We start from the raw sequence: 970,118 nt of genomic DNA, 5'->3' as shown, positions 1-970,118 counted from the left end.
AGTGATGTTCATGTACCTTTTTCTCAGTCTCCTCTCCTGCCTCCATTAAGTCACAACAAAAACATCCCAGAGCCACTTGAGATCGTCCATGCAATGATGGACAGGCTTGGCTATAAAATTTGCGGGTCCCTGTGCAAAATGAAAATGTGGGTGCCTTGTTGAAAAAGCAGGAAAAAAAGAACCGTATGTTGATTTTGTCATGCCATGAGTAATGGGAGAGGTTTCGTCCTCCTGTTTTAGTTTGCTAGGGCTGCTATAACAAGATGCCACAGGCTGGGGCCATAAATATCAGAAATGTATTTTCTCACTGTTTTGGTGGCTGGAAGTCCAACATCAAGCTGCTGAAAGGTTTGGTTTGCCCTGAGGCCTCTCTGCTTAACCTAGAGATGGCCACCTTCTTTCTAATCCCTCGCATGGCTTCTTCTCTGAGTCCATGCCTCTTCTTATAAGAACATCACTCCTGTTGGATTAGGGCACCATCCTAGGACCTCACTTAACCTTAACTTCTTTAAGGGCTTCCTTGGTGGCTTATACAGTAAAGAATCGTCTGCAATGAGGGAAACACGGGTTTGATCCCTGGGTTGGGAAGATTCCCCTGGAGAAAGGAGTAGCAACACATTCTAGTATTCTTGACTGGAAAATCTCATGGACAGAGCCCATGGGGGTCGCAAAGAGCATGACTGAGCAACTAACACACATACACGCATGCACGCACACACACACCCACAAACACACACTTCTTTAAAGGCCCTGTTTCTAATTACAGTCAAATGCTGATACACTGGGGGACAGGGCTTTACCATATGAATTTTGGGAGGGCACTGTTTCATCCATAACACTCCCCAAAGTAAAATGTGATGTTGTCCTCAAAAGAAGGGGAAGAAGCTGTCAGGCAAACAAGAGCAACAGAGGGTTCACCCTTGCTCATCTGTACCCTTATGGTAGCACAAATTTTACCCAGCCCCAGCTTTCTTTTCATTCTGGTACAATTTTGTTTTTTAGTGGTATAAATGTATTAGGGTCAAGGGAGGAGACTTAAGAGCCTGAAGGAGTGATGGTTAATTCTCAGTTAATCTCAGTCCCATTAACCCCCTGCTGCTGCTGCTGCTAAATTGCTTCTGTCCTACTCTGTGCTACCCCATAGATGGCAGCCCACCAGGCTCCTCCATCCCTGGGATTCTCCAGGCAAGAACACTGGAGTGGGTTGCCATTGCCTTCTCCAATGCATGCATGCATGCTAAGTCACTTCAGTCGTTACCGACTGTGCGACCCCGTGGACAGCAGCCCACCAGGCCCCTCTGTCCACCGAATTCTCTAGGTAAGAATACTGGAGTGAGTTGCCATTTCCTTCTTCCATTCACCCCCATGTCTGCTGTAATAGTATAGGCTGAGAGAAGAGAAATAGATTCTGAGTAAAGTGGGGGAGACTCAGGTTTATTAACTGGCCCATGAGGGCCCATTTCAAGTGTTGGTCACTTTTCTTCCTTAATCCTTAAGGTAAACAATACATTGATACTTCTGTGAGATTTACTAGAACAACAATCAAACAAATTCTTCACTTTTCTTGAAATAAATTAAATCTTCCCTGGTGCCTCCCTGTTTTCTTTTCTCTTTCCATACCTCAGATTTTTCTCAAATCCTCTCTTTAAGATCTATTGAGGATTAGAGATTTATCACTAGTATATCAGCTCTTAGGTTTGCCTTCTTCTCTGCCTAGTGCTTTCTCATTATCCACAACTCATTATCACGTGTATTCAGCAACATATATTTACTGAACACCTACTTGATACCAGCAATTGTTCTGGGTAATTTGGAGGCATCAGGGAGCAAAACCAGATGAAGATGTCTATACTAGGAGAGCTTACGTTCTACTAGAGAAGTAGAGAATGCTCCATAAGTATAATAAATGGATAGATCACATATTGTAGGTGCTGACAATGCCATGGGAAGTGGAAAGATAGAGTAAGATAAGCACAGTGGGAAGTTCCAGGACTTGAGGACATATTGATATATTAGAGTACTCAGAGTGGGTCTTCTGCTGAAGACGATGTGCTAGATAGTCTTCATTAGACCTTCCAGATCTACTCATCAACTTTCACCCTGCTCTGTGCCCAGGGAGGATGATCTATGGGCTGTACCAATGGGCCTCTCTCTGTGTGACTTCTCATTGAGTTGGGCCAATGGATGACACTGGCAGGGCATTAGAGGGCAGGAGTGCATTGAAGTCAAGGTTTTTATTCCCCTGGCCACTGCATCTCTAGGTTACAGATTGGCAGAGGCTATAATCTGTATTGAAGTTTAAGCTCTTTCCACGTTCCCTCTCTTGAGTTCCAAGGGGTGCTCCCATTGTTGCCAACTCCATGGTGCCTCCTCTATTCCTTATTGGTTTCTATTAAATCTGTCCACATCTTTGTAAAATGTCCCTTTACTGCACTCTCCCATTACCCCCATTTGAAGGTACTACTTGTTTCCTGTCAGAATCTTGACTTATATAATAATTAGTAGTGAGAGAAGTGCCCCTGGGACACAGCCTCTTAAAATGAGATTTTGTGATTGAGTTGCCTATATTTGAGAAGTTATAGAGACAATCTCCGTGACGGGAAGAGAGGGAAAGGTATAAGACACTGATCATCCTTGGCATGCACAACTGTCTCCTCTTAACTGATTCTCATACTCTAGTTATTTTTCCATTCCTAAAAGTACAGTGAGAACTAATGTACTCAACTGGCAGAATACACACATTAGCTCCCTATGGTGTGGAATGAAGATTGCATTGACAGGAAGAGCCAAGTAGAAGCCCCCAAATAATCACCTTAATGCAATGTGGTATCCCTGGAGGAACTGCAGAGATTAATGCCATCATCAGAGACTTAGAAGGTGCAGGGGTGATTAATTCTACCATATTTCCATTTAACTAGTCTGTTTGGCAGGTGGACAAGCCAGATGGGTCTTAGAGAATAATTGTAGATTGTCCCAGACTAAATCAGGTGGTTATGGAAATCACAGTTGAGATTTTGGAAGTGGTATGATTACTGGAGCAAATTAATAATTACTCCTACCACCTGGTTTTTAGCTACCAACATGAAAATGCTCTTGATGGATAGTGGGAAAGGTAGCTGTCAGTCATTCTCCTTCCTCGGCTACATTAGTACTTCTTAGCCCATGTAGTACATTAGTACATTAGCCCATGTAGACCGTGGCGACAGAGACTAAGGTGGAGGTTTAACATGGACTTCTCATTCCCAAGGTTGACTTGCTGAGAGTTGGTACGGACTGTCCAACTTTTCAAGTGCAGAGGCACCTGAGTCCTAATAAGACACCATTCCCTGAAGTAAGCAATGATTTGTCCTTGCAGGAATAAATATATATCCCAAATACAAATTTGCCTTCCTTTCTCAGAACTCTTCTGCTGGCATTCCCACTCATGGGTCTACAAATGCCTTATCCATTGACATGGTTTCTCACAAAATGCTGTATCCATCTAACGCACTTATTTGGTGGTGAAGGAGTTGTGGCAAAGGGCTCTTACTCCTGTTACCCCAAAGCAGATGACTTGATAGATTTCTGGAATGGTCTGATGAAGATAGTTCCTTTCAAACAGGTACCATCTTCTTCAGTGTGCATGGACCTAAGAATCAAGAGAAATGAGAGTGGCAGGGATTGGGGGCGGGAGGAGACGGGGACGACAGAGGATGAGATGACTGGATGGCATCACCGACTTGATGGACATGAGCTTGAGTGAACTCCGGGAGTTGGTGATGGACAGGGAGGCCTGGCGTGCTGTGATTCATGGGGTCACAGACAGTCGGACACGACTGAGCGACTGAACTGAACTGAACTGAATAAAGTCTGATGTTATCACTGTCTTGATATCTGTAGTCTATGAAGGGATGTTCTGCCAGAAAAGAGAGCTGTAGTTCAATTAAATTAGGAGCTGAGCCTATTCCCCAGCCATTTTTAGGCTCCTCTTACCAGTGAACTAATAAACAAGGTGTGGAGTGCCCAGTACTGGCTGGGGGAATTGATACAGGGATCTTCTAAAACTAATTTCTAAAAAGACTAGAATAAATTCACAACCAACTGAAATAAATGTTTAAGCAGACTAAAGCCACAAAGTATCACAAAAGGAAATGGTTTATGTAAAATGTATTAACAAGGACTTCTTCTTTAGAGAAGCAGAAGGTATAGTCCCCAGAGTCAGTAGGTAATTACACTATTCTTTTTCTCCAAGAGAAGCATCTGCCAAGATTTTCTCCCATCCTGGCATATATTCCTTTGAAATATGCAAGGTTTCCACAGCCATCTTTGTAATTTGTTCTTCATATTCAACATAATCTTTATTCATAGCTACATCAGAGTTTGATGACTGGACCATAAAGTAAACCTCATGCCAGAAACATAAAGGCTTTAGCCAAGAGAAGAAATTGCCCAAAATTCTTGTTTGGGGAAGAAGGCAATTTTTTTTCTATCGGCATCAGTCTTCCGCTGCTTTTTGCTGCACAGAAGGCTTTAAGCACCACGATTCTGCAGAAAACACTGCACTGACTTGACATCAGCAGGAATAATCACAGAATCCCTTGGCCTGCTGGGTACTGGTCTGCCAGACATGGTGTGACTGAGACTCAGTGGTGTCAAGGTCATGGCTCAGGAGTGTTAAGGCAGTATCGGTGAGACAACAGTATTGTCTGGAGGCTGGGTTATTGTCCATCACTGGAGACAGACAGCTTGGCAAGATATTATTTGGCTGTTCTTTGGCTGAGTGTACACAATCTCATCCAGGGAATCTACAAAGCTGCAATAGGAACCAAGGGCAAAGGAAACCTGTGATTATAGCAGCTAGACTAGACCCAAGGCTATAATGGTTTCAGTAGTCGCCTAAGTGCTACTGCCAGCTTTTAAGATAGAGCTACCTGCCCAGCCCTGCCATGCTTGGCCAGATCCTACACATTTAAATGGTCTTTGATGACTATGCCCTTGCTGTTCATGTCTTCTCCAAAGGCACTATTGCCAATTAGCTGGGGCTTGAGTTAAGGGTAAAAATCCTAACTTTGACATCTACCAGCTGTTATCCCCAAGGCCAATTGCATGGAATTTCCAAAAATCTCAGATTCTCATAAGAAAAGTGGGAATCATAATATCTACTTCACAAGGATGTTGTAAGAATTAAATGAGATCATGTTTGTAAAGCACCTTCAAAAGCATCCATATTGAGGCTCAATAAACGATAGTGATGATAATCAGTATCACCATCATCTTGAAGATGGTTTCTCTGGAGTCCAGAAGAGCAGAAGATTCAAATGGGGATGGTCTCATTTCAATGAATCTTTCATGAATTAGGTTGGGCAAGAGTTACACTAATAGGACTCCAAGATGATGAAAATGAGAGATACATATTTGAGATACAGCATTGAATATAGTCAAGGCTTTGAGGACTGAAGACTGCCTGTATGAGAAAAAGAAGAGATACAATACATAGCATGAATTATCTTAGGAAAATGACCAAAGTTAAAAGAACCAGAGGAATCAGAAAAATAGGAAAAGAGAGAGAGAGAGACTGGGAAGAGAGCCTAAATGATATTTCCAAAGCCAAAGGAGAAGTGATGAGAAATCCTCATTAAAGGAGAAATCATCATTAAAGAGGTGATGACTAGTAGAGGGGTCACGCCAAATGAGGACTGAGAAAGTTGTTGAATTTGACAGGAAGGAGGTCTTTGTCTCAACAAATGAACAGTTTCCAGGAAGTGGCACATATATCAGTCAGCATTCAATAAGAGAGGCAAAACTGGCAGGACACATATGTTGTTTATAAATTATCTGTCAGTTATAGATGTTAATATGAATGTGTTATTTACTGATTATGTCAATGATCATTGAGAATAAATTTAATGTTTATGATTATATGATATTGTTATAATATTATGTTAATTCTCATTAATATATTTCAATATTTATTATATGGAATTGGATTATACAGCTGTGCTGATTGGCTCAGCCAACCCAAAGTCCATAGGGCAGGCAGTCCAGCAGAAAAGACCTCCAGCAGGCTGACACACTGTGGGGCCAAGCTGAAACCTGTTCACAGTTAGGGAGTTGGGAAAAAAGATCCAATGGGAAAAGAGAGCAATTGCAGGGCCAGCTGCTCTTTGCAACTCTAGCTCAGGAAAGGCCTAGGTCCTCTTTCAGAGGTCTTCCAACTGATTAACTCAGTCCAACCCATGATAATCTGCTTTTTGATGAACTTAAAGTCAATTGATGAGGTAGCTTACATCTGTAGAATACCTTCACCATAGCATCTAGATTCATGTTTGTTTGTTGAGGTAACTGGGACAACATGGGAAAACAGCTACTTCCTCTCTCAGTCCTCCAGTTTGCATGAAGCAGTGTCTTTTGCAGCCTGCACTGATGGGAAATACCAGAAGGAGACTTCTCTGGTGATTCAGCCTAGATTAGTTGACACACATCAGAAGGCATTGTGTGGTAGCTGAGTGGTGACAGTGCAAAGACAGTATTTCTAAGAACTTTGGGGAGAAAGTGGGAGATATTCACAACAAAAGAGAGAAAAGAGCCTGAAGAAATATGTGCAAGGGAAGATTTCAATGCAGAGCAAGGGAATGAAACTGTGGTTGGAAAGGATAAGTAGGAATAAGACTTCAGTATTGTCAAAGGAAGATCTCAGTGCTGGGGAGGGCAGTTCACCATGGACCATGGGCCTCCCTACACATTCCTGCTGGGTATGCCGAAAATGGAAGGCCCTGGCTGCTCTTTATCTAGGCTACTTCTGAGAGTAGTGTTTGCTGTAGGCAGTTTTGAGGGATGAGGTAACATCCCCTCCAGATGAAGAACAGGTTTGCTTCCACTTGTCCCTTTCCCATAATGCAATCCATGGCATGTGTGGGCACCCACCATGAACTTTCTTTGCCACCCTGTGGGACTTGGTGGGGAGACTATCAGCGTTGAGAACCAACCAACACAAACCAATGTAAACCTCTGGCTATTGCTTCCATCATGAGTAATAAAGTTCTTGGTCTCCAACTGGGAGTCTTGTATCCTTTGCCAGCATCCATAGAATTGTAGCCATCTAAATTATTTACTTGTAAGTAGGGTAAAATCCCAGACCCTTTACAATGCTTGACAAGCAGAGGAGGAGACAAATATTCCTATTTATGACTGAAAGCACTAATTAGTCTTTAAATCTGACAGAGAACCATTCACAATTGCCTTTTAAAATTTTAAATAAATAAATTCTTTGATTCTTTAAAATATTAATTGATTGGTTCTTCTAATCTGGAACGAAAACTATGCGTATCCTTATCTAAACCCCAAGTCTACCTTCAAATGTATTATCAATGTATAATCTTGTGATTAGGTTGTAGAATCAGAACACTTGGGCTTGAATGTAAGCTTTGAGCCTTATTTTCCTCAAATATGTAACTGGGACAATAATACCTGACTCTCGCAGTGTAGCTTCATGGGTCAAGTGAGGGCTTGTCAGTACGCAGGTGAGATATTGCGGGCAACTCACAATGGTTCTCTCTTCTCTCTTGCCACTCTTAACTTACACACAGCCTTAGAATTATTTTCAAGTTTTTGCGTAGAGTTTTCACATGTTTCTACTTAATCAGTGACATTCAGTATTGTCATTTCTTTTGATAGCTCATAGAAGAGCCAACCATTTACTGAGTTTCCTAGTCCTCTCTCAAGACTTCAGCTACTTTGGGCTTAACATTACCTTTCTAGTCTCAGTTTCAATCCATAGTCTTTTAAATGTGCTGCTTTCTGTGTAATAAATGCCATTTGCAAGCACTTAACATTTACAAAGAACACTCACATTTATCATCTCAGGTGAGCGTCCCTTAGTGCATCATGTTTTATATGACAGCGAGATCAGAGTTGTCCACTCTGCAGATTGTTAAATGGAAATGTTATGCTGTCACCCAAGATCACAGCTTACCAAGGTCATTGGTAAATGGCAGAGTTGGAACATAAACCCTGGTGCTCTGGTTCTCTTCTGGTTCTCTTCTCACTTTGTCTTGCTGTTTGTTGTATCCACTCTTTTCTCTTCTTTTTCCTGTTTTGCCTCCCTTTGGGCTGGATTTTCTGAGGTCTCTTTTTGACAACATTGCTTTGTCATGACTCTGTATTAGCCAGGGCTCCTTCCATTTCAAACCTACTCGAAAAAGATTTATTGATTCATGTACAGAGAAGAATGGGGAGTAAGTGGTGACAGGCAGTGCAGGGTCTGAGGGCTCACAAATATAATCATTAGAGTTTTTTCCTCCTTTCTGTTTCTCATCCTGCCTCTTTCTGGGCTTTGACCTCATCCACTTCCTGCAGATGTTTCCTTTTTGTGGTAGCAAGTATGGCAGGCACAGCATCTATGTGAGACAGCCACCCCTGGCTACTCAAGAGTAAAGAGAGAGTTGTGCTCTTCATCTGTCAGTATGAGATTAGCTCCATTAGGGTCATGTGCTTAATCATGGGGCCAATCACTGGCCAGGGAGTGGGGTATTGTGATTGGTCAGGTGAGTACCACGTGTCTATTCAACCAACCAGAAGCTGAGGTTTTGTGTCTGGCAGCTCATTGGAGTCAGTTGATTAGAACAGGAGAAGCAGGGCTCAGAGGGAAAACGTAGGGAAGGGGATGTTCAAGAGCAAAGCAAAACAAAAACAAAAAACCCACAGATGTCAAACAAACCTTGCATTCCAGATTGGCATAGATAATTCAAATGTCAAAATTATAAAAACTGATATATATTTTCTTTGAATTTTCACTTGAGGTTTTATTCTTTGCAACGAAGATTATCCACTAAACTTCATGTGATTTAATACCAGTGTAAGCCTTTCATAAAAATAAATTAAAACTCGGGAGAAGATGCATTTGTCAGACCACACATCCAGATTGGGAGCTCAGTACACGTGGTCTTGGTGAGTAAGGACAGTAGGGTCTACGACAGCATGTGTCTGTCATTCCCGCACCTGCCCACCTACAGGACTCCATTTCTTGGCAGGGAAGCCAGCGCGCTTGAGCACTCACTGAATATATATTTAATGGTGTGACATTTACACGATGCCAAGGGGACTTTGAAATGACTAAATTTAAAATAGATCTTAATACCTAAAGCAAGAGAGAGAAAGCAGAAGGAAACGAAGTACATTGTGAGTTTAAAAGACAGTTCACAACAGAGCTAAACCAAATATGCCTGAAGATTTCCGAGAGAGATGTTTATTGTTTTGTCTTTTTTGCCTCTGTCTCTTCCTTCCTCTCCAATCAGAAGTACTAGGCAAATCATGAACAATAATAACAATGAGAATATTATTAATAGTGATTACTACTGTTTACAGAGTGCTTACTATGTGCCAAGCACTCTGCCAACATCTTTTGATATAGTATATAATTCAGTCCTCAAAATCACAGAAAGAATGTTATCCCTACTTTACAAGAGGAGACCAAGGTTTAGGGAGATTAAATATTTTGTCCAAGTTCATTCAGCTGATAATACTACTTCTATTAGTTTCCAATTTCTTCTGCAACAGATTACCACAACTTTAGTGGCTTGAAACAACACTGCCCGAGGAGAAGGCATTTAGCTAGTTAGAGAAAGGCTAAGATAAAGCAGTAAAAGACCCCACAATTGTTGTTGTTTAGTCACTAAGTCATGTTCAACTCTTTGCAACCCCATGGAGTGTAGCCCGCCAGGCTCTTCTCTCCATGGGATTTCCCAGGTAAGAATTCTGGAGTGTGTTGCCATTTCCTTCTCCAGGGGATCTTCCTAACCCAGGGGGTCAAACCCCTATCTCTTGAATTGGCATGCACTGGCAGGTGGGTTCTTTATTGCTAAGCCACCAGGGCATCTCCCACAATACAACACCCCAAATAATATGGATTTTTATTTCCTTCTCACATGGCTATCTTGCTAGCCTAGGTTGATGGGTAGTTTTGCTATATGGGAACCATCTCATCATCCCTTTGCCTTTGCACAGTTGAAGATGGGTCACAGACATGTCTGGTTCTAGCTTAAGGAGACAGAATGCAAGGATGTCTGGGGCAAGCAATTTTCTTTTAAACAAGTAAGACACAAACTTCATTCCATGGCTATACCTATCCTCATTGGAAATATAGTTGTTAGCTGGAGAGTGCCAGGAATCAAGAGGAGATTGGTTATGGGAGACAACAAACCATCTGCTGCAGCATGAAAGGAAGACAGGGCTGGGCTAGGAGGACATTGATGGCCATGTGAAAGCATTTAAACTTTACCCCGAAACCAGTGGGGTATCATTAACAGCAGTCCCCAAACTTGTCAAATTTTTCCATGGAAATTGAGGAGGCTGGTTTTGGAATGATTCAAGTGTATTACATTTATTGTGCACTTTATTTCTATTATTATTACATCAGCTCCACCTCAGATCATCAGGCATTTGATTCTGGAGGTTGGGTACCCCTGCATTAATGAATGACAGATTTAATCTCAAAAATGCAAATTCCTGTATAAGCAAGGACAGTAAACTGGACAAAGACAAGAGAAAGATATAGGAATTCCATTTAGGATGTATTTAGTAGTTACCTAGGGCAGAAATGATAAGGAAAGAAAATAAGAGATGGAATTGAGAGCTATTTGGGGGAATCGACTAGGCTTGGTGATTGCCTTACTGTGAAAATTTGGTGAGAACAAGGAATTAAAGATAATTCTAAAATTTCTGTCTGAGTGAATGGAAGTGGCGTTCACCCAGATATATAACTAAATGGAGAAATAAATTTGGAAAGAAAAGAAATAAAATGAGGCAGTTAGATTTGTTTTTTGAAATTCAAGAGAATGATTTGCCCTGAAGATACTGATGTTACTGTGCCCAATGTATGAGTGGTCATCCAAATCGTGGGAATGAACAAGATTTCTCAAGGAGAAAGGATTAAGTGGGCAAAGACCCAGAGATAGAACTTTGCAGAACAGATACGTTTAAGGAGGCAACATGGAGAAAAAGCACTCTAGTAGGAAAACTGAGAAAGTTCTTCAAGTATAGCAGCAGGAAAACCTGGAGACGGCAGTTTGTGGAAGCAAATATAGGAGAGCTTAAAAACTGAAGATGTGCTAAATTGTTGAATTCTGCAAAGAAGTCATGGCCTTGGGAGGTCATTGATCAGTTTGGTGAGAAGGGTTTCAGTGGAATGTTGATACAGAAGAGGGTGGAGAATTGGGGATAAAAACAGACGATTCTCCAAGACATTTGGCTTTGAATGGATGAAGACATATAGGGTGGGAGCCTTTTTTTTTAATGTGGAAGATCCAGGAGAGGGAAAAATTGAAGATAAATATGACCAAAGAGTAATTAATGAATCAAAATGATTAGAAGGACAGAGAGAAAGCAAAACGGAAGAAATCAATTCAGCAAGAAAAGACAGACCCAGAGCAATAAACCAATCCATTTCCCCCTCATTTGAGACCCTTTAGAGAAAATGCTAGAGTGGAAATCAACTGTCAATATAAAGGTGGAAAATAGTAAACCAAGAATGGTGAGATCCCATCCAGGATCTAAGGATTTATTTCTGGTTTTGAAAGTTAGGACTAGTGGCAAGACATAAACCAAAATTTGTATAATTAGGGAGTCTTCATGGCCTAGTCAATTTAACCACAAGGCAAGGTTACAATATGAGTTGAGTCTAAGTATTACTCTGAAATGTAATTAATTCCCTGCAGGTACAACCAGAAGTATCTTAACAGCAAAGAGATGAATTGGAATGTCAGTTTGCTTTTTTCCATTCTTCTCCTCCCTGCATGTGTTTTCTCCCAAAGTGAATTCTGTACTAAATCATCTTAATGATGTGCCCTCTCTGACTTGGCTGTTTTTCTGCCAGTGGTATCCTTTTGTGCTTTCCTAACTCACCAAGTTTCACTTTGCTGTCTAAGCATTTCTCTGAGGAGCTTTTAGGTTTCTACACCCTAATTTCATTTTAGTATCTTCACTGTGTCTTTTGCATTATATCAATCATCTGTTACTTTTGGACTTTGCCTTATGGAACCAAGCTGATTAATATATGATTTTCAAAATACAAATATGCTTGCATGCAACAAAGTGCATCAGAGTCCAAAAAACAAAGAAGCAATTTGCGTTTGCCTACAGACTGCAAAACCATGCAGTACAGCGTTGTACTGAGTCTATAAAGCATTGAGTCTACAAAGATGAATTTGGACTTGGTTCCTGCCTACCCAAATGATGTTTGTTAATTTCCCACAACAGTGCTGAATTCATCACAGGTACATATTCAAATGCTGATTTTCTTTCTTCTTTCACTCCCTCACAGAGTTCACTATCAAATGGAGAAGACAAGCCTAAATAAATACTTATAAAAGCAGTGAAAGGGAACTTCAGAGAGATGGAGCTTCTTTTGAGAATGAACTGAGGTGAGTAAAAGCACTTTGCATGGAAAGAGGAGTGAGTAGAAACAAGTCCGCGCTGCAGTGTTTTCCAGAGCCTTGTTAACAAGCACACTTGGATTTGGGGAAATCACTTTTACTAACGTTTATTTTTTTGGGTGGGGTGGGGTGCCTGGATTAAATTTCTTTGTTTCATGAGATCACCAAACGAGGATCTAAGCTATTAAATTTTGTGGCAGAGGATTTTTTTTTTTTGACCAAATATAGTCTAGATTTCATTCCTCAATATTCTTTGGTGGCAAACTTGTCAGTGAAAAAGTGTTCGTTGGTCAATCCTGTCAGACTCTTTGCAACCCCTTGGACTGTAGCCTGCCAGGCTCCTCTGTCTATGGAATTCTGCTGGAAAAAATACTGGAGAGAGTAGCCGTTCCCTTTTCCAGGGTATCTTCCAGACCCAGGGATCAAACACAGTTCTGTGCATTGCAGGTGGATTCTTTAGTGTTTGAGCTACCAGGGAAGCCTCAAACTTGTTGGTAGCATTTGCTAAATATGCTCTGGTATATGACACCTATTACCTGCTAGTCTTGTGATCTTGGTCGTTACAAAATCTCCCTTGCTCAGTTTCCTCATTCCCACAAATTTGGAAGTGGGCTTCAGTTGTTTGGGTTTCTATATTTCTTGAATGATTCATATCAGACAATGTCAGCAGGATAAATGTCTGTAAATTTTTGTTTCATGTATTTTGAAGCTCTCTTATTAGACACAAACAATTATGATTGCTTTGTCTTCCTAATGAATTGCACTGTTATCATTTTGAAGTGCTTCTTTTTAGCACTTCCAGTAATCATTTCTGTTTTGCAATTTCTTTCCCCTGATATCAATATTGTTACTCTGGTTTTCTTATATATATTGCTTATTTTCTATCTTCATGGTTCAACTTCTGTCCCGTTTTCATTCTCTGTCTACATTTCTGCTGCTTCCATCTAACTTCTCTACAGATCTGTCTGCCTCAGTATCTTCAGCTTTGTAGTTTCTGTTCACTACCTGCTTCTCTGGGTTTCCTTTCTTCACCCATTTATTCCACAAATAATACTATTGCCATAGATGCTACTGCTACTACTTATCTAGCACTCTTAACACCACTTACACAGCACCTACTATGTGCCAAGCTCTGTCCTAAGTGCTTCAGTTCAGTTCAGTTCAGTTGCTCAGTCGTGTCTGACTCTCTGCGACCCCATGAATCACAGCACGCCAGACCTCCCTGTCCATCACCAACTCCCGGAGTTCACTCAAACTCATGTCCACAGAGTTGGTGATGCCATCCAGCCATTTCATTCTCTGTCCTCCTCTTCTCCTCCTGCCCCCAATCCCTCCCAGCATCAGAGTCTTTTCTAGTGAGTCAACTCTTTGCATGAGGTGGCCAAAGTATTGGAGTTTCAGCTTTAGCATCAGTCCTTCCAATGAAGGACTGATCTCCTTTAGAATGGACTGGTTGGATCTCCTTGCAGTCCAAGGGCTTGACATGTGTTAATTCATTTAATTTGTTGAGTACCTGCTACATCCCCGACAGTCTGCATTTGGGTAAGAGCCTGTGTGAAGCCTGGAGGAACCTTTCACTTTTGCTTACTACTTAAACCTGAGCACTTCCCCTGGCATTAGGTATACAAAGAGTGCTAAGAAGTTTTTTTTTTTTTTAATAGATGAGCCTCTAGTTATTTTGCATTGAAATCCACAGAACAAAAGTTTCAGCCAATCTGATAATCATTCTGTAAAAGGCAGGCTCCCCGCCAGCAGAAAAGTTAGTCAAGCTGCTCTTTGAGCCTTAGGCCAGCTTTAGATGGGGTCTTTGCACCATCTATAGTGAATCTATGACTTGCTAGGTTGTAATCAGCATAGTGGGGTAAGCAGTACAAAACACGTCGTGACCTATGAATTCTTTTGATGGAAACAGTAAAGACAGCATGAGCCACCCAATGGAGACATTCAGGTATATACATATGCATTCAAATGCCAATTTGTGAAGTGTCTTACACATAGTTCATAGATGTGGATGTGGGGAGAATTAGAAAAGAATGGAGACTGAACAACACGCTGCTGAATAATGAACAAATCATAGAAGAAATCAAAAGAGACATCAAAATATGCATAGAAATGAATGAAAATGAAAACACAACAACCCAAAACCTCTGGGACACTGTAAAAGCAGTGCTAAGGGGAAAGTTCATAACAATACAGGCACACCTCAAGAAACAAGAAAAAAGTCAACTAAATAACCTAACTCTACATCTAAAGCAACTAGAAAAGGAAGAAATGAAGAACCCCAGGGTCAGTAGAAGGAAAGAAATCATAAAAATTAGGGCAGAGATAAATGCAAAAGAAACAAAAGAGACCATAGCAAAAATCAACAAAGCCAAAAGCTGGTTCTTTGAGAAGGTGAATAAAATTGACAAACCACTAGCTAGACTCATCAAGAAACAAAGGGAGAAGAACCAAATCAATAAAATTAGAAATGAAAATGGAGAGATCACAACTGACAACACAGAAATACAAAGGATTATTAGAGAATACTATCAGCAATTATATGGCAATAAAATGAATAACCTGGAAGAAATGGACAAATTCCTAGAAAAGTACAACTTTCCAAAACTGAACCAGGAAGAAATAGAAAATCTGAACAAACCCATCAGAAGCACGGAAATTGAAACTGTAATCAAAAATCTCCCAGCAAACAAAAGCCCAGGTCCAGACGGCTTCACAGCTGAATTCTACCAAAAATTTAGAGAAGAGCTAACACCTATTCTACTCAAACTCTTCCAGAAAATTGCTGAGGAAGGGAAACTTCCAAACTCATTCTATGAGGCCACCATCACCCTAATCCCAAAACCTGGTAAAGACCCCACAAAAAAAGAAAACTATAGGCCAATATCACTGATGAACATAGATGCAAAAATCCTTAACAAAATTCTAGCAATCAGAATCCAACAACACATTAAGAAGATCATACATCATGACCAAGTGGGCTTTATCCCAGGAATGCAAGGATTCTTCAATATCCGCAAATCAATCAACGTAATACACCACATTAACAAACTGAAAAATAAAAATCATATGATTATCTCAATAGATGCAGAGAAAGCCTTCGACAAAATTCAACATCCATTTTTGATAAAAACCCTCCAGAAAGTGGGAATTGAAGGGACATACCTCAACATAATAAAAGCTATATATGACAAACCCACAGCAAACATTATCTGAAAACTGAAAGCATTTCCCCTAAAGTCAGGAACAAGACAAGGGTGCCCACTCTCACCACTACTATTCAACATAGTTCTGGAAGTTTTGGCCACAGCAATCAGAGCAGAAAAAGACATAAAAGGAATACAAATTGGAAAAGAAGAAGTAAAGCTTTCACTGTTCGCTGATGACATGATCCTCTACACAGAAAACCCTAAAGACTCTACCAGAAAACTACTAGAGCTAATCAATGATTACAGTAAAGTTGCAGGATATAAAATCAACACACAGAAATCCCTTGCATTCTTATACACTAATAATGAGAAAATAGAAAGAGAAATTAAGGAAACTATTCCATTCACTGTTGCAATGAAAACAATTAAATACTTAGGAATATATCTACCTAAGGAAACAAAAGACTTGTACATAGAAAACTATAAAACACTAGTGAAAGTAATCAAAGAGGACACGAATAGATGGAGAAATATACCGTGTTCGTGGATTGGAAGAATAAATATTGTAAAAATGAGTATACTACCCAAAGTAATTTATACATTCAATGCAATCCCTATCAAGCTACCAACAATATTTTTCACAGAACTAGAACAAATAATCTCACAATTTGTATGGAAATACAAAAAACCTCGAATAGCCAAAGCAATCTTGAGGAAGAAGAATGGAACTGGGGGAATTAACCTGCCGGACTTCAGGCTCTATTACAAAGCCACAGTCATCAAGACAGTATGGTACTGGCATAAAGACAGAAATATAGATCAATGGAACAAAATAGAAAGCCCAGAGATAAACCCACGCTCCTATGGACACCTTATCTTCGACAAAGGAGGCAAGAATATAAAATGGAGAAAAGACAGTCTCTTTAACAAGTGGTGCTGGGAAAACTGGTCAGCCACTTGTAAAAGAATGAAACTAGAACACTTCCTAACACCATACAAAAAATAAACTCAAAATGGATTAAAGATCTAAATGTAAGACCAGAAACTATAAAACTCCTAGAGGAGAACGTAGGCAAAACACTCTCCGACATAAATCACAGCAGGATCCTCCAAGACCCACCTCCCAGAATATTTGAAATAAAAGCAAAAATAAACAAATGGGACCTAATTAAAATCAAAAGCTTCTGCACAGCAAAGGAAACTCTAAGCAAGGTGAGAAGACAGCCTTCAGAATGGGAGAAAATAATAGCAAATGAAGCAACTGATAAAGGATTAATCTCCAAATTATACAAGCAGCTCCTGCAGCTTAATTCCAGAAAACTAAGTGACCCAATCAAAAAATGGGCCAAAGAACTAAACAGACATTTCTCCAAAGAAGACATAAAGATGGCTAATAAACACATGAAAAAATGCTCAACATCCCTCATCATCAGAGAAATGCAAATCAAAACCACAATGAGATACCATTTCACACCAGTCAGAATGGCTGCTATCCAAAAGTCTACATACAATAAGTGCTGGAGAGGGTGTGGAGAGAAGGGAACCCTCTTACACTGTTGGTGGGAATGCAAACTAGTACAGCCACTATGGAGAACAGTGTGGAGATTCCTCAGAAAACTGGAAATAGAACTGCCATATGATCCAGCGATCGCACTCCTGGGCATACATACCGAGGAAACCAGAATTGAAAGAGACACATGTACTCCAATGTTCATTGCAGCACTGTTTATAATAGCCAGGACATGGAAGCAACCTAGATGTCCATCTGCAGATGAATGGATAAGAAAGCTTTGGTACATATACACAATGGAGTATTTCTCAGCCATCAAAAAGAATGCATTTGAATCAGTTTTAATGAGGTGGATGAAATTGGAGCCAATTATACAGAGTGAAGTAAGCCAGAAAGAAGAACATCAATACTGTATATTAACGCATATATATGGAATTTAGAAAAATGGTAACCTGAACCCTGTATAAGAGACTGCAAAAGAGACATAGGCATTTAGAACAGTCTTTGGGACTCTGTGGGAGAGGGTGAAGGTGGAATGATTGGGGAGAATGGAATTGTAGCATGTATATTATCATAAGTGACCAGTCCAGGTTCGACGCATACATTTTCCTCTGTTCATTTCTTTGCATTTGTGCTTTTTTAATAAAATTCTTTTTTAGAAATAAAAAAAAAAAAGAAAAGAAAAGAATGCATGTCTCCTTTAATTTTATTGCTGTGTATTCATTAGAAAAAAGTAATGTTGAATAAAATATTAACTAGTGCCTCAAGATTACCCTGTCAATATTGCAATGTGTGGGGAAAAGGTTTTGGTAGCTGACCGGACCTAGGTTCCAGAAGTGACACTAGATTGAATATATAGATTCTATCCCTTCAAAACTGAGCTTAATCTTTGATTATTGCATCTTGCTGTAATCACTATCATACCTCAGAGGTAACAAGGTTAACCAATTGCCCTTACACTGGAAATTTCAGATAACAGTAGCAAGTAATTACAAGGATTATCTTTTACAGCATTGTTTAAAATGGGGGAGTATTGGAAAGAATCTAAATGTCCAACAATTGGGAACTGGGTAAGCCAACAATGGCAAATTCACACTACAGTATATTTTTCAGCTACAAAAACACTGCTGTGAAAGGATGGGCAATAAACTTGGAAAGATATTAAAACATATTATTAAGTGAAAACAGCAAGTTATAAGCCATCTACATTTGATTAGTTTTTGCTAGGAAATATCTACCTATTCACTTAGCTAGCCATCAATCAGCATCTACTGAAGGATTTAGTCTTTTAGTGTATAAACTGGTTATCTTAGGATGGAAATATTATGGGTCATTTTATGTTTTATTTTCCTTTTGCTTATCTTTATTTCTGTGGTATTGTTTCTTTACTGACTATTTATTACTTCTTAAAATAAGTAACATAATTAGAATGTATTATAATAAGAGAGAGTAACAGAGAAACAGAGCAAGTGCCACCTTGCTAGAGAGTGTGTATGGGAGAAAAGAAAGACTGCATTAATTCAGAGTTGGACTAGTGTCTCCAGGCTGCCACCTACCCACCCTAACTTTGCACATGACACTGGCTTTCAACCTGCCTCTTCCACTAAAGCAATTCAAGCCATGTTCCTGATGACTTAAGATGACTAGGCCTTTGTTTATGAGGTGCCTCCCAATTGCTCATACCTGTAACCTGAAATCAACTCATGCTTGTCTATGTTGAGCTCCACTTGGACTCTACCTCTCTCAGTCCATGTAGTGATAAGATTCCGTTCTATAATAAGTCAGAAATTGGACTGTCGATAATGGATCGGGCTGCATAAATTTTATGATTGGTTAGGACTGCTTATGGGCTTCTCTGGTGGCTCAGTGCTAAAGAATCCACCTGCCGATGCAGGAGACGTGGGTTTGATCCCTGAATGGGAAGTAGCCCCTGCACAAGGGAATGGCAGCTCACTCCAGTATTCTTGCCTGAGAAATCCCGTGGACAGAGGAGCCTGGTGGGCTACAGTCCATGGGGTCACGAAAGAGTCGAACATGACTTAGCAACTAAATAACAACAACAAGGACTGATTATAGTACAAATACATACACACATGTAGCACACTTCCTTTCTATAATGCCCATTATCATTTATTAATGCTGGTTTTTTTTGACACCTAGATCAATTTTCTCAGTTACTTTAACTGACCCTGATATACATTATATAAACATGAATGCAAATTTTTGTATATTGAAACATATTTAAGTCAGATCTCAATTGCTGAGATTTTCATATTTGGGGAAGTGATTTTTATATTTATAGATTTATTACTTAATGTTAAAAATTATACATTCAAAATTACTTTAAGTTGGTTTTCTAGTTCTTTTCATTTATCTAGCTGCTTCATTTGTCAAAATAATGAAAAACAAAATTTAACTTGCCTGGTTCTTTTTTTTTATATAAAATTTAATAAATGGTACAAAGCACAATGCCATAAATATTAACAGTTAAAATATCACCAAATGAAAAAAATACTATAGAATACACAGTTGCAAAAAGCTACATTAAGTTATTTTACAACTGCCTCAAGCTGCAAAAAGAAAAAAAACCCAATGCCTTACCTAAGTTATCCCTCTCTCAAAATAATGCCATTTATATTATAAACCACGAACTCCCAGATGGGAACTGCTTTTGTTAATTCATATATATATATATATATATGACTATCACTTTGCTATACACCTGAAACAAACACAAGACTATAAATAAAATATAGTACAATATAAAATAAAAATAAGTAACAGATCTTGGGGCTTTACACTGAGTTAGAGTTCCTATCAGAGGGATAACAGCACCACAGCCGCACTGGATCCTCATGAAGGAGGCACACGAATGACTGGGTTACAAGAGTTACAGGAATGAGAGCTGCTCATTTCCCAGAAACTACAGCTCACAGGAAACCAACAAAGGCACGAGATACAGACCATTCACTTATGAATGTGTAAAACTCAAGAAAGTCCGCATCACTCCTACAACATGTCGAAAATGCGTCAGAATTCACACAATACCAACTTTCTCAATACCAACATGTCGAAAATGCCTGGTTCAACTGAGCAGTTTAATGAAGAGATGGTGCTATGGGCTGAATGTTTGCATCACCCTAAACAGATGTTGAAATCCTAACCCTCAAGGTGGTGGCATTAGGAGCAGGAGGCCTTTGGAGGTAAGAAAATCATGAATGAGATTAGGGCTCTTATAACTAAGAGAGATTCCCTCATCCCTTCCACCATATAAAGTTATAACAAAACCAAAATGGCCATCTAGGAAGTGGGCTCTCACCACGGAATCTGCTGATGCTTTGATCTTAGACTTCCTAGCCTCCAGAAATCTAGTGAGAAAGAAATTTCTCCCTAAGCCACCCAGTTTACGATGTTTTGTTGTGTAGCAGCCCAAATTGATAAACACAAAATGGTTTGCTAAGATGTGGGCAGAGCTGAAGAAACCAAAATGGGTGTGGAGACAGGCCGGAAATAATAATGTCAGAAACTGTTATTGGCCTTAGACCTAAAGGGTCACAAGGAGGAAATAACGTTTCTGAAACCCAGTGAGAGCTAGTGCCGTGGAAGAAGAACCGCCTCGTGGGAGCTGTGGTTGTAGGGGGAGGAGAGCCACACCGGAAGCAAAGTGCAGAAGGAGAGGGGAGTGGGAAGAGGTTCTTAGTGTGTCTGTCTTTCCGTCTGCCAGTATTTTAGGCATGCAGCAAAAATGCCTGGATAACGCATTCCACGGGTGTCAGGACAGAGACAGGCAGGAGAGGATGGAGAGCAGAATGTGAATGCCAAGGGGGGAGATGGAAATAGTGTATTCACTCAACAAATTTTTTTTAACTCATTGTTATGGTCCAGACATTGGGCTAAGTGTACTTGACACATTAAGCTTTGTTTGGGATTTGTAAGTAGATCTATTGGGCATAGATCTAGAGGCAATTTCTTTTTGCTTGAATATTGTATCTATTTACAATATTTCAATAGGGACAGCTCTGTGTGGATTAGACTTCAATGAGGTTTGCTACCTTTTGCTTCTGTTTGCCATTCTACATAATAGCACGCTTTGAAAAGCTGTAAGTATGGAGCAGGCACAAGTTCTTATAATTAAGCCGAGAAACAAAATACACAATTGAATTTTGGAATTTTACATAAGGGAGTTTTCTAAGCTCTTTGTTGGCTTTAAAGAAAAAGCACAAATAAGGACGCAGAACACAGGAGACTGGAGGCAGGAACAAAAGCAAATAACTTAATGAGCTATTCAAAGGGGAATTCACAAACTCTGCTTCCTGAAGACTTGATGAGAAAGATGGAGGCATTTGGGTGGGAGTTCATATTACTACTGGGAATGTGTTGTGTGGAGAAAGGCAATGGATTCTCAAAGGAGAAGGCTGCTGATAAAATCCTACATCAGAAATTAAGGAATATGCTTCTTCATCCAGAGCTACACAATTCAGTACATGAAAGGGAAAGTCTCTTAGTCATGTCTGACTCTTTGTGACCCCATGGACTATACAGTCCATGGAATTCTCCATGCAGAATACTGGAGTGGGTAGCCTTTCCCTTCTCCAGGGGATCTTCCCAACCCAGGGATTGAATCCAGGTCTCCCTCATTGCAGGTGGATTCTTTACCAGCTGAGCCATTAGGGAAGCCCAAGAATACTGAAGTGGGTAGCCTATCCCTTCTCCAGCGGGTCTTCCCAATCCAGGAATCAAACTCGGGGTCTCCTGCATTGTAGGCGGATTCTTAACCAACTGAGCTATCAGGGGAGCCCACACAATCCAGTCTGTGGAATAGTAAACGGACTTGCATTTCTCTCTTCTACCCTCTGGCAGGAGGAGAATGGGACGACAAATGATGAGATGGTTGGATGGCATCACTGACTCAATGGACATGAGTTTGAGCAAGCTCCAGGTGTTGGTGATGGACAGGGAAGCCTGGTGTGCTCCAGTCTGTGGGGTCGCAAAGAGTCGGACATGACTGAGCTACTGAACTGAGCTGAACCCTCTGGTAGTTTTAGAGCCCATTCCTTTGTATTTTAAACACTGCCTTCCTCCCTTTCCTTCATAGAAGCCAAGCAAAAGAATTTAGATAGTACAAGCGTATCTTATATCACACAGTCGATTAATTACTTTGATACTGAATGTAAACTGGTCTTTCTTAATTAATGTGTGAAGCTTGAGAATTAGAATGTCCATCTTCTGATTCAGGAAATGTCCATCTTCTGCCACTGTGTAAACTTGGGCAAGTCACTTAATTTCTCAGAACCTCATTGTCCTCATCTGTGAAATAAGGGTGATGGGCGAGGATTAGCTGGGAAACAGAGGGTTTCCTTGGGCTTTGGGAAGTCACTGATTGCATGATTGTATAGGCAACTGTACCTGTAATATCTGTATCTGTGTATTCACGGACCCCCTTGGGAAGAGAGGATCAGTGTATTTCACTAGATTCTTTAAGAACTTTGTGGTCCCTAAAAACTATTATGTAATTCCAAACCAAAAAATTTTAAACTAAAAAAAAATTCTACAACTTCATAAACATCTTTGGTTTAGGTTGTAATTTCAGAGCTGCCTCAAGACCTTCCCTTGAGCTTCAGTTGGTAGTGGCATTGCTAATTCTAGGTTTAAGTTTCTACTTTCTTCCCTGTTTTAATGATCTTATAAAAATGTAAATCAGATTCTTAACAAGGACAAAAGCCATCAAGTATATTAGAAATATTCATATTTAAAAGAATAATTTTATGATGTGAATAAACATGTCCTGTTTTATCTGTTATTAAAATCACCATTTGAATGTTTTGTTTCTCATAACATGCAAGGAACTACAGCTTGAGATATTTAGTAGAATTTCAGAGTAAAAGAAGATCTTGCAGCAGCATTATTCAAAAGAACTTTCTGAGATGATGGAAATTTTCTATAAACTGATACTGTCTGGTATAGTGACCATCAGTCATAAATTTGAGCACTTGAAATGTGGCTAGTGCAACTGAGGAATCAAATTTTAATTTACTTTAATTTTTCTTTACTTTAGACACACACAGAAAGTGACCGCCTTATTAAACAACACAGTAGTAGAGAATGTCTCATTTAACCCATTTCAGGAGCTGAAAGTCTCATAACACCTCCTAAAGTGCTGGTTTTCAACGCTATTGAGCAAGGCCAGATAATTCTTTGTGGGGCATGGGGAGAAGGGCTGTCCTGTGAATTGTAAAGTGCTTATCATCATCCTGGTCTTTACCCTCTCAGTTCAGTTCAGTTCAGTCACTTATTTGTGTCCGACTCTTTGTGACCCCATGAACTGCAGCATGCCAGGCCTTCCTGTCCATCACCAACTCCCGGAGTCTACCTAAACCCATGTCCATTGAGTTGGTGATGCCATCCAACCGTCTCATCCTCTGTCGTCCCTTTCTCCTCCTGCCCTCAATCTTTCCCAGCATCAGGATCTTTTCAAATGAGTCAGCTCTTTGCATCAGGTGGCCAAGTATTGGAGTTTCAGCTTCAACATCAGTCCCACAAATGACCACCCAGGACTGATCTTTAGGATGGACTGGTTGGATCTCCTTGCAGTCCACGGGACTCTCAAGAGTCTTCTCCAACACCATAGTTCAAAAGCATCAATTCTTTTGATACTTTCTTTATAGTCCAACTCTCACATCCATACATGACCACTGGAAAAACCATAGCCTTGACTAGATGGACCTTTGTTTGCAAAGTAATGTCTCTGCTTTTTAATATGCTGTCTACGTTGGTCATAACTTTCCTTCCAAGGAGTAAATGTCTCTTAATTTCATGGCTGCAATCACTCTAGGTATCATTAGAACCCAATCCCCAGTTGTGACAATGATTTCAGATATTGACAAATGTTACCTGGAAGGTATAGTCACCCCAGGTTGAGAAATACTGCCTTTGAGTTAGATGTCTTTGAGAAATTTTTTTTTTAAATACCCAAGGACTCAGGCACCTCACCAGCTAGACAAATTTTGTCTTGAGTTCTTGAAATTATTAGGAGGTTAGACTTCCCTGGTGGCTCAGATGGTAAAGCCTCTGCCTACAATGTGGGAGAACTGGGTTCAATCCCTGGGTCGGGAAGATCCCCTGGAGAAGGAAATGGCAACCCACTCCAGTATTCTTGCCTAGAGAATCCCATGGATGGAGGAGCTTGGTAGGTTACAGTCCATGGGGTCGCAAAGAGTCGGACACGATGGAGCGACTTCACTTCACTTCCATACATACGGCTGCCTATAAGTTTTTCTCTCATCTTTGCACTTGTTGGCAACCCTGGTAAGCTGTTTGTTGAGGAGCAAAATGAACAAGCTAGTTGAAATGTGTATTAACAGGAACCACAATGCATAGTGTTAAGAGTGTGAGCCCTAGAACTAGAGAGGTTGGGTCCAATTCGTGCCTTATCAGGAACTTATCAGGAATTATCAGGGTGATTATTTCAAGTTAATTCAGTCCTCTATTTTTTAGTTTTCCCATCTGTAAAATAAGGATAATAATAGTAACAAGGGTAGTTTTGGATTAAATAAAATCATGTTTATAATATGTTTGGTTATTATTACTACCAGTAATAACAATGATACCATTTTGCTCTCATGTTGTGTTAATAGCTGTTTAATATTTCATCACATGTAATCCTTCCAGTGATTTTGTTATTCCCATTTGATAAATAAAAAATGTTGAGGCTCACATAGTTTAAGAGATGTGCCTAAGGGCATGCTTGGTAAGAAAGCTAGGATTTAAATCCAGTTCATCCACTCATATGTGGAATATAAAAAATGTTAAAAACAAACAAACAAAAAATAAAGTAAATGAGCAAACCAAACCAACACATAGATACATAGAACAGAGTAGTGCTTACCAAAGGGGAAGGGGTGGAGAGGGAGGTTGAAATGGGTAAATGGATCAACTGTATGGTGACAGATGGAAAATAAATTTTGGGTGGTGAGCAAATTATGGAATATATAGAATAGAAATAGAATGTTATACACGTGAAAATTATTAAAACATAGTAAGTCAATGTTACCTCAATAAAAATAAAAAATAAATCCAGTTCATTTGGTACCATTTTTACTGTTCTTTCTGCCATAAAGAAAGGACTCTGCCTGATCTCCTGATCTTACATTCTTTGCCCATGAGGGATCAGTCTGTGTGCTCTGGATATAAAAAGTTTTACATACTAATCAGGGATTTATGTAACCTTTGGAAGAGCCAGGGTGCAAAGGTCAGAGAAACCTCTAGCCAAAGATCTAAGCATGAAATACTGAAGCCGGAAATTCCTCATCTGCCCTGGTGTCTAGACACAACCACCACTGCAGGATAAACGTCTCTGCTTCTCCTCTTTCTTCCAAAGGTCTCTCACAGCTGCTCTAACCTGGATCTCGAAGGGAATGGCATTCTGGGAAATGTAGTTCTTGCTTGGCTTCTGCAGTGCAGAGCAGACCTAGATGGGGATGGCAACAATGCTGAGTTGACAATCAACAATCCAGCACACAGTCAAGGGATTCATTTAGTCACAGCAGGTTATAGAAGTCAGGATGACTGGTGGGAAAGTTCCTGAATCCAAATGCCCCCTTCAGCACCATAGTTATGAGTGGGCAAGCTGCTTCACCTCTCAGGCTCTTTGCCTATCAGGATTATGGAAAATAACATCAACTAAATGATTCTCACAGAGTCTGGAACACAGTGGATGCTCGGTATTGGTTCTTGGTCCTGCTGGCTATAAGCAGACTAGTGTCTTCTGTGAGCTCTTTGCCCTTAGTCCTCATAAATACTTCAAGGCAAATATTCTTTGGACAAAGAGGACTCCAATATCCACTCTTCTTTCCTCCATAATGATAGAGGCCCTGGGATATCTTCAGATGAAAATCACATTTCTGGACTCTTTTGAAGTCAAGTCTGGCCACAATTGGGCTTCCCTTGTGGCTCAGCTGGTGAAGAATCTGTCTGCAATGAGGGAGACCTGGGTTCGATCCCTGGGGAGGGTAGATCCCCTGGAGAAGGGAAAGGTTACCTACTCCAGTATTCTGGCCTGGAGAATTCCATGGACTGCATAGTCCATGGGGTCACAAAGAGTCAGACATGACTGAGCGACTTTCACTTCACTTCACTGGCCACAGTTCACCTGTGGATATAGGTGAGGAGTAATCCATGCAAATTCCAGGTATGGCCTTTGAAAGGAATTGGAACTGCACCCCACCTTCTCTCCCTTTTTCTGCCGCTTGGGATGCAGCCATGTTGATGAGAGCCAGACAGCAGTTTAGACTGTGTGTGGGCTTGTGGCCATGGATTGAAGGCAACAGAGCACCAAGAAGAAAGAACTAGGCTCCTCATACTTCTGGGACAGTAGGGTCCAACAAGACAGCTTGAGTTCAGACTACTAGATGAGTAAGAAATAAACTTCTGTCTAATTGCCACCACTGAGATTTCTTTGCTGTAGCCTGTCTTCTAACTATATATTGTTGGATTCAGACGCTCCTACATAATCCCTCAATTATGATATTAAGGCAGCTTTGTGTAGGGGTGTGAATGCTCACTTGAGACAGGTTTCGAGCCAGAATGGACAATGTCTCACTTAGCCAGCTAATTGCCTTTTGAAGACAGATCCTGAAAATGGTAGATGAACAAAAGATGGGGAGAGGTATGATCTCAGCCTGGATGCCCTGCAGGGGAAGCACTGGCCCTTTAAAACAGCAAGGTGTGCTGTCCAGGATGACAGGGTAAGGAATGTTTTAAATGCACGCGTCAGTGTTATTTTCCTGGCTTTCATGAATACTTACGGTGTTAAAAATAAACAAAAAACAAAAACAAACTTGCTGGATAGAACGATGCTTCCCTTGGCTGATGCCTGGGTGATCATCTGTGCTTAGTCAAGCAGCATGCATACTTTTACCAGTAATCATAATTTAAAGATTGCAAGTGATAAAAGCATCATGCTGAAATATCTGTTGTCATTACAGACATGAAGAACTAGAAGGTACAGCCACAGTCATTGGGATCTTGGCTGGCACGTTTATTGTGGCATTAACTACATCATAACCTCATCAGTTGTACAGATGTCCTTTCTCTAGAATGAGCCCTCTGTGAATTATTTGCCTTTGTACCCTCCGCTCCTAGGATGGCCGATAAATATTTCAATGGTTGAATCTGTTCAACCTTTTCACTTTGTAGTACCTTGTTCAGAGTCAAAATTAAAAATAGAGAAAAAAATCTGCTTGCTTATTTTTCTTCCAAATGGAGAGTTCTATTTCTATTTTCCCCATGGCCTGGATGGTTAAAACAAAATTCTTATTAGGTATGCTAGAACCCAGGTACACACATACACACAGATCACATATATACATATACACAAATACACAAACAACACCCAAATGGCTATAAACACAGAGCCCCACACATAACACACACAAACATGTGGGTTTCACACTTGAATTTCAAGTAAACAATGAGTTCTTATTTTAGTATAAATAACTCCAAATATTGCATACACGAATACATTTGGAGCATACTTATACTAAAAGAATTATTTGATGTTCAGCTGAAATTTAAATTTAGCTGTGGGACCTGTATTTTTTCTGCTAAATATAGCAACTCTAGTTGAGCTATTTCAAATCCTAAAAGATGATGCTCAAACTACCGCACAGTTGCACTCATCCCACACGCTAGTAAAGTCATGCTCAAAATTCTCCAAGCCAGGCTTCAGTAATACGTGAACCATGAACTTCCAGATGTTCAAGTTGGTTTTAGAAAAGGCAGAGGAACCAGAGATCAAATTGCCAACATCTACTGGATCATCAAAAAAGCAAGAGAGTTCCAGAAAAACATTTATTTCTGCTTTATTGACTATGCCAAAGCCTTCATTGTGTGGATCACAATAAGCTGTGGAAAATTCTGAAAGAGATGGGAATACCAGACCACCTGACCTGCCTCTTGAGAAACCTGTATGCAGGTCAGGAAGCAACAGTTAGAACTGGACATGGAAAAACGGACTGGTTCAAAATAGGAAAAGGAGTACGTCAAGGCTGGATATTGTCACCCTGCTTATTTAACTTATATGCAGAGTACATCATGAGAAACTCTGGGCTGGATGAAGCACAAGCTGGAATCAAGATTGCTGGGAGAAATATCAATAACCTCAGATATGCAGATGGCACCACCCTTATGGCAGAAAGTGAAGAAGAACTAAAAAGCCTCTTGAGGAAAGTGAAAGAGGAGGGTGAAAAAGTTGGCTTGAAGCTCAACATTCACAAAATGAAGATCATGGCATCTGGGCCCATCACTTCATGGGAAATAGATGGGAAAACAGTGGAAACAGTGTCAGACTTTATTGTTTTGGGCTCCAAAATCACTGCGGATGCTGACTGCAGCCATGAAATTAAAAGATGTTTACTCCTTGGAAGGAAAGTTATGACCAACCTAGATAGCATATTAAAAAGCAGAGACATTACTTTGCCAACCAAGGTCTGTCTAGTCAAGGCTATGGTTTTTCCAGTGGTCATGTATGTTTGTGAGAGTTGGACTGTGAAGAAAGCTGATCGCCGAAGAATTGATGCTTTTGAACTGTGGTGCTGGAGAAGACTCTTGAGTGTCCCTTCGACTGCAAGGAGATCCAACCAGGCCATTCTAAAGGAGATCAGTCCTGGGTGTTCATTGGAAGGACTGATACTAAAACTGAAGCTCCAGTACTTTGGCCACCTCATGAGAAGAGTTGACTCACTGGAAAAGACTCTGATGCTGGGAGGGATTGGGGGCAGGAGGAGAAGGGGATGACAGAGAATGAGATGGCTGGATGGCATCACCTACTCAATGGACGTGGGTTTGCGTGGGCTCTGGGAGTTGGTGTTGGACAGGGAGGCCTGGCGTGCTGCATTTCATGGGGTCTCAAAGAGTCAGACACGACTGAGGGACTGATCTGAATTGAACACAAACACACACATAGATACACTGTAGAAATACATACAGGTACACATAAGCAGTTGCAGACCCAAACATGTACATACCCAAGATTTAGTTGCTCCTAACAAAGTCTGCCACTACCAAACTGGTCATTAGAACACTAGTTCTAGCTTTCCCTCAGAGACCTGGTGAGATGTCAAGAAAGCTTGAGAAAAACGCAGAAGGCTGATCCTCTGCTCACAGTGATCTACGGGAGGAGGAAAAGGGAGTCCTATTCTTCAGTGTTAGGGGCAGCTGGTTTAGAAAGGGGATATCTTTCCCAAACACACACACACACACACACACACACATCTCAGCATCTGTGACAACCATTAACAATTCCTTCTACATAATTTTGTGAAGAAATTCAAACTCTGGAAAGGAGCTTTTCTTTCCCCTAGAAATCTGATGCTGAGTTTACAAATGTGGTCGGCAATGAATGGTAGGGTGGGTTTGTAAGAAATTCTACCCCTGTTTAGGGTGCTACCATGTGCCCCTTCCTTAGCCTGTGGGTAATTCCTGACTCTACTTCATTGCCTCCAAACCCATAACTCTTTTCTACCGCACTGCCACTAACACCTATTGAATTTTCTACAAGAATGTCTTGGGTAGGCTTCTTGGCCTGCCCCTCCCCTGGCCACTGGCCATCCTTAGCCTCTTGCCGCCTCTCATCTGAAGATGACCTCAACCCCTTCTACCTTACCCCCAGCCTACCAACTGGTTCACCATCTGAGAAATTACCTGAGTGAGGCTGCTGCTGCTAAGTTGCTTCAGTAGTGTCTGACTCTGTGAGACCCCATAGACAGCGGCCCACCAGGCTCTGCCATCCCTGGGATTCTCCAGGCAAGAACACTGGAGTGGGTTGCCATTTCCTTCTCCAATGCATGAAAGTGAAAAGTGAAAGTGAAGTCGCTCAGTCGTGTTCGACTCTTAGTGACCCCATGGACTGCAGCCCACCAGACTCCTCCATCCATGGGATTTTCCAGGCAAGAGTACTAGAGTGGGTTGCCATTGCCTTCTCCGCCTGAATGAGGTAACAATGTGCAAATCTGATCATGGTCCTCCCTTCCTTGAACTCCTTTGATGGATACTCCATTTTCTCTACCAGAACCCCAGATGCCTTATCATGATCTCCAAGGTCCTTCACTACCAGAAGCCATTCCAACCTCTGTTTCCTCCTCTTACCTCCAACATTCAGTCTGGCCCCACCAAAATGAATTATTTTCTCCACAAACTCTCAGCCACTTTCATTGCTCAGCCCTTTCCCCATTATTCTTTACTTCCTTTCCTCCCTAGTGAATTATCCTTCAGACCAGTTTATGTTTCCTTTCCAACCACATCCCATACCACCTCCCACATCTGTAGAGTCAACTGCTCCCTTTTCTGTGTACCCACATAATTTTGCATTTATGTACTTCTTTCTCACTCACAATAATAGTCATTAAGTAAGATTTATAGCCATTAAAAGATGTTTATTCCTTGGAAGGAAAGTTATGACCAACCTAGATATCATATTAAAAAGCAGAGACATTACTTTGCCAACAAAGATCCGTGTACTCAAGGCTATGGTTTTTCCAGCAGTCGTGTATGGATGTGAGAGTTGGACTATAATGAAAGCTGAGTGTCAAAGAATTGATGCTTTTGAACCATAGTGTTGGAGAAGGCTCTTGAGAGTCCCTTGGACTGCAAGGAAATCCAATCAGTCCGTCCTAAAGGAGATCAGTCCTGAGTGTTCATTGGAAGGACTGATGCTGAAGCTGAAACTCCAATACTTTGGTCACCTGATGCAAAGAACTGGTTCATTTGAAAAGACCCTGATGCTGGAAAAGACTGAGGGCAGGAAGAGAAGGGGACAACAGAGGATGAGATGGTTGGATGGCATCACCGACTCAATGGACATGAATTTGGGTAAACTTTAGGAGTTGGTGATGGACAGGGAGGACTGGCATGCTGCAGTCCATGGGGTCACAAACAGTCAGACACAACTGAGCGACTGCACTGAACTTCCTCTGTAAACTTATGAGCCCTTCTGGGGACAGAGGTTACCTCACCCCAGTTCCAGTATTTTGAAGAAAGGTCTGTGAATTCCTGATGCTGAGTTCTGACTGTGCTTTTTTCTTTTGATTCTGTGATTTATTCCAATAGAAAAATAGTTATCTCCCAATGGGCAGCTCCTGGAGAACTGGGAAATCCTTTGAATATTCAAGAATCAGCTTTTTAGCTTTTTGCAACTCTTAAGTTTCTTTAAACTTAACAGAAACACTTCACTTATTTATTTTGAATCTTTCTCCCTTAATAATATAAGCATAAACACTATGAGTTTCCCCTGCATATAGTTTTCACTAGAATGTAGTATAGTCATCATTAGTATTTCCTAAGTAGTTCATAACTGCACTTTCGATTTATTCTTCGATCCTAGAGCTATTTGGGAGAAATATGTTTTGAGTTCCCCAAGACTCAAAAGCTTGATGATTTTTTCTATTTTTTTTTTAAATTTCTAAATTTTCTGGCTTTCTCACCAACATCTCGCATATTGCTTATCATCATGGTAATGCCTGTTAAATAGTGGATGAGTGAACGAACAAATGCATAAATGAGAAAATGTAGCCTGTGGATTTCCCATTCTTGAATTTGTTGATGTATGTTAAAATTTTTCTAACGTATTTTTGGCTGTGCTGGGTCTTCGTTGTTTTGCATGGACTTTTTGTAGTTACGATGAATAGGAGCTACTCTTCATTGTGGTGCATGGGCTTCTTATTGTGGTGGCTTCTCTTGTTACAGAGCACAGACTCTAGGTGCCCGGGCTTCAGAAGTTGCAACCGCAGGTTCAGCAGTTATGGAGCAGAGGCTTTGTTGCTTGGATGCATGCTCAGTCTTCCTAGACCAGGAATCGAATGCCCATCCCCTGCACTGGCAGGCAGATTCTTACCCACTGAGCCACCAGGGAAGTCCTGTTGATGTATTTTAATCCAATTTTGTTGAACTTTTGTAAACACTTTAAGGATAATTCATTCTTTTGTTAGGATTAAAAAGTTCTTTATTTATTAAACAACTTCAGTGTATGTTTCAAAACTTCTAAATCCTATGTATCTTTGATTTCTCAGTTTAGGAGAAAAACGCTTCAAGCATTCCCATGTTTTAATGTGTCAAAACTAGTGATGCGTCTGTTTCTGGGCATGACTGACTGTGAGAATCTTTTAAAAACAATGGAATAGAGATGATGGCCTCAAAAATCAGAGTCCAAATAGAGCAAGCTGAGGTTCAGCAGAGAGTATGCAAAATGGCTTTAATTTTTCTGCTAAGAAGGAAAAAGAACTGTTTTTCCATACTTCTGTGCAGTTGCAAACTCCCATATTAGTCTAGTGTGAAAGTCGCTCAGTCGTGTCCGACTCTTTGCTACCCCATGGACTGGAGCCCACCAGATTCTCTGTCCTTAGGGATTCTCCAAGCAAGAATACTGGAGTGGGTTGCCATGCCTCCAGGGGATCTTCCCAACCCAGGGATTGAACCCAGGTCTCCTGCCTTGTAAGAAGACTCTTTTTTTTAAATTTTATTTATTTTCATTGGAGGCTAATTACTTTACAATATTGTATTGGTTTTGCCATACATTGACATGAATCCACCCCGGGTGTACACGTGTTCCCCATCTTGAATCGCCCTCCCTCCCCACCTCCCTCCCCATCCCATCCCTCTGGGTCATCCCAGTGCACCAGCCCCAAGCATCCTGTATCATGCATCGAACCTGGACTGGTGATTCGTTTCTCATATGATAATATACATGTTTCAATGCCATTCTCCCAAATCATCCCACCCTCACCCTCTCCCACAGAGTCCAAAAGACTGTTCTATACATCTGTGTCTCTTTTGCTGTCTCGAATACAGGGTTATCATTGCCATCTTTCTAAATTCCATATATATGTGTTAGTATACTGTATTGGTATTTTTCTTTCTGGCTTACTTCCCTCTGTATAATAGGCTCCAGTTTCATCCACCTCCTCAGAACTGATTCAAATGTATTCTTTTTAAATTGCTGAGTAATACTCCATTGTGTATATGTACCACAGCTTTCTTATCCATTCGTCTGCAGATGGACATCTACGTTGCTTCCATGTCCTGGCTATTATAAACAGTGCTGCAATGAACATTGGAGTACATGTGTCTCTTTCAATTCTGGTTTCCTCGGTGTGTATGCCCAGGAGTGCGATTGCTGGGTTGTATGGCAGTTCTATTTCCAGTTTTTTAAGGAATCTCCACACTGTTCTCCATAGTTGCTGTACTAGTTTGCATTCCCACCAACAGTGTAAGAGGGTTCCCTTTTCTCCACACCCTCTCCAGCATTTATTGCATGTAGACTTTTGGATAGCAGCCATTCTGACTGGCATGAAATGGTACCTCATTGTGATTTTGATTTGCATTTCTCTGATGATGAGGGATGTTGAGCATTTTTTCATGTGTTTGTTAGCCATCTCTATGTCTTCTTTGGAGAAATGTCTGTTTAATTCTTTGGCCCATTTTTTGATTGGGTCGTTTATTTTTCTGGGATTGAGCTGCAGGAGTTGCTTGTATATTTTTGAGATTAATTCTTTGTCGGTTGCTTCATTTGCTATTATTTTCTCCCATTCTGAAGGCGATCTTTTCATTTTGCTTATAGTTTCCTTTGCTGTGCAGAAGCTTTTAACTTTAATTAGGTCCCATTTGTTTATTTTTGCTTTTATTTCCAATATTCTGGGAGGTGGGTCATGGAGGATCCTGCTGTGATTTATATCAGAGAGTGTTTTGCCTATGTTCTCCTCTAGAAATTTTATAGTTTCTGGTCTTACATTTAGATCTTTAATCCATTTGAGTTTATTTTTTGTATGGTGTTAGGAAGTGTTCTAGTTTCATTCTTTAACAAGTGGTTGACCAGTTTTCCCAGCACCACTTGTTAAAGAGATTGTCTTTTCTCCATTGAATATTCTTGCCTCCTTTGTCAAAGATAAGGTGTCCATAGGTGTGTGGATTTATCTCTGGGATTTCTATTTTGTTCCATTGATCTATATGTCTGTCTTTATGCCAGTACCATACTGTCTTGATGACTGTGGCTTTGTAGTAGAGTCTGAAGTCCAGCAGGTTGGTTCCCCCAGTTCCATTCTCCTTTCTCAAGATTTGCAAGAGGATTCTTTACCATCTGAACCACCAGGGAAGCCCAAGAATACTGGAGTGGGTAGCCTATCCCTTCTCCAGTGGATCTTCCTGACCCAGAAATGAAACCAGGATCTCCTGAATTGCAGGCAGATTCTTTATCAGCTGAACTACCAGGGAAGTCTAGTTCCCTTAAATCAAAGAGGGGCACAAGGAGTTTTCCTTGACACAGGAGTCACCCTTGACAGGCTTTACTAGGTTGTTAGTTCAAAGAGGTTGGAATTCTATCCCCTTTCACTATTTCTCCTGGCATGAAATTAGAGGGCCTAAGAATGACAGAATCATAATGCTATCAGATTTGAAATGCTAAAGGACCATCTTTATTTATTTTTCTTTTTCTCTAATAGATACATTAAACAGGAAGCAAGCTTCAATTCCAGACAGAGGTAGAGTGCCCAAAGGAATTTTGTAAACTTTATACGGTCTCTCTGGAAAAGAATGGAGCTTCGAAAAACTGCCACAGTTTATTATTTCCATTTGTTTTCAAAGAGAAAAATAGTTTTTCACATGGAAATGCTGAAGAGCCCCAGGCCATAAAAAGAGATTTTTTTTTTTTTTCCAAAGAGTTTTCCAAAGCAGGTCTTAGTCATCATCTCCTGGTTTTCTTGTCTTTTTGTTTGTCTCTCTCTGGGCTATGTTATTCGACAGAGAAAGGTGCACACCTGCTGTATTTCCACTGTGACTTGTACTTTTATCTTTTAAAAATAGGTTTTTTGTTTTATTTAATCCTTTTGCCTTGGCTTCTACTATGTCAGATAATAGTATCACTCCTACCTTTTTAAGTGTTTGCATTCATTTGGTAGATCTCTACCTCCCTCTTTCTTTTGAAACATGCTGGTTATTTGCTATTAGATGCATCTCTTAAAAAATCTTGTAATAATGTGAGGACTATTGTCTTATAACAGGGAAAGTAATCCACATTCAGTGTTTGATCTTGCTTTTGTCATCTCTAAGAATTTAATTTTTCCTATTTCTTTTTTTTTTTATTTTTTTATTTCTAAAAAAGAATTTTATTAAAAAAGCACAAATACAAAGAAATGAACAGAGGAAAATTTATGCACCGAACCTGGACTGGTCACTTATGATAATATACATGCTACAATTCCATTCTCTCCAATCATTCCACCTTCACCCTCTCCCACAGAGTCCCAAAGACTGTTCTAAATGCCTATGTCTCTTTTGCAGTCTCTTATACAGGGTTCAGGTTACCATTTTTCTAAATTCCATATATATGCGTTAATATACGGTATTGATGTTCTTCTTTCTGGCTTACTTCACTCTGTATAATTGGCTCCAATTTCATCCACCTCATTAAAACTGATTCAAATGCATTCCTTTTGATGGCTGAGAAATACTCCATTGTGTATATGTACCAAAGCTTTCTTATCCATTCATCTGCAGATGGACATCCAGGTTGCCTCCATGTCCTGGCTATTATAAACAGTGCTGCAATGAACATTGGAGTACATGTGTCTCTTTCAATTCTGGTTTCCTCGGTGTGTATGCCCAGGAGTGCGATCGCTGGATCATATGGCAGTTCTATTTCCAGTTTTCTGAGGAATCTCCACACTGTTCTCCATAGTGGCTGTACTAGTTTGCATTCCCACCAACAGTGTAAGAGGGTTCCCTTCTCTCCACACCCTCTCCAGCACTTATTGCATGTAGACTTTTGGATAGCAGCCATTCTGACTGGTGTGAAATGGTATCTCATTGTGGTTTTGATTTGCATTTCTCTGATGATGAGGGATGTTGAGCATTTTTTCATGTGTTTATTAGCCATCTTTATGTCTTCTTTGGAGAAATGTCTGTTTAGTTCTTTGGCCCATTTTTTGATTGGGTCACTTAGTTTTCTGGAATTAAGCTGCAGGAGCTGCTTGTATAATTTGGAGATTAATCCTTTATCAGTTGCTTCATTTGCTATTATTGTCTCCCATTCTGAAGGCTGTCTTCTCACCTTGCTTAGAGTTTCCTTTGCTGTGCAGAAGCTTTTGATTTTAATTAGGTCCCATTTGTTTATTTTTGCTTTTATTTCCTATTTCTACAATAATATATACTTTTTCATTTCTAATGTATATTTCTGTTCTCTCTCCTTTATGTCCTTAGTCTCAGTTCAGTTCAGTTGCTCAGTCGTGTCCGACTCTTTGCGACCCCATGAATTTATGTCATTAGTCTACTCAGAATTAAATCTCCATCTTTTGCTTGTCAGTTGCTCTGTTTCACATTTATAAACTTCAATTTATATGTTTGTTATTCTTTTTCTTAGGTCAATACTGATAGAAGCATAGGTCATGTATTCTTATTCTTTTAAAAATGTATTTGATATAGCTTTGGCTATTGTTGTTGTTAAATCACTAAGACGTGCCCAACTCTGTTGCTGCCCCATGGACCATAGCCCGCCAGGCTCCTCTGTCCATGGGATTTCCCAGGCAAGAATACTGGAGTGGGTTGTTATTTCCTTCTCCAGGGAATCTTCCTAACCCAGGGGTCGGTCTAGTGTCTCCTGCATGGCAGGCAGATTATCACTGAACCACCTGGGAAGTTCCCAGCTTTGGCTATATTTATTAAAATTTGAGATTTATTATAGCTGCTATCATTTTCTAAATCATCCTTAATTTCACTTTTAATTTCTTCTTATTTGTTTATTTTTGGCTGACCTGGTTTTTGTTGCTGCGTTCTGTGGCCAGCGGGAGCTCCTCTCTAGTTACAGTGCTCAGGCTTCTCATTGCAGTGGCTTCTCTTGTTGCAGAGCATGGGCTCTGGGGTGAACAGGCTTCAGTAGTTGCAGCACATGGGTTCATTAGCTGTGGCTCCCAGGCTCTAGAGCACAGGCTCAGTAGTTGTGGCACATGGGCTTTGTTGCTCCAAGGCATGTGGGATCTTCCCACATCAGGAATCAAATCTGTTTCCTGCATTGGCAGGCAGATGCTTTACCACTGAACTATCAGGGAAGCCCTTAATTTCTTCTTTGACTTCAGTGTTACTGAGCTGTGGTTTTTCAGTTTCCAAGTAGAATTTTAGAAAGTTATTTGCTATTAATTTGCCTTTTTTTGCAGTCATGAAGAATTGACTAATATAATGTTTCTTTGGAACTACTGAGATTTGTACTGTGGCCCTAGATGCCAATTTTTATAAACAAACTATGAGTAGTAATAAGTGTTGTTCATGATAGAATGATAAATAGATAGATAGTAGAGGTCCAAGCATATAAATTATATTAATTTTTCATATCTTTAGTAATTATTCTCTATTACTCCAAATTTTAAGCCAGGCATACTAAAATTTCCTATTAAACACATTTTTGCCAATTTCTCCTCCTAATATAATTATGACGTTTTAATGCTAGTCATTCATTGAATAGATTCAATCATTATTCATGAGTATTTTATCTTTATTGGAAATGTTATTCAAAAATATGAAACAACCTCCTTTGTTTCTTTTAGCTATTGTTTCTCTTTATTTCAACTTTATTTGGTATTATTATTTCCATCTGTATATGCTTTTTTGGTCCAGTGTGTTTTTATCCAAGTCATTATTTTTAACCTTTCTTAATTAATTTTAGTTGAATCTCTGGAAAATCCCATATACTTCAATTTTTAAATTTAAATCTGATTTTTTTATTGTTTTTGAAACTTCTATTAAATATGCATTGGAAGGACTGTTGCGAACTCCAATACTTTGGCCATCTGATACAAAGAGCTGATTCATTGGAAAAGACCCTGATGCTGGGAAAGATTGAAGGCAAAAGAAGCGGGAAGCAGAGGATGAGATGGTTAGATAGCATCACTGATTCAACAGATATGAATTTGAGCAAACTCTGGGAAATAGTGGAGGACAAGGAGCCTGGCATGCTACAGTTCATGGGGTCACAGAGAGTCAGACATCACTTAGTGACTGAACAGCAACAATAGGTAATTTAATATATTCATGTTCATTTTAATAATTAATTTCTATCACCTTGACTTTGTCATCTTATATTGTACTTTAAAGCATTTTTCCTCATTTTCCACTCTTTTTCTACTTTTTCTTTTTTTTTCACATTGATCATACTTCCCTAATTTTTTTTCTTTAAAAACTGAAATTTGTAACTTCGGTCTACCAGTGACAGTCTTTAAACTGAAAAAAATATATTTCCCAATTAATATCAAGAATAAAACAATGTATCTTTTGGATACCTGTATAAGCTGTGGGAGATAAACACCCTCACACTTTATTTTTTCTTCCTCCCTTCTTGTCTAGCATCTGTCCTTAATTTTACCAAGAGACAGTGGAATTTCCATCCAGATTAATAATGACGATTTTTTAAATGTTATGAACATTAAATTTAAAGATCTATTCTTTTTTAAAATTGAAATGTAGTTGACTTACAATATTGTGTTAGTGTCAGGTGGATAGCAAAGTGATTCAGTTATATATATATATTTTTTTTTTCAGACTCTTTTCCATTATAGTTTATTACAAGATATTGAATATTGTTTCCTGTGTTATACACTAAATCCTTGTTTTTCTGTTGTATGTATAGTAATTTGTATTTGTTAATCCCAAACTTCTACTCTATCCCTTCCCCCTTTGGTAAGCATGTTTTTTTCCTATGCCTGTGTGTCTATTTCTGTTTTGTATATTGATTCATGTTTTGTATCAGATTCCATGTATAAGCGATATCATATATCTGTCTTTCTTTGACTTCCTTCATTAAGTATAATATTCTCTAGGTCCATTCATGCTTTAAATAATTATTCTTGAAGTTTGCATTAAGTTCCACTCCAAGCTAATATTAAATATTTAATTCAAAATTTTACTTCTTTTATTGCTCATCACCATTAATTTCTTATCCAACCTCCAGACTCAATTTCTTGGCTTGGAGTAATTTTTATTAAGGAAAATACATGGATTCTATGCTTCTTAGTTCTCACATGTATGAGACTCTTTTCTGATGTCCTTGTGCATGTTAAATATCACACTGGATGCAAAACCCGCAGGTCACAATATTTCCTTCTCAAATGCTCTGGTTATTCTCCTTTGACTTCTGCCATTTGAGATTTTTAAAGAATTCTGGCGCCAACTGAAACATTTTTTATTTGAACTACCACCTGTTCTCAAGGCCTGGGTGCCTGTAAGACTTCTTTTTTTTTTCCATTCAAGTTTAAAAATTCTACTATATAAACATGCATTTTTTTTGCCTGATATTAAAAACACTTTTTGTGCTGAATCTTGTCTTTATCTCATCTTCTTATAAATTCACCTGTCTATGGTATCCCATCTTCCCAGGGAAACTTTTATTGTATGTTTAAAAAGAACACACGATAGACTTACGTTTAATATTTAATAATGCAAATAGCAAACTAAATCATCTCATTGATAAAAGTTAAAGTGAGTTAAATAAAATGAAAACTGCTCTTAGCATTTCCCCAACTTACTTCCCTTCCCCAAATTAAAAAGACTACATATGTTTCCGTATCTTTTTCTGTGAATTTATCCTCATATCAGAATGTATGGCTTTCCCCACTATTATTTTCATGGAAAATTTCTGTGCATAGTGTTTTGCATTTTGCTCTTTTCAGTCAACAACAGGTAGTGGAGGTCTTTAAACACCAGCTTAGATCAGGTTTCCTGGGAAACAGAAGCTGAGAGGAAATCTGTGTGTAGGAGGCTGATAAGCTGCTGCTCTTAAGAATAACACCTGGGGGAGAGTAAAGGGAGCATGACTGACCAGAAAAAGGTCAACCGCAATGCAGCCACAGCAAAGCTCACAGCCATCTCGAGTGGGGCTATGGAGACCCACATGGACGGGAAATTGAACTGCTCCTGAAGGGGCCATGACCTGGTACAGGTGAGCTCCCCCTTGGCCAAGGACTACTCCTGGGGAAGGACTTGGCTTTGAGACATTAACGGGAAACCCTCTGGGCAGCTGAGGAAACAGACAAAGCATTACAGCACCCACCACACACACCAATACTTACAGATCTAATACCACTGAATTCGTGTGTGATAACTTTAGGAGTAAGTAGATCATCCGAGTGGCAACCCACTCCAGTACTCTTGCCTGGAAAATCCCATGGACGAAGGAGCCTGGTAGGCTGCAGTCCATGGGGTCGCGAAGAGTCGGACACGACTGAGCGACTTCACTTTCACTTTTCACTTTCATGCATTGGAGAAGGAAATGGCAACCCACTCCAGTGTTCTTGCCTGGAGAATCCCAGGGACGGGGGAGCCCAGTGGGCTGCTGTCTATGGGGTCGCACAGAGTCGGACACGACTGAAGTGACTTAGCAGCAGCAGCAGCAGCAGCAGCAGATCATCCGAAAAAGAATACTCTGTTTCGGTGGCTGGTCACTGTGACAGTAGATCAGATGGCAAACACTAAGATGTCACTGATACAAAAAAGTATTTAACATGGATATTTTCAGACACCAAAAAGTAGAGGGAAAAGAACAATAACCCTCATTAACCAGCACCTGGATTCAAAAATTATCAATATATTGCAGCATTTTCTTTCTTTATTTTTATTGTTATAAGATTTAAAATAGTCCCACCTAATATCCAGCATAGTGACTGTGATTAATAATACTATATTGTATATTTGAGAGTTGCTAAGAGAATAGATCTTAAAACCTATCACTCCCCCCAAAAATGGTAACTAGATATGAGAATAGAGATTTTAATTAACCTTATTGTGGTCATCATTTCATAATATCATTATATACACCTTAGACTTATGTATACTATATTCATAATATAAAATCTCAATAAAGTTGGAAAAAATTTTTTAAATAAAAACTATTCCAGTCATCATGTTGTTTTATCCCTAAATACCAATTCTAAAATAAGATTAACATTTCCTTAGATATAACCACAATGCCACAATTACATCTAATAAAATTTTTAAAAATTCCTTAGTATCATACAATATTCAATTTCCTAATCAAGATTCTCAGAATTTTTTAAAGTCCTTTTGCCATGGGTCTGTTTGAATAAGGATTCCAACAGAGTCTGTGCACACCATTTGTTTGTCTTTTCTCCTAAGTCTCTTCTAGTCTAAGCAGCCCTTTCTCTCCTGGCTTGTTTTATGCTGGGCAGTTGTCTTCTAAAATGTCCTGCAGCCTTGTGGTATCAACTGACTTGTCCTTTCTCTCTACACCTACATTTTCTACACATAGCTAGCCTTTAAAATATTCTATTAGATTCTGTTTCTCCTCTTTTTCGGCCAGAGTCCTTCAGAGGTGGTGTTGTGTGCTTCCCATGGCATCATATTTGGAGGCACAGATTGCCCACAAGAACAGCTTCAAGTGATGCTAAGGTGATTGACTGTGTGGATCACAGCAAACTGGAAAATTCTTAAAGAGACGGGAATACCAGACCACCTCACCTGCTTCTTAAGAAACCTGTGTGCAAATCAAGAAGCAACAGTTAGAACCGGACGTGGAATAATGGACTGGTTCCAAATTGGGAAAGGAGTACGTCAAGGCCATATATTGTCACCCAGCTTGCTTAACTTACATATAGAGTACATCATACAAAATATTGGGCTGGATGAAGCGCAAGCTGGAATCAAGATTGCCAAGAGAAATATCAATAACCTCAGATATGCAGATGACACCACCCTTAAGGCAGGAACCTTAAGGAACTAAAGAGCCTCCTGATGAAGGTGAAAGAGGAGAGTGAAAAGCCTGGCTTAAAACTCAACATTCAAAAAAGTAAGATCATGGCATCTGGTCCCATCACTTCATGGCAAACAGATGGGGAAACAGTGACAGACTTAATTTATTTGGGCTCCCAAATCACTGCGGATGGTGACTGCGACCTTGAAAATAAAAGACGCTTCCTCCTTGAAAGAAAAGTTATAACCAACTTAGACAACATATTAAAGAGCAGAGACATTACTTTGCTGACAAAGGTCCATATAGTCAAAGCTATGGTTTTTCCAATAGTCATGTATGGATGTGAGAGCTGGGCCATAAACAAGGCTGAGCGCCAAAGAATTGATGCTTCTGAACTGTGGTGTTGGAGAAGACTCCTGAGTGTCCCTTGGACAGCAAGGAGATCAAGCCAGTCAATCCAAAAGGAAATCAATCCTGAATATTCATTGGAAGGACTGATCCTGAAGCTCCAATATTTTGGCCACCTGTTGCGAAGAGCTGACTCATTAGAAAAGACCCTGATGCTGGGAAAGATTGAAGGCAGGAGGAGAAGGGGAGGACAAAGGATCAGATGTTTGGATGGCATCACCAACTCAATGGAGATGAGTTTGAGCAAGCTCCAGGAGATGGTGAAGGACAGGGAGGCCTGGTGTGCTACCATCCACAGAGTCACAAAGAGTTGGACACGACTGAGACAACAAATGTGATCACTGGCACTGCTAGTCGTCATTTCAGCCTGAGCAGTCCCTTTATAAAGTTCCAAGCAACCTTTGCTCTCGTGAAGCCATATTGTCTAAGTCAGTCCATGCATTTAAAATCCACTAACCAAGTTTCTTGTATCCAAGTAATATTTTCTCTCATCATCTTGATCCTCTTTCAATGGAACAACATTCTCTTGCATCTCGTCAAGATACTGAAAATACATCTTTCAAACATATATTTGTATGTGGCTGTTTTCAGTTTGTCATGTATTTTCCTTAATTTTTCATATAAAACCCCTCTTATTTGAACTGCTGAAACCTGTCAAATATCTGGCGATTTTTCTTTAGAGAGAGATGTCTCTCTTTCTGAAGTATGGATAATTGTTGTGATTTCAGTCCCTGCAAAAAGAGACAGGCATTTCAAAGGTGGTAGGAGGAAGGGCTATGGTCTGGAGGTGAATGAACCACACTGCTGGTGGTTCCACATGCTAGTGGGCTGTGGTCTGCCACTGCCCCTGAACCCCAGGGAGTTCCCTTGCATGGGGGGCTCTTCTCTGTTGAGATTGTGGGTACTAGGGGCTCTGAACTTGTCCTCTCCACCTTTTAGACTATTTCTTAGTTTTTTGATCTTTGTCATGGAAACTAGGGAGGAATGGGAGTTAAACATGGGGTCTCCCATAGACCACATCACATTTATCAGTTTAAACTAGGAACCATTATTGATCAATATTTACACAAAGACAAGTGGATCAGTGAGCCATAACTTTTGCTTAAAGGTTATGCAATGCTACAGTTAGAACATGTACCAGAAAAGTATAAATAACTCCTGTGTATTGTAGGCTCCATTGCTAACTTAGCTGTTGAAGATTTTCTGTTAATGTATTTGCTTCCTTATCTTTCTCCCATGTATGGGCTTCTCAGGGCTATTTCACAGTTCTTGGTCTTTTACAGCAAGATGAACTTTTACTGTGGAATAGAGATGTTCATTATTTCCCTTACCCATTTTAATTCCCCATTAAACTCCAAAGTCGTATAATGGTTTTTACTTTTTCTCTCTGTAGAGTGGAGCACTGCCTACAGCTTGTCTCTCTAGAGACGTTCCTGTTTTTTCCTCTGCTGTTTCTAATATCTATCTCCTACTGCTCCTAATTTGGGTTCTCATTTCATCTAAATAATTGATATAATCTGTCAATCAGAAAAGCCAGACCTATATATCTATCTAAGGTTCTGGCACTATCTATTATTTTGAAAATATTCATGAAAATAAAACATAGATGCCAGTAGTTAAATATCATCCATCCACTACTGTGCCATGGGCTGAGAAATTTTTTACACTGGGTCTTGCTTTCTAAGGGATTAACCCTAAACTATTCCATTTAATTTCAACCCAGCGATATCTTTAACTACTTTTTCAGGAAGTCCCACCATGATATTACTGCCTGATATAAATATGGTTGGTGGACTCACAAATCAGGGAATCATGGGAACTACTCACTCTGTTCCCATGCAAAGGTCAGGATTACAGAAACCTCCAAAAGGTAGACATCGCCAAGGGAAACTTAAAGAAAAATCATAGAAAGTGAGCTTGAGAAGTAGAAATAAATAGGAATTAGTGCAGTTTCTTCCTCAAAGTTCAGTCTTGCTGAGTCTCAGTTTTTTCATCTATGGGGTAGAGAAAACCATATCACCCAGCACAGGTCAGAGAAACGTGTATACCTGCTTGCTCAGTCATGTCTGACTCTTTGTGACCCCATGGACTATAACCTGCCAGGCTCCTCTGTCCATAGGATTCTCCAGGCAAGAATACTGGAGCGGGTAGCCATTTCCTTCTGGGCATCTTCACCACCTGGTATCGAAACTCTGTCTCCTGCATTGCCAGGCAGATGCTTCACCACTGAGCCATGTGGGAAGCATAGGCCAGAGGAGTCTCAGCTAAGTATCTGCCTAAATCCCCATCCTTCAGTAGTTCTGTTTTTTATCCTGTACAAATAATTTACTGGAATCTGCCATACTACTTTTCACTGTGAAATTAATTAAAAAAAAAACAACCACTGTCTTTATGAGCACTTTTAGTGTGTCTGGTTCTGCTCTAAGCACTATACCTGTGCTGCCTACATTTATCCTCCCCACGATCCTAAGAAATTGGGGTGCCATTATTACCCCTGTGGAAATAAATGAAGAGCAACCAAATGAAAACAAACATTCAGCGCTTGCTGTAGGAAGGGAGTTGGCCACCATCACTTGCATCTGGCAGAGACTCTGGGCAGTCAGGGGAGTAGGAAAGCTATAAAAAGGGGCAGACTTCACGTCTGCTCTGATTAGAGGCTGTTGGCATGGAGATGCAGGAGGTAGGCTAACTAGAAGTGGGGCATCTTGTGTGATTTGTTTGAGGAGTATATTCAGCTTTCTCAGGTTGGTTGTGAGTTGAAAGGAAGGACAAAAATCTAGGGAAGCTGGCAGTTTTGGCCACATCCTGACAGTTCTGAGCCAATTACTGTACAGGTGATGGTTGGGCTTCCTGGGCTGGTTGCTGTAGAGGTAACAGGCCAGAGTTCTACTGTCATACATAGTTTGACCATTGTTCATTTCCATATTGTCTCATTCCTACATTGCGGGTGAGGAAACCGAGGCACAGAGAACTTAAATGACTTGGCCAAGGTGTTGTAGCCAATAAAGGCAGATTTGGGATTTGGTGCAAAGCCAGGGCTCAGGTCACCAGCTTCTACCTCACCTCTGCCTGCCACCTATCACAGTCCCTCTCCTTGCCAGTGTGATCCAGAGCAATTTGCTTCATTCTCCTTGCCTCTTTCTTCGTTTAACTAAAAAACAAACAAAAAACAAGCCAGTTTCCTTACAGGATTTTGTGAGAATTCAAGGAGATAATAGCTGTAAAATACCTGGTGTATGACAGATACTGGGAATACGTGTCTTACTTCTGAGAAAACAAAAATGAACTTTGTAAAAATAGATTGGTTTGCAAATAAGATAGATCATTACTTACATTCCCCAATTTTTTGGTTTGTTTTTGACAAGGAGATTTGGAGAGTTTATTTGAAACATTTCAGGCTGCTTTGCTCTGAAAGGAGTAAGCTTTACGGCTCTACACCCCCACTACTAATTTAATAAATTGTCTAAAAATTTACCCATCATTTCTTCAAATCCTTTCCATTGAAATTGTCACAGTTTAAAGTCATTTATGCTATTTTCCTTATTCTGGCAGTCCCCACAGAAGCATCTGCTTTCTATTTACAGAGATATAACCGGAGACCATGAGCTGGTCTGATTAATTAGAAATTACCATAGTAGGATGCCTTCCCCAACACAACAGTGACTCTTCTTCATACTCTCAATAAATGGTTCATATCCCCCAAGCTTTCTTGGTGGTTCAGACGCTAAAGAAATCTGCCTGCAACATACTAGGTGCGGGTCTGATCCCTGGGTCAGGAAGATTCCCTGGAGAAGGGAATGGCTACCCACTCTAGTATTCTTGCCTGGAGAATCCCATGGACAGAGTAGCCTGACAGGCTACAGTCCATGGGGTGGCAAAGAATCAGACATGACTGAGTGGCTCATGCTTTCACTTTTCATACTCTAATTTAAAGCATTTGGTTTTCATAGTTGGTTTACTTCAGGTCCAGAGAGCAGTAATTTGCCCAGCCACATTGCTGATTACCCAAGGGTCTGCCTGAGCTTCTTTGGGGAATGAATAGTCCAAATCAAAGCCTCTGAGAACCTTGGAGAATCGAAATGCAGAAACCTTGATATTTGCAAATAGTACTGAGCTCACAGGGACAGAAAGCGCAGGGGAGCAAAGGCTGGATGAGACTTAATGAGTTATTTACAGCAGAAACCTACCTGTGGCTCTGCATACTCTCTGTGTAACCTGAGTGGATCATAATCTTCTTGAAAACAGCACTCCCCTCCCTGGGTTGCTATGATGTTTAAGTGGAATAATAGATTCAACAAGCCATAATAAACTCCACACATTCCCGGGGTGGCATGCTATTTTCCAACAGCTGTCTGACCAAATAGTACTGAGGTTCCACAGGGTGATTCACCAGCGTAATTCACAATCATAGGCATAGATTTGGCTAAAATTATTGTCAGAAGAGGGCTTCCCAGGTGGTGCTAGTGGTAAAGAACTGGCCTGCCAATGCAGGAGATATGGGTTTGATCTCTGGATCAAGAAGATCCCCTGGAGGAGGGCACAGTAACTCACTCCAGTATTCATGCCTGGAGAACCACTTGGACAGAGGAGCCTAGCAGGCTATAGTCCGTAGTGTCCCAAAGAGTCAGACATGACTAAAGTGACTTAGCACAGCACACATGTTGTCAGAAGACCCTTTGATTTTTCTGGAAAAGAAAGTTTCTTTAAACTAGGTCTTTCTTTAAGCTGGGTCCAGATGCCCACTGTGCATGTGGAATAGAAAGCAGCCAGGATGAGGGCTCTGAGAGAATATTTGGGAGGAGAGGAGACTGACGTTATTCCTGACGTGCTCTAACGCATTGGGAAGAGATTTAGAGAACTGACAGTCTGGGCAAACACAAAGAAAACTACATTTAAAAACAAGCCTGCTAGTCGTTTTATAGAAAACCAATAGTTGTGTATATTCCTATATGACTCATTTAGAATACTGTTTGTGTGATTATAATGCTAATATTAAATATTGAATTAATAAAACTTTTCATTCAAGTATAATTGGGATTTGAGGAGAAATGTGTGTGTGTATGAGAGAGAGACATACATACACACACAGGGAGAGAGATGGGAGGAAGTGTGAAAAAGAACTAAATCCTTATTTCCATAGTAAAAAGTCAATTTATGCTGTCTAGCACTGAAGGCAATGGCAAGCCACTCCAGTACTCTTGCCTGGAAAATCCCATGGACGGAGGATCTTGGTAGGCTGCAGTCCATGGGGTCGCTACGAGTCAGACATGACTGAGCGACTTCACTTTCACTTTTCACTTTCACACATTGGAGAAGGAAATGGCAACCCACTCCAGTGTTCTTGCCTGGAGAATCCCAGGGACTGGGGAGCCTGGCGGGCTGCTGTCTATGGGGTCACACAGAGTCGGACACGACTGAAGTGACTTAGCAGCAGCAGCAGCAGCACTGAAAAATCACAAGTAGCATTTAAAAAGTATGTAATTTATTAATGGTGGTAGTGGTGGTTAGTCACTAAGTCATGTCCAACTCCTGTGACTCCATGGACTATAGCCCACCAGGCTTCTCTGTCCATGGGATTTTTCCAGGCAAGAAAATTGGAGTGAGTTGCCAATTCCTTCTCCAAGGTATCTATCCAACCCAGAGAACAAACTCACATCTCCTGCATTGCAGGAAGATTATTTACTGCTGAGCCACAAGGGAAGTCCAATTTATTGATAAACGGGTGAAAAAAAGAGTAGGAGTTTAAGAAGTTGCAGAAGGTGATCTCCTAGAAATAAAAATTTGAGATTGTGGGCGATGACTATGGGATTATTTTGATTTGGTTTGATTTTGCACTATTTAACTCCATATGCTTCCCTGGTGGCTCAGAAGTTAAAGCATCTGCCTCCAATGCAGGAGACCTGGGTTCAATCCCTGGGTCGGGAAGATCCCCTGGAGAAGGAAATAGCAACCCACTCCAGTATTCTTGCCTGGAGAATCCCACGGACGGAGAAGCCTGGTAGGCTCCAGTCCACGGGGTCGCAAAGAGTCAGACACGACTGAGCGAAGGAACGGAATGGAACTCCATATGCATACATATTTTACCTTGATAAAAATAGAAACTAAGTTATAAGAATTATGGTATTTGATCTGGAGAAAATCAACGACAATACTCTTCTTTTCCTTGGTAATTTATTGTTCTGTATGGATTCCAAGACTTAGTAAGGGAGACAAATTTTTTCCTGCATGTGACCACACAAGTATATTGTGTGTGTTTGTGTGTGCATATGTGCTTGTGCACACATATGTGCATGTGTGTTCATGGGCATATTACGTGCTTGTTCACTTACATTTGCTGAAATGAAGGGAGATACATTCATACATATTAATGCAGACTGGCTTGTAAGAAGCAAGAGAGTAAACAATGCTATGCTTATTAAAAAAGATAAGAAGCAATCTAAAATAATGGAATTCATAAAAGGAGCCATAAGCAGAGATTAAATTTCAAAAATTCTAACTGAACAATTCTTTAGAATGTAACAGCATTGCTTAGATTAAATAATTGAGGTTATGGAAACAAATAATGGTTTACTTTGCATTTATTTTCTATAAATAGATCTAATGATTATCACTGTTAAAAAGATCTATTATTCATTATAAACAGAATTAACAAGTTCTTGTCAGTTTCTGGAACAAATCAAAGAAAGAAGCAGTGAAGGAAATAAATATTTAAATGCCATCTGATATTTTTAAAAAGAAAATTTGTATTCAAAATGTATAAATTTGGTTGATTAAAAATTAACAGGAGTCTTATAAAGACTTGTGCAGTAGTGTGATGTTGGAGACTGCTGAGCACTCCCAGAAAGAAATTACATTTGTCAGGACAGAATTCTGGAAGGGAAAGTGTGCACTTGATTTGAACCCTGGAATTCTAAGTCTCACTGTCTGCTAGGTACCACACAGCCCTAGAACTTTCCAGCTCAGATGGCATGGAGATGATCAAAGATGAACCCACCCCATTAACGAAAACCACATATAGTTGACATACATATACACATATTTAATGTATACATGTACACATAATGAATTATCCAAAAGTACACAAGGAACTCTGATGTTAATCCCTGGCTACTTTTCTCTCTGAGAAAGTAATACAGGCATCCTTGGCCAGTTCTTTTCCTGGGTGTTACACATCGTGCTTGACTCATAAAGGAGATGACCAATTGTTCTCCTTTGTTATAATACTTAGAGTCTTAGCATTTGACTGTGTTTCCTACAGATATTAATACCGTGTTTACATTCTGAATCTTCATCACTGATTTCTAGAATGGGGATTGCTTGCTTTAATTCACTTGGCTGATGCGGTGGGTGTAGATTCTGTGATTATCTGTTCTGGCTGTTACACCCCATGCTCTCAGTTCTGATGACCACGTGCTTGGCATACTGTAACAAAATGAAGGATGCTTTAAATTCCTTTAGGAGAGAAAAATCATTTCTGGCTTAGAGCTGGAGATGAAATCATTCCTTTTTGTAAAGAAACACAGGCACCGAGATATTTTCTATGCAGGACAATTACACCCTCCCAGGAGCAGAGATCCAATGTGACCCTGCTCAAACGTTCCAAACTCGGTATCATCCAACTTGCAGCAGAATATTTAACTTGTTCTCTTTTCCTCTTTCCAAGCTGGAGAGATGATTGTATAATGTCAGTGGTTGCCAGTTTCTCCAAGGTATGCATTCACATTGGTTTTTATTAATTCTTCTGTCCCCATATTCTGATAACAGCACTCCCTTTACAGCTGAGAACCCATTCCATGAGAGTTACGAAACTGATTTCTCTGTCTTACTGCCCCTACAGGGAAAGGAAAAAGATGTATATTAGGCATTTAGGGAGTAGAAAGAGAGGGAAAGCCAGTGTGGTAGGAAATTCCATCTTCAGGACTTCACCCAAGTAAGAAGTTACAGGGACAGGCAGCATCTCATTTGCTTCCATGACCTTGGTCTTGGCACACGCAAATTCTGATATGATTGTTTTAATGACTCTTTATTACTCTCTATTATTATTTTTGCCTTCCCTGTTTCCAAACTTGTTTGATTATCAGACTCATGTGAAGAACTTCCAAGTGAAGAAGATAAACAAAATGAATCCAAAATCTTCTGCAAAAAGATCTAGGTAATGAGTATTTTTCAGAAGCTGCCCAGGAGTTTCTTAGCAGGAGTCAACTTTGGAATTCACTGACCTGCATAAGAAGTGTCATCCATTAATTAAACCATGAATTAAATGACCAGATTTCTGATCGCTGCAGAAAGCTGACAGGATGAAGTGACATTTTACAGCATCCATGTGTGTGCCTGCCGCAGGGCCTGTCTTCAGCTCATATCAGGGACAGCAGAATAAATTCCACTTCCCACTTTATGAAGGAGGCTAAACCTAGGACAAACTGAGCAGAGAGGCTATATCTTCCAACAGAATGTAGTTTAGTATAAAAGTCATTTAATTAACGGATGACACTGCTTATGCAGGTCAATGAATTCCAACATTAGTGGTTAATGCTTTTCAGGCTGTATTGGAGAAAAGTAAAATCTCTATCATCGAAAGTGTGCATAATTAAGGTCAACAGTGAACTAGTTCATAAATTGAGGATGCAGGACTTTGCTTCAAAGCAGGCATCTGATCTCAAGGCAAATGATCCTGGAGTAAGAATAGAACAAACCCACCACAGATGGCCAGCAGATCTTAGACTATCCGTACAGAAGAGGTAGCCAGACCAGAATGGAGAAAACTCTTTGCCATATGGGTAGCCAGCTTCCAAGATGGTTTTCAATGACCCCTGTTTTCTGATCTTTATACCCTGGGGGAGTCCCTCTCACATTGTACAGGGTTTATTTTTTATGAGTCTAGGTTGTGAAAGGATGCAGCTTCTATCTTGGGCACTCTCTCCTCTGTCTATGCTCTTTCTCTCTCCTGGACTATGTGCTCCAGGGGTAGCCAGGTTGTGGGCAGTACTCTGGAGAGACCCTGATGGGGAAGAGCTGATACCTTCTGCTAAGAACTATGTGACTGGTCTTGGAAGTGGATCCTTAAACCTCAGTCAGTTCTTCAAAGACTGCAGCACTACATGACACCTGGGATGTAACGTAACCTCATGTGAGACCTTGAACAGGAACCACCTAGCTAAGCCACTCTTCAATTCCTGACCCTTAGAAACTGTAAGATATCGAAACTATTTGTTTCAAAGCAATAGATAACTGATAACCAAGTCAGCTCCACAATGAGAAGGGTCTTTAAACTTATTGTCAGGAAATACTCTCTATTTGTGAAACTTGTAACTTGTTGATTCTTTAGTCAATTTAAAGTACATAATTTATATTCTAGAATGTTGGCCAGTAATTCTTAACTAATCTTTTTGTCACTATGATTCACTTATTCGATAAACATTTAATCACCTACAATACCAAATCTTATTTTGGGCTCCATGAATAAAACATGAACAAGATTGACAAAGACCTTACCCTCACACAGTTTATTTTATGGATGACCATAAAAAGTAAACACATAACTTAAAAGGTATTTTCAGGTAGTGATGATTTTCATAAAGAAATAAACACATATACACACACACATGTGTAGATTCTTGGTGGCTCACACAGTAAAGAATCCATCTGCCAATGTAGAAGACATGGGTTCGATTCCTGAGTGGAGAAGATCCCCTAGAGAAGGAAATGGCAACCGCTGTTGCCTGGGAAATCCCATGGACAGAGGAGCCTGGTGGGCTACTGTTCATGGGGTCGCAAAGAGACACGACTTGAGTGACTACCACTTACTACATATATATACACACAAGTGAAAAAACTATATATGTGTATAGTTGTTGATGTTGTTTAATCACTGAATCATGTTTACCAGGCTGCTCTGTCTATGGAGTTCTCCAGTCAAGGATGCTGGAGTGGGTTGCCATTCCCTTCTCTAGGGGATCTTCCTGACCCAGGGATGAAACTCAGTTCTCCTGCACTGCAGGCAGATTCTTTACCGTTTGAGCCATCAGGAAAGCCCTGTATCTGTATGTGTATCTGTATCTATCTCTATCTATCTATCTATCTGTCCACTTTGCTGCACACTTGAAATTACAACACTGTAAATCAACTATGCTTCAATTAAAAAATAAATTAAAAATTTAAACAAAGAAATAGACATGTGAGCTGAATGAGAATAGATGCAGAGCTGTGGTGAGACAACATCTCTTGATCAGGTGGAAGGTCTCTCTAAGGAATGGAATTTGAGTGGAAATCAAAGGATGAAAAATAGTGAGTTAGGAAGGGCCTGAGAAGAGAAAACCAGGAGGAAAAGAGCAAGAGCAGGGCCCTACGGTGGCAAACAGGACTATAAAGGAACACCATCCTTACAGGGTCTTTCCTACCTGCTAAGGATTCCTAGATGTTGGTACCCAGGTGAGCAGATTTCCCTTCAGCAGGTTGCTCATTCACAGCATCCAGGTGCTTGCCTTGGCACATTGCTAATCACCATGTTTCTTCCTTCCAACATCCTTGGTGTCCTTTCTGAAGAGCAAGAAGAAATACTCTGGTAGATAGCTTTATTGGAATATTGTTTCACAGACCAGAAAAGAGAGGCTATTACCCACTTCACTAGACAGTGGAACTCCCTGCTCTTCACACATGGTAGTTTTTAATAAGCATTTTTTATACTTTTAGCTCATTATCTATCTGTGTCTCCCGACTCGGAAAGAATTGAGAATTTGGGAGACAAGAGCAAGCCATTCTCATACCCAGGTCTCTGGTGAAGCAATGTCATGACCCTCAGTCTTAGCACTCCACACCTGTCATGTGAATTAAGGCGTGCCACTGGGGCAGGCGCATGTCGCTCTGAGCCCTGCCTCTCATTCCCTTGCTGTTGCTAATCCTCCCCTCGGTCCCATTTTGTGAGTCTTTCCAAGCTTCTTAATGAAGCTTCCCATCTTTAGGAGACACAGCCACTGTGCTCTGGGAGGGTGTGAGACCCTCCGATATGCTGGCCAGCTATTCCGAGCACCCAGTGAATCATTACTTTTTCGACAATCTGGTGTGCAGCTCTGCCTGGTCATCTTATTTAGCAGCAGATAATTTGGAGGGAAGAGTGAGATTTGCATTTGCAGTGTACTGCATTTTCAGAATCAGTCATCGCTCTTGGCTTGATGCAAATACTGTGCATATCAGGGTGAGCCGTGAAGTCAACATGACCCTTGGAGAGGAACTAGCCTCTGTGCAGTCCTTCTGCTTCATGTGACAGTGCATTGCCATTGAAATTCTGGCTAATTTCTCTTTCTTGCCCCCTAAACTCCCTGTGACATAAATTACAGTGATGCTCCAAGTGTCACCAGATTGGTAATTGAAAGGACACTTGGCATGTTTGAGAAGGATTCAGATGGAGAAATAAATCTGTTGGAACATTGTTGAGCTGTTCTTCCCAGAAAATTTTTTATTCCTGCCCGGATGGTTACAAACTGACCAATAGAATCATGAAATAAGATTAATATGAAATATGGTTTATATGAATCATGAAATATGGTCTAATATGGTTTATATTTAGACAAAAATGTAGAGATAAATAAGTCAAAACAAATTGTTTCTACAAATAAGGACGATGGACAAGTTAGAAAGAAATTAGAAATACAATCACAAACACTAAGCAAAACTAACCAATATAATATTGTAAAATAAAAAAAACAAAAAACAAACACTAAGTTGATAGACAACCCTGGAACGGGGTTCGTTTAAAGGCTAACAGAAAGAAGTAGCTTGTTATTGACAAACTGTATGTTATGATTTGTTCCTTTTTCCATTCAGACATCTTTAAAACATTATATGCCTTTCCTGATGGGGCCATAACTGAGATGTATTCACCATTTAGTATGAAGTTGATAATTAGTAACTGTTCAATATCAAGTATATTAAAACACAATCTCATGACCTTAGTGTAGGAAAAACTTTCTTAAACATGATGCATATATAAATTACTAACCATAAAGGAAAACATTTGTAATCTAATCTTAAAATTAAACATTGAACAGACACTTCAAAAACAGAAGGTTTCTAATGGATAATAACCCTATGAAAGATGCTGAACTTCATTTGTCATTAGGGAAATAATTCAAAACCTCAATGTGATACAAGTATACCTCCACCAGAAAAAATGAAAAAGACTGATAATAGTCTCTGTTGGCAAGGATGCAAAGCCACTGTAACACCCATAAACTGAGGGTGAGATTGTAATTTGGTATAGTAATTTCAGAAAAGTATTCCATAGCATCTATTAAAGTCAACATATATACACCTTTGAGCCAGCAATTCCACTCCCAGACATGTAACCAACAGAAATATGCACATATGTTCACCAAGAGACAGTACGCACTGTGAGCAACACCAAAAATTGAAACCAAATACCCATCAACTGTAGTATCTGCACAATGGAAAACCATACAGTACTGAGAAATGATTGCCTATAATTATACGCCATGAATCTCACAAAAATAGAGTTGAGTGAAAGAAACCAGACACGAAAGACAAGGTAGTGTAGGGTTTCACTTGTATAAATTTCAAAACATGCAAAACTAATTTGCAGAGTTAGAAATCAAGATAATGGCTGTATTTGGAGGGTGACAAGGGACTGGAAAGGGGCTCGTGGGGCTTTTGGGGTTCTGGTAATATTCTGTTTCATGACCTGAGTGCTGGCTACTCACTTGATAAAAACTGATCGAAGTGTACAAGAAACATTAGTATAATCTTTCCCAGGTGTACTCCATAATAAATCAAAAGTTAACATTAAAAACCCTCCATAGATGAATGGATAACCAAAATGTGGTGGATTCATGCAATGGAATACTATTCAGTCATAAAAAGAAATGAAGGTCTGATACATGCTGCAACAGGGATGAACCTTGAAAGTATTCTGCTAAGTGAAAGAAGCCAGTCACAAAAGGCCACGTGCTGTATATTTCTATTCGTATCAAGCATCCAGAATGAGCAAATCCATACAGACTGGAAGCAGATTAGTGGTTGCTATGGGCTGGAGGCAGGACAAGTGGAGAGTGGCTGATGATGGGTATGAAATCTTTTTGTGGAGCACTGAAAATATTCTAGACTTAGATAATGGTATTGTACAACTTTGTGAATATACTAAAGTCACTGAAATATAACCTAAAAAAAAAAAAGAAGAAGAATCTTGGCTTTCCTGGTGGTCCACTGGCTGAGAATCCACCTTGTAATGGAGCGGACACCAGTTCAATCCCCGATCCGGGAAGATCCCACACGCTGCAGAGCAACTAAGTCCACGGTCCCTAACTACTGAGCCCACCTACTGCAACTACTGAAACCCCTGTTCCTAGAGCCTGTGCTCTGCAACAAGAGAAGCCACCATGATGAGAAGCCTGCATACTGCAACTAGAGAGTAGCCCCCACTGCTAGAGACAGCCCACTTGCAGCAATGAAGACCCAGGGCAGCCAAATATAAATAAAAAATTTTTTTAAAAAAAAAATCTTACCATGTGTGAAGTATATCTCAATTTTCATAAATCCTCTGGAGTATTGGCTTTTCTACAACCATCAAGACACATGGGTCCTTTAAGTTATTGATTATCTGACACAATCTGTCCGGCTCATTCAAACTATAGATTCACATTCGTTTGACTATCCTGGGTCAGGAGTCCTAAATTTTTATTTTACATGGAGTGTGGCGTTATCATTGAAAGCTTTGTGGGTCACCAAACTGTTTTAAATATTCAAAGCTGAACCAGTAGATTGAGGGGAGTCAAGTGTTATGCACAGTGACAAGCACTAAAGCTCTGCTCTGCTCTTTTTTTCTTGGTTGTGCTGGGTCTTCACTGTGGCTCACGGGCTCAGGAGTGTGTGGGCTCAGTATTTGAAGCACTTGGGCTTATTTCCTCCACGGAATGTGGGATCTCAGTTCCCCAATCAGGGAATGAACCCACATCCCCTGCATTGGAAGTCAGATTCTTAACCACTGGATTGTCAGGGAAGTCCTTGCTCTTTCCAATGATTTGTATTAATATGCCCATAAACATATGTGTTACAGAACGTGCGTGTGTGTGCTAAGTCGCTTCAGTCATGTCCGACTCTGTGACCCTATGGACTACAGCCCTCCAGACTCCTCTGTCCATGGGATTCTACAGGCAAGACTACTAGAATGGGTTGCCATTTCCTTCTTCAGGGGATCTTCCAGAGCCAGGGATCAAACCCTCATCTCCTGAGGCTCCTGCATTGGCAGGCAGGTTCTTTACCACTAAGCCATTGGGAAAGCCCGTGTTACAGAATGTTTTTCTATAATAGATTATCCAGTGGGAAAAAGCTAACACTTGTCTAATTGAATAGACATACATTAAGATTCTCAAATTTGTTCATACTCTTTGACCTAGTAATCCTACTTCTAGGAGTCTATCCTAAAGAGATAATTAGAGATGTTTATTCACATTAAATGCCCAAACAATAAGGAAAGAGCAAAGAGGGGTGGAGGCAGGGCCTTCCAACACCCAAGAACAATTCTGGGCACAGAGTCCGAGGGAGTCAACCTGCTCCCCACTTCCCCACCTCCCCCCCCCCACATGTTCCCTGGAGTTAGAGGAATGTTGATAATAGAATTTCACAGAAACTGAGGGAGGCATGTTGAAGTCACTAATCCAAGTAGTCCACCAGGCATGTGACAGCATTTCCTGTCTCTTCCCTTTTCTCTTGCCTCCTCAGGTTTCTAGCTATTCTTATCCCAGTTGCTCAGGGCCTGACCCTGTCTAACATCCCTAAAGACAACATTGACAAGTTTTGGCCTTGACCAATTAAAGTCAGCTGGCTAGCTCTGATCCGGAAATCCCTCTTGAAGTGTCATGGAGCTGTGTAAATAAATATCTGGAAATAGGACAATGAAAGTAGTTGGAGTGTTAAAACAAGGACATCTTCACTCATTCGCACCAATGAATTCTCTGCCAGATGTTTGATCTCCATGCTGTAGCCACGTAGAAGCTAAGTGAAAGGAGTGGAAGGAAAAGAAGCTAGCAACCTCACCCCTCCTTGTTTAGATTCCAGTTCTTTGAAGAGGAACATGGCAGGGCCAGAGCAGGTGAATTTCCTATAGCGGTGCTTCAGGGAATTCCAACATCTGTCTTAATGTAACAGGAGACAGTGTCAGTATTTTAGAGGCTATGTACTTGTAACTTGTTCTACTTTCTATCTTAAAGTCAAAAGAGATTCAGACAGCATAGGAAAACATCCAAAGGAGTGGGTAATAACTTTAAAAATTATTTAATTAAAACTATTGTTATAAATGTAGCAAATGTTTATTATTTAAAAAATTATATTTGCCCCACCATTCTGGCTCACTCCTCAGAAGTAACAATTATTCATAATAACTTCAGTGGCTTTGTATGTATCTATTATGCAGATACAGATGGATAAATTTTAGTACAATAAAGCAATTGTTCTCAAAATTTAATATAAGTGATCATCTGAGAAACTTGTTAAAAATGGAAATGGGGCCTAGGTTGTTTTACAAAAACCTCTAGGATATTGATGCAAGTGGTCTGCAGAGCAGACCATTGAAATCTCTCTACTCTATTATTCTTTGAATTCTTTGGAGTCAAAGATTATCAATCCCATGCCTTCTCGTAATATGAAGTGACATATCATTCCAACTCTTCAGGTGTGTATCTGCAGAAGCAGCTTTCTTGACTGGGAAGGGATTTCATTTTATAAGGTAAGAGGGTGTGTGTGTGTGTTTGTGTGTGTGCACCCATGGGTGCATTTGCACATCTAACTTACTTTAGAATTGTTTTAGAATTCACTTCGAAAAACCTATATGGCAAAATTTTGCGAGGGCAGACAGAAGGGAGGTAAGGTATATGGTCAGAAGGGAAAAGATGTCTAATCTCTGTTTTTCACAGGAAATAGGGGAATTTTTCCAGGACCTTAATGTAACAAAGAACAAAACAACAACAAAGAGCAGGAGCAATGACAATGTTAAGAATAAATGAAAAAGAAATTAAAAAGAGAAAGCCTAGTAAGAAAATGACTGTAAGAGATGGGCTAAAATTTTAAGGTAGAAAATTTGAAAATGAATAATGAATCAATAAAATGATTAAAGTAAAAATTCAAACATGCAAAGGGAAGGTTTGGAGATAAACATTTAAACAATTGAAAATAAAATCTGCTCAAAAGCTGAAATGAAAATCAAAACAAATCCAAGTTTATATAATGTAAGGTAGAATGTTAAAATTTAAAACAAGGAAAAATAATAAAAGGGGCACTCTGAGCTCAGAAGGTTAAATGTTGAATGGGAAAGCAATTAGGTAAGACTTGCTGTTGCTGTTTACTTGCTAAGTTGTGTCTGACTCTTTTGGGACCCTGTGGACTGACTGTAGCCTGCCAGGCTCCTCTGCTCATGGGATTTCCCAGGAAAGAATACTGGGTTGCCATTTGCTTCTCCAGGGGATCTTCCCTGGAGATGACATCCCCAAAATGACATAAGAAAAAGCCATTTTAAAGTTGAGATATTAAAAATAACAATAATAATATGAAAACTGAAAAGCATAAGCAAACAAGTAATTTGCTGCTAGGGCTGACTGTGGACTCTTCTGGGCCTCAAAGTGAAAGTGAAAGTCACTCAGCCGTGTACCACTCATTGAAACCCCATGGACTATACTGTCCAAGGAACTGTCCAGGCCAGAATATTGGAGTGGGTAGTCTTTCCCTTCTCCAGGGGATCTTCTCAACCCAGGGATCGAACTCAGGTCTCCCACATTGCAGATGGATTCTTTACCAACTGAGCTATGAAGGAAGCCAGGTAGGAGTCTTTCAGCAGTGAGAGTGAGGGTCTGCATCACCAAGCTTTGGAGACTGGACACTGTTTCAGACACTGTTTCAGAACTTGAAGACCAAGTTCCTTTTGTCAAGGTCAAGTTTTGATGGCTCTGCACCTTCAAGGAAGAAGGCAGTAGCCTCCTTCCTCTCCTATTTCCCCCACTGCTAAAAATCTTCCTTTAAGACCATGGCTTGTCATTTTCTTTCAGGTCACCTTCCCTGATTTGTGTAGACAAGGAGCAGGGGTCCAGCTTGTTCAAGCAATTGGGATTGTGGCAATCTTCTCTGCTGGCACATGTGCTGAGGTGGCCCTGAGTTTTCAAACCTCCAGGACCTAAATTGAGATTGAGTCACCCATCTTCCCCCAAATGTGTTCTTCCTAGTCCAAATTCACTCTGCTGTTTAAAGTGTAACCATTTCCCTAATCAATGAAGCAAGCCACTTCAATCACTCTAGACTGCTTCCTTGTGTTCACCCCTACAAACAATGGGTCACCGGGTGCTTACTCTTTTATCTCCCACATCTCTGTTCTATCTTCATCATGCCTGCACTTTACAAACCTTCATTGTAAGTGAAATGGGTGTGAAGAGATAAGCAAAGGTTTTGTGTTTTTGTTGTGTTTTTGAAGCTGGGAATTCATGAAAACAGTAGCTTGCAGAGATGTATACCGTCTCAAAGGCGAGGGTAAAGAGGAACTGGGAAAACAGCAACAGCGAAAAGATTGGTTAGCACTGGATCCAGGCAGATGTGCAGATGCCAGAATTAATTCCACAGCACTAGCTCTGCTCAGTGCCACCCTACTTGGCATGCTTTTCTGAATGTGGTATCATCTTAAGCAGCAGAGGTGGACCGTCAGTTTCTCTATTGATTGAATACAATCTAGAAAGATAGTCTTCAGAGTTCCTGTCTTGCTTAACATTTGTTTTATTCAAAGGAAGACAAAAAGCTCTGAGAGCCAACAGAACGTTTGGGGCCAAGAGGCTTCTTAGTAATCATTATCAATCCCTCTGGCTTTCCTGGTGTGGTGGCTCAGCAGTAAAGAATCCACCTGCCAGTGTAGGAGATGTGGGTTCGAGCTCTGGGTTGGGAATATCCCCTGGAGAAGGAAATGGCAACCCACTCCAGTATTCTTGCTTGGGTAATCCTATAGATAGAAGGAGCGTGGTGAACTACCATCCTTGGGGTCGCAAAGATTTGGACACAACTTAGCAACTAAACAAAAACAACAGTCAATCCCTCTTACCTTTATCCTCCCACAACAGAGTAGAGACAGCACAAATCACATATTACTGCTTTTAGTGCAAGAGGCTTCAAGTTAAGGGACTGCGGGACATGGCCCAGAGCCTTTTCTCTTACTAACCTGATTAGATACTCAATCTTCTGACGTTCTCTGAATCAGGCCAATGCTTATACACCTCTGCATTTCTGGGCTCCCAAGAGAAGCTCTGGACTTAGCTCACATCAAAGCACTTTGAGTTTAAGATGCTGTGAACTGATAGTATCTGGAGAGGGTTACAGGGGTGGGAGATGAATATGTGGCTGCAGAAACTTCTAGCAACAAATTCTGACACTGACATCTCTAGGAAAACACTGCCTCTTGTTTGAAAAGCAGCTCCAAGTGGATGTCATGCTGACAATAATCAGATTTAAAATTAGCCTTAACATGCCTTCATCAAGGAGGCTTAATTGCAGGGCCCAATCAGTAGACAAAGTAACTGCCATGGCAATTTTGCTGACAAAGTAATTCTAAACAAACCATTTCAGAATGAGTAAAATCTTCTCTTTGGAATCACTTAGTTTTTGAAGTCACTCAAGACGTCCTCCCTTCAGGCCCATCTCATGCTCTAGGTTTTTTTTCTATTTTAAATGTACAAATTCAGAATTTGCATGATTTCCTTTCTCCAGACTCTAGGAATTCTTATTTTTTTGGCTGGATACAGCATTGTGGTGTAGGGAGCACTTTGTTGACCTGCTCTGTGGTCCTGGGCAAGTTACTTATCCTCTCTGAGGCTCAGTTTTCTCACCTGTAAAGTGAGGGAACAATGCTCACCTGAAAGACTGTCGAGACGTTTAAAATAAATGAAGTGTGTGAATCCATTTTTATTTCCTTTCTCTTTCCCAAACCCAAATGGCTCTGGGTGTGCTCAGCCTAATGTCCCTAGGGACATTGCTGCTGAAATTTTTAAATCATTTGAAAGTAGAATTAGTTTGATGTCAGCAGCAGCAGAATATTCTCCTGTCCTCAACCCCTATATCTAGTTTAGTGATTCTCAACTGGGGAAAATCTCAATTTTTGGTTCACCCAAGGGACATTTGGCAATATCTGGAGACATTTTTGGTTGTTGCAACTTGGCAGGGGGACAGGTACTACTAGAATTTAATGAGTCCAGGGAAGCTGCTAAACATCCTACAAAGTATGGTGCAGCCCCACATAACAAAGGATTAAGTTCAGTTCAGTTCAGTAGCTCAGTCGTGTCTGACTCTTTGCGACCCCGTGAATCACAGCACAACCAGGCCTCCCTGTCCATCACCAACTCCCAGAGTTCACTCAAACTCATGTCTATCGAGTCTGTGATGCCATCCAGCCATCTCATTCTCTGTCGTCCCCTTCTCCTCCCACCCCCAATCCCTCCCAGCATCAGAGTCTTTTCCAGTGAGTCAACTCGTCGCATGAGGTGGCCAAAATATTGGAGTTTCAGCTTTAGCATCAGTCCTTCCAATGAACACCCAGGATCGATCTCCTTTAGAATGGACTGGTTGGATCTCCTTGCAGTACAAGGGACTCTCAAGAGTCTTCTCCAGCACCACAGTTCAAAAGCATCAATTCTTTGGCAATCCGCTTTCTTCACAGTCCAATTCTCACATCCATACATGACCACGGGAAAAACCATAGCGTTGACTAGACGAACTTTTGTCGGCAAAGTAATGTCTGTGCTTTTTAATATACTATCTAGGTAGGTCATAACTTTCCTTCCAAGGAGTAAGCGTCTTTTAATTTCATGGCTGCAGTCAGCATCCGCAGTGATTTTGGAGTCCAAAAAAATAAAGTCTGACACTGTTTCCACTGTTTCTCCATCTATTTCCCATGAAGTGATGGGACCAGATGCCATGATCTTTGTTTTCTGAATGTTGAGCTTCAAGCCAACCTTTTCACTCTCCTCTTTCACCCTCATCAAGAGGCTTTTGAGTTCCTCTTCACTTTCTGCCATAAGGGTAGTGTCATCTGCATATCTGAGATTATTGATATTTCTCCCGGCAATCTTGATTCCAGCTTGTGCTTCTTCCAGCCCAGCGTTCCTTGCCGGGAGCCAGCGAGGGAAATCCTACCCGTGGCAAAGGTCAACTGGGGAAGAGGCCTGACGGGCAAAGGCTAATCAGGACTCGAGGAGCCCCCTGGACTTACCTGAGCATCTACCCCAAAGAAAACCGGAATCTGACTGCTTTACTATCTTACACCTCTTACCAAGTCCTCTAATACTTACAGGGGCTTCCCCCCAACCACCTTTCACTGAAAACATTAATTCAGAGCTGTAGTTTAAAAGTTCTCCTCGGCTTAATAGGAGTGTTCCAATCCAAGCCCCTCTGATAGCTTTCTAACTTGCATGACAAGTTTGTCCGGGCTCTTACAACTATGAGTGTGACTGTTTATAGCCTCCCAGCCATGCAAGGACAGAAAGCCTAACATTCTAAAATACAGGAATCTGTTAAAGAAGTTAAAATCATTAGAATAGTACTAGAAAAGATTTCATTGTTGAATCAATGCTTGCTGCAGTTTCCTCTATCTATTGTATCCTTGGAAATATATTAATCCTTTGATTTAACCACATCAGATCTTAAGTTAATAAGTTCCTTTCTTGCAGCTCACTACACCGGTGCCTTATAGAAATGTAACTTTGTTATGTGTCTAGCACCTAACTTTAGGAAAGTCACCTTAAAAGAATATAAGCCTTTTACTTGCTAACTAACCTATTGTTAGGAGAGAGGGCCATAAACTGTTAGCAGGCCCCCTGGCCAGAAGAGGATGTAAACCACCTAAAACTTTTATCACAAGACACACAAAAATAAGCCCTGATCCTGATAAGGGTCAAGACTGCTGACCCCACGCGATTTTGGCGTGACTCTATACCTCCCTTTCTCTGTTTCTTATGCGCATAACTTAGGGTATAAAAGCAACACTGGAAAATAAAGTTTTGGGCCTTGCTCACTGAAGCTTGGTCTCCCCGTGTCGTTCTTTCTCTTTTTCCATCCTTTTCTCTATTCTCCTTTTTCTGGTTGAGATCCTTGGAGCGCTGGGCCCTCTGAGTTTACTTATCTGCCTGGGCTTCTAAGACTCACTCGAGGGGGTGCCCTGGTGGGGTGCCTCCAGTGATTCGAGAGGGCGCCTGCGGCCTACGTAAACAGAGCAAGCCCCGTGCTGGGGTTTTATTGGTTTCCAGCGTAAACCAAGGAATCATCAGCCCCTGTCTCTCTCTCTTTCTCTCTCTGACGCCGACGCCGTTCATCCCGAGGATACCCTGGGTCATATCGAGGCTGGTCCCCGATAGTTCCTCATGATGTGCTCTGCATATAAGTTAAATAAGCAGGGTGACAATATACAACCTTGACGTACACCTTTTCCTATTTGGAACCAGTCTATTGTTCCATGTACAGTTCTGACTGTTGCTTCCTGACCTGCATACAGGTTTCTCAAGAGGCAGGTCAGGTGGTCTGGTATTCCCATCTCTTTCAGAGTTTTCCACAGTTTATTGTGATCCACACAGTCAAAGGCTTTTTTAACCTGCCCTAAAAGTCAGTAGTGCCCAGGTTGAAAACTTGAACCTAGAGGATGGTGTATCCTTTTATTTGTGAGTTCCCTGAATGTAAGCCCAACTTCACCAAAGAGGAAAGAAATACAGGCAAAGTCATGATGAATTGAGATCTTCCCCTGACATGCAACAATAAGAGCAATCCCATTGGAGCATTTTTCCCAACTGTCTTTCAAACCTTCTCCATGAGAAAGTAAGATGTGTAAGGCACATGCCTTACATTCGTGCCACGACTGAGCGACTGAACTGAACTGAACTGAATGTAAGGCATGTGCCTTACACATCTTACTTTCTCATGGAGAAGGTTTGAAAGACAGTGGGAAAAATGCTCCAATGGGATTGCTCTTATTGTTGCATGTCAGGGGAAGATCTCAATTCATCATGACTTTGCCTGTATTTCTTTCCTCTTTGGTGAAGTTGGGCTCTGTTAGCATTTCTCTAACATCCTACATTGTCTCATTTCCTTTTGATTTGCAGTATCTCCTTCGACTTTGGCCCATTTGATATATAGGGTTTACTTGAATCCATTATCCTTCTCATCTGTTCATACTGGATGCTGAGAAGCGTAGAAGCATGTATATGGGAAACTTAAGAGACATATCCTGGTGTGTGAAGTTGAGGATGCCCAGACCGACTGGGAGAGTGACCATATGAAATGAGATGCCAAACATTAAAAGCAGCTAAGTAGAATCACTAGATGAGACCGCAAGGAAACCTGGCTACACTAAGGACATAATTGAATGGATAGACTTATTTTCCCTAGCTGACTCCATTCAGTTGACTATACAAACACTTATAGATGTGTAGAATTATATACAGTATCTGTTTATTTATCTATTAACTATCATTTATCTGTCTAATATATGGATAAATGCCTGGAAGGGGCATATATTAAAATATTAATGCTGGTTATTTTGATTAGAAGTCATTTTTCCCCTATATACGTGCTCCTGAATATTTCAGATTTTTATGAGTATTTTATAAATTGAAAAATAATAGACATAGTTTCAAAAGAATTTCAAGAGTTGTTTTCAACATGTCTGCCTGAACCTTGTATGCTGAGGATTTCTCCTCCTCTGTAAATCTCAAGTTAGATGTTGGCAAGCTGCTGCTAGGAGATAAATTGCTCTCCCACCACCCCAGCTGAGAGTCATGTCTGGGTAACAGCTGCTTTGATAATGACTTTATTTTGTGATGGATGAATTCTTGGTTGCTTTACAGATGTTGAAATGACTTGGACCAACGAAATTGCATGTATGCCTGTTCATTTCTCCTCAGTCCTCTCACAGTGGGTGTGGGAAACAGATAGCCCATTACAGGGCAGAAGGGATGGTGTGACCTGGCCTTCCTCTCCAGAGGCAGCGTCAGCCTTAGGTGCTTGCTCTTGGACAGCTGCATGAAGCTGGCAAAATTATGCACCAACGTACTGCCCCACAGCAGGCTCTGCTGGGGTACAAAGCGCCACTCCCATCCTGCTCTTATTCCCTCTTCCATTTTGCATTCTGCGGTGATAGAAGATTGCTTTTTTCCAAATGTAAACAGAAAAATGCAAAATCCAGTCTTGAGAAGGAATGGTCTCACTTCCGACCTTGCTCTCGTTGGTTCTGCCTGATCCTAAGTATGTTGACTTAGTTTCCATTTTTAGCTTTCTTTCTGCTGATCCTGGTTGCCCAGGTAACATCCAGGGTCTCATCCATTTGTTCAACATCCACCACTACCACACAGGAAAGTGGAGGTAAGATTTAAATGGTGGAAATAAGACAGTAGCGATTCACGAGGGAAAAGTGCGAATGATATAATAGAAAGATCCACATGGTCATCAGTTAGCCTAGAAAAAGGAGTGGAGTGTGGCTTAATTCAAACTCAAGCTAGAAAGGATTCAAATGGACATGTGTTTGATTTTTTTGGTATCAGAAAGGTCTAGTTATGAGTATTTAGTACTTACTATTTTTTGAGTATTTACTATACTGAAGATATTGTCCTGTGAAACTTATGAACATGATTTGAAATAATCCTTCAATAGTTGTTATAAAGGAATTGTATAGACAAAGTGTTACAAACCAGGAAATAACTAGGTTACACAGTTAGGAAGCTTTGGAACTGGAATTTGATGTAGGATTTCACAGCTTATATATTCTTTTTATTTATTCATTTATTGGAGGCTAATTACTTTACAATATTATATTGGTTTTGCCATATATTGACATGAATCTGCCCTGGGTTTACATGTGTTCCCCTTCTTGAACCCCCTTCCCACCTCCCTATATTCTTAACAACTGTGTAACCATGACATTGCTCCAAAGTTGGACTTTTCCTCAACACACATGTACATTCTTATTTCCTCTCTCTCATGTGTGTTTTTTCCTGGTATCATATTTTGTGCTTTTGTTTTTAAAGATTGTATTTAGTAGCATCAGACCTTGCTAAATCTCTTAGAATTTTTGGTCGATAGCATTACTTGGTTCCAAAAATGAAGCGAAATGAAGTAAAATGAAAATAAAATAAAAATTGATTATGTTCTTAAGATTTAATTCTGTAAGAATTCTCTGCAAGTTCAGTGAGGTCTTACTTGCTATACTGTCACAGTTTTAGAAAGCTGTGATTGGCTTCAAGTGACATTTTAAATGGAACACCATCAAACCAGAGTTTATTTATTGAAAGTGAGCTACAAACCATGTGTTTTAGTCTGTTCAGGTTGCTGTAACAAAATTCCACTGACTGGGTGGCTTATGAGAACTTTATTTCTCACAGTCTGGAGCCTGGAAGTCTAGGGACAGGGTGCCAGCTGGTCAGATTCCGGTGAAAAGTCAGCTATTCTCATCAGTCGTATCCAAATGGTCAATTGTATTAATGTTGAGGAGTATTACAAAAGCACTTTCTTTTCCCACAGTTTTGTCTTCAGTTTCACTTGCCTGATATTTGCCTGCTCATGTGTACCACAGTGACTTTGTATTTGCTGGTATTTGCCCGTCTCTATATTTTCAACTATTCCATGTCATTTTATTTTAGGCAGATATAACCAGTATTTGTCCAGATTTTGCTTCTCCAGCCAATCTGAGAAAGATTTGGTCTGGTTTCTAATTTTGTCTTTACATATTATCCTTCAAACATATATCATTTTCCTTTTTCTGTCCTTGAAATGACAATCAATTTCACCTCTATCACAGCACACACACATATTCTTTGCTGAACTCAGTTTGATCCTAGTAATTTGATTAATAAGCTAAGCCTTCTTAAAGTGAGGCACCCTTACTTCCAACTGTAAAATAAGTAATGGGATGTAATGTGCGACATAGGGAATAGAGTCAATGATATTGTAATAACTCTGTATGTGACAGATGGTAACTAGGTTCATCCTGGTGATTGCTCCTTAACGTAGAAGAGTATCAAATCACTACGTTACACACCTAAAATTAATATAATATTGCATGCCGATGACAATTCAATAGTAAATAACTATTTACTATTAACTAACTATTTAACTATTTACTTGGAAAAACAAAGAAGGAAAAGCTGGATCCAGAGAATCTGGATTCAAATCCTAGTTTTGTCTCTTACGTTTCTGCTAAGGGACTTCTTCCAGTAACGTGTTATTGCCGCATTACCAGAATATTGTAATAATATTGAACTTATATAAACAAAATTATAAAAAGTTTTAAAAAAAGAATGAGTCACCTTGGACACATGTTTAACCTGATCATGTGGCTTCTAGATCCACTCTTCCTCAACTTGTCTCCTGTGCTGTGGCCAGATCGAAAGTGGTGATCTTAAAATGTAAATCAGGTCGTGGCCATTTACCCAAGTATCTATGTCAGTGGCTTTGGCCACATAAAGAGTATAGTTCCAACTTCTGGGCCTGCCATTCAAGGTCCTTGCCCTCTTTTCCAAGCTCATCTCTTACTGTTCTCTCTCCCACACTCATGTCTGTCCAGTCATATCCATTCCCTCTTTCTAATGGCTCGTGCCCTTGATCGTTTCTCTTAGAAAGTGCTGGAGGAATGCAGTTAGGTGACCAGTGCTGGGTTCATGGTGGGGCATGAGAGTGGTGAGAACAAGTGGCCAGATGTCTTCTTTTATGGGGCTCCCAGCAAGCGAGGAAGACAGTAAAAACTCATCTGATCACCACAGGATAGGCAGAGGTGGTTGTGGAGCACAGAGCAGGAGCCCACAACCTTAACTTTGATGTCCAGGGAAAGTGACGACCAAACTGGAACCCAAAGGATGAGTAGGGAATGAGCCTGGCCTTCTTTCCCGTTACCTGGCGGCTTCCTGCTCATCCTTCCAAGCCTCTCTCAGGCCTCACTCCCTCTAAGTGGAAGCGGTTGCCTCCTGCTGTGTACTAGCTCAGTGTTCTCTTCATTATGGCCCTTACTTAGCAGCAGCAGCAACAGCAGCCATGGGTTGCACCTGTTTGTCTGTCCTTCCTGTTCTAGGCCATGAGCCTCTGGAAGGCAGAGTCATTTCTCATTTACTTTTGTGTCCCTGTACCCTGTGTATGGTGCACAGTGAGTGCTTGATGAAAGTGCATGAGATTTGGTTCCTGGATCCTGCTCTTCTCTGCCCAGCACATCTCCTAGTCCTGGTACATTCCTGAACCATGTTTTCTGGCCAGACTTTCCTTGGTTGCTCGGCTCCCAGAATCCTCTTCTGATTCCTCTGTTACTCTGTCCCTAAATTGACTCCAGCATTCAGAAGGCTCTTTCTCTTGTACCCCATTGCTTTCATCCTTCAAGGGGCTGCAAGGGTCACTTTCATTCCACAAAAAACAGAATGACAGACAAATAGCATCTACTGATTCATGGGGTTGCAAAGAGTCAGACACAACTGAGCGACTGAACTGAACTGAACTGAAAGAAGTATTTATCAATGGTGCTTAGTTGCTCAGTCATGTTCAATGCTTTGCGACCCCCATGGATGTAGCCGGCCAGGCTCCCCTGTCCATGGGATTCTCCAGGCAAGAATACTGGAGTGGTTTGCCATGCCCTCCTCCACGGGATCTTCCCAACTCAGGGATCAAACCTGGGTCTCCTGCATTGCAGGAAGATTCTTTACTTTTTCAGCCACCAGAGAAACCTTTTAATAGCATGTTGTCTCTAAAATTTGGTGCCTGGGAAAGGATATTTTATGAGGTGATAGAAATTTAAAAAATGAGAGCTATATATCCCAACTTGCTTCCTTGTTTACACTGACTTCCAGGAAGCCCAGATTTAGATTTAACATTCAAGTGTATCACCTCTATTCCCATCATGTTTCTGGTAAAATTATCTCCTTCCTTCATTTGGGTGTGTTTTGATTATTTTTCTGAATTAAAAGAAAAAAAACTCAAAATGTTCATTTTCTATTTTATGGTCAGAAAAAATTTAATTCCATTAAAATAAAAATATAGAGTATTACTACATTTTCATATAGAATTATACCATATTTGCTCCACCCACCTACACCCAAATTTATTTTAAATTGTTTTATTGCAAGTTACCTCAAATATTTAATTCAAGAGTAAGTTCAAATTAAAAATTTTCTTCTTTCCTCCTTTATTATTATCCTTTTTCATAAAACAGGCTGAATTGGTTGAAACATGCCATGTAGTTTAACTTTACTAGGGACCGTTCAACCACTGTGTATCAAAAGGGAAAGGAGAGGCAGTGAGAGGAGAGGGCATGGTTAGAGGACCAAAGGCATGGGAGGTGATTTATTTACTGAGTGATGACAATTTCCAGCCCCATCATCCACAGCCTTCTCAAGTCATGAAATTTCCGTTTTAGAATGAGGTAAACGGCTCTCATTTCTTTGATTGGAGAAGTTCAGCAAACTCACTGTCTCATGATTCCCCCTTGATATCATTTCCTACAATCTCCCATCCCGCCTTCCTTCAATTATTTGGCTTTTCAATTAAATTACTTGATTATAACTTTTCTGATTTTACAAATTTTATTCTTGTTGCATTCCTTGTGTCTAGCTCTAAACATTTTTTGATTATTGTAGGAACATTTATTTCCTTGAAGTTAAAGGTTTATGTTAATTCTCACCCAGGGATTGAACCCATTTCTTTCATGTCTCCTGAATTGCAGGTGAATTATCTACCCACCGAGCCATTGGGGAAGCCGAATATTTCATAACTATGACAAGATGGAACAAGGGTATATATGTCAACTACTCAGTTCATTATAGAACAGGCAGGTAGGAAGAAATTTGGCTGATAGTTAAAAAGTGGTTTAGAGGGGATTTGCAAAGAGTCTCCAGAAACATTCAGCCATGCACTTTTTCTTCTGCAGTAGTCATCAGATTTTCCTATCCTTAGTAGTCACTTTTCAGTTTGAGAATGCCAACTAATTACCCTTCCCCCTATAGCTTCTGAATAAGAGCAAGACAGGAACTAAAGTATCATTAAAATTCAATGATCAATTTTATTTCAGGTAAAGCTGAATTGGAGAATGTGGCTTAGCCATAATGACAAAACTGGGCTCTTCCTTCAGTGTTCCTTTGGCTTGGCTAATTTGTCCAGGCTTAGAATTCTGTGGTGATGGGGGCTGAGCTGGGGGTGGGAGGCTCACTGGCTGGGAAAGCCTTGGGCGGTGTAGGTTGAGAAGATGGGGTGGCCAAATGTGGACAGTAACCCAGCACCACGTTGCCACAAAATGAAGGAATGAGGTCACACTCTCAGGATCTCACTAGTCCTTGAGAGGAGGGTCTACAAGGTGGCAGAATACTCTTTTTAATAGCCATGAAAGCGTTCGGTTCAGTTCAGTCGCTCAGTCATGTCCGACTCTTTGCGACTCCATGAATCACAGCATGCCAGGCCTCCCTGTCCATCACCAACTCCTGGGGTTCACTCAGACTCATGTTAGCTTCTATTTAATGCACCAAAGCAAGAGCAACAGAAGAGAGAAGGGCTCGATCCTCCCAGCAAGAGTCCCTGGATCTCGGGTACTTGGTCCAAAAAATTCCCTTTTTCATAGATGAAGTCTGGTAACTCCTAAGTAGCAAATGGTCTGACTCTGTCTCCTTTCTTTTGCCTACCATTTATCATTTTATCAGGCTGATGGGTAAATCTATAAATGCTCCTGATGTGAAGGACATACGTGTTAATATCATCAAAACTTAATGTAAAGGAAGCTTCAACCTGACACTCAGGCGTGAGTGTATTGATGGGAAGCATAATTACTTGGGAATTACTATGGATCATAAAGGAAATTTTTTTTCCTGTAATTTATGGAGGGTTCATGTCATCTCAACCCAGGTTAGCCTGTAATTGCACATCTTGGTGACAACAAAGAGCAGTGACCTGAAGGCATCTAACACTTCTGCCGTGAGTCAAGAGTGGCTTGTGTTGTGAATTCCACATCATTTGGACCTTCCTGACATTTCTTCCAGCTGTTGGAGTTTATGATCCAGATATGCCTCCAACGGATATAACCTCAGAAAAATCCTTTGCTGGGCTCTGACCCATATTTCATTAATTCATGGTTAGATTTATCTAGTTCTGGCTTGATTTATTTCTGGTCTGTGGGTCTGCATTCTTTTCCATCGTTAAATTTGTGCCTTCAAAGTGTGGTGTGTTTCATTTGGTCAGTTTTATAAATTATGTAATGGTAAGGAAGAAAAAATAAAAAATAAAGTCACAGTCAGGAGGTAATAGTGTAAAATGAATAGATTATAAATATATATTTTTTATTTTTTTAAATATTTTTTTAAAGTAATTAATATGATCACTATACAGCATGTGAGCTTCCCTGGTGGCTTAGATAGTAAAGCATCTGCCTACAATGCAGGAGACCCGGGTTGGGAAGATCTCCTGGAGAAGGAAATGGCAACCCACTCCAGTACTCTTGCCTGGAGAATCCCACGGACGGAGGAGCCTGGTGGGCCACAGTCCATGGGGTCGCAGAGTCGGACACGACTGAGTGACTTCACTTTCACTTTCTATACAGCATGTGGGATCTTAGTTCCCTGACCAGGGATCAAACTCATGCCCCTGCAGTGGAAGCGCAGTCTTAACCACTAGACCACCAGGGAAGTCCCTACAGTATATTTCTATGAAGTGGGTCTGATTTTCTAGCTGACTTGAGGTGGTCTTCTTAGAAGGATAATTCTTTACTGATGCTCAGAGCCTGTGGTGATCCAGCAAAGGTCAAGAGTCCCCAAAGCTAGTGCTTCTCAAACTTTAATATGCATGAGCATCACCTGATTCTTCAAGGTTGGGGTGAGGTTTAGATTCTGCAGTTTCAACAAGCTCTCAGTGATGCTGATGACTGAGCAGCAAGAACCTAAATTACCAAATCAAAACACCAGCTCTCCAACTCATCACAATTAATTTTATTCCACAGCATGTTTAGGGGAATGTTATTCTCAGGAAGATGTTTAGGACTCAAATAATTAAACAAAAAAACCTGGAAAGTACACACATTTATGTATCTCTTCTTTTCATTAAATATATATCTGTTTGGCAAAAAATGTTAGACTCTTTTATACAAAAACAAAGCAAAAAAAACCAAAAACCAACCCCAAAACCAACAACCCAAACCCTTTGCAAATTGTCAATACCTGTAATAACTACAACGATGTAAACTTGGATGTCTGACAGCTTGACCATCTTGTGGAACCTGTGTTGCAGCAGAATCCCCCAGACTCTTAGATAGCAACTGCCTGTCATCGAGGCTTTTAGATTTAGTACATTAGAGATGAAGCAGGATGACTGATTTCAGCGTTGTGCTTTCAGCTAAGGGGCTGGAGGAGTGTGTGGCAATGAAGGCAGGTCAGGGCTGGGGCAGGGAGAAGAAACCCAAGACTAGCTGAGAGACAGGAAGGGTGGTCACAGCCACAGGGCAGACGTGATGTGGCCACGGGACCCTCAGATTGTGTCTGGTGACCCAACGCTTGCAAGAACTAGGATGAGGCAACCGCTGTTGCTCTTGGGACCAGAGAGGAACTGGGCAGGCAGAGGCCAGAATGGGGGAGGGAGGGCATTTAGAAGCAGATTTCAATTCACATGGAACTGGTGGTATGAGCCGATCCTAGAGAGAAGGGGAACGAAGAGTGCTGTTTGTCTTCTCAAGTAGCTAGGTCGTTTTCGGTTCTTCCAGACCCAGAGCTTGGGGCACAGCCCTGTGTCTGGCTGCAGACTGGGAGGAGGTCTGGGCTGCTGGCTTGGAGCCTCCAGGAGGGGAGGACTTGCCTGCTGGAATGAAGATGAAAGGGCCCTTTGGCTGTCTCATTGGCGGTGGATTTTGCTTTTCTCCCACCTTCTACTGCAGCAACAGCAGGTGACCTAAAGCAATAGAGTCTAGAAAGAGAATCAGGGTGGTGAGCAGGATGCCAGGGAGGGGCAGAAAAATGCCAGAGTTAGAGGAGGCGAGGCCAAAGGAAGTGTGGACCCACAGCGTCCCTTGACCACAGCGGATTCCACGGTGTGGGTGCCTTTTCATTCTTCTCTCCTATTAGCTAAATCTTCCAGTTTTGGAGGGGGTGCATCTGGGCCCAGCGTGCTTCAATTACAGTCATAGACGAAGTCATAGTTGCTGGGCTCCTTGGGGATGGGAGGAGGCGCGTCGGGGATCTGAATGTTTTCCAGGTCCAGGAGGCGGAGCTTGATTTCCATGCTGAGCAGCGTGTCCAAGTCATTCCGTGTCAGCTCACTCATCATGTCTTTCCCCAGCAGCGCATTCAGCCCATCTGTCCAGATACAGTACTGGGGAGAAAGAAGGTGATGATGAGAATGACTGATGACAATTACAAGCACAATAACAATAGCTAACACTGTCACTCAGTAAGGGCTGGGCTCTGTGCTCAGGGCTTTGCCTACATCATCATTTGATAGTCAGCACCTCTGTAAAGTTGACACTTCTGTTAGCATCTCTGTTTTACAGATGAGGGAACTGAGACAATGACAAATTAAGTCACTTGGCAGTATGTGGAGTAGGTGGGATTTGAACTTATGCAATCTGCCTCCATTGTCTGCACTCTTCTGTACAAATAATGCCTCCCTACAGAGCAGCAGAAGGATTTGAGTTTTTTCTGCCTGTGCAACAGAATATCTCTAACATCCCACCAGTGAACCAAAGAGTTAAAGGTATTGGTAGAATATATCCTAACACTCCTGGACTCAACATAAGATCAAACTTGCTACTCTCCTGACTCTGAGCAAAGTTCCTAATCTACAGCTAATATCTGACTATGCTGTTTGATTCCTGCACTCAAAATGACAGTCGAACCCCACCCCTGGGCTAATGGTGGTCCCACCTTTGTATTTCTTAGCAAAAGATTTAGGAATAGCTCAGTGCTGTCCAAGGTCTGGTGGACAAAAGGACTAAAATTATTGGGTGATCTTAATGGAAGGTGGCTTAGTTGCCAGTCTACAGACCTCTTCTGCCTGGGTTTCTGGTTTCTAAGGGTTTTCTCCTCCAGGTCTTTGGAGTCTGATCCCTGGGGACATCACCTGCTTTGGAAAGCACTCCATAGTACCCAACTAAGAATCTGGTTCTTCCCCTCTCATTAAAAATTAGTAATGCCCTTTGCTTCTCCAGTAGGCTATGAACTATGCTTCATTTTTCTGAGGACCTGCCTTGCTCTTGTCAGCTTCCCTCCAGAGGCTGAAATCCTGCCCTGCCCTGGTATTAAAGCCATAATACCTGGGGAAGAACTAGCCTCTGCTGCCAGCATCAGAAAACTGCCTGCATTCTGGATGCTGTGCTAAGTTCACCTTTTAGGATGTCCTGTGGACATGAGTTTGAGTGAACTCCGGGAGTTGGTGATGGACAGGGAGGCCTGGCGTGCTGTGATTCATGGGGTCGTGGAGAGTCGGACACGACTGAGTGACTGAACTGAACTGAACTGAACTGAGTCCTATACAGGACTTCTTTGATAGCAATTTCACTGCTCTTCCTGTGGGACTGGTCTTCCTTCTAAAATGTGTTCTAGATTCCCCCCTCTCTTGCCCTTACTGGGTCAAGTAGAAATTCCAGACCCTACTTAGCTTGTCCTTTGCACTGTGGTTACCTGGGCTATGTTCCAGAATATGACAGCAGATCTCAACATAAAAGCACCGCAAGATGGCAAGCACTATACAGATCTTAAGTCACAGTGATGGCTTAGAAATCTACCCTGATGCACACTGGTGGCGCCACTTGTTAAGCTGAGGAGTTGTACCATGGGTGTGTTATTAAGTCTGTCTGAGTAGGGCAGTCCTGAACTGTAGAGCTTCGGTTCGGCCTTGACTATGGGATCTCAGCCAGAGCACTTAGCCCATCTAAATATCAGCTAATGGCTAAGGTGTTTCTGGAAGTATTAGTGATCTTGTGAATGCCTTAGATAGATTCTAAACACATCTAAATGTTTGTTTCTTCATAAATAATCTTGATAAAAAATAGAACCCAGGCCCTACTCTGTAGATCTTGCTCTTACAAATCTTAGGTCAGGAAATTTTATTTAGAAAAGTTTCCAGCTAATTCTGATGTATCTCCATTTAGAAGCACCACTGAACCCCATGCTCTTTAAGGCCCCTTCCAGTTTAGACACTGTTTCACTGTAAATCCCTAAGTGCTAGGATTGCCACTCTTTGTACACAGACTTCCCAGTCCTGGCTAGCTTCCTAGTACAGATTAATTTTACCCACAGGAACACTTCTGTGGTGCTTTTCTTTTGAGAAGCAGCAAGAACAGAAAACTTTTTTAAAAGGCATCACAATCAATAAATAAAAACTGTAGTACTGAATCTGAGTTGGAAATATCAATATAAATGTATGATGTACTTTGTCTTTTAAAAACATAACTCCAAGCTCTGTGTACAAAAATGCCTAAAAATAATCACCAACCCAGTAGTAATAGGCACACTGAATGTCCAGATTCTGCTTGCTAAATACCAAAAGGAGTCAAAACTCCATAGAGAAAAGGCAGGAAATGCACAAGAAGAACCTGGAGTATCTTGTCATGCCAGAATGCCTGAAAGCTGCCAGAGTCATCTGTCAAAAGGACTCAGAAGCCAATCAGAAGGTATTTCTACTTTCTCTGTAGTTGTTCAGTAGCTCAGTCATGTCCGACTCTGTGCCACCCCATGGACCGCAGCATGCTAGGCTTCCATGTCCCTCATTGTCTCCTGGAGTTTGTGAAAACTCAGGTCCACTGGGTCAATGATGCCATCCAACCATCTCATCCTGTTGCCCCCTTGCTCCTCCTGCCCGCAATCTTTTCCAGTGAGTCAATTCTTCAAATCAGGTGACCAAAGCATTGAAGCTTCGGTGTCAGTCCTTCCAATGAATATTCAGGGATGATCTCCTTTAGGATGGACTGGTTTGATCTCCTTGAAGTCCAAGGGACTCTCAAGGGTCTTTTCCAACACCACAGTTCAAAAGCATCAATTCTTTGGCACTCAACCTTCTTTATGGTTCAACTCTCACATTCATACATGACTACTGGAAAAACCATAGCTTAGACTATACAGACCTTTGTTGGCAAAGTGATGTCTCTGCTTTTTAATACACTGTCTGGCTTTGTCACAGATTTTCTTCCAAGGAGCAAATGTCTTTTAATTTCATGGCTGCAGTCACCATCCACAGTGATTTTGGAGCCCAAAAAAATAAAGTCTGTCACTGTTTCCATTTTTCCCTCCTATCTATTTGCCATGAAGTGATGGGACCAAAAGGTCAGTCTTCATTCCAATCCCAAAGAAAGGCAATGACAAAGAATGCTCAAACTACTGCACAATTTCACTCATCTCACACGCTAGTAAAGTCATGCTCAAATTCTCCAAGTCAGGCTTCAGCAATATGTGAACCGTGAACTCCCAGATGTTCAAGCAGGTTTTAGAAAAGGCAGAGGCACCAGAGATCAAATTGCCAACATCCGCTGGATCATGGAGAAAGCAAGAGAGTTCCAGAAAAACATCTATTTCTGCTTCATTGACTATGCCAAAGCCTTTGACTGTGTGGATCACAATCAACTGTGGAACATTCTGAAAGAGATGGGAATCCCAGACCACCTGACCTGCCTCTTGAGAGGCCTGTATGCAGGTCAGGAAGCAACGGTCAGAACTGTACATGGAACAACAGACTGGTTCCAAATAGGAAAAGGAGTACGTCAAGGCTGTATATTGTCACCCTGCTTATTTAACTTCTATGCAGAGTACATCATGAGAAATGCTGAGCTGGAAGAAGCACAAGCTGGAATCAAGATTGCCGGGAGAAATATCAATAACCTCAGATATGCAGATGACACTACCCTTATGGCAGAAAGTGAAGAGGAACTCAAAAGCCTCTTGATGAAAGTGAAAGAGGAGAGTGGAAAGTTTGGCTTGAAGCTCAACATTCAGAAAACAAAGATCATGGCATCTGGTCCCATCACTTCATGGGAAATAGATGGAAAAACAGTGGAAACAGTGTCAGACTTTATTTTTTGGGGCTCCAAAATCACTGCAGATGCTGATTGCAGCCATGAAATTAAAAGACGCTTACTCCTTGGAAGGAAAGTTATGACCAACCTTGATAGCATATTAAAAAGCAGAGACATTACTTTGCCCACCAAGGTCCGTCTAGTCAAGGCTATGGTTTTTCCCATGGTCATGTATGGATGTGAGAGTTGGACTGTGAAGAAAGCTGATCGCCGAAGAATTGATGCTTTTGAACTGTGGTGTTGGAGAAGACTCTTGAGAGTTCTTTGGACTGCAAGGAGATCCAACCAGTCCCTTCTAAAGGAGATCAATCTTGGGTGTTCATTGGAAGGACTGATGCTAAAGCTGAAACTGCAATACTTTGGCCACCTCATGCGATGAGTTGACTCACTGGAAAAGACTCTGATGCTGGGAAAGGTTGGGGGCGGGAGGAGAAGGGGACGACCGAGAATGAGATGGCTGGATGGCATCACCGACTCTGTGGACATGAGTTTGAGTGAACTCCGGGAGCTGGTGATGGACAGGGAGGCCTGGAGTGCTGTGATTCATGGGGTCGTGGAGAGTCGGACACGACTGAGCGACTGAACTGAACTGAACTGAACTAATGGGACCAAATCTACTTTTTCTAGATAAGATAATTTGGACACTGATAATGACAAAAATGGCAACCTATTGAAATACAGGACTTCCCAGGTGGTGCTTGTGGTAAAGAACTTGTCTGCCAATGCAGGAGACATAAAAGACATGGGTTCAATCCCTGGAGAATACCATGGACAGAGAAGCCTGGCGAGTTACGGTCCATCGGGTCTTTAGAGATGCACAAGGGGAATACTTACAAATAAAATGATGACATCTGGATGAGTTTTTAAAATAATCTGGGGTATGGGAGCTGGGTGTGGGTTGGGGTACAGATGAAACCTCATTGGCTATGAGTTGATAATTGTTGAAGCTAGGGGATGGACACTGGCAAGAAGTCCTGAGTCCAGGTCCTGCTTTCTTCCTTCCAAACCACACAGTACAGGGCTCAGATAGAAGGTGTTTCTGGAACAAGACCCCCATTGTTTAAATCCAGGTTCTATCAGTTACTATTTGTTTGAACTGGGAAAAGTTTCTTAAGTTCTCTGTGGCTCATTACTTTTTTTTTTTTTATAAAATGGGAATAACATTAGCTTGTTTCTTTTACAGTTACAGAATGAAGATTGAGGGAGATGAGGCACACAAAACATTGAAGGGTGCCTGGTCTGGAGTATTCCACTTATAATTACTATTGTCTTTGCTATTGTTGAGGCAGTCAATTTTGGGAGGCTTCTCTCTCCCCCTTTGATCAATGAGGATATCTGTAATAGAACTTTCTGCTTTCTGGAGCAATTATGCAAATAAAATGAGGTAATAGATATGAAAGTGGTTTGAAGAAATTAAAAGTATTCACAAGTGCATGGCATTTTTCTCCTCAGTGCATCAATAAAAAGTGGCAGATATGAATAAAACTTTGGCAGTCTCAGAGCATTTATCCTTATCTGGAATTAACGTACACTGGGCAAAACAGCCTTGTATAGATTTAAATAGCATCCACAGTTCTACTATTTTAAGTGGTTTACTATATATCTGTGTATATCTTGAATATGGTGGTCTGCGTACAACCACAATTTTATTTTAAAAGAGCAATGGTAGTACACGGTATCTATTTTCAAGAAGATGAAGACAAAGTCATTCCCTTCCATGAACTAAATGTCAAGTAGCACAGAATTATATTTAAGCACCACTTTAAATGCAGGATTTGCATCTAATCTTTCTTCTCTTTTTGGGATGTACAATTTTATTCAAAAGCTTCAAGCCAGTAAAAAACAAAAACAAATACAGAATAACTTCTAAATGAGTTAAGTCTCCCAGGGAAAACGGGGAACAAAATTCAAGTTCTATTAAAATGTTCCTTCCTTTCTAAAAGCTTTTTATGTTACCACATGCACAACAAAAATTTGAATGGTATCATCTAAAAATAAGAGTTTCAAGCATGATGTTGGGTTCTAGCTTATAAGATAAAAAGTTAAATCAGCCATAGCTGCTACTTCATCTTACAAATGCATTTTCCTAGATTTATGCTAAATATTTTAAATATAGCTGACAGTGTGCTTCGAAAAGAGAAACAAATTATACATATAACAAGATGTCAAAAAGGAATAAAAGCATCTCAAAAATAAAATTCCAACAGCAAAGACAGTCCTAAACCTCTTAAAATAACTTAAACATGGTAAAAAATCTAGTTCTCAAATGTTTTAAAGAATTGAGACAAATTTATCATGGGAAAATTTTGACCAAAACCTAAATATTCAATAAAAACCAAGCAATAGTTAAGGATGATACTTTTTCTGTAACAGTTTTGTCCTTACTATGAAGCATTTTCTTCTTTGCCATAAGCTCTTGATTAAGCTAAGAAGAAGATGAATCTGTCTAATTTGCGTTTTTTGAGAGGTTTTCATTCTATTTAAGTCAACAATTGTGCCTTTGCTCATAGTTTTTCTCAGGTAGACTTAAAAAAAAAATCTTTCCAGTATTTTTTTATCTGCTGTTTTTCTCAAGAAAATATGACATTGTCTCATAAATTAACCCCTGAAGACCTTTACCTCATGCTTGTCAGGAGCTATGAAGTTCAGTTGGCAGTTTGAGTCATACAAGATTGAGAAAGCAAGTTCAAGCACCTCCTGCAAGAGATTAGAGAAAACACCACATTGAAGACAATTTGCACGTTTTGTTTTTCAGTTATAAATGGCTGCAGATTGAACACGGAATAGTGCCTGTAGTGGGTCCAGGCAAGCGGAGCAGTAGTGAGGCTGACAGGAGGAAGGACGGTATTTTCAAGATTCACAACACATTTCCTTCTCTCTGTTCATGGGCGGTCTGCATGAACCAATTCCTTTAATTCGCAAGACAGTGCATGGAGCTAGTGTTATCATTCCTCTTTTATGGGAAGGAGCTCAGAGAGGTTAAGTGAGTTGTTCAAAGCCACACAGCCCCAAAGCTATGCTACTTTCCTATCCTTAGCATCTGCCTCCCAGGGACACCATGGAAAGTAGTAAGCTCTTTCGCAATCAGCAACATCATGGACTGCTCTATCTTCTATCATTTCCAAAAAGACAGATGTTCATAGGGGGTATAAACTTCCTAAAACATGGAAGCTACATAGGAGGTAATGAGGCTTCTGGATGAATCCACTGTCTTTAGGTAGTATGTCTGCCCTTTGATCTCTGAACTACTGTAGGGCAAAGGGTATACAAAGCAAAGTTTTCTCCTATAGTGGCTGCAGGGTATAAAGGAGAGTATGGGCCCAAGTGGCAGAATAGCTGGATTCATTCATTGGTGAATGTCTCTTCATTCAGGTGCCTGGGTTCACTCATAGTACAGACTATGAGGCAGACCCAAAGGGCCAAGGACTAAGTGACGCTGTCATTCCATTGTAGCTGAATGACCTTGCTGAGACACTCAGTGTTGTACCTAACATGTACGTTAAAATATGCTTCTCAAATTGAACACACTATGCAATAATGGATATAACGATTATTCTACTGGTTGAGCAGTCAGCAGGTACAATCTTCGGAAGATGATAGTCACTGCACATCTCAGCACCCTGTATTGTATTTGAGTGCACGTGTGTTAGTTGCTCAGTCGTGTCCAACTCTTTGTGACCCCACTGACTGTAGCCCACTGGGTTCCTTTATCCATGGAATTCTCCTGGCAAGAATACTGGAGCGGGTAGCCATTTCCTTCTCCAGGGGATCATCCCGATCCAGGGATTGAACTTGCATCTCCTGTGTCTTCTCCATTGCAGGCAGATTCTTTACCATCTGAACCACCAGGGAAGCCCCTCTCAACACCCTGCTGCTGCTGCTAAGTCGCTTCGGTCGTGTCCGACTCTGTGCGACCCCATAGATGGCAGCCCATCAGGCTCCCCCGTCCCTGGGATTCTCCAGGTAAGAGTACTGGAGTGGGGTGCCATTGCCTTCTCCACTCAACACCCTAACAACTCCTAATTTGGAGGAAAGAGCCAAGTGAGTCCACACCGATGCTCTGCATCACTACAACACACGTGTGCTCGTCTACCTTCTGTCTCTGGGTCTATTAGGCACCACTGATGACTGCCTCTTTCCCTCATGGTATGATCTGGGAGCTGCATTCTCAGTAACCATCCACAGGCGTTCTTTCGTAGGGAGGTAAACCTCTCCACATCTTTCTCTACCTCAACATCTGTCAGAGGATTTGTCTTTGGCGAGTAACTCACAGCAAGAATGCCCCAGAAAGAAGATGGAAGGCAGAAAGATGAGGTCACTGCCTCTAGATTTCAGAATTCCAGATGAGAAAGAATTCTCCCAAGTGGACTCCAAAGGCTCAGCATTAGGTGGATGCCTCTCCTGACACAGTCAGCCATCAGGCTATTTGTGGCTCTCATGAATTCTGTGTTTGGCTCGCCTCTAGCTGTCCCCTCATTAAGGGAAAGCAGCTTTTGTTCTGAGCCCAGACCTACTAGCATCTCATCCTCGTAGGGTATCCTCATCCTACCAGAAATAGAAACAAGTGAAGGAAAAACTGCTGAGTCACAGACCAGGATCTCTTCTGCAAGACTACCCCCTGAATTTTTCATTCTTTTCTTCCTTAGGATTCTATTCAAGCCTTCCCAGTAAAGATCAATAAAATTGGAAAAGAGTTCACCAACAAACAAAAACAATTTCCCCATAAGTTTAGCATCTCTTTCAGGTCTTTTAGTACATAATGAAAATGGTCATGGGTCCTAACATTGGTACTGTAATTGGTGTCATCCTTTTAAAAAACCCTGTAAGGCAGTCCATATCAAGAACAACCATCCCACTTTTGGAGTTACTCCTAAAAAATTTCAAAAGGAAGCAAAACTGTATGTACTATTATCTGTAAGAACGTAATAGAACTTAAAGACAGAACATTGTGCTCAATCATGTCCAACTCTGAGACCCCATGCACTGTAGCCTGCTAAGCTCCTGACTCCATGGGATTTTTCAGGCAAGAATACTGGAGTGGGTTGCCACTGCCTTCTCCAGGGAATTGTTCCATCCCAGGGATTGAACCTGGGTCTCCTGGGTTGCAGGTGGTCTCCCGCATTGCAGGTGTATTCTTTACCAACTGAGCCACCAAGAAAGCCGTAAGAATGTAATATGAGGAACTAAATAAATGTCCTCCCTTCTTTGGGTAAAACATTAAATAAAGAAATCACAAATTAGCAACCCTGCAAAATATATGCTGCTAGGCATTAAGCATAATTACAAACATTTGATTTTAAGTGGAAAAACAAACAAGAGAAATGAACATTATTTACATACTGATCACAACTAGGAACAATGTCTATCTGGTTGGAGACTGGAACCAAATATGTGAAATGAAAATAATTATGTTAAGGTGCTGGGATCATAGGTGATTATTTTCTTTTAAAAAACTGAAAACGTTTTTCAACAAAATGTTAAGCTCTAATCTCATAACTTCATAAAAACTGTTCTTAGATGAGAAACATTGATATGGATGATGATTTCTTTACTAATCTTAGTGTCATCCCCTAGAAAAACTCTGACTCGTACTTAGGAGATTGGAAAGAAAGGAGAGGAGGGCCTTTGCTTCTGGACACCCAGTCAGTACATCGCAGCAGCACCAGGTGACCTTCAGACGTCAACAGGAAAAGGTGAAACTGACAACAGATTTCTGACTGATGCTAGACCACGCCTGCTGCTCTGCTTCGGGCAGGCACATAGCTAATCATCCCCTTGCTTACGACAGCAGGTGTGAGCATCACCAGAGCCCAGACGTGGCCTCTTGACTAGGTGCTGAAGTCACTGGAGACCAGAGTGTCGGTGTGGTTGTCCTTTGTGACACTTTCTCCTCCACAGGGCATGGAGCGGGAAGAAAAAGGAAGGGGGCTGCCAACTTTCGGTTTTGCCCTTCTAAGGCATTTACCAGCGAGGACGTGAATGAGAGGAACTGTCATGACCTAGATTTCCGATAAACACAGGCAGGAAATAGGAAATTCGTGAGAATGTCAATCCCCACTTTAATTTCACCAAAGCTGCCTGGGAGGGGTTGGAGGAATTACTTCTCGGAGTCGCACGCCTGCGTTAAAGGCTGCTATCACTTATAATGAGTTTTATTGACGTCCCCAGATGGCTGTCATTGAGGCTTTGGTGGAGGTCAGCTCTCCAGCACTTTGAGCAGGCAGGCTGCAGAGCTGGCAGCGACGGCCTCTCGGGCTAACACTCTAGAAGCGGCCACCTGTCCAGACTGTCTGTGAGGGAGAGAGGCGCCAGGAGGTGGTGGAGTAAGTGGTTGTGGATCTGGGGCAGCGTCCCCCTCAGGGGCTCCTTGTCACACACCACAACACTCTCTTAGATATCTGATGCTCTGCGGTTTTGCTACTCACTACCTAAGGTCTTTTATTCACTCTGGATCTAAGTCAGCGAAAAATCATGTCCAGGAGTAGCTTATTTCCGTCCTCTGTCTCACTAATCCGTATGTCCTCCCCTCACGTGTGTAGGAAGGCCTGGGACAAGCAAGTTTTGTGGTTAAAGGATACAGGAGGAATTCACCCCATGACCTCTGGTCCCACTCTCAACCTTCTGGCCCTGGGTCTAATGACAAGGTATACAGGGTCAGAGGATGCTCAGAGAAATTCTGGGCATGATGGTGTCTTGGTTTGGGGATTTCCACCTTCCAGGGTCACGTGATGGGCTGATGGAATATGAGAGTAGAGTTTTATACAACAAAATTTCACTGTAAAGTGTTGGCTGCCACTTCTTACATTGTTTTGGGGTGACTTGTCTCATTCGGCCATCTCACCTGGCATTCACTTTAATTATGTTGGTTCTCTAGCATCCATCCAGGTTATCTTGAGGGCAAAGCATTTTGATTACAGATGTGGATATAACTTGGCATGTGTGTGTGCTAAACATGGCCAGAGAAATAGTAGATTTCATAGCTATAAACACTGTGGCTTATCAATATACCTATGAGTTTGACTTTCTATTTTAGAAAGCAAAATCAGTCATTCATATATTATATAGTGAGAGGATCTTGCTTTCTGTAAAGTAGCTTTATGTCTGGGCCCCATCTATCTAAGCATTATTAGCCAATAGATCTTCAACCCATTTTCTCTCTGTCCCCACCAATCCTACACTGTGAATTCAATGTTTCTCAGTCAGAGGATGTTCATCAGATGTCAAAAGGCCCCATGTGCCTTTCATATATTGTTTCCTTCTCCTCGAAGGTCTTCCCCTCTCTTCTTTTCAAAACCCAGCTCAGACATCACTTCCTCCATGAGCCTTCTCAAAATCCCAGGCTCCCCTTGTTTTTAAATTTACTGGGGCATAGGCACCATTGGATTATAATAGCATGTGGATTGTTAAATCTTGTATCTGCACTAGACACAAAATATCAGGGGCCAGGTCATATTTATCTTTGGATTCCCAGCACCCAGCACAGGTCTGGTGTAAAGAAAATACTCAGTATAGTGTGAGTATGAATGAAGTAACTCTGAATAAAAGGCTTTTTGCTTAAGATCAGGATTTTCAAGTCAATACTAGAACATCATCTTCTAATATAATCTGCTTCTTATTTCAGGTACATGAATTATACTGGAAAAATAAATCTGGACTCTGGGCATGGTGAAATGGAAGCATCTCTCAGGTCAAACATATTCCCTTTCACTGATATCTGGTTAGATTTTCCCTCTGGTGATTGCATGCTAACTATTTAACTCCTAAAGCCCAAGGCAATGGGATAAGTACCAGGACTGCCCACTTTCAAAAATACAGTAACAAATCAACTTTATTTTATGAATCACAGAGCTTGAATTTAGAATCTTTAATCCTTAAAAGTCAAATTCTTCCAATTCAATTTCCATTCACCCATGAAAATCCTTAAGTATCAGGAATGTCCTACTCTCTCTGTGAAGAAGCCAATACTTTTTGTGTCCACAGAAATTTGTCTGTTGCACCAACTTCTTTTAAACAAGTTAGACTCAGCTCCAGGAGGACAGGGCCGTGTCTCCCTGTGCATCACTCTGAGCCTATGTTGCTGCTGCTAAGTCGCTTAAGTCATGTCCGACTCTGTGTGACCCCATAGAGGGCAGCCCACCAGGCTCCCCCATCCCTGGGATTCTCCAGGCAAGAACACTGGAGTGGGCTGCCATTTCCTTCTCCAATGCATGAAAGTGAAAAGTGAAAGTAAAGTCGCTCAGTCATGTCTGACTCTTAGCGACCCCATGGACTGCAGCCTACCAGGCTCCTCCGTCCATGGGATTTTCCAGGCAAGAGTACTGGAGTGGGGTGCCATTGCCTTAGGCCATCCTATTTCAAGTGCTCTAATGCTGACGGAGTGAAGGACTCTATGAAAAAAGACCTCTGCCTCAAGGGAAAGGATCAGTCCCTTTCCTTTATCTATTTCTAGGACCTTAGACTGTGCCTGGCATGTCAGCTGTTGAGTGAGCAGGAAGTACTACCAGTTACCAACAGATCTGAATGTCCAGTTTGCCCTGCTCATAATTAAGCTAATGAAGAGTCCTGGGGCATAAAATGTCAGAATCTACTGTCTAGCTGGAAAAGCTGGAGAGACAGCAGCAGGCCTTGGTTGCTGCCCACTGCCATGCACTGACAGACCTCCTGTGGACACACTTTGGCCAACCCTCCTTTTAAGCTGCAGGTCTCCTCTTTCCATCTCACCCCATCTCATCCTCCACTGCCCCCTTCTCCTTTTGCCTTCAGTCTTTCCCAGCATCAGAAGATACGGTTAGATAGCATCACTGACTCAATGGACAGGAATCTGAGCAAACCCTAAGAGGTAGTGGAGTACAGGACTTGGTGACTGAATGGCAACCACTCCCCTTTCCTATCCAGCAGTTCCAGAGGTAGGGAGGAGCGGGCCTCTGCATCACCGGGGAAGGGGTGTCAGTGGGTTGAGGAAATAAATTATCAGAATTTGGGGTTTCCTTGCTGCTTTCTGACATTTTTCCTGATGCATCAGATATATGAACACTGTTAATATTACAAGACAAATTATTTTCATATGTATACAAATGAAAGAGCCAGGCTAGCAGAACTACTACTACCTCTCTCAGCCCTCTAGGCTAGCAAGTCCCAGAAAGTAGGCTTCATTTGAAGTCACATCTATCTGTTTACAGCAGTGTGTCCCATTTATCAGTCCATTCTTCCATCATCCAACCACCTCTCCATCCATCCATTCATCTGTCAATCATTCATCTGCCACTTGCCCAGTTTTCTATAAGTGTCATCACAACTTCTAAAAATAAGGTTGGAAAAGTCATTCACTCAGTTTGTTTTGTTGGTCTCCTCTAAAGGTAGAGGAATCTGAAACAAGAAGGCCAAAATCAGCCACATACATCCTAGGCTCAAATGAGCTCATCTCCATGCCCATTTTGATATTGATAGCTTGTATCTTCTTTCACTTTCTTTTGGTTCAGTTCGGTTCAGTTCAGTCGCTCAGTTGTGTCCGACTCTTTGCGACCCCATGAATCACAGCACGCCAGGCCTCCCTGTCTATCACCAAAGTCAAGCTAGAAATTTCAATTCCATTTATATTTTCCAAGGATCAAGTTTTGCTTTTGTTGATTTTATCTATTTTCCTGTTTTCAGTTTCATTGATCTCTAATATTTATTATTTCTTTTCTTCTGTTTTCTTTAGGCCTAAATTGCTATTCTTTCTCTAGTTTCCTAAGGTGGAAACTTTACTGATTTTAGACCTTTCCTCTTTCTTAATATATGCATTTAATGCTATACATTTCCCTTTCATCAAAACCCACCCATTATAGTAAGTTATATTTTCATTCTACTTAATTTAAAACATTTTGTTATTTCTGTTTAGACTACCTCTTTGAACTATGGGTTATTTGGAAGTGTGTTCTGAAATTTCTGAACATTTGGGGGATTTTCCATCTATCTCTCTGTTATTGATTTCTAGTCTAATTCCATTGTGAATTAGAATATAGTTTGTATGACTGTTTTATTTTACACTTGTTAAGATGTATTTTATGACCCAGAATGTGGTCAATCTTGGTGAATGTTTCTTGTGAGCTTGAGAAAAATGTATATCCTGCTGTTGAGTAGATTTTCTATTAATGTTAATTGGATCAAGTTGATTGATGGTGCTGTTCAGGTCATCAATACCCTTATTGATTTTCTGCTCACTTGATCTATCAATTACTGACAGAGGGTTACTAAAGTCTTCAGGATAATAATGGATTTGTGAATTTTTTCTTTCAGTTCTCTCAGTTTACCTCATGTATGTTGATCTCTGTTCATCCCATTACTTTCACCTATCTTCCGTTCCGTTCCGTTCCGTCGCTCAGTCGTGTCCGACTCTTTGCGACCCCATGGACTGAGCCTACCAAGCTTCTCTGTCCATGGGATTCTCCAGGCAAGAATACTGGAGTGGGTTACCGTTTCCTTCTCCAGGGGATCTTCCCGACCCAGGGATCGAACCCGGGTCTCCCGCATTGGAGGCAGACGCTTTAACCTCTGAGCCACCAGGGAAGCCCTTCACCTATCTTAGCTTTTATATTTAAGTGGGTTTCTTGGAGGAAAACATATATTTAGTCTTGCTTCTTATCTACTCAAATAATCCCTGTCTTTTAATTGGTGTATTTAGACCATCAGCATTTAAAATGACTATTGACATAGATTATGTCTGCCAAGTTTAACTCTTTTCATTTGTTGAATTTGTTCTTTATTTTTTATTTTCTCCTTTTTTTTTAACCTTATCCTGTTTTGAGTCTCCTTACTTCTCCCTCCTGTACGTTTTGACTTTTCTGTCATTCATTTCACTTATCCATATGCTATAGATATAACACATCTTAAAATTACTATTTTAAGCAAAGAATTACCTTTTAGATTAATTAATAAGAAAAAATATATACTTTTCTTTTACCTTTGCATCACTGGAAAAGACTCTGATGCGGGGAAAGGTTGGGGGCGGGAGGAGAAGGGGACGACCGAGAATGAGATGGCTGGATGGCATCACCGACTCTGTGGACATGAGTTTGAGTGAACTCTGGGAGTTGGTGATGGACAGGGAGGCCTGGCGTGCTGTGATTCATGGGGTCGCGGAGAGTCGGACACGACTGAGTGACTGAACTGAACTGAATTCTTTCCCTAATACTCTTCCAATCTTTATGTAGATTCAAGTTCCTATCCTATAGAATTTCCCTTCTGGCTGAAGAATTTCTTGCAGAGTAGGTCTGCTGGTAATGAATTCTCTTGATTTTGTTTCTGAGAAGATCTGGTTGTGAATTCTGGATGTATGTGACTCGATGGATCCAGATTCCATGGTGGTGGTCTCCCCCTGCACCATCAATTCTCTTGGTAGTTCCAAGAAAATGGTTGATTTTTACTTTATGCTGTTTCTTCTTACTGTGGGATAGGAGTGACAACTCCTAGGCTCTTTACGTGTTTGAGTTGAATGAGAAGTTCCTTCACACCTGTTTTAAACAATTCTCTGTGCCTATTTAGAGCGCTTGAGTCCTAGCAAGTTATTTTGCTGCCAAATACACAACCCCTAGCCTTCTTTAAGTTACAGACTCTTATTGCTGCCAAGTTCCCCAAATTGTGTCCTGGTCAGTTTCAAGTGTTATATAACCACAGGGACCTCAGCTGGGGCTGAGCAGAGCTGGCACTTCTGAAGACTATACTCTGACATCAGGTGGTCTTGAAGGAAGGCAAATCATGAAGGCTGGGGACTTGCTGCTTTGGTTAAGGATGCTCTTCCAGAATCTGATGAGCTGTTGGATCCCTGTTTCCCCACATCATGGAGAAGAAATAAATGCTGTGTAACGAATAACCTCTAGACCCTAAGGTATGCCCTTATGTGGCCCAGTGCTTTATATGATAGTTCTGTGACAGGCTTGACACGGAAGGAATTCATATGGACTACAGGTGAATTATGCTTAATGTAACCTAAGAAACAAAACTCTTGTTATCAGTCTGTTTGGCTGTATCCGCTCCTTTATTTTCTTCCTAAATAGTACTTTTATAGTACTTTTGGTTTTCCTTAACCATGGATAGGGTCATCTTATGCAGATACAGATTCACCTTCATCTTACAATGATTGAAATTATAGGGCAGGCATTATTTATGTCAACCCTGATTGATAAATAGGATACGTATAACGTTTATACTCTTCTTAGACACTGGCACAGGACAATAAAGAAGTAGCCTACTGATCAATGTGATATTTTTGGTACCAAGGTGTCTGAAGCCTCCAGATCAATCTGATGAATCCTGTTCATATGTGGATACTACGGATCCCAAAATTCCAAAAGGTAACAAAAATTGCTCCCTGATGGCCCCTCCAAGGGCCAATGCCTCCAAATTGGGGGCAAAGGAAATTCCTCTACCTTTTCAGATAATGCTGCCCCTCATACCTTCTGTTATGGAATGTAGGCTGTCATGGTAAACAACATGGTGGGAAGGGTGAAAAATATTGTAATGTGAAGAGTATTCAAGCAATATACACCTTTGGGAAAATTTTCTCCCTTAAGCGGAATTTGAACTGTTTCACAATATTTCCCATGATGCTGAAGAATACTAGGCCTTGAAAATTTTTCCAAGATTTTTGAGAGTCATCTGGTCTCTCTTCCATTTCCCAGACTTCTCTGAGACCCCACAGGGGTAACTAAGAAGAAGAAAATGGAAGAGATTGGGGAGGAAATGCAGAAGGGAGAATACGAACATAAATAGGAGGATTGGAGGGGCCCAGAGGATGGAGATGAGTGGAAAGACTTGAGAGAAGACTGGTAACAACAGTGAGGGCAATTCCTAGGGCTGTACATGGATAGGAAGTGGGACGATACAAGACATGGTAGGAATTCAGCAAGCGATCAGTGAGAAAAAGAGTAAGACTGAGAGATGTAAAAGGAATCAGGGAAGGAAAAGGAACCGAGTTTAAGAGATGTGTAACTGTGTGACACATCTGCACACACACACACCCCAACCCAACCGCACAGGCATAGCTACCAAAGAAGGGCCCACTGAAGTCACTAACTGCATTGTGCAGACAGAACTACTGAGAATAATTTGGAAATCATACCTTATTTTGTTTAAGGGCACCTTTCTCTTTCATATGAGGGCAGTCCTTTCCCGTCACCACAGCTTTGATATCTGCCACCGGCACTGAAATTCATAAGAGAAAATGCAAGTAACTACATCATGCGACAGCAAGACTAAGCATCATCAAGTCTGTTGGTACAGCTGCCATTCCCAGGCACTCCAGCAGGAAGAGAAAAGAGATGAGAAGAGGGAGAAGTCAGGCAGGCTCCAGGACAAGGAACTAAAGCATACTGTTAATATTCTGGTAGAAAGCATTCCTGGGAGAAAAATCCATGTTCATAAGTAGAATTTATTTCAAGAAAAGAAATACCTAAAAAGAAAAGATTGCACACAATAAAAAACCCATCATAGTTGTGTTAAAAGTGATGGCATTGGAAGAAGCAATAATAATAATAATAAGTAATAGTGGTACTGATACTGATTTTATGGAAGACATCTCTGTGCCAGGAGCAAATGCCGAGTGCTTCCTATAGATTCCTATCCCTTACTATAGTAGTGACATCACTTTAGTTTCTGAGTTTTGGGTAATAAGGGGAAGTAACCCTATCACAAAAAAATCTATCTGAACATAAACCATTCTGAACTCTCCCTCTCCAAATTCTCCCTCTTGCCATCTCATTAATTCTCACAACCATTCTGTGAGGCAGGTTTTGTTATTCCTAGTTATTCCTAGTTTATGGACAACAAAACTAAACTCAATTAAATAATGGGAACATTCCTTGCTGTTAGGGAAGTGGTAGCTGGCACTTATCTTGGAAATCCTGAGAATAATGCAGTTAGATAAAATGATGTTATCTATCGTCTTATTCAGGACTTGGGGGAAGATAAAAGATACGGAAAGGTTTTTGCCCTTAATGCTTTTGTTAAGATCATCTGATGAAGAGAAGGCTGCAGGATGGTTTGGAAACTTAATTTTAAAAACTGCAGTTATCTGTCCTTTTCCAACTCCTAATCTTTCAGTCCCTCAAGGGACTCTAGGGGGTCAGTTAGGATGTGCAGAAGCTTTGACTCATCAATTCCTTGGACTCCTCCAATGATGAAGATAATGAGAGATTTCACAATTAAAGTTCACCTACTTTTATTGGGGCACTGGGTTCTGGGGGTGACATTTAGATGAAGATAAAATTATAAAATATGTAGAATATCAAAATGATATAACAGGAAGGCTCTTTAAAAGCTAACATATTCCTGGTACCCTAAAGTTGCTAAGAACTCTGTCCAAATCCATGATACCTCCAGAGCTCTCTCGAACCCTAGAGAAGAGTGGTGCTGTGATGAAATCTTCTAGGATTCTCTGATGGCACCCCCTGCTCTCTGTCCCACCACATCTGCTCCTCTAGCTTGGACTCCTGGTTCTAGATTTCTTGGTAGATAGGACTTGTTCTCACTAATAACAGTTGTGGACACATGGAAGACCATGCTTCTCAGCAACTTTTGCATTTAGGTGGGGCTGAATAATGATTAACTCTGGTATTGAAACATGAGAGGAGATGGCCTGGCTCTTTCCCTGGCTGAGGCAGTGAGAAGCCCACGTCCATCAGCCTCTCTTCCCCAGCCGCAGGGACTGATCAGGCCATGTGGTCCCTACAGATGGTGCAGCTCTGGGATGTCAGAGCAGCCATCAGCCTGTGTCTCTGTGATCATGCAGAGCAGTCCTTTGAAAGCACATGCCAGTTATATAATTGAGGAGCGAGAAATAAACTCCTGTTGTGAGCCAGTGAGGTTTGGGGGGTTATTTATTCCTGAAGCTTAATGTAGGAATGCAGCCTCTTCTGAACGGCCGGACCCTTAACCTTGGATCCCCTTCCTCCCCTACCTGGCTGCTCGGGATCGGCATCTTCTTATAGAGAGTCCCTGTGATTCCTAAACTTTCCTTTGATCACAGCCACTGACTTCAGCTCTTCTCAAATCCATTTGCATAACCAACAATCAACCTTGTTCTCAGTGGCCAACCTGGCTTCCTACTTGCTACTTCCTACTCTGGGAAGTTTGGTTTACTTAGTGTTTACTTTTCAGTGGAAGAGGTACCACTGAAGTGAATTTGTGATGTAATTAATGTACAAACTCCAAAACCTTCTCAAGCTTCAGATGGAGTTTGAGTAGCAAGCACCTCCTAGAAAGTCTTCTGCTGTTCAAATATGTAATGTGCTCAGTGAATGAGAGAGCGTGTCTATGATCGGTAAATAGTAAGTTTCCCCTTGGCTTTGAAAACCCATCATGTGGAACAGGACAAGGGTAACACTAAGGTCTATTGTGGGAGCAGTCTTCAGAATCTCTAATAAGAAGGCAGCAGGGGAGAAAAGGCATGCTTCCACCATGCTGGTGGCAGTACATATTTTATGTGTTTCATATGCATCGTCTCTGTCAAGGAGAAAAGCTGCTATATTTCTCACAGGATGGTGGCTAAAAGGAAAACACAAAATTCTAAAAATACAGCATGGCTTTTAAAGATTGTTCTTTGCATAGTTTGTTGTTGGATGTACTGGAAACTTAGGCATTGGAGGGGCTAAAATGTCATCTTCTGTAAACCCACCAGCAGAGTTAGACTCACACATTTGGAATCTATACTCTAAGGAGGTGACAGAGGGCTCTTGATTACTTCAAAATAGGGCTAGTGTTTTTATCAGGTCTTTTTTTTTTTAATGTGGGAGCAGCATAACAAAGGGGTTCAGAGATATGAGAACCAGAAAGGTCACCATTGGCTCCCTAGCCCCCACTCTAACTCCTTGGGGCCTGCCCTCATTTCTTTCAATGCTATTTTCAGTTTGAGTTGGATTGAGACAATCTAATCCAACATTTCCATTTTATAGATGGGAAGACTGAGGCCTAAAGAGAAGAAATATGTCACACAGCTAGTGAGGGGCAGAGCTAAGACAGCTGCTTTTTCTTCTATTCCATGGTCTCTTGCTAGGCCATGATTTTCTCCCATGTTTGGAAGGTGTCAGCTCCCCAGATCATGCTAAATACATGTCAGACACAGCCCTGGAAGTGGTTATCACTTCAGATATGTTCAGGAAGCTCTTTAATGGCTAATATCTGTGAGAGAAATTTTAATTGTGATTTAAAACAGAAATGCCACTGAAAAAGTAAATGTGGCCATCATGATAAAAATTGTTCTAGCCTTCACCCTTGGGAACCAGAAAGTTGAGGCAGAAATCACCCCAGGAAGTAGCCAGTAAGCCATGATCACTTGCTGTATACATAGCTCCGCTGTGGAAACTCCTTTGGGTAGAGATACAAAGGAGGGGTCAGGCTGATCCCAGGACAGCTCAGTAGGGGATCTGGCCTCTAACTGGGCAGTCTGGAGTGGCTGGAAGAATCACAGAGCCTGGATTTGAATTCTAGATGCACCTATTGGCTATACCACTTTGGGCTTAAGTTCTTGGAGCACAGGCTTCCTTGTGGGTAAAAGTCTGGACCGGGGGTTGGATAGCTGCATTCAGGTCTTTGCTCTGTTATTTACTAGACACGTTGCCTTCAACAGGTTACTTAATTTTTGTGTACCTCTGTTTCCTAATCTGTAAAAGAAGGGCAATGGTATCTACTGCTTCAAGTCATGGGGAGGATAATTTGTTACTATGTAGAGCTCTTAGCACAGTGCCTGGTATAGAGTAAGCACTCCAAATATATTATTTGCAATTATTCTTATTATCAATAATCAGAGTTAATTCTCTTTGTAGATTGAGGGACCTGAATTACTTAGCATGCTTCACTGACCCAAATTGCCCCACTCTGCTTTGCTCTGGCCGCCGCTCCTCTCCTCTGAGGTAAGAGGCTTAATGGTCTTGTGTGAGGGACTGAGCCCTCTCCTCCTGGGCCCTTTGATGCAGGAGTGAAGTGCGCTGACCTAGATTCTCTCAAAGGGCGGTTCTGAGAGGTGGGGGCGCTGCTGGATAGCAGTGGAGTCTGGTTTTAGTGGGGTGATGAGAGTCTGCATAGCTGGTGGGAGGAATGTGGGGCGAAGGGAGGTAAGGAGATGTGGACTTTTCAAGGGCCATGCCTCCTGCCAAATAAAGGAATACGAGAGAAGAGATCTCCTAAACTTTTAGGCACGAAGACAGCTGAGTAGCCCTCAATCTCCACTCGCACTCTCTGGATTAAGAGGGTTCAATTACACTATTTGACTCATCAATATCTCAATATTCAGCACTGGTTAACTTAAGGGGTGGAAGACAATTTTCCCGTTGGTCTCAAGAGAGGGCAATCGTACATGGCAAGAGCAATGGCACTTGAAATTAATTAAAGGAACAGCTCAATTTTCTAGTGGAATGAGGTTTTTGACTTTGAAGGGCTCCAAGAGGATGGATTATTTTGCTCCAGGCAGAATGCAGAATTGGAATTAAATGCAAATCAGGTGGCAGGCCTGAAGCAACAAACTTTGGTTTCCTGGGCTGGGGCCTTCTCATTTCCTGCACAAAACAGCTTCACCTGATTTCATTACATGAATATTCCTCCTCCCTGGCCCACCTGGCACACAGTTATAATCTTTAATACACACACACCTGCACAGGTATGCATTCTTGGTTTATCTTATAATGGGTAAACTGTTTACAGAGCACCTCTTCTGGAACTCTGAATTCCTAGATTTCTAAGGCCATAGAGGAAAGGGGCAGACGAGTTTCAGAGCCACAATCAGAAGGGATTGTTGCAATGCTTTCTCAGAACGAGCATCATGGCCATGACCAAAAGCTCTCCAGAGATTTGCAGCTCTGTCCTGGCTCTTCTGCAACCACCCTGGCAAGCTGGCTCTCCCTGGCATCAGCACTCCAGTTTCCAGTCCCTGGGGATGCAGGCCTTGGTAGAGCTTGGGGTCATCAGCTTGTGGACAAGTCTAGAGATGGCTCCTATACAAGGCTTAGGTGCTATCCATGCCCTGACCTTCTCTAGGAGGAGAGCTACTGACTTCCTAAGCAGCAAAGCCAGCTAGAATGAGAGTGCTCCATTTAAGCTGCAATCTATGCCAATCTATATGGATTAGATCCCTATAAATATGGGGATAAAGAATACATTCAGTGTGTGGGAGAGTCAACTCACTGGGCCATGTGGGTCAAGAATGAACCCAGATGTGTTTTTTTTTTTTTTTCCGGCCCAGACCACTTTCTCTATTTCCTGGCCAAGTTAAGAGAGAGGCAGTGGGAGAGTTTGTAGAGAGCTTCTGGTTGCTACAGCCAACAGTAACCTCAAACTCTTCATTTTACCACCTTAAAGCCCTGATTCCAAGTGGCTGGTCTTTGCACAGTTCTTTTGAGCTCATGAGAGAGGATTCTCAGTGAATTTTTCACCAGTTAATAGCAAAGACAGGAAAATGAAGACACTCATTTTTAGAGATGCCATGAGATTTTCAAACAGCTAATTTAGTGCAAGGGACTGTCCTTTATTCCAAGGTTAGGCCTTTCTGGCCTTTCTTTTTTTTGTAATCGAGTTCTTTTGAAAATGAAAGGAATGTGATATTAAATTTTAGTTAGATTTTCTTTTTTAATAGCTTTTCTTTTTTCCCCTGCCAAAACCTGAAGTTGGCAACCCACTATCCACTCAGTTTTTTATTCTTTTAAAATTTTTATGTATTGGTGAAAGCCAAATTTAGGGACTTCCCCACTGGGAAGCATATCAGACAATATCTAACCCTGCAGTTCTCACTTTAAATGTACATCAGAATCACCTGGAGGTTCCATGAACCCAGAGACTGCTGCTCCATTCCCAGAATTTCTGATTCATCAAGTCTGGGAGGAAGGATCTTGGAATCTGCATTTCTGTAAGTTCCCAGGTGATGCTGCTGCTGCGGATGGTCCAAGGACCACAGTCTGAGAACCACTGTTCTAGCTTGTCTGTGGTGGGATGGAGGTTTTCTGAGACTTAAAGGGAGGATCCTTATCACAAAAACAGAGGCCTGGAATGACCCCACAACAGGAATGTATGTATAGACACTGTCCCAGACTCTGCAGTACTGGGTTTCAGATTTCTTTCCTTTCCTATTAACAGTGCTAATAACAGGGACTGAGGAGGCAGTGCTCCCATGAAAGAAATAAGATTGCTTTCTGAACTAAATGACACTACAAAGACCAGACTGTCCCATTTTTAAGCTGGAGGAAGACAGAATGTTCCAGGTTGTCTGTCTGATATGTCAGCCTAGAGTCTGAGTGTGTCAGGAATTTGCCACTCGTGGTTTATTTTCCCCTGTGATGGCTAAGAGCTGCAAGGAAGACAGTACAGATTCAACTTCCATGGGCCCTAGGGTGATTTCGGGGAGGTGCCAGGATCTAGGGGTAAGGATTTTATCTGTGAATTATATGATTCATGGCAGGGTCAAGGTGACTTTTAAAAGTTATTTTAAAGTGTTTTTACTTTTTCCTCACTGTTTGATTTCTCTACCTGAGATATCCTCTGACGCTATGTCTAACTTTATCTCATTTCTCTTCCAAATTAATTCATTACCTTTGTGTATTAAAAAAAAATTTTTTTTTTTTGGCCATGCAGTACATAGGATCTTAGTTCCCCAGCCAGGGATCAAATATACACCCCCTGCATTGGACGCATGGAGTGTTAACCACTGGGCTGCCAGGGAAGTCCCTACCTTTGTGTATTTTAATGTTTCCATAATACTTTGTTTAATTTGTATACCTAGTTGTTGTTGTTTAGTTGTTAGGTCATGTCTGATTCTTTTGTGACCCCATGGACTGTAGCCCGCCAGGTTCCTCTGTCCATGGCATTTCCCAGGCAAGAATACTGGAGTGGGTAGCCATTCCCTTCTCCAGGGGATCTTCCTGGCCAAGGGATCGAACCCTTGTCTCCTGCATTGGCAGGCGAGTTCTTTACCACTGAGCTACCACACAGTCAACTATAATGAATAAAAGTGGTAGGGTATCAAACGCACAATTCAGGTGAGATTATTTTGGATCATCAGAGAAAGACAGCTGACAATCAGGTTTATGCTGGTTTTGCTTCTTAGAACAGCAGGTGGACAAGTAATCTAAAAGTGGATGTTGGAACTCTAGATTTGTATCTTTCAGGACAGATGGGTGAGTATTCCTTTCCCAAACCACAAATCCACCAAGGTCTTGTGCTTGATGAGATGGCTCAGGCCAGGACTCACAGCAAGGTGGGCCATGTCCAATGGGTTTACTTAGGCTAATAGTCTTTCTGCATGATATTCTGTGACCAGGAAACAAACAACCAACCAAAACTCAGGCCTCCTACACAGAAGAGACACTTACGTTTGTCCTGCAAGGAATCATGGGGCACTTCTCCCTGGGGACTTTCTTCCAGATCTCCATAATGCAGGACCTTGTGGTTTGGTGAAAGCCGACAATACCAAAACTTGTCTGAGGGAAGGAAAAGAAAAAACACGCAGATTTACCAGTAAGTGATTCTGACTTTCAAATAATATTGACATCCGTATTTCCTCAGAGCCTTTCCTGAGAGAATAGGCAGCTTCTTTGATTTTAAGTCTTCAGAGAGGAATGAATGAATTCTAAGAGCCCTGGCGGTCAGTCCCTTCTCAATTTTCATACGCAGTTAGCTCCTGTCCTTCCAGGTAGACATCTGGGGCCACTGGGAAAGTTACCAGATCCTTTGAGGACAACGGCAACAAGTCTGAGGTAGTGACTTCCAGAGGAGTATTTCATCAATATCTATAACGATGAGGGCATGATTAATTATTCAGTTGGGAGAAAAACTTTCAGTTGAAGAAAAAAGAGCTTTCTCAGAAATTTTCTGCTTCCACGTCCCTCTGTGAGATTCTAAGACTATTGAGATGTTTGTGCCATATCTCAGCTGGCATAGTAAAGCCTTCATCCCTAAGGCCTGTACACACAAACTAATCATGAATATATTATTAGGATGCTAGTAATCCATACGTCTAGAGAATCCCATGGACAGAGGAGCCTGGTGGGCTGCTGTCCATAGGACTGCACAGAGTTGGACACGACTGAAGCGACTTAGCATGCATGTAATCCAAACACAAGGGGTGGGATTCGTGAGGAACCACCCTAAGTCAGAAATGTATCCAAGAATGAGGATGTCACATTCATCTCCTCTCTAATTTGTAGAGTTTAGTTCCCTTGAATAGGCTTGACCAGTACCTTAGGATCATCCTTATAAATAACTCCCTCAGCTTAATTTCATCTGCTCCCCCAAAATGTAATAACAAGTTTTGAATGAGCTTGAGAGGTAGTGAGAAGGAGGTAAAGAGTGCTTTTTCTAGATAAGAAACTTAAAATTGTGATAGCGATCTTTGTGCAGCTCTCAGGGCTGGAGTAGATGCTGCTTTCTCCGGGAAGCCCTCTGTGATTACTGCAGCCAAGGGGACTCTCCCCACCCTCTTAGTTGTTTCAGCGTCTCCTTTGATGATTGATGACCTCATGTTAAATCCCTTAGTATTCCCCATTATCTGCCATAGAGCTTAGGCAAGCAACTTGCCTAGTGGGGACATGGTGAAAGCTATTAACTGAAGAAGACTCCAGGACACTTAATGGTCCCAACAGTGTCGAAAGCCAAGGCTCTCTGACGACAGCCATGGCCTTCATGATTGCACTGCTCAAATCCCTTGGCACAATGCCTGTCATGTAGAAGCTGCACAGTTGGTATTGGTTAAATTGGTAAATGAAGACCCAAGAAGACTCAGTCAAGATGTGTAAGTCACAAAACATCCATGACCTATAAACCCTTTGTGCAATTACGTAGTTGGCAAACATAGCGGCCTGGGTCAAAACACCCCATTACTGTGTCTACCAATACAAACTGTTCTGAAGCCAATCTGACCAGAAAGCTCTCTATAACATTTAACAAAAATGTTCTTTTATCTAAAATTGCTTTCACCAAAAAATTATGTCTTAACTACAATTCTTTTAGTAGAAAACCAAGTTTTAAAAATGGAGGCAAAAATCACACAGTGAACAAAGGAAACACCCAACTTGATCCGCAAAAGCAAAATATCTCTGTGATTCCTTTCTCAAGTCTAAATAGGGTTTGAGAATTCCTGAATGTAGTCTATATACAGCAATCCATATATTTTAAAAAACCTAAACTCCAGTGGAAAAATTTGAGAGGAAAGAAAAAGTTATTTGAAGGCTAGGAAAACATCTGGAATTGCTAAATTTTCAAAATTCTGTTATATATATATACACTCAACACAGGGAGGGCATTTCAAAGGGCGAAAATAAAATCATTCCCTGAATAATTTATAACCACTTCAATTAGGCAGCTTTCCATGAGGAGAACATATTTGAGAATTTGACTTGTAATTCACAATAGGAAAATTGCAATTTGATAGGGCAAGCTTCAGCCATGAGCACCAACAGTGCTCTTGGGGGCCTGGCATGATGTCCTATAGAGATCTCTTCAACCCAAAGGAACTTCCACCTTGTCTAAATAAACTATGATGACCACAGCTGGAAAAACCTACTGGAAAAACTTGCTATAGTGCTTTCCTTCCTCTGCTACCTCTGAAGTGGGACTTTGGCTAAGTGAGCAACTGTAATAGGGTAACAGAAAAATGGGAGGCAAGTTGGTGAGCAGCAGCACTTGGACATGCTGGTCTTATTTTGACTAAGGTCTTAGCCTGTTCTTTCTAGAAATCCCTCACTTCTCCAGCTGAGGTAAACTCAAGAGACTAGCAGTGCTAACATGAAGCCCAGGAGTCAATATGGCATAATCAAAGAAGATTGTCATCCTCAACAGATTTGGGGGAGCGTTAAGAAATTTAAAGTGGTACAAACATAAATTGTGGAGCTAAATGCACAATTTACATTTATTTGCAACACTTCAAAAATTTGCTGCATATACTTTCATAACTTGTCTATTTAATAGGGTAAGTCTGTTTCTCCAATGACTATTTGCAGAGTGCCTACAGTGCTCACAGGACTCTACTGGATATAGCAAAAGTCATCAGGATGAAAGGTAGACATGAGGGACAAAGCTAAAAGCTCAAGGAGAAGGAGCTCCCTCAGTTCTTAGTGGCAACTTAAAGAAAGATGGTGGAAACACTTGTGTCTCGGGTCTGGGAAATATGGACAGTGACTCAGCACCTCTGCCTGTACTACAGGGAAAAACAGGAAAGGGAAAGATCTCTTGTGCAACATATTTCTACATTCAGAGACTACTGAAATCAGTGGCTGCTTTTCATGATGATTGAAGACAACCATCTTCTTTGCAATGTTGTAGTCGCTGTTTGTTTAAAGAAACACAAAAGGCTACCTGGAATCTTGGAAATCTACCGTAACACTATAGTGTAGAGCTGACAGATTTTCCTCCTTCCAGAGGACTAAATTCTCTTGACTTCTTTTTTTTGTTGTTTCTTTTCAGATCTGAAGTCCCTGGGCGTCCTAGGTGGCTCAGTAGTAAAGAATCTGCCTGCCAACATAGGAGATGTGGGTTTGATCCCTGGGTTGGAGAAGAAAATGGCAACCCAGTCCAGTATTCTTGCCTGGAGAATTCCATGGACAGAGGAGCCTGGCAGGCTACAGTCCACGCAGTTGCAAAACAGTTGGACTTAACTGAGCATGCATGGGCACCTGAGTCCGTGGTGTGTATGTATTTTATTTATATATTTATTTATTATTATTGGAGTATAATTGTATATATTGGAGTATTAGTATTGGAGTATAAGCCTTTGCTGTACAATCAAGTGAATCAACTATATGTATATATATATTCCTTCCCTGTTGAATCTCCCTCCCACCCCCACACCTCCCTGCCGCCCCGCTCCATCCCACCCCTCTAGGTTATCAAGGAGTATTGAGCTGAGTTTCCTGTGTTATACAGCAGTTCCCTTTAGCTACCTGTATTACAGATGGTCGTGCATATATGTGAAAAAATTTTTCCATTTGTCCCACCCTCTTCTTCTGCCCTGGAATCTCTGGACTTTTAAGACACCACTGTCTTTTGGTTTTCCTTCTACCTCTGACTACCTCTTCTCTTATCCCACAGAAGTTCCTCTTTTTCTGTCTACCACTAAAATGGTAGAGAGCAAAAGATCTGGGCATCATCAATGTGAGTGATGTGCTCTGCTCCTCCCATCAAATAAGACGTCTTGGATGGATGACAGAATACTGGAAAAAGGGCTAAAGGGCTTGGGAAGGTTGTTTTGATTCATAGACAAATGGGTGGATACTGAGCCAGTCTCTCCCTCAGGATAAAGGCTGGAGTCATTAGCTCTGGGAAGGTTTAGAGGCATCATAACTTGTGTGTCTGTCTTGAAGGCAGAGAAGCTATAAAGGAAGCAGAGGACGGCTCCAGCCAGCACAGCACGCTGACTTGTTGGGTGAGACAGTTTCAGTGTTAGCCACTGGTGGCAGCTTGATTTGCAGTTTCTTTTATCGTAAGCAAAACATGTATTTTCTTTTCAAAACCCAGCATGATGTTACTAGTTCCCCAATCCCTTTGGGCAATGAATGAGTGGATTGTGTCAGTAAAAGCAATTAGCAAGAAGCAGTGAGAACATTAGCAAAGATTGTTTACTAGCCTTTAAAGAGAAAGCAGGAGTTAATATGGAGGTCTTTCAGTCAATTACAAACGTTACTACATTAATAGCCATTTTTAATTCCCCAAACTAAAAAACTGAAAATATGGAGATAATTCTGTGCTTCACTTTTTTCCCTGTGCGTATGTGTGGATGTGTGTGCATGTGTGTGTGTTTGAAGGATCAGAGAGAAAAGCTGGTTTCAAAGCTCACAGCCTGGTAAGAAGGTCTCCAGGGCTGATTAAAGTTATTCCCAATGTCACATAGATCATTATGGAGCTAATCACCCCTGACAACTGTAATTCTTGCAGTAATATTCGATAGAAGTTTCTGCACCACTGCAAATACTCTGTACCTGCTTTATTCAAAAGTAAGAAAGGAATTTTTGAATTTTCTTTAATTTTAATTAACTCAAACAGGCATAGGTAGCCATACGGAACAATACAGTTCACTGCCTGTCTTCGTATCCAAACTGCACACAAGTGTAGAGCTGGCCAGCAGGTCTTCAGGGTATATGGGCAAGCTGAATAATAGTTACCGTTATTGAGGAGGAAATGTGGTTTGTAAAGTGAGGCACAGGCCACAGCAAGAACTGAGTCCTGATCGACTCAATCATGGACTCAGGGACATCCTTGTATTGTGTGCAAAGCCTACAGCTGGCACTGGCTGCTGGCCCCGGGGGCCCTAAGAATCCTGTGTTTGGGAGACAAGTGACCTTTACTAAAGCGAATTCTTATGGCACTTCCACTAAGATTTTGACTCTTTCCTAGGTTAACCTAAAATGTGCAATGTCTTCAGTGTGCTCAGGGGAAGGTCTGCTTCAAACCTTCCCACATTACAAAACATAAGCAATCCTAGCGATGTTTTTAAAGGGAGATACTCTTGAGTTCAGTGAAGGAAGCCAACAACCACAGATACGGAATGAAGGTCACTCTGCCTTTCAAATCCTCCTCACTACACTGAACACTTTTCAGAATAGAGACTCCTGTTTTGATTCAGAATTCTGCCTCCCCGGAGACTCTTGTTTCACAGCAAAAGATAACTCCAGAGCCCTGAACACATTTTCAAGATGCTTTAGCTTAACTGATGCTTTGAAGTCCACAGACCTTAGTTACACACCTGACCTTGACACATCAGCTGTGCAGTCTTGGCCAAATTATAAAAATCCTTATGGACTCCTATAGTTCCTTTGATTAAATAACACTAAAAATTATATGAGTAAAACATATATAGAGTACCTGTCATTCATCTTTCACAGAGCCAGCTCTCAAATATCAGTACCTTGGTATCTTTCAGTTAACAGTAACCCCTCTCACCTACACTCCTGGATGATTATCTGTTATTCTGATCTATTGGAAAGTGCCTTTTTTCCTGAAAATAATCTGGCTTTTATTCTTCTGACAATGTACATTTTATATATATTTGCCTTTTTTGTAAAAATGAGTTATGATACGGTTTAATGAAATATTAAAAGAAAACTTAAGTCCAAGAGGAAGAAACAACCAGTGCCCCCAAATGGGCTGAATATACCACTTGACTGTAGGTCTTTGGAGTGAAAGGAAAGGGCAAGGCAGGTACACCAACTGTGTCTGAAGTGCAGGAGCATGCCAACTCCTCTGGGTGCACATTTTGTTCATCCCTGGGTTTCAAATTAGATTTGTCAAGTTAATGCTTAGAGAAGGGATGCTGGTCAACAAAATGGGCACTGTCTTCAAAGAGAAGTAGACATTTCATGCTATGATTTCTTGAAAATGACACTCCAATGTGTAGCCCTGGGCTCCAATCAAGACTATTCAATGCAAGTGGTTCTGAAAGACCCTAATCTCTGAAAAGGAAGGAAAATAGGAGGCAGTTCCCAGCCTGTAAATTCTCATGAAGCAAGTAATGGCTTGAATGTATACAGCTTCTGAGATTTCATCTTAACTCTCTTGAGAAGCCCAGGGAACACAGACGCAAGGCCAATTTATCATAAAGGACTGTGGACAAGAGCCTTTCACACTCCACAGTGAGTGCGGGACAGAGTGAAGCAGATATGTGACAGTCACAGCCACTCCACGGCCTGTGTTTAAAAACCTATATTCTAGGGAATTCCCTGGTGGTTAAGACTTTGCCTTCCATTGCAGGGGGTGCAGGTTCAATCCCTGGTCGAGGAGCTAAGATCCCACATGCCTTGTGGCCAAAAAACCAAAACATAAAATGGAAACAATATTGTAACCAATTCAATAAAGACTTTAAACATAGTCCACATCCAAAAAAATCTTTAAATATCAAAAAATAAGAATCTATATTCTGAGTAACTATAAATTAAAATACTAAATATCATTAATGAATGTTTGACAATGTGCTGAGCACTCGACTACGCGCTACGCACGCATGATTTGATTTAACTCTTGAAACAGTTTGATGTAGAAACTGATGTTGTCCTCACCTGACAGATGAGGAAAGAGAAGCACAGAGAGATTTATTAGGTTGCCCAAGGCTAACCAGCTCGCAGGCAGGGAGGCAGGACAGGAACGCAGCATGCTGCATCTCCCATGATTTACTGCCTCTCAGTTCTTCTGTGGTCAGAATTCCCAGAAATCCACATTTGTATATATCTCTATTGGACTAACCAAGCAGCAGAGTTGCAAATGAGGCAGACAGAATGATGGGCAAGGAGAAACTCAGGGACCTTCTAGCCAAACATGGCATGATAAAGGGCTCGACATCTGCTCCTCCCCTTTCCAGTTCTGTGGGACAGCAGGCTCTTTCCTACTTTCCCCTAGAAAGTTAACATGTAAATCCACTCATCTGTGTCTAACTCCCTGTCAGACAAGTTTAGAGGGAGTGTGGTCATGCACGGGCCCTCTGTACTTGCTCTTTAACCAGGGATATAGTTCATGGGTGTCCCCGTCTCATATCTTACCTTTCTCAAAGGGACTCAAATAATTTTACACCATGTCCTCATTAGTGTGGGTAAATCTGAATGGAATGTTTGGATGGGGTGATAGGAAACCAATTTCAGCACAGTCTGCTTTGAATTTCTATTTTTAAGCACACAAAGCTAGTCACCAGATTTTAAATCAATTTACCAAACCCCAAAAAGCCTTCCTTTCTGCACTTGGAAGGATGATTTTATACTAAACACAGATGGTCATGCTCCCTAGGGAGTTTAACTAATAAATTTATAGTCTAGATGCTAATCATTTTTTGTTCATTAGGTAATTCATTTTTAGAAAACTGAAAAAGTTGAACATTTGGAAATAATGCTTTTTTAGCCAAAAAAATTGTAATTATGACGTCTAGAAACAGAATTATTCTGATAGAATCTACTCATTTCAGCTTAGAAAAGGAAGTCTTGTAGTGGAGTAAACTGGAAGATTAAATTGGCTTCTTTGAATTATTATTATATTCAGAAGAACTGTATCAATATCAATGAATGATGGCCATGAATGGGGGCATTTGATGGCATGAGTCTATTTGGTACCTCTCCCCTCCCCCACTTCTGTGCTCTCTCCCCAATGTCAAGTAAATTAAAACTTCATAAATTACCTAATGTAGGCAATACACCCTGACTACTGATTGTGCCAAAGGCAACGAGGAGATCAGGGCATATAACGGACAATCCGGCTAACTGAAATAACAGATCATCTGATCTTGTACTCCCACTTAACGGATGAGAAATTGTGGGCCTGAGAGGTCATGCGTTCTGCCAAAAGACACTCAAGTGGTTCCTCACAGAGCCGAGAAGCCTAGAACCAAGCCTACTCACCCCAGCTCCTTGTTCTTTCCTATAGGGCCCTCCAGAATAAAAGAGTAGCTACCTTCTACCCCCACCCTGCCCCGCCCCCAACTTTTTTTTAGCTGCTTTCTAAGAGATGCATTCATGACCACTTTTCTTCCTCACAGTAAATTCAGGAGACAGGCAGTGTTATCCCCATTTCATGGGGGAACTGTCCAAAGTCATGGAGCTGGACAGAGGAAGAGGCCGGCTGGCACTCACTTCATCTGGCTCCAGGGCTCCTTCTCCTCACTGTACCACACTCTTCTCCTGGAGCAGCATCCACCCTGATGAAGGTGCCCAAATGCAGGGGATGCATCGAAGAAGGAGCAGTGAGCCAGTCCTTCCATGGCTGAATGGAAGAGGTAAGTGCCTTGCTCCTACTGTGAGCCTTTCTCAGTCCAGTGCAGCTCAGCTCTTTCTTATTGTGCCCATTGTCCTCTCCTGAGGCCCAGCCTGAAGCTCACTGTCATCAGTGAGGGTTTCTTCTCCCCTGGGAATGACCTGCATTTTCATTTGTCAAGGAAGTTCTGCCTTTGGACATTTCTTAATATGATTTTTAATGGTTGCATTTGAAATACTTGGAATTTACTCAATATTCAGCACAAAGCCATTAAAAGTAAATGGCCACAGGATGGGCTCAGTATAAACATGGAGTGGTGTATGTCATTAGTGGATGGGTGCTGTGTCTAAGCAGAGCATCCAACAGGTTTCAAAAACATCTGCCAGGGTTTCTCCAGGGCCATAACTGATGTTTGTTCTTGGTACAGTTGCTAATGCTTATTCTTTTTCCTGACTATTCCCCAATCTCTTCACCTCTCCCTGAATCTTATATTTCAATTTTATTTTCTATTTCTTTCTAGGACTATGATACGAATCGGAGAAGGCAATGGTTACCCACTCTAGTACTCTTGCCTGGAAAATCCCATGGACGGAGGAGCCTGGTAGGCTGCGGTCCATGCGATCGTGAAGAGTCAGACAGGACTGAGCAACTTCACTTTCACTTTTCACTTTCATGCACTGGAGAAGGAAATGGCAACCCACTCCAGTATTTTTGCCTGGAGAATCCCCGGGATGGGGTAGCCTGGTGGGCTGCCATCTATGGGATTGTACAGAGTAAGACACGACTGAAGCGACTTAGCAGCAGCAGCAGCATACGAATACCTTGACTTTGCAATCAAAGGAGTTTACCTTCCTGGCTAAGAAACAGCTGGACATGCTTCCCATCTACTGGAACTAGTTTAATGGCACCCATTTTGAGTCAATATTTTGGAATTAAAATTTATAGAGACAATTCAGAAATTTCTCTTGCAAGATTATGAAAACTGATTCTATCTCACCTTGGATAATTGTTACTTATACTATGAATGAAATATTCTGACCTGGAAGAGAATCAGTATGGGGATTTGAAAACAAGGGCCATCCATGCTGAAAATTCCAAGATCAAATCCAACAGTGGATGCTAGCACTCCTGACAGCATAGTGAATCATGAGAAATTAGGGCCATAGAGATGCTTGAGTTTCAATCCCTACTCTTCTGTGACTGGGCAAGTTACTTTGTACCCCACTGCTTTAGTTTCCCTCACTGTCTTAGTTTATCTATCTGTAAACTGGGTGTAATCACAGTAGCTACTCCATAAGGTTACCGGGAAGATGACATGCATTAACATAGGTCAGGTGAGAGCCTGGCACATGGGAAACACTCAGTAATGTTAGCTGTTGTGGGACCACTACCGGCAGACACGAGGCATGAAATGGTTCAGGTGACTCTTCAGTTCCACGGGTCTTCTGCTGAGTTTAGATTTTGATTCTTCCTGGGTCTACCTGGGAAATTCAAACTTACCTGGAATAAGTTGCAGCTCTTCTTATTCTGAGTACAATGCTGCTCAGCCGACCCTTAAACCAACACCCATACCCATGTGATTCTTTAGGGAGCAGGCCAAGTTCTTCCTTGCTAGGTCTGGAAACAATACCTTGCCTCCGCCGGCAGTTGAGTTTCCTAAAGCAGGTCCCTTCTACGAGGCGGTTCAGGCGTTGCTGTTTGATCAGCTCCAAGATTTCTGGCTGAATCTTCTCCTTTAGTTCCCTGTGAAAGGACAAACACAAATTCCACAATGCACCTTGAAAACAGCACTTGGCTGAAAGGGTAGAGAGGGCAGGGGTGTAAAAGCTCCATCTTTTCCTGGCCACCCCAGACCGCCTAGGTTGGTGCTTTAGAGAATCATTTATTAAGCATCAGTAAACAGGGTTATCTGTTGTAGTAACTGTATAGATCCTCTGACATTTACAGAATACCCACAAGAGCCCCAATCACTTCAGTGACGTTTTTCTAGACCAATGTCTCTTGTTTTATAAAGTCACAGATACAAATTTATGCAAAAATTCACTTAGTTCTTCTGAGACAATGAATCTCTGGTCGTATTCTACTCCTTACAGTAGACAGAGAAACTCCTAGACTACATTTGTGATCTGACCAAACAGGACTGTTGGACAACCATGCGGTGACTACTGTACAGCAAACACAGTGTTGGGTGAAGCAAAGGACCACTTACAAAGGGGAATAACATATCATCTGAGATTTTAGCCCATAGAGATTGGGATAATGAGGACATAAATTAAGGATTATTTGCATCTTGTCTCAGCTAATACAATGCAATTTAGGTTTAGATGTACTATGCTGTAAAGATATAATAATGGAGTACAGTGGGTTATAAACCCATTTTTTTTCCCAAAAGCAGAGATTTTTTTATCTTGTGAAATTTTAGGTAGCACCCTCATATTTGAATATATTAAAGCTAGAGTTTTTCCAGTTGAGGATGTATAGAGAGACCTGGAGTCTAGCCCTCAGAGCAGTGTTGAAAGCACTGACCCAAACTCACAAAATTAGGATTTCCATCAAGGCTCTGCTCATGATTGGCATTTCATGTAGCTCCTCTAAGTCTCTCCTCATCTGTAAAATGGGAACAAGAATGTTTCCTTCCAAAGGGGACAGTGTGAGTATAAGTGAGCTGTAAGCGCTGGGCAGGAATGCCAAGTGTTTCTGGCTTTGCTTAGATAATATTCTCATCTTTCCTCAGGACAAACATTAGTCAAGGCTCACATTTTTCATAAGCTTCAGCGTTGACTCTGGGCTCACTCTGGATCATAGGCGATCTATCTTCACCTGGTATTCTGTTCCCAGGTATGAAAGGCATTACACATTCAGTCAGTATGTGCTATGAGCCAGGTAGTGTACTAGGCAAATGTAGCTCATTTAACACCCTTCTCTCCTCCCCACCAAAGAACCCCCAACTTTTGAGAACAGGTATTAATATCATCAGTCCCATCTCACAGATGGAGAAATAGCTTATAGAAGTGAAGCCCTGAATAGGAGCACACAATCAAGTGTTTCTTGTGCAAACTGCTTCTATTCACTCTTGAGAAAAAAGAATAAAGAATAAAAAGTGATATGAAAGGATCTGGTCATCTAACCAGCTACGCTCGTAAGCTGTTGACACATATTTGGACTTAAATGGCCTCAAATACCAGGGTATTTGATACTGCTCCATCTGACCAGTTTTAAAGCTGAATGTGGATATTCACCCCAATGGTACAGCTTGGTGCATTCACTCTATGTGTATTTACATTTCTGGTGTGGGTCTCACAGGGTCTCATCTCAGGCATTCAGATCACTAACATTACCTATTATCAGCGTTCAGTTTTGTAGAATGGACTCAGAATTGCAGTTTTGATGAACCCTGCTCTGAATTGACAAGAAGGTGGGCGATAGCCAAGGTAGTCACTCATGACAATAAATCACTGCTCCTGGCTTCAAGCTGGGGTAATGAGGTGGAGAAATCATGGGAGAGAGAAACTGGGAATTTCATCAACTCTTAGGTTAGAGATGCATCTTTAAAGAATAGTTTTCCTAGGCTAGAGTTAACTATTAAAATGGAGATGAAGATGTAGCGATGAGGACCAAAAGGAGGATTAACTGAAAGAACTTGATGATCTATGATTTTTAGTGTAAGAGCCAGATGTCATCATAGCACCTTCCGTTATGAACTATCTCTGGGGATTGACTGTCAGAATAAGTGGATCTGCTGCTACAAAGGTTACCTTTTTTTTGTTATGAACCCCTAGGACCCCAAAACATGTTTAGGCAATGAGGGAAATGGAGTAGCTTTTTACTTTTTTGTGAGTGATGTCCTCTTCTTTCCCGCAAATGGGCTCAGTAGTTGCAGACTTCACTCATATTATGAAAACATATGTAATCCCTACATGGTGTTTCTGTGAATGAGATATGACCTCTGGGGGAATCCTGGTAATAACCATGGGCTGAAATTGGGCTTTGAAATTCTCAGCTTTTCAATGAGGTCAAGGTCATGGGTTCACTAGCTCTGCTTTGATAAATATTCCTCTATTTCTAGCTTTGTAAATAAATAAAAGGAGGAAGATTAAAAGAGGTAGAATAAATGAGCGTGTGAAGTCTAGCACTGTTTCCAGAAGAGAATTCCAAGTTTAAGCCCAATGAGGCCAGTGACACATGCAGAGGACAGAAAGTAGCACTAGACTGGTGAGCCTCCTTCCTGGACCCGGTGTTCATCTAGAACAGAGGTTGCATTGAACACTGGCATTGGCTATGAAAGCCATGAGCAAAGCCTGTGATCAGTCTCTAACAAGGATGTAGATTTACAGGACAGACAGTAGCCATATTTCTGGCTCTATCTGCTTTTCCTTTTTCTTCCTCACCTACTTTTACTGTACACTCCGAGATAAGATGAGGTATAAAGAATATATTCACAGTGTCTGTTTTATCATTTCTATATTGATAGTGTGACAACTTGTTGAATTCTGGTTATCGATTGACTAAGAGTGACTATTTCTCAGAGTGTTGGTTAAGTGCAGGGCATATACTAAGGGTTTTTCATGTATTACTTCACTGAGTCCTCTGAACAACTCAACAATGTAGACATTTTATCAACTTTATTTTTAGAAATGAGAAAAACAGGTTTAGATTGGGTGACAGAACTTGACTGAGGAGCCGCATTTGCAAGCAATGGCCTGGGAATCTGATCCCGGGTCTGTTAGCTCATGGGTCTGCGTTTTCCACATTTTGCTACTCTGCTTCCATGGTGTTTGTCCCTGCAGCTCCCCTCCCCACAACATCATGGCAAATGATCTATTTGGGGACTTTTTAAGCTTTTTATATCCATTAACTCAGATCAACTGTGTGGATGAACTTATCCTCCCTGTAAAGTCACACAAAGTAGAAAGTAACAAATACCTCCTTCTGAAATAATTAGTCAAGAGCTAAGAAAGAAAACAGAGCTTCTTCAACTCACTGAATACAGAGTCTTCCAAAATATTTGTTCACCCAGAGCTTGCATTTTTCTTCTCAGGAAATATAAATATTTTATAAAAATGAGATGCACGCCTCGAGGGATCTTCGTGGCTCTGAGATTTGCCTCCATGCTGTGTGCAGCAGCCAGGAGAGAGGGAGGGGATGGTCAGCAGTGTTCTGCACCACAGATCAACCATCCAGCCCAGCCACTGCCCAGTCTGCAAAATGAAAAGCTTGAACTGGATGACCTTAAAGTTGCTTTTCAGTTCTAAAATATGAATTCCTAAGCCCCAAGCTTGGGTTAGATGGGTCTCCTATGTGCTCTTGTGACAACCCACCCACCTGAGCTTCCTCTCACCTGGCACTAAGCACAGCCCCTGATAATCCCTGCTGATCTCAGCTTTAAAGCCTGGAGCAGGGACAGCCAAGTGTCTCTGGTTCTCTGCCTGGCCCAGCACCTCGGGACCTTGCAGGAAGGAGTTACTCAATACATATTTGTTAAGTGAATGAATGAATGAATACAATCATACATGGTTCTCTGCGTTTTCTTTGTTGTGGGTTTATCCCATGAGCCACTGCGGCAACATTTAGACTTCATCCAACTACAACAATGAGTTCCTGTCTAGCAGATCATTCTAACAGACTGAGCATCACTGGAGAAGCAGGTGGAGGCTGATAGGCTCCTGCCTACTTCAGGTTCCAGGATAGGGACCAGGCTGGTTCATGGCCTCCCCCATGAAATAGCTTTGACAAGTTTTTATGACTTTACCAGAGCTCTGGTGAACCATGGTGCTTTTTAGTCCCGTGCCCAAGTGATGATGCCAATGTATATACATACAAGAGATTTTATTTTCTCTTTTCATAGCTTCTCTCTATACAGTAAGCATAAAGGTATATAATAATAAATGTAAAGATAAGAGTTTCTTATAATAAAGGGAAAGAAAGGGAAATGAAACTTCAGAATGTCATAGCAGAGCCTCGAGAAGTAAAGATATGAAGTCAAAGCAGGAGTAAAATGTTTCTACTTGACAAGCACTTAACAGTCTTATTTGGAACAAAGTCATGGTCAAATATTAATTTAGAATCACTTGGCCTTTTGGACTTAACTGAAGTGGTCCCTTAAGACTCTCTTTAGGCTTTAAGAATTGTTGTCAAAAGCATAATAAAATCTTCTTGTGTTCACACTTCTGCTGAAACAAACATTATGAAATCTAACATTTCAGTACTGTAGGTCCCAGGATGGGGCAAAGGGCCTCTGTCCCTCCTTGCAAGAGAGAAACTGTATCAGGTATCACCTCACACCAATCAGAATGGCCATCAATGAAAATCTACAATCAGTGCTGGAGAGGGTATAGGGAAAAAGGAACGCTGTTGGTAGGACTGTAAATTGATACAGTCACTATGGAGAACAGTGTGGAGGTTCCGTAAAAACTAAAAATAGAACTACCATAGAATCCTGCAGCCCCACTCCTAAGTATATGTGTGGAGAAAACTATAATTCAAAAAAACATGCACCTCTATGTTCATAGCAGCACTATTTACAATAGCCAAGACATGGAAACAACGTAAATGTCCATTGACAGAGAAATGAATAAAGAAGTTGTGGTACATATATACAATGGAATACTACTAAGCCATAAAAAGAATAAAATAATGCCACTTGCAGCAACATGGATGGGCCTAGAGATTATCGTGCTAAGTGAAGTAAGTCAAACAAAGGAAGACAAATATCATATAATATCACTTATATGTGGAATCTAAAAAAAAATGAATGATATAAATGAACTTATACCCAAAACAGAAACAGACCCACAGACATATACATGGTCACTTGTGGTTACCAAAGCAGATGAAGGGGATAAATTAGTAGTTTGGGATTAACATATACACAGTGCTATGCAAAAAACAGATAACTGGCAAGGACCCACTGTATAGCATAGGGAAATATATTCAATATTTTGTAATAACCTATAAGGGAAAAGAATGTGAAAAAGTATCTATCCATCTATTACTTTGCTGTACACCTGAAACTAACATGACATTGCAAGTCAACTATGTTTCAATAACAAGCTCTTTTAATTAAAAAAAAGAAATAAACTGCATCTCTGAGGAGTCAGCTGTTTATTCAAAGCTCTTTCTACTTGGTATTCAGGGGCTGTTATCTTCTTCTATTAATAGCTGATGACCAAAGCAAAATTCCAGCTCTGCCTCTTATGAGTGCTGCCTGCTGCTTGATGTGGATATGGCTTAGGTTTTACATAGATGTGAGCTGCCAAAGGGGCTTCCCAGGTAGCTCAGTTTTAAAGAACCCGCCTGCCAATGCAGGTGATGTAGGAGGTGCGGGTTTAATCCCTGGGTCAGGAAGATCCCCTGGAGGAGGAAATGACAACCTACTGCAAATGACAACCTGCTCTAGTATTCTTGCTTGGGAAATTCCATGGACAGAGGAGCCTAGCAGTGTACAGTTCATGGGGTCCAAACTGTCCCATGCAACTGAGCAACTAAGCATGCATGAGCCACCAAAGGCCCTGAGGAAGCATTTCCCCTCCCCTGCTGCCTAACTAACCTCATCCCCACAAATGCCCACAGTTCTGCTCTGCAGCTTCTAATGATGCTTCTTAAGGCTTGAAAACAAACACAGAGTAGATGCTATAGCTTGGCTATGTTTTTTTCTGTGCACTTTTTAAAATTTCATCTTAGCCTTGCACTTGGCAAAGCGGCTCTGGAGGGGAAATGAAGAATTAGCTAAGGGAATTGTGGGCTGGAGTTCAAGTCCTGGATCCTACACTTGCCAACAAGGTCCCTTCCTCTCTATATTCTGGTCCTCAAGTAGAAATAAGACTTGCCTTCCCTCACACAGGTGTGAGGACATGATATAGCATAAGGAACATGAGGAGGTACTTTGCAAATCACCAAGCACTAAACATATCAGATATATTGAAGCAAGAAACAGAAAGCAGGGATAAAGAAAAGGAATCAGAGAGAGAGATGCTGAAGAGGTGCTTCATGACACCAATGATGTAAGATGGTTTCATAGGAAAGTTCAGAAGAAGCCACATCCAGCCTTTCGAGGGAAGAATGAGAGTAAACATTTACTCTTCTTCAAACATCTTCTTTACTTCCCATCCTGTTTCCTGTTTTCTTTCCTGTGAAGTATAAGGTAACAAAACTGACCTGGTTCTAAGAAAAGGACACAGGAAGATAAACAGGTCAATACTAAGAAAAGATAAAGGAAACAACAGTCTAAAACAGTGTTCATGTTCAAGGTTTAGAACATCACAAAGATGGAGATGAAATTATACAACCATTGCAAGTGCAACTGATGCAAAGTCCTATGAAAAGTAGTCCCCTGATTCTTCACTTCAGGCCTCTGGGTTGACAGCTACAAGAGATGTTTTGCTGATAGCCACATGAGATGTTCTGATGCGAAGCAGAGCCAATGGGGCAGGGAGACAGTGGGTCGCTCCCTTTCAAGCTCACGCTCCCTCCCACTCAGGACACTTCAATGTTCCTCTTGTTTTAATTATCGTTAAGTCTCATTCTGGCTGGAGCAGACCATCTTGCCACTCAAGAGTGCTTACATAGAATATAGCTTTATGGACAAAACAAAAAAGATTGTGCCAAGTATTAGAAAAGTTTCCAGTCTTTTCAGCTGCAAATCCTTAGAGGACTCATCAGTAACTGGGTCACTTCTTGGTTTAGATCCTCCTGCCAGCACCTCCTGCCTCCACCTCCCTGGAGCCCACCCCTGCCCAGCCTTTCTCAAGGAGTTGCTGAGACTTCAGGAACTGACTAGAGATCTTTCATTGGCTTTCCATGCAACACAGCCCAGCTGGGTGATAGGCTTCCACTCTAGAAACAGTGCGTCAGAGCTGTTGAGAAGGCAGGGGTCAGAGGTAACTTACAAAATCGGGCGAGACTGGAAATCTTCCTGGTTCATCCTCTCAGACTGGCGGATTTTCAGGATTTCTGTGTAGCTCAGGTTCTGCAGTTTGCTCTTGAACTGGTCCAGGGAGCTAGGCTTGGTTGTAAGAGCTCTCATAACCTGTTCCTTCACCACCTGCATTACCTGTGAGATTGAAGGAAGACCATAATTTTCCTGGGGATTGACCTTATCCATTCAGAAAAATCTTCCACAGATTATGGTTCCCTAGCCCCCAGTTCCCTTCGTTTGCACTTTTGGCCCTAACTTGGAGTGTGCTTTTCCAAAGAGTCAACTACTATGATATACAGCTTCCATTTCCTCCTATACTACTGGAATTGCAAGGAAAATGTGGATTGACTAACTTTGAATTGGGAAGGGAGAGGGAGATTTAGGGTGGGAGGATATATACCTATTCATTTGCTTGATATATTATATGACTATAGACAATGCAAACTCAAGAGAAAAAGGAGTCTAAGCAACAGCTAGAAGTCTGCATAATCATTATTTTTTTCCAGGAGAAACTCTCTGAGACACAATTATCTGTGGAAGTTTGGTTGGCACTGGTTCAAGTGAATGTGAAATAATACCTACACTCGTCCCTCCTGGATTGCTTTCACCATGTAGTTAAGGTCTGAGTGTTCATACAGATGATATATCCAGAAATGTGCATGTGATATTGCCTCTCTGAGCCAGGCACTAAAAAAAGAAGTCTATTGAATTAGAACTGACACATCCCATTGGAAGCCTCAAGAAAAAAGAAGAATATGGTAATTGGCTGCTTCGGGACAGGTCCAGATCACAAGGAGGCAATTAACCATTGCCTCTATTAATGTGGATTCATCTTCATCCAAATACCTAGAGCAAGAAAAGACCAGAAAACACACAGAGGCACCCAAGAGACTGTAACCTTGCTGCTTCTTTTTCTCAAATCCTCCATTACAGATGTTAACAACAATTGTTACCCTTGATAACATACCTACTATGAGCCAGATACTACGAAAGGTACTTCATATGTATTCTTTATTTTAATCTACTCAAATTCAGGACGTAGGTATCATCATTATTCCTATATGCAGAAACTGAAGCTTTGAAAACTTTAGTCCAAAATTCTATAGATGATGGGCAGGTGGTTGAGCTGAGATTTGATCTTAGAGCTGACTGTAAATGCTGTATTTTACTGCCTTCATACCAACATTCTGGGGTCATCTGCAACTTAAAAATAAGAGTAGATCACCAATGCACCTCAATTATGTGCTTGGTTCGGTGTCAGGCACTTTGCTATTCATCAACTCATTTAATCCTCTTTTCAATAGAGTATATGTTTTTACTACTACTTTAAAGATAAGAAAATGGACTCAATATTGGGAAAAGAATCTGAAAAAGAATAGATATATGAATATGTATAATTAATCACTTTAATCACTTTTCTGTACAGCTGAAACTAACACAATGCTGTAAATCAACTATAATATAAAGTACAACATTTAAAAAATATGTAAGAAAATGGTTACTGAGAAGGATTGAGAACTTCTCTAAGGTCACACATATCTAGTTGAAATTTAAGATACCTGTATGGTGAACAGAACATACACTGAGTGTTGAACAGCCCTGGGGTACCACCTATCCCGTCATTATGAATGTGATCTCAGTATGCTCCTATGGTTTCTAAAGTTATTCATTCAACAATTCAAGCACAGTAGATAGTAATTGCTCACTGATGGGGAAAAAAAAGTAATAGCTGCTCAGTCATGTCTGACTCTTTGCAACCCTATGGAATGTAGCCTGCCAGATTCCTCTATCTATGGGATTCTTCAGGCAAGAATGCTGGAGTGGGGTGCCATGCCCACCTCCAGGCCTTCTTCCTGACCCAGGGATCAAACCCAGGTCTCCTGTGCTGCAGGCAGAGTCTTTATCATCTGAGCCACCAGGGAATCCCACTCACTGACTAGTCCCACCAACATGTCAATATTTCATGAAATGTTATTGAACAGAAGTAACAGTTTTATAGGATGGAAAAGACTGTGGCCACCAGAACTTTCAAACCCAAGTGATGGCCAGGTGATGGGAAAAGATCTTGCCACCTCAAGTAATATTAGGCAGCTGAAATGTCCTCTACACACTGGATAGCCCATTCCACTGGCTGAGCTCTGCTTAATGGCATTGCCCCTCTATGATGGTACAGGGTGCTTTCTCCAAGTGGATGTCTCTCCCATAGCTGTCCTATTACAAATAAGGACCTGTTCAGTGATCTGCTGGGGTCCAGAGGCATTGAGAGGCAGAACAAGAAAATGAATCCTTGGTAGCAAAACCAAATGTGCCCTCAGAAAAACCAGAGCCTTGGGGGAACCCATAAGCCCATGAGTCCCCTCAGCTCAGGGATGTCTGATAGCTCACTCTTTAGTCATCTGCATGCACATTGCTTGCACTGCCCCCATGTAACCAGGAATCCCATATCAACCACATTTTCCTATAGTCAACTGAACATGGCTGAACCAAGGGTAAGATGAGTCATAGGTGGTCAGGAGACAAACAGGTCTGTCTATTGGCAAGTGCTATATCAACACTTAATTTTCCTTATATGTTTCTAACCTTTAAGAATCCATGCCCACAGTAACACTACCCACTACTACGTAATCTATTTGTGTTTTCATAGGGACTATCAGGCAAGAAGTATTTTATCACAAGAAATAAATCTAATTGCAGGAATCATAAGAAACTTCAGAAGAAAATGCGAAGGATGACAGATCTACATCATTCACTATGGATCTGCTTTATCCAGTAGGCAACACTGTTCTCAGAGGACATGCGTGCCATGCTTGCCCTGTAATGAAGAGGCTGCTGGTGATAACACTGATGTAAAGGCATGAAGGCAACTGTCTTCCAGGCCACTGACTCATGGGACTTTCTGGTGCCATGGCTGGATTGCTCTCTGCAGTGTAATTCCACTGGTTATTAGGGTTACCATAAGTCAGGCTATATTTAAAAACATATTTTAATTTATGTATTCGGCTGTGCTGGGTTTTAGTTGTGGCACACGGGATTTTTATCTGTGGCATGTGGAATCTAATTCTCTGACCAGGGATTAAGCCTAGCCCCCCGTGCATTAGGAGTGCAGTTTTAGCCAATGGACCACCAGGGATGTCCCAATCAGACTGTATTGATAGAAACTTTTAACAAAAATTTGCTCGAGAAGCATCATTTGTGAAGTCAACATAACAAACATTGCTGAGTGCTCATGGCAAATAGATGGAAACAGTGGCTGATTTTATTTTTGGGGGCTCCAAAATCACTGCAGATGGTGACTGCAGCCATGAAAATTAAAAGACGCATGCTTCTTGGAAGGAAAGTTATAACCAACCTAGACAGCATATTAAAAAGCAAAGACATTACTTTGCCAACAAAGGTCTGTCTTGTCAAGGCTATGGTTTTTCCAGTAGTCACGTATGGATGTGCGAGTTGGACTATAAAGAAAGCTGAGCACCGAAGAATTGATGCTTCTGAACTGTGGTGTTGGAGAAGACTCTTGAGATCCTTTGGACTGCAAGGAGATCCAACCACTCCATCCTAAAGGAGATCAGTCCTGGGTGTTCATTGGAAGGACTGACGTTGAAGCTGCAACTCCAATACTTTGGCCACCTGATGCAAAGAGCTGACTCATTTGAAAAGACCCTGATGCTGGGAAAGATTGAGGGCAGGCAGAGAAGGGGATGACAGAAGATGAGATGGTTGGATGGCATCACTGACTCAATGGGCATGAGTTTGAGTAAACTCCGGGAGTTGGTGATGGACAGGGAGCCCTGGTGTGCTGTAGTTCATGGGGTTGCAGAGTTGGACATGACTGAGCAACTGAACTGAACTGAAGGTATGGTCTTTGCCTTGTGTGAACTAAGGGTCTAATAAGAGAACCAGGATAGGCAAAGATTATGACAGCTGAAATGTGGATGTGACAGAGCAGACAGATGGATAAACATTGTTGGCAGATAGGAAGGTATTTCAAAGAAGAGGATGTCACATGAATTTAGAATGAAGTATGCATATTCAGTGATGTTGAAATAGGTAAATAATGTGGAAACTACCACATCTTAACTGCTTGAAACCTGGGCTGTGTCTGAATTGGAACCAGTTACATAAACATTGTTTCATGCCCCCAGTGTAACGGAAGAGAGGAAAATTTCCAGTTGACCTTCCACCTGATCTGCTTCTTTTTTAACTCAGGCAAAATGCTAAATTTGGGATGCTTCACAAATTTTGAAATTGTGACCATCTCATATCTTGCAGTATAAATGGTGGCTAAATATGGTCAAGGCTGAATTATAACACTTTGTAGTTTCATGTGAGGGGCACTGCAGGAGCTGCCCCTTTCCTCATTTAGAGAAACTCAGAGTTGAGCCAAGGTTGTAATTGTCATCTCCTAATGTTATCTGACCTTCTAGCAGGAGGTAGGACATATAAGAGAGACAAAGATATAGCAACTAGAACAGCAAAAATGAAGAGGTTTTAAAATAGAATTAGGTTAATGCTGGGGGGAGTCTTAACAGCTCTCTCCACTTTCCTCATTTTATAGATGAGAAAACACAGGCTCAGAGGGCCAGGTGATTCTCTTATTTCATGAGTTTCTTAAGGAGCTGTCAGAGATGACAGTCACTAGACTACATGTGACTAGACACAATGATAAAGCTAGCAAGAGGGCATGTGGCATGAACCGACCAATCAGCATCCTTTGCAGACTTTTCTGCCTCGACTTGAGGCAGAATTGAAGTGTGCTCTTTGAGAACCGTGAGAATGTTCCTTAACATATGGCAGACTGGAAGATAATGAGCCCGCTGCCAGGAGAATCAGACACAAGAAAGTTAGAAGCATGTGCACGTGTGTGTGCAGGGGTGGAGAGAGAGAGAGAAAGAGAGAGACAGAGAATGTGTTAATAATGGTGATGCCATGTACTAAGTCGCTTCAGTTGTGTCTGACCCTTTGTGACCCTTTGGACTGTAGCCCACCAGGCTCCTCTGTCCAAGGGATTCTCCAGGCAAGAACACTGGAGTGGGTTGCCATGTCCTCCTTCAGGGGATCCTCCTGACCCAGGGATTGAACCTGCATCTCCTGCATTGCGGGCAGATTCTTCACCACTGAGCCACTGGGGAAGCCCAATGATGAAGCCATAATCAACCACAAAGTCAGTTCAACCCTGATATTTGCTGGTTTGATTACATAAGACTTTTTTCTGGAAATGGTTGGAATGGGATTCTTGTCACTTTCAACCGAAGATCTCAATCAACATAAGCAATGAAGTACGCAGGAGTATCAATTTAAGAGGCCGACATTGCCCAGATTGGAGAAAAAATAGGAGAAAGGACACTGGGTAGGAGCAATAACGCTATTTTGAAAACAAATAAGTTAAAATCGTCTTCATTTATATGCTCATGGTTGTACCTTTGCATGGAGATGATGATAATCCCTTATGCAAGTATGGGAAACTCTTCAGCTTCTACTTATACTCTGCACTTAAAATCCACTGTTAGAATTCCATTTCCCCTGCTTAAGACTTTGATCCCTGCTAGATGTAAGCATCCATAAGTGGAACAATCCTTTAAATCCCCAACAATCATTTACACTTCAGTTTGAAGAAAATATAGCCCTTTTCCTAAGAGTAGGTTGATAAGGGTGAAGAGGTCTGGATGGCACTGGCCCCAGGAAAAGGGATGCAAGTGGTAGGTATACAGGATAAAACAGCAGCCAAATACTGGTTTTGCCTATCTCACAGTTTTGCTTGGCACTGGCCATTGTTCTACGGCCAAGAGCAATGACCTGAGCTATAGATGTCATTGTTTTATTAAGAAGGGTCAAAATTGCCAGAGGGATCAAATAGCCTTCTATTCCTTTGCAACATACCTTCCTCAAGAACTAGAATTAATGATGTGAAGTCTCTGTTAATGCTCTCTGTGTGCAATTTAAATTAGGATACTCACAACCACCATCTTTAACCCCATCCTCTTTGAAAAACCTTTAATCATTTTCTGAAAAACCCACAGATGGTGTTGCAGAGGCATGAGCAAATCAATGAACTTAAAACTTCTTAATTACAACATGTGCTTTGCCACAGACATCAAAGAAAACATACTCTTAGAATTTGCATTTGGTATTGACTGATTATTTAATCAAGGTCTGAACCGTGCCTGTGGTCTGAACCGTGTGTTTCTGGAGTTTTCCCAGCACACACTGACTGTAAAAACATCATATGTTATAAAAGAAGTGGGGGTCCCACAAGACACTTGTACTTTAAATGGAGAAAACCTTTTAGCTCCTTGGCAGAGTGGGTTAAAGGTGTAAGTGCTGGGGATCCCTGAACAGAATCAAGCACGCTGGCAGTCTAATGGTGCTCTGGTTTCATTGTTGTTAACTGCAATGAGCTTCTGATCCATGGGCCTCTGTGTGCTCCTGGTCTCATCAGCTCTCTGACCCTGACACATCAGTCACATCTTTATCCAGCATCATTCATCCATTCAGTCAACAACTGTTTCTGAGCATCTACAATGTAAAAGGCTCTAAGAGTGAATGTGCTTGTGCAAAATGAGCTCCTGGCCTGGGAAAGTGAAAGATTTGCAACTCCATCTGCATCCATCCCTCAAATACTTCCTGAGCCCCTCTCAAGTGCCAGAGGGTTGAGGGTGCAGCATGGGGGACTTTGGCTGGGCTTTAAGGAGAGGCCAGACATGGACACGAGGAGGAGCAGGGAAGGAGCCGGTCTCAGTGGAAGAAACGGCATGAGGCAAGCCCAGAGAGAGGAGAGAACAGTTCTGGGTGGAGAAGAGTGGCTGGTGGTTTCATTTAATTGGAGAAATGAGGTGGAGCTGAGAGGTAAGGCTGGGAAGATGGTAGGTGGATTTACTGACTAAGATGAAAAATGTGGATTCTTTTTTCTATTACTAATGATAAATCATCAGAGGACTTTGGATGGTGGGATGGAATTCAGTAATGTATATTGGGACACATACAAAGCTATCTTTCTTCCTGGGCCAGTTGGGGAAAGGAGGGATGTCAGCAAAGTCTACCCAGTTGAGACAAGACTATTGCTGGGACTTGAAGAATGAATGGGAGTTATGATGTAAAGGAAGAGGAAAATGTCCCTCCAGGCAGAGGGCCTGGCATGAGCAAAGGCAGGAGGTAGTGCATAACTCAGGTATTAGAGAAAATATGCTTTTGGTGTTCACGTTAGCAGTTTTCAGCCAATGGATGGGTACTGGTTGCAGGACAGCTACACAGCCTTTAGAGCCCAACACACACAATTTTGAAACCAGGCTGCCAACTTCCTCAAGACACTCAATCCCTCCCAGACTAATTTCCATCATCTGTAAACTGGGAGAATGAATCATTTGAGATTCATCAGACCGCTAGTGATAAAGAATCTGCCTGCCAATGTAGGAGATGCAAGAGAGGCGTGTTTGATCCCTGAGTTGGGAAGATCCCCTGGAGTAGGAAATGGCAACCCACTCCAGTATTCTTGCCTGGAGAATCCCATCATGGGTCTGCAAAGAGTCAGACACAACTCAGCAACTGAGCGTGCGTGCACGCACGCACACACACACACGCGCACACACTGTTTATTGTTAATGAGGTAAAGCCTAAAACTCTGCATGGTAGATTGTAGTTAGCAAACACTAGTTCCCCTTCTCAAGCCTTAGTTTGCTGTGAAGTGGAAATAACAGTACAGAGCCCACAGGGTTGTTATAAAATCTAAACAAGATATCATGTGCAAAGCATCTGACACAGTGAATGGAACATACTGGATTCGTGACAAATGTGAGTCCCCTTACCTTCTGAGAATGAAATTGTGTCAGAGGTTTCTCCTATAAAAATATTCCCAGACCACATCTGTGTTATCTGGCAACTTGCTAGAAATTCAGCTTCTTAGGCCCACCCCAGGCCCACGGAATCAGAAACTTTAGGGCCGGGCCCAGGAATCAGCGTTTTAGCAGCTGCTCTAGATGATTCTGATGCACCTTCAAGTGTGAGAACCTCTGATCTCAGCAGATGTCCAGCACCACTTCTGAGCCTTTAGTGTGGCCTCTGTAGAGATTCTTGTCATATGCCTATAAAGCAATGAAGTTAATGACTAGTGTACCTGTAACCCTGTCTAGACTGTAAATCCCTGGAAAGCAGGCACTGTTTCTTGTTTGTATTGTGGCCCATGGTACTTAACAAGTATCTTCCAGATTGCTATGATTGATAGGCTCAACACGGAATATTCTCTGGCTTCTACCGTTCATCTATATAGAATTAAACAAATGCAACCTTAACAGAACTCTAAGACTGCTAACACACCTCTCAGAAAGCACTTTTCCACAGCCTAAGGAATAATCTCTGGCTTTAAGATGGTGCCTTAGGGTTCCAGAGGTCGTTCTGGGCTTTCTTCCAGAGGTGAGCTGGAGGGGGCTGATCTGAAGTTGAGTGAATGGGTTTTGAAGAAGCCACAGCAGTATACCACTAAAGGGGATGCTTACAAACATACAATTACCCAACCAATGGTGCCCATTAAATGGATTTATCTCCATGATGAAGAGAAAAGGCTGTCTTAGAGAAGACAGATGCCAATGCAGTCCAGCTTTAAGATGACTCACGAGGGAGAGTTCTCATCGCTGGGTTTTAGGACTGGAACCATTTTTCTTCCCAGAAATGTTCTTAACATAAAACAACAGAAAGCTCAGAACACTGGAGGGATTCCACCCGGAGAGGAATCTGGGGGAAGGAAGACCCCAGGTACCCATGTATAAGCAGGACACTTTTCTGGAGACTGGGACTCACTCTAGGGGGCTACTCTCCAAGGTTAGAATGTGGGGAAAAGTGGCCTTTCCCAGAAAAAGTTCAAGAAGTTAGGGTGAAAACTGGTGACTTACCTGGCAGGGACAGTTACTGAACCACATGTAGGCTGTCAACTGACCTCCATCCTTTAGAGGTCTTTAAACTTAGGATAGCTTCTGGAAACTAGAGATGAATTTACTTTATAGTTCTGCCATAGGTAGGGAATGGACTGCCTGAGTCAGTTCAAGCAAACAAGAGTTTTTGCTGAGTACTATCAAGTGTATTGGCAGTCAATGGGGTCGCAAAGAGTCGGATACGACTTAGCGACTGAACAACAACAAATCAAGTATATTAAATGAAAGAAAGAAAAAATAAAAGTGATTTCTTAGCCCAAGGAGCAGGATTTAATTTTTCTGTATTTATAATTGGGGCAGTTTGATCTAGAGCAGAGGTGGGAAAACTTCTCTTAAGGGCCAGATAATAAATACTTTAAGCTTTCTGGACCATATAGTGTCTGTAGTAGCTACCCAGCTCTGCTGTGGTGCCATGAAAATGACCACAGATAATAAGAAATGATGAGCATGGCTGTGTTCCAATAAAACCTCATTTGACAAGCTAGCTGGTGGACTTGGTATACTGCCTGCAGGTGGGAGTTTGCTAACCCCTGGTATAGAAGAAAAATGCCTGGCTTTAGAATTAGGCAGTGCTCATTTCACAGTCTGCCTCCATCACTCACTTAACTGGGCAAATTGCTCTAGCTTCTTTGAATCTTGTTTCCTTGTCTATAAAGTGGAGGTGAATATCTCTAGTTAGAATTAGAAGATGCACAGTATTTACCCCATTACACTATACCCATCATTAGGAGGCTTCCTGTGAACCACCATTCTAATAACAGCTTATCAAAGGAAAAAAATCTTCCTTGCAGCATGCAAAAAACCTCATGACAACCTGGGGAGTTCATAACATGTGCAGGGCAATTCAAGATTATATTTAGGTTGCACTGAATAGAATTGATTCAGACAGATTAAAGAGTTGTTTCTTTAAACAGTGTTCTCGGCTCTCCCTCAGAATGGTTTCAGGGACTGGAAGACACTCTGGCCCACCCTTGCTTCCTTCTACCACACCTCCTACTGGGGTTGGACCAGTGCAGGCCCCTGCTGATGGGCCTGACTCTCTAGGGCCCCATGGGATCAGGCTTAATGTAAGTGAATAGAAACTGTTCTGAAATCACAAGTCAGCTCAGCTGGTGTGCAACCTCCAGCCCATCCTCGATTTCATCCTATGTCCTCAAATTATACCAGATGAATCTGAAATAGTCTGTTAATTAATAAATGCAATAAAGTGTCTCTGCACTTCACAGAGAACATGATCTAAGCCTGGCATGTGATAATCATAAGAACCAGCAAGCTGTTTAGCTTCTCCCCGCCTCTGATGCTCTAGTGGTTCTTATTAGCTCTCTGAGCTCCTATGAGCATCCCTCAGAGGGGGTGTCGATGACCTAATTCTGAGCCAAAGGCCAGTGCTGTGTGTAATGTGGGCTGTGAGGTCACCATGACCAGACCTCTCTAAGATGGCCTTTCCGAATCCAGCAAACACTAGGCTTACAATGCATCAAATCAAAAGCCAAGATATGAACCCAGAAGCTGAGAATAAGAAGAGTTCACTGAAGACTGGGATGTTCCATTGGTTTGACTCCTCCCAAATCAAAGTCTGGAAGGCAGTCTGCTGAGAGTCTTGTTCTTAGGGCCCCATGTATCTGTACTGTGCCAGTATGGCAACTCGGAGTTTCATTATGTCTTCGGTGAGTGATGAAAAACAAAGTAGCAATGATCCAAATGGTGGAACTCTCTGGGCTGGGGAACCTTAATGTTCATGAAAGTTGGGAATTTTGCTCGGATGATTATAGTTTTCAGAAGTATGAGATGCTCTTTTGCCTCTTAAATATCTATTCTTTTCTTCGACTTCACATTAATATCACTGACCCATCCCTGGAGCCCTGCCTCATCACCTGATGCAGCTTCCCAACAGCCTCTGGCTTTAACTCTGCCCCTTCCAGCCCCTCTACATCGAGGCCAGATTATTTCCAAAATGTAATCTCATCACTGCCTGTTGGTGAAGACTGGCTCCTTCAGTGTGACCACGTGGGCCCTCATGGTTGCCTTCCACTCCCCTCCAGCTGAGGCCTTCTATATTGCATCCCCCTTCAGATTCCATGATCCAGCCACACTGAGATCCTCCCAGTGCCTTGAACTTCATCCTGTGACTTCACTTGTGCTTACTTCCTCCCACCTGTGACTAATGACCTCCTTCCAATACCTGCTCATTTTTCAAATCTAGAAATCCTTCTCTGACCTGCTGCCCTCTTGCTAAAGGCAACGTTGGACCACCTATTCTCCCCTCATAGGACTGTATCATAATGTCATGGGCTGTGTCCTTCTTGGTGATGACTCTTGTATACTCACAGTCTACATGATCTGATCACATGCTGCTGCTGCTAAGTCACTTCAGTCATGTCCGACTCTGTGTGACCCCATAGATGGCAGCCCACCAGGCCCCCCCGTCCCTGGGATTCTCCAGGCAAGAACACTGGAGTGGGTTGGCATTTCCTTCTCCAATGTGTGAAAGTGAAAAGTGAAAGTGAAGTCGCTCAGTCATGTCCGACCCTTAGCGACCCCACAGACTGCAGCCAACCAGGCTCCTCCATCCATGGGATTTTTCTAGGCAAGCGTACTGGAGTGGCTTGCCATTGCCTTCTCTGATCCGATCACATAGTAATTGACAAAAGGTCTGTTTAATATATGACATATGGACTCATCAAATGATTAAAAGAAGAAATAGCCTCAAAATCAGTAATTCCCAACTCTCAGTCTACAACAAAATTTAAAATGTACCTTTGCCTGGACTCACCCCCATAGATTCTGATTCACCTAGCTGAGAATGGGTTTCAAACATTGAAAACCCACTGATCATGCTCGACAAAGCTCCCCAGGAGGCACTAATATTCAGCTGAGGTTGAGGGCTACTGGTCTTAAACGAGGAGGCATAAGAAGGTAGGAAGGAGCTATGATGATTGCCATTTCAGGAAAAAGAGAAAGGGACGTTCAACTTACAGATGAGGAACCCAGAACTTGGTTTGTTACAGCCCTCAAGGGCTGTAACAGTTCCCCCAAGGGCTGGCCTTCAGGCACTAGCTACAGTGTGGATAGGGTGAGTGCTCTTACCTGGGACAGTCAGAGAGACGGTCAGGAGACTGCATCTGCTCTGAGCAGGCTTGGACAGGGCTCTCTGATGCCACCCCGACTCGGGGCTGGGTAATTTTCCCTGGGCTGCTTCTCCCTGAGGCGCCCCTAGTCACCACGGTGCAAGCATCTGCTACCTGGCTCAGGTGCTGCTCAGGGACCCACCTTAGCAAGGGCAGCCACCGCCTTTCCGATAAGCCCACAGTCCCCTGGGCAGCAATCAGCATCAGCATTTCCAGATACATGGCAGATGCCTGAGTGCCAACACTGAGTGAGCAAGCCTGTGGTTGGCAGTGTCCAGACAGGCCTGGGGAACCTGATGGAGGGGTATTATTAGAGAGACTATGAAAAATAACTTTTTCAAACTCGCCCCGAGAGCAAAGCAGATGGCACCAGAGCTGTTAGAAATGGAGCTAGCTGCTTGGCACTGCCTTTTCCTTGCTCAGAACTTCCCCTGGTTTAACTACAAATAAAGTAGGAATCAGATGGCAGGGGGTAGTGATGCTCAGGCAGGTTCAATCATCCTGAGAATCTGATCATAATCCAAACTAAGAGCTCTGACGGCTTTGCCATCAGCCCCCAAATAACTTCTTATACGATGTCTGATGTGTGGTTCCACGCAGGTGCTAACTGGGTGATTTTACATCTGCAGATGAAGACACATCCCCTAACAGCCGCCCTGCTCTTCACAAGAAGGCATTCTAATTTAAGGTTTCAGGCACCTTTACAGCCAGGAAAAAAAACATTTTCCACTAGCAATTCATCTCAAAATCAATTAGTGCTGGCTTTGTGGAAGAACAATGGATGTGGAAGAAACATCCTTCTCAGTTTCTTCAGCATCCACAGGGAGCCAGTTCAAAAGAGGAGGCAGAAAAGGTGAGGGCTGGGATTAATGCCTTCTCTCTGCATCCTGCCCTCAGAGTTGGGGAGATCAAGAGGCAGACAGTCCTGTGACCAAGCTTCTTTTCCCCACTGAAACAGGGAGCCAGATTAATACAGCCATCAGGCTAGATTTGCTGGTTAGCTAATTGAAGGCTCTAGTGGACAGCAGGGAGCTATTTTCACCAGTGTCTGAGGATGCTTGCCTCAGGCAAGCAAAGTCCCTGCCAATCACATTAGTGGGTGGCATTTAATTCCATGGCTTTGAATAAACAACATGTCAAGTAAGTCAGTCAAAATGCATGACCGTGTGTGGTGAGAGAGGCAGAAAACAATGGGGCTGGTTTTCAGGCCATAAAGTACCATAGTATGGTACAACAGCCGACATTCAGGGGCTGGCATAGAGTGAGCAGGAAAGAAGAGCTAATGACTGGAGGAGGGAAAGGAGATGGGAGATGGTAGAGCTGAAGGATCATCAGTAAAAGAAGACGGAAGGCAAGATGCTGTTTCACTCATGCTACATATTCATGGCACACACATTCACATCTTTGAAGGTTCTTGTGGAGAAGACTTACTGTAAATGCACTGTGTGCTTACTGTAAATGAGGGTGAATCCTGAAGCCTCCCACATTTGGCTCTCCTGGCAGGTTTGCATAAACTATTAAATAGTGACAAATGAAAGAGGACAACCCACCCCACTGGAAGGGAGACTGAATAAACTTTTCACAAGCAGACTGCTCAGGCAAGAACACAGGGGAAACGGGGTAGAAAAGGCAAGGTCTGGCTTCTATAAACCAGCTCTGCCACCAGGCAAGGCTGCCGAACTCTGAAGACAGGGGATCACTGCTTTGACAAGTCACTCTGGAAGGGCAGTGTACCAAAGTGAAAGTGCTAGTGGATGCCCCTCAGCAGACAAACTGTGCAGAGGGATGGCCATGCAGCAGAGCCCACTGGTGTAAACTCTGACATTCAGGAGGGAATCTTCTTGCCATCCTTCTCCAAATACTTTTTCCTTTACAGTACTCATCAAATTAAGAGTGTGATTTTTTTTTCCCCTCTCAGTGGTCTTATTTCATTAAAAAAGTAATTTTAAATTTCAAAATTATGAAATATTTCAACAGAAAATAATACAGCAGATATTCATCATCCACCATATTAATTTTATTTGTGTCAACATTTTGCCATATTTGTTTTAGATGTCTTTTTTAAAGATATAAAATGCCATAGGTGTCATCCTTTCCTCATTCTACCCTTGCCAGAGATATATTCTTTCTGTAGATATTTTTATAATTCTACATATGCCTGTATCCATAAATAACATGTAATATTTTCTTGTGTTTTTACAGTTCTAAGCAAATGGTGTGTCAAATGTTTGTTTCTATAGTTTATGGTGTGATATTATAAGTGGACCATTCTTCATTGAGAAATTTGGAAATGCCTTTTACTTTCCAAACAGATTCAGCTGAATCATCAACAAAACACATGAAGAGTAAATATGTTTTTATTTTCTAAATTTTGTCTAATGATTTGTCAACTCTGGGTATGGCATTAGAAGCTTTAGAAGTACAGCTGACTGTTGAACAACACGGGTTTGAACTGTGCGGGTCCACTTATTTGTGGATTATTTTCAAAGGAAATACTACAGCTACACGATTCAGAGCTGGTCAAATCCTTAGATGTGGAGCCACACTTACAAAGGAAATGCTCAACTACATATCATATGTGGAATTTTGCCTGTGCAGAGGGTTGATGTCCTAACTGTCATGTAGTTCAAGAGTCAGCTGCATGTATTCAGTCCCGTAGTGCTGGAAACACGAAGAACTAGATCCAATGCTCACTCTTATAGAACTCAAAGGCAGTAGGAGGAATAAATAGGTGTGAACAAATAATAACAGTGGTCCTCAATAAGTGCTGTCATGGATGTGAGATACCAATATAATTTGAGGGCAAGGCAAGCAAAGAGATAATTTAGCATACCACTGTGTTTTGTGCATACAAATATATTGCTGCTCTTGTCTGATCACTTCAAGGACTTCACTTCCCAGAGTGTCCTGAAATTATGTATTCACTACTGGTTTCCCTTTGAAGGAAAAGACTATACCTCATTTTTCTTCTTATCACTAGTAGGTTTTAAAATTTCTTATACCTGGAAAATATCCCCTTCAGTGTAGTAAACCAAAGGTCAATTTGACTGTATTTCTGAATTACATGTTTTAAAACATGATTTCTGGCCCGTCCTGGTGAAGTCTGGGGTCAAATCTGTGTGATAGTTTTAAGCAGAGGGAAAGAGAGGGTTTTTTAACAGTAGCAATGATGGATTAACTCTGGTTAAAACACTGATGTACCAACGTCCTGCTGTATTTCTCCCAGATGGTTGTAAATTGGGACATCTCATAAATCCCCAGGCCTTTCCTTTTCCACGGCTGGTTATTACAGAGTCCCAGGGCAGAAGAGCACTTTCCAAAGTAAAGTAATTGTGAGCTATTTATTATCTTTAAAGGAGAGCCTGTCAACCACCATGGCCACAAAGCTCAGACAATTAAAACCACCCAAAGTGCCCTGATTCTGCAAAATCCTTTCAGTCATTTGGTGGTTTGGATCTAATGCATCCAAGAAGGCAGCTACTGTCACAGAAATCCACTGGGTCTGCCCTGTTTTCACCCGAACGTGACACCCCCTACCCCGCTTACTGATGGGTCCTTTGAAGGAAACAGCCTAGACAGCAATTATACAGCACATAGCTCAGCATTCTTCTCTCCCATGACAGTGGCAGACATGACTAATCCATCATGTCACTTTTTTTCCTGCTGAACCAGAACTCTGTCTGCAGGCAGTCACTACCAATCAATTGAATTTGGTATTCACAATAGCACTTATGTATTATCTCTGAAGGAAATGATGTTGGTCAGCAATAGTTAATTTTACCTAACACATTTGACTGTTCAATAACTTTGAATTAAATTTTCGTAAAAGCCCCAATGCCCCAAACCAAATTTCTTGAAAAATAGCTCAAGATCTTTCAGGGCCTGAACTTATGTTCAGTGGTATGTCCTTGTGAAAGTTGTTCAACCCAATAGCTAAACAGCATTTCTAAGTCACTTACTATCTTGGCAATTTGAAGTCAACAATAACACCTCTGGAAATGGTGTACTATCCAGGGAAAGAACTTAGTTATGGGTCTAAGAACAGTGCCAAACACTCAGGAGAGGCCAACACATTTTTGTTGAATGTATAAAATAGTGGGAAGACACAGGTCTCCTTGTTCAAACTGTAGACCTTCTGATGTTGAGCATGCTCACCTTTTCCTTTCTTTTCAAATTTCAGTTAGTATGAACATCTGATAGGTGAAGAAAGTGAAGTCTCTCAGTCATGTCTGACTCTGCGACCCCATGGATGTATCCTGCCAGGCTCCTCCATCCATGCGATTTTCCAGGCCAGAATACTGGAGTGGGTTGCCAATTCCTTCTCCAGAGGATCTTCCCAATCTAGGGATTGAACCCAGGCCTCCCGCATTGCAGGCAGACTCTTTATCATCTGAGCCACCAGGGAAGCCTGACAGGTGAAAACTGGGGTCCAAGAATTTTCTGGGGGATGTGAGGGGAAGACAATGATATCTATTTTTCCCGGTAGTGTCTGCTGATGGGATAAACAGAACCATTTTCTCCTAAAAGGACTGCTTGAGAACTTGCAGGAACCAAAGATTTTAGGAGTCAAAGGGGATAAGTGTCACTGAAGATGGCGCAGAAGACAGTTGTCCTTTGAAACCAAGCTTGAAACCTGGTGACTTCAGTTACTTGGGAGCCACCCATATTTCTACACAGGCTAGTGACTACAGGCTAGTACGCAAAGGTTCACAAGGACTGATGAAAGGCTGAATAAACCACGACACTGCAGATGTTGCAAACTGTTTATTGGTATCTGTTCAAACTTCTTTTTCTGAAATCTCATATTCTCAAAGTGACTTTTCCTTTTGGTTTCTTCTTTGAGTATAAAAAAATGAAAAGTTCTTGCCCTCAAGGCAATAATTATTGCCCAATAATTTTGCCCAAACCAATAACTATATTGCCTAAAAGTGGAGATGCGGCTTCTAGAAGATCTCAGGAAGGATCCTGGAAGTTACAGGGAACTTAAATGCTAGTAATAAATAAATAAATGGATGAGTAAGCGAATAAGAGAGACAAGCAAAGAAAGGGGAGTGTGACAGAGCTGAAGAGTAGACGTGGTTCTCCACAAAACCATCTGTGTGCCGCTCCTTCTGCATAAGGCACTGACTTGGCTCAGATGGTGAAGAATCTGCCTGCAATGCCAAGGACCCGGGTTTGATCCTTGGATTGGAAAGACCCCTTGGAGAAGGGAATGGCAACCCACTCCAGTATTCTTGCCTGGAGAATCTCAGGGACAGAGGAACCTGGCAGTCCATTGAGTCGCAAAGAGTCGGACACAACTGAGTGACTAACACACACATATAACCAGTGGGAAATGGGGGTGAGACAGGCACAGAGGGAAATGGGGGTGAGACAGGCACAGAGGGATAGGACTTAACGCATACAAGAAATTATATACATGATGTAACTTCAGAATCCTAATTTTTTACATATACTGGTTTATTAAAGATATAATAAAGGATATAGATGAAAAGCCAGATGAAGAGGAACATGGAGTGAGGTCTGGAAGGCGCCAAGTGCAGGAGCTTCTGTCCCCATTGAATTGGGGTATATCACCCTCCTGGTGTGGATGTATTCACCAACTCAGAAGCTCTCTGAACCCTGTGCTATTGGGATCTTATGGAGATTTCTTCATGTAAGCATGGCCAACTATTACTGCCATTTCCAGCCCTTGTCCCCTATCTGGAGGATGAGGCAAGGCTGAAACTGCCAAGCTTCTAATCATGGCCTGGTCTTTCTGGTGACAATTTCCATTTAGGAGTCCACCCAGAGTCAGCTCAGTAGAATAAAAAATTCTCTTAGAGCTCTTATCACTTAGGATTTCCAAATAATTTGGGAGCCCTGTGTTAAGGAAGGAGTCAAAGACAAATATTCAAACAAGAGATACATTAGTGTTCTTATCTCACAAGAAATTAAAAGGGTGTTCAGAATCCTAAAATTTTTAATTGAGTGTAACTCTAGAGGTCAGGTTGCAGCATGTGCCAAGCCAGAATTAAGTGATTTACTCAAAAATCACACACTGGACGGTGGCATAGAGGGATCTATGCCTCTTTCAGTCCAACTTTCAGCCCAAAGCTCCCGATTCCTACCTGGCAGGTGAGACCATTTCCATCTGGGGTGGTTAGGAAGCATCCTATGAACAAAGCAGGTTCTGGTGGGGTTCTTCAGGATGGGTTTGATTTAGATCTAAAAACAGAAATGAGGGGGATGGGCTTTCCAAGCCAATTGAAAAGCAGTTTCTTAAGATCACTTTGGCTTTAGTGAAAGGTCAAAGGAAAACAGCGACCCCTGGAGTCACACAGAGCCAGGTCTGATTCATGGTTCTCTTACTTTTGCCATCAGTGTCCGAGAGCAAATTTTTTAACTCTCCAAGTCTCAGATCCCCAGGAAACTGGAGATTACAATATAAACATTGCAGGGTGATGTAAGAATTAAAAGAGTATTTGTTGAGCAGCTTTTACAAGACCATTCATACATGATAGCTGTTGTTTATGCTTATTCACTTAGGGAGGTGGTGGTGGTGGTGATGGTGGTGGGGGTGGTTTAGTCGCTAAGTCGTAGCCAACTCTTGCGAACCCATGGACTGTAGCCTGCCAGGCTCCTCTGTCCATGGGATTCTCCAGGCAAGAATACTGGAGTGAGTTGCCATTTCCTTCTCCCTCACTTAGGGAGAGGGATAGGAAATAAGCTGTGGGAGACAGGACACGATCAAACTATGGATGCCTGTAGCTGCCAAGTAGACGAATCTGAGCTCTTTCTTGCAGGAAGTGATCAAAAATTAAAATTTTTGAGTAGAGGAAACAAAGTCATAAAACCAAACATTAATAACTAAGCCAGGACACCTGGTGAATCTTCTTATCTCATCTCCTGTGTAACCTTGGAGTCATCCCCTCATCTCTGGATTTTCTCCACCCAAATGGATTTGGGCATCCTTATAACTTTTGAATTAAGCATTTCAGATAGGTTAGTGAAAAAATGCCTTCTAAACAAGGGGATTATTTATCTCCAGGAAATACATATCCTTAAACTTTCTAGCCAGAAGTTGGCAATGCCACTTCAGAAATGTTTTCTGTCAGTTCTCTGTCAGTAATAGGGAGAAAAAGTCTGTTCGAGAAAGGACAAAATAAAGTACCATGCCCAATTTTGGCACGCCACTAAATGGATAAGACTCCAGTTAGCACCAAGATATTTTCTCTATAACTTCAAGATGAATGTCTTTCTTCCTCATTGTCTCACATAAAGGATAGAAAAAGGCAAAGAGGAGAAGTTTTGAGTAAAGAAATGGATGCTAAGCCAACATGAAACAACAGGTGAACGAAATGAGAAGGAAAAATAAGAGGTATACAAGGCAAGAAAAACACTATACAAAAAAACTTTTGTGTGCATGTAAAGTTCATTTGATAAAGAAAAAGTAAAGCTACAAATGCTTGCTCTTTGGCATAAGAGCTTCAAAAGGAACATCTCAAAATACTCGAGTGCCTTCTGTCTGAAGGTGTGGCTGAGAAGGCTCCATAAGCAAGTTTATAAATGGTAGATCCTACAGCATAGGGAAATGATGCAGTTATGCAAGTATATAAGTAACATGCCTTACACGGAATTTGGGGTATCTACCAAGAAACCACACCCTAAGGCATTTATTTTAACTGCAGAACCTGCCTCTTCCCTAGTTATGACAACCAAAAGTCATACCAGTGTTTCTAAATGACTCTCCTTTCTCAAGAGTCCACCTCCTGTGCTCCCATCAGCCCACTTTCAGCTATTTGTCTTTGGCTAACTGGGCTTCTAAGATGGGTCTACAAATGGCTTATTCCATACACATCAGTAATCAGTGCCAAGCTAAACAGGCTCCAGCCCCAGCTGAGAGTACAGTGTCTTGGCTCATCATCCCAACAACTAATGAACAAACATGAGTGACGACTACTGGGCAAACACCAGGCAAAGAATGCAAGGTGCCCAAGTGAGTCTTGCTTTAGATGTTATACCTAGGAAGGCTGTCTGACAAATACTGATAGCCAATGTAGAACAACAGGTGAATGAAACGGGAAGGAAAAGTAAGAGGTACACAAGGCAAGAAAAACACTATACATAAAACCCTTTTCGTGTGTAAAATTCATTTGATAAAGAAAAAAGTAAAGCTATAAATAAATGCTTGCTCTCTGGCCTAAGATCTTCAAAGGAACATCTCGATACTCATATGAGTGCCTTCTGTCTGAAGGTGTGGCTGAGAAGTGAGTTTGTTTCAGACATATAGTGTTAATGTACCATCAGGTGAAGCTTGCTGGCTTTCATTTGTCCAGTGGTTAAGAATCTACCTTTCAATGCAGGGGCCGTGGGTTAGATCCCTGGTTGGGGAACTAAGATCCCACATGTCCTGGAGTTGCTGAGCCTGTGTATCACAACCAGAGAGTCGGTGTGTTGCAACAAAAGATCCCACGTGTTGCACTTAAGATCTAATGCATATACACAATGGAGTATTATTCAGCCATTAAAAAGAATACATTTGAATCAGTTCTAATGAGGTGGATGAAACTGGAGCCTATTATACAGAGTGAAGTAAGCCAGAAAGAAAAACACCAATACAGTATACTAACACATATATATGGAATTTAGAAAGATGCAAATGATAACCCTGTATACGAGACAGCAAAAGAGACACAGATGTATAGAACAGTCTTTGGGACTCTATGGGAGAGGGTGAGGGTGGGATGATTTGGGAGAATGGCATTGAAACACGTATGTTGTCATATGTGAAACGAATCACTAGTTCAGGGTCAATGCATGTTATAGGATGCTCGGGGCTGGCATGCGGGGATGACCCAGAGGGAGGATAAAGGGAGGAGGGAGGTGGGAGGGGGGTTCAGGAGGGGAAACTTATGTAAACCCGGGGCGAATTCATATCAATGTATGGCAAAACCAACCAATATAATATTGTAAAATAATTTGCCTCCAATAAAAAATAAATTAATTACAAAAAAAAAAGAAAAAAAAGATCTAATGCAGCCAAATAAAGTGTTAAATTATAAAAAGGTTAAAATTGGGTCATCTATTGAGCATATCCAGTGACTTGTGTGACACTGGATAAATGGATCTAAGCTGCAATAACTGCCATGCAGTAAAGGAAACCTAAGAGTAGCTTTGTCAGCAGTCTTGTTAAAAAGGACATGAAAAGGCACTGAAACACAAGAAAAGGTGCCCGCCATGTCTATGCCTTATTAAGAAATGCTCATGCTTTAGGACAAAAGATGGCAAGCCCATTGAAAATCATCCTGTAAAGGCAGCATGTTTAATTATCTCTGATATTAATGCTAGCAAAGATGGGGTAAATCACAGGAGAAAGATAGGAGCCAGTTGCTAAGCCACATCCAAAGGGATTTATTTTTGAAATTATCATAATATTAATGATAGTTAAAGCTAGTAAGGTACAAACCCTAGGGATGTTCTGGGTATAAACTGACCCATAATGGGCAGGGCGAAGGAGATAAATGAAGTGGAGAGAAAACTGGAACACTGAGCAGTAACTAAATGGGTCATATTCTGTCTCACTTCATTATTTGGATGTATTTCCTGAGGTCCTTTGGCAATATAGATTGGAAATATCATGAGTTTCACAAACATGGAGCTCTTCAGTTAATTTGTCATCTCTGAGTCTTAATTTCGAAATTAAATTAGAAAAGGCTAATTAAGCCTAAATACAGGTAGGAACATTCAATTAGGAAGTATAAATGAAAGTATCTAAAATAATTCCTGACACATAATAGGTACTTAATAAGTACTAGTTTCCCCTCTGCTTTTCTTCACATGTGTGGCACGTATTACTTCTACCTCCCACTAAAGCTTATTTTGTACATCCTCGTTAAGCTGTCAAAGTTTCCGAAATTCAATATTTGTCCAACTATTTATCTCTACAGCACCATGAAGCCCACTCAGGAGGGGTGCAATAAATGCTCACAGAAAAATGACTGAAAGACTCAACCCACTAGGCAAGGGGCATCCCTGCATGCATGTTTTTATAATCTCCTGAGTTCAACACCTCTACTAACATAATGATCACACTGTGTGCAATTTATAAATCCACATTTGCCTCTTTCACTATACTGGAAACCCTCAAGGGAGACCTTATACCTAATATGCACTCAATAAACAATAGATGATGATATCTTTAATGCACCTTTGTATCTTCTGGGGGGACTCTGTTGATCTGAAGCACTACTCAGTGCATTAGAAGAGAGGAATGCCAACATTCCTCAGCAGAACAAAATGTGTGAAAAAGTTTATCTTGTGAGAACACATAGAGAGCTTGTAGAAAAAGAGTTAAAATACAGAGACAAAAGCTGTGGGATGTTTATATTTTCGTCTAAACAAAAGTGAGTTGACTTCTGGACATAGAATTTAACCAACTTGAGCAGAGAATGCAGCGAAAGATGACGTGAGGTTGTTCTCACATCAGCTTTCTCAGCTTATGAAATGAACCGGGACAAGAAAGACTACATTTGCATCAATAAGTAGTAACAGAGTTTGAACAACCTCACATTCTGTTAGCTCCATTTTGGGGGAAAGTCAGAGGTGGAGTTTATAACACAGGCAAAGAAAGGGGTCATAAAAAAGATATGCGTAGTGTACAGAAGAGTTAAAACGAACCTGTGTGCTTCAATTTTTAGGTATGCAACTGCTGGCCAATGTCCTATTGACTTGGGTCGGTAATAAACCATGTGGTTGCAATTGGACTCTGATCATATAGCAGTAGTAGACTATCCTTGACAGTTTCTTAATATGTAACTTGGCAGCTCAGAGATTTGCATGGAGTTTTAAAGTTTCATGTCGCATTTAAAGCAAGGAGTATTATCTTGGAGCTCTTCAAATTACCTGTAATTGTGTGTCACGTTTTATGAATGTGTACATGTGCTTTTCTACCCCCAGGGAATCCGTGGCTATCATCAGATCCTTAAAGTTGGTCATGATGAAGTCCCAAAGAACCACTGATTTAAACAGAGTAGCATGAGAAAAAAAAAAAAAAAAAAGAATACAAGCCAGAGCAGAAGCTGTATTTCTAGTTTTGAGATATAAACTGATTTCTTTGTCTAAAAGCATTGTCTTAGAACTGTCCCATAAACACTTCTCACACATTTCTAAAATTCAACTTACTATCTTCCTTTTAAAACTGCCCTGCCTACAGCATGTCTTATAAGGATTTATGGTGTCTTCCTTTGGACCAAAAATAATGATGCCATCTTGGACACCTTTCTAGTCCTTAACCTCTGTGTCCAGTTCTCAGGTTGTGACTCCAGCTTCTTCATGGTTCTCAACTCTGCCCTTTCCCTTCTATTCTCACTTTCTCTGTCTTTTGAGGCGTCACATTCCTCTTCTGGATGACTTCAGAAGCCTCCTAACTTAACTCCCTCTCTTCATGGTCAACTTCTCCCATCCCTTCTCCACGGTGTTATGAACTCAATACAAATCCAACTATTTGGATCCAGGTGCTCAGCAGCATAAAAGATAAACTTTTCCATGTCAGAAAAGATGTCCCCATCACAGGGCCTCTGCCTGTATCTTCTAGTCTCACTGATTGCCATTTCCCAGTTCAGATACTGCCTTCCAGAAACACTAAGTTACCGGTGATTTCCTTGTTCTTCCATGTTGATGTCTCTTTTTGAAATGTTCCCTCTTTAATGGGCTAACTACTCATCCATTACGCAAGCATGCCTGTCACCCATCACAGCCCTGATCTCGTTCTATTAAAAGGCTTAGTTTAAGTGAACACCCCTTCCACCTCCACCATATTGTCATATTCTTTGGGCAAGGAAGCTTTCTATTAACTGTGTTAGCCCCAATATCTAGAATATTGCCTAGCCAACTGAGAATCTGTGGCATACTCATTGTCTTCTGCTTGGGGTATCCTGAAGACATAATGGCTGCTCTGTAGGCTTGGCTAACAGAATCAGCTACAGGAAACCATTATGAAGGGAAACCAGGTCACAAAGGCTCCACTTTTGACATGGAGAATATAAAACCCTGCTTAATTCCAGGAGTTCTCCCCCTCTGATGCTGACCTGAGTGTCAGCCAGCTGAACGATAATTCGGTCTTACCTCAATTTTTTATATGCATCAGCTTCTCCCAGAGTATAATATTATTTCTTCATCAACAGCATTATTTGTGGTGAAAGAAGCCAATGACTTGCACAGCTAGCTCTATGTGACCCTGTCCAATCTCCTCCTGCATACAGTTGTTTTTTAAATCCCGTGTTCCTTTATGCAGCTTAAGGCATTTTGCATCTGAATTTACTTAGGTGAAACAGGGATGATAAAATCTACCCCAGAGTAATTAACATAAAAGGCATGATACATATGAAAGTACTTCATAAAGGGTAAGGTGTTATACAAACACCTTCTTGCTCTCCATTATTTTAGAATGATCATGAACATTTGAGTAAACGGCTTCTTGGTGTAAAATGCAAGATCCCAGAAGTTCAAGTTGTGAAAACCAACAGCTTTCCCTGAACAGAGCACAGTTTTATTTAAAGATCTGCTCTAGGAATAAAAGGCTCTAGGAATAAGATTAAGTATATCTAGTCCTGGTCATCTTGCTCAGGACACTAGTCATAATATATGCATATTTGAAATGAAACTACTCAACAATGTTATTCAACATATTTATTCTTTTATTTAAGCAATAGGCAAGAGAAAGAGCGATTGTGTACATGGAGGGATTCTGGCCAGAAGAGTGAAAACAAAGATAATCAATGCTGACACCACATCTGGCCCGTTTGTGTCTCAGATGCGCACCCTCTGAGAATAGAGCAGAAGCTTTCAATCATGTAAACCTCCTCAGCTTGCAGCCCAGAAAGAATTCATGAATGAAGACAGAAAGCCAAGTCGAATCAACAACTTTGGAGAACCAGAAGGCTGTACTGCTGTTTTCCAATCTTTCTATCTGAGGCAAAACCAAAAATAGCAGGGGCTTGCGTTGAAAACCTAGGAAATCAAAGCAGGAAAGATGCGGAGGGCTGAGTCATGGCAAGTGACCTCATCAACAAGGGGGCTGAATGCAGCTATAAACGACAGATGATGCGGCTCCCTCCGAAAGCGGAGGGAAGCATCAGGGAGATGGAGAGGATCAAGGCATTGATGTGATGCCCAGCGTGAGGTGGAACGACTTATGAAAAGTTTCCTTCCAAACAGAACTGCTTAAATGAAGTTCAAGGAGGCTAATCTTTAAAAGATGCAATGTTTATGTGGAGGCATCCTTAATGCAGTGGGAAGAGTCCTGGCTTTGGAGCTTTGCAAAGCTCTGGGCTTTGGAAAAAAAAACCTTTGGGCTTTTCCACTTAAGCTGACACGGTTCACTTTCATCACCTTTAAAATGATATAATAATACCTCCATCCCAGAGTGGCTATAAGGTAAAATGAAATGAGGCACCGAACACGGTGACTAGACCAGAGCAGGTGTTAATGTGTGGAGTCTCCTCCTCCCTTCCCCAGCAGACAAAAAGCCTAGTGTAGCCAATTCTTGTAATGTTACTTTCTTTAATCATTCCCAGTTATAACATCTTTGCCCAAACAGAGAGATTAGATATGGTCTAGTTCTGCCTTCAACCTAAGCTGGTGATAATCTCGATCATCTCCTGACATATGGCCCTTCAGCCAGCCTGCTAGAACAGGTGCTGCAAGATGGAACTTTAATTGTGAGAAAATTTTGCCGCAGCTGTTAAAATATGCCTACCTCACAAGAGTTTACAAATTCAAATAATGTCAGTGTTTTTCAAAATGTAAAGCACTATATAAATGTAACGTAAGCAAAGAGATGAAAATATATCAGTTTATATTACGTAGTCTTGTTCTCTATGGCAATGCTTCTCCCCCTCCTCCCCCTTTATCAGTAGAATCCCTTTTCAAATAGACCTTATGTATTACTTTACACCAGGGCTTCCCTGGTGGCTCAGATGGTAAAGAATCCTCCTGCAATGCATGAGACTGGTTTGATTCCTGTGTCGGGAAGATCTGCTGGAGAAGATCTACTGGAGTAGGCTACCCACTCCAGTATTCTTTCCTGGAGAATTACATGGACAGAGCCCCTGGTGGACTATAGTCCATGGGGTCACAAAGAGTCGGACATGACTGAGCGACTTTCACTTTCATTTTACACCAGCTTCCCTGGTGGCTCAGATGGTAAAGAATCCGCCTGCAATGTGGGAGACCTGGGTTCGATCCCTGGGTTGGGAAGATCCTCTGGAAGAGGGCATGGCAACCCACTCCAGTATTCTTGCCTGGAGAATCCCCATGGACAAAGGAACCTGGTGGGCTACAGTCCACGGGGTCTCAAAGAGTCAGACATGACTGAGCGACTAAGCACAGCACATTACTCAGTATACACAACAAATGAAGGCAAAGCTTGACTGCAAACTGGAGGAGAGACCTGTGCGCCCTTCCAGTCCCCAGCTCCTTCTTCCATTTCTCTTATACTATGAGACACTTGAACTGTACTGCAGGGCTCCTTAGAGAAAGGAAGCTTGAAACCCCCTGTTCTAGGGAGAAACAGAGCTCTGATATCAGCCTTGTACTTTCCTAGAAAAAGGCAGAGATGTCAGAGAAAGGACTGGTTTATAGTGTTATTTGAGCGAAATGGCTCAATTTGAGTCCAAGTAGTAATTAGCTTAATGAAGGCCAAAGCTGTAATTACGACCAGCCTGGTGGTAACGTAATTTGAGATACTTTGCAAGAATTTCAGGGCAGAAAGGAAAATTCAGTGAAATCTGAGGGACGCAAGCTGCAGACTGGAATTTTTGAGAGATCTCTGAGTGAAATTCACAGAATGTCTTTAGTGTAAATAATACTTACCAGTTTAAAAGTGTTGTGGACACCACAATTTCATTATTAACAGCTTATTATTAATAGTTTCAAATCCTGCTATTAACTGATAGTTATAAACACTGGAATTCCATTTCCTTACCTACAAAAATGGGAATCAAATCCTTATTCTGGGTGGGAAAGTACTTCATAAGATCCTAAAACCATTAACCTTAAGATGAAAAATTGTTGGATTTACTGACATTAAATAGTAAGGATATTTTAAAAGATACTGGTAAGTTATCAGGGACAAATAACAAAACTGGGAGTTAATTATTGCATCAGCCAGAGCTGACAAAGAATTAATGCCTAGAATTTAAAAAGAAAGAGAAAATTGGATGAAGGGCATAAAAATGCAATTCTTATAAGGTGAGGTAAATAGGTAAGAAGCACATGAACAGAAGCTCAAATTCACTAGTTTTTCAAGGTATGAAAATTAAAACAACAATGACACATGCTCTCAGCAATCAGAATGACCAAATGTTCACACCCAACGTTGGAGAGGGTATAGGGAGGTGAGACCACTGGTGCACTTTTTCCGTTTATTAATATAGGAACAATCTGAAGCTAATAATCATATTATATGACTCTGAATCCAACCAGTTCCTGGGTATGCATCCCCCAGATAATTCTTAACACGGGTCCCCAAGGGTTACAAATGAGGATGTTTGTTGCGGAATTTTTCATGACTAGTGGAGATCTGGAGGTGGGATAGGTGTATATCAACTGGAAGGATATAAATAACATGAAATGAAATACAGACAATGAAATATTATGAAAATGTTGGGAGTCTACATGATAATAGAGATCTACCTGAAAATATAATGTTCAGTAAAAACTAAGAAACATTCTTACTCTTTATAGTCTATTTGTATTATAGGTTTATCATTTACAAAAATGACAATATACACATACACCAATAATAGATACATTTTATAAAGATACATGCACATTTGAGTTCCAGAATATGTAGGTAGCTCTCTGTTGGGGGGGGAATGGGTTTGGGAGCCAGGGTGAAGTGGAAAACAGTAACAAAATAAAAGGTAAATCTTAGGAGTGCGATGGGGGGACAGAAGGGAGGCTCAAGAGGGAGGTGATATATTTATAATTATGGCTGATTTGCGTTGTATGGCAGAAGCCAACACAACATTGTAAAGCAATTTTCCTCCAATTAAAAAATAAATTAAAACAAAAAGGAAAGTTTTCTATGGACTTATGGTGATAATCTATAGACTGAGGAGTATGCACAACCCAAATCTGGATCTGAGGGCCAACTCTTAAAATGTTGGTAAGTTCTTGTGAAAATTAGGTGAAACCTATAAAACAAATTTCCTGGCATATTGGAAACACCTATTTGGTTCCCCTGTGACTCAGGAAATATGAAAGGAATGGGGTTTTCTTCCCTTAGTTTCTCTAATACTTTAATCTATGAAAATAAGTGAGTCTCAAGAAAGCGAGGAACTAAGAGATATGGGTATAGAAGATTGGTACCCAAATCAGGGTGCATATCAGAATCACCCAGAGGATTTCCAAAAAAACAGATAACCAGGCTCTACACCCACATCTCCCAGGATGGAGGGGATCTTTATCTCCCTTGGGGGAGGCGATGGGGACCAGAGCTGGGGTCTGAAGAGCAGCATTTGAAAAGCATTGCCATCATGCCTGTCTGTCCACTATATTTCAGCCATTTATGTTCTTGGATCATTGCTTTTAAAACCTTCAACAACTTTTGCTAAATAAAGCAGCACTGAATTGCTCAAAAAGAAATATATTTCAAAATATATGACTAGTGTGTACAGTATGGTACTCCATCTGCTCTTCCAAAATACTTGAGTTTTAGAAAATAATGTGTAGATAGGTCTATAAATTACTACCTCCCACAAAACAAAGTAGACTCACTTTAGCGGGTATGGGAAAATACATTTTTCTTTTGGTTTACCCATAGATAAAGATTTATCTGTAAGAGCAAGCAAACCTGGCTTTTTCCCTTCCTTCATCTATTTAGTCATTCAGTCAACACCTGAGAATGGTTCAACTAACTCAAAGTAATTCAACATCTGTAATAAAAATAACTTGCACAGATTCAGCAACTTTCCTTCTCCTAGCTCAATCCTCAAGCAAGTAAATGTGCATCTTGGGTTGGATGGTCCTAGAAGGCAGAGAATGCAACTCTCTCTGTTGGATGTCACTGTGTGCTCATGGACTCCAGCATTTGGTTAATAATGACTAGGGCAATCATTCTCTTCTAAGATTCTTTTCTTTCCCACAGTATTTAGTATCATGCAGTCTCTGCCTTTCCCAGTGCTGTTCAGATACTAGCTTTGAGCCTTGAGGCTCAAACATGAGGCTACCTACCCCTCATCTTTCCCGAACTAATCTTTGTCACCAGTGAATGAGGTTTTGACTGGCTCAAGAGAAGCAGCATTTAGTAAAAGAGGAAGAAAGTCTGAGTTTGAAACTCGGCTTTATCATCTACTGTCTGAGTCTCAGTTTCTTCATCAGTGAAATGGAATAATGACATCAACTTTGTTGGGTGGCTGTGAGCAACACATAGTGAATGTACAGTGCCTGGAACAGAGTAGACCTGGAAAATACGGAAGTGAGGCTGCTGCTGCTGCAAGTGTATTGCTACAAAACCAATATCTAGTCCTCTCATGTGAGCTCTGGCCCCCCAGTACTCACAAAGCTCCAATTCATAGTTCAATGCTTTGTGATTCATGCTGGGCTCCTGCAGAACAGTGTCTTCAATCCAAAGTTCTCAGGAAAACGGAGCCCACCCTGAACCACGATACGATCTTAGCTGCAACTGGAACAAACCATCTGGCCATTACCAATGTTCTTTCCTTAAGAAGCCTAGCCCCTGTCATCCAACCATCCAACCTGTCATCCCTAAATCTCTAGCCAATGTCTTAAATTGAGATCTTAGATTCTATGGACCTCTCAGAGCTATACTGTATCATACTGAAAACTCTCCACGGGGTGCCAAAAGCCCCCAACCCCTTTTAGACACCAGCAGTAATCTGATCAGGATGCTTGGTTCTTCCTTCTGGTCATTCTAGCCTGGACTAATAAATATCTAATAGCTTTCACCTCCAGGGGTCAGCTTTAGACTTCATCCTCTAATCCGGCCTCTAAGACCCAGATCTCACTCCTTCTACTGTATGTAATATGCCCATTGACTGAGCCATTCAAGAACCAACATATATGGTTCTGGACCTACACACAAAACAATTTGTTGAATACGAGTCAGTGAGCCCATGAAAATGAATGATGGAACAAACGAATGCATCACTCCTCATTTACAAATGAGATTTGGATTGACTGGGTAGCTGGACTGTTGCCCAGAGCAGGCAACTATCACCTGACACTGCCTCTGGAGAGAAACGCTGATGTCATGCACCTCTGAAAGGCTCATGTTTCCCATTGTGCTGATTTGTGGATATTTAAAACAACTGCGACAACATCCAAAACTAAAAACAATGTTCTTCAAAATTAAATCATAACACAGGGTTCAGTTTATACCCTAAAACATACTCTCTCACTCAATATATTAATTTTCATATCTGCATAATGAAATTCACATATATATATGTGCATATATTTTAATGAATATCAATAGATCATTATGGTTTTATGCAGGAAAGGTTTTTTTAAAAATCTGGCATAAAACATATACATATTAAATCGCTCTACAAAATGGTAATTTATGAACAGAATTTTCCATGTTGTTTTCTGCCATTTAACTTCTCTGTTGTTAGACTGATGATCTTGTCTCTCTTGAAATGTCATTTGTTTTGAGACATCCTTTCTGACTCCCCTATGAGTCACTCTATTCTCTGTTCACCCAAAGCTCTTTTTATAGGCCTCTATGAACATATTCACATGATCAATTTCCATGTCCGTGAGAAGCAGTGCTGCCTTGTAGTTAGGAGCTGGACCACAGGACCAGACCTACCTTTAGAACTTAGCTCTGCCACTTACTAGCTATGTGGTCTTGTCAAGCTACTTAACCTCTCTTGGCCTCAGTTACTTCAACTGTAAAGTGGGGATAATAACAGTTGTTCAGTTGCTAAGTCATGACCAATTCTTTGCTGTTACTACTATTATTATTACTACTACTCCCTTTCCACCTTGTCTATGACCTCCCTGACAGCTGATGAGGGTCTGTTTCTTGCACTTGGTTCAAGAGTCAAGTATAATCATTGGTATATTGTAGGTATTTAATAACTATCAAATGAACTCTCCCCAATCCCTTATTTTCAACACAGAAAAGTTCCTAAATGTTCTTCAATGGAGCAAGGATCCAGGTAAGATTGTGTTTTAGTCTGTTTGAACTGTTATAACAAAATACCACGAACTGGGTACCATATAGTCGACAATAGAAATTTATTTCTCACAATTCTGGAGGCTGGGAGTTTAAGATCAGGGTGTCAGTATGCTGGGTAGGGGCCCTTTTCCTGGTTCACGGCTGGCATCTTTTCATTGTATCCCCACGTGGTAGAAGAAGCTAGAGATCCCTGTGGGGCCCTCTTTTATAAGAACAGTAATGCCATTCATGAAAGCAGAGCCCTCATGACCTAAGCATCACCTTCCAAAGGCCCCTATCCTAATACCATCGTCTATGGGGTTTGGGTTTCAACATATTAATTTGGCGGAGATACAAACATTTGGACCATCACAGATTCACTGTAAAAATCGCCATATTTATGGTAGTCATTTATCTTTCAAAGTTGCATGTCTCTTGAAAAAGTCCTTGGAAGAAGAATCACGTTGACTCTAGAGCATTTGCTGGGCTTTAACTATGAGAAAGTGCCCAGGTGAGGTTGTTCCAGAGAGTGGTAAGACTTCTTTGCATGGTGGAGATCTCCTTCCCTTTCTTATGGCACTTATCTCACTCTCTATCAAACACTTGGAATTCTCTATACTTGCTCTTTGCTAGTATTTTTTGCCTGCTCCCTTATGAAAGTGAAAGTGTTAGTCGCTCATTCATGTCTGACTCTTGGCATCCCCATGGACTGTAGTCTGTCAAGCTCCTCTGTCCATGGAATTCTCCAGGCAAGAATGAGGCAAATTTCAGGGAAACAAAGTAAGGTATCTATTTACAGTAAAATGGTTGAAAGTTCCAATAATAATATGTGGGTGATCAAGTGTCCAATTGTTTAACTGAAGCACTTCAACGTAAGAGAGGAGGCTAAATTGAACAATCTATCCTTGAAAGAAAATCTACTGATTCATTAGTTAGTTCACTATGAATACATTTCCTCTCAACCTCCAACTACACAGAAGCTCATGAACTTCTATTTATTATTTTACTTCATATCCTTCATTTTTTTTTTTTTTTTTTTTACTGTTTTTCCCTTTTAAAGTCAGATATCACAGACTGAAGAAGAAACAACAGACAATTGAGTTTCTTTTATCAGCCTCCTCCACCAGGCACTTTAAGAGACATTTTATTTATTCCTGCTTTTGGGAAAATTTCAGCCTACGGATTATTTGTCATTTTTCTCATTTTGGTCAATTTGTCATTTTAATTAGTTTTATTCTTGGATTCTGGGATCCTTTCCTTCTGAAAATTAAGAAATCTTTCCAAACATGACTTGAAAGAGACGGAAAAGTAAAGGGAAACAAGAAAAACAAAGAAAAATATGAAAACTCCCATCTTATAATGCGTGCTTTGTGCTAAGTCACTTCAGTTGTGTCCAACTCTTTGCAGCCTTATAGTCTGTAACCCACCAGGCTCCTCTATCTATGGGATTCTCCAGGCAGACATTCTGCAGTGGGTTGCCAAGCCCTCATCCAGGGGATCTTCCCGACCCAGGGATCAAACTTGTGCCTCCTATGTCTCCTGCATTAGTAGGTGGGTTCTTTACCACTAGCACCACCTGGGAAGCGTGGTGGGACTGTACCTTTTTCTTTTCTACATCCCCTGCTGCTGCTGCTGCTAAGTCGCTTCAGTCGTGTCCGTTTCTGTGTGACCCTATAGACGGTAGCCCACCAGGCTCCCCCATCCCTGGGATTCTCCAGGCAAGAACACTGGAGTGGGTTGCCATTTCCTTCTCCAATGTGTGAAAGTGAAAAGTGAAAGTGAAGTCGCTCAGTCGTGTCTGACTCTTAGTGACCCCACGGACTGCAGCCCACCAGGCTCCTCCGTCCATGGGATTTTCCAGGCAAGAGTACTGGAGTGAGGTGCCATTGCCTTCTCCCTACATCCAAAATTAAGGGAGATTATTCAAACTCTGAGAATAGAATACAACTTCGAGAACTAATGGGTTCACTAACCTGAGTGAATTTTTTTCTGAACTTGGACTCACATCTTGCAGGATAACCTTCTATGTCAATATTACAGCCTCAGGAAGAAGAGTAAAAGTAAAGAGGAAACTTATTTTCAGTTTAGAGAAAACAGTTCCAAGAATGCCATGGCAACTGAAAATGACAGAAGACGGGAAACCATGACAAAAACCCTGTGTTGACTAAATTTGTAGCAGTGGAGGACCTGGTCTATGGGTTTAGAATTGGCAAAGCGTTCCAAAGAGCAAGAGGTTGGGTGGGGACCTTGGAATTTTCAAGGCACCTTCTGGAATTTAGAACGTCAGGGAATGAATTTTTTAAAAAAAGTTTTCTCAAGAACATCACATTCTAAATTACATCTTTGGGACTGGGATCATGCATTAACTCATTCAATTACATTCAGGGGCTGTCCACTTTGTTCTCAGTACTAGAAATTGAGAAAGAAATATAAATAATTATAATATGGCATGAGGAGAACCATAATAATACCATAGGTTATTAAGCAAGGAAGTAGCACCAAAGGTAAGATCTTTCAAGTTAGGTCAAGTAGGATGAGTAGGAATTTCCCAGGTAGAAGGGAAAAGAGGAGAGACATTTCTGGCAAAGTTGTGAAAAACCCTGGCATATTGGGAAAACTGAAAATAGTTCTGTATAGCTGGAACACAGACAGTGAGGAAGCTGGCCAGTGGAAAGACTGGCAATGAGGCTTCTGTGGGCAAATCACACAAGCCTTCTGTTCCAGGCCGAGAAAGCTGGATTCCCCCTGCAGGAACCACCAGAGCATCTAAACAAAGAGTGAGATGCCCTTCTGAGCTATGTTTTGGAATGATCCCTCATCTAAATTCTACCTATTCCAACTAGGTTTCACTTCCAGTTCTAAGTTTAGTCTTTATTAAACATTTACAATTTAGACTGTTACCCAACAGCCCTGGTCTTGCCTCCATGGTTTAGCTCATCTTTCCTAGGAGAAATGTCCTTTCTTCTTTGGACGTATGTTGGATCTGGAAGCAAGAAGCTTACAAGTCCATGGGCTGGAAGCCTGTGACCACTTAGTATGAATTTCCACCACCCTACAGGTAGAAACGAGGGTAAAAGAACCTAGGCAGTACAAAAACAAACAAAAACCTCTTCCAACACCAAAACAAAAAACAACCCCTCTTACACAAAAAAATCCCCCCCAAAAAACAGAACCACAGAGATCTTAGGACCAATGTGTCCTCTATGGACTGCCTTAAAACATAGACACACACACACACACACACACACACACACACACACACAGGTAAACAAAACCAAATGGAAACACTGAGTGGAAATGTGTTTTCTCCCACTAAAGCGACACATTTGGCAAACTTCTTTAAAGAACATATATTTGGTAAATACAATGCAAATATTTCATGACAAAAACAGTGTGCATTAAACTTACTGCATGCTGTGGGGGAAAAGAGGATGGTGGAGAGCATTTGTCTTGGAAAAACTTAGACAATGGAGGGGGAATGTTGCCCCCATGGGGTGAAGTGGATGCAAAGTGGGCCCCAGGGAGACCAGTGGTCTGGGGGACGGCTGATCATTGAAGAGAAACTGAAGGCAGAGGCCATGGGAACGGTTGTGTCTTCTGGGCAGGGGTCTCACCTTGGGATAGTTTTGCCCATCCCCCACCCCATGGACTGTTCGGTAATGTCAGGCCACTGCAGGTGGAGGTGAGGCGTGCTCCTGGCATCCAGTGGGCAGAGCCTGGGAGGCTGCAACACACCCACAGTGCAGAGGACAGCCCCTCGACAAAGGATTATCCCAAATGTCAACAGCACTGGGGCTGAGGAACCCTTGCACCCATTCTTGGCTTCGCTTCCCATGGCTGCGTCTGAAGACTACTGCCAGTAGATTTTTTTTTTTAAAAAAAACACTGTAATGTCTAAAAATAAAATCATTTTTATACTTCAAGGAACAAACAGAGGGATCTTTTTTTTTTCCCGTGACTCTGTCAGTGCTTGAACATTTCCAAAGGCTGGAAGAGCAACCCTGCTTTCTATACATAGCTCCCAGGCTCTTGGATCCTCTCTGAGCTGGGCCGCGCCAGCCCTCTCTGGGCTAAATGGTGCTGCTGCAAAAGATAAGACCTTAATTTATAAAAGGATGCTATTCCTGGCAGGTAATGGCCAGAAATTTCCAGGAAAATCATCCTTTCTTATGTTTAGCCTCCCTCCTGCTCCATCATGCAACCCCCTAGCATCTGATCCCCATTTTACCCCCTACTCATTTCAATTGTCCTGAACCCCAATTCTGGGCTCAAAAGCCCAGCAAACTTTTTCGCCTTTTCTTTCTCTTTGCCCTAACCTCTCTGACTCCAAATGCAAAGACAGGCTGGAAAATGAATTTTCTAACAAGCAATTTTTTAAAAGGCAAAAGTCCATGTGCCATTAAGAATCCAGAGTCTGGCCTGACTATTACCTCCGATAAATCACCTTCTCCTAATTTTCTTCCAACAAATGAGGGCTGTGAGGGCTGCCGGGCTGTAGCAGAAATTTGTTTAATGACAATCTCTGGAAAATTAGACACTGAGCAATGGTGAGGGAGGTCTTTTCCTTCTAGCCCCATCCCTGTGGCCTCTTTTCCATCCTAGACTCAACAGCCACATGGAAGACCAAATATGTGAAGGCTTAGGGCCGGAGGAATCAATCTGGATTTTCCATGTGTTCTGTTCCTTCCCGTATCCCTCTAAGTCCCCCTCATCTTCATTCCTCCATCCCCAGAACCCAGTGCAGTCCCGGCTCGGCTACACCTGCAGGGTAGTATTTTTACCTTCCTGCTCTCCTTTTCCTGACCCAGTTACATAAGGAATATCCCGGCTGTGCAAGGCAAGGAGGTGGAGGGAGGGAACTTGGATTTCGTGACCGACCAAGACTCCGTCCTCATCTCTGCTCTGCTGTGTAAGCCTTAGTACAGTTCCCTGTTGTCAGGACGATGGCAGACTGTCCCAAGGGAGGACAGGGCTAAGACTAAGGCCTGTCCCTTTGTTTTACAGAAGCACTAGGCTTGGGCCTGGAGTGACGGGCTCAAGATCTCTCATTTTTTTAGTGGCTAGATTAGGGCCCAAGTCTCACAGGACGCCTGTCACTGAAGAGCACAATGAGTAATTTTTCCTTTTGTCTCACGTGTGGCAGGGTTTGGGAAAGTCTTTGCCTGGGCCCCCAGAGTCCCATGGGGGAAAGGACCCACTCCGACTAGCAATAGAATTTCAGATCTTTGTCCTTTTAACTTAGGGCTTCACTGAGTTGTTGTCCAGTCGCTAAGTTGTGTCTGACTCTTTGCGACCCCATGGACTGCAGCACGCCAGGCTTTCCTGTCCTTCACCATCTCTCGGAGTTTGCTCAAACTTGTGTCCATTGATGGTGGTGCCATCCAACCATCTCATCCTCTGTCATTCCCTTCTCCTCATGGGCTTCATTCAGAACTGCATTTAAATCTCACATGATTAAACTTTCCCATCTCCTCCTTCTCTTCTTACTGTAAAGAAGGAGAGGATGGAGAGAAACCCACTACTTGGCACTTGGCACCTTGTTCTTACTCTGCAGAAGGTTGCATTCATGCACGCTTTCATTATGGAGGGGCAAGTAGGAAACATATGATCTGCCATTGGTAATTGGTACTATCATTTCACACAGTACTTTCCGAAGCCCAGAGGTTGTCCTTCAATGTTTCCAAACTATTATGTTCAAATTCCTATTTGACTCAAAATTTATAGCTTTCTATATAAGTAATCCCATGGAATCCCATAATTCATTGTGCTTTCTACCTTTTAAATTAACTTTGACCTAATTCCACACATACTGGGGAAGAAGAAACTGATTTTGAAGCAAACAGCAAACAATTATTCCTGAAGAGATCGGTCACTATGAAGTTTTCTGCTGCTGTCATTGTTTAGTCACTAAGTTGTATCCTATTCCTTTGTGACCCCATGGACTGCAGCCTGCCTGCCTCCTCTGTCCATGGGAGTTCCCAGGCAAGAATCCTGGAGTGAGTTGCCATTCCCTTCTTCAGGTAATCTTCCCGACCCAGGGATCACACTGGTGTCTCCTGCATTAGCAGGCAGATTCTTTACCACTGAGCCACCTAGGTGCTCAAATACCCAGTCTTTTAGTCTGAAAATTTATAACAACAGCAGTACTGCCCCTTAGAGAGCACTGACCACATACTAGGCACGGTTCTAAATGTTTTATATGGTTTAATTCATTTAATAGTTTTAACAATCCTAGGAGGTAGATACTATTATGATTCCTGTTTTAGAGATGAGGAAACTAAGCAACTTTCTTAGGACCACACAGATAATGAGTGGCAGGATAGGGATTTGAATCCAGACTATTTGGCTCCAGACTCCTTAACCACCAGCCTACCCTGCCTCAAGAAATGCTCTTTGGCAACAAGCTTAATGGCCATGCAAAAATACAAAGAATATATTACAAATTTGTAGACGACTGGCAAATTCAAGATTCTTTGCTTAACCTAGAGTTCCCTCAAACTTGTTGGACTATGAAAACGTCTTCCGTTTATACCTGCTTACAAAATCTCGAACACATATTTCATGGGATGTAATTTAGAATCTGCTGCTCAGCACAATCCCCCACACAGGAATCCTTGTTTAAATTAGTGCTAATACAGTTGCAGAGCCTTCCTAGGCTAATTCTCACACTAACAGCAAGCAGGGAGCTATAATAGCCTTCCCTTGAGAGAAGTCATTATTAACTGTCCACTGTATGGCTTTATCACGCCTCTTGCTGCTGAAGAGTCATGCAGATATCCTAATTAACTGACTGATTTCCCTGGATTCACTCCACCATTTTTGGCAGAGTATTTAAAAAAGGGTAAAAGGTTGCACTATTTTCTATCAAACCAAAAAATGAGGGGACCAGGACTTGGGAATGGACCAAGGAGTGACTGAGACATTTCATGTGTCTATTTTCCCCTTTTCTTTCTCAATTCCCCTTCCCAAAATGGAAATTGCTGCTCCCACTTTCCCTTTGAGTGGATTTTCATTTCCAATTTGAAGAATCTGAGTAACTCCTGCCAGATAAGACTGGTGAACAGCACATCAATGCCCTTTCCGCTTGTGGCAAACTAAACCCATGTCCCAGCCAATGGAAGAGAAGAAAGACTACAGGCCATTCCTTGGAATATGGCTCCACATCTCACATCCGGGGCAGCTGCTGCTGTTGTTTTTTTAAAAATCAATTTCCATGTTCACTTGTGAGAAGGACCCACAACTAGTAAGATTTACTCAGACATTTCAAATCACCAGCTGTTAACCCTAACAGACAACTGTAATCTGGGAGTTCCCAGGTGGTTTCTGAGCTCTAAGAAGGATGAACTCTGATCTATGGACACATGCATGGATATACGTCAGGCAGAGCATAGTCTGAATTCTAAATCCACCACCACTTTTTAGTTGCACAACTTTGGGTGAACTGGGTAAAACTTTCTCATACGTATGTTCAAAATACAATTTGCAAATTCCTTTTTGATGTGGTTTGAGTAAAGGCGGTGTTTGTGTGCTCAGTCACGTTCGATTCTTGACGACTGCATGGACTGTAGCCTAACAGGCTCCTCTGTCCATGGGATTCTCCAGGCAAGAATATTGGAGTGAGTTGCCATTCCCTCCTCCAGGAGATCCTCCCGACCCAGGGATCAAACCCGTGTGTCCTGCATCTCCTGCACTGGCAGGCCGATTCTTTACCACTGTGCCACCTGGGAAGCCCACAAGGTGGAGAGATCACAAGGCTATTACATAGGGCAGGACGGGGTTATGTGACCTATAGTAAACACTTAAGGAAATTCCTTTATAAATACTGGTCATTTTTATGGAAACATATTATCTAACTCTAAGATGTACATATTATATATTATTACATGTATTTTGAACAGTTCTTAATGAAGATCTAGTTAATGCATAAGTAACCAAAGAAGGCACAGATCAATGATAATTTTAGAAAATATCTTAATTGGGTTCTAACATTCTTTTCCATAGGAGAGTGCTTGCCCTCCCTTCCTCTTTTACAGACCAGTTTTACCTTAGTAAACTAGATTATGAGCAGCAAGGTGATAAAGTAAACTTATACCCTGATCATTTATAAATGTTGACACAATCCTTTTTTAAAGCTGCAGATAGTAGTACATAGATCAGATTTATTTCTGAAAAAACATAAGGACATTTATAAGAACAAGTCACATTTTAGGCTACAGCTGCCTTTTCTTGCTCCCAGGAGCAGAACACCCAAACACAATACTGGACACCAAGCAGTAAATGCATAGTGAATGGACAAAGCCTCTATTTATGAGCACCCTGTCATCCCCCCAGTGAAGCTGGGTGTACCGCTTCTCTCTTTTACCTGCAGTCTACTACATCTTATTGATGATGGGGATTACACAAAGCTCAAAGCTGGAATAGCAGATTTGGAAGCTTACAGTACACAGCTAGACAAAACTACCCATTGTAGTATAACATCCAGCTTTACTTTTGGGAGACAGTACCAAACCATTTTATTTATTTATTTTTTTTTGCAAAACACATGCCTCTTCTTTCCATCCAATGAGTACAACTCTAGAAATCAAACTTGAAGGAACTAGTTCATACTAGAGTATGAATGATTACTAGAGGCCCACAGGCTATTTAAAGGAATCGGTTACTTCTTAGGACTGTCATTTCAACTACGGCAATAGGCTCAAGGGGGAGAGATTTGGGGGTTCAAATTCAGAAAATAGGTGACTGGTCTCTCAACTATTCTGGGAAACCAGACTTAAATTCAACCGGAATAAATCATATCAACTTCTGATTATTCAGAAATCCAAACTTCATCTCTTCATGCTTTATCATTTTTTTTGGGTACTGGTAAGTCCCTGAAAATCTCAAAAGGCAAATGAGGGAAAAGAATATTCATAAGTTTAATTTTTTTGCCACTTGTTAACCAAGAAGATAAGCTCCTTGGTTCAAGTGAGGCTTCAAGATTAACTCTGGCATTCATAAATGTATCTTTCCTCTGCCCCAGAAAACAGAAAGCTGATTGTCTCTTGCCACCCGCACTTCTATTCAAGAATAGGATTATTTTAAGACATTCTGAATCTCCTCCTACCTTCTACCCTGCAGAGTCCAGGGCTTTAACAGTAACGCTTACCCTTCTCCATCCAATCAATAGAACTTAAGCAAATCATTCAGTATAACCAGTCAAAAGGAACGATCTGTATAAATCAGGTGCAAAAGACAAGTCCAACAGCATTAGTGACACATAAACAGCATTCTATATTTGAAAAGTTGAGTCTCTGATAAAAGCGGTGTGTTTTGCCATCTTTTTTTAAAACCCTGATCCAGGAAGCACTGACAAGAAAAGCAGCAGGGTAGCCACTCCAGTATTCTTGCCTAGAAAATTCCATGGACGGAGGAGCCTGGTAGGCTGCAGTCTGTGGGGTCGCTAAGGGTCGGACACGACTGAGTGACTTCACTTTCACTTTTCACTTTCACACATTGGAGAAGGAAATGGCAACCCACTCCAGTGTTCTTGCCTGGAGAATCCCAGGGACGGGGGAGCCTGGTGGGCTTCCGTCTATGGGGTCACACAGAGTTGGACATGACTGAAGTGACTTAGCAGCAGCAGCAGCAGTGACATCCTGCAACCAAAAGTAATGTCGACATCTATTTCAGGCCCTGCTTGGTTCCCACTGCCTAGTTAATAACACTTGCCTCCAGAGTCGGCCAACCATCCTCCATGCCTATTCCAAGTCCTGGCCATAAATACTAACTATGGTCTAAAAATGCAATAAATCATCCCACCCAGTGGGCCAACTGGAATCAGACCACCAGGGAATCAGATGACCCTTACTGAAGAGCTTTTTCCTACTAGACTGAATGTGAAAGAGAGCTTTTCTGAATGGCAAGAATGTACCAAAGTGTGCATTCTATACATCTGACACATACAGAGCTGCTCAGCATTTGTGTGAACTTGTGTGCCTGTACAAATGTGGACAAAGGACTAGAAACACAGGAGTGACAGGCAGCATAGCCATACCAGCCACTGAAAATCAGCACTCATGGGACGTCCTCTCTGGCTAGCTATTGAGTTAAGCGATGCACGTGCCCTAGTAATGATGTTCTCAACTTCACATTATCAAGAAAGGATAACTGAGAAAGGTTAAGGGCTTTACTCAAGGTCACATGGCTAGTAAGTAGCAAAATGAGAACCAAACAAAAGATGCATAGGACATCAAAGCCTGTGCACCCTACAGCTGCCTTCGAGGACTGACCTCAGTGTGGGCAGCTACAGACCGGGGTGTGGACTCACTTCCAATGTCCAAGGCCAGTCATATTGCTGGGCTTTGCCCTCCCCTGCAATATGGATGGGAGAGTAGGTAATGCCATCTCCTCTTAACTCCCTAGGATCACTTCTGGTGAACCTCCTGCCTCCCAAATCAGTTTTCTGAAAGAGGGGGAATACATTTCAAAGTGTTAGTTAGAAAATTCCTCACTCCAGGTTGGAATTAAAATTATCATGTAACTATTCCTTAATGGGCAAATATACCACAACCCTCAGCATCACATTTTAAACCTTTACTAAGGCGTGCTGTGATTCATGGGGTCGCGGAGAGTCGGACACGACTGAGCGACTGAACTGAACTGAACTGAAGCATCTTAAAGTCCTCCAGCTGCAGGCTCAGTGTGGTCCAGCTCTGAATGGGTTGGCACCCAGACAACATTCATTGAATGAATGAATAATGAGTGGTTCAACCAGCTGAGGATATGACTTAAAATCACTGTAGCAGAACAATATAAAAGTAGTTGACAAAGGTATATTGAAATGTTAAGTATTAAAATCTATGGTAGCCAAATCCATCTTACTGGTTTCCAAATGCACTTGAAACATATCACTGCTCCATGAGTTGCCTGGATATGGGCCAGTGCTTATCTGGTCAATGATCGACTCCCAAAGTGTAAGTAAGGAGGTTCATCAGCTTTGCACACCCCATTGGGAACAATTGAGAAAATGAATAGCCTGTTGCTCGATGAGATTCGAGTGGCCTAAAGAAATAATACACCTCCACAAGGGCCTAAATGATGTTTAGGGATTCTGTTGCTTATTAGGTAGCATCCTGCTGTGAAAAGAACTGGTCAACCCAAAGTGAAAAGTGGTGGGAAGCACATCTAGTCACTGAGCAGCCATGAGCTTGCTCCCTCTCCCTCTGTTTCTCTTGCAACTGAACTAAGTACCATGGTATGTGTGATTTCCCAGCCCACGGGCAAGCTGACATTGACCAGGGAGTAGTCATGGCCCCAGATGTGTCTAGAAATTTTAAGCGGGCTATTTGGGGCCCAAGGCAATTTCTTTAATAATATCAATAGCAGGTCAATGTTATGAAATTCAAAAGCTATATTTTGCTTCCAAATTTTTATTCCACATGCTTATACTTGGCATATTTTAGGATGTGCCTTTTTAAGATGAAAAGAGTTAAAAGCCTACCTCCCTGCAATTCCCTCAAGTTAAAGCTATTTTAAATTTCCTAACCTTTGAAGGTTCGTTTCTCTTATGCTGTCATTAAAATTACTTATGCTTTTAATTTGCTGAGTTGCATTTAGCAGGAAGCCTCCCAAGCCACATGCCGAGCTTCGTTACTCCCTCCTGTGTTCCACAGCACTGTTCCCCATAAGAGTAAGCCCTAATTGAAATGTCCACTAAAACAGGGTAAAATCATCTTCTACAGAATATGATCAAGTACATTACATTCTAATGCTGTGTTTTTAGACACATCTCACTGATTTTTAAAAATAAACTTAACTTGCTTTTCCCCTTTCACTGAGAAAAGTCCATCATCCCAATCACATCATGTTTGCCATTTCTGTTGTTTTCCAATCAGGCAAGTGAAAAAAAAATCAAGCCTCTTCTCCATGGTGGGAAGGGCATGCTTCCTTTCTTCTGCACAAGGAGGGCACGCAGACAAATTCAGTGGGAATTTCCAAACAGCCTCACCTGCTTGGAAACTGAAAGAAACTTTCAGTTTCTTTATGCCTGCTTCCTTCTCCATAATATTATTAGTCAGTGGAAAGGGTTAGAATGAAAATGAGTTTCTGGCTTTCCAAGAGCACTTGGTTCATTAACATCAATTTGATAGCTGATGCCTTTATTCTTAACGTTGAGTTTGAATAATGTGGAATCTCTGGCCACCATCACTCTAGTGAGAATCATTTTACAGTAGAAAGACAGATTTACACTTGGAAAGAAAAATGCTTTCTTTAGAATAGGTAAGGCAGCTTTGGGGGATTCATCCCAAAGAATCCATCTCCTAGGACCAATACTAGCTATGTGAGCTGTAAGAAGCACCATTAGAGATGGGCCTGTCAGTATGAACTCGTGACCTTAAATAAGACCTGTTTATCTTCCTAAGGCCCCAGTTAATCACAAGACTAATAAAGACTCTCTAGAGTTGTTGTAGGATTAAATTATAAACACATGGACAGCACCTAATGGCACATCCAGCAGATAGCATGTCCTCTGCATATGTAACCTGAACACAAATCCAAAATGTGAGCTGTGACCTTGGGCACACATACAATAACCTCCCTGAAAAAGGAGAATGGTATTACCTATTTTACAGAATTCATTTAATGACCATCTGTATGTATCAATTAGTAACTGATCTAATTTGACATGCTAGGGACTTTTGTGTGTTTGTGGCTGTCTTTAAGGATATGCATAAAAATCAGAAAGTTCTGTATGATATAAGGTATTATTTCAGGTAACCGGATACTAAACACAAAAAGCTGTATGGGCCCAGGTGGTAAACACATGCTGAGATGTAAAATGATCTGCTCTTTAGAGGGTAAACCTTATTCATTTATTCATAAAACATTTTTGTGGGTAAGTTAAGAGGCAGGCAAGGCATTATTTAGACCCAGTTTAAACAAACATGGCCCTGTCCACATACAAGAGAGGGCTCCCATACAGTTCTTGGCTCAGCATCCTTCATAGTCATTATTAGTTTCCTTCCTCAAGGAGATCTCTGATTAATTGGGAAACAAACGAACATCAGTTCAAGGATTGGGTAATAAGTGCTTAAAGACAGAAATGTGCCTAATACCCTTTTGTCATTTTCAGGTTCATGTATGGAAGGGGAAGGGCTTCCCTGGTGGCTTGATGGTAAAGAATCCCCCTGCAATGCAGGAGCCACAGGAGATGCAGGTTTGATCCCTGGGTCAGGAAGATCCCCCTGAGGAGGACATGTCAACTCACTCCAGTATACTTGCCTGGAGAATCCTATGGACAGAGGACCCTGGCGGGCTATAGTCCATGGAGTCGCAAAGAGTCAGACACGACTGAAGCAACAGAGCATGAAGCACAACCTTGGTCTCAAAGAGTGTGCGGGGCTGAAAAGGACCTTTTATGCCACTCACTCTGCTTGAAGAAGACTTTACAAATCCAGGTGGCAGGCTGGGAATGTCTGTACTCCAAGCTCGCTTAGATATAACTATTTACAATGTCACAGACTTTCCATAGCTAAAATTTTGTGGGAACAGAGTGAAACTATGATATTTGCAAGGACACTAATCCGCTTGGCTCAAGACACTCGAGATAGGAATGACTACTCACTTTCTTCCAGGAAGATCAGGTCACTTTCTCCTTTAAGAACAGGAAGGACTCTAAGTCTAAGCTTTTCTCTTGGAACTTGGATGTGACTGTAGCTCCCACCAATCCTCTAAGGTGAGAAGTTAGTTGAAATCACAATTGTATGAATAACAGTGACCCATGCCTGTCTATCCACACATACCTTGAAAGCTCCCTGGGAAATACTTCTGTGCTCCAGCGAGCTACAGTGAGAGGTGCATGACCAATACAAGCCCTTGGGAGGAGAAAGCTCCTGAATGAGGCAGTAGATGAGGGTAACACTCTCATGCACTCACGGGCTCCACCTCTGTGAGAATAAGGGCAATTCCACAGGAACCTTCCAGACACATGAACAACCTGGGGAGTTTGGAGTCTAACTACTAGGCAGGGAAGGCAGGGGCCGGAGAACAGAATGCAGGGAAGCAGGGGCAGGTGAGTCCCAGCCACACCAGAGGGCTCATGGTTTCAGGTCTGTGATTTTTACACTGTGTTCAAGAGAGGTGGCAGAGAAGGCAATGGAAAGCCACTCCAGTACTCTTGCCTAGAAAATCCCATGGATGGAGGAGTCTGGTAGGCTGCAGTCCATGGGATCGCTATGAGTCGGACATGACTGAGAGACTTCACTTTCACTTTTCACTTTCACACATTGGAGAAAGAAATGGCAACCCACTCCACTGTTCTTGCCTGGAGAATCCCAGGGATGGGGGAGCCTGGTGGGCTGCTGTCTATGGGGTTGCACAGAGTCGGACATGACTGAAGTGACTTAGCAGCAGCAGCAGCAGCAGCAAGAGAGGTGGAGGGATTCACCTCATAGAACCGGAGGTTAGGGCATCATTTAAGTGACAATAGCTCTGTTTTTAAAAGTTTTCCCTTAGACATCTACCTCCTCCCCTCCTTCTTTATTTCTCTCTCTCTCTTTATTAGAAAAGTTTTGACTGTGGAAATGTTTGAAATTTGCTAATTCAGCTTTCCTCGTACATTCGTTACTAGAGAGAGCCCCATGGGAGTGAAGCCAACCGTTGAGAACAGGTCTTACTCTTAGAGGATATTTGCAGCAATAGGAAGAGAAAGTAAGGTCTCATAGAGATTGGGACAATATGACAAGGAGCAAAGATGGAGAGAATTGGGGACAACTCAGGTGACAAGTCATATTCCTGGAATCCTGTAAACCAGGTTTATTATGTGCACATTTAAGTCAGCTCTTCATCACCAGGGACAGAGGGATCAAAGATGATGAAATACTTTCCCAATTGGCTCAGGAGCCAGAGAGGTCTGAGGAGTGGACAACATCTGCCCTTGCTTTAGAAACTCCGCAGGAAGGGAAGGGCACGAGGTTTACAACACTTGCACTATTTTCCACTCCCTGAACACACCTGTGAAGCCAAACCTGCTGGGAGTGCCTTCCAAGGGAAAAGAGAACCTTCAGACATGACTTGGTAAGGCTAAGAGTTGTTTACTTTGGGGCATTATAAACGTTAATAACATTTGGGATTATTTCTGCTTTGGATGCAAGTAATTGAAATGGAAATGAAAACATGTGCTTTTGATGATTAGGAGATGAAAAAAGAAACAATTAGCATGAAGGTTAATAATGGGCAAAACAATTTTTTTCCTTGACAATACAGATGCTCACAAGAGGAAATGTCCTTGAAAAACTTTTGGATTTTGTAATGCTCCACTGGTATCGCTAGAAAAAATACTTAAAATAGCCAAGAGCCAGAGAAATGCTAAAGGAAATTCACAGAAGTAGTTCAACTAAGGGTTAGAGACAAATACCCAGGGTGTCCCCAAGGTCTGAGCCTGAGGAAACTCACTCCTCATTTCCCATCACTTGAGTGAGATGCTGGGCATGCAGGAAAGTTTCAGTTCTTCCATCTTGGACAATAATTGTTTCTGCTCAACCATAATAGACACCATCACAGTCTCCCTCACTGCAAGCTGTCTCTTGAGAGGTTATAAAGGTATTACCTTGTCTTTCCCAAAAAAGAATCTGATACCTAACTGGTCTGACTGCAAAGTTGGAGGGTACAACTCCGCCGTCTCCATTCTTACTTGGGGAGTCAGCCTACCTGCTATCTTGCTCAGAGTGCATTAAAGCACAAAAAGGAAGCCAACAATCCAGTGGTTTTATTAAGGCTGTCTATTCAGGTTGGGGGGATTCCCTAATAGGTGAGCTGGTAAAGACTCCGCCTGCAATGCAGGAGACCCCTGTTCCATTCCTGGGTCGGGAAGATGTGCTGGAGAAGCGAGAGGCTACCAACTCCAGTATTCTTGGGCTTCCCTTGTGCCTCAGCTGGTAAAGAATCCACCTGCAATGCAGGAGACCTGGGTTCGATTCCTGGGTTGGGAAAATCCCCTGGAGAAGGGAAAGGCTACCCAGTATTTTGGCCTGGAGAATTCCATGGACTGTAAAGTCCATGGGATCACAAAGAGCTGGACACAAGTGAGTGACTTGCACTTTCACTTTTTCATTTGGGTGGGGAATCCATTCTCCTAGCACAAGCCCTCCTAGAATTTTCTCTAGACACTCAGCACCTCAACAGCCTTACTCATTCACAGAAGCACATCACGTGAGGCTCTTGGCACTCTTATAAGAAGATGCACAATCAAGGGTGTGGAGACCAGGTTTCTAAGAAGCTGAGACTACGTAACTAGTCCAAGAAGCACACAGAGCTCAGCCACTCCAGTAAGGGAGGTGGTACCTGCTACATGAGAAAGCCAGAGACATTTGGTGTTGAACGTTAGCCTAACACTCACAGGCTATGTCATTTTGGAAAGAAGTAATCAACCTCTCTAAATCTCTGTTATTTCATCTGTACACCTGTCTTGCTGAGGTGGATGTTACTGGTGACTTATATAGTCATTGCTTCCTTTTCCTTCCAAAGAGAAGCCTCATTTTATTCAGATATCCACCTATCCTCTGGGCAGTCCTTGAGCCTGAGTTAACGCTAATGCTAACCCAGTCACCCCGACTGCAGGTGCTGATCTGATTGGTCTGAGCTCCTCCCCACACTTTCTAACACTATTTGGTTCGGAACAGGGTATGTATTCAAATTCAAGCCAAGGAGACAAGCAGAGTTTTGGCTGGGTGCTTCCACAAATATTCTCACTCCTTCTGGGATCATATTGTAAAATGACCCCTCTTCTCATGGGATGTTGTGGTGTGCAATGTCCAGCACTAAAGCTGCCATACAGACAGGGGCAGGACCCAGGGAATCTTAAAACTGTGGAGTCCAGGGAATCCAGAGCTGCAGCCATCCTGGACTGAGTCAGCTCTGAATTCAGTCTATATTTCTAGCTTTCAATTATGTGAGTCAATACATTTTCTTCTTGTTAAAGATAATTAACAACTGCAAGTTTTCTGTTACTTGAAAATTAAAGTATGTAAAATAATAAACACCTATAAGAATTTGGCAGAAGATAAATAAAAAGGAGATGCCCTGTGCTTAGTGTAAGACTAAGTACAGGGTTTGCATTTAAAACATGCTAGTTCTTTTTGCTGTCATATCCTTCCTGGTTGCACACTGCTTTACCTAGATTAAAGGATTCTCCCAGAAGACTTATTTTGGTTTAATTCAAGCACAGGGACATCAGTGGCCTTGTAAATGTTGAAAGGCTTTGTTTTGTTCACTACTGGTGTCTAGGAATTGAGGGTGCTGAGGACAGGGAGAAAAATTACATCCAAAAAATTTGTTAGTGTCTCTTATGGATTGAATTCTGTTCCCCCCAAATATAGATCAAAATCCTGACGCCAGTACCTCAGAATGTGGCCCAATGTGGAAAGAGGGTCGTTACAGATGTAATTAGATAAGATGAGGTCACATAGAGTAGGGGGACCCCTAGTTCAGTATAATTGGTTTTCTTATGAGTAAGTAGCAATGTGAAGACGCAGACACACAGGGAAAATGTCATTCGATGACAAGGGCAGAGACAGGAATCATGTAGCTGCAAGCCAGGGAACTCCAAGGACCACCAGCAAACCACCAGAGGCTAGAAAGAGGAAAGGAAGGATTCCCTTACTGGTTCCAGGAGGAGCAGGGGCCTGCTGACACCTTGATTTTGGACTGCTAGGGTCCAGAACTGTGAAACAGTAAATTTCCACTCTTTTAAGCCACCTTGTTTGTTGTGCTTTCTTATGGCAGTTCTAGGAAATGAATATAGTGCCTAATCAGAAACATGTAATAGAAAGAAACCAGATGGAAAGCAAGCATTTAAAATCATCCCTTTTGTAAAAATACTTTAAAATGTTATTAGTCTGTCCTCTCTCTACAGCAGTTTATGCCAGGTTGCTAAAACTCTAAAATTTATCCCTAAAAGCATCCCAGTGGGCCTTATTTAAAAATACAATCATTCTCTAAGCCTTTTCTTTAAAAGTGGAATTAGATGCAGTAGTCAGATGTATAAAATAGATAAAAGTGCAGCTCCTACAGCTGAAGAAAGCTGGGGAGATTCAGACCTGCTGCCAACTCTTTATAATGACCCCTGAGTGCCCCCAATAAAATCACCTGGGTTCCATAGCACTTAGGCTGAGAAACACTGTTCTAGGACATGCAAATAATGGGTGCTTATGGCTATATTCAGAAGTACAATAGGAGTTCTTGTAAATGACTGCCATGTAACTGACTTGCCATATTAAGAAACATTCTCCATCCTTTCTGTTAATATACTGACTGATGCTCAAGCTGATGAAACAAAAGTGAAAGTGTTAGTCGCTCAGTCATGTCCGACTCTTTGCAACTCCATGGACTGTAGCCCACCTGGCTCCTCTGTCCATGGAATTCTCACCAGGCAAGAATATGGGAGTGGGTAGCCATTCCCCACTACAAGCTAATCGCCTAACTGCTGTTATGCCTCTGTGCTTTGGGCTTCCCCAGTAGCTCAATGGGTAAAGAATTCGCCTGCAATGCAGGAGACACAGGAGACATGGGTTCGATTTCTGGTCAGGAAGATTCCCTGGAGAAAGAAATGGCAACCCACTCCAGTATTTTTGCCTGGAAAATTCCATAGTCAGAGAAGTCTGGTGGGCTATAGTCCACGGGGTCACAATGAGTCAGACACGACAGCACACACATGGTGCAGCTCTGTGCTTCTGCCTCTACCAGTTGTGGAGCGAGATTTTAGGGTCTGCCAGTTATACTTGTTAGTGTTTCTGCCAGTTATACTTGTTAGTGTAAGTATGCAATTTGGTTGCACATTATATACACTGATGAAATGTGGTTGTGAAAAAGAAAATGCTCTCAGTTGCATGATTTAGAAGGCTAGGGGGAAAAGTGGCTAAAACAAAATCAAACCTGCTGTAGGGTTAGGTGTGGGTGGGTCAACACAAAAGACTGGAATCTTCTGTACTTGGATTGGTTCCTAAGTACCTTCAAGATCTCATTCTACTTTAAGAAAACTGAAACTGGAAATCGTGGATGATGTCTTTTCAGCCCGGTTTCTCAAAGACTGGTCATTAAAATCTCCAATCAGCAACTCTAAGAAATGCTTTGGTCTCACATTTTTAAAAAGTGAATTAACATGCATTTATATTTTTTAAATTAAAGTAAAATATTTAAGGCATATCTATATCATGTTCAGTTCAGTTCAGTTCAGTCCAGTCGCTCAGTTGTGTCCGACTTTTTGTGACCCCATGAATCGCAGCACACCAGGCCTCCCTGTCCATCACCAACTCCCGGAGTTCACCCAAACTCATGTCCATTGAGTCGGTGATGCCATCCAGCCATTTCATTCTCTGTCGTCCCCTTCTCCTCCCGCCCCCAATCCCTCCCAGCATCAGGGTCTTTTCCAATGAGTCAACTCTTTGCATGAGGTGGCCAAAGTATTGCAGTTTCAGCTTCAGCATCAGTCCTTCCAATGAATACCCAGGACTGATCTCCTTGAGGATGGACTGGTTGGATCTTCTTACAGTCCAAGGGACTCTCAAGAGTCTTCTCCAACACCACAGTTCAAAAGCATCAATTCTTCAGGAATCAGCTTTCTTCATAGTCCAACTCTCACACCCATACATGACCACCGGAAAAACCATCGCCTTGACTAGATGGACCTTTGTTGGCAAAGTAATGTCTCTGCTTTTTAATATGCTATCTAGGTTGGTCATAACTTTCCTTCCAAGGAGTAAGCATCTTTTAATTTCATGGCTGCAATTATCATCTGCAGTGATTTTGGATATATCATGTTACCATAACCATCTCCATGGTCTTTTTTTAAAATTAACTAATCAGCTGCCAATTCCAGCTGCATAGGGTAAGAGGGCCCTTAATGCAGTTGCTTCATTTTTCATGCTTTGTTCTTAGATGGGCAAATGCTGTTTTGTTTTCTTTCTTAACCTGGTTGTCATCAATGGTCACCTAGAATGTAAGTTCCATTAGGGAGGGAATGTTTGCTTTGTTCAATGAATTATGTTCTAGAATAAAAAAATTCTATTGATTTAAAACATCAAAGACATTGTTAATTTTTTTAAAAAGGAAAATGTGTTTACTTGCATAATTTTTAAAGCTATTAGAAAATGAAAATGACCCATAAATCACCTTCTTTGGAGATAATTATACCTTAGGAATGAGTCTCAGGGAAGACTGTTGATTTCCTGGTCATATCATATGTAGGTCAAAGACTTTGTCACTTATAAGAGACAGAAGCCTGAGACCTGCTCCCTACCCTAACCCAGTCAGGTGAGGGCCAGCACAGTTAGACCAGCTCTACATACAGATTCAGTATGCTTCACCTCCTACAAGTAGAAGTCTACAGAGTGTAAACCCCATTCCAACATGTATTTCTGTGTTTGTTGTATTCACTTACCCAGAACTGTGTTTTCTGAATTTCTCAGGGATGACACAGTAATAAAACATATCAGCAGTATTGTCGTGGTTCTGGACTATTCCACATGCATATAAGAGTCCTCATCCCCATTCAGATAGAAGATAAACTCTTCCCTTGGGGAGCTGCAGCCACTCTGAGAAAGTCAGGCCAAAAAGGAGAGAACAGGGAATGTCACGGTGCACTCTCCTGCTTTTAGCTGAGGAGACTGGGAGCCAGAGGGGCCAACTGGCTGGCCCACAGCACGCATGGAATGGTATCTGACCTAGAGTGAGAACTCAGATCTCCTGTTCTAATCTTTGCCACATTGTATGCCCCTGGAAAAAGGAAAATAGGAAGAGGAATCAAAAGAGTATGAATGAGTTCAAAGGGCTCCAGTCCTTACAGGCGGCATGTACACGATAAATACTGGCTGATTTGGCTGCCTGACTCCACAGGTGGCAAAGGCTGGATATCATGGGGTGTGAACAGCATCAAGACTTTGTAATGAGAAGAATCTGGAATGGCATATGTTGTTGCCATCCTCCTAACCCCATTAGCAGCTGGACAAGTGGAGATCAAAGAGACAACCTTTCCCAGTTCTGAGACTATAATCTCTGGAGGGACTTCTGAAAGGAGAACACAGCCTAGATTGGCAATTAACCCAAACTTCACAAGGGTTTACAGTCACGGCAGGGAAAATCTGGCAAAAGCAACAGCAGACAGAGCAGGCCAAGGAAAGCCATCCTCACTCCAAGTGTAGGAGGAAAGCCTGGTGGCTTACAAGTCTTTCATTTATGAGGGTGATTATCTCCATGGGCTTCCCTCATAGCTCAGTCGGTAAAGAATCTACCTGCAATGCAGGAGACCCAGGTTCGATTCCTGGGTCTTCTCCAGGAAGATCCCCTGGAGAAGGAAATGGCAATCCCCTCTAGTATGACTGCCTGGAAAACCCCATGGACAGAGAAGGCTGGTGGGTTATAGTCCATGGGGTCGCAAGAGTTGGACACAACTTAGCGACTAAACCACCTCTACCATCTCCACAGAGGGACTTACAGAGAACAGAGAAGCACAAAAGTACCACTGAGGCTGCTTTTCTGGATTGTGAGTGTTTGTCTATTCATCAGCCCCTGAGAGGATCATGCTTAGTGATCTGAAGCACAGACGTGGGCAAGAGACACCCATTGTTTCGAATACTGGTTCTGATGCTGGACAAGTTATTTAGCGTTTCTTAAAGCTTCAGTTCTTTTATTTGTAAACTGAGGGGAAAAGGCATCTACCTCAGAGTTTTGTTGTGAATATTAAAAGAAATAATCAATGCCAAGTGCTTAGCACATAGTAGATGTTTAACAAATATTGGCTAATGAATAATAAATAAGTAATGCATGTGTGCTAAGTCCTTTCAGTCGTACCTGACTCTTTGCGACCCTATGGACTGTAGGCCCATATTCTCCTCTGTCCATGGGATTCTCCAGGCAAGACTACTGGAGTGGGTTGCCATTCCTTCCTCCAGGGGATCTTCCCAACCCAGGGATCGAACTCGGGTCTCCTTTGTCTCCTGCATTGGCAGGCGGGTTCTTTACCACTAGTGTCACCTGTGAAGCCTAATAACTAAGTAATAATAAAAATAGGAAATTAATGGTCTTAAGGAAATATGAGAATCTTTCATCATCTGAGTCAGTCATCTGAGTGTCTAGCACAGGCACACTCTCTACTAGGCATTGTGGGGCTCTAGAAGCACTCCACAAAAGGAGTCTCTTCACCAGCAGGGGAGTTACACCATGTAGATAATTAGCTTTTAAGTGAGGTAGAAGATTATAAATGCATAAGAGAGGCACAGTTAAAGTGTGATTAGAGATTGGGAGAAGAAAAGACAATTTCTAGCTGGGGAATTCAGAGCAGTTTCATGAACAAGGTGGCACTGTCCCTCAGCTATGTGGTCATATAGTATTTTCTTAGAATAAATTCTACTACTCTTTGTCAAAATCAGTTTTAGAAAAAAAAAATGATTTCTCAAATACAGCTAAACAGAGACCATGTAGGAAACACACCTACTATTTCAATCACCTCCACTTACTACTTTATAGCTTATTCAGAAGTCATGTATTGGTACTTTATATAGTATTTGATATTTGGCATTTCCTATGACACCATGCCTTTCTATTAGCACAGGTGTAAAAAGCTAAGGGTAGTTCTTTAGGGGCTTCCCAGGTGGCTCAGTGGTAAAGAATCTGCCTGCCAATGCAGGAGACTGAGGTTTAATCTCTGGGTTGGGAATATCCCCTGGAGAAGGAAATGGCAATCCACTCCAGGATTCTCGCCTTGAAAATCCCATGGACAGAGGAGTATGGTGGCTTGAAATCCATGAAGTCACATAAGAGTCAAACTCAACTTAGTGACTAAACAACAAGTTTCTTCAGAATTCTCTGCATCAGCATTTTTCAGAACATGCTTTGGGTTACACTAGTTCCATGACATGCTCAGTGGGGGAGGGGGAAAGAAGTTGAATAAGAAGAAAAGAATTCTGTGATGTCCAGTTTTAAGATACTTCAGTTTTTATACCCTTCTCCTGGAGGCTCACTATGTGTATCAGGATATTCGAGTTAAATCTATTCAACTTACCAAACCTAGGATATCACAGATATATTCGGAGTTGGTGATGGACAGGGAGGCCTGGCGTGCTGTGATTCATGGGGTCGCGGAGAGTCGGACACGACTGAGCGACTGAACTGAACTGAACTGAACACCTTTTATCTCTTAGTATAAACCTACTGATTTTCTAGTTCACCTTGGAAATTGTTGCCTTGAATGAGTTGCATGCCATGATACGATGTCAAACCTAACCATATTCAGGCAATCTAGAAGGAAAGTCTGTGGCTTCTGGCTTTGTGCCTTGTGACCACGCTCAGGGAAGATGATCAAACACACACCTTCAAAGGATTTAACTCATCTTCTCCATCTTCTCTACAAAACACCCTTACATGGCTTGTCACAACACCTTGTGAGCTGAACTTTGTCTGTCTCTTTTCCATAGGTGAGCAAACTAAAGCTCAGAGAAGGTAAACCAGTGTGCCTAAGACTGCACAGCTGAGAAATGGTAGGACTTGGGATCTGTTTCCTAAGCCTTCCTGGTCATTCTACCCCAGCTGTCTTAGATGTACAATAGTGCTATAAAGCTAGGATCACCTTAGTTTAGTGCTGGGTGATTCTAGGGAATAAGGGTTTTAAGGACAGACATAAGTAGTAATCTATAATTTATACAAATCCAGTGGACTATTCAGTCATCATCTTAACAGATATTCAGAGATCCACTTTTTTAAGGTCCAACAGTCCCAAGCATTCTCCTGTTCAGCCAGATCTCCACAAACTGGTTCACCACCTGGTGGACACTGACCAAAGAATTGCAGGGTCACCGGGTCACATCCCACCCTAACTCACTAAATGGTCCCCTCCTCTGCCACATCTGGAAAATCTTTTCCTGTTCTACCAGGAAGCACTACTGCATGTTAGTTCTAAGACTTCGCAGCTATATATGGAAGAAACAGAGTGATTTTTACAAAACATCAGTCAACAGTCCTTGAAATAGAAACATGATGTAATTACAAGTGATAGTTCTCCAATTGTGCTAGGACTCAGAAGCGGTGCTTTCCCAGTCTCATGAGACCAACTGGTGCCACAACCATCTGAGAAAACCTACAACGTGGGATGAGAATTTCAGAAGAGTTATGGAGAAGATGTTTTCTTTGCTGTAGACAACGAATTATCTCAGTTGCACAAAATCCACAGATTTACACCATGAATGAGAAAATCTGGATAAATGGTGACTTACTCCCCTTAAAGGAAGTGCTTCCTTCAATGGTGGATTCACTATATTTTAGTTTGAGGGGGTCTTAACAGGAGATCATACATGGCCTTGCATGCTAATTAGGAGGTTTACTGCTCCAGCCAGGATGCTCAGACAGTAAACAATCTGCATACAATGGAGGAGACCTGGGTTTGATTCCTGGGTTGAGAAGATCCCCTGAAGAAGGGAATGGCAACCCACTCCAGTATTCTTGCCTGGAGAATCCCATGGACAGAGGAGCCTGGCAGACTATAGTCCATAGGGTCACAAACAGCTGGACACAACCAAGTGATTAACACAACACAGCATCAACTGCCCCAGCCAGGACATTTTTAGGCTCCGTGAAAAACCTGTACGTAGGATGAACACTTGCTGAGAAAAGAAACACAAAGTATAGGAAGCCTAAGAGTTGTTATACTATCTGGTAAGATGCTCCGAGAAGGAGGGAGAAAGGGTAGGAAGAAAAAGGGTGGCTGTTATAACATACAACGGAGAGTTTCCAGAGTGCGCTTGCAGGGATGAACTGCCACGACAAGCCACCTTCAGATCACAGCAGCAGCAGGCTGGCCGAGCAGGATGGTGCACGGTGACAGAGGCCTCAGCTACCGTGGAACCTGGATTTCCATCTCAGAGGTGCTCCCTATGAGTTGCTCCCCCCTTATTTTGAGCACCAGGTTCTTTATTTGCACACAAGGGAAAACCTTTACCACATGGTTAGAGGATGATGAACATGCAAAAGAGAATGAAACAAATTCACCAAAGTCTTTCCCATGTATGCGTTCATGGTCACTTACTTAGGTGGGTTATATAATTCTGGGATTGTCAATGATACTTTAAGTATTAAACAAACTGAAATTATCATTAGTGTTTGTGTAAATTCAACCTTATTTGCCCCACATCCGTTCTTAAGCTCTGCCTTAGCTTTGGTACTATACTAGTCCTAACGCAGAGTTACTCACTTTCCCCTTGCCTACGGTCCCTTCTGTGGTGTTCTGGATCATCACTCATGGACAGATCTTCATCCAATTGTTTGAGTCAGAAGGACAATGAAGGACAGACCGTCATTCAATTTCATTAATTGATATTACCAATTTGATTAGATTTTGAGATCAAAGATAGTCTTGCTCCTACTTCTATCCCCAGCACCTGGCACAGGACCCAGGGTCCACTCCGCTGCATAAGAGGGTTTGACTAAATGAATGATTGGAGTGTATATCTATATCTTGAATTATGGAACTGTACCATATGCCTCTAAATAATATACTCACCCCTTGCTAGGTAAACAAGTGTATTACTTTGGATTTTGGGGAATACCTGGCAATTTTTTTCAGTTAAAGAACAAATGTTCATAACAATAAAAAAGAAACAAGACCTTCACTCGGGCTCTACATAACAACACTCGCCCTCCCTCCTGGGGCCTCAAAGGCCCCCTTTCTGGCTTTGTGTGGAAACTGGCACAGGTGCCCTCTTGATGAGCCCATATGGACTAGACAATAGTTGTGCAATCCTTTATGAAGATGCCAGTAATGTGACTGGTTCCATCGTTAATAAAATGATCGGGAAATTGTTCAGAAAGGCAGGGGTGAGTGAGAGGGTAGGATGGAGGGAGCAAGTACCCCAGGTGGGCATCTTTTCTCAGTGCCATCTGATACTGTCATAAACACACACTGAACACTTACCTACCATGCCCTTTGAATCACTCTGTATATATGAATTACTTATTCACCACAGCAACACTCCCCATTTTAAACATAAAGAAATTTAGGCACAAAATGTTAAGGAATTTGCTACAGATCTCTCAGCAAGTAAATGGCAGAAAAAGGAGGTGAGCCTGGCCATGTGGTTTGAGTTCTTTCTTGCAATGGTGACATCATGCTTCTTAGATATCACAGTCCTGAGAATTTGATGATTATTCTCATCTGTAGCATAAAAATTGAGAAGCTGAGATTCAAAGAGACTCAAAATCTTTCCCAGAGTCCATCGATTCATATAAGGAGTGCACAATTCAAAATGAAGTCTGTCTGATTACAAAGCTCTTACACTTGGCAGTATCCTACTGGGGCTTCCTATATGATATGTTCTCTCCTTCTCACAGTTTTAGTGGAAGATGCCTCATTATTTCCTAGGCTGAGCACCTGGCTCAGCTATACTATTGAATATCGAGCTGTAATTTTACCAGGAAGAATTTTTCTGGTCTCTTCCCTAACATGGAAACGAGATTCCCTGATAATAAGCGCTCACAGAGTCAGCTCCACTCCCCAAACATTGGTCTGTTGCCTGCTGGCTGCTGGGTGCTGTACAGATTGCTCTGGAAGCAGAAGACCTGGACAAGCCTGGCCTGGGAGGCATTCAAATCCGTTACTGGAAACACAGGCCTTTATGCATGGAGACAAGACTTGGGAGGAAAAGCCCAAAGCCCTAACCCCTAATAAATTAGTAGTCCTTCTGAACATGAAAGTATAACTAGAAGGTAAGCAGACCAGAGAAGCCAAGGAGACTGTGCTGGTGGTGATCAGTTGCCCAGGAGAGGAATGAAAAGCCCTGAAATCACTGTTAACACAGAGCAAAGCAAATATACGTGCTATATTTTATGCTGACGGCTGACTCCTATCAGCTTTGCTCTCCTCTCTTGGGATAAGACTAAAGGGAAAAACCACAGACAACACTGCTGCTGCTGCTTCATTATTGCTTCATTATTCATGTGTTATTTCCTACTGCAATTCTCCACAATATCTTTCCTCCTAATTTCCTGTTTGGGGTTGTTCAGTCACATGTATCTATTAGGCTTCCTTGGTGGTTCAGAAGTAAAGAATCTGCCTGCAATGCAAGAGATGCAGATTTGATCCCTGTGACAGGAAGATCCCCTGGAGAAGGATATGGCGATCCACTCCAGTGTTCTTGCCTGGAAAATCCCATGGACAGAGGAGACTAGCAGGCTACAGTCTAAGGAATCACAGAAGAGTGGGACACTACTTAGTAACTAAACAACAACAGCATGGTGTCTATTACTATCATTTGCTTTCTTAATACGTTTTTTTTTTTTTCTGTTTTGTTGCACTGTGAGGCTTGTGGGATCTTAATTCCCTGACCAGAGATTGATCCCAAGCCCTTGGTCATGAAAGTGTGGAGTCCTAACCACTGAACTGCCAGGGAATTCCCATTAAATCTTTCGTGGAAGGGGAAAATAATAATTTTTGATTACTACTGCTATCTTAGGCACCTCCTAGAATCACTTGACTCACCTTATATGATTTATAACTTGTCTACATCCAGAAGGAATTGAAGAGGCTTACGACAACACAATGCACTAGATCAGTGAGCCCTCAGAAATAAGAAGCAGGAAATAAACATTAGAGAAGGAGGGAAGTAGAGCCCAGCCACAGTGACAGAGTGTTTAATTTAACACGAAGCTTTCTGGGCATCCTTAGAATGATCATCTAGAATGCCATCACTTTAATTTCCGTTATTCCAGCTATGGACACTTAGCTCAAAATTTAAGAATAAGAATGCCTCTATATTTTTCCAGGAGTGGCTTACTGCATTCTCGTTGGGGTGGATGCACTGAGATGACCACTGGGCCGATTTCTTCTGCAAGATGACTTGCTGATGTAAATGGTTCCTCACCCCACCTATTCTGTTTCAGGTCAGCAGCCATGGTGTGCCCACACACAACAGCCAACATCTGCCTTGAAAGCACTATTTTTAGCAATGCAGCCACACAACACACAATCCAGAGTGACTATATGTCTCACTTTCCCTGCTTTTCTTTCCAACAGGATGAACTTAAATTAGAAAGGGCCAACAAATCCCCATATCAGACAAATTTCCACTCTGACTGCCAAACCTGAAAAAGTGACATTTTAAAGAAACCCTTTTAGAATCCTGGAAGGAACGGCACTGGAGGCAGGTTATTGAAATGACTGATTCCCACCTGTCCCTGCCTCTGCCTGCCAAAGGAGGATGCGACAGGGACAGGCTGCAGGCACAGCAGAGGTGGCCCGAGCTCACAGCAAGAACAGCAAAGTTGACAGCTGTGCTTTTCTGCACCGAACACCCTGGGAAAACCAACGCTTGGGCAGCCCTGCTGCCATCTGTGGAGTTTCTACAGCAGACAGGTTATTTATAGAAACTTGTTTGTGCAAAGCCAATATTTACCTGTCTGGGCTGTCAAAATTTACAATTCATCTGTGCCATTAGCCTGCTGTTTTCCTGTCAATAATGGAAATTTCCATCACCAGGAAGAGAGGCTTGGGGTGGCTAGGAGGGCTACACTGTGTCCCAGTAGGTAGAGGGATGAGCAGTATTAATGGCTACAGGGAAAATGCATCTGCTGTCCAAGTGGCCACCGGACCCTCCTGCTTTGCTGTGAAGATAAAGGATTGTCAGGACAGAAAAGTGGAATTCTCCCAGTCACTTCATTACGGTTGAAGCCTTAAAGCTACCCCTGGCTAAAATCAAAATGGCATTTGCTGCAACAACCTTTACATGTGTGTGTGTGTTGTGGTGTGCATGTACGTGTGTGTGTGTGCATACCGGTGGGTGTGTGTTGCTCTGTAACTTCTGAAGGAAGATAGTGATCGTGAGGATAGGAGTGGGGTGGTTTTCCATAAAGACCTATCCTTCCTTTCTGAAACCATCAAGACTCTGTCTTTCCCTGAGAACAGCCTTCTCGTCCACCTCACTGATCACCCTCTTCAGTGTCTTTTGTGAGTTTGTGTTCATCTGCATGTCACTTGGATGCAGTTACAGGTGCAGAAAATGAACTGATGGTTCCCGGGGTGTAAAAGGCGGCAGGGACAAACTAGAAGATTGGGACTGACATTAAACACTGCTATATGTAAAATAGATAACTAATCAGGGTTTACTGTATAGCTCAGGGAACTCCACCCAATACTCTGTAACGATCTATATGGGAAAAGCAAGAGTGGATATATGTACATGGATAACTGATTCACTTTGCCGTACACTTGAAACTAACACAACACTGCAAATCAACTATACTCTAACAATAATTAAAATTAAAAAGTGAATGCAGGTGCACAGTCCTGGACCCTCTTTCTCTCCTCACTCTCCACCTTCTCCCTCAGTGGTCTCCTTTATTCAAATAATTTGCAGTTCTATCTCATGCTTATGAAACCAATTTTGTATCTCTAGCTAATCCCACTCACCTTTGCTCATCAGTCCCTCTAGCTCTGCAAAGGACATGACTTCCATTTGTATGCACACAGAGCCCTTCTCATCTAGATCAGAAACTGAACTCATCTCTCCCCCAAATCCTGGTTTGTTGTTATTCCCATAATTCTCTATCTTGGTCGGAGGTTCCAATATCCACCAGAAATCATGTTCAGTGTCTCACTTTCAAACTCACTCTCAATTACAATCAACAAATCACCCGTATCTGTTGATTTCACAGCCTAAACATTTATTGATTCCATTTCCATTTTGGCCTGTACCTTGATTCATTCGTGTATCATGCCTTTTTTGGATTAGCAACCACCTTCTAAACCTCCTAAACTGGTGTCTCCTCTGGTCATCTGGGCCTTTTCAGTGCAGAAAGTTTTCTTTCTAAAGCACAAAGACCACCATGTCTACTTGGCTTAGTATACGTCTGTAATCTTCCATAACCCTGGGACAAAGCCTGAATCCCACAGCAGGTTGGACAAGGCCCTTCACAAGCTGACCCAGCACACCCCTACAGCTGTATTTCTTGATGCTTTCCTGCTCACACACGGACCAGTGATCTGGAAGTATCCACAGAGGAGCAACCACATTCCTCTTCCTGGAATATCCCACAAGCACCTCTGCCCCGAGGATTCTCTCCTCGTTCAGGAGGTAGCCTGAGAATATCAACTAAATCAACTATCTTCATGATAAAATTCATGAGGGTAGGGCTCAGTTGACAGAAGATGAGTGAACACTTGTTTGTGACAAACAGCCAAGTGGAGGATCATGTGTTCTTTGTATTTAATTTCCCAGCTTCTGTGACAGTTCCTAGCATTCAGTAGATGTTCAAGAAATGCAGACTGAATAGAGAAGTAGTAACAAGCGGTGAATAACATAACTAGAATGAATATAATCTTGATTTTATATGGAATTTGTCTTACAGCAGCTTCTAAGCACTCTAAGGGATATTTTGCCTTTAAAATTGTCTGGTGAGATAAATGGAGGAGAGAGAGAGGGATGTTCTTCTGTGCACTGATGGGGAAGGTAAGGGAAACTAAGGCAACTTGTGGGATCCAAGTGCACATAACTTTGTGCAGAAGAAGCTGGACTCCTTCGGCTAAACTCTGGAGCAAGAAAACGATCTGTCATCTGGTTAGTAAGTCAGCCAGGTACAGGAACTCTGTATACATTATCATTTTATCCTTACAAAGGTTCTACAACATAGATGAGAAATACAGAATTTTCACTATGGCCAACTAGATGCTCTATAAATGGGGTGGGCTAACTCAACTGCTCACCTGGCTTTTTTGGTCAGAGTTCCCAAGATCTCTATTCCTTCAATGCTTCATTACATATCCTTTTCATCCCTCCTATCTATCTAACCACTTTTTTCAGAGTTTAATTTTAGAAGATGAAACCACTGGCATTTCCCAAATGAACACAGTTTGAGGAACAAAATACTATGCATGGTGTACAAACAATGAGGTACATGGCTGATGGGAAGTGATTGACTCCTGACTGGCTGGACTGGCTGACAGGCCCATTATTCACAGATGTGAGAGAGGAGGTGACATTTCCTTTAGCCTCATGAGTTAGACTCAGGAACTGAGCAGCCCACAAGCAGCTTTTTATGTAACCAGCCCACCATCTCTGCAGGAGACATGAGGAGTTAAAACATCTGTTTTGCTTCCTCTTCCCTCCTGCAGTTCACTTTTCACCGGTCAAAGAGTCACTCACCATGGAGCCCCAGGTTTCTCCAATTTCCTCCTTTGCCCCCAGCCACTCCTGTCTTCTGTCTTTTGGTTCAACCTCCCCTGGATTCCAGGGCTGGCTGTGCTTCCTGGCTCCAGGCAGTTTTCAACTCTTTGTCTCTGCTTCTTTGCTCGTTCCTAAGGTGAAGGTAATGGCAAGCCACTCCAGTACTCTTGCCTAGAAAATCCCATGGACAGAGGAGCCTGGTGGGCTACAGTCCGTGGGGTCGCTAAGGGTCAGACACGACTGAGCGACTTCACTTTCACTTTTCACTTTCACACATTGGAGAAGGAAATGGCAACCCACTCCAGTGTTCTTGCCTGGAGAATCCCAGGGATGGCGGAGCCTGGTAGGCTGCCGTCTATGGGGTCACACAGAGTCGGACACGACTGAAGTGACTTAGCAGCAGCAGCAAGGTGAAGGTAACAAGGGTGCATCTCTCAGCAGGGCAGGGGACGGCCTCAGGCCTTCTTCAGTAGCAACACTGATCTACACGGAGATACAGCCATTGAGGTATTCCTCAAACCTTTGTGCACACACACTCTGTGCCTTAGGGACAGAGTCCTTACAGGGATCAGCTCAGGGCGTCCTCTGTCAGGGCTCTGGGATAGACTGAAGATATAGCCTGAGAGTTAAGCTGAGGATAGGCTCCAGGAAGCTGTTACAGTGGGATGTGTGCCCAAACGGTTGGGGGCAGGGGTCTGAGATAAAGGCCAGGAGGGTATGCCTACCTATTGCCCCTGCAGAGCAGTAGATGATACCTCTATTCCCCTGTAACTCAAGGCAGAAATGGAAGAGGTAATTGTGACCCCTCCCACCTCTGTAACTTCTCTCTACTCACAGCGGGACCATCAGCTTCTCTCTAAAAGACATCTTGGCATCACTTTCTTACCTCTGTGTCCTATTGCCTTGGTCCAGGCCACCATCACCTACTGCTTGGACCAGTGCATCGGTCTTTTCACTAGTCTTCCTACTTCCACTCTTAAGCTAACCCCATCTATTCTGGGCTCAACAATAGGGATCATCTTAAAAGTAATTCAGATCTCATGTAAACATGTATCTCTGCTATATCTATAGCTGATTCACTTTGTTGTACAGCAGAAACTAACACAACACTGTAAAACAATTATACTCCAATAATAAAGTAAAAACAAATTATATTAAAAATGTGTAGGGGCAAACGTCAAATTAAAAAAAAAAATACTTCAGATGAGTGCATCATATTGCTTAACATGCCTCCATGGTCTCTGACATTGCCTAGACTGAAGTTCAACCCCCTCACCCTGGGTTCTACAAGAACCTGCATGATTTGATCCCTGCCCAAATCACCAACATCATCTTCTGTCACTTTTCCCCTCACTCTACTCTGGCCAAAGCAGTCTTGATATCATTTCCTTGAACAAACCAAGCTCTTTCCTGTCTTGGGTCTTCTGCACCCCTGGAATGTACTCTCCTCCACACACTCTCACATAACTGCCTTGGTAAACAGAGACTGCACCAGAGGTCAGGGATACAGTCGAAGGACTTGCCTTTGTAATGGGTTGTAGGTGAAACTGATGGTGCTGGTCCAGGGACCACAGCTCTCTCTGACCACACTGTTCAAAAGAAGCTTTCCCCTACTCCTGGTAGATTCGGTCTGTGCCCCTTTTTGGTTTACTTCATAGTACTTCTTACATTTGAGACCATTCTGCCTTCTTTACTCTTGTCTTGCCTTCGCTTGTCTCCCCTGCTAGACTGTAAGCTCCATGAAAGCAGAAGTATGTCTCTTTGGCTCAGCATTGTGTCCCCAGTGACTGGTGCAAGGCCTGGCAAATAGTAGGTGCTCAATAAATACTTGTTCAAGGAAAAACAACACAAAGGGGGATACAAAGGCCAGAGCAAGAGACTCTGAACTCAAAGACCTCTACATGAAATCAACAAGGAGATTGCAACAGGAGCTGGTTGGGAACCAGGGAGGAGGGTCTGGGCACCTGCAGGATGTCCCCAGGCAAGGGCCAGTGACTGCTGAGCAGGTGTGTCTCTCTGGCAAACCCACTGCACACAGATGCTCAGCATCAGATGGAGGCCCATCTCCACCCCTGGGGGCTGCCGGGCTCAACGTAAAACATGGATCTTGAGAAGAACCTCCCAGAGGATCCAGGTAGATTTTAAAGGAAATCAGTCAAAGAGGCCATCAGAGGCCCTTTAATTAAATGTTCTGCTTGGTAACCTCTTAGTGATTGCTCCCTGTCCCAGCGGGGTCAAACACAGCACCTGGCCATGGGAGGTGAGAGAGAGATGGAGTTGGCCACGGAAGCTTCGGTGGCATTTTAGTGAATGCTGCAGAGAATTAGAAGGGTAGGCAGACAAAAGCCGTGAAAGATGACACTAATGAGTCTTGTCCAGTTATGTGGATTTATGTGATGAATGCCCAGGACAGAGGAAACGTTTGATTAATAAGACAGCCTCTCTGTATCATCACTCTCACTTTAGAGTCTCCAGGTAAAGGGGTGGTGGTAAAGGGGCTGACTTGCTTTTAAGCAAATTTCAAAGAATAAACAATCACTCCAGACTCAGTTATGAAAATGAGTGGAGAGAAAGTGGGAATTGTAATGGTGCTTTTGGAAAATAAAAGGAAAAAAAAAAAGACTTAAAACGTTCTTTCCTATCACAGAGAGTCTCAAGAGAGGTCTACTTACATAAGAGAAGTTCTGCTGGCATGTGAATGGATGGGGAGGGAAAAGTACAGATATCACAGAAGACGGGGGTGCTTTCTGCCCTTGCAGAAGACAAATCTCTTAATTACCCCCAAAGCACTGATACAGGACCCACAGAAAGGTGACAGGACTCTCATGACATTTCAATACCAGGAGGTCAGGTGCCGAATGCTGGAAGATAGGTAATGCTCTCTTCATATAAACATGAACATCACGCACAAACCCCAAATTAGTTGTGCAAATATTTTTTAGGTCCTCAGTTAATGTCTGAAAACCCTAACTGTGACAATCTGTTAGATATACTTATGACACAAGTATGCTAAATTCAATGTAATTAAGTTAGTATAGATAGCAATACTTTAAAATGTGATCCTTAATGCAACCATCTACAAAAAAAAAACACTTAAAAATTTTAGTGCCCATCTTTCTAGAACTTTTTATAAGAATAGGTTTAGTATAATATTGTACATATTGTTTTTAGAACCTTTTTTATATAACAACACAAACATCTTTTTTATATAAAATCTATGCTAGTGCATTGACATCTTTAAGGAAAACAGTTTTCTATTTACTTTTTTCCTATTGCTGAACATGTAGGCGATATCCAATTTTAGCCTGTATTGAATGTACCCACAGAAGAGTTTGGCTTCTTATGGGCATGTGTGTTAACATGTTGCTGAATGAATGACTGGATTTCACCTTTCCTTGCTCCAGACCTGGAACAGTATAGTGTGTGTGTGTGTACGTGTGTGTTGGTCATCTCAAGGGTAATTTTGGAAAAAGGAGAAGTAAATGTTTCAATCCAAAGTTCCTATCTTTATTCAGAAGCTAATAGACCTGTACTGAAAATTTTAATGCTCTGGACTCGATGCCTAAAACTTGGATACTTGCTCTGAGTCTCAGGCAGGCTTTCCAAAGACACTTCTGTTACTCATAAGGGTGTAAACACACAACTTGCTGGAAGGCAGGAGAAGACCATGTGCAGCCTTACATACAGCATTAAGGCATCTCCTCTCATGTTCATAGCAGTGATACCAGCTAGGTGTGTCGACCTCATTTACGGCTGAGAAATGGAAACTAGGAAAGTAAAGGGATTGCTGGAGGTCACAGAGCCACCAAAGTACTAGGGTTAAGGTTCAGACTAAGTGCTCAGAGCACCTCCTACTGATGGCAGTGCCCCCAGGCAGGGCTGACGGAGAAGGAAGGGGAAGGACAGGCATCCCTGGAAGGCAGTCCAGGGATCATTAGAGTGCCAAATGAAGGATGAAAATGATGGGAAATGGCCAAGAGGGCCCAGGTGCAGGAGTCTGTGCTGCTCAGTAGCAGGTAGAGTTTTCGGTCCTCCACCCCAACCACCACCACAGAACTTCAAAAAAGTAGCACCAGCACGCATGCTCAGTCCCTTCAGTTGCGTCCGACTCTTTGCGACCCCACGGACTGTAGCCCTCCAGGCTCCTCTGTCCATGGGATTCTCCAGGCAAGAATACTGGGGTGGGTTGCCATGCCCTCTGGGGTGGGTTGCCATGCCCTCCTCCAGAGCATCTTCCCAACCCAGAGATCCAACCTATGTCTCCTGCATTGCAAGCAGATGCTTTACCTGTTGAGCCACCTGGGAATTGCCCGCCCCCCCCCCCCCCCAAAAAAAAAGTGGTACCTTCTTGTTTTGGCCTAAGGTAGTGAGGCAAACCGGAGAAGGCAATGGCAAGCCACTCCAGTACTCTTGCCTAGAAAATCCCATGGATGGAGGAGCCTGGTAGGCTGCAGTCCCTGGGGTCGCTAAGGGTCGGACACGACTGAGCGACTTCACTTTCACTTTTCCCTTTCACACATTGGAGAAGGAAATGGCAACCCACTCCAGTGTTCTTGCCTGGAGAATCCCAGGGACGGGGGAACCTGGTGGGCTTCCGTCATGGGGTCACACAGAGTCGGACACGACTGAAGTGACTTAGCAGCAGCAGCAGAAGCAGCAGTGAGGCAAACTTCAGCTCTGGCACCTGGTCCAAGTGAACCTTAGACCTCAACAAGGAGTATGTGCACTTTCTCTTAGAAGGTAAGAATCCAAGGTTCTGTGAACAGGCAGGGCACTTTCTGGCCTGATATTGCTAAGTGCATGTCTTTTTTCAAATCTTTTGGAAGTATTTTTCTAAAAATGGTTTCCTTGAACCACCTTCCTTGGAATCACATAGGGCATTTGTTTGTTTTTTAAAGTAGTTCCCTAAACTGTATCCCTATTAAATCCTACTGAATCAGAAATTTTGCAGGTGGTTTCCAAGATTTGGCATTTTTACAAGTATACCAGGTGAGAAATGTTTCTAGGTACTAAAATTTGAGAGTCATTCTCTAAATTCATTGTACAATTTCTGACTTTGGGGTCTTCACAAGACAAAGTTTATAACTGAAAGATTAGAGTCAGTATCAGCTGTCATGTCTATCAAGCTTTAAGGCATGAAAAGGCTTTCATGTTACCTCATATATGGTCTCTATGTAGTTCCCCTTACACAGAGGAAGAAACAATGCCAGGAGGTCATGTGACTTTTGGACTCAGGGATCCTAACTGCTCACAATAGGAAGTAAACCCTCTTCTTTAGGTGCAAATCCTCTGCTTTTCTATATCCTCTCATCTCTCTTAACTCTCACCAGTATACCTCTTGGTCTCATTCCTCAAAGATGAAGAATCCATTTTTAAGAGCAAATTCTCCAAGCAAAAGCACTTGGAAAAGCAACATGCTGAGCAGGTACCTTCTTTTATGTAAACACTTCGTGATGTCTTGGAAGCATGTATACATCTTTTTGTTCCCCTTAAGTTCGTCAAAGCTACCGTGCAAAGGATACCAATTAGAGCTGTGATATCCTTCTGCCCCTTGCTGCCTCCTCGCGGTCCTGAAGGCTACCCTATTCATGCTTCTAGTCCCCTACTCAGTTGTTGCTTCTTCTTTGAATTCTCTCTCACATGACCTCTATCCCACTCCTATGGATGTGGTAAATTCTCAATCATTTTCCAAAGTCCAATTCAAGTATCTGCTCTTTGTAGGTTCTCAGCTCCCCCTGCCCCATCCCTTACCCACTTTCTTTTTGCCTCCGAGACGATTAACTGTTTTCACATCCTCTACTTAAGTCTAATGGAATTCAACAGGACAGTTGGTTTATGTCTGTCTCCACTGCTAGACCACTTGAGACAAGATCCTTTTTTCATTTTTATGTCTCTCTCTCTCTTAGTCAGTACTTGATGCATAAATAGATGTCTGATTCAAATTTATCTCTCAATAGTTGTTCCCTTTTTCAAAACCTTCTTTTGTCTAGGATGTCCTTAAGGCTATAAACATTTTGATTCAGGAACACGTCAGAACAAAAATCAATAATTCTCTCCAAATTCTGCATTTGTTTTCTTCTCTTTTTTGAAAGAAAACAATTAAGTCAGAAATTTTCCAAACAAGGCCTTGGTCTCTTCTGTATCCAAGAAGTAATTTTAGACCCAAATGCCATCAGATCAATCCACGTAATAAATGCTCGTAAAGGACAATTCTGAAATTGGCTAGGTTGCCTATAACAAAAAAGGTCAGTTTATCCAAGAAGTTTTGTTTTACAGCTTGAAAATGCACTGAGGCATACAAGAAAATGAGTTTGACTTTGAGACTACCAAGTGAGACCATCTCGCGACAGCCTGTAGAGACAAGGCTTTTTAGCAGTGGTTGGAAAGACTATCATCAAAAATATGTTGTGCCTACATACAAATCATTAGCCTACATAAACACCATCAGTTGGGAAATTTTTCAATGACCACTTTGAAATGGGAAAAGTTAAACTTATAATAGGCAAATACTGGGTGGTCTATAAGTTTGATTATAGGGCAGGAGAAAAAAAAATAACAAGAAATGATTAACTGAAGTGAGTCTCCACTGTCCTTTCACATCAGCTACTTCTCTGGTAGTCTGAGTTTCTCAAGTCCAAAATGTCTAGTGGTGAGCAGAGGAAAATATAATTTCCAAGTCATGTTCCAAGTAATGTAGTCAATTTCCCACCAACTGTGATCGCCCCAAGAGATAGCCAAAGCTATTTAAATGCTATCAGCCTTGTTTCTGTGGAAAGGATGGCACCAACTCTTTTCCAATGTAAATTTGAAGTACACTCCATCAAAACAGTACTTGTTGAAGCATTCAACCAACCTAGTAATTCTGAAATACATTTGGGCAAAGACCCCAAATATCACTGGATGTTGATTTTCTAATCTAGAGAAGATAATGGACAACTGAAGGAATATGGTTTCTGGAAACCTTGAGGTTGCTCTTGACAGGTTGGAGGCAAAACCCCTAGAGCTCCCTAGCCCCTATCAGACCACGCTCCTTGGCATCCAAGGAGCCTTCCAAGTGCTCCCAGTTTCTGGTGCAATTTCTGCTCTTCCTCCTCCAACCGTTCCTACCTCCTCATGAGAACCACCAATGAGACCAGTCCCAATAACGAACTACTGTCAGTACTGAGTAGCCCACTCTCTCTGAGACTCCACCCGAATCGGACTGTCACACCTCTCATTCCTCTGTATCTCAGTCAAGACTTCATCACCCAGACTCTCACAGATCTGCATTCCCAAAGGTTCTTTGTATTCCCTACTTTGCCTAAGCTCTGGTCACCCCCTCCTATTAGCTTCAAACCTTTCCAGTGTGCCCTCTGAAACCCAAGGTCTGTCATCAGTAAATTCTCCTGTGTCTTCTGAAAGCATTTGCTTCTCTTTCTTGCCCTGATGGAAATCTGGATGACTTTCTAGGAGACTGTTTCTCTTCTGTAGGCTTCTCTAGTTCTTCCTTGTACCTCTTGGTACTACTGGTCTTGGAGATTGGATAAGTTGTCCTTCTTGCTCTTCCTGGCTGCATCCAGACCACTGTCCTTTCTACTCCTTAATCCTTGTCCAGTTCCTTTGAGATGCCCTCAGATTATACTACTCACTAGCCCTCCTTGTGTTATTTGCTCTCCTCCCTGCCATACCCACAATTTATTAAAGATTTTCTTACTGCTTCCCCATTGCCATCGTTCTGTTATTATTCTTAGTAATCCTGATATCCTCACAGAGGATCCATCCAACATCTAGCTGCTTAGTTCCATGGCCTCCTCAACCAATGATCTTGTCCATTATACACTCCAAAGCCACTCTTGGCTGTGATTGTATCCTAAACATTCGGAGAAGGCAATGGCACCCCACTCCAGTACTCTTGCCTGGAAAATCCCATGGGTGGAGGAGCCTGGTAGGCTGCAGTCCGTGGGATCACGAACAGCTGGACACAACTGAGCGACTTCACTTTCACTTTTCACTTTCAGGCATTGGAGAAGGAAATGGTAACCCACTCCACTGTTCTTGAGAATCCCAGGGACTGGGGAGCCTGGTGGGCTGCTGTCTATGGGGTCGCACAGAGTCGGACATGACTGAAGCGGCTTAGCAGCAGCAGCAGCATCCTAAACATTGTCATTGTGATACAGAACATTAGCCAAAGTCTCAAGTTGACAACTACTATCTCATCTTTACAACTCACTCTTGCTAATATGTCCATTCTGAACATTCTCTGAACTTACTGTGACTTCTGACATCATCATCATTTCCTTCCCCATTCATGTCTTCACTTTCTTATATCATTTATATTCCATTATAATTATAATCACTCCCTTACATTTGTTTCCAAATACCCAGCACCTCTCCCCTCCATCATACTTGCCCAGCAAATCACCGATCTTCCTTAAATCCTATTCTCTGCTCTGCCCTTCTGTGGAGTTGAGTGGCTGGAGGAAAGCATACAATGGCGCAGTCTGGTGTCATTTAAAATCTATGCCCATGGCTAACAAGTGAGTTCTTAGTTCTGTTGGCAGTCCTACTGTGCTTCCCCAGTTGACCCACTCTTCACAGCTTCATTCTACTTGCAAACCTCCAGGGCCCCACCTCTTCCTTCTTAATTTTCATCAGATAACTGATTCTCATTTCAATAAGAAAGTAAAACCAATCACAAGAAAACTTCTCAATTAGGCAGTGAATTAGAGCTGAAACTCCTTTAATCATGAGCACCAATGACCTCCATAAGGCCGTTTCTGATAGAAAATTTACAGTCTTCATTCCACAATAGCGTTTGAAACAGATGATTACTGCCTCTTCCTAAAAATGTCTTTCTTCTCCTGACACTCATAATACCACATTTTGTTGTTGTCTGTGTGCTTTCTAGTTTTTCTTAGTATCCGTTATTGAGTTTCTCTCTCTCTTTTTTTTTTCAGTATCAGATGGCATGTGGGCTCTTAGTTCTTCAACAAGGGATCAAACCTTTGCCCCTTGCAGTGGAAGCATGGAGTTTTAATCATTGGACCGCCAGGGAAGTCCATCATCCTTCTGATCTCTGATTGTTGGGAGTTCCCTGAGTTTGGTTCTTGAAGCTTGATTGTCACTCACTCCCTAGATGAGCTGCTGCTGCTGCTGCTAAGTCGCTTCAGTCATGTCCGACTCTGTGCGACCCCATAGACGGTAGCCACCAGGCTCCGCCATCCCTGGGATTCTCCAGGCAAGAACACTGGAGTGGGATGCCATTTCCTTCTCCAAGTGAAAAGTGAAAGTGAAGTCGCTCAGTTGTATCCGACTCTTAGCGACTGCAGCCCATCAGGCTCCTCCGTCCATGGGATTTTCCAGGCAAGAGTACTGTAGTGGGGTGCCACTGCCTTCTCCGCTAGATGAGCTCAGTTCAGTTCAGTTCAGTTCAGTTCAGTCGCTTAGTCATGTCCGACTCTTTGTGATCCCATGAACCACAGCACGCCAGGCCTCCCTGTCCATCACCAACTCCCGGAGTTCACTCAAACTCATGTCCATCGAGTCGGTGATGCCATCCAGCCATCTCATTCTCTGCCGACCCTGTCTCCTCCTACCCCCAATCCCTCCTAGCATCAGACTCTTTTCCATTGGGTCAACTCGTCGCATGAGGTGGCCAAAGTATTGGAGTTTCAGTTTTAGCATCAGTCCTTCCAATGAACACCCAGGACTGATCTCTTTTAGAATGGACTGGTTGGATTTCCTTGCAGTCCAAGGGACTCTCAAGAGTCTTCTCCAGCACCACAGTTCAAAAGCATCAATTCTTTGGCAATCAGCTTTCTTCACAGTCCAACTCTCACATCCATACATGACTACGGGAAAAACCATAGCCTTGACTAGACAGACCTTGGTTGGCAAAGTAATGTCCCTGCTTTTTAATATGCTATCTAGGCTGGTCATAACTTTCCTTCCAAGGAGCAAGCGTCTTTTAATTTCATGGCTGCAATCAGCATCTGCAGTGATTTTGGAGCCCAAAAAAATAAAGTCTGACACTGTTTCCACTATTTCCCCATCTATTTCCCATGAAGTGATGGGACCAGATGCCATGATCTTTGTTTTCTGAATGTTGAGCTTAATGCAACCTTTTCACTCTCCTCTTTCACTTTCATCAAAAGGCCTTTGAGTTCCTCTTCACTTTCTGCCATAAGGGTGGTGTCATCTGCATATCTGAGGTTATTGATCTTTCTCCCGGCAATCTTGATTCCAGCTTGTGCTTCTTCCAGCCCAGCGTTCCTCATGATGTACTCTGCATATACGTTAAATAAGCAGGGTGAGAATATACAACCTTGACGTACTCCTTTTCCTATTTGGAACCAGTCTGTTGTTCCATGTCCAGTTCTAACTGTTGCTTCCTGACCTGCATACAGGTTTCTCAAGAGGCAGGTCAGGTGGTCTGGGATTCCCATCTCTTTCAGAATGTTCCACAGTTGATTGTGATCCACACAGTCAAAGGCTTTGGCATAGTCAATGAAGCAGAAATAGATGTTTTTCTGAAACTCTCTTGCTTTCTCCATGATCCAGCGGATGTTGGCAATTTGATCTCTGGTGCCTCTGCCTTTTGCTAGCAACTCTCAAATTACCTTCTGGTCCCAACCTCTTTGTAGGAGTCAGATGCATCTATTGCAGTGCTCTCTCCACATCTGTACGTGGATGTTTGTCAGGTATCTCACACCCAACAGCTCCAAACTCAACTCTTTCTTCCTCTTCCCTCACCCCAGATCTGTTCTTTCCCAGTGTTCCTCAACTCCGTAAATGGTGCCATCAGACCTGAGAGTCACCCTTAATTTCATTCATTCTGTCCTACCCCGTACCCCATCTATCAGATCCAGTTAGCATATTCTATTGGCTGTGTCTGAAACACAAATTCAAATGTGACCGCTCTCTGTCATCTCCAACCCTTCCACCTTAGTCTAAGCCACATATCCTTTGCCTGCTGATCCCTGCAGCAACAGCATCCTCATCTCTCGCGTCACCTTTACTCCTCTGCAGTCACAGTGACCCTTTAAAACATATCAGATCCTGCCACGCATGTGCTCACCATCTCCAAGGGCTCTGTGTCTTACTGAAAACAAAAAACCAAGGTTCTCTCCATGGCCCTGTGAAGTCTGGACCCTGACTAGCTCTCTGACTCAGTCCCCAGCCACTCTCCTTGTTCACTACCCTCCAGGCACACTGACTGCCTCACTCTTTTTTAAACACCAAGCTTGCTCCTATTTCAAGCCCCTTGAGTCTGATCTTCTTTCTTCCCAGAATGCTGTTTCTCAGCAATAATTACATAGCTTTCTCTCCACAGCTCCAGTGTTACCTCCTCACAGAAACCACCCAAGGGAACTCCAACCAAAACAGCCCCAACCTTTCTCTAACCTTTCAGCCTTGAATAAATTTTTCTATGATGTTATTATTTGATATGGCATTATCTATCCATCTATACATAGATATAATTAATTACATTAATTATCACATAACTAATTATTGGAGAAATAACTGTATAATAAACTGAAAATGATACTTTTAAAAGGCATTTTGGGACTTCCCTGGTGACTCAGTGGCTAAGACTCTGTGTTCCCAATGCAGGGGGCCTGGGTTCAATTCTTGGTCAGGTAACTAGATTCCACATACCCCAGCTCAAACATCCCATATGCCACAATGAAAATTGAAGATCCTGCGTGCTGCACCTAAGACCTGGCACAGCCAAATAATTTTATAGAAGGCAGTTTGGAGATTCCTTGAAGTAGATAAGACTTTGATGAAGATCAGTGCCCTTCAAGATGTGGTTGTAGAGCAGTGTTTAGTCTATGAACTGCTTGGGATTCGACGACAAGATAAAGAGCTTGCGTGAGAAATCAAGTCAATGTGCCACTTCCTTCATTGAGAAAGTTTTACTAAGGCAAAGGTATAAACTGAACTAAACTGTGTGTTTAATGACATAGTTGATTTACATTTTGTTGCAAATCAGTTTCAAAGAGCTCACTCTGAGTAATGCTGATGGAGACCATCTAACCCAGTATCTCTTGCAACTTTTTCTTACCTCTGGTTTTGAAAAGTATAGTTTAATCTCTGAGCACACCTAGCCTAGAGGTAATTAAGAGTCCCTTCCACATACATATGAGGCATACATTAGTGACAATTTCAGAATATATGCATTGATGATGTATACAAAGAAAACAGAGGATAGATATGAAAGAAGACAAAATAGATTTTCTATTGAGAATCATATTGCAATGTATATAGCATGATCATAATTGGATAGATCCAGTGGGCTAGAAAAATAGGTAATGTCTGCTATTATAAGCTTCTTTCAGGTTGAGTATGAAATTTCTTTCTCCTTTTATATCTCCATAGAGGAGTATATTGCACAAAATCCTCACTCTTTGGCTTGCAAACACTAACTCAGCAGATATTTACTGGTGCCTAATGAACAAAGGAGTGGAGAAGGCAATGGCAAGCCACTCCAGTACTCTTGCCTAGAAAATCCCATGGACGGAGGAGCCTGGTAGGCTGCAGTCCATGGGGTCACTAAGAGTCAGGCACGACTGAGTGACTTCACTTTTCACTTTCACACATTGGAGAAGGAAATGGCAACCCACTCCAGTGTTCTTGCCTGGAGAATCCCAGGGATGGGTGAGCCTAGTGGGCTGCCATCTATGGGGTCGCACAGAGTCAGACATGACTGAAGCGACTTAGCAGCAGCAATGAACAAAGGAGAGTGAAAAGGTTGGCTTGAAGCTCAACATTCAGAAAACAAAGATCATGGCATCTGGTCCCATCACTTCATGGGAAATAGATGGGGAAACAGTGGAAACAGTGTCAGACTTTATTTTTTGGGGCTCCAAAATCACTGCAGATGCTGATTGCAGCCATGAAATTAAAAGACGCTTACTCCTTGGAAGGAAAGTTATGACCAACCTAGATAGCATATTAAAAAGCAGAGACATTACTTTGCCAACCAAGGTCTGTCTAGTCAAGGCTATGGTTTTTCCCGTGGTCATGTATGGATGTGAGAGTTGGACTGTGAAGAAAGCTGATTGCCAAAGAATTGATGCTTTTGAACTGTGGTGCTGGAGAAGACTCTTGAGAGCCCCTTGGACTGCAAGGAAATCCAACCAGTCCATTCTAGAGATCAATCCTGGGTGTTCACTGGAAGGACTGATGCTAAAACTGAAACTCCAATACTTTGGTCACCTCATGTGACGAGTTGACTCACTGGAAAAGACTCTGATGCTGGGAGGGATTGGGGGCGGGAGGAGAAGGGGACGACGGAGAATGAGATGGCTGGATGGCATCACCGACCCTGTGGACATGAGTTTGAGTGAACTCCGGGAGTTGGTGATGGACAGGGAGGCCTGGCGTGCTGTGATTCATGGGGTCGCGGAGAGTCGGACATGACTGAGTGACTGAACTGAACTGAATGAACAAAGGCCTGGGGATCCACAGCGAACAAGACAGAGACTCTGGTTTTGTGAAAATTGCATTTTAGTGGAGACAGAAAGAAAAGTAACCAAAATTGTTTTAAAATTCCAACTCTGTATCTTCTAGGAATAATGCTAATGATATTAATGACTATCTAGTGGAAGGAAAGTTATGACCAACCTAGATAACATATTAAAAAGCAGAGACGTTACTTTGCCAACAAAGGTCCGTCTAGTCAAGGCTATGGCCTTTCCCGTGGTCATGTATGGATGTAAGAGTTGGACTGTGAAGAAAGTTGATCACCGAAGAATTGATGCTTTTGAACTGTCGTGTTGGAGAAGACTCTTGAGAGTCCCTTGGACTGCAAGGAGATCCAACCAGTCCATTCTAAGGGAGATCGATCCTGGGTGTTCATTGGAAGGACTGATGCTAAAACTGAAACTCCAATACTTTGGCCACCTCATGCGACGAGTTGACTCACTGGAAAAGACTCTGATGCTGGGAAAGGTTGGGGGCGGGAGGAGAAGGGGACGACCGAGAATGAGATGGCTGGATGGCATCACCGACTCTGTGGACATGAGTTTGAGTGAACTCAGGGAGTTGGTGATGGATAGGGAGGCCTGGCGTGCTGTGATTCATGGGGTCGCGGAGAGTCGGACACGACTGAGCGACTGAACTGAACTGAGGGCGTTCACATTACCTTGCCTAAGAATTAGGGAATTTTAGTCCACCAAACTCCTTGAGGATTAGGAAGAGATGAGGTTAAATAAACCTCTATTATAGCAATGTCCTCTTCATTCTCACAAATATGTTTTTTCTTTAAAAACTCCACCATAAATCTCAAGAAAACATACAACTGTTCCAAATCTTTTTCTTTTCTTTTAAGTTTGATGATACTTATATCATTTTCTGTAAGAAATACAAAGGATTCAGTGATTTTTCATTTTTGCTCTAAGAAAGCTATATTTTAAATATCTTAATTGAAAAGAAAATGTTTCCCATGGTGCTTTAACAAGATTTAAATGAAATGACCTCTTGCCCTTCTACCCCACGAAACAATACTTTATACTTTTACACAGCTAAGCATGTCGTAGTCACTGGAGCCAGTCTCTAATTTCCACTACCTGTTTTGTACTAGCTGAGAAACAAAAAATCCTGACTCAGGAGGAAAAAGCCTTCATAGCTTAAAAATTGTGTCACTTAATTAAATTAGGCTTTCTAAAAGGAAATAATTTTCTAATCTATACTTGCAAACATGCTGCTCTTTGGTGGAATGCTTTAGAAATTTTTCCTAAAATAATCACATTGTGCTGGATAATTTTAAGCCATGGCTGAGGGAAGTTTCCAGCTGTCTCTAGCCTCCTGCTTTATAGTGGGTTCCAAATAGACCAGTGCTTCTTGTGTGCCCATCTTCCCAAGATGTGCCCATCTTGGGGTTCATGAAGGGTCAAGCTGCTCGCATGGAAATCACAGGGAAGTTATAAAACATACAGATTCTCAGGACTCAGCCAGGTGACTAGGCCCGGAAACAGACACCTGTAAGCCAAGCTGCAAGGTTGGAATTTTACCTAGAAAGCAATATGGCACCATCACAGATGTTGAGGTTGACCATGGCATCATCAGATTTACATTACAATGAAGTATGAAAGATGGATTAGAGGGTGAGCCAAACCTAAGAAGAGGAGAACATTTAAAAAATTCTATAGGGATTCAGTGGCAGATTTAATTTTCTTAGGTTCCAAAATCACTGTGGATGATGACTGCAGCCACAAAATTCAAAGACAATTGCTCCTTGGAAGAAAAGCTATGACAAATCTAGACAGTGTGTTAAAAAGCAGAGTCATCACTTTGCCAACAAAGGTCAGTATAGTCAAAGCTACGGTTTTTCCAATAGTTATGTACAGATGTGAGAGTTGGACCTTAAATTAGGCTGAATGCTGAAGAATTAATGCCTTCAAATTGTGGTGCTGGAGAAGACTCTTGAGAGTCCCTTGGGCAGCATGGAGATCAAACCAGTCAATCCTAAAGGAAATCAGTCCTGAATATTCATTGGAAGGACTGATGCTGAAGCTGAAGCTCCAGTCCTTTGGCCATCTGATGGGAAGAACTGACACCCTGGGAAAGACCCTAATGCTGGGAAAGATTAAGAGTGGAGAAGACGTGACAGGATGAGATGGTTGGATGGCATCACCGACTCAATGGACATGAGTTTGAGCAAACTGCATTAGATAATGAAGGACAGGGAAGCCTGGTGTGCTGTAATCTATGGGGTTGCAAAGAGACACAGTTTAGCAGCTGAACAACAAACAATAGGAATTCAGGGTCAGTCATCAGGGACCAATAAACTAAATGGAAGAAGTCAGTATACAGATTTAGGATATTGTCTAGGAGACAGAAAGTAAAGAACTTGGTAACTTATTGGATGTGGTAGTTGTTGAGAGATGATAGGAGCTGATAATGCCGTCCATGCTCTGGCCTGAGTGATTGATTTAAGGGACTTAATGACATTGGGGTGGGAAGAAAGGAAAAACAAATGATAATTTAAAATTCAGAGACTCATTTGGTGCTTTGAAGCTGCCTTCCCTCTGTATAAAGGATGGCTTCGCATCATCTGCAGTTAGAGTCAAATGCAAAGGTCTTAAGAAAAAGTTTTGGGTACATGTGTGCCTCAGTTAGAACTAGGATAGTTATCCCAAATCACTGTTCTCTCCAATTCTAGAGAATTATCACAGAAAAGTATGAAAAGACATAAAGATTGTTCATCCCAGCATTGATTCTAACATTGAAAAATCAATAACAACTCATGTGTCAACTCTAGAAGATTGGCTAAACAAATAATGATACACCTGTACACTAGAGTGCCACATAGCAATTACTAATGATATCACTGAACAGCATGTCTCTATGTTTAAAATGAAAAAAGGGGACCACATAACCAGAATAGATAGTGTGATATTCTCATGAACATACATAGAATAATGTCTGAGGGAACACAGATTAAAATCAACGGTGTTTTCATTTAGAAAGATGAATTATAAGTGTTTTTTCTTTAGAAATGCTTTCATTTTCTATCTTCAACTATAAACTTGAATTAGTTCTGAAAAAGTGACAGTGAAAGTATTAGTCGCTCAGTCATGTTTGACTCAGCGACCCCACAGACTGTAGCCTGCCAGGCTTTTCTGTCCATGGAATTGCCCAAGAAAGAACACTGGAGTGGGTTGCCGTTCCCTTCTCCAGGGCATCTTCCCCACCCAGGGATCAAACCCAGGTCTCCTGCATTGCAGACAGATTTTTTACTGTCTGAGTCACTTACCAATTAGTTCTACATGAATTAGTTCTGCATAAAACATACACTATTAAAATACATTCTTTTTCTTATTAAAGAAGAAAGCACTATTCAACTTTCGTAATGATGTCAGTTTTTCACCTACACATCTGATATCCAAAATACAAGTGTCTCTTCAGTTAGCAACACAGATGATGTGCAGCTGAGGCTCTGACAAAGAGTCACCTTTGAACTGAATGAGGACCAGCGCCTGTATGCGAGGTGCACTAGGGCAGAGAAAGCCAGCCCACAGAGCCTGCCCCAGGGTACTGTGTGTTACGTCCTTGGATTACAGGAAAGCTATAAACCTGGCTGGATACTTTAACTCTTACCTCTAACCATGAAATTCTTGTAGAATCATGCTTTAATGTCGTACCTGTGACTGACATAAAATTTCATGAAGACCCATTTCCAGAGACTCTGAAAACTAACTTATATTTGTTTTATATCTTACTTTGTAGTATAGTTATTGTGTAGGCTTATTTGCACCTTATTAAACTGCAAGCTCATGGAAGGCAGAATTTATGTTTGATTATGGTTTATATTCCCTAGAGTGTCAACAGTTTGCATACATTAGGTATTCAATATTCATAAAGAGAATTATTGATGTTTCTTGTATAAGACCCAATGGAATACATTACGTTCGAATTTATTTTAGAAGTTCCTTCCCTTAAGAACGTATAGCCTTCCCTTTTAACCAGCCAAAATTACATAAGGCATCATTTTCTTTCTTTTTTTTAACCCTGGCCCTGAGAAAACAAAGAACTACATTTAAAATTCTCAGTTTCACTATTACTTTATTCTCCCTGTGAATGGTCTTGAGCTTGAATGGACTGTGTTTAGGAATCATACATGTAAGTTACCTCAAAGCCATTTAGGAAGCTGATGGAATAAAAATATGAAGAGCTCAATCATAAGTGGTTTAATAATAATTAAACCAAAATGAAAAGTAAATTTAAAATAAAATGAGAAATATTCAACTTCCATCATGGTCCACCAGACACTCCATCAACTAGCTTCCTTTCCTTTGACCTCTCTACCTGCCACAACGCACACCCAGCTCCTCCACATCCTCACGGGGCTCCAGCTGCCTGGCTGTCAGACACATCGTGAATACCTTCACTTTAGGGCTTTCAGAAGCTTTCTTTGCTTGAAACACTGCCAAGCTCTGGATGGATGTGACCACACTTTCTCAGCATTCTTACCTGACTCTTCTTCCTGTGTTAGCCCCCTCTCTAGCGTTCATCTTTTCATCCATCACTCTTTCCTTTCATCATAGCACCAACTACCTCCCTGTTGCCTGGCTGTCTCTCTCACTGTCTCTCTGAGAGCAGACTCTTGGCCCTTTCTGTTCACTGTTGCATCCCCAATGCCTAGAGATGATGGCTTACAACAGGCACTGGAGAAAATATATCTCATCAAAGAATGAATAAATAATTAAAGGCATTTCCTCCCTAGGTTATAAAGAAGAAACCTTGTTCTTTCTCCCAGAAGACTATTTGCAAACTCAGCTACAGGGAGACGTGAGGAAAACACTGGAAAAAAGCTGGGGGGAGGGAAGGATCTCTGAGATGTTGTCCAACCTCGCTTACATCACCAAAGCGTACTTTCACCCTGCTTACAGTATGGGTTCTGTGGCTAAAATAAAACGTGAAAAACAATGATCAACATAAATGATAAGTCTGCAAAAGAATCCTGTCTCTAGTTAGTACTGAAAATTGGAATGGCATTGCTATAAAAACATAATCCTTAACACTATATGTTGCAGTGTGAAGATGGCAGTGGAAAGGTTCAGATGCTACTGCAACCCATTCAGAACATCATTTCCTCTGCATTACCTAGCAGATCATTAACATCTCTTTGAAACATCCCATTTGCCTATATGATATGACCTTAATTGGAATCAGGCATATCTCCCCACATGAGGAATGTTAGACTATTAAACATATACCACTGGATAGAATGCTTACATTTTCATGTCTTGTTCCCCCCCCATACTGCCTGTGTTAGTATTTCATTTTTTTTTTCCTTACAGAATGCCTTCAAAGAAAAGCTCTGAAGGAAAAAATGAATATAGTTCATTTATTTTTAAACTCTGCCAAATCATCTCAGTCAGGCAATAGAAAGGAAAAGCGGAAAGTGCTTGGTGTAATAGCGCCATATTTTTTTCTGCAGCTTTTCCATTAATTCTCAGGACCTCTGGCTGCCTTCCTTTCAGAATGCAACCTCATTTACATCTTACATTATCTTGCCTACTTTCAGCCGCTCATTATTGCAGAAGTCATGCTACAATGGCATTCTGCCAACATTAGTTTTAATGTCACTCTTATATGACTGAACTGTATACCTTGGAAGCCACCTCTGAGATAGGAATGAGACTTGAATCAATGCGTAAGCTCAAAGGTTATTTATATTTGAAATCCTTGTGTCATACTGAATATTAGGACCATAGGTTTTTCAGGTGAGACGTCTGAAAACCTGATCCACACATGCTACTCCTCAGATAATGCTGTTTCACATGATAAGGATCCTGCTTCCTGAAGCAGAGGCAGCGATGGACACCGCCTGTCTGTGATTCTTGAACAAGAAGGCTCTTTCCTCTCTTAATCAATAATGATGACAAATCTATTCTCTAAAACTTTACATGGAGATGATAAACGATTTGAGTACTGTGTTGATATTCATATGAACAGTCTCTTCTTCCCTGCAAGTACTATTAACACCAATGAATTGAATTAATGTGCCATTTGACAGTTTTGAACAAGGAAGTGGTGAAAAGGGATTACCAAAGACTACAAAGAAATAATGAAAAGAAACTTTGACCATGAAACAAATTATTCTACAAAAGGGGCCAGAATAGAAACACTGGTTAGAATTAGGGCCAGTGTTGAGACCCATTAACCATCTGGAAAATGTGATAGGCAGCATGTTGATGAAATCAGCTGGCTGTTCTGAATGGAATGGTAATCTAGAAAGTGGAAAGAGAAATCTAAGGTATGGAGGATGTTTAGAAATATGAATTGAGAATAATGAAGCAACAATTCCCAGGAACAATTGGCCTGTCTGTCATTTGTACTCTCATATACTGGCAGGTAGTATGAGGAAGAAAAGTAGCAGCAAGTGTTCTCACAACTGTTCAGTGTAGGAAATTAATACAAACACTTCTGGCTAGTATATAGGAATTTATTTCTTCTCACGTTGCCTTTCTTTTCTATACCACACAGGAATACATAACCTAGGTCAAAAGACCCAAACTTGAGTATTTTAATGATGCTTGTTAGACGAAGCATATATTTTAAGTTATACCCTTATGACATGGAGCCCAGCAATATGTTTCATTAACAAGTGCCTCCATTAACCCAGTCTGGCACCAGTTCTCAGCCCTGGCTCTTGGGTAAGTCATTTCAGGAGATTTGTTAAATTGCCACTAGGGGGAGTGTTTGCCAAATTTTGTGCTTCTGGTAAAGGGAGGGTGTCCATTGCTTCCAGAAGCTCAGACTAACAAAAAGAAAGGATAAAGGATCAAAAAAAGGAAAAGGAGTCAGTGTTCCTAGATGAGTAAGGGGCATTTTTAGTAGGAATTTAAATATCTGGCAAGATCAGCTGACTTCCTAGGGATTAATGATGGAAGCCCATGATGGAAGCACTGGGACACTATGACCTAGGGTTTTGGAACCTTCTAAGTTCCAAAGGTCTCTAGCTAGAACCTTCTCCTATTTTTTGTATGTTCTTGTGCACTAACTGAACTTTATCTAGGATAGTAGCATTTTGACACCCATAAAATTCATTAACACTGTTTTAGTCACCCCATGCCTGTTTTTGTCTCATTTTCAATGATGAGTTTTTAAATTCATGTTTCCCCTATACTTTCTTTGATAAAATTGTCAATGGTTATTATTTAATAGAAGTAGTTCTTGGATTCACTATTGTTTCTGTTTTCTAGTTTATTATTGTTTTTTTATCTTCTTGCACCTTCTTTGTTCCTTTGTTGTTGTTTTCTAACTTGTCCTTGATTTATTTATTTTCATTCTTTCTATGAAAATAATGATTTTCAGGGCTATAAATATATCACATGAAGACAGTTTTGGCTGTATCTTGTAACGTTTGTCATGTCATGTTCTCACTGTCACCACTTTCTAAATAGCCTCTAATTGTAGCTTTTATTTCTTCTTTAACTCAGTAGTTACTGAAAAGCCTGTTACTTTGAGAATTTATTAAGGATCTTTGGCCATGTGACACATTTTCTTTAAAAAGTTGCATAGATCCCTGAAAAGAAGGCACAATTCAGTGTAAGATAGGTGTCAATTCAATATGCACCTATTGGTTGATACCTATGTTTTAAAAATATTCTATATATTTAATTTGATAACATATTAATAATGCAGTAATGTTTTAGCACAACTATATTTTTGCCCACTCTTTTTTTCTTAACTTTTCCTTTTCCTTTAATAATATTGATATGTTGTGAATAAAGATTCATGACTATTTTTATTGTTTTAGTTTGAACATTTTATCTATGAAATGATTCTTTATCCAATTTGATGATTTTAGGATTAATTTCTTCTTTGATGTCCATATTGCTATTCCTATTTTCTTTCTTTCTGACTTGTGTGCTCTATTTTTCTTTCAAAATTTTTGTCTATCATTTATTTAGGTGGTTACCTTGTGACTAGAACATGATTATATATTGTTTTATAATGTAACTTAAGATTTTTATCTTTTCTTAGGAAGTTTAACTTGGTGTGTATATGGCCACAATAGGTGGCATTTTCCATCTTTCACTTCCTCTTTAGCTCTGTACTTTGAGTTGGTACACATCAGAATCACTTGAGTAAGTTGTTGGTGGTGAGGTGTTGTGTGTGTTGTTTTTAAACACAATTAAGCCTTACTTGCAATTCTGGTTTATAAAGTTAAGGTGATCCAATTGGGTCTCTCAATTTTAAACGAATCAATAGGTAATTATAATGTGCACCAAGGAATGAAATCACTGCTTTAAATATTTCCAAAACAAACTCTAAATTATGTCTCTTCCACAATCAAATTCAGAGTTAATATACTTTCCTATATTGATAATACTGTAAAAGGTTTTTATTTTTACTGTCAGTAAAGAATCCATTTGCAATGCAGGAGACCTGAGTTTGAGCCTTGGGCCAGGAAGATCCCTTGGAAAAGATAATAGCAACCCAATCTAGTATTCTTGCCTGGGAAATCCCATGGTCAGAGGAGCCTGGTGGGCTAGAGTCAATGTGGTTGACTCAGACACAGAGTCAGACACAACTTAGTGACTAAACCACCATGACCAATATTTTATTAAGATTTATATTAAAAAAAATTCACTTGATGATTAAATTAAAATAAATATAAAAGTCATTGCGTACTTACAGCAAAAATATGTCCAAGAGAACATCATATTAAAAATAAAAGTCTTCTTCTGGGTTCCTCCATCTCATTCTCTAGTTACTCATTCCTGACATTGTCTTATTCATTTTCCAGACTTTTTTTCATATATGGAAACAGACACAAATACATGTATACAACCAACACACACATACACACAAATACCAGGGGTAAGGTGCTGTGTATTATCCTCCTAACTTTTTTGTTCACTGAGAAATATTTCTTGGTCATTTTTCCATGTCAAATATAGTTCATTCTGTATAATAAACTCATATTATCACAGTTCATTTAGACACATGCCACTTGGGTATCAGACATGAGAGCATGGTTTGGGGAAGCCCATGCAAGCATAGAGTGCATTGCTCTTTGCCATGAGATATTTTTCCAAACATACAAATGACGGAATGGTGGCCTACGACTTCCTCTTTTTGAAGCTCTCAATTTTGCTATTAACTGGATAATACTGTTCAAGATGATTTACTATCTCGTAAATTTTTTCACTCTTTTCTAAGATCCTGAGAGCAAAACCTAGATTGTATTCTCTTTGGATTCTTCCCATTTACCAAACACAGTACTAGGCACTTAGTATTCACTTGATAAATGTTTTGTTGAATCAATGCATATTGATGACAATGCAAAATGACCACACTTCTACTACTCTTCTAAGACAAGAGCAAAACCATTTCTTATTTTCTGTTTCCTCAAATGCAAGAACAAAACCCCAAACCCAGTGACTTAGGTACGTGTTTGTTTAATGTCAGAGCTGGTCACTCAGTCTAGAATCTGTTCACCAGAACTCTGCCCTGTGGGATCAGGAAGAAGCAGGGGTCACTCAGAAGAACACAGATGCACAGTGCAGGCTGCCCGTGCGAGGAGACATTGTGGAAGAAGCCAACAGAACTGGATACCATGAGGGGCTTGCCATTCCAGCTGTCACTACCAACGGGATGGCGCCCCACCAAGAAGCTCCTTGCAACTGCTGAGGACTTGATAGTCAGGCTGTCTATGATTTTACAGTATGAGAATAATTTCAGCTGAAGGAGCTTGAGAAGAATTACCTGGAGAGGTCATCTTTAGCAAAGAATGAAAGGAATAAAAATTTTTAGTTTCACCAAACACAATCTAAAAGGATATGACAATTATCTACAAGCACTTAGCAGGCGTTAGCACCAAGGTGAGACATGAACTGTGTAAGGTGCTTTATAGAGGTATGAGAAAGTCTTGGCAGGTGGCAGTAATTAAATTTGTTGTTTTTCAGTTGCTCAGTTGTGTCTGACTCTTTATGACCCCTTGGACTGCAGCACACCAGGCTTCCCTGTCCTTCACTATCTCCTGGAGTCTGCTCAAACTCATGTCCATTGAGTCGGTGATGCCATCCAACCGTCTCATTCTCTGTCCTCCCCTTCTACTCCTGACTTCAATCTTTCCCAGCATCAGGGTCTTTTCTAATGAGTCAGCTCTTTATATCAGGTAGCCAAAGTATTGGTAATTAAATTACATTGAGAAAAATTGCATTTCAGCTGGGGATGTCGGAAAGTCTCCCTTATCTGTTACACAAGGGTCCCAAAGGATATGCTGAAATCATTTAAAGCCAAACTGGACCAGTTATTTTAGAACATAAGAGAAGAAATAGTTTTAAATGGGGGGTGGTGGTGGTAGGAAGGGAAAAGATAGATAGTTTAATTAGTCACATATATCCTATTGCTTTGAAGGGTTGTAAACACCTCACTTTCAACTCTAGCTGGGAAAGACAGACCATCAAGATTCTAGTGACTCAGAAAAGCAGTATCATCGAGAGATCTAAGTAAGCTTGGCATTATTTACCCACCAGATCTACTTTAAGATGTGTTTGGTCAGCTGTGCCTGGCTTCTGTGACTGGCTATATTTGTCCAAAGGCTAATTAGCTCGAAGGGTAGGAAGATCAGTGAGTTAATCCATAATCTCAAGTGACTGATGAAATCTAACTGCCAACTGGTACCAGAGCAGATACTTTTTCTTTAAAGGATTAATAAGGCATGCTGGCTATTCTCAAATATTAGCCTTTGCAAGAATAAGACAGGATAAAGCAAGAGAAAAGATGATTAGAGATTTTTTTTAAAAACCCACTTCAAACATGTATATGGTCATTTCACAAATAAAACTTCCAGAATTCCAGAGGAGCATGCAGGTAGTACTTGCTAGGTGATTCATGGGTCCGAGGTGGTTGTTCTTTTGATCTCCAATAATGAACACTTCATTGCTGAGCACTTGTTATGTACCAATCACTCTTTCACATGGCATTATCTCTGTTGGTTCTTACAATAACCTTATAAGGCAGGTACTGTTATTCTTCTGTGAGTTCTCATGGCTCAGAGGGTAAAGAATCCACCTGCAGTGCTGGAGATCCGGGTTAGATCCCTGAGTCAGGAAGATCCTCTGGAATGGCAACCCACTCCAGTATTCTTGCCTGGAGAATGCCATGGACAGAGGGGCCCGGTGGGCTACAGTCCATAGGGTCTCAAAGAGTTGGACATGACTGAGTGAGTCACACACACACACACTATTCTTCTATTTAACAAGTGAGGCTATTCTGTCCTGAGGTCACACAGCTGGTAGGTAGGATTTAAAACCCAAAAGCTCTGGCTCCAGAGTTTTTTATCTTAAATACTCTGCTGGACTTCTCTAAGGGTAGGAAGGAGACGAGGGGCCAGGACCAAAGCCTCCCTGGTCCCGTGCCTCCATCCTCAGAGGTACTCTGGTAGCAGCTTGTGCCTTCTCTCTGTGTCTTTTCACGTCATCTTCCCTCCATTCATGTCTTACCTCTGGATCCAAATTTCCCCTTTTTATCTGGATACCAGCCTTCTTGGCTTAGGGCCCATTCTAATAACCTCATTTTAACTTTTTTTTTTTAGATTCTGTGTTGTTTATTACTATCCAAATACATGAAGTTCTGATGAAATAAACTCATATGGTGCAGATAAAAACAGGCCATGAGGGCCCAGAGTTGTTTCAGGGCCAAATGGCAGACCACGCAACAGTTCACATTTTTCAAAAATTGATAAGGTGGTTTCTGAAAAAGAAAGAGAAAGAGAAGGAAAAAAAGACAAAAAGGAGGGAGGGAGGGAGGAAACAGAAACCATCGAGGAAATGTTAGCTCATGAGAAAGTCTGACTTAAAAAGTGACAGAAGCATAAAAAAAAAATGCATAACTTTGTGCAGATTAATGCAACAGTATTGGAAGGACTGATGCTAAAGCTGAAACTGCAATACTTTGGACACCTCATGCGACGAGTTGACTCACTGGAAAAGACTCTGATGCTGGGAAAGGTTGGGGGCGGGAGGAGAAGGGGACGACGGAGAATGAGATGGCTGGATGGCATCACCGACTCTGTGGACATGAGTTTGAGTGAACTCCGGGAGTTGGTGATGGACAGGGAGGCCTGGTGTGCTGTGATTCATGGGGTCGTGGAGAGTCGGACACGACTGAGCGACTGAACTGAACTGAACTGAAACAGCAGAATACATAGGCCTCATAATACTTCCGTAATGGTGTACATATAATGTCTCCAGCACTTCTGGAAAATATGCTGACGCTAATTAAAGATCATTCTAGATAAAAATACACATTTCTTTAAAGGGATGATGGGGGTGAGGGGAGGGGGGATTTGGTCTCAGGGCACATCCCTGCAGACGAACAAAGATGAACCTATGGGTTTTGTTTTGTTTTGTTTGATAATTCTAGTGAATATGGCAGCAAAAATTTGTTGTAAGGATGTTGGCTGGTTTTAAGAGGGTTATTTTCAAATATAACCTTATAGCTCCATTTGTAAAAGAAAAAAAAATCTTTGTGAAAAGTTAATTTTATTAACCCTGAAAAATGTCTCTACTGACATCTCTTTCTAAGATAAACTAAGAGTAGCAAGAGTTGTGAATGGGTGAGGGGTTTATGCTTTAAAGCAAATGCGAACCCTCTCTGGGTTTCTCTCACACAAAGGGATACAGACTCATAAATACAATAAACTTCCTTAAAAATCTGCCACCTAACTTGATTACCTCTGTAAAGACCCTACCTCTGTATAAGGTCACATTCTGAGGTGCTGATGGTTAAGACCATCATAGCTTTTTTGAAGGAGGACACAATTCAACTCCTAAAATACATCAAGGTTGCTAGACAGGTTTAAACATCCACTTGTCTAGTACAACCCACAGTCAGGGTAGCTAGAGCACAGCACAGACTCCCATCAAGTCTTCAGGTACATCATGAAAAGCCCAGCCTTCTACTTTCTTAAAGAGCACTGCTGGCTGACAGAAAGGCCAGTGCAGAGGCTCATGAAGGGTATTTCTGATCTGAAGGACTGACCCCAGATGTCTAAGAAATCACTCTTTAGCACTATTCTTTTAGAGTCCCACACTTCCATCAGCTAGCCCTCGAGGTTGCTGGAGAATAGCTTGATTGAGGGGTGACATGTACTCTTGGGGCTCAGTTTGCCCCATGAGAAGAAAACAAATTCCCTCCATCACTGGATGACCTTGAACTATGGAAAGCCCCATCCCTGATCCTGTCTTCTAGAGCACTGGTCTCCTAACTCTCTATTTTTAAAAAATCTACACACTCTTTAACACATTTTTATATTGACTTAGGAAAAATTTTTATTGAAGTTGAAATAGTTGCTAAGAATATAATTTTCAGTGTATCACAGTGTTGATATTTAAAAATAAAATGGCTGCATTGATTTTAAAGGTATATCATTGGATATGCATACAAGAGTGATTTGATACCCATACGTGAATAAGTTCTCCTTTAATAGCTGGAAATTTTACATCTTCATTTTTCTCATTTAATACAGGTCAGCAAACTTTTAATATAAAAGGTCAAATATAATTTTAAGCCTTCCGGGCAGTTTCTGTCATACCTAATCAACACTGCTATTGTGGCACAAGGGCAGTCACAGACAGCACACAGACAAATGGACATGGCTAGATTCCAATCAAATTTTATTTACAAGAATAGGCCATGGCTTGGATCTGGCCCATGAGTCACTTCTGTGAACTTCTGTCCTAGAACTCAAATTCTCATTCCTGCTTCCCATTTTTCCCATTCTATCTTGATTCTACTCATAAACTGTTTTTTCATAATAGAATTTTATGCTCAAATGTTAGCTGTTAATCATGCTATTGTATTTCTCTGAAACAGAATATATATATATGCATATGTGTGTGTGTGAAAGTTGCTCAGTTGTGTCCGACTCTTTGTGACCCCATGGACTGTAGCCTACCAGGCTCCTCCGTCTGTGGGATTCTCCAGGCAACAGTACTGGAGTGGGTTGCCATTTCCTTCTCCAGGGATCTTCCCAACCCAGGGATCAAACCCAGGTCTCCTGCATTGGAGGCAGATGCTTTAACCTCTGAGCCACCAGGGAAGTCATATATATAGATATATCTATATATATGTGTATATATGTGTCAACTTGGAAGTCATATGTATATATAGGTTTTACATATATATGAAAGCCTCATATATATATGTGACTTTCAAATTGACAAGTTGATATAGGAGGCTTGGGAGTCAGAGAGACCTGGATTTGAATTCCATTCTTCCACTTACTTCCCTGGGGGTTCAGATGGTAAAGAATCTGCCTGCAACGCAGGAGACACAGGTTGAATGCCTGGGTCAGGAAGATCCCCTGGAGAAGAAAATGGCAACCCACTCCAGTATGCGTGCCTGGAGAATTTCATGGACAGAGGAGCCTGGTGGGCTATAGTCCAGGGAATTGAAAAGAGTAGGACATGACTGAGGGCCTAACACTTCCATTTTCATTGCCACTTACTAGATGGATCATAAGCTAACTCTTCTACATCTCTGTCCCCCTACCGGTAAAAGAGGAATATAATGTCTTTTAACATTGCTGTTAGCACCATACTGAAACTATGTTAGGAAAAAGGATGGAGACTGAGAATCACACTAAAGCCTCCCTGATTCTCGACTTCCATCCATCCTTTGAGTATACAGGGATGCACTTTTTGGTAGAAACTTGTATCCTGATAGACCACGGCATGTGGTTATTTAAAAATAATAGTTACACTAAAAATATTTTTTTAAAGTTTTGTGAAATTCCATTAAAAGGACCTAAGCATATATAAAGTGCCTAGCACAGAGAAGGCACAATTCACATGCCCACCAAAACAAATGTTTCTAACGTTACTCTGGCCTTGAAGCAAGTGACTGGGAGTGAGTTTATGAAGGACATAAATTAAGCAGGGGTGGAAGAAAACGATAGCTCGCTATATACAGTTAGTGTGATTATTGTATAGTTTCCTATAGTGCTCAGATATCGAGCTAAAAGATTTTCCTATCCACTGCTACTTATACCTCTGCCCAGGAAACATGGAGTTGCCACAGTTCTCGATCACCATAGCTGCATTATTTCTTCTTTGACAATTCTAACAGTTCAGAAACCTCTGGTAATGTGAAAAAAATCTGGTTCATCCAAATTTCACCTTGTAAGTTGTTTTGAAAAACTAAAAGAGTGAACAGCTCTTGTGTTTGCTCTTACAATTCAGATCTTCTGTGTTCATTTCTAACTCTGTGCCAGCAAGGCCATAAACAGAGACCAGGAGAAAAGAAGGCAGAAGGTAAGGACAGTTATTGGCCAATTTGTTTTCACTGATTTCTTTCAAGTTGTTTTCAAACAACTTTTGAAAGTGCCCCAATTTTTGAAAGTAGATATTTATTTTTTATGCAAATGGGAATGGAAATAAATGCAAAAGTGAATGCATGAACAAATTAATGAATATATAAATAACTTGTCTGTCAGAAATTTGTCTTATCAGAGCCTCTGTATTTTAGACAACTCCAATTTTGACACTAATGATTGCATTAAAAATAAACCTCCATGCAGATTAATCCATAGATTGTCATAGATTATCTATGTTCACAGATAATACTAAGGCCTAGAACTCATACACAGTAGGCATTCAGCAAGTATTGACTGTTAAATAAATTGGGAGATCAAGGAAATGTGGCCACTGTCCTTTGTTAACAGAGACATATTAGCAAGTCAATCAATTTCTCTGAGCCTTACTTTTTCTACGTGTAATAAGGTAACTGCATGGTGCTGCTCTCCCCTTGCCATCCATGGGACCACTGAGTCCAGATGCAGAGCCCTGGTAACTACCCCCAGTACCCCCAGGCTGTCACCAGATGAAATTTATTTGACATCCTGGGACTCAGGTTTCCTCAAGATCTAAGATGTTACGGGAATACAATAAACAGATCACCAGATGTTACAAAGGAAGAAATCACACCTCCTCTCTTGACAGAATGTATAATTCAGGGGTATGAAGTCCATGGCTGGCGATGGTAGAGGGTGAGCAGGGGAGGGGAAGAAAGCTATCAAGAAGTGTCTGAGAATTTGCAGAGAGAAGAACTCAAAATATGCATGCTTTCAAAGCTTTTTATTATGTTTTCAAGAAGAAGGACAGAATTGGTGTTGTATGGCTAAGGCTTGGCTATCCAGAAAGATTTATGGGCCATCTGCAGAGACCCAAGAACATCTTGACTTACAAATGTAAACACCACCAATTATTTATGGCAGTTCACAGTATCCCTGAATGCCACAAGGCATCTGCCTAGAAGCACAATATTGTTTGATCTTGACTGGCTTCCAAAATCAGGAAAGTATACATCATCATCCTGGAGCTTCTGGTACTCTGTCTCCAGAATCATCTTCCCAATTATCCTTCCTCAGAAAAAAAAGGCTGAGTAGTTAGGAGGTATTAGATTTTAAATAATAATAGTAATACTTTATGTCATAATTCACAAAGCACATGGAACATGTAAATTCATTTGTTCTTTAGACATTTCTATATGTCAGATTAGTGGAAATAATATTTATATTTTATCTGTGAGGGAAAAAATACTAATAATTGGAGAGGTAACATGGCAAGACCTAAATCTTAGTAGTGGCTAAGCTGGGACTTTTATCTTGGGCTTTGGTTCTAAGTGCTTCTCTGTTGGCTCAATGTAAAGAATCTGCCTGCCAATGCAGGAGATGCCAGTTTGATCCCTGGGTCAGAAAGATCCATTGGAGAAGGAAGTGATAGCCCACTCCAGTCTTCTTGCATGAGAAATCCCAAGAATTACAGTGGGCTTGTGGGCTACAGTCCATGTGGTCACAAAAGAATTGGATACAACTTAGTGACTAAACAACAAACAATGGGGTTCTAAGGGCAGTGCTCTCTTCTGGGTGGCCTCCAGCACTAGCAGAGCTGGGATAGCCTCTGTGGTTTAAGGAGAATGACCTGAGAGCAGACAGCAAGCGCCCTGGTTGTCCAAGTAGAGAATCTTCCATAGCCAAAGAGTTTTGAGCTAGACATTCTATAAGATATGAAAAATAAATGGCTTCTACCCAAGGAGTATAATCATACTGTTTTCTCCTTATGAGGTCAGTCTTCATTCCAATCCCAAAGAAAGGGAATGCCAAAGAATGCTCAAACTACCGCACAATTGCACTCATCTCACACGCTAGTAAAGTCATGCTCAAAATTCTCCAAGCCAGGCTTCAGCAATATGTGAACCGTGAACTCCCAGATGTTCAAGCAGGTTTTAGAAAAGGCAGAGGCACCAGAGATCAAATTGCCAACATCCGCTGGATCATGGAGAAAGCAAGAGAGTTCCAGAAAAACATCTATTTCTGCTTCACTGACTATGCCAAAACCTTTCACTGTGTGGATCACAATAGACTGCGGAACATTCTGAAAGAGATGGGTATCCCAGACCACCTGACCTGCCTCTTGAGAAACCTGTATGCAGGTCAGGAAGCAACAGTTAGAACTGGACATGGAACAACAGACTGGTTCCAAATAGGAAAAGGTGTACGTCAAGGTTGTATATTGTCACCTTGCTTATTTAACTTGTATGCAGAGTACGTCATGAGGAACGCTGGGCTGGAAGAAGCACAAGCTGGAATCAAGATTGCCGGGAGAAATATCAATAACCTCAGATATGCAGATGACACCACCCTTATGGCAGAAAGTGAAGAGGAACTCAAAAGCCTCTTGATGAAAGTGAAAGAGGAGAGTGAAAAGGTTGGCTTGAAGCTCAACATTCAGAAAACAAAGATCATGGCATCTGGTCCCATCACTTCATGGCAAATAGATGGAAAAACAGTGGAAGCAGTGTCAGACTTTATTTTTTTGGGCTCCAAAATCACTGCAGATGCTGATTTCAGCCATGAAATTAAAAGACGCTTGCTCCTTGGAAGGAAAGTTATGACCAACCTTGATAGTATATTAAAAAGCAGAGACATTACTTTGCCAACCAAGGTCCGTCTAGTCAAGGCTATGGTTTTTCCCGTGGTCATGTATGGATGTGAGAGTTGGACTGCGAAGAAAGCTGATCGCCGAAGAATCGATGCTTTTGAACTGTGGTGTTGAAGACTCTTGAGAGTCCCTTATACTGCAAGGAGATCCAACCAGTCCATTCTAAAGGAGATCAGTCCTGGATGTTCATTGGAGGGACTGATGCTAAAGCTGAAACTGCGATACTTTGGCCACCTCATGCGACGAGTTGACTCACTGGAAAAGACTCTGATGCTGGGAAAGGTTGGGGGCGGGAGGAGAAGGGGACGACGGAGAATGAGATGGCTGGATGGCATCACCGACTCTGTGGACATGAGTTTGAGTGTACTCCGGGAGTTGGTGATGGACAGGGAGGCCTGGCGTGCTGTGATTCATGGGGTTGCGGAGAGTCGGACACGACTGAGCGACTGAACTGAACTGAACTGAACCACGCACACAGACATCACTCTAATTTTCATTCAACAGCCCTGTGAGTTATGCATTTTTACTTCTATTTTAACAGATAAGGAAAACTAGGATTCATAAAGGTTAAATGATCATCTGCACAGTGCTTGGGAAACTCAGAACGGACAGGGATGGTCCATAAGGTGGTCTTTGCAAAGCTTGTTGGGTCTAATTTGCAAAGGCATTTGAGCCTGGCTCATGGAGTCAATGAGGGCTTTTGCCCCTCAAACCCTACCACTCTCTATAGCTGGAGGGGTGTGGCCCTGCTCCCACTCTTTGGGGTACTAGAAAGAGTACCAATGGACAGCACCAGCATAATAACCCCCAAACCCGAGTCTCAAATTAAAGCCTTAATGTTGAGGAGTCTAGGGGGAGTACCAGTGTTGGTGACTTTCAGACACTTCCTGCTTTGAAATCAATTTTTGTAAACGGTAAAGCTTCTGAAATGCAGATTTCACTTTACTGGCCCGTTAGACATGTGCAGGCTCTGCATCACCTGCTGGGACCTCTGGACTGGGCAGGCTTTAGATAGAAATGATTTGTCCCAAGAGGCTCTGGCTGAATGAAAGCCAATAGCTGATGGGTGCTTCATTTCAACCAGGCAATTGGATGTTAGAATTGCCCCAGATGCTATCTCAAATGTTCATCTAGAAGAATTCCAACCAAGTCAGAATGAAATTTTATTTCATTATGCTTCCAGGTCTGGGAATGATGCCAGTGAACTGCTCTCCTTGACAGGTCCCTCATCACTTAGAGCTCAAAGGAAGAGAGAAGTGAGCTCCCAAAGTGCCAGGCTGCAGCCGTCCCTGTCAGATGGCAACACCTCCATGGAACAGCTGAGCAAGGGGCTGAGGCAAGAACTGTCATTCCCTTATAGCTGAAACCCTGCATACTGATGATAATTCCCTGTATGTTCCTTTCCAAAGTCTTACACAAGGCACCAAGCTGATGAAGCGACCTAGGAGAGGATGAAAAATCAGTTTCAGCTTTAAGCCAATTCTGATCCTTTGGCAATGGCTGACTTAGTGCTGTGTTAAGAAGGATTCTGAAGCTCTATCTGGGTACAGTGGGAAAGACTACTATAATCAATGGAGCATGGGCCCTGGAGGACTGAATGTTTCCAACTTGACACACATATGACCTGGGAAGTCACCAAATCTAAACTCCTCCTTACCCATGTGAAGATGTTGAGGAGCATAAGGGTTAAGTGACTTGTAAAATTTAATTCTTAAAGTTGAGATGACAATACGAGACTACTGCTCTGTCCTCTATATGATACTTTTCTAGTCCTGACTTTCTACACTAAATAAGCTAGTGAACTTCAAAATCCTGTGATAATGCGAAAGCAATTACTGTAATGATAATTTTACTTATGTAACATACAGCTAGTTCCCAGTGTCTCTGTAATTACTGAAATCCCACAGCACTTCTTTTCATTCATCATTGAGTGGATTAGCTCTTGGCTTGGCCAAATATCAGCAGATTCACATACCAAGTCATCTTGCCCTCAAGAATCAACACTGCCTATGGTTTAATCTACTTGGTTTGCCACTGTTGTCTCAGAACAAAAAGATTAAGTCATGTCATAGAAAGAAAGAAGCTGCAAAAGACCCACACAATTTCCCCCAACAAACATTTGTTGAGTGCTTAACTGCACAAGGCATTCTCCTTGACAGTTCTGTCCAACATGCTTTTCAACATTGTCAAGTTGAACCAGAAGGCATCCTCACTTCTAGGGATGGTATTTAACCGTATGGAATTATTTTTCCTTTCTCAATTTTTTCTATTATTTCTAAAAGAGCTCTTTATTAATGGAAGGTCTAAGAGCACCAAGCTTGGAGTGAGCTTTATCCTTCTACTGGCAGACTGGGATAAAATTGTCAATGTCAGAATATCTTTAGGAGGCTGGAACTGGATACTTGGTGATGGACAGGGAGGCCTGGCATGCTGTGATTCATGGGGTCGCAGAGAGTCGGACACGACTGAGCGACTGAACTGAACTGAACTGATGAAGACTTTGTAGCATCATTTTGATCCAGTTATTGAAGAGGTTGATTCTGTTTTCATGATTGCTTTTATATTTATAAAAAGAAAACTTTAGATAAGGATGCCATCTGATGTTGAAGGTAAAGATCGTAAGACCAAATTAACTGCAGGAACTATTCAGTCATTAATTTATGTGTTGTTGTTGCTCAGTCGCTAAGTCATGTCTGACTCTTTTGTAACCCCATGGACTGTAGCCCACCAGGCTCCTCTGTCCATGGGATTCTCCAGGCAAGAATACTGGAGTGGGTTGCCATTTCCTTCTCCAGGGGATCCTCCTGACCCAGGGATCAAATCCATGTCTCCTGCATTGGCAGGCAGGTTGTTTACCACTGAGCCACCAGGGGAAGCCCTCAATAATGTTTATAGGTAAATAAAATTTGCAGAATTGAATAAGATGACATCAGTTAAATCATCCCTTAGCCTCAATTATGCAAACAGATAATTCTGTTTGCAGCAAAGTTACCTTCTTATTCTGGTTTGCTTAGCTTATTATTAAAATGAAACTCATGTTCCCTGAGCATATTAAGTTGAATGAAGTAGTTCCAAAGTGCAGCGAGTGGCAAGGCCAAGATATCTGAGGACTGAAAAATGCCACGGATGGTATGGGACTTTCTGCAATGCAGAATAGCATACCTTTTAATTCCCCCATGCCAAACAGTGCAATGGAGCAACCAAGATTTAGCTATATGCTGGATTTGACACATACAATGGTTAAGGGCAAAAGGTAAACACATCTGTGAATACTAACATACGGTTTTTCTCTTTGTTAGCAGGGCAAGCCTGCAAGAGATCAAGGTGCCATGGCCTGATGAGTAAGTGAGGAATGTAACTGACCTAATTTATAAGGAGAATTCTCTGAGGGTTCAATACTACACTGTCCAGGGGAGCAGCCACGAACCACACATGGTCGTGGGAACCTTGAAACATGTGGTTCATGAGACTATGCAGTTCAGGTGTTTTGTTGTCTGTTTTGCATTTTTTTGTTTTTGAAATTTGAAATTTTATTTAATTTTAGCTAATTTAAATTTTAACATTGATACTTCAGTTATTGGAAAACTTCTAAGTGTGTTTAGAACAACTTCTGTTCCTGAATCTACTTTTGTAACTGTAAATTTTGTGAAATCTAAATACAGATTTCCCGTGAAAATTCAGTCTCCAAATTGTGTTGTGCTGTAAGTGTAAAATATATGTCAGACTTCAAAGACTTAGCATGAAAAACTTGAATATAAATATTTTGTTAATAATTTTGTAGTTTCCTATAGAAAGGATAATATTTTGGACATACTGGGTTAAATAATATAATTTATTAAAATGAACAGATTTGGAGTTTGGGTTTTTTTTCTTTTTACTTTTTTAATGTGACTACTAAAAAAATTAAAATGACATAAATTGCATTGTATTTCCACTAGACAGTGCTGCTCTAGAAAGAGATCTGCCATATTGTCTCTGGAGGACATTGTTTATTGAACGGTTATTATTATGTCTTCTACACATATGAATTGTTGCTGTTGTGTCCAACTCTTTTGTGACTGCGTGGACTGTAGCCCACTATGCTCCTATGTCCGTGCAATTCTCCAGGCAAGAATACTGGAGTGGGTTGCCATTTCCTTCTCTAGGGTATCTTCTCGATCTAGGGATCAAACCTGCATTTCCTGCATTGTAGGCAGATTCTTTACTGTCTGAGCCACCAGAGAAGCCCACACATATTAATACCTGGTGTAATACTAGAAACTGAATAATATTAGGCATGGATAACAAATAACCCATGTTTTTAAAAGCTGCTATTAAGACCCCTACAGATTCCTTTTCCATATAGCAATGTAAGCTTGCTTTTATGTTGCAGTTTTTCATTTCTTTATCTGCCAAACTGAAAATTTTGAGGTTAATAATTTTTTTTTCCTTCTAGGAACCCAACCTTTCCTTTCATTTTTCATTAGTAAGTCTTCAGTGAAGATTGCCAGTTTGCAAAACAGATAGAATGTAGATTCTCTGGTTAAAGTGGGAACTGAAGACTCACCCCTCTTTCACATTACCCCAGTCCTCTCAATGATGGCAACTCTGAGGTGCATATTTTGAAATCTATGTCATTTGATGATTTCCAGGCCTAATCTTGACCTTTCAGTTGCTTCGTGTTCGTATGTCCTCTGTCACTACCTGAAATCTTTCTGAGTGGGGGCCATCATTCCTGTTTGCCAAGTCTTCAGAAGGCATGGTAGCCCTGGTGGTTCCCATAGCCATTGTGGGTCATGCACACCCTGGCTGCTCTATTGTTCCTGGCCCTTAACGACCCTCACCATTGCTATGGCAACTGCAAATCATTCCTGGAAAATGCAAGCAAAGGGTAGCCATGGAAAGGGTGACCTCCCACCTCTCACATATGGCCCAGGAGGAGGTGGTCTCATATAGAAATTGACCCAGTTAATACCAGTCAAATAAATACTCTGCAGAATAAGGTGGCACATCACACAGGAACACAGTGTGGTGGTGGGGGTTTGAACAAATGCAGCATTTTGGTGACAGGTTTTTACTTAGTTCAATTTTTTTTTCTTTAAATTATATTATTAATAATTCAACTACGCCACAATGCCTTTCTAATTTGACTTTAATTATTGCAATGACTCTTTAATTCAACTCCCTGGGGTCTGACTCCACCAGTCAGACTAGATGACCTAGGAGACTGCCTTCCTCTACCCACTTGGGCTCCATCCACCCATACATTCAGCAATGAGGTAAATCAATGTGTGTGAAAACACCAAGCACTTGCCAGTTTCTAGCTGGATAAATGGAAACAAGTTCTTTACATTTTGGGTCACTCTATCTCCTCACTTAGGAAGTAAGGAATACAAGTAGTCCTGTTGGGCTGCTATAAAGATTCGATGAGCTATTACATCTACATAAAATATATTGAACAGTGCCTGGCACACACTTAATGCTCAAGGCAGGTTAACTACCTCTGTTGTAATTGATTTTGTTCAAACTGCTGGGAGAACTGAGGAATCTTACCATCCCAACTCAATGCTCAATTTCAGGCATCAGATTCAATGTATTTATATTCACTCTGACTTATATTGAGAAACTCTGACAGTCACTTAAAAATCTAAGGGAATTCACTTTTTGGTCTTTATATTTATCTTTATTTTAAAAAAATATTTATTTATGTATTTGGCTATCCTGGGTCTTAACTGCAGCATGCAAACTCTTATTTGCAACATGTGGGATCTAGTTCCCTGATCAGGGATCGAACCCAGGTCCCCTGCATTGGGAGCGTGGAGTCTCAGCCATTGGACCATCAAGGAAGTCTGTACATTTACCCTTCTAATATGTCCCACATCATACAAATTCCAAGAAGAGGTAGTGGGAAGAAGCCTTCTCTTCTGGGAGCAAAATAAACAGTTACAAACATGCAATTAATTCTGGTCCCTGAAAGAATATTTTCATTTCAAGTCCCATAATTCTAGCTTCACCAACCCTCTAAGCTCAGGAGTGAGAAAACCACCATGATCTATAATGATTTCCGAAACTTCTTAATTCAGATCTTAGGTGAGAACATCCAGGGCCTCATTCAGATACCGAAGTCATTGCTTGAGCCAGCAGTTGAGTGAGACAGGGCTGTAGCAGTACACAGTGGACCCATTTGCAAAAAGGACACAATGAACTTGAGCACATAATAAATTCTTGGCTCGTCACACAGGGCAGAGATCTTACTTGACCCTGAAATGGGCTGTCCCCACAATGTTATGTGATTTGGCATAAAGGTATTTTCTTAAGCCAGGGGAGAGTTTCATAGCTTTCAAATTCTTAGATTTCCATGATAAAAAATAGGCTAATAACTACTCTTCTTCTTTTTTTTTTTTGACATTTTGACTGCTTCCATAAAAGACATTTTTTCTCTCACTTGTGCCAACAGGTGCCAGCACTTCACTCATGTCAAATGACACTAGAGGGGGAGAGAGGAGATCAAAAGAGGATGGAGGGTCATTCTAATGAGGTGGCTGTCACTTAATGCAGAGCCACTGGAAACCAGACTTCCTCCAAACTGTGCCTATACTGAGGTGTATGGGGGAGTGAGACGCAGCAGAGAGATGCTCACACTCGCCTCCAATCAGGTGGCATTCTCAATCAGCACACCATCCTGAGCATCTGGGGATTACAGGACGGCCTACATTTCTAGAGGGGTTCAGCTAACAGACAGGAAGACAGTGACCTGACACAGCCAGGTCTCCCCTGTGTTGGATGCAGTCACGCGGAGTTGGGAAACGCTCCACGCTCTCCAGAGAGTCAACCCTATCTCTTTACCGGCCACAAAAGGCGAAGATCTTTCCTAAACACCCAATCACCCTCACTCTGTTTTCAAGTTTTCTACAGGCAGAACCTTCCTACTCTTTTGTTTCTTTGCCCGTTCATCACTGAATCCATGTAGGACACAGAAAATTCCCTTTAGAGCCATGTGAAGACCTACAACACTCTTCTGCCAATAGGACCTTGTTTTAAAGGACAAGCCAATGAGACTGCCCATATATGACTACTTTACATACATCTATTTATGAACCAGGTGATAATGCTTTTTTCTCTTTTTTCTCTCTCTGTTACTTGAACCCAAGTGGACTGTAAATAGAAGACATCAAGTGTGCTGTCAGTCTCCCTGGCATATAACGCGGGAAATCGTGTTAAAAAAAAAAAGTCACAGTAATGAAGCTTCAATATCCAAAGAGACACTAGGAAGAGGCTTTTAGGTAGAGCTGGAAGCCCCAAGTTCAGCCCCCACTCTCTGCACCCAAACCAAAGGCAATGCCACATTCGGAAGGACTATAGTTCCCCTGGACCCCTACATCCTACATCTGAGGATAGTACTTGAGTTCCATTTCACCACATATATATTTAAGTTTGCAGCTAGAAGGGTCCCTAAAGGCAAAGAGTTTCTCCTTTCAAATGCCACCCCTCCATTGCCTGTTTACAGCACTGCTTTCTTATTCCTCCTTCTTCTACTCAACAAAATTGAAAATTTCATCACCGGTGTCAGAAAATTAAACCCCAGGGAGCAGAGCACTAGCCCAGAGCATCGGTTCCCTGGCAAAGAGCCAATCCTTGAATTCAACTTTGCAAACCTTCTCTGGTTTCAAAGGATGCAAAACAGAGTCATTTAGAAGCATGCTTCTTGACAGCCGGAATCTCTCTGACTGCACTCTAACTCTTTCTGCAATTAATTTTTTAAAAAGAGAGAGAATATATTTCAATTTGGAGACTGATTTCATGAAAGAAGAAAGGACCCGACCTAGCTCAGTTGCATACTTCCCGAGCAAGAATGGCAGTGCACCCAGCAGAGATGCTTCTTTCTTTGGCTGAGGGTCTGAAGAAGTGTTTGACAGACCATTGTAATAACATCTCTCTTCACAATGCAAACACCGGCAAGACAATCAAGCAGCTGGCGGCTCAGCTCCGTGCCTGCACCCTTCTTTCTCTTCCCAGCCATGCACAGGATCGAGTCTCATAAATTTAGTTTTAAAAGCATCTCTTTTGAAATGGATCCGTGCCCAGGAAGATAAATCTAAACTCCACTCCTCACACTGATCCTAGCAAGACAAACCAACGTCCCAGTAAAACACACAGTCAACTACAAACCCAGTCATACCCATGCGATGCATGCAGTCTTTGGAATACAGAGGCTCACACATCATGGGAACCCTAGCCTAGAGTGCTTATTCTTCCATGTGCTTGTTCCAATTTACCGTTTTCTTGGCAGACAATAAGACAAAGCTACATTTTAGCTCAGGCTGCTAATACCAGCGTACAGATGCATAAGACTGTGGTTTACTCACCAAGCTCCCGTAAGTCCATCTTTCCCCAACTACAGATACTGCTTATAAGCTGCAGTTGCCACCAAATGACTTAAAGTCGACCTCCAGAAGAACAACGTGCTGGAATACTGGATGGTTCCTGAGTGAGCTTGTTCACCAAATAGATTTCCAGTTGAGCCATGTGAATGGAGACCCGCCGCACACCTTTGAATGGTATACACTTCAAGTCCAGAAAAATAAGCATGTAGCTTTGCTTATGTTTATGGAGCTGGAGCCCAGGGGTGCTCTGATTGGCAGAAGTCGCAGAAAGATCAGCCAATCAAAGGGAGCCTCCATTTCAGGGAAACTCCTGCTCATTTATTTAGCATCTTCAGAGATCATCGGCTTTTCGAGGAAGAGCTTTTCTCTTATAGCACCACAAGAGAAAACAATAACTTCACTTAGTTTTAGTGCCCTATGCTCTTCTAGCAATAAAGAGATAGCTCCTCTTCTTGGTACTTCTCAGCACTCCCCCTTTTCTTGTAAAGAAGTAAAAACAAAAGAAAAAGAGGAAGAAGAAAGAGCTAGTGGTGGGCTGGAGATAGTTCATATTCATCAGCCTCCACCTTGTTGGGAGAAAGGAGGGGGGAGCTCCCAGGCTCAATAATTACTGATTCTGTTGCCATGGAAACAGACTGGCTGCAGCAAGTTGGATTCGTGTAGAACATCTGCTGCCAGACCCACAATCTAACTGCAATCTCATCTCTCCCCCCTCCCTACTTTTATTTGATTGTGAGTTTGCTTTCTCCCTCCTTTTCTTCACATACAGTTTTTGTCCAGAAATGTCATGTAACAGCCTCACTCTGTACACACAGTACCAGCACGCCAGGGGTTCTCTCATACCCAGAAATGCGTTCATGCAAGAGTGCATCCCAGCAGGACTCCCCCGGGAGGATTCATCCTCTGATTTCTACTCAGAATGTAAACAAACACGCACAGCCCCTCCTGTGCCTCCACCTCTCATTAAAATTTACTGTAAGTCACCTATAGAATGAGTGGAGTATCTTTTAAAATATTTGTCATCTAATAGAGCTAAAAGCCCTCAAATAAAAGTTTTCAGTGGCATTTCTTGAGGGCACTGGGGTGGTTCCTAGCAAACCTTTAGAATGAAGAGACTAAATCCGGTGCTTGTGGAAAAAAGCTTGCACAAACCCTTAAGCTAAACTTCTTCTTTGCATTAGCACCTCACCAAGGTACCCTGAACGCTGGGGCTCCTCCTGGGGGTTTCCTCAGTCCCTTTACATCCCCTCTGCCTCCTCCCTTTGCATGCTCCAAATTCTGGTTGCATGACCAGTTAGTCACTTTAGATATGCTGTTATATTTCTCTATAACAGCAGGGGCCGCCACTGAGCAATGAATGGCTGCTTGGTCTGGTCAAACCCAGGTGATCTCACACCTGGGTCTGCGGGAAGCCCTTGACCTGATGGAATTCTACAAAAACTGATGGAAAATGGCAAGTATCAAAGAAGGTTATAATTCTGGCTTAAGTTAGAGAGAAAGAAATTATTTTCTGTCCCATCATCATGAATCTTAAGGAGAATCTTTTCTTTCCTAACCGTCTCTACAAGCCTGGTGCCCTCAAACCATTAATGACCCTGGCCAGGCTTCCTAGAGGGCTAAAGTCTCTTGCTCTTGGAGCCAAGGCGAATTATTCATTACCACACAGAGTGTCTAACAAATAACAGTAGTCCTGAACCTCCTTTATTCCTTAACTACCATTGGTCCAAACCATCTGTCTCCAAGCGCTCAGCTCTGGCCCAGTGGTCTTGATGTTATATTTGCTCTTTCAAGAATCTGAGTCCTGGCTTTCTATTTGGTTTCTTTGTGCCACTGTGAGCTTTGGAAGGAATTCTCACCCAGGTTCTGCCTCTCAGGCACCCAGGAGTCTTTCTCAGCTCTATCCAGACTACCTCAACACTCCGGGGTCATGCATATCTCAGATTTCCTCTACCACCTTTCTGGAACCTTTCTAACCTCCCCTGTCTACCTTCCTCTGCCATGGGGACACCTGCGCATTGCCCTCTCACCCTCCTGAGATTATCCAAATTGTTATTGTTTTTATGCAGAAACATGTCATTCCAACCAGGTCTTCTTCCTTGGTTGGAAATTTAATCAGAGTTGAATCATTTGTTTAACAAATATTTAGTGTGTGCTTATGTGCCAAAAATAATTGTGCTCATGACAAAACAAACTAGCATATGTTGTGCCGTACAGCACAATGACCCTCGCAGAGAACACAAAAAATATTAGAATGTAACTTTCACATGGAGAATGAGGAGAGCTGTGTGCTATGAGCACAAGTAATAAAAAGACTAAACGGAGTGAGGTAAGGCAGAATACTTCGGAGGAAGAGGTATCTGATCTAAGATCTAAAGGAAGAGTAGAAGGTAATGAGTTGAAAACAAGGGGAATGGTGTCTCAGACAGAAGGAATAATACATGCAAAGGGCCTTCCTAGACACACACTGCCTACGAGGGAGGGTGACAGCTCTGAAAACCTGAAACAAGCCAAATGCGACTGATCAGAGTGAAAATGATTAAAAGGATGGTGTGAGATGAACCCAGACAGCAAGCAGAGGCCAGATCTGCAGGGTCTCAGAGATCATGTCTAGGAGTTGGTGTTTATCCTATCACAATGACAAGCCACTGAAATACTTCACTCAATGACTCCCTGCCTCCATCCCCCAACACACCTATGTAACTCAATATATTCCCCAGTTAATCTCAACAAGTTAACAGTCTAATTGAAATAGCTGATTTCAAGGCATGCATAACATGTTGAACTGACCTAGCTAACATTTACGAGTTAATAGTCTGGGTAGCACTCCATCTGGATTAACCAATTCAAGTCTCACAACAACCCAGTAAAATATTATTATGGTCCCTATTATAACTGTGCGAGGAAGCGGAAGTTTAAGGAAGTTAAGTAACCTGACCAAGGTTACCAAGATAAGAAGCAGCAGAGCTGGGATGTGAACCCAAAGATTCCAGCTCCAGTTTCTTTAAAAGAGATCTCCAGGGACCACCTGGATAAGAATCACCTGGAGCTCTCGGCCAAATGCGGATTCCTAGGATCCCACCGTATCCCTCCTAACCTACAATCTTAGGAGTGGAATCTAGGAATTTTCCCAAGCTCTCCAGGGGATTCTTGTATACACGTCAGCTTGAGAATCACTGCAAGAGGGGTTAAAATAAGGAGAAAAAAGACTAATCCTAAATTAATCTTTAATGCATAAAATGGAGAATGGCATGTGTTGGGGGTGGGTCTCACTACTCCAAGCCAAGCCAAAGAACCCCTTTACATCAGAACAAAATCACATTCTTCTGACTATCAATTTTTGAGTTGAGAGTAGGTACCATACATAGCATAGTTTGGGGCTCAGTAGCTCTGCTGGTGTTGAAGGGGTTCATCTTTCAGTGTCATATCTTTTTGCCTTTTCATACTGTTCATGGAGTTCTCAAGGCAAGAATGCTGAAGTGGTTTGCCATTCTCTTCGAGTCTCTTGGACGGCGAAGAGTTCAAACCAGTTAATCCTAAAGGAATCAGTCCTGAATATTCATTGGAAAGACTGATGCTGAAGCTGAAGCTCCAATACTTTGGCCACCTGATGTGAAAAGCTGACTCATTGGAAAAGACCCTGATGCTGGGAAAGATTGAAGGCAGGAGGAGAAGAGGGTAACAGAGAATGAGATGGTTGGATGGCATCACTGACTCAATGGACATGAGTTTGAGCAAACTCTGGGAGACAGTGAAGGACAGGGGAGCCTGGTGTGCTGCAGTCCATGGGGTCGCAAAGACTCAAACACGACTGAGTGACTGAACAACGAATACAATACCTGCTGACGAGCAGGTATCTGAAGAAAGAGCATGCAAGCTCCCAAAGACCAGATTCATCAGGTAATTAGAGAGGCGATCAGACCTGCCAGCAAGAAGACAGGTAGAGCATACATCAACCGAACGCTATGAAAGTGTTTCAGCTGCGCAGTCATGTCTGACTCTTTGTGACCCATGGACTGTAGCCTGCCAGGCTCCTCTGTCCATGGGATTCTCAGGCAAGAGTACTGGAGTGGGTTGTCATTTCCTTCTCCAGAGGATCTTCCTGACCCAGGGATCAAACCCATGTCTCCTGCATTGCAAGCAGATTCTTTTACCACCTGAGCCACCTGGTGGCTCAGATGGTAAAATGCTAAGAACTGTTATAAATTTTCTTTGGGTAATTTTTTTCCGAGAAAATTCATTTTTAAGACAAAATTTGCAAAGACAATAGAGAACACTTTCTGGCCTTCAGTTTGATCTACCCCCTCCTCTATTTAAAAGCTAGCAAATAGGCACTTTGGTTCACCTAGCTACTTCTGAAAAATAAGCAGCTTCGTCTATATTTCCAGAGGGGTCACTTTGTACAGAGTAGCTACAGAATCTTCTGAACATCTTCCCAAGATTTTTCTCATGGAATGTTGTCTACTACTTTTGTTACCGAGATTCCAGATTGGGTTAGTCAACTTGGCCATTACTGGGTATTCTTCCCTTTCTATGCTTTGTAATGAAAAGAATATATACAAACTTAAAGAGCTACTGATGGATGTAAGCTATTATACAGAGACTGGATAAACAACAAGGTCCTGTATAGTACAAGGAACTATTTTCAATATCCTGTGATAAACCATAATTGAAAAGAATATGAAAAAGAATATGTATAACTGAATCATTTTGCAGCACAATAGAAATTAACACACACTGTAAATCAACTATACTTTAATTTAAAAAGAGACAGCTGCTAATGAACCTCAAAAAAAGGGAAACCTAGGTTTTACTGTCTTGATATTTGAACTTGTGCTTGTCAAGTCCCCAGGAACTGGTACGGAGCATACATTTAATGGACTTGTACTCTAGAGGCTCAAAATGTATTATTGATAGCATATCATCAGCTATGAAGACATTCATATTTATTATGTGTTGCCCACGGACAGGAGAAGGAAATCAAAGCATCAAATACCTGGAAAATTCTGGGAGAAATAATTCCACCTGGGCATCTGAATAAAATCAGAGAAAAACATCTTTCCATTTTACCGCCACATTACAGCCTGTACTCTGCTTCGTTTCAGGTAAGCACTGCTGGTGCCATTTATCCAGTGTTTTCTCGGGGAAGATTCAAGCTAATTAAATTCTATTCCTTTCCATAAACATGATTTATCAAATGTATTATTACCAGATTTGATGTAAGTCATATAACTTTGCAATACTTTAAAAATAAATACATAAATCAAAAAGGATTTTGTTAGGTGACAATATATTTTGGGATCATAAAATATAGAGATTACGGTGGAGTGATTTCTAAATTTGCAATCTACATTTTCCTCAGTCTACCTACTGGTTTTAGCTAAAATGAACACCGTTTATACTGGGCATTTAAAAGAGAGCTGAGGAAGATTCCATTTACTGAGTTATGAAGAAGTAGCACTAATAGCAAATCCTATTTGCCAACCCCTGGTCCTAAACAGATCACTTCCACAAGCCAGACATCAGTTTTGTTAGGATGTATGTTTCATGGCTGGCAATGAATATGATGGTAATGACAGCCTCAATTCATGATATGGTTACACTGAGATCAAGAAGATAGAATCCCATAAGCAAGGCGTCTAGAGCAGATTCAACTGCCCCACAAGCAACCTAAGACACGTAACTCACATTTCAGTTCAGTTCAGTCGCTCAGTCGTGTCCGACTCTCCGCGACCCCATGAATCACAGCACGCCAGGCCTCCCTGTCCATCACCAACTCACATTATGAAGCATTAATATGAAGTTTATGTCCCTGAACCTTGCTATTTTTGTGTTTCCCTTAGAAATGCTTAAAATATAAGCAAAATCTACAAACATGGAAATAAAAGTAGACCCACAAAATGCAAACCCATCCATAAACAGGTCTCTAATCCATGTACTTCTTCCCTCTTTCAGAGCAACTGACCTCTGACAGGTGGTGGCCATGATTTGCATCCATAAGGTTGGAGAGTCAAGGTCTAGAAATCCTTGAGTGTGAAGGACTTAACCAAATGAAATCATCTGACCTGAGAAGAACATGGGGAGCAGAAGGCTTTCTTTTTTTTTTTTAAAGTTTGAAAGTGGAAGTTGTTCAGTTGTGTCCAGCTCTTTGCGACCCCATGAACTATACAGTCCATGGCATTTGCCAGGCCAAAATACTGAAGTGGGTAGCCTTTCCAGCTGAGACACCAGGGAAACCTAAGAATACTGGAGTGGGTAGCCTATCCCTTCTCCAGTGTATCTTCTTGACCCAGGAACTGAACTGGGGTCTCCTGCACTGCAGGCAGATTCTTTACCAGCTGAGCCTGTAAAGGGGGCAGAAGAGCAAGGACTAACATCATGCAGCTCTTATAATTTTGTCTGTCTTTAAAGGAATAGTGGTGAATTCTTAAAGTGTATGGACTTGCCAGTTCAAATTTTTCAAATATACTATGGAAGTGCATTCCAGAATTGCAGGCTGATGAAAAATCATGCCAAAAGGGAAAATGAAAATGCCAAAATCCTCAGCTCAGCCTTGCCAAGCATGTCCACTGCCAATATGGTGGCAGAAAGCTGCTGGGCCAATGGTAGGATATGCTCTAGATGATACAAAATGGGAAACAGCTTCTTCACCATTTGGAAAAGGGATGCTTCTGGGCTGTCATCATATTCTTCTTGATTTTCAGATCTAATGCATAAGAAAACCTCTCCCAATTCTGAGAAAACAGAATTTCACAAGCAAATAATTCTATCTTTGAGAATAAAATTAGCTTCTGATATTCAGTAAAAGGACTAATTTCGTTTCAGCCAGCAGATATTAAATCTATTGTTTTGTCAAATGGTTAACATTGGATGCCCTCATTCTCTCTGCTCTTTCTGCTCACAGACTCACAGATAAACTATGCGTCCTGGTCTCTAGTTATAACAGGGATTACACTGCAACATAACATGGTAAACCAGGGATGAAGTGGAAGTAGGAGGGTTTGCTGAGCAAGAGAGAAACCAAGAAGATTAAGAAGCTAAGTAGATGTGGTTTATTTAGGCAAGGAGGGAGGAAGAGGAAGGCATACAGACTTATCAGTTTCTGGGACGTCAGGTTCTAAGATGTGGAAGGGGATGTTGCAAAGCAAAAGGAGTTTAAGGGCTTGAAATAAGGTCCAACAGGTCTTATAGAACCACAGAAGAAACCACAAGGGGAGGACACCCACAGAACCAAAGGGATTCAACATATGAAATTCTACTCTGAGCCTTATTTAAACTCAATTATTTTGCATTTGTCCCTTAATAAAGACTGTGTCAGAAGCCAGACACATTACAACCATGCACCCACCATTTCAATACCAAAACAACCCAGCAAGAGGAAAACCAACTCCGAGTTTTGTGACCACTCATGGCAAACTGGCATCACCACTATAGGTACAGACTCGTTCTGAAACTCAGCCCTTCAATATTATCAGCTTGTAAGAGCCAGATTGCTTGCAAACTGTTCTCTATTCTACTTCCAATTAAAGAAAGCTATGAAATGTGAACCATGACCCCTAGGCAAATGATATTAACAGGTTATTCCCAACTCTCAGGAAGAATGAGCTTTGCAACCTAATTTGTGCAGCAATTAAATTCAGTCCAAAGTATAATTTTGTTTTATTGCTCAGTACTTGCCTTCATTTTTTAAGTCAGTAATTGCAGGAAGGAGTTAATTTGATAATATAAATAAAAATTGGCCCCAAAGGGCAATAACCAATCCATTTAAATGCAAAAATGCTCTCCCTCCAAGTCATTCCACAGCAAATATGAAACATGATTTCCAAAATGCATTGCCTGTAATACTCTTAATGCAGTGACAAGCAAAAGAATTGTGAAGCAGATATTTCAAATAATGACATATGTTCAGCTATGAATAAGTGCTCTTGTTTACATTTTGGGGGAATCTATTGTGTGTCAGACATCTTAATTTTTCTGCTCACACACTGAAAAAAATATCTTTCACCAAAAAACTCCAGTTTGTAATTAAGGAATCGGGCCTCCATTCATTCAACTAATATTTAGGATGTACTTATAATGTGCTTTCACATGTTTCTTTAAGGCTTTTTTTTTTTTCAAGTCTTGGGTACTGAAGAATACAAAGAATACAACTTTAATATCTTAAAAACAACAGAGCTCTGTTCATTAAGTTTTCTCTTCATGTATTCATTCTATTTCATGTCTTTTCCCTGCCAATTCTGTTCTGCTTACCTGGTGTCTATTCATACATTAAAACCCTCCCAATAGAGTGCCTCTCCTAATTCCTCCTTTGAATTATTTCCATACAATGTATAAAGGTTTTTGCTATTGCATATGTCATGCTATTTTGTAATTATCTCTTTCCAGGGCTATGACCAATTCTGTGAACTCCTAGGGTCTGATTTATTCACACAACACTAGGAACACCGTCTACATGTCTCTGATACCTTAGCCAAAAATATAAAATCTTTTTGCAAACCTTTACACTTAGGGAAGTGATAAAATCCTTCTGAATACTTCTCTGTTATTCCACCCAACCTCAAGGATAAAGTTAAGAGATGAGGATATCTTTGCAAACATTTCAGTGCTCATCTCAGGTTTTCTCCCATTCCTTTCTCCTCCTACTTCTGCATCCCGAGGGGCTCAGTGAGATGGAAAAGAAGTTAGATGCCTCCCCTCCAGGAACCCATTTTACAAGCAGCCCAGGTGCTGGGACCCTCTCTCTGTGATCTCACTCACTTTTTCAAGGATGTCACATCGGCTTAGAACTGTTTTTGCAGTTAATGAGTCTTCCTCGAATGGAGCCTCAGAGGGATTTGATCTTAGTACCAATCAACTTCAGGCTGAAGATGCAGGGCACAGGCTCAGCTGGCACAGATGGCTCAAATCCATGCTTTATTTTAAGGGAGAATAAACAAACTTAGCCTGAATTGATAATGTGGGCTGTTGTGGTCAGAGAATTCCCCCTAGACCAGCACCACTTAGCAGATCACAACTGGAGCTTGATGACAGTTCTGTATTCTCATACTTTAAAGTTGTTTTTTAAAATATGACTGTAAGAACATTTATGCTCAGTAGAGAATATGCTTAATATTATAAACTTAGTAAAACAGAAAAAATTACTATTAATCACACCATGAAGAAGAAACCATTGTTAAAATCATTCAAATTTCATGTTGAAAACTTCCTAGTTTACGTTTTTACTTGGTTAAGATGTAGTGCTCCCCCACTACATTTAACATAATATTTTAAAATGTTTTCACAAATATCATTTTTAAATGACTAAAAAAATTTGACACATAAATACATGTGGCCATAAATTAATTTATCATGTTCTCATTGCTGAATTACTGAGTTAATTTCCATTTTCTTGCTGCTATAAATAACAGTGAAATGAACATCTATATGTTTGCATTTCTTTCCCTGGAATGTCCATGATTCTAAACACCTGTATTGTAGTGCAAGACTTTATAAATTAGTTTACCAATTATTGGTGGATTTCCCAATAGGAAATTTGTCCCAACTTGTTTCTTAAAATTCTGCTGAAATGTCAAGATTTATACCAGCAAAATGGTAGCAAGTAGCCCTCTGATGTCATTGTGGATGCCAATTCCTTCTTTCCTTTTTGCAGAGGGAGCTCCAGGTTTTCCAACTGATATAAACAGGGAGGAGAGGAAAGAAGATAATCAGCCTCACAAACAACTGGGGACTAGGTCTCCCAGGCTCTGCCACGGCCTGTGTTTGTAGCATCTCATGCCCTGGTCTCTGAACAGGAGCACACACCAGCACAAAACAATCAACTGGTTTTTGTCAAGCACTAAATGCCATCAAAACCAAATGCAAAGGTGTTTTTAAGGTGTACACACACAAAAACACATAATTTCTTTTCTTTCTCTCCTAGAAGTGCCTGAATTTTCTTCCTGGTCCAAAGAGAAATCATCACTCTGTAGTATCTTCCTTCTCCTGCTCATCTTAGCTACACAATAATACCCTTCACTTAAGATTGACTTTATTCCATAATTTGCCAAGTTTGTTCTAGTGTAAACTTTCTAGCTTATTGAATAAAAGAAACATTATCAGTTTCTTTTTTACCATTTGTGGATAAAAAACTCAATCCATTTAATTCCCTGGTGGCTCAGATGGTAAAGAATCTGCCTGCAATGTAGGAGACGCAGGTTTTATCTCTGGGTCAGGAAGATCCCCTGGAGAAGGGATAGGCTACCCACTCCAGCACTCCTGCCTGGAGAATCCCATGGATGGAGGAGCCTGGTAGGCTACAGTCCATGGGGTTGCAAAGAGTCAGACATGACTGAGTGACTAACAGTTTCAATTTCACTTCAATATTTGTTGAGTACCTGTATAATTTTTTGGTAGGCACCTTGGGATAGAAAGGCAATACAGAATTTTTCCTTATTCTCTGGAGTAGAGTCAAGAAGGAGAAAGTACATGTGACTAACTATAAACTAAGACCATGGTTTTCATGGGTCTTTTTAGAGTTCTACTGTATTGCCGTAGGCAGGCATGAGGTGGGACAAAAGGTGGCTAGGGACCTGCTTGAAGCAAGATAATTGGCTAAAAGAAGTTTTCAAACTCAAGGTATGGCCAAGCATGTGAAGTGCTACAAGAAAGGGAAAAAGAAAGTGCACCTGAAAGAAAAAAATTAATTCTACCTTCTTGGAAGGGCTCTGCAGAACTCTTGGGCTGAGTTTTGAAGGATGGGAAGACTTTCAATAGGAAGAGTGACAGGTCTTCCTTGTTGCGGGAACGTGGGTAGAGACCTGGACATTCAAGGCACACTGGAGGAGCCATCAACATGATGAGTTACAGGTTAGTAGGGGTGAGCTGCAGGGTGCAATAGACATTTCATTTGGAAAACTGGCTTTCAATAAAATATTTTGTCATCATGCTTCAAGAAGAGGAAACCAAACGTTTTTGAGTGCGACTGTGTTATTAGAAGAACTGTGTTCTAAAAAGGTATTTCTGACAGCTAGGGAAAGAGAACTTACAGGAAGGCCGAGTCCAGATTCAGGGAGAACGTCAAAAGACAAACGCAGGCTCCACAAGAGTGAATGGAGGCAGGAAGCTGGTTAGAAGTGGTAAAAGTCAGATGACCCTTGCTCATACACTCCTGGACACACAAGATCTGGGGACTGGGTAGGAGAAGATGTGAGGAAAGCCAGGGACCACTGTAAGGTTCCAAGACTAAGAGACAAGGGGCCACTTCTCGAGTTGATGGATGATTGAAGAAGAGAGGCTGTGGGACAAGAAAAAGGCCTAGGGGAATGCCTAACCTCAAGGGTTGAGCGGCAGTTGCAGTGCTTTGCAAGTCAAGGAACGGAGATGATCCCAGGAGGCACAGGTGGGGACACAAGCCAAAGCTCTAGGGTCATGGAACAGGATGAACATACGGAGCAGGCCGTCAGCCTTGACACTCAGGGGTGACTGCTGACCTAAATAAAGCAACTTCTGTAGGTGGACTTGGGTGAATGTCAAACCACAGCAAGTGGAGGAGGTGGGCAAGGAGATGGCGATCTCTCCTGGGAAATTTGGCAGAGAGGGGGAAGAAACAGCCTGTAAAGAACCTGGAAGGGGAATCTTGAAGGAAAGGAGAGACTTTTAGGTGAAGAGAAGAAACTGAAGAGGGAGGAGGAGAGAGAATGTCAATAAGTATAAAGGAGAAAGGAATAAAAGATTTATTTTTATACATTTTTGATGTCTTTTTTCATCAGAGCAGAGATTCTTAACAATGTGACTTCTTTCCAGTCTTAAATTAGAACTCAACAGTTCTTCTCAATCTCCATGTGCCTCTAAGAAATCCTATCTTTTATGGCTAAAGAGGTTTTCAAGTATTCAAAATGTATATTAGTGCATTTTAGAGAGTCATATTTCTCTTCTCAAGATGTTATATTTTTAGCTGCTTTAAAATTTTTTTTTGCCCAAAATATCACTTGTAACTGGAACAATGATAATTATTTTACTTCATTTAATATATATAGTGTATCATGTATATACCTTGTGCATGTGTTCATATCCAAAGCCACAGTAAGATAGTTTTTAAGAAGAGAGCGACTAACAGGGTCATGTGCTCCAAAGAAGGCAAATGGGAGAGAGATTTTAAAATGTCCATCAGAGGTAATTCTTGACTTTGTCAAAACTGGAGGCTTTTGTGGCTAAAGAGGTTTCAAGTATTGACAATATAATTTAGTGTATTTTAGAGTCCTACTTCTCTCCTTTGCCTGAATTATATTTTTAGTGAGGGCAGGAGATAAGTTGTGGTGGATTAATGAATTAATGGGAAGAAGAAAAAAGAAATGGTGCATCAGTTCAGTTCAGTTCAGTCGCTCAGTCGTGTCCAACTCTTTGCAACCCCATGAACCACAGCACGCCAGGCCTCCCTGTCCATCACCAACTCCCGGAGTTCACTCAAACTCATGTCCATCGAGTCGGCGATGCCATCCAGCCATCTCATTCTCTGTCGTCCCCGTCTCCTCCCATAGATGGAACTATATGAGGAAACCTGGCTTGAAGTGCATAGAGGATCAAGAAGGAGTTACTGGTTTTTGTAAAATGCAAGAGATATGAGTTCTTTTTTATCATGGTGAGAAGACAGCATGCAAGAGGATGATACTGATGATGTGAAGGTTAGAAGGGACACTGGTGCAGATGACAAGGGAGAGAATTCAAAGCCCAGAAGGAGGAAGCTGCCTCAGGGGCCACCTCTGTCTAGATAGGAGAGGGGTGGTAAGTGCAGGTGTAGGAGAACCATCCAGGATCAAGTACTAAAGGCAGAACTGGACTAGAATCCACGCCTCCCACACCTCATCTGGAGCACTGTGTAATCCTTATGGAAATGGCCCAAGTGCTTTATATATATTAGGATAAACCATAAAGAATGTTCAATTTTGTAATTCAGAAATGGTCAAATATCTGCCATTTCATATGATCAGGCTCATCTTGGCTCAGTTAACTCCCACAACAACTATATCAAGTTGTTAAGTAAAATATTTATATTATTTCACAGATAAGAGATTGAGAAACAAGGCAAGGTAATTAATTGATCCACCTAAGATCACCCAGCAAGGAAATAATGGCGCTAAGAGTTTGAATCCCACTCCTTAGGTTCGGGGTCAATGCTGCTCTTGACTTACTGAACTTACTGACTACATTTCTTCTTTCTTTGTGAATTTCCAAACCCTCCTCGTGGTTCCTCAGCAGTGGGAGGGGGTTGGGAATGGGAAGGTGAGTGCAGCAAGGGGAAGGGTGGGAAGTCAAGGTTGAGGCTGTGTCTGCAGCAGCTTCTAGGCTCTTTTATCAGCCAAGTCTGTCCGGAAGTGTTCTATAACATGGCAGTTTAATGAATACAAAATTTTAGTGAGCTGCGTCAAAAAACCATCAATATCTTTTATTCACAGTCTCATGATTTCTGGTACATGCACGAGTGAATTTTATCTGTCTGAAAAAAACAAATCAAAACCATCACTACTTTTCTAACTGATATCTGCTTAGTAGAGGCTTGGAAGAAATATCTAGAGTTGCCCAATGCCTGATAAAACAAGCCAGGCATCTTTTTCTAACACATTTGAGGGCAACGGCATCTCCATTATATATATATTTCTTATCACAATAGACACATTTTAATAAGCAGAGCATCTCTGAGACATGGTTCTTATCCTTTTCTGTTTCTGCTTCAAGAACACACAGTGGCCTTGGAGCTTTCGGACAGAATCCCATGCTCTGTGATTCAAAAAATGGAAATCTGGCATTATATGCCAATGACATTTACTTCTGTGGCAGCTCAAGCGGCAAAAAGCCATATGCCATACACCTCGATTCCAGCCAAGCCATGCAAATGGGTATGTGAAAGAGAAATAAGGAAATCAGGACCAGAAGAGTTCTAGGGACTTGACTGCACTTTAAACACACAATAACTGTGGCAAGAATCAAATCTTCCTACTCTTATGAAACTCTTAGGGAATGCAACTTTTTTCTAATTTAAGGGAAATTTGGGAGGCAAAGACAAAAGATAATTTTTATAAACTGCATGATGTCCTCACGTTTACTATTTGACATGCAAGACAGGTACAGGTTTCTTGGGAGTGCTTGGGCAGAGAGTAGTCATCTAAGTGGGATGAACTGCTGAAAGGCATGTCTGTCTTCCACACTGGAACGTCTCTTGGTGGCCATCTTGTGAAAGGATAAATGCCATTATTGGCATTATTTCCCCCCGTGGCCTGGAGAAGAAACAAGACTAGGGAGAAATAGAATACTCCTCAATGGCCAGGGCATGTGGGTTAAGCAAAGCCAATAGTGGATATAAGAAATGAGTTAAGGTAAAACAATAAAACTGAGGCTTTTGTTTTTGTTTTAAACCAGGGTGGGGGAGGGGGGGTTAAACAACTCTCCTTGGAAAAGAGAAATTTAGCTTATTTTGCAACTCTTCAATATTTTTGAAGCTTTCTATTCATCTCATTTAAAGTTACAGATATGGAAAAATAATTTTCATTTTTCTTAAAACATGAATGGCAAAATCAGTTGTAACTCCCTCAAAGTTCTCACATCTGAAGAGGAGATTCAGAAAGAAGGATCTAGAAGGGTTTTTCAAGATCTATGGGAATCTGGGACAGGAAAATTCCTTATTCTGTAGGACTGCAGAATTCTTAGTAACTATAGTCCCTAGTAATTGAACAACAGTGACCATCCCACAAAAATGGTATAAATTAATTCAGTTTATTGGTTGGGTAGGCCATTATAAATAATGAGCAAATTAAACATTTCTGGTTATTTATTCATTCAATCTTCAACTGTCCAAAAAATGAGCAGAGACTACTTTAAAAATAACAGGAAGATATTAAAACTATAGTTCTTGTTTCCAATGACATATTTAACTTAGAAAGGCAGATTTGTAAATACACTACTACTCTTAGCTCAAAGATATTTTCCAAAAGAAATTTGGAATTCCATGTTGTGGGGGTAGAGGTGCAGAATTTCAATCTGAATGAAGGGGAGACAGTAACCATCTTCCTGAGGTGGTGCTTGTGCAAAATCCTGAAGTAGAATTTTAACAGGCAGATGGAGGAAGGCATTTCTGGCAGAGGGAAGGACGATGAGCAAACACCTCGGCTAGGAAAGTATGATGGCACATGCAAGGAATGGTGGGCAGTTCAGAATAAGAAAAACTTGGGATAGGTACAGGTGAAGATATGGGGATGAAGCAGGGAAAGTATGTTAGGCTAATAAAAGAGAAATGTGAACATCTTGCTAAGGTTAGGAAGCTATATAAGTCAGGCAATGGAGAGCTATAGATGGATTACAATCAAGAATGACATGGTCAGATCTATGTTGGAGGACATTTGGAAAGTGGGAAGGTTTTAAAGCTAGGAGAAAAGTTACTGAAATAGTTTGTTTCTTAGTCAGCTGCTAAGAGTGCTGTGTAACAAATAATCCCAACAGCTAAGAAGTTCTTCTATCCACAGGTCTATAGGTCAGCTGAGGTGACAGTGTTAAGCAAGCTGTAATTTTGTGGGATAGGTAAGGAAACTGCAGTCTATATGCCTCATTTTGGGAACTGCAATGAAGGATTAGTGGCTGCCCAGGTTATAGACTTTATTTCATAATGAAGGTAGAGTGCAAGGGCCCAATCCAACCACAGAAGCCATAGTCAGGACTTTGCTCACTTCACATCCATGAACATTTCACTGGCCCAAGCAAATCACTTGTACCAGATTTGGAAAGAAGAGGAACATCAGAACCAAGGCAGAGGACCTAACAGCGGTTGTATTGACTTTGGTCACTGACTGGTGGTTTCAGAAAGAGGGACTGGTCCATAAACTTCCAAATAGAAATACATCAGACTGCCAGCTCCACGAGGGCAGGAACCATCAGTCTAGTCCATCTCTGTATTCTTAGTGCCTGGGACAGTGCTCACTGTGTTGTCAACACACAATAATATTTGTTGAAAGGATGGGCAGCATTTAAAGTATAGTTTGGATATTAACACTACTAACCAATAGCAGACCACTGATGTGGCCATGCTGTGTATGTGATGGTTGTGGGAGAGTAACATTGAATACCTTCTATATCCCAGATATTGAGTAGATACCAAGAATACAGAAAAAGCAAGGCTCTACTCACTAGAAACCTGACAGTTAGACCATTGCAGTTCCTTGTGGTAAGTTTTAGATATGGGTATTCACAAGGACAGAGCAAGGGGAGTACCTGAAGAGGATCTGAATGAGTTGTTGCCAAAAGGCACAGTGGCTTGAGAACTTCCCTTAGGGAGAGCATTGACTGGGTGTAGGAATGATATCCGAATTGACTACCTGCCTAAACAACTTCCTCCCATGCACTTCACTAAGCACTCACTATCCTTTTTAGTTTTATCAGAACTTCAAGGAAAATACATAGAAAAAGCAAAAGAAAGGGGAGAGGGAGGAGAGGAAAAGAAGAAACCAGCAGTTTGGAATTCTCATCTCTCATTAAAATTTCCACGATGCTTTTTCTCTCTATAACACATAGCTAGAGAGACTGCGATAAAACTGAGCCTTATTGGGTACCCTCTTCTTTGTCTCTCAATCTTGGCTTCTGTTTTTGACCTGTTAGACCCAGTAGCTTATGTCTATGCTTGAAGATGGAGTGCGCAGGCCAGACTCTGGTGTCATGCCATGCAGGTAACTGCTTTAGCTCCTATTTAGGAAAATGAAGGTGGAAAGTCTTGACTCATCATTCACGGCTGCTCAGATCATGACTTTGAAAAACCTACACAGGCATAGGAGTAGTGTAAATGAGCAGTTAAACTATGTACATTTAAATATAAATATATATATTTACTCCTAACCTCCAAGATCTAGTATTTTCACAGCGGGCACATGGAAATCTCACTTGGGATCTTCTAACTTCTCCTACCTCTTGTATTGGAGTCTTTGCAACTGGCTTCTGACACTTCTGTCTCATTCCGACTCCTAATCTCATTTTATCTCGGGCCCCTCTTTGCCCTCTATCCCCCATCACTACCCAACATCTAGTCCCCTCAGGTGGCAAGAAGTGCCTTATGTACTTCTGTTCCACCTTATGATACACAGGTCTCTGAGGAGTGTGTTCTCAACTCCCTTTTAACATAATTTACTTTGCAAATACAAGATAAATATTTTCTTTTAAATCACAAAGGACGTGGCATTTTTTGAGAGATTCCCATCAAATGGTACTCTTCTTAGCTATCTATCCCTGTTTCCTATCTGCCCTTTACTTTAGAATGCCTAAATCTCATTATGCCTAGCTCAAAACACAGGTAATTTCCTTTTAGTTGGATGTATACTAATAAAATGGTTTCTGTGCCATTATCAAATCCCTCACATGATCCACCATGGAATATGGAATTCAGGTCATAGGAACCAGTTAGCAACTCATACAGTGCCCCAAAGTATAGTTAATAAAAGGGGAAAGAAGCTTCCAAAGTCATTGAATAGAGTTATAGAGAACAGTTAACTTAAAGAGTTGTCATCATTTTCATGTTCAGGAAAGGTCTTCAGTTGAACCAAGAGATATATACATGGCGGTATAATGTATCACATAGAGAATATAGTCAATAATGTTGTTTTAATTCTGTATGGTGACATATGGTACTAGACTTGTTGTGGTCATTTCAGAACATATAGAAAATTGAACCACTATGTTGTATCCCTGAAACTAATCACTATGTTGTGATATTATATGCCAATTATAATTTAGTAAAATATATATATATATATATATTTAAAGGAACTGATATGTCTCACTACTGTCCAGTAGAAGAACCTATCAATTCTTTGCTTCTCATAACTGGCAGGTCTCAATTTAGCACACATACACCTGCCAGTGTAAGACACACAGGTTTGACCCTTGGGTCAGGAAGATCCCCTTGAGAAGGAAACAGCAACCCACGCCAATATTCTTGCCTGGGAAATCACATGGTCAGAGGAGCCTGGTGGGCTACAGAACATGGGGTTGCAAAAGAGCTGGACATAACTTAGTGACTAAGCAACAACAACACATTCAGAGAAAGATGCACTGAGTCTATGAAGACTTTGGAAATGAGAAAAGCCCTGAGCACATAAAGGAAACTTCAGGATGTATATTTACTATTGTCAAGCTTTTCCCCAAATTATTCATGAGACTCAATCACAGTTCAGTTCAGTTCAGTTCAGTCACTCAGTCGTGTCCGACTCTCTGCGACCCCATGAATCACAGCACGCCAGGAGTGCTCCCTGTCTATCACCAACTCCCGGAGTTCACTCAAACTCATGTCCATCGAGTCGGTGATGCCATCCAGCCATCTCATTCTCTGTTGTCCCCATCTCCTCCTACCACAGTAGGTATTATTTTTTAAATGTTCCAGTTTTAGAAAATGTCAAGAGAGCAAAACACGTTAGCTGTATTTTCAACCAACTAAACCTATCAGTCAGCTTTCAAACAAATTGTAAACAGTTTAATCATTTCTTGTGAAAATTACAAGAAATGAGTCAACAAAATCTAATTCTTTCTGGATGATTCAGGATCCTTGTATATAACCCCTTCAAAAGGACATACACTCAGGCTGTTAGTGACATAATCTCAGGATGGTCCCTGCAAGTGAACCACTTTACGGTCACCCCTGCTTGCTCATAAAAGTTGCATGGACCCTGTACAGCTGGGACAACCAAGATGGCATTCTGAGATGAACATTCTATTAAGCTAGTCACTTAATCAGAGGGAGAAGCCTGAAAACATTTCGTCATCAGCTTTGCCATGAGTCTTCCTTTTCTTTTTCAGAGAAATTTAGAATCCTGTGTCACCTGGTGCTTGCGCCAGGCCAGACTGAGCCAAGTAGTTTTGTGCCTGACAGGGTCCAGGGCTCAGAGCCCAGGCAGCCATGGTATTGCTCCTGCTGTTCCCCCATAGATGAGGAATCTGAAGCTGACAGGGCTGAAGCCCTTGCACAAGATTATCCAGCTGACAGTGGGGGGACCTGGGCTCTTGAATGACTGGTGTGTTCGTCTCTAAGATTCTGCTAAGTTCCTGCATCACCTGTGGTATATCTGTGGGCAGGCTGGGGAGAGAGTCCCTCATAACCACAAACTGCACAAGAGGACTTCCTCCTCACTAAGAAATATGCCCCACTGTGGTCAAAATCCCCCTTTGCGGCTAAACCGATAGTGAAGGAAATGGCAACCCACTCCAGCATTCTTGCCTGGGAAATCCCACAGACAGAGGAGACTGGTGGGCTACAGTCCACAGGGTTGCAAGAGTCAGACATGACTTGGTGACTAAACTACCACCACCACCACCCTGGGAAATCAAAACTGCTCAATTATACTGTGCAATAAAAATGCAAATTACTGTTTGTCCCTTGAGATCAGCACCTCCCATATATATGGGGCAATTTACAAAGCCCACCACTGAGGGTCTAATTCTGTGATTCAGGAAAATATCATTGCTATTATTATTATTACTGCTACTCAGCTTACAGATGAGAAGGGACTTGGTGGCTAAAGGACATGCTCAAGGTCACATTTCAGGTGAGAAGCCATGTTGGGACTGCCTGCAGGCTCTTCTGTTGCTCTCCCCCTGGGGAGGTGAAAATTAGTTCTTGGAGGAGCAAAAATTCTTAGTCTTTTAACATGGAAAGTATAGATATACATATATAAACAAATAACAATATAGCTGCATAATTGAAATTTCAGGAGGAGGGTGATTTGGTTTGAAAGATATGTTTGAAAGCTCCTTAATGGGGTTGTGATGCAAAAGAGTTGGAGAAATACTGTTTCACATTGCAGTAGTCTTCCCATCTTAGTCAGGATTATGTTACCTATAATTAATACATTTCTGCTTAGAAAGTGTACACGCTGAGATCTATTTAAGAAGATACCTCTTGAAAACAATAAATTAGTACAGCTGATCTTTCTTGGTCTTTTCACTGTCTCTCAACAGCATAATTGATATTGATGAGGACATGCCATGATTACTGTCCAACAGAAAGTGGCAAATTACATGAAAAAGAGTAATACCACCTTAAGTGGATATCTTAAACACACTGAAACACACACACATACACACACACATACACAAACCATTTGCTACCTATGCAAGGGGAAACATCAAAGGAAAAAATAAATCTATTCATATAATAAACTTGCTTCTAGAGGAGATTTGATTTCCTTCTTACCAAACCTAAAGACCTGTGTGAAACATGAGAAGCCTTTTGAATAAATACTTGTTAATGGCCTAGACAGCTAAAAAATGGATAATCCCATATGACACGAGGGCCTTTTAAAAGACTTCTCCTCTATTTAAAGATTCACGTTTCAATTAAAACATATACCTACTTTATTAACCACACCAGGCTTGGGTTCAGATCAATAACGGCAGCACTAGTTGGAATTCTAATGAAGATAAACAACGCTGAGTCCCCCCAGCTCCCCCTGGGCACAGAGGCACAAAGCCTCCTTTCACAACTTGCTCCAAGATATTTTACAGTCACCTGCCTCATGCAAATGAAGAGATTCATGTTTATTCATGGTGAGAGTTACAGACCACCTTTCATTCCCTAGGCCAGCTCAGCTAACCAACAGAGCGCTGTCTGCACCATGAAGAAGTTGAGCTGGCCTAGGAAGGGGACTTCTGAATAGCTAATTGCCCCCTGAAAAGCATGCATAGAAAGTCAGTAAGCTGGAAGCGGTGTGGGGAGAAAACATATTTCCCTTTTGCATTCATGCGGTCACTGCCTTTGAGCTTTCAAACAATCCCTTTTCTATACCACATCATAACCCATTAGATGTGACTATGGGACTAGATAGTGGTTATTTTCCAAGGATAACCTTCCAGGGGACTTCTCAGGATGTGTCTGCTGTCCTGTGTCTTGTTCTCCAATTCTTCCCACTGTATTTTCACCCACTGACTTGGAAGAAGCTGGTAGCTCAGCCAGAGGCAGCTGCAGCTTTGTGTGATGGGCCTGGGTTCTCCCCATGCACACCCTCTCCTCTTTAAAGGGGCGATTTCTCATCTGTGAGCCTGAGAGGATAAACTCTATCATGTGTGTTTTGCTTATTATGCTGTTGGGTAGCATTTTAAAATAGTGCTTTCACTCTAGAGTGACTGCATTTTTCAAATCATTAGTTTCTTCAGTTTTGGTAATTTGAACGCATGGCAAAGTCATTTGATCTTGGTTTTTAATGCCCATTTTGATAGCATCTGAAGTAACACTAATGCTATGAACAAATATTTTGATGGTATCGAGTAGGCTCAGCCACCCTGGGGAGAAGTCTGGGCAACAAGGTAATTGCTGGAGAGGCCTTAACTCTCACCAGCCATTAAGTACATGAAAACTGGGGACCTGTTGATTTTTAGGCTGCTACTCATGGCTTGTCACGGGGAAAACCAAGGTACCTAATAAAAATGTTTGGAGAAAAACACCGCCAAACTTTCAGCTTTAACCTTATTTCCACCAGAGTTAGATGAGTTGTTTAATTCAGTTCAGAAGTTAACTGGGGCTCCATAGACAGCTTCACTTTGCTTTCTTGCCTCTCCCCCCTCTTTTTTAAAACATAATGGCTAAAAAAGGTCTTCTTGTGAAAAAGCAATTTACTTGTATTTCATAGACAGGATTTATCTTATTACATACAAAAAGAACACTTTACAACTGCACATGATATTTTACTTCCTCAAAGTCTTTTTACATTTATGACTTCACCTTAAGATCACATCACCATAAGAGAAAGTGATGGAATTCTGGTATCCACTTTTTTTTTTTTTTTAATTTTCAGGCATAGAGCTCCTGAGTAACAGAGTCAGGATTAGAACCTGGGCCTTGTATAATGACAGACACACTACTTCATCAGCACCAGTCATGAGTTGGTGAATCGTGTTACATGTGACAACTGATGGTAACTCTATGGACATGATTCACCTTTAGTGATCAAATCTACCTTAATGAAAATCTTTAATAGTGTTGGCTCCACTCCCCAAAATTTAAATTGGCATGTGGTACAGCTGGACACCGGGATAACAGAGCTTTCAAAAGCCCCCTAGGTGATTCTAATGTACAGGAAGGCTGAGAAATGCTGTTATTCATAGATACTGAGTTTGATGTATATATATATATCCTTGTTCAAATTTTTCAAGTGGAGCGGTCCGACACAAAAGTTTGACATGAGATTCCCATACCTGAAATATCCAAGTCACTTGCATCCTCCTTCCTAACCCCCAACTCAAAAGTAAAAGCTTCAGTGACATGACTATGGGGCCACTTGCATTTTGGGGGATCCAGCTGTGCTTTAGCTCTTCTCTAATGCCCATGACAATGAATAATGCATGCTCTGAAATATTGGTAATAAAAAGCAAAAACATAGAATACAAACTCAATGGCCTGAATCAATGGATTACTCTGCAGAGACTGCTATATTGAGAAACTGAATGTACTTTTCAAAGAATAAACATTGTAATCACTCTCTAATTCTACTTCTCTTGAATAAATAAAAAAAAAAAAAAAGCATTGCATCTGCTGCTTCCCAGGTCTGGAGCAGCAGCGAGACAGCTGCTTTTCCAAACACTCACTTTCAGCAGCAGTGTTAACTTCGAAGCATTAGGTATCTACCAACGAGTGTCCTCAACAAAGTGGGTTGTAGAAGAGATTCCTGAGTCTGCCGGAATCTGGTATTGTTTGTTGGGAAGAAAAATCAAAATTTTAGATTGAGAAATACTGCTTCTCCACTAATAAGCCAAAGGAGGCAAACAGTTAAGCCTTTCTTAGAGAACCCTGTATCTCAGGTCAATGGTTAAATCCACCATCCATGTTTTCATTCAAACAGGCAAAAGCTTGAGAAGAAGTCCAAGAAAGTTCAAAGAAACTGTGTCTTCCGTTAGACTCTTAAAATACTTCTGAATTTCCATTTGTATAATCTTAGGAAACAAGAAAAACATTAAATCTACCAGTAACACTAAACCCACATTTGTTCCTAAACTCAGTCTCTTCTGCTACCAAGTTAATAACAAGAAGAAAAGTGAACTGATTACAATTTCAGCATTTCGCTTTTCCAATTTATTATCTGGTAAAGTGAACAGTGGCTGATAGACAGGCAGCAGGAAAAAAATCAGAGAAGATATTCTTCACATTTAAGTAGAGGCTCTCACTCAGGGTCCTTCCCCCCCATTCCCCCCCACCCCCAACCCACCCCCTGCCCTTTTTTTTGTTGTTAAAGCCAGCAACAAAAAAGAGAAATAAAAGAAAAAGGACATAATTATACCTGCATTTGAGCAACCACTAGCAGAACTCTGCAACTGGTATTATGCTAGTCTACCAGAAAAAAGAACACCAGAAAAGCTCATCTGTCCATGTTTCATTGATTTAAATTGATACTCACAGATACAAATCTACTATTCTTACAATTTAAGTACACATTATGGTCAGCAGAATAATGGCCCTGTGTTGATGTCCATAATCTAATCCCCATATTCTGTGAATGTGTTTTCTTTTATAGCACAAGGGAATTTAGATTGCAGATGAAATTGAGGTTGCTAGTCAGCTGGCCTTAAAATAGGAACGATTACTCTGGATTACCCAGGTGGTCCAGTGTAATCACAGGGGTTCTTACAAGTGAAAGACAGAAGCATAAGAGGGATCAGAGTGAAGAGAAATATGGTAGAAAGGACTGAACTTGCAATCGCTGGTTTCAAAGACAGACAAAGAGGGCCATGAGCCAAGGAATGCAGGTGGTTTTCATAGCCTGGAAAAGGCAAGGAAATGAATTCTCCCCAAGAACCTCTCAAAAGAAACATGGTTCTGCTGACATCTTATTTTAGCCCTGGGAGACCTGTTTTTGGCTTCTGAACTATGGAGCTGTAAGATAAAAGATTTGCATTGTTTATGCCACTACGATCGTGGCAATTGTAAGGTCGGACCTCAGTGGCCATTGCTGGACTTCTCCCCCTCTTCCCTTTCCCGCCGGCAGGAAAAAGTCCTGCCGGACTCTGACTATTGTGCTCTATTCTCTCATTCCCTCCCTCACTACTGGAGTGTCCTGGTAGAAATCAACCCTCTCCTAACCTCCCCCTCCTAACCTCCTGTGCAGAAACAGCATGAATTATTCCGCTGCGTCAGCACAACCTTGAGCAGACCGGGCAACCAACCCAGTCTTGCCCCCCACCCCGGCTAACTGACCTATGAGGGACCACCACTCCAAATCTTGCCTAAAGTTATATAAATTTCCTCTTGCCTTTGTTTGGAGCGGACTTCCCCGACCCTCGCTCTGTTAGGTCCCGGAATCCCGCCTGGGGGCGCCTAGCCATTAAAGCCTGTTACATTATCTATTTGGCGTCTGGGTTCTTTCATTTAACATCATTGGGCCATTTTGACCTTACAGCAATATGTTACAAAAGTATTAAAAAAACTATTATACATGTGATTAAAAGTATATAACTGATACACTTTTCTGGTTACAAAAGTAAGGCATGCACCTTATTTAAAAGAAAAAAGCAAACCCAGTAAATATTTGATGTAGAAAATTAAAATGCCTTGTCACACCCATTCCTGATCCTCCACTGATATCCATTTTTGACTAGTGGGCATGTGGAGTGGGACCCTCTGCCTCTCAGGCCTCCAGTTGCCTACCCACAACCATAAATAACCACCCCTACTTGGCAGCAGATGTGTAATGTCAGAATTAGTTTACGATTTGTTGCTTAGTCGCTCAGCCGTGTCTGACTCTTTTGCGACCCCATGGGCTGTAGCCTACCAGGCTCCTCTGTCCATGGGATTTCCCAGGCAAGAATACTGAAGTGGGTTGCCATTTTCTTCTCCATAGTTTATGATTGTCCAGTTTAAAAAAGGTGACACTAAGACTACAATAGAAAACTGTATTTGAACCCGGCTCTTAGATCTTGCTGAAGAATGTTTCTGCAACCATATCAGTTAATTAAACAGATTTTAACATGACCCTTTGGGGCCCTTACTGTCACCTACCAGGACCTCACCCTACGCAAGGAGAAAATCATCTTCACCCACCCAAGCACATAGCCGCGATGACCAAAATGGATCTGAGAGCCAGGCTCACTTCCTCCCTCCAGCCCTGCTCAGCAACTCCAGACTGAGGCCTCTGACTCCCTTTGTTACTGATGTATTCTTGACTTCATGTCCTAAACTTATAAGTTCTACAGAAATTAAGTACTTAAGTCTAAGTACTCATTCCCTTGAGCCATTCCTTTGCAGGAATTTGCTAATATTTTCTATACACCTCATCTGTGCATAGATCAACAGCAAAGATACTAAATTTTATCTTTTACAAAAATGCAGATATCTAAAATTCAGGGGAAGAAGGCTAGATGAACCCCCTCAGAAAGCAGATGGATACCTGATACCAGAACACATGGGAGCCAGTGACATCTTCTCCTGAGGAATAGGTGTCTCTAGAACACACAAGCTGAGGACTGAGTGACTTTCAGAAACAGTGCAGCACAGGAAGAGCTGAACTGACCCAGAGGCAAAGTGGCTACAGCACTCTAGAACTCTGAGACTACAGATTTAACTCTCTACTTGTTTTGGTTTGATTGAACGAAGGCCTCCATGCTCCTTCTTCCCTCTCTCCCAAGGATAATTTGCACCTGATTTGCAAAGTCCCTCATAATCAAGTAGATTACACTTAGGAGGCTGCAGTTATAGTCATAAGGGAATTATAGGCTTCTTCTTTTTCACTTCCCATCCCAAATCATGTCTGTCCTTGGGCACAGTTGCTCAGACACTTGCAGCTAGTACAGTCTATAGACTAGTGTTTTCCACAGAGGGGAGTCTCTGGGGCCAATTTCAAGGAGCTCAATAGATGGCCCAAGCGAATATACAAAAGGATTGAAGATAACTTAAACAAACCAGTACACAGATTAAAAAACAATCAAAACATTTCTTAGAAGTGGTTATAACTATAAAGAATAGCAATAGGATAAACATGAAGATGTAAAACAGGATATCAAAATCACAAAATGCGGGGGAGGGTAAAAAAGGTCCATCTTTTAGAATGCGTTTGAACTTACATGACTATCAGTCTGAAGTAAGCAGGTAGAGTTATGGGTAAACTTTCTTGAAAACCAGGGTAACCACAAATCATAAAAATACAACAGATTCACAAAAATCAAAAAGAAAGGACCTGAATCGGTGGCCCAGAATGACTGAGATGGAATGGTGCTCATTCTCTGTTACAAGTGCAGGTAAGATCATTATGCTGATAGAGACAGGTTCTAAACTTGGGGAAGGCTTGGGAAAAGTGTCTTTTCCCTGGTTTTCTTTCTTTTTAGCCAATATTGGTTCAAGATGCCATGAACCTGAAATATGGTGGAAAAGAAGGACCAGATAGACGTAAGTTCAGAGAAAAGGGGACTGGGAGGCAAAGACCATGAAGAATATCAAGTGACACCAGAATTTAGATATTATGTTATGCCCGAAGCATAAGTTTGAGAAGGCCTTGCAGGATGACTCTGAGACCAGACACTTAAGACTCAGAAACTGTTCTGTCCCCAGTACCAGGCCAGGGGCTAATCAAACCCAGAGCTATATATATTCCGATCAGTAGCTCAGTCGTGTCCGACTCTTTTGCGACCCCGTGGACTGTAGCCTACCAGGCTTCTCCGTCCATGGGATTCTCCAGGCAAGAATACTGGAGTGGGTTACCATTTCCTTCTCCAGGGGATCTTTATTAAAGTCCTACGCATACCTGCCCCAATTACCAGTTGTTAGTAGCCACGTCATGATTGCTAACAAGGCTTTTATCTAAGGATAAAGATTCTATTTATCTTGAAAAGTGCACAAGATGTATCCCCTTTCTTTAAGTTGATCAACACTCTACTCTCCACCCAACATTCACTCACAAATGGAAATGTGAGATTCACACTCTCCACAAAAACCAAATGCTTTCTGTAAACCAAGAAATGTTCCATTTAAACTTACTCAACTCCCTCAAAGAGGTCTTGCATTTTAATACAAACTCTTTGTGACAGAGAAAAGGGCAGTTATCTCCACCCATCCATAAGAGACACCAAGTGACCACAGCAGCCTTCCTCATATCATTCTCTCCCTAGCAGTCACCTGCACAGGTGAAAGGGAGGTGCTTTTCCCACTCGATCTGGTACTAGCAAGGCATCCCAGATCAATGCCATTAAAGGCAAAGTTCACCTTATCAATATTTCTCAAGAAAGTCTCTGCCCGTGGCTTCTGCTTAGTGAGCCAAAAGGAACAAACTGTTCCAAGCTTATCCCTAGAGAGATAAGAACACAGGTTCCTGTCTGTACAGGAATGCCTTTCTTCTTCCATCCTCAAAGCCACCTGAACTCATAGCCATCCTCAATCTCCTTTCACGCGCAGCGAAGACCATGCAAAGGGTGGGGAGGAGCCTCTTCCGGGACACAGGAAGCTGCTGCCTCTGCCTCAGATTCCTCTTACCTTGTTGAAGTCCTCAGAAGTCGCCCTCATTTCCTTCCATGTCTTGTTCAGGAGCTGGATACAGATGCAGAAAAACTCCTCAAAGGATCTGTCATGGGTGAAGAACATCGGGTGGAAATCGTTGCAGGTCTCACTAGCTGGAGGAAAGAGGAGGGAAAGAAGGGAGGAAGTTGAGAAGGGAAATGAAAAGACACGGCCACATCCCCCAAAGGGAGACAAGGGAAGGCATATTCGGCTCAAGCCACCGTGGAAAAAAGGCACTTAGAAAAGGCAACCAGAGGCTGCTGCTGCTAAGTCACTTCAGTCGTGTCCGACTCTGTGTGACCCCATAGACGGAAGCCCACCAGGCTCCCCCGTCCCTGGGATTCTCCAGGCAAGAACACTGGAGTGGGCTGCCATTTCCTTCTCCAATGCGTGAAAGTGAAAAGTGAAAGTGAAGTGGCTCAGCCGTGTCCGACCCTCAGCGACCCCACTGACTGCAGCTTACCAGGCTCCTCCATCCATGGGATTTTCTAGGCAAGAGTACTGGAGTGGCTTGCCATTGCCTTCTCTGCAACCAGAGGCTAGTCCCCAGGAAACCTCCAAGTTTAAGGTCAGATGGTTAGACCTACCCTCACGCACATATTTTGATTGAAGGAAGTTAGCTCATAACTCTTCCCATGTCATGATCATTATGGCTTTGGTCCAGGATGCCAAGTGTTGAATACGGGCTCTGCATCTGCCTTATTGACCTTATAAAGATCATTCAAACCGCCCTGTCAGTCACAGCTCCTCCATCACCCGTAATTTCCCATTTTTCAACTGAATAACTGGCAGAAGATGAGCTTTCCCGAATACACAATTAATTGCAATTTTGAAAATAGCATCCTTGAATTATTTCTCCAGGGGGTTGTTTTCCATCTTATGGCAGTAAGCAGGGGACATCTGAGGTCATTGAGCATCTGATCCCATTAACCATTTGTTTGACATTCCCATATACAGATGGCTGGAGGTCAAAGCAGCCCAAGTGTCTTTGAAGGTTCAGTCCTGGACCAAACCCTGAAGTCAGTCAGACCGCCTTCAAACCACCTCATTACAAAGTTTCCTTTCTCATGGTCAGAACCAGAGCTCTGAATTCTAGGTGTGGCCACCTGTCTCCTTTTCCCAGACCAGCACACCAGCCCCTCCCTTCTCCTCAGCTCTTTGTCAACCTTACATTTTTACAGTCCTTTTACATACATTCATTTGCTCTTTACAATAACTCTGACTGTTCATGTCATATGAATAAGGCAACTGGAGCCCAAGGAAGTAAGCTTTGTGACTCCCCTATCCCTGATTCTCCAGGGCCAAAACAGGATTCTACATTATTTTTCTTTTAATATAGGCTGTTCAGTTCAGTTCAGTTCAGTCGCTCAGTCGTGTCCGACTCTTTGCAACCCCATGAATCACAGCACGCCAGGCCTCCCTGTCCATCACCAACTCCCGGAGTTTACTCAAACTCATGTCCATCGAGTTGGTGACGCCATCCAGCCATCTCATTCTCTGTCATCCCCTTCTCCTCCCGCCCCCAATCCTTCCCAGCATCACAATAAACTGTGGAAAATTCTGAAAGAGATGGGAATACCAGACCACCTGACCTGCCTCTTGAGAAACGGGTATGCAGGTCAGGAGGCAACAGTTAGAACTGGACATGGAACAACAGACTGGTTCCAAAGAGGAAAAGGAGTACGTCAAGGTTGTATATTGTCACCCTGCTTATTTAACTTATATGCAGAGCACATCATGAGGAATGCTGGGCTGGAAGAAGCACAAGCTGGAATCAAGATTGCTGGGAGAAATATCAATAACCTCAGATATGCAGATGACACTACCCTTATGGCAGAAAGTGAAGAGGAACTCAAAAGCCTCTTGATGAAAGTGAAAGAGGAGAATGAAAAGGTTGGCTTGAAGCTCAACATTCAGAAAACGAAGATCATGGCATCTGGTCCCATCACTTCATGGGAAATAGATGGGGAAACAGTGGAAACAGTGTCAGACTTTTATTTTGGGGGGCTCCAAAATCACTGCGGATGCTGATTGCAGCCAGGAAATTAAAAGACGCTTACTCCTTGGAAGGAAAGTTACGACCAACCTAGATAGTCTATTAAAAAGCAGAGACATTACTTTGCCAACAAAGGTCCATCTAGTCAAGGCTATAGTTTTTCCAGTGGTCATGTATGGATGTGAGAGTTGGACTATGAATAAAGCTGACTGCCAAAGAATTGATGCTTTTAAGCTGTGGTGCTGGAGAAAACTCTTGAGTCCCTTGGACTGCAAGGAGATCCAACCAGTCCATTCTAAAGGAGATCGACCCTGGGTTTTCATTGGAAGGACTGATGCTAAAAATATAGGCTGTTACATACAGTGAAAGAATTTCTTTTAATTGAACTCTATTTAAAGGCCAATTAGTCCTCAAGGCCCCAAATGGTTAAATTTCAAGCCCTGGAAGCCCAGGAGGGCAGGAGGGGTGGGGCGGGAGTAAGGTTTACAGCACTTGGGGAAGGTCAGGGTGCCCTTCGTGTAGCTGAACACAGATATTATTTAGAGAGAATCCCCGGGGGAAAGCCCCTGGTGAGTGAGTCCTGATCAAACCCACGGGGACATGCTTTGCTCTGATAGGGGCACACCTATACACAAACCTCTTTTGTCTTCATCCTTTAGGATAGATAGTAAATGCTGTTTTCTTCCTGAGAAGGTACAGGCATAGGCTAGCAGCAGCCAGCAGTCACACTAAAAAAATTTGGGTCTGAGGGGAAAAGATTTGGGTTCAAGTCCATCCAGGACAATGAAGAGCTCATTTCACATTTATGACTCTTGATTTTTGAAACTAAAAAGTGGAAATGAAATCTCCACTGCCTTCCCCATTCATGGGAAAGTGCTTTAAAAGGATACAAATAGACATAAATATGGAACAAAGCGGTGGTGATGACAGTGAAGGTTGTATCAGCAGATCATTTCCAGAACATGGGCTGTTCTCTGATGGCCCTCAGTTCTTAGTCAAGCCTGTTATTACATCTCAGAAATTAGAGGGAAGAACATATAAGTGACCCCAACTCCAGTTCACATTAGTGGTGACTGGCCGACTGTTAGTCACAGTCGTGTCTGACTTTTTGTGACTCCATGGACTATAGCCCGCCAGACACCTCTGTCCATGGAATTCTTCAGACAAGAATATTGGAATAGGTAACCAACCCTTCTCCAGGAGATCTTCCCGACCCAGGGATCAAACCCAGGTCTCCTGACTTGCAGGCAGATTCTTCACCATCTGAGCCACCAGGGAAGCCCATGTTAGTGGTTCAGTTCAGTTCAGTTCAGTTGCTCAGTCGTGTCCGACTCTTTGCGGCCCCGTGTATCACAGCACGCCAGGCCTCCCTGTCCATCACCAACTCCCGGAGTTCACTCAAACTCATGTCCATCAAGTCGGTGATGCCATCCAGCCATCTCATTCCCTGTCGTCCCCTTCTCTTCCTGCCCCCAATCCTTCCCAGCATCAGACTCTTTTCCAGTGAGTCAGCTCGTCGCACGAGGTGGCCAAAGTATTGGAGTTTCAGTTTTAGCATCAGTCCTTCCAATGAACACCCAGAACTGATCTCCTTTAGAATGGACTGGTTGGATCTCCTTGCAGTCCAAGGGACTCGCAAGAGTCTTCTCCAGCACCACAGTTCAAAAGCATGAATTCTTCGGCGCCTAGCTTTCTTCACAGTCCAACTCTCACATCCATACATGACCACGGGAAAAACCATAGCCTTGACTAGACGGACCTTTGTTGGCAAAGTAATGTCTCTGCTTTTTAATAGACTATCTAGGTTGGTCATAACTAGAGATGGCGAAATTGAAGAAAGTGAAGTCCTGACCTGATATACAAAGCTATAATGGAACTTGAAAAGTAAATGCAGGAGGGTTGTGTGTTTGCTGCCCTGGACAATGAGCTGTCACTCTTCCTTTCATAAGCACTTAAGCCAGTAAAATTTACAGGTCTACAGCAGCACTTTAAAGCACTATCACCATACAAAAACTTATTAATCACATTATCACAGTATCTTTTTCAGGATTGGTGTGATTATATGTGTAGTTTATGCCCTAATTAAAGTTTTATGGGACTACTGGAGCTGTGCAAGCCAGACAAAACTGAGAACAATGAGCCCTGCTCTTGCTTGGGTGAAAAGGGATGAAAATGACATCCTTAATAATAGGGATCAGGTGGTAGAAGATGGTGTGTAACTCACAAGGGCTTTAGGGGTGCTATCTTCACAGCAACCCAGGAGATAGGCATGATGCTTATCCTCATTTTATATATGAGAAAGGTGAAACTTGCAGAAATTAAGCCTTCTATCATGTCAATTAAGGCAGGTGGCCCCAAACGAGCATTGGAAACCTACAGTTTTTGTTGATCCAGCAGCAGCTTCCTGCCTTAGTTGACACCAAGAGCACAGGGCATTTCCCTGTGATTGATGCTTTGAAAGTTAATTTCTCCACCTACTCTCCTAGATCTCCTTGGATTCTTCCTTCAACAGAAACCATGATTTTGATGCACAGCCCAGTGAGGCTCACAGCAAGTACACAGCCAGCACCTGTTGATGGATAATACCTGGCCATACCACTGTCATTAGCCACATTTCAGGCCATATTTTCCTCTAGGAAAATAACATCAATTTCTTTTTATTTAAATTAGAAACAGTGTTAGAAGGGTTATGAAAGTTGTCCAGCGTCACACAGCTTTCAAGTGGCAAACTCAAACTCAGCTGACTTGGCTCCAAAGTCCATCATCATCGCCCTTACATTGCTGCAGTGACAGCCCATCATTGTTGCACATCCAGCATTCTACCCCAGAGCCATTGTTTTCAACCTCAATAAGAGAACGGCTTTGCCATCATCCTAAGCTTCTTTGGGACTCATCCCTTGTGATGAGAAATGGGCACACAAGAAATCAAAAACAATTTGCTCCCTCACACGTTACTAAAGAAACAATGAGAAGCCTGATGTATTTTGGGATTTATGATTTAAAGGTGTTCCTATATTAGAGGCAAGGAAAAAGTAATATTTTTTTCCTCAAAAATATTCAAATTGCAGATATTCAGGATTGAGGATGATTGAGCAGGAAGGACTGGTCCAGATTATCTGGTCTATTTTCCTCTTTCATTTTTCAGGTAAGAGCAGTGAGAAAGGCAAAATGGCTTGTCCAAGAGTTCGTGACGGCAGAAAGTAGGCAAAGATGCTAGGAGTCAGGCTGCTGGGGTTCAGGTCCTGGTTCTATCACTTACTGCTGAGTCAGCTGGGCAACACATTTCATCTGTCATTGCCTGAGTGTTCTCATCTGTAAACTGGGGAAATAATAGAACAAACTTCATCAGGGGGCTATGGGGATCAAAAGGGAACACGACTAGAGGAAGGAAGCTCAGTGCAGCTATGGGCTAGCAAAATTACGCTGCTCTTCATCCCACAGCAAGTGGGCGTCAGCCCAGGCTGTCCCAGTGATAAACTAAACTGGCATCAGCTCACAGAGGTGGCCTGATTCTCATGAACAGGGTCCTTAATCTGGAGATTTAAACAAGCAAACAGATAAAAATAGGGAAGGGAAGGTTTATTACTGTTTTTTAAGGAAAACAGAAACACTTTTTGAAGAAAAAGAAGTGTTGAATTTGTAGGCAATGATTTTATAAATGGAATTAAAGAGAAATTTTCAATGAGACAAAAATAGACTTTTTAAAAAACCAAGTTGTTTTTAAGCACACTATTTTTAACACAGTGAGATTTAGAAAAAGGATCAACTTACTGTTCTTTTAAGTCTGGAATATTAAGGTATTTTCAGAGCTGGGAGTAAATGAGTTCTTACTAATTTGCTGATGTTTAATTCACTTTTAAATAGGAAGCTTTGAAAGCTTCTATAATCCACACACTTTTGTTTCTAAAATGAAAAATAAGAACGCTATACACTTATGTAGCATTTTTGCCTTTCAAAGTAGATCTGTTCCTATTTTCCATTGGATACTGTAAGGTGAGGCAGGTGTGGTCATTGGACGCTCAAAGAACAATGGCTTTTCTAGGGTAGCAAGTAAATAAAAAGTGAATACAAAGAAAAGGTTCTAGTGCTGCCCTGTGACCTTGAGAAGGTCATCTCAGCTCCAGGGCTCCAAGTTTCTTACCTGTAAATGAGACCACCTGGTAAGGTTCCTGCCAAATCTAAGATTATAAGACTACACACACGTACACACACAAACACTATATAATGTATTTTGAAGTCCCGACTGTCCATTAGTAATTATAGAACTTGGAGATTATACCTGCATTGAACTTTATGTCCTAAATTATTAAATTTCCTTGAATGACAGGATGGCTACACATTTCAGTTAGGGTATTAGGGCATCAGAGTGGCATTTGATAGGCTTAGAAATGTTTGATAAGCTAGTATTCAATCTTTCTTTTATAAGAAAAGTGTTAGTTGTTTTCAGCCCCTTTCAATCTATTAATATCACCGAATGCAGACCATTACATAAGAAAATTACACGACTAAAGATAGAATGACAAGATGACACAGGAAAATGCATGTAATTTCTGCTCTTTCATGGGAATTTTCTCAGACAAATGTAATGTTTGAGATGCTGAAAAGCTCTGTTCCATGTTTTCGATGACCCTTGTTATACTCAGACTGTGAACCCATTTGCAAGTGACTAAAGGGATATGTTTTGGTGGCACTAGGCAAATTCTGAGTATTTTTACCATGAAATAATGAGTCATTTCAACTAAACCAGTCTTTGGAAATGGCACACATTTGAAAGAGAGATAAGCACTGGACTAACACAAAGGGCATTTTGTTTTAAAATTCTGTGCTACAGGAAGAAGGGGATAAATCATAAACACGAGAATGCCGTGAAAACTGTCAGAATGGCTGCAAAATCTTACTAGGTAGCCACAGCATGGAAACTAGAACTATTTGTCTAGGGTCAGTCTGGAAAATATATTGATGAATTCACAGATGCAAATGTCTATTTATAACTCTGCACAAAATCTTACCCATGCGGCCTTTGAGTATTTTATATTTGGGTATTCCTTATGGCTTTGGAGTTTTGGTGCCATGTGGGAAGATGCTCAAAGTTCAAAACCTTTTGTAGGTGGGAGAGGTGAAAAGAGGCGAGGAGAGTGAGGGCAAGGAATGTGAAAAGTTCCCCACTGCTGAGCTCCACCAGTGCAGAAGCTTCTACCCCTGCTATTTCAGGACAGGGGATCCGATGCTTGAAAGCTGCTCAGCGCTTCCCAGCTCCTGAAATCTGGTTTAACAGAACTCTGGATATTCTTTTCTATCCTCTCTTATGCCTAAAAATAGTATGAAATTGACACTAAAAAGACATATCGTCTAATCCAGTGCTCCATTGTTCACTTGTAGGCTTTTTTTTTTTTTTTTTGAGGACATGGAGAGAGGGAAAAAAAAAATACCAACTAGTGTTAAGGCTAAAAATCAGACGCTAGCATCAAAAGATAAACAATTCGCCAAGAATGACCTGAGGCCATAGCTCAAGCTCACAGTTGTGTGTTAATAAAAGAGCAGAGATTCTAGAGTGAGGCTGATTTGGGGGCAAATCTTGGGGTCACTACTGAATAGCAATGTGACCTTTACTAACTTACTCTTCCTCCGGGGCTCAGTTTCTTCATTATAAAAAAGATAATGCATCTTACCTCATCAGATTGCTGCTAAGATTAAATCTAAAGTGATACATGATTCACATATTAACTGAGATAAAATAAGAATTAGTAAGTGCTAGTTGTAACCAGTTTTAATAGCAAAATAATTATTATTGTACTTAGCTAAAATGGCAAATTTAGAGGAATTATACTTGCAGATAGACATTATGAAACTATAATAATTAGAACAGCTTGATATTGGTCCATGAATGGAAACACAGAACAACAAAATAGGATAGGGAGTTCAGATATAGTCTTATATGTACAAGCGCTAGATTTATGAAAAAGGTGACACTATAGTGAAAAGAATTTTCAACAACTTGTGCTGAGCCAATTACATATGGATCTGAAAAATGAATTATAACTCCCTACCTCATACCATCTACAAAAATCAACTCGAAATAGATTATAGGTCTCAGTGTGAAAGGAAAAACAATGAGGCTCCTATATAATACAGAAGAATAATATTGATAACTTAGAAGTGAGCAAAGATTTCTTAAACAAGACCAAAAATATCATTAACCCTAAAGAAAAAGGTTTGATCTGCTTATATTAAAATCAAGAGCTGTTGTTTATCAAAGGGTACAAGAAGGATGGCAACTTCAGGGTAGGAGAAAAACTTGCAGCATTTTCTGGCAAAAAACTGATATCCATTGTATACAAATACCTCTAATAAATCAATATGGGAAAGAAAGACAACTCAACAGAAAAATAAGCAAAATGTAAGTAGATACTTCACAAGATATCTAAGTGTCCAATAAACACATGAAAAGATACTTGGCTTTTTTAATCACCAGAGAAATGCAAATTTAAACTACAATGAGATATTTTCAAATATCACCAGAATGGCTACAATGAAAAGATTAAAAAAAAAAAAAAAGTGTAGAAAAGAATGTAGAAAAAAATGGAATTCTCATAAACAGTTGTTAGGAGTGTGAATCAGCTCAACCACTTTGAAAAGCAGTTTAACAGTAGTCTACCTAAAATATTCATACTCAATGATACAGCAATTCTATCCAAAGATACAGATCCAAAAGAATGCATCAACTGGTGCTGTACAAGAAAGGTATCTGAATGTTCATAGTGGCTCTATTTGTTATAACCAAAATCTTGAAACAGTCAAACTGTCCACTCAATATATTAGATAAATTTTAGCTTATTCATATAGCAATATTTGTTGCTCAGTCACTCAGACATGTCCAACTCTCTGCGACCCCATGGACTGCAGCACTCCAGCCCTCCTTGTCCATCAGCCACTCCCGGAGTACACCCAAACTCATGTTCATTGAGTCGGTGATGCCATTCAACCATCTCATCCTCTGTGGTCCCCTTCTCCTCCTGCCTTCAATCTTTCCCAGCATCAGGATCTTTTCTAATGAGTCAGCTCTTTGAAACAGGTGGCCAAAGTATTGGAGCTTCAGCTTCAGCATCAGTCCTTCCAATGAATATTCAGGACTGATTTCCTTTAGGATTGACTGGTTTGATCTCTTTGCAGTCCAAAGGACTCTCAAGAGTCTTCTCCAATACCACTTTGTAGTAGACTTTGTAGTAAGTACATAGCAACACACTTAACTACAAAGAAATACTTTTTAAAAGCTATACTGCACACAACAGCATGAATGAATAGAAAACACAAACAGAATCCACTAAAAAAGACCACACACTATGTGATTCCATTTATGTAAAGCTCAAAATGGAAAATTTATCTATGGTGGGAGAAACAGGGTATTCTCCTATTCCCTTAGAGACAGGAAGAAATTGGGGGTAAGGCAGCCCCCAAGGGTCTGTATGCTTTGCTGATGCTTTGCTGTGCTTAGTCACTCAGTCATGTCCAACTCTTTGCGAGCCCACCAGGCTCCTCTGTCCATGGGGATTTTCCTGGCAAGAATACTGGAGTGGGTTGCCATGCCCTCCTCCAGGGGACCTTCCCAAACAAGGAATCGAACCCAGGTCTCCTGCATAGCAGGTGGATTCTTTATCATCTGAACCACCAGGCGAGCCCCCACGGGTCTCTGGTGGTTGCATAATACTCTGGGAACAGCGAAATGGATAGCTGGTTACTAAAAAATTTACTAAGGTGTGTTGTGCTTTCAGGATTTGAATACTTCTATTCATTTAAATTAGACTGATATATAAAGTTAAGTTAAAAGAGTAGAATATGAGCTTTCTAAGCAAATAAGAAGGAACAGCATTTCAGACAGTGTAAAAACTACTGCAGATGATTTCAATGGGCTTTCGGAAGTGGTGCTGTATTTGCCCTGCCCATCATCTCTGGAGCCAGGGATTGGCATTGCATGTAGTCAGGTTAACTGCTGGATAGAAAAGCATCATATAACCTGTCTATGCAGGCATCCTAGTGCAATCACTTAAGTGTAGTATTAGCCTCTAAAATTGTTCAGGGGCATGTCTCTATATCTGGACTTTAGTTCAATTTCATCTGTTAGGTGGATAAAAGGGTATATGTGTGCATTTTCTTTTGTGAAAGGGAATCCTGACCTCATTGAAGAGTATTGCAGATGCTGACGGAAAAGCTTTAATAGATTTGACTGGTTGTATACAAACTCTTAGAGTCACAAGTCTCTTAAATTAGTTTCCTCCCTCCATCTCTCTCTCAATTCCTTCATTCATCTACAGATCCTTCCTTCCTTCCTTCTTTCCTTCCTTTCACCCATGCATGTGCATGTCCATGTATCCATGCATGTGCATGTCCACCTATCTGTCCATCCATCAGTCCACTGACCATTGATTCGCTCATCCATCCATCCATTCATCCACTCATTCATCCATCCATACATCCAACCAGTAAGGTGGTTAAGAACATGGTCCTGGAGGCAGTCTGCCTGAGTTTGGACCCTGGCTCTGCCACTCATTATCTATGTGACCTTGAGCTCAAGAAAAAGCAGAAATGAGTAAAAGATGAAGCTGAAGAAACCAGCAGGCATCAGATCATCTAATTCTTTGTAGAACACATTAGGGAACATGGGCTTTATTCCACCTGCAATAAGAAGCCATTGCTAAGTCACTTCAGTCGTGTCCGACTCTGTGTGACCCCATAGATGGAAGCCTACCAGGCTCCCCCGTCCCTGGGATTCTCTAGGCAAGAACACTGGAGTGGGTTGCCATTTCCTTCTCCAATGTGTAAAAGTGAAAGTGAAGTCGCTCAGTCGTGTCCGACCCTTAGCGACCCCACGGACTGCAGCCTACCAGGCTCCTCCATCCATGGGATTTTCTAGGCAAGAGTACTGGAGTGGCTTGCCATTGCCTTCTCCGAAGAAGCCATTAGCAGGTTTTAAACAGGAGTGGAATAAGTAACAACTTCCTATCACCTTTCTTCCTCTACCTTTTATCTCTTTTAAATGGAATTAAAATTCAGGTAATTTGAGGATCCCTGTTATTCTGGACTCTACGTGATACTTCAGTGTATTAAGGGCGAGTGATGAACTACATAAAAACATTAGTGCTAAGTGGTTAGGAGTCACCAGAATTGAGGCTAGAATTCTTTCTCTATACTTTCTCAACTAAGTCCTTTATGTCATCAAGTCTCTGTTATTATGATGATAATAACAGTAATTTACATCTGTAGAACTGAGTAAAGATATAGTGAGAGGAGTCCCATAAAACTCTAGCATAGTTCTTGGCATATAATAAGCACTCAATAAATGGTAGCTATAAAATGCTGGGCAGAATACAAATATGATGTTGCAATTTTCCCCAAAATCTTAAATTTAGATTCACACAGATTTAGTCTGTGTGAAATCTTGTTCACTTGAACCTCCATTCATGAAAGTAACAGCTCCCCTGGAAAATTATAGAGCTGCATCTTATCATCATCTTATAAGATGTTCAACCAAATGACAAAACGTGCAGAATTTCCAGGAAATTATGATTTCTAATAAGAATGAGCTGACTCCTAGATGTTGGCTTATAATTGAAAAATGGGCCTTCTGACATGCTCTGTGTTTGTGCTTCTTTGTCCTCTGGCTGAAACAGCTAAGACCTGCAGGAAAACAGAATCTGGATCCTGACTCCTTCTCTCTTGGAAAAATAATTGCTTCTGGATTCACTGATAGGTCTCTGAACGGTCTAAAGAAAAGAACAGAATAGGAAAAACTTAATTCTTTGGGAAGAGTATCAAGTTTGTAGTATGCTTTAATAATACAAAACCAAAATGAAAAATCTAATTTGCCGACCTTCTGGGTGTGGTGTGGCTGCAGCATTGGTAGGCACAGTGAACGATTAGGAAAGAGGAAAGTTCTAGTTGGGTGGTAAATAGTCCAAGGCAGCGCAAAGGAGAGCACATCCAAGAAGTGATTTCTGCATGCCCTTATTGAAATTTCCTTTATAAGGAAAATTATTCTCAGAAGCGACATATTAAGAGACTGTCATATAGCAAATTTAGCATAGATGTAAATAATTGCCTGTTCAACCATGTGAGATGGGCACTTGAGGGTTATGTTGGGATAGAGGTTGATTAATGAACAGCTGGGATGTGCCTCACTGAAGCCCCAGCAAGAAAGAACTGTGTGCCATCACATGACCATGGATAACATCTTTACTTGAGGCTCAGAGCCTTAACCAGGGCTGGGGAGCTGGCAAAGAGTCTAAAAATAAGTAACCCTAAGTCCAATAAATAGCAAATAAAGGAAAAATGACATGTCCAGTCTTGCTCATCACATACATTCTTTGGTACTCAGTAATTGACTCCCCTTAAAAACTTAGTGATTACCTGTAGGTGTCAGGATAAAATGCAAATGATTAAGCAAAGCATTCAACACTTTCCAATCTGTCCCTATTCCCTTCTCCTAACTTTTCCCAACTGACCTAGGACTGAACATTAAATTTAACAATAAAGTCATCAAATAAACCTCTCCACTTATATCTGCAGGGCTAACCCATGGCTCATGGGTAAAGAATCTGACTGAAATGTAGGAAATGTGGGTTCAATCCCTGGGTAGGTAAGATCCCCTGGAGGAGGGCTGGGAACACCCACTCCGGTATTCTTGCCTGGAGAATCCCACGGACTGAGGAGCCTGGCGGGCTATAATTCATAGCATTGCAAAGAGTCAGACACGGCTGAGCAACTACAAAGGCACACACCCTTGTATCTGCACATGTTAAGCTCCTGGGTTTCCCTCTTCATGGAACCCAGTGAGTCAACCTTCAAAATTTGTCCATCCCTTTGCTAAAGTCATTTCCCTCCAGCCCTGCCCAACTTCTGTTTCCTTTGTGTTTCCAGATCTTTTATTTCTACGATATGTTTGGAATCCCCACACTTGATTATCAGCCTCCAAGACACAGGAATCCTGATTTAGTAATTTCTACATTCTTAACGGTGCTCACATGGCCAGCCTTTCACAAACACATGCTCACAATCCCTTCTTTGTTTTCCTCCTCCTTCTGCCTCCCTAGATACGCTTTTCTTCTATGTGGTTTCCATTACGCCCCACTTCGTGCCCTGTTAATAAAATGAGATGAGAGAAGTTCCCAACTTTTGCATAACACACATTTCAGCACTCTTGCTGTGATAGGGCCATTTTGGAAGGCCCCACATGCTTCACCCACTACTTTAAAAAAAATTGTCCAACCTACAAAATGACACAGTGGTCTGTATTCTCTCCGCCAATATCCTGAAATCCAAGTATAGGTGCTCTCTTAATAGAAAATGAGCTATGGAGACTGGAGTCAGCAGTACACACTGCTATATTTAAGCTGGAGAACCAACAAGGTCCTACTGCATAGCACAGGGGAACTCTACTCAGTTATGTGGCAGCCTGGATGGGAGAGGAGTTTGGGAGGGAATGGATACATACATATGTATGGCTGAGTCGCTTTGCTCTGCACCTGAAACTATCAAAACATTGTTAAAACGCTATATTCCAATAGAAAATTAAAAAGTCAAAAAAAAAAAAGAAAAATGAGGAATTTTATAAAGGAAGAAGATTAATCACATAAATGTAACAACAACAACACCAAAAACACCTCAAATCTGCTATGTACCCAAATTATGGTATATAACCCTCTTCTGTAGATCAACTGCCAGCAACTAGTCCTGCCCAGGGTAGGGGCCTCTTTCCCTCTCCCCGCCCACCTCATTCACATGTGGCTTTGAGCAGGAGCACTGGACTCAGTGTTGATCTCCGGCCCTTGTCAGACTTCGTTACAAGGACCATATGGCCTCAAGAATTGCAGGACAGTGTTAACAATGTGTCCCCCTGCCCATGGGGAATTAAAGGGAATATGGGGGATATGGACAGAATAATCCAGTGACAATCATGCTTTTGCCAATGTGGGCTTTGAGAGGATGAAGATTTCTATCAGTGATCAAAACAGACTTAAACCCCTAATGTTTTGCCTATATATAGTTACATCAATCCTCTTAAAGAAGAGTGCATATAAAGAGTATGGCTCTCTCCTACCCAGGGTCACGTGGGCTGGTTTGTGCAGAGGGGCCAAGCAGTGCACCCACAGAGCACCAGCCCAAGAAGTGTATCCTCAAGCATCGTGTTACTAATGTAGGAAAAAGTCAGGCTTCACACAGGCACTTGACTGAGATTTACCCAAAAAAAGAAGAAACGGAAGGATAAAGCATTACATATCAAACCAGGAACAGCTGGCTGGAAAACTTGAAAAGGATATAGTCTGAATTACCAGTCACTTGGGAAATCTGCCAGAGCAAGTTAGAAGGTGAGTAGCCTAGAAAGCTGTTATTTACTTGATAACATTGCAGTGACCATGCAGAAGAACTGTTCTAAGCTCCTTACAAGTATTTTCTCGTTTAGTCTTCATAACAATTGCATAAAGGAGGTGCAGCTATTATCACCCCAACTGTACAGATGAGAAAACGAGGCACAGAAGAGTGATATTGCTTGGTTCACAGAGCGAAGAAGAGGCAGAGCCAGGATGTAACAATAATTTGGGTCCAGAGTCCTTATCAAACTACTCAACACACATTAATTTCCCTCTATGGAAGATTTTTATAGCAGAAAGTTAATACTTTCTAGAACGCCTATTTACTGTGATATAAAAATAAATTTAATTCCATTTCTTTCTTCTCCAAGCCATTATTTTAATGAACACTTAATCTTGAAAACTAAGGTAATTTTTGGATATGCAATTCTTACAGTTGGTAAGAATGCTGCATTTTCCAATTTATCTATGGCAGACATGTATTCCCATGAAAATGTTACTGTTTTAAAGCCGGGGGGAAATTCAACAATTCATAGACTTTTAATTTCAGGTACCTTTTATTTGTTCATTGGTTTCTTAATAAAGAAGATAGAAAATTTGTCTCTTTTAATACAAGGAAGGGGCTTCCCTGGTGGCTCAGAGGTTAAAGCGTCTGCCTCCAAAGCGGGAGACCCGGGTTCGATCCCTGGGTCGGGAAGATCCCCTGGAGAAGGAAACGGTAACCCACTCCAGTATTCTTGCCTGGAGAATCCCATGGACGGAGAAGCCTGGTTACAGTCCACGGGGTCGCAAAGAGTTGGACACGACTGAGCGACGGAACGGAACCGGAACGGAATGCAAGGAAGATTAGGAAAATCAAGCTAATTAGACAAATTTTTTTTCTTTTATTTATTTATTTTATTTTTATTTTACATTATATTGGTTGGTTTTGCCATACATTGACATGAATCTGCCCGGGGTGTACATGAGTTCCCCTTCCTGTACCCCTATAGCACTTAATATATACCAGCCTCTGTTCTCTGTGCTTTACAACTATTAAATCATTTAATTCTCATTTGAGAATTTCCTATGAGACAAGTTTGATTCTCAACTCTATCTCACAAGTGAGGAAAATTTGGGCACAGAGAGGGTAAGTAACTTATTTGAGGTCACACAGCCAGAGAGAGGCAGGATAGAATATAAGTCTGGAAGTATTCAGCCTGCAGAGGCTGTTCTCTGAATATGTGTGTAGTCAGTGTACTTGGAGGTCTCCTTCCCCCAGTAGCTTTCTAGTTGCTGCTGCTGCTGTCCTAACCATTACGCAATGAGAGCTTCATCAGTATTCACATAATAAGGCCATTGAGCTCCTTTGACCCTGAGTGATCACACACATATCCATGACTACCCCCAGATGTCTCAGGTTTAGGGTAAGTAGCCAAATTATATTACTTCTATTCATTAAAAATAGCCCCATGCACTCTAATTTCTTTTAAAAAATTATATTAGAACTGGATTTCTATTTCACAAAAATAGCTTCAAACAAATAAACAAAAAACCAGGCATCAGTGTTTTGGTGGTATTTTGGGAAATAAATTTGAGTGAAAATGTGGCACATTCACTCTGGGTGTGCTCCCAGAGTACATCTCATTATCTTGAATACATGGACATCCAGGAAGTGAATACAGTTTTGCAGTTGATAAAATTATTTTCACTATTAAAGAACACTAATAAAATTAGTTTTAAGTTCTTGTGACTGCTTTAATGAGACTAGTTTTTCATCTTACAGACTGTGGGCTAATTAGTATTCCAAGGAATGAAACATTGGTTTCTTGTGGCTGGGCCTATGAGACAGGTTCACATATATAGCTTCTGCCTCAGGAATTTGTGTCTGTGGTCAGTCTTAAATTGATGGCAAAGATATATTTTAACGCTTTGTTATCCATGTTCTTTTTATATTGAATATCTGCAACTTTTTCCTCAATGGTCTTGCTGACATATAATAATAATTAACTTCTAAAGTTTCTCTTGAGCTGTGGTGTTGGAGAAGACTCTTGAGAGTCCCTTATACTGCAAGGAGATCCAACCAGTCCATTCTAAAGGAGATCAATCCTGGATGTTCATTGGAGGGACTGATGCTAAAGCTGAAACTGCAATACTTTGGCCACCTCATGCGACGAGTTGACTCACTGGAAAAGACTCTGATGCTGGGAAAGGTTGGGGGCGGGAGGAGAAGGGGACGACAGAGAATGAGATGGCTGGATGGCATCACCGACTCTGTGGACATGAGTTTGAGTGAACTCCGGGATTTGGTGATGGACAGGGAGGCCTGGCGTGCTGTGATTCATGGGGTCGCGGAGAGTTGGACACGACTGAGTGACTGAACTGAACTGAACTGAAAGTTTCTCTAATATCCTTATATATTCAGGTGGTTATTATCCAACGACAGACTGCCTGCCATTGAACTTGTTCTAAGCCAAATTTAACAAAGGTTATTTTGGCCTTCAGCTTCTTAGCCATCATCTTTCTCTTTCTTTTAAAACTCTCACCAAAAATACGTCGTTTTAGATAAGAACATATCTTAATGAAAAACCGAACTAAGGATGAGACTAAAATAAGATGCTTTTAACTTCAAGAGGATGATTTTCTGATGAAAATTTTCAGTCCTTCTTTCCATATGAAATAAAATTTAATGCTCTCAGACACTTTCATTTCCCTTCTTTGTAGACAGTTATTTTATTTTACTTTTTGGTCATACGATCTTATTCTTCATGTTTTGAAATAGTTTTCTCCCTTGCCTGGGACAAAAGCATTTGAGAACTTTGACTTTATAAAAATTCCCAATTCTCTAAAAACAGAGGGTGTTTTTGACATCACTACCATTCTCCTACACACATAAATGATCAGGACATCTCCTGTGGTCACTAGAATGTACACAGGATACCCAATATGGGTGCCCACGTTTCCTAGCAAGAAGGACATTATATCTAGTATGTGGAGTCCTTATAAATGGTTTTGAGGTTATTTGGCAGCTGTTAAGACTCGAGAGGGTAAAACATAATAACAGCCCACTAGCACTGGGTAATTGTTCTTCTTCCCAATCTCACTGTTCTTGTCTTCTTCATAGGCTTGTTTTTTGTTTGTTGTTTGGGATGGGGGTGGTGCTTTTCTCTGCCCAACGTTCTGTTCTCATCTTTCTTTTCTTCTTTCTCTTCACTCTTGCCCTAGGAGAACTGAACTAATCTCGCGGCTCCCATGGTCACTGTTGTCAAATCTCGTTTTTGAGCCCAGAACTTTCCCCTGAGCTTCAGACCACCAGTTGCTCACTGGACATGCCTGCTTGGATATCCCTTAGTCATCTCACACTCAAAATGACCCAAACTGAACTCATTCCTCTATCTAGGCTGGTTCCCCATTGCCGGAGTCTCCTATGCATAGTCATCCAGGGTCGACTGGACTCCTCTCTCAGTCACCTTAATAGTCTGAATATATTTGTTTCCTCCTTTCCCCTCCGGCTGCCACTGGGCTGGGTTCAAGTGTTCATTGTCTGCTGTGCCAGATGGCAACAAAAGACCTCAAAATGGCTTCCACCCTCAAGACAGATTCATGTTCCTCACTGCCCCACAGGAGGAGTTCATGAAAATATAACTATTGCCATGGCAAGACACAGATAGAGCAATAACAAGCATTTAAACCTATTATTATTAGTGCTTTATCATAGTGAAAATAATTAAGTCGCTCTGCTTACAATCCCTCAAATAAAATCCCAGCTCCTCTCAAAGTCTTTACTGTGTGTACCCTGCCTAGCCCTTAATAGGCCCATTGCACATTTTTTAAAATAAAACTTCCAGAATGTATTTATCGGGGAGAGGGAGAAAAGAATTTCAAATTTTGAGACGGAAATAGAATGACCAAGCTGTTTACAAGACTTCTAGACTTAAATATAAGTTTCTCCTCTGCCTGCAACACCCTGCCTCGTCTCATTCCTCATTGATTTGTTTAGTTGCTCAGTCACGTATGGCTCTTTTATAACCCCATGGACTGTAGTCCAGCAGGCTCCTCTGTCCACGGGATTTTCCAAGCAAGAACACTGGAATGGGTTGCCTTTTCTTCCTCCAGGGGATCTTCCTGACCCAGGGATCGAACCAGTGTCTCCTGTATTACCTGTGGATTCTTTACCACTGAGCCACCCACTCAGGGATAATTTCAAAGGTCTTCTAACATCCAGTGCCGTTACCACCTCTATGGGATGCCTTTATCTCATTACCTATAGTCTGATACCCCTAATTGTCTCCATCTCACCCTCCATCACCTGCACCACTCTCTATCTGTTTTTGTGTCCTTCCATAAAATTTCTAAGACTCTGGAGCTCCAGGACTATGCCTTTTCTGTCTTTATACTTAGAGTCTCCAAAAATGTTTATGGAATGCATGGTTAGATGTGAAACACTACTTGTCCCACAGGACAATGTTACTGAAGCTGCAACTTTCAAAAAGTCTCCATCTCCTTACTACACTGAAACATAGCACTGAAATCTTATATTCTTGCCAGCACTAGTTAATCATTAAACATTTCTCCCCACTGACAAAACAAAACATGACCACAGGAGAAGGCTCTGCAGAGACTGTGCCCACACATTTAATGCCTGGGCTAAAATAGCCATGTAAGTGTGTAGGACTCTTCATCATATCGTACCAGGAAACGTGCCCTCCCATATTTAAAAATACACTTGTTTGGCTTGATTCAGGCTGTTCTTCATTCCAGGCCTGCATGAGTCATTGGAGAAACATCCTATTAGAGGGCACCCCACAGATTGGCTTCCTTTGTATGTTTTCGATGAGTCAGGACGTATGAGTCACAGTTCACTCTTATGACAAAACGAACCTGTTCTCCCTTCCTTTTCATTACTAATATTTTGTGGGCTTCATTGGCACCTTTTAGAAACATCTAAGGGAGCCAGGGGCAGCTAGAGAATTGGCATTATTTATTTTTCACAAGCTACTCTACTTAAAGCACCTTTCACCAGAACAGCAGGATACAGTGGAGTTCTAGCACATCCAAAGCTCACGTGACCCCTGGGAGGCCTGCATTTGGCTCTTGCTGCTATGCCATGTCATCGATGGGAGCAGGAAGGCTCACAGGAGGTGAAGACACTGCATAAGGCCCCCTGCAGGACAGGTACCTAGAAACGGTCTCCCAGAGCTACTGTTGATAAAGGGCCAGTTGGCTTCTCTTTCTTGGCTACGATAGACAAATGCTTGGCTAAGGAGAGTGACATTTCTCAGCATAATCAATGGCCAACTAGAGAGCACAAAGCTGAGTGGAAAGACAGTCAAAGAATTGCAATCATCTAGATGTCATCCAGCACACTCAGAACCTGCCAATGGAAGAATTTTTAAGCTCCATGATAATTAGAAACAATAGAGGTTAATTCCTTTCATTCTGTTCCAGCAAACCTTTCAAGTGGCTAGCCACAGAGATAAATCGGGCATGGAATCAGTGGCAGAAGAAAGTACAGTGAGTTATATACCCCACAAAAGAAGAATATGCAAAGGCTCATGAGAGTCCTGGGGAAGGCTATGTTTATTTTCTTAGAGGAACTGGCATTTGAATTGGACCCAAGGATGAGGAGAGTCTAATTCATAGTTCTGAATGTGTTTTTCCTTCAGAACCATTTCCCAGTCAGGCTCATTTCAAATTCATTTACATTCAGACTCCAAATTCCATAATCAGCATCTCTGGGAAGCCATTTAAAAGCACACATAGAAGCCTGCTTGCAAGGGAGATGATTCTACCCAGTTCTATCAGGAATAGTTTTACAGTGGCCAATAAATGAAATAGAGAAGAGACTCACTAAGTCCACATCGTTCTGCTTTCCAGGGGATCCTAGTGCAGTGAATTCTGCTTCTGCTTTAATAGAAGGTGATAAAAATACTTGCCACCCACTTACCTCAGAGGAACACTGCCAGGATACATAATGCTCAAAGCACTTTGAATTTTGGGGGTGAAAAGTGCTTTTTGAAAACAAAGCTTTGTGATCATGAATGTTTGGTAAAAAGGAAGCAAAAACATTGTCTAGAGCATGTGTCTGTCGGGGTTTGGGGGAACCAGATACTAGATTATAATTTACAGGAAAGTCAGCATTCTACAGTCAAGGCCTGGAAGTCCTTTCCCAGGAGGTAAGACTGTAACGATTCAGGGTACATTTAATATATCAAGAAATGAGGCAAAATTGGTGTCTTTGATGATAGAGGTTTCTGATAAGAATAAAGAATAAGGAAAAGGGATTGCAATTTGTCCCATGATGAGGTAAGGGGGACATACATTTTGGAGGCTGAGATAATCAGAATTGATTCTTAAAAAGCCAAGAAAAGAACACACAGAGGACACTGGGAGAAAAAGCTTTGAATGCCAAGGACGAACGGGGTAGGTGATCCAAAATACTCAGGAGTGCAGAATAAAGACAACAGAAGACAAGGGAAAGCTGTAAACAGTGAGTAACTGAATCAGACGACAGAGCTGCGGAGAAGGAAGAAATTAGACCCTTAGAAGGCTAAAGTGATAGTCCACTCTCTGGTACCAAGCAGACACATTTTCTCTATGTGAATGACTTAAATTCTCAAAACTTCACACAGCTGAGAGAATCAAAGGAGAAAATGGTAAAAAGTATCATCAAAGATGTGCTGGTATCTACAAACGTCAGGGGTGGTGATAATGGAGCTGAATTGGTGGGAATGACAAAAAACCAGAAGAAAGTCCACAAAGGAGAGCCACACATTTTGGTGGTAGAATTTTTTCTTTTTTAAAAAATGCATGCAAAGTCTTGGTGTTGAAGGAAGACTTCTGGAAAGGATCTAGTAACTCAGAAGGGATATAACCAGGGTTTAGACTTCCATGACAGGGAAATATGCAAGACATATTTTCAACAAATTGAATGTGGACGAGAAGAGAAAAGAAACAAAAATCATGTCGAGAACCTGTGTCTGCAGAAATTGTAGAACAAAGTGGCCAATGTAAATGGGAAGCTGAGAAAAGAAGGTGGTAAAATGGTGGGGTTATTATAGAATAAAAGGTAAGTTTCTAATAAAATAGTAAAATGAGGGGTTAAAAATTTATGTATGGAATTTTCTGCATCTGCTAGTTAGTCTCACCGAAAATAAAATGGAAACTCTTCTATGTAAAAAGAGTAGAATATGCCCTTTAATGTTTCAACAAAAGCAAATCTGCAATGAAGAGGTGTCTCGTGGGATTAGGCTGACGTCAACAGTTCCTGTGCATCATGTTTTCTGTTATTTTCAATAACCTCAAAAGCTTTTTGGTTTTACTCCAGAGTACTATTTATGTTTGCATTTCCTTCCCCAATTCATCCAAAAACCTGATCAGCCGTTCTTTCACTGGGTTCTAGCCAGTTCTATCCAATCACGCCTATGACCTAGAAGCCTGGAGAATAATTGAGCTGTTATCAGGGGAAGACACAGACATCACCTCTGATAAGAACTCAGCAAGAGGGGCCAGGAATCAGGCCATCAGATGGTCTGAGCAGAGTGGACAGAGGCTTGCAGCCATTGGCAAAAAACCCTGTAAAACAGACTAGGGAGGCCAGTTTTGTTTTTGAGAAAATTCAGACATGAAGAAGAGGGATAGGGTAGTGAGAAATGAACTGAGGGAAATAACAGTCTGTGATCAAACGCATAGGAATTATGCATTAGCCTGACTCCAACATCACCCAAAACCCTAGTCAGAAGTCAAATTTGGTCTGTTTTCTAAGTACATGAAAATAGATGTATGACAATGGGTCAGTTGGAAAAATACATTAAATTTATATCTATAAATATTTCTCCCTCTTTCTCTCTTTCTATCCCTACTGAGTTCTGGACTTCTCTCTGAGTATTTTTCATGTATAATACAGAGATTCTTACTAACAAGATGGGTCATTTTCTAAAAGCTTTCTTGTTTTTGCTTTAAGACATTATCTCATTTTGACTGAATGAATGATATTGCAAAGTATACTAAGATACATTAATCTATAGCTTTAGGATATGGCTAATCTGGGCAACTGACACTTCCCAAATTGTTAGTATGGAATAAAGAAACTACAGAAAATTATGGAAAACACAACCTATATGAAACACACTGATTGGACACTGCAATCAAGAGGACAATAAACATTTCCAGATGACGGTCCTGATTTATCAGACACCATGTGACTCAATGGACATGAGTTTGAGTGAACTCCAGGAGTTGGTGATGGACAGGGAGGCCTGGCGTGCTGTGATTCATGGGGTCGCAAAGAGTAGGACACGACTGAGCGACTGAACTGAACTGAACTGATGCTTAAGTGGCAGAGAAGGCAATGGCACCCCACTCCAGTACTCTTGCCTGGAAAATCTCATGGATGGAGGAGCCTGGTGGGCTGCAGTCCATGGGGTCGCAAAGAGTTGGACACGACTGAGAGACTTCATTTTCACTTTTCACTTTCATGCATTGGAGAAGGAGATGGAAACCCACTGCAGTGTTCTTGCCTGGAGAATCCCAGGGACAGGGGAGCCTGGTGGGCTGCCGTCTATGGGGTAGCATAGAGTCGGACACAACTGAAGCGACTTAGCAGCAGCAGCAGCATGCTTAAGTGGACCGATCTGCTCTGCCCATCATCCCCCATATGTGAAAAATGTACATTCTTTAATTCACTTGTATGGCGTGTGCTTTTCAATCAGGGGACCACACAAAGACTACCTCAGTTCAGTTCAGTTCAGTCCCTCAGTCGTGTCCGACTCTTTGCGACCCCATGAATCACAGCATGCCAGGCCTCCCTGTCCATCACCAACTCCCGGAGTTCACTCAAACTCATGTCCATCGAGTCGGTGATGCCATCCAGCCATCTCATTCTCTGTCGTCCCCATCTCCTCCCACCCCCAATCCCTCCCAGCATCAGAGTCTTTTCCAGGGAGTCAACTCGTCGCATGAGGTGGCCAAAGTATTGCAGTTTCAGCTTTAGCATCAGTCCTTCCAATGAACACCCGGGACTGATCTCCTTTAGAATGGACTGGTTGGATCTCACTGCAGTCCAAGGGACTCTCAAGAGTCTTCTCCAACACCACAGTTCAAAAGCATCAATTCTTCGGTGATCAGCTTTCTTCATAGTCCAACTCTCACATCCATACATGACCACGGGAAAAACCATAGCCTTGACTAGACGGACCTTGGTTGGCAAAGTAATGTCTCTGCTTTTTAATATACTATCAAGGTTGGTCATAACTTTCCTTCCAAGGAGTAAGAGTCTTTTAATTTCATGGCTGCAATCAGCATCTGCAGTGATTTTGGAGCCCAAAAAAATAAAGTCTGACACTGTTTCCACTGTTCCCCCATCTATTTCCCATGAAGTGATGGGACCAGATGCCATGATCTTTGTTTTCTGAATGTTGAGCTTCAAGCCAACCTTTTCACTCTCCTCTTTCACTTTCATCAAGAGGCTTTTGAGTTTCTCTTCACTTTCTGCCATAAGGGTGGTGTCATCTGCATATCTGAGGTTATTGATATTTCTCCCAGCAATCTTGATTCCAGCTGGTGCTTCTTTTAGCCCAGCGTTCCTCATGATGTACTCTGCATATAAGTTAAATAAGCAGGGTGACAATATACAACCTTGACGTACCCCTTTTCCTCTTTGGAACCAGTCTGTTGTTCCATGTCCAGTTCTAACTGTTGCTTCCTGACCTGCATACAGGTTTCTCAAGAGGCAGGTCAGGTGGTCTGGTATTCCCATCTCCTGAAGAATGTTCCACAGTTTATTGTGATCCACACAGTCAAAGGCTTTGGCATAGTCAGTGAAGCAGAAATAGATGTTTTTCTGGAACTCTCTTGCTTTCTCCATGATGCAGCAGATGTTGGCAATTTGATCTCTGGCTCCTCTGTCTTTTCTAAAACCTGCTTGAACATCTGGAAGTTCACGGTTCACATATTGCTGAAGCCTGGCTTGGAGAATTTTGAGCAAGACTACCTCAGTGGAAGCCAAAGAAAAAATAAGCCTGAAGGAAGCCATGAGGCCCTTGGCAACAATTGCCTCAGCCGCTCCACTTCTATGTGTATCTGTCACCACCCCTTCTTTAAGGCATTTCATCTTTACTTCTTCCTACTTGTCTCAAATCCCATGTGCACTCAGCCCCAGACTTTTCCTGCCCCTTGGAGCTTCAGGTCACTGAGCTCTCTGTGCAGGTTCTTGTACCCTAGCACGCTATGCAGGTGGTGTGCTGGTTTCTCAGAACAGTTTCTCTTAATTTAATAGAAACTTAATGTTCAGATATTTTGCTGGTGACTCAAAAGATGCTCATATTTTGGAATGGCTTTTCTTGTCTCCCTTAATTCTTACCATTAAAATTGTAACATTTTCTGAATAATCTAAGCATCACCTACACCTTGGTAGCAACAGATATTGGTATGACAGGTTGCTTCCTTGCTTAGAGATTTTCCTTCTAAAATCACTTTTCTAAGCTCAGGAAACTTTGACATTCTTTTTTATTCTTCAAAGGATTAGAAAAAATTCTGGATGAGGTTTAGTGAAACAAATCATTGCTGCTTTACGTAAGTAACTACGATTTAGTTTGCAAGAACACTCACCTGGGCACACAGGATCACAAAATTGGGGGCACTTTACATCATATGTTTATCAAGGGGTGAGATGTACAGACTTATGATATGCCATGGTCTGAGGTAAGGTTAGTTTTGTTTCAAAATGTCAATGCTCTTTTGATGATAACAGCCATATTCTCTCCACACTTCCTGAAGCCTCCTTAGAACTCTGTCCATAGATCATGAAGAAGAAGAGAGACATGGATGGCGTCTACACCAGGGCATTTCCTGCACTGAATCTCCACTGTGGGTCCAGCTAATGTGGGTGGATAGGATGTTCAGCAAACTGTATCTTGGCCCCCTTCCCCCACAGAATTGAAAAAAAGCAACATCATCCTATTTTTACTTAATACTGACCAAGACATGAGTGGAAATTGAAATTCTGCAAAGGCAATTTTGACCTTTGAAGTTAAAGAATCACCATCAGGGCTTACAGCAGAAGATGGCGGAGGAATAGGATGGCGAGACCATTTTCTCCCCCACAAATTCATCAAAAGAACATTTGAAGGCTGAGTAAATTCCACAAAACAACTTCTGAATGCTGTCAAAGGACATCAGGCACCCAGTAAAGCAGCCCATTGTCTTCAAAAGGAGGTAGGAAAAAACATAAAAGATAAAAAGAGAGACAAAAGAGGTAGGGACGGAGCTCCGTCCCAGGAAGGGAGGCTTAAAAAAGAGAGAAGTTTCCAAACACCAGGAAACACTCTCACTGGCGAGTCTGTGGCAAGCCTTGGAACCTCAGAGGGCCACATAACCGGGAGGAAAAAGAAAGAAATAATTAAAACCCACATATTACCCGCCAAACGGTAATTCCCAGTGGAGAAGCAGCGCAGACACCCGCATCTGCCACTAGCAAGCAGGGGCTGGGCAGGGAGGAGCCGGCTAAACTGCTTAGAGAGAGGACCCGGCCTGAATGCCACGAGGGCAGTCTAGGAGAGCTGACTGGAGATAGCAGAGCAGACTGTGGGGTAGCTACCCCACGAAAAGGTGAAAAGCCCTAACCTAAGATTTCCCCAGTCCCGCTCACAGAACAAAGGACTGAGCAGAGCTAGCCGGCTGCAGTCAGCCCATCCCCCGCCGAGACAGGCAGGGGAGGGCAGCCAGAGGCGGAAGGGGGCAACCGCGGCCCCAGCTCATCTGATACCAAACAGCAGGCAGGCTTCATTGCTAACCAAGACTTCATGGGTTTCTGACCAGTCAACATCCGCCTGAGAAGGTGTGCCAGCTGTACACCCAGAAAACCGAGTGGGAGGGACTGGGGAGGTGATAAGCTGCAGCGACCGCGCTCACCAAACACCTGGTCACCTGAGCTGCTCGGACCAGGGAAGGCACAAAACGCAGGCCCAACCAAGTCTGTGCCTTTGTGGAGTACCCAAGTGCCTGAACCTGAGCCGCTCATACCTGGGAAGTGCATACAACCAGTGCCGGCCTCGGACAGTTCCCAGCAGAGCAACCTAGAGCCTGTGCAGTGTAGACTGGGACAGCACATGTGCCGTGAGTGGGGGCAAACCCAGTGTGGCCGAAACACTGTGAGCACTTCCCACAGATGTCAGAGATATTTGTCTGCAGTGTTCCTCCCTTCCCAGAACAGGACTTAACAACTGAGCCTTAAAAAGTGTCCACCACCGCCCCCTAGTGTCAGGGCGGAAATTAGACACTGAAGAGACCAGCAAACAGAAGCTAAAACAGAGGGAACAACCTTGGAAATGACAGAAAGAGAAGTCTAGAGGCTACGCCAAGAATAAGACCGAAAACCAGAGGCAAGAGGCTTAAGCCCAAATCCTGAGAACACCAGAGAACTGCTGACTCCAGGGAACATTAATTGATAGGAGCTCATCAAACGCCTCCATACCTACACTGAAACCAAGCACCACCCAAGGGTCAACAAGTTCCAGAACAAGACATACCACGCAAATTCTCCAGCAACACAGGAAAATAGCCCTGAGCTTCAATATACAGGCTACCCAAAGTCACTCCAAACCCACTGACATCTCATAGCTCATTACTGGACACTTCACTGTACTCGAGAGAGAATGAATCCAGCTCCACCCACCAGAACACCGACACAAGCTTCCCTAACCAGGGAACCTTGACAAGTCATCCGTCCAACCCCACACACAGCAAGGAAACTACATAATAAAGAGAACGCCACAAACTGCCAGAAGACGGAAAGGCCACCCCAAGCACAGCAATATAAGCAAGATGAAGAGGCAGAGAAATACTCAACAAGTAAAGGAATAGGATAAATGCCCACCAACCCAAACAAAAGAGGAAGATATAGGGAATCTACCTGATAAAGAATTTCGAATTTTGATGGTGAAAATGATTCAAAATCTTGAAAGCAAAATGGACTTACAGATAAATAACCTGGAGAAAAGGATTGAGAAGATGGAAGAAAGGTTTAATAAGGATTTAGAGGAAATAAAAAAGAGTCAATATACAATGAATTATGCAATAGATGAGATCAGAAACACTCTGGAGGGAACAAACAATAGAATAATGGAGGCAGAAGACAGGATAAGTGAGCTAGAAGATAGAATTGTAGAAATAAATGAAACAGAGAGGAAAAAAGAAAAATGAATTAAAAGAAATGAGGACAATATTAGAGACATCTAGGACAATGTTAAACGCCACAACATTAGAATCATAGGAATCCCAGAAGAAGAAGACAAAAAGAAAGACCATGAGAGAATACTTGAGGAGATAATAGCTGAAAACTTCCCTAAAATGGGGAAGGAAATAATCACCCAAGTCCAAGAAACCCAGAGAGTCCCCAACATGATAAACCCAAGGCGAAATACTCCAAGACACATATTAATCAAATTAACAAAGATCAAACACAAAGAACAAATATTAAAAGCAGCAAGGGAAAAGCAACAAATAACACACAAGGGGATTCCCATAAGGATAACAGCTGATCTTTCAACAGAAACTGTTCAGGCCAGGAGGGAATGGCAAGACATACTTAAAGTGATGAAAGAAAATAACCTACAGCCCAGATTATTGTACCCAGCAAGGATCTCATTCAAATATGAAGGAGAAATCAAAAGCTTTACAGACAAGCAAAAGCTGAGAGAATTCAGCATCACCAAACCAGCTCTCCAACAAATGCTAAAGGATCTTCTCTAGACAGGAAACACAGAAAGGGTGTATAAACTCGAACCCAAAGCAATAAAGAAAATGGCAATGGGATCATACTTATCAATAATTACCTTAAACGTAAATGGGTTGAATGCCCCAACCAAAAGACAAAGGCTGGCTGAATGGATACAAAAATAAGTCCCCCATATATGTTGTCTAAAAGAAACCCACCTCAAAACGAGGGACACATGCAGACTGAAAGTGAAGGGCTGGAAAAAGATATTCCATGCAAATAGAGACCAAAAGAAAGCAGGAGTAGCAATACTCATATCAGATAAAATAGACTTTAAAACAAAGGCTGTGAAAAGAGACAAAGAAAGAAACTACATAATGATCAAAGGATCAATCCAAGATGAAGATATAACAATTATAAATATTTATGCACCCAACATAGGAGCACTGCAATATGTAAGACAATTACTAACAAGTATGAAAGGGGAAATTAACAACAACGCAATAATAGTGGGAGACTTTAATACCCCACTCACACCTATGGATAGATCAACTAAACAGAAAATTAACAAGGAAACAAACTTTAAATGATACAATAGACCTAATAGATCTCTATAGGACATTTCACCCCAAAACAATGAATTTCACATTTTTCTCAAGTGCACACGGAACATTTTCCAGGATAGATCACATCCTGGGCCATAAATCTAGCCTTGGTAAATTCAAAAAAATTGAAATCATTCCAAGCATCTTTTCTGACCACAATGCAGTAAGATTAGATCTCAATTACGGGAGAAAAACTATTAAAAATACCAACATATGGAGGCTGAACAACACGCTGCTGTATAACGAACAAATCATAGAAGAAATCAAAAGAGATATCAAATATGCATAGAAATGAATGAAAATGAAAACATGACAACCCAAAACCTCTGGGACACGGTAAAAGCAGTGCTAAGGGGAAGGTTCATAGCAATACAGGCACACCTCAAGAAACAAGAAAAAAGTCAACTAGATAACCTAACTCTACACCTAAAGAAACTAGAAAAGGAATAAATGAAGAACCCCAGGGTTAGTAGAAGGAAAGAAATCGTAAAAATTAGGGCAGAGATAAATGCAAAAGAAACAAAAGAGACCATAGCAAAAATCAACACTAATAATGAGAAGATAGAAAGAGAAATTAAGGAAAATATTCCTTTCACTGTTGCAACGAAAAGAATAAAATACTTAGGAATATATCTACCTAAAGAAACAAAAGACCTGTACATAGAAAAGTATAAAACACTGGTGAAAGTAATCAATATTGTGAAAATGACTTTACTACCCAAAGTAATTTATACATTCAATGCAATCCCTATCAAGCTACCAATGATATTTTTCACAGAGCTAGAACAAATAATCTCATAATTTGTATGGAAATACAAAAAAACCTCGAATAGCCAAAGCAGTCTTGAGAAAGAAGAATGGAAATGGGGGAATCAACCTGCCAGACTTCAGGCTCTACTACAAAGCCACAGTCATCAAGACAGTATGGTACTGGCATAAAGACAGAAATATAGATCAATGGCACAAAATACAAAGCCCAGAGATAAATCCACACACTTATGGACACCTTATCTTTGACAAAGGAGGCAAGAATATAAAATGGAGAAAAGACAATCTCTTTAACAAGTGGTGCTGGGAAAACTGGACAGCCACTTGTAAAAGAATGAAACTAGAACACTTCCTAACACCATACACAAAAATAAACTCAAAATGGATTAAAGATCTAAATGTAAGACCAGAAACTATAAAACTCCTAGAGAAGAACATAGGCAAAACACTCTCTGATATAAATCACAGCAGGATCCTCCATGACCCACCTCCCAGAATATTGGTAATAAAAGCAAAAATAAACAAATGGGACCTAATTAAAATTAAAAGCTTCTGCACAGCAAAGGAAACTATATGCAAGGTGAAAAGACAGCCTTCAGAATGGGAGAAAATAATAGCAAATGAAACAACTGACAAAGAATTAATCTCCAAAATATACAAGCAGCTCCTGCAGCTCAATTCCAGAAAAATAAATAAACCAATCAAAAAATGGGCCAAAGAACTAAACAGACATTTCTCCAAAGAAGACATACAGATGGCTAACAAACAGATGAAAAAATGCTCAACATCCCTCACAATCAGAGAAATGCAAATCAAAACCACAATGAGATACCATTTCACACCAATCAGAATGGCTGCTATCCAAAAGTCTACATGCAATAAATGCTGGAGAGGGTGTGGAGAGAAGGGAACCCTCTTACACTGTTGGTCGGAATGCAAACTAGTACAGCCACTATGGAGAACAGTGTGGAGATTCCTTAAAAATCTGAAAATAGAACTACCATATGATCCGGCAATCGCACTTCTGGCAATACACACCGAGGAAACCAGAATTGAAAGAGACACATGTACTCCAATGTTCACTGCAGCACTGTTTATAATAGCCAGGATATGGAAGCAACCTAGATGTCCATCTGCAGATGAATGGATAAGAAAGCTTTGGTACATATACACAATGGAGTATTACTCAGCAATTAAAAAGAATGCATTTGAATCAGTTCTAATGAGGTGGATGAAACTGGAGCCTATTATACAGAGAGTGAAGTCAGCCAGAAAGAAAAACACCAATACAGTATACTAACGCATATATATGGAATTTGGAAAGATGGAAATGATAACCCTGTATCAGTTCAGTTCAGTTCAGTTCAGTCGCTCAGTCGTGTCCGACTCTCCGCGACCCCATGAACTACAGCACGCCAGGCTTCCCTGTCCATCACCAACTCCCGGAGTACACTCAAACTCATGTCCACAGAGTTGGTGATGCCATCCAGCCATCTCATTCTCCGTCGTCCCCTTCTCCTCCCGTCCCCAACCTTTCCCAGCATCAGAGTCTTTTCCAGTGAGTCAACTCGTCGCATGAGGTGGCCAAGTATTGCAGTTTCAGCTTTAGCATCAGTCCTTCCAATGAACATCCAGGATTGATCTCCTCTAGAATGGACTGGTTGGATCTCCTTGCAGTATAAGGGACTCTCAAGAGTCTTCTCCAACACCACAGTTCAAAAGCATCGATTCTTCGGCGATCAGCTTTCTTCACAGTCCAACTCTCACATCCATACATGACCAAGGGAAAAACCATAGCCTTGACTAGACGGACCTTTGTTGGCAAAGTAATGTCTCTGCTTTTTAATATACTATCAAGGTTGGTCATAACTTTCCTTCCAAGGAGCAAGCGTCTTTTAATTTCGTGGCTGCAATCAGCATCTGCAGTGATTTTGGAGCCCAAAAAAACAAAGTTTGACACTGTTTCCACTGTTTTTCCATCTATTTGCCATGAAGTGATGGGACCAGATGCCATGATCTTTGTTTTCTGAATGTTGAGCTTCAAGCCAACCTTTTCACTCTCCTCTTTCACTTTCATCAAGAGGCTTTTGAGTTCCTCTTCACTTTCTGTCATAAGGGTGGTGTCATCTGCATATCTGAGGTTATTGATATTTCTCCCAGCAATCTTGATTCCAGCTGGTGCTTCTTCCAGCCCAGCGTTCCTCATGATGTACTCTGCATATAAGTTAAATAAGCAAGGTGACAATATACAACCTTGACGTACACCTTTTCCTATTTGGAACCAGTCTGTTGTTCCATGTCCAGTTCTAACTGTTGCTTCCTGACCTGCATACAGGTTTCTCAAGAGGCAGGTCAGGTGGTCTGGGATTCCCATCTCTTTCAGAATGTTCCACAGTTTATTGTGATCCACACAGTCAAAGGCTTTGGCATAGTCAATGAAGCAGAAATAGATGTTTTTCTGAAACTCTCTTGCTTTCTCCATGATCCAGCGGATGTTGGCAATTTGATCTCTGGTGCCTCTGCCTTTTCTAAAACCTGCTTGAACATCTGGGAGTTCACGGTTTACATACTGCTGAAGCCTGGCTTGGAGAATTTTGAGCATGACTTTACTAGCGTGTGAGATGAGTGCAATTGTGCGGTAGTTTGAGCATTCTTTGGCATTGCCTTTCTTTGGGATTGGAATGAAGACTGACCTCTTCCAGTCCTGTGGCCAGCGCTGAGCTTTCCAAATCTGCTGGCATATTGAGTGCAGCACTTTCACAGCATCATCTTTCAAGACTTGAAATACGAGACAGCAAAAGAGACACAGGTGTATAGAACAGTCTTTGCGACTCTGTGGGAGAGGGTGAGGGTGGGATGATTTTGGAGAATGGCATTGAAATATGTATGTTGTCATATGTGAAACCAATCAGCAGTCCAGGTTCGACTTATGATACAGGATGCAAGGTGCTGGTGCACGGGGATGACCCGGAGGGAGGATAAGGGGCGGAGGGAGGTGGGAGGGGGGTTCAAGAATGGGAACACACGTACACCCGGGGTGGATTCATGTCAATGTATGGCAAAACCAACCAATATAATATTTTAAAAAAGAAAAAAAAGCACTGTAAAAAAACAAAGACAGAAGGGGAAAAAGGAAGACAAAGAAGCTGAAGATAGAGAAAAAGAAGAAAGAACAGTAACAGAGAAGGAGGGAGAGATAAAGAGGAAAATGAAAGGCCAGAAAAGAGAAAGTGGAAAAGACTGGTAGTTAAATACACTGAAGATTGGCATTGACCTCAGTATTTGGCCAAAATCTGCTACTTGGTTTCAGAAGCTGGATAATTCTAAATGGCTGAATTGCCAAAACCTCTTTAAAGGCCCGTCCTCCCATTATGGTAACTGGATGTGGCCAATAATCCCGTGATCCTGCAAGTCAGTTTCATACCTAATCAACATAGCTTTGTCAGCTGTACAAAAAGTTTTTGTTTATTTGCTTTTATTTTAAATATCTGACTATGTACTTTAAAGAACTGGTAAGAATTTCTAGATGAAACTGGGAGTGAAAATAAAAAAAAAAAATCACCATCAGAAGCAAGCAATACAGAACTAGAAAGGAAGGTATGTTTTGGTGGTCACTATACACTTTCCTGGGAGAAGGCAATGGCAACCCACTCCAGCACTCTTGCCTGCAAAATCCCATGGGTGGAGGAGCCTGGTAGGCTGCAGTCCATGGGGTCGTGAAGAGTCGGATACGACTGAGCGACTTCACTTTCACTTTTCACTTTCATGCATTGGAGAAGGAAATGGCAGCACACTCCAGTGTTCTTGCCTGGAGAATCCCAGAGACGGTGGAGCCTGGTGGGCTGCCGTCTATGGGGTTGCACAGAGTTGGACACGACTGAAGTGACGTAGCAGCAGCAGCAGCAGCATACACTTTCTTTATGGAAATCTTCCCATAGCCTGATTCCAGTTGATTCAATCTATGCCTAATTCCTCCTGACCACTTACAATCAACACTATGACCCACATGATTCACTTGGATAAATGAATTTTTTGGTTTTACATACCTTTGACTTGTATTTATCCCCTCTCTTTATAGGAGCAACATAATCTTGATTTAAGATAAAAATGTAGGCTCCAATACAAAATCAAGGGAAATGCAATGACTTAAAAAATCTCATTTTACTTGGGAAAGGTGTTGCATTATAGTGTTTTCCAGAAGAACTTCCGGTAATCTTGGAAGCATGTGTGTGTGTGTGTGTGTGCGCGCGTGTGCGTGTGTGTGTGTGTGTGTATCTAGTGAAGTGAAAATGTTAGTCACTCTGTCATGTTCGACTCTTAGTGACTGAATGGACTGTAGCCTACCAGGCTTCTTCATCCATGGGATTTCCCAGGTAAGAATACTGGAGTGAGTTGTCATTTCCTTTTCAGGGGATCGTCCCGACCCAGGAATCGAACCCAGTTTTCTTGCATTGCAGGCAGATTCTTTACTGTCTGAGCTACCAGGGAAGCACCTGGAATGTTGCAAGTATGACTGAGAAACTAAATTTAAAAATTTTATTTATTTCTACCTAACTCAAAAGCCTCTTGATGAAAGTGAAAGAGGAGAGTGAAAAGGTTGGCTTGAAGCTAAACATTCAGAAAACAAAGATCATGGCATCTGGTCCCATCACTTCATGGGAAATAGATGGAAAAACAGTGGGAACAGTGTAGACTTTATTTTTTGGGGCTCCAAAATCACTGCAGATGCTGATTGCAGCCATGAAATTAAAAGACGCTTGCTCCTTGGAAGGAAAGTTATGACCAATCTTGATAGTATATTAAAAAACAGAGACATTACTTTGCCAACCAAGGTCCGTCTAGTCAAGGCTATGGTTTTTCCCGTGGTCATGTATGGATGTGAGAGTTGGACTGTGAAGAAAGCTGATCGCCGAAGAATCGATGCTTTTGAACTGTGGTGTTGGAGAAGACTCTTGAGAGTCCCTTATACTGCAAGGAGATCCAACCAGTCCATTCTAAAGGAGATTAATCCTGGATGTTCATTGGAGGGACTGATGCTAAAGTGGAAACTGCAATACTTTGGCCACCTCATGCGACGGGTTGACTCACTGGAAAAGACTCTGATGCTGGGAAAGGTTGGGGGCGGGAGGAGATGGGGACGACCGAGAATGAGATGGCTGGATGGCATCACCGACTCTGTGGACATGGGTTTGAGTGTACTCCGGGAGTTGGTGATGGACAGGGAGGCCTGGCGTGCTGTGATTCATGGTGTCGCGGAGAGTCAGACACGACTGAGCGACTGAACTGAACTGAACTGAACTGAATTCAAATTTCAATAGTCAGATGTGTTGAGTGCTAACCTATTGGACAGTGCCGTTTTAGAAAGATGGATATTTGGCTTAGGCACCTCCTACTAGGCAAAGCCATCCTCAGAGCACAAAACTAAAACCAAGTAGAAATAAACTGAGATCATTTTTCTCATCAGTAGCCCATTTGCTACAGACTGAAGGGGTGATGTTGTTCAAAGCAGCTGTGATGCTGCAAAAAGAGTTCTTGCATAGATCTTCCAACCCACGACCAACAGAAAGGAGATCACACGGAAAGGAGTTAGTATCATTATGATAAAAACATGAACTGACAGAAACAGCAAAAATATGGACACTAGTGCACCTGACTGTGATCAGCGTGTGCCTGATATGATAGACAACACTGTAAGAGTGACACACCCCTCCTACTCCCCAAGATAGGATTTCATCGGCAATGTGCCCTGGTACAACAAAGCCAGTCCCACACTTGAAGGACTCAGGCTTCTCAAACTATCCTGTCACCACTTGGTGTATTTCTCTGCCAGTGAAGGAGAAATAGGACATTCTATTGCCCACCCCATCAGTCAAATATGGTGGCTATAAGAAATAAATGCTGAGTTTCTTTCTACTTGTATCATTACCGTTCAATATAAGTCTAAAAGCTATTTGCAAATAAGAAGTTGGAGAGATCAGGAAAGAGTGTAGCATATATAATAGGTAATGTCAATATCCTGTATAGGAGAGGGAATAAGGAGAAACAACACTCAGGTTACATGGCTGCACGACCTTGGCTGTCTCTATAATGTCCTTAGGGGAAGGGAACAATGCGAAGATTAATGTTGCCATTTGTCATTTTATAGCCATAAGCCTGAAGACATGAAGGCCTTATTCATCATGCACAGAGAGCAGGCCCCTGAAATATACAAGGTATATTTCAAACAGGAAGGTCTTTGCCTACATTGCTGAACTACTGTGGGCTGCTGAATTATCACCGAAATATTTGAGGTCTGTGTGTGGCAAAGGAAAACAGAGGTGGGGGGCGGGGGGGAGGTGGGGAGTTGGGGGACGGTATGTTGAACAACGACCATTGTGGTCATGATGTTAAGGACAGTGTGGACACCTAGAAAAGATGAGTATGTATTTGGTCACCTCATATTGCCCACCACCACGGCAGGTACAGGAAGTCTGCCCCACCTGATCAGTGCCTCAGAATCTCCATTCGCTTCTCTCTTCAAACCACTACTAAAACAGAGAAACAGCTGCAGAAAATTGTAAGCAATAGACAGGCCTTCTCTAAGCTAATAGAGCATAAGCATGAAATAAACTGATGGATTTCCTGAATGTATTAACAGAACACCTCATGTTTCCTCTCCTGTGTCCTTGAATTTTAACAAAGGCTAGAAGGCAGCTCTGCTGACCATGTTTCTGAATCCTGGATGCATGCTAGAATAGTCTACTTTAAAAAATACCAGTGCCACTGAAAACAGATGAGTGGTTTACAGGGCATGGGGGAAGAGGTTGACTGAAAGTGGCCCATCGATTTTTAGGGTGATGCAGATAATCAGTGTATTGACTGTGGCACTGGTTGCATGACTATATGTATGTCAAAACTCAAGGACCTGTACACAAAGAAAGAGGAACTTTACCCAATGTAAATTGTGTCTCCAAAAACTTACCTGCAAAAAACTACTGATGTTTGGGCCTAACCCAGATAAATGAAATCAAACCATCAAAGCATGAGTCAGGACATTGTTGAGAAGCTTCCTAGTGATTCTCACATGCAACCAGGACTGAGACCAATGCAAGTCTAGAATATGTAGCCATAGGAGAGTCACATGAAAAAAGGGCTGGGCCAAAGACCAGCGGTGTTGCTGGCTCTAGAGAAAGAATTCATGTTCTCAGTTTTGAAGTTTGTGAACTACATATTTCTGCCTCTTCATTATAGGAATGCTATCACCATTATCCAATGAGGGTCTGGGAACGGTCAATCTTTTGTATACACATCAGACAGACTCGAGGGAGGGTGGTGATGCATGGGATGTTTGTAAGGGAAAGTGCTACAATCCACTCATTTTTTTCCAAAAAAGACTTAAACATGTGGTTGTTTGTTTAGTTTTGATTTTTTCTTTTTTTTGGTGATACAGCAGATAGGCTCTTTTGGGGCAAATGTGAAAATCCTCTGTGAGGTGCGATTTGGGAAGAGCTCTGTCCCAGCAACCTTATTACTTCTCTCTAACCTCTCTGAAGATGAGTGTCCTTACTGTTAAACAAGGACAAAGATTGCAATGGCCACTGCTCTCTCTCAGATCACCTGGGACGCTCAGAACAGCCAACCTGCAAGAAAGTGATCTATCAACTGTATCCCATTAAAATAGCTAACGTGAATTGCACATTTACTGTGCTAAGCATTTTCACATCGTTATATATTCATCCTGAAGTATCATAGGTAAGACTATTACTGTCTTCAGTTAAGAATGAGGATGTTGGGACTTCCCTGGCGGTCCAGTGGTTAAGACTTTGCATTTCCAATGCAAGTGTCAAGGGTTCAGTCCCTGATTGGGGAACTAAGATCCCACGTGCTGCATGGCAGGGCCAAAGGGGAAAAAAATGAGAATGTTATGGCTTTGCCACAATCTCCCCCTTGCCAACAGTATATTCCACGTTACCTTTTTACTCCTTCTGAACATCCCTCCTGTTTGATGTGGTGATCACTTCTCCCCTTTCTCTTGGGTCTTTGGACAGCTGATTGCCTGCTTACTGGTTCCTCCTCCTGTTCTTAACCTCCAGGCCTAGTGCTCAGTCCTGCACATCTAGGCTTCTCTAGCTGTCCTGACTCCCTGGGCGATGCAGTCTCATCCAGTCTCTGGGTGCTGAGTCCTCTCCCTGCAGCCAGACGCGTATTTTCACTACATAGCTGTCAGCACCATTCAGATGTCTCACAGATAGCTCAGGAAGACAGCCAAGCCTGGGTTCTTGATTTCCATCCTCAAGCTCTGCCCTCCCCTAGTCTTCCCTTCTGTAGTAAATGACCAAAGACCTGGAGGCATCTTTGGCTCCTGTTCTGTCAAACCCACACCCAATACACAAGCAAATCCAGCTGGTTCTTTCTTGAAAATAAGTTCAGAACCTGATTACTGGTCACCATCTCCACCACTACCTGGTTTAGCCTCGTCACTAACTGCTTCATGTGGCCCCCTAACTAGATATCCTGTTCCACTCTTGCTCCAATATCTTTTCCACAAATAATCCAGAGGGATCCTTTTATAATGTAAAAAAAATTAGCAATACAGAAGAGAATAGAATGTAAACTCCACAAGACAGGCCTCTGACTCTTCTGTTCATTTTGTACCCCGAGTGTCAACACAGGCTGGCTGGCACTTTTGTGAATATTGGTTGAGAGGATGAATGAGTTTGCAATGGCCCCGTGTTCTGCACCCAGGCACAGTGCGGACCCAGGATCTGCCAGGCTCTGTGACTTTCTCCTGCAGGCTGTATGGTCTCTTGGGTGGAACAGTAAGTCACAACTATTGAGCTGCTTGATTACTTCTAGCTTTACTTCTACACACTACACAGAAAGGTTCTAGAAGAGCTACTGTGAGATCAGCAGAGCCTAGAGTTTGATGTTGAGTTTCACTACTATGTCCTTCAACACATGTACATTGTTGTTACCCTCTTCATAGATGTTTCTACTCTTATCATTGTGCTGAATTCAACAGCTACTAAAACAATTAAAAGAAGAATTCTTTTGTCCACACTATCTTCTGGGTCTTCAGTCTGAGATTACTCTAGAATTTCAAATAATCCTCAGCTATGTATAGGTTTAGATACATTCTGAGTCTGAGTTTGAAGCATTCAAAATAGTCTATGGTACCAAAATGGTTAGAAATGTGTGTAAAATCAAAATAAATAAGTATGAATTATGAAAGTTATACTAGAAGTGGTGTGGATGAATGTAGTTGGCACTCTGTTATTTACTACAACTGTTTCAGGCTATTTTTTAAATTCCCATGCTAGTTTCTGCCTGTGTTTTGCTCAAACAAAGTGGCTACACAGCTGGGCTCTAGGTGGAGGTAATCTAGAGCTAGAGTCTCACAGTATGAGGCTACGAATGCTTTACTAGAATGATCAATAGAGACCCTTAGAAAGAGTAACTAGTTTTAACACAGAGACACACTATAAGCTAGGACTGACTCTGAGCCACCTAGAGTATAAATCCATGACTAAATATAAAATGTGTTCTGGGTAGGCTTATTGGACAGAAAAGGAACATAAGTTAAAAACCAAGGAAATCTGAAAGTATGGACTTCAATTAATATTACTATTATTGATGGAAACAAATGTAACATTCCAGTGTAAGAGGCTAATAATGGCAAAAACTGGGTAGTGGGTATGTGTATAATTTTTATATTATATTTGCAATTTTCTGTAAATCTAAACTTTACTAAAAAATCAATTTCATTAAAAATATTTAGTGGCACAAGAAGGTAAGATTTTGCATTGTCTGCTTACTGCCCCCAAACTTAAAAATATCTTTATTTGGACCAGGCAGTACATATATTTTTTTCAAATGACAATAGCTCAAAAGCTTTTGTAAAAAGGCCCTCTTGCTGACTGCTTTGCTCTGCAGCAATTTGTCTACCCTTTATTCTCTATTAAATCTTAAAAATACCACTTATTTGCAAGGAGGAAGAATTATTTATATATTCATGCACCGCCTCATTCTACAAAGGAATCAAGAGAAAGGAAAGAAGAGTTAAATAAAGTCTTCCTTTTTCTAGAGTCCCTAAAATAGCCTACAGGATAGTCTATACTTCCATGATAAAAAGTATATTTTATGCAATAATTCAGAGTTAACAAAGTATTTCCCCACAGATTAGCAAACATTAGGTAACCACTGTGAGGTTTAGAATTATCTCTACTTTAGGGACAAGGATACTGAGGCTCTGAGAGGCAAAGTAAAACCTTCCAACCCATGCAGGGCTTTCTACTTCTTGCAGACTTCATGACCTCTCTTTCATTAATCCAATCTTGGAGCCACTGCCATCACACCAGATGCAGCCTTCAATGAATTAAGTCCACAGACACATCTTGCCAAATTCTAAATCAATCCTCACTATGTCCACCTTTGCATATACACCAGTCCCCTGCTTTCTGAATGTAAATAAGCCAAGAGCCTGCTGATCTTTCCTTGTCACCTAACACATATATTTTACCTGTCTCCTTTTAAAATTACACAATGTATATAACTGTCCAACAATTACACACAATTTCAACAGATTAACTCAAGGTCAGCCTTGGAAAGAGAAAATTGCTCTCTGTACATACATAGTCATGTTTGTTAGAAGTCAGAACCATCTCAGATGACTCTGCAAGAAACATCAAGTATTCTTTGTATTTTTAGCACAAGGAATCCCAAGACATTTAGCACTTACTAATTGAGAAGTAAAGGGGCCCAGGCCCTTGCCCAGCCACCTTCTTGTTGGAGAACACAGCGCTGTGTGCATCACACTTAGAGCTGCCCTCCGGGCTTCAGATCAGCTGAGAAAGAACCCTGGTGTGTCTGTTCTCATTAGAGCAGCAGTTTAGGTTTGATGTTTTTGACATGTCATAATCATTGAGGAATCAAATGGAGGAATGAGAATGATGAAAACAAGACAAAACAAAAAAATCAAAGCGTGAGACAAATCAAAGACTGAGGCAAATGTCTGCAGTTAACCCTAACACTCTGAAACTCATGGAGAGATCAAGGGGAAGGTGACAATATGTACGTTGCTTGAGATTCTGACACACTGGGAAGGGAGATCTTTGAGGGATCAAGGGAGTTTCGTGAGCCAAACAACAGCTAATGTAAATTCGCTTTCTGATTTTTTAAAGAGAACCTGGGAACTCTCTTTGTACAATTCCAGCACAAAGCACAGAGGGGTTTGCAGGATCCTTTCAGCTTGTGGAAGAGGCTGTGAAATGCTGGGAACAACTCACCTGGTGCCACTGATGAAACAAAGTCTCATTCTATGTTTACAACTCACAGATTGCCATATTAAAAAATTATGACTTAGGATCAATCAAATGTTACACTTTTAAAAAAAAGAATCTGCACAATTTGTCAATGGTAGTTGTTGATGCTGCTTCTTCAGCTTGAAAAGGAGAAAGACAAAGCACTGAGCCACAGAACTGAATGTCTAGAGGGGCAAGGCCAGGACTGGCTCACCTTTCTGTCCCCAGCCTCTAGCAAAACATGTTTGTTGAATACAAATGACCTGGCCTTCCACTTTAGAGGCCAATTGAACAAAATAGCTTGTTAAATACAGAAATGGCTCATTAATCAATGTACCTGCTGTCACAGAATTATTTATCTGATTTTTGCTATCTTGTGTAAGCTCTGAAACACACAACTGAGAGAGCTAGACTGACCATAAAAGAGGGTTCAGGTTCAATAATGGACAAGAATGCCAGCTTGGCCCCGGTTAACCTGGGTCCATTTTAGCTTCTGAGAACGTGAGGTACTTAAGGGGTTCCGAGGAGAACAAGTGCATAGCGAGTGGATGCAGCTACCCAGTGCCACTTGCTCCCCATGGGATTAATACATCACTCTTCAAGGATCTTTCCCAATAGAGAAACTCTGGCTGCACCACAGCTGCTAGCTCTTCCCGGCTGGGTCATGTGACCTACTCCAGTTAAGTATCTTAAGGATAACCATGCATGCCACCACAAACACATCTAAATTGTGCTTTAGTTCAGTTCGGTCGCTCAGTTGTGTCAGACTCTTTGCAACCCCATGGACTGAAGCATTCCAGGCTTCCCTGTCCATCATCAATTCTTGGAACTTGTTCAAACTCATGTCCAATGATTCGGTGATGCCATCCAGCCATTTCATCCTCTGCCGTCCCCTTTTCCTTTTGCCTTCAATCTTTCCCAGCATCAGGGTCTTTTCCAATGAGTCAGTTCTTCGCATCAGGTGGCCAAAGTACTGGAATTTCTGCTTCAGCATCAGTCTTTCCAATGAATATTCAGGACTGATTTCCTTTAGGATTGACTGGTTTGTTCTTTTTGCACTTCAAGGGACTCTCAAAAGTCTTCTCCAACACCACAGTTCAAAAGCATCAATTCTCCAGTGCTCAGCTTTCTTTATAGTCCAACTCTCACATCCATACATGACTACTGGAAAAACCATAGCTAAATTAAAAATAAACATACCCTGTGCATGAGTTTGACAGACTCCCCTAAATGAAGTATATGAACTTTAATGCTTATTTATTTATCACCAAGAGACCTTTCTGCATTCTCTTTCACAGATGTTAAGATGGGATGGAAAGGATTTTCCTCAGTGAGCCTAATGGATGCAATGTGGTCAGACAAGCCCACCAGGAAAGCAATCATTAGCTTGTTACTCTAACATTTTTGTCTTTTGATTTATTTACAACTGCTTTACTTATAACAATTTACAGTGATTTAATTTCCCTTTAAGTTGTTTTTTTTTCTGTCTTCTGATTGGAATGTCTACTTTTAAGATAGAGACCACCACACTTGTCTTGTTAATGGATAAATACAAAAGCACATACTGTGCCACCTTGGACACAGCTGGCACTTAATACATATTATTGAATGAACTTGATAAATAAATGTAGGATCTGAGTTGGGAAGAGGTGCTTCCTGAAGACTGACCACTGCCAGTGTTGCTCTGGGGTTCCCAGGATCCTTGCCCCAAAAGGGCCCTAGTTCAGCTTTCCCAAAAGGATTCTCTCTGACTGCATCTCTTCTCCCTGGAAAGACCATTCAGCTGAGGAAAGGATTCAGCTGGGTGGCCTTTTTATACTAATTAATATTTGGGGCATATTCAACACCCTTCGTCTTTGTGCAACCCAGCTTTCCTATTCTAAAGGAAACCAGGTGTTAGAGGCAGGGAGGAGGAGCTTAAAGGTGCAAAACTGTCCAGCTTTCCTTAAAGAACTTGCAAACTTTGATTTCTAACCACACACTTGCAAAAATGAATTAGCTAATTTTTGTCTCCAGCCCAGGGAAAGAGGCAGGCTTATTGAGAGAAAACAATGAAATCAATTTCCTTTAATATATTTTTGGGTGAAGAAATACATCCTGAAATGAAATGGTTTCTACAAGGGCTATTTCAGGCTTTGAACTTTCATACTGAAGACTTACTTCTACTAACATGGTCAGTACAATCATATCCTGCTATTCCCAAGGACTAGCCTTGCTGAGGGCTTTCTCTAAGTTAAGCATTCTGGTAGATATTTTACATACATTAGTCCAATCATCCTCATGAAACCAAAGGAGAAAATATTTTAATCTCCATTTTAGAGACAAGAAAACTGATATGTAGAGGTATTAGATAGTTTGACCAGGGTCAGCCAACTATTAATGGTAGAGTTATGGGGACGTGAACCCAAGACATTTTGTGCTGAACACCTGTTCTGTTGGAAAATAAACCTTTTCATCTGTTAAAAAATTAATACCTTTAATGAGATACAGTTTATGTACCATAAAATTCACCCACCTAATGGTGAAATTCAACATTTTTTACTGTACTTTGAGAGTTGTTTAACTATCATCATTATATAATGCTAGAAGATTTTCATCCCACAAAATGGAAGTTCAGACCCCTTAGCAGTCACTCTCCATCCTCCTTTGTTTTTAAATATTATTTTCCACTTTCAATCATTCTGGCCACTGAAAACAATTTTGTTTTCTTTAATAAATTTAAAATTTTGAATCATAGCAATTAGTTGACGCTTTTCTCTCCAAATGTGGCTTTCTTTGGAAATGTGTCTTATCATTTTCTTTAGAACAACTGGAGAAATCAAGAACTTAGGTCAGCAACCCTATTTGCCACATCCAATCATGGGATTCAAAGACAATTGCCCTCTGGTCCTCTTCTTGAGGAGATGGATCCATCACAGACTTTACTTAGTATGAAGAATGAGATGGCTGGATGGCATCACCGACTCGATGGACATGAGTCTGAGTGAACTCCGGGAGTTGGTGATGGACAGGGAGGCCTGGCGTGCTGTGATTCATGGGGTCGCGAAGAGTCGGACACGACTGAGCGACTGAACTGAACTGAACTGAACCATCCAGGGGGACACAATTTAACCACTGAAGATAGCACAAATGGAGGGCCTAGTTTACTCTAAGGGTTTGGGGCAAGATGCTCTGTCATCAATGTGGAATTTATCATGAGAATGCTTCCTTTGACATGTTCAGCTTCATTCCTCCTCTGGCTACTACACACTGCTTGATCAAATATTGTTTTCTTTCAGAGTGGATATATGTAACACCAAAATGTGTAAAAGAACTGCAGTGCTAAAAAGTGGGACGATGATGAGAAACAGGCCTTGTGTACTTGGCCTCTTAATCACATTGGGTAAGATATGATATAAAGAGCTTTTCAAATGGACTCCAGGACATCTTTACTCTGGAGATTATTCTCAGGGGGGAAAAAAACTTTCAAAGAGAATTATTCAATAAGTGGACCAACTCTTCAGTAATTTATATAATTTTTCTAAGCCTAATAAATTTGACCTTGAATTTGACCAGATGTTAAAAAAATGGCCTAAATTTTGAATGAGCATAATTTCTTTCACCTCAAAGTTCTTTATGTGAAATCTTATTTAATCACAAAACCTTACAGGATGAACCTTGAGGATTAACTATATCATTTGTTATAGTTCCTACAGTCAAGTTTCTATTTTTTCCCCCCTGATTTTAGGGAGATTTTTCTCTTTATATCCATCTCACATGTATCATAGAAAGCATTTACTTAGTGCATAATTGGGTATAGCAATGTTCTATAACTTAATAACTAGTGAAATCTGAATGAATCCTTTCCTCAAGGAATTTTACATTTAAATCCTAGCTATAAAATTTATGAATCTTAAATGGTTTGGCTTCCATGCAGGGCTTTATATTAGTCACCATTATATATCAGAGATTTTCCAACTTTTCTCTCCATTATGCTTTATGTTCCTTTTCTCCATTAGCAGTTCCTTTTCTTCTTTTTAATTTTAGGTTCACAGATTTTTCTCATTTGAGCTTAATCATAGATCTCTGGGTCCACAGAGAACAATGCTCATTTCAGACAATTTCTCTGTGTCTGGTGAAACCCCATAGGCGGATAGAAGTACCTTCCCCCTGTGTATCCAGCTGTGTCCCTGTCTTATCTGCAGAACATGACTGTCTACTCTGCACAGCATGAGTTTATCAGATTTCTGCTTCTGTGGTCAAGATGTTCTGTCAGTGAAGTTCCTCTAGTTGTCATGTGATGACCTTTACTCAAGTTTTTTCATTCTTGCAAAAACCATGGTAAAGAATTGATATCTCCAGCCACCAGAACAGGACTTCATATGTATAAAAGAAACAAAAGCTGAAGAAAAATTCTAGTTTTAATATCTAATTTATCAGTGATGTAATCAAACCCTTAACATGCTTTCTCAGCCAGATACCCATCTAATCCAATATTTGCCTCATGTCTAAGTCTACCAAGAATCAATGAATATATACCATGAGATGGTTTTGCATGTTATTAGAAATGTATAGATCAAGAAAGCTCTAAGAACATCATGTTTCATCTATGGCAGCTCTCTCAAAAGCTCAGATCTCTGCCATAACTTATCTATCTTGAGAAGTCAATGGACTGGGGTAAAGGCAGGCTGGGTGCCAGTCAGATTTAAGAAAGGCAGGCAAAATCATCAGAAAGCTTGATGTAAGGGCGTGATCTATATGGTATGGAGCCATAATACTGAGGGATGACAACAGGCAATAGATGCAACCTGAATTGTTGCAGGGCAGAGTTAAGTAAAGGGCTTCCCAGGTAGTGCAGTTGGTAAAGAATTTGCTTGCCAATGTAGAAGACACAAAAGATGCGGGCTTGACTCCTGGGTCAAGAAGATCCCCTCGAGGAGGGAATGTCAGTCTATTCCAGTATTCTTGCCTGGAGAATCCCATGGACAGAAGAACCTACAGCGCTATAGTTCATGGGGTTGCAGAGAGTCGGATATGACTGAGCGTCTGCAAACACACACACACACACACACACACACACACACACACATACACACAGAGAGAGAGAAGTAAAAAGCAAACCTTAGCCTGGGGGAATGCCTGAAAGGCCCTGCCTTGATTCAGCACCACAGACAGAGAGCACCAAACCACATGCCCTGCTTACAGAGGTTCTCTGTGTGTACCAGTTAGTTGCTCAGTTGTGTCTGACTCTTTGCAACCCCATGGACTGCAGCCCTTCAGGCTCCTCTGTCTATGGAATTTTCCAGACAAGAATACTGGAGTGGTTGCTATTTCCTTCTCCAGGGGATCTTCCCAACCCAGGGATTGAACCCAGGTCTCCTTTATTGCAGGAAGCTTCTTAACCATCTGAGCCACCAGGGAAGCCCTAGAGGTTCTCTAAGGATGACAAACTAGTCTCCTCCACAGAGAAAGCCTGGAGCCAGCATCTGTGGTTTACAGGATGTTCAGCAAGTGTCTTGGATGAGTGTCAGGTAGAAATAATCAAGTTCTCATTTTTTTCTGTCCTTGGAAGTAGGTTTGTTAGAATACTCCTATAAAAATCTGCATATCCAGACATGGGGGGGATTCATTTTTAAAAATTCCATAACTAACAACCACCACAAAAGACTGTCATGTAGTTTTGGTTCAAACATGATGAGCAATACCTCTCACAACTTTGCAGTACATATTCATTTGTTTTAACAAAATCAAACAATAGCCAAAATCTGTGGTTTAATTTCCTGAAACTCTCCACACATTGGTCCTGGTTTACCTCTGGAGTTACATGTGGTAAATCAGACACTTTTTCACTTGACAATCCTTGAAACAGTTGAAGAAAGTTCTTACTTCTTCTCTTAGCTTTTTCTACAAAAGGCTAATCATACCCCATTTCTTCAACTGTTACTTACAGACATCATTACTTTCTTCAATATATGCTTATTTGCCAAGGACAGTCTTAAAATAGGTGTCCCAGAATAATCCCTAGTATTGCAGGAATTGTCTGAGGCAAGTGTATGTATCATCAGACTATTAACGCTTCTTGGATTTGGAAACTATTTTGGTGAGTACAGCCTGAGACTGCACTCACTGATTTAATTTAACAGTCATTTACCAAGGGCTTAACGGACAATGTCATCAACCAAAATGCTCAGGTTCTTCACCCAGAATGATTGATCAAAGTCATTTCCCTGGTTGTAAAATTATGGAATTGATTTTTTTTAATTGAAATGCAGAATTTTGTCAAAGGTAATCTTGATATTTGTCCCACTGTTTCAGCCTAATAAGACATAGAAAAATCTTTAATTATGAAAAGCTCCTCTTGATTTGGGTATTCTGAAAAGTCTGATAAGTATAGTCTGCATGCCTTTATTTAGACTATGGATTCAATTTCTTAAAAAGATACAGCCAAAGACAGACCCATGTACCCTCCACGAAAATGATTCTAAGAAATTCTTAAAACATTCCCTCTCTTAGACACTAGATACACTATATTTAAAGGCTGCTGCTGCTGCTGCTAAGTCGCTTCAGTCGTGTCTGACTCTGTGCGACCCCACAGACGGAAGCCCACCAGGCTTCCCTGTCCCTGGGATTCTCCAGGCAAGAACGCTGGAGTGGGTTGCCATTTCCTTCTCCAATGCATGAAAGTGAAAAGTGAAAGTGAAGGCGCTCAGTCATGTCTGACTCGTAGCGACCCCATGGACTGCAGCCTACCAGGCTCCTCTGCCCATGGGATTTTTCCAGGCAAGAGTACTGGAGTGGGGTACCATATCATATTAATACTTAGGACAGAAAAGAAAGTGATTTTTGGTAAAACTGAATTAGGAAATCCAAGTGACTCCAAGTATTTGCTACTTCCTCTTATGAAAACCAAAACCTAAGCTTTTTCAATAATCCATTTAAAATTTTTGTCAGAGGTAATAGTTTCCAGAATCCACTTTTAAAGGTAATGAAAGTGATAACATTCACTCCCAGTCCCTTAGCATACACTGATTAACTGCCTACCACAAAGACATAAGAAATGGATTCTATTTTCAAAGATATGGGAAGAATGGGGAATAGGTTATGGGAACCATTACATTGGTGTTAGTAACAAAAGGCAAAATGTGTCAATATTTTATTAAATACTTTAAGAATTCATAAGAGAGTATGTGAAATAGAAAATTTTTAGTATTTTCAGTTCAGTTCAGTCACTCAGTCATGTCCGACTCTTTGCAACCCCATGAATCACAGCATGTCAGGCCTTCCTGTCCATCACCAACTCCTGGAGTTCACTCAAACTCATGTCCATAGAATCGGTGATGCCATCCAGCCATCTCATTCTCTGTCATCCCCTTCTCCTCCAGCCCCCAATCCCTCCCAGCATCAGAGTCTTTTCCAGTGAGTCAACTCTTAGCATGAGGTGGCCAAAGTATTGGAATTTCAGCTTTAGCATCAGTCCTTCCAATGAACAGCCAGGATTGATCTCCATTAGGATGGACTGGTTGGATCTCCTTGCAGTCCAAGGGACTCTCAAGAGTCTTCTCCAGCACCACAGTTCAAAAGCATCAATTCTTCAGTGATCAGCTTTCTTCACAGTCCAACTCTCACAACCATACATGACCACTGGAAAAACCATAGCCTTGACTAGACGGACCTTGGTTGGCAAAGTAATGTCTCTGCTTTTTAATATGCTATCTAGGTTGGTCATAACTTTCCTTCTAAGGAGTAAGTGTCTTTTAATTTCATGGCTGCAATCAGCATCCACAGTGATTTTGGAGTCCAGAAAAATAAAGTCTGGCACTGTTTCCACTGTTTCCCCATCTATTTCCCATGAAGTGATGGGACCAGATGCCATGATCTTTGTTTTCTGAATGTTGAGCTTCAAGCCAACCTTTTCACTCTCTTCTTTCAATTTCATCAAGAGGCTTTTGAGTTTCTCTTCACTTTCTGCCATAAAGGTGGTGTCATCTGCATATCTGAGGTTATTGATATTTCTGCCGGCAATCTTGATTCCAGCTTGTGCTTCTTCCAGCCCAGCGTTCCTCATGATGTACTCTGCATAGAAGTTAAATAAGCAGGGTGACAATATACAACCTTGACGTACTCCTTTTCCTATTTGGAACCAGTCTGTTGTTCCATGTCCAGTTCTAACTGTTGCTTCCTGACCTGCATATAGGTTTCTCAAGAGGCAGGTCAGGTGGTCTGGTATTCCCATCTCCTGAAGAATTTTCCACAGTTTATTGTGATCCACACAGTCAAAGGCTTTGGCATAGTCAATGAAGCAGAAATAGATGTTTTTCTGGAACTCTCTTGCTTTTTCCATGATCCAGCGGATGTTGGATTTAGTATTTTATATAATCTCAATTCAAGTTAAATTTAAGAATTTATATTTATTCAAATTATACTCAGCATACCTTGGAGATTTGTGTAAGATATATTATATACTTAATCCATATTATATATGGATCTTCCCTGTAGCTCAGATGGTAAAGAATCTGCCTGCAGTGATGGAGACCTGGGTACGATCCCTGGGTTGAGAAGATCCTCTAGAGAAGGGAATGGCAACCCACTCCAGTATTCTTGCCTGGAGAATCCCGTGGACAGAGGAGCCTGGCGGGCCACAATCCATGCGGTTGCAAAGAGTCAGACAGGAATGAGAGACTAACACTATACCACTATACTATATATTATGTAATATTTTACAGAATCATAGGATTTCAAAACTGGCAATAATGTTACCCTCCCCTTGCAAACAGCATGCATGCCTATAGTAATTTGGAGGAAGGCACCACTATGTAGCAATCTCCAATTTCTGGAACCTCTCCAATCTTCATTGAAAATCTGCTTTAAAAATTTCAATTTTCATTGCCTGTAAATGTGAAATAGACAAGCTTCTTTGATTCAAACATCTTTCTAACTGTTCATGCACATATTAGCGTATGTATTGCATTTCTTGTCCTAGCAATAATGCTACTGCTTATAAACAATGGAGTTAGGCATATTCCATTACCCAGGGAACAGATTTCTAAGAAGCTTATCATTTAGCTTCCCCAAGATATCCATGTCTCCCTGTCAGCCATGTCACAAGCAGTTGCGGCTCATCTTGAAATGTGAACACTGAACATTAAAATGAATACGAGAAAAATGGCTTCTGTGGCCAGTGAATAAACAGAGAAAATGATAAGAAGCAAAGAGCTGGAATGTCTATAAAATAAACTTGTCCAAACTAGAAGCAGGAAATTATACTGCATAAACACAAGTTTCAAAGATTTGGGTGAACTCCCTCTTGACCACTTACTAGGAATGGGAGTTTAGGCAATCTGAGTCCTTCTCTGAGCCTCATCTCCTTCGTCTTTTAACAACTGATGCTACAGCAGACGCCAAAGACCCATGAGTCCACATAGGTATGTGTGTCAGCCTAAAATCAAACTTTAGCACTCAAGATACCAACCCACCCCCTGCAGACTCACAGCCCAGCAATTCTTCCTAGAACTAACAAAGCACGGTCTCCACCATCCATTTGTAGGATCTGCTCCAAAGGGCCTGTGAGTCAGTGTTCAACACAGTATTAGCTCCAGTCCTCCTACAGGTGGACTGTCTTATTAGGTCTGTCTCCTGAGATTTTGAGGGTAAGAAATTGTTTGGGGAATGTACCTGCTCACCACATCTGTAATAAGTCCTATAGTCACAGGTCTTGCTGTGCCCACAGATGCATTACTGTGTACAATTAAGCTGAGCCCAAGTCTAAAGGGCACCAGAACCACCAGGGCCATGTGATTGGTGCCCCCTACAGCTGGGCAGTACCCAGCTATACACAGTGGGCTGCCACAGTCTTTCTAAGGCGGATGCCTGCTCATAGTCTGGGCTGAAAGAGCAACCTTAGATTTCCATATTTCATTCTGTACAATCTAGTAAGATTTAGCATTGATCTTAATAGTAATCAGCAACCAACCAATCACAAAATATGCAGTAACCATTAGTGCTTTGAGAGGAACAAAAGAAATGCAAAAGCACAATCCTACCTGGAAAAAATTTATAATACTCTTGTCTCTCTCAATAATAATTCAAGAAGAGTTTAGTTTGAGTAAAATTTGTGGAGTAGTTTTTATACTTTGGAGGAAAGGTGATTTATAAACACAAGCTATTTTTATTGACTATAGATCCCGAGCTAGTTCTTTTTATGAGGTCAGTGTACCCACGAGGAAAGAAATGCAGTGATTAAAAAGCAACAACAGTTGCAGTTTCTTCTAAGTGACTTTCTTGACAGGAGCACTAGGTAGGGCTTTTCACACATCAGTTCACAACAAGATAGCTAATTCTGGGAGCACCATCCTTCAGAATTCCAACTGCACACACTGTGATTAGACCAAGAACAGCTCCCATGGAAAAGCTGAAACTCAACTGTGATCCGTTAGATGGGGGTGTGATTGCATGTTAAAAAACAAAATAGGATATCCCTGCCACAAAATAGATCTATTTAATCAGTCAATTTTTAAATACAAAAGGTTCCTCCGTGTCCAAAGGGATCCCACCCTGGTGCCTTACAATCCAGGCTAAACCAGGTAGTCAAATACTAACTCAGAGGGAACCAGACAAGAATACTGGAATGGGTTGCTGTTTCCTCCTCCAGGAAATCAGCGAGAGCCAAGCACCATTTATTTACCAGAGCATGATGTCACCTCGTCTTCAGAGAATCTCAATATAGGAAACCCTGGGGTGGCTTGCCAGGCCAGGCCAGCCTCTGGATACAGAGTGTGGTATACAGATCCCCCTGGAAAACCAAAAGGCCCTGATTTCACAGGGGCAATATTCCTATCTGAGAATATTTGGTGGGAAAGTCCAGAGTTATGGTCTAATTTCATACATAGCCTAAAAGGATTTTTCAGAGATTTCTGAAACCCATGGTAATTTTCTTCCTTTCTACTACTCCCAATAACGGACACAGGGGAAGTGTGGGGAGAGGCCTGTGTCATCAGGCATTATGCTGCTATCCATGAGACATCTATCAGTTTGAGATGTCCTGTCCAGGCCACATGGGGCACCTGGGGTCTCCGTAGGTGAGAGTCTCCAATAAGAACTGGATGCTGGAATCTTTTCCAAAGCCCAGTAAGCCACCCTGAGACAAGTTCCCTTACCTTTGCTCTTCTGTGTTTTCTGTATTGATGAAGTCTATTAATGAACCCAAGTCTGGATTCTGATATGCTCAGGGAAACCATCACATCAGTTAGGGGCTTTTACAGGCAGATGTTCTATAAGACAGGGAGCCTGATGACCCACAGTCCTCTGCAGTGCTTGTTGTCACTAGTGCCTTAACATAATTTCAACAGGAATATGAACCAATGTATCAGCTTCTCGCATACAGGACATCATAAAAGTCAATGTATCGATAGTAACAGTAGTCGTAGCAGTAGCAGCAAATACTTTATGGCCGATTAATTAGCTGCTATATTTTCCTCTTTTGTTGTATGGCAGAAGCCATTTCTGTGTTTCATTGCTTTACAGCACTGCCATCCATAGTATCTCACAGAGCCAGAGAATGATTCAGTACTATGTTAGTCATTAAGAATTATTCTAACTGGCAAGGAGATTAAGATTTTAACTCCCACTTAAGGAAATGTGGCTTTGAAGTCATGTGAAGGAGGCCCTAGATAGGACAGCTTAATTCTAGGCAGGTTTCTTTATTCCTTTATTTTGCCTCCCTCAAATTTTCCTGCATGAGGCCTCATTCCACCAGAGCAATAATGAGAGTAATGCTTTCCATTTTCCTATTAGTTTCCAATGGCTCCAAATTACCAATCTGAGCTGGAAATGGAGAAAAGGCACATTAATGATGAATAAATGACTTACCTAAGGGAAGGCATGGACTGTACCTCGATTACCTGTTGGCATGTTAGTTTTGACAACAGTCACTTTTAGAAGTTTCTGTGTTATCACTGCAGGAAGAAGTTGGCAATGAGGAGAGCTACGTACAAGGAAAGACATGTATTGAGCACCTTCTATGAATCAGGCCCTTTGTTAAGGACTTTCATATCTGTGATCTCTTCTGATCTTCACAACACAACTATGAGATAAGAAACATCGCTGTTGTTCAGTTGCTAAGTCATGTCTGACTCTTTATGACCTCATGGACTGCTACATGCCAGTCTCTCTGTCCTCCACTATCTCCCAGAGTTTGATTAAATTCATGTCCATTGAGTCGGTGATGCTATCTAACTATCTCATCCTCTGCCACCCCCTTATCCAGGTCTTTAAAAGCTGGTGCAGAAGGGCTTATGAAAGTACTCATCTGAGGTCACAGAATCAGCAAGAAGCAAAGCAGGGATTTAATCATCTAACCAAACCCTGGTGCTGAGAAAGCAACAGGAATGTTTTTACTTGGGCATAGTCCCTTTCCCTTTGTCTGGTTAGAAATGGGCCCGTAAAATTCTACAACAATCAAAAAAAAAAAACATAAAAAACTTAGGTCAACAATTATTTTGTGCTTTAGAGCCAACATAATGTTAGACCATTATCTTTATTAAAGTATAACTAAACCAAGTAAATTAATTTGTCAAAAATGTGGGTTAATATCCCAAGTTCTAGCCCAACATGGTGATGGGCTAGGGACAGGGAGGAACAGAACAGGAGGAGCAGGGAACTCAGATACAGAAGGTTTCTGACCTCCAAAGCTACTCAGGCTAAGTCCCTTTTCCTAGAACACATCTGAATGACCATTTTGATCCATGACTGGTTCTGACCTCCAAAATTGGCTTATTGTTTTATATTTGCTATTGGGAAGTCGATACCTGGCATAATATCAGTTGTGTTTTAGGAAAAAAATGTTTCACCCCCAATTTTCATTGACTAACAGAAGAGAGAACCAAAAAACAGTTGGAATAATGGTGATAAGAGGATCATTTTGTATGGAAATCAAGTAAAATAAGGGTTTTAAGGAAGAAGGGATTAGAGGACTTCTCCGGTGGCCCAGTGGTAAAGAATCCACCTGCCAATACAGGAGACACAGATTTGATTCCTCATCAGGGAAGATCCCACATGCCATGGGGCAACTAAGCCTGTGGGGCAACTAAGCCCCTGTGCCACAACTGCTGAAGCCCATGCAACTAGAGAAGCCACTGTTATGAGAGGCCCGAGTACTGCAGCTAGAGAGTAGCTCCCATATTTGTAGCAACGAGAGAAAGCCCTTGCAGCAATGAAGACCAAGAGCAGCCAAAAATAAAGTAAAAAATAAATAAAATTTAAAAATAATTTTTAAAATGTCCATGCCTGGGCTCACACCCAGGGGCTCAAAAAAAAAAAAAAAAAAAACACAAAGAGAAGAGATTAGAAAAGAACAGATTTAAATGGTAATAAAGATCTTACTCTACCACTCACTATTGACTACCAAGAGAGATTTGCAGAGATGGCCTCCTTTCTAAGCACTAGATACAGTCAATATTCATAGATGGAAAAATATATGTTCTAAAGAGAAACCTTATTCCTTTCCTCATACAGTAAACCTAACAAACAGTCAAAGAAAGTGACTAGGGTTGCCCACAATTCACTCTTATGGTGGAAGTACTTACTGGCCCATCCCCTTCCTGCCTCCATCCTTCCTTCTCCCCTTTCCTCTCTGCTTCCCTCTCAGCCTCTTTCCTCCCTCCATATTTTCCATCCTTCTTTCCTTCCACAATGCCTTCTTGACACCATATATAGAACAGATATCAAGTTGGACTCGAGGAGAACAGAGTGATAAAGCAGACAGTAGTCTTCAAGAACTCGTGTCAATAAATGAAGTCATTTAGCAGTGGGGTGACTTAAATAGGCAGTATTGTCTGGTGCATTTTACTATGAGAATGGATTATGTTAAAATAAAAAAATAAAATAAAAAGAAAGTATGTTTGAATCAGTACAATAAAAGAAATATATACTCATGGGACTTTGTGACTCAAACATTTAATTGATTACCAACCTTAAGAGTTTCCATATTCTAATATTTTTCAATCAGGCTTTTATTCTTTTAATCCCTAATATTCTGCAACTAATATCATCCCAAGTATCAGTTTCATCATCTAAAAATTGAAAATCACACTGAAAGACAACTCGTGACTTTGGACAGAAATAAACCCTGGCCAGGTTATATTTTATTCTATGGAAAGTGTTCAGCATTCAGCTTGCAGCATCGTAGTTGACATAGCAGCATCCTGTAATTACCCCTAAAGGCCATTTGATTTGATAATATATTCACCACCATGTATAATTTACATAATGTTTTACAATTATCCATTAATATGCAAATGTTAGGCTAAAGATTATGTGGCCCAGAAATGCAATGCAAGTACTTCCCTGATAGTCACACTCTGTGTGCATATAGATATCTAACCCAAGAGGCCTTTCAGTTTTAGCAAAGAAATGATTCATGCTGGTGGAAACGAAAGGTGAATGAATAAAACTTATCACCATACACAAAGCCATGTGACATTCAATCAACAATTGTTCAGTTTGGGGCACAAGGTTGGGCAGCCAGAGTATGGGGATGAACAATATTTTTCTCTTTTTCAGCAAGGGCCTCCATGATGTTAGAAAGCCTTTAAAAGTAGCACCAACCAAAGACAGGAGGTAAAGGTTAGACACAGGCATCCTTGGACTTGTAATTACCATGAAAATAACTGGCCAGGTGAACATTGTGACACACTAACCAGATAAACTAGTCTGTGAAAAATCAATCCTCTTCTCCTTTGCCCGAGAGTAATCCATCTAAAAGGATAAGGAAATGAAAGTGGGAAAAGGAAGACATACATATATTACTATAGCGTCACTGTTGATGTGTTAAATGTGCTAACACCAGGAAATTTAGTTATGTTCCCATAGCAACTGCAGCTCGCCTCTTGGACCTGGTAAATTAAGTTATGGAAATTAATCCTATTTAGAGCACAAGGAAACACTGCCCCTAAGCAAGAGAAACCACAGTTAGGTTGATCTTCATATTAACCAAGTAGCCAACACTCCTCGAGAGGAAGACCGGGAGGAAAGACACTCACATTAGGAACTCATTATGGGCTGTTGCTCAGGGAAAACACTTGCGTTAGTAACTCATTAAAGGCTATTGTTCAAAGCTATGATTTTTCCAGTAGCCATGTACGGATGTGAGAGTTGGACTATAAAGAAGGCTGAGAGCTGAAGAATTAATGCTTTTGAATTGTGGTGCTGAGGAGGACTCTTGAGAGTTCCATGGACTGCAAGGATATCAAACCAGCTGATACTAAAGGAAATCAACCCTGAAAATTCATTGGAAGGACTGATGCTGAAGCTGAAGTTCCAATACTTTGGCCACCTGATGCAAACAGCCAACTCACTGGAAAAGACCCTGATCCTGGGAAAGATTGAGGGCAGGACGAGAAAGGGGTGACAGAGGATGAGATGGTTGGATGGCATTACCTACTCAATGGACATGAGTTTGAGCAGACTCTGGGGGATAATGAAGGAAAGGGAAGCCTGGCAAGCTGCAGTTCATGGAGTCACAAAGAGCTGGACGTGACTTAGCAACTGAACAACAGAGGGATAGAAATGTTTTCTTCCACCATTACTACTTGACTAGCTGGTGAAGGTACAGTGCATGTGGACCCAGAGACATCAAAGAGAATGAACAGACACCTTTGCCCTGAACACTAGGCAATTTTATGTCATCCACTCAGTAAGAGAAGGATCCCACAAAATGCACACTATAACATACTATTTATTTGTGAATGCCAATTCCCTTTAGGTTTGAATAGAGTCCAAGAGAGAAAAGAAGGTATGGATCTGAAACCTGTGTGAAGGGCAGAGTTTTAAATCTTATGTGATTGTCAACTCACATGATGTTCATCCCTGAACAAAGTCTGATTGCAATATCTGAGGGGAGCTGAATACTGCATTTTAAATCAATAAGTAGCTTTTAGGGAATAACTAAACCATGACTAATATTAATCCAATTAAGATTTCTTTATTATGCCAGTGCTCATTTTCAGGTTCAATAAGGAATCTAAATCCTTAGAAAAGTTGCTAATAAAAGATTTCAAACTTAGTACTGAACAATACTTTACCTCTCTGAAGAAGACAACAAACCTGCATGGTAAGTGAACTGCAAAACTGTCAGCCAATGCAAGCAATATCCAAAAGTTACACATGCAAAGATGTCAAATGACAAGTTATTTAATAATAAATATTCCAGAACCAAGATCATAAGATTATAAGTCCTTCTCTTCACCGGGACGTCTGCCTTCATACTGGACTCCTTTTAGGTCCACACATATGACCCTTGGCCTCTGTGCTTTCTGGTTCTGCCCCTCCTGCTCCTGCCTCTCCTTTGCATGGTCCTCCTCTTCCTTTGAAGTGAAGGACAAGTGTTAGTCACTCAGTTGTATCTGACTTTTCACGACCCCATGGACTACAGTCCATCAGGCTCCATGGGATTTTCCAAGATTCCCTTCTCCACAGGATTTTCCAGACCCAAGGATCGAACCTGGGTCTCCTGCATTGCAGGCAGATTCCTTACTGTCTGAGCCACCAGGGAAGCTCCCCTCTTCCTCTGTGTGGTCCCTAAAGGAAGGTTTCCTGCAGGTTTATCTCCTAGACCTACACTAGTCACTCTCCAAATTCCCTCGAGGCAATCTTCCCAATACCATGACTTTACCACCAGCGCACAGGGCGATCACTCCCAAGTTAGTATCTCAAGCACAGGCTTTCCTCCTGTGTTCTATGATCTGAATATGTATCTGTTTTGACAGTGAAAGCACTCCTAGAAGACTGGAGGAACAAACCAAGAACTGGAACACTGCCTACCTTGAACAGCAGTCAGGCCATCTGGGAAGAAGGGACAGTCACCCATGTAAGACACTGAGGGAAGGTCTGGAGACAGACTTCCAGGGCACTGGAGGTGCCTGAGTTTTGCAGTTACCATTGGTAGTGGCATGTCCATTAATGGAAACGTTTATGCACTTATGCTTGAGCTTTGGAATCTAGTATTTAGCAACTTGAGGACAATGGCAAGAATTAGGCAAAAGGGAATCTCCCTTGGCACAAGGTGACTCTGGGGTCATTCTCTGATAAGGTTGTGATTTCAGGTCAGTGGGTTTTAATGTCACATACTGACACTGAGAAGACTGGACTCAAGGGCTCATGCCAATTTTAGGGTAGAGCAAAATTAACAATAACAATAAAGGAACAGAAGAGCAATGTATTTATGATTTGTTTCCAATACTTGAAAATCCACTTGCATTACCCAGTTAGTAAAAACTAGGAGGGTACAATCACCTGCAGGAAGAATTATAACTAATTGGACAGAGATGCCAATAAAAAGGACTTGGGAATAAATTCTCTATCTGAGCGATATTCAGGACAGAAAAATTTTGCACAAGCTGTATTGATGAAGCAAACTTGATCAGAATTTAAAGAGGATTCCATAAAAAGGGGATCCATGTATTCTACAGAAACTCATCCATTTGTCTTTAGATAAAGCTGTTAAATCCACAGACGTCACTGGCTACTGGGGGGCAGGAGACAGCCCAAACATTCACCTGCAGATACAATGTTTCAGAAGTGAACATTTTAATCAAATGATGCAAAGGTGCCCTCTCAATTGAAAAGAATGAGAATAATTTACATGATAAAGATCACCCAGAGTACATGTATGTGCTGAGCAACTTACAACTTTCAGGAGGTCTCTAGGATGTGGGATTACAATGATGAGCAAGATTTCTAAACACATACGCACCAAAGATTGGCAGAAATGCAAAGAATATTAACAATGACTATTGGGATCTTTTATATTTTATTTTCTAACTTTAAATTTTTTAGTTTCCCTACTAAGTTTAGGAAACTGTTTCACCACCAGAAAAAGAGCAAAGGTTTAAGAAAAAATAAGAAGATAATTTCAGAAATGACTTTAGATTGTTGAAACATCTTTGTTTCGAAGTTATCTCTATTAACTTTAGAATCAGAAAATGAGCAAACCAAAAATAGAAACTGTTAGTCTAGAATATCTTGAAAACTCACATAAAATTCTTAAAGAGAGAATTTTTCTCTATTACTAACACTGTAAAGGTTTAAAAGTTTCCTAGAAATGAAGCTGATAAGTATGTTCTTATAGGCTCTCCCTGGACTAGATTAATTCACAAATCTCAAAAGAATGAGTTTGAAATGACTCTAAGCAGGTTATCCTCACCTAGAAATAAAACAGTTCACCCTCTACCTGAGGTTATTAGAATCCCAAATTCAATATGATGGACATAGCCACACCTTCTTCCATCACAGTTGACACTGTGAAGTTGCCCCCTTCACTAAGGCATGCAAATTTTAACATTTGTTTGAGTAAACATAAATAAGGAAATTAACCTTACAAAAGGACTTCCCTGGTGGCTCAGAGGTTAAAGCATCTGCCTCCAATGCGGGAGACCCAGGTTCGATCCCTGGGTCAGGAAGATCCCCTGGAGAAGGAAACGGTAACCCACTCCAGTATTCTTGCCTGGAGAATCCCATGGACGGAGAAGCCTGGTAGGCTACAGTCCACGGGGTCCCAAAGAGTTGGACATGACTGAGCAACGGAATGGAATGGAATGGAACCTTACAAAAGAACAAAACAGTGACAATTCAGCTAGCTCAGACATAAGCATGATACACAATATTTAAACTTACAGAACTGATAGGGTAGGGCACTAACAGTGAGACACAGGAATGTTCAGGCTGGGTTTCCAAAGGAGGAGATGGTGCTGCGGACAAAAAATGGGTATTCTGAGGGGTCCTAGAGAAATCCCCTTTAGAAGGTGTGGGCCCCTCAAGTAAATATTGCTCAGTAATGGTTCTGCCCCTGAGGTCATCAGATGGTTCCTCAAATTATTTGAAGACTGAAGATCCTAAATACAAAGGTGGCTGATAGAAATTAATTATAAAATACCAGTTTGAATTTAAGTAACAATTCTGCCTCTGAATATAAAAGTGTTGATGACTTCATTTTAAAATGATTGGTGGGTCTCTTGTCCTCAAATGCCTGGTTACTCCAGTTGAAAGTCAGAACCGTACCATGACAATCCGGCAATGGCCTCTCCCAGGACACACTACCGCTCCAACGTCTACTGTTGCAGCTGCTGCTGCTTGGGGAAGCTCCAAGTGTGGAAATGACTCCACTCCAGTTCTGTACTGCCTTGAGTGGTGAGAATTATTGCTTTTACTTTTTACTCCACCATCTGGACAGAGTCTCTGCCCTTCCTCCCCACTGGGTCTAACTAGAAAAAACAGGGATACATATGAAAGCTTGCTTTATCCATACCTTGCAATTCTGTTCCTAAGACGGATCTATTTAGAAGAAAAATTATCTCACAGCTCTGTGTGTCAGATAACTATCTGACTATCAGAAAAACTATCTCACTGTGCTATGTGATGATATAGGGGAGAGGTGGGAGGGAGGTTTAAAAGGGAGGGGATATATATGTACTGTTGTTTACTGTTTAGTCACTAAGTCATGTTTGACTCATTGGTGACCCCCATGGACTACAGCCTGCCAGACTCCTCTGTCCATGGGATTTTTCAGGCAAGAATGCTGGAGCGGGTTGGCGTTTCCCTCTTCAGGGCATCTTCCCCATCCAGGGACTGAACCTGCGTCTCCTGCATTGGTAGGCGGATTCTTTACCACTGAGCCACCAGGTATATATAGAGTTGATTCACTTCATTATACAGCAGACATTAACACAACATTGTATAGAAATTACACTACAACTTTTAAAAGAAGAAGTATCTGTTTCTAGATACAAACCACTTCGATCAGACTGACAAAGAAATAACAAATTCCACTCCATTACTTCCTAGCCCCTTCACCTATAATACTGGATAAAAATCCAGAACTAAAAGAATAAAAGTTGTGGGCTACAAGTATGAAATGAAGACATTCCAGTTCTCAACCTGTGCCTTAGTGAAGCAAAGAAATATGAACTACTAACAGGCACTGAAATTTCTAATGTCTCCTATCTCATAACATTTCCCAAATTTTTAATTTATTCCATAACAAGTATTTTTATGTCAATGTTTGGGAAAATTATTTCAAATGGAGCCTATCTCCAATTTTACACCAACAGTTAATGAGAAAATTGATCTCAGACTTAGTAATCAGCTTTGCTAGAATGCTCCTACTCATTCTGTTAAAAATTATGAATTGGAAGAATTTTGAAATCTGATTATGGGTTATATTATATTTTGCTCCATCTCACTAGCGTAAAGTAAAAAAAAAAAAATTTATGTGAAGTTAGTCTGATTTCACCCTTTTTAACTTCGAGAACATGAGTTAATTTGTGTGCTCACTCTGCATATTTATAACTAAATCCTAGATTTGCTTGGAAATGTGAATTTTATCAGTTGTCAGAGGCAACTCAACATGGGATGGTGAGATGGGGAAATAATCAAATTATATTCACATGAAACTTAAGCTGGCTCCCATCTGGCTAAACTTTAAGCTTAAAATAAATGCAATTTTCTCTTCTTCACCTCATCCGATTAGACATGGAAGACATTCCTTCGGGGGGTGAGAAGATAGTAATCAAGGGAGGTAAAAGAGAAAAAGCTGAAACTGCATCATTTTAAATCCTCATTACCCTACCTTCATAGCACTATTTGATGGCAGAAGAGGCTGTACTGCTTAACTCCCTTCACTCTGCAGTGATCCCAGAACCTTCCACATCTTGCGGAAGTGTGATAAACAGACTTAAAGAGGATACCGTAGGCTGAGAAAAACTCATATGAAGATGCAATCTTTCAGTCTTTATTTCTTTTTCATCAGTAGGAGAGGGCTTAGACCTAAAACAGGGGTTATTTATCAATTAAATAAATTCACTAAAAATCACACCCTCTCCTGACTCCCATGGACATCTGTGAAATTTGTGGGCCTGTGTGTGCTTGTGTGTATCATACAAATTTGGATAGCATCTATCAGGAATAATGATTAGCAAAAGGGACAGGTACATCCTCATGTGATCATCTATAGCCCCTTGTTTTCTTGAGCATGTGTTCTGGCCATTATTGACTTCGAGAAACAGATGGTGTGACGCATTTCAGACTGCAGGGCGTGAGTTTTGCTCTGTTGTCAGGGAAAGGTTCTGGTCTATCTCATAAAACTACCATCTAAGATTAAGCAAAGTGTGGTAAGCCAGTGGAGAGAAACTCACGCCATCTCTCGTCTCTACTGTGACATTCATTTCTATAGGCTTCACAAAGGGTGGGGGGACACTCTCATCAAGGAATAGTTGTGTGATTCTAAAAGTTGAATAGATAAGATTGCTGAAGATTATGGCAATCAAGTTAGATTTAAATTCACCAGCTCCCCCCACGCCCACCAATAACCCCCCACCAACTTCATATTGGCTAACGACTATTTATCAAAGGCAAAATCAACTGTCAAGAGAACATTCTGAGGGGAGATGGGAATAGTCTCTATTCTGATTGAATCAGTTCAGTTCAGTTGCTCAGTTGTGTCTGACTCTTTGTGACCCCATGAACCGCAGCACGCCAGGCCTCCCTGTCCATCACCAACTCCGAGTTTACTCAAACTCATGTCCATTGATTCGGTGATGCCATCCAACCATCTCATCCTCTGTTGTCCCCTTCTCTTCCTGCCTTCAATCTTTTCCAGCATCAGGGTCTTTTCAAATGAGTCAGCTCTTCGCATCAGGTGGCCAAAGTATTGGGGTTTCAGCTTCAACATCAGTCCTTCCAAAGAACACCCAGGACTGATCTCCTTTAGGATGGACTGGTTGGATCTCCTTGCAGTCCAAGGGACTCTCAAGAGTCTTCTCCAACACCACAGTTCAAAAGCATCAATTCTTCGGCGATCAGCTTTCTTTACAATCCAACTCTCACATCCATACATGACTATTGGAAAAACCATAGCCTTGACTAGACAGACCCTGGTTGGCAAAGTAATGTCTCTGCTTTTTAATATGCTATCTAGGTTGGTCATAACTTTCCTTCCAAGGAGTAAGCGTCTTTTAATTTCCTAGCTGCAATCAGCATCTGCAGTGACTTTGGAGCCCAAAAAAATAAAGTCTGACACTGTTTCCACTGTTTCCCCATCTATTTCCCATGAAGTGATGGGACCAGACGCCATGACCTTCGTTTTCTGAATGTTGAGCTTCAAGCCAACCTTTCCACTCTCCTCTTTCACTTTCATCAAGAGGCTTTTGAGTTCCTCTTCACTTTCTGCCATACGGGTGGTGTCATCTGCATATCTGAGGTTATTGATATTTCACCCGGCAATCTTGATTCCAGCTTGTGCTTCTTTCAGCCCAGCGTTCTTCATGATGTACTCTGTATATAAGTTAAATAAGCAGGGTGACAATATACAACCTTGACGTACTCCTTTTCCTCTTTGGAACCAGTCTGTTGTTCCATGTCCAGTTCTAACTGTTGCTTCCTGACCTGCATATAGGTTTCTCAAGAGGCAGGTCAGGTGGTCTGGTATTCCCATCTCCTGAAGAATTTTCCACAGTTTATTGTGATCCACACAGTCAAAGGCTTTGGCATAGTCAATGAAGCAGAAATAGATGTTTTTCTGGAACTCTCTTGCTTTTTGATGATCCATCCGATATTGGCAATTTGATCTCTGGTTCCTCTGTCTTTTCTAAAACCAGCTTGAACATCTGGAATTTCATGGCTCACGTATTGCTGAAGCCTGGCTTGGAGAATTTTGAGCATTACTTTACTAGTGTGTGAGATGACTGCAATTGTGCAGTAGTTTGAGCATATTTTGGCATTGCCTTTCTTTGGGATTGGAATGAAAACTGACCTTTTCCAGTCCTGTGGCCACTGCTGAGTTTTTAAAATTTGCTGACATGTTGAGTGCAGCACTTTCACAGCATCATCTTTTAGGCTTTGAAATAGCTCAACTGGAATTCCATACATGTATCAAAACTAAAGAACTGAGAGTAAAACAAATACCATATGTTAACACACATATGTAGAATCTGAAAAAATTGGTTATAGATGATCGTATTTACAAAGCAAAAATAGAGACACAGATGTAGAGAACAAACATATGGATAACAAGAGGGAAAGAGGGGGATGGGATGAACTGGGAGATTGCGATAGACATATATAGACTATTGATACTGTGTATAAAATAGATAATTAATGAGAACCTATTGTATAGCACAGGGAACTCTACTCAATGCTCTGTGGTGACCTAAATGGGAAATAAACACACACACACACAAAAAGAGGGGATATATATATATATGCACAGTTGACTCATTTTACTATACAGAAGAAACTAACACAACATTGTAAAGCAGCTTTAACAAAAAATTAAAACAACAACAACTGTACAACAGAATACCTAATATGGGTGAGCTTTACTGTGCTATATATACCTCAGTAAGCCTGACTTGGACTCCAAGGAGATCCAACCAAGTCTATTCTAAAGGAGATCAGTCCTGGGTGTTCGTTGGAAGGACTGATGCTAAAGCTGAAACTCCAATACTTTGGCCACCTCAAGCAAAGAGTTGACTCACTGGAAGACTCTGATGCTAGGAGCGATTGGGGACAGGAGGAGAAGGGGACGACAGAAGATGAGATGGCTGGAAGGCATCACCGACTCGATGGACATGAGTTTGAGTGAACTCCAGGAGCTGGTGATGGACAGGGAGGCCTGGCGTGCTGTGATTCACGGGGTTGCAAAGAGTCGGACACGACTGAGTGACTGAACTGAACTGAACTGAAGCCTGACTTAAAAGGGGAAGTGAAACAAAAGAAAACAAAGCTCACCTGTCATTAAAACAGTATGTGACAACCTAGATGACTCTAGAAAACATTATTGATTGAAAGAAGTGATATACACAAGGCTACATACTGCATGACTCCATTTATATGAATTGCAGGTAGAAGTGAATGAATCATTCATCTCTTCTAGCCACATATACAGCTCATACTCCTCACCACACTTGCAATTCTAGGACAAAAATCATATTTTCCCCAAAGTTGGCCTCATGGTTTCAGGAAGAAACTAGCAGGATTTCATGACTGTATTTTAGAGTCTTGAAATGATTGTCCAAAGATAAAATCAACTTTGTACATTGTGATTAACTCTCTAAGAGAATTCCAGAGAACGCTTCTTGAAGATGCAGTTTCCCTTATTTCTCTCCTCCCCAAATTTAATTCAGTCCCAAAATTTAAAATAAAGAGGACAATTTAAGTTTGATATCATCTTCCTCTATTTGACATAACTTTAAAAAATACTCATTCTACCATATCTTCTCTGCTAACATTAGTCAAAAAGGTCATCTCCTGGAACCCTCAATTTCTCCAAAATGATTAAAATAAATGCCCTGAGGTAAATCTCACATTGCTTGTGTTCACATTTCAAACATGATATTAGGTCAGACGTTACTCTAGAATATTGCCCAGCTATTAAAATTAATGAGTTCTATAATATCATACACACACACACACAATATATTAGTCTATGCAATCAGAGAGGACCAGACAAGTTCATCACACTAAGATTACTGCTGAGATGTGGGACTCAAGAAGAAGAAAACTGAGGACAGAGAGGGAAATTCATTTTCTTCATTTTAAATCTGTTATATAATTTAAAGCACTTTATAATATTATGTGCTACTCTTTTAATAAAAGCATTAAATAAAAAAGAATCTAAAACCTTAACAAATTAAATACTACCCTATATAGGCCTTTGGCAACTCAATAATGAGAAGAATGTCCCCCAAAGTGGCTGAAACCCCTACAAAGGGACTTTTTTTTAAAGATCCCTCTGACAATAGGGTTTGGATTGCCACAACTTAATTTCAGAATGCTAGTCAATACATACATGGAGAAGGAAATGGCAACCCACTCCAGTGTTCTTGCCTGGAGAATCCCAGGGACGGGGGAGCCTCGTGGGCTGCCGTCTATGGGGTCGCACAGTCGGACACAACTGAAGTGACTTAGCAGCAGTCAATACATAGCTCCTCTAAATATTTTTAAAGCAGTCTAAAATATATAAAGTAAAATGATCACCCTACATATGTTTTAAATTAGAACCACCAATTCTCCTTTATTTCAAAGACTCGATCTTCTTAGTCCTCACCTAAAAATCATGTGCCACCTGATAATGTCATTGGTTTCTCTTATTTATATAACAAAGAAAGAAATAAAGTGTAGTCTCTTAGTCTTGTCTGACTCTTTGTGATGCCATGGACTGTAGCATGCCAGGCTCCTCTGTCCATGGGATTGAATCCAGGTCTTCTGCATTGGAGGAAGATTGTTTACCATCTGAGTCACCAGGGGAGCCCTAACATATGTATTACACATATGCATGCATGCAAGCTAAGCCACTTTAGTTACGTCCAACTCTTTGCAACCCCATGGGCCATAGCCCACCAGGCTCCTAACATAAGGCAAGCACAATTCTCATGTAATTAGGATAAAAGTAATCATTTTGATACATAAAATAAAAATGGCCAATTCATGCATCAAAAAGTGTTTAACATTTCTCATAAAATAGCCAAAATTTAGAAGATATTTTGAACTCTCAAGTGAATGATGAGATTTCTTGGTTTTGTTCCCTTTACAGTAGTGTAGTGAGCAGACACTCTCTCACATTCTGTTGAGGAGGAGGCAAATATTGAGATAACCTTTTCAGAGGGTAGTCTGGCAACAAGTAATCAGAACTTAAGGCTGTACAAGACTAGCAATTTCACTTCTAGGAATTTATTCTAAGTAAAAGACTAAAGATGAATGTCAGATTTATTTACAAAGATGATGATCTTAGAGGTGTTTACGATAGTAAAAATTAGATAAAACCTCAACATATAAAGAAAGACATCTATTAAATAAATTATGATGTATCTACACAGTGGAATGGTATCCAGTCACTAAAGAATATATCCTTGAAGGATATTTCAAGAAAAAGAAAGATGTTATAGATACGATAATTCTGAGCACAGAGAAAAACAGGATTCTGAACTGCAGACGCAGAAAAACCTTACATTTTTAATATGTGCATATTTCTGCAAACATGTATATTTACAGATAATGTGAGGATATAAACATAGACACAGTAGAGGGTAGAAGGACACGTATCACTTTGCTTACAGTTATTATCATGGGGTGGCAGAATAGTGAGTAACTTTAATTCTCTTCTTTAAAAATCTTTCCCATTTTCTGGCCACACTATCCAAAGTAATCTACAGATTTAATGCAATCCCTATCAAATTACCCATGATATTTTTCACAGAATTAGAACAAATAATCCTAAAATTTATATGGAACCACAAAAGTCCCAAAACTGCTAGAGCAATATTGAGGGAAAAGAACAAAGCAGGAGGCATAATGTTTCCGGAGTTCAAACCACACTACAAAGCTACAGTAATCAAAAAGAGTGTTGTATTAGCACAAAAACAGACATATGGATCAATGGAACAGAATAAAGAGCCTAGAAATAAACCCACACACCTATGCTAAATTAAACCCTGACAAAGGAAGCAAGAATATACAATGGAGAAAAGGCAATGTCTTCAGAAAAGACATTAGGAAAGCTGGACAGCTGTATATAAATCAATGAAGTTAGAATACAACCTCACATCAAACAGAAAAATAAATTCAAATGGCCTTAAAGATTTAAATATAAGATAAGACACCATAAAACTCTTAGAAAAGAACATAGGCTAAACATTCTCTGACGTAAATCGTACCAAGGTTTTTTTAGGTCTTCTTGCCTCTCAAGGCAATAAAAATAAATGAAAAAATAGACAAATGGGACCTAATTGATCTATGTGTACTTGTACAGCAAAGGAAATAATAAACAAAATGAAAAGATAATCTATGGACCAAGAGAAAATATTTGCAAGTGATGCCACTGACAGGAGCTTAATTTCCAAAATATATAACAGCTGATACATCCCAATGATAGAAAAAAATAACCCAATCGAAAAATGGGCAGAAGACCTAAGCAGATGTTTCTCCAAAGAAGGCAGACAGATGGCCAACAGGCACATGAGAATATGCTCAACATTGCTAATTATTAGAGAAAGGCATAAAAAATCTCCAAGGAGGTACCACCTCACACTGGTCAGAATGGCCATCATTTAAAGGTCTACAAATAACAAATGCTGGAAGGGGTGGAGAAAAGGGAACTTTCCTACACTGTTGGTGGGAATGTAAATTGCTGCAGCCACTGTGGAAAACAGTATGGATGCTCCTCAAAAAACTAAAAATATAGAGTTGCCATATGATCCTGCAATCCCACTCCTGGGCATGTATCTGGACAAAACTATAATTTAAAAAAAAAGCATGCATCCTAATGTTCATTGCAGTACTATTTACCACAACCAGAAATGGAAACAACCTAAATGTCCATCAACAGATAAATGGATAAATATGTGTTATGTATACATAATGCAATATTACTCAGTCTTTGAAAAGAATGAAATAATGCTGCGTGAAGCAACATGGATGGACCTAGAAGTAAGCCAGAAAGAGAAAGACAAATACCATATGATGTCACTTATGTGTGGAATGTAAAATTTGACACAAATGAACTTATCTCTGAAACAGAAATAGATTCATAGGCACAAAGAACAGACTTATGGTTACAAGGGAGGTGGAGTGGGGGAAACGTGGATGAGAGTCTGGGAGAGGAAGATGCAAGTCATTATATAAAGAATGGATAAACAGTGGGTCCTCCTATATAGCACAGGATATATTCAATATCCTGTGATAAATCATAATGGAAAGAATATGAAAAAATACATAAATATATAAAACTGAATCACTTTGCTGTACAGTAGAAATTAATGCAACATTGTAAATCAAATATACTTCATTAAAATAAATTTTTAAAAAATCCCCATTTTCTAAAATTTCAATAATAGACATACTGTTTTTAAAATTTTATTTTTAATGTTTGATTTTATAATCTTTGTATATGTACATATATACGTGATATGATACTGGTTTTATGTAATTTTTGATAAAGAAATAGCAGAGAAAAATCAAGGGCAATTATTATATAATCATTTATTTAAAACATAAAAATCTGATCCTCTATAAAATGCACAGTATCATAAAGGAAATTTAGAAATAAAATATAAGCTACAAAATATCACTTGGCTAAACCAAAGATAGAAACCAAAGACTAGTGAAGTCTTTTGTTTCGATGGAACATTTCTTTTTTGAACAGTTTATTTTATTTTATTTTTTCATTTTATTTTTTTTTTCAAAATTTATTTATTTATTTTTTATAATTTTTTTTTCTTTACAGTTAAAAGTATTTTTATTAAAAAAGCACAAATGCAAAGAAATGAACAGAGGAAAATTTATGCGTCGAACCTGGACTGGTCACTTATGATAATATACATGCTACAATTCCATTCTCCCCAATCATTCCACCTTCACCCTCTCCCACAGAGTCCCAAAGACTGTTCTAAATGCCTATGTCTCTTTTGCAGTCTCTTATACAGGGTTTTTGAACAGTTTAAAATGGCGCATGGAGATTTTGTTGTATCTCTAATAGATGGCTTTATTCACATGGCTGAACTGATGTTAGAGTATAAGTTAATGAAAAGCACAAAGATAATTCCACGATTGACTTCTATTTTATCTTCAACAAATCAGCCAAGTTCCAGTACAAGATAAACATGTGCAACATTGCAGATACTCAGTAGATACTGTCTAATAATTCTGTGAGTGATCTCAGGATGGAGAGATGATGAAGAAACATGTATTTGTTTAGCACAGTTCTTGAACCACGGAAGTGCCCTGCAGAAACCCACTGAATTCAGATTAATCAGGAGGGTCCCCAAATGTTTTGTGCCAATAACCTGGACCATTTAGGCTGGGCTGAATTAGACCAAGTGCTAAAGGAGGAAAGTGCTAAAGAGCCCAGGAACAAAAGAGGCAGTTTGGTTTTTTAAGGTACTGCAAATGGCCTATATCTAAAGGAAATGCAAGCTGGTTGTGGCAGCTACTATAGGGTTTAGGTTTTTTTTTTCTTTTTCCCCAGTTGTATAGAGAATCAGGTTAGAAAAGCAGACAGAAGCCAGATTATGGAGGTTTTAAAGGTCCAAAGCAATAGGGGATTTTCCACAGTCCTAGGTTTGAGTGGGAGTGAATGACTATTCAATGATTTTCTTATTAGTCAGGATCTCAAAATTGCTTTCTCATGTCCCACTTATTCTTATTGACATTCCCTCGATTGCATGAAGGGAGCCCAGGAGGAAGGAAGGGCATTTATCGTTTAGCCAGACATTTCTGCTCGGGTTTTAGATATAGGCTTTTACATTCATGGTGGTTGAATGGTTTTCCATTTGGAGCTGTTTAACACAGAATATTGTCTTTCAGATACAACACGGGTAAAACACTGAAACAAATCAGAAACACAAAAGCTGTTTTAAGGCTCCAGTCATTTCTGGCACAAAAGACTGGACACTGACCTTTCATTTAAAGATATATCTTGTGGCTCCCTCTTATGTACATGTAAGAAATATCACACATAAAATCCTCATTTTCTAATCTGTAAAGAAGCCCTTCTAAAGAGCCTAGAAATTTGGGGCTATCACCAAGAGCTAGAAGTGGTACCAAGAGAAAAGATGGACGTGAGTGGTAAGCAGAAATCATGCAAGAGATGCTTATGGCCGATGATCAGCCTCACTCGTATCATTGTGAGGTAGGCAACTCATCCGTGAAGATAAACTCTGTTGGAATAACACATCTGAATAAAAAAATATGCAATGCATACATTAATATAAAAACAGACAATGCTCTATAGAGCAGGTAATTTCAAGGTGAATTGCCTTATGAAGGGGCAGGGGAGGAGGCTTTTAAACTTTTTCAACCATGACCGACAGCACAAAATGCATCTTGTATCACAGTATACATGCAGATGAAACTGATCTAATGAAACACTTGTCTCTGCTACTTGTGAAGCACTCCAAAAATTATTTTATTCCATTTTTTAAAACCTTATTCAAAATTCACTAAAGTGATTTCGTTACTCAAATGAGTCACCATTCGCAATTATTTCAAGAGAGTAATCCATTTGACTGCCTCCTTCCTGATATTTTATTCCTATTTCTTCAGATAAGATGTTTATAACCACATCTCATGAACTAATCAAAGTTAGAAATCAAATGACTCTAGGTTATGACCCAGAGGAATATTCAAAACAGTAGAAAGTATGCTATTATCTTCAGCATAAATGCGGGCAGCCACTCAGCATAGAGGTGGTTAAAAAAAAATGTCCACAGGTCCCCTCCTTACCATCTCATCAGCTACAATGACCAAAGTTATAAAAAAGAAGCAAAATGGGCCAAAATCTAGAGGGTTAAATATATTTTGGTTTCAATTTTCTTGTCTGTTTCCGCATCTTTTGAAAACTCAACCCTCTAGCCAGTCAAAATAGCTATAAATGTCACTGCCTATATTTCTGAATTTTTCTCGAGACTAAGAGCAGCAAAGAAACTTGGGCTCCACTCTTACATAAAGAGAACCATCATCTTGCTCCTATTGGTGATGATCTAAACATAGCAGGATTCACCTGCTGGTTTCTAACCTCCAGCTGACTGACAGTCATATCAATCTGGGCCTGCCCCACCATCCAGCAGGCAGCCCCCAGCAGAGCATAGGCCCAACCCAGGGGGACCAGATTCCCAATGCTTTCCTTCTCTAGGATGAAGGCAACAGGCAGCATCTGTTGAGTCCTTATGTCTGTCAGACACTATGGTTAAGACCCATCCCACTGTCTTCTTCATCCCATATGACATCGCTTGTCCCGATTGGGAGGTTTCACTGACTCCCATCTGTCCAAATCATAGTCCCAGAGTCAATGGATTCAACTTTAAAACAAAATTTGTCTTTTCTCCAGTTCCATATGGTACTCACTAGCTGTCCCCCAATGCAGCCTCTGTGTGCTTTTCATCTATGCTGGATTAATGGACAGCCTTACATAACAATCTGGATGGAACTGTACTATAAAGTAGATGAAGCTGAAGGGAGAAAATGTGCAAAGACAGACAAGGAAATGTCATTTCCATGTATGTAAATGTGCTTCAGTGGGGGAAGTCCAGGCCTCGAGTCCAGTCCTGTGCAATGTTGCTGTCAGGAAGTGGGGGTTGAAGAGTGAGTCTGAGGTAGGGATGCAAAGGAACAAAGGATGGATGCTCTGGAAGGAGCCTATTTATGTAAAGGTCCAGAGTGAAGAGGAAGAATGTCATGATGGGATTTCCGGAGGGCAAGGGTAGTAAGGCAGTGGTTGATTTTACGTATCTTCCTAGCTGTGGCTCAGTGTCCTACTCCTCTCCTTGGAAAGGACTTTTCAAGCTCCCTTGAGGTCATACTCTGGTTAGGAGGCCCTGAACAGCCCCTTATTTTAACCCTGTCTAAGACCAGCCAGACGAACAAGATTCTATTCCTGGCCATATTCTACAGGGAGAAGACCCTTTAGTACGGGACAAAGGAATCCCTGGAAGGGCTGTTAACACCCAACCTGTATGAATCAGCCTTAGACCAGAAACCACTTAACCTAACAAGAGAGAATATCCTATAAAGTTGGAAGAGAAGAAGGGTTTACAACCCCTCGTGGGAAAATTCCTAAGGCATGACCTTTTGGTGCTCTGTCAGTCTCTGTTGCAACACTCCTATTCTACCAGTTGTTAAGCCAAATGGGAAATATAGGATGGTACAAGACCTTACAGCTGTAAATGATACAGTGATCCCTATACATCTCCTCATGGCTATGCTAAAAAGTTTAGAGGACTTGATCTCAAGGATGCCTTCTTTTGTACTCTAGTTCATTCCTTGACACAATATCTGTTTGCCTTTGAGTGGACTAATCTTGACTCAGGCCAAATGCAGAAATATAACTAGTTGCCTCGGGGGTTTTGGGAGAGCCCACCTATTTGCCCAGGTCTGGGGAAGGAACTAGGGTTTCTAGGGTGGCTCAGTGGTAAAGAATTTGCCTGCCATGCAGGAGATGTGGGTTCAATCCCTGGGTCAGGAAGATCCCCTGGAGGAAGGCATGGCAACCCACTCCAGTAATCTTGCCTGGAGTATTCCATGGACAGAGGAGCCTGGCAGGCTATGGTACATGGAGTCACAAAGAGTCAGACATGACTGAAGCGATTGAGACGCAGGGTAGTAAACAGAAGTTTGGATTTTATTCTGAGAGAAAACAGAGGCAATGGGAGCCATCTTATTTTAATAAATCAGATTAAACAGATATGATTTATGCCCTAGATAAAGCCCAGATTGCAGGATGGAGTAGGGATGGATTAAAGCAAGCAAGTGTGGAGGCAGTACCATGGTGATGTAAATCAGGATGATGGCAGTGCAAACACAAGGGAATAAGGAAACAGAAGGAATCTTAAGTGGTCAAACGGTACAAACTTCCAGTTATAAGACAACTAAATAAGCAACAGTTAGAACTGGACATGGAACAACAGACTGGTTCCAAAGAGGAAAAGGAGTACGTCAAGGTTGTATATTGTCACCCTGCTTATTTAACTTCTATGCAGAGTACATCATGAGGAACGCTGGGCTGGAAGAAGCACAAGCTGGAATCAAGATTGCCGGCAGAAATATCAATAACCTCAGATATGCAGATGACACCACCCTTATGGCAGAAAGTGAAGAGGAACTCAAAAGCCTCTTGATAAAAGTGAAAGAGGAGAGTGAAAAGGTTGGCTTGAAGCTCAACATTCAGAAAACTAAGATCATGGCATCTGGTCCCATCACTTCATGGGAAATAGATGGAAAAACAGTGGAAACAGTGTCAGACTTTATTTTTTTGGGCTCCAAAATCACTGCAGATGCTGATTGCAGCCAGGAAATTAAAAGACACTTGCTCCTTGGAAGGAAAGTTATGACCAACCTAGACAGCATATTAAAAAGCAGAGACATTACTTTGCCAACCAAGGTCCGTCTAGTCAAGGCTATGGTTTTTCCCATGGTCATGTATGGATGTGAGAGTTGGACTGTGAAGAAAGCTGATCACCGAAGAATTGATGCTTTTGAACTGTGGTGCTGGAGAAGACTCTTGAGAGTCCCTTGGACTGCAAGGAGATCCAACCAGTCCATTCTAAAGGAGATCAGTCCTGGGTGTTCATTGGAAGGACTGATGCTAAAGCTGAAACTCCAATACTTTGGCCACCTCACGTGATGAGTTCACTCACTGGAAAAGACCCTGATGCTGGGAGGGATTGGGGGCAGGAGGAAACGGGGACGACAGAGAATGAGATGGCTGGATGGCATCACCAACTCGATGGACATGAGTTTGAGTGAACTCCAGGAGTTGGTGATGGACAGGGAGGCCTGGAGTGCTGTGATTCATGGGGTCGCAAAGAGGTGGAGACAACTGAGCGACTGAACTGAACTGAACTGAACTTAAATACAGCATGGTGACTACAATTAACAATACTGGAGTTAACAGCATTGCATATTTGAAGAAAGCTAGAAGAGATCTTAGAAGTTCTCATCACACACACAAATTTGTAATTACATGAGGTGCTGGATGTTAACTAAACTAACTCTGATCATCATTTTGCTATATATACATTTATCAGCTTCCCCTCCCAAATTATTACATCATAAGGGCTAACACTAATACAAACTTACATGTTGATTATATCTCAATTTTTAAAAAATTCTAGAAAGAAACCTTTAGACTCTGACTTGACAAGGCTTGGTCATTGACTGGCTGTGGACCTGAGGCTGTGACTAAGGATGACCTCAAGATTTGCAGTTTTGGGGGGACAACTGGGTAAACAGGGGCAGGGATCAGAAACAGCAGCAAGTTTGGGAGGGAATTTTGCCTTTATTTTTACCAAGTCTTCTGTTACAGTCCCTGGGGGGAAGGAAATGGGATGGAACATAGGGGAGAAGAATGTATATCCTCCCTTTGTGGCTAAAGTGAAGTGAAACTACTTAGGGACCATGAATATTTATAAATTTTGTCTGATATTTTTTCTCTTTTATTTCTTTCATAAGTCATATCAATTCATTATTAAAATTACAGAGAAGCATAATCAAGGCCAATCTATCCATGGTGCAGTTCTGAGGGCCTGTGGGTATAAATACTCTCCAACCCATGAAACTGTTTTCATCTGAATTGCTTTAAAAAGTTCACCTTCCATCCTAGGTGGTCACCATAAAACAGAAAAAAGTTAGAAGAAAAACATAAACAGGATAACAACTAACACAGAACAGTGAATTCAGCCTGGATTACAGTCATCTTTATGACAATGTAGTCATTTTTGCAGATTTTCACTAATCTTTTATTTTTTATTTTATTGGAGTGTAGTTGATTTACAATATTATGTTAGTTTCTACCTATACATATATCCACTCTTTTTTAGATTTTATTCCTATGTAAGTCATTATAGAATATTGAGTAGACTTCCCTTTGCAATACAGTAGGTCTTTAAAATTTTTCAACAATGGGCATATGTTCAGTTCAGTTCAGTTCAGTTCAGTCGCTCAGTCGTGTCCGACTCTCCGCGACCCCATGAATCACGGCACGCCAGGCCTCCCTGTCCATCACCAACTCCCGGAGTTCACTCAAACTCATGTCCACAGAGTCGGTGATGCCATCCAGCCATCTCATTCTCCGTCGTCCCCTTCTCCTCCCGCCCCCAACCCTTCCCAGCATCAGAGACTTTTCCAGTGAATCAACTCGTCGCATGAGGTGGCCAAAGTATTGGAGTTTCAGCTTCAGCATCAGTCCCTCCAATGAACATCCAGGATTGATCTCCTTTAGAATGGACTGGTTGGATTTACATTGGATTAAAAAATACTAAAAGTATGTACTTTTTGATTCAGGATCTGCTGGTAGATATTTAATCAGAAAATTATTACAGATGTGTGCACAGATTTAGCCACAAAGATACAGTCTCCATCATCATCAGTTTTTCCCTCTCTACTGAATTTTCCCGTGAGCATATACAAGTGCCATAATTTCTCCCATTGTTAAAAAAAGTTCCACTTTAATGTAAATTAGTGTAGCCACTACCAGAAGATAGTATGGAGGTTCCTTAAAAAACTAAAAATAGAGTTACCATATCATTCAGCAAACCCACTCCTGGGTATATATCCAGAAAAGATGAAAATTCTAATTTGAAAGACACATGAACCCCAATATTTACAGCAGCACTATTTACAACAGCCAAGATACAGAAGCAATCTAAATGACCATCAACAAATGAATGGACAAAGAAGATGTGGTATATATAAACACAGTGGAACATTACTCAGCTATGAAAAAGAATAAAATAATGCCATTTGCAGCAACATGGATATACTTAGAAATTATCATACTGAATGAAGTAAATGAGACAGAGAAAGACAAACAAGCATTTACAGTATAGCACAGGGGACTATATTCGATATCTTGGAATAATCTTTAGTAGAAAATAATCAGGAAAAAAATATATATGTGTGTATAACTGAATCACTTTGCTATACAACTGAATTAATGCATATAATGTAATGCATAATTAATCAACAATACTTCAATAAAAATTAATTTAAAAATAGGTGATGAGCCCATTACCAGTAGTTTGCTGACTCCTTTTCTAGAACATGTATTTAAAACAAAACAAAACAAAAAGACTAAAAAGAAGTTACACTTGACACTTGACTGTAACTTCCCCTCCAGCTTCCACTTTATTTTTCTGCTCTGCCATAAAGCAAATCATCTTTCAAAAGCCCACATCAACACCTATCAAACTCTGTGTAGTGAAGGACCGGTTTATTTTTCATTTCTAATCTGTGACTAGAAACAGATACTTGTGAAAAATGAAATAAAATTAATCAATAGGAAAATGATCCTGTGCCTGAATGTCATGACCATGTCAAACTGTTAGAAAAGTTTCTAAAAGCTGACTTTGTTCTATTAATACATCCCTGCTGCGATCCTCAGACACGATGAGCAGAACTCTTCTGTACTCGCTGTCCCAATCGTTCTGCCCTCTCTTGCTGTTAACCCATCCAGTCAGGCTCTCTTCCCATCCTTGCACTGAAACTACCATTGCTCAGATCACCTCGAGCTTCCACGTTGCTAAAATCAATGTTCAATCCTCTCTTAACTCCACAGTCTGCAGCATTTATACAAGCACTCTCTCCTTCACCTTTAATTGAACTTTCTCTTGATTATCTTCCTACATCCTTATGATTTTACTCAGAGTCATTCTTCTTCTCCCCAGCCTTCAACTTTGGGGTGCTCAGAGCTCAGTCCTGGAACCTCATCACTGTTCTCATCCAATCTCATCACTTTAAATAGGGTCTATATGCTGATGATGCCGAAAGTTAGATCTCCAGCTCAAAACCATCCCCTGAATTCTAGGCACACACACACATCCAACTGCAAAGTCAACAACCGGATGTCTAAAAAGCATCTCAACATTAACATGACCAAAACAGAACTGCTAATCTTCTATGTCCTTCATCATTCTCAATGACAATTTCTTGCTTCTAACTGCCCATCCTTGACTCCTCTTTTTATTTCCTGAAATTCAACTGCTTTTTAGCATCTCCACTGCTAACACTAGACACTATTATCTCTCAGCTTGGTCACTGCAGTGGAGTATATTAACTTGCCTTCCCCCATAGTCTAATCTCAATAGAAAAAACAAACCATTTTTTCAAATCATAATGCCACATGCACGCTCAATCCATCCTATGGCTTCATTTTTCACTCAGAGTAAAAGCTAAACTTGTTACAGTGGCCTATGAAGGGCCTGCAGATTCTCTCCTTCCTCCAACCCTCTTATCTCCTGCTACTATTCCCAGGTTCTCTCTGCTTCTGCCACACTGGGCTCCTTGCACTTTTTTTCTGCTGGATACATCTGCTTCAGGGCCTTTGCATTGTTGTTTGCTCTTTCAAGAAAGCTCTTGATTCGAAACTACCTTGGTCCCCTCCCTCATTTCCTTCATACTTTTGATCAATGTCATCATCTTAGTGAGGCAATGTCATGCATCTTCCCTTTTCTGTCTGATCTGCCTCTGTTGTGTTTTTTACCACATGACATACTTCTTCATTGGCTTATTTTCTGTTGGTCTCTAAGTAAAATATATGCTACTTAAGAGAAGGGATGGTGTTATGTTTAATTTTATTGTCACAGCCCCAGTACTAAGATGCAAACTGTATTTACTGAGCAAATGTTCATCCTGATGCCCTTCATAAAAAAAAAAAAAAAAATTGTAAGCAATTTAAGTATCTGTCAATAAGAGATTCACATTTTCAGAAAATGGGATACTATTTATATCTGTATTTACATGATGGCCATAGATATGAAATGGAATACCATTCAACTGTTCAAAGTTTGCATGAACTACAAATGACTACATTTACTAAGAGGAAAGAAGCCTGTAACATCTTAAAAAGAATCAGATTACCAAGTAATACACATGGCATTAGCTCATTTCTAAAAGGAAAAGTTTTTAAAGTATATGTGTCAATGTAAACTCCTAATCCAAAACAACATTTAAAAAAAAAATGATCAAAACAGTCAACTCCACAAGGTCTTAAATCCGAGGTTTCCTCTGACAACATTCATGACACAGAAGAGTAGGAGGATGAGTTCTGATCTGGCCATGCTGGAATGGTCTGTGCAATTTGGTAGGATTCTATGGGCTCCAGTGCAAAGGTGTTCCTTAAACCACTAAATAGCCAATAAAAGCCATAGAATCATCAGAGCCGTGCTTCTCCAAGTGGGGAGAGGAATGACTTGCAGAAATGTTAAGTAGCATTTGGATTTAGGCTTGTGTCTTCTTCCAAGTTTCGGGATTATTTAAACACTCCTGTTTCCAAGTAAAGATGGGTAAGGCAGCTGCTTCAGCCCCCGACAGCCCCACCGCATCATGGAGTGAGGCAAGAGCCACCAAAGCCAGCCGAGAGGATGACAAGGTGGGAAAAGACACGGTGAAATCATCTAGGCAGGGAAGACTGAAGTGAGAGGAAGGTTTTTTGTTTTTTTGCTATTTCCTTTATCTTTTCTGGCAAAATTAAGGTTTAATTCTTTGCTGGCAACAAAGTTGATTTTCCAAAGGAGGAAAACATTCACAGAGAGAAAGCACATTTAACTAAATTTTATGTTCAAAAGGTGAGTGCACTGATATTTGCAAGTCCTCTGGTCCATGCTGAGAGGTTGCCTTATCACTAGGAGTGTCTCCTCACAAGGTCTTTGTGGTTCTCTTTAGTTCTCTTACACAGAATCCACTAACCAATCTAGGTTGTGTACATGTAATTAGAGAGCTGATAATGGCCAAGTTCTAATTAACTAATGCAGTGGTTGGGGTCACCTTCTCGGGTTCATAAAAAGGATTCTGCTGAACACAGCAGTTTTGGACCTGGTGACCACTTGGGCAATCACAATGTTTTCACCAGAGGAAACTGAGGACCACATAGGAGACGATATTTATCTAGAGCTGGTCAGTAGTGGATCTATTAATAGAACTAGATTTCAGGTCTCCTAGGTGACTCAGACAGTGAAGAATCTGCCCACAATGTGGGAGACCTGGGTTTGATCCCTGGGTTGGGAAGATCCCCTGGAGGAGGGCATGGCAACCCACTCCAGTATTCTTCCTGGAGAATCCCCATGGACAGAGGTGCCTGGTGGGCTACAGTCCATGGGGTTACAAAGAGTCAGACAGGACTGAGCAACTAAGCAGCAGTACCCAGTATAGGGCTCTTAGCACTCCATAAAGACAACCATTTAACTGGGATCCAAACTACCACAGCGGGGAGAAAGGGGGTTAAAATAAGACTCCCAAACCTAGGAGAGGCCAGTCTCGCTGCCCAGAAATGAACTGGGGGGTTTATAAAATGTGCTGATTTCTGGATTCCATTGCAAGAATTTATACATCACAGAAGTTCCCCTCAAGTAAATCTGATGCACAACCAAGTTCAGGAATCAGTGGCCTGAGTTATACAAAATAGACGCGCATAGAACCCAGCTGATTTCTATTAAAAAAGAAAAAAAATGCAAGTCATTCTCCTTACTCACTCTATGAAAAAAACAACATGGAAATATGCAATTATAAAGCTCAAAATAGCTTCTTCAGGAGAAAAAAAAAATGATTCACACTTCTAAAGATGCTCAGGCCACAGCTGCAATCTGTTCTTACGGCCAAAACCCTTGGAAAGTCCAATTAAGGGAAGCCACGTTGGGCTTGGTTGCCAAGACCCACCCAAAGCTGTGTTGTTCTCTCTGGAGACATGGAACAATGACCACACCCCAGGGAGACAAGCAGGCAGCTGACACTGACCTTCAAGGAGCTGAAACCTTGGCTTCCTAACCTACAGCTGTCATCCCATGGGGCCAGGCTCCCTTCAGGTCCTAGAGGCTAATGCACCTGCTTGGGCAGGAGGCGTCTTGGGAGGAACAGTTTACTGGCCTTTCATTAGAGTCCAAGCTCTGGGCTGGTTCAAGTCCACCCCATTTCCCATAGCGAGGGGGTGGGTAGAGAAGAACAAGCAGGCTGAGAGCTGTCTGGAGGCAGACGGGGAATATAATAAATTAGGAAGTCACACAGCTGTGTGTTCTGAAACAAGATTGAAAATAGATCATGTTTTCCTCTTTGGGGAACATACTGTGGTGTTGATATTTTCTAATTCAAATTTGGACCCAGGAGGCCTCCTCACCAAATTACCCCGAGGCGGAGGAGGAGGGGGAGGGATGAAGAGGAGCCCTTTGGTATAATTCATTTTCACTTACTTTGGAAGAAAAAAGGATGCTGTTTAAGAGGTTTTGGCATAAAGCAGAGACATCATAAAAAATTTAGTGATATCTGAAGATTATTTTTGGAACTGATTCTGAAGCAAATGGAAAGTTACTCTATTTGTATGGTAAATATTTTTTTTTTTTTTTTTTTGGACCCTGCCACATGGCTAGTGAGATCTTAGTTTCGCAAGCAGGGATTGACACTCAGCAGTGAAAGCATGGAGTCCCTACCACTAGACCACCAGGAAATTCCCCTTAAATATTTATTAAATGCAGATTTATGTAAAGCACCAGACCAGAGGCTAAGCTAGAACATAAATTCACTTTGAGCCTCGTTCTTGGAAGCGCTTATCTGTAAGGAAGATAGGGCATTCTTTAAAAATTGAAAGCAGTATTGAGTTTTGCACAGTAATTAAAGTAAACAGCACAATAATATCTCATAATAATTAACTGTATCTGATGTCTTTATGACCTCAGCCTACTTAACCTCTCCCAGAGTCCCAAGTCCTTCCTTTGTAAATGGTGATGCTATAAGGGTTAACAGAGTACTGACCTCACGAAATTGCCTGCCAAATAGAAAGCATCTGAAAAATGGCAGTGGTCTTGTTTTGCTTTCTTTTTTTTTAATAGATTCTTTCTACTCATCTTTAAAGATCTACAAGTGGTTTTTGATAGAAGTTCAAGTGCCCAATTCTACTGGCATTCATCTCCTAATTTACTCCAGCAACCAGGAAAATCCATCCAAAGCCCTCAGAAGCTTTAAAAGGCATCCTAGAGCTTCTGTCCATTGCTGCTCTCTCAACCAATGGGGACTCCCTGGGGGTCAGTCCAACACTGTAGGAAATGAACTGAAGACTGAAGGTGTGGGTATCCTCCTGGATTTCTTGTGTGTTTGTTTTGTTTGGCACATACATAGTTTGGTTTTAAAACCTTATAACTTAGCATCTCATCACTATTTCAGTGCAGTCTAACATCTTGATTGTGTTGTTTTAATTCCTTTCTTTTTCTGATCTATTTTATACTGCTTTACAATCTAGTTGAAACTTACAGCATTCTACTTATACTTTTTCTCTAATTTCATCCCTCCCAAATTAATATTCTATTTTTACAACATCCTAGGGTCTTTTAGCTCATAACCTGGTGTGATACAATCCTACAATAAGTTCTGCAAAGTGTGATTAATGCTCTGGGGGAAAAAAACAAACAGCCTGTGAGTCTAACCCTGGGTTTTGGAAGAGACAGACATCTGCAGAACTAGAGGAAGATGGTTTTCATGTGTCACATTTTTGGAGTGAGACTAGTAACTTTAATACTAGATTGATTTTCCAGATGAGAACTGAAGGTACCATCCATTTAGATAGCCTGCTTCATCTACTGGGATTACTCTATTTCAACGTTTTTAAAAAATGATGTTTCTACTTATATAAGAAGCTGCATGTCCTGAAATCCATAGTTTTTCACGTATGTAACCACTGGATTTTGGGTAAGCCACATCCCCAGTACTGTTGAACAGAATGGAAGACAATGAAACTCATCATATATGCTGCTGACCTGCACTGAGAAGGCGGCAGGTAGCTCAGACTCCCGGTGGTGAGATGTTCTGAGCCCAGCTCCTGCCACTGCTCTCATCATGATGCCTCGTCCAGGGACACCCCAAACTTTCCTCCCCACCACCATCCAAGGAAGTCTCTTGCTGGGGAGGGCTCCGGGCACTTTTTGTTCTCTCTAAGAGACAACAGGCCAGAGCTGGATCCAATTTAAAATCATTTTTATTTATTTGAATTAAAAAATAAATACATTAAATTTTTTTCTGCAACAAGACACACTTTTTTCATATTTTTCACATACTCCTATTGTGAATATATGTACATATAGACGGAGAGAGAAAGAGAGAGAATGGTAAAGCAGATATGTTAAAATGTGAACATAACAGTAGGTGAACCAGGGTGACAGGTATATGTGAATTAATTCTTTGGACTCTCTTGCAAAAAAAAATGTTTTTTAAAAAAGAAATACTTTTACTTCCACTTGTTTATCGTTGCTCTTACTTATCAATTCTTCTTTACCAATTTTTACATTATTATTCTTCCAAATGAACTCTACCATCACTCTGTGACGTTCCCATCCCAGATCCCATTGGTATTTTGGAACAAGATATGAGCCTGTACATTGACTGGGGAGCTTAAATCTTGATCACAGTATGTATGTTTTCCTCCCAGGAATAAAACACTTATTTAGTTATTTAAAATTTGTGCTGCATATCTTAGTAAACTCTTACAGTCTTCTTCACATTAGTTCCAAGATGTTTTCTCTTAGGATTATTCCGAAGCAGTTTACATTTTTATTGCCACTGCTAGAAAAACCCTTTTTATCCATTTTATAATTAACTAATTATTGCTGACATATGGAAATGTTACAAAGTTTGGTTTATCCACTATGTAGCTACTCTTCTGAATTATATTAATCCTAACAGCTTTTCCATTGCTTCGTCAGGGTTTTCTAGATAGTTTTATTGTCTATAATTTAAAGTACTTTGCTTCTATCAATGTGTTGTACCTCTATTTGTGTCTATCAGCTTCCTCTGCATCCTACTCTAGTTCCAGATTTTAATGGCAAAGAAATTTTGTTATTACCATTTTAAATATCATGTTGGCTTGTTGCATTGTAGTAGTTTACAAAATGATGCTAAGAATGTATCCTATTCCGTCTTTAACAGATGACATTAATGCTATCAAATACCATTTTGGATTAATTGAAATTAGCATTTCAATTTTCATATAGAGTTTATTCAGATGTAATGGACACTGTTCTGTTTTCTGTTACTGAGCTGCTTTGGCTTCTCTGAGATAAATGGATCTTTGAGCCAAATTCAAGGTCCACTGCTAGTAACTATCAACACAAAAGTCTTTATAACATGTACTTTGAAAACACTCATAATCTATTTTTTTCAGTTTTATTTTTTAATTGCCTTTCTTTTCACCATTTAATTATTTTCAAGTTATCTTTACACTTTTCAGTAAACCACCTCAACCTGTAGGGGAAACAGGGCCACAAATAAGGTAAAAACTCTTAATGTAGTCGAAAGTACCATAGAAGAGACACAGATAAAGTGCTTTAGGAGTTTAGAGGAGGATGTGATATCCTGTTCCAGCTGGAGTTCAGGGAGGAATCAGAACAGTCACCCAAATGGGATGTGACCGATGAACCTGGACGGACAGTATTGCTACAAGGCAGAAGAAGATGACAACGGGCATCTGTGTTGTCAGTATGTCTGTCTCTCCTCATCATGAGGCAGGCAAATCTACCAGGCTTCCCTCGCAATCTATAACCTAATTTGATAGGAGGAATGGATACTGATTGTTTCCAGCGATGTATCTTCTCAAAAATAATGTAAAAAAAAAAAAAGCCTATGGTAACTATAAATTATTTTCATCCATTTATAATGGAAATGTGCTTGATATATTCTTTCAAACTGCCAAACTTAATTTTTCTCAGCAACCAAGTGACTAAGGAGACAAACATTACACTGTGATTCAGAAGGATATACAAGGACAGCCTTCTGACACACCAACAAAACACCCCAGAACTTCAGATTCGTATGACAGCCACTGGATGCACAGAAAGAGTTGGCTTTGCTATGGGATGAGATGCACTTCAGTGTCTCTGAATCTTTGCATATTCGAGTTACTTCCTTCAATAGGACAGCACTTTATAGCTAACAAAACGCTTTAACTGACATTCTTCCTCTGATTTTCAGAGGATGATGATTTTCCCGTGTTACAAATGGGAGACTAAGGAGCAATAAGTCTAGCCATCATGACAAAGGCAAAATCACTGATGTCTATCAACAAGGGCTTCTGATTCTGGATACAGGAATCAGGCCCTCTCATGGTACTACTATTATAAATCCTGATATCAATTGTTTAATTTTAGTTTTAGTGGCGTATAACTGCTTTAAAATGCTGTGTTAGTTTCTGCTGTACAATGAAGTGAATATGCACTGTATGTATGCATATGTCCTCTTCCTCTTGAGCCTCCTTCCCGCACCTCCCCTTCAATCCCGCCCCTCTAGATCATCACAGAGCACTGAGCTGGGCTCCCTGTGTTATACAGAAGCTTCCCACCAGTTACCTATTTTACACATGGTAGTATATATATGTCAGTCTTACTCTCCCAATTCGCCTCACCCTCTTCTTCCCATGCTGTATCACATGTCCATTCTTTATATCTGCATCTCTATTCCTGCCCTGCAAACAGGCTTGTCTGTACCATCTTTCTAGACTCTAGGTCCATTCACATCACAAATGACCTAATTTTGTTCCTTTTTTATGGCTGAGTAATATTACATTATATTTATATATATATAAAATATCAGTTTCTTAAGTATTTTAAACAACTACTTTGGAATGACTTTTATACTCTCTCCTATGACATTTTAAATTAGGGCAAAAGTGCATGAAACTCCCTAAATCCAGGCTCAGACCTTGAATAATTTTTGCTTATTTGCTTACATTAAACTTAAGGCTGAAATAGAGTATGAAAGTATAGAATATAAAGAAGTAGAATATAAACATTTAAGACAGAGAGGCTTCAACTTGCCATGGATCATGGGTACAAGCTAGTATTAGGGGGAAAAATGTCCTTAAGAGGCTTAATTGTTAAAAGCTAATTTCCTTGAGTTTTCTTTAGCCAGGATGTTCTAAGAATGAAAGTGATGGATGTATTTCTCCAAGTACGAAAACACCAATGTCCCAGAGTTAAGTGTCTATTCTAATTGCTGTGCACTCCAGAGTCCTTCAGATTGCTCACCTGTGTTATTTTTACTCGCTAAAGCAGAAGTGTCTGGGTGATGAATTATACAAGGTGCTTCACTCAGTACCACTGGTATGTGATAATAAATATTTCCACTGAAAGACAAGGTAAGAAAATGCTTAACATTTTCATAGTGTGTGATGCAGATTTTGTTCTTGTACCTTTTTTTTTTTTCAACAGAGAAGTAGCTATTAAATTTTAATCTAATTATGGTATAGTCAAACAGCTGAAGATGGCAAAGTTATTTCAGAGAAATATGAAGGCTTCAATCATAAATGTATGTCCATTCTGCCCTTCAGAACACACTGGAGAATAACACACACGAAAGCATAATTGAGGAAGTGGAATATCCATTTGCTAAAAAGAAAATAAGGTAGTGGAACTCTAGTAGCAAAGTGATGAAAAATGAAATACATTATAATCAAACTTCAATTTCTATTTTTCTGCAACCTTTGATATTGTGACCTAAAAAAATACAGTGCATTTCCTCAACTCTCAATAAAGGCAAAATGACAGAGGGCTATAATCTGAATCCAATTTGTTATAGTTTTTTGCAGCAGTAAAAAAAAAAATGCAGAAAATAGGTTTCAAAGTAAAGGGACAGAATTAAGGGTTTGAGTAGTTTCCCAATTTTCTTTAGCTACTCATCATCCTATGGCCACTCAGGGAAGACTAGTTTCAATTTTGGGAGAAGCTAATGATTGCTATGACCTTTAAATGTTCTAGTCCCCTCTCAGTGACTGAGTTAGACACAAGCACATGGTCAAAGTGCCAGCCAAAGATACGTGAGAAAAAGTTTGTTAAAGGCTTTTGGGTCTACAGTCACACAACCCTGAACACACCCTATCTTATCTGAAGGGCTTGTGAAAACATTTTTGTACACCTAAGAAACTAAGATCATGGCATCTGGTCCCATCACTTCATGGGAAATAGATGGGGAAACAGTGGAAACAGTGTCAGACTTTATTTTTGGGGGCTCCAAAATCATTGCGGATGCTGATTGCAGCCAGGAAATTAAAAGACACTTACTCCTTGGGAGGAAAGTTATGACCAACCTAGATAGCATATTAAAAAGCAGAGACATTACTTTGCCAACAAAGGTCCGTCTAGTCAAGGCTATGGTTTTTCCAGTGGTCATGTATGGATGTGAGAGTTGGACTGTGAAGAAAGCTGAACATCGAAGAATTGATGCTTTTGAACTGTGTGTTGGAGAAGACTCTTGAGAGTCCCTTGGACTGCAAGGAGATCCAACCAGTCCATCCTAAAGGAGATCAGCCCTGGGTGTTCATTGGAAGGACTGATGCTAAAGCTGAAACTGCAATACTTTGGCCACCTTATGCGAAGAGTTGACTCACTGGAAAAGACTCTGATGCTGGGAGGGATTGAGGACAGGAGGAGAAGGGGACGACAGAGAATGAGATGGCTGGATGGCATCACCGACTTGATGGACATGAATTTGAGTGAACTCTGGGATTTGGTGATGGAGGCCTGGTGTGCTGTGATTCATGGGGTCGCAAAGAGTCGGACACGACTGAGCGACTGAACTGAAATGAGCTGAAGAAAGATTCTCTGGAAGACACAGCCTCTTGATCCTCTGGACCATGTGATGGTAGCTGCCATTTTGCTATAAGCACGAGAACAAATTTGGTATGCCAAGAATGGCAGAACCAAAAGACGGAAAGAACTAGGGTCCTTGGTGACATCACTAAACAGATAACCACCCCCAGAACCTACTCAAGTCTGAACCTGTGACATTCAATAAATGTCCTTTTTATGTTGGCCATTCTGAGTTGGGATTTTGATTACTTGAAGCTGAAAACCGACTTGAAGCTAACCGACTCTCCATTCATCATCTGGGCTAGGCTAGAGTAAGATAAGTTTGTCTCTGGTCCTGGCACTGCATATTGTCAAGCTTGCAAGGTCTTGTCACACCCAGAAAACATAATCCAGTTCTAGAATTTTATGCCTAGGACTGCAACATTTCTTTTTATTGTTAAAGTTCTTCTAATGGTTCCCACTCCACTATCTGGTGAAATCCAGACACCTCCGTGCTGCAAATCCTTATACTTCGATCCTTGCCTCTCCTGTCAGAATCTCCTCCATTTGCCTGCTCCTTCCTGCTTTTGCCATACTGAAGTACAAGCCCTCCATATCTGCAAGGGACTGGTTCCAGGATTGGTTGGATCCAAGGATGCGGAACCAGCAGATAAGAGCAGACTGTAGAATTCTCCAAACCTCCTGGTCTTACCACCTACAATTCTCACCACCTGGAATTTTCAACAACTTCTTCCCACTGTGCCTGCCTGGTTATTCTTTTCTTTATCTTCATGATAACACACACTCAGATATCTCTTCTTGAACAAGATGGCAGAGGAGTAGGTGGACGTGGAGTACATCTCTCTCCACGGATACATCAGGAATACACCTTCAGACACAGAAGTGCATGCAGAACACCAGCTGAGAGCAGACAGGAGTACCTGACCAGCGGAAAACCATGTATAGAACCAGGCAAACTTGGTAGGATGAAGGAACTAAGGGGAAAAACAGGAGTGATAATAGGACTGGACCTGCCCTTGGAGGGTGGGGGAACTGAAGCAGGGGTCTGATACCCACATCAGGGCAACTGTCTGAGTCAGAGGAGAAACATTTAAGGCTGAAAGTGAAACAGCTGATCTGTGGCAGCCTAAATGGAATGAGAATCAGACAGTCCTTGCCACAGCCATACATATTCTGGACAGGGACGCAGGTCCACTGGAAGGTGAAGCAGCTGGGAGCTAGAGTTTAGAGATTCTGGAGCAATCCCAGGGTGAGGGCTGCTGTTGACTGTGGAGAGATGGATCGAGGGGATGAAAAGGAGGAGACTGTGGTGGGAAATACCTGTGGAGGAAAAAGGGCAGCCATGGAAGCAAGGCTATACTGCTGAGTTACGTATAGTGGGTGGAGACGTCACCATAGCCTCTCACACACCAGCATCAGCAGCTAAACAATAGAAAGACTAGCCCATCAAAACCCTGATGCCCTCAACTATACTATAGGATGCCACCCAGGGTGCCCCTTTAAGTGACTGATGCACCGATCTACTGTGTTGGACCTCAGCCAGAGGGGTCCCTCTATGTGCTTGATGCTCTGAACAACAGAGAAGGACCCCAGGAAAGGGAGCTCTCTAAGTGCCTGGATGGGTGGAGTTATGGAGAAAGACTCGCCAAACAGGCCTTCTGATTGGCAGCTACAAGAGGCTCAAATATAGACTCTGATAGGGCCATAACTCCTGCAGCGGAGGCAGTCCATGTCCCTACACACTTGGCACCGCCAGGATCCCTGTAAGCTAAGCAGCTGCCCCACCTTCATGTTCAACTCTCACCAGGGCAGAACTGCCACAGGCAAAAAAGGGTTGCATCTATGCACGCAGGGTCACGTTGGTAGTGTCCGACTCTTTGTGATCCTGTAGACTGTGGCCTGCCAGGCTTTTCTGTCAGGGAGGGGGGTTCTCCAGGCAAGAATACTGGAGCGTATTGGCCAATACTGGTTGCCATACCCTTCTAGAGCACTGTATTTCCTGCTGCCCAAGCCACCAACTCCCCTGAGTACGTGGTGCTGCCAGAACACCTGTGACCCAAGCAGCTGCACCACCTCCACACCTGGCCCTCACAGGGGCAAACCTAAGTCCTTCAGGGCAGCCTCAGGGGCAAACCCCAGTGGACAACCCCCATGAAGAGGTGGAAATAAAACCACAATTGAAACCCAGGGGCAGTGTGGCTAAGGAAGAAGACCCAAAACCTTCCCACCAGCTGTACAAGCTGCAGATTAAATTCACATGAACAACTAGGCAGACTCTGTATCTATGGAATATATAAAAGATCATTGAGAGCTCCCACAAAAGAAAATGCACTAGTTCTGATAGCTGTGGATACTGGAGGCAAGAAAACACAGGAGTAGGGCCAGATTAGAATCTGAGCTGCCCCTACAGCAGGTCCAGAGATCAGCACAGTGTTGGAGGGCATCCAAGGGAGGTCAGGTTGACTGTGACTTCCAGCGAGGGAAAGGACTCTGACAGCAGTGACTTGAGAAAAACATTTATTGTTCTGTTTTGATGTATTCTGTAGATTCTCGTGGAAATTTTTTTCCCCTTCTTTCCTCTTCTGTTGTAGTTATGGATTTTATTGGCACTATGAAATCTAATTAAGCTTTTGAGCTTTTTTTCCCTCAGTTAACTAATAATTAATTGTTATTAATTATTAGTTCATTGTTGTTAGAAACCTCTGCCTCTACACTGGGCTTTTGCAGTTCTGTGGAGTTTTCCTTTTTTTTTTCTTTTCTCTTTTTTTAATTTTAATTTTTAATTTTTTAAACATATTATTTTTTTCTACATTTATTCCTTTGTTTGTTTACTCCTACTGTTATTTTCCCCTTGCAGTTAATCTTTAATGTATATAAATCTTCTTTATCTACCTCTATTTAAGTTCACATTATCTATTCTTTCTTTTCTTTCTTTTCCTCTTAACATATTAATTTTATTTTCATTGCTTTATTCCCCAATTAGCACCTTACTTTGGTTTTATTTTCCAGTTTGTGCTTTTGTTAGTTTTGTTCTGGTAGATACAGTTTTTGGTTTCCTTTGTCCGCTGGGTCAATCTATTGTACTTTATTTTTGTTGGACAGTATTGATTTTGCTTATGGATGTATATGTATAAGTCTACATTCAGTCACACTTTTTATTGTTGTTATAAACCTCTGCCTCTACACTGGGCTTTTGCAGTTCTGTGAAGTTTTCCTTTTTTCCCCCTTTTTTCTTCCGTTGTTTTTTTTTTTTTTTTCTCTTTTTTATAATTTTAATTTCTAATTTTTAAAAATCTATTTTTCTACATTTATTCCTTTGTTTGCCTTTCTTATTGTTCTTTTCCCCTTGCAGTTAATATTTGATGTATATAAATCTTCTTCATCTACCTCTATTTAACTCTGCATATCTATTCTTTCTTTCCTTTCCTCTCAACATATTTGTTAGTTTTGTTTTCATTGCATTATTCCCCATTTGGCACCTTGTTTTAGTTTTGTTTTCTGGTTTCTGCTTTAGTTAGTTTTGCTCTTAACTGGTAAATATAATTTTTTATTTCCTTTGTTTGTCGGGTCAGTCTCCTGTATTTTATTTTTGTTGGACTGTTTTGACTTTGCTCATGGGTATAAATGTATATGTGTATACTCCTTTATTTTAATTATTATTTGCTTGATTTTGTAACTGCCGTTTGTCTGGGGTTCATCTTTGGTTTCTCATTTTTGGACATTTGTTTTAATTTCACTTAATGCCATAACAAACCACTTGTGGAATGTTCGTTCCTGACCGGAGATCAAGCCCTGAGCTTTGGAGTGGGAGCACTGACTCCAAGACCCTTGACTATCAGAGAACTAATCCTAGGGATTATCAAATAGTGAGAACTCACACAAAGAAAACCAGTTCTATACAAGACCCACCATCACTGAACCATCAGTAGCACCCTGTACAGGATGCCTCATCTAAACAACTAACAAAACAAAAGTACAAACACAATCATCAGCAGACAAGGTTACCACCTCACTCAGCCTTGCCCGTCAGAGGAAAAACAAACAAACAAAAATCCAGCACAAATCTCACCCTATATGAAGCTTACACAAACCACTGGACCAACCTTAGGAGGGCAGAGATGAAAAGGAAGAAAGAATTCAACCTTGAAGCCTGGGAAAAGGAGACCTCAAACACAACAGTTAAAAAAGAAAAAAAATAATGAAAAGGCAGAGAAACACTACACAAATCAAGGAACAAACTAGAAACACAGAGGTCCAAATAAAGAGGAAATAGACAAACTACCTGAAAAAGAATTCAGAATAATGATAGTAAAGATCATCAAAAACCTTGGAAACAAAATGGAGAAAATGCAAGAATCAATTAACAAAGAACTAGAAGAATTAAAGAATAAACATACAAACAACACAATTACTGAAACTAAAAATACTCTAAAAGGAGTCAATAGCAGAATATCTGAAGCAGAAGAATGAATCATTGAGCTGGAAAATAAAATGGTGGAAATAACTTCAGAAGAGAAGAATAAAGTAAAAAGAATGAAAAGAACTGAGATAGTCTCAGGGACTTCTGGGACAATATCAAACACACCAACATTCAAATTACAGACATCCCAGAAGAAGAAAAAAAGAAAGGGTATGAGAAAAATTTTGAAAAGATTATAGTTGAAAATTTCCCCAAAATGGAAAAGGAAATAGTCAGTCAAGTCCAAGAGGCACAAAGAGTCCCGTACAGGATAAACCCAGGGAGAAACATGCCAAGACACATACTAATCAAACTAACAAAGACTAAACACAAAGAAAGAATATTAAAAGCAGCAAGGGAGAAGCAACAAGTAACATAGAATGGAAACCCACTTGCTTAACAGCTGATCTTTCAGCAGAAACTCTGCAGGCAGAAGGGAATGGCAGGATATACTTAAAGTACTGAAAGCAAAAAATCTACAACCAAATCCTTGTACCCAGCAAGGATCTCATTCAAAATTGATGGAGAAATGAAATGTTTTTCAGACAGCAAAAGTTAAGAGAATTCAATACCACCAAGCCAGCTTTACAGCAAATGTTAAAGGGACTTATATAGTCAAGAAAGAGAGAGAGAAAAAAAAAAAATCTACAAAATCAACCCCAAACAACTAGGAAAATAGCAATTGGAACGTATGTGTGTGTGTGTGTGTGTGTGTGTTAGTTGCTTAGTCATATCCAACTCTTTGCAACCCCATAGACTGCAGCCACCAGGTTCCTCCTTCCATGGGATTCTCCAGGCAAGAACACTGGAGTGGGTTGCCATTTCCTTCTCCAAAAGGAACTAGAGAAAGAAAGAAAGTGAAGTTGCTCAGTACTGTCTGACTCTTTCCAACCCCATGGACTATAGCCTACCAGGCTCCTCCATCCATGGAATTTTCCAGGCAACAGTACAGGAGTGGGTTGCCATTTCCTTCTCCGAATTGGAACATATATATCAATAATTACTTTAAAGGTAAATGGATTAACTGCTCCAACCAAATGACACAGACTGGCTGAATGGATGCCAAAACAAGACCCATACATATGATGTCTACCAGAAACCCACTTCAGACCTCAAGACACACATAGACAAAGTGAGAGCATGGAAAAATATATTCCTTGTAAATGTGAAGCAAAAGAAAGCTGAAGTAGCAATTCTCATATCAGACAAAACAGACCTTAAAATAAAGAAGATTACAAGAGATAAAGAAGGACACTACATAATGATCAAGGGATCAATCCAAGAGGAAGACATAACAATTGTAAATATCTATGCACCCAACATAGAAGCATCTCAATACATAAGACAGACACTAACAGACGTAAAAGGAGAAATTGATAGTGACACAATAATAGTAGGGAACCTTAACACCCACTCACGCCAATGGACAGATCATCAAAACAGAAAATTAATAAGGAAACACAAGTCTTAAATGATACATTAGATGAGATGGATCTCATTGATACCTTCAGGACATTCTATCCAAATGCAGAAGAATACACCTTCTTGTCAAGTACACATGGAACATTCTCCAGGATAGACCACATCTTGGGTCACAAATCAAACTTCAGTAAATTTAAGAAAATTGAAACCGTATCAAGCATCTTCTCTGACCACAACACTATGAGACTAGAAATCAATTACAAGAAAAACACTGTAAGAAACACAAACACATGGAGATTAATCAACACGTTTCTAAGTAACCAACAAGTTATTGAAGAAATCAAAAGGGAAATAAAAAAATTTCTAGAAACAAATGACAATGAAAACACAACAACTCAAAACCTATGGGATGCAGCAAAAGCAATTCCAAGAGGGAAGTTTATAGCAATCTTACCTCAAGAAACAAGAAAAATGTCGAATAGACAAACTAAATTTCACCTAAAAGAACTGGAAAAAGAAGAACAAAAAGCCCCCAAAATTAGTAGAAGGAAATAAATCACAAAGATCCAAGCAGAAATAAATGAAAAGGAAATGAAAGAAACAATAGTAAGGATTAATTAAACTAAAAGCTGGCTCTTTGAGAAAATAAACAAAATTGACAAACCTTTAGCCAGCCTCATCAAGGAAAAAAGAGAGAAGAATCAAATCAACAAAATCAGAAATGGAAAAGGAGAGGTTACAACAGACAATGCAGAAATACAAAGGATTATAAGAGACTATTATGAACAACTATATGGCAATAAAATGGATAACCTGGAAGAAATGGACAGATTCTTAGAAAAGTTCAATCTTCCAAGACTGAACCAGGAAGAAATAGAAATTATGAACAGCCCAATTACAAGCACTGAAATTGAAGCTGTGATCAAAAATATCCCCAAAACACAAAAGCCCAGGACTAGATGGCTTCACAGGAGAATTCTATCAAACATTCAGAGAAGAGCTAATGCCTGTCCTTCTAAAACACTTTCAAAAACCTGCAGAGGAAGGAACACTTCCAAACTCATTCTACAAGGCCACCATCACCCTGATACCAAAACCACAAAGACAACACAGGAAAGGAAAACTGCAGGCCGATATCACTGGTGAACACAGATGCAAAAATCCTCAACAAAATTTTAGCACACAGAATTCAGCAACACATCAAAAACCTCATACACCATGATCAAGTTGGGTTTATTCCAGGAAAGCAAGGATTCTTCAATATATGCAAATCAGTCAATGTGATACACCATATTAACAAATTGAAAGATAAAAATCATATGATAATCTCAACAGATGTAGAAAAAGCGTCTGACAAAATTCAGCATCCATTTATGATTAAAACTCTTCAAAAAATGGGCATAGAAGGAACCTACCTCAATTTAGTAAAGGCCATATATGATAAGCCTACAGCAAACATTATTCTCAATGGTAAAAAACTGAAAGTGTTCCCCCTAAGATCAGGAACAAGATAAGGTGTCCAGTTTCACCACTATTATTCAACATAGTTTTGGAAGTCCTAGCTGCAGCAATCAGAGAAGAATAAGAAATAAAAAAAATCCAGATCAGAAAAGAAGAAGCAAAGATCTCACTGTTTTCAGATGACACGATATTGTACATAGAAAACCCTAAAGATAGTATCAGAAAATTACTAGAGTTATTCAGTGGACTTAGCAAATTTGCAGGATACAAAATCAATACACAGAAGTCACTTGCATTTCTATTACTAACAGAAAAATCAGAAAGAAATTAAGGAATCAATCCTATTTGCCATTGCAATAAAAGAATTAAATATCTAGGAATAAACTTACCGAGGGAGACAAAAAGAACTGTACATAGAAAATTATAAGACACAAAAAATGAAATCAAAGATGACATAAACAGATGGAGAGATATTCCATGTTCCTAGGCAGGAAAAATCAATATTGTGAAAAAGACTATACTACCAAACACAATGTACAGATTCAATGAGATCCCTATCAAATTACCAATAGCATTTTTCACAGAACTAGAACAAAAAAATTTCACAATTCATATGGGAACACAAAAGACCCCGAATAGCCAAAGCAGTCTTGAGAAAGAAGAATGGAGCTGGAGGAATCAACCTTCCTGACTTCAGATTATACTACAAAGCTACAGTCATCAAGACAGTATGGTACTGGCACAAAAACAGAAATATAGACCAATGGAGTAAGATAAAAAGCCCAGAAATAAACACACGTACCTATGAGTACCTTATTTTTGACAAAGGAGGCAAGAATATACAATGGGGCAAAGACAGCCTCTTCAATAAATGGTGCTGGGAAAATTGGACAGCTACATGTAAAAGAATGAAATTAGAACACTTCCTAACACCATACACAAAGATAAACTCAAAATGGATTGAAGACCTAAATGTAAGACCAGAAACTACAAAACTCTTAGAGGAAAACAAAGGCAGAACACTCGACATAAATGAAAGCAAGATCCTCCATGACCTACCTCCAAGAGTATCAGAAATAAAAACAAAAGTAAATAAGTGGGACCTGATTAAATTTAAAAGCTTTTGCACAGCAAGGGAAACTATAAGCAAGGTGAAAGACAACCCTCTAAATGGGAGAAAATAATAGCAAATGAAACAACTGACAAAGGATTAATTTCTAAAATATACAAGCAGCTCATACAACTCAATGCCAGAAAAACAAACAACCCAATCAAAAAGTGGGGAAAAGACCTAAACAGACATTTCTCCAAAGAAGACAAAGATGGCTAACAAACGCGTGAAAAGATGCTCAACATCACTCATTATTAGAGAAACGCAAATAAAAACTACAGTGAGATATCACCTCACACCAGTTAGAATGGCCATCATCAAAATGTCTACAAACAATAAATGCTGGAGAGGGTTTAGAGAAAAAAAGAACACTGTTGGTGGGAATGTAAACTGATACAGACCCTATGGAAGACCGTATGGAGATTCCTTAAAAAAGTAGGAATAAAACCACCATATGACCCAACAATCCCACTCCTAGGCATATCCCCTGAGGAAACCAAAATTGAAAAGGACACACGTATCCCATTGTTCACTGCAGCACTATTTACAATAGCTAGAACATGGAAGCAACCTAGATGTCTATCGACAGATGAATGGATAAACAAGGTGTGGTACATATAAAAAATGGAATATTACTCAGCTATAAAAAGGAACACATTTGAGTCAGTTCTGATGAGGTGGATGAACCTAGAACCTATTATACAGAGTGAAATGAGTCAGAAAAAGAAAGATAAATATCATATTCTAACACATATATACAGAATCTAGAAGAATGGTACTGAAGAACTTATTTACAGGGTAGCAGTGGAGAAACAGACATAGAGAATAGAGTTATGGACATGGGGAGAGGGGAAGAGAGGGTGAGATGTATGGAAAGAGCAACGTGGAAACTTACATAACCATATGTAAAATAGATAGCCAATGGGAATTTGCTGTATGGCTCAGGAAACTCAAACAGGGGCTCTGGATCAACCTAGAGGGGTGGGGTGGGGAGGGAGATGGGAGGGAGGTTGACAAGGGAGGGGAAATATGTATACCTATGGCTGATTCATGTTGAGGTTTGACAGAAAACAACAAAATTCTGTAAAGCAATTATCCTTCAGGAAAAAAGAAAAAAAAATTTCTTCTTGAGCGACATCATATCCCTTCCTTAGCCTGTATGGCTCTTTGTGAACAAAATAACTATACATTGCCCCAGGAACATTCAGTTCAGTTCAGTTCAGTTCAGTTGCTCAGTCGTATCCAACTCTTTGCAACCCCATGAATCACAACACGCCAGGCCTCCCTGTCCATCACCAACTCCCGGAGTTCACTCAAACTCATGTCCACAGAGTCGGTGATGCCATCTAGCCATCTAATTCTCGGTCGTCCCCTTCTCCTCCCGCCCCCAACCTTTCCCAGCATCAGAGTCTTTTCCAGTGAGTCAACTCATTGCATCAGGTGGCCAAAGTATTGCAGTTTCAGTTTTAGCATCAGTCCTTCCAATGAACACCCAGGATCGATCTCCCTTAGAATGGACTGGTTGGATCTCCTTGCAGTCCAAGGGACTCTCAAGAGTCTTTTCCAACACCAGAGTTCAAAAGCATCAATTCTTCGGTGATCAGCTTTCTTCACAGTCCAACTCTCACATCCATTCATGACCACGGGAAAAACCATAGCCTTGACTAGACGGACCTTGGTTGGCAAAGTAATGTCTCTGCTTTTTAATATATTATCAAGGTTGGTCATAACTTTCCTTCCAAGGAGTAAGCATCTTTTAATTTCATGGCTGCAATCAGCATCTGCAGTGATTTTGGAGCCCCAAAAAATAAAGTCTGACACTGTTTCCACTGTTTTTCCATCTATTTCCCATGAAGTGATGGGACCAGATGCCATGATCTTTGTTTTCTGAATGTTGAGCTTCAAGCCAACCTTTTCACTCTCCTCTTTCTCTTTCATCAAGAGGCTTTTGAGTTCCTCTTCACTTTCTGCCATAAGGGTAGTATCATCTGCATATCTGAGATTATTGATATTTCTGCCAGCAATCTTGATTCCAGCTTGTGCTTCTTCCAGCCCAGCGTTCCTCATGATGTACTCTGCATATAAGTTAAATAAGCAGGGTGACAATATACAGCCTTAACGTACTCCATTTCCTCTTTGGAACCAGTCTGTTGTTCCATGTCCAGTTCTAACTGTTGCTTCCTGACCTGCATACAGGTTTCTCAAGAGGCAGGTCAGGTGGTCTGGGATTCCCATCTCTTTCAGAATGTTCCACAGTTTATTGTGATCCACACAGTCAAAGGCTTTGGCATAGTCAATGAAGCAGATGTTGGCAATTTGATCTCTGGTGCCTCTGCCTTTTCTAAAACCTGCTTGAACATCTGGGAGTTCACGGTTCACATATTGCTGAAGCCTGGCTTGGAGAATTTTGAGCATGACTTTACTAGCGTGTGAGATGAGTGCAATTGTGCGGTAGTTTGAGCATTCTTTGGCATTGCCTTTTTTGGGGATTGGAATGAAGACTGACCTCTTCCAGTCCTGTGGCCACTGCTGAGTTTTCCAAATTTGCTGGCATATTGAGTGCAGCACTTTCACAGCATCATCTTTCAAGATTTGAAATAGCTCAACTGGAATTCTATCACCTCCACTAGCTTTGTTCGTAGTGATGCTTTCTAAGGCCCACTTGACTTCACATTCCAAGATGTCTGGCTCTAGGTCAGTGATCACGTTATCGTGACTATCTTGGTCGTGAAGATCTTTTTTGTACAGTTCTTCCTTGTATTCTTGCCACCTCTTCTTAATATCTTCTGCTTCTGTTAGGTCCATACCATTTCTGTCCTTTATTGAGCCCATCTTTGCATGAAATGTTCCCTTGGAATCTCTAATTTTCTTGAAGAGATCTCTTGTTTTTCCTATTCTGTTGTTTTCCTCTATTTCTTTGCATTGATCACTGAGGAAGCCTTTCTTATCTCTCCTTGCTATTCTTTGGAACTCTGCATTCAGATGCTTATATCTTTCCTTTTCTCCTTTGCTTTTCGCCTCTCTTCTTTTCACAGCTATTTGTAAGGCCTCCTCAGACAGTCATTTTGCTTTTCTGCATTTCTTTTCAATGGGGATGTCTTGGTCCCTGTCTCCTTTACAATGTCATGAACCTCCGTCCAGAGTTCATCAGGCACTCTATCTATCAGATCTAGTCCCTTAAATCTATTTCTCACTTCCACTGTATAATCATAAGGGATTTGATTTAGGTCATACCTGAATGGTCTAGTGGTTTTCCCTAGTTTCTTCAATTTAAGTCTGAATTTGGCAATGAGTTCATGATCTGAGCCACAGTCAGCTCCTGGTCTTGTTTTTGCTAACTGTATACAGCTTCTCCATCTTTGGCTGCAAAGAATATAATCAATCTGATTTCGGTGTTGACCATCTGGTCATGTCCATGTGTAGAGTCTTTTGTGTTTTTGGAAGAGGGTGTTTGCTATGACCAGTGCATTCTCTTGATAAAACTCTATTAGCCTTTGCCCTGCTTCATTGCCAGGAACATTAATATATATTAAATGTAATCTATAAATAGTAAGATGCTTTATAAGTATTTGTTTACATGAAAGACTCTCCAGTCAGCACGTGAACTGCTTGAGGATGAAGTGTGTGTTCTAAGTCCTCATCATCAGTATAGGTATCCCAGGTGGCTCCATGGTAAAGAATCCTCCTGCCAAGCAGGAGACCCGGGTTCAGTCCTTGGGTCGGAACGATCTCCTGGAGAAGGAAATGGCTACCCACTCCAGCATTCTTGCCTGGAAAATTCCATGGACAGAGGAACCTGGCTCGACCCATGGGGTCTCAAAAGAGGTACCACTTAGTGACTAAAGACTAACATAGAGGACGAGCTCCAGCTATTGAATGGATGAAAGATAAAAATAAATATCCTAGCTCTAACTGCAACTGGAATATAACTTATCTGTTGGATCCTTATCCAGAGGATAAGTAATTAACCTATTTGTATCAGAAATCAAATTTTCTTTGCATTCCTCAAAAGCTTATTATTGCTTTCAAAACAGTACTACAACAGCAAAAACAACAGTTATCATTGTTAGCTACTGTTAGGAGCGGGGTTTCTTCATAAGGAATCGATTACCCTGTATTATGCCTCCTTTCCTTTGTAAGGAAACCATTTCCTGCTTTCCCCTATTCTCACCCACCCCACATTCACAAACACACCTCTCCTTTTGAAAACTTTCTCCCTCGACTTCAATCTTCTTCTACATGGGGCTGGCAATTCTACAACCCAGGCCACGGGGATGTGAGGCTACCTCTAGGTCAACAGGATTCTTCTTTTCGTGATTTTTAAAATTGAAACTAAAAGAACACAAGTGCCTCAAACAAGCCCCATGAAGAAAGTCGGTATCAAACAAGTCTAAAGAAAATCAATCCTGAATATTCATTGGAAGGACTGATGCTGAAGCTGAACCTCCAATATTTTGGCCACCTGAGGTGAAGAGCCAGCTCATTAGAACAGACCCTGATGCTGGGAAAGATTGAAGGCAGGAGGAGAAGGGGACGACAGAGGATGAGATGGCTGGATGGCATTAATGACTCAACGGACATGAGTTTGAGCAAGCTCCGGGAGATGGTGAAGGATAGGGAGGCCTGGCATGCTGCAGTCCATGGAGGTCACAGAAAGTCAGACATGACTGAGTGACTGAACAATAACAACAGAATGCACAGAATGAAGAAACAAAGGACATGGTTCCAGATCTTGCTTCCAGTTGTCACTTAAATCAGAGCACTTTCCCTCCTTGGCTTAACTTGCAGTTTGTTTGTTTATGGAAAGTAAAATCCTATCACTTGAAATAAGAGACTATAATCTTCCAACTAACACACATCCATGATCTCATTTAACCCTCCCAACAACTATATGCAGTAAACGGTATCTTTATTTTATGGATAAGGAACCAGAAAGCTCAGAACAGAGAAGCATGCCCAAGGCATCTGATTAATATGAGCTGTGATTCAAATTAGGTCATTCAGATGCCAAAATACAAACACTTGACTTCCCTGCCTCTTTCTGAACCACTCTTTGAGCAACCTGAACACCAATTTGAATTCAGTGACCCTAGACAAGAGGCAGAAAGCACAAGTCTTCTCTTCATTAATAAAAAGATGCTATTGATCTTGGTTAACTCCTGGGGGTACTACAGACTTCAATTAAATACCTTGATAAAGTGTTCTGAGAATATAAATAGTCATTGTTTTATAGACTACACTCCTAAACATTTGCATCTTACAATGCCAGTAATTGGGATGCAGGAAAATAGTGCTCTTTAAAACGTAATCCAAAAAAACCTTGTGCATAAATATTCAGTTCAGTTCAGTTCAGTCGCTCAGTCGTGTCCGACTCTTTGCGACCCCATGAACCACAGCACACCAGGCCTCCCTGTCCATCACCAACTCCTGGAGTTCACTCAAACTCATGTCCATCGAGTCGGTGATGCCATCCAGCCATCTCATTCTCTGTTGTCCCCGTCTCCTCCTACCCTCAATCCCTCCTAGCATCAGACTTTTTTCCAGTGAGTCAACTTGTCGCATGAGATATTAGTAATTTAACTGAACATTAATATGTTTGCTTCAGACACTAAGATATAATTGGTATTTCAGAAGTAGGTTCCCTCAAAAGACCTTAAGTTAAATCAAAAAGCAAAACATTTCTAGAAAATTGAATCTTCCTACTATTGTAGAAAAATCAGTTAGAATTTTAATTGGTACTTCTTTAGTCTTGGTACTTGCTCATAGACATAATGTGACCATGATCTTCCCGGTCAATTATTAACACAAATCATTGATTTGGGAATGGAGAAAAGCAAACACACACAAACCAAAGGAAGATGGATTTGTGCGTGAACCTAATTTTCCTCCGAAGAAAAACAGACATCTCCTCCAACGTAAGCGTATGATTAGATTTACTTTTTCTATTAGTAACTTATTTAATGTGGCAACAAACAAAAGGTAATCCATTAAAAAGCAATTTTCCTCTTACTCCAGGGTGTTTCATCATTTGCTATCTAGCACTCAATCAGAATGTAGCAATCCTTTAATATTTTATGAGTAGAAAACAACCAATTTGGGCATGTAGACTTCAGAAACGTGGGGGTCTTTGGTAGGCTTGCAAAATGTTGGAAATGGGCTCTGCAGTCAGTAGAGGGTGAACACAGGTCAACCTGAAAGCTCAGACTATCGAAATTTGAAAATTATGCTTTAGATCAGATAATGGGTGCATATATACATATATTTATGAATATATAAACACACATTTATAGCTAAGAGGAAAAATATCAGTTTCAACTCATATACTTTCTCAAGTGGAAGACTGACTCCTGGGGACAGAGATCATATCTGGTTCACCTTTGCACCTACAGTGTTCAACATAGTCTCTGGCATATTGTAATTAATCAGCAGATTTTTATTAAACAAATGAATAGATGCATTTGTCATCTCAGACGAAAGGAAGCCTGCCATGGAGATGTCAGCAACCAGACCTGACCTGGTGCTGAGCAAGTCGCAGCAGCATATTGGAGGCCTTCTCTGCAGCAGAAGGTTCTCACCTTCTGAAATGGTGCATAGTGTGTGGAACACCTCCAGGGACCCCAAAGGTATTTGCCTTCATTCTTACTTGGTTACCTCAGCCCATAGGAATGGGATTCTCTCCTGGTTCCTGGCTTGACTACCAGGTCCTCAAAAATCTGGGGAGGGTACTCTACACCAGGCAGAGGTCAGCCTCTAATCTATACCATTTCCCTCCCTCAAAGCACAGAGCTGACATTTATGTGAGCAGCATGCCCTGCTTAGACTCTTGTCACAAAAGTTCTTGTCCACACACCAGATGGGGCACCATCGACAGAGAGGAGAGTCCAGATCAGATACACATTAATCTTGCCCACATACGGCCTGAAATGTGGCCATCTTGTCCAAGTTAGTTCCCCTAGGTTGAATACTCTCTGTTCCTAGGGTACTCCTCTCATACTTACCCTTGCGATTTCAGACACCAAAGTTACTTGTAATCAAGCCAAAATGAATGCAACTACTCAAACCATCACCCCAACCATTTCTGGGGAAATGTAGGAATATGAGCACGCAGTGAAGTCTGCTACTCGTTACTCAAGGACACAAATGTCATAAGTAGCGAAGACAGAATCCTGCTGCCTGTTGTCCCCAACATTCTCCCGCTGCTAAGTCACTTCAGTCGTGTCCGACTCTGTGTGACCCCATAGATGGCAGCCAACCAGGCTCCCCTGTCCCTGGGATTCTCAAGGCAAGAACACTGGAGTGGGTTGCCATTTCCTTCTCCAATGCGTGAAAGTGAAAAATGAAAGTAAAGTCGCTCAGTCGTGTCCCACACTTCGCGACCCCGTGGACTGCAGCCTGCCAGGCTCCTCCATCCATGGGATTTTCCAGGCAAGAGTACTGGAGTGGGGTGCCATTGCCTTCTCCCTCTAGTCCACCATATTTCTGTTCTGTGCTAACTTGTAGCATAACGGACACATGTCCATTAGGCAAAGGAGAAAAGCAGAAAGCTGGTATGACAGTCAAAGCACACAAGAGGATACCTTCTGCCATCATCAAGATGAGAGTAGGATAGCCAAAGCAGGCCACTGGGGAAGACAAAAATGAAGGCAGGACAAGAAAAGGACATTGCAAGGCAGTAATCTGGACACAGGATATACCAGCCAAGCAGAGCGTGACTGTTCTCGTTTCTGAAAATCTTGGATAGTCACCAGTGCCTTTTAGCAAGTGACTTTCTATACTTTTCCCCATCAAATTGAGATAAACAGGAAATAGTCACGCTTATCAGACTGAGGAATTCAGGCAGATTTTTTTGATTCAGGACTTTAATTCTTCAGTGGAATACCTAGTAAGCTACATAGCAGACATAAATCTCCACAAGTTAGTGAAATGAAGAGTAGGAAGGATAACTCAGGTCAAGGATTGAAGTAAAAATGAAATGTTAGCATCGGTGATAAGTGAAACCAAGCAGGCTACATATACATCTCTCAGGATAGGTTGTTACTCTTTTAATGCAAAAATGACCTAATTTGGGCTCATAAGTAATGAACCTTCATGGGAGTTCCACACCCATTTTGGTTTCTTTCCCCCACCCACATTGGGAGGATGATAACACTCACTGTGCTTGGTCAAACAGGCTCAAATTCTTAGCTTTTTTCCTTATTAAGTTCTACATTTTTAAATTTACCTTAGCAGTGATGGTAGTCAGTTTTACACTGTAAATAAAACATAACCCCCTTTCCAATTTCATCTTTAGATTCCTTCCCATCAATCATTACAGACCATTATTTTACACTCTCAAACAGGTGACTAAATATTTATGCTTTCACAATAATACCAAACACTAGACATTTCTCTGGTACAAATAGCTTTCGCTGATGCCTATGTTATTAAGTCTACAAGAAAAGATTTATATGTGTGTCAGCTCTATAACTGTTATAGGGAATGGAATGGAATTTAGCTGCTGCTATACAAACAGTGTCAGACTTTGTTTTTTTGGGCTCCAAAATCACTGCAGATGCTGATTGCAGCCATGAAATTAAAAGACGCTTGCTCCTTGGAAGGAAAGTTATGACCAACCTTGATAGTATATTAAAAAGCAGAGACATTACTTTGCCGACCAAGGTCCGTCTAGTCAAGGCAATGGTTTTTCCCGTGGTCATGTATGGATGTGAGAGTTGGACTGTGAAGAAAGCTGATCGCCGAAGAATCGATGCTTTTGAACTGTGGTGTTGGAGAAGACTCTTGAGAGTCCCTTATACTGCAAGGAGATCCAACCAGTCCATTCTAAAGGAGATCAATCCTGGATGTTCATTGGAGGGACTGATGCTAAAGCTGAAACTCCAATACTTTGGCCACCTCATGAGACGAGTTGACTCACTGGAAAAGACTCTGATGCTGGGAAAGGTTGGGGGCGGGAGGAGAAGGGGACGACGGAGAATGAGATGGCTGGATGGCATCACCGACTCTGTGGACATGAGTTTGAGTGTACTCCGGGAGTTGGTGATGGACAGGGAGGCCTGGCGTGCTGTGATTCATGGGGTCGCGGAGAGTCGGACACGACTGAGCGACTGAACTGAACTGAACTGAACTGATAGGGAGATTCAGTGTTAACAATGATTGCCGGCCAGGTTAAATCAGATTTGCCTTAATTGGTTAAAACCAAACTATGCCAGGGAGCAAAAGGTAAGAGAATTATCATGCTCTCTATTTCTAGGTATCATCTCAAATTTTGTAACACTGTGTAAGGGAGGAAAAGAGCAATAAGCATATTTCTTTTTTTTTTTTTTTGTGACTTTCTCAAAATTTATTTATTTATTTATTTATTTATTTTTATAATTTTTTTTTCTTTACAGTTAAAAGTATTTTTATTAAAAAAGCACAAATGCAAAGAAATGAACAGAGGAAAATTTATGCGTTTCTGACCACATTTTTCATGATTAGCTACTCATTTCCTTCAATAATTCTATCTTTCATAGAGAAAGGATTCTAAGCAAGTAAAATACTGGAAGCAAGAGAATTTCATTAAAGTGTGCAGTTTTTCTTTATATAAGAAAGATGTTTCAAAAAGCAAAAAGAAAATGATCTACTGGTAGCTTAAAAACTGGAATTTTTGAAAAGAAACCTATAGATCTTTTCCTAAACAGAGCAATATACACTCTTACAATATTTCAAATTTGGTCACAATACCTTCACATTTTTCCATTCCTGTAGATTTTAATATTTATTCCCAGAGCAGACATGCAGAAATACATACATGGGAAACCTGAGTTACAGAATGTCCGGTCCATGGGAATGATGCCCATGCTCAGCTGTCAGCACCTTGGGAACCCTGCGTGTAGGTGGGCACCCCCAGAAGCTGGATCTCTGCCAAGCTTCATACCCTGAGGGAAACGAGGGTACTTACGCAGCTCGCCCACTTTCAGGATTTCACACAGCATCTTGGTCAGCTCTATACTACTGCGGCCAAAGGGACATTCATGCTTATCTTCTCGGCTACTGTTCTCAAGCACAATCTGCAAGCAGGAAAGGAAGGAGGTCAGAAAGGGAAGTCAGTTTACAGAAAACATCAAAAATGTTGGCTTTATTGTAATAGAGAAACAGATCCACTCCAGACCACCAAACTAGGTCTCTTGGGAGCAGAACAATTGTACTCTAAGTATAGTCTCTGTATATAGGACTGAAAACTCTCTTGTTTTCCAGATCTCCTAAAACCATTTCCAACTCTGTAAGAGGATATTTTGCTCATCAGTTTCCACTTACCCAGAGGTGCCCATAGAGAGCTTTTAAAAATAGTACAATAAAGACTTTTTACTTAAGTAACAAAACCACTCTCTTCTTCTCCCAGTCACAGCTTCCCCTTCCTGGGAATAGCAGCTCTCCTTTAATGACTTCAGCTCCTACAGTTTCTTTCTCTTTTTGAAATATTCTTTTCCACTATGGTGTATCATAGGGTATAGAATACAGTTCTCTATGCTATTCAGTAGGAACTTGTTGTCTCTCCATTCTATATCTAAAAGTTTGAAAGAAAGTGACTCAGTCGTGTCCGACTCTTTGCAATCCCATGGACTGTATAGTCCATGGATTTCTCCAGGCCAGAATACTGGAGTGGGTAGCCTATCCCTTCTCCAATGGATCTTCCCAACCCAGGAATCAAACCAGGGTCTCCTGAATTGCAGACAGTTTCTTTACCAACTGAGCTATCAGGGAAGCCACGTAAAAGCTTACATCCTGCTAATCCTAACCTGCCACTCCATCCCTCCCCTCCAACCCCCTTCCCCTTGACAACCACGAGATTCTGTTTCAAAATAGGTTCATTTGTTTCATATTTTAGATTCCACATAAAAGTGACATCATATGGTATTTGTCTTTCTCCTTTTGGCTTACTTCACTTAGTTTGATAATCACCAACTACATCCATGTTGCTGCAAATGTTATTATTCCATTTTTTAAAAATGGTTCAGCTCCTATATTTAATCACACATTTCCCACAGGAGTTTCCATGTTCTTACAAGAGCTCACCCCGGCATTAGTTGACCAAGCACATCTAACGGGCATGTGACACAAAAATGGACCAACCAGAGTCCTTCCCTGAGACTTATCACCAAAGTGGGAAAAACTGGCCCAACTATGCTTATATTACCCAAGAGGTATGAGTGTAGGAACTACCTGAAAGTGAGTCTGCAAGAAAAAAAAAGAAAAGCAAGTCAAAATGCAAGGGAAAACAGAGAGGAGAGGTAGGGGTGGCCGTGGCAACATTTGAGTGCTGAGCAAAACTACCTCCCTAAATTTATGGTTTATTTGAGTGCTGAGCAAAACTACCTCCCTAAATTTATGGTTTATTTGCTTAACCCTCCCTTTGAAAATTATTTGTGCCATCTAACAAATTCTCTTCTTTCCTTAAGCTGGTTTGAGATATTCCTACCATAACTAAGGGAGCCATTTAGCACATTTATTAAACAAAAGGAAAACAAAAAAGGAAAAACTCTACTTCAGGAATAAAGGGCTATTAGCCAACTATTATAACGTACACAAAATAATAACAATAATAAAAAAATTAAGGCTGCCAAACTTCAAATTCATATTTTTTTTCATATATATATATATGACTGTATCACTTTGCTATCAAATTCACATGTTGACAAAAAGAATAATCAGCTTACTCATCTCTGAAGTACCCTATAACTTTCCCAGTGGGGTTGTCTGGAATGTCCTTAAAAGCTATAGGACCCTCAGTAGGTATCTCCCAGAAGTGTTTACCACAACGCAGTGTACCGACTTTTGTGGTTTTCTCCCCAGACTATGACTTCTTCAGTGGGAGAAATGATGTTTTATTCATTCAATCAACAGTAGTAATTGAGTACCTATTGTCTACCAGAAAGATGCTAGGCCCATAGAGTGGAGAGCAAGACCAGGGCTCTGACCTATAGGAGCATCTACTCTAATCATGGGAGACAGACAAAACAAAAGAGGCAATTACAGAGAGAATAGCACTGATATATATACACTATCATGTATAAAAGAATTAGTGGGAAGTTGCTAAATAACACAGGGAGCCCAGCCTGGTGCTCTGTGATGACCTAGAGCAGAGAAGTGTGGGGTGGGAGTGGAGGGAGGGAAGAGAGGGAAGGGATACACACACACACACACACACACACACACACATGACTGATCTGTGTTGTTTTACAGCAGAAAGCAACATAAAATTGTAAAGCAATTTTCCATCAATTAAAAAATTAATGTATTTTTTGAAAACGAGGTAATTATAGTTTACAACAAGTGCTACCAAAAAGATTAACTGGTTGAGGTGGTAAAGAATAACAAGAAAGACCTGGAGAGGCAAGTAGATAACCAGGTGACTATTAGGAATCAAGGGGTGAGACAGAGTTTGCCATGTCAAGGTCTAGGAGAAAGAATAGTCCAGGCAGAGATCAAAGACAGAGCCGCTGAGTTGAGTATGGTATGTTTCACTCTCCTCACATGCCCTGGTTTACAATGCAGAGGGGTCTGGAGCTGTGAAGGGCAGTATTAGGATTCCAGGAGCCCGAGCAGGGGAGAGAGAGCCAGAGGGCATAGAGGTTGGCTGAAACCACTGCCCCAGGGCTCCAGCAGGTGTGCTTTTCAAATTCTGAGATGCTAACCTGGAGGTTTAGACAGGTGAGCAACATGGCCTGATTTGTTTTGAAAGATCTACAAGTGTAAAGAATGGATAGCAGGGCCTAAGAAAGAAAGTGCAGTCCTTGAGGAGGGCCTATAGCATCCCTGGCAGAGATGAAGGTGGCTCAGCTCTTGACTGAGAGGGTGCACTCATTACACAGTAAGTGACCAAAAAAGGCAAGGAGAACACACAAGAAATGAATACGGAAAGTGTGTAGGAAAGACAGATAACAGGAAGGCTATTTGGAAGAAGTGAAGAAAAAGGGAGAAAATTAAAAGGGGAAGAAGGAAAAGTAAATGAAAGTGCTGTTTTATTTACACAGACTGGGTTCCAAATAGCAAAGTAACATGAGGCAGCACAGGATATGGAGAATGGTTTAAAAACAAAGGAGTAGGGACTTCCCTGGCAGTCCCATGGCTAAGATTATGCCTTCCAATGTAGGGGGATCAGGTTTGACCCCTGTTCGGGGAGTTAAGATCCCACACGCCTCACCAGCAAAAATAAAACAAAACATACCCTACTTATTTAACTTATATGCAGAGTACATCATGAAGAACACTGGGCTTGAAGAAGCACAAGCTGGAATCAAGATTGCCGGGAGAAATATCGATAACCTCAGATATGCAGATGACACCACCCTTATGGCAGAAAGTGAAGAGGAACTCAAAAGTCTCTTGAGGAAAGTGAAAGAAGAGAGTGAGAAAGTTGGCTTAAAGCTCAACATTCAGAAAACAAAGATCATGGCATCTGGTCCCATCACTTCATGGGAAATAGATGGGGAAACAGTGGACACAGTGTCAGACTTTATTTTTTTGGGCTTCAAAATCACTGTGGATGCTGATTGCAGCCATGAAATTAAAAGATGCTTACTCCTTGGAAGGAAAGTTATGACCAACCTAGATAGCATATTAAAAAGCAGAGACATTACTTTGCCAGCCAAGGTCCGTCTAGTCAAGGCTATGGTTTTTCCCGTGGTTTTGTATGGATGTGAGAGTTGGACTGTGAAGAAAGCTGATTGCCGAAGAATTGATGCTTTTGAACTGTGGTGCTGGAGAAGACTCTTGAGAGTCCCTTGGATTGCAAAAAGATCCAACCAGTCCATTCTAAAGGAGATCAATCCTGGGTGTTCATTGGAAGGACTGATGTTAAAGCTGAAACTCTAATACTTTGGCCACCTCATGCAAAGAGCTGACTCACTGGAAAAGACTCTGATGCTGGGAGAGATTGGGGGCTGGAGTAGAAGGGGACGACAGAGAATGAGATGGCTGGATGGCATCACTGACTCAATGGATATGAGTTTGAGTGAACTCCGGGGAGTTGGTGATGGACAGGGAGGCCTGGTGTGCTTTGATTCATGGGGTCACAGAGAGTCGGACACGACTGAGTGACTGAACTGAACTGAACTGATACATGTGATGCTGGAAGGAACATCCTCAAATGGAAATGGTTGATTTGTTTGTGTGGTACTGTCAATGTGTATGATTATGTGTGTGTATATTTATGTGTGTTACTGTTATAGTGTTGGTGAGGAAAACAATGGGAGCACATTTGTTTTAAAATTCTACTCCTTTTGGTTTTTTAAATTTATTCCCATTATATTTTTTAATATATTCCCATCCATCAGTGAATTTTCATTTCTCTTTGAAAATATTTGTATCTGAGATAGCCCCATCAAGGAGCAAATCTGAATCTGTGGATGATGGGGAAATGAAGGGAGGAAACACAGCAGTCTAAGACAGAAGAGAAAGAAAAGACAGGAGACAGGTAGTTTTCAGCCAGCCTGTAGCTCCCACCGAGGACATTCCCTGGCATTTCACATAACATTCTATTAACATTTCATGAGCACATCAATATTTAATGAGGATGTGATCTGAATACACTGCACGTGTATTCACTGAATTACTGCAGCCAATAAATGTTCCGAAAACATTTCCAAGGCACTGTTTATTAGCAGGCACTAAATTAAGGAGTAATTTAAGTAACCAATATGTAAATCAGCTTAGAAAAGCCCTGCTCTTCACCTTTTAATGTACCATCCATCTTATCATATTTATCCACCTGAAGAAAAATAAACTCTCCTTCTTTACTAGTTTTTTTAGACAAGACTGACACAAATCATTCAAGTTAGTTACCTGCATGGGCTTTAAGGTCAACATTGTCACAAAAATATTCAGAAAAGAATAAATTATAAGGTTACTAATAAGATATTACTATAGTGAGAGATCATTCTTAGACTACACAGTAGTTTTTTAACTTAATATACTAATATATCTGTTTTCAATTTCAACATTCTGGTATTATCCATGTTTATCTGACATACTTGGGCTTCTATCTGAAAATATCAAAGCGTATTTTTCATCTTTATTTTTTTCCCTCACTCTTTGGTTTTAAGAGCAAACAAACTGTAACAGAAACCTCGATGGATGGAATATGTATTTAAACTTGCTATTATCACTTACCTTAGAATATTTCATACAGAAAAAGAAGTTGTAACTGCATATTTTATAAAACACTGGATATTTACGCAATATTAAGTATAAAACATTTGATCAAATACTTCAAGTTTACAGAGTATATTTACATATTTTCTATACACTGACCCCAACAAGTCTATAAGATCAATGAGGCAGGTGTTATTATTATTCTCTTAGGAAAGCTGAAACAACGGGAAGAGGTGACCTGCTTAGATCATACCTAGGTCACTCCTGGAATTCAATTTTTAAGGTCTTCAATTTCCAAATCTCTTTCTGCCCCATTATAGCTTACAAATTGCCTTCACATACACTTTGCCATGAAACTCAATGGATTTCATGTCTCAAGACGCTAAGGGAACTTTGATCAATTTCCTCTATCTCACTGAAGTGGTTCTATAAATCCCAGCCCCTCCTAGACAAAGGTATAAGGTTCTCTCTTGGCTCATTTATCCCCTGAGGGTCAGTAACAATTACTCGGGTGAATGACTTTGTGCAGAGTGTCCCTACAGGCTTTGTTTTCATGCATTTTGAGTTCTTCTTCTGCACTGGTGCAGACGACAAGCCTCTCTGGCTTGGGAGGGACTATTAAGCACTGAGAACAAGGCCAGCCACACACTAGTAACTGCCCTTCTTTGGCTCCTGGGACCACCCTTAGCCTCAGCATCACATTGCTGACATTTACATTGTCCCTGACACACTTTTTCCACCTTTTCCTGAGTAAGCCTCATCTGAGGTGAGTCTGGTTCATTCTGCTTTCCCTGTAGCCAGCCCTGGAGCAAGCCTCAGGGACTTCCTCCATCTCCTCTCATCTGTGGAGACTTCTTGTTCATACCGCTTCGACTCTGAGTGTCACAGGAAGCCTCAAGGTCTCCTCACAGGCCACCAAGGACAGTGTCTGAACCTACTTACACCAGAAATACAAGATAGATGGTCCGAGGTGCTTGTATTCAAGCAGGCATCTTCCATGGGTTATACAAGTTATATACGAGGTTATACAAGCTATACATGAGGTTACACAAGTTATATACGAAGTTATACAAGTTATACACAAGGTTATACAAGTACAGACAATGAGAAAGGACCCCGAAAAACAAGTCACAGTCTGATAGTTTTGGCAATAAAGTCCCAAGACTAAACAGTTACAGTCACCATAGGAACCTGTCCTCGGAGTCTTGTCAACTCCATAAGCTCTGCAAAAACTTGTCTCTTCACCTACCAGAGAAAATGCCAGTCTTCTCCCATGTTAAACCAATAAATAAAAAATAAAGATCTTTACTGTATCAACAAGTCCCCTCCCTACCCCCAACACAGTGGTACTTCTACATTAGTAACAGAATCATGGAACACCCCAGAATGAAGTGTTAGCCCTTAGATCTCATCATCGACACACAAATATTTTCTGAATCAACATGTAAGGCCACCTTCGGGGGTCTTACATCCATAGAGATTTGGGAGACAAGAGCAAGCCACCTCGTACGTTTCCCTTGGTACCAAAGATAATGGTGATTGGTGCCAGAAGGCCAGAGGGAAAGCTTTAGAAAGAGCACCGAGCTACCTCAAACGGGCTGCACAAGACCTTAATCATGATCATGAATTTTGAGCAAGTCCTTAAAAATTACACAGAAACATGCCAAATCCTAATATGATTTTAAGTGTGCAGAGAACAAAGTAATATTACAACCATAGAAAGTGTGCCAAGCTTGAAAATAAACCACAGCAAATCAGAATCCCAGGCAGTCAGTCTACCCAATCTACCACCACTTCTTCACAAATGAGCATAGTGAGCCCCAAAGTAAATAGCTTTAAAGGCACAGACAAGATGGGAGAAAAAGAGAAACAGAACTAATATTGATCAAGAACTTTTATTTCCCAGACTTTGTTCTAAATGATTTCACTGATTATCTCATTTAAGGTACATGTACCATGAGACAGGAATACTGCATTGTCCCACTTTACAGATGGAGAAACTGAAGCAAAAAGATGTGGTATAATTTGCCCAGGGTTCATGTAACACAGAAATAAGCAGACCCAGCTCAGGGACTTAGGCTGTCTAACACTAAAGCACACATTCCTGGTTACTGATTCCTACTGAAACACATGATACCAACTCTTACTGAAAAAGGAGAGGGTAAGATAATTATAATAAAGCTTTGATCAGGAAAGTCCTTAACAAGGTAACAAATGACTAGAAAATGTGGCTCTAGACAGATATGGTTTCCCTGTATCTACTTCTAACAGATTTGGTGACTTGATGATGACTTTCTTAATCTCAGTTTTCTCCCACAAAAACAGAAATAGGAATACCCACCCACAAAGGGCTGTAAAGATTAAATGAAAACATAAAATGGAGGTAAAGATCTCAGTGCCTGAGACATCTCAAATACTCAATGAGGGAGACGACTGATCTACTATTACTATAGTAATTACATGAGCTCTTGTCTTACTGAAATATTCTTACAACTCTAGTGTAAAGATGTTGAAAAAAAAATCAAACAACAAAAAAATAGTCACAACTGGCATTGAAATTATTAATCTTGCTCTTTGGGAAAGTAAGAACTTGGGTGGAATAAATATTTCTGACTTAGATAGGTTTCCTGAAGTTCTTTCAGCATCTTTTTACAATGGTAGTTCTCAAACTTGAATGGGCATCGGAATTATTTGGGGGCTTATTAAACACAGACAGCTGGGTTACTCCCCCAGAGTTTGACTTAGCAGGTATGGGATGGAATGTAAGAAAATAACAAAGCAAGTGAACCAAACTCTAAATCCTTTGGAGGCACTGGGGGGATTAAAGGAGAAAGTATTAGCAAAGCATTTTAGAGTTCATTTAAAAATTATTTTTAGCAGCATAGTCTTTGAGAAAAAAACTTCTTCCCTGAACCTAGCTGGCCCTTTAGAGAGAGATCACTGTCCACGGTATGCCCAGGGCTGAAAAGCCAGACCTCGAGGCCTTCCGAAGGGCAATGATACCAAGTAATTCAAATGGAGCAACCAGATAAGAGTGGGAGTAACAGATCACCAAGGAAAAGACCATCGGGAGAAGAGTTTGCAAAAACTTAAGGAGCAGTTTCCAAGAAGCAAAAGAACAACGCATCTCAGGAAAAGGAGAAAAAAACATGTACAAAGGGTCAGACTGGTGAAAAACCAAAGTGGAAAGCACACACAGGGAACTGAGATAAATAACAATCTGGACAAATGAGAAGAATGGCATAAAATCCAGTTAATGAGGTGAAATTCTTCCAGAATAAAATTAGGCAATTGCACATACAGAGGAATAATAAAGGTCATAAATATAAAATGGCAAGGAATTGACTGGGTAATGGTGTAGTAATTAAAGCCTGGAGGTTCATAATAGACCTCGAATGGAACATTAATCAACCAAAAAGAAATACCGCCTGCACTTTGATATAGTGCAACAAAAATAGGACGTGTGAAACAGCAAGCAATCACATGCACACGCTGCTGAAAAGTCCTCGCTTTAAACCTGAAGTCAGGGAGCACTGAGAGGGGAAGGATTAAATAACAGCAGAGATAACGTGTTTTTGTGCTGGCACTTGTGTTTGCACCTGTGCCAGCACAAAAACACCACTATCACTGGGGGAAGTCGAGGCAACAGCTCTGTTGACTGTTCCAGGGGCCAGAGGAGAGCAGGAGAAATTCCCTAGCTGATGCCTTCATTGAAGAAACCAGGTGGGAAGATCTCCACTCCCCGGGTTGGAAGACCACCTCTCCTAGGCCAATACATGTGTTCTTGGGCCCAAGGATGGTAAAGCTGTGAAGGCACGTGTAGTGACCCATAGACACTTGGAGAGGCAACATCTGGTTTATTTAAAGCAGTGGCTCTCTAACTGAAGGGCATTAGAATCATCTGGAAGCTTATTAAAACTCAGATTGCTGGGCCCCACCCTCAGAGTTATGATTCAGCTCTTCTGGGGCAAACCCAAGAATCTACATTTTCTAACAAGTTCCCAGGCAATGTGGATGCTGCTAATTTGGGACCACATTTTATGAACCACTGTTTTTAAAGTTATACCACGTCTCTCCTTCCAGTTTCCATCATTAGCAAACCTCCTGTTTTTAAGGATGTGAAAAGCAATGAGAGTAGAAAGAAGAAATTTAAAAATCTGAGGTTTTTTTGTGTTTTTTTTTCTGTGATTAATAAAAAATATTAACAATAAGAGTTAAATAAAACCCACAGAAAGAGAGTGCAGTTGGTAGTGGCCAGGGGCTAGGTCGAAGGAGAACGGGGAACAACTACTTAACGGGTATATGTTTCCTTTCAGGGTGAGGATACTTAATGTCTTAAAACCAGACAGAGGTGATGTTTGCATAACATAGTGAATACACCAAATATCACTGAAAAGTTCACTCTGAAATTGTTAATGTGAATTTTGCCTCAGTGGGGGAAAAAAAAGAGTGAATATATATGGACTGATGACCATGTGCAAACTGTTAAGCGTTTTAACTCTAGTCTTCATAAGCCGTCAAAGCGGGACATGTTACACATAAGGAAACCACACCTCAGACACTGAGTAACAGTTAAAATGTTATATGCCAGCAAGGTATGATTTCTACACTGCAGTTTGAATGGTTTCTTGGGTGACATGAAATGTGTCTGTCTCCAAACTGGGGCTTAGGACTGACCAGATATGGGCACTAGAGGAGATAGTTCCAAAACGGCTCAGGATGACAGTCCTACAGGACACCCAAGGACAGCCACACCCAAGGGAGTGAAACATGAAGGCCTTACAAAGTCCCTCAGTATACACTGATGAATAAGGGCTCCGCTGCATATGGCATAAATGCAAATCACATAGCTTTCCTTGCATTTATTTGTGAAAGCTCACATTTTTAATTATATTGCAGATTAACAGAGGACAACTGTAGGTCAGTTCAAACTTTCAAGCACTCACTGCTCACCTGCAGATCTTGTTAAAATACAGATTCTGATCCAGCAGTCTGGGGTAAGCCTGAGGTCCTGCATTGCTAACCAGTTCCCAGAAGATGCTGATGATGGTGGTCCAAAGATCACATTTTGAAAAGCAAAGTACTTCCCCAAATGTATCATCTGAATTCTAGCCCCACTCTCCTTCACACCCTTTGATTGACTGATTCATCCAATAAGCATTTCTTTAAGCATTGATTATTGCTAAGTAACTTGCTAGATGCTAAAAATACGCATATGAATAAAATATCTTCTTTAGGGACTTGTAATCTATTTGGAAGACACAAAGGGATGGCAGGGCAGATATTCACTTGTAGGGTAGATATTCACTTGCTATGTACCTCTTTTGTGTCCTTCTATATTGTTTGCATTTTTTACACAGAAATAGGACTCTCTGGGATGAAGGTGCATATGAGATGCAGTGAGCAGTCAGGGTTAGCTTCATCAAGAGGGTGAAACTTGAAGGAGAAGAAACTGATTCCAGACTCTATTCTGAGGCATCTCTTTAACATTCCAAACCAGAGGTGAGCTATGGAATGTAATAAAGATTAATTACAACTGGGAAATGGATGCCGGATGAAGGCAGAGAAGCCCCTCTGTATCTTGGGCAATATTAGCAATAAATCACACGATCACAAGGCAGAATTTTGACTCAGTCAGCGTTGCATTACTGAATACAAATGCCTCCTGTCTCCTTCAATGGAATACAAAGACACCAAGATGTTTGGCATTGTCTGACAGTCACTTTTAGATGAAAAATTAGGCTTGACATTTCTCAAGCCTGATTTCTTACTGAGAAATTGTCACCACTGTCTTAACAGTTATTGCAGTCTTAAAGCTATGGTACACTCCACACATATTTGTCTGAAATGTATTCGGATATAACTTGCTTTACTAAACAAACACATTTCAGGAGAGCTAGTGATGAAATAGATCACACCTGTTTTCTCACTTGGCTTACAGGTTTATAAATTCACTCTGTTTTGGAAGTATGGACATGAGGGGATGGAAAGGTGAGGAAGAGAGAATTATTTTCCATCATCATCTTCTGGACAATAATAAATCGGCCTTTGCAGAAGCATTTTCAAACAGAAAAGAGTGTCAATTTTCCAATTATATACATATTAAGTCAGATACAATGGGAAAATTATTTATTGAAATCTAAATTAGGTCATACATTGTTTTACTTCAAGTTAAAGGCATGTGAAAGAGAATCTGTCTTCTATTAAATCTAGCTTTTTAGATAGAATTCATCTCATTATATCTGATTCTACATAAGCAGCCCAAATTTTGGCTACTTCTGCCAAATGAGAGATCTGTGCTATGAGACAGCCCTTCTATAGAAGTAGGTCCAGATGTGGGCTCCCAGCAGTCCAGAACTGCTTCCCCTGATACCTCCCCACCGCCCCCTCTCCTCCTGCGCCTGTCTAAATTGTCCTTCTCCTTTGGACCCAAGCCAGTGCTACTTTCTCCATAAAATCTTATGCAATTCCTTTGTCTAAAACTTCATCCCTTTATCTGTGAGAAATTTACCTTATTTCTCACTGCACTTCTCACTTTCTGCTCCAAATGTGGCTCAATGGGTAAAGAATCCACCTGTAATGCATGAGACTTGGATTCGATTCCTGGTTTGGGAAGATCCCCTGGAGAAGAGAATGGCAACCCACTCCAGTATTCTGGCCTGGAGAATTCCATGGGCAGAGGAGCCTGGCAGCCTATAGTCCATGGGGTTGCTAAGAGTCGGACATGACTAAGCGACTTTCACTTTTCATATATGCCTTATTTCACTTAATGGGGCTGAGCCTTTAAGGTCAGAAACCACATGTTAGTCACCTGTGGATCTCCCACAGTGCAACAGAATCATACATACACTAGTGCTCATTAATGAACAATTATCAAACAAGTGAATGAATAGTACAGGGTACAACTCCAGCCAGGCCCACTGAGAGTCCATCACCATCCTTTATGGTGACCACTAGCTTGTGAGAATTAAACATGGGAGTTTCCATAATCTATTATTTCTGTACATTCACATGCATCCTGAGTTCTAATCATATTCTTAATCCCCTGTCACCCACATTCCCCATCCTATTTCAGAAGCAATGGCTTCTGTATGCTCCCAGCAACCTCGGACCTCACTTCTTTCTTCATGGGGGTACTCAGAACCCAGAAGTTACTTGCCATCCAGCCATGCAGCTAGGAACCCAAACTGAGGAGGAAACTTCATTTAGAAACTCTCTTGAGAAACTACTGCTTGTGCACGGACAGCATGGCCAGATGAAGGACAAACTCAAAAGGGAATTCTCTCTGGACCAAAGCCCACATTTCAAAGGTCTGCTCGGGAAACTGTGTACTCACCTTCTTTGTGCATTGTGAGAACAAACATTTACAGAGTGTTGGAATGTGTGAGAAATGTCCTTAGTTGCATGTTTATGGAAAACACTTGGCAAGTATTTGCTATAAACACTTCCTATAAATGCTGAGAATGAAAACCAGCAGAAAAAAAAAAAAGTCTGTGATGTGTCTGGGAACCAGCTTCCATAGCAAAGGAATATGCCCTCCACATACACACCATGCTCCACTCCTCACCCTCCTGTTACCATGAAGGAGGGCACAGAATCCCCTCTTTAGGATTTAGGTGATTGGGGCAGGGGAGGGGCAATATTCCAAGGCCTTCAAGTCCAGCATCCCAAGTTGAAGTCATGAAAGAGAAGCCTATTCCTGTTTCCTAGGTAGTGATGCTCCCATAGGTTTCCTCTCTTTTGTGCACACTGGGCATCATCTCTGATTCTAAGTCCCCTGTTCCTGGAAACATTCCTTCATACAAACCCCAATATGCTTGCCTGATGATGAGCCTGTCCCTAAGTTAATTTTATGATTTTCTGTTGTTTAGTTGCTAAGTTGTGTCTGACTCTTTGTGACCCCATGGACTATAGCCCGCCAGGCTCCATAGGATATCCCAGGCAAGACTACCGGAGTATGTTGCCATTTCCTTCTCCAGGAGATCTTCCCAACCCAGGGATCGAATCCGTGTCTCCTGCACTGACAGTCGGATTCTTTACTACTGAGCCATGAGGGACACCCAATTTTTTATGATGCTTTCAGGTAAAACATAAAAAATAGCAGGGGGGGAAGACTCAAAGGATTCCTTTATAGCAAGATTAATAGGGAAATTTCTTCTAATTATTCTACAATTGACAAAGATTGCTGAAGATATGGGTGGAGAAGGGAAGACAGTATTGCAGGCCAAGGCAATGAATGCTCGTGATTTTCCCAGGAAGCAACCTTGACCAGCCCCAAACTGCCCTCTGGAATGAACCAAGATCCACTTGTGCCACCTGAGGTACATGTGGGAACCAAAGAGAAGGTGGCTGCTCTTGTTTCCAATCAGCTTACATGACAGTGTTAAGTGTGTATTAGGGAGATAAATGACCTCCCAGTTGTTATAGCCCCCAAAAGACTATTTTTTCCTTCATTTCAAAATCCTTTCTTTAAAAAAAAAAAATGACACAAATCTTAATGCACTTAAAGCTGCAAGGCAAAGAAATGCAGCTGCCTGGCTCTATTTGCATTTACATGGGTGCCAAGTTCTATTCCTTCACTCATACCCTTGTATGCAGACACCTCCTGCTAACCAAAGGTCCTCTAAACTGCATGTTATTTAAAGCTAATGATAAACATCTTGTACAGCAATTGTTTTGCTTACGTATAAAATTATTTCCTGTAGGGTTTTCTTGGTGGCTCAGATGGTAAAGAATCTTCCTGCAATGCAGGAGGCATGGGTTTGAACCCTGGGTGGGGAAGATTCCCTGGACAGAGGAACCTGGCAGGCTACGGTACACGGAGTCGCAATGAGTTGGACACAACTGAGCAATTAACACTTTCACTAACTTTTCACTTCAAGTCCATTACTAGAAAAGGAATTAAGTCAAAAGAGCTCAATAGTTTGCTTAAAATATATTTTATTGATATATTTATAAACCACCATCCAAGAAGCCTGTATCTCTTTATACTCCCCAGAGCAATGGGAGAGAATTACCATTAAAATCATTTCACCACCAAAATCCAGAATACTGACAAAACCAACTGCTAGTGAGGATGTGGAGCAATAGGAACTCTTATACACTGCTAGTGAAAATGCACAACGGTATAACCACTTTGAAAAACTGTTTGGTGATTTTTAAAATAGAACTAAACATACTCATATTATTCTGTTCAGTGACCACATTCTTTGATATTTATCTGAAGCAATTGAAAACTTATCTTCATACAAAAACCTATCCATAGATGTTTACTGCAGCTTTGCTCTTAATTGCCAAAACTTGGAAGCAACTGAGATGTCTTAGAGTAGGTGAAGGGATAAATGAACTGTAGTACATCCAGATGACAGAATACTATTCACTGCTAAAAAGAAATGAGCTATCAAGAGATGAAAAGCCATGAAAGAAACTTAAATGCATATCACTAAGTGAGAGGAGCCAATCTGATAAAGTCATGATTTTCACGATTTCAATTACATTACATTCTAGGAAAGATAAAACTATGGAGACAGTAAAAAGATCAATTCTTGCTAGGGGAGGATGAGGGCAGTGAGGGGAAAGAGAGGGAAAACACACATAATGTTTAAGGCAGTGAAAATACTCTATATAATACCATAGTGATGGATACATGTCCCTATACATTTGTCCAGACCCACAGAACACACAACAAGCATGCATTGAATGAACTGGAATGAAAACTATGGACTCTGAGTGCTCACGGTGCATCAGTGCAGGTTCACAACTGGAACAAGACCCACTCTGACATGGATGTTGTTAGTGGGGGAGGCTGTGCATGTGTGGGGGCAGGGTATACATAGGACATCATTGTACCATCCCCTCAATTTTCCTATGAACCTTAAACTGCGCTAAAAATATAAAGTCTGAAAAAATAATTTATAGGACCCATCTGAACCTAGGATGGAAAAGGAAAATCTATATGTCCTTGACGTTTTTCCCAGCAGGAAAAGGAAGTGAGCAGTAAGCACCAACCTATCCCAATTACCCCACAGCTCCAGGCTGCCTCCCCCGCCATGGCAGCAGCCGCTCCTGAGTCCTGTAAAGCTGCACCTTTCATGGGATGGGATCGTGACGAGAGTGGGGGGGGGGTTCCCTTGTAGGCTCTCGAGGGAAGAATTCCTATGTAAGTATGCTCAGTTGTGTCCTACTCTTTGCGATCCCATGGACTATAGCCCACCAGGCTCCTCTTTCCACCAAATCCTCCAGGCAAGAATCCTGGAGTGGGTTGCCATTTCTTTTCCAGGGGCTCTTCCCAATCCAGGGATTGAACCCAGGTCTCCTGCATTGCAGGCAAATTCTTTACGATCTGAGCCACCAGGGAAGCCCAAGTACAAATTACTAAATTCAGTTAAGAAAATTCTGGATTCAAAGAAGCTTCATTCCTCCTCCTTCTACTTCTAAGGCATTCTAGTACAAACAGAGTCTCACATCACTCAGGGCCTTTCTCTTCCTGCCCAGAATCACCTTTTGTCCGTTTCTCAGCTTTGCTGACAATAGGTTCCTAGGGGGAAAAGGTCCCTGCTCAAAAATGTCTTGAGAAAAATGATGATTAAATAATAAAACATGTAATTATATAATTCCAAATTAAGTCAGTGCTCTATAGGAAGTAACAAGGAAAGAAAATCAATAAAAGAGGAGCCTTCAGGATGAAGTACTAAAGAATGAGTTATGTGGGCAAGGAAGTATGGGCAGAGAAAAGTGGGACTGAGACAGTGGGAATGGCATGTGCAAGAGCCCTGTGGCACAGAAACATCACCATTCAAGAAATCAAAGTGCAGCCAAACCGACTTCCCTGATGTTGGTAATCACACATTTATGGACAGGCATGAATGACATATATCTGTGTCTTCTAAAAGCCTACAAGTATAAGGACCCTTGTACTTATTTACAGAATAGCATTTGATAAATCAGAGTAATTAAGCTGTTGAGGCTGTTATATCTGTTATTAATAGTGCTTCAGTTACTTTATCAAATATAAGAAAAATATTGTTTATGATTTATACTAAATTTTGGAATCTTAGTCTTTTTCCTCAAGACAGAGGAAAAATTGATAAAATTGAGATCAATGTAAAAATAAAGCTACCTGACAATGTCAAACACTCCTGGGTGTACCAGGTGTATTGCATAGTTCCTAAGGGGAAAACTATTTTTACTGAATACAATGGGACATTCAGGAACACTACCATCTAAATTCTATTATACCAACACAAAATGCTTTCTGATTTGGTAGTCAGGCTGCTGATACTGGCTGGATTCGAGTCACATGAATACAATTTAAAAATGAAAGTCAGCAGTGATTCACCCAAGTATAAGCATCAGCATATCTGAGGCAAGGCCATTTTGGGGCATACTTGTATAACTGCTAATTTGGTTTCTATTCCAGAATGGACAAAGGACAGAAGGACAGCTGTAGTTAGCATATTCCAGATAAAAACCCATCTCTGTGCCTTCTTACCTTGGGGGTGACTGGCAATCTGGCCAGGAGGCAGAACACAGGCACCCACTCGATTCAGACATCCACTTAACAGATAAGTGCTGTAGAGTACGTAAACAGCATTACATTTGGAGTAAAACAAAGGAGGTAAGGTGCATGGGAAAAAAATGGATGAAATTACAATCTTATATTTGGTGGTGAGAAGAGGCCACCCTGAATCTAGAGGAAGTGAGAGCAAAGCTACATGGCTAACAGGGGAGCAGATTCCCTGGAGAGGAAGCAGCAAGTACAGACAACCCTCACAGATATTAAAGATTTGGTTCCAAACCACTGCAATAAAGCAAATATCAAAATAAAGCTAGTCACACAAACCTGTGATTTTCCAGTGCATATGAAAGTTAAGTTTATACTATAGTCTATTAAGTGTGCAATAGCAATGTGCATGTCTTAATTAAAAACAATACTTGATTGCTAACAAATGCCAGCAACTAGCCTTCAGTGAGTCATAGTCTTTTGCTGTTGGGGTTCTTGCCTAGATATTGATGAGTGCTGATTGACCAGTGTGGTGTCACTGAAGGCTGGGGTAGCTGTGGCAATTTCTTAAAACGACAATGAAGTCGACCCCATTGACTGACTCCTCCTTTCATGAATAATTCCGCTGTAGCATGCAATGCTGTTTGATAGCATTTACCCAGAGTAGAACTTCTTTCAAAATTGGAGTCAGTTCTCTCAAACCATGCCACTGCTTTATTAACTAAGTTTATATGATATTCTAAACCCTTTGTTGTCACTTCAGTAACTTTCACAGCATCTTCACCAGCAAAGGATTCCACCTTAATAAGCCATTTTCTTTGCTCATCCATAACGATTTTGTCTCTTAAAGGTTTATTATGAGATTGCAGCAATTCAGCCACATCTTCAGACTCCACTTCTAATTCTAGTTCTCTTCCTATTTCCACCACATTTGTTGTTACTTCCTCCACTGAACTCTTGAACTCTTGAAAGTCATCCATAAGAGTTGGAATCTGCTTCCTCCAAACTCCTGTCAATGTTGATATTTGACCTCTTCCCATGAATCACAAACTATCCTACGGCATCCAGAATGGAAATCCTTTCCAGAAAATTTTCAATTTAGAGATAACAACAGAGGAGTCACTACTTATGGCAACTATAGCCTCATGTAATGTATTTCTTAAATAATAAGACTTGAAAATGGAAATTACTCCTTAATCCATGGGCTGCAGAATGGATAGTGTGTTAGCAGGCACGAAAACATTACTCTCCACCACAGCTGTTAGGTCAATTATAATATTGACCAGTAATATTTTCAAATGAAATTGTCTTTTCTGGGCAGCAGGTGTCAACACAAGCTTAAAATATTCAGGAAATCATGCTGTAAACAAACAAGCTGCAATACAGGCTTTGTTGTTTCACTGATAGAGTACAGGCAGAGTAGACTTAGTATTACTAATTCTTCAGGGCCCTCGGATTTTCAGAATGGTAAATGAGCATTTTCGTCAAGTCACCAGCTGCATTAGCACCTAACAAGAGAGTTCTTTGAAACTTGATTTCCCTTCTCTAGCTATGAAAATCCTACATGGCATCTTCTTCCAACAGAAGCCTATTTTGTCTTCATCAGAAATCTCTTGTTTGGTATAGTCACCTTCGTTCACTATCTTAGCTAGATTTTCTGGATAACTTGCTGCAGCTTCTACATCAGCACTTGCTGCTTACCCTTGCACTTTGATGGAGATGACTTCTTTCCTTAAACCTCATGAATCAACTTTTGCTAGTTTCACACCTTTCTTCTGCAGCTTCCTCACCTCTCTCAGCCTCTACAGAATTGAAGAAAGTTAGAGCCTTGCTCTGAATTAGTCTTTGTCTTAAAGGGAATGTTGTGGCTGGTTTGATCTTCTATCCAGACCACTAAAACTTTTCCCATATCAGCATAAGTCTGTCTAGCTTTGTTATGATCCATGTGTTAATGGGAGTAGCACCTTTAATTTCCTTCAAAAAGTTTTCCTCTGCATTCACAACTTGACTAACTGGTTCAAGAGGCATAGCTTTTGGCCTATCTGCCTTTGAATACTGGTGCTGGAGAAGACTCTTGAGAGTCCCTTGGACTGCAAGGATATCAAGCCAGTCAATCCTATAGGAAATCAACCCTGAATATTCATTGGAAGGACTGATGCTGAAGCTGAAGTTCCAATACTTTGGCCACCTGAATGTGAAGAGCCTACTCATTTGAAAAGAACCTGATGCTGGGAAAGACTGAAGGCAAAAGGAGAAGAGGGCAGCAGAAGATGAGATGGTTAGATAGTATCACGGATTCAATGAACACGAATCTGAGCAAACTGTGGGAGATAGTGAAGGACAAGGAAGTCTGGCGTGTTGCAGTTCATAGGGTCACAAAGAGTCAGATATGCAACTGAACAATAACAACAGCTTTCAACATACCTTCCTAACTAAGCTTAACTATTTTTTGGTTTTGATTTAAACTGAGAGACATGTAATACTTCCTTTCTCCTGAACGTTTACAGGCCATCGTAGGTTATTAATTGGCCTAACTTCAATCTGTTGTGTCTCAGGTAGGGACATCCAAGGAAAGGGAGAGAGATGGGCAATAGTCTGTTGGCAGAGCAGTCAGGAAACATACAACATTTATTGCTGAAGTTTGTCATCTTATACAGTCATGTCATCTTATACAGAATGGCCACAGGAGGACACAGTAAGAAGGCACCTGTCTGCAAACCAAGGAAAAAGGCCTCAAGAGGAACCAACCCACTGCCACCTCGACCTCAGACCTCCAGCCTCCAGAATTGTTAAAGGATATGTTTCTATTGTCTGAGCCACTGAGTGTTTTGTTATAGCAGTCCTAGCAAACTAATAACCAAGGGGAACTGCATCAACTTGATAAAGAACATCTATAAAAGCTCTACAGCTAATAACATCCTTAGTGGTAAAAAACTTAACTCCTTCCCCCCTAACATCAGGATTAAGGCTGGATATTCCTTCTGACTTATTCAACATCTTATTGGTAATCCTAGTGAATGCAATAAGATAAGAAAAGGATATGAAAAGTACACAGATTGAGAAAGAAGAAATAAAGCTGTTGGTGCACAAATGACATGATTATTTATCTAGAATCTTTCAAAGGACAAAAAAAAAAAAAAGTCCTGGAACTAAGTCAATTATAGCAAGACTGTAGGATATTGGCTTCATTAAATCCAACAAAGTACCACATTAATGCAAGATGTTGTAACATAAGAAACTGTGAGTGGGAGAGGGACTGAAGGGGGAATATATGGGAACTCCCTGTACTTTCTGCTTAATTTTTCTGTAAACCTAAAACTGATCTAAAAATAATGTCCATTATTTCAAAATAACTTAAAAAGTTAAAGAGGCCTATAACACTTTCCACTTAGATACACAGAAGAGAGGGGGGGATTCCCAGAAACTTTTCCCCTCTTAAAGGGACAGGCAAAAGTGAATAGCAGCTCTTGGAACTTTGCAGCATGGCACAGCAACTACAGCAGAAAGAGGAGAGGCCACACCATACCCCCAGCACAGCAGCTACTAAGCCCTCCACAATGAAGGTGGAAAGTGCATAATTAAAAGAGGAACTTAGTTGATGACAGCGGAAAGGAGACAACCTGTCACAGAGCAGGTACTCAATAAAAATGCATTTGTTTAACTAGAATAGTGAGACAAGCAATGGACAATGTGGACTGAGAAAGAACGGATATGGGGAAAGAATGAGAAGATATGACTGGGTCTAAAACTCCAATACTTTGGCCACCTCATGCGACGAGTTGACTCACTGGAAAAGAGTCTGATGCTGGGAGGGATTGGGGACGGGAGGAGACGGGGACGACAGAGAATGAGATGGCTGGATGGCATCACTGACTCAATGGATATGAGTTTGAGTGAACTCCGGGAGTTAGTGATGGACAGGGAGGCCTGGCGTGCTGTGATTCATGGGGTCGTAAAGACTCGGACATGACTGAGCGACTGAACTGAACTGAACTGAACTGAACTGAAGGATAGACCCAGGACAGCCCCTGTTGACCAAGGGTTTAGCTGGTTCCCTAATGAGCACAGTGTCATCCACACATGAGGCTGCCTGCAGTTTCTAACCTTGCAGTCCACACTGGACCTAGTTTGTACTGTGTCAACTGCATAGAATTTGTCCTATTGGTTGGTTACATTTTTTTTAATCAAGCAATCCATCCACGTGTTTTAAAATTCCACTATGTTTTATAGTTTAAAAACAACAAAAACCCTTTAGATATAGCTAAGTAAAAAGTTCCAAACCTAATACCCAGCTTGGGCTGGTAGCAGAGAAAGATGAAACAAGTAACTACCAGGTTTAGACCTGCTTCAGATTCCAAATACTGAAGAAGATACCAAAAGAACTCAGGTGGTGAGAACTCAGGGCACATGCACTGCTATACCTAGCAATTGTTCACGGATGTGAAACCTGACTTCACTCCTAAGATGATGGGTTGTCTGAGATAAAACCAGGCTCATGCTGAACAATGATCTCATCCTGAGGCCTGAAGTATTCCATTCAAATCATTGGCTTTGGAAGTCAGAAATTCTGCTTTCCAGTGCAATTAGTAAATCTAATCACATATATTCACACTCTCAAGGGGTCCTGATTGTTTGGCAGTAACAGCTTGGTTATTCACAATCAACGAAATTAATGCCACTGTTCTTAAAACATGAAAAAACTGTACACAAAAACAAGCCTCCAGGCTGCAGACCTTGGTCAAAGAAAGTGTCAAAATAAAAAGTAAAGAATAATGTATTTAAATGAATAATTAAAGACTAAAGTCCCAGAAAGGCTTTGCCTTGAGGTCCTTGTTATCCTATGGATTCTGCGCCCCAGATCACCTAGAAGGAAAATATCACTCTAATAAAAAAGGTTCCTTTACATGAAAACTCTGTGTTTAACTGGCAACATATAATTTCATTTAAAAAAAAAATTAGGAGCAATTTCTGCTGTAAAGCCGTTTCAGGGACAAGAGGAGGGAGGGATCTGTCAGCACTAGGCGAACAAAAAAAAAAAATGATGTGCCACCAAGCTTTATCCCAATCATTTACTTCATAGTTAAGTTTAATTACACATTACACACTGTCTTGTAATTATGCCACTTGGGAAACTGCCAATTTTCCCCTTGAAATGTTAAAAGTTCCTTAATTTATTTTAAAGGCTCATCATCGCCTCCATCAGCACCCCGTTAGTGCATGAGGGATACTTGGTTTCTGTGCCCCTTTATGTGAAGGCTGTGGGCAGCGAGAATTCCATTGCATGGTCTAACACCCAGCACAGAGGGCTGACTGTGCGGAAAGCCCCCAGACACTGGACTCATGCATTTATAATAATATCTGATGACTTTCTTTCTTTAATATTTACAACCAGAGAATTTGAGAAGCATGCCTAATCTTTTCCTCTACTCTTGGGAGGTTGAAATTAAAGTCCTTTATTCTCAGCAAGAGAACAAATACTGAACACAAGATGAAGCACCTGCTCTCCAGGAGCTGACAACAAGCCTGGAAAGACAACATTCAGCGCAGAAATATGAAGCCCCCAGGAGACAGGACAGTAACCAAGATAACTTTATGCACCAGGAAAAGAAAAAGTCAAGTGCGAGACGTTGAACACCCACTGTGTGCTGACGATGCACCCAGAACTTCACAAAGGTCGCCAATATCATGGCCACTAAGTCAGGTCCCTCAGGTAGCAGGCAGACAACTAGAATTCATAAAGCAGCCAGACAGAATGTAATAGGGAGTCCTGGAGCTCACAATTCTTTTGGAGAGAGAGAGTGCAGGCCCTGCCACAGGAAATTCAAATTCTCTTTTCATTAAAAATACTGTGTCAGGGGAGCAAAATACATCCTTAGAACTTACTTGATCTGCAGTTGCAATCTCTACATGAATCTATGAACCCCTAAAATGCACAAGGTATGGACACGGGGTATGGAAGCAAACTCTTCGGTGTTAAACTCAGCTCTAGCACAAGCATTTCCTTAGCTGTGTGTAATCCCGCCTGTGTATCAGTTTCCCCATTCACAAAATGGAAATAATGACAGCGTCAACCTGAGTGAGTTGATGTTGAAAGTGAGTATTGAAAGAGATTTCTCTTCCTCTGCCTCTGTGCAATTGCTTCAGTTGTGTCTGACTCTTTGCGACCCTACAGACTGTAGCCTGCCAGCTCCTCTGTCCATGGGATTCTCCAGGCAAGACTACTGAAGTGAGTTGCCATGCTCTCTTCCAGGGAGTCTTCTCGAACCTGGGATCGAACCAGTGTCTCTTATGTCTGCTGCGTTGACAGGTGGGTTCTTTACCACTAGTTCCACCTGGGAAGCTCCTCTCTTTGGTTTGATGCTTTTTTAGCATATGAGAAAATGAACCGTTTTTTATTTTCAGTGTGAATATGTCTCCCTCTGAGAAAGATATAAGCAATAACAGAAACATCTCATTTGCACACTTTTGGCTGTTATTGTGGCATATTTAAATAGCTTATCTGACTTTTTTTAGGGTCTAGGATTAATGAACGGTTTGCTTCTGTCTGGCTGTAATGCCAAAAGGTTTTGAACCTTCTGAAATCCTTCTGCATGTCACTTCTCCTGTCATTAATCTGAAACTAATGACCACATCTGCAATCTGGAAAGCTTTGTAGTGATCCCTTCAACAGGCTTGATTACCCCTTTAAATAGCATGATGTGAGTAGCAATCAAATATGTGGTAATATGACAATATATAGGAAAAAGACAGCCTCAGTTTTCAAAGGATTTACAATCTAATAAAGACACTGTGATATTTATATAAAGTCTGTAATAAAATGGAAGGAGAAGGTGCCACCTCTCCTCATTTTAGGAACAACCTTCTGATCATGCTAGATTTAGGAAGATCAGAACTGAATATAAACACTTGTTTGATGGTCCCATCACCTTCCTGTGTCTTCTAAGCATTCCTGATTCTGTCCCTTTACCCATCATGTCAGGAAGAACAGACCTGTTGTATTCATCACAATCCAGGCCCTGAGAAAGGAGACTGCAGACTACAAAGAGCCTAAGATTTGGAAGCCAAAACATAAGTTCAAAGTCAGCTGGTCTCCTGGCTGTTTGACGTAGTGGAGCTCTTAGTACTTCTCTAAGTCCCAGGTCCTGAATCAATAAAATTGTGATAACACACCTGTCTCAAAAGCTTTTCTTGAGGACTGAGCTAAATACATGGAGCACATCTTATAAGTTACCGAACCTATACTAGGTACTCATTTTCTCTGAACAATCAGGGGAAGACAAGCATTACCATAAAGAATTAGTTCCATCCTGAAATGACGTCTTTAGTTTAGCATTTCTCTCAGGTATTTTTTCCAATCCCAGTTCCTCCCCAGACCTGACCATTGTGTGTTTAGAATCCTTAGTTTCTTCCTTATGACCTCCTGTTTTGTGGCTAAATCTTGCCTCCCACAATAGCCAGTATGAGTCTTGAACCAAAAGAAAACCAAGGCATTTGGTCTCAGCAGTTTCCAGTGAATACTTAAAAACAGCAAGAATATGTGTGCTAAGATCAAAGGTTTTATTTCCAGTGGAGTCACTAAGCTTCTTTCTTCCAAGGTACTAAGAATTGTCATTCCAGGGAGTAAAAAGAAAAGGAAGATGAAACAACAGACTATATGCTCAGTAATCTGTCTCTGAGTGACAGCAGAATCATGGGAGCGAGCCAAGCGCCACCCTCCACCTCTCACAGAGAGAGCCTGGGGTGGGGGTGGGGGTGGGGAGCTCTGGGAATGAAGCATTTCCAGAAAAAGAAAAAAAGCAATTATGCCCACAGTAAATAAGACCCAAAGTCTGAAATCATGCTATGCCTTCAGATTTTACTCTGGGCACAGTGGGATGCTCAGATTTGCAATTTCTCCTTGTGTTCTGTGCCCATCCAAGTGTGGGTTAATTCAATTACATCTGCTGCTTTCATTAATACATGGTTACCAAGTTTATTCAAACAATATATGAAAAACCAGACTGCCCATCAATAAATTCATGTTTCAAAAATATACTTTTATATGATTGTTAAGAGAACCAAAGACCATGATTCCCAGATGGTAAAAACGAATTGATCACTGGCAAGAGACGATCGAAATAAAACTAAAGAAACTACTCAACTAACAAGCAATCATTAAAATCCACTATGTGCCGGGTGCCAGAGGTATGGTTGTGGGCCAGGGGTGGTTCCCAAAGTGTTCTGAACTGTGGTTAGAAAAATCTTTCTAGCAGCTAGCCTGCAAGGTGGGTTCAAAGAGTACAGGCTTTAGAAGGGAGGTTATTAAGATAATATTGTAACAATCTACATGAATAGCTAAGAAGAACAGATGAGAGGAAAAGAGAAAGTTTAGGATGGAGAACACATAGAATGTGGTATCTATATAGGTTTGGGCTCACTGCCTATCAGAAACGAAGACCTGGACAGATGTCCCATGTACATATAGCGTCTGGATGTCTCCAAAGGACTATCCCCTCACAGCTTGCAGATCTATTTCATCTATGACACCATTGTCCATCCACTCAAGCCAGTATTTCTCTCTTTCTTGGAGAGAATCAAATTTATCTCAGCTCCAAAATAATTCATTCAAACAGCTTCTCCCCAATGCCATGGCTACTACCGTCATTCAGGTGACTATCGTTTCTCTGTAATTTCCCCGATTTCATTTTCACTGCTAGTATTGATTTCTCACATTTCTTTTCTGGCAGGAGAATGATTTTTCTAAAATTGACTCTTATTCTCTTTCCTTAAAATAGTTCAAAAATTCTTCACTGCCTTTGGGTTAAGGCCCAAACAACTTAATACTACATGAAGGGTGCCTAACGAACCAGCCCACAATTATCTCCCAAGCCCTGATCATATCTGCCACTCCCTGCCTTAACCATGCTGTGCTATTTGTGGTTCCTTAAACAAAACACACATCTTTATGCCTCTGTTTGCATGTTTCCCTCTATTTAGAGTACTTTATCACACGCTTTTCCCCTCACCTGATAATTAGTAATACCCAACAGGTCTAAGTGTTATGTCACTTCTTCCAGGAAGTCCTCCTGACCTGACATCTCTGTTTGTGATGCTTCTCTGTGTCCCCAGTATGATTCCTACACAATCAAAATCCACTGAGTGGCTTGGAAAGTGCTGGTATTTATCTCTTCCCCCAGCTTCCTCTACTTTCCATCTGTAGACAGTAAAATCCTCAAGGACAGGACTCATGAGTGACTTGTTCCTTGGGGAATTCCTGTCTCCTCACTCACTGCAGGCTATTTGATAGTTACTCAGTAAATGCATGCAGCCTGAGCGCCTGAAAAGAAAATGGTCCATAGACTGAGCCAGGAGGATCGTGCACATTTGATAAGCAGGCAGAAGGGAAGAAACCCATCAGAGAGACAAGACAGTGAAGGAGAGAACCAAGACAGACACCAGAGGCTGCAGGCAGAAAAGGGCGAACTGGCCAATGGAAACGGTGTCCGGTGTCAACAGGAGGGCAAATGAGACAAAAGAGTGGGTGAGGGCTCTTCATGTAGCAGGACAACAGTTTCTGGAAAGTGATGGGTACCAAGTGTTGAAAAGTGAGGGGCAGGTGAGTTAGAACATGGCACAAGAAGACAACAGGGAAAAACACACAGTGCTGGAGGGAACAAAGTAGCTGGAGGGCGGTGGAGTGTATCAAGCGCAAAGAAGGAATGTGTGTGTGTGTGCCCGTGCGTGTGTGTGCGTGCGTGTGTGTGCACGAGTGTGTGTGCGCGCATACAATTCTTTATAAAAACCTCAGCCATAAATCTGACTGGCAAAGTGAAAAGTGAGACTATAGATTCAGGTAAAGAATACGTGTTTACTGAATGAAAGATATAAATAATAAGTAAATAACTGCATTTAGATAAGAAATTTACCATTTAAAAAAACCCAAATTTTATCAAAATGTAAACTTATTAAAAACCCCAAGAGCAAACCTTTATATTTCAGAAAAGACCACTCAGCTCATAGACCAAAATCTGTAATTAGCTGTTGAGATGACAATTTTCATTGTCTCTATTTCACTGCCATTGGGACATCTGTTTTCTTGTGTGTGTGTGAGCTCAGTTGTGTCTGACTCTTTGCAACTCCACAGACTGTAGCCCACCAGGCTCTTCTGTCTGTGGAATTTTCCAGGCAAGAATACTGGGGCGGGTTGCCATTTTCTACTCCAGAGAATCTTCCTGATCCAGAGATCAAACCTTCGCCTCCTGCATCTCCTACATTGGCAGGAGGAGTTTTTACTACTGTGCTACCTGGGAAGCCTGCTTTCATAGTCACCACAAAACTTCCTTGCGGGACTTGCTTAGTGACTCAGTGGATAACAACCGCCCTGCCAATGCAGATGACGTAGACTCGATCCCTAGTCTGGAAGGTTCCACATGCCAGAGAGCAACTAACCTCGTGCGCCACAACTATTGAGCCTGTGTTCTGGAACCCACAAGCAGCAACTACTGAAGCCAGGTGCAGCCAGAGCTGATGCTCCACGACAAGACAAGCCACCACAGTGAGAGGCCTGCACACTGCAACTACAGAGTAGGCCCAATCTCCACAACTAGAGAAAGCCTGTGCAAAGCAACAGACTCACTGCAGCCAAAAACAAGTAAATTAATAAATAAAAATTTTTAAAAAAGAAATCTAAAACTTCCTTTGCAATGCCTCAGCTTTTATATACGATCCTGTAATCCCGTTCATTCACATAAATAGCTTTAGCTTTTCAAGTAGCAGTTAATGACCCCGAATTCAGATAAGACACAGAAGAAACATCAAGGAAGGAACACATTTCAGAAAACAACACATATCTCAGTTATCAGAATGTCTAACCAAGAAGAAAAGTGCCTGTGGGTGAAAAGGGCCACACTTTTCTTTCAAACAGGATTTTCTTTTAAGTCCCTATCAGATGTAAAGTCCTATCAGGTTGCTACGGTATTAGTTTAACTGTGTGGATCTCTGAAAGACATGGGAATACCAGACCACCTGACCTGCCTCTTGAGAAACCTGTACGCAGGTCAGGAAGCAACAGTTAGAACTGGACATGGAACAACAGACTGGTTCAAAATAGGAAAATGAGTACGTCAAGGCTGTATATTGTCACCCTGCTTATTTAACTTATATGCAGAGTACATCATGAGGAACGCTGGGCTGGAAGAAGCACAAGCTGGAATCAAGATTGCTGGGAGAAATATCAATAACCTCAGATATGCACAAGACACCACCTTTATTGCAGAAAGGGAAGAGGAACTAAAAAGCTTCTTGATGAAAGTGAAAGAGGAGAGTGAAAAACTTGGCTTGAAGCTCAACATTCAGAAAACAAAGATCATGGCATCTGGTCCCATCACTTCATGGGAAATAGAGGGAAAACAGTGCCTGTGGAATTAAGTGTCAGACTTAATTTTGGGGCTCCAAAATCACTGCAGATGGTGACTGCAGCTATGAAATTAAAAGATGATTACTCCTTGGAAGGAAAGTTATGACCAATCTAGACAGCATATTAAAAAGCAGAGACAATACTTTGCCAACAAAGGTCGGTCTAGTCAAGGCTATGGTTTTTCCTGTGGTCATGTATGGATGTGAGAGTTGGACTGTGAAGAAAGCTGAGCGCCAAAGAATTGATGCTTTTGAACTGTGGTGTTGGAGAAGACTCTTGAGAGTCCCTTGGACTGCAAGGAGATCCAACCAGTCCATCCTAAAGGAGATCAGTCCTGGGTATTCACTGGAAGGACTGATGCTGAAGCTGAAACTCCAATACTTTGGCCACCTCATGTGATGAGTTGACTCATTGGAAAAGACCTTGAAGCTGGGAGGGATTGGGGGCAGGCAGAGAAGGGGACGACAGAGGATGAGATGGCTGGATGGCATCACCGACTCGATGGATATGAGTTTGGGTAAACTCCGGGAGTTGGTGATGGTCAGGGAGGCCTGGCATGCTGTGATTCATGGGCTCACAAAGAGTTGGACATGACTGAGTGACTGAACTGAACTGAACTGATGGTGGTTCAGAGAACACATTGAAGAAAATGCACTTAAAATACTATATTACTCTTCTTTAGACATATGCTCCTTACCCAATTAACAATACGTTGAGCATCAATATTCTAATTTTAGAAACATTCATCCACAAACACTAATCAGTTAATGCTAAATTCAATTTCTAATAGGCTTCTTCTATTCACACTCAGCTCTCTAAGGCTATACTACATGGTATCTCAAAAATTAATTTACTTACTGTGGGAGCAATTACATTCCTAGAAAAAAATCTGTGCAATAAATGTATGCACATATAAAACAAATTAAAGTTTTTGAAAAAACAATTTTCTTATGGAAAATTATATTTCTAACCGAGTACCTGAGAAGTGCATAAAACTTTCAGAGAAAAGCATAAAATCCTTCATACAATTAAATTATAAATAATGCTTCAATATAAGTCAAAGCTTGTCAAATTGCATATACAGAAAAACAGATAAAGTTAAAATATTTGAAAAGGCCCTGATACTGGGAAAGATCGGAGCGGGGAGGAGAAGGGGCCGACAGAGGATGAGATGGTTGTATGGCGTCACTGACTCAATGGACATGTTTGAGTAAACTCCGGGAGTTGGTGATGGACAGGGAGACCTGGCGTGCTGCAGTCCATGGGGTCACAAAGAGTCAGACACAACTGAGCAACTGAACTGAACTGATAGTGCTTACAGGGAATTCAGATCTGGCATGGCTTTTTTTCGAAGGAGTCACTACTGGGTAGGATAATTTTTCGTGGTGCAGACTGTCCCATGTTTTAGAAGGTTGTGCCTTGCCTGGAGAATCCCAGGGACGGGGGAGCCTCGTGGGCTGTCGTCTATGGGGTCGCACAGAGTCGGACACGACTGAAGCGACGTAGCAGCAGCAGCAGTAGCAGCAGCCCAAGGGGCATGGTGACCACCAAAAAAAAAAAGCATGCTCACACATTTCCAAATGCTCCCTGGAGCAATAAAGCTCCCTAATTTGGAGAAGAAACTGTAGCCCATTCAAAAGGAATGGCCCACATTTACATCACCAGGTAATAATAGTGAAAGGTCTTGAACCCTGGTCTCCAAAAAGCCAGTGCTAAGAGGGATCCAGCAGAGCATGTCTGAGGTAAATGCTCATGTGCTAAGTCACTTCAGTTGTGTTTGACTCTCTGCCACCCTATGGACTATAGTCTGCCAGGCCTCTCTGTTCATGGGATTTTCCAGGCAAGAACACTGCAGTGGTTGCCATGCCCTTCTCCAGGGGATCTTCCCAACCCAGAGATCGAACCTACATCTCTTAAAGTCTCCTACATTGGCAAACAGGTTCTTTTACCACTAGTGCCACCTGGGAAGCCCCATACAGGCTCATATCCTACTCCGATTTCAGCTTTAGTCTTCATGCGTTAGGATTTTCATTCACTGACTATTTTCTAAGCTTATCTCTAGTCATCACTTTAACCACTCACGAATGCCCTTGCCCATTTATTCATATCCCCCTTCATCTCAATCACGGATCTATATTTCTCACCCAACTGTGGTCCTCTCTCTAGAGACCGGGGACAGAGGTCAACACAAATCCAGGGCCTCCAGTGGAGCAGCCTTGATGGGCAGGCCTTCAATGTCACTGTCTCCAGGCTCCAGTTCATTCATACTCTGTCTTTCCTGCCAGTGCAGAGCTGGGCACCTTCTACTTTCCTTTAGCCCCCCCCCCCCACAAAGGAATCTGCCTTGGTAGCTGGTGTTTCACTAATCTGTTATGAAATGCAAGAAGGCATTTCTCCTCCCTCCCCATCTCTTCCACACTTCTCTGTTTATCTTATTGTATCTCCAGCATTAGATTGAACAGAGCAGTACTAGACAGAATCCTGAGACTCTTCTCAAGAAGTCAGAGAAGTCTTAAGAGATTTCCATTTCTCTTTGTTATTTAAGATTAAGAGATTTTGCCATAATCAAATAACTGAATTATATAAAATATTTTTCCAATATCTAGTATATTTTTAAAATGTCGTCATGTGAAAAAAAAAAAACTTAAAGTTAAAAATCCCTACTTTGGTGTTCATTTCATTTAATTTTCATTTTTAACTTTACTAAATAACAGAAGCAAAACTCTGGGGCCACTCATCTAAAGGGTAATCCCTCCATATATACAAGTTGGAAATTCAAATTCAGCAGAAAACCTACAACAGTTGAAAGAGACCACATGCTTACCCGGATGTAGGCATCCTGATGGTGCTTGGCGAAGTACAGCATGTTGTCCAGAGCTAACATCCCAGGAGGGGTCTGGGTAAAGTCCATGGCGGGGTTGACATGATTCTGTGATTAAAACAAAAGGTTTGATCAGGTTAGTTCTTCAGTAGATTTCATCAACAACCACTAGAGGTCTGGTTTCCCTCCACAAGACCACAAAGTACCACAAGGCAAACTCCAAATAATCAAGCAGGACATTTGCTGTCTCCATGGGAGCCTGTTGGGGTGGCGATGGGGGCTTCTTTCTACAGGTGCGTCAAAACCAGCTTCTAGACACAGGGTTGGGAGACTCAGCTGAAAATCGAAATATGGGATTATTCTTAGACATGTGACTCTGCAAGAAAAGAAAATAATGCAAAAACAGTTATTTTTGGTGGCTGTGCTCTACTGGAACCAATAGTATTTGGGAAGAAAGACCTGGGATAAAGCTGTATGTCTGCCATTTACCTTTCTGCACCTTAACTTCCTCATCCTCATGAGTGAGGGTAAAGTGTGGTCACACCAGTCCATGGTGTTTGTGAACTGTCCAGGCTTACAGGTCTCTGCAGACACATGACTATAAAATTCAGATGTTCACAGGGTGCTAACATCTGCCTACTTCCAGGGGGTGCTCTGGCCTTGTCACCCACACAATATCAAGAACCACACACAAAAAAACCCCACAATAGTTATAAATATGCCCAACAAATTGTCCATATGCTCAAGATTACTCAGTAAACACCACCAGAGACTCCTAGTCAGGGCAGTAAACCACTTTCCACAGCCAACTGTCGAAAACAATCACCAACATCTGTCTTGAAAATTCAGATCTAAATGGCTAATGATTTGGGGGGCTTCCCAGGTGGCACTAGTGGTGTATAGGACCCACCCACTAATGCAGGAGATGTAACAGTTGAGGGTTCCATCCCTGGGCTGGAAAGATACCCTGGGAGGAGGGCATGGCAACCCACTCCAGTATTCTTGCCTGGAGAATCTCATGGAGAGAGGAGCCTGGGAGGCTATGGTCCACAAAGTTGGTGGACAAAGTCAGACATTAGCCCATATGCAAATGATTTGAGGGAAGTCACTTTTCTGCTCAAGAGATGGAAAAGAAATGCTGAAGTGATATTAAAGAAACTACTCTGTCCTCATAATCTAAGTAATTTGTATGAAAGAATATATTTTTATTTTGTTCCTGAATACTTCTTAATAAACAGTCTGACTCTTTGATCTGCCAGAGAAATTTTGGTCAATGGTAATTTTTTCTAATTTACATACAGGAAAAATTTTTTGTTCACTTGTTCAAACAACCCACACTTTTTTACCGCCTTCAAGAATACACAGAAGTTGTTTTTTCCATGCTGATTTGACACTGTTTTATGAACTAATAATATCTAAAATTATAGGACAATGGTTGCCTACTGGCCACAGTTCCACAATTTTCAGAAACCTCTGTCCATATCTGTAAAGAAATTTGGGCCAGTGTAATGATTTCAATATTTTATTTTAGCACTTTAACCTGATTTGTTAAGATGTTGAAAAAAATTCTTAAATACCAAAGTACTACTAGTTAGGATAAGAAAGATATATTTCATAAATAAATAAAATTGTTACAAAAATGAAAATCATTGAGCACATCAAATGCAGTGAGTTCAGTTCAGTTCAGTTCAGTCGCTCAGTCGTGTCCGACTCTCCGTGACCCCATGAATCACAGCACGCCAGTGAGATACGGCCTTAATCTGATACTCACTGGTGTACGAGAGTCAGACCTGAATTCAAAAGTGGGGGTGGGTCGGTGAAGCAAAATGCTTAAAATAAATGATCAAAGATGTAGTCTAAAAAGTAACTTGCAATGAAAATCTTGCAATATTTTCAGTTCTTTAGAAGAGAATAGTAGAACTTCCCTCATTATGTGTACGTTTTTATTTTGACTTGAATGTATTCGATTTTCATGAACACAAGTAACATACAAATGTTACTATCTGCTGAGTACTCTTCAGGGCTAGCACTTGTTTGGGTTTCACTAGAGTTCTCTCATCTAATAAATAGGTGGTGGGCACTATTGCTATCCCCATTTTATTAATTTTTAATATACAATGCTGTTTTATTTTTGTTTAATTCTGGAGTAGAATACTCCAAAATTCATCTCATATTTTTTCTTAGGTGTACATTTTATTGAAGTATAGTTGATTTACAACATTATATTGATTTCAACATTTGAAGTTATTATAAAATATTCGCTGTGCTATACAATATGTCCTTATATGTTTTATTTTATCCATAGTAGTTTGTACCTTTTAATCCCATATTCCAATTCTGCCCCTCCCCACTTCACCCTCCCCACTGGTAACCACCAGTTTGTTCTCCATATCTGTGAGTCTTTTTCTGTCTTGTTCTGGTCATTCATTTGTCTTATTTTTCAGATTACACACATAAGTGATAGCACACAGTATTTGTCTTTCTCCATCTGACTAATGTCACATCCTCCAGGTCTATCCATCTTGTTAAAAACGGTGAAATTTTATTTTTTTTATGGCTGAGTAGAAATCAATTGTATGTATATATGTGTGTGTGTGTGTGTGTGTGTATACACACATATATCTACATCTATGTCACATCTTCTTTACCCATTTGTGGCTGGACACTTTGGTTGTTTTCACATCTTGGCTATGCTGCTATGAACACTGGGATACATGTATTTTTTTTGAATTAGTGTTTCAGTTTTCTTTGGATATATACCCAGGAATGGAATTGCTGGGTTATATGGTAGTTCTATTTTTAGTTTTTTGAGGAAGCACCATACTGTTTTCCATAGTGGCTGCATGAATTTTATTGATGAGGAAACTGCACCTCAGATGAGATAAGAATCTTGCCCAGGAACTTGCAACTTGAACTTGGAAGTGCAGGCAACATCTTGCAGACAACAAGTTTCCACATGCTTTTGTTCCTACTTTTCTCCTTTATATGTTGAATGCATTTATTTGGTACTGCTAGCCATTTATACTTTATATAGCCTGAGAAAAGCTTGAGAAAAAAGTAGGCTAATCAATATTAGCTGCTACACAGCATGGTTGAGCCAACAAAGAAGAGTGTGCCAAATAAAAGAGAAAAACATGACATTTACTTCAGACTTATTTCTAGTGTTGGTCTATGAATCTATTCCAGAAATAAGTATATAGAAAGACAATCATCTGAAAAAGAAATCAGTTTCTCTGAATCTAGTTTGAACAACCCTCCAAAACTATGTGTTAGTGAAGCTGACCAAGGAGAAGGCCCTATGGGTCAAGGGTCATCAGTCTTGTTTGAATAGTGCTCCCGGAACCCCCTAGAAGCCTCTTTCAGTCAATTACACACTTCCTTAGGCACACAATGCGGGTATCGAATAGGGCACTGCTGCTTTCAAAGGTCTTACAGTAAAGAAAAAGTATATTTTTATGGTTCTTTTAAAGATTCATGTGGCTATTTAGCAAACCCAATAAAATAATGTCTGCTATCTGCTAGGTGTTCTATAAAGCACCTTGAAGATTCTCTTGCTGCTGCTGCTGCTGCTAAGTCACTTCAGTCGTGTCCGACTCTGTGTGACCCCATAGACGGAAGCCCACCAGGCTCCCCCGTCTCTGGGATTCTCCAGGCAAGAACACTGGAGTGGGTTGCCACTTCCTTCTCCAATGTGTGAAAGTGAAAAGTGAAAGTGAAGTCTCTCAGTCGTGTCCGACCCTTAGCTAATCCTCATAAAATTCCCACAAAGCGCGTCTTATTATTTTCCTCCATTGACAGTAGAAAACTGAGGCGCTGAGCATCTGTGTAGCTTGCTGAATTTTAGAGCCAGAATGTGGCAGAACCAGAATCTGAACTAAGGTCACAGGCTTTAAACCAGAATTTAAGTGTCAAGTTGCTGCTCAACCAGACACCTTTGGAAATTTTACAAAGATGTCCGAAGCAGGTTCTCAGTCGTTGTAGTTTTCCCCAGTCAACACTTTGTTCAGGCAAAATGGGTCTGTAAGCCATCCTTTTCAATAAAATCTCTAATTTCTCCATCCCTCCCAGACATAACAGACCAGAGTCTCTCTCATGTTCAATAAACCAGGTCTCATTGTCTCCAACAAATAGGCTCTTATTAAACCAAAGTCAATTAGAAAATTTCCTTTGATTTTCTATGACTTGCTCTAAATTATGAAGCATCATTGCATTTTAGATTAAAAAAAACTTGCCTTGTAAGTGAACTATACTCTAGTTTTTTTCTGTCTCTGTCTTTTTAACTCTGGGTATCATTTTTCCAGCCTCTCTCTCCTTGAAATGATTGTTTCCTCTATCTCTTTTGGTTTTAACAGCCAGTGAAATTATTTTACAAGCATAGATTCTGATAATGGAAAAAGTATAAGAATTACTTGCCAAAACATTTGAGAGTTCTCTATACTGTGACGAAAATAATCTGAGAACCCAGCAAGGCCAACAGTTCCCCTATTCCTTCTTTATTTATGAGATGCTCTGGATACAGATTTATTTTCTTTTCTTGTTCCATGTTATTTTTTTTCCACCTGTCTTGAAATGGAAGCTGCAAGTGCTTTGATAAATGACTTGAAAATTTCCCTTGTTTTACTGCAAAGCCTGTGTACCTCTGTACATCCTCCTGAAATGCCATTTGTTAGAGCCTGTAGAAGTGCTGCTCCCTGAATCACATCAGACAGCTCTAAGCCCCTGGAGAAAGGGGGAGCAGCCACTTACGTTTCCAAGGCACCAAGAATTTTCACTTTGGGAAAATGGTACCAACCAACTGAAGATAGCATGATTTATTTTATAGCGAGCACCCTATGTACGGTTTGTGTTTAGTGTTCCTAGAAATCTGTTTCTCTTCTATTATCCTCATGCCAGTTTTCTAAGTTGAATTGTTTCAACCACACATCCAAGATCTAAGATAGAGAATCTTTAAATATGTTCCAGGCCCAAATCACTGGAGGTCACTAGAGAGTTGCGGACTTCAAATATAAGCTAGGCTGGTCATCTGATCTTATAGTTAAGAAAACTAAGCACCTAGTGAACAGTGGTGCTCCAACTTAAGCAGAAATTCAAACCAAATCTCCTGAAGGCTCTGCTGAAGCACCAATTGCTGGCCCCTCTGATTCAGGAGGGCTGGAGTGAAGTCCAAGGATCTGCATCTCTAACAAGTTTCCAAGTGATGCAGGTGCTGCCAGTTGGGGAACACAGTTTGAGACCTACTGATGACTGCAATGACTCATCTCAAATAACACAAGTAATATCAAAGTAAGATCTGGAATCCACATCCTCATCCCCTGAGTCCCATGCAGCTTCTCTAAGTATCCCTGAGACCCTGATCCCGAGTATCATGCTTTAAACTGACTGGTTCCAGGGTGTGATGCATTATAAATGTACTTGCTGTTTATCTGCTTTGTGCTTTGCCCTCTTACTGAGAAAACAGAAATTTCCTTTTTCAGAAAAAGGAATTATAATTTAGAAACCTCTCACTTCTATTTCTCAAATTTCTGACTAAAATAATATATATTAGTACCTCCACAGGGAAGGTAGGAACCTGTAATCAGTCAATATTCTTTTACTCCTGAATGCTTCCTGGTTGGGGAAGCAGTGCTGGCATGAGCCTGAATGATTTTTAAATGATCTGTGTTTTTCAATTACCAATGCCATGCTAGTCCTTCATTAGTGTGGATAATAAAGAGATGATTACAATAATGCCTGCCAGATGGCATATCGCAGAGAAAGCCTTTGAGGATTCAGGAGTTAATATTTGTGCTTTACAAATGCCTACATTTGCTGAACAAATATAGCATTAAAAGCAACCTTTAAAACAAATCACATTGAGTGAATATTCATTCAGTCTAGGAAAAGCCCCATCAAGGCTATTTCTTGAGGCTGGTAAATTAAGGTCACGTTCTCCAAGGGGAAGCAGGTTTTGATGGTTGCAAAAGATCACGTGGGAGTTGTGCCAATTGTGCATGCCTTCCACTCCTCCCCTCCCAACCCAGGAGAAAGGGTATGTGGGCATTTCAACAGGTTCCTACAACAGCACTTATCCACCTTGGATGCCCCTGAAAATCCCCTTTGGAGCTTTGAAAAATTCTGATGTCCAGGCTCTACCCAAAATCTGTTAAGTGGAAACCAAGCAACTGGATTTCTGAAGCTCCAATGTCCAGCCAAGATTGAGAACACTTTCCCAAATCATCAGGTCTCAAATTTGAGCATGATCAGAATCTAATAGAGGGTATGTTCAGTTAAATTGCTGGGCACCACCCCTAGAGTTTCTGGTTGGGCAGATCTGGTTGAGGCCTGAGAATCAAACATGTTTCCAAGTGTTACTGATGGTCTCTGGACCATACTTTGAGAACCTCTGCTCTAAAGCCACAGTAACCCAATGCAAGAGAGTTCTAGGGACCAATACTCACCAACTGATGGAGTTGGAACCTTGATTCCCTGTATCAAAGTGTTTGGTTTGGCAGGGACTTTTGTTGTGATGTCTGCTTTAGGGAAGATATGCATTCTTCAAATTGATACAGGTCCAGCACTCTCTCACCTGGCTGCTTCACACAGTTATATGGGAAGTTCCTAACAGTATCTGACTATTTGACCCTCCAAAGTCCTAGACATAGCCCTTAGAAATCTTTGGATTCTGTCCTTGGTCTCTTTCCATTAAATTCAATAAAAATGAATAGTTTGGATGAATACAGAGAAGGCAGCTTATTAAATCTGACCTAAGAGTGGGCAAGATGGTAAATATATTGAAGAGCAGAAAAATAGCTGTGACTGGGTATAGGTCGGCATTGTGCCAGGTACTCCAAAGGGGCGATTTAATTTAATCTTCCCAACTACCCAGTGAGGCAAGTTATTAAGGAGGCAAATGTTATTCTTCTCTGCCTACAGATGAGAGTGACTGGTGCAAGATCCTGGTTAAAAGTGGCAAAGTCACAACTTCAACCCTGTAGCTTCTTTTTTCCTATTTAGGTTCTAAAGGTCTTTGGAGAATAGGAAAATGGGTCCCATTAGGAAGTAGAAGTTTAATCAGAGAAATGTAACATCCCATAAAAACACTGTTTTAAAAATTCAAGAACAAATCTACTAGAGAAAAAGGGAAATCTGGCTCACAAATAATTCATGAGATTCCAGTTCCACGTCATTAAAATTTGATTCTTTTAGGTAAAGCACAAAGGATCTGTATAAAAGAAAGATGCTAAGACAGACTATCTGGCTTCCATGCTGGACCTCCCTCTGAACTGTACATTCTCTTCTCTTTGCCTGGCCTCTGGAACACCCCTACACCTCTGCTTGTCTTTCTAATGCCATTCACCCACCTGTTACTCTTTGGTTTTCCTGACCTTCAACTTGGCTCCATTTCTCTTCCTTCCACAGGTCCGCAACTAATCTTTTGGGGAATACCTCTAATTCAGTTGAGCTCTGAGACCATCCACTACTATCCAGTGTCACTAGGAACCCCCTTCTTGGGTCTGTTCGGCAACCTAGGAGAGTTCGTGACCTATTCTATATTAAGAAGTACGAGTTAGAGTTGGCAATATAAGTCCAAGATGAATCAATTTCAAGTGGCAGGGAGGAGGCTCTGACAGGCTGAGGTTTTATTAACAGGAGCACAACCAGAAGAACAGAGGAGGGTTCCACCATCTCCGCCCAGCTGAGGCCATACCTGTACCCAACACAGAGTTCTGGGGGCCCCACTGCAAACCAGCTCCTGACACACAGGAAATTATACAGAAGGGCAGCCAGGAAGAAGCAGAAATATTTGGACAGAAAGGTGTGTCAGAAAAGTTGGGGGAAAAAAAAAAACTTTAGATTTTTAGCCCAGGGAAAAAAGCATATGTGGTATGATGGTGGTGGTATGTAGTAGGATGGGAGTTGTGGGTTTGATCACTATTGTCCTCAGGCATCTGAAGGATTGATATCATTGTAAGGGCAGCTACAGGAAGCAGAATTGGCAGAAAACAGCCTTTTCAGAAATACTGAAGCAAGGACTGGATGTCCAGCCCAAATGTTTTCCCAGAACTAAAGGGTAGAGAATTGGAGCAAAGGACAATAGATACCTTGCAGCTCTGGTTCATTCCTTTTCTTATCAAATCATTTTGGATTTCTACTACTGTGCAAGGCACCACGGGAGACAAACATGATAAATTTCATCCAAAGATTAAAACAAAATAGTACTTGGCTTCAAGAAACTTCTGTCTCAGAAGTGAATTATTAAAAGCCTTAACAATACAGCTTTGAAATATGCACATGCGCATATACATACACACACACACACACACCACAAGCATAAGTAACTTCACACATGCATACTGTGGAAGCTCCCACACAGAAAATTCTGGATCTAAGGCAAATTTCCTTAGTCAAAAAACATGTATATGTATGGCTGAGTCCCTTTGCTGTCCACCTGAAACTATCACAACATTGTTAACTGGCTATACCCCAATATAAAAGAAAAAAATTTTTTAATTGTCCTTTTAAAAATTACTCTTAAAAGGTCAGAAAAGGCCATGCAGTGCTATGCATACAATATTTATGAAAAACTGTGCTCACTCTTACTTCATTATCTTGAAGAAACAGAGTTGAGACTTACTGAATAAAAGAATAAATTCTAATATTGTTTATTTGGTATGTTGATTTAACAGTCAATACAAAGAATTACCATGAAAACTCAATTAAAAATGCCTTGGGAATAAATCTCCTTTAAAATGAAGCTGGTTATGGTTTAAAAAAAAAAAAGCCTTCATGAATAATGAAATAATGCTGTCAAGGTTTATAAAGATATCTGCAATTTTTCTACTGATCTGAATGCATGCAGGATTCTCAACGACCCAAGCACCGTGGCTCTTGCTAGCAACACCCTACTCTTTCTTCCCTGAACTCCCAGCAGCTTTTTCACTGCTCCTTTTAGAACTCCCTTTTTGCCAACCTTTTATAGTTTTAAAACAGGAGGTGAACTAGCATCAATTATGCACAGTGGGTTTTTCTGTCTCCCTTTTTTCACCCATCCCCAGAGCACAGGCTAAAAGGTCCATCAAAGAACACAGAACATGTGCTACCCTCACTCCAGGGCTGGCCCTGCGTGAACCCATTCCCTCTAAGCCTAGCACAGCTCTCCAGGCAGCCTCTGATATGGGCACCACCGCTGACATGGGAGACAAAACCTCTTTTCTGTGATGGAGCCAGGAGCTGGTCAAGATGCTGCTGCTACATATGGATTCTCAGGAGGTCAAAGGGATGCAGGGGCTTGTGCACTACAATCCTCACCTCTAGGACCTAGCACTGCATGGAGCTAGTGATGGTGATGACAGCTCTAATCATGGAAGTGACACAGCTAACACACACACAGCACTTAATGGAGGCTGAGGACTATTCTAAGCCAGGGGTTACTTCTGCCCAGGGGCCAGATTGGGTCCACCACTCAATTTTTCAGAGTTGTGAATTTAAAAGTGTGTGTCCCTTCTTATATTTTTAAATCTTGGTTTTATTCAAGAGGAAAATAATTATCTCTGACACATGAAAATTATATGAAATTAAAATTTCAATGTTCATAAAGAAAGCTTTGTCAGAACACAGCTATGCACATTTATTTACATATTATCTGTACCTGCTTTAGCATTTGGCCTACAAGGCCTAAAATTTTTACTCGCTGACCCTTCTTTTACAAGAAAAGTTTGGCAACCCTCTTTCTAAGTGTTTTGTTTTCACAGAAATGCTGTGAGTTAAGAAAAATAATGACTCTTTAATCAAAGTTAAACATCTCAACTATCAAAGAAATGCTAATGTTTGGTAAATGTTTGGTACCTGTATAACACAAGCCCTATGTGAATGTTTAATGTTTTGCTCCCCTGGAAAATATTGTACTGATTTTAAAGATTACTAAATTTTAACTGGATAAATCCTGTGTCTCAAAAATGTTAAGTTGAAAGGAATGTTTTTAGTAGCCTTAATTTGTGATGCAAAGTCCCACCTTGGTGTCTTCAGGTCCCTTCTCCTTGCCAACCAAAGGCAAATCTGGGAAGGGACCTTTGACACACTTTTATGTAAGACTTTTATACTTTATATAACTTTATGTAAGACTGCCTGCAATTTTGATGAGTCAGGGATCTGGATTGTGTCTCATAAGCATTTTCCTCCTTCCCTCCTTCAGCACAACTCTTGTAAATGGCAAAGTCCTGGCTTTTAAATTTGGAGACTGTGTTCTCTTCTCCACACCAGTAGAATTCTTATGGCTGTTTTAAAGATGAAGAAATTGAGGAGTAGAGAAGTTAGGTGTCTTGCCTACATTCACACAAACATTATGCTTGGATTTGAACCCAGAAGTCCAGAGCCCATTTCTTAATGGCTATTCTAAAAGGAGAACTGGGTAACTACACAAAGGGTGTAGGGTGGGGTCCGGTGGGGTGGGAATCACTTAATGGAATATTGTATGTGTGCATGCACAGTCACTACAGTCATGTCTGACTCATTGCGACCCAATGGACCATAGCCCTTCAGGCTCCTCTGTCTATGGGATTCTCCAGGCAAAAATCCTGGAGTGGGATGCCATGTCCTCCTCCAGGGGATCTTCCCTACCCAGGGATCGAACCCAGGTTTCCTGCATTACCAGCGGATTCTTTACCTCTGAGCACTGGGGAAGCCTGATAAAACATTACATAGCCTTTAAGAATTATCTTCATAAATAAAATAGACAAACCATTAGCCAGACTCATCAAGACAAAAAGGGAGAACAATCAAAACAACAAAATTAGAAATGAAAATGGAGAAATCACAACAGACAGCACAGAAGTACAAAGGATCATAAGAGACTACTATCAGCAACTATATGCCAATAAAATGGACAACTTGGAAGAAATGGACAAATTCTTAGAAAAGTATAACTTTTCCAAAACTGAACCAGAAAGAAATAGAAACTCTTAACAGACCCATCACAAGCACGGAAATTGAAACTGTAATCAGATTTCCAGTAAACAAAAACCCAGCATCAGGCAGCTTCACAGCTGAATTCTTACCAAAAATTTAAAGAAGAGCTAACACCTATTCTACTCAAACTCTTCCAGAAAATTGCAAAGGAAGGTAAACTTCCAACTCATTCTATGAGGCCACCATCACCTAATACCAAAACCAGACAAAGATGCCACAACAAAAGAAAACTACAGGTCAATATCACTGATGAACATAGATGCAAAAATCCTTAACAAAATTCTAGCAAACAGAATCCAACAACATATTAAAAAGGTCATACATCAAGAGCAAGTGGTTTTTATCCCAGTGATGATTCTTTAATATCCACAGATGAATCAATGTGATACACATTAACAAATTGAAAGATAAAAACCATATGATTATCTCAATAGATGCAGAGAAAGCCTTTGACAAAATTCAACATCCATTTATGATAAAACCCTCCAGAAACCAGGAATAGACGGAACATACCTCAACATAATAAAAGCCATATATGGTAAACCCACAGCAAACATTATCCTCAATGGTGAAAAATTGAAAGCGCTTCCCCTAAAGTCAGGAACAAGACAAGGGTGTCCACTCTCACCACTACTATTCAACATTTTTGGAAGTTTTAGCCATAGCAATCAGAGAAGAAAAAGAAACAAAAGGAATCCAGACTGGAAAAGAAGAAGTAAAACTCTCACTGTTTGCAGATGACATGATCCTCTACATAGGAAACCCTAAAGACTCTACCAGAAAATTACTAGAGCTAATCAATGAATATAGTAAAGTCGCAAGATATAACATTATCACACAGAAATCCTTTGCATTCTTATACACTAACAATGAGAAAACAGAAAGAGAAATTAAGGAAACAATACCATTCACCATTGCAACAAAATGAATAAAATACTTAGGAATAAATCTACCTAAAGAAACAAAAGACCTCTATATAGAAAACTATAAAACAATGATGAAAGAAATCAAAGATGACACAAATAGATGGAGAACTATACCATGTTCATGGATCAGAAGAGTATATTACCCAAAGCAATCTATAGATTCAATGCAATCCCTATCAGGCTACCAACAGTATTTTTCAGAGAACTAAAACAAATAATTTCACAATTTGTATGGAAATACAATAAACCTCGAATAGCCAAAGCAATCTTGAGAAAGAAGAATGAAACTAGAGGAATCAACCTGCCTGACTTCAGACTATACTACAAAGCTACAGTCATCAAGACAGTATGGTACTGGCACAAAGACAGAAATATAGATCAATGAAACAAAATAGAAAGCCCAGAGATAAATCCACACACCTATGGACATCTTATCTATGACAAAGGAGGCAAGAATATGCAATGGAGAAAAGACAATCTCTTTAACAAGTGGTGCTGGGAAAACTGGTCAACTACTTATAAAACAAAGAAACTAGAACACTTTCTAACACCATACACAAAAATAAACTCAAAGTGGATTAAAGATCTAAACATAAGACCAGAAACTATAAAACTCCTAGAGGAAAACATAGGCAAAACACTCTGACAAAAACAACAGCAGGATCCTCTATGACCCACCTCCCAGAATAGTGGAAATAAAAGCAAAAATAAACAAATGGGACCGAATTAAACTTAAAAGTTTTGCACAACGAAGGAAAGTACAAGCAAGGTGAGAAGACTGCCTTCAGAATGGGAGAAAATAATAGCAAATGAAGCAACTGACAAAGAATTAATCTCCAAAATGTACAAGCAGCTCCTGCAGCTCAATTCCAGAAAAATAAACGACCCAATCAAAAAATGGGCCAAAGAACTAAACAGACATTTCTCCAAAGAAGACATGCAGATGGCTAACAAACACATGAAAAGATGCTCAACATCCCTCATAATCAGAGAAATGCAAATCAAAACCACAATGAGATACCATTTCACACCAGTCAGAATGGCTGCTATCCAAAAGTCTACAAATAATAAATGCTGGAGAGGGTGAGGAAAAAAAGGAACCCTCTTACACTGTTGGTGGGAATGCAAACTAATACAGCCACTATGGAGAACAGTGTGGAGATTCCTTATAACACTGGAAATAGAACTGCCATATGACCCAGCTATCCCACTGCTGGGCATACACACCAAGGAAACTAGAATTGAAAGAGACACATGTACCCCAATGTTCATCGCAGCACTGTTTACAATAGCCAGGACATGGAAGCAACCTAGATGCCCATCGGCAGACAAATGGATAAGAAAGCTGTGGTACATATATGCAAGGGAATATTACTCAGCCATTAAAAAGAATGCATTTGAATCAATTCTAATGAGGTGGATGAAACTGAAGCCTATTATACAGAGTTAAGAAAGTTAGAAAGAAAAACACCAATACCGTATACTAACACATATATGTGGAATTTAGAAAGATGGTAACGATGACCCTATATGCGAGACAGCAAAAGAGACACAGATGTAAACAACAGTCTTTTGGACTCTGTGGGAGAAGGCAAGGGTGGGATGATTTGAGAGGGTAGCATTGAAATGTGCATATTATCATATGTGAAGGGGATCGCCAGTCCAGGTTCGATGCATGAGACAGGGTGCTCAGGGCAGGTGTACTGGGATGACCTGGGGGATGGAATGGGGAGGGAGGTGGAAGGGAGGATCTGGATGGGGAACACATGTGCTCCCATGGCTGATTCATGTTGATGTTTGGCAAAAAAACACTACACTATTGTAAAGTAATTAGCCTTCAAGTAAAATAAATAAATTTTAAAAAATTATCTTCACAGAGTACTTAGTTAGGAATATAAAATATATGTGGTACTCTGTGTAGAATTTCAATAGTAGTATAATGACATTGTGTATTTTATACACAGTACTCTCTCTATGTATTCTTATTACATTACATATATATATCAGTTCAGTTCAGTTCAGTCGCTCAGTCGTGTCTGATTCTTTGCGACCCCATGAATCACAGCACACCAGGCCTCCCTGTCCATCACCAACTCCCGAAGTTCACTCAAACTCATATCCTTTGAGTCGGTGATGCCATCCAGCCATCTCATTCTCTGTCATCCCCGTCTCCTCCCACCCCCAATCCTTCCTAGCATCAGACTCTTTTTCCAGTGAGTCAACTCGTCGCATGAGGTGGCCAAAGTATTGGAGTTTCAGCTTTAGCATCAGTCCTTCCAATGAACACCCAGGACTGATCTCCTTTAGAATGGACTGGTTGGATCTCCTTGCAGTCCAAGGGACTCTCAAGAGTCTTCTCCAGCACCACAGTTCAAAAGCATCAATTCTTCGGCGATTAGCTTTCTTCACAGTCCAACTCTCACATCCATACATGACCACAGGAAAAACCATAGCCTTGACTAGACGGACCTTGGTTGGCAAAGTAATGTCTCTGCTTTTTAATATGCTATCTAGGTTGGTCATAACTTTCCTTCCAAGGAGTAAGCATCTTTTAATTTCATAGCTGCAGTCACCATCTGCAGTGATTTTGGAGCCCCAAAATTAAGTCTGACACTTTATTCCACAGGCACTGTTTTCCCTCTATTTCCCATGAAGTGATGGGACCAGATGCCATGATCTTTGTTTTCTGAATGTTGAGCTTCAAGCCAACCTTTTCATTCTCCTCTTTCACTTTCAAGAGGCTTTTGAGTTCTTCTTCACTTTCTGCCATAAGGGTGGTGTCATCTGCATATCTGAGGTTATTGATATTTCTCCCGGCAATCTCGATTCCAGCTTGTGCTTCTTCCAGCCCAGCGTTCCTCATGATGTACTCTGCATATAAGTTAAATAAGCAGGGTGACAATATACAACCTTGACGTACTCCTTTTCCTATTTGGAACCAGTCTGTTGTTCCATGTCCATTCCTAACTGTTGCTTCCTGACCTGCATACAGGTTTCTCAAGAGGCAGGTCAGGTGGTCTGGTATTCCCATCTCTTTCAGAATGTTCCAGAGTTTATTGTGATCCATAAAACAAACATATACATGCAGGCAATATCAAGATATACACTTAGCATGTAATTGTGAGTTTTTAAAAACTGGAAGGAAACTTCCCAAAGTATTAATGGTAATTTATTTGTAGTGGTAGGGAGATAGAAGACTTTTTTTCCCTACCTGTCCATATTTTTCAAATTTTCTCTAATGAAGATGCATTGCTTCTTACTTATATCTGAGTAGAGGTGTGCCCACTGTTTTCTAAAAGGAAACAGAGACCATCCTGCAGGAAAAGATGAGAAATGGTTCGGATTCTCACCTGGACTCTGCCCAAGCCTTTTCTGAAAGTCCCCTGCAGGTCATGTCCAGTTGTGCCCAAGGGACACAGCTGGGCAGAAAGGCTCATCTTCACCTGCCCAAGCAAGTCCTGTGCAGAACAGCTTGCCTCCTGAATACAGCATTTCAGAAAGTGTGAGAATTTAGACATTTCCCTCAGAAGAAGAAGGCCAGAAAGAGGTCCCTTATCTGAGTCAGAGGCAATTTCAGGTCCTGAGGCCCCTCTGGCTGGGATCACTGCAGGGCATTTGCTCAATTTGCCAGCGCTACAAAAGGTACAGCCCTCTGGGCTTAAAGGACTCCCCTTCTTTAACCCGATCCTTTTAAGCCAGCATCTCCAGGAGCCTGACTGTTCACACCTCACTTCACTTTGTCAGGAAACTAGAATCACAGCTTTGGCCTGAGTGAGGCACTTCACTACTGACTGGCCAATCCTGGGCCAGCCCAGGGGTGGTCACCTGTAAATGCTGGCAGTTGGACAATATTATCTTGATGGGACCCTTCAGCTCTAAAGTCTTTAGAGCTGTAAATGTTCAGGGTTCCCCAAATATGTAGGGCTGAACCTTTGAAACTGCCAATATCTGACCATTTGTGATCTGCAGTAATGGAATTTCACATGGTTCAATCTAAAAATAGTAAAGCTAAATAGATGCAGCCACCCCAGTTACCTTGAAAATTCTTGAAAGAAGATGGCTTCCTAAAGAATGTAATGGAAGCAATTCCAAAGAGAATAGCTGGAGCTGAGGATAGAAAGACCTGAAGGAGTGCCACAGTTTTAGTTTGAAAGTCAGTAATAAAATAGATTTTTTTAAAACAAACTTCTAAAAATGCGTCTTATGACACACTTTCCGCCTCTAAGAAATCAGCAAAACCATGGCAGAAATATCTCCCTTCCTGGCTGCCACTCATAGGAGCCAACAGAAAAGCAAGTGACCTCTCCTTGATTTGGTTTTGCTCACATTATATCTACCCATCTGCAGATACAATGACTGTGACTGTCTCAGTCCTGAGAATAAGGATCTGAAAAACAAGGATTTGAGACCATTACCAATGAGACAGCAATAAACCCTGAAAGAGGATTAGAATTATTGAAAATGTTAGATAAATGCCAAGTTGCCCCTAACCTTAGCAAACAGATTGAATGGAATTATTAAGAAAAACTGCTGCTACTGCTGCTAAGTCGCTTCAGTCATGTCCGACTCTGTGCGACCCCATAGACGGCAGCCCACCAGGCTCCCCCGTCCCTGGGATTCTCCAGGCAAGAACACTGGAGTGGGTTTGCCATTTCCTCCTCCAATGCATGAAAGTGAAAAGTGAAGTCGCTCAATCGTGTCCGACTCTTCGCAACCCCATGGACTGCAGCCCACCAGTCTCCTCCGCCCATGGAATTTTCCAGGCAAGAGCACTGGTGTGGGTTACCATGGCCGCCTTCCACGTTAAAAAAGAGAACGCCTCCTGGTTGTGTTGCAAACGTCACATGCTCTAGAACCTGGTCCTGAAGGACCCCCAGCGTGCAAGGATCTGTCAGGTTACCCAGAGGCTGAGGGCAGGGCTGAGGGACAAGAGAGACTGAAACTAACTTCTTCAAGTCTGATTTATTTTTTGGTGGTTATTTGAACTAAATTCAACCTCCTCTAACAACTGGGTCTTTAATTCGATCTCAGAAAAAAATAACTTCAAACATACACATCATGGCTTTCAACTGGTAATGTCATCGCAAAATATATATGTAAAGAAAATTGGACTCAAAATTTCTACAAACATTATTTCAAAGTACAAAAACATGCAGGGAAGTGATATGCATCAGGATAAGATAGAGGAAGGATGAAAAGGGACAGGTGCGGAGAGAGGGGGGCATGGACTTAATCTGTAATGTCTTGTTTTCTTAATCATGCTTCCTCCCCAAATAAAGATGTTCGAAGAAAATACAGTTGAATGTTACTATCTATTAAATCTAAATTGTAAGTACATACATGAATATCTTTGGTGGTGGTGGCGACTTTGTCACTCAGTCGTGTCTGACACTTGCGATCCCATGGACTGGAGCCCATCAGGCGCCTCTGTCCATGGGATTTTCCAAGCAAGAATACTGGAGTGGGTTGCCATTTTTCCCTCCAAGGGATCTTCCCCACCCAGGGATTGAACTCAGTTCTCCTGCATTTGCAGAAAGATTCTTTACCGCTGAGCCACCAGGGAAGCCCAATATCTTTTATATTCAGTTATTTTTCTCTGAGTAAAATAGTTCATTATTACAATGCAAATTTAGAAAGGCTACATTTTATTAGTGTTATTTGACTACAGCAACTGAAGTCAGTTTAATAATTTTAGAACTTTGCACCTGAAATATGAAGGCATAATAAAATGTAAGATGAAAGGTAGTTGTGACCAGAACTGCAAATGGGCACTGACATTTGCTATTACTTTCATACTGATTACGCTATAATTTTCCTCTGCTGTACTCTGGCATGTAACAGAGAAATGAAATGTATTTTTAACAACAAAAGAGGAAACCAAATATAAAAGAAGACTCTTGGAGATCAGTATTCCTATTACCTTTAGTGAAATTCAGTTGATACCTCTGTTTCTCTTAGATAAGGAATATTAATAGGAACATTTCAATCCTCCACAAATGAATCTTTCTTCAACAGAGTGAGTGCATACATGGGCAGTCTGTAAAACCACTCTGAACATATTTATATAAACTCCTCCCTTGTCTACAAAAAGAGCATAATTTCCTCTCCTAGTCTCTCATTTTTCTAGTCAAGGATCAATTTTCTCTTCAGCACCTTGAAGGAAAGAAGCTTTGCTGAGTTCTTACATATCAGACAAAAGGCAGAGGAGGTAGAGTCTATTTGTTCACAAAGTGCTCACTCTTCATCAGTAAAGCTGGTGTAGGTGGTACCTTCCTCAGTGGCACCGTATGCAGGGGCTGAGATGGGAAAAATCAAGGAACAGTTCAAAGGGAGCACAGGTGGCCCCCCAAAAAGACCCCATAAAAGCCCACCTCTAGGACTACAGTGCAGTGCTCGGAGAATATCCACCTGGGTCCTGTGCCCACTGTGTTCACAGGGCTTATTCTCCAAATAATTCACCCTAAATGGCTTTGAACAGGCAGGAAAGTCTCTTCAGTTCTGACAAGTACCTCATCAGTAAAGGGCCTGGCTAACCACAAAGGGCAAAGCAAGCACCCGTAAAGGGCAGCAAGGAGTACGGTAAGCAGCACAGAGTTGGAGCGACACCAATGTGGGTTCCAAAGCAATCTTCAAAATCAGCGGATGCTCTTAGAAAAGAAATAGCGTCACTGACTCAAGGGACATGAATCTGAGCAAACTCCGGGATGTACTGAAGGATCAGGAGGCAACAGTTAGAACTGGACACGGAACAACAGACTGGTTCCAAATCGGGAAAAGAGTACATCAAGGCTGTATATTGTCACGCTGCTTATTTAACTTCTATGCAGAGTACATCATGAGAAACGCTGGGCTGGAGGAAGCATAAGCTGGAATCAAGATTGCTGGGAGAGATAGCAGTAACCTCAGATATGCAGATAACATGACCCTTATGGCAGAAAGTGAAGAGGAACTAAAGAGCCTCTTGATGAAAGTGAAAGAGGAGAGTGAAAAAGTTGGCTTAAAGTTCAACATTCAGAAAACTAAGATCATGGCATCCGGTCCCATCACTTCATGGCAAGTAGATGGGGAAACAGTGGAAACAGTGTCAGACTTTATTTTTTGGGGCTCCAAAATCACTGCAGATGCTGATTTCAGCCATGAAATTAAGACACTTACTCCTTGGAAGGAAAGTTATGACCAACCTAGATAGCATATTAAAAAGCAGAGACATTACTTTGCCAACCAAGGTGTGTCTAGTCAAGGCTATCGTTTTTCCAGTGGTCATGTATGGATGTGAGAGTTGGACTGTGAAGAAAGCTGAGCACCGAAGGACTGATGCTTTTGAACTGTGGTGTTGGAGAAGACTCTTGAGAGTCCCTTGGACTGCAAGGAAATCCAACCAGTCCATCCTAAAGGAGATCGGTGTTCATTGGAAGGACTGATGTTGAAGCTGAAACTCCAATACTTTGGCCACCCGATGCGAAGAGCTGACTCATTTGAAAAGACCCTGATGCTGGGAAAGATTGAGGGCAGGAGGAGAAGGGGACAACAGAGGATGAGATGGTTGGATGGCATCACTGACTCGATGGACATGGGTTTGGGTGGACTCCGGGAGTTGGTGATGGACAGGGAGGCCTGGCGTGCTGTGGTTCATTGGGTCACAAAGAGTCAGACACAACTGAGCGACTGAACTGAACTGAACTGAGGGAAACCTGGCATGCTATAGTCCATGGGGTTGCAGAGTTGGACACAACTTACTGACTAAACAACAATAACAAAAACCCACTTCTTCAGCTATAACTCTATGTAGGTATTCTCTCTCATTTGCTTGGTGAAGATCAAGTTAGATGACATATAGAAAACGTTTTGAACAGAGCAACAGGTAAGCCCCAGGGAAATGGTAGCTGTGGATTATTCACTTCCCATCTAGAATTGCATTAGTGTCCTCCCTCACCTTCTGCCAAAAGATCCCTCATTTGGAATTTCTGGTCCTTTTTCTAGTTCTGGTTCCCTTCAAGACATCAACGGTCCTTGCATTCTTAAGCTTCAGCTTCCATTAATTCAGCCTTCTCACTGACCCCACAGAACTGATTCCCAGACTATGCTCAGCCCACACTTACTCAAAGATCTCACCAATACTGTGCTAAAGGGGCCTCCTTCCCAACACTGTTGAATCGTCCCCCCACCCCAGGATTCTGCCAACAGAATCAGAAAAGAACTAATTAAAGAATCAAAAGTTCCCCCCAAATCCTGGGGTGATATTGTACCTTCCCCATCTCCTTGCATTCTTGTGGAAAATTTCAGTCTCCCACCTGCATAGTAATTTGTTCTATTTATAGAGACTTCTGGCAAAAAAGATTCAATAGCATTTTCCATTTTCCACTCATTTATACATTCATCAACATTTTACCTGACTTCCAGGTGCTGAGTTACATAAGATAATGCATCATTGTATGTTGAGTATTCTGCCACTTCAAAATAAGTGTCCCAAAGACACCATAAATCTGAGATACATTAATTCTCTTCTCAGGAAAATGACTTAGGTACACAGTTAAGGTGATCAATGCAAAGTTCAAATACATATGAAATTTCCCTCCACTGATTTGTGTGTGTCTCATTGCTTGGCATTTACTGTGCTTCTAAGACATTATAAAAAGCCCTGAAGTAATCAAATAAATACATATCTCAGTTAAACATGATGTCATCTGCCATACCATTCCAAGTCAGGGAGCATTCCTTAATGGATAGAGAGGCAGAGAGAAGAAGAGGGAGAAAACAGGGCTGATGGCAGGAGAAGGATAATGAAAGAATAATCAGGGTGTGGGAGGGTAAAACGAACTAAATATATTTAATGTCTGATGATCCCTAAAGAACGAGGGCCATAACTCCGGGGAACAATTGCATACATGGTTGAGGGCTTAGAAAACCCCACTCCTGCTGCCAAAGGAGTAAACACAAAACCTACCTCTGTAGGGCACCCCTGAACCCCCAGGGCTGTTCTGAAAAGGCTCTCAGGATTCTGCAGACAGTTCCAGCTCTGGCTAGAACAATTCCCTACCCAAGCCCAACTCCAGCTCCTGAAACTTTTCCATTCACACAAATAGAATCATTTGCTAATCACGCTGACATCACTGGGTAAAAGTCTTGCTCACATACATCCTCAGCAGTCTACTTTTGAACCTGGTAAATATGCATTATGATGCTTTCGGATTACTATGAACTGCTACCACACACACTTGTCAAGCTACAAATATATTTCATAGTGACTGGTAATAACTCTGTTTCACATGAGAGATTAAAATCTTGACAAAGGGAAAGGTTCAAAACTTTAATAACGGGACTCCTGTGAAAACACAGAATAAACATGGGTCAAGATTTACTCAACTCAGTAATGAAGAAACCAGTAGGATGATAAAGCTGGTTCATAGTGCATTTGAAGAGGGTGGTGTTTGTAGCATCTGCAAAAAGAATATTAGTAAAAGATTGCTAGATTACTTATAAAGCTAGTTTATGTCCTAAGAGCATTATAATATTTGGGGTAAGATTTCCTGCTAGGCAGCTCTACCAGCTAAAACTTACACAGTAGCGTACCATTTCGCACCGACTAAGCTCTAGTAACAGTAAACAACCCAGTTAAACACAGGAATGCTCTCCTGGAGAATGGAATCATCTTTGGCCAGGCTTTTATTTTTTTTCTTTTTATTGCTCCAATACCACATTGAAAGGATATGCCACTCTACTCTTTGCCTCCTTTCCAAATTCTGAATTTTTTTCTTAGTAACTTATTGACTATAATACTACACATTTCAAATAAAGGGAAAAAATAGCTGTGACTTAAACCAAGTTGGGTCGCAAATTAGACTTTTCTTTCATTGTTTTTCCCTTTTTCTATTAGAATATTATTCTTAAATCTGATCTCTGAATTTCTTAGCGTAAAACAAATAGCTGACTCATTAGCAGAGAAAAGAAAAGAGTTTTTAACCTGCCACTTAAATATCAAACTAACTGACTTCAGATGTTCTGAAAAAGAAATGTGCTGTCAATATTTGTGAGCATAAGAGGGAAGGGAAGGTTCACACTTATGAATCTAAGACATGTCAAAATCTCAAAGCTCACTGCTTTTGACTTATGGCTTTGATTTATGAGCCTTGCAAAAGTCTACAATCTAGAAATAATTCTCATCTGAAAGTATAAAACTTCCAGAAATTCCATTTTTAATTAATAAGACTCAGAATTAAGGTTATCATCTTCATCAATTCTAAGATGCACTTGTTTTTCATATTTTAATAGTTCTAAATCTGGGTAGAATTTCATAATCAATGGTTCTTTAACTTCTCTCTACCAGACATCAGTCACAAAGTAATTTTCTTTGCATGAGCATGTGTGAATATTAAAAACCCAGCATCACATAGCAGAATGGGTATCAGGATCTGCAATAAAAACCTTGAGACAATATTGGAGGTGTTTTTTTTTTCTTTAACCCCAAGCCCCAGTGTTTGTGGAAAGGGGTAGAAGCAGAGGCAACCGAGCATGTTTCACTACATTTCCAACCTGGTGGTAGCCAAGAGTGTGCCAACTCTACAAAACTGCAGAAGTAGGATAGTTTAAGAGCTCAGCACCACTGACTTTTAATTTTTCAGATTTTTTGTAAACTGTATCACCAAATAGTTCTTGACAGCACATGGGGCAAATTGTTTGGAAAATATAGATAGATAATGAAGAATTGAGGTGGAAATGATTCAGAAGAGGTGAGTCCATGGATAGAAATTTCAGGAATGAAACTTATCTATTTTCCTGCTACTTATTTTTATGTGCTTTCAAGAGTGTTAAATAATAAGCATCTATGTACCCAGGGATTGAACCCAGGTCTCCAGAATTGCAGATGGATTCTTTACCAGCCGAGCTACAAAGGAAGCCCAAGAATACTGGACTGGGTAGCCTATCCCTTCTCCAGCAGATCTGCCCAACCCAGGAATCGAACTGGAATCTCCTGCATTGCAGGAAGATTCTTTACCAACTGAGCTATCAGGGAAGTCCATCTATGTATCAGTAAGTCTAATTGAGCTCTTTAAAAAAAACATAATATTTTAGAAAATACTTAAATAATTGGAAATGAAGTGTGAAAGTGTTAGTTGCTCAGTCGTGTCTCTTTTCAACCCCAAGGACTATAACCCGCTGGGCTCCTCTGTCCATGTAACTCTCCAGGCAAAATACTGGAGTGGGTAGACGTTCCCTTCTCCAGAGGCTCTTCCTGACCCAGGGATAGAACATGGGTCTCCCGCATTGCAGGTGGATTCTTTACCATCTAAGCCACCAGGGAAGACCCAAATAATAGGATTAAATAAATAGATAATAGTAAGTATTGGTTAATAGTTCACTGGTTAGGTTATTTTCATTCTAAGTTGTACATAAAATGTATATCTCCCAATAAATGACATCTTTGACAATGAAATATGGAGATATAAATGTAATACAGTAGCAAGAAGGTTTATCCAGGAGAATTCTAGGTAAATTTATATGATTAGCTAAATATAATCCATTAACTTATTACTGTCACTAAGCCTTACTTTCTCTTCAAATACATTTTAAACTGATGGGAACCAAGAAAACACATCTAGCATAAAGAGATACTTAAACTCCATGAATTCCTAAACACATTCATATACATACCAAAAGATAAAAATATGAACACTGACAACAGTATTTGTCTCCAGGGAAGGGAAGAGAAAGGCTGGAGGAAAGAGGTGGAAGGAATCATTTCACCATTTTTTTTTTTAAATTTTCTGTGCCTTTTAAGGGCTTCCTAGGAGAAGGCAATGGCAAGCCACTCCAGTACTCTTGCCTGGAAAATCCCATGGACTGAGGAGCCTGGTAGGCTGCAGTCCGTGGGGTCGCGAAGGGTCGGACACGACTGAGCGACTTCACTTTCACTTTTCACTTTCACACATTGGAGAAGGAAATGGCAACCCACTCCAGTGTTCTTGCCTGGAGAATCCCAGGGACGGGGGAGCCTGGTGGGCTTCCGTCTATGGGGTCACACAGAGTCGGACACGACTGAAGTGACTTAGCAGCAGCAGCAGCAGGTGGCTCAAGTGGTGATGAATCTATCTGCCACATCAGGAGATGCAGTTCAATCCCTGGGTTGGGAAGATCCCCTGGAGGAAAAATGGCAACCCATCCCAGTATTCTTGCATGGGAAATTCCATGGACAATGTAGCCTGGAGGGTTACAGTCCATAGGGTCGCACAGAGTCAGACACAACTGCGCACGCTCACACATATACCTTTTGAATTCTGTACTCATCCTATTCAATATATAAGAAAAGATAGTAAGTTTTTTTTCAATAAAAAGTTATCACTTAGAAGAACACTGTTTTACCATTTAGAAGATATCAATCACTGAACAATGGTAGAAGTTAGGAGTTAAAAGAGCCTCCAATGACCATCCTGTAACAACATTCTCAAAGATGGAGCTGAGTTTCTAGGACTTCAAGTACAATATATAGAGGAAAAGAAAAAGGAATTCCATATGGAGAGTTTTAATTTTAGATGACTTCTCTTGTCAGTTTCATTTCTATTTCTCCTCTTCTTTGAAATTCTGTAAAGGGTTGAGGGTGGAGAGAGAATTGTCTGTGCTTTCGTTTAAAAAAAAAGTCATTTCATACTGAAATCCTCTTCTGAGCCACTTGAGATATTTCAGAAAAGAAATTTACTCTCAATAACTAGGAAGTGTTTCTGAGTATATCTTTTTTACATAAGAAAAGCTAAGTGAGACATACCAATGCATCCCTAACTTTGTTTCCTTCCCAAGTCTCTCTCCAAAATACTACAACACCCAAATCGACTTATTGCTTTCCCAATCCTCTCAAAGATTCCATCAGCTAAGCTAAGAAAAAGTAAGATTTGATATGACATTTATGTAAATTTAGGATCTAGCCTGCTACCAAGAAGTACCCATAGCCTTGATTACCATATTAGATTCTACAGCAAGTGGCCAAATGCCTTATCTTAGGTGGAGGGCACATTAGCAACAATACGAGAAGTACAACTCAAGTTAACTACTCAGTTACTATCAAGTTAGTGCAGGCATATGCTACGCCCAGAAGGAAAATGGCCATCTTAAGTTGCAACACTGGAGCTAAATAAATAGGTTCCATGTATGCATATAAGTACACACACTTGATCCAGCAAATAGAGGTTTCTGTGGACTATTTTCATTGAGCACCAATTTCCCACAACTGGAAGAAGGCTCTTAGTCATCTCAACAAGCTATTAGCAGACTAGGTTTTCTACTGTGCAAGGAGTAGAGGGCAGCAGGGAACACAGATCCTGAAATAATGAGAAAATTGAGTTGAAACAGACACACAACAACCTCCTGTTACAGTAAACAACTTTCATAAGACTTGACTTTCCTCTCTGATGAAATGTGAAATAGCATTTCCTGTATCTTAATTCAATCTGCTTAATAAAATGTCTCAAAGGATTACATCATCTGTAACTGTTCAGAATTTAAGGCAAACCCATTTAACGCTGGAGATACACTCTTTGAAATTAGATCCAGTGGCCTCAGTAATATCTCCCTATTCTCAGACCTGTCCAGCATGGGCACATGGGAATGCACCATGTCCTCTCATACTCCTCCTGGAAGCCCCATCTCATCATCTGAGGGTCCAAGGAAAGGGGCCACTGAGGTGGGTGCAAGCCAAGTTACAGTGGTCCCCTTTGATGGAAAAAAGCAATGGAGCTGCTGCTGCTAAGTTGCTTCACTCATGTCCGTCTCTGTGAGACCCCATAGACGGCAGCCCACCAGGCTCCTCCATCCCTGGGATTCTCTAGGCAAGAATACTGGAGTAGGTTGCCATTTCCTTCTCCAGTGCATGAATGCATGCCAAGTCGCTTCAGTTGTGTCCAACTCTGTCGACCCCATAGACAGCAGCCCACCAGGCTCCTCTGTTCACAGGATTCTCCAGGCAAGAATACTGGAGTGGGTTGCCAGTTCCTTCTCCAAGCAATGGAGAAGATGACTGAAAATCCCACTGATTTGCCTTTGAAGGTATTATTCCAAATCTCCCTTTGATTTTACATGAAGCCAATTATCAGAGAAGGGCTTCCCTGGTGGCTCACCAGGTAAAGAATCTGCCTACAATGCAGGAGTCCCAGGAGACACAGGTTCGATCCCTGCATCGGGAATATGCCATGGAGGAGGGCATGGCAACCCACTCCAGTATTCCTGCCTGCAGAATCCTATGGATGAAGGAGCCTGGCCAGCTGTAGTCCATAGGGTCTCAACGAGTCAGACATGACTGAAATGACTGAGCACAATTATCAGAGAATTCATTTCAAAGTAAATAATGAAACTAAATTGCAAAAACTTAAATTGTCCATGATGACCACTTCCCCTGTCCCCATGGTGGCATCTTCCCACAGGTAGGCTCAATGCATAAACTCTAGATGAACTCCTTTGGTAATGCATCTTGTGTTAAGCTCAAAGCTTATTCAGAGAAGAGATAAGAAATGCCTTCCTTTAAAGGACCTCTCTCTCCTTTTTCTTTGGCTCCTCTCAGGACCACTCCCACCCCCAAACTCATATGCACAATGCAGATGGCACCTGCTCTGTTGGCTTTCCTGAGACTGGACAGAGAAAAGCCACAATAGTGATGGCCCGCCCCCAGGTTCCTGTAATTCCAGGTTACTAATTGACTACATGGCCGTATCTGCCCATCTTCCGGTGAAACCAAAGTCAACTGCTTCGTGTTCTGAATAAAATCTTAGTGATCACTCGAAGCCTGCTTATATTCAGTCCCTAAATCTGTCTGAACCACCTTGCCAAGCTCTTTAATTAGTAAATGAAACCATGATGGGGTGCAAATCTTCTGTTCTGTACCCCTTCCCATCCTACCTCAACTTATTTTATGCATCTTAAGCTAATGAGTATTATCCATCCCAGGCTTAATACTCTCCCACTCCTTTTTTTCTGTGTACGTGCTTGGCAGTCAGCTCGTGGTCTGCTAATCAATACACAACACAAAAGCCATGAAAAGGACTGAATCCACAGCAACACTCGTCAAGGGAGGCAAGCCTACATCACTATATGAATCTCTGAGCAAGATGTTTGGGGTTTGGGGAAATCTATTCAGAAATCTAGTTTAATCACCAAAAATTAAGCCTCCCAAGCTTCATCAGAAAAATAAATTAAAGTGTATTCTGATCATTTCTAACAGCCAACACAGATGCTGAGCCTAAGGAGAAATGGGTCAGTTTGCCTCTGGGCTCCCGGACACGTAAGGCTGAAGCTTCAGAGCTCATCCGCCATCTGTAGTGAGCAACTGTCTGGGGACACATGTCAGAGCTCTCATAACCCAGCATCAGGCAATGGAGCTTAAATGTCATTCCTGGCTAGACATCCAGGCACATCCCATGCCCACTAGTCCCATGGTTAAGACAAACTTCAGGCACCAGTATGTAGTATTATTCATTGAACTGCACTCACTTTATGATCTGCGTCTGGCACATTGTTAATTACACGGCAAAGAAAGGTCAGAATCAGGTGACAATGGAATCCAGCTGCCCCACAACACAATCGAATTCATCTGAGACACGGGGCCATCACCCTTAAATCACTGCCATAAGCACGAGCTCCTGCAGCCTCTCTCTATCAATAAGCCATAAAATGCGGTCCCTGAATCCTGCAATTTCTCACTATGAAGTGACACTCCCTTAGCATACTTAAAATTTAAAGCCTATTTTCCCAAAGGAAAAAGAAGGGAATTAAGAATGGCAGAAACTAAGAGGGAAAGAGAGAGAGAAGAGGAGAGAAGGGATGGAAGAAGAGAGACAGGAGGAGAAAAACAGCATTGGAAATACGAGAAAAAGAGAGAACAGAAAGGGAACATAAGACTAAAAGGAGAGAGGGAGGGGACTTCCCTGGTGGCCCACTGGTTAAGACTCTGCACTTCACCGCAGGGGTGGTGCACTTCCAGGCATGGGTTTGATTCCTGGTTGGGGAACTAAAATCCTACATGCTGCGTGGCACAGCCAAAAAAAAAAACCCCAAAATCATCATCATAATAATAAAATTAAAATATAAAAAAATGACAGAGGGAGTAAAAGAAACATACACGTGGGATAATTTTAGAGCTGAACATATTAATAAAATGCTTATCCCTTCCAAATGTTGAACATGGGCTTCGAATCAAGTTGCCATCTACTATCATCACCTCTCGCAGTACAAGTTAGTAAGTACTCACAGCTCTTTAAATTTGTTCAGCGTATTTTCCATGTCTGATTGGAACGAGACGGCAGTGGTAACCGGTCACAGAAGGCACTGTTGAGCTACAGAATGCATCCTCCCCTTAAGACAACCGAAACCAAACAGATACTAAGAAAGAGGACTCTGCTGGGGAGTTACATCAAGGCTCATCTTCAACCACCTCTCTTAACCCTACAGGGACGCTGCTTTCCCTCTGTCCCTTGCCCAACTCAAAATGGCCCCCAGTCACGGCAGACAACAGTGTCTCTACTCTCTGTGAAGAATAATGTAACTATGTTTAATTGCAAGTTGGATTGTAATACTTGAAAATGATTTTCCACAGCAGATTGAGATTCCGGTTAGACATAAAAGAAAACTTTCAAATGATATTTGGAATGATATACAGGACACCCAGCCAGCTTTTAAATTAGTCTTTGATATTGTTGAGAATATATTTTTACTAGAAAAAATTTCAATATAGTTTATAGCAGGCCAGCGAATGAATTTTGAATTGACCTTTCAAATCCCAACAATTTGATCATCTCCCCAAAGACTCAATGGCTGCTTTGCTTTCACTATCGCTTCCTAAAAGATCATTTTCAGAACCCCAATAATGAGTTCACATGAAAAGACTGCTTCCAAAATGGACTTCCTTATCACCGCCTGATCCCAAGACATTGACAAAATGCCTTCTTATAAATGACATTGTGCTAAAAACAAACACAAACAAAACACAGCACCGAACCTGAGAACAACGAAAATCCTCAAGTACTTTGTTAGTGACCTACCTCACTGAAATAATTCTAAAGAAAAGCAAAAACAAACATGCACAACAGAATATTTTTCATAAATAGGAAAAAACTGCAACATTAAATGTCCAGCAATTAAAAACGTCTAAATATATGACAGTGTATCAACTTCATGACATAAACAGTCATTAGGATGATGGTGATATAACAACATGAAAAAAACCCTTTTGATGTAATGCTTCAAGTAAAATATGAAATAGTCTGTCTTTTAGCATTACAATTAGGTAAACATTACACATATGATCAAAACTAGAAATAGAGAACAAAAATTGTTTGTCCACTGTAATCTGAACATAGAACTCAATTTTCTTTTGTTCCCTTATTACTATTATGAAACTGTTTGTGTAATAAACAGTAATTGGAAAAGAAAGAAAGAAGGAAAATGGGGAAAACAGATCACAGCTTTTAGAAGAACATACTCTCAATGTCAGACAATACTGATATAAACCAGGATGGGAGTATACAGCTTAATGAGAAAGCACAGAGATAGCATAGCAATTAAATACGCTAAAGGAAGAAGTCCAGATGTACACTCCAGTGAGGAAAGAGACAAACTCAGAAAGAGACATAGCACATTAAAAACTAGAGAGAATGGGATAGAAGAGATCTCAGGGGCACTGAAATTAAGATCTTCAAGGAGTTACCAAAGATCACCTTTCCAATTAGGAAGCTCACTCATCACTACTTTAAACACAGCATGTTCTAGTAGAAGACTGAGGGTGCAGCCGATCTGAGATTTCCTTTTCTCTGCCCTGTCAGAAAACTTTCTGAACATATGTGGCTTATGAAAGCTCATGGTACTCAACTTGGTGGCAATGGATGCCAAATATATTCACACATCAAGTACGAAATACCAGCAATTAAATACATCATCTGCAAGAAGAAGTACAGAGAAGTGGGGTGGAAATAGTGCTTGTTTCAATAGTTCTTGAACTTCAGAGCTAATTAAATTTCTTTTTTTCCCTCCCAATTGGAAGGATAGGTAATTAGCAATATTCATGCTACAGTACAGTAATTTAGAATGTGTTCTGGGAGCCATAATTAGAATTAAATCATAGGAAGCAAACAAGAGTGATCTTCCTTCTAAAGATGAATGCTATAAAAAGAAAACTACATATTTGTTTTCTTTTGTTTTATGTTTTATTTTATTTGTCACTCTGTGTTTCAGAGGACATTACTACAAAGATTTTATGCATTAAATACCAAATAATTCTGTACACCTGATATTAAACATACTGTCTTATGTCACTTATACATCAATAAAAAAGGGGTATTTCTAAAGTAAGCCACTAATTAGAGAAAGATTGAGAGTGACAATTTCAGCTGCTGGTGGTCATAGACTGATTATAGTTCGTGAATCACTTAGGCCCTTCCTCATTTTGGCTCATTGTTTAAATTGAATATTTCTAGGACCCAGATAGTTCATGAGTGAATGAGAAATGAGATACAATCCACATCCATGTTATTCTTTACACTGGCAGGAGAAGTTTATATTAAGATTAAAATCAGCTTTCTGAAATATCCACAGATGCTCTGAGCCAAATAAAGCCCCATCTCTAGGACTCAAAGAGTCAAATTTGGTTCAGCAAGGAGTAGGCAGATCAGAACTCAGTCAAGCACATCTGTATCTCTAGTATGCTTTGTTCCAGCGCACAAATCTGATACACTAAGAATAACCTTAAAAAAAAATCTTAAGATGTGTTACGCTTTGTCCAAGACTCTCCAAACATTTTAGAAAGTGGCGTACCCACTGTCAACTTAAAAAAATAGTCACGACCTAAAAGTTGAGAGTTATATTTTATTCAGCAGGAGTTGTTAGGATTTCAAACCCAGGTGACAGCATCTCAAGTAACCCTGAGAGAACTACCCTGAGGAGGTGCACGAAGGAGTCAGGTTATACAGAAGTTTTGCAATAAAAGGCAGGCAGTCTGAACATCAAAAGATTATTTTTTTTAAGATTACTGTTAATTAAAGATAACCAGATAACCTAAGTTAAGAAATTTAGGACTTTTCCACATATGGAAAAATGCAAGCGTCTGGGCTCCCTGAAACCATTCCTTTCAAGTGCATCTCAGCTATCCTGTGGTCAGAATCCTGTGTTTTTCACATCCTGAGTTCCCTTGGGGATCACCACAGGGAGTGGCTGTAATTTGATGGCTGTTAGATCCCAAGTATTCTTCTTCTTCCTGAGTGCCCTTAGGCTCACCAGCTCACACTGGACCACTGGAATCGTTGATGACTGTGACATCCTTGATTACTGATATGGCAGGAAATATCCCGCTTCTCACTATGCTTTTCAAGTGGAGTTGAGAGGTTGAAAGTATTTGAGAAAGAGGAAACCATGCCTGCATTTGATTTTCTTTCATTGAAATACCCTATATTATACAGAAAACTCAAATGGGCTCTGAGGATTTTATGTGAACCAAGTAACTGACCACAGTATTCATAGCACCATAGAGTTAAAACCGCAAAACAGAGAAAGAATATAAGAAAACTATAAGTCAATAAAGAAACCATATATACCAGATATGATGTGATGAGATTGAGTAGAATGACACTTCATTTCCATCATATTCTTTCCTAAAAACCATAACTTCCCCCCAAAAAATCATAACTCCAGTCTAATCATGAGAAAACATCAGAAAAAACACAAATTGAGGCACTTTCTGCAAAACACACAACTAGATCTCTTTTAAAAGTGTCAAGATTACTACAAGAAGGAAAGGCTGAAACCACCACAGCTTGGAGGAACTAAGAAGACATGACAACTAAATGCATTCTGGAACCCTGGAAAGGAAAGAGGGTGTCCGTGGGGAAACCGGGGCATCCTAATAAACTCTGTGGTTTACTCAGTAGTATCATACCAATATTAACTTTCAGTTTTGAAAAATACACTACCATTTCGTGAATGTAACATTACGGGCAGTTACACAAAGGGTTACAGTAACTCCCTGTACTATAGTCCCAACACTTCTGTTCATCTAAAATTACTTCAAAATAAAAAGTTTAAAATGGAAAGAGAACAACGGAGGAATTTTTCTTAGTGGGAACAGACTGCTGAGGGGAATTTTGTCCATGTGGCTTAAAAATAATCCAAATCTAATCTGCATATATTTGCATACAGCTTTTTCATTTCAACTTTTACAACAAAAGCCAAAATCCTTTTAGGAAAAGCTGAGTTATCAAATACAGCAGGATGGGGGAAAGGAAACACAAAGATCTGGGAGAGGCTGCATAAAGGGAGGAGAAAAAAACAAAGACAGAGTCACTTCTCTGGTTCTGATAGCAACTATAACACTACTAATAAAATAGTCTTAAGAAATTAGCCATATATCCAAATTGACATTGTTGATTTGCTTTATAAACTCAGGGTAGTAATGCTTTTTTTCTTGGCAGAGGAAAATTCTACTGCCAAGGAAATAAAATGTGCCATCCTCCCTGGTAAGGGGTACAAGAGTCGAACAAGCCACCTTCGCCATGCCCTAGAACACTGGCTTAATTATCTTAACAATTTACATGGATGGAGGAGACTGGTAGGCTGCAGTCTGTGGGGTCGCTAAGGGTCGGACACGACTGAGCAACTTCACTTTCACTTTTCACTTTCGCACATTGGAGAAGGAAATGGCAACCCACTCCAGTGTTCTTGCCTGGAGAATCCCAGGGATGGGGGAGCCTGGTGGGCTTCCGTCATGGGGTCACACAGAGTCGGACACGACTGAAGTGACTTAGCAGCAGCAGCACTCAGCATCTGACAAGTGAATTAACATACAGGGAACTCCGTTTGGCTCCACGATATCAAAAAAACAATGATTTTAACACAGAGGGCAACACAATATGATTTTTTCACTGCCCTCTGGTCCTGAAGCACAAAACTCCTGATAAACAATTCCTAAATCCCCATTCTGCAGATTTCCAGTGGTCTCAGGGAAACTAAACCCAAGCCCACAGGGTTAGGGCAGCTTTGCAATGTAAAAAATGCCATCTACACTTATTTTTTGAAGAGATAGTATGAGATAAACAATGTTACCAGGTCTAGCCTTTGGAAATCAGGACTCATTTTTCCACAGTACGATATAAAATATCATGAGAACTCGAATCCAATGGTGAAAAATATTAGCCAAACTCAGGTTGAGAGACAATGTATGTAATAACCGGCCCGTATCCTTGAAAAACGACCAAGGTTGGAACATGGAGAAAAGCATAAGAGCCACTCCAGATTAAGGGAAAGCAAAGAAAATGGCCACAAAGTGCAACATGGAACTGTGGATCTGGATGGAATAAAATGGTATAAAGGACATGTGATCAAATTTGAGTAAGGACTGGACAGCAAAATAGTATTTATCAATATTAAATTCTGAGATTCTGGTAACTGTGCTAGGTATCCTTTCAGAAAATAAATATATACTAAAGCTTTAGTGGGAAATAAAGTTTAAGTTGCAGTGTGTTAAGACTGTATGTTCAGCACTGCAGTCCTGAAAAAGAAATTGGGTGTTCTTGGTACAGGAAAGAATTCTACAATACACAGAACACACCCATTCATATAAAAAACCAAATACTTTAATGTGTGTGCCAACATACAAGGTTATGCCTCTCACCACCCTCCTCTTCAATAACATTACTGAAAATCGTTTTGCACTCATTTAGCCCAATTAAGTGGAGAAGGCAATGGCAAGCCATTCCAGTACTATTGCCTAGAAAATCCCATGGATGGAGGAGCCTGGTAAGCTGCAGTCCGTGGGGTCACGAAGGGTCGGACACGACTGAGCGACTTCACTTTCACACATTGGAGAGGGAAATGGCAACCCACTCCAGTGTTCTTGCCTGGAGAATCCCAGGGACGGGGGAGCCTGGTGGGCTTCCGTCTATGGGGTCACACAGAGTCTGACACAACTGAAGTGACTTAGCAGCAGCCCAATTAAGATTGGGTCATCTGGCTTGGAAAATAAGAGGTGAAGGTCAATTCAGGTTTGGGTTCGATTCCTGAGTCAGGAAGATGCCCTGGAGAAGGGAATGGCAACCCACTCCAGTATTCTTGCCTGGAGAATTCAATAGACAGAGAAGCCTGGAGGGCTACAGTCCATAGGGTTGCAAAGAGTTGGACATGACTGAGCAACTAACACACAAACTTGATCCACTTGAGCCAAACATGGCCCACTACCTCAAACGCCCGGTAAATTGGAAGCTATGTGAATATGCTGCCCCCTGGTGTCAGCATGAGGCAATTGGCGCAGCAGAGTAAAGATGAGTTTCTCATCTTCTAGGCCATTTTATAACATTGGCCATGAATCTTACATATCACTGTATTTTATACACTGGAAAATATTGGAGGATATATTTATATAACAGTGCCACAGTTATTCACTTGCTTTTCAATATGTTCTTGAGAGTGAGAGACAAAGAGGCAGCATAAGAGCTTTCAGGCCAGAAGAAAGAGATATATACAAAATATAAATGAATTCTATCATGTGCTTTCACAGTGGAAAAACGTTAAAAATTATTATACCAGAAGCTGAACCAACCACTCATGCTCCAACTCCTCCTCATTTGCATTCCTGAGTCCTCTTAACCTTTTATTTCAGAGAGAAGCAGTATGGTTCAGTGCCAAACAGCAGTGGCCTGGGGAATGAGACAAAATTATCACTGAATTTCTGGTGTCACTTCTTACCATCTGTGAGACTCTGGGCAGGTTATTTAACCTCAATATTTTCAGATATAAAATAAGGGGAAAACATCTATTTCACAAACTGGTTGTGAAGATTAAATGGGAAAAAAAAAAAAAAAAAGATCTCAAACAGCCAGGAGAGGACCTAACAGAATAATAAGTAGACAAAAAAGGCTGAGTTTTTCTTTCCCCACTGGGGTTGATAAGCCAAAAAGAAAACTCATACCTCTGCTACTTGTTCTTTTTTTTTCTCTTCAAAGTCCTACACAAAGTGTCAAAAAAACAGCTCACACATGGAAGCTAGACTCAAACGCAGTGACTAAGATGCATTTGGTAAAAGTGACTGGTGTGTTCACATGCTGCTATGGAACTGCTTTGTGCTTAGTCGCTCAGTCGTGTCTGACTCTTTGCAACTCCATGGACTACAGCCCGCCAGGTTCCTCTGTCCTGGGAATTCTCCAGGCAAGAATACTGGAGTGGGTTGCCATGCTTTCTTGTAGGGATCTTCCCAACCCAGGGATCGAATCCAGGTCTCCCACATTGCAGGTGAATTCTTGACCGTCTGAGCCATCAGGGAAGCCCTTAGAACCATTTTAAAGGAGACTATTTTAGAGATGGACATCACAAAACCTTCCCAGAAGGACCAATAAAGGAAGAAAAGGTGGAACACAGGTGTGGAAGAGTAGGAGGAGGAAAGACAGATCTATTTATAGTGACTGACCCTTTCATTCTGAACATGATTAAATATGCTGGGCAAAATTTAAAGCTGATGATAAAGAAAAATGGCAAACATTCTGACAGGGTACTCAGTAAATAATTCTGTTTCGGTAATTATGCAATTTCTTGTAAAGCACTCTGAAAGACTTGCAATAAAGACACGACAATTCCAAGAAAAAGGCAAGGAGATGACAGCAGGAACTCAGGGACCCAAAAGCTTTATTCATTCACTCAGTGCCCATCCATTCCACTCCTATTACAGAAAGAGATAAGAAAGACCTAGAAGCTGACCTCCTATTATTTAGGACCCGTCAGGGGAGCGAGATAAATCGGGAGATGAATTGGAATTTGCTCTATGAACAGCAACAATTCTGCGCAGCAAGTACAGAAGTAGCACAGAAGTGAGAGGAGTGAGGGTCTGTGCTACACACCCCCAGACTGCCTCACCTTTCTCACGCCACTGCTCACCTTCCAGAACTGTCTCTTTTCCTCAAGGTTAAGGAAGATAAAGGTTACAAGAGGAAAAGATGGACAGAGTTGCTCTGCTTCTATTTCATTAGTCAAAATGTACTAAAATAAGAGCAAAATCCTTTACCATTTTTCTTACAAATAATAATAGCTTACCGTTGCAGGTTTATTACATACTGGGAATCTCAGTGATTGTATTTTTTTTTATTCTAGAATGTCCATTTTGTTCATTCCTATGGTTTTTATTTTTCTACCTACACTTTTAATTCTGCTAAAATTTTCAAACTTTGAAAACACGGTTTGCTTTTTTCACTATGGACAGTTTTCACGAACATTTTAAATGCCGTGTCCTAGTTTCAGCATTTGGTTCATCCTGGAGTTGGATTTGAGAGAATTTTGTCTTCATTCCTCATATATCAGAAAACATAAGATTGTTTTCCAGCCATTATGAATGTTAAGATTCAGAGAGTCTGGGTCCTGTCATTATTCTCTAAGGAGTGTTGTTTCCTCTGTTTTGGCAGATAATTTTCTTGCCTGTGCTTGAACTGCTGTTTGGAGGCTGCAGCTCTGGTCTCACTTCAGACTTTTTGTCCATAGCTACTGTTTTGAGTCTGCCCTATGCACAGGTGGTTCCGAGGTCAAAGCTGAGTGTAGACAGAGTTTGGGGATGACTTCTCTGTCTACCAAGGTGGTCTGGCTCCAGGCGCTAAAGCTACAGCTGTAAATACCCGTAGATATGGGTTCCTACAAATTGTTCTATATAAAAAGGGCAAAAAGCCCTAAAACATAGCCTGGGAAATCATAATCCCTGCAGAATAAAAATATATCAAACCTAGACCAAAATATTTATCCAAATCAACCCGCATTTGTTGAATTGTCTGCATACATTTAATTCATCACAAAGCACAAAATTATTGTTTTTCCACTGTTCTACATATTTGACCAATCTTCATGGGCTTCTCTTGTGACTTGGCTGGTAAAGAATCTGCCTGCAATGTGGGAGACCTGGGTTTGATCCCTGGGTTGGGAAGATCCCCTACAGAAAGGAAAGGCTACCCACTCCAGTATTCTGGCCTGGAAAATTCCATACACTGTATAGTCCATGGGGTTGTAAAGTGTTGGACACGACTGAGTGACTTTCACTTTTCATGTCTATTACACAAAAATCTTCTCACCTTTTGAAATCACAGCATATGAAGACTGAAGATCATTTCTCCATTATAAATAGGGGAATAAACAGAGAATGGGCTACTGGGAAGCACTTGCCATTCCCTCTCCCATCATGTACTTAAAGACTTTCTTTCTAAGGAGTTATTCTGGATGAAATCTGATAGCCTAAAGGCAAACAAACTGCATCTTCTGTTGAATTTGCTGTCAGTCTCTATTTTTAACAAAGCAGCAAATAGTTTTAAAATAGAAACCATTTCTATACTTTTTAGAGAGTATAATGAAATTTGATACAGTCCCAGCATAATAAAGAGGTCTAACTAGTATCATTTATGCAAAGGAAGGCTTTGATAACACTTATTGTTTCCACTCGTTTAAGTTTCCATTTGTTAAAATAATGCTGCTTTAATAATTATAAGCAGCGCTGAATATCCCTAAAAAAATTGCTGTGGTTCAGTCGCAAAGTCGTGTCTGACTCTTTACGACCACATGGACTACAGCACACCACACTTCCCTGTCCTTCACTATCTCCAGGAGTTTGCTCAGTTTCATATCCATTGAGTCGGTGATACTACCTAACCATCTCATCCTCTGCCAGCCCCTTCTCCTTTTGCTTCAATTTTTCCCAGCATCAAGATCTTTCCAATGAATCAGCTCTTTGTGTCACTGACTATACTAAAGCCTTTGACTGTGTGGATCACAACAAACTGTGGAAAATTCTTAAAAAGATGGGAATACCAGCCCATCTTACCTGCCTCCTGAGAAATCTGTATGCAGCTCAAGAAGCAACAGTTACAATAGGACATGGAACAACAGACTGGTTCCAAATTGGGAAAGAAGTACGTCAAGGCTGTATACTGTCACCCTGCTTATTTAACTTGTATGCCGAGAACACCATGCAAAATACCGGGCTGGATGAAGCACAAGCTGGAATCAAGATTGCCAGGAGAAATATCAGTAACCTCAGATATGCAGATGACACCACCCTTATGGCAGAAAGCAAAGAGGAACTGAAGAGCCTCTGGAAGAAGGTGAAAGAGGAGAGTGAAAAAGCTGGCTTAAAACACATTCAAAAAATGAAGATCATGGCATCTGGCCTCATTATTTCATGACAAATAGATGGGGAAACGATGGAAACAGTGAGAGACTTTATTTTCTTGGGCTCCAAAATCATTGCGGATGGTGACTGCAGCCATGAAACTAAATGACTCTTGCTCTTTGGAAGAAAAGCTATGACAAACCTAGACTGCATATTAAAAAGCAGAGACATCACTTTGCCAACAAAGGTCCCTATAGTCAAAGTTATGGTTTTTCCAGTAGTCATGTATGGATGTGAGAGCAGGACCATAAAGAAAGCAGAGTACCAAAGAACTGATGCTTTTGACTGTGGTGTTGGAGAAGACTCTCAAGATTCCCTTGGAGAGCAAGGAGATCAAACCAGTCCATCTTAAAGAAAATCAATCCTGAATGTTCATTGGAGGGACTGATACTGAAGCTGAAGCTCCAGGGCGATGGCCACCTGATATGAAGAACTGACTCATTAGAAAAGCCCCTGATGCTGGGAAAGATTGAAGGCAGGAGGAGAAGGGGAGGACAGAGGATAAGATGGTTGGATGGCATCACCAACTCAATGGACATGACTTTGAGCAAGCTCCAGAAGATGTGAAGGACGGAAAAGCCTGGCATGCTGCAGTCCATGGGGTCACAAAGAGTCGGAAACAACTGAGGGACTGAACAACAATTTTGACTCAGGTGGCTAAAGTACTGGAGTCAGCTTCAGCATCAGTCCTTCCAATGAATAGTCAGGGTTGATCTCCCTTAGGATTGACTGGTTTGATCTCTTTGCTGTCCAAGGGACTCTCAAGAGTCTTCTCCAGCACCACAGTTTGAAAGCATCAATTCTTTGGTGCTCAGCCTTATTTATGGTCCTACTCTCACATTCATACATGACTACTGGAGAAACTATAGCTTTTACTATAAGCACTTTTGTCGGCAAAATGATGTCGTTGCTTTTTAATAAACTAAAAATATATAAATACCCCCCGAAAATCAATATTTATGTGATCCCCGAGTTCCAAGCAAAGGTCCACTTGCTGGGCAGGGAACTGCAGTGGACACACTAAGCACTACACCCTATGTACAGTCTCTTGGAGAAACAGTTCTGGATATAGTATGAAAGTGAAAGTGAAGTTGCTCAGTCGTGTCCGACTCTTTGCGACCCCGTGGACTGTAGCCCACCAGGCTCCTCCATCCATGGGATTCTCCAGGCAAGAATACTGGAGTGGGTTGCCATTTCCTTCTCCAGGGGATCTTCCCAACCCAGGGATTGAACCCAGATCTCCCACATTGCAGGCAGACGTTTTAACCTCTGGGCCGCAAGGGGGATATAGTATGGAAGGACCACAATACCCTGGGCAGGTCTGATTGGGCCAAGGTGGTTATTTGACTCAAACTGGACATGATTTTCATCTAGAAAATTTGAAGTACCTCCCTCAGAAGCCATCAGTCATCAGTGAGCATGGGATTGGGTATGTTATGTAAAGCTAGAGATGGAACAGCCATTTCTTGCCATGTTCAAGCTGAAGAAAGAAAAAAGCAGATTGCAGAAGTGACCAGTGAAACAGATAAGCAGAGAGATATAAAACTGCTGGCTGGTATTCAGAGAAAGATGGAGCACAGTGGTCCCCTTGGGCCTACCCGGATGACAAGAACTGGATTACTGCACTATCCTGAGTTAAATGAGTTACCATCCTTTATTCAAAGTGAGAAAAGTACTAAGCTCTGGGACGTGCTTCTTGTTAGACAAATTAACAGGCCAGTGGAAGAAGATAAAATAGTAATAATAAATAAGAGCAAGAGAAGATTCTAATAGGAAGATAGGAAATGTGGCTGTGGAGGTAGAGAAAAAAAGCATTTTATGAGATTTTTCTTAAAAACCTGTAAAATTAGTGAAGACAAAAAAGTAAAGTATTCCGAGTTATTGAGGATTCAGTCAAACGGGTAGTTTCTAAGGCTCATGGTGGAAATGCAAACTGTTAACAGTGCTTATTCTAACAAACTGCACAATATACATCAAAATCCCTAAAAGGAGAGCATGACTAAATCTTGTTGTGGACAAAGATTGCTTGGATGTGGCCACAAGATTTGCTTCCATGACTGCTCCTTCTGTGAGAAGCTTCTGTGAATACAAACAGAAAAGACAGGCTTCTTCAATAGTGCTTAGCTCCCATATTTTTTAATATTTTCACTAAGTTTCTGTCAGATAAAGTTAAGCATATGATAAGATGGCATAAAAAATTCTACTACATTTTCACTAGAAATCTTGAAATAAAAATTCACTTTGAAAATTTAAAAAACTAGAAGATCGCATTTAGAGAAAGTATACTTATTTGTATAAGCATAGAATATATCTGGAAAAGATATGCACCAAAATTGTAACTATTTATATACAAAGGAATATGGTTTTTTTCTAAATAATTTTAGTTATATTTATGAATTCTCAGTGCTATGTCTTGTTCTCAGAATTAGAATAATTTAAAAAAAGAATTCAAGTAAAGTAGGTAGAAACAATGTGAATAAAATCAATTTCATGGATAACAGTAAGAATTTAAAAATAGGAAGTACAAATAAACAAAATTATAAATTAGAGCTTCAAAAATATCTGTAAATGTTGACCGAAGTGTCTAATAATTTCTTCTAAGGAAATAATTTTAAATGTGGACAAATAGTTATGCACAACATGATCATCGAATCATTTCTGTAATTTATTTTAAAACGTCCTTAATTATTGGAGGAACACCTAAGTAAGTTATGGTCACTAAACATGATCTTTATCAAGGTTTACATGTGACAAATGGAAACGATTGGAAATTAAACATAAAATTTAATCTCAAATATGAAAAGAACAGAGCCCACAGAAAAAGCAACTAAGGAAATATACTAAACAATAACAGTTTGCTATCAGAGGGTAGGATTATAGGTGTTGTGTGTGTGTGTGTGTGTGTATGTGTGTGTGGTTTCCTGTGTGTTTGCTTTGCTTCTTCACAATTTCCTCTCCTCTCCTTTCCACAATAGGGAAGTACTAAACTGACCAGCAGAAACAAAAAATTTTAAAAAGTAGAACAAGAAAGTCCGTGGGGGTAAAAGTACAAAAAACAAAAACAAAACACTGCACATCCCTGTTCAGATCTGGAGAGAGGAGTTTTTTGGAGGGCTTTGAAGGATTCAACCTGACAAGTAATTATCCGTTTACCATGTCTGCCCAACCTTGTGAAAACTACCAAGGATTCCATGAAGTCTTTGACCACCTCCCTCTTGGTTTCTCCAGGAGGCAGGGGGAAAAATGCATGTGAGAAGTAAGGCTGGGGACAGGAAAGCACACCTGAAGCCCCCGTACCTGACAGGGGTTACAGTGTACAACCCACAAAAAGATGCTCATCCACCCAAGGGCCCTGGCTCCCTGTACTTCTTCTACCAGGCTGATATTTTCACATAAATCGCTTTTAAGACGGAGGCAATTTTTTTCTGACATGTAAACTGAATGAAGACAACGAGCTGTTAAAGCAGCAGCAGGGGAGGACAGAAAGGGCCGGAACTGTGGACCACGGGAGTATCAGACGAGCATGCAGCTCCACAAGCCACCACTAGGGAAGGTCCTGCAGGACCGGGAGCTTGGAAGAGGAGCACCCTTGGTAACCAGCAGCCTTAAGCAGTAGACTCACACCAGCACTAAAAATAGGGCAGGACTATCTATACCTTGTTGAGTCACTAGGAAACACTAAAAATAGGACAATGCAGAAGGCTCTTTACAGGAAGAGTATCAATTTTGTTTCCTAGCTCTTAAAAACAAATCAGACAGTTCCTATGTTACAGGCCATCCAATTTTTCCCTTCTCGTCAATATCTCTCCTGCGAGCAGATGGGCACACACCCCTGTGCACACACACATAAGCACACAAACATGTATGTGGGTGTGTGTGTGGGGTGGGGTAGTGGGATGCCCCAAACAAGGAGTCTGGGTGAGGGATTAGCCACAGAAGCCACATATCCCATAATTGGGGTATGGGAGCTGAAGTGGTGCTGGGGGTTTGGGGGTTCTTGCGGGAGTGAGAGGATGAGCTAAATAAACTAGTAAACCTATTATGCATCCTCTGTTCAGAGGAATCCACACTGGGTATTCAAATCATGCTATACCGACAGTATTCCCGCCACTGGAAGGCCTACAATACCGCCGTATGCACACAGAGAAAAAGGGCTGCAAGAATCTATTCCAAAACAACATCTTCTTTATACTACCGTCAAAGCAAAATCCTCATCTTTAACCACATCTCTCCTAATTTAAAATTATCAACTATCACCCAAACCCCTGGGCACAAATTGCTCATGACTTGTTGTCAAAGGAGCATTTTCTTCACATTTTCCAGTTGTCCTTGCTCATCACTCATGCTCCTTCTTCTCAGCCAGGGCTAATCCGCACTGGTCCCTTTGTTTACCCTCAAATTCCTGAACGTCCAAACACCCCCCCTTCTATGGTGCCCATCTCCAATGTCTGCGCCACACGAGTTCACCTCTAAAATAGGAAAAGTCATGGTTATGCCTCGTGCCTTGTGGAGGCTCCACTGCATGAGAACTGTTTGGCTCAGGTCCCTGCTGCTGCTGCTGCTAAGTCGCTTCAGTCATGTCTGACCCTGTGCGACCCCATAGACAGCAGCCCACCAGGCTCCCCTGTCCCTGGGATTCTCCAGGCAAGAACACTGGAGTGGGTTGCCATTTCCTTCTCCATAGATGGGCTCAAATGCTGCTGCTAGTAGAGTGGTCACCGTGGCTGTTTTGTCACTGATATAAGACCAATGGAAACCCTAGTGGGCCTCCTTAAAATGACACAGACCCAGCAGGCTAGTCAGTTTGGCGAACATTTTAAAGAGGAGGAGCAGGAATAATAAGAAAGCAAAGGGTTCATGCACAGCCATTATCCTTTTCTGACTACAGAAAACTACAGATGTTTTTGCCTTCAGAAACATCTCAGAACTGCGTGTTATCTCTTACTGGTAAGTTTGTGGGTTTTCAAGGGTGCACAGAGAATTCCTCCTGTTCCCCTTTCTTTCTTCTTTGGAGTGAACAACACAGGACATGTGCCAAGATGCCTGAGCTGGGACAGTTCTTACATAACCACCTTATTCTCAAATTGGTTCTGGTCCCTTCCATTGGAAAGGTTTTGACAGCCTTCCTACACATACAAAATGCCATACCCAGAATTAGAATCCCACACCACGGAGCCAGCTCCTGGTGTATAAATTACTTCCTCCCAGACATAAAACAGGTCTGCATGGCTTGTCCACACCTCCTCTCCCAAGGTCACATCACACCGAATTCAGAGCTATGAGACACACTGACAAATGGTGACCATTTGGAAAAAAGGGAAAAAAAAGTTTCAGGAAAGAGAATGAGAATAGAAGGCCCACTAACTTGACCTGGGGCTGTTCAATTGCTGTCCAAGGCAAGGTGGACAGCAAGCAGGTGATTGAACCAGGGGTCTCCATACTGGCATTTCTTCACCCTCTGGCCTGCACCCCGGAAGAGCCAGCACTGCTTTCCAAGATGCTCTGATACCAACCTGTGTGTGCGTGCTAAGTCACTTCAGTCATGTCCAACTTTTTGCAACCCCACACACTGTAGCCCACCAGGCTCCTCTGTCCATGGGATTCTCTAGGCAAGAATAATGGAGTGGGTTGCCACGCCCTCCTCCAGGGGATCTTTCTGACCCAGGGATTGAACCCACGGCTCTTATGTCTCATGCATTGGCAGGCAGGTTCTTTACAACCAGTGCTACCTGGGAAGACCCCTGATATCCTGCTGCTGCTGCTAAGTCACTTCAGTCGTGTCCGACTCTGTGCGACCCCATAGACGGAAGCCCACCAGGCTCCCCCGTCCCTGGGATTCTCCAGGCAAGAACACTGGAGTGGGTTGCCATTTCCTTCTCCAATGTGTGAAAGTGAAAAGTGAAAGTGAAGTCGCTCAGTCGTGTCCGACCCTTAGCGACCCCACGGACTGCAGCCTACCAGGCTCCTCCATACATGGGATTTTCTAGGCAAGAGTACTGGAGTGGCTTGCCATTGCCTTCTCCGCCTGATATCCTACCAGGGGCAAAATCAAGAGGGTCAGCCACGAAGCAGAGCATGATGGGAAGAGATGCTGGATGTTTACAACAATCCATCATAGGTACCAGAATCCCATAACTGCTTGTCCTATTTAAGACTCTAATCAAATGCTCAAGTTCCAGTGTGGTCTAGCTTAAGTCCAAGGTACTCTAAAGGGCTATCCTGTATGGAGTCAGCCAATTGAAAAGAGTTTCCTGCTGTGAACAGCAAAATTTCTTTGATTCACATTGTGATTTTGAGCCCTCCTGCCTGTTGGAACACCTCACAGGAGCAGGTGTCTATGAGGACCAAATCCCTAAGGACATACTTAGCCATGGGCCTGAATGCTAGTTCTTGAGCTGCTATTCAAGGCAGAGGAAAAGGACTTACCTCTTTGTTAAACACTTCTTGAAAATTATAAATTCTGCCCTGCCAAACACTTTTTAAAAATTCTCTATAATTCATGGACTTTGGGACCTACTGTGTATGTGCATGCATACTCAGTCATGTTTGACTCTGTGCAACCCCATGGACCAGAGCCCACCAGGTTTTTCTGTCCATGGAATTCTCCAGGAAAGAATACTGGAGTGCGTTGACATGCCCTTCTCCAGAGAATCTGCCTGACTCAGGAATCAAACCTGGTCTCCTGCAATGCAGGAAGATTCTTTACCATCTGAGCCACCAGGGAAGCACTCTTGGGACCTATTATCCCTCAGATTAGCTCCACTTTGAAGCCACTTATTTCTACTCTCTGATACAACTGGTTCCAGTCAATTGGAGAACTGTCAAAGTCAAAACGCAGACCCCACACTCACTGTGGACACCCAACCTAAAGGGTAACAGCAATGATTAGAATTTATTAAATTTCTCTCAATTTCAGGCAGGTTTCCAAGAATTTGATGTCTGTTTCCAAGAATTTAATCTCAACCGCAAAGCTTAGGTAGGAACTATTACTATGCCATTCTTACTAATGCAGATAATGGGATATAGAAAAGTTAGGTAAATTACCCAAGGTCACACAGCTGAGGAGCAAACGAGCTGGGATGCAAAACCAGGCAGTCTGGCCCCAGACTGTGTGTCTGGAATGTAGTGCTATATTATCTCAGATGAAACTGACTTGTTTATATATCATTAAGCCCACATTGGGAGAAGGCAGTGGCACCCCACTCCAGTACTCTTGCCTGGAAAATCCCATGGACGGAGGAGTCTGGTAGGCTGCAGTCCATGGGGTCACTGATTCGGACACGACTGAGCAACTTCACTTTCACTTTTCACTTTCATGCCTTGGAGAAGAAAATGGCAACCCACTCCAGTGTTCTCGCCTGGAGAATCCCAGGGACAGGGGAGCCTGGTGGGCTGCCGTCTATGGGGTCACAAAGAGTCGGACATGACTGAAGCGACTTAGCAGAAGCAGCAGCAGCAACAAGCCCACATTGAGCTATTTCAAATCTTAAAAGATGATGCAGTGAAAGTGCTGCACTCAATATGCCAGCAGATTTGGAAAACTCAGCACTGGCCACAGGACTGGGAGAGGTCAGTTTTCATTCCAATCCCAAAGAAAAGCAATGCCAAAGAATGCTCAAACTACCGCACAATTGCACTCATCTCACACACTAGCAAAATAATGCTCAAAATTCTCCAAGCCAGGCTTCAGCAATACGTGAACCGTGAACTTCCAGATGTTCAAGCTGATTTTAGAAAAGGCAGAGATCAAATTGCCAACATCTGCCGGATCATCGAAAAAGCAAGACAGTTCCAGAAAAACATTTATTTCTGCTTTATTGACTATGCCAAAGCCTTTGACTGTGTGGATCACAATAAACTGTGGAAAATTCTGAAAGAGATGGGAATACCAGACCACCTGACCTGCCTCTTGAGAAATCTGTATGTAGGTCAGAGAGCAACAGTCAGAACTGGACATGGAAAAACAGACTGGTTCCAAATAGGAAAAGGAGTACGTCAAGGCTGTATATTGTCACCCTTCTCATTTAACTTACACACAGAGTACATCATGAGAAACACTGGGCTGGAGGAAGCACAAGATGGAATCAAGATTGCCGGGAGAAATATCAATAAGCTCAGATATGAAGATGACACCACCCTTATGGCAGAAAGCAAATAAGAACTAAAGAGCCTCTTGATGAAAATGAAAGAGGAGTGTGAAAAAGTTGGCTTAAAGCTCAGCATTCAGAAAACGAAGATCATGGTATCTGGTCCCATCACTTCATGGCAAATAGATGGGGAAACAATGGAAACAGTTTCAGACTTTATTTTTCTGGGCTCCAAAATCACTGCAGATGCTAATTGCAGCCATGAAATTAAAAGATGCTTACTCCTTGGAAGGAAAGTTATGATCAACCTAGACAGCATATTAAAAAGCAGAGACATTACTTTACCAACAAAGGTCCGTCTAGTCAAGGCTATGGTTTTTCCAGTGGTCATGTATGGATGTGAGAGTTGGACTATAAAGAAAGCTGATAGCCGAAGAATTGATGCTTTTGAGAGTCCCTTGGACTGCAAGGAGATCCAACCAGTCCATCCTAAAGGAAATTAGTCCTAGGTGTCCATTGGAATGACTGATGTTGAAGCTGAAACTCCAATACTTTGGCGACTTGATACAAAGAGCTGACTCATTTGCAAAGACGCTGATCCTGGGAAAGAATGAAGGCAGGAGGAGAAGGGGACGACAGAGTATGAGATAGTTGGATGGCATCACCGACTCAATGGACATGAGTTTGGGTAAACTCCGGGAGTTGGTGATGGACAGGGAGGCCTGGTGTGTGAGAGACTGTTCTGAACTGTACTGAACTGAAGCCCACATTCCCTGTGCATCACCCTTGTACCTGCTGTATGGTAACCCTTGCTGCAAAATCCCATGTACAAAGAAAGAATGCCAGGGGAGGAGAACTTGAAGGAGTTCGTGACTAACACTGTTTAATAAGTTGCCTCCATAGTTTTGCTTTCCAGGAGACAAAATTCTTGTGGGTTTTAAGCTAAAGATTAAGGCAGGTGGTTTTGGCTGGCCCAGGGTTCATTCTTTTAAAAATTACCCCACCAAGTACTCTGCCTTCTAAGAGCTGCTCTTGATAGAAAATATCTTGTCTGGAGAGTAACTAACACACATGCCTTTGTGTGGAGCGCCCCCTAGTGACTAGAAATCAGCACTAACAGGAGATAAACGGCCCACCTTGGGTACAGTGATGCTGAGAAAGCTTGAGGGCAGGAGAAGGGGGTGACAGAGGACGAGATGGTTGGATGGCATCACTGACTCGATAGACATGAGTCTGAGCAAACTCCAGGAAGACAGTGAAGGACAGGGAAGCCTGGAGTGCTACAGTTCACGGGGTCGCAAAGGGCTGGACACGACTTAGCGACTGAACGAAAACAATGAGTACTGAGCAGGAGGGGAGCGGCGAAAACAGAGAGTACTGAGCAGGAGGAGAGCGGCGAAAACAGAGCAGGAGAAACCCGTCCTCTCAGCCAGCTTTCAGTCCTCACCTGAGAGTCTGCCTAGAGTTAAAATTAATTACATTAAAACACGAGAGGAGAACAAAGCTCAAATATTGTCATGGCAATGAATCACAGTCCATTTGTTTGTAAAAATTTTCCTTTATAGTATTTCTTTTAGAAATATAAAGCACGTCAAGAGCACGTGTCCCTTACAGGGTTGACGTGCTTTTCCCCATCTTCACGTGGCATCCATGGGTAACTGCTGGCTCTTGGGGGGCTGATTCTGAGATAAGACTGTCCCCAGTTCTTCTTTTGCCTCTGCGCTCCTCTCCCTTGCTAGGGAAGGCAGAAGGGAAGTAACCTGTCACACATGGGAAGTCACCGACCTGAGGGAAGTGGCAGCGACAGCACAAGCCCTGATACAGGAGTCAGGCAGTGGAAACGGGCCCACCTGTCAGCTCCAACAGTGACAGAGAGCCTGCGTGGGGGCTGCCCCTGCAAGTCAGACACACCACGCCCACTTGGACTGTCCTTTCCCACCCCAGCCAGACAGCCAAGGAGGAAGAAGAAACAAAAAGTCTGCAAGTGTTCTACACGGAACTTCTTGATGTCTCTCTGCATCACCAGCAAGTGTGATGATGCGACCCTGAGATGAAGGCGGCCCTACAACCACACCAACCAGAAAAGCCCACTGCACAGCAGCTCCGTCCAGTGATCTGCTCCCCTCAGTTCAATGATGGAGAAATGAAGCCCAATATCCCATCTGGTTCTGCCAGGGACTTTCAGAAGCTAACTTTTATTCTTCTGTGTGTGCACCCACAACTTCAACAATGCCAGGGTCTCAGCACTTAAAACCAAACGTGAAGACAGCAGATGCTACACTCTGCATCACTGATCGAAAACATCCAAGACAGACCCTGCAGAGCCCATCCTGGCCACGGTGTCCTCGCTTTACCTGTAAGGAGGAGTTGCCAGACTCTTACCTGCCAATCAAGGAAGTGACTAACAGAACTGCCTGCAATTCTGGCTTAAACTATGAGTATCCTCAAATAATGCCCTTCTTTTGGCTTTCCCTTTCACAGGCCCCTTACTATTTGAAGTGAGGAAGAGAAAGGCAGAGATAAAAGGGAAAGAAATGTTCACGAGGTTCAAGTACCCCATATCATCAAGATGGGAGTCTCGGTGATATCTCTGAACAATGAATTCCAGAAATGGCTACTTCAAAGGGGCTTTCCAGGTGGTACTCTGGCAAAGAATTAGCCTGCCAATGCAGGAGACACAAGAGACACAGGATTGATTCCTGGGTTGGGAAGATCCCCTGGAGGAGGCATGGTTACCCACTCCAGTATTCTTGCCTGGAGCATGGATAGAGAAGCCAGGGGGGCTACAGTCCACAAGGTCACAAATGGCTACTAAAAGAAAAAGTTGGAAAATGAATCCATAATATTCTACTCACCTGAGAAATACATATCAAGAATCAGCTCAGACTTCCACAATAGCTTTGTACCACATCCCAGCTGGTTCATTTTTACTCCATTTACCACTGCTACACACTCCAAGTTTTTGTTCCATGTTTTAATCATGTATATTTTTAACCCCCCAAATACATTATTATTATCATTGTTTCTATAGTCGATATTCATCTGGATTTTCTATTTACAATGCATTCTTTCTTGGATTTCCATGTTAAGACAGAAGAAAATATTTGATGTATAGACTCTTACGCCCCATATAAAATATTTTCATGACAGAATAAGGAAAAATAATTGGAAATAAGCATCAGGAGATGTGGATGCTACATATAAAAGCTCACTGGCTATGAACAGCAGGCCAATCTCACTTAACAAGGAGGCCAGGTGGGCATCTTAGAATGGTCCTAGCTTCTGTAGGACCTTGATAAAGGCTAAGCAGACCTCCTGAAGAGATCCTAAGGCTTCCTGTCTTGGCCCTACAGCTTCAAACTCTGCAGGCTGATAAGCAAAGCTGTAATATAATTGGGTGTCCCAGTGGCTGATACTCCTGAGTTTGTTGGGGGTGAGGTCTGATTGAGAGTCGTCAATGGCTGTGGGTATACTCCATCTTCTGGCTGATTCTACTCAGGCTTCACTAATAACTGTATCTCTCGGCTAGTTCAGTTTAACGCCCGACTCTTTGTGACCCTATGGACTGGAGCTCACCAGGCTCTTCTGTCCGTGGGACTTTCTAGGCAGGAATACTGTCTGGAGTGGGCTGCCATTTCCTCTCGTATATGTACAGTGCTCTGTTAGTTTGTTTCCTTTCAGATGGAGCAAGACTAGAAATGATTAGGACCAGGGCCTCACTGCATTTTGAATAGGGAAAGGGGGTTTCTGAACAGAATGGACCAGAACACAGTGTCCATGAGGCAGAAAATAGAAGATGTGGTTCTGGGCAATAGGTGCATGTGGTAACTGCCTGTGATTTCATCCAGACTGAACCTAAACATTCAGGGAGCTCAGTTATTCCTTAGAGTCTGTAAAAGTTCCCTCCCTCGGGTGGAAGGGGTAGGCTGGGGCTGGGTGGCCTGACTAGGACTTGCCAGAGCTTCCGTGCAAAGCACCCCAGCCTAATTAGTTGTCCCTTTTTTTTATGACTTATTTTTCATGGGTCACATCTTTAACTATTTGAAATTAGGGTTCTTGGTAAGGAATACTATTCCAATTATTAAATCATCCCTATGGGAAAAAGTGATTTTCTTTATTAAAATCTGCTTTAACTTGTGGTTCCAGAAATGCTTAAGGAAGGGGGTTGAGGACAGCAAAAATTAGGTAAATGTTAAAATGTACTTTGCATATAGTCTGCTGCTGCTGCTAAGTCACTTCAGTCGTGTCCGACTCTGTGTGACCCCATAGACGGCAGCCCACCAGGCTCCCCCGTCCCTGGGATTCTCCAGGCAAGAACACTGGAGTGGGTTGTCATTTCCTTCTCCTTGTATAGATTCTTGCTAATGCTGTCCTTGTAGTCCAAGGGACTGAATCACATTCTTAGTGACAAAACCTTTAAGAAAGTCCTGTTAGGAGTGATGCTGAAATATAAGCCAGACCCACCTGAGGCTGCATTCTCATCTATGCAGAATGAGTTTGGAATGAAACTTGATTATAGGATGAAAATTCACCTAATTACAGGGATGAGAAGGAAATAGCAACCCACTCCAGTGTTCTTGCCTGGAGAATCCCAGGGACAGGGGAGCCTGGTGGGCTTCCGTCTATGGGGTCACACAGAGTCAGACACAACTGAAGTGACTTAGCAGCAGCAACAGTTTCAAGGCAGCTTCTTGAAATAAATGACTCAAGTCACAGTAGGTTATAGTATTCACGCTCGCCCCGACTGTCCTGAGTGGTGCTGTGATTTGCAGACATCTGTTGACGTCTCACATACCTATGAGCTCTTAAAGGATGGGCCATCTCTTCCCAACTTAACATGTACAGGACATGTGGTGAGCACAGAACTGAGCCTAGGACCACCTGAGCTTCTCCCCTCCATGGCTCACCCCAGTCTGAAAGCTCTCCAGGGCCTTACAGTACATTGTTCTGTTTATTTCCTGTACCTATGGTCTATGAAATCATCACGGACACTGAGCCATTGTTCCTAAGGACAGTACAGGTTTAGGTTCCTTTGAGCCCCTGGTCACAAACTTTTGTCAATCAATCAATATATAACCTTGTTTTATGTGCATTTTTGTTTAAAAATTCACTATGTAACATATTGTTGATCCATTAACACAACTCACAGCAACAGCAGTGTCACTCATGCCTGAAGTAAGTTTATCGAATACACAGGTTTTCTCCATAAGGCACATACCTCACAGCCTTCTACACTTAGGAAGACTAGACAGCACTTTAGCACGATATTTGGGGGCCATTTTAAATGGCAAAATCACCAAGAGAAAGCACAACATTTCAGAAAATGTGTCCTTGGCTGGATTGCAAAAGGGATACTAGTTTAAAATAAGAGTTGAAACAAGAAGGCAGATACCTTGCTGATCTCATGAGACTGCCCAGTAACTCAATATTTTTGCCATTATGTGCTTGTCTGCAAATGACTGTGAAAGCCCACGATGACTGATTTCAAGGTTACAAATAAATTTTAGTGAATGGGTAAATATTCAGGTATGGAAGCCATGAAGATTTACTGTCTATTTTAACCCCTCTGAATTTAAAATTCTCTATAATTGGTCTCTTGCTTGCAATGCCAACTCTACTTCTCTGTCCCCAGGACAACATGAACATTGGCCATGACAAATTTCTTGCAGCTTCCCAAGCACACAGTATCCCCTCATCTTTAACTGTTATTTTGAACCATGCATTTTCTCATTATCTTCCCAGGAGCAACTTACAGCTTCCACATTCCCCCGTCAATGTCTCTCACAGTGTCATGGGACACTGGGCAACATTCCAATAATAATATTAATAGTAGCTGTAACATTGTCCAAATTGCTATGTCCGGGTATCATTCTATATGATTTATAAGTGTTTACTCATTTAATCCACACAACAAACCTATAGACAGAAACAACTAACACGCCCCACTTTAAAGACAAGAAAATTGAGACATGACAATGTCAAGTACCTTGCCGGAATCACTCAGCCTGTGAGTGGCAGAGTCAAAGACAGCCCTGGACAAGCGTAATCCCAATGTCACACTCTCCTAGTAGCTGTTGATTTCCAGCAGCATTTAGACTAAGATGCTGTCTTCTGTGGTATGGGAACAGAGATGGAGATGGAGGAAGAGCTATATAAATATGCGTCTCATTTCATATCCTGCCATCTGTATTTGAGAAAAAATATATTAAAATGACACCAAGCACTGCATATATAATATGGATAATTATACTTGTGCATAAGTATCTTCTATCACCCAAGAAGGTAAAAAAATCCTTTAAAAATTTGAATGTAAATCTGTATTCATCATTTGTTTTTTCATTTTCTTATATTTTCTGATGCTTTGGAATCTTGGGTCCTTGCTGACATTGGAGAGGCTCCCCTTTGCAGAGTGACCTACTTTATAGAGATAAGAAGGCTGCCCTCATTCCCCAACAACCTCCTTTATCAGGTGTTTGCACTCGGGGCCACCATCCACCTGCCCTAATGTACACAGGGCCAAGCACCGGACAACGCAGGGTAGCACGCAGGCTCCAGAACTCAGGGAGATTATTCAAACCAGCCAGTTCTGAGTCTGCTTACCCGCTGTGCCTTGGCTTTCCCGTGGAAACCACAACAAAGGCTATTGCCTGTGTTTTCCCCTTGCTCCCTCTGTCTCCTGACCGACCCGAGTGCCCCCTTATGTTCCTGTGAGGTCACATGCTCCCCCCTCTTGGGATCTATGAATAACAACCTGCCTGTCCAACAACAACCATCTCCAGGGGCAGGGCTGGCCTTATTATACCTGAATACAATAAAACCTACATTTAAAAAGAGTCTTAATTCTGAAATAATATTTTTCCCACTACCTTGTTTCACCATCACATGTTAGCCATTTTTTTTCTGCTAAGACTATGTGAAAACGTTAAGGTAAATGCTTATCAAAACACTTCATATTAAAAGCACATTATGCTCATTCTTTTTAAAAATGAGCTTATTTTATCCCCAGTCAAGCTCAAGAAAAAAGGCAACTAAGGAAAAAACCCACTCTTTTCCATTTTTTGACATCTGCCTTAGTCCAAGAGTGCTCAAGAAAAAAGAACTACAGATACCTCCTTTTAGACTGGACAAAGGTAAAATCGACAAATAGAGAAGCTATCAATTTGACATCAAGACAGTCACGTTCTAAAGGGTCTTTGGCCAGGAACTCAACTCTTCTCAGAGTATGCAAAGCATTCTGCACAGTTCCTGGTCTTTATAGTCAATAGAGGATGGTCTGTATAAAGGTATTTCCTGTGTTTTCAAAATAAAATCATTCTAAAAATGTGAATCTGCCTTCTGTCATGTTGGCCCCTCCTTAGAAGTTCCAATGAGATTAGTATTAACCCAGACATCCTTGACTCCCTCTTCTTACCAGGGAATCTATAAGCATGTCCATTTTGCAACTCAGAAACCATTAACTAAAAGATCTTGGAAGAATAAGCAGCTTTGTGTTAAGAGCAAGTGCTTTTCTGTGTTATGACTAACCATACAAGCCATTTAGCCACTTGAGATTGGGACTTTAGAATGATTTCACAGAAAAATCTGCTCTGTTGGGATGCTGCGCTGAGAAGAAATGTGAGGCCCATCTGCCTTCTCAAAAGCGTCGTGCTTTATTATCCGGTAACAAACTGTTCTTCTTGCCTTGTTGGAGCAACGGCCCCTCCACTTCGGAAAACTTAAAAAGCTGCCTATGATTTCCTTGATATGTGCTCTCCGAAAAGTGAGGGAGGGAGGTGCCATTTGCTGGGTGCCTCTGTCATGCCAGGCACAAGGCCAGTTGCTAAGAGATGGTCTTGCAGGGCCCTCCAGCAGCTGTGAAATAGAAGAGCACCCGCCCAGTTTCATCTGAGGAAACTGACACCCAAATAAGTTAAATAACTGTCCTGTGCTTGCATGCTAAGTCGCTTCAGTTGTGTCCAACTCTTCATGATCCTATGGACTATAGCCTACCAGGCTCCTCTCTCCATGGGATTTTCCCAGCAAGAATACTGTATTGGGTTGCCATGTCCTTCTCCAGGGAATGTTCCCAACCCAGGGATTAAAACCATCCCTCCTGCATCTCCTGCGTTGTAGGTGGATTCTTTACTACTGAGCCACCAGGGAAGCCCAAATAACTGCCCCACTGGCCAGTTATTAATAAATGGCTCATTAGTAATAAGTGGCTTTTTAAGTGGGAAGGATGGAATTAAAATCTAGACTCACTCAACTCCAAAAATTTGTCACTTAACATTTCCTGGGCAATGCCTACTCAGGAGATGTAAAAAAGAGGAATAACAATCTTATATGACTTGAACTTTTCTTCAAAGAGATCCAAAGGTTACCCAAATCTCAGATTGTGGAGGAGGTCGGTAAGGAGTTTACAGACAAGATTACTCCTCCTTTGGAAGCACAGAGAGAATCCTTTACCAGGACAGTTTCCAGCATCCAGAGCTTTCCGGGCCAGACACTTGATGTCCTCAACCAGCTTTCTGTGTTTTGCACAAGGGCCTCTAGGTGGCACCAGCAGCCTGTCTTTCCATTAATGAGGCCTGTCTATTTCTGATGACAAGCAGTCAAAAGAGAAAATTTCTGCTTGTGAAAGTGGTTGTATCATTTCTAGCATTAGAAATCATGACTAACTAGTCTTTTCAGTTTCTCCATTACCTGATGCAAGATGGTGGCCTGGAAGAAGTTTCAGAGGAAGGACTAAAATTGAAAGCTCAAAGAAAGTACCAGGGAAAAATGAAGGAAATCAACACTCCCTTTTGGTTAGTCTCTGTTCAAGATCTTTGCTTTTTTTTTAAATGACTTTTCAAATCCTTGGAGTGGAGGCCACATAAATGCTGAAGGCCTTAAAACCACATCAAATTAACTTTTACTTTAAAAACGCAACATTCTTCATAAAGTACTCACAAAGCAAAAATCACTCAGCAGACATTGAAACCAAAGACAGACAGACCCCAGAAGCCAACTGTGGAAGGAATTATCAATCGTGTTATGACAGATGGCGCTCCATCGAGAAAAATCACTCAGAGTTTGGCTTGTGGGATACCCTGGAGATTTCACACAGGACCAGAGCATGGAAATAAAAAAGGAGGTGTCTCATACCTCCCACCCTCATTGTCTATCCTTCCTAGAGACCTGCAGTAACACAAAAAGCTGGGATAATCCAAGTCCTACCGAGTGGTCTTTCCTCAACTTTCCTTTCTCCTCCGTCCCTCATACACATGCCCAGGACATCTGGGACCCAACTGCCCCCCGACAAAAACCACTAGGACCTGGGTCAGAGACACATTGTGTCCAGGGATCAGTATGTGTAAAGAGCTCACTTCGCATTTTCCACATTGTTCAAATGCACTAGAAACCCATGTAGTATCAAAAGGAGGAACATGAAGTGGCAGTAACTCGGGTGCACCCTACTACCAGGCTCTCCTCCAGGATAGAATATCAGGATCAAGGGGAAGCAGTTCGAAATGTACACATCCCTGGCCATTCTGATATGACCTAAAAATAAGAGATTGGATGATTTTGCACAACTTCCCAGGTGATTTGCATATGACTCCTGGCTCAACATGGGGCTTCCTTGTTGGTTCAAAAGGTAAAGAATCTGCCTGTAATGCAGGACACCCAGGTTCAATTCCTGGGTCAGGAAGATCCCCTGGAGAAGGAAATGTAACCCACTCAAGTACTCTTGCCTGGAGAATTCCATGGACATTAGAGCCTGGCAGGCTCCAGTCCAAGGGGTCACAAAGAGTCAGACACGACTGGGCGACTAACTTTCACTTTCACTTTCCTCACTCAACACGTTAAAGTAAAACCTGGAAGGAACTGTCGGGGAGGTGGAATGTGAGCTGCATCCACAATTCCACAGCTAACTCCCTAGAAACAGAGTCTGCCAACACACAGGCGGGTGAGAGCAGGACCGGGGCCACCTTGGAACCTTGATCATCGACACACACCAAGCACAGGGACTCTCACCTCTCCATCAGTCTTGGAGTTTTTTGCTAAAATTTAGAAAAACAGATTCAGCTAAAAGATCAAATGGAATGAATGTCAAAGTCAAAATTTGAGATATGACAGCATAAAACTGAAGCTCTGTAAAGCAAGTTGCAAAGCTGAATACAATGCTTCAGAAGTGTTCTTATTAGAAAAAACATGTTAAGAGTACCAGTAAAAAAGGAATAACATCAAATTATTGTTTTATTTCTAGTTTTATAAATATTATTGGAGAGGTTTATAAAAAAGTTACTCTGATGCACCAATGGTTAAAGTGGAAATTACCCAGTGTTTATGGAAAGCAATTTGATGATATCAAAAGCTTTTACATATATCATAGAAATGCTAATTCCATGGATTTATCCTAATGACATGATCAAGGATGTACATCAATACTGAGAGGCAAAGATGTTAATTGCAGACTTATCTGTAATTTTAAAACACTAAAATACTCAGTAAAAGAGCTTGGCTAAATAAACTGTAGTACACTCATATAATAAAAACTCTTTAGTAATGAAAACAATGCATATAATTGATGTGGAAACATTTTCAAAGAATTCCCACAAAAGATAAGGTTTTCCAAATAACAATAAAGCATAAATACCAATGTGTACAAATGAATATTAATATTAGTGTGTGTGTATGTATATTCAAGGAAAGAGTATTTGCAGTTATAGAATAATGCCCGATGATTTCTAATTACTGAAGACAAAAGTCTGATATATGTTAGTTATGAAGGAGGTAGAAAGAAACCCAAATTCACACCTGCAGAATTTGAGGTTAATAAGTCAAAGGTCATATAGAAATGTGATAATGATGAAAGTAAAAATGGACCGGAAGCAGAAACAAAAACAACAGATTATATTCGGGACAAGGCTGTGTTCTGATCTGCAAACTAAGTAAAAAGAAAATCTAGGTGGTAACTAATTAGCATCCGTAGCAAGACAAAACTTTTAGGACAATATAAACTGCATGTCACCCCATGATTAAATTTCAGGAGACGCTTGATCTGATTTTGATCTGGAATCGACATATGTGAATAACCCAGTCACCAGCCCCAAATAAGGTTCTTCCCACAGTTGCCACCACCCATTTCATTTAAACAGAATCTTCAGCCTCCTGTGAAGTAGATCTAACGAAGTCTAGATGCTTTCCGGGCTAACTACTCTTGGTTACACTTAATCAGAACTGAATAAACAAACTCAGTATTAGTCACACTTGTACAAGTTATTCCATTCCGTTGCAGCCAGAAGAGATTTTCATATGATCCTGTTTAAAGCAGCTAAACATCTGGAAAATGTGGAAACTATTCTGTAAGGCACAGGAGGACCACACGCTCAGAGGAGACATCGCTTATGTGGCTGAGGTCAGGCCCCCGGGTGCTGGAAGGAGAGTTTACTTGAGATGGCTTACTTACTATGAAGCCAAGTTTTTTATAATCCCGGGTGTACATGGACTTGCGCTTCTCCATGCTGCCACTGCTGTTATTTGGTTCAGACTCTGCATCAAAAGCAATTCTTCGAAGTTCAAATATGATGTCTCGCTGAGCCTGAAGGGGTTAGGAAGGGAAAAAAGGGAGAGACAGCTGCCTTCATTCTGTGACGTTTCATCTACTCCCTCATTCCCCAGGGTCTAAATGAATCACTGGGTACAGGCAAAAGGAAAACAGAAGGCAACCAGTGTTCTAAGTTACAGCTCTGTGAACTTTTTGCCCCCTCCTGCCACTCCCCCTGATGGTCAGCCCCGGCTTTATTCCACAATTATCCTCATGGCCAAGCCCCTTGGAGCTCTGGTATCAACTGCCCTGTGACATTCTCAATGAGGGCCCCAAATATGATGAAAGGCTTGTGACTGGAAAAAGCCAAGTTAGAGAATCTTGAAGTCCTATACTGTCAGAAATAAAGTGAGAGGCACATAAGGTTTAAGAACAATAGGTAAGTGGTAAGGGATCCCTAACTCCACTGAGAAGTGACTTCATAGAGACAAATCTGAAAAATGGTTAAAACGGTAAAGGTTCTGTGATGCATGTTTAACTATAATAAGAAAAAGGCATGTATCTTTTACATGAAAAGGAGGAGGTTTCCAAGAAGGGAGGGCTGTTCCACCTCTGGATGCATTGCCTTTCAAATTAGAAGTCATAAGACAGTTTCATCTCTCTGTGATGATTGCACTTGGCCTTGCCAGAAGTGTGGGGCACATTAGACGGCCGCTGGAAGCCTCTGGATCATTCTTAATCGCGTGGCCTCACGCCACGAACGAAGTGCTGCGGCGGTTACACACTTCACATGTGCGTCCACATCTGCCAGAGATCAGACCCTCACGTGCCAATAACGAGTGTTTTCCTTTCCAAAGCTGCAGCGCTGTTTAAGCTGCAAATATGCTACAGCAGCACTCCCAGCTGCTTCCTCTCACTCTGTCTTCACACAGGAAAGTTCCCCCAGAGTCTTTTGGATCAAGACTTAACCTCTCAAGCACAATAGCCAGAGACCTAGAGAGATCTATCACAGAGAGCCAACTGACAGAAATGGAAGCCCAGAAATCAGATGCAACCTGGGACCTCCACCCATGGCTCTGACCACTGGAGAATGGAAATACTCACTCAGCCTGTAGAAGCCATATCACACAGAGCTACCAAGTGGCTCTGTGTCCTGGGACTTGACTCCAAAGCTATCACCATTGAAGGTACTGGAGCCAAGTGTCAGTGTTTGCAGTCATGCAACGTCAGGCTTTCTTATCCAATAAGGAAAGAGTATACATGTGTTCGATACATAACAAAATAATTCATTTATTTTATTCTATGATTCTATGCATGCTTAGTCACTTAGTTATGTCCGACTATTTGTGACCCTTTGGACTGTAGCCTGCCTGGCTCCTCTGCCCATGGAATTTTCCAGGCAAGAATACTGGAGTGGGTTGCCATTTCCCACTCCAGGAGATCTTTCTGACCCAGGGATTGAACCCCTGTCTCCTGTGTGTCCTGCATTGCAAGAGGAGTTTTTACCCACTGAGCTGTCAGAGAAGCCCTCTCTGATCCTAGATTCACCAAAATTTAAAATCCATTTCCCTAAGTTCTGAGATGATAATAATATTATCATCATCAAAAGCCTCCTGGTTTCTAAGAAGCTCAAGAAAAGACTTTTAAGGATGTTCTTTCCCTCATATGCTTTGACTGTTGTCTAATGAGCACTCACCTGGTCCTGTGGGTCCATCTTGGTCATCATCCTATCTTCCAAAAGGTTAAAGGTCAGCACCTGCAGCACGTACAGCTGGTGTGCCATTTCATTGTTGATGGCCCGCTGAGCTCGGATGACATGCTAGGGAGATGGTTCATGAGTGAAACTTTTTTAAACAAAGGAAGAAAGTAACACCAAATAACCTAATTTACCCACCCCACCCCCATCATGATGCCAGGTAGAACCTCAAAAGAAGATCTCATTTGGAAGCACGGGGCATGGAGGTGGGTGGAACCACTTTCAGGAGAAAGATGAGTGCACAGATGACCCTGGAGTTTTCCTTTACATTTTGGGACCCAATAAGGTTCCTGATCTCTAGGCCAGAACTGGGGAAAGACCTACTGTATTCAGGGAAGAGTGGAGGTGCAGCAGGAATGGAAATTTGGTGGCTATTACCGCCATACAAGAGAAGGTATGCCTAAAATGAGAGCATCTTGAGGAGAGCTGTGGATTTCTACAACAGAAGCACTCCTTGCCTGCTTGCCTTGCCAGAAAAATAAATGGTACACATGTACTGTAAGCAGTTCTGCTATCCTCTTACCCTACAACTGTCTCTGAGAAGTGATCCCACATCTAAACAGGGAAAGCTTTAGAAGCATCACACAAAGGCAAAGTCACTATCAGGTCTGTCATTAATTCGCTGTGGACACTATATAGCGACCACTACCCCCACAATGCAATGAGTGAATTTCTTTTTTAGAAAATGACCCTTCCCTTTAGAAACAGAACCAAAATGGAATAAATATAATAGAAGTGGCAGGAGATTATAATATGTGGGCCTTTGTCCCCTCAAGGGCTGGGTGTGAAATGGAATTCAAGACTTGGACCTAATATGCTTCTGCTTTGGCAGAAACCACAGTTGTGCCTTAAACATGCCAGTCAACCAGAGATTTTCCTGGTGGTTCAGTGGCTAAGACTCTGTGCTGCCAGTGCAGGAGGGCCAGGTTCGATCCCTAGTCAGGGAAGTAGATCCTGCCTGCTTCAACTAAGACCCAGTACAGGCAAATAAATAAATACTTTGTAAAACGCCAACCAACCAGTCAAAGTGGTGAAACACCCACTCGAATGAGTTATTTTGAATTGCTAGGCCCAACCATGTCTTGCTGTCTCAAGGAATTTTCTCTGGGTGCCCTGAACCTGGCATGCACCTGGACTCCACAGCCTGGCTCTGAGCACCATGATGAAACAGCCAATTAAAGGAGAGTTGGGGTGAAGAACAAGACATAGAAGGAAGTTGCTGAACCAAAATTAGGTGGGTTGGAGGGTGGGAAGACAAGCAATGGGATGGGGAAAAAATCAAACCTCATATCCTCCAATCTTCCCAACAGAATGTTAATTCTTGGTATATGTTTAATATCCAAAGTGCATGGGCACTAGAGCATATGGTTATTTATTTTATTAGCAACTCAACAGTATCTGCACTCCAAGTTCTTGCCAGAGAATACCAACCAATCTTAAACTTCCAATCATCAAGGTCTCATTTAAAAAGTCAAGCCGAAGTAAACTGATCTTTGAGACATGGTAGCTACAGTCATTTCACCCACTCCATCTCTGGGCATTCTAACTCCAACTGCCACACCAAGGTAATATCAACAACAGGCTAAGACTTTAATTCCAGGTTGCTATTCCTTCATCATCCTACTCTCCACCCCCTACACAAATACCTTCATTGCTCTATGATTAATGTTGTTGCTTCCACTTTTATTGAAAGCGAGTATAAAAAAATAACCATATTTTGAATCCCTCTGCAATTTCTACAAAACCGTTCTTGGACAAAGAATATATTAGAATGTTCTGACAATACCCGTTTTAGATTCCAGTTCCAGGGGGTGGAAATATGTCATCCTCCAAAGACCTGGGGTACCCCTGTTATCAAGTAATGAAAAGTACACTCATATGGTTTCTCTTTATCCTTAACAGCCAGGAAGTTTAACATCAAACTTGATGACAAATTGTAGTCATTATTATTGGCTTTGGATTCTAGAATATTTATTTTATTTGTCCTCATAAGGTTTTTAATTTTTAATGGGCTCATGGTATTGGAATGTGTGTGTGTGTGTGTAATTGTATGCTTGCAGAACTCCTTTTTGGAATTACACACGCATAAATCTTTATTCCCTTTTTTTGGTAAGCAGAAGAATCAATCACACATGTTTCTTTCAGCCTTTAGTTAAAAGTCAAGTAGCAGATAAGGCCTCAGGAAATCTTGCTTTTTGATTTACTTCTAAACATTCACAACATAATATGTAGAGCTTCTTCTAGACTGAGGTTTCAGGTATTTTTTGCATCACAGTGAATGAGTGGGTTTCACGCCTGACCTTCCTGCCTTTCTCTAGCATAGTGGCCCAGGAAAATGATGGCCAAAATTTCAGGACCTCTCTCAGAGTCTGATATGTTTCTCTAGTTTCCTCATTAAAAACGGTATTAGCTCATACTGGTGGATTTGTTAAAGTCAGGGAGTTCCTAATTTCCTTAATTACAAAGCTAAAGCTCTGGTGAGTTACAATAAACCTGCCACAAGGCGTTTCTCTCTTCCAGGGACCCCTGCCCTTCAATCACAAGGCCATCCCTGGGGGAAAGCTTTTTTTATTCCATTTCCAAAAGCACACTTTTACCTCCTTTCTACTTCCCACTGCTTGATCACAGAAGAAAGTCACAGAACAAACCACAAAACCAAGCCAAAAGAGGAGATCAGTAAATCCACCAGACCCTTTCTCCCCAACAAGGTGCTCGCAGCACACAGGTACTCACCGTTAAGATGATGGAACGCAACTGCTTCTGAGCCAAAATATTCGCCATCTCCTGCGGAAGAAAACACGCAGATAGAAGGGCATCAGTTAGAAAGAAACATTTCCACGTGGCCCCAAATGACTATTCTGGGGTGTGCTTCAAAACTGGATATCAGCAGTATTTCTTACCAAAGAACGGGCTCAAATGGACAGTACTACTCAACTGACTTTGTCCAAAAGCAAAGGAAAGAAATTTGGCACCTGTGACTTCTTTCTTTCTCTTTTTGTTTCTTTTTTTGAATTTCTTCCTTCCAAGACAAGGTGAGTACTAAATCAAAATCAAACACTCCAAATGAGAGCAGTGGCTCTCCACTGAAATGGCTCATCAGCTTTTATTAGAATATATATGTGCAGAGAGTTGTTACTACAAGGCAACATATGCCCGCACTTAGGAGATTCCAATACTAGAGAGCCATCACTTTAAAGATCTAAGACTTCCAGAAGCCATTTCATCTGAATCTGTGCAAAACCAAACACTGAGTAGTACATACCCCAAGCCTCAATGGTCTATGCAAGTGAATTGAGTGGTTTTAGCAAAGGACAGACGTCTGAGCAGACGCTGTGCTCTAGGTCCACACCCAGTCCTCCTGGGCCTCAGTTCGGCAGACTGTGCATTGGCCTACCTGACTGGCATAGAGGTTTTGCAGGTGATTTTAATAAATGACATGATTTACAGGTGCTCTTTCTAAACATTGTCAAATAGATACTAAGGGAAAATTAAACAGTTGAACGCAATCAGGGTACAAACATCCAAAAGGAAAAATACTGCTCATATTCAGGAAGTCACTGGGATGTTTACTGGTGGAGGGGGTAATTTTAGTGTCACCACTCTTACTGAGTAGAGGAGAAACGAAGTTATAATTTAAAAACACAACTGTGAATTTGATCAAGGTCAAAATAAACTTGTAGAAAGCAAGGTGAACTCAGAACCCAGGGAGGAAGTACAAGGGGGTGCACAGGCAGGGCTGGACAGGAGCAGAGTGAGGGCACAGGGCCTGCTAAGTGCTGACGAAGGGAACACGGGGACTTACAGTCAGAGGACAATCAAGGATGTCAACACTGCTGTCTACACCAACCTAACGGCCATCGCCACCACAGAAAGGAAAGCAAGTAGGAGAGAAAAGGGATGGAAATTAGGAGCACTCTGTTAGACATCACAGCTTAATGTTAACGTCCCTGCTCATCCACAGCATTAAAGAGACACGCGTACAAATACTCTAAGGTGATCTAAAAAGACTAGAGATGGCATCAGTCAAAATCCAATGCTGAATCCTCTTCCAACCTCTTAAAAACAAGAAGGCAAGGACAAGGACACCTTCAGAAATAAGTTAAATGGTGATCTAGAAGGAACTGCCCTTCCATGGGGTGAAGAAAGCATGCCTTCTTCATGATCAAAACAGAAAAAGTCCATCTTTTTTTTCTTTCTTGGACCTGATGAAAAACAAAGGCCCAACATTCCTTTAATTCCTTTTCTTTCATAAAAATAAAAGTATTGCTTTATTGGCACACACACACAAATCCTCTGTGCCTATGTTAGCCTGACGTAGATGTGCTTAGTCAATTAGTCGTGTTTGGCTCTTTGCGATCCCATGGACTATAGCCATCCAGGCTCCTCTGTCCATGGGATTCTCCAGGCAAGAACACTGGAGTGGGTTGCCATTTCCTCCTCTAAGGGATCTTCCCAAGCCAGAGATCGAACCTGTGTCTCCTGTGTCTAGCGCATTGCAGGGGGATTCTTTACTGCTGAGCCATCAGAAAGTCCATGTTAGTCTATCAACTTACAAAGTTTTAAAATAAGTTAGAAGGAATGATATACTTCCAACATCTACTAGAGCAGTTATTATAATGATCTGTTAATGATATTTATCTTCTTCAGAAGAGTATGGTCCTCTCAAGGGCACACAGACTGTCCTTTTCACTTTTCTATTCCCAGCCCACAGCACAATGACTGACACAGAGTAGGCAATGAATGTTTGATAAAACAGTCTGCTACCCTCTTAAAGGAACTGGAGCGTGATCAGAAAGAAAACGGAAAAATCCTTGTCCATATCATGGATTTTTTCGGTCCAATATTAAAGAATGATTTGAGAGAACTTGAGAATCTATAGAGAATATTTTATATCACTAGGATGATATGAAAGTATATGATTGTGGTTTAGTCACTAAGTTGTGGCTGACTCTTGCGACCCCATGGACTGTAGCCTGCCAGGCTCCTCTGTTCATGGGATTGTCCAGGCAAGAATACTGCAGTGGGCTGCCACTTCGTTCTCCAAGATAAAAATATATAGATAAATATAAATATGGATATGAATACAGGCATACCTCAGAGATATTGCAAGTTCAGTTACCGACTGCTACAATACAGCAAATACCTTGATTAATATTAGCTCACACTAATATTTTGGCTTCCAAGTGCATACAAAAGTTATGTTTACACTATACTGTAGTCTATTAAGTATGCAATACATTATGTCTAAGAAAACAAAGTACATAAAACATTTTTGTACCCTCTTAAAACAACTAGTGCTTGATCAGAGAGAAAATGGAAAAATCCTCGTCCACATCATGGATTTTTTGTCCAATATTAAGGAATGGTTTGAGTGAACCATTAAGAATATTTTATTGCTGGTGGTTACAATGGTAAAGAATCCAAATGCAATGCGGGGGACCTAGGCTTGATCCCTGGGGTAGGAAAGATCCCCTGGAAGAGGACAAGGCAACTCACTCCACTATTCTTGCCTGGAGAATTCCCATGAACAGAACAGCCTGGCGGGCTACAGTCCATGGGGTCGCAAAGAGTCCGACATGACCGAGCAACTAAGCACAGGACAGATTGCTAAAAAATCATAACACCATCTAAGTCTTCATTGACTCATAATCTTTTTTGCTGATGGACAGCTTGAAAATTTGCAAGAATTACCAAAGAAACCATGTGAATAAATGCTGTTGGATAATGGTGCCAGTAAACTTGGTTGATGCAGGGTTGTCACAAACATTCAATTTACATATATACATATATATATATTAGTATCTGTGAAGCACAATAAAGTAAAATGTAGTAAAACGAGGTCTGCCTGTATAGATATATTGACATGGAAAGATGTTCACATGATTTTTATGTTTATTTTTAAAAACATTTTTAAAAATAAACAGTGAATGCAGTAAGATCACATCTAGTGAAAAATGATGTCTGAGGGGAAGTCTTTGCACAAAATAAAGTAGGAAGTAGGACCATGAGAGTCCCACGGAGTGAGTAGTGGCAGTGTTTCCCTCCCTGGGGATGCATTACAGGTGCTTTTAAAACTTCTTCCTTTGGAATCTGTATTTTCTGATTTTTCTACCAAATCTTAAAGCTAAAGGGTTGTTTTTTTTTTTTAATAATGCTTAGCAAAACGTGTTTGTAGAGAAATTTCTTCATCATAGAAATAATAAAATGAATAATGGCAACTAGTTGTAAAAAAAAAGGGATCCATTTGCCCACCTAACAACAATCCCCTCTCCCATAAAACAGCACCCTTTCCCTTCATTTGGGCAGGAAAAGGGAGCCTCGCCAATATCTGAGAAGCAGGCATGACCCAACCCCTCACCTCCAAGAGAGGCTGACAGGGTACCATTACACAGGAGGCAGTTATACCCCTACCCTAAGCTCAGTACTCCCTCAGGCAGGTCAACTCCATGAATGCAAAACAAAACGTCACTCAGGTTTGCCTGTCAAGTAAAAAGATCTGACTTTGGTGGTATTCTTCTTCAGTAAAAGCAGAAATAAGATACAGGTATTTAAAATCTTTCCAAATTCATTAACATTTTGAAAGAAAAAACAAACAAACAAATAATGGAGTCCTACCAATGTGTCTGACCCCGAGTTGGAAAGAGATGTTGAAATAAATAAAAATTTTTGACTGAAGTGGAATTTATCCAATGTCTAAAAGCTTTAAAAAAACAAACAAAAAGGGACATTCCTGTAAATCCAATAAATAACTGTTAAGGTTATGTTTTAATCTAACTGGAGTAAGAAAATCGGCTTGATGTCTCCCAAGTATCAGGAACTTCTTTACCAAATACAAGGCCAATCCTGCAGGAGATGCTTCCTTGACCAGCATTCAATGGGATGCTTTGCAGATAAGAGCAAGAATGAGGTTGGGATTTTAACATGGACTCTTAATCAGCTCAGCAACCAGTCAAGTTCCTTACCTCTTTGACTCTCAATTTTCTCATTTACAAAATAGAAATAATAAAATTTTCTATAAATATGAGGATTAAATGAAATGACATAAAACATGTTTGCAAGGCAGACTCAAATATCAGTGACAGGTTTTGGCAAGTTTTCCTATTTGCCAAAAGATTTCAGAACTTTCAATCTTTCAAAACATAAATCAATAACAAATATATAATATACAGCAAGGTATTACCAATTAGCTTGAGCTTTTGCTTTATCAGACTCCACTGATATTCAAAAAATAATGACAAATAAGCTTCCCTTCATTATGAACTTGAAGTAATTTTTAGGATCAACTCTCTTTTAACTCACTAGAAAGTATTTTAAAAATTAAAAAATCAAAATACTGTTTTTCTTGATAAACAATAGTCACTGATTCATCTTAAATTCAACACAGTCTATAAAGTCCAAGTTAATTTTCTATTGACAAGTATTGTCATTTTTATTTCAAACACTAAAATCTGAATTTTCTGCTGGTTGATAAACACTCTTTCTTAGTTGAATTGTTTACTTAAGTGATTTAATGTTATTAGACTACCATTTGTGATTTAGTATTAATATAGTAATATATGTACAAACTGTGCTGTGTCAGTTTCATATAGCCTAATTTTTCAAAAATTTTTAAAAAAGATTTGATTAGCAGAATTCAAGCATAATATTAATGGCATTTCTAGTATAATGGTACCCCATTATATTTTCATTGTTATCATTGCCCTGGAGTCAGCATAGATCGGCATCTAATTCCCTATTTCTTCATGGTCATTCAATTCCAATTAATCAGATTAACAGTAATTTTAGTGTAACAGAAAGATGCAAGGGGTATGCATCTTACTCACGTCGAGATGCAGAGGTCTGAGTGAAATCGTAGCACTTGGGGTGAGTGTGAGCTTTCCTTTCCTCTAATCTAGCCACAGAGGGAAAGACAGTTTCAACAGTCTAGGTCAGTGTTCTGGCCTGGCTCTTGACCCCACTCTACAAGTAGTTATCATTGGTCTGGCCAGGCATCCCTGGTCTGGCTAGCAGAAGAATCGAGCTTCTCTGTGACGCCCATGTCAGGTTTGTGAACATACGCAGGCAACTTGCAGGCCTGATGGGAATTATCATGTTCCCAGTATTTAGATGTAAATATAAAAGGAGCAGCCCTACCCATCATCCCACTTAAGATCTGCAAAGCTGCCCTGAAAAATCCAGCATGGAAAATAGGCTTGGGGAGGGCAGGCACCTCCTGGCTCCAGCCAATACTAAACCAAAAGCACAGGAAACTAGAAAACCACTCTGCTTATTGTGCAAATGTAACTCCTAGGAATGAGCAAACAAACCTAAATGGAAAACAAACCAGAAACCCTCATATTTAGCCACTGAGGTTTAAAATCCCTGGCAACAAAAAAAAATAAAATTCTTGACACAGTGTTCAGTAGCATGCTAACCGTCTAAATTCTTCTAAAACGATTTATTAGTAACTATCATAAGCTCCCCAGTATACTTTCTAAATATTGGAAGATCTCATATTTCCATCTAGCTTCTAAAGGGAGTCAATTGTGACCAAGGTTACAAGTATGTTATGTTGCTGGAAAAAAAAAGAAAGGATTCTGAGATGTGAGCCAAATTCTAAGACATGCAAAAGCTCCACTTCTTCCACAGCCACTTTATAATAGTCCTTTCCCTCACTGAAGAAGAACCAAAGATTGACAAAGGACGGTATTGGAGGGTACGTTCCAAGCAGGTACATTTAAGGGGTTCCCTCCTTCTGATGACACAGAGGAGAGGAAATGAAATGCTCACTCCTCCTGGGCACATCCACACACGGACAGCAGAAATATCACTAAGCAAAGAGCCTCTCTTACAGATGAAAGGTTCTCTCAACTAAGGCAGCAATTTACACGTTCCCTTTCCCATCTTCCCACCTCGCATCTCCCCCAGCAAAGTGTGACAGCTCTCAGAGTCTAGCTTTCCTCATCAGGAAAATGGGGACAATCCCTCCCTGGCCCCAGTGAGTATACAGTGAAATGATGGAAGACCACAGGGGTTTCTAACTCTGCATCCACCACAAAAGCAGTCTCCTCTTTCTTTCAGCTCTTTGGGGCTTCTATACTGGGTTTCACATGATGAAAGGGCTTTACCTCTGAAACACTTCATCTCCAACTAGCTCCCACTGGATCTGTGAATGATCCCAGTCTGGCCAGGCAAACAGAGAACCCCAGAGGAGTTCCTGGGATTGGAAGGGAGGACTCTCCCTGCACCAAAGCTTGTCAGCCCTGGCACAGGCTTTAAGACAGAAGAAATGCAACTTACCTGCCTCCTCTCATCAGGGGCCTTCAGGAAAAGTGCATTAATCACTGCAATGGTATAGGTCTGGATTTCTTGATCTGTCCTGTAAAGATACAGAACAACATCAAATCAGAAAAGACCACCCCTCAGTGAGACCATGATAAGGGTCATGATTATTTCCCCAAAAAAGGTGAGAGAGAAAGGAGGACCCAGAGAACGCAGTCAGCACTGTGTATTTCAACCATGAAAAGCTGGAAACATGTGAGGAGACAATTACTATCACTAGCCGGACAAAACACACTCACCCAGAAATATAGGTGGTCAGCTGGCTCTCTTCCCCTCTCCTCTATTAGAGTTAAAAATATGGACCAGTGTGTGTGTGTAATTTTCTGTCTGATGCATGAAGTACATCTTGGAATAGTCCTAGGTGTCCCCACATTCCTGGGCTTCTTATAGAGGAAACAGCTTTGTCTCCATGGCAATATTACATATTCTAAAAATCTATTTTCAACTAGAAACTTTTAAAGAACAAGAAGGATACGTTTTTATGTTTACAAATTTGCTTTTCACAGGAATGAAATCAGAAATTCCAAATTAAGCCAAGATCTACAATTAGGTACATGGTAAATAGTAAATATTAAGCACAGCACAGCACAAATAGTAAATAAGAAGGACCCAAGGCATAAACAAAGAGCAAAGGCCAGTGAGCTACATTTAGAGATAATTTAGGAAGAGGCAGAGCTTATTACACAGCCTCAGGAAGGATGAAATTCTAAGCCCAGTGCCCCACTGGCTGGCTGTATAGCCTTGGACAAGTTCACAGGGTGTCCCTACACAGCTTCCTCATCTGGAACGCTGGATAAAAACACACTCATTTCAAGGAGTTGCTTTTAGGATAAAATGAGGTAATGCACGTAAAACCTTTAGTACAGCACTTGGCAAATAAGAAACTCTCCTCTTGGCAAAGTGCACTACAAATGCACAATGATACCCTTGAGATTCAGAAGAAAGATACAGACATTTAAGTTGATACAGGTCACATTCAGGGACACGTGAAATTGGTACCATTTCCAGAGTGATTTCACACAAAATCATCATTTTAGAGCAGGGCTAATTTTCCCTGAGGCCACAGTCTATAGCTTGTGTGACTTACAATTTTACACTCTAGTCACCATCCCCTACCCCCAAATGAAGGAAACATCTAATACACTTTGGTAGTTTAATATAAAGTTTAATTATAAACACATAGTCAACATTTTTGGTATACTGAACACTACTGAATACTCCCTTGAATCCCCATTCTACACCCCCAACCCAAACAGGCCAATCAGGTTTCCTCTTGAAAATCTGCCAGTGTGACCTGAGAGACCAGGGGCAGCAGTTACTGGGAGCCAAGTCACATTACTGCCAGCCAATACGCCAGAGAAAAGGCCTGTTGTGAGAACACCAAGGAAGCCATAGTTTCTGTCCTTCCCAAGGCTTAGCCACTCAAGTCATCCCTCAGTTCTATAAAACGCCCCAGTATCCTTTCAATAAACTCCCTGTCCTAGCTCAGGATGCTTCTTGCCACCTGCGATCCAAAATACTTTCATTGATCAAGTAGCATCCCACAAGGATTCCTTCTCAGGCTCGTATCATCAGAGGCAACCTTACTAGTTATCTAAGGGTGGGGAGGAGAGATTCCCCCAAAACCCAAGGCTGCTAGGGCAGCTATTTCATAGCTCAAGCATCTTAAAATTTTGTATTTTATAAAATACACGAGAAAAAGGTTATTGTAATCACCTGGAGACAAATAAAGAAGTCTGGCTTTAAAAACTCCTAATTAACTATGAAAATTCTCATACTGCAGAAAATACTGTATGATTAAGGATAAAGACTCTATTGAGAACTTAAGAGAACAAATTGCTTTATTGTATCTTATTAAAAGCAAAACTCTACACTATCTACCAACATTTATCAGAACTGAGTCCCTACCAAGGCACTAGGGACATACTAGTCTCAAGAACAGGCAAGGGGCGCACACAGGGCAAGTCACTGTGCCATGTCAGTGTGGCATGGCTTGATTATATACAAGATCAAGATTCTTTTCCTATATATATTTAATCAAACCAATACCAAACCATCATGGGAGCTGTCTGCCTGAAGAACGTTTCCTCCCCCTGTGGCAGCGTCGATCTCGCTCACCCTTGGAGATGGGGAATGAGCTGGCCGATGGTGATCTCCTGTGCCACCTTCTGGTAGAGGTCGTGGCTGTTGAGCACCATGGACTCCAGAATGGCCAAGGACCGTTGCAGGATGGAGACATCTATGGCCGACTTGTTGACAAAACTTGCTATCTGAAAACCCAAGAGGGACACAATTGATCACTCACGGTAAGCAGAACAGAGAAGCAGAGAAGGGAGCAAATGAAGTCAATTGGGAGCTCATTTAAGAAACACCAGATAATCAGTACGAAAAGTACCTGGAATTATAGCAGGATAGCCAGAAATGCTTGGTGTCAACAATGACTGTTCACCACCTTATTACAAACCGCTATTTATGGCCTATTTCTCTAATTTGGTAATAAGCAATTTTAGAAAGGAGATGGTTTCAAAGTATTATTCTGTCTGGTGTTTTTGGAATGGTTCTTCTGAGTTTCAGCTTTCAGGGGCAGATAATTTCAACACATGTATTGTAAGAACTCTTGTGTTTCTTTGAGACAACAATTTCAACATATACTAATAGCCATTGCCTCCCATTTCCAGGCTACTCCTTCACCCACACAACCCATGGCTTTTATGTTTTTACTATGCTTCTGTTACATTCTTAAGGGACTCACACAAATCACACTTGTCAACACAGTTCAACTGGCAACTTTTCAGTCACTGGCTAATCTCCTTTTTATTCCTCAATGAAGCACTCTTTCCCCCATTCTTCCATTTCTTATGGTTAAAATAAATTCTTCTAATCACCCTCAAATTTAGCAAACAGGAAATAAAAGTGCTAAAAGTTAAAATAGTCGTTTAAGCTCTAAAATACATTCCTTAAGGAATCCATCACTAAAGCCTCAAACATAATAAATCAGAATGTAAAAGGGAAGTAAAATAAGGGTTAGAATAATGGATCACAGAAACCCAAACACATGGGTACCATAAAGGTTTTATTTTAGAGGCCTCATTAAATGTTATTACTGTATGTTGACAACTCACATTAAAATGCTGTTATTATATCATCATAATGACTGCTTTCTTAAAAGCTATTTGGTTCCATGACAAACTGACACTTATAGCTTCCCCTTATCAACACGAATATTTCCCTTTCTGCTATCGCATTGACCCCTTCTCCTCTCCATCTTTGCACAAGATGAAATTCAAAGGCACCACGGCAACTTACAGTTACCAGCTCAACCATTTTTAGCCCAATGACTCCCCAGCGAAAGCAGAGGGTACAGTGAAAAACAGAGGTGGGCAAGTACAGTTATCAATATGCTCTCTGCCTCCAGATAGACCTGGATTTCAGGGATAGAAAATATATGATGTAAAGAAGTAAAATAACATTATACTGCTGCTGCTGCTAAGTCGCTTCAGTCGTGTCCGACTCTGTGCGACCCCATAGACGGCAGCCCACCAGGCTCCCCCATCCCTGGGATTCTCCAGGCAAGAACACTGGAGTGGGTTGCCATTTATACTAGTATATTCCAAAAGGGTATTATTTTATAATACAGACTATAGGGAGAGTATGAGATTTTTAAGATTCTCATAAGACTGCTTTAGCTCCTTTCACAGCTAATAAACTTCTTCAATGTGTTTACTGTCCCTGGCAAGCCCTTGCCTTAATCCTCGCTGTCTGGGTCTATTCCCCTATCAGATCTACCACGATGAGGCCATTTTTCTTTCTCTAAGTCCATCTTTCTCTCACAAAAATCCAATGACCCTCATACTGTGCTTAGGGTTAATGTCTAACTTAGATCTCTTCTAAATCCAATATTAATTCCTTGACTTCCTCATCAATGCCACACCAAAACTTTTCATGATCCCAGTACAATTCTTGACACTTATTGGAAAAGAGAAGAACTCACAAAGAAATATGTTGACAATACCACTGATTTCTCTGCACTGATTCTATTTTCCTTCCATGCTCCTATTCTTCTTTCCATTTAGTAAATTTGGATGTACCTTTATGACTCTGTGGAGAATCTTCTAGTTGAAAGTTTATGATCAAACCCCCTCCTCCACCCTCTTGCCTTCATCCCCTCTTTTCATTCATTCAGGTAATAGGTGTTGACCATGTACTACAAAACAGGCTTGCACTGACCTAGGATCTGGAAATCAAGAGACGAGCAAACCCACATAATTTTTAACTTCAAGGACCTTATAATCTAGCACAGAAGGACACACAACAGTCATTTACTATAAAGTATGTCACATGCTTATTCTTGGCATCCAGAAGTATAAGTCCACTTAGATATTCTAAAGTCTAAAATTAAATGGGCTAAGAATCAATCTCACTGACTTCTTTCTTATTCCTCTCTTCTCAAGTATCACCTTTCTCCAAGTTTGCATGATCATTAGTGATACATAGGCCCAGTTCCCTACTTTCTGTCTCTGTGAACGCATTTGCAGTGTCTGAAAGTGTTAGTTGCTCAGTCGTGTCTGACTCTTTGTGATTCCATGGACTGCAGCCCACCAGGCTCCTCTGTCCATGGAATTCTCCAGGCAAGAATACTGGAGTGGGTTGCCATTCCCTTCTCCAGGGGATCTTCCCAACCCAGGGACTGAACTTGGGTCTCCTGTATTGCAGGCAGGTTCTTTACCATCTAAGCCACCCAGGAAGCTCTGTGCCATGTCTACCCTCTCATATACGTGCAGTTGTATACATACATTGGCACATGGTCCAGCTCATTCCTGGGTTACCATGACAGCAGCTTCTTCAATTTCCTCTATATTCAAGATTTCCCTCTGATACAAATTTACCCTCTACTTCTATAAATATGCCTTGACAGTATTTCCTTTCTTGAAATACTCAATCAAAATGCTCAATGTTTTCCTGATACAAAGTACAGTTTCTTATAACGGGCTTTAAAGTTCTCTATGAATTATTAACTCTTACCTGCTCCCAACAGGCTTACACAGGGGTGGTAAAAAAGGTAATGGCCTTTGCTTTAAGTCAGACATTGTATCCCATATACATATTCCATTTCCATTTGCCATTTTTATATATTTATCATGAAAATAACCCCTTACCTTCATTAAAGTATCATTTAAAATTAATCTTTTCCATTATTTCAGCTCTTCCTTAACATATAGATACCATCATTTCAGCAATCCTAAAGTAGCTTACAAAACTTTGCGTAACACACTAAGCTGAGTACTGCCTGGCAGAAAGCATGCATATGACTCTTTAGAGTCTAATGTACAACTCTGTAGGAGATACTAGTTGTCTTTTGAAACTAACTTCTATCTTTTGCCTTATTTATCAGTAAATTTAACTTGACATTTAAACAACCCAATACTTTCATCTAATGAATACTAATAAACAAGGTATCAGGGCTGACTGAGCAAACATGATGACTGTCCTCATTGGTGAATGGACAACTTCGTGAAAGTTTAAATGTTACTTTCTATGTCTAGTTTAAAAACTACAGGTCGCAGTATAGCTATAGAAGGTTAAAAATCATCTTGTTAAATTTTAATTTCCTTGTCTTCCTCAAAATCAATCATGACTGCCTTTGCCTTTAAATTTTTTCCAGCTCCATTTCTGTACTTTGGCCAACATGGGTGAACCAGCCTAAACCTGTCAAAGTACAGCTTCTTGAAAGTAGGTCTGTATCAGAGAGAAAAAGAAGGAGGAGGAGCTAACAATAGTTATATCTATTATTTCCACATGCTTCCACTCATTTAAAAGTGCTACCTAGAACTTTGGGAAGGTTATACACACAATGCCGTATTTAAAACAGATAACCAACAAAAACCTACTGTACAGCACATGGAATTGCTCAATGTTATGTGCCAGCCTGGATGGGAGGGGTGTTTGGGAAAGAATGGATACATGCATATGTATGGCAGAGTCCCTTCACTGTATACCTGAAACTATCACAATGTTGTTAATTGGTTTTACCCCAATAAAAAATGTTTTCAGTGTTAAAAAAAAATTAAAAGATAAATAAATAAAAGTGCTACTTACATAAAACATAGGCATATTTGGGTGACTTTTAAGAAGTTAAGGGGCATCACAGTGTATGAATCAATAATACAGCTTTTTAAAAATCACAGAAACACTTTGAATTACTTAGAAGGAGACCTTAAAATTATCCTCTGTTATCAAAACTGAAAAGATACGTGGAGAACACGGAGCCCCTCTTCCATATTTTAACTTATTCAGGCAGTGGTCCATAAATCTCTCAAGCTTTTAAGAGGCAAAAATTACTGGGTCTCTAAACTGAAATTGGCTGGATGTTTATCTAGGCACTGAAAATAGTGCAGAGTGAACCAGGCCCTCCTGCAGAGCTAAGGTTTCAAGAGCATTTGTATAAAACTTTCCTTCCAAGAAAAGGCACTGATGTTATACTTGGCTAGGGTAAAACCAACTCGTAACACAGAAAGTTCTAGGTTGTTTTTCTTTTATTTCATTTCTTTCTTCTCCATGCCTTTTGACCCTCTCTCTAAGTCACCAAGTCTTTAAAAAGCAGCAACATTAAAGATTGGCATCAAGGGATTCCAAGTTTCAAAGTGTTTTTGAAATGATATTACTTATTACAGAAAAACTTTGTAAACTAGACTCTAGATCCGCACATAACAAAAGAGATAGCAGAGAAGGATATCAGGGCTGGCAGGGAAAAAATATTTCTCCAAAGTCGTATGAATTTGGCATTAATAGGAAGCCAAGTCTGGACCACAGAGATAAGCACCTTTTGTCAGCACATTTCCTAGCTGATTTTTGTCTAGATAAAGCTCCATTTAAAAGACAGTTGCCTGCATACAATTCCTGGGTTGTCAAAGTGCTGAATTTGATCCAGCTAATGAATAAAAAGATAACCTTACAAAAACTTTCAATTATAAAGTCATTTTCTGATGACCACTTTTTAAAATTCACATAAGGAGTGGAGCTAGAAGTAGCAATGCAAAGGAAATAAAATGGCTAGGAATGAGGATGGACTATATTATAAACATGTTGTCTTCTGAAAAACACTCAATGTTTAATTTAAACTGCCAAGACTGCTAGTCTTTGCTTCCTTGGATCTAATATGATTTTTTGGTTAATTTCAGTGAGTGAAAACCATTTTTATAAGCAGTTAGAAAATTAGATTATTGTTATTCTCTCTAGCCACATCTCCCATTTAAAGAAAGATACCTTTGTAATTCCTTTTCATTCATGGCTGAAGTTTTACTTGAAATATATTTAAATACAGTGGCACTGTATTTAGAAAAATACTTCCAAAACAAATTTCATTTGTTCATTTACTCATTTATTCATTTTCACAGAAATGTATTAAGGTCTGACTCTATGCCACGCCCTGAGGAGAGAGGCCAGAAGAAAGCCATGGTTCCATCCTGGCTTTCTTGGACTCATGGTCTTGGGAGAGCGACTTAGCAGCAGCAGCAGCAGCAAGGAACTATATTCAATATCTTCTAGTAACCTGTAATGGAAAAGTATCTGAAAAAGAAAAAATATGTATGTATATATATGCATGGACCTCCCAGGTGGGGCAGTGGTAAAGAATTCTCCTGCCAGTGCAGGAGAATCAAAAGAACAAAAAATTCTTTGTTTGGAGAGTGGTAAGTGATGGAACAGGGGCAGGTACAAGATTCAAGGAGAATGGAGAGCAGAAGAAATCAGTTAACTCTGCCCCAGTGAGGTCAGGGAGGGCTCAACAAGAGCAATGCTGTTTCAACAAGTCTGTCCTTCTGTCCTTCAGAATCTTCTTTCCAACATTTAAAGTGCAGGAGCATGCTGATGCAGGAGGGAGCCCTGAAATGGGGGACCAATGACACCCCGCTCTCTATAACCTCACTCTACCTCCCCAAGCCACTGTGTCCTCCCCTCCTGACCAGGAACACAACACTTACTGCTCTCTTCTGCAAAGGATTGCTGCAGGAATCAAGAGATAATGTTGCTGAAAGCACAACCTAATTTCAAGGGATTCACGTTGAGAACAGCATTGTTTTTGTAGCAAAAGAAGCTCTAATATCAGAAAAGCAAAGCAATTTGAAAGTAGAAAAGCCCACCATAAACTCAGAATGAATTTAAAAATTTTAAGTATAAAAAATATCTGCAAAACCCAGTATCTTCAGATTTAAAGTTGCCTCCCTAGAACTTTTTTTTTTAATTGGAAATATACTTGAGTTACAGTGTTGTATTAGTTTTAGTACAGCAAAGTCATTCAGTTTTATATGTATATGTATTTACACGTATGTGTGGGTGCTCAATCTCTCAGTCAAGTCCGACCGATCCCATGGACTATAGACCATGAGTTTCTCCAGGCAAGAATACTGGAGTAGGTTGTCATGTCCTTCTCCAGGGGCTCTTCCTGACAGAGGGATTGGACTCTCATCTCCTGCACTGGCAGGAGAATTCTTTACCACTGCCCCACCTGGGAGGTCCATGCATATATATACATACATATTTTTTCTTTTTCAGATACTTTTCCATTACAGGTTACTAGAAGATATTGAATATAGTTCCTTGCTGCTGCTGCTGCTGCTAAGTCGCTTCAGTCGTGTCCGACTCTGTGTGACCCCATAGACGGCAGACCACCAGGCTCCGCCATCCCTGGGATTCTCCAGGCAAGAACATTTGGAGTGGGCTGCCATTTCCTTCTCCAATGTGTGAAAGTGAAAAGTGAAAGTGAAGTCGCTCAGTCATGTCCGACTAGTAGCAACCCCATGGACTGCAGCCTACCAGGCTCCTCTGTCCATGGGATTTTCTAGGCAAGAGTACTGGAGTGACTTGCCATTGCCTTTTCCGATAGTTCCTTGCACTATATATTAAATTCCTATTGTTTACCTATTTTATATATAGTGGTATGTATCTGTTAATCCCATACTCCTACTTTATATCCCTCTCCTCTTTCCCCTTTGGTAACCATAAATTTGTTTTCCATCTCTATAAGACTGTTTCTGTTTTGTAAATACATTCATTTGTATTACTTTTTAGATTCTACATATAAGTAATATCATATAATATTTGTCTTTTTCTGTCTGACTTACTTCACTTAGTATAATAATCTCTAGGGTCACCCATGTTGCTGCAAATGGCAATATTTCACTCTTTTATGGCTAAATAATACTCCATGTCTCTAGAACTTTTATCTTGGAAAGGCAAAATACAGTAATTTTTTCTCTGCATTTAAAACCTGATTCTTAACATTCATTACGGGCCACCACCAAAGGAGAGTACTTCTTAACACATCCGGATTACCTTGGCTTCCTCTTCTACACTCATTTCTTTCTCTCTCTCTTTCTTTTTTTCTAAGCAATTCACACCACTGACAAGTACAGGAAAAAAGAGGCTTCATCTTTCTTTGTGTGTTTTCTAAGGTAGTTCTTACTACTCATTTTTTCTTGGCTTTATGCCCTGATGTAAGAAAAAAGGTTTCAGAGGTACATCAAGAAGACCTTGGGTTCCCAAACAGTTCTTGCCTGAAATAAACAGACAACATCATTCAGGTATTCAGTCTGTGAGACTTCCATTCCAAACATCCTCATTCGACAGACTAAGGGCTCTCCTATGCCCTTCAGGGCAAGGCAGTAACTCCCTCCAGGTACTGATTAACTTCAAAAGGAAAAGATGCAACTTCAGAGTGGGGAGACCCACTGGTATCTGCTGGGTCTCAACCGCATAATCAAGGTCACCATTAATAAGAGATATCAACATCACACATTCCAATGCGATCCTCTAAAAAGGGCACAACATTACTGCTCTGACGTTCTTGCCAAAAATGCATAACCTTGATTTAAGGGAAATATCAAACAAACCCAAACTGACAGACATTCTACAAAACAACTGACCAGTATTCTTTAAAGTTGTCAGTCATGAAAGGCAAGGGAAAACTGAGGAACGATCATATTGGAAGACACTAAGGAGACATAATACTAAATGCAGTCTTGAGTCCTTCAGTTCAGTTTAGTCGCTCAGTCGTGTCCGACTCTCCGCGACCCCATGAATCACAGCTTGAGTCCTTAACCAGAGAAAAACTGGTGAAATCAATTAATGGTGATAGGATTATAGCACTGTTAATTTCCTAGTTTTGACAATACTGTTATTATGCAAAATGTTATTATTAAGGAAGTTGGTTGAAGGTCATTTGGAACGTTTTGAACTTTTTTTTTTTGCAATTGTTTTTATAAGTTTACCATGATTTCAAAATAAAAGCTCTTAAAAACTCAAGTGACTCATCCTGGATTTTGTTTTTTTATTTTCTAGCTTTCACAAAGACTCTCTCAAATTCTTTATTTTAGACCATTCTTCCTAGGAATCTAGATATATAAGGTAAATGTATGAATTCCAAATATCTCTTCATTCCCAGTAACAGCAGAAAGATGCCAATACATTTATAAACCATTTCACAAAGAGAGGAAAAATAAGTTAACAAATTAATAATGATGATTCTTGATTTAATACTACCTTTAACAGTTGAAAAGTCAAGGCTATTCAATTTTGGTTAGAAGACTGGAAAGAGAATTGTAAACTTGCAGATGTGTTTTTACTACTATTCAACTGCTAGGAATGGTGGGGGCTCTTCTGCTCTCTGTCCTCATACCAGGTCCACCTTTGCCTGTCCCTTTGTTAGCTTCCTCCTAAGGACAGTAAGAACCAACTGAACTAGTTGATCCCAAAGACACTTACTACAACAAGATAACGAGTGAGCAGGCTTACTCTGCCTAAGAGGCATGGACCCAAGCACCCCTTTTTCTCTTACCTTCCTGCTTCAGACCCAGTCATGTAGCAATCAATATATTTTGCCTCTTTCCCTTCTCCTGAACACCGTGTTGAGGAGAGAAGGTTCAGGAAAGATACTAGGAACTCTAGTTAGGTCTTAAAAGCAATGGAGTCCAGAAGAGGGGTTTTAACATGTCACCTTGACTTCCCTCAACTCGGGGTTCTCATGTACAACCCTTATGATCCCGCTGGGGAGAAAATGTCGTTTTCATATAGAATTTAGGCCCTCAGACCACCATATATATAATACTATCAAAAATCAAACTCACCCTTTAACACAAAGAAATAAAGGAAACAACTTTGTAATAAGCTCAAAGCATAGGAAAATATCTATATAATAAGAAGTGGTTTGAGTTTAGGAAGCACAATCTGAATTACCTTCTTAATGAATGCCACCGAAAACGTATCCCAGGACACTATTCCATGGTCCATCAGTTCCACAAAGGCCGTCAGGGTGAAGGACAGCATGTCTCCAAAGCTGGAAAACACAAGGAGGCATGAGGGTGATGGACCCAAGAGTTCAGCACAAGGAGAGACGTAAGTGAGAAAGCTTTAGAAAGATGAATATAAGCAGAACTGTAAAAGATCACTGGGATAAGCAGCTGGGCCACAGACAACGTCCTTACACACGTGGTCAGTAGGAAGAAGGCAGGTAGCTTCACAGTGAGAAGCCAGGGCCTCTGGGGGACAAACCTGGATTCACAGTCTCGCTCAGGTGAGCTGTGTTGCCCCTGAGCGGGTCCCTAAGATTCTCTAATTCATCGTCTTCTCCACTGAAAACTGGATAATGAAATCTGTTTCATCACAGGGCTGCTGGTAGAGCACTGAATAAAGTGCAGCATATAAGCATTCAAAAAATGATAGCTTAAAAAAGCTCCTCCGCAAACAAATATTAGGAAGAGGGCAACACGCTTCTCTTATTATCTCTGGGTATCCAACAGGGAAGGTTATAAATAATTCTATTAAATGTATCAGCACTTTGCAAAAGATTCATGTGGCCCATATATACGTGTGTGTGTGTGTGTGTGTGTGTGTGCTTGGTGAGTGCATTTACACACATACACACACTCATATATACAAACATATATGTAAGTAAGTATATTAATTTCTATGTTACACTGTCCAGCATTTTAACTTTAGTTAACAGGTTTTATAGAATACCTTTCTAGAGTATTATAGATAATAACGATTTGCTGGCCATTGACCTGCTGTGATTCAGAAGCTGTAGGAAGTGTCTCATGAATGAGTCAGAAATTTAAACAGATCAGGCAAACTCAGGTAAAAGAATTGCCTTCTATAATAGCTCCACCCACACCCCTTACCAGACAACAACCTGGTTTCCAGTGCTTTCAAAACAACTTTGAGAATCTTTAACAGAAACTCACCTCTACTGTAAATTATCACCATAATAGTATTAACTTAACACTCTCAAGGTAAGTTTTGTCTTTTCAGGTACACCCATCAGAATCTCCATATTGTATACAACCACACTGATTCCTATACTTGATTTTTTAAAAATAAATTTAGTAGTTCAGATTTTTAATCTGTAGACTCCTATATATCATGTTTGATACTTTACAGAGTTTCATAAAGTGTTTAGATGGAGTCTTCCCATTCATTTTCAATGAACAGAATAGAAAACTGGCTCCTATTTCTTTTAAAACACCTTTGCAGTTCCCCTTCTTCCCAGTGTTCTCAGCCTGGCCTCCATGGAGGACCTTGGAAATCTAGCATCATCTCAGAAGCTGTGATGCTGAAAATAAATCTACAAAAGAGGAAGTGACTCTCAGGAAAGGACTGTGATCCAAAGGTACCACACGCCAGAGGGGATGAGACGTGCTAGATGGAAATGGTTAAGTGGGTGGTTTCTGGAGTCAGACAGCAGAGGTAGACAGCTGTAAGTAGACAAGTCACTGACATATTCTGTGCCCCAAGTTTCCTCATTTTTTAAAAAAAGAGGATGACAATGATGCTGCTAGTGGTGGTGATACTTTACTCAGAGGATTCCTGGGGAAATAAAAGGAATTACCACATTTACAGCTCTCTGAACAGTGTATAACACATGGAAGGCAGCATATGAATATTAGTTATTATCATTATGCAAAGAGGTATTTTTAAAAGGTACATGAAGCTCATGATTTTCAAATGTCTGTCTTCATTATGACAAGAATTCTCTGTCCTTGGAGCCAGAAGAAAAAAAAAATGCAAGGAAAGCCAAACCTTTCAAGTCAGATAAAAAAGCAGCATGTATTTTTAAAAGATTTTTCTGAGTCACAGACAAGCAATCCCCATCTTACAGGTTCCCCCTAGGTGGCATCAGAGAATCATGCCCCAAAAAGAAATTCCAAACCAGAAAACTCAAGCTTACTTTAAGAAAACAAAAACAGTAGATAGTCAAGTGGGAAATGGATTAAAAGACGAGTAAGAAAGGTTATAGAAAAATTCCAGAATGACTCTTCCTACAATGAGTCATAAGAAAATCTAAACATTAGCTTGCAAAAAAAAAAGGAAATTTCTTCAGGAAAATAAGAGAGGCAGGAAATAAAATCAATTAGTAAGATTTATTAACAGATTATTAGACATTAGTATCACTGTGAAAATATTACATAATTATGTATGGAATTTTTAGTGAACAATATTATGTAATTTATTACTTTGTTGTATTATGAGTGGTAAACAATATTAACTAACTTCCCTTGTGGCTCAGATGGTAATTCAAAGCCTGGGTCAGGAAGAGCCCCTAGAGAAGGACATGGCAACTCACTCCAGTATTCTTGCCCCAAGAATCCCTATGGAGAGAGGAGCCTGGAGGGCTACAGTCCAAGGGGTCACAAAGAGTCGGATGTGACTGAGCAACTAACACACACACACAAACAATATTAAGTTTTTTACGCATGCCATGGAATTCTCCAGGCAAGAATATTGGAGTGGGATGCTGTTCCTTCCCTTCTCGAGGGTATCTTCCTGACCCAGAGATCGAACCCAAAACTCTTGTATCTCTTGCACTGGCAAGAGGATTCTTTACTATCTGAGCCACATATATAATTATAAGGGGGCTTTCCCAGTGGCTCAGCTATAAAAAATCCACTTATAATGCAGGAGACGCAGGAGAAGTGGATTCGATCCCTGAGTCAGGATGATCTCCTGGAGGAGGAATTGGCAACCCACTCCAGTATTCTTGCCTTGAAAATTCCACGGACAGAGGAGCTTGGTGGGTATAGGGTTGCAAAGAGTTGGACACGACCAAACGACTGAGCACACACACATGTAATTATAAACTCTACGGATTAATGTTATTAGACATACATATGCTATATAGTCATATGTATGTATATGTTTCTTATATAATATATAAAATATGTTACTAGATATATTTCTATGTACACATTATATATGATACAATATATTGTATATATAATGTACATCTTATATACTGTGTACATATATATCTAATAACATATTTTATCTATTATATGATATATATACATATATATGATTATATAGAATATGTGTATAATATAGTATATTATATATACTATATAGATGACATATATAATTCATTATAACTGGTTGCTGGATGGCCTACTACCTTTCCATGGGAGATGTTTTTCAAAATCCAACTTTAAATCCTCAGTTGCAAGGAAAGGATGGCAGTGCTAAAATGTTATTACCTTCCAAATCAAGGGACTCACTCACCTCATCTCAACTGAGGCAGCTACAAAATCTCTTATTGAACCCTGACACAGATGTTTATTTCCACTGCTAGAGGAGTGATTCAGGTTCCAAAGAGGAAAGGCAAGAGCCAAGATCCTGTCCCTGAAATCAGTGCTGGTGCAGAAGATCAAGGCTAAAAGGATTATAGATATAAAGCAACCACATGGCACATGCAGGGAGCATTTTTATTTGTTTAGTTTATTTGTTTTTTATAAAGTGCTAAGCTAAAGATTTTGCAGTACTGGCTGCCACAGATTAAGCTGACTACAAACTTTACATGCTGGTCGAGAGCCATGTCACAGCCAACACACCATGTGTGCTGGAATGATTCAAATAAATGTTTCTCATCAATTCAGTAGAGACCATCTTCTTTCCAAGAAAATTCAGCCAATCTCAAAGCATTTAAATTTTATACTGTTAGTTTTATCAAATAGTGCTTCCAAATGTTTTCATTGGGTGCCATGCTCAAGAGAGAAGCAGAGAAAATATGAAAATAAAGACCACTTCTAAAGTTATTAATAAATCATACTGAATATATCCCTAATTGCCAAAGTTAATGATATAACTTTGTTCTACCCTGCCCGTTGAGTTTTTCCAAGTATTTTACTTTTGTGGTAAAACTTATTGACACAGAAATGTATGGATTTCTAAAGTGCCCCATTGGACATTCCCTTTAGAATGATATATCAACATACATTCTTTCAGCTCCTTTGTTGAAAATTTAGCTGTGGATCAATGCTAGACTCTTTATTCTATTCCATGGATCTGTCTATCCTTTTATATCAATTTCACAGTATGTTAATTACTGACTTTGTAGGAAGTCTTTAAGTCAGTTAATGAAATCTTCCAACTTTATTGATTTTTATGGGTTTTTCAAGATTGTTTTGGCTCTTTTAGGTCCAATGCATTTCCTTTAAGTTTTTAGGATTGGCTTGTAATTTCTTTTTAAAAAACTGTATTGCACTAAACCTAATTTGGGAAGAACTGCTATCTTAACAATACTGTGTCTTCCAATCCATAAAATGCTGTATTCTGTACTTATTTAGGTCTTCATTAATTTCTTCCGGCAATATTTTTATTTTTCAGACAACAGGTATTGATGTCTCTTATTAAAATTAATTCCTAAGAATTTTATCATTTCTGACATCTGTAAATGGAAATTATAAAATTTCATGTTTCAGTTGTTTGCTATTAAAATATAAAAATATATGCCTTTTACATACTAATGTTATATTCTGAAACTTCGATAAATTCAGTTATGAGATCAAGCCATTTCTTTGTAGATGCCTTAGGATTTTCTATGGACAGAGTTGATTCTGCTTCCTCTTTTTTAAATATGAGTATCTTTAAAACTTTATCTATTTTGGATTGTGTTCCATCTTCATGGCTGCACAGCTTTCTCTCGTTGCAGCAAGTGGGGCTACTCTCTAGTTGCGGTGTGCAGGCTTCTCACTGCAGTGGATTCTCTTGTTGCAGAGTGCAGGCTCTGCGGCGCATAGCTCTCAGTAGTTTAAGCTCCTGGGCTCTAGAGCACAGGCCCAATAGTTGTGGCACGCAGGATTAGTTGCTCCTTGGCATGTGGGATCTTCCCAGATCAGGGGTGGAACCCATGTCTCCTGCATTGGCAGGCAGATTCTTTACCATTACCATTAAGCCGCCAGGGAAGCCCCTACTTCTTCCTTTCTGACCATTGTCTTTTATTTCTATGTTGACTTATTGCTAAGGCTAACAACTACAGTACAATGTTGACTAGAAGTGCAAAAAGTGAATATATTTGCCTTACTCCCAATCTTTAGTGGGAGGAGTGGGGATTCATCTTCCAACATTAAGTATAATGCTTTTTTTTTCCTTGTAGATAGTCTTTATCAGGTTGAGGAAGTTCCCTCTATTCCCAGATTGTTGAGAATACTTATGAATGAGTGTTCGATACTATGAAATGGTTTTTCTATATCTGTTATCTATTTTCTGTACCTATAAAGGTGGTTTTTCTGTTTAAGTTTTCTCCTTTATTTTTCTAAATCATGGTGACTGATTTTCAGATGTTAAACTTCTTCTGAAATAAATCTTTGTTGCCACAAATCTTCTTTATACCTTGCTTGATTATATTTGTTCATCTGTTTCTGGGGAGTTTTGCACCTCTGTTCATTAGACGGCCTATAATTTTTATTTCCTAAATTAGCTTTGTCAGGTTTTGTTATCAGAGTGATACTGGCCTCACAGGCCTCATAAAATTATTGGGAACTTTTCCCCACCGTCTCTCTTTTCTGAAACCATATGTGTAGATTCAGTATTTCTTCTGCATGTGCATAATAAAACTCCCCAGTGTAGCCAATTTTCCTTGTGTCACCCCTCTAGCAGTCTGTATTTATCCTGAGCTTCCTGTTGGGTTGGCTGGGACTGTCAGAGCTACATCTGCTTCCTCTTTTCCTCTTCCTCTCACAGGCATCAGCTCTGCCTCACTATCTGGAAGGTATTCATAGCCAAACTCACTTTGTGCCACAAAGTTCCACCCATCCTCCAGCAAACCTCTTACTCTCCTTACTCCATCTCAGCATTAGCTGCTCAGGGGACGAACCTGACACACCAAAACCGACCCACGAGGAAACAAAAAACCTGAATACCCTTTGGGGCTCACATACACACGTGTACACTCACACTTCAGTGATAAGTGATATATTTGGGCAGAATTCATATATATTTATGGGCGTTTCATATCCTCTGAGCCTCCTTTCTTTCGTGGATTTTCCTTATTTAGTTGCTCTGCCAGCCCCAAATTATGTCGCATGGACAGAGGGGGCATGGACCACCAGTAACATAAGATTGAGGGTTGTTATCACTCCATGATACCTGAATGGGGCTTCCCAGGTGGTGCTAGTGGTAAAGAAACCGCCTGTCAACTCAGGAAACAAGGCATGCAGGTTCAATCTCTGGTTCGGGAAGATTCCCTGGAGGAGGGCATGGAAACCCACTCCAGTATTCTTGCCTGGACAATCACCACGGACAGAGGAGCCTAGCAGGCTACAGTCCAGAGCCGGCACAGAGTTGGACACCATTGAAGTGACTGAGCACGCATGCAGCACGCATGCTACCTGGATGAGCAGGGGTCCTCAGGCAAAAAGCTGTAAACACACAACTCTCATCTAGAGCCGATTTGTTCTCTCAAAGACTGACTGACTTCTTTCTGTCTGTTTCAGTTGCCGTCTAGTCCCTTAAATATTTGTTTCTGTCTAGAGTTCATAATTGTTATCTATGGCCCTTAGTCTGATTAGGCTACTTTGCCATTACGAGAACCAGGATCCTGAGCATTAATTTTGTCCATCATAAATAAAAATCATGATTCACACTTGCAATGCTCCTATAGACCAAAAGATTAAAACTGCTGACAGATAAATTTTAAGAAGTTATTTTGGCTGGAGTCCAAAATTTTACATTAACAAATTGTATAAGGTTATTAGAGAAGAAATAACCAGTTTGAATCCCAATACCACCTCACTTTAACTTCTGCATCAAGGAAATAATGCTAATTTTACTCATGTTGTGGATAAAAGTGTGAATTAGAAGTAACAAGTGTAAACATTTAAACACTGAGACGGTGCCAGGACAGAGTAAATTCTCAACAAAAGATGGATTCTATTGTCATTACCATTAAGTGTTTCTACTGTATTAAAATATATATCAAAATTAGATTTAAGAAGCTTTATCCTAAAAATTCAATGTTTCTATCTTATTAGAATTTCATAACTGAAAAGTTCCTGCAACTAATACTTTTTCTAGTGGGAAGAGTAGGGGAATATGAAAGCTTGGAGACCACTATTACACTGTTCAGGATTTTCTCTGGAGGTTTAAAAATAAGGTGCACATTTTTAGATGCTGTTCAATCTTCCTTTTCAAGCTGAAACTGTATGCTTAACAACTGGGCAAAATGGAAATTCGTTCAGCCCATTACAGAGAGTTTATAAGATTCTATTTGGCCTCCTCTTGTTTAGTGAATAATAAAGGCACTGAGAAGGGAATACTCTAAGAAAGAAGTTTTAAGATCTCCAGACACAATTATCATGCAATTCACAAATATATAGGTGACTGAACATTTTCTGAGACTGAAAGTAAATAATTTTCCTTCTATACTTCAATCTTCAATATTTTTATGTGGATCTTTTTCTTACCAAGTCATTGAAGAAAATCAAAGATTTTTGACTTTGAACATTACATAGGCCACAAAAAAGAAAGGTTTTGTCTAAAGTAATACATAAAATTATGCCTAGCCTTGCTCCAAGAGAAGGGTAGCAATCCTGATGTGATCATTCTGTGGTTACAAACATAAAACACTCTCTACCACAAAGCAAAAAGAAAAGGGAAATAATTTTTTTAAGAACCTGTTTATAAGAACATCAAAAAGAGAGCAAAAAAAAAAAAAAAGCACTCAAAATATCTAGACACATAGTTACACAATCAGTCAGAGGACAGAGTTTAATTATTCTGAGAAGGGAGTGTTACATCATCTATATCAACAGATCAGAAATTCTTACCAAGGCTTCATGATCTTCTGCAATTTCTGATATCGTCTGTAAAATTCAAAAACAACCGTGTAAGGAGAATGCATGACAGCAATGAATTTTACACAAATTACATATCATGAAGAAAGCCCAGAGTGAGCTATATGACAGGTTTAACAGCCATTAAGGGCACTTAATTCATTTCAAAACATTTCTTCAAGTAATAAATTGGTGCTCATTAATGACACAAAACAATCAAAAATAGGGATTAAACTACTATAACCAACCTAATGCATTTACTTTTGAATAAAGGCAACAAAGGGGGCTTCCCAGGTGGCTCAGTGGTAAAGAATCCACCTGCAATGCAGGAGCCACTGGAAACGACGGACTTTGATTCCATGGTCAGGAAGATCCCCTGACAGAGGAAATGGCAACCCACTCCAGTATCTTGCCTGAAAAATGTCATTGGCAGAGGAGCCTGGCGGGCTAAAGTCTATGGGGTCGCAAAGAGTCAGACACAACTTTGTTACTGAGCACGCACACAAAGGCAACACAAACACTCCCTTTGGCTCAGAATGAGTATATATTCAACCAAGGGGGACATCACTAGAAATAAGGGGGAGCATATTTTCAATGAAAAAGTAGAGCCCCAAAGCCTTGAACCAGTTGTTCTTTAAGTATATACTCAACAGGAGAGAAATAGTTGATTATCTTTCTTTGGTAAAATGCCCACTAATTCTACTTCCTCTTTTCTTAGAGAAAAAAAAAAGCTTCTTCTGAAGGAAGACATTATGAGACTGCAGTAGTCTTGAATGACAGCTGGAACTCAAAGATCGTAGCCTGCAAAAAAAGTACACAATCGACAAAACTTGTCTGCAAAAAAGGACACATGCTTCTTAAAAAACTGAAGATTAGGTCAAAAAAATTAGGTAATAAGTGATTCTATCCTTATCAAACCACTTCCCATTCTTCAAGCCTGCCAAATCTCTCTGGCATTAAGTGTGTTCTTCCCTCATTTGGGGGAATACCCTTCCCCTCCTTGTCAGACTAGCTAAACCCTACCCCACATTCATTTCAGGCTCCTCTGCAAAGCCTCCCTGAACTCTGATTTCCCTTGCTTGACTGGACTAAGTGTGGCACCCATGTCCGCAGTGCTGAGAATACACCAGGCATTTGACTTAGGATATCTCACAGCCCTGCCAGCACCATGAAGGCAAAGGCTGGCTCTGTACTAACTATACCATCAGGCACCTGCAGACTAGGTATTCAATTCAGAAGAAGTTAAGTTTCACATTTCAACCACATAAATGTAAATGTAACCACTTCAGAAACCCAGATGACCACGAGGTGATCAGATCTAGTATTTGATAAAACTGGGGAGTTAAAAATGTATGTAATCTTCCTCTTCCTCCCCTCTTCCTCCTCTTTTATTTAGCTTTATCAATAAATAATATATATAATTAATTAATTAATATATTATATATATATATTCAGTGTATATACATATATACACTGAATAAATGCACTACCTAAAAGTTGAGGATTTTGTTCTCTTTGAAGGACTTGGACTTAAGCCCATAGTACAGCCTCTCAGATTGCTTCTGAGGGACTGCTCCAAGGCCTTAAGGGAGGAATCAGTATACAAAAGAATTTTTGCAACAAAAACCAGGTAGTCAGAACATCAAGATTACTGTTAAATAAAGACAAATCAGACTTCTTAAGCTAGTGGATTTAGTGCTTTTCTAAGTACTAGAAGATGTAAGAGTCTGGGCTCATTGAAATCATTCCTTTGATATGCACCTTAACTATCTAGTGAAGGAAACGGCAACCCATTCCAGTATTCTTGCTTGGAAAATCCCATGGACAGAGGAGCCTGGTGGGCTGCATAGTCCATGGGGTCGCAAAGAGTTGGACGTGACTGGGTGACTTTCACTTCACTTAGCTATCTAGGGCCAGTATCCTGCTTTTTTCCATCAGGAATCCCCACAGGGAGGGGGTGCAGCTGCAGTGATTTATGGTTTGATGGCTCTACTGTCCTTTTGTAGCTGAGATGGCTGGAGGACATTTTTCATCTAGATCTATATTAGCTTCCTTTTCTTCTCCTTCAAATGGCCATGGGCAGAGTAAAAGAACTAGGTGGCCATGGAGAGGGAAGCCTGAGCAGAGTTTCAGCCCTTTGGCAAGAGCCAAAAACTACCCTCCACTAAAAGGAACTGGGGCTCCTTGGAGAAATGACTCTGGCCAGGACTGGGGCAAGAAAAGACCAAGAAAAGCAGGGAACATTTCGTTGAGCCAAAAAGTACGGAAATGCTCAAAGAATAATGGGAAACAAGGTAGGACACAGAAGACTGCTTGAAGAAGTTTCCAAAGCCATACTGGGGACAGACTGAGCATCAAGATAAATAATAATGGTGATGAGTGATAGCCCAGGGAATAAAACAAGAACAAATGGGCCTACACTGCTTTAAAATAGTGTGCTGGTACTGTTGAAGAACTGAATCTCTAGGGAAAAATACGTAAATCTGATTTGTACCACTTTCCATTTCCCATGGGTAACTACTCAAGATTCTCTCTTAATTATTTACAAAAGGGGTAAGAAGCATTACTGGGAGATACTTGGAAGGCACTATCTTAACAAGTGGTCCAAAAAAAAATGGTCAAAGTGAACATCAATAATAAGAGAGAGATAGCATGTGCCATTAATAAGATGCAAAGAAACAAACACAAGCATTTGTGATATTCTAGCCAAAGACATACGTTTTCTAAAACAAGAAAACATTGGATAAACCTATAGAAAAAGAGAATTTATGTTTCAAAGGGAAATTAGTGTCCACAGTTTTGTCTAGTGGTGATTTAACTGACTTCTTCCCTGTAGGTGAAAACCCAGTTTTGTCTCCATTTGCAATTCATTTCAACATTCCTCTGTTTCATGCAAATTTGTGTCCTTTGACTCTTCCTTTGAACCCGGTGAAACATCTGCCCAGTTCCCTCATATCAAATGAATAACATACATTCTTGTGACACATGTTCAATTTTATATCTGTATGTATGCCATGCTTTTATCTTCCCCTGATAATTACCTTTTAATTAACTACTTTTTAATAAACCTCAATTGGAGAATATTCTAAAGATGGCTGACCTATGATCTTGAAAGTGTCAAAGCCATGAGAGAAAAGGAAAGATTAAGGAATAGCTCCAGACTACAAGAGATTATACTAGGGAACCAGTGATTGAAACTTACATGAGTTGTCTGGCAACAGGAGGTCCCAATAAGGAAGAAGGTGCTGCCACCAAAAACTAACCAGGAGAATTCAGGAGGGGCCCAAAGGAGGGTGGAGAAGCCAATCCATATGTCCTACCAACCTCCCCAAATCCTTGCTGGAATCTATCTTGGCTGAGAGATTGCACGCACCACCAGGAAGGATGCTAAGTCAGACCAAATATGGGCACAAGCAAGATGATTGCCCAGAAACTATGCATAACCATAAAACTTGAGATTGTGATCCACAAGTCAGAGCAGTTATTCTGGGTTCCTGTACCACCTTGCTACTCTCTGTCCGGGCACCCCTTCCCAATAAAGTTTTTTTCTTTTACTTTGTCAGCATTGTGTCTCCTAGAACAATTCATTTTTGAGTGTTCGACAAGAGCCTACTGTCCAGACCGGGAAAAGGTGCCCATTCCTGCAACAACAAGGAGATGGCAGGACAACTGGGTGCAAGGGGCTTTCTGGGATTAGATCTTTGTAAAGGACACAATCAGGACAACCGGTGAAATCTGAGCTTGCAACTTTTCCGTTAAATTTGGAACTGTTAAACTAATTGAACAAGCCACCCTTTAGCGGAGGCGGCTCTTACTCTGGCTGCCTATATAATCAGTCCAAAACCCGAAACCTACAAATGCCTCCAGGTTAGGAAATGGAAACCTAAGGACAAGCAACCAGACTTGACTAACCATCTAACAAGGGCCTTGCTTGTTTCCACTTCTTCTCTGTAAGAAACTCTTCCCTCCCCCACTAGCTCCTGTGGATAGAGTCTAACCACTTCCAGTTTGGCACTGAACAATTCTAACTGATTTCTGTTCAAATATACTCTAAAAATGTTTTGCTATGGGTCAGTTAATCTTTTAACAGAACTGCTTCAAAATTAATGCTTGTCAGAGGTGTGTGTGTGTGTGTGAAATGTATAAAGCAATCAATGCAATTTTCCAAAATAACCTTCTGGCCTCAGGCCTGTGCATACTTAGGTATATATAAGTGTGTGTGTGTGTCTGTGTGTGTCTATGTCTGTGTGTGTCTGTGTCTGTGTGTGTATGTGTCTGTGTGTGTCTGTTCTAACCCCTGTAGCAGACTCTGGCTTTAGAGAGTTCTTGACCAGAGTGCAAAGAGAGAAATTCAGTGTTTCTCACTTCTCTACTTCCTCGCCTTAGCTTCAGAGAAACATAAGCAGAAGAGGAATTTTTTGTTGGGATGTCTGTTTTCTTATCTGAAGTTCTCTCTCTCTCTCTCCTCCTTCTCCCTCTTTCTCTGTCTCCATATATATCCACTTTAAAAGAAACATAATGATTCTCCAAAGACAATGCTTCACAGTGATGAGAAGCCCTTCACTTTAGCCCAAGCTGTGGCATACTTTCCCTAGCAGAAGACAACCTCTCCTTTAAACAGGCTGTATGATCCTTTCTTTTTTCTGAGAGTGATGGACAAAGAAACAGAGACAAAGCAAAAAGAGAAGGCGAGGTGGAGTTTCAGCATAAGGAATTTTCTGCCACACAACCCCCAACAAAGCCCAAGAAGGTCTGCCCCTTTGGCGTTTGTGATGCAAATTCCTGGCAGGGCCCCAGAAGGGCTGTTCCTTTTAAAACTCCCTGAGCTCTGTGTCCTGCAGCTCCAAGAAAGCAGACTGAAGGGGCTGGAAGACTCAGCCAGCTTCTCAGCTGGGGCCCACGGACCACACAGAGCTGCTTCTTTCTGGTTCGGCCTGGGGAGCCGCTGGCTCCTCCTCGTGGCCTCTGTCCGAGGTGAAGTACAGGACACGTATGGTGTGACCTGCGCTTGGCGGCTGGCAGAGATTCCCTGATCAATCTGGCCTGGCCTGGACCTTCCACAACAACCGCGGTTTATAAGAAACACTGAATTCTCAGAAGCAAGAGCCTGAGTTAGAGCCAATAATCCGTGTCCGTGAAGCTTAGCAAAGTCACTTTCAAAAAAGAAATTTATCTTTTGTGTGAAGACATAAAAGGTCACACATAGTCCCGAATTGTCATATGCATGACTGTGTCCTCTCCCTCCCCACCCAACAACACACACATTCTGTCTCTAACCCAGTGTCAGGAGTATCTGGCATTCAAAGAAGACACACTTTGCTAAAAGAATAAAACCTAGAAACCCATTCTCAAGTGTGGGTGCCAGGCAACATCAAGGCCAAGACATCCTTTTGCATGCTTAATTTAGATCATAACTGAATTTCCACACCTGACACAATCACAACTCTGACCCCAGCCAGCAGAAAGTGATCTGAATCATCAAAGTTTAGTATGAAACTGTTTGTGTATTAACAATGACAATTTATGCAAACAAAGCACATAGCTATACACACACCGAACATCCTCATCTGTGTCATCTATATGACAGACAATTTATACAACGAATGTGGTTTGTTTTTAAGACAATTATTTAAGGGTTTTGCTGTGCTGTGTGCTTAGTCGCTCAGTCGTATCAGACTCTTTGTGAACCCATGAACTCTTGCCCACCAGGCTCCTCTGTCCATGGGATTCTCCAGGGAAGAATACTGGTGTGGGTTGCCATGCTCTCCTCCAGGGGATCTTCCCGACCCAGGGATCGAACCTAGATTTCCTACATTGCAGGTGAATTCTTTACCATGCAAGCCACCAGGGAAGTCCACTTAAAAGAAAGAGTCCCATAGTTATTTTAGAGATATATAAGGGCTTTACATATCTCTAAAATAACTATGGGACTCTTTCCACTATTGCTAGTATAGCCAAATTTTGGAGAAATGACATCAACTAAGCAAATAAAAAGTACTTGTAAATTCCCCAGATTAGTGAAAACTCCTTAATACCTCACTGCTATTTTTCTTAGGAAAGCCAGAATCCCTAAGGAAACACCAAACCAGTATTGCCCAGGGTGTTAGGAATGGACATACTCCTACAAGAAGGGTAAAGTACAAATTAGAACATGTCAGCAAGCTATGGGGCTGTTCTTATTTTAAAACAGCTTGAATATGCGCATATACACTGAATTAGTCATTTTATTTCAATAAAATAATTATTGACAAAGATTCTGCTGAAAGAAAAACTGATGAGAGAATGTTCACAATCAAAATAAAACCTGAAAATAGTAAATATCCAACAATAGGGGAATGGTTAATTCCACTCTGCATATCCTTCAAATTATCGTATGACACTGCTTACCAATTGTACTTCAACAGAAATTTAAAAATGAATTAATTTCTAATTAGCGGGGAGGGATGGGGGGATGGGAAGAACGCTTGAGAGAGGGGATATATGTATATACATATACCTGGTTCACTTTGTTGTACTGCAGAAATTAACATAATGTTGTAAAGCAATTATACTCCAATAAAAAATAGGCAGATAACAAAAATTACGAAGGGAATAATATTTAATGACATGGCACTATTGTTAAGTACAAAAAGCAGATTACAGAGACCATTAATATTATAATTCTACTTTTGTAAAACCTATGTATGTGTGTGTAAGCCTGTATATGTGTGTGTGTATCTCTAAGAATGTACAAAAACAATATACACCCAGATGTTTAAAATATTTGCCTCTGGTAAGGCAGAAGACAAATGATTATTATTTGTTTTTTTCTGCTGCTGCTGCTGCTAAGTCACTTCAGTCGTGTCCGACTGTGTGACCCCATACATTTATTTTTAAATAATAAATGAGTTTTTGGTAAATATATGAATTTAACTTTTTTCACTCTTAACTTTTCTGCCCAGGGCGGTGCTACTGCTTACTCATATTCCAAGGGCGTAATTTTCCTGTCATGTTGCCAAGTGGGAAACTAGAAGGATCCTGCCCTTTCATTCTTGGAAATGTTCCTCTGTTCTTCTGATTGTTGAACAGCAAAAGGGCACAGAGTAAACCATCCAACTGTGTGTGTGCACAGCAGCACAGACAAAGAACACGGCGTTTAATTAAAACCCTAAGAAAAGCAGTGCTATTCACTACAATGGATTTAAAGTTGCAGGTACAATTTTTTTCTCTTTCAAATAAAACAAAATATATCATTTCTGAGAATGTTTTAATATCTATCCTTAAAAAAAAAAAACACAGAAAACAAAAATAATTGCCCATTCCTTAATGGATACCATTTCCTGACTCAGGCTAGAGAAACAAGTTTCCCCAAAAATGTATATGCTTCCACATCTATCTTTCAAGCTGAAACTAGGAATGGAATTTCAAAATTATAGAAGAGTGGAAAAATGAAATTCAAGTTTTAGACACTGTGTTCTGCCAAAGCGTCACTGCCTCTTGCTCCTTTGTTGTTCATTTTTTCCCTGTAGTCTCTCCTGGTACCAGCTGGAAAGAGACGTTAAAAATCTCAGCCTTGGGTAACGGCAAGCAGGCAAGCAATCTTTGAATCTCATTATAGCTCAAAGTAAGAAGAAAAATTCCAGCTACATTTCTTCAGTGTTTCCTAAAAATTTCCACACGTCCTGCTCAGGAAACCGCTGCCTTTCCCACCTGGAAGTCTGCCCAGGAGTCATAAGTAAATGCCTTCCAAATTGCAGGATCTATTTAATTTGTGCAGTTTCTATTCCAAAGGTTTCCTGTTAATTAATTAAAGTCTTGTTTAAGTTTAATTGAGAAGCTGAGTTTCCCTATAAGAAAAAGGTCCTTCTCTTTTCCTTTTCATCTGAGCAAAAGATCTGAAAATAACTGTTCATCAAACGAGCAGCTTCCTAGCATGAGTGGCAGGACCTTGCAGAAGGAAGGCAGGAAGGTTGTACTGCTCCGGTGCCCTCTTTACTCCATCCCTATGAGTAGTGTGACTTTGAACTTATATGCAAAATGGTGATGAGGGCACACACCAAGGTCATTCAGAGAGATATCTTCCCTTCCCAGTAACACAGCGTGATGGGAAAGTATAAGAGACAATACAAACCAGAACACACTCAAGATCTGGTCTTGAGTTCTGTTCATCTGTCTGAAATCAAGTTGCACATAACAAGCTGGAATGGCTTACAGATTATAAATAATTAAAATATGAATGAGTATGGTACACTTTGGAAAAAAAAAAGAATTCAATTACTGTTGTTCACATTGAGTAAACTCAGGATTGACATGTGAAACCTAGTGATATAATTCAGATCTGCTTCCCCAATGTTCAGTCTGTAGGCCACTCCTTAAGTCAAGATAAATTACAGAGTAAGGCAACAGCACAGATGAAAAGCACTAAGGTTGACAAGGCCATACATAGTACCTGTTTTTAATCCTTCTCCTTTCAAGCATAATTGGTAGTGTCTCCTTGATGAGAGTCATGGGCTGAACTGTATCCCCTGAAATTCATATATTGAATTCCTGTTCCCCAATACATCATAATGGGGCAGTATCTGGAGATAAAGCCTCTAAAGAGGTGATTAAGTTAAAAAGAGGCCTTTATGGTCCTAACCCAGTCTGACTGGTGTCCTTGTAAGAGCAGGCAAACTGGACAAAGACACACCTAGGATGATTTTGATTAGAGGGAAGACTTTGTAAGGACACAGGAAGAAGGTGTGCATGCTAAGGCACTTCAATCACATCAGACTCTTTGTGACTGTATGGACCATAGCCCTCTGGGCTCCTCTGTCCATAGGATACTCTAGACAAGAATACCGGAGTGGGTTGCTGTGCCCTCCTCTGGGGTATCTTCCCCGGACCCAGGAATCAACCCATGTCTCTTAAATCTCCTGCATTGGTAGGCGGGTTCTTTACCACTAGCGCCACCTGAGAAGCCGTACAGGACGAAGGTGACCATTAGCAAATCAAAGACAGAGCTGCAGAAGAAACCATGCCTGCCAACGCCTTGAGCTTGGACTTTCAGCCACCAGCACTGTGGGAATATAAATTTCTGTTATTTAAGCCATCTGCTCTGTGGCATTTTGTTCCAGAAGCTCTGCTGCTGCTAAGTCACATCAGTCTTGTCTGACTCTGTGTGACCCCATAGATGGCAGCCTACCAGGCTCCCCCGTCCCTGGGATTCTCCAGGCAAGAACACTGGAGTGGGTTGCCATTTCCTTCTCCAATGCATGAAAGTGAAAAGTGAAAGTGAAGTCGCTCAGTCATGTCTGACTCTTAGTGACCCCATAGACTGCAGCCTACCAGGCTCCTCCATCCATTGGAGTTTCCAGGCAAGAGTACTGGAGTGGGTCGCCAGTGCAAACGAATATAACCAGAAACTAAAAAATTAAAGCTCCTAGCATGCATTCTCCCTCATTGTCAAGTATATAACTGCCAATCTCCAGAGGTTCTGGAGCTCAGCTCCAGTCCTCTATCTAGAGTACATATCCCAGGCACTCTGGTTTTCAGTGTATAGACCATTGTAATTGTAATTATGATTGCAGTTCTGATAAACCTGGAAGTAGGAACACAATGTCACTCTGAATACCCCAGAGCTTAAGCCCCTGGATACTTAGGTATCTGTGGCAGAACCAACTAATATTAGCAGGTTCCACTGAAACTGGTTCTAGTACATTGTTTTTGATATGTCAATGGCTGAGATTTAGATAAATCAATAAATGCAGGAACACATTTATATTTTTGTTTCAGTTCAGTTCAGTTGCTCAGTAGTGTCCGACTCTTTGTGACCCCATGAATCACAGCACGCCAGGCCTCCCTGTCCATCACCAACTCCCGGAGTTCACTCAAACTCATGTCCATCGAGTCGGTGATGCCATCCAGCCATCTCATTCTCTGTCGTCCCCGTCTCCTCCGTCATTTAACACATTACAAATGTAATGGAGGCAGAAGCTCCCAGGGCTCACTATCCCACCAGAAGCAGTAATGGGTGTGAAGCAGGGCCTACCATGTATGGCAAGCTCATGAAGTCATCCACAGTCACCAGTGAATGTGTTTGTAATCACAACTCGCAATCCACTGTCCACTAGCAACAAGAAGTGAGGAATCTGATACACTCCTCACTGGATTCTACCCTGGAGTTTCTGACAGAATCCTCTTTCTCCTTTTCCTTGGGTGAGCCTCATGGACAGCTAAATTTATTCAACTTCCCTTCAAGTTGCTGCTTCAAGCACCAACTCCAATTTACAGTAAACACTTTGGATTTTGATAACACCCAGAATTTGAGATTCCCTGTCCTACTAATCCAAGTCCATGTTTGCCAAATATTTAATAAGCCTAGTTTTAGTCATTATTTAAAAAATAGATAAGGAGATGGTTGGATGCATCACTGACTCAATGGACATGAATGTGAGCAAGCTCTGGGAGACTTGAAGGATAGGGAAGGCTAGGGAAGCCTGGCACGCTGCAGTCCATGAGGTCACAAAGAGTCGGACACAACTGAGCAGCTGAACAACAACAAAATAGATAATACTGTCTACAACTGACCCTTTCCAGATCACCCATCCTGCTTCCCAGTCCTCTTGGATTAGACTTTCCCCCTTCATTATTCACTCCTAGATGTTTTCTCTACTTGTCTGTGAAGTAAGACCCCACAACTCCAAACTCTGGAGAACATTCTAATATAGGAGATATTTCTATTGTTACAAAACATGCTCTTTGAAACAGAAAAAAAAGAATCTTTTATTCGCCAATAGCAGAGGCTAAATAATGCCAAATGTAGGAGGAGACAGGAAGGAAGGAAGAAAGTGGGCCGAGACAGGTTTCTACCATGTACAGTCATCAGGTCATTCTTTAAATCACCACATACTGAAGAGAGATTTAAATAACCCAGGTTTAAACCCCAGTTCTCAGGGATATTTATTCTTTCCTAATAAATACCTACCTCAGCTCCGCACATTATTCACTTAGCATATTACTATGCAGTTGGCTGGAGAAGGCAGTGGTACCCCACTCCAGTACTCTTGCCTGGAAACTCCCATGGACGGAGGAGCCTGGTAGGCTGCAGTCCATGGGGTTGCGAAGAGTCGGACACGGCTGAGTGACTTCAATTTCACTTTTCACTTTCATCCATTGGAGAAGGAAATGGCAACCCACTCCAGTGTTCTTGCCTGGAGAATCCCAGGGATAGGGGAGCCTGGTGGGCTGCCGTCTATGGAGTTGCACAGAGTCAGACACGACTGAAGCGACTTAGCAGCAGTAGCAGCATGCAGTTGGTTGGCTCAGCATCCCCACAAGGTCTAACTGACCTGCTCTAATAGTCTTTAGCAGTAGCACCTGACCACATAGAAATGAGCAGTTTCCTGTGGACCCTAAGTTGTCATTCTGTGGTCAAGGGAATGATCTGTCCACACATATAAAAGCTAGGTCCATCTAGCTCCTTAGACTCCACAATCACACCACAGAATCAAACCTTTCCCTAAGAAGATGAACTCCTCAATCAGAAATGCCCATTCCTTCCTTGCTCAGGATAGAACTCAAACTCCAACCTCTAGACTCCCAGCCCTGAGGAGGAATTGCACCTCAACTGAATTCTGCCTCTAAAAAGTTTTGGATGGCAAGATTCACATCACGTAAAATTTTCCCAACTTCTAATTTTTTGTACACAGTGGGTACCTAATAAATGCTTATTGTGCATACATGCTAAGTCGCTTCAGCTATGTCCGACTCTTTGCCACCCTATGGACTATAGCCCACCAGGCTTCTCTGTACGGGGGATTCTCTAGGCAGGAATACTGCAGTGGGTTGCCATGCTCTCCTCCATGGGATCTTCCAGACCCAGGGATCAAACCCATGTCTCTTTACATCTCCTGCATTGGCAGATGGGTTCTTTACAGCTAGCACCACCTGGGAAGCCCAATGTTTATTGTACTTAATGGCAAATAACTAATACATGTATTTCATCAGTCAAATGTTAATGTAAAAAAAATTACTTTAAGGATGCTATTTAGATCTAAAGAGGTATTTAGATCTAAGGAGGTATTCTAACTTTCTTTAAAAACGGAGTCAGGGGAGGAAAATTCTTTTTGCAGATAAGCAAAGGATGTGAGGGATTTATATTTTAAAGAACTATAATTTGTGTTGGAAAGGCCCTTAGACATAATGACCTAATATTTGTCCTTCTAAATCTGAAATTTCAGACTGTGTTAGATACTGACTAGTTGGTGGGTGGAGAACATAGTGATCCTTAACAAAACCACACCCCACACACTATCTTAAACGCCATTTTTTTTTTTCCTGAGCCTAGACAATTTCTGGTATTTAAAACTAGAAATTGTAAGAACAAGGAAAGTATACCCAGAATGAAGTCTAGATAAAAGGTGCTTACTCAGTGCCGCTTTCCACCATCTGTGTGAGGAGAGAGATGCCATCCAGATTTATAAACTCCTGGGCAAATGTGACGTCCCGGGAGAGGCTGGCCAAGTCCTTCAGGGCCTCCAGCTTGGCGTCCATACTCGATGACTGGATACGTTCATGGAGCTGCTGGGCGTTTTGAGCCTCACCGGAGAGAAAAACAAAGCAAAGAGTGTTCACAGAGGAAACCACCACAGATCAAAAAAAAAAAAAAATCACCACCTCATTGAGAAAGGAAGAAACAAAGGCCAAATGCACAAGTTTAGTTAAGTATTACAAACCAAAGGCAGTTTCCAACCATAATGACTTCACCTTCAGGCAATGCTTGTCAATTTCACAAAGAAAGATAGGATCCATATTCCCATCTCAAGGAGAAGCAAGAGCCCAAGAACAGTATAACCCCAGAAATGGAGTGGGTATGGCAGTGTGGAGGGGGAAAAGGGGAAGATGTTTACTTTTTAAGTAAAATTATTATCTACAAATGACAAAAAGCTATTTGCTTAATTAAGCAACTGCACAAATTTATACAGCATGTTCAGCCGTTCAGTCAATACTCTGAGTAATAACTGCCTACACAAAATGTTCAAAAGCGTCATTAGACACCCAAACAATCTTTCGGGGTTACTGAAAATCTTCCAGCACAACACAACGGGGCTTGTAAATTCTACTTTTCAACAACATGTGTTTCATGTGCATTAGTTATTTACAGCATGAATTTAAAACAAAGTAATAAAACAAGCAAACAAAAATACAGAAAATAATTTAAAACCAAATTAGCAGCTTTGCCTAGAATTAGAGTTCTCATTTTTAAGGCATTGGCACCTGGCTTCTACATGCAGGACAGAAATATACTGGAGGATCTGAATGTCTAGATAATAATGTGTCTTCACATTATGTGGTTTTCAGGGACAAGCAGCCTAAGAAAGCGACATTGATGCAGGGGTCTAATCGACAAAAACTCAGCCACATTGGGGAGGGGCCTCAAGGAGGTATGTTGGGCAGCAGGAACGGTTGGTGCAAAGGAAAACAGAAGGAACAGGCCTGGGACGTCTGCAGGGACAGAAAGAGGACCAGTGTGCCTGGGGTTGGAGCATGAAAGAAGGTGAGGACAAACAGACTGGGCCAGGGGGCCTAAGGAGTTCACGAGCAGAAGCAGCAGAGCTGGAGGAATCCTGGGTGGTGATGATATTCCCTGACTGATAGGATGAATTTAAACATCTAGACAAATGTGTGGTACCTTTGGAGCTCTTAAAATAGCTTTTATATTCAAACACTAGAAGCAATGAATATATAAATGCATACATATTTGCATAAACATGACCCAAGGAAACAAATCAAGATATAGCCCACTGTTATTTATGAATTGTAATGTTCTGCATAATTTTTTGTTGCAAGCTTCACTTTTCAAATTTTCCATGAGTCTGCAATATCTTTATATTTGGGGGAAATTTTACACTATTAAAAAATGATATAGCCTTAGTTCTGATTTTCCAAGCAGTTAGAACAACTGAAAAAGACTCTAATAGCTGTGTGGGTAATTGTATCAGAGAGTAAGTATTATTTTCCAGCACTGTCCTAGGATAGAAAACAAGCTTCATCTTGAATCTCTCAAATAGCATGGTGTGGCTGCCTAATGTCCTGGGATGAGAAAGTTCTGGGCCCAAGCTCAGAGGCAAACAGCCTCTGAGAATAGGTAAACACAGTAGATGTGTGCCAAGTATTTACCATCTCTGTTCTTTAAGGTCCTAATTAAAATTTTTCCCAAGAAATTTCCCAAATGGTTCTGGGTCCATGATACCAATTAAGAAGTAATCAAAAAAGTTGATAGGTTCACAGATATTTTCAAATGTGCACTCAATATTGCCCAGCAATCCAACCAAGTGGAAAGTCTGCTGCATCCATCCTAAGTCATCAGTCATGTCTGACTCTTTGTGACCCTATGGACTATAGCCTGACAGGCTCCTCAATCCACGGGATTCTCCAGGCAAGAATACTGGAGTGAGTTGCCATGCCTTCCTCCAAAGGATCTTGCCAACCCAGGGACTGAAGTTGTGTCTCTTAGTCTCCTACAATGGCAGGTGGGTTCTTTACCACTAGCGCCACCTGGGAAGCTCCCTCCAAAATGACTCTTTCACACCTTTTCTTCTTTCCTTAAACTTCCTCATTTCCTGCTTCCCTCACACTGGTGATCTTGCCTCACATTTTATTGAGGAAATCAAATCAATCAGCCAGGAATTTCTGCATCTTCCTATTTCAAAAAGCACAGAGTTCCTTCAGCCTCCTGTTTGCAAGGACATGGCCCCAGGGCCTCTATGCTCATGCTCTGCTTCTTTCTGATTCTATGCACCTGACCCCTGTTTCATTCCCTTATCCCCAGCTCTAGAGCTGTCACCCTGTCACCTTCTCAGGTATTCTGCCCTTACTGTGTCCCCCTTTCCTTTGTACATCAGTCTCTCTCCCTGCAGTAGATCAGGTCCAGCTGCAAACATCTCCAACAGGCCCCGTTTTAAAAACAAATGAAAAGGTGTGTACATTTGCCACACCTTTGTACACTGAGTCAATTTGCTTCCAGCCAGGCCCTCATTTCACTGCTTCCATTCTCCACAACAGTTCTGGAATTAAGAGTGGGTCTAAAGCTGCCACTCACCTCACCTCACATTCTCCTCCTCACCTCCGTCCACGAGCTTCCACACTCACCCCTATCTACCCGGACAACGTCTCCATGACGCCCTGCCTGCCTCGCTCATCTGGTCCTCCTTACCTTCTCAGCAGACCTCAGCACACCTAAGTGTTCCTAACAGGCTCCTAACTGCCTGGTTGACGCGTCCTCGTGGACACAGGACAGGCATCTCCAATTCTTCATCTCCCGCTTCCTAAACTTTCTATTCCAGTGAGCAGCACTGCTGTTCATTGTGCCCAAACACCAGGGACATCCTTGCAGTCTCCCTCAAGGAGAACCACATCCCCAGTATCAGGAAGTGCTGGGGCTTGCCCTCCAACACTCCTTCAGACCCTCCATGTCCAGACTACACAGGCAGCCCACGCCAACGTCTCCAACTGGCACTGCTGCCCTGTCTCCTAACCCGTCCCTTTGACACTCGCAATCTGTTCCGGGGCAGCACCCAGAGTGATCCTGTCCCTCCTCTGCCTAAAAGCATCCACTGGCTTCTCTCTGTGTTAAGCTCATAGGGCGATGGCAAGAAACAGAACTTAAGACATCCTACCATTTGTTTTAGGTTTCTCAGCTCAGAAGGGAGAAGGTGGTTCAAAAAATCATTAACAGTCTTAAAGTTAAGAATCTCTGACAACCTGAATCCACAGAGTGACTGAGGTAACACTGTTTTTCTTTTCGCCACAGTAACTGACCCCCCCAGATCAGCGCAACAGGCTGTCTAACCCAGATGCTTTAATGTCAGTTCCCCAAATGCAAGAGAGCAGAAGGCAAGGTTGTGCTTAAAGCTGACGAATCAACAGCAGATACCTGATAAGCAGTTTTATTTAATTTGTCCACATAGGCCAAAATGAGGGATAAGAGGCAAGAGTTCATTCAGGTCATATATAAAAGGGCTCTTAAAAATCTGATAGTTTGGAATACTGGAATGGTTTTAGCATGGAATGTTCATTCATCTCTCATATACTGCAGTGACATTATGAAATTTGTTTGCAGATTTATTTAATTAAAAATAACATCAGCAGGGACTTCCCTGGTGGTTCAGTGGCTGATTCCATGCTACCACCGCAAGAGGAACAGGTTTGATGCCTGATCAGGGAAGATCCCACATGCTAGGGGGTACAGCCAAAATAAAATAACAGCAGCACATGGTACAGAAATATGTAAGTATTATCAGAAGTTATAAAGTGAAAAATAGAGTTAGCATAATGCTAACAGTTTCTTGTGATATTTCTTGAGAACCATTTCTATTCTTCTATTGACATTTACCTATTTTCCCTGTGCATTAGGCGGATGACTCTACACACCATATTTTGCAACCTGCTTTGGCACTTATAAAATTTGGAGGTGCCTCTGAGGCAGCACATGCCACATTCTTTTTCACATCTACACAGTATTCTATCACACGGTTATCACCTAATGCATTTAACTAATCCCAACTGATAGACAGTTAATAGGTTCCAGCTTTTGATTATTGAAAGCAATGATGCATACAGCTCTGTATGGATGTGTATGGTGTATGTGTGTGTGTGTGTGTATCCTACAGTACTTTTGTGAGACTATCTATTGAATAAATTCCCAGCAGTAAAATTGTCAGAACAAAAGACACATGCATTTTAAGCTTGGGTGAAACAGCTAAATTGCCCTCCAAAAAGGCTGTACCAATTTATACTCTTGACCCCACAGCATCTTTGCCTTGTGCCTTGATTATCAAGAAGTATAAATTTTCATCTCTTTTTTGAGAGGAAGATAGAGTTTCTTCTTTCACAGCTATAGCTATATTGCCATATATAGGTCTATATATATCCTGCTTGGCAAGATAAGATAGATAAATATATAGATTTATAGACAAAGAGATCATTTTTATTTATAGGTTTTGGACCATCTATTTGGGGGGCAGTTTATTTATTCACAAGAGATCCTGCAAATTGAGGAATTAACCCTCTATTTATTACTTACATTGACAATAGTTTTTCTTAATTTGCTATTTTTTTACTTTGTTTCTGGAATTTTTCCCAAACATGAAAGTTCTGTGGTGTTGTTTTTATTTTTGGTAATCAAATTTATTAATCTTTTTCTTTGTAACTTCTGAGTTTTGTGCCCTACTTAGGACTTAGAATGGCTTTCCATACTCCAAAACTACAAATATATTTACTATAAAAACTTTCCAAAACAAAAATTTCAGGAATGTGAAAACAATGGTCTGGAAACCTAGGCTTCTTCTATTAATAACAGGAACAGTAGTCAAAATTTATGTAAAACATGCTTCACACAACATGTGACCTCAGGTTAGATTTCCATAGCTATTATTAATATTATGACAGATACAAGGAAATTCTACTTAGCAGCATAATCTGAAGGTCTTCAAACCTTTAAATGCTCAAAAACTCACACATATTCACATACATTGCCAGGGTGGGTTCATGGCTATATCTTCATACTACTGGGGAGATGGATAAGGATATGACATCTAAAAAAGATATATATTTAAGATGGTCAGTAGAGAGATTGTCTGAAGATATGCAACATAGAGGAAGACCATATGCCAAGTGTTGGGCTATTAAAAGAATAACTGTGCAGTTTTTTTAAATCTTCTCTTATTAATGCCCTATTTTGGTTTAAACAATCCAGAAAGAAGAGTTTTATAACAGAGTAAGACTGAAAATAAATTCATCAAAATAAAATGCCATTGATAGAGTGGACAAAAGCTGCACATTACCTAAAACAAGAGTGTGTGCATACATGCGTCTATGAGTGTAGGTGCGTGTGAGTACTGTGGCTACAGACAGAGTTCAGCAGCTGCTGCTGCTGCTGAGTCACTTCAGTCGTGCCCGACTCTGTGTGACCCCATAGACGGAAGCCCACCAGGCTTCCCCGTCCCTGGGATTCTCCAGGCAAGAACACTGGAGTGGGTTGCCATTTCCTTCTCCAATGTGAAAGTGAAAAGTGAAAGTGAAGTCACTCAGTCGTGTCCGACCCTTAGCTAACCCACAGACTGCAGCCTACCAGGCTCCTCCATCCATGGGATTTTCTAGGCAATAGTACTGGAGTGGCTTGCCATTGCCTTCTGAGGTAGATGCAAAAACTTGTAAAAGTTAGCACAACACCATTTTGCTGGTTTCTTTATGGTACTCTTAACACCTCCTTGCAAATTCAATAGAGACAGTTTTCAAAAATATATTTTTATTGTGTATATAAGAAGTGAAAGAGTTAGCATATGCTGACCCATATTTTTTCAGTCAAACACAAAATCTTTAAAAAGAAAATCAACCAGCAACAAACAAAGTTTAAAGATCCAATATGTCTCGCTTATAGAGTAATTCCCAATTCCCAATTTTAGACTCCATAAAGTGCTTACTTAAAGTGCAGGTGCCTGGACCCTATTCTAAGATGTCATTATTCAGCTTCTCTTTAAAGGCCCAGACATCAGCATTTTTAAAATTCTACCAATGATTCAACTTTGTGGACCACTATTCTCTGGAAAATGCAAACAAGTCTCTTGCATGGGGACTCTACTGTACAGTGTTTTTGTGCACTGGCTTTTGCATGTCTCCCTTCACTGTGTTGGGCACATGAAGGGCACAAGCTCCAGTGTCCCCGGTGAGGCCAAGTCACACCACAGTGTCAGCACGCTGGCTTTCTGGATGCTGAGAAACTTCACCCTGACAAACACCTAACCTTCTTGCAAGGAGTAGCTTGGCACTGCAGAAATTTTGTTCATGAAGCCAAGGTGTAGATTAAAAAAAAAAGTGGTGCCTTTCTAATTCTGAGATGAAACAAAAGTAAGGTATACATACTCTTTCTGCCCATCAACCAGATGACTAATTTCAACAGGATGTATAGGAACTACAAAATCCAAATTAATCCATGGTCAAATTAACATGAATTCGTGCTGACTGAAGTAAGGTCAGTGCTAAGGCAGACAAAAATGTCTTGGCTCAACAGGGAGTCACTGAAAAATGAGTGTGGATGATAATTTTCCTTAAGTGGGAAAGAAGGTACCAAAAGCCAGTTTAGCCAATCCAGCAGCGTATTCTATTGAGCCCATCACTGTGTTTAGGCTCTAGATGTTACTGGGTAAAATGTTTAGGTGTTGTAAGCCTCTCTAATGTAATTTTCAACAAGAAGAATTTGTGGTGGTTACAGTACCCACAATTTAATTTTACCCAGATGCTTTTCCCAATTTTTAAATTTATTTTTAGCCTAGCACATGGCTTCAGTGGAAACTGAAAATGAGAGCTAGACACAGTTTTCATCACATATGCAGAGTGAAAATAGTAACACTTGGTATATTTTGTGCAGATTATTTTTTTTAGGAAAGTGATAAAATGCACTGTGAAAAAAACAGTTTAAATATGCTAATGTTACTACCCAAAGTCTCTATAAGCAAGTAAGAAAGATCAAGTTAAGCAATAGTTGGCTACAGTAATCTAAATGTACTGCAGCATTTTGTTTAGCAGTTTGTATTTGGAAAACTTGAAAGGGTTTTTTTTTCTAGAATCAGCTGTCAGTGAAACAACATAAGCGGCAAATATTTCTAAAACTATATTTGATGAATTGTCACAATAACTGACCAAACCTTAGGAAATGCTTAAACATTTTCACTCTTTCGTACACAGACAGACACACCTTTTGACTTTCAAGGGAAGTTTAACAGGCTGTCTCTATCTGTGTTCCCTTTGTTTGTTCAGATAGTCATAGGTGGATCTGTGGGTAGGTAGGTAAAACCAATTCGCAGGGTAGAGTTATCCTATCTATATTATGAGAATTGTTGATATGACCACAAAATTCAAACTTTAAAGTGAATTTACTTTCACATAACCTGGAACAAAAACTTCCTTTTCTGTGAAAAGAAATCGAAGGGTGGCATTCCTGCTACTCCAGAATAGGGGAACACTCCAAAAATCTTTTGTTTCACATGAGTCACCTTGAAAAATTAATATAATCACGTATAACAAACTGCAAATCACAGAACCACAAACAAGCATCAACTTACCGGAGATGTGGTTAATCGAAGGATAGTGCCATTTTTTATTTCATTTCGATTCTGGAAAAGAAAATAAAACTGTAAATCTTCAAATGGAAGCTTGGGAAAGAAGAACACAAAGGCAAATATCACCAGCTGAGAATCTATATATAAATAATAAACTTTCATATGATTCGGTCTATTCTCACTTGAATAATTTTAAATTCTTTCTACAAAGAACTTTAAACTGGGTCCCATATGTATTAACTTTATTTCCCCCTTCAACTCTTTTTTTTAATTAATTTTTATTTTATTTTGGAGTATAGCTGACTTATCGTGTTGTGATAGTTTCATATGTATAGCAAAGTGATTCAGTTATATACATGCATGCTGTTGCTGCTGAATCACTTCAGTCGTGTCCAACTCTGTGCGACCCCATAGACGGCAGCCTACAAGGCTCCTCCGTCTCTAGGAATCTCCAGGCATATATCTTTTCTTTTTCTGATTCTTTTCCTATATATGTTATTGCAGAATATTGTATAGAGTTCCTTGTGCTATATAGTAGGTCCTTGCTGATTATCAATTTTATATGTAGTGATGTATACACATTAATCCTAAACTCCTAATTTATCCCTCCACTCCTCCCTTTCCCCAATGGTAACCGTAAGTTTGCTTTTGATGTCTGTGAGTCTATTTCTGTTCTATTTCTTTATATCATCATGGACAGCATACACTACAGAGGAACTGGATATGAACCCAGAGAATAGAAATATGGGACATAAGGATAGCAATCAAAACAAGCAATTTTAAAAGATTATTAAAAGGAGTATGATCCAGCAAAATCATTCCTACATATACACCCAAGAGAACCAAAACTATATAACCATACAAAAATTTGTACCTAAATGTTCAGAGAAATTTTATTCATAACAGCCAAAGTATAAACAACCCAAATATCCATCAGCAGATGACTGGATAAACAAAACATGGTAAATCCATTCAATGGAATATTACTAAGCCATTAAAAGAAACAAAGTATTGATTCATACCACCACATGATCTTGAAAACATTAAGTAAAAGAATTGAGATGCAAAAGCTATATATTTTATGATTCCATTTGTCAAAAGAAGTACATCTATAGAAACAAGGAAGAAGATTAATGGTTTCAAAGGGCTGATGGAGGAGGATTTGGGAGTGAGTGTTAACCGGCACAGGAATTTTTTTTCAGGGGTGATGAAAATGCTCTAAAATTGATGGTGGTGATGATTTTAGAAATCTGTGAATATAGTAAAATCCAACAAATTTAAGAATTAAAAGCCAATGAATTAAAGAGCCTCTTGATGAAGATGAAAGAGAAGAGTGAAAAAGCTGGCTTAAAACTCAGCATTCAAACAAAGATCATGGCATCTGGTCCCATCACTTTATGGCAAATAGATGGGGAAACAATGGTAACAGTGAGAGACTTTATCTTCTTGGGCTTCAAAATCACTGCAGATGGTGACTGCATCCATGAAATTAAAAGACACTTGCTCCTTGGAAGAAAAACAATGACAAACCTAAACAGCATATTAAAAAGCAAATACATTACTTGGCCTACAAAGGTCCATATAGTCAAAACTATGGTTTTTCCAGTAGTGATGTAGGGATATGAGAGCTGTACAATAAAGAAGGCTGAGCACCGAAGAATTGATGACTTTGAGCTATGGTGCTGGAGAAGACTCTTGAGAGTCCGTTGAAGAGCAAGGAGATCAAACCAGTCAATCCTAAAGGAAATCAACCTTGAATATTCATTGGAAGGACTGACAATGAAGCTCCAATACTTAGGACACCTGATATGAAGAGCTGACTCACTGGAAAAGACCCTGATGCTTGGAAAGATTGAAGGCAGGAGGACAAGGGGGCAACAGAGGTTGAGATGGATGGATGGCATCACCGACTCAATAGACATGAGTTTGAGCAAGTTCTGGAAGATGGTGAAGGACAGGGAAGCCTGGTGTGCTGCAGTCCATGGGCTTGCAAAGAGTTGGACGTGACTGAGCAACTGAACAATAACAGCAACAAATTGAACACTTCAAGAGGTGAGTTTTTCATATGTGAATTATCTCAATAAAGTTGTTCTCTTTTTGGGGGGAAAAAATAAGAAGGAATCTGGTTTCTGGATTCTTAACATTTGCTGGTTTCTATTGAATGTTGCCTTGAAGTTAAGAACAAACAGCATATATGAGCAGATTCCAAATTGGTCCATCTCCACTCAGCAAGTATACTGGAAGTGAGTGTTCTGAAGCTTTTACTTAGCATCTTTGGCATGGAAAGGAGAATTTCACTGGCAGTTTTCTCTTCTGCCACCAGAGTACGCACCATGCTCAGCTTTCAGGAGTTGACCTTCTGGGAGTCATACCAGCGCATCCCCCACCCTGGAGCACTGAGCCAGGAGGTTAAAAAAGTGCCTTGTGGGTCAATCTCCTGCACCATTTCCGACAAGCCACAAGCTAGAATTTGCTTAGGATGCAGCAGGCACATTGGAGTAGTAGGAAATTTCTCAGAATGAGATGCCATGAACACAGAATACTCACTCTCGCCCTCAGCCAATTCTGATGACTTATTGGAAAATGAATTTTCTAGAACAATTATCTGAAAGCAAGCAGGCCTCAGGCCAGTACTTTCTCCCAAAGAAATCCTAATCTGAACGTTTTACACTGAGTTCAGGCAGGCTAAAAGCTCCACACTGCTGGATCCAAACTTTCCTCGGGCAATTTCAGCCCAATTTAGAGCATCCCCAGCCAGACACCCTGGGCCACCTCTTTAGAGAGCAAGGTCTTCATTACTGGAAGTGTGTAGGCAAGGGCTGAATGACCACTTGGCAGCCCAGTTCAGGTATGAGATGGTGAAATGAATTTCAGTATTTAGAAAAAAATCTTTCAACTCTAAAATTCTATGCCTCTAAGAGAAATGGAGAGGAAAACCACAAATACTAATTATAGAATATTAAGAAAGCCAAATAAATAGCTATGTCTTTCCTGCTCAGGTTTTATATGAATCAAGAAGTAAAGGAGTTAGAAGGTGAAAGCCTAGTGATTATGGAACACGGGGCTGAGAATGATAACCAGCAGACAGCTAACTAAACCCTCAGACTAGCATACCTGTTGAGGTTAAGACCAAAGGTAGATTCCTTCCCAAGAGGAAAAGGGGCCTAGTTTATTCTCCCCAAGTAACAAATCAAGCAGGAAAAGAGGGTATAAAGAGGCCAGGAGGGTTTAGCAATAATCTCTCCTCGTGAAAATTAGGAGTGATGATGAAGCATTCCTAATAAAAGCAATAAATTAACATTTATTGAAAGGCACTGGGGTGAGGATTTGGGGTTTTGTTGGAATGGTTATTTAACCATCATAATAATCTTATGTTCACTTTAAAGATAAGAAACCAAAGCTGCCAAGAGGATAAGTTAGTTGCCCAACATCAAGGAGGGGGAGGGGGGACTCAAACCCCTCAGGGTGGTAGGCAGACAACATCAGAGGCTGTGCTCGCCCTCTGGAAAAGGTAAACAACTTAGACCTTGCATTCATCACTAGAGGGGTGAGCTCATCATCTGACTGCCATATATGAGAGCAAAGAAGTACGTGTGGTATTAACAAATGCTCTGCAGATTCCCAGGTGTTCCCCAGGATGTCCTGGACATGAGGCACTGGGGGGAAGTATGGCTGGGGTGACCTCAAGCAATTGACCTCCATGTTGACTCCTTCAACACAGACTCCTGACTTTCTGGGATCCAAGAATGAGTTCTTTGAAGAAAGGGCCTTGAAGATTGTTTCTTTAAAACAAAAGCAGTGTCAAAACCACTGACAGGCAGGGCTGGGTTCAAGTTCCATCTGGCTCACACCACCTTGTAAGCTCAGTACAAGCTATTCAACCACTCCAATCTAAAAGGGGAAGAACAAGTCATTGCTTAGAGAATGCAGCAAGAACCAGATGTGACGTACGAGCTGTGCCTGGCCTAGAACTCATTCAAAATGGGACTGTTACATTGAGAGCAGCACGCATCCCTTCTCAATCGGTAGCTGATTTGCTTTCTGTCTCTTCTTTATCCCCAAAATACATTTTTTAATCAGTGTTTAGTATTTTCGAACAATAGATACACAACAACAACAACAAAAAAAAAAAAAACAGAAAAGCCACAAATATATGCATTAAAAACTTTAAGGTCCCAACAGAAGTGTAGCTCAAACTCAAAGAAAGAGCCAATGGTAGACATCTTCTTCGGAGACTTTTCCATCAAGAAAATCCCCTGGATGCCACCTTTCGTGCCATTGACTGATGATGACGCCTTTTGCTCTCCAAGGAAGTCAAACTTGGGATGTAAACACAGGAAAAGGCTTACGTACTCTTATTTCATAAGTTTCATCCAGACAGTGTAGGGTATCACTGAAGAGTTGGGTTTCCAGTTAGGACGGTGAACTAGATGTGAACTAGACCCACATCTCATTTCTTACCTAGGGAATCCAGTACAAGTGACATAGCTGCCCTCTGTGTCAGCTTGTTCGTGTGTAAAATAAGGAGAGCACCCGTCTCCTAAGACTGTTCTGAGGATTAATTGAAATAATCTATTTAAAGTGCTTAGGACAGAGAATGGCACCTTGCAAACGCTCATGAGAAAAGTTACCTGTTTATTATTAAGTGCAAAAATAACATCCGAAAAGCACATTGCTGCACATGCTTATTTTATCTAGTCTCTATATGTAATCCAGCCAGTAAAAATAATAGGGCCATCTAGGTGATCCTGAGTCTCAGACTTCAGGAAGTCAGCAGCACATATCCAGCAGGATAACAAATGCTATCCACCATACGCCTAGTCCATCAGCAGATCAACACGGCTGAGGGGAGGTCTGGCACACAGCATGCTCCACATCAAAGGCTGAGGACCTGGCACTCACTCTTTTATCATACTCTCGGGCCTCTACGTCTGTTTCAGAAGGGACTTCTTTGATGCAGTCCTCCAAGCATTCAGCAAGCGGTGTGTGTGTGTATGTATGTGTGATTTTACTTACTTATCCTGCCCATTGGCTGCCTCCCTCTATATCCTGTCCATTCCCTCCAGCTTACCCTGACCAATTCACCTCCATCCGCTGATACGCTGCCCTAGCTGGCATGGATCCATTCTTCCTTAGTGAAGTGAGTAATACTCTAGCCAGCTCTGTCTGATCAACAGGTTATGTCAGTGACTTTTGGTAAGCAGATTTCAACAGGATCAATCCAGCAGGATTCAATAGAGGCAACTTTCTCAGGCCAGACAAGGAACATCATTAAATGACTTATAAAAGCATGTGTGTGTGCATGGCGGGGGTACTTCCCTAATGGTCGGGGATTAAGATAAAAAAAAAAGACTTTGCACTTCTAATGCAGGGATTGCAAGTTTGATCTCTTATTGGGGAACTAAGATTCCACATGCTTTGTGGTGTGGCCAAAGGAAAAAAAAATTAAATTTTAAAAAATAAATAAATAAAATTTTAAAAAGATATGCATTTTAAAGAAAAGCATGTGGGGGAAGGAACAGCAACAACAACAAAAAAGTGAACTCCCTCCCTCCAAACAGAGAGGGGGATTCTGCAAAACTAAAGAATGTATTCATCAACTCACAGAGCCAAGAAACTGTCCCATGCCCCTCTCTGGGAAATCAGTCTTTAATCCCTGATTCTCATGGGATCTTCATACCACTGGCTTTAGAATCACCGTGAGTATTAAAATGCAGATTTCTGGGATTCCCCAGCCCGCCAAGCCACACACTCCGGGGCCTCGGCAGCTACATTTTCACTATGCTTGCAAATAATTCTGATGCACAGTAAAGTTTAGAATCATCCCGGTCTAATTCATAAGACCATGCAGCACATTTAGAGTCAGTGTGCAGAATTTCAAGGTAATAAAATAAGGCAAACAAGACTAATGGCAGCTCCTCAAAAATGAAGAAGAGAGAGCAGCAGAAAGAACATTTCTGCAGAGAATGTCCTAAAGTAACGGCACACAATGTACGGGAAGAATGACAAGGGGCCCAGTGAAAGCTGCTAACCCCCACTGTCACAGTTACTGCCACCCAGCAGTGCAGACTGTACTAGCCCCTGACATTCACAAGCATCTCCATAGGATGTCTTTGTGCTTCTTCACAGAACCAGCTCAGTGACTCGGCCTCTGTGTGGATGGGATAATAAGATTCCTCAGGAAAATGTCACTGTTGTCATATTTTTCCTTCTGAAATTTGTTTATCTCAGTAGGCCAACTTTCTATGTAGCCAGGCAATATTAAGAATTATTCCCTGGTCAAAAATTCCAAATTCTATCCCCTTCCTGTGACTAAGAAAGGAAAGCAGGAGGTCAGAGCGGGAGGGGGCACTCATGACCAGACCCCTCAAGTCCAGGCAGCTCCAGGACCTTTTCTCTGGTTCTGCCTCTCCTCCTCCTGGTTCTGCCTTTGTCTGTCACTGTCTCTCTTTCCTGATGTGATGGGGTCCTTACTTTGGAAATAATACTAGGAAATAATGCTGTTCTTTGAATCCATTACTCAGTCATCACAGAAGCTGATTTTTCACTGTAAACCGGATCCTTTCTATCCTTTTTGTGTCCATTTGCATGATCTTCAAATCTTTGGGCTAAAGAAAATAACTGAGGACCACATATGACATGCCGGTTGCTAGGTTACAGAGCAATGCCTCTAGACAGAGGACTACAGGTCTAACATTTGAGGAGAAGGATAGAAATACCCTAAAATAAATCTGAACCCCCAAAGGCCAGGAGAAAAAGGCTGAGAGGTGAGGTGGGGGAAAAGAATAAGAAAGAAAGGGTGGTAAACTTTTCTAAATGCACATTTCCCATAACTAATATTGCAGACTTCCCTGGGGTCCTTACCATCAAGGACCACGTTCCTTCCCAGCCTCACGCCCCAGTTCCATATAGCTTTAGCAATTCATCATCACCCATGGATGGAAGGATCTGGATTTGACTTCTTTCCACTTTTTTTTTCATGCCACTAACTAGATTCTATTCTCAGTTATTGTCTTTCTTTAATCAAGTTATTTTTCATAACACCCATGTACCATTCACACAATGCCCCAAAGCAAAAGAAGATAGACAAGACAGGTGATAAGGAATATTTGGCTAATTACCTATCTGTGCTGTGTAAACACAGACCACAATAGGGGAGGGCCTGTTCCATCAGAACACTTCGTTCTCTTTCTACCTGTAATAAGATCTGGGTAAAAGGAGTGGAGGAAAGCTGGTAGACAGTCCTCAGGAGCCCAGGGAATCATGGGATGTAGTGAGCCCAGGGGAGGAACCAGAGAAGAATGCCTGCCCCCTTTTCATTTTCATCAACTGCTTATAAGAGACAAAGAACAATGTTTTCTGGAAAAGAACATGCTTATCTTAAAGGAACAGGCACTATTAGATTTCACTGCTGCTTGGAACGGAGAAGGCAATGGCAAGCCACTCCAGTACTATTGCCTAGAGAGTCCCATGGATGGAGGAGCCTGGTGGGCTGCAGTCCGTGGGGTCGCTAAGGGTCGGACACGACTGAGCGACTTCACTTTCACTTTTCACTTTCCACTTCCACACATTGGAGAAGGAAATGGCAACCCACTCCAGTGTTCTTGCCTGGAGAATCCCAGGGACGGGGGAGCCTGGTGGGCTTCCGTCTATGGGGTCACACAGAGTCGGACACGACTGAAGTGACTTAGCAGCAGCAGCAGCAGCAGCAGCTGCTTGGAAAGAGGCACCTTTTAGAAAGCCAGGGAAGATGCTTTGCTTTCTCAACCAATTTCATATGGCAAGAATGAGACACATCTACCTTTGCCTGATGTCCGGGCCCTAGGACCAAAAGCTCAGGGTAGAACGCAATCCATGTCTCTGTCCCTCTAACATCCTAGAGAAAGAACGGACTGAGTCCAATCTGTTAAGAAGTAATGAAAGGTCACTATGCAGATGGTGAATCAACCTTGAAGTCAGAGTAGTCAGTCCCCTTGAGCACAGAAGGTGAGGGGGAATATTTTGGTAATACAGACAGTAGGGTAAACACTAGCAACATCTCAATACAATAAACAAAGAGAAAACATTGAAGGCTTTTGAACATTATGACCAAGGGAATGTTTCAGAGAAATAAATCTGTCAGCAGTAGTGAATTACAATGGCGAGCAAGTTAAGGAGATTGGGTAAGATGGTGGAGGGTTGCAGCAATACACAGCTGCTTCCATCTCTGTAGGGCTTGGCACTCACTACATTAGACCCTGGATTCCAACCACAGGACTCCTGGTTGGGAGCATCTCCTGTCTCCAAGTTAACAATCCAACAGAGAGACCCAAGAACTAAAAAACTAGTAATAAGTTCTGTGACAAAAATCTGTGCCTTTCTTCCTACACATGACTTGAAGGACAGTGAACAGAGACATATTTTTCATGGGTGATTTTATAATGTTTAGCAAAAGCCTTAAAAATCAAAATCAAATTCTATGAAGTTTTTTCCTTTGGAAACATCAGAAAGGCAAACATTTTATGAAAGATGTCCACTGAGGCATCATTTATAACAGAGAGAAAACAACTAAAAGCAAGCCCAGATACTTTAGTTATTCATTTACTGTCTCTCAACCCGAAATCCAAGATTCTTAGCCCAACTGCATACTGGAGCTGGGCCGTGCAACCACTTCCCTTTTGCCATCTGGGAGAATGTTAAACTTCACCAACAGAGAGCACTGGAATGATCCTGCCTGGTCATCAAAAGGCGGTTCTCTTTTATCATTGTTATTATTATCATCACCATTATTATGATTACTATTATACAGAGAAGTCCACAGGCCTCATCCACTCTCAACCCTTACCCTAAAATAACTTGTGAGGGTCTATGGTATATCTACATTTTGGAACCCTATCCTAAAACAACCTGGGATTCCATAAGGACAAATATTTTCTGATTCAGGTGAGTCAATGACAATTCTCACCAGGCATTTTTTTTTTTCTGCGCTGGGTCTTCATTGCTGTGAGTGGGATCTTTCTCTAGCTGTGCAGAGTGGGGGCTGCTCTGTAGTTGCAAGGCACGGGCTTCTCATTGCAGTGAATTCTCTTGTTGCGAAACACAGGATCTAGGCACGTGGGCTTCAGTAGTTGTGGCTTGCAGGCCCTGTAGCGAACAGGCTTCAGTAGTTGCGACACACCGGCTTAGTTGCTCCGTGGCATGTGGATTCCTCCTGAACCAGGGATCAAACCTCTGTCCCCTTCATTGGCAGGTATGGAGTCTTATCTATGGTGCCACCAGGGAAGTCCTCACCAGGCAACTTTTAACAACCTTGTGGCTTTTTGTCCTTCAAAGCCCCTGACTCTCTTCCTTGGAATATTCTTTCGTGTTTACCCCAAACCTGTGTCTTCTGAATTGCAAATCTTAAGACCCCAAATAACTCTTTTCTAACATGCAGACTCCTGAATTATTTTTAAGTTAGCACATAAAAAAATATAGGTTGCATAATAGTATTGCAGTATGAGTCCAAATTGATGGAATATATTATGTGTGTATAAACTGATAAAATGCTGATGTCCAGGTAGATCCGGTAACAACTGGGTAACAATGCTCTTCACTTACAACATGTGAAAAAAGGAAAAGACATTTTTAAAAATGGCTGGTACTGTGAGTATTTGCCCACCCCAGCTAATGAACATTGGTTACGTTTCTAGGGGAGAAAGCAATCTCCACGGTTTTGGACAGAAAGATTTGTGCAAGCTAGGGTGAACCATGCAGACCCGGCCTCCCCTACGGTCCCTTTTTTCTACTGAGATAGAGATTTCATTGCCAGCCCCCGCTGCTATCAATTTTAACATAACCCCCAATCAGATGGCATATGTAAATGTTTAAACCTGGATTGTGAAGGGCAAATCTCAGTGGTCTCAGAAACCCACAAAGTGCTGGAGAAGAGAGCTGCACTTACAGGAAAGAAGCTCATGCTTATAAAAAAAAAAAAGAAAAGATTTTAAAGGGTCATTCCAGTGGCATTGACAGGCATCACTAAGGATGCTGCTTGTTTTTCTTTGGTCACACAAGTCATGTCTGACTCTTTTGTGACCCCACGGTCTGTAGCCCCAGGCTCCTCTGTCCATGCAATTTCCCGGGCAAGAATACTGGGGTGGGTTGCCATTTCCTTCTCCAGGGGATCTTCCCGACCCAGGGATCAAACCCCCACTTCCTGCACTGGTAGGCAGATTCTTTACCACTGAACCACCAGGAAAGCCCAAGGATGCTGCTACAGCTAGGAAAATACAGACTCTATGGCCTATTCTAGGCAAAGCCAATGCAGACAACAGACTATGGAGTGAGAAGGAGACACAAACCTTTATGGTGGAGAGGAGAGCTTTGAGCAGTGGGACGGAAACACGAGAAAAGGAAGAGTAACTGAGCGGGCTGCTGGTTTCAAAGAGACAGTGTGGCATCTGGCATCTCGAACACAACCTGCTGTGATGTGAGCCACCGTAACGCCAGTATCAGATGGGACCGATCCAAACCTCGGCATCACTACTGACAGCTTTGTCACCTGGGCATTTGGCACAGAGCCTGGCACATAGCAGGTGCTCAGTGAACATCCAGTCAATTAATACATGGGCATGACAGCTCCTCCGAGCCCCCCTCACTGCTACAAGAAAGATTGTCACACCTAGACCGTATGGTGTTGCCATGGGATTAAATTAGACAGTGCTAATAAAGGCTCTGCCTGGCCGAAACATCATTCATAAAGAAGAGGCAGCTTGGGTACTAGGTACTGCTGCTGCTGCTGCTAAGTCACTTCAGTCGTGTCCGACTCTGTGTGACCCCATAGACGGAAGCCCACCAGGCTCCCCCGTCCCTGGGATTCTCCAGGCAAGAACACTGGAGTGGGTTGCCATTTCCTTCTCCAGTGTGTGAAAATGAAAAAAAATATGTCAAATCAAGAAGCGGGAAGAGAAGCTCAGGCAGAGGAAACACAGTTCAGGCCATTAGGTTCTCCTGCCCTGAGATCCTGTAGAGCAGAGATTTAAAGAGTCTCTTTTCTTTTTGCCCCCTAGTCATGGGTGTTTTGGAAGTCTAGTGAAGCCTATGGATCACTTCTACAAATAATATTTTTAAATGCATAAAATAAAATACAGAAGCTTGCAAAGAAACCAAGTCATCCAAGTTTTTCAATTGTATCATAGTAATATATATGCTACTTTTTCAGTATAGTTATCAGCAAACTTTTTCCATCAAGAGCCAGTTACTAAGTATTTTAAGCATTGCAAGGGAAGAAATTTTCTGTTCCAACTGTGATACATAAATGAATGGGCATGGCTGTATTCCAATAGGTTTCATTTACAAAACTAGGTGGCAACCTGGATTTTGTCCACAGGCTGTAGTTCACTGGCACCTTTATTAAATGCGTAAAATAATAAGATATATTATAAGTGCTAATAACTACTGTAATTTATAATTAATGTAATTATCATAAATGACATTTTGAGATCATTGCAATAATAGCAATAAATGGAAATATCTATCATTTCTACCTGTAACACCAACATCACGTCACGTTAGTCACTCAGTCGTGTCCGACTCTTGGTGACCCCATGGATTGTAGCCCACTAGGCTCCTCTGTCCATGGACTTCTCCAAGCAAGAATACTGGAGTGGGTTGCCATTTTCTACTCCAGGGGCTCTTCCCAAGGGAGGGATCGAACATGGTTCTCCTGCACTGCAGGCTGACTCTTTACCCACTGAGCCACCAAACTAGCATGGCTTGTTGTCTACAGGCTCATTGAAATAACGTGACTTTTTTATTGTCATACAGTTATAATTTTCTTCCTATACAAATTCATAGACCCTGGGTTAAAACAGTGGCATTCCATGTACTTCGAAGAAAATCCTAATTCCTATCATGGTTTAAAAGACTCCCAATGTGGCCGTGGCCAACGTCGACCATCATATCTGATACTCCCCCAACTCCCCAGCTCACTCTCCTATTCCCTTTTGTCACTTATCACACCAAGTTCTTCATGTTTCAAGGCTTTTGTACTAGTTGCGCCTTTTGCTGCAGTGCTATGATCTGCCTCCTTGTTATTCTTCAGCCTTGGCATGAATATCACCCCTTTAGAAAGACACTTCCTGATGCTTTACAGCAATCTTGGCCACAGACAGACATCCGGGGCCTTGCAGAGAGATGCAGATTGTCCCAGAACTGGCACAATCCCAATGTAAAGACCCAGAACTCAGACATTAAGCTTGAGTAGCACAAACTCGGAGCCTTAGAGGAGCATAAGTTTGTTTCTTGGGGCACACATAATTGGAGAAGAAGGGTCATAAGCCCCCAGTTCTGGAAACCGTGTCCACTTTCCTGCAGGCTTATTTCCTCTATATCTGTTTATTTGGAAATTTAAAACAAATCAAGTCATATCTCTGACCCATTCTTGAACCTAAATTACATGGCTAGCCTAGCAGACTGAGCTCCATAGCCATGCCTGCCCACGACACTCTGCTCACAAATCTTTATCACATTACCTCACTTATTTCCTTTGGAGTCTTTACTTCAATCTGAAAAATAAATAGTGTTCATTTTTTTAAAAAATCTCCAGTCTGTCACCACCCACACCCGCGAAAACACACGCATGAGGAGTGGGCATCTTCAAGTTTTGTTCATCAGCAGTGCCTAGAACAGTGTGTGGTATGTAAAATGTGTTCAATACATACTTTTTTAATGAATGCAATGGCTATTTTAATCCTAATAGGGCCTGAAGCAATAGTCAGAATAGATCTGTAAACTAAAACTAACTGTCCACTTTTTTCTTCAAAGTTAGAGATACTGTCCCTTTCTTCTTCCCACAGTGCAAATAAATCTCAGTCCATCTTTCTTTCCTTGCCCTATTTTACAAACTGCAGTCAATCAATGGCTATTTATTTCATGCCTACTATGAGATACTTGTATCATTTTTTTTTAAAGGGAAGAACAGAGATAATAATTGCTCATGTTTCACTATCAATTCTTGTATTCCCATAATGTCCTGAATGGATGTTCACCTAAGCCACAGCATCAGACTGCCCTAGCACAAAAGCAGAGTTACAAACAGTCCCAGACATCTACAGCTGGGCTCTGGGACTCACAAGACCATCCAGAACCACTCCTAGAAACTAAACTGTTAGAATCCTAAGAGGAAGTGCCCAGTTATGAGAAGAGACCAGATAGAAGGCTTAGAAAAGTAGGATCTGGCCTCGGTGTTGGAAGTAAAAGTACCCAACAGAACATATTAGAGAAAGAATGGGTTTGAGCTTTAATCCCACTATAGGTTTCTGCCTTCTAGCCTATCTCTTCCTTCTTGCACTAGGAAAACAACTAGATTTTAGGTAGATCTCTCTAGATGAGTTAGTATGGATGACAAATGAAAGAGAAGGAAAGTAAACAATCAAATCTTTGAAAGTATTACCATAAAACTTCCAGAAGAAAACATAGGCAGTAAGCTTTTTAACATGGGTCTTTCTGGGACTCTTTAGATTTGACACTAAAAGCAAAGGCAACAAATATAAAACAATAAACAAGTGGGACTATTTTAAATTAAAAAGCTTCTGAACAGCAAAGGAAACCACCAACAAAATGAAAAAGCAACATACTGAATGACCAAAACTGATTTACAAATAATTTACAAATCATGTATCTGATAATGGGTAAATATCTGAAATATATGAAGAACTCATGCAAGTCAACAGAAAACAAACAATCCAATGGAAAAATAATGGGCAGAAGTCCTGAGCAGAGATTTCCTTAAAGAAAAATGGCCAAGAAGTACATGAAAAGATGCTCAACATCCCTAATTATGAGGGCAATCCAAATTAAACCCATAATGAGATAATGCATCACACCTGTTTCCATTGGCTATCATAAAAAGATTAAAAAATCAGAAGTGGTTGCAAAGATGTGGAGAATAGGGAACTCTAGTGCACTGCTGGTGGGAATGTAAATTGGTGCAACCACTATAGGAAATAGTATGAAGGTTCCGCAAAAAATTAAAAGTAGAACTAGCATATGACGCCACAATCCCACTTCTGGGTATTTATCTGAGGAAAATGAAACCACTTGGCTTGAGAAGATATATGTACCTCCATGTTTACTGCATCATTATTCTAAGTGAAATAAGTCAAAGATAAATATTGTATGTTTCACTTATATGTGGAATCCTTAAAAAAAAAGGAAACAAAACCTAAGTTCATAGATACAGAGAACAGATTAAACTGGCAGTTGTCAGAGGTGGGGAGTTACAGGGTGGGCAAAATGGGTAAAGGGAGTCAAAGTTATAAATTTCCAGTTATAAAATAAGTAAGTCATGGAGGTGTCGTTATGGCATGGTGACTATAGTTCATAATACTGTATTGTACACTATTTGACTCAGTGGACATGAATTTGAGCAAACTCCGGGAGATAGTGAATGACAGGGAAACCTGGCATGCTACAGTCCATGGGGTCACAAAGGGTTGGACATGACTTAGCGACTGAACAACAACAATGCTATTTGAAAATTGCTAAGAACAAAGCATTTGTAATTATGTAGGTAAGGGATGTTAACTCCCCACCTCTGACTACTGCCAGTCTAATCTGTTTTCTGTAACTATGAACTTAGGCTTTGTTCCCTTTTTTGTTAAGATTTCACATATAAGTAAAACATACAGTATTTATTTATCTTTGACTTATTTCACTTAGCATTCACTTAGACTTATTGTGGTTATCAATTCACAATATATACAAATATCAAATCATTATGCTGTACACCTAAAATTAATGTAGTGAGTGAGTGAAAGTCATTCAGTCGTGTCCAATTCTTTGCGATCCCATGAACTGTAGCCTGCCAGACTCTTCTGTCCATGGAAATATCCAGGCAAGTATACTGGAATGGGTAGATATTCCCTTCCCCAGGGGATCTTCCCAACCCAGGCATCAGACCCAGGTCTCCCACATTGCAGGCAGATTCTTAACCATCTGAGCCACCATATAAAGTTATGTCAGTTATATCTCAATTTAAAAAAAACTTAAAATGTATTAGAAAGTTCATCTACATCCTCATTTTTCACTGGAGCACCTGCCCAGCACTTGGACTTCTGGGTCTTATCTCTAGAAGTTGTTTGTCTTGATGGGAGGACTAACCTTCTTAGCACAAGTGAAGTTGTGAGCAAGAGAAAGAACACACTGGCAATTAGAACAGGTAGGTGTTTTCCTTAAGAGTTGATTTAAAGATAAATGCCAGAGGAAGATTTCTTTTATATACTTCTCTTCCATAAATGTGTCTATCCAGATGAATCAGCTAATTGACATGAAGGAACTTCTACTTGGTGAAATAAATGCTTTCTTCACGTAGAGACTGTACAATGAGATTTTTGTTTTTACTATAAAAAGATACTGCGAAACAAGGTGACATACATCAGAGAAACATTAGCTGATTTAAAAGGAAAGGCTTTTAGCCAAAGGTAAAGAATTAGATAAAACTGAGTTAAAATCCAGGTTGTACAATTATTCATATACAATCCTCAAGTTAATCTCTCTGATACTTAATTTTGCTAATAATAAAAAACAGTAAATACACTGATAAATATATCTAGTGTATCTGCAGAAATTAATCTCAGTAGAAAACTTTCTACACAAGAAACACTAAATGAATTATACATAAATAGGTATAAAGAGTAGAAGTGCTTAAAAATAGATACAATTTATGATAGACATAAAATTGTGAGTCATATATCTTACTAAATATATACAAGAACTTTGAGGGGGAAATTATAAGAGTTTGTTGAAACAAGTTAAAGAACATTCTAATAAATGGAAAAATATATTGTTTACATGGATGAGATAGACAATATGCTAATAAATGCAAATTCCTTCCAAAATTAATCCATAAGTTAATTCCATTTGAATCAAAATGAGTATTAAAACTTTCTAACTTTTGCAAGAAAATAGAAGAGAATACCTTTATAATACATTACTAGAAGAACTGCTTTTAGACAAAACATAATAAGCCCAAGCAATAAAAGGAAAAGTGATTAGTCTGATCATACCGTACTCAGACATTTAAGTCATGTCTGACTCTCTGTGACTCTACAGACTGTAGCCCGCCAGTCTTCTCTGTCCACGGGATTTTCCAGGCCAGAATACTGGCGTGGGTTGTCATTTCCTTCTCTGGGGGATCTTCCTGACCCAGGGATCGAACCCACATCTCTTACATCTCCTGAATGAGCAGGTGGATTCTTTGCCACTAGTACCACCTGGGAAGCACAATCATACTAAAACGGTCTTAATAACATCTCTTTAACAACAGACAGCATAGAAAATTAAACAGTTATGGACTAGTGGACTAGGGGGAGCTATACAAAAAAGAATTGTCCATACGCTATAAAGAACTCCTATAAATCAATGAGAATAAAACACTCCCCTCCCATTATTGAACAAAGACTGTACAGGCAGTTAGTAGAAGGGAAACCTGAAACCATAACAAACATAGGGAATAGACAGCCTTAGCAGTTAGGGAAATACAAATGAAATCCACAAGAAGTCACACGCCTTCACCGTCCATCCAGTTAGCTAGCATCCCCAGGACTACAGGACGACAGAGGAAGAGATGGTTGGACGGCATTGCCGACTCAACGGACGTGAGTTGAGCAGACTCTGGGAGATGATGAGGGACAGGGAGGCCTGGCAGTCCATGGTGTCACAAAGACTTGAACATGACTGAGTGGCTGAAGGATAAAGCCGAACTATGCCAAAGCCTTTGACTGTGTGGATCACAATAAACTGTGGAACATTCTGAAAGAGATGGGAATACCAGACCACCTGACCTGCCTCTTGAGAAACCTGTATGCAGGTCAGGAAGCAACAGTTAGGACTGGACATGAAACAACAGACTGGATCCAAATAGGAAAAGGAGTACGTCAAGGCTGTATACTGTCACCTTGCTTATTTAACTTATATGCAGAGTACATCATGAGGAACGCTGGGCTGGAAGAAGCACAAGCTGGAATCAAGATTGCCGAGAGAAATATCAATAACCTCAGATATGCAGATGACACCACCCTTATGGCAGAAAGTGAAGAGGAACTCAAAAGCCTCTTGATGAAAGTGAAAGAGGAGAGTGAAAAGGTTGGCTTGAAGCTCAACATTCAGAAAACAAAGATCATGGCATCTGGTCCCATCACTTCATGGAAAATAGATGGAAAAACAGTGGAAACAGTGTCAGACTTTTATTTTGGGGGGCTCCAAAATCACTGCGGATGCTGATTGCAGCCATGAAATTAAAAGACGCTTACTCCTTGGAAGGAAAGTTATGACCAACCTAGATAGCATATTAAAAAGCAGAGACATTACTTTGCCAACAAAGGTCCGTCTAGTCAATGCTATGTTTTTTCCCGTGGTCATGTATGGATGTGAGAGTTGGACTGTGAAGAAAGCTGAGTGCCAAAGAATTGATGCTTTTGAACTGTGGTGCTGGAGAAGACTCTTGAGAGTCCCTTGGACTGCAAGGAGATCCAACCAGTCCATTCTGGAGGAGATCAGTCCTGGGTTTTCATTGGAAGGACTGATGCTAAAGCTGAAACTCCAATACTTTGGCCACCTCATGAGACGAGTTGACTCACTGGAAAAGACTCTGATGCTGGGAGGGGTTGGGGGCAGGAGGAGAAGGGGACGACAGAGAATGAGATGGCTGGATGGCATCACCGACTCGATGGACATGAGTTTGAGTGAACTCCGGGAGTTGGTGATGGACAGGGAGGCCTGGCGTGCTGTGATTCATGGGGTCGCAAAGAGTGACTGAACTGAACTGAACTGATGACAACAAGTACTGGGTAAAAAGAAGGGAAGAGGACTCTACTTTGTGAATGGGACTAGGCTAAAAGAAATGCTTTGGAAAGCAGTGCAACTCCTAGTAAGTTAAAGATACAACCTAACAGCTCCCTACATTCTATTCTAGAGAAATGTTCAAATGGGGTCACATAGATATATGAACAAGGATATTCATGACAGTCCTATTTATGATACAAAAATTGGGGAAACAACTTCATTGCTTGTCAGCAGAAAAATGGTGATCAACTGTGTTTTAAAAAATCAACTGTTTTGTTCATGCCTTGGGACATTACCTATCATTTATCTTGAAAATATAACTTTGAGTGAAAAAATCAAGTTACCTTCAGTATGATACCAGTAATTTAAATTTTAAAGCATAAAACAATTCTTTATATTATTCAAAAATACATACATACATAGAAAATTTATAAAAAATCATGAGAATAATATACATCCATTTCTGGCTAGAATTTACCTCTAGGGAGGGAGGAATAGGAGGAGAGACAGGAAAAAAGATTAAGCAGGGTTGTAGAAGGACTTGTACCTTTTTAAACAAAACTTGAAGCAATAGGCAAAATGTTAACATCTATTAACATCTAGATGATTGAATGTATGGGAATTAGTTATGTCATTTTCTGTACTTTCTGATGTTTGAAATACTGCATGATTTAAAAGTTTTAAATTATTGTTTAAAAAACCATCACTACTGCAAAAAAACATCTCTACTGCAAGTCTCATCTGTCTGACTCAAGAGTAGTGACTGGATTCCTTACATCTATGTATTATTTAGTAATGAGGGAACAATTAAAGACAAACATCTATTTAAAAACAATGTGCTGACTATAAATTAGCCTCACACAATCCCACTTTTCTGTTCCCTGCCAAAAGTTACATTCTTATAACAACCAAAATGCAGTCTTTTTAAAAAGTGCCTATTAGTCAAGCCAATGATTTTCAAATAATGAAATCTTTTTGTTCTAGAAAGGGAAAAGAAATCCCTCAGAACCGAAAATAGACAAAGAGGTTTTGTATTAATATTATTATATTTTATGTGCTTAGGTTTGTAAATGTATATTTTATTAAGGTTATCAGCAGGAATAATGAGGCCTTTTTATTAACATAAAAATTCAATATCTGGCATTATGGATGGTCATTACAATACAATGAGTTTCTACATTCAATTTGCTTCTGTGTTTTGTTATCTTATTCAATAGAGAGAAAACCTGGATACATTCATACAATATGCTAGTTTTCTATTGTTGAAGGACAAATTACCACAGCCTTAGAAGCTTAAACAAATATGAAATGTCACAATCTCTATGGGTCAGGAGGACAGCTCATTTTAACTGGGCCCTCTGTTTAGGGTTGCACAGGGATAAAATCAAGGTGTCAATTGGCTGCATCCTTATTTAGAACTCAGAGTCCATTTCCAAGTTTATTCCAGTTGCTGCCTAATTTGTTTTCTTTGGTTGTTTGACGAAGATCCTGCTTCTTCCTATTTCCTTGGCGGCTGTTGTTCAGCTCTGAGAGATGGCTCTCAGGTCTTTACCCTTTAGTCTTCTTGGCAACCTGGCAATTTACACCTTCTCAAGCCAGCAGGGGTGCATCTCTTTAATGCTTCACCCTTTTTAAAGGGTCCGTCTGATTAAGTCAGGTCCACAAAGATAGTCTCCCTTTTGATGAATCCAAAGTCAACCCAAAGTCAAGTGATTAAGGATCTTAACTGCATCTGCAAATCCTCTGACATACAGTGTGATGTAACCACAGGAGTAAAAACGATCATATTCCCAGGTCCAGACCACACTCAAGAAGAGGGAATTATACAGGGCATGCAATAGTAGGGTATGGGAATCTTGGGAGCCACCTTAACTTACAAGTCTGCCTACCATACCCAGCTATATGTATTATGTAATAGCTATAAATGATGTCCTTTAAGATATCACCTTTAAGTCTCAGGAGTTTCTCAAGATGGTTAGAAAAGGAATAATAGGGCATATTTTTGCCAAATCTGTTTTGCGGTTGTTCAGTCGTGTCTGACTCTTTATGACCCTGTGAACTGAAGCACGCCAGCTTCCCTACCCTTCACCATCTCCCAGAGCTTGCTCAAACTCATGTCCATTGAGTCGGTGATGCCATCTAAGCAGCTCATCCTCTGTTGTCCCCTCCTCTTACTGCCTTCAATCTTTCCCAGCATCAAGGTCTTTTCCACTGAGTCCATTCTTCATATCAGGTGGCCATCGCCCTGGAGTTTCAGCTTCAGCATCAGTCCTTCCAATGAATATTCAGGACTGATTTCCTTTAGGATTTACTGGTTTGATCTCCTTCCTGTCCAAGGGACTCTCAAGAGTCTTCTCCAGCACCACAGTTCGAAAGCATCAATTCTTTGGTGCTCAGCGTTCTTTATGCTCCAGCTCTCACATCGGTACATGACTACTGGAAAAACCATAGTTTTGACTATACAGGCCTCTGTCAGCAAAGTAATGTCTCTGCTTTCTAATATGTTGTCTATGTTTGTCATAGCTTTTTTTCCAAGGAGCACGTGTCCTTTAATTTTATGGCTGCAGTCACCGTCCACAGTGATTTTGGAGCCCCAAGAAAATAAAGTCTGTCACTGTTTCCATTGTGTCCCCATTCATTTGCCATGAAGTAATGGGATCAGAGGACTTCCCTGGTGGCTCAGAGGTTAAAGCGTCTGCCTCCAATGTGGGAGACCCGGGTTCGATCCCTGGGTCCGGAAGATCCCCTGGAGAAGGAAACGGCAACCCACTCCAGTATTCTTGCCTGGAGAATCCCATGGACGGAGAAGCCTGGTAGGCTACAGTCCACGGGGTCGCAAAGAGTCGGACACAACTGAGCCATGGAATGGACGAACGAATGGGATCAGATGCCATGATCTTGGTTTTCTTAATGTTGAGTTTTAAGCCAGCTTTTTCACTCTCTTCTTTCACCTTCAAGAGGCTCTTTAGTTCCTCTTTGCTTTCTGCCATAAGGATGGTGTCATATGCATATCTGAGGTTATTGATATTTCTGAGGATATTGAATCAAGCTGCAATCTTGATTCCAGCTTGGGCTTCATCCAGTCTGGCATTTAGCATGATGTACTCTGCATATAAGTTAAATAAGCAGGGTGACACTATACAGCCTTGACGTACTCCTTTCCCAATTTTGAACCAGTCCATTGTTCCATGTCCAGTTCTAACTGCTGCTTCTTGACCTGCATACAGATTTCTCAAGAGGCAGGTAAGGTGGCCTGGTATTCCCATCTCTTTAAGAATTTTCCACAGTTTGTTGCAATGCACACAGTCAAAGGCTTTAGCATAGTCAAATCTGTATAACTAATCTCAACTCTCATTCTTCATAATAAACACTAGAAGTCAAGCAAAGGCACCCAAAACTTACTGAAAGGAATAAAATTAGGTCTCCCCCTATTACTGGTCACCTGAAACGTACCCAAGCCATGAAGCCTGAATTATCCGTGATCGTACATGAACCAGGCACTCAGGTTCTGCGGCAGTAAATCTGCTGGGATGATTTTACTTGAGTGGGAGGGTTCATGCTTGATTTAAAACAAAACAGTCCAATCTTTCCAGTCAATGACACATTTATAAGAACTGTAAATATATGCACAGGGATGAAGGCAACTAAATGTTTCATATTGAGATTTGCCTAAAGTCAACTTAACTGGGAGGTTTAGTTAAGAATAATGAGGCTATTATTAGAGATTATGTTGATCTTTTTTATTCATGTTGAAATAGTTCAAAGCAACAGTTTAAAAGGCCAGATAATTCAAATATGTCTACAATTCCTAAGCCATCTCTAAAATCCTCTGAAATGGAATCTTCTTCACAATAATATAGAAGATCTCAAGTTCAGTTCCAAAGATGACACTCAAAGTTGTGTGACCTAAAACTCCAAGCCTCCCCAAGACCCCTGTGAACCTTTAATGATTGAATGAAATCACACAAGAACATTCCTGACACACAGGGGTTCATCAATAAGCAGTGGTTATATAAGTCAGGATAATCCAGTTTGATTCTTCATTCAAGTTCTATTGATAGTTTATAAGGAAATAGTTAAAGAATTACTAAAAATCTCAGTTTAAGGAATGGGCACTTTAGCATCTTAAAAAAGAGAGAGGGGAAGAAAGGGAAAAAAGCAAACAATCTAAAATACAAACATAAAGAACTAATTTAAAAACTGAATTGGATACTTCTCAGCCATTAAAAAGCTTGACAAATACACAGGAAATACAACTCACTGAGGGATGACCACGGGCAAAGTGCCTGGTATAGTGTTTTACCAGTATTTTCCCATTTAATTGTCATTACACAGTGAAGTAGTATATTAACGTGTCAAGATGCATATTATACATTAAGTTAAGATACAAGTTATGAGAAGAATGTATATGCTATGATACCATTTTGCAAAGCAAATTATGCACACTCAAATATATTTGAAGTGTTTATATTAAAATGTCAGTGGTTTTCTCTGAATACTAGGATTCTGATAATTAAAGCAATTTGTACTCTTTTTTTACTTCTAATATGTCTCCAATGTGTTTATCTGTGTGCATAAATTTTTTAATGAAATTGAAGATTTCATATCTGTTTGCTTAGGAGTAGCAGATACCAAAAAAAGGAAAGTTTTATGTAAGTTGCATTAAATTAGTAAAGTGGCACCTCACTATTTTTTATATCTAAACTCTAGTGATGGACAGGGAGGCCTGGCGTGCTGTGATTCATGGGGTCGCAAAGAGTCAGACGCGACTGAACTGAACTGAACTGAAACCTAACTACAGTACTTGCAAGTCTAAAGTTTCAAGAGAGAGGGAAAGAAAAGTTGATGAAAGGAGACTAGGAAGAGAAATTTTTTAAAAAGATAGTTAATATTCTAAAAAAGGAGATGGTAATGAGGAAAGATGGAGTGAAAGGAATCAGTAGGAAGAAAAGGGGCCACAGGAGAATTGAAAATAAATATTGGGAACAGAGAAAGAATGAGAAAAGAGAAGAAATATATCAAAACAATTAGAATAGAGGAGCCATCCCTCCCTATTCACCTCTAAACGAAATGGGAAAACTTAAATAAGATTACAATGAATCACTTTTAAAGCTATTTTTTAGTTTTTGCATTTTTCCCCTGTAAGAGTGAGAAGGGGTTGAAGAATGTACTTGATAACCAAGGTTAACTTGTCTGACACCAGCCCAGAACCTGGAAAGGACTGCAATTAACACACCAGGTATTTTTCAGGTTTCTCTTTAGTCACAGTACCAAGCATAAGACTGTCTTTGAAAAATGAAGAGTAGTGACTGGTTTACAGGTGCCGCTGATGATAACAAAACACTTGTTTTTTAACTACAGTCTTCAGACATGGTAAAGGAAGTGAACCCATTTCCCCAAAAATTATACCCAAAAGAAGGTATAAATATACAAGTGCCTAATTCTCTCTAATTTCCTCTGAACACTTGCTCAATTTACCCAGCTTCCTCCCGCCACCCTAAAGAAAAAGAAGCAATAAATCCTTCCTCCGCCTGTACCCTTTGTCAACGTGAAAAATCACATCGTTGATGCTCTATGCTTTAATGATGTAAACTTTCTTCAACTTTTCTTATTTTAACTATCTTTTCTTCTTCCTCTTAGCTTAAAACATTAAAATCTAGAAGAGTAAAAGATCGAGTTTAATTTTTGGATAACTTCTGGAAAACAGTAACTCCGCTATCAGCTTTTCCCCGAAGGAGAAAGGTAAAGTATGTAGCAGGTGGTGGTTTAATGAAAAAGCCCCAAAGTTGTTTGCTGTCCTTTCCATAGAGAGGAGGAGCCCGTTATCTCCTCCCCTTGAATCTGGGCAGGCTTAGAACTGTTTTCAGCAATAGACTACAGCAGAAGCTTCGACAGAACTTAACAGTCTAGGTCATGAAGCGTCAAACATCTGCTCTATTCTCCTGGAATATTGGTTCTCAGAATGTGCCCTTCCAGGGAGCTCCTAGGAATATTGCCACCATGCTGTGAGGAAATCCAAGCCTCTTGGAAGGACCACAGGAAGGCACTCTAGTGTACAAACCCACTGGAGCTCAGCCTTTGAGTCATCTCAGCCCAGGAGCCAGACATACAAGTGAAGATGTTTCCAAATGATCCCAGCCCCCAGGTATTTGTGTCTCTCCAGATGGGACTCCAGCCATCACCACAGACAGGTTATCCTTGCTTTGTCATGTCCAAACGGCTGACCCTGTAAGTATAACTAATCACCTCTGCTGATAATAGGTTTTTGTTTTATGTTACTAAACATGGGGTATTTTTGATGCAAAAATGAATGAGAACTATGGAGATAAAAAGAGATGATCTTGCAATAGTTATTACTGCAACTTAATTCTGATTATAGTAGAAAGTGGGCATCCTAAAACCCCAAATGTCACAGAGGGCCATATCCAGGAAACACTGCAGATACACCACCTTTCTGGGGTTGCAGCCAGATCGCCTTCCTCTGCCCTCTTCCCAATCTTTCTACCAAACTTTTTATCTTCGTTTTATTTCTCTTCCTCCTTTCAGTCATGCCTGCTCCTCAAGTTTGCCTTTGAGTCACTGACACATTATTGCTGTGGGCATTCATTCTTTCATTAATTAAATTTTTGAGCATTGTTCTAGATACTGGGATAGCAAAGGTGAGGATATCTAACTTTGTCTGTGACCTTGTAGAGCAAAGAGTGTAACGAAATGCTTTTCACACTACGGGTCATAGTCAGTGATAGTCATGAAGTCATCCTGACAGGTCCTAGCAAACATTTTTAAAATATAAAACAAAACAGAAAATAATAAAAATGATAAAATTAACAACATCATGACAGTTGTTTCATGACTTTTTAATGTTACCTTTGGCACACAGAATGTTGTGTGATCTTAAAACTTTGAGAAACATAGTCCAATAGCTATTCAAAACTAAACCTCATTCTTAGAGTAAAAAACATGAAGGGATTGTGGTCAGGTAATTTGCAATTAGGTTTCTGGCTTTGAAATACAATACGTCATAGAGCCGTTCTCAGACTCTCCTCTACTGATACAGGTTTTTGCTTTTTACTGTTTTTTGTTTTGTTTACAAGGGTGCTCTGGGTCATTTTTGGTAAATAAGTGCCTGCTTTTGCGGGAAACCCATGTGTCATTCGTTCTGTATCTGAACATTACAGTTAAATGTTTCAGTACTTGAGTCAATCTATTCATTGGTTTAATAGCTGAACTGGAGAACATGGAATTATCATGACCTCTGGCATTTATTTTTGCCTGCAATTCTAGAAGCAGCCGTATCTTACCAAACACAAGCTAGGGAGCCTAAGCAAAAAAGTTAGCTGCCTGTGTAATCATCGTGTTACAGCCTCTATCCAACAGTCAGTGGTAAACATTAAATAACATGTCATAAAACCCACTGACATCTGAGTAATGCTGGTGGCAGTCGGTACCCTCCCTCTCTTGCTCCCTCTCATTTATATGACTCAGCTGAGACTGTCTTTTTTTTTTCCTTCATACTGAAATAAGTATATACTCTTCCAAGTCTTCTCTGGAGCAAAAGCACCAAATGATTTAAAATGATAGCTCCTGCCCAATTCCTAAACTCTTAATTAGAAAACTCTAAAAAAACACCCCAAAATGTTTTCAGAGACTTCAGAAAGTCTAATGCCAGTTTAGTTTGAGTCACTAAGAGCAAAGATACCAGAAGAGGTAAGGTGACTGGCTGGCTGAAGCCTAATGCCAGGGCTGGATAGCTCCTGGGGAAATTTAGAACTGTCTGATACATGTATGCATACGAACCAATGTGTGTGTATATTTCCATTTTCACAAGTTGGGCTTGATGAATTGAGTGAGAAACAATATGCCAGGAACCAAATACCCAAGTATCATGTGGCTATCATCCTGCCCATTTGTCTTTGACAACTGAACCTGGAAAAATCCAGTATGTCCTTAAAGTGAATAATAATAATAATCTTTCGGTTCCTGACTTGGAGAAACTCAAAATGTAAGGTCTAAGGGATGATAATAAAAATTTTACGGGTTCACATGTGGCATGTGCTACAGACTGTGTCACCCTAAAAGTCATTTGTTAAACCCCAATGCTCAATGAGTCGGACACAACTGAGCGACTGAACTGAACTGAACTGAACTGAATGCTCAGTGTGATAGTATTAGGAGGTGTGACCTTTGGGAGGTGATTAGGTCATAAGAGCAGAACCCTCGTGAATGGGATTAGTGCCCTGATGAAGGCTGTCTCTCCCATTCTGTCTTAGACGGGCACAATGACAAGATGGCCACCTGTGAACCAGGGAGCAGTCCCTCACCAGATGCTGAATCTACCAGCGCCTTCATCTTGAACTTCCAACTTCTACAACTGTTGCTTTTAAGACACTCAGTCTATGGCAGTTTTGTTGCCCAAGCTGAAAGACCTAAGACACAGCAAACACAATATGATAAATTCCAAAGTGCTTTTCCTATTGGTCAAGACTCTTGATACAGTTTCTGTTCTTAGTGACTTGCTTTACCATGTGTGCTGTGGGCTTAGTCACTTCAGTCATGTCCGACTTTGTGACCCCATGGGTTACAGCCCACCAAGCTCCTCTGTCCATGGGATTTTCCTGAAAAGAATACTGGAGTGGATTGCCTTTTCCTTCTCCAGGGGATTTTCCTGACCTAAGGATCGAAACTGCGTCTCCTGTATCTCTTGCACTGCAGGCCAACTCTTTACCACTGAGCCACCAAGGAAGCCCTGCTTTCACCATATGAACATATAATTCCAACTATAAACAGTTGCATTCACTTGTTCCTTGGTTATTGGAAAATGTGTCACCACAGTGGACTGTGACTATCCTGTCTTGCCTTCATTTAATGAAAAAGAGTGTATGGGGTGGGCAGAAAATGCTGACAAGGTTTCAAAGTTATTTCCCCTGTTTTCCTTCGTGGAAACTCTAAAGCATGCATTTAAGCCTAGAATTCTCTCTGCTCTTCTGTGATCACTGTTTCAAACAGAGTCAACTGCCTGATAAAGAACCAAAGATGGGTGAGCCACAAGAATATTAATGGATCCCCTAGGGTGAAATAAAATAAAACTCACTTTCTCAGAATTGAACAACAAAATAAATCACAAAATTTGGGGTAAATTTTCCATCACAACTACAGTTTGGTTCTTAGAGGTTGTTGTCTGCTACAACAAAAATACATGATCATACTAACTTTGAAACTGTATTACTGTTTGATCATCTGCCTAATGATGAATTATTTGTATAACATGAGATACCAGAGGGTCTCTTATTTTTCCCTTCCCATAGCTATTGCTGTGAGTTCTCAAAAACAGGTCATTGATTCTAAAGAAAGAGTACTGAAATCCATAGGACTGGGTTTAAGTATCATCTTGTGAAATCTCATGAATCTTTAAAAAATTTAGTCGACATCCAGCACAGTATAAATATTATGTGTGTGTATGTATGTACGTACATACTTATTTTGGGAAAGAAAATTAATCAGTCGTGGAGTACTGAAAGTCAACTTTGTAACACTGATTTAAGACTCTTAAGAGGAGCATTAAGATTCATTTATTCACTCTAGGATTCCTCCACTGTGAATAATCTGGAAGTGTATGTGCATATTCTGGTAATTGAATTAACCAATACCATACATAATTTATTAAGCAACTAATTGTACCTTTTATCTTACCCACAAAAAAACTGCAGCACATAAAATCCACAAGCAATCTTTGAATACCTACAGAATATGTTCAAAGAACCTCATGAGATACCGTACAGGGCCCCCGAGGTGAAAAATGAAGGTTTTGATTGTAAAGTACTTGCAACTTGGTGGTGGGGGGGATAAAAATTAGCCCACAAATAATCCCACTTTAAGGCAACAGTAGAGATGCAGATCCTGCTTAGCGAGCAAATGAATCTAAGAGATGATAACTAAAGAAACAATCGTTCCTACAACAGAGACAAGGGAAGGGATTTAGAGCCAAGGACTGAATGAAGACACAAATCTCCAACACTGGGGTGAAGATTATTTCAGGCAAGCACCCAAAGTCTCTTCCAGCTCAGATAATTTAGGATTGGTAGGGACAGAAGGGTTGACTATCCTGAAATGGCAGTTATTTTAATGGCATTATTTCCCATGTGTATTCCTTGTTAAGACTCACCTCCCCCAGAAGCAAGGAGTCTGCCATTTCATCTGTTTATACCCAGCATCTAATCTAGTACCTGAAACAGAATAGGAGGAAGTGGGGCAGGTTGGGCAGGACTGAACTGCAGGTGAGTACAGCTACCAGGGGAGTCAGAGCAAAGTTTATTTGGAGAACATCAAGGCAATTTGGCTAAAGCAGAGAGAACAAGAAAAAGACAGCAAATCGAATGTGCTGACTGGGGCTAGACTGTGACACACCTTGACAGCCAGGTTAAGGAAGGAGGTTGGACTTCATTCTCTCTCAGCAACAGTGAAAGTCTAGCAGAATGCTGTCTCCATTATTAGGGCACACACAGGACTACAAGCCGGTAAGAATTCATAATACGGGTTTTCTTCTGCAGCCAAAAACACTGCCTGCCATTCTGGTAAACAACAAATGTTGCCCCCAATAAAGTCATCAGCCACAGTAGCCAGTTTCCATGGCGTGCCCTGAGGGCAATTCAGGATAGAGGAAAAAACAGGATAGGACCCTAGATACTTAAGATGCATATCTAAGGAATAATTGCAATGAGCCCAGACTCTGGATCTGCCCAAACATAGAAAGCACTAAAATCATTAACTTGAGATGCCTGGTTTTCTATGAGTAGCAGGAATCTTTGATGTTTGACTGTTTGTTGTTGTTTTTTAGCAAAAATTCCCACATATCCTGGTTCCTCCTTTACCTCTTTGGATCAAAGCTATCTGAGAAGCTGTGTCCTGTCCTCAGTAAAGCCCCTGAATAAAACATAACTGATAACTTTTAGGTCACTCATTTTTCTTCAGCAGAGACATTGCATGCAGGAATAAAGAGAAAGGTCCAGAGGCTGCTCACACTTCTAATGGGTAATGTTCAAATGTGGCACTGGTGGTGCTACTTGGACTTGTTAAAAATATTTGAACCCCAGACCTGATCTATTGGATCTGCATCTCTAGATCCGAGGCCATGATCTATATTTACATTGAGAGCTGCTAGATTGGAACTTAAAAATGAAGTGAATAGAAATGACACAGTTTTACTATCTAAAAAATAAAATGCCGTACAACTTTGTATATATACCAGAAACCACTGCACACTTAAATGGCAGATTTTATGTGTGTGAGTTATATCTCAATTAAGATGCCAAAAAAATCTCAAGCTTAGGACAGTGCCTGGCACATACAGGAGGTCAGTACAAGTTACTATTCTCAAACGCATGCACGCATGGCTCTTTTCCCTTGACAGCCTTGGATTATGAGCTGGTAGATCCAGGACAAGCAGCCTGTCTAGAAGAGTCCAGTACTTTCTAAAGACTGGTGACAGGCATACAAGCAGCCAACAGGGCAGGGAGCATCCATACCAGAAGTCAGATTCGGTTACAAATCAAAAAAGGAAGAATTCAGCAGCAAGGCACATGTGAATGTAGAGTGAGGATCAAAGGGAAACAGGCAGCAGAGTGTGAGAAAGGCCGGAGATGGGGCAAAGGGGCAGCAAGAGAGAAATCCTGGGACTCGGAAGCCTCAGAAGAACTGAAAGGCCAGGGCAAGCTGAAAAGCAGGAACATCTTTCTCTGCCCGTTCCTGCCTGCTGAGTGGCAGTCCTGGAGGCGCTGCCCCAGATCAGCAGGTGGCAACCCATGCTGGTCAAACCTGGCTGAGGGAAAACTTGCTGAGGCAGCCACAGTGGCTTCTATTGAACAAATCCAGAATCTTTCACCATAGGCAGCAGAAAAGGGGATGTTTCCTACGGATGTGTGACTGGGTTAGGAAATTTACAACATTCCCGGGCTCTGGTTTGCTCAAATTAAAATGCCTGTCCCAGTGAAAATTCTTTGAACAAGAGTAACTGAGACCTGCGTACAGTGGTTTCAGGGGCAGAACTGAAATGCCACAGCAGATCCTCTCACAGGGATGCGAAGACAGAAAATAGAGAGCAGAGAGGAAAATAGGATTGGCAGCCTCTCCCTCTCCCGCTCCTCTGGCTTCCTCACCAGCCTTCAGCCCCACCTATCTCAAGTCTCACTCCTTTCTGCAGCCCAGCGTTCACCTTGTAGGAAGATGCATCCGCCTTGACACCACAGTAGTTTTGACTCCATCTGTCCTTTCTGTTCTAGCAAACACCATCACCCAACTCACCTCTCAAGTTTAGATTTCCAGGAAAGAATGTAAGGGGGCGGGGCTCAGCTAGGGTAAGGCATCAACTTCCAGTCCCTTAGCTATTGAGGGCAATAGAGAAGGGACATATGGCCTCCTAGGAGCCAATGGAGGGGCAGCTTCCCAGGAAAAGACATGCCTCAGTTTGCTTTGTGTTTTGTTGGGTGGCAATGGTAGTCGGTGTGTGGGTGTGTGTTTGTGTGTGTGTATTCCTCTCTTCAACAAAGAACACGTTCCAAATGTGAAACTTCCTTAAACTACTTAATATGCAGCACTTGTATGTATTCTCTCGAGTGACTCCCCCCACCTCATAAATGTTTTCATTGCCTTTGAAACATTTTTGACCCCAGGATAAAAAATAAGACTAAACATATAATACATATGAAGCACATGAAACAAATATTTCACAAAACAACACATGCAATGCACCCTGAACTTTTCTATCCTATTATAGTCCATTTTAATGCTCCTTCAACCTGCTAAATTGATTTAACACCCTCTAACAAGTGGTGACCAGCAATTTGAAAAACCCTACTATTACCTCTATCACCTGTAATTTTATCATTAAAAACAATTTCACACTTTTCACATTGTACTCATATAGAAGAAAATTCCCCAATTCTTTTCCAATAATATCCTAAACTCCACAATATTGTAAATAGTTTTAAAAGATGAACCAAGTGCACAAGAGATGTCTAATGCTTTGAATTGTTTACACAGCAATGTTCTTAAGCCAGTCACATGACACCCCTGTTCTCAATCTGTTTAGTGACCAATAGGGACTCATGCCCTTGTGCGAAGTGCTAACTAACCTAGCTGAGAAGCACCACCTACTGTCTCTGTACAAAGCCATAGGGATGGAACCAGCTCCCTTGGGCTCACCAAACTTGTTCCAAAGGGAAAAGAAATTCTGTTGGTAATGTGTGTATCTCTGGGGAATTTCCAAGGCAGATTACTTTGTTCAGCAATGCCGATGCAATTGGGTTATTGGGTCATGGATATACATAGGATAAAATGCTTGCTGGAGGACTGAGAGGTAGCAGAATGAGGACTGTCCGTAGAGGAAGCTAGGGAAGTAGAAGAGAGGATGGAAAGATGGATTTCCATCTCCAGCACCAAGAACCGGTGTGACTTCCATCTGCCGCACAGCATGTTGAGAACTGCGAGATTCCTGCCTGTCCCACAGCATGGCCCAAGTGCGAGGGACACTGGCTCTTCAGTCAAACCTGAGCCCATCCCTGATCTGTTACTGACATCTCCTGAGCCTCAGCTGTGCCCTCTGTAGAATGGAGCAGGTACCAATAAAACCCGGTTCACAAGCTTCCTGTGAAGACTCAAGTACAACAAAGAGCCCATGTGAAGCACTAAGCCTAGTGCCTGCCACAAAGCAAGGATCCAATACATGTTCCGGACAGTTGTTATCATCCCCCAACTAACACCCCAGCTCACCGGCCAAAGTGCTTAAAACACACAAGCTGTCTTTGAATGAGTACTTTTCCCATTAGCCTCTCTAATCTCTTATCAGATATGGTTAGCCCACTCCAGGACCTTTTTGGATCTCTCCTCTCTTCTATAATTGGAGAAGGCAATGGCACTCCATTCCAGTACTCTTGTTTGGAAAATCCCATGGGCGGAGGAGCCTGGTAGGATGCATTCCATGGGGTCGCAAAGAGTCGGATAAGACTGAGCAACTTCACTTTCACTTTTCACTTTCATGCATTGGAGAAGGAAATGGCAACCCACTCCAGTGTTCTTGCCTGGAGAATCCCAGGGACGGTGGGCTGCCGTCTATGGGGTCACACAGAGTTGGACACGACTAAAGCGACTTAGCAGTCTCTTCTATAATAACTTGATTCCTTCCTCTTCCCTCTCAAAACCTGTGCTCACTTCAATGTTTTCTCCCCCACTAAACCCTGAGATCCATGGATACAGAGAATGAAAGGGACTCATCTCATTAAATTATTTATAGTGCCCAAAGCTTGATAGTTCACAATAATAGGACTGAATTCCACATGATAATCAAGTGGTCTCTTGACCCAAGTCAGACACACAAGTACCAGGGATAGGCAATCCCTGTCTGCCCAGGGATTCTGGGAAGCTCAAGGCCTGTCTGAGAACCCAGAGCATCTAGGAGGTAAGAATGGCACTAAAAAGGGGTGCTCTTCAAAAGACCCCACTTCCTTCCCAAAGGTTCCTGGGGCCAGCTTCAAAGAGGAGTCTGGATGAGGCATAGCTATCTCTATTTTTACAAAATAAGAACTTCTGGAAATAAGATACTGCCAAGGTATATCACTATACTTCACACATTCTGAGGTAGGTCTTAGCACAAGGGGATCAAATACCATTATGAGATTGTGAGAAAACTTCAAGGGTCCACAAGTACATGATCTCCTAAAGGTGCCTTCTACCATGCCCCGTGCTTTCAGGGAACCTGCCTGCCTGCATGCTTAGGGTTAAGGATAACAAGGCAATTTTCCTGTTTCCTTAAAAAATATGGTATTAATGCAATGATACTACCTTAGACAATCCAGACCAAAGGCAAACGAAAATGTATTTGCTAATGGCATCACCTACTCGACGGAGATGAGTTTGAGTGAACTCTGGGAGTTGGTGATGGACAGGGAGGCCTGGTGTGCTGTGATTCATGGGGTCGCAAAGAGTCGGACACGACTGAGCGACTGAACTGAAATGAACTGAACTGACCTGAGTAGAAGACTATCTGCTATAACTTTGTCCATGCCTCTACTTAATAAGGAATAATACTTTAGCCCTCTCTATATATAAAATTATCTTTTCAGAAGACAAATTCTACTAGAATACTTAAAATAAACAAATGGGCCTACATTGAATTAAAAAGCATCTTACAGAAAAGGAAAGCATTGACAAAATGAAAAGGCAACCTATGACACAGAGAAAAGTATTTGCAAATCATATATTCGATAAGGGGCTAATATCCAAATTAAATAACAAGTTCACACAACTCCATAGCAAAAACAAAAAAAACACTCCAATTTTAAAAAATGGGCAGAGAAAGTGAAGACATTTTTCCAAAAAAGACAAGTAATCAACAAGTATATGACTAATCAGTATCACTCATCATTAAGGAAATGCAAATAAAAACCACAATGAGAAATCGCCTCACACCTGTTGGAATAGCTATTATCAAAAAGAAAACATAGAAAGAGATACGTATTAGTGAGGATGTGAAAAAAAAGGGAACCCACATACGCTGTTGGTGAGAATGTAAATTGGTATAGGTACTAGGGAAAACATGAAGATTCCTCAAAAAAAAAAAAAAAAAATAGTATCCAACAGTCCCATTTCTGGGTATGAAAGGAAATGAAAACATGATATTGAAGAGATATTTGCATTCCCACATCCATTGAAACATTATTCACAATAGTCAGGATACGGAAACAACCTAAGAGATGTCAATGGATGAATGAATAAAGAAGATGTGGTAGAAATATACAACAGAATATTATTTAGCCATAAGAAAGAAGGCCATCTGGCCATTTGTACCAACACGTATGTACCTTCATGGCATCATGCCAAGGGAAAGAAGTCAGACAGAGAAAGACAAATACTGCATGGAATCCCTTATCTGTGGAATTTTTTTAAAAAAGAAAAAGTCAAACTCATTGAAGCAGAGAAAGAGAGAGTAGAAAAAGTGGTCACCAGGGGCTGAAGGGTTGGTCGAAATAGAAAGAGGTTGGTAAAAGGGTACAAAACTTCAGATTACAAGATGACCAAGGTCTCAGGAGCTAATGTAAAATATGATGACTTAGCTGATAACACTGTATTGTATAGAAATGTGCTAAGAGATTAGAGGATTTCCCTGGTGGTTCAGATGGTAAAGGGTCTGCCTACAATGCAGGAGACCCAGGTTCAATCCCTGGGTTGGGAAGATCCTCTGGAGAAGGAAATGGCAACCCACTCCAGTACTCTTGCCTGGAAAATCCCATGGACAGAGGACCATGGTAGGCTACAGTCCATGGGGTTGCAAAGAGTCGGACACAGCTGAGTGACTTCACTTCACTTCTGGTAGATCAGCTGGTAAAGAATCCGCCAGCAATGCAGGAGACCCGATTCGATTCCTGAGTCAGGAAGATCCCCTGGAGAAGTGATAGGTTACCCACTCCAGTATTCTTGTATGTATTCCTGGTGGCTCAGACAGTAAAGAGCCTGCCTTCAGTGTGGGAGACCCAGGTTCAATCCCTGGGTTAGGAAGATCCCCTGGAGGAGGGCAGGGCAACCCACTCCAGTACTCTTGCCTGGAAAATCCCCAGGGATAGAGGAACCTGGTAGGCTACAGTCCATGAGATCGCAAAGAGTTGGACATGACTAAGCGATTAAGCACAGCACAGGGCAAGAGACTAGAACTTAAATGTTCTCACCAAATAAATAATTAGAGGTGATACCTGTGTTATGAACTAGATAAGCATCATTTCATAATGTATATGTATATAAGACCACCATGACAGATGCTTAAATATCTCACAATTTTATTTGTCCAAGTACACCTCAATAAAGCTGAAAAATACATAATTCACTTTTTATTTTGTATTCTCTCTGTCTTTGAGCCATCACTCTGAAATATGAAAGTTTCTGGGGCAGAATCTGAACTTGTAAATAGCTGAATCTTAATGTTCTCTAAGCATTTGCATGCTATGCTTCTGCTGAACGCTGCTCGACAACATGACATTTTTTTTCCCTTGTGCTGAAAAACAAAAGTTAATGGCCCAATAAGCAAATGAAGACAATTTCAGAAAATGGGCTTGGATAACATGAGGAAAGCAGGGGAGGTGCCTTCCTGAGGATCTTAGAAGACTGTCAACATCCGTCAGTTACAGACTATGCTAGCTTGTCCTGCCAGAGCTGGAGAATTTTTCTTCTTTAAAATTACAGGTGATATTTTATCTCTGCCAGTGGGAGGGGGAACCACTTCATATACAAGGGAAAGTCAGTAACTAAGAATATGCACAAGTTTCAAAAATTAGTCACTGGTTACCATGGTAACGCAAATATTGCCTAACAACTCACTGGGCTGTAAGTAACCAAGATGATGCTAAATGCATTACTTCAAAATGGGAAATGGACTCTATTTTTAGGAATACTTGCAAAGAACTAGATGGATCTAACCACAGACTGAAGGTGGCTCAGATTTACCCCTGTTGACCCAGGATTCAAGGTCCATCTCCTGCCCTGTGTGTGTCAAGTTCTGTGTCACATGCATGTGCTATGCCCAGAGACGGCTGCAGGAGGAAGAGTGATGACATTTTATTTACAAACAAAAAACGAGCTTTCTCATTCCTTAAACTTTTAGTAAAGGAAGAATCCTTGCTATTGGGCAATGAAGGCTGATAACAGATTTAGGTGGCAGTCCCTTTAAATTCAATGCCAATGATCTCCTCAGGCCAAACAAGATTTCTCAGAAAATAACTAGCATGCCCAATAAAATAATAATTTTCCCATTGATCTGAGTAGTTTGAATTTTCTGAGTAGATATTAATGTTAGTTAGAATAAAAGTATAAAGAATATATGAATTTTTAAATTATTCTAACAACTGACTGAACATCAGCACCCTCCTAAATGAAACTTAGCATGTGATTTCTGTTCATGGTGCACAGTGCCTGGGACACTGGGGCCCCAAGTTTTCAGAAAAGTGGTCCCAGAGCAGTGTTTTTCCTAATGGTCCCTGAGTACCTGCATCAGAATTCCAGAGAGCCCTTACAGTGTAAAATCCTAGGACATATCTAAGGCCCACCCATTCTGAGTCTCTGAGGTTGGGATCTGAGAAATCTCCGTTTTAAAAAGATGCTCCCTGTGATGTTTATGTTCTCTGGTCTGAGAAGTCCATCCTTAGCAATCACCAATACATTGAGGTCTCCTGACAATGAAGACAGAAGACAGGACAGTCATCAGGGGACACAAACCAACACAGTTTATCAAAGGCAGAGCTATTTGTGACTCAGTGGCTTTTGGGCCACAGCCTAGGGTATAAAACTAGCACAAAATACTTATATTATATATGTGTGTGTGTGTGTGTGTGTGTGTGTGTATGACCCAAGTTTTTTCAGAAACAACATATGTGATGTACTCTGGCCTACTCTATTATATTCTAATTTTTAATGTTACAGCAACCAACTAAATTGATTTCACTTCCCACTAATTGGTGGTGTTTGAAAAACTCTATTATAATATCTGTTGTCCTATATTTTTATCACTTAATAATTTTTAAAGTTTTTCATATCATATCCTAAATAGTAAAAGGCCATTCAGTCTTTTCCAGTATACCCCCAAAGTCACAATATTTTAGTTACCTTTAAAAGGTGAATCAAGGTAAAGTGAGACAGTCTTCTGTTTAAGGGAATCAACAACAGTACATTCAACTGCTAGCATTTAACTTTTATTTATTTACATCCTCTTTATCTCACAAATAGCATGCAGATTATATAAATATAAAATAAATGAAAAATCTTAAGAAAGTGAAGCAAGAAGAAAAGAAAGACACAAAATTGAGTGTTTATGGAATAAATCAAAGGAACAAGTGCAAGTAATAAAGAGAACATAGGCCAGGAAAGCTAGACGACATGTTAACTCTTAGCTTTCTGGCCATCAGCTTGCAGAGGAAAACAGGATCAGTTACAAAAATTCCAGGACCCATCTGGGAAGAATAAGCAATTTCTAAGAAGCATTTTCAGGCCTCTGGCTGTCTTTCCTTCGGGCTGGACCGAAGACTTGTTGCCTCCCTCCCTCCTCAGGGTAGAGAGGGCAGTCATAGCGGGACAGACCCTATTAGTGCCTCCACATTCCACCACCATTTGATTCACAAGGAAATTTAAGATCACTCTAAGGATTGGGACAAACAAAGCCAGGAGCCAGAGGTCACCTGATTCTCCCTTTTCTTGGAGCATTCTATATTCACTTCTGTCCCAGGGCTGACCAACTTATTGTGATGAAAACTGCTCACAGAGCCATCCTCTTCCTCCTCACCAACCCCAGAAGGCGATCAGTCCCATGAGGACAGTTTTGGCTCCTACACATATCAGTGAGCTCTCCATAAAACTGAGCTGAATACTAAACTTCTCCAGAAATTCCCAAAAGGAAACGTGATAGAGCACAAAGATCTGAATTGGCTTCTTGGGTCTATGGTTTATCACTCCTGAGATATTAGCTAAGCCATCTGACTGCTATGATTCAGTTTCTTATCTGTTAACCAAAGCCAATGCGGTTTTCACCACAGGTTAGTTTTGTGGATAAAATTAACAAACAGATGTAACGAGGCGGGCCCAGTTTCTGGCACACAGCAGGTGCTCAATAAATGTTACTTTTCCCTTCTCCTAACAGAAATCTCTAGGATATTAATTGTACTTCCTGCTAGAGCCACTGTAGTAATCACAATCCTTCTCTCACTTCCAAGTTTCCTTGTTAAAATCACCCACGAAGAAAGCAGAGTTCCCAAGAACCACAGAACACTCAATGCCTACCTACACAATCCACCTTCAAAATGGTTTTTGTCATTGTTTCAATAACTTTAAGCAGGGCTTAGAGGTTATTCTGGGGAAAAAAAAAGTCTGAGAAAGGAAAGCTTGACTAAGTCATTAAGTATCAAATAAATGCTTAAACCAAGCAACAAGGAAGAGAGATAATTAGTAAATTCACCATTAGAAGGCAAATGCTGTTGCTAAAACAGAACACAGAAACATATTTGGTCTTTACTCTTGAATGGGCTAAATATCCCCTTGTTAATACTAAAGTAGTGGTTGGTTGCTTTGCAGACTCTGTTATCGTGGATGGTAGAGATGTAAAATTTAGACCAGCATGTTTAGTCTTGAGCAGAGAAAACATCAGCAATGTTTTAATTTCCTTTAAATATAAGTGTTCCAGATTAAATAACATGGTTGACCTACCTTTTCTGTGATATAGAAGTTTGAACTATCAGCATGCTGCAGTGCAAAGTATTCATGGTTTGCAAGGGACCACCTGAAAAATGCAAGCAAAAGCTGATTACAAAAACAAAAAAGGATCGTTTTCATGTTCACATGATAGAGTTAGATGAACTCAGCACCCTGTGATTGGAACTGGGCCAGTACCCAAGATATGCACAGTGCAGTTCCTAAAACAAAATGTCTTTAGCCCTCTTATCATGACCCTGAGACCAAGCTCTTATTCCAAGCCTATTGTTCACCCTTTGAGTGTTTTATCTTCACAGCTTTGAGGGAGGGCTCATTAAATATAAAGTTCCATTCCTCCCTATGATGAAGGAATGAGTGGAGCAGAGAGAGGAAAACAAAGGAAACCAATACGATTTATATTGATAACTGTTACATTTCAATTGTCTCTGTAGTCTGCCATCCCCAATCAGCATGCCTGCTATAGACTGGAACATTTCAGTTAAGGATTGTTGTTGTTTAGTCACTAAGTCGTGTCCCACTCTTCTGTGATCCCACAGACTAACTCACCAGTCTCCTATGTCCATTTAAGGATCGCAGGTCTTAAACAAATTCCAGGTAAAATTCTATTCATAGTTCTGCCTTAAAAATTAAAAAAACCTCGGCAAATTCCGTATGCATGGATTGTTAGGGCAGCCCAAGAGAAGTAGGAAAGCTATCTTTGTGAAGTTTCATGTGGCAGCACAACCACCCACTGACCTGTCCTTTAAATTATTTTATCTTCTGTGGGGACCTGAGTGGTCTTCTCATTTTATACTGGATGAAGTGTGTACTTAACTTCAGGAACTTAGACTGCTTCCTGCTGAATAGGATGAATGAACCACATCTTTTCAAAGTAAATAAGATCAATCCCAATGTCCACATATCAGGACTTCTACACTTCCCACTCTCTGAGAAACAGAGAGAATGTTTTGGTAGAAAAGACATGGAAATATTACACAGTAATTCTTGGTGTCTTTAGGCAGGTCAAGTAGTGACTTAATGAGTAATATTTAACATTTGCACAAGAATATTTTATTTGCCTTTCAATAAAAAGGCTTGCTGACTGGAGCTCCCTGGATAAATCCTGAGTAACACTTACCCATCACAGACTTCCTTTATTATTGCAGACAGTGGTTTTTTCTGAAAAACAGAAAAAAAGGAAATACTTTCTGTTAGTTTCATTTCATCATTTTAAGCTCTAAAAAAAAAAAAAAGAAGAAGAAGAAGAAGAGGCCTAATAAAGACACTTAAGAAAGAACAATTTACATTTGCTATTCTTGGTTGTTGTCAGTGAGTTTGTTTTTCTCAAGGTAGTAATCGACCAGCCATCACCACCAACTGCATTAATGATGTATTATCCTTTGGGTCCTTTTTTCTATACTTAACATGCGAGTTGAACAAAATATACATCATATTTCACTTGAAAGTGAAAGTGTTAGTCACTTAGTCATGTCCAACTCTTTTCGATCTCATAGACTGTAGCCCACCAGGCTCCTCTGTCCATGGAATTGTCCAGGCAAGAATACTGGATCGGGTTGCCATTTCCTTCTCCAGAGGATCTTCCTGACCCAGGGATTGAAACCCGGTCTCCTGCATTGCAGGCAGATTCTTTAGCATCTGAGCCACCAGGGAAGCCCCAGTATTTAATTTAGCCGCATTAAAATCAGGGTGAAACATAGCTTTGGTCAAAGATCTCATAGGCAATAACAACCTACAAAGTCAATTGATCACCAGAATTCCTCAAGAGTAGTACATGGGTCGGAGAAGGCAATGGCAAGCCACTCCAGTACTCTTGCCTAGAAAATCCCATGGATGGAGGAGCCTGGTAGGCTGCAGTCCGTGGGGTCGCTAAGGGTCGGACACGACTGAGCGACTTCACTTTCACTTTTCACTTTCACACATTGGAGAAGGAAATGGCAACCCACTCCAGTGTTCTTGCCTGGAGAATCCCAGGGACGGGGGACCCTGGTGGGCTTCTGTCTATGGGGTCACACAGAGTCGGACACGACTGAAGTGACGCAGCAGCAGCAGCAGCAGTACATGGGTAGGGCAACCAGTAGTTTGGCTTTTTGCAAACGAGCTTGGAGGTAGGGTAATTTTATGAGAACATGAGGCAAATGGAGTATGTAGCATAGTGACCTTGTTCCTACAAAGTACACAGAATTCTTCCCACAACTGTGGTCCTGGCAAATGTCAATCATGCAGCAGCTTGAGCAGGACACACTCGAGTAACGGGACCATGACACCATGTGCTGTGGTGTCAACTGGCGGCTGACTACAGCTGTACTCTTGGCCTAACAGCCACAGCTGTGCTCTGCCTGCCTCCAGATAGAAAGAATGTAGTGAAGAGACACACATAGCTCATCCAGAGATGTCGAAACTCTTTCTGCTTTGGATGTAAACACACCCCAGCTGTCTCCTGGGATGGGCAGGAGTGTGTCTACCAAAGGAACACATCACAGACAAGAAACAAATGGGGAAGAGAAATCAAAGAAATACAACACATGGTCCTGGGTTTTCAACTACAACCACAGAATAGCATCTAAACACTTTCTCCTCCTGTCCCTCTGGGCACTGTGGTATGGCAGAAGGAATTTGAATCAAGCAGAATTGGTTTAAATCCTAGCTGCGTCAACTTGCCTGCAGTGAGACTGATAACTTCCTTAATTTGCTGAGCCGCAACTAGCTTATCTGTAAAATGGGCAGAAGACCTACCCACTCCTCAGGGTTTTCATAAGAATTAAATGAAAATTAAAATAAAGGGCAAAAGACTCAAAAAAGGGTTAAGGCTCTACTTCTTTACTCTCTCGTGTCACTAGAAGAGCTTGATTTCCTCTTTGCATCCTTGCCCTCGGATCCAACGTTACTAGGTCCCCTCTTGGTTAATTCCAAGTATTCCATTCTTCACAGTCCTTTCTAAGGGCTTCAAGGCCCTGATAAAAGCTCCAGTGCTGCCCTCAGTATTCTTCCAATGCTCTCCTGCACTCTGGAGCACTATGGTCAATGATTAAGCCCACCGCCATGCTTTCAAAAGAATGTCTGCCTACAACTCTAAATGCAGTGGGAGAATTGTGGAGGGGTGGAAAGACAGTGCATATTAGCATCTTGAGTTAATCTCTTTTAGACTAAGATTAGAAATGGAGATTGGATTCGACAAAGAGGTTACATGTTACAACTTGAGGCCTTTGCAAGAACTTGTCCATTGTTTATGGCTCTGGCTGTGAGTCAAAGAGCAAATGTACACTCCCAACCAAAGGAGAAAGGAGCTTTAGGAACAAAACTTTTTCCATAAGTTGAGGATTTTGCACTTCCAGCTGTCAGAGAGCTCTCCAGGCTATTAGTATTTCATGAGGACCTACCAGTGTCCTAGATTAGCTGCAGTGGCTCAGACGGTAAAGAATCTGCCTGCAGTGCAGGAGACCTGGGTTCAATCCCTGGGTTGGGAAGATCCGCTGGAGAAGGGAACGGCAACCCAATCCAATATTCTCACCTGGGAAATCCCATGGACAGAGGAGAAGCCTGGCAGGCTACAGTCCATGGGGTTGCAAAGAGCTGGACACAACCTGAGTGACTAACACTTATTTACCTACCAGTCTCCTAACTCCCCCAATCTTCTTGCATCCTCAAAACTAAAATATAAATAACAGGGTCAAGTTTCAGACTTAAATTGTGTTGAAAGAACAGATTGAGCCAAGAAAGTATTGCTAATGATGTAGGAGAAGGCACTTAAATTACTGCTTTCAGAATGGGAATTCTTAAAGTCTAGGTAACTTGGAGGAATTCCTCAGATTTTAATCTAGGTCTGATTCATAGTTTCAGCGTCAAATTTGAAAAGATAGAAGTGGGCTTCTATAACTATTATATCTAAAACATTCTGAAGCTGGCTATATGGAAGGAGGAAAGATTCTGGGAGAACAAAGTTTAGAGATTTAATAGAGAAAGATTAGAGAAAAACTTTAAACCCCAGAGGAAAAGGACTCACAGTTAACATAACTGCAGCGTCACCAATTCAAACGAATGCTGTGTAAGCACGGGACTGGCCCCACGGCCTGCATCCTACACCTGTCCTCTCCCTTCTTTACATGTTCCAGTGAAACACTGACCTCCACCAACCAAACCTAATTCCAATGACTTCACAATTTTCATCTCCCTTAATTCATCCACATTCTTAATGTCATTACTACCTTCTTTTTGAAACCATCTTTCCAGAGTTGCTGTATTTCCTTCCATCTCCTACAGTTATAAGCAACAATCCTTCAATAAAATCCAAGAGATCCTTCACTATTTGTTTTGCTTCTAACTTCAGATTTATGTTTCTATCTCTTCTGTTTTCATTCAACTGCTCAGTTCCTCATTCATTTCAACTGTCCCAAGTCTGTAATCTGATCCCACTCTTAGAAATCTCTGGCAGTTTGTTAGAAACAGCATGTTAACTCTCCTTCAAGCGTCTTATTAAATGTACAAACAAAAATCATTACTCTCACTATTCCCTAACCCAATAATAGCATGTCCCCACCCCCAAAATTCTCTCCGTCTCAGTCATGACTTTTTCTATCTCACTATGACACCACTACAGCCCAGAGCAACATTAACCTTTATTAACCCCCCGGGTCTGATTTGTTACAGGTGGTATTACATCTTCCTCTGTGACATTCATATCATTACTTTCCACCTCCTCCAAACTGCTCTTCCAAAATCTTGGCATCCCTCATTCCAACTCCTACCAGATAAATCATACCCCAGTTCCATCACTCTTAATTCTGCTTCCTCAGCCCCAGTGCCCTTCCTGAGGAACAGCCCATCATTACTAGCGTTAACTACTTGCCATAAATTTCCAGTCAAACATTACACTGGCCTATCAAATGCAGATTCCTATCTTGCATTAGTTCCTATATTTGCATTACCTACGTCTAGTAGTTCTTTCATGTAGATTTCTAGAGAACTTATCTTTGCCTTCTCTATTCTGTGATACACGGATATTTAGACACCGAGTCTCATCATTACTTCGCCACAACCTCTCTCTGCTTTATCCCTTCCAGACCTAACTACCACCTTTGGTTAAGAATTCTCAGGATCCTGGCATCAACTGGTGATCCATAACATTACCGACTCGATGGACATGAGTTTGAGGGAACTCCGGGAGATAGTGGAGTCAGAGGGGCTTGGCCTGCTACAGTCCGTAGGGATGCAAAGAGTCAGACATGACTGAAACAACTTAGCACACACACACAAGTGTGTACATACAGCTGATTCACTTCGCTGTACAGCAGAAACCAACACAACATTTTAAAGCAAGTAAAGACTCCAATAAAAATAAGAAAAAATGATTAACGCATATTAAAAAAACAAAACGAAAGAAAAAAACGACCAACAACATCAAAGTAAACCATTTCAAAGTATAGCCTGGATTAATCAGCACAAATCCCACTTCCTACCGTGTAAACCACTGTGGGGTGGCTATAAGCAGCTGCTTAGACATGTGAAGGTTGTCACCACTCCCCACACAGACCACTCTGTGAGTCACAGCTTGGGAGAGCATTGAGCCCGCCAGCTGATGAAGAGTACAATTCAACAGGTAATAAAACAGATACCAATCAAATGATTGTCACCATCCTTTAGCAAGGCCACACAGGTGAGCAGGAACTATTTGCTGTAAACAGGGATGGAACAAGATACTCCCAAATACACTATTTTGGGAGCAGTGCTTTGCTCACTTTCTATAGAAGACCTTCAATTTGACATGAGCTCCTTGCCTGACTTAAATTGTAAATTAAAGTTTGGCTCTATATTTTAGTTAATATTTGTTCAGGTTACATCAGGTTACATAAGATGTTTTTATGATAATACAAGTTTCACCCGAGGAAAAGAAAGCTTCCCAGGCATGCTTGGAAGTTCACTAAAACTTGGGAATAGGGTGACAAGCACATTGCCTTAGTAGCGTTCTGTGAACCCATGTAATATTTGCCTTTCATCTCATTGAGAGAAAAGCCCAGAAGAAAAGAAAATTTGATCTAAAAGGATAAAAATTGGTTCTTCTCTGAGTCCATAAACCATAAAGGAACTAAAATAAATTCTATACTCTATAGGAATATATATCCATGTAAAATATTGAGGCAAAATTATTTTAATTGCCTGAGCATGTTTTTGTAACTTAACAAAAATCATAACCAAATCCCTTAAGCTTTTTGTTTTGAAGGTCAAATCAGCCTTCTCAGACTCAGTAATGAACTAAGATGGAAAGAATAGAAAAGTTTTTAAGGATAACCCAGAGGGTTAGTCAGTTACCAGATTTCCAAGTGCAGGTGACTGGGGATTAAATAGACTCTCTACTTGTTCCCTTTAGCAATGGTGAGGTCAGTGTTCACTATATGAAAGTATTTCTTCTCTTTATACTAATTTGAGAAAATGTCAATAATGACACAAATATTTTTATTCATCAAACAAAGTATGCATTTCCAAATGAATTTTATTGGCAAAGTACCAAATGCCAACAATTATATTCATGGAATAAATAAGCTTTTTGTTGTTGGGTTTGTTTTTTTTTTAATTTATCCCTCCCTTTTAAACTCTTTAGTCTCCAAAAGAATTCCTTTATTCAACTTAATTTGTCATAGACTACTTTCAGAAAGCAAATTTCTAATACAAAAAGATTTTTATTTACTTTTCATAAAATCACCTAGATTCCTGAGAATGGTCAAATTCACTAGCAATTAGCTTGTGATCTATATCTCTGACTCTGTTCTCACATGGTGTTTTCTCCTCTTACAAGAAGGATGTAGGGACCACTCTAAATCCAGGGTGATTCCATCACAAGATCCACAATTATATATATAAAACCCCTTTTTCAAATAAGGTCACCTTTTCATATTCCAGGTGTTATAATTTGGACATACTCTTGGGGCCACTGTTAAAACTATTGCAACTGGGTAAGAAAAAAAAATTTTTTTTTTTTTTTTTAAGGATTAGGGAGAAAAGAGAATGCACCCTCTTCTCCCTTATCCTTAAAGTGGGTGTTGGTTCTTCACTTTTCTTCCTAAACTCTCTCTTGCTTTTAATGAAATGCCAGTGTCCTAAATCCCTGAATCCATGCCTCCCACTATGACCCCTCTTCTAAGGTCTGATCCTGCATTCCCAACAACCCCTGGTGCGGATCCACGTGGATGTCCTGCCACCTCTTCAAGATTAGCACTACATTCTCTTCCTCACTAAACCATATCCTCCTCCTGTCTCACCTTTATCTCAAAAAAAAAAAAAAAAAGAATCTCACTCTCCCCACCCAAAGCTCATGGTTCCTTTCAGACATGAGAGAACCCCAGAAGAAACATCCTTGGGGGTCTCCAGTTGTTTATATCAGAGGTTGTGGAGTCCAGCCTGCCTTGAGGCACGTTCCCCGGACACAGCCCAGCTGTTGTCCCTCGTCAGTGTCCCCTCGCTGATGAGTGCAGTTCCCATTCAACCACCTGTTCCTGCCTGCTGGCAGGGCATCTGGCCTGGGGATACTATGCAACCCAAATGCTCACCTCAGAGCTCGCACGTCCCCTCTGCCCACATTTCTGCGTGACACTGGCCTGTGGAGGCTGAAATCGCCCTCATCTGAAGTGATGCACACTTGTCAGCAACTATAAATTGTGGGCCCATGCCTGTCCTAAAAAGATTATCGCATCAGAAAGAAAGCTTGGCTTCTTCAAAACCTTATTTATTTCAAATGTTTTTAAAGATATGCGGTGGGGGTATGCTTATGAGATAGCAGTAGGGACACCAGAAAAGCACTCAGAATGCTGAATTTTTATCAACAACTTGCTTTTCTATACCTTAGCCCAACTATAAGCACTGGAATAACTTTAGAAAATGATTTCCTGGGGTAGAACCCCAACTTCTTCAGCCCCTGGCTTTGTAGCTTTAGGCTTACTACTTCTCCTTTCAATGTTTCCATTTTCTTTTCTGAAAATAAAAGTAGCACCTCGCACATTGTAGGATAGTGAGGACTAATTGAGAGGATGTTATATCAAACTCTCAAAACTGCACCCGGTACACAGCGAGGCACTGCATACATGTTACCTCTGAATAGGTTCTTTCATTTTGTGTATCCAGCTTGGACACTTTGCAGGTACTTTCTTTAAATGTTGGTTAAGAAAATTAAATACATGAATGAATGAACATCCAGTTCTTCTTCCTTCTTCCTGGAGTGACTCCAGCCCCCAGTGCTGCCTTTGGCACTCATCTCATCCTGCTCTTTACTCTTCAATGCATTTTTGTTTCCTCTGCCAACCAGATTATACACATTTGGAGAGAGACACTGCCTCTGAGACTCACCTCTGTCACCTCCCAAGGAAATGGCTGCTAGGCTACAAGGCGTGCAATTAATGAACATTTTTTTCTTTATTAAATCACATCTTTTTACAGACTTTCAGCTTCTTTCCCTTTCTTCTGGTCTCTGCCAACTGCCTCTGAAGCTCAGGCAGAAGCTAAAGATGGAAGACAGTAAGAGAAAGACAGGAGAACTCTCCCATCACCACCTCGTAGCCACTTGGCCAGAGGGCCATTGTCAGACAGCCCTGTAATTGCAAAACCATTTTCCACCAAGACTGAAAGTTCTTGGTCCCAGACTACTATAAAGTCTTTCTCCAGTGCTTTAAAAGAATGTGACAGATGCTTTGTTTTGACACTTTGAGGTGGTATAGCACAGCACTTGGGATTTTTACTTTCTTTTATAGATGGAAATTCATTGAACATATTCTGCCCAGCAGTTATGAGTAATGTCGGTCCAGAAAGAAAAGAAACCCAGCTCCTAAATGTCAGGACACCTCTGAGGAAGGATATATGCATGTTGACTAAACGTGGCCTACAACGTGACTTGGAAAAACTTTCAGGTGCAATAAGTAATCCATCTAGTTCCTGGAGGTGCCTCCTGACACCATGTCAAAAACACCAGTCATTTTTGTAACAGCTTTATTCTTCCTCCAATGAGCCTGGTGACTGCTCTCCATGCTTCCAACCATATAACTTTAATATAGAGGAATCAGATGTCTCTGAGAGGTGTGTATGAATATTCTGTTTTCCAAATAGCTGCTTAAATAAACTGAAAGTTAATGACAAAAACCACACTTCCCTGAGGCAAATTTATTAATAGTTGGTTCTTGGAAAGCAAACATTTTGACAACAATTCCAATGGGAATCACTGACATAAGATTCCAGTGACCGTTAGAAACGACAAAGGCAGGGGGTGGGGGGAAGGGCTTACAACTCCGTCTCCAAAGCAGTAAAAACTATGTATCCCATTAATTTTAAAAATAGAAAGATGACAAGCTATGACACCTTTTTCTCGACAGATGATTTGTTTCAAAAATAGTTTACTAAAAATGACTTGTTTCAAGCTTTATGAATCTAATTAAATATCAGATTCAGCAAGACCAAGTGCAATCTTTGCATCATAAAAATCACCGGACTAAGTAAATAAACAGACACACACACAAAATAATCAGTACTCTCATTAGTAACGAGTTAGAGAGGAGGAGAAGGTCCTCTTTCTCTTTTAGGTTCTCTGATATACCTCTGCTCAGTAGAAACTGTGTTCTCCTTCAGTTAGAAGCAAAACTGCAATTTTAGAAAATGACAAAAATGTAGAGATGAACAATGCAAAAATAAAGCCCAACTCACATCAATTATCTATTCTGAGTCTTCTTCCTTCTTCTTGACTATTTTACGTTGTCCTAATACCAATGTTGCTATGGATATAATTTTTTTCCCCAAATTTCAGTATCTCAGGCAGTAAAAACAACAACTTTCCCAACTACTATATCCTTCTCTACCTTCCTTAATACCTTTCTTTTCCAAGAAGTGCTACAAGATAATTCCAGCCTGTCTGGTGGACCATTTCATTCCACCACACCTTGAGTCAGTTAAGTTCAGTTCAGTCACTCAGTCGTGTCCAACTCTTCAGGACCCCATGAACTGCAGCATGCCAGGCTTCCCTGTCTATCACCAACTCCCAGAACTTACTCAAACTCATGTCCATCGAATCAGTGATGCCATCCAAGCATCTCATCCTCTGTTGTCCCCTTCTATTTGTCATTCAATCTTTCCCAGCATCAGGGTCTTTTCAAATGAATCAGTTCTTCACATTAGGAGGCCAAAGTATTAGAGTTTCAGCTTCAGCATCAGTCTTTCCAATGAATATTCAGGACTGATTTCCTTTAGGATGGACTGGTTGGATCTCCTTGCAGTCCAAGGGACTCAAGAGTTTTCTCCAACACCACAGTTCAAAAGCATCAATTCTTCAGTGCTCAGCTTTCTTTATAGTCCAACTCTCACATCCATACATGACTACTGGAAAAACGATAGCTTTGACTAGATGGACTTTTGTTAGCAAAGTAATGTCTCTGCTTTTTAATAGGCTGTCTAGGTTGATCATAACTTTTCTTCCAAGGAGTAAGCGTCTTTTAATTTCATGGCTGCAGTCACCATCTGCAGTGATTCTTGGAGTCCCCCAAAATAAAATCTGTCATTGTTTCCACTGTTTCCCCATCTATTTGCCATGGGGTGATGGGACCAGGTGCCACGATCTTAGCTTTCTGAATGTTGAGTTTTAAGCCAACTTTTTCACTTTCTTCTTGTACTTTCAGCAAGAGGCTCTTTAGTTCTTCTTCACTTTCTGCCATAAGGGTGGTGTCATCTGCATACCTGATATTTCTCCCAGCAATCTTGATTCCAGCTTGTGCTTCCTCCAGCCCAGCGTTTCTCATTATGTACTCTGCATATAAGTTAAATAAGTAGGGTGACAGTATACAGCATTGACGTACTCCTTTCCCAATTTGGAACCAGTCTGTTGTTCCATGTCCAGTTCTAAATGTTGCTTTTTGACCTGCATACAGGTTTCTCAAGAGGCAGGTCAGGTGGTCTGGTATTCCTATCACTTGAAGAATTTTCCAGTTTGTAGTGATCCACATAGTAAAAGGCTTTGGCATAGTCAATAAAGCAGAAGTAGTTGTTTTTCTGGAACTCTCTTGCTTTTTCGATGATCCAAGGGATGCTGGCAACTTGATCTCTTTGAACCAGAGATCAAATTGCCTGGAGTCACGTGTTCTCTCTTATATGGAATTGAGTGAGTGATTCACTCTGTGACTCAACCCAGGTCCTAAGGTCTGCCTACCTTCTCTTCTGTGAAACAAGCCACTGGTTTGTGTTAAGCTCATATGTGGAAGGTTAATCCTATTTATGTGCATGGTATGAACGTATTGATAAAAAGTCAGACAAGCTTGATAGAATAAACAGGAATGACTGCTGACTGTGATGGATAAGGTAATAGCAGAGCAAATGGGTAGATATGAAAAAGCCAGATAAGCTCTGGAGGCAAAGTAGGGTTCAAGTTCAATTTAAACACAGGATTATGAATGTTCATCAACTGCGAAGAAACTGACATCCGACGTAAGACAGCTGTCAAAGAATACTAAGTCGTGGCAAAGAGAGTTTTAAGAAGTAAGTTTACTTATTTTTTCCTTTCTAGTTTGCCCTCTTGTACTGCTTGTCTCTCTGTGCCATGTAGTTGGTTTACTGTTTGAGTGGATGGGTGATTTACTATGAGTGGATGTACTAGCACCAATTCACCTTTCTTTCTGAAAAACTTTATTTATTTGGCTGCATTGTGTTTCAGTTGTGACGCATGGGCTCAGTTGCCCACGGCACCTGGGATCTTAGTTCCCTGACCAGGGATCAAATTTGCGTCCCTTGCATTGGCATGTAGATTCTTAACCACTGGACCACCAGGGAAGTCCCCCATCCTTCTTTCTCCAGTGGTAATGGATGTGCCGAGAAACGTGCCAGCAAGTAGTGGAGAAACACGGGCTTCTAAGTCTCAAATATACGTCCCACGAGTGTGACCATGGATACCTCAGGCCAAACCACAGCCTGGAAGAACAATAAAACAGGCTCTTCTGGAAAATACGTCAAGAACTTTTAAAATTGCCCTACCTTTGACATATCATTAACCCAGACTTTCACTGTCTATCATCATTTGGTCAGCCCTTCTGATAATAATGACAATTCAGTTCAGTTCAGTTCAGTCACTCAGTCGTGTCCGACTCTTTGCGACCCCATGAATCACAGCACGCCAGGCCTCCCTGTCCATCACCAACTCCCGGAGTTCACTCAAATTCATGTCCATCGAGTCAGTGATGCCATCCAGCCATCTCATTCTCTGTCGTTCCCTTCTCCTCCTGCCCCCAATCCCTCCTAGAATCAGACCCTTTTCCAGTGAGTCAACTCGTCGCATGAGGTGGCCAAAGTATTGGAGTTTCAGCTTTAGTATCAGTCCTTCCAACGAACACCCAGGATTGATCTCCTTTAGAATGGACCGGTTGGATCTCCTTGCAGTCCAAGGGACTCTCTAGCAATAGCTATCATTTACTGAGTGACTACCATATCCCCCCCTGCAAGATGATGTTACTAAGCCTACATGACAAATGAGAAAACTGTATGAGGATCTCAAGATGTTAAGCAGCTTGCTCACTTGTCTCACTTCTTTTTGTATCCTCTGTCACTATCCTGTGCTGTCCTAAGTCACTTCAGTCATATCTGACTCTGTGCATCACTATGGACTGTAGCCCACCAGACTCCTCTGTCCATGGGATTCTCCAGGCAAGAATATTGAAGTGGGTTGCCATTCCCTTCTCCAGGTCACTATCCTAGGCCATGACATAATTATTTCTCACTTGGGCTACTGAAACTAATTACTGTCTAACTAATCTCTCTTATTTAATTTTATTTCTCACAAAACAGTTCTTAAATTTTGACCCTCTAAAAATGCAGATCACATCATGTGCAGTGAAACTTCCTGCTTAGAAACATTCCCTTTTTTTCATGACTCTTAGAGTATTGAGTCCATACAGTTCCTCATGACACACCCTCTGTCCATCCAGCGGGCCAAATCCAGAGCCCCATGTGGAATTCCTTTCAAAGAAGGAAGGTCTTAGAAAGGATCTCAAATATTACCTCTCCACCGTTTCTTCCATTCTTGTTTTTTCTAGTAGGATTGCCAGTTAGACACAGGATGGGACTTCTTAACCTGTCTTTTCAAGATAACTTCACATTTGTATTTTTTGTTCCTTTATATTTTGGAATATATTCTGGATATATTCCTTATTTCCAACCTCCAAGTTACTGGTTCTCTCTTTAGCCAAACCCAGCATAGAATAACTCTATGTATTTTACTGCTTTTTTCCTGTTGTAGAGTTTTTCTTACACTTTGTTTATTACTTTTACATTTCTGAGATTTTTCTATTGTTCCTTTCTCATATTTATCTATTCTCAATTTATGTCTACCTATTTTATATGCATAATTTCCTGTTTGTGAAGATACTATTCCCTCTCTTAAACTTCTTCCTTTGAGGGCCCATGACACACTTATTTTTAAGTCCTCCCTTGAGCGTTATGTTCCTCTACATTTACTAGATGGAATAGAGCCACGTGGAGCAGCAGCAGCCTGTGTGATAAAGAGGGACCAGATGCAAGTTTTCTGAGGTAACTGACTGTATAGAAAAGCTGAGGGAAAGAGAAAAATCTAGGAAGACATGTAGTTGCAGCTTCAGCAAACTGGGTATATGTTCATATGTCACTGAGAAAAGAAAATATTAAGTAAAGCAAAACTGCACAGGTTTGGGGGTGGAAGGAACAATGAGGACTGCTTTTGACTATGTTGAGTTTGAGGTGCAAGGGACATCTAGATGGTCAAAACAAGGAAGAGATAGGTAGCTGTTCATATGGGTCAGGAGGTCAAGAATGATGTGACAGTGGAAATTATGAGCATCTTACAGTGATAAGGCTGATGAATGCAAATAGATCACCACAAACTTGTTCCAGTGTAATGACCCATCTATATCATTCTGAAAATTGATATAGATTATCTCAAAGTCATTTGACTGTCTTTTGATTATGGAATGCTTTGATGGAAGGATAAAAATAGATCTTCATAAAGTCAATTCATAAGATAAAACAATATATTTAGAATGCATGGCGGGGACAAGGGGAGGGATGTTCTTCTCACAGGGCCACTCCTTTCATAACTGTATTTAATTGCATCATCAGACAGAAAAGGTATAAACATCACCGATTTCCTTTGCTCCTATTCTTATGACTTTCCCACACATCAGGCACTGTACTAGGCAGTGGGAACACACATGGCCCATGTAGAGCATCACATAATGAATAAGTGGAGCCATACGGACTGTTACAAATGCATATAACAAGGGCCTTCGTCTGATCTGAAAAATCAGATGACTTTTAAGGAGTTTACATTTCATCTGGGATCAAAAGGGAATGGGAGTTAGATGAGCAGAGAAATGAAAGGATAGTAACTTCCAGTAAAAACAAAAATCACATTTGTAAAGGCTCTGAGAAATGTGCAGTTATGAAAGAAAAAAAAAATTCACTTATAATTAGAACCAAGATAGGAGTTTGGTGGAAGTTGCAGTAACTCTAAGCAAAGCTGGTGAGGTGAGCAAAGGCTGGGGATAGCAGATTCGTAGGAACCATAGCCAGAACATCTGGATTTTATTCTAAGTGCAGTGGGAAAGCACTGAAGGTTGCTAGGCCTGGGAGAATGCATTAGAGGGGGATTAAGAGTGGTGACCAGGAGGCCAGCCGAGGAGGCAAGTGGAGGCAAGCAAGAGCAGTGAGGATTGAGAAAACGTAGACAGAATCAAGAACCATTGAGGAGGTAAATCCAACAGGATTTGCTATTTGAGAGACTTTAGGAGTTGCAGGGGAGGTGGTCCAACACCTTGGTGGTAACACTGACTCAGAGGACTCATCAGTACATCTGATGGAAATTCTAGGAAAAAAAACAAACCAGAAAAGCACATATTTTTTTCCCCTGAGACTGCTCTCATTCCCGAGAAGTTCTGGGCACCTTTCACAAGTCTACACATCCCTAGAGACAAAGTGCAAGCTGCCTTTCTCTAGAACAAAGCACCTTTTAATGAGAACCCAGAGTCCTGCTTAATGCTGAAAGCTACATATTTATATACCCCACCACAAACTGCCAGTTGACCTAACAGGAAAACGAAGTACACAGTGTGACATACACAAAAGGTTCTAGAAATGTGAGATGTCTTAGTCATCAAAATCTTAAGGAAATATGGTTGATAAAAGGTTCTGTCCTGAGTTACCCAATCTGCTCTCAGTGACAGAGCTGAGGAAGGGAAGTAGACGGAGGAGAACATCACCCCTACCTACCTAGAAAGCAAACTGAAATTTGCAGTTCACCTTCAGAGGAAAAGCAGAATGCGAGAGTTCATGTTTGTGCAACTAACCTGGGTTCTCAACTGAGGGGAAACATATGTTTTCCATCTTTCTCCTCCAAAGCGTGGCAAACTCTAAGATTTTAAGAGATTATACATACTCTCACAAACAAAGGGAGAGAGCTAAAACTAGAAAGGGAAGTTCTTCGGTCACTTTATATTAAAGGAAGTTTAAGAAATAGCTGTTACAATACCAAATCCAACAGTTGCAAAAAGCAGAGAGCCATGACTTTTCCTATCTCAGGACCATTCTACCTGGTTCGGTTCAGTTCAGTTCAGTTCAGTCGCTCAGTCGTGTCCGACTCTTTGCGACCCCATGAATCATAGCACACCAGGCCTCCCTGTCCAACACCAACTCCTGGAGTTCACTCAAACTCATGTCCATCGAGTCGGTGATGCCATCCAGCCATCTCATTCTCTGCTGTCCCCTCCTTCTCCTGCCCCCAATCCCTCCCAGCATCAGAGTCTTTTCCAGTGAGTCAACTCGTCGCATGAGGTGGCCAAAGTATTGGAGTTTCAGCTTTAGCATCAGTCCTTCCAATGAACACCCAGGATTGATCTCATGACAGCACAAAACCCAGCAGTGTAACATGACACAGGCTTCATCACACTTTTCTTAAGCAGGATGAAATAAGCTCTTGAAAGTGTCATGTTTGTATTCTTTATAAAGTAAGAAAAAGCGAAGAACTATTAGGACCATTTTACTGAAGGAAGCATTAAGAACTCCCTAAACATTACTGTGGGAGCCAGAGGCAGCACCAGCAGAGACAAATGTATAGGACCGCACAACAATTTCTAAATCGGGTCCAAGAACATCAGCATTACTAGGGAGCTTGAAGAAACAGGAATCCCCAGCTCTTGAACCACATCTACAAATAATCCTCTCTGTGTTCAATATGTGTCATAAACAACTGAGATGCAGAACCAAGCTTGGAGCCACTGATTTAGTCCCTCCTTGATAAGAGGAAATTTGTTCATCACCCAGGGGACATTGGCAATGTCTGGAGACACTGTTGGTTGTCACAGATGGGGGAAGGAATGCCACTGGCATCTACTGGGTAAAATCCAGGATACTGCTAAAATCCTCAAATGCAAAGCACAGCCCGCAAAACTAAGAATTCTCCAGTCTAAAATGTCAGTAGTGCTGAGAAAGTCCAATGCAATACAACCAACCATTCAGAAAAGAAGAGTTCAGGACAGGCACAAGACATTCATTTCTGCAGGGCAAGGGTAGAACCTTGCTTTCCAGAAATTTGGTCTCATTTTCTTGATTCTATGGGATCTTTTTTATTATGATCACTGTGGCAAAATACACATTACATTAAAATTACAATCTTAACTACTTTTAAACATACTGCTCAGCAGTGTTAAATACACTCAAATTGTGTATTCTATGTGATAGCAGGGAAGTCAAGAGATACCTGGAGTAACAGGCAAATTTAGCCTTGGAGTACAAAACGAAGCAGGGCAAAGGCTAACAGAGTTTTGTTAAGAGAACTCACTGGTCATAGCAAACACTCTCTTCCAACAACACAAGAGAATACTCTACACATGGACATCACCTGATGGTCAACACCAATATCAGATTGATTATATTCTTTGCAGCCAAAGATGGAGAAGCTCTATACAGTCAGCAAAAACAAGACTGGGAGCTGACTGTGGCTCAGATCATGAACTCCTTATTGCCAAATTCAGACTGAAATTGAAGAAAGTAGGGAAAACCACTAGACCATTCAGGTATGACCTAAATCAAATCCCCTACAATTATACAGTGGAAGTGACAAATAGATTCAAGGGATTAGATCTGATAGACAGTCAATCCTGAAGGAAATCAGTCCTGAATATTCATTGGAAGGACTGATGCTGAAGCTGAAACTCCAATACTTTGGCCACCTAATGCGAAGAACTGACTCACTGGAAAAGACCCTGATGCTGGGAAAGATTGAAGGCAGGAGGAGAAGGGGACGACAGAGGATGAGATGGTTGTATGGTGTCACCAAATCAATGGACATGAGTTTGAGTAAGCTCCAGGAGTTGGTGATGGACCAGGAAGCCTGGCGTGCTGCAGTCCATGGGGTCGAAAAGAGCAGGATACAAGTGAACTGAACGTGATTGCATCTGAATTCAAAATCTTTATTTGGAGCTCAACCGTTGTTTTAGTTCACCAGGCTCTCGATATTTAAATGTCTTAGGAATTACAGGTTTTTAGGCTAAAGAGATAACTTTAATGCACTTAAGGAAAAGTTTGTATTATTGGTTCCAGTCTTGCTTGAAACATAAGAAAATGGTTCTATTTCATGTATGACCCTGAAAAAAAAATCATAATTGGCTCCTAAAGATTAAGCAGGGCACTGAGTGACTACCTCACTGAATCCTCACAAAGTCAGGAATGACCTAAGAATATTGACAGTTCATCCTTACAAAGCAGGAGGCTTGTCCCCAGTCACACAGCGCCTAGCGGCAACCCAGATTTTGAGTCCAAATAAGCCCATCCAAAGGCTATGCCTGTAAGCACCAGGTCAGTCTGCCTCTCCCAGTGTCCAACCCCAAAGAAACCTCCATGTTTCAAGGCTCTGTCTCATTTCAGGTGGGCTCCTTCAATGATAACCCAGACCATTCACCATCTTTTCCCTAGTTTTTAAATAAATTCAGACTTGTCTTTCATCATACAATGTGTCCCTGGAATTCATCTTGTCAGTGGATGGAGGAGGCAAGCTGGCAGTGGTAGAAGTGTCTGTATAAACGAGGCTGTTGTTACTGGTGTGAGCCATTAAATGGAGCCATAAGGGATGGAGAGACCCAAACAGAACTACCGAACACACAAAATAAGACAGACAGAGAAGGACAAATACTGGTTTGATCCCTGGGTTGGGCAGATCCCCTAGAGGGGGCAAACCACTCCAGTATTCTTGCCTGGAGAATCCCCATGGATAGAAGAGCCTGAACAGCTACAGTCCATAGGGTTGCATGAGTCGAACACAACTGAAGTGACTAAGTACACACACAATATCACTCATATGTGGAATTTATAAAAAAAAATTCAATTTCATAGAAACAGAGGGTAGAAAAGAAGTTGCCAGAGGTTGGCTAGTGAGGGAAATATGAAGAGACTGGTCAAAGCATACAAACTTTCAGCTGTAAGATGAACATGGCCTGAGGATTTATTATAAAACATGGTGACTACAGTTAATATTACTGTACTGTATGATTGAAACTGTCTAAGAGAATGTTCTCCCGACTTCCCTGGTGGCCCAGTGGCTATAACTCCGTGCTCCCAGCACAGGGGGCCCAGGGTCTGGTTTCTGTTCAGGAACTAGATCCCACATGCCGCATTGAAGACTGAAGAGCCTGCATTCTGCAACTAAGGCTTGGTGTAGCAAAATAAATAAATATTTTTAGAGAAAAAGTAATGAATTGTTCTCACCATATGTCAATTGTACCTCAATAAAGTTGAAATGAAATTTAAAAAAGAACTACCAAACAGATTTATGATTTAGTACAAACAGCCTGGATTTTTAGTGTCACCCAAATCTGGATTCAAATCAGTAACATCCTATCTGTGTGATCTCAGTAACTCAGAAAAATTATGAAATGAGAAGTGTAAAGACTGCCTTGCTAGGCTTTAGGAAGGGGATGAAGTACTCCATGCAGGGTACTTATGACACTGCCTGGCACATCATATATGCTAATCGGATGGCATACATTATTATTAATATTACCACTATTACTAATACTACGTGTAGAACGAGTTAAACTCCTGTGTCAAGCACAAAAACTTCAATGCACTTTATGCAATGAGTGAGCCATTAAAAGGTCTTAGGTAAATCAAATTTATGCATATTGAATTATATCTTAAATATATTACGGAAATAGGATAGCTTTAATATACTACAGAAATCAGATAGAGGGAAAACCATGAGCAATCATTTTGTGCACGCTTGCCTAAAAACACATGCATCTATGTTCCTTTTCGAAAAATAAAATCTGCAACCATGTATGAAGAGGGGTTGCTATCGTAATTTCTTTCTGTTTGAAGAATGGAGAATACACAATGTTTCATTCTTAACTTTACTACTCACGATTCAAGCCAAAAGTCATCCCACAGAAAGAGACCAATGTGATGGCCTGCAGAATACAAATGTATATAAAACAGATTGACCACCAGAAGCTTATAAACTACTTCTAAAGACATAGGTACATTTTAAAAATGTAAATAACGTGAGGCTCAAGTTATGTTAACAGTAAACAAAATCTACAGGCAAAGAAAATGGTATAAGGAATTAAAAGGATGGGACTTCCCTGGCAGTCTAGCAAGCAAGACTCTGTGCTTCCAGTGTAGGGGGTGAGAGTTCGATCCCAAGCCAAGGAACTAAGATCCCTCATGCTACGGGGTGCAGCCAAAAAAAGGGGGGTAGGGATTAGAAGGATGGATAAACAACTGCATTACAACAGGATTGAAAAAGACGAGCAGAAAGGAGGTTCTGTGTGATGCTAGCAAAGCCAAGACGAGGGAGTAAGAGAGGGCAGAAGAAACCCAAGCAGCTGGCTGTTAGAAACTATAAGACATGAGGGGGAAGAAAAGTGCAAATATGGGCAAAGACACACTTGTAAAGGGGCGGTTTGTCCAAAGCAAGAGGGTACTTGAGAAGTGCTCACAGCACATGCAAATACCTTGAACCTGGGATAATGTAAGAGAAAATCACAGCAGGACATGAAGGCAAGCCAAGGAATCTGACAAGTCTCAGGGTCACCAGGAAGCTTAAGGATCATCCGTGACTTAGATTTCTTTTACTTGTGGTATACTTTCTTCAAAAACAATCTTTCCCCAAAGATCCAAAAGTGACAAAAGGTCAACAGCCGCTGCTGTGACAGAAGTAAGCATGGAGAGCCTGGACGCCTATAGCACACACCCCTCACCCTGGAACCATTTGAGGAGGATCTGCAGAACTAAAGTTGAAAACCATGCATCTCTTCCCATCATCCTTTCTGGGCAAATACATAGCAGAGAATATCTGAAGCCCAGATTGGAGTGGTGGCTTTCTGGCTTCAGTGTATTCCTTGTAAAGAAAGGCATGGGGGGCAGAACAGAGGCAGGAGGAAGACAGTGCAGCACACAGAGGAGCTGCTTCCCGGAATATTAGCAGGTGGCCAAGAGGTGGGAGAAAATATTCTGGAGAAGTACTAGGGAGCCAGTGAATATTCCATAGCATGAACTGGTTATGTGGCCAATTAGCATGTTTCTTTATTACTAGGTGATGCCGCCTTCCCACTTGCCCTTTAAGTTCTTCTCTTTCTTAAACATTTACAAAGTCACGCAGAAAAAGGAGAAAGGTGGGAAACCGTTCACAATGGAAGGGCAGGTAAAAAAGAAAATCTGAGCATCTCATTCTCTTATTGGATGAGAACTTGCTTAAATGAGCAGCAAAAAAGCCTTTGCATGCATGCTAAGCCACTTCAGTCGTGTCTGATCTTTGCGACCTTATGGACCATAGCCCATCAGGTTCCTCCATCCGTGGGATTTTCCCAGCAAGAATACTGAAGTGGGTTGCCATGCTCTCCTTCAATGGATCTCCCCCACAGGAATCAAACGCACATCTCCCGTGGCTCCTACACTGCAGGTGAATTCTTCTACTGCTGAGCCACCAGGGAAGCCCAACAATGCCTTTACTGCGTAATTACTCTGAACTGGGCAGTGTCCTATTCTTTTCATATATTTTCTTTAATCTTCACAATGATCATAAAAGTGGTGACTTAATATTTTGACTTGATAAGATGAAGATAATGAGGCTCAAAGAGGCTAACTGGGTTCTCACAGAAAGGGGCCCTCTGGGCCAACCCCACAGGTTTAAATGTCCCAGAGCTCATATTATGTTTGTTAGGACACACTGCATTACGCCTCTTGTCAAAGAGCTGGGGGTCCTACATGCTTGACCAAAAAATATCTGTTCAGAAAATATTAGGTTAATGGTTAGAGTGGACAGGAAGCCTTTTTGGCTCTGTGTATACAGACAATGATCACCTAAAACCGCAAATGATTCCTGAGGTTGAAAGCCAGCAACAGACAGTAAAGACAGGAGCAGAGGTCGCCGCCATGAACAAAGAAGCTAGAGAACAGCTCTTCTGAGAGCCTCATATGATAGAGCAGACTTCACTTGTAAAAAGTTCCTCAGGGCTTTTCCTGTGGAGTAGAAACACAGAACTGTCTCCTCAAAGTTTAGAATGAAGATAAACCGATCCACTCCAAGTAGACATCCCCTGCAATCGGGATGGGCCCTGACTGAGCAGACTTGATCCCCACTCAGGACTCTCCCTCTCCCAGCTAGTCATCAATTATTCACTTATATAGAAAGGTTGGTCAACAGGCACTAGGAAAAAAGATATTCAGAAATGGAGTAATTCAGGCTCAAGGTGGTTTCCTCTCGAGCCCCTGCAGGATGCAATGAGGGTGACTCAGATCTAGATTCATTTTAGTGCTCGTCACAAACCAGATCAAGGTTCCACCCCAGGTTGGCAGAATCACAATCTCTGCAGTGGGCCTGGGATATGTGTTTCTCACAAGCTGCCCTGACACACTTAGGGTTGAGGACCACCAGTTTAAGTTGATAGATAAGGACAACACAGTGTGACAAGTGGAGGGATACTGGAGGTTTGGGGGAGAAGACGGAGCAGCCATGCTTGACCCAGCTTCCAGAAATACCTTGTAGTGAAATGGTAGCTAAGAGCAAAGGAGCAAAGGTAAAATGTGATGGGAGAGAAGCAGGTGATGTGACCTTTATTGAACAAGGTAGAAGATTAGGAGAAAACTCTGCCCAAGTTTTCCTTGCTTGTGCAAATACATTTCCAATACTTGTGCCAACTTCCAACTCAATCAAGAAACAACACCTGATAGCAAGGCTGCCACTCACTCCAACTTCAGTCACTGCAGGGCAAAAAGGGACTGGGTCTCTGAACACTTTGTGGAAGTCTCCATATGGCATTAGCAGGAGGCCTACAATTTAGCCAACGTTTTAAAAGTTCAGTCTTCAAAGTACAGGAGGCCTGGGTTTGTGTCCTGATCTCATTGACTAGGAAATCATCTAAATTCTAAGAACCTCAATATTAGCATCTGTAAATTTAGACCCATCACAAAGAATAAGACAAAGCAACTTTATGTACCTCTTGACATGATGCCCTGAAGAGGACCCTCACCTCTCCTTTCTGTCTGCCAAAATTGCAAAACATGCATCTAATTGGAAAGAAACACTGGAGAAACCCAAACTGAAGGACATCCCACAAAATACCTGTACTATACTCTCCAGAACTTTCTAGGTCAGGAAAGATAAAGAATCTCTAAAGAATCATTCAAGAGCCATGAAGACCAAAGGGACATAACAATAAACGTATTGTTATGATTGATCCTTTCAGGATCCTGAAAGGATGTCAGACTGAAGAAAATACCTATCAAGGATCTTATTGAAATAACTGATTAAATATGAATATGGACTTTGGTCTCTGAATTAGATGATAATGTTGAACTAATGTTCTGGTTTCTATAAATAGAATAAGGTTATGTAAGAGAATGATTTTGTTCTTAAGGAGGACACATTGATTATTTAGGGGTAAAGAGAGATGCTGCCTCTAAGTCCCACTCAAATGGTTCAAAAGGGGATATGTATACAAGAGAGAAAAAATAATGAAGCAAAATATTAATATTAGTAAGTCTGGATAAAAGGTAGACAGGAGTTCTTTGTACTATTCTTGTCATTTCTCTGTGTGAAATTGTATTGAAATAAATTACTCCTCAAAACTATCAGGCCATGAAAAGCAAGGGAAAGACTTGGAAATTGTCAAAGACTGGAGAAGACAGAGGAAACAAGATGAATATATTACAGCCAGTTGGTATTCTTGTATTGGATCCTGTAACAGTAGAAGGACATTAGTGGAAACACTGATGAAATCCTAATAAATTTTGTAGTTCAGTTACTAGTAATCTGCATAGTTGAGGCAAATGTACCACAGTTATGTTAAGATGTTAACAATTAAGATAAACTTAGTGAAGGGTGTACAAAAACTCTCTAACAATCTTTGCATTTTGTCTGTCAATCTAAAATTGTTCCCAAATAAAAGGAATATTTTAGAAAAATTATTGACACACACACAGCAAAGGCCATCCCTAAAGGCAGGGACAGGATACTGATTCCACAGGTCCCTAAGAGTATATGTCAGGAATTGCTGTCTTAAAGAAGAGGTTTCCAAACACCTTAGCCATGGCAGAATCAGAAGGAAATAGTTTACCTGAACCACTGACTTAAAATCTCTGGAGATGGGGCCCCAAAGAACATTTGAACAAGTGCCCCAAGTGGTTCTGATATGGCCTCAGGCTTGGGCACAGGTATCCAGCTCAATATTTCTCAGACTTAACTACACAAGGAATCCCCTGGGGATGTTGTTAAATTTTACATCTGGGTCAGGAGATCTGGGTAGGGTTTGAGAGTCTGTATATCTACTGAGCTCCTAGGTAATGCTCAAGCAACTGATCCTCAGCCCCACCTGCAGACAAGGCAAAGCAACAAGACAGAATGGGCCTGGGTCCATGACAGTGGAGCATCATGCCAGCCCAGGACTGCCCTGTGGACTTGAAAGAAAGAAAGTGAAGTTGCTCAGTTGTGTCCGACTCTTTGCAACCCTGTGGACTGTAGCCTACGAGGCTCCTCTGTCCATGGGATTTTCCAAGCAAGAGTACTGGAGTGGGTTGCCATTTCCTTCTCCAGGGGATCTTCCCAACTCAGGGATCAAACCCAGGTCTCCCACATTGTAGGCAGACGCTTTACCATCTGAGCCACTAGGGAAGTCCTGTGGACTTGAGAAGCCAACTTCTATCTCTTTGAAACAATTGTTCTCTTGGGTTGTAGACAAATATAATCCTAACAACATTTAGTCTTCAACAAGTAGCACCAGCCACATCTTGAAGTAATATTCAATATGTATCCTCTCTCAAACAGCACGTGAAAAAGCATAAACAACTGTTGTCTGACACAAATGTATATAAAATTACTGGGCATGCTTCTCTACTTTCACGGGTTGCTTCTAAAGTCAACAAAATCTGCCTCAAAGAGCAGTTACAATGACTATGACATGTTGGTCTGATGACACGTTTTTTGCAATAAAATTTACTCTTCTTTACATTCATGCTCAAATTCAACTAATTCTCATTTGACCTTCATAATTTAATGAATCATTTGGATGCACACAATATCTTACAAATCCTCCAGTGGTCTTCAACCAGATAATAAAATCTGACCAGAAAAAAAGTGTAGAGCATAATCATAAAATAGTACCGAGTATATAAAAAGTGGAGTTGCCATGATATCCTAACTTTGAAAATGTAGAAAGCCATCCAGAACCCCATACTACATGCTTTATGAAACCCTTAAGCATATACTAGGTCTCGAACTTTTTTGTTTTTAAGTCATTTACTCTAGAATGACAACAGTAACCTCTCTGAGATTGCCTGCAATCAATTACATCATAAGACTCACTACCCAAGCTAAAGGATGCTTCCATAGGAAAATCATGCTAAAAATCTTTGTGATATTTTTTCATGCAGTAAAAATTTACTGTGCATTTTTCACATACCAGACAATACACTAGATCCACAGTGCATTTAACTCTAATAATGAAATGACAACTGGCGAGGACCCAAGACCCACCCCTCTATGCTAATTTCATAATCAAAATAGTAATAGGACAAAGTCACATTGTACTTGTTGGCAGCTTCTGCAAAAGCCAGAGAAGAGTGACTCCAAAATTTAAGTTTTGTGTTGTCTATGATAAAACAATCTACTCATAGTCACGAGTCTCCGCAAGGCAGTGCTGGGACAGCTCCACTGCATCAACTGCCCAAGTCCAGTCCCCTTGTCCCTCCCGCCTCCTTCACCGCTTCGGACACAAACCCTGTACTGACTCACTCTGAGTAGATGTTGAACAAGTATAAAAACCCCATCCATCACCACTACATGTAGTACAGAAATCAAACTATACTGTAACTATTATCACACTGATTTTCAACACAGTCAGAGAGAACAGGAGAAGAAAAGAGCTAAGTCTGGGAAAACTTCAGAATAGAAGGGAAACTAAAATAACCACCAAATGACTGCCAGTCTTACTAACCTGGTCGATCTCCATGAGCTTGGGGTAGGCACCCGGCCATTCTATGGCCACCTTGACGATGTCCGCGGGCGGCGGCATTGCAAATCCCAGGAACGTCCAAAGCCAGTGGAAGTGGGATCCTACGGTGTAGACGGCTGCACGTGTCTACACCCAATGAGGAATGACAAAAAGAGAAAGAGAAGTCGCTCAGTGCAAATACAGGGTGAATTTTGCTTTATCACTTCCTGTTTTCACTGGTGGTTTAGGTACAAGAAACGGCTCTGGGTGCAGGAGACTCAGGGCGCCAACTGCATCACTCAGTGGCGGCTCCCCAGGAGGGAAGGTAGAAGAGGGGAAGATACCAATGCCCTGGGGTCGGAGACACCAGGAGCTGAGGCGCTCGCGAGGCATAGGCTCCCAAGTCCCCAGTGTGAAACAAGGTGGAACCCTTACCACCCCGTTCTGCTCTGAACGGTGACCAGGGTCCCAATGCGCCTGGCTCACTCTGCCCAGAAGCACATGCAAACTCCTCGTGCTCAACAGCCTCCGGAAGGACAGATTGCCCAGGAAGTCATGGCCAGGAAGCAGCGTTTCTTTAAAGTGTTTTCTGGGTGTCACAAATAGAGCTCTGCACTATAGCAACCAGGATATCATGAGGAAGGAGCCACGCCCCAAGGTTCACACACATGTACACACACACTCCCTCCCCAAGGCCAGTTCACAAGATGCGAAGAAAATTAACTGTGTTGGTTAATACAGCATTCAGAACAGACCTTGATTCTCACTGGAATGAACAGTGTTGCTTACACAAAGGAAGTAAGATTAATCCTCTGCTGCTTCTCTTTCCCAAACTCCCTCTTTTCTTTAAGAACGGCTTTTTTTTTAACATAATATTTTTGAACAGGTAAAACATTCATGCAATTCAAAATGAGAGTGAGTGTGTGTGTGTATGTGTGTGTGTAAAGACAGTGTGAATCTCCCTCCTCCCCAACGGATATAACTTCCATCCCCATCCATCCAGCTGACCACTAATAGATTCTTATGTGTCCCTCCAGAATTTCCTCATGTAAGTCAAATGTTAAAACATATATTTCCCATTTTCTCTATATAAAAGGCAGCATTCTAGACTTTGTTTTATTCATCTCATGTGTCTTCTAAAACGTTCTATATTAGTATAAACATTGTGTCCTGGTTCCTTCTACAGCTGCATAGTCATTCTTTGTATAGAAGTGTCTTATCTGAAGAGCGAGTCCCCTGCCATGAGCCACTGGGTGATCTCTCACCTCTGGCTGTTATAAACAAGCCTCTGGTGAATAATCTTATGCGTACATCATTGTGTTCACTTGCAAGTATATCTTTACACTACATTCACAGAAGTAAAATTGTTGGGTCAAAGGGTATAAGCAGTTTTAGATTCTGATACCATCTCCAATATCCCTCCCTAATGAGAGTTGTACCAATCTACCCTCCCTTTAGCAATGGTTGAGTCTGCCTATTTACACAGACTCACCAACAGACTGAACTTTTGCACACTTCCATGCATTGAAAAAATATATTTCAATGAACTTCCAATGTCTATTTCTCTTATTGTGAGGGAAGTTGAACGTAAAGATGTGAAGTCCCAGATCTACTTTACTGTGAACTGAATATTTTGCCCTTTTTCTACTGGGTTCTTGGTCTTTTATTCAGAAATTGATCTCTGTATAAAGCTTCTAATCAAACATATGCAACTGTTTGTTGGGGGTTTGTCAGTTACTAACCCCTGTCTCAGTGGCAGTTGGACGTGACTAAGATAATAGAGATAACAGAGCTAATAGTGACAGCCTAATGTCAGTTAATAATAACAACACAAGCAATGATATAAATAACTAACTTCACCAGAGCTGACAAGTAAAAGAAATGAACCAAAACAAAACGGCTGCCCCTCTGGCCAAGGATGATGAAGCCAGCCTGGTGTGAAGATAATCAGTGCTAACCAGCAGGAGCATATCTCCAAAGCAGTGGTTCAGTGGCTCATTCAACAAATAATTACTGAGCCCAATTCTGTGCCAGCTGTTTTCTCAGTGTTGGGGATACAGCAGCAAATCTGCACCTTAGGTGGCATCAAGGGACATGGAGAGAAATAAATCAGGGAAGGAGAATCTGAAGTCTGTGAGTATATCTGTGTGGGATGGCAGGATGCAGTCTTAAATAGGGGAACCAGGGAAAGCTTCAGTGAGAGGCAGAATGTGAGCAAAGGCCTGTGAGAAGTGAGGAGGTGAGTCATGCAAACACCTGGGGAAATCATGTCACAGGCCAAGAGAGCGTATTGACTGAAATAAAAATGCACAACCTAAAAGTTGAGAGTTATGTTTTATTCAGTGGATATTCTTAGGACTTTGAGCCAGGGAGGCAGCAACTCAAATCACCCTGAGTAAACTGCTCCCAAGAGGAAGCAGTGAGCCAGGATATATAGGAGTTTTTGCAACTATACCAGGAAGTCGAAACAAAAGATTACTGTTAATAAAAGAATACTAGATATCTCAAGTCAAGGAATTTAGTGCTTCTGTGTATATGGTAAGATGCAAGAGTCTGGGTTCACTGAAATCATTCTTTGACGTGCACCTCAGCTTTCTGGGGCCAGAAGTGCTTTCTCATAGAGGAGGGGAGTGGCTGCACTCTGATGACTGCTAGATGGCATTCTTTGTTTCCTTCCTGAGTTCCCTCAGGACTCACATCTGGGTCAATTGTAACGTGGTGGCTAGATCCTTTCTTTATCAATATGGCAGGCAATATTTTATTTCTCAACTAGCAAGTGCAAAGGCCCTGAGGGAGGAGCATGCTTTACATGTTCCTGAAACAGGTGAGGGGCCAAAGGCAAGTAAGTAAGAGTAAGAGTAATAAGAGAATGAGTTCCAACAGTTTGGGGTCACAATGTGGTATGTTCACTCACTATACTCTTGACCCTCCTAGACATTCCTACGCTAATTCTTGGTCATAACTTCTAAAGAAGAAAGTTCATGTCCATGTATATCGATCTATTCTGAGTATAAATTAGTATAACTTTCCAGAGGTATCTTTGGCAAATTGTACTCAAAGTCTTAAAATTTTATACTCCCTTCGAGTAATTTTACTTTTCTAGGATGTTTCCTTAAGAAATAACTATTAACTCAACCATAACAATGTCAATTGCTGTTTTGGTTGTAATTCCCAAAACTTGAAAACAATTGAATATTTAACAACAGAGACTGCTACATAATTATGGGTCTCATAAGTGCAAATACAAGCAGGCAGTCTGCACTGGGACAGATTTCTTCATAATCTGTACATTCTTTTAATTCACTTGAGAATTCCAAGGATAGTGTATTTTATCTGTACCACGTCACTTCAATTCAGGATCCAGATTGAATTACATATCCTAGAATAAGAGTTAAGAAAACAAGTTCTAACGTGAAAATAGACTCAGTGCAAATATCAGGTAACACTATTCAAACCAAAGAACACATAATCGTGGTGGAGAAGAGAATAGATAATAGACAGTGGAAATAAAAATGCATTTTGAGCAATTTCCTCCCAACTCTACACAAAATAGTCTAGAGTTACACTGAAAGAGGTCATCTGGCCTTCCAGGAATCAAAGGCCAAGCGTGCTTTTTTTCCCTTTAAAAGATATTTATTTCTCAAAGACTGTTCAGACAAAACCTGTTGAACAGGTGAGAATAGAATAACACAGTTCTCCTTGTGCCTCCTAGAGAATAACATAAGAGCGGTGTACAAAGCAGCCATTGAGAGCAAAGAGGCTGGGAGCACCCCTTGGGAACTCACCTAACCAGCCCAATTAGTCCTCATCAGTTTTCCCCACATTAACAAGCAGCAGAGATGGGGTACAGCCAGGTCCTCATGAGCAGTCAGGTACACAACTGCAGAATGCATAATCCCATCCACATCATTATCCTCAGAAGTCCACATTTTATCCTCTTGAATTTATATTTCCACGAAGAAACAGCTTCTATATATAGTCATGTTGCTACTGATGAAATTCAGAAGAGAACGTTTCTAGCTCAGGTTTTCTCACCCTTGTGAGATGTTTAGCAGCATCCTTGGCCTCTACCCACTAGAGGTCAATAACCCTCTTTAGCTGTGACCGAAATGTCAGCAATCTCTCCAGACATTGCCAAATGTCCTCTGAGGGGAAAATCATCCTACAGTTCAGGTGTGAGCTGCCAAGTTCTCAGGACTTCCCTGGTGGCTCAGATGGTAAAGAATCTACCTGCAATTCAGAAGACCTGGGTTCAATCCCTGGGTCAGAAAGATCCCCTGGGAAGGGAATGTCTACCTAGTATTCCTGATGCAAACAGCCAACTCATTAGAAAAGACCCTGATTCTGGGAAAGATTGAAAGCAGGAGAAGTAGGGGATGACAGAGGATGAAATGGTTGGATGGCATCACGGACTCAATGGACATGAGTTTGAACAAACCCTGGGAGATTGTGAAGAACAGGGAAGCCTGGTGTGCTGCAGTCCATGGGGTCACAAAAAGCCTTACATGACTGAGCATCTGAAGGACAACAAATTCTTGCCTGAGAATTTGGAGGAGCCTGGTGGACTACAGTCCGTAGAGTCACAAAAAGTTAGACACGACTGAGTGAGTAACACATGCCAAGTTCTCTGGGCAGATAACTAATGATCAGGGCAACCCATGACTGAAGCGACACAAGACAGGCTCACCAAGAAACATGAACGTTCAGACCCAGTGCCTGGTCAGGCATCACTGAGATGCAAAAGTATTTCTAAATTTCAGTCAACAAATGCAGTCTCCTGGCATCTTGGCATCTTCAGACACAGTGCTCACAGCTTTTGAGTCTTCTAAACAACCTCCCCCAACCACAGCTTGGAGCACGGTAAGGCAGGGTACACATCCTGATCACAGTTACATACCAGGGCCCACAGGCATCTCATGCATGGTGTTGGCTGAATGCATCCTTTCTACAACTGACATCTCATCAGAGCTACTGGCAGTAAAACTGAGTCTAGTCAAAATTGCCCAGTAAATATAAGCTGCATGAACTTATGTAATAAACTTCTTGATATAATAATTCTTATGCAAACTAAAATTTCAGAACCACTAAAGGGCAGTGTAGGCAAGATCTTTTTCAACCACTCTGCCTTGTGGTCCTCCCTACCTAGGGAATGAGTGGAGAATTCTACAAGGTTCTGGCTTGGTTGCTGATTAATTTACTTTATTCCAATACTAAGATTCCCCAACCTTAATATGCATGTCAAAGGACTTGTTTACAGTTAAGTAAATTAAATGAATAAAAAAGGAGCCACTTCTTACTTGGAAGTGAGTTACTAAAATCCTCATGTCAGATGTAACCCTGAACAAGTTGAAATTGTCTTTATTATTCTGCTGAACATCTCCTTCTTATCTTTGGGTCACGTCTCTGATATAATGGAGAGAAATCGCTCTTGATTCCTATCTAGAAGCCTATCACTGCACATTGTTCTAAGCCCAAAGTGCTACATGTCTGTGTTTGAAACTCATTCCACTGAAATCTCCTAAAGATTTGTCACATCTCTGCATGTTTTTCCAGGCAGTTTGATTAGATCTTGAAGTGCATAAAGTTCCCAAATATCTGACCCATTTTTTTCCCCCTGAATTTTCCATAAGAGTTTTAGCCTTGGGTCTCTGAATGGCTTTGAACTCTTTTATCTTATTTCTAGCCTTCCTGTTAACACCAGCAAATCCTATTAAGAGAATAGAAAATCAAGCCTATAAGGATGTTCTATAGGAATTGTGTAGCGGGAAAGTTAACATGATTGCCCTGGTGAACCATGGGTCCCCACAACTATACTGAAAGAGCCTGACAGATGGACCAGTAGAAGTCAAAAGGCAGATTGATGGGAAAGAAATAGCAAACAGCTGGAGAAACAATTTGTTTCAACTCCTCTGTCTCCTCCTTTCCTCCATATGCAAGCTGTCCCCTGCTCCACTAGCCATCATTATCTACTTGTGACAGATAATAGGTTTATAATGAGTATGGGAATAGTGGGGAGGGAGAACTAGTTCCAGATTTTAAATGTTCAGTGGTCCCAGATAGAAAAAGAGATAGACAATATTTTCCTGTGGTATCCAACTTATGTAAAAAGGGAAAGACCTCTGAAAGTGGCTCTGAGAGTAGCCTTTCACTGTAGAGAAGGGGAAAAAAATCCCCTTTCTCAATCCTCCTAGGTTCTTCAGATGGGGACTGCAAATTAAACTAACAAAACAAAAATTATAAGAAAAAAAAGAAAGCTTATTTATTTATTCATACAATGCCTGCACATGCCGAAGAACTCGGAGATGAGTAACTCAAAGAGACAGTTAAAATTTGGAGCTCATAACCATCTTAGCAAGGGGTGATTAAGCGAGGAGAAAAGGCTAGACAAAGGAAAAGGGGTTCAGGACTTCGTGGATGCAGGTGGAAATGTATGTTGTAGAAAGGTAACTTGGAAATGTATACTAAGAAAGGGTTGTTTACTAAGGTTTGTTATGCAGTCATGTAGATGAGCCATGATCTCCAGGGACCACGGAAGCAGGGGGAGTAGACTTGTATTTCCCACACTGTAGGGTCCAGATGGAGTGACACATGATAGGGGTGCCATTTCAGATTCTCCATCTCCATTAGAAAACTGTAGGCCATTGTGAGAAGAGCAGAGGGTCCAAGCAGGAAGCTTTACGACTTCATAAACAGGGGGAAACCCTTTGCAAGACAAAAGCATTCAGAAGAAAGTGAAGAAAAGAGAGAATTGAATCAAATGCAAAACCCAATATCCCATTTTATGGATATGCAGAGCACGAAAACCTCATATGATATCTCACTAATAACTTGGCCTGTTTACTTGCCAGGTGCGGGAAATGTGCTATTAGATACCTTTGACTTACAATAGGTTGCAAACTTGCAGAGAAAAATGCTCTCACAGAGGCTTGAACTGTCGTCATGGAGGCTATGGGACAGTTGGCAGAAAGGGGCAGGGATGAGCTGAGACCAAGTACTGGATTGGGCATTTGAAATACATACTTTCTCACTTATTCTTTACCCCAGCCCCAAGTGACAGTTGGCACTATCTGCAGTAAATGAATGAAGAAACAAATTCTCAGCAATTTGAACTACTTCCTCCAAATATTTACATACTCTCCAGAGAATGATACCTCTCCTCTCGGTCCTGATACCTACTGTGGGCTATTGCATTTATTTCCTCTTCTAGATTCACACGTTGAAGTCACAAGTCCTAGTACCTAAGATTGTGACTGTAGTTGGAGACTGGGCCATTAAGGAGGTAATTAAATTAAAATGAGGTCATTAGGGCAGCCCTATTTCATCTGATTGGTACCCTTAGAAGGAGAAGAAATTTGCACCCACGTACAAAGGGATGACAATTTGAGGACACAGCGAGAAGAGAGCCATCTTCTTGTCTCTTGGCTTGATTGTTTAAGGGCAAGTCATAAAGAGAGGCTCACTTAGGCAACCCGGCTAACACCTTGATCTCAGACTTCTAGCCCCCAGAACTGTTAGACAACAAATCTGTGTTGTGTAAGCCACTCAGTCTTCAGTACTTTGTCATGGCAATCCTACCAAATGTACAACACCAAAACCAGAAAACATAGGGAAGGGGCTGATCATTTTCTTGAAAGATGCTTAAAATTTTCTGCATTCCACAACACATGATAAAAATTTAAACACAAATTACAATCTGAGAGTGTGGAGTCTTAGCCACTGTACCAGTAGGAAAGTCTCAATTCAGGGAGCCCAGGGTCCATCCCTGGTCATGGATTTAGATCCCCCATGCTGCAACTAAAAGTTCCTGTGCCACAACTGAAAAACACCACATGCTGCAACTAACACCTGGCAGAGCCAAATAATTAATTAAATATTTAAAAAATTACAGTCTGAGAAAGTATTTGCAATAACTGTGACTCAACCTGAGATAGAAATCCCATGGACAGGGGAGCCTGGCAGGCTACGGTCCATGGGGTTGCAAAGAGTCAGACACAACTGAGTGGCTAATACTACTACTATATTGTTACCATCAAGAAAAATGTAAAAGCAAAAGCCCTTTAAAAAAAAAAAAAAATTACTTTGTTTTTATCCATAAAATTTAGTGTAATAAATCTAGCCATTATAATTTCTGTTCTGATGAAACCACTAAAGTAACATTTCTTTAGTGGTTTATTGACCACTGATCTATTGACATTTTGGACGACATCCATCCTGAGAGACCGTGGATGTTCAGTGACATCTCTGACTCCATCCACTAGAGCCAGGAGCACTGCCTCAGCTGTGACCACCAAAACATCTCCAGACATTTGCCCAGTGTCCCCTGGGGGACAAAATCACCCATGGTTGAGAATTAGGTCACTCAGGTTACTAAGTCTAATCTTCCTTTAAAAAAAAAAAAGTTTATTTCATAGAGACCAACTTTACAAAGTGGATATTAAGTCATACATTAGGAGTGATTGGGGGCGGGAGGAGACGGGGACGACAGAGAATGAGATGGCTGGATGGCATCACCGACTCGATGGACATGAGTTTGAGTGAACTCCAGGAGTTGGTGATGGACAGGAAGGCCTGGCGTGCTGTGATTCATGGGGTCGCAAAGAGTCGGACATGACTGAGCGACTGAACTAAACTGAACTGATGATATATTAACTGCAAAAAAAATGGATATGAGGTAAAGAGTTAAAGATCAATTGAAGAAAACCAACAGGAAAGAGAAGTTGACACAAAAACATGAATACCTTGATACCACTTGAGGGTAATTTTGTAACATTTTACTCCAACATATTTCCTTCACACACATCTCTAAGGAGCGCTTGTCACTTGTCAAATAACAAGATGCGTAACATGAGAGTTGCCAATTAAGTTTTATTTGGGACAAAATGAGGACAGCAGCTCTGAGAGACTGCTCCAAAGATGCAGTTGGAGAAGGTCAATATATAAGATTTTGGTGGAAGGGCGTGTTCATGCAATCAAGTGCTTACTTTACAAAAGATTTTCTGCGAGTCAGGAGGAGAGGATGTCACCATGAAGGGAGTTAGTGCTTTTCTAGATATGAAGAGATGCAAAGACTGGGATCGTGAAATCAGTTCCTGAAAATACCTAGGCATCTGAAGACCTGTTACACCAGATTCCCTGGCATACAGAGTGTCTCACTCCACCCTGAACTCCCTCAGAGGGTGTTGAAGGTCAATAGGAGCAGCAGCACAGAGCTCAATCTCTGCAGAGGCAAATGGCAAATGCCCTTGTTGCTGTTGTTGTTCAGTGGTTGGCAAATGCTCTAGCCAAGTACCAATTTGTAGTTGACAGGCAAGTGCCAATTTGTAGTGTGGTCTAGCGAGCTTTTCCATCTCTTTTCTTCACGTATTAGGTCCTGTCCCACCAGCTATTAAGCAAGAGTAGGCATGCGGCCAGGCCTGGTCAATGACAGCCCCCATCTCCTTGGGAACAGTGGTTGGTCCATGGGACAGACATGGTCCAAGCAAATCCATTTCTGGGGACTGATTTATGAGGCCTGGAAGGAGAGTGTTCCCTCTTTCTGCAGGGCTTGTTGAGCGAAGCTGTCAGTAGAGATATCCCATCCGTGGTGGGGAAGGGCTGTCTGTTACAGGAAGGAATGAAGCAAAGAGAAGCAAAGACAATCAGAGAGGAGAGACAGGAGGGAGAATAAGAGGCCAGGAGTCCTGACTATATAGAGTTTCTGTCTTCTACACTTTTCCTTCCACTCTCTGATCTATCTTAATATTCTTCCTAGACTTTTGAAATCTTAAATTCACCATTATGCTAAGTGAGTTTGCGTTAGGGTTCTACCACTTGTAACTGAAAAAAAGAATCAACTCTATCATTTAACAGTTTACTGCTCTGAATTAGAGTCTTGTCATTTCCTTAGAGATGACTGGTACATAAAACACACACTGAAGTTACACAGTCTAACTTTGCAGCCAAGTGGGAGGGATACTTTGCTCTCCAATTCTGGAGCTGTGATACCCGCGTGTCCCTATTTCTGATGGAGCCCTCTCTGCCTAGGACCTGCCTTGGCTCTCCTGGACTGCTAACAGAAGTCATTAATGCATATATGTGCAATCTAAAAAAAAATGGTACAGATGAACCTATTTGCAGGGCAGGAATAGAGGCACAGATGCAGAGAACAGACATGCAGACATGGGCAGTGGGGGGATGGGAAGGGACGGGAGTACCACTGGCACACCTACACTTCCATGCATCAAATAGCTAGCTGGTGGGAAGCTTCTGTATAACACAGGGAGCTCAGCTCAGTTCCTGATGACTTAGAGTGGTGGAGTAGGGGGTGGGGATAGGAGGAAAAGCCAAGGAGGGGATATACATATACATATAGCTGATTCACTTCATTGCACAACAGAGATTAACACAACACTGTAAAGCAATTATATTCCAATAAAAAAAAGTCATGCCTGCATTTTAGCAATTAGTCTTAGGCAAACATTTCCCACATGACACTACTTCATTGATATATTAATTAACATAAAGCAAAAAAAAAAAAAAAAGAAAGAGTCAAAGCTCTTGTAAATCACTGAATGGATAATAGCTAATAGTAATAACCAGTTCACGGACTTTATATACCGACCTTATGGACTAGGTACCACTTAATAAACCATTTTACAGATGAGGAAACTGAGATGCAGAGACATTAAGTTGCTCAAATTCCCATATCCCCCTGTTTAGCCCAGCCAGAACGCAATCCACATCTGTCCAATTCCATAGCCCATGGTTTTAATTGCTATCCCATATGTTGAAGAGAGCACATTTACTACAGGTCTTTAATATAATAGTAAGTAAGTACCACGCAAAGAGGTGCGGCCGTGAGGAGCTACCCCACGCCTGAGGCCAAGGCCGGCGGCCGAGAGGAGCTACCCCACGTCCAACAGGCAGTGGCTGCGCGGGCGCAGGAGGGCCGAGAGGAGCTACTCCGCGTTCAAGGTCAGGAGGGGCGGCCTTGAGGAGATACCCCTCGTCCAAGGTAAGGTACAGCGGCTGCACTTTGCTGGAGCGGCTGTGAAGAGATTTTCCACGACCAAGGTAAGAGAAACCCAAATAAGACGGTAGGTATTGGGAGGGGGCATCAGAGGGCAGACACACTGAAATCATAATCACAGGAAACTAGCCGATCTGATCACATGGACCACAGCCGAATGTGGTCCACTGGAGAAGGGAATGGCAAACCACTTAGTATACTTGCCTTGAGAACCCCATGAACAGTAACAAAGGGCAAAATGATAGGATACTGAATGAGGAATTCCCCAGGTCGGTAGGTGCCCAGTCACCGACTCTGTGGACATGGGTTTGAGTGAACTCCGGGAGTTGGTGATGGACAGGGAGGCCCGGCGTGCTGTGATTCATGGGGTCGCGGAGAGTCGGACACGACTGAGCGACTGAACTGAACTGAACTGAAGTCGCTCTGTCGTGTCTGACTCTGCGACCCCGTGGACTGTAGCCTACCAGGCTTCTCCGTCCATAGGATTCTCCAGGCAAGAATACTGGAGTGGGTTACCATTTCCTTCTCCAGGGGATCTTCCTGACCCAGGGATCGAACCCGGGTCTCCTACATTGGAGGCAGACACGTTAACCTCTGAGCCACCAGGTGCTGCTGCTGCTGCTAAGTCGCTTCAATCGTGTCCAACTCTGTGCGACCCCATAGACAGCAGCCCACCAGGCTCCCCCATCCCTGGGATTCTCCAGGCAAGAACACTGGAGTGGGTTGCCATTTCCTTCTCCATGAACATGTACTGTGAAATCTTCATATGCAATACACAATATTTCCCAAATGTACCTATCCAGAAAACTCTGATTTTTTCATGGAGCATCTAGTGACACTGGTTTCTCATGGGACACACTTCGAGAACAGATGCTTTGAGACCATTGGCCTCCTTCAACTCTCAGGAAAAAAATGAACTGCTGAAAAGTCTTGGCCAGAAATACACTGGAAAGTGACAGAGAAAACTCTTTCCTTTAGTCCCATATTGAATTATCATCACCTGTGTCTATGGGATTGTCTCCAGGAAAGAAGCCCTGTTCTTTGAGTAACTCTTTCCAACTCACATAGGAATTCAACTAACTATAGCTTCTACTGTGCAGGCCATCAGAAGATAAACAAAAAGAAACAGAAGAGTTGTATTTGTGATAGCTAGATTCCGAATATCTCACTTCTCACTTTAAATCTCTGGCAGGTGATTCCAGGCACATAAACCTTTCTGCCGCCCACCTGCCTCTGAGCACCACACCACCAGGGCACCCTTCCCCATTGACTGTATCCCTGCTCCCCACCCCCCAAGATGCAGGCAATAACACAGGTTTTCCCATAAGATCATCAATGACTCTCTTGCAGTGGCTGGTGGTAGCACTACTTAAAGAAGACAAGTCCCAGACTGGCCAGATCAGGATGACTCTCCAAGTGTATCAAACTCTACTGAGGGGAGAAGGCAGTCTTGAGAAAAAGGTTGGCTATCTCTGTCCTATCAAACTGTTGGCCATTTCCTGAGCTTGCCAAATTTTTGCAGCTCCTGCTTCTGTTCATAGTGTTCCCTCTGCATTCCAGAACGTCTTTTTCTCTCCCCCTGGGTTGGCTTCAAAAATTCCCACCTAGCCTTCACAGCCAATTTCATGCACCCGCTTCTCTGAGAGATTTCTCTGACTCCATAGGCTCCAAGGCAAGCAGGAATGGTGCTCACATCTGTCTTCTGAGGTGCTTAGAATGCACTGGCCAGAACACCTTTCCACCTTTCCTTACGCTGTTGGTTAATGAGTTCCCCGAGGGCAGATCATCTTACTCATCTCTGGACCTCTGTTCCTGACCAGATGGCACGGCAAACAGCAGTTCAGTAAATATTTTTCAGACAAGTGAATAAATAAACAAATGAATCACTCTTTCCTTAAAAGCAAGTTCAGAGATTTTTGTTTTGGGGTTTTTTTTTTTTTTTATGTGAGAGATTACTCAAGCCAAGGATGCATTTTTAAAAATCCAGAATCCTTTGCATAGAAAACCTTTAGGGGTTTCTTCAAGCAGCAACTGCTCATTTGTCTCATGGGACAGAAACAGAAATGGAGGTGCTCCAAGGTGACAGCAGGGTTGATTCCGAATTCATTTTCCTCCCAGAGAAATTCTGTCAAAATACAAGATGAGATTAAAGCCACTGATGCTCATCCCTTCAGCTCTGAGCTCTCTCTCACACTTTAGGGAATCAGCATTTCAAATGGAAAGTTCATTATTTTCAAACTAATGTACACACTTCCTCCCTTGTTCTGGTTTTTGGATATTTGCTTTTCAAATTCCTTTTCAGCTGTTGCAATGCCAGTGTCTGCTCCCCACAACTCCCCAGCATCACCCCCAGCTCCCCTCCTCCTTAGGCAATTCCTATCACTCTGTGAGGTGTGCCGGCATTCCCCAGTGGGGCAGACAAAGCTCAGGCCCAGTTTCCTATCTCAGAGCCCAGACTTGAGGCCACAGGAAACGCTGGAGTGTTTCCACCATCCTGTGAGCCAAACACTCAAAGTTTCCAAATCTGCTGATCAAAAAACAATACGCAAAACTTTTCTCTCCTTCCCTTTCCAGCAACAGCAGAGCCCTAAAGGCCACCGTAGGAAATTCAATTGTATCAGATTAGCAGGGAGGGCCTTCTGCAGAAGGTGGGTGTCGGGCTGCACTTCCACAGGCTTCCACTGACAACTCAGCACAGAATTAATCATCCTAAAAGGCCGTGCCTGATAAAATGCCAAGCACCCCCCAAACAGGATGGCAATAGCTTCTGCCTTTTTCTCCCTCCTCTAGCCCTTTACGTTTCTGTGCCTTCAGATGAGCACAGACATGTGAGTGAGCGTGCTCACACATCCACCTGGGTTAATCCTGGTTCTCCGCATCCACAGCTCCCTGGCTCTGGACAAGTTACATACCACGGCTCACCTTCAGTGTCCTCATCTGTAAAACAGGAGCAACAGTAGAACCTTTCTCATAGGTCTGTTGTGAAGACAAAACACATACAGCAACTAGAACAGGGCCTGCTACAGCATTCTGATGATTATTAATTCACCAGTCATGTGGTACCTGGATGAATAAACCAGGGGATTCTGTCTGCCATCTTCTCTAGTGAAATACATGGCATTCCAGTGTGTGTGCTCAGTTGCTCAGTTGTGTCTGACTCGTTTCGACCCCAAGAACTGTAGCCCACCAGGCTCCTCTGTCCATGGAATTCTCCAGGCAAGAATACTGGAGTGGGTTGCCATATCCTACACCAGGGGATCTGGCCGACTCAGAGATCGAACGCATGTCTCTTGTGTCTCCTGCGTCTCCTCTAGTGAAACATGGAGGTCCTACCACATGGGAATTCTTTTTTTTCCCCAAGCATCATAATGGAACTGCACAAACTGTTAGGAGGGTAGAGAATGATAACTCGGTCTGAAAGTCTGGGGGTGGGGAGTGGGTGATAAATGGAGATTTTTCCTGGGTTTTAAAGGATGAGCAGAAGTTTCCAGGTGAGTGACTGGGCTGAGAGGAACTAGAGATGAAGATTAGGGTTAAGATTCAGGAATGATCGACCTGCACTGCAAAGACTGGGAGTCTCAGAGAACTGCCTGAGCAGATAGCCTGCTGAAACAGGCCCAGGTCTCCCAGGAAAATTCTCTCAAGTATAGGGAGGTGACCGGAACTCAACTTCCTCTGGATACTTTCTCCCCAGAGAGAAGTGGATGTGGTCTTCAGTTATGAGGCAATTAGTAGTCCCTAAAGACGACCGAGAATGAGATGGCTGGATGGCATCACCGACTCTGTGGACATGAGTTTGGGTGAACTCCGGGAGTTGGTGATGGACAGGGAGGCCTGGCGTGCTGCGATTCATGGGGTCGTGGAGAGTCGGACACGACTGAGCGACTGAACTGAACTGAAAGAAGGACCAAAGTGGTGGTCTCTGCTCAGCAGGGGGCCTGCTCCAATTACTTCACAGCTTCTCCAGCTGTCTGTCCTTCTAGCTTTGCAGAAGCAGGGGTTTTAGACAGGACAAAGGTACAGCAGCCAATGATTATACACTCGTCTCCTAGCTTTAAACAGAAGTACCTCAAAATGTTTCTCAGGAAAGATTCCACTAGAAAATATGAATCTCCCCGATTTTCAGGGTTTTAGATAGTTTATCCTCTGGTTACAAGGTACTACCCCACACCCCCAGCAAGACAAACAAAAACATAAGCCTATAGGTTTTTCACTTTTATCTCTTCCACCTTAGGAGGCTCTATCAAAACTCCCTGGATGGCAAGAGGGAAGTCTCTTCCTTCTGTTTTCTATCTGGGTTCCCTCACAAGTTTGCTGCAGTTTGTTTTAAGACAAAATACTATCAGGAGACGTGCTATCAGGTAGCCAGGCTTTGAAGAGTGTTTCACACAAACATTAAGATTAACAATTGGTCCAGTGAGAGGACCAGTGTTCCCTGCAGATGGGGGAACAAAAGGATTGCTCTTCCATAGACATATATCCAGAAACTGCTTACTATGTTTACTTAAAAATAAAGCCAGGGCACAAACTGGGGGAAAGGTAGCCTGCAATTCTATTCTGAAAGCCAGTTTTACTGCTTACACCCTGAGGTTATTAATATCCAAAATGTCACATTCTGGATGGATTTTTTTTTTTTTTTTTAATGCTTTTGCCCTTCACTTTTAACTGGGCAGAGCTTCTCTACAATCTGTTTGCATTGCCCTGGGAAGCAGTGAGATTAAAAACTGGTAAGAGGAAGACAGAGGGATTCCAATTCAGTGCTGACAGTTTGCTAACTGAGGACCTTTTAAAGTTTCTGTTGGTAAATTAACAGGATGCTGATGATTTAGGATTCTTTTTAGTTAGCAGATGCAAGCTATTTCATATCAAATGGATAAATAACAAGGTCCTAGTATATTGCTCAGAGAACTATATTCAATACCTTGTGATAAATCATAATGGAAAAGAATATTAAAAGGAATGTATGTTAGTGTATAATTGAATCACTTTGCTATAAAGCAGAAACTAACACTGTGAATTAACTATATGTCAATTTTTTTTTAATTTTAAGATTCTTTTTATCTACATATAGTTGTAGAATACTTAGGACTCAATCTGCTACTATCTACTTTGATAAGGACTCAGTCATACAAAAACTAACAAACTGATAATAATAAAAACAACCCTGCACACACACACACACAAACCTAGCTAGATTAGTGAAGATGACTGTGGAAAAAATTAGGAAGAACTGCCATGTATCTTAAGTTCTACTGAAATATACTTTGCCTTGCCTAGATAAAAGGTCATATATTATAAATCTTTGGGGACACTTGAGTTCTGCTGACAGATCTGGTAATGGGGTCAGACACTAGGACCTAATTATCTGAGGCATGAATTTAATGAATGAGGTCAAAGAAAATCAGATTCTGCTTGATACCTAAGAATCTTACTTTTTTCAGTTTTTCAAATCAAAGCCAACAGCTCCAAAGGGGCAAGATGACATAAGAAGGAGGATAAGTTTTAGAGTCAGACAGAGTTGGATCTGAATGCAAAAATGGGTGGTGTTTTAAGTCAGGGCACAAGAAAAGCAGATTTGCATTTTGCCTCAGCCTACAGAACAGACCCATGTGGAGAAAGAATGAACTGGTAAAAAGCCTGGTAAGATTGATGGCAATGGCTTGAGGGGTTGGCCTTGTAGATGGAGAAGATGAAGGATTTACAAGCTATTTTTGAAGATTAAAAATCAACAGAAATCAATAATAAAATGGATCTAAGGGACAAAGGAGAAGCTGGAGTCAAAGGTGAGCTGGCTCACTCTGGATGAGCCAGAGTGATGGCGATGTCATTACTGAGCTAAAAGTGAAAGTCACTCAGTCATCTCCGACTCTTTGAGACCCTGTGGACTATACAGTCCATGGAACTCTCCAGGCCAAAACACTGGAGTGGGTAACCTTTCCCTTCTCCAGGGGATCTTCTTAACTCAGGGATTGAACCCAGCTCTTCCGCATGGCAAGCAAATTCTTTACCAGCTGAGCCACAAGGGAAGCCCATTACTGAGCTAGGACTATTCCAAAAGGAAGATTCATGCCAGCCAATTTGTTGACTACTATCAGTAAGACCCACCTGGAGGATGCAGTGGTAAAGTCCAAGGCACTAGTACAAGAAACATCCTCTCCCCTCTTCTTTGTAAACCTAATCTGCTTTACTGCAGATTACCTCTAAAACTCATGGCCATTTCCATCTTATTAAGTTGAGAGGCAGCAAAGGATAGCAGTCATGGCCACAGACTGAACTCAGATTGCATGTATTCTAATCTCAGTTTTATTGCCTCCAAGCCTGAGGCCTTGGGAAAATTGTTCTCTGTGCCTCAGTTTACTCAACTCTAAAATGGGGGAAACCACAGTAACTATCTCACAGCTTTCTTGAGATGAGTAATATGATGATGGTAATAGCTAATAGTTGTATAACTTACTATCTGCCAGGTACCCTACTTAACAGTTGATGTATTTTAACTCATTCAATCCTCCCAATATCCCTCTGACATAGGTGCCGTTCTAATCTCCATTCTAAAAATGAAGAAATGGAGTCACTGAGGAAACCAGCCACTAACTTGGCTGGTTAGCAATCTAATCAGTCCAAAGTCTGTGCTCAGAACCATTATAATCAACTTCCTCTACCTATAACATACACAAAATGCTTAGAACAGGGACTGGCAGAGAGTGAGACCAACCATTAACCCCAGGAATCAGTAAATCCAGGCTTTTACAACCACTGTGGTTCACCAGAAAGAAGGAGGCCTTAAGACACTTTTTCAGATCCCTACTGCACCTTCTCAGTTCTTACATAATACTGAGAGTGATTTCCTGAATTGGCTTCTGACTTTGACCCCATAGACAGGAATCATACAGCCTGAAATTTTAGGCTCATCACAGACATATTTGTTGATGCTGTGACAGAACCTGTAACTTGAAAGGAACTCTGAGACACACCTCAGCAGAAAAAACACCCCATGGCTATGATCATCACTTCCGGTGAGTTTAGACAAGGATCTTTTCACAATCTCTAACTTTTTACCTTTTCATTTAATGAGTAGATAAACCTTGTATGAGTTCATTCATCTCTCCCCCAGAGAAAGAACAGAAGGAGTCTTTTATAAGCAGGTAACATGATTTTATTTCCACTAACAAGGAATAATCTTAATTGACATCTAGCTCTGACAGAGTACAGCCTCAGAACAAGTACTCAAAACTGAAATAATGACTTTTTGGTAGCAGGCCTCAGCATTTAATGAGCTTATTATGGCAAAGAACCTAAATAGCAAATCAATTCGCTGGGATACAAGAGAGTTCACTGGGAAGTTATACAGCTTAAAATGAAAGTTTATGAGACTCCACTGAGATTAAAAAAATAATAATAATAAGGTAGACATTTCAAACATCTACTTTAAAATTTTCCAGGCAAAAATTAATTCAGCCATGCATTAAAGCATAAAACTCTTGGAGGCCAAGAGACAGAAATTATTTATTTTGAGAAAAATCCATGATCTGTTTGAGGGTATTCTTTGGCATATCCACCAGGAGGTAGAGTGAAAAGTAGGATAAAATTAAGCTCCTCAAATTTCAAAAGGATTTCTACTCAATCCCCAGATCAACTGACTAGTTAAGGCACATGTGGTTCCAAGTAACTGCCAAGAATGCACTCTGCAGCCTTATCAGTAAGAGTAATATTGAGCTCACTGCCATCTACACAGATGATGCACTTTATTGTTTTCAATAGAAAAATGTTATAAACAGGCATAATGTTTACTAATAGAAAATTGATTTAATCATTTATGATAAAACTTTAAGATGGAATAAGCAGTGGTTAAGGATATACCCTCCTAGAATGCCAATCTGGAACCCTCAATACATTTTTCCTTTGAAATCAAACTCTCCGATCAGTGTTTATCTCTATCTTTATTAATACAAAATGAGACTTCAGAGATACTCAGGGGACCCTCATATGGCTGTGTGTCTAATATCAATTCTGCCAAATTGGCACAGTGGTAAAGAATCCGCCGGCCAAGGCAGGAGATGCAAGAGACACAGGTTTGATACCTGGGTTGGGAAGATCCCTTAGAGAAGGAAATGGCAACCTGCTCCAGTATTCTTGCCTGGAGAATTCCATGGATAGAGGGGCTTGGCAGGTTATAGTCCAAGGGGTTGCAAAGAGTCAGACACAACTGAGCAAGCGTGCACAGAATTGAACATATGACTAAAAGGGTTCCAAGTTTCAGACAAAAATCTAGAGTGTTGAAATCTAGAGTGTGTTAAATTAAGAAACTTCTGAAAGGTTTTACTCACACTTAACCATTTTGCTTTCACCTAAATGTTAATCCAATTAGAAAAAGAGATTTCTTCCCATATTTACTCACGTGTTTCAAAAATCTTTAATGTATAGAAAAAATAATAATAAAGGAGTTCTGCAAGGCATGCTTTAGTGCTTTAATTTTGGTCTTTATTTCTGCTTTGAAATTTTTTTTTCCAGAATCCTTACTTTTAGTAATTAAAATTTTTTAAAATTCATGTCAAATCAAATTTCTTCCGCCTTTCTTTTCACAATCTTAAAGTTTGGCAATGTTTGCTTGAGAAACTGGAGCACACTAGAGTACTTCTGTGGACACATCCTGTTTTTCAGGTGCAAGACAGCTCAGGATAATTCCTGTTCCATCACCATTGATGAAAAAATAAGATAAAAGATGAATCCTATTGCAGATGGGCCAGAAGCATCTTCTTAACAAAGCTCTGGTGTTTTTATAAACTCTTTTACGTCTCGCACTTGCAACTTGTTAAAGATGAGCTCTGAATGGTGTCCAAACATCTTTATATTTGACATTTGTGAATGACTGACATAGCTTGAAAGGTGAGAAATGCAGGTAAGCTTTTAGCTTTTATCAAATGAAAAGCTCTTCAGCCCCCACAGGTTTATATCTGAGCCTGCATAAGGTGGGAAAGCAATCTTAGTTTTCCTGTCTCTTCCCATCTGTTGGGAAACACATCCATTTTTATTGAAAGGACTTCTAATATCAGGCCACATTTCCACTTTGTGTTTGAAATTCTATGATGTAGTCCTAACTTCCTAGAGCAATCAAAGGCTGTGAAACCTCACAGAGTGAAGAGTCTTTTAAATGGGGATCTGAAAATAAAAGTTGTTTTAGTGAAACTGCTCTGCTCCCAAGCTCACTACAGGGGATCATGTTGAAATGTGAGGACACAGGAGTGAAGGCAGGACTCAGCCCTCAACAGGGAAGAGAAGCATCCAATCTCCCTCCATCAGTGTTGGCCAGCACCAAAGCAGCTGCAGGACAGAAAGACAGCAGGAGATCTACTCAACACAGGTCCCTGGAGAGGCACTCCACATTAGAAAAAGCAGAAGAAAAGACTGTCTTCTACTGCAGAACTGACAATTCTCAAATACCAACTACCCATCTCAGTCATTAATTCTTAAGGTCAAAACTTTGATCTCAGTGACCATAAAAGCTCAAACCCAATGTAAAAACACAGAAGAAAACTGTGGCTTCTGGGGTAAAGTGAAGAGTTGAAGAAGGAACCAAACAGTTAATCAATGTACACCATCTGAAGAATCTTTTCCTCAATAGTAGATTCTTTTTTCTCCATTACTTGCAATTATCCCAAGTCATGACATATCTTTCAATAGGCAGACAGAGACGTACTAAAGTATCACCATGGGCACCATTCTCTTTCTTATGTTGTCACAATATCCACCATGTGCAATGATTTTAAGCTCCATAAGAATAAAAATGTAAAATAGTTAATATTCACTGTATAACCTACTAAACTAAGATCATGACATCCAGTCCCATCACTTCATGGCAAATAGAAGGGGAAAAGGGGGAAGCAGTGACAGATTTTATTTTCTTGGGCTCCAAAATCATTGCAGGTGGTGACTGCAGCCATGAAATTGAAAGACACTTGCTCCTTGGAAGAAAAGCTATGGCAAATCTAGACAGCATATTAAAAAGCAGAGGCATTGTTTTGCTGACAGGACTCCACACAGTCAAAGCTATGACTTTTCCAGTAGTCATGTACTAATGTTCCAGTCTGACGATAAAGAAGGCTGAGCACAAAAGAACTGATACTTTTGAACTGGTGTTGGAGAAGAGTCTTGAGAGTCCCTTGGATGGCAAGGAGATCAAACCAGTCAATCTTAAAGGAAATCAGTCCTGAATATTCATTGGAAGGACTAATGCTGAAGCTGAAACTCCCATACTTTGACCACCTGATGTAAAGAGCCAACTCACTGAAAAAGACCCTGATGCTGGCAAAGATTGAGGGCAGGAGGAGAAGAGGGTGACAGAGGGTGAGATGGTTGGATGGCATCATCTACTTAATGGACAAGAATTTGGGCAAACTCTGGGAGATAGTGAAGGACAGGGGAGCTGTGTGTGCTACAGTCCAAGGGGTTGCAAAGAGTCAGACACGACTTGGCAAGACAACAACAACAAAATCTACTAAAGAAAACAACCATTACATTGATAAGAAAACATCAGATGGATAAGTCACCAAACTAAGATTTTACTTCCATCTACCACTTACAAGGACTTTTCCACCAGTGAGGTTCCTACCATTATTAAAATGACCTAGAATTTGTCTCTAAATTCTAGGCAGAAAACCCCATCATACTCAAAAAGGCTAAAGAATGAGAGGGAAAACTCAGAAAGTTTCCTTACTTTTGCCCCTCAATTTTCATAACGGTGCCGTTTTTCTAAAAGACGAAGGAAGAAACTACAATCATATTTAGATGGTGTCAGTGGACTGTCCAGTGTATTTTTTCCTCAAAGTTAGATTATGTTTCATAGAAGAAAAATAAACATTATTAGAAATAACTGTTTTATGTCAGACTGTAATTATTTCTCATATATTAAAACAGACAAACAGTCCTTCCAACATCCATCTCATTTCATCATATATAAAATCTCTGTGAGGTAGGTGGGCAAATACTATTACACAAATAGAGAACAGAGGCAAAGAAATTAAGACCCAACTCAAAATCAGATTAGTTCCATTCCCTAACACAGTGTTCAGAACAAGTTATAGAATCGTGAATGAATCATTTACATTGTCTAAATTATGTTTCTACTCAAAGAGAGGAAGTCAGACTTTGAGAATTGGCACTAGTGGTAAAGAATCTGCCTGCCAGTGTAGGAGATGTAAGAGATGTGGATTCGATTCCTGAATCAGAAAGATCCTCTGGAGGAAGAAATGGCACCCCACTCCAGTATTCTTGCCAGGAGAACTCCATGGACAGAGGAACCTGATGGGCTACAGTCATGGGGTGGCAAAGAGTCGACTTGACTGAGTTCATTCATTCATTCAACCCTCACATTAAGGAGCCTCATCTACGGGGCACTTCAAGGCTGGAGAGACTTCTAGCTTACATCTGCCCCTTTCCGAATTACATTCCTCCAGAGTCTCTGCAGAACAGCGGCATCTCCCAGCATGATGCAAAGAACCTGTCTGTCCCAGTTCACTGACAGTGTTTCTCAAACTCCTCTAAGGGAAAAAGAGAGATTCTCTATTCATTTCATAATAATTAACAAGGGTCTTTCCTTCCATCATTCACGGAGCTTAGAGTCTCTGACACAAGAGTGAAAGAAACTCAGAATTTACATTTTTATTCTCAACAACTTGATAATGGACTGAAGAAATCAATGAGACAGTAAAAGAACAAAAAGATACCAGATGCCACTGAATTACTTCACACCTACCTAGTTCCATTATGTCAACAAGCATAGGAAAGCAAAATCTATCTGATGAGTTTTTACAAGCCCAGCATGTTCTGGCATCAGTCTTTCTCTGTCCCCACCTCCTACTCTGCTTACTCTCTTCTGACCACTCAGGAAGTCTTGAAGCTATTCAGATTTATCACACTTTCCACCCACTGTTCCCACAACTTCCCATAGCTGACATGTTCACCGAATTCAGGACACAACCCAAATGTCATCTCCTCAGGGAAGCCTTCTCCACATGACCTAATGCCAGTAAAACTGGCATACACACCCCAGCGTACACATTCCCAGTCAACTTTTCTCTCTATCATTTGCTTTCCTTCACTCCTCATCTATCACTACCTTGTAGCACATTATACACTCATCTGTTTGTTCCACTCTAGAGTTCAGACTCCGCAAGGGGCAGGGGTACTGTCATCTTCACCATTATGTCTCTGGTCGCACAGTATATTCTTAATGAATATTTGGTGAATTAGGAAGTGAATAAATGAATAAACTGATTAGATTGGGGGAAGCCATTTATTTCTTAGATGCTTTAAAACAATTAATCGGCAATACAGTGAAAAATAACAGGTTCCAGATTAAATTCAATAAAGGTGTAACCTGGAGAGGCTGGGAAAGACAACAAAAGAAAGAACTGGCTAGTTAAGCAAAGTACAAATTAAGTATCACTAGAGTGTAGTAGGAAAAATGGTGGGCATCAAACATGGGTTCCAGTCATATTTATGGAATTAGAATTCTCTAAACAAGAAAAAGAAGCTGGAGGGCTTCCCTGATGTTCCAGTGGTTAAGAATCCACCTTGCAATGCAGGGGACATCAGTTCAATCCCTGGTCCAAGAAGATCCCAAATGCTGCAGAGCAACTAAGCCCATTGCCACAACTGCTGACCTCATGTTCTAGTACATGCCAGCCTCAACTACTGAGCTCAAACACCACATCTACTGAAGACTACATCCCCCAGAGCCTGTGCTCTGCAACAGGAGAAGCCACAATGAGAAAACTGTGCATTGCAAGGAAGAATAGCTCCATTCACATGCAGCAATGAAGACCCAGAACAATCAAATAAATTAATAAAAACAAAAAACTGAAAATAATTACCAAGATGTGGTATTGTAAATGAAATTGTTTTATAGCATATAAACAATGAGAAATAAGCATACAACAGTCACATGTTACCTCCTCTTACCTTTCTCTCTCCACTAACATCCACTGAAGATATATTCATCAATCATTAATAATAAATTTAACTCCTTTCTGTCATAACTAAACAGGACATCAGAATCACTAACTCATCAGTCAATCATAATTTTTTAAACTCTTTCAACAAAGTAGACAAATTAGAAGTAGAGGGGAATTTTTCTCCTAAAGAATGTCTCAAAAAGCTGTCATAAACAATAATTTCATTTTTTTTACAAAGTTGCAAAATATAGTTTATATTTGTGTAACTTTAAAAAAAAAAGAAATCATTAATAAACTATTGAAGACAAAGGTTACAAGGCTGAAGGAAGGGTAAGGAATCAGGACTTCAAAGGCATCAGTGATAGTGATGTTCTATTTCTTAGGTTGAGTGATGGGTACCTGGCTACTAATTTTATTACTCTTCATGAAACAACGTATATGAACCTAACAGAAGAAGAAGATATGAAGAAGAGGTGGGAAGAATACACAGAAGAACTATACAAAAAAGATCTTCGTGACCCAGATAACCACAATGGTGTGATCACTCACCTAAACCAGATATCGTGGAATTTGAAGTCAAGTGGGCCTTAGGAAGCATCACTATGAACAAAGCTAGTGGAGGTGATGGAATTTCAATTGAGCTATTTCAAATCCTAAAAGATGATGCTGTGAAAGTGCTACACTCAATATTCCAGCAAATTTGGAAAACTCAGCAGTGGCCACAGGACTGGAAAAGGTCAGTTTTCATTCCAATCCCAAAGAAAGGCAATGCCAAGGAATGTTCAAACTACTGCACAATTGCACTCATCTTACATTCTAGCAAAGTAATGCTCAAAATTTTCCAAGCCAGGCTTCAACAGTATGTGAACCGTGAACTTCAGATGTTCAAGCTGGTTTTAGAAAAGGCAGAGCAACCAGAGATCAAATTGCCAATATCAGTTGGATCATCGAAAAAGCAAAAGAATTCCAGAAAGACATCTACTTCTGCTTTATTGATTATGCCAAAGCCTTTTTGTACATTACAATAAACTGTGGAAAACTCTTCAAGAGATGGGAATGCCAGACCATCTGACCTACCTCCTGAGAATCTGTATGTAGGTCAAGAAGCAACAGTTAGAACTGGACATGGAACAACAGACTGGTTCCAAATCGAGAAAGGAGTACGTCAAGGCTGTATATTGTCACCCTGCTTATTTAACTTATATGCACAGTACATCATGCAAAACGCCAGGCTGGATGAAGCACAGCTGGAATCAGGATTGCCGGGAGAAACATCAATAACCTCAGATATGAAGATGACACCACCCTTATGGCAGAAAGTGAAGAACTAAAGAGCCTCTTGATGAAAATGAATGAGGAGAGTGAAAAAGCTGGCTTAAAACTCAGCATTCAAAAAGCGAAGATCATGGCATCCAGTCGCATCACTTCATGGCAAATAGATGGGGAAACAATGGAAACAGTGAGAGACTATTTTCTTCGGCTCCAAAATCACTGCAGATGGTGACTGCAGTTCCTTTTAATAAAATTAAAAGATGCTTGCTCCTTGAAAGAAAAGCTATGATAAACCTAGACAGCATATTAAAAAGCAAAGACATTACTTTGCCAACAAAGGTCTGTCTAGTCAAAGCTATGGTTTTTCCAGTAGTCATGTATGGATGTGAGAGTTGGACTGTAAAGAAAGCTGAGCGCTGAAGAATTGATGCTTTTGAACTGTGCTATCGGAGAAGACTCTTGAGAGACCTCTGGACTGCAAAGAGATCCAATCAGTCAATCCTAAAGAAAATCAGTCCTGAATAGTCATTGGAAGGACTGATGCTGAAGCTGAAACTCTAATATTTTGGCCACCTGATGTGAAGAACTGACACCTTGGAAATGACCCTGATGCTGGGAAAGAGTGAAGGCAGGAGGAGAAGGGGACGACAGAGGAGGAGATGGTTGGATGGCACCACCGACTTGACGCACATGAATGTGAGCAAGCTCCGAAAGCTGATGATAGACAGGGAAGCCTGGCGTGCTGCAGTCCTTAGGGTCGCAAAGAGTCGGACACGACTGAGCGACTGAACTGAAGTGAACTGAACTAAGAAACTATTGGAGGAAGAAATGGCAACCCACTCCAGTATTCCTGCCTGAAAATTCCATGGACAGTGGAGCCTGGTAGGCTACAGTCCATGGGGTCTCAAAGAGCCGGGCATGACTGAGCGACTTCACTTCACTTTAAGAAACTATGCATAATGCTGAATCAATAAATCAGAAGATATAGATAAACGATAATGAATATTTTCCTTCTTAATGAAGTAAGGAGCGTATTTTCTAGTGATGCGTAGTTTAAAACCTTGAGATTCTAACAGCACAGACTAACTGCAGTTTCTTCCTGGTTCTCTTAACCAGTGGCGTGTTTCTTATTCCTTTCCTGAAATACCCTCCTCTTATGAACCACCTGCATCACTCTCTTGATGAGCTGATGGCCTGTCATGTGATTACTTAGCAACTCCGGGGAATGATGGGCTGCGGGTGGGGGTTCTTACAGAGAGAAATGAGAAAGCAGTTGAGATGTAGGCTCAGAAATACCTTCTTTCCATGTCCCTGTTACTAAAACTAATCAAAAGTAACTGTCAAAAGTAAAATCCTGAAATGACTTAAATTGCTACAAATACTTACTAGTAATTGCCATTTAGTCATTCTCTTGACCTTTTGTAATGAGTATTAGGGTGAACATTAGCTCTTCTCAGTTTCAGTTTAAAAAAAAAGCAATGAGCATCTAGTTCCAAAACTCTCTGATTAATCACAAATAATCTAATCCTGATCCCTAATTTAAGAAATTAAGAAAACTAACCGGAGAAGTTAAGTGACAGAGGCAACAAATACATCTTCATGTGTTTAAGACCATAACTTCTGAAATCAGGAGGCCTGGCTTGGAATCCTGGCTCTGTCACCAACTAGCCAGGTGACTCTGGGCAGATATCCTCCCTTAAGATCTCCAGGCCTCAGTAACTCATCTGTAAAATGGGAATAACACTGCTGCCTCACAAGGTTGCTATGATGATTAAATGACGCCAAGTGCTCCCATGAGACCCTGCCACACAATATGTTTGATAAATGATCACAAAGCCTGCTAGTTCTGAAGCAGAACTTTCTATAGATTTCCTTTTTTATCCACTTGACCCTAACCTACATGTCTCATATTTAAAGTTATGGCAGCTTAATAATAAAATTTTTATAACTCCAAATTGTAGTAATATACTTTTCTCTCCTTCCCAGGGCTAACTGAAACATAGGTAAGTGTATTTCAAACCAATAAAAATTCAGGAATTCAACAAATAATTGTCAGTCTACTTTCTGCCAATCCCTTCAGTCTAGTTTACACAGTTAATGGGTATTTTCATCTGTTTTTCTAGATAAATCCTTCTCTCAAAAAGGGATCTGGCGGTTGGCACTTCTCTTTAAGCACTCTTTTTTTTCATAATTATCTTTCCTTTCAACCTGGCATAAAACAGAAGGGAGGTTAAGATTAACATGAGACACCCCCACCTCAGTCAGACAGGCTTTTATGATGGAAAAATGCAGCTAGAAGCCCATCCTGAGGCTTGTAAAGATTCCCCTAGTCTTCCACCCAAACCCTCAGTGCTGAGAAATAGTCACAGCACGCTATAACATCTCCAGGAAAAGATCACCCTAAAGATTATCACCTCAAATCCTGCCTCTCCAGCTGCTCTGCAAGTCAGCATTTCCTAGACATCAGGAGAGCCAGGTGTAAAGATGAAGATGGCGCTGGGGGAGGTCTGTTCTAGGAAAGGCACGCTTATTTACCCTAAAGCCAAAAGCAAATAATCTAACTAAGCCAATGTGCAAAAGTGGCTGTCTAATAAATACAGATTTTTTGTGGCAAATCCTTCTGTTGATTATTTTGCTTTATTTCTTTTTTATTACACGAAGTCTAAAGCTTGTTTGTCCATGGTGCTATTTTAATTTAAGCAATGCTTTTTCTTTTAACCAACTTTACACGTTATCATAAACACTTAATGGCTATGCAAATAATTTTTACTCACTTTAAACCAACACAACTACTCATGGAAGTGCAAAATGTAAATAGAATCAATGCATAAACTCCCAGTTCTCTCCTATCCTTGCTGCCTTAGGAGGCCTGCTCTGAGCTCAACAAGAGCTCATGTTTAAAGCACTGACAAAACTGGAGCATCCAATCAATGAGAAAATAAAATATTATTTGTTACTTAAGAGTTCTAAAAATAAACTGAAGTCTCCATCATGAGAAAACATGCATTATGTTGGATTTCCTGACACTACTTTATGATTTATTATTCATTTAAATTATAGCTGGGGTATGGGTACCATGTATAAAGTTCCTAAAGAGCTCAGCCAGCCCAGGCCCCACTTCAGCCAGCTTTTCCTAAGAGCTGTCGTTTATTATACCCTGAGATTGCATTAACACAGCCACAGGGGCCCAGTGACCAATCAGAATGCACTCTGCCCCAAAGGGACCAGTATACCAGTAAGTGCTGGCTGAAGGCCAGTGCCTTGGACACCCAAGCAGCCCCACGAAGGAAAAAGAGGAGGTAACTGCTGAAGCTTTGCTATTCTTATGCAATCATTTGTATCTAACTGTATCAGCATTCAGCTCCCATTTCTCCACGTTGTCCAAGAAACCAAGACATTAATAATAAATTTTTGGAAGTCTTGCAAAAGCTCAATACATTATATCCAAGGCATCATTACCACTTGCCAGATCAAAAGAATATTAATTGTTTTCTTTAAAAAATTGAGAATTTTTACATAGTAATTTTGGTTCTTTGTTCCTATCTCCCTGACTCCTCTAACACTTCCTCTTCTTGGAAGCAAAGCAGAACTCAAAAGTATGCATAATCACACCTTAACAGGTTACCATTTCCCTAAAAACTTGGTAACTGAAAAATAAAGAAATTCTGCTTTTACAAACCAGTAATCAGACATCAGATCAAAAAGGACCAGATCCTGCAGTCCAAGAGAGAAAGGCTGAACCAACCCAGGAAGTTTCAGGATTATACCTCTAAACAGAGACCTGACCTTATAACCACAATTTTGTAAACATTTTTGTTTATCCAAGATCAAAAAGTTGCAAGAAATCTGTGAACCTGTAATTCTTAGCATCCTTTCATTATCCATTAGTTTAAAATCATGATATCCACAGGATGTGGCAAGTCTTACAAATTTCAAGAAGGGGAAGCTGCTAGGCCATGAGTTTGTCTTCCGGTCACTAGAAGCAGATCTTTGTTCAGAGATGAGTCAACTCTGTGGCCTCACACAATTATGCAAATGAGGGGTGAGACACTAGTACCTCCCCAGGAAAGGGAGGGTCATGACCTTGGTGACCTGAAAGGGTTACCCCTCCAAACATTCCTTGCTAGGCACAGCACTTCAAAGGGGAGAAGATGGGTAAATTTGCATAAGGATAAGGAGTTGCCTTATTTTATTGGGTTCCACAATCACTGTAGATGGTGACTGCAGCCATGAAATTAAAAGCCACTTGCTCCTTGGAAGAAAAGCTATGACAAACCTAGACAGCATATTAAAAAGCAGAGACATTACTTTGCCAACAAAGATCCGTCTAATCAAAGCTATGGTTTTTCCAGTAGTCATGTATGGATGTGAAAGTGGGACCATAAAGAAAGCTGAACACTGAAGAATTGATGCTTTTGAACTATGTTGTTGGAGAAGACTCTTGAGAGTCCCTTGGACTACAAGGAGATCAAACCAGTCAATCCTAAAGGAAATCAATCCTGAATCTTCATTGGAAGGACTGATGCTGAAGCTGAAGCTCCAATACTTTGGCCACCTGATGGAAAGAGCCAACCCATTAGAAAAGACCCTGATGCTGGGAAAGACTGAAGGCAGGAGGAGAAGGGGACGACAGAGGACAAGATGGTTGGATGGCATCACTGACTCAATGGACATGAGTTTCAGCAAGCTCCAGGAGTTGGTGATGGACAGGGAAGCCTGGTATGCTACAGTCTGGCATTGGGGGTGGGAGGAGACGGGGACGACAGAGAATGAGATGGTTGGATGGCATCACCGACTCGATGGACACGAGTTTGAGTGAACTCCGGGAGTTGGTGATGGACAGGGAGGCCTGGCGTGCTGTGATTTCATGGGGTCGCAAAGAGTCAGACACGACTGAGCGACTGAACTGACTGACTGATGGGGTCACAAGGAGTTGGACGTGACTAAGCGAAGTGACTGAACTGAAACTAATAGCAGAGCCTCCTTAAAATACAGCTGCCCTCCACCTCCCCTTCAGAGGGAAGACAGACTCTCACCACCAGGAAATATGAATTCTGCTTCCATCAGCATCAAAAAGCCCAAGAGAACTTTCCATACTTTCCCACTGAAACTCTAAACCCCCCACCACTTTTTTCTTAAATTGATGTATACAGCTTTACCTCTGGACACTTGACAAATTACTCCTTACTGAGTACTCCTACAAGCACAGGTAAATAAGACTTCTCTTTTCTCCTGTTAGGACTTTCCTGGTGGTTCAGATGGTAAAGCACCTGCCTACAATGTGGGAGACCTGGGTTCAATCCTCTGGAGAAGGAAATGGCAACCCACTCCAGTACTCTTGGCTGGAAAATCCCATGGACGGAGGAGCATGGTAGGCTATAGTCCATGGGGTCGCAAAGAGTTGGACACGACTGAGCGATTTCACTTTCACTTTTCTCCTGTTAAATCTGGCTACTAATTAACTTGCAACTAAGGTGCGCAAAAGAATGTTCAGAAAATTGATATGAAAAATAAAGGAATAACTGGCCAAATTTGAATGTTAGTACATACAAACTCACAGAGAGACAGACAGGGAGAAAAGAGAAAACCAAATAGTCTAACAACTTCTATGGTTAGAATAACAAAAGGGGAAAAGAAACTAATATTTAACAGTGGTTTTCTATGTAAATACACATATCTAATTTGCTAAATTCTTGACTCTGCTCCCTACAACATTTCACATTTTGGGAGTGAAACATCTATCCAAGCAATCTAAGAGTCATTCCTAACTTTTTTTTCTTATCCTATACATGCATATTCATTGTCAAGACAAGCAGATCTGACCTCCTAAGCATCTCTCCCTGTCTTCTTCTACCTACACTGCTGCCACCTCCACTTCCTCTGGGACTTCTTTTTTTTCTTTTTATCGGTGTATAGTTGATTTACATTGCTAGGACTACTGAAATAGCCTCCTAACTGGGCCCTGGCATTCACTTGCTTCTCCTGCTACTCCCAATTCCATTCACTACAGAGAACTTTTAAAATGAACTTATCACTTCCAATCTCAGAATCCCCCAGTGGATTTCCAGTGCTCCTAGAATCTTTACCATGCACTTATCTTGCATCATTCTCTCCTTGTTCATTACTTTTCAGCCACCAAGGTCTTTCTGGAAAGGGTCAGGCTCTATCCTACCTCACTCTTTACTTGGAAAGATCAAATGAAGCTCATCATCTGATCTCAGATTCAGTTCAGTTCAGTCGCTCAGTCATGTCCGACTCTTTGCGACCCCATGAATCACAGCATGCTAGGCCTCCCTGTCCATCACCAACTCCTGGAGTTCACTCAAACTCATGTCCATCGAGTCGGTGATGCCATCCAGCCATCTCATTCTCTGTCGTCCCCTTCTTCTCCCGCCCCCAATCCTTCCCAGCATCAGAGTCTTTTCCAGTGAGTCAACTCGTCGCATGAGGGGGATATTGGATTAAATGTCACCTTTTCAGAGAACTGCTTGTGGAGGAAAACTGCCCCCTACCATACCAGTAAATAAAGAACGTTGCCTTAAAGCCATGAGCTACACAGCCGCCCCCAACTGTGCATCCTGAGAGGACTCAGAATGGGAGAAAAGTTAGCTAAAGTACATATCAAAGGAATGATTTCAGTAAGCCCAGACTCTTGCCTCTTTCCATACATAGAAAGATACTAAATTCTTTAATTTGAGATGTCTGGTTTTCTTTATTTAGTAGTCATCTTTTGACATTCTGACTACTTGGTTTTGTTGCCAAACTCCTATTATATCCTGGCTCCTCCCTTTGTTGTTCAGTCATTAAGTCTCATCCAACTCTTTGTGACCTCATGGACAGCAGCACTCCAGGCTTCCCTGTCTTTATCTCCTGGAGTTTGCTCAGACTTATGTCCTTGAGTTGGTGATGCTATCCAACCATCTCGTCCTCTGTTGTCCCTTTCTACTTCTGCTGTCAATTTTTCCCAGCATCAGGGTCTTTTCCAATGAGTTGGCTTTTCACATCAGGTATTACAAATAGCTGTGAAAAGAAGAGAAGAGAAAAGCAAAGGAGAAAAGGAAAGATATAAGCATCTGAATGCAGAGTTCCAAAGAATAGCAAGGAGAGGTAAGAAAGCCTTCCTCAGTGATCAATGCAAAGAAATAGAGGAAAACAACAGAATAGGAAAAACAAGAGATCTCTTCAAGAAAATTAGAGATGCCAAGGGAACATTTCATGCAAAGATGGGCTCAATAAAGGACAGAAATGGTATGGACCTAACAGAAGCAGAAGATATTAAGAAGAGGTGGCAGGAATACACAGAAGAACTGTACAAAAAAGATCTTCACGACCAAGATAATCACGATGGTGTGATCACTGACCTAGAGCCAGACATCTTGGAATGTGAAGTCAAGTGGGCCTTAGAAAGCATCACTATGAACAAAGTTAGTGGAGGTGATGGAATTCCAGTTGAGCTATTTCAAGTCTTGAAAGATGATGCTGTGAAAGTGCTGCACTCAATATGCCAGCAGATTTGGAAAACTCAGCAGTGGCCACAGGACTGGAAGAGGTCAGTCTTCATTCCAATCCCAAAGAAAGGCAATGCCAAAGAATGCTCAAACTACCACACAATTGCACTTATCTCACACGCTGGTAAAGTCATGCTCAAAATTCTCCAAGCCAGACTTCAGCAATATGTGAACCGTGAACTCCCAGATGTTCAAGCAGGTTTTAGAAAAGGCAGAGGCACCAGATATCAAATTGCCAACATCCGCTGGAACATGGAGAAAGCAAGAGAGTTCCAGAAAAACATCTATTTCTGCTTCATTGACTATGCCAAAGCCTTTGACTGTGTGGATCACAATAAACTGTGGAACATTCTCAAAGAGATGGGAATACCAGACCACCTGACCTGCCTCTTGAGAAACCTGTATGCAGGTCAGGAAGCAACAGTCAGAACTGGACATGGAACAACAGACTGGTTCCAAATAGGAAAAGGAGTACGTCAAGGCTGTATATTGTCACCTTGCTTATTTAATTTATATGCAGAGTACATCATGAGGAACGCTGGGCTGAAACAAGCACAAGCTGGAATCAAGATTGCTGGGAGAAATATCAATAACCTCAGGTATGCAGATGACACTACCCTTATGGCAGAAAGTGAAGAGGAACTAAAAAGCCTCTTGATGAAAGTGAAAGAGGAGAGTGAAAAAGTAGGCTTGAAGCTCAACATTCAGAAAACGAAGATCATGGCATCTGGTCCCATCACTTCATGGGAAATAGATGGAAAAACAGTGGAAACAGTGTCAGACTTTATTTTGGGGGGCTCCAAAATCACTGCAGATGCTGATTGCAGCCATGAAATTAAAAGACGCTTACTCCTTGGAAGGAAAGTTATGACCAACCTTGATAGTATATTAAAAAGTAGAGACATTACTTTGCCAACAAAGGTCCGTCTCGTCAAGGCTACGGTTTTTCCCATGGTCATGTATGGATGTGAGAGTTGGACTGTGAAGAAAGCTGATTGCCGAAGAATTGATGCTTTTGAACTGTGGTGCTGGAGAAGACTCTTGAGAGTCCCTTGGACTGCAAGGAGATCCAAGCTGTCCATTCTAAAGGAGATAAGTCTTGGGTGTTCATTGGAAGGACTGATGCTAAAGCTGAAACTGCAATACTTTGGCCACCTCATGCGACGAGTTGACTCACTGGAAAAGACTCTGATGCTAGGAAAGGTTGGGGGCGGGAGGAGAAGGCGACGACAGAGAATGAGATGGCTGGATGGCATCACCGACTCTGTGGACATGAGTTTGAGTAAACTCTGGGAGTTGGTGATGGACAGGGAGGCCTGGCGTGCTGTGATTCATGGGGTTGAGGAGAGTCGGACACAACTGAGCGACTGAACTGAACTGAACTAAACCAAAGTACTGGAACTTCATCTTCAGCATCAATCTTTCCTTTACCTCTTTCAAACAGTTCTTCAGAGCTGAGAGGCTGCCTCCTGGGCTTAAAGTCTTCAGAAAGGTCATCGAATAAAACATAATTCTCAACTTTTAGGTTGTGCTTTTTATCTCAATCGCCACATCCAACTTCAAAATTAAGTATTTATTCTCTACAATTACAACCTATAGAGCTGGTTATAATTTTCTTTCATAGAATGGGTCAAAATGTGTGACAATATACTTCTTTGTGTGCTTATTCACTCCCCTGCCTTCTTCCAATAGAGAGTAAACTCCATGCAGGCAGGGCACATGGTGCTTTTGTTTCCACTGATACCTACTACCCGGTACAAAATCCAGCACCACAGGAGAGGATCAATAAATACTTGCTGTCTGCTAATGAAATTAGGTATTTTAATCTCCACATTACCTGTCATAAAATGACCATGTGATCCAGTTTGTGTGACACTGTCTTTGTTTACACCTGTTGAACTAGCATAATGACTGACAAATTCTCACTTCATTCTGGGCTTTATGATGAGTAATATAGTTACTCTACCTATAAGGAAGATGAGATTCGGAGAGATCAGATAGACTCAATTCTCCTTGTCCGTGGTTGTTATTGTCTATAGAGTCTTCATGAACACTGAATTAGCAAATGCTGAACCCCTGCTCCAAGGTAAAATGCAGAGTTACATTCCCCCACCCCAACCCAGGGAGTGACTGGTCAAAATACTTCCTTCAGCCAATCAATAAATAACCTGGCTTCATGTGTGTTAAAGACACCTTATTTAACATGTATTGTTGATCCATTAACCTTGAACTCGTGGCATCAACATGCTTACTCATGTCTGTACAAAGCTAATTAGCTTACATAGTTTCTTTTTAAGGCAGAGCACAGCCTTCTTGCATTTGGGAACACAGAGAGCACTCCATCACTATGCTTTGGGCTAATTTTAAATAGTGAAATCACAAACAAAAAGCATAAAACTTTGGAAAATGTGACACTAAATAGACTATGGAAAAAAAGGACATTTGTTTACAGTACAAGAGTTGAACCAAGAAGGCAGAGTACCTTGTTTGACCTCAGCTGGGAACTTGCTCACTGGGCAATTCCAAATGTTCACTGCTCTGTTCATGTCTTTGAGTGACTACAAAAGCACCCTAACACCAATCTGAGGTTATAAATAAATACTCTCAAGTAGGCAAATGGAGAAGGGGACGACAGAGAATGAGATGGCTGGATGGCATCACCAACTCTGTGGACATGAGTTTGAGTGTACTCCAGGAGTTGGTGATGGATAGGGAGGCCTGGTGTGCTGTGATTCATGGGGTCGCGGAGAGTCGGACACGACTGAGTGACTGAACTGAACTGAACTGAATAATGAGGATGCACTGTAGCTTGTCTAAGGTGATTACAGACACTGTAGAGTGAGGACAGACCCCAGAAGATGTCCGACTTCACATCCATTCCTTAGACTAGTATTACCAAGGAAAGATGCTCTTTTTGAAGCAAGGTACCACTACTCTAGATTTCTTGCTGTTCAGTCTCTAAGTTGTGTCCAACTCTTTGCAGCTCCATGGACTGTAGCCTGCCAGGCCCCTCTGTCCATGGGGGTTTTCCAGGCAAGAATACTAGAGTGGGTTGCCATTTCCTTCTCCAGGGGAATCTTCCCAGACCAGGGATGGAACCCACCACCCTTGCATTGGCAGGCAGATTTTTTACCACTGAGCCACCAAGGAAGTCCATTACTCTAGATAGATTGGTTATAATTATTAAAACCCCTAGATTGCTAGTTTAACAAAGTTTCAGTAGAAAGTACAGAGAAAGGCAAAACTCCTTCACAGAATGGACACAAATCTGTATAAAACTAGTTAGCAATTGACAACTCTACACTCCTCAAGAGTTAAACTGCAAGAACTAACTACTAATAAGTGACAATTCACAAGGGAGTTCCAAGTTACTTATAATAACAATAGGTGATTTCACAATAAGATATAGACCCTAAGATTTACCCAAAAAATGCAAATTTATGAGACTAGAAATATTTTAAGACTCAAAATTTGAAACATCCACGAACTAATGTACAGGTAAATTGATCTACAGACCATGAGAAATCCAGTATCTACGCCTCTTCCTTGTCCACAGGGGAGGAAAAATTCTTCAACAACATTCCAAGACTTGATTACTCTCACTATTTAGGAAATCCACTCTATGGTTTCTCACTTCTTACTGAATTTCTTTTTATTCTTTCACTTTTTTGGGGGAGGGGGGTGGTTTGTGGCATGTGGGATCTTAGTTCCTTGATCAGAGATCCAACCCACACCGTCTGCATTAGAAGCTCAGAGCCTTAGCCACTGGACCACCTGGGAATTCTCTTTATTTATTCTTTTAAAACACATTCAATCACAAGGGTTGAGACCAGCCTATAAGTTTATGAGAAGCATGAATAAAAATAGTGTAAATTACAACTTAGTTTTCTATTTAGAAATTTAAAAGACTATTTAAGAATTCAGCATTAGATAAATACTTCCTACTGGTCCACTTTATGCTAAGTGGCTTTGTTACAATGTCAAAACATACACTGCTTTATGGATAGAAGGCATAATATCTGAAATAGTTATTTGATACGAATTTAAGGCAATTTCTAGATCAATTGTTTTATACTTTTAAAAACGTCTTCTTCCTACTATTTAGAAACTAGAGAGAGTTTTGAAATTTGGGAGAAAATTAAATGTTCTCTCCTAAACTCAATTTAGAGTTCATGATTTGAAATAATTTCAGACTTACATAAAAGTTTCAAAGTGATCAAAAAAATAAACAACCCAATTAAAAATGGGCAGAAGACTTGAATAAACACTTTTCCAGAGAGGACATGCAAATGGCCAACAGGCACATGAAAAGATGCTCAACACTGCGAATCATTAGGGAAATGCACATCAAAACCACAATGAGGTACCACCTCATAGCTGTCAGAATGACTATCAGCAAAAACAAAACAAACAAAACACCCACAAATAACAAGTGTTGGCGAATATGTGGAGAAAAAGGAACCCTCATACGCTGTTGGTAGGAACGCAAACTGGTACAGCCCCTGTAGAAAACAGTATGGCAGTTTCTCAAAAAAATAAAACTGGAACTACTATATGACCCAACAATTCTATTCCTGGGTATATATTAAAAAAAAAAACAAAAACAGTAATTTGAAAAGATGCATGTAACCCAATGTTCAAAGCAGCATTATTTATAATAACCAAGAAATGGAAGCAACCTAAGTGTCCATCAACAGATGAATGGATCAAGAAAATGTGGTATATGTTTATCTATGGGCTTTCCAGGTGGTGCTAGTGGTAAAGAACCTGCCTGCCAATGCTGGAGACGTAAGAGACTCAGGGTTTGATCCCTAGGTGGGGAAGATCCCCTGGAGGAGGGTGTAGCAATCCACGCCAGTATTCTTGCCTGGAGAATCCCATGGACAGAGGAGCCTGGTAGCTACAGTCCATAGGGAAGCAAAGAGTCAGACATGACTGAAGTGACTGAGAATGCACACGCACGTGTGTGTGTGTATATATGTGCAATAATATGCACAATAATATGCACATATATACACACATATGTACAAACACATATATATTCACACATGTATGTGTGTTTTCAGCCGCTTCAATCGTGTCTGACTCTTTGCAACTCTATGGACTATAGCCCGCCAGGCTCCTCTCTCCATGGGTTTCTCCAGGCAAGAATATTGGAGTATGTTGACACACCCTCCTCCAGGGGATCTTCCCCACCCATGGATGGAACGCTGAGTCTCTTCTTCTCGAGAGCACTAGCAGGTAGTTTCTTTACCGCTAACACCACCTGGGAAGCCCCAAAACAGAACACAACTTCTCCTTACAAAGGTGTCCCTAGCTTCCCATACCAAGAAGGGAATAGCAACCTTATCACCTGAGATGGCACCAGATGGACCTGCACAAACAAACCCCACTAAATTTGACCCTTACCTTCCATTAGTTTCCACAGAGCTTTACTTTCCTACATTTTACCACCCCTGGAAGCCTAACATCCCTTTTCTTCACCTTGTCACTATTCTAAAAATTTTTGTTCTTTGTTAAGATACCATACAAGCCCAAGTTCTAACCACCTCTTTGAGTTACTCTTCAGAGTTTCTCCCTTATGTATACATGCTGCTTGTGTCAATCAACTCATATGCTTTTCTTTCATTATTCCATCTTTTCAATCTAATTGCAGGACCCCAACTGGAGAACCTAGGAGCATAAAGGAAAAAGATATGTTTCCTCCCCTATAACTATATATGAATAAGTTGTAGACATGATGTCCCTGTACCCTAAATATTTCAACATGTACTTCTGAAGATCATGAGCATTCACTTACAGGGAATTCCCTGGCAGTCCAGTGGTTGGGATTCCAGACTTTCACTGCCAAGGGCATGAATTCAATCTCTGATCAGGGAACTAAGATCCTACAAGCCGTGCAGTGCAGCAAAAAAAAAAAAAGTTCACTTACATAAACAGAGCATAGTTATCAAAACCAGGAAATTAAAATTGATACAACACTAGTATATAATCTACAAGACCTATTCAAATTCCACTAATGAGCCCAATTATTTCCCTTATTGTACAAAAACAAAGAATTTGCTTCCCTGCCTGGGAGCCAATCCAGGATTGCTAACAGAATTAAGTTTTTCATCTTTGGTCTCTTTCAGTCTGGGAGATTGCTCAGCCTTTGTCTTTTGTGACCTTGACATTTTTGAAGAGTACAAGAAAAATCTACAAAAGTTACTTTTCAGATCATCCCTCAATTTCAGTTTGTCTAATGTCACCTGGCAATGAGATTCTCGTTATGGATATTTAGCAAAAATACAACAGGAGTAATATCATATTTCATATCAGGTGGCACCTGTAGTTTGTTTGTCCCATTAAGGGAGGTGTCAACTTTGAGCACTTGGTTAAGACTGCTTTCCTGGTGAGTTTACAATGTTTTACTTGTCAATTACATTACAGGCATCTGACAAAAAATCTCAAAAGACTTCATGAATGAGACCACTTATATAGTCTCTACTGTCTGTATTCTTTGTTACATTTGTAGAGATTCTATTTGAGAGTTCATCTTTATTTAATTATTTATTTATTACTGACTATCATGTTTCTATTACTTTTCCTTTCTTATAATGTGTTACAAGAAAAATATCTAAACAGGTTTTTTTTTTCAGGCAATGTTCAATATGACGTGGGTTTTAGGTAAATGTTGACATACCGAGGTTTTGTTGGTTTCTTCTATATTTTACCTCTAGTATGGATAGAATATGTTGCTTAGACAATCCACTGGATTTCAGTACCTACTTTGGCCATAGAAAGAGAAAATAAATGCACACGCATGATATGCTAATGTGGACACTATCTTAGTCCATTCAGGTCCATAACAAAGTATCATACACCAAGTGGCTTGTAAACAACAGAAATTTACTTCTCACAGTTCTAGGGGATGGAAGTCATGGAGCCTGATTAGATTCTAGCGATAGCCCTGATTTGCAGACTAGCTCAGCTGGTAAAGAATCTGCCTGCAGTGTGGGAGACCTGGATTCAATCCCTGGGAAGATACCCTGGAGAAGGTTACCCACTCCAGTATTCTGGCCTGGAGAATTCCATGGACACAGAAGCCTGGTGGGTTACAGTCCATGGGGTTGAAAAGAGTTGGACACACCTGAGTGACTTTCACTTTCTTTCATTTTACTTCACCTTTCATCCTCATTGTGGCAAAAAGTAAAAGCTGGCCATCTTCCTGGCCTCTTCTTACAGGGGACCATAAAAGAAGGCTGAGTGCCAAAGAACTGATGCTTTGAAATCATGGTGCTCTTGAGAGTCCCTTGGACAGCAAGGAGATCAAATCAGTCAACCCTAAAGGAAATCAATCCTGAATATTCATTGAAAAGACTGATGCTGAAGGTGAAGTTCCAATACTTTGGCTATCTGATGCGAAGAACCAACTCATTGGAAAAGACCCTGAAACTGGGAAAGACTGAGGGCAGGAGGAGAAGGAGGCAACAGAGGATGAGATGGTTGGATGCCACCACTGACTCAATGGACATGAGTTTGAGCAAACTCTGGGAGATAATGAAGGACAGGGGAGCCATGTGTGCTGCAGCCCATGAGGTCACTAAAAGTCCAACACAAGTTAGTGACTGGACAACATAACAACAACAACAATCCCATTCATGAAGGCTCCACCCTCATGACCTAATCACCTCCCAAAGGCCCTACCTCCAAATCCCAGTACATTAGGATTCCCTCCAAATCCCATAGCATTAGGATTAGGCTTTCAACATATAAAAAGGGTAGAGGGGAACATGGGTTTCCCAGGTGGCTCAGTGGTAGAATCCGCCTGCCAATGCAGGGGACACAGGAGACTCAGGTTTGATCCCTGGGTTGGCAAGATCTGTTGGAGGAGAAAATAGCAACCCACTCCAGTATTCTTGCCTGGGAAGCCCATGGACAGAGGGGACTGATGGTCTATAGTCCATTGAGTCACTAAGAGTCGGACACAACTGAGCAACTCAGCACACACAGAGGGAAACAGAAATATTCAGTCCAAAGCACACATTTAATTACTTACACTCGAGCGGTATAAATGAAGTAATACAAATGCAAATAAACAGTGCAACTATTTAGAAAAGATATATTTAAATGAGTGATCAAAATAATTACACTGTGGAAAGAATTTCTATTTGTCAGGAAAACACTAAGGTCTAGAACAACAAAAGGCTGCCCAGAAATTTGGCCCTGATAAATTAGTTCTTTCACTCTAATCTGTAATAAAACCAGCAAGTGTTGTAGACACACACACACAAAACAAACATGAATATAAATGCACACAAACTGGTTTGAGCATGTGACCTTGTTCAAATAACATTGCAGGTATCATATTTGAAAATATATGGAATTATTTTACAAAGTATAAAGTATACATTCCATACTTTGCCTTTAATAAGCACCATCAACATGGCCCAGGGATAAATTCAAAGATATAGTCTAATATTTTTCTTGCAGCAAATGCATAAACTTCTTTGTACACTGCCTGAAAGTCTACCTCTTAGCAGGTCTTCCCTATTCTACTCTTGCTTGGGATGGTTAATTCTCCAGAATGACCCATCTAAATTACAGATCAGATGACTCTCTTGTCCAAATCTTTAAGAGGCATCCCATCACACTTAGAAGAACATTCAAAGCTGTAGCTACAGTCTGTCATCAGCCTCTCTGATCTGGCCTCCAGGCTCTCTCTGTACCTCCTTCCCTTTTCTCTCCCTCCATTCAAGCCTCTCTGGCCGTGCTGTTCCCAAGGACATCAAGCTTCTCTGCCTAGAACATGCACCCCCACAAACTGTCCTGTGGCTCCCTCTCCCTCTTCACTCAAGTTCTAATGTCACCTCCCTGGGGAAGCCTGCCTTGACCCCTACTTAAAATAGTGCCCCGTCCTTCCCACCTCCTTCCTCAACTTCATTTTCTTGCTGATGCTTCTCAAAGCAGGATAGCATCTCAGAGATTTGTTTACTTGTTTATTTTCTGCATTCCCCACTAGAAAAGAAGCTGCTTGTGAGCATGGGTGTTTCATTCACTGCTGTACATCGAGAAGAAGGCCCGGCACATATAGTGTGTGTGTGTATGAGTGTGTATCTGTGTTAATGCTCAGTCACCCAGTCAAGTCTGACTCTGTGACCTCATGTACTATGAAGTGAAGCGAACTGAAAGTCCCTTAGTTGTGTCTGACTCTTTGTGACCCCATGGATTGCACAGTCCATGGAATTCTCCAGACCAGAATACTAGAGTGGGTAGCGTTTCCCTTCTCCAGGGGATCTTCCCAACCCAGGGATCGAACCCAAGTCTCCCACACTGCAGGAGGATTCTTTATCCACTGAGCCGCAAGGGAAGCCCATGGACTACAGCCCTGATGCCTAATAAATATGTGTTGAATAAAGCAATGAATGAGTGCCCGTGTACACACACACAGTGAGAATACGGACAGTAGAAACTCTGTCCTTACATGAAAACGGCCTTGCATCAGAATGGAGTTCTGAAACTCCAAGCATCAGGTCCAGTCCCTGGAGATGCCAGTGCACAAGGGACTCACAGTGTTCAACACTCCACAACTGATTCAGAACCAAAAGCCAAAAACCCCTCTCAAAGGCTGAGCTACCTGTTAACTGAGAGCTTCAATTTGAGGGCTCCAAGGCAGAATTAAAGTTGCTGTGCTTCAATTGCTGGCTCTTGGCTGGAAATGACTTCACCAGTACAGTTAATGCCTACAGGCCTCAGTCCTGTGGGCCAGAATGACCCTATCCCCAGCACTGGAAATAAGAACACTTCTTAACATGTTTGATTTATAAAGAAAGGGTGTGCCAATCAAGAATGCAGGTTTCCTTCTCTTTAGAAGCCTACTGAATGTTGTGATTGTTAGGAGCAGAACTTGGGGAGGGAGAGGGGAATAAGGAGAGAGGAATCAAGGCTTGGATAATGAATGGGCATAATGCAGCAAGACAGGATATTCTTATTTTGGGAGTCTCACTGAGGAAGGGGAAAACAGGATTGAAGCTTTCCTGATGTGTCTCCAATGGTATAATGCTTGTCTCCCAGGCCCTGAACTCAATCCTTCACACACAATTCCTCCATGAACCAATGTTACAGGCTGAATGTTTGCATCCCCAAATTCCCCATGTTAAAACTTTATCCCAGTGTGATAGTACTGGAGGTAGGGTTTGGAGGAGGTGATTAGGTCCTGAAGGTGTAGCCCTCATGAATGAGATTAGTGCCTTTTCAAAAGAGACCTCAGAGAGCTCCCTGTCCTCTTCTACCAGGTGAGGATGCAGCAAGAGGATGAACTTATTGTCCTGACAATTCACAAGCACAGCTGTCTGTTAAAGGCCCAGAAAAGGCCTTCAGTAAAGCAATCTGTTGACTCTGTTTTTCCCAACGTCTGTCAAACTTATTTGACCATGGAACACTTGAACCATCACATCTGTTAATGACCTGTGGAACACACTTTAGGAAACATCTTACATGCTTGTATGGAATGTCATGATGAATTAAAACCTCACACGAGGGTGAAAGTATTCAGCACCCAGGAGTGGACAGACTGACATGGAGGCCTGGGTTTCTCCTTGAGCAAACATCCATAGAAACTAAAAACAAAAGATAAGTTATCATGAACTGCAAATTTTTAAAGCGCTATTTATAATAAACAATTCTGATTTTTGTTCTTCAATCTATGCAGCTGATTTTCTATAATATAATAGTTCACGTGCCACCACACTTTGCAAAATGACAACATTTCAGCCTTCTGGGAAGTTGAATTTGGGGAAAGGAATATTGTAACTTGGGGCAAGACATGTTGTGACTGAGAAAACCAAATGTTATCTTGTCTCCCCCTCAATATCAAGTTATTGCTTAGAACTAAACAGAAACTGGAGAAGGTAGCCTAGGACTTCTCCCTGCCCTGCCCCAGCCATCAGAAATCTGTCCTGTACATGATACGGCCCTGTATTTACACAAGAGACCACACAAAATACTGCTGCCACCTGCTTGAACAAAATACATTCTGAATTGCAACAAAAACTTCAGAAAAGGGTAACTTGAAGTAGCATACATAGTCAGCCAACACACAGTGTGGCTTCTAAAAATAAAACCATGTAATTTACATATTTCTGAAGCAGGACTTGCTCAAATAGTTCCCTGAACACAGGGAACCATAGGCCATTTAAACTGAAAGGATTGAGTTTTTCAGGTTTTCTCTTTTGAGCAAAGTACACCTTCTTTTTTTAAAACTTTTTAATTCAAGAAATAAATTACAATGCAATGCCAAAGCACTATTTTCCACAGCAGCAAATTAGAGAGGGCTAATTTGTGGACACAGCCGTGCCCTGTTATCTGTACCTTGTCATTTTAATTTAGCACAACCAAAACCTCACCATTTCTTTCGTTTTTACTTCTCCACATAGCAGAATTTTAGCCTTCATGCTGGGTTTCAAAGAGTCCAAAATAAAACCAGCACACATTAAGCAAAACAGCCATATAAGACCTGTCCTTTATGTTTGAAGAAAAAGACTCTCAAAGTTCAGGAGGAGGTTTTATAAAAGGTACTAAGTAGTCTTGGGAAGGTTTTTTAAAGTCTATTTTAAAACATTGAGATTTATTCCCCACCATTCGTTGACATGAATGTGAATAGACACGTGTATTTCTTCAGAAAGAAGCAATGAAGTTGTTTCTTGAAATCTGCACACAATAATCCGTTGTTAAAATATCTCAGCTATGCAAGAATCTCTAAGAGTCACAAATTATCAAAGTTAAAAGATAAACCTATACCATCTATCCTACATTATAGGCAAGAATGATAGATTGGGCTCAGAGCTAGTTTCCAATTCTCAACATCCTGTTCTTACAATAGCGAATCCAGCCATCTCTCAACCATAGGAAATAAGATTGTCAAGTTGCAGTAAACCCAAATGCGTCCATCTCCACTTATGGGCATGTGTACAGCATGAAGCATGGGTGCCCCCAGGATTCTTAATTAACTCTCTGGCACATGCAGCCCTCAAGAGCGAGAACTGCTCTCTGAGACAAAAATCAATAATTGTAAACAGAAATATATGTTTTCCACACAGCCTCAGGGGTGTCACCCAATTTCCAAAACCTCATCATCTTCTTTCCCCATACCACCTTCCTTTCTCACCCCTTGAAATTCAGAGCATATTCCACGGCCCTTTCATCCCCCAAGCAGCTAAGCCTTAAGTATCCATCACCTGTGCTCTCATTCCGTAAATCAGTTGCTTAGAAATACTAGCAACAGTGGATGGCTATGTATCCGCTACCACAGTGACAAGTTGTAAAGATGTACCACGGACATGAAAATGTCGACTCTTTTGAAACTCAACTGGTAATTGGAATTCAGAGCTAGTGCCCCACCATAAATCTGTACTTTGCAGCTGTCACTGGGAGTAAAAACTCTGTCTTTTGACTGAGCAGGGACCCAAAGCCCATTACAGGGAGTGCTTCCTTACACAGCTATCAGCCTCCAGCCCCTTCACCACTTGGAGGAGCGGGATCAGTTTCACATCAGTCTCACATCCAGCTATCCCCTCTCCCCCCATGTCCTGGCCAGTTTCACCTAGCAGATGCCTGGCAGAGCTGGAGAGGGTAGAACTCTTTCTATCTAATGTGAAAACTGACTAACAGAGGCATAGCTTAGTAAGATACCCCGAGGAACACATCTGTTGGTCCTGCTTGTCCTTCCCCGCCACCCCCAGCTCCCAGTCCCTGATGCAAGGAGGCCTAGGGACAGGATAAAATTGAAAGTTATAGGTCCCCAAGCAGACCACAGGGCCTACCTGCTTTGAATACATGTTTCAGGTGATTCTATTTCTAATTATTTTCACTGGTCCCCAGAGTTTGGTACTTACCACAGCCCCTGACCCTTAAAATAAATCAAACAGATGACAAAAACTGGTGCCAGAATTCACATGGGGCTTTTTGTTTTGTTTGCAAATGGAAACCAAGTCTCTGTTTCTTGAGGCTTGCAGGTGCTCACCACTCCAGCCTTCAAGCTATTGTTTCTGTCCACCAGGTGCTAAGGGCCATGAACTCCTCATGAGGCAGCACTTTTAGAGGAGAGGACGATCTGGTTGCCAACATCTGCCACACAGCACAGATGGCCAGGCTAGGACCCAACAGCCAACCTGGTGACCATGTAGTCACCCCAACTGAACACATGCTTCAATGTCCACAGTGTAGAGATGCAAATCAGGCATGTTCCAGAAAAGAAGTAGTTATCATTTATAAAGACATGTGTATGAAAGGTCTTATCATGGTGTGGGCAAAGGAGTAAACAAAATCTAAAACTGCACTAAATTGAGGACCCTGACATTGGACCAGGATGGGCAAGTCCATGTATGTACGTGTGCTTCCTTTGTAAAAATCAAAACAACCTTCTAAGCTTTATTTGGGGAATACAGGGCCCATGCCTAAGAACTCCTGTGGTTTCATCACTCACAGACCCTCTCGGCTCATCTCTAACCAATGAGCCACACAGAACCACTGCTGCTGGGCTGCAGGCAGACGTACTTGCATGCCAGGTTTCAAGTCTGCAGCACCTCTTCAAAAACAGATTCTAGCACTAAGAGCCTCAAGGTTTGGGTAACTGCAGTAACACTCATTAGAAAACAACCAGCTCTTACATAAGGAGTCATTTGGGACCACAGGTTCCAGGGCTAAGTACCTGGGGGCCTTCCAGTGCTTGGCCACTGTGTGAAAAAGAACAGCAAACCCCCCAGGGGAGGGGAGATTGAAGCAGCAGAGCTCTGAGGTCTGGGGTCTCACCCCTAGAGAGGTAGCTCTACTCAGTTGTAGAAAGTGAATTATCATCTTCATGCACAGACAACAAGCCCTGAATGGACTTTGTGCCAAGGAGCCAAATTCCTTTGGTTCACAGTAGTGGGGGCACACTGGTCTCAACAGGGGAAAAAAATAACCATTTGGACTAAATATCTAAAAGAAAGTCTGCAACTGGGGAAGCTAAATAGAAGATAGTAAGATATTCCAAGAACGTAAGCCTCTTAAAAAAAAAAAAAAAAAAGGCTTTCCTTCCTTTTACATGGCTTAAAATAATAAATAACAGAAAAGAGGGAAGTTGCTACTCTACAGTCTCTCTCTAACCCAAGTTCCCATGTGGCCAGTGGCAGAAAAAAAAAAAAGATCTCTAAGGAAACTGAATAAAGTGGTAAATGTTCCTGAGAGTGAACGTATAAAATCAACCCAGAAGGAGGTCACACAGAATCACACACAAGCAAAGGCATTCAGGGGTCTTCAAACTGCCAGAGGATATTTCCGTATCTAAAGAAAGAACACAAGCAGAGAGGTGGCCAACCATGAAAGCAGACCAAAACTGAAGTTTGGGAGGCCACCCCAGCTGTACCCAAGGCAGGGCAGGCCCCACCCCAGACTCACGCCTCCACGTAGCATTACCAGGTGCAAGGCTCCCATGCAGAATGCAGGAACCAGGCTGCCCCGGACCGGATACCTCTGGACCTTCTGATCACACTGGCCAGCTCCTCACTCTGTGAGTCCTTATTTACCAAGCAGTCTCCTGACTGCACCTGGCTTCCCTCTTGAAGAGTTCCTACAGGGAGGAAATCTGCTAGTCAAAGAATGCCAGTGGCCTTGAGTACATTTCCCACAGTCAATCATCAAATTGGCATCTCTCTCCCCAGTCCCCAGAAACCTGCTAATTGCACCTGTCCCTGGGAGGTAGCTCTGCTCTCCTGGAGCTGACAGTCTTTCTTCTGAGTCTGTTTTCACCTGCTGAGAGCTGTTGAGATGCAGGCTTGTTCCTAGCTATGCCCTAGGCTTCACCACCTCTTCACTCCTAAATCTTCTCAAGGAAAACCAGGACCCCTCTTCCCCACATTTCCATCAGCATATAATGCAAAGCAAATCTCATCAGGACAATTTGTCTGTGGAAAAACAGTCCAAGTTTGTTTATTAACATTTTTCTTTAAAAAACTTGTTTTTAATTTTCAAGCAATCTCAAAGTTACAAAAAAAAAAAAGGCAACTAAAATACAAAAAGGTTGCTTCCTTTCTGAAACACTTGAAAATAACTTCCCAAACAGAAGCCCCATCACTCGGTGACATTTCAGTGTGTATTTCCTACAACAGTGACATTCTCCTTCACAATCACAACAAAACCATCAATATCAGGAAATGAACATTTAATACACGCTGCATTTGTTCCTAGACACTATTCAAATTTTACCCAATGTCCCAATGTTGTACTTTATAGCAAAGGGTGTCAGTTCAGAATCACACATTGCTTTAAGCTGTTGTGCCTCTTTATGTGTGTGTGTATGTGTGTGTGTGTTTGCATGCTTAGTCACTTCAGTCATGTTTGACTCTTTGCGACGCTATGGATTGCAGCCTACCAGGCTCCTCTGTTCATGGAGATTCTCCAGGCAAGAATACTGGAGTAGGTTGCCATTCCGTTCTCCAGGGGACCTTCCCAACCCAGGGATCAAACCTGTGTCTCCTGCATCTCATATATTGGCAGGTGGATTCTTTATCACTGCGCCACCTGGAAAGCCCGTTATATCTCTTTAACCTCCTTTATTCTAAAACATTATCCTCCATCTTTCTTGATTTTTCTGACCTTGACGAGTTTTAAGATTACAGGCTGTTTATTTTGGATAAAGTCCCTCAATTTGGCTTTGTCTGATGCTTCCTCTGATTACATTCAGGTTGTGGATTTCTGGCAGAAAATCATGGAAAAGTGATGCTACATCCTTTCCCTTGAATGTTATCAGGTGATCCATGATTTTGAACTGTCCCTGTGCTGGTTATGTTCACTTTTTTCCTTGGCTTGTGAGTGTGTGTGTGTGTGGTGTTCAAATCCCCACAAGTCCATGAAGATTGGCCTGTCCAACCCAAAGACAGGCTGAGTAATGAGGACCCAGGAGTGTCTCGGTTTTTATTTGGTTGGACAAAAAGTTCATTCAGACTTTTTTCTGTTACATTGTACGGGGAAACCCAAACAAACTTTTGAGCCAACTCTGTCTCTTCTCTGCCCTCTATCACAAACAGCCCTCCCCTGCTCTGCCTCCCCCTTGGAGGGAACAGTAGTGATGGCAAAGAAAGCAGATTTACAGAGATGGATTTACCGAAATGAGACATACAGAAAAGGAAAGAAGAGAGAGGAGATGCTTTTGTGGACAAATAACAGAATTCCTTAGATCCTACTCACACAATTTCCCCTACAGGTAAGCTGCGTTCACTTCCTCAAGCAAAAAACGTCCGCCTTCACTTATTCATTCACTCAATCTACAAAGAAATACATGGAGAGCCTCTCTGTTAGGCATGGAGACACAAACACACAGAGGACATCACGCTGCCCCGAAGGACGGAATGGTCCCTCAGAGAAGCACTGTAAACAAACAGCTACAGTGCGGTATTGAGAAGGAGAACCGAGCTCAGGCTCACAAGAAAGCAACCCAGCATAGAGACTGGCTAGCTCAACACAGGCTGGCACGTTCTGCTGAAAGCAGGTGTAAACAGATCCCAGGTCAGCCTGAGAGCAAAGCTGGGCTGCAGGAGACGACAGATTGGAGAACGAGGTGGATGGGGACTGGGTCAGAAAGACCTTGCTGGGTTTAGCAAAAGTCATTACTCATCCCTTAAGCCATGAGGAACTGAAGGGTCTGAAGCCCAGCGGCAAAATCACGCAGATACTTTTACAGCAATCTGAGGAACTATGTACAAAGAGGAAGAAGGGGAAACGGAAGGGAAGCTAAGTGCACAGAATATACGGAGGAGACAACTGCGGTCATCAGCTGGACCAGAGGCTGATGAGGGTTAATCCGAGGCAGCAACAAGGAGGAGGAAACGGGGACCAGAGTCCATGGAAACACAGGATGCAATACCCAAGGGATTTTGCAGCAGCATGGGAAGTAGGAGATCAAGACATATCAGAAGTGCCTGGGGGCTTCTGGATTAAGTGGATATGAGTAGGGTGCTTTTAATCAGAATCCAGAATATAACAACAATAGATGTTGCTAATGACACTTCCAGACACAAAACCAATTTCCCAAACTCTTAAATCTGGTATCCTCGTGAATTTATAGTCATCTAGGTTGGTAGAGGATTTCAAAGACTGTTTGCTGTTACGGATAGATACCACAGCATGCTGAGTTTCAGCCCTAGTATTTTAATTACATTTGAGTTCCTAACGCTACCTACTGCAGAGATCATTGTGGGCATAGCTGGGAGTGATTTTACAGTAAAAGAAAGAGTGAGAGAGACATTGAAGACTTGTTCATCCTTGCCTCACTCACTGCCACTTACCACTTACACTTCTCCAACCATTTTCAGAAATGTTGGAGTTGCAGAAGCCTATTATTGACTTAATGACACAGCACACTTCTCATACATTTTTAAGTAATATGAATTATAACCAGTTTCGTTTTGAGAACTTTAAGAGGTAGATCATGGCATCCTGTCCCATCATTTCATGGAAAATAGATGGGGAAATAATGAAAACAGTGACGACTTTATTTCATTGGTTTCCAAAATCACTGCAGATGGTGACTACAGCCATGAAATTAAAAGACAACTGCTCCTTGGAAGAAAAGTTATAACAAGCCTAGACAACATATTAAAAAGCAGAGACATTACTTTGCCAACGAAGGTCCATACAGTCAAAGCTGTGGTTTTTCCAGTAGTCATGTATGGATGTGAGCTGGACCATAAAGGAGGCTGAAAGCCAAAGAATTGATGTTTTTGAAGTGAGGTGTTGGAGAAGACTCTTGAGTCTCTTGGACTACGAGGAGATCAAACCAGTCCATCCTAAAGGAAATCAATACTGCATATTCATTGGAAAGCCTGATGCTGAAGCTGAACCTCCAATACTCTGGCCACCTGATGCAAAGAACTGACTCATTAGAAAAGACCCTGATGCTGGAAGATTGAAGATTGAAGGCAGGAAAAGAAGGGGATGACAGAGAATGAGATGGTTGGATGGCATCACTGACTCAACGGACGTGAGTTTGAGCAAGCTCCAGGAGATGGTTGGTGATGGACAGGAAAACCTGGAGTGCTGGAGTCCATTGGATCACAAAGAGTTGGACACAACTAAGTGACTGAACAACAACAGGAGAAAAATTGAAAACACCCTACAATGTTCAAAAGCTAAGCTTAGGAACTACATGTACATTTACACGGTGAAAGATGAAAACTCTATGTTTGGCTGAAATCTAGAGGCAATTATGGTTCTTCTCCTTTCCCAATGTTTTGTTTGTCCTGTTAATGTAAAGCGAATACCTCTGCTATGTCTTATTTTAAACTACTTCTCTCTATACACCCAATAAGCAAATATTCGGGTCTGAGGTAAGAGATGGGGACTTTCCAAGTACAAATCTATCCAATGAGTAAAAATAATTGCACAAACCTTTTACACACATTGTTTTTTATTTAAAAAACAAAAAAACCCAACAGTATCATAGCTTTTCTGTAGGCGATCTCAGCCCTTTTTCTTTCACTTATTGCTTCCTTTTATCTATATTCTTTGGTGCACAGTTTTGGGTCACCCTCAGCCACACTTTGCCATCACTCACCTTGGTGAGAAGCATGTGAGTTTTCTGGGCAACACAGTGAAGTATATATAATCAGCAGTGGATCTTGATTCATATAAACTGGGGCTCATCTGGTGCCTCCACGTTACACCCTGTCCACTCTAAACTAAGTCACTTGAGTACTCTTAAGCCTCTGTTTTCCTAAGCACAGTGATGATAATGATAAGCTCACCGAAAAAGATTTATGTGAATATTAAATCACAATGCATGAAACAAAGATTCTCTCCTTGCCAAACTTTGGTCAGGCTCCCCTGAGCCCTCTGCTTCCATCTCTGTCCCTGTAGAACCCAGTTTTAACAAGAATTCTGCTAAATCAGTTCAGAAAGAATCCTCAATATCTGATCAAATTCCTCATCCTCCAGTTGAACCGTGATCACCCTGGCCTGCCTTAAGCCAGAATCCTGTCAGTTCTTGCTTGGTTTCGCAAGAGTCCCATATTCTTAGTTTTTCCCCTTAGTGACTTTCCTTCCACTGTCCATTTCTGCTGCACATGTACATGCTGCGTCATGTCGACTCTTTGAGAACCCATGTACTGCAGCCTGCCACACTCCTCTGTCCATGGGATTTTCCTTGCAAAAATACTGGAGTCGGTTGCCATGTCCTTCTCCAGGGGATACTCCTGACCCAGGAATCAAACCCATGTTTCCTGTATTTCCGGCACTGCAGGTATATTCTTTACCCTCTGAGCCACCTGGAAAGTTCCCCCAACCCTGTTCCTCAGCTCTAAATCTCCACTGTCCCTTGTTGCATTTGGTTGGAATTGAGCCTACTTTTATACTGAGGCCTATTTTCCCCCTATTGCAATGGTTCCTGAGTAAAATTAGTTTCACAGCTTTAACTACCATCCAGTTCTGGTTTTACTCTGACATGGGTGAAGGACTCTAACATTGTTCCTAGTGTAAACAAATTCCAAAATGTTATAAAATGACCCTTGTAAAATACTTACATATTAAAGATGCATTTAATTCCGTGAGAAAAGCAACAGAACAGAAATATTGTTTCAAAGGATTATAGGAGAAGATAAATATTTATATATAGTCACTGAAAGAAAGAATGCTGAAATTAGGTTGTTAAAGTAGACACAAACTTTGTTTAATGCCTTGCAGGGCATCAAAATTATACCTCTGGATTATCTTTTCTAATGGAAAAGAATCATTTGCACCATTTTCTGTAGGTATTCATCTACCCTTATAGACTTGTGAAATATTTTAACCAACAGTAAACAGTAAATCTAAGAAAAGCAAAGAAAGGCACACAGGCCTAGAGAATTAGATAATCCTTGGGTAGGGGTTATATTTGGAGAAGGCAGTGGCAACCCACTCCAGTACTCTTGCCTGGAGAATCCCATGGACGGAGGAGCCTGGTAGGCTGCAGTCCATGGGGTCACTAAGAGTCGGACATGACTGAGAGACTTCACTTTCATTTTTCACTTTCGTGCATTGGGAAAGGAAATGGCAACCCACTCAGTGTTCTTGCCTGGAGAATCCCAGGGACGGGGGATCCTAGTGGACTGCCGTCTATGGGGTCGCACAGAGTCGGACACAACTGAAGCAACTTAGCAGCAGCAGAAGCAGCAGGGATTATATAATCCAGTATGACGTTGAAAGGACACAAAATCATCCTTTTGCCTGTTTCCAAGTTTCAGGTATATATATCTATATTGTTTCTTTTTCTTTTTTTTTGTTCAGTCACTCAGCTCACCTTTGAATCAATATTTGAGGAATATGTCTTCCCTGGTGGCTCAGATGATAAAGAATTCTCCTGCAATGCAAGAGACCCAGGTTCAATACCTGGGTTTGGAAGATCCCCTGGAGAAGGAAGTGGCCAGTCACTCCAGTATTCTTGCCTAGATAATCCCATGGACAGAGGAGCCTGATGAGTTATAGTCCATTGGGTCGAAAAGAGTTGGACACGACTGAGTGAAGAACACTTGAGGAATACATAGGGTAAAAGTAATGGCTATAAAATATATCTGTAAGACAGTCTCATTTGATAGCACAGATGCAACAGGGTTATGAACAACATGTTTGTGAAAATAGAGTTGGAATCTGCACATCCATTTACCAGTGATTTTCCTGTAGGCAGCCCACATCACCTCTCTGAACATCAACTTTCTCATCAACATGGCCAGTAACATACACTTCATTAAGACTTGAGCATTAAATGATCTCATGTCACACGTCCAGTCTAGTCCTTGAGACATGGTAGACACCAGAGAATAAGTACTACCTTTTCATGCCCCCAGGGTCATTTTTTTGGAAGAGGGATGTATAAATACACAAAAAGCAGTAAAGGACTTTTGAACTGTATTCTAAGTAACCTAGAAAGTAAGGAGGTTTATTTTTTTATTTTTATTTTCCCTTCCTATCTCCAGGACTTTCAAGTTTCTTTCACAGGAAAATCCAATCTATATATTAAATTTTAAAGTTTTTAATTAACCATGACACACTCTTTCTTCTGAAGCTCTGTTTGCTGCTTAATTCAAGTTAACAGGATAAGGAAACACAGATGGCAACCAAAAAGGGACTGATTTCACCAACCTTGTTTATCTTCCTGCTTTGTTTCCATTATTTTATTTACCTCGTGACATATGATTCCTGGACCCTTGAAACAAACGAAAACTTTTCTAAGTAAGAAAGCCAAAAGGGGAAAAGTTTCCTCCCCCAGGGAAATAAGAAAGAAGGGCAAGAGATCAGAAGATAGCACGGATGTACACCAGGGGCGGATTCATGTCAATGTATGGCAAAACCAACCAATATAATATTGTAAAATAATTAGCCTCCAATAAAAAAAAAAAAAGAAGAAGATAGCACGGGCTCTGGTGTATTGCTGCTATTGTCACATCACGGTCTTCCAGCCTCGTTTTCACCCATAAATCCCTCGTGGAAAATGACTGAAAGGATGATCTTAACAGAGGCACACTGATACTTCTTGGACTCAGTCCCCCGAAAGATGTGATAAACAGGTCTGCGCCCCCTGTGTGTGTCCCTTGATCACCATTTCCATCCTCAACCCAGAGGCACAGGGGGGCTTCCTTCAAGAGTCCCTATCCCATTCCTGGGCTCCTTTCTGGGAAGCATCACACTGAGCTTAAGATTCTGACCTCCTAAGAGAATCATCCCCACCTTTCAAGCATATTCTAACCCAGTACCGATTTGAGATACATTGGATCATTAGAGAGAGCTGGTCCAAACACAGCTCCATTAATGCTGATACTTAATGTGTCAAGGAGCAGCCCCCTCACATATATCCTCACCAGTCCAACAACTGCTGGCCAGACATGTGCCCCTGAGACTCTCCAGCCTGGACATCACATTTTGCCACTTGGCTGGACAGAACTCTTCAATCCCCAGCTGGTTTATTCCCTCCCATCTGCAACCCGACTCCATCCAAGAAGCACATCCATCCAGGTTCAGGCTCCTCCATCTGCCTTGCCTTGATGTCATTACCCACCTGGGATCCGCCAGAACAGGACAAGGAGGGCTGGGAGCACGCCCTTGATTCAACTCACTCAGCAAACTCCTGGGGGGAAGAAGGGTGGGAGGAAAACTATTTTCTTCCAAGACTTGGGGAAATGGAGCGTCAGGCAATTTTGATCTAAATGTCACAATGTGCCAGCCCATCATATCCTCTACTTCAACCTAGTGCAGGTAGAGGGGGAACCCAAGTACACTGTAAGCCACTGTGAAAGTGTGTGGGAAAAGAGGAAAGACTGAACTTTTTATCTTTTCCTTCCAGTAGACAGATATTCACCATCCTTTTGGACTAGGCATGGCACTGTGCTATACATAAAAGAAATAAGCTGAGTGACTTTGCTTGGTGGGAATTGTATGAATCCACAGAGGCCAGAAACCCTATTATCTGCAGTTTCTTGTACTACCGTTACTCCAACATCTTGAGCAGATTTTCACACATCCTTCAAAGGACCCATTTCCTCTAAAAAATTCTCAATCTTTAATTTGCTGTGACTTCCCTGGTGGTGCTAGTGGTAAAGAACCTGCCTGCCAGTGCAGGAGCCATAAGAGACATGGGTTCAATCCCTAGGTTGAGAAGATCCCCTGAAGGAGGGCAATGCAATCCACTCCAGTATTCTTGTCTGGAGAATCTCATGAACAGAGGAGCCTGATGGGCTATAGTCCATGGGGTCACACAGAGTCGGACACGACTGAAGGACTTAGCAGCAGCAGTGGCAAAATGGGGAAAATACTGTAACTCCCACTGCAGGTATTGGCATAAATGTTCCCCTAGAGTTGATGTGAAGATTAAATATTTAAAATATGCAAATTATCTGACCCAAAAGAGTATTCCAAAAATTGATCATTCTCTCTTTTCCCTGCATTTATGTGAGATATGCCAATTAACTGCAAAAGGGTAGAGCAACTGACTTAGTGGCAAATGTTCAGGCTTCTGGGAAGACTGCAGCTCCAGCTCTGCCATTTCCACTGCAAAATGTAATAACCTCTGCTTTGGAGGGGGTTATGCATCATAATGAGATGATACAGGACTGTGTAGAACATCAGATGGCATATGCTCACTTAGAACTGAGGCCCTTTGTCTTGCACACAGCAGGGTTCCTCTGTCTAAACCCTGAACCAATAGGACCTGAAAAGCAACACACAGCCCAGGATCAGGGGGGCATTCCTGGATGGAATCAGCATCAGCATGCTGTCACAAAGTACTGTGCAAACTACGAAGCCACTGAATTATTAAAAAAAAAAAAGTCAGCTTCACTTAGCAGTCAATTCATCAATTTGTCCTTAGGGAGCACAGACCTAGTTTGTTTGTTAGGTTGTTTTCCTTTTCTTCTGCCAGTTTCTTTGAGAAATGGCGCTTCTCTGGTGGCTCAGCTGGTAAAGATTCTGCCTATAATGTGGGAGACCTGGGGACCTGGGTTCAATTCCATTGAAAAATAATTGACAATTTAAGGTGTACAGCATAATGGTTTGACTTATATACATCATGATATGATGACCTCAGTAAGTTTAGTGAACATCCATCATCTCATATAAGAAACACTATTAAAGAAATAGAAAAAAATTGCTTTCCTTATAATGAGAACTCAGGATTTATTCTCTTAACTTTCGTATATAACATATGGTGGTGTGAATTACATTTACCATGTTGTAGATTACATCCCTAGTACTTCCTTATGCTTCATTGAAAGTGAAAATTGCTCAGTCATGTTAGACTCTTTGCAACCCCTTGGACTCAAGGGAAGTCCAAGAATACTGGTAGCCTATCCTTTCTCCAGTGGATCTTTCCAACCCAGGAATCAAACTGGGGTCTCCTGCATTGCAAGCAGATTCTTTACCAACTGAGCTATCAGGGAAGTCCTTACTTACCTACTTCCATACTGAAGTACTTACTTATCTAAAAACTGGAAGTTTGTACCTTCTGACTGCCTTCATCCAATTCCCATTTCCCCCATGCCTCACCTTTGGTAACCACAAAGCTGATCTCTTTTTTTGTGTGTGAATTTGTTTGCTTGTTTTTGATGTATAATCAATCTACAATACTATGCTAGTTCCTGTTATACATAATAGTGATTTGATATTTCTGTACATTTCAAAATTATCACCACAAATCTATTACTATTGATAGTAAATCTATTTGATCTGTCACCATACCAAGATATAACATAATTATTGACTGCATTCCCCATACTATACATGTCATACCCCTGACTCACTTACTTTGCAACTGAAAGTTTGTACCTCTTAATCTCCCTCACCTATTTCTCTCCTGCCTCCATCCCCTCTGGCAACCATCTGTTCATTCTCTGTATCTATGACTTTGTTTCTATCTTGCTATATTTGCTCATTTGTTTTCTGTTTTTTAGATTCCATAATTAATGAAACTATATAGTATTTGTCTTTCTCTGTGTAACTTATTTCACTTGGCATAAACACCCTCTAAGACCATTTATGTTGCAGCAAATGGCAAGATTTTATACTTTTTAATGGCTGAGTAATATTCCGTGTGTGTGTGTGTATGTGTGTGTGTGTAGCAGTAGTAGTAGTAGTTCTGTTTTTAATATTTTGAGAAATCTCCATGCTGTTTTCCATACTGGCTGCACCAATTTACATTTCAACCAATGTACATGAGGGGTCTCTTTTTCCACATCCTCACCAACACTTCTTATTTGTTTGTTTTTATAACAGCCATTCCAACAGGCACGAGGTGATATCTCACTGTGGTTTTGATTTGCATTTCCCTACTCTTTCCTGGAGAATCCCCATGGACAGAAGAGCCCGGCAAGCTACAGTTCAGGGGTCACAAAGACTCAGACATGACTGAGTGACTAAGCACAGCACAATGATTAGTAATGTTGAGCATCTTTTCTTGTGCCTGTATGTCCTCTTTGGAAAAATGTCTATTAATATCCTCTGCTCATTTTTTAAACACAGACTTGTTTGTGTTTTTTTTTAATATATTCTCTTTTCCTAAAATTTCATAAAATCACTTCAGGGGATAAATATTAATTACAAAGCATTTTAACTGAAATAATTTTAAAAGTCCACAATACTTTTCACTATAAATGAAATAGCTACATCAAAGGTAAAATCTCCATCTGAAAAGCCCCTCAGTTTCACATAAATATGGAAAAGAGTTCAAAGAGGATAGGAGAGAACACAAAACAATCCTTTTCAATTACAGGGACATTTAATTAATTGTGCTTGAAAAGATCAAGGAAGATCAAATTTTCACCTTTTAGGGGTAACACTCAGGCTGTTGACCACTGTTTTATCTTCTACCTCCAAACACGTCTCCTTGTCAAGGAAGAAGTAAGATTTAAACCACTTTACAAATGGCAAAGTCCTCCTCCTTTAGGACAGAGGACAAAAGCTATGAACAACATGTGCATCTGGTAAAATTTTCAAGGCAAAAATCCTAAGAATTTTATGAAACACTTAGGAGGAGACTGATAGCTTGTCTTACTTTGGTCCAAAAGTTTGACTCTCAGAACTGAAACATTAACCATCATCTAATCCAGACTGCTTTCATCCTTAATTTTAGCTGCAGAAGCCTTATCCAAAGGAAACCCTTCAGCAGCCCTAATCTGTGAGGAAGCTGGAAGAGTGCTTATCCAGGAAGAAGTGGGAGGCCAGAGCCTGGCTCACTCTCCCCGCCCCCACATACTCCCTCTACAGGGACCTCTAAGCTCATCTTCAGACAGTCTGGGCTCATGGAAACATAGTTTGAAAGTAATTGATATCACATATCATATCACAGATTAATGAGGATGCTAAGGCCAAAAAAGGGACAAGTAGCTCCTACAATAGTCCCCTCGATGAATGAGTGAGGGCTGGTCAAACACTGAAGGAGCTCAGAAAAGCCACTTCCTGGCCTCTGTGCAGCTACAGTGACTAAATGACCCATGTGAGCCCCCAAAAAAGACATCAGAGGAAATCTGCTAAAGGTCACTTTTCTAATACAAGAGACAAAGGGAGAGGAGAACTGCTGCTGTTTCCCCTTCCTCTTTCTTTCTGCTAGGGCTGTGAGGTCACAGTGCCTGGTGCTACAGCAGCCATCTTGAGACTATGAAGCATGAAAAAAACACAAAAGGCCAACATATTCAGTATGGTTGAGCAGAAAAGATCTTGGGTCCCTGATGATTTCCCTCAGCTACTTGATGAATCTGAAGCCACCTGGTCCTAACTTCTGGTTAAGTAAGTCATAAATGTCCTTACAGTAAGAGACTGTTGGTCAGGTCTTCACCTACCGTATTCTACCTAATATAAAACACTTCTCTAGATACTTCAGAATCAGTGTACTACACATTCGGAGAAGGCAATGGCAAGCCACTCCAGTACTCTTGCCTAGAAAATCCCATGGATGGAGGAGCCTGGTAGGCTGCAGTCCATGGGGTCACTAAGGGTCGGACACGACTGAGTGACTTCACTTTCACTTTTCACTTTCACACATTGGAGAAGGAAATGGCAACCCACTCCAGTGTTCTTGCCTGGAGAATCCCAGGGATGGGGGAGCCTGGTGGGCTTCTGTCTATGGGGTCACACAGAGTCGGACACGACTGAAGTGACTTAGCAGCAGTCGCAGCAGCAGTACTACACATTAAGCAGCACCTACATTTTCCCACAAATTATCTCTAAGCTCTGCTCCCAGACTAAAGTCATGTGGAAAGTTCAAAGCAATGAGAGAAGGTACAGTCAACTTGGAAGACAGTTTGGCATCTCTTACAAAGCCAAACTCTTAGCCTATACCATAGAATCCAGCAACTGTGCTGGAGCTATCAAAGCAAAACATAATGTGGATGAATCTTAAATGCCTATTTCTAAGTGAAAGGAGTCAGTGTGAAAAGGCTATAGACAGTTTCATTTCAATGACATAACATTCTGGAAAAGGTAAAACTACAGGAACAGTAAAAAGATCAGAAGGTGTGCAGCTTTCAGGGGTCTGGAGGATGGGGATGCAGGCAGAAGGGACAGGAGAGCAGAGTGATGAACACAGAGAGCAGAGGAGATTTTCAGGGCAGTGAAACTATTTTGTATGCTATTATAATGCTGGCTACATGACATATGCAGTTGTCAAAACCCAGAGAAAATACAACACAAAGAGAGAACCTTAATATAAACTGCAGATGTTAATGGATATTAATGTATCAATATTGGTTCATTAATTTTAAAAGATGTAAGATGTTGCTTGCAGGGAAAACTGTATGCAGAAAAGAGAAGTATATTGGAACTCTTGGTACTATCTGCTCATTTTTTCTGTTAAATCTAAAAAACAAAGTCTATTAATAAAAATGCATGCATGCATTAATTTAAAAAAAAGGAAAAGGAAAGGGAACTAGGAGAGGGGAACAATCCCCAAAATTATGTTTCTTGGTTTTTGGGTTTTTTTCTCAAATCAGTACAGAAACTCATCCAATTTATGGAGTGTGTGGGAAGATTTGAATGAGCATCTTCCATCCTCACTGGTCCACAAAATACCTCTCTCCCGTCCACCAAGACCCATCTCTGAACTTGACCCTGGGTGGCTCCTCCCCTTCATCTTCACTTCACTCCAAGCAGTGCACTTTACTGCCGATCTGCTCTGTCAGCTGTCCAGGGCATCCCTAGGGTCCTCAGCTTATTTTTACTTTTGATAATGATATCCGTGGAGAAGGAGGCATCCTTCAAATGTGTCTCCACATTAATGGGAGTAACATCCTAGTAAATAATAGATGAATTACCTGGGGCCCTTCAGGTTGTTTACATTAGGGTCCTCTCATACCCAAAACACTGTCCAGTTCAGTTCAGTTCAGTTGCTCAGTCGTGTCTGACTCTCCGCGACCCCATGAATCACAGCACGCCAGGCCTCCCTGTCCATCACCAACTCCCGGAGTTCACTCAAACTCATGTCCACAGAGTCGGTGATGCCATCCAGCCATCTCATTCTCTGTCGTCCCCTTCTCCTCCCGCCCCCAACCCTTCCCAGCATCAGAGTCTTTTCCAGTGAGTCAACTCATCGCATGAGGTGGCCAAAGTATTGCAGTTTCAGCTTTAGCATCAGTCCTTCCAATGAACACCCAGGATTGATCTCCTTTGGAATGGACTGGTTGGATCTCCTTGCAGTACAAGGGACTCTCAAGAGTCTTCTCCAACACTACAGTTCAAACCACTCCCCAACTGCAGCACCTTGAATTCCAATCAGTGTTGAGATCTAGCTTCTCTGTGGAAAGGTAAGTAAGGATCCTGAATTCAGCATGAATAGAAGGAGGTCTTACACTCCAGTCCCAAAAGTTTCCTAAATTTTTTTTTTCCCATAGTTTTCTATGGCATCTGAAAGGCTGGCTTAAAAGTTCAGTACTAAAGAGACTGAGGCTGTGGCTAGATAATTGTATGTTTTGATGAAAAAATATCTATTTTTTTAAAAATCAGCTATTAATTGGCTCAGATTTATTCCCTTTTCCCCCCCTTTTTCATCTTTTCTGAATAAAATGTAAATTGGCACATGATCAGGCATCCTCCCTAAAAGTGTGGACACTATGAAATTAGCCCCAGAAGGAGGCATTTGCTGAGCAAACATTCCCTGGGGAGCAGTCACTGTGGCCAGATCAATGAAGCTTTGGTAATGGAGCCACCAGCTGGGGGCTGAAATGTTTGTGTAACACAACATAACTTGGGGGTGATAATGGGATTTTATCCAAATGAATCATTCCCACAAGTAGGGAATGAGTGTTTTAAATACATCTAGACCAAACAACCATGAACAATATGAAAAGGCAAAATGATAGGATGCTGAAAGAGGAACTCCCCAGGTCGGTAGGTGCCCAATATACTACTGGAGATCAGTGGAGATCAATAACTCCAGAAAGAATGAAGGGATGGAGCCAAAGCAAAAACAATACCCAGGTATGGATGTGATTGGTGATAGACGCAAGGTCCAATGCTGTAAAGAGCAATATTGCATAGGAACCTGGAATGTTAGGTCCATGAATCAAGGCAAATTGGAAGTGGTCAAACAGCAGATGGCAAGAGTAAACATCGATGTTCTAGGAATCAGCAAACTAAGATGGACTGGAATGGGTGAATTTAACTCAGATGACCATTATATCTACTACTGTGGGCAGGAATCCCTTAGAAGAAATGGAGTAGCCATCATGATCAACAAAAGAGTCCGAAATGTAGTACTTGGATGCAATCTCAAAAATGACAGAATGATCTCTGTTCGTTTCCAAGGCAAACCATTCAATATCACGGTAATCCAAGCCTATGCCCCAACCAGTAATGCTGAAGAAGCTAAAGTTGAACAGTTCTGTGAAGACCTACAAGACCTTTTAGAACTAACACCCTAAGGGACTAGACTGGAAAGTAGGAAGTCAAGAAACACCTGGAGTAACAGGCAAATTTGGCCTTGGAACATGGAATGAAGCAGGGCAAAGGTTAACAGAGTTTTGCCAAGAAAACACACTGTTCATAGCAAAACCCCTCTTCCAACAACACAAGAGAAGACTCTACACATGGACATCACCAGATGGTCAACACTGAAATCAGATTGATTACATTCTTTGCAGCCAAAGATGGAGAAGCTCTATACAATCAGCAAAAACAAGACCGGGAGCTGAGTGTGGCTCAGATCATGAACTCCTTATTGCCAAATTCAGACTTAAATTGAAGAAAGTAGGGAAAACCACTCGGCCATTCAGATATGACCTAAATCAAATCCCTTATGACTATACAGTGGAAGTGAGAAATAGATTTAAGGGACTAGATCTGATAGACAGAGTGCCTGATGAACTCTGGACGGAGGTTTGTGACATTGTATAGGAGACAGGGATCAAGACCATCCCCATGGAAAAGAAATGCAAAAAAGCAAAATGGCTGTCTGGGGAGGCCTTACAAATAGCTGTGAAAAGAAGAGAAGGGAAAAGCAAAGGAGAAAAGGAAAGATATAAGCATCTGAATGCAGAGTTCCAAAGAATAGCAAGGAGAGATAAGAAAGCCTTCCTCAGTGATCAATGCAAAGAAATAGAGGAAAACAACAGAATAGGAAAAACAAGAGACCTCTTCAAGAAAATTAGAGATGCCAAGGGAACATTTCATGCAAAGATGGGCTCAATAAAGGACAGAAATGGTATGGACCTAACAGAAGCAGAAGATATTAAGACGAGGTGGCAAGAATACACAGAAGAACTGTACAAAAAATATCTTCACGACCTAGATAATCACGATGGTATGATCACTCACACTCACCTAGAGCCAGACATCCTGGAATGTGAAGTCAAGTGGGCCTTAGGAAACATCACTATGAACAAAGCTAGTGGAGGTGATAGGACTCTAGTTGAGCTATTTCAAATACTGAAAGTTGATGCTGTGAAAGTGCTGCATTCAATATGTCCACAAATTTGGAAAGTTCAGCAGTGGCCACAGGACTGGAAAAGGTCAGTTTTCATTCCAATCTCAAAGAAAGGCAATGCCAAAGAATGCTCAAACTACCACACAATTGCACTCATCTCACACGCTAGTAAAGTAATGCTCAAAATTCTCCAAGCCAGGCTTCAACAATACATGAACTATGAACTTCCATATGTTCAAGCTTGTTTTAGAAAAGGCAGAGGAACAAGAGATCAAATTGTCAACATCTGCTTGATCATCGAAAAAGCAAGAGAGATCCAGAAAAACATCTATTTCTGCTTCATTGACTATGCCAAAGCTTTTGACTGTGTGGATCACAATAAACTGTGGAAAATTCTGAAAGAAATGGGGATACCAGACCACCTGACCTGACTCTTTAGAAACCTGTATGCAGGTCAGGAAGCAACAGTTAGAACTGGACATGGAACAACAGACTGATTCCAAATAGGAAAAAGAGTACGTCAAGGCTGTATATTGTCACCCTGCTTTTTTAACTTATATGCAGAGTACATCATGAGAAACGCTGGGCTGGAAGAAGCACAAACTGGAATCAAGATTGCCGGGAGAAATATCAAGAACCTCAGATATTCAGATGACACCATCCTTATGGCAGAAAGTGAAGAGGAACTCAAAAGCCTCTTGATGAAAGTGAAAGAAGAGAATGAAAAAGTTGGCTTAAAGTTCAACATTCAGAAAACGAAGATCATGGCATCCAGTCCCATCACTTCATGCAAATAGATGGGGAAACAGTGAAAACAGTGTCAGATTTTATTTTTCTGGGCTCCAAAATCACTGCAGATGCTGATTGCAGCCATGAAATTAAAAGACGCTTACTCCTTGGAAAGAAAGTTATGACCAACCTAGATAGCATATTAAAAAGCAGAGATATTTCTTTGCCAACAAAGGTCCTTGTAGTCAAGGTATGGTTTTTCCAGTGGTCATGTATGGATGTGAGAATTGGACTGTGAAGAAAGCTGATCGCCGAAGAATTGATGCTTTTGAACTGTGGTGTTGGAGAAGACTCTTGAGAGTCCCTAGGACTGCAAGGAGATCCAACCAGTCCATTCTAAAGGAGATCAGTCCTGGGTGTTCATTGGAAGGACTGAGGCTAAAACTGAAACTCCAACACTTTGGCCACCTCATGTGAACAGTTGACTCACTGGAAAAGACTCTGATGCTGGGAGGGATTGGGGGCAGGAGGAGAAGGGGACGACAGAGGATGAGATGGCTGGATGGCATCACCGACTCGATGGACATGAGTTTGAGTGAACTCCGGGAGTTGGTGATGCACAGGGAGGCCTGGCGTGCTGTGATTCATGGGGTCACAAAGAGACAGACAGGACTGAGCGACTGAACTGAATTGAACTGAGACCAAACAACAACAAGAATGAATACTAACTAACAATTCTTCCCTAAAGATCAGGTTTTCTCACAGTTCCCAGCCTGAGGACATTCAGTTCCCTATGCCTGGAGAGCCTTCCCCTTTCAGCTTAAGCCAAGCCTCAGTACTATCCTCACCCCCAATCTTTGTCATACTCACACATTTTTCCAGAATGTTCCTCCTTTGGGAAAACCTGAAAATTGTCTCCTTTCTCAACAACTGTTAGCAAATATTTGTCTTCACTTGACAAAGGGTTCCAAAGGCAGGGCATTCCTCTTAGTTCTCTTTCTAGCTCCAGCCGCATGACAATATGCTGCCCACAGTAGGTTATCAGCAGATGCCTACTGAAAACCCAGATCTCAGAAGAAATGAACACGCAGCATCCTGCATGCAGTAGCTGTAAAAAAAAAAAGCCTCTAAACAGAATCTCTTTCAGCAAGAACTATTTTTCAGCTTGACAAAATATTAACATGCATTATGTGCATCATTTAGCATAAAAATAAGCTCACAGAGTTTAACTCTGGGGAAAGCCGGCTTATCTGCAGTTATTCTCCCAAATCACAAAATAAAACAAATATATTTCCATGTTGTTTTGACTGACACAAATACCTGTGATGAAATGAATTGCACAGAAACACAATGCTAGCCTTGAAAGTAATAAGTTTCTTCATTTCATATCTGAGGCAATCATATAGCAATTAAACTCGCCTGTGCGTGGGGCACTGAAATCATGTCTGGCATGCTTACTGGGACTCGGGATGCTGGGTTCATTAGTGGGGATGAGATTTTTGGGAAGACAGGCTTATTAGAGTCAGGACAGTTATAACAGAGACAGGCATGACCTCTTCCAGTCTGGAGGCCTTATGGAGAAAACCACATGTCCCTCAGGGGGCAGTGCCCACGCTGCTCTGCCCCCGAGGGTCAACTGTCTGGTCTCAACAGCTGGCCTCTAGGAATCTCACCTCAAGAGGGGCAGACCTTGGAAGCATGGGTTAAAATCCACCAGGAAGCACACCCAAATAAGGAAAATATCGACACTTCCTTCCCTTCTCAGTAATCCCCAGGTCTCCTGAGGCTACAGACAGAATTAGGAAATTAAACTTAAGATGCAGAGGAGACGAGAAAAACAAAGGACTAGATGCTGCTAGGATCTTGTCTTTTGCTCATTACGTCTCAGGGTTCACTCCATCATTCTTGCAAACACCTGTGTACCCTCCTTGGTTTAGGTCCTATGTCTAACATAACAAGTTCAGTAAACAGCCATCTTCTTGCAGTGGCTGGTAAAAAGAAAATATTGCAAGGAAGAAATCTATACTGTCAAAATCTTTCATTTTTTTTTATCTGTACATTTCCTGCCTTCACTGCAAATGTGAAAGATTTCCATTTGATTTGCTCCTGAATTCAAAATGACAAAACAATGAAGGACATAAAACAATGAGGCAGAAAAATATTCTTAAGTGAAGAAAAATAAAGGTAAGAAAGAAGAAAATATTCTTAGTCTCGTTTTTCCATCTTTAAAATATAAGTATTGACTAGAAAACTCCAAAGGTCCTTCCAGGTTTAAAACTTGATGACTCGCTAGTAATCAGGAAAATGTAAATTAAAACAGCAATAAGATAGCAAAGGTTAAAGAATTCTACAGTATCAAGTGTCAGAATGTGGTGTAAATAGGATTGCACATACTGCCAACTGGAGTATAAATTAATATAACTTGTTTGGAAAGCAATTTGGTCATTTATAGTAAAGTTGAACAAATTCTGCAGGCCTTTTATTCAGTATCTAGGATGACCACATACATGCTCAGGGTGACATGGATGAAAATAATCACTGAGGAATAGTTTTCTATGGCAAAATTAGAAACAACTTACATGCTCATCAATAGATAAATAAAATGTGATACAGTCTAAAGGGAGCTTCCCAGCTGGTGCTAATGGTAAAGGACCTGCCTGCCAATGAAAGTGAAAGTAAAGTCGCTCAGTCGTGTCTGACCCTTTGCAACGACCCCATGGACTATAGCCTACCAGGCTTCTCCATCCATGGGGAAGAACACAGGAGTGGGTTGCCGTGGGTTGCCATTTCCTTCTCCAGGGGATCTTCCCGACCCAGGGATTGAACCCGAGTCTCCCGCATTGTAGGCAGACACTTTACTGTCTGAGCCACCAGGGAAATCTTGTAATAGATGCAGATTTGATCCCTGGATTGGGAAGATCCTCTGGAGAAGGAAACGGCAACCCACTCCAGTGTTCTTGCCTGGAGAATCCCATGGACAGAGGAGCCCGGTGGGCTTCAGACACGACTGAAGTAACTTAGCAGCATGCATGGTCTAAAGATGACCCAATATACACCAATTAAATATAAATAAACTATAGTTATATACATGGCTGTATCTCAAAAATATTAACAAATGAACAAAAGATGAAGAGCAATGCATACATACTATACCATTTAGGCAAATTAGGCAAAAATAATACTAATGTATCCTTCAAGGATATATGCATTTGTTTATATATATGTGTGTATATACATATATATATACAGACATATTATATAAAATCAGTGGTTGTCCAACAGTAGTGGTTCCTCCTCCCCTAGGGTCAATTGACAATGTCTGGAGATATTTTTCTTTGACAAAATGAGGGCAGAGGGTGCTACTAAAGAGAATATTGGCCAAATATTCTGATAATTTCCTACAATCCAAAGAACATCCCTCCAACAACAAAAAATTATCTGGCCTAAAATGTCAGTACCACTGAGGTTGAGAATCCTTGCTCAAAAACTATGAAATACAATGGTTTTTACATATTAATTATTTAACTAATAATTTCCCAGGACAAATGTCACTTTCTCAGGATATATAAACCTCTTCAGTGGCCACTGGCTAGAGTTGGAAGGCAGTAAGCTTCAAGACACAAAATGCCATGCTTTCTTTTCTTTAAAATAAAATTTACAAATCACCAGTGGGTTCTGAAATACATTTTGTTGTCTTTTGAAATGAGAGGTTAAAATGTTCCCAACACCCACAATCAATATCTTTCATGCGTTCCAACAATATAGTCAAACACCATGCATCAGCCCTGAAACAGGCGCACATTCACAAGGACGCCTTCCTCCCTGCACCGCGTGTTGTCTCTCGCGTGACTCTTCCACTGCCTCACGGTGCTATCATTTGCTGGCTAGCAGATACCCATGGGTACTTCATTTGAAAAATTATTTGTAAATTACGTTTCAGTAAATTGAATCATGTTTTAAATGAACTAAAGTAGGTCACTACTTAAAGGAACTTGCTAATAAACATTTAGTGACATTATAATAATATACATATCCATTAATGATGCAAATAATAATGAAAGCCTATTTTTCTGCTGTGTAGGGGTACATTTTCTGCTGTGCAAGGGTACTGCTGTGTAATGAGTACATTTCAGGATCTGCAGCAAAGCACACGAATATTGAAGTCAAGCCTGTCCCAAGTTCCCAGTGTTCTCACTTTACTCAAATTCATTAAGCTGTAGCTTTTTTCATTACCCATTCCAAACCTTGCAGTGCACTGTGCAAACATGGTCTGTATGTACAATGGAATATTACTCAGCCTTTGAAAAGAAAGAAATCCTCTCACATGCTATAACATGAATGAATCTTATGGACATGATGGCAAGTGAAATAAACCAGTCACAAAAGGACGAACACTGCATAATTCTACTTACATGAGGGAGTCAAACTCTTAGAAATAGAAAGAAGAAAGTAGAATGGTAGTTGCCACGGGTTGGGAGGATGGAGAACAGGGAATGGGAGTTGTTGTTAAGTAGGTATAGAGATTTAGTTCAGATATATAAGCAATCTCTTGCACAACAATGTTCATATAGTGAACAGCACTGAACTACACCCAGATGGCGCTAGTGGTAAAGAACCTGCTTGCCAGTGCAAGAGATGTAAGAGACACAGGTTCTAACCCTGGGTCAGGAAGATCCCCCGGAGGAGGGCATGGCAACCCAGACTCCGATATTCTTGCCTGGAGAATCCCATGGACAGAGAAGCCTGCCAGGCTTCAGTTCATAGGGTCACAAAGAGTCAGACACAACTGAGGTGACTTGGTACACACAGCATAGCACTGAACTGAACACTTGAAAATGATTAAGATGATAAATTTTACATTTTGTTTTTTTAACCACAATAAAAAAGCTTTTAAAACATCAGAAGCGGGACTTTCACAGAACATTCTAGAAGTCTGAACATTGATTACAGGTCTGGTTATGATACTGAAAACCTCAGTGAAAACTCTGACTCAACAGAGGATAGAGTCCAGCACAGAGTCAGCATCATAAACACTGGACAAAAGGACTCCAGGAAGCAGACACATGACAGATTTGGCAAATGACAAAAAAGCAAACCAAAAAAGTTTCCTAAAAACTATTGGATACCAGAAGTTCATGGTGGCTGGAGGGGGAAATTTAGGTTGTGACCTCACTTTGAATTAATGCTTATGTCTGCTAAATATCTTCTCAACTACCAAAAATAATGAAAAAATCTTAGTGAAGCATTAGTTTTGTGCCTGTTTATATGCATCATTTCATCAAATCCTCTTGGCAACCTTATATGGCAAATGTCCTGGTTACTTATTGCTGTGTAACAAAACATCCTAAAACTTAGGCCTTCAAACAACAACAGTCATTTACTTCCCTCATGAAACTATAATTTGGCAGGATTGGGCTGGCATGGCTGCTCTAGACTCCATGTGAAGGCAGCCAGGGCAGCTTGCACGGGGCTCACTGAAGGATCCAGTTTTCAAGATGGTTTGCACATATGCTGGAGAGCTGAGCTAGCAGTCAGCTTGGAGCTCAACTAGGCTTGTGGGTCACGGAGCTCAATTACTCCAACTTTCTTTCAGCAGGGTGGCTGGCTTCCAAGAAAAAACACCACAGAGCAAAATGGAGAGGCACAGCACTTTTGTGATCTAGCCTTGCAAGACAGATAGCATCACTTCTGCTATATTTTGTTGGTCAAGGGGGTCACAATATTCTACTCCAGATCAAAGAGAAAGTATGTAAAATCTATCACTAGAGGTAAGGACTGCCAAAGTGATACATCACTAGATGCAAAGACTGTCCAAGTGATACTGTAAAAAACAAACATGAGGGATCAGACTGAACATCTTTAGAATATACAATCTCCCACAATGGTCCATGGAGAAGGGAATGGCGAACCACTTCACTATTCTTGCCGTGAGATCCCCATGAACAGTAGGAAAAGGCAAAAAGACAGGACACTGAAAGATGAACTCCCCAAGTCGGTAGGTGCCCAGTATGCTACTGGAGATCAGTGGAGAAATAACTCCAGAAAGAATGAAGAGACAGAGCCAAAGCGAAAACAACACCCAGTTGTGGATGGGACTCGTGATGGAAGTAAAGTTCGATGATGTAAAGAACAATATTGCATAGGAACCTTAGAAGTTAGGTCCATGAATCAAGGCAAATTGGAAGTGGTCAAACAGGAGATGGCAAGAGTGAATGTCGACATTTTAGGAATCAGAGAACTAAAATGGACTGGAATGGGTGAATTTAACTCACATGACCATTATATCTACTACTGTGGGAAAGAATCCCTTAGAAGAAATGGAGTAGCCATCACAGTCAACAAAAGAGTCCGAAATGCAACACTTGGATACAATCTCAAAAACGACGGAATAATCTCCGTTCGTTTCCAAGGCAAACCATTCAATATCACAGTAACCCAACTCTATGCACCAACCAATAATGCTGAAGAAGCTGAAGTTTAACAGTTTTATGAAGACCTACAAGACCTTCTGGCTCAGAGGTTAAAGCGTCTGCCTCCAATGCGGGAGACCTGGGTTCAATCCCTGGGTCGGGAAGATCCCCTGGAGAAGGAAACGGTAACCCACTCCAGTATTCTTGCCTGGAGAATCCCATGAACGGAGAAGCCTGGTAGGCTACAGTCCACAGGGTCGCAAAGAGTCGGACACGACTGAGCGACGGAATGGAACGGATAAGACCTTCTAGAACTAACACTCAAAAAACATGCCCTTTTCCTTATAGGGGACTGGAATGCAAAAGGAGGAAGTCAAGAAACACCTGGAGCAACTGGCAAATTTGGCCTTGGAATACAATGAAGCAGGGCAAAGGCTAATAGACTTTTGCTAAGAGAAAGCACTGATCACAGCAAACACCCTCTTCCAACAACACAAGAGAAGACTCTACACATGGACATCACCAGATGGTCAATACCGAAATCAGATTGATTATATTCTTTGCAGCCAAAGATGGAGAAGCTCTATACAGTCAGCAAAGACAAGACCAAGGGCTGAGTGTGGCTCAGATCATGAACTCCTTATTGCCAAATTCAGACTTAAATTGAAGAAAGTAGGAAAAATCACTAGACCATTCAGGTACGACCTAAGTCAAATCCCTTACGATTATACAATAAAAGTGAGAAATAGATTCAAGGGATTAGATCTGATAGACAGAGTGCCTGAAGAACTATGGACGGAAGTTCATGACATTGTACAGGAGGCAGAGATCAAGACCATCCCCAAGAAAAAGAAGTGCAAAAAGGCAAAATGGTTGTCTGAGGAGGCCTTACAAATAGCTGTGAAAAGAAGAGAAGTAAAAAGCAAAGGAGAAAAGGAAAAATATACCCATTTGAATGTAGAGTTCCAAAGAATAGCAAGGAGAGATAAGAAAGCCTTCCTCGGTGATCAATGCAAAGAAATAGACAAAAACAGTAGAATGGGGAAAACTCAAGTTCTCTTCAAGAAAATTAAAGATACCAAGGGAACATTTCATGCAAAGACGAGCACAACAAAGGACAGAAATGGTATGGACTTAACAGAAGCAGAAGATATTAAAAAGAGATGGCAAGAAATCACAGAAGAACTATACAAAAAAAAGATCTTCATGACCCAGATAATCACAATGGTGTGATCACTCACCTAGAGCCAGACATCCTGGAATGCGAAATCAAGTTGGCCTTAGGAAGCATCACTATGAACAAAGCTAGTGGAGGTGATAGAATTCCAGTTGAGCTATTTCAAATCCTAAAAGATAATGCTGTCAAAGTGCTACACTCAACATGCCAGTAAATTTGGAAAACTCAGCAGTGGCCACAGGACTGGAAAAGGTCAGTTTTCATTCCAATCCCAAAGAAAGGCAATACCAAAGAATGCTCAAAGTACCGCACAACTGCACTCATCTCACATGCTAGCAGGAGAAGGCAATGGCACCCCACTCCAGTACTCTTGCCTGGAAAATCCCATGGACGGAGGAGCCTGGTAGGCTGAAGTCCATGGGGTCACTAAGAGCCAGGCACAACTGAGTGACTTCACTTTCACTTTTCACTTTCACGCATTGGAGAAGGAAATGGCAACCCACTCCAGTATTCTTGCCTGGAGAATCCCAGGGACAGAGAAGCCTAGTGGGCTGCCATCTATGGGGTCGCACAGAGTCAGAGACAACTGAAGCGACTTAGCAGCAGCAGCTGCACATGCCAGCAAAGTAATACTCAAAATTCTCCAAGCCAGGCTTCAACAATACATGAACCGTGAACTTCCAGATGTTCAAGCGGGATTTAGAAAAGGCAGAGGAATCAGAGATCAAATTGCCAATATCCATTGGATCACTGGAAAAGCAAGAGAGTTCCATACAAACATCCCTTTCTGTTTTATTGACTATACCAAAGCCTTTGACTGTGTGGATCACAACAGACTGCGGAAAATTCATAAAGAGATGGGAATACCAGACCTGCCTCTGAGAAACCTGTATGCAGGTCAAGAAGCAACAGTTAGAACTGGACATGGAACAACAGACTGATTCCAAATTGGGAAAGGAGTACATCAAGGCTGTATATTATCACCTGTTTATTTAACTTATATGCAGAGTACATCATGCAAAATGCTGGGCTGGATGAAGCACAAGCTGGAAATAAGATGGCTGGGAGAAATATCAATAATCTCAGATATGCAGATAACACCATCCTTATGGCAGAAAGCAAAGAAGAACGAAGGAGCCTCTTGATGAAAGTGAAAGAGGAGAATGAAAAAGTTGACTTAAAATTCAACAGTCAGAAAGTTAAGATCATGGAATCTGGTGTCATCACTTCATGGCAAATAGATGGGAAAACAGTGGAAACAGTGACTGTCTTTATTTTGGGGGTCTCCAAAATCACTGCAGATAGTGATTGCAGCCATGAAATTAAAAGACGCTCCTTGGAAGAAAAGTTATGACCAACTTAGACAGCATATTAAAAAGCAGAGACATTACTTTGCCAACAAAGGTCCATATAGTCAAAAGTGTGTTTTTTCCAGTAGTCATGTATTGATGTGAAAGCTGGGGCTATAAAGAAAGCTGAGCGCCAAATAACTGATGCTTTTGAACTGTGGTGTTGGAGAAGACTCTTTACAGATCCTTGGACTGAAAGGAGATCCAACCAGTTCATCCTAAAGGAAATCAGTCCTGATTATTCATTGAAAGGACTGATGCTGAAGCTGAAACTCCGATACTTCGGCCACCTGATGTGAAGAACTGACTGATTTGAAAAGACCCTGATGCTGGGAAAGACTGAAGGTGGGAGGAGAAGGGGACGACACAGAATGAGATGGTTGGATGGCATCACTGACTCAGTGGACATGAGTTTGAGCAAACTCCGGGAGTTGGTGATGGACAGCGAGTCCTGGCGTGCTGTAGTCCATCGGGTCACAAAGAGTTGGACACTCCTGAGCAACTGAACTGAACAATAAGTATTATCAGTATCATCTCCATTTTGTAGATAGAGTAACAGAGGTTTGGAGTGGAAATTAACTCCTCCCACAAAAAATCACAAAGCTATTAAGTAATGACTCCAAAATCCAACCCAGATACCCATGACTCCTAGAGTCTGAGCCCTTAATTACTCTTAACTGTTCTGCTTCCCAGTTACTCCACAATTCTCACTCTAATTACTTCCCTTCCAAAGATCTTTACTTTCTTTGCATATAAGGGCTTAGTTCATATGTGTGCTTAGTTGTGTGGCCCAGTTGAGTTCGACTCTTCGCAAATTAACATGAAAACAAATGAACTTTCCAACTACAGTAGTTGGAAACTATAACTATAAACAAACTATAACTTTCCAACTACTGACCCAGAGTTACCTCTCTAAATATTTTCTAAGTTAGATGCCTTCTTTTCTGTGCTAAACAATCAATTCCTTGAAAGAAATGAAGTTCAGTAAAACCTGACATCTGTATGATATTTGATTCACTTCCCTGCATACATTAGGAGTTTCATAAGTACTTGTTTGAAATGGCCTACCTGTTTACTTATCTATCTCTCCAACCCTCCACCAGACTGTAAAATACTAAAAGGCAGAAAGACAGAGGGCTGGATGCTTAGATCACAATAACCTCTGTGCCTCATGCTCCACCCCAACACACACACAGCCCTACAGAGTGTGCCTTCATTAAATGCTATCCTGAACAAATGAATGAATGGCATTCAGAGGTGAAAGCAGAATGAACAATAATCCAGGTTTATAATAACTGTCCTCATTTCCAACAAGAGAAACTGTCATTCAAACAAGAGAAATGAGATCCCATTTATTGGGCCCACTGGCCGAGTCCTAAATGAAGGCAACCAGAATCATATTTTGGTGGAGAAAAAAGAAACAGTGGGTTGCATGATAGACCTGTAAAGGGAAGAAGACATTAGTTGAAAATTTTTTCAGCTGCATGAAGAAAAGATACTATTTATAAAGCATCTTATAAATGCTTTTTGACACCCTTCCAACCTAGATGTTGAGGTCAGTGCAGAAACACATGAGGAGAAGAGGAGGAAGGAAATTTGCTTCCTGATGCTGCTCCATGCCAGTCACTCTACTAAGAGCTCAGGCTTCCACTCCCACGAGTAATACTTTCACATAAAATCTAGAACAGCTGGAATAGGAAGTAGAAACAAAAACTAGTGTGGCATTTAACTAGTTCATAGAAAATGACTTTAAGAATCAATTGTGGAGATACAGCAAGTAATTTCTACCCTAGCAATACTCTAAATGGGAAATCCCACTGGTATGAATACTGATTGTCAGTTCAGTTCAGTTCAGTTGCTCAGTCATGTCCCACTCTTTGCAAGCCAGGACTCCCTGTCCATCACCAACTCCCGGAGTTTACCCAAACTCACATCCATTGAGTCGGTGATGCCACCCAACCATCTAATCCTCTGTTGTCCCCTTCTCCTCCTGCCCTCAATCTTTCCCAGCATCAGGGTCTTTTCAAATGAGTCAGCTCTTCACATCATGTGGCCAAAGTATTGGAATTTCAGCTTCAACATCAGTCCTTCCAATGAACACCCAGGACTGATTTCCTTTAGGATGGACTGGTTGGATCTCCTTGCAGTTCAAGGGACTCTCAAGAGTCTTCTCCAACAACACAGTTCAAAAGAATCAACCCTTCGGCTTCCATGATAGGTCAGTTGGTAAAGAATCCGCCTGCAGTACAGGAGACCCCGGTTCGATTCCTGGGTCGGAAAGATCCCCTGGAGAAGGGATAGGCTACCCACTCCAGTATTCTTGGGCTTCCCTTGTGGCTCAGCTGGTAAAGAATCTGCCTGCAATGCAGGAGACCTGGGTTCGATCCCTGGGGTGGGAAGGTCCCCTGGAGAAGGGAAAAGTTACCCACTCCTGTATTCTAGCCTGGAGAATTCCATGGATGAATTCAGTGGATGAATTCAAAAAGTAACCATCTCTTTTCACACACACACATCTTTGTAAAAATAAATAGATAAAGTCTCCCATCTTTTATTTACCACCCAGCCTTTGGTTTCTTCTAGGCTTTCTATATCTGCTACAACATTTCTTTATTTTCAAAAGAAATCACAGCAACAAGCTTTATACTCTTTCTTTTCCAGGAACAAGTAGGTAAAGTGGATTGTAGCAGCAATAAAAGTGGAAAGTGATGGCGGAGAAAAATTAATATCTTCATGCTTTTCATCCTCAAAATTCTTTAAATAAAATTTAATTTTGCTAGTTATTGCCCTTTAATGTGCTAAATTAGAGAAAGGTCATGCACTCTGCTTTTCCAATTTCTTTATTGTATTAATGAATCTCTTTTCCTGCAGTCTACAGAAATATTTTTTTTGGGGGGGGGAGTGTGAAGATTTTAGTAAGTATATTGTTGTATTGAGAAAACTAATATTCACATGAGTAATGAGTATATTTTTCCTTATCAGGTTCATAAAAATTTCCCCTGTTACTTCTGGTAATTATCAAAAACACTCACACCAAACACATATTCTCCACTTCTCAGAAGTTTGCCTCCCACTCCGGCAGTCATACTGTGATGGTTCAAGGTCACATGGTCATGGATGGCTTCTAGTTTTGATACTGACATGAGAATGGTGCCTCCCAATTTTCATTGCTGTCACTTTACGTTTCAATCCCAAGTGTGTGTGTGTATTTAACTAATATATGTGCTCCACAGAGGGGAAAATTCTGTTCAAATTAAAGTTCCCTCCTCACTCTCAACTATCTCCCACCACCACCCACAAAGCAAACATTTTGAATGAAATAATACTAACCATCACTCGGTGTCATGATTCAACTACGTTATTTAAATGACAGAAAATAATTCTTACCATTAGAGTACATTTGACAAAGCAATTCTAAATCCCTGAATAAGGAAGAGTTCTTCAAAAAAACAAACTGAATCCTCAAAGAAAATCAGAAAGAAATTTGGTGGCTTTCAAAGTGAGAACTATTCTCTGGGTTCAAAGCATTTATAGGGTCCTCCTGGGTGCTGACTGGAGGTTGCACCCTTCCTTCACCACCCCAGCCTGAGTCACTTCTGTTTTGTCTCTCTTATATAGTAAGTTTCTGCTACAAGATAACTTTTGAATAAATTACCAATTTTTGTCTTAAATAACTAGTTGAGTAGATGAAACTATAATTTTGATATCACTGATACCATAGTTTACCAATCAAAATGCTATTTGTTCCAGTAGTCATGTACGGATGTGAGAGTTGAACCATAAAAAAAGTTGAACGTGGAAGAATTGATGCTTTCAAACTGTTGTGCTGGAGAAGGCTCTTGAAAGTCTCTTGGACAGCAAGGAGATCAAACCAGTCAATCCTAAAGGAAATCAACCCTGAATACTCATTGGAAGGACTGATGCTGAAGCTGAAGCTCCAATACTTTGGTCACCTGATGCGAAGAGCCAGAAAAGACCCTGATGCTGGGAAAGATTGAAGGCAAAAGGAGAAGGGGGTGGCAGAGGAGGAGATAATTAGATAGCATCCCCAACTCAATGGACGTGGATCTAAGTAAACTCTGGAAGACAGTGAAGGACAGGGAAGCCTGGCACGCTGCAGTCCAAAGGGTCGCAAACACAGACATGACTGAGCAACTGAACAACAACAAACCAATCAAAACAGTCTAGCCTGGCCAACTAAGATGAGTAAATGCTGTGGCAAAGAAAACAAGGAAAACCACTGTGAGGCAACTATTGTTTCTGTTCCTGGCTTTTTTCAATAACAGCGGTGGTTTTAATATTATGTGTGCACATTCTTTGACACTCTTCTCTTTAAAAAAAAAAAAGACTCCTAGTTCTCCTCCCCTTAGAATGGCCTTTTCTAAAACACAGAGTGTTTGTGATTTCCAAGTCTAGATCATAAAAAAGATATAGCGGCCACTTGACTCTCTCTATCTCAAAAGTTCACCCTGGGAGAAGTCAGCTGTCACGTCAAGAACACAAGCGCCAACCGACCAGGCATGTGAATGAGCCACCGTGAAGCAAATCTTCCAGCTCCCATCGGGGCTTCAGATAACTTGCAGACCCCGTTAACATGTGTCCATGACCTCAGGCCAGATCCTCAACCAGAACCCCTCACGATGCTCCTGGATTCCTGACCACAGAAACCACAGAAGAGAATAAAGACTGTTGGTTTAGCCACTAAGTTTTGGGCTACTTTGTTATACAGTAATAAATAACTGTATAAGAATCTTTTCTTTTTAACTGCTTCATAGCATTTAGACTCTAGTCAAACTAGATCATCCTTTTCCCAGCTCTTCCCTTGTCTAAAGTCCCCAGTTTTCCCCCTTCCCCCACCCACAAAGGACTCATCTCCCCAGTAACCTTAGCCTCCTCTTAGCCCCTTAGACATTTTCCTGTGCCTCCCTCCACATTTGATCCTCAGTATTAGCTATTTGTGTACCTGTCTCATTTCTCTGACCAAGCTGAAAGACCAAGAAGGCTATACTTCTAAGGAAAGTCTCTCAATCAACTTAGATTCAACAGAGTGACTTGCACAGAGCAGCCACTTGGTCCCTTTACTAAAAGGAAGAAAATACCAGTTGGTACAACATGACAAAAAAGAGCAACCACCAAATGAATTATGTCATCTGAAGGCATTTCTCACTTCTCAAAGAAATCCCCAGCGCCAAAAGCGAGTGTCCATGTGACACGCAAACTTACAACCCTTAGTTCTCTTTTTCTTGCTGCCTAAAACCCCATCCTGTCATTCAGTGAAACATCCTTCAGCATTATTATATACTATATTGATACATACAAGGTGAAGAAGAAAGGAGATTAATATATTATTAATTTAAATTAGAGGTACCCAAGTCACTGGCCATGGTGAACATTTGTTGGCTGCCTCTCCAACAACCATGCTCCCATTCACTCTTCTAAAAAATCAAATGTTTTTCCTGCCATTCTTAGGTGATCACTTTGCTCATTAACTAGAGGAATTTGTCCCTTGCCCAGCTCCAAAGTTCAACTCTGGCAGAGAGAGAAAATGCCCAGCTCCAAAGTTCAACTCTGGCAGAGAGAGAAAAACAAAAAGAAGCCAAACCCTAAATGACCTAGGGAGTGGCTGAATCAAGCTATTAATTAATTCTACATCTTCCTATACCTCTAACCTTTTCATTTACATAAACTTTTACTGTTTAAGCCACTTGGCACAGGGTTTTCTATTACTCAAAATCAAAGTCATCCTAACTGCTAGACTGGAAAAATCTTAAAAAACACATCATGGGTGAATTATGACAAAATCTTATCTGCCAGAACAAATAGTCAGATAATTGTCAGGGACATTCCAAAAACACTTAATACTCCTTTTTTTAACCTTCTTGGAGACTGAAATATACATAGCATACATATAATAAAGAAGGCCTAGAAAATTTTCTGAAATAAAATAAAAAGCAACTTAACTTGTTAAACCAGTTACCTAAGTTGATTTAACTTTGCTATTGTTTATTACATAAAACCAAGCAACATCCTATGTTCTGAAACATATACTTTGGGCCACAGTTTTCATCTTGATAACAACTGAGTCAATCTCAAGGATATCTATGTATGAAGCCTGTGAATTTCTTAATTCCATGCTAATGTATCTTGCAACCCAGAGCCCTATTGGGGCACTTCCCATGCTTCCAGTTACTGACTGTACAAATTAGCATGATATCAACTTGAGCAAAACAAATTAACAAAGTGAATTAAACCACTGGCCAGAAATGCATATTACACAGAAATGCTGAGGTCTTCTGATTCACCAAAAAGTCCTAGATTGCATCTGTAGCTCTCTCCTCAACTGCAAAGATTTGCTTGTATCTGCAGTATCAAGGGTATCTGGTGAAGGAGCAAGGGATCCTAAGCCAGAATACCTATGTTCAAACCCTGACTTCATTACTTACAAAAGTGTAGCCTCGGCAAGTTTGCTTCTCCAGGTCTCAGATCCCCACTACAAAATGTGAATTCTAACAGACATTACTCAAAAATCTAGCAAAGACATAAAAATTAAATAATAATAATCTAAAGCAGCACAGTGCCTGGCATAAAATAAGTGTGCAACAATGTTCACTGCTGAAGTTTCAACAATTAATATTGAAAAGGAAAGTAATTAATATGCAAAAAGGTTTATCTTCCCAAAGATACAGCAGAACTTCAAGGAAAGAGAAACATGAATTAGAGTAATAATAACTCTCAATATGAAGGAAAAGGATCTCACTTAAAGTTGAATGTTAATCCTTAATTATTCACTTTGAGAAGAAAAAAGAAGGGAGTATATTAAAAATAAATAGCACCTCAACAACTCATAAACCAAGTAGCTACAGCACATCTTCAACAAATCTTAGAACAAAATTCCCAGAACAGCAATAGACCCACATGAAATTAAGTTCAAAGTATGTTCCATAATGAAACTACCACCTTTCTAATAACCAGCATTTCAGCTGATCAGCACCACTAAAGGAGCATGCAAATTCAAGCCTGTATTTTCAGACTTGCAACTGACTTGTACCAGAAATAAGTGAACTAACTATAGATAATTCCTTTATTGGACTTCAATCTAAAGCTAAGCTTTATTTAGGCCTTCAACGTGTAGAATCTATTTCCTAAATCCGATGTGCTGCCAACTATAAGACTGACTACACCAACCTCACAAAGATGAATCAGGGAGAAAAATAGCAATTTGACTTGCAGTCAACTCTTAGGTTGTACCCTGCTGAATAATATAATAGACATATGTGTTCTCCAAAGGTAGGGACGGTGGTTTAGAATCTTGGGAATGCCATTTCTATTGAATAATTAAGTCAGCAGAATGTGGTTCAAGTTTCACCCCAGGACTATGTTACTTGTAAACCTCATGTTATCCCAGGAATGACCCGAGGCCACCTTGCACAGGGCCCAGGCGTGCTGCAGCATTCACACAGACCACCATATGAACTGCACCCCAGAGATGAGTGGTACACGAGCCAGGTGTCTTATAGGACCACCCTGAAAGGCTAGACACATTTGCTCAGTCCAGCTAATAGCCTAAAGTTTCTTGAACTTGCCCAACAAGGTTATTTTGCATTCCCTTTAAAGAGCAGCAGAGGAGATTTCCATCAAGCAAATACTTGAGCAGAAGTAGAGGTGACAATAGCCCTGGAATCAAAATTTGTCTGCAGATGAGTCCTGTGGGCCAGAGCATCAGAAGAGTTAACTTCTGATTTCCCACAGTGTTACCCGGTGTGGGACTCATTCACTTCCTCAATTTCTCCATGAACTAGCTTGTGAAATCCTAGACTGGAAATGACTGGCCATAAAAGCTCACCCCTACTGAGCACTTTCTATAAGCCAGATACTATCCAACTAGCCTTCTCTCATTTAATTCTCACAGCAATCCTCTAAGAAAGGCTATTATTATCTTCACTTTACAGCCACCAAAACTGAGACCCAAAGCAGTCTGGCTAATGGCCACACCCCTGAAGTGGGCACCCAGGACTGGGTCATAGAAGGTAGTTATGGGTTGAATTGTGTCTCCCCTAAAGCTATATTCCTAAACCTCCATATTCACGAATGTGACCTGACTTGGAAACAGGGTCTTTGCAGATATAATCAAAGTTAAGATGCAATCCTTAGGGTGAACTCTAATCCAATATGACTGGCATCCTTTCAAGAAGAAGAAAATGTCATGCCAAGACACACACACACAAAAAGAAGACAGCCACAGGGAGATGGAGGTAGAGACTGGAGTCACACCGCACAAGCCAAGAAATGCCTGGAGCTACTTGAAGCTGGAAAAGCCAAGGAAGCAGCCTCCCCTAAGACTGGGGAGCAAGACTCCCTGACATCTTGATTTTGTGCTCTTAGCATCCAGAACTGTGAGAGAACAAATGTCTGCTGTTTTAAGTCACCCAGTTGCAATTTGTTAGGGCCAGGCCTAGGAATTGAACCCAGAAGTCTGGACTCTCACTGACTGCTCTTTCCCCACCCACACTTCCACTTAACCTGACCTGTCTGTTAAAGAAGAGACACAAAAACTGCCATTCCACAATACTTTCCCAGATTTGAGACGGTTATAGGTAGCAAGTGCAACATCTTTTGAACAATCTTGAATAGTATTTTTACTCAAAATTGAAATAAGAGTATCCTACCCCACTCCCCAACTTCCAGCCCAGCCTGCAGTTCTGCTGTCCTGTAATGGGTTAACAATTTAAAAACAGGTTGCCTTTTCAAAGCACAGTATCTGGTGACCTGGCCCAGATCACTGCAATGAGGTAAGATTGGAATCTCTCCCATGGGAGATTCCGGAACCTGGAAGTGGATCTGCCCAGACCCCAGGGGTGAGCAAGGCTGAGAGCAAGGACAGAGGCAGCTGAGGTCGCTGGGAGTTCACTGCCCCAGTGGAACTCTGTACCTGCTGAATATCAAGGCCAAGGATGCCTTAGAGTCAGCTCAAGTAGCTGCATCAGCTGCTACAGGTCAGACTGGGGACAAGAAACATAAGGCAAAGCCAGGTATGGAGAGGGAGAGTCAAAGAATACACAGGATTCCCAGGTACAGGCAGGTGGTCGGAATCAGGGAAGTTTTCATGCAGACTTATAAGAAGGTGTCAGTCACCAGACTGCGACAGGGGGCAAACTTCAGCTTCTGCAGTTGGAAGGCCAGAGAGGCAGGGAGGCAAGACTGGTAAGAGTCCAGGGCCCAGCTCTCAGTGGGTTCTCCCAGCAAGGATTCGGGCACTTGAAACAAAGCAGAAGCCAGGTACAGAACACCAGTCAGCCAGGAAAGAAGAGTAGCCAGGGTGACCTGATCAGGACGTGTTGATCCCTGGTCCTAGAGACCCCTTCAGCAGTCCACCCACCAGCTTCAAAGGCTGGCCTGCAAGGGAGGGAGCGGTGGGGAACATGGAGCAGAAAGCAGGCAGGCTCGGATCCAAAGTGAACTTGTCACCTCCTAGAAATGCAGAAAGTGTTTTGGGGGAGAATGAGGCTAAGGTTCAAGCTCTACTCTAAAACCTTCCATGAAGAAATAATCCGGGCTTCCCTGGTGGTCCACCGATTAAGAATTTGCCTTGCAATGCAGGGGACACGGGTTTGATCCCTGGTCCAGGAAGATTCGCACATGCCATGAAACAGCAATGCCCCTGTGCCACAACTACTGAAGCCTGCATGCCCTAGAGCTCATGTTCTGCAACAAGACAAGACACCACAATTAGAAGCTCAGCCACACAGCGAAGAGTAACCCCTGCTTGCTGCAACTAGAGAAAGACCGCACACACCAACAAAGACCCAGTGCAAACAAAAATTCGGTTCGGTTCAGTTCATTTCAGTCGCTCAGTTGTGTCCGACTCTCTGTAACCCCATGGACTGCAGCTCGCCAGGCCTCCCTGTCCATCACCAACTCCCAGAGTTCACTCAAACTTCTATCCATTGAGTCGGTGATGCCATCCAACCATCTCATCGTCTGTCGTCTCCTTCTCCTCCTGCCTTCAATCTTTCCAGCATCAGGATCTTTTCAAATCAGTCAGTTCTTCGAATCAGGAGGCCAAAGTATTAGAGCTTCAGCTTCAGCACCAGTCCTTCCAATGAATATTCAGGACTGATTTCCTTTAGGATGGACTGGTTGGATCTCCTTGCAGTCCAAGGGACTCTCAAGAGTCTTCTCCAACACCACAGTTCAAAAGCATCAATTCTTCGGCACTCAGCTTTCTTTACATCCAACTTTCACATCTATACATGACTACTGAAAAAACTATAGATTTGACTAGACAGAGTTTTGTTGGCAAAGTAATATCTCTTTTTTAATATGCTGTCTACATTGGTCATAAGTTTCTTCCAAGGAGCAAGCATCTTTTAATTTCAAGGCTGCAGTCACCATTTGCAGTGATTTTGGAGCCCCCCAAAATAAATGCTGTCACTGTTTCCATTGTTTCCCCATCTATTTGCCATAAAGTGATGGGACCAGATGCCATGATCTTAGTTTTCTGAATGCTGAGTTTTAAACTAACTTTTTCACTCTCCTTTTTCACTTTCATCAAGAGCTATGAATAGAAGAGAAGCAAAAGGCAAAGGAGAAAAGGAAAGATAAACCCAATTGAATGCAAGGAGAGATAAGAAAGCCTTCCTTGGTTATCAATGCAAAGAAATAGAGGAAAATAATAGAATGGGAAAGACTAGAGATCTCTTCAAGAAAATTAGAGGTACCAAGGAAACATTTCATGCAAAGATGGGCACAATAAAGGACAGAAATGGTATGGACCTAACAGAAACAGAAGTTATTAAGAAGAACTATACAAGAAAGATCTTCACGACCCAAATAATCACAATGGTGTGATCACTCACCTAGAGCCAGACATCCTAGAATGCGAATTTAAGTGGGTCTTAGGAAGCATCACTAGGAACAAAGCTAGTGGAGGTGACAGAATTCCAGCTGAGCTATTTCAAATCCTAAAAGATGATGCTGTGAAAGTGCTGCACTCAATATGCCAGCAAATTTGGAAAACTCAGCAGTGGCCACAGAACTGGAAAAGGTCAGTTTTCATTCCAATCCCAAAGAAAGGCAATGCCAAAGAATGCTCAAACTACTGCATAATTGCACTTATCTCACAAACTAGTAAAGTAATGCTCAAAATTCTCCAAGCCAGGCTTCAACAGTACGTGAGCCATTAAGTTCCAGATGTTCAAGCTGGATTTAGAAAAGGCAGAGGAACCAGAGATCAAACTGCCAACATCTGCTGGATCATCGAAAAAGCAAGAGAGTTCCAGAAAAACATCTACTTCTGCTTTATTGACTATGACAAAACCTTGTGACTGTGTGGACCACAACAAACTCTGGAAAATTCATAAAGAGATGGGAATACCAGATCACCTTACCTGCCTCCTGAGAAATCTGTATGCAGGTCAAGAAGCAAGTTAGAACTGGACATGGAACAACAGACTGGTTCCAAATCGGGAAAGAAGTATGTCAAGGCTGTATATTGTTACCCTGCTTATTTAACTTATATGCAGAGTACATCATGGGACAAGCTGGACTGGATGAAGCACAAGCTGGAATCAAGATTGCCAGGAGAAATATCAATAACCTCAGATACGCAGATGACCCCACTGTTATGGCAGAAAGTGAAGAAGAACTAAAGAGCCTCTTGATGAAAGACAAAAATTGAAATTAATTTTTTAAAAAATAATTCAAACTGATACTGTTAAAATATTTGTGATTGAAATTTTAAACAGAAAACTATATTAATTGAGAAGACAGTAGTCTTTGTTCCTTTTTTACAGTGCTTGGCAAACAGCAAAAGTAATTAAAGGGACATGAGGCAGGGATGGAGATTTCTGTGATGATGCTATCTGGAAATTTCACCCCATTCAAAGTTTTTTGTGGTTGGGTGGGTTTTTGTTTGATCTTTTTTCCACTAAAAACATGTTTTTTCCTTTGTTGTTCTGTAAAGAGTTGTGGAAATTACGTGTGATGTGATCGCACTTTGGAAACAATAAAATTTTAGGCAAATTGAAGACTGCAATACTGTCATTTATAAGGCAGGATCAGCAATATCGTTATTTAAAGAAGTATATACAATTTGCCAGGTGCAGAAACTATAGCTGAGGATAAAGTTTGGTCCTTTGTCTATCATCCAGAGATGACCAATACTAAGGTTTTCCTAATTTCAGCACTTTTTAATTTGCTCTTTATTTATAGAATTCAGATCATACTGTTTCATATCATTCTATTTTCACTTATATATGCATTTACTTGCACAAAAAAATTTTATGATCATTTCTAATTACTGGAATCATTCTTTGTATGGAGACATAATTCAAGCATTTACCTGTCACTGGACAATTAGAAAGCTTTCATTTTTACACATATGACAATGCAGATTGAACATCTCCAAACATAAATCTTTGCTGAGTGTGATAATAATTTTAAAAAGACAATATGGATTAAGCTTTTATTAAGTTCTAGGTACTGGGCTCAGTGCTTTCAGTGCCTTAGCCCAACAAATCTGGATACCAGCGCTGAGTTATGTGCTCTGCTTTGTCAATTAATAAATTTGTGGTGAAGGGAGGCAGACATTTTAGTTTGGAAAAGCTAAAGAATGTGGAGCAAACGGTGGCTGGGATTCAAACAGCCTAGATCTCTCTCTAGACCCATACCCTCAGCCCCTTGCAGACACACAAAGGCAAAGACCACTGAGTTATAGCAGGAGACAAGTCACAGGCTCTCCGTACAAATAGCTGAGAGGCTCCCCAGAAAGACTGGAGCAATTCTCACCCTGCAGGGCAGCATGAGATAGCTGGCCAGCCACCCCATCACCAGCACTAACGGCTCCTTGGAGCCCCCAAGCAAGTTGGGGAAAAACACATTTTATACGCAGACATCTAAGAGAGTAACAGAAGCTAAAGCAGGGCCTCTCATCCTCTTTCTATTGAGTCCTTCCCATCCTCTTTCTATTAATAAATAAATAAATGTTCACTTGTGCACCCAGTTTTGTGTAAGTTTCCAACATGATCCCCAAACTTGCATAAATTCCAGGACTCACAAAATTTGAATCCACAACTGTCTAGGAAGAACATTAAGAGTTGTGGTAGAGATGATGCTATATGTTCAATCACATCAATTGCATTTTCCACAGGCATACAGTAAAAATGTATTTCCCAGCCTCCTCTGCATTTGGCCACATCTGTGGCTGAGTCTTGGCTAAAGGAAGCCAGAAGATGGGGAGTGTGTTTGGTAGATATTGATGCCTAGGCTGACCTCATTGGAATTTAGTTCAGTTCAGTTCAGTCGCTCAGTCGTGTCTGACTCTTTGCGACCCCATGAATCACAGCACGCCAGACCTCCCTGTCCATCACCAACTCCCGGAGTTAACTCAAACTCATGTCTATCGAGTCGGTGATGCCATCCAGCCATCTCATTCTCTGTCATCCCCTTCTCCTCCCACCCCCAATCCCTCCCAGCATCAGAGTCTTTTCCAGTGAGTCAACTCGTCGCATGAGGTGGCCAAAGTATCGCAGTTTCAGCTTTAGCAACAGTCCTTCCAATGAACACCCAAGATTGATCTCCTTTAGAAGGGACTGGTTGGATCTCCTTGCAGTCCAAGGAACTCTCAAGAGTCTTCTCCAACACCACAGTTCAAAAGCATCAATTCTTCGGCGATCAGCTTTCTTCACAGTCCAATTCTCACATCCATACATGACCACTGGAAAAACCATAGCCTTGACTAGACGGACATTTGTTGGCAAAGTAATGTCTCTGCTTTTTAATAGACTATCTAGGTTGGTCATAAGTTTCCTTCCAAGGAGTAAGCATCTTTTAATTTCCTGGCTGCAGTCAGCATCTGCAGTGATTTTGGAGCCCCAAAAAATAAAGTCTGACACTGTTTCCACTGTTTCCCCATCTATTTCCCATGAAGTGATGGGACCAGATGCCATGATCTTTGTTTTCTGAATGTTGAGCTTCAAGCCAACCTTTTCATTCTCCTCTTTAACTTTCATCAAGAGGCTTTTTAGTTCTTCTTCACTTTCTGCCATAGGGGTGGTGTCATCTGCATATCTGAGGTTATTGATATTTCTCCCGGCAATTTTGATTCCAGCTTGTGCTTCTTCCAGCCCAGCGTTCCTCACGATGTACTCTGCACAATGGACTTAAGGATGATCAAAAATTACATTCTTATTGTCGTGCCACTGATAGTTGGGGGTCATTATAATGGCATTTAGGGTTAACTAAGGGAACAAAGCAAAAGACTTCAAAGAATTTGCCACACCTTTGATGGCTCTCTTTGCATGCCTGTGTCACAATTATCTTGCTAACTTGGCACTTTTCCCTCTTATTTCTAAGCAAGCAAGTAAAGCAGATTTGCCCCAAGTATGCATGCTTGTATCTGACAGCCTTAGATTTCACTGCTAGGAACTCCTCTGCCACGTGGTATTGCAAAAGCAAAGCCCAGAGCTATAAGCCACGTCTTCCTTTTAAAAACACACTCCGTGCAGCAAAGGCTCAACTCATAACGAGGAGACAGAGTGAGTGGCAGTTACACATTTTCCACCAAACACTTTGGAATCCTGAGTTTTCTGCAAAAGAGCACAGATGTTCATATCTCCGACAACAGCCAGAAGCTTCTTGCCAACACATCAGCCCATTTCAAGAGAAAAACAGACACAAATACCAAATATATGCCAAGTTCTCTCTAAACAGCAATTTTCCCCTATTTCCTTATTTTAGCCAACTTGACTCTTTCTACCTTGCCCACAACATATTTTCTGATTTCTTAGTGCATGTTTATTTTGCGAATATCAGCCAAGAGGGTTCAAGATGGCTTGTAGCCTTCAGAAATCTACCCACTTCTATATCCAGCAACTTCTTCAAGCACCTTATCAAGATAAATATCGCAGTCCTCTGGGTCACAGTGCTGTTTCCCCAGAAGTCAAAAATCTTTCCCTGGGAGGACAGTCCTCCAGATTTCAAAGCTGAGCAAAAAAGGCTAGAAACTCTCTACTATAATCACAACTTCTAAACTTCAGGTCATTCTGAAATTATCATCTCAGTTCAACCCCAGCTTCTTCAGGGTTGACTATGCAGCACATGGATGAAGCTGCAAAGGGAAAGGATGGAAAAATAAAGGTTTTATCAAAATAGGAAGGTGCAATGGATTTTTTCTGAATGCTGTCTCTGCAGGCAAAGAGAAAAGAGCTATGCCTCATAAACAGCAGCAGAAGAGGATGTGCCAGAAGAGTTAACCACTTTCAATGGCCAAAATTAGCCCTTGCTCTTGGGGGTTACAAATGCACTGGGATTTGAACTCAAGGAGCTGAAGCCACAAAGGATGGTCAGTGGTTTTTCTGACCTGTGTAGGGCCAGGGAGCCAACCTATGCTCCCAAAACACAGACAAGAGGTGCCTCTGTCCCCATACACAAGTTGACCTTTAAAGATTGAAGCTCATACTTTGTGCAACTGAGATATTTGTGGCATAGTCTGACTGGTTAGCTCTGATGGTTAGACCATCTGGCTAATAAGATTAGAGTCAGTCCCGGCATAAGAAAATTAGCTTTCTTCTGTTTCAACACTACAGATTCATCTCTTTCCCAACCTCAAACAACTTTACAGAGCAAGCAAATAAAATTTATTGATTACCAATTATATACATGGCATCCAGAGAAATAAATTCAATAAAAAGAGGAATTTGCATTATTTATCAGTCTTTTTCAGCCCTGAAAGTCTTATTTCTGTGAGTTTAGAAAAAGAATTTACATCTCTCTGGCCAAGAGGCTGAATGTTATTGGCTTAATTCATCAGATTTCTCCCCTCCAAATCTGTGCTTCCTTTTGGCCTATGGGACGTGGTACAAGTCCCAACACATCAACAGTATTAGGAGAAAGAAGCTCATGTGGTTTTCCTGCCTCTTTCAGAGGATTCAGCTGTTGGCAGGAATATACACTTTCAGGGAATTTTGTTTAGTCATGAAGCAATTGGCTTTCATAATTTTAAATGTTTTGGTGGATTTTTAACTGCTTAAACAGGTGTGCAAATAGACAGATGAAGCAGGCAACACCTGCCTTCCTATTTAGGAAAAGGGTTTTAGAATTAGTTAACTGATTGTAAGAACTCCAAAATGTGTTTCAGTAATGATGCACTATAAGATTTCTTTGGAAATAAACAAAATCAGACAAGCATGGTGCCATACTCAGTTAAGTCACAGGGTCCACAGCACCTCAGCAGGGCATTTCAGAGCTCCCTTCCAGGTGTGGTGGGCATCACTTAGATACTTTCCTGTTTATAGTTCCTAATAAAAGCTATTATTTACTGGCTATTCCCTATGCCAGGCCTGTTAAGCACTACATAGCATCCTCCAGAATTCTGTATTATTATCTAAATCTTATAGCTGAAGAAATTGAGATTCAAAAATATAGCATAACTTGCTTAAATTTCCATATCTAGTAAATGGAGAAGGTGGGGTTCAGGTCAGGCTCTTTCAAGCTCCAAGTATTATTTTGCCCTTTACCAATGTATTCCATATTACAGCTTATTTCCTAAAACTATGGAAGAGAAACATGTCCACTGTTTCCCTTCTAGTCATTTTCCTATATAGTCAGGCACTCCTCTCACAGCCCACAGTAAACTCCTATAGATACAATTAAGCCTGTGTCTCTATACTTAACCTCTTACAGCTTTGCTTTCATTTCTGAGACTAAATAAAACTTGCAGCTTTTCATTTCATATAACTTCTCAAACATCTATCCCAATTCTTAGTCTTTTTAAGTTTTTGTTTCTTTTTTTTACCTCTTTTACCTAGAATTAAATATCTGATTTTGCTTGATCCATAAAGCCACAAAGGATGAAATAAACAATTCCTTCTCAGGGAAATACCCTCTTGGGGAAACCCAGATTCTCATGAGAAACGTAGAAATGAGTTTGACAGACAGTGTCAGATTTATTTCCTTTTCTCTTCTTTTAAGCTGTAAGTGCCCTCTGTCAGAGAGATGGCATTTCTAACCACTAAAATATCCCTATATAAAACTGAGGATACCCTTCTCCAAAATTAAATGATCTGCCTGAGGTAAAGTGTTCCCTCCTGAACCTCATGCATGAGGGCCCGTTAGAAGCAGAGTCCCCTGCGGAATGCAGAGCAAGGTCTAGCATGATACTTCCCCCCTTCCCAGGATAAGAAAGTAAACTGTAAAAGATCCACGAGCATACCAGCATTAGATCATCATTTCCTTCATAGCAAAACAGTCTTCCTTAGTTACAAATCCCTTTTCCAGTGGAAAAGACATTGGCCTTGTTGACCTTCTTTGTCTTCCATCTGGGCAGCTCAGAACCATTAGCCCAGCAGACTCATCGACCCTTTGTACTGTACCAACATCAGCCATTTTTGTGTATTTGAAATGTATAATTCACAGAAGCTTTGCATCCTTCCATGAGTCCTTTTCAGTATCCATGAGCAGAGGTTTACAAGGCCACAGTGTGCTATATAGTTCAGAAAATCACCAGATGGACACACTACCAGTACCCACAGGTAGTTTTTCCAAACTGAAGCCATGAAGGACTAGCCATCTGATACGATTCTGTGTCCCATCTCTATTATAACTGAACAAACTATATCTTCCTTAGGAATCCATCGATATTAGCAATTTGGGTAGAGTCTTAGAGAATCTGGCACTGTAGCACATGGCCCAAAGCCCAGGAATCAAAAAACAGATGTGATATGAAATTCTAGCCAATGAAACAATTTAGCAATGCTGAGAAACCTATAGAGATGATTTTCCAATGTGACTTCTTTCATAAATAATCTGTCTTCTAATGACTGTCTAAGGTCAATGGTTTCAGAACTGGACTTCTTAGCAAGGATGACCAACAGACTTACTTCAAATAAACTGGAGCAGTTTATTTTTAGCATCCCAAAGAGCAGTACATAGCCCAAATAATAGCAATAGCAGTTATATACATTGGATGTACACCTACTGAATAAATTAACAAATGATACAAACTCTGCCAACAACTAGTTTTGACTTTGGTCAAATCATCATGGACCTCAGATTTCTCATGTTTAAAATGAGTTACAAGGATTAGGTGAGGTGCCAAATGGGTGCTCCACAGAAAATTGGTTCTGCAAAATGTGATAGGTGTTTCCTATGAAAAAGGGAAACTGTGGTTAATTGATTTTGAAAACTGTCATGTTACAGAAGAAAACAGATTTCTGACTGCAGGTTTCTGAGCATTTAACATGCTCATACATAAAAAGAATATCCTCAAGAAAACTTTATGAGAGCCACCCACTCCAACAAAGCTATAAAACCCTTAAGTCACAAGTGTCTCCAGCCAAGTCTCTGGATGCCCAGTGCCTAACAATTCACGCTTTTAGGCTCTCAACAAATATCTGCTCCACAGGCCTTCAAATCTCCTAATAAAAGGACCTTCTTCAAGGTCATCTTTGATATTAATTATTCTCAGTGACCCAAGATCAGTTAATGTACAGTCCATCTTTCCATTCAGTTCTGCCTCCTTCTGGCTCTATGACCTTGGGCAAGCTATTCACCCTCTCTCAATGTCGAGTTTCTTACCTATAAAATAAGAATATTAATAGAAGTTACTAAAAGGACTGTAGTGAGAATTAAGAGAGATAAAGGTTATCTGTCCTTGTTATTATTAATATTATTCACTAGTGTAACGCACTGTTGGGATTCCTGTCTCAATGTCACCACTAAGCAGCCTTTGGTGAGTTGGTTTGTATATAGCCTCATCAGTGGCAAAAGGCAGGTTTTGGATTACATGAGCATTTCCCAAACTCTAGCTCTTCAAAGCCCTTATTTCATGTTAGTCTCACTCTATGCAAGAAAGTCTGTGAAGTCATAGGTTTGATGTGCTTTTATACTTTTTCCAATATGCACTAAAATGAACAATTATTTAAAGACCTTTTTAAAAGCAAGTATTAATACCTAATTCATCTTCAACATCTTTCCACCAAGTAACTGGAAAACAGTAACGTAGGATCTCTAAGATCATTTCAATAGAAGATACCGTATCATCTCTGCTGAAAAACTACAAACAGAATTTTGCAAAAGCTATCCTGACCCTCTCAAGTATCACGGTTCCAACCAGCAAAGGGGTCCTTTTAAGAAACTAGATTCAAATCATTTAACAGCTGGAAATCCAAGATGGCAAGGGGCACAGAGTTGCCTGTGACTTTTTAAAGCAAAAATGGCATTTAGAATTCCCTCCCAAGTTCAGATATATGTTCTCTTTTTCTGTCAAGCAAATTAACGTGTGTACTTATTTGGAACAAAATGGTTTGCCAAAATGGACAACTATTCTCTAGTTCAATTCATAATAGAAGAAAAGATATCTCTAGGATGTGCTTCATTAGCTGAGAGGTGGAGAGATGCTTTTAAGATATGTTTGGGCTAAGACATTCTCAAATTCCAAAACTGAAACTCGCAAAAAGCACATAGCAGGCAGAACAATGCCCAGCCAGGAACCGGGAGCACCTTTCCCACCCACCCATCCCACCCTCAGGAAAAGCACATGATGAACAGCTCTTAACATTCAGATGAAATAACCCCAGTCACCTCACCCCAGGTTGGCAGCAACCATTGTTGAAAATGTGTCACAGCTCACTCCAATGTAATGTCACCCTCCTTCAAATGTCAGCAAAAGCAAAGCCACTAGGAGATGGAGAAAGAAATAAACAGTAGTGTAGACGGGTCCTTAAGAGAAAGACCAAGGATACTATTTTGCAACATTTAATGGACTCTAAATTCAGCCCTTTCATGAGTAGAAACAAGTCTAAGTGGTAGTCTATAATATCTTTGCTGTAATATCTTTACTTTTAACTGCAATCATTCTAAAGCTCTTTTAATAGCTGTCACCTATTCATTTCCAGGCTGTGGCAAATTATAGTTAGAGGAGACAGCTGCTGACAGCTTCCCTTTTTCTGTGAATGGCACGCTCTCATTCTTGCAAGGCCATGGTCCTCCTTCATGGCACATCTGCCAGGAACACAAAAGTCCTGCTTAAAAAGGACAGTAAAGACAACAGTGCCCAGGTCTGCCAATTCAGAGACCTTGGTTACTCCAGCTCTGTCTCACAAGGCCAAGGCTTCTCCCATGCAAAAAGGAAGAGAAAAATCAGTTTTCCCCATATATTCTCCAAAGGCATTTTAGCAACATAAAGGATGCGTGTTTGGGAAGGGGATGGTGTGAGTGTGTGTGTGTGTGTGTGTGAGTGTGTGTGTGTGTGTTTGTGCACGCGCGTGCGTATGTTTCAGAGGAGGATAGGGACAGTGATTCCACTTGAAAGGAATCAAACTTCCAAGTATTAATAATATCATAAACTTCATCCTCTCAGGACACACATCCCAGGAAAGAGAACTGGGTCAAAGGCACACAGCAGTCCATAAAAAAATAAAATATTTTGAAGCTAAAATAGTACTTAATAAAAAAAAAAAAAACTGAGTGATCACTTTTGGCACCTGGAAAGTGGTACAGCCTGTCCCCAAATATTAAAATTGTATGAATACAAAAATAACTCTTCAGAGGAGCGTTCAGAACTCAGGCTAATGAATCCAGTTACGTTGCTTCTTAACTGCCTTGATTAAATGGAACATTCGACTCCGAACGCGGATGGGACAGAACCAGTGAACAACAGAGTATGTGCTTAGAGTCCTGTCACATCTGTGTCACAGGGATGACGATCAGGAACCAGAACCTTACGGTGACATTTCTTTCTTTAACACTGGTTGTTTTTAAGTCAACATGTAGCCTAAAAATCAAAACAATCCAGGGAGAAGGCACATAGGAGAGATCCCTAGGAAAGATTTTTCAGTCTTATATGTTTTCAAAGATTCAACAGATGAAAGTACAGCAATACACAAATTAATTGCTGCTCAGAAGATGAGCTTTTGACTTTTTAATTCATGTTCTGTCCTTAACACCAAAGCAGAAGTAAAGCATACAACGTACAGTGCTTACGTACCTCTATGGCCAAGTGTCACCTTTTTTCCTGGGGCTTTCTTTATCCGCCTTCGAATGTGTTTAAATTTAAGATGCAGTCTTGGCAGCATGTGTAGCTCAGTGATGCAAATAGTGTGGGATGGCGCCACCCAGAACTCTGTGAGTAGGAGGGCAACCAGGAAATCAACTTTCCTTTTCTCAGTGTGACTCTATTCCATCCAGAGGAGAGTTTGGGCACACATACTGCAGGCTGTCTTTTTCAATTGGGGAAGGGAGGAGGCACACGGAGGGAATGTCAAGTCATATACTGGAAGGGTTTGTATTTGCAAAACACCTGAATTTAAACCATTAGTTAATTTCCAACTTGTCGTTCCCCTGTCTCACTTCTCTCGGTGATCCCACATCCATCCTGGGGGGGTCTCAAGGCTACAGGATGGAATCCAGTTATACCTCTATAACAGTCAGATATTTGAAAGGGAGGCATCAGCTCAATGGGCAATGGCAAATATGTTGGAGTGATTTATTTGAAACATCTCTTAAATCTTTTCCAGAAGTACTAACAGACCGAGAGAAGGGCTAGTCTTCAGTTTCACTACCCTCTTATCTTGCTGTCTTGAAAAATGCTCCTTTGGGCACATTCTACCTGACAGGCCATGGGCAAGGCACAGAGGATGCAAAGATAAATATGGAACCTTCATTATATTCAGGAGCCTCCAGGCCAGTAGGGAGACAGAAAAGTAAATAAGTGCAAATTGATGAGTTTTATCATTCTTTTTTTGCACAAGGCATGAATTAATTCTCTATGGTGGGCCAATCAGTCAGAGGTCAGAAGACTTTCTGAAGGAGACATTTCAGAGGGCAAAGGTTGTAAAGGATGAGGAATGGAGCCATAGCAAAGAAGAGGCACCAGGAGTCATCTAGGGATTCCCTAAGGGGGCTTCACTTTCACTTTTCGCTTTCACGCATTGGAGAAGGAAATGGCAACCCACTCCAGTGTTCTTGCCTGGAGAATCCCAGGGATGGGGGAGCCTGGTGGGCTGCTGTCTATGGGGTCGCACAGAGTCGGACACGACTGAAGTGACTTAGCGGCAGCAGCAAGCGGGCTTCACATCATAGTTAACTAGGGCAGGAACTCTTTGTTTAAAGTACAGATTTCAGAACTCACCCAGAATCCAAATTTCTTGTGTTGAGGACCCAGATTCCACGTTTTTGTAACTGCTGAGATGATTCTAAAGCAGCTGACTGGTTCATGGATCTCTGATTGGGATCCATCAATTACATCCAGCCCCCTTCCTCCATATTACAGAGCTAAGAAACCTGGGGCCATCAAGGAGGGCACAGATAATAGTGAGCTACAGCCTCAGGACCAAGACTCTGGCCTCTTGAACCTGAATTCCATGCCTGGACCACCAGAGCCCACAGACCTCATGAGGCACAACATTTTCCTTGAACCAGGACATTGACCAATAGCAACAGTGGTTGGTGCCTGCCACACTGAGTTACTGGTGTGTCCATCACTGCCTCTTCCCCCATAGTGGGAGGTAAGTCACATTCTGTGTATCACCACTTCCCCGGCATTGAGTGTTTAAAGAATGATTCAGTGGGGCTGCCCTGGTGGCTCAGTGGTAAAGAACCCACCTGCCAATGCTGGGGACATGGGTTCAATCCCTGGTCCAAGAACATCCCACAAGTCTCACAGACAACTAAGCCAGTGCACCACAACTCCTGAGCCTGTTCTCTAGAGCCCGTGTGCTGCAACTACTAAGCCCACAGGCCACAATCATTATACACCTACAGTGTACATGCACACCTACCGCCTGGGCTCCACAAGAAAAATCACCACAATGAGAAGCCCATGCACCACAACTAGAAAACAAATGCAGCAACAAAAACCCAGTGCAGCCACTGATAAATAAATAAAAATAAATACTTTTTAAAAAGAGAATGAGTCAGTGAATGAAGTTAACAAATGGGGTCTACAAACAGGACTCCCCACAGCATTGGGCAAGTACTGAGAAGGTCTCCTGTCCTAGGGACCTTATTTTCTCTAAAGGCTCTTCTTAAAAAAGACCCATGAATCAAAGCTGGTAGTGGAAAACACAATGAACTTTAAGTCTTAATGCAAAGAGCATTCTTAATGTTAAGAACACTATTCTTAATGCAAAGAACAAACTTCCCGAAATGCTTTTGTGGACATAACCAATTCTAATGAAATGGCCTTTTCTCCCTACAAAAGTTAAAATCAAGCACATGTTTCAGAGTCAGCCAACCAGAAGGGTGCAGAAACATACAGGAATGGTGCATCTTATGACTCCTAATTCCATCCTTCTAACCAATCATTGGCCTTGAACACACAATTTTTGAAGAGAGGCTCAAAAAGTATGTATCCTTTCACATCTATTGCATGCTGGCTGGAGCCAAGGAACTCTGTTCCTTGGCGACACGTTTCATTTTCTCATGACATTATATGGACACCATTTCCATTTATACAAGAGGATATGGAAGCTATGAGAGCTTAATGAATTTGCCCACAGCAAGTAGGGGATGAGTAATTTCAGACTCCATCTGTGTAGCCGTGGCAATCCTGCCTCTGTCACTCCCCCAAGGCAGCTCAGCAAAGTGTCTAAGAGAGCGAGGGCGTCAGGCCTGAAGCCAGTCAAGGGCTCTATTTAGGGGCCTTCTAGTGTTGCGTGATTCCCGTATAGACAGCAGAATCAAAGAAGCAGTCAGAATAGTCAGCTTTGCACAGACCTATGGGGTGTGGTTCAGTGGATAAAGAATTCACCTACAATACAGGAAACATAAGAGATGTGGGGTTTAATCCCTGGGTCAGGAAGATCTCCTGGAGGAGGACATGGCAACCCACTCCAGTATTCTTGCCATGGACAGAGGAGCCTGGCAGGCTATATCCCATAGAGTCACAAAGAGTCAGACACAACTGAATCGACAGTATGCACATGGTATTGGCGAGTCAATTACGATATTTCTAAAGGTGAAATAGGCAGCCTACTAAATCCTTACTGGAGCCACAGAAACAGAAAAGCTCTAGGTCAAGTGAATGCAAGTCCAACCTGAACCATTAAAAACAGATTCAAGGCCCTTCCATCAATTCCCCAACTTGAACCAGTTTGTAGACCCAAAAATCCCTTAAATAAAGATGAGGCTGGGTCCCCTTGAGGAAGGGCCCTGGTACATTGCTAAAAACATATACTGTTAATCTTTCTCCTAGCCTTCCCCCAGAGGGACTGACAGCCTCTTCAGGGAGACTGTGCAATGGGGAAAGGGAAATAATCAAACTTTTGGGGGATTATTGGTCACTGACTCTGAAGTGACACTAATTCCAAGAGACCCAAAATGTCCCCAGTGGCCCACCAGTGAGAGAAGGTGCTTATGGAATTCAGGTGATCAGTGGAGTTTCAGCTCAGATCCATCTTGCAGCAGGTCCCCAACTCCAAATTTTGGTTATTTCCTTGGCCCCAGAATTCATAATCCAAACAGACATACTCAGCAATTGGCATGATCCCCACACTGGGGAAGCAAGGAGTTGTTTGGTTATTTAATTGAAGTTGAAAAGGGCTGGGGAAGGTCTGAGAATGTGGCTCCACAGGCCCAAACTCACTCCACCTCCAGAGTGAACTCAGAACACTTAAGTTTGGGGTTTACTGTGTGTGTGCTATCTGGCTTAAAAGAAATGGGCTCAGCTCAGCACTTGAACATCAGGATAAATCGTTCCAGCAATGAAGAGCCACGACACCTATCAAGTTTCAATTGCTAGCTAAAACCCTTGATAGCTGCTAGAAAAATAATGTGCGATTTTAGCTGAGAAACATAAATTATCAAGGCCATGATACTCTCAGAGTGTAATAAATGAAATGTAGGTAACCACAGATGTGGTGAGGATCCCAGCCCCCAGCATGTGTCATGAATGCCTGGTCGCCCACAGGCACCGGGAGGAAGGAAGAGAGAAACAGATTGTCCAGATTCAACACGGTCTGAGCCGTGGATGGAGACACGGAGGGGTAGAAGTTTCAGGGTGGAAGCCAAGAAACGTTTTCTACATTCTTCCAGCTTATGTTCTCCTGATATCTCCACCCCATAGACTTTCTGGTGACGAGGAGAGAATTACAAGCCGACACAAGAAGTATAAATACTTCTGCAGGCAGTAACGCGCTGACAATGTTGGTGTCCTCCTCTGGAACATTCATTACACACGTCTGGGTCCAGTGGAATGACAGAAAAGCAGTAACCACTGCCACCACAGGATTAGGGCACTGCAAAGCCAGCAGCCGCTCGCCTCCCACATCTGACATCTGTCTGGCCCGTGCCTCCATCACAGTGACCTCAGGCAGGACCAGTCTTCAGCAAAACTGAGAGCGATGAAAGTTACGTGCCAGGCATCCCCGAACCACGTTTCGCTGGGGCCCTGACTCAGCGATAAAGAAGCCATTTTAAAAGGCTCTTCCAAAAGGACGCTGGGCTCACGTGCATGCGTCACAGCGCTTCTTCCTGCAAATGTTGACTGAGTACCTGCTACGGGCTCAGCACTGGGAGTATCTGCCCTGGATCTCCAGTTGACTCAGGAACAAAGCCCGGAAGTGGAGTGTAAAGAGACAGCACAGAGAAGCACTAGTGTGTCCCAGGAGGGCATACCAGGAAATCACGGAGGCCTCCCAGAGGAGGTGACTACTGAGCTGGGTCATGTTGACCAGGGGGAGATGTGGCTTCAGGGTACTTCACTCTCTCTTCTCACCACCTGATGCCTTTTCCATCACTTCTTTTCTGCTGTAAATTTGCCCTTAATATTTATTTCTACCTGATTTCACCTGAGGAGGAATTCTGGGCTCTTATACTCCCCTGGGGAACCGCTGTGATTGATTTCCAAGCAGAATTTTAAGACGGCACCAGAACAGGGGAGCGAAAGGAGACGCCCTCCCCAAAAGTAGCCCCCCTGGTATCCCTGGCCCTTTCAGTTAAGTTCAGTTCAGTCGTTCAGTCGTGTCCACCTCTTTGAGACCCCATGAATCGCAGCACGCCAGGCCTCCCTGTCCATCACCAACTCCCAGAGTTCACCCAAACTCATGTGCATCAAGTCGGTGATGCCATCCAGCCATCTCATTCTCTGTCGTCCCCTTCTCCTCCTGCCCCCAATCCCTCCCAGCATCAGGGTCTTTTCCAATGAGTCAACTCTTCGCATGAGGTGGCCAAAGTATTGGAGTTTCAGCCTCAGCATCAGTCCTTCCAATGAACCCCCAGGACCGATCTCCTTTAGAATGGACTGGTTGGATCTCTCTTGCAGTCCAAGGGACTCTCAAAGAGTCTTCTTCAGCACCACAGTTCAAAAGCATCAATTCTTCGGTGATCAGCTTTCTTCACAGTCCAACTCTCAGTTCAGTTCAGTTCAGTTCAGTTGCTCAGTCGTGTCCGACTCTTTGCAACACCATGAATCACACCTGGTCCTTTACGTCCCTGGAAAAAATTCACACTGTGGCAACTGTGGGCTGACTGGTCTCTCCCCTGCACAATGTGCCAGTCTCCTGCTCCAGATGGCAAACTGAGCAAAACCCATGGAAGGGCTTCTCACCACCTCCTCATCAGGGCAGGCTTCCCACCACCTCCCCACCTCATAGCTTCATTTGGGCCTTATCTAAGAAGATTCTTGGGCTTCCCAGGTGGTGCAAGTGGTAAAGAACATGCCTGCCAATGCAGGAGATGTAAGAGAAGCAGGTTCAATCCCTGGGTGGGGAAGATCCTCTGGAGGAGGGCACAGGCAACCCAATCCCATATTCTTGTCTGGAAAATCCCATGGACAGAGGAGCCTGGTGGGCTATGGTCCAGAGGGTCACAAAGAGTCCCACACAGCTGAAGTGACCCAGCAGGCACACAAGAAGATTCTTATTAAATGGCAACAAAATGAAAAGTAAAACATCAGAGACACAGAAGTAGTAAGCCATAGAACTGAGAAAACAGCTGCATGTGAAAGGATTAGGAAATAAATGAGAAGAAACCCAAAGGATTTAGAATCCATTTCATGTGCCCTGTAAGAAAATCCCACCAGTATGGGGAGAACAGGCCCACACCAAAATCCAGGCAATAAAGAGGCTCTGTCCTCGACTGGCTGCCTGATAATGTTCTACCTTGAGGTTTATAATTCTTTTTTCACTCCTTAGCTCTTTCTAGGATGAGGGTTCTTCAAGTGGAGAGAGGGCCACTTGCATCAGAATCAACCTGAGGGACTTGTTAAAATGCCGTTTCTGGGCCCCCGGTGATTCTTAGGCATTTTGAAGTCTGTGAACCACAGAACTAGGGACTTTATCCTTCTTAAGTGGTTGAGATATTCATGCTAAATCACTCAGTTAAATTGCTCTTTAAAATCTGAAGGAGACACTAGTGGCTCAATTGATTCTTTTAGAAATTGTGAAGATTCTAAAAGTAGTAATAGTGAGGTCACATTGTGACCAGTTTTAAATGATGTAAAAGTTAACACAGTGAAGTCAGAAAGATCTTTGCGAAACATAAATGTGATCACATCACTCCCCTGGGTAAAACACTTAGGTGATTGCTCATTGCTCTTTTGAGAAAGGCCAAGACCCATGGTCCCAGTGAGCCCTCTTTTCCAGTCTAATTCAGGCCTGAAGAGTTCCCTGCCCTGTGTTCTAGCTTCAGTTCCTTCAACATCCAAGTGCGCCCTTCAAATGACCTTCACACACACTAGCTATAGGCAGGGACTCTTCTTTACCCAGTAAAATCTGTTCTTTCCCTTCCCAGCTCTGGCTGCATTAATCCCCCTGCTGCAGGCCCTCCCAGTATCAGACCTTTTCCTCCATAGCCCTTGGCACAGTTTGAATGTCACATTTTTTGTGTGATTCTTTGATTAATGTACGCTTCCTCCACTGAGGTCTAAGAAGTCCATGACATCAGCTACAGGGCTATTTTTTTTCCCTAGGAAGGAGACCCACCATTGTTTATGTGTCATCTACCATACCCATGGTACACAGCTGGTGCTCAATAAATATTTGTGGATGAACAAAGGAATTAAAGAGTATTTCAGAAGCAAACACTGGCAGCTGATGCAGATTCCACAGTAGAGACCAAGAATTTAAACATACTCTGATCTCGCTTCTACAGGTTAAAGGTTCCGGGGTCTCTCCAGCACCAGGAAGTCTCAAGTCCTCTGGTGGTTTCCCTTTCCCCGCCTATGTTACAAGATACCTTCCTTTGCATTTACCATTTCAAAAGGATGAGCCCAACTCTTCCTAATGCAATTCCTGGAATTTGAAAGAAAAGTGGAGTTCAACATTAAATGCTATCATGCCATTTCTCTGGGTCTTGCTTTGATTTGGCTGTAAAAAAAATTACCCTAAAGCCTGTTCATTGTCTAAAAAATATATGCTGAAATAAAAACAGACCTGGGGTTTTCACAATGACTTACTTCCTATATTTTTGTACACCTTCATGAGTCTTACCATTCTTAGCTCCAGGTGCCGATTCTCAGACTGTTTCAAGGCATTTTCAAATGCTAGAATTGTTACCAGCATATTTGAATGATTTCAAATGGCCCTAAATAAGCTGGCAATAATCACAACACAATTTCTACTACAGTACAATGAGGCTTCACGAGGATATAAATGAATCCACCATTACCGCCCTCTCCTCTCTGCCATCTTGCCAGCAGTTGGCCCTGGCTCAGGTAGTGAAGGGCCTGTGGCCCTGACTGTATTCTTTCACATGTTCCTGAAGCAAAGTTCTCACAGCATTGTTCCCCATCCTTCACCAAGTAGACATAATATTCCAATGTAATGGGTTCAAGTGAGGCAAAAATGAATTAGACAAATCAACAGAGACATGGCAGCAAGAGAGCACTATAGCATTTGATGTGATACAAAAATCCTGGATTTTGAAAGAAAAGTGAAATTCAACATTGAAACTGCTGTTACACTGTTTCTCTGGGCCTTGCATTGATCTGCAGCCAGTCTCTCTGACATGTATCATCTATAAAATGGGCCCAAGGTGAATGAATATGTTTGAATCACTGTTAATCTGATCTATACTTTTTGCTATGAATATAATTCTCCAGTGACTTATTGTAAATTTATATTTCACTATATAAATCTTTGTATGAGTCTTTAATGTTCATTTAACATTGGACCCTATTTAAAGCTACACACAAATCCTGATAGATAGTAAAGAGGCCTTACCACACAACTGACAATCTAGCAATGAAAAATCCATACTTATCACCCTACCTGGGAGAAGAGAAAGTGACTGGGGATTTTGTTGTACACTAAAGAGAGTGTATAATTTGTCAGGTACCAGACAAGATTTGATTATAGTGATTAGATAAGAGACTTTTCATGACTATAGTAACAGGGGTGCAGGGACTATACTTTTCAGAACACAGACTTGGAGAAGTAGTTTTCACTTGGCACATTTCTCTCCTACACCCATACTTCATGGCAGTTTAGTGTCTACGTTGAGGTTTTATGTTTTTTTTTTTCCCAACCCACTTCATAAAAGTCAGTACCAAGTGGTGGGTACATGAGCTACTGCTTAATGAGATGTGAACCTTTCAGCTAGTTGTTGCCATCCTGAAGGAGCAGGAAGTAGAAAAGGCATCCAAATAAACTGGCAATGGCCAGGGAAAATGAGTAGAAATGGAAACAGGTGGCTTCTACTTAGGTGGCCATAAAATGAACTGTCCAATCTGGGGCACTTTTGAAAGAGAAACTTGGTACAATTAATCACACTGGGATGACAGAGCTATACTACGGCTGTACACTCAGGATTATAGACATCCTAGTTTTATTTTCCTATTGTTTATATCCAAAATATTTTCTAATCTGATTTACAGGCTCAAATTAAAGAAGAAAAATGAACACTTTCTTATCACTCACCTGCCAGTAAACATTTCAACCATCCCCTACTCATGGGAAGTTCCAAATGACTTAGAAAGGGACAGTTACAAAGCATTATTGGAACCATTGAGCTAAGTTCTTAACATGCAGCATAATCATATAAAACCCAGTTCAACTGAATGAAATTCCTGCCAAATACTTCTCCACTATTGCTCCACAAACGGGGGTTCCTCACGGGGCTCCCATCCACACCGGATAAGAACAAATAATCTCAGGAAGGCTGAATTCAAGGAAAGGGAAAGACCCCCAATTAGCAACCTCAATTCTCTCTACCCAAAGTAAAATAATAATAAAACAGTAAAATTCCAAGTTAGTTGTCAATGAATGGAGGATAGAGATCCATTTACAAGAGGTTTTATTTGAGGGCCCCATGTTGCTAACATTATTCATTATGTCAGTTCTTTTAATTCACAATCAATGGTAATTTTCCCTAACCTACAGTCTATTTCTCCTGCATTCCTGAAGAAAAGATATGTAAATCAACCTAACAGTCAAGTCAAGATTTTAGGAGGAATTCCCCAAGCTACTTAAAGAAGATAAAATAATAAATGTATGTCTTTAAATGATTTCAGCAAAATATTTGAATAAAAAACTTGAATCAAAACTACTGCATCAGCACTGATAACATCAACAATCATAGCAAATCCAACCCAACCCAGTACTTTTGGGGTATCTTACTTTACAGTCATCACTGATGTTTAGTTCTACCTCAGCAACTCTAAGAGGTAGGGACTTATGCCCATTTGAAAGGTATAAAATCTGAGGCTGAGAAAAGAACCCTCAACCAACACATACTTATTTAGATTTAAACCTCAAAGACTTTTCCCTCTTTCTCAAATCCATTCAGTCACCAAATCTTTTATTTTCATCAAAGCCAATATCTTTTCCTTCTGGCTTGAATCCAGCTTGGAGAGGGGGAAGGGTTGGCCCTCTGAAAGTTGTCTCTTTAAAGGAAGAGGATTGGCCCACTCCTCAGACTTGAAAATGGAATTGCATTTACACAAGAAATTTTATTTACTCATTTGACCAAGACTGTGTTTCCTCGAGTTGGCCTAGAAGGAAGTGGCTTACAGCTTCCATCTTTCTTCCTTGGCACTTCCCTCCTGCTGTACCATCTAATCTATCTTCCATGCAGCCTTGGGACTTATGTTCCTTATTGAATTCCAATTGTGTCTTTTTCTTGCCTAAAATCCTTTAGCATTCCTTTCCACTCAATCCAAATGCCCAGCTCCCAGAAGAGTTGACACAAGGCCTCTCTCAAACTTTCTCCCCATTACCCTGATTGCTGTATTCCCCAGACTTAACCAGTTCTTTCAACATTCAGCTTTCCAGAACATTCTCAAAGTCATTTCACTGTGAACTCCTTCCTCTGTGATCTACACACACTCTAAACATACATTTGTCACACTCTATTATGACTATCTATTAATGAATTTGTTTCCGTGACCACTCCCCTCACCAAACTGCTCATCTGAAGTGGGTCTTATAAGGACCAGCAAGAGTCTTGATTGCATGACATAAAATGCTATCAAAATGGCTATTGAATGAATGAAGTATTATGAAGCGTGCTATAAGCCCAATCATATTTCAACTTAAAAATACTCATATGCATATTTAAGTATGAGGCACACATTTAAAACATTCTCACTGTTCTTTTAGTCACTAAGTCGTGTATGACTCTTTTGCGACCCCATGGACTATAACAGCCTGCCAGGCTCCTCTGTCCATGGGATTTCCCAAGCAAGAATACTGGAGTGAGTTTGCCATTTCCTTCTCCAGGGAATCCTCCCCACCCAGGGATCGAACCACATCTCTTGCATTGGCAGGAAGATTCTTTACCACTGAGCAACCAGGGAAGCCCATTTAAAAATATATACTACAATAAATAAATAAACTTTTATTATGCTTCTCTTATCTTAATCCAGGTAAATGTTTCTCCAAATCCTCAAAGAACGGGCAGTAATTGAGAAAGTAGTTCTAACAAGTTGAATCACTACTTGGCAGTAAATTAAGTTTAAGGATGATGGAAACATATACATTCCTTGATAAAAGTTTTGATTTAATGTGATTTATACTGACTTGCTATAAAAATAAAAATGATAAGCACCAGAGAAAACAGGATTTAGCAGGTGATAGAAGAGTTTCTTTGTTCATAAAGACCTTTCAATATTAGGAGAGCTACATGGATGTGTGTGTGTGTGTGTGTGTGTGTGTGTATGTGACAAAGACACACACACATACATACACAACAAACATTTACTATTTAGTGTATGAAAGGATCAGTCCTATCCCCCAAATCTAAATGTCTGAATACTTGGCCACTTCCTACTGAATGGTGCATGGTTGGAATTATGAGAGCACATGGTCCACTATAAAAATGCTCTGAAAATGATGGGGTGGGGCAGTGGTGAGGGTGGGCAAGAGTCAAGGCAAAACTAGTCTTACTGAGTGTTATTGGAATTCTCTCTTCACTCAGCCAAAAATACGCAATCTAACCAAAGTTCCTCCACTGGCTCCACCTCCCAAGCCACATGCCTTCTGGGGGCCAAGGGCAAAGCCAGCTGTGGCTCTGCATTTGGATAAAAGAGCCTGAAAACAGGGGGGAAAATTATTTTGAAATGCATTACGCTTCGAAATTAAGGGTAATTGTGTGTAGCAGCCTGGAAAATATAGCTCATCCAGGACTGCTCAGCCACAGAACCCCAAAGCACAAAACACTGGCTTTCTAAATGCAATCTCAAACTAAAAAAAAAAAGCACAAAGGGCGGAAGGAAGGGTGGAGGTTGGCTATAGGGCTGTGACTTATAAGAAGGCGGCTGCCTCAGGGAGATACAGCTAGTACATGAGCTGGCAATATCTCTACATCGCCTAAGCCACTAGATGCTGCCCTGCTCTAGCAGCACAACAGTGAAGGTAAATAAAAGGTTGACAGATAATTACATAAGAGAACAAATGTGGCAAGATTAGGACAGTGATCTAACGGATGGAGTGGAAAAGGACTCCACATCTAGCAGCATCTTAAAGCAATGTCCTGGTCACCCTAATGGACCATTAGTATCTATCACTACCCAACTAGCCAAGGCGTATTTTACCAGCAGAGGAGGCATTTCAAAACTCTCTTAAACTCATGCCCACACAGTTCTTTAATCTCGTGACAGAGACCTATGAACAAGCCCAGATGAGTTCTGCGACCACCTTCCTGTTTCATTGATTTTATTCCCATTATGTGGAGGATATAGCTAACACGGTAACCATGGGCCAGAATTCAAGACCTTGTGAGGAAACGGAGACATAAAATCACTAGCTACAGTTTTTTTCAACCAGGGGGTGCCAGGAATAAACACACATGAAACTGACTTGAAAGCAATTTGGGTTAGGAAGACAATTGCAGTTTTAGGGGAGGAAGCTAGAGAGGAAATTTGCAGAACTAGAGGAAATAAATGAACATAAAGGGTGAGACCACCCATGTGTGAAAAAGCTACCTTAGGGCAAAAGAATCACCAGTGAAAAGAAAACTGGGGCACTTATAACTGCTGTCTAAAGTCTAGCCTATTGGATAGCCCAAAGTTGGACTAATTCATGCAAGAAAACCAAACAGCGGTTCTTACTATGGAAAGGATACTGGCAACTGATAATGTCTGGAGACATATTTGGTTATCACACCGGTGTGCTGCTCCTGGTATCTGGTGGTAGAGGCCAGAGAAGCTAGTAAACATCCTAAGAGTCACAGGACACAACAAAGGATTATCCAGCCTCAAGGGTCAACAGTGCGAGGTTGAGACTGCCTGACATAAAGGATCAACATAGAATTGGCAATAGCCTACAGGAAGAAAAAGAGAATTTGCAGTCTCAGCATCACCCAAGGGAGAAACCATCCTGGCTAAAGACTCCAGTCTCTGGTTCCCTTGGTCGATATTAATACATGGAGCAGGAGAAGTAGCAAAAAAAGGTATGACTAGCTGGAAGATACTTTAAATGTATTTCTTCCTCCAAATTGGTCCCCATCACCACCACCATCAAGTAGTTCCATGCTTTTGATTTCATCATCACTCATCCACAAAGAGAAAAAACTATTGGTTAAAGAACATGTGTGTATTCTCGTTGACAAACCTCAGTCTCATTTTTGATTAATGAATTGCGTTCTGGCTTATATGCTTCAATATCATGACCTTAGATGATGGGCATGCTCTCCCTGAGAGAAGGATCACTGACTCCCAGGACTAAAAAGATCAGCTCTGAAATGGGATATACAAAGTAAGGCACTGAAAAACTTGGCCTTGGTGATGACAGATGCATCCCTAGGTGCCATGGCAACTGGGGTACATCCATCAGAACCCAGGGCATTCCTACTAGCATATAGGAGTGAAGGGTACCCTGGATGGGCTGCAGCATAGCTTGACATGGGGGTCCTGGCCTCAGACTGGGCTAGTCCAAGAGAACCAACAAGAAGAATAAGCAGTCAACATAAGAGTCAGGGGCATATGAAAGAAACAGCAGCATAAAGAGTCAGAAAAGGCAGATGTCGGCTCAGATCAACTCTCCAAGCACAACAGTGACATCTCATTTCTCCAGGCCACTTCTATAAAATGGATAAGAACACTATACCAGTTCTTCCCCACCATCTCCAAAACAGCATTCCTGGAGGAAGCATGTCAGCTGCCGGCACAAGGCGGAAGATGTTGCATGAATCCTGTGACTCCAAGGCCACTGGGGCAATGCTCAGTCAGAGTTTACTCACTCCTGACGCCCTCCAACCTCTGCTCCTTATCCAGCATGTATAACCCACAGCAGTCCGGGAGCCCAACAAGTAGTACGCTTGCCAGTGTTTTCTACTGAGGAAAGTTATGTTCCCTGCATTAACTGTTAGAACTAAAATAGTCAAAACTGTAGCCTCAACTCCTAAAATTAAGGCTCCAATAATAATCTTGCTCAGATTCTGGAAATCAGTGTTTGTGGGGGCCTAGAACACTGACTGAGACGCATCATCTCCTTCTATTTATACATGTGACTAATGTCTCTACTCAGTAGTAGGCCAGGTTGTTGCTGTGGTTAATACTGTTTGATGATCTAGCATTCCCTCTCCCACACAGATTCCTACCAGATACTTGGCTGTTCACCCCACCTTAGGCTGGTGACAAAATTCTCCTCAAACTGACCTGCACTTATCTTAAAAAAGTTCAGAAATCATAGTGCTAAGTCACAAGTTAAATTAATCATGGATCATAAGAGTGATCTGAGGTCTTCAGTTCTGGCTATTAAACGTAAGTTCCAACTGTTGACACTCAGACAACCTAAATTATACAGGGATCCAAAAACTGCAACCAGTGTGTACACTGTGCTTTCAGGCTGGCTTTGCTATATCTAAAAGTGCTGCACTAGGCATATTCAAAGGCTTTCACAGGCCACACACATTTCATGGGAGCCACACTCTGTTCCCTGGCTAACTGGTCTTCAAAATCCTGATGTTTTGAAAGGTACTGAAGTTCTCAGCCTTTTTCTTTTTTTGGTTGGCCAGTTCCAAGCCCCGGTCATCTAAGAAGCTTAATCTAACTGTGTATCACAGCAGTGTGGCAGCCACCAGACAAGATTACTTCTTTTTGCAATCCTCTGAAAGTAATTAAAATCATGCATTTGAGAACTGCGAGGTGTAGAATATGAAAGAAAAAGTTCAGTGGAGTAAGTTCCAAAGACCTCAAAAGCTTAAAGACCTCATAAGCTCTAAATTAAAACTTAGCCAGAAAAGAGTATTTTCACTAATTTTATGCTAAGTTAAAAAGTTATTACATATAATCAATAGACTGTCCTTCCATATCACTAAAGTGAAAACCACACACTTGGATCTCCAGCTTTGTCAAAATGGCATTCTTGGGGCCTAATAGACCATTGAGTTCTATGAACAGTAGTATTTTAAAGGCTGAGTCAATGGCTGATGCTTTTATTGCATCTGATTCAACATTGGGAAACAGCATCTCTTGCTGTTTAAACTAATAGCACTTAATCTTGAGATTAAACTAATAGCATTTTGTAATGAGGGAGGGTGCTAAGCGTTTCGTAAAGTACGACCCCATGAACACTTTCATCACTATCCTTGGCAAATGGTTTAAAATGCATATGCCTAGCACCCCCAAAATTATTAAAACAGACTTTTTTCAACATGACTCATATTAAGTGATACATTTGGCGTTTATATTTGGTGTCTGTTTTGTAAAACACTAGATTTTCCATTGTACTCTCTTCTACTTCATGTTTTCAACTGCTGGTCTGGACCTAAGAAATTGATGTTATGATCCATTCCTTGTTGCAACCCTAAGCTTTAAAAACACTAGTTAACTAGAAGAAGCAGAAATGGAGTTGAGTAATTAGCAGGAAACACTTGAGGCTTTGTGATGTAGAGAGGCTTTGTGATGTCTTAAAAATCAAATGATCCACTTGGATGGTTTCAGGCATTAAAAAGTAGTTGCAGGCTTCAGTTACAAACCTTAAGGGTACCCATTGTCTTAGATCCAGACAGGACATGTCCTCCATAAGAATGATTACCTATAAACCTACAGTGTTAAGAAAGATGATAATGTCAGCAAAGTGTGTGTTTGGAGCCCCTTGGCACACCCCCAGCCACATCCTCTCTGCAAGGGCTTCAAAGCATTCCCTTTCTCCACCTTTATCCCCACCCATTCACACCCAACACCCAAAGGGGGGTTATTTATTACTTTAAAACACTCAAATATTATCTTATCTCAATTGAATAAATATGCATGGTTTGTTAACAGCACTGTAGAAGCCCCTCGTCCCATTTCCTCTCCTTCACGTTTCTTCTCTTGGGCTTTTCTCATCTCTCTTCTCCCCAGCATCTGCTACCCAGCTCCGCTCCATCTTCCTCCCCTTCCTCCTTTATTCCCTCCCCTCCTCTCCTTCACTGCCGTCTGCTGGGGGAGTGGAGTGGCATACGGTGGCTGTCTCTGACTTCACTCTATTCACAGTAATACCCTTCTTCCCAGGGGAGTCTTCCTTGGGCTAAAGTAACACACACTTTAAAAAGACATTCTCCAAGGAGAGTGATGAAACAGATACCAGATCTAAAGTGGTTATGTGTTATTAATAATCTGTACTGGTTGTTCACTCTCCCAAGGAATCATTTCTCAGCTCCTTTCTTCAGGCTGAAATTCTAAAGGGAGGAGTTTACTCAAGGCAGAAAGGGATCTGCAAGAGGTGCGGCTGAGCATGGGGAGACGACAGAGGAGAAATGGCAAAAGCCTTTTCTACTTGTCCCTGACGCTGTAGTATTTTCTTGGCATATTTCCCTGGTGAGCCTCTCCCACGAAGGCCCATCTTAGTCAGTCAACAAGTATTTATTCAACACCTACTAGGTAGGAATCAGCCTAGGTTCTGGCCCCATAAATAAGACAAGGTTTCTGCCCTTTTGGAACTTCCATTCTAATGGTCAAGATAGACAATAAGCAGACAAACAAACGAATATATAATGCCAGAGGGTAATAAATGTTAAGAGGGAAAACTGAGAGACTTAAAAGGACCAGGGAGTGGCTGGTTGCTATTTTACGGTAGTCAGGGAAGCCCTCCTATAAACTAACAACTGACCTGAAGGAAGCACTGGAGTGAGCCATCTGGAAACATGGGGGAAAGTTCCTTGTGAAAAAGGAATAATATGTGCAAAGACCCTGGAGAGAAAACTTGGTGAAAAAGAAGAATGTGAGGCAATCAGAGTTGCTGCAGCCGAGAAGGGCAGAGAGATGAGACAGAAGAAGGGGTAGACGTGTCTGCTCCCGAATTCCACCATCTCAGGTGTGGGCCAGTCTCCCAGCCTGCCCCTCCCTGACACCTACCCAGCTTCTTCACAGTTCCCTTCCCTCCTGCAGAGTCCGAACACTCAAGGTCATTCCCTCAGATTTTCTGAGAGGACACCCAGTCCATCTAATTAAAAACAAACAAAACCAAGTCATAAACCATAGTAAGAAAGCAATATATATGCACATTTAATCACAGCCCTTAAGAGATAGGAAGCCTACCACAGTAAAGAGAAGGTGCAGAACGTCAGCTACAAGAAAAAAAAAAAAAATGTCCACCACTTGACAGGGGATCTGACCTTCAAACTCACAAAGTGGGAAACAATAAACTTTGAAACAACCTTGGGCAGTAGGTATGGAGCTGAGATACAGTGGAAAACCATGATCAGAGCAGGCTGATGGTAATGGCCAGTGACACCTTTTGGACTGAAAGTGAACCTGAGTGGTCTTAGGCCCCTCTAGTTCCCAAAGTTATCCTCAAAGAGTAGATATATAAATGCTGGTCATTAATTACTTTTATTTTATAAACCAAAAAAAAAAGAACAACTCGAAAATTCACCCCCAAGTCACTGGCAGCCCTATGGTGGGGAGCACCGCGGCCTCTGTCACAGATTCTCTGAAATCTTAAATATAACAATCTAAGTTCGCATCACTTAAGGCCAGTGATGCTAGCAAGCCCAACTGTGGGGCACTGGGCATCACAGAGTACGCCCTGCGAGGCTCCGGAGCTGTCCAGAGACTCGCAGAGCCGGGTCACTACCGGAGCCAAGCGCTTGGCTTTAGGTCAACGAAGGTCCCACCGTCAACAACCCTTGTTCGGACCAGTCAATTTCAAACAGCACCTAGGCTGCAGAGGGTCACTCGGCGGCGGGGACTCCACGGCTCCAGAGCCCCCTCGGTCTCTCAGTCTCTCTCTCTCTCTCACACACACACACACACACACGCTTGCCGCCCTCGCGCGCGCCCGCAGCACCACACGGACTTCCCAACCCCAAACACACGCGCGCACCCCACGGCCGGCTGAGTTCTGTATTTCCTCTTCCTCAAAGCTACTCTTGCGATCTTAGCCGCCCCGCTCTGCTTTGGATTCCTGGGCTCCCAGGGCTCGGCTACCTCCCTTCCCTGAAGGCGAGCCCGGTGCGCGCCCCGTCTGATGCCAGGATCACCCATCGAATCCCCCCACCTCCTTTCCGGGTCCCAACCGGGACTTCTGAGTGTCCCCGGGAGGCGGGTATTTACTAACAGTTGTCCGGGGCTCCCAGCTGTCCCTGCCGCCCCTTCGCGTCCCTCCGGGCCCTGCACCCCTCTAGCCCATCACCGCCCCCTGCCAGGAGCGCGCTCGCCGGGGGATTCCCTCCCATCTTCGAGCGCCTGAGAAAAGCAGGGAGTCCTCGCTGCCAGTCCTTTCTCCCGCGCACCCTCTGTGGTGCCCAAGCCCCCAATCCCGCTCTCCCTGTCCCTAGTCCCCAGTCCACCGGCGCCAGCAGCGCAACCCCAGGTCGACCCCCTGCAGCCGGCCCTAGCCGAAACGTCTCGGCCGGTTCCCTAGTCACGAGCCCTGCGCCCGCTCCTCGGCGCCCCTCCCTCGGCTCCCAGTCCCCCCGCCGCCTCCCCCTCTGCCCTGACTTCCCCAACTGCGGAGTGCCCCGGCGCGCCCGCAGCCTCCACCCCGCCGAGCCCGCGGCCACCCCCGCCTGCGCCGCGGCGCCCCCAGAAAGGAAACAAAAGTCTCCGCGGCGCCCAGAGCCCCCCGGAGCAGGGCGCCTCCGCCTCGCCCCAGCCCCAGGTCCCTCCCGGGCCGCGCTGAGGTCAGCGAGTCAGGGCGCCGCGCCAGCCCAGGAAACTTTACGAACCTGCCCGGGGTCGCAGGACGGCGGCGGCGAGGGTTCCCCGCGATCAGAGCTCTGGCGACCGTGGAGGGGGAGCCGGAGGCTCTGTCGCCCAGCTCGGGAGCCCCGGCGGTGTGAGTGGCTCTGCCTCTATCTATCCCGTGCCCATCCTCGCCCGCTCTCGCTCGCCCGAGCACACGCACTTACACTCCGGGTCGGCCGGCTGCAGCGCCGCCGGCTGCCGCTGCTCTCACTTCCTCTTCCTTCCTCCTGCTGGCCAGAGACACATTTTGCATCTGCAAGGCATCCCGAGATTAGCCGCGAACTCTCCTACAGAGCAGACGCTGCGGAGCGGCCGCCGGCGCCCCCGGCACCTGCGCCGGGACCCGCGAGGTTGGCGCGTTCGCTTCCCGCCGGCGCCCTGCTGCCTGCCCACCGCACTTAGCCTCGGGGGGGATGGGGGTGCCCACGACTTTTTGAAGTCCCCCTACTTAAAGAGAAAGAAATGTCAAGCACCGTGCACGCCTCAGTTCTGCTATAAATAATATGTGTGCAGAGCATGACTTCTCGGATGAGCTCACAAGCGGCGTTTTGCAGGCACTAATTAACTCCGTCACCCTCATAGCGCCACCTCCGGGAGGACGGGAGTGCGTGGCATTTTTTTTTACAAGCTTTCAATTTTGGCAGTTGGTTTGGGATTTTGAGGGGAAACTTCGGTGGGCCGTTTTAAAGCTACTTGAAGAGGCTGATGTGTTTGTTTTGACGTTCTGCCTGCACTCGGACAGCGCGACAAAATTAGCGACAGAACGTTTCCTCCTCCTCACAGTCAACCTGTGAGCTTACGGACCACGGGATTTATTTCTCATCAATTAAGCCAGGGACTCCCTAATTTTGCATAAAGCAAGAAGTTCTAGCCCCAATTTGGTCTGTAAGGTACATTATTTGATTCATACAACCTACTTTAGTCTTTTCAAAGCAGAAATTAAGCACGTTAACTGAGTAACTGCCAGGAGGGAAATGACAGTTGTTGGAAGGTTGCAGGAGAAACACCTGTCCTCTCCAAATTCTGAAGTATCTATGCTGGCTCTACCAGAGAAGGAAAAGACAATTGCTATGCATTCCCTGCAAATTGGCAAAGGAGATAAATTGGGACAGGGAGGCATTAGAATGTAAGCAAAGATGCTTTTTAGGTTTCAGTCCCACCCACCCCATCACCTAGGCCCCAAAGGAGATTTAAATTTTAACCCTGCACTGACTGCAGCCATGAAATTCAAAGATGCTTGCTCCTTGGAAGGAAAGCTATGATAAACCTAGACTGTATTAGAAAGCAAAGACATCTCTTTGCTGACAAAGGTCCACGTAGTCAAACCTGTTCACAATAGTCATGTCCAGATATGAGAGTTGGACCATAAAGAAGGCTGACTGCCAAAGAATTGATTCTTTCAAATTGTGGTACTAGAGAAGACTCTTGAGAGTCCCTTGGACTGCAAGGAGGTCAAACCAATCAATGCTAAATAAAATTGACCCTAATTATTTATTGGAAAGACTGATGCTGAAGCTGAAACTCCAATACTTTGGCCACCTGATGCGAAGAGCCAGCTCCTTAGAAAAGACCCTGATGCTGGGAAAGATTGAAGGCAAGAGGAGACAGGGGTGGCAGAGGATGAGATGGTTAGATAACATCACCCACTCAATAAATATGAATGTGAGCAAACTCTGGGAGAGGGTGAAGGACGGGGAAGCCTGGTGTGTTACAGTTCATGGGGTCAAAAACAGTCGAACACATCTTAGCGACTGAATAATAACTGACTGTCCATTAGCAGCCAAAAGCTCCAAGCAGCTATTGAATGCTTGAAACATGGCTAGTGCTAAGATGTTCTGTAAGTGTAAAATAGACACTAGACTTCGTGTGAAAATAGAAGATAAAATAGCTGGTTAATAATTTTAATGTTGATTACATCATTCCAACAAATGGTGATAGTTTAGATGTGATGATTCAGTTGGGTTAATTATTGGGTTAAGACATAAATGTATACTATACATACTAATTTTAAATAATCTTACTTGTTTCTTTTTACATTTTAAATGAAACTACTAGAAGAAATAAGATTATACACATGGTTCTCATTAGTGGCTCACATTATATTTCTACTGAACCACTCTGATCTGACCCCTTATTATATGCATAACCCCAGGAGTTAGTATCAGGAGCATGAATACTTGGATGCAGATCATTATAAACCAATAACTTAAAGCAGGATGATTCCAGGAAAGTAATTTCACTTCTTTATTTCCCCATCTGTAAAATAGTAATGATACAGTAATAACAGTCAACAGGGCAGCTATCAAATGAGGTAATTTAATAAGCAGTCAGTAAATGGAGCTTTTACTAATGATGGTGAGATGCTTATAATAATAAGTATGAATTTGATTCACAACTTTCTAGCTCAGGCACATAAAGACCTTTAGTGCAGACATCATGAACATTCAGTAAATGTTAGCTGTCATAATTGTTCCAAAGGTAGACAGGGAAATTTTCACAGCAATTAGACAACTCCACCTCCTTGTAACCTTTGGTCCCAGCTCTGCCCTCTGCAGTTAACACGGAGTAAGTCACATCCTTCCTAGGGAGATAAACTTTCAGATCTTTGAAGATAACCCTAGAATTATACCTACACTTTCTCTTCTGAGGATTAAACATTCTCATCTAACTCCCTTTCAGGTGATAGGGCTTCAAATCTCTTTCACCTTTTTGTAAAGGACACCTGTCTCTGTCTTTTTAAAAAGTTAATTGTCATATAAATGAACTAACTAGCCATTAAAAGCAATTTTTGAACTGTGGTGTTGGAGAAGACTCCTGAGAGTCCCTTGGACTGCAAGGAGATCCAACCAGTCCATCCTAAAAGAAATCAATACTGAATCTTCATTGGAAGGACTGATGCTGAAGCTGAAACTCCAATACTTTGGCCACCTGATTCGAAGAACTGACTCATTGGAAAAGACCCTGATGCTGGGAAAAATTGAAGGCAGGAGGAGAAGGGGACGACAGAGGATGAGATGGTTGGATGGCATCACCAACTCAATGGAAATGAGTTTGAGTAAACTCCGGAAGTTGGAGATGGACAGGGATACCTGGCGTGCTGCAGTCCATGGGGTCACAGAGTCGGACACGGCTGAGCGACTGAACTGATATAGCCTAAGCTCCTGGCAGTTGTTTTTCAGATTCATCCAGTGCAACGGGAAGACTGAAAACGCTTTGCTGTGTTACCATTAGGCAATGTCCGTGCTTACGAGATTAGTCTTAGAAACCAAAGTCTCGGGTGCACCATCTCTAGGTCTCTTTGGATTTGATTCAGGTATCCAGTGTCTCTCCATGTCTGCAGGTCAGATAGAATGCTAAGGTTCTGGGTGACACCCTATTAACAAACTCCCTCTGCCATTGTGGGGATCAGCATTCTTTGGGTTATCTGGTTCATTCAGTTACTACTAATAACCCTCTTAACTGTGCAATTGCCAAGCCTTATTTTTCTATTGTATTCATAAAAATATCTTAGGTGTGTCAAATGCCTTAGAGAAATCCACCTTCACCCTGGGCTACCTGGTGGTCTGCAGCAGGCACTCTGTGCAGAGAGGGTATTGTGGTGGTATCATGAGGAAGGGCTCTATCTCTGGACTTGATTTTTGGACATAAATTCTAGCATTGACATTTACTAACTGCATTACCCTATGCAAGTGACTTAACTCATGGACTAAAACTATACCTACCTGGGAGGGTTGAATAAGGCTTAAATGAGTTAACACAGTAAAGCTCTTAAAGCAAGGCTTGGCATGTTCAAGCATTCACTAATTGTTAGCTTAGCTATTATTATCTAGAACAGCCCTCTAATCAGCAAATAAACAACAACATCTCCCATTTCCCACCTATCCATTTCTATCCATAGGGTAGGGAAAGAGCTAGTATGAATGACTCTGATTTTATTTTAGCTCCTGGTCAGAGCCCAGATCGTTCAATCATCAGGTCATGCTGTGGTAGAGAGAGGGGCCAGTTGATAATAAGGATCAGAATCCAAGTACAGCCCATCACTCGTACCTGCAAGAACCAGGGCAGGTCTAGACTCTCTGAAAATGGGCCAGCCTGCGGGTAGGAAAGTGGACTCAAGATCTCCTCTGCAGGACCACCCACCTCAGTCTCAAGATGGCTAGGAGAAAAGGAAGCATGGAAGAGAGGGCTAGCTAAAGAACAAAATTCACTGAAGCCTCAAGTCTAAACTGCCTCCCACAACTATGCTTACAGGACAGCTTTGTACTGTTGAAGGATAGAGAGCTATTTGGGTGAAATACCCAGATTTAATAATTCTGTCCTGTGTTTCCCACCTCTTTATTCTCTGTTGTGCTTACAGAACTCCAAGGTAAGAGGGATGAGTACTCAAATGTCACCATGAAAACCCTAAGTGCAAAAATGGCCTGTTATATTTTTAATCAATGATGACTCATGTTGATCAACTCTTTCCTTCCTAAGCATTTACAAATATTCATTTCTAATTCATTTTTTAAAAACTTATTGGACTGCAAATGGGTCCTATGCATTTAATAATACATTTCATAATTTGCTTCAGAATTCTCCCTCAAATCAGCCTCAACTTCCTTGATCTATAACTTAAAGAATGTGTTCTCTTTTCCTGTCTTAGAATCAGGCTTATGTTGGCTTGACTCCAGTCTTGAAACAGCTCTGGGGGTAGAGAGAGTGACCTCAGCTCCAGGAAGCTGTTGTACCAGAGATAACAAGGTCTGTGGAGCAGGCAGGCACCTGCAGTCCAGAGCCACTGGGGTCAGCCCTGGGACAAACAGAGTGACAGGGAGGTGTGTGCAGAGCCTTCTTCCTATCATCCATTAATTCAATGCATGCTGAATGCCTTAAATGACAGCCACTGTGAGAAGAAGGGAGGCTACAGTGGTGGGCATGAGAATCATGGGGGTCCCCCTCCTGTCACTTTCAACCTAGCTAAAAAGAGAGACTATAGTGGAAGGATAAAGTAACGAAGGCTGCAGTACCATAGAGGGCAGGGATGCTACCATCATCTGTAAACCCTCCTGGGGAAACTCTGCTAGAGCTGAAACCCAAAGGGTGAGTGAGTAGGTGTTAGCTAGGATGGGGAGAGGTATGTGAGCTGGGTATGTGAGGGGTATGTGAGCTGGGAGGGGTTCTAGATCAAGAAGAGCAGTTTGTACAAAGGCCTATAGATGTTATAGTGCTTTTTAAATTGACCTTTAAAAAAGTCAATTTGGTTAAAGTGTGAGAATATCAAAATTGAATCAAAGAGCAGAGGGCAAAATCTAAAATTTGGAAACCTTTGCCATTATTAAGGTTAATGGGAAGGCACTGAAAAGTTTTTTGTTTGAGGGTTTTTTGATTTGTTTTCCAAGTGAAGTATTTTAAGCAAGAGACTGGTTTTTTATATTGATGGTTCATCCTATCAAATAGAGAATGGATTAAAGGGGACACCAAAAGGCACAGGTAAGAACAGATAGGAAGTTATTGCAGTAGCTCCCTATTTGGAGCCTACATCACCAAAACTGAGAGGCTAGGAAGCAGTGGAGAAGCAGAAATGATACGAAGGAAGCTGAGGGCACGTGGAACAGATGGCCATTCATCCCAGCTGGAGAAGCCCATGGACAAGGATTTGCTTTTGCCTTACTGCCTCGGTGCAACCAAGCATTGAACTTATATATTATTATGCATGGCAGAACCAAATAGTATGACTGTAGCTAAAGACAAGGAATATAATCTTATGTCATTAAGCCAGTCACTCCTGAAGAGTAATGTGTCAGGAATAAAAGACTGAACAGATTCTCTCTTCTGGATTCTGTCAGATACCCACAGTTTGGGTGTATTTTCATTTACTTCATGGAGGCATCACGACTTTGTGGTTTTCCCTCCTTGGAGTCTTGAAATTGCCAAAACATATTAAAGTCTTCCATACCCTTGCACATGGAATCCACTTTACTCTTGAAGACATTCTCCACAAAGCCTTCAGATTTTCCATCCCAACATCACTTATTCCCTCACTGTATTCCCAGGATTTTCATTACCCTTTAGTTATGTCCCATGTTTCTTGAATACCTTGACTTCTGCTTTGTAAGATTTTTTTCACTGAATTATATAAGAAAATTGATTTTTTAGTAAGTATGAATGAAAGATAAACATTTCTGAGAATCTTCATGTATGACAATATTCTTTTTAATGTTTTTATGATGAAACTGAAGCCTGTTATACAGAGTGAAGTAAGCCAGAAAGAAAAACACCAATACAGTATACTAACGGTGGCTCAGAGGTTAAAGCGTCTGCCTCCAATGCGGGAGACCCGGGTTCGATCCCTGGGTCGGGAAGATCCCCTGGAGAAGGAAACGGTAACCCACTCCAGTATTCTTGCCTGGAGAATCCCATGGACGGAGAAGCCTGGTAGGCTACAGTCCACCGGGTCGCAAAGAGTCGGACACGACTGAGCGACGGAACGGAACGCATATATATGGAATTTAGAAAGATGGTAATGATAACCCTGTATAGGAGACAGCAAAAGAGACACAGATGTATAGAACAGTCTTTTCGACTCTGTGGGAGAGGGTGAGGGAGGGCTGATTTGGGGGAATGGCATTGAAATATGTATATTATCATATGTGAATCAAATCGCCAGTCCAGGTTCGATGCCTGATACAGGATGCACTGGGATGACCCAGAGGGATGGGATGGGGAGGGAGGTGGGAGGGGGGTTCAAGATGGGAAACATATGTACACCTGGGGTGGATTCATGTCAATGTATGGCAAAACCAATACAATATTGTAAAGTAATTAGCCTCCAGTTAAAATAAATAAACTTAAAAATAAAAAAAGAATGCATCTGAAAAAAACTAAAATTTTTATTTATTGATAGATAATTCTTTATAATATTGTATTAGTTTCTGCTGCGTGACAAAGTGAATCAGCTGTATGTATACACATGTCCCGCCTCTTCTTGATCTTCCCTTCTAGCCCCTCAACCCCTGTCTCATCTGTCTAGGTCATAGAGCACCAAGCTAAGCTCCCCGTGCTATACCGCAGGGCCCTACTAGATAGCTATCTTACACACGGTAGTGAATATATGTCAATCCCAATTTCCCAGTTTATCCCACCTCTTCATTCTCCCCCCCTCCATGTCCCCATGTCTGTTCTCTGCACCTGCATCTCTATTCCTGCCCTGCAAATAGGTTCATCTATACCATTTTTCTAAATTGCACAGATTAATGGGTAAAAAAACGTGTGGTACATAAATACAATGGAATATTTTGTGTATGCTCAGGCTTTTGCAACCCCTGTAGGCTATAGTTTGTAGTCTGCAAGGCTCCTCTGACAACAGAATTTTCCAGGCAAGAATACTGGAGTGGATTTCTAATTCCTACTCCAGAGGATCTTCCTGACTCAGAGATCGAACCCAAGTCTCCTACCACTCCTGCTTGGCAGATGGATTCTTTATCGCTGAGCCACCAGCGAAGTTATTACTCAGCCATAGAAGGGAACGAAGTTGGATCATTTGTAGGGATACAGATGGACTGAGAGTCAATCATACAGAGTGAACTAAGTCAGAATAAGAATATTTGAAGGTACATTTGATTGGAAGATTGGTAGCCATCAAAACGCTAAAAAAGCATGGCTTCCCGTCTGCCAGCTGATAAAAAGTGAGAGGTCAAAATGATCTTTCTCTTTTGTGGTTTACTTAATGTGTCTGTGTATGTGCCCATGTGTATGTGTGTTTTCATTTCTAGAAGCATTTAGAATCTTGTCTTTATTCTTGACATTCTGAACTGTTGTCAGGATGCAAAAGGGTGTGGGTATTTATCACCATTCTCTCGTGGTACTACATAAATCTTTCAAAAGAAAGGCTTGTCTCTCTTCAACCTCAGGAAATTTCTTTCTGTATTTTCTTCATTTTCATTTTTTTGTATTCTCTTTTCTGGAAGTTCTATCTAGATCCTTGTTGGATCTTCTACATCACATCTCCTTATCACCTACCTTTCTTCCTTTTTTACTCTGTGCTTTTCTAGAAGATTTCTGACTTTATCCTCTGACCCTTTTAGTGAATGCTTTTAGCATTAACCATCATGCATTTTGGGCTTCCCTTGTGACTCAGCTGGTAGAGAATCGCCCTGCAATGAGGGAGACCTGGGTTCGATCCCTGGGTTGGGAAGATCCCCTGGAGAAGGGAAAGGCTACCAACTGATATTCTTGCCTGGAGAACTCCATAGACTGTATAGTCCATGGGGTCACAAAGAGCGGAACACAATTGAGCAACTTTCACTTCACTTCATCATGCCTTTTGGTATTTCTGATTGTTCCTTTTTTCACAGCAGCCAATTCCTTTTTCAGGATATATCTTTTTAACTCTCTTCTGGGATTTTAATTAAAAACTGATTCGTTTCGTTTTTAAATTCTCTGTTTGCAGAATCATCTGTTAATTTGAGGCTTATTTGTTGTTTGTTCATGTTGGTTCTTGTCTCTGGGACTGACGATTTTCTCTGATAGTCTAGTGATCACAGATTATCGGTTTATATTCCCTAATATTTATATCTGTGAACATGAATAGTATTTTCAGGCAAATCTTTTAGCTTCTTCAGACAGCAACTTCCAGGGTGGTGCGAGTGATAAAGAACCCACCTGCCAATGCAGGAGACATCAGAGACACAGGTTCGAACCCTGGGTTGGGGAGATCTCCTGGCGGAGGTCACTCCAGTATTCTTGCTTGAAGAATCCCGTGGACAGAGGAACTTGACAGGCTGCAGTCCCTAGGATCGCAAAGAGTTGGACACTACTGAAGCAACTTAGCATGCGTGCAGAAAGTATTGCTGTTGGTCATCCTCTAAATAGAGATAAGCCCCAGCCACCCAGCTATTCCGTACCCAGTCCTCGATTATTGCCTGATTAAATTCCTTGACTATGCCTCCGCAGTCCATTCTTGCTCCAGTGCCTGCAGCCTCTAAGCCAATGTGGAGTCTGCTGGACAGATCCGTGTCTGTGTCTTTGTATCCCTTTCCCTGGGTCTCTTCGCAGTATTAGCTCCCTGCGCTCTGATAGATCATCATATAGATCCAGTCTACTTGCCATACTACCTAATTTCACCAACGCCCTGGCTCCTGGTCCCCTTTCTGTCCTCCCTGTGGTTTCCTATTGATCACCTTTTGTATATACATTTACTGTTATTTCAATGGGAATTTTGGACAAAGGTGAGAAAACCCAAGTGCTCGTGCTACGTTCTTCAATCCAGACCTCCCTTAATTTTCTAAATCACTATACTCCAACTTAGCATCCACTTACCAAATTGGCTAGAGATCCAGTCTCAGTTGATCGTACACATCCATCACCCGCTCCATGATCATATGAGTGGATGAAAATGTTTATGGGTGACCCCAAAGAGTTTTTTGGCCTGTGGCATCTTCATGTTGGAGCCTTTGTGTTGAGAGCAGACAGGGCTGCTGGTCTTGAAGCTCACTCTGAGCCCACATGGAGATCTTGCTTGCTGTGGTTTCCAAAGCCCTGGTGCTCAATTCCCCATGCTCTTGGGCCCCAATACAGTCAAGCTTTCCAACTCCTCATGCACAGGAGAGCTTACCTGGACTCTGCAAAATGTCAGTGTCATGACAATTTTGAAAAGAAAGCAGAAAAAAACAGTAAGGAAAAAATAAAGAGATCATTCACAACTATAAGAGATAAAGAGGTCAATCACCAATAAAGACTTGAGAAGACTCTTGAAAGTCCCTTGGACTACCAGGAGATCAAACCAGTCTATCCTTAAGGAAATCAACCCTGAAACTTCATTGGAAGGACTGATGCTGAAGCTGAAACTCCAATATTTTGGCCTACTGATGCAAAGAACTGACTCATTAGAAAAGACCCTGATGCAGGGAAAGATTAAAGGCACGAGGAGAAAGGAGTGACAGAGGATGAGATGATTGGATGGCATTACTGAGTCAATGGAATGAGTTTGAGGAAACTCTGGGAGATAGTGAAGGACAGGGGAGCCTGGCATGCTGCAGTCCATGGAGCTGCAAAGAGTCAGACTCAACTTAGTGACTGAACAACAACAATCCATATAAATAATACAATAAGTAAGACTCTGATGCTGGGAAAGGTTGGGGGCGGGAGGAGAAGGGGACGACAGAGAATGAGATGGCTGGATGGCATCACCGACTCTGTGGACATGAGTTTGAGTGTACTCCGGGAGTTGGTGATGGACAGGGAGGCCTGGCGTGCTGTGATTCATGGGGTCGCAGAGAGTCGGACACGACTGAGCGACTGAACTGAACTGAACTTTTGATTAGATCCTGATTCACTGAGGAAAGCTATTAAGTATATTATTGGGACAACTTGGAAATTGAGTCACTGAATCAGTTCAGTTCAATTCAGTCACTCAGTCATGTCTGACTGTGACCCCATGGACTGCAGCATGCCAGGCCTCCCTGTCCATCACCAACCCCTGGAGTTTACCCAAACTCATGTCCATTGAGTTGGTGATGCCACCCAGCCATCTCATCCTCTGTCGTCCCCTTCTCTTCCTGCCCTCAATCTTTTCCAGCATCAGGGTCTTTTCCAATGAGTCAGCTCTTCCCATCAGGTGGCCAAAGTATTAGAGTTTCAGCTTCAGCATCAGTCCTTCCAATGAACACCCAGGACTGATCTCCTTTAGGATGGACTGGTTGGATCTCCTTGCAGTCCAAGGGACTCTCAAGAGTCTTCTCCAGCACCACAGTTCAAAAGCATCAATTCTTCTGCGCTCAGCTTTCTTTCTAGTCCAACTCTCACATCCACACATGACTACTGGAAAAACCATAGCCTTGACTAGACAGACCTTGTTTGGCAAAGTAATGTCTCTGCTTTTTAATATGCTATCTAGGTTGGTCATAACTTTCCTTCCGAGCAGTAAGAGTCTTTTAATTTCATGGCTGCAATCAGCATCTGCAGTAATTTTGGAGCCCAAAAAATTAGTCTATCTTTGTTTCCACTGTTTCCCCATCTATTTGCCATGAAGTGATGGGACCAGAGGCCATGACCTTAGTTTTCTGAATGTTGAGTTTTAAACCAACCTTTTCACTCTCTTCTTTCACTTTCAAGAGACTCTTTAGTTCTTCTTCACTTTCTGCCATAAGGGTGGTGTCATCTGCATAGCTGAGGTTATTGATATTTCTCCCAGCAATCTTGATTCCAGCTTGTGCTTCTTCCAACCCAGCATTTCTCATGGTGTACTGTGCATATAAGTTAAATAAGCAGGGTGACAGTATACAGCCTTGATGTACTCCTTTCCCGATTTGGAACCAGTCTGTTGTTCCATGTCCGGTTCTAACTGTTGCTTCGTGACCTGCATACAGATTTCTCAAGAGGCACGTCAGGTGGTCTGGTATTCCCATCTCTTTCAGAATTTTCCACAGTTTATTGTGATCCACATAGTTAAAGGCTTTCGCATAGTCAATAAAGCAGAAATAGATGTTTTTCTGGAACTCTCTTGCTTTTTTGATGATCCAGCAGATGTTGGCAATTTGATCTCTGGTTCCTCTGCCTTTTCTAAAACCAGCTTGAACATCTGGAAGTTCACGGTTCACATATTGTTGAAGCCTGGCTTGGAGAATTTTGAGCATTATTTTGCTAGCATGTGAAATGAGGGCAATTGTGCAGTAGTTTGAGCATTCTTTGTCATTACCTTTCTTTGGGATTGGAATGAAAACTGACCTTTTCCAGTCCTGTGGCCATTGCTGAGTTTTCCAAATCTGCTGGCATATTGAGTGCAGCACTTTCACAGCATCATCTTTTAGGATCTGAGTCACTGGATGGTAGATAATTTTTTTTTTTTTTTACTTTCTTGGGTATAAAAATAATATTGGGCTTATGGAGGAGAATGTTTTGATATAAATGTGTAAATGAAGTTGGGTAAAATGTTAACAATTCTGAACCTACAAGGAAGGTACAAAGATATATTTATTAAAATAGTTTTTTAAATATTCTGTATACTTGAGATTTTTCAAAATAAAATGTGTGGAACAGAATTATATCTCTTGAAGGGATCTGTCCTGGGTTATTTTATCAAAACCAATCAAGGATTTAGACTTACTTGTGTTGGCCAGCTGGTGCAGAAAACCTGGGCTGATTCCACTGAATGAACAGGATTCTCCTTTAAGGTGCCCTCCCTGCACACTGAAATGAACTGGGATCTACCAAGTACTAGTAAAAAGCTACAAAAATATCTGAACAGCCATTTATTTTATGTGAGACTCTGTAAGGACAACAAAAGGACAAATTAAAAATGACTCAACTCATGTTGAATAAAAACTATACTTATTTAATTGTTTAGTTAAATGTGTACTTATATTCTACAAATGCTCCATAGTGAGATCCTGGTCTTTTTTAAAAAAATATTATTTTAAAAACTTTTTATTTTGTATTGTACTATAGTTGATTAACAACATAAATCATTTTAAAAAAAGCAGTTGTTAAAAAGTTCAGTTTTTCAGGGCTATTTCATTTTGTAATTGATATGAATTTTAACATTTGTAAATCTCCAAAAAATTCATATCTTAGGACTACTGCTACTGCTAAGTCACTTCAGTCGTGTCCGACTCTGTGTGACCCCATAGACGGAAGCCCACCAGGCTCCCCAGTCCCTGGGATTCTCCAGGCAAGAACACTGGAGTGGGTTGCCATTTCCTTCTCCAATGCGTGAAAGTGAAAAGTGAAAGTGAAGTCGCTCAGTCGTGTCCGACCCTTAGCGACCCCACAGACTGCAGCCTACCAGGCTCCTCCATCCATGGGATTTTCTAGGCAATAGTACTGGAGTGGCTTGCCATTGCCTTCTCCGATCTTAGGACTACTACTTTATTTTTTTTGGAGATCCAAGAGTACTTTATTATCTTCAGTGAAAGAAATTCAGAGATGTACACATTTTAAAAATCAGACAGCATATTTTAAAATAAGCTTTCTGCCTCTTGCCTCTATTTCAATTTCTTATTACATTAACTCTTACGTTGAGTTGACTAATACCTTCTACCTTCTCAGATTGGTCACTGACAGGCCTTCACTGCTATGTGCTTCTTCTTCTAAAGCTTATGCATTTGTTTTATTCCTTATGTATTGGGATATAGCCAATTAACAATGCTGTGATAGTTCATGTGAATAGCGAAGGGACTCAGTCATAAATACACTTGTATCCATTCTCCTCCAAACTCCTCTCCCATCCAGGCTGCCACATAACATTGAGCAGAGTTCCATGTACTGTATAGTAGGTCCTTGTTGGCTATCCATTTTAAATATCGCGGTATGTACAGGTCAATTCCAAACTCCCTAACTATCCCTTGCCCCCATACTTCGCCTCACCACACCCCAGCAACCATAAGTTTGTTCTGTAAGTCTATGATTCTGTTTCTGTGAGACCCTGGTCTTAACCTCTGATTTTTTTCTTATTAAGCACTGGATGTAAAGATTTATCAGGAGTGTCTTCTTTAGTCATCTGAGTTATAACTGTCGATTAACTCTATCTAGAAGCTACAGTATTATATTGAGAGGTGAAATGCTCCCTTCTATCTACTACTATTACTAATTAGTATTATTAATAATGTTTGGAGCCCAGGCAAATCCTCTTAGAGAATAGCAAACACTCTGGATTTGCCTGTTGCCTCTGGCGTCATTTTATCTATCCCTCTATTCTTTGTGCTTCTGGAGGAGTTAGGTGTGATGACCTTCAAATTAAACATTTTTGGCATGAACATTTCCTGGGTGGCATGGGTGGTTGGCACTGCGTCACAGTCACATATGCATTGCTAGTCTGTGTCACTCTTGGGAAGGTTGTCACCACCAACTAGTTTGAGCCAGTGAAAAAGTACTTTTCTCCCTTTACAATTAATAAGAAATCTATGAGAGGACACTTTACACTGTGCAAATATCCTATTCCAGAACCATCTTTTACCCAGTAGTTGTAGCATCTGCAGATAATTCTCTCCAATTCCAATGTAATTCCAGCTTGCTCCCTGTTTCTTTTACCTTGTTTCCCGAGCTCTGAATTCCAGTAACTGTAGCTCACCTCTCTTTCACCTCCAGTCTCCCTGGAATGGATGTTTATCCCTACTCTCACCTAGATTTGAACCTCTTTTCTTTTGTTCTCTTTCAGACTCAATTCGCACTTCCAGTGTTCCATCATTTTTGCTCCAGTTTCTCTCCCTACAACCCAGGTAAGTACTGTCTCCTTCAAGGGTGGAAGGGATTTGGCACATATAATGTGATAAAAAGGACTTATTTTCGTCTAAGTATGCCATTTACTGGGCTTTCCTGGTAGCTAAGCTGGTAAAGAATCTGCCTGCAATGTAGGAGACCCCAGTTCTATTCCTGGGTTGGGAAGATCCCCTGGAGAAAGGATAGGCTACCAACTCCAGTATTCTTGGGCTTCCCTGGTAACTCAAATGGTAAAGAATCTGCCTGCAATTCAGAAGACCTGGGTTCGATCCTGGGTTGGGAAGATCCCCTGGAGGAGGGCATGGCAACCTATTCCAGTATTCTTGCCTGGAGAATCCCTATGGACAGAGGAGCCTGGTGGTCTATGCAGTCGCAAAGAGTTGGACATGATTGAGTGACTAAGCACAGCACAGCACATGCCATTTACTACATCAGCACTCTAAGTTTTTCAGAGGAATAGAGAGGGCTTCCAGAAGGATATTGGTGGAAAATATCACAATGTATTTCATCATGAGAGAGACCCGATCCAAGAAAAGTAAAGAAATTGTTGTTTGCTTTCTGCTGTTAGAAGTAATTTCATGTCATAACCCATTAATGGAATCAGAGAATTACTCCTTTCAAAGATCACACTTGCTGTCCCAATACTTCTGTGTGTCCTGGGCTAAATTCTCCTACAGGACCCAAAGAAAAACAGCTCACACACCTGTGTAAAGACCACAAGCTAAGGAGGGGGAGTTTGCATATTACAAACTTGACAATAAATAGAGGAAGCTCACATCCTGGTGTTAAAATGCTACAACCGGCTTTCTGCAATTTGAAGCCTTCTTAAGGTTTTCCCCCAAATTTCCTCTGTTTTCACCTTTGAGGTTCATTATTCATCCATACCTTGATTCTTTAGGCCTCTATTCCTACCTTACTGTTTTCCTAGTCTCCACAAACAAGTTTTTTTTTTTTTTCCAACAGTTTCTTGACTTCTGTGAAAGGGAAGTCTTTTATTCTGAGCAATAGATTCTCTCCAGGTTGAGGGTTTAAAACGTTCTCTACCCACGAAAAGCTTTCTCACGCCCCTTTGCTGTCAGTCTCTGCCCTCATTCACCCAGCCCTCAGCAGTCACTATCTGCTCTCTGACACTTGGATTCGTTTTACCTGTCCTAGAAATCCATATAAAAGAAATCGTAGAGCATATGCTCTTTTATGTCTTGTTTCACTATGTGTGACATTTATATCAGTAGTTCATTTCTTTTTACTACTGAGTAGTATTGCATTGTACAGATACATCATTATTTATTAATTTTTATTCATCTGTGGTTGGTCATTTGGATTTTTTCTAGCTTTTGAAAGAAAGTAAAGTTGCTCAGTCGTCTCTGCCTCTGCGACCCCATGGACTGTAGCCTGCAAGGCTCCTCTATCCGTGGGATTCTCCAGGCAAGAGTACTGGAGTAAGTTGTCATTTCCTTCTCTAGGGGATCTTCCCTACACTGGGATCGAACCCAGGTCTCCCACACTGCAGGCAGACTCTTTATCATCTGAGCCACCAGGGTTTTTAGCTATTATGAATTAAACTGCTACAAGTATTCATGAAGTTTATGTATGAATGTATATTTTCTTTTCTCCTGGGTAATTGTCCTATTTATTGATTCCAGCAATGATTCTGTGGGTATTTCAATTTGTCAAAACTCATCAACAACTTAAAATTAGTACATTCTGTCCTTCATTAGGGAACTGGCTAAGCAAACTGTGGTCATCCATACCATGGAATAATACTCAGCAATAAAAAAGAATGAAATACTGATAAAACAACTTGGACGCATTTCCAGGGAATCATGCTAACCAAAAAAAAAGTCCTACCATAAAAGGTCACACACTGTATGATTTCATGTAAATATTGTTTCTAAAATAACAAACCTATAGAAATGGAGAAGAGATTAGCCCCCCACCAGGGACTAGTGGTGGCGGGTGGGAAAGTGGGGGGTGAAAGAGGTGTGTGTTTATAAGCGCTGCATGAGGGATCCTTGTGATGGAAATGCTCTTCTATTCCACTATATCAATGTCAATATCTTTTTGTGATAGTATACTATATACATTTTTTAATACATTTTCTTATATATGTACACTGGATACTATATATATAAAATACACACCATATTTTATAAAATAATATTATGACACTTTGCTATGACTTCACTTGGCTACCAGCTTAGGTAAATAGTTCATGGAATCTTTCTGTATTATTTCTTATAACTGCATGTGAATATACAGTTATCTCAAGATGAAAACGAAAAATTTCAAAGAGGTGAATCTTTTCAAAGGTGTGTGAATTACATCTCATTCAAGTTGATTGTTTTAAAAGTTCTCCTTTCAGTCTGTAGAACTCACTTGCCCCCTCCAGAGACCAGTCAGAATTTTCCTGAAGATCTGTTCCTGCTTTGTGATTCACATGACTCGTGAATCAGGCCCTCTGAGCCATTTCGCTCTTCCACTTCTTTCCTTACTCACACCTTCTCCAAGAATTGGGATCACATTTTCCATCTTCCCCTCCTGGGTCACCACACCCGATTCAGGGTCAGCATACCTGAGATCATCTACTACCTTGTTCCTTTCAAAGACATACATACCTGGAGAAATTTAGCTCATCTATAATTCTATGTACATTGATTTTTGGTTTTAGATTGAGGTCCCAGATTTTGATTGAAGGTTACTTTCTTAAAAAGCTCCATAGTAAGTCAGACAGAGAAAGACAAATATATGGTTTTGCTTATATGTAGAATCTAAAAAAGTGATACAAATGAACTTATTTACAAAACAGACTCACAGTGTTAGAAAACAAATTTATGATTAGTGGGGGAAAGGGTGCAGGAGAGGGATAGATTGGGGGTTTGGGATTGACATGCACACACTACTATATTGAAAATAAATAGCCAAGAAGGACCTACTGTATAGCACAGGGAACTCTGCTCAGTATTCTCTAATAACCTAAATGGGAAAAGAATTTGAAAGAGAATAGATACATCTTTATGTATAACTGAATCACTCTGCTGAATACCTGAAACTAACACACCATTGTTAATCAACTTTTCTCCAAAAAAAAAAACAATCCTCCATGGTTCCCCTGGTGGTTCAGATGGTAAAGAATCTGCCTGCAATGCAGGAGACTCAGGTTCATTCCCTGGATCAGGAAGATCCCCTGGAGAAGGAAATGGCAACCCATTCCAGTATTCTTGCCTGGAGAATTCATGAACAGAGGAGCCTGGTGGGCTACAGTCCATGGGGTCACAAAGAGCTGGATGCAACTGAGGAGCTAACACTTCCATTTTCTTTCCATGACATCAATTTTATTTTAAGATCAAAGTCCTAATTTTTTCAATTTTTTGTCAACATTCTATATTGTTTGCCCCCGAAAGTGACCTTGTCTCTTCTTTTCATTTCAAGAGAAAAAGGAAGGATTAAATGTGAAAAGATATTGAATACTTTAAGGACAGTGTAGTAATTTTACCATTAATTGCCAATTTTAAGGATTTGGACTTGATGTGGTTCTTATATAATTTTTTTTTTAATTTTGCTAAATACTTCGATAAAAGTTGGAGGAACAATATTAGGTTTTATATTAATACAATAACATTTACTATAAAATACAGCAATTACTCACTTCTAAGTATGTGAATTTATTTCCCTAGTGAATCTAATATTGAGGGCACGAACCAGGAAGGTAAAGGGCAAGCAGGATTCCTTCTTTATATATTTGCCCAAAGGCAAAAAACTTAAATAGCATTTTGATTCCATGAGCAAAATGTTTTAGATGAACCTAAAGAAGGTAGGCTCTCTTTTCTGGAAAATCCACTATGGATTTTAAGATAAGTTCAAAGCAGGTTATGTAAATAACATAATTATGTTATCTTGAGTACTCATAATTGAGGTTACATCTTCAATTTGCATGTGCACTTATGAAAATAGGAAAGTTTTACGATATTTGAGGGAAATGATCTGTGGTTTATTCCAAAGAGACTAATTATAAAGGGAAAACATTTTAGCATTCTAGGCAGTGGGTTGTGGATATATTACTTCTAAGTAAAGTAAAAAATAACTTATTTTTGCTATTGATATTGTTTGTCTGAAATTTCTAATCCTGAAAAACAAGGATTAAGCAATGAAAGGGCTTTTGTCTGTGTTCAATTCCACAACTAAAGGAAACAACACATTTTATTGTCCCCATTTCAAAGATGAAACAGAGACTCAAAGAGATTACGTGACTTGCCAAATTCATACAACTATAAAGTGACAGATGAGAATTGAAAGCAAATGTCCCAGTCCAGAGCCAGGATCACTCTGCTCTAGTAGAAATCCAAAAGATTTGCTTTAGAAACCACCAGTATGACAACAGTCTTACAAGTAACAGCAGGATAAGATGATAGATGGATTAAAGTGAAGGAGGAGGCACTCTAAGTGTAGGGTATTTAAGAATATTATGAAGTTATTTCAAGGTTTATAAATACAGATGTACATCATGATACTTAGTCACTTCACAGTATTTCATTTTATGAATTGTTAGATGTTTAGTCTTCACATTTTCTCTATTACATATGGCAATTCAATGAACATCTTTGAACATACAACTCCAAACATATATCTATTATTTCTTTAATAAATTCCTAGGAGTGAAATTATAGGGTCAAAAGATGGGTATGTTATATTTGTTGCTGCATTATCACCAAATTGCCCTCCGGAAATGCTGTACCAAAGCAATAAACTCATAACTGAGTTTTCTGCTTCTAGTCTCTTTCCAGTCCATATTGCACATTCTAAGGCTAATGTCCCCAATAAGCTACTTTATTCAAGTCTAAAACTTTCAGATTACCTATTATCCACAAATAATTCTAAACTCTAACACTAATGCCTTCTGCTATCAGCCTGTCAGCCTCTTACAGTTTTCTCTCTCCTACTTTTCTATATAATTACCAGGATTTAGTCAAATAGTTCACCAAACAAGCACATACTGGAAAAGACAGGCTTTTGTTCCCTTAATATCAGTCGCATAAACACTTTCAATCTATTGATCTCTTCGCTCATCTTGGCCTATTTTATTCCTTCCTCTGAGAAAGAAATGTTGACTCTACTTCACTCCATATTTTAGTTTTAAGTTTAAACATTTTAATTTAGACACAGGGAAACGTAAAGTCATGTAAGTTAAACCCAGGAGACCTCAGAGGCGGCTTTTGCAACAGTCCAGGAGCTGACTGAAAAGGTCTTTGCCTGCAATCCATCTTCCTCTCTACTACTAGGTCTCCATTCTGTTTCTGTCCCATTTTGTGGACAGAGAGCAGAGACACCATTGAAAGGCAAACTATTAGCGAGGCAGATATTTGGAAATATGTGTTATAGGTGTTATAAAGGATTATGAATCTTCATGTACAATGAACCCAAACACATTAAAACACTGAAACTCCAGAGAGCAAATGAGCAAGGATATTAACATAATTTATAAAAGGGAAAATGCAGGTGGCTAATGGAACATTAATGGAATTTAAATAAAATCTCTAAGAATTCAAATAACTTGGAATAATTGTTTTCTTCGTCAAACAAATGTGTTTTTTTAAAGATTTTCATTATAGTCGTCCAAAGTTTAGTGAGATAGACACACCTATATATTCCTTGAATAGGTAGAAATTGCTTCAATCTTTCTGGAGACTCACTGACCCTGAAGTTTCACTTACTCCTGGTGATGTATACTTAAGAAAATGAAAAGAGATAGAGACAAACACAGTTGGCATGAACATGTTTATCCCAGTTTATCTTATAGCTACAACAATCAAAAGTTGCATGAAACTCAAATGGTCAACAGCAGGGCAATGCTTAAATAAGTTAGTTTATCCATACAATGGAGTATAAATGCTCATTAAAATGACATGTTTATATGAAGAATTTTTAATGATGTTGGAAATTATTTCATGTGGTAGAAAGAAAACATATCATTTTGAAAAAATGAAAAAGAGATAGACATTTGTGCACTGTATTTCAACTACATAAATGCATATCCAAAAATATCAATGCTCTCTGAGAGTGAATCATGAGTGTTTGTTTTACTTCTTTTGTTTGTAATTTAAACACTGGACACATGTTTCCTTTAAAAATTTCAAAAAAAAACACAACTGTGCTTGTATTCTTTAATGTTAACGTCACTCCTTTGGCACTTGGCAAATAAGGTAAAGAACTCTTCTCTCCATGAAGATCATAAATTCCTCAAGAGTTTGCACCTCTTCTTTTGCAATGCGGAGTGCTTAGAAAAACTCAAAATCATTTGTGAGATGACTAAATGCAAGGATGATTGAATGACTGTCTGCCTTCAACATCTCAGAGTCACACTGCGTCATTTTGCTCTCTGAATACGTAGAGTAAGTATTGATTTGAAGATCCAGATGGGTTCTGTTTTAAGGGGTCATCCATCCTGTGTATGCTCACACATCCCATGAGTCATTTCTTTATGTTTATGCATTTGGTGGTATCTTTAGGTAATGCATGAAACTCAACTTTTCTACCTGGATATTGCCTTAATGATTGATGGAATGGAAGGGTTCTAGTTTGTCAAATGTTGGGGGTGCCTACTTTCTTTGTCAACATGCCTAAGAGCTACTGCTATAAACACATTTCCATAAATCCAGTAAATAAAGCATGTACTACTACTTTTACTCAGACAGTTCTCTTATGACTATCTGGGGCATATGGTTAGAGACCTTATTTAGAATATTTAAGTCTTAAGTATCTAAATTTAGTAGGAAGATTATGATGTTTCCTAAATCCCTTTCCTTCTTGCATTAAAAAAAGAGAAGGACTCATACCTAAGGCCTCCATTCATTTATTCTCAGCTACCAGTGGAATTATCTAAATTACTGCTAGGGATTATTCAACAATCACATGAATCTTGTTATCAAAATTATTAGTGAATAGAGAAAGACCATTTTTCTTTAAATGAGAATGGCTAAGATTCTAGTTTTATCCTAAGTCATTAATACCTTCTTTGTTTCTCCATCTCTTGTTTTGCAAATGTTGGGAATGCAGACTCTGGATCTTTGTTGGGTCTTCATTTTGCCTCCACCACTCACTAGCTCTGTAGTCTGATGTAATTGCTTCACTCTCTTGGATTCTTCATCTCTAGAATGGGATAGCATTTGAAACCACAGTGTTGTTAGGAGTATTAAATAAAGTAATATATTTTAATTTTGCATGTGTGTACACTCAGTCTTACCTGACACTTTGTGAACCTAGCCCACCAGGTTCCTCTGTCCGTGAAGTTTTCCAGGTAAGTATACTGGAGCAGGTTGCCATTTCCTTTTCCAGAGGATCTTCCTGATCCAGGGATCGAACCCACACCTCTTGTGTCTCCTGCATTGGCAGGCAGGTTCTTTACCAGCTGAACCACCAGGGAAATTATAATTTCCTTTAAGATGTCAGCTATTATTGAGTTATATAGGATAGTACAGAAACTAATGAAAACATTCTGTGACTGAGCAAGGGCTCGTGTGCCCACGGCCCAGAAAACCAAACTCTGACAGCAGGTGTTTGCAGCAAAGTCAGGGAGCCCGAGAGGAGACTCAGATCCACTCCAGCTTGGTCTTTGAGTTAGTTGCTTTTTAGAGGGGAAGAACAAAAAGATTGGGGTTAATCAGTCTTGTGCCGTTTCCTAGTTGTAGTTTTGGTCAGGTCATATATAGTTTTGGAGTCTCTGGTGTGGTAGTCCATGACTGGGGGATCTGTTAATTCATTTTGTCTAGGAGAAGCAACCTGAGTCCCCATACATTAGCAGTGTTATTGACAACAGCAATATTAGTCATCTGACTCTGGATGTTTAGCATCCAGTTAGCACAATATTGAGGTCAGAGGAAATAAGAAAGGGAATAAAATTTTGGATAGAAAAGTTAATCATAAACTCAGCAGGGAAACTCAGTTTTAGGGGCATTCAGCTTCAATACTGTGATTAAAGGAAGACGTCTCCCAACCACACCGTCTATTTTCTTTGGTCAGTTGATTCTTTCTGTATTTTTGAGCATACTGAAAAAGAGTCCAGCTGCTAATGCAGGAGAAAACAAGAGACAGAGGTTTGATCCCTGGGTCAGGAAGATCCCCTGCAGTAGGAAATGGCAACCCACTCCAGTATTTTTGCCTGAAAAGTTCCATGGACAGAGGAGCCTTGTAGGCTACAGTCCACAGGTCTCAAAGAGTCAGATATGACTGAGCACTGCTGCTGCTGCTGCTAAGTCGCTTCAGTCGTGTCCAACTCTGTGCGACCCCATAGACCGCAGCCCACCAGGCTCCCCCGTCCCTGGGATTCTCCAGGCAAGAACACTGGAGTGGGTTGCCATTTCCTTCTCCAATGTGTGAAAGTGAAAGTGAAGTTGCTCAGTCGTGCCCGACTCTTAGTGACCCCATGGACTGCAGCCCACCAGGCTCCTCTGCTCATGGGATTTTCCAGGCAAGTGTACTGGAGTGGGTGCCATTGCCTTCTCCGTGACTGAGCACACATGCACACAAAGACGCACACTAAAAAAGAAGCATTATTGTGTGTTCAAAAACGTTTTGTCCCACATGTGTTTTGGAGATGGTCAGAAGGTGATCTCTCTGTTCCCCTTCACAGCAACATTTCTTTTGAATGCCAGCTCCTTCAGCATCTCTCCTCCCTCTACAATCCACGCCAACCTGACTTCTGTTCCCACCACCCTATCAAAACTGCTTTTGACAAAGCGGCCAACCACCTGGGATTTATCAGTGCAGAAGGACGTCTCCTATCCTTCTTGACTTGCCCTGCCAGCAGCAATCCACACAGCGAGCTGTTTCCTCCTTCTGAAATACTTCCCTTTTGTTTCCCTTCAAGTCACACTCCCCCCCACCCCACATTACTGGCTTCCCTTTCTTGGACTCCTTTGCTCTTTTTCCCTCTTTCATCTGACCTCTAAATGATTGGTTGCCTCAGGACTTGACCTGGGTCCTGTTCCATTCCTTCCAAAATAATCTGTTCCTGTCCCATAGCCTGAAATACCATTAGTTGTGATTACCTCCCAAATTAAATCTCTGAGCCAGACATTTCTCGTGAAGTGTGAGTTCATAAATCTGCCTACCTTCCTGACTGTTCCACTTGCAAACATACAGTGCCTAAACCCCACCCCCAACATACACAAACACATTCCATGCCCCACCCTCTTCCCAATTTTGATAAGTAACACGACTGTCCACCCAAAATATGTCTCATAACATTCCACTTCCACAATGATCTCTTAAAAATAGAAATGAGGCAATGGCACTTCTCAATTTAAAACCCTTGAGTGGGAACTCATGGCCAATGGAATTAAGTAAAACGAAATCCCCCCCATTACCCCTATCAGGGTCTGCCTATCTGACCTCAGTTCATTTATCTCTTCTAGTCTGCGGGTGATTCTCACCCTCTGCTCCAGACACACTGACCTTTAACTCTTCCTTGAGCAGAGCAAGGCTGTGCCTTCCTCAGGGCCTTTGTATGTATTCTTCTCTCTGCTTGGAAGGCATTCACCTGATTCTCCAAATGCAAGCTCCTTATATGTCAGACCTTAGCCTTAGTTTCCCCTCAGGCAGTCCTGCCTTAATCACCAATCAGAACAGACCCTGCCACACTGCGTGTATTCATTGTGTTTGGTGACAGCCTTTCTTGCTGTTGTTTAGTCACTAAGTTGTGTCCAACTCCTTGCAACCCCAAGGACTGTAGCCCCCCAGGCTTCTCTGTCTCTGGGATTTCCCAGGCAAGGATACTGGAGTGGGTTGCCATTTTCTTCTCCAGGGGATCTCTCCGACCCAGGGATCAAACCACATCTCCTGCATTGGCAAATGGGTTCTTTTTCACTGAGCCACCAGGGAAGCCCTGGTCACACTCTATTTGGCTCTTATCTTATTAAACAAGTTTGGGAGCTACTTGAGGGTAGTACCATGTCACTGTCCATTACCTGTTCAATGGCATATCCTGGGAGTCTGATAGAGGACTTGGTATAGAGTCAACTCTCAGTATACTGAATTTATCAAATGCTTATATATGATCGTGTTCTAGGAATGGAGTTGGTATGAAGGAGACAGAGGCCCTGCCCTGCTTGAGAAGCACTAATATAATGACCACACAATGTGTAATGGAAACTCATGGCTGAAGAAACTTCATGGAAGAGGTTATATCAGAATTCAGATGAGCATAAATATATTGGGGGAAAAGAGGTGTGGGCCAAGTGAATAGCATGAGCAAAGGCCTGGAGCTGTGAAAATGCAGGTCATGTTTAGATTATTGGCTCAAATAAGCTTTCTGAAGAAAGTAAAATTAATGCAGCTCTTTAGAACTTGGGGGAAGAAAAATCAGGACCTAAATAAAATCAGATGGAAAAAGCTTTATATGTAAGCAAAGAAAATGCAATTTTACAACTACGGCTCATTTAAGCTACTGGTAACTAAAAGCACATAGAGTATCAAAGACCACCTTGGTTTTGCAGGTGTGAATAAACTTAAAAAAAAATGGAGTGAGGAATAGTTTGAAATAGCTCAAGATGCAACTAAAGAAAGCTGAGAGAGTTCGATGCCTTTTGTCCAATAATGGGAATGAACATGGTGATGGCAACAACCATGTGGCAGAATAATTTCATTTCACCTGGGATAGGTAGTGGGAATAGAAAAAGAAATATTCTTGGCTTCCAGGAGACCACAGTCTAATAAAAGGCCAAAGTATGTGAATAATTGCCAATCTAGGATTTCAAGACAAGAACATTCTATACAACCTCAATAAATGTTCTAACTAGTTGTCTAACGCAATACAGATTAATTTTTCCAAAAATCTTACTGGAAGTTTATGCTAAGCTCAATTTCTCATAAGATGTTTAATTTAGTCTGCACATGAGGACAGTTCCGATGGTGAATTATACAGAAAAAACAAACACTGGTCATGGAAACTAGCTAGAAAATGCCAATGAATTCCTTTGCATTTATGTATGAGAGACATTTCTTTTTTTAAGAATAAAACATTTTATATTTAAAGAATATATATATTCATTTTAGAAAACACTAAAAATTTAAATGAAAATAAATACATGCCTATTACACATACATTTTAATGGACATTTTAAAAACTAAACTTAAGCACACATCATAACATGTTTGCATTTGTCTTTTCTGACTTGAAGGTTATATATTGAGCATTTCATGTTGTTATCAGTTGTTTTGAGGCCTTCCTAGGTGGCGCAGTAGTTAAAGAATCTGCCTGCCAGTGCAGGAGACTCAAGAGGTGCTGGTTTGATCCCTGGGTCGGAAAGCTCCCCTGGAGGAGGACATGGCAATCCACTCCAGTATTTTTGCCTGGAAAATTCCATGAACAGGGGATCCTGGCGGACTATAGTCCATGGGGCTTCAAAGAGTCAGACACAACTGAGCGCGCAAACAAATGCACACACACACACACACACACACACACACACACACACACACACACACCTCTTGTCCTTACATTTTAAAAATGACATTAATAGCTGTAATCTTTTTATATCAAATTAAGAATGGAACTGAGTCCTCATATGAAATGTAGAATTTAAAATCCTTTTTTTCTACCATAATCACCCTAATTCTTGAATTTTGTAACATAATTTTAAGTTTTAAGAACTAAATTATTTTGAGAATTAAGTGGCTCTTTTGTATATCTTGTTTTTCAAAAAAAATTTTAGACTTGTCTCTCTGGTATTGTAACTAAATTCTCAATAGTTATTTGTACTAAGTGGTTCCTGTTGTTATCAGCTGACTTTTTCACACTGTACTATCTAGTCATGGATTAGTGTCACAGAGGCCAACCTAACTTTTATCCTTTGCACATAATCCACTTTTTGGCTTATAGGCTTACATATATATATATATATTCTTTCTTGTAGTTCTTACATATCAAGTATTTGTCAGGATGTACCTAAATTGTCTAAGAATGTGATGAAGCCTACTGAGTCAAATTCTCCAGTATTTCTGGCCTGGGAAAGTGTTACATATTTATGTCTGACTCATGCTCTTGTTCCATCTTTGTGTCTCCTTCCACAGGTCCACCACAGAATTGCTTGGCTGAATCTCTGTTCTCTGTCATAGACACTTATCCTCTTTCTTGTCATTTTTTCCTTTATTCTCTTCGTCTGTTTTCCTGAAGAATTTCTTAATCTTGTCTTCTTTACACTGATTTGATTTTCTGACCGTTTTGGTTTTTTCTCAACTAATTGCGGTGGTTTGGGGCTCTGCTATTATTATATTTTTAGTTTTCTTGAATGCCTTTCTTATCTCACCCAGCTCGCTTTTCATCTCAGACTCTCCTATTTTTTTAATCTGCTTCTTTTCCATGAAAGTTATATCTTCTTTCATTCTGTTGAGGTTGACAGTTTTTAAACAATTTCTTTTGGTTTCTGAAATAAAGCCATTTCAGAGACTTGTTTTTCCTCTGGAGTTTTTAGCATCATGTCTGACATTTTTTATTCATTGCTAATACTTTCATTCCGTGGGCATATTTTGCTACTGTTCTTGCTTTGCTTGTGTATCTGTTAGGTTAGAATAGGAAAAAGGAGTCCAAAATGGCAGTGGCTAAAAGACAAGAAAGGGAAAAGCCTACAAAAAGGCAACAAAGGAAAAATCCACGGACCTGAGTGAGAACCTCAGGTGAAACAAACACACCTCCTTCCTGGCTAGCTCTAATTTACATAGGGCAGGCTCAGGAGGGAGGAGACAAAATGTATAAAAAGAGGGAGCCAAGACAGGTTGAGGCCTCTCTTTTGGGGTTGGCCCACCCTCACACCTCGAGGGTGTACGGTCCATTGTTTACCGAATAAAACTCTGAGCTGTAACCAAGCTGCAACACTGGTTGGCCATTTCAAGTCTTTGTTGTGGTGAGACAGAACCGAGGCAATTACATACTCTCCCAACATATCCATTCCAGAGGAAGATATATCTATATACTGCCTCTTGGGTTCCACCACCCAGGATATAAGCACTGTAAGAAAAAAGCAAGCTCTTCTTACAGTTTGGCCAATTGACATTCATTGAATGAGTCACTGATTATAGCTTTCAATTCAATTCCATCAGCTTTAGTGCTGGAGAGAATTCTTTACAAACTCCAATAATATATTTGTGGGAAATCTTGGTTTTTGATGTGGCTGAATGTTTCCTCTTTTTTTGATATCTTCATCTGTATTTTATTTTTGGAATTTAAGAGCCTCTTAGGGCCAATAATCTGATGTCTTTTTTTCTCCTCCATGAAAGTAATTTCCTGCAGACCCATTTCTCCAAGGCTCTGAACTTCTATTGACTGATAAGAGCTTCTACTATTGATGTACAGGTCAGAGTTTCACCTTGCAATAGCGAGAAAATCTCCATTTTTCATCAACAGTTCCTTAACCATCCTTTTCCTTCATATTGTGACAAGCTAAAGGTTAATAACGAAATATAAAGCATCCTTCTTCTGAAGCATTTGCTTAGTATTCAGAGGGCAAATCCCCAGGGTAAGGATGAGAACGGTCCCCAGGCAGTAGAAGCAGTTTATTCATGTTCACTGAGGAGCTCTTTTTGATTTTGGATTTTTAGGGAGCCTGACCTTCCAAAAACTGAAGTTCTGTGCTATGATGGAAATCAAGTGAAACGTTTTAATAGTCTAGTAAACTGAATCTATGTAAGTGCCTTTTGTATGAAGTATGTCTATTATTCTGTGTATTTTGATGCTTTGACATCTAGCCTTGCTGACCTTGGAAGGACTAACCTTACCAGGGCTAGCCAGTTCCTAGAGACAGTGAACAACTGACCAGTGAGCACACCTTTCAAATGCAAACTAATCTATCCGGAGCACTTAACCTCAATCACAGCCTTTATCCAGCGTTTACATTCTGGGCCATCATCTACTTGCCCCAAGCACCACAGGTTCAGGTACTGAACAACTAGGGAAAGACTCTATGCCCCGGAGCCCATTGAAATGATCCAAATTAGCCAATTTTAAGTTTGCTTGTTGTGCCAGACCCATTCCTTCCTGCAGAAGTCACAATAAGGACTCTTGCTCACAATTTTCCCCTCTTCCTCTGCCTCCTGACCAACCCAATGCTTCCGTAAAGAGCCCTCCCCTCCATGCTGTAGTGTTTTCCCACTTCTTGGCATCTGTAAATATAATAAACAACCTTTTCAGTGGCAGTTGTGTCTGACCTGGAGGCCTCCCCATACTCATAAAGGATAATAAAGTCTTTTTTTTTGGCAACATGGTACAGCTTGCTGGATCTTAGTTCCTCAACCAGGGATTGAACCCAGACCCTCATCAGTGAGAGTGCAGAGTTCTAACCACTGTACCACCAGGGAATTCCCCAAACCTATGTTTTAAAGCACCTTTGAATGCCAGAATCAAAACTAGTTTAGCCTCCTCCTTCATGTTTATCCCTCAAAGCTGATGAAGCAAAAGAATAAGTTAGACATTGGAGTCATAGGAGCTGCTGCTGCTGCTGCTGCTGCTAAGTCACTTCAGTCGTGTTCGACTCTGTGCGACCCCATAGACAGCAGCCCACCAGGCTCCCCCATCCTTGGGATTCTCCAGGCAAGAACACTGGAGTGGGTTGCCATTTCCTTCTCCAATGCATGAAAGTGAAAAGTGAAAGTGAAGTCGCTCAGCCGTGTCCGACTCCTAGCAATCCCATGGATTGCAGCCTACCAGGCTCCTCCGTCCATGGGATTTTCCAGGCAAGAGTACTGGAGTGGGGTGCCATTGCCTTCTCTGGTCACAGGAGCTAGGACAGGGAGAAAAGAGAAAAAGAAGACCCCAGAACTACTTTGAACTCCACGTGGACAGAAATCTCCCATCAGTACTCATGATTTTGATGCCTTTTCCTAAACTAAGTAGGTTCTAGAGTCATCATCAGGAGGTTAGTGAGTATTCTCCCCTTGTCTGGAGAGCAGGAAGCAGGTGGGGGTGTAAGTGTGCAGAGGGCGATGCCCACATTTGCAGGTGGAGAGGTGTGTGCCAAGCACACTGCCATGCAGGGCTGGTCTCCCTGTTGGTTTCAGCTCACTGTGTTTCCCCACACTTGATTCTGTTCACCGCTTTTCAGTCTCTAACCTTTCTATTCTGACATTAAACACAGTATTTCCTTTGTTCCCGTTTAATTCTTTTTTTTTTTTTTTACAAATTGAATTTTCCCAAGTGCTTAAATTAATGCATGGCTTTAAGAAGTAATTATTTCTTCCTTCCTTGCAGTGTCAGCGGTGCTGACAGGGAACCCAGCTCAGCTCCGGCAATAAGCAGGCTTGTTAGCATTGGCTTCGGCTTGGCAGGGAGAGGACGTGGGGCTGATTCCTTGAAGGTCACTAATAAACAAAGTTCCTTTTTATTTTAATTCCTTTGCTGTTAAATGGACTATTCTTTCATCAAGCTCCTGCTTTTGTTACTCTAAGCTCTTGGTGAATTTCACGATAAAATTCTTCATCAATTATTAAAGAATTCCATGCCTAAGTTCTCTTCAAAAACTAAATGCAAATGTGATTAGAAACTGATTGAGACCCTCTTGAATTTTTAAAATTGGTTACATACAAACATTTAAACAAGGAATATTAATTGAGTGTTTACTCTATGGCTGGGCACTGTTCTTAGTAATAGGTATGCATCAGTGAACAAAATAAAATTCCTTCTATCATCATTTAAATTTAAGATCATTTCACCACAGTGTTGGCTAACAGTGCAAAGAAGAAATGTTGCCAAAAATATAGAGATAAAAATCTATAAATCCAACCCTTTCTACCTAAATTGATCTGAAAAGATTGGTATACGCCAACACTTTGGCTTCCCAGATGGGGTAAGGTAGAAGAACACTTGTCCAAGTTATGGCTGGAACAGACTCAGATCCCTGGGTCAGGGTGGAAGGGATGGGTTTTTTTAAATTCCCAAATGTTGGATAGATTCTGCCAAATCTAGTTTCAGTCCCATGAATACTAAACTCCACTAATGAATTAGTGCAGCTGCCATACATAGTCTGGTAGTAGGTAGGCTGTCTGTCTGAGGGGTCATTCTTCTCTGAGTCCCCATGGGCATTTCAGTGGAAAACTGGGTGAGGCCAAATAAGAAACTATTAGTTCAAATGCCACTTGAAACCAGCAATGGGGGATTTGGGGAGTAGATTTTCAAAAGCCTGTTTTTGTTTTTTCTGCAAACAGGTGATAGTCCATTAATCTCAGAAACCCCATAGTCTAAAGCTACATGAGAGATGCAAACATAGAGAACAGACTTGTGGACACCATGGGATAAGGAGAGGGAGGGATGAATTGAGAGAATAGCATTGACATAGATACACTACCGTGTGTAAAGTATATATCTAGTGGGAAGCTGTTACATAACACAGGGAGATCAGTTCGGTGCTCCGTGATGACCTGGAGGCGTGGGGTGGGAGTGGGGGTGGGAAGGAAGCTCGAGGAGGGAAATATATATGTATATTTATAGCTGATTCATGTTGGGCTTCCCTGGTGGCTCAGAGTGTAAAGTGTCTGCCTGCAATGAGGGAAAGTGGGGTTCGATCCCTGGATCAGGAAGAACCCCTGGAGAAGGAAATAGTAACCCACTCCGGTACTCTTGCCTGGAAAATTCCATGGACGGAGAAGTCTGGTAGGCTTCATGGGGTCCCAAAGAGTCGGACACAACTGAGCAACTTCACTTTCATGTTTTTGTACAGCAGAAACCAACACAACATTGTAAAGAAATTATCTTCTTAATTCAGTCGCTCAGTCGTGCCCGACTCTTTGCAACCCCGTGGACTGTAGTCCACCAGGATCCTCCATCCGTGGGATTCTCCAGCCAAGAATACTGGAGTGGGTTTCCATTTCCTTCTCCAGGGGATCTTCCCAACCCAGGGGTCGAACCCAGGTCTCCTGCACTGCAGGCAGATGCTTTAACCTCTGAGCCACCAGGGAAGCCAGAGCTCCCCAAAATAAAGTCTCTCACTGTTTCCATTGCTTCCCCATCTATTTGCCATGAAGTGATGGGACCAGATACCATGATTTCAGTTTTCTGAATGTTAAGTTTTAAGCCAGCTTTTTCATGCTCCTCTTTCACTTTCATCAAGAGGCCCTTTAGCTCTTCTTCGCTTTCTGCCATAAGGGTGGTGTCATCTGCATATCTCAGGTTATTGATATTTCTCCCAGCAAACTTGATTCCAGCTTGTGCTTCATCCAGCCCAACATTTCTCATGATGTACTCTGCATATAAGTTAAATAAGCAGGGTGACAATATACAGTCTTAATTTGGAACCAGTCTGTTGTTCTATGTCCAGTTCTAACTGTTGCTTCTTGACCTACATACAGATTTCTCAGGAGGCAGGTCAGGTGGTCTGGTATTCCCATCTCTTTTTCTTCTTCTAATTAGAAATAAGTTATCTTCTAATTAGAAATAAATTAAAAAATAAAGCTACATGATGAAATATCTAGCTTTATCTCTTATCTAAGACAGTAAAGATTTTTTTAATAGCCAGAAAATCTTCTTGTTATGTTGGAAGGATTAGGGAGAATCATGTTTCCTCTAGTAAGGTATTAATGGTATTTTAAAAAATCAGTTGCTGGTCAAAAGTGACTGGAAAGATGATCTCTCTCTCACAGTGGAAGTGTTAGCCAAGAGCTAAGTCAAGGATGAGGGCAGTGCAGAAACTCCACACCTGAAGCATCGCAGAGATTTGTATTATGCCAGGCACAGAGCTGATGCTTTTTTGAATGAATAAATGGTGACCTGTTCTTGAGAGTATGTAAAATGTCTTTCAGAACCCTCCCAGAAATATTTGGGGCTGAAGGTCCTTTATTGGAAGCAGGTCTTGTGTGAGCTGATAAGGCCTCCTCTGTGAATGATGTCAGGACCTGAATGTGATCTTTTTTATGCCAAAAATCTTGTGAGGATTCCTCTGTGAATTAATATGGTCTAGATCCCTAGTTTTCAACACTTGCTTTAGGAGAAACTCTGATAAATTTCTTCTCGAAGCAGAAACTCTATATTTAGAACAGCTGGTAGAAGCAGAGATTCTCTGGTGGAGGACCTGAAGCATATCTTCCCTGGCTCTCTCCCCACAGCAGCCTCCATAAATACTGGTCTGAAGATACATTTTGGGCTCGTTATCTAGATCCCATGAATAGGTTGAACTATATTTTAATCTTTGTCCTTACCCTTCCTGATTCAAGGGTTGCGATTTCAGTTATTTGAATTCATCCTCAAGATTCACTGCTAATCAAAATCTGGGAGATTACCCAACCTGTATTCTTAGTTTCATGAAGACAAAAAGAAAAATACTATCAGGTTGAGGCTCTGGAGGTGAAATACTGTGACAAATGCCATCTAGTAGTCTGCTGTTTGACACCCACTTCACTTTGAGGCTTCTAATTTTTGAAGCAAATATATGGAGGATCAAAGTTCTGCTTGAGGAAAAAAAAAAAATCTCACTTATGTAAGACCCCATCATTAAAATTCACACCATGGTGCATGAGCCTTAGGGAATGGATTAGACATTAGGATGAGGTTTCATTTGAGCATTTTCTTTTCCTTTTGTCCTGAACTTTTAATTCACCAACAATTTCACTGATAGAGATTTGTTTGATAAATAGTTTGAGATTTCTAATGGAGTTCAAGATCATGCTGATTGCTTCTTTTTTCTTTTGCAGTCTTTTTGAAATAATAATTCACATACATTACCCATTTAAAGTATGAAATTTGATGGCTTTTAGTATATACACAGAGTTGTGCAACCATTATAATAGTCAATTTTAGAACATTTTTCATCACTTCAGAAGGAAATCCCTTATCTTTTTAGTTATTACCCCTATTTTCTCCATAGATCTAAACAACCACTAATCAACTGTCTCTAGAAATTTCCCTACGTGGACACTTCATATAAATGGAATCATATGATATGTGGTCTTTTTTGAGTAGCTTCTTTTACTTACCACAATGTTTTCAAGGTTCATCCATGATATACCATGAAATCAGTACTTAATTCCTTTTTATGGCTTAATAATATCCCATTGTATGGATAACCATGTTTTGTTTACCCATTCATTAGCTGATGGATATTTGGGTTATTTCTACATTTTGGCTATTATTAATAATGCTGTTATTTATTTGTGTATAAATTTTTGTGTGGGCATGTGTTTTCATTTCTCTTGAGTACATTTCTGGAGTGGAATTACTGAATCAAATGTTAATTCTATGTTTATCTGTCTGGCAAACTGCTAAAAACTGTTTTCCAAAAAAGCTGTAACATTTTACATTCCCAGCAGCAGTGTATGAGGGTCACATTTTCTCCACATCCTCACCAACACTTATTATTATCTAACTTTTGGGTTACTGGCATATCTCCTTTCATTGTGCTTCATGGATAGTGCATTTTCACAAAAAAATTGAAGGCTTGGGCAACTCTGAGTTACAGATAATGGTCAGCAGTGAAGCGTTTTTAAATTAAAATATGTACTTTTTAAAAGATATAATGCTATTAACACTTAATAGACTATAGTGTAGTATAAACATAACTTTTATATGTACTGGGAAATTTTAAAAAATTGTGACTCCCTTTATTGAGATAATCACTTTATCTCAGTGATTTGGAACCAAACCCGCAAAATCTCCAGCATATGCCTGTATTGCTATTCTCGTGTGTGTGAAGTGGTATCTCATTGTGGGACTTTTTTTTTTTGGCTGCGCTGGGTCTTTATTGCTGTACGGGAGCTTTCTCTAGTTGTGGAGAATGGGGACTACTCTCTCCTCAAGTAGAAAGTAGCTGCAGTTCACAGGTTGATCTTGTCGCAGAGCACAGTCTCCAGGGTGCGTGGGCTCAGTAGTTGTGGCACACGGGCTTAGTTGCCCAGCAGCACGTGGAATATTCCCAGACCAGGGACTGAATGGGTGTCCACTGCATTGAAGGGTGGATTCTTAAACACTGGACCACCAGGGAAGCCCCTTGTTTTGGTTTTGATGTGCATTTCCCTAATAACTGGTATATGCAGAATACATCATGAGCAATGCTGGGCTTGAGGAAGCACAAGCTGGAATCAAGATTGCCAGGAGAAATATCAATAACCTCAGATATGCAGATGACACCACCCTTATGGCAGAAAGTGAAGAGGAACTCAAAGGTCTCTTGATGAAAGTGAAAGAGGAGAGTGAAAAAGTTGATTTATAGCTCAACATTCAGAAAACTAAGATCATGGCATCTGGTCCCATCACTTCATGGCAAATAGATGGGGAAACAGTGGAAACAGTGTTGGACTTTATTTTTCTGGGCTCCAAAATCACTGCAGATGGTGATTGCAGCCATGAAATTAAGACGCTTACTCATGGAAAGAAAGTTATGACCAACCTAGACAGCATATTGAAAAGCAGAGACATTACTTTGTCAACCAAGGTCTGTCTAGTCAAGGTTATGGTTTTTCCCGAGGTCATGTATGGATGTGAGAGTTGGACTGTGAAGAAAGCTGAGTGCCAAAGAATTGATGCTTTTGAGCTGTGGTGCTGGAGAAGACTGTTGAGAGTCCCTTGGACTGCGAGGAGATCCAACCAGTCCATCCTAAAGGAGATCAGTCTTGGGTGTTCATTGGAAGGACTGATGTTGAAGCTGAAACTCCAATACTTTGGCCACCTGATGCGAAGAGCTGACTCATTCGAAAAGACCCTGATGCTGGAAAAGATTGAGGGCAGGAGGAGAAGGGGACGACAGAGGATGAGATGGTTGGATGGCATCACCGACTCAATGGACACGGGTTTGGGTGAACTCTGGGAGTTAGTGATGGACAGGGAGGCCTGGAGTGCTGCGGTTCATGGGGTCGCAAAGAATGGGGTACGACTGAGCGACTGAACTGAACTGAACTGAATAACTAGTGATGTCAGGCATCTTTTCGTGTGCGTACTGACCATTTGTATATCTTCCTTGGAGAAATGTCTCAGATGTTTTGCCCATTTTTAATTGGGTTACTTGTTATTACTGAATCATAAAGGTTCTTTCATTCTGCCCTCTGAAGGATAAGGATAAAAGGCTTATGGAAGCTTCCTGATGGGGGAGACTGACTGGAGGGGAGACTGGGTTTTGTTCTGATGGGTGGGGCCATGCTCAGTGAATCTTTAATTCAATTTTCTGTTGATGGGCAAGACTGTGTTCCCTCCCTGTTGTTTGGATGAGATGGTTGGATGGCATCACCAACTCAATGGACATGAGTTTGAGTAAGCTCCGGGAGTTGATGACGGACAGGGAAGGGTGGAGTGCTGCAGTCCATGGGGTCACAAAGAGTCGAACATGACTGAATGACTGAACTGAAGGGTTCTTTATCTATTTGAGATTCAAGGCCCTTATCAGATGTATGATTTGCAAGTATTTCCTCCTATTCTGTAGGTTGTCTTTTCACTTTCTTGATAGTATCTTTTGAAAGTACCTAAGTTTTTAATTTCAAAGAAGTCCAGTTTATCTATCTTTTCTTCTTATCTTGCTTATGCTTTGGGGTCATATATAAGGATCCTTTTTCCAACCCAAGGCCACAAATTTACAGATTTACTCTTCTGCTTTCTTGTATGAGTTTTATAGTTTTGGCTCTTACATTTAATCCTGTGGTCCATTTAAAGTTAATTTTTGTATAAGGTTTTTGTTTTTGTTATTTCTTTCTTCTTTCACTTTTAGGTCTTCAGAGATACAAAAATCAAATTTAAGGAAAATTGGCTCAATAATATGTGGAAATATTCATAAACTGGTTATTAGTGTGTTGAAGGGGGAAATTTAGGCAATGGGGTTGGTTGGTTTTGAATTTGTATTTGTATTATGTGATGTACACATCTAAAACTTCCTGGTTAAAACTTTGGCCAAACGATATTTAGAATGTCATCTTAACTTCCTCCTTGCAAATGAACACTTCTTCCATTTTACTTATGAATATTCATAACTTGTTTCCATTCTTGCTATACAAGCCATTTCAAATTGTGCTGCTTACATAACCCAGCTTTTGTTTTTCATTAAAAAAAAAAAATCTGCTTTCTGTATAGGCATACTGTCTCTCTCTCTCTCTCTCTCTCTCTCTCTCTCACACACACACACACACACACACACGCACAAACACTGCTCCCTCTTCCCAATATGTTCATGTTTTTGCTGGCACAGATGTCCCTGTAATTCCCCTCTTCTGTCACTCACCTTTCAAGTTATATACACATCTGAGGTTTCTCCATTATTTTCACAGGCACAGTTCAGCATGGGGGCAATCTGGATGATAAGAAAAAAAAATCACAAGGGAAAGGAAGGGGAAGATAACACACTAGCGTATTTAGTGGTTCCTTTGTGTTTTAGTATAGACCTATGTAGGATTTAGCCATGGAGTAAGCATAATGTATAATTATCACATTGGGATGCTAAACACAGACGCTGCATTCACTCTGCGCATAGAGTAAAATCTGGTTCATGGAAAAATGCAGGTTTTGCATTTTTCCAACAAAATAAGTGAGTGGGGGTGGAAGGAGACTGGAATTCTGATGATTATTTCAGAATACTAATGCCTACCAGAGGCGGTGGCAATGCTGGCAGGTCCCCACTGCATTATGTTGACAGAAAAATGAGGGTGTTCCTTCCTTCTTTAGATGTCTCTTATAGCAACAGCCCAACAGGTACTTTTGATCAGCCAGCAAGTAAGTCTTTTATATCTCTGTGGAAGGAAACATTGGCCAAATGGTCAGGGACTACCCAGGCAGGAAAACTGAAGCAATACTCATGAAGTAAGTGGAGGACAATTGAGCATAAGATTCTGTGACCCTGAATATGAGGGCTGAGGGAGTACAGAGGAGGGAGGTCAATGAGCCTTGGAAGTGGAGGTGGTGGGGTGTCAAGAAGCTTTCAAAGAGAATGTAGGCTGGGATTAGATTGTGAAGAATGAAAACAATTTTTTAAAAGTAGAAGGGAAAAAAAGAGAGGGTGTGCCATACTCAATAAAAGGACAGAAACTCAGCCTTACAATGGACCAGGCACTAAGCAGAGCCTTGTTATGATCTCACTTGGTACTATGCTAAGTCACTTCAGCCGTGTCCAACTCTTTGTGACCCCATGGACTGTACCCTGCCAGGCTCCTCTGTCCACGAGGATTCTCCAGGCAAGAATACTGGGGTGGGTTGCCACGCCCTCCTCCAGGGGATCTTCTTTACCCGGGGATTGAGCCCCTATCTCTTAACATCTCCTGCATTACCAGGCAGGTTCTTTACCACTAGCGCCACCTGGGAAAGTGGTTGTAAGTCCCCATTCGAGGAGTTTAATAACTTGATTCCTGGTCATGCTGCTTCTAAGCAGCCACATGGTGCTTGGATCAAAAGTCCTCAGTCTTCCCACCAGGGCAGCCTGTAACTGCTGTCCTGCAAGTACAGAGACTGGAGTTATGATCAGTGGTCTCTGCATCAGTTCTAATTCCTCCCTACTGTTCTGTCTCTGACCTACCAGGCAACACGGATATTGAGAATCACTGTTTCGGGTCATGAGTTCTCAATCTGTGGATCCTCAGAATTATCTTAGTAGCTAAAAAAAAAAAAACAGCAACCTGTTTCAAAACCCCACTCCATACCTAATGAAACCAACTACCCAGAGATAAAATGCTTGGGTCATTTCCAATTGTTCTCCAGCACCTCATAGAACCATGGATAAGGCAGGCATCAATAAACGTCTATCAAATGAATGAATAATTAATGCCTCCGCTAAAGCATTATTTTATTGACTAATTTGTTGATTGCGAGTTCCTGGTTGCCTTGGTTTATTTCTTCTGTGTTACCCCATGATGAATTTTTTGTGGAAATATCTGTTTCTGAGTGATGAAAATGAGGACTTAAGGACTTTTTCCAGCTTGGAGTCCATTGTGAACCCAAAGTACATTTTTTAAAAATTGAAATACAGTTGACATACAGCATCATATTAGTTTCAGATGTGCATAATAGTAATTCGATATTTATATAGATTTTGACATGGTCATCATAATAAGTCGAGTTGCCATCTGCCCCAAAGTACATTTGACTAGGACTTAAAGAAAGCAGATGCATGTCTCTGGAGTTGGGTGAATACACACCCCAACTTTCCTCTCCTTATTATCCAGGCTTTCTTTTCACCCTAAATCTAAACCTCTGTGTTAAGACCAGCCTTTACTGTTTCTCTTTTTCCAGAGTTAAACATCAGGTTTTTTAAAAAAATCCTCTTTACAACTTTTGTGCTATGGAATAGACCCTGTTGATTTTCCTAAACTGACCCAAATCACTTCTGTTAGCTGAGTTTCATAGTGTGGTGGAAGACGGAGATAGGCAAGTAAACTTACCTTGGTCTTTATTAATTACATTTGTAATCTGATTTATGTCAAGTAGTAGATGTGCTTTGGGTTGGATTGTTTTCATCAGGATGATTTAAACATTGCTTCATCTGGTTCCAAATTGAAGTGCTTGATTAAGTGGTCCTGTGATTTTCCCATCACTTTCTTCCATCCACTTCAGCATGCTACCAAGGCTTCCACACTGTATCATCAGATTCTCATATAGACAAATGATTGGAGAAATGTGATACCATGATTAGAAACACTGGAGTTCTCCAAGTTTAAGAGTGGTTCAGTCATAGCCATAATTATTAGTTCAATAAAAGCAGGAAAAGTCTAATTGAGATTCTCCCCTCTTTAGCATCAATGGATCTGAGATGATATTTTTGCCTTGCTTCATTTTCCCTTCTGCATTTATTATTCCATTATTATAAAATGTCACTTTGCCTATAAAATATTTTGCCTTGCTGTCAAGTTGTATTTGGTTCAGCTTTTAAGTCAGTAGCACTTGTGGCTGATGACTCCAGTCTGTGCCAAAGGAATTTTCCAAGCTATAGTGTGCGTTTGTTTTGTAAACACACACATTGTTTATAAGGTAGCTTGGGAACAAACATTCACTTAAAAAAAAATCATGCAAAAGACACACATTCACAATCTGACGAGGGTCTTAGGGGAACATCCTTTATCATATAAACCAAACTTTGAACATTGCTCTTAGAACTGATTTGAGTGGAAGAAAAAAGGCCAATAATCTATGCCATTCATGGGACATTTTGTCACCAGGGAGGATAGCAAACTGTTTGAAGCAAAAAGAAAAGAGTTCCTTAAAGGCTTGAACACACATGAGATGATTCAGTTTTGCCATATTATCCTGGTCTGCTCTACTTTCCCATCCACCATTTCAATTTCAGTGACCTTCTCCTTATCATCCATCTTTCAAAACTGTCATCCAAATTTCCAGCTGCTTCTCCAGCATGTAAAACCCCGTCAGCCTGGTAGAAGCTCCAACTATTTGCCTTTCCCCCTACTGCTTCTTCCTAAATAGAAACTCTTCATTAAATTAATTCTCTCCATATAGTTTGATGAGCAGCTGCTTGTTAGCAGGAGTAGCGGGAGTATACCCTTAGTCTTTGAAAGGGAAACAAATTAAAATACTGTTTTGAGATAAGAAACTATTTTTGTAGAAAAAAAATCCAATAGGAGCTCTGGTTAATTTATGCACTCACTGTGCTTTAGTTCATGCTTATGAGATTTGCATGACCACACAAATTTAGTATTCTGTCTACAATCTACCAGATTGCTTTTCCCATAAAATAAACCTTCTTTATTGCTGATGTTTGCAGTGCATCCCTTCCAGGCCTTAGAATAGACATGAATTATTTTTGAGGAAAGCCAGTGATTCCCATCTAAAACCAGTTTTCAAGTGTTTTGTCAATAGACAGGATAGCTTACCATTACCTCTAAGAGCATCAGCACTTTTGTAAAAGTGTAACAAGTTAATAGATTTTCTTTCTTTTTTTTTTTTTAGAGAAAAGGCTTTGCTTTGATGAGGTTTTTGTTTTTGCTAAATTCACTGTGGATGGAATTCTTACCTTTATCACAGCTCTGGACTTGCTCTTAGACCAACCTTTAGAATGTATCACAATGGCCACTGTCAGCTTTCAATAAAGACAACAAATGAGGACCAACGATTTATGGCCGTGCCACCCTGATCTGTATGTAGTTATGGACTGTCTCCATTTCAGATTTCCTTGCTGTTAAACAGCTTGCGTTAGAGATCGTTCACTATGATCGAATAATTATATTTGAAGTTGCAACATTGCTGTATGAATAAAAGCTAATGCAAGGGAAAGAGACAATGGAGAAGGAAAATCCCAAATTAGATGTGCTAAAAATATTCTACACATGGTTAACTTATAATATAGTGGGAGGCCTTATGATAGAGCCTAGTCAACTTCCCACTGAAAAGTGAGAATTTGGGCTCAGAAAGCATTTCACTTGATCATTGCCAAAGCCCAGGATAGATATCAGAAGAAAAAGGGGAAGAAATGCGGTGCCAGCTGTAGAAAGGAGAAAAAGCTAGGAGGAATTTAACGTTACAAAAAACAGGTCATATGGAAAACAGTGGGCCCATGTGACATGCTCATGTCATGTGCTCTGTGACATGCTCTTTCACTCACATCATCCTTCAATAGTTTAGACCTTCAGGGGCAGAAGGGAAGGTGAAGGTGAGGATCAGCAACTTTTTCAGTTGGTCAGTTTTACAGTTTAGTTCAAATGCCAAGAGCCATCGAACGTCCCTGCCTCAGTCAGATGCCCCATGAAGGGCAGTTTACAAAGGTGGATTCCAGTACTGAGTCCAGTTGTCTTAATAAATTGTGGAGCTGATGAAAACCTCCTGGCAAGGGACTTGTGGTAATTGAATAGATCCCCAGGCTGGCTGCCATCTGAGAATATAGTCCCAGACACCCACTTGCTTGGCAGGGCCACTGGGCAGCTCATCCTGGTCAGGGGTGCCCCTGCTCCCAGAACTAGAGGATCTATTCTCATTTTAAAGGCATCTCATATCCCCACGTTACCCAGAACAATTGTGCTCAGCCTTCAATGTGCCTGAGAAACCACTGAGCTTGCCTTGATCCAACTGCCCCCGTGCACAGAATAGACTGATTTAATATGGATTTTCGTTTCTGCCTCAACAGAATGGGTTTCCTGCATGAATCACCTTTATTGTGTTCTACCCTGGGCCACTTAGCCATGTTATAAATGATCTTTAGAGGCACGAAATAAATCTGCTGCCCCTTTGGTTCACCAATTCTACAAACTAAAAAAGCTTAGGCTTATTTAGCAATCTATTTCCAGACAGGCCAACAGGGCTTTGGTAGGTTGATGGTAGAAGACAAATGGGCAGTTTCAGGGCAGCCTGTGAAATGGCTCGTACGAGAGCTCCTTGTATTCCCTGCCCCGTCATTCGTCTTCCCAGATTCTGTTAGCAGGTCTTCTGCCATCTCTGAATATATGCCGTTTGCAGCATGCAACTATCTTTTCAAAGTTGCAGCCTTTTTTCCCCAAACACCACCTTCAACAGATTCCTCTACTACAAATTGGGGACAAACCCCCTTTATTTGGCACAGCATTTCTGGGGAGGATGCATCAAAGTGGTGCCAGGAACTTCCAGGATCAGACTCATTAACTAGATGAAGCTGTTGAGTGTTTACCTCTTCTCCTTCTTAAGAAAAAGATTGCATTTCAGACAGGTGCCTCCGGAACAAATCATTCAGTGTTTGCCTCGAGCTTCCTTCAGTTCTTTACTGCCGCTGCTAAGTCGCTTCAGTCATGTCCTACTCTGTGCGACCCCATAGATGGCAGCCCATCAGGCTCCCCTGTCCCTGGGATTCTCCAGGCAAGAATACTGGAGTGGGTTGCCATTTCCTTCTCTAATGCGTGCATGCATGCTAAATCGCTTCAGTCGTGTCCGACTCTGCACAACCCCATAGACAGCAGCCCATCAGGCTCCTCTGTCCACAGGATTCCCCAGGCAAGAATACTTGAGTGGGTTGCCATTTCTTTCTCCTCAGTTCTTTACATCATTATCTTATTTTGAGAACTGTCCCTAATTGCTCAAGGCATTTTACAGACAGTAAATTTCCTGAGGGAGTGTGCACCATCCTCCTGATGACTAGGGACCTGCGCCCTCCTGGGGCTCGGCTCAGGACTGGCCTTGATCTTCCACTCAGGATTGCTTTGCTTTTCTCTCTACAGCACACTCTGTTCCCAGAACCCACAGTCCTGTGATCTGTCCTTGTCAGGATTTGAAGTTGATACATATCGATAAATATGCAGAGGCAGCGGTCAGGCAAGAGCGTGACTACTTCCTCCCCCGCAGGAAGGAATTTTGGGCTCAGCCTGTCACCTAGTGAGTGCTTCCTGTTCAGGGGGATTAGCGGTAGTTGGGGTAGTTCCACAGCAGGCTGACTTTCATTTCTAATGAGTCTTTGAGAGGCAGCCTGGCCCTCATCTAGTTTCCTGGAGAAGGGTAAGTGGTTGACCCTCAGATGCAGGTTTATGGACATGCTCTACTGTTCCTAGTATGCTGACAAATTGTGTCTACACAGACGGAGGAGGAAGCGACAGAGGATGAAATGGTTGGATGGAATCACTGACTATACGGACATGAGCTTGAGCAAACTCTGGGAGATAGTGAAGGACAGGGAAGCATGGTGTGCTGCAGTTCATGGGGTCACAAAGAGCTGGACACGACTGAGTGACTGAACAACAATACACATCAGTGATTCTTCAAATCGCTGGCCAAATCCTGAAGAGGAAACTTGACTGGATGAAAGTACCAGCTGCAGAAGTCAGAAGTTCATTTCCCAAGCAAAATGGAAATTTGGCAATAGTTTAAAACTTTTGGGGTACTTCCTGGTGATACAGTGCTTAAGACTCCAAACTGCCAATGCTGGGGGTTCAAACCCTGGTCGGGGAACTAAGATCCCACGAGACATAAATAAATAAATAAAACTTTTTACTTTGAAATAATTACAGAGTCATGAGAAGTTGCAAAGCCAGTACAGAGAGGTCCTGTGTTCTCATCACTCAGCTTTACCCAATGACACCATCTTATATATTATATTAATATTACATTAACATTACATTACATTAATATTACATTAACATGATAGGAAGCTGGTAGATTTTTATGGCAAGAGAGAATGGGTATCAAAAAACCTGAGATACACTTAGTATTTGGAGTTCTGGTCCACTATTTGTTAAAAAATGGCTATAAATTAGTCACACAGGGATGCTCCATGTGTCATGAAAAAGAAGGATCCCATTAAAAGCTATCACAGGTCACCTTGAACTCTATTCCCACACAGAAAAACTTTTATGCCAAAGGTGGTGCGCTATGCTTGGCAGGAGGGGAGGCTCCTTTACCCCCAAAATAAGAGATTTACAAACAATCTTAGTTATCTTTAAAGACAAGTGGTTTTGGCTAATTGGGTCACTCCTTACATCTTTTTGTGGAATCCCAATTCCCCAGACATCTTGAACACTATGTAGGCAGAATGAAACTTAGGAAGAATGGAGGAGTCAGCCTAATTAATAGTCATGTAGCTGGGATGGTTTGGCAAAATTTAGTTGACATTTATTTATTACATAGGAGTTAAGAGCTTGGATCCTGAACTCACATAGGTCAGGGTAAGTCCCAGGCTTGCCACTTACCATAAGTTAACTTTGGACAGGTTACTTGACTCTCTAAGCCTTATTTTTCTTATACATAAAATAAGGACTACATGGCACCTGAGAGATCAGTGTCAATTGACTGGAAACTTTCAGGCATCTAGTCAGTGCTCAGTAAATTTTAGCTGTTGCTATGAATAATTACTTCTGATTAGGGTATTCTAGGAAAGGGATTTTATTCTATTCAGTTTCTTGGACTTATTTCCAAAGCTGATCCAGATAATTTGTGAAATATCTTCCAGTCCCTTCTTGAGGCTGGATGAGAGTGGCTATTCATTATATTTGGAAAATCATTTTGATTCCCATTACAGTTATTATTTTAAAATAGTAATTGCTCACTATCCCATAATGCATCATAAATCACTGTAAAACTTACATATTATTGGCTGTTTATTGATAAATTACTTACATTATAAAGTAGCCTAAAATCAGATCAAAATCATTTGCAGAATTTTAAAATCTATAGCCATTAAAATCCAGGTCCATATAAGTAACCTAAAGTTAATGGATCAAGATTCATAGTTACCTTCTTAAAAAATGTAACAGAGGCCAGTGGAGTTGTTTGTGACAACTAGTCAAACATCAAGAAACATTAGCTGTTTTTGAACAGTTTTTATTTGTTGTGAAAAGTAGATCCATCTGTTACCATGGTTGCCTGTGTCTTGCTTATAATTGTAGGTTTTCTTTTCCTGGCAGATTAGCAACCAATAGTAAATGTACCCTTTTCAAGATCAGCCCTACTTTAGTTGATAAATAATTAATAAATCATAAGTCACTGAAAATTGCATGTAAATAATTTTAGGCTTAGATTTTAGAGTGGATGGAGAAGCTTTGCACTGTTTTCCATAAATATGTTCTTTATAAACCAAATATTATACTCCCAAATATGTTGACACAAATTAGTAGAATGAAGAAAAAATGGTTTATATCAAAGCTTTTATGTGAAGAATTATCAGCAAATAGTGTTGGCAAAATGAAAGAAGCCTAATTGTAGCATTAGGAGGCTTTCTGGCCGTTTAATGAGATGCTTTGTAAACAAAGACTACTCTGCGGCTGTCAAGCTCAGAAGGCAGATACCTCTGATTAAAAGTACATCCTGTTAGGGCTTAAATTTTAAAAGTAACCTGTCACCAGTAACTAATCTTTCGGTGTCTCATACTGAGAACCAGCCCAAGTGAATTCTAGTGCTAGGAAGGGGGAACTTACATTGGTGACACCAAAACAGAATGCCTAGAACCAAAACTCAATCCTTTGTATCAGGTCGTCATCAGCAATGTGTATCTATGCTTGCATTGCTTTCCCATTCTTGGGCCAGCCATGGGGTGTGAGGACAGGCAGACAAAATTGCTGCCTTGAAATTTCTATGAATTGTGTTTTCAGAGTACCAGAAATGTTAGAGAATACTTGTTTCCACTTTGATTCTAACAAATGGAGAAAAAGAAGAAACCAAGTCTATCAGGAAGATTTTCTTTTTCAAGGAAAAGATACAGTTTTTTAAAGAAAATCTAAATGAATATCAATCCGATATCTGTAAATGGATTATTTTCTGAGTATAAAAGAGATGGGAGGAATCACAAAGAGAACTTACAATATATTTTACTGCTTGAAAATGAAAAACTTTCAGATATCCCAAATATAAATACAATTAAACACCAAACAGGAAAAAATTTTAACCACAACAAATACAAATAAGAATATTTTTAATACTTAGTAAGCTTATATTTAAAAAAAAAGTAGAGTCACTAAGTAGCAAATGATGGAAACACAATTCACACTGGATGGAAGAAATACAACTGGCTAAATCGCTATATCAGGAAAGCACATAAAGTTGCTGATATTAACATAATGAAACTTAGGAACTACAATGAGATACTGTTTTTTCTTCTATATAGTTAGCAAAGAATTAAAATACCAGATTTAAGGGGTACCTTTCAATGCTGCCAAAGATTCCTTCAGTATAGTAAGGGCCAGGGCTCTGGCAACTGATCACCTGGAGCCAAAAATCCAGTTGTATGAGTCTGGGGAAGCTTGTAACATCTTTGTGCCTCAGTTTATCATCTTTAAATGGGTATAAAATAATACCTATTTCATATTGCTATGGGTAAAGTTAAATGAGACAGCACACACATAAAGCATTTAGTATGGTATCTGGCACATAAAAAAACTTTAAAAAACGGTTAGCTGCTATCAGTTACTATTAGAGTCTCATTCACTGCTGTTAGAAGTTTTGAGGCAAGAGTCAGACAGGCCCCCGTAGGGTAAAGCAATTGGAAATTCATTCTCTATTGACTGGAAACTCCAAGATGAGAATAACAATTAAGGGAGGAGGCTGGGCTCTGCCCAGACCACACATCTCTCATTCCCCGAAGTCAGGAGACCTCCCCAACCACACAGGCACAGAAAGGCTCCTTGCAGGCAAAAGTGGGGAGCAATGTCTAGAGATGCTCTACACAGACACCTTTGCATTAAGATCCATCTTGGCTAAGAGATCCGTGTACACACATGGAAGGATGCTGAGATCTACCAAACAGGGACAGTGAACCAGGCAAATCAAAATGACTGACCAAAGGAAAACCAGAAGAAATGCCCCATATAAGTGAATTAAACTGCCACTCAGGTGCAACTCAGGGATTCTCTGTCTGAGTCTGCTTGTGTGCCTATCCACACACGCTGTACTCTTTACCCTCTTTAAAAAAAAAAACAACACACACAAAAATTTTACTTGCTTCACTACTTTCCGTCTTTGTGGAAGCTCTCTTTTGCAAAAACCAAAGGGCCAAAGCCCTTGTCACTGACCACTGGTAAAGAGGCTAGAATCTAGTGCTTTCAGTGCTGTGACCCAGCCCCATCTCTGAGACCAACCCAAGTCCCACTCCAAGCCATTGCAGGTCAAGGCCACCTATTTATTCTAGATCCATTTATTCTGCTGCTGCTGCTGCTGCCAAGTCTCTTCAGTTGTGTCCGACTCTGTGCGACCCCATAGACGGAGGCCCACCAGGCTCCCCCGTCCCTGGGATTCTCCAGGCAAGAACACTGGAGTGGGTTGCTATTTCCTACTCCACCATTTACTCTACTAACTGTAATAAAACCAGAAGGCAGTGTGGCAGTACTTAGATCAAAAGCCTTAAAAATAATCAAGTATGTTTTTAGGAAAGTGTTCCAAGAAAGCAATCTGATGTTCACAAACGTTATGTGTAAAGATGATCATAAAGATAAAAATATTCCAAGTGATCTAAATGCCCAACATTAAAAAGAAAGAAAAATTAACCTGATTATGGAACATCTCTCTATGGTGGCCTACAACATGGCTATCAAGATTATGTTTTTTTCAGAGGTTTTGATGATATGGCTGTGGTCCACATTTCATTGTCTAACTCAATGAAACTATGAGCCATGCCATGTAGGGCCACCCAAGATGGATGGGTCATGGTGGAGAGTTCTGACAAAATGTGGTCCACTGGAGAAGGGACTGGAAAAGCACTTCAGTATTCTTGCCTTGAAAAACCCATAAACAGCATGAAAAGGAAAAAAGATAGGACACTGAAAGATAAACTCCCCAGGTCAGGTGAGTGCCCAATATGCTACGGGATATCAGTGGAGAAATAACTCCAGAAAGAATGAAGAGATGGAGCCAAAGCAAAAAACAATACCCACTTGTGGATGTGACTGGTGATGGAAGCAAAGTGCGATGCTGTAAAGAAGAGTATTGCATAGGAACCTGGAATGTTAGGTCCATGAATCAAGGCAAATTGGAAGTGGTCAAACAGGGGATGGCTAGAGTGAATGTCAACATTTTAGGAATCAGCAAACTAAAATGGACTGAAATGGGTGAATTTAACTCACATGACCATTATATCTACTACTGTGGGAAAGAATCCTTTAGAAGAAATGGAGTAGCCATCATAGTCAACAAAAGAGTCCGAAACGCAGTACTTGGATGCAATCTCAAAAACAACAGAATGATCTCTGTTTGTTTCTAAGGCAAACCATTCAATATCACAGTAATCCAAGTCTATGCCCCGACCAGAAACGCTGAAGAAGCTGAAGTTGAATGGTTCTATGAAGACCTACAAGACCTTCTAGAACTAACACTCAAAAAGATGTCCTTTCCATAACAGGGGACTGGAATGCAAAAGTCGGAAGTCAAGAGCTACCTGGAGAAATAGGCAAATTCGACCTTAGAGTACAAAATGAAGCAGGGCAAAGGCTAACAGAGTTTTGCCAAGAGAATGTACTAGTCACAGCAAACACCCTCTTCCAACAACACAAGTGAAGACTCTACCCATGAACATCACCAGATGGTCAATAATGAAATCAGATTGATTATATTCTTTGCAACCAAAGATGGAGAAGCTCTATGCAGTCAGCAAAGACAAGACCGGGAGTTGACTGTGGCTTAGATCGTGAACTCCTTATTGCCAAATTCAGACTTAAATTGAAGAAAGTAGGGAAAACCACTAGACCATTCAGGTATGACCTAAATCAAATCCCTTACAATTATGCACTGGAAGTGTGAAATAGATTTAAAGGACTAGATCTGATAAAGAGAGTGCCTGATGAACTATGGATGGAGGTTCATGACATCGTATGAGAGGCAGTGATGAAAACCATCCCCAAGAAAAAGAAATGCAAAAAGGCAAAACGGTTGTCTGAGGAGGCCTTACAAATAGCTGAGAAAAGCAGAGAAGTGAAAGGCAAAGGAGAAAAGGAAAGATATACCCATTTAAATGCTGAGTTCCAAAGACTAGCAAGGAGAGCTAAGAAAGCCTTCCTCAGTGATCAATGCAAAGAAATAGAGGAAAATAATAGAATGGGAAAGACTAGAGATCTCTTCAAGAAAATCAGAGATACCAAGGCAACATTTCATGCAAAGAGGAGCACAATAAAGGACAGAAATGGCATGGACCTAACAGAAGTAGAAGATATTAAGAAGAGGTGGCAAGAATTCACAGAAGAACTGTACAAAAAAGATCTTCATGATCCAGATAACCACGATGGTGTGATCACTCACCTAGAGCCAGACATCCTGGAATGTGAAGTCTAGTGGGCCTTAGGAAGCATCACTAGGAACAAAGCTAGTGGAGGTGATAGAATTCCAGTTGAGCTATTTCAAATCCTAAAAGATGACGCTATGAAAGCGCTGCACTCAATATGCCAACAAATTGGAAAACTCAACAGTGGCCACAGGACTGGAAAAGGTCAATTTTCATTACAGTTCCAAAGAAAGGCAATGCCAAAGAAGGCTCAAACTGCCACACAATTGCACACACGCTAGCAAAGTAATGCTCAAAATTCAACAAGTCAGGCGAACTGTGAACCATGAACTTCCAGATGTTCAAGTTAGATTTAGAAAAGGCAGAGGAATCAGAGATCAAATTGCCAACATCCACTGGATCATCAAAAAAGCAAAAGAGTTCCAGAGAAACATATGCTTTGGCTCTTTTGACTACACCAAACCCTTTGACTGTGTGGATCACAAAAAAAGTGGAAAATTCTTCACGAGACGGGAATACCAGACCACCTGACCTGCCTCCTGAGAAATCTGTATGCAGGTCAAGAAGCAACAATTAGAACTGGACATGGAACAACAGACTGGTTCCAAACTGGGAAAGGAGTACATCAAGGCTGTATATTGTCACCTGTTCATTTAACTTATATGCAGAGTACATCATGAGAAAAGCTGGACTAGATGAAGCACAAGCTGGAATCAAGATTGCTGGGAGAAATATCAATAACCTCAGATATGCAGATGACACTACCCTTATGGCAGAAAGCGAAGAAGAACTAAAGAGCCTCTTGATGAAAGTAAAAGAGGAGAGTGAAAAAGGTGGCTTAAAACTCAATATTCAGAAACCTAAGATCATGGCATCTGGTCCCATCACTTCATGGTAAATTGATGGGGAAATAATGGAAACAAGGAAAGACTTTATTTTCTTGACCTCAAAAATCACTACAGATGATCAGCCTAGACAACATATTAAAACACAGAGACATTATTTTGCCAACAAAGGTCTGACTTGTTAAAGCTATGGTTTTTCCAGTAGTCATGTATGGATGTGAGAGTTGGACTGTAAAGAAAGCTGAGTGTGAAGAACTGATGCTTTTGAACTGTGGTGTTGGATAAGACTCTTGAGAGTCCCTAGGACTGTGAGGAGATCCAACCAGTCCATCCTAAAGGAGATCAGTCCTGAATATTCATTGTAAGGACTGATGCTGAAGTTTGGCCACCTGATGGGAAGAACTGACTCATTTGAAAAAACCCTAATGCTGGTAAAGATCAAAGTTGGGAGGAAAAGCGGATGACAGAAGATGAGATAGTTGGATGTCATCACCGACTCAATGGACATGAGTTTGAGTAAGCTCTGGGATGATGATGGACAGGGAAGCCTGGAATACTGTAGTCCATGGGGTCACAAAGATTTGGACATGACTGAGCGATTGAACTGAATGATATTGCATATGCTTAAGAAAATATAATTTACATTAAAAGCAAATATGAAATTATATTATAGTATCCAATTATGTGAATATAGACATAAATTAAAGATATAAATACAGAAAAATATGAAGGAAACAGCAAACATTTTAGTGGTTCTTATTTCTAGGCAGTGAGATTATGGTTATTTTCAAAAATATACTTTTCTACTGTGAGCCTGCATCACTTTTTCTGCACTTAAGATGAAACCTGAATTCAGAGGAGATTTGAGATGGCACAGTGGAACACGTCAGTGCTCCTCATGAAATTTAAAGTAGGTTTTCAAAGCTATGTGAGGGGAAACAGAGGAAATAAATCAGTAAGACACACAAAAAATCACATTTATGTTTTGATCCGACTGATCCCATTAATGTTTCAAGTTAATCTCAACCCACAGATGAGTTTCTGTTTTCAACTACTGTCAGTCAGTTGATTAACAATGTTTATCACAGGCCTACTGTGTGCCAGGCACTGGGTCATGCTGGACAAACTGTGTGGAGCAAAGCAAATCTAGTCTTCACCCTCCTGCAGCTCATGGTCACATGGGTATTTAGTAATTCCAGACGCAAATCTCCACAAACAAACCTCATGTATTTTGACATTTATAAATTTACTGGAGTTGTTCTTTAATGTTAAAAAAACATAATCTTCTTTCAATTAGAAGAAATGTTTTTTAAAATCAAAAAGAAAAAACAAGGTTTTCTATTTGTCTGAGATGCTGTAGATTGTAGATGTGACTGGAGGAAGTTTTAGTATGGGTCTTCAGGAAGGAGTTAATGTTTGAGGATCCTGTGTTACCAGCTGTGCTCCAGGTCACAGAGAATGCCATTGTTCTTTCTTGGAAACGGCTGCTTTTGTTCATCAACTCCTCCATCCCTGCCCCTGAGAGAGCAGACAAACAATTCCAGTCCTGGTATATTGCTCCTTTGTAAACTACTCTTATTCCTGCTTTTGTGGTGCTTCTACCACGTAGTGACCTTGATGAAGACAATTAAGCAAAGAAAGTAACTCAAAATAAAGCAGATTAGTGTGAAGTCACTTCCCAAAGTGGAAAAATGGCTCCTTTTCCTTCCTGCCCCATAGGAAAGACACACTCACATATATGCATTTACATATGCATGTGTAAACACATACACATAGAAAGCAATGCAAGCATGCTCTCTCATAAATGAGCACTCAGAAGCACATTTAGATTTTTTAAGAAAGAAAATATGCTTTGCTACTAGTAGATGAAAAATAAAATAATTAAAAGCATTTATATATTTTAGGGGGCCACAAAGCTTTTCTAGAAATGTTATGATTATAACCACAAGTAAAAGTAGATTCAGAAGATTTACTTGAAACAATAGTTCAGCTACCTACAGTCTCCCCCGTGGGAAAAGCAATCAAGAATGAAGAAATAATGAGAAAGCACTGGCAGAGCAGATATTTCAAAGCAGCTCCTACTTCACTGATTCAGCATTCCTGAACTCCACTGCGCTCCTACACTCCTTACTCTGTACACATTCCTAACAAACTAAATGTGGTTACCAGCCTTCCCAAACTTCTGAAGATTAGCAGTAGAAAGAGTCCTCCCTACTGCATCGGTGTATTGATAGGGACATGAAATAACACTTGAAAGTAAGATGAAAAATACGAAAACCTTACCATTTAGGTACAAGAATTCGAAGAGCAAAGATGCCTGTGTTAACCTACTATAGGGCCAAATAGCCCTTGGTGGACTACTTGCAAACTCTACAGAATATACCTTCACACAGACTGTGCTAAGTCTTACGCAGTGGTTAAATTTTATTCTGTATACTCAGTCAAAGTGGGAGTGGTTATCTGAGTACATTATCCATTCAAAAATACTTTACGACAAGTGACTTTAAAGGAATGAGCTTTTGATGCTACCAACAAATTCTCATTTAAAATAAAACTCAAGAGCTTCCCTGGTGGATCAGTGATAAGAATCCGCCTGCCAACGCAGGAGACATGGGTTCGATCCCTGGGTTGTGAAGATCCCACATGCCGCGGAGCAACTAAACCCAGGTGCCACAACTATTGAGCCCATGTGTGGCAACTACTGAAACCTGAGTGCCCTAGGGCCCATGTTCCACAAGAGATGCCACTGCAGTGAGAAGCCCGCACACCACAACTAGACAGTAGACCCTACTTGCTGCAACTAGAGAAAAGCCTTCGTAGCAGCAATGTCCTAGCACAGCCAAAACTAACTAAATAAAATTATTAAAAAAGCAAAAACAAAAAACCCAGAACACTCATTTCAGGAAGTTCTAGAGAGCACAGAAACACACACACACACACACACACACACACACACACACGAGCATGACCACACATACATACACATTCCTTAGAATAATTCGCTGCAATTCAAGAAGACGCTTTTCTTTGTGACTTGAACTAGAAGTAAAAAAAACTGCTTTGGTTTTTAAAAAGAGGTTTTGAAAATATCCGCAGGGAATAAGCAATACATTTCTCTAACTCCAGAGATCAATGTAATTACTTCAAAAGGCAGATCAATGTGGTTCGACTTTTGAATACCTAATATAAATACCACCCATTCCTCCGAGAAGAGATTCATTTTCATTGCAGTCTATAAAACACATTTTTCCCATTCTACAAAGCTCAAACTGCTTTCCAAATATTCTGTTACATACAGTGTTGAACCTGCCACTCTGAATTTTCTTGGGGTAATAGTAACTTAGCAAAAATTCATCTGGAGACTTTAAAGTGAAACCTACAACTGCTGATTTTCAAGATAAAAGCTATAGGAGGCTGAAAACAAAGTTTCTGAATATCAAGAACGTTTCAACCAACTGGGATTTCTTACTACCAGACAGATTCAGAGCAATGTAAATCTAGTTCTTAGAATTTTGCATAAAAACCATATGTTAGAAAAACAGGTTCAGGTCTCTACTTTATCCTCACCAGTCTGATGTGATAATTCTGCAACGTGGCAGTGTGGCCTAGGAATGTGTGTTTTAACTGGTTCTCCTGATGGTAGGTGGCTTACTCATAGAGAATCCCTATTTAGAGATATCCCCAAAGCTATTTAAACCATACTTCTCTGACTCAGCCTGTTTTCTTTATCAAATACATTGGAATTCTATATAAAATAATTACCTCTTGCCAAGTTTAAAACGATCTTCTCCATTTCTTTTGACCTTGCTAAATCAAATGTATTCATCCATTTAATAGCTTTTTTTGGTCTTGAGTCCACCACCTAGCATGAAGAGTGATAATTACAGGTTCTTCTGAAAGTGCAAAATGATTTGAATACTACTTTAGGTAGAGATTTGAAAACTGGACTTTTCTGTCTGACATTCCAAAATGATTTGGATTCCCTATAATTTCCTTACATTATCTTTATATCCTAAGCATTTAGCAAACCTCCATTTAATCAAATATTATAAATTATTTATTATTACTTGAATAAACATTCTGTTTAGGGTAAAATTTCTTAAATATTTAGACTGGCAATTTACCATTTTGTAGATGATACATGTATATTTTATGGTACATTAGGCGACTCTGTATAATTAGCATGTTCAACACATGTAAGATTTTGTGTCCGATGTGATGCATATGTCATGGGACTTATAGCAGAGTGTTAACTTTCTCAACAATTACCAAAGTTAACAGTTGAATCTGTATTTATGATAAGATGTTGGTCAAAAAGGTTGTCTGCTCCGCATTTGGTCAGCGTTATAACTCTCAGCTTTCATGTTATTCCTTCTCCGTAGTGACAATTTGTTGGGTGACGTCAGCATGCAGTGGTTTTAAAGATGGACTGCCTTTATAAGGGATGTAGGGAAACTACTACTTTAAAAGATGACTTGACAAATGACACCAGGCAGAAAACTAATTTTGTGCTGAAGATGAAGCCACAAACAAATGATAGTGTAGCATTTCCTGTGCTAAGATTTCATGAATAAAGTAAAAGCTAAATTGTCCTTATTCCACCCCAAGTTTTAAATTAGCACTGCATTTTGGTACCTACTCCCCAAACTGTGCCTTAGTTTTAGAAAAGCTAAATGGAAAATATGTTTTAAATATGATACTATGCACAAATATGATGTAAATATGAACACATGATATTAGTCATAAATATGATATTATAAAGAAAGGGGGGTTTCTCTGCCCTTTCTTTCCTCCTCTTTGTGAGACATCATCCTCTCCCAAATCATCTCAATCAAGTGCCACCATAAGCATGACTATTGTTACAGATGGGTGCTTTTCAAAATAGTTAACAGTCCTTTTACACCTGCCCCCACAAAGGAGATAACATTATTCACTGAATTTGAAGGACTGCCTGTGAAAGAAGAGCAGAATTCTTAGGGCTGGAAAAGATAAGCTAGGTAGTCCTCCAACAGAGAACCACGTGGAATGTGTCCACTGCTTCTTGTGTTGTGGTAGGAGCACAATCCACTCCAACAAAAATCTTCCATGTATGCTGGGACATCTAGGTCTGACCTGTCTGCCATGTAAAGGGCTGGTTAGAATAAGTCATGCAACGTTTCTCAAAACGTGTGTCCACAGAGCAGGTAAGTCTACTGAGTCTGCTCAGAAGTGTAACTGGAGCTACTGTGTTCAAAGGTGCCTGCAGGATTCTTGGTGTAGGACATCTCAGAATATTTAATTTCAACTTTCCCTTTTTCACTGAGTAGCTCATGAAGCAAACATTTCTAGGAATTTGCTTTGACAATTATTAGTATTTTGGGTTCATTTTAACTCAGGAGTATTTGTGTACACACACATATGATGTGCATATATATATTAAAAGTGATTTTGAAACAACTGAGCCATTGTCCTCTGTGCTCTATAATTTATTACGTAGTTTACTGTTAATTTGAGAATAATGTTTTTAAAGACATCTTAAACTATCCATTATAAAATGGAAATAATCATTTCATGGTAAACTCTTGAGTTGGGAATTACTACACCAGCACCTCAGTTCTGTTCTGAAGACCTCAGTTGAGGGGGAGCTGTGAAAATTAAAAGGGAAACTTCATGAAAATGGAGCTGGGAGGCAAGAAGGGGAGCTATCATCCATATACCATTTGTGCCAGCACAGACCCCAGTAGGAAGAGACATACCTTGCATCTCCGGCAGAAAGTGACATTACAAGGCCAGCGGGAAGAAAAAAGATTTTCTTCTTGCCTGACAACAGCTCAGCCAAGGAAAAACTGCTGTACTTTGGACTTTGTGTTTATAACAGCTTCTCTCCCTTGCTTTACCTGACTTGCATGTGCTTCATCATAATTGCATGTCCAGAATTGCAATTCTTTGCTGCTCCCAAGTAAAAACCCTGTTGTGCTGGAAAAACAACTGGCCCTTTTATTGTTTTAGGTTAACAGAAAAGAAACAGACCTGGAAGAGAGAGTTTCAATGCAACGGGAAGAGGTCTTTGAGCTACTGCTACAGAATGCTCTAGGACCCCACGTGAATGGGTTTTTATTTCACTTAATGGACAATGAGTCTTGGAGGAGATAATGCTTGTGCTGAGTTCTGAAGAATAAACAGAGTTAGTTATTCAAAGAACTGGAGTTGGTGGGGCATGTGAGCCTGAGGCATAGAATAGCACATGGTATAATAGGTGGGAAGTTTATTTTATAAAGAAGGAAAGGGGGAAAAGTAAACCTAAGCTATCCAGCCAATACCTGAGCCGTGTTCCTTTGTGGCCTGTCAAACCCTTATAGGATCTTGGAAATTATCACCACCTGAAACGTTCCCCACTATGAAGACACAGGATAAAATTTCTTTGTTTTTGGCATGGCTTGTTTAGGCGTATTGGAAATCATATTTATGTGCTATTTGCTAAAGGGAAAGAAGATGTTCGAACCTAGAGTGTTTCAGAAAGAGGTAAATTAAAAAAAAAAAAAACTTGCAAAAAGGTGGGAAAAACAAAAAAAAAGAAGGAAAAGGGGAAGATGAAATTGTAAGTAGGGAAAGGCCAGACTATGGTATGGGAGGAGTTTGAACAGAGTAGTACTTTCTTAGAAAAAATTGTATTATGACTGTCATTAAAAAAAAAAGCAATTTTGTATGTATTTTAGTGGAAAATTAGAGAGTTTCTCAGAGACTGCTAGTCAGATGTGATTTTTAATCAATTCATTTGAAAATCTGTAGAAAATAATGAAATCCCTGAGCTATTTATTGCTTTAGAAATTAGTACAGCTACTTATTTGACAATTTTCACATGAAAAGCTTAATTTTTAGAAGCATATTATTAAAAACATCACTATACACAGGATGCTTTATCCTAATGTTTATATCCACTTGAACCTTGTTACAGCAATTTTGAAGTTAGTGTTAATAGCTACATTCACGATTGCTTGACTTTTTTCCAGATAAAGTTGTGAGGTTGGGGAAGACTTTTTATGAAAGGTAGTGTATATGTGTGTGTGTGTGTGTTGGGGTGTGTGTTTTGCTAGGTGACGATCTTATAAAATTTTGCTTAAAATAGCAGGTAAGTTTCAGGTCTAACTGAAGATCACCTGACCAAAAACCTATCATCAGACATTTTCTGTCCATAAACTTGTCAGAGATTCTAGAATAGATGGAGAGGTTGGCATTTCTGGTTTAAGCCAAGAAAATAAAAAGGCCAAAGTATCAAGCACACAACGTTCTGTAATAACAATCACATTCTGCAAGGTCATCATACTCAAGGACGTCCTTAAGTGGCTATTGTTTTGGTAATATCTTTGGCTCTTAACTCCAGTTTTTAAAAACAGGTTTGTCTCCAAAACGGCAGTATTGACATAAGTTATAGCCACCAGAGTGCCTAAGGGTGAATGTCAGCTTGGCATTCCCTGGAGGTGAATATATTTATATATATACATATATATGTATACATATTTTTTTAAGTTTTCAAGTTTAATCATCCAATTCTCTTGATTTAAAAGAATAAAATGTCACCTTATTTATATGATCATACTGTTTTAAAATGCTAGTCTAACATATATGAGCCTTTATAAACCAAATGACTTTTCAAACTGCATAGATTTTATTCAAAGAAATCTACAAATTAGACATCATTATCATCCTTATTTTATAGGTGAAAAAACTGAAGACTAGAAGGTCCCAGACTCTTGGGAAGTGGAACACAGGATGTGAATACTGTTCCTGTGACAAAGGTCTTTGGGGGTATTTTCCCCATTGAATCTAGACTCTGTTAGAACTTTTTTCTCCTAGATTGGTAAGGCTTCCTTTGTTTTAGTTGACACAGTAACAGCTTAGAAGACATCGCTTTATTTTTAAACTTTATAAAATCTGCCTAACAACATTATTGCTGCTGCTGCTGCTGCTAAGTCGCTTCAGTCGTGTCCGACTCTGTGTGACCCCATAGACAGAAGCCCACCAGGCTCCCCTGTCCCTGGGATTCTCCAGGCAAGAACACTATGTTACAGCATGTTTATTTAATATATGGGGGTTGGGAAGTGTTTAAATGCCAATGTGGAGAACAATTCAGATCCCTAAAATTAATATAAAGATTATTTTAAAGTAAAGACATTCTAGATCTAACAAATGCAAAAAGAAACCTTCCTTTGGCACAGAAAGCAGAAACTTCTGGGAGTGAGACTGCTAAGAATTCCCTATCCAGAAGCTTTATGGCCATGAAGGAAAAATCTGAGATGACCACTCCCACTTGCATAAACAGATATTATCACACATTTCCTTATCTCCCATTTGTTCCCCTAGAAAACCATTTGTTCTTCCCACTGAAGATTTTTCTCTCCCACCTCTCAGCCCCCACCACTAAGTTAGGGATATAAACTCCCATTGTAAGCTATTTAGAGAGCCACTTTTCTTGGTGTATGTTCATGTGCATATAAATAAGCTATTTTTAAAAAAATAAATAAGCTATAAGTGCAAAGATTAGTAGCCACCAGCTCCTCTGTCTATGGAATTTTCCAGGCAGGAATACTTGAGTGGGTTGCCATTTCCTTCTCCAGGAAACTTTCCCAGTCCAGGGATCGAACCCACAGCTCCTGTTGCGTCGCCTGCATTGTAGGTGGATTCTTTACCACTGAGTCACCAGGAAAGCCCATTTGTTCCCCTAGAAAACCATTTGTTCCTCCCATAGAAGATTCTTCTCTCCCTCCCCTCATCCCCTACCATAACTTGGTATATAAACTCCTATTTTTAGCTATTTAGAGAGCTACTTTTTTGGTGTATTTTTGTGTGCATACAAATAAGCCATTTTCTTCTGTTAAACTATAAATTTATGTTTAATTTGCACACGCCAGTACTAAGAGGGTAGAAGAAAATGTTTCTCTCTGACACTACTACACCAAATCAGATCGCTTATTTTTTTTTTACCATAGTAAAAAACACATAGCCTAAATTAGATTGTATCTTTTTATATATTTCAGTCCAGGTCTGACATTTTTGTAGAAGTTTCAATATATCTGTACCTTTTTAGATATATGTAACCATTCCTGTGATTCATGGGGTCGCAAAGAGTCGGACATGACTGAGCGACTGAACTGAACTGAACTGAACTGAATCATTCCTCTAGATAGAATTCATTGAGCACTGCTGCTGCTGCTGCTGCTGCTGCTAAGTCACTTCAGTCGTGTCTGACTCTGTGTGACCCCATAGACGGAAGTCCACCAGGCTCCCCCATCCCTGGGATTCTCCAGGCATGAACACTGGAGTGGGTTGCCATTTCCTTCTCCAGTGTGTGAAAGTGAAAAGTGAAAGTGAAGTCGCTCAGTTGTGTCCGACCCTTAGTGACCCCACAGACTGCACCCACCAGGCTCCTCCATCCGTGGGATTTTCTAGGCAAGAGTACACTGAGCACTACCTGGTGCCAATAAGTGGGATAAGTTGCACAGCACGCCAGGCCTCCCTGTCTATCACCAACTCCCGGAGTTCACTCAAACTTATGTCCATCGAGTCAGTGATGCCATCCAGCCATCTCATTCTCTGTCGTCCCCTTCTCCTCCTGCCCCTAATCCCTCCCAGCATCATAGTCTTTTCCAGTGAGTTTCTATTTCATGATAAATAGGATGGCCACATGCATGTAATAAGATAGTGTAATTCTCACATTTCACTGCTTCCCAATTGGGTTTGTGTTTGGACTTTACAAATCAAAAAACCAAAACTTTGAAATGGATCCATCAAGGAGTCATAAAGTGAAGCTCATGAATCAAGATCCAGGGAGGTGAAGTGATTCAGCCAGGAAGAAATCTTGTGGTCCTCGGGTGCCATGAGAAAGAGGACCATCTCTTCTGGGGGTTCAGTTCAGTTCAGTTCAGTCGCTCAGTCGTGTCCGACTCTTTGCGATCCCATGGGTAGGATGCAGTAAAAAGCCTCTTTTACCTACTTGATATGTGGCTCTAAGTAAATTCTGATCTCCTTGGGTCTCAGTTTTCTCATCTAAAACATGAGGATAATATCCTTTTCAAAGAGCTACTGGAAGGACTAAATCAAGTAATATGGTAACATATCCACAAGTGGATGATACTCAGAAAATTCAGGTTGGCACCTTTTCAGGGAAGGAAAGAGGGAGAAGAAAGGACTCAGGAAGGGAGCAAAGGGGACTTCTGTTTTAGCTGGAATATTCTGCATCTTTTATACAAATGTACGAAGATCTGAACCAAGCAGAATACAATATTGGTATTTGTTAATCTGGAAACAGTGCTTGTTAAACTATTTTCTGTACTTTAAATTTTTTAATGAAAACTTTTTAGTGCCTGTCACATAGGGCACAGGGAGTATGGATTCAGATCCTTTCCCACAGACCTTGTCAGAAGCTAGAGTCTCTCCTGTGATAAATTTAGGTGTGACCCAAGGAAACAGACCTGCGGTGAGCCTCAGCTGAAGCGGAGTGTGCCCTGGGGAGTGGGGCATTCACCTTCCACAATGGAGTTCAACAGACAAGTTCACGCTCCTCTACGGACTGGATGAACACAAGCTCTCTGCACTGCCTTCCTCAGCTCCACCACTCAGTGCAGAGACACGGTGCTTGAAGTGGTCTCCACTCTACAGCCACATTCCATTTTCCATATGGGATATTCTATCAAGGAAAGCTGTTTACGTTTTAATTTATTGTAGCATGCGGCTCCTGCCAACGCCATGTGTCACCGTGATTTCCATATGGGAGCCCTCCCTTCCCCACAATGATGTTTATTTAGTCTGAACAATTTGTTTAGATTCTCCTCATGGAAATTCGGGATTTGGGGTTTTGAAAATAACTCTTCCAGAGCTCCTACATGTGGTGAACTCCAGATGAAAGTGGGTTTTCCTGAACCTTCTGGTAAACCAAGTGATTGCCATATATAGAAAGGCAACTGAACTTAGAGAGGACAGCGACTCATCTTTACGTTGCCACATAACACACAACACAAGGTAGCTCAGCTCAAGAGGGTTTGCAGCCTCTGAGAGGACTGAGGGCTACTCAGTGGTCTAGTTCTTTTTTGGTCTCCTAGATTTCCACCCTTATGCCCTCTCACTCTCCCCTCACCTTGACTCTGAAAAAGGAAGAGGGAACATTCTGGAGACAGAAATTAAATTAATTAAGCCTATCCTAACGTGTTTAGTGATGGGTTCCCCCATCATTTGTTTTCTATAGAAAAAGGCTCGTGGTTCACACACGTGGGTCTTTGAGAGCAGTATTCTTCCACTGCCGGAGAAAGAGAAAAATTGTTTTCTTTTCTATTTGGGGGGAGGGAGCAGAATTGATGCAGGGGACATGTGACTGTCGGCTCACTCAGGATATGCACAGAGGAATTTCAAACTGCTTTAGATATTATAAAATTGTAAGTTAACAGCCAACAGAGGTATTTACAGAAATTAGACCATCTTTCAAATCATTTATCAGCGTGCCTCCAATTCCCATTGCAAGGCAGGTGAAATAATAACAGATTTGGGGAACTTGAATCATATTCAATGCAGGAGAGAGAAAGCTATCTGCATCCAGGTTATCCAAATAAAGGGAAGAACTAGAATTGCCTGGGCAGATAATGCTGCTGCCCCCAGTTTTAACTGGGGGAGGATTCCGTGCAGCCTCCCAGGGAGAAGGCAGAGAGCTAAGGCTCACTGTTATTACACAAAACCTTCCTGGAGAATCCCAGTGCCAGCCCTGAGCCTCCCAGGCTGCTGGAGACCAGAAGTCAAAAAACAATCCGCAACCTTAAATGCGAGAGCAACGCATTTGACTTCCTTTAAGAGAGAAGAGAGAAAACGCTTGTCATAAAAATGCTGCTCTCTGCCTTTAAAATGATTCCCTTGGTGTTTTAAAATAATAAAACGGCAATATCCTTTTAAGCCAAACAGCAATCTCCCCAAAGTAATTACTGCGCATCAAGGATAATTGAAAATATGTAGAAAATCCAGGGAAAGAAAAGGTATTTCTTCCGTTAAAGTGAATGTAAATAGCAGCACTTTTATGGCATTTAGTTATGACAGTGTAGCTCACAGCTGCCAAGAAGGAAAACACCTAAATACCTGAATCTCATTAATTTTACAATAATACTTCCATAGGGCTTCCACTGAGACTTAGTGTAGTTCTTACTGTCCTTTCGTGGGAACACCAATACAATTATTCATGGAGAACTTTGCAAGATAAGTTGGAACTTGGTACCACCAGAAAAACCAGCACAGAGCAGTTATTTCCACGTGATCATTTAAATGATGTGATTAACTCAGTGGAAGAGTTGTTTATCCTCTGTCCTCTAATGTGGTTGTCTTACAAAGGCTTTCTCTTTCAAAGACAATACCATTTCATTAAGGCAGCAAATTAGGAAAGGAACACACAGCCAAAATTGAAGGCCATATGCCTCCTTGACTCTCTTCTGCCCTCTGCTGGGCACTGTGTATATCCTCTTTGTCCAGGGGGATTAAAAAAAAAGGTATTTTCCCATCTCAAATCTTTCCAAAAGATAGTATTGAGGTGGGTCTGGATGTGACAAATAATCTATTCTGATGGATCTTGTAGGTAAATTTCTTAAGGGTAAGTCAGATGTTTATTTATTTTGTTTCTATTTTTTAAATTATGCATCAGTTCAGTTCAGTAGCTCAGTCGTGTCTGACTCTCCGCGACCCCATGGACTGAGGCATGCCAGGCCTCCCTGTCCATCACCAACTCCCAGAGTTTATTCAAACTCATGTCTATTGAGTCAGTAATGCCATCCAACCATCTCATCCCCTGACGTCCGCTTCTCCTCCTGCCCTCAATCTTTCCCAGAATCACTGTCTTTTCAAATGAGTCAGCTCTTCACATCAGGTGGCCAAAGTATTGGAGTTTCAGCTTCAACATCAGCCCTTCCAATGAATATTCAGGGTTGATCTCCTTTAGGATGGACTGGTTGGATCTCCTTGCAGTCCAAGGGACTCTCAAGAGTCTTCTCCAACACCACAGTTCAAAAGCATCAATTCTTCACTGCTCAGCTTTCTTTATAGTCCAACTCTAGTATACATCACATAAAGTTTACCATTTTAACAGTATACAGTTCAGTGGCACTAAGTACATTCCCACTGTTGTGACACCATCACCACCATCCGTCATCAGAACTTTTTGCATCTTGCAAAACTGAAATTCTGTATCCATTAAACACAACTCCCCACCGCCACCCCCCACCCCACATACACCTGGAACCCATGATGACCACTCTTCTACATTCTGTCTCTATGAATTCGACTATTCCAAGTACCTCCATATAGTATTTGTCCATTTGCAATCATGTGTTAATTTTTATTACTTATAATGAAAAAGTAAAAGCATATGTAGGTAACAATGAGGGGAGATGAAGCAGAGTATATAATTAGTATGCATTTGACAAGCTTGTGAAGGAGACAGGAAGTCAACATAAACAAGTGACAAATAGAAGAGCAGTGTCACAGCTCCTGGCAGGTCCTTCACGCTTACAACCCTGTGGCAACTAAAGTGCCCAAGGACACAGCTAACAGGTGGCAGAGCTTGGTCTGAGTCTAGGATTTTCAGATTCCAAAGTTTCACTGCACTGATATTTTTATCAACCAGGATCCTGCAGGGCACTTCCTCATCTTTTACAACATTAAGAAATTCCCCAGGGGTAAAGAACGTGTCCTGTCCTTATGTTCTCTCGTGCATGTAGTAAACTATCAGTTCATTTAATATGTTTGACCCCAAGACCTGAGCCTCAAATATCTCTCATCTCACTTTTTGTCTCAAACGCTGTAACAGAAGGGTGGCTGCTGGCGTTAAGCTTGGACTCATTCAAGGCTCCAAGATCTTGACAGTCATTATCATGTGGGTCTACTCCATTTTAGAAAGATTCTTTGAAGGTGCCTGAGAGGTTTCTAAATTGGAGATCTGTAGAATCAGCCCAAGAATTAGTTGAGACAAACTGGATCTACAGGAGGCTCCCTTTTATTAAACGCAGGTATAGCCAACAAGCAAGCAACAAAGAGAAAACTAACTTTAGATTGATGAACAGCCCACCTTGCTGCCGTCCCATTGGAGCACCGGAAATGCTGCAAATTTAAAATAAAAATGTCCTCTGGAACTTGCCTTGTAAATGCACTAGCTGTTTAAAAAAAAAACAAATAGGCTATCCATGTCATTGTTGGTGCTGGTGTCGAGGGAAATTCCATTTCTATCAGATTTTGGTGGGAAGAGGACAGAGTACGTCCCAGACCCCGTTTCTGCTGCTGCTGCTGCTGCTAAGTCGCTTCAGTCGTGTCCGACTCTGTGCGACCCCTTAGACGGCAGCCCACCAGGCTCCCCGGTCCCTGGGATTCTCCAGGCAAGAACACTGGAGTGGGTTGCCATTTCCTTCTCCAATGCATGAAAGTGAAAAGTGAAAGTGAAGTCACTCAGTCGTGTCCAACTCTTAGTGACCCCATGGACTGCAACCTACCAGACTCCTCCATCCATGGGATTCTCCAGGCAAGCGTACTGGAGTGGGGTGCCATTGCCTTCTCCAGACCCTGTTTCTGGTGGGCCCTTATTCTGTGGTGTCTTCCCAGATAGGACTGTCAGTGCTACACTCCTGCATAGCAACAAGATTCAGAAGTGTCTTTTGCTGCTCCTACAAGAGTTTATTTTGGTGTTTATTGAACAATGTTATGCCCAGTGATGACATTTACAACTGAATCGTTGTTTCTTATTAAATGGTTAGTGCTTGAATAGACCATTAGAGAGGACTTTAGTTAAAATATTTAAGGCAATATTTTTCAGAATATGATCAACTCTCTTCCTTTTATATGACAATAAACTGGATTATAGTAATCAAAGACAAGTTACAGAGAACATTTTGATTTAAATTAGGTTTGTTGGTATAACATTTATCTTCCCACTCTGGTTTACAAAGACCAGAGAGTACATTATAGTTAGTATCTAATAGTGAACTACCTCTAATATAAGCCAAGAAGTGTCTTTATTTGATCTTGGTAGGATTGCCTCCTGGAGTGCTCTTCCTGGGATGGACATCAGTTTGCCCTGGTCAGTACAAAACTGGCCAAGCGATTTCCCCACTAATTTCTACTTTGTTGATGAAGCTGTCAACCTTGAGAACAGTGACTGTATCTTTAGCTCCATCAGCATGACCCTTGGCTTCATCAGTATAGCCCCTAGCCAGCTGCAACTGACTCTTTGTCTCAACCTTCTGAAAGGCATAGCAAGTCTTCTGAGTTCCAGTTCTGTCTCTACCCTTCCAGAAAGGTATTCAGACCCCATCTCACCCTCTCACTGGCTAAAAGACCTCTGGCAAACAACTTCCCTCTCAGGGGTGCTGGGTACATCCAAGGAGGTGATACTCTAAAGTCCTACCTCGGTTCCTGGCACCACATGCTCATTTTGTACATAGGGCTCTTTCTGGACAGCTGAAAGGTGTCTGGGCTTCCAGCCTGGGGCTTTGCCTTTTGGCTCCATCCCTTATTCTTACTTTTGTCTTTCTTCTTAAAACCGTGCTTGTTATGGGTGAGGCCCTGCCACTCTTTTCCTTTATAATCCAATTCTAAGCTGAACAATGGCTTAACTTCCTGGAGATGTATTCACTTATTACCACATTTTCAGTTATCATCATCCTGGGTGCTTGGGACTTTCCAGATTAAAATGACCTTTTAAAACAACTGAAATAGTCTCTGAAGTGGCAGCTGGGACTACTTGGGTCCCCACTCCAGCTCGGCCTTGCAAAGTCAGAATGAGCTTAAGAAAGTCCTTTCTCTTCTGCATGCTTCAGCTCACTCGTCTGTAAAATGGGGGCTAATGGTGCTTCACAGGTACCTGTGAAGATCTGACGACCAGGTACATGCAAATTATTTTAGAACACTACCAGCCTCTGTGATTAAACGGGACGGTCACTGTTTATGCCTTTTCTAAACAAAGTGTTCCAATTTGGGGGTGATTGGTAATGAGATATGTGGAGGACACAGAAGGAAGTGGGAGTAGACAACAGGGAGAAGCTAGAAGCACATGAGGCCCCAGGGAGGGGCCAAGCGGAGTCTGACACAGCGGGGTTGACAAGTCATCCCCAGCCTGAAGCTAATATATTCCTAAGTCACAGCTTGTTCTGTTCCCTGCAAAGGCTGACTTGGTTGTACACGACCCTCTCAGAGCAGCTTGTCTCAGAACTGTTCACGCCCATGGTGATGAGGGGACATGAGATGCTTTTAGGACATTTCTGTCCTAAAAGATCTCAGGATTTGTGCACTTAGTTAAGGGGCCCGTTTTCTGCTTGTCTTCCCTAAAAGCACTCAGCCTTACTCTTTTTCTTCTAACTCCTTGAAGGATGCAGTTTAACCAAGAAAGTAACTTGATAAAACATTCCAAATACCCAGTTCCAGAAGGCCATATACCTAATTCACCCTAAGCGGATTATTTAGGGACTAAATTCCCAACATTCTCTTTTGTAAAATAGAGATGATAATATCTGCCTTACAAGGTTGTTTTCAAGATCAGACAGAATTACATTGGTGCTAACCATAGAGGTTGGCATAACTGAAAAGATGGATGAATATTTCTTGTTGCTGATGCTGGGGAGGATAGTGGTTATAACCAAGGACACTGAAACCAGCACGTGGATGGCCTCGATCAAACTTTATATCACACTCATGGATGGTGCTTTTCTAGTGACTTGGCAGAGTTTACAAAGTACTGGCATACACCTGTCGTAATGGCTTCTCCCAACAGCAAAATGAGGATGATAATGGGACAGAATAATATTCAGTCAGGCTTCCCAGGTGTCACTAGTGGCAAAGAATCTGCTTGTCAATGCAGGAGAGCTATTCAACCAGCCACAGTGTAAGCCCTGGGGGAATGGGAAAGAGAGGAGTAAGGAGAGGGTGAAGGCTGAGACCTGCATCTTTCCTGGATTCTTCCGACAGCTTGATAAATTCACCAAGTAGTCAAATTTAAAATTTCATTAGACTTCAACATCTGGGAAGCAATGACCCAGTCTCTTCGCTTTTGGACACCCCCATCCTCCCATTTGGGGCTTCCCTCAAAGCTCAGTTGGTAAAGAATCCACCTGCAATGCAGGAGACCCCTGCTCGATTCCTGGGTTGGGACGATCTGCTGCAGAAGGGATAAGCTATCCACTCCAGTATTCTTGGGCTTCCCTTGTGGCTCAGCTGGTAAAGAATCCTCCTGCAATGAGGGAGAACTGGGTTCAATCCCTGGGTTGGGAAGATCCCCTGGAGAACAAAAGTCTACCCACTCCAGTATTCTGGCCTGGAGAATTCCACGGACCGTATAGTCCATGGGGTTGCAAAGCGTTGGACGCGACTGACGTTCCCTTTCACTTTCATCCTCTCATTCACCCTTCACTTGCTGCTCTTTCTAGGTAGTGAACCTCCTATGGCAAGTGTTTAATTGGTGAACCGGTAAACTTTGTCAAGGAACAAACAAATCAAGGGCTTGTCCCAGAGTTGATCTTGCAAAAGCCACTCCCAGAGAACAGAGCCATTGATTCCTCTCTGGGAATCAAGAAAAAAACCTTTCTCTTTTGCAGGTAGTGGAAAATCAGTGCAGAAGGACTCAGACACTTCTCCGTTTAAGGCAAGTGGCCCGGAGCCACCTTCCTGAGCCTCAGTTTCTGCATCTGTAAAATGGAAGTAGTGCTAACTGTCTTGTCTTAGAAGGATTAAAGATAATGCCTGAGTATATATTAGGAACATAATCAGTGGCAGTAACTATAATTATATCTGCACTTCCAGGGTGGAAGGATGAGGGGTTGGAGAACCAGGAAGAAAGAGTTGTGTTGCAAAGACATCATAGACAGGAGACTACTTGTGTTTATTTAGGGCCTATCTATTTTCTGAAATCCATCTTCTATCTTACAACCTAATCTAGACTATTACAAAAGAAAAATAAAACACCCTACTAAACACACACCTTTCCCAGGCTGAGTTTGAAAGTGTGTGTGTGTGTATTTATTGGAAAACAAGATGAGTGCTCTGTTAAAAGCCTGACTCGAGTCCTGTGTTCCAAGGACACCTCCACAGCTCCATAATGTAGATCGTCCCCTAGGAAACCCAGCAGAGATCCGTAGCCTTCACGGTGCTCATGTCCTCTCCATTTATAGCTGACCTAATTTTTCTCTAGATGAAAGATGCACACACCACGCAGCTCTCCGTGCAAGCCCATGGTCGGAAGCTGATGCTCCTTCCATCCTGAGGCCAAGTCTCTGACTTCCAGCCCTGTTACCACACACCTGCCCAGGTGGGGTGGGATGGGGGAGAACTAATGAGATGGGGAACATTTTATTCTTTTAGTGCTGTTGAAAAGTTCCTCTTAGAAGAGATCGACCTCGATGAAGAAATGCAGTAAGATTTCCACTTGGAGTAGAAATAGTTCTAGGGTTGGAGGAAGGAAGTATGTGGAGGGGAAGAAGCTCTGTCTTGGTGGAAGTAGGAGCAAAGAACATGAGGCAGGGAGGGACGAGGGGGGTGGCAGATGGAGTGGGCTGGATGAAGCTAGCTTTCTCTCATGTACTCCAGATCTCTGTTCATGTAACTGCCATAAACTGCTTGTTGTGGTTAGTTTCTGATAAAAAAAAAGCTGTCGTAGGTTAATTTTTGTTTGTCACCAGGTGAAACCAACACAGCAAAGGAGGACAAAGGGGCAGGAGCAGCAGGACATGGAGAATGTTAGGTCCAGGACTTGGGGGAGAGCCTTAGATGCTCCCAGGCCTGGATGTTATTGGCATCAATTTCAATTTGAAATTGATTCACCTGTTCTCTCGCTGCTATCTCTCTTGCTTCTCTGCAGCCCAACACTGGATGCTCCCCAGCTCTGCACAGGGCATTGCTACCAGCTCCTCCCTCCCCCAGATACTTTGCCTCTCATATATCTGTCTCCTTGAATGGGACCTTCCCCAGAAACCTCTCTGCTGCCTCATCTAGGATTGCACCTGCCGTCATCAACTGTTAGCACACCCCCTCTTGAATTTTCTCAGAGCTCTTATTACTCTCAGACATCTATAATACATCAGTTTATTTATTTCTTGTCAGTTTCCCCTGACCAGTAGACTTTCTGTCTGGGGGCAGGGCACTTGCCTTTTCAGTGTATTTCCACGTCTCCAGTTCAAGGGCGCTCAATAAATATTAGTTGAAAGGTGACATCTGGGGGCACAGTATTGAAGCGTGAATCCCTCCTCAGGACAGATCATATTCAGCCTGCTTGGACTGGCACCAAGCTCATTTCTCAAGGGCTGCCTGCTGACCTGGAAGATGGAGTGGTTATTTTGTCTCTTCTCTCCTTCTCTACCCTTATCAACACATTTCTAGAGCCTTTGGGTGCTCTTAGCCCTTTTTCTACCTGCTCTCGTACATATCCCTGCAACATGACGTGGAGGCTATTTCCTTTCTCTTCTTCACATCACTGACTCCAGGCTGCCCAGCATTCACCTGCCTGGGCACACACATATTCCAGTGACCTCTTGCCCCCTGATTTGGAATCTGCACTTTGATCTGCTCTGGGTTTGAATCTTGACTCTTAGCTATTAAGGATGAGACCATGGAAATCACTCATCCCTCTGTCTCAGTTTCTAAATCTGAGTCAATGGTTTTATCGACCTCAAAGGATGAGTGAGCTCCTGCCCCATGCTCCCTCCTAAACCAGCACAGGGCTTGGTAAGTGACAGCCATTGTTGTCATTCAGCCTCTGGAGCACTTGGAGAGCTCCCATACAGGAGGATGGAGCAAGGTGGACATTTAAGTTTACCTTCTGTTAATAAATGTTATCATGAAATACTTTGACATTAGCCAGACATCGTGGCAGAGATTCAACTTGTAGCTTCAGAATCTTCCATAGTTATCATCCTGACACACTCCTCGTGACTCATGGCCCCTTCCAGTAAGTGCACTTTTGGTTTTTCCCCCAGGATGGTGAGTTTCTAGCTTAGAGAGGGAAAAAAAATAAGAACATCTCTGTTTATTTCAGATCACCCAGAGGTGGATTCTGAGGCAAGTACCTCAGTGTATATGTGTGTATTAGTCGCTCAGTCATGTCCAACTCTTTGTGACCCCATGGACTATAGCCCGACAGCCTCCTCTGTCCATGGAATTCTCCAGGCAAGGCAACTGGAGTGGGTAGCCATCCCCTTCTCCAGAGGATCTTCCCAAACCAGGGACCAAACTTGAGTCTTCTGCACAGCAGGCAGGTTCTTTAGCATCTGAGCCACCAGGGAAGCAAGTGTTTTGGTGTTGGTGGCTTACTGGGAGGTGATCCCAGGAAGCAGAAGCAGGTATGAAGCAGTGAGACAGAAGAGAAAGCCATGGGTGAGGCGGCTGTGGGCACAGCAGAGACTTGGTCCACCAGGGCCTCTCAAGAAACTGTGAAATATGTCTCAGGACTGTGTCAGCCAGGCATGGGGAGGTGGGCATTTATCCCGGGTCCTCCTGGGGGAGTTGATCCCCTACATGCCCCGCTTGTATGCATCCTGTATTGCTCAGAAAGCCCCGGGCAAGACAGAGAGGTGCGGGTGCTCCAGGTTGGAAGCTGTCAGCCTCCGGATTGTCAGCCTCAGCTCTGAGCCAAAGTGGAGGTAGGCTGAGGGCCCAGGGGACTTGCCACAGTTTGGATTCCGGGAAGCTGACTCTGAGACGGAGATTAGTATGCAAGATGCAGTATAGGAAGAGCTCTTGGGATCAACATCTGCAGGGGACAGAAGGAAGGAGGCATGGGCTGAGAGAGACGTTTATCTGGCTACGATGCAGTTTCAAGGGAGGTGCCACTGACCCCTTGGGGAGCTTTGAAACAAGGATGGCTCTTTAGAGTTGTTCTGAGTAGGAGCAAAGGAGAAGGGTATTTATATCCCCTGTGAACCAATCATTGGATGAGGGTTTTCCATGGGCAGTTCCTGGAGAGGGCTCAGAGCTGAGTGCTATTGGTCAACTGCCCACTGAATAACCAGGAAAACAAGCCCTTAATTTCTGAAGGGAGACCTAGGTTATACATCAAAGCATCTTCCACGGACATCAGCAGTGTCCTCATCATGCAGTTTGGAAGGGAGAAGCAGAGGCGGAGAAAGCTCAAGGTCCAAAGCCCAGGTCTTTGACCGTGAATCTGGGCTGGAGGCCAGCAGTTGAGAGCTTGCTTTTCCTCAGCATAAGAAAATAACCAAAGCCCCACTCCTATCCAGACTCTAAAATATGACATGCACATCCATCTAGGACTGTCAGATCTATTTGGATTCATCACTTTATGTGAGAATAAGAGATCTGGTTTCTCTTAACTCATTATCTGTGGTGGAGTGGTGGCAATGCTGTTAAAAAGTCAAGAAAATCACAGTGACAACAGGCTGAAGCCAGGTTCCCCAAATCCATTATGAGCCATCTGGTTTTGAGAGGGCTCCCAATAAATATATTTTCTGGTGGCCATTGAGGGAGGCACAAGAGCGAAGCTCCAAAGTGGATGAGTGGTCATGGATGCTTAGGTTTTTCTGACAGAGAGAACAGCACTTTGTGGGCTTGTGGAAAAGGACTTAAAGTGATGACTGTGTTCATTTGGTTGCTCAGAGGTGAATAAAACAAACAAACAAACAAAAAAACCCACATTTCCCTAAAATTCTTTTCCAGCTTCCCTAAAATTCAGACTGGATTAAAAGATGTTGGAGATTATCTCTGAGCAGTTTTGCTGTTGTTTCTTGGCCAAAACAAAATACGTTTTGTTGACATAAATAGCTGCAATGATGATACAAGTATTTCTGGGTCCTGAGCATCCTCAGAAGATCCAGAAGTGCCTGTGAATCATCTTATTAGCATTACACATCTGCCTTCACCTCCATCCGCCCAGGGCACATTTGCAGTTTATTATCACAGTAATGGTTTCTTGGCTAATTTTTCTTGAGCTCTACTCTAGGCTGCAAAGGATCCTATGATTCTCGAGTTTGAAAAAGCAGTTGACACATCCGCTAAGGTAAGGTACCACCCTCGCTGAAAGCGATCTGTGAAGGGAAATGCTCTCTCAGTGTGTGTGAGTCATCCATCGACGCTCTGACCAAAACACAGTGTCACAGGTTAACAGAGGATACGATGGGGAAAGACGGCAAGAAATGTGCCCTTTTGCACAATCCTGTGTTGGGGGTGGTGGGAGTGGGGGCATCCCAAGGGGCATATAACTGTGCGTTACTCTCTGAAGCTCAAGGTGGGCTTTGTAAAGTGAGGAGGAGCCACTCAATGCGGCTTTGAGTTAGGTCTTGGGATACCATGTTTAAAACTCTTAGTCTTAAAGGCAGGAAAAAGTCTCCAAAGGTAACACCAACCCTCCAGGAGCAAGGAGGAAAGAGACAGGCAAATAGTTTTGTTCTTGGGGTGGTTTTACTTTAGGGACAAGCAGAGCGGGACATCTAACCACAGTTTGCATGCCGTGCGTACTAAGTCGCTTCAGTTGTGTCCAACTCTGTGCAACCCTGTGGACTGTAGCCCTCCAGGCTCCTCTGTCCATGGATTCTCCAGGCAAGAATACTGGAGTGTGTTGCCATGCCCTTCTCCAGGGCATTTTCCCATCTCAGGGATCGAATCCACGTCTCTATGTCTCCTGCATTAGCAGGCAGATTCTTTACCACTAGTGCCACTGGGGAAGCTAATTACAGTGTGGGTCTCAGCTATTGTGTGCTCAGAAATATTAAAGTCACTTTTATGCAAATTTGTATTTTAGCAGGAACTTGGATCTGTTCAGTTCAGTTCAGTTCAGTCGCTCAGTCATGTCCGACTATTTGCGACCCCATGAATCACAGCACGCCAGGCCTCCCTGTCCATCACCAACTCCTGGAGTGTAGTTAGAATAGGAAAAAGAGTCCAGAATGGCGGTGGCTAAAAGACAAGGAAGGGGAAAGCCCACAAAAATAGAACAAAGGAAGGTCTGAGGACTGGAGTGAGGACCTCAGGTAGAACAAACAGCACTCCTGGCTAGCCCAATTTACATAGGGCAGGCTCAGGGGGGAGAAACATATAAAAAGAGGAGCCAAAGGGCTGCGGGTCTATTGGTCTCCCGCGGGAGCTCTCATTCTCTCTCTCTTCTCTTCGCATCTTTTGGGTCAACATGCCCTCACACCTCGAGGATGTATTTTCCTTTATTTTCTAAATAAAACTGATCTGTCCAAGAACTATAACACAGACTGTCCAAGAGCTGTGACGCACTGAGGGCTTTAATTCCGTTGCTTCAATCTTTGTTTTGACGAAACAGAACCAAGGAGATTACACTCCCCTAACAGGTCCATTCTGAAAGTTGGGTTTGGGGTAGGCAAGAACAAAGTGTTTGAAATATGATGTAAAATAAGCTGATGCAAATGTTCACTGGCTTCTCCTCTAGGTAGTTGGCCATAGTCCTTGGTGGCGGTCTGGGAGCCTCATAGGAACCACATCCTTATATGAAGCCACCTCTGTGCCCATCAGAGCAGCATAAGTAATTTTGGAAATTGAGGTGTAGGAATTAGAGGTGGCGGCCACACGAGGGGTTTTCTCTCCATCTTGATCATCTCTTACACTCTGGATTGACATTTGAGAGCACTGCCACCTACTCAAGTGATTCCACATCCCAGGCAGGACCACAAGCAGTAGAGTACCCTACCACAGACCAGGAGATGGACCTGAGAATGGGTGCAGTTACTTGCTTTGGGTAAAAGAGTTGTAAATGTCAGAGCAGAGCACAGAACCAGGACTCGGATTCCAGTGCGCTGTGCTTTCTGCCAAGTGGTAATGATTTGTGTCTCCTCTGAGGTTCAACCTTGCCTTCCATTTCTGTATACCCAGATTGATCTCTCCCTATATGTCTGTCTGTCCACCTACCTATCTATCCACCTATCTTCCTATCTATCCATCCATACGTACATGTAAAAGAGGGTCTAACGTACAAGTTAGTCTTTTAAACAGGAATGAAGTTGATTGCTGGACAATAGTCAAATAGGGATTACTGGTGAAATATTTCATTTAAGCTACACATATTCATCAATTTTTTAAATATTTACCTAAAGCATAATATGAACTGTCTGTTGAGGTGAAAATAATCAGTGAGAATAATTATAAAAGGGGGCATTTTTAATTTAGAAAAAAATTAAGAACTTTAGACATTAACAAACTCCTGCAATTAATGTTTGCTGCTGTATATAAACAATTAATGTAGTAAATACCCTGACCATCAAAGCCAATTTAGCAAGGTCTCAGTTTGAAAATACTCAGTTGATTATTTGTCTGAGTGACTCTATCTATTAGTAGAGTGAAGTATGATGTTATTAAGTGAAAATGAACTTGAGAAGATAGGCTCTTGTTAGAAAGTGTTATTCTATCATAGAATTAATCAGACCCCAGCCTTTATTATTAAAAAGCAGTGAACAATAGCCCTAGGAGGCAGGAAGAGGATGCCATCTAGCCTCCAGGGAAAGCATGAAGCTTCTTTGCATTAACCCCACTGCATCCCAGATCAGAGGAATCTTATGTGAATGGATCTGAGTCCAAGGATATTTAGTGACTCCAAGCACTTAGAGGTGGAGATTTTTGAGACACAAGGAAAGAAGTTTTGATTGCAGCTCAGAATGGAAAGTTTTCCCTTTTCCTTTCTGCAGATTTATTCTCCTTCCTCCGGAGACTATCTGAAAAGAGTGAGGCTCTGTGTCCTCTTACAAGCTCTTGGCCTCCTCCTACCCCCATGGGCCTGTTCGCCAGATTCATACTCCACCTCCTTCTTCCTTGTTTTTACTTGGCACAGTTTTCCTTGGAATGGCCTAACCTGGCCATTCAACTGGCAATAATTAGAGGGCTAGACTATGAGTTTGGATCCAAAGGAAATGCACAGAAGAAGTATCTCTCAGCTTTGCCCTGCATCTCATAGCTGTCAAATGTAAGCAAGAACAGTCACTGAGTCGCCATTAAAGGTTCCATGTTGGGTCTAGTCCCAAAGTCCCACTTAGTGATGAAGAGATACTTTGCCTAGTCTTATTATGCTATGTGTGTGGATCCTTGCTGCATTATCTACTGCTTGCCCCTTGGACTGCAGGGAGATCCAATCAGTCCATTCTAGAGGAGATCAATCCTGGGTGTTCATTGGAAGGACTGATGCTAAAGCTGAAACTGCAATACTTTGGCCACCTCATGTGACGAGTTGACTCACTGGAAAAGAGTCTGATTCTGGAAGGGATTGGGGGCAGGAGGAGACGGGGACGACAGAGAATGAGATGGCTGGATGGCATCACTGACTCGATGGACATGAGTTTGAGTGAACTCCAGGAGTTGGTGATGGACAGGGAGGCCTGGCGTGCTGTGGTTCATGGGGTGGCGGAGAGTCGGACATGACTGAGTGACTGAACTGAACTGAACTGAACTGAGATAATAAACTACTCAAAACTTAATGACTTAAAACAATAAACATTTATTGTCTCACATAAATGTTTTTTGAGGTCTAATCCAAGTAGCTTTGTTGGGGGCTTCTGATATAGCCCTCTTGTGAGACTGCACTCATAAGCTGGGCCGGGGCCACGATCATCTGAAGTCTACACTGGGGCTTGAATGTGAATTCCAAGATGGCACCCTCTTGGGCCTGTTAGGAGGAAGTCTGGCACAATGTATTGCTGTCTATGGGCTGGAGTCGAATTCTGTATCACCTTAACCTCTCTATAGGACTGACTGAGTGTCTTTTTGATGTGGCAGCTGGCACTTGCTCAGAGTAAGTGACTCTAGAGAGAAGACAGAGTAAGCAAGGAGGAAGCTACAGTGCCTTTTATGACCCAATCTTAGAAGTCACACAGCATCATTTGTATGTGTTAGAACTTGAGCCCATACTCAGGGGTAGGGGAATTACGTTTTACCTTTTGAAGGGAGGAGTGTCAGAGAATTTGTAGGCATATTTAAAACCACTGCACAACCCAAAGACTGCTGGTGAGCTTCTGTGTGTCTGGCTGGGCACAAAGCTGCGTCTTCGATCCTCATCCCTTTCAGTCAGTGGACTCAAAGGACTGTGAGCAGAGGGGATGCACGCCTCTTGTAGGTAACCTGTCCCTTCAAAGGCTCACGCTGCCCCTTTCCCTCCCCATAGTGACCTTGGAGACACATCACAAATGTTGCCCTGAGCTTCTGGCATCATAAGCTGGGAGGAGCCCTGGAGTTCAAACCAGAACCTCTTTGCTGTCAGCAGTGGTCTGTGATCTGAGAAAGCAATACCCTTTATCATTTTAACATGCAGATTTCTGGGTTTATGTCTTATGGTAGCTGGATTTATTCACTCTAACAGAACCTCAACAGGGACTCACAGAATTGATGTTGGATATGTGTATGAATGCATTGAAGCTGTGTCATTTTTTACATATCTGCATGGAAAGTTTCTGGAAAAAAATACGAATTATGATGTTATGATAATTTGGGGATAACTTTCCTTCTTTTGAATTTTTTTGATGTTTGTCATAAAAATGTAGCTTACCTTTATTTTTAAAAATTTTATTGTGGCTTAATTGCCATGTAGTACTATTTTGATTTCATGTCATGATGTAATGATGTGATAGGTCTATAGGATACATGATCACAATAAGTCTGGTTAACTTTCCTCATCCTTATACATAATTACAAAATTTTTTCCTATGATTGAAACTTTTAAGATCTACTCTTTTAGCAACTTTCAAATATACAATACAGTATTATTAACTATACTTACCATGCTATATATTACATTCTCCAGGACTTTATTTTATACCTGGAAGCTTATACTTTTTGACCTCATTCACCCATTTCACCTACCCTCTACTTCTGGGAACCATCAATCTGTTCTCTGTATCTATGAGATTTTTTTTTTTTTAACGATTTAACTTATAAGGAAGATCATACATTTGTCTTTCTCTGTGTTCCTTATTTCACTTAGTACTATGCCCTCAAGTTCCATCCATATTGTCTCAAGTGCAAGATTTCTTAAGATTTCATTCCTTTCTATGGCTTTATCTTTATCCATGTGTCCATTGATGGATGCTTAGATTGTTTCCAGATCTTGGCTCTTATAAAGAGTGCTACAGAGAACATGGGAGTCCAGATACCTTTTTGAATTAGTGCTTTGATTTTCTTTGGATAAATACCCAGGAGTGGGATTGTGAGATCATCCAGTAGTTGCATTTTTAAATTTTTGAAGACCTTTCATACTATTTTTCATAGTTGCTGATCCAATCTACTTTCCCAACAGCAGTGCACAAGGGTTCCCTTTCCCCACATCCTTGCCTTTCACTTCAATTCATTCTTGGTTTCCATTTTCATTTTGTATTTCTTGCCCTCTTGTATTTTTATGTTTTTGCCAGTTCTGCAAGTTCCCTTTGCATCTCTTCTTCCATCTCAGCCTCTTCAGTCCTTATGGTTCCCTGATCCTGTTTCCTAGAGGTCAAGCCCTTGGGGTCTTTTTGAAGACACCAAGCTAATGTCCTCTATAATTTTCTTTCCTCTTCTTTTCTTCCTTCTTCCCTTCCTCCCTTCTTCTCACTTTTGTTGTTGAAAGCCATTTTTAGATATATGCTTTTCTGTATTTTCAGGGAGCATTACCTTTTCCATATGTTTCAAGATGTTTTATGAATTACCTTGTGGTTTTCATCTGTTTTTCTGTTTCCACACACTTCAACAGGAAACTTATTATTTTTTTTTTCTAGGCAAACATAATATGCTTTGCCCTACAGGATCTCAAAAGAAGGGTACCTACCACCCGGGCCCACCATGTCAACCTGTATCAAGACATTCTAACAGTTGGGGATACTAAACCTCACGTCAAAGGGACACCTGGAGTATTCTGGGGATGTAGAGCAGAGGGCAAGTAATACTGCCCAGAAGAATAAGGGAAGCTTTGAAAAGAATGTTGAATTTGACCCCTGTGTTGAAGAGTGGGTCATAACTCAGTAGAGTAGAAAAGGAAAGCATACTGATAAAGTTGTGGAGATGAAGAAAGCATGAGAGTGAGTAGTTTGGGATCTTGATCGTATGCGATGATATCTGAGGGCAGGAGATGATGGCAGAGGGGTAGGCAGAGGCCAGCATGAAGGGACTGACTCATGGGCCATGCTGATGACTGCAGTGCTTACCTGAAAGGCGAAAAAGGAGCAACCATCATTGGGAGGCTGTGAAGAGCTGTGCATTTGATAAAGCTCTCCAGGGGGCATGGGGGCTGTTTGGAGGATGGAGAGAGGCTGTCACTGGAGGAGGGGTGATTCCCACATTCCTAAGGGATTCCAGTAGATTCAAGAGTACCTGGGCAAGAAGCTGCCAATTATTGTGAAAATACATTTGAATGGTTCTTCAAACAAAAGAATCCAATTAACCATTTTTCTTCCTTATATATAAATATAAATATTTCTACTATATAAAGCATTTAAGACAGCCCTAGATTGATTTTCCAGTTAAAAACATATTTTATGTGTGATGTGCATGTGCCTTGTTTGCAAGAGAAGGCGAGACAGAGATGAGACGGTTGGATGTCATCACTGATTTAATGGACATGAGTTTGAGCAAACTCAGGAAGATAGTGAAGGACAGGGAAGTCTGGCATGCTGCAGTTCATGGAGTCACAAAAAGTTGGACTTGACTGAGCGACTGAACAACAATCTTTTTGCAGGCTGTCTTTGCCTGTTACCTTGTGGTTCAGATGGTGAAGAATCTGCCTGCAATGCAGGAGATATGGTTTTCATCCCTGGGTCGAGAAGATTTCCCGGAAAAGGGAATGGCTATCCACTCCAGTAATCTTGTCTGGAGAAGTCCCTGGTGGGCTACAGTCCTTGGAGTTGCAAACAGTCATACACAACAGAGCAACCAACATATATACACTTGCCTTTGAATAATCTGAAAATCTCCTCAGTGGTTAAAATGGTGAGAAGTGTTTCATTTCACCTTAAAGCACTTTCATGCCAATTTCACCTCTGTGTCTCCTATGTCCCATTCTTTGACATTAACATTCAAGTCAGTGTGTGTCTGTCGCCTGGGCTCTGCCTGCTGGGACCTGGAGAGCTGTGTAAACCTGCCAGTTCCCATCCCAGGACCTCATACTCTCTGTCCCATCATGGCATCTGCCAAGCTGTGTTTGTTCACGGGGCCTTTTGGCAGCTCCAGTTGCTTGTGAAAATAAGATCATTTGTGTTAGACAAAGAAGTGCTGCCAAAATGCCGAGCTTTGAGCTGTTGTCAGGTGGTGGCAGGTGCTCTGCATGGAGTGCCAACTGTCATTAGCAGTTACCTTATGGAAATTTTGCTATGTGGGTAAAGCTTTTCGTCATAATCCCCCCTTTGCATAGGAGCAGAGATGCCCGGGGAGTAAAATTGTCTGGCCGTGTTCCTTGGCCCCTAGGGAGTCTTTGTGCGGTTGGGATTAGACGATACCTTTCCTGTCGATGATTGTCATACTATGGGATGCTTAAAATCAGCAGGAAGGGAGCTTCTCCTTGAAACACAGAGGTCAGTGAGTGAGGAATAATCTTTGGGGCAGAAGGTGTCCCAGAAATGTCTTACTCTGAAGAAGCTTATGGGGAGTTTTACTGCACTGCAATTTCTCTCAGTTGTTGAGTGGACCTGTCTGGGCCTCTATGGTTTATATTAGTCGGCTAAGGCTGTCAGAATTGATGCTTTTGAATTGTGGTGTTGGAGAAGACTCTTGAGAGTCCCTTGGACTGCAAGGAGATCCAATCAGTCCATTCTAAGGGAGATCGATCCTGGGTGTTCATTGGAAGGACTGATGCTAAAGCTCAAACTGCAATACTTTGGCCACCTCATGTGACGAGTTGACTCACTGGAAAAGACTCTGATGCTGGGAAAGGTTGGGGGCGGGAGAAGAAGGGGATGGCCGAGAATGAGATGGCTGGATGGTATCACCGACTCTGTGGATATGAGTTTGAGTGAACTCTGGGAGTTGGTGATGGACAGGGAGGCCTGGCATGCTGTGATTCATGGGGTCGCAGAGAGTCGGACACGACTGAGCGACTGAACTGAACTGAACTGAAGGCTGTCATCACAAATGACTACAGACTGGGTGGCTTAAACAACAGAAATCTATTGTCTTGAAGTTCTGGGGGCTGTGTATCCAAGATCAAGGTGCTGTTGGACTGGGTTGTGGTGAGACCTTCTTCCCATCTTTTCACTGTTTCCTATTCAGCCTTTCCCTGGTAAATTCAAGCTGGGTGAATAGAAGTTTCCTGGGACTAACATCTTTAATGTGAACTGCATGTAAAACAACACATCTTGTTTAGTTGTATCGACTATTTGATTTCACTGCGAAGGCGAGAAAGAAGCGAAGATTTGCTTGGAGGCTGCATTGGCCAGGTACTCTGCTGTGCGTTTCTTTACAAATCTTCTCACTCCACTCTTACTCCACTGTGAGATAAGTGCTATGCTTATCCTCTTTTTACTGATAAGGAAACTCGAGACTCAGAGATGGTAAATATATTGATTGATTCAAGTTCTCACAGGTGAAAAAAAAATGCCTTAAGGAGGAAGTAAAAGTGGCTTGAGGCCTTCTATTAGGCTTAGAAATAATATCAAAACCAATAATGATTTGCTGAATACTTACTATGTATCAGATATTGTTCTAAGCACTTTTTGTGTATTAATTTATGTAATTCTCACCTTCACTCTGAGAGAGTTAAGTTCAGTTCAGTTGCTCAGTCGTGTCGAACTCTTTGCGACCCCATGAATCACAGCACGCCAGGCCTCCCTGTCCATCACCAACTCCCGGAGTTCACGCAAACTCACGTCCATCGAGTCGGTGATGCCATCCAGCCATCTCATTCTCTTTCGTCCCCTTCTCCTCCTGCCCCCAATCCCTCCCAGCATCAGGGTCTTTTCCAATGAGTCAATTCTTCACATGAGGTGGCCAAAGTATTGGAGTTTCAGCCTCAGCATCAGTCCTTCCAATGAACAACCAGGACTGATCTCCTTTAGAATGAACTGGTTGGATCTCCTTGCAGTCCAAGGGACTCTCAAGAGTCTTCTCCAGCACCACAGTTCAAAAGCATCAATTCTTCGGCGATCAGCTTTCTTCACAGTCCAGCTCTCACATCCATACATGACTGCTGGAAAAACCATAGCCTTGACTAGACAGACCTTTGTTGGCAAAGTAATGTGTCTGCCTGCTTTTTAATATGCTATCTAGGTTGGTCATAACTTTCCTTCTAAGGAATAAGCGTCTTTTAATTTCATAGCTGCAATCAGCATTTGCAGTGATTTTGGAGCCCAAAAAAATAAAGTCTGACACTGTTTCTACTGTTTCCCCATCTATTTCCCATGAAGTGATGGGACCAGATGCCATGATCTTCGTTTTCTGAATGTTGAGCTTTAAGCTAACTTTTTCACTCTCCTCTTTCACTTTCATAGAGGTTTTTTATTTCCTCTTTACTTTCAATTCATAATAGATACCAAAGGATGTTTATGGATAAAAATAAGTCACAGAAGTACAATGTGGGGGATGTGCTGGAGGAAGTGTGTGTGTGTTTGCAACATGATTGCAATGATTTGCCATTGCAATAGAGTTGACGAGGTTTCTGTACATAAAAATGTCTCAGGCTGCTTCATGCACTATATTCTTTTTCCTATTAGCTGCATCCCTGAGTCGTTCCCTCAACATCAGTCCAAACTCTGGGCTGGGGAGAATTGCCCTAGCTCATCTTATACTGGAAATTGTTCTGCATGTAGTAATGTTGACCCAATGCTTATGACCAATCCACAGGGCATCTAAATGGTGATTGTGTGGGTATGGGAGGGAGGGGCAGCTTAGACCTCAGCCTGAGAATTGATGTGCTTTGGGAGTGAGGGCAGGGCTAAATCTGAAGCAGTGTTTCACCAACTATGTGCCCATCAGTCACTTTGGGATCTTGATAAAATGCAGACTCTGGTTCAGTGGGCCTGGGATGGGGCCCATGATTTGACATTTCTAAAAGCTCCTAGGTGATGCTGACGCTGCTGGTCCAAGGACCACACCTGGAGAAACAAGGTCTACCTGTTATAGACAGAATAGATGCTGAGTACCACTTCCAATGGACAGGCTAGTGACCTTGAGAGCAGCTGATGGAAGAAAGAAGAGCAGATGAGCCAAACTGTATTGAAAACCAAGCCATTTTGCCCATTTGTCTCACCAATGACAGCTCCCAGAGCTACTGAGCTCTGAGTAGGATAATACTGAGTGGGATAATAATTGATATTGTTGAGGGGCTAAACTTATTTTGAAAATAGGTCATTATCTTCTGGATTATACACTAAATAAATTTGGAAGGTGTGAAATATCTGTTAAAAATATTTCCATCAAAATTTCTACATTAAATACAAAAAGTGAGAGTTTCAGGTAGTGAACATCTGTTGGAAAGAAAAAAAATTACCTCTGTAGATTTCCCAAAGGATTAGGTCAATAAAGCGTTATTTAAACTTGTAAAGCCATTTGTTAAGGTCTTGTGGTGCCATGGGTTCTGAGCGGTGAGATAAAATTTCAGGAAAACAACAGATGTTCCCCCCTTTCTTCAATTTGCTGGTTGTTCCCAGATCGCTCACCCAATGAGCCATCTATGGTTCTGGGAGTTGGTGGCTTCAGATCAGTCAAGTTTCTGAATAGAGTGAACTATTTTGAAAACTTCTGGTAATAGAGCTAGAGCCAAGATTTGGAGAGAAAAAGTTTGTTTAGTTTTTAGAGAATGGGGAAGTACTCAGTATGATGGAATAGCCTGTTTTGCTTCCTCAGGAATATTCAGTGGCATGTGACTCACTGGTCCAGGAGGATGCTCAAGGCAGACAGGAAAGCTTTGACTAGTATTTCAGCAGTTTGGTGGCAGTGGGGTCAGATATGCCTATGAACAAAGATCCAACAGGACGAGAACACTGTCATAGATATCAGCACACCATGGGCCCATACGGACCCCTCACACTGCAATGCAAACCTCCATGCCCCAGAAACTAAGCTCATCTCCAGGGAGAGGGCCAGTGAGTGGGGTAAAATATTATATTGACTGTTTACCCAAAGAAAAGTCTGAGGAAAAACCCAGAAGAGAAAGACCTACCTTGAAATATAAAATTTTAGATTCTTTCAACCAGTGAAAATTTGAGTTTGAGAATAAAATAAAACACAATTATTGCAAAATATTTTCATTTTTACATACCCAAGTTGGTGACTTTAAATCTTGTACCTGCACTAGAATTTGGTAGTCTGAATAAAGTAACTGCTAAATAAATCCCCATTTTTATAGAATTCCTAGTATGTGCCAATCACCATTCTAGGTGCTGGAGAGATAGCAGTGAACAAAATTAAGTTTCTTCTATTTTGGATGAGAGGGACAGATTAAGTAAAAAAAAAAAAAATCTATATACCAGGTGTTGAATTCTGTGAAGAAAAGTCAAGTAAGGTGAGTATAGATTGTGCCCGTGATGTGGGTCCTTGTGTTGTATCCAGTTCAGTTCAGTTCAGTTCAGTCGCTCAGTCGTGTCCGACTCTTTGCGACCCCATGAATCACAGCACGCCAGGCCTCCCTGTCCATCACCAACTCCCGAAGTTCACTCAAACTCATGTCCACAGAGTCGGTGATGCCATCCTGGACGGGAGTATATTTGTCTGAATGTGTGTGTGCGTGTGTGTGTGTCTGCTGGATGGTCTCTTGTACAGTTTTCCATCAGCTGATCTGGGAAAACCGCATAGAAAAGTTAGTGTCTTATTTTGGAAAAACCAAACCTCTCTCTGGGGGAAAGTACTCCAGGCAAAAAAAAAAACAGCAAAAGCCAAGGTTTGAGTGGACTTGAATGAGTGAATGACTCTACTTTCCCTTTAAAAACATCACTAATTTCCCATTCTCCCAAGTTTATTGTTTGGTTTTGCCTAGTTTTGAACTTTGTACATTTTCTCCTGTGACTTGTTTTTCCCCTTGCTTAGTATAAAGGTGTCAGTTTCCTTCATGGTGACGTGCTGCTGTAGTTCACTGATTCTCCTTACTGCACCCTAGTCCATTGACTGCGCCCACCACTCTTCATCCATTCTGTGGTCAGCGAGCTTTTGGGTGGTTTTCTGTTTGTTTACTGTTATAAAGAATCCTGCTATAAAGTACATTCTTGTGTATTTTTCATGTGAAAGTTTCTCTTTAAGGCTATGCCTCTCGAACCTTCATGGCATACACTGAAATAGATGGTATTTGTTTAGCACATTGGGGTGAGCTGGAGGGGGTTTGGGGGCACCTTCACAGGTATTGGTGAAAAAAGAACTATTTTTATGTTTCATAATTACGTTAAAAATTAATTTTTTAAATGTTACATAATCATTTTAGGAAAAAGTGTAACACTTCCGCATATATTCTTTTCACATTTTTTAAAGAGAAACTTGAGATTTCCTCCTTAAACATATTTTTCTAAAAATAAATCAAGTTTTCTGCATGAAATAGTTACATGCAATTGTGATCAAGATTTTAAATGATGATCTCTTTAAATTTTGATAGTCATCATGGACAAAAGCCATTACTCTCAAGGTTGGGAATAAAATTTTAAAACACATAATAACAATTCAAGAAGGATACTTGAAGAATCAAATGGCTTTTTTTTCTTTCATTGACAAATGTTAGGTTGAACAATCCCTTGATAATGGGACTTCCCTGGCAGTCCAGTGGCTAAGACTTTGCCTTCTAATGCAGGGCGTGCAGGTTTGATCCCTGGTTGGGGAGCTAAGATCCCACATGCCTCACAGCCAAACCAAACAAACAAACACAGCAGAATGAAGCAATACTGTTACAAATTCAATAAAGACTTAAAAAAATTGTTCACATTAAAAAAGGGGGTTCTTCCTAAAAAAATTGAAAATGCTGATAATGCAACTGGATTTCAAATTCAATTGCAATTTTTTATATCAGTTATTGCAAAATTGGGGTTTCCCAGGTGGTGCTAGAGGTAAAGAAATCTCCTGCCAATGGAGGAGACATAAGAGATGCAGTTTTACTCCCTGGGTCTGGAAGATCCCCTAGAGAAGGACATGACCACTCACTGCAGTATTCTTGCCTGGAGAATTCCACTGACAGAGGGGCTGCATTCCATAGGTTTGCAAAGAGTCGGACATGACTGAAGCAACTTAGGATGATTGTAAAATAATGAGGAAACACTTATTTGCTGTGGAGGTCTGTCTAGTTAGAGCAGTTCCCCTACAGCTATATGGATGTCATAAAAGAGAACATCAGCTACAATCTTATACTTGTCTCCTCCTGGGAGTCCTGCCCCACAACACAGAAAGGCCCATCCTTAGTTTGTACAGGTTGAGACAAATTACTCGACTATGTAAAAAGAGGTCATGTCTGTGCCTTGGGCAAGTAAGGCTACTGGAGGACTTTACTTACTTTGTGACCTAAGAGTTAGACATCCAGAGTGGAGAGAACCCCTCTCCTGGAGGAAATGCCTATGGGAGGGAAGCTTGTGTGGGGTTTTGCTCACCATGCTCATATCCTGCCAAGTGTCTTGTCACATCTAGGCCTCCACCACTTCAGCATCCTCTGAGGAGCAGTCAGAGGTCACAAGCAGGGGGTTCCACTGGCTGGAGAGCTTGACTGCATGTGAGAATCATCTGGATGCTTTAATATACTGATACCTTGGTCTCACCCCTAGAGATTCTTATTTAGATAGTATGGATGCCGCCTGGGCACAGGATTTCTAAAAGCATGCCAGGTGATTGTGACATGCAGCAAATTTGGGGATCCGCTCTAAGGAGTGGACTTAGGTTGTAAGGTTGTGGGTTTTCAGTTCTTCTTGGCAATACCTAGTTGTGTTACACAATGGTAATACCCAGTCACAGCCCTCTAGCAGCGCATCTGGGTCCCAGATCATTGTTGTCTAGGCATGCTTCGTATTCTATCAACTTGGTAGGTATGAAATAGCATTTTATTGTGATTTTAACTTGCATTGTCTTGTCTTCTCACACATTGAGTATACTTTCATATGTTCATTAACTTTCCCGTCTTCTCTTCTGTAAAATACCTGTTCAGATCTTTTGCTCATTTTTTTTGTTAGTTTGCTTTTTTCTTACTGATTTATGGACATTCTTTTATTCTGCACACAGATCTTTTGTCAGTTAAATGTGTTACAAATCTCTTTTCCCAGATTGTGCCTATCTTTTCAATATTTTATGATATCTTAATGAGCAGAAGTGCTTAATTTTATGTAGTTGAAAACAATAGCTTCCAAAAAATAGTTTCACAATAGCTTTCAAAAAATAGTTTCTTTAAAAGTCTACTCTAAGACCATAATGATCTTCTCATATGCTTTTTTCCTAAAAAATTTAAAAATTTACTTTTCATGTTTAAGCCCTTTATTTTTTTCTAGATTGATTTTTTTATACGAATGTAGGGAAGGAGGGCTCTATTTTCATTTCCTTCCCATGGGGGTCATCAATGGTCCCAGCATCATTATTAATATATTCATTCTTCACTGATCTGCAATAGCCTGTCTCTCAGGTCAAGGGATAAGCTATTGTATGTCAAATCCCATGACACATATGATTCAAATTTGTGCTTCAGAAAAATTATAAATACCATTAGCTCTCACATATTCACCACTGTTCTCGTCCTCACAAAAATCATATGAAGTATTTTTTCTCATGTGCTTTTTAGCAATGGGAAAACAGGCTCAGAGAGGTTGTCAGCAGTCCAAGGTCACCCAGTCAGGGCTAAAATGCAGGCTGGCTCCAGAATCTGTGCCTTGACCACTGTGCTTGCTGTGCTGCCTCTGTAAATGACTACACATTCTGAACTTTTTCAGCTCCTCACTCATAATTATTAATCATTAGTGCCTCTACTGTACTGATAAATGACATAGAAGTTTAAATACACAGATTAGGAAATAGAAGATAGATGATTCCTAAATGATGCCCTTTAAAGAACCACTCTATTTTTAAGCATTCAAAAACAGAACCCAAGAAATCTTCAGAGGCCTTCAATTCTCTAAGTCTCTATTCTCAGAGTCTCCTAATACTGTAAACAGCCTGTCACTCAAGCTGGCAGGTCACAGAGTCCACATCTATGCCTCCCTCTGCCAAGTTCACCTTGAGAGTTAACACTGCAGGGGTTGGTTATTTTCAAAACCAGAAAAAAAAATATATATCATTCTCTGTTTTTTAAAAAAGAAAACAACTTAGAGAAGACCTGGTTCTTCTAAGCACTAACTGGGCCCAAGAGGCTGGGAACTGAGCGGGGTGTGATGGGGCAGGGTGGACCAGATGTCAGAGGGGATGCAGGACTTTGGTCAAAGGCACCCACTGGGCTGAGATCAGGTCTCTGCTGCTGGAGGGGTTGGTTGGAGGCCCACTGAAGTCAGAGCATAAGGAACAGCTGTTTCTCCTTTCTGAAAGCTGGCAGACAAGTAAACTGATCTGAGACCAGAGGGCTTTTGTGTGTGATAATTGGGTTCTCCTGCAAACAAGCTGGCGGGCAACATTGGCTGTTGGCAATCCTAAGGACCTTTTTGGACAACTATAGAAAAAATTGCCAAATGGCTCTAAAATAGCTGTGTATTCTGACATCTTCATCAACCTTTTTCTGAACATTCTTTCCAGAAGAAAATACATGCAATGATACTGATGCCTATGAAGCCTTTTTACCTCAGCGCCTTGAAGAGACCAGGCGCTGTCTACCTGTGTCCAACTTCCACACCAGCTCCAGGGGAGACCTGGTTCACAGATGTTGGAATCCCAACTCATTTTTCATTATCTTTATTGACACCAATTGCTGCCAGTGCTGGTGGGTAGGCAAGAGTTGAGTATTTAATGCCTTTCTGTCTCCACTCCCACTTTCCCCAGATGAGAAACAATCACACATAAACAAACCCATCCAGATGTCAAGCATGAAACAAAAGTTAAAATTCCAGACCTTTCTAGGAATCACCATTCCTGAAGATGGGGTGAAAATAACAAGCCTTTGTTCTACAAAATGAATGGATTTTTTACATCGGAATTCCCAAAGACTGGGAAAAGATGCGTTTTTTCTTTCATTTATTTTTCCATAAGGCTGAAAATTAATAATTCTCTACATAATTCCTTTATGTTGGGAGGAAAGGATTTGGGGAAGAAGAAATGGGACTGGACGTGGGATTAGCAATAGTTGGTTGCTGTTGGAAAGAGGATTCCTGCTCATCACTAATAAGAAGGAAGTAAGTGGGCCATGGGTTCCACTCTGATTTCCTTGGGTAGATGAATTTAATGTAATTTTGTTCTTTGTTCAAGGCAATTAATTAGAGGCTTAACTAAATATGATTTTATTGTCATATATGTTTCAGATTATTTGAAAATTCAAAAATCTCTTGTAAAACAAATCATGCATTTTGGTCAGAAAAATGTACACTGTGTCTGTCTACCTGAGGCCCTTCTGTTCAAAAGCCCGAGGGTGGGCTTGTCCAGGACCTGCTGGGCAGTTAAGGTCAGGATCAGCACAACATTGCCAAAACAACCCTTTCTTCTCCACGAGAGCTGGGTGAAGGTGTCGACTAAAGCAAGGGGGTGGGTTGGGGTGGGTGAAGTCATTCGTAATGAGAAAGTTAGTAAAGTGAGCAGGAGTAGCCTGAGGGGTGAGCTATGGCTCAAGAGACTTCAGCAACACCTGGGGGCTCAGGAGACCCATGGGTTTAGTGGGAAGAAGAGAGGGCTCCTGGTTTGAAACCCTTTTCTTGTGAGCCATACATATTTCTCTCTAAGAGAGGAGAGTCGTGCATGTCCTGTGTTGCCCTTGTCATTCCATCACTTTAACAAAAATGTAAAAACCCATTTACTCCGACATGGAAACCCAGCGAAGTTAGACAAATTGTCCTAAGAAGGACAAGCTGTTGATGGCAGAGCCAAGTCTTAGAAACTGAGTCTTAGGACTCCTGATACAAGGTTATCTCCAGCTCCATACTGCTGAGTGCTAAGTGCCTTGTGCTTTTAAGTCATTTTGCTATAGGAGCTTAGCCTTTATACCAAGAAATGACCAGCGTATTTTGGTGGCTGGAGACAGGGAGGACAAAAGAACATATAATAAAGGTGATATTTCTTTTCTTAGTAGACTTCAGACCTAGGCAGAAGGGACGGGGGAATAAATAACTTAAAAACTATGAGACATGTATAAACCCACTTCTTCCTGATCTATGAAGCTAGCTTCTGTGACTAGACACAAGGCTTCCATCTGCCTTGTTTCCTCTGGGCAGTTTTCTCTATGATTCTTCCTGCTGAAATAAAGATGCTTCTTACCCAGTCCGGTGGTACTTAATGCAAATATGTGAATTTGAAATAGTGTGGCCTGGAAGTAATAACAAAGTCTCAATTGGTTACTCAAGTATGAAAAAAAAGCTATAAATTCCTCAAATTAAAAACAAATTCACGCAATTTCAAAGCAGGGGGCCTGTATGAATTGCATCCTGTGTTCACATTCTTGCTAGGCGACAATGTCACTTTAGCTGCTTAATGGAAATACCCTGCATGCTCAAGAATTTCTACAAGGGGTTTTGATCCATTTTGCACTATTATTTTATTATTCATTGCTACTTAAACATTTAAAACTCTCTGTATCACATAACAGTATCATCGAAGATGTCACTGTCATATTGCTTGTGCAAGTGCTGGAAATCAGTAACTTTGCAGTGAAAGGTACATAAAATGCTACTACATGAACCAAACGATCACTGAGATAGGCCAGGCAGTAAATTTAGTGAGTCTCCAAAGAAAAATACTGGAGAAGACCCTGAGAAGAATAAAAAGAGGAAATATTAACAAACTAAGTGATAAATATATTTTGAGATAATAGTCCGTCCATTTTGCCCTCAACTATTGTTTTTCCTTTAGAAAAATTAATTATGAAAGTTTCATATCATATGAGGTTTTTAGGAATGCATTCTTGACACAAATAAGGATACATTGTACCTAAGTGTTATGGGGTAAGCTGTGTACCCTGCAAAATGTTGGTGTCCTATCCTCCAGGACCTGTGAAGGTGACCTTCTGTGGAAATGGGGTCTTTGCAGATGGTCAAAGTAAGATGAGGTCTTTAGGACAGCCCCTAACCCAGTATGACTGCTGTCCTTATAAATGGGGAAACCTGGATGCACAGACAGACATGTACAGAAGGAAGGTGATATGAAGACACAGGTTGAATGACATCTACAAGCCAAGGAGTGCCTGAGGGTACACAAGCAGGGGGAGAGGAACGGGGCAGGCTGTCCCTCACAGCCCTCCAAGGGCAGCAAGCCTGCTGACATCTTGATTTCAGACTTCTGGCCTCCAGAACAGTGAGGTAATAAATTTCTGTGGCTTAAGCCACTCAGTTTGTGACATGTTGTTATGGCAGCCCTAGCAAACTGATGCGCTGACAGCTGTACTGCTCACTCATGTCTGACTCTTTGTGACCCCGGAATTGTAGCCCACCAGGCTCCTCTGTCCATGGGATTCTCCAAGCAAGAATACTGGAGTGGGTTGCCATTTCCTCCTCCAGGGGATCTTCCCGACCCAGGGATCAACCCACATCTCCTGAGTCTCCTGCATTGGGAGGAGGATTCTTTACCACTAGTGCCACCTGGGAAGCCCCAAAACACTGATTGACCCTTGTTTAAAGAACTCATTTTTGCAGAAGGTACAAAGGATCCTGGATTATAAAGAAAGCTGAGTGCAGAAGAATTGATGTTCTTGAACTGTGGTATTGGAGAAGACTCTTGAGAGTCCTTTGAACTGCAAGGAGATCCAACCAGTCAATCCTAAGGGAAATGAGTCCTGAATATTCATTGGAAGGACTGATGCTGAAGCTGGAACGCTAATACTTTGGCCACCTGATGCAAAGAACTGACCCATTAGAAAAGACCCTGATACTGGGAAAGACTGAAGGCAGGAGGAGAAGGGGCTAACAGAGGATGAGATGGTTGGATGGCATCATCAATTCAATGGACATGAGTTTGAGCAAGTTCCGGGAGATGGTGAAGGACAGGGAAGCCAGGCATGCTGCATTCCATGGGGTCACAAAGAGTCGGACATAACTGAGTGACTGAACTGAACTGAACAAAGGTTCCTCAGGAGGACCCTGAGGAATTCCTACCTGTTAGGTTACAGTCGAAGGGGAAGCCTTTTCTTTCTTACCAGTCATTTATGTGTCAGTGTGACTAGTTCATCAGATACACTTCTTGGAGGCTGATTGACTTTACCGGGAAAGGGAGGCTCTTAATTGGGGTGAGGACACGGCAGGGGAATTTGGAGCACTGCCCGGATGACCATGCATACCTCCTACATCTGACTCACACTTATAATAGAGCTGGAGTACATTGGTGGAAACAATCAGGAACCTGAAGTTTGCCTAAGAAGGTCAGAGGCAGTATCAATGACCTGCACTTTGGTCAAGAGCCAGGTGTGTACAGGTACAGAGGAGCATGGCTAGATGGAGCGGAGAGGGCAGAGGTGGGCAGGTTGAAGGGAGGAGTTGAGGCTGAGGCAGTGAAGGGGGTGCAGTGGTCTGTATCACAGCCTGAAGTGTGGCACAGAGCTGGTACCCCAAGTGGGATGAGGCTGGAGTTGTTAGTGGACAAACAGCAGGTTGGCAGGGATGCAAACAAAAACCCTTCTGTCTGTGCTTGGCCAACGGTGAGTGGCATTGTCCACCGAGGTAGAAGGGAGGAATAAAGACAGCCCGGGCTGTCCACACCGGGCAGTTCTGGAGTCACGTGTCTAATTATTCCCAAAGCAAGATGGTTTCTTGGGATGATGCATATTTCTTATGCAGGTTGGTGATTTTGGAGATAAAATCAAGTGTCAGGCTGCTGTTATTTCTGAAGCAGAAGTGCCTAATGAGGACTCTGTGCTCAGAATACAAAAGGGAGTTATCAAAGAGGCTGCTATACAGGTGTATCTCCTGATCCAGGAACAGCTCAGACCCTTTCTAATCTAGCGGGCCCCAAGTTTTTGCTTCCATTTCTTCCATGGTCTTCATCTTTCCCTCAGCCATTATAGGAGCAAATATGGAGGCAAGCAGACATGCCGTGGGACAGAGGATTATGTATCTTTGGAGGAGGGTAGCCACGACAGCAATCACAATAATAGTAGTGGGAATCATGGTAATGAATATTTCCTGAGAACTTTGCCAGTCCTGTGCCTGGCCCTGGACTAGGTATGTTGATTCTCATTGTCATCATGCAAGGAAACTCTTATTATTCCTTCCCCATAGACAAGAAGCCAGAGTTTCCCAGACATTAAATAAATGTTCTATGTCACACAGATGGTAAGTAACGGACTATAATAATGTAAGATATTATAGTAACATATAGGAAATAGAATCTGTGGCCTGGGTTTTTGTCATCACAGGTGTCATCATAAAAAGAGAGACATGAGCCATACTAGTCCCTTACCACAAGCTGTGACGGGGTTGGAGGGCAAAGCTCACAGGACAGCTGGCTCTGTATTTCCTAGAGAGGTCTAGTAAGTGCCTGTGGAATGAGATGAAAACTAGAAGCAGAGCATGTAAGTTTTGGGGACAAAAAAAGGTAAGGCAATGGCAATTGCATCAAATGAAATTCATGGTTTGGTCCTCTTGTTCTTACTGTGACTTGCTGTTTCCTGTAGGCTGAAGCTCTCAGGTCATCATGATGAAATTTCAGAAATGGTCCCTTTTCCCATTATTTAATACAAATTAGAGAGGAACATTTCCTTATCAAACACTATTTTAGCGATGTTGCTTGCATTTGAGTTCCTCTTTTGCTCCATTCCTCAGCTGCCAAATGCTGGCCGAAGTTTCGGCAACACTGGCTTGGGCAGTATTAAGCTGTCATTTGGGTGATAAAGGGGAGGGAGTCTAGCTTAAGAATATGTGCTCCAATACCGCCAGGAGCATTCTGCGCAGCTAGAACTAAGACGAATGATTAGGCTGGTAGTGAAGTTAGACTATAGAACTTGACTGAGGTCAAGGTGGGCCTGAAAGGTGGCCTACAAGAGGCCATCTGAAGGTCAAGATGATGCAGGTGAGTGGTGGCCCAGAGGAAACCAGGCGGGGTCTCCTGGCTTGAGCTGCAGAAACAACTCTGTGTCAGGGAGACAATCTGAAGGGTGGGCTGGCAGAAAGGAATGGTAAGGACCTGGGCCAATGTCCTCTGTGGAGAGCCGTGAACTGATTCTTCCTCTGGCCAGTCAGAGCCGCTCTATAAATACTTGTACTGTATTAGTTGCCTGAGGCTTTGTAAAAGTGATCTGAAACTCGGTGGCTTACAACAGATGTTTACTTTCTCATGTTGATTTTCTGGGGGCCAGGCGAGGGTCCTCCCCTGCCTCTGCTAGCTGCTGGTGGCTGTAAGCCTTCCTTGGCCTCTTTGGCCTGCAGCTCTCCAACCTCTACCCCTGTGGACACAGTCCCTTCTCCTCTTCATGTATCGACTCTCCCGTCTCTTATGAGGACACCCATCACTGGATTTAGGACCCGAGTAATCCAGAATGATCTCATCTCAATATTTTTAAGTATTTTTGCAAAGACCCTTTTTTGAAACAAGGTAACATTTGCTGGGAAAGGTTGGGGGCGGGAGGAGAAGGGGACGACCGAGAATGAGATGGCTGGATGGTATCACCGACTCTGTGGACATGAGTTTGAGTGAACTCAGGGAGTTGGTGATGGATAGGGAGGCCTGGCGTGCTGTGATTCATGGGGTCGCAGAGAGTCGGACACGACTGAGCGACTGAACTGAACTGAACTGAACTGAACATTTGCAGGTTCTGAGCTTGAAGAAATGGACAATTTGGGACCCATAATTCAATGCATCATAGATGCCAAAAGAGAGAACTATGAGGACTGATATCTTTGTTGTTTAAAAATACATTTTTAAAAAAATTTCTGTGTTACATATATTGCCTGGGCTTGAATTTGTGGGTGGCATTTTGTGGCCAAACTTCAGAACGTCTTTTAGCCAAAACTATGTTCCTGGGTGACCTGTAGGGGACTGTATTCTCTCCCAATATAGTCTACAGCTCCTCCTCTGCCTCTTTACTTCATCCCATGGTGGGCACATTAGGATCAGTAACTATTAAGAATGGAAGGGTCTTCAGAGACCATAAAGAAGGTTGACCACTGAAGAACTGATGGTTTCGAAATGTGGTGTTCGAGAAGACTCTTGAGAGTCCCTTGGACTACAAGGAGATCAAACCAGTCAATCCTAAAGGAAATCAACCCTGAATATTCATCGGAAGGACTGATGCTGAAGTTGAAGCTCCAACACTTTGGCCACCTGATTTGAAGAACTGACTCGTTGGAAAAGACCCTGGTGTAGGGAAAGAGTGAAGGCAGGAGGAGAAGAGGGCTACAGAGGATGAGATGGTTGGATGGCATCATCAACTCAATGGATATGAGTTTGTGCAAACTCTAAAAGACAGTGAAGGACAGGAAAGCCTGGCGTGCTGCAGTTCATGGGGTTGCAAAGGGTCAGATACAACTGAGCAACTGAACAACAACAATCAGAGACCATTTGAGTTCAAATGTTTAGCACAACTATAACCGGCTCTACCCTGGTTAGTTCAGATCAGTCTCTCAGTCGTGTCCGACTGTTTGTGACTCCATGGACTGCAGCACACCAGGCTTCCCTGTCCATCACCAACTCCCGGAGCTTGCTCAAACTCAGGTCCATCAGGTCGGTGATGCCATCCAACCATCTCAACCTCTCTCCTCTTCTCCTCCTGCCTTCAATCTTTACCAGCATCAGGGTCTTTTCAAACGAGTCAGTTCTTTGCATCAGGTGGCCAAAGTATTGGAGTTTCAGCTTCAGCATCAGTCCTTCCAATGAATATTCGGGATTGATTTCCTTTAGGACGGACTGGTTGGATCTCCTTGCAGTCCAAGGGATTCTCAAGAGCCTTCTCCAACACCGCAGTTCAAAAGCATCAGTTCTTCGGCACTCAGCTTTCTTTATAGTCCAACTCTCACATCCATATATGACTACTGGAAAAACCATAGCCTTGACTAGACGGACCTTTATCAGTAATGTCTCTGCTTTATTAATAATCACCTATTTATTATGACACCAGGTGGTGCTAGTGGTAAAGAAGCCACCTGCCAATGAAGAAGTAAGAGATACCAGTTGGATTCCTGGGTCAGGAAGATCCCCTGGAGGCGGGCATGGCACCCCATTCCAGTGTCTTGCCTGGAGAATGGGGTCGCAAAGAGTTGGTTATGACTGAAGGACTGAGCACACCGTGACACCATTCCAGCTGGCGCCTCAGATTTCCCAGACCAGTCCTCAGCCACCGCCAAGGGTTAGAGTTAGCACCCAAAGGGAAACTTCTTTGCCATCTCTGACCTGAAACAAGCCTCATTTTCTGGATAAGGAAACTGAGACCCAGGGAGGAGGTAAGAACTGACAAAAGTGGTACTCTATGCAAGGGGTACTTCAATACTTCATTTCCCATCTTAAAAAAAAGATCAGATTAAAAATCCCTAGTTTCTCCAGTTACGATTTTTTTTCATCTTCATAACACCTAGGTGTTGACCTGATTTTCTTTTTATTTTTTTAATGGCTCCCTACTCCACGCAGACACATGGAACCTGTCACTCTACCAATGTGATTTATAGCATTTTGCACATCCATTCTGCTCTGCAGCTTTCAGGCCCCATCTGCTAACTCATATAAAACAAAATTTATATTAAATGGTATATTAGAAAAATCATCACGGCCTAAATTGAACATCATTTGTCAGGAAACAAAGCATATATTGCCAATTTTGCTTTTGATTCTTGGCTTGGGCCCATCTGAGTTCTAGGTGGGGAAGAGGACAGTCCCCCACTGTCCCCTGCAGTGTTGTCCCTGACAACTCCATTTCCTAGAGCAATTCTCATCTTGAGGTTGAGTGGCTGAGATGCTGACCTCCTTAGAAATTCAAATTGGCCATTTTTAGATCTATTGTTAGAAAAGAACAGCCCTAAAACATCACATTCAACTCAGTTTCTCCTATAGTTCTTTGGACTGCTACATTAATTGGCAGCAGCAGTTTGGGCGAGGGTTAAGAGAAAAGCAATGAAGCTGTGAGGTTAGAATCAATATTTAACTTGGTTTCTTTGCTTCTTAGGGACTTGTTCATTTGACACATGGGATTAAGGAACATTGATGGGGGGTTTGAGGTAGAAGGGACTGCAGTTTTCAATGACTGAGGGCCATGTACAATGCTGCATATTAGGTGTACAATAAATATCTAGGAAAGCTGTTCTTCCACCCACTCGACAGAGCGGGAAACTAAAAGAGGGAAAGTTTGTTATTTGCCCAACATCAGTTAGTAAATGCAAATGAAGTAGTGGATTTCCAGTGTTTTCTTCTAATTAAGTAAGGTATACCAAGAGGAATCTAGGGGCTGTTTTCCTTCTTGTATACGGCATTTTTCTAGAAGAAGAATCTAGGACTAAATGAAATGTGGCCAGTCATTGAAAGGAGGAGTCGGGGAAGACTTCATTGCAGGTTGAGAGCTGAGATGTGGCACAGATATGAGAGGACAAATGATACGATGAAGTGTATTCCCTTTATACATCCCAAACTGGAGTTTGTTGATTTCCTGAACACCTTCTTGAGCTCTTCTGATAATCTGAATGTTGCTAATTTCACTGGCACTGTTCGTTACATTTTTATTATATTTTGAGTGACTATTAGGGCTACCATAGTAGGTGCTTGGCAATAGCTAAGATTAAATATCTCATTTAGCCCTTACACAAGTTGCGGTGGATGGAGTAAGTATTGTCATTTCCAGTCTATAGATCAGGAAACTAATGCAGAAAGTTACATAGTTTTTCCCAAGTCCCAATCCTAGGGCAGAGTGGGATTTACCTCCAAGGTTATGACTCTCCAGTGTGTTCCAGGTAACATCCTCTGGTTTGAAGCTCCACTGAAGGCAGGAAGAGTGGCTTGATTTTGTTTGTTTGTAAGTTTCCCTTTAATTGGAGACGGATGTATCATCAGTGAGTCCCTTTCTTTGTTCCTTGTTGCCTTTGTGCTTTTAATATCCACAGTTCTGACTCATTCCACTTTGATTTGGATTTCAACCAATTGAAATCTAATCCCTGACCCTCTTAGCTAAGACAGAGCATCAAATATTAACCCTCCAGGGAAAGAGTTTTAAAAAGAAGACTCTGAAAGGGCACAAGGCGTTTAAGGCTCAGATACTCTACTAACAAAAACTGAAGCAGGCTGATGGGAAGATGCTTTTGAGAGGAAAAATCTCAGAGCTTGAGAACAGGTAGAAAAAAAGGTGTGGCTCGTGGTCCGCAGCATTGACACAATTTGGGAGCTCATTAGAAATGCAGAATGTGGGGTCCACACTTTCACAGGATCCCCAGGTGATTTGGAAGGATGTCCACTACAGTTTGGGAAGCACTGGTCTAATCCATACTCTGACTTTGTCTGAACTCAGGCAATGGGCTTGGCTCAGAGCTGGAATTGAAAAGGTGAATTTGAACCATCTTTTTCAGGTGATCGGGCAAGAGGGAACCTCAGGCAAAGGCAGCAGAAAATCAGATGTAAGCCTACTGGAGCTGGCGGTTTGTTGGGAAACACAGCTGACTGATTCAAAACCGAATAAAAGGGGCCAACCTCATCGTGTGGTGGATGAGTTAGCAAAAATCTACCCAACAAATCCAGTCCACAGTGTTTTAGCTTTAGATAAGCAGTTTCTAGCTTTCCCCCCCGTGAGGGTAAATGTAAAATAGTCTAAAATTTGTATTAGCAGTTGGTGAATTGGCCAGATCCCTTTTCCTTTGGGAGCCAGTGCATTCATTCCTCTCACAACTCAGTTCATGAATTAACTATTTCCCCTGGAACTGAAATTGCAAGAGCTTCGCTGAGCAAAAAGCAATTTTGTTCCCCTCTGATTTTTTTCTAAGTGCAGGTTAGCTTGAAGCTCCATGCCACCCTGCTCTGCAGACATGCTCCAAGCTGACCTGTTCCTCTCTCCCCACAATGTCATCTCACAGATAAATCAGAGCCTAAGAATCAGAAGAAAAATCAGCCTTAGAATTTGGCATTTTCTCTGCTTATCACACTGAGTTCTTGGCAAGTCTTTTAAACTTTAAGTGTTTAAAAATTTCCCTAATATAATATCATTTACCTTGCCATCTTCTCCGGGGGTGAAGGTTAATGAGATGATGCAGCTGCTTTGATCTCCTGGGGAGAAAAAGAAGCCTATAAATTTATCACAGACAATAACGAGGACAAGATTTTTAAAGAAAGGATAAATCATTAACACAATTACAAATCTGCATTAACCATGCTACCTCCAGGCTGGTCTCATTTACAAGTGTGGCCATTGCGGTTATTCTGATGAGTAATGACTCTATCTCTAACACAGAGTATCCTTTCATTCTCCTACCGCACCCGTTGCCTTCTGACATCCCAAAACTTCCACTTTTGTCTTTTGACCTTTGCTCACCTCTTCAAGCTCAATTTTTATCACTGCCTATCTCTCCTTTTGCTGGGAGACTATTTTCTGTTCTTTAACACACCAGGCTCCCTCTCTCTCTCTCTCTCTCTCTCCCTTTAGGGTACTTTCTTATGACATTTACTATTCTCTTTGGTCATAATACTCTTCTTCTCTCAGTTTCTTAACATCATCACCTGGGCCAGTCCTTAGGGCCCCTTTGGGCTCAGCTGCCTCCTCAAGGAAGTCTCTCAGGATCTCCCAAGCTGGGGTGGAGAGGGTCACACGTGGTTCCCCTGCATCAGGGATTTAAACCCTTTCTAGTAATTCCCTGCTTATTCACCATTCTCTCTCTCTAGACTAGTGGCTCTCAGTCGTGGTGGCACATTTTCTGGGACACCTGGGGACATTTTGAAACTGCAGATATACAGATCACAGGCTAAGGAGATCACAAGCTCTTGGAGTAGGATTCAGGTATCAGCTCTCCTGGTGATTCCAGGGTACACGTCAGTTTGAGAACACTGTTACGTTTACACTATATAGAGCTCAGACGCATCTGACTCTGCCATCTCATGGACTGTAGCCCACCAGGCTCCTCTGTCCACGGGATTCTCCAGGCAAGAACACTGGAATGGGTTGCCATTTCCTCCTCCAAGGGATCTTCCTAACCCAGGGACTGAACTTTTATCTCCTGAACTGGCAGGTAAGAACCACCTGAGAACCACATACTAAGCTGTAAAATCCCAAGAGTGGAGAGGGTCACCACAATTACCATAATGTTTGGTATGTAACTGGCATGCAATAGAACTTGCTGAATGAAAGAATGAATGAGGTGTTTCAGTCTCCGCTTTGCAGATCCTAAACTTTGGCTCCTGGGTCACCACCAGAGTTTCAGGTTGTTAGGTACCTGAGGTTCTGAGATTCATATTCAATGGAAACCAATTAATTTTATTTTCAGGAAATGCAACCAAATCAACCAGATACTTTTATTACTTTTCCTCTCCTGTTCCTAATCATGAGCTCATTCTTTTCCCAGTAAGAAAGTCTCCTTAGAAAATCAGATTAAGATTAGATAAGAAAAGGGAAGGAAGCTGAAGGTCTTCTAGGATATTTTTATTTGGCTGTGATGCTGATAAACATCAACTTTCTACTATAGAGGTCCCATGGATATGCTTGGTATTTGAGATAATTTATATGGAAGGGCTTTGAAACCATAAAAACCGTATTGTTTTTAGTATTGCTGCATTTCACTTATTCCCATAACAAATATTTGGATGGTCTTTATGATTGCACTAGATAATAGGAATATAAAATGGAAAAAGGGCTGTTGCTGCTCCTATGGGGAGAGCATGCTAAAGTGTCCTCAGAAAGGGTCATTGGCACCCAGGGTGGTGAATCCGGGAACTCAGAGAAAGTGAGTGCTATCCAGCCATGTCTTGTCCTGGAAGGTTAGTATTGCAAGGGGAGAAGCCATCCTACTGGTGTACGTTTCATCAAGGCCTCACACAGCAATTATATCCATTACTAAGATAAATAAATTATGGGCCATTTGGTAGTTTGGATGCTTGAGTTCCAGGTATTAGAAAGCCAAATAGATTCATCTAAGTATAAAAAGATTTAGTTGAGGGATCAGGGTAGTTCAGAAAGTCAAAAGCAACATCAGTAAAAAACCACAACATAAAAGCAGAACCTTAGGAGGGCTGTACCTAGGGCTCTTCTGAGGACATTTTTTTATTTTTATTTTTTTAAATTATGAAAGTATGCTAACACAATTACAGGAGACTTGGAAAATGCAGAGCAAATTTACATATAGTTCCACTATATATTACCATTATTTTTAAGTAAGTAAGATTTTGAGTTGGAGTTTCAATATCGTATTCTCAAAAATTAATAGAACGAATATACAGAGAAGTAGAAGATTATAGCGGACCTGAAAAGCACTATGAACCAATTCAACATAATTAAGATGTATACAATTTTCATACAACAGTAGGATACAAATTCTATTTCAGTTCCCATAGGCTGTAAACTAGGAGACATTAGAATATATCCAGGGACACTAAAAAAGGTGCAAAAACGGCATGGTGTAAAGGTATCGAAATCATACAGCGTCTGTTCTCTTATCACTATGAAATCATAATTATGTTAGAAATCAACATCAAAAGATATTTGAAAGTAACCCGCATATTTTCAAGTGTAATGTGATATTTTCTTTTGAAGTCTTTTGAGACTGGGAACTTGGGCCTCTTGGTGTCACTCACCTCTTCTTCTCTTATTTGTAACAAGGTCCTTCTCTCCTCCTGCAGGTGGGTTTGGACAGGCAGTGGGCCCAGAGGCAGCAGAGGGCTCTGGACTCACATTTTCCCAGTCTTACCTCCAGAGTGGAAAGGGCTGTCTCTGCTACGCTCAACACACACGTTCCATGGAAAGGACTCCAATTTTCCGGGATGAAGATGTTAAACCCCTCCCTGCCCCCAACTAGTCCCAGAGACGGAGTACAGGTGTTACTGTACAAGGGCCAGGGTGCGGGTCCTCAGATAAGGCTGATGATCTCGGCACAGTACCACCTGCAGGCATGGTCATCAAAGGAGACTCCTGAGTCAATCAGATAGTTTCCCAACTGTGGGAAACAGGATTCGCAGGCTGAGGCTATTATTAATCTATTACTGCAGATATTTAGGAAAGGAACAAGTTCCACTTGCCTCTTGTAGGCAATTACAATTACAGTTGTCGGGGGAGTGTATAATTTCCTTGGTTCTGTCTCGTCACAACAAAAATTTGAAGTGTTGGACGTTAAAGCCCTTGGTGCATCACAGCTCTCAGACGGTGTTACAGCTCAGTTTTATTTAGAAAATAAAGGAAAATACATCCTAAAGGCGTGAGGGCATGCCAACCCAAAAGACGCCAAGAGGAGAGAGAGAGAGAAAGAGAGAGAGACCACGCAGGTGTGCATGGAAGACAGACCCTTCCTTCCCCCTCTTCCCCAGCCCTTTGGCTCCTCTTTTTATGTTTTTTCCTCCCCCTGGGCCTGCCCTGTGTAAACTGGGTTAGCCAGGAGTGCTGTTTGTTCTAACGGAGGTCCTCACTCTGGTCCTCGGACCTTCCTTTGCTCTATTTTTGCAGGCTTTTCCCTTCCTTGTCTTTTAGCCACCGCCATTCTGGACTCCTTTTTCCTATTATAACTACCTAACACAGTGAACCTCCTTGGAAGGAAAGTTATGACCAGCCTAGATAGCATATTAAAAAGCAGAGACATTACTTTGCCAACCAAGGTCCATCTAGTCAAGGCTATGGTTTTTCCCGTGGTCATGTATGGATGTGAGAGTTGGACTGTGAAGAAAGCTGATCGCTGAAGAATTGATGCTTTTGAACTGTGGTGTTGGAGAAGACTCTTGAGAGTCCCTTGTACCGCAAGGAGATTCAACCAGTCCATTCTAGAGGGGATCAATCCTGGGTGTTCATTGGAAGGACTGACGCTAAAGCTGAAACTGCAATACTTTGGCCACCTCATGCGACGAGTTGACTCACTGGAAAAAAGTCTGATGCTGGGAAGGTTTGGGGGTGGGAGGAGAAGGGGACGCTAGAGAATGAGATGGCTGGATGGCATCACCGACTCGATGGACATGAGTTTGAGTGAACTCCGGGAGTTGGTGATGGACAGGGAGGCCTGGCGTGCTATGATTCATGGGGTCGCGGAGAGTCGGACACGACTGAGCGTGAGACTGAACTGAGACTAGAAATGTTTCCATGGTTCTTTCAGATGGTTCAAAGATTCCAGAAGCAAGGCAGAGAGTGCACTTCACTCAAAGTGGAGGACTGGTCTAGGCCTCTGGGAAGAAACATCTTGTGGGAGCTGGGATATTGGAGAAAGAAATGACAGGGAAGGGATGATGTCCCTCAAGGCTTTCATAAGGCTAATGGATGGAAATTGTGATTGGCAAAAATGATATGAAAGCAGAGCTCACTGAATCCAGCTCATATGAAGCCAAGTGGATTAGACAGAGTGGGGACAGTGCACAGAAAGCAGATTTTTCCAGGACGAGGATAGATTCAGAGCAGGTCCAGGATCCTGGCAGAGGAGGAACAGAGTAAGACCCCCAAAAGGAGCTGAGATTCAGGTCAAAGGAGTCTGAATAGAATTGAAGAGTCTGAATAGAGCTGCCAGTGGGAGGGCTGAGTCAAGAATACCAATGATAGTTGGGCATATCACCGGGCTGGGAAAAGGGGGTGGGGGCAGAAGGCTTTACATTCTCAATTGTCTGGTCCCAGGCTAGTGACCCAGGAAGACACAATGACAGGAGCATTCTTATAGCTCATTTTAAATAGGACTGCCTTTCTGCCGCACAGGCTTCACAGACAAAAGGTTCACATACAAATTGTTACTGAGCGTTTGCCACATTTTAAATAGGGTTCTTTGGTGAAGCCACAGTTCAGGGTAGCAACACTTTTTCTAATTGCTATTTAAACAAACACTGCATCTCAGTTTTTGCCCTCTGATAGCATAATTGCTCTTGGGGGGCAAATGATTTTTTTGCTTAAGCAAATGAATTAATAGATCTGTGGTTCTATTGAGTGCAATGCTCCCTCCTACCACCCAGAGACACAGGGTTTGGAAGCAAGGGACAGAATATAGAGAACTGAATGGTTTTGCATGAGAAACTGAGTTGAATTCAGAGTTTGTGAGGACAGAAAGAGGAAGGGGTGTGGGAGGAAAAGGAATCAGCTGAGCATGTGACATGAGGCTGGGCTTCAGGGAGAGGAGAAAAGCAGCAAAACCCCTTAACCTGGCCCTCCTGGTTGGGGGACTGGCCAGGGGACTTCTAGAAACAGCAATGGCCATCCTTCAGTTGTCTTACTTTATTGAAAATATTACTTCAAGAGTAGGATGTTAAAGTGCATGACATTTTAAAACCATAAAGGAAAACAGTGTTTGTAAGTTTGATTGAAAAAATTCCATTTTCATTCATGTCCTTTGATACTCTGTAATGTAAGCCCCTCCTCCAACCATTGCCCCAGGATCTTTGGTCCAAGGCATCCCGGGTGGTGCAGGGGTAAAGAATCTGATCTGCCAATGCAGGAGATGCAGGAGACATGGGTTCAATCCCCTGGTCAGGAAGAGCCCATGGAGTAGGAAATGGCAACCCACTCCAGTATTCTTGCCTGGAAAGTTCCGTGGACACTGGAATCTGGCAGGCTACAGTCCTTTGGGTTGCAAAGAGTCAGACAAGCAAAGAATGACTGAGCATGCACACACGCACACCTTATGCAGGGGACTTTGTGGGAATCAAGGAGGAAAGGGTCATATTCCTTGTTTGGCCCAGATTGGGTGCAGAGAAGGGAGCATCAGCAAACCTGAAGAGAGAAGGATGAGAGGATCTGGCAGTGCAGGAAGTCAGAGCAAGTTAATGCCCGAGAGAAATGTGGGAGGCAGAGATTTCCTATCCATTGGGCAAGTGCCTTGATGCATTTCTTCTTGCTTTTTACTATTTTTGAAAGATATTTCAACCTTTTGTAAATGAAAAGTTTAAACATCCTGAAATGTTGAGAGAATAGCACTCTGACCTTCTTATGCCATACATAAAGTCAAGAATTACTGACAACAACGATTGCTTTACTCATCTTTTCTATGTTGTCATTTAGTCGCTCAGTCCTGTCCAACTCTTTGTCACCCCATGGACAGTAGCCTGCTAGGCTCCTCTGTCCATGGGATTCTCCAGGCAAGAATACTGGAATGGGTTGCCATTTCCTCCTCCAGGGATCTTCCTGACCCAGGGATTGAACCCGAGTCTCTCATATCTCCTGCACTGGCACTTTGTTTTACCTTTCTTTTCCTACTATTTCTAATTAAGTATATACATTTGATGTGACATGTATATGTCACATATGTACATGGGGGTGTGTATGTACATGGGGGTGCAAAGGGAGTTTATTTGTGAGCAATGGTGAAGTAACACAGAGGTGTCCTGGTAACACCAGTCATGTTGCCTAATGCTACCACATTGCCTGGCCTTGCAGTGGCTTTAATCCAGGGGTTTATTCCAGGCCCTTCTTTGCTGCAGATACTCTTTAAACCACATATTCTAAATGCAGCCTTGATAGGTGGGCAGCCACCTGGATGAAATTTCTCATTTCAAAACTGAAAATAAGATGTGCTGTGGTGTCAACAGCAGAAGCAGAAGACGTTCTAAGTGAAGTTTCACATTCAGGCCAGGTCAGGTCTATCAAGCTTTTTGCCTCAAGCATTTGGCAGGGAAAATGTTTCAGTGTGAGCACAAGGAGGACAGGAATTTCACCAACTTGCCAGAGACCACAGTTCAGAGGTATGGAAGGTGTGTCACTTGACTGTCTCAGCCCAGAGAAGCTCCTGCGACCTGCTTCTCGTTGGCAGGGCACTCACTTTGGTTTGTCATTGTACACTCATCAGTGTGGTTACATTTTCCTATGAGACCATGAGCTCAAAGAAGAAGACAGATTCTGTCTAGCACAGTGCTTGGCACACAAAAGACTTTCCATCGTCAGAAGAGGGAAAATGGATATTTACTCACTACATATTTATGAGTTCCTGTCAGCTGAATGCTAAGTAGACAACAAATGTATCATTATCAAATGTAGCTAGAGAAGAACAATAATGTTTGAATAATTTGGATCTGTAAATTTTGTATCGTGATCTAATTAATCTTTCTCCTCTAAATTGATATTTTAAATAAATCCTTTTATTTGGATTTTGAGTTTGTTTTTCGTGGTGCTTCAATAACAGTCTTGCATGCAGTTGAGATATGTATGTACAATAAAAGAACGGAACTATGAGTTTTAATATTTTTCAAGACATTAAGCAGAGGTTGCCCTTTTAAAAAACAAAATATTTAATTATGAACAAACATCTGTTTTCTCAATGGTAGCACAGTTAAAGTGTTTTTTTTTTTTTGTAGAAGGAAATGAAATAAATGAAATGAGAAGGTAAAAGCACGAATTGACCAAGAATCACTCAGAAACCAAAGGAATCTAAACATAGGAACAAAGGGTATGATTCATGCATGAAAAGTTTCTTGAATCCACTGAATACATGCTGAACTAGAAATGGAATAATAACATGAATAAAACTTCATTGACAAAGTATGAGTTATTGAAATAGATAGAAAAGGCAGGGTATGAGATCAAATACAATTCACTTGTGCTGAAAAACAATGTTAGTGGCAATGTTTCATACTATGCTTAATATAAAATAAGTCATTATTTGAAAAGAAGAAAGCAAGCTCACCTTATTATATCACATCAATAATGCATTTTCTCGAAGCTCATCATGGCTCTTTCCATAAAGGCCAGATAACAGAGAGAAATCATCTTTTATGTCTGTCTCTGCCTTCCTGCCTAGAAGGGTTCATTTCATTATTCTGTTTTGGCTCAACCTATCAAAATTCTCAAGGGGTTTCAATGCAGATGAGTCCAGGCACTCTACCTGTAGCCATCTAAAATAATTCAAAACAAAAAGAAAAACAAACAACCTGTTTCTATTAAGGCTTCTACTCTCAACCTCATCCTCAGAGCAAGGTGCTTTTTATTTTAATAATCCAGATAATTTGCTCATTTTTTCACTTAGCTTTGACTTTACAGAAATGGCTGAGAGTATGAATGTTCTTTTATTCTGTAATTTTTAGCACTTACTACATGACAGGTGCTATCGAGGGTGATCCAAATTCCTAAATTCTTGGTCCTTTTAGCTGGAAAAGGGGAGCAGTGAACAGAGATCATTCTGTCATTTTTGAGATTGCACCCAAGAATTGCATTTCAGACTCTTTTGTTGACTATGATGGCCACGCCATTTCTTCTAAGGGATTCTTGCCCACAGTAGTAGATATAATGGTAATCTGAGTTAAATTCGCCCATTCCAGTCCACTTTAGTTCACTGATTGCTAAAATGTCGATGATCACTCTTGCCATCTCCTGTTTGACCGCTTCCAATTTACCTTCAATCATGGACCTAACATTCCAGGTTCCTACACAATATTGTTCTTTACAGCATCGGACTTTACTTCCTGCACCTGTCACATCCACAACTGGGTGTTGTTTTCACTGTGGCTCTGTCTCTGCATTCTTTCTGGAGTTATTTCTTCATCTTCTCCAGTAGCATATTGGACACCTACCGACCTGGGGAGTTCATCTTTTAGTGTCATATCCTTTTGCCTTTTCATATGTTCATGGAGTTCTCAGTCAAGAATACATAAGTGGTTTGCCATTCCCTTCTCCAGGAGACCACGTTTTGTCATAACTCTCCACCATGACCCGTCTGTCTTGGGTTGCCCTACATGGCATGGCTCATAGTTTCACTGAGTTAGACAAGGCTTTGGCCCATGTGATCAGTTTGATTAGGTTTCTGTGATTGTGGTTTCCATTCTGTCTGCCCTCTGAAGGATAAGGATAAGAGGCGTATGGAAGCTTGCTGATTGGAGAGACTGACTGTGAGGGAAACTGGGTTTTGTTCAGATGGATGGGGCCATGCTCAGTAAATCTTTAATCCAATTTTCTGTTGATGGGTGGGGCAGTGTTCCCTCCCTGTTGTTTGAACTGAGAGCAAACTATGGTGGAGGAAATTTTCATTCCAATCCCAAAGAAAGGCAATGCCAAAGAATGTTCAAGCTACCACACAATTGCACTCATCTCACATGCTAGCAAAGTAATGCTCAAAATTCTCCAAGTCAGTCTTCAACAGTACATGAACCATGAACTTTCAGATGTTCAAGCTGGATTTAGAAAATACAGAGGAACCAGAGATCAAATTGATAACATCCATTGGATCATCAAAAAAGCAAGAGAGTTCCAGAAAAACATCTACTTCTGCTTTATCAGCTATGCCAAAGCTTTTGACTGTGTGGATCACAACAGACTGTGGAAACTTCTTCAAGAGATGGGAATACCAGACCACCTGACCTGCCTCCTGAGAAATCTGTGTGCAGGTCAAGAAGCAACAGTTAGAACTGGACAAATGGAACAACAGACTGGTTCCAAATCGGGAAAGGAGTATGTCAAGTCTGTTTATTGTCACCCTGCTTGTTTAACTTATATGCAGAGTACATCATGTGAAATGCTGGGCTGGAGGAAACACAAGCTGGAATCAAGATTGCTGGGAGAAATATCAATAACCTCAGATATGCAGATTACACCACTCTTTTGGTAGAAAGTGAAGAAGAAGTAAAGAGCCTCTTGATGACAGTGAAAAAGGAGAGTGAAAAAGTTGACTTAAAACTCCACATTCAAAAAACAAAGATCATGGCATCTGGTCCCATCACTTCATGGCAAATAGACGGGGAAACAGTGGAAACAGTGAGAGACTTTATTTTGGGGGGCTCCAAAATCACTACAGATGGTGACTGCAGCTGTGAAATTAAAAGACACTTGTTCATTGGAAGAAAAGCTATGACCAACCTAGACAGCATATTAAAAAGCAGAGACATTACTTTGCCAACAAAGGTCTGTCTCGTCAAAGCTATGGTTTTTACAGTAGTCATGTATGGATGTGAGAGTTGGTCTATAAAGAAAGTTGAATGCCAAAGAATTAATGCTTTTGAACTGTGGTGTTGGAGAAGACTCTTGAGAGTCCCTTGGACACCAAGGAGATCAAACCAGTCAATCCTAATGGAAATCAGTCTTGAATATTCATTGGAAGGACTGATGCTGAAGCTGAAACTCCAATACTTTGGCCACCTGATGTGAAAAACTAACTCATTGGAAAAGACGCTAATGCTGGGAAAGTTTGAAGCGGGGGAGGAGAGGGAGACAACAGAAGATGAGATAGTTGGATGGCATCACCGGCTCTATAGACATGAATTAGAGCAAGCTCCAGGAGTTGGTGATAAATAGGGAAGGTTGGCATGCTGCAGTCCATGGGGTTGCAGAGTCAGATACGACTAAGCAACTGAACTGAACTGAATGCTTATTTCATAAACCTCAGTTGGTATTCAATGAGATGAAGTACATGAGGTGTCCACAGTAAGATATGATACATGGAGGCTAGTTCCATTCATTTTCTTCCTCATTCTTTATCTCTTTTGACAACAATAATTGTTGGTCACTGGTTAGGTGTTTCCCAATAGGAATTTAGAATCAAATATGTGAGAAAAACAAGCAAATAGTGTGTGAGTAATGCAATGATCCAGGTATGTACAGGTCACCTGACCCACCAAGCTGAGTGTGAAGGCGAGAGGGTGTGAGTGTTCTAGTAGAAAAAGTTGTGAGAAGTCAAGAAGGTGCATGTGACAGGAGCAAATGCCCAGCGAGTGAGAGTGAGCTTTGCTCTTTTCAGAGAACTGAAAGTCATTCTGTCCAGCCCTGGACTGTGGTAGAGGAGATAGTAAGGGAGACCTCTCATGTTAAATAAAGATCAGATGATGAAGAAATGGGCTTCCTCAGTGACTCAGTGGTAAAGTATCTGCCTGTAATGAAGGAGACGCGGCTTCATTCCCAGCATCAGGAAGATCCTCTGGAGGAGGGCATGGCACCCCACTCCAGTATTCTTGCCTGGAGAATCCCACAGACAGAAAAGCTTGGTGGGCTATGGTCTTTGGGGTCACAGAGAGTTGGACACAACTGAAGCAACAAAGCACGATGAAGAAATATGTTCCTTCTAATGAAATTTGGACTCAATTATGAGGGCAATAGAGAGCCCTCAAGAGTTGTTTAAAAAAGCAAACAAACAAACTAGTATTGTTTCTTTGCAGAAGTTATACCTCTTCATTAAAGGAAAAAACAGAAAAGTTTATAAGTGAAAACATAAATGAAATGCCTTCACAGTCCTCTGATTATGAGATAACCATCAATGATATTCTGGTGTAACATTACTTATGGTTGAGACAATACATTTTATTGTTTTTGATCTTGTTATTAATGTTGTATATTAGTTGTAAAAGGAAATTACAGATAACTGAAGCAAATTTAAATGAATAAAAAATTTCTTCACACAACTACATTCAACAGTTCATTTAATATATATTTTATTTGCACACTGAAAAGGTGCATATATATCTGCACCCCAGCCACTGATGTCATCAGGTTTTTTAATAGTTGACAGTTTTATAGATAAGACATGGTAACTCATTTTTGTCAAATTGCATTCCTTTGCTTAATAATGAAGTTAAGCATATTTTCAAGTATCAGTTGGTTAGTTTTCTCTTCTCTTCCAAACTGTGTTAATGAAACTTTGCCATGTATTGTATTAATTATTCTCTTATTAAATCTTATATTAAGGAGATTTACTCTTTGTAGTACACGCTGAAAATGTTTGTGTTAGTAAATAGTCTTGTGTCGAATTATGTTCATGGATATTTTGTTGCCTGGAAGCTATAGCAAAAAAGTTTTCAACATTTCAATAACTGAATTCATCAATCTTTTCTTTATGCTCCTTTAGGCTCATGGTATTGGGCTTAGTAAGGCATGATTGCCTGAGTACTGCTGCTACTGCTACTGCTAAGTCACTTCAGTCATGTCCGACTCTCTGTGACCCCAGAGACGGAAGCCCACCAGGCGCCCCCATCCCTGGGATTCTCCAGGCAAGAACACTGGAGTGGGTTGCCATTTCCTTCTCCAATGCATGAAAGTGGAAAGTGAAAGTGAAGTCGCTCAGTCGTATCCGACCCTTAGCGACCCCACAGACTGCAGCCTACCAGGCTCCTCCATCCATGGGATTTTCTAGGCAATAGTACTGGAGTGGCTTGCCATTGCCTGAGTACTACCCATGATTTATCCTGGCAATTACATTTTTTATCCATGTGGAATTTATATTTATGTAGTGTGTAACGGAAAATTTTAGTTTTCTTCCCCCGCCACTTTCCACCCTGCTTAGCTACCATCACCATATGTGTTGACCAATCCAGCATTTCATCCTTCATTTAAAATACCATTCATGGCTGACACTGTCATTACTGCTGCTGCTGCTAAGTCACTTCAGTCGTGTTTGACTCTGTGTGACCCCATAGACGGCAGCCCACCAGGCTCCGCCGTCCCTGGGAGTCTCCAGGCAAGAACACTGGAGTGGGTTGCCATTTCCTTTTCCAATGTGTGAAAGTGAAAAGTGAAAGTGAAGTCGCTCAGTCGTGTCTGACTTGTAGCGACCCCAAGGACTGCAGCCCACCAGGCTCCTCCGTCCATGGGATTTTCCAGGCAAGAGTACTGGAGTGGGGTGCCATTGCCTTCTCTGCTGTCATTAATATTTATAACCAATTCTCATTCTTTTCTGGATGGAAGCCAACTGTTGGGAACAATGGGTCCATGTTTCCTCGCAGCTGACCATGTGAGTCAGAGAGTAGAACAACCGAGGTTCCCAGGACACATTTTCTCAAGTGGTGGTCTCACTGGAAGGTGTTGTTTCACCTCTTCCCCTTCTTGTTCCTGGAATGTGAGGTGGATCCTGTCAGTCAATGGGTCAGCCATCTTCCTACTTTGGGGGCAAATGTGGTTGCTGAGGATGGTGGGGCAGGAGGTCAGAGAAGTCTGATCCCAGGTGAACTTCTCCATTCTAGCTCTAGACATCTTCAGTGTGAGAAACCCAAATTCCTCTTTGGTGAAGTCCCCATAATTGGATTTCTGTTTCATTCAACCAAATTTATGCTCACTGATAAATCACTTTTGTATTATAATTAATATATTTTTATATATAATAGAGGGTGTGTTAAGGCCTTCTAATGCGTGTCATTGATCTGCATGCCCTGTGTTATTCTGAAAGTGTACGTACGTGTGCTCAGTCGCTTGTGTCTGACTCTTTGCAATCCTATGGACTGCAGCCTGCCAGGCTCCACTTTCCATGGGATTCTCCAGGCAAGAATATTGGAGTGAGTAGCCATGCCCTCCTCCAGGGGTTCTTCCCAACTCAGGGATTAAACCCACGTCTCCTGCATTGCAGGTGGATTCTTTACTGCTAAGCCACCATGAATGCCCATACAACCATACAACCCAGGCCAATTAGACAGATCCAAAATAACCTGGCTCCTTATCACAACTGCCCTGTGAATGTTACAACTCTTCTTACCTCCAAAATGACCCTGATCTCACATGAAAACAGTTACTGTGGGAGAACCAGAAATCTGGCTGTGTGGTCAAAAGTAAAGTGAAAGCAGGAAATTCTGTGCCTCCCATTGAGTTTCTCTGCTTTTCTTAGTCTTTCTGAGTCTCTCTTTTTCAGCTGATCCATGTTTGCTCTCACTAGGTTTGAATACACCATTTGAAGCTTCTTTGATACCCACCACAATGCTAATCTGCTTTTTCCTCAAAGGAGCTCTTAACAGACACTTGTCCCAGTCCTCAGAGGCCTTCACACAACCTTCTCTTGGTTTGACCATCACATCATGCTACTTCAGGGTGATAAACTAGTTGCCCTGTAACCAGCAGTTCTGGTTGGGTCGGGTGAGTTCTATAAGGAAACATCCTGGTGCTGCTGGCTTGGCCCCATCAGCCCACTTGCTTTTCTTATACTGCATTTCTTTAGATAGCTTGATATTCGTTGTGTTAGATTCATGTTTTCTCTCCAGCTTTCCGAACCTTCATTTATGTCCTTCACTGGAGCTGAAATATTTTGTTCAGGTCCATGATATTTCTTTTATTTCTTTCCTATTTTTTGTGGTTATTGAATATTAGAAAAATTTTCCATTTCCTAATAGCTTTTTGTTGTTGTTCATATACTTTTGATCTTTTCTTTGGTGATTACCTTATTGAACATTCTTATGATTTCAACATTTACTGGTTGGCTCCTTTGAGTTCTTTTCCTGATAACCAGTCATTATAAACTAACACCATATTTTTCCCTCCTGTATTTGTGCCTGTTATTTCTTTTCTTACATCAGTACCCCAGTGGGAATATATAAGCATTCTTACATAAGCGTATTCTTTTTTTTTTGTCTTCTGACTTTAGCAAAAATGCCTCTAATCCATCATTGTGAAATTTTATGTTGCCTCTTAGTTTTGAGGTACACTCCGGTTTCTGGTTTTCCAAAGTTGTTCAGAAAAGTGAACTTTGAATTTCATCATTCCTTGTTGTACCATCTATCAGAATGATGACCTGCCTTCCCTCTCTCCTCTATTGACAGTGTTGAGTATTTCTCAGACTGAGTTATAAAGACTTTACTTCTAACATTAAAGAAGATTTTACAATCAGCTACATTTAGAAAGACTGAAGACAATTGCTCCTTCCTGCATATGAACAAATGAAAGGCACCGAGAAGACTCGCAACCAGGAAGTTTCTTTGATGTTTTTCAAATCAGCTCTTCCCCTTTTTCTTATCCAGTCGCCTTAGATTCCACCAGACGTTGAGAAATGCTCAGTAATTAATAAATTTAATTGAAATTATAATATTGATAACCGAATTTCTGAAATGTATTGTGTACATGCTCAGTCGCTTCTGTCATGTCTGACTCTTTGCAACCCCGTGGACTGTAGCCCAGTAGGCTCCTCTGTCCATGGGGTTCTCCAGGCAAGAATACTGGAGTGGGTTGCCGTACCCTCCTCCAGGGGATCCTCCCGACCCAAGGATGAAACCGGCGTCTCTTATGTCTCCTGCATTGGCAGGTAGGCTCTTTAGCACTAGCACCACCTGGGAAGTCCTTAGCCCTTAGTACTGTTAGATTTTCTATTTTTATTCAGGGCTTGTGAATTAACATGAATAATTTTAAGATTCCGGGGATGCAATATGCTTTGGTTTTACTCTCTCTATGTTATTTCTATTAGAGTTAGTAGTCAAGATTATGTTAGCTTTTTAACATTAATAAGGAAGATTTTTAAGCTCAAAAGGAATCTAAACAGCAAGGACATATTTTTTTTAAGATCTGAACAAACTTGCCTGAGAAATGATTCCCTGGGGGCAGCTGCTTCTATGTTTTGACAGCTTTATCTTTTTCTTCCATGATTATTGGTCAGTTTTGGGTTTTTTTTCTTCTCTTTCTTGTTTTAATTTGGTTTCTTGTTTTTCCTAAAAGGTCATCAATATCAATGAAATTTTCAGTTTCAGCGTATAATTATATATTGGAACTTTCACTTCTGAGTCTTCTCATTCAACTCAGACTCTGCCACTCTGTACTCACAAGGAGACACCCCACTAAAGGGTTCTGATAGTGTATCATTTTGAAAATGGAGGGAAAGGAAAAAAACAGGAAGATGAACAAAGAGAAAGAACAAGACGGACTTTTAATCAATGATATTGGCAAAACTAGATACCTATTTGGAAAAAGACCAATCTATCTGTTCTTCTACTGTGTACTAACATAAATTCAAATTTATTAGGAAGTTAAATGTGAAAAGTTATTTAAACACTAGAAGAAAACATGGATGAAGTCCTTTATGGACTAGGAACTTTTACATGATAAAGAAAGTAAAAAGACAAATGACTGACTTGGAAAAATAGTTCAACTTTTATCACCTCATGTATAGAGGACTTCTAGAATAGAAGGGGAAAATACCCTCAAATATTTAGAAAAGAATTAAAGTAATGCAAGTGGTCCTGAAGTGTGAGAAAAGATGATCAGTCTTATTCAGAATATGAGATATGTAATTTAAATTTCACTGAGGTATCATTTCTTACATAGCAGACTGGTAAAAATCCAAGAGTCTGACAGCATGCATTGTCAGCAGGCTGAGAGAAAACAAAAACTCTCATTCACTGTTGGTGATATTTAGAAAAAATTACATATGCATTTACCCTTTAACTCAGCCATCCCATTTTTAATAATCTATCCAGAAAATGCCAGTAAAGAATCAGCCTGCAATGTAGGACACCACTTTCAGTGTAAGAGACCCAAGATCCCCTAAAGGAGGAAACGGTACCCACTCCTGTGTTCCTGCCTGGGAAATGCCATGGACAGAGGAGCCAGGCAGGCTGCAGTCCATGGGGTCACAAGAACTGGAGACAACTGAGCAACTAAACCACCAGCAGAAAATATACTAGTAAAAAAAATGAGAAAAATATATAATCTAGACTATTTATTGCAGCACTGTCTCTAATAGCAAAAGCTTAGAATCAGCCAAATTAGCAGAGGCATAAGCCCTAGTAGATCAGGACACCGGAGGACCATGCAACATAAAAAATATGCAAAAGCTCTCTGTGTATCACTAAAAAGGGATCTCCAGAATTTTTCATGTAATGAAAACAAGCAATCTGGAGTCAAGCTTACAAACTATGCTACATTTTACCTAAGAAAGAAGAGGATACAAATATATATCTACATGTGTTTATATTTAAAAACCAATGGAAGGATACATCTAAGAATAGCTGTCTCTAGGGGGAGCAAGAAAAATCGATTGGAAGGGATAAAGACAGAAGTTAGACTTCTTTCAGTTCAGTTCGGTTCAGTTCAGTCGATCAGTCATGTCCGACTCTTTGCGACCCCATGAATCACAGCATGCCAGGCCTCCCTGTCCATCACCAACTCCCGGAGTTGTATTTTATTTAGTGGATTTTATTTGGAATCATGTATATTCTTTACATTATTATGAACAAAACTAAGTCAAAGTCTAAAAGGCAAAATGACACAAATGAAACTAATTCTGTATTGAGTTGGTGGTTTTGTCAATAAGAGTAAAATTATTTCAAGTGGTTGTAAAACATAGTAATTTGATAATGCACATATATGTAAATATATAAATATATATGTAAAGTAAATAAGTAATTTTGTTAATGTGGTTAAGAGTCAATATTTAAAATCAAAGAAATTGTGTAAAAACCCATAGGCCAAAATTTGAATTGGAGATAATACAAGCTTTATAAAAACTTGATGAGTTTTCTTTTTAAAAATACATATTTTCTAAGTTTATGCACTGAAAAAGATTAGAAAAAATTATTAACTTGGAGCAAAGATCATCCCAAACATCCAGACTGTAGTCCCTAAATACTCATTTCTATAAAAGGAACAAGAGCTCTTTGGAGAGATGGCTGATACCAGGTCTGTGGCAGCAAATGTACAAAAGTGCCTGAAACTTCAATCTTGAAAGTAAGGAGATAATTGAAAATCACTGGAGCCATATCAAAAGGACTCAGGAGGCAACTAGAATTGGCTTCCATTTTCTTTCAAAAATGGAATAATTGACCCATCAATAGGGATAATAATACAATGAACTGAAGCACATAGAACATCCTCAAACCCATGAGTTCATAATACTTTGAAGGAAAACAAACAAACTTGTGATCACTGAATTGATCAGGAATCAATTCATTCTAAGTACCTAACAAAGAAAAAGCATTTATCCTGTAATTGATATACAAACCCTAATAAAGACTAAATGTACACATATATTCAACTTCATTGATAGAAAATATTCTTTATAAAAGAGTTTTAAAAGATAGATGCAGAAAAAATGACAAAATTAGAATACCAACATTTAACAACCCCCTGGGTGTTCATTGGAGGGACTGATGCTAAAGCTGAAACTGCAATACTTTGGCCACCTCATGCGACGAGTTGACTCACTGGAAAAGACTCTGATGCTGGGAAAGGTTGGGGGCAGGAGGAGAAGGGGACGACAGAGAATGAGATGGCTGGATGGCATCACTAACTCTATGGACATGAGTTTGAGTGAACTCCGGGAGTTGGTGATAGACAGGGAGGCCTGGCATGCTGTGATTCATGGGATCGCAGAGAGTCGGACACGACTGAGCGACTGAACTGAATAAAAACTGGTCGTAGCCAACACCCTCTTCCAACAACACAAGAGAATGTCTACACATGGACATCACCAGATGGTCGACACCAAAATCAGATTGATTATATTCTTTGCAGTCAAAGATGGAGAAGCTCTATACAGTCAGCAAAAACAAGACTGGGAGCTGACTGTGGCTCAGGTCACGAACTCCTTATTGCCAAATTCAGACTTAAATTGAAGAAAGGGGAGAAAACCACTAGACCATTCAGGTATGACCTAAATGAAATCCCTTATGACTATACAGTGGAAGTGAGAAATAGATTTAAGGGACTCGATCTGATAGACAGAGTGCCTGATGAACTGTGGATGGAGGTTCGTGACATTGTGCAAGAGACATGAATCAAGACCATCCTTAAGAAAAAGAAATGCAAAAAAGCAAAATGGCTGTCTGAGGAGGCCTTACAAATAGCTGTGAAAAGAAGAGAAGCGAAAAACAAAGGAGAAAAGGAAGGATATACCTATTTGAATGCAGAGTTCCAAAGCATAGCAAGGAGAGATAAGAAAGCCTTCCTCAGAGATCAATGCAAAGAAATAGAGGAAAACAATGGAATGGGAAAGACTAGAGAGTTCTTTAGGAAAATTAGAAATACAAACGGAATTTTCATGCAAAGATGGGCACAATAAAGGACAGGAATTGTATGGACCTAACAGAAGCCGAACATATTCAGAAGAGGTGGCAAGAATACACAGAAGAATTGTACAAAAAAGATCTTCATGACTCAGATAATCATGATGGTGTGATCACTCACCTAGAGCCAGACATCTTGGAATGTGAAGTCAAGTGGGCCTTAGGAAGCATCACTATGAACAAAGCTAGTGGAGGTGATGGAATTCCAATTGAGCTATTTCAAATCCTGAAAGATGATGCTGTGAAAGTGCTACACCCAATATGCCAACAAATTTGGAAAACTCAGCAGTGGCCACAGGTTTGGAAAAGGTCAGTTTTCATCCCAATCCCAAAGAATGCTCAAACTACCACACAATTGGACTCATCTCACACGCTAGTAAAGTCATGCTTAATTCTCCAAGCCAGGCTTCAGCAATACGTGAACCGTGAACTTCCAGATGTTCAAGCTGGTTTTAGAAAAGGCAGAGGAGCCAGAGATCCAGTTGCCAACATCCGCTGGATCATTGAAAAAGCAAGAGATTTCCATGAAAACATCTATTTCTGCTTTATTGACTATGCCAAAGTCTTTGACTGTGTGGATCACAATAAACTGTGGAAAATTCTGAAAGAAATGGGAATACCAGACCACCTGACCTGCCTCTTGAGAAACCTGTATGCAGGTCAGGAAGCAACAGTTAGAACTGGATGTGGAAGAACAGACTGGTTCCAAATAGGAAAAAGAGTACATCAAGGCTGTATACTGTCACCCTGCTTATTTAACTTCTATGCAGAGTACATCATGAGAAACGCTGGGCTGGATGAAGCACAAGCTAAAATCAAGATTGCCGGGAGAAATATCAATAACCTCAGATATGCAGATGACACCACCCTTATGGCAGAAAGTGAAGAAGAACTAAGGAGCCTCTTGATGAAAGTGAAAGAGGAGAGTGAAAAAGTTGGCTTGAAGCTCAACATTCAGAAAACAAAGATCATGGCATCCAGTCCCATTACTTCATGCAAATAGATGGGGAAACAGTGGCTGACTTTATTTTGGGGGCTCCAAAATCACTGCAGATGGTGATTGCAGCCATGAAATTAAAAGAAAGGAAAGTTATGACCTTGGAAGGAAAGCTATGACCAACCTAGACAGCATATTAAAAAGCAGAGACATTATTTTGTCATCAAAGGTCCGTCTAGTCAAGGCTGTGGTTTTTCCCATGGTCATGTATGGATGTGAGTGTTAGAATATAAAGAAAGGTGAGTGCCAAAGAATTGATGCTTTTGAACTGTGGTGTTGGAGAAGACTGTTGAGAGTCTCTTGGACTGCAAGGAGATCCAACCAATCCATCCTAAAGGAGATCAGTCCTGGGTGTTCATTGGAAGGACTGATGCTGAAGCTGAAACTCCAACACTTGGCCACCTGATGCAAAGAGCTGACTCATTTGAAAAGACCCTGATGCTGGAAAGATTGAGAGCAGGAGGAGAAAGGGACGACAGAGGATAAGATGGTTGGATGGGATCACCGACTCAATGGACATGGGTTTGGGTGTTCTCCGGGAGTTGGTGATGGACAGGGAGGCCTGGTGTGCTGCGGTTCATGGGTTCGCAAAGAGTCAGACATAACTGAGCGACTAAACTGAACTGAATGAAAACTGAACCTAGGCAAAGACTGTCAAAGACTATTAAAATCGTTTGGTGAAAAGGTAATAAAATCTTTATTGTTGACTGCTCAGGTGGGCAACTCTTGTATCTACTGATTAATTTTAACATAACAAAAAAGAGACAATCAGATACTCTGTGACTCCTCAAGTGCTGTAAAAGTACGTACAAAACACCAGCTATGACATATTCTGGCCAAACATTTAAAACAAACCTATCAAGCCTACAACTGTACAGGAAACACTAGAGACAGAAAAGCATGTTAAACAGCACCCTAGTGACCTATCAGTGAAATCCAGTAAATGAGAGACTGTACAGAACAAATAATCCACTTCTTCAAAAGATAAATAAAATTAAAATACAAATAAAATTACAAAGGAGAGGGGAACTATTGATTTAAAGAGATGTAAGGGATGTATCAGGGCTTCCCCAGTGGCTCAGTGGTCAAGAATCTGCCTGCAAAGGAGACACGGGTCCAATCCCTGGGTTAGGAAGATCCCCTGGAGGAGGGCATGGCAACCCACTCCAGTATTCTTGCCTGGAGAATCCCCATGGACAGAGGAGCCTGCAGGCTACAGTCCATATGGTCGCAGAGTCAGACACAACTGAAATGACTTAGCACACACACATTCACATAAGAGATATATCAACCAATGCAAGATATGGACTCTGGACTTTGCTTCTAATGAGCCAACTGTAAAAACAAACAAACAATAACAACACAGAAACAACCAACCAACTAGCCAACCAACTAATAGACAGTAAAGACATTTATGTGATATATTGTGAGACTGGATTATGTATTAAGATACTAAGGAATTATAATTTTTAAGTACAACAATTGTATTGTGATTATGTTAAAAAGGAGAGTAATTATCATTAAGGCTGTCACATTCGTGGATAAAATAATGTAATAACAGTGATTTGCTTCAAAATAATCTAATGTTATGGGAGAAATGGGTGGGGGTATAAATGGAAGATTTTTCATGTATTTAAAACAATTGGAAGTTTGAGCCATGAGTGCATAAATTTATTGTATTAGTCTTTCTACTTTTGTGTTTATTTGAAATTTTCCATTGTTTGGAACAAACAAACAAAATTTACAGGTCTTGTCTATGCTGAAGCCAAACAGATTTCTTAGGCAATATCTCTAGAGGCAAGTACCACATAACAAGCGTCTCCTTATTTTTACCTATTCAAATCTGGTTATTTGTTCAGTTAGCTAAGAACTTATCTCAGTGATTAATTAACACACATTCTTTTTTGCCTTCTACTTCAATTATTTCTACTGTAGCACTAAGCAAATTAAAAAAAAATCAGCATTTTATTCCAGCTACAGTTATCTCTTCTAAATCACATATATATAAAACATGTCCTCATAAGTCACTATTAATTTTGCTTGTCTATGGCTGCCTGCATGTCATAGGACCCTTCTTTTCATGCATGCAGTTTCTTTAACAAAGTTAATATATAGAACACAATGTTTGCTATACGTCTTAGACTGACCTACAGAACAGAGAATAAACAGAATTACATCCTTCCCTTCAAGGAAATGGCATAGGTAAAATGCCTGGCATATCACCTGAGAGCTATGGGCATTGATGCCCTTCCCCTTCTTTGTGCCTGCTGTTGTTCAGAAGGGCAGGCTACATAGTCATAGAGCAGAGAGAACAACCCATATTATCCTGGGTGGTGTATGCATGCTGCCACTAGACAATGCAGTATGTAACATGTGTTGTGTTGTTAGTCGCTCAGTCGTGTCCGACTCTTTGCGACCCCATTGACTGCAGCCTGCCAGGCTCCTCCATCCATGGGATTTCCAAGCAAGAATACTGGAGTGGGTTGCCAGTCCCTCTTCCGTATGTAACATAGGTTTAACCTAAGGATTGACCATAAGGTATCTGAAAAGCATCCTTGATTTTCCCTAAGACCCTGGCTGTTCTCCTCACTGTTCCAGTGACCTCCCCTGTTATGGGGACGTTTTAGCGTCACCCTATGGGGGGGTTGATGCTTATGGATATTTATGAGAATGATTCTTTTTAGTGGGTCATTAGCAATACTTTTGACTTCCCGGGTGGCTCAGTGGGTAAAGAGCCTGCCTGCAATGCAGGAGATGCTGGAGATTTGGGTTCAGCTCTTGGGTTGGGAAGATCCCCTGGAAAAGGGAATGGAAACCCACTCCAGTATTCTTGCCTGGAGAATCCCATGGATGGAGGAACCTGGTAGGCTACAGTCCATAGGGTCGCAAAGTCAGACACGACTAAAGCATCTTAGCACATGCAGCACACCAATACTTTATTCATTCAACGAATGCCTGCCTGCCTACCATGTGCCTGGCATTGTAGTCAGTGAGGTGACATAAAGGAGAAGAAAACAAGCCTTTATTGTTCTGTAACTTATGGTGTTGAGGAGAAGGCAGACGTTTATCAAATACATACACACACACATATAAACATATATAATTGTAACTTGTGACAAGTTAAAGAAAAGGTACACTTTCTGTTTTTAGAGTGTATAGCAAGGGGACCCACCTCTCCTAAGCAGTTGACTGAGATCTGAAGGCTGTACAGGACTTAACTGAGGGGTGAGACGTGCAGAGAGTGGGTGAGGGAAGAGTCCCTAGGAGGTGACAGGCAATGTGGCAGAGTGTGTATTAAAGAAGTTGAGATGGAGACCACAGCATCTGTAAAGGCATTGTGGCAGAGAACGGGGGCAAGCACCTGGAGGTGCCACGTCAGGCATTACCTATAATTGAATATTATAGGTAACTCTAACCTGGGAAATACATGCATACCATAACACAAAGTTAACCAACTCAGCTTGGCTGTTAAATTCTCACTGAGATGAGGGAATGTTGTGGGCTGCTGAACAGAGTGGCTGGCAGGAGAAAAAGATGGAGTTTTAAGAGAGCAGCACGCATTCTGTGGAACGCTTTTTCACTCATCTCTGTTTGCCCTGAAACCCTGTTTCCAACTGTTTATAGTTTTGAGAAGCAGGTTACTAAGATTCAACAGAAAAATCTAAGTCATTGTTCTTCCAGAAGAAGAGAGAAGGTGACACTTTCTTTAAGGCATCAAAATATATCTTAGATCCAAATCAAAATAGAAAATGGATTTCAGAGTTACCCCAGGCATTGGGCCAAAAATCAGGTTGAGATAAGGAAAGAGGGCTGAACCAAAAGAATCTAGGAATCCAAGGTTTACTGTGTATTTGAATGAATGAAGGCACGCTGTTAAGTACTTTATATGTATATAGTATTTGTAATGTATTTATATGTATAATACACACCACATATATAGTTTTTTTAAATTCTCCCAACAGCTCATTGTAGTTGTTATTATTTTTATCAATATTTTGCCAATCAGGAAAGGTAGGTAATTCAGGTTACCAGGTTAAATATGTGTAATTTTTTACTAAACTTCCTAGGCACAAGGATTGCATAAGCTTTCTCAGCTGTTTTGTCATCCTTGTCCATACTGTCCATTTGGCTTGGTACAGGGCTTGGCCCTTGCCTTGCCCCCTGTATGAGCTAATAGCCCACGTTACCCAGTGTCATGGTAATAAGAATGAACGTCCTCCTCTGCCAAGGCCAGTCAGGAAGCAGGTTTTTGTGTTCTCACAATGCAGGCACTTCTCCTGTGTGCAGAAGTGGCTGCGTGTTTTTGTAGATCTTGCTTTGCAAAGCTTTTTTCCCTTGGGTCCTCCCATGTATATGCAGGACAGGTTCTGTTTATGAGTCTTTTATCATCAATTTTTTATTAGGTTTTCATATCTTTGGTGAGTTGTTTAGATTACAAGGTGAAAAGCTTATTTTTTTAAGCTCAAGTCAAGCCAGCATATTATCCCCCCCAAAGTGTCTTTTATTAAAAACAAAACACACACACACAGGCCTCACATGGAAACAATTCTTGCTGCCGACAGACCCATCAAGGTCTTATTGTATATTAGAAGTGAGGCACTATTTCTCCAGGCAGCATCCTCCTGGATGCTCCTGGTCTCCTTGGAGACCACCAAGAGGCGAAAAGCAATGTGAAAGGCATGGGAGCTTCATGGGCAGTGGAATAACAAAGGCTGATTGCAGCCTCCTCAGGTGAGGAGCGGCCCAGAGGAACAGCGTGATTCAGGCCCAGGAACAATCTATAATTTTGACTTTACCGCTGACTGGCTAAGGAGATTCTGCAAATCACTGAATTCTTTATGATGCAGCTGCCTCATGTAAAAGCTAAAAACAAAAGATATTGTTTCATCTTTCTTAAGCATGGAATATTAAAACTCTTAGAAGACATATTTTCCAAGTGATTAAATTTGCATACTCCACAAAGCATTCCAAGGGTTTGGTAGTCATTAGTCAATTTAATATTGGCTTCTCTGAACCACGTATGTAAAACAATCCTTAGCTGAGATGAGCTCATGTATTTGAAACACTTACCAAGTAATCAAAGAGTAAACACACTGGCACCCAGTAAACATTTCCTATATAATTGTTAATATTGTAAGATAGAGCATGATGTAATGATTTTTATAAACTACGTGGTTTGCAAACAGGCAAGCCTGGGTTGGATTCTTAGTCTGCTCACATTTATGTGGGTGTGTGTTCAGTCGCTTTAGTTGTAGCTGACGCTTTGTAACCCTATTGACTGCAGCCTTCCAGGTTCCTCTGTCCATGGGATTCTCCAGACCAGAATACTGGAGTGGATTGCCATGCCCTCCTCCAGGGGATCTTCCTAAGCCAGGGATGGAACCTGCATCCCTTGAGTCTCCTTCATTGCAGTTGGATTGTTTTCTGCTGAGCCACCAAAGAAGCCCCCATTTAACCTTGGTACAATAATAAAACTTGCTGCTTGAACACTTTTTAAGTGGGAAAATAATTCTATTCTGAGCAGTTACTATGCAAAGTACTTAGTGCAGTGTCTGAGGCATAGAAAGTACTCAAGAAATAGTGGCTTCTTTCTAAATATTCATGCACCCATCCATTATGTGTCTATATCTACAGTGTAGCTTATCATATTCTGCAAAACCTGGTTCTCTGAGACCGACTCACTTTGGAAATATTGACTCATTGAATTCATAGAGCTGCATCCCAAATTTAACCATTTTCCAAAGAATAATATTAAGATGAGAATATGTAACAAAAACACCTCCTCTTTTCCTCGAAATACTACCCGCTTGTAAAATTAAGAGCTCTGTGCCTGCATAGTGCCGTGGAGTGCACAAACAGTAATAGTTGCAGTATTTGTGGGTAATTATTATGATGTATCATATCTGCTTCTTTTCACCACTATCTCAGTTTTCAACTATAAATATGGTTGTTTTATTTGACATTCGTGGTAGTAATTTGGCCCAGTATCTTTGGAGTTCAATATTTTGCTCTTACTAATTACAGATAATATCAGTGAGAAAAAGCATTGGAAATCCTGGTGCCCTAAATGTCTGAAATCAATTTATAATGCTGGGACCAATCTCCATGCTCAGCACATATAACAGTTACTATTCTCTTTCCCCTATAACCTAATTCACTTGTCAAGGAAAGATATGTAGTGTGATTTAAGCAAAAGGATGATTATCTGAATAGGTGGAATCTCATCACAGCCAGTATAATGGCCTGTCATACTTGCTTGGTTATATCTGGAAACTGTGTAAATGGGTATATATTGCTATTATATATAATGTACTTGATTTAAAAACATTTCCACAGAGGATTTCCTGCAAGTGCCTGCTCTTTTTTTCTCTTAACTTTATTAATCCGCTCTCTCTCTCTGATTTTTACTTATTTAGAATTAAATTGCTGCTGCTGCTAAGTCACTTCAGTCGTGTCCAACTCTGTGAGAGCCCACCAGGCTCCCCCGTCCCGGGGATTCTCCAGCCAAGAACACAGGAGTGGGTTGCTATTTCCTTCTCCTTAGAATTAAATTAGGCTAAAATAAATTAAACTCTTATTAGAACAAAAAAGTTTATCTGTCCTGAAGCTATCTGATTTTCAGATTCTGAAATTTCTACAAATACTTGACAGAGTTTATCACAGTGAAAACTCTTACATTTTAATACTGCTATAGCATTAATGCTAAATTTAAAAATACATTAGTTTTGCTATTAGTATTGAATTCAGCACCTATTTAGCAGAACTATGTGCACCTAACAAAACAGAGCAATGCACTACTTACTAATAACAAGGTAACTAAGACATGGGCTTTGACTTCAATGAATATAAAATCCTAGGGGGTGTGTGTGTGTACGTTAGTCGCTCAGTTTTCTCCAACTCTGCGACCCCATGGACTATAGCTCGTCAGCCTCCTCTGTCTATGGAATTCTCTAGGCAACAAAACTATAGTGGGTTGCCATTCCCTTCTCCAGGGGATCTTCCCAACCCAGGGATTGAACCTGGGTCTCCCACATTGCAGGTAGATTTTTACTGTCTGAGCCACCAGGGAGCTTCAAATCCTAGGGTAACCATAGCTAATTAAAAATTCTAAAAATTCACATCAACTGCATCTGCTAGTATAGAATTTTTTAACGGTATTTTTATCATTGGCTCAGCAAAGTATTTTCCCTCTAGGCTATCTAATTCTGAAAGCACACAGAAAATTAGATGCTAAAATATTTGATAAAATGAGTTTCAGATGATACAATCTCATGTACAGAAATGTGGTTAAGCATACTGTGTAAAGAAATTAGTAATTAGAATGAAAGTCTTAAATTAAAAGGATGAATTTTTCTGATGGAGCTAAAGATTATACCTTCAATATAGACTATAAGGCTAAAAGTGAAATACTCCATTGCTTAGTTTAATGATTAAATAGACATCAGTAGGTTTAATCCCTTTGATTTAGCAAACTGAGAATGAACTCATATTTACAAGAAAATCACAACTCATCCAGTTTATCTCTTGCTTGCTATCTGTTGTACTATCTTAAAGATGAGAAAAACAAAAAAAAGTTGCTTTTAAGTTCAGACTATATCTGATAACCCTGTAGTGTATAATTGAAATTTATTAAGAGAGTAGAACTTAAATGTTCTCACCTCCCCTGTCCCAAGAAGAAAAGAAAAGATGAATAAGTGAAGTGATGGATATGGATGTGTTAATTAACTAGACGAGGAAAATCCTTTCATGATGTATACATTTATCAAATATTTTAATTATATTAAAATTTTATATGTCAATTATGTCTGAATAAATGGAAATTAGAAAAAACAGTTCAGACCTTCATTTAATAATGTAACAGTTTGAAAACAATGTAATAGCTTTAAAACCATCAATTAATGGCTTTCTATTTTTTATTAGAAATCCTGAGCACCTGTGCTGTTTCCTACCCCCTAATCCTCTGCCAGAGACTTTTGAGTTAGGGAAGGAGATTTTAAAAGATATAGCATTTTTTAAAAGTTTTAGAAGATACAGCAAGATTTCCTGCTCCACAATAAAATAATTAAATGAGAATTTCTGAGAAACTGCCAAGAACAATCAGAAAGATGTTGCTTTTTATGCAGAGCACTTACTGAAGAATAGCTTCACATCTTAGTCAATGAGCAGATTCTCATTAGTTATTTAGGTTTATTTGGCAGCTATTCTTTGAAGGCCTCATTAGAGGAAATTACTCCAAGATCATATACATTTACAGACATTTTATTTATCCCTATGTTTACTTTCATATATTTTCAGATTTTACCCATAAATGTGTCTTGAATCTAGTCACATTTCTCTGTCCCCACCACCATTAACTTGATCCAGACTATCAGTCTTTCACTTAGCTGAGTGGCATTCCCTGTAAGCTGGGTTTCCCCTCTTCACTTTTGCCTTCTCCATCTGTTCTGTATCACACTGTTCCGTGATGACTTTTCTGCAAACAAGCCATCTGGGATTTTGGTAAAGATGATACTGAATCCATAGATCAGTTTGGGGAGTATTATCATCTTAATAATACTAGGTCTCTGATCCTTGAACATGAATATATTTCCATTTATTTAGGTTTTTTTCTAATTTCTTTCAGTGATGGTTTATAGTTTTAGCAGTGCAAGTATTGCAATTCTTTTGTTAATCCTACACCTAAATATTTTACTCTTTTTGATGCTATTAAGTGAAATTGCATTTTTAAATTTCATTCTTATATTGTTCATTGCTGTATTGAAATACAATTGATTTGTATAGGTTGATCTTAACTCATTAATTAGTGGATAAAAGGATAATGCCATTTGAAACTAGAGTTAGTTTTACTTCTTTCTTTGCAATCTGGATGTCTTTTACTTCTCTTCCTTATCTAGTTGCTCAGTACAATGTTGAGAGATGGTCAGCCATGTTTTGTTACTGACCTTAGAGGGAAATGGCAACCCACTCCAGTACTCTTGCCTAGAGAATCCCATGGACAGGGGAGCCTGGGCTCAGGAAGATCCCCTGGAGAAGGGAAAGGCTACCCACTCCAGTATTCTTAGGCTTTCCTTGTGGCTCAGCTGGTAAAGAATCCTCCTGCAACCTGGGAGACCTGGGTTCGATCCCTGGGTTGGGAAGATCCCCTGGAGAAGGGAAAGGCAACCCACTCCAGTATTCTGGCCTGGAGAATTCCATGGACTGATTAGTCCATGGGGTCATAAAGAGTTGGACATGACTGAGTGACTTTCATGTTTAGAGGGAAAGACTTCAGCATCACCATTAAGTGTCATATTAGCTATGAGAGTTTTGTAGATGCTGTATATCAGAAAGAAGAAATCCTTTCTATTTGTAGTTATTTTTTTTTAAGAAAACATGTTGAATATCATCAAATGTTTTTTCTAAGTATATTGAGAGTACCATGATAGCTGCAGGGGATTGGATCCAGAACACCCACAGTTACCAAACTCCAGTCATGCTCAAATCTCTTATATTGAGTAGTATAACAGAGTCAGTCCTCCATACTTGGGATTTTGTATATGTAGATCCAACCAAACTTGAAATCTGAAATGTGGCTGTTGCATCACAGGATGTGGAACCAGCAGTTACAAAGATCTGACTATAGTTTTTGTCTTTTTTCCTTCCATTCTTCAGATTACATAATCTCTATCAGTCTATTTTTTCTTCTGACAGCTCAAATCAGTTGGACCAATTCAGTGAATTTTAATTTAAGTTATTGTGCTTTTCAACTCCACAATTTCCATTTGGCTATTTGTTATACCTATTGACATTCTTTATTTGGTGAGACATTGTCATCATCTTTTTTTTTTTAACTTCTGTAACATGCTTCTTTTAGCTCTGATATTTATAATGGCTACCTTCAAGCCTTCAAAGGTAAATTTTGTTGTCCACTCCTTTTCTCTGTTTATGGGCAACAATTTCTTGTTTATTTTTATGTCTCATCCTTTCTTTGTTCTTGAAAATCAGACATTTTCAATAATATATCATTGCAAACATGAATACCAGTTTGTCTCCTCCTCCATCTTCTTTAGTATTCTTATCGTTTGCTCGCGTATTTTTTTGATCACTAATTTAGTGACGTGGATGGACTAGTTCAGTGAAGTCTGTTTCCCAGGCAGTGTGCATGCTCAGATGTCACTCCCCAAAGGGTGCAGCTTTGCATATGTGCACAGTTTCACTGATCTCCTTCCTCAGAAATGTTTATGATTTTAGCTGGTTCTCTGACTGTTTCTTTCCCTGAACCCCCTGTTACGCTTCAGGCTGGTTATCATACTTAGGTATTAGCCTCCACTATTTGCCAGATGGTTTTTCTATTGTTTTTGACAACACTCTGGGTCATAAGCTGCTCCATAGTCTGATTCAATTACAGTTGGGCCCCTTTGCAGACACAACTTTGAGGCTTCAGGAGAGCTCTTCTTAGCTAGCTTCTCAGGTTCTCTCTGCTATACTTCTGGTTGTTCTATGATTTTTCTTGTTGCTATCAAGGAGACTTCTCTTAATTGCTCACCTCCAAGAACTCTTTTGCTTTTATTAATGCCCTTGAGCTTGAACATCCCCTTGCTCTGTGACAAAAAAAGAGAGGCCTTGACAGATATCTCTATTTAAATTTACATTACCTGTCACTCTTCATTTGCCCTACTATATTTTTCTTCGTAGCCCTTACGCAGACTTGACATTAATTACATATTTGTTTATCTTATTGTCTATCTCCTAAATGATAATATAAGCTCCCTGAGGGCAGCTTACTGCTATATACAGTTTCTATACCATACACGTAGTTCTGAGAATTCCACCTAACAGTTCAGTTCAGTTCAGTCGCTCAGTCGTGTCCAACTCTTTGCAACCCCATGAATCACAGCACGCCAGGCCTCCCTGTCCATCACCAACTCCCGGAGTTCACTCAAACTCATGTCCATCGAGTTGGTGATGCCATCTAGCCATCTCATCATTCTCTGTCGTCCCCTTCTCCTCCTGCCCCCAATCCTTCCCAGCATGAGAGTCTTTTCCAGTGAGTCAACTCGTCGCATGAGGTGGCCAAAGTATTGGAGTTTCAGCTTTAGCATCAGTCCTTCCAATGAACACCCAGGATTGATCTCCTTTAGAATGGACTGGTTGGATCTCCTTGCAGTCCAAGACATATGAAATAATGGTTGGATAAGCAGTTTAGTGAATAATGAATACATCAATAAACACCACTACTTGATGAAAGGAAAAGGGAAAATTTGCAGTGAGAATCAAGTCTTTGCATATGGATGGCTATTCAGAAAATCTTTGAAGTCACTGATTAAAAAAAAAAAAACATGTTTAGAAAATGAAAACTATAATGGGATGAGTAGGACTAACGCCCTAAATGAAGATGAATTCAATAATAATGATGATATTACTAATGACAATAACAACACATGAACTAACATGAACAGAAACTCTTGCTTATAGGAGACTGAGTCCTGTGCTATGTTTGAATCCATAATTTGATTTAATGCAATGATACTTTGAAGGAGGTACTATTTTGCAGACATGAATACTGAGCACAGGAAGAACAAGGAATAAATACAGGAAGGTAATACAACTAGCAAATGGAAAAATTGGGAGTCCTGACCAGGTGGTTAAGTTTCAGAGGCTATTTTATCAAATGAGCTAAAGTGATTGTGTGCTAAAACATACATGATGTTAGGAATTAAGGACATGGTAAAAAAAAAAATTAAAAAAGAAATAAAACCAAAATCTTCATAGATCCAAGAGCTGTGGTTAAAAGTAAGGCCATGTTACTATTAATTCTCAAATTATTTTGGCTTATTACCTTGTTTTGGAGTATAACCCTGGTCCTGGGTGAAGTCAGCTTCCTACAGTCTCCCCACAAAAGTTTTGAAGGACCCCCACAAAGTCTGTTATTTGTCTCACAATAATTAGAAGTGCATTTCAGGTACTGCCGTTTTTCTGCAGATGTATCCAGTGGCTTACACCACTTCCTGGTGGACCTCCTGGTCTCCATGGGTGTTCAGTCCCTATTCTGTGGTCCCCATCATCAATGCACTAGCTCACAGGTCTAGAGTCACGATAGTTAATGGGTTCTGAGCAGAAATGAGGATCGTGCTCATGGTACTCACTCTGTGTTGCATTTTATCTAGGGTCTGAGAAGCCAAGCAACCCTACCCATGGCCCAGTCTGAAAGTGTTTCCTGTAAAAAGAGATGGTTTCACCTCTACAAATTTAGAATGGGCCCATGGATTCAGTCTTGGGAAGATGCTTGAAACTGTTTCCATCATTCCTTTTAAACCCTTATGTATTCATATAAACCTGCATGATAGCATCCTTTCTCCTCTTAAACCAAAGCAAAACCACTAGCGTGAATGGATCTTTGTGAACTGATACTGTTTACATGCTATTTTCTAATTATCATCAGACACTGTTGAATTCCAGCATGGTGCAGCCTCAGCTTAAATAGGTTGCTCCTGTTTGTCTCCAAAGCTGCTGCTCCTGACATTACATTCTATTTTTGTATCTGGTTAATTTTCCAACTTGTATGTTATGTTAAGTTTGTGGACGATGGGAAGAAACTAGAAAAAACAAAATGGAGGCACATTGCTTGTCTCTTCTGGGTTTCTAGTCTCCAAAACTCTTGTCTGGACACTCCTGTCCAGAACGAGTTACAGAATATGCAAATGATCACTTGGAGAAATGCCTCAGGCTAGAGCCAAGGGATTGCAAGAATATGCAGCTTCCTTCCATTGCAGTGGGAGAGAGCGGCGTCTTAACTCTAAAAAATTAGAGCAGTTGTCATCTTTGATCGTAGAGTGTGGTGAAAACTGTCTACTCTGAAGTTAGACACACCTGGATTAGAGTCCTGATTCTTTCACTTCAGTTGATTTCAGCAAACATGCACCGAGCACCTATGCTATGTTTCAGCCACTACTAGGTACTGGGCTTCCCTGGTGGCTCAGACATTAGAGTCTGCCAGCCATGCAGGAGACCGGGGATCCATCTCTGGGTTAGGAAGATCCCCTGGAGAAGCGAATAGCAATCCACTCCAGTATTCTTCAGTTCAGTTCAGTTAAGTTCAGTCCAGTTCAGTCCCTCAGTCGTGTCTGACTCTTTGCGACACCCATGAATCACAGCACGCCAGGGCTCCCTGTTCATCACCAACATTTGGAGTTCACTCAAACTCACCTGGAGAATTTCCCATGGACAGAGGACTACACGACTACAGTCTGTGGGGATGCAAAGAGTTGGACATGACTGAGTGCCTAACAGTTTCACTGAGTACTAGTGACAGAGATCAATAATACAATTATACAGTAAATTCTAGATGGGGCAGAACACCTAAAAACAGAAAAAAATAGATAAGAAGATGTACTAGGTCAAGTGTAGTACAAAGATATCTGTTGTTGGAAATTAGATCAAGTTCATTGTTCTTAAGTCTCAGTTAAATCTTTCATGTATAAAATTGATCATAATAATTTAAAAGATCATATTAAGGTTTGGAAAAATATGTCTATACACATGTGAGCACACGTGAGAAGTTGCTTCAGTTGTGTCCAACTCTTTGCAACTCTAGGGACTGTAGCCCAGCAGGCTCCTCTGTCCATGGGACTCTCCAGGCAAGAATACTGGACTGGATTGCCATGTCCTCCTCAGAGGATCTTTCCCAATCAGGGATCAAACCCATGTCTCCTACATAACCTGCATTGGCAGGCAGGTTCTTTACCTCTCTTGCCACCTGGGAAGTCCACATTCACACACAGACACACACACAAAGACAGAACAAAGACAGAGAGTTCGTGATAAATCTAAACCTTACATCTTTATCAAAATTTGCATTTTGTTAACAAGGTTAAATAAGCTCTTCAAACTACTGCTGTAAGTCGAAGGATGTAGCACTTGCATCTCTTTTTTCTTCTGTCCAAAATTTCATTGACGGATCTGAAACATGTACTTCAAAAGAAAAATTTCCAACAGCAGCAGAAAAAAAATGAAAATATGCTATAAGTAGAGCAGAAGTCTTGAGGTATTGCAGTTATGAATCAGAGCTAAAAGAATACAACCCAAAATACAGGTTGGAACAAAATAGATGAGATTCTTTCCTCTCCAAAGAAATCCAGATAACTTTTAAAGTCATGGTCAACAAATGCAACCAAATCAACCACTGGCCTAATTCACTGAAGGTCTTCAAAATAGCTGGGCTAGTTGGGGCTTGCTGCTTCTTTACTTACACAGCCTACCAGTGAGTTCTCTGGGGTGACTGGGTTGGACCAAGAGGCAGAGCAGAGGTGGAGATAAGGCTCTACCCTTGGGTGATACCTGGGAATTAAAAATGGAAAAGGAGCAATCAACACCAGGCTTTACTCCTAGATGAAAGCCAAGGCAGGATTTTCTACCAAGAAAGTCTTGACTCAGAGATTGCCAGACAAGCATTTGGTTGACAGGAGGATAAGAGAGTCCTACTCTGCTCACTTGGCCTCCTGCCCACTCTACCCAACCTCTTCCTCCATCCCTTCTCTCGACAAACACCATGAGTCCATGATCAGGGTGTCTAATCACAACAAGGGAATGAGAACTCTTTGGGGGAAGGAAAATAGACCTGTGACCAACAGGGTTTTAAGTCTAAACCCTCAACTCAAAGTAGGAGCAAAGAGTTCTAAATCTTCAACATTTCAAGAAGACTAATAGTGTAAAATAGGTTGCAGGGGTTGGTTCTGACGCTACACATAAAGATAATTCTCTGATTCATGGCCACTATCATCAAAGCTGGTGTTTGATCTGTGTTTCAGAAGCTAAAAGCCAAAAAGGGGTCCAGGTGGGTTTTAGTATTAATTGGGTGGGCTTTGTATTCCAGAAGTCGTTTTGTTTCATACTATTTCCTTCTCTGTGTTAAGGCTTCATGGCTGACCTAGAGAATGAGAGCCTGAAGGTGTTTCCCAATGTGAATGTGAAAGTGAGTCAGCCACCACCATCCATTGCTCACAATTCTTTTCTAAGATCAGCCAGGCAGTTTATTAGAAAGACCTTGTAGGGAGAGTTATTTCTAAATGTCTTCTGGTGGATGGCTGAATAAGAATCTGGATCTCAGCTTTCCAGTGTCTGGTACCTACTGAGGAGAAAAGGGCAATCTCCAACTCTCTGCTCTGCGGGGGCCCATAACCCACAGTGGATGTAAAATGCAGATGTTGTTTTATTAGAGAAACTGTTAATTTTATGACAGCAACTCTGAACTATTTATATGGTAAAAAAAAAAAAAACAAACAAACCCTCATACAGGACTTTGACACAGTTTCACACCCCAGCCTGATGCTTCTGTAAATGCTATGGGAGCATGCTGTGAGATCGTTAAAATGGAGCTGCCTCTGAGTGTGTTCCCAATGAGCCACCTGCGAAAACCAGCCAAGTTAGAGACTTATCTGAACCTATGACCCAAGATAGAACTTATTTGAAAGTACCTTTTCTGATGGGATTAATGCATGCTTTCCCCTTAGATTGCTTATGTGAATAAAGGTGGGGTTTTTGTTTGTTTTTAATGACAAAGTTCTCTTAAATTAACATATGCTGTGCTCAGTCATTCAGGTGTGTACTCTTTGCAACCCCATGAACTGTAACCCACCAGGCTCCTCTGTCCATGGGATTTTCCAGGCAAGAATACTAGAGTGGGTTGCCATTTCCTTCTCCTAAATTATAATAGATACTTTTAAAAGACATTTACTATTTGGCAGGTGGGGAGGAAGCATGAACAGTCAAGATGGGGTTCAGTTTTATTTTGTAACATTTTAATAAAAGGAATGGGGAGTTGATCAGGGAATAAACTTCAAAACCTCCAAATGTGTGAGTTTCTAAAAGCCTATAAATAATGAGACAATTTTGTTTGTGATGACTCAGTTAAGGTAGGTATTGATTGATTTCAGTTCAGATTGATTAAGCAAGACCCTGGTGCTGGAGAAGACTCTTGAGAGTCCCTTGGACTGGAAGGAGATCCAACCAGTCCATTCTAGAGGAGATCAGTCCTGGGTGTTCATTGGAAGGACTGATGCTGAAGCTGAAACTCCAATACTTTGGCCACCTCATGTGACGAGTTGACTCACTGGAAAAGACTCTGATGCTGGGAGGGGTTGGGGGCAGGAGGAGACAGGAACGACAGAGAATGAGATGGCTGGATGGCATCACCGACTCTATGGACGTGAGTTTGAGAACTCTGGGAGTTGGTGATGGACAGGGAGGCCTGGCGTCCTGTGATTCATGGGGTCATAAAGAGGCGGACACGACTGAGCGACTGAACTGAACTGAACTGAACTAAAATTTAAAAAGGGTGAGTTAACAACTTAAAAATTATTTCAAAACAAAGTGTCCTTTCAAGATTATAACTGGCTACAATTTGCCATCAATCAGACTAATAAATCTCCTGAGAGGCCTGGGAGATTTTATGCATCATGGTGGCTAGAGAACAGTGATGAAGCCCACTATGTACCAACCAAACAGATGGGAGCCTTTCAGTTCAGTTCAGTTGCTCAGTCATGACCAACTATTTGCAATCCCATAACTGCAGCACGCCAGGCCTCCCTGTCCATCACCAACTCCTGGAGTTTATCAGACTCATGTCCATTGAGTCGGTAATACCATCCAACCATCTCATCCTCTGTTGTCGCCTTCTCCTCCAGCCTTCAATCTTTCCCAGCATAAAGGTCTTTTCAAATGAGTCAGCTCTTCGCATCAGGTGGCCAAAGTATTGGAGTTTCAGCTTCAACATCAGTCCTTCCAATGAATATTCAGGACTGATTTCCTTAAGGGACTCTCAAGAGTCTTCTCCAACACCACAGTTCAAAAGTATCAATTCTTCTGCACTCAGCATTCTTTATAGTCCAACTCTCACATTCATACATGTCTACTGGAAAAACCATAGCCTTGACTAGACAGACCTTTGTTGGCAAAGTAATGTCTCTGCTTTTTAATATGCTGTCTAAGTTGGTCATAGCTTTTCTACCAAGGAGTGAGTGTCTTTTAATTTCATGGCTGCAGTTACCATCTGCAGTGATTTTGGTGCTCAAAAAATAAAGTCTGCCATTGTTTCCACTGCTTCCCCATCTATCTGCCATGAAGCAATACTTTGGCCACCTCATGCGACGAGTTGAATCACTGGAAAAGACTCTGATGCTGGGAGGGATTGCGGGCAGGAGGAGAAGGGGACGACAGAGAATGAGATGGCTGGATGGCATCACCGACTCTGTGGACATGAGTTTGAGTGAACTCTGGGAGTTGGTGATGGACAGGGAGGCCTGGCGTACTGTGATTCATGGGGTTGCGGAGAGTCGGACACGACTGAGTTACTGAACTGAACTGAATGTGATGGGACTGGATGCCATGATCTTTGCTTTCTGAATGTTGAGCTTTAAGCCAACTTTTTCACTCTCCTCTTTCACTTTCATCAAGAGGCTCTTTAGTTCCTCTTCACTTTCTGCTATAAGGGTGGTGTCATCTGCATATCTGTTGTTATTGATATTTCTCCCAGCAATCTTGATTCCAGCTTGTGCTTCCTCCAGCCCAGCATTTCTCATGATGTACTCTGCATATAAGTTAAATAAGCAGGGTGACAATATACAGCCTTGATGTATTCCTTTACCAATTTGGAACCAGTCTATTCTTCCACATCCAGTCCTAACTGTTGCCTCCTGACCTGCATACAGATTTCTCAGGAGACAGGCCAGGTGGTTTGGTATTCCTATCTTTAAGAATTTTCCACAATTTATTTTGATCCACACAGTCAAAGGCTTTAGCACAGTCAATAAAGCAGAAATAGATGTTTCTATGGAATTCTCTTGATTGTTGATGATTCATCAGATGTTGGCAATTTGATCTCTGGCTCCTCTGCCTTTTGTAAAACCAGCTTGAACATCTGGAAGTTCACGCTTCACGTACTGCTGAAGCCTGGCTTGGAGAATTTTGAGCATTACTTTACTAGCGTGTGAGATGAGTGCAATTTTGTGGTAGTTTGAGCATTCTTTGACATTGCCTCTCTTTGGGATAGGAATGAAAACTGACCTTTTCCAGTCCTCTGGCCACTGCTGAGTTTTCCAAATTTGCTGGCTTATTGAGTGCAGCACTTTCACAGCATCATCTTTTAGGATTTAAAATAGTTCAGCTGGAATTTCATCACCTCCACTTGCTTTGTTCATAGTTATGCTTCTTAAGGCCCTCTTAACCTCATATTCCAGGATGTCTGGCTCTAGGTGAGTGATCACACTATCGTGGTTATCTGGATCATGAAGATCTTTTTTGTACAGTTCTTCTGTGTATTCTTGCCACCTCTTAATATCTTCTGCTTCTGTTAGGTCCATACCATTTCTGCCCTTTATTGAGCCCATCTTTGCATGAACTCTTCCCTTCAGTTCAGTTCAGTTCAGTTCAGTCTCTCAGTCGTGTCCGACTCTTTACGACCCCATGAACCACAGCACGCCAGGCCTCCCTGTCCATCACCAACTCCTGGAGTTCACTCAAACTCATGTCCATCGAGTCGGTGATGCCATCCAGCCATCTCATTCTCTGTCATCCCCTTCTCCTCCCACCCCCAAACCTTCCCAGCATCAGAGTCTTTTCCAGTGAGTCAACTCGTCGCATGAGGTGGCCAAAGTATTGGAGTTTCAGCTTTAGCATCAGTCCTTCCAATGAACAGCCAGGATTGATCTCCTCTAGAATGGATTGGTTGGATCTCCTTGCAGTCCAAGGGACTCTCAAGAGTCTTCTCCAACACCACAGTTCAAAAGCATCGATTCTTCGGCGATCAGCTTTCTTCACAGTCCAACTCTCACATCCATACATGACCACGGGAAAAACCATAGCCTTGACTAGACGGACCTTGGTTGGCAAAGTAATGTCTGCTTTTTAATATGCTATCTAGGCTGGTTATAACTTTCCTTCCAAGGAGTAAGCGTCTTTTCATTTCATGGCTGCAATCAGCATCTGCAGTGATTTTGGAGCCCAAAAATATAAAGTCTGACACTGTTTCCACTGTTTCCCCATCTATTTCCCAAGAAGTGATGGGACCAGATGCCATGATCTTCATTTTCTGAATGTTGAGCTTCAAGCCAACCTTTTCACTCTCCTCTTTCACTTTCATCAAGAGGCCTTTAAGTTCCTCTTCACTTTCTGCCATAAGGGTGGTGTCCTCTGCATATCTGAGGTTATTGATATTTCTCCCGGCAATCTTGATTCCAGCTTGTGCTACTTCCAGCCCAGCGTTCCTCATGAATTACTCTGCATATAAGTTAAATAAGCAGGGTGACAATATACAGCCTTGACGTACTCCTTTTCCTATTTGGAACCATTCTGTTGTTCCATGTCCAGTTCTGACTGTTGCTTCCTGACCTGCATACAGGTTTCTCAAGAGGCAGGTCAGGTGGTCTGGTATTCCCATCTCTTTCAGAATGTTAGGTCCATGAATCAAGGCAAATTGGAAGTGGTCAAACAGGAGATGGCAAGAGTGAACGTCGACATTCTAGGAATCAGTGAACTAAAATGGACTGGAATGGGTGAATTTAACTCAGTTCAGTTCAGTTCAGTCGCTCAGTCATGTCCGACTTTCTGTGACCTCATGAATCACAGCATGCCAGGCCTCCCTGTCCATCACCAACTCCCGGAGTACACTCAAACTCACGTCCACAGAGTCGGTGATGCCATCCAGCCATCCCATTCTCCGTCGTCCCCTTCTCCTCCCGCCCATAACCCTTCCCAACATCAGAGTCTTTTCCAGTGAGTCAACTCGTCGCATGAGGTGGCCAAAGTATTGCAGTTTCAGCTTTAGCATCAGTCCCTCCAATGAATATCCAGGATTGATCTCCTTTAGAATTTAACTCAGATGACCATTACATCTACTACTGTGGGCAGGAATCCCTTAGAAGAAATGGAGTAGCCATCATGGTCAACAAAAGAGTGCGAAATGCAGTACTTGGATGCAATCTTAAAAACGACAGAATGATTTCTGTTGGTTTCCAAGGCAAATCATTCAATATTACAGTAATCCAAGTCTATGCCCCAACCAGTAATGCTGAAGAAGCCGAAGTTGAACAGTTCTGTGAAGACCTACAAGACCTTTTAGAACTAACACCCAAAAAAGATGTCCTTTTCATTATAGGGGACTGGAATGCAAAAGTAGGAAGTCAAGAAACACCTGGAGTAACAGGCAAATTTGGCCTTGGAGCACGAAATGAGGCAGGGCAAAGGCTAATAGAGTTTTGCCAAGAGAACACACTGGTCATAGCAAACTCCCTCTTCCAACAACACAAGAGAAGACTCTACACATGGACATCACCAGATGGTCAACACCGAAATCAGATTGATTATATTCTTTGCAGCCAAAGATGGAGAAGCTGTATACAGTTAGCGAAAACAAGACCAGGAGCTGACTGTGGCTCAGATCATGAACTCTTTATTGCCAAATTCAGACTGAAATTGAAGAAAGTAGGGAAAACCACTAGACCATTCAGATATGACCTAAATCAAATCCCTTATGATTATACAGTGGAAGTAAAAAATAGATTTAAGGGTCTAGATCTGATAGATAGAGTGCCTGATGAACTCTGAACTCTTCCCTTAGTATCTCTAATTCTCCTGAAGAGCTCTCTAGTCTTTCCCATTCTATTATTTTCCTCTATTTCTTTGCATTGATCTCTGAGGAAGGCTTTCTTATCTCTCCTTGTTATTCTTTGGAACTCTGCATTCAAATGGGTATATCTTTCCTTTTTTCCTTTGTTTTTTGATTCTCTTCTTTTCACAGCTATTTGTAAGGCCTCCTCAGACACTCGTTTTGCTTTTTTGCATTTCTTTTCCATGGGGATGGTCTTGATCCCTGTTTCCTGTACAATGTCACGAACCTCTGTCCATAGTTCATCAGGCACTCTATCTATCAAATCTAGTCCCTTAAATCTATTTCTCACTTCCACTTTATATTCGTAAGGGATTTGATTTAGGTCATACCTGAATGGTCTAGTGGTTTTCTCCCCTTTCTTCAATTTCAGTCTGAATTTGGCAATAAGGAGTTCATGATCTGAGCCACAGTCAGCTCCTGGTCTTGTTTTTGCTGACTGTATAGAGCTTCTCCATCTTTGGCTGCAAAGAATGCAATCAATCTGATTTCAGTGTTGACCATCTGGTGATGTCCATGTGTAGAGTTTTCTCTTGTGTTGTTAATAGAGTTTTGCCAAGAGAAAACACTGGGAGCCTTTAAGTTGAAAGAAAAACTTGAAAAGTGTTGTGACCAATATTTAGACGAGACATTTATTCTAGTAAAATTATTAAACTAGAGGTTTTACCTATTTGAAATGCTCAAAGATAATGCAGAGGAAGAAAAATATGAACCAAATAAACTCAGAAGATCTACACCTACTCTCCCACAATTTCCCTGGGCAAGAAGTAAGAAAGGTGGTACTTTAGTGAAATATCTGAGGTACTTAATTTTATATTATACTCTCCAAAACTGCTTCAGTGCTTCTTTGCCTGAGAACCCTGCATCTAACTGTAATTATTTCAAGACTTTCTGTCGGTCCAGTGGTTAAGACTCCATGCTTCCAATACTGGGGACATAGGTTCAGTTCCTGATGGGGAACTAAGATCCTTCATGCTGCATGTGGCCAAAAAATAAAAATAAATTTTAAAATGATTAAAATTTTTTAAAAAATTACATAAAAAAGAAACATCATATAACTACAGCTGTTTCTGTTAATAGCAGAAGGCCACTACCTATGGCCCACAGGCCAAACTTGGTATGCTGCCTGTTTTTATAAACTCAGTTTTATTAGACCACAGTCATGTGTGTTTTCCATGACAGCTTTTCACTTTGAAGTGCATATTTGGGTAGTTTTAGCAGAGTGTATATGCTCTGCATAGTCTAAAACATGTACTATTTGGCCATCTTCAGAAAAAGCTGGTTGACCCCAGACTAAAGCATCCCGAACCATGATACATGCTTCCTGAAGATGCTCATTCACAATAGGACACAGGGTGGTGAGTAACAAAGGCCCCGAAAGATAATGAGTGCATCAGTATAGACAAAGCTCAACTCAAGCTAAATTCACCTTTGTTGTGAGTCTGTGCGGCGGAGAACCTAAACCTACCGGGGTCACTATCATGACACTGGCCATGTTATGGGGTGTCCTCACAGGCGTCTCAGTCTGTTGGCGCCACAGCCTCAGGAGGTTTAATTCTCTGTGTATCTACATAGTTGTGATGCAGCATTAGCTGGTTGCAGACCAGCCTGTACCATTGAAGATCTGTGTCCTTGAGGAACATTCTTTTTCACACGTCTCGCTGGAGCTGGTGCCCAACCATCCTTTTGGCATCATCACATCCGGATAAAGCCTGACCAGGACTGAAGGTATATCATTTAGATTTATGTTTTCAAAAGGTGAAGTATTTAATGACTAGAAAAGAAATGTGATTTTTTATAGTTATCCTAGTGTCACTCCTCTTTAAAGCAAAGTTTTTGATGAGAGTGATGTCAACATAGTGGTGGCAGGAGTCCTTCCCTTTTTCTCTTTTGGTTCACAATTAACCAGACATCCATAACCCAACAGAAGTGCCTCTGCACAGTAACACCAAGATATCTGTGAGATCCACCCACCTGTGGGAAGTGAGTGGCTAGAACTTCAGAGGGAGAGATCCCGGGGACACACAGTCTGCTGATCCCCACTTGCCACCACAAGGAGCAAGGTAACCTGGATAGTGCAGACCTTGGCACTCACGGGAGACAGAGAAGTTGTGGAGATGCAGCCGGTCTGACAGGAGAAATCAGCAATCCCTGGAACAGGAGTTTGGAGGAGGTGGAAAGTGAAAGTGTAGTGTGAAGTCTCAGTCCAGGTAAGAGAAACCAAAACCTTGCATTACAGCACCATCTTCTGGAAAGCAAAAGAAAGTTTTCTGATGGCTAGACGGTTGATTTGTACTTCTCTTGTAATTTGTGTTGCTGAGAATATTTTTTTTCTTTTTTTTACATTGAGCTGCATGAACTGTTTGTATTTTTCTTGAGATTAACCCACTGTCACTCACAAGTTTTGGAAGTATTTTCTCCCATTCTGTAAACTGTCTTTTAATTGTTTAATAATTTAGAAGTTTCATTGATAAAAATAAAATTAAAGGAAGTCTTACATCTTTCTCCTCACTTAACCAATTAAACACGTACACTGTGATCAAAAGTGTGTGTCTATAGCGTATGTAGTAAAAACTGGAGAGAAAATACCAAACTGAATAATTATTATTTATGGTCATGGAAATGTGAGTGAATTTCCTTTCCCTTTATGTTTTTCTGTAGTTAAAAGAAATGTTCTGTTTTAAACACATAATGCCTTTTCAATCCAAAAACATTTAAAAAATAACATTTGGGTTTCTTTTTGTACCATTTTTGTACATTTGTACCTTTTTTTTTTTTTTACTTCAACCTACTTTCCCTCCTCCTCAGTTTCTATAGTTTTAAATATATTATACAAAGTATAGTTTTATATGACTTGGATTTTTAAGGAAAAAATATATTTTAATATTTTTCTTACTTCTCAGTTATAAGTGATAAGAATGTTAATAGTTTAAAGTCAGGAAGGTTGATTACTCCAGCTCCATTTTTCTTTCTCATTTTTCTTTTCTTTGGGGTCTTTTGTGTTTCTACACAAATTGTGAAATTTTTTGTTCTAGTTCTGTGAAAATACCATTGGTAGTTTGTTAGGGATTGCACTGAATCTTTAAATTGCTTTGGGTAGCACAGTCATTTTCACAATACTAATTCTTCCAATCCGAAAACATGTTATATCCCTCTGTTTGTGTTGTCTTTGATTTCTATCTTCTATGCCTCTGGTAGTCGGTGGCCTTCAGGTGTCTATTCCCTGCCCAGACAGGAAGGGGCACAAGTAGCCTCTTACTAAGGCTCACTTGCACAGTTGGGCTGGGGAGAGGAAGGGATGTGGCAGACACAGTTAGGGTGTGTGGAGAGTGCCCACTGTGGCTGAGACCTGCAGGAAGTTGCCACAGTTTGAGACTGGTCATGCGCTTCCCCAGGGGAGTTGGCCCTGTGTTGTGGGTCCCTCAACAGAGCAGAGCCGTTAACAATAAAATAAACCTTAACCAATACCCAAGTATGAAAATAATTTTTAACACAGCACAGGCATGCCTTTACAGAAAGATTCGATAAAGCCAAAGGAACTAAGCAATCAGAAATCCTTCCTATTTACCAAAATATTACATATAATGTTTTGTAAAATGTTTTTATTTTGTGGGTTTTTTTCAAATAGTTTATGGATAGTGTCATTTAATCCAGAAAAGTTTTCAGGAAATCCATTTATTGTTTGCTTCATTGATTGTGCCTTAGTGTCAGATCTAAGAAACTGCTGAAACAGACAAGACATGTGTTTCCTCAAGGATTTGGAAACAACTTCCAGTATAAGATTGAGTCAGAGTGGTTAAAGGCTCCGTCTTAACCTTATATTTTATCCAATGTGGGATGCTGCACAAGCAGATGACAGGTTCCCCAGCAAAGGCAGAATCAAACCTAACAGGAAGCTTCTGGAACTCTGCTGTTAAGTAGCCTGGTACCACGCAAGTATTTGTTGAATAAATTAATAAATTTATCCTTCAAGAAAAAAATGTGCTCTGGAGATACACCTACCAAAATGGAAAATTGAAACAAACATGGTAAGTAAACAGAAAACTTGGAAAGATTTTCTTTAAAAAAAAAAAGAATGAAACTTTGGGGGCTGCTAAAGGAAAGGTCCGTATGGGGACCTTTGAAACCAAAGTTTCATTCTTTAAAAAAAAAAAAAATCTTCTTAAGTTCAGGAAGCAACAGTTAGAATTGGACATGGAACAACAGAATGGTTCCAAATAGGAAAAGGAGTACGTCAAGGTGTATATTGTCACCCTGCTTATTTAACTTATATGCAGAGTACATCATGAGGAACACTGGGCTGGAAGAAGCACAAGCTGGAATCAAGATTGCCAGGAGAAATATCAATAACCTCAGATATGCAGAGGACACCACCCTTATGGCAGAAAGTGAAGAGGAACTCAAAGGCCTCTTGATGAAAGTGAAAGAGGAGAGTGAAAAGGTTGGCTTGAAGCTCAACATTCAGAAAACAAAGATCATGGCATCTGGTCCCATCACTTCTTGGGAAATAGATGGGGAAACAGTGGAAACAGTGTCAGACTTTATATTTTTGGGCTCCAAAATCACTGCAGATGCTGATTGCAGCCATGAAATTAAAAGACGCTTACTCCTTGGAAGGAAAGTTATGACCAACCTAGATAGTCTATTAAAAAGCAGAGACATTACTTTGCCAACCAAGGTCCGTCTAGTCAAGGCTATGGTTTTTCCTGTGGTCATGAATGGATGTGAGAGTTGGACTGTGAAGAAAGCTGATCGCCAAAGAATCGATGCTTTTGAACTGTGGTGTTGGAGAAGACTCTTGAGAGTCCCTTGGACTGCAAGGAGATCCAACCAGTCCATCCTAAAGGAGATCAATCCTGGCTGTTCATTGGAAGGACTGATGCTAAAGCTGAAACTCCAATACTTTGGCCACCTCATGCGACGAGTTGACTCACTGGAAAAGAGTCTGATGCTGGGAAGGATTGGGGGCAGGAGGAGAAGGGGACGACAGAGAATGAGATGGCTGGATGGCATCACCGACTCGATGGACATGAGTTTGAGTGAACTCCAGGAGTTGGTGATGGACAGGGAGGCCTGGCATGCTGTGATTCATGGGGTTGCAAAGAGTCGGTCACGACTGAGTGACTGAACTGAACTGAAAGGAAAGGTCTAAGACTTCCCTGGTGGCTCAGTGGTAAAGAATCAGCCTGCAGTGCAGGAGACCTGGGTTCAGTCCCTGGGTTGGGAAGATCCCCTGGAAGAGGGCCTGGCAACTCACTCTAGTACTCTTGCCTAGAGAATCCAATGGACAGAGGAATCCGGCAGGTGGCAGTCCATAGGGTCACACAGAGTAGGACACAAGTGAAGCAACTAAGCTGCAGCAGCAAAGGAAAGATCTGTTGCAACTGTTTCTTAAACTCCTCTGGCAAGAGCTGGCCATTTTCAAGGAAACTCTCTGAAACTCTCCCCTGAGGATTATTAGGTAACCAAGGTAACCATCATTGATGATAAGCTCCAGGTTAGTGCTTGATCAAGTGGGAAGGTTTCCTGGAACTGAAAAAAGCCAAATCTACCTTCAACTACAAGGGATAAGAACAGAAGACAAAGCCAAATAGGAGCTAGGTATATGCAGAAATGGATGGTGAGGCAAGAAGTTAAGGTTAAGATCAAGAGTAAAAAGCCCAAGACTGTCTTTTTAACAGGGTGGGAATACACGAATCTTAGATTAGGTGCTGGCCTGGTTTAGCCTAGAATAAAGGATTTTGGTGATCCAGTTACTAGATCTGTCTATGGGGTGTGTGTGTGTTTGAAATGTATTGATGAATAAACACACCGAAAACTAAAATTATTCACCAGTGTTCTAAGACTTCCTGCCTAAGTCAAAACACCCTTAGATTTCTTATCTATTTATAGGAGTGTGGTCTCCTACAGTGCAAGGGCTGATGCTCTGCTTCTAGAAAAACAAGTTCTGTTTTAAAAATGGCACCATGAAGCTTGTTTCCTATGAATTACATAAGCCTTGAATCCAATCTCTTTCTGAGAGGAAGTACAGATTTGAGGTACATTTATATTTCCTCATAAAATTCATTGGTCACCCTAGCAACTGTCCTGAAATGCCTTATAATATCCTGACATGCAGACAAATAGAACTCATGCTATGAGAAGCCAAGTGAGTGTTATTGGTATGTCAATAACAGAAGTATTACAGCGTGGACCTCAGGGTGGGCCGTCAGTTTCATTATGAAGGGCATGATCATCATCATCCTCACTATGGTTGTTGTCCATCATTATCTTCCCACACAACAGCATTTCTTCACAGGTGATAACTTTTGTATGTGTAAGTACAGTGTCTGAATGCATTAACCTGTGAAAATCTTGAGCCTTTGCACTGATGGGGATGTTTGATGGTCTCTATGTAGAGTTTGAAATTCATGGAATACCTTACAGGGAAAATACTGGTTTAGACAAAGTTCATGCACATTATAAAACAAAATTCTATGCAGGGGTCTAGGCAATTAGCCCATTTTCTTATTTAGCAAGATGAGGCTCAGAGAGTCTGTACGTGTTTTTTTCTGAGGGCACTCAGCTTACTAGGTGAAAGGGAGGAACTTGAACGCAGATGAACCTCCAAATCCTTGTTTTCTTCTGTGAGTACAGACTCCACAGGCTAATTCATGTGGCTAGAAAGTTAAGTTGAGTGAGGAATGTTTTGGATAAGATATCAGAATGAAGATAAAAATATTCATTACACAAAGTTTATGTGGTTTTCATGCAAGCATTTAGCAAGCTCGCTGCTGGCCACATAGGCATTCTGGAAACACAGGCTGTATGATATTTGGAGAAAAGCTCTAACTGAAGGACACACATGAATGGACTGGTGCCCAGCTGGAAGTTTTCAGGTGGCTGATGAAGGTCTTCAACTTCAGTTCTGTTCTGTTGGACATCTTGAAAGATGATGCAGTGGTCAGATTTAGGATCCAAAAGAAAAGGTGTGGAAAAGCCTGAAACAAAATAAAGTTTAGTAAAGATCAATGCAAGGATCTTTCTTGGGTCTCAAACCACAAGATGGTTAGACGATATGTTTGTAGGCAGTTCTTAAAGAAAGCACCCCGTAGAAAAGAGATGTTGTTTCACAGGATAGAGCACACTTAAAGCACTGGGTGTCATCTGGATAAACCCTGACAAAAAGAAGTTAAATAAAGTGAAGGGTATTAAAGGAAGAGTGGCCAGGAGGGTAGAGAAACTCAAAGCCACCTCAGACGAGTATTGTTTTAACAGATCACAGCTCCAGGCATTGAGAAGACAGACTGGACTAGTCTAATGTCATCAGTATTTACAGCACTGTCATATAGAAAAGGGATTAAGCTTTTTCTCTGCGGTATAAGGGGAACTGAACGTGTGGGTAGATGGGATAGTGAGACATTTCAGCTTGTGAGTAATGAATAACTTTAAATGTCAGAGCTGTCAATGAACAAGTAGAGTCTGGATGATTACTTGGAAGATGTTTCTAGTATCAGTGCATATCTTCAAACACTGAAATTCTCTGCTTCATAGATCCCTCCCCTGCTCTTTAAATACTTGACATTTTATCAACAGCCTCATTTTTATAGGGGATGCCAATATTGGAAATCATTCTTTTTATGTAATTAAGATGATTTCTGAAAATCTGCAGCAGAGCTCAACTAGAGTTTACTTTGCATACTGATGTAATAGATAAGAGCTGGAAGCTAACAAATGCTACATGCAAATTTTTTCTTGGAGAAGAGATGAAAGTCGCTCAGTCTTGTCTGACTCTTTGTGACCCCATGGACTGTATAGTCCATGGAATTCTCCAGGCCAGAATACTGGAGTGGGTAGCTTTTCCCTTCTCCAGGGGATCTTCCCAACCCAGGAATCGAACGCAGGTCTCCCACACTGCAGGCAGATTCTTTACCAGCTGAGCCACAAGGGAATGAGTTTTAAATATGGATTTGGAGCTAATTGTTCTGATATTTATTTCAGTGGGGATGAAGAACTGACCACACATATTTCAAAAAAAAAAAAAAGAAAGGGAGAGAAACATTTTCAATATTTCCTATTAAAGCATGATGTTTGCTATAAGATGCTATAAACATCTTTCTATTTTTAGTTCGTAGGTTTTCTTTTTTAAAATCATAGATGTTGGATTTTACTGAATGATCTTTCTGCCTCTATTTAAGATGATTATGATTCTTTAGTCTGTTTATTTGGTAAATTGCCTTCATAGATTTTCACATGTTATACCATTTTGCTGTCCTGGAATAATTGTCCACTGGCCATGATGTATTATCATTTTTATATATCACTGGATTTTTTTGCTAGTATTTTGAGAGTTTTGATCTATATAAATAAGAGAGTATTTTCCCCTGTGTCCTTTAGTATAATGTTCTTACCAATATTTGCTACCAAAGTAATGATGACCTCAAAATATGACTTGGGAAGTTTTTCCTCTTTTTCTGTCACTGGAATAGTATATGTAAGATGGATTTCATTTCTAAATGTTTGGAGGAATTCACTAGTAAAACTACCAGACTTGGAAAATTTTTTTTCAAAGAATTTTAGTTACAGATTCAATTTCTTTACTACATATTAAACTGTTCGTATTTTATCTTTCTTCTTGTGGCATTTTGGCAGTTTTGGAAAATTATGACATTTTAAACCTTTTAATTATTTTATTGAAATTATTACCTTGAAACTGTTATGATAGTCTCTTCATTTTCTTAACTGTGAGATCTATACTTAAATCTCTCCTTTGAAAAAAATCATTCTTGATATTGGTGTTTTATGCCCTCTTTACTTTCTTCTTGACCTGTTTTTCAGGGATTTATCAAACTTTAAAACCAACTTTTTTTAAAAAAATCAACTTTTAGGTTGATTTCCTCTAGTGCATGTTTTTTTATATTTTAGTGACTTTTGTTTTTATTTTTATTATTTGTTTCTATTTGCTCTCCATAGATTTATTTTTTTAACTCATGGAGCTGTATGCTTAGAGAATTCATTTTCAGCTTCACTCCTACTATAAGCATTTAAGTATGGTGTTAATTGTGTTCTGAAATATTTGACAAGTTTAGTTTTAATTACCATTCAAAGAAAAATTTGCTGAATTTCATTTGTATTCATTTTTTTAGCTTTGAATTATTTAAAAGTACTTATATCAAGTAATTTTCAAACATGAGATTTTAATATTACCTTCTTTTTTATTGATTTCTAACCTAATTATACTATTGTCAGAAAATGTACTCTGCATAATTTTAGTTTTTAGATCTTTGTTGAGATTTGTCTTATACCTATCACTTAGCTAATTGATATTTGATGTGAATTTTGCTTTTGCTGGGTAAAGAGTATGTAAATTAGATCAAATTTATTGATGGCATTGTTAAAAATCTATTATATTCACATGGAATTTCTGTCTTCTTGGTCTATCAATTACTAAGAGATAGCTGTTAAAATCTCCCTATGATAATGGGTTTGTCCAGTTTCCTTTTAGTTGTGTCATATTTCCTTTAGTTGTGTCATTATATATTTAGAAACTGCACTATTAAGTGCAATAAATTTAGAATTATAATATTTTAGGAAGATTGTGCCATTTGTTATAATGAAATTCCTATTGTTTATTGCCAATAATGTCTCTTACCTAATCATCTAACTTCTCTCATAAATATATAACTATACTGAATTTCTTTAAAATACTTTTTCATTTTACATATATTTCATCTTTTATTTTAGATTTTTTGTGTTGCTGCATTTTAGGTGTGTCTCTCTTATTCAACATTGAGTTGGATGTGTTTTTTTCATCTGATCTAAAACTTTTTGTTTTTGACTGCTCACTTATTTACATATTATATTAAGGATTTTAAAGTTATCCTCTTATCCTTCGTTTCATACTTGTCAACCCATTCTAGATGTCTTTTCCTTTGCTTTGAGCACTTTTTTGGATTAATATTTTTATAATTTGTTTTCTTCTATTTTATCTTGTTAATTATATGTTCTATTGTTATTCTTTTAGTGACTACCCCAGGGATTACAATGAGTATTCTAGACTGATTAAAATTTGAAATAAATTAGTGCTTTTACCACCACCAAGAAGATGCAGAGGTCTTAGGACACTTTCATTGAATTTACCTTCTTCTCATGTTTTATTCTAATATTGTCATGTATTTTGGTTCTCAGACTTCCCAGGTGGCTCAGTGATAAAGAATTCTCCTGCCCATGCAAGAGATGTGGGTTTGATCCCTGGGTCAGGAAGATCTTGGGTCGGGAAGATCCCCTGGGTAGGAGATGGCAACCCACTCCAGTATTCTTGCCTGGGAAATTCCATGGACAGAGGAGCCTGGCGGGCTACAGTCCACAGGGTTGCGAAGAGTCAGACCCGACTGAGCAACTTGAGCACATATTTTGTTTTCTCTGTATTTTGAAACTCGCAAAGCATTATAATTATTGTTACCATATATCTTCAAAATTTATTTAGATTTACCCATATTTACTCCTTGTTTTGCCTCTTCCTTTCTACATGCAGTACTGACTTCCATCTTGGATACACTTTTGCTCTTCCTGAACAACAACTCCTGATAATTTCCTTGGCAGGTTATAAATGTCTGCAGGTTTTAAATTATCTCAATTTTGAATTGTCTGGAAATGTTATATATTGCCTTCAAGATAATTAATGTATTCATCAAATAAGAAGTTTTAAATTGGTAGTTATTTTCTTTCATAGTTTTGAAGGTGTTCTTTCTTTTGGGTTTCACTGTAGGGAAGTTTATTTTTACTTTTATTGTTGCTCTTTTAAAAATAATTTTTCCCTTCAAACTGATTTTAAGCTTGTTTGATTTTGGTTTTGGTTGTTAGCAATTTTTCTAGATACAACTAGGTGTAAATTTTCTTCATTTCTGCCCTGCTTGAAGTACATAATGCTTCTGGAGTCTATGTCTTTTTTAAATTATTTAATATTTAAATTTATTACCTCTTTAAGCATTGTTTCTGCCCAATTCTTTCCTCTTTTTCTTAGGACACCAATTATGGGCATATTAGAACATTTCTGTTTGTCTTTTACATTTAAAAAAGACCTTTTCCTGTATCTTTTTTCTGCTTCTCTGTTCTTCAACCTGATGTTTTCTATTGAACTAATTCTCATCTTCTGGGTCTAATTTTCTCTTAGTCCCTACCAGTTGGGTATTAAATTTAAGCTATCTTATCTTTTAATTTCAAAATTTCCATTTGATTTTAAGAGATAGATTCCAGTATAAAATATAAAATCCTCTATATTTTACCTAATTTCTTCTATTAATCACAGTTATTTTAAAGTCCCTCAATCCTTTATCTCCTTGTGCACCTGTTTCTATTTTCTATTTATTTTCATGATTTTGGTTATTTAATCTTATCTTCTGACGTGCCTATTAATATTTATTGAAATTTGGACGTTGTGCATAAAAAATTTGAGAGAAAACTTGTTGATCTGGATGCAGATGTAGGCTTATAGTGGTGCTAAATCCCCTAATCTGTTCAATGATTATCTAATTACTGCACCTACTGATTTAGTACCTTGGGAGAAGGAAATGGCAACCTACTCCAGTATTCTTGCCTGGGAAATCCCATGGATAGAGGAGTCTGATGGGCTATAGTCCATGGGGTCACAAAAGAGTCTGACACAATTTAGCGACTAAACAATAACAACAAATTTCCGTTCTGTCGCTCAGTCGTGTCCGACTCTATGCGACCCCGTGGACTGTAGCCTACCAGGCTTTTCCGTCCATGGGATTCTCCAGGCAAGAATACTGGAGTGGGTTTCCGTTTCCTTCTCCAGGGTATCTTCCCGACCGAGGGATCGAACCCGGGTCTGCCGCATTGGAGGCAGACGCTTTAACCTCTGAGCCACCAGGTATATAAACAACTAATTAAAACAACTAATTTAGTTGATTTAGATTGGACTTCAATCTTGTGATGACACAATATTTCTAGTTAATGCCTTGTCCTGAGATATAGCCCTGCAGAGGTTCCACCTGAAACCTTAGGGTGACTATAAAGACACCACCTCCTTGGTAATTTCTAGGCTCTAATTTTGCTCCCTAATCCAAGTATCCTTCACTTCTGAGCTTCCTAGCTACCCCTTCCTGCTTGATTTTTCTGCTTCTGAGTAGCCAGTTACAAACAGGAGCGCCTTGAGTAAAAAAGAGAGTCAAAAATTGGGTTCACCTTTTGTACTTCTCTTCTCCTGGGGATTTGGTTTCTTCAGGTTCTCACTGTCTGGCCAGCTTTCTGAAGCACTTAAACCAACAAACTTATATTCTATTTTTTTAGCTTGTTCTCAGAGGGTGAGTTTATTTAAAACAGTTTTCTCTACCGTTACTGAAAATTGAAATTTCTCCAGCATGAGTTATTTTGAAGCATATAGCATTTTTATTCCTGTGACACAAATGGCGCACACCTGCTAAAGCTGAAGAATTTTCAGATGTAAAATATTTCCCCTGCAATCGAAAAAACAAACTCAGGTGTATCTGTAACATTATGTTTGAAATGAGAAATGTGAACAATAAGAAGAACTGAAAAATGTTTGCCTAGAATATTAGTGTTCAACATTGCAAAGGACACCAGAAATTATATGAAATAACCAAACTCATAATTCTAATTAGGGCCTTTAAAATAGAGAGAACTCAGGGATAGTACAAGTTTGATGCTCCCATAATTTTTTAAAATAAATGTCAAATTCAGTTCAGTTCAGTTCAGTCGCTCAGTCATGTCCGACTCTCTGCGACCCCATGAATCACAGAACGCCAGGCCTCCCTGTCCATCACCAACTCCCGGAGCTCACTCAAACTCATGTCCACAGAGTCGGTGATGCCATCCAGCCATCTCATTCTCGGTCGTCCCCTTCTTCTCCCGCCCCCAACCTTTCCCAGCATCAGAGTCTTTTCCAGTGAGTCAACTCGTCGCATGAGGTGGCCAAAGTATTGCAGTTTCAGCTTCAGCATCAGTCCCTCCAATGAACACCCAGGATCGATCTCCCTTAGAATGGACTGGTTGGATCTCCTTGCAGTACAAGGGACTCTCAAGAGTCTTCTCCAACACCACAGTTCAAAAGCATCAATTCCTCGGCGATCAGCTTTCTTCACAGTCCAACAAAAATTGGAGTGGAGTTTAAAATATTGATATTTAATAAATTAGCATTTTAAATTCACAGATATCTATATATTATTATATGACTTACAAGATACAGTATTTATAAAATATTATTTACAGGTTTGATACCTGGTTCGGGAAGATCCCCTGGAGAAGGAAATAGCAACCCACTCCAGTATTCTTGCCTGGATAATTTCATAGAGAAACCTGGCAGGCTACAGTCCATGACATCGCAAAGAGTCGAAGACAACTTAGAATGCACACACACATAGTGTGGCATAAAATGACAGGCAAGTTAGAGCAGTTTGAGGAACTCAAACTTTCAATATTTGCAATAGAGCTTTATGATTGTATGTGTGGTTTCTTATGAGGATAATGTTAAGGGTCTAAAAAATGAAGCTATGAACAGACACATTTCCCTCTTCTGGCACTTAAATAGACTATCATTCTAATATCCTTTTTCTTAACTCTAATTAAATGAGCTGAAGTTAGTGTCATATTGTATACAATGACAGAGCTAATCACTGAAATACATTATGAGAGTAGTAATCCCACAGCACGGAGTTCATCTCCTCTTTTCAGTTTTGATAATATCACTGTCTTCCCCCACTTCCCATTCTTTACAAAATTCAGTTTGAATACGTTTTTAAATGGATTCTCACAGTAGTCCTAAGACCTTAAAAAATATTTGACAGTTGGCCTTTCTGTAATTTTGCAACTTGGAGTTCATCTTTAAGAGCTTGGTTTTTCAATACTAATGTGTCTGAAATGATCTTGAGGTTTTGTGGTTGCTGGTGATTCTTTGCAGAACTTAAAACACTAGCTTCCTTTTGTTTGGTGAACTGTCTAGGCTGTGTGAGTGCTCGCAGACCAGGGAAATGTCCAGGCAGCCTTGCTATTAGAAAAGAATTCTATTTGGAAGTCTGTCAGGTGGCCCAACTCTGCACATTTCCCTGAGAAATCTGTCTTATTCAGGTAAGTGCAAAAGATTTGAGCTGGGGGGCATGTATATGGAAGTTACACATAAAGAGAGCATGCTGGACTTGCCAATGCTGTTCGAATTCAGAATCTCCGCACAGTCTTACTGTAAAAAAAAAAAAAATGTTTATTTACGCTGACTACAACTGCTCGTTTTAGAAGAATTGATCTGTTCTTTCTGTGTAGTACACATGATGTTGAGGGTGACACCCAATTTTTATTAGGGCTTAAATAAGAACAAAAATGTTCTCAGAATGTGTCAGAAAAAAAAAACAATTCTGGCTAAAAACATCATATAAGAAATCTTTAAGGAATCTGGTATTGTTTTCACATACTATTCAAATGTTTATCTTTGAAACAGTTCTAGTATTTCTATTATGAAAATCTTTAAACTCTATCATTAGTAATATTGTCATACATACTTTGAAACCATTCTGGCAACCCTAACTGATAGAAGAAATCAGTAGTAATTAGGTGCTTTGAAATTTCTGAAAGAATATATTCAAAATAGCACATGTGATTTTGTGATAATAGTTATCATAATTCTTTGTATTTCATGTTAATAGTACTACATTACAGGAGAATCTGAAAATAACTTTAAAAATCACTTAATTAGAAGTTAACAATAGCATCTGTTCAAGTATTTTGCTTTAAGTAAATTCTTTCCATACCATTATTTCTGTTTACAAAAAATTATTATGTTTCAAACATGTGGAATAAAAAATACTCAAAGTAAAAAAAAAAAACAAAGTAACACACAACCTGAGTTTGAGAGCTTAGTCTTGCTTCTTTAACAAATTTGTAAGGATTTTGGGTAGGTCACTAAGTTCTCTGGATTTCAACTTCCTGCAAAATGTCCAATTATTTATCTAAGAAATTGTTTATTAAGTACTGCAAATATGCAATTTCTTATTTTCTTTTTATTGGGTTTAATTCAATCAGTCAATATTTTAATTGATCAACAGGAGTAATGAGAGACCAATGGATGAGAAATGAAGTGGTATGAATCCTAGTCCTTTATTTTCTAGTAACTGGCTGAGTGATTTGAAAGATATTTTCTAACCATTCTAGGGCAAGGATTGGCAAATTTTTTTCTATAGGGACTGCTGCTGCTAAGTCACTTCAGTCGTGTCCGACTCTGTGTGACCCCATAGACGGAAGCCCACCAGGTTCCCCCGTCCCTGGGATTCTCCAGGCAAGAACACTGGAGTGGGTTGCCATTTCCTTCTCCATCTCTATAGGGACTAGAAAGTGAATAATTTAGGTTCTGCAAGTCAACAGGTAAAATTGAAGATAATGTACAGACTCTTACATAACTGTTTAAAATGTAACTATTTGAAAATGTAAAAGCCATTCTTACCTCAGGCTATAAAAGAAGAAAAAATGTACCAGATATGGCCTCAAGGCCATAATTTTCCAGTTCTGAATTTTGGGAATGATTTTTAACAGTTATAAAATGGAAGATATAGACTCATTCATGTGACCCCAAAGGAGTTCATGAATGATACTTAAGGTAATTCACCAATCCCCTAATACTGTATACAAAAATCGGAGTGTTTGTAAGTATGTGCTTTTTTAATGGAAAAAAACTTCCACAGATTTCCTTAAGAGCAGGAAATCGTTATTTTAGGATGATTTTTTTTTTTTAATCTGGAATGGAACTTCCCAGGTGGCACAGTGGTAAAGAATCCACCTGCCGATGTAGGAAGCACAAGAGATGTAGACTCGATCCCAGGGTGAAGAAGATACCCAGTAGTAGTAAATGGTAACATACTCCAGTATTCTTACCTGGGAAGTCCCATGAACAGAGAAGCCTGGTGGGCTACAGTCCATGGAGTCACTTGACAGGAGTCGGAACCAACTGAGCAACTGAACACACATTCTGGAATGGTGTCTGTGACATACTGAGTATTCAACATCTCTGGAATGAGCATATAAATGAATGATTGAATGGAAAGTTAAAGACATCATCACTGAGATTATGTAGCATAGATACTGAAGGCTGAGAGCCCCAAATGCTCAAAACAGTAAGTAGTTGCTAAATCTAAAGATTGCCTTTTCTTTCAAATTGGGATGTAACTGGGATTTCAAAATACTTGGTCAACTAAAGATTGCAGTTCCTGGAGATTATGTCGTTTTTTAAAAAGAGTGAAGTTGGTTGAATTTAATTCACACATTACAGGTTTTCCCAGTAACCTAGCCTCTGGGATCGGGGGACTGGAGAATGAAGTTTTGTTAATGAATAGTGGCACTCTTGGCATCAGGCGGGAGATTGTACTGGCTGGAGCATTACACAAAAACAGAAGGTTTTCCTGGACAATTCAAAAATCAGACCTAACAGAATTTAGGATAGCACACTGCTCCCTGACACAGAAGTTCAGTCTGACCTTCAGTGCCTGGTTAACTGGTGACACCAAAATCTGAGCTCTGTTGGCTGGGGCGTCCCCACAGCTACCTTGAGTGGGAAATGGCTTGAGATCCAAACATAACTCTCTTTTCTCTCTAGGAATAATTTCATTTTCTGAAAGAGCAATTCAGTCTACAATAGCTGGTTTACAGTTCGTTCATTTCTTTAGGGAAATTTAAATTCTAAGATTGAAGACAATGTAAGAAATGCTTACTGAAAAACCTACACAGCTTTGTATAATCTGGTACTATGCCTGAAACATCCTTATTCAAAGTGTCCATCACACCTCCTCCCCTCCCTACACTATCCCTGCACCTCAGAAACAGCAACTTGCAGTTTACTTAGTGGTGTGTTTCCATAGTGCACCCATGCAGTATCTGTGTATTAAAGGGTACCATAGTTAGACAGCATCACTGACTCAATGGACATGAGTTTGAGCAAACCCCAGGAGATAGTGAAGGACAAGGAAGCCTGGCATGCCCAGCCCATGGGGTTGCAAAGAGTCGGATATGATTTAGCAATGGAAAAACAATTATTTGTTCAACTACGTAGATGTTGTGCTGGAGTCATATCCCTGGATCTGCTTAGGGGTTAAGATTAATCCCAGACAGAGTCCAAAAACCAAAACCTTCATGCATGGAATCTCAAATATATAACTCATTTCTGTTCTTGGTCCAAGGTCTCACTTAAACGATGATAGGAAGCTCAATCTCCTCTTGAGGATTTCTGAGACTTGTTTTACATATTCTACAAATCTGAGACAGAGGGTGTCCCTCACTCTTACTGCCCTCAGGTTTGTCTGTGGGTCATCTTCCCACTTGTCTGGTCTGCTTTATTCCAACAGGTAGACAAGGCCCTTCTGATTCCCTCTCACACACAACTGACTTGAATCCATGATACCCTTTGTTGGGACAAACTCTTGCTTGGACCAGATAATCAGTATTTTAGGTGTGGTGGGCCGTACAATCTCTGTTATAACGACTTTATTCTCCAGTTGTAGTATAAAAACAGCCAGAGAAGATACATAAATAAATAAGCATTGCCGTGATCAGATAAAAACTTTACATACATGGCTGGCCCATGGGCTATAGTTTGCTGGCCCATGAGCAGTTGAAGGCTTGATAATAGCTTAAGAAATTACAATGTTTTAGACAGAAATGAACAATTCCCAACCTAGGGAGCATTAGGCCATTCTCATTAGTCCTTGTAGGAGGCCATGCTGCCGGGGCCTCCCAGGCACAGGTCTTCTCTCTTCCTTATCCTTACATCCACAAATTCAAGTCTCTTCCTTCCTGCATTAATCCCCAGTTCAGTTCAGTTTAGTTCACTCAGTCGTGTCCGACTCTTTGCAACCCCATGGACTGCAGCATGCCAGGCCTCCCTGTCCATCACTAACTCCCAGAGCTTGTTCAAACTCATGTCCGTCCAGTTGGTGATGCCATCCAACCATCTCATCCTCTGTCGTCCCCTTCTCCTCCTGCCTTCAATCTTTCTCAGCATCAAGGTCTTTTCCAATGAGTCAGTTCTTAGCATCAGGTGGCCAAATTATTGGAGCTTCAGCTTCAGCATCTGACCTTTCAGTGAATATTCAGAACTGAATTCTTTTAGGATAAACTGGTTTGATCTTATTGTCCAAGGGACTCTCAAGAGTCTTCTCCAACTCCATAGTTCAAACGAATCAATTCTTTGGCACTCAGCTTCCTTTTTGGTCCAACTCTCACATTGATACATGACTAATGGAAAAACCAAAGCTTTGACTAAACAGACCCTTGTTGGCAAAGTGATGTTTCTGCTTTTTAATATGCTGTCTAGGTTGGTCATAGCTTTTCTTCCAAGGAGCAAGCGTCTTTTTATTTCATGGCTGCAGTCACCATCAGTAGTGATTTTGGAGCCCAAGAAAATAAAGTCTGTCACTGTTTCCATTGTTTCCCCATCTATTTGCCATGAAGTGGTGGGACCAGATGCCATGATCTTTGTTTTTTGAATGTTTAGTTTTAAGCCAGCTTTTTCACTTTTCTCTTTCACTTTAATCAAGAGGCTTTTTAGTTCCTCTTCACTTTCTGCCATAAGGATGGTGTCATCTGCATATCTGAGGTTATTGATTGATATTTCTTCTGGTAATCTTGATTCTGGCTTGTGCTTCGTCGAGCCCGACAGGTCACTTATATGCAGTGATGTACACTGCATATAAGTTAAATAAATAGGGTGGCAATATACAGTCTTGATGTACTCCTTTCCCAAGTTGGAACCGGTCCGTTGCTCCATGTCCAGTTCTAACTGTTGCTTCTTGATCTGCATACAGTTTTCTTAGGAGGCAGGGAAGGTGGCTTGGCTCTATACTTTTCATGAGTTATATCCCACTATTCTCCTGTTTGTTTCCTCAGCATCAACAATTAGGACATCTCATTTTCCCCAAAATGCACATGGAACATTACTTTCTTTGGTATATTGGGATCCATGCCTTTAATGCCACCAAATGGCAGTGGTTTTAGGAACTCTGTGAACCAGGGCAGAGTAATGAGTTTATTTCCTATTATTTCACAGCAGGTACAGTGGTACTCATGATTAATTCATCATGGACTGCATAAGATTATTTTAGTGCAGGTCTTATCTTTCCCTACACTGTAATCTCTTTGCAAAGTCATTACCATATCTAATTCAGATTATTCTATGCAAGGACTTAATTTAGATAAACTTTAGTTGGGATTTGAACGTAAATTCAAGAATTAAGAAAAAACTGCCACATTCATCAATTACCTCCTTCCTTTCTCCCCCTCTCTCCATCTCTTTCTGTCCATGCTCCTTTAAACATAATCTACCCGATAAACGAGCTTCCCAGGGGGCTCAGAGGTAAAGAATTCACCTGCCAATGCAGCAGATGCAGAGATGTGGATTTGATCCATGGGTTGGGAAGATTCCCTGGAGAGGGAAATGTCTATCCATTCCAGTATTCTTGCCTGGAGAATCCCATGGACAGAGGAGCCTGGCGGACTATAGTCCATGGGATTGCAAAAGAGTCGGACACTACTTAGTGACCAAACAATACAATACAATACCCTATAAACATCTCTACCCAGAGGAATATTGTTGACTAGGTCTGTTTCAGATCTTTTCCCAAGAAGAAAATTTGATGTAAAATTCTTTAGTTTCTCTTGAGTTTTCAGGAAAAAATGTAACAAAAATATAGGAATTATTATGTCTACTTCACTCTTTATACTACTGTGGAGAGAAAGACAAACAGAAATATTCAAAGATTTGTTTATGTTCTCTGCTTTCCAGGAAGCAACAATATAGCTGGAAAGACACAATTTATCCATGTGAAAAAATGCAAAGGTCATAAGTCATTATGAGACCCTGGACATCATTCGTTTGACTGATCTCCCTGGGTGACTATGAAGGCTTATGGTTAGGCGGTTGATTCTTTCTTATGTCATATTCCTAATCTTGTATTTTAAGTGCTAATAGCAGAGACATAACTAACAGCTGCTCCAAGGGGTTAAATCTAAGGGAAAAAAGAATAGAGAAGGTTCTAAGATGTTCAGAAAGACAATCTATGCATCCTGGCCCCATGCCCAGCATGGTGTAATACATACAAGAGAGGCTAATACAGGGGAAGACAGAGGCTTTATTCCTCACTACATTGGCTTTCTTTAGAAAAGACAGTGATTCTCTCTGCCATTATACACTTCTAAGTGACACACACATCTGGCGTGCCCCAGACCCAGGTGACTCAGTGGTAAGGAATCTGCCTGCTAATGTAGTTCAATCCCTGGGTTGGGAAGATCCCCTGGAGAAGGAAATGGCAACCCATTCCAGTATTCTTGCCTGGGAAATCCCATGGACAGAGGAACCTGGTGGGCTATGATCCAGGGGGTTGCAAAGAGTCAGACACAACTGAGCATACACACAGTGAACAGACCTAATCAGCTTCAACAGTCCTCAGCTTCTGTGTCAGTAAAAGGTAGATCACAATATCTAACTCAAATGAGAATTATGAAAAAAAAAAAAAGAAGAACACTTAAAATGCCTGACATAGTATTATTCAATAATTATTACTTTTCTTCCCTATAACTACCACTGTACAGTTTATAGCTTTTAAAATACAAATAAAACAACCTGACATTATTCCCATCTCACTGTCCCATCTGTCAACGACTTTCAGCCAAAGACCATAGGACACCTGTAGTTGGACAACTTGAGTTTATGATTCACTGCAGGGAGGGGAGGGTCTAAGGAGGTGTGGGGTTCACTCTATACTGGATGCTGTCAGAAAGCAGAAACAATATTATGCTCAGCGAGGAAAAGGAAGCCATTAATTTTTAACCAGGAAAGGGGATATTTGGCATTTTATGGCTAGTCCCATGACCTTGTGTTTGCCTGTGTTTAGACAAAATTACACAGGGACCTTGTTTTGTCTCATTTTATCAGAGCGACTGTACTCAGGTACTTTCTTCTGACATGGAACAGAATGTAGGGGGGAAGTTGATATTTACTTAAATATTTATTTAAGTGAAGAGAGTGAACATTTGGTGAGCACTTTCAGCATCGGGCTTAGCTTTAATCCTCCCAACAGTCTCACATCTATATTATCTACATAAGGTGGGATATGAAGCCAGAGCTAGTTGAATTCTAACTACAGAAACTTCTAGTCTGATGTGTTGCTGCTTTGTTGAACTGTGGTTTGGACACCACTGGATTTCATGAATAAATTCCTGCCCATCACTCTAAACTGATCACCTTCAACTTTACTTCAAACAGAAAAGATCCTTTGATCTATAATCAGAGAGTGGCAACATTTTTTGTTGTTGTAAAAAGATAGCAAATATTTTGAGTTTTGTAGGCTAATTTTGCCCCTATCATGACTACTCAGATGCCATTGTCACAGGAAAGAGCCATAGACCACACGTGAACAGATGCACGTTTAACTCTGAAAATTTGGGTTAGGGTGAACATGGAAACTGACATTCAGCAACATCATAGCATCTGAAGAAGACTGCATGTCCACTCAACCTCCAGTTCCCTTTTTATAGATTCCTCTTTTGGCAAGGCGTAACATAGTGTCTGAGTTAAAAAAAGTGATCACCTACCATCAGCATATCAGACTGTCTTCATTTTTGGGTGGAAAGATGGGGTGAGGCACATCACAGGAGATGTTCTACGCAATTTCCCCAAGCATATGTGATGCCACTGCTCTGGTAAAAAGAGAGTTTTTATTAGAATCTCCCATTCTTCAAGTGTGCAGAAAAATGCAGGTGTGTGTGGGTAACTAACACATATATTTTTATAATTTCATACTTAAAATTGCATATCACACAATGATATTTTTCAGGTAAATTGAAACAGTCATATAGTTTATACATTCATTTATATTGTTTACCCAGATCCTACATATTTCTATGATAGTGCCTAATAGGCAATATTGTTTTTTATAGCGGAGTGCAACCTATGTTCTTCTCCTCCCATAAAGATTAATTTAAAATGCATCTGCCCCAGGAAATCTGTGAATAACCTAGCCTGTGTGCTTCATCCTTCCAGTTCAACGAGGATTTGTACCCTCCATTTAAAGTACAAATAAACAGACTGAAGCAAATATGGACCCCAATGATGCATGAAACTATATCATTGTGCTGGGACGGTCTTATAGTATATATACTTCCAAATTTCCATTTGAAAATTAGGGACAATAAATCTCACAATTCGCTTCTGATTAGGTAAGTTAAAAATACGTCCTCTAAGCGCTCAAAATGGAGTATGGCAGAAAGAGAATGTATTAATATTTTCCCTGATAAGCCCTGTCATCTCAACGCTCTTTTAGTTACCCCACCTAGAGTTGCAAAATTTAGAAAATAAAATTCAGGACTCCCTGTTAAATCTGAATTTCAGATAAATGTCAATAAGTTTTTTTTTTAGTATAGGTATGTCCCATATTGGAGAAGGAAATGGCAACCCACTCCAGTGTTCTTGCCTGGAGAATCCCAGGGACGGCGGAGCCTGGTGGGCTTCCGTCTATGGGGTCACATAGAGTCGGACACGACTGAAGTGACTCAGCAGCATGTCCCATATATTGCATGGGATACATACACAAAAATAATTATCTGTTACTTATCTTGATTTTAAATCTGAGTACTCTGTAGTTTATCTGTCAACTCTACACACAAATCCTTAAGGTACAGTTTTCACACAGTTTTCTGATTTGACAGAATTTGATTCAATTTCCTGTTCAGCCACATAAGAGCCCTTAGGCAACCTATTAATACTTAGCCTGGAAGTAATAATTCACATTGTGGAGAGTTATCTTAAGGATTGCTAGGAGAGAGTGCAAAATAAACCAGATGGGTTTGGGCCAGGAATAAGCAGTTGCTCAACAAGCATTGGCCAAATGTTTATTTCCTTTTCTTCCTTGAACTTCTTTCTCTTCTTCCCCTAATCTTTCTGAAAAGAATGAGGTGCTACTCCCTAATAGACTGTACCTATTTCATACAGCATTTATTTTACACGACTTATGGCCTATTTTATAATGAAATTGGATAGATTAACTTCTTTCTTCCATCCCTTCCTTTCTTACTTTTTATTTCTTTAGAGTTTGCCAGGTATAGCATTTTTTTTTTCTTTTAAGTTTTCCAGGCCCTTTTATTTAAGATGTTTCTTAATGATGGATTGGAATGGATTCTTAAACATAAATCTGAGAATCTTTTTTGACTGTGAACTTTGGTCCACTTAAATGAATTATTAATGAAATGTGCATCTAGTTCTACCTTTAAATTTTTTGCTATCTATTTGTACACTTTGTAGGTTTCATTTTCTCCCCCTTCCTTTCTTCCTCCTTTCTTACCTTCTCTCCTATGTTCTTTTCTTTTGGACTGACTGAATTTGCTTTTTCTTCACTTCATTCTCCCCCATTACTAGTTTGGAAGATAAGCATTCTATTTTTATTATTCTAGTGCTGTTAAAGAATTATGAACTTCCATGTAGTTTAAAAATCCTGGAAATTAAATAATGTCTTACTTTCATCCTAAGTAATACACAGATCTTAGAACACATTGACAGAGAACCCCCTCTCAGCTTGTATTTTTATATGTAAAACTTCCATGATATTATTACCCAATATTTTAGTATTGTCTTGTATTTTTATCCAATAGATATCTTTATTATTATTATTGTATACAGAATCTGATTAGACTTGTCATATATTTAGTTTCTTTGATTAACATTCTTTTCCTTTGTAACTTAGACTTTCCTTCTTGTATAACTTTGTTTCTTTCTTAAATATATCCTATACATGTTCTTTTAGAAAGAATACATTGGTGTTACTCTCTGTCAATTTTCATTTGTACAAAAGGTCTTTTTCTTGTCCACATTCTTGAAAGACACTTTTGCTGTGTACACTTTGTAGGTTGATGGTTACTTTCACTCACTGTTCAAGGTAATATCGTATCATATTCTTGCCTCCACGGCTGCTTTTAAAAACCCTCCTATCTCTGTAAATCCTTTTCTTTTTAGGTGGTCCATCCTTTCTAACTGGCTGCCTTAAAGATCAGCAAGCATCTCTTTTTCTTTAGTATTCTGCAGTTTCGCTAGGCTGTATCGAGGTATGGGTTTCTTATTCACCGTGCTTAAGATTTTTTGACCTTACTGAACCTGACGGTCAATGTTTTTCATCAAATCTGGAAAATTCTCAGCCATTATCTCTGAGAAAATTGCCTTTACTTTGCTCTCTATCGTTTCTTCTGGAACAAATTTAACCTCCATGTCACTTTTCTTTTGTGCTAAGAAAAGTATACAGTGGGCTTGCTCTTATTATTTTTCTTTCTGAGCTGCATTCTGAGAAATTTTTTTCATATCTATTTTCAGTTCAGTTCAGTTCAGTTCAGTCGCTCAGTCGTGTCCGACTCTTTGCGACCCCATGAATCACAGCACGCCAGGCCTCCCTGTCCATCACCAACTCCCGGAGTTCACTCAAACTCATGTCCACAGAGTTAGTGATGCCATCCAGCCATCTCATTCTCTGTCGTCCCCTTCTCCTCCCATCCCCAATCCTTCCCAGCATCAGAGTCTTTTCCAGTGAGTCAACTCGTCACATGAGGTGGCCAAAGTATTGCAGTTTCAGCTTTAGCATCAGTCCTTCCAATGAACACCCAGGACTGATCTCCTTTAGAATGGACTGGTTGGATCTCCTTGCAGTCCAAGGGACTCTCAAGAGTCTTCTCCAACACCACAGTTCAAAAGCATCAATTCTTCGGCGATCAGCTTTCTTCACAGTCCAACTCTCACATCCATACATGACCACGGGAAAAACCATAGCCTTGACTAGACGGACCTTTGTTGGCAAAGTAATGTCTCTGCTTTTTAATATACTATCAAGGTTGGTCATAACTTTCCTTCCAAGGAGTAAGCGTCTTTTAATTTCATGGCTGCAATCAGCATCTGCAGTGATTTTAGAGCTCACCAATTTTTATTTTCTTCATCGAATATGTCTTTTGAGATTCTGCTTCTATTGATACGTGTTTCATTTTCAAAATACATTTTCAGTTATTTTGCAAACTGCATGATCAATATTTAAAAATCACTTATGTTACATATTTTGTTTGTTTATATATTTGTATTTGCATTGGCATTTGTGTCTGCCATGTGGTTTTTAGCCAGATACCCTAGGCCAGTTTGTTGGGAAAACACTGAAGGAGGGGATAAAGTGAACTTACTGACTTGTTAAACCTGATTTAAAATGACCAAAAAAATGAAAGTCTGATAGAAGCAAAACCCTGAGGTTGGGAATTCAATTTGAGTTTGAGACAGTGGTTTTCATTCTTGGATGCCCATTGGAAATATCTGAGAGCATTGAAAAAATATGGATACCTAAGCCCTTTCTCAGAAGTGAGAGCCATGCATTTAGTGTTTTCCAAAAACTTCCAGGCAATTCTACCATGCAGCCAGCACTGATGCATTAAAACAGGGTATCATGGAAATAACAACAACACTCTAGATGTTCCCAACAGGGAGGAACTTAATGTAGAGGATGAGAGGCTGCTACACCATTGGAAGGGCTGTAAGAATAAAGATTAGAAGCAGTTGCTGATTTTTTTCTGGAAATCAGGAGGTACAGGAATCTCAAAAAAGCACCACTGTAAACTACAGCTATGCATGCTCCAAGGAGGGTTATTCAGAGGAAGACAGACACTTCATTCCCAGAGTTTATCTGCTCTTGTTTAAGTCCTCAGGCTGGATGCTGTTGACACAGGAAGAGTCATGGTGTCTCTCCAATTTCACCTTCAGATTGCCATGGGGATACTTACTACTGTTGGCATCTAACACTAAACCCTTTTGTCAGAGACCCCAGGGGATGCAGAGAAGGGGGGAAATGGTGCAACTCTGTCAACAGATTGAGAATCACTGGCTTGGGATGGGTGAACCTCCAAAATTCAGAACTCAAAGGGACTCTGGCCTGTCAGTAACTTTGAGTATCAAAATGCTTGTAAAAGATCCATGAAGGCAGTTTGAAGTTAAACTCTCCCAGTGGAGAGAAATTTTCTCAATCCTCCAGATTTCTGTAAGTACTAAGAGGAAGAAGAAATATCTTTTATCACCCTACAGTGCCTTTAACTTTTCCAACAGTGCTAAAGAATTCACAAATGAATCATGAAAAGAATCTATAAGAAGAATCTTAGTCGCATGAATCAAAAGCTATACTTTGCAGAGACAGCTGAATCTGGTATTCAATAAGAGAGGTTTAAAGATGGAGTCCATGAAAATGCAACTATTAGTAAAAGGAAAACGCATGTTTGTTCTTCATGCCATTGCCTCTTAATAAGCAAGTTACAGTGTGAATACTGTAAGGCTATTTTCTTTCTTTCTTTTTTTTTTTTTACATAAATCTTATAGGTCATATCACTCAGTCATGTCCAACTCTTTGCAACCTCATGGACTGTACAGTCTATGGAATTCTCCAGGTCAGAATACTGGAGTGGATAGCCTTTCCCTTCTCCAGGGTATTTTCCCAACTCAGGGATCGAAGCCAGGTCTCCCACATTGCAGGCGGATTCTTTACCAGCTGAGCCACAAGGGAAGCCCAAGAATACTGGAGAGGGTAGCCTATCCCTTCTCAACGGATCTTCCTGACTCAGGAATCGAACCAGGGTCTCCTGCATTGCAGGCAAATTCTTTACCAACCGAGCTATCAGCGAAACCCGGGCTGGCATGGGTTAAGAAAAAATTTTAAAAGCCCTTCTCTTGGTGGTTCTTCTCCTGTTCCCTCTTTCTGAGAGTAACCACCCGCTTGGTGTGTTCCCTAGTTCTCTGTCACTGTTATGACCTCTTCCTCTTTCTTTTCTACACTTCCTCAACCTTCTTCTCTTCTTCCCTTTGCCTCCTTCCTTTTAAAGTGTCTGATAGTGGAGCCAGCCAGAGACGTGTTCAGATCTGTATGAGGTTTATCAGAGGTGGGGTCAGCTCAGATTCTGTGCCTATGGGAAAAATATCACGCTAGAGTTATACGGCTAGTACCTCCTAGACCATCTCCTGTCATAACAATATTGAATATACACTGTGTGTCAAGATGTGCTTAGAACCATGATTTGTACCTACTTAGTACCTTGTATGTCACTATTACTAAAATGTTCACAAAAGCTTTGCAAAGTGAATAATCTTATTATTCCCATTTTATACAAGAAGAATCTGTAGGTTTTAAACAGATTTAATAACTTGCTCAATTTCAAGTGGCTAACTCCAGTACTCTTGCCTGGAAAATCCCATGGATGGAGGAGCCTGGTGGGCTGCAGTCCATGGGGTCGCTAGGGGTCGGACACGACTGAGCAACTTCACTTTCACTTTTCACTTTCACACATTGGAGAAGGAAATGGCAACCCACTCCAGTGTTCTTGCCTGGAGAATCCCAGGGACAGGGGAGCCTGGTGGGCTTCCGTCTATGGGGTCGCACAGAGTCGGACACGACTGAAGTGACTTAGCAGCAGCAGCAACATCCTAAAAGATGCTTCCTCCTTGGAAGAAAATTTATGACCAACTTAGAAAGAATATTAAAAAGCAGAGACATTACTTTGCCAACAAAAGTCCATCTAGTCAAAGCTATGGTTTTTCCAGTCGTCATGTATGGATGTGAGAGTTGGACTATAAAGAAAGTTGAGCAATGAAGAATTGATGCTTTTGAACTGTGGTGCTGGAGAAGACTCTTGAGAGTCCCTTGGACAGCAAGGAGTTTCAACCAGTCCATCCTAAAGGAAATCAATCCTGAATATTCATTGGAAGGACTGATGTTGAAGCTGAAAGTCCAATACTTTGGCCACCTCATGTGAAGAACTGACTCGTGAAAAAACCCTTATGCTGGAAAGATTGAACGCAGGAGGAGAAGGGGACGACAGAGGATGAGATGGCTGGATGGCATCACAAACTGGATGGACATGAGTTTGAGTAAACTCTGGGAGTTGGTGATGGACAGGAAGGCCTGGCATGCCTCAGTCCATGGGGTCACAAAGAGTCGGACACGACTGAGCGACTGAACTGAACTGAACATCCTGATCAAGTGGTGAGCATCCCAGTATGTTCTGAGTTTTCCTGATTATATTTATGCTTCCAGTTCTACCGCTATAATTTAAGAAAGACACTGGCAAACTAGAATGTCCAAATCATCTGGCCATATGAGGAGGTACTGGAAACCATACCACCTTCATCACTTCTATCAATGAACATTTATGGAATGCAGTGTCTATTCCAAATCTTATGATGTGTTTTATGTAGACTATTCACATGCAAGTAAAATATTTAGAGCAATAGCTTTGTGAAATATGTAATATTATAATCCTCCAACTGACAGATAAGGAAAATGAGGTATGGGGATATTAATTAAGCTGCCCAAGATGGCCGAGCTAGTGAATAATAGAGCAAAGACTTCAGTGTCAAAGCTTGTAATCCCACATTATGCTGGAAACCTTAGTTACTTGCCTGAATAAGAAAAGATGACAGCATACAGAAGTTGAGAGAAAAGGCAGATGACAGGAATATTCAGTTGATGAAAAATATAATTTTAAAAGGAAAAATACTTTTTTCAGTGCTAATTTCCCTTCTGTATCTTATGAAAATTACTGTTCTCCTTCTTCTCCCCTTTTTGTTCTTAAACAAAGTAAAAGTGACACCTCAAAGAAAATAGGAAAAACATTTACGTTGTAAAGATCCCCAAAATAGAACTATGACTATGGTGGGATTATTAGAGGAAGGTAGACTTCTGTTCAATATAATAAAGAACTTTACAGTTATTATTTTTATCTAATAACATCACAGACTGTCTCAAAAAAAATTGTGAATTTTATGAAGCTGAAAGTGTCTTCCTGGATATGAAAGAAAATTCTTAAGTTGAAAACATGCATACTGGAAAGTGTATGACCTCTTAGATAATATGAGACCTCTGAGATGTTTTGGATCTAGAAGTTAGCTCATTTAAACCATCACAGAAGCCCAGTAGATTTAAGAATGCAATTTTATACGTGACCGTATTGAAGCATGATGAGGAAAAATGGCTGAACCTAGGTAAAGTGCTAATTTAGTCATGGAATTGAGCTCTGATGTAGTCTTTCATTCCGTTGGCAATTTTTGTCCAGTTGTCTCCTAACAAATTACTTGGCAAAAAAGCCAGCCAAATGCAGTCTGTGTTCCAATTATACACAGAATTGCTGTTCTTCTTAAATTTATTTTTGTTCTAAGAGACACATTTCTTCCTCCACAGCTTAATGGGAGTTTTAACAGGGTGGTGACAAAGGAGAGTGTCATCCCCAGGGAGTAGTGAAAGCTAAAAGTGCCCTCCTAAGACTTGGAAAAATGAGTAAATGATGTCGTGTCTGAGCAGAACTCAGTGTTGCAGGAGATGCATGAGTCCCTCTTGGGAAAAGGCAGATGACTTCAGGAAATCGGTGATGGACAACAGGAGGACAGGTGCGGGGACTGACTCCGGATAGACAGGATCCTTTCTTTGTATAACCTTTGGCTTCATTATACAAGAGGGTTTGCATAGAAACAAAATGTCAAAGTCCAAATGCCTTGCTTAAAGTACTCATTCAAAAAAGTGATATAATAATGGCAGTTTTCATGGATTACACTGTATGCTCAGGTGTGGTATCTTATCCACATTTTCTCAACATTTTATATTATGGATACAAAGGAAACAGAACTTAAAGGCTTATAAAGACTGTATTATACATTGTATCGTTTTTATCTTCAAAATGACCTTGAGATAGAGCTGTTATTGTGTTTTTAACTAAGCCAAGGAAAGCTATATACAGACGTAGAAGCAATAGGTGCTATTCTGAGTATATCTAAGGCTGTTGTTTGTTGTTTGTGTCTGTCACCAAAGTCACTATTATTAGGCAGCTAAGAAATACAGGGAAAACTAGAAGGTCCTACTATATAGCACAGGGAACTATAGTCAATACCTTGTGATCATCCATAATGGAAAAGAATATGAAAAAGAATGCATGTATATGTGTGTGTGTGTGTATATATATATATATATATATATATACATGTATACATAAAATGAATCACTTTTCTATATAGCAGAAATTAACTCATTGAAAATCAACCATACCTAAATACATGAAAAAAAATTTTTTTAAAGAAAATTGAAACGAGAAAGGAAAAAAAGAAGTACAGAGAAATTTTACATGATGGAGGAATTACTAGAAGAACTAATGGTTTTAAAATACTTTTGTAATAATGAAACTTATATTCTTATTATTGAAGAAAATTTGGCAAACACTGAAAAAGTCTGTAGAAAGGGAAATAAGAAGTATTCATGATCCACTTTCCCAAAGCAGCTGCTCAAATATTTGATAAAATCACTTTCAATAAATTCAGATAATACAGTAGAGAACATAGTGTATAAACAGTCATTTATCACAGGAATTTTTCTATTTCATTTAATATTTCTTTATAAGCATTATTTTAGTGACACAGTAGGTCAGAGGTATGTAACAGAATTAACTTATTGTTATCAAGTCTCTTTGCATCTAGTGTGTACATTTTGCGCACATTGCTGGTATTGCTCTTAGTAATCCCTAGCAGAGGGTTTACGGCCTCAAAGAGCATGACTGCTATTCATGAACTTTCCATACATTGCCAAATGGATTTCTAGAAATGTGGTCTCCATCTCAACTCTGATGAGCAGTGTTACCTTATCTTGGCCAGCACTGAGAGTGTCACAATATTTCACTTCACTGGATGAAGATCTTATTGCTGTGTTGGTTTTCACTGATGACAATGATTTTCAAATACCTTGTCAATACAACTCATTAAAAACACAGATAAAAGTATCTGTGAAGGGCAGTCTTGAACTAGGTGTTCCCTGAACTTCCTGGTGAAGTTCAGACAATCACGTCACCCCCACTGGGCATGTGAGTGGATATTGAGTGCAAGATCAGGGGAGCACAGTGGCAGGGACTCCAGTGTGTCTGAGCTGGCCTCTCCTCCCTCCACCGGGAGTGTTTTTTATCGGGTGAACAGTCTTTGAATGCCTGTTGTGTGCTCAGCAGGCTTGCACTAAGCTTTCCCTCTGCATTTTTTTCATAGCAAAGATTGTATTCACAAAGCTCTCTCTTCAAAGGACAAAGTGAGGATGCACTCTTCGAGAGAAGCTGAGAGTACTTCGTGATCTGGAGGGATCCCCGCTGGCAATGTTTCCTTTGAAGGCCTTGGATTTTATTGTATTCACTCCTCATCAGAGAAAATGGGAGAATACATCTATCTTTCACCATCATTTGTCTTTTTTAAAGAAAATGTTTTCTGTCTTTATCTTTTTCTTTTCAGATTACTAATTAAAACTGTCATTATGGAAAATTTAAATCATACCGCACAGTGAATCCCATATACTCATTGCCTAGCTTTGCTCATCTATGGTGATGCAACTCACAGCTGCTCTGGTTTGGTTTATTCCACCTCCCCTGAATCTGGATCATTTTGAAGAAAACCCCAGAAAATCCCCAAAGTAAAAATCATCTTATCCATAAATATTTTGGTATGTATCTGTAAAATATAAGGACTCTGTTAAAAAGAAAAAACAAAAACATAACCATAATACTGTCATTTTGCCCCAAATAATTCTTTAATATCATCAAATAGCCAGATACCACTCACATTTTTTTCACACAAACTTTCTCTGCATCTCTGGATAATGTATCCAGTTATGAATCAAAACTATTAAAAAAAAAACCCATAAACTTGATACCTGAAAGATAGCAAAGAATAGTTGCCTTTCTGGTGGCAATGTGTGAGCAGATGGGGACATTATTTTTTAAAACAAGACACTTATTAAAGACATTGTATTCAGCTAGATACTGCCAGCAAAATGTCGTGTGATAAGTCATCTCAAGACTCAGAAACATTATGAGCAAGTGTTTATCCTCTTGGAACTGTGTAGTGGCTAAGGGTCAGCCATTTGGTCTAGGCCCAGCTGGTTGGCTTTCCAAATCTCACTTGGTCTTGCTCCAGCATCTGTGTCTGCTGCCTGAGGCTGGACTCTGTTGGCTGGTTTAGCTCCACCTTCTGTGTCTCTCATTCTCCTCCTGGGACCAGATAATTAGCCCAGCATGCTCTTCTCAGGGTAATGGCAGAGCCATAGGGATGGGCAGAAATACCAACTCTTAAGGTCTAAGTGAGAAACTCTCACTCCATCCTTTCCTCCTTAGTCTTTGGGCCAAAGCAAGTCATTTGGCCAAATGCAAAGTCACGGGAGCTGCTTCTATGGTGGGAAGGATTGCAAAGTCACACTTCAGAGGGTGTGCATATAGGAAAGGGTGAAGAACTGGGCAAAAATGCCCTGTCACAAACATATACAGTATGATAACAATCAAGTCAAACAACATTACATATAAGAAAATTCAGATAAAATACCATTAGATTTTGATGCTAATTTATAATGCTTTCTTATGGATAAACTGTTAAAAAAATCACACACACACACACACTTTAGCCAGGGTCTCCAAGGCATATCTCACAGGTCTGGTTTAGATTTCTCTTCCTTTTTTGCTGCCTAGTGTTCTCCTGGGTTTTAAGTGGTTCCAATGTTAAATGTGTCTTTGTTGAACCTTGTTACTTAATGAAAGTTCCCAGACTCTATATGTGCAATTGTTCTGTCACTTTAAATATATGTCATCTTCAATATATGCTGCTTTGTTGCTAAAGAACCTTTAGTTCACTGTGCAAAATACCCATTAATTACATATTTATGTGATTGAAACCTTATTTCTCTACCTGACTATTCTGTGTCATTTCAGCTACCATTTATTAAGAAGTTCTTAATGCAAGTCTCTAAACTGGACCCTTTACATCTCTTTGTTGTTTCATTTAACAATTCTGCAATGTTGTTAGTGTAATTTCCATTTCACAGAGGAACTGAACCCAGAGAGATTAAATAAATTGCTTAAGTTCAAATTTATAATTTTATAGTATCAGATTTAACATGCAGTCATTTTTGGCCACAAAGCTAACGACTTTTCTGCTATTTTCTGCATATCTTTTGTTTCATCCTCTTCTTCCCTCCTGGACCTGAGTTTCTAGATTATCCTCTGTGATACAGTGAGGGATAGGTTTTATGGCAGGAATTTTGGTGGCAAATATTGGTAGGATCCTTTTTAACTCTCTTGAGAGCCTATGGTTTTGGCAGGGCATGTATTATTATTTTCTATAAAACTGAAGGGGTATTTTAAAGTGAAGAGATGTACGTAGCCAATAAGTAGCAGCGCTAGGACCCAGGCTATTTTTCTCCTATATCTTGTAATTTATTACATTTAATTGTGATAATGAAAAGAGTGATAGTTTACAGTTTTGCTAATGGAACTAACAAGTTAACTTGACTATTAAGGACTATATTTTCTTTTAAGGCTCTAAAAGAATTCAGGAATAGAAACAAAGAGAGTTTTTCTCACATTATGACAAAATAAAAGGTGAGTTGGTAGAAGATGATTACTGTGTAGGCTTACAGGCTGCTGGCTTCCCTGATAACTCAGCTGGTAAAGAATCCACCTGCAATGCGGGAGACCTGGGTTTGATCCCTGGGTTGGGAAGATCCTCTGGAGAAGGGAATGGCTACCCACTCCAGTATTCTGGCCTGGAGAATTCCATGAACTGTATAGTCCATGAGTTTGCAAAGAGTCGGACACGACTGAGCGACTTCCACTTTCTTTCACTTTACAGGCTACTAGATTCTAGAGTGTTAGGTTTGTAATAGGAGTTTTGGAACTTCTGGTAACAAATTGCTGGTTTTACAACTTTTTAGGAGATTCAAGTTAAACAATAATTCAAAAAGAAGCAAACTTGAATTTATCCAAATATCCTTGAGTAAATCAAACTGAAGTTTCTTCCTTTACATTATCCTTATTTACCAGTGAGTACTTTTTACTGCGAAGATCTAATTCAATAAATTGAGAGTTTGTTTTTCTTTGTGTCTTAACCTGCCCTTTGTGTAGCAAATACTGTTACACCACGGTTTGTTGTGTAGAAATAGGATATAAGTCATTAGGTTATTTACAATGGTTTCCCATTAATCTGTGTCTCAAGCACTAGGAGTCCCCAAAATACCAGAGTACTGGTTTGGGTTAGTTGTCGCCTCATGAAAGTTGGAGGATGAAGTTTCATTCCAAAGTGTTATTTATTTTTATTCTGAGTTCTTCAGAACATGCTATTATAAGAATTTTGAGTTATTGATATATTTCAGGGTTTTATTGTTTTTTGTTTGTTTGTTGTTTTGGAAAAAGACCTCTAGACAGAAAAGAAAGGGAAACTAATGAGATTTATAGGGTGACCACTCAGGGTCAAGGCACATGCTGAGTGCTTTACATACTTTATCTCATTATTGGTCCCATGCTATAGATGAGGAAATAGTGTAGTAGCAGTTTTATGAAGGCAAACTGGATAAAACTTTAACTTCTTTAATTATCAGATTTTAGTGGTACAAAATTTGATTAGGGGATCTCCTGGCTTTTTTTTTTTCTATTAAAACTTATAGACAGATAAATGTTTACTGCCAAGCTACCACTTAATCAGCATCAAGAACCTAAAATATGTTGATTCCTGTTATGGTAGTAAAATGACTGTAGCACTTCTAAGTCTCAAATATACTCACTCTACTTTGTAAAAATACAACAGAGTTTGGAGAATTCCCTGTCAGTCCAATGGTTAGCAGTCCACGCTTCCACTGCAAGGGGCATGGGTTTGATCCCTGGTCAGGGAACTAAGATCCTGCAAACTGCATGGTACAGTAAAAAAAAAAAACATCCAAGAAGATTTGCCTTTTCCCCGAAGGAATCTTGAGATTCTTTCTGAGTGGACCATCTGAGTCATGTGTTCATACTGAATCAATTTATTTTAATTAGGTATAAGATGAGAAATGAAATGAACCACTCAGTTCACCTTAACCCGAGTTTAGAGTCCCACCATGAAGTTGAGGCATGAAGTGAACATCTTGAGACTGACGTCGACCCTGGAAAGGAAATGTCGGGCTTTGAGGAAGGCAGAAGTGAGATCTGAGGAGGCAGGCAGACACCGCTGTCCGCAAACCGTTTATCCTTTCGATGAGCCATGGAGACAGCAGTCTTGTTAAGAACCGTGGGGGAAACTGAAAAGACTTAGACACAGTTCCTGCCCTAGGAGATCTATATTTTATTATCGAGAGGGAGGAGTTAAATTAATAGCTATAATCAAACCTTGAGATGATGTGAAACAAAAGTGGTACAACTAACTATTAGAGTGGGAAAAATTCCTCGGGGAGGATTGTGGAAAATTCTTAAAGGAAGTGAAAAATTACTTAGAGCAAAAGGAGTAGTTAGAACTTTTTTTTTGGGCCATGTTTAATATATTGCCAAGAGAAACTGGGACACAGGGGAAAAAATAAGCTTTATTAGGGAATAGGATGGACGGAGATTAGAGGAAATAATATTCAGGGCTTTGGTAGAAAATGTAGCACCTTAAAGAACAAAAAGTACTCTATTTCACTGTTTTATTTGGGTCTGTTTCCTCAATATGGGTGGTAAAAATATATATATAGCATGAGATGAGAAGTACCATTTCTTGCTGGCTGAAAATGGGAACTTCTGTATTCTCAGGTGAGTTTGTTCTGTTGCTCAGGAATCCGTGTACTGAAGAGCAAATTTTTCTTTCAGTTTACATAATTCCCTTCTAAAGAATTTCTATTTCCAAATGAAGTTTCAACTTCATTTACTTGGATCTCATTTGTTATAAAAGAGGACATAACGTTGCTGAACTTTCAACAAGGTTTTCAGCTCAAACTCTTTGTATCTGAGCATTAAAGGAAAGGTTTTCCCTTACAGTCTAGAGATGCATAAGGTGCCTCCCAGGAGGCCAAGCCTATTGTGAGCATTTATTAGGGTCCAGCTTTATATAAGGTGTCCAGGAAGATATGTGGAAAGTGCCTTAGCCAGAGAACCTCAACTTTCTGTGATGGATATTATCAAAATGGGGCAAGGTCACGTGCAAACCATGGATGTTTCTGATTACAGACAGATCTTCCTAATTGTGGGTTTCTCTGACTAAGATTAAAATTTACATCATTTTTAAAACACATAATAACTGTCAGCAGGGAATGTAGGCTCGGAAAATGTGGACTGAGGCTTGTGAGAAGAATGAGTAGCTGCTTTCAGATCTATGAAAGGAAAAAGCTACGCATCTTTCTTCTAGTCTAAAGCATATGGTCTAAAACAAACTAATAAAAGAGAATTACAAGCATATCTCTTACTGTCACCACCCTTCTCTCCAAAAGTAAAATGCACTGAGGACATCTCTAAACAGCCAGGACTAGAAAATCACAATCTATGGAGGTTGGGTGTTTGCTGGTTGACACATTCAGGGCGTAATGGAGAGGACTGTGGTATGTTCCTTAACAAACCCTTCAAAGTGTGGTGTCTGTTCTTTGTGGTTCTGGCAGTTCCATCCCTTGAAATTTCCAGTCTCCTTTCATCTGCTCTCTTTCTGCCTGCAAAATCCTTTCCATCCTTAAGTTCCATTTTATTTTATTTTGCTTTTTACTTTAAAAAATATTAGAGGTTTGTTTATTGAGGCTAAAAAGAAGTGCAAGGCTACCAGCAGAGGAGTTAAGTTTTTGGATGGTCTTAATACACCTATAAACACTAATGAGTAAGTTATAGACTCCAACATGTGTAAGTGATTTGGTATGAAGATTTTTTGATCCTTAACTGAAAGTAATTTTTTCCCCCACCAGAAAAGATAACTGACATGGAATATAACAAGTCTGTGCTACCAGGTGACATAATGGAGAGGGGAAAAAACTATCTATTAAAAACTGATTCCTGTCATTCTTCTGGTATCAATTAAGAGGAAGGAAAATAAATTTTTCTTTGTGAAGATAGAAAAACACACCTGAAACCACATGATTCTGGCCTATAGTGTTTAACCTGAAACTGACTACTACCCAGATGTTTGGAGAAAAAACCCAATCCCCAAATATGCCCTTTAGAGGTGCAATAAAAACTGTCCACAGGTTGTCCTGATTCAAAAGGAGTTTGGAAACAAAGCAGAAAACATCTCTACTGTGTTAGAAATCAAGAATAAACTGAAGGAAGATTCCTTCTGAACGTACTAAATTAATCTATAGGCTTTAGAGAAATCATTGCAAGATACATGAAGTTCCATGGTTTATCTTATCTACTGGTAGAGAAATTCAAAGTGCACACTGGATCAATGTAGTTTAGGAGATGTAGCACCCAGTGTCCTTTTGAGGTTTGATATCCGGTTCTTTCACAGGTTTCACCACTTCTTCTGGTTTGGGTTTAGCACTGTCATCCTTGGGTCTTTTGGTGAGATCAAAAGCAGCCAACGTTTCTGGTGTCCAGTGCTCACTTGGAGGAGGAAATTCGAAAGGTACAGGTTCTACGAGACCATAATTTGCTTTGAGTTCCAGTTGTGGGGCTTCTGTTGGAACTTTTTGAAAGTAAATAAATCCATTTTCTCGCTGACATTTTTCTAGAGTGTTCTTCACAAGATTTCCAAGTTTCCTAAAGAACAAGTGTCCCGAAGGTTTGACTGTTGGTCCAGGTCCTTTGGTTTCTCCATATTCTTTGCATAATGCTTCTGCCTTTGCATAAAATTTTTCTGCTTCTTGGAGCGACCTGATTGCTTCACCACATTTATCACTAGCCAACAAAGTCTGACCATGATAACAATAAGCATAAGCTGTGTAGAAACACATTTTCAAGTGAAGATATTTTCTCCATTTAGCAGAGTATGCAGGCTCCAAACAGCTTTCTGATAGAAATTGGCTGTTTCATATGCCAGAGCAGCAATTAGTCCAGGAGCATATTTCAGCTCAATTGCTCGAGCAATTGTTAAATATTTAAGATACCTTCTTGAGCTTCAGCCTGACACTGGATGATGTAAGCTTCTATGAGTCGTGCCTCTAAATCCCGCCCCTTCCTTAAGTTCCATTTTAAAAGCAACCTCTTCTGTGAAGCCTTCCTGGGTTCCTCCTTTTCCTAGTGTGGCTTGTTCTCCCCCCACCACTGTGCCCTCGAGGCACTATTTCATTCCATCTGCATGTATTTCTGCTACGCATATCTGTCTCTTGCACTAGGGTATAAGGTACTCAAGGCCAGGCCTGTGTCTCCTTTTACTTTATTTTCCCTCCTTCATTACTATATAATCTTTATACATCTCTTGGGAAAACATACGCATCTTAAATATAATTACTCAAAGACAATAAATATACTAGGAAATGGGTCCCTTGGTCTCAAAGCTTTGCAATGTATTTCTTCTTCTCTCAGGGATAAAATATATCAATTATATTGGAAGTTTCCACCATTAAAAATTTTGTACCTAGTAAGGGAGATCAGGAGTCTTAAATTCAACAAATACTCAACAAAATATTTAACATTTATTATAGACCTACCATCATACTAGTAATGGACTAAACAGTTATGGTCACTGCCCTCATGGAGATCCTTGTCTAGTGGGGAAAAAGATCAATCAGTATAGAAATTAGCAAATAATTAGAAGTTAGGCACTGCATTATGTGCTATGAAGCAAGTGAGTGATGATTCTGGATAAAATAGAAGCTTCAGAGAAATTGTGAGTTAGAAAGTCTATTCTACTGGTGAACCTGATTTGAGATGAGCAGAGTGACAACCATTCAGGGAACTTCTTGAAAGAGCCACCAGTAGACAAAGGAACCAGGACATTTGCCAACCAGTACCTCATCTGCACAAACCTTGACTCTTCTGACATCCCAAGGGTGATAGAGAATATGAAGCTATCACTGACTCATAGAACCTTAGGGCATTTTTTGAAGTCTTGGATACCCACCAACAGCATGGAATTTGAAGATATAGTATCTTAAGCAGAGCTTAGTTTCATCATACTCTTTTATTTTAAACTTCTCTGTTAAGTAGTATGCATGTTTTTGTGTGTGTTTTGGGGTGGGGGTATAATACAAAGACATGCAAAGTCTACTATTTGTAAACAAGGAGTTTCATTAGATGTTCCTAACTTTCTTCTGTAATCTGCGAAGGCAGTGGTATGGAACATAGTCAATTTGCACTTGAAAATGTTCACTCAGATCTGGGTGGTTCTAACATTATAGACTCAGAGGTTCTGCTACAATTCAGACTTCTCCTGTACCAAATAATGTACCAAAATAATATCCTATTTCCTGGTGGTAACATAACAGATCACCACAATCTTTGTGACTTAAAACAACAAAATGTATTCTAACACAGGTCTGGAGCTAGAAGTCTAAAATCAAAGGCCCAAAATACAAATAAGATAAAATAAATAAAATCAAAGGCCCACAGGGCTGCACTTTCCTTGAAGGCTCTATGGGAAAATCTTTCCTTGCTTCTTCTAGCATCTTAGAGGCTCCGGGAATTCCTTTACTTGTGGTTGCATAAGTCCAACCTCTGTCTCTGTCTTTACATGAGCTTCTCATCCTCTTTCTGTGTGTCTCTCTTCTGTGTATCTTTTTTAAGGACACTTGTCATTGGATTTAGGGCCCATGTGGATAATCCAGGATGATCTCAACCTCATCTTGAGATCCCTAATTTCATTACATCTACAAGGATTCTTTCTCCAAATAAGGTCACATTCATAGGTTTCTGAGATACTAATTGAACATATCCTTCTGGGTGCTGGCCATCATTCTACCTCACTACACCATCTTATTCAGAAAATATGGGAAAGGCATTTCTATTTTTATTGTACATAGTTTTAGCTATATATATGCTGCTTCTGAGTCACTTCAGTTGTGTCCGACTCTGTGTGACCCCATAGACGGGAGCCCACCAGGCTCCCCCGTCCCTGGGATTCTCCAGGCAAGAACACTGGAGTGGGTTGCCATTTCCTTCTCCAAGCTATATATATATAAGAATATAAAAGATAATCCACAATACCAGCATGTTATCTGAGATGAAGCATCATCATCCAGGGAAAAAATATTGAGGACAAGTCAATGACACAGATTTTGGATCTCTGGTGAATGCTTTCCCCTGTTGGTCATTCACAGAACTTGAAGGTCTAAGTCCTTTTTGGGCATTCTGTCTTAAGAATAATTCTTCAACCAGAATCCAGAGAAGCTGCTGATCCCGGTATTTGGTAGCTTTAAGAAGCTGAAGGGTGAGCTTCCCTGGTGGTTCGGTGGTAAAGAATCCAACTGCCAATTCAAGAGACACGGGTTCAATCCCTGATCCAGGAGGATCCCACATGCCTTGGAGTAACTAAGCCTGTGTGCCTCAACTACCGAGCCTGTGCTCTAGAGCTGGGAGCTGCAACTACTGAAGTCCACACATCCTAGAACCCACACTTCACAAAAAGAAATGTCATCACCATGAGAAACCCGTGCACCACAACTAGAGAAAAAGCCCTTGCAGCAGTGAAAAGCCAGCACAGCTAAAAAAGTAAGAAAGAAGGTGAAGGGTGAGCCAGAACCTAGAGAGAAATGCCTTTGGCTGTTTGGTAGTTGGCCCCTCACAAGGTAGTTCTGTTGTCTGAGCCTAAAGCAGAAGCCTGGTGAGTTAAAGAGATGGAGTTAAGATAGGATTGAAAAAGCCAGGTCTTTGTTATAGACTCTCAGAATTGGTCATCTTATCTTATCAGATTCAGTGATGAGTTTTCTGTACAACAATCTGTCAAGAAGTTTTCCAATCCATGTTTAAATATCTGGCACCCCTTGTTTCGTCTGACACTATGGTTAGTTGTTTCTTCCACCCCCCCATTTTAATTCTAACAGGGATTTCACCCTGTGTTTCATAATGAACAAGATGGTCCTCCTCTTCCTGTATAAAAGACCAGAACTCTCTTAGCAACTTAGTTCCTCTCTTCGAAAATATTGAAGCTTACTCTTTGCCACGTGTATCCGATAGTCACGAATCACTTTTGTAACATGGGACTAAATTGTCTAATCTTAGAATTCACCTTGGCTGTGGTTAGAATATGCTGTCCAGAGGCAGCTGGGTAGCAAACCAAAAATAAAGGAGTTGGGGGAGCTGAGAATTAGGTGGGAAACGGAGGAAGTAAGTGGTACCTCCTCCTACTCTGGGATTCCTGTAAGAAATTACTTCAGGCCCTGTTGGGCGGGACAGCAGAAAAACTTTGAAGGAAAGAGGTATGGGAATAAGTGCATAGCACAAACTTGAATTCTTCCAGAGATTCCATTAGGAATAAGGCAACGATGAGGGGAAGCAGAAGCAGCCCTTGGAATCAGGCAGTCTTTCCTGCTGAGCCACACCAGGGAAGCCCTCATCATCAGATAAGAGTACCCAGATCCTAGACCTCTTGGGAGCATGATAAGTGATGTAGATGACTTTTCCATCATAGTTCCAGGAACTGAGGAAGACCTGAGGACGTGGCAGCTATGTTGTGACAAACTGTGCTAGGATCAACACTCTCACTGTTGATGAGGAAGCATAGACCCAGAGACACCTGGGGCTGAAACGGAGAGGAGGGGGAGCCTCAGCAGATTTGTCTGGCAAATTCCTCAATAGTTTTGACTTGCAGAAAGCCTTACTGCTCTAAGATATTTCACATTCACCTTGGAGGTATGGTGCCTTCCATCTATAGTTGTTGATGAGTTCTCAAATGAAAAGCTCTCTTTCTCTTAATAAAGAGGCTCAACATTCTCTTAAGTCATTTCCCACTCCCAGTCTCCCAGGTGTTCTGTTGGCATGGCATCTTGATTTGTTGACAGATTACATTGAGCTCCAAGACAGAGGTCAATGATTTTTCCAAAGCTCTATTTAGATGAGACGCCAAGACAGGATTTGAACAGGAGAATACCTGTAGAACTTCTGGAATACTTCTTTCCCTGTTGGCTTAGCTCACTGAGGGCTAAGGGTATGGTTTCAAGCAGCAATGAGTTACTTGGGGATAGCATTTTATCCAAAGCTCCTCACTTAGTCCATTGCAGAATTCTGCCAACAAGAACAAGAAATAAAGATCGCTGGCTGATTGGAATCATTTAGATAAAATATTTTTTTAAAAAACTGCTTAATAGAAACAGCTTAAATTAGAAAGCAGGAATAAACTTTTTACTTTAAATGAATATTATGTCAAAAAAAGTCAGTGTAAAACAATTTGACACTATAAATATAAATCCATAAATATTTTCATGTCATACAACCACTTTTTTCTTGGATACCAGGGAAATAATCCAAAATATGTAAAATACTTAATTCACAAAATGTTCATCCTAGAAGTATTTATAGCAACAGTAAATTGGAAATGTCCCACTGCTGAAAATTTGGTTAGATAACATTGAAGATGACCACGTGATGGGATGTTATGCAGTCATTTAAAGGTACAGAAGCTTAAAGGCTAAGTCCTTCAATATATCACTAGTGAAAAATACATGTTGAAAATTGAGGTACAATGTAATTATACTATCTTACTAACAGAGATGCATAGAAAGAGCCTAGCAGAAAATATACTAAAATACTCAAGAGAGTGGAAAAATTCTTTTTTTTTTTTTAGTTTAGTTGCCTCTTTTTGTAATAAAACAAGACAGACATACCAAGAAAAGAAAAGGAAATAAAACCCTGGTAGTTATTATGAAGGAAAAAAGATAATGGGGAAGATGAACAAGTAGATAGTTAAGCACAACATGGTCAGAGCAGCGCAAAAAAGAAGAAAGCCTACTTGTGATACTCTTGATGAAACAGCATGAATCATGTGAAATGAAAATGTGAAAAACAGCCTCTTTAGTGATATCCTATCCTTCTCTGTTTCAGTTCTTCCCTGGGCTCAATGGGAGCTCATGGGTGAGGAAATTGCTAACATGGCTGACTACAAAGTCATTGGAAGTCATCCTTCCTTGCCTGACAGGTTGTTTCTCTTTGTGAGTGGAGTGGATAAAGTCGACCGGATTCCATAGTGAGGCAAGAAGAAGATCATTACTGCAATGGGCATAGAGCAGTTCCAGGAACACTCTCCCATAGATTTAACGTTTTCTGAGAACAATTATTGGGCAAGAAAGTATTAGTCTCTCTTTTAAGCAAAGATTTCCGGAAGGTGAGGGACATATGTGAGGGTCAGAATTCATAGCACATTTTAGTAACTATAGATATGAGAAAAGCTCCCCCTGGGAATGGAAATAACTCACAAAGTGCTTCTTATTTTGTGGAGAGCAGGTTGTAGAATAGCATGCTGAGGTGACTTGCAGGCAGTGTGGCTCTTAATTGTACAAACACAAAGACTCTGATTTTCAGTCTCATGGGGATCCCATCTCAGCTTTCACTTCCCTTATGGGTCACGGGAAGTTAACAAGTCAGGAGCAAGGCTTAACTCCTCAAGTGATTGCAAAAATAATAGCTCAACCCAGAATGCTGTTGTTGTTTGAAACAATTTTTTCATTCGAGCAGCTGCAGATTTATAACTTTACTTAAAATTGCCTAAGCAGGCTTTTCTTTTATTCAGTTTTAGTTGGAGACTCAGGAAATTCCTTTCAAACTTCAGAAATAGGATAAGTAAAGGAAAATGACAGTGAAAGAGGGAATTTGAGGGAAAAAACAGGGGTGGGGTGACTGTTTAATATGTTACTTAGGCATATAATTCTTCCGAATGGCTTTCTTTAGAGTTGACTTATCTGTTTTGTTGTTTTCCACCTTTTTTCTGATATTTCAGCAAGTTTTTTTTAGCTACCCTGAGGTAGTTAGTTCTTAATATGGAGCTGTCATTACAGTCTTTTCTCAAAATACTTTGGATAAAATGCTGCTTGATTTTCATGATTAAAATGAATGTTCCTATTTGGTTCTAATAGAAAGAACAAAGCGTAATTTGTTCTAAAGCTGAATGTGGTTCAATAAAGAATCTGCCTGCAATGCAGGAGACCTGGATTCAATCCCTGGATCAGGAAGATCCCCTGGAAAAGAGAATGGCAACTCTAGTATTCTTGACTGGAGAATTCCCTGGACAGAGGAGCCTGGTGGGCTACAATCCATGGAGTCACAAAGAATCAGACACCCTGAGCTACTAACACCTTCACTTTCAAAGGTATCTCAAAGGCAGGGAAGCCATTTTTCCACCAATGCCCTTTTCTCCCTCTCTTCTAGCTGGAGCTGAATATTCACTGTGACTCCTAACAGGTATCCTTGAAGACGGGTATATGGGGATGGGCTTAAAGCATGGCTCTGCCACAAAGAATCTGCTTTCAGCTCCCTGGGCCTCTGGGGTCCTGTTACAATGATGTTGTGTCATGGGAATAGTTCTGAACTGCAATAGGGGAACTGAGATTCAGTTAGTGATTCTGCATTAGGTAAGGAAGGTCCTGGTTGTGCTGCAGTACACAACAGCCTCTAGGTTTCTCCCCAGTGTTAAGATTTTGTGATTTTTGTCTTCTTTTCCTTGGTAGAGGTGTTCCTCTGGATCTAAAGACACAGTGGTAACTCATACAGCTTTCGTGGATCCTTTCTTTCCAGAAGGGTGCAAATGTGGGTGTGGAGGGTGACAAGGAAAAAGTGAGATACCAATGATGAGTACTCTGAAGAAATGACTGGCGTCACTTTCTCATACTGAATGATCAGGAAGCTGAGTCGCCCACAGTCCCTTCCGTTCAGTGGGCAGCAGCAGAAGTTAGTGATTCAGAGATGGAGTGGGAAGCAGAGAGGAATGAATAAGGTCTGGGGGATGAGGCCTTTTATCATGAGCCTGGCCAGGTCATCGAGTTCTTAGTTACGAACACAGCAACCACTGTGGGTAACTTCACGACTCTGCTCCCGACCTTAAGGCAGCCACTTAGCACCACCAGTCCTCTCTATTAATTCCTGCCTGCCAATGCAGGAAATGTAAGAGACGTGAGTTCAATCCCTGCATCAGGAAGACTGTCTGGAGTAGGAAATGGCACCCTACTCCAGTATTCTTACCTGGAAAATTCCCCGGGCAGAGAAGCCCAATAGGCTACAGTCTCTGGGCTTGCAAATGTGTCAGACATGACTGAGTGAATGAACACACACACACTTATATTTTGGGTTACTATGGTAACATTGCTGTATGACGTTATACAAATGTTAGGTGTACAACATTGTTTTTACTTTATTATATTTCTACCGCCATGACCACCACCAAAAGTTTAGCTTCCATTTGTTACCATAGAGCTGATCCCCTTTATCCAATTCACCCTCTCCTTCACCCTTTCCCCACTGGTAACCACTATTCTGCTCTCTGTATCTACATGTTTATTTTGGTTTGTTTGGTTTGTTCATTTGCTATGCTTGTTTTTTATATTCTACATATGAGTGAAATTATGTATTTGTCTTTCTGGGTCTGACTTATTTCACTAAGCATAATACTTTCAAGATCCATTCATGTTGTCCCAAATGGCAAAGTTTCATCTTTTTTATGGCTGTGTGGTATTCAAACACACACACACACACACACACACACACACACATCTTCATTCACTGATTTGTTAATGGGCTCTTAGGTTGTTTCCATATCTTGACTATTGCAAACAATGCTATGATGAACACATAGGTGCATATAATTTTTTCAAGTAAGTGTTTTCATATTCTTTGGATAAATACCCAGAAGTGGGATAGTTAGATCATATGGTAGTTCTATTCTTAAGTTTTTGAGGAATCTCCATATTTTCCATAGTAGTTGTACTAATTTATATTCTCACCAATTGTGTGACTGATGCTTTAGCTGAAGCTCCAATACTTTGGCCACCTGATGCAAAGAACCGACTCATTAGAAAAGACCCTGATCCTGGGACAGATTGAAGGCAGGAAGAGAAGTGGGTAACAGAGGATGAGATGGTTGCGTGGCATCACTGACTCAATGAACGTGAGTTTGAACAACCTCTGAGATATTGTGAAGGACAGGGAAGTCTGGTGTGCTGCAGTCCATGGGATCACAAAGAGTTGGGCACGACTTAGTGACTGAACAACCAATAGTGTACAAGGGCTGCCTTTTACCCACATCCTCGACAACATTGTTATTTCTTGCTTTTTTGATGAAAGCCATTGTAAAAGCTGAGAGTGACTTTGATCTCCCTTCCTTTTGAGCCTATGCTTGTTGTTAGAGCTAGGGGAAGCATATAATTCTGTCTTATTTTTAAATCCACCCAGTCACTCTGTGTCTTGATTGCTGAATTCAACCCATTCATATTTAGTGTGATTATTGACAGATGAGGACTTAGTACTGCCATTTTATCTTCGTTTTACGGTTGCTCTATATCTCCATTGTTTCTTTTTCCTTAAGTTTCTGTCTGTCACTTTGGTTTGATGACTTCTTAATAGTGTTTTCTCAGTTTCCTCTCTTCCTGTTTCATGTCTCTGCACTAGACTCATGTTGTATGGTTGTCATGACGTTTGTACAAAATGTCTCGTAGATAAAACAGTCCATTTCTGCTGATAGTATCTTATCTTCATTTATCTGTGAGATCCATCCTTCTTTTTTCTTTTTGCTGTCTCAAATTATCACTTTTTATGCATTTTTTAAACCAAATTGAAGTAGCTATCGTTATTCTTTCCTGCTTTTCTTCCCTTTAAACTTCATGCTTGAATAAAGTACTCAAAAACATATGCTGATATAGAGTTGCAATTTTCTAATTCTATTTACCACCTAACTCAAATGTCTATGTATTTTTGCCTTTTTGTTTGTGATAGAAAAGTTCCTATCAATATTTTTTATAAAGCTGGTCACTCAGTAGTGTTCAACTCTTGGCAAACACATGGACTGTCACCCACCAGGCTCCTCTGTCCATGGAATTCTCCATGCGAGAATACTGGAGTGGGTTGCCATTTCCTCCCCCAGGGGATTTTCCTACCCAGTAATGGAACCCAGGTCTCCCACATTGCAAGCAGATTCTTTACCGTCTGAGCCAATAGGGAAGTCCCATAAAGCAGGTCAGGTGTTGATGAACTCCCTCAGCTTTTGTTCATCTGTGAAAGTCTTTATTTCTCCTTTGTATCTGAATGACAATTTTGCTGAATAGAGTATTCTTGGATGACAATTTTTATTTTTCAGCATTTTGAGAATGTTATCCCAGTCCCACCTGGCCAGCAGAGTTTCTGCTGAGAAATTTGTTGATTGCCTAAAGGGGGTTTCTTTTTAGATTACAACCCTTTTAGTTTTTACTGGCTGCCTTTAAAATTCTTTTATTTTTTTTGTTATCGACTTTTGATAGTTTTAATATATTGTGTCTTGGAGAAGGTCTTTTTGTGTTAAACTAACTAGATATTCTTTTAGCATCACAGTCTTGTATATACAGGCCCTTCCCCAGGTTTGGGAAGTTCTCAGCTATTATTTCTTTAAATAATCACTCTCTTCTCCCTCTCTTCTCCTTCTAGGATGTATACCCATTACCCTAATGTTGCCCCTCCTAAAAGAGTTGGAATATTCTTGGAGAATTTCTTCATTTGGGGGGACTCTCAATTTTCTTTTCTCTTTTATCTGTATCATTTCTAGATTTCTATTTTTGAGCTCACTAATTCCCTTTCTGTACGGTGCACTCTATTTCTAATGCTTTCTAATGTATTCGTCATCTTATTTATTGAGGTCTTTAGCTCCAGAATTTCTGTTTGGCTAACTTTTAGAGTTTCAATCTCTTTGGTAAACTTTTCCCTCTGATTATTAGTTTTATTCCTAAGCTCATTGCACTGCATTTCTGACTTTTCTTGTAGCTCACTGAGTTTCTTCATAATAGTTTTTTTGTTTTAATGTGATCTATTAGTTAGATCACAATTTTCTGTGACTTAAAGTCTGGTTTCTGGAGAATTGCCATTTTCTTTTTCTAGTACCATGTTATTTTGGTTCTTCACGCTGCTTGATGACTTCTTCCTTTGCTGGTGCGTCTGAACTATTCAACATCTTTCTTTAGGTAAAGTTCCTTTTGGTTTGTTTTTTTTACTTGTCTCGGGAGGGCTGGTGTGCTGTGATTCATGGGGTCGCAAAGAGTCGGACACGACTGAGCGACTGAACTGAACTGAACTGAAGAATTCAGCTGGAGCATCTAGAAATTAGAGGCCTTTCTTTTGCTTTCCAGTAGGTGGCGCCATACCATGATTTTGGTTTCTTTTACCTGAGCTGCCTCTGGTTTAAATTTGAGAGTTGGCACTTTTCACCTTTCAGGGCCTCTGTCTAAGGAATGGCTCGGGGCCCTCATTATCACCGCTGTGCCTCCCTCCAGGATGGGTCAGTGGTGGCTTGCAGCTGCTGGTGTCACTGGCATCACTGGCTGGGGCACCAGATAGTGGGCTCTTCCACCAAGCTCAGGATCTTTTGAGTTGTGGGCTTCTGAACCACAGGGGAAGGGGAAGGTGACAGGGAGCTGGGTGCTGCAGGCACCTCTGCCATGTCAGGTTCATAGGCTCTGCTGCTGCAGGCAGAGGGCAGAAGGCGTCATGGGTGTCTCTGTGACAAGGGACAAACCATGGGCCCTGCCACTCACTGCTGCCCATTTTTCTGTGGCTGTAGTTGCATGGTGGCTGGGAGGCTATTGTTGTCTGCATCTCCTCCTCTTCTGCTCCTGGGTTCTCTGGGCTCTGGGCTCAGCGGCTGTGGCTGGTGAGCTGGGATTGCAGGCACCATCTCCACTGTGTTTCTGGTTCTACCTCCTCTGTTTGTTCTAGTCCACCCATTTTTAGATGTACAGATAATGTGGAATGCCCCAGTACCCTGGTGCGTTGGGCAGAGACACCTTTGTTGCGTTGTGAACGTTTTACTGGTTGTTGTTTGGAGGGGAGAAACAAAGAGAGCATTTCACATCACTGTGATGCTGGCGTCACTCCCCCACTACTTTATTTTTGGTATCCCACATATCTTTCTTCATTTTTAGAATATACATTACTCATTCAAGGAAAATCTAAGAGAAGTAAACTTTCTGAGTGTATATGTATTAGAATACATTCTTCCTTTTCTCTCCATCTCAAATGGCAGTTTGGTTGAAAGCAGACTTCTAACTCAAAATTGTCTTTCAAAGCCATTCAAATGTTTTCTTCAGCATTCAATATGTCAAAAGTCTGATGTTGATTTGTCTTAAAACCTTTTAAGATGCATCTGGGTGTTTTTCCCCTCTATGAGAATTTTTAGTATGTTTCGTTTCATTCCTTCAACAATTATTGATATTTATTAAGAAGGTATTATATGCAAAGCACTATTTCCAGTGCTGGAGGTAAAAAAGTGAGCCAAACAGAATTTCTTGTCCTTCAAGAGTTTGAATCATAGTGGAGGGAGCAAGAAGACAAAGAAACAAATAGCAAAAACATACGGCATGTCAGCGATAAAGGCTGTGGAGAAGAAAAGAATAAAAAGAGGACGAGGTGTGCTGGGTAGAAGTGGCCAAGGGTTGGCCTTTTAAAGAGAAAGGGAAGGAATCAATGAAGTGGCTTTGGTCAGAGGTGTGATGAGGGTGAAGGTGAAAGTTGTGCAGATCTCTGAGGAGAGAACCCTCCTAAAGAGGAAACTTCACGTGCAAAGACCCTGAGGTGGGAACATATCAGGGAAGCTTGAGGGAAAGCAGACAGCCCATTATGTCTACTTGGAATTCACCAACAGGAGGGGAAGTTACAGGAGATAACATCAAAGAAAGAGAGGATGGGGGAAGAGGGTTAATATGCCCCTGTAAGGCATATTCGGCATTGTCCAAATTTTGACTTGACTCTGAGAAAAATGAGAAGCCATCAGAGGGTTTGATGAGACGAACAACCCCTTCTGAATTATATTTTGAAAGATTACCTCAGTTGCTCAGCAGGAATTGACTATTTGTTGTTGTTGTTTAGTTATTAAATAGTGTTCGACTTTTTTTGTGACTCCAGGGACTGTAGCCTGCTAGGTTCCTCTGTTCATGGTATTTTCCACGCAAGAATACTGGAGTGGGTTGTCACTGCCTTCTCCAGGGGATCTCCCTGACTCAGGGGCTGAATCCATATCTTCTGCATTGGCAGGCAGGTTCTTTACCACTGAGCCACCTTGGAAGCCTGGGGAATAGACTACAGGGGAGGCAAAAGTAAAAGAAGGGAGAATTCATGAATTTTTTATAATATTCCTAGTGGAACATGATGTGGTTTGAATTACAGTTGTTTTAGCAATGTAAGTGGTGAAGAGAAGACACAATTTAGACATATTTTTTTTGTATTTTTCAACATAGAAAAGTTTTGTGTTTCTAAAAACCTTACACAAATGGTACAGAGGACTTCAATATATCCTTAACCCAATTTCCCAGTTGCAACATTTATCACATTTGCTTTTCACTTTTTACATATATATATTACAATATTTTGCCCCTTTTGGAAGTAAGTTGAAGATCTGATGCTTTTATCTCTGGGACATGCAGTATATACTTCCTAAGAATAGTACATTCTGTTATATAACCACATATAGTGACCAAAGTCAGGAAAGCAACCCTGAGGTAATTCTGTTACTTAATCTATACATTCTGTTCAGATTTTGTCAATTGTCCCAGGAATGGCCTTTATTAAAAAAATCTGATCCACGGATCCTATGTTAATTATTTTGAAGAAAAGAGGATAGGACTGGAGACCGGTTTGGGGAGAAAAAGAGGAATCTAGTATGACTTTAAGGTTTTTCACTAAGGCAGTAGAGAGTGGAGTTACGATCACCTAAGACTGGAAGGACTTTGAAAGTAACAAGTTTATCTGTATGTCTGGGAGGTGGGGAAGAGAGGTATAGGAGTTCTGCTTTGGATATACTAAATTTGAGATGTTTATTAGACATCCAAGTGGATACACAAGTGTGCTATTCTTTGTGGTTTGAAATTCCATCCTGATGTCTCTAAACGTGAGTCTCTTTTATTAATTCTGCTCAGTACTGGGTAAGAGCCTTTAACATAAAGAGGTCACCTTTTTTATTGTAGGAGATGGTCTTCAATTATTTGAGCATCCCATTCCATTCTGCTCTCTCCAAATGATGCTGGAATTTTAGATTTATTCTAAGTGCTTTGCAGCATTCCCTTTCAGTATTCTCTCTTGGCTACTTTTTGTTCCATCTGTGAGAATCTTTCTGAACATTTTTATAAGCTCACCAATTGTGTTTCTGCTACATCTTTTATTCAATAACTGTAATAGAATTTCTTTCACATCATTTTCTTCTTACTGAGGGTATTGATTACATTTAAAGTTACTTTTCATCCTTTGTCCTTTTAGCCAACTAGCTAGTCTGTTAGTTCATTTGCCGGAAAGTTTGATTTTTTTTTAATGTGGCATTTGTTTTCTTTAAACATTAGTGATTATTCCTATCTTTTTATTGTTGATTTGACATATAGATGTCATTACTTGCTAACTGACGCCTGAAGTATACAATGTCCTATCCACTCCTAGAGTTTTCAAGTTTTGTTTAGTTTGGGGGTTAATCTTCCTAGGTGGAATCAACTTGTACCAGTCCATGTAGCATTTAAACTTAATCAGCTTAATAGCCTACTATAGTATCAATTTTTGTCATGCCTTCCTCCAGTCCTTCCTTCATTCTGTTGCCAAAAGTAAGCTTTTGCAATTGAAATATTAAAATGTTGATATTTAAAATTTTGAATCTAATTTTCAGGATACAATAGGAAATCCTGAGTGGGGACATGTTTATATGGTAGGCCTCATCTATAGATATTCACTTATTTTTCTACTCATTTACTAATGTTCCTGGCATATCAGATTATTGGTATTTTCCTGAACATGCATCCATGCCTTCTCTAAGACTCTTGTCTTCACCCAGAGTGCTCTACTTCTTCCTCTCCGCGTCTGGAACTTCAGTGCCTCCTTCAGGATCCAGCACCTGGTACCTATATGGGCCCCAGCAATATCCATTGCTATGACATTTTGATGCCTCCACTTTCCACTATTTGTTAAATATATTACTCCCCCTTTCTGGACTCTTGTGGCATTTTCAGTGTACCTGTAGGTATTGTATTGACAAGTAATTTATGTACCACTTTCTCCTGTCCCAGACAAAAGGAGATTTAAATGCAGGGAGGGATGGGATATGTTTTATTAAATGTAGAATATTAACTGCCTACCATATGAAAGATACTTTAAATGATGTGATTTGTTTATTAAATGAAGTAAGAAATCCCAAAGTAGATTCTAGATGCTCTTCTTGAAAGGAGGGGTGGTCCCGAGACCCGTAATCTATGCACTCATGAAGATATAGATTGCCTAATGCCATTTTGTAGGACTCTACAGCTTTTTTTTTTTTTTTAGGATTCTCATTTCATAGACTTGCCTCTGATGTTAGTTCTATCATGGATTCCTTATCAAACAGCCACAGAAGCCACTTCTTGTCTTACTGCTAATATTGAGGTAGTTTTCCATCCAAGGGCATTGACCACTTGGCCACCAGGGAATTCCCCCAAAATGGGGGAGAATGGGAGAAGGCAGAGATTGGAGTTTGAGGTTGAGCTGTACTTCAGGGGTCAATCACAGAGATAAAGAAGAGCTCACTGTCCAAGATAAGGAGGTTCCCGGAGGGCCAGGGAGGCAGTCCTGCTCTCTTAGGAGACTGCTCTGGGCCATATTTATTCTAAGATCCTGACATCAGCTACAGAATTAGATCTAAATTTGGTCCTTCCAAAGCTATGCTTAATAAGGTCAAGGTGGTTTTTCCACCCTTATCTCCCCTTTCAGTTAAAAACTCAAGCCTACTATAAAAAATATCTTATTAGTTCTGAAAGAAATTCAGCATTAAAAACAGATATACAAATGCCTAAAATAAAGACTTAAAATGGGAATTAAGGAAGAAACAAACCAACAAAAAAAGAATGAGATGCTTAGGTGAAGCAATAAAGCAGCTGAGAATGTATAAGGGATTGGAGGGTGGGGGCCTGAAGGAAAAAGAATCTGAGTTTGGACCTCAGGAATGTTCAGGAGAGAATGAACAGGGTAGACTGTCTGGGCAAGGGGAAATACAGTGAAGACATATGGGTGACATATCTGAATAACAGCAGCAAATAAGTGCTATAGGTATTGCTCTAAAAAGTTTCCTGGCTCCTTGGATTTACAAATGGATCATCTCCATGGAAGCATAAACTATATCCCTTACTTTCTTTCAGGTCTTACAAAGGTCAACTGCACTCTTTTGTAACCAGTTCATATTATATTAGACAATCAACTGGGTAAATCATTATATTTGTATTATTTCCAGGTATAAAGACTCTCTGCCATACTAGTCAGCTCAAGGCCTGTAAGTGATGATGGCACGGTTGGCTGGGATTCTAAGGGCCTACCTTCTTCCTCTTCTTCTCTCCCTTTGCCTTCTTCTCCTTATTCTTTTCATTTTTCCTGTTGCTTCTCTGTCCTTCTGTCCCCCATTTTCTCAAATTCTCCCTTTATCTTTCATAACCTCTTTCAATCATTACAGGTATACTTGCCACTGGTGCATGTCTGTGTGCCTAATAAGTCGCTTCAGTTGTGTCCGACTCTGCAACCCCACAGGCTGTAGCCCACCAGGCTCTTCTGTCCATGGGGATTCTCTAGGCAAGAATACCAGAGTGGGTTGCCATGTCCTCCTCCAGGGAGCCTTCCTAACCTGGGATTGAACCCATGTCTCCTATAGTTCCTGCACTGCAGGAAGACTCTTTACCACTTAGCCACTGGTTACCATGCGGTAAGTTATTGGGCTGGGGCTCACATTATATTTTTCTGCAAAAATTGGGGGTGAGGTGGAGTCTTTTTTAAAATTAATTAATTAATTTGAGTTAGAGCTCTTAAATAATAACTAGTGTGTCTCAAACATTTGATCTGGCTGTCTTCTATGTTTCAAGTGCATCTTCTTCAAAATGTCTTTGTCCCAAAGCACAGGGCAGATTTCCAGACCTGAGCCTGAATACTTACAAATCCAAACACACAGCATCTAAACTTGACATTCAGGGAAAGAAACAGCTTCTCAGTTAATGAGAGACGATGCACTATCCGTAGGGGTTTAGCGAACCTTGCTTGGCGAGTTCTGTATATAACACACATTGAAGCCCTTGGCTGAGCTTGCTCTTGAGTGAGCATTGTGACTGTGTGAGCCGGCTCTGTTGTTCCAGGTCCCCAGGTACTGCCTTCCAGGCTCATCTGTCACAGATTTCACTGCTTCTCTCAGACATCCTCTCGATTTTCCCCATGTAGGGACTGTTCCTACTAGAAAACTATTGTTCTGCAGTGAAGCACTGGAAACATTTCTGAATGGCATTTACTATTTTTGTGTGTGCTCAAAGTTTTTGAAATGAAGGCGTTTCTTTCTAAGACTTTTAAGCTTTGAAATTCCAATTTTGTGCAAAAACTTGAGATAACCCCACTCTTTGTGGGTATCCAACTCTAACACATAAAGTAATAGATCAGGAAAGATTTAATTGTCCAGGTTCAAACAAATCTGTTTACTTTGTTTAAACTGATGTTGTTATTGAAGTAAGCTGTAGAAAGAAATTTGACATAAGAAAAACATGACATTGCTCATAATGCAAGTGAGAACTTGTCTGAAGATTTCAATATTTCAACTTTCATTTGCAGAATATAATTCCCTAATGTAATATTCATCAGTTCAGTTCAGTTCAGTTCAGTCGCTCAGTCGTGTCCGACTCTCCGCAACCCCATGAATCACAGCACGCCAGGCCTCCCTGTCCATCACCAACTCCCGGAGTTCACTCAAACTCATGTCCACAGAGTTGGTGATATCATCCAGCCATCTCATTCTCGGTCGTCCCCTTCTCCTCCCGCCCCCAACATTTCCCAGCATCAGAGTCTTTTCCAGTGAGTCAACTCGTCGCATGAGGTGGCCAAAGTATTGCAGTTTCAGCTTTAGCATCAGTCCTTCCAATGAACACCCAGGATCGATCTCCCTTAGAATGGACTGGTTGGATCTCTTTGTGGTACAAGGGACTCTCAAGAGTCTTCTCCAACACCACAGTTCAAAAGCATCAATTCTTCGGCGATCAGCTTTCTTCACAGTCCAACTCTCACATCCGTACATGACCACGGGAAAAACCATTGCCTTGACTAGACGGACCTTGGTTGGCAAAGTAATGTCTCTGCTTTTTAATATGCTGTCAAGGTTGGTCATAACTTTCCTTCCAAGGAGTAAGCGTCTTTTAATTTCATGGCTGCAATCAGCATCTGCAGTGATTCTGGAGCCCAAAAAATAGTGCTATTCATCCATGTGCCCACTTCTTCTCAAGCATCGGGACATTGTGAACATGTGGCATGACCCTGTCCCTGCACTGCTATGGAAGTGACTGACAGTGTGGTATTGGACATACACAGTCATGGCTACAAGCAAGTCATGTATGTGGGAAACTTGAGTGTTTCTCTTAATTCTTAGAAAGGAAGAAGGACAGGAGAAAGAAATTTTTATGCTAACTAATTTAAAATGTCTATTAATCACTGGAGTCATATCCCACATGCACAGGAATACTTCTTGGACACATTGTTTTTATTTTTCTTTTTTTTCTTCCAGGAAGAAACTGGGCCCAGATACATATTTGATCTCCCTTACTACCTGTGACTCTCAAAAGTCTTTACTGCTTCATTGTCATCTTTCTCTAGACTCCATTCTAGTTCTGTTTGGCTTTCAAAATCAATGAGCCATCATGGTGGTGGAGGACAATCCTGTGCAATGGAGCAGTCTTCAAGAGAACAAAGAAGAGAAAGTACCATGGAGAAGGGGGCAAAGAGGAAGAGAGTCTTAAAAAAGAACATGCTCGAGGAAGAAAGAGGCTTTAAACCTCTCTTCGCATTGTTACCGGAGTGGAGCTGGGTTCCTTGGCAGCGATGTGAGTGAGAGAGTGTCCCCTGCAGGCAGACTGGGAGAGTGCATGGCACAGCTTAGCTGAGAGATCGGGCAGAGTGCAGCCGTTGCATCTAAGGCAGACCATCTGGGAGTCTTGCACAATACCTGATGAGCGCGAATGCAAAAATTCTTAACAAAGCATTAACAAACCAAATTCAACAGTACATTGAAAGAATCATACATCACGGCCAAGCGAAATTTATCCCTCTATGCAAGAGCGGCTCAGTATACAAAACACCAGTCTACGTGATACACCTCATGAGGGACAGAAATCACACGATCATCTCAAGAGATGCAGAAAAAGCATTTGATAAAATTCAACACACTTTCATGACAAAAACTATCAAAAAATTATGTGTAGAGGGAACTTATCTCAACACAATAAATGCCACATATGAAAAATCCAGAGCTAAAATCAGACTCAATGGTGAAAAGCTGAAATATTTTCCTGTAAGATCTAGAACAAGGCAAAGATGCCCATTTTTGCTGTTTCTATTCAGCATAGTACTGAAATTAAGGATAAATTTAAAAAGCAGTTAAAAGAAATAAAAAGATCAAGGAAAAGAAACAAAAAGCATCTAAATTGGAAAGAAGAAAAATTGTCTGTTTGCAGATAATGTTACCTTATATGTAGAAAACTGTAAAGATTCTACAGAAAACCCTGTTAGAACTAATTAATGAATTCATTAATGTTACACTACACAAAACCAACATATAAAAAGTCAGTTGAATTTCAATAAGCTAATAATAAAATATTTGAAACAGAAATTAAGGAAACAATCCCATTAACAATAGCAGGAAAAAATGAAATAAAATAGGAATAAACTTAACCAAGGGGGTAAAAAACTTGTACACTGAAAATTATACAATAGTGATGAAAGAAATTAAAGCAGACAGAAACAAGCAGAAATATTCCGCATTCATGGATTAAAAGACGTAATATTATTAAAATTACTACTTATAGTAATCCATACTAGTGTTAAGTGATTTGCAGACTTAATATAATCTCTATCAAAATCTCGGTGGCATTTTTTTACAGAAAAAGAAAAAAGTCCTAAAACCATATGAAACAACAAAAGACTCTGAGTAGCCAAAGTCATTTTGAGCAAGAAGAACAAAGCTGGAGGCAACACATTTTCTGATTTCAAAATGTATGACAAAGCTACCATACAAAGCTGTAATACAAAACATATTACAATGTAATGCAAATAGTATACTACTGGCAAATAAGCAGACACATAGACAGAACAGAATAGAGAGCCTGGAAATAAACCCATGCATGTACATCAACTGATCTTTGACAACAATACACGATGGGGAAAGGGTAGCTCTCTTTAATAAATCATCTTGGAAAACCGGATTCAAAAGAATGAAATTGAAGCCTCATCTTAGACTACACACAAAAGTTAACTCAAAATGGATTAAAGACTGAATTGTAAGACCTGAAACCACAAAACTCCTAGAAGAAAACATATGGTAAAAGCCTCTTGGCCTTGGAAAAGAATTCTTGGATGTGACATCAAAAGCGCAGACAACAAAAGCAAAAATAAACAAGCGGGATTATGTTACACTAAAAAGTGTCTGCACAGCAAGGGAAGCCATCAACAAAATGAAAAGGCAGGGATTGCGGGGAAGGGAAAACAGGGAAGTGTTAGTCAAAGGGTACAACATTTTAGTTATACAAGATGAATAAATCCTAGAAATCTGTAAAGCATAGAGGTTATAGCTAGCAATACTGTATTGTAGTCTTAAAAATTTGCTAAGGGGATAGAGCTTATGTTAAGTTTTCATGCATAATAATAAGTAAAGAAGGCAGGATGAATTTTTTAAATTGGAGGATAATTAGTTTACAATATTGTGATGGTTTTTGCCATACATCAACATGAATCAGCATTAGGCATACATATGTCCCCTCCCTCTTGAACCCTATTCCCACTCCCCTCCTCATCCAACCCCTCTGGGTTGTCACAGAGCACTGGCTTTGGGTTCCCTGGGTCATACATGGAATCCACACTGGCTATCCATTTTACATATGGTAATGTTATATTTCAATGCTATTCTCCCAAATCATCCCACCGTCTAATACCCTCACTGCATTCAAAATATCTTTGTCCTCTTTGCTGCCCTGGAAGTAGGATCATCAATCCTATCTTTCTAGATTCCATATACATGTGTTAATATATGATATTTGTCTTTCTATTTCTGACTTTGGAGAAGGAAATGGCAACCCACTCCAGTACTCTTGCCTAGAAAATGCCATGGACGGAGGAGCCTGGTAGGCTGCAGTCCATGGGATCACTAGGAGTCTTACTTTACTCTGTATAATAGGCTCTAAGTTCATCCACCTCATCCACCTTAGAACAGACTCAAATGTGTTCCTTTTTATAGCTGAATAATATGTACCACAACTTCCTTATCCATTCATCTGCCAATCGACGTCTAGGTTTCTTCCATCTCCTAGCTGTTTTAAATAGTGCTGCAAGGAACTCTGGGGTACATGAGTCTTTTTTAGTCCTGGTTTCCTCAGGATATAAGCCCAGTGTGAGATTGCTGGGTCATATGGAAATTTTTGAAGGTGATGGACCAACTTATGGCATGGATGATGACTGTGGTGTATGCATATCTTTAAAGTCATTGAATTGTATACATGAATGTATATAGCTTTTTGTATGTCGATCATACTTCAATAAAATCTTTTTTTTTGAAAAGAGCAATGGAAAGAAAATTAAGTGAGTAAATATAAATGTCTATTGATTATTAACTGCACAATACAATAATAATATATTGTGGAGTTTAAAATGCATGCAGAATTAAAATATATAGAAATAAAATGAAAGTAGAGACAGCAGCAGCAGAGAGTAAATGGAATTAAAATGTTCTGAATTTGTATCAATAGGAGGGAAGTGGCTAGAGTAATAATTTATATCAGGGTTGTTGTTGTTTGGTTGCTAAGTTGTGATCAACTTTTTTCAACCCCATGTACTCACCAGGTTCCTCTGTCCATGGGATTCTCCAGGCAAGAATACTGGAGTGGGTTGCCATTTCCTTCTCCAGGGGATCTTCCTGATCTGGGGATCAAACCTGTTTCTCCTGAATTGGCAGGCAGATTCTTTACTGCTGAACCACCAAGGAAGCCCATAATAGGTAAAAGGATGCATGTTATATCTCTAGGGTTATCACTACCAAAAAATAGAAAAATATATAACTAAGAAGTTAATAGAGGAGGAAGGGATGAAATAAAACATACTTGAATAATCCAAAGGAAGGCAGAGAAAGAGGGAAAGAGACATTACATGGATGGTTGAGTCAAACAGAAAATAAAATTAAGATGATATATTAGACACAACTTCAATCAGAAGTTCCATCAAATGTAAATAAACAGTTGAAATAAGAAGAGCTGTTAGACTGAATTTAAGAAACAAGACCCAACTATATGATATTTACAAAGACACATTTTAAATGTTAGAACCATAAAGGTTTACAAATAAAAGGATAGAAAAAAGATATAAAGTACAAATAAATACTTAACAAAAAAAAAGGCTTGGCATATTATAAAAAGTAGATATTAAGGAAGAATAATTTTGGAAATAAAGGAGACATTTTATGATTAATATATACAATCACTATTTTAAACTTTTATGGTCTAATAACATAGTGTAGAAACATATGAAATAAAAGTTGACAGAATGAAAAGAATACTGCATAATCTATAATAAGTATATAAAATTTTAACAAACCACTCTCAATTGTTGCTAGAATCGAGACAGAAAACCCCCATAAAACAGTGTATATATGAAAGATTTAGATAATAAAAATAAATTTAATCTCAGTTGAATACATAGAATACTGAAAGAAATAACCTCAATTATACACAAAGTCTTTTAGAAAATGGTAAATGAGAGAACATTTCTAAGCTCATTTTTGAGACCAGCAAAACCTTTTTATACCTGATACGGGCATTGAGGAGAGAATTATAGATCAATCTCTTTCACAAGTGAAGCAAAATTCTATACAAAATACTAACACATCAAATAAGCTGATATATTAATGAAGTTTATATGTAACATCAAAGTGTGTGTTAGTTGGTCAGTTGTGTCTGACTCTTTGTGATGCTATGCTTTGTAGATCACCAGGTTCCTCTATGGGATTCCCTGGACAAGAATACGGGAGTGGGTCGCCATACCCTTCTCCAGGGTATCTTCCCAACCCAGGAATTGAACCTTGCTTCAAAATGGGTTTTATTCCAGCTTCACAAGTATGGAACATGTACAAATCAATCACTAATCCACCACACTAAACAGAAAAGGGAGAAATATCATATGATTATTTCAATCAATATTTTTTAAAAAACATATAAAATACTTCTATATAGAAAATCACAAGACATCATTGAGACAAATTAAAGAAGATATAAAAACATGGAGGGATATATTTTGTTTGGTGATTAGAAGACTCAGTGTTGAAAAGCTATTACTATCTGTTTAAAGCCATCAGTTTCTATAATTTTAATGTAGATTCATTAAAAACACCATAAGTTTTATTAACCAGATTTTAGAACTTGTATGGAAATGTAGAATATCAAGTATAGCTCAGGGGATCTTAAGGAAAAGAAAGTTAAAAAAATTAGACTACCTGATATGAAAATTTACTATACCACAAGAGTGATTTAAACAGTGTGGTTCTGGCACATGTGTAGATTAATAAACCAGCAGAAATTATCAGAGACTTAAAAAAGGGCTAAATTGACTCATATGTGGTCACCTGATTTATGACACAGTTTAGTGAGGGTGGGAATGATATTTCCAATTAATGATTCTGAGTCAATTGCTTATCCATATAGGAAAAAATAATCATGGCTCCTACCTTACATTATATTAAAAAATCTGTTCTAGATAAACTGTATATGTTAAAAAGAAGAAGAAGAAAATACTAGTATACTAGGTTAAGATAGTATACTATCCTTATTACTTTTGAGTAGCCAGGCTCCTTACCAGGACATGAAGGTGCTGACTCTGTTAAATTACCAATTTAACAAACTGGAAATACCAAAAAGTAGATATTCTGTTCATCACAAGATACCTATTAAGAAGTTAAAAGGAAAGTGGAAGAAGATATTTACAATACATATCACTAATAAAGGAGTGATATCTAGGCTACATAAAGACTACTACCAATCAATAAGAAAGAAGCAGACGACTTAAATAGAAATACGGTGAAAGACTTCAAAAGGCACTTCACAAAACAGAATATCTAAGTGTCCAACAGATACATATGAATGTGCTCATCTTTATTATTCAGTAAGTAAATGCAGATCAAAACCGCATGAAATACAATGACATCTATCTACAAAGGCAAAAATTAAAAGGACAGAAAATTCTGAATATTCTGGAGACTGTGGAGCACTGAAATTTTTTTGTACTGTTAGTGAGAATTTATATCAGAAACTGTTTGTGGGTTTCACTGAAACAGAACAAATACACACCCTACAATCATCAGTTACACACTTAGGTAAATTCCCAACAGAATTTGGGAATTTATTTATTTTCACAAAAGATGAAATGAATACTTATTTTCACAAAAGAAATTTATAAGAATGTTCAAAGTAGCATTATTTATTTATATTTTATACTGGAGTATAGTTGATTTACAATGTTGTGGTAGTTTCAGGGGTACAGGAAAGTTATTTAGTTACACCTGTACTTATATCTGGCTTTCCAGGTGGCGCTAGTGGTAAAGAACCCTCCTGCCAATGCAGAAGACTTAAGAGGTGCTGGTTTGATCCCTGGGTCAGGAAGATACCCTGAAGGAGGAAATGGCAACCCACTCCAGTATTCTTTCCTGGAAATTCCATGGACAGAGAAGTCTGGCGGGTTACATACAGTCCATGGGGTTGCAAAGAGTCGGACACAACTAAAGCGACTTAGCACATAACATATATATCTATTCTTTTTCAGATTCTTTTCCCATATAGGTTATTACAGAGTATTAAGTAGAGTTCCCTGTGCTATACAGTAGATCCTTGTTGATTATCTATTTATATATAGTACTGTGTATATGTTAACCACAGACTCCTAATTTATCCCCCACACTCATCTTTCCCCTTTGGCAACTGTAAGTTTCTTTTCTAAGTCTGTGAGTTTATTTCTGTTTTGTAAATAAGTTCATTTGTATCATTTTTTAGATTCCACATATAAGTGAGATCATATATTTGTCTTTGAACTACTTCAGTTGATATGATAATGTCTAGGTCCATCCATGTTGCTGCAAATGGCATTAATTCATTCCTTTTATGGCTAATAATATTCCATTGTATGTATATGTACCACATCTTATTCATCCATTCATTTGTTGATGGGCATTTGGGTTACTTTCATATCTTGGCTATTGTAAATAATGCTGCAATGAACATTGAGGTGCATGTATCTTTTAGAAGTATGGTTTTCTCTGGATGCATGCCCAGGAGTGGGATTTCTGGATCATATGGTAGCTTTATTTTTATTTTTTTAAGGAACCCCCATAGTGTTCTCCCTAGTGGCTGTACCAACTTACATTCTCACTAAGGGTGTAGGATGGTTCCCTTTTCTCCACACCCTCATGTGCTTTTTGGCCATCTATATACTTTCTTTGGAGAAATGTCTGTTTAGATCTCCTGCGTATTTTTTGTTTGGGTTGTTTGTTTTTTTAATATTGAGCTGCATGAGCTATTTGTATATTTTGGAGATTAATCCCTTCTTGGTCACATTGTTTGCAAATATTTTCTGCCATTCTCTGGGTTGTCTTTTCATTGCTTATGGTTTATAGTGTTATTTATAATAGCTCTATAAGTGGAAATAATGCTATTGTCCATAAACAATAGAATGGGTAAATTGTGAAATATTCATGCAATGATACAATGTCTTAAATAAAACTATACACATGAATGAATCTTAAAGCATAATGCTGAGTGCACTGAACTAGATACACACAAAAAAGGACACTGAATTTATATAAAATTCAAAGTAGACAAACCTATTATATGGTTTTAGCTGTCAGGATAGTGATTGTCTTTGGTGAGGGTATGGTTAAAATTCACTGAACTGTATACCTATATCTGAGCACTGTACTATAAGTATGTTCTGTTCAGTCACTCAGTCGTGTCCGACTCTTTGCGACCCCGGGACTGTAGCCTACCAGGCTTCTCCATCCATGGGATTCTCCAGGCAAGAATACTGGAGTGGGTTACCATTTCCTTCTCCAGGGGATCTTCCCGACCCAGGGATCGAACCCGGGTCTCCCGCATTGGAGGCAGACGCGTTAACCTCTGAGCCACCAGGGAAGCCCTTATAAGTATGTTAGTTTTCAATAATGATGTTTACATTAATTTAAATAACTTCATTAGATTATATGAATACAAATGAAAACCCAGTTCTTCCCTCCTCAGTCTTGTTGAGAAGGCAGAAATGTGAGTGACATAGTAGAGATAAGCGTGGTTGGTGTGTTCCACGGGACAAGGGGGGATTACACACAGCCTGAATTGAGAATGGAGGTTAGTAAGGCTTTTCGGGAGAAATGATGACTCAGTTGGTCCTTAGAATAGGAATTAACAAGGCATATCATGGTTGTTACTTGCAGACAATAGAACCCACTTCAGCTGGTCTAAGCAGAAGGTGTTTATTAGAAGGTAACAAGTTACAAAATATCATGGAATATCTGGGAACCAGGCTTGGCTACTACAAAGGCATGATCCACATAGATCGAGAAAAAAATCTAATTCCACTATGAAATTAATAGCAGAAACATCATTGACTCTATTGCTTTCTGAAGTCCATGATATATAGTACAGATTCCTGTGCCACTACTGTCCCAGAGAAACCAGACATTTCTACTACTGTCTTGCCAAATAACCTAATCTCTCCATACACTGACATCCTTCACTTTTGCCTCCAAGTTTTGCAGTAGTGCAACAAACTAGTAGAAACTAGCTCACTTACAAGCACTATAACTGCAGAAAACCGTACACAAATTTTCTGACAGACCAGAAAGAGTCGGAATGGATGTTGAATGAGCTAATGTATGGGATCTGCTGTAAATCAAGTAAAAGGAATAGGAACATAAGAAATCCAGAAAGAAGGAAGAGCAGCTTTTAAGATATATTGGCATACAGCTATGTGAGTAGAACCAAATATCTTCATGGCCTCCCTTCCTTCTTACGTCAGAAGCTGCACAACTTGCTTCTCCACAATGCAGGAGTTTGTGTATTTCAGAGTGTGTGTGTGTAACTCTCAATAACTTAGCAAATGATATCTGGACTAAGGCTTAGTTTCTTCATCTGAAAATCAGTATGGTGATACATATTAATACACAAAGCACAGGACTTCTTTGAGGGTTAAATGAGCCCACGCTCAGCTAAGCATCTCATGTAGTACCTGATATATACAAGAGATGTAACATAAACTTCTTTTATCTGAAAGAGAGAGATTATGGCAGTTGGTGAGAAAGGAGGACTTGAGAGGGATGATGTGCAACTGATCATAATTTCTTCTTTTAGAAGCTGAACCTTCTAGGTAAATAACCGGAAAAAAATGAAAAACAGAACTTATGATGGCACAGTCCTCCTTGATTCAGATACGAGCAAAATATAATTTCACATTTACCTGATGGAACTACTTTTCTACAGAGAAAAATAAAAAGTGAGTTCAGAGATTACACATCACACAGAGCCAGTATAACAGGAGGCAAGTTTTAATGTCAGTTACATGGAAATCCTTTTCCATACCCAGGAAAGCAGAGGCTCTCTGGGGCCAGGTTATTACTATTTTTTATTTAGTCCTACTGAGCTATAAGTTATATGCAAGAAAATTCACCAATATTAAGTGTACAGATCATTGAGCTTTGACAAATAACTACAACACAATATAAAACATCCCATCATCCCGTAATTTCCCCCAGGCTCCTCTGAAGTCAGTCCCTTCACCGGCAAACTGGGCCCTGAGCTACACTGATCCTTCTGACACATTGGTTTTGATTTTCTAGAAAAAGAAATCATTCAGCATGTAGTCTTTTGTGGCTGGCAGCTTTTATTTAGTGTGGTATTCTCCACTTTATCACTGCCCCTCTAAAGAGCCTTTCTATACCTATTTCCCTGATTATCTCTCCCCCTCTTAAGAAATTTTAATACCACAGATATATTGTTTGTGTGCTTATATACTACACGTATACCTGCATTTTATACACTAAAAATAAGGTTTTTCACACCCCCAGAACAAACATTTTTCCCTTTGGAGGCAATATTGCCCAATTGAGAACACATGATTTAGTATGAGGATTTTTTGATTCATCAGTATTATATCAAAATTTGGTTCATTTTTATTTTTTTGTAAGTTTGATTGTATGAAGAGACATTCAAGAATGAATAGAATAATTGTGAATGTGTTACAAAGGTCAGGTATTAACCGCATAATTCAATTACTGTTCTTCCTTAACTTAGATCCTTGTTGTCCCTGATATTAGTAAACAGACCTCTTATCACACAGTTGTTCAAGCAAGAAATCTAGGAGTGATTGAGATACTTCCTTTCCCTTCATTTCTCCATATACAATTAATGTCAAATCCTGTCAATTTAACCTCTAGATTATTTCTTGAATCTGGTCTCAAGGGATTGGATTTTGCTATAACCCAGAACATTCTAGACACGTTAATAATTTTGATTTTTACCTTAAAAGAAATGGGAGGCCACTGAAGGAATTTAAATAAGAAAATGAAGTGACTGGATTAGTGTAATTAAAAATTAATATGTCTTTTATTTAGTAAATAGCAATTTAGAATGTAGATAATAATTAAATCACTTCCCAGGTGGCACAGTGATCAAGAATCCACCTCCCAAAGCAAGAGACGCGAGAAACGGGGGTTCAGTCCCTGGGTTGGGAAGATCCCCTGGAGGAGGAAATGGCAACCAGTATTCTTGTCTGGAAAATGCCATGGACAGAAGAGCCTGGCGGGTTAACAGTCCATGGGGTTGCGAAGAGGTGGACATGACTGAGTGACTGGCACACACACAATAATTAGAAGGGACAAAGACCATATAGGGAAAGGATCTTTCAGAAGTCCAGAGGAAAACTGATAGTGGTTCTTTTATGAATTTAAGGGTGGGTGATGGGAAAATTGGGAGACATGCTATGGTCTCAGGGGGGCCCATGATAAGAACTTAGTCAAGCTCTCACTATTAGACGATAATGTAACTGTGATGAAAAATTCAGATAAATCCTATTTCTTGCTGCTGCCTTGATTTAGTCTTTCTTTTCTTTTTTGCCAAACAAATCATATCTTAAAGAAATAAAGTATAAATATTCTTGGATCATTTGCTGATGAATTGGAAAGAATCAGAGAATTAGAATGATACTTAAAAGAAGAAAACATTTGTGTACTTAATGCATCCGCTTTCCTTTCTGTCCATCTTAGGATATCCCCGGCCCCCAACCCCCCGCAGTGGTTACTGCAATACTAGTATCTATGTATCAACTTCAAATGGTCTGAAATCAAGCTTTATGCAAATAGTTTTGACTGTGTAGATATACACATATCTCTGGGGGCCTCTCAAAGTGGTCTTTAAACTATTAAAGGTCAAGAATCAATGACTTACTGTGTTTTCAGTGTAGAGTACCCAGAAATGCATATGGCAATAGTTCTCATTCTTAAGGTATATAAGGTTTACATCACGTAAACAGAAAAATGACAAAGTCACACTACCAGTTTAATGGAAACAAAATATGAACAAAATTCTGGAAGCTTGTTAGTTATACTGGTGCTTTATCTCTTCCAGGTGACTTCTGAAGCATGGCTGCCTACAATACTTCCTCCTGCGATGACCCTATATTGACACCCCATTTAACCAGGCTCTACTTTGTAGTGCTGATTGGAGGGCTGATGGGCATCATCTCCATTTTGTTCCTGCTTGTGAAAATGAACACCCGGTCTGTGACCACCACAGCAGTCATTAATCTGGTGGTGGTCCACAGTGTTTTTCTGCTCACAGTGCCTTTTCGTTTGACCTACCTCATCAAGCACACTTGGACATTTGGGTTGTCTTTCTGCAGGTTTGTGAGTGCCATGCTGCACATCCACATGTACCTCACATTCCTGTTCTATATGGTGATTCTAGTCATCAGGTACCTCATTTTCTTCAAGTACAAGGACAAAGTGGAATTCTATAGAAAACTACATGCTGTGGCTGCCAGCACCGCCCTGTGGCTCCTGGTGATTATCATTGTGGTACCCCTGGTTGTTTCTCAGTATGGAATTCGTGAGGGCTACGACAGCCACCACTGTTTCATATTCCACAAAGAGCTTACTCATGAATATGTGCAAGCCATCAATTACATGGTAGTCGCTATTGTCATAATCATCGCAGTGATTCTCTTGGTCCTCCAAACCATCATCATTGTGTTGACGGCACGGAAGCTTGGGCACTTCTTACTATCCCATCAAGAGTTCTGGGCGCAGTTGAAAAATCTGTTTTTTATAGGAGTCATTCTTATTTGCTTCCTTCCCTACCAGTGCTTTCGAATTTATTACTTGTACACTGTGGCACACTCAAGAGACTGTAAGTACAATGTTGCATTTTATAATGAAATCTTCTTGAGTGTAACCGCGATTAGCTGCTTTGATCTGCTGCTTTTTGTTCTTGGGGGAAGCCACTGGTTTAAGCAAAAGATAATTGACCTATGGAATTGTCTTCTGTGCCATTAGCCACAGACTACAGTATTCAACATTCCCTCCTTAATATTGACAGTAAAAACAGGAATGCCTATTTCCTTACTTGATCAAAACCATGTCTTGGTGCAACCAAACAAGAGGACTGTAAAATGTCAGAGCATTCATTTCAGCTTTTGTTTAATTCTTATCATCTCTGAATGATACATATACAAAGACTCGTGATGTTCAATCTATCTGGAGTTGCAATACTGCATTATTTTCCAATATAAAATGTCTACTTGGCCCATCCAGGTACTATGGGTCCAATGGTTTTCAAGTTTTACTACCTTATTTTCATTTCCTCAGTTTGAAACATGGCCTTTCCTTAGGTTTTGGACTGGACTCAGCCCTCTAGTTCTTTTCATTCCACTTAAACTTAGGTAAATTAATCCTAGTCATGATTCTACATCAAAGACACAAACTTCAGTTGGCTAACCAGATGAGATGACCATTCAACTCACACTCTCACACACAAAAACAGATGAGGGGGGAGAATAGTATAAACAAAAAAACAAAAAAAACCTTTTTTTAGATTATCAAAACTTTGATGGGAAGTCACCAATCTAGACATCAAGAGAAACAGAACTCTTTGTGACTAAACAAGTTACCTAGATTTGTCTTTTGAAAGATAAGTTGTAAGGATGAGATCACTTTCCTCAATATCTCCAAAAATCATTTAAAAGCTTACTGAATACATCTAAATAATGGTGAAACTGTAACTTAGAGAATAACCCTGACCAATATGCTGCTAGGCATAAAAATTAGTTCTCAAGAGAAGTGATTAAATTTCCCCCCTTTCTGTTTTTTGAAGGATTTCAAGTTGTCTAGGGCCACAAGTTAGGTTTTCCTAGGAGACAGAAAGTTATACTGAAATTTTAGAGTTCCTTTCCTCCCTCAGTTCAGTTCAGTTCAGTTCAGTCTCTCAGTCGTGACCAACTCTTTGCGACCCCATGAATCACAGCACGCTAGGCCTCCCTGTCCATCACCAACTCCCGGAGTTCATTCAGACTCATGTCCATCGAGTCGGTGATGCCATCCAGCCATCTCATTCTCTGTTGTCCCCTTCTCCTCCCACCCCCAATCTTTCCCAGCATCAGAGTCTTTTCCAGTGAGTCAACTCATCGCATGAGGTGGCCAAAGTATTGGAGTTTCAGCTTTAGCATCAGTTATGTGTCTTTAAATAAATGAAAACAATATTCTGAAAAAAGAACTTCTGAGAAATATATAGAAAAACCATTAAGCTAGACTATGAGATGAGACTGCTAAATTGAAACATAGGACTGTGGATTTTTTTCCCTCATGCTCACATTTCTACTATTTCCCTCAAAGTTTCACAATCTGGAAACTTAGCAAAGAACTGATCCTGTTTCCTATTTGATCCTTCAAAATCTGAAGCAATTCTCAGTAGAAAGAAAAGAAATGAGTGAATTAAGGTAATTTTTTTCTTCCCCCAGCAAGGTAAATGTTTAGGATTTAAAGATTTTTCCTTATTTGTTATACCCTATGCATCCACAAATTCATCAAAAGAATAAGAGATATCCTTGTGAGTTTTATGATTACTCAAATTGCTGAGTCATAGAAATTAATTTTGAGGAAGAAAAGTGACAACATACTGCATATGTGACTTATTCAAATTTTTTTCCTGTTTTAAATTTTCTCTTATCCATCTTTTTTCTTTTTAAGTTATAATTATTAAAAAAATTAAAACATTATTTATGAGAATTACATTGTTCCTCTCCTTGTATATCCATGTCTTACTATTATAATGTCTTGTTAGCTTGTAGATTGTATTAATATTATAGTCATTTTCAGTCTTTAAATATTTTGAGGTCAGGCAATTATGCTTTTCTCTGTATTATCATATAATAAAGAGCCTGTTTTATGGACCTATAAGAAATGCTATCCCAAATATAGAAATGCAATGTATAAAATATCTTATTCATTAATATTTACAAAATAAACAAAGATTTCAATTTGTTGGTTCTTTGTCTCTAATTGCTTTGAAAGTGAATCTCATGCAGGAGTAGGAATGACATTGGCCTCTCAGGTTACTTTTGGATATCACAATTATAAAAGAGTACTACTGGCATTTGATGACTGGGGTTAGAGGCTAGCCTTGCACACAATTAAAAATTATCAAGTCTAGCCCCCAATTGAAATAAATAAATTTAAAAAAAAATTATCAAGTCTGTGAAGACTTCCCTGATGGTCCAGTGGCTAAGATGCCATGCTCCCAATGCAGGGGACCCAAGTTAGATTCCACATGCCACAACTAAGACCCAATACAGTCAAAGTAAGAAATATTAAAAAGAAAATTATCAGGTCTTACTCTGTATTAGAATGTTCTTCAAGACATTTGTGAAATAGAACACATGATCATAATAATCAGAGCAGTTACTTAGGTTTTATTCACTTTTCATAAACACATAGTATTTTCTTGGTATTATGTTAATTTTTCAAAATTTCCAGAAGCGTAGCTACCATGGATATTGAGGAAAGATTTTATTCTGTTTTCCTCAGAACTTTACCAAGAGTTGTTCATACCTTTGGAAAATCACATTGTCAATGGCAATACCATCTATGGCATTAATATACAACACATACAGCTATAAACAATATTTGTAGTTGTATTCAGGTAGATATTAAATACAGGTGCCAACATCAGACTGCCTCATTTGTCTCCTTTGAGATCATGTCTGAGCATTTACACACTGAAATACATATCTTTTATTACAAATAACTTTCTCTTTCATTGCTCATTTATGTTACAGTTAGAACATTATATATATAATATGGGTTATGGATTGTACTATGGGTTGTATTATCGGTGAATTTTATTTTAGAATGGTAAAAGTATTGCCGAATATTTTCAATAAAAATTAAGACATTGGGTCTGCAAGAATTGAGAACCACTGAACTATCACAAATAGGGTTAGTTTAAAAGGGAGCATTGCCAATTATGACATTATGAACTGGAAAAATACTCCTGTATTTTGGAAATACTTAACCTCAGTGTTATTCAATTGTGTTTTTTCTTGCCACACCATGTGGCATGTGGAACTTCCCCAACCAGGGGAAGACCTTTCCTGATGGCTCAGACTGTAAAGAGCTTGCCTGCAATGCAGGAGACCTAGGTTTGATCCCTGGGTCAGGAAGACCCCCTGGAGAAGGAAATGGCAACCCACTCCCATATTCTTGCTCGGAAAACCCCATGGACAGAGGAACCTGGCAGATAACAGTCCATGGGGTTGTAAAGAGTCAGACTCGACTGAGAGAACCAGGGGGACCAAGGATCAAATCCATGCCCCCTTCAGTAGAAACAGTCTTAACCACTGGACCACCAGGGAAGTTCAGAGTGATTCAATTCTAAATTATTTTTTTCATTACTGTAGTGATTTAAAAAGTAAATACAACTTCCAGGAAAATACAAAAAGAATATATCTGTACTTTTTCCTTTTTGAAAAGACAAAGGCATTTCCCTGAACTGTGTAACTTCCAGATTGGCTCATGATCAGTATGTACCAGATTTTGAACCCATGGATAATGGTCATTTTTTTAAAATGAAGTGAATTTTGTGTGGATTGATTCAAAAAGTGCTGAAAATCCCAAAATCTTTCCCAAATCTGTCTTAGTGGGACTTCCATTAAAGGTGTTCAGTTCAGTCGCTCAGTCATGTCTGACTCTCCACGACCCCATGAATCACAGCACGCCAGGCCTCCTGTCCATCACCAACTCCCGGAGTTCACTCAAACTCATGTCCACAGAGTCAGTGATGCCATCCAGCCATCTCATTCTCGGTCGTCCCCTTCTCTTTCCGCCCCCAACCTTTCCCAGCATCAGAGTCTTTTCCAGTGAGTCAACTATTAAAGCTGTAGTCCAAGATTAATATGGCAGTTCTTCTGAAGGAGGGCAGCAGGTAAAACCTCTTCAGTCAGCAGCTCTTGAGTGTGAGGTCATTGAGGCGAACGTTTGTGAAACTGCCATTTCTTAGATCTGGTAGATTTTGCCCACTTAACCTCTAATGAAATAAGGCATAGACTAAGGACTCTCATACCTACTGGGACTGACGGGAATAAAGAAACTCTGCTTGGAATGAAAAGTGAAAGTGAAAGTCACTCAGTCGTTTCCAACTCTTTGCGACCCTACGGGCTATATAGTCCATGGAATTCTCCAGGCCAGAATACTGGAGTGGGTAGCCTTTTCCTTCTCCAGGGAATCTTCCCAACCCAGGGACTAAACCCAGGTCTCCTGCATTGGGGTGGATTCTTCACTAGCTGAGCCACTAAGGAAGCTCAAGAATACTGGAGTGGGTTTCCTATTCCTTCTCCAGTGTATCTTCCTGAGCCCGGAATCAAACTGGGATCTCCTGCACTGCAGGCTGATACTTTTCCAGCTGAGCTATGCGGGCAGCCCCCTGCTTGGAATTGTAGCTGACTAAAGCACTTTGAAAACAGTTAGCATCAAAAACCCTTTGGTAAAGGGGCATGGCAGTGATGGATTCACTTGAATAAAGCTGCAAAATCTCAGAAGGCCAAAGAGCACCTACAGATACCAGAAACTGGGCCTTGGCCAGGGAACCTGAGAAGGATTTTGGTCTTGGGCATGGCTGACCGTTGTTCCATTTCTGTGATAGAACCAGAATGCCAGGCATTTACCAAAATATAACTCAGAAAAATGAGCAAGTTCTATTTCCCGAAGGGATATACATGTCGAATGGAACTTCCAGAGATAGGAGTTGGTCCCCAATGTCAAACTGTACCTGATGGAGGCTTCAACATGAGACACATTGTAAAAGAAATAGCAATCAAAAAGTATGCCGTTTGTAATAAGGTCGTAAAAACAGACTCATAGATCAATGGAAGAGAATAAAGAGTCCCCAAATAAGCCAGTGCATATACAGTCTATTACTTTATGACAAGGTGCCAAGAATATACAATGGAGAAAGAATAGTCTCCTCAATAAATGTATTCGGAAAACTGAAAAAACCACGGGCAAAAGAATGAAATGGGACGCCTATATGTACCATATGCAAAAATAAACTCAAAATGAATTAAAGACAGATTCAAGATCTGAAACTGTAAAACTTCTAGGAGAAAACGTAAGGAGCAAGATGCTTGACAGAGGTCTTGGCAAAGATTTTTTTGGATTTGTCACCAAAGGCAATGGAAATAAAAGCAAAAATAAACAAGTGGGACTTCATCGAAACCAGGAAGTTTCTGTACTGAGAAATAAATCAGCAATAAGATGAAAACTCTCAGGACGAAGAAAATATTTGCATATATTTATATATATCTAATAAGGGGTTAATATCCAAAATCTACAAAGTACTCACACAGCTCAATAGCAAAAACTCAAACAATTCAATTAAAAAATGCACAGAAGAAGTGAATAGACATTTTTCCAAAGGAGACATACAAATGACTAATAGGTATATGAAAAATTCTCAGCATCACTAATTATCAGGGAAATGCAAGCAAAACCATAATTTAATATTGCCTCATATTGTTAGAATGGCTTTCATAAAAAAAGGATGTCAAGAAAAAAAGAACTCTTGTGCATTGTAGAAGGGAATGTAAATTGACATATCCACTATGAAAAATAGAATGCTGCTGCTGCTGCTGCTAAGTCTCTTCAGCCGTCAGTTTCCTCAAAAATAAAAATGGAACTATTGGATGCAGCAATCTAATTACTGATTTTTAATATCTAAAGAAACTGAAAACAAGATCTTAAAGCAGTATTTGTACTCCCATGCTCATTGCAGCATTATTCAGTGACAGCCAAGATATAAAACAACCTAAGTGTCCATCAACATATGAATGGATAAAGATGTATCATATATACATATATATATTTATATGTGTGTACATTTACAGGGACTAGGATGGTGGGGAAAATAGAAATGTTGGTCAGAGGGTACATATTTGCAGTTATGTGAGTGTGAATAAGTTTAGAGATCCAAGGTACAGGTATGATGGCTATACTTAATACTGTATTAAACAGTGGAAATACGCTGCGTATAAATTTCAGGTGTACTTGTCACACACAAAACATGATAACTATGCTATTAATACTAGCTTGATTATAGTTATCATTTCACTATGTATATGTATATCAAATTGCATGTTATATACCTTAAATATATTTAGCTTTTATTTTAAAAATATTTAAATTATAGTATTAGCTTTTAACTTCTGTCATTTTGAAAGTACTATCAATACAAAATTTTTCAAAAGTAAAAGACAAACATGTTCTTTATTTTAACACTAGATGGCAGCCAAAAGTAACAACTTGTATCTGCTTTTCAAAGCTCTGTCACTTGAGTTTGAAGCTTAATTTATTTTTAAAAAGGGTTAATTTATTTTTAAAAAGGGTTGAGAAAAAAGAGAAAATGAAACAATAACAGTTTTATATGGCTTTTGAAACTGTGCTAGATTCTCAGGGTTTTTTTTATTTTTATTAAAAGGGATATTTCAGAGTAACTTCCTGTGGGAAATCTACTGAAAAAATATTATTAAAATATAACTCTTTAGCTATAAGAGCAAAAATAATACTGAAAGCAAATATTTTGGCCTAGGTCATAGAGATTTTCAGTCTTTATTTCAATAACAGTTGTTTTTGTTGAGTCGCCCAGTCGTGTCCGACTCTGCCAACCATGGACTTCAGCACACCAGGCCTCCAGGTCCCTCACTATCTCCCAGAGTTTGCCCAAGTTCATGCCCATTGCATCGGTGATGCTGTCCAGCCCTGTCATCCTCTGATGCCCTCTTCTCCCTCAATCTTTCCCAGAGTCAGGGACTTTTCCAATGAGTTGTCTGTTTCTATCAGATAACCAAAATACTGGAGCTTCAGATTCAGCATCAGTCCTTCCAGTGAATAATGAGAGTTGATCTCCTTTAAGATTGACTGGTTTGATCTCCTTGCTGTCCAAGGGACTTTCAGGACTCTTCTCCGGCATCACAGTTCAAAGGCATCAATTCTTTGGTGTTCTGCCTTCTTTACGGTCCAGCTCTCACAACCATACAGTAGCTGCTACTAATTTTTGAACTCAGATTATGTTGATTCTTGCAAATTATTTGTAGAATACACAGTTGTTTTATAGAAGATTGAGATTTAGGTGACCTATTTTTATTTTTTAATCACTGCAATTTGCAAAGTATTTGAATGTCTTTAACACAGGATTTCAGGAAAATTCCCTACATCTTAAATCCTGAAAAGGCTGGGGCATATGAGGAAAAGTATCTTACTGATCTTCCGTTACAATGACAGCCTTTGATTAGCTCAGGGAAACTTTTATTCTTCAGACTTGTAAATAGTGTGATGAAGTATTTTTCCAAATTCTGTGCTATGTGATTTGTAATGGCTGAAACCTATATCAACCAAAAATAAAATAACTAGGAAAGAGAAAGCAAAATAATTTTATCCTCTCTGGCCCAAGGTTGAATGTGTGGTGTCCATTGGGTGCCAAGGAAAGAGAAGTGCTCATGACGATTACTGATGTGAAAACTTATTTTGTGTTGTTTTAATAATCTCAAGCAGTCCCAAAAGTTATAAATAGAACGCAAATAGCTTCTTTTTCTGAACCATTTCAGGATAAGCTGCTGACCTGATGCCCCATCTTCCTAATATTTCAGTGTGAATTTCCCACAAGTAAGAATTTTGTCTCCTATAAGTCATTCAGTTCAGTCACTCAGTCGTGACCGACTCTTTGCGACCCCATGAATCACAGCACACCAGGCCTCCCTGTCCATCACCAACTCCCGGAGTTCACTCAAACTCACCTTCATTGAGTCGGTGATGCCATCCAGCCATCTCATTCTCTATCGTCCCCTTCTCCTCCCACCCCCAATCCTTCCCAGCATCAGAGTCTTTTCCAGTTAGTTAACTCTTCACATGAGGTGGCCAAAGTATTGGAGTTTCAGCTTTAGCACCAGTCCTTCCAATGAACACCCAGGATTGATCTCCTTTAGAATGGACTGGTTGGATCTCCTTGCAGTCCAAGGGACTCTCAAGAGTCTTCTCCAGCACCACAGTTCAAAAGCATCAATTCTTCGGCGATCAGCTTTCTTCACAGTCCAACTCTCACATCCATACATGACCACTGGAAAAACCACAGCCTTGACTAGACGGACCTTGGTTGGCAAAGTAATGTCTCTGCTTTTTAATATACTATCTAGGTTGGGCATAACTTTCCTTCCAAGGAGTAAGCACCTTTTAATTTTATGGCTGCAATCAGCATCCACAGTGATTTTGGAGCCCAAAAAAGTAAAGTCTGTCTCTGTTTCCACTGTTTGCCCATCTATTTCCCATGAAGTGATGGAACCAGATGCCATGATCTTAGTTTTCTGAATGTTGATGCTGGGAGGGATTGGGGGAGGGAGGAGATGGGACAACAGAGAATGAGATGGCTGGATGGCATCACCGACTCGATGGACATGAGTTTGAGTGAACTCCGGGAGTTGCTGTGATTCATGGAGTCACAAAGAGTCGGACACGACTGAGCGACTGAACTGAACTGAACTGAAAAGCAATTAAGATAATGAAAGTTTTTATCATAAGTTTTTTTGAAGTTTGATAAAAGTCTCTTGATGACGAAGGTGAAAGTCAACATTGTTAGAAGGCTTTATTAGTACTGCTTTTTGGAGTGCAATTTGGAAATAATAAAATTAGTTTTAAAGGTATACCTTTCTTGGTATAGTAATTCTATTATATGTTGGTTCTTAAAAAAATGTGCCTGTCAACGCAGGAATTCTATGAGGTAACTGAAAACAAATAGAAGTATACGTTTTAACTTAGAAGAAGACCTCCCTATTACTAAGTAGGGGAAAAAAAAGTTGGATCCTTTCTCCATATCTCATGCTGTAGGTAAACATCTAGTCTTTCAGTGGCTCCTGTGAAAATACATCCTGAATCCAACTACTTCTTATCATCCTCACTATTCAGTTCAGTTCAGTTCAGTTGCTCAGTTGTGTCAGACTCTGTGACCCCATGGACTGCAGCATGCCAGGCTTCCCTGTCCATCACCAACTCCCAGAGCTTGCTCAAACTGATGTCCATAGAGTTGGTGATGCCGTCGTTTGGGGAAATGTGTAATTTTCTTGGTTCTGTTTCATCAAAGCAAAAATTTGAAGCAAGGGAGGAATCCCTATTAAGCTCAGTTTTATTAGGAAAAACAGGATAGTACACTTTCGAGGAGAGAGGGCGGGATAACCCAAAAGACAAGAGAAGAGAGACTTCAATCCTTCTAGGCTTCCTCTTTTTATACATTGTCTCCTCCCCCTTGAGCCTGCCGTATAAAATTGGGCTAGCCAGGAGGGCTGTTTGTTTTACCTGATGTCCTCACTCCTGTCCTTAGACCTTCCTTTGTTCTATTTTCACTGGCTTTTCCCTTCTTTGTCTTTTAGCCACCACCATTTTGGACTCCTTTTTCCTATTGTAACTACCTTACCTATTCTTTGCAGCCAAAGATGGAGAAGCTCTATACAGTTAGCAAAAACAAGACCAGGAGTTGACTGTGGCTCAGATCATGAATTCCTTATTGCCAAATTCAGACTTCAATGAAGAAAGTAGGGAAAACCACTAGACCATTCAGATATGACCTAAATCAAATCCTTTATGATTATACAGCGGAAGTCAGAAATAGATTTAAGGGACTAGATCTGATAGATAGAATGCCTAATGAACTATGGACGGAGGTTCATGACATTGTACAGGAGACAAGGACCAAGACCATCCCCATGGAAAAGAAATGAGAAAAAGCAAAATGGCTATCTGAGGAGGCCTTACAAATAGCTGTGAAAAGAAGAGAAGACAAAAGCAAAGGAGAAAAGGAAAGATATAAGCATCTGAATGCAGAGTTCCAAAGAATAGCAAGGAGAGATAAGAAAGCCTTCCTCAGTGATCAATGCAAAGAAATAGAGGAAAACAACAGAATAGGAAGGACAAGAGATCTCTTCAAGAAAATTAGAGATACCAAGGGAACATTTCATACAAAGATGGGCTCGATAAAGGACAGAAATGGTATGGACCTAACAGAAGTAGAAGATATTAAGAAGAGGTGGCAAGAATACACAGAAGAACTGTACAAAAAAGATCTTCACGACCAAGATAGTCACGATAATGTGATCACTGACCTAGAGCCAGACATCTTGGAATGTGAAGTCAAGTGGGCCTTAGAAAGCATCACTACGAACAAAGCTAGCAGAGGTGATGGAATTCCAGTTGAGCTATTTCAAATCCTGAAAGATGATGCTGTGAAAGTGCTGCACTCAATATGCCAGCAAATTTGGAAAACTCAGCAGTGGCCACAGGACTGGAAAAGGTCAGTCTTCATTCCAATCCCAAAGAAAGGCAATGCCAAAGAATGCTCAAACTACCACACAATTGCACTCATCTCACACGCTAGTAAAATCATGCTCAAAATTCTCCAAGCCAGGCTTCAGCAATATGTGAACCGTGAACTTCCAGATGTTCAAGCAGGTTTTAGAAAAGGCAGAGGCACCAGAGATCAAATTGCCAACATCCGCTGGATCATGGAGAAAGCAAGAGAGTTCCAGAAAACCATCTATTTCTGCTTCATTGACTATGCCAAAGTCTTTGACTGTGTGGATCACAATAAACTGTGGAAAATTCTGAAAGAGATGGGAATACCAGACCACCTGACCTGCCTCTTGAGAAACCTGTATGCAGGTCAGGAAGCAACAGTTAGAACTGTACATGGAACAACAGACTGGTTCCAAATAGGAAAAGGAGTACGTCAATGATGTATATTGTCACCCTGCTTATTTAACTTATATGCAGAGTACATCATGAGGAACGCTGGGCTGGAAGAAGCACAAGCTGGAATCAAGATTGCCAGGAGAAATATCAATAACCTCAGATATGCAGATGACACCACCCTTATGGCTTGTTGGCTTGAAGCTCAACATTCAGAAAACGAAGATCATGGCATCTGGTCCCATCATTTCATGGGAAATAGATGGGGAAACAGTGGAAACAGTGTCAGACTTTGTTTTTTTGGGCTCCAAAATCACTGCAGATGCTGATTGCAGCCATGAAATTAAAAGACGCTTACTCCTTGGAAGGAAAGTTATGATCAACCTAGATAGCATATTGAAAAGCAGAGACATTACTTTGCCAACCAAGGTCCGTCTAGTCAAGGCTATGGTTTTTCCCATGGTCATGTATGGATGTGAGAGTTGGACTGTGAAGAAAGCTGATGGCCGAAGAATTGGTGCTTTTGAACTGTGGTGTTAGAGAAGACTCTCAAGAGCTCCTTGGAATGCACGGAGATCCAACCAGTCCATCCTAAAGGAGATCAATCCTGGGTGTTCATTGGAAGGACTGATGCTAAAGCTGAAGCTCCAATACTTTGGCCACCTCGTGCGAAGAGTTGACTACTGGAAAAGACTCTGATGCTGGGAGGGATTGGGCCCAGGAGGAGAAGGGGACGACAGAGAATGAGATGGCTGGATGGCATCACTGACTCGATGGAGGTGAGTTTGAGTGAACTCCGGGAGTTGGTGATAGACAGGGAGGCCTGGCGTGCTGTGAGTCATGGGGTCGCAAAGAGTCGGACACGACTGAGCGACTGAACTGACTGACTGACTGAACTACCTAACACATCGAACCATCTCATCCTCTTTCGTCCCCTTTTCCTCCTGCCTTCAGTCTTTCCCAGCTTCAGGGTCTTTTCTAATGAGTCAGTTCTTCTCATCAGGTGGCCAAAGTATTGTAGTTTCATTTTCAGCATCAGTTCTTCCAATGAATCTTTAGGATTGACTGCTTTGATACCCTTGCTGTCAAAGGGACTCTCAAGAGTCTTCTCCAACACCCCAGTTCAAAATCCTATTATCCTGTGCCATTGAAGGCCTAGCAAGGTATACGTGGCTCCTTAAAATCAGGTAATTTGAGGAATATATATTGAAAAGACTGTTTAAAGATATGAGTAGAATTTAGGAAAATCCACAAGGGTTAGTATAAAATCTTGGGATTAGCAGCAGTGGAGAACCCTATCACTATAGTCTAAAGGGGCTACTGATGGGAGATGTTATAGAACCTGGAGAGAGCAGATATTTGGAGAGGGCTGCCCGGGAAGAGTTATGGTAGAAGAACAGCCCAACTCCTGTGACTTTGAGGGAGTGAATCTGGAGAATAAGAACCCTACTCACTCTCCTCCTGCTCTCCAGTTTCTGCCAGTGTCTTCTACTGACTGAATCAAACCAGTCTTCTGGGCACAAAACACCCATGAGAATTGAAAGGCATCTGGAGATGCAAACAGAAAATATCCAGCACATATCCTAATCCAAGGCATAGCCTTCTAACTGCTCTTAATTTTTCTCAGGATTTTCTTACTTGCCACTATTGCCATTTAAGGAGTAGGTAAAGGAATCTTTTTTATTTTTATTTTTTGCCAAAGAACACTCAAACTACACAATTGCACTCATTTCACAAACTAGCAAAGTAATTTTGAGCATCTCCACGCCAGACTGCAACAGTACGTGAACTGTGAACTTCCAGATGTTCAAGTTGGTTTTAGAAAAGGCAGAGGAACCAGAGATCAAATTGCCAACATCCTCTGTATCATCAACAAAGCAAGAGAGTTCCAGAAAAGCATCTATTTCTGCCTTATTGACTATGCCAAAGCCTTTGACTGTGTGGATCACAATAAACTGTGGAAAATTCTGAAAGAGATGGGAATACCAGACCAGCTGACCTGCCTCTTGAGAAACCTACCTGCAGGTCAGGAATCAACAGTTAGAATTGGACATGGAAAAACAGACTGGTTCCAAATAGAAAAAGGAGTACGTCAAGGCTGTATTCAATCTGCTTGTTTAACTTCTATGCAGAGTACATCATGAGAAATGCTGGGCTGAATGAAGCACAAGCTGGAATCAAGATTGCCGGGAGAGATACCAATAGCCTCAGATAGGCAGATGCACCACCGTTATGGCAGAAAGCGAAGAAGAACTAAAGAGCCTCTTGATGAAAGTGAAAGAGGAGAGTGAAAAAGCTGGCTTAAAACTCAACATTCAGAAAACTAAGATAATGGCATCTGGTTCCAATACTTCATGGGAAATAGATGGGGAAACAGCGGAAATAGCAGCAGACTTTATTTTGAGTCTTTTAAAATCACTGAAGATGGTGACTGCAATGAAATTAAAAGATGCTCGCTCCTTGGCAGGACAGTTATGACCAGCATAGACAGCATATTAAAGAGCAGAGACATTATTTTCCCAACAAAGGTCCATCTAGTCAAAGCTATGATTTTTCCAGTAGTCGTGTATAGATATGAGTTGGACTATAAAGAAAGCTGAGCAATGAAGAATTAATGCTTTTGAACTGTGGTGTTGGAGAAGGCTCTTGAGAGTCCCTTGGCCCACAAGGAGATCCAATCAGTCCATCCTAAAGAGATGAGTCCTGAGTGTTCATTGGAAGGACTGATGTTGAAGCTGAAACTCCAATACTTTGGACACCTGATGTGAAGAACTGACTCATTTGAAAATACCCTGATGCTGGGAAAAATTGAAGGCAGGAGGAGAAGGGGACGACAGAGGATGAGATGGTTGGATGAGATCACTGACTCAATAGACATGAGTTTGAGTAAACCCTGGGAGTTGATGATGGACAGAGAGGTCTGGCGTGCTGCAGTCCATGGGGTCGAAAAGAGTCGGACACAACTGAGCAACAAAACTGTACTGAAAGGAATTCTTTATCTCTCTGTTAAAAATTTTTAAAGGTGTCTCATCACAGAATAAAATCCAAAGGTATCGGCCATCTCTCCAACGTCATTTCCAACCATTCTTCTCAAGGTCAATCTCACTGATCTTCTGCTATTCCTTGAATTTACCCATCAAGTTCCAGCCTCAGGATTTTAGACTTGCTGTTCCTGCCTGTAATATTCTCTCTCCAGATATTTCCATGGTTTTTGAAAGTTTTTTAAATTAAAAAGGTATTTTACTTATAAATGTTTTTAAATTTTTACATAATTTTAAACTTTTCTTTCTATTTGCAGTTATTACAAAATATTGGCTATATTCACTGTTTTGTTCAATACATCCTTGAGCTTGTCTTACATCCAATAGTTTGTACCTCCCACTCCGTTCCCTCTCCCCAGCTCCCCACTGATAACCACTAGTTTGTTCTTCTCTCTTCAGATTGAATGTAAGCCTTAAAAGGGGAGGAATTTTCTGGTTTGCTTACTGCTGCAAGCCCAGAATACAGAATAGTTTTCAGCAATACATGTTCATCGAGTAACTGTTAATAAAGGAATGGATGAATTACTGAATTCTCCAGAGCACAGGTCTAAGCAAGAGTTTTGCAATGAATACAAATAATCCACAATACGCTTTTTGATATATACCTAAATAACTAAAAATAATAGCTTTTAAAGTTTTTATTGAATTACAATGTAATTATGTCACAAAACAATTTGGTTGGTTCAATGGATAAAATCTTTTTATGTCTTGGTAACCTCAAGGGATAAAATAGCTTTTCTACCATTTTTCCAACAATGGTTGCTAAATACAAACCACTCTACTATTGACTCTGGACTTTGTGTATCCAGAGAAATCAACACTTTTTAAAATGGTCATTATTATTAACTGATTTATGAATTTATATAGATTTTGAGCTTTGGGATAGATATAATTTGTTAATAAGCCATTTTCTTTAAAAAGTCTGCTCTGTAGCCAATGACTTTTGTTAAAACCATAGAAAAGATGTTAAAAATTGACCTTCTGAGCTAATAAGAAGGCTGGAAGTTTAACTCATGCAACTCACTTTCCGTTCACTGGGCATATAAGCACCGTTTTATTTTCTTCATTAATCTGAACAATTTTGATCACTTCATGGGAAATAGATAGGAAAACAGTGGAAACAGTGTCAGACTTTATTTTTTGGGGCTCCAAAATCACTGTGGATGCTGATTGCAGCCATGAAATTAAAAGACGCTTACTCCTTGGAAGGAAAGTTATGATCAACCTAGATAGCATATTACAAAGCAGAGACATTACTTTGCCAACCAAGGTCCGTCTAGTCAAGGCTATGGTTTTTCCCGTGGTCATGTACGGATGTGAGAGTTTACTGTGAAGAAAGCTGATGGCCGAAGAATTGATGCTTTTGAACTGTGGTGTTGGAGAAGACTCTTGAGAGTCCCTTGGACTACAAGGAGATCCAACCAGTCCATTCTGGAGGAGATCAATCCTGGGTGTTCATTGGAAGGACTGATGCTAAAGCTGAAACTCCAATACTTTGGCTACCTCATGTAACGAGTTGACTCACTGGAAAAGACTCTGATGCTGGGAAGGATTGGGGGCTGGAGGAGAAGGGGACGACAGAGAATGAGATGGCTGGATGGCATCACCGACTCGATGGACATGAGTTTGAGTGAACTCCGGGAGTTGGTGATGGACAGGGAGGCCTGGCGTGCTGTGATTCATGGGGTTGCAAAGAGTCAGACACGACTGAGAGACTGATCTGAACTGAACTGAACTGTAAAGTTAAATGAAAAGAGCTCACTTTTTAGAAGTATGGCATCCATATAAGGCTCAGAGTGATTTTTAATATGCCCCAAGGAGATGATCCTTTAATGGCAACTATTTCTCTACACTATTTTTGTTTAATGAGAATGATCTTGCTTGAGCAAGAAAGGAATCAATGACTTAAGATATTGACTGTGTTTTCTGTTGCTATACAATTATTCTTCATTAAAGAATAAAATGGAAGATTAAAATCTCACAATAAACATATTCAGTTACTTTACATACAGTTTTCAATTAAGTTCTCAACAAGCCAAAGTAGGTATTAGGCTTTTACTAAAAGTAATTTATGAACCAGGATGTTATTTTCAAAACACTAGATATTTGATTAAATATAGCACTCATTTTTATTTGTATGTTCATCTTTGTTGCATTGATTATGAGATCCTCTTGGCTAAAGCAGCTTGCAAAGCTCAGAGTAACTTTTAAGTTGCAGAGGGCTCCACATGTATCCAACATAAAGCCTTTTAAACTGGAAAAGGTCATTCACTCCAATCCCAAAGGGCAGTGCCAAAGAATGTTCAAACTACCTAACAATTGGGCTCATTTTGCATGCTAAAGTAAGGTTATGCTCAAAATCCTTCAAGCTAGGCTTCAGCACTCTCTGAACCAAGAACTTCTAGATGTACAAGCTGGATTTAGAAAGGCAGAGGAACCAGAGATCACATTGCCAACATTCGTTGGATTATAGATAAAGCAAGGGAATTCCAGAAAAACACGTTCTTCTGCTTCATTGACTACATGAAAGTTTTTGACTGCATGGATCACAACAAACTTTGGAAAATTCTTTAAGATATAGGAATACCAGACCATCTTAACTGTCTCCTGAGAAACCTGTATTCAGGTTAAGAAGCAAAGGTTAGAACCTCACATGAAACAACAGACTGGTTCAAAATTGGGAAAGGAGTATGAAAAGGCTGGATACTGTCACCCTGTTTATTTAACTTAATATTCAGAGTTCATCATGTGAAATGATTAATCACAATCGGGAATCAAGGTTACTGGGAGAAATATCAACAACCTCAGATATGCAGATGATACCACCCTAAAGGCAGAAAGTGAAGAGGAATTAAAAGCCTCTTGATGAGGGTGAAAGAGGAGAATGAAAAAGTTGGCTTGAAACTCAGCATTCAAAAAACTATGATCATGGTGTCTGGTCCCATCACTTCATGGCAAATAGAAGGGGAAAAAGTGGAAACAGGACAGATTTTCTTTTCTTGGGCTCCAAGATCACTGTGGATGATGACTGCAGTCATGAAATTAAAAGATGTTTGCTCCTTATAAGAAAAGTTACTACCAACCTAGATAGCATATCAAAAAGCAAAGACATCACTTTGTCAACATACGGCCACATAGTCAAAGCTATGGTTTTTCAGTAGTCATGTATGGATGTGACAGTTGAACCATAAAGAAGGCTTAGTGCTAAAGAATTGATGCTTTTGAATTGTGGTGCTGGAGAAGACTCTCGAGAGTCCCTTTGACAGAAAGGAGACCAAACCAGTCAATCCTAAAGGAAATTAACCGTGAAGATTCATTGAAAGGATTGATGCTGAGGCTGAAGCTCCAATTCTTTGGCCACCTGATGGGAAGAGCTGACTCATTGGAAGACACTGATGCTGGGAAAGATTGAAGGCAAAAGCAGAAGAGGGCAGCAGAGGAAAAGATAGTTAGATAGCATCACCCACTTAATGGATATGAATCTGAGCAAATTCCAGGAGACAATGAAGAACAGAGAAGGCTGGGGTGCTCTAGTCCATGGGATTGCAAACAGCTGGACACATCTTAGCAACTAAACAACAGCAAGAGAGATTCTTTCAGAAGCAAATGCCCTATCACAGATTCATTCAATCACAAGATATGTTACAAAGCGTTCTAAAATCTGAGCTAGCTTAGTACGTTTACCAGCTCAACCCTTGTGTTGCTACTCAAACATTTCCTTATACATGAAGATGTTTTTATTTTCTCTTCAAGATAATACTGAATAATCTAACCTGTTCATTATAGCACCTTGAACGTAAAAATAAGTCAGAATTAACTGAAGACCAGAAAGTGTCAATCGCCTTAAACTCAAATAGCTGTGTTGGCAAGAACTTTTATAATTTTTAGAAGTTATAGTTTCATTCTTGCACTGTGGAGAGGAACAAACTTTCTTAGGACATACTACTTAATATGGCAGATTTGCTGGTGGCATTTTTCCAGATTCTTTCTCACCTAGTCTGAAATATTACAGTCATTTTTACGAGGCCAGATAATAGAGATGCTTGCCTCTATTTACACAAGTCATTTTTCTGGTTATCTTCTTCTGTGTCACAATCCCAAACTTAGTGGTTTAAAACAACAAACATTTTATGTACTTCACAATTTCATTGGTCAGGTATTCAGGTATGTCTTAACTTCTGTTCCAATGTCACTGACTTAAGTCACTTAGTAGTGAATTCAGCTGGTGGATAGGCTGGTCTAGAGGGTTCAAGATTGTTTCACTTCATGTCTGGTGCCTTGGTAGGTATGGCTACAACGGAGGCTCAGATTACTGACTGGAGCATCTTCACATAGCTTCTAGGCATAATAAGCTCAGAGAAATCTGCCTTCTTACACGGTAAATCGTTTCCCCAATAATGAGTGTTGCAAGAGGCCCAGACAGAAGCAGGACTTTTTATAATCTACCTTTTAACATTCCAGAACATCACTTCTATCACATTTTATTCATCAAGCAAGTCATCAAGGCTAGAAATCAAAGAAGAAAAGGAATGGGCTCTTTCCTCTGTCTCTTGATGGGAGTATGGCATGCTTGTATAGGGAGAGAAGAAATTGATGGCAGCCCTCTACCATCATGACGGTACTGGAATCATGATGACTATGAACCAACACCAAGCAGCTCATCACCAAATGACTACTTTACCAAAAAAAAAAAGTATCTTTAAAATACTGCAATCTGTAGCAGCCAGGATCTGTAACTTTCAGTTCTAGGCCTGAACTATCTACTAGCATTTTTAATAATAAATTATTCCAGCCAAGGATATCCAAGACATATACGATCTGGATTTTCATTATTGGTATTTTTTCATCCCAGTGATAGTTTTGAGCCTTTGTTAAATAAAACTTTGTAAGATATTCCAGGTAAACATACACATAGGAAAGCAGAATACATTGCAAACCAGAGTTAACAGTATATCATGACGCTTGAGCCAGCATGTGATACACTTCATTACTGGGTCTTATTTTCCTACATGAAAAGAATATTAAAGAATGGTCCTTGACTCAAGGATTGCTTAATAACTGAAACAAAAGAGGGATGGATATCATTACAGGTACTATAGACATTAAAAAGGTAATTTTGTGAACACCTATATGCCAATAAATTTGACAACTTAAATGAAATGAAGTCTTTGAAAAACACAATTTACCAAAACTAGTACAAGATCACAAAGAAAACCTGAATACCCTTGTTTCCATTTAAAAAATTGAATTTGTTTTCAAAATCTTTTCCACAAAGGAAACTTCAGGTCCAGGTTACTTTGCTGGTAAAGTCTATCAAGTATTTAAGGAAGAAAATGAGACAATCCATCATCAAAATGAACAATCTTCTAAATAAAGGACATTGAAAGAATGGGTAAAAACAAAGTAAAATTAAAAAGTGTTTAAAAATAAGTGTGAAACAAATTTTCCATAGCTTCTCTATAAATCCCACATTGGAAATGAGGTAAAGCAAGTTTAGGAGGAAAAGATAATCAAAACAAACTTGCTAGAGACATATCTCAGGAAAAACAGTTCCAACATGTATTTTCTTTCATTTTGTATTACTTAAAAAATATAAACTGCCAGAGTTTGTGTGGAATTTGATGCTACATTTAAAACAACAACAACAGGCATATTGCTAAGAAATACAAAGCAGCTGAATTGCATTACTCCATAAAATGAAGTGATATAAAATTTAGGAAGATCAGTAAATGAAGTGTGGTGGTGTTACTCATGTTATGATGTGACATTAAGAAAATTCATATTGAACCTAAAGCTTGTTATACAGAGTGAAGTAAGTCAAAAAGAGAAAAACAAGAATAGTGTATTAACACAGACACACACACAGACATATCTATCTATCTATATATATGGAATATAGAAAAATGGTATTGATGAACCTATTTTCAGGGAAGGAATGGAGATGCAGATGTAGAGAACAGACATGTGGACAGAGTGAGGGAAGGAGAGAGTGGGGCAGATGGAGAAAATAGCATCGACAGATTTGTATCACCATACATAAAACTGATAGCTGGTGAGAAGTTGCTATGTAACACAGGGAACCCAGCTTGGTGTTCTGTGATGGTCTCAAGGGGTGGGGTTGGGGGAGGAGAGGGAGGCTCGATGGGGAAGGGATATATGTATAATTAGGGCTGACTTGTGTTGTGGTAAGGGAGAAACCAACACAACATTGTAAACCAATTTTCCTCGAATTACAAAATAAATTAAAAAAGAAAAAGAAAATCAATATTGTATTAAAGTGTAGTGAAAACCACTTTTCATGTCTAAATAGATGAGTATGGTTCCCAAAACAATCATAAACAGTAAATATGTGTTGCCTCAAGGGAGTTAGCAGCAAACATCCTATGGCAATAAGATCAAAGGTCAGTTTCTAAGTCTCAAAGTATACTTATTTTGCTCCCTGTTCAATCTTGAAAATTGTGACTAATTAAAATATTAAAATATTAGAAATAATATATCTGTGAAGGTACAATATAAAATGCAGCTGGAGCTTAAACTTTATAAAATAAAATCCAAATCAAGAGAGAAATCATTCAGGATGAAGATAACTGTCTAGAAAAATATGAAAGGCTTGCCTTAAAAATTTCCATTTAGGGAGTTCCTTGGTTGCCCAGTGGTTAGGACTTGGTGCTTTCACTGCCATGATCCATGTTTAATCCCTGGTCAGAGAAGTTAGATCCTGCAAGCTTCTCAGTGTGGCCAAAAATAAAGTTTTATTCCTAAATAAGTATTTAAGTAAGTCCCACATAAGGAACATTTGCTGCTGCTGCTGCTAAGTCACTTCAGTCGTGTCCGACTCTGTGTGACCCCATAGACGGAAGCTCACCAGGCTCCCCCATCCCTGGGATTCTCCAGGCAAGAACACTGGAGTGGGTTGCCATTTCCTTCTCCAATGTGTGAAAGTGAAAATTGAAAGTGAAGTCGCTCAGTCGTGTCCGACCCTTAGCAACCCCACGGACTGCAGCCTACCAGGCTCTTCCATCCATGGGATTTTCCAGGCAAAAGTGCTGGAGTGGCTTGCCATTGCCTTCTCCGATGGAACATTTAGGAGCAGCCAATAAGTCACCTATAGTATCACTGGGTTTTAGACTTTCAAATTTTATTTATTTTGTAAACATTGTAATAATGCCATTGAAAACAGAAGTCTTGGAGTAAATATTTTGTGACTTTCTGAGTGATGCCTCAAATTTTTCAGTTTCAAGTGATAGTTATATTTTCAACTATGTTAAACATCTTTAACCCCATTTAAATCTTTTCTAAGATTTTCATTTCTTTTGACATTCTAATTTTTATAGCCTCTTCTCTATTCACTGTTAAAAGGTAAATCTGAGATATACATCAAAGTGGAAAAAAAAAAAAAAGCCAGGAGAGTTCCCTAATAGACTTTGAGATTGAGTAACTTAAAATTTCTATTAAGTTCCATGGTATTTAAAAGGTAACTAGATCCAAGTATAATGAAATATATTTTATCAGTCATCTATCATTCAAATACTGCCACAAGAGATGGCATATTATCTTTCCCTGCAATTGAACTGAGGGCTTATTAGGGGCTGAAGGTCTTCAGAATATGATACCCCAAAATATACCATTTTGACTAAGGATTGTTTTGAGCTGCAGACAATTGAGAGGAAGAAGATACGAAAAAAAAAACTGCCTTCTTTTTTTCTGCTAGGAAGGGCAGGATGACTCTTAATCACCAGAGGCAACTCCAGAACTCTTATCAGCATCAGAGGAATCTCTTAAACAAAACTTACTTAAAGAGTTTATTATTCTTTATTATTATTCTCTCATATTCTGCCATTATTCTCTCATAAAAGAGGTGATTTTTTTTTTATAGTATTTTGTATTGGGGTATAGCAAATTAACAATGTTGTGATAGTTTCAGGTGAAGAGTGAAGGGACTCGGCCATACATAAAGTATCCATTCTCCCTTAAACTCTGCTCCCATTCAGGATGCCGCATAACATTGAGCAGAGTTCTGTATGCTATACAGTAGGTCCTTGTTGGTTATCTATTTTAAATATAGCAGCTGGTACATGTCTGCCCCCAACTCCCTAACTAACCCTTTCCCCCGTTGCTTCCCCCTCAATCATAAGTTAGTTCTTTAAGTCTGGTAGTCTGTTTCTGTTTTGTAAATAAGTTCATTTGTATCATTTTTTAGATCCCACAAATGAGGGATGCCATATGATAATTCTTCTTCTCTGTTTGACTTACTTCACCAACATGACACTCTTTAGGTCTATCCATGTTGCTGAAAATGGCATTATTTCATTCTTTTAATGCCTGAGTAATATTCCATTGTTTATATATATATGCCATATCTATCCGCAGATGGAAGAGTGGATTAAAGTCGTCTAGTCAAAGTTTTAGTTTTTCCAGTACTCATGTATGGATGTGAGAGTTGGACGGTGAAGAAAGCTGAGCGCTGAAGAATTGATGCTTTTGAACTGAGGTGTTGAAGAAGACGTGTGAGAGTCACTTGGACTGCAAGGAGATCAAACCAGTCCATCCTAAAGGAAATCAGTCCTGAATATTCATTGGAAGGACTGATGCTAAAGCTGAAACTCCAATACTTTGGCCACGTGATGCGAAGAACTGACTCACTGGAAAAGACCCTGATGCTGGGAATGATTGAAAGCAGGAGGAGAAGGGGACGACGGAGGATGAGATGGTTGGATGACATCACCGACTCAATGGACACGAGTTTGAGTAAACTCCAGGAGTTTGTGATGGACAGGGAGGCCTCGCGTGCTGTGATTCATGGGGTCGCAAAGAGTCAGAAATGACTGAGCGACTGAACTGAACTGTCGATGGACATTTGCTGCTGCTGCTGCTAAGTCACTTCAGTCGTGTCTGACTCTGTGTGACCCCATAGACGGAAGCCCACCAGGCTCCCCGTCCCTGGGATTCTCCAGGCAAGAACACTGGAGTGCGTTTCCATTTCCTTCTCCAATGTGTGAAAGTGAAAAGTGAAAGTGAAGTCGCTCAGTCGTGTCCGACCCTTAGCGCCCCCACGGACTGCAGCCTACCAGGCTCCTCCATCCATGGGATTTTCTAGGCAATAGTACTGGAGTGGCTTGCCATTGCCTTCTCCGCGATGGACATTTAGGTTGCTTCTATGTCTTGGCTATTGTAAACAGTGCTACAATGAACATTGGGGTGGATGCATACTTTCAGGTCATGTTTTTCTCTGGGTATATGCCCAGGAGTGGGATTTCAGGGTCATATGGTAGCTCTATTTTCAGTTTTTCAAGGAACCTGCATAATGTTCTCCATAGTGGCTGTACCAGTTTACATTCCCATCAACAGTACAGGAGTGTTCCTTTCTCTCCACACCCTCTCCAGCATTTATTGTTTGTGAATTTTTTGATGATAGCCGTTCTGATTATTGTGAGGAGATATCTCATTGTGGTTTTGACTTGCATTTAAAAGTTGACATTTAAACCTGTTCTTCAGTGATACATCAGTTCAGTTCAGTCGCTCAGTCATGTCTGACTCTTTGCGAACACATGAATCACAGCACGCCAGGCCTCCTTGTCCATCACCAACTCTCGGAGTCTACCCAAACCCATGTCCATCAAGTCGGTGATGCCATCCAACCATCTTATCCTCTGTCATCCCCTTGTCCCCCTGCCCCCAATCCCTCCAGCATCAGGGTCTTTTCCAATGAGTCAGCTCTTCGCATGAGGTGGCCAAAATATTGGAGTTTCAGCTTCAACTTCAGTCCTTCCAATGAACACCCAGGACTGGTCTCCTTTAGGATGGACTGGTTGGATCTCCTTGCAGTCCAAGGCACTCTCAAGCATCTTCTCCAACACCACAGTTCAAAAGCATCAATTCTAAGGCGCTCAGGTTTATTCACCATCCAACTCTCACATTCATACACGACTACTGGAAAAACCATAGCCTTGACTAGATGCTTCCCTGGCTTCCCTGGTAGCTCAGATGGTAAAGTGTCTGTCTGCAATGCGGGAGACCTGGGTTCGATCCCTGGGTTAGGAAGATCTCCTGGAGAAGGAAATGGCAACCCACCCCAGTACTCTTGCCTGGAGAATCCCACAGACCCAAGAGCCTGGTAAGCTAGAGTCCATGGGGTCGCAAAGAGTCAGACAAGACTGAGCGATTTCACTTTCACTTTGACTAGATGGACCTTTGTTGGCAAAGTAATGTCTCTGCTTTTAAATATGCTGTCTAGGTTGGTCACAACTTTCCTTCCAAGACATAAGTGTCTTTTAATTTCATGGCTGCATTCACCATCTGCAGGGATTTTGGAGCCAAAAAAATAAAGTCTGACACTGTTTCCACTGTTTCTCCCTCTATTTGCCATGAAGTGATAGGGCCAGGTGCCATGATCTTAGTTTTCTGAATGTTGAGCTTTAAGCCAACTTTTTGACTCTCCTCTTTCACTTTCATCAAGAGGCTTTTGAGTTCCTCTTCACTTTCTGCCATAGGGGTGGTGTCATCTGCATATCAGAGGTCATTGATACTTCTCCCGGCAATCTTGAGTCCAGCTTGTGCTTCTTCCAGCCCAGCCTTTCTCATCATGTACTCTGCATATAAGTTAAATAAGCAGGGTGACAACATACAGCCTTGACATACTCCTTTTCCTATCTGGAACCACTCTGTTGTTCCATGTCCAATTCTGACTGTTGCTTCTTGATCTGCATACAGGTTTCTCAGGAGGTAGGTGAAGGGGTCTGGTATCCCTGTCTCTTTCAGAATTTTCCACAGTTTATTGTGATCCACACAGTCAAAGGCTTTGGCATAGTTGATAAAGCAGAAGTAGATGTTTTTCTAGAACTCTCTTGCTTTTTCAATTATCCAGCATATGTTGGCAATTTGATCTCTGGTTCCTCTGCCTTTTCTAAATCCAGCTTGAATGTCTGGAAGTTCATGGTTCATATATTGTTGAATCCTGGCTTGGAGCATTTTGAGCATTACTTTGCTAGCATGTGAGATGAGTGCAATTGTGTGGTAGTTTGAGCATTCTTTGGCATTGCCTTTCTTTGGGATTGGAATGAAAACTGACCTTTTCCAGTCCTGTGGCCACTGCTGAGTTTTCCAAATTTGCTGGCGTATTGGGTGCAGCACCTTCGCAACAGCATCTTCTAGGATTTGAAGATGATGATCAGATTAGATTCAAATTTCCTATCTTTGATAGTAATATCACAGAAGTGATGTTGTTTTCTTATGATATCTCATGAAGTGGTCCTTAATATTAATTTGTCCCATTACTGATGATATTCACTTTGATCACTTAATGAAGGAGGTGTCAGATTTCACAGCATCATCTTTCAGGATTTGAAATAGCTCAACTGGAATTCATTCACCTCCACTAGCTTTGTTCATAGTGATGCTTTCTAAGGCCCGCTTGACTTCACATTCCAGGATGTCTGGCTCTAGGTGAGTGATCACACCATCAGTGATACATACTACCTTCCCCCACCAGGAAGTTCTGGTTCAGTTCTTTCCAGATTAACAAAAAGAAGACCAAAGACAGATTGTAACAGGAGGGAAATGGGCAGGGCACAACTTTTGAAAGAATGACATAGCCCAAGGACACAACATAAACTGATACAAATCAAATGAGTCCTGAGATGGCTGGCAAATGACAACTTTGATTTGAACTTGATCCTCAATCAGCAAGCTAAATGAGACACCCAGAGTTGAGAAACCTGTGAGCAGGTCAGGAAGCCACAGTTAGAACTGGACATGGAACAACAGAGTGGTTCCAAATAGGAAAAGGAGTACATCAAGGCTGTGTATTGTCACCCTGCTTATTTAATTTATATGCAGAGTACATGATGAGAAAGCCTGGGCTGGAAGAAGCACAAGCTGGAATCAAGATTGCTGGGAGAAATATCAATAACTCAGATATGCAGACGACACCACCCTTATGGCAGAAAGTGAAGAGGAACTAAAAGGCCTCTTGATGAAAGTGAAAGAGGAGAGTGAAAAAGTTGGCTTAAAGCTCATCATTCAGAAAAATAAGATCATGACATCTGGTCCCACCACTTCATGGCAAATAGATGGGCAAACAGTGGAAATAGCATCAGACTTTATTTTTTTGGCTCCAAAATCACTGCAGATGCTGATTGCAGCCATGAAATTAAAAGACGCTTACTCCTTGGAAGGAAAGTTATGACCAGCCTAGACAGCTTATTAAAAAGACATTACCTTGCCAACAAAGGTCTGTCTAGTCAAAGCTATGGTTTTTCCAGTAGTCATGTATGGATGTGAGAGCTGGACTAAAAAGAACTGATGCTTTTAAACTGTGGTGCTGGAGAAGACTGTTCAGAGTCTCTTGGACTACAAGAAGATACAACTAGTCCATCCTAAAGGAAATCAGTCCTGAATGTTTATTGGAAGGACTGATGCCAAAGCTGAAGCTTCAGTACTTTGGCCAGCTGAAGCAAAGAACTGACTCGTTGGAAAAGACCCAATTCTGGGAAAGATTAAAGGCAGAAGGAGAAGGGGAAGGCAGAGGATGAAATGGTTGCATGGCATCACCAGCTCAATGGACATGAGTTTGAATAAACTCTGGGAGTTGGCAATGGACAGGGGGGCCTGGTGTGCTGCAGTCCATGGGGTTGCAAAGAGTGGGACAGGACTGAGGAACTTAACTGAATTAACATATTACTTGATGTTCCGAAAAGGAATAGATGAATGCTTTCTTATTTAATGACTTTCTGGGGATTATTTGAATAATTGGAATGCTGTCTTTTGCCCTTCTCTCTTTACTTCCCCCCAAATTTCTTCTCATAGTTTAATATCACATCACTGAATTGACTGATCTATTTTTCTGTGGTTTAGATATGTTCCAGTCTCATATCAGTGACTGTATTTTTACCTAGACTAAACAAGGTTGAATGTTCAATAAAATTAATGTTATTTCTCATTTATTATATTCTAGTCCACTGTGCATATTTAAAAACCATGTCTTTTTATTAATGGAATTCCAGAACCACGGACTGGAAAAAAATAAAGACTAGACCTTCCCTGGATCATGGAGAAAGCAAGAGAGTTCCAGAAAAACATCTATTCTATTTCTGCTTCATCGACTATGTCAAAGCCTTTGACTGTGTGGATCACAATAAACTGTGGAAAATTCTGAAAGAGATGGGAATACCAGACCACCTGACCTGCCTCTTGAGAAACCTGTGTGCAGGTCAGGAAGCAACAGTCAGAACTGGACATGGAACAACAGACTGATGCCAAATAGGAAAAGGAGTACGTCAAGGCTGTATATTGTCACCTTGCTTATTTAACTTATATGCAGAGTACATCATGAGGAACGCTGGGCTGGAAGAAGCACAGGCTGGAATCAAGATTGCTGGGAGAAATATCAATAACCTCAGATATGCAGATGACACCACCCTTATGGCAGAAAGTGAAGAGGAACTCAAAAGCCTCTTGATGAAAGTGAAAGAGGAGAGTGAAAAGGTTGGCTTGAAGCTCAACATTCAGAAAACAAAGATCATGGCATCTGGTCCCATCACTTCATGGGAAATAGTTGGGGAAACGGTGGAAACAGTGTCAGACTTTGTTTTTTGGGGGCTCCAAAATCACTGCGGATGCTGATTGCAACCATGAAATTAAAAGACGCTTACTCCCTGGAAGGAAAGTTATGACCAATCTAGATAGTATATTAAAAAGCAGAGACATTACTTTGCCAGCAAAGGTCCGTCTAGTCAAGTCTATGGTTTTTCTGGTGGTCATGTATGGATGTGAGAGTTGGACTGTGAAGAAAGCTGATCGCCGAAGAATTGATGCTTTTGAACTGTGGTGCTGGAGAAGACTCTTGAGAGTCCCTTGGACTCCTAGGAGATCCTACCAGTCCATTCTAAAGGAGATCAATCTTGGGTGTTCATTGGAAGGACTGATTCCAAAGCTGAAACTCCAATACTTTGGCCACCTCATGCGACGAGTTGACTCACTGGAAAAGACTCTGATGCTGGGAAGGATTGGGGGCGGGAGGAGAAGGGGACGACAGTGAATGAGATGGCTGGATGGCATCACCGACCTGATGAACATGAGTTTGAGTGAACTCTGGGAGTTGGTGATGGACAGGGAGGCCTGGCTTGCTGTGATTCATGGGGTCGCAAAGAGTCGGTCACGACTGAGCTACTGAACTGAGCTAAACTATGTACTTGGAATTGTGCTAGGCAATGAAGTAAAAAAATCTTGTAAACACACACACACTTTAAGGGTATGAAAACTTACATTGGGGTTATGAAGACAAGAGCAATAATGATAGTAGACGATAGGTATTATAATAGGGTAAGTAAAGATGTCTAATACAGTAAATAAAATGGCATCTGGAAGAGCAAATTAAGTCTTTCCAAATAAAATTAGGAACAGGTCAGTTCTAAAGGATGAATTGGAGTGAGCCCATACCTCTGACACATGTGCTTAAAAAGTCAGCCTTCTATGAGACCTGTTACAAAAACTGCTGTCCTTCATTTCCTATTCCCTGGAGTCAACATCTTCCAGTGATACACATAGACTCTGTGTATTTATCTATGTATCTCAAAATTAACACATTTAATTTGCATTTCAAAGAGTTTGAATTTAGGTATTATTTTTTGATATCCTACTCATGAAAATTTTGCTCTCTTTAATCACCTTATCTTCCAATCCCTTGCTCCTGGCCTTAGCACAAACCAATGCACATGTACACACATCCTCCCATGCCATACCTCATCTTCCCATTTTGTCAGTATTTACATTATGCTTACATTATTTTGACCATGTAAATACAGTCATGTTAAGGGAGGAAAGGAACAGGCCGAGCTGACTCCATCTTGAAAAGGAAGAAAACTCCATCAAGAACTTTCATGAGCTTTGGACTATGTGCCTAGTAGCCACGGGGATAATATACCTATGGCTAAACTGGCCTCCTGGACTGATAAACACCAGATTCCATACCAAGATTTTCCATCGCCAAAAAGAATGTAATAATCCCCTATGTAGTAAATCACCTTTGTAATCTTTATGGCACCAATGTGTTTAGGCTACAATGTATAATCAACTGACCCTTCTGATTATGAATCATGGCTGTAACCTGATTGTATTTCCCTTAAACATTTTCCAGGCTAGGTTTAAGGAATTTGGGGATGTGGGCTTGAGCAGTACACTTAAGGTATAAAAGGTTTTCACTAAAGTCGGTTGGGATCCTTGGCTAAGAGGAGACTCTGCCTTCGGCCTGCCGGTGTAATAAACTACACTTCACTATCTGCATTGTGAACTTCCAGATGCTCAAGCTGGTTTTAGAAAAGGCAGAGGAAACAGAGATCAAATTGCCAACATCTGCTGGATCATCAAAAAAGCAAGAGCATTCCAGAAAAACATCTATTTCTGCTTTATTGACTATACCAAAGCCTTTGACTGTGTGGATCACAATAAACTGTGGAAAATTCTGAAAGAGATGGTTATACCAGACCACCTGACATGCCTCTTGAGAAACCTGTATGCAGGTCAGGAAGCAACAGTCAGAACTGGACATGGAACAACAGACTGGTTCCAAATAGGAAAAGGAGTATGTCAAGGCTGTGTATTGTCACCCTGCTTATTTAATTTATATGAAGAGTACATCATGAGGAACGCTGGGCTGGAAGAAGCACAAGCTGGAATCAAGATTGCTGGGAGGAATATCAATAACCTCAGATATGCAGATGACACCACCCTTATGGCAGAAAGTGAAGAGGAACTAAAGAGCCTCTTGATGAAATTGAAAGAGGAGAGTGAAAAGGTTGGCTTAAAGCTCAACATTCAGAAACTAAGATCATGTCATCTGGTTTCATCACTTCATGGCAAATAGATGGGGAAACAGTGGAAACAGTGGCTGAGTTTATTTTTCTGGGCTCCAAAATCACTGCAGATGGTGATTGCAGCCATGAAATTAAAAGACGCTTATGCCTTGGAAGGAAAGTTATGACCAACCTAGACAACATGTTAAAAAGCAGAGACATTACTTTGCCAACAAAGGTCTGTCTCGTCAAGGCTATGGTTTTTCCAGCAGTCATGTATAGATGTGAGAGTTGGACTATAAAGAAAGATGAGCGCCGAAGAATTGATGCTTTTGAACTGTGGTGTTGGAGAAGACGCTTGAGAGTCCTTTGGACTGCAAGGAGATCCAACCAGTCCATCCTAAGGGAGATCAGTCCTGGGTGTTCATTGGAAGGACTGATGTTGAAGCTGAAACTCCAATACTTTGGCCACCTGCTGCGAAGAGCTAACCCATTTGAAAAGACCCTGATGCTGGAAGGATTGAGGGCAGGAAGAGAAGGGGATGATAGAGGATGAGATGGTTGGATGGAATCACCGACTCGATGGACATGGGTTTGGGTGGACTCCGGGAGTTGGTGATGGACAGGGAGGCCTGGCATGCTGTGGTTCATGGGGTCGCAAAGAGTCGGACACGACTGAGCGACTGAACTGAACGGATCTGCATGTCCTTCCGAGTGAGTTTGTTTTCTGAAACGCGTGACTACAACAATGTACGAAGATAAAATGGCCTAATTTTGCTGTACATTTTGAATCAATATTTGTCTGATTTGTATGTAGTTTTCCCTGTACTTAGTATTATGTCACCTCTAAATGCTACCCTAGATATGTAAGTTTCCTCTGAAGATGTTCAACACATTATTCTATCAATGTTCATCTCTGTCTTTGAGCTATCTGACCTACTCCAATTTGGATGGGTGGCTCTCTAGGTCTGTGGTTCTGTTGTCATGTTGGAACTGCCCTTCACCAACAACTTGGGATTTCAGTTGAATGAAAAATTATCATCTAGGAAATCATTCTAGATTTGATTTTCTTTTATGGCCTAATTTCCCTAGGATACCTTTTCCAATGTCTTCCTTGGAAAGGGTACAGAGGAGGCAATATTTTGAGACTTTGATACAGAATTGAGAGGGTAACAGGCAGGAAGGCCAGAGGTTTCCAAAGGGAGGAAATAGGCTGCAAGTGTCAGACATTTTTTTTATCTCTCTCTTAAGCAGCAGGAGGAAACAAACAAATGTTAAAAAGCTTTTCACCGACTCTGTGGACATGAGTTTGAGTGTACTCCGGGAGTTGGTGATGGACAGGGAGGCCCAGAGTGCTGTGATTCATGGGGTCGTGGAGAGTCGGACATGACTGAGCGACTGAACTGAACTGAACTGATAAAAATTTAAAAAGAGAGGTTTCCCTTAAAATTCTGTATTTCCATGATAACACCTGGCTCCACATGAACTTAAAGCTTTTCTCAAACCTTGAGCCAATCAATGTTTTTTTCTTATGGAAATGTTTGTCTTAAGCTATGGTAATGAACTATGTATTAGCCCTAGACTATCTTCAAGTCGGTTCCACCTAAGATTCAGAACTGACTCGACAAACCAATATGCTTTACTCATACATTGTTCTCCTAATCTATGCTAATGAAACTCTATATTTACTTGGAAATTTGCCTTTCTTCAAGATTCATGTCAACCACTTTATGGCCTGGGATAACTCACCTGGTGCCAATGTTATCTCAAAATGTATGTTGTGGGTGAGGGGCCTGGTGCCACTCTGTTTTGAGTTTTGAGACATCTCCTTTCTATAATTAACAGCTTGAAATGACTTAGCAGCAGCAGTAGCTATGTAACATTCGGCTAAAGACTAGCAGGGAGGCACTCTTTCAGCCCCTTTCTGATGTCTCTATCTCTTTTACGCTTTAAAGAAAAAATTATTACACAAAAGCTCTGAGCGATCAAAACTCATTTCTGGCTCCAGATTGAATTATTCTCCTCCGGAGGCCAAGAATCCCAGCATCTTCGTGGTTTAGCAATGACCTTTCATCTTGGGGGGTCATCTGGGATTCTTCAGGACAAGGTAAGGATGCTTGGAGCTCTACTAGTTCTTTGTTCTCCTAGCAAACACCATTTCTGCTGTACTTTACTAACTCTATGGTGTGCTTGTGTGAATGAATGACATGCCCTGGGCTAAGCAAGTGAGGAGCCCTGCTCTGCTGTTTTGAATGAGATGCCTTGTAATTACTGAAGACAGCCTCAAAAAGGGGAGTCTTGTTGGGGGTTTATACGGACCTGCCAATGCCAAGTACACCCAACCTCCCTGTGAGGGGAGCAACCAGAAATGGGCAAAGTGTGTGGACTGAACTCTCCTTTCTTGGTCAAGCTTTTTTCTCAATTCCAGCCTCACTCCTTTGAACTGTATCCTGAAAAACTGGGATAGATTTGCTCCCCGGAGCTTAAAGAAGACAAGCCTGATCTTCCTATGTGATAATGCATGTCCACGGTATTCATTGGAGGACGGTGAACGGTGGCCGGTTGGAGGTCTTTTAATTATAATACTGTTTTACAATTAGACCGGTTCTGTAGAAAACAAGGGAAATGGGTAGAAATAGTATACATGTTGCCCTTTTTCTCTCTGCAAGATATGCCAGATTTATGTCCTAAGGCTATAGATTTGGGTATGAAACCTTCAGCTCCCACATGTTCTCCTACTTTGCCCCCGTACCAGCAAACTGAAAGTCAGAGAACTGCTCCCCAGGAAGGGTTGCCTTGGTCTCAGTAAAAACCCAAACTGAAATTCAGACTGCCCAAGTAGAGGTCCAAACAACCCCTGTCTCAGTAGGACCTCAGACTACTCTGATTTCAATAGAAACTCAGACAGTCGAAGTAAGAGAAGCTCAGACAGCAAAAACTAAGGGTGAAATACAGGATGAGATGGAGGACAGGAGACAAAGAGATAAAGAAAAGCAGGTTTCTCCAATATATCCCTGGGATCATATGTGCAGAGCAGCCAGAGAGGCTGAGGAAGAGCCACACAAGCTGTTGCCTCTTCATGAAGCACCCACCAGGAGAAATAATCAGTGTATGAGAGTTAATAAGCCCTTTTCTTATCAGAAAATACAAAGAATCAAGGAGGATCTGGGAGACTATTTAGAGGACCCAGAAAAAATATATTAGAGCTTTTAAGGGTGTTACTCTGCTTTATGACCTTACTTGGAAGGATGCGATGTATATCTTGGGACAAATAGCAACCCCCAACTCAAAAACTTGAGTTTTGGGGAAAGCTGTTGCCTATGGAGATGAATGGCTTGGTAATGAATCAGGAAGGATGAGAGGGAAGAGGGATGATGAGATAGCTGCCCTCCCCACTGGGGATCACGCGGTACCAACTATAGTACCAGATTGGGACTATAACATGGCTAAAGGAAAATGGGATCAGAGCCATTTTGTTAGATGTGTTCTTGAAGGACTCAGGCAAGCATGTGCTAAGACTTCAAACTATGCCAAATTGGCAAACACAGAACAGGAAGAAAAGGAAGCTCCTGGTAAATTCCTAGATAGACTGAGAGAAGCTCTTTGTAGATTCCCTGAGATTGATCCCAAAAGTGAAGAGAGAAGAGTGATCTTAAAAGATAGATTTCTCACTCAGTCAGCTTCAGATATCTGCTGTAAGCTATTAAAACAGGTGTATGGACCAAATCAGTCTTTAGATAATCTGTTGCAACTGGCTCAGACAGTCTATTACGGTTCAGTTCAGTTCAGTCGCTCAGTCGTGTCCGACTCTCCGCGACCCCATGAATCACAGCACGCCAGGCCTCCCTGTCCATCACCAACTCCCGGAGTACACTCAAACTCATGTCCACAGAGTCGGTGATGCCATCCAGCCATCTCATTCTCCGTCGTCCCCTTCTCCTCCCGCCCCCAACCTTTCCCAGCATCAGAGTCTTTTCCAGTGAGTCAACTCGTCGCATGAGGTGGCCAAAGTATTGCAGTTTCAGCTTTAGCATCAGTCCCTCCAATGAACATCCAGGATTGATCTCCTTTAGAATGGACTGGTTGGATCTCCTTGCAGTATAAGGGACTCTCAAGAGTCTTCTCCAACACCACAGTTCAAAAGCATCGATTCTTCGGCGATCAGCCTTCTTCACAGTCCAACTCTCACAACCATACATGACCACGGGAAAAACCATTGCCTTGACTAGACGGACTTTGATTGGCAAAGTAATGTCTCTGCTTTTTAATATACTATCAAGGTTGGTCATAACTTTCCTTCCAAGGAGCAAGCGTCTTTTAATTTCATGGCTGCAATCAGCATCTGCAGTGATTTTGGAGCCCCAAAAAACAAAGTCTGACACTGTTTCCACTGTTTTTCCATCTATTTCCCATGAAGTGATGGGACCAGATGCCATGATCTTTGTTTTCTGAATGTTGAGCTTCAAACCAACCTTTTCACTCTCCTCTTTCACTTTCATCAAGAGGCTTTTGGTAGGGACTATGAAGAAAAGAAAGACAGAGAAAGACAAAGGAACAGGTGGAAGCCCTTGTAATGGCTGTCAGAACCGTTCTTAAACAGCCTGAAAAAAGTGTCCAGAGGGACCCAGGTGAAAGGGGATGGGCTTGCTATTACTGTGGAAAGGAGGGGCACCACAAGTGGGATTGCCCTCAGGCATCTAAGCCGCCCTCAGCTCCATGTCTGGTCTGCAAAGGATCACACTGTAGGAAAGACTGCCCCCAGAGGCAAGGCGTAGGCTTCAGGTGTCAGACTCTCAAGACAATCAGGACTGAAGGTGCCCGGGGGTCCCCACACAAGCTCCCATTCTAATCACACCTGAGGAACCCAACTGTGGGAGGCCAATCTGTTGATTTCCTTTTAGACACTGGAGCAACTTTGTGCTTACTGAAGCTCCTGGCCCACTTTCTTCCTGATCTGCTTCCATAATGTCTGGACGAACCAAATGGTATTATTTCAGTTGTTCTTTAAGCTGAAACTGGGACTCTGCTGTTTTCACAGGAGTTTCTGATTGTGCCAGAGTCTCCATCACCCATTTTGGGGAGGGAGCAATGGCAAGCCACTCCAGTACTATTGCCTAGAAAATCCCATGGATGGAGAAGCCTGGTAGGCTGCAGTCCGTGGGGTCGCTGAGGGTCGGACATGACTGAGTGACTTCACTTTCACTTTTCACTTTCACACATTGGAGAAGGAAATGGCAACCCACTCCAGTGTTCTTGCCTGGAGAATCCCAGGGACGGGGGAGCCTGGTGGGCTTCCGTCTATGGGGTCACACAGAGTCAGACACGACTGAAGTGACTTAGCAGCAGCATACTGAGCAAGGTTCATGCCTCTGTTTTCATGAATACGAAGCCCTCCCTTTCACTCCCTTTAATTGAACAAAATGTAAATCCTAGAGTGTGGGCTGATGGAAAATCTGGGTCGAGCACAAACTGCTTTCCTGTAGTTGTCAGACTCAAAGACCAGCACTTACTTCCACATAAAAAGCAGTATCCACTGAAACTCGAGGTTAAGGAAGGGTTAAAACCCATCATTGAGAATTTAAAGGAGCAGGGGCTATTAATTTCCTGTTCAGTCCATGCAACACTCCTATTTTGGGTATAAAGAAATCAAATGATAAATGGAGACTAGTTCAATTTATGAATAATACATGAGGCTGTAGTTTTTACACCCCGTGGTGCCTAATCCTTATACTCTATTGTCTAAAATTCCGGAAGGAGCCAAATATTTTTCAGTATGCTTTCTAGAATTAAACATATACTAAATCATCCCCTACCTATGACTTTAAGACAATTGAGAGGATTTTTAGGAATCACAGGCTACTGTCACATTTGGATTCCGGGTTATAGTGAACTTGCCCAGCCTTTATATAAACTTATAACTGAAACTCAACAGGCCTAAATCAACAAACTGGTTTGGTCTCCAGATAATCAAAAGGCTTTTATGGGTCTTCAGACTGCTCTGCTGCAAGCTCCCACTTTGAGCTTGCCCACAGGGTCAGAATTTAATTTGTCACTGAAAGAAAGGGTATGGCCTTGGGAATTTTGACACAACCCCAAAGGCCTCACCAGCAGCCTACAGGAGTATATTCTTAAACTCTAAGGTTAACATTTGGATGACAGACAGTTGGCTTCTTAAATATCAGTCATTGTTGCTAGAAGGACAAAGAACTAAGCTTAAAGTTTGTGGGAACTTAAATCCTGCCACTTTCCTTCCTGAAAAAGAAAATGAAACACCTGATAACGATTGTTCCCCACTTCTGACTTTAGACTATGCAGCTTGGGAAGATCTGATGGATACTCCATTAGACAATACTGACATGGAAATATTTACAGATGGCAGTTCTTTTGTTTGGGATGGGAAGCATAAATCAGGTTATACTGTGGTGACGGCTGAACAGGTTTTAGAAGCACAATCTCTCCCCCAGGGAACAAGTGCTCAGCTAGAGGAGCTTGTGGCTCTGACCTGAGCTCTGGAGTTAAGCAAAGGGCAGCGAGTAAATACCTACACTGATTCTAAGTATGCTTATTTGACTTTACATGCTCATGCTACAATATGGAAAGAAAGAAAGTTTAAAATGGCCACAAGAGGACCTATTAAGCATTTCAGAGAGATCTAGAGACTTTTAACTGCTATATATTGTCCTAAAGAAGTAGCTGTTATGCATTGCAAAGGGCACAGCAGGGACGGGAGTAAAGTAGCCAAAGATAATCAGTTGACTGACTGTCAAGCCAGAAAAGCTGCACTTTTCAAAACCCCTTCACTGCAGACACCTTTGATCTGGATAGGTCCTGTGGAACAGGAAAAACCACAATATACGGAGGAAGAATTAGAAAGATATGAGAAAAGAGGAGCAAAGATTACTGATAAAGGGTGGTTACAGTCCAAGGATGGATGACTAATAATTCCTGAAAAAGCTCAATGGAAAATTCTTAAGGGTTTACACCAGAGTTTTCATTTAGGTGTTGAGAGTACTTACCAGATGGCTTCTCATTTGTTTGAAGGCAAAAATGTAATGAAAACTTTAAAGAACATTATCAAAAGATGTGAGGTTTGTCAGAAAAATAGCCTAAAGACCGAAAAGCTAGCAAAATCTGGGTTACAACGAAGTGGAAAATATCCTGGAGAGGACTGGGAAATTGATTTTACTCATATGCCAAAAGCAAATGGATATTCTTGCTTACGAGTTTGGGTGGATATTTTCACTGAATGGATTGAGGCTTTTTCCTGTCGTAGTGAAGAGGCTAAGGAGGTTATCAGAATTTTAATCCATGAACTTATTCCCAAATTTGGGCTGCCACAGAGCCTTCAGAATGACAACGGCTCCGCCTTTAAAGCTGCTATAACTCAGGGGGTATCAAAACCTCTAGGAATAGCATATCACTTATACTGTTCCTGGAGACCCCAATCCTCAGGAAAGGTTGAAAAAGCTAATGGCATTATCAAAAGACATCTGCAAAAATAAAGAGATGCAGGACAAGTGGATTAAGGTTCTACCCATAGCTTTAATGAGGGCTCGAACTGTCCCCCTTTGAATGTATTTATGGAAGGCTTTCTTAGCACAGACCCTGAAGCCTTGGAATGAACCAATGTAACTCAGTTCTAGCCTTTTCAACAGGCATTAACAGAACTCTGGGAGGTAACTCCTGACCCAGCCTCTGAGTCAAGCACGCCTCTATTTGAGCCAGGAACTGAGGTCCTGATAAAAATATTGTGATCTAGGGGCTCATCCCTTGAGCCCCTCAGGAATTGATTCATGGGTGCATCACAGTTGGGTTAAGAGGTGGCACCCTGACCAAAACTAAGTGATGTCATTTTATGTCTTTATTTCTATGCTCTGACTTTGTACTTTTCAGATGGGCCTGATAATCTGTGTGCCCACTTCTGCTGACTCCAGAAATACTGAGTCTGCCTTTTGATCTTCAAGACAGTGCCTTCCTGTCCTGGGCTCACTCCTATGCTGCATTCCACAATCAGTCTAACTGCTGGGTCTGCCTGTTGGGTCTGCAGAGCGCTCACCTTTTCATCAGTGGAAGGCTTCCTGTGGTAGACATCTCCACTTCAGGGAAAGGACTCTGTCCACATCTATGACTACCTTCAATAACAACAATCATTCAGTTCAGTTCAGTTCATTTCAGTCGCTCAGTCGTGTCCGACTCTCCGCGACACCATGAATCACAGCACACCAGGCCTCCCTGTCCATCACCAACTCCCGGAGTACACTCAAACTCATGTCCACAGAGTCGGTGATGCCATCCAGCCATCTCATTCTCCGTCGTCCCCTTCTCCTCCTGCCCCCAACCTTTCCCAGCATCAGAGTCTTTTCCAGTGAGTCAACTCGCCGCATGAGGTGGCCAAAGTATTGCAGTTTCAGCTTTAGCATCAGTCCCTCCAATGAACACCCAGGATTGATCTCCTTTAGAATGGACTGGTTGGATCTCCTTGCAGTATACGTGAGGCTTATTAATCTGATGATACCTAACATCAGTGTACCTTAACTATGGATATAATGTGACTTTCAACTTAGGATATTGTTCTGTTTTTGCTGTTTGCTCCCTACATCCGTAACTGTGTAGCTGGGTTTGTTTCTACTTGCATGAGGGATTTTAAGTTACAAATGGTTGCTCAAACTCCTGTGACTGTGGCAGCTTCCTCCAACTACTACTTGGGGCCCCCTGGATCAGAGACCCTCAATATAAGGATTAGGATACTATGTTGTGTCACCAATTTTCGGGACAAAGCCCCTTATCAGCTCAGAAGCTGTTACAGAATAAGAACGATTCCCCTTTCCCTCAGTTCAGTTCAGTTCAGTTCATTTCGGTCACTCAGTCGTGTCCGACTCTCCGCGACCCCATGAATCACAGCACGCCAGGACTCCAACTCCCGGAGTTCACTCAAACTCATGTCCATCGAGTCGGTGATGCCATCCAGCCATCTCATTCTCGGTCGTCCCCTTCTCCTCCCACCCCCAACCTTTCCCAGCATCAGAGTCTTTTCTAGTGAGTCAACCCGACGCATGAGGTGGCCAAAGTATTGCAGTTTCAGCTTTAGCATCAGTACTTCCAATGAACACCCAGGATTGATCTCCTTTAGAATGGACTGGTTGGATCTCCTTGCAGTACAAGTGACGCTCAAGAGTCTTCTCCAACACCACAGTTCAAAAGCATCAATTCTTCGGCGATCAGCTTTCTTCACAGTCCAACTCTCACATCCATACATGACCACGGGAAAAACCATAGCCTTGACTAGACGGACCTTGGTTGGCAAAGTAATGTCTCTGCTTTTTAATATACTATCAAGGTTGGTCATAACTTTCCTTCCAAGGAGTAAGCGTCTTTTAATTTCATGGCTGCAATCAGCATCTGCAGTGATTTTGGAGCCCAAAAAAATAAAGTCTGACACTGTTTCCACCGTTTTTCCATCTATTTCCCATGAAGTGATGGGACCAGATGCCATGATCTTTGTTTTCTGAATGTTGAGCTTCAAGCCAACCTTTTCACTCTCCTCTTTCACTTTCATCAAGAGGCTTTTGAGTTCCTCTTCATTTTCTGCCTTAAGGGTAGTGTCTTCTGCATATCTGAGGTTATTGATATTTCTCCCGGCAATCTTGATTCCAGCTTGTGCTTCTTCCAGCCCAGCGTTCCTCATGATGTACTCTGCATATAAGTTAAATAAGCAAGGCGACAATATACAGCCTTGACGTACTCCTTTTCCTATTTGGAACCAGTCTGTTGTTCCATGTCCAGTTCTGACTGTTGCTTCCTGACCTGCATACAGGTTTCTCAAGAGGCAGGTCAGGTGGTCTGGTATGCCCATCCCTTTCAGAATTTTCCACAGTTTATTGTGATCCACACAGTCAAAGGCTTTGGCATAGTCAATGAAGCAGAAATAGATGTTTTCTGGAACTCTCTTGCTTTCTCCATGATCCAGCGGATGTTGGCAATTTGATCTCTTGTGCCTCTGCCTTTTCTAAAACCTGCTTGAACAGCTGGGAGTTCATGGTTCACATATTGCTGAAGCCTGGCTTGGAGAATTTTGAGCATGACTTTACTAGCGTGTGAGATGAGTGCAATTGTGTGGTAGTTTGAGCATTCCTTGGCATTGCCTTTCTTTGGGATTGGAATGAAGACTGACCTCTTCCAGTCCTGTGGCCACTGCTGAGTTTTCCAAATTTGCTGGCATATTGAGTGCAGCACTTTCACAGCATCATCTTTCAAGATTTGAAATAGCTCAACTGGAATTCCATCACCTCCACTAGCTTTGTCCGTAGTGATGCTTTCTAAGGCCCACTTGACTTCACATTCCAAGATGTCTGGCTCTAGGTCAGTGATCACATTATCGTGACTATCTTGGTCGTAAAGATCTTTTTTGTACAGTTCTTCTGTGTATGCTTGCCACCTCTTCTTAATATCTTCTGCTTCTGTTAGGTCCATACCATTTCTGTCCTTTAGAGCCCCTTTCCCTAGGCTACATAATTCTCCTAAAAGAAAAAGGGGGTATGAGAGGTTAACAGGCGGGAAGGCCAGGGGTCTCCAAACGGAGGAAATAGGCTGCAAGTGTCAGACATTTTTTTATCTCTCTCTTAAGCAGCAGGAGGAAACAAACAGGTGTTAAGATTTTTTCCCCCTTCTCTATACAAATTTAAAAACAGGTTTCTCTTAAAATTCTGTGTTGCCATGATGACACCTGGCTCCACCTGAACTTAAAACTTTTCTCAAACCTTGAGCTAACCAATGCGGTTTTTCTTATGGAAATGTTTGTCTTAAGCTATGGTAATGAACTATGAATTTACCCTAGACTCTGTCTTCACGTCAGTTCCACCTAAGATTCAGAACTGACTTGACAAACCAGTATGTTTTACTTATACATTGTTCTCCTAATCTGTATTAAGGAAACTCTATATATTTACTTGGAAACCTGCCTTTTTTTCAGGATTCATGTCAGTGATTTTATTGCCCAGGATGACTCACCTAGTGCCAATGTTATCTCAAAATTCATGTTGTGGGTGAGGGGCCTTGTGCCACTCTGAGTTTTGAGACATCTTCTTTCTATAATTAACAGCTTGCTAGTAGCTATGAAATGGCAACCCACTCCAGTGTTCTTGCCTGGAAAATCCCAGGGAAGGGGGAGCCCGGTTCCGTCTATGGGGTCACACAGAGTCGGACACGACTGAAGTGACTTAGCAGCAGCAGCAGCAGTAGCTATGTAACATTTGGCTAAAGACCAGCAGGGCTGCACTCTTTCTGCCCCCTTCTGATGTCTATGTCAGAAGCTTTCTCTTTCTCTTTTATACTTTAATAAAACTTTATTACACAAAAGTTCTGAGCAATCAAGCCTCTGGCCCCAGATTGAATTCTCCTCGGGAGGCCAAGAAGCCCAGCATCTTTCTTGGTTTAGCAACAACCTTTCAGAATTTGATTTTAGAATTCTCTTTTTACCCTCATAACTTTCAAAACCACTGATAACTTGTCTTCTTGATTCCAGGGTAGCCATTCAGGGTCTGAAGCTGTTCTAGTCTTGAAACTTTGTGTACATATGCCTTCTTGCTGAAAGTCTATAAGATCCTCTTTTTATTGTCTAAAGTTCTGACCTTTAAAAATGATCTGCCTTGGAGTATCTATTTTCATCTATTGCTCTCCGCACATGATGGGTCTTTCCATCTGAAAATACATGTTCAATTAATTCTAGACTTTCTTGTACTGTTTCTTTTGTTACAAGGTTTTTTAATGCTATTATTTGGATAACCAACCTCCTAGATGTATTAGTTTTCTAGGATTGCCATGATAAAATACCAGAGAAGGACTGACTTAAACAACAGAAATTAATTTCCTCACAGTTCTGGAGGCAAGATCACGGTATCAGCAGGTTTGGTTTCTTCCTTTACCTTGTATCCTCACATGGTCTTTCTGTGCTCTCAAATCCCCGATGTCTCTATGTGTGTTGAAATTTCTTATAAAGACTCCAGTCAGACTGGATTAGGGCCCATGCTAATGGTCTCATTTAACTAAATCACTTCGTATCTCCAAATACAGCCCTATTCTGAGGTACTGGTTCAGGGCTTTACAGATGAATTTGGCTAGAGTGGGAGGGGGAGGGCACAATTTAGGCCACAACACTGGATTTGTTTATTTGAAGTTTACTGTCACTTTTTCATTTGTAATTCACATGAATCAACCTTTCCCCTCTTTATTTCCATACCTAACCTCCTCATTCTTGACCATCCTAGTCTGATCCTGGTGTATATCCTCTCTTTCAGAACTTTCCTTTCACTCTTTAGCTATATCTATCAAGACAAAGTGGAATAGAAAGATTTTTAAAAAAAATAGTTTTGAACTGAATACTTTAGATCTAATACATGATGAAATTCCACTTCATTTTTACTCCCTAATTTCTCTGGGCTTTATTTTTAGCTTTAATCCACACATACATTCATTCATCATTTAGAAATTTTCATTATAGATTTTAATTGCTGGTACATATAATATTGGCACTGTTCCAGTATGTCTACCAGGTTAGAGTGCCAAGATGCTATTTAGTGATCATTAAAAAGTCAAATTTATTGACCATTTAGAAACAACCGATTCTTTAACATCTTTCAAAGGAAAAAGTGGTATACATATTAATGATTAAGATGAAAATGATCACATTTAAGTCATTTTTAAGGGCAAAGTGTTGTTTTGGGGGCAAAATCCACATCATGCTTAATCCAGCACATCATGAAAAATCCACTTTGTAATCAGTGTAACTTCCCTGCCCTTTTAAGGGCCACTAGTAGACAGTCTTAGATACATTTGTTCTAATTATTTATCATATATTTTCTCTTAAATATCAAACATTTCAACATACAAAAAATGTGTTTATTAATATAGCACCCTTGTTCATCAGATAATTAAAAATTAGTTTTAACATTTTTATCCCCTTAGGTAATACATTTTGTTAAAAATAACTCAAGTAAGGGAATGTTGATAGTGTACCCAAGATAAGATGTTTTACTAATTTGCTACATTCAGTTCAGTTCAGTTCATTTCAGTCCCTCAGTCGTGTCTGACTCTTTGCGACCCCATAAATCACAGCATGCCAGGCCTCCCTGTCCATTATCAACTCCCAGAGTTCACTCAAACTCATGTCCATCGAGTTGGTGATGCCATCCAGCCATCTCATTCTCTGTCGTCCCCTTCTCCTCCCACCCCCAATCCCTCCCAGCATCAGTGAGTGTCTTTTCCAGTGAGTCAACTCATTGCATGAGGTGGCCAAAGTACTGGAGTTTCAGTTTTAGCATCAGTCCTTCCAATGAACACCCAGGATTGATCTCCTCTAGAATGGACTGGTTGGATCTCCTTGCAGTCCAAGGGACTCTCAAGAGTCTTCTCTAGCTCCACAGTTCAAAAGCATCAATTCTTCGGCAATCAGCTTTCTTCACAGTCCAACTCTCACATCCATACATGACCATGGGAAAAACCGTAGCCTTGACTAGACGGACCTTGGTTGGCAAAGTAATGTCTGCTTTTTAATATGCTATCTAGGTTGGTCATAACTTTCTTGCTAATTAAAAAAAAATCTATAAGAACATGTAAAATACAGTTCATACATTTTAGAATCTGTAGGTCATTCAATGACCTTACACTGACAAAAATACAACAGTGTATTACAATGCCTGAAGAGGACAAAACATAAAGACAGCTGTATATGTAGAGTGTGAAAGTGTTAGTTTCCCACTCGTGTCTGACTCTTTGCAATCCCATGGACTGTAGCCCACCAGGTCCTCTGTCCATGGAATTCTCCAGGTAAGAACACTGGAGTGGGCAGCTATTCCCTTCTCCAGGGGATTTTCCTGTTCTAGGGATTGAACCTGGATTTTCCACATTGCAGGCATATTCTTTACCATCTGAACCACCAGTAAAACCCATGAATGTAAAAGCTAACACTAATAAAATTAACAGCACAGATACATGAGATAGTGGGGCTTCCCAGGTGGTGCTAGTGGTAAAGAACTCACCTCCCAATGCAGGAGACTTAAGAGACATGGGCTACTGTCCATGCACACACACATACAGGAGATAGTCAATACCATGGCCCAAGACTGGGATGCAAGGCAATCTGTAGCCCTTGGAATAAGAGTGTGGGGTTCACGAAAGGGGTCCAAGACAGAAGGGGAGTCTGAAAACGAAGATCCATTTGAGAGAATGAAATGTCTCTAGTATAAAAGTATAAGAAAATGTTTCTCTTCCATTATCCAGAAGGTGTAGGATTTACAGAGGAGTGATTAAGTTCATTACTGATGCAGGAGAACAATGGGTCACCATATTTAATTAGACACTGTACACTATTTGTAGCAAGCTAAGTGACACACCCAGAAGTGCCAGGCTTCCCTCCTAGCTCAGTTGCTAATCTGCCTGCAACGCAGGAGACCTGGGTTCGTTTCCTGGGTCGGGAAGATCCCTTGGAGAAGGAAATGGCAACCCACTCCAGTATTCTTGCCTGGAGAATTCCATGGACAGAGGAGCCCGGCAGGCTAGGGTCCATGGAGTCGCAAGAGTCGGACACAACTTAGTGACTAAACCACCACCAGCACTATTTGTATACATGCCACGGAAGAGACTATTAAAAACCTGAACCTTGGCCTGGGCGCGGGTGGGCGACTGGGAGCGCTCTCTGCAGCGCTAGAGGGGGGTGTGCGCGCGCGCTTGCGCTCCAGGGTTAAGTCCGTGGCTCTGGCGCCGTGAATCTGAATCCGAGCCTCGGCTCCTCCGCTCACTAGCCGTGTGACCATGGGTAAGGTGCCCATCCGCAGTTTGTCTTTCTGCAAGATGAAGATGATTTCTTAGCTGTTGTTGCGGGCTGATGTGAGATAACCGCACGTGAAAGAGGGCGCACTAGGTGTAAGTTTCATTATTTACGGGAGAAAAGGCGCTTCCCAGGTGGCTCAGATGGTGAAGAATCTGCCTGCAATATGGGAGACCTGGGTTGGGAAGATCCCCCTGGAGGAGAACATGGCAACCCACTCCAGTATTCTTGCCTGGAGAGTCCCCATGGACAGAGGAGCCTGGTGGGCTATGAGTCCATGGGGTCGCAAAGAGTCGGACACAACTGATTGACTAAGCACAGCGCAAAGTCCAGACATTCCCAGATCAGTATTATGGATAAAATGATTAAAACATCTAGGATTGGCTACAAAACAATATGAAGGGAAGGAGGGAAGTAGGTAGGGGTACAAATGAATCAAAAGTGGCTCTGAGTTACTCCTTTTAAAGCTGGGTCAGAGATATGTGGAGATTCATTGTGCTAGTCTCTATTTCTTTGTATGTGGTAAAATGTCATAATACAAAGTCAACTAGATAAACGGCTAGAGCTTATATCTTCCGTGATATCTGCCCAATATCCCTGGGAGCAGTCGAAACACTTCTTCCTTGAAGTTGTTGCTGTACTTTGAACATTGCTCTGGCAGGAAAATTACTGTAAGGGGTTTATTTGTCCATCTCGCCTGCTAGCTTGTAGATTTAGTGCATCTCCATTTCCAGGTGCCAAGTCCATTGTCTAGCCCTGTTAGTGATCAGTGGATGTTGGATGGATGGAGGGATTTTAAAGATTGTGAATACCGGGCATTTAATAAATGTTTTTTGAATTGCAAAAAAAAAAAAAAAAAACAACAAACCTGAACCTTGGAGCCACTCAAGTGTTGGTGACAGATTAATGATATGTTGTCCTTAGGGTTTCTCTGAGATTGTGAGGTGAGATTATCATTTTAAAGTTCTTATTTAAGTATTAAATATGATAAGGTCATACTAATATCCTAGGTTATTTCAATTGGGGAGGAAATAGCTCTAAATTTATATTAAAACAATTTAAATATTTATATTAGAATTAAACCCACTCTCTCATAAAGATTTTACATTATCCTTTTCAGTACTGCCTAGTTCTTATTTTCACTGGGAACAGAGAAGTGGGCCAGTCTGTTATTACAAGCTCAAGGAGAGACATGAAACTGGAATGTGCTAGCAAGTGGGAAAATGATATGCAAAATGTCATCCTCATTTGGCTCTTATTTTACTGCTGCAGAGAACTAAAGAAGTTTGTGACCTGCTCCCTCAACCCCATTCCACCCCACTTTAGCCACTTACTAAAAACGGAAATTGTCCCTTTTCAGAGAGTGAGGAGAGGGTATTCTTCTGCCTAGCACAGTGCCTAACTTCAAATCCAAGTTTGCATGCTCAGTCACTTCAGTCGTATATGACTCTTCGTGACCCCATGGACTGTAGTTCCCCAGGCTGGTCAGTCCATGAGATTCTCCAGGCAAGAATACTGGAGTGGGTTGTCATTTCCTTCTTTAGTTACTTTAATAAGCCTAACACATTCTTCTGTCATTTCAACTAAAATATGTAATTTTAAATTCTGAAGCATTTTAAAAAATAGTAGACCTGGACCTATTAACTAGGTAACAAAATTTTGTCATCTTTATTCAGCTCCTCACTTCTTTCTTTTAAAGGAATAACACATAAAATCTCTCCACTCTCACCCCTTCTTGACTCCTGAGAAGTAATCATTATCCTGAAGTTGGTGTCGAGAGGAGCTACCCCACGTCCAACAGGCAGTGGCTGTGCAGGCGCAGGAGGGCTGAGAGGAGCTACTCCGCGTTCAAGGTCAGGGGGGCGGCCTTGAAGAGACACCCCTCATCCAAGGTAAGGTGCAGTGGCTGCACTTTGCTGGAGCGGCTGTGAAGAGATTTTCCATGACCAAGGTAAGAGAAACCCAAATAAGACGGTAGGTATTGCGAGGGGGCATCAGAGGGAAGACAAACTGAAATCATAATCACAGGAAACTAGCCGATCTGATCACATGGACCACAGCCGAATGTGGTCCACTGGAGAAGGGAATGGCAAACCACTTCAGTATACTTGCCTTGAGAACCCCATGAACAGTATCAAAAGGCAAAATGATAGGATACTGAAAGAGGAATTCCCCAGGTCGGTAGGTGCCCAGTATGCTACTGGAGCTCAGTGGAGAAATAAATCTAGAAGGCATAAAGGGATGGAGCAAAAGCAAAACCAATACCCAGTTGTGGATGTGACCAATGATAGAAGCAAGGTCCGGTGCTGTAAAGAGCAATATTGCATAGGAACCTGGAATGTTAGGTCCATGAATCAAGGCAAATTGGAAGTGGTCAAACAGGAGATGGCAAGAGTGAACATAGACATTCTAGGAATCAGTGAATTAAAATGGACTGGAATGGGTGAATTTAACTCGGATGACCATTATATCTACTACTGTGGGCAGGAAACCCTTAGAAGAAAAGGAGTAGCCATCATGGTCAACAAAAGAGTCCAAAAGGCAGTACTTGGATGCAATCTTAAAAACGACAGAATGATTTCTGTTCGTTTCCAAGGCAGACCATTCAATATTACAGTAACCCAGGCCTATGCCCCAACCAGTAATGCTGAAGAAGCCGAAGTTAATCGGTTCTATGAAGACCTACAAGACCTTTTAGAACTAACACCCAAAAAAGATGTCCTTTTCATTATAGGGGACTGGAATGCAAAAGTAGGAAGTCAAGAAACACCAGGAGTAACAGGCAAATTTGGCCTTGGAGCACGAAATGAAGCAGGGCAAAGGCTAATAGAGTTTTGCCAAGAGAACACACTGGTCATAGCAAACACCCTCTTCCAACAACACAAGAGAAGACTACACATGGACATCACCAGATGGTCAACACCGAAATCAGATTGATTATATTCTTTGCAGCCAAAGATGGAGAAGCTGTATATAGTTAGCGAAAACAAGACCAGGAGCTGACTGTGGCTCAGATCATGAACTCCTTATTGCGAAATTCAGACTTAAATTGAAGAAAGTAGGGAAAACCACTAGACCATTCAGATATGACCTCAATCAAATCCCTTATGGTTATACAGTGGAAGTGAGAAATAGATTTAAGGGACTAGATCTGATTGATAGAGTGCCTGATGAACTCTGGACGGAGGTTCGTGACATTGTACAGGAGACAGGGACCAAGACCATCCCCATGGAAAAGAAATGCAAAAGAGCGAAATGGCTGTCTGAGGAGGCTTTACAAATAGCTGTGAAAAGAAGAGAGGCGAAAAGCAAAGGAGAAAAGGAAAGATATAAGCATCTGAATGCAGAGTTCCAAAGAATAGCAAGGAGAGATAAGAAAGACTTCCTCAGTGATCAATGCAAAGAAATAGAGGAAAACAACAGAATAGGAAAAACAAGAGACCTCTTCAAGAAAATTAGAGATGCCAAGGGAACATTTCATGCAAAGGTGGGCTTGATAAAGGACAGGAATGGTATGGATCTAACAGAAGCAGAAGATATTAAGAAGAGGTGGCAAGAATACACAGAAGAACTGTACAAAAAAGATCTTCACTACCAAGATAGTCACGATAACGTGATCGCTGACCTAGAGCCAGACATCTTGGAATGTGAAGTCAAGTGGGCCTTAGAAAGCATCACTACGAACAAAGCTAGTGGAGGTGATGGAATTCCAGTTGAGCTATTTCAAATCTTGAAAGATGATGCTGTGAAAGTACTGCATTCAATATGCCAGCAGATGTGGAAAACTCAGCAGTGGCCACAGGACTGGAAAAGGTCAGTCTTCATTTCAATCCCAAAGAAAGGCAATGCCAAAGAATGCTTAAACTACCGCACTCATCTCATACGCTAGTAAAGTCATGCTCAAAATTCTCCAAGCCAGGCTTCAGCAATATGTGAACCGTGAACTCCCAGATGTTCAAGCAGGTTTTAGAAAAGGCAGAGGCACCAGAGATCAATTGCCAACATCCGCTGGATCATGGAGAAAGCAAGAGAGTTCCAGAAAAACATCTATTTCTGCTTCATTGACTATGCCAAAGCCTTTGACTGTGTGGATCACAATAAACTGTGGAAAATTCTGAAAGAGATGGGAATCCCAGACTACCTGACCTGCCTCTTGAGAAACCTGTATGCAGGTCAGGAAGCAACAGTCAGAACTGGACATGGAACAACAGACTGGTTCCAAATAGGAAAAGGAGTACATCAAGGTTGGATATTGTCGCCTTGCTTATTTAACTTATATGCAGAGTACATCATGAGGAACGCTGGGCTGGAAGAAGCACAGGCTGGAATCAAGATTGCTGGGAGAAATATCAATAACCTCAGATATGCAGATGACACTACCCTTATGGCAGAAAGTGAAGAGGAACTCAAAAGCCTCTTGATGAAAGTGAAAGAGGAGAGTGAAAAGGTTGACTTGAAGCTCAACATTCAGAAAACAAAGATCATGGCATCTGGTCCCATCACTTCATGGGAAATAGATGGAAAAACGGTGGAAACAGTGTCAGACTTTATTTTTTTGGGCTCCAAAATCACTGCAGATGCTGATTGCAGCCATGAAATTAAAAGACGCTTGCTCCTTGGAAGGAAAGTTATGACCAACCTTGATAGTATATTAAAAAGCAGAGACATTACTTTGCCAACCAAAGTCCGTCTAGTCAAGGCAATGGTTTTTCCCGTGGTCATGTATGGATGTGAGAGTTGGACTGTGAAGATAGCTGATCGCCGAAGAATCGATGCTTTTGAACTGTGGTGTTGGAGAAGACTCTTGAGAGTCCCTTATAGTGCAAGGAGATCCAACCAGTCCATTCTAAAGGAGATCAATCCTGGGTGTTCATTGGAAGGACTGATGCTAAAGCTGAAACTGCAATACTTTGGCCACCTCATGCGACGAGTTGACTCACTGGAAAAGACTCTGATGCTGGGAAAGGTTGGGGGGCGGGAGGAGAAGGGGACGACAGAGAATGAGATGGCTGGATGGCATCACCAACTCTGTGGACATGAGTTTGAGTGTACTCCGGGAGTTGGTGATGGACAGGGAGGCCTGGCGTGCTGTGATTCATGGGGTCGCGGAGAGTCGGACACGACTGAGCGACTGAACTGAACTGAACTGAAGTTGGTGTGTTTCTTTTATGCAGGAATGTAAACATAAGCACCATGTTACTGTTTTGTGTATTTTAAAATTTTAATTAAGTAGCAGACTGTTCCCTGGGTTGGGCAGGTCCCCTGGAGGAGGACATGACAACCCACTCCAGTACTCTTGCCTGGAGAATCCCATGGACAGAGGAGCCTGGTGGGCTACAGTACACCAGGCCCCAAGATTTGGACACAGCTGAGCGACTAAGCACAGCACAGCACAGCACACAGTAGACTGTTGTCAGACATTTTGCAACTTACTTTTTTCACATAATTTGGGTATTTAATCATGTTGATACATGTACATGTAGCTCATTCGACTACTGTATAACAGTCTATTTTGGTTTATAGAGGTGTTTCTGATTTTTCCTTTTTCAGTGAAGCATGAGATGGGATCCTCACGTTGGGAGTAGGAAGGGGTAGTAGGAGGAGAAGGGAGCAGTGTGAAGGAGAATCAGACTGGAGATATGAACTCGAGAAATACAATAATGCTGTTGGGTCCACTTTGGGCTTCTGGATATGAATGTGGAATTAAGCCTGTCCACTGGTGTGACCTTTTCCAGCTGTCTAACTACTCTGATGTAGAAAAAGGCAGACAGGTATTTGAATTCAACGAGATGGAGTTTAGGCAAGTGAGAACAGTAGACAGGGGATCAATGTTGTTTAAGGTTTTACTGGAGAGTAGTTATGATGGTTCACAGCATCAGAGTAAGGATGGAGGTGAATACAGAAGGGGGATAGTTTTGGTTATCTATTGCTACCTGTAACAGTTAATGTGTCAACTTGGCTGGGTCACAGAGTACCCAGATATTTTGTTAGATGTTATTCTGGATCTATTGGTGTGTTTCTGAATGAGATTAAATTTAAGTGAGGAGACAAAGTAGAGTGCCCTCCCCAGTATAGGTAGGCCTCATTCCCTGGTGGCTCAGATGGTAAAGAATCTGCCTGCAATGCGGGAGACCTGGTTTCGATCCCTTGATTGGAAGATCTCCTGGAGGAGGGCATGGCAAGCCACTCACTCCTGTATTCTTCCCTGGAGAATCCAGGGAACAGAGACTGGCGTGCTCCAGTCCATACGGTTGCGAAGTCAGACATGACTGAGCGACTAAGCACAGCATAGAAGAATAAGGCAGAATTCACTCTTGGCTTGCCTTTGTGTTAGGACACTGACCCTTTCCTTCCTTCAAACTCAAACCCAGACTAGAAATTATACAATCAGCTCTCCCAGTTCTTAGGCCTTCAGAGTTGGACTAGAACTACACCATGGGCTCTTCTGAGCCTCCAGCTCACCAGCTGCAGATCTGGGAATTTGTTTCTCTGTAAAACACATCCTAAAACACTTCCTAACAATCCACCCCAAAAGGAATTTAGGAAGAGCTCAGCTAAGAGATTGAGCTGCATTTGAAGCCTGGAGTGACGGGCTTGAGTATCAATTTCAAGGTGGCTTCTTCACTCCATCTCACTTTCCAGTTTTTTAATGTGACTTTTGGTTTTTCCAGCATGATCTCAGGGTAATCACACATCTTACATGGCACCTGGCATTCTAAGAGGAAGCAAAAGCTCCAAAGAGGAAATGAAAGCTGTCAGGCCCACTATAGGCTGAGTTTGGAATTGGCAGTGTCACTTTTACTGTACTCGTCAATGAAAACACTGACACTCTTTTCCAGAAAAAGGTAGAGAAATAAACTTCACCTCTTGATAACGAAGTGGCAAGGTCACACTGTGGAGAATATAGGATGAGATATTTTGCAGCCGTATTTGGAAAATATAACCTACTGCAGGGATGATGGAGCATGGAAAAGGGTTGGTTGCATGTAAGCTGTTCCAGTAACTATGCTAAAGAACAGAAGCTGGTGGTCAGAATGAAGAGCTTGAAGTTGACAGTTTTCAAAGGGGATGCAAGTACTGGAAATGACAAAGGTCTACTACTTACCATGGGAATGAGATGGCTGGGAAGGAATGGAGGAAAAGTTCACTGGAGATGAGGCGGTCAAGCAACCAAAAAATCAGAGGGTGGTGAACAGGTTAAAAATGATAAATGAAACAGACCATTCCTGAAGAAAGTTTCTCTAACACAGATGCATCTTGGTCAGTATCTCCACCTTACCCTTCTCTATAGCTTTTTCCCTGAGAGTTGTGTTTTAACCCAGTCACCTCATCCACAGAAAAACAAAATAGTGTATTCTAAAAAAGAAAAAAGCATGTCCTTAAGAGTCTGATGCTAGGAGGGATTGGGGGTAGGAGGAGACGGGGACGACAGAGAATGAGATGGCTGGATGGCATCACCGACTCGATGGACACGAGTTTGAGTGAACTCTGGGAGTTGGTGCTGGACAGGGAGGCTGGCGTGCTGTGATTCATGGGGTCGCAAAAGGTTGGACACGATTGAGTGACTGAACTGAACATCAAATTAGTTGACACAACTGTTCAATTTAGCTAGCAATAGAAAAATTCATCTGCACATCAATATTCCAACTCTCAATGCATGACTGATTTTTTTTCAACATCAAAAGTATGCAGAAAAATTTCCTGATGTTTAGCTCAATGCCATGTATTATTTATGATGAAATCTCTTTAAATTTGACTTACCAATCTCCCTGAAGTATCGGCGCAAAGATACACAGCTTCCTTAGACTTAATATCCTTTATAATTATCTGGGATAGAAAGGAGGAAATAGTTTGTGGTGGGCATAGCCTTCTACAACAAAAATCAATTAATAGGTGGCATAGCAGGTAACTGGTACATTGTACTGTCCACTGGAAACTTAGAATGCTTCAAAGACTATATGAAGATCAATATCCTTCCCTTAACATTCTCAAGGTATGAAGGACCTATTTGTTAAGAAGGTTCTTAATTTTAAATAATAAGAAATTCTAAGTAGGCGAATTCAGAATATTCATCCAAACCTTTATTGAGTGAATATTACATTGTCAATGAAACAAAAGTGAAGATGAGCCCTGGCTCTGAAGCCAGGGATGCTCTTTCTTGTCTGCTTTTACTTCTTACTTCATCACATTACCTTCCCCCATCCCACGTTAACACGTCTCTTTGATCCTTAAAAGCTGTACTTTCATTTATTCAATTAACACTAGAATTCAAGAAAAAAAAAAGCATAGTCAATTCAAACAGAAAGCCATAACATCATGATATAAAAAAGGATAAACAAAAGCAACTATACTCCAATAAAAATTAATTTAAAAAACGTATAAGCACTTCTACAGTGTTATAATACAAACCCCGTAGAAACAAAGAAAAAACAATTTTGACTGGTAAACGGATGATAGTGCCATAAAGTTGAAATGTAATTTTAACTGGTTGAATTTAAAGAATAAAAAAAGCAGAAAGACAAAGTCAGCATGTTTGAGAAATGCTAAGAATTCCAGTATGGCTACAACACAGGATGAACAGAATCACAGAGGATAATATAAATGATGGAAACAAGTTTTGCTTTATTCTGTAAGTATTAAAGGGTGATTACCTATTTCTGAGCTAGGAAAGTTACGTGGTACACAGGTGATACAGCTAGATGTATAGTTTAGGTAAAAAACTTAACAGTAGAGTCCAGGAAGATACAAAAGCAGGAGATCCAAAATACAGGTAACCATTAGTTAAGAAGTTCCTATAATAATCCAAGTAAGAAATAAAGTTGGTCAAAACCCCCAAATAAAATTTAACAGTTAACTGAGTTAGGTTGGAACATTCTGAACTGAATATACAAGTCAAGAGTATCTTACTTTTAATATAGTAGTTTAAAGAAATACAACTAGTTTAAATTATTCCTGCTGCTGCTAAGTCGCTTCAGTCGTGTCCGAATCTGTGTGACCCCATAGATGGCAGCCCACCAGTCTCCTCCGTCCATGGGATTTTCCAGGCAAGAGTACTGGAGTGGGGTGCCATTGCCTTCTCTGAAATTATTCCTCAGTAAACTATAAATTCATGGGGTCACGAGAGTCGGACACGACTGAGCGACTGAACTGAACTGAAACTATAAATAGAAAACAACTACAATGTACAACACTTTATAATGACTTAAAAGGGCTATTTACATTTAGAGTATGTATTTAGAGTATGTATTTTAAATATTATCAAAATGGAACTTAAAAATAATATATCAACTTTATTAATTATATGTACAAAATTTATACAAAAATGTTAAGGATTTTTCCCCCTTAAAAGGACACCTCTGATCAACTTTTTTATAATTAGGGAACACACATTCATATAATACTAATTAATTTTATTAGCCTAAAAAACTAAGTGAAATATAACCCCAAATAATCACCATACAATTAGAAAAACAATTAAAATACTATCTGCTGTGTAGTCAACTATTTATTGAGCATGTCCTATTTTCCAGCACCAAAACACATTTATTACCTTACAGAAATAAAAAAAAACCATCCTTCATCTCTTTCCTAGTTGTCTCCCTAAGGTCATTACCATGTGTGCGTGCTCAGTCACATCCAGCTCTTTGCGACTCCACGGGCTGTTGCCTGTCAGGCTACTCGGTCCAAGGAATTTTTTAGGCAAGAATAGTGGAGTGGGTTGCCATTTCCTACTTCAGGGGATCTTTCCAACCCAGGGATCAACCTGCATTTCCTGCATTGGCAGGCAGATTCTTTATCACTGCAGCACCTGGAAAGCCATGGTCATCACCACCTATCATAATTTCTTTTAATAAAATACATGTAAGTGGGAAGGTATAATAATAGGTATTATTCTATTATTCTGGAATTTTAAAATGACACATGCACACGTTTAAAGGTTATACATTTTAAATAAATACTCTTAATTCCTAAAAAATATTAAAAAAATTAACCTCATTGAAATTTTTGATTTATAAAAATAACTAATTGCAGGGTGTCAAGTTTAAATAACTGTATTATGATGGTCAGCTACATATAAGATACATATTCTTTTAAGTTTAAAGCACCTCTCCTAAGAATTAGTCTAATGGTTGATTCCTTATTTTAGTTCAACTGGAATAAAATCTAACAGGCATATTTTCTGGTAAAATACAAAAAATATTAGTCGCTCAGTCATGTCCAACTCTTTGCGACCCCATGGACTGTAGACCTCCAGGCTCCTCTGTTTATGGGATTCTCTAGGCAAGAATACTGGAGTGGGTTGCCATTCCCTTCTCCAGGGGATCTTCCCAAACCAGGGATCAAACCTGGCTCTCCTGCATTGCAGGTGGATTCTTTACTGCTTGAGCCATCAGGGAAGCTGTATAATATAAAAAATTATAGCCCAAAGGTCAAGCAACACAGAATATAATACATATTGAGAAGAATCTAACGGGTAATAGTAGAAAATTCTAGCCAGCATCTACTTTTACGTAAGTATAAGATTATCATACAGAAAAGTTGTTCTATTAAAAGTATCTTCTAGAAAGGGAAGAAACTATAAAGAAACAGACTATGTAAGAGATCTAGTTAAGTGCCCTCCTTCTACAAATTAAGAAACCGGGATTCAATAAGTAACTTCTCCAAGACACATCTCAAAGGTAGAATCCGGACTGACTCTGGAACCTGACTTCTATTCTGGGCTCTTGTTTACCATATCTGTGTTCTCTCATTTTATGACTGAATCATATTACTTCTTCACTACGTTTTTACTTTAAATTTGGAAAATTAACAAGCAATGAAATGTCATCTACCCAACAACTCTCTAGTTGTTTTCAAAAAATGAGCGTAACACGAATAGGATGCAGTTCATAACATTAGAGCACTTGCTTAGCTTCATTAAGGTTAAGAACTTTACACAGGAAAAAGTTCACTTTACACAGAATTTGGCTTGGCTAACAGAAACCTTACACGAAAGTCACAAACTTGAAAACCTCTTAATCTATATCATAGTAACTTTATACGTTGTGAAATGGTTTTCTATAATCTTGACGTTTTCTTCAGATAGCCAGTTTTCCTGTTTTAGCTGCCTTATAAGAGCTTCCAAAGACTTCAATCTCCCTAGAGTTTGTTGTTCCTGTAACTCAAGGAGAGTTATCTTTGAATGTAGTTTAGACACTTTCTGCCAAAGAGGTTCCTTATTTACATCTTGTCTGCAGTAAGAATGCTCAATCTGTAAAACTTCTGTCTTATAGTCTACATCCTTATATGAGTCTTCAGTGTCTATATCTTCTTTCAATTCCACTGTTTCTTTGGGGGCAGGTATAAAAGAATTAATTGCAGGTTTGGAATTTTCTGTAGGTACAAAAATGGCAATAACAGATTCTTTATCTGTGTTTAATTCTTCAACTGTTTGAGTAACTGTGCTGAATATGAATGGATTTTCCTGTGCTGACTTAATTTCCATAGAATTATTTGTAAAGTGTGGGTTAGCAAGATGATTAGTAGTTATTTCAATCACTTCTTGGGTTTCTAAAGGCTGCTGTATACCCTCTGAATTTGAAGTTGTCAAAGTAATAGTTGTAGAACTTAGATTCTCAAATGATGTGTGAAAACCACCTATACCCATGTCGTGGTTAACTGATGCTTCCAAGGTAGATTCTGGTTTTCTGGTATCTTGTTTAACTAGACTAAGAGTTAATATGTTATTCTGCACACTTTCTGCTTTTGGATCTGGTGGCTTTACCAAGGCAGATGATTCAAGTAATTCTGCATGGTCAGGGAGGAGATCGGTATTAACTGGATGCTTCTTTGGCTCACTTGATGCAAAAGATTCTTCTGACTTGGCTTTTAGGCATACTTCTTTCTCATTTTTCATTTTTTTCTTCTGAGATTTTTTTTTGGAAGGCTCTTTCTCCTATAAAATAACATTTTCAAATTCTAAAAAAGATGTCCTTACTAGGCTTTATCCTCTTATTAGTTAGTGCTGACTATTTCAGTACAACTTTGAGTAGTATATGGGCCAAAGAAATTTATTCAGTTAAAAAATGTTTTCAGTATGTAACAGCTCAAAATATACGTGAAAGCATTTTTTAAAAAAATTATGCATAATCAATACATAAAGAAAAATCTCAGATCATTCATAAGACTAGTAAAAAAATCTTAGATCATTAATTTACATTAAAAACTTAACCTGATAATTTATGTATATGTTATCTTTGGCTCATTTTAAGCTATGCTTCAGAACGGTTTATTAAAAAATTATCACTTTCAGTAAAAGTACCCATTAGTTTTCCTTTCTCAAGTATGTGTTTTCCCAACATTTATTTTTCACTCTCCTCCCCTCTTCCTGACTACCTTCCACCCTGCAATCTGCCACCATACTCAGCATTAGCCCCTTCTCCCCTACTTCCTGTCTCCAATACCTGATTGTCTTCAGGCAAAGAAAATATTGTTGGAATTGCAGTTTGTTTCAAATAGCGAATACCCCATCTGATGTCAAGAGAGTCAGGAGTAAAATGGTCACTACACAGGAACTGGTATTTACTTGGAACCCATGAATCTCGTTTCATATTCTTTAACCATTTTTCAAGTCTTTCTTTGTCATGTAGAGGAAACCTGAAATTAAAAAAAGGAAAACTTTGCTATATTTTAACAATAATGCCAGACTCCAGGCCTGTATATATATAGGTAACCTAAGGGCCACTAAGATAAGACAACCATTCCCACCATACAACAGCATCTTCATGACAACTACTGCCATATCATCTCTGCAGCAAAGAAAGCTAAGATATGAGATGTGTCGCCAAAGCTTTTGTCTGAGAAGACTGGTTTGTAAAACATAACTCAGGGTCCCTTCAAGTAAAACATATATGTTCCTACAAAGGATAAAATCTATTCATATTTTCTATGAATTATGTTTCTTTTTCATTCTGTTGTATAATCTGTATAAATAGTGAAGAGTTTTGTTAACTAAAAAGTCCTATTCAAATATACTTCATAGTAATATAGCAAATCAAACTGTTTCCTGTCTATAAGAAGCATTAAACCTAAGGCTTTTATATTAATATTTTTAAAATGAGATATTAATTCAAAAAATGGTTCAGCTAACATAAAAGGAATACTATATCTTATACAACTACTAATATTCCATTCTTTTTACTGGAATCAGCTTCAATTTCAACCATCTGTAATCTAGTCCAACATTTCTATTCTTCTTTAGCCAGTGGTTTTGAAACTCTAACATTCAAGTATTCAAGTTCTGAAAGAGAACTAAACATGTTAAGAGGGCAGACTCATATTTTATAATAGGAAACAAATAGAAAAGACAGAGAAAGGCAAGACAGCTCTTTATATATGCTGTTCCTGTACCAAATAGCCTGGATATTCAGAGTTGCCTCTAACACACTACAACATGTTTTAGGGTAAAATTTGGACTTGCTGCAGAATTTGACAGAATACTTTATTCTACCAGTGTAAATAGGCTTGAATTAAACTGTATTAAACAACAGTGATTTATACTTCTTTTGAAGATTTTATAGGAATACAGTCCAAGACACATACTATATAATAATTTCCTATTTTTAAAAAGGAGTAACATAAAGGTTCTCATACAAGAAGCAGCTGGTATACATTCCTCCCAATCACAACCATTTATGCTTTGTAGTAGTAAGATCTTATAAAAAATAAATATTGATATCTTAGTAAGATGCTAGATGAAAAGAGTCTGGGTGCTTTGTAGGAAATAATTTTTAACCCTGATATCGTTCCATAGAAAAATTATAGAAAAGATTATCTGCTTTTGGAAGTTTTTTTTACCATTGATACAATATTCATACACAGTTTGAAAAGTTTTTAACCTTACATGTATCAATAACATTATAAATATGATAAGCATAATGAGAAAAGGCATTTAGTGGCAGAAAGAATTTTACTTTCAGAGGACTTAGAATAATCACTGGCATAAGCTGAGCACTATATTCATTGAATTTCCTAATTAATATAAATTTATTTTGCAGCATGCTACAGTGTTAGTAAGAAAATTCTTCAAGATGGATGCTATTAGGGGACTGAACACATGAAATTTTAAAAACTCAATAAAAAGTTATATTTTCAGTAAATTCACATTTTGAGGAATAAAAATCTATAATTGACTTTCTCTGGCATTATTATTTTTCCCTCCTTAAAAATAGTAACTATGTAGTCCACAAGACTAAAGAAGTCCTAGTTTGAGGTTCATGAGCCCCCAAATCCAAGGCCAAATAAATATGGGAAATATGATGTTTAAGTTCAACATGATTCTTTGCTACAAACCTCCTCAGAGCCAGTGACATTCATATACAAGAGTATGTTTATCCCCCTAATATATCTCTGCAACCTGTGGAAGGGCTTCATGGAAGGTAATTCTGGAAATACGGCACATAGAGCGAATCATTTGGAGTTACTGGATTTTTGAGTTTTTTTTTCATTAGGTAAGATAATGGAAAGCAACTGAACGACAAGCTTTAGGTCTAAAGTCAAAAAGCTTCACAAAATAGCTAGTGAAACTTCAAAGAAACTTAAAGACACTCACATTAGAGCTAAATTATTTAGAATTCCATGGACAGAGGAGTCTGGTGGGCTACAGTCCACGGGTCGCAAAGAGTTGGACACGACTGAGCGACGAATACTTTCACATAAGAAATAAAGGAAATTATAGAAGAGTCTAAACACGTTGATTTTTCACAAACACGAAGCATGTTATGAATGCTAAGTCCTACTTTATGTTTTTAGACGCTACGTGTGAATTCGGTACTATTAACGTGTCCGCTTTACAGATGGAAGGTCTTAGGTAGCAGGGTTAAATAATTCACAGGTCGTTCAGCTACAAAGTGATGGAGCCAGGATTTGAACCTAAATCTGGCTTTGGAGCCGGGTCTCTTACTAATAAGTAGTACACAATACTTCTTCCCTATTGTTCCAAATAAAAATGAGTACTTTTGGGGTTTCACAAAAAAATATTTCGTGGCTATAGTTATTTGGAATACAGCCAGTAATTTGGAATAAACTGGAATATCCCCTACTTTTCCAGAGTTCGCTTTCTGCCATTTTTAGGAAAGTTAGGTCTAACAGGTATTAAGACCCAAACAAATTTTTCGCTTTTACGAAATAAAAACAATTGCTTCCTCGCTTAGTAAAGGCTTCCTAGGAATCCTCTACGTTGGGAGAGCGGGGAAAACCTGTTAGTCCTTACTTACCTGCTCTCTGTACGAATGAAGAATTATTTAGAGCCCTGAGCAGGTGACAGATTATAATTCCGCCTCTGCCACAAAACTTTCAAGGTAAGTTACCTGATCTTTTCTGAAAAGCCTCATTTTTCTCAGGAGAAAACGGAATAACACCTACGCGACCTAAGTCAAAGGAGGTGTAAGATAAACTTGGAGGGCACCTTTCCATTCGGCACGTTTGATGCACCTGAAGTGATTAGCGGTGTTCAATGAAATGAGGTCAGGGGAGGTGGGGAAACGCTCTGAAAACCAGAAGTATCGCTCAAACTTTACCGCTTAAAATGCCCTATTAACATCCCCAACAGACCCCTAAGCCTCGCCACACGCCCAGCGTCCTCCCTAGAAATGTCAGAACATTTCCAGGTAGACTCAACTCGCGCCTTCGCGCCCTCGTCCTGCGCAGAAATCAAACACTCCCAGAGAACCGAGGACAGGAGCGACGCCAAACCCTAACCCCAAACGCCACAGGACTGCGATCCAAAGGCACGCTGAAGCTTCCGCGTTAGGGGCAACTTACGGGTAAAAACTAAGCTTTCGCTCTTTATTATTTCGTCCCCGGCGGTTCTTACAGCAAATCGCTGCGCAATAGCGGGGCATCGCTGCCGCGCAGCCACAGGCGACCGAGCCGCCAAGGGGCGCAGGCGGGACTTCCTCACCGAGGCGGGGCTGCAGCTCCTTGCAGCCCCAGGTATCACGCATGCGCCAGGCGGGGTGGTGTCGAAAGACTCGGCAACCCTGAACTCACTTCCGTTTCCGCCGGCTTCGGTTCGGCCCCTTCGGGGGTTGGAGCCGGAAGTGACGCATGGGCTGATCAGCAACAACAGTTTTCCACGTGCGCGTAGGGCGCCAGGGTCAGGTGGGGAGGCGGGAGCCAATAGAAAAGCGTTTCGTGTAGGTTTTCTCCAGAGGTGTAGGCGCCCGCAGCTACCGGTCAGCCAGTGGGGAGCGGGCTGTGCGGGAAGGCGGCTGCGAGAGGTGTGTGAGGTCGGCGGGCAGGAGGCAGTGGGCGCGTATCGGCTCACGGAAGCTGCTGAGGCCGGGGTGGAGGCCGAGCCGAGCGGCCGTGTGGAGTCGCTGGTTAGTGTCGCCGGTTAGGAGCAGCGCAGCCGGAGGTTGCGGACGAGAGACGAGGCCGAGGTCTCGGGGAGGGCGGTTAGGCCTCGGTGTCCGCTGCGATCGTCGCTAGGGCTTCGGGCTGCCGGGTGTTCTTGAGGAAAAGAATAGGGGAAAGGTGATGGCAGAAACACAGCGTAGTGCGGTTTGGCGTGGGGCTTCTCGGGCGTCGGGCAGCACCTCTCAGGGCCGGACCCCGAGCCCTACAACCCAGCGGCTGCATCTGGTCTGCTGGGGCGAGTATCGGTGAGGGCTGACGGTCTAGCCCAAGCAGTCACCGGCTCTGGGGAGAAAGACCCACGGGACTGTCCCCCGGGTCCCTCTTAGGAATGAGGAGTCAGTATAAGGCAGTCAGTCTAGGAAAGTATGGGATATTCACCTTGAAACTGTGACATGAAGTGTATTAAACCAGGAAGGTACCTCTCTGCCAGTGTTAGACCCGCCCTTTGGCAACGGCCGCAGTACATGCTCCGTTTGTGTTCGTTTAACCAGGAGTCTGTACTTGATCCTTGGTACCCGCGACTGTGACTAAACTCTGGAAAGAAGTGATCTGTCTGCTAATTACGCTCCAAACGGGCCACAGGAGAGGAAGGCAGGCAGTTTCCACACACCAGAGTGTCTTTCGTCAGCCGTGTTATGTCATCTTAGGTTTTTAAGCACTCCTATATTCAAAATCAGGATCAATTCTTTTTGAGTCGCGAACCATTTAATCTGTAGTCTCGAGAATTCCAAGTTGTACTCTAGGTGGAAACTTCTTTGAGGTTAGGGAAATACTTTAATGACTCCTGAGAAGTTTGAAAGTAAGTTTACCTAATCTTTAGTACAAACTATGAAAGTTTTTTTTTTTTTTTGACAACCTTAGCAGAAATCCTAAATTTTGTTAATTACGAGTTTTTTTTTAACAAAATATATATCCATGCTTTTCTATTAAATGTTTGAGATTTTAGTTTTTTTTTTTTAAAAGAGGTTACGTTCTGTTGTGTTGTCAGTATTATTGTGATATTGAAATTCTCTTAAGTGCAATCCTTGGCTCATTTTACCGAAATGAAAACTGAAAATTTCTTTGTTGCTGTTGAAGTCACTAAGTTTTGTCCGACTCTTTTTGCAACTCCGTGGACTGCCTGCTAGGCTTCTCTCTGCCCATAGGATTTTCCAAGCAAGAATTCTGGTGTGGGTTGCCATTTCTTTCTCCGGGGATCTTCCCGACGCAGGAATTGAACCTGTGTCTTCTGCTTGGCAGGCTGATTCCTTACCACTGAGCCATCTGGGAAGCCTGTTTCTTAGGGAGGGAAAATTACTGCTAATGTAGACATACCGGTCTATTTACCTTGGAAATGAACTTTTTTCCCTTTAAATTTTTTTAAACCCCTTTAGAATATACATTGGAGAAGGCAATGGCAACCCACTCCAGTACTCTTGCCTGGAAAATCCCATGGGCGGAGGAGCCTGGTAGGCTGCAGCCCATGGGGTCAGGAAGAGTCGGACACGACAGAGCGACTTCATTTTCATGCATTGGAGAAGGAAATGGCAACCGACTTCAATGTTCTTGCCTGGAGAATCCCAGGGACGGGGAAGCCTGGTGGGCTGCCGTCTGTGGGGTTGCACAGAGTAGGACACAACTGAAGCGACTTAGCGGCAGCAGCAGAATATACATTCTTGAAGATTAGGGGTCTTTCAAAAAGTATTTTGATTTTCCACCCTTTTTACAAGGCTTGCATGTAATGAGGCTTTGATAGTAACTGATCAAATATCAGTTATTGAATATTTTTGTATCTGTTTATAGCCAGAGTGTTAGTGGAAAGGCAAAGCCATGAAAGATTTTTCTCAATTTGGTTGAATTATATTTGCTTTCAAGAAGATTACTACCAATTTAGGGAGTGTAAAGCCTGTACAAATGAAATAACATGGAAACAAGTACAAGATACATTATATATGTGTAACATTTTGGTTCTGCACTAGTGTACTTTAAAACCTAAAAGCTCATTCAGTTCCTTTTAAAAGAAAAATCTAAAGATTAGTTCCATAATTTTTTTCTTTTCTTTTTTAGGATATTAGAAATGGCTACTCCTCAATCAGTTTTCATCTTTGCAATCTGCATTTTAATGATAACTGAATTAATTTTGGCTTCCAAAAGTTACTATGATATCTTAGGTGTCCCAAAGTCGGCCTCAGAGCGCCAAGTCAAGAAGGCCTTTCACAAGTTGGCCATGAAATACCATCCTGATAAAAATAAGAGCCCTGATGCTGAAGCAAAATTCAGAGAGATTGCAGAAGGTATGTAAATAACTATCTCCACGGTCTCAAAGGTATTAAGTAGTAAAGGAGAATGATAGATAAGAAGTTTGTGTGTATTTGAAGGTTTTGTGGGAGATGAGAGGTAAAGTGGGATGTATACTTAAATGTAGTGAGAGTTTCAAGGCTATTTTCTTACAACATTTTGATCCTGGATGTATGGAACTATATGCTTTTTTGGGCATTCAGATCTGAAAATGTTGAAAATGTATTATTTCATTCTTTTACTATTTATAAAATTGCTTATTGTTTCTATGTTAGAAGGAATTTTAGATACCTCAAATTTAAAGTTTTTATGAAGTATGGAGATTATATAAAAAACTATTGAGCATAAAAAAATTAAATAGATTTTAAATTCTGTTTTTTTTTTTTCTTCCTCACTTGGTCTACATCTCAAAGCCACATTTGTCTTTAAAGGAAAAGTGTTAAACAAGTTTTGACTTAATACTAATTCTGAAACAGATTGCATCTCCTGAGCATTCAGTAGTTAATGTTGGGTGGTGGTAACTGGGAGTTGGAGTTAAACATTTACTTCAACTAGTAAGGAGGTGAAAAATCTGAATTCCTCTTAATTTGCTCATTAAATTATTTAATGCAGGCAGTGATTTTACACAAATAGTATGAAAAATAACTCTGAAATTGTTGCCCATATAATTATTTTTAGTAACGGTAGCCCCATTCCAGTACTCTTGCCTGGAAAATCCCATGGACGGAGGAGCCTGGTAGGCTGCAGTCCAGGGGGTCTTGAAGAGTCAGACATGACTGAGCGACTTCACTTTCACTCTTTACTTTCATGCATTGGAGAAGGAAATGGCAACCCACTCCAGTGTTCTTGTCTGGAAAATCCCAGAGATGGGGGAGCCTGGTGGGCTGCCGTCAGTGGGGTCGCACAGAGTCGGACACAACTGAAGCAACTTAGCAGCAGCAGCATTTATTTAACATTTATTGTATAGATACTAGAGGCAGGTATTGTGCTAACTGCTGATAGCATACAGTGGATAAGACAAAAAGTCTCTGCCTTTTGTGACTCTTAACTTTACTCTTATGCTTGTAGGCTTTGGTTTTATTTGTGCTGTGAAATCTTTTCAAAAAATAGATAAATTTAAAAGGTTTGGATATATGTAATTTTGTTTCTCTTCTGTTACTAAAGTATTTTTATTTCTTTTCAGCATATGAAACTCTCTCAGATGCTAATAGGCGAAAAGAATATGATACACTTGGACATAATGCTTTTACTAATGGTAAAGCACAAAGAGCTAGTGGAAGCCCTTTTGAGCACTCATTTAACTTCAATTTTGATGACTTATTTAAGGACTTTGATTTTTTTGGTCAAAACCAAAATACTCGGTCCAAGAAGCATTTTGAAAATCACTTCCAGACACGCCAAGATGGTTCCAGTAGACAAAGGCACCATTTCCAGGAGTTTTCTTTTGGAGGTGGTTTGTTTGATGACATGTTTGAAGATATGGAGAAAATGTTTTCCTTTAGTGGTTTTGACACCACCAACAATCGACATACAGTACAGACTGAAAATAGATTCCATGGATCTAGCAAGCACTGTAGGACTGTCACTCAACGAAGAGGAAATATGGTCACGACATACACTGACTGTTCAGGACAGTAGTTGGTTCTTTTTCTGTTGTCATTAAACCCAGTTAGTTGACTCCTCCTCAGTATCTTTGATGCAGAAAGAATTTTTTTGTGAACTATTTTGACAAGTGCATGATTTCACTTAATATAGCTATTAAATATATTTAAATTGTTTTCGACAATTCAGCAACATTTAATTAGGAGACCAATAGCTAATTAATTTCCCTGATTAGACAAGGTTCTTTAAAAAAAAGATACTATAATTCTGCCTGGTCTTTTTTTCTCTACTTGTCCTTGGGCTTATTAACATGACCAGTTTCATTACCAAGGAAAGAATTGACTTTGCCTGATAAACATTTAAAGGTTAAACTTTAAAAGTTATTCTAGATTTAAATTGTGTGAACATGAATGATTTTTTTGGAGTGAAACCTTTGCTAATTTAAAATTGCATGCTCTGTAGCATCTCTGATTTAGGTTGCAAAATGTATGTGAAACTATAATTCAGTTGTTCAGCAAAGGATTGCAAGCAGTATCTTGTTTGACTTCCACTGAAAACTTGAGAAAAGTATGGTTTAATATTTACTACAGAACCATGCAGAAGAATTGGAGTAAAGGAAATGATTGTGTTGCTCATAGTCTTTAAGACCAAAAGAAAGTTGCAAACTTAAGTATTGCCAAGAAGATTGTTACCTGTTTGATCCCTGGCTAATGATTTTGTAGTGTTGAGGTCATAGCTGTTTTACACATCTTTTCACATTTCTTTCTTAGTTGTTGGCCCTCTAGGTCTTAATGTGGATTTATGTATTTTTCTGTGTGTGTGGTTTTTCTTCTTTGCACTCATCTTTAGAGATTGACTAATACCTCATTCTGTTTATAAAAACAGCCAGTAATTTCTGTGCAACCTTATTATGTGCAATATTTTTAAATCCTAAGAAATGTGTGCTTTTCAGATGGACTTATTTCTTTAGTTCTGCACTTGTTCCATATTGTACTCCATATGAGTACTAATCCTATGGATACATATTAAAACTAGTAAATATCTCATACAACTTTGTGAGTGAGAGAAATATAATATTTACAATATGATCTCTGTTGTCATTTTATTCTTAAAAGTTTATTCTACAGTTCTGGAGGGTAAATAAGCAGTTGAGCTGCTAATTCTGATTGTAGACCATATTCTAGAAGTTTGAAGATTTTAATTATAATTTTGGTATATTTGCTTGCTAGGAGCAAGTATTCTTGCCACTGGTTCTTTCCTCTTCAGGCCTGGTTGGGAAAAACCAGACTGCATGAACCTATATTTGTTAGTAATCATCTTTAATTTGAAATCTGTGAAGAAAATGAATGTATTATATTTATGTACCTTTATTAGTTCCTAAAAGTTACACATACTACATTCTTTTAATAATAAGAAAATCGCCTGCTTTGAATTTTGGTCTAAAAATTCTCTGTAGCCTATTAAACAGAACAAGTGAGGCAAAAAAAAAAATTTCAAGTCACAAATATGAAGGATTATTTTATCTGGTTTTAAACATTTATTTGAACCCCCCGCCCCTTTTTTTAACCTTCCATTTGGCTCTTTGGCATACTTTTTGCAAAGGAAAATGTACCATGAGTCATACACACTTAATGATACAAGCTAAATATAAAGAAAGATGCTTAGATAATCTGTAGGTATGTGTGTGTGAGTAATTAGCTGTGTAAGCAACTAGAAATTAGACCAGTAAATCAGTATAACAGTTTCCTCTGTAATTTAGAATTTGTTTTCTTTAAAGTTTGTGTAGGTTGAATGTGCAAAGAGAATGGTGAACTCCTGTAGTTATGCAATGACCAGTATGATAGCTTAATCTATACTCCCTATATCAGTTCAGTTCAGTCGCTCAGTCGTGTCCGACTCTCCGCGACCCCATGAATCACAGCACGCCAGGCCTCCCTGTCCATCACCAACTCCCGGAGTACACTCAAACTCATGTCCACAGAGTCGGTGATGCCATCCAGCCATCTCATTCTCCGTCGTCCCCTTCTCCTCCTGCCCCCAACCTTTCCCAGCATCAGAGTCTTTTCCAGTGAGTCAACTCGTCGCATGAGGTGGCCAAAGTATTGCAGCTTCAGCTTTAGCATCAGTCCCTCCAATGAACATCCAGGATTGATCTCCTTTAGAATGGACTGGTTGGATCTCCTTGCAGTATAAGGGACTCTCAAGAGTCTTCTCCAACACCACAGTTCAAAAGCATCGATTCTTCGGCGATCAGCCTTCTTCACAGTCCAACTCTCACATCCATACATGACCACGGGAAAAACCATTGCCTTGACTAGACGGACCTTGGTTGGCAAAGTAATGTCTCTGCTTTTTAATATACTATCAAGGTTGGTCATAACTTTCCTTCCAAGGAGCAAGCGTCTTTTAATTTCATGGCTGCAATCAGCATCTGCAGTGATTTTGGAGCCCCAAAAAATAAAGTCTGACACTGTTTCCCCATCTATTTCCCATGAAGTGATGGGACCAGATGCCATGATCTTTGTTTTCTGAATGTTGAGCTTCAAGCCAACCTTTTCACTCTCCTCTTTCACTTTCATCAAGAGGCTTTTGAGTTCCTCTTCACTTTCTGCCATAAGGGTAGTGTCATCTGCATATCTGAGGTTATTGATATTTCTCCCAGCAATCTTGATTCCAGCTTGTGCTTCTTCCAGCCCAGCGTTCCTCATGATGTACTCTGCATATAAGTTAAATAAGCAAGGTGACAATATACAACCTTGACGTACACCTTTTCCTATTTGGAACCAGTCTGTTGTTCCATGTCCAGTTCTAACTCCCTATATAAGTCAACACAAAATCTGTCACCTTTTTTTCTTCTACATAAAATAGTAACATAACGTGACTTTATGTTTTTCTTGAGCTAGCGTGTAATTCTTCAAGTTTTTGGGATTGAGTATTTCTTGCATTGGGTACTGTAGTGCATGTGGTATGTATGAAGTTCTTTTGGTGCTCTAAATTGCTAGGCAGTTTTGTGCTCTACATTTCAGATCCAATTCTGAGGTCAGTTCCATGAAAAGTTAGGTTGCCTAAGGTCAATTAAGAATTCGTACATTCATGAAGTAGTTAATTTTTCAAAATAAAAGCACACTAGGGGAAAATAAAACCACTGTTGGACAGAATACAGAAATTTGTATCAGCAGTAGGTCTCTAAAGTTTATATTGTTCATGTTTATGCTGGCACCTTTAGTTCCATATGACATACTGAATCAAGTCAGTCATGGCTGTTTCCCCCCTTGGTTCCAATGACAAAATATAATGAAGCCATAGTTCAGTCGCTCAGTAGTGTCCGACTCTGCGACCCCATGGACTGCAGCATGCCAGTCTTCTGTGTCCATCACAACTCTCAGAGCTTGCTCAAACTCACGTCCATTGAGTTGTTGATGCCATCCAACCATCTCATCTTCTGTCGTCCCCTTCTGCCTTCAGTCTTTCCCAGCATCAGGGTCTTTTCAAATGAGTCAGTTCTTTGCATCAGGTGGCAAAAGTATTGGAGTTTCAGCATCAGTCCTTCCAATGAATATTAAGGACTGATTTCCTTTAGGATGGACTGGTTGGATCTCCTTGTGGTCCAAGGGATTCTCAAGAGTCTTTTCCAACACCACAGTTCAAAATTCTCAATTCTGTGCTCAGCTCTCTTTATAGTCCAACTCTCACATCCATACACGACCACTGGAAAAACCATAGCTTTAACTAGATGGACCTTTTTGGCAAAGTAATGTCTCTGTTTTTAATATGCTGTCTATTTTGGTCATAGCTTTTCTTCCAAAAAGCATCATTTAATTCCATGGCTGCAGTCACCATCTGCAGTGATTTTAGAGCACCTCAAAATAAAGTCTTTCCATTGTTTCCCCATCTATTTGCATGAAGTGATGGGACCAGATGCCATAAACTTAGGTTTCTGAATGTTGAGTTTTAAGCCAACTTTTTCACTCTCTCATTTTCATCAAGAGGCTCTTTAGTTCTTTGCTTTCTGCCGTAACAGTGGTGTCATCTGCATATCTGAGGTACTGATACTTCTCCCGGCAATCTTGATTCTAGCTTGTGTTTCATCTAGCCTGGCATTTTGCATGATGTACTTTGTATATAAGATAAATAAGCAGGTAACAATACCACAGGCTTGAGTACTGCTTTCCCGATATGGAACCAGTCTGTTGTTCCGTGTCCATTTCTGTTACTTCTTGACCTGCATACAGATTTCTCAGGAGGAATGTAAGATGGTCTGACTTTCCCATCTCTTTCAGAATTTTCCAGTTTATTGTGATCCACACCGTCAAAGGCTTTGGCATAGTCAATAAAGTAGAAGTAGTTGTTTTTCTGGAACTTTCTTGCTTTTTCAGTGATCCAACGGGTGTTAGCGATTTGATCTTTGCTTTCTCTGCCTTTTCTAAATCCAGCTTGAATATCGAAGTTAATGGTTCACGTACCGTTAAATCCTGGCTTGGAGAATTTTGAGCATTACTTTGCTAGCGTGTGAGATGAGTGCAGTTGTGCAGTAGTTTGAACATTCTTTGGCATTGCCCTTCTTTGGGATTGGAATGAAAACTGATCTTTTCCAGTCCTGTGGCCACTGCTGAGTTTTCCAAATTTGCTGGCATATTGAGTGCAACACTTTCACAGCATCATCTTTTAGGATTTGAAATAGCACAACTGGAGTTCCATCACCTCCACTATTTTTGTTCATAGTGATGCTTCCTAAGGCCCGCTTGACTTTGTATTTCAGGATGTCTGGTTCTAGGTGAGTGATCACAACATCGTGGTTACCTGGGTCATGAAGATCTTTTTTGTACAGTTCTTCTGTGTATTCTTGCCACCTCCCCTTAATATCTTTTGCTTCTGTTAGGTCCATACCATTTCTGTCTTTTATTGAGCCCATCTTTGCATGAAATGTTCACTTGGTATCTCTAATTTTCTTGAGATCTCTAGACTTTCCCATTCTATTGTTTTCCTCTATTTCTTTGCACTGATCACTGAGGAAGGCTTATCTCCTTGCTATTCTTTGGAACTCTGCATTCAAATGGGTATATCTTTCATTTTCTCCTTTGCCTTTAGCTTCCCTTCTTTTCTAAGCTATTTGTAAGGTCTCCTCAGACAACCATTTTGCCTTATGCATTTTTTTCTTAAGGATGGTCACTGTCTCCTGTACAATGTCACAAACCTCAGTCCATAGTATTTCAGGCACTCTATCAGATCTAATCTAATCGGAACCGTAAACATGCTTACGACGTAAAATAACATCCAGGAGTTTTGAGGCATGATATAAAAGAAAGGGTATAAAGCAAAGAGGTTTAATTGAGAGGTAAATCCTAAATCCAAGAACCATAGTTAAGGTGTCCTGGAGGAGCTTTTAAGTCTCATATTTTTAGTGAAGAAATGTGCCAGAGCTCAATTATGTTAATTCATTGAAGAACTGCATTGGGAACCCTTGCCCTTTTGCCTTCAGGTAAACTGTTTACAGCTTTTTCTTAAGGTCGGAGACTCAGTGTAACTCTTCAAAGAAAAGTATTATTTCTGGGCAGGCTCCCCAATTGTGGACATTGAGGTGACATAATAGGTTGAGCAGAGGTGAATTTTCATTTGGTGGTGGAGAGGGTGGTGTTGAATAATACTAACACTCCACTCCCAGAGTAAAGAAAACCATATTTTGATGTGTAGGGAGCAATAATTTCTGCATTCTAATTACATACTTACCTGCAGTTGCCTGCAGGTTGAAATACCCTGACAACTTACAAGAAACCATAGCTCCTATTGAAAAAGGAACTGTAATGCAGGCATACATTACTGCTGAAGAAACTTTTTCGCATCTATCTGTGCAAATTGAATTCCTTTAAAAACACATACATATGCTCAAGGAATTCAGACATTTAAGGAAAACCAACGGTAGGGAATAGAAGCCTGGACATCCAACTCTGTATTTACTGGTTGTCTATGTAGGCTTCATTGAGAAGGTGAATTTGCAGACTTGAGTTATAACGTGTATGAAAGATGGAAACGTGTAACAAGTTCTAGGAAAAGTGAAGAAGCCAGTATAGCTGGAGGTCACTGATAAGGCTGAGTAGTTGGAGATGAGTCTATAAAGATAGTTAGGTAGGTGGGCAGGATAGATCCTGTAGGGCTTTGTCAGTTTTTGTAAAGATTTGGCATTGGAATGTGATAGCTGAATTTTGAGCAAAGAAATGACTATCTTTCATAGATTTTAGAAGGATCATACTGGCTGCTGTGTTCCGATAGTAGACTATAGAGGGGCAATGGTGGAATAGAGACCAGTTAGACTATTTCCATATTCCTGGATGAGAAATTAATGCACCTCACACTGCACCAGTGGGAATGGTTGGAAGTGGTTGCCAGTAGGATTTGCTTAACAATTGGATATAGGTGTGAAAGAGGATAAAAAGATTATTCCAAGCTTAGTGTTTAGAGAACCAGAAGGACAATTGTTAAGATGGGGAAAGCTGCAAGAAGACATTTAAGGGGAAAGATGGGAAGTTCAGTTGGACATACAATTTTGAAATAATGTATATACAGGGTTAGAGATAGGTCTGGAATTTGGAGAGAGCCGACCTGATTGGCAAAATGTAGGGAATATTTTAAAACATGAGTCAGTTAAATCACCAAGGGAAGGTTTATAGATATAAAAAGAATCCAAGAACTGAGCCTTCAAGTGCTCTAAAATTAAAGGCAAAACAGCCCCTCCCCTCCCCCCAAAAAAACATGAGGAGAAAATGAGGAATACACAGATACCTCAGAAGAGGCAGCCAGTGAGGAGTTTTGTGTCTTGGGAGAAAGTGAAAAAAAGTTTATCAAGATGTAGAAAATGGGACTTCCCTAGTAGCTCAGAGGTGAAGAATCTGTATGCCAGTGCAGGAGACACAGGTTTGATCCCTGATGTAGGAAGACCCTGCATGCCACAGAGCAACAAGGCCCATGTGCCGCAACTATTGAGCCTGTGCTCTAGAGCCCGAGAGTCATGTGCCGGTTTCCATAGTCGCAGCACGCGGGCTCAGTAGTTGCGGTTCCCAGGGTCTAAGGCACACAGTCTCAGTATTTGTGGCTTGAGGGCCCTAGAGCTCATGGGCTCCAGTAGTTGTGGCACTTGGGCTTATTTGCTCCATATCGAATCCATGTCCCCTGCACAGGCAGGTGGATTCTTAAACCACTGGACCACCAGGGAAGCCCCACCATTAGAGATTTTTAAAGAAGATTGGGTTTTTCTCTTTGTACTCTGAAATGATAGCTGAATTTTTCAGTTAGGGACCAACCTCATCTTAAATGTTACAGAATCTTGGCATTGGAAGGTTTAATGTTTGTGGTTTCAACTATTTGGGACAGACTCCAAATTTCTATAAGAATTTGTGATTTTTTTGAGGTATAAAATGGAATTCCATACCATACTAGTGTATTACTAGGTAGTAAGTAGACCTAGGGCTTCCCTGGTGGCTCAGAGGTTAAAGCTTCTGCCGCCAATGCGGGAGACCCGGGTTCGATCCCTGGGTTGGGAAGATCCCCTGGAGAAGGAAACGGTAACCCACTCCAGTATTCTTGCCTGGAGAATCCCATGAAGGGAGAAGCCTGGTAGGCTACAGTCCACGGGGTCGCATAGAGTCAGACACGACTGAGCGACGGAACGGAACGGACGGAAGTAGACCTAACCACCTATCCAATATCTACAAATCAAAATATCTTTGAAGAGCTCGTATTTATCATTATGTAGGCATTTAAAGAAGGAAATCATGTGCTAATGGTGTTCACTAAATTAGAGATATACGTCTCCTTCAAAGTTGAGGATATTGTATTTTTTTTCATGTGAAGATTGGTTGCTACCATGATCCATTTACCTGATCAAATCTTTTGTACCCACTGCTTTCTATTCTGCCGCATCCTGCCTCTGTCAAACCTCAATTTCCCTCATTTATTTGAATACCTGTTTTGAATTTTAACTACTGGCCTGGAGGGAGTCAAATCTACACCTGCCAACTCATTGTTTTCACCTTCCCCCCACCAATCTATGCTGCTGACATCTCAAAGATGCTTCATGGTAGTCTTTTTTGGGTTATGACACATTATATAATTATTACTCACTAAATTAGCTTAAAATAAAACACTTTCCACTATTTAATTTTTTAAACTTAATTTCTTATTATTCAAATATAGTTTCAAGTATCACTTGAAAAATTATATGAGTGATTATACATATTAGGGAGAAGTCATTAAAATCATTCGCTGGTATTTTACAGTTTTAGTGACAATGAAATGTATTAATATGTTGGTATTATTAAAAGAACAGTAACATTTTCTTGTTTTAAATGAATTTTACTATTTTCTACATTATGTTTCATAATTAGAAATGGAATGAATTGTTTGCTAATGCATAATTATTTGGTTATTTGTATTCATTCTTATAATTTAGATAATACTGATTCTCATTCCCTGACACACATCAGGAATATAGACCCACATACATTAGAGATGTAAGATACAGAGAAAAACATTTTTCTTTCCTTTTCAGAGAGGGTTTTTGTTCCTTCACTCTGTTTCTTTCCCTGTTGTAGGTAGAGGTGTTATGTTAGTTGGAATAGGCTAGTCTACACTGTAATAATATATCAGTCACATTCATTTTCTTAAATATTGGAATAATATCAAAATAAGTATGCCTAATGACTGTATTACTTAATGCTATATTTAAAAAAAAAGAATAGTTGTAAACTGTTATTTGTGTGTTCAATGAAAATAAGTATGGGAAACACTAATTTTCTTTATTCCCCTGAAGTGAAAGTGAAAGTGAAGTCGTTCAGTCGTGTCCGACTCTTTGTGATCCCGTGGACTGTAGCCCACCAGGCTCCTCCATCCATGGGATTCTCCAGGCAAGAATACTGGAGTGGGTTGCTATTTCCTTCTCCAGGGGATCTTCCCGACCCAGGGATCGAACCCAGGCCTCCTACATTGCAGGGAGGCCTGCAATTAACCTCTGAGCCACCAGGGAATCCCTTATTTCCCTAAAGCTTCTCATTTTTTTTTTTTTTATATGCATAGCTCCGAGAAGCAAATATAGTTTGAGGCATTTCTAAAATCTATGATCAAAAAACCCTTTTTCTAGGAGCATCTCTCTGGACCAATTAATTCAAAGAATTCCATGTAGCACTCTGGAAACTCTAGACTACAATACCTTTAAATGTAATTAAAGAACACACTTTTGTGGGAAAGGCAAACTTTTAAAAGCTTTAAAATTTTTCCATAAATAAGTGTTAGGATTGATGTCCCTTATAGCACTACTAGGGGCAGTAGAGAAAATTTATTAAAAGAGTGATTTGAAGAGACAGACAGTCATCACTGAAAGTGTAAAGCATATGTGTATAGTATTACTTTGCCTTTCTTATAAACATTGCAGACTCTGGATTAACGTTAGATTTTGGTCAAGATAGAATACGTGTATTTAAGAGATACATTATATACAGTAATGCACCTTAAGGGATCCAAGCCTAAAAGTCCTCTTTTTCTTATTCTTGTTTTCTTATTCCCTTTTTCTTATTTCTCTGACGTCTCTGTGTTGGTTTGCCACCTGGAAAATGACATAAAAATATGCATATAATAAACTAGTATTGGAGAAATCAGAAAATTCACCTGTATGAAAAGAAAAAAAAAAGCACAAAGATAAATGCATCCAATGCTCATTCCTAGCTGGCAATTTTCTTTCTTCACTGAGAAAATGGAAGTATTCTGAAAGGAACTTCCCAAGTTTCCCATCATCTTCCTATAGAGGATGCTCCACTTCCTCTGCCTTTCTATGAGACCGTTATCATCAGTAAACTCCTTGCTGCTGCTGCTGCTGCTAAGTCACTTCAGTTGAGTCCGACTCTGTGTGACCCCATAGACGGAAGCCCACCAGGCTCCCCTGTCCTTGGGATTCTCCAGGCAAGAACACTGGAGTGGGTTGCCATTTCCTTCTCCAATGTGTGAAAGTGAAAAGTGAAAGTGAAGTCGCTCAGTCATGTCTGACTCGTAGTGACCCCATGGACTGCAGCCTACCAGGCTCCTCCATCCATGGGATTTTCTAGGCAAGAGTACTGGAGTGGCTTGCCATTGCCTTCTCAGTAAACTCCTTATGTTCCCTCTAAAGCCAACCCCTCCACCATAGACTATCACATCTCTCAGAACATTCAGAAATATTCTTCAGAAATTCTTCCCTCTTGTTCCTGTTATCAGTTTTTTGCTTTCCATTCAATAATTCCTACCAGGAAACAAACCTATTGCTAGTTCTCCTATGTTAAAAAAAAACTTTTTCTCTTGACTGTACTTTTCCAACCAATTGCTGTCTCATTTCTTTGCTCATCTTTGTAGTGAGACTTCATCAAAGAGTTTCCATTCCCACTAGAACTCTCTACCAGAACTACTCTCATCAGGATTGCTGATGAGCTCCACATTGCATATCAATGTCAAATAACAAATCAATTGGCCACTTTTCAGTCCTCATCTTACACACAGTTCAACATTATCCTCCTTAATATATATCTTGGCTGAGCTCCCAGAACACCGAACTCTTGGTTTTTCTTGTCCCCCATTGATTGCTTCTTAGTTTTCTCTGCTGATTCTTTCTTCTCTCCTTTGTGTCTTCTCAGTCTTGGTTCTTCTTTCTTCTCTTTCTTCTTCCTCCCTCTTCTTTCTGCCCTTCCTTTTTCTTCTTCCCTTCCCCTTGCATCTGTTACCCCTCTTCTCTTCCTTCATCAGTATAACTGCCACTTTCAAATTTCTGTCTCTAGGCCAACTCTTTCTCCTAAACTCAGATTCATATATTCATCTATCTACAGCTCTCTTCAGCATATCTAAAATAGAATTCAATATATTCCAACTCAACTCTGCTTCATCTCAGCTGATTGTCAATCCATCCTGCCAGGTGCTCATGTTGATTCATGGCTTCTTCCTTGCTCTTGCAATCCCACCGCATAGCCAATTCTACTGGCCATGGCTTCAGAATATTTTCAGGATCTCACAACTTCTTATCATCCTAATATTAATAACACCATCATCTCTCACATGAATTAGTGGGGTCAAAGTGTTGACTAAAAATGATGTACATTTTGTGAGTTGGAAGTTAAGTTTTATTTGGGGCAAAATGAGGACTGAAGCCTGGGAAGCAACATCTCAGATAGCTCTGAGAGACTGCTCCAAAGCAGCAGTGGTGAAGGTCAATAAATAAGGTTTTGGTGAAGAGGGAGTTCAATACCATGAAGCCCTCGTTTTGCAAAAGTTTTTTGTTGTTGTTGTTAGTCATGAGGATCTGATGTAACCATTAAGGGATTTAGTGCTTCTCTAGATAGGAGGAGATGGAAGGATTGAGATAATAAAAACTGTTCCTAAAAACATCCAACTATCTAAAGACCTTTCCCACTAGGGATCCAACCAGTCAATCCTAAAGGAAATCAGTCCTGAATATTCATGAAAGGACTGATGCTGAGGCTGAAACTCCAATATTTTGGCCACCTGATGCGAAGAACTAACTCATTGGAAAAGACCCTGATGCTGGGAAAGATTGAAGGTGGGAGGAGAAGGGGATGACAAAGGATGAGATGGTTGGATGGCATCACTGACTCGATGGACATGAGTTTGACCAAGCTCCGAGAGTTGGTGATGGACAGGGAAGCCTGGTGTGCTGCAGTCCATGGGGTCACAAAGTCAGACATTATGAGTGACTGAACTGTCCCACTAGATTCCCTGGAGCACAGAGTGCCTCACTCCACCCTGAAATTCCTTGGGGATTGTTGAAGGTCAACAGGCATAGCAGCCGTAGGTTCAATCTTCATAGAGGCAGATGGCAAATGCCTTTGTTGTTCAGTCGTTGGCAATGCTCTTGGTAAGTGCCAATTTGTAGTTGAAAAAGGTACATTTTCATTCTTTATTCCTTATAACGTGTCATCAAATCAGAAACTAAGATTATCCTTTCAAAAGGTAAGTCTGAACTTGACATTTCTCTGCCTAAAGTTTTCTATTTACTCCATTTTCATTCACAGTAGAAGCTAGTTGTTGTTGTTTAGTGGCTCAGTCATGTCCTTCTCTTTGTGACCCTATGGACTGTAGCCTGCCAGGGTCCTCTGTCCATGGAATTTCCCGGGCAAGAATACTGGAGAGGGTTGCCATTGCCTTCTCCAACAGTAAAAGCTAAATCCTTTATAACTGTCCACAAGGTCGTACGCAATCAGCCCACCCTCCTCCTTAACTCACTAATTTTATCTTCTACTCCTTTTCCCCTTGTTCACTCTCTTCCTGCCAGGCTGGGCTTCTTAATCTTTCAGGAATGTGTCAAGCACACTTCCTTCTTAGGGCTTTTGCACTAGCCCTTTCCTCTCTTTGGACCACTCTTCTACCATACGGCCGACCATTTCACCTCCTTTCATTCTTGGCTCAAATGTCACCATTTCATTGGAACTTCCTGGGTCATCCTATTTAATACTATGAAGTGTCCCTCCTCCACCTTCCCCATTCCTTTCATCTCTTTTTTTCATTTCTTAAAGAATGCCCTCTTATTTGCTTATTATGTTGTCATTTTTCTTCTTGATACACTATAAGTTCCATGAGGATAGGAATCTTTGTTTTGGTCACTCGTGTGTCTTATGTACCTAGGTCTATGGCGGGCATAGAGTGGATACTCAGTATTTACTGAATGAATGAATTAGACATCTCAATAAGATGGTATATCACAGCAATTTGATTTTTTGTTTCTGTTATATAATTACAGTATCTTTCATTTATCTCTTAGAAAGGGGTTAATCTGAATAGGGACATTTTGATTATACCAGATAAATGACATCTGTTCATAAAGACATTGAGAATCTAACGTAGTCATCCAGCAGATTTTTTTCCCAAATGATAACATCTCTTTTGCTATTAGTTTTTTCTCATTATTTTTCTTTCAGACATTATAGTGTTAGAAAGTAATATTCTGTTCAAATACCATAGTCTCAGCTGTCAGAGATAATATCTCATAAGAAATTATTTTTGAAAGGAGACAAAATTAGTTTATATATTGATACTAGTGGATCTTTAGATACTCAAAAAAACTAGGACATGGCTCCTCTCTTATAAGAAGATCAAAGGGGAACTTTAAAAGAACTTTTACTGAGCTAAGAAGTTAAAATCAGCTATTAACTCTTTTTATATAGACACTCATTACTGAATGGGGATATGTGAGCTTTTCCTTCAAAAACTTTGAAAATGATAAATCTTCCTTCTCGAAACCCGTTTGAGCTGTGTGCACAGGGACATAAATGTGCAATTTAAATTTTACTTTAGAGCTATAATAATGATGTACTGAAAATATCCCCTACTTGGTAATTAGAAATAAACAAAAGAATTCTATCTTTTTCAACACTTCTGGAAAATTTTAAAATTGATCATAAAATAAGTCAAAGGAAATCTCAGTGAATTCATGTTTGAAAAATTTATAGGATGTGCTCTCAGCTGAGACTGTTAACAGGAAAAATGATGTCAACCTCATGCTGCCAAAGGCTACATTAGGGAAACAGAGAAAGGGCTTCCATGGAGGAAGCTTAGATAAACAGATCCAGAGTCATTTATCCCTGGATCCAGCTATGCCTAAAGCCAATACTTCCCCTCGGCTCTTTGTTATGTGAAAAAAACAAACAAAAAAGTCTTCTTTTTATATTAGTTAGACTGAGGTAGTTGAGGTCTAGCAGCTGTCATACAAATCCTTCATTGAGTTTCAGGAGAAGTGAGGAACCACATTGGGTTGTCCCAGAAAAGGAAAGGGGAGGACAGGAAGACAAAGAAAGCTTGTGTGTGTGTGTGTGTGTGTGTGTGTGTGTGTGTGTGAAAGTCGCTCAGTCATGTCTGATTCTTATGCTTAGATAAAAAGGTGAATGTGTGCTGGCCTCATGGAGAGAGGGATCCTCTGAGACTGGAAGGTAGCAAGTGTGGCAGATTAAAGATGGCAGAACTTCCTCTCCCATTTAGTTGTCCTGGAAGACTTCATGGAGACAGCACATGCAGGTCTGTGGTTTGATCCCCTTAATAATGTTATTAAGTCTCAGTCTCAATGGCATTATTGTAAGCCCTGTGACCAGTCCTGCAGTCAATGTAGACTGCTTCCCCAAAATTGTGCTGAGACATGACAGGGTTAACCAGTTGCCCCAGTATGCTATCAAATATTTTCATTTTCACTGAGTTTCCTGATGTAAAAAAGAGGTTTGAAAGCACTAGAGAGGATTACATTGTGGGACTTCTCTCATAGTGTCTGTAGTAGATAGAATAATGGCCTTCCCAAAATGTTCATGTTAATTCCCAGAACCCATGAATATGCTCAGGTAGGTGACAAGGGAGGATTAAAGTTGAAGATTGAATTACAGTTGTTAATCATTTGACTTTTACCTAAGGATGTTTCCTGGATTATTGAGGAGGGCCTAATATAGTCACAAGGGTCTTTGAATGGGTCAGAGGGAAGCAGAAAAGTAAGAATCTGAGACTTGGTGTTCTGAAAAAGACTTGATTTGTCATTGCTGGCTTTGAAGGTGGAGCAAAGGGCTACTCATCAAGGAATGAAGGCAGTTTCCACAAGGTTTGAAAAAGGCCAGAAAATGAATTCTCCCCTAGAGCCTCCAGACTGAAACACAGGCCTGCCAACTCCTTGATTTTAGCCCAGTAAAGCTCATTTTGGACTTCTAACCTCTAGAACTACAAGATAATAGATTTGTGTTTTTAAACCACTAAATTTGTGGTAATTTGTTCCAGCTACAGTAGGAAAATAATACAGGGTCCCAAAGAGGACAGAGGCTCAGTGCTTGATGGAAAAATAAAGCAGCAGAAGGTGGATGATGAAGACAGATGTGACTAAGGGCCAGGCCTGCCCCATTTTGCTGTCACTATCTGAGTCCCAGGATTCTCATATATTTCTCAGAGGATGACAAGGTGCACCAGTAATGGTATTTACCATTCCATCAGCAGGTAGGTGGGAGATCCAAACCAGATTTAGTTTTATTTGGAAAATGATGTACTTGTATCAGAAAATCGTGGAACAATGAAAATGTTGTTAATCAATTGTATAACATCAATTTTGAATTTTGTTCATTTATACTCTTTTGAAGTCACTTTTTGAACTAATTACTAGTGTCAAGTCTTTACAACTGTGTCTATAAAACCCCTAATTGTGCTTTTCCTGGAAGATTTCTATTGTATGAAGTTCATGCATTTCTCCCTTTTGACATTATGTTCACCAGTAGTAGCACTATTCCATCTTTGCTGATAATCATAACCAAACTTTTATGAGTTCTTTTGTTTCCCTGGTGGCTCAGACGGTAAAGAGTCAGCCTGCAATGCAGGAGACCTGGGTTCGATACCTGGGTCAGGAAGATCCCCTGGAGAAGGAAATGGTAACCCACTCCAGTACTCTTGCCTGTAAAATCCCATGGACGAAGGAGTCTGGTAGGCTACAGTCCATGGGGTCGCAAAGGGTCAGACATAGCTGAGTGACTTTGTTTTCTTTCTTTTCCTTTTGCAACTTGCACCCACTCTGAGCAGTAGCCTGCTAGTTACAAATCTCATCTCTTCTATTTTTTTTTTTTTGCCTTGAGGCATGTGGTTATTAGTTTCCCACCCAGGGATCCACCCCTCAGCCCATGCAGTAGATGTGCTAAGTCTTAACCACCAGCAGGGTGGTTAATAATAAATAATAAATAAATAAAAAAAAATAAATAAAAATATATAAATATATAAAAAAATAAATAAATAAAATAAATAAAAATAAAAAAAAATAAATGAGGGAATTCCCTCATTTCTTCTATTCTTGGCCTGTCTCTCCCACCTCAGTGAATGCTCTTAGGCCCAAACCCTCCCTCTTCCATCCTCATTTCTGAAGACATCCTGTTGTTATCTTAAAAGGCACTAATCATCATGAAAGATCATGAATTTATCCTGTCTAGGATTCTAACTAGTTTTCATATTCTTTAAAGCCCACCCATTCTCTGACCTTTACATACTTTATTTTCTTCTGTTAAGCAACTAAGCATGTATGCATCATTTGTCTATCAACTTCTCAAATTTTTAAATTGATTTGAAACAGCTTCTGCAGTTTCTGTTATATAATTAAAAATGCAAAAGCAATTCAATGTCATTTCAAATGGAAGCATATTACCAACTGGGTTGATAAGCTCATATATTTGTGATACCAGGTCACATCTTTTTCCTTTTCCCAAATACTTTGAGTAATGATAGGAACTCTCAGACAATTAATTTTACTTATTGACTATGTTTTGGGTGATCAGGTGCTATTTTTCATATATTTTAAAGTATTCAATATTTTCCACATTAAACTGCAACATAAAGAGTAACTTTGCAGTCTTTATTGTTGCTATTTATTTCTTATAAAAAGCAATTGACATATATTGATTGAATTGTAGTTTAAAATGTAGTCTTTGTTTTAATAAGATGGATTAAAAAATATATTTTATCCAAAGGTGAAAAGACTTTCTTAAAAATGATTGTATGTTTCATTTTTTCCCACTATTATTAGAAAAGAGGAAAAAATTACCTTTATTCTACTTAACCTACTGCCTGAAGGACAGATTTTTTTCATTTATTTTCACTGATGCATTAGTATTTGTGATACAGCAGAAGCTGGAACATTACAAATGTTTGTAATTGTTTGCTTTGCTGTAGGGAATATAATGTTGTTAATATCTATTACTGGACTAAATGAATGAATTAAGTAGCCAGAAACAAATATGATTGTCAAGCATGATTTAGTTGGCATATAGCTTTAACAGCTGCCAAAGTTAATATGGAGGGTGGAGGAGGGTTTCATAACATTTGCAAATAACATTTGCAATGTCAGACACCTCCACTTTTCCACTAGATGGAGGCCTTGCTTTGCTTTAAAGCCATGGACCGCTTGGGTGCTGCAGTGTGTTGTAAAATGAATAACATCCTACAGGGTTTTTCTTTTTCTTTCTTTGTTCCATTGCTCTTTTTTAATTGTTAGCTATCATCTGTGCCTTGTGCAAGCTTTTAGCCTTTGGAGTGGGCCGTAAGAAATGAGAGGATTAAGTTAGAAGCGGGAGAGCAGGAAAATCAGAGGTTAAAACTGGTTCTACCACAAGTTCCACTGTGAGGAAGCTGAGGTTTTCCTTTATTTCCTCCCATTTTGCTCATCAGTATCCACTACCCTGCTTTTGGACACACAGGATACACGAGGCCTCACTTCCTTGGGCATTCCTGATATATTTATCAGGACACCTTTTCAGTGTCTTGTTTCTTCATAAGGATTTTGATTCATATTTTGGTTCTTCTAATACTGTACTCATTGTTCCTACTCACTGTTCCTTCTGTACTAGAAACTTTCACACCAACCATCTCATCTCATTCTCACCAAAATTCTATGAGGGCAAAGGTTTTGGACCATCTCCCAGCCAGGTGGCTGTCAGCTATTCTGGCACCGTAATTTGCTAAAAGATTTTCTAAACTGATGTGTCATGGCTATTTCCACAATATTTCAGTGTCTTCAATAAACTTGGAGGACATGGTGATAGACACTATAAAGATCCATGTATTTATTACAGGATTTCCCTGAGTCTTTAACAATGACTCTGGCTGTGAGAAGTCTTCACTCCCTCACTTATTAATAATATTTCTGCTCCATGAAGGTGCTGGTCTTTCTTATGTGTCTGGTGTCTAAGGACCTCCAGGTATAGAACATTCTTCTTGGAGATCAACAGTCCTCATTAAAAACATTACTTGGGGTAACTCAAGCTCTAGCTAACATCCTCACAGAATTATGAAGAAGAAAGGGATTAGGAGTTAGTGAGATCTCTAGGAGAGCAGATGAAACTTTGCCATCCTGGCAGTGAGTAGGATGGAAGCTACCAGCTGCAGCATCTCTTTCATGTCACCTTTCATTGCATGTGTATTAAAAAGTGAGTACCTCCTGGTACTTCATGAGGTTTAGACCAGTGGTGTTATAGAGGAGAATTCTTCTCTATCACTAGTTCCTGGATTATAGATTACGTCTTTCATTTGCGCCAAGTTGTTTCATCTAATGGTTCATATTTATTGGAGATCATGAATATTAACACATACCTTTTAATCTAAAGGTTAAATTGTATAATATATTAATAAATAAAAATGTTTCAGTAAATTAAATATTCCATGTCACAGTGGGGCTCATAGACCTGGGGAAAATTAAGCCACAGTTTTCACAGTTCTCCAAGGACAAGGATCTTCAGAGCTCTGCCAGCAGAAACGCTGGAGTCAGCCTCAGATGAGACCTGATAGTGTTACCCCACTGATTACTTGACTACCAAGTGCTGGCCCCACTCCCTGGCTCTTTTCCTCTCTTTCAGTGACTTTTTAACCACAGGGACCTCTTGGCTGTCTTTGGCCCTGACCTTTGGTCAGTGCCTAGTAGCTCAGTTGGTAAAGAGTCAGCAGGCAATACAGGATCCCTGGGTCAGGAAAATTGCCTGGAGGAGGAAATGGCAACCCACTCCAGTATTTTTGCCTGGTAAATCCCATGGATGGAGGAGCCTGGCGGGCTACAGTCCATGGGATCCCAAGAGTTGAACATGACTTAGCGACTAAGCTACCAATGAGGTCATGTATCTCATTGACTGAATCTTGAGACAAAAGATTGAGATTTTGAGTCCTTCTTTCCCCAGAAGACCTCTATGCTGCTTACACAAATTTGTTCATACCTTCCAGCATCCTTCAGGAGTTTTCCCTACTGTTATTTGCCACAACCCCCATAACATACTGGTGTAATATTTATTTCACTTCTGCATCATTGAACATCTAATTGAAAATCCAAAACATGCAAACAGAAACCTCTTAGAACACTAAATGCAGCTCTTGCTTTTGCTTCAGAGGAAGGCGGAGGCTTCAAAGGCTGGTAGCAACACAGCAGATTCTGAGTACTACCAGTAAGGGGCAGATGTACTAAGATACGATGAAGTCTGGCTCTGATCCCATTCCCCAATGCCCACCTCTTGACTGGGAACTGGGAACTAGGGGGCTGAGCAAGAAGTTGAACGGAAGCCATTGGAGGAGTCCCTCAGCATCAAGAGAACTACAGAGACGAGGTCCTGTGTATGAGTGCATATGTGTTTTTCTCATGAGGAGTGATCTCACAAGAGTCTACCAAAGCCTTCCACAAAGCAGTTCTCTTTGGTCATCTGCTCAACTCATTGAGCTCCAAGGCAAAAAAGACAGCTGGACCCAGACTTTTCTTCCCATTCATCCTTCTCCTCTCACTTTGGTCTCCCTTGAAGGGGCCCAGAGGGTAATAGCAACTAGAGCAAGGAAGATGAAAGGGTCCACCATATCCTGGTTTTCCCAGTCCAAGTTTTCTGATCTTAGGGCTGTCTAACCTGCAGATGGAACAAGTAGGGGCTGGGGTGGGATTGGAAAAAGTAAAACTGAATAAAGAATAAAGTTTTAGTATTGAGTTTGGCAAGATATTCAATTGCCCAAAATACTTAGAGGGGTTAAATATATATCATATAAAATTTACCATTTTAGCCATATAAAAGTGTACGGTTCAGTGACATTAAATATATTCACATTGTTGTGCAACTGTCTCCACTATCCATCTCCAGAACTTTTTCTTCATCTAAACTCTATACCCATTAAATGATAACACCCCATTCTCCCTTCCCCCAACCTTTAGTAATCACTATTCTATCCGTCTATGATTTGACTATTTGGGTATACTCTATATAAGTGAAATCATACAGTATTTGACCTTTTGTGAATGACTTATTTCACTTAGTATAATGTCTTTAAATTCATCCATGTTGTAGCTTGTGTCAGAACTTCCTTCCTTTTTAAGGCTGAATAACATTCCATCATATGTGCATACCACATATTTATCTGTTAATGAATACCTGGGTTGCTTCCGCTTTTGGTTGTTGTGAATAATGCTACTATGAACATTGGCCTACTGTTGAGCTCCTGTTTTTGATTCTTTTGGGTATATACCTAGGAGTGAAATTGCTGAGTCATACAGTAATTTGGTTTAATTTCTTGTGTAATTGCCAAGCTGTTTTTCTCTGCAGCTGCACCACCAGCAAAAAAAGCACAAAGATTCCAATTTCTTCACATCCTCACCAAGACTTTTTATTACCTATACTGACATGAATATCTGCAGGACCAGCCCATAATTGTCTTCAAGGACTCAGAAGAGCAAGTTGTGAGTGTGAAGGATTGAGTGGAGTGTAACAAGGCAGGACCCTATGGGGTCTTCCCAGAACAGACGCCTCCCCCGCACGTCCTCTGCTGTTTCTCTTCTCCTGAGTACCTAAGATTGTTGAAATGTTGTAGTCATTGTTATGTCTGACTCTTTTTGTGTACCTCTTGCATACTCTTTGCATATTACCTTAGTACCTAAGATAATAGTATCTAATGCACATTTCCTGAGTTGTTTCACAGAAACTAAAGCCCCCACCAAATGGAAGATGTTAAGGACTTGATGACAGTGCACACAACCCCCAGGCCTATTGGAGACTAAGGATTGATAATGTTAACTCCTGTGACACTGCCCTCTTACCTCACAATCAACCAATCAGGGAACTGTACACAAGTTGATCACTGACCCTGGGACTCCCTTTCCTTATCCGGCCTTTGAAAATGCTTCCCAGAAACCCATGGGGAATTCAGCTGTTTTGAGCACTAACTACTCTGGACTCCTTGCTTGTGCCCTGAAATAAACGCTGCAGTGTTACTAAACAGACTTCACTGGGGAGAAGACCCAAGTTTTGATTTGATAATCCCAGGGGCTCAGTGGTAAAGAATCTATCTGAAATGCAGGAAATATGGGTTCAATCCCTGGGCCAGAAAGATCCCCTGCAGAAGGAAATGGCAATCCACTCCAGTATTCTTGCCAGGAAATCCGGTGGACAGAGGAGCCTGGTGGACTACAGTCCAGGGATCACAAAAGTTGGATGTGACTGAGTGACTAAACCTCAACCTTAGTTGAGGTTAGCTACTTTTTACTGCTTTCTGCACCCTATGGGGCCTGGCTTGTAAGCAGTCTCTAACTATCAGGAAGTAGCTGAAGCTGGTTCATTTTTCTCTGTCAACAAAATCCTGAGGCACTGGCTTTTCTCCTTAAAAACTAAGAACAAAGGACTTCCCTGGTGGTCCAGTGGCTTAGGCTCCAAGAGCCCAATTCAAAGGGTTTCAGCCTTGGTCAGGGAAATAAATCCCAGATGCTGCAAAAGTTCCCATGCTGCAATTTAAAGATCCTGCATGCCTCAATGAAGATGGAAGGTTCCACGGGCTGTAACTAATAGTCAAATAAATGAATAAAAATAAGTATTAGGAAAAAAAAAAAAAACCTGAGAATGCGGAGGACCCAGAGCTCTGGGCCGTATTCCGCCTCTTTTTATCTTCTGTGCCTACAGGTGGGCAAAGTGAGTAAAACCAAGGCCTGCAAATGAGTTCTTTATTTTGTACAGATTTGTCCTTTTTATCCTTCTCAAAAATCAGTATGAAAAGATGGGAAGAGTTACAGAGCCAGACCTTCACAACTCAGAGATTATCAACCCTCATTTGCAAGCAGTTAATTTTTGTCTTCTTGTATCATACGGCTAGTTTTGCAGTCAGAATGAAGACTATTGAAACCTGCAACATAAATGTTCATGGATTCTTTTCCTTTCATTGTCCAATTTTGTCTTCCTTGGGTTTCCTATTGAGCACAGTGGTACATAGGTGCCATCTCCTATTTAGAAATTAGTCCGAAGTTAGCCCTTTTTATGAGCTTACTCATTTCTCATAAAATGTGTCGATAAACTTCTACAGCCATGGTCCATGTTTAAACAATAAAACTTGGATAAAATGAGCATTTTCTGGCGTTAATAACTGAATGAAGTAGCTAAGGGCCTCAGGTGAAACCAAGGGTCCCCTATCCAGCATTAACCAGCAACATTAATTCATAATTCCAGCAATTATCCTTAGTACTTTGCAAGCATTAACTAGACCTTATACACTCTTGTGAGGCAGATATTGTTTACTCTATTTTTACAGATGAGGAAATGATCTTAAAAAGACTAAGAAGCAAATTGCTTAGAGAGTATCTGACTATATCTCTGATTTTCCAAGTTATATGGTGGGGAAAAAAACAGGGACAAATAGATGGTTTCTCTTTCTCTACCTTTCCTTCCTCAATTAAAACGCTAATTGGAATTTCAAAAAATATTTTGGAAACAACATTATTGTTATTATTTCCTTTTTGCCCAGGTCTTTGAAGAATTTATAAATCAAGAAAAATCTGTTTCTGTAATTAAAATGTGAAAACAAAAGCTATTTGTAGCAGAAAAACATCCCGTTAATGTGATTTCCTTGTGGTGGATTGACAAGTTCAAAGCAGGAATGTATGTTGCCATGGCCACCAGATCATATTTGCTCTGCTGGTTCATTTGACTTAGGTACTGAAGGAGGCGGGTAGCATTCAACCAGGAATCACTGAGCATTGTTAGAATAGATTTGTAATTTTTATGTAATACTTTCTCTTTATAGATCTACACAGATCACAGCTGCAAACTGTTTACAGTCACTTTGGGGGCAGAGTTTTCAGAATCTCACAGGAATATAAGCTGCAGAAGAGGGCACAGGAGGATGCCTTTCCTCCCTTCTCAAACATCTCACCCACAACAGACTATACATAAATATTTGTCAAAAAGATGGGGGATGGATGAAAGGATGACTCATTATCATGCACCAGCTGCCTGAATTAAATTTTGGGTTGACAGGGAGGGAGGTTGGGAAAAGAAGTTGCCCTAAAAAAGAAAGGGGAGGGAAAGAGGGATGCCAGGAGAAAGAAGGAAGCAGACATTCTGGACTGGTTTGTAATCTTTCAGACACAGGGGGTGCAGAATGAAAGCTCTCCTTCTGCAGTGACAGAGGAAGAGAGATTAAGAGCAAGTGAGAGAGACACATTTCCTCCATGGGGTCGCAAAGAGTCAGACACAACTGAGCGACTGAACTGAACTGAACTGAACTGAAGACCACTGAAGTCAAATACACAAAAAACCGGTAAATATTATGAGCCCAACGATGCTCCCCACCTCCTCCTCTCTTCTTTCACTAGGTTTACAGTGTCTGATAGTGAGAAAAGGGTGGAGGCTTCCTCTCTGGAGGGACAGGAGTGGTTTCCTGGTGCTGAGCCAGAGTATGAAGTTTTGCTTCATTTGTTTCAACTTATCAGGGCTAGGTGACTTTCATTTTGAATTATGCATTTTCCTTGCCTGATAAATGAAGCCTCCTGCCAAGGCCTTTTGATCAGGAAAGGCTCCTGCTCCTCATATGCAGCAGCAAGCATTCACAATGTGAAATGATGGTTCCAGAATAGCAGTGGAAGTAGCAATATTTCATGGTGGTTTTCTCCCTCCCTTCTCTCTGTGTTCAGCATTGTATAAGCAAATTCTGGTGGTGTCTTTTGTGTCTGCATGATGCTTAAGTAAGCAAAAGGCAGGATAAAGTAAATGTCTTCCAAATCTTCATTTATCTTGAACACAGACTCTAGTTTCAGCTCTTCTGCTCAATACAAGTAAGCTGACAGATGTTTATCATCTGCAGTAAATCTTATGACTGACATAGCTGTTGAATTTGTACCTCTGTTTTTCCTGGGGAGGGATAAATTGTGACATAAAATCATTTGGTGTTAATGCTCCCTGACCTTTCTGCTTCACTCCTTCAATTAGGCTCCAAGGCACACGTTTTCAGAGCTTTAGTCACTAGAGGGCTAATGGCTGGGCTATCCCAAGGTTTGGGGTATCCTGGTCTCAGTTATCTGTTGAATTCCAGATCATTTTTCTCCTTTTTCCTCAACTTCCTTCACCACCACCTGCCACCAGTTACATCCTTTTCTCAGTTACTCCTTAACCCTTGCAGGTAACTATTTGATCACTTACTAATTCATGTGCTGTGCTTAGTCACTCAGTTGTGTCAGTTCTTTGCAACCCCATGGACTCTAGCCCACCAAGTTCCTCTGTCCATAGGGATTCTCCAGGCAAGAACATCGGAGTTGCCAAGAATACTGGTTGCCATGTCCTCCAGGGGATCTTCCCAAACCAGGAATCAAACCCAGGTTTCCCACATTGCAGGCAGATTCTTTACTGTCTGAACCACCAGGGAAGGCCATAGTAATGCATAACAAGTATTAATGGATGATAATATTAATAGAAAGGAGTATAATTTCTCAAGTGTTTCCACTAAAATCTGAAATTCACTACAGTGAATGGACATCTCTAATAGGGCTGAGGGATGTAGGGTGAGAAGCAGGGGTGTAAGACTGAGGTAAGAAAGCAAGAGAGAAGTTGCTTAAAAAATCTATTTTAAGTTATTTATCATCTAGGTTACTTAATGTTCCTGGGTTCCTTGGTGGCTCAGAGGGAAAGAATCCACTTGCAATGCAAGAGACCCAGATTTGATTCCTAGGTGGGGAAGATCCCCTGGAGGAGGAAATAGCAATCCACTCTAGTATTCTTGCCTGGAAAATCCAACGGACAGAGGAGCCTGGCTGGCTATAGTCCACGGGGTCACAGAGTCGGACACAACTGAGAGACTAAACAATGCTGTAGCCTATCTGAAATTCCCAGCAGAAAACACTCTATACATGCCTTGTCCATCCTGTGTGTGTGACTGTGTGTGTGTGAGTGTGTGTGTGTGAGTGTGTGTGTGTGAGTGTGAGTGTGTGTGTGTGAGTGTGTGAGTGTGTGTGTGTGTGTGTGAGTGTGTGTGTGTGAGTGTGTGTGTGTACACATGATCAGTTGCGTCTCACTCATTGCATCCCTTTGGACTGTAGCCTCTCAGGCTCCTCTGTCCATGGGACTCTCCAGGCAAGAATACTGGAGAGGATTGCCATTTCCCCCTCCAGGGGTTTTTCCTGGCCATCTTGTGCTTTTGCAAACTTCCAGCACACTGCTGTGTACTTTTGAAGGTGAGTAGCGATAAATCTTTAATTCAGATGAGTAAATTTCTGTTACCATTTATGTCATCCTTTAAACATTCTTATTAGTATTAATACAGTATAAAATAATTTTTTTAACTTCAAATAATATAGGAGAATATCAAGAAAAATGCCCCCTCTTCTAATTCCATTCTTTTTGGAGAAAATCACTAATAATAATTTGCTGGCTAATTTTTTCAGAATTTTTTCAAGTAAGTGCATATCATTATATGATCTATAATGTATTATAAATTAGTTAATTATGCCTGTGTTTTAGCTTTAATCAACACCTTAGGGCTGATTGTTAATCTTTGATATATCCTAATCAAGGTTAGGGTTCAAGGAACAGTCAGTTACCATTGAAGTTCTAATCAGAAGGCCCTACTCTGGAGAAACTAGTTCTCCAGTTGTTTATTTTTTATTTTTTTAATTAAAATTAAAAAAAAATTTTTTTGTACCCCAGATGGGAGTCAAATGTTTATTTTTTAGCATAATGGACATTAGAAATAATATTCCCTTAGTAAGATTATTAATGTTTGAAATATGTGAATTGATTGATTAGAAATATTATATTGGGTTCCCCAGTGGCTCATGAGGGAGACCCAGCTTTGCTCTCTGGGTCAGGAAGATCCCCTGAAGAAGGGAATGGCAAACCACTCCTGTATCCTTGCCTGGAGAGTTCCATGGACAGAGATGCCTTGCGGGCTATAGTCCATAGATTCACAAAGAGTTGGACAGCAGTTGTGGAAGAAGAGTCCTTTAGTATCACCGACTTCTAACCTTTAGAGCCTACCATTCTCTATGAAAAAGAACCTATGATTGTGAACAAATGGGACTGGGTCAGTTCCCAGAATGTCTATGTATGTGCTTAGATGCTCAGTTGTGTCTGACTCTTTTTGACTCCATGGACTGTAGCCCTCCAAGCTCCTCTGTCCATGGGGATTCTCCAGGCAAGATACTGGAATGGGTTGCCATGCCCTCTTCCACGGATCTTTCCAACCCAGGGATTGAATCTAGGTCTCCTGCATTGGAGGCAGATTCTTTACCATCTGAGCCACCAGAGAAGCCCCAACACTTGTGTAATAATATAAATAAATAATAAGTAAATAGATATTAAAGTATATACTCATTAAAAAAAAGAAATGGGGTCATAAATATATTTAAAAGACGCTTACTCCTTGGAAGGAAAGTTATGACCAACCTAGATAGTATATTAAAAAGCAGAGACATTACTTTGCCAACCAAGGTCCGTCTAGTCAAGGCTATGGTTTTTCCGTGGTCATGTGTGGATGTGAGAGTTGGACTGTGAAGAAAGCTGATCACTGAAGAATTGATGCTTTTGAGCTGTGGTGCTGGAGAAGACTCTTGAGAGTCCCTTGGACTGCAAGGAGATCCAACCAGTCCATTCTAAAGGAGATCAATCTTGGGTGTTCTTTGGAGGGACTGATGCTAAAGCTGAAACTCCAATACTTTGGCCATCTCATGTGACAAGTTGACTCACTGGAAAAGACTTTGATGCTGGGAAAGGTTGGGGGCAGGAGGAGAAGGGGACGACAGAGAATGAGATGGCTGGATGGCATTGCCAACTCTATGGACATGAGTTTGAGTGAACTCCGGGAGTTGGTGATGGACAGGGAGGCCTGGCGTGCTGTGATTCATGGGGTCGCGGAGAGTCGGACACGACTGAGCGACTGAGCTGAACTGAACTGAACTGCTCGAGATAGTTTACTGTTGTTGAAAGTGAAAGTTGCTCAGTCGTGTCCGGCTCTTTGCGACCCCATGGACTAAACCGTCCATGGAATTCTCCAGGCCAGAATACTGGAGTGGGTAGCCTTTCCCTTCTCCAGGGGATCTTCCCAACCCAGGGATCAAACCCAGGTCTCCTGCATGGCAGGTGAATTCAACTGCTGTTGAATGAATTCTAATCTTAGGAATTTTGGGTACCTGAAGGATATTAGTGAAAGAGATCTGGGGGTAAGATGGACTTTTACAAATCTTGTTAAATTTCTATCCCATAAGTGCATATTTGTCCTGCTGATGACTTGAGTGATCTTTTCAGCTCAGGCTAAGCATTTTAAACTATTTACTTATTTTCTGATTTTAATAGTAAAATACATTAGTCGTGGAAAGACTGAAAAAATACAGAAGAAATAAAAATCATCTCTAATGGTCTCATTTGGATATAAGTGTGTTATTGACAATTTGGTGTGTTTCCTTCCAGAGTTAGTATGTGTGTGTGTGTGTGTATACATCTGTACATATATACACATAAATAAAATCACAGTGTAAGTAGTTTTGTGTTATATTTCTTTCACTTAGCATTATATAGTGAACATTTCTGCAAACCATTAAAATGACTTGAAAGCATACTTCTATAATTCGTTTTGTTCCGTCGCTCAGTCGTGTCCGACTCTTTGTCACCCCGTGGACTGTAGCCTACCAGGCTTCTCTGTCCATGGGATTCTCCAGGCAAGAATACTGGAGTGGGTTACCGTTTCCTTCTCCAGGGGATCTTCCCGACCCAGGGATGAACCCGGGTCTCCCTCATTGGAGGCAGACGCTTTAACCTCTGAGCCACCAATTGTCTAATACTTATAGATGGACCATAGCTAAATAATTTCCCTGTCATTGGACACTTACATATCTAGATTTGTTTTAATATTATCATATTGTGACATATTTTAGACATAACGCTTTGCCCTAATTTCTGAGACTAGATTCTTGTGTATAGTTTGGAAACCACAGTTTATACATGACCTATTTCATACTTCTCATTCATTCGTTATCCTCCAAAAATAAACAAAAAGAAACTCTGTGACCTCATACTCTGTCATTTAGAAATATTTGAGAGGCTTTTAGAGAAAAAATTAGAATGTTTTAAGGAAGGGTACTGTTTGTGTTGCAAGCTATGCTTTTGGTTTGAAAAGTGAAAAACCTACTTTATTTTCTAACAATTAGTTTAGGAAGCATGGGTTTAGGATTCTAGTCTGATGTAACCATCAGAGTAGTTCCTTGCTCAGCAACATTCTCTCCCAATGGATCTGGGTTGTCCTGCCATTATAGTGCCATCTAAAGTGCCAGTCCTTCAACCACTGTGTGCAAATAATTCCTCCCTTCTTCATTTCTGGTTTTCTTTTTTTTCGAGGGGAAATAAACATTTCAAGCTTTCGTGTGGCCCCCAGCAGGTGCCAGTGGCATTCAGGGAGCATGCCAGCCTCAAGCTCTACAAAGGAGGAGTGAGGTGGTGCTAACCATCTTGCTTAGCTGAGAAGCAGAGATAATTCACAGCTGTTCACTGCTAGCCCTCTCACCTCAGGAGTCTGTGAAGTGGCACTTTCCATGGACTCAAGGTAGATGTTAGGAAAATTTTTAGAGTCCTCTCACCCTGGAAACTGCTAATTAAAGTGCCACCAAGATGCTTGCATTGGCTCTGAGCTGGTTACACATACATTTTAAAGAACTGGCCTCTCCCCTTTCTGTCTCTTGTACCCATGTTGAGTGCTCTGAGTGGTCAGCAAATAATAACTGATAATAACGCTCTCCTATTTTTTCAGACCTCTATGGAAATGCAAATTGCTGTCTTCAGAAGAAAGCACACAGGCATATGAATTTTATGTGAGCAGGGATTACCAGTGAGTCACGCTTGATGTTGTTGTATAAACTATTCAGGTGGGAAGGCTAACACTGCAATATGAGAACACGATGGGGAATGTCTTTTTTTCCCTGAATGTTCAATTATCAGAGAGCACACAGTACACACACGTCCCAATCCACAAAAACAGACAATTACATAAAATGTATGCCAAAATCTCCACAGGGGGGAAAGCTAAAGTCTTCAAAATCAAATGGTTATCACAATGCAGAAGTGAAAAAATCTGGAAGGTGGTAAGCAGAGTTAACACCTGAGAGGGAGCCAAAACTCATGCAGATGTGTGTTATTTATGCCCTTAATTGTTATTTCCAGTAGGTTCCTGGCTGCCAGTGCACATGAGTTAAGTGCTGTAAAATAACAGATGTCACACATCACAAGAACAATAGGGAGTCAACATAAACAGCAGCATAAATCTGGTTACCTTAGGTACAAGGGAAAAAAAGAGAAGGTACAGAAAAACGGATGAGCCTGTGGCTGTAATTTATAAAACAAAAGATCCCATGCAAATATGTTCTACATTAATTGTATACCTGCACCAAATACACTAAGAGACAAGTCATCTTGGAATAAAACCTATTTGGGTAAGAAAGTTTCCCTTCATTCTTAAAAGGACAAAAGAAAGGGGAGAAAGAGAATGAATGAGAGGGAACAAAGAAAGAGAACCAAGCCAGCCAGTGCCATTTTGTAGAGAAAGGCTTGTGGGATGTAAGAAAAAGACCAAGAAGAACTGGGATGTAAATTATAAAACATCATTAATGATCCGGCAGAGAGATGTTCCAATAAGGCTTACAATCTAGCACCAAATAATGATGCTGAGAACACTACAGACTGAGATAGTTTACAAAGGCTTAAAGGAGCTAAGAGGCTTGAACCAAAAAACAGGAAAAAAATACAGGATATAACTGAGAAAAGGGAACACGAACACACCTGGGGAACAAAATCTTAAGTAAAGATACCTATTTGGAGAAAACCTGTGTAAAGCCTGGATGTGGAGTGAAAGCAGATAGCAAATACTATCAGAGTTTCAAGGTATTACAACAGCTCCAAAAGGTGAGAGTTCCCTCTTGGGGTTTTTAATGCAGAGGTGTCTCATTATGAAGCACTGACAAAGGAGCTTATGTCCCTCTTTACTAACAGAGTGAGATCTTCACTACACAGCTGACCAAATGAACCTTGTTCACAGTACAGAGTGAATTTGGAGTCATGTGAATATGCACATGTGGCCAGAACTGTTCTGATTCTATCATTTCTAGTCAAACAATTTAACAGAAATTTGAATATACCAACCTATAATTTTCAGAACTTAAGGAACTGTGTAAGAATAATAGCATTTACTAAATACCAGGCATTGTTGTAAGCACTGTACATATTTAACTAAATCTTCATAACCCCCCAAATAGGTGCAATTGTTCTCCTTGTTGGATGGGGAAACCAGGGTGCAAAGCTTAATGAAATATCCTGAAGTCATAATTTTTAATAAATGGTGATTCTGGAATTCAAACCCAGTAAGGTTTTCCCCAAGTTCATGTCCTTTTAGCACTACACAGAACTTCTGTTGGCGGGCAGAAAAGGAGGCTTACTCCATAATTCCTATCAGTTTGACAGATAAACTTTATCTCTGAGTAGGACTGGAAAGACTGACAATAACAGAAGCAGAAGATATTAAGAGGCAGCAAGAATACACAGAAGAAGTGTACAAAATAGATCTTCATGACAAAGATGATCACGATGGTGTGATCACTCACCTGGAGCCAGACATCTTGGAGTGTGAAGTCAAGTGGGCATTAGAGAGCATCACTCTGAACAAAGCTAGTGGAGGTGATGGAATTCCAATTGAGCTATTTCAAATCCTGAAAGATGATGCTGTGAAAGTTCTGCACTAAATATGCCAGCAAATTTGGAAAACTCAGCAGTGGCCACAGGACTGGAAAAGGTCCGTATTCATTCCAATTCCAAAGAAAGGCAATGCCAAAGAATGCTCAAACTACCACACAATTGGACTCATCTCACATGCTAGTAAAGTCATGCTCAAAATTCTCCAAGCCAGGCTTCAGCAATATGTGAACTGTGAACTCCCAGATGTTCAAGCAGGTGTTAGAAAAGGCAGAGGCACCAGAGATCAAATTGCCAACATCCGCTGGATCATGGAGAAAGCAAGAGAATTCCAGAAAAACATCTATTTCTGCTTCATTGACTATGCCAAAGCCTTTGACTGTGTGGATCACAATAAACTGTGGGACATTCTGAAGGAGATGGGAATCCCAGACCACCTGACCTGCCTCTTGAGAAACCTGTATGCAGGTCAGGAAGCAACAGTCAGAACTGGACATAGAACAACAGACTGGTTCCAAATAGGAAAAGGGGTACGTCAAGGCTGTATATTGTCACCCTGCTTATTTAACTTATATGCAGAATACATCATGAGGAACGCTGGGCTGGAAGAAGCACAAGCTGGAATCAAGATTGCTGGGAGAAATATCAATAACCTCAGATATGCAGATGACACCACCTTTATGGCAGAAAGTGAAGAGGAACTCAAAAGCCTCTTGATGAAAGTGAAAGAGGAGAGTGAAAAGGTTGGCTTGAAGCTCAACATTCAGAAAACAAAGATCATGGCCTCTGGTCCCATCACTTCATGGGAAATAGATGGGGAAACAGTGTCAGACTTTATTTTCCTGGGCTCCAAAATCACTGCAGATGCCGATTGCAGCCATGAAATTAAAAGATGCTTACTACTTGGCAGGAAAGTTATGACCAGCCTAGATAGCATATTAAAGACCAGAGACATTACTTTGCTAACAAGGGTCCATCTAGTCAAGGATATGGTTTTTCCAGTGGTCATGTAAGCGTGTGAGAGTTGGACTGTGAAGAAAGCTGATCGCCGAAGAATTGATGCTTTTGAACTGTGGTGCTTGAGAAGACTCTTGAGAGTCCCTTGGACTGCAAGGAGATCCAACCAGTCCATCCTAAAGGAGATCAACCCTGGGTGTTCATTGGAAGGACTGATGCTAAAGCTGAAACTCCAATATTTTGGCCACCTCATGCGACGAGTTGACTCACTGGAAAAGACTCTGATGCTGGGAGGGATTGGGGGCGGGAGGAGACAGGGACGACAGAGAATGAGATGGCTGGATGGCATCACCGACTCGATGGACATGAGTTTGAGTGAACTCCGGGAGTTGGTGATGGACAGGGAGGCCTGGCGTGCTGTGATTCATGGGGTCGCAAAGAGTCGGACACGACTGAGCGACTGAACTGAACTGAGGCCCAGCCTATGCCATTCATCCTCCTATATGCCTGCGTGTTACCTTACTCCCAAATATGCGGTTCCCCTTCCAAAGGTGATCTAAATGGTCTGCCAAGACATAAGTCAAAGATTAAAGTTTGTGCTCCAGCACCTGGATCTTTTTCATCTTGGCCCTCTGAGCTGCGATGGTCTTCCAGAGACATAAACATGCTAGAGACTGTGAAGAGCCTGCATAGATCAAAATATCTCTTGTGACTCTGGTCGTTTAGTTGAGAAATTAAAACTAGTTAATTTTAGAGGGTTATTAAAAGTAATTGAAGTAATACAATTTTTGAAACACTCCACGCAAGCATACATAAGTATGTATTATTTATGAAACATTGGTTTCTTTGCAGACACTCTTTGTCACCCTGGAATTGTGAAGTACAGATAGTTGACCCCATGACAGTGTTGTGAAGGAATCAATAAAATTGTGAGTATCAAAGAATACTGGGTTGCCATGGTTCTATTCTGCTTTCCTTCCCATCTTGTGTCTCCCACCGTGAGTCAGGACTTTCTATTAGACAACAGAAGCACACTGCCTCTGGAAGAGCATCTTCATTCAAACCCTTGTGCAGGGACTTCTTTAGTGGTCCAGTATTTAAGACTTCATCTCCCGATGCAGGGGTGCAGGTTCACTCCCTGGCCAGGGAACTAAGATCCCACATGACTTGCAGCTGAAAAAACAAAGCAAAGACAGAAGCAGTATTGTAACAAATTCAATAAAGACTTTAAAAATGGGCCACAGTAAAAAAAAAGAAAACTTAAAAAAATCCATGTGCAGAGCATAGTGAGTGTCTTGTAACTGATCACATTCCCCTCCCTGCGTTGGCACCTGGGAATCTCAGAGTCAGAGTTCTAACCCAGCCTTGACAAATGTTGCTTTTTATTCTCTCACCATCTTTCCTATTCTTAAGGTTTGTCCAATTTCTTGACTTATCTATTAATTTACTGTTACGGACTGAATTGCTGCTGCTGCTGCCAAGTCGCTTCAGTCGTGTCCAACTCTTAGCGACCCCGTGGACTGCAGCCTACCATGCTTCTCCGTCCATGAGATTTTCCAGGCAAATCCAAAATCCCATGGGATTTTCCATGGGATTTTACTGGAGTGGGTTGCCATTGTCTTCTCCGATTAAAATTTGTATGCTGATATCATAACTTGCAGTACCTCATACTGGGACTATGTTTGGAGAGAGAATCTTTAAAGAAGTAATTAAGTTAAAATGAGGTCATTAGGGTGGTCCCCAATTCAATATGATTGGTGTCCTTTTAAGAGGAAATTTTTACACAAGCATGTATAGAAGGAAGACCATGTGAAGTTCACAGAGAGAAGATGGCCATCTACAAGCCAAGTAAGGAGAAAGTAATCTGAATTGTGAGAAAGTAAATGTCTGCAGTTTAAACCTTCCAATCTGTGGTGCCTATGTCTGCCTCTTACGGACTGAATTATGCCCCCCAAAGCCAGGAAGACAGGCCCTACCAGAAACCAGTAGTGATGGCACCTTGATCTTGAACATCAAGCCTCAAAAACTATGAGAAAATTAAATTCTGCTCATAATTAAATTCTGCCTTTGTTTCTCTGAGTGGGTCTTAGGAGTAAAGTCAATGGAAATGAATCCTGCTTTTGAGAAGAATGGGGCAGATGGACCAGAAAACTGAGTCTGAGCTCCACCTGGGCAATGCTGTGTTTGGGGCTTTTCTGCCATTCAGTGAAATGGGTTGAAGGTTTGTGTCCCCCCAGATTCGTATGTTGAAATCCTAACCCTCAGTGTAGTGGCATAAGGAGGTGGCATCTTTGGGAGATAATTGGGTCTCAAGCCCTTATGAATGGGGTGAGTGTCCTTATAGAAGAGGCTTTTGCTCTCTTTTTAGCCATGTGAGGATGCAAGGAGAAGTTGGCAGTCTGCAGCCTGGACAAAGTCTCTCATTAGAACCCGCCCATAATGGTCCCCTGATCTAGGGCTTCCAACCTCCAGAACTGTAAGAAATAAATATCTGTTGTTTATAAGTCAAGCCACACAATCTACAGTACTTTGTTACAGCAGCCCGAACTAAGACACACAGGAACTGCCTGAACTTAGCCTCTTCAACTCATGCATGGGAACCTTAGCCATGAGACAGCCAGGGATGATCCAAAAACACTTGTTTTAGTGTGAATCTGTTGCCAGCCACATCCAACCTGAATCAGAGTGTCTCAATCACTAGAAAAATCTTCCCTGGGACTGGGAGAATTGAAGATTAGATAGACTTCAGGCTTGGTACTGTTTATTGATTCTTTCACTTCATCTGAGAAATATCTTTCCCCCTTTCAAGAGACTGAGATTGAATTCTCAATTCAGTAGGTTTATGCGATGAGGTCAAAAGGATTATGCTCAACATTTTATCCTTGCTTCATGTCTCCTGGCTCATGCAGAGATCATCCAGAGTGAGAGGCTGGAAATAAGTTGATAGAATTAAAATGTAGCAGGTGGCATACCCAGAGAAAAATAAGCTCTAAGACAGAATTGTGTACCTAATTCTGCCTATTACAGGTATCTTCAATCAGTCAAGTGAGATACCTGATATAGGTGCATGCATGCTCAGTCCTGACTGACTCTTTTGGGATCCCATGGACTGTAGCCCACCAAGTTCCTCTGTCCATGGAGTTTTCCACGCAAGAATACTGGAGTGGGTTGCCATTTCCTACTCCAGGGGATCTTTCTGACCCAGGGACTGAATCTGTGTCTCCTGTGTCTCCTGCATTGGCAGGTGGATTCTTTGCCACTGAGCCACCTGGAAAGCCCCACTTGATATAGGTATTTAAGTATAATAATACCTAGACTCGTTATTTAGTTATATATATTTATTATTTAGTATATACAAAGATTTATTATATATATAGTATAGAAAGAGAGAGAGGGAATGAGAGAGAGAAATGAAAATTTATTGGAGGGATTCATCACAGAATATGTTGACTTAGACATGTGATGGCTTCTATACAATATCAGGGTAGAAACAGAAAGCAGGGCAGGCAGGTAGGTCTCCAGGCAGTGGAAAATATCTGGCTATCTTTTACAGGCTCTGCTCCTGGAATGAATGTGACCCAAACTTTATTATTTGTTTGAGCTATCTTTGAATTACTCTCCTCAGTGTTCAAAGTCCAGGGAGAGAGGGCTGCATTTCATGAGTTTGTGCCAAATCTGATTGGGGTAAGGTACAGTTCGACTAAGGCTTCACAGAGAGGTGAAGAAGTAATTTTTCTAAACGAAGTTAGGCTAATACAAGAAAGAGGGAATGAATCCTGTTTAGCAGAACAATAATAACAATAATGACAACAAATGTCCACTAGTTTCTAAATCCTTCTTGCTTCTTCAGAGCTGGTGATCCATCCAGGGTGACTCCCTTTCAATGTATATAAGGCTGTTCTTGGCAACCTGTCTGAGAGACGATGAATACCTCTTGCTTTGAAATCTACATACCTGATCATGTAGAGTTGCTAGCGTTATTTAAGCTCTGGCCCAGAGCATAGCTTTAAGGACTTACTACCATCTGCTGATGTTCAGGGCATAGTGTCTTTTTTTCTGGCTGCTCGGAGCAGCATGTGGGATCTTAGTTCCTCGATCAGGGCTGGAACCTGTACCCTCTGCATGAAGTGAAGAGTCTTCAGACCAGTCTTCCCCACTGCACTGGGTGCCTACTTTGCTAGTCTGTGAAGGAAGGAAGCAGGGCTCCATGAAGCTGCCTCTCTGCATCTTACCTTGTGTCTGTGTACTTGCAGCTGGCTGCTCTCCTGTTGGACCATCAGACTACTTTGCCCCAGGTCTAGGTAACGAGAATTTTCAACTCCTCTTGCTGGGAATGGCATTTAGTTTTGGCTTAGTCACAGCCTGCCCACATCGTGAAGGCTAGTGGATGTTACTTAGAGAAGGAAGAAGATTCTGAGAGTTTATAGTACTCCTAGAAATGATTTTTGTCAAATTAATTAGCTGTCACTT

General features: G+C 40.9%; 4 protein-coding genes and 1 pseudogene across 11 annotated transcripts; 2 read left to right on the top strand and 3 right to left on the bottom strand.

Annotated features, from left to right (window-relative positions):
* Window positions 1-72,140: 72,140 nt before the first annotated feature.
* Window positions 72,141-664,727, bottom strand: ELMO1 (engulfment and cell motility 1). 3 transcript variants are annotated; one of them, XM_055420868.2, is made up of 22 exons: window positions 664,422-664,727; window positions 551,932-552,075; window positions 527,589-527,629; window positions 526,466-526,538; window positions 488,435-488,485; window positions 480,742-480,911; window positions 468,348-468,383; window positions 460,486-460,585; window positions 451,375-451,526; window positions 449,215-449,293; window positions 442,669-442,719; window positions 439,876-439,998; window positions 438,102-438,233; window positions 380,568-380,672; window positions 349,654-349,762; window positions 244,467-244,603; window positions 114,790-114,953; window positions 107,535-107,647; window positions 97,558-97,665; window positions 90,327-90,409; window positions 79,847-79,924; window positions 72,141-73,533 (listed from the first exon to the last, which is right to left on the bottom strand). In XM_055420868.2, exons 2-22 carry the CDS (start codon window positions 552,007-552,009, stop codon window positions 73,333-73,335), a joined length of 2,184 nt encoding a protein of 727 aa, XP_055276843.1. In that variant the 5' UTR covers window positions 552,010-552,075; window positions 664,422-664,727; the 3' UTR covers window positions 72,141-73,332. The 3 variants fall into 3 exon arrangements, with proteins under 3 accessions (XP_055276843.1, XP_055276842.1, XP_055276844.1); XM_055420867.2 differs by lacking the exon at window positions 664,422-664,727 and adding an exon at window positions 664,239-664,415; XM_055420869.2 differs by lacking the exon at window positions 664,422-664,727 and adding an exon at window positions 552,364-552,462.
* Window positions 664,728-816,100: 151,373 nt separating this feature from the next.
* On the top strand, window positions 816,101-871,541 carry GPR141 (G protein-coupled receptor 141). 2 transcript variants are annotated; one of them, XM_055420864.2, is made up of 2 exons: window positions 816,101-816,231; window positions 868,659-871,541. In XM_055420864.2, exon 2 carries the CDS (start codon window positions 868,673-868,675, stop codon window positions 869,582-869,584), a length of 912 nt encoding a protein of 303 aa, XP_055276839.1. In that variant the 5' UTR covers window positions 816,101-816,231; window positions 868,659-868,672; the 3' UTR covers window positions 869,585-871,541. The 2 variants fall into 2 exon arrangements, with proteins under 2 accessions (XP_055276839.1, XP_088688416.1); XM_088832290.1 differs by lacking the exon at window positions 816,101-816,231 and adding an exon at window positions 860,881-861,004.
* On the bottom strand, window positions 838,960-851,362 carry LOC129551943 (BRO1 domain-containing protein BROX pseudogene; annotated as a pseudogene).
* A 50,471-nt stretch (window positions 871,542-922,012) lies between the features above and the next one.
* Window positions 922,013-929,927, bottom strand: THAP5 (THAP domain containing 5). 4 transcript variants are annotated; one of them, XR_008685239.2, is made up of 4 exons: window positions 929,755-929,927; window positions 926,397-926,589; window positions 922,605-925,888; window positions 922,013-922,214 (listed from the first exon to the last, which is right to left on the bottom strand). XR_008685239.2 is itself a non-coding variant. In XM_055420863.2 (3 exons), exons 1-3 carry the CDS (start codon window positions 929,832-929,834, stop codon window positions 924,974-924,976), a joined length of 1,188 nt encoding a protein of 395 aa, XP_055276838.2. In that variant the 5' UTR covers window positions 929,835-929,927; the 3' UTR covers window positions 922,013-924,973. The 4 variants fall into 4 exon arrangements, 1 of the variants encoding a protein (XP_055276838.2); XR_008685240.2 differs by having other exon boundaries at window positions 922,013-922,745; window positions 923,567-925,888; XR_008685241.2 differs by having other exon boundaries at window positions 923,567-925,888.
* A 166-nt stretch (window positions 929,928-930,093) lies between these two features.
* DNAJB9 (DnaJ heat shock protein family (Hsp40) member B9) lies at window positions 930,094-935,318 on the top strand. 2 transcript variants are annotated; one of them, XM_055420862.2, is made up of 3 exons: window positions 930,094-930,212; window positions 932,398-932,624; window positions 933,812-935,318. In XM_055420862.2, exons 2-3 carry the CDS (start codon window positions 932,408-932,410, stop codon window positions 934,264-934,266), a joined length of 672 nt encoding a protein of 223 aa, XP_055276837.1. In that variant the 5' UTR covers window positions 930,094-930,212; window positions 932,398-932,407; the 3' UTR covers window positions 934,267-935,318. The 2 variants fall into 2 exon arrangements, with proteins under 2 accessions (XP_055276837.1, XP_055276836.1); XM_055420861.2 differs by having other exon boundaries at window positions 930,153-930,314.
* The last annotated feature ends 34,800 nt before the right edge of the window (window positions 935,319-970,118 follow it).

The sequence above is a fragment of the Moschus berezovskii genome, chromosome 3, assembly GCF_049115385.1.
Source record: "Moschus berezovskii isolate FMDL1 chromosome 3, NW_MosBer_1.0, whole genome shotgun sequence".
NCBI classification, from domain to species: domain Eukaryota; kingdom Metazoa; phylum Chordata; class Mammalia; order Artiodactyla; family Moschidae; genus Moschus; species Moschus berezovskii.
The sequence above is the reverse complement of the archived record's forward strand: the minus strand, read 5'-3'. Positions and strand labels throughout refer to the sequence as shown.

Coding starts and splice junctions, on each gene's coding strand:
- ELMO1 (XM_055420868.2), bottom strand. CDS start 552,009: ATGCCGCCGCCCGCGGACATCGTCAAGGTGGCCATAGAATGGCCGGGT. Junction 480,912..488,434: donor TTCGATTAACCACATCTCCG/GTAAGTTGATGC, acceptor CTCTCCGGTGAG/GCTCAAAACGCCCAGCAGCT. Junction 380,673..438,101: donor ATAAAAAACTTGGCTTCATA/GTAAGTAAGCCA, acceptor TTTTAATCACAG/AATCATGTCAACCCCGCCAT.
- GPR141 (XM_055420864.2), top strand. CDS start 868,673: ATGGCTGCCTACAATACTTCCTCCTGCGATGACCCTATATTGACACCC.
- THAP5 (XM_055420863.2), bottom strand. CDS start 929,834: ATGCCCCGCTATTGCGCAGCGATTTGCTGTAAGAACCGCCGGGGACGA. Junction 926,590..929,754: donor CGAAAGCTTAGTTTTTACCC/GTAAGTTGCCCC, acceptor TTTTAATTTCAG/GTTTCCTCTACATGACAAAG. Junction 925,889..926,396: donor CTTTGCCTGAAGACAATCAG/GTATTGGAGACA, acceptor GTTATTTTATAG/GAGAAAGAGCCTTCCAAAAA.
- DNAJB9 (XM_055420862.2), top strand. CDS start 932,408: ATGGCTACTCCTCAATCAGTTTTCATCTTTGCAATCTGCATTTTAATG. Junction 932,625..933,811: donor ATTCAGAGAGATTGCAGAAG/GTATGTAAATAA, acceptor ATTTCTTTTCAG/CATATGAAACTCTCTCAGAT.